The following is a 1,106,232-nucleotide window of genomic DNA, read 5'->3' as shown; positions in this document are numbered from 1 at the left end:
ATCCTTTCTTAACCACTGGTAGGTGGGCAGCCTTCAGAGAAACCTTAATAATATTAGGTGGCACATCTGTTTCTCTCTAATTATACAGAAACATGTTCTGTTTGCATGCTGATGTACTTGGTGTGTATGTTATTTCTAACATAAATAAGATTCATAATGAAGCAAAACATCAACCACTGAGATTATAGCAGCAGCCCGCCCATCCCCAGTTTACACCTGACAGAATGGTTCGGCCTTGTGTCAAACCAATCACCATCCCCTCCCCCAGAGAAAAATAAGAGCATAATGAATTACGTTTGGCTGAAGAAGATAGCAGCATCCTATACAGCTATTGATATGACGCAAGCCAGCCAGAGTTCTCCAAACCAGACAAGAAACTGTTGACAGACAAAGCTTTTGTACCACTGACTGAAATAGAAAGAAAAAAGGTGTTAGAAACTTTCTATGGAGCTGTAGCTCTCTAGGTGGAGAAAAATAAAATCAATTACAGGATAGGCTGATATTCCTCCAGGTTTAAAAATCTATTTGAATTATTCTCCTCTTTTGGCAAAAGTGTCAGATTCCTAATGTTTCAGAAATGCAAACACGAGTAATAAAACCCTTCAGCTAATATAGATCTTGCAGGTATCTGATCACGAGTTACAGAAGTGAAGAGATACAGCAACTCCTCACTTAACGTTGTAGTTATGTTCCTGAAAAATGCGACTAAGTGAAATGATGTTAAGCGAATCCAATTTCCCCATAAGAATGAATGTAAATGGGGGGGTTAGGTTCCTGGGAAAGCTTTTTTTGCCATACAGTATAGTACAGTACTATAGTTGGGAGGTGCCCCAGTCTTACCCCACACAGGCACAGCCCACTGGCACTGGCACTGGAGACAATGAGGCAGACAAGGAGGCTGAAGGTGCTGTAGGCTAGGAAAAGCAGCAGCAGCTTCCCCTACTCTGCAAGCACCAGGGTGGGGGCTCAACCCTCGGCCCACCCATGCCTCCTGTTCCCCCAAACCCCCACCCTTAACCCACCTCTTCTTCCCCCCCTTTACTCCGCACATCACATCCTCGCTCCTCCCCCTCCTTCCCCTGCCTCCTGCCCATGGCAATCAGCTGGCTTGCAGCGTTCAGGAGGGAGTGGGGAGGAGTGAGGACATGGTGTGCAGGCTCCCCCTCCCTCCCCTGCCTCCTGAACACTGCAAGCCAGCTGATAGCTGCAGGCAGGAGGCAGGGGGGAGGAGTGAGGACGTGGTGCACAGTCTCCCCCCTCCCTCCCGCCCATGGCAATCACCTGGTTTGTGGGCGTTTGGGTGGGGGGGGGGGGTAGCGGGAGCCTGCGCACTGAGTCCTCGCTCCTCCCCGCTGAACGCCTCAATCCAGCTGGCTGCTGCGGGCAGGAGGAGGGAAGGGGAAGGCGCGGATCCGCGGGGTCGGCCGGTGGGCGGGAGGGGCGTAGGGGAGCTGATGGGGGGCTGCCAGCTGTGGACAAAGCATTATAGCGAAACACTGCACAACTTTAAACAGAGCATGTTCTGTAATTGAGCAGGGACGTAAGATTGAAACAACGTTAAGTGAGGAGTTACTGTACTAAGTCATCAGTGTGGTCAAAATGTAACGACAACATTCAAGGAAATGGGATTAGTGGTGCCCAGTTGGAAGAGCTACCTAACTTAACAGAAGAAGGATAGCACAAGATAAACATGCCACAATCCCAACAGCCTATCAAAAATATTTACCTGGGGAGTAAATCACATAAGCAGACAATGTTTACAGTTTTGAACAGTTATAAATGATTACTCCAGTAAATCACTTTCTTTAAATAATAAAGTAAATGTAGTGCTTGTATACGCAATGAACTGACAACCCTGGACAGCGAGGCCCTCTGTGTATCTGCAGAACAGATGTGCTGCCGCTACCTTACTGTAAGTTCCTCCATATTGCCTCACTAATGTACCTCAGATGCGATACTGGTGGCAGTGGGGGAGGGAAATTAATAGGAGAGGGTAGTTTCACCCTCAATCATTCTAATTTCTCCCGCCTTCTGAGAGTATCAACATGGATGCTTCATTGCTGTTTGAATATGAAGGGCTATTTATTTTTTGTGATGTGGACAATTGTCAGTCCACAAGAAACAGGACTTAGGACATCAAGTAATCATAAGATAATAGCTTTTTTGCCTGTAATTCACTTTGAATCACACACATTACTCTGACTGCCAAGCAACCAGTCTGGCTTGAACCAGGTCAAGTAAATCAAAATAGTTTTGCACTATTGATCCTAGCTGATTGAGAGGTCTGGGCATCAAAAAAGATCAGGGCTTTGGAGTGGAGCATGGAGCTGGAGCACGGAGCAGCTCCAGACCAGTGGAGCTGCAGGTTTTTGCCTGGAGCTGGAGTGGAGCCGGAGCACAGCTCAAAGCCCTGAAAAAGATGAAACAGCTACCCATTTAGCTGCCACAAGATCACATGACCATGTGAGTTAAGGGAATTTTTAGTAGAGCGAGTGAAGATGTAGTAGTTAGTGCAAAGTCAATCCTTTTAGAACTGGCCTCTGATTTCTGAGAGTGAAAGTAAGTGCAGGTACATTTTATAGCACTCAGATGTCAGAGTATTTTATCTGTGAGTGCAATCAAGCATTTCAACATTTAAGTCCTATTGAAAAAATGAAGGGTAATACACGCATGTTATAAACCCCAATGGTTTTTTCCTGTAAACTATCTGACATGCTAACAGAATTTGCCCACTTCCACCCAAGACACATTACATGTTAAACTATTTTCCTTGAGATAAATGACTGACAATTCATAAGAGCTCATTGCCCAGGAATTGTGATTAACACTAGCACCTGCCCCTCGGAAGTCCGTAACAGACACTAAATTCACTGGTGTCAATAAGAAAGTTTGGAAGTTCCTTGGTGTTTTACATAGACTAACATTAAAAGACCAATGACTTGAGAAGGTCACTTATCTTATTTTTAATCATATTCTGTTACACCAGAGTTAGAACCAAACAAAAAAAACAAAAAAAAAAACACAACCATACCTTCTAAAAGTTTCTGTAGGCTGGATCTCATTACATGAATGTTTTCAATTCCAACAAACTGGAATCTAATGTTAGCATAGTTATCTTCATTTTCATAGCCTTTACCTGCTGCTCTGTTTGCCATTGCATTAAGCTTAGTGAAAGAAAATACAAATATTTAAAATCAAGAGTTAAAAAGTAAATTGTAAAATCAAAATATAGATTAAGTAACCAAACATCTTCAGCAGGACACTCAGTTACAAAACAAAACTAACACACACATACCATAAACATCCTTATGGATATCAGATTTGTGGCAGACTAATCTGAAAGGATTACTCTGACATGAGAACACCACAACATGTGGGGGGGATTTGATACATAGAAGACTATGAAAAGTAAAAACAATCAGATATTGAGAGCTGACAAATCTGAATACTATATCCTAATTCTCCTTTTCCCAAATCATAACTGCTTATTTGAAAGATACCACACAGTAATTAACCTAAAAGAAAAAGTTAGTACTATGAAGTGTTAGGATACCTGAAGAGTGTAATTTGAAGGGAAAAAAAAAGATCAGTGTATCCTAAGTTACATGATATCTACAAAATTATGAGGTACCAAAAACAGATCCAGCTGGGCTGGTTCCATTTCACTCAACAAGCCAGCACTTTTTTTCTGGCGGCTCCCTCTTGTGCTCCAGAATCTAATATTTTACAGTTAAAATTTAATCTTAGATAAAATAAATTTAAAAATAAGAATGAGTGGAATCAACAAATATATCTGCCAAAGTCTGCAACTACGGCTCCAATAAGTATCAGCTGCACCATTCTTCTCAGTGCAGTGCTAATGCTGAACTTTAATAGCTGATCAGATATGAAACAATTTACTATTTTATTGCTGACCAAAACATGTAAAAAAAAAAAAAGAGAGGAGATCTACAGTCTACTTTAAGTGACATCTCATTTTGATATCACATATGGATGGAACTTGGTTATAAGTAGAGTTTAAGAAATAATTCACCATTTGATATGCCCACCCCTCAATCTGATCAGTGACCAAAGTCGTAAAGATGTAGTAATGAAATTGCTTTTTAAAATGGGATATCTAAACAAATTCTAGGGCTTGAACACTGTCCTGCAGATGCTCTCGAGGTTTTACAATTTCTGTTTCCTAATTTCTCCATGCTCCATTAAGGCATGCTCACTATAATTCTACCAGTGTGCGCTTGTTTTGTTTTGTTTTTTTAAAAACAGCCCTCCAGCTCTGCATCCAATGCTATAATAAAGTTCAGATCAATGTAACACATTTAATCCCAGCTAGAGAGTTAAAAAGTTTTAAAACTCAGAGTCTAAAGAAATGGGAGCCCAAATTTGACTGCTAAATCTGTTTATGCACCTAAATAAGTGGCCTAGTTTTTCACAAGCATTGAACACCCAACAGCTTTCATTGACTTCAACGGGAGCTACTGGGTGCTCAGGACCTTTTAAAATAACATTTATTGCTTGAATATGGAGTCTTGCATGTAGGCACCCATTTTTAAAAAACTTCACCCAAGTTCCTAGGTGAAATGTGTGTTTCATTTTGGTTAGCTACCTGAAGAAGAGAAGTTACCAAAACTCATCTCACGTAGAACATGAACATCATATGAAACAGTAATACTTTTGGTCATTGACCTGGGACAATTCTGAATCTAGAGCAGGGGTTCTCAACCTCTCTCTCTTTATGAAGCCCACCCAATAAAAACTCCATGGCCCACCTGTGCCACAACTATTTTTCTGCATATCTAGCAGATTAAAAGCTAGTGTCGGCATTAGGGGGTAGCAAGCAGGGCAATTGCCCGGGCACAATGCCCCACGAAGCTAAGATGCTCAGGCTTTGGCTTCCGCCCCGCATGGCAGGGCTTGGGCTTTCTGCCCTGGAACCCAGCAACTCTAATGCCAGCCCTACTCTCTGGTTTATTTTGCCGGAACCCCTGAAACCTGCTCTCAGATCCTCTAGGGACCTCGGACCCCTGGTTTAGAACCGATGCTGTAGAGATTAAACAGCATGATACAGTACACTCCCAGCACCTGACCCACAGAGTGCCCTCAGTAGCACTTCCGTATGTATAAAGTGATTAAGTAAAGGAATTTAAGCTGAACCCTAAGCTGCAGCCCTGATAAAGGTACATACCTTAGGTCGAGTGTCCATGACATACATATAGTGATGAGCAGGGTTGGCTATACTGATCGCATGCAGCATATTTTCATCCTCCAGACACCTGGCACTGAAACCTGAGAGAGGCTGACTGCATCTGCAAATGGCAGCCTAGTACAGAAAACAAAGAATCAGATAGCAACAGTATATTAAGTAACACCTCTAAAAGAATGCTTCAGACATATGTATTCTATAGAGCTGAAACACAATAAATTATTTTATTCTGCAGACTATGAAGTGAAAGATAAGCTGAAGAACTAAAGCAAAGATGCTCTAACTTTTTAAATCAAAGTACACTTTTATAATAGACCTTACATTTAAGTCCCTGACTGCTGTTCATGGACTTTAAAGATCATGTGGCACTTTGATAGTGTAAAGGTTTACCAAATTTTGGAAATATGCCCAAAGATCTTAGACATCTCAGTTTACTTCCTAAAAAAAATTAAGTTTATAATACACAGCCTTTTTTTTTTTTTTTTTTTTTTTTTTTTTTTACAGTAAATGCCTGTCTCATGTCTCTACACTCTCAGGATGTTTTCTACTGAATCATCATCTCCCTAAATACAAGATGAATCTACATTTATAATGAAGACAGTCATTTTGTGCTCTTCTACACATCCTTTAGACTATGTCTACACTACGAAATTAGGTCGATTTTATAGAAATCAATTTTTAGAAATCGATGTTATACAGTTGATTGCGTATGTCCACACTAAGCGCATTAAGTCGGCAGAGTGCGTCCTCACTACCATTGCTAGTATCGACTTACAGAGTGGTGCACTGTGGGTAGTTATCCCACAGTTCCCGCAGACTCCGACGATCACTGGAATACTGGGTTGACCTCCCAATGCCTGATGGGGCCAAAACATTGTCGCAGGTGGTTTTGGGTACATGTCCCCTCCCTCCGTGAAAGCAACGGCAGACAGTCGTTTCGTGCCAGACACCAGGGCGATTAGAAGAGCACAGCAAAGGGCGCTACACACCAGAGAGGCTTTGAAAACCAGGCTTCGGTGTGACAGTTGTGTCTGTTTCTCCTTGATACAAACCCACCCCCTTTGTTGATTTTAATTCCCTGTAAGCCAGTCACCCTCCCCCCTTCAAAATAAAGTAACTTTTGTTTTGAAATCATGCATTCTTTCTTTATTAATCAAAAAAAAAATAGAGAGAGAGAACAGACTAGGTAGCCCGGGTGGGGTGGGGGAGGAGGGAAGGACAAGGCCACATTGCTTATTGGAGCCACATTAAAAATCACACCGTTTGAATGACAGCCTTCTGTTGCTTGGGTCATCCTCTGGAGTCGAGTGGCTGGGTGCCTGGAGCCTCCCCCACTGCGTTCTTGGGTGTCTGGGTGAGGAGGCTATGGAACATGGGGAGGAGGGTAGGCGGTTATACAGTGGATGCAGCGGGGGTCTGTGCTCTTGTTGGCTTTCCTGCTGCTCCAACAGATGCTTCATCATGTCCGTTTGCTCCCCATTAGCCTCTGCATCACGTCCTGCCTCCGCTCTTCGCGCTCACTTAATTCTTTCCTGGCCTCTGCCACTGAATGCCTCCATGCATTAAGCTGTGTCCTATCAGTGCGGGAGGACTGCATGAGCTTGGAAAACATGTCATCGTGAGTGCGTTTTTTTCCGCCTTCTAATCTGCGATAACCTCAGGGACGGAGATGATAGGGGAAGCGTAGAAACATTCTACGGTCTACAATTCTGGGGGGGACTTCATGGTCACCTGTGCTGCTGAGTTCGCCACTGACCAAACAGGAAATGAAATTCAAAACTTCCTGGGGCTTTTCCCATGTATCTGGCTAGTGCCTCGGAGTTCAAAGTGCTGTCCAGAGCGGTCACAATGGAGCATTCTGGGATAGCTACCAGAGGCCAATACCATCGATTTGCATTCACACTACCCCAAATTCAACCCAGCAAAGTCAATTTTAGCACTACTCCCCTCATCGGGGAGGAGTACAGAAGTTGATTTTAAGAGCCCTTTAGGTTGACGGAACGGGGTTGGTTGTATGGACGCATTCATTTTTAAATCGACCTAACGTGGCTAAATTCGACCTAACCCCGTAATGTAGACCAGGCCTTAATCTCCAGCCTGGCCAATATAAAAACTGTAGTTCTCTCCTTGACAGCAGTGTTCTCTGAGGGGTGTAACGCACAGTCCCTGACAGGTAACACTCACAAATAAATCAACTCCGTGGATACAACTGGCAGTTGCGTATGTGTAGCTTTACAATACTGGCCCTTCAGAAACTGCTGAACTCACAGGAGCAGTTGATATAACTGCTATTCCCTCAGATATATATCAGGATTGAGATGGACTGCTGCTGCTCCATACAAACAACCCTCCTCTATGGAGTCCCACAGGGCTTGATTTTCTCTCTTCCCGCTCTCCTTCTCTCTTTAACAAATTATTTCCACAGTTCATAGCATTTTGGAACAAAAGGATTTTATTCTTGACATTCCAAGAAGTACAAAAACACAGAGGATTTGATCATCAGCTGATCTTAAAGGCACTATTTTTAGAAGTTTTAAGAGATTCAATTGACTAGTGAAGAATTTTACAGTTGGCTAAGCAAGACCTAGGCATCTCATTAGCCATCAGCAGTGTCAGAGATTAAGGAACTAGGATTGATCTATGAACTTAGAGAGGTAAGTATAATAACCTATCTTTCCTGGACCAGTGGCATCTGTTGAGAAATAGTTTTAGCCCACTTGCCCTGAAAGGAAATCAGACTGTACCTCTTTATCTCTGTGATAATACGATAACACTGGGAATCTTCCTTTGCTTCTAAATTTGGAGCTACCAACGATTACGGGCTTGCTTGCAGTTCTAGGAACATAAAGTTCTCTGGGATAGGAGTCACAAATCTGCAGGACAAAATAAATGTACAACCTAAGTGTTTCATTTACAGACTATATCAAATCTGGTGCAAGATTTCTAACAGTGGACTGCTGTCCTTGCATGAATCTGACAGCTTTGTGGATAAGAAGGTGGTTATAGCCGGGCTAGATGACACAGAGGTAAAAACACTTGCACCTGACATACAGAAATATGCTCCCAATCCTTCCTAATGTACACACACCAGAAGTGATACATGGATTAAAGGATATGAAAGAATGATGAAATGAAAATCATACGCTGTGGAAGGGGACTGAGACACCAGTGTACAGTCTATCAAAATGAGACCACAGAGAATAATTCCGCACTAGTAGTACAGGAAGATCACACCCCTTGCACCTATCCCCAACTTCACTAATGCAAGGGTAGGCTTCTCCCTCACTGAAAGAGTTGTTCTGCTGCTCCTTTATAACAGGATTTCCATGGCTTAACCTCAAAATAGGACTGTCATTGAGGGAAAATAAGAAAGAAACCATGCTATCAAAGACTATCCCAACACCAAAAAACCGAATGGGGAGGGAGAGTCTCACAAGTAGGCTCTCCCATCTTCTGCATCCTTTCACTTTAGGCAGCAAACTCATGACTCAAAGGGTATGTGGTTTGCAAGGCATTGCAGATATTGTGTTGGACTGGAATCCGAGGTTCTAAAATCAAACAGGCATAAAAATAAACGTTTCCTCCACTGCAACAGATTCTCTATTATCCTTTACCTCATAATTACGATTAGCATCGGACAACTGCCAGTTAGAGTTTGGCACTCCCATCCGCTTGTATTCTTCTGCGAGGTCAATGAGCTGCCACCCTTGCAGCCGCTTAGACTCATTTTGTTTTGGATTGTAAGAGAAGGCATACAGTTCATCGTAGCTTGCTAAAGGAAAAAAGAAAATAAGGTATTATGCATGGAGTCAGATCCCAGAGTCTTTTTTGTCAGAAAAAGGGCAGGAATAGTTTAATTCATCATCTGATTATCTTTGTAGTTCTGTAACTGGGCAAGATATTTTATAAAATATTCACGGTGGGTAAACTTTTAAAAAATGCCTACGTCACTTAGGCTAAGGGACTTTGGTACTTTTGAAATATTTTACTCAGTATGTAACTTCCGCGCCAAAGAGTTTACAATCTGAAGTCACACAGGTACCATACAGTTAACTGACAAATAAAGATGAATGGCCACCAGCACAGGTAAGTTTGGTGGAATGTAGGTTTCAGTATTTTCTGCAGAATAGGGTGGTTCCTAGCCATACATCAACTGGGACATTTTCAAGGTTTAAGGGGTGAGAAAAGCTGCTGGATTCAAATCTTGCTTAGTCTGTTAAAGTTTAGACTTTAGACTGCAATTTTATTTTTATTTCCTATGTAACCTACTTTGACCTCTATGCCTAGCACTTATAATAACTAAAGAAAGATAGATTTTAAATTAATAAACTTATTTTAATGTTTTATCCTTACCAGTGGGTTTGTCTAAAGTGCTTGGGGAATCTATTCAGATTACAAAGGCTGGTGCAAATCTATTGTCCTTTGACAAAGTGACAAACTAATCAATGAGCTTGCACTGTTCAAGAGAAGGTCTTCAGCAGTGTAAGACAGTACATTTCTAGGGTACAAGGCTTGGGGGCTGGAGGAATTGGTTGGAGTCTCCCACTGTATAATCCATGAATGGCTTAGAGAGCATTCATGCAACTCAGCTGGGCGTGTCTCTCCACTAGTTGATAGCTGAGTGATCACAGCACTTGGAAGGGTTTGCTGCGTGTCAGGGTATGGCTACACTTGCGGTTTGCAGCGCTGGTAGTTTGCAGCGCTGGTCATCCAGCTGTGCAGGGCCAGCGCTGGTGTGTGGCCACACTCACAGCTACCAGCGCTGGTGTGTGGCCACATTTGCAGTATTTGCAGCGCTGTTGGGAGTGATGCATTATGGGCAGCTATCCCAGCATTCAAGTGGCCGCAACGTGCTTTTCAAAAGAGGGGGGTGGAGTGGGGTCTAGTGTGACAGGGAGCGGGGGGAAAGAGAGAGGGGATTTTTGGAGCCAACACTGTGTGTTTAGCTTTCTGCATTGAAAAATCAGAACATGTTTCTGACCACTTAGTCTTAACTCTTAATTGCAAACAGCCTGCAGCCAACACGACTCCCCGCTGTTTCACTCCCTCCCTGCTTGCAATCTCATTTGATTGTTTACAGCCAGGTACAGATGATCACAGCAAACAGGAGCTCTGTTTGTTTTTTAGATAAGCAACGGAGCTCCTATCGGAGCTCGTTCATAACAAAACAAAGAGAGGCTGCATAACAAAACAAAGAGAGTAATTTATAAAAGCATTCTGGGATACATCCTTATACCCTGGAGGCCAATCACAGCGCTGGTGTGTGGCCACACTTGATGACCAGCGCTGCAGCACCAGCGCTGGAATCCTTATTCCCCATGCTGAGTGAGGTGTACGGCCAGCGCTGCAGCCAGGGAGTTGCAGCGCTGGAAGTGCCCTGCAGGTGTGGCCACTTACTAATTGCAGCGCTGGTGGAGGCTTTCCAGCGCTGCAACTCACCAGTGTAGCCATACCCTCACTGGCATAACACTGGGAGAGACAGCCCAAGCTGAAAAGTTGAAGGGGACTCAGTGGTCCCACAGTCTAGGTTGTACCCCAAGGTATGTGACAGCCAGCAATGACTTTTATAAATGCAGTTTCACAATCACTTAAGATCTCACTCTCTCCCATACCCGTACGTCAGCACACTCGAAGCTACACGCAGACTAACAGTTACCAAAACTATGCACAGCAGATCAAATGGCTTTCTGTGTTTATGCTGCTCAATTTCAGAGACTTTACAGAAGACTCACATTTAATAACAGAAACAGCACAAAGCCCAGAGTTGTTTTGCAGAATGGTGGCACAAACATACACTGCAAGGTCTTGTGCACTTGAAAGTCATACCTGGTTTTGACAGTTGCAGCAAAGAGTTGTAAATGTCATGACAATCCCTTTCTCTGGGAACAATAAAGTGAACTACCCTGAAGTTCTTGCACTGGATCACAAGAGGGCAACCTGAAGTAGTCAAGGCAAGTTTCTCCACTGCAGCGATATGATGATGTAGTATCTATGGCACACAAGAATTCATAATTCAAGTCTTACTGTAAGATGTTAATTAATAGCACTTTAAAATATACTTTTGAAAAGAGACACAAAGTATATTGTTAAACATAACTGAACAAGCTAGTCAAAAATCCTTATACAGTAGGTTTAATTTGTTAAAGAAATCTCTGACACTGGCATTTTGGTCAACCTATCCTAACCATTTATTTGAAATTATGCTCCTTCTCTTCTGCTAAACTTCAGAGGATTACCAGTATGTCACAAACTTCACGCGAATATCTTTCTTCACACATAGTGCAAAGGTAAATATTCAAAAAGGCAGGTCAATCACTTTCTATAAAGCTCCATTGCCTGAAAAGCTGCATCCATTTAGGTGTTGGGAAGATATGCGGTTGGTTGCTTTCCATGTCTGGGAGTGCTCTTAAGTGCAAAGCATCAAAAATAGCAACCAAACAAAACAGATAAAAATACAGAAAAGGTTATTTTAGTTAACCTCTTAACTAGACTTAGTTGAACATTTTTCATCAAGATGATTTTCTCGAAAAAAAAGTGTCTTTTTTGCAAAAGTGAAATTAAATTTTGAAAAAAAATAAATCCATTTTCTGTCCTGAAAATCAAAAGAGTTCCTCAGCTCCCTGTCTAGGCGGCTTTTGTCAATTTCGCTTTCCTTCTGTAGGCTGTGAAATTGACACAAAATTTTCCAGGGGGCTGCTCATGTTGAACACCTTAGCTTTCGGCCTCTCCAACACTAGAGCTGATGGTAGCGAGGGAGAGACAGGAAGCTGAGCACCTTGCTCTTTGACAGCAGCCCTGAGAGGCTATTATCAATTTCATTTTCTGCCAGATCCTTCCACGCCAGCAGCTGAGAAGGCTAAAATGTTTTGGTTCTCCAGAAACGGAATTTTTCTTGAAACCCCTTTTTGTGAAAAAAAAAAAAATATATAGCTTTTCGCCCCAGGTCAGAAGGAAAACATGGAATCTTTTGCAGGAAGGGATTTCCATTATCAGCCAGCTTTAATCTTAACACAACTCAGTTTTACTATCCTCAAACTTTAGTTTTAAGCAGCTGAACCACTACTTGACATGCAGAAGATGGACTTTCTAATGAAGAATGTGAAGGTTACCTTACATTTATGCCTATAACTGTAGTTTATGTTAGTGCTCTTTACTTTTGACATCAATTCCTAGAATCAGCCTCTCTGTACCCACACAGGTGTGAGCTAGGAGGCAGCATAATCTGTTCATGGGGAGCAGGATGAAAAGAGAGATGAGGAAGATCTACTATGAATTATTCTACAGCTACTCATCTGTATGGTCTAGATGTTATACTCAGACTCCAAAGTCAGTTCCATACAACTTCTCCCACACCAAACCACCACCTCAACCACAATACATGTCTTTTGAGGGAAGAAAGAATTAACATAGGAATTTTACTAAGTTTTTTACATAGACATGTAAACACAACAGATCAAATATGGAAAAATGCATGTGTGATTTAACAGTTGTTTTCCTATGCAGGAAAGCCACAGATGCAGTCTGCTTCATCTGAGACACTGAAAGGAGCATATTCTTCAGTCCTCTTACTACCAGTTGTTTTCTCCTCTTAAGACTCCAATAAAATATCCTTCCATCTGATAGCACAGAAAGTCAAAGAGGTAGAGATCTAAACAAAGTCACCACATACAAATGAAAAACTAATTGGCATGACCATCTTTGAATAGATAAGAAATAGAAATTAGCTGCATAATGACTTGATTTTCAGCACCCACAGCTCCCACCTTTGAAAATCAGGCAGCTATTTAAGTGCTTAAATAATATGGATTTACTTTAGGCTCCCATGTGTTAAAATATTAGCTATAATGACAAGATGCAGCACTTAAGCCTGGTCACTGGAACAGTAAGAGTATAGATTGTGGATCTATTGCTTATTGTTTGTATTCATCATGAAGCAGGGAAAAATATTTGAGAAACTATATCCAGTTAATTATTTATCTTTAATTAGACATGCACAAGAAGAAGAAAAAAAGGAAAAGAAAACATTTGGAGAAGCTATGCATTTTCAGGCTACAAGGTAATGCATTTCATATCCTTACCCAAGTCTCCTTCTGGCTAGAGTCTATAAATAACAGATGAGTTGCTGTAAGGTACAAAGTTCCCATTAACGATTTGTTGCTGGTGCTGAAACGGTCTATTAATTTCACCTGCTCTACCTGCAGGAAGGAAACAAAAACTAATTTTACAGGAAGTAAAAAATGACTGAACATTGGGGGGGAAAAACCTTCCCTGACAGTGAGATCTATCAGCCTGTGGAATAATCTTGAAAGTGGTGGAAGCTCAAATACGTTGCACATTTAAAACTACACCGGACAAATACTAGGAAGCAAGCAATAGCAAACAAATCTGATTTGCCAGGAAGACTAACTAGATAACCTAGGTAATCCCATTCAAGACAATGCACAATAAATACACAAGGCTAGGATCATAAGTAGATTCAGTTCTTATCTGTAAAAGTTAAAGTTTGTCAAATAAAGAGTCACTTTCTGTTCTGCTATGTATTAGGGATTATTTTCCATTGGTGTTGATCGGTGCATTTAAGAACCATTTTGAAAGCAAGAGGTATAATGTGCTAAAGTAGAAAACATGTAGCATCCAAGTCTATCTGAAGTATAGCAGCAAATCCTCAAACAACAGTAAGCATATTATCCTGTTATGTAGAAGTCTCAAGTATTGAATTAACATCTTTTTTTTTTCTTCCAAGGTTTTCAGTATCCCTGTCAGAGCCCATGGACCAACCTGTCCTGACTTCATTTTCACTCCCACTTTGCACTATTCCCACCCTCCAAAACCTAGGTCACGGTGTGATGACTTGCTCTCTGGTAGTGAACTGGAAACTCCCAGTAAAATGGAAACAAGGGCTACTATCAGCAAAAAGACATTCTCCTAAAATGGCAGAGGAGTTGTTTTTAGAATAGAGAGCCCTTGCAGGGAGAGATCTCTCATGCTGGCACCCAGCCAGGGGTTTTAGATAGCCCACAATTTAGCTGGCGTGAACAAAGCCCTTTAAAAACTCCACACAGTTTGTTTTACAAGAAACAAACGTCACATGATCCTATATGTAAAACACCACAACACAAAAGGACTACAGTAAAAGGCTGGTCTGTGCAGTAGTCATCATTTCTTGGCAGGACTGTCTCATTAGTGCCAAGTTAGAGCTGTGTTACTAGGGGCCCAATGCTGCTCCCATTAAAGTCAGTGGCACAATTCCCAATCACTTCTATGGCAGCAGGATCAGCACCCAGGAGAGGTGGCTGTGACAACATAGATAAAGCCTTGGATCAGCAAAGCAGGCATCTGCATTTCCTAGATATTACCTCGATAATGCAGGCACAGATAACTGTATCTAGATGACCCCAAATGATACAGATTTTATTATTAAGCCACTAAAGCAATTTTTTAAAAAGTCAAGTGCAGTGGGAAGGATAGGTTGTGTGTACACTGTTCTACTGAACCATTAACAGTGTGCCACACCTCAAGGGGAAAAAATAAAACGAGTTATAGTTTTTCTCAGATTTATAAAGAAAGGGATTTTTAAAAAGGATAGAAAATAAAAGATGGCCTGCATTTACAATATAGATAACATAACAAATGTAAGATTATACAGCAAAGAAAATGTCAAAATATTGCTTCCAAACTAATGCCCCCAGACAAAAAATAACATTGTCTCTAAGAATTGTAGAGTGCTTTCAATAGCAAGATGGAAACCAGTCACCCCAACAATATATGAAATCTGTTTACAGTGACCAGAGTCACAGGAGAGGACTGAGTAATTGATTGGGACTGGTAGTGATGATCAAAGACTGCATAACAAAGGACATGTCTGAATGTTCTCTAGTAAGATGGCTAGTATATCACAGAAGAAAAATACAACAATTTTAAGTCTTTCCTTGCAAGTGTTTAAAAAGCGATTAAACTCTGAGTAATAACTAAAAATGGTATTCGGTCATTCCAGGTTTACTGTCTTGCCATGACTCCATATCAAATTTGCTCAGGTTATGAACAGATTTCCTGCCCCCAAAACCCTTAATACCATGCCTGCAAACTCATCCTGAGATCCAATAGCCAAGTTGTACTCCTTCTGAGAAAAGTATTACTAGTAAAAGACCCTACAGTGGAATGGACTCAGAAGTACTGATGATTTTTGAAGCAGAAATTAATCCCATAGCTGTATTGTTCTCCAATAGTAAATAAGATAAAAAGTAATACAATTGAATTCCTTCACTAAAAGAAGATTTGAATTGGAATACACATAAGAAACAGATCTGTGGTGCCATTTTTACACAGTCTCTTTTCTGAGCATAACCATACTATTTCTTTAGTCTAACCAAAAAAAAAAAAAGATTGACAAACTGTCACTCCTGTACAATGTAAGTATCTAAGTACATTACAAAAGCTTGGCCAGACACTTGTAGAGTTCATTTCAGATTTGTTTAAAAAAGTAAAGAGCACCATAACTGGAAAGTCCACCTGAACACAGTTATGTGTGTGGCTTTATAGATTACAGCGTCAATGATAAGAAGACTGGATGCATGTGTCAACAGTTCTCATTGGTAGAATACTGGGCCTAACAGTCACTGCTCTTTAAATACACCTGTGTTATAGCGGGTCGTGTTATATCGAGGTCAAGGTGTATTCTGCGACTGTGTGGTTAGGCTCTAGTGCACCACTGGTAAGGCTCCACTGAGCACTAAGGTGGCACTACCAGGGGAACTGAGGCAGAAGCACAGGGACTGGGCTCTCCTAACCCCACTTCACATAGAATCCATCTCACTCAAACTGCCCTTTATCTTTATTTTGCATGTTTAGTTTGAAGAGGAACAATGGATAAAATTTTGAAATGTAAGTAAGGATTTAGGAGCTTAAATCCCATTTTCAAATGCAATTTAAGCACTTCAAAGCATAAATCTCATTGAAAGAGAATGGGATTTACGTTCCCAAGTCAATTAAGTGCTTTAGAAAATTTTACTCAGTATGTAGTTCCAAAGAGAATTTACAATTACAAACTCAATCCACAATAAAATAGCCTTATTATTGAGACCAGAAAGGAATGGGAAGGAACTTCATGATTACCTCTTCGGATTAATGTTCTCACTGCCAGCCCATTGGTCTAGATCGGTGTGTCATTGCATTGTTGCCACTAGACCCCCCTATATGTTTTGCCTTCAAGCCAGGATTCCATTTGCAGCATTCATAGTTTGTTTAGCCATTTGCTATACCATCCACATGGAAAAACAAAATCTCCAAAGAGCAGTCAGATTAAAAAAGTAAATATGCCTCCCATAACAGTCAGAACAAAGTCCAGCCTGAACTATTATGCAGAAGGGATTTGCAAGATATTTATATTTTAATTGCCCCACTTCCCATGATAGATCTGCTTACATTTATTATCAACTGGTATATGCCTGCCTGCCTTCCTCCACTCCCACGCACACTATATCCTCCAAAGTTTATTTGAAAAAAAATCCAAACAAAGCAAGCACATTAGTGGACATGTTTCATAATTGAACAGAGTCCTTTCATAACCAACCTTGGTCATTCCTGACAATTAAATCCCACATTTTAATGTGAATTGTTTCTAGCAGGAATTATTCAAAAATTATATTAGTCTCTGACAGAGCACCCTCAAAAAATTCAGGACATACCATTTAAATTTCCTTTTTAAAAAAAGTACATTTTTCTCTCTTCATCTGATTATATATACACATAAAGGATTTTTTTTTTTGACAAGAGAGACACTAAGGCCCAATTCCTGCAATGAACTCTGCACAGTCAAATCGTGTGCCCATCCTGAGCCTCATTGATTCCTATGGGATTGGGCCTACACCGAGCTAGGTAGAGGTTTGGTGCCAAAATAACTACTTGGAAATCGGTGAACCTAGCTAACCCAGTTTCCTGTCAAATGTAAAGTTAAAAGTAAAACATATCTATATTCTGGATCGCTACTTTCATTTACAGGAGTTAAAATTTGCTGTAGTAAAAACAAAATTCTCAAACATTACTTAAAACATGATGTTTCTTTCAGTCTATTCACTTGTCTTTAGTATGTTAAGTTTTGTGTAGCATAAGAAGTCTTAATTTATGTAGCTTTGTTGGCAAGCAGCTGACTGATCAAACCCTCCCCAGCATAATGAGTTTTATATTGATGCATAAAGAAAATTAAAAACCGATAATCTGCTCCCTTAATTAAATATTGGCTATAACTACAGTACTTTAAAACTGGAAGGTAACATTATCCCCTTCCTCCATGTCTATAAATCTTTATGGTCAGACTGCCTGATCATTAAATGAATAGCCTGTGAGGTGATGGCTTCTGGGGAACTGCAGATAATGCAGTCTTCAGCAGCCTTTGCAGACAGCAGCCTCCAGCAAGAAGAGAGGGAGTGCTGAACTGCAACTCATTCTGCATATCAAAAAACACCAGACACCACAGAAACACAGACATCAAGTAGTTTCAACTAGGAACATTTTTGCTTCTGCCGTTTGCTTCTTTATAACATATAAACAAAACTTTCAGGCCCTCTTTATATTAAATTCCCCTTACTACTTTTCTTTACCATAAGAAAAATATCAGGAAAGGTCTACTCTGGTCTAAGTGGTTTTTCTGGAGAGGTCTCAGAGAATGCATTCTTTTAGCTCTCACACTAACTGAAGGGGGCAAGGGTGATGAATCTTTAACAAAGGCATTCTTTCTCCAAAGTATGACCTACCTAAGTTAGAAAACAGATGCACACAAGTTTTTAAAAGTTACTAAAAATCCTCTCACTCACCCTTCACTCTCTTGATTCGTGATATCACTAGAGTAGTTTTGCAATCATCATCTACACTAGTGACATTTTCTAAATATTTCCCATCATAACAACAATTAATTTCAATTTGTGCTTACAATGTTAGAAATACTAGAGTAGACTAGCAGTCAGCACTTCACTCTCATTGACTTTGCTCAGAACAGATCTAATTGACATGGTATTAAAGATGCTGGCAATCTGTCTACACTAGAGCCATGACCCAGCATGGGAAGTTCCTTATGCCTGTGCAGGGCTCTACTGAAGTCAACTGGGCTCTGCACTAGCGCATGGATGGCCATGCATGAATCAGCTTGGGCGATGACTGTTTGTGGTTCCCAGTAGAGCTAGAACACAACTGATAGGGCCTGTAAAGAACTAAAAGTTGGTTCAAATCCATTTTTTTCCCCCTTTGCAGGTCATCTATAAAGAGGAACCATCCATTTAAAAATCACATTTGTGTATGAATTTTCCCTACTAGTCATATAAAAATAAATCATAAAACCAGAACAGGGAAGAGAGTTTCCATTTTTCTGCCTGTTTACTTTGTATACAAGATGTTGTCAGATGCACAAGCACTTGCACCATTTCCTGTGCATGACTTTTGTTTGAGTCTTTCACCCAGCAAAAGGAAAACATTAAAAAAAAATTTGATTGTAAAACCACAGGAACTTACAGAGAAACACACTCCAGGGGAACTATTGGCAACTATTTTTAACTCCCTTTGAACATAATTATATTTCCAGCTGACATGTCCCTTTAATGGTGTATGCACTGAATATTTTCCTTTGGTGGGGTTATATCCTGCTCTGGCTGGGGAAGCCAGGAGATGACTTGATCTGGAAAGTCTGCTCCATCCCTACCTTCTGTGATCCGTGAAGCACAGGAGGAAAAATGCATCCTGTGACCGCTCCCATGGCGGAAACCATGTCAGCGCAGAATGGGGAGAACACAGGCCGGAGGGGGAGGTGGCTTTGCAGAGAGGCTTTCACCACTCCCTGATTTGTTTGTATTTCACAAACCTGCTGCACCAAACCGGCCGCAACTCCAAAGAGTGACCGGAGGGGGGGGGGGTACCCCGCAGGGGAGGATCCTGCCAGCAGGGAGCGGCCGCGGCCCCCCCCGTCTGCACCCAAAGTCCCTCACAGCTCTGCCAGAGCAGCGGAGACTCACCCGCCACCCTCCCAGCAGCATCTCCCCAAAGGTCCCCTCCCGTATCGCGCCGCCTCGCCTCCCCCACAATACTACCCCCAACCACCCCCATGGCCCCCCAACGCCATCCCGCACCCAGCTCCCTACTACCTGCAGCCCCCCGCACCCTCCATGCCCGCCGCTTCGCGCAGTGGCCCAACCACCCCTATGGCCCCCCAGCGCCTCCCATAGCCCCCAGCCCCCCACAGTGACCCCCGCACCCTCCATGGCCCAACCACCCCTGTGGCCCCCCAGCGCCTCCCATAGCCCCCCCCAGTGACCCCCGCACCCTCCATGCCCCCCGCTTCCCGCAGCGACCCAGCCACCCCTGTGGCCCCCCAGTGAGCCCCGCAGCGCGGGGAGGGGGGGCGGCGGGTACCTTGGTGGTGCGGATGTGCTCCATGGTAGCTCACAGCCGCCACCGCCCCGCTACGCCCAGCGTCTCCCGGCCAGAGCCGCCGTCACCTGGAGACATTTCCGGTAAAGGGAGGGGGGAGTCGGCCAGGGAGCGGCCCAGAACTGCCTGGGAAGAGCCCGCGCAGCGCCCCCTGCCGGCTGGGGGACTCATCCGGCTCTGACAGGGCCCCCGCTGCTGGCGGGAGGCTGGACGTGACGGGTGCTGAACTCGCCCCTGCGTTAAAGGCCGCAGGCCCGTGAGCCAGCCCCCAGCCCTGCCCAGCAGCATCTCGGTCACCACACAAAACTGCCACCCCGCCTTTGCCCAGCTAACACTAAGGGGGAGATTAGCCCCTGTGCAGGGCAAGGCCTAGCAGGCACCAGTTAACCCCACTTCAGACTGGGGATTCTCCCCCAAACCTCAAATAAACCTGACCCCCCACTCCCCATGTTATCCACCCTAGGTAAAATAACCCAGCCCTCAGGGGCTGACACCTTGGAGGCCTTAGCCACCCCAACCCACCACCTCCTTTAAGAGATGCCCCTCACCCACTTCTCCCTGTTTTGGCGCTTCACATGCCATATCACATAGCAAGTCAATATACAGATCACGTTATTTTATGTTGCTGAACATCACAACATAACTGACTGTTTATTTGTTCATGGGAGGCATCTGGAGTATGAGACACATCTTGAAAATCTAAAGAAAGAATTAAGGCCCCAGTCCTACAACAAGGTCTGTGTGGATACTGGGATCCATCCAGGTGGATCTCAGGGTAGGATCACGGCCCACATTCCCAATCCACCAGCCTACCTCTTCCCAAACAACTGAGGAAAGTGGGGAGCTTTGCAGTGTACAGGTCCAGGCTGTGGTGACTCAGGGAGCAAATTCCAAAGTTGATAATAATGATAATAATCATGCAGATAACGATAGGCTGTAATATATAATTTATATATAATATATCATTTGGACCACAAATAAAGCATGGTGTGGTGCTTCTTAAAAATAAGTTTTGGTTGTCATCTTCTATATACAGTTGTCCTTCACTCCCATGAAACATATGTGACAGCCCTACCTTTAAATCTCCTCTTTGTGTCACACAATTAGTGTTATAGTCACTGATCTATTAAATTCACCCGTTTTAATGTTAAATTTCTCAGTCACAGACCCCAGTGTTGAAGGTCCCCTGGGGCATCCTCTGACCACCTCTTACCAGGAGGCTTCTATGAAATATAAAGCTGTCCTCCTCTGACAGAACCTCCATGAGGAAGTCAACAGGGGAAACACTACCTCTCTCCTCCCCAATGAATCAGCCCATCTGGCACAGCAAGTCAGTACCTTCCTGCTCCCAACAGTGAGTGAATTTGGACCAAAGTTTCTAAAGATTTTTGAGAATGAAAAGTGCAATAAAATTAATTATTATTTTATTAGTTATTTAAACATAGTTATGCACACAGATATGACACAGGATTTCACAGCTGCAGACTGAGGCAAATACTACAGATGGATTTTAAACTAAGATTAGCTCATTTTATGTCCCTCAATAACATTTGAAGCTCAATAAGCCAAGGCATGTAATAAATGTTATCAAAACTCAGACTTCAACGGTGTCTAAGAAAAAGTACTTGAAATTCTAGATGTGGAATATATCACAGCCTGAATCAAACCATCTCAAGACTTGTTAGAAGAAAGATGGGCTCCAGCAAACCAATTGCTCATGACATTTGAAAATATACCTACTGACAATCAATGATCAACAATACATTCAGGCTCCAAGATAATGTTGAAAAACGAGGACTGGTCTCTCCTGACTGTCAAAAGCATGTTCTCACACAGACCACTCCGCCGGGATCTTTGGGTTTCTATGTGTGTATGTGTGTGCTTCTCATGAATCACCAACTTCCTGTAAGTCTCCTTCCTGTGTGATGCCTTTCGACCAAAAGGCCTTATGACTTCATATTTACTTGTAAAAGAAAATTTAAAATAAAAAATTAACTGTTCCAGAACCAAATAATACTCAAAATACCTGTTTGTATACTTCCCAATGGATTTTCAGGGGGCCGCCTGAACCTCAAGACCTAAAATTTTGCCTAGCTGCTAAGATCGAAAAGGGGCAACACTATGTATAGATTTACAAAGTATATACTATACCCACATATATACAAACAATATATAAATATATATCCTCGATGCTCTGGAAGATGTGAGGGAAATAGCTACCAATGGGCTTCCCCAAAGATCCTCTTAAGCTAAAAGAGATGTATGGGCCATCAACAGCCTCCTTCTGAAGATCCCACTATCCCTGAAAAAGGATGTTGAACCTGCCAGTGACATCTCTCTTACAGATATTTTGTGCATAGAAAGGGAAGAGGGACACTGGACAAAAGGGACAGAATCATCTCTGATGATCCCAGTGCTTTGGAGGAAAGGCTGATCCACTGCTCTGCATTCTATAAAGATCCAGGTATCCCGAAGGGGAAGTGAGCTGCCAGAAACCTCCTCCAAAGTTACTGCTTCAGGAGGAGGGATCAGGCCACCAACAGTTGTCCACTGAAGAGCCTGCTGCTCTATTCGGGGGGTCAGAACACCAGGAACTTCGCTAAGATGTACTTGTTTAGGGGTCTTCACCAGTTCACTAGCAGTCATCCAGCTACTGAACACAGCAGCTACCTAAGCTCTTTCCACACTATGGCTGAAACCGTAATATCATCAAAGAACATAGGACACAGGACTGAAAGGGCCTCCTGGGTCGTCAAGTCCAGTCCCCTGCTATTATAGGCAACCTCAACATAATCCCATTCACAAAAATTATCAAGCTACATTTTAAAACTAGTTAGGTTGTTTCCCTCCCTCCCCCATTGGAATGCTATCACAGAACCTCACTCCTCTGATGGTTAGAAACCTTCTAATTTCTGGCCTAAATTTATTCACGGCCAGTTTATATCTATTTGTCCTTGTGTCAACATTGTCCTTTAGGTTAATTAGCTCTTCTCCCACTCCCCCTGTCCCCCTCTTCTCTCCTTTTCCTATTTAGGAACATCTTTTCCTATTTTATACTATAATGACCACCCCAACATGTTATGACTATGTTTGTCTGGTTTTGTACTGTCTGATCTTGCAGCTTTGATGAGTTGTAAAACTGCATAATTGCATAATTATATTGGAGACCTTGTGAAGCGTGCTGTGCTCAGAAACATAAACAAACATACATTCCCACTCAGCCTTCATTTTGCTAGGCTTAACAAACCAAGCTCTTTTAGTTTTCTATCGTTTCTACTAGTTATTCCATTTCCATGATCATCCTACCAGCCCTTCTGTGCAGCTTTCTATATTGAATTCATCTTTATTGAACATGGGTGATCAGAACTGTACACAGTATTCCAGATTAAGTTGTTGGAATTATTAATATTTATGCAGAGTACTACCACAACACTAATTTAACCATAAATTCCTCTATTAAATCTGAAGGCCAAATGGTATTTACACAATTGCTCTGAACAAGCCTAAATAATAAGCAATTTACTATACCCAATGCAGTAACAAAACATTTATAAACAACTGATCAAGAATCAGATACTTACAAATGAGCTAACTCCAGGGGTGTTTAGATCAGGGGTGGGCAAACTTTTTGGCCCAAGGGCCACATTGGGTTTCTGAAATTCTATGGAGGACCAGTGAGGGGAGGCTGTGCCCCCGCCCCCTATCCGACTCTCTCCGCCCCGCTTCTCACCCCTGACAGCCCCCCGGGATTCCTGCCCCATCCAACCCGCCCTGTTGCCTGTACCCTGACAGCCTCCCCGGAACCCCTGCCCCTGCCATGCCCCCACTGCTCCCTGACCGCCCCGGACCCCTGCCCCGACTTCCCCCTGCTGCCCCAACCAACCCCGCCTCCTTCCTGACTGTCCCCCCGCGACCCTGCCCCCATTCAACCCCCGTTCCCCACCCTCTGACCGCCCTGACCCCTATCCACACCCCAAACTCCCCTGCCCTCTATCCAACCCCCCGCCCCCTTACCGCGCTGCCTGGAGCACCGATGGCTGGCGGCGCTACAGCCGCACCACCCAGAGCACCAGGACAGGCAGCTGTGCTGCCTGGCTGGAGCCAGCCACACCACCACGCAGCACAGGGCACGGGGTCAGGCCGCGCATGGCTCTGCAGCTGCACTGCCCTGCAAGAGCTCGCAGCCCCGCCGCCAGGAGCATTGCGCTGGCGGCGCAGTGAGCTGAGGCTGTGGGGGAGGGGGAACAGCAGGGGAGGGGCCGGGGGCTCGCCTCCCGGGCCAGGAGCTCAGGGGCTGCGGCAGGATGGTCCTGTGGGCTGGATGTGGCTCGCGGACGGTCAGGCAGGTATTAGCAATGAACCCTTTCAGAGTTTACTTTTTATACCCTTCAACAAACATTGCCATTGCCAAGTACTGACTTCACCTAAAAACCAATTGGAAACAGATCACCCTTATTTCCAGTTTTAATCCTGATAAGATTTACAACCTCCTTCCTTCCCTAGGCCTTTCCTCCCCACCTTCTTGCTGACCAGCAGTTTTTCCATTGCAGATTGATTCACATAGGTGTTAACACCGGTGTGTGGGTTGGGAAGGGTCATGCTGGCTCATTTTAGGACAGATTCTCTTTATTTAAAACCATCTGCAGTCATCCCTATCAGTCAGAGTCCTTCTTTTTAGAAACTTCCCCTTATCTCATTAGTTATTCTTTGAAACAGACATCCTCCCTACTTCATTCCTTCTGGCCTTATAATTAATTATTTTCAAGGCCTTTCCTTCTAACTGCTAGTCAGAGCCTTTTTTTACAACACATTTATTTCCTTTACCAAACATAAACTAACTCTAATTCTTAATTTTATATTTATCCTAGAGAGGTCTCACCAGTCCCTTGTACAATGGTATTTAATACTTCCCTATTTTTATTGGAAATACCTAGCCTGAATCATCCTAACATCATATTTCTTTTTCACAGCTGCATTACACTGGTGGTTCATAGTCATCCTGTGATCAACTAATACAACTAATACACTGATGAACCCTCAGCACTGATGAACCCAAGAATTTCTTGTTATTAGTAAGTACAATGACCATGCACTTTGTACTATTAAATTTCATCCCATTTCTATTACTACAGTCCTTAAGGTCATCCAATGCTTCCTGTATAATATTCCAATTCTCTGTATTGACAATGACTCCCAAAATTGATCTTTGAGGAAATCCACTAGAACTTTCCCGCACACTTAATAGTTCTCTTTTCTGCACAACCCATTATCATCCACCAAATTAGCCAGTTCCTAACCCATTTTACAATTCTTGTGCTAATCCCCCTTGTAACAAATAATTTTCCATGTGGCACCATGTAGTTGATTAGATCAATTGCATTTTCCATGTCTAAAAAAATCAGTTATCTTATCACAGAAAGATATCAGGTTAGTCCGGCACAATCTACCTTCAGTAAACCCAAGTTTCAATTTATTCCATTTACCTCCATGTTTTTTATTATTCTTTCTTTCAAAATTTGTTCAAATGTCTTGCATTGAGGTCAGACTGATGCATCAGTAGTGGCCTGGATCAATCTTACCCTTTTAAAATATGGGTACAATGTTTGCTATTCTCCAGTCATACAGTACCATCCCTGATTTGACAGATTTATTTAAAATCATTACTACTGGACTTGCAGTTTCATGTGCCAGCTCTTTCCATATTCTGGGATGGAGATTGTCCAGCTCCCCTGACTTGAACACGGTAAGTTTTGCTTCTGTGCAATTTTTCTGATGAGTGTGCACTGGGATTTTCCCTCTGAGGACCATCTTTATAAAATTATACTACAGACTACTTGGGGTGCCTATGTTGGTGGTCTACAGAATACAGTAATTTTATATATATATATATATATATATATATGTCCACACTGGTCATGAAAACTGTTCTAGATTACAGTCATGTCTGTCCAAGTCTGGGAATTGCTAGCACAGAGTCAATCACAGCATAGCTAGAACTTTAACATGAAGCTTCCCTGATGTTTGGGTTTTGTGCTGATATACTGCTTACTGACTGGTAAGTACAAATGCAACATTTGTGACATCATGATTCAGTTGGCAAGTCAAGAAGTGAATTTCAAACAATGGAAATGCTCAGAGGCATCATCATTTCGATGTCATCTAGACCAAACTAGGAAAAAAGGGGTAAAGGTTAAAAAGCTAAAGGGACAACACAGAACCTTTAAAAAACAGTTGGCCTGGTCAAAATCCAGGCAGATAAAAACTGCATCTGCACTACTTATGCAGGAGACTAGGTCACAGTCACTGCCATGTCAAGAAAGAACGATCTCTTTTGTCTGGGGCTATGTTGCAAGGGTGTCCCTCAGACTGATTCCACAAGTAGGTAAGAAACATTACTTCAAACTCCATTGTCATCAAGAACCTAACAGGCAATGGCATTTTGCCTTCTTGTGTCATTGACCAGTCTTGTTCAGGCCTCTTCTGTTAGCTGCCCTAATGGTGGGTCCCTACAGGCCAGGAAGAAAACTCTGTTGAGCTTAGATGTTGGACAGCATCTGTGTAAAAGAGGAGTCTATCTTCCAAAACACAACCATCCAGTGCAACTATCTAGTACGCTCTGCTTTTCAGTAAAGACTATGCAGCAGACAGGGAATCTTCAGTTGCTTGCTTGAGGCATATTTAAGGCCCCTTTCCACAGGTATACAGTAACCTTCTGGCCTCTGCCTTATATGCATATAGAATCTCAGCCCTAACATTGTATTAATATATTTTTTTGCACAGAATGTCCTTTCTTTCTTTTTTTAAAGGGCACATGCTTGTTGATTACACAGTACTTTTTTCAATGTTTAATTGTTGCAATACTTTGTATTATGGACCTATAGCTATACATGATCATAAACTAAGATATGTACATATGTTTATTTGGAACTCCATGTCTGTGTATTATAGAAAAATGGATACCATCATGGAAGTATGCATCTCTGTGTTTACAAGATTGGAGTGATTGTTGAGGCTGCAATCTAATGCAGATTTTCACTCCCATTGTAACTCAAAGTAATAAATAAATAACTTTTTTAACATTTCAAAGTTTGCAGTAAGATTAATTTTCATATGTAGATTTTTTCATGGACTGCAAGATTATGAATAACTTTTTATACTTTCCACCGAGTGGTTTAGGCCAACACCCCAATCCTACAAACACTTATGCATGTGCGTAATTTTAAATTCGGGACTAGTCCAACTGATTTCAATAGAACTACTCACATGCTTAAAATTGAGCTTGTGCGGAGGACAGAGACTTGTCGCCTCAGTATGTGTTAGGGTGACCAGATGTCCCGATTTTATAGGGACAGTCCTGATTTGGGGATCTTTTTCTTATATAGGCTCCTATTCAGGGCCAGCGCAACCCATTAGGAGACCTAGGCGGTTGCCTAGGGCGCTAACATTTGGGAGGCGGCAACCGCCGTGGCCGGATGTTCAGCCGCCGTGGTCATCATCGGTATTTCGGGGGCGGGACCTTCTGTCGCATAGGGTGCCAAAAAGGCTGCCGGCGCTCCTGCTCCTGCTCCTATTACCCCTCATCCCCATCCCCATTTTTCACATTTGCTGTCTGGCCACCCTAGTCTGTGTCGCAGGGCAGGATGGCAACACTGCTGTTATCAGTGGTATAAAGGTGTCAGAAACAGGGGACAGAAGAAACCAAGGTGACAGTTACATGCTGGGTGGGACATTGTCGCAGCAGTGCCCTGATTTTGGCATCGTGCTTGTCAGAACCCCAGGGGCAAATCAGGAGACGGGGGTGACATCACACCGGGATGCTGCAAAATCTACGGCAGGGGGCGCGGCGACCCCCGGCCCGCACTGTTACCTCAGCGCAGGATCCCGCGGGAATTTCACGCCCGGCCACGTGCCGGGGCGGGCGGGGCGCGCTCGGGCCTAGGCGCCCCGCCCGCGCGGTGACCCGGGGAGCAGAGCCCCGGCCGCCCGGAGCGAAGGGCTCAGCTGCCTGCCTCCCGGCGTTACTGTCCCTTTAAGTAAAGTCCGCGCGCAGCCGGCTCCCCCACTATCCCTGGGTGCATTGCGGCGGGGGGAGGGGGCCATTCTCGCCGCGCTGCTGCGTGTGGGGACGGGGAGTCACCCGCCGCGCCTGCTCCCCCGGTTTGAAGTTGGCGCCCGGGAGCGATGCGGCGCTGAGGAGACACAGGCCGCCGCCATGTCTGCGGGATTCTCCTTCGGGGCCGGCACGCTGGGCGCCGCCGCCGCCGCCGCTGCTGGGGCGGGAGGCGGCGGCGGGGGAGGCTTCTCCTTCGGAGCCGTCCAGCCGAGGTAACCGCGGCCCGCCCGCCCGCTCCCTGCTCCGGCCCGGGATGGGTCCGTCCCGCCCCGCGTTGGGGCGGCGAGCGCCCGATCGGGCCCTGCCTGCTGCGGCCCCACGTCTCTGAGCCTGACCCCGCTTCCCCGCAGGCGGAGCCGGGCCCCGGGAGCGCCCGGGCCCGGCCCTTCTCTGCGCTTCACGTGCCTCCTCTCCCGGCCGCCAGCGCCGCGCTGCCCCGGGCGGGGTGTCCCCGTCCCTGGCTGGGAGTCGTGGGGCCGGCGCGTGTGTGTGACTCGGGGGCCTGGCGGGGTTTCTCCGCCCGCTTCTTCTGCAGCGGCGGCAGAGCGCTCCGGAGGGGACAGGCCCGTCGCTCGGGGCTTTGAGGGGCTGGCGAAACGCCCCTTTCTGCCCAGTCGCCGTCAGGCTCCGCTTGCGCAAGAGCGACTAACGGGCTTCATCGAAAGCGGCGTCCGCCAATGCAAGTGTGGTGCCGCATTTGGGGGCGGGGGGCGACGTGCTGTTTTGTGGGGCCATGCCCCGTCCAGCCGTATGCTCCAAAGGGAAAGAGGGAATCAGTATTTGTATTCTGGAAATCCCCTTTCCGCTCTGCTGTGTACCCTGTTACTGCAATTAACAAGTCCCCCCTCTCCCTCCCGTCGTCGTCCCCAGGCTTGGCGTTTAAAATCCAAGATCTGAATTCTGTGTTCATCCAGAGTGAAAATAAAAAATGCACGTTTCTAAGGAGAGTTGAATTATTGTCCCATTGGTCTCCACATGTGCCACATGCAGTAGAAAGGAGGGGCTTAATATGGAAAGGTGTAAACAATTTTGTTTAGGAACTGGTGCAGCTCCAGCCCCTGCAGGTTAGAGAATATTACGGTTTATATTGCTGGGAATGCAGGTGGAGCTGGACTGGTACAGAAATCTGATTACAAACCAATTTAGTGTAGCTAAGGATTCAGTGAGAACATGGCAGTCAAATTTCATTTGACTGTATCTGCACTTGTACACTTTTCCACAGTATGTGACGGCCTTCCCTTTTGCTAAGGATTACTGTGAAAATCCCATTGGAGAACCCAACAGTGCTACTGCCTTACAGTTTCTTTGGTGTCTCACACAATTTAGGCATATTAATGTCCTAACTAGTATGTTGAAGATGTAACACATTATATACCATTAATGATGTACTGCAATACCCTCTGCTTATTGCTGCTTTTTACATCTACTGCAACTTATTGTTTTACATTAAGGATTTTTTGCTCCTCACAATACACTTTCTAAAATGTAAATACCAAAAACCTGTATTATTTTGTCATGCTTATTAGGGCCTGATTTATAAACTGAGCTTTGATGACTCAGTGAATATGCCCACAAGTGGTGATGTGGAGTAAATTGTCAGGAAAAAAACATGAAGGAATTAGGGGCACAATTTGCTTCAGAATTGGACTTGCAAAAATGGAGGCTTAATTTGGAAGTGAGGTTTTTAGAGTTTAAGAATCCATGAGTGATAAACTGAAAGTAAATTCATCTTTGTGATGGTTTGGTTATTGGCAGTAAAGTTTGATAGCTATATCTTGACAAACCAATTACTTTGGAACTTACTTTTAAAGAGAGCTTAGTGTCTTAATGGCTGAGACCTGTTGGCTGTGCTTGGGGAGGAACAGGGATGAAATAATTGCAAATATGGACGTATGAAATGGGTTAGTTTGCAAAATAATTGATGCTAATAGTCAGTTTTGTCTTGTAATAGCTCAACCGGAGGTCTTAATTTTGGAACCTTGGGCTCCTCGACTGCTGCAGCAACTACATCAGCTCCATCAGTGGGTTTTGGAAGTGGACTGTTTGGTTCAAAATCTACCACTGGGCTTGCTCTAGGAGGTACTAATACAGGTAGGAAATGCATGTGCATTTATTCCTTTAATGTAGCAGAAATTTGGGCTTTTGCATAATCTGTGTGTTTCATTAATTAGTAAATGAACAAACACAAAAAGGAAAACTAATGCACCACAAAGTTGTGCTGGAATGTTTTTAACAGATTTGCTAACATTGTATATAGCTGTAGTTATCTTTTTTAAAAATAAGATCTTAATAATGCATTACAGCATTACTATTACAAAAAACCCTGATAACTGAACCTTTAATAGATGAATGTACTTGCTATCTGAAATTTTTATCTGGTCCTGTATATGAATTTTGTATAGGAGTTGGAATTTTATACTATGAAACACTGATTTTTACGGAGGCTTTGGCCATTCCAACAAGACTTCCCTAAAATGTGGATTTGTCTGTATATTTCCTGGAGGGAGAGGCCACCAAAATTTTGTGTGGATTATAGCTTGCAGTTGAATACAATATGGGGGTTCAGTGCAGTGTGGGTTTAAGGTTGTACTGTACTTTGTCTTTAAGGATATTCAGAAAATCATTGCTAAGATGCCATAAACACATTAATTTTCTATTATGTTGTCATTTACAATGCTATAGTTCTTGTAAGAGCTTCATATTAGCAATAATAATTTGGCCAAAACTTCCTTTCTAAGTTTGGGCAGTTGTGTATACTTTCTCAGGCTAACAGAGACCTTTTCTTCAGTCTTGTGCAAACCATTCAGTGGGTTATTTAACAGGAGTACAGAAGAAAACTTGTACCATTTTAAAATCGCACATGCACAATAGCTAATATTAGTTAATTGTGTACTGGCTCTGTTGGTTTTTGAGAATGCTGTCTCTTTCATACACTCTAATGGGATTGTCTAAAGTTACCTTTTACAGGGAATATTTGTTAAATTGTTACATCATTGGATATTATAAATAAATTGCCTGGGGAGATTGTAGAATCTCTGTCATTGGAGATTTTTAAGAGCAGGTTAGACAAACACCTGTCAGGAATGTAGATAATATTTAGTCCTGCCAGGAGTGCAGGGGACTGGACTAGATGACCTCTTGAGGTCCCTTCCAGTTCTTTGATATGAGTTTCATTATCCCCTTAGCTTGCCTCCCTGTTTGAGTGATCCGTTAGAATCATAGACTATCAGGGTTGGAAGGGACCTCAGGAGATCATCTAATCCAACCCCCTGCTCAAAGCAGGGCCTATCCCCAGACAGATTTTTGCCCCAGATCCCTAAATAGCCCCCTCAAGGCTTGAACTCACAACCCTGGATTTAGCAGTCCAATGCTCAGACCACTGAGCTATCCCTCCGCCTTCTCCCCCGTTATTGTCCTCTAATTGAATTAGAAGTAAGTTTCTTAGAGGCTGAAATTGCATAACTCAGTAATGAGTGATCAATTATGATTTTAAATTTCTAAGGGAAGAAACTAATTTGAGACCCAATATTCTGAGTAGACCATGGACTCTGTAATCCTTTCCACTATAATGCAAAACCACACTGTTGTGCATGTTGGCATTCCTGACAGCATGTAAATCTGGAGTTCAACCATTTAAAAACTCTGGTGTTTTTAGTGGCTTTAATTTCATTTAAATTGTAGTGTACTGCTTAACTGGCATTTTAATTGCATAGTCACTATTTACCAATGGCTCTTCAACACAAATGAGTTCTGTACATTGTTGACAAGTTAATTGTGCTTTCCCAGGAGGGTTTGTATTGCTAATACTTACTTGAAACCTATTCATATTTTGTGTTTAAGATTCTAAACTAGAGTAAATCTTTTATGTCCAAAAACACTTTATAAAACTTATTCCAATATACACCTCTACCTCGATATAACGCTGTCCTTGGGAGCCAAAAAATCTTAACGCGCTATAGGTGAAACCGTGTTATATTGAACTTGCTTTGACCCACCAGAGTGCGCAGCCCTCCCCCCCGGACTACTGCTTTACTGCGTTATATCCAAATTTGTGTTATATCGGGTGGCGTTATATCGAGGTAGCAGTGTATCTTGTGTCATTGTGGAGACTGCAACACAATATAATTCAGTATTTTACTGGTACTAACAAACAACTACTAAATTGTGTGTCTGAAGCTTGGTAAAATATGATATAAAGTTGATTATGGATTTTTATTTTGTTTTTCTTGGCAGGAACAGCTACAACTATTGCTACAGGATTAACACTGGGTAAGAGCCACATATTTAGAAGCTATTAGTATTTGGAGACAAACAAATATGCTCTAGGCCAGGGGTTCTCAAACTGGGGATTGGGACCCCTCAGGGAGTCGTGAGTTTATTACAAATGGGGATCACAAGCTGTTAGCCTCCACCCCAAAGTCTGCTTTGCCTCCAGCATTTATACTGGTGTTAAATATATAAAAAAGCATTTTTAGTTTGTAAGGGGTTCGCACTCAGAGGCTTGCTATGTGAAAGAGGTCACCAGTACAAAAGTTTTTGAGAACTACTGCTCTAGACCAATTGTTCTCGTACTGTGAGTTCTTGCCGAGGCAGAGACCTGGTAGCCGCATGGCATGGGTTCTCCTCATATTAAAGCTAAAAGTATATTAATATTTCTCCATGTAAGGAATTATTGTAGTTGCCACGGGTTTAATGCTGCCACTGATGGGAGGTCAGGTACACATGGTTATGAGGAAACTTTTGGCTCTTTTTATGGCAATTTGCTTAAACTGGTTTCAAAGGATTGATATACTGTTGGCTGAGACTAATGAGGCCGTGGGCTATATGTGTTGTTTTGGACCAAAGTGCACTGAACTGAAGAACGTGGGTGCTCTGTCTAGTTGACATTTGCTCACCCTTACATTTCTGGGGCCTGCTGAGCTTTAGGAACCATGTCAGTGCTGTTTGAGACACACACACACACACACGTGTATATGTGTGTGTATATATAGATGTATATTTTTCAAATTGAGGCTCTTCAGGGAAACGTTCATGTTTCTTCACAGATATACTTTTAGTGATGGTTCCTTCCCGCACCAAAGTTTATTGTACATCTATCAACCTTAGATATGGCAATATCCACTCTGGTGTTCTCCATCAGAACTGCTGCCTCTACACAGTTGAGGGAGTACAGAACCCTTTCAAGACCTAAAATTGTTGACTTCCTGCGTGGATAAACCACTTATTGTATAATGTTTATGTGAATGCACATTACCTCTGTGGGTCATGCACAAAGAGAGCACTGTCTCGTTCAGTGTTTCTTCATTCACAGTGTCAAGATCCATTTGGTTGTGGAAAGCTGTCTTTTGGCCTTCCGTTCAGTATGACTGAAGTGTGTTAGCTTGTTCACCTCAAGTGATATTACTGTCTTTGGTGATGAACTTGCATTGGTAAACTGATAACAAATATTATCATTCTGGTTAGGTTGGGGCCCATTGTTCTGGGCACAGTATATTTTCTGCCCCAAAGATCTAACAGTCTAAATAGACAAGTTAGACAAAGGGTGGGAAAGGAAACAGGTGAAATTATGTTGGATTCAAAGTTTGTAGGTTCAGATCCCCATGGAGTCTCCAATAGAAAGACAACTGGATTTGTTGTTAAAAAAGAACTTTGCTGCCTACCCTTCGCTTGAGTGAACCTGGCATGAACAGACTTGTTCTCTAACTCCTTTTGATGGACGGACAAAAAGTGTTGAGCTGGGAAGGAGCCTTCGGAAGATATTTCTACCTTCATTGTTTCTCTGATGCTTCTTTAAATATTTCATATTTCTCAGTCATGGTTATGGCAAGAAATGCAGGTGTCAGTGTACCTGTTCCTGAAAATCAGATAGCAAAGCAAAATAGCTCCTCGCCCAAAGCAGCAGCTGAGTTCTAGGTGAAATTAAAGTAAGCTATACCACCATTCAAAGCAGCATAAAAGGGGATACAGTCATATTATAGCATCAGACTGTTTTTATGCTGTTCTGTGAACAAGTTCAATGAAAGAGGCCTAGTGTAATAGAGGAAGATAGAACAAATCAAGGGAAAATCACCCCCAGAACAGACTGCATGACCCCTAGAATACATGTTTGGAAGTGGTGTCCTCTCCTGTACGGAGAAATAGTCACTCATTTCATTGAGCAAACTGGCAGTTACCTTCCAGTTACCAAGTTTAGCTTTCTTAGTCCTGGCCAAAAGACCTTCTCACCATTACTGTTTCTATCCAAAACAACTCAGAATTAAGGAGAGGGCTGTAATGATTCTGGTGGCATCATACTGGCTGCAGAGAGTATGATTGTCAGACCTAATAACATGACACTAAAACCTGGTATGACAATGAGGTGTACCCACTATAAGAACCTAAACAGAACCACAAATGTTTCTGCCTTTCAGAAAGGACCTATATACATATGGTCCCATCATGTTACCTAATAAAGCTTTCTTCCTAGCATTTGAAAGGAAGCAACTGAAGGAATTATATTTGGGCAGAAAATCTCTATGCTTATAACTTCCAAATAAGTTGACTAACTTAGTGTGCTCCATAATCTGACTAAAACCTAAAAGCTGGTGTTCAGTAAGTAGTTACACCAAGTTTGACAAAAATAGAGAATCTACTAGAGTTCCATCAGGACTGTTTCACTATGAGTTTAAAGGTGCCCAAGTTAAAGCACACATTAAATGTATCCCATGTAGGGGGTGTCCAGTGGGAAGAATCTCTCCATCTATATACTAAAATTTCTTCAATCAGCTTCTCATAAACTTCAACAGAACTCTAACCTGGTGCTGTATGCCCTGCACATGACCACGCTTTGAACACTTGGTGGACCTTCTTACCAAGTCATTCTTGCAGCCAAGCAAATATTGGATTTGGGAGCTCTGTCAATAAAAAAAAACACAGCACCCGTCCTTTATAATTATATATTTTTTTGCATGATCTTGACATTCGTCCTTAAAGTCTGCTCCACATGTTACTCTACTACAATCACACCTACAATCTACATGACTGATGGAAAAGCTATGGTACTCCTTTCCATTCTGTATGGATTTTTACATCCTGATGTCTGTGCAGCAGTAAAAGGTCTAGACAGCACACCCTCACTGTAACAATGCCCTGGGGAGCCAAGCCATTTTTTGGTAAATCCAGTGATTTGTTCTAGTGATGGGAGGGCAGGGGAGAGGAAGAGATTCTCCAGCTGTGGCTGGGGCAGAGGACTCCTTCGGCCCTGGGGCTGCTGCAGGAGCTGACAGTGTTCCTCCAGCAGCTTTGGGGCCAGAGGTGGGATCCAGCAACCACATTCATTATAGCCCAAGTTTCACTATTGCGAAGGGCATTCTAGCAAGGGTCTACTGTATTCTAACTGTAAGGGACAACAAATACAAGTCAAAGAATTTACCTTCTCTATGCTGAGCACACTTGAACAGGTGTAGCAGTTTTTTGTGTGGATTCCTGTCCCTCCCTGTATTCTGTATCAAAATACTTCAAAGCTGATATGCAAGTCTCATTCAGTGCTGTATTTGGGATTATAATGTTGCAGGATATAATAAATCTGTCAGTAAATCAAAACAATCTGGGTGCATATTTGAGTTTGCTTATATGTTAGGTTAATTTCTCTTCATAGCTATATGCTGATGGATTACCATTGTGGGATTCTGAGCGCCTTCCTTTTATGAAGAACAGTAAAACTTCCTTTCTTCAAGTAGTAATGACCACAGATCCAAACGATCCTGATTTAGTAGAAGGATCACTACTCAGAGATAAATTAATAATGTTTAACTCTCAATTTAAATTAGAAGGACACAATTTTCATTATACCTCTGACAGATGTTCAGGTCTCAGTTTTGACTTAACAGATACAAATAAACAAGACCCATTGTAAGATCTGTGGACCTTCCTATTTGAAGAGAGGAAATGCTGTGATAAGCTTTTATACATAATCTTATTGTCTTCCTTGTGTAGAAAGGAACCAAACCAAACCAAAATGTGGGGTTATGTGGGATTCCTTCAAGGTCCTTGTCATGGCATTTACTTGGTAAAATTCATTTTGAAGGTCATAAGTTTACTTTAAAATTTTGGTATTTAGAATGCACGACACCTGGTGACAAAAATGTTAACTTAAACATTTATGCCTCAACAAAATGTCTTAAGAATGATGTTCATTGTTGTAGGAGCTCCTGCCGCTACATCAGCCTCTACCACAGGTTTTAGTTTAGGGTTCAACAAACCTGCAGGATCGGCCACACCATTTGCTTTGCCTATTACATCTACCTCAGCAAGTGGCCTCTCACTTTCTTCTGCTCTTACATCAACTCCTGCAGTAGGTAAGGAAATACTATTTTGCACTCCGTGCTGCATTTTGCATTCAGACATATCAAAGTACTTTACAAGCACTCTGAAATAGATGAGCATCCTTACTATTCATATTGTCATTGCTTGCCTTTTACATGGGACTAATCTGAAACACAGAATTTAAGTGACTGGTTGAGGTTTACTGGTGTTTATATTAGGAATCCTAGCATAGATGGGTCAGCAGGTACTATCGTTGTTTAAATGCTCAGAGTTTCTTTTAAGCACCACATCATCTGGTAGTTATAGGTGATGTCTCATCTACACCAGAGTTTCTAATGTTGCCAATACCAGTGGAGCTCAATTGTGTTGGCAGTGGTGGGAAATCGTTTTTAAAAATGATCTCCCAAGTGTAGAAAGGGCATCATAATCTTGAAAATGGTTAATGTCTACTGTCAATGAGACAAATGGTTTTGGTACTGTTAAACCATGATGGAGAATATGTACCTACGGTAAGATGTCCCATGCTTAACATACTAATATGCAGTTGGCACCTTCTCCATATATGCAGTTTACACAACCATATTTTCCATAATCAAGTGTTCATTGAAAAGCCAGCTACATCAGCTAACCGTATGTGTGTACACCAAAGCTGTTCACCACACTTTCCCACATTCTCGTTTGTCAAGATGCTACAATATTTCACCTCTTATTCTCTGCATGCTCCAAAAACTCAAATCATCCATTCAAGTAGAAGCTTTAAAGTCACAATTAGCCGTTGTTTTTAGCCTCTACTATGTGAGATACTTTGATGTTCAGCTGGATCTAGTCATCTTCACCTACATGCAGAACTAAGAGCAAGATTCCACTTAGTTTGCAGCAACAAGTACCTAAATTGCGTCAGATTCTGCAGCATTCTACTGGAAATTCTTAAAAAATTTTGATAGCTTCAGATAAACTTGAATAAAGATGTTTTGATTGAATTACATTTTAAAATGAATATTACAGTCAGTACAGTTGCCCCCTGTCGGTGATGATTAGGGCCCTACCAAATTCACGGTCCATTTCACGGCCAGCGGGTTTTTTAATTGGTCAGTTTCACAATTTCAGATGTTTACATCTGGAAGTTCACACTGTTGTAATAGTGGGGGTCCCAACCCAAAATGGGATCATGGGAGGGTTTGCAGAGTTGTTTGGAGGGGGTGGGGCTGGCCGTCCCAAGATTGCCACCGTCACTTCTGTGCTGACTAGGCAGCAGCCTCAGAGCTTCCTGCAGTTAGAGGAGGTTCCAGGAGTGGGGGGTGGGTAGGATCTCCCCCATACTGCTAGGAATGCCCCAGCCGGGGGCTCCTAGCTGCTAGTCCAGGACAGATTAAGGCCGGGGTCCCCTGGAAAAATGGGTGCCCAGCCCCAGGGTGGAAGCCTCAAGCACGGGCAGCCTTGAGTCCTGACTGCCCCAAACCATGGCTGGGGGGGCCGAAGCCCTGAGTCTGGGCTGCCCTGAGACTGGGCGGGAGCAGCAGGGGCGCTGCATCTGCTGGGGAGGGTAGAAGCCCCAAGCCCTGGCTGGAGTGGGGTGGGGGCTGCGGAAGCCTTGAGCCCGGGCTGACCTGGCAGGGGGAGGGTGGAAGACCCAAGCATGGGCTGCCTTAGCTGCAGCTGGCAGGCGCGGAAGCCCACAGCCCCGGCCAGAGCTGCTGCAGGAGGAAGCTAGGAGCCGATTGGGAGGAAGGGCAAAATTCCTGATTCCGGGCTGACCTGGCTGGAGCGACAGGGAGCAGAAGCCCAAAGCTTTGGCTGCGGGGCTGCCCCAATCCCTGACTGGACCGGGGGGGTGGGGGTGGGGGGGGGGGGTGACGAGCCCAGTCTACTCCAGCTGCAGCTGCCAGGAGCAGAAGCCCCCAGCATGGCAGGAGATACTGGGGGAGGAAACCAAGAGCTCTGCGCTCAGAGCTGCAGCAGGAGCTGTGAGGGTGGGAGGGGAACAGAAGCCCGAAGCTGCTGCAGCGCAGAAGTGAGGGTGAACCACCCTCATTTCTGTGCTGATTCTGGAGGTAGCTCTGATCTCCCCACCAAGAGCAGCCATGCAGGGGAAGGACAACTCCTGCCCCTCCCCAGCGTGGCTGGACTAGCAGCTAGGAGCTCCAGGCTCTCAGCATCAGGGGAGATCAGATTTCATGGGCTGATTTCACGGTCTGTGACATGTCCATGAAATTGGTAGGGTCCTAGTGATGATATTAAATTTAGTTTATTGCTGCAGATTTCATTCAGTGTTAACTCTCCTTTATGATGAATGAGGCAGTTCACACCTGTGAGTAATTATTTTAGGCTGTCTGCAGACTGTATAGTCTGTGTATTAAGGATGGTTTCATTCTTCCTTTTAATTTCAGGTTCTACTGGCTTTACATTAAATTTGGGTGGGACAGCTGCCCCAACTACAAGTGCATCCACAGGCCTTTCACTGGGAGGAGCCTTAGCTGGTTTGGGAGGTACACTCTTCCAGAATGCAACCACAGCAGCAACAGGTAAAAATAGTTTTATTCTTTTCCCACTTCTATTTCGCAGTGCTGAAACACAAGTAACAGCATGTGGCTACTGTAAAACTTAAATAATTCCCTCTGAAACTTTTGCATTTTCCCTGAATGTTACTGGTTTTAGCAAGTCATAAAATACCAGACAATACAATTACCTTCTAAATATTCTACTTCTTCTGCCTTAAATTAATTTAATTTTGGCAGCTTTCTGCAAGAATGTAAGTATTTTTCCATTACTCCTGGGGGACTTCTGCAACAATGCATGCATGGGGAATTCATGTCCCCCACAGATTTCTTTGCTTCCCCGCAGAGAAATGACTTTCTGCTGGGGAAGCAAAGGGAAGCCACAAGAGCGGTCATGCGCTACTCCCCAGCAGCACAGGTGTATTGTTTTGGATGCCCGGAGCAGCCAGCAGAGAGGTAAATCACTGGAGAGCTGGGGTGCTCCAGCCAGGGGCTCCTACCCTGTGCCAGGCTAAGCTGCTCATCCTGGCTGGGCTGAGGAGGACAGAACTTTCTCTTCCTCTGCAAGGAGCAGCAAGAGCTAGGTCAGACCCACCCGCAGAAAACTCACTGACTGCAGGAAGCTCCACATAATCCCCCCCACTTCCTTCCTCCATCGCTCCTCAGCCATGGGGCAGTGGGAGGGAAACTGCTCCCCCATCTGACCAACCCCTGTGTATCCGGACCCACCTCATACCCAGATCACCCCACCAAGCCTCACCACCTGCACCCAGACCCCCGTGCCACTGATTCCCCCCCCCGAACCAAACCTACACCCTAATGAGCCTTACTCTTTGCATCCAGAGTCCCTTTGCACCCAGACCCCCCTTGCCAAGCCCCATCTCTCTGCATCTGGACTCCACCTCTGCACTGAGACCACTCTCCACACTCTAATCCTCACTCCATCTGCACCTAGGCGACCCTAACTAGCCCCCTGCACTTAGATCCCTGCTCCACTGAATCCCACCAAGCCAGCACCTGGACCCCCCCTGCTGAGGATTTCACACCAAGATACCCCCCCACACACACTCCCCCCAAGCCCCAACCACCTTCACCTGGACTCCCCTGCAGAGTCCCATTGTGTCTGCACCCCAGTTCATCCAGATCCGCACCCAGACCCCCCCATCATGCCACCCACACCCAGATTGCCCCACACAGAACCCTATCATCAAACACCTTGATCTCCTCACACTAAGCCCCTCCATACTTGGATCCTGCTGGGATAAGCTTGCCTGCCTACATCTAGTGTGCTTGGCACAGAGGAGCAGGCCTGGTTCTTGCACTGTGTCAGGGTTGGGTGCAGCTTTACCACAAAGTCCATGTTCCGGGTGGGGGAGGGGGCAGGATTATCTCCCACCTCTGTGCAGTCAGTGTCTTGTGCTCCCTACTGCCATGCTGGAGCCTCCACATTTATTTATTGACAAAATGTGCAGAGTTTTGCAGGGTTTTAAAATATGTGCAGAATTCTTTTGGCGCAGAATTCCCTCAGAAGTATTCCATGAAGTAGTTACCATAGCTGCCATAAGAGTGTTATGTGATCATAAATGGAAGGGGAGGTGTTCTATAAAATAATCTCTTCATTAATATGTGGTTTGCACTATGAAATGCTTTGAGAACTCTTAGTATAAAATAGTCACTGGTTCCTTTGTTTTAGCAGTGATTTTTGTGAGTGAATTTAGAAAACCTTTGAGCTACAGTAGTGGAACTTTAAATCCCCTTTGTTAGATCGGGACCCCCTCCAGCCCCGATGTCCAGGGACAACAGCTTGGAGAAAAACGTAGTATATATCCCTCTATCCTCTGCTGTTAAAAGGGAGGGTGCTGTTCCTGGATCCAATGTGGGGTGGAGTGAGGAGCACTCCAATCTTTCATATTGGCCGTAGTTGTCTAATAAATATGGTATTTTTCCTCTTTTTATTATATTGCAGTAGTGCCCTGTGACTTTAGTCAGGCTTGGGCCTCCAGTGTGCAGGGGTTGTAAAAATACAGGAATTCATTTTCTCTATTCTGAAACACTTAGTGTAGTTGCTGTATGGAATGGAGAGCTTTACTTTCTCCCTTTGGCTGATGTGGGAAGGTGAGATCTCTTCATACCCTTTCCTAGCTACTTGGAGAAATGCCTCAAATCGTTACTTTCCTTAAAAACTTCTAGAAAAGGTGATGAGAGATTCTGTCACCTTCCTGTTCACACTCCCCCAAAATAATAATCCTATTCAGCTGTAGGAAGTGGCTAGTTGCTAAGTGACATTTATAAGAATTTTGTACACTGCTTCTCAGAGTCCTGGAGAAGGCCTCTGTGAAACTAACAAGATCTTTTTGTAAACTCTGGTCAATTGCTGTCTGTTGGCCACTGGCCATACGAAAAACTAATGGCTCAAATTTTCAGTGCTGGCTGCTTGCTATTTTGCATATAAAATGCAATTAAGTGGATATTGCACACTCCTTTCAGTGTGTGGAAGTAATGTTGAAAAATAGTGTATTAATCCTGAGTGAGGCAACATGACACTATGCAGTGATGAGGCAGGTAAAGATGTTAAAATTAGATATTTAGAACATAGAAGAAATTGTTTTTCTTCTCTTTACGTTATTTTCACTGAACTTCCTGACCCAAGTATAGCTAAACAAATCCTGAAAACAAGATGACATACATAAATCTAATCACAATATATTGAAGCTAAAACACTAAATTATGTGTTACTGAAATACTTTTTGGGTTATTTGTAGGACTCGGACAGAATGCTCTGAGTTTGACTCTGGGGACGACTTCTGCTCCTTCAACTACTGTTAATGAAGGTCTTGGTGGCATAGATTTTAGTAGTTCTTCAGATAAAAAGAGTAAGTTGTTGATGCAATATTGTTTTTCTGTAATTTTTATGAAACCTTGGAAAATACCTGCTATAAAAATTCTGTTTGAAAGCACTTAGTTGAAAGATGTAAGTGAGGAGGCATTGATGGCTTGGTTTTTCTAACTCTTAATGGACACTGTAAAAATAAAGTATTTAAAAAATATCTTTATTAATCAAGGGTGGTTTTAAGATTGATAAAGCTAAAAAAGAAATTATGCAGTTTAGTTGTAGCTGTGTTGGTCTCAGGACATTAAAGAGACACGGTGAGTGAGGTAGTATGTTTTATAGGATCATCTTCTATTCGTGAGAGAGACAGAGCTCTTCTTGAGGTCTGGGAAAGGTACTCCCAGCATCACAGCAAACTGCATGGTGGAAGAGATTGTTTAGTATATGTAGTTAGTACATGTTGTAAGGCAGTATTTCTCGAACTTGGGATGCCACTTGTGTAGGGAAAGCCCCTGGCAGGCCGGGCCGGTTTGTTTACCTGCCGCGTCCTCAGGTCCAGCCGATCACGGCTCCCACTGACCGCCATTCACTGCTCCAGGCCAATAGGAGCTGCTGGAAGTGACACAGGCCAAGGGACGTACTGGCCATTGCTTCCAGCAGCCCCCATTGGCATGGAATAGCGAACCACAGCCAGTGGGAGCTGCGATCAGCCGGACCTGCGGGCGCGGCAGGTAAACACACCGGCCTGGCCTGCCAGGGGCTTTCCCTACACAAGCGGTGTCCCAAGTTTGGGAAACACTGTTGCAAGGAACCATTCAAAAGATGAGATGGAGAGCTTAAATTCATTACTCTGCTAGACATAGGCACTGATTCCATGGGTGCTTGGGGCTGGAGAACTCACAGAAGAAAAAAAAATAGTGGGTACTCAGTGCCCACTGTCGGGCCCCGCCAATCAGTTCCTCCCCCCTGTGCCTCCTGTCCACCACAATCAGCTGTTCAGAGGTGTGCAGGAGGCACTGGGGGGAAGGAGTGGAGCAAGGGCAGAGAAGGGAACGAGAAGGGGTGGGGTGGGGCCTTAGGGGAAGGGGTGAAGTGGGGGTTGGGCCTTGGGGTGGAGTGGGGGTCAAGCACCCTCGGGGAAATGAGGAAGCCTGAGGAAGTGCTGCTAGACACTAAAAATCACAGATTGAACAGAAACACTAGATTTATGGTTTATTACTGCAATCTGAACCATCTAACCCCCTCTCTTTATTCTATAACTGCAGAGGTGTTAACAGGCCATGCTACCTTGAATATTCCCTTACAATATGTGCTAACTACTTACGGTAAACAATCTCTTCCACCTTGCATTTTGCGGTGACGCTGGGAGCATAGGCGGCAGGTTTGTATAATTTTTGGTGGGGCCCAAAATGGTGGTGCCCCCCCGCTCCCGCCCTGTAAGCCGATATAAAATGAAGCTACAAAGCGTCAGCGCCACAAGATTACAAGGGTCAATTAAAAGTGGAAAGTCAGAAGCAGCACTTGCCTACTTCAATATACGGTATTATATTTTGTTGCATCTGTTGTGATGAAGTGGGAATGTTCTTAATATTTTCTCTGAATACTGTGTGGGTGCCTCAGTTTCCCCTGCAAGATGCCAACTGAAGGTGTTGGGGACAAAGAGATCAGGTGGCCTCCTTGTCCAGAAGAGACACAGAGGCCAGAGGAGGGAGTGTCAGTTTGGAGCTGGCTGGGGAAATTGGGAGAGACCCAGAACTTGGTTCTGGGCTCCCCACCCCCCAAGATGGACCTGACAGAGGGGTTCTGTTTTCTGTACCAACAAGCTCTGTTTAAACTGTGTTCCCGTCATCTAATAAACCTTCTGTTTTACTGTCTGGCTGAGAGTCACATCTGACTGCAGAGTTGGGGTGCAGCGACCTCTGGTTGCCCCAGGACCAGCCTGGGCAGACTCACTTTGGAAAGTGCATGACGTGGAAGGGCATGCTGAATGCTCCGAGGTCAGACCCAGGAAGGTGTAAGCTTCTTGCCCTGGAGACAGTATGCTCCGAGAGAGGAGGCTCCCCCAGAGTCCTGACTGGCTTTGTATGGAGATGTTCCAAAGCATCACAGCATCCCCTTCCACACCGTGCACTTCCCAGAAGTCCGCACAGGCACTGACACTCCCTCCTCCGGCCTTTGTCTCTTTTCCAGGCATTAGGAGGCCACCTGATCTCTCTGTTCTCCAACACCTTCAGTTGGCACCTTGCAGGGGAAACTGATTTGGGAGAAATGAAGTAAAAGCTGCCCAAACCGAGCTTGAGCACTCCTGAATTTTGAGGTGTTCAAATCTGGAAGGCAGGTGCTGGGGGTGGGAGAGGGCTGTGGGCTCCATGGGGGAGCATGGCAGCAACTGTCTGGAGCTGCATGGAGCCAGATACGCTGGTCTGAGTGGCACAGTAAGCAGTTTGGGGGTTGGAGAAGAGGTAGGGAGTTCCGGGGGGCAGTCAAGGGACAAGGAGCAGGGGGAGTTGGATGGGGCAGAGGTTCGAAGGGGCAGTCAGGGGACAGGCAGCAATTGGATAGGCATGGGAGTCTAAGAGGTTTATCAGGGGACAGGTAGGGGGTGCGGTCCTGGGGGGGGGAAGTTGGGTGGGGTCTCAGGAGGGGGTAATTGGGGAACAAGGACCAGTGGGGCTTAGATAGGGGGTGGAGGTTCTGGGGGGCAGTTGGGGCAGGGGTCTGGGGAGGGGGCAATCAGCGGACAGAGGCTGGGATTCAAAGGGCTCTGGGCTGCTGGCAGCCACGGGGATCCCAGAGCCCTTTGAATCCCAGCCCCGGCTGGGAGTCAGAGGACTCTGGGCTGCCTGCAACCGCAGGGAGCCCAGAGCCTTTTAAATCCCAGCCGGGGCCGGGAATCAGAGGGCTCTGGGCTGCCCGCTGCGGCGGGGAGCCCAGAACCCTTTAAATCTCAGCCGCTGCTGGGATTTAAAGGGCTCTGGGCTGCCTGCAACCGTGGGGAGCCCGCAGCCCTTAAAAACTCAGCCGCGGCAGGGATTTAAAGGGCTCTGGGCTGCCTGCAACCGGGGGGAGCTGAGACCCTTTTAAATCCCAGCCCCAGCCGGGAATCAGAGGGCTCTGCGCTGCCCGCTGCAGCAGGCAGCCCAGAGCCCTCTGATTCCCGGCCGCGGCTGGGATTTAAAAGGCTCGGGGCTGCCGGGCGCGGCGGGGAGCCCAGCGCCCTCTGTTTCCCCCCCGGGGCTCGTTTTTAATAGGCTGTGGGCTCCCCGCGGTTGCTGGCAGCCCAGAGCCCTTTAAATCCCAGCCGCGGCCGGGAATCAGAGGGCTCTGGGCTGCCTGCTGCAGCGGGAAGCCCAGAGCCCTCTGAGTCCCGGCCGCGGCTGGGATTTAACGGGCTCTGGGCTGCCCGCCGCGGCGGGGAGCCCAGAGCCCTCTGATTCCCGGCCGCGGCTCGGATTTAAAAGGCTCTGGGCTCCCCGTGGTTGCAGGCAGCCCAGAGCCCTTTAAATCCCAGCCGCGGCCGGGAATCAGAGGGCTCTGGGCTGCCTGCTGCGGCGGGGAGCCCAGAGCCCTCTGATTCCCAGCCGCGGCTGGGATTTTAAAAGCTCTGTGCTCCCCGCGGTTGCAGGCAGCCCAGAGCCCTCTGGTTCCCGGCCGCGGCTGGGATTTAAAAGGCTCTGGGCTGCCCGCCGCAGCAGACAGCCCAGAGCCCTCTGAGTCCCGGCGGCGGCTGGGATTTAAAAGGCTCTGGGCTCCCCACGGTTGCAGGCAGCCCAGAGCCCTTTAAATCCCAGCAGCGGCTGAGATTTAAAAGGCTCTGGGCTCCCCGCGGTTGCAGACAGCCCAGAGCCTTTTAAATCCCAGCCGCGGCCGGGAATCAGAGGGCTCTGGGCTGTCTGCTGCGGCGGGCAGCCCAGAGCCTTTTAAATCCCAGCCGCGGCCGGGAATCAGAGGGCTCTGGGCTGCCTGCAACCGCGGGGAGCCCAGAGCCTTTTAAATCTCAGCCGCTGCTGGGATTTAAAGGGCTCTGGGCTGCCTGCAACCGCGGGGAGCCCAGAGCCTTTTAAATCCCAGCCGCCGCCGGGAATCAGGGGGCTCTGGGCTTCCCGCTGCAGCAGGCAGCCCAGAGCCCTCTGATTCCCGGCGGCGGCTGGGATTTAAAGGGCTCTGGGCAGCCCTGGCGGCGGCGGCGGGGGGGCGCTCCAAGCAGGGGAGAAAAAACATTGGTGGGGCAGAGCCCCTGCTTGGGATTTATTCATGGGGCTAAAGCCCCAGAGCCCCATATAAGTCGGCGCCTATGGCTGGGAGTACCTTTCCCAGACCTGAAGAAGAGCTCTGTGTGTCTCAAAAGCTTCTCTCTCTCTCACCAACAGAAGTTGGTCCAATAAAATATATTACCTCACCCACCTTGTCTCTCTAAAAGAAAAATAGTAATTTACTCTTTGCACTTCTCTTGCTGTGGAAATTTGACTAAGTTTTCAACTATTTTAACTTGTAGGTTCTTATACATAAATACAGTGCAGCAATATTTTGCTTGCAAACTTGGTGTAATGCAATGCCTCTGAGTGGATTGTTGGCAGCAAGGATCAAACTTGGGATCTCTGAGTCTTAAAGTATGAATCTCTACAGGTCTGTTGCCTCAAAGGCTGTGTCAGACTCGCACATGTCCACATGTACTCTGATCACTTGGGAGTGCGGGGGAAATAGAGCTAGACTATAAGTGTGTGTTACAAATGCAAAGAACCTGTTTGAAAGCAACTTTCTTTCATTGCAATGAATTTTAAGTCATGGAAGCATTTCTAATCATGTGGGGTTTATGTAACTCTCCTACAAAGTTGATTAAAATAGTCTGTAATCTTCTTACTGTCTTTCTAATACCTTACAGTAATATACTTTTAAAATTCCTTAATAAAATATTATATCAAAAGCAGTTTAAAAAAAGTACTTTCGTACTTACAGTACACTTTTTGCCAATTAGTAAGTAATGTTTATGAAGTTGATATGAGCATACATTAAGGGGGTTTGGTCTTCCACTTCCCATGTCAGACACTAGCTAAACTAGTTATTCCCAGAGTTTTAAAGCAAAGATGATGCATTTTCTTCAGTGTTCACATTATAGTTGAGTAATCCCTTGGTTTTTGTGGGGAGAGGGTAGTTAAGAGCAGTTGTTCAGGGTAGCTATTTCAAAGGCTGGAATAGTAGAATAGCAGGTTAGAAACCATATAAAATCGACCCTTGTGAGTCTTACTTGAGCCAGCAGAAGGGTATGTATTGCATGTTTTGTGAAAGAAGACTTTGCTAAAGGAGTGTACTGGTACAGTGGGAAATGTGGAGGAGGCCTATCACTTAAGAGCCGTATAATTACCTATTACCATAATATCTGAGTGCCTCAGAATTATTAATGAGTTTATTCTCTCAGCATCACTGTGCAGTAGGGAAGTATTATCTCCTTTTTACACATGAGGAACTGAGGCACAGAGAGACTACGTGACTCATCTGTGGTCACACAGGAGGTCTCTGGTGAAGCAAAGCATTGGACCATAGTTTCCAGAGTCTCAGGGTAGTGCCCTCTCTGCCGAACCATCATTCCTGTTCAGGAGATCCTTGTCTGTAAAGTGCCATGCACCACAGTGATGCTGTCTAAATAAGAGAGACTGTAAGTGGTAGGGGTGTTGCATCGCACTCGAGCAGGAACAGAGCCCAAGCAGAGAGAGAGAGAGACAGCGTGTGTGTGTATGCATATGCTTCTTTATTCATTTCCCAGCATGCTCTTATATACAAGATGGTGGCTAATTGATTAATCAAATCAACACAGCTGCAGCTGTAACCCATAGGGTAATTATCCTACACACCTGTATCCTATTTACAATTAGCTGGCCAGTGAGAACAAGCCCAAGGCCAGTCCTTCACACACAACTCCCAGCATAATCAGCTCAGTATCTCACATTCTAATCCCACATCTCCCCCCTCTATTCAAAATAAAGAAGAGGGAAAGGAAAAGAGGATAAAAAACATTCACAAAACATTTCCAACTTATAACATAACACCACAATCTATCTTAGTCTTGTCCAAGAAGTTTAAATTATCATAATAAATATTATGGTGAAAAACTAAAGAACAATAATGTTTAAAACAGATAGGTGCAGGTCCTCAGCTGGTGTAAAATAACACCAGCTGAGGATCTGCCTCAGAGCCTTCAAATAAAATCACAATACACGACCACTAAATAATCTGTTCACAAGCCAAAAATTAAAACCTATATAACCATGCAATCATTAACATATAACCGCAAAAACACCAAACAAACAAAGACAAAATACAACAAACAAGTGATGTGAATTTTACAGGATTCCCCCCTCTCTGTTTTACCAAAGCATTCCTCAGATGTCAGGCGATCAAACTGACACTGAGGATGGGGGGGGGTATTCCCCCTTCTCTGTTAAAAACACATCACTTAACAACAACAACAACAATTCTGGCCAGAAGACATCACAAGACAAAACAAAAAACACAAAACATAACTCTTAATAATAATAATTGCATGGTACACTAAACACAAAATTTCTAGAGCAAGTGATAGAATTGTAAAAACTAAAAAGCAGTTATAGCTTTAACTCTCCAATATAGCTTCTCTAACACAATTTTCAACACAACATCTTGAGAAGCACAAATAAAGACAGTAAACAAGTTGGACATTCTGTAGTGAATGTGTCATAAGAATAAAATCTGTGAGGCAATTTCTATAAAAAACATCACATACTGATTTAAAGGCAGCTGCAAAGCAGTCTGAGTTAACTCCCAAGTCTTAAAAATTTAAAAACAAAACAAAAAACCTTTCCATTTAGCAACACTGTTCTCTTATTAAAACTAAGTTCTTATATATTTTAACATGCACTCAATGGCACAGAGATAGTGTTTTCTTTAGAAGGAAAGGCAGCTGTTCATGCTTGAAGAGAACTCCTACTAAAGTTCTGCAGCTGCCTGAGAGACCTTGATCTTCTCCACCCCCACCTCCAGCTTGATTTCAAAGTTCCAAGCTCCTCCTTGTTTCACAGCATGGAGTCTAGAGGACTCTGGTAATTGTAGGGGAAGTAACAATCCCACATGATGATCTCCCGGGCAGTCTTAAGGATCTCAACACTTGCTGTACTCAATGTCCTGGAAATCAACATCATTAACTGGTAAGACCTGGTCTCCCTCCTGCAGCCTGCCCTGCTCCGCGATGCATATCTTCCGCTTCCACAGCGGTTTCCATGGCAACTGCTCTGCCCTTTCTGCGACTTATAGCCGCTCTTCCCTGGGCTCAGCCTCCCTTTTAACTGCTCTGCCCTTCTTTCGCGACTTATAGCCGCCCTTCTTCTCCGCGACTTATAGCCGCCGCTTATCTCTGCGACTTATAGCCGCCCTTCTTCTCTGCGACTTATAGCCGCTCTTCCCTGGGCTCCCTTTTCAGACGCCCTGCAGCTTGCCGCTCACCACTGAGTTCAGGTGCGCCTCCTTTCTTTTTGGGACTTCCTGCGGCTCCTAGCCATGCAACACTGAACTCAGGTGCGCCTCTTTTCGGACGCCCTGCGGCCGCTGCTTCGACTCTGAGCTCAGGTGCGCCTCCTTTCTTATTGGGCTTTCTTGCGGCTCCTAGCCACGCAACACTGAGCTCAGGCACGTCTCCTTTTTCTCAGGCCATCGGCATCAATGCCCGCAGCTTCTCCGCCATTTGTTGCATCGCACTCGAGCAGGAACAGAGCCCAAGCAGAGAGAGAGAGAGACAGCGTGTGTGTGTATGCATATGCTTCTTTATTCATTTCCCAGCATGCTCTTATATACAAGATGGTGGCTAATTGATTAATCAAATCAACACAGCTGCAGCTGTAACCCATAGGGTAATTATCCTACACACCTGTATCCTATTTACAATTAGCTGGCCAGTGAGAACAAGCCCAAGGCCAGTCCTTCACACACAACTCCCAGCATAATCAGCTCAGTATCTCACATTCTAATCCCACATAGGGGGCAGGGAATAGAAACCTGTAATGAAGGAGGAGGGGAAGAGTCAATTAAATTTTCTTCCAACGGGGCTGACCTAATGCCCTAAGCTAACATGCACAGAGGTGAGTGATAGTCATCAGTCCTTCCCCCAAAAATGTCTTAAGGCTTATTTTGCTTGACAGTTGTTCAAGGTATCAATTCTTATATAAAATTATCTGTATCTTCTAGGTGATAAAACAGGAACAAGACCAGAGTAAGTATGTTTAGTATTCCTCTTTACGTTCTACAGTAAAGTTCCAGTTTCTAAGTTTTCACTTAGAAAATAGTGAAGCTTTAAAATGTTTCTCCTATTTTGTTTCTTTGGCCTTTAAAAATGCCTATATACTATGAAGATGCAATTATCACTGTTAAATACGTTATGGGAGTTGACTGTTCTGATTAAATTTTGTAGGACTCAAATAGGTGGAGAGGGGGTCACTGTCCCATAAACCACAAAATACAGATCCAGTGTTTCTGGTTATTAGTAATTAGTTTGTAATAGCACCAAAGGTGTGCTAGATGCTTTCCAAATGCAGAGGGGGCATGGTCCCTGTCTAGAGGCATATGTAACCTTAAATGTGCTTAGTTTAGCTTCATGTAGAAAGTTGTATTTAGTAGCTGGAGTTCAGAACAGAGAGAGAGGACTCCTGTGGTCTCTCTGTTCCTGACTCTCTTGCAGACTCGTTACATGTTTTTTGGAAAATCTCATCATACTCATCTGTAAAACTAAACTCTTGCAAAACACTGAAGAAGTTGGTCCAATCAGATATTACCTCACCCATCGTATCTCAGTGAAGAATTAAGTAAGTTGGTGCAGTTCTTCACAATTGGTTTTATAAAACGAAATTCAAATCATTATTACTTATTATAGTATTCATAAATTTAGATACATACTTGAACAGCAGAATGAATATTTACAGCTCTTTGACTGTTTAGTAGTGGGGTAAAGTTGTTTAAAAGTACTCTGTGTCTGTGTATGCATATGTTATCTTTTGGCAGAGATAGTAAAGCACTGAAGGATGAAAATCTACCTCTACTAATCTGTCAAGATGTAGAAAATCTCCAGTAAGTATTTTCCTTATACTAGTTGGGATAACCAAATAATTATGTTGTCATGCTTTAAAGTAACAAGTGGTTTAATCACACTTTTAAAAATTGTTTTAGATAGTGAGGATACACTGCTTATCTTTTGAAGGTACAAGATATTTAGAGGGTTATCTTTTGTTGAAGTTCCAGTTTTAGAATGTTGGGGGTGATGGTGAAATTATAGGTTTCAGAGTAGCAGCCGTGTTAGTCTGTATCTGCAAAAAGAACAGGAGTACTTGTGGCACCTTAAAGACTAACATTTATTTTAGCATGAGCTTTCATGAGCTGCAGCTCACTTCTTCGATAAATTTGTTAGTCTTTAAGGTGCCACAAGTACTCCTGTTCTTTTTGGTGAAATTATAGAATGTTGCAGTTCTGTAAAAGAGGCAAAAGCCAAAATTATCACTCAGTATTGGTGGTTTGGGATTTCATCAAGATTAATTTTATTTTTATTAAAACAATACTCAAGAGGTAAAACATTTGTGTGCTTTAAATGTAACAAAATAAACTTCTGCTTCCAACTTTTTTCAGGAAATTTGTGAAAGAACAAAAACAAGTGCAGGAAGAAATTAGTAGAATGTCTTCCAAAGCAATGCTTAAAGTACAGGAAGATATTAAAGCTTTGAAACAGCTTTTGTCAGTGGCTGCTAGTGGACTACAGAGAAACACTCTTAATATTGACAAATTGAAAATAGAAACTGCCCAGGTATGTTAACAAACAAGTATCATTTTATTAGCTCAGATCAGTAAGCATATGATTTCACATAAGGTGAGAGGCATTCAGTGTTGTCAATCACTCTAATATTAGAAGCTCAAATTATTTGTATATTGACCAGAAAATAGAATCTTAGACTTTCAGGTGAGAAGGGACCATTATAATCGTCTAGTCTGACCTCCTGCACAAGGCAGGCCACAGAATCTCACCCACCCACTCCTGTATCAAACCCCTAACCTATGTCTGAGCTATTGAAATCTTCAAATTGTGATTTAAAGACTTCAAAGTGCAGAGAATCCACCAACAAGTGACCTGTGCCCCACGCTGCAGAGGAAGGCGAAACCCCCCCAGGGCCTCTGCCAATCTGCCCTGGAGGAAAATTCCTTCCTGACCCCAAATATGGCGATCAGCTAAATCCTGAGCATGTGGGCAAGACTCAGCAGCCAGACACCCAGGAAAGAATTCTCTGTAGTAACTCAGATCCCACCCAAAATAATTTTACAGATGAAAGGTTGGATCACTTCTTGTAAATCTTAAGGATATATCTACCCAGCAAAGAAAAAACAGTGTCTGGCCTGTGCCAGCCGACTCAGGGTGGTGGGGCTTGAACTATAAGGGGCTGTTTCATTGCAGTATACAGTGTTAGGCTCAGGCTGTAGTCAAGGCTCAAGGACCATGCAGGGTGGGAGGGTTCTAGGGTTTGGGCTCCAGCCTTAGCCAGGAAGTCTACATAGCAGTGAAACAGTCCTGCAGCCTGAGACCTGCAAGCCCGAGTCAGCTGGCACAGGCTAGCCATGGATTTTTCTTCACTATGTAGACATATCTCGAGATTCCCAAGAGAAGAATACTGAAAATAGAAATCCTATAATCACTTGTATAGTCAGATGATGGGATATTAATTACGAAGTCAGTAAAGCAGCAGTAAAAATTGAATTTTCTTTATTAAAAGCATGGCACTTAAGTCTGGATCTAGTTTATTTTGTCACCTTCTTATATTGCTCACTTGGGAAATATTTCTGCAGGGCAGTGTCTCTTAGTATAGAAGCGGATTAGAGATCATGCTTTGATTATCCTAAGTGGAAGCAATCAAAATAAATTGAATCTGCATTTTCTTTCATGTTTGACATTTCATAAAATCTAATTATCACTGTAAACATTAGACTTTAATAAATGTGGCATTTTCAAATCAATCTGGAATGAAACAAGAATACCTTATCTTCTGTTTGTTAGCAGTTGTGAGAGCTAGAAATAACTTCCTTGCTGTCAGACTAGTTTGTGGTCTGTTCAATCCCAGCATACTAGTATCTATTCTTTTCAGTCACTGAAGGTTCTAGGTTGTAAGAAAGCAATGAAATAAACACAAATGTTTAGATAGTTTTCACTTTGTCTTGCAATTGTACATTGTTCTATACAACATGCACTTGGTATGTAGCTAACTTTAAGTGGGATGCTTGTCAGTCTAAGTCTTCACTTGGGAGGACTGTGGCAAGGTAAATGCTGCTAGCCTCTAAATCGCTTCCTTAAATTCAGAGGTAAAGGAACTGTAGCACTTTATTTTTCACTACACTCTTCAGGATTTTGCTTGCTTTGCTACTACTAACTATGGTATGTAATCTATCACTTAAATCAGCCTCTGTACCAGATGACTGTAGGATAGCTAATGTAATGCCAATTTAAAAAAGAGGAAATGCTGGCAGTTACTGAAATTAAGCTTATTGGCCTGTATCCGGCAAATTGGTTGAAACTAGAACAGAATTATCAGTTGCATAGATGAACACAGTATGTTGTGAAGGAGTCAGTATGCCTTTTGTAAAGGGAGATGATGCCTGGCCAATCTATTAAAGATTTTTGAGGGTGTCAGCAAATATGTGGACAAGGGTGATGCACTGGATATATTTGCTAGAACTTTCAGGAAGCATTTAACAAGGTCCCTCACAAAATGCTCTTAAGTAAAGTAAGCGGTCATGGGATCAGAGGGAAGATTGTCTCATGGATCACTAAGTGGTTAAAAGGCAGGAAACAAAGGCTAGGAATAAATTATCAATTTTAAATTGGAGAGAGATTAATAGCAGAGTAGTCCCCCCAGGATCTGTACTGAGACAGATGCTGTTCAATATATTCATAAATTATTTGAAAAAAAGAGGTAAACAATGAGGCGGCAAAATTTGCAGATGATACAAAATTACTCAAGATAATTAAGTTCAAAGCAGACTGTGAAGACTTGCAAAGGGATTTCACAAAACTGGGTGATGGAGCAACAAAATGGCAGATGAAATTCAGTGTGGATAAATGCAAAGTAATGTACATTTGTAGGAAAATCGCAACTCCACATACGAAATGATAGGATCTAAATTAGTTATTTCCACTCAAGAAAGATATGTTGGAGTCATGCTGGATAGTTCTCTGAAAACATCTGCTCAATATGCAGCAGCAGTCAAAAAAGCAAACAATGTTAGGAACCATTAGGAAAGGGACAGATAATAAGACAGAAAATATCATAATGCCACTATATAAATCCACGGTACACCCATAGCAGTTCTGGTTGCCTCATCTCAAAAAAGATAGTTTAGAACTGGAAAAAGTACAGAGAGAGGCAACAAAAATTATTAGGGATATGGAACTGCTTCCATATGAGATATTAAAAAGACTGGGACTGTTCATCTTGGAAAAGAGATGATCATGGAGGGGGATATGATAAAGTCTATAAAATTGTGAAAGGTGTGGAGAAAGTGAATAGCGATGTGTTAGTTACCCCTTCACATAACACAAGAATATCCTGGGGTCACCCAATGAAATTAATAGGCGACAGTTTTAAAACAAAAGGAAAATACTTCTTCACACATTGCAGTCAACCTGGGAAACTTGTTGCCATAGGATGTTTAAAGGCCAAAAGTATGACTATGTTCAAAAAAGAATTACCCGTATTTTTCCATGTATAAGACGCCCCCATGTATAAGACGCCCCCCACTTTTCTAACCCAAAATTCAGAAATCAATATTTTAAACATAGAACACATTTTTATTTAGTAATTAGGCAACATTTACATACCAGTACTATGATATTATGCATCACACTTAGCTTTGAGCAAATCACTTTATTCAGCCTCTATTGCATCACTGCTTCTTCTTCATCACTATTAGTTTCGAACATACCAGTTTCTTCAACTTCTATTGCATACTGCTGTCTACTGAGTCACTGTCTATATATATGAGATCATCCTCAGTTCCGTCCATGGCATTGCTGATTCCACATTTCTTGAAGGACTTCACAATCACCTTTTGTTTGACGCCATACCATGAGTTTAGAACCCAATTGCTAACCTCAGTAATGGTTGGTTTTGTCACTCTTCCTGTCGGTGTCAAGTTACCACCTGCTTTTTGAATCCATCTACTCCATTCTTCTCTCATCAGGGCTTTAAATGGCTTGTTGATTGAAACATCTAGTGGCTGTAGCTGACCTGTAAATCCACCAGGAATAACTGCTAGCTGTGTTCGCAAATCCGATGCAACCCTTTTTGTCTTTTCTGTTAAATGTGCTCGGAACTGATCAAAGACAAGTAGAGCTGGCTTCTTTAAGAGCCCTCCAGGTCTTCTGGACCAAACCTTTGCAAACCAAATGGCCATAATGTCTTCATTCATCCATCCCTTCTCATGAACTTGCACAATAATGCCAGGTGGTATGGTCTCTTTAGGATATGTTTTCCTCTTAAAAATAAGCATAGGAGGCAGTTTAGTACCATCTGCACAGCATGAAAGCACAGCAGTATAGTGTGTCTTTTCATGGCCACTTGTTTTGATTGCCACTGTTTTGATTCCTTTCACATCAACAGTTCTGTTGGAAGGCACATCAAAATTGAGAGGCACCTCATCCATGTTTGCAATCTGACTTGGTTCAAAATCATATTTTTTCCGAAGTTGTATGACATAGGAGTGAAACTGTTGGATTTTATCCTCATAAACTGGTGGCATTTTCTGTGCTAACTTTGTTCGTGCTCTCATGGCCAACCCTTCTCTCCTCATGAAATTGAAGCACCATTTTGCCTTTCCTGTAAAATCAACAATCTTCATTTCGCTTGCAAACATTCTTGCCTGATATTGAATAAGCTTGGTTGACACACATAAGCCACTCTGGCACTGCTCCATAATCCAAGTCTTAAGCCTCTGCTCCAAGTTTGGCCATTTTGCTGGTTTTCCTCTTAAGGCCTTCTTCTTTTTTGGCATCTTAAGGAGTTGTTCTTCCTGTTTTCTCCACTGTCTGATCATACACTCAGTGGGAGGAGGTCCAAACTGTGTCTCTGCAGCTCTATTTCCATGCTCTTCTGCATAACTGATTACATTCAGTTTGAATTTTGTAGAGTAAGACATTCGCTTATTTATTTTTTTTATTTTCCGACATCTTTATGGGCTCAGAACGCTCCGACAATACCGGTCCCTGTCGCATCTGCGCACTGCCTACGCGCTCTCCACCTCCAACGGGATGTGTTCCAATTGGTTTGTTCAGCATCAGCTGACATCAGTTACATAAGGCTCCTGATTGGAGGAAGCCTGTTTGCAGAGACAAGCTACCAGTTTCCCTCCTGATTGGAGGTTAGTGATTGGCAGGGCCAGCTCCAGGCATCAGCTGAGCAAGCTGGTGCTTGGGGCGGCATATTCTATGGGGTGGCATTCCACCCAATCCTAGGGCAGCATGGCCATTTTTTTTGTTTTTGGTTTGCTGCTCCGGCTGTGCTGCAGGTGTCCCCCCTGACTTTGCCGCTCAGGCCCAGGAAGAGGACGCCGAGGTAGGGGTAGAGGGAACGAGGAGGGCCCGGCGCCCCGGCTGGTCTCCGGCCCTGGCCCTGCCCGGCTCCTGCCGCGTCCCTCCCCAGCGGCCCGGCCCCGCGTCCCCGGCCGCCCGGCTCCAGCCCCGGCCCCGCGTCCCCGGCCGCCCGGCTCCGGCCCCGCTGCCCCGGCTCCGGCCCCGCCTCCGGTAGTGCGCATCCGGGCACTGCGGCGGCCGCGACCCCACCTACCGGATGCCCGGCTCCGGACACTGCCTGGCCCCATGGCTCCAGCCGCCCGGCTCCTGCTCTTTTGCCACGCGGCCGGGCTCCGGCAGTGCGGGTTCAGGCGCGGCGGCAGCCCCGGCTGCCCGGCTCCAGCTCTGGCTGCGTGGCTCTGGCCACCTGGCTCCCGCCACATCCTCCGGCTGCGCGACTCCTGCCCTGCCCCGCGTCCCGGGCTCCCAGCTCCAGCCGCGGCTAGACTGTAGCGCCGCCAGCCATGTCCAGGAAGCGCGGTAAGGGGGTAGGGAGGGGGTGTTGGAGAGAGGGCAGGGGAGTTTGGGGGTGGGGGGGTGGATAGGGGCTTACTTCCGTGTATAAGACGACCCTCAATTTTTAGTCTAACGATTTTAGGAAAAAGTATAGTCTTATACACGGAAAAATATGGTATATACTTTCCTGTAGGATATGTCCATCATGTAGCCAAGATGGTCAGGGACTCAACCCCATACTCTGGGTGTCCTTAAGCCTCTAAGTGCCAGAAGCGGCGACTTAGAGGATGGCGGGATGGATCACTCAGTAATTGTCCTGGCTTGTTCATTCCCTCTGGAGCATCTGGTATTGGCCACTGTTTGAAGACTGGATATTGCGCTAGATGCACCAGTGGTCTGATGCAGTATGGGTGTTCTTATGAAACCAGTCTACGTGTGATTTGTACTCTAAAATGAAAATGATGCTAGTCCTATGTCTTGTAATAAAGTACTTTCTTCAAATATAAAATAATAGTGGTTTCTAAAAGTTCAGTGGTATGTTCCCATAGAAGAATACAGTGAATACAGTTTTTTTCTTCTGCTTCCACAGGGGATGTGTTTTCAGATTTTGATTAGTCAAAACAGCTAAGAATAATCAAGTCCAGAACTAAATAACGAGAAATTCTTATTACTACAGTTATTAGAAGGTACTACGGTCAAATCACAGAAGTGTGTATCCTGTGATGATGATACTCTGGGAAGTCCGTCAGGAAGGATTTAGTGGAAAAGTTATAAATAAATTGTAAACTATTGGCTGTGCTCTTTTAAAAATAGACAATCGGGTAATCTGTTCTCCTGTTTCTTCTTTTTAGGTGTGCTATTTCCTCCCATTCCCCTAATCTTCTCTATTGAAGTCTAGGAACAAATCTCAAATTATTTTAGATGAAGTGGAAATTAAAGTTTAATTGTGATAGTATAGTACAGCATTTCCTAAACTTTTTTGAAAACTGAATCCCCTTTCAGGAAAGTGAAACCAATTGTTCCCTCTTCAGCATTGCTATGTGTTGTGTTAAAGTCCTGTCCATCTTAATGTGTGTGTCTTTGGCAACCCCAGTCCCTGACATTCCAAGTTTTGAAAATATCTCATTTAGCAGATTTACACATCCGTGCCTGAAGGTTTAACGTTAATTAAACACTGCATGCCAAAAACACATCCAAGGAAAGAGCCCTCTGTGAAGAAGTAGTAGTGTTCGATTTTTTTTTTCCTTCAGAATTCATCTTTCTTATAGAACTATAGCATGTAGTCCTTTGTTTTATTCACTTCATTTGCTTATTTAGGAACTGAAGAATGCAGAAATAGCATTAAGAACACAGAAAACTCCTCCTGGTCTTCAACATGAAAATTCAGCCCCAGCAGAGTAAGTTACTGTATCTTACAGAAACTTGTATTTACCATCAAAAATACCTTACTGTCTGTCTTATAAATAGATTTGTACATTGCAATGTGTAATCTATTACTCCTTTGATAGAGGCATCTGATAATATTTAAGTATACCTATAAAAACATTACACATTAAATAATTAAAACGGGTTGGCAACCTTTCAGAAGTGGTGTGCCAAATCTTCATTTATTCACTGTAATTTAAGTTTTTGCATGCCAGTAATACATTTTAACATTTTTACAAGATCTTTCTTTAAGTCTATAATATATAACTAAAATATTGTTGAATGTAAAGTAAATAAGGTTTTTAAAATGTTTAAGAAACTTCATTTAAAATTAAATTAAAATTCAGAGCTCTCTGGACCAGTGGCCAGGACCCGGGCAGTGTGAGTGCCACTGAAAATCAGCTTGCATGCTGCCTTCGGCACCCATGCCATAGGTTGCCTACCCCTGAATTAAAATCACAAATTGACCCAGCATCAGAGGATTCAAACATGGCATCCTATCCCCTACATTGGCCAGCAGTGGAGAGGAAACCATCTTTATTTAGTACTCTTTGTCTCCCTTTACAATGTGAACTGTATACACTTCTGTTTTATGCTAATATGTGGGGTTTTTTGTGTTTTTGTTTTTTTTGTTTTTTTGTTCTATGCCTTATTGCATGTACTGCATGTTTTACTGAACAAAAGTAACAGTAAAAAATCAATCTTAACAGATTCATACATCACTTTCAGGCAGAGGCAACACACGTTTTCTAGCATTGGAAGAAGAGTAATATAAAATATGCTTACTGGAATACTGACCACTGCTTAAAATTATATTGATAAATCCTGCAGTTGGTGTAGACCTAAATAGTAAAAATGAAGTTGCAAAGGAGGGAAATTCAACCAGTGTGATCTGATTCTTCTATTCTAGCTACTTCAGGATCTTGGTTGAACAGTTTGAAGTACAGCTGCAGCACTACAGACAGCAAATTGAAGAACTGGAAAATCATCTTGCCACTCAAGCAAACAATTCACATATAACTCCACAAGGTAAAAAGTTCAACTTTAATGTTTTTACATAAATTCTTAAATATTGTGTGTGTAGGAAATGCATATTAGTTATTTTACTCTTTAACTATCAGGGTTCTTTAGTTAACTTTCAGAAATTATTGTTCATATGGATGTTGAAGTCACCCAATACAGTAAGTTTTAGGAACTTAAGCACCAGCTCAGACAACTTTGACAGGAAGCCTGGGGCCTGAATTCCTGCTTTAATTCTATCTTGGGACTAGCACCAGGTGGATAAACTGAAAGCATTTCAGTTATGTTTAGGAAGAGACCTGCATCTGAAATATTGTGCAAAAACACAGCTATCCTACTTATTTGACCTTTTTGGCTTACTGTGCCCCTATGGACAGAGCTAGATTAACGTTGGTCCAGTGGTTATATCTAGTCATGTTTTGGAACTACACACAGCATTGAGGGCCTCCTCTGTGGCTACATCATGGATGGTTAACTTTTTAGTGAACTTTGAATATTCAGTGTCATGAAATTTTGGGTTTTAAATAAGCATTCACAAATACAAGAAAATTTGGCTCATTTTGATGCATCTTTTATTAGTATTGACAAGACATACTGGCCCAATAGAGCTAAAATTTGGGCAGGTGGAATTCAAGTAAGAGGACAAATAGGCAAAATTTTGTGAATATCATTCCCAAATATAATTTTGTCCATTGTTCACTTGTTAATAAGTCCAGACTCCTCTTTAAATAGAAAATATTACTTTACTCTCCCACAGCTCCTTTTGTTTGTTTTACAGGAAATATAGTGCTTTTTATTTTTTTCTTCCTAGGTTTGCAGCAAGTTGCATCATAGAGCTGGTTGTTTTACCCTTGTTGCAGTATAAATACTAAATTAATTAATTTGTCTCAATATTGCAGTAAGATTATGAATTTATTTGTTGATGTACATGTTTTACAGATTTGTCTATGGCTATGCAGAAAATTTATCAAACATTTGTAGCTCTAGCTGCACAACTTCAATCAATACATGAAAATGTAAAGGTAGGTTATACTTCAAGAATAATATTTTCATATGTATTTCATAATCAACATTTCTGTAACACTTCTCCTTTCTGTTTTTTAAACAGAGTTGATTTAAAGTATTCATTTAAGCTTTTTTAAAGTGATGCTGCAAATAAAAAGTTCATTCTCTAATGTGAGAGCTGGAACATATCTGGTTCAAGCAGTGAGAGAGGCTGGCTTAAACTATTTGTTATAAAAGTGGCAGGAGCGGTGACTGCTGTATTTAAGGTTACATAATATTTTCCATTTATTCCACTGTCTTTTCAATTGCTCGTAACTTTCTGAAATTTTGGGGGCGGACATTTTCTATACTTGCTGTTTGGCCAATGAGTGTGTGTTTGGTTTTTTTTTTTGACAATTCAAGCACAAATGGGTTAATCATTTGAATATGAGCAGAATCAGGGGAAGATACAGCTTTCCAGTTATAAAGTAATTTTGCAAAATAGCCCTTGAGTGTTGTGTTGAAAACAGCATTCTGGGTTCATTGCTGGTTGAGATTCAGTGGCTTCTTTAGTACAGCCTCTGCACACCAAAAAAATAAAATATGCAATATGGCCTATTCTCATTCATACCCACAAAAAGATTTTTTTAGATCAGTAGAGAAGACTGTAGTAAGACAATTCTCACATTGTGTAAATTCCTCAAATTTCACATATCCTTGTTGCGATTGCGGCTATATCTGTGCAATTTATGAATTCTCTATGAAATTTTGAACTCATGTGCCAGGCTGTAAATTTCATTTTGAGTGTGCAGCCTTTTACCTACTCTGTGATCTGTTTGCCTGCATGTTGGGTTGAGATTCCAGAGGCCGGTGGTAAAAGCATAACAAAATAGTCGTTCTGCTGAAGTGCTCTTCATCAATAGGCTAGCTCCTCATACCCAGGGGAACTCCTGTGTCAAGGGAGATGATGCCATGGCAATGAAATCAGGTGGCAAGGGTTTGTGCTCATGTGGGGAAGCTGGCAGGAATGTCACATGATAAAGGAGGGGCTAAAAGATTTAAAAGGGCAGAAGCTGGTCTGATCAGGAGCCATTTTTCTCTAGTCCATGAGGGAGAGACCAGCAGTTTAATTGCTGATCACTAGAGCCCTGCAAATCTGCGGATATCCGCTTTGTATCCACAGATGCAGATATCTGCAGACCATTTTTTCAGATCACAGCGCGGTTGTGGATGCAAATTTCGTATCCACATAGGGCTCTGCAGCCAGGGCTGCCCGGGGGGGGCAAGTGGGGCAATTTGCTCCGGGCTCCGCAGGGGCCCCCACGAGAACGGCTAAGGCTCCTGCCTCAGCCCGACCCCGCCTGCCGCCCCTCTCCCGGAGCCTCAGCGCATCCAGGAGCGTCACTGAACAGCGCTGCAGCATGGCTTCCGCAGGGCCTGAGCTCCTCTCTGCTCAGAGCCGTGTGGTAAGGGGGTGGGGCTGCAAGCTTTATGCTGAGCGGCTTCTCCCCTTACCACGCAGCTCTGAGCGGGAAGGGGCTCAGGCCCCACCAGAGCCATGCTGTGCTGATGTTCAGGGATGCTCCTGAATGTGATGCGCTGATGTGCTGGGTGTGTGGGAAGCTGGGGGTAAGAGGCTGGGGATGGGGCTGGGGGGTTGGATGAGGGGCAGGGAGTCCCAGGGACAGGGAGGGGGCAGAGGTTGGGGAGGGGCGGACAGGGAACGGGGAGGGGGTTAGATCGTGGGTGTTCCGGGGGTCTGTCAGGACTCAGCCGGGCAGTCAGGGAGCAGGGGTGGGGTCCCGGGGTGGTGGTTGGGGAGGGTCTCTGGGGGAGGTGAGGGGACAAGGAGCAGGATGGGTCCAGGGATTCTTAGGGGGGCGGGCAGTTGGGGGACAGGAATTGGGTGGGGGTTGGATAGGGGGCAGGGAATCCCAGGGACAGTCAGGGCACAGGGAGGGGGCAGAGGTTGGGGGGGCCGGTCAGCGGACGGGGAAGGGGGTGGTTGGATTGTGGGTGTTCCAGGGGTCTGTCAGGACTCAGCAGGGGGGTAGATAGGGGTCGGGGCAGTCAGGGGACAGGGAGCAGGGGTGGGGTCCCGGGGTGGTGGGGGGGGGTGGAGTCTCTGGGGGAGGTGAGGCGACAAGGAGCAGGATGGGTTGGGGATTCTGAGGGGGGGCGGGCAGTTGGGGGACAGGAAGTGGGTGGGGGTCGGATAGGGGGCAGGGCCAGGCTGTTTGGGAGGCACAGCCTTCCCTACCCTAAAGCTCATTCAGCAGTTTGAGGCTTGCAGAAGAGCCAAGCTGTTAGCTTTTCCATTAGGGCTACCATCCCTTTCACTTCTCAAATGCCAAATTATAGTCTACATGTAATTTCAGTGCCATAGGGAGATTCATGTCAGGGGAGGGTAGCTTCATTTAAAATTAGCCACTGGGGGAGGGATCAAATGAGAAGAGCAACATCCGACACCACCTAGCTCCTTCCCAACCCTACCAAGGGAGACCCCCCCATCCCCTGAGGCTTCAGAGGGGTTAATTCAGTGGTTCTCAAACTTTTGTCCTGGTGACCCCTTTCACATAGCAAACCTCTGAGTGCGACCCCCCCCCTTATATAAAAAAGTGTTTTTAATTTATATTTAACACTATTATAAATGCTGGAGGCAAAGCGGGGTTTGAGGTGGAGGCTGACAGCTCGCGACTCCCAGTAATAACCTCGTGACCCCCTGAGGGGTCCCGACCCCCATTTTGAGAACCTCTGGGTTAATTTAATTTTAGCACTCTGTGTCCATTCATATGCATGTGCTATTTTGAGCATTTCCGTTTTCACAACATAGGCTCACCCCAGATTCTGGAACAAGCTCAAATGCTCAGTTCGTGGAGTATGTACATAAGCTATACTAAAGACAAACCCACAGTAACCATCTCCAGTTTGTGAGGGACCCCAGGGAGCCAGTCTCTAGGAAACAGATAAATGCATGGAAGTTAAGTCATTAATGGCTATTAGCCAGGATAGGTAAGGAATGGTGTCCCTAGCCTCTGTTTGTCAGAAGGTGAAGATGGTTGGCAGGAGAGAGATCACTTGATCATTACCTGTTAGGTTCACTCCCCCTGGGGCACTTGGCATTGGCCGTTGTCGTTAGACAGGATGCTGGACTGGATGGACCTCTGGTTTGACCCCGTATGGCTGTTCTGATGTTCTAACCTAAATGAACCCAAAGTTATGGAGACAGATATGAGTCAAGGAAGCCAGCAGAGTATCAGAAACTTGGAAAAATCTCTGACTGGATGGTCTCAGGCGTTTGGTCACAAGCTGAGGTGGTTCAAAAGTTTTGGATTTTTTTTTTAAGCAGAATTTTTTTTATTGTTTCTTTAAACAATCAAACACAGCAAGCAGCAAATATTTGGCCACACACTTCTGAAACCCCAAACCATATTCAGGTTTTGGCAAACTAATTTCAGCTTTTCAATTAAAAAAACCACAACAAATTTTGAAGGAAAGCAGACATTGTCTGTGGTTTTTTTTTTTTCCTGCTTTTTAAAAAACCCTAGTTTTCGATCCAAAAAAAGTTTTGACGGAAAATATTTGTCCAACCCTTTTAATGAGCTTTAGTGCCTTTTGGCACTAGCTGATGCTGAGAGCCAGTGAGACCTTGTAAAAAAGTTTTCTCAAAACTTGGTTTGTGCCAAGATGCGGAAGGTTTATTTTTCCCAGGGCCGCCCGTGGGGGTGGGGCAAGTGGGGCAATTTGCCCCGGGCCCCGCAGGGGCCCCCACGAGAATATAGTATTGCATTTTTTTTTTTTGCTTTGCCCCAGGACTCCTGAATCCTCTGAGCGGCCCTGTCTGCAGCACACGCTCACCCGAACAGAGCTGCTGTCACCCAGCCTGCAGGCTCTAGCTCAGTTCTCTGAATCACGCAACAGTGTGCTAGGCATTCTGGGAGGAGTTGTCCCCAGCTGGCTTGGAAGGAGGTGGTAGACTACAACTCCCTATTGGGAGTGAGCCAAGCACCATTTTGAGGGTGGGGTTGTTCTTTAAACAAGCAGGTGGCAATGGCTGCATGCATTAGAGGGTGCAGCTTAGGGGAGGGCGGCACTGCATAGAAGGACCCAGAATTGTAGCCTTACTGCCCAGAGCGGGGAAGGAGGTACGGCAGGGGCAGAATGGGCGGCAAGGCAGGAGGTCTCTGGGGAGAAGTGGGACTGGGGACGAGGGGCAGTTGCGGGGGCTTGACACCACCCTGCATCACTGCTGCAAAGTGACCTGTGGAGCTATTTAGAGTCCTGCAAATCCGTGGATATCTGATGTGGATACCCGCATACCATTTTTGTGGATCATGGATACACCTTTTTGTATCCATGCAAGGCTTTATTGATTGCTTGAGCAGATGAAATGGGGTAGGGATGGGAGTGAATCCCAAGAGGACTGGGAAATGGGAGATGCTGTATTTCCTTCAGTACAGAAAGAAGGAAAAAATAAGTAAGAAGGGTTAAAAAACAAAGAAAGCAAAGGGCAGCAATAAGGGTTCTGAAGTTCAGCATGTTTTCCCACTCAGTGATACTGAATGCCAAAATAAGATATTAAATAAGTTATGTTACTACATAAAGATTATATTCTACTTGGGACCAAATCCTGCCCTGATGTAAATCAAGTGCAACTATATGGATTTATACCAGTTGAGGATTTGGCCTTGATCTTTGTGGAAAGTCTTTTAGTTGACATCTGTGATTAGCTCCAGATTGGTGGTAACATGTAGTCATAAACAGAAAATTAATTCAATCCTCTCCAAATCATGAGTTTAACACCCCTAAACTAATATGACAAATGTTTCTTTAATTATATTAAAATGTATTTAACTGTTAACTTGCCCCATGACTAAACTATTCAGTTCTTACCTCAGATGTACTGAACTAAAATGACTTCCCTCTCCTTCTCTTTCAGATGCTCAAAGACCAATACCTTGGCTACAGGAAAACCTTTCTGGGAGATGCTATGGATGTGTTTGAGGCAAGACGAGCAGAAGCTAAGAAATGGCAGAGTGCCCCACGTGTTATTACGGGACCAACCCCTTTCAGCAACATACCAAATGCAGCAGCCGTTGCCATGGCTGCCACACTTTCTCAGCAGCAACAGCCTGCTACAGGTCTGAATGCATTCAAGTTATAGATTACTAGTGTTACAACAATAGTCAATTTGTGTAAATTTTTATATAAGGTCTTCCTTTGTGTTAGCTTAAAAATAAAAAAATTGTAAGTTATCAATACATAGCTAATAAAAAATGCAGGGTAGACTTAGCAATAATTATATACCAGATAGATATTTAATCTTGTGAATTTATTTGTATTAGTGATATTTACTGTATTCCTCTAATTACCCCTTGGAATGTGAGTCTTCATTCTTAAATGACATCTCTGAATATGAGTAATATAGCATCTTTCCAAAATTGTATGATTGTATAGTAAACGATTTTCAAATTGGGGGGGAGGGAGGATTGAATCCAAATGCATATTACATTTTTCTTATGTAAAATGAATGATGCATTTTTTTATATAGCACTTTGAAATTGTAAATTGAATCATGCTACAAAACAGAGGATAGTGGAGCTTAAGTATGTAGAGTAGAGGGAAAGAATGCTTGGCCCATTGTTTCTTGTTTTTCTAATTTCTTTGGAAAGATGGTACTGAAACAGTTGCTAACAGGCCATTTGCTGTTGTGACTGAACAAGAATGAAAAAGTGTGTGTGAAACACATCAAGGGTGTGTGTTTTGGCCCAATGTACATGTGAGGTGAGGTGACTGGACAGGAAAGGAAGCCACTTAAGCTGTCTTAGTTGACATTGTCAAAATGCACTCCTAGTCATATTAACCAAAATTTTCAAAGCTGGGTGCCTGAAGATAGGCATCTTGATAGAAGTGGCCTGATTTTTTTTCAAAGGGACTGTGCATCTCACATTGTCACCCTTGGAAAAATCCAACCATGTTAATGGCAGATGCACAGTCCTTTGAAAAAAAACCATGCGCTTCTGTTAAGCAGCCTGAACACAGTTTTAGGAGCTGAACTTCAGACACCCAGTTTGCAAATTTGGGGTATACCTTTTTTATTTTACCATTTGATTTCCTCCTGAAATGTTCTTTATCCTAGATGTGCTAATCACCTCACCATCTTTACCCCTTCTCTGCACTCCACATTTGCTTTCTTTGCCCACAATGCCTTCAGTGCTGGCACCTGGCCAACCAAAGGAATATATGGCTTTGCCAGAGAGTCATTCAAAAATCATCTGTAGGGATTGCTCTCAAGTAATGAGGCACTCCCTCCCTTATCTATGTAGGTAGAAAGCTCTATATACTTCCAGCCCTGGCCCCTATGAAGAGTGAGGAACCAGGTCGAATTACATGCAAACCAGAATACATAGATCACAACAAAAGGGAAATAATGATAAATATACATTATATTTAAATCTCGACTGTAATCCACTAAGAGTGTTTCTACTGGTGGCTATAACTAAAAATTGTGGAATTATTCTCTAGATGCATTGACATATACGGTAAACCTTTTTAAAGCATGTAACAATCTGAAATGACTTCCAGTTCTCTCATGTTTTTTTATATAGAGGGATGTGTGGATTGTGTAGCCCTAATAGCTACCAAAAACTGCACCTCTCCACTCACCTTTTTCTTGTCTTTTAAGATCCTTTCATTAGTCATTATAGGATTGATTGTCACACTACTTAAGATGTCCTAATCATGTGTCCTCATTACCTCTGGTGAGGGGTTTGAAGTTCCTTTCTTGGCTCCAGAGACAAAAGAACTACCAATTGAGCTATCACATCAGTAAAGTAATGTCATTGTTAGAACTTTTTCAGTATGAATGTCCTTTCAGCAGTATGGGTGAGAGAATTGAAAAATTGGGCTATTCCAACCTCCATAGGACAAGGCAGTTTATATCTTGAGGTACCCTCAATAACTTTTTTGCAGTTAGTAATAAAGTCTCAGCTCATATTTTGTTGGGTATCTCAGAAGTGCCAACAAGTATGCCAACTATAGATGTGATCATGGTCTCTGATGCAGATGGACTCAGGCAATCAACCTTTATCATGTATGCCACCAAAAAAGAATAGGTGGCAGTGACATTAGGTTACCACTAATGGAGTCAGACTATTACCAAATGCACTCATTTAGTCTCCCCCTAAAACACACTATAGAGGATTTGGCTGTAAGCAACTGAGGTGAATAGATGTTTGGACCACTGTCTGTTTAGCAGAGGAAAAGATGCCATTTGGCTTTCTACTGCAATAAAGTTCTAATCTTGCAAAGACTTAAAACATTCGCTTAAATATTTGCAAGATCAGGGCCCAAAAGAGCAGGAATCTAAGGGATGAGAGAAGGTCAGGACAAGTGTTTGACTGTATGTGTGTGAGAGAGAGATACCTAATCTACTGTTCTTCCCCACGATCTCTTCACAGACTTTTCTAAAACAAGAAAATTAATCTGGGCTTTTAAAGTTTGGCTAAAAAAAAAAAGTAACACAGTACTCTAAATGTCAAGAGTAAGGACTTTTGTTCTTGTGTCTGAAAATATATTTGATGTTTACATGGTATAAGGCTATTCCTTAAAGTTAATTTAGATTTAGCAAGCTATTCATCTTTCTCTGAAGGAAGGCAGAGACCGTAATTTATTTTTAGTTCACATTTGGAACTCAAGGGTTTAGCGCTAATAAAACTATGCTTTAGCCATGTCTGCACTAAACTTTTCTCTTAATTTCACAGTTACTCTTAGTGCAGCATTACTGTTGGTGGAATGCTGGTTGTGCTAGTTATATCAGCAGCAAGCGCTTTTACTACCCTCTCGTTTAGACCTGCAATGAGCAGTCTTTAACAACATGGTAGTTAAAATGCCAGGGGGCAGTCTACTCTTAGTGCTACTGGTGGCAGTAGAAATTGTGAGAAACACTAAGGGAAAATAAAAAGCCTAGTGTCATTACAGCCTTACATGCAATAGGATGGAACCAATCTGACATTCTGCTGGTAAGGCTAAGTTCGCTTAACCAAAGGAATACTATCCTTCATCCCCCCAAAAACATTTAATTATTCTTGATTTAGCTGGGGGGGGAACTAAAGTCAAAGCATGATTAAGATATTAGCTATGTTTTGACTACTCAACATGAAATTTAAGTGAGAATGGGATACTTTAATAAAATCTTTACAGCACTTAGAACTTTATTGTATAATTTGACCTGGACATAGGTAAAATTTCAGTGTGTTACTCTCAGAATGAAATTTGAATTGTGACACTAAACTTGGTCTTGTGTTTGAACCAATGATGTGATGAACTCTGTAAAATGTCACATAAATTTAAACTATGGTATCACTTTGGTAGGGAATCTTGTTGACCTATTGTCTAACTGGGTTCTTAGTAGTGAGTCTTTATTTATTAAACTAAAAATGCTCTACAGGGCAAAAAAAAAGCAGGTTTTAAAATATTGTTAAAATTATTGTTTTAAGGATTTGTCTCATAACTTATAATAGCCAAAGGTGACAATGTTTGTTGGTACTTTTGGCATGGAGGATCTTTATCACTAGTCTTTTGCTATTGAAAATTATGTATGTTTACCTAAGAGGTTTATAAATTATGACAATGCCTTCAGAATTTTATGGTACAAAATGAACAAATATATCACAGGCCTGTTCAATGAAAAGCTTGTCAGCTTTTGGAATGAAATCCTGTTTTATATAACTTGAATATAGGTGTTTTAAAATAATACTGTTTTACTGATATAAAAAGCATGTTACATTTAAAAAACAAGCATGTCTTGGAGGACTCTGGTGTCTTCATTCTATTCTAAGGTCTTCCACCAACAGTGCCTCCTATTAAGGTAGAAAATTGATGCACTCTCTAAATGAGAAGGAACTGGACACATTTTTCTGTTTGTTTTTTTTAGTTTTAGCGGTCTAACTGACATGGGGTTTTTTTTGTTTGTTTGTTTTTTTAAATTTCCTTTGTACTGACAACATTTCTAAAGGAGCTGCTAGGTAGATATTTCAATATTTAAAATAAACTGGATGAAAACAAATTAGTTTGAGATTAATCCATCACTTTTATTGTAGAAAAATACTTTAAGGGCCTTAGCTGGTATGAAATACAGTGCATACTTCTTACTTGGAACAATGATAGAACTTGACTTCCCAAATAGCTACTTAATCGCAGACTGCAAATTCACAGCTTTAGTTGCCCGTATAAATTTTAGTTTAACACTACTTTGAGTAGGCAGACCTCATTCTGCATTGGATCATTTAAGGGCTTTGTTGTGTTTCTTGCAAAATTGTTACCACTTAATAAATACAGTGCCTTCTACTTAATTCAAACACTAGTTGATTCTCAATTTGACTTTCTCAATCTCAAGAACCAAATAATTTGTATTCAAAATACTACCACTAGCTTTTTTTATTTTAAATCGCTTTAGATGAAAATTGCTGGTTATAGAAACTTTAACAAGTAAGGCAAAAATTCTGAATAAGAACCAAAAGATAACAAAAAAATAAAAGGACTACAAGATCTTACTTGTTCCAACATTGTTGGCAAAAACATTACCATGTACATTGCATTCTGTGCTATGTATGCCTGTGACCATATGGCTTACATTATTGCCTTTTTAAATTATAAGAATGTACTTCACTTGGGTTAAGAGGTAGGCACTGTATTTTATCTTGACAACCCCTTCAACTTTCTAACTAATGCACTGACTGTGTTTGAAAAAGACAGGAATATGAAGATTGTACTGTGAAAACTGTTGAATCATTTTCATAAATTATTTATCAGCGTTAATGACTTTTAGATTTTTGTAATGTGTTAGTAACAGGAGGGGCTAGCAAGGTGATTCTATTCTCCACAAGAAAAACAAACTAAGGCTATAAATTTAAGCTTGGCAGACTGAAAATGGGTTTCTGACAACCCTGCATTTTAGTGTGAACGTGCAGGGTAATTGCTCTCTCTAAAAATTTTTAAATGATGGGACAAACTTCTGAATTTGAAATTTTGAATGTATCTAATTAGTTAAGGTACATAAAATTGTGCCTTTGTAAATGTTTATTTAAACAGGTGGTTGGAATGGTGTAATGTAGCAAAGCTTAACAGAACTCAGTTATTATTTTGTGTGGAAAAAGTTTGAATTGTCATGTTGTGTAATTGACTTGCTTTAAAATGAACAATAAATTTAATAAAATAAAGTCATTGTCTTGTTTTTTATCTACTTAATGTTTGTTTAAATATGGAAAAATACTCATGAGTAGCTTTGAAGGTTTCTAGTTATTAAATATATTGGCTATTGGTAACACGATGGTTTTTAGTCGTGTTAGTGTCAGTTCTCTTCTTTTAATTGGAACTTGATACTAACTATTAAAGTTAGATTTTTAAAAAGATTCTCCTTCTGCTTTCAACAGAATGTGTGTCAAAGTAGTGTCACATTTAAGTGTAGTTCTTAAAAGATTTTAATAAATTATTAAAATAGGTTTATAAGGTTAGACTGAATTTGTAATAAAAATACTTCACTATATATTGTAACTAGCTAGTTTTAAGTAGTTTCACCTTACATTGTGTTCAGTATTTTCTTAGATTTACCAGGTGGACATAGAGGCAGTTTGGGGAAGAATTTTGAAGAGGTAAAGTTTTGGGGATTTTAATGGAATTTGTTAAAAGCAATAATGTTCACTTTTATCAAATAATTACATAAAGGATCTCTTTATCATGAAAGAGTAAGGCAAGTTTGTTTTCATTTTTTTTTTTATACCAGGGCCACAGCCATCTCTGGGAGTTAGTTTTGGAACGCCATTCGGCTCAGGTATTGGCACTGGCTTGCAATCAAGTGGCTTAGGTTCTTCAAACCTTGGAGGTACACTTTAACTTTTCTAATGTTTCATTGAATTATTATACAATACATCTGAATTTATTACAAACTTTAAACTTCACTAAGAGGATGATCTGTTTCAGAAGTAAATCTTCAGTTTGGCAAAAGTAAGGCACTTGGAGGGAAAAAGTCATCTGCATTGTAGAGCAAGAGTAAGATAAACCACAAAGGTTAAATCTAGTGTTGACATTTTTAGTGAACCCAAAGATGCAAGAGAGATGGGCATAAGATAAGCATGTCGGCGTTGCATTTTTGAAACCAGGAAAGTACCAATTACTTTGTAATTAGGACTTGAATTTATTTATAGTTTACTAAAGGCTTTAAAAGTAGGTACCCACAGTCTTAAAGACAATCACATTTTATTTGGATTTGAAACAGCAGCCAGAAGAATTTGTTAACCTAATTAAGAAATTTCTCCTGTGTACAATTGAGTTCTAACTCTTAGAACACATTTCACCTTGTTTATCAGTTCAAGGATTTAATAAGAAACTGTACTGAAAAACTATCTAATTTGCACTTGTTCAGGGAACCTGTTTGTCAAAGCATAATTATGTTCTGCTACATAGCTTTCCAGTACAGAATCCAGTTCTGTAAAATGTTTGCCTTTTAATGCTGAGATCCAAAATCCTTTTTGTCAAGCTATTCAACCTCACAACTTCTGAAAAAGAGGAAAATTCTCTTTTGTTTAAATCAAATATTTTTTGACTGACTGGAGGGAGTAGGTAGGAGAACCTTCAGGAGAGGAGCAGTGCCTTAAAGAGCAGGTAGTGAGGTAAAAAAGATAATTTAAAATTTAATGACTATTGCTTTCTCACTTGAAACATAGGATTATTATTAACAGGTGAACTGAAAAGTGACTATCAACATGTAAACTTCACAGAACTATATAGATATTAAAATTCACTTGCTATTAATGTTGTGTGGTGCAGTGTATTTACAGTAGTTTGAGATCATGTTAAATGACTCATCATTTTAAAGATTAACTACTTTACTTATCTTTTGGAATTAGTTACATTATTTATAAATTCCAGAATGGTCCTCATCAGCCAAATTGTAAATTTGACTATCTATGGAAGTAGATTTTGTGTGTACCGATAACAGGAAAAATTACTAATCTTCCTGGGTGGACTAAAAGAAGTATATACTTGTTTTGAGTAACCCCATAGCATGTTACATGCTGTACAAACACAAAGGGAAGGCCTGGTCCCTCCCTCAAAGACGTAAACTACAGTTTGTTCAGATACTCTTTTAGAAATGTTGCTGATGCAAGTTACACAAACTTGTTCTAGCGAGTAAATAAGAGCTAACTACTGGTTAGATCTTGAAGCCTTAATTTTTAAGCTTTCTTTAGTAGCCCTTTGCTTAAGAAGGCAATTTTTTGATAACTTTTTGCCATAATTGTATATTATCTTGTAAAATCCTTAACTCCTTTTGTTTGAGTTTGTAATTTATTCTGCAACATACGGACTTGACACATGGTGAAGGGTAATTTAACAAAGAGAACTTAGTACAGCAGGGGGGAGAGAGAGAAAAAACATCCAGAAATGGGGCTCCTGGAAACAAATAGATAAAGTGAATACTTCAAGGATTCAGAAAATTAAATACTTAAATCAAGTAGTGTAATCATAATCAGTTATTAGACGCTCATTCTCCAAATTATATTCTTCGCTTGCAAAATTTCTTACTGGTCAGATTCACAAGTTACAGTCTTAACAGTTGCATGTATAGTTAGTATTCTTGGAGTGTAGATGCCTGCTCCTTCATTAATTAAAACAACATTCCTGTACTAATGGTACTAACACCTATCTGATAATCCATTTATAATCGGATTGGGCAAAAAATGGGAAATGTTACTTCACCGAGCAACCTTACACTCATACAATATGTGGCATTTGTTCACCTGTAAAATAGAGAGATTTCTCTGATACAGAGGCAAAGTCCTCTTGTCTACAGAATAAATACTTTGGAACCTTACATGTCCTGAATTACTACAATTATAAACCTAAAAATTCATATTTGTAAATTAAGACTAGTAGATTTTACAGTTCTGCTAAAAATGTGAATATTTTTCATAGCTTTTTAACTAAAGCTTGAAAATAAGGGTATCATTTAACAAGTTTGAACACTGTTCTCTCTTAAAAAGAATCAGTTAAAGCTACTGAATGTATTTTTAATTTTTCCTATCCCATAGCCTCTTCCTCAAACATCAAATGTGTGCTTACTTTTCCTTGTATATGTTAATAGTAAACAGTATTTTAAAAAATCTTACATTCTAAGCAAATTTTGAATGGTCTAGTCTCAAAATATAAACATCTCAGAACTACTAAATCAAATTGTTCCTTGAGATTACAGAACTATAGAGTAAAAGATGACTGCCCTTTTTCTGTGGGGATGTATTTGAGTAGTTCGTATGAAATCCTATTTCATACGAACGTAGTAGTTATAAGGTTATCAGAGCCAGGTGACCAAACTAATTTCATGTATTTGTTTTCCTGTTACAGTGATTTCTACCTCTAAGAGTGCCAGATACTTTATTATCTTAATTATTGGAGATTTTTACCTCATACTTTTCATTTCATCTAAAGTCTTGTCTACACAAGGAAGTTGCAATTAAAGTGTGGCTTATTTTGATTTAGCTTAAACTGATCCCTAATCGATTTAAGCTGAATTGAAAGAAGCAGGGTTTAAACCAAATTAAAGGTGTCCATGCAGCCTTTGGCACCCATTTAAGTAAATTTGGTTTTAAATAACACCTTTAGTTAAAGTGGGGCAATCTTTTTATCATGTAGACAAGTCCTGTGGTTACTGGAGCTAGAATTCCAAGCCTATTCATGTAATTTAAGTCAGAATTTGCTTAGGTTTATAACCTATTGGTGGTGGAGTGACATGATGTCATTGAACTCATCCTCTTTTTGTATTTAATAGAATAATGTGACTATGACTACAGACATTTCCATTTAATTGCAGTAATTGTTTATAGCTCAATGCTTACCATTCAGTATCTGATTTTTAAATAAAACTTCTAATAGTTTTCTATGATTCTCAGACACTTTTCTGTTTGAGGATTGCTTGGGGCAGGGTGGAGGGGTTGTTTTTTGCAGAATTCATTTAGTGCTGCATTTAGAGCAGGACACTTTGAGTAGTGAAACAGATTTACTAAAAATAATTCTTAGGATTAAATATGCTTTTAAATTATTGTCTGAAAACTATACATTTTAAATTGCAGTGTTCTGTGTTACCAGCTTTTTATGTTGTTGCATGTCTTTACTACTCTTCCACTAGGATTTGGAAGTAGCTCTGCTTTTGGAAGCACTGCCACAGGCGCACCATCATTTGGATTTGGAACTACAAATAAACCCTCAGGAAGTCTTAGTGCAGGTTTGCTTTTATCTGAATTCAAATTTGTCTTAAAAGTACAAATGCATAATCCAACTGCCGGTTTCACTTTAAAAAAACTAATTGAAAACAAGATCATGTATATGCTTAAAGTTGCCTTTACAATAAAACTCTTGAAAAATGTTATTTTAACTAAAATATTTGCTTTAAACTAAATTGATTATTTTAGAGGGGGGAAAAATCAACCCCTAAAATACCCCTTTTTGGATGCTATCTTCCCTAAAAGGGAACTACTGATTTCAATAAATGATAGCTCCAGTTTTACTAATAATTTACAGTTAAAAAAAAAATCACATCAGATGTAGTTTGGGGCACAGGAGACACGGCTTGCTATTTGAATACAAGGAAAAGGTAGACTTTTTAAGGTTATTTTAAGTTTTGTTGTTTTTTAAATGTTCTGCTTAATTCACCAATAGTTAGATGCTCTTATTTTTTTTAGTCAGAATTTACCTTACAATAACTAAACGTTAAGAATACCTTTGTAAAACTAAATACCTACATTTTATATGCAGAAAGGATATGCAATTGTCTGTTTGTACGTTCATAATTCCTATATATAAATTAAGGATTTTATTTTGAAAACTTGTCTCATTCTGAGGCCTCTCATATAGTTCAACATTTGAATGCATTTTTTATTTCATACCTCTGTCAGTTTGGCAACTTCCTGCTTATTACTCATTTCATTCTTAATCTTTTATTAGTGATAAAATAGATGTAGAATCTTGGACCCATTACTCCCAAACTTTGGGTATTTGAAATCTGACTTTCATTTGGCACCCATGTCTAATTTTCTAATTAGCTTTAGTTATTAGAACATATGTTTATCATAGCTTGTGCTTTCTAGAAAATTAGAATAGATGTCTACCTTCCAGGATTGGTTTATGATAGTATTTTTATTTGTTTTTACTTTTGTTTTTCTAATTACAACTGTTTCTAAAAAACAAGGGTTTTCAGTAATGCTGAAATAATGTTGCTGATTTTTCCTGTGGACTCTTCTGGCTCATATTAATTTATGTATTACATCAAATAAGGACTGCATTAATTTTGACCTCTAGTGTGTAGAATCCATGCTTTTTCTTAGTTTAGGATGATTCTTTTTTCAAATGAGGCCTAAAGAATGCTTTAGTTTAAAACAGCGCATTACAAAATGGAAATAAATGTTTGCTTGATTTTGGTGGCTAATGCTCATGAATGCATAACATCCTGGTAAAGTGCATGTCGTCTCTGTTAGTAAAATCTGCATATTGCAAAACTGGAATGCTAGCATTCTTCGTGTTTAGTAACAAATGCATATTTTATATAATGTTCAAATTTTTTTACTTTTATAATAATTAAATTTTCTTACAGGTGCCTGCTGCTTAAACTACATTAAGCCAAAAATAAGTTATTTGCCAATTTTTCATATATTAATGATAAAAATGTCAAGTTCTTCTTTGAGTGATTGCACATGTGCGTTCCACCCTAGGAGTGTACGTGCCCCAAGCACAGTTGCTGGAAATGTTTCCCTCAGTGGTACCTGTTGGGGTGGCTCAAGCATCCTCTGGTGCTGCATGCTTATAGTGCTGATATAAAGTGCCCAGCCAGCCCCATGCCCTTTCAGTTCCTTCTTACCACCTGTGATGGTCACTGGAACTGCCATCCTTGCTTTGGCAAGTTCTCTGTGGTCTTCTTTTTCTTATATTTAAATAGATCATAGACTCATAGAATTGTAGGACTAGAAGGGACCTGCAGAAGTCTTCTAGTCCAGTCTCCTGCACTCAAGGCAGGACTAAGTATTATCTAGACCATCCCTGACATCCATTAGCCCCTTCCTAGATCCCAGGGACTGGTATGCTGCCCTCGATTAAAGAGATGCCTTTTTACATATATCAATATACCAATATGTCATTAGGTTCCTCAGATTTGTAATGAACCCTCCCATTCGGCCTATCTGCAGCTACACGGATGTTTACAAAATGTCTGGCAGCAGTGATAGCCTTTCTGAGGAGGTTAGGGGTGCAGGTCTAACCTTATCTAGACCACTGGCTAGTCACCAGACCGCTACCATATGGACTTCGTACTCATAGTACTTCAGTGGGTCCTCATCTCCCTCAATTGGTGGTTGGATCTGTTCACTGTTTGTTTGTACAGGTGTTCCCTTTATACGGCCTTTCATCTCCGGAGGAACTTTCATTCCACATCAGTGCCAGGGAACTCAGAGCAGTTTACCTGACCTGTCAGGCCTTCCTGCCACACGTTATGGGCAGAAATTTGTTTGTTCTTATGGACAGCACTGCAGCCATGTTTTATCTCAACAGACGAGGAGCTTGCTCTTCCCTCCTATGTCAGGAAGCGATTCAGCTATGGGAATTTTGCACAGCCCATCAATCAGTCTTGTGGCCTTGTACCTTCTGGGAACGCAAAAAGACCTGACACATCACCTCAGCAGGACTTTCTCCAGTCACCACGACTGGTCCTTTCACCAAGACGTAGCGAGAGACATTTTCCAGCAGTGGAGGACTCCTCAGATAGATCAGTTTGCAACCTGGTACAACAGAAAGTGTCACCAGTTCTGCTCCCAGTGAGGTCACAGTCCAAATTTTATCATGGACGCCTTTTTGATATCATGGACAGGACGCCTTTATTATGCTTTTCCCTCTATCCCGCTCATGCACAGAGTACTGCTAAAGATGACCCAGGACCAGGTCTGAGTTCTTCTGATAGCCCCAGCATAGCCCCATCAACACTGATTCTCCACTCTGCTAGGCCTCTCAGTGATGACCCCATTCCGCTTCCGTTACACCTGGACCTGATCTCTAAGGACAACAATCGGCTGCTCCATCTGAACCTGAGCTCCTTTCACCTAACAGCCTGAAAGCTCCATGGCTAAATCCCAGAGAGCAGGCTTGCCCACAGCAAGTTCATCAGGTCCTATTAGGTAGTAGAAAGAGCTCCACCAGGGATACTTACTTTTCAAAGTGGAAGCGGTTCTCTGTCTGGGCATCCCAATGCAGGGATTCACCCACACAGTCATCCTTACAAGAAATTCTTGAGTATCTATTATACCTGAAGCAGCAAGGCTTAGCTATTTCCTCTGTCAAGATTCACCTTGCAGCAAAATCGGCTTTCCACTATTGGGTGGATAACCGGTCCATGTTTTCAAATGACATGTCTGGTTGATTCCTCAAGGGCCTACAAAGGTTATACCATCAAGTAAGAGAGCTTGTTCTTCCCTGGGACCTGAACTTGATCTATCAAAGCTTATGGGACCACAGTTTGAATCTTGGGCAACTTGCTGTTTATTATACCTCTCCTGGAAAGTGGTTTTCTTAGTGACCATCACTTCGGCCAGAAAGGTCTCGGATCTCCATGTCCTCACATCAGAACCTCTGTACACAGTCTTCTTTAAAGATAAGGTGCATTTATGTCCTCATCCAGTTTCCTCCCAAAAGTGTTTAGCAATTTCATAGCAATCAGGCAATCTACCTACCTACCTGTCTTCTACCCGAAGCCACATGTAAATAGGGAGGAACCATATCTTCACTCATTGGATGTTAGATGCTCTCTGTCACTTTCTACATAGAAAGGACTAAACTGTTCCAATAATTTACCCAACTGTTTGTAGCTGTATCTAATATGATGAAGAGTCTCCCAGTCTCTTCACAGACAGTTTCATCCTGGATCACTTCATACATTCATAATTGTTATGACCAGGCAGGTGTTCTGCCACTAGCTTACCTGACTGCTCATTCCACACAGTTGCAAGCATCAGCAACAGCATTCCAGTCACAGATCCCTACTCAGGATATTTGCAAAGTAGTGACCTGGTCATCGGTGCACATATTCTCCTCCCATTATACCATCACTCAGGAGTCCAGGGATGATGCCAAATTTGGTCGAGCTGTCCTGCAGTTAGTATGTCCATGAATTCTGATCCCTCCACCTATTCAACTGCTTTGGAGTCACCTAGAGTGGAATGCACATGTGCAATCACTCAAAGAAGAAAAAACAGTTACTAACCTATAACTGTTGCTCTTCAACATACATTGCACATGTCCATTCCATGACCCACCCTCCTGCCCTTCTGCATTGGCATTTTCCAGAAAGAACAAACTGAGAGGGTGCAGAGTTGGCTGGGCACTTTATAATGGTGCTATATGTGCATGGCACCAGAGGGCATTCAAGCTGCCCTGGTGGGTACCACTGAGGGAAAACTTCCAGTGAGTGTGCTCAGGGCGTGCACACACATGGAATGGACATGTGCAATACATCTCACAAAAGCAACAGTTACAGAAGGTTAGTAACCTTTTTTCCCATTGAATTACTGCTAAGTGCAAAACTTGCTTAATCTTCATAAGCAACGTTGTTACTCTACTATTAAACATTTTTAAATGAATGGTATAAAAGGTTTAAGGCATGCGGTACTTTAAAGATTTGTGTTACAAAGCAGAAGTGTTCATTAAAACCCTGATTCGGCAAGGAACTGAAACATATGCCTAACTTTAAGCATGTGTTCAAAAGCGTTTCTGAACTGGGAGATCAATAAGGAAATGTTATGAATCACTTAAACCATATTGCAAATCTAAACAATATCATTTAAATTGAAGAGATTATGGAAATCAAATCTCCAGATAACTTTGATAGTGTATAAATTACATTAATCCTTGCCTGTGTAAAATGGCCTCTGGATTGAATGTGATTTTACAGTATAGATTTATTTTATGGAGTAACTGGGCTTGGATACACTTATTAAAAAAAAAAAATAGAATCTGACATTTGTCAGTCCTCTTCCCCAGGCACTGTTTGCAATACTTCAGCACTGAGACCATTGTTTTATAGAACCTTGCGAATGTCCTAGGTAATGAGAATTGTATTTTGTTTCTGCAGCTTTTTCTTAAATCAGAGTCAGTAGGGTGGTTTGGGTCTAGGGGAGCACGTATGTGCCATTATTGCAGCTCTTGAGTTTAGACCTGACTCCTCTTCCCTAAGATGTTACCATAAATTTCGCTGCAGAGGACTGGGGGTGGTGGGGGAGGGGAGCTTGCGGCCACAACAAATAACACTGCGGGCCGTGTGTTTGAGATCCCGATCTTGGGGTGAATCCTTGTTCCTAAATCCCAGTCATCCAGTGCCCCTGCCAGCCAGCACACAGCACCCCAGGTCAGTACTGGGAAGAAGTCCACAGCACTGTCAGGCAATAATATAGGACCATTGAAGACTACCTCCGTATTGGTTACCACCATGGCACTGAAGACTGGTATTGCCTTCTCTAGGCAATGAATATATCTAAACAGACAAATGAATATTACTCCCAACATCAATCCCCCTCTGTCCAAAGGAGACATTTAGAAACTCATTCTCTTTGCTGGGACTGGAGGACTGCGCCCAAAGACAAATGACACCAACTCAATTTCTGGCTCAGTACTGAAAAGGTACAGGGCACCTTCTGTGCTTACTCGTGACAATGCTGGAAGCTATCAACATTGACACTCCCAATAGAAGCCTTAATTAATGGTTAAAGGTAGAAGCTAAGTCTCTGGCACCACATTCCACATCAATGTCACTATGGTGGGCACTCGTACACACCTCTGGTCTCTTGGTACTGAGTCCTCCTCAAGATCAGTGCCACCTCTTGAGAAAGCTTTCTCTTTTTCTCCTTCACTGGGGAACACCTTCATTCTGCCGTCTAGCAGTTTCAGTCATGGAGACCAGGAGAAGGCCTTGCCCTACAAACCAGGGATGCTCACTTCAGAGCCTTGACTCATCCACCTCAGGCATGGCAATGGTCTGATCAGCATTACCAGAGCCAGGTGGATCCCTTTTGGTCCTATTGGGCATACTGAGGACCTCCATCTAGTATTCAGGAGCTGGTCTCCATCTTACCACTCAATAAAACACAGGCCATGGTCCCTTTCTGTACCACACCCCCATCTGTAGACAGGGAGGAGCAAGACTAGCATTCACAGGAGAAACATTCAGGTCCAGAGCCCTCTGAGCAACACCTTTCATCCTCTGAGACCAGTCATTATCTTCTCCCAGTGAAACACTCTTGTTTCCTGTACCAGTCCCAGGTGATTTTAGAGCCTTCCAGAGGCTGCTTTCTCATACAGCTGAGATCCTCAAAACAGAGACTTTAATAATTGAAGGAGACGCTCCCAAGCTTTCAGATATGCTGCATTCTTCTGCTCCTGCCAGAATAGCACTGTCAATTAATGAGGGCATCTTAGAACCAGCTAAGACTCTATCAGGTGTCAACAACTTTGCTTCAAACTGCTTAAAGAATGGAAAAGGAGTATCAGTTACCCCAAAAGGGACAATTTTATAACCACCCAATTCCAGGTTCATTAATGGTCTCTCTTCTGCCCACAAGAAATCTAAACCCTCCAAAAGATGAAGAACCAAATAAACTAGACCTTTTTGGAAGAAGTTCTGTCTATCCAAATGATCATTACCAGTATCAAAACAAATCCATCAACTGCAATAAGAAACTGCCTCAAACTTATTGGCCACATATCAGTTTGGCATGTATGGGACACCACTAGCCAAACTTTACCTATGCCCATTACAGAGCTGGCTAAAGTCTATCACCCCAGGAGAAATCAAATGGGTATGAAAGTTATGATCCCTGCTCACATTTTATCAGAACTGAATGGAAGGTCAGACCTTAAGAGCATTCCACCCCTCCTCCTACAAAGATACTGATCACAGATGCATCAAGAACAGGTGGGGCACATCTTGGCCAACTCCATGTACAAGGAATTTGGTCCCTAAAAAGTATGACTCCACCCATATACGTTTTAGAATTACGGGCAGTCAGATTAGCGTGCATTGCATTCATACCTATTTTACAGAATTCCACGATTCAGATTCTCAGAGACAGTATCATCAGCAATACATTTATATAAAACAAGCAAAGAGATTCTTGCTTATCACTCCTGTGTCAGGAGGCAATGAAAGTTATGGACGTGGTGCCAACAGAGGATAACCCAAGTAACTCTTCATCTTCTAGGAGTTGGCAATGATTGAGACCTCCTAATCAGCCAATCCATTACCAACCAAAAATGATCTCTGAAGAACTCCATCGTGTCAATATTTCACCAATGGGAATATCCCATTATAGACTTGTGTCATCAAACAGCACAGTGTCCAGCCTTTTGCTGCAAGGGGGACATGAGACACTTTTCGTGTACCATGAGATCAAAGACTCATGTTTTCACCCATTACTTTGAGCATTAAAGTGATGTGCAAAATTCATACAGATCCCGATAGCTCCATATTGGCCGAGACAATTCAGGCTAACAGATCTCCTCAAGACATTTATTCAGCATCCAATACCACTTTCAGACTGTCCAAACATAGTATCAAAGAATCAAGGTCAAATACTAAATCCAGACCTGAAATTGTTACATCTGAGCCTGGATATTGGCGGGTTGAGTGCTATTGATTTACTGTTCTCTACAAGTACAGAAGATCCTACTGCAAAGCAGAAAGCATTCCCCAAGTAAAATGTATTCCTGTAAATGGGAAAGATTTTCAGTTTGGGCAGCCCCACACAACCTTGACCTAATGGAGGCTCCTATACCTAAAGTCCTTGATTTTACTTTGTATTTGAAACACTTTGGACTCTTAATTCAATTATGGTCCACCTTATAGTGAGCTTCGCATGCCATTCTCCAATACAGTCATGTTTATTTTCTCTCCCTTGCCCCCCTTTTTAAAGCGGTTACTATATACTTACCTGTTAGCTGGTATGGTATTTTACTATTGTTCCTACAAACCTAATGGAAATTCTCTCTCTGAATGCAGTCCACACTACCTTGCTGTCAAGATGGCCTGTTTTGGTTGCCATTGCATGAACCAGGAAGATCAGTAAAATAAGACCTTTTCATGGCCAGCTCTCCTTACACAACATTAAACAGAGGTTAGATGGTGTTGAGACTTCCTCCCAAATTTATTCTCAAAGTTGTGTCAGACTTTCATTTGAATCAATATGTTAATCTTTCCATTTTCTTTCCAAAAGCCATAGTCTTGCAGGGGGGTGGGGGGGAGGGTTGAAAAGGAGGAAAGAAAATCAACAACTTGGATGTTTCAAGAGCATTGTTATATTATCTTGATAGGGCAGAGCCCTTTAGGCAGACCTCCCCATAAGTAGCACTTTTAAGGGGCACACCACTTCTTCCAGGAGGATATCTAAATGGATTAACCAGTGTATTTCAGTCTCTCACATGACTGGTACACCTTTTCCTCTAAACATCACAGCTCATTTCACTAGCGCACAAGCTGCCTCTTCTGCATGCTTCAGAAATATCCCTACATCTGTAATCTGCAAGACAGTTATTCGAGTGATCCCTTTCCTTTTGTTACACTATGCCCATGACCTGGCCACAAGATCAGATGACAAATCTGGCAGCAAAGTGTTACAATCACCTTTTAATCAGTGGTAGTCAGAGCTCCTCTATCTCACCTTCCAGATGGGGCACCTAAAGTGAGATCCACACACATACCTGAAGAAAGGCGGGTTACTCAATCTACTGTAACTGGAGTCTTTGTGGTGGTGTCATCCGTGTGCATCCCAGGACCCGCCCTTCATCGCCATTTTTTTTAGAGTCCTCATTACCACGGATTCTGAAGGAACTGAGGGATGATTGTGACTGCTTTGTCCATGATGGTCTTGGATGGGGGCCACGAGGACATTGTACATTGCAGCATGGCTCAACATACATTGCTATTCGGAGATTGCAATATCATGCACAGGAATCATATGGTAGTCCTAGAGTGCCACATGCATATTTCAAAGAACCACGGTTACTGTAAGGTATTCTTTTCTTAAAAGAAAGATCAGTTGTGTGCACAGTGAAGGTTTTTTCACCAAATCTGCAATTATAGCAAAAAGAGAGCTATCTGGTTCATCTGATAGGGTTTTGGGTTTTTTAAATACATTTTGCATATGGCTTAATCCTTTTGGCAGAGTTAAATCAAACAAAAGTTTCACTGAATACATTATTAAAGTCTAATCATATTCATTGCATTTCCTTGATCATATTTCTAATTTGATATGAAAAAGCAGTTGAATTAGGGATTAGTACTTCACTAATTCTTACTGTTCCATATATTCATAATTTTTAAGGCCAGAAGGGTTCATTATGATCACCTAGTCTGACCTCCTGCATAACAATTTCTGCATCAAGAAGCAGGTACATGAAATATTGCAACATATGGAAATCTTCAAAATAAATCATGAGTCAAGAGTGGTATCCCAAGAGCGAGGATCTGCATAGGCAGTAACTGAATTATCATAATGGGTTACAATCAAGGTGTAGGAAATGAGTTTTATTTGTGTAACTCTTGAAGAGGCCAGTATAGCATTTGTACCTATGCATGTTTCTATTTGGCATGAAGCACCCAGGTGATGGACAAAGGTCCAAATTGAAGTGTTTGCACAGTTATTTATGCACAAGTCTTAAAGTGCTGTAGGATTCATTCCTTTAGTGTAAATAACTTGAAACTGAGTTTCATGATTCTTTATTTCTGATGTAAATAATTTTCAATAATAGAAGTGAGAGGACATCAAATTTGTGTAGGACATAGATAACTTTGCGACTCAAATGAGGCATATTTTGGAAGTAAATTAGGATGTTTTTTTCCAAACCTACAGATATTTATAGCATTGTGGCAGTGATACTGAATATGAATATGGAGATGCTTTCATTTTATGACTCTCTTTTATACTTGTAACTAGTACTGGTTAAACTACTTGTTACAAATAATGCTCATTAAGGGTCTAGCTCCTTTTCTGCCTGAGAATAGCTTGTGAACCAATCCTAATTTCTGTTAATGTTTCAATTATTTGTGGTCAGTAAATGATTTTTATCCTTTTCATGATTGTTAAATAGATTAATTCACATATTCGTTAACGTGACCAATCGCACTCAATCATCATCTCCCTGAAAGTTGTTAAACAGGAGAAGGATGAATAATGAACTTCTACTATGAATTGCAGTTACAAATCATGCTAATCTTTCAGAACCTCTTAAGATTCTCTAACACTTTCATAAATATCCAGCTATTGTCCAAATACCTATGCATAACTAATATGACCTCACAAATCTGAGTGAACAGCACTTGGTATTTTTACTTGCTTATTATTGCAAGACGGTATTTGACCAGTTCTATTTTGTAAATTCTTGAACAAAATTCCTCATGTTCACTTTCAGTCTAAAGGAAGATTGATGGATTTCATTTGTTTACTTTAGCAACATCTTCTGAGCTATTCTTTGTTTTTTCCAAAGCTTGCTGTCTTTTGTGCACTAATTCAAAAGGGCTTTTTTAAATAGCTAAAACTTGTCATGGATGTTTAGTGTTTACTTATTTCCCTTTTAGGTTAGGACCTGTGTTGCACATATTAGGAAGACAGTGTGGTCTTGTTAAGAGGGCACAAGACTGTTAGCTCTCTTCCAGATATGCCACTGATCTGCTGAGAGACCACAGGCCAGTCACTTCACCTGGTCTGTGCCTCTACTTCTCCCACCCTTTGTCTGGCTTGTCTAGGTAGATTGTAAACATGCAGAGACAGGGACAGACGTGCACAGTGCCTTGCAGAGTAGGGCCCCAATCTCAGCTGAGAACTCTAGATGCTACTGTAATACAGATAATAACAAAGGAAATAACTATTACCCTATAGGGTATAGTAACTTAGATGTTACAGTGCAAGCACTGTATGCCTCTGACTCAGTGCAGCAAATCTAAAACAATGTATTAGGAATGCGACATAGTATTGTGGGTCCACTTTGATATCTTCAGAGTAGTGTAATTACTAGTAATTCAGTAAGTAACTATCCCTGGTAAATTGGAGTGAGGGCAAATCTGAAGTTATGATTTAACTGACTTCTGGTTTTAAAATATTTTTCCTTCCCATACAAGGCTTTGGCAGCTCAACTACATCTGGGTTTAACTTCAGTAATCCTGGCATCACAGCATCGGCTGGCTTGACATTTGGGGTGTCTAATCCTGCATCTACAGGTTTTGGGACAGGAGGGCAACTTCTTCAGTTGAAGAAACCTCCAGCTGGAAACAAGAGAGGGAAAAGATAGACACACTGTTGGGGAAAGGGGAAGTGAATCAGCTTTGTTCATCCTAAAAGTCTATTTTTCTAAATGGATGCAGTAATTAAATTGCATCCCAGGAGATTTATAAAATTTTGCTACGTTTCACTATTCTGGAATATGAAATGTAATCATATTGAACAACTATTTTCCTGTGAATAGAAACCCATCTATGTATTTTTATTTTGGTTCTAGTTTTAGAAATGTTCTATACTGCATTATTAAAGAATCTTGTAAAACCATCTATTTAACCTAATGGTAGTAGCAGAATATTTTTTGTTAACAAGCTTTATACCTAATGGTAGTAGCAGAATATTTTTTGTTAATAAGCTTTATACCATATGAATATATGCATATTTGGTTTTTTTGTACAGATAAAATATATTCTAGTACAAATACTAGAGTTCATATCTTCTGTTCCTGGATATGGCCTTTAAATCTACTTCAGGGTGTTTCTTTGTGAATATCGATGTAAATATAAATATATATACAGTACAGTGCACACATTTGTGTGCATGTATTTGTATATATAATAAAAACATGTGAACTTTGCCCCATAGACAAAACTCTCCATGTTTCTTTGCTTTGTGTGTTCACTTTTCCATGTTTCAGGCTTCCACATCTTGATGCTCATAGGAATATCAAATAGTAGTCCCAGGCTGTAATATTTTTGCAGCTTGTTTTTTAAAGACGAGCTGAAGTACTGTTCACTATTGTATAATTCTGGCAAATAGTGTTTAATTGCCTGTTTGTCCTCAACATTTTCCTTTCCTCAGCTAGCAATCACTCCAAAGAGGAATCTGGAGAGACTTTCAAACAAAGGTGTTGTCACAGCTGGTGTTGCCAAACAGATCTCTCCTGGGCTGGGCTTCATTTGTGAGGCTGCTAGGCTTCCGGAGATTGCTTGGGGGCAGAGAGTTGTGAAGCCGGTGGTCTCTTCTCTCTGCGGGTGGTGGATGCAGACTGTGCCACTCTAATGAAAATTGTAGCTAACCATTCCAAACAGAGTTGATTCACACAGGGCTACTGGCATTGACTCCAAAAAGAGTTGCTTACCTGCCGTTAACACCCGTCGCTGCCAAGGAATGAAGTAAAACAGTATACTTTGAGGGTAAGCTATTGTAACAGTAGAACTACCAGTCTTACAAGTGCAGCAAACTTCATGTTATGGCATCTTGGCACGTTGGGCTGCATCTCTAGCTCAGACTGCATTAAAACAGAAACAGCAGAAAAATCTCTTACAGAGTGTATATGGAAGTTTGGAGATAAGTGTAGCTTTTAATATAGAGGTTGTTTTGTACATAATGTGCATCCAAGTGAATAGTCACAGTCACTTTCACCAAGGCACCTTTTTTCTAAAACAGGTATTATGCATAATTTTCTAGTATGAAGTCAGTTGCTTTCAATTGTAAAAGTGTTGTCAAGTACTGTTTTGTATGTTCTGGAAGTAATGTCTGCATACAGCAATTACTGGCCTTTGACAAATGGGGTTTTCTGTTTGTGTTCAGAAATAAGCATATTAGTTTTGAACACAGAACTTTTCACTTTTGTACACTTGTATGTTACTGCATCTAAGAGATGAGCATTTTCTTTGGGAGGCAGTTAATAGTGTGTGCGTTTTTGTTTTTTAAGGCAGAATTAAAAGCTTAAAAGTCCATTTCAACTTAAACCTTTTTCAAGGGTTTGCATTGGGCTGTAATCAAAATCCTGATATTTGTATTTCTTTATCGCTTTTTTAAAAAAAAGTTAAATTTAAAATGTTGAACCACTGGACTTTCTTGTATTGTATTAATTTGTGAAACTAATTTTTTTAAACTGTGTGCTGTCTTTGTCCACATGTGCAACCTACCATTGTGCAAAACAATAAAAGAAATGAATGCTGTGATCCTAGTCATAATTATTTGTCTATTTGCAGAATCTGGTCCCGTCACCTTAGTTCTCTTGTATGTCATATTTTAAAAAAAGCTTTAAAATCATGTTGATTGATTTTGGCTAATGTATATTTGCTCTTATTAAAAATTGAGTTTTGATCTCTGAATTAAAATCTTAGGACTTTTGTCCATAATCCTTTATCTTCTCCCACAGCATGTGAACGCAGATGATACTATACTGCAGCACAATGTGTGCTCTTGCCTTCTCATGAATGGGGGTTTTGCACTGTAAATTTAATTTCAAAACAAAGTGTTAATTTGCTTTGTGTACTATAGTCCATTGTCAGCAATAGTTTTGAAAGCTATAGAATTTTGGACTGCGCTAAGCAAATAAGCTGCAGCATTGGCTAATTCGACAGATGCCGCTAAGACATCATGCAATAAGCAGCTGTGCCTAAGTGTCTTTTAAAAATGAAATAGTTTGAACATTTGATCTAATCAATTTTTCTTTTAAAATAAGAAAACTACCAGAGGAAAGGAAAGTATATAACTTTAACAACTGATTGAGCTCTCTATGTATATAGGGCCTGATTTGCATATATGTTAAGGCCCCTTTACACCTATTTACACTACCAGAGACCACCATTTTGTCCATGTAACTCTCACTACAGAAGAGTAATAGAGCCAGAGAGTAATAGAGCTACCACTAGACTGGCCATTTCCTTAGTGTCCTTGCAGTCCTTCCATACTCCTCAGTTTGTCTCTTTCCTGTCCAGCTGGGTTCCTGCACCATGCCTGCCAAACTCCCCTGTTGTTCACTTGTGCTCCTGCCAAGCTGGCTTTTTCAGCCCCACCAGTTCTTGTGCTCCCTTGGAAATTGGGGTAGAGGAGGTGAGAGGGAGGTAGCTCTGCACATCTTCCTTCTCACAGGGTCCTCTAGAACCTAAGGCCAGCCCTTTACATATACATGTAAGTCAAATGTTTGTTAAAATACTAAAGTTGTATTTTGAAACTGAATTATGTCCATATTATGTTTTTAAAATGTGGTTAAGGTTATGATTATTTTAGCTTTGCTTTTTTATGCTTGTCTCATCAGGGACAACTCTTGTACTGTTCATTTATCCCCAACCTTTCGTCATACCATATCAATATAAATAATCTAGCATCAGTAATGCCAGCTCTCCTGTGATTAGTTCTAATATCTCTATATTGAATGGCCAAATAGGAGCGTTGGGAGAAGCAGCTTCTAGGTTTTAACCTAGGAATTAAAGGCATTTACCTCCCCAGTGTATTTGTATTTGTAGAGTGGGAATTAGCGTGACTTAGACCATGCATTGTATGTCGAGCCCCACCATAGCATAAGAGCCAGCCTAGCCTCCCTCTTCCAAAGCTCCACTTCAAATTTAAAAGAACAAAAGATTTCACCGTATGAAACCAGATCATTTGTCCATCCTGTCTAGTTTTTCAAAAATTCAGCTTGGGATCACTAATTATGAGCTTGGGGCTAAATAAATGCTGTTTAGATGTTTAAATTTTCCTTATAGCACACAGGAGGTTCTTTGTCATCCAAAATCAAACTAATATGCAAGGTAAGTTTCAGTACTACATTAAGCACAAAATAAGGAATTTTAGGAATTTTATCTTTAATGTAGGCTACAGAATGTATTTTTTGTTGTTGTTGTGAAACAGGTTAATCACATAGTTGGGGAACACAAAGTGAGTAATAGATATCCTTGTTCTGGGACCATTTTTTCTGTGAAGATCTTTCTTCTTAGCATCTCCCTTCAAGGTTTGCAGCAATTTTGCAATACAATACTTCTTTCGCCAGGTGGCAGGAGACTACTATTTTTCAGTTTGCCAAAGACATCTTATAAAGCCCTGTAAGGCATTATTGCTGTCACATAGTACACTAGCTTTTGTTTCAGATCATTTACACAAATAGTTTCTTTTACACAATGGAATTCTGAAAATTTCTACCAGTCACGGAGGGTTGGATCAAGCTGTCCCATGTGAATCCAGTACTTGGGTGCCTTTTACTGACAGCCCTCCCACCTACCTCTAGGAGTTCAACCCTTTTAGCCAATCACAATTACCATAAAAGGGGGCAAAGAGAGAAACCGTTTGGATGTACAATTTAGATACCTAAGATAATATATCCGAGAGCCTCTAGTGATTAACAAGCACAAATCCCATTCACTTTCAGTTGAATTTATGCCCTATGTCACTTAGAGGCAGAATTTTCCCAAAAAAACACCATCTGCCATTTTGAGGTAGTTTTAATCATTTTCCGAAGATCAAAACAATATGGGTATGTTTTTTCTGGGCTGGCTGTTATGATTTGTAGATTCCTGTTGGGCTCAAAGAATTCAGTATTTATGCATATTTCTAGGAAGGTTTTTGGTTGAGAAACTTACAGGCAAAGCCTTCAGTGTGCTCTGATGTTGCATCTACCTTTAACAGCTGATACTTTGTTCTCTGACCAGCCTCAAGAACTTTTTTCTGCTATGGTACTAAAATCTCACAATCTGAATTGTTTTCCTCTTTTTCTTTTCACCTCAGGCATCCCTGCACAGCATTTACTGGGCCAGCACAAGTACAGTAACATCTTAGAAAGTAGTGAAATTGCATCCAAATTCCGGTTCTGATCAGGGACTAGTCTGTACCTGCTGTTCAAGAAACTCCCTGTTTCTCACATCTGTGTGTTTTTAATATGGCATTGTAATGTGACAGCAAGACCTGCCTCTGAATTGCTTATCTTTTATCATTGTTATGAAAGCAAGCGAGAGTGATTGGATTTTGATAACACACGGTGTTAACCCAGTGTAAGCAGAAAAAGAAACAAGGACTCAGCACTTTTTCAAGAATCAAGTAGCTATTAAATAAAACAATTAACACTCGGAAAAATTACATAGCCTGGAGATTATAAATAATCTGGTAAATTCAAAATATTGTAGAACCACAGTTTGAATAATCCATAGTTGGATAGGACCCTTACAAGAAAAAAGTATTGGCCAAAGGTGACAAACCTGAGTGTCCAAAGCGAACTCCATATTTAGATGCCTAAGTAAAAGCTGCCTGACTTTCAAAGATGCTGAGTGCTTCTAGCTATCTTTGACCTCAGTAGGATTTGTTGCGTGAAAATCTGTCTACCTTTATTTCAGTGCCTAAATATGGATTTAGGAGTCAAATTTAGGCATTCATGTTTGAAAGTTTTGGCTACTACTTTCAACTTCCAAATAAGGATACATTCTCTCTAGGGATCTTTATTAAAGCCAAACTTTTTTATTTTTTTCCAAGCTTTGGTATTTATACTGTCACTGTTACAAATGTGGACCCTGGCCCTGCAGCTGGATCTGTATGGGCAGACCCTGGTGCCGGCATGGAACCTCAGTGAATGAACATCAGTGTGGTTCTGTGAGGGAAGAAGGGTCTGTCCACACTGATCCAATTGCAGGGTCAGGGCCATAGGAGTTTCACTTAATGTTCTGTTTAAGTGATCAAAGTAATCTTCAATAGCTGTGTTTCATTTAGAACCACAAGATTATCAGTTACTCTCATTGGAGGTGAAGCATCATACTGGAAAGCACTTCTGCATAGAAATATAAGCCCCTACTAACTGTATAGGACAACATTTACAAATGAGCACTTAAAGTTAGGCATGTGAGATTTTCAAAAGCGCCTAAGGAGTTTAGGAGCATTTGTCCTATTGATTTTCGGTGGTGCTTATGCTCCTAAATTCCTTGGGTGTTTTTGAAAGTCTCCTAATTCCTTACTAAGTAAGTGGCACTGAACACCTTTGAAAAATTAGGCTACTTACTTAGTGCCTAAATCCATACTGAAAAGATAAGTATTAGCTTAACTTTAGCTCTCCCTCCTCCCCCCACCCTGGTTTTAAAATTCTGGCATGTACATCTGATAGCTTGTATATATTCAAAAGTCATTTTTAAATTATATACACACACCATCCATGGAATATTCTCATTCCTAGTCACACCTTAACGAGAGATAGGTAGACCTTCCCCTGCTTTCAATGTTTTTTGATCAACTACAGTAGAATAAGACAGAGAGAAAGACCAGGAGTGAAAAATCTGCAAGGCGATCACCTTGGAGAAGCAGAATTACAGGTAAATAACTGTCCCTAATGGACACATTTATTCCTCAGTGTGATATTGGCTAATTTAATATTTGTAACTGGCAGGGAGCCTTTAAATTAGTTAAAGGGGAGGTAAATTTATGTGGTGTTAATTGCAAACATTTTAAGGCACAGTTCATATTAATTTTAAATTGCAGACAGTTTTATATTAGTATCTATTCTATGGATAAATAGATTACTTTATTTTCCAGTGCCCTCAATTTGGCAGTTTCCAGAAGTACTATGGTCACTTAAAACAAATCTATTTTTTACTCTCCCTGTCCCCAATCACATCTGCAATCCATGGTATAAAGATTGCCATTAAAAATTAATTAATGCATTAAATGATTAGAATTAAAGCTAACATGCCAGGTATTAACTTACCTGCAATAATAATAATTAAAAAAATAAAATTTTAGTTCCCCAAGAAATGTCTTTCTCCACAAAAATTGTTTTAAATGTATTAATAACTGCACTTTCTCAGTGGGTTTATTTTTAACCAGTTAATATTGCATCTTCATTTCACAGACGGGTCAATTTAGAGAGATTAAGGGCCAAGGGTGTGAGCCCGGCTTATTGAAGTCAGTGGCAAAACTTCCACTGACTTCAATGGGACCAGGATTTTGCCCCAAATTTGCAAAAGGGCCTTTAACTTTGGATACCTCAGTTACTGGTTTTCTGACTTTAGACATCTTGTGCCTGGTTTTCAGAAGTAATGAGCACCTGTTGCTCTCATTAACTTTGCAGTGGAGGGTTCTCAGCACATGTGAAAATCAAACCATAGATGTGTGAAGTTGAGCGCTTCAGAACTGATGCATCCAAAATTAATTGCTGCTTTTTCAAATGTAGGTCTACATGACTTGTTTATAGCAACATAGTAAGTCAGGAATAAAACCCAGGTGTTCTAATACAGAGTCCCCTTTTCTAACCACCGAGATCAGAATCTTCCCAATTTAAATTCAAATTATTCTTAATTTATTCATAACATCAGAGCATGTTAAGTGTATTGGACCAGCTTCTCAGCCACAACTGAAGTGTACACAGTACAGCTCAGGAAAGGGAGTGTACTCCCCTATTCCTGGGCAGGATCTGCTCTTGGCTAGCTCTCCAACATAAATTAGGGCACCCTCAAAGCTGCTCTAAATTTTATGCCAGCTTCCAGTGGCTAAAGGAGCAATATTGTAGCTGAGGTGTTCAGCAAAAGATAGGGAAGCTGTAGCCATGCCTGCCTTTTTCCAGCCATGCCTCCTATGCCAGCAACAGGAAGGTCATAGGGGCTATGTTGATCTTGAGTGCTGCAGGCTTCCCCTTACACTGGGATGATTCTCTGTGGCCTGCTGTGCCAGCTTTTGGGCATCCACCAGCAGTGTGGCGCAAAGCAGCTGCACACCGCATCAGGAGATGGACTGTAGAACGAAAGTCTGTAGTCTAAAAAAGTAACTCCTTTGTTCCTCTCAAAGCTTCTGCTTAGGAAAGCACAATTCCCAGATGCATTGCTCTCTCTTCACAATCAACACCAACACCTGAAGATAGTTCTAAGTTAGCACTCACAGGGAACAGAACAAAATGCAAGGGATAAGAGAGAGCAGAAGAAATGCCCAGTTTTATTGCAATGTAAATGAGTTTTAGCAGTATGTAGTATTCAAATACATTTCAACTAAGAAAAGTCTGACTGACTGATTGCATGTTTACCTTTAGCAGTGGCTTCTGACTGAAACCATGGGCTGTCTGGAAGAAATAATCAAAACATAAATATTTTAGAGAAACACTGACAACTATTATCATTATTTCTGCTGCTGCTAGTTCCTGTTGTGCCCATAGGAGCTGACTTTCCCTTTTTCATGTGGGTACTTGATCCCCCGTGTGCCCCGAGCCCTGCCCTATTCCACCCCTTCAATGAGGCCCCACCCCTGCCCTGCCTTTTCCCACCTTCTCCGCCCCCATTCCAACCCCTTCCACAAAGTCCCCGCTGCAACTCCGCCCCTTCCCAGCCAATATTCCAACTCCTTCCCCAAATCCCTGCCTCTGTTCCCCTATGCGTGCCACGTTCCTGTTCCTCCCCCTCCCTCCCGGAGCATGCTAACGTTGCCAAACAGCTGTTTGGTGGCAGCTGGGCGGGAAATGGGAGGTAGGCGGAGGAGCAGGGATGCAGTGCACTCAGTGGAGGAGGAGGTTGGGGGAGTGAGGGGAGCTTGGCTGCTGGTGGGTGCAGAGCACCCACTAAATTTTTCCCCATGGGTGCTGCAGCCCAGAGCACCCACAGAGTCGGTGCCTATTGTTGTGTCTATTGCTGTGGCAGCCAAAGATTAAACCACCAGGAGAGAATTCAACAAAACAGCCTGTGCTCAGCACCCTTGGCAATCCAGTGAAGAGCAGACCTTGGCTACAATGGGAATGAGCGCGGGTTTCTGCCATCAGCACACAGCCTCCAATGCTAAAATTCCCATTGATTAGAGTGGGGCAGAGTGAACGTGACAGGAGTGCTTTTGAAAATCCTACTCTTAGGGTAGATAGCGAAAGCCACAATTTGCACCAGTACTAGTTAGCCTGGTTTCAAGCAGGGATACTTTCTATCAGTGCAAATCACAGCTTTCCTTAGCTATATGTGTGGTTTGCAACTAGTGGCTAAAATCACAGAGAAGGCCATAGGCTCTGATCATTAGCATCCTGCAGCCATTCTTATTTGCCATAATGGGCTGCAGGATGAGGGCTGGTATTTGAGGGTATATCTACAGCACAAAGGAAGGTCAGGTTGCCGGGCAAGTAGACATACCCCCCCCCCCCAGCTTTAATCTAGCTGCTGCCAGTAGCAATGTGAATGAGGACGTGTTAGAGTGAGCTGGCCACCCCATACAAGTCCACAGGGGAGTCGGGGTATGTTCTTGGGTTGCTATCCTGTGCCAGGGTCTGTGCTACCACATCTTTACTGCTGCTGTTACCTGCCCTCATTCAATTAGATGGGTATGCCTGCCTACCTATGTTGCAATCACACCTTTGACTGCAATATAAATGTATTCTCAGCACGATTGCCTTTTCTTAAAAAACAACTTTGTGTTTTTCTTTATTTGTAATAATGTCTGTTTGGAAGCTTGAAAATGTTTTCCCTACTCATTTTGTCCTTTTCAGTTTAAGAAATATCACTCTCCTCCCCACCCACCTTATTGCTAGTGCAAGAGCAGCCAACATAGTCATAGCTTCTTTCTTTGTGTACCTGCTTTACTCCAGTGTTTGTTAGCTAGATACTGCTTCAGAGCCAACAGGGGGAAAGCAAGAGCAAAAACAGTCTAGATAAATTCAGGGGATCATAGATAGCAATGGAATTCCAGCTCCAATTCAAATAGTGATGTTAAGCTCCATTATGGAATGGTGGATTTCTTCGTTTAAAGTGAACATTGAGAATGCAAGGAATATTCCTTGCCACATTATACCATTTTTAAGGTAAATCAAATTTGGAACTATACTATTGATGTTATGTAAAATAGCAGTGCTGAGAATGCAAGAATTTTTTTGGTCTGTTTTAGCTAGTATTTTCCTCTATGAATGTTAGGTAGATGACCATATGTGTGCTATTTTTGTTTGCTTTCAAATAGGGCTATTGATTTATCACAATTAACTCACGTGATTAACTCAAAAAAATTAATTGATTACAAAAATTAATCGTGATTAATTGCAGTTTTAATTGTACTGTTAAACAATAGGATACCAATTGAAATTTATTAAATATTTTTTGATGTTTTCTACATTTTCAAATATATTGATTTCAATTACAATGCAGAATACAAAGTGTACTTTATATTGTTTTTATTACAAATATTTGCACTGTAAAAATGATAAAAGAAATAGTATAAGAACATAAGAACGGCCATACCGGGTCAGACCAAAGGTCCATCTAGCCCAATATCTGTCTACCAACAGTGGCCAATGCCAGGTGCCCCAGAGGGAGTGAACCTAACAGGCAATGATCAAGTGATCTCTCTCCTGCCATCCATCTCCACCCTCTGACAAACAGAGGCCAGGGACACCATTCCTTACCCATCCTGGCTAATAGCCATTTATGGACCTAACCACCATGAATTTATCCAGTTCTCTTTTAAACGCTGTTATAGTCCTAGCCTTCACAACCTCCTCAGGTAAGGAGTTCCACAAATTGACTGTGCGTTGTGTGAAGAACAACTTCCTTTTATTTGTTTTAAACCTGCTGCCTATTAATTTTATTTGGTGACCCCTAGTTCTTGTATTATGGGAATAAGTAAATAACTTTTCCTTATCCACTTTCTCAACATCACTCATGATTTTATATACCTCTATCATGTCCCCCCTTAGTCTCCTCTTTTCCAAGCTGAAGAGTCCTAGCCTCTTTAATCTTTCCTCATATGGGACCCTCTCCAAACCCCTAATAATTTTAGTTGCCCTTTTCTGAACCTTTTCTAGTGCGAGTATATCTTTTTTGAGGTGAGGAGATGTGGGCATACCATGGATTTTTATAAGGGCAATAAGATATTCTCAGTCTTATTCTCTATCTCCTTTTTAATGATTCCTAACATCCTGTTTGCTTTTTTGACCACCTCTGCACACTGCGTGGACATCTTCAGAGAACTGTCCACGATGACTCCAAGATCTTTTTCCTGACTCGTTGTAGCTAAATTAGCCCCCATCATATTGTATGTATAGTTAGGGTTATTTTTTCCAATGTGCATTACTTTACATTTATCCACATTAAATTTCATTTGCCATTTTGTTGCCCAATCACTTAGTTTTGTGAGATCTTTTTAAAGTTCTTCTCAATCTGCTTTGGTCTTAACTATCTTGAGCAGTTTAGTATCATCTGCAAACTTTGCTACCTCACTGTTTACCCCTTTCTCCAGATCATTTATGAATAAATTGAATAGGATTGGTCCTAAGACTGGCCCTTGGGGAACACCACTAGTTACCCCTCTCCATTCTGAGAATTTACCATTAATTCCTACCCTTTTTTCCCTGTCTTTTAACCAGTTCTCAGTCCATGAAAGGACCTTCCCTTTTATCCCATGACAGTTTAATTTACGTAACAGCCTTTGGTGAGGGACCTTGTCAAGGGCTTTCTGGAAATCTAAGTATACTATGTCCACTGGATCCCCCTTGTCCACGTTTGTTGACCCCTTCAAAGAACTCTAATAGATTAGTAAGACACGATTTCCCTTTACAGAAACCATGTTGACTATTGCTCAACAATTTGTTTTTCTATGTGTCTGACAATTTTATTCTTAAGTATTCTTTTCGACTAATTTGGCCGGTACTGACATTAGACTTACCGGTCTGTAATTGCCGGGATCACCTCTAGAGCCCTTTTTAAATGTTGGCGTTACATTAGCTAACTTCTAGTCATTGGGTACCGAAGCCAATTTAAAGGACAGGTAACAAATCTTAGTTAATAGTTCCGCAACTTCACATTTGAGTTCTTTCAGAACTCTTGGGTGAATGCCATCTGGTCCCGGTGACTTGTTAATGTTGAGTTTATCAATTAATTCCAAAACCTCCTCTAGTGACACTTTAATCTGTGACAGTTCCTCAGATTTGTCACCTACAAAAGCCAGCTCAGGTTTGGGAATCTCCCTAACATCCTCAGCCGTGAAGACTGAAGCAAAGAATCCATTTAGTTTCTCCGCAATGACTTTATCATCTTTAAGCGCTCCTTTTGTATCTCGATCATCAAGGGGCCCCACTGGTTGTTTAGCAGGCTTCCTGCTTCTGATGTACTTAAAAAACATTTTATTACCTTTGGAGTTTTTGGCTAGCCCTTCTTCAAACTCCTCTTTGGCTTTTCTTATTATACTCTTGCACTTAATTTGCAAGTGTTTATGCTCCTTTCTATTTGCCTCACTAGGATTTGCCTTCCACTTTTTAAAGGAAGTCTTTTTATCTCTCACTGCTTCTTTTACATGGTTGTTAAGCCACGGTGGCTCTTTTTTAGTTCTTTTACTGTGTGTCTTAATTTCGGGTATACATTGAAGTTGGGCCTCTATTATGGTGTCTTTAAAAAGCACCCATGCAGCTTGCAGGGATTTCACTTTAGTCACTGTACCTTTTAACTTCTGTTTAACTAACCCCCTCATTTTTGTATAGTTCCCCCTTTTGAAATTAAATGCCACAGTTTGGGCTGTTGAGGTGTTCTTCCCACCACAGGGATGTTGAATGCTATTGTATTATGGTCACTATTTCCAAGCGGTCCTGCTATAGTTACCTCTTGGACCAGCTCCTGCGCTCCACTCAGAATTAAATCTAGAGTTGCCTCTCCCCTTGTGAGTATTTTTCAATTCGCCTCATACAAGTACCGTAATGCAATCTCTTTATCGTGAAAGTGCAACTTACAAATGTAGAATTTTTTTTGTTACGTAACTGTTTTGTTTTTGAGTGCAATGTAAAACTTTAGAGCCTACAAGTCCACTCAGCCCCACTTCTTGTTCAGCCAATCACTAAGACAAACAAGTTTGTTTACATTTATAGGAGATAATGCTGCTGGCTTCTTATTTACAACATCACCTGAAAGAGAGAACAGGCATTCGCATGACACTTTTGTAGCCGGCATTGCAAGGTATTTACGTTCCAGATATGCTAAACATTTGTATGCCCCTTCATGCTTTGGCCACCATTCCAGAGGACATGCTTCCATGCTGATGACACTCATTTAAAAATGTGTTTAATTAAATTTGTGACTGAACTCCTTGAGGGGAGAATTGCATGTCTCCTGCTCTGTTTTACTCGCATTCTGCCATATATTTCATGTTATAGCAGTCTCAGATGATTACCTAGTACGTTTGTTTTAAGAACACTTTTACTGCAGATTTGACAAAACGCAAAGAAGGTACAGTGTGAGATTCCTAAGGATAACTAGAGCACTTGACCCAAGGTTTAAGAATCTGAAGTGCCTTACAAAATCTGAGCGGAACGGGGTGTGGAGCATGCTTTCAGAAGTCTTAAACGATCAACACTCCGATGTGGAAACTACAGAACCCAAACCACCAAAAAAGAAAATCAGCCTTCTGCTGGTGGCATCTGAGTCAGATGATGAAAGTGAACATGTGTCGGTCTGCACTGCTCTGGATTGTTATCGAGCAGAACCCCTCATTAGCATGGACACATGTCCCCTGGAATGGTGGTTGAAGCATGAAGGGACATATGAATCTTTAGCGCATGTGGCACGTAAATATCTTGCGACACTGGGTACAACAGTGCCATGTGAACGCATTCTCACTCTCAGGTGATATTGTAAACAAAAAGCGGGCAGCATTATCTCCTGAAAATGTAAACAAACTTGTTTGTCTGAACGACTGGCTGAACAAGAAATAGGACTGAGTGGACTTGTAGGCTCTAAAGTTTTACATTGTTTTATTTTTGAATGAAGTTATTTTTGTACATAATTCTACATTTGTAAGTTCAACTAACATGATAAAGAGATTGCATTACAGTTCTTGTATGAGGCGAATTGAAAAATACTATTTTTATAGCACAAATATTTGTACTCAAAATAAATATAAAGTGAGCACTGTATACGTTGTGTTCTGTGTTGTAATTGAATCAATATATTTGAAAACGTAGAAAACATCCAAAAATATTTAAATGGTATTCTGTTGCTTAACGGTGCAATTAATCGCACAATTAATTGTGATTAATTTTTTTAATCACTTGAAAGTCCTACTTTCAAAGTAAAATAATAGAAATGATTTATCAGGTAAATAAAAGCTGTGTGAATCAGTGGTACTCGGCCCTACACTGCTGAGGAGCTATTTTGCCTTCCAAGAGAGCTAATTGCAGCTGGAAGTTCTGATGTTGCATAGCGATATTTGTAGAGCCTCAACATCATTGTCTCATGTTGTAATGCTTCGATGTAAGCAAGGGCAAGACACTGGACGGCAATTATTTTTGTGGCCCCCACTCACTACATTTGATACAAAGGTATTGATTGTGATCTCACGTCAGTATAAATTTGAATGAATCTCTCTGCTTGAAACTAGAGAGGAAGGCTTGTCTAGTGGTTAGAGCATTAGCCTAGGCTTTGAGAGACCCAGATTCAGTTTCTTGCTGTGCCACAGACTTGCTCTGTGACTGAGCAAGTCACTTAGTGCTAGATCTACAGAGAGATTTAGGTGCCTAACTGTAGCTTTAGGAGCCTAAGTCCAAAATTTAGATAGTCAAAAACCCCTGCTCACTTGCCATTTAACCCTCTAGGCATCTCAGTTTTGGCCAGTAAAGCCCCTATAGTTTCCACCAGTGCACATAGAACCATAGAAATCTAGTGATAGAAGACACCTGCTGAGATCCGTAAAGGTGAACGAGGGGAGGGTGGTGTCTTGGGAAGAGCAGCATGGGAACAAGGCCTTGGGGGAAGAGGTGGCATTAGGGTGGGGGCTCAGGGAGAAGGGGTGGTGTGAGGGCGGGGCCTTGGGAATGGGAGGTGCAAGGGCAGGTCTCGGGGGGGGGGGAGGGAAGCACAGAGAGGTGGGGCCATGGGTCGGGTGTCTGTGTTCCCCCCTACACTTTTAGGACACTTCCACTGCTCCTGGCTCTAGGCCGCCACCCCTTTCTTCAGCCTTTCCTCCTGGCTAGTTTAGGCAGCTCCTTGCTCAGCATTCTGGCCTCTGTGAATCCTATTCTTAGGCATCTAACTCTCCCCACATGTAGTTTAGGGAGGCTAGGCACCTAACTCACGGCTGAAGATTCCAGTAGGCAGCAGGGCACCTAACTTTAGTGCTGAGCCTAAGTCACCTGTGTAGATCTAGCCTCAGCTCCTCATTTGTAAAGTGGAGATAATTCCCTGCATCACAGGGGTGTTGTGAGGATAAACCCATTAAAGATTTTGAGGTGGTAATGGGGGCCATAGAAATACCTTAGGTAGATAGAAAGTGTAAAAATTAAACTTTGCTTTTGTTAATGTGCTTTCTTTATTGGCTGAGGAACACAGCAACTTAATTATCAAACACAACATCTTTTGTATAATCATAGAATATCAGGGTTGGAAGGGACCTCAGGAGGTCATCTAGTCCAACCCCCTGCTCAAAGCAGGACCAATCCCCAATTAAATCATCCCAGCCAGGGCTTTGTCAAGCCTGACCTTAAAAACCTCTAAGGAAGGAGATTCCACCACCTCCCTAGGTAACCCATTCCAGTGCTTCACCACCCTCCTAGTGAAAAAGTTTTCCCAACATCCAACCTAAACCTCCCCCACTTCAACTCGAAACCATTACTCCTTGTTCTGTCATCAGGTACCACTGAGAACAGTCTAGATCCATCCTCTTTCAAACCCCCTTTCAGGTAGTTGAAAGCAGCTATCAAATCCCCCCTCATTCTTCTCTTCTGCAGACAAAACAATCCCAGTTCTTCTTCGAGTGATTGCTCCTATGCATTCCAGTCAGGTGTGCGCGCTGCGCGTGCACGGCATCTCAGAACTTTTTTACCCTAGCAACTCCGGCGGGCCGGCTGGCGCCCCCTGGAGTGGTGCCGCTATGGCGCCTGTTATATACCCCAGCCGGCCCGTCCGTTCCTCAGTTCCTTCTTACCGCCCGTGATGGCCAGTTGGAACTGTGGAGTGCTCTCTGTCCTCCACAACCCTAGCTCTCGCTACTTTCTCGTGTATATAGTTCGTTTAGTGATTAGTGTAGATAGTTTTTCATAGTTAATTAGTTAGGTTTAGGATAAGGTTAAGGGGGGTATCCCCTCCCTTTCCTCCCCCGGTGCGGGCTCATGCCCAAGGCACCGGGCTTTAAGCCCTGCGCATCGTGCCAGCGGCCTATGCCAGTAGGGGATCCGCATGACGCCTGCCTCCGTTGCCTGGGCGAAGGACATCGAACAGATAAGTGTTCTTTCTGTTCCGCCTTCAAGCCGCGAACTCGCAAGGAGCGGGATATCCGCTTAAAACAACTCCTAATGGAGGCGTCGCTCCAGCCCCTGGCACCGTCCGCGCCGGCACCGCGAACTTCATCGGTGCAGAGCGCACCGGCGGCACCTAGCCGCTCAGGCACCGCGGCACCACAGCCTAAGCCAGCGGCTTCGAAGACCCGGCACCGCTCGCTCTCGCCTTCAAGGAAACACAAGCTGGCGAAGGCACTTGCTAAAGCCCGCGCTGAGGACTCAGTGAAGACAATTGCGCCACCTGCGGCCCCTGCGGTGGCCGTGCACAAGACATGCACCGGGACATTGACTCCGGCGCCGCAAGGCCCGTCGAGTCTGGCATCACCACGCTCCCCGGCACCGACCGTGGTTGAGCCCCGGCTGCCATCAACGCCGGAGACTTTCTCCTCGGCACGCGAGCTAATACAGCTCATAGAGGCACCGAGCCTCCGGCCCCCAGCACCGCCGGTGCGGGCTGTCGTGTCCGCAGGAAAGCCGGCCATGATGCTCCGGCCGCCCTCTCCGGAAAGACGGCACGACCGACGCTCCCGGTCGCGTTCCCGGTCCCGCCGCAGATCACCATCCCGTCGATCGCGATCTCGGCACCGCTCGCCATCGTGGTACCGGTCGCCGTCTCGACGTCGGTCGAAGTCCCGGTACTGTTCGTCATCGCGGTACCGGTCGCACTCCCGGCGTCGCACCAGGTCCCGATCACCGTCGCGTCGGCACCGACAAGGGTCTCCGTCCCGGCACCGTTCCCCGCGCAGCCACTCCCGGCACCGCAGGTCCGGCTCCCGGTCGAGCTCCCGGCACCGGTCGAGCTCCCTGCACCGCGGCTCCCGTTGGTCTCGGTCACCGTCCCAGTACCGTGAAAGCCGGCACCGTCCAGAGCCGGTCTGCCTCGGTCGGTGGCGCACTCCATCAGCGCCTCGGCACCGCCATGGCCATCCCGCTCTGCATCGGTCACCTCCGCAGTGGACGGCACTGCCCACCTTCCGCCTACCCCACAAGGTCACCCTCAGGGGGCACAGCAGTGGGGCTTCTGGGTGCCGTGGGCCCAGTACAAGACTCGGGGTGCCATTGCCCCCAAGAGCCCCTGCTTCCGAGCGCAGGGTACCAGAGGCGACGGTTAGCCGACCGCCCCCTTCTCCTACACGTGAGCCTGACCACGAGGAGACCATGCAGCCCGACCCAGACGGCGAGCAGTCTGCAGGTCCTTCGACAGAGGTCGCTGTCCAGGGCTTGTCTTCGTCGTCCTCACCGGACGAGGCGGTGGCCGGAGCTTCTGCCAAGGAGCCTCCGCCTATAGATCTGAAGGCCCACCAAGACCTTCTTCGCCGCGTGGCGACGGCTATGGCTCTTCCGGTGGCGGAGGTCCAGGAGGACGAGGACCCTATAACTAACGTCGTCGGGTCCGAGGCTCCTGTGCGAGTGGCGTTGCCGTTTGTGCGAACAATTCAGAAAAACGCCACCACACTTTGGCAGACGCCTGCGTCCATCCCTCCTACGGCTCGTGGGGTCGAGCGCAAGTATTCGGTCCCCCCCACGGGCTATGAGTATCTATATACTCACCCAACCCCGGACTCGTTAGTTGTCCAGTCGGTCAACGACCGGGAGAGGCATGGTCAACCTGCCCCTGCGCCGAAGTCGAAAGACGCGCGGCGAATGGACCTGTTAGGCCGCAAGGTCTACTCGGCGGGCGGCCTACAGATGCGCATCGCCAACCAGATGGTCCTCCTCGCCAGGTACGTCTTTGACATCATGACGTCCCTGGCAAAGTTTACGGAGCTCCTGCCGACAGCCTCCCGCCAGGAGTTCTCGGCGATGCTGGACGAGGGCGCCGCGGACTCGGGAGCTCGGACCCTGGCCTCCGGCGTGACGATGCGGCGCATCTCCTGGCTGCAGTCCTCCACCCTGCCGCCAGAGGTGCAATATACATTACAGGACCTGCCCTTTGACACTCAGGGTCTCTTTTCCGAAAAGACTGATTCCCGGATCCAGACCCTGAAGGACGGTCGCGTTGCCATCCGCACCCTAGGGATGCACACGCCGGCTCCACAGCGCAAGTCCTTCCGGCAACAACCCTCCCGGTCTTTCCCTCAACAGCGGTACCGCCCATACAACAGCAGGCGGCCGGGGCAAAATCGCCGTCGTCCATCCGGCAACAGGCGTAACCAGGGCCAGGCCCCTTCCAAGGCCCCGCAAGGCTCCAAGCAGGCCTTTTGATGGGACGCCCGAGGACGGCCCATCACTCTCCCTACCGGATCCTGCTCCTTTATTTTACAACCGCCTTTCCCATTTCTTTTCGGCGTGGTCCCAATTAACAACGGACAACTGGGTGCTTCAAACAGTCCAGTCGGGATACCGCCTTCAATTTGTTTCGCCCCCACCTTCCCACCCACCCTCCCTGTCCCTCTTCAGGGACCCCTCTCACGAGCAAGTCTTCTTACAAGAGGTCCAGATTCTGTTGAGCGTGGGTGCCATAGAGGCAGTGCCTCAAGACAGGCGGGGCAGGGGATTCTATTCCCGTTATTTTCTCATCCCCAAAGCGAAAGGAGGGCTACGTCCTATCTTGGACCTTCGCGAGCTGAACAAATACCTGCTCAAGCCCAAGTTTCGCATGGTCACCCTGGGGACCATCATTCCCTCTCTGGATCCGGGAGACTGGTTTGCCGCCCTCGACATGAAGGACGCCTACTTCCATGTCGCGATCTATCCTCCTCATCGACGTTACCTCCGGTTTGTGGTCAACGACGCCCACTACCAGTTCGCCGTGTTACCGTTCGGGCTCTCCACCGCACCGAGGGTGTTTACCAAATGCATGGCAGTGGTTGCCGCAGCTCTCCGCCGTCGTCGGATACATGTCTACCCGTATCTCGACGACTGGCTGGTTCGCGGACAGTCTCGACAGCTGGTAATGGGCCAGTTGACAGACATACTGTCCCTCTTCCGGCGACTCGGTCTTCTCATCAACACCGAGAAGTCCACCTTGATCCCGTCGCAGCAGGTGGAGTTCATTGGAGCGGTCCTCGACTCCTCGTTGGCCCGGGCCTGCCTGCCGCACTCTCGCCACCAGGCGATGGTCTCCCTCATCCGGGACCTCATCTCTTTCCCAACCACGACGGTGTGCTCCTGCCTCCGCCTCCTGGGCCACATGGCATCATGCACGTACGTCACCGCGTACGCGCGGCTCCACCTCCGCCCTTTCCAGTCTTGGCTTGCGTCGGTGTACCAGCCGCATCGAGATCCCATCGATATGGTGGTCACAGTCTCCAGGCCGACCCTCGAGTCCCCCAACTGGTGGCTGGACCCGGAGGTTGTCTGTGCGGGAGTCCCGTTCCATCCGCCTCGCCCGTCCGCCACTCTGACCACGGATGCCTCAGCGCTCGGTTGGGGAGCTCACCTCGGCGACCTTCACACCCAGGGCCAGTGGTCGCCCCACGAGCTCGCTCTGCACATCAACGTCCGCGAGCTGCAAGCGATCCGTTTGGCCTGTCACACCTTCCGCACCCACCTGCAAGGCCGCTGTGTGACAGTGTTCACGGACAATACATCAGCAATGTTCTACGTGAACAAACAGGGCGGAGCCCGCTCCTCCCTCCTCTGCAAGGAGGCGATGCTCCTGTGGGACTTCTGCGTGACCCACTCGATTCACCTAGAAGCGTCCTTTCTTCCGGGAGTACAGAACACGCTGGCCGACCATCTCAGCAGGTCGTTCTTCTCCCACGAGTGGTCTCTCCGTCCCGACGTCGTGCACACAATCTTCCGCAGGTGGGGGTTTCCCCGGATAGACCTATTCGCCTCCAAGGCGAACAGGAAGTGCCACCTGTTCTGCTCGTTCCGGGGTCACGCGCCGGGCTCCCTGTCGGACGCCTTCCTGTATTCCTGGAGGGATCACCTTCTCTATGCCTTCCCTCCGTTCCCGCTCGTCCACCGAGTGTTGCAGAAGCTTCGGAGGGACAGAGCCACCGTCATTCTCGTAGCTCCGGCCTGGCCGAGGCAACATTGGTACTCCCTGCTGCTCGAGCTCTCCGTTCGGGATCCCATCCCCCTTCCGTTGTGGCCGGACCTCATCACTCAGGACTTCGGCAGACTCCGCCATCCGAGCCTGCAGTCCCTCCATCTTACAGCTTGGTACCTGAGTGGTTGACCCACGCAGAGAGGGACTGTTCGGCGGCAGTACAGCAAGTCCTGCTAGAGAGCAGAAAGCCTTCCACTCGCTCCACCTATCTGGCGATATGGAAGCGGTTCGCGCTCTGGTGTGACCAACGAGGCCTCAATCCCTTCGTAGTCCCTGTCCCTACCATCCTGGACTACCTCTGGTACCTTAAGGAGCAAGGTCTTGCGGTCTCCTCCTTAAGAGTTCACCTGGCAGCAGTGTCCGCCTTTCGTCCATCCGTGGAAGGTCGGTCCATCTTCTCCAACCAGATGGTTTCCCGCTTCCTTAAAGGCCTGGACCGCTTGTACCCACCGGTGCGGCGTCCTGCCCCGAGCTGGGATTTGAACCTCGTGCTGGCCAAGCTGATGGGTCCCCCCTTCGAGCCCTTGGCCATGTGCTCCCTGCTCTACCTCTCCTGGAAGACAGCCTTCCTCGTCACCATTACATCAGCGAGGCGAGTCTCTGAGCTCCGCGCTCTAACGGTGAGTCCGCCATACACCGTCTTCCACGGGGACAAGGTGCAGCTTCGACCACATCCGGCTTTCCTCCCGAAGGTGGTGTCGGCCTTCCACCTCAACCAGGAGATCTTCCTCCCGGTATTCTTCCCGAAGCCGCATGCCTCGCCTCGGGAACAACAGCTACATACCCTCGATGTCCGCAGGGCGCTCGCTTTCTACATCGAGCGGACGAAGCCCTTCCGGAGTTCGCCCCAGCTGTTCGTAGCGGTTGCTGACCGCATGAAAGGCGAGCCGATCTCCTCCCAACGGATTTCCTCCTGGGTCACAGCGTGTATCCGGACCTGCTATGAGCTTGCTCGCATGCCGCCTCACCGCTCACTCCACGAGAGCGCACGCCTCGTCGGCCGCCTTCCTGGCCCATGTCCCCATCCAGGACATCTGTCGAGCGGCCACCTGGTCTTCGGTCCACACCTTCACCTCCCACTACGCGTTGGTGCAGCAGTCTCGAGACGACACAGCCTTCGGCTCCGCGGTATTACACTCCGCCACGTCTCACTCCGACCCCACCGCCTAGGTAAGGCTTGGGAATCACCTGACTGGAATGCATAGGAGCAATCACTCGAAGAAGAAAAGACGGTTACTCACCGTAGTAACTGTTGTTCTTCGAGATGTGTTGCTCCTATCCATTCCAGACCCGCCCTCCTTCCCCACTGTCGGAGTAGCCGGCAAGAAGGAACTGAGGAGCGGACGGGCCAGCTGGGGTATATAACAGGCGCCATAGCGGCGCCACTCTAGGGGGCGCCAGCCGGCCCGCCGGAGTTGCTAGGGTAAAAAAGTTCCGAGATGCCGTGCACGCGCGGCGCGCACACCTGACTGGAATGGATAGGAGCAACACATCTCGAAGAACAACAGTTACTACGGTGAGTAACCGTCTTTTCCCTCAGCCTCTCCTCATAAGTCATGTGCTTCAGCCCCCTAATCATTTTTGTTGCCCTCTGCTGACATCCTTCTTGTAGTGTGGGGCTCAAAACTAGACACAGTACTCCAGATGAGGCCTCACCAATGTCAGATAAAGGGGAATGATCACATAATGGTAGAGAACCTAATTGTGCCATCCCTTTGGTCTGTAGGAATGGGCCTCTACTGAGCAATTCTTCCTCTTCTCCACTGGAGCCTAAAAGATGGTCAGATCTCTCCCTATTTTACTGTTGTTTGGGATCATTTGATATAGCAGAAATAGTCACTGGATTAAGAAGATGCAACTCTCCCACTTTGAAAACAAACATTTTAACTTTGTTTGCCTGCTCTTATGCTGTAGCAGGAGTCTGCTTTGTCCTCAGTTACAAAGAGCACTTTAAATCAATGCATGGAGACTCACTAGCGAAGCCCATAACTATGAGCTTTATTGATTACATCTGCACTGTCTGAGTATTCACATCCCACTAGCAAACTCCCAGAGCCCTGTCTTAGCATGCAGTGGTCTCAGTGTAGAAATTGGAAAGGTGTCTCGGAGGAGGCGGGGGGAGAGTCCTTTCCTTAGTTGTCCCAAAGTCATTTTCCTGAATCTAGAGGCAGATGTCCCCAAGAGTTTAGAGACACCATTATCCTGTCACATTATTTCTTAAGCCCCTTGTTTGACACAATGGTGCATTGCCAGAGCCAAACTTTTGATATTGGAGATGTCTGCATTTACTGTGATAAGCAGGGGGTACTGTACTGACTACTGGGTGTCACTCTTCTACTGCCCAGGTACACACAATGAGCTGTGATATTAGAAGCTGAGCATTAGTATGTTACTCTGGTCTGTGCCATTGTAGCCCCTGAAAACAGGCAAGCACCATTATGCTATCTCGGTGCTCACAATAACTTTGTCTCTCCATATTATTTTACAGCCTGTTGACTTTTTGTGGGATTTGTTTTGGATCATTTAGTTTTAAATCTTTTCCAGCCAATTTGAATCAATCAAAATGCCCCCAATGCAAGAAAACATTCAGTTGTGAAACAAAAAATGTATATATTTAAAATATACCTTAAGCAGAGAGAGATCCCATGCTCTGCTTATGAGAATAATGCTGCTCTAACCCCTGATATGAACCCCCTAACAGCAGTTAGGGCTTATCTACACATGCAAGTTGTCCCACTTTAAATATACTGGTGGAGTTAAAGCAGTACCACCCACTAGTGAGAATGCAGCTATGTCACTATAAAGGTACTTAATATCCATATAGTTAGGAAGGAGAATAAGCTATTCCAGTGTAAAACACCTTCATCCTGGCATAACAGAGTCTCCACAAAGGATTGTACTGGTACAACTATTTAAGTAAAAATGACACCCTTAACTGAAAGAGTTATCCATATGAAAAGTCTATACCAGGCCTTAGTAACCTTACCGTTCCTACAAACTTCACATAGGGGGCAGCAACTCCTTGTGATATCAGTGCTACAGTACCGTCCTATTTTGAAAAGTGACTGCAAAATGAATGTTTGTTGCCTCAGTGATTTTCACATCCAATCCACTAAGTTCTTAAGTAAAAATAAAAATACTTTTCTAACTGACCTCCCCACAAACTCAACCTGCAATCTGAAAGCCAACCTGGGTTCTTTCTGCCTCATGCATCACCAACAAAAACATTCAGCAAGAGGAATCTAGTTAATAATTGTGTTGATAATATCCAAACTGGAATAGAACCTAGCTGTTGTGTTAAACCCTGTCCTGAGTTTGTTTTAAATTGTCCACATAAAAATATGGCAATTAGTAATACCTCTCTCTTGTGCAGCTAGTAGTGAGTGAAAGGTTTTGGGATGGTTGTTTTAACCTATGCACATGTTCTGAAGCCTGATATTGAAAGAAAGCAGAGGGCAGAGAAATATGCTGAGTTTGAACTAAAAGATTTTCAAGGCTTCTGATGAAGTTACAAATTTGCTTTAAGAACAGAATATACTCTGGAGAGGAGAGGAAGAGGCATATATGGACTGTAGGAAATTCATCTTGAATAGGTCAAATTTGATGGGTATGAAGCTGCCACCTATTATGACATTTCTTTTCTATGGAGCACTGGGCAACTTATTGAGACTGAGCTTTAAGTGTGGGAGAGAGAGCAGAGCATCATTAGCAGCAAGATGACATTGATCAGCATTAACCATGTGCTGGGTTGTTGGGCTTTCCTTTTCCTGATCCCAAAAGACATTCTGGCCAAACCAGATGAGAGCGGAGAACCAGATGACACTACCATCTGCATGGCTGTGTCCTGAGCAACTTCGAAGATGTAACCCAAAGGTTTTTGTTGTTCCCTTGTTATCAATTTCCAGCTTCATTTTATTCATCCTATCGTTCTAATTTTTGCTTCCTGTCTAATAAAAGTCTGGCTTACCCCACCAGAAAAATTATATTTTTGTGATACTTCCCTCTCCCCCTTGTCTGTGTATGTATCAAGAGCACAAATACCATGGACTTTTAAAGAGAGTTTGTGCTCCTAAGTCACTTAGATACATTTGAAAATTCCACCTTTAAACAACAGAACCTGATAGGTATCATCTAAAATCAACTCCCTTTTTCTCAAGAAGGACATTTTATACTATTAGAAAGCTACCGAGCTCAGATATTCTTCTTTGAAGGATTCCCATTGACTTCAGTGTGCACTGGATCAGGCCCAAAATGAAGATTTACCTCATCTTGTGTGTCTTTAATGTTTTTACTAGTAGAGTGTGTTTGGTACGCTTCATCTTCAAAATGCTTTTATGGCCATTAACTAGTTTAATCCTCCCCACACTCCTGTCAGGTAAAAGGGTAGCTGGAAGTCTCATTTTTACAGACAGAAGGTAATACAGACTTGGACTTGCAAAGTGGTGAACACCCAATGAAATCAAACTGGAAGTGATTTGCCAAAGGACAGGACCAGTATATCAGCCAAGATTAGAACTCAGAAGCTTCTAGTACTTGGTCATGTGTTTGGGTCACTAGATCGCCGCTACAGATGATTTGAAGCTGGAAGATATTTACTATTTTGATATGACTAAAGGTTTTCACCATGAATGTACAGGGATTTAATTATCTGATAAGTAGAATCTTGTGGAACAAAATTATATTACTGCTATGTAAAGAGATGCACTGTACTATCAACATGACAAACTAGTTGGAAGATGAGCTGGAGAAATATTTTACTGAAAATGTGAGAGTGAAGGCATTGCTATTCTTATTAGGAGACTATAAATTCAAGTGGGATTAAAGACAATGGACATGCAGGGAGAAGTTAAATGAATTCAGGGGCATAACAGATGCTATTTTCTCACTCCCAGCTGTCAGGATGACATTGCCACCAGTTACTGATATGAACCCTCAGGTTTTAAGTCCCTCTCTAGACAGTTCACCTTCCCTTGCTGTGCCTCAAGGCTAGTTATCTTGCATTAGCTCCACTGTAGTTTTTCACACACAGTTGGCTTGGGTAATGCTCACTCTGACTGATGTGGACTGCTTGTACAGAGAAGGAGCAGTGTCTCTCACCAGAGATTGCAAATGCTAAAGAATTTATTAAGAGCTACAGGGATGTGCTGATCAGTCTTTGAGATAGAACTAACAACCCTCATAATTGAAATCCACACAAATTTCTTCTTTTTCAACTGTACAATTTTAATGCAGCTTAGTTACTATGGCTGACCATAGAATCTGTCCTACAGGCACTGCAATTCTAAATAGCAGCCCTTTGCAAATGTTTACTATGATTCATAATACCCTAATGAGGGAGTTTAGGGATCATTTCTTCACCCACCACTGCAGCGTAGCAACTTCTGGAGGGGACCATTGCTATTTTACAGAATACAGCAATACTACTAAACTGTAGGGCAGCAAGTTAGGAAGAACACCATAGACAACTGAATCCTCAGAAGTAATGTGGGTAGATGGGATGTAATTACCTGAGTTGGAATTTGACTAGAACACTAGGCCTAACACCCATCTGGGAGCATGTGTGAGAACTGCTGAAAGTGAGTGGAGAACTGAAGGATCAAGGGGTTGAAAATGGAGTGTATGAAGCTAGTATAGTACTTTCTTGGTAGTTAAAGAAAGATAACTTAGCGTCAAAAGTACTAAGAAAAGCAGAGAGTTGAAAAATCTCAGAGATTTATAGAATTTTGCAATCAACTTTATTGCAGTCAGGTAGAACACTGAAAGAATGGAAATTATCTCAGTTGCTTTCTTTCCTTCTAGTAAAGGACACGTTTTTTACTTTAACACCATCTCATAATCAAAATGCACACTGGCAATATCCATGCCAATTTTCTAAAAAATGAAAGAATTAACTGAATGGAACATTGTTTCCTGATATATTACCCACTATGTGATCCCAGTGGCTGATCTCTTGACTGCGGCTGGCTCTTGTTTAAACCTGTAATGGTTTTGTCAGTCACTCACACAGAGCCACTAGCAACTTTCTTTAATTTCACAGCTGAAAGATAAAATAAATATGTGATTATATTATTTGCATCTATTTCATTTTGTTAAAAATGTTATTTGATCTCTCTCCACTAAAACTCCAGTCCCAGAAGCTGATGTATAGGGATGGACGTTTTACCACATGCTGAGCATCTGGCAGCACTGGAGCCTAACTACAATAGTCTTCATCACAATTCCCTTTTTTCAGGGATTACTTATTACTTTTTGTCATGTATTCATTTAAAAACCAAAAAGACAAATAACATACAGAAAACTTTGATAGGTGTACTTGGGGCGTGGGGGAGGAGGGGGCTGTGGTAATATAAAGAAAAAGGGGGAAAACATAATATAGTCATACCCCAATAAAGATATAAATTCTTTGCCATAAAAATTTCCTTCCACTGGAAACTTGTTTTACAGTCTCACCAGAGGAACAAGTGTCTTTACAACTGAGTGTTAAGTTATGAAGTGTAGAAACCACTGAATATGAGGGAAATTACCAATGTCAGGTGCTGTTTTGTATGATGGAGAAAAATCAGTCTTTTATTAAATTAAATATAGATGTAGTAACTCTTTATGAACTGATAGAGCCTCTCAACTACAAACTACACATGCTTTAAAGCTTGTCTAGGTATATTGCATCTCAAGTTGTCATCTGCTCAGTTTGTGTACAGGATAGGTATTTTGGGATGGAAGACTTGAAGGAAAAAAGACTAAAACAAAAAGATGCTTAGAAAATAGTATAAGTGGCTTGATACATGGCACATCTCCTGAATCAGCACTGGAACAATGTCCCTGCATAGCATGATAGGGTATTGTACTGGTGTGCATCTTTCAAAGAAAACATAAAACTGGCACCCTGACCACTTTTATTCATTAGAAATTCCATGGCACTTTTTGCAAGACTAGGAGTGTCAATCCCGTTTCCTAGCCAAATTCCAATGTAAAGTTCATTCTGCCTATTTAAATTCTACTGCAATTTCAACCTGCTAATGGTTGTATTTTATGCAGTGTTGTATACTTGCCAACAGTTGCCCTGTTGCACTACAGAGGTGGCTTCTTTTAAGAAGTAAAGTTTGCAAAGCATTTTGAAAAGGGATAATTCTCCTCACACACTTAGGCCTGGTCTACACTGGGGCGGGGGAGATCGATCTAAGGGTACGTCCAGACTACCTGCCGTATCGGCGGGTAGCGATTGATTTTTTGGGGATCGATATATCGCGTCTCATCTAGACGCGATATATCGATCCCCGAACACACTCCCGTCGACTCAGGAACTCCACCGGAGCGAGCGGTGGTAGCGGAGTTGACACGGGGAGCCACGGACGTCGATCCCGCGCCATGAGGACCCAAGGTAATCAATCTAAGATACTTCGACTTCAGGTACGCTATTCACGTAGCTGAAGTTGCGTATCTTAGATCGATACCCCCCCCCAGTGTAGACCAGCCCTTAGATATGCAACCTCAGCTATGAGAATAGCGTAGCTGAAGTCGACATATCTTAGATCGAAATAAAATTACTTCCCCGTCATCATCCAGCTGGAGTTCAGCAGTCAACAGGAGAGCGATTGGGGATCGATTTATCCCGTCTACACTACAGGCAGGTTGAAACGTTAGGGTATTAGTGCTCATTCAGATTATACCGAATTTGTAATAAAAATAACAATTAAGGAAATAAAACAAAAAAAGGTTAAAAATACTTAAGTAAACAACAAACGCTGGTTTTCTGTGGCTCCTGCCTAAGGCAGGTACGAGGACAGGGCACTGAGGCACTGAGGATCACTCTGCAGTAGATAAACACAAAGGTTGGGTAAGTAACTGTCACTCTTTGAGTTTCAGACTGTCAGCTTCCCTCTTGTCAGACTTTGAAATTCACTCTAACTTTTTTTGGTGGCTTAACATAAATGCCATTTGCTTTACTAGCAGATTCTCTTTTAACTGAACGAGCTAGTGTCTTCTTAAGCCAGAAGCCGCTAACTTCTTTTCCAGCTAGGTTGGGAAGCAGCTATGTGTCCTCTCATGGATTTTGCTGCCTCATTTTTTAACCTTATATTCGCTCGCTATTGGGTGGCCTGACACTTGAGCTGCTCTTTGATTTAGCAGCCCCTGCCTTGCACGTTCAGCTCGGTTCCCCCAGCCGCTCGCTTTCCCCCGTCAGACTGAGCATGTCTAGTGGAGTTGAACTACGACAATCAAACGCTGCTCCTCCGCCCCGCTGCTGTCCCCCTGCGGGAGACTAAGGCGAGGGGGTGGCTGGGATAAGACGCATGCGCGCCTAGAGGGTGCTGGGTACCTATAATAACACCGAGAAAGCAAGTGCGAGACGCCCGAGCCTCAGTGGCTGCTTGTCTCGCCAGCAGAGAGCGACACAACCCGGGCGCCAGCGGCTGCCGCCGGTGCTTCTGCCGCGCAGCCTGAGGAGCGAGGCCGAGTAGCCAGCGGCACAGCAAGGATCCGGGCGGAGGGCGCCGCGGGAGAGACACGCCGGGAGGCACCTCCGCGTCCCCTACCAGCCCCTCTCCCCCAGCCTGCAGCCAGGAGGGCGCCGCGCTGCCCCGGGGGGTGTCGCCCCGCAGCGGAGGGATGTAACTTGGCGGTGCCAGGCTGGCGGCTCCGGCGGGCGCGCCGAGGTGAAGGAGGAGCCGGGACAGGGGCTTTCCCCGCTGAGCGGCGCAGAGGGACTGAGCCCCGGCACCTCCAGCCCGGCGGTGCCCACTTCGGATGCGGCTTCGAATCATGCAAGGAAAGTTTGAGCGGGATGGCCGGGCCGAGCGAGCGGAGTAACAGCAGCCGCCCGTGCCCAGTGGCTGCCCCTGCGGGGCTCGGCTCGGCTGCCAGGGGAGCCCGGGGCAGCCTCCCGCGCCCCCGCGGGCTCGGCCCTGCGACCCGGACGGGAGGTCGAGCTGTGGCGGCGCCGGGACAGTCCCGCCTCTGATGCTCCTGGAGTTTCCTGCCGCATCGCTGCCCCCGCCGGCGTGTGGATCTGCCGGGCGGGCACGGCGCCCCGGGCTGGGGGGGCTGCCCCTGGCGAGCCGCGGCCAGCTCCCGTTGCTCCCCCGCCGAGCTGGTAGCGATGGGGAGGGAAGCCCTGGCTCTGTGAAGCGCTTCGCCGGACCCGCTGCCCTGGGTGCCTGGAGAGGCGCAGGCGCCAGCCGCGGACACTGCAATCCATCCGCCGCCTCCTAGGGGCGGGCCGGGGCTTTCCTTCGGGCAACCAGCGCCGGAGCACGGAGCGCCGGGCACTTCGGGAAGAGCCTCCGACCCCCCGTTCCTGGCGGGCGGCTGGCAGAAGAGCCCCGTGGGCTCCCCGCTTCTGGGTGTTAGGCTCCCCTGCGAGCAGCTGCTTCACCCCCCTCCACTCAGAGCCGTGTTAGTAGGAGACTCCCGCCACCTCCACAGCGGGGTGCTGTGTCCCTATCCCCCCCCCCGGCCCGGGGCACAGCGGGGTGCTGTGTCCGCAACCCGCGCCCCCCGGGGCATAGCGGGGTGCTGTGTCCCTATCCCCCCCCCCCCGGGGCACAGCGGGGTGCTGTGTCCCTATCCCGCCCCCCCCCCCCGGGGCATAGCGGGGTGCTGTGTCCCTATCCCGCCCCCCCCCCCCGGGGCATAGCGGGGTGCTGTGTCCCTATCCCGCCCCCCCCCCGGGGCATAGCGGGGTGCTGTGTTCTTATCCCCCCCGGGGCATAGCGGGGTGCTGTGTTCCTATCCCGACCTCGCCCCTACACCCGGGACAGCTGGGTGCTTTGCTCCCCCCCCTTGCACAGCTGGGCGCTAGCAGAGGAGCCCTGTGCGTGCTGAGCCCCCGCCGCCCTTTCCTGCCGGGCGCGCTGCTGCCCCGGCCGCCGCCGCTGAGCGGTGCCATGTGGAGCGGGCGCTGCTGGCTGCTGCTGGCGGCGCTGGGCTGGCTGCTGCCGGCGGGGGCCGGGGCCAGCGGCGAGTACTGCCACGGCTGGCTGGACGCGCAGGGCGCCTGGCGGGACGGGTTCCAGTGCCCGGAGCGCTTCGACGGCGGGGACGCCACCATCTGCTGCGGCAGCTGCGCCTTGCGCTACTGCTGCTCCAGCGCCGAGGCCAGGCTGGACCAGGGCGTGTGCGACAACGACCGGCAGCAGGGGGCAGACGAGCAGGGGCGGCCGGACAAAGACGGCCCGGATGGCGCAGCAGGTACGCGGCTTCCCCCCCGCCAGCCCAGCCTGGCCCAGCGCAGCCCCCTCCCGGAGCCCTGGCGGCTCTGCAGCTTGTCCAGCCCGACACGCCGGGGCTGGGCAGATGTGCCCCATGGGCGCGGGGCAGCCAGGCGAGCAGGCAGTTCAGTCTCTCATGGGAGGGTGCTTATGGGACAGCCAGGCTTAGCCACTCCGAGCTCCCGGGCAAAAGGAGGCGCTGGCACTGCCAATCCAGAGTGCCCCCAGCCAGGCTGGCTGCCAGGTGTCCTGGTGAGCCCAGGCTCTACCTTCACAGGTACCTGAACATAGGTCTGAGAGCACCCGGCCCCGCAGGGTTAATGGCATCAGCCTAATGGCTAGTGGCCTGGGAACAAACCCTCAGTGCAGAGACTTCTTGGGAGCAGGGGCTGACTGGTAAATATTCCTACATCTCTGACATCTTTTAATGAGGGGAGCTGCAACCCCTCATTTTCAGCCCTGCCTATGACAGCTGAGCCTTTAACTGCTACCTGGGATGTTGTTAATAGACCTGTAGGGAGTTATTGCTATTGACTTCAGAGGGACCAAGATTTGGCTGGTCATGGTGAATCCACATGTACTTATGGGTAATTCCCCTTAGTTTTAGAGCACACATTTTTTATTACTAATACTTCTGGCAGTAGGATCAGTTGAAAAATGAGACAAAAGAAGAGAATATGTTCCTGCCTTAAATGTAAATCAAACACTTTTTTTTCCCTAACAACAGAAGGACATACGCACAAATATCCTCAGTTTGTTGTCAGGGTCATGATAAAAGTAGGACCGAAATGCAAATGTCAAATCTTTGGACTCCAAATAAGACTTGTCAATTAGTCCATCATTTGCAACTATTAAAATCAGAAACATGGAAAAAGCTAAGTTACTGTCAAGGAGTTTGGATAGTTTACGAATGACAAAACCTTTGATTGTTTTTTAAGTTCTGCATTTATTTAAATGACAACACCACTTGTCTCCAGAATGTCTTGAACAAGTTGTGTCAGACCTATACAGCAGCAGTATACTTAATCATTCCTTCAGCTTTGTTTGCACTTCCAATTAAAAAAGAAAGGGGCTAAAAACCCTGAAAGGGAACAACTGTTTCAGGAAAAATAACTTCTATTACACAGGATTTCAAAATGACTTCTAACCAGTCACCATAGTCTAATTGTATAAATTCTTCAAGCCTAGATACCACCTTTTAAGACAGCATTTATGACTAAATATCAAGGATGAACTAGAGTCTTTTTTTTAGTGCTGTTTGGGAAAAGCCTCAGTGGCTCTCTAGCACATTTGCTGGCCATACACAAATACTGAACACACTAGAACTAGCCTGAAGTGGTGTTATAATTAGGACAGACTTGGAAAACTTGTGTGTTGCAGACTGTAACAAGTGCAGGCACCTGCTAAAGAGCTACAGGATTTGGCCAGTGCAGAAATAAACAATTATACTAGAAACTGTTTGTTAAAAGGTGTTAAAATTACAAAAAATGATAGACTAAACAGCCTTTAGTTTAATAATTATGCGTATGTAAGTGACTCTGTTAGCCATTCCAGTTTCAGCGAAGATGACTCCATTTATATGTTAAAAACAAGTGATTTTTTCTAAAAATCACATATTAGATTTATTTGCTGCTCACCACGATCTGATAGCTGTCACTAGTCTTTGTGAATGTCTTGTGTCCTGCACATCTCATTAGTAATAGTTCCAGCTGATATGGTCAGGTAATGCCATCTCAAGGGTTAGTAATACTTAAGTCTTGGGGCTGACAGTCTTAAACGAAAAGGATGAGTCCCAGCCATGTTGGCTGTAAGAGAGATGTGATCCCCCTTTTTGTAGCATTTTGAGCATCTCATAGTCTTTAAGAGAACCTGTGAGGAAGGGGAGTAGCTAAGTGGGGCACAGAGAGACTGATGAATTTCCTAGTGAATTTCCAAAGATCACACAAGGCGGCAGTGGTAGAACAAGGACTTAAACCAGGTCTTGGAAGTCCCGACCTATCACCCTAACTGCTGGGCCATCCTTTCTCTGTGGGCAGAGCTCCAATTTAAGCTCTTTGAAAATCCCAACCATTAATTTCTGCAGAATCTATATTTTCTTTGGTCCTTTTATTAAAAGTAGCAAATGGAATGTTTAGTTTCCAGAATCATTTCTCCCTGGAGGACTTGAGTATATTAATGCTGTGTGACTGAAAGAAATAAGCAGTGGATTCTCTTGTTCTCTTTGTATAACTTTGTTTTTTAGGTTTGGCCTTTGTAGCAACTCCTAATAACAGTGGTTTTGTTTCTTTTTATAGTGCCCATTTATGTGCCATTCCTTATAGTTGGATCTGTTTTTGTTGCCTTTATCATCTTGGGGTCTCTAGTAGCAGCTTGTTGCTGCAGATGCCTGCGACCCAAGCAAGAGCCGCAGCAGAGCCGAGCACCTGGAGGTAATCGGCTGATGGAGACTATTCCCATGATTCCAAGTGCCAGTACCTCCCGTGGTTCCTCTTCTCGTCAATCAAGTACTGCTGCCAGCTCCAGTTCCAGTGCCAATTCAGGTGCCAGAGCCCCCCCTACTAGGTCACAGACCAACTGCTGTTTGCCAGAAGGGACCATGAATAATGTCTATGTCAACATGCCTACTAATTTCTCAGTACTGAACTGCCAGCAGGCTACCCAGATTGTGCCACACCAAGGGCAGTATCTGCACCCACAGTATGTAGGTTATGCTGTCCAACATGACTCTATGCCTATGACCACGGTGCCACCTTTCCTGGATGGTCTGCAAAGTGGATACAGGCAGATTCAGTCTCCCTATCCCCATGCCAATAGTGAACAGAAGATGTACCCAGCAGTGACTGTGTAATTTAAAAAAAATCACATATTTTAGCACCTAAGCAGAGGAGAAATACTTTTGGAATGAAGCTTGTAGAACCTCATTTGTAAATAATTTTGAAAGACTCATGCATGTCAGACAGTGTTTATAAACCATTTCTTTACATTGGATTCAGTTGCCAAAAACTGTGTAATGATATCTTTGAATTACCATTTCCAGATATGCTTCCATTCCAGTTCATGATTAACAGTGGCAATGGATTATGCTGAAGATGCATATGCATTTCAGATAACTGTGTGTGAGAGATAAATGCCTGAGCTATTAAGTGCCCTTCAGGTATGGCACGGTGAAAGCATTTGGCTACTTCATAAAAAGAGTTTTGTTACACTGTGCAAGATCACAGTATTTAAGAAACCTCTCTTCTCCTCCTCTCTTCCACCAACTTTACAACATTTCATATTGCTTTACAGACAATCACATTGTCAATGGAAGACTAAACCGTGCAATTATTGTAAGTTAGAAACCTGCTACCAAGTCCTATGATTTCTTACCCACCTTAGGTTCAAGGTGGAATGAGGTGTTATTCTTAGTTTTTCACAAGATTATTTTCTTTGTCTCTTATATTTATGTAGGAATTAGAAGTGTGTAAAACATTCAGCTCTAACTTCCAGTGCACTTGGAATCATTCTCGATTTGAGTTTGACTCACGTTCAGGAACCAATAGGGGTTTGCACAGTCTTTGCTTATCTCAGTGAACTTTAATAAAAAACAGATATGAGGTTATTGCTTTCATCAAAATCTTTGATACTGCTGTTGTCCTATGCATTTCAAGTTTGAACTGTGCTTGCAGAGAAAGGTCATTTAGCACACCTCTACCTTGATAGAACGCTGCCCTCGAGAGCCAAAAAATCTTACCGCATTATAGGTGAAACTGCGTTATATCAAACTTGATTTGATCCGCCGGAGTGCGCAGCCCCGCCCTCCCGGAGCGCTGCTTTGCCGCATTATATCTGAATTTGTGTTATATCGGGTGGCGTTATAACGGGGTAGAGGTGTATCTTCAAATATGGCTACTAATCCCACTTCCTGTGAAACATAAACCTGTGTGAATGTGCACAAACATGTCAAACCAAGATCTTTCCCATGGGTTTGTAATGCAGTTCAACCATGGGAAAATGGGATTCATTCTAACCCAAACCTTTCTGAACTCCAGGGCCTGCTGACCTGTTCTGATGCTAAAATATTGCCAATCCAAAGGGAATTTGGAAGGATTTGCACAGCTAGACTAGGAGTCAGTTTCTGGAAATATTATTTTTTGTTATTTGTGTTGAAAATGAACAAAACAACAACCAAAACACTCAAGTCCTAATAGCTTTTCATTTTGTATAATTGCTTTATAAGTAAAATATTTCTGCACAATGTAGAAATCTTTAAGCCTTCAAGCAGATGGCATGTTGCAGAGGGTGACTTTGCACTAAAACCTTTGATTCCATTTGTGATAAAATAGATAATCTCCTGAGTTTAAAGAAGCAACCAATATGCAGTAAAAGCTGTGTTATCCAGCCCTGTACCAACCGGCTAGTTCTATAAACCGGCATTTCTAATCTTCATAGACAGTCTGGTTTATAGTCTGGTTGGCATGGGGCTGGCAGGTTCCCTACCTGGCTACATATGGCTCCCCGGAAACAGTGACCTGTCCCTGCTGCTCTTAGGTGGAGGCATGGCTAGACAACTGTGCGCGCTGCCTCCACCCACAGCCCCTCCCCCCCCAATAGCTCCCATTGGCTGCGGTTCCCGGCCAATGGGAGCTGCAGAGCCAGTGCTTAGGGAAGGGGCAGCGTACAGAGTCACCTAGCTGCGCCTCCACCTAGGAGCAGCAGGGACAGGTTGCTGCTGGCGGGGAGATGCCCGAGGTGAGTGCCGCCTGGATCTGGCACCCTGCACCCTTCTGGGTCCCAACCTTCTGCCCCAAGCCCCTTCCCACACCCAAACTCCCTCCCAGAGCCCACACCCTGTCCCGTGCCCCAAACTCCAGCCCTGCACCCAAACTCTTAGTTAACTGGAACTTTTCACTTACCGGCAAACCCCCCCCCCCCCCCCCCCGCCGCCAAATATGCTAGATGAAAAAGCTTTTACTGTACAAGGAATAATCTGTCTGTGTTAATTGTAACATGCATTTCATACTTCTTTAAAACAAAACCAACAATGTCTTTAAGGCTGCTTTCATCGTTTTAAATTAATCTGCATTTCAATCAATTTGTTCTTTATGTTTGGAATGACAGTATAGTACCGAGGGCATAATGAAAACATTAAATTGCTTTAACCAGCACTGATAAAATGTTTTCTTAGGGCAGGTCTACACTATGGGGGAAAATCGATATAAGATACGCAACTTCAGCTACAGTCGAAGTATCTGATATCGAATTACTTACCGTCCTCACGGCGTGGGATCGACATCCGCGGCTCCCCATGTAGACTCCGCTACCGCCGTTCGCATTGGTGGAGTTACGGAGTCGACATGAGCGCGTTCGGGGATCGATATATCGCATCTAGATGAGACGCGATATATCGATCCCCGAGAAATCGATTGCTACCCGCCGATACGGCGGGTAGTGAAGACGTACCCCTATTGTCTGATACTGATTCCTTATGTTGCAATGAATCTGATACTAACAATTTTGTTACATGGACTGTATGTCAGGTGCAATGGTTTATTTGTAAACATGCAACACAAAAAAGCAAAAGGAAGAGATGTTCTTTACCACTGACATAAGAAAAGGAGTAGGGATTTTACATCAGGTCTGCTACTGTTGGCTGATACCATAACAATAGTATAGCATATATAACTTTTAAGAAAGAGGCATCCTTTGAGCCACTTTATTTCTTTTGACTAGAAAAGACAGGCTGATCTTGAGAAGTGCTGGGTGCCTCCTACAAAGCATTGAAGCCCAAATTTTTAAAGCTATTTAGACATTGCTCTGCTCAGCATTTTAAGTCTTAAGGATATTAGGCACCTAGTGGGATTGTCAAAAGCACCTAAGCACCCAACTCCTATGGGAAGTGGGCATCTAAATAACTTTGAGGAACTAGGCCTTTCAGTGCTGTGCAGAGCAACGTCTAAATACTTTTAGAGCTAGGCCTAAATGCCCTCAACTTTTGTTGGCTTCAAGAGGAATTAAAGGTGCTCAGCATCTCACAGGATCAGGTCCATTGTTTCTTTTCTGGAAGACAGTTTCCCAGAGCCTGATGTTAGCTTTTTCAACTGTGAATAAAGTTAGCGCTCTATTTTTCTCTCTCTCCCAGAATGCACTGCATTCATTGCACATGCCCTGTTAAGGACACCTGCTCTGATTTATGAAATTCAGGTGAATCTCTTTGTACATTGTTTACTTGTTTAAAAAAATTTAAGTTAAATTTAAGTATGTAGAAATTAATTTACAACTGTTGGGAAAAAAACCAAACCCTGAGTTGTAATAAAAGGAAGTTTGTGAGATGTGGTGTTTTATATCTTGTGTATAATAATGTAAAATCAATGTTAACATTTGGTAAAGTTTTTAAATCTCTTACAGGGCACTTGACATAAAGTGTTTCTTACAAGTGAAGAAAAAACCCCTTGTTTAATAAATATTTTATGGTGTGATTTTTTTTATTGCTGTCAAACTACTGTAATAACATATGTTTCAGTTTTTGACTTAGTTTTCTTGACTAAGCACAACTCTCTAGTTCTCTAATGAATAGCCGAATGCTCCATATTTTAGCAAACAATAATGTTTGATCCTTTAAATTTGATTTAAAAGAATAGAAAATATTGGAAAATGCCATTCTTCCTCATGCTCACACCTTTAAGAAACTCAAAGTGTAACTGAATTAGTGTGGCAGAATCTGGTCCATAATACATGGATTCTGTTATAGAGCAGCTTTAAGTCTGAGATAAACACCAACTGCATGTAGTGTGTAGAAACTAAATCAAAGGACAGTTTTTGTGCCTTGAATTAATTTGAAAATAGTGCTCCCTTTCAAGGGTACTGATTCACCCAGGGACTTCATGTGAGTAGTCCCCACTGGTTTCAGTTAGTCTGCTCAAGTACTTAAATTTAAGCACTTGCTTAAGTACCTTGTTGATTAGGATCTGAGCTGTCTCATGGAAGGGTACTGTATTCTCGCTCCCAACTGCATCCAAATAATCTAACATCTTTCATATTATAATCTACATCTGGCAATATCACACACTGGACCAATCCTGCCTCTACTGAATTCACTGGGCACTTTGCCATTAACTACATCTGTAGCAGAAACAGAGTCAGTACTTTCCTCTCTACAGGGGAAAAAAGTGTTCTAAAGTGATATATTCAGTTTACGTTTTGACAGATTCTTAACCTCTAGTTTGCATGCCCAATGAGTGATGAAGAAACAATAGCTGTTGCTGGTGATATTAATCTCTATAATAATGGTAGACAAATGCTTTGAGATTAGTTAAATCTACAGATTTTCATTAAAATGACACTTAAAGTAATCATGTGAAAATGATGCAGATGTGTCCACAATTGCTTTCTGTTCCATAAATAACTTACCAGCTCCTCAGAGTTAAAGGGTGAAATTACAGAGCTCTCTGTTTCTTGATGGTCTAAAAGTTACCAAAAGGTGGGATGAAAAAGCTTTAATTTTGGGTTATTACCATGGAATTTTTTTAAGAGGAAATTTTTTGTTATGATATTTATCAGCTAAGAATTTATTTCTAATATTTCATGGTAAAATGTTTGCCTTCTCCTTTTCCTTCCTAAACTGAGATGAAGCTTTTCACTCAGGTCAGTAATCCTTTGCCAGTTAAAATATTTTTCCTAAATAAAACAAAAATTCCATTGTGGTAAAGTGGCACATTTCAGTACAGTGGCACTCCAATGTCTGAGACTAGAACTAGGATTTTGAATTCTTGGTTCTTGCTACTTCATTCAGTTTCCAAATGTTGGTTAGACTGGCATAGAGATTATTGACATTTGTGATGAGAAGCAGGGCAGATGTTCTGCTGGAAGCAAAGGAGGAAAAAATTGTATTAATAGGAAATTGGACCCTGTCACTTATAAATGCTGTTGACTGAAAAATGGGAAAGAACTGTGGGAAAATTTACACAACCATGGTTGAGCGGGTTTAGTACATACCTGAAATATAAAAGCATTCAGAACTCTTCAGAGATTATAGGCACAGGGTAAAAACATTCTATCAAGGGTGTTACAAAAAGCTAGCAGAGGAGGGAGTGGTTCATGGTTTGTAGAGACCATGTTAGCTTGATGGATGCTCAGAAGTAAGGCTGGCTGAAAATTTTCCATCATGACTTTTTCAATGGAAAATTGAGGTTCTGACTAAACAAAAATGTCACAAAAATATCTGCTTTCTGTGGAAAAATTTAATTCTTCATTAAAAACAAAATATTTCAGTTTTTGGCCCCAAAAAAATTGGTATTCAAATTACAGCTGAAAAAAAATCAAAATGTTTCATGGAAATGTTAGACAAACATATTTTGTTTTGTTTTTATCACCATTTTCTCCAGAAAGAAAAGGCCCTTCTTTTTTACTGACTCTACCCAGAACAACAACAACATACAGACGGATCAATATTTCAGTAATTTTTCTGATGTGTAAATTGGATCTTTTCTTGCAGTTAAGAAGTGAGAGCAGAGCAGATGTAAATTGCTTTCAAAATGAGTGAGAGCACAAATTATTACACTTTTTATTGAAGTTGGAAAGATAAGGGAGGCAACTTCTTTAGTGCTAAGCTGGGTGTGTTTACTTATTTAGAGAGTATAAGCTATTTATGTAGTCAGAATTTGTGGGGTGTTTTTAGTACAGCTCAGAAAGAAGAGCCCTATTTTCAACATTGTAACTTGAAAGAATTTAGAGGATTATAGTAGCTATGTGACAAATGTCCAAGAATTTGTATGTGTGTGTGTATAATTCACAAACACAGTACTGTATTTAGCTAACACCCCTATCCTTAAATATCTAAAAGGGGTAAAATGTCTCAGCTTTGTGTGTGGTTTTAGCCATGTTGCTCCCTTTACAGCTAAAAAGCCAAGCACCCCATACAATATTCACACTGAAGAGTGTGACAAAACCCAACAGGGACTAACCTCCTGTCTTTCCCTCTTGTAGGCCTGTGATGGGGTTGACAGACTCCACACTAAATCACAGCAAGGTATTGAGCAATTCTGGGCTAGCTGAGGCCCTGCATCTCCAACGACTGCAGGATATGCTCCAGCTGGAGGGAAAGTTTAAAAGGGCTCTGGTAGCACAGATGCAGGAGATACAGGCTGCACCAGGAAGTGAGGCTGATGCTTGGAGCATGGGATAGGTGATTACACAACATTACTAAAGCCTTGTCTACACTACAAGACTATTTCGAATCAACTTAGTTCAAATTTGTGGATTCGACCTTATGAAGTTGAATTTGTGTATCCATACTAAATACACTAATTCGAATTTCTGAGTCCACATTCACGGGGCCAGCGTCGACTTTGGAAGCGGTGCACTGTGGGAAGCTATCCCACAGTTCCCGCAGTCCCCGCTGCCCATTGGAATGCTGGGTAGAGCCCCCAATGCCTGCTGGGGGGAGAAATGTGTCCAGGGTGGTTTTGGGTAAGTGTCGTCATTGAACCGTCAATCACAACCTCCCTCCCTCCCTCCTTGAAAGCGCCTGCGGGCAATCTGTTCATGCACTTTTCTGGTCAGTGATAGCGCGGACGCCACAGCACTGCAAGCCTGGAGCCCGCTGCGATCGTCGCCGTTTTCTCCTCCTCGCACTTTATCGTCCACCTCTTCCACAGTCAGCTGATGAGAAATTGGGCTACTTTTCAATGGTGCTGCAAGCACTGGGGGACCATAGGGGACGTTTTACAAACATCAACGTCGGGTGGCCGGGCAAGGTTCATGATGCGTGTGTTTTCAGGAACTGGGCTGCTCAGACGCCTGCAGGAAGGTAGTTTCTTCCCGGACCACGAAATAACTGTTGTGGATGTGCAGATGCCTATAGTCATCCTCGGGGACTCAGCCTGCCCGCTAATGCACTTGCTCATGAAGCCCTATACAGGCGCCTGGGACAGCGACAAGGAACTCTTCAAATACCAGCGAGCAGCGAGCAGCGTGACCTGTGACTGTTCATTTTCTTTACAGAGAAGCTGAACCTGCCCCTGTTTCTTTACCCAGTTACTGTTGACTCTCCTCTTCGGTTACATACCCCGTTCACCCCGTTACCCCCACTTCCAGCACACGTGTAAAAATAAAATACATGTCCCATTATTACTTAACAAAGGTTTCTTTATTCATGACTTTTCGTGAAAGGGTTGAAACTGGGACGCAGACTGTGCTGGGTAGGGTGTGCGGTGATGTAAAGACCGCCTCTAAACTCAAGGAATGACAGGCTCCTGCTCCTAGAGCGGTCCGCAGTGCCGGAATGCTTCTTTCAACGGAGCCTGCCATCCCTCTTTATGGAATTCTGTGTGCGGGCGGATATGTGACCTTGTGGTGGAGGAGGACGGATACAGATTCCTCAGCTGCGTGACTCAGCGGTCCAGGACAAGGACCACTGTATAAGATCTGTAACCGCCCTCCCCCGCTGCAAAGTCACATCTCCCCCGCCCACACAGATCCTGGAAACCACCTCCCATAACGACCAGGGTGCCTACTGACTGCACCGTGTGTGTGACCCGCTGCTGATCCTGCCCCCGTGTCTGTACCCTGGGAAAGGTGACTGTCCTATGCAATTAACCACCCCCTTCCCCACGCCCCCCATTCAAACACAGTCTTCTTTGAAAAAACATAACGGAAACAGTAATTAACAGCAAAGCATTTTTATTAATTAAGTAGACAGTTAGGGGATGGGACTGGGATTGGGACTACTGTGAGTCTGGAAGTGAAGGACTTTGGCAAATGTAGGGTATGAGAGCTTTTGGGTACTTGAGCACTGTGCTGTGGTGCAGTGACAGTATTCACGTCCCCGGCCGCCCCTCCTCCTGATTATTTTCGGTGAGGGGGGTATGGGACTTTGTGGCAGGGGAGTGCGGTTGCAGATACACTGCAGGGTGTCTCTGTCCTCCTGTGGTCCTGCAGAACATCCACAAGGCGCCTGAGCGTGTCCGTTTGCTCCCTCAGTAGTCCAAGCAGCGTTTCAGTCGCCTGCTTGTCTTCCTCACGCCACCTCTCCTCCCGTTCGCTGTGTGAGCGCTGGCACAGAGAGACGGTCTCCCTCCACTGGCTTTGCTGGTCCGCCTCTGCTAGGTAGCAGCCCATACGTTCCTCGAACATCTTGTCCCTTGTCTTTTTCTTTCGCCGCCTAATCTTTGCCAGCCTCTGCGAGGGGGATGCTGTGGCAGGTCTGGAGACAGTGGAAGCTGTGAGATGGGAAACAGGGAGTGAATTCCTTGCAAAGATACATTTTTGCGAACAATTAACTGAGTCTAGGCTGTCTCTGTGAATTCTGGGTTGAGACCCCTGTGCCTGCTGGGGCACAAATCATTTTCGCGGTGGATTCTGGGTAAATGTTGCCAGTCACAGTCACTCCTTCCTCCGGGAAAGCAACGGCAGACAATCATTTCAAGCCCGTTTTCCCAGAATTGCCCTGGCATACGCCATAGCGTGGCAACCATGGACACTGTTTTGCCTTTTGTGTATGTCACCGTATGTGTACTAGATGCCGCTGACAGAGGCGGGCCAGCAGCGCTACACAGCAGCATGCTTTTGCTTTTGCATGACAGCAGAGATGGTTACCAGCCATATTGTACCATCTACCATACCATAAATTGGTAATAAGATGGTAATAAGATGGGCATGGTTACCTGTCCTTTTGCACTGCCCCATTTGGGGCTGTCATAAGTGCCCCTGGCCGAGCAGCCAGGGGCGCAAAAGCAAAAATTGGGAATGACTTCCTGAGTCAATCCCTCCTTTTTGGTATCTAAAAATAGAATCAGTCCTGCCTAGATTATGGGCAAGTGTACTAGAGAACCACTGTATCATAGAACCAGAGAGCACAGCTACTCTGTGTCCGATCCTGCATAAATTATGAGCTGTATGCTATTCACAGGGGGTGCTCCTGCAACAACACCACCTGTTCATTCCATTCTTACCCCAGCCTTCCTGGGCTACCATACCATTGTCCCAACACTTGTGTGATGAAGTAATAAAGAATGCAGGAATAAGACACAGTGACTTGTTTGTGAGAAATGAGTGGAAGGAAGCCTCCAGCTGCAATGATAGTCCAGGCAGGACATTAAGGACTGTGGATGAAGGAGCCCATCATCCCTCTGCTAGTCCAGGGGCAATTTAATCTTTTATTTACAATGAAGGGTGGGGGCTGATGGAGCTCAGCCCCCTGTTGCAATGATGAGGACGGTTACCAGCCATATTGCACCATCTGCCATGAAAAATTAGGGACAGGCGCCCTTGATTGACCTTACTGATGCTAGTCGGCATGGTTACCAGCCCTTTTGCACTGCCCCATGTGCCAATAGGCTGATGATGAGGACGGATACCCATCTTTTTGTACCATCAGCCATCCATAGCGTGGGGGGAGCAAGGATGTTGGTGTTGAGTGCTGCACGTCTATCTGCAGCATTCAGTAAAGATAGGGTGACATGTAAAAGAGTCAACAGAGGATTGTTTTCACTTCTGGTGGTGGGTGGGGTGTGTGCGCAAATTGCCGAACTATGCCCTGACCCACCACAGACACTGTGTTTGACCCTAGAAGCATTTGGAGCTCATCCAAGAATGCAAATGATTTTCGGAGACAGCAGGAACTGTGGGATACCTTGCGTCCTCATTCCCCCCTCCCTCCATGAGCGTCCATTTGATTCTTTGGCTTTCCGTTACGCTCGTCACGCAGCTGCGTGCTGAGTCTGTGCTATGCCGTCTGTCCGTGGATTTATTAAAAATACTTTGGACCAGGCGCACCATAACAGTAATTCCACTACTTAGATGCATGAGTCTCCTAGCGAGATCACCGTGAGGACGGGCACTGAAGGAGATAGAGAGCGCATGCTGTGTGAAATCTATCACGAACCACGGACCTATGCAGCCGTGCTCGGGGAGGCAATGCTCCCTGAATACCGCATGAAAGCCTCGCGCGGAAAAGGGTGCTATCACGGAGCACCCAATAAGGCAGCTCTCCCCAGGAACCTCCTGCTGATGCTTATCGATTAACGGAAGGAGAGCTTCGTGGAGATCTCCCAGGAGGATTTCTGTTCTATCACCATATATAGAGAGACCTCCTCTATACACTTCAGATTCCTGTTATATTAAGAATAAAAGTTAACATGGTTAAAGCACTTAACGACTGCTCCTTCCCCTGATTCAGGATCCGGGTTCATGGCCGGGGAGGGTTGGTAGGGGATCTCCGTGACGGTGATGAATAGATCCTGGCTGTCAGGGAAACCAGCGTTGTAAGCGCTCTCGCCTGCCTCGTCCTCCACAAACACTTCCTCATCTTCCCCGTCCGTGAACATCGTCGAGGAACTGTCCGTCGACACTGTCCCATCATCAGAGTCCACGGTCACTGGTGGGGCAGTGGTGGCAGGCTCCGTAGCGTCCGTTTGCCGCTTTGATTTTTTGGTAGCCTTGTCTGGGGTCCTTGATTTTCATGTGGCGCTGCGTTGCATCCCGCCTGTATCCTCTGTCTCTCATGGCTTTGGAGACCTTCTCGTAGGTCTTCGCATTCCGTGTTTTGGAGCGCAGCTCCGAAAGCACAGACTCCTCGCCCCACACACCGATCAGATTGAAGAGTTCCCAGTCAGTCTGTGCTGGGTCCCTCTTTCTATTCACAGATAACATGAACTCCTCTGCTGGAGAGCTCTGCATCGCTGCCGGTGCTGCTGAGCTCGCCCCGATGTCCACCCAGGACGTCAGATTCAAAGTGCCCAGACAGGAAAATGAATTCAAATTTTCCCAGGTCGTTTCCTGTGTGGCTGCTCAGAGCATCGAAGCTCGGACTGCTGCCCAGAGCGTCAACAGAGTGGTGCACTGTGGGATAGCTCCCGGAGCTACTAAGTTCGATTTGCATCCACACCTAGCCTAATTCGAGCTAGCCATGTCGAATTTAGCGTTACTCCACCTGTCGGGGTGGAGTACCGAATTCGAACTAAAGAGCCCTCTAGTTCGAATTAAATGGCTTCCTGGTGTGGACGGTTGAGCAGTTAGTTCGAATTAACGCTGCTAAATTCGAATTAAAGTCCTAGTGTAGACCAGGCCTAAGGGCCCTCCAGAAGCAGTGATCCATACTCACTCTGGACCTTTTGGAGTTGGGAGCCCTGAGAGGCCCTGGAGAATGGGGCACTGTTTCCCTGGCAGACTAAACTGATCTCTCTAATACTACGACCTTGCCCTAAATGGAGGAGCAGTAGACTGGTAGGAAGTGAACTGTGGGGATGTAAATTGGGATGGACCAACAAGTGGTCTGGACACTGCAACAACCCTTCATGGCCTTGGGTCAGGTCCCAGTACCCTGATCCTCCTCCAGTGGGAGAAGAAGGGACACACAGGAGGAACTGAGGCCTGCCAATGACTCATCAGGGTCATCCCCTCCAGAACAGACTGAAGAGAACTGTGGAGCCATTACCTGACCAGTAGGCCAGCTGGATATCGGATTGACCTGCTACAAAGCCCTGGTCTAATTCCCGCTGAAGTCAATGGAAAGACTTATATTGGGTTGAATTGGGCCCATAGTAAAGATGAAGTGGGCCCAATGACTTGACTTAAGGCTGAAACATCAGTCCTTAACTTCAAATGTTGCAGATTGATGTCAAGTTTTTCTTTTTTGTGTTGAGAAAGGATAAAGTATTAAGTTTTAAATGCAACAGCTATTCTACACCAACTGAATAGCATGTAAATACATAAGCAGCCACACAGACTCATAAAAAAAATATCAAGAGATGGTAAAGACCTTTAGGTCACCTCGTCCCTCCTGCCAGTGCAGGATTGCTCCCTACAGTGTATCCTGAAGCATTTGGTTTGGTCTGGTTTTAAATGAGTCACCATTCAGGAAATGTTCTCTGAAAGGCAGCCTGCATCTTTGTTTGCTCAGTTTGATCTTATTACTCAGTTTCACCTTTTCAGACCGCTCTAAATAATTCCTCTTTCTTTTATATTTACACCCTTTAAATTAATGTCCTCACTTAGGGCAGGTCTACACTAAGGGCGGGGGTCGAACTAGGGTACGCAAGTTCAGCTACGTGAATAGCGTAGCTGAACTCGAAGTACCCTAGTTCAAACTACTTACCCGTCCACACGCCGCGGGATCAAAGTCCGCGGCTCCAAGGTCGACTCCGCCACCGCCTTTTGCAGTGGTGGAGTACCGGAGTCGACCGCGGTGCTTCCGGAGTTCGAACTATCGCGTCTAGATCAGACGCGATAGTTCGAACTCCGAGAAGTCGAACTCACCGCGTCGACCCGGACGGTAAGTGTAGACTAGCCCTTAGTCAGAGTTACCAGAGATACACTGACATCATTTTTTTAATCCTTTCTTTTTAAATAAATTGTTATTTATTTATATTTCTTTTCTATAAAATTATCTGTGACATGGCCTCTTTCTGGGGGTGCAGAGATACCAGGTAGTACAAACCGTATTCCAGATGTGGCCCCACCAGTGATACGCAGGAAGGAACTGTTGCTTGTTCCATGGCATAATGCCTTTTTATATGCAGTCTAGACTAATTCTGGCTGTTTGAACTGCTATATACCATTGCAAATCCATAGAGTAGTACTTTGGCATAGCCTTTTGAAGAATCTTAAAGCATTTTGCAAGCATTAATGAAGTGATCCTATAATACCCAATAGTATAGATAAAAACTATTAATACACACAAAGCTTAATTGTGAAGCAGTTAGGGTTTCTGCACATGCACCTGACACAAAGCCACAAACATAAAGAAATCAAGAGTTAGGCCAACTAACAGAACACATTCTCTTCTCCAACCTTTGACCATATCACAACTACTGTACACCACAGACACACACCACAACCTTAACTCTGTCCCCCTTTTGCCTTTATGCACATATTGCTTCACTAGATTGTTTGCCAACCCTAGCAGTTGTGACTATTTGGTGTAGTGATTGTGCTGAGAGCAGGTCATTTGGTAAAGGGTGTGTGGGTGCCAGGGAGCTGAGTTACAGTTGTGGTGCATGACCTGTGGTGTACAGCAGTTGTGGTATGGTCAGGTGTGGGCCTGTGGTGGAGTGTATGTACTGTTAGGTGACTCAGCTTTTAATTTCTTTGCTTTTGGGACTTGTGTCAGTTATGCATGTGTGCACCAACACTATCTGCTTCACAACAAAGGGTTAGTGTGTATGTGTGTGTTAATTTCCTAAAAGTTTTAAAGGTTTAATTATTGGTGGCATTTTCACTGAGGATGGCATTTTATCCATCAAGAGCTACACATAAAGCCTTCCTTGTTGGAATAAAATCTGACAGAAAAATACAGCTCTTCACACATCAGTTGGGCTGGCATGTGCCCAGTACCTCTGCCACCAGTCAGGCTTGCAAGCAAACAGCCTCAATTAATCAGATGTAGAGCATATAAATTTTCAGTTATAATGTGACTAACAGCTAAAAATTATCCTAAAAGCCAGCATGAAAGAGAATCTCTCCATTGGCCCAAATCTGGTTACCCTTCTATGAAGTTTTGCATAGATATAGAATGCTTTTTAAGAGAGATCAGACAACAGTGAAATGTGGGCCTGCCAAGAACAAATTTCAGCCAGAGCCCAGCGCAGACTAGCTATTAAAAATATATCCTGAGAAATCAAACTAACTACAGAGAAAATGCAAAAGACAAAAACTAAACCTGTGTGAAATTTCACATTGATTAGCCACTTACTTTTGGAGAATAAGAATTTATGTCTCATTTTAAGCCTATATTATATACAGCTATGGCATTTTTATGAGGCATCTCCATGTTCTATGGGAAACTGAGGCTAAAAAGATTAGATTGCTTAAGGTTTCTGCAAGAAGCCTGTTGCAGAGTCAGGAATAAGCCAGATCTCAACCCCCAGCCATGTACTTTAACCATAGCACCACTGTACCTCTCAAAATATCCCATTTGCTGTTCACTCTCAGGCCATGTCTACACTACAGCGACTGTAGCAGCATAGCTGCAGCACTGTAGCTATGCCAGCATAACCCATAGTGTAGACACAGCCTGCACTGATAGAAGGGGGTTTTCTGTCTCTGTAAGACCCTCCCTGAGCGATGGTAGCTATCTTCATGGAAGCATTCTTTGTCAACTGCCAGGAGTTAGGTTGGCATCGTTATGTGGCTCAGGATGTGAATTTTTATGCTGTAGCTATGTTGACCTAAGTTTTAAGTGTAGACAAGTCTTTAGTTCTTTTTCAGAATTCCTTCTTTTCAAGTATCTTCCTCCCACTGAATATTTGTTATTAAATATTACTCCCCATATGTATTCACTTGTATTTTTCCAAGCTGAATCTCATTATTTCTGGCTCAGATTTCTCACTTCTCTGTAGGTCCATTTGTATTATTTCTCTGTCCTCAATGGGAATTGCAACACTCCTCTATTTAGTATCACTTGCCAATTGAATGAATGTGCTGTTTAACCCTTTCTCTAGATCACTACAGTTCCGTGCCTGATAAAACCAGGTCTACCACCTGTCACTGTGCTAACTGTCCACTCTCACACAATTTGGCATGGTGGTGTTGGTCACTGAGTGCTGTTTGCAATTCTTCAGTCTGTTTTCAATCCATGTGACAGAGCTTCTGCCCAAGGCAAATGGAAATAATTGTTCAAATACAATTGTGTGAGGCACTATATCAAATGTATGCCTATACTACAGCAGAGACTCATTAATGCACACTTCCAGGGGAGCCCCATTGCAGGCTAGTAAGGTCTGTGATTTGGCTCAGGGCTAGTGGAGGTAATGCCGTTTGGGAGAATGCCATGTCATCCCTGATCCCAGGAATGGCTGCAGCCCTGACCCAGGCAACTTACTGTGCTCTTTCTTCTCTGGTATTCTGGTGCTGAAGGGGGCGGGAGCTGAGTCTCACTGAAGCTGTTGAGGGACTCAGCAGCCACTGTGAGGCTATCAGGAGTGAGAGAGGCCATTAGAAATGCAGCCTCCATTGGGCCTCCTCCCCTTCAACAGCAGCTCTTAAGGGAGCCACCAACATCTGAGCGCCTCAGGGCATTAAGACCAGCTGTGAGAGTCAAGTAAAACTAGCCACCACTTCCTCCATGCAGAAGGAAAAGGACATCCACAGTCCTGAACCCTCCTACCCTTCATTAAGTGGGGAAGAAGAGGTGGCACAAACGGGTTAAGTTCCTTCCCCTGGGTCAAGAGGTGGCAGCCATCTTTAAAATAGAGTCGTAGAATTTAAGGCCCGAAGGGGCCACCAGATCATCTAGTCTGACCTCCTGTACATCACAGACCACTAGCACCCACACACCAAACCCAGCAACCGAAACTAGACCAAAGTATTACAGCCCCCAGGAACCTAGATTGTTAGGCTGAGAATAGGAGGGACTGAGGGGCACCAGTGCCTGAGGCCCCTGCTATGGCAGAGAAATGATTAAGTGAGAAATACCCAGATAATCCAGCTATGTGACTCGCCCTCACACAGTGCAGAGGACGCCAAACTCCCTCCCACCCACCCACCCCCGCCCAGGTCACTGCCAATCTGGTCCGGGGGTGAGGGAGGAGAATTCCTTTCTGACCCTCACATATGGTGATCAGCTAGACCCTGAGCATGTGAGCAAGAACCAGCCAGCCACCTGAGAGAGTGATTGGTCAGTGTCCCCTTAGACCCCTGTGCAGTGTCCCATCTCCAGCTGTGCGCATCCCTGATACTTCAGATGAAGGAGATGATAATAATAATAATATAATATATACCCTCCATGGCTGGACTGAATGACAGAGAAAGGCAATGCCTGCCTCCAAAGCAGCAGCTCTTAAGAAGACAAGTGAGGCAGCAGAGATGGCCTTTCTGAAGACCTCTCTACCAGCTACTTTTCTATTCCTATAAAAAGCCTGATTCCTCCAGCTCAGCAGCAGTAACATAAGTAATCTCATTTTAGGGCTTTAACCCGTGCCAGGGCAGGGTTGGGGTGACATGTCACTCTTCCATTGGCCTGCAGAGAGCATGGAGGCACGTGAACTGTCCCTGCTCCTAGATAAGCCATAGAACTCTGCTGATCTACTCTATGTTAAAGGAAAGTGCAAACCTGGAAATCTGCTTTCAGTGCAGGTTCACCACAGCATGGATTAGCGAGGTGTTAATGTACAGCCACTGCCTTCCCTGCACCCACAGATCTTGTAATTTGATCACAAAAAAAGCTATCATGTTTGCCTAGCTCAATTTGTTCTTTATATCTGGAAAAATCTCCCACACACTGATCCTGGGCTTTTTTCATGTTGCTTGTTAGTGGTGCTCAAGGGCATGCACCCCTCACATCCCTCTTCTCCGCCTCCACACTGGGCATCATTTATTTCCTTCTATGGCTCTTGTTTTCCTGTGTTACCCAACCATTCGCTCCCACAGGGGCCTTTGGACATTTGTCTGTTCTGCATTACATAAAACTTTCCATATCGCCCTCCTTAGTAAGCAAGGGAGTTAGAGCTGGAAGCATTGCAGCTCAGCTGAGGGGAGCTGCTGACATATGCATCCCCTACATGTAGTTGCTCCTTTAGCTAACCCTAAAATAAACAAATGGGGCAGTTGGTGAGGTTTTATTCAGGTTAATAATATACAGTGAACCCTAAACAGCAATTCAAGTCACTGACAAAAGCTTATAGCTTACTAGAAGTGGCCTTTATATGTGACAGCAGCAATGTGTCCTGGTTTGGGGACCTGAAGAAGCTGCCTAAAAAGGGTGGTGTCCTGTACAGGTTACACTGCATTGTAAAAGTATGTGCAGACATTCACTACATTAACATTAGACTTTCTACTGTCAAGATTTCACTTGCAACAGAAGAAAACTTACTAGGGGTGTCGCAGGCTGTCTCCTGCTACTCCCTTATTTTCATTTACAAAAAAAAAAAATCCTGGCTGTACTAGCACACAGCTGGCAAATAGCCAAGAGACAATGCCTGCAGGATTGCGCTGGACTGGCCAGGGGCATTGGTTAATTTTATTTACTTTTAGTATTTGCCATCTCCCCTGGGACTTCTTGATTATGTTTTCCAGTGTGCAGACAACATTCCTAACAGCAACTTTTAGGATGTTGCCTTCTAAAGTTCGTGATCCAGGGGTTAAAGGTGACCTTCAAAAGGAAAAGGGGTTGTAGTTCCCCCCCCCGCACACACACATCCTTTTTTTGCTTCTTTAGGGTGTGTATTGAAGGAAGGTCTGTAAGGAAAGCTGTTTGTTTAAATAAAAAATCTCATTTTTTTACATAATTTTTTCTACCTCATTTTTCACGCGTGCCTGGAAAACTAGTAGGATTATGACATCAGAAGGCAAAGCAAGTGAAGCTTGGTTAAGTAAAATAGTTGGTTTATTTTATTCAGACTTAAAGCTCTGTTTTTTTTTTATTTTTTAATTCCTATTTAATCCAGATGCCCAGCAAAGAGTGAGAATAAAAAGCCTCACTCCTTAAAACTCAGTCCTTTTCTCTGGGCACCAAGGAAATCTTCAGCAAACCTAAGGAAGTAAAGACGTGATATCTCTAAGGTAAAAATCAAGTAGAAAAATAAAGAAAGAAAAAAAAAAACCCCAACCAACCAACTTTTCAGGCCTTTCGGTATAATTAATGAAGAAACATGAAAGAGCACAACCCCAATTATTTTTCCTTTTTAAAGTCACCTTCAAAACACTGCAATGGGAATAAAGAAATATGTCTTCCATACCTGGCTCTGTGACTTTAGGCAAATCACTTCACCTCCCTGGACCTGTTCTTTCCCATCCATAAAACAGAGATGAAAATGCTTATCAGTCTCCCAAGATGTTAGAAGGTTTAATTCATTAAAGTTTGTCAAGTGCTTTGAGATCTGAGGGAAGGAGCTAGTGAAGTGTTTGAGACTGTTAGACACAGAGCCAAATTCAGCTGGGCAACAAACGCCACAGACATCAATGGAAGTGTGCCCACTTATGCCTGGGTTGGGTCTGGCTGACAATTTACAGGATGTAATTGAGGATGCTGATTTATTTTGAAGTCACTAATAAGATTTATTACCCTAAAGGTAAATATTGTCTTAAGCAGCTGCTAATTCCCTCAATATTTACACTGAGAGAATGACTCCTATTGATTCAAGACACTAGACAGTTTGTGTATTGTTCTGCACATTTGGTTCATCTCTCACTTGCACCAGTGCAGTTCAGAAGCAACTCTGTTGAAGTCAATGGAGTTTTAAAGGTGTAAATGTAGCATAAAGTCAGAATTAGGCTCTACATTTTTAAAGTAAAATAGCTACCTTCACTAGGTATATGTAGTATTTTATATTCATTGTACATGATTTTTTAATGGGACATGTACAAGATATTCAGAGAGATTAGGATTCAGGCATAATAACCTGCAATGATGGTGCAGTTTGGTATCAAGCTGCCCTTCAGCTTAGAATCATAGACTTAAGGTCAGAAGGGACCATTATGATCATCTAGTCTGACCTCCTGCACGATGCAGGCCACAGAATCTCACCCACCCACTCCTGAAACAAACCCCTAACCTATGTCTGAGCTATTGAAGTCCTCAAATCATGGGTTAAAGACCTCAAGACCTATCGGCTGCATTCAGATATTGGTTTTTGCATCTAAATTAATAGAAAAGTAGGCTCATGTTAATTTTTTTCTGTCTAAAATACTAAATTAATTTGCTTGGAGGTAGCTCCCTTTCAAGATTAGCAAGGGCTTTTTTTCAGCCCAATTATAAATCCAAATTTTTTTTTTTAAATTCCTTTTTCTCTAGTCACTTTCCTCCCATAAAAAAATGTGCAGGTGGCTGCTGTTATCCACACTGAGGGCTTGTCTACACTTGAAGTGCTACAGCAGCACAACTGCAGCACTGCCACTGTGCCACCGTAGTACTTCAGCGTAGACCAGGGCCGGCTCCAGGCACCAGCGCAGGAAGCAGGTGCTTGGGGCGGCCAATGGAAAGGGATGGCACGTCCCGGTCTTTGGTGGCAATTCGGCGGCGGGTCCCTCGTTCCCTCTCAGAGGGAAGGACCGGCCGTCGAATTGCCGCCGAAGAATGAAGCGGCGCGGTAGAGCTGCTGCCGAAGTGCCACCAATAGTGGCTTTTTCTTTCTTTTTTTTTTTCTTCGCCGCTGGGTGCGGCAAAAAAGCTGGAGCCAGCCCTGGTGTAGACGCTACCCATGCAGGCGGGAGAGGTTCTCTGCTCAGCATAGTTAATCCATCTCCCAGAAAGGTAGATAGCTAGGTCGCCAGAAGAATTTTTCCATCAAACTAGCACTGTCTACACTGGGGTTTAGGTCAGCTTAACTACATTGCTCGAGGGGTGGATTTTTTTACACCCCTGAGCGAAGTAGCTGGGTTAACCTAACTTTTTAGTGTAAACCAGGCCTGAGTAGCAGGGGGAAGAACAGTTAGCTCAACAGCTTTGTTTGAGTCTAATGAACTGTTCACATTCAACTGACAGTGGGAAGCAACATCCACCATTCAAGATCCATTTGTAGATCAATTTCAGCAGTTCCCCAGGACTGTGGTTTGCCAGTCAGTAGCTCCACAGGCTGTATGTGTTAACTTGTTGCAAAAGAACTTTTAATCAGCTGAATAGCCTATTGTGCATAAATTAACTTTTTTGGAACTTGGAGGAAAAAGCTGGTTGACATCAGGAATAATCTGTCTATATAATAAAATGGAAACATCAATCATTTGGATTGCAACTCAGCAGCACTCAGAAAAACAACCCCAACAGAAACCCACAGAGCAGACAACTTTATTGGGCTGATCTTTCAAATACTACACACCACAGTTCCAAAGGTGCCAAAGTTTTTTTTTTTTTTTTTTTTTTTAGGTTTTATCCCTTTACTTCTATCATCAGAGTTTGCAAGGCCCAGACTCTGTCCCATCGGAGGACACTGAACTCTCGATCAGACGGGACTGAAGACAAAGACAATCAAAGAATCGGCTGAAGACATCGAACCAAGGGACCGAGCAGATCCACTGTGCCCCGGGGCAAGGGGACAGAAGTGGCTGACGCACCAACACCAGCCAATCAGATCTTGCCAGGAAAAGTCCCTTCTGCCCGGCGCTCATCCCAGGCGTTGACCCAAGTTACTAGGAGCTTGTCTTCACATACAGAGGCACAGCTGTATCGCTATAGCCTTTAGTGAAGACAGGAGAGTGTCTCCCATCGATGTAGTTCATCCACCTCCCCAAGAGGCAGTAGCTATGTTGACAGGAGAAGCCCTCAGGGGGGCATAGCACTGTCTACACGGGGTTAGATTAGTATAACTCGCTCAGGGTGGGGATTTTTCACCCCCCTGGAACCCAGCACCTCCTGGAAATCTTGTAGGTTTTCATTCAATACTCCCACCATTTTTTAGTCAAAGAGGAGATAAGGGAGAAGACGGTATCTGGCTAAAAGTCTCTGAGAAGACAAGGTTCTAGGTTGATAAGATACAGTAGAAATGGACAGCAGGGACCGGGATTTTTGTTTCTGAAATCTTCTTAGCAGTCTGAAACTGGACCTTTCTAAGTTATACTGTTTTCATGCTCCTGTCTGAGGTTGAGCATGAAGCTGAGGGTGTAGACTTTGATTCCATATTGGTCTGGTATGAGGCACTGAGAAACACCAGCGACAGCCTTAACAGCTGCTCCAGCAAATGGCTCCAGGATGTGAATATGCAACACCGACAGCCAACAGTGGAGCAGTTTGAGGACTGAAGGACTTGGAAGTGAGCAGAGAGACTTAACTGATAGAGCTGATATTTACATCACTTTTCAACTTTTTTTTTACCATTTCAGCTTAAAATTTTTTTTATTTAGTTTCTTAACAGTAGCACCACTGGACTAATGCCCTGTGTGAGAAATGGCAATGCAAGGATTAGGGTTCACTAAGGAGTGAGCGTTAACAGCAATTGTCTTCAAGTTTTTCTATTAATACTGTTTATTATTAATAATAATTGCGATGGCACCCAAGTGCGTGCCAGGCACTTTACAGACAGTAAGCGAGAGGGTAAGGTTGCTGCTTGGAAGAATTTACAATCTAAGCAGACTACGTGCAGGTGGGGGAGAGAGAGGGCATGTCCTAAAAAGCAGTGTGAATGAATCAGAGAGCTGTGCACATGACTTTAGTGCTGTGACTTCTGTTTAGTGTGTTACCATAGGTTTGCTTGTTCTTTGAGCAGGAAAGCAGGGGTTAGAGTATTTTGCTTCTTGCATAAAAGTATTTTAAAGCGGTTCGCCCCATACGGTCGGTCTTCCCACAACAGGGGAGCTGGGGGCCTGGTGTGGAGGAGACTCCCCTGCTTGCGGGGGTGGTTGGAGAATGAGCCTTCCCTGCACTCACCCCACAGCAGCAGTTCTTGTCCCATTGGGCTGAGCCCAGCTCCCCTCTCCAGGTGTTGCAACCTAGAACATGAGAGCCCAGCACCATTCAGGTTTGGCCTGGCCACCCCTCCACAATGGAGGAGTTGGCAAGCCAAATCTGAGTGGCACTGCAACCGCTGTGCACCAAGTCACAATGCCCAGAGGGGAAGCTGGGTTCCGCCCCACAGGTCAGGAGCTACCACTATTGGGTGATGGCAGGGCAGGCTCGCTTGCCAACTCCCCTCCCCAGGGACCTCCCTTCTGCACCAGGCTGGGGTTAGGGTTGCAAGGGTGGATGGTGCTACTACATGTTGTGGGTGCCCCTTGGTGGGGCGAGGAGGAAGAGGAGCCAGCAGCGGAGGAGAAGGATGCTGATCTATGAGTTTGGTGGGGGGGGCCACCCCTATGAATTTGGATGTGAGATGGGTCACCAAGAAGCCAAAATGAAATTGGTGGGTCACTTTAAAACAGTGGTTCCCAAAGTTTTTACTGAAGTGATTTAAAAGGTGACCTGTTACTACAAAAAAAGGGGGGTGGGATGGGAATTGGGCTTGCATCCTTTTTTGCTTCTTTACAAAGTCCAGAGAGATTGTTTGTAGGAAAGGGGGGTTGGGTTTTTTGTTGATTTTTAAATTAAAAAAATCAGGTTTGCCAACCCTGGGAAAATCTGTAGTGACTAGAGAACTAGTTAAATCATGACATCATATGCGCCTGAACGCTGAGCAACTCAGAGGGGCAGAGATTTTTAGTCACACTCTTTCAAAAATCGTTTGTTTTCATTTTGTTAACACCTATTTTCATTCTGCTGTTAAATTACAGTTGGGAGCCAGGATGGCTTGTTACAAAGCAAACATCAGCACCCTTCAGGGAGGTTGGAGAGCTCACGATATGCACGCCTCGAGCCCTCCACTAAAACTTGAGAGGACTAATCCTGACTGCAAAGTTCACTCATTTATTCTCGCTAATGCAAATTCTGTCCACACACACAGACCCTCAGCTGAAGTGTGGTGGTGCTTTGCACTTAAGCTGGCTGGCCTGCGGTGGGGCAGAGGGGGAGGAGACGTTTACAGACTAAAGCAGAGGTCTCAAACACAAGTTATTTCCTGCAGCCCGCCATAGACGCCGACTCTGCCAGCAGCCAAGCTCCCCTCTCCGCCCTTGCCCCCCACTCTGCCTCTCCCCCTAGCATGCCACGTCCCCGCTCCTCTGCCTACCTCCCAGTGCTTCCCACCGCCAAACAGCTGTTTGGCAGCGCGTAGGACTTTCCAGGAGGGAGGGGGGAGGAGCAGGGACGCGGCAAGCTCAGGGGAAGAGGCGGGGCCGGGGCGGGGATTTGGGGAAGGGGTTGGAATAGGGGCAGGGAGGGGGCGGAGTTGGGGTGGGGACTTTGGGGAAGGGGTTGGAATGGGGGCGGGGAAGGGGTGGGAAGAGGCAGGGGTAGCAGTGGGGCCGCATGTTTGAGACCCCTGTGATAGACTGTTAGTTAGGGGCACCAGGCATCATCCCATCATTCAGGGCTCTCTCTGTTAGGGGTGCTGGGCACCCAGATGTCCTCCTTCCCTGCCCCCATTGCCCACGAGTCTCTTAGTTGGGACACTGGACAGTGTCTGTGACAAAGTGGAAATTTTCTGTAACATTTTTATAATTCCTAGGTGAGCCTCAGTTTCCCTCTCGACTTTGCACTGTAACTGGGGTGGAGTGGGGTGGAAATGGTTATGCAGTGCAGGAGAAAGTCGGCGCCTATGGCAGGCCGCAGGAAATGGCCTGTGGGCTGAGTGTTTGAGACCTCTGGTGAACATCATCATCAGTGTTACTGACCTCATAAGGAATAGTTACAGGTGTTTATATTTTATTAAAACCCCTCTTCGCATTGCAGTTTTTAAAAAGTGAATGCATTGACATTTAATAGCATATTACTCTTCAGTTTTTTTCATTTTTGACTATGCTTTTGTATTGTATGAAAAGGTGTCAGTGATGCGGCCCTCTGGCCAAAGTACTAGTCCTCATGTGGTGATTTGGGTTTGAGATCCCTGAGCTAGGCTAACTGGAGTGGAACCAACTTGAGTTAACGCTTCACTGAAGGCACATCCAGGGAAGAGCAGCCTTAATATTCCTGATCAGAAAAACCCAACAGAGTGTTGTTGGAGAGAGACCCTCTTTGGCCTTCTTTCCACATCATCAAAAACCAAGAAAGGGCATAAGCCCAGTGTTAAAAACTCTTTGCACCTCCACTGTACCCCTCACTGGCATATCTGTCATTCCAGCTTCTCCATGTGGGTTTGAATATGCTGATGGGTCACTAGACTGCCGCCTCCTCACAGACATAGCTGTCCTTTAGTCAAGGAACCCAAAGGTAGTGGGAAGGGAACACATCAGGCCGCCACCTAGTTTTGTAAAAAAGGCAGGTTTGCCCTCTGGCTACAGTCAGAGGCCATTTGAATAGGTGCAAGCTGCAAAGCAAGCCAGTGCCAGTCTTAGGGCAGGTCCATACTCACTGCGCGGGTCGACGCGGTGAGTTCGACTTCACGGAGTTCGAACTATCGCGTCTGATCTAGACGCGATAGTTCGAACTCCAGAAGCGCCGCGGTCGACTCCGGTACTCCACCACTGCAAACGGCGGTGGTGGAGTCGACGGGGGAGCCGCGGAGTTCGACCCCGCTGCGTCTGGACGGGTGAGTAGTTCGAATTAGGGTACTTCGAATTCAGCTACGCTATTCCCGTAGCTGAATTTGCGTACCCTAATTCGAACCCCCTTTTTAGTGTGGACCAGGCCTTAGTTTAATTAGCTAATGCTGACTTTGGGGGGCCTGATCCCCTTCAATCATTGATGGCAATGGGAGCCAGAGCAGCCCTTAAAAATCACCCAGTAAGGTAATGAATGAGAGAGACCACAGCAGATTTGCAGGCTAAAACTTGACTGTATTTAATATTGAACTTCTTTGCTGTAACACTCAGGGTGGTGAGAAAACAAAACATAAAAATCCCCCCATCCAGTAATAAAAGAAATATTAGAAATCTTTGTGGCCATACACCACTCAACAATGTGGTTCAAAACTACACATTTACTAAGTTTGCCAAACCAGCTAACTGTACAAGTAAATGACCTTCATTTGTATTCACTTTGAGAGGGAAACAAACTCTACTGTAATGCACTGCTGCTGTATGGAAACTACCAGAGGACATTAATAGAATGTGAAAATGGTAACACTTCTAGAAGGAAAAAACCCACACACCAGCGCAGCGCTTGTTTCTCTGCTGGGAGCCAATTAACCATTCCCCCACAGCATTGCTCCGCTCTGCATATCCAGATTAAAACCTGCCCATCTGAACCAATAGTTAAGCAATTGGCACACAGATATGACAGCCAAGGGGGCACACGACTTTGCTCACTGATGAAAAAGATGCTGGTAAAGATCCTGTCACTCAAATGGCTCAATATTTGACCTCCAGGAACAATGGGCTACACTGCGGTTGTAGTGCGCCAGGATATGGTTTCAAACAGAATGGAATATCCCCCATTCTTGCATGCTTTCACACACACACACCCCCCTGGCTCATGAGGCCTAACTAATTGTTTTGCTTGCTCGAGTGCCCTGGGTTAAAAGAGATGAGGACAATGCTGAGCAGCTTTTCCAGTCTAATACCCGCTGCTGAGGAAAGCTGTAAGCATTCACACGCATTTCCTGACCAAAGAGCCACACCATGGGGGAAAGCAGAAGTGTACACAACAGCTGTTGAATTCCATTTTCCAAACATCCCTACAGATGTTTTGGAATTGCTTCATTAATGCCAAAATGAGTCTGGAGCAGCTTCTCACTGAAACCACCCAGCAAGGTAATCAGGCTTTAAAACACTCACAACCCAGTGTTTGTGTTGACTTTCCTTCCTTTTGCTTCACCACTTTATAGTTGCAAGTTTGCTGATGTCATCAGCCAAGTAGAGGTGTACTTGCGGCAGTCTCTCAGGCTAGCTTTGATCACTGGGTTTTTCACAGGCGTCTCCATAGTCAGGCCTGGCCATATGGAGGCTGTCGCTTTTCTGCCTTTTAGTTCCAGCTTGTGCCTGTAAAATCCCCTTTCCTGACATTACTGTCTGGCTAGAAAAAAGTGTGGCCCCTGCCACCCAGAAACAGGCCTATCTCCTGCAGTGCCTGCTCAGGTGAGCTGCAAGGGTCTCTCCTCGGCTTGTGGCTTCATTGCAGAGTTAACTTGAGTGCTTGGTATGCCAGTGTGGCTGCTTGACTGAGTTCACACAGGGGCTGCACTGTCTCATATGAGGTGCTAGGACTTCTGGGGGCACATCCCATGGTCCTTAGTGCAGCCATAAACTGAGCTGCTTCATGAACCTTTTCCAGAGAATTGTGAGAGAGCTTCTTGTTCAGCCTTCTAGCTAGACCCATGGGGGAGAGGCATTGGAGGATGTGCTTGGCCTGGTTTAGCCTGCATCCACACTGGCAAGAGGGTAGAGCCCAGCCTGAGTGAAAGCAACACTCAGTCTTTAGCCTATAGCCTCTGGACAGGCCGGCAAGCCGAGGTTAGCAGCACCACCACCCTTGTGAAAGTTTTTGTGTCTGGCTGTATCTGTGTCCAGCTGAGAGCTAGGCTAGAGGTCTGAGTAAGAGGCCAAGTTATTGCTGCAGTGAAGCCCTATCGCTGTTGTTTTCAGTATGACGTAACTCCAGCGTTTTCATTCTTTTTGGGTCCACAATGCAAATACCGTCCAAGAAATTGCTCTGTTGCCTACCCTGTCCCAAAGAATTGTGGGCTTTGGCTCACAGGTAGAAACAAGGGGAAGATGTTGTGTGGGGGGATGACTGGTTGAGGATACTGCTGCAGAGTGTGGGTGCTGGTGGGGCTCTGGCATGGTGCTCCTCTTCCTTTCCCCAGCCCATCTGCACAGTGCTCAGCTCTGGAGCAGCATTTGTTCACAAGGCATTAAAGCCAGTGCCACAGCCTCTGGAAGCAGCACAATACCCGTCCCAGAGCGAGCCCTGTGTGCTTGTGGCAAAGAGCACATGGAGGTGGTGGTGGGGGGGGAGTGTGTGTTATTGTGATTGTTTAGAAGCAGGAGGGAGGGAGTTGCTCCTCCCCTTGTGCCCAGCTGCAATATTCTGCCAATTTTTTTTAACATTCTTGACCAAGTGGGGTGTGACCCACTGGGCCCACCAGGCAGCCATCTTGAGCACGCATGCCATGGGCTGAGAGATGCCGAGGCTGGAACGTGTTAGCTGTGGAAGATGTGACCTCACTTGGGCATCACATGTTGCCTGGCAACGGACTGCGCCATTATGATTTTAATCTGGAAATAACAAGGGTTGGGGGAGCTTCCTTTACCCTACAGCACAGAACTTACTGAACTGGCTAGAGTCTGAGGGTACCGTCGCCCGAACTGGATGGACCAGAACTAGTAATCTGTGTGTCATAGGCCCCCCTCTCTCAGTGAGAATTTCCTCGAGCTCAGATGCTAGACAGACTAGCTTTTCGAATCAGGAGTTTCTGAGTTCTGTTGCTGTTGTTCTGAGTGGCCCTAAGGAGCCGCATTGCTACTAAGTCTATTAAACGGCAGTAGCCGCTGGTGTGAGCAGTGGAGGGGCAGGGTTTGAACTCCTAGAAACCCCCGATGCTCAAGGACAAATTTTGTCTAACTATGGGTGTTTCTGAGCAACTGTGCTGGGCTTGATCTTGCAAGATGCAGAGTCCTCTGGCCCTGAGCCAGTGATGTACTTACGGACGTGCTGTACGTAAATATATTCCCACTGCAGACAATGGAACTGCTCACATGCCTGAAAAGTGCAGTGGCTCTCAAACTTCTGTACTGGTGACCCCTTTCACAAAGCAAGGGGTCACCATTAAATTAAAAACACTTTTTAATATATTTAACACCATTATAAATGCTGGAGGCAATGCGGGGTTTGGGCTGGAGGATGACAGCTCACGACCCCCATCCCATGTAATAACCTCACGACCCCCTGAGGGGTCCCGACCCTCAGTTTGAGAACCCCTGAGCTAGTGCATTGCTGAATCTGAACCAAAACGCTCTCCCTCCATCCCCAGGATTGAGCCCTACATGCACCATGCTCTCCATTCTGGACAGACTCAGATCTGCTTCATTGTATGTCAGGCCCTATTCTGCTAATGGCGATTCTCAAGGAATTAGGCTCTGTGTTCCTGAAGCAGGATGTTCGAGCTCCACTGTTTCTAGGAATGGTCACGTGACCATGGTTTGCAGTATAAATAATAACCATACAGTTTCTATGTGGCCATAGACTTATTAGAACTCAGTATACCAAAGCCCAACTACCTGATGATTCACTGGCCCCACCTGACTCCCAAGAAGCTAAATATGGGGATAGGTCTCCTGTACAAAGGGCATTGAGGGACATGAGGGAGGGAGGGAGGAGCATGCTATTGAACAGGCCTCTGCTCGTCGGTCATTCATTGGGCATGTGCATATGCACTCTTGTATGGTGAGCCTTTCGCTACACAAGGGGGTCCAGACTGGTAGATAGCCTGATAGGATGCTGTTAATAAACTCAGCTGTCATTTTCATAATTATCTGCCAGTCTCGTCCTATCTCCGACTTTGGCTTTGAAAAATGCTGGTGTGCACAGCAGTAGTTGGTAGTTGTACTGGACACCCAATCATCTGGATTTCAATTCACAACCCCTCTTTATTTGCACATCAGTGTGTCAGGTACTGCCCTGGTTACAATGCTCTTTTTCATCACTCTCTCTCTCTATATATATATATTTGGGGTCATCAGCAGATGAAGGCCTCATTACACCAGCTGACTGAGTTTTAAACTACTGTGTCAACTACTTCAGGTCTGCGACCTCGCACAATGCGTCAGAACTAGGCTAAAACATTTTGCCATGTTTCAAAACTAGGCGAGAGCTCATCTCACTCCACAGGGTTTCTTGGGTGTGAGTCCCATTAAAGCAACTGTTTCCAGTTCAAATCCCTGAGTGCTAAGCGTAAAGACAAGAGCACACTCCTCAGAGTAGTTTAAAAATGAAATTTAAAATGACGTCCATGCTAGTTATAAAGCCATGGCTGCTTGCAGAACAGACACCAGAACTTCACTGATTCATGCTGAAGCATGAGAGAACCAGTGCAAATTACTGCATTTTGTGAATTACCGTAAGGGTGAAATTACCCCTTGTGACTAGGGTGACACCAGTCTTATGCCCCACTTAAGTCTTGTGCTGGCCCTCTGTACAGGGCTGAATGTCACCCTAAGTGAACAAGCACAAAGCTGGCATCACAACATGGACTTTTCATGTATTTTGCCACCTTAGTTTAGTTTTCATTATTTATGATAATTGATATTCTCCTAGCAAACACAGTGTAAAAATTATGTAATCTCGGTAATAGGAGACTTCACTGCAGCATCTGCTATTAACTGTTAGCTGAGTGGTGGAGAGAGAATGCACATTTTTGGCAAACATTAAAAAGTGTGTGGTCTAGTGACTTGCAGATTAGTGAGGTTTGACTGTTATCTTAATTTACAGCCCATATAGTTTATGTTAACTCCACATTCATTTTCAAATATATTAGCAACTTAGTTTGACTCAGATACTTTTATTAGTTATTCACTGTTCCTCCTTGACAATTTATTACTGACTTCTCCTGCTTGCTCCCTACAGCAAGACCTGAAGCTCTTTCAAGGAAACGAAAATGTCAACAGACTTCTCAGCAGCGCTCGTCTCAAAGCCTAATTCACCGGTTTTCATTTACTAGGCATTTTGTTAAAGAAACAGTAGTTTCCATGCCCCCCTCCAGCTTGTGCATTGTACTGATCCAAAGGGACAAATAATGTCTGTTTTTCACAAAGGAGCCTAGGCAGAGACACATTAGCTGTTCCCCAGAACTGGCAGATTGGTCAACGCAGAGAGCTGCCAACGAGTCCATTTTCTGGTCAGCACTGAAGTGTTAATACAGACTGTCAAGCCAAAATCTTTAGCTTATTCTGCTCTGCTCCTCTGTCTAGTTGATAACATTTTCACCGCGTTGTTTCAAAGACAGCTCCTGCTGCTATATGCAGCTCTGTGAGTGAACATGGAATTTTGTTGATACAGAGCTGTTGTGCTTCTCTGTTTTGCTAATACATGCTGGAATACACCTAATCACTGTTCACAAAGACAAGGAACTAAAACAGCCAGGATATAGCTTACTACAATAGATCAGTGCTTGTAATGACTCTGAAGGACAAGAAGAATGCCAGGTCTTGACCTGGGTGGGTGCTACAGGATTAACCCAGACCCACAGTAAGGTCCTGCATCAATGATAAAATTTGACCTACCAGTCCCCATGTCACATACTGTATAGCTGTGTGATCAGGCCCATGTGTAGTTTTCATTGAGCTGACATTAACGTATGTATCTCAGTTCAATCCACTAGTCACTCTAGTGAGGGTTTGTGTGTGACACTCTCTGACCTCCATGTAGAGCTAGGTCAAAAAGATACAGCCCATAGTTAGTGCTAGTAAAATAAATCACAGCAGCTGACAGCTGCTCCTCCACAGCATCCCTCATTTTGCTGCACAAAGGTTTGTTGCATTAAAAAAATAACTGAAGCGAGTACAGGGTCTTTCGATGTTCTCCTCAATCTGCAGGCTTAACTTGCATTCTTGTTTGTATGATTTTTATGCACTTTTCCACATACTTTTAAAAAACCCTCTGAAAGTACTTAAATATTAACATTTGCAGTGTAGTTTAGAGTACAAAGGCTTATTTTTGTCTGTGTAGGAAGTTAATTTTATTCTGTGGTGTTGGAAAAGGCAGAAACAGCAGCTTTGTCCAAGTGCAGATTTACCTTGTGTAATTCTTAAGCAGGACTAGTTTCTGAATAAAAAGAAAATGTTTAATATGTTGGACTGGTACAAAAAGGTTCTAATACGCCTGAGATCAGGTTTCGTCTTTTGTTTATTTGCCCTCTGTGTACTCTCTCCTTTATGCCTCATCCATGTCTCTGTCTGTCTGTCTGTCTCTCTCACACACAACCACAGAGAGAGAGAGAGAGATAGCCCCTTGACATTCATGCCTGTGGCAAATTACTTGCAAGTTTCCCTCATTGCATAATTCCCTCATTAGCACTGCAACTAGAAGGTGGTGACTTTTCCCTCCAAATCATCACCCTAATCCAAGCCCAATCCTGCATGGTGCTGTAGGACCAGAAAATTTACTGTTCAGTGTGAGAGAAATCTAGGCCTTAGAGGTGGCACTGGGAATTGAACTGTGGTGTTCAAGTGCTGGAGATCACTCAAGACCCTTAAGTCAGTGAGCCAAGCCAGTGTTTTGCTCTTGCTTGCTGAGCATAAATATTCATATTTGAATTACTTTCAAATAGACTTAAATCAATAAATGTTCTGGATGATGGTCAGTAGGGCAAAAACAGTGTCGGCTTATTAAGTGCACATGTATAGCTTATGCAATAACTGAGAAAGTTGGCTGAACACAAACTGCGCAGCAATATTTACTTTATGCTATTCAAAAACATGGTTTGGTGACTAAAATTAATAGGCCTCGTCTGGAGGACGGTGTTAGCTTTCTAAGGGCTCTATTCAGTTCTTATTTCTGCCCCACTTCTTTCAGATTTTTGCATACTTCCAACACAGGCAATAGCAGGCCTGTCCCATTCAGAAAGTAAGTCAGTACAACCAGCATTCCTTCCAGCTTGCTGGATTGAGAACATATCTCAGGAAATCTGGGGATTTGCTGGATCAGATCTAGGAAGACAACTGACCCAGTTGAACCCACAAACAGCTGGCCTTCTCTTCCCATCATGGTTAGCAATGCTTTTATGTGACAACATGAACTGGTGCAATCATCCCTCACTTACTCTAAAGCAGCTGTGGCAGTGCTCGGGGGTCAGCTTTTCAAAAGGATGAAATGTGCTCAAACAATTTCTCCAAAGCATTGGGCAGAAAAAGGCTTTCCCCCCCCCATTCCAAGGTTGGGTTTTTTTGGGTACGAGTCTCCTCCAGACTCCATGGCCATAGAGGATTTGGTAACGCGCACTGATCTTTTCCACAGCCGTTCCCTTCTTGCGCAGACATTATGCACATCTTGGCATGTGACAGTCCAAGATGTACTCTTGTCCCATGAGTTTACATAGAATCCACCAGCAGAGGATGTAAAGGCACCAGATTTTCAGACATTAGAAAGGAGAATGTGAACCTCAGCATTGGGAGGAAATGTTGAAGCAGTTTCTGTCCCTGCCCACTCCTATGAATCCCAATAATCCTTTGCACTGCCCAGCTTTTTGCTGGATGTTGCTTCCTTGCTGCAGAATAACATGGAAGATGCAATGAGCATTTCAATTCTTGATGTTTTGTTATATAGTTTAAAAAGAGATGTCTCATGCCCAGATTTGAAGTTCTCATCCAAGTACAATGCACAAAACTGTTGGAAAGGGGTTGTATATTTTTGGATGTTCCCTGTGCAGAATGCATGCAATCACTGCACCTGTCCTGCCATGCGACCCGAGGGACCTATAGATACTGTCCATGTGAATACATTTTTTAAAGAATGCTAAGATAAAGAATCCTATAAAAGGTCATGAAATATTTTATAGACTGAATTGTCATACTGTGTTAATTTGTCATGACTAGGTATGCAAAATAAGCACTTAGCTTTTCCAGCCTACCATATACTGTGTTGTTTTGTTCAATCAAACAGTTTATACCTAATTTGTCCATTTCAAAATTCAATCAGCTAAAGTATACATTGAATGTTATAGAATAAGACTTACAAGCAGCTCTGTGTGCTTAATCTGTGAGTAACAAAACAGGAAATGTCAGTACCCCATTCCAATTAAGCAAAGGCCAATTTCTCATGGAACATAAATTCTTTACTTTTCTCCCAGAACAATTTATACTGCTGTTTTAAATAGTGGTAAAACATAATGTTTTTAATTTCACACCTCACATAGCACAGTCAAATGCTTCATAACAACATAAACAAAAGTTAGGCGGAGCACTGCGATTGATTTAAAACAATGATTTCCCCACAATGTGTGCTCAAGGTCTGCAGGGGGAATACATAACAAATGTGTTGGCTAAGGCCACAGAAATGAGCGTTCCGGTGTTTTGGCTGCTGCTGCCAACCTTAGTCAAGGATGTGTTAACAGTGGATGCATTGATCCAAATCTCATTATTCCCACCACCAATCCAGGAAAGAACTGTGTTATTCTACTCCAGCTCTCTGTTTGGTAGTGTCGTAGGATCGAACAACTTGAGACTGAGAAACAACTCCGTGTTCTTCTTGAGAAAATGCATACCCATCTGAAAGAGTGAGAACAAAGGCACAATGGAACCAGTTAGAGATGATAATCACAGTTAGACATTACTATATTACACTACTGGCGCTGTGGGGGAAGAGCACATTTGGTTTTACCAGCAAATTAGATTTCTGTGAAGTGTCTCCCCTCTTCTGGAACATGGGCCGTGTCACCAATGTGATTAGGACAAGCCGCTGCTAAGTTTTTGTCACTCTTCCCTCCTCTCTTGAGCAGCCCACTCTAACCAGGCGATAACTCTCTTTCTATGTATCAGAGGGGTGGCCGTGTTAGTCTGGTTCTGTAGAAGCAGCAAAGAATCCTGTGGCACCTTATAGACTAACAGACGTTTTGCAGCATGAGCTTTCATGGGTGAATACCCACTTCTTCGGATGCAAGTAGTGGAAATTTCTCTTTCTATGACAACCTAACTAATAATCTACATCTGTAAAAGGAGGCAAATGATACTGACCTCTTTTGTCTGAAAAGCATTAGGTCAGAGCTAGACATTAATTACTACTGAGAACAAGCTAATGGGTTGGTTTCTTGGTGGAGAATCTGTAAAGACGTCACAGAAACAGAATTCTCTGGTAAGTACAAATTTGCCTTTCTGCTCAAGTCTGTCATTGTCTGTAATATCATACCTAGCAGAACCTGAGAAACCCAGACTGTGTGAGATGCTAAATCTGAGAGGAGACTATGATTAAGGCTACACAGGGCCGGTGCAAGGATGTTTCGTGCCCTAGGCGAAACTTCCACCTTGCCCCCCCTGGAGGAGGCAGGGCAGGGGTGAGCTGGAGCGGGGAGTTCCCCTGCGTGCTGCCCCCCCTTACTTGCTGCAGGCGGCCCTCCCCGTGCTCCCCTGCCCCAGCTCCCTCCGCCGAAATCCTAAAGATCTGGCCGCCGGGGTTGCTGCCGAAGAAAATGGCACTCCCCAAATCCTAGTGCCCTAATGGTTGCACCGGCCCTGAGGCTACAATGTTTTCAGGACGGTTGTGGAAGTCATAGAATCTGTGACTACCAGCCGGGAGCTGCAGGGTCCCCATGCTGCCCGCAGCGGCCAGGAGGTGTGGGGTACTCCCCCCCTGCCTGGAAGGGCCCACGGAAATCCTCCAGACCTCCCGGCCACCATGGGCAGCAGGAGTACCCCAGAGCTCCAAGCAACTGTGGGCAGTGGGGGCCCCTGGCGCTCCAAGCTCCCACGGGTGGTGGGGTCCCCCAGAGCTTGGAGTGGCCCCTGTAGCGGCTGAGTGGCTGCAGGTGGTGTGGGGACCCCGCAGCTGAGCTCCCCATTTTGTCACAGATATTTTTAGTAAAAGTCACGGACAGGTCATGGGCTTCCATGAATTTTTCTTTATTGCCCGTGACCTGTCCGTGACTTTTACTAAAAATATCTGTGACAAAATCTTAGCCTTAACTCTGATTAGTGTTTCCAGAGGACTGCTCCCACTACATTACAGCCAGCTGCAACATCTACCCTAGAGAAATGGGTGATTGTGTAGAGAAACAGGTGACAGCCTGGCAAATCTTATTGATTTTTCTCAGTCAAGAGGTTAACGTATCCTGAGTGGAGCAAGCTTTAATATTCTGGGGTAAGTCTCCAAGATGCATATCCTTTTGGCTAGCACAAAATGGGAATCCTTCTGAAAAATACATTTTGATTTTTTTTTAAACTCTCAAGTTCTGCTGAGAAAGAACTTCAGGTCTCTGACAACACCCATCGGATGCCAAATTATTGATATAGTAAAAGGGAAGGCTCAAGAACTGACTCCTGTGAAACTTGGAATTATTTTAAAATGAGGCTTGTCCCTGTGGAATATTAGGAATGAGAACCTGCAGCACAGGGCAACAATGTCCTTGACACCTAGTCAGCCCTGGGGCCAGGTGGGGGAGGCTCCAGCTGTGAGCCCCGCCCAGCTGTCAGTGCCCCAGACTCCGGCTGTCAATGCCCCACTTCAGTCAGTGCAAGGGCGACATGCATCACCGGCAGAAGGAGGGTACACTGACAGCTGATGTAATTACCATGGTGGCTGTAGGTCGACCTAACTTAAGTCAACCTTATTTTGTAGTGTTGACAAGCCCTAAGTAATCTTCATTTCTTCTTCGAGTGATGCTCCCCAACTGTATTCCACATGTGGGTGACTGGCAAATGGTGTTCTGACTGGAGGAGGTTGTGAGGAAGCTGGTAGCAGAGATCCTTGTAGTACTGCCATCCTTACAGCTGCAGCTGCAATTGCGGCTTGAGTAAGAGCAAAGTGTGTTGTGAACGTGTGGAAAGAGCTCCAAGTTGCTGCGCTGCCAATGTCCTGCAGCAGAACATCCAATAAGGATGTTGTGGAGGCAGCTTGTGTTCGCATTGAGTGAGCTGTAATACCCCCAGGCTAAGTTCCCTGTAAGCTGCGTGGCCGCACAGCAGCCTATTTAGCCCTGCGCAGGCGCTCAGAGAACCTGCCTGGGGGCCTGCCGGGGCACCCCTCCCCCAGCCCCAACGGGGATGCGGCCTGGACCTACTGCAGCTGGGGCGCTCGGATCTGCCGATGCAGCACGTCCCGGCCCCAAGCGCAGCTGGAGCAGCCTGGACCAGCCCCAGGCGTGAGCCAGGGCGGCCCTCCCCTCTCCCAGACCTGCTGCAGATGGGGGAGAGGCACCTATTCTGCAGCCCCAGTCCCAGAGACACCGCGGCGGCAAGAGGCGCCTCTCCCCCCCCCCGCCAAGTTGCTGCTGTGGGGAGAGAGAGCTGGGGGGAGTCCTCTCTCCCTGCTGTAGCCCCTGAGCCCCTCCTGCACCCCAAACCCCTCATTGACGGCCCCACCCCAGAGCCTGCACCCCCAGCCAGAGCCCTCACATCCTACACCTCAACCCTCTGCCCCAGCCCTGAGCCCCCTAATCCCCAGCTCCATCCCAGAGTCCGCACCCCCAGCTGGAGCCCTCACACTGCTGCACCCCAAACCTCTGCTCCAGCTCTGAGCCTCCTCCCACACTCCGAACCGTTTGGCCCCACCCCCACCACATGAATTTTGTTATGTACATAACAAAATTCATTCCGCACATGGGTTGGAAAAATTAGAGGGAACACTGCCTCCAGGACAGGGAAAGTTTGTTGCCATAGCAGAAAGATCTTGGGGTCAAGCCATATCCTCAGAGAGGATTTCTAAGTGAGTTTCGGGAGGCTTAGAATGCTTCAAAACAGCAAAGAGTCTCAGAGATTGTGTGAGGGGTTTGGTTGTTTGCAGATAGAATGCCAGGGCACACCTGACAATGAGGGAGTAAAGTCTCTTGTCTTCAGCAGAAGCATGGGGTTTTGCGAAAAATACAGGTAAATGTATTGATGGGTTGATGTGAAACTCAGCAGCAATCTTGGGGAGGAATTTGGGGTGTAACCTAAAGGAGACCTTCTCTTTTTGAAATACTTGTATGAGGAGAGTCTGTCATCATAGCTCCTATCTCACTGACCCTTCTGGCCGAAGTGATGGCAACTAAGATCACCACCTTCATGGTCAGGTGGGTCATCATGGCGCATGCTGCTATAAGTTTGAAGGGCAGAGTTGTGAGCATTGGCAGAACAAGGTTAAGGTCCCATTGAGGCATAGGGTTAATGACCGGTGGAAAGGTCCTGCTCAAGCCCTTCATAAATCACACAGTAGCCAGGTGCATAATGACAGATCAACCCTCCATTGGAGAGAGGAAGGAACCAATCGCTGATGGGTGTACCCAGAGCGAACTAAGGGCCAGACCTGAAGGCTTTAAGTAGCAAGCAAATGCTGGTGATGATGTGCCCAGGCCAAAAAGCGCCGCCACTTAGCCAGGTAGCAGGCGCTAGTAGAATCTTTTCTACTTTGGTTAAGGATTTCCTGAACAGGGGCGGAGCCTGAGCATTCTATTTCCGATGTGCATCCAAACACCAGACCAGGAGGTGGAGTGAACCTGGGTTGGGATGCTTGATTTCCCCCCTACCCTGGGTTTGGAGATCCAGATAAGTGGGAGAGCAGCCATCGTTAGGAGTTCTGTGAAACAGAACTGTCTGGTCCAGTAGCATGCTAGGATGATGGTGGCTCTGTTGCAATGGTTCTTCCAAACCACCTGTGGTAGTAGGGAGATGGGAGGAAAGGCGTATCTGAGGTTGTCCATTTAGGAGAGTGTCACCCTGGAAATCGTTGCCTGTGGCTCCCATGGAGCAATACGTAGGAAGTTTCCTGTTCATCTAAGATGCAAAGAGGTCCCATAGTGGAGTGGCCCATTGTGTGAATGTGTTGGTTAGAACTGTGTTGTGAATTTCCCATTCAAGGTCTACAGAGAAGCTGTGGCTTAATTTGTCTGCCAGGGAGTTTTGAACACCTTGGAAATATGCGGCCTGTATTCTAATGTGGTTTCTGATACACCAGTTCCAAAGTCTGACTGCTTCCAGGCAGAGGAGATGAGATCTCACTCCTCCCTGTTTGTTTATACAGACCACTGTGGTGATATTATCTCCACATGGAGCGAGTGTATGAGGAGAAGGAAGATCTTGCACGCAAGCTGGAATGCTCTCAGTTCCAGTAAGTTTATGGGTAGCCTGGCCTCTCTTGGGGTGAGGTATCCCAAACAATGTGGTAGTACAGGTGAGCACTCCCACCCAGTAAGGGAACATCTGTCAAGATGGTGGCCCTTGGTATGGGAGGGCTGAAGGGAGTCCCTGCCATGACTTTGTTTGGGTTGGACCACCAAACAAAGGAGGTGAGACCTCTGGTGGGAACAGTCATGGGGGAGTCAATGCGATCCCTGTTTGGTTGGTAGGTGGAGTGGATCCAAGCTTGGAGGCACCACAAGTGAAGTCTGGCGAACAGCGCACAGGTGCATGCAGCTATGTGGCCTAATAGAGATAGACACCAGTGCACCACAGTTCATTGCCTGCTACACCAGGAACTTTTTTAGTCAGAGCTCTTGGGCCTCTCTAGTTCTGGGAAAGAAGGATCAACAAATACTGCACTTTTCAGAGAGATGTGCCTCACCCAGACAGTACAGGGACCATGGATGCTCATCTCTGATGGAGCAGAAGCAAGGGCAGAAGATGCAATTCTTGAACCCTGGGACTCTGGGCATAGTCCCAGGGCCAGGGAGGATTTCCCTTGACTTTGCGGGGGCGGGGGACACATGACTATTCTATACTAATTATATACCATACTAACTATAACTACTATGCTAAGATATAAAACTATTTACAAAGATTTTACTTTACAGGTTATGCATGCATTGAAGAAGGACATGATTCTGACTCAGGCCATATGGCAGTAAGAAGGAACTGGAAAAGTATCAATCCGCACTGCCTCTTATACCCTTGGTTGGGAGCATGAGGGAGGCTATTGTGCATGTGTGGGTCAACGGACACAGTTCTGAAGAATTTCCAGACCCAGATGCGTGGCATGCATGCACATTCACATGTGGGATACACACAGGGATCATCACTTGAAGAAGAACTTAATAGACATATTCTAAGGAACAATGGGAGAAGGAGTTCCAAGTACTGTAATATTCTGGCTAAGAGAGGTGAAAACATTATCTAGTGAGCTGAAAGTTGATGGACACTTGGACTTGAGGGGGGGTCCCATTTAATTTTCTCAGAGATCCTGAAACCTCTCAGGGAGGCCTGTTCCTAAATCAGGCATTGAAGTGAAACTTGTCCTGGAGAATAGTGTAGAATGGGCCCTGTGATAGATGACCAGGTGCTACTGGCATATCTGTTGAGAAGGAATATAGTCTCATTGTGCTGGGGAGAAAATTATTTCCATTGTGAAGCTCCTTAAGAGCTTGATTCAGTGACTCGCTGGAGAGCTTCTTGCCAATGTGAGAGGCTTGGAAGCAGGAGACAAAAGCTGGGGGGAATAGTGGAGTTTGGAATGTGGGAAGAAAAGCTCATCCCCTGAATTAGCCTTTTTAAGGGCCCATCTCAACAATTAAATGAGTTTAGGGTTGAGACTGGAGGCTCAAGGTTCCTGGCTCTCATAAGAACAGCCATGCTGGGATAGATCAATGGTCCATCTAGCCATGTATCCTCTCTATGACAATGGTCAATGCTAGATGCTTCTGAGGGAATGAACGTTGGGTGACCAGACAGCAAATGTGAAAAATCAGGACAGGGGGTGGGGGGAGCCTATATAAGAAAAAGACCCCAAAATCGGGACTGTCCCTATAAAATCGGGACATTTGATCACCCTAAATGAACAGATCAGGGCAATTCTGAGTGATCCACCCCTGTCATCCAGTCCCAGCTTCTGGCAGCTGGAGTTTATGGATGGCCCGAGCATTCGGGTACATCCCTGACCATTTTGGCTAATACCCATTGATGGACCTATCCTTCCTGACCCTACATAATTCTTTTTTTGAACCCTGTTATATTTTTGGCCTCACAACAAGAAGTTCCACAGGTCTACTGTGCATTGTGTGAAAAAATATTTCCTCTTGTTTGTTTTAATCCTGCTGCCTATTAATTTCATCAGGTGCCCTCTATTTTTCATGTGAAGACGTAAATAACAGTTCCTTATTCATTTTCTCCTCTCCATTCATGATTTTATAGACCCCTGTCCTATCTAACCTTTGTTGTCTCTTTTCTAAGATGAACAATCCCAGTCTTTTTAATCTCTCTTGGCATGGAAGCTCTTCCATATCCTTAATCATTTTTGTTGCCCTTCTTTGAACCTTTTCCAGTTCTACTACATTCTTTTTGAGATGGGGTGACCAGACGGTAGCAGAAATCAGGGCCGGCTCCAGACCCCAGCACGCCAAGCACGCGCTTGGGGTGGCATTTTGCCAGGAGGGCGGCAGGCGGCTCCGGCGGACCTCCCGCAGGCATGACTGCGGAGGGTCCGCTGGTCCCACAGCTCCGGTGGACCTCCCACAGAAATGCCTGCGGAGGGTCCACTGGTCCCGCGGCTCCGGTGGAGCATCCGCAGGGATGCCTGCAGGAGGTCCACCAGAGCCACAGGACCAGCGGACCCTCCGCAGGCACGTCTGCAAGAGGTCCTCCGGAGCCGCGGGACCGGCGACTGCCAGAGCGCCCCGCACGGCGTGCTGCCCTGCTTGGGGCGGCGGAATTCCTAGAAAATATTCCAGATTTTTTTTTTTTAGTTTGCATTACATTTGAGAATAGACCTCTTCCTGTTGGGGCACTTCCAGAATCCTGCACAACTCAGATCCAGTATGATAACATGGCTGACTATGTTTTAACTTAAGCATGGTTACATGCTAATAACATGGTAAACAGAAATACAGGGTGGACTTCCCTGTCTGTAACTGAAGGTGCACAGACTAATTTACAAAGTTTAAGACATCTTTTAGCAAAGAACACATTCATACTGGATGCTAGCAAAGGAAAGAAGATTTACAAAACATTCTTACAAGGGTGGATTCACACTTGCAAACAAATGCTTTGTGTGTGCTTGTTCTATTCTAAGGGCCAGAATCCTGCAATCTTTAGGTAACAATCTCAGTGAAAGTCAGCTTGGATAAAGACTGCAAGATTGGCCTTAAATAACAGAAGGCAGTGGCCCATATCCTGCCCCAAATTAGGGCAGCTTTGCATTGTGCCCTGGAGCTATCTTCATTGACTGCAGGATTACCCCATATAGCAAGATCCTCAGGTGGTATCCAGCTGCCAAGCTCCTTCACACCCCAGGCAATTACCCATAGACAATTATCTGTCATTACCCTGGGACTATTTAAATGACACTGAACAGAGCGTCTAGTTACTTTTCAATACTTAGAAGCAGCAAAGAATCCTGTGGCACCTTATAGACATGAGCTTTCATGGGTGAATACCCACTTCTTCGGATGCAAGCAGTGGAAATGTCCAGGGGCAGGTGTGTATATATGTATTGTATGCTGCAAAACGTCTGTTAGTCTATAAGGTGCCACAGGATTCTTTGCTGCTTCTACAAAACCAGACTAACACGGCTACCCCTCTGATACTTTTCAATACTTGACTTTTTAAGATGCATTTTAATGGCAACAAAGTCCTATCCTGCTGCAAAGTCAGACAAGGTACAACAAAAGAGATGCCTGCTTAAACTGTTTCATGCAAGGTTAATGCCTGTGGGACACACCTTCCCTTGGGAACTCCTTTTATTGTGTTTAAGAGAACCAAGATAGCCATCTAGGGTCCTTGATCCGCATAGGGATCACTCCTTGGCATGTCCTTTCTGTGGGCAGATCATGAGCAGGGCACGTCCCCCAGTGTCACTGACACAAACATATTGGTGACATCTACATTACTTTTGTCTACATTACACTTTTGGTACAAGTAGCTAGACGCCACAATGAGAAGCAGGCTTCATTCACACTGTGGTGTGTAGCTACATGTCAGTGAAAAGCTCTGGCACGGGGAGGCAGAGGGGAAAGGCTGAGCTGGGTCACAGAGCCTGGGCTCCAGCCTGAGCCCAAACGTCTACACTGCAGTTAAATAGCCTGATAGCCTGAGTTCCATGAGCCCGAGTCAGCTGATACGCACCAGCTGCGGGTGTTTAGTTGCAATGCAGATCCTCGATAAACTGTATGTTATTCCCTGATAACCCGAAACTTCTATGCTTAAACGCTGTACCGTTCACTTTTTTTTTAACATCATCTTAATAAAAATTTTAAATATGAACTGGAACCATAAACTCACTGAACGTTAAATCTCACCAAATGAGGGTGAATCCATCCTCATCATCGTATCCAATCATTATACTCTACACTGAACATAGCCATTATATGAATAACGTATCCTCATATCTCAATGTCTGTACTTTGACTCGTCAACCTTTTATCCCCAATTAGGGATATTGCAGATTATGTATTCCTTATGCCAGCCGATCTTAAACTGAACTTTGCACCCCTTGATAATCTGTATGTTATTCCCTGATAACCAGAAACGTCTATGCTTAAACTCTGTACCGTTCACTTTTTTTAAACATCATCTTAATACAATTTTTAAATACACCCTAGGAGGCACGGCTTGGGTGAATGGAGAGCCATGCAGGGTATGTACACACGCACACTCTTCAGGTGTGTCTTTACTCACCTAACCCATGCCGCACCAGCTGAACTGCTATTTATAGCTGTGATGGGCGGTAGTGGGGTGCTACAGGGATATGCACACCTCAAAAACACGTGTGCAGTGAAGACGCACCTATTCTCTCCACTCAGCCTGGGCTCAACATTTGACAGTTTATTTTACTTTTACTGTTGATCTCAATAAGTGATGGTTATTTCACACTATGCAGTTCTTTAATCAACTTAGGCCTGGTCTACACTAAGGGGGGGGGGGTCGAACTAAGGTACGCAAGCTGAACTCGAACTACCTTAGTTCGAAGTACTCACCCGTCCAGACGCCGCGGGATCGAAGTCCGTGGCTCCCCCGTCGACTCCGCCACCGCCGTTCGCGGTGATGGAGTTCCGGAGTCGACGGGAGCGCGTTTGGAGTTCGATATATCGCGCCTAGATTAGACGCGATATAACAAACTCCAAGAAGTCGAACGCTAGCCGCCGACCCGGACGGTAAGTATAGACGTACCCTTATTAAAGCTGTTCAGACAGCTAATTACGCCTCTAGCAGAATCAGAATGTGATTAAATGCTGTTGATTCTCCTAGATCTGGATAACTGGGTCTTTCCGCTATTCCCAGACACCACCCAAAACAATGAAAGTTTCCATGGCCCAGTTACAATGGGACCTTTCGAAAGTCTGAACTTCTCCCAGTTCTGGCTTTTAAAACCACACCTCTCATTCTGCACTGGGAACAAGGCCCCCATTGTTCAGATCTTTTCCAGCAGTCCTAGCAGAGAGAGTGCTTCTTTGGAATTTTCAGCGCAGAATCTAGTCTCTATGGTTTCAGAAGTGAGACCCATCGTACTCCGCATTCTGAGCCTTTCAATTATTTGAGACTTTAAGTCAGGAGGATTTTAAAATATCTGATGGCTTGGCTCATTTGCTAGGAAGAGGGGGTCACATTCTAATCAAATATAAGGTTTCACAGATTCCGGATATTATCAGACTACCAATTGAATTTTAAACGCATCTAGTTTGTTACCTTTCACATTCTGCTGCGAGATCTGAATCTCATCTCCCATTACTAGGTTTCTAGTTGAACAGTACCTTTTTCAGTATACTCAGCTGATTATTTTGTTCTATAAAACGCTGCATAAGAGACATAAAGAACTGTAGTCCACATATAGGCCCCAAACCTGCACACCTGGATGTAGGGGTCCACCCACACACTGCAGCTTGCAGAATCTGAGCCTGAGGATGTCCTGAACAATCTGTTTATTTCAGGAAATCCGCTGTGGAAGTTCATGCATTGTTACATATTTAAGGGATATCTTTAGTGATCATCTCTCCTCACACTCTCTTATTTGACAGTTGAGCTCAGGTCCATTGGGAAAGGACGTTTGTGCTGAGAGTTCATGGATTTGTTTGGCTGATGTCTGGAGGCAGAGCAGCTCTCAGCAGAAACTTATTAACTCTGGAACTTCCTTCCATGCCTTGGTCCGACATACCCCAATATCGCAGACCTTCAGAGAATGTGGCAAAGTCTATCTCCAATTACCATTAAACACCAGTAATGTCTTGTCAATGGACAAACATCACACAACTCTTTGGGTTTGTCTACACTGGGAAAATGAGTAGTGTTATATCATGTTAACTAGTGCATTTTAATTAACACATGCTAAAAGAACACTCATTTGTCCAGTGCTGACAAATAATATTTTTAAAAGGACCCAAGAGGAAAAAATATGATGAATGTTCAGATTTTGTTTGGTTTCTCTAGAAACCAAACTATTCACATTCAGGAAGCATTGGACCGGATCTAACATCATTAAGCCCATCTTCTTCTCGCTATTCCTTTTCTTTTTAAGTAAATGTTAAAAGATCCCAACATCTTCATATTCAACAAATATCAGTACAGCTATATTTGCTGTGTGGAATTTGGCCAGAAAAAATGCTGAAGCCTTGATACCCAAAGAATGAAGGTAATGGATTAATAACAATAAAAAAATCCCACGAAGTAACCTGATAGTTTTGCAGAGCAACATGCACCAAGAGGAAAGTAGCAGGAAGGCAGCCTCTCTTAGGACACAGTAAATGGCAGGATTAGAGCCTTCAGCATGAACACATTATTGTTATTTATTATTCTTCAACCCCCAGGCTGTGAAACCAACTTGAAATGACAGGTGCGGTTTCTCTATTGATTAACAAGGTGTAAAATGTACTCTCTGTGTTAAGACTTACTCAGTGCAGTTACCTTACACTGTCAAAGGAAGGGGTGATTTCCTCCACCAGCATAGGAAATCTGGGCCAAATTCTATAATCCCTAGTCAGGCACAGCTCCTCTGGATTTCAGCGGGGGGGAGGATTAAGGAGCACAGGATTCAGCCCGCTGTTTTTAAGTACGTGCTAGGTCAAATGACAGCCCAATGCTGACAGGAGGCAGACGAGGAGTGTTTTGAATTATGTCAGCCACTATACTTGTGGGATCATATGGAATAATCCAGGTTGCGCCCAGGGGCTGAGGGGACAATTGTTCAGTGGATTCCCGGAGCATGTGGGGAATGCCCTCTTGGTAACACTGTTCTCCTCTTTGTCTCTAGAAACCTTTTTCATGGGGATTCTGAGGGAGTTGGGAATCCAGGCCAGGGAGGGGAGTAGCCTGGAATTGGGGAGGAGGAGAGCTGCTTTTTGCAGATGTCAGGCCTCCATGACTTCTTGGGTAACTGGCCAGGAGAGAAGTCCTGCACGCTGTTGTCAAAGCAACAAGAGAGCTGTGCCATCATGGGGTCAGAAGAGGGCAGAGTAGGCAGGGGCCAGAGTGGGTGGAGGTCCAGGAGCCCCATGGCAAAAGCCCTGTTACCAGCAGATTACCTGGTATCCATGAGTTTTAGGAGCCAAACAACTTCTCCTTCCATGGAAAAGCAAATCCCCCTACACACACTTGAGAGAATGATGATAAGCAACATCTGTGAGAGGAACCTTGCAGGATTTCCTGCTCTCTCTGAGAACTATTCCCACTTGTGGGCCAATCTCCCCTCTTAATTAGGGGGACTTGAGCTTTTCCTATTGCTGGGATTTTAGAAAGCAGATGGGAATGGGAAATCTATCCGCAGACGTTATGCTGAGCTAACCAGCACTGATTTCATACAGGTGTGTCAGACAGGAACTGTACCAGCTCCTAGCTAATGCCGTAATCACTGCACCATCTATTCATTTCCACTAAAACTTTTTGGGCTGCAGAAATGTTCAGCAAGTAAGTTTGACAAAAGGCACAAAACTCTTCTACTGAAAGCCACAGGATAATGAAATCCTAACTAGCATTTGCATCAAAATCTGAAGGTCAGTGGAAAATCTTGGTTCATTTTCATAAGCCTTTCAGAAAGCCACGTCAGTCAGAAAAGAACGATGTGAACCTTGAGAGCACAGTTAAAGGATAGAACATTTCTGGCATTTCATCTGACGCTCTCAATTCATGAACACAAAACTATGGCCATAAACAAATTTAAATGGTTTTAGGGGCTAAACCTTCCAAGCTTCCTCCTCTGATCCCCGAGGCCATTAAAAGTAGCCCCAAATCCATTGTTTTAGTGTGTGTTGTCCTAGAACTAATGTCATTCCCATGTGCTTTGAGATCAAAGGTTTTTAATGCAATTTTATAGCAGCGAATCTTGGAACAGTTTTTGCCCCGCTCTTCCCCCCAAGCTACAATATTGATTCTGGGTTATTTTACAACTTCTGATGGGAAACTGCCCTTATTCTCCCCCTCCCATTAACAGGGCAATGGGTTTGTCTCAGCCTTGTCAACCAGAACAAAATTAATGATCTCTGCTATGTTAAATTCAAGTGTCCTGGCCTGAACTGAAGTCACATGATCAAGTTTTGGGATAGGCTGAACTCTTTGAGTGGGAACTTGGAAGCCCAGTGGAATCACAATGACTCCAGAGAGCCGGTAGGGTGTGATTCAAAATACATATCTACCATGACAAAACTACTGCCTTAGCCGCCAGCTGCTTGGTTTGACAATTTTCACTATTTATACAACATTTGTACAATTTAGGTCTGTGAAACCAGCACATAAGTTCATATGGCCCTGCACATACAGCAGCTGTGCAGTGTTTGAAAACAATGTTTGACAAGGGATGACAGAAGTTTTAGAGAATCATGGATCTGCTATAAAAGCCTCTTTTAGTCTTAACAACTTCACAATGAAAATTTACATTCATGTGAAAAACAGACGTGCGATTGGAACTTGTCCTGACTGGACTGACTCATTTAGCACTTAATCATTTGAATATATGGGGAGCCAGTTAACTGAATCAAAGTTTATTTTGATATCTTATTCTTGTTTCCCAAAGCTTATCAGCCAATTAAAAACACAAAGATGCATTCTGCAAATTGTGAGCATGTGGTTCAGATCTGATGGGTAACACAAGCTTACCGGTTTCAGAGTAGCAGCCGTGTTAGTCTGTATCCGCAAAAAGAACAGCAGTACTTGTGGCACCTTAAAGACTAACAAATTTATTTTAGCATGAGCTTTCATGAGCTGCAGCTCACTTCTTCGGATTTTCTGCACTGTCTGTAGACTGGTTCATAGGTTTCTCTAGGAGGTTTCCCTGATTCTTTTTTACAGGCTTGTTCTGCCACTCATCTCCTATGGAATTGCTTCAAAGTGTCTCCATAGGTGTATGAAAGAGAGATAAAACCAGCACCCTTTACATCCGGACACAAAGGAACAAATCCTGGAAGCAGAGCACAGCCAAGCTGAGCTTCTCTGTGGGGGTGAAGGAGAAAATGAATCCCTTCTTTCCAGAGCTCACAATGGCAGTGGAGCTGGTCTGCAGAAGTTACTGCACCCTCAAGGCTGCTCTAGCCCCTGGAGCCAGTGCACTCTCCCTTGTGTGGAGGAGAATGACTCAGTGGATCCTGCTCTGAATCCCCCCTGAGGATCTGCAGGGGATCTCTGCATCCCATGTATGAGATTCTTAAATCCTACCCTATTTCTGCAGCAGAAAAACCCCAGTTCTTCTGGGTCAGGGCCTTCTGAGTTATGATTCTGCTGAATAAATGGTCACAGAGAAGAGATGAAATTTGGCTGTACCCCACCTGCTGAAATCCTGACAGGATACAGATCTCACCTTCAAAAACTCATGTTAAATGGATGATTTGGAGTCAAATCTGTTTGTCTTGGCGCTATCCTGCAACCAGCACCATTGCTGTTGATGGGGCTATTTCCCTTAGTAAGGTGAGAATGTTATTGGTCAAAAATCTGACTGCAAAAGACAATCCACCCCAGTAGCAAGTCAACATTTTTCTCTTAACTCTTATTGGCTCATGGCTCCCTGGGGGTTCTGGTCTGTGGAGTTCTATTTTAATGCTGGGGAAGCCCTGATGAAAATCCAGATGTAGCGAGTAGAGATGCCAAAGACGCTGGGCCTATCTCAAGGAGCTATGCAGTAGGATAAACCAATGAGCTCAGATGCAGTGTGAGAGATACTGTTCCTTTCCTCTAGCAGCAACAGGCAGGTCTAGGGTTGCCCTTAACTTCCCCAGAAGAGGCCAAGAAGAGGAATACACAAATGGCAGCTACAGGGACCTCCACCTGCTTATTAAAAACATTTAGAACTTTTCTCAAATGGCACCACAGAGCTATTTCTGTATTTTTAAAACCATAGTTAATAGCTATCATTTGAAAACACAGTCACCATTTAAAGCAGAGCTCTATTTCAACTTTTTTTTTTTGGCCTGTCAAATTTTACAAGATCATGAGAATATGAGGATTTTAAAGTTATGGAATTTCTGCACTGGGATTTTGTCATTGGGCCACTTGATTGGGTCCTAGGGAATTATCTACAGGCAAGTTCTACAAGCCTGGGGCCAAATACACTAATTCCCCTTCCAAATTTCTGACTCTTGGTTGGCAGCTCAGCCTCTGTACCAGATTATTTCTACCTACAATTTAATTTTAAAAATAATCATCTTCCCCTTCATTCATCTGGGACTGACTGCTGAGAGACACACATCTGATCAGTTACTTACGTGATACACCTTGCTGGACAGAATGAGCTCGGAAAAGGCTCGGAGGAGTTTTTCTGCCAAGCCTTTTTAACAAATGATCACGTTCGTTCAAGCTGGAAAAAAACCAAATACACACAGTGAGTCCCTAGATAATTCCACTGCATCTCGAGTGTATTTAATAAGTACTTTTGCTTTTTAAATAAATCAGTTACAGTGTGTAAAAAACAATTCTTTTAACTTTCTTTACAATGGACACCACCATCAGGGATCTATGATGACAGGACTCCTTCTTTTTAAGGCATAGTGGTATACGTGTACATCTACGCTGTCTATCTCTGAGATGACCATCATTGTGGCATCTGGGTGCCTGATATCTTGGCCTTGGACATAACTGTACTGAACTTGGCATCCCATCTTAATTGAAGTATATAATAAAAACTTCCTTTGTAGGTCATGCCCGATTCTGGGCTCCCAAAAGCTGCCTTAGAGAGAAGGAGCAATGTGTTTTTACTTAGTGTATGGTAAAGGCTTCTATCACACCTGCAGCATGGCTTGAAACAACCAGAGAAGAAACCCACCATAATTCTGTCATGAAAACAGCTCAGTTTTTTTCCCAGTGGAAAGTACAAATTATCTCAATTTTTTGATAAAAAAGAACAACAACAAAAATCTTCAGTTTCCACGATTTAATTTCTAGTCCTGTGTGGATCTAAAATTAGCTTTTTAGAAGCTATTCAATTTTTACCCCATGCAAATGCAAACTAGAGGAGAAAAACAAACACACTGACCAACCAAAGGAGACAGAGACAAGGGAATAGCTATAATGAATCTCTAGAAAGCTATACACGAGAATCAATAGCTACTATCTACCATGGATATTTGCACAAAACTATTATTTCAGTGTTAGTTTTGTGCACAGAATAAAAGGATAATACTGACCCTGTGGCCCTGATCCAGAAGAGCATGAAAGCATGTGCACGTAAGCATGTCTCATTGACATCAGTGGGATTTCTTATAAATGTAATATTATGAATGTTTATGTGTTTTGCTGGACTGGGGCCTTGATGATAGGCCTACACATCATTACATAGTGTTCTTATGATGAAATTATATATATATATTAGCATAATCTATTTTAGTTCAAAATGATTGGAGCCCTGTGTTTTCTCTCACACTCATATAATTGTCCTGTTTGTAAAGTTATTCCTGATTTACACTAGTGCCAGTGAACAGAGAATCAGACACATTTTTGTTAACAGGACTCCATTGGCATGGTCTCATTCATTCCAGCTTTATGCTGAATTTTCAGAATTCAGGGCCTGATTCTCTTCCCATTCTCTTTTTCTCAACCTTCACTGACTTCGGGGACTGACACTGGTTACACTGAGATGAGAATCAGGCCACATATAACTGTGCAAACATATCTGGAGTGAGGACCTAGATATATTTTCTTGCTGACACTTAGGATTTCACATCCATGAAGTATATGAAATTTGGACTCCAAGGGACACTGCTGCTATTGCCGTTTTAACAGGCCACTCTCTCACTGAAACCGTTAACTGCTTTAAACAAGACGACGCCAGCCAGAATTTCTGAAATGTCCGTAATGTCCAATGCCTCTTTGTGGGCTTTCATGCCACCTAAAATTTCATTAGATTCATCTCAAAGGTCAAATCCTCTCACAGCAGACTGAACAGTGGGGACATCCATGGAGGACAAAGGAAATAATCACCTGAAGTTACTTTGTGGCAACTGTTCCAGTCATGTGAAGTGGGGGTCAAAAAGCCACTGGATCCTTTCCTAAATCCTTACCAGTGCAAAGAGGGCTCAGACCCCACTATGCAGGACCTCAGACTCCTCCTCTTGCACAGTGAAACTACACATGATGCACTACAAGGCAGTCCCCTGAATCCACAAAGGAGGAGGCAAGATTTGTCTCCAAGAACAGAAGTCTGTGCAGCGTTTGACTATTAGTCTTAGCCCTGGTCTACACGGGGGGGGGGGGGGGGAAGGAATCGATCTAAATTATGCAACTTCAGCTACGTGAATAACGTAGTTGAAGTTGAGGTACTTAGACCAACTTACCATGGTGTCTTCACTGCGGTGAGTCAACTGCTGCCGCTCCCCCATCGACTCTGCCTGCGCCTTTCACCGAGCTGGAGTACAGGAGTTGACGGGAGAGCGCTCAGGGGTCAATTTATCTCATCTAGACTAGACACGATAAATTGATCCCCGCTGGATTGATCACTGCCTGCTGATCCAGCTGGTAATGAAGATATACCAGACGTGGGCAAACTATGGCCCACAGGACTATCCTGCCCAGCCCCTGAGCTTCTGGCCAGGGAGCCTAGTCCCCAGCCCCTCCCCTGCAGCCACGCCGCCTTGCAGGCTGCGCTCTGGCCCGCCGCGCCCGCTGGGCAGCGTGGGGAGCACAGCTGGCTCTGGCCGGATGTTGTGGCTGCAAACTCCTGCTGCTGGGGGGGTGGTTGAGTAAGGGAGCGGGGGATTCTGGGGGGCAGTCAGGGAGGAGGGGGCAGTTGGATAGGGTGGAGGATCTGGGGGGGCAGTCAGGGGATGGGGAACAGGGAGGGTTCCTGGGAGTGGGAGTCCCGGGGGGGGCTTCTCAGGGGGCGGGGATTTGGATAGGGGTTGGGAGGGCAGTCAGGGGACAGGGAACAACGGGGGGTGGATAAGGAGGTGGGATCCCAGGGGCAGTTAGGGACAGTGGGTCCCAGGAGGAGGTGGTCAGGGGACAAGTAGCAGAGGGCGGTTGGATAGGGGGTGGGAGTCCCGGGGGGGGCTGTCAAGTGGCGGGAGTGAGGATAGGGGTCAGGGGTCCTGGGAGGGGGCGGTCGGGGACAAGGTGCAGGTGGGGTTGGATGGGTTGGAAGTTCTGAGGGGGGCAGTCGGGGGCAGGAAGTGGGAGGGGGCGGATAGGGGGCAGGCTGTTTGGGGAGGCACAGCCTTCCCTACCCAGCCCTCCATACAGTTGTGCAACCCCAATGTGGCCCTCGGGCCAAAAAGTTTGCCCACCCCTCAGATATACCCTTGATCTCAGTTTCTTTTCCCGAGGAGGAAGGAATGGAGAATGCTAGAGGCAGGATGCTCAGCCTCTGTAGGAAAAGTGAGCCAAGTGGCTCCCTCACTGGTGTCCCCCTCTGGCAGATGAACGGAGCTTTGGCAATGGGCCAAAAAGTCAGGCACCTCCAGCCATTTTCTGTCAGACGGAAAGTTCCAGCATTGTGAGGCTTTGGAGGGAGGAGACAAAGAGGAAAAAGAGGAAATATAGGGGAAATTCTCGGGGCTGTCAGAAACCCTTGACATTACAGTTCCCCTGAGAAGTGTACTGTGTGAAGTACTTCGTCACACAATGCACAGTCAACCCCTGCAACTCATTGCCAGGGGATGTTGTGAAGATCAAAACTATTACTGGGTTCAAAAAAGAATTAGCTAAGTTCATGGAGGACAGCGCCATCAATTAGCCAAGATGGTCAGGGACACAACCCCATACTCTGGGTGTCCCTAGTGTCTGACTGCCAGACGCTGGGACGGGAGTGGACAAGAGAGGATGGATCATTGATGACTGTCTGCTCTGTTCATTGTCTCTGAAGCACCTGGCATTGGCCACTGTCGGAAGACAGGATAGTGGGCTAGCTGATTGGTCTGACCCAGTATGGCTGTTCTGTTCTTATTTAGCTTTTCCTACTGATCACACTTCAGATGTATTTAAACTATGGGTTTTCTAAGTCTCTATCAGAGCCTCACTATTATCAAGTATAGCAACCACTGAGCAAAGCTGGCATGAGGCAAAATACTTTCTGCATTGCCCTTTATTTGAATAAAAATGTTTTTTATATCTTTTTGAAATGGCCAAATTACTTTGTTGTCACTTCTGAAGAATTCCCACTGACCTACAGATAAAGGCAGATGAGTCATATACTTGTATGGAATAAACCTGCCTGTTCCCAAGTGCAGTTATCAAGCCACAGCACCTTCCAGTTTATTATTTTGGTTTCAGAAAGTGGAAACCTTTATAAATTCTCGCTTGTCTCCTGGAAACAAATATAAGGAAAAAAGAAAGAGATAATCCTAACAAAGTATCCCAGGACACCCAGGACAGAGACACAAGACAATATGAACGGTGTTTTCAAACCACGTGGGTCCAGGAATCATTCTGGACTGCCCAACTTAGATCCATAGATTCCCACAAACCTAGGAAACTGGCACTTGTTATCCAAGGGAAGGTGGCTACACCTTGCAGGATCCTGGTCTGTTTCTGTTCAGGTTCCAATGTTGTAGAAAGTCCCATAGTTTGGAAACCCTTTGGCTGCAGAAATATATTTAATTATTTCTGACACAGAATCTTCTCTAAAGCATGCTCAGAGGTTTGTATTGGTTTTTGTAAATGCTACTTGGAAGAACTTTGGTTTGCATCATTTTGGAAAAGCTTCCAAAGCTTGAAAAACAATTCTCAGAGTATTAATTATTATTTATATTAGTGTAACACTCAAGGGCCCCAGGCAGGATCAGGGTCCCATTGTGTTGGGTGCTGTATATAGACATAGGAAGAGCCTACATTTTAAAAGGAGCCTTCATTTAAGGAGCCTACATTTAAAAAAAGACAAGTGACATATGGTGGGTGGGGACCGGAATATAATCAAGCACATGTGTTTATTTAAATACCTGCTGCTTCTCAGCCTCTCCTTTCTTATAGGTGCAGGCACCAGCGTCTAGGTGTGTCAGGAGCAGCAGAATAAAAGCTTTCTTGCACTGCTTCCCATTTCTTCCTGCTGTGGGACTTCAACATACGCTTACTGAAAGCTCACCCCGGGCTTGCGTTGGCTAACTCATTGAGTACATCTTGGTGTTAAAGGGCTAGTGAGGTCCAGGGAACCATCTACTAACTTACATGGGCTTTGGATCAGGCCCAGTCAAGTACTGAATCATGCACTTCTACATTCCGATCTAATTACCAGAAAGCTCTTTTGAGAGGAATGTACTTGGTTATGGTATCTAATCACCAAAACCAAAAACTCATTTAAAACAAGGTAAGGCTGCTTAAGTGTGACATCACCTGACACAAACCCTTACAAGTAAGGAAATGCCAAGTTAAGAGACACCTCTTTATGGTACTCTAGTGCCCACACTGCTATTGAAAGACTCTACACCTCCACAGGAAATTTCTTTCTGTCTCCACAGATAAAGAAAACACACACACCTTATTAATATCCCTCACACCATAGCATAAAACTTTCACCACAGCCTCATGCCTGTCCCAGAGACATGCACTGTGCCACACACTTAACTTGTGCATGCCCGTCACCACTGAACATTTGCTGAGGTTGCTGAGGTCACAACTGCGGGTTTGTGGCTCTAAATACTGCTTCTGCTTTCAATGAGACTCTGTGCAGGTGTGTGAATTGACCCACATGGAACGTATGCAAGACTGGGCTACAGACTGCAACCGAGAGTGCATTGGGGACAGAGAGATGACAGGTCTATAAACGTATCTGGTGAGACCACATCGGAAATACTTTATACAGTTCCGAGCACCTCAATAACAGGACGATGTTACCAAACTGGAGGTAATCGAGAGAATGTTCTTATGCGGGCCAGAAAGGCAGATTTATGAGGAAGAATTAAAAGAATGAAACATAGAATCATAGGGTTAGAAGGGACCAGACGGATCAATGTGTTGATTGTTTAAACAATGACTTTGTGAGAGTTGAGGGGGTAGAGATATAATAATTGTTTACAATTATGTGAAGGGTAAAAGTACAAAAGGTGTAGAGGAACTGCTTAAAGTGCTACAAAGGAGTTATGAAGTAAAACCAAAGCAACGATAATTTAGGATGAATACTAAGGAAAATGCCCTTAGAATGAAGCTGAAGATTGTGGAACAGTCTTACAAGGAAGTGGTACAAAATTAATCATTTGAGTTATTTAAAACAAGACATTTAAAACAAGGGGTCCTTCAGGGATTGGTTCTTGGCCCCAATGTGTATGATTCTTTTTGGACTATATCAATAACATTGCACTTGTTTGTTAAATCTGATAAGGAATTGAAGGGACATCTTAAGGTGATACGTTATCATTTCAAATGACGTTTTCTATCCCATGCACAAAGTCACTCTTGCATCCTGGGTCTTAATTGTTCTAAGGTGTCAGCTAAGATGCTTATTAACTGTGTTAAAAAAAGTGGTTTTTGTCCTTTTTTTCCCTCCAACAAAAGCAAACAGGCCCTAAGTATGGGCAACAAACATCTGGCTTTACACATTCAAATGAGGAGCATCAAAACAAACAGAATAATTCACAGCTGACCACAAGGTCCCGCTGGCTCATTTGTTCGAGTAATTAAAAAAAGATGAGCTTCACCACCAATTAACCTACTGAGCACTAATTAGCGTTAATGAGGATTTGAGGTACTTGGTATAGCTTGACCCAGAAAGTCCTCCAGAGTTCACTAATTGGCTGGTGGCAAAAGCAGGGCTCACAAAGAAGTGAAGGTTAAAGTGGCTGCAGATGTCTCACTTAAAACAGTCTCTCCCTGGGAAATACACACACTGGTTGGGTTAAAATTTTTTTTCAGAATTGCATCAGAATCTCAGTGGTGATTTGCTAGCAGAGCTGCAGAATACAGGCAGGTTATTTATAATGGATAAGATGATTTAGGATTTTTTTCTTAAACTAATGTGTTTGGATTATTTAAAGTGTTTAGTCCAATACAAACACAAATATATGAGATGGTTTGTTTTTTCCTGCCCCTGCAGTATCCTGCAGGAAGAAATGTAATATTTGTAATTAAAGCCTTGACACAGCCATAAAATCTGCAAACAAATTGTAAAAATTAATAAATGTGTGTGTATATTCTGGCTGCTAGCCCTTCTACTCTCTGAATATGTAGTAAATACAAGGCTAACGTATGGCCCACAGTCTCCTAAATGTTATAAAATATAGAGGATTACACACAGAAGTTTGAGCCAACAGGACAGAAAAATGCACAGCTGTTTTTTCTGTGACTTGAATAACTATGAATCCCATTACCCTTCTATCTGCAGGTGCAGCATCACAATTTCTTCTATTCAGTGCAGTAGCAACATTCAAATCATGGGAAAGCTGTGATATAAACCAGAAAAACCTCATAGTTCAAGCTGAAATTCTGCCCCCTTTAAAGGGACTAGTAAGTGGGCCCTGATTTAATATGTTGCTTTCTGCTTGTGACACATCTTGTTACATATCTCCTTGTCTGAGGTCTCTTCCTCGGCTCGCTCAGAAATAACGCCTCTGAAGCCAGTGGTGGTACACCAGTGCAAAGCAGGTGTGAGAGGAGAATCAAATCCCCTTAACTTCAGCTAACTAAAGACTTTGTTGTGAGTCCGATAGTTTCCCTTTGTAGCTTTTCTAAAGTTCAGAAATAATTTAAAAAGTACCTCAACATTTCTGTTGCTAAGCACTTTTGCTGTGGGTTGCATGATTTTTAAACCTAAGAACCCTCCTTTCCATTCCATTCATTCTGAAGCCACCTCATGCCCCTCTTCTTCAGCCTTCTCATGCTATTGCATAGCTCCATCTTAGCTTTTCCCCTTTCGGGAACTCAAATAATACAGTTTTTTTTAAAATCAGCAATTTTAAAAAATCTTTATTAAAAGGAAAGCAAATTAAATTGGCATTTGTGGCCTAGTGATAGTGTAGAGGGAATGCACTCAGACACAGGGCCGGCTCCAGGCACCAGCTTATCAAGCAGGTGCTTGGGGTGGCCACTCCGGAGCTGGGCGGCACTTTCAGGTATTCGGCGGCAATTTGGTGGAGGGTCCCTCACTCCTGCTCGGAGCGAAGGACCTCCTGCTGAATTGCCGCAGATTGTGATCGTGGCTTTTTTTTTTTTTGGCTGCTTGGGGCGGCAAAACCCCTAGAGCCGGCCCTGCTCAGACATCAGGGCTATATGGGGGAGGGGTTCTCCTGTGAATCAGTATCCTATAGCCAGTTAGGAAGCTATATTGATGGGCTCTGAATGGGGGATATGATCCAACAGTGACCAGGACACCATAAGTGCTTAGATACTATGCTGGTGCTGGATGACATAGAAAAATCTTATATAGATCTTAGGGTGGGGGGAAGGGGGAGGATGAGTGTGGTAAAGAAGTGAAAGAATCCTCCAAAATAATTGGTACACTCAAATAGCTGGGTAGGACTCTATTAACCAACCCCATGTGCCATGGTCGTGCTGCTGTAAAATTCACTATGTATAATCCTCTGATTAACCTTTAGTAGAAATTACTGTTAGAAAATGGGCTGATTCAGGGGAGCAAGGGGACCTATGAAAAACAATTATCTACATATAAATGGTGTAGTGACTGTTAGAGATGACCAACGCTGGAAGAAAAACCTGAGCCTCTTCAACACGAGGCTTTGTTCTTTTCTCCTTAACAGTGTATTGAAATGTTATTTTCAGCAACAGAACTGATGTCAACATAGAAACAGCAACATCCAGGCTAAACTATTGGTTGGATCACAGACTGAGAACCTAGTTAGATTAAGCAAATCCTGTGAAATTAGTTTAAGATGACATTTACCCTGGTACTGAGGACTCACCAAGACCCTGTGCATTACTTCAGTCCCACGTAAGCCCACAACACGGATCTTAAGAGGAGCCGTAAACTGTGCCCATTTATGAGAGGCCCTGTACAGGTATGAATTTCACTCTCAGTGAACAGGTGAGTGGGTATTTGAGTACTGATCAGCTGGGTTTTTGGCATGTCAAGAAAAACAATGACCCTTACATGTCATGATGATACACACAAGTAGCCAGCAGCTTGTGTTGGTTTGTCCCTTAGTCGCAGGTCATGAAGGGGAGGTGTTATTTTTGGTTATCTGGCATCAGGTTGATAGAATGTTTTACTCTGTGAGATCAATCCGGGTAGGAGGTCTTTTTAATTTTAAAAGCAAACAGACTTTACTGATAATGAAGCTGCTATGTAATCAGCGGAGATCTCCAGAGAGGTTCTTGAGGAAGTCATTTATGGCAGGGGTGTTTGATACCAATATCTGAAGTGTATAATCGAAATCTTCAGCCTTTTCTTTGCAAAGTCAGCCTCTAGGCACATACATAATCAATATGTCACTCAAGTAGGGAGACTGAAATAAAAACCAGCCAAGTGCTTTCTGTTTCTTCCTGTAAATATGCAACGAACCATCAACAAACACTAAGCACCAGATTATGGCTGGGGCACAAAGCATAATTGGGTAGTGCAGAGAAGTGCATAGCGTTGCCCTAGATCAGTAGGCGAGTGAGCCAGGAGCTGGGCATTTTATTCTTCTTTACAATTCTAGTAGATTTTTCAAAATTCTCTGAGAATAGAATGACTAGTTATTTTAAACACAAAACAAAGACTTATCAGTAGCCGGAGAGTCTGAGTTTAACAATCGATTGTATTGTTGTCCACTCCCTCTTTCTATGTGTCAGTGTAGCAGTTAGGTTTTTAGAGGTTAAACATATGACGCCTGCGTCAGCTCAGCTCCCACATAGCTCTACCATCTGTTTATCCTCATCGGATGTTACGAAGGTTCAGAATATCACACAGCATACATGCAGGTGTGGCAGTAGCTATGCGATTGTTATGAAATAGCTTGGGAGCAGGAGGTCTTTGTTTTACTGTATTTCAAATGCTTGACAGTTCCTTTTACATTGTACATAACAGTTTACACAGAAACTGTATTATATGGATATTTGGGGCCAAATTCTTCTCTTTTTTCTACCCAGACAACCACACTCAGGAAAGTCAGCAAGGCTGCATGGGTAGAAGTGATTTTTAGGGTTGGGGTCCTTTTTTTTTTGTTTGTTTCAAATTATGTCTTGCTGAAGATAATACTTTCCTACTCATGGTCTTGTAAAGACCACTTGGATCATCCTTCGTTTTGCAGGTTGTTATAACTGGAATTGTATTGTAACCTTAATTATAAAGGGTACTACCAAGCGCCTGCTATAATAAATGTAAGCTACCCACCTAGGAAAAAGAAATAGACAGCACAGATACAAACAAAACAATAAGCCTGAGACAGTCATAGCACCTTTCATTTCAAAGTGCTTCAAATATTTTATCTACTCCTACATGTGTGTGTGTAGGTGTGCACGTGTGCATTACTATTAACTGTCCCAAAACATCACCAACACAGAGTTAAGATTGCTCCGTGCTACTTCAGCTAAACTTAAACCTTTGAAAAGCAGGAAATGAAGAGTGATTTATTGCTTTCCAACCATCCTCACTTTAGTATCAGTGCCCCCGTTTACGTCTTCTCCCTAAGTGCATCACTTTGCACTTACCGTGGGTGCTGGTAGTATCCTCTATAGATAAGGTTGCAATACAGTTCCAATTATAACATGCTTTTCCTACACACTCCTACGTTTCGGACACAGTCACCTTTGAGGTTGAAATTTTCCATGCTTGGTCTCTGCCTAAAGGTGATTTGTTATTGGAAAGTATGAACAAGATCCATTCAATCATTTTTAACTTTGGTAAGGGTAGGAAATATACTTTTCCTGTTAACTACTCACTAAGACCAGCTCTACCACTTTTGCCGCCCCAAGCAAAAAAAAAAAAAAAAGACGCTCGGACTACTGCCCGAACTGCTGAAGCAAAAAAAAAAAAGCTGCCCAGACTGTGCCACCCCAAGAATGGATGGAATGCCGTCCCTCAGCATGTGCCGCCCCAGGCATGTGCTTCCTCCGCGGGTGCCTGGAGTCGGCCCTGCTACTCACCCCCACCCCCAAAATCCCTCCAACAACCTCTTTTATCAGATTTTTTTTTGAAGGCCAGCTGTAAAAATGGCTGAATTTTGACAGTGTCTGGGCATAGTTCTCAGTGCAGGCTACGGAATTTGCTTGGTTTGAAAAAAAAATCTGGTTTGATTGAGTATTTGGTGACAGCCTACTGGGTATGTATACAGTGTAGTTGTAGCCATGTGGGGCTCAGGATATGAGAGAGACAAGGTGGGTTGAAAGCTTGTCTTTCTCATCAATAGAAGTTAGTTCACTAAAAGATATTACGTCACTCACCTTGTCTCTCTACTGGGCATGGAGTATTTTCCATGTAGCCTTCCCTTGTTAAATGCAACCCCTAAAATAGCGCTCTTTGGGCTTGTCTACATCACACAGCTTTTAGCGACAAGGCTGTGTTGCTAAAAGTCAGCGTGTGTGAACGCTCTCTATCGGTATTTTGTCTGCACTTTTGCCAACAAAATACTTTCATCCCGTGAGCGGCGTTAGCTTTGTCGGAAGGAGAGCGCTCCTGTCGACAAAGCCACATTCACACTGCCACTTGCATTGGCAAAACTTTTGTCTTTTGCGGGGGCGGGGGCGCTTTTTAAAGTACCCGTGAAAGACAAAAGTTTTGTCGACAACTTCGCAGTGTAGACATACTCTTTGTTACTAATGTATGTCATAATAAAACATACAGGATGCAAATTCTTCTCCCTCTCCCCTGGGAGTGGGCAAAGGAGGAACTCAGGCCAAAGACACTGCTCAAGCCTTTAGACTGGAGCTGTTGTCATGGAGCAGTTCTCCTGCTGTGCAGCCTGGAGGGAGGATTCCTTCCCCTTCCCCCTGTCGATCTCTAGAGCCTAACCCAGTAACTCAGGATTAAGCACTGGGGAGAAGACTAGCCCCTTAATCAGTACTCCTTCTCCTTTTGTTATGTCCCCACTGTTCCCACCTTTCCATTTCAATTTGCAGCTTAATTTTGTCCTGTGTGTTTGTACCTCCTTCAGCTCTAAGGTAGTCAGCAGATTTAATCGCAGCTTTAAGCCTCACTCTGGATCACTGTGGGTTTTTTTTTTGAACTTCATTTGCTATTTTTGAAGGATAATTATTTGATAGGAATTATCAACGTGATGTGATGTAAACCTACTGTACTGTAGAGGGAGCAAGTATAATTCTGTTAGTTTGTTCTATAAGGCTTAAGCTTGATCTAGCAAATTGTCACTTGGAAAAAAAATCAATCACCATGTTTATCTTTGCCAGGGCTATAGCTGATTTGCTGAGATGCTTCCCAACTGAAAGCAGGATCAAGCCCTGTGATTTTAAATGCCTTATGCAGAGGGGTCGAAGCACTGGAAATTAACAATACATATGAAAATGAAGAAAAACCTGTCATTTCTGTTTACCTATCTCCAGATAAAATGGGATAGCATAAAATAAAACAATTAAAAATATATATATATGAGAGAGAGGGGGAGCACTGATATCATTTTATATGCATTTTGATAGTAAAAAGAGTCTAATATCTTTTTAGTAGAAAAACTGAGAGAAAAAAACATAAATGACAGTCACTTTGATGGAGAAATCTTTTCTTTTCTTTCCTGAAATGGTGTGAAGAACATGTGGAAATTTTGCTAAGAAGCCCTAAACCTCAAAAAGAAAATATACCTCTCAATTGCAACCTAATTTTATGCTCAGCTGCACAAGATGGGCCAGATTCCAATCTCAGAGTTGTGTAAATCTTGAGTAAATCCACTGAAGTCAACATGTAAACAAGATCAGAATTTGGCACAGTGTATACAATGCAATTTACCAGCTTACAGCACAGAAGTGTATTTGTGTTTAATAAGATCAAGACCATTCTGTTGTTCCTGTTGATCTGAAGTACTGTATTGAAACCGTCTCCCTCTCTCAATTGTATGCTGATTGAAATGCCTCAATACGAAATGACAAAAGACTAGTATTCGGAAATATAACGAGCCCAAACCTTGATGTTAATGGAAAAATTCCCATTGACTTCAGTGGCAGCAGGCCCTTAATTTTCACAGAGGCTTGTTTTAAAATATGTTTTAGCAATTCTATTTTTGTCTTTGTAAGACAGGAGGGTTTACAGCATTAGGCTACAGGAGACAGTAAGGGGGCTGAGTCAGATTTCCTTAACTCTACTTTTCTTCTCTCAAGGGGTCTATTGAGTGAGCAAGCCTTCATAAGTCCCTGTGTCAGCTGGCTGAGCACTGATGGGGTCCTACAGCTATCGAAATGACTAGATAGGCATCTGCATTCACGGACTAAGTAAAGCAGAAGAGAAGATAAACAAGATAGCTTGCTCTAAAGAGGAAAGGCTAGTCATGCAGCTCCTTTTACCAAAGCAACAGAGTAAGGTAGACTCAGCAAAAAGCACTTAAATGAAAGAGAATCTTTACCACAATGCAGCTGCTTGTTGGGCAGAGACACTACAGAGACTGTGAGGATCTGCTCTTTAAACTGCACTGAAAAACAGTGTTGGTTTCTTACCTGATGATAAAAATAGCTGTCTTTTAATGTGACTTTAAAGAGACTTTAAATCATAAGAGACAAAGAAACAAAGTGTAATGAAAAATCCTGCATAGAAGTACACTCAAAGAACAGGCCTATGCCTGGCTGGCTCAGAAAACTGATTTTGCCCATTCCCGTGTTATTTTACATAGGGCAAGAGGAATGTTGCATCACAGTTCCAAATGATTTAGAAAAGGGAAAGGGAATTCTTTCCCTTTTCTAAATGATATGGACACTTTGCGGTTATAACCCAGACAAGTCCTTCAGCGCCTTGTTAACGGGTGGAGTAAACTATTAAAGCATCAATATTATTCAGTATAAAATAAAAATCTCCTAACCCCCAATAAATAAATCCTGAAGGAAGTTCTCTGTGCAAGTCTGAGACATAGAAACCCTCTTGAATATCAAAATTCACTTTCACAAAGCAAAGTATTGCACTAATTTATTCACTGCCTATTGGTTGGACACAGTGATAATAAATGGACATTGATTAGGGACCAAAATGACTTTTAGCTTGAAAATCTGTCTTTATTCAGACTAAACTCGCACTGATTTCAATGAGAGGTTAGACAGAGAACAAACTAAATATGATCCTCTAGATTTGGCCCTTTATGAGCCATGATTTGAGTATTAAAAAGTTTTAATTAAAAAATTTCTCCCCAGTTATTTCCAGTCACTTATGTATGTGGATCAGTAGAAAATGTGTTTGTTTTCTTCATGTAAATTTCACATAGCTTCTTTGGTCAGGTGTCCATGTTTGCTTTGGCATGTAAATTGCCCCCTCACCTCTCCAAACTCATGTAAATTTAGTGCTAAATCCTGTCTTTTGTTACATGAGTGTGCCAGGGAGACTATTTCCTTCCCGGACCAAGGCTCACCCAAGCTGCAGCTGTACTGGATTCCAGCCCAGCAGTCTCTTGAGTGTCAAATAAGGGAGTGGCTAATGAGCCTGCAGATCCTCCACAGGTAGCTTGCTGAGGTGGGGGCATGGCAAAGCATCCACTCCCACTGCATGCACAGAGGATTGTGAAGGTTTAGGATGCAGAGTGTGTTGTTCTACTTCCCTGCACAGGCAGGATGGCTCACTGAACCGAACATATGGCTGGCTCTGCTGTTTCCTTAACTCGCCTACTGTTCACAACTCTGGTGAGTAAGGGTAGAATTTTGCCCTTAGTATTTAGGTCATTAATAAAAATTATTTAGGTTCTAGAAACTAGTCAGATGAGGTTAAGATTAAGCAGAGTTTAATGTAATCAATGAAGGGGAGCTGTTTAGTTTTCATTCATCTCAAACATTACAATGAAAAGTCTGTTTCATATAGATATTCTGATTTTGGATATGTGAGCAAGGCTCCCACTGATGACACTGAGAACCTACCCAAGGCCAGAGTGTGGTCCATGGGGCCATCTTACCCAGGTTTTAAAAACCAAAACAAGCCAAACTGCAACCCAGAGGATAATTTGTGCCCCACTCCATAATGCCATGTGCATGCATGACTTCAGGCGGTTTTTGAATCACTTGCCCTTAAGCTGAAAAGTTTGTAACATCCAGAATGTGCACCTCATAGTTGCATAAGTGTTCATAAGTCTCTCTCTTATCTTTAATTGGGTGTGAAGTATTTTGTGATACTTTTCTGTGAAAGACACTATACAAAAATAGTGTACACTACATGGGACAGGAAAGCAGATCCTGACGACAGCCAGCTTATCTCCCAGCACTGCCTGAACAAAGCATACATCTAGTGGCTATGTTTTCAGAAATACTTCCGACAAGTGCTAACATTTACTTAGGGAGAACTGGCAGTCCCGCGCAGTTTTAATATAGCCTTACCTACCGCACTAGAAACAAGTGGATTCTAGTTACTCACTTCTCTTCCTAGGTAGTCCCAGGGTAAACAGAAATATCATGCCATCAGTGGGGGCACTCAGCAGGAGCAAGCAAAGGAGCACAAATCACAGAGCTCCTGATTCCCAGCAGCCCTCAGGAAATTTTAAAAAAACCAAAACATATAGCCAAATGAGAGAGACTGCAGCTCAAGGAAATTCCCAGTACGCCACTTTCCCATCTCCCTCCCTTCCCAAAGGAACAGCCCATGATTTCAAGCAGGTGTGAAAGAGCCAGCAGACAAACAAAGGAGATAAAAGACATAATTCCAAGGAGCACTCAGGAGGCCACATCATAAGCATGACACACCAACCTCTAGCAGACTGTGGCACTCCACCATTATCTACTTCACAGATGGACCACCCAGAAAATCTGGGAGCAATTAGGAGGCAGAAAAAAAATGCATGGGGTGGGGGGTTGGGGTTGGGAAGGAGGGCCAGGAGGATTCCTTACATCATCTCCATGCAAGCGTTTCGAGAAGGAAGTGAATCTATATGGAGGAGGAATGCAGATTAAAGTGTTTGCAGTGAGAATGCAATAAAATAAAAGGCTATGAAAACATGTGACATCTGAATGAATTACAACACAGATGTTAAATTTACAAAAAGCCACAACAATGTGTAAACATAAACGGGGAAGCCGATCAAGTTCTAGGAGACACATGTGCACATAAACAGCTTAAACTCCAACTGCTTCTTGATGACTATTAATGGCATTTCCTCCTGGTTTCACAACCCAGAGAGCCATTATGCAACGACAACAGTTTTACTTTCCCCACCTCTAGTGGTGTCAATAGCAGGCAGTTAATATTGTCAGTAAAAAGCAAACCAACATAACACAGAAATACAATTGGGTATTCTGTACAAATACATGAACCCCCTCACAGCAGATTCCCTAACAGTTTCACAGAACTGAATGCCTTGGGGCTGAAGACTGCTTGTTCTCAGAAGAGTCCTTTGGATCCAATTCATTTCCATTGGTCCAACAGGATTTGAGATTGTTGACTATTAGTTCACGGTGCAAAGCATATATCTTTAAACAAGTTTTTGCCTGATTCTCAACAGTGCTGAGCACTTTCAGCTCCCACTGACTCCAAGGTGGTTGCTCAGCACCACTAAAATTTAGGCCATTTTTATTTAAGCATCTAATTTTAGGCCCTCAAGTTTCAAAATTTTAGTCTGAGCCTTTTACTTTTGTTGACTTTGCTCACTAAAGTTGCTTATTCATTTTAAATGATTCTAGGTTCACCCTAGCACCTTTGCATGTGGCTGTAATCTGTAAACAAAACCATACATTTGTAGTACTCAAAAGCAGTAAGACAGAAAGTGACTCACTGTTAATTAAAATGACCCCTACATATTTTGGGTTTTTTTCTTTTTGTTTTGTACTATTTTTCCTTCGATCTTGATCCCTGAGACTGAGATCTGGGCACTAAGGGCATATTATACAAACATATTAAAATTCATAACAGGGAATCTCTAAAGCTTTTCAGTGTATTAGTCATGGTGACAAATTCACTTCTTGGCAACTTGTGACTTGGTAGGCACTATCTGTAGAGAAATTAAGCTGAACCTTTATTATCCAGCTTGCCTCAGCAGCAACTACAATACGGCAATTAGTTTACCTTAGAATAGACATCAAAGACTCAAAGGATGACCTTGCCCTGGAAGAATGAAATCTTTTTAAAAGCCCCATTCCACTCAGTTTGCTAGTTTATAAGGTTTGCTAAAATCCAGTTTAATGATCATGTAGTTTCTTAGCAGGTCATGTGGTGCCATATTGTGTAAGGAACACAAGAATTAGTTATAAACCCTTTTTGAACTCAGAGAGCTTTCCGATTTGCTGAGGCAGAGCCACTTTCTAAAGATGTAAATGAAACTGTCTGAAGGAAAAGCCTCACTATGATTTTCTTTAGCTTCTTTCAAAGCAGACAAAAGTTCCCACACAATATATATGCTCCCTTACAATGAAGCATTTAATAACAGCAATATGTTCTGTCCATATGGCGTGGCTAGAAGAGAGAAGCGCAAGTGACCATGCTGAGAAGTCTGTACTCACAGCCCTGTAAATTACAGATGAAAAGTGAGAGCACAAAAGCTGCGAGGTCAGACAAACTGGGCCAGGTACCAATGCAGACCTTACTTTCTGTTTTCCATTCCTCCTTTTAATGCTGTCCTAAGATTTTTCATGTCCGGAGTCATAGCCAACTTTTTTTCTCATCCGAACATTTGATCAAAACCCCTGGTACCATCCAATATACAACAAACTTAGTTTAATCTGCTCTGGTGACCAAGTGGTAATGGTACATGCCATCATGAAGGAGATTTGAGTTGGAGTCTCAAATTTGGCTTTATGCAGCAATAATACAGGAGAAATGAAGTGGAAAAGATGGATTTAAAAAAAGAAGTGTGGATGAAATTGAGGAGGATACTTAGGACCCCACCTAGAATTAGGTATGAATGAAAAAAGAAACTTGGGGGTGGGGGTGAAGGAGGAAAAATATCTGTTCTTTAAATTAGGATGGAATTGCCCCCACCTCTTTCCATTACTATCACGAAGCATAGCTTTTCCCAGTTCTTTGGATTTAGTTTCCAGCTCCTGAACCTGCTCCAGCAAAGTTTTATGGTAGGTATGCTTGACCCTGTATCACAAGGAAAAGACAAAAAAACAAAAACAAAAAACACATAAATGTTCACATGGCTGTAAAAGACCAAATTTCCGTCTCAGACACAAAAGGCACAGAGCCTTTGATTTGGGAAGATTTGGGAAATAGGGTAATGCAAGACTGTACAAGCATGGCAATTAGTCCAGATTCATAATATCTGGGTAATGTTACATGAAAAGGGCAGAACTGAAAGACTATAAACTCAGTGAAGTTCATCTTCTTTAACAGAACACTCTGTCTGTGTAAAACTGTGCAGAACTGCTGGACTCCGGAGACTTGACACCACTGTCATGGCACTGCTCAAGAACCGGTCATCCAAACAAAAGAGCAGGGTTTCACTGAATATTCATTGAAGTAAACCATGATTCCATTTTGTCCTTTGAGCCACACATTGCAGTGCACTGAAAACCTGATTACAGTCTCAGATAATCATTGCCATTCAAACCTTCTAATTTTCATTTATGAGTACTGTGATACTGCACCCCATATTCTTCATAGTGATATTATTATGATATGATTATAGCGTAATTATGATGTGTTTTATGCAAGATAAGTCGTGTGAGATGTCATTGGAAAAGTTATGATTTGCTGAATATGATTATTCTATTTGTATGCATGTATCATTTTTGCATCTGAATTTATGAATATTGACTATTATCTGTATTTCAAATGTAGTTATACCGGGGTGACACCCACTAGGCAAGATGCTTTCTGTCTAGATTGCTGGTTGGGAAGGGCCTATTCAGGGCAATGAGCCATTAGGGAAAACAATAGACCTTAGGAGAAGTTTATCTCCCACCTGGTGAGCCTTCCTGGAACACTCCAAACAGCTTGTAAGTCATAGCTGCTACGACTCTACAAGGACATGTGACCAGGCCACATGATTCTGGACTCTTTCTTGAGATATCAGTATTTTTCCAAAACCGCACTGGGAACCAAGTTTTGAAACAAAAGGTTCCCGCCATATGCTAAAGCTATATAAGGCAGGGAATGACATCATCTGTGGTGCTTCACTCCCCACACTAGAGGACTCCTGAAACATCTGAGGAATAAAGACTGAACTGGGGGAAGTGCTGGACCCAGGCTAAAGGGATTTCTAGCCTGTGTATGAAGATCTGAGCACCCAAGCTTGTGCAGTGTGTGCCTTAAGAGTCTATAAATCTGCCTGTACCATCAGTTATGCTGAGTTTCTGCTAATTCATATACAATCTATTTAGTATATTAAGCTTAGTTTGCATTTTTTGTTTATTTTCTAGGTAATCTGTTTATTTTATGTTTTAATCCAAACCAGTGAGCTTTGACTGGAGTGCTTGGGGAAAATCTCTGCTTGGTTACCCCAAGTGTGCATTGTCCTCTTCACATTGAGGGAGAGGCGGACCGGGTATTAAACCCATATACTGGCTAGATTTGACCAGGGCAGGATGGTACTGCTCTGGGGTCTAGGCTGGGAAGCTGGTGGTTAGATAGCCTGTGTGTAACTGCAGCTGGGTGTGTCCATACCTGTGTGAATGCTGGTGGAAGTGAGGCTGGAGGGCTTTGCAGCTTATCACAGCAGTACAATGTGAAAGGGTGCCCAGGCTGTGGGGGTCAGAGGGCTCAGAGGTACCTCAGTTCCTGGAGGCACTCCAGGGGGAACCAGTCACAAGTATTTCCAATTTTGTTAGACTTAAAAGATGCTTCCCTCCCCAATCAGCTTCCAAAAATAAAGTAACAGAACTGGCTGTGTCCTATTTCCTTGGGTGTGGCATGTAAAGAACAATTTTTGTACCACAGGCATAACTAAAATTTATACATGCTTGGGTCTCTGGAATAAAGAGACTTGGGCCTTGTTTCAAGACTCACTTACATCATCATTCACTGGCATCACTCCTGAATTATGCTTGTGTAAGTGAGGGGAGATTCTAGCTCTCTATCTCCCTATTCACAAAGTAATTAAAAAAAATTCAGGAATATCTTTCTCCAATGGACAGTTTCAGCCTCCTCTTTTACGTCACTTAATGGAGAAAGAGTATCCCCGGAGATAATATTGATTTATATATGACAGCAAAATACATTTGAAACAAAATGGAGTCAAGTTGCCTGAGACACCAGTATAGACTTGAAAAGATAAAATATTTGGCTCTCAGTATTAAAATGGTATGTTCCAATTCCAGAGATGGCAAATACATCCTAGGCAGACAGAGAGACGTAATTTACACCCAATAATCCAAAACATAGTTTTAATCTGTCTGCATTATGGGGAGGTACTGATTGATGTACACATCATTAAAAGGTAACCAAGATACATTCATATTATTAATTCTGTGATTTTCATTATTCCTCCTGCTAAAAGCACTCACTACTGTGGACAAAAAGTCCATGCTGATACTACAGGTACTGCTATTTATTTATTTATTTACTTATTTTTAAGGACAGCATTTTCAAAATTGACCTCTAATTTTGCATACCCAATTTTAGGCTCCCATGGTTTGACTAAGCAGCCATGGCTCTCAGTAACATAAATGGTGCAGGATCAGGCCCCAAGTCTCAAAAGTGGAGGCACCCATAGTGAATGGCCACTTTTGCAAATGTAGGCCTAAACATGCACCTGAACACAAAAGAAGAGGCAGCTAGAGAACGAAGGGCTAGAGAAGAGGAGTATGAGAGGCTGTAAGGAAAAGGAGACTCACATAGTATTAAAGAATACAGTCCTACTAACATACATTAGCAGTATACTTGAAAATAGAAATAAATACACCCAAATCAAGAGAGGGATAAAGCTTGAATGGTAGCATGGACATATACTGATAGGCAATGAAAATAGAGTAACAGGAACATTTTAAAAGTTGTATAGTTTCAAGAATGTTATATTACTCAGAACTGCACAAAAATTAATTAGATTCAAGTTACTGTGGCTACTTAGACTAATAATTAGACTCATCCTCCTCTTTGAGAACTGAAACTCTGGACAGTTTTTAGGAGATAAAGCCTGCTTTAAGCCTTGGGCTATTAACTCTTATAATCTTTCCAATTGACTTTGCTTTCACATTCCTCTTGATTTGACTAAATATGTTAAAACATTGACCTTGAACTTATCTCCTGCCTTTTAAAGAGACAATATCGAGTACTGTAGACTTGAGGAGTTTTAAAGTCTGTATAAATTTGGAACTTTACAAATCCTCCAGATTTACTTTCATATAGAGAGAAATCTGGAAAAGTACAAACTATCCAATCTCTTCGAAGACTCCATGTTCATCTTTTCAAGTTTCCATTCACCATAAGAGATTAGAGAGATGCTTTTTTTTTCTCTCCCCAGAGTGAATACTGAATCCAGGATGTAAACATAATGGGCCCTTAGCAACAGAGAGTCCAATTAGTGAAGTACAGTAAAAGCAAGCAATGCATTGAGAAATTTCACCATATGGCAAAATATTGTTACCTTAAAGTCTGAGAGCATCGAAGTTATTTTTAAGTAATACAAAATGATGGACTATGTGGGTACTGCATCCTAGCTGGGTATCTAGAAAGTATTGATACGAAGCCATGCCATTGTCATATTATTGGATATTTCCTTGGAGCAAGGACCTCATTAAAACAGACAGTAATGGTGGGAATTTAGTATTTGTAAAAGGCTAATGATAATCCATCCACGTGTTTCTAAAGAATAGGTGCTACAAAATGAAACTCCTATTCTTCAGGGCCTTACCCTGCTCTCATTGAATTCAACGGCAAACTTCCCATGGACTTCAGTGGGAGCAGGGAGAGGCACTTTGCCCAACTGCTTTTTTCAGAATGGCAGAAATGAACCTTTGAAACAGGAAAAGAAAGGGACAGGTCCCAGCTGTGCCTTGTACTTCACAAAATATCCTAGCATTGGGATCATTTCTCATTACTATGAAATCCCCTGTTCCATATTATTACCAGGCAGAAAACCAGGTTTTCTTTAAGAGAGTTAAGAGAGTAGAACAGAAGAGCATTCAGGGCTTAACCGAGCATTTTAGACACACCCCCATGTTCAGAGTGGTGTGGAGCCCCACTACCTTAGGGGAAGAGCTTCTTATTAGAAGAGTTTACTCCTGGGGGAATTCTGCACCACTGTGCATACACAGAGTTAGCTTCCCCTGCAGATTTTGTTTCTCTTCAGAATATAGATTCTGCTGGAGAGATGCTGCAATTACAGATTTTGCCCACCAGGTGCCAGAAGAGAGGGCAGCCAGCCAAAGAAACTGCTCTCACAGCAGGGCCCAGTGAGGAGGCACTGGACGGACAGAATGGGGCACACAGGGCTGCTGGGGAGGTCACAGACTGGGGTTCAGAAGTGCAAGTGGGGGGGGACAGACTGGGGTGCAGGCTCAGGAGCTAGTGGGGTGACAGCATTGAGCCACTGGCTGAATGGAAGGGGGGCTGCAGGGCCACATGGACATGGGCGCCAACTTATATGGGCTCGTGGAGCTAAAGCCCCAGGAATATTCAAAATCAGGGGCTCTGGTCCACCAATATTTGGAGCTAGGTTTCGCCCCTTTAAATCCCAGCCGCAGCCGGGAATCAGAGGGCTCTGGGCTGCCCGCTGCTGCGGGGAACCCAGAGCCCTTTAAATCTCAGCCGCGGCTGGGAATCAGAGGGCTCTGGGCTGCCTGCAACCGTGGGGAGCCCAGAGCCCTTTAAATCCCAGCTGCGGCCGGGAATCAGAGGGCTCTGGGCTGCCGGCAGCAGCGGGGAGCCCAGAGCCTTTTAAATCCCAGCCGCGGCCGGGAATCAGAGGGCTCTGGGCTGCCGGCAGCAGCGGGGAGCCCAGAGCCTTTTAAATCCCAGCTGCAGCCGGGAATCAGAGGGCTCTGGGCTGCCCGCTGCGGCGGGGAGCCAAGAGCCTTTTAAATCCCAGCCGCAGCCGGGAATCAGAGGGCTCTGGGCTGCCTGCAACCGCAGGGAGCCCAGAGCCCTTTAAATCTCAGCCGCGGCTGGGAATCGGAGGGCTCTGGGCTGCCCGCAGGGGCAGAGAGCCCAGATCCCTTTGAATCCCAGCTGCGGCGGCTGGGATTTAAAGGGCTCAGGGCTCCCCGCGGCTGCCAGTAGCTCAGAGCCCTTTGAATCCCAGCCCCTGGCCGCTGATTGCCCCCTCCCCAGACCCCTGCCCCAACTGCCCCCCAGGACCCCCACCCCCTATCTAAGCACCACTGGTCCTTGTCCCCCGTTACCCACTCCCGAGACAACTGCCCCTAACTGCCCCTTGGGACCCCAGCCCCTATCTAAGCCTCCCTTCTCCTTGTTCCCAACTGCCCCCTCCTGAGACCCCACCCAACTACCCCCCAGGACCCCACCCCCTACCTGTCCCCTGATAAACCCCCTGGACTCCCATGCCTATCCAATTGCTGCCTGTCCCCTGACTGCCCCTTCGAACCTCTGCCCCATCCAACCCCCCCTGCTCCTTGTCCCTTGACTGGCCCCTGGAACTCCCTACCCCTTCTCCAACCTTGTAATCTTGTGGCACTGACGCGTTGTAGCTTCATTTTATATCGGCTTACAGGGCGGGAGTCGGGGGGACACCACCATTTTGGGCCCCACCAAAAATTATACAAACCTGCTGCCTATGCACATGGAGACAAGGGATAGGGAGTGCAGGGACACACGGGAACGGGGGCAGATGTGCCTGACTGAATTGGAGAGGCAAGGGGTCAGCCAATGTCTGCATGGGGTAGGCTCCCCAACTCCCTAACAATCCTCCCCCCACCCCCAAACCTCCCTGCTCCATACTTCTCCCACCCTCACGCAACAACCCTCCAGGTTTGCTCCCAGGCTCCTTCCCTCAACTTCTCCGTTACCCTTGACTCCACCAAGCCTTTTTACTGCTTCTGAGGGGTACAGGAAATACGTTTCTGTATTGTAGTTTAAATGAATTACTCAACGTTCTGTATTAATATGCCTAGAAAGGTATCTATATGTAAAAAAAAAAAAAATTCCTGAATTTTTTTTGTCTGCATTGTTACAGACATAGTTGCTGACAGGTATTTTGAAATAAATTACCAAAATAATTGAAACTGACAGGATTATATTGTGTCATTTTGATAATTAAAATATGAAGAATTTTAAAATATTGGATGCAGAGTTTTTAAAGTTTTGGTATAGAATTTTTAATATTTTGATGCAGCAATCCCCCAGCAGTAAGAGTTGCAGAATTTGGACTTTTATAAGAAAGAAACAACCCCTGTATATTTACCAAAGCTGAAATCAGGAAATTGAGTCCAAGTTAACAATGTGATATTACAGCCAAGAACTTAATAGTAAGCTTCCTCCTCTTTCTGAAAAGAAAGGAAAATTTTCCACATTTTCTTGATTCAGTAAAGAGGTTTCAGACACAGAGCTGCAGGGAACATGGGAGATAAGAGGTCTGTTGACAACTGTAGCCTACATAACAAAGGAAATATAAAACTAGCTGAAACTTGCCAACATTACAAATTTCTGGAATGGGATTGTGTCCCGGTTTAGAAATAAAAAGATTTGCATGGGTCTGGAAATATACTTGTTCTTGTCCCTTTCATTATTCTACCAGATGTAAACTGTACTCTGCACTTACTCTGTTCTGGCAGCATTCCGTACTGAAATTTAGCATATGTCTTTTGGGTCACAGGAATGCCCTTTCTGTGGACATATGTTTCATGTCCAAAAGGAACTGAAAGGGGTAAACTCCATGACCAAGAAAAGCCAGAGCTTCTGGAATTTTATGTCTGACAATGGATTCTGCTAAATTATAGACAGCAGCATTTAGTCCCTGCTGCAGAAAAAATCTTACTAGTCCCTCTAATTTTCAGGGGCTTTGGTCATAGCTCAAGTTTTGCATGGCAAGCCTCTTGAAAAGGAAACAGACCTTTACTCCTTACATATGGTAGTGCTGATAGCTGTGTCATTTCATTTATCCTAGTTTAAATGTTAATGGTGTTAATTTTACAGCAACGTCTAAAAAAATCTTGTTTGGGAGAACAGATTCCTTGCTTAACATTGATAGGGGCCTCCTGTTTAAAATCTGTTGGACAATACCCAGTAAATCAATCTATATTTGTCTAATGAGCTTCACAATCTATTTACATTCCTGGTCTGAACTAGTGAAAAGACACTGTTGCTGAAATCTCACTAAAAAATATACAAAGAAGAATTATTCAGGCTAAGTCAGTAATAGACATTTAATGACTAATAGTTTCTGATGACTGGCCCTTTATAAGATTTTACAATGCTTTAGCCTGAGCACTGATAAGAAGAGAGGGCAACTTGAGGACACAAGTTTGACCTGCACTAACTGTCTAGACAAACATTTTCAAAATCAGCTGGCTAATGTTAGACACCTAAATCCATATTTAAGCCCAGCTCCTGCGAACAGTTACGTACATATGTACCTTTAATCATGAGAATAGTCCCAGTGAGTTCCAAGTGGGTAAAATTAAGCAATGCATAACTCTGTGTAGGATTGGGGCCTTCGTCACACTAATTAACTGACCAGATTTTAGAGGTGAAAATCAGGCCACTTACATGCCTTACTTTAGGTATTCAAGTTTGACATTTTGGCCTCAGTAATTGTTGGACTTGTTCTACCATTTTCAACAGAGAAGTCTAATTGAATACAACAAAAACACTGCAGTACAATGCCCATATTAAATTATAACAGGCTCCAATGGAAATGTTATATTACTGACATTAACGCTAGGCATGGTAATGCAGCTCATGAATGTTGATCCAATTAACTTTAATGGAGAGCAAGGAAATATTTTTAAAAAATTGTTATTGATTTTTGGTAGGCAAGTATAACAATTTAATTTTGCATTAGCGTTGAGCCCACAAAAAACACATTTACAGTATCTATACATGTAGCCTGATTTATCCTCTTATATTGACATTTGAGATGTGTGTGAGTGTTGGGGAAGTTGTCTTACTCTCTACTGTATTTTCTCGATTCCTTCTGTACCTTCTACTCTTCCTCCTGAAAAGGAGATTTCCTCAGCTGGTCAGGAGTTTGATGCAGGGTGTACAGATTACAGGTTATGAGGCTTTCACCTTATGGCTTTGTGACAAATCACTTATTAACCTTGCTATCCTCCTATTCCACTCTAGTGAGGATCTGGAATACTAGCCCCAAGCCTGGAAGAACCCTAGGCCCAGGGGCGGCTCCAGGCACCAGCGCAGCAGGTGCATGCCTGGGGCAGCAAGCCGCGGGGAGGCGGCGTGCCGGTCGCCCTGAGGGCGGCAGTCAGGCAGCCTTCGGCAGTGTTTCTGCGGGAGGTTCGCCGGTCCCGCAGCTTCGGTGGCAATTCGGTGGCGGGTAGCCGAAGGCGTGGGACCAGCAGACCACCCGCAGAACCGCCGCTGAATCCGCGTGACTGGCAGACCTCCCACAGAAACACCGCCGAAGGCTGCCTGACATAGAGCCGCCCCTGTATGGGCCTTCTTCTGTAGAACATAATGAAACATGGCAGTACCTTTAATAAGGAACATAATTATAATGCTTTCTTCAGATCATCATTCTTCTTCTTCAAACAGAAAGGCACTGCTAATATAGTGATACAAAACACGACCTATATTCTGAGTCCACGAGAATCACTTAATTTAGGCTGAATATCAAGGAAAAAAAGCCTAACAGATCTTAACGGTCAGGAATATGACATTTTCCAAGGGAAAAAGTGGAAACCTGATAGCTTGAGACATTTAAAACTAGACTAGACAAAAACACCAGTAATTCTACAATAAAGAGCAATCCTGCTTTGCAAGGAGATGGAGTAGATGATGAAATCAGTTTCTTTCATCTCTAAATTCTTTGAGTCTGTTACTTTCCTCAATGCTTCCAACTCAGCTACACTTGATCTTTCTTGTGTGAGGGAAAGAGTCATTAGGGCTTTTCTCCAACAGTCAAGTCCCAGAACTATTGTCCTCTGTCCCAAGTATGTCCAGGAAGCCTCACTGTGGAAGGAGAGGCCTCAGAGTAGCCGACAAGCCAGTGAGTGTTTGCAAGACAAACAGACTTAAAATGAAACGGCCAGACAAAATACAAAATAATTATCTATACAGAGAGCCACTGTTTGTCTGCCTACAAATTAATGTACCGTTACGTTCCATTCTTTGGATAACTAGCCAAAATGAATAAAGTTTTGGCCCCCTTTAATGCAGACAGGACACCTTTGGGGCCTGAAGCAATTGGCCTGTTAGAAGTATACAATGCAAATAATCACAACAAGAAAGAACTTTATTGAGCACAATGTATCCTTGGAAAGTACTTCATGGATATCTTGGCTATTAATCCACTTATTTTGCTTGTGTTATTACAGATGATGAACTCACACAGCTTTTGAGTTAAAGTCTATAAATATTCTTGCATGAACGTCACTATAATTTAGCATTTTGATGAAGTGTTAGTAGTTGTGTGATTGAAATAAATGGAACTGAATAAACAATAGATGAAGAATGATTTCTACAACAAATATAATTACTGTTGTATCCTTTAAACTTACGCTCTCCATGCCACATCTTTAACAAGGCACGCAGTGGGCACCAGAAATAAACCAAGCCAGAAGTATCCACATCTCAGCACCATTCCTGCCTATGAAGAAACAGAAATAATTAAGGGATGGATCAGCTCCATGTCATAGTGAGTAGGTGGTTGTTTGAAAAGAATAAGTAGGTGACAACATTATTAAATAGGCATAAAGGGCCCGATCCAAAGCCTATAGAAGTCAATGAAAATAATCTCATTGGTTTCACTGGGATTTGGATCAGGCCTATAATAAATAAATGGTAACGATACTTTACATTGGTATCATCCCTCTCATTCCAAAGGATGTCAAAATTTTTTAGAAGTACACATGCAAATCAAACCTTATTGCTAAACCCACTATTGATATAAATCTGTGAATCCACCTATCCAAACAGGTATAGATCCACATACGTAGAGCCATGTGATGTAAACAGTTGACCATCTCTCTTGCCTTTTGCCACCTAATCCTTCAGGACTCATTTGAACATTCCAGATCTCTGAGCAGCTTCAAATAGCTGTCATTTAAAAAATTCATCAATTGGCCACAGAAATGTTTCAGCCTTCTCCCACTTAAATATGGAATATCCTCCCAAAATGTCTCCTACCTGAGACCCAGGATGGGCCAGATTCACACCCGTCCCCATGACAAGTTTTTCATACCTTCTAATATCTCACATCCTTGCAGGATTAGCAACAAAAGCATTATAGTTTGGACAGAGTTATTTCCAGAATTCCAATGGGGTCCAGCACTCATGTCTAGCTCTGGAAGGCTCCAAGATAAATTTACTTAAAGTCATGGCAGTGCTATTTATAGACAATTTATTTAAGGTAATATTTAGAGTTTTTTTGTCTCCCTTCTGAACCTTGTACATTTAGGCTAATGGTAACTAGGAGACCTCACTACAGGTTGGAGGGATACAAAAAATAATTGCTATAAAAATATTTAACTAAATGTGTTTTTCTATAAATGTGACATATATAGGATATGTGATGGTGAGGTGTGGTGTAAGGGTTTTATCAGAACTTCTTTGGGAGGAGCTGAAAAACTCATTTGTTCTCGCAGTATTCGTGAATGATGTTCCCATTCCATACTTAATCTTATAAACCTTTTTCCCACATTATCTTGTATTCTATGCAAAATACCCACATACACACATGCGCACGCACGCCCACACACATACATACATACATACACACACACACACTCCTCTTATTTATTTACATCTCTACGGCATCCAATGGTACCTATCAGAGTAGGATCTTGGTGTGCATATACACAGACTCACACAAATGGAAGAGCAGGCCCACCACTGAAATGCAGGCATATTTGATTTAACTATGCAACACCACTGCTCAACAATTTCAGGAAGAAGTGAAGAACATTGTGTGTATCTGAAACATCAGGGGAATTTAGGTAGATGTAGAGAGTGAATTTAGATATGCATGGAGTGTAAAAAGAATATAGACTCTGGAATTTAGGCTTGTGATAAGTACTGTAGGATTTTTAGTTACACTTGGTGGTCAGGACCTTAATTTTACACTTCAGTAGAAAAACAGTCCTCAAACCATGCAGAGGCATTGGATCATGAACAGCCATACTGGATAAGAACAGCCATACTGGATCTATCTATGGACCAATGATCCATTTAGCCCAGTATCAGCTCTTTCAACAGCGGCCAATGCCAGGTGCTTCAGAGGGAATGCACAGAACAGGTAATCATCAAGTGATCCATCCCTGTCACCTGTTTCCAGCTTCTGGCAAAACAGAGGCTAGGGACACCATTTCTGCCCATCCTGACTAATAGCCTCCATAAACTTATCTAGTTCTTTTTTTAATGCAGTATTGATTCTGATTCTGGAGGGAAAACAGCTAGTGGAACTTCCTGTAACACCTGGAGTACTCCTTGGTCTCTCATTATTTGATTTGTTTATAGGTGGCCATATCAACAGTGCAACCATAGTTAGCAACAACTTGTCCCTTATTAGCACTGGTTTTAGGTAGGCATTCCTGAATTCATCCATCAGTTGTTGGATGTTAAATCCTCCACACTATTTCTGGAGTAGGGTGACCAGACGTCCCGATTTTATCGGGACTGTACCAATATTTACTTGTTTGTCCCGCATCCTGGCTGATGTTCAGTCGGGTTGCGAATTGTCCTAATATTTTGCACTCTGGCGCACAGGTGGAGGGGGCTCGTGCCCCCAACTCAGCTCCAGCCCCGCCCTGACTCTGCCCCTCCCTGCCCCATTGGATCCCTCCCCAAATCCTTGCCCTGGCCCCGCCTCTTCCCCAAGCACACCACATTCCTACTCCTCCCCTCTTCCTCCCAGGCTTGCGCGAATCAGCTGTATGATGGGAGGGGGGAGAAGCAGGATGTGGCAGCCCGCTCAGGGGCGGAGGTTAGCTGGTGCGGTGGGGGGCGGGGCGGGAAGCTGCCGGTGGGTGCGCAGCCCCCACCAATTTTTCCAATTTTTCCTATTTTTCCAGCGCCCCCCCATGTCCTGATATTTCATATCTCTCATCTGGTCTCTTATTTCTGGAGAGACAGAACTGCAACAGAGATTAAAATATACTGAGTGCTAAAGCACTTATGGCTTTTATGGATACTTTGCCACCCAATAGAACAGGAAGTAAACAAATTCCAGTCTGAGAATCAGTTCTAGTCTATTTGTGATCTCTCATTCCTGCTTTCAGATTAGAAATGCTTGCACCATATGGCTAGTTTTGATGTGTGATGCTTATCTAAGGAGGGGAAATCTCTATAGCCTATTATAAACCCAAAGGCTGAAATGTAACATAAACAAACAAACAGTACTGGCAAAATACCTTCCTAATTACCTTGTTTCTTTGCCTTGGGTTTGCTCCTTCAGTCCTTGCATGATCCTGCCATCCTTGCACATACTAGTATTCCTTACTTACGTGAATATTCCCAGTGACCTCAGATGGACTACTCATACAAGTAGGACTTAGTGCAAGCATTGCAGGATGAGGACTCATATACATTTCCTAATATTTGTGCTTTTGATATTTTATGCTGTGTTTTTTGCCTTCACTGTTGAATTTTGCCTTGGTGAAGTATTCTTAACATACAGAACAGTCTGAGAACAAATTAAATAGAAATTTAAATATAATTATTTTACAGTCTTGTCAATTTAATTAATGGTTATCATAGCCAGCAGGTATAATAGGCCAGGGAAGGCTTCACAGCCGCTGCCACGGGATGCCAGATTGCGGGTTTTTACTTTTTACTTACTATTATGCGCTATTCAGGTTCTGGGGCAGCTGAGGAGGTGGTATCTGCTATTCAGCTTCCTGGGTTCATCAGTAATCTCCCTGGACTCCAGGGGGATTATTGAAGAACATGGGAAGCTGAGTAACAGATACTGCCTCCTCCACCTCCCTTGAACTTGCATGGTGCATATAGAAAGCTCAGTGTTCTTCCACTGAGAGGCTGGGGGTCAGGGAAGGGAGGCGCGCTGGCACAGCTGGGGGCTCAGGGCAGCCGGCACGGCTTGGGGCGGCCTGGGGCTGGGGCAACTCAGGTCATTGCAGCTGGGGCCAACCTGGAGCTCCTCCAGTAGTGGGGGGGAGGGGCTTGGGCTGACTGGCCGGTGTGGCTGGGGCCGGCCCATGACCCCTCCAGCAGCGGGGGGCTCAGGGTTGCAACCGCCCCAAGGCTTCTCTGGGAGGGGAGGAGGAGGATGATTTAGGGCTCTAGCCGCGGGGGGGGGGGGAGAGCTCCTGCGAAAGGGGCAGGGCTGGGGGGCTAGCCTCTCTGAAGGAAGGGCCCACCTGCTGCCCATGACATTGGTTATGATTAAGTCAACCTTATAATTTAAATTAAGGTGAATTCTCTGTATGTTCCCAAGAATCTCAAACTAAATGCTTTTGCTTGTGATTGTGCTCTTTATTTGTTCATTGTGAATAAATAAAATGTGCAATGACAATTGAATTATTCAATTCCTCTGTCCCCCTCACTTTGACACTGATCCTACCTGTCAGCCTCTCACACAATTGCCTGCAAGCCACACAGTCGCCTCAGTTTGGTACAACCTCTATGAACCTGTAAGACCCCTTCCTTGTCCACATTTGTTCCTCTCGGGTTACATCTACATTGCAATAAGAGACCCAAAGCCCTAGCTGGACCAGGTCAGCTGACTCGGGCTCATGGTTTTTTTTATTGCAGTGTAGACATACCCTTAAATACCCATTTCTGCCATTCTGTTTACAGTGAATCAAGTTGACTTGTATATACACATCACCTATTGTTGTTCCCCTCTATTTGTCCGTCTGTCATTAGGGACAATCATGAATGGAGGGATGGAAAAACAAAATTCTGAGTTCCTGGGAGGAACATAACATTTCTTATCTGCCCTTTTACAAGTTGGCGGTAGGATGGCAGGAGCTTGCCACGCAGTCTTTGCTGGACCCAGTAGCACTTCACTAATGGGTAGTGCAATCTGGGTGGGTGATGATTGCACAGTGTGCAGGAGATTGTGATATGAATTTTAACTTCCTCAAGAGGCAACTGGGTGGAGTCCACCACCCTCTTCACAAGGTCCTGGAACAGATAAAAATCATCAGCCATCGATGGAGGTGGAGGAATGACTACCTCATCCAGAGACGAAGACAAAATAGGGGTTTGAGGGATAGACTCCTTGTCTGCCCTAGCCTCCTGTTCTTCAAAGGCCTCCTTATGTCGGGTGTTTTGTGGTTTCATGGTGCAGTGGAGCTGAAGATCTGGCAAATTGCTGCCAATATGCTGCCCAAGGATCCTAGTATGGCCACTGCGGAGGCAAATCCGGGGAGGAGTGGTACCAGGACTGATTCCATCATCACTGACTTGGGAAAGGGTCTTTGTCCAAGTATGGGTTACTGTAATCATAGAATCATAGATTAGGGTTGAAGAGACCTCAGGAGGTCATCTAGTCCACCCCCTACTCAAAGCAGGACCAACCCCAATTAAATCATCCCAGCCAGGGCTTTGTCAAGCCGGGCCTTAAAATCAAGGGCATGAGAGCACCCACAGGGACACTACTTGAAGAAGAAGTACCTCCTTATGTTTGTTTTAAACCTGCTGCCTACTAATTTCATTAGGTGACCACTGGTTCTTGTGTTATGTGAAGGGGTAAAAAACACTTATTCAATTGCTCCAACCTGTTCAAGATTTTATAGACTTCTATCATATTCACTCTTAGTCATTTTTTTCTAAGATGAACCTCCTCTCATATGGAAGTTGTTCCATACCCCTAATCACTTTTGCTGCCCTTCTCTGTACTTTTTTCAATTCTAATATATCTTTTTTGAGATGGGGCATCCAGAACTGCACACAGAATTCAAGGTGAGGGAGTTCAATGGATGTATATAGTGGCATTATGATATTTTCTGTCTCATTGTTTATCCCATTCCTAATGGTTCCTAACATTCCGTTAGCTTCTTTGACTGCTGCTGCACATTGAGCAGATGTTCTCAGAGAAATCCACGATGACTCTAAAATCTCTTTGTTGAGTGGTAACAGCTAATTTAGATCCCATCATTTTGTATGTATAGTAGGAATTATGTTTTCCAATGGGCATTACTTTGTATTTATCAAACATTGAATTTCATCTGCCATTTTGTTGTCCAGTCACCCAATTTTGTGAGATCCCTTTGTAAGTCTTTGCAGTCAGCTTTGGATTTAACTATTTTGAGTAATTTGTATCATCTGCAAATTTTGCAACCTCACTGTTTACCCCATTTTCCAGATCATTTATGAACATGTTGAACAGCACTGGTCCCAGTACAGATCCTTGGGGGACCCCGTTGTTTATCTCCCTCCACTGTGAAAACTGACCATTTATTCCCACCTCCATTTCCTATTTTTTAACCAGTTACTGATACATGAGGAATCTTTCCTTTTAACCCCTAACTGTTTACTTTGCTTAAGAGCCTTTGATGAGGGACGTTGTCAAAGGCTTTATGAAAGTCCAAGTACACTAGAGCCATTTGTTTGTTGATCTTGTCCACGTTTGTTGAACCCCTCAGAAAATACTAAAAGATTGATGAAGAATGATTTCTCTTTACAAAAGCGTTGTTGATTCTTTCCCAGCAAATTGTGTTCATTTATATGTCTGATAATTCTGTTCTTTAATATAGTTTCAACCAGTTTGCCTGCTACTGACGTTATGCTTTTCGACTTGTAATTGCCAGTGTCATCTTTGGAGCCTTTTTAAAAAATGGGCATTGTATTACTATCCTCCAGTCATCTGGTAAAGAGGCTGATTTAAGTGATAGGTTACATACCACAGTTAGTGGTTCTGCAATTTCATATTTGAGTTCCTTCAGAACTTTGGGGTGAATACCATCTGGTCCTGGTGACATATTACCAATTAATTTATCAACTTGTTCCAAAGCATTTGCTTCAGTGGACCCACTCTCTGTTTACATTGATGTAAGCACAGGAGTCAGACCCATTGTTTCTGCACTCTGAAGAACTTTCCGTCCCAGTGGATGATGTACAAAGGAAGAGCATCGGAGGAAATGAAAAGCCATGTGATTGGGTGGTGAGGTTTAACATGCATCTTCTGAGTCCTTTGATTTTTTATTACCTTTTTCAATTTAATTTGGTGTTTATTATTTTCAGTTGTCTCTTTGTTAACACTTCCATGGGAGGTTGGGAATTAAGAGGGGAGATCTGAGGTTTATAGGCCTTTTGGAAGAGATGAATTTTGTGAAGGGAATTAAAGGAGGAGACAGTGGAGGCCTGGTGGGCTAGGTCAGAGATGGGGTTCTAAGCACATGAGACTGGGAGAAAAGGTACAAAAAGAGGAGTGTGGGCGCAGGACACAAAGGGATCAGAAAATGGGATAACAGTGTGATTTAATTCTCCCATCTCCCTCAAAAAGAATAAAAGGAAACTATCTCTCAGATTTTCAAGAATTCTGAACTCCTGACTGACCAAGAATTCAACATCTGTCCTAAGGGGCAAATCCTGGTCCCACTGGAGACGGTAGAAGTTTTGCCATTGACTTCAATGAGAGGAGTTGTTGGTCTTAAAACTCAAATCCTGCCCAGTCCACCACAGGTGAGAGGAGAGCAAGACTGCTGTGCACAGCAGCTCCTTTGGGTTTCCACTTGTTTTTCCAACTCACCTGGAGTTCCCCAACACCTATCTCAGCTATTCGCGGTGAGTGGTAAAGGTAAGAATTGGGGCTAACACAAATAAGAAAATAATATTACAGTCAGTTTTTGTCTTCAACCACAGCCAACCAATTAATTTTTTGGGAAAAGACATGTTAAACCACCAGAACCATGCTACATTGTCCAATCTTTTCAGTTTGAGGGTCAAACATATTATTTCAAAAAGGGAAAGGAGCCACAGTCAATACTCAGTGACAGATTTTCTGCCCTTTGCTCCACATCCAACCAGTACTGCTTTAACTTGTGCTGGAGCAGAGAATCAGGGAATCATAACTGATAGGGAGTTCTCAGCTTTTCCTCTCATCCAGGCTTCCTACGTCTGTAGGGGAGGAGAGATATTCTTAGCTCATTCCTTCACTAGGCTCAGGCAGAGCCAGATGTATCTTGCTCTCCTTGGGGCTCCCTAGCCTGGAAGGGAAGCAGGAACTGGAGCAGCCAAGGCTATTCTCTCCTCCTTCCTATGTGATTCATCAGGTGGCCACAGAGGTGGATGTGGATAGCAAGGACAGAAGCTGCTAGGTGTGCTCCCAGCTGAAGCTCACTCTAGAGCTACTCCTGGGACTGAGGAGAAGCAGTGCACCATACTTCCCCTTCATAGCAACAGAGTGAGTCAGACACAGATTTACAATCTCAGGGCATGGCTTAGAGAACACAGTCTCAGTTCATAATTAAATACACTTTTTTTTTTCCATTACACAGTTGGTGTCATAGTGATCATTAATATCCTTGTGAAATGTATATAAAGCTACTATGTAAGGAGTTATGTGTGTGTGTGTACATGTAAAATATGTTTTTAAGTCTGTAACAAGATATTAGACACAGCAAAGGTGAAAACCATGTTTTCCTCCTGACAGGAATTATGAAATGTTTATCTGTCAGAATGTAAATCAAGCATTGTAAACTAACACAATGGATGCCCATTTACATATGAAGTCAAATTTTAATGAAGAGATGTGATGTCAACAGGAGAAAAAAAGCCATGGGGTGGTGTTATTTGGTCTATGGTACAGACAATGAACTTTAGGGGTATTTCTAGAAGGCAAAGGAGACACTCCATTATCCTGGACCTAAGAAGTAAACAGACAGATTATTTACATTTATGAAAACAGGATCTCAGGTAACCTTGGTTGAAAACACTGAAGAGGACTTTGGGTAAGAAACTTCTTTAGACAGGAGGGTAAGCTGTTAGTTAAGTTTATTCTCTAGAAAGCATGTTCTGATTTTGTATTACATGTAAACATTTGTTTCCAATGTCTTACTCAATATCTTCTGAATTTCTAGTCTTTGAAAATAAATATTGTTGTTTTCACTATAAATATACCTCAGTGCTGTGGTGCTAAGCAAAGTGCTGCTGGTCCTGAGCTGAATCTTACAAGCTAGTATGTGTACTGTTCTTTGGGGACAGCAGATCTGGCATTTTTGTGAGTGTTCAGTGCACAAAGGAATGCTCGGAGAGGGCTCAGGGGTTGATGTGGGCCTGTCACTAACATGCCCAGAGGGAGCAAAGCCTATGGGGGCCTGGAAGGTAGTGCTTGTGTTGCCAGAGGTTGGTGGATTTAGGGCGCTGATTCACAGCAAGCACAGATAAGGCTGATTTATGTTAAGGGCAGGTGAGGTGCCACACAACCCTGGCTACCCCTGGGGAGCATCATACCAGTGCACGCTGGAATACAAACCGTACTAGCTACAGTCACATTACAAATCAGCTCTCAAACATGACTGTATTTAGGATTTTTTTCTACTGTTACTGTAGTTAGTTCCATGATGGACAGATTTACTAGCTTCAAGGGCTGACAGGTCTGATGGGCAGATTTACTAGCTCCCCTCTCAAACAGATGTGTAACCAGAAAACGTGTCTGTAGCCTCACTGGCTAGGGTTAGTAATGAAGTGATAAACAATTTGAGGCAGAGGACCTGATTATCCTCCTCCTTACATCTATGTAAATTAAAAGTGACTCCAATGAAATCAATGGAGATATGGTGCATCAGCGTATTTCCGAGTCTGAAACAAATAAGTGCAACTTTTTCAGTAGCGTAAGAGTTCCCATTCTAAAATGACTTGGGTTAAGAGAATGACCTCTGGCTGGCTGGTGGCTTTTACACAGCGACACACCAGTCAGTGCTACTTAGGGTATTGTCTACTCTAGGGGTAGGCAACCTATGGCACGCGAGCTGATTTTCAGTGGCACTCACACTGCCCGGGTCCTGGCCACTGGTCCGGAGGGCTCTGCATTTTAATTTAGTTTTAAATGAAGCTTCTTTAACATTTAAAAAACCTTATTTACTTTACATACAACAATAGTTTAGTTATATATTATAGACTTATTGAAAGAGACCCTCTAAAAATGTTTAAATATATTACTGGCACACGAAACCTTAAATTAGAGTGAATAAATGAAGACTCAGCACACCACTTCCGAAAGGTTGCCGACCCCTGGTCTACTCTTTGATCTGGAGGGGTAAATTCCAGCTCAAGGAGACATGCCCACGCTAGTTGTGATTGAGCTAGCACATTAAATATAAATATATAGTGCTGCTGGGGTGGCATGAGGAGTTAGCTGTCCTACCTACATACCTGTCCAAGATGCTAGGCACGTCTTTTGGATGGCTAGCCCCTGTTGCCACTTGCACCGCTGTGGCTATACTCTATTTTTAGCACACTAGTTCAATCAAAGCTAGCACAGGTATGTCTCCTTGAGCTGGAATTTATCCCTCCAGCTCAAAGTGTAGACAATACCCTAAGGAGTACTGACCGGTGTGTCGCTGTGTAGAAGTGCAGACACACCCTAAGCCACATTAACATTCCCTCCCCCCGATGTATCCACACATCCATGAGAGCAGGAGAGCGGTAGGGAAAAGTATCTGTAAGATTTTTCTCTGCTATTTTTTCTTTTAATATTGCCAATTACTACTAAAAAACCTTACAGTAGGCTAAAACCAGTAGGATTTCTCCTCCCCCCCCACCCCCACCACCCCAATCTCTTTTCTTTATCCCCAATGCCTCCTTTCCTCACTGCTGTGGATTTTGTTTTCCATTTATAAAGCTACATAGGAGGCATGGAGCATGCCTCCATCTAGTTCTTGTGATTAAGAAGTAATGTTATAATTGGCCCACCTATAGGTGATTCTCATATGAAAAACTGACAGTCACATCATGGTCACTGCAGGGAGATGAGTTCTGAACAGGAGGAGGAGAAGGCTAGAAAGTAGAACAATAATACTAGTATTATCAAGTCTCGTGATTTTGTCACAAGTCTCATGATATCTGTGGTTTTCATAAAGCCCCAGCTTTAGGTATTTAGGTGAGAATCTCGGCTTTCTTTAAAAAACTAAGTTTCTAGCTCCCATGGCTAGAGAAAAGCTTGAAAACATAACAAGTGCACCCTAGAGGCTCAAAAACCAGAACGCAAACTAAAAATACCCATAATTATTATTTAATACAATTTAATTATCTCATGTCTTTTTGGACCCTCATGATTTTTGAATTTGTGTGGCTGGCAACAGTGTAATACAAAAAACAATTAAGAAATCTCAGATATCTTCAGGAAAAACATACAGACACAGGCCTCATTTACACTAGTGAAACATCAATTAAACATTCACTTCTGATTTACACCAGGGTGACAGCAGAATGAGGCCATTAAATCTTCTTCTCTTTTCTCTTATTCCTTTGTTATGGCATATTTTCCACAGTGCTAGGATATATTTTACTGACATATCTTTTTATTGTATTTTTAGTTGCAATTTAAATATAAAATATTAATTTTAAATTTGCAGTATCTTGGGTATACATTACAGGGTAAATGTATCTCTGTTTTGTGTTAACTAGAGACACACACATGCATCATTACCCAAGAAAATACACATTGCTATGTCTCACCTTTAAATTAATATAAAACACAGAAGCTTCTCTGTGTTACTTTCCTATTACTACTCAAATGGCATAGTATTAAGAATGTTAATCAGATTGTGTTTTAATCTGATTTCCTGGTTCATTGACAGTGTACACTACAATGTCATTTGATGCAGAGAATACAATGTAGAAACAAAACAATTCATTTACAAAGTTATTTAGAGGACACTGCTAGGTTACAATCACTTTCTTCTTTTGCTCTATCTCATTAGCCAGGATCAGCAGTGCAGACCCATACAGCATGCGCGATTGGCACAACTTTCATAAAACAACTGGCCAAGTCTGAGATTCTTGGTTTGAAATCAGAATTTTACTTCCCCTAAGTGGGCTGCCTGCCACAGCTAAAAGCCGCATCTGCCCGACAGAGGCACAGAGAGATCAAGTTACTTGCCGAAGGTCACCCAGGAGGTCAGTGGCAAAGCCAGGACTAAAACCCAGCTCTCCTAAGTTTCTCCCACTCCTGTACCCATTCCACTGCACCACACTGCCTCCCTTAGGAGACACCCACTCCTACAGAACAATCACATTTCATGTAAACTGGCACCAGTGACCTCTTTCAAAGATTTCTTTGCAGCACATTTCTTGTGTATATTACGATATATAATATATTATATTTCTACCCTGGATGAGAATCCACCATGTTCCTAGTAAGTTGGCCCAACCTCACTGTTAAGAATTGGCACCTTATTTCTAGTCCAAATTGTCTAGCTTCAGCTTTCAACAATTGAATCTCATTATGCCTTTTACAGCAAGACTAAACAACCCATCTATTAGAAATTTCTTCCTGATGTAGGTACTTGTAGACCGTGACCAAGTCATCTCTTAACCGTCTCTTGGATAAACTACATAGATTGCGTTTCCAGACCTTCACTTATTCTTGTAGCTCTTTTCTGAAACCTTTCCAATTTTTCAACCCTTTTCAGTTTTTTATCAAAACTAAAATTATAATAATGCAGACACTAATACAAAGGATGTTTTGCAAATCAGAATACAACTGACAATGAGGCAGAGATACTTGTCTTGTTCACATTTTTGTTTGCACACTTAGGTGTGAACTGCTACATTGCATATGATAGTTACACCATATACTGTCAAGTATCAGAGGGGTAGCCGTGTTAGTCTGGATCTGTAAAAGCAGCAAAGAGTCCTGTGGCACCTTATAGACTAACAGATGTATTGGATGCATCCGACGAAGTGCGTATTCACCCACAAAAGCTCATGCTCCAATACCTCTGTTAGTCTATAAGGTGCCACAGGACTCTTTGCTGCTTTTACCATGTACTGTGTATCTTCAGTTAGTAACTGTTCTTGTTTGGTATCCACACCTTTGTCAATGCAGTTTTTAATAGTAGCCACTCTTACATAGTAGCTTCCCTTGTTTAATAGCTGGGTCTTTATCATGTAAGCTGCAGGGGGGAAATTAAATTTTACAGAACCCATCTTTGAATTAAAGGCTCAGAGGGAGTAATTATGTTTAGCAGAACCATTGCTTTTCAATGAAGATATACGCTACAGCAATACAAAACACTACATATGCACAATTGGGCTGACTTATAGTTACAGACATGGGCGGCGAGTTCTATGGGCCCGTGGAGCCCAGGCCCCACCAATAATCCAGAAGGTGGGCCCAGCTCCACCAATGTTTGGGCCCCAGGCCCTGTGCTTTGAGGGGGGGTCCCCGCGTTGCAACGCCGGGCGCTCTCGCGGCAGCGGCAGCTCCCGGGAGAGGCCCCAGCAGCAACTGGGCTCACAGCCCATTGGCCGGGAACCCTAGCCAATGGGAGCTGCCGGGGGCGGTGCCGGAGCTGCCTGGCCACGCCTCCACAGCAGGGAGGGGGAGCGAGCCACCGGCAGCGTCTGAGCCCTGGGTAGAGCAGCAGCAGCGTCTGTCCCTGTCAGACAGACACAGAGACACAGCCGGGGAGGGGTTTTGGTGGGGACAAACAGACACAGCTAGGGGGTTGTGGGACAGACAGACACAGCCGGGGGGTGGTGGGGGCAGCCAGACAGACACAGCCAGGGGGGTTGTGGGACAGACACACACAAGGACACAGCCAGGGGGTTGTGGGACAGACACACACCAGGACACAGCCAGGGGGGTTGTGAGGACAGACAGACGGACACAGCTGGGGTTGTGGGGACAGACAGATGGAGCCGTGGGCGGGGAAAGGAGCAGCAATGGGCACCCCGGGGCTGGTATAAAATACACAGGATGGGGGGAGCTTCCTGAGGGGACTATAGCAACACCCCCCGCAGAGCAGACCCAGGTTGCAGCTGGCTCTGCCCATCACAGCCCCCTGCCCCACAGAGACCCACACAACCCTCTACCCCCTCGAGAGACTCCCAATGACCCCTGTGCCCCTGTCACTCCTCTCCAGAGAGCCCTCCCCTTTGTGCCAGCCCACTCCCCTCCCCCACTGCTTCCCCTCCTCCAAAGCTCCCTACAATCTCCCCCTTTGCCTTCCGCCCCCCAGCCCAGCCCAGCCCATTCCATTGGCTGGGAGGCTCCCAGTCTAGTGGCTATCAGGGCCCATGGGAGCTGCACCTGAGGCAGGGTGCCTGCCTGCAGATGCAGACCTGCCTGGCTGTGCCTCAACAGCACAGGGATGGGGAGCCACAGGTGAGCAAGCCCTGGTCATCATCATCACAGGCCCAGTAATTCTCTGGATATTTAATTTCACTGAGGCAAAATGTGTGCAATTTTATGGATTGAATGACATAATACCCACCTGCCCGCATTGTCCATCACTAAGTCCAGTAATTTTGTCAAGTGTTTGTTGCACAACATGGTGGTGCCTACCCCTACCTTGTGCTTCAGGGGGTGATGGGGTCCAGGGCAGCCTGTTATAGCCTGTTATAGAACTACCTGATTAGTAATTGGATATGTTGGCTGGCATCTTTTTTTTACGTGTTCGCTCCCTCTGATGTTAGAACCTGGCTACACCACTGGGGAGGGGAGCTTCCTAGACCTGTGCAGCTGGGGCTTAGGTGAATTTTGTGATACTGTGCCCCTCCCCAGCTACCACCCTGCAGTCCCCACTCCTGCACCATGCTGGGCAAGGGGCAGCCCCATCCCCAGTGAGGCTATGGTGAGGGGTGGCAGCAGGGGAGGCCACACGTGATGGCAACCTCCCCCCTCGGTACCCACCATAGGGGAGGCGAGTGGGCTTTCTGGACCTGAGAGGGACCTAGGAGCATGTGCAGTGAACTGTGGGGGAGAGGAGGGGTCCCTCCCCTGGAGCTTGCTGCTGCCAGGGAGGGTGGAGGGGAGTCCTCTTTGGCCCTAGCCCTGGGGCAGCCTGTCTGCACCCCAAGTTCCTTATCCCCAGCCCTGCCCCAGAGTCCTCACCTGACGGGAAAAACACGCAACTTAAATTTGGTGGTCAGTTTAGAGTATCATAGAATATCAGGGTTGGAAGGGGCCTCAGGAGGTCATCTAGTCCAACCTCATGCTCAAAGCAGGACCAATTCCCAACTAAATCATCCCAGCCAGGGCTTTGTCAAGCAGGGCCTTAAAAACCTCTAAGGAAGGAGATTCCACCACCTCCCTAGGTAACCCATTCCAGTGTTTCACCACCCTCCTAGTGAAAAAGTTTTTCTTAATATCCAACCTAAACCTCCCCCACTGCAACTTGAGACCATTACTCCTTGTTCTGTCCTCTGCTACCACTGAGAACAGTCTAGATCCATCCTCTTTGTAACCCCCTATCAGGTAGTTGAAAGCAGCTATCAAATCCTCCCTCATTCTTCTCTTCTGCAGATTAAACCATCCCAGTTCCCTCAGCCTCTCCTCAGAAATCATGTGCTCCAGCCTCCTAATCATTTTTGTTGCCCTCCACTGGATTTTCCAATTTTTCCACATCCTTCTTGCAATGTGGGGCCCAAAACTGCACGTAGTACTCTAGATGAGGCCTCACCAATGTTGAATAGAGGAGAATGATCATGTCCCTCGATCTGCTGGCAATGCCCCTACTTATACAGCCCAAAATGCTGTTAGCCTTCTTGACAAAGGCCAGAGGAGGAAGTGTTAGTGCCTTTGCGGACTTCTGGGAAGTGCATGGGGTGGAAGGGGATGCTGGGATGCTCTGGAACCATTCCTTCAAAGCCAGTCAGGACTCTGGGGGAGCCTCCTCTCTGAGCAGACTGTCTCCAGGGCAAGAAGCTTACACCTTCCTGGGTCTGATCTCAGAGCATTCAGCATGCCCTTCCACACCATGCACTTTCCGCAGTGAGTCCGCCCAGGCGGGGTCCTGGGGCAGCCAGAGGTCCCTGCACCCCAACTCCTCAGTCAGATGTGACTCTCAGCCAGACTGTAAAACAGAAGGTTTATTAGATGACGGGAACACAGTTTAAACAGAGCTTGTTGGTACAGAAAACAGAACCCCTCTGTCAGGTCCATCTTGCGGGGTGGGAAGCCCAGAACCAAGTTCTGAGTCTCTCCCCATTTCCCTAGCCAGCTCCAAACTGACACTCCCTCCTCTGGCCTCTGTGTCTCTTCCGGACAAGGAGGCCACCTGATCTCTTTGTCCCCAACACCTTCAGTTGGCATCTTGCAGGGGAAACTGAGGCACCCACACAGTATTCAGAGAAAATATTAAGAACATTCCCACTTCATCACAACAGGTGCAACAAAATATAATACTGTATATTGAAGTAGGCAAGTGCTGCTTCTGACTTTCCACTTTTAATTGACCCTTGTAATCTTGTGGCGCTGACGCATTGTAGCTTCATTTTATATCGGCTTACAGGGTGGGAGCGGGGGGGCACCACCATTTTGGGCCCCACCAAAAATTATACAAACCTGCCGCCTATGGTTACAGAGGGAGCTCATAACCTTCACATTTCCTGATTTTTCTGTATTTAGATTTTTCAACTGTATCGCTGCATTCATATTTTTTTTGTGCAGAGCAAATCTGTGTTTCAGGATGTCGTTCCTCTTCCTCCCCTCCCTCTCCCCCACGCCAGATGAGTTAGGCTGTGTTACTGAGCAGTAATATGATTTATTGGGAAGAGCATAAGGTTTGTAGCCAGGAACTAAGTTACAGTGCCAGCTCTTCCACTGAGTGACTATGTGGCACTCAGCATGCTACCTAACCTCTTTGCCTCTATACTCCTTCGTCTGTGAAATGGAGGAGATAAATACTTATCAGTCTTACACAAAAGTGTTGTGAAGATGAACTTGCTAATATTTGCATAATGCTTTGAAAATTTAACTTGCTATATCAGTACTAAGCAATATCATTTTCCCAGTTTCCTAAAACTAATTTTTTGGTTTTCTACCCATTTCTCTAATATCTTTAAGTCCATTTTTATTTTTCCCCATCCTTCAAAGTTTTTTTCCATTCGCTGCACCATTGTATCATTGCCACATTTAAATGCACAGTGTAACCTCAGAGTTACAAACACCTCGGGAATAGAGGTTGTTCATAAGTCTGAAATATTCATAACTCTGAACAAAACGTTATGGTTGTTCTTTAAAAGTTTACAACTGAACATTGACTTAATACAGCTTTGACCCTTTACTATGCAGAAGAAAAATTCTGCTTTCCCCTTATTTTTTCAGTAATTTACGTTTAACACAGTACTCTATTGTATTTGCTTTTTTTTTTTTTTTGGTCTCTGCTGCTGCCTGATTGTGTACTTCCAGTTCCAAATGAGGTGTGTGGTTGATTAGTCAGTTCGTAACTCTGGTGTTCGTAACTCTGAGGTCTACTGTATGTGCTTTTGTACTGCCTTTTCCAGATCACCGATTAAAGGGTTTTTCACAGATTCACAGATTCCAAGAACAAAAGGGACCATTGTGATAAACTAATCTGATCTCTTGTATAGCACAGGCCATAGTACTTCCCCAAAATAATACCTACAGCAGATCTTTTAGAAAAACATCCAATCTTGATTTTAAAATTGTCTGTGATGGAGAAGCCATCACGGACCTTGATAAGTTCTTCCAATGGTTAATTATTCTCACTGTTAAAATATTATACCTTCATTCCAGTCTGAATTTGTCTAGCTTCAACTTCCAGCCATTGGATCTTGTTATACCTTCCTCTGCTAGATTGACGAGCTTATTATTAAATATTTGTTCCCCATGTAGATACTTTTAGACTGTAATTATGTCACAACTTAACCTTCTCTTTCTTAAGCGAAAATGATTGAGCTCTTTGAGTCTATCACTATAAGGCATGTTTTCTAAACCTTTAATCATTCTCATGGCTCTTCTCTGAACCCTCTCCAATTTATTAACATCCTTCTTGAATTGTGGGCATTAGAACTGGACACAGTATTCCAGCAGGGGTCATATCAGAGCCAAATACAGAGGTAAAATAATCTCTCTACTCATATTTGAGAGTCCCCTATTTATGGATCCCAGGGTTGCATTAGACATTTTGACCACAGCTCACATTGGGAGCTCCCATTCTGCTGATTATCCATCACAACCCGCAAATCTTTTTCAGAGTCACTGCTTCCCAGAATAGAGTCTGTAAGCATGGCCTACATTCTTTGTTTCTAGAAATACACTGACATTTAGATATATTAAAATTAGGGCTGTCAAGCAATTAAAAATTATTCATGATTAATCACGCAATTAAAAAAATTAATCTCGATTAATCGTTCAGTTAATTGCACGGTTAAACAATAATAGAATACCGTTTATTTAAATATTTTTGGATGTTTTCTACATTTTCAAATATATTGATTTCAATTATAACACAGAATACGAAGTCTACAATACTCGCTTTATATTTATTTTTGATTACAAGTATTTGCACTGTAAAAAACCAAAAGAAATAGTATTTTTCAATTCACCTAATACAAGTACTGTAGTGCAATCTCTTTATCATGAGAGTTGAACTTACAAATGTTGAATTATGTACAAAAAACTGCATTCAAAAATAAAACAATGTAAAATTTTAGAGTCTGCAAGTCCAGTCAGTCCTACTTCTTGTTCAGCTACTCGCACAGACAAACAAGTTTGTTTACATATGCAGGAGATAATGCTGCCCACTTCTTGTTTACAATGTCACCTGAAAGTGAGAACAGGCATTCTCATGCCAACATTGCAAGATATTTATGTGCCAGATGTGCTAAAGATTCATATGTCCTCCATGCTTCAACCACCATTCCAGGGGACATGTGTCCATGCTGATGACGGGCTCTGCTTAATAACAATCCACAGCAATGTGGATCGACACAAGTTCATTTTCATTATCTGATTAAGATGCCACCAACTGAAGGTTGATTTTCTTTTTTGGTGGTTCAGGTTCTGTGGTTTCCACATCGGAGTGTTGCTCTTTTAAGACTTCTGAAAGCATGCTCCACGCCTCATCCCTCTCAGATTTTGGAAGGCACTTCAGATTCTTAAACCTTGGGTCCAGTGCTGTAGCTATCTTTAGAAATCTCACATTGGTACTTTGCATTTTGTGAAATCTGCACTGAAAGTGTTCTTAAAATGAACAACATGTGCTGGGTCATCATCTGAGACTGCTATAACAAATATATGGCAGAATGTAGGTAAAATTCTCCCCCAATGAGTTCAGTCACAAATTTAATTAACTTTTTTTTTTAAACGAGCATCATCAGCATGGAAGCATGTCCTCTGGAGTAGCGGCAGAAGCATGAAAGGGCATACAAATGTTTAGCATATCTGGCACGTAAATACCTTACAATGCCAGCTTCAAAAATGCCATGCAAAAATGCCTGTTCTCACTTTCTGGTGACACTGTAAATAAGAAGTGGACAGCATTATCTCCTGTAAATGTAAACAAACTTGTTTATTTTAGCGATTGGCTGAACAAGAAGTAGGACTGGGTGGACTAGTAGCCTCTGAAGTTTTACATTGTTTTGTTTTTGAGTGCAGTAATGTAACAAAGAAAAATTTCTACATTTGTAAGCTTTGTAGTAAGTGCAGGCCCTGATAAAAGGCCCAGTATGAGGCCTGAACTAAAGTAATGGTCAAGACTTTGCTAACATAAAGCAAAGTTAAGCTGTGAGCCAGAGGCAGGCCCTGCTCACAGAAGCTGGCAAGGAAAGGGCTGATGCTGCAAGAAGATCAGTACCTTTTAGGTACAGAACATTCACATACTTGCACATTCCACACAGATAACAAGGAACAGGCTGGCCCATCCCAATGACAGGGGCAAAAGGGTAAAATGATGGATAGAGTTGTTTTGTTCGAACCAACATGTACAAGGTAGAAGGCAGTACCTTAATACGTAGAAAGGTTGTAACCTGCTACGTAGAAAGGTTGCACCTCAATACGTCAGGTGTGATGTGTAACTTGTTTGTATCTGTGTATAAGAATGCAGTCCTGGGGAAGTGCCTTTTGTCCAGCCGAGGGGGCAGTGGAAACTCCCGCCACTGACTGAGCTGGGTCCATTGCCAAGAGGCATTTTCTCGTAGTATGCCCTGAATTAGGCTAAGAAACCTACAGGGAACTGCCATTGTGTCCGAGGTCGCAATAAACCTAGCCAACGTGGCTTTGCATCTTACTGGACTCTGTGGTTATTGGGGGTTCTCGTCGGGTCTGCTGTGTCAGCTATCTGCAGAGCTGGGGCAGCACACAGAGGGAACTCACGCACGCAGCCGAGTGATATCAACAAGGAGAAAGCAGAGCACCACACCGGTACCGCTCTGACAACAAGCTTCACTTTCACGACAAAGAAATTGCACTACAGTATTTGTATGAGGTGAATTGAAAAATACTATTCGTTTTGTTTATCATTTTTACAGTGCAAATATTTGTAATAAAAATAATATACACTGATTTACAACACAGAATACCATATAGCTGAAAATATAGCAAAACATCCAAAATATTTAACACATTTCAATTGGGATTCTATTGTTTAACAGTGTGATTAAAACTGTGATAAATCACAATTAATTTTTTAAATCACTATTAATTTTTTTGAGTTAATCACATGAGTCAACTGCGATTAATTAAAATGCATATTGTTTGCTTGTGCCCAGTTTACCAAGAGATCCAGGTTGCTCTGAACCAGTGACCCGTCCTCTTCATTATTTACCACTCCCTCCACTTTCATTTTGTGTCATCTGCAAAATTCATCAGTGATGATTTATGTTTTCTTCCAGGTCATTGATAAAAATGTTAAAAAGTGAGGGGCCAAGATCCGATCCCAGAGGGACCCCACTGTAAACAAACCCACTTGATGATTCCCTGTTTACGATTACATTTTGAGATGTGTAGTTAGCCAGTTTTTAATCCATTTCCTGTGTGCCATGTCAATTTTATATCGTTCTAGTTTTTTAATCAAAATGTTGTGCAGTACCAGATCAAAAGCCTTACAGAAGTCTAAGTATTTTACGTCAACATTATTACCTGAACCAACCAAACTTGTAATCTCATCATTAAAAGATATCACATTCATTGGACAGGATCTAGTTTCCATAAATCCATGTTGATTTGCACTAATTACGTTACCCTCCTTTAATTCTTTATTAATCAAGCTTTGCAGCCCTGCATGGAATGAGTTGCAGAATCAGGGCCTAAGGCCCAGACCCACAAAGGTACTTAGGTGCCCAAGACCCAGTTTTAGGATCCACAAAATTCCCACCTAACCCCTTAGGTGCCTGAACTCACTTGGCACATAAATTTTCAGTGTAAAAGTTCCCCAAGCGGCTACATTTCAGCCTTGGTCATGCACACTACTGCCTCACTCTAGGTGTCCCACTGCCTATCTCCCACCTAAACCCCAGAGCAATTAATACACTGGAGAAAATAGTTATTTGCCTGTCTCTCTCTCATGCGGGGCCTGATCTGCTAGGCATGCTCAGAAGCTGCCTAACGGATCAGGTCTCATTCAAAATCTGTTAGGAGTGATGCCACCCACCTTATAACTTCTAGTCCAGTGGTGAGAGCACTCATCTGGGATGTGGGAGACTCAGGTTAAATTCCTTTGAGCAGGGGCCTCCCCCACTCTCAGGTAAGTGCTCTAACCACTCAGCTATAGAATAGTCTGATGCAGGGCTCTCTCAATCTCTCCTGTTGAAGCTGTTCCACTTTGTATAAATATTTAAAGCGTCATTGGGCCACAGAAAGAGAGAGAAAGAAAGAACAACTCTATAGCTCAGTGTTTAGGGCACCCCACGTGGGAGACCCCATCCCCTGATCTAATGACTCTTTAATTACTTACACAAAGTGGAACAGCTTCAACAGGAGAGACTGAGGGTACCCCACACCTGAATATCCCATAGCTCAGTTGTCACAGCACTCTCTTGAGAGAGAAGATTTGAGTAGCAGTCTCCCTTCTCTCTTTCATTACTTTCTAACAGTGATTGGCAATGGCATTGCATACATCTCTTCTAATATCCATAAGACCCTGAAATATACGTTATTTTGACCTGCTAATTTGGGCCTCATTGCTGAGCAGCCTCAGCTCTTACTGCAGCCAATGGGAGTTGACACAATTCTGCACGTCAGAGGAGGTGCTTAGCATCTTGCAGGGTTGGGTACTATATACTTAATTTTCTAAGCAGATCTTTACCTGGTATTAATCTCTGTGATCTAAAGCTTCATGACCATAATAGCTATTTCCTTGCACCCTATATTTCTTTGATATAATATAGCTGTTCACTATTTGCCTACCCTTTCCATTTACCAATGGATCTACAATGTCTCTACTATTTTACCTGATCTTTTCCTACTGCTGTTAATCCAGCAAAACCTTCATTTGTTCTGTTGGCTCCCTTCTCTCTCTCCTGAAGGCTTTAATTGATGCATTTTGCCAAATGCATGGCTGGTGTGAGTGCAACTCCACTGAAGTCAATGGAGGGTGTGCCAAAAGTGACTCTTTGCCCTGCATACGGTCTTCCTGCTTGATTCCCTCCCCATAGGTTCATTTCCAGAGTAGTTTATTCTTTGCTTGAGCAGTCCCTGGCAAAGCCATCTTGTCTTTTTGCTTCTTGCATTTTTCATGGAAGACCATTATTTATACAGTAAATACACACAAGACTCCTTTCTTACAAGTTTTGTCACATGCTTTAGTTTTCTTCTAAAATTACAGTCCAATAACTTATGGTTTGCTGTGTGATGTGTAAAAATAACTTATGATAGTCATAGCTGAAGAGGGTCATCCTAAATCAATAAATAGGTAACTTAAAATCAAAACAACCAAAAATTAACTTTCCTCCAAATCCAGCCCCTGGTCAGACCCATCACGCTTTATAGGTTTGCTGTGATACTGTGGCACATGGTGTCTGTAAAGAATACCTGGTCCTGTGGCAAAACCCCTATGTTTCTCATGGGGTCATTGATCTGCTACCATCCCAACAGCTCCATGGTGTGCTGATTTCTGAGCTGCTCTCATTCTTGCTGCATCTGATACCAATAGAGGAGAGCCTGTTGGAGCAGCTGAGCAAAACATAGGTGCCAACTTCCAGTTTTTCCTGGGGTTGCTCCACCCTCGCTCTGCCCCGAGGCCCTGCCCCAATTCTGCCCTTTCCCCCCAGGCCCCACCGTTGCATTGTGTCTTCCTGCTCCCGCTCCGTTCCCTCCCCCAAGGCCCCATCCTTGCTCTGCCTCTTCCCATCCCAGCTCCACCCCCTCCCTGAAGCCCCCGCCTGCCCTCCACTCATTGCTCTCTGCACTCCCCCAAGCCTGCTGAACAGCTGTGGCTGGTGGGTGCTGAGCACCCACTATTTTTGTTTCTGTTGGTGCTCCAGCCCTTCATATACCTATGAAGGTGTAGCTAGATAGAGAGATATATAAAAGACTACTAACCCTACTCAAAGATGAGGAAGGTCTCCTGGGTGTCCAATCCCCACTGCCTGGAAATGTTCTTTGCTCTACCCTTCCTCCTTCCTAAAAAGTCCACCAAGGTGAAGTCAGAAAACCTACGCTTCTGGAAGCTGAAAGTTTTCGTGGCTCTATGTAATGAATATTTTCAGGTCTTAGTTAAAAAGAATGTTGCAGAAGTATGATAAGATTTTGCTGCACTTAGCTTTATTTTACTGTACTGATTTATGTTTTCCATTTAATTAAAGCTATCAGGAAAACATTTCTTTTACTTTCTGATATGCAACTCCACTGAGACCTATTTCACAGAACTCCTCCGTGAAGGTTCAACAGGCCCTGTCAGTGTCTCTACAATGAATTACTTCCGCAAACACACAGGCCTAAAGCCTCTCTCAATCCTTCCCCATAATCCCCAACATCTGTTCTGTCTCCAATCCAGGCCAACTGTGGGAATCTGCAAGTATCTGCTGTCAGCATTAGCACAGATGAGTAAACATACAAGCGCCTGTGTCAGACTGCCATGTGATTTCAGCTGAAAACTCGGGACAAAAAGCAAGTTTCCCATTTAAACCATTCGTAACGTAAAGGAAACACCTGTTAAGAAACTATCCAAAATAAATTTGCCATGAGTCTTAAAAGAAAAAACAAGTGTGATTGACAGCAGCAGTTCAAGATATAACAGTAGAAGTCAAAGCACTGTTATAAACTCTGCTGTAATTAATACAAAGGAAGTTATCTTCTAGCCCAATGATAACAGTTGCTATTTCATTTCTCATCTTTCATTTAAAGGGACACTCACAATGTTGGCAAGCCCAAATTTGACCTAGCATTTCCCCCTCCCCCTTAACGGTATGCAATATACATGTAATGCTCTTTATGCATGTGTAGGTTTTTGACTTCAAAACAAATGCTTCAGTACCATTACTCTTTCAAGTAACTAATGCTGGCAGTCCAGCCTCCGTGAACAATTTTAAAATAATCAGCATTGGCAAAAAAATGCATGATGAAGGAGGTCTGTTTCAAGCTTGCATAGTGTTGGCAGCAGCAAGAGCAAAGAGTATTTTCAGAATTATTTACAAAGATGCCTCATCAGAATTTTTTTGTAAATATACAAAGATTAAAGGGGCAGGACTTTCAAAACCATTTAAATGACCTAGGAGCACAAGTCCCCTTGACTTTCAGTGGGACTTGTTCTCCTAAGTCATTTGGGCCCAGACCTTTAATGGTGTTTAAGTGCCTAACACCTATTGGTTTCAATAGGAGTTGGATGCTTAAATATCTTTGAGGATCCGGGCCTTGGTTCTTTTGAAAATCCCACCCTTAATCTCTGTATATTAATAATATTGTATTTTAAAAATATTATCCCCTTCAAGATTTCTGGAGATCTAAGGGTATGTCTTCACTACTGGTCGGATCAGCGGGCAGCGATCGATCCTGCAGGGATCGATTTATCGCATCTAGACTAGACATGATAAATCGATCCCTGAGCGCTCTCCCGTCGACTCCAGTACTCCAGCTCAGCGACAGGCGCAGGCACAGTTGACGGGGGAGCGGCAGCAGTCGACTCACCATAGTGAAGACACCATGGTAAGTCGATCTAAGTACGTTGAGTTTTGCTACGTTATTCATGTAGCTGAAGTTGCGTAATTTAGATCGATCTCTCCGCTCAGTGTAGACCAGGCCTAAGGTAGGGACTGCATTCTTGCTTTTCTATTCACTTCGCTTCAATGATCAAACTGCAGATGGGTTGCTAATGACACATTACAGTACAGTGAGGGTGGATTTTCAAATGGGCTTATGTGATTTAGGAGCACAAGTCCTACTGATTTTCAATTAGAAAACTGGTAACTAAAATATTAGTAATCATTTGTATTTCTATAGCACTTTCCACCTCAGGATCTCAAAGCACTGTTCCACTATTCATTAACTTGTACATTGCACCAGGCCTGTGAGGTAGGCAAGTATTATTATTCCCATTTTACAGATGGAGAATTTAATGTACAGAGCAGTTAATCAATTTGTCCAGGGTCACACAGTAGTTCTGGAATGAAGACAGGTACAGACGTCAGATACCCAGGCTCTCAATCATCGATCATACCAACAACATCTGTTTCTCAAGACAATTTACAGTAAACTGCATCTAATCTGTGCACTCTTCCAAGGTGCTGTACATACACAAGGTCTTTTGGAATCTTGAGTGACGTTACGACGAACACCCTTCATTAACTAAAAACGGTGACAGCATGTATGATTTACTTGTTTTTCCCTGGCTTCTGCAGACTGGCAGAGACTACAAGGCATGTGCATGTCAGGAATGGGGATTTGACTTTCTTAACTCATTTTCACAAAGGCTAGGCAGCTGCCTGTCTCAATGACACTTAAGTCAGCATGAGGAGCTCTTCAAAGCTTTTAGTTTTGCTTAATAGACAACATAACTAAACAAAATTGATAGCAAGGCAACATCCATTTCGCTCAAGAACTAAAAGGGAGAGCATGTAGATCTCAATTTGGGCACTAACTATACTGCTGTTTAAAGGACGAAAGTAAGTGTCAGAGTGGCAAACTTCAGGGTGAAACTCCCTCAAAATTCACCATCTTTCAGCTCACAGAGTCACATGTTATGGCAATGCTGAACGCTCCCATTAGGAGAAGTGAAGCTTTAAAAGAATCTCTCTCTCTCCCTCTCTCTCTCTCTCAGTGAGCTAATTCCATTTTACACAGCACAGAAGTCAGTGGAGCTGCAGAGCTATACCCTATGGTAATGTTCAAAAGGATATCAATGCATCTCCACTTTCTTGTGAGCATGCTTTTTCATGTTAGGGGCATGTCAGAGGAAGAGCGTGGACTGAGCCCAAGAAACAAAATCTAAAATCCTTTCCTTTCCTTTTTCAGAGCGGAGGGATGGGAGAGAGCTGGTCTGAGCAGAAGACTGCTCACAAAAGAAATCCCACAACCATACATAATTGAATAATCCAGATTTTGACTTATTCAGGTTTTATGCAAACCAAAACAGTATTTTATATGCATATTTTTGCTCTCCTTTAACTTTAATTAGAGTTGCCCCAGGCTCACAAGCCTATCAAATTTGGGAAACTTTTTTTTAAGTACGGTAGCTGCTAGCACTGGTGAGTTTTCCCACCTGGTTTATCCCTAAAGTTTGCCCCAAGCTTTATCATTTTTTTTTTGTTTACCACAAGCTTATAAGCAATATGGAAATAAAGTAAACCAGGGGAAATGATTATTTTTTTACTTGCTGAAAAACTGTAACCACCAAATAAATCAAGTCTCCTTTGTACATTTAAGGGGTTCTCCTAAGATGTTCAAAATTAACTGAGGTAAGACTTGGGTTTTTTTTAGCCATATGTTATGATATCCTGTTTCTTCCTCAGAACCTACACCAGTTTTTCTGGAGGACTTCTGGCTCACACAATAAGCCCATTTGCTACAGGCAGCCAAGGCATTATCAAAGATTTCATTACAGTTGTCAAGTTGGAGCGATTCTACAACTGACAGGAAAAATGTGGGTTTACAATACCAGCAAATGTATCCAATAGCTTCCGCCAATCTTTAGAAAGGCTTGAGCTTCACCTGGAATGTTTATGTAAAAGATATAAAATCGTTAAGTCTTTAGGAAGTTTTGCTGAGGTGAAAAGATTGATAAAAATTGTATAGCAACAAGATAATACCAAATGAAGGGAGTCATTCTGCTATTGCACCAAAAGGAATATACATCAGTGCAAAGCTATTGATGAAGCAGAGAAAAGGCAAATGATATAAATGTGACTCTGAATCAAACCAAACACCTCAAGCAGAGATGATTCCAAACTTTAACTTTTGCTTTCGTTACAAGAAAGAAAGAAAGAAAAATGTATCTGAGGGCACTGCAGTATGGAAGAGAAGGGAATAACTCAAGGAAGATTTTAAGTGCCAATTCCCTATTAAAGGTTCAGATTCATTCAGATTGGATATGATCTAAAGCTCTAGGGATTTACACATCCCTGCCGCAATTCAAGGAACTAATAACCAATCAGTAGTTTAGATAAGACTCTATAAATATTTTAAAATTTTAATCTTTTGAGTGCCAAGAATAACATTTCTCATCTTGTCCTCGCCTTTCCCACAGTGACAATGTGGGATTTCTCATCTGGCATTGCTGGCACCAGAACGCTGTCAGAATGTTTTAATAGTGGCAGTCAGTTAATTTAGAAAGTTATTTCTAACTGATACATTTCCTGCTCAGATTAAAAAACCCTGTAAACAAATGCTTTCCCTAAGAAGAAGGGCTTTGTTAAAAAAAAAATGGAACAAGCAAAGAGACTGTCTGACTAATGCTAGTCATGGCTATGTGAAGGGTTTTATAAATACTGTTTTTAGGGCCTTAAATGGACAATGTGAAATTAATTAATTAAATGGAGCTATATCTATCTCATAGAGCTGGAATGAACCCTGAAAGGTCATTGAGTCCAGCCCTCTGCCTTGACTAGCAGGACCAAGTACTGATTTTTGCCCCAGATTCTTAAGTAGCCCCCTCAAAGATTAAACTCACAACCTTGGGTGTAGCAAGCCAATGCTCAAACTACTGAGCTATCCCTCCCCACAGATATCATGGGTCAAATCCATCACTGGTTTAGAACTTCAGTGGAATGAATTTGATCCATCATATTTTTAAAGAATGAACTTACATAACTAACAGCACCTTACACAGTTCTAGTAAAGCTGAAATAATTTTAAAAATCTAATTCTTTTTACCATCTATTCTGTTTTATTACTTTTTACATTTCACTGAGCCTTGGATCAGGAAGATAGATTAGCCTGTTTCACTTTTATTTCTAGTCAGTTTCAATATCTAGTTCTCATACACTAGCACAAAGCTGTGATGTTTGGGTTACAAACACTGCACAAAAATGAAAAAAAAATCCAAAACATTTTCATTTATTTCTTTTAAATTATGAAAATATTTCTATTAATATTAATCTTTGCAATCCTCAACTTCCTACACTTTAAAACACAAACAACTGCCACATTAAACTCCATGACAAATACTCCTCGCTGGCTGACAGTGGATATAGAGGCATTTACTATCAACCTTTGTTTTAGGTAAGCAACAAAATAACATGGGAGATCTGGGTTCAAATCCCTATTCCAAATCAGGCAGAGCAGGAATTTAAATCACCAGACTATTGGCCATCCCAGGGGCTCTAGTTCTGCATTTTTCATAAAAAAACTCAAAAGCTTTCAGTTTTGTCCTTATGCAGAGCAATTACAAAAATGTTCACAAGATGGGAACACTGTTTCCTGCCCCGCTCTAATATTCACGTAATGCTTCAACAGATAAATCAAGTTATCTAAGAAAAAGACCATTAAGGGTTCTTTCTTACTCTCTGTTGCTATGGTTATTTTGACAGCTCCACATAGCCATTTGCTCTGACAAATAAAGTCATGTATAGTCTATTGCAACAAGTATCATGACAATACAGTTATTGAAAATGAGCCTATACCCATATACAGCTCAATTTTGCCTATTATGTTCTTTGTTCTTCTCCAGTCCAGGATGGGCATCCTAGCCATATTTTATCTGACAATTTTAAATGCATAGTTACTAGTCTGGGTGTGAAAATGCAAATTAAACAAATGATGTAGTGTTAGTATGGGATTGGCTATGCTGTTACACTTCTTGGCATGCTCAGATGAACTAAGCATTTTCTATAAGCCCAAGAAGACTTATGTTTGCAGTTTGCGCTGAGTATCCGAACAGTTAACAAAAAGTGCCGAGCCTTCCCTCCTGACAAAACTGATTTTGAGAGCTTTAGTAAACACTGCAATAAAATACCAAAATATTAATGGCTAAGATTAGCATTATCTGACAAATACAAAACCTTGGAGTGCCAAACAGCAGACTCCAAACATCTTATCCACCGCAAGTATGAACAAGAAATATTATAGCTGTTGATAAAACAAGAGGTTGTCTTAATTTTGCTCTCTGCAAAATGTGGTGTGGCAAGGTAAATGAAGAAGTAAGAAGATAAAAAGACCAAACCAGATCAAATCCACAAATCTAAGCCCTAAATATGACCAGCCACCAGCAGAGAAAGCTTTTAAAGTACAAAAAGGAAAATGAAGCTAGAAGGACAGCTGGCAGATCCTAGGGCCCACAGAGTAGCCTGGGGGTTAGAAAAATTAGCAATAAAATCCAGTGCCACCAGTTTGCAAAACAAACTAAAAGTGGATCTGCAATTGGGGACATGACCCTTGCTGTCATGTAAAAGGACAATGAGTGAGTGGAGTGTGATATAAACTCTGTTTATAATTTATTAACGTGACTGGGGGAAGAAGGGTCATGACAACCATTTTGAGAAGGGACAGACAAGCAGTGAGGGGACTGGCGAGCAAGGAAGAAGTAACCCTAGAGCGCTGAGGGACTAAAAAGTAACAAAATCTAGATGTCTAAAAAAGAAAGAAAACCTTCCCACATAAAGATCTCTTCTCCCCCCAAAGGAAGACATCGCCACAAAAAAAGGATAACACCTCCTCCAGAAAACTATAGACGCAGGAAGAGAGGCACCAGTCACTACGGATAACCTGAAGGATCTCCAAGCAGAAATTAAGAAGATGAATGAAGAGATGATGGAAAAGCACCAGGCAATATTAAAGAAATATCAAAATGAAATTAAGAGATGAATAAGAAAATAACATAGGTGGAAACGGGATTAGATGAGCAATTGAACAATATTATCAATTTTCGAAATATTTACATAATTGAACTGGAGGACATGGAGAACAGGGAATATGGAAATAATATCAAGATTAAAGGTATGCCAGAGGACATTGAAGGAAGAAGTCTTCTGGGAATGATGAATGATGTTTTCTAACTGGGCAGCAAGGCATACATTTGTACTGAAAGACCCATAGATTCTTTTTTCCCCCAGCTCCCAGTAGGCTTCAGAGCAAGAGATGGGATTGTCCATCTCCAGTACTACCAAGACAGGAAAAAACACTGCGTGCAATAAGGGAGAGATCTGAACCCCTAATGATTCTTCAATCAACCCATAAAAATCTTTCCAGATCTGGCAACATCAACCTCTAGAAATCAAAGAATACTGCACCTGGTGACTACAATTCTTAGAAAATACAAATGGTGTTTTCACTTAGACTGTCCCTTAATGGAAATGCAGATATGTGTCTATTTCAGATCCAATGGCAGGGTAACAGATACTTATGGATATGGGACTAGTCAAATCAGCTCAGGAACAATAGACTGAATGGGAACAAAGACATCAGCCCTACCCCTCTCCAACAAACAACTGGGAATCACCGAGACCAAAGAGAAAGAGAACAATCCAAAAAGATGCACCACTAAGACGACAGGACAAACCTGAGAGCAGAAGAAGTAGTCCAGAGACAGAAGAACAAGAGCAGCATATGGCTTAAGACATTATACTAAGTAATAGATATATTTCTGTAGGGTTATAGTGATAAATGAATACAATTTAATGGAAGTTGGACTGTATAGCACCCAGGAAACTTCATATGTTTACAGTATACTTAATGGATATATATAGTTACAGTTAATTTAATTATGTAGTTTATAGGATCCCCACCCCCATCTGCAAATGTACACAGAATTGACTACATCCTGGTCTCATGTTTAGTAGCAGATACTACAGACTGTGATATCATCCCTCAAGTATGGACAGACCGTACAATGGTTGCAACCTGATGTAAAATCAACAATGATGATGATCCTATAGAAAAGACTTGGAGGCTAAATAACTCCCTAATAAAGCATTCAGTTACTCTGGATGCTATCAAAACAGAAACTAAGTTCTATTTTGATACTAATGATAAAGGTCAAACATCTAAAAACATTGTCTGAGAGGCATATAAAATTGTAATAAGAGGGAAATTAATTAGCCTAGCATCCCAGAGGGTAAAACAAAAGGGAAACAGAATAAGCAAAATTAACACAGGAGATTGGAAAACTGCAAGCTTTGCATAAAATAGATGGTCTAGAAGTATATTTAAATGCCTCTGCTTTCTCAGAGAGCAACTAAATACTATACTTACAGAGAAAACTGAAAAAGCTCTCAGCTGGCTGAAACAGCAGTGTTATGGGTGGGGGATAAAGCTAATAAACTCCTTATTTACAGAGAAGGAAAAGATTCAAATACAGGTAATAAAAATTGCAAAAACAGAAGTAAAATTTAAGATTCATAGATTCATAGACAAGATAGAAAAACAGAAGTAAAATTTAAGATTGTTGAAGAGTTCATGAGGTTTTATCCAGAAGTGGATATAGCAGAAAATACCGAGACCACAAAAAGACAAGCTGCTATACAGGATAATTTTGCTTATAATGTAGATATCAAAATATTTTCAGAGACTCTTGCCAGAAGAATAGAAGCAGTCCTTCCTCAGTTAACACACATTGATTAAACAGGTTTCAGGCTTAATACACAACTGACTGACAACATTAGGCGAATCATAGGAGTAATTTATAATATGAATAATAAACAAAAATAAAGATCCTTAGATCTTTAGATGATCTCCAGAGACCTTTGGACGCCAAGAGTGCCTTTGATAAAGTAGCGCGGCCTTTCTTAAAAACACTGCTATTAGAGATGGGGTTTGGAGGTAATATGAACATTTGGAGAAATGTAATTATATGACTGTCCCTCAGCTAGGATAAAGATTAATGGGGTACACTCCAGAGAACTTCAACTACAAAGAGGACTCAGACATGGCTGTCTTCTATCCCCCATCTTCTTCACCCTCTTTACTGAACCCCAGCACAGACACACACACACAAAAAGGTCAGAATAACAGGAGTTACAATTAATAAAATGGAACATAAAATTGTGCTACGTGGAGACAATGTGATACTAACAGTTACCAATCTAGTACAAACTATGACTTACATTCAGAAAGAAATTAATGAGTTCAGTGATATATCAGGCTTAAAGTTAATTACTAAATCTGAAATATTAAATGTAGGGCTGGAGGAATCTTTGATTAACCAGCTTCAAGGTACATTTGAATGTGTGATCTAAACAAATAAAATAGTGAGAGTCCATATTGCTTCCAACTTCAACTGGCTATATGAAATTAATTTTCTGCCTATTATTTCAAAACTGAAAAATGATTTGCTGGATTGGAAAAAGGCTACATTTGTCTTGACTTGGCCGTATAGTAGGGGTTAAAATGAACTTGCTGCCAAAAATTAATTTCCTATTTCAGGACCTATCAATATGGATATAAAAAAGAACTCAAGAAGAAATTGAAACAAGAATTATTACATTTGAATGGAACAATAAGTTCCCAAGAGTAAATAAGAAAACTCTATACAGATCCACTCCGGAAGATGGATTGGCAGCACCAAATGTACTAAATTATTATTGGCCAAGTCAGATACGATCACTATCAACTTGGTAGCACGGTGACCCCAGTAAACACTGGGGGGACTTGAACAACGGGATTTTAAATATAAATTTAATGCATTGATATTTTTACCTAAAAGACTCAGACCAACAAAAAAGGGAAACAACAACGTAGGTTTCAGTATGGCATTTAAAATAGGAAATTTCATGCAGGTAAGAGGTAGCTCCTTTTCATCCCTGCTTACACCCATCAGAGACATTACAGAATTTCAACCAGGGTTATCCAATCCAATATATAATGCACGGGAGAGAAATGGTATACAACCATTGGGCAAATATTATGTAATGATAAAAGTATGAAAACTACCAATATCAAAGAACACATAAGGAATATTAATATACCAGTTTTGGCTTATTTGCAACAAAAGCATTCTATCAAATCCCATGTAGCAAGACCAGACTTCTGGAGACCATCAACGAGGTTAAAAACACTACTTATGGAAAAGACCAAGACATGATTGATCGCCATGTGGTATAATGAATTGTTTCGGACAGATCTAGAAGCTAAGACTATACTTACGGAAAAAATTGGAAAAGAACCTAAAAACAGGTATCACTTTTGACCAATGCAAACATATCTGGAGGAAGCCCAAAACCTCATGCAATTTATTACAAAATACTTTATCCATGGTACTTCACTCCAATTTAAGAAAAATACATAAAAAGGGAGTGTAGTTGTAGCTGTGTTAGTTCCAGGATATTAGAGAGGCCAGATGGGTGAGGTAATGTCTTTTATTGGACCAAATGCTGTTGGTGAGAGAGAAGGCTGAAGGAAAGCTTGTCGCTCTCACCAACAGAAGATGGCTCAATAAAAGACATTACTTCACCCACCTGGTCTCTCTAATATAAAAAAGGAATCATAAATGCTGGAGAGGACATAGAGAAATGGGGAGTCCTTCTGTATATATAATAGTAATGTCCTAAGATAATATTTTGGAGGAAAATAACAAATTGAATTTTAAAGATCACTGAAGTTAGGCTACATTGTCCTACGTTTGTGGCCTGGAGAAATAAGGTATGGGAATTGCTTTCAATGGACAAAATGACAGACCACCTTACATCAGGATCAAATAGATTCTATAATGTACATTTAGGATTTTTGGAATTGGAATAAAATAAACAAACAGATAATGACCAGTGGATGACCAAACACAAATGGGTCTTTAAAGGGAGCAAGTACAGGTTAGCAATTAAATTTGTTAATGTGTGTATGGAAAGTTCATATGTGTTAATAATGACACAATAAAAAGTTTAAATAATAATTATAGCTATTAACATCCTTGCTTAATCCCCAATGAATAGGCTCCATCTTTTAGCTACTGAGACTTAGTGGAGCAGGCAGCTGGTTAACAAGAAAACTAAATGCATTGCTACAGTGAGTAGAAACACATGCCGCTGTCTGACAGCTTTTCAAAGGGCTGTAATCCCATAACAAGATGCTGTTGTCAACTTTGCACTACTTTTGCCTAGACTTTAAATAGGCTGAATTTGTTGGTGTTCCTGGCATGCTGAAGGCCCACCTGTTTCCTTGGGCATTTGGAAAAGACAGGGGTATGAAGAGAGCAGCGTTCTGTGGTGGAGTGCAAGAAATGTTTACTCCATTGCTCTGATTGAATCTTTCGACTTTCTGGAGTGGGCGGATGAGAGTGGCTGCTTACCTGAGACATTTTACTTAATGTAAAGGTGCTTAGTGTTACTGGTTAGGTTATTTTCTGTCATAACTGAAGGAAATAAAATAAATCATTACCCTAAATACTTGCAGTTTACCATACAGTTTGAAAGAATGCCATCAAATTCATTATAGATCATTAGAACATCCACAGGTACATTAGAGAGAATAAGGGTTGTCAAACTTCTTAACAGGGAGGACTGTTTCAGTGGATCAACTGTCTCCTGGATGGTTCCATTTTCGATCCCTTAATAGCCCTGCACAACTATGCAGTTGCTTTCAAGGCAATGTCAATATCAGGAAAGTATTTGATGTATTTTTAGCTGCGTTTATTGCAATTTAGCAGCTGAAAACAAGAAGAGAAGCCAGCACCATGCGACCAGATAGCCCTTTGCAGCTACCAGCAAGTGCTCCAGCAAGCATAGTTTGGGATCTGTAAAATAAGGAGGAGAGGGGATTTTTTTTCCAGAAGGATATAAACTCTCACATTTCAGGGTATAAGCCATCCTCTAACTGACAGCGTTTAGGAAGAATCTTCCCCTATGAGCAAGTTATTCCATAATTGTCTGATACAACTTTTCTTGAATGTTTATCTGACACATCTGGGACTAGCCACTGTCAAAGATGGGAAAGGGATTTAGGGTATGGCTACACTTGCAGCTGTACAGCGCTGGGAGTTAAAGCTGTCTTCGTACAGCTGAATAGGGAAAGCGCTGCAGTCTGGCCACACCGACAGCCACCAGCACACTGTCGTGGCCACATTTGCAGCATCAGCAGTGGCATTGGGAGCGGTGCATTATGGGCAGCTATCCCAGCATTCAAGTGGCTGCAACATGCTTTTCAAAAGGGGGGGGGGAGTGTGACAGGGAGCGTGGGGGAGAGAGAGAGTGGATTTTTGGAGCCGACACTCTGTCAGCAGCTGCAAGTTCCGACCTCCTCTCCCACCCCTCTCTCGCTCACTGAAAGCAAATAGCCTTCTTTGGTTTTTTTCCTCACAGACCAGATAAGCAGCCTCCCCGAAACGGACCCCCCCGCCCTGCACTTCCCCTCTCTTCAAGCAAACACTAGCTGTGGGCGTTCCAAAGGGAGCGCATTCACAGCAAACAGGAGCTGTGTTTGTTGTTTTAGATAAGCAGCTCCAGGAGCCGGAGTTCACAACAAAACAAACAGAGGCATCACAACAAAACAAAGACAGTAATCTTTACTCAAAAGCATTATGGGAAGCTTCCGGAGGTCAGTTACAGCGTAGTAAGATTATTCCCTGTTTACACTGGCACCCCAGCGCTGCAGCACCAGCGCTATTCTCTTTATTCCTCTCGTGGAGGTGGAGTACAACCAGCGCTGTAGCCAGGGAGATACAACCAGCCTGTAGCCAGGCTGTATGTGCATTGCCAGTGTGGACGGGGAGTGAGTTACAGCGCTGTAAAGCCACCACCAGCGCTGCAACTCTCAAGTGTAGCCAAGGGCTTTGGCTACACTTACACTTCAAAGCGCTGCCGCGGCAGCGCTTTGAAGCGCTAAGTGTAGTCAAAGCACCAGTGCTGGGAGAAAGCTCTCCCAGCGCTGTCCGTACTCCACCTCCCTGTGGGGAATAACGGACAGCGCTGGGAGCGCGGCTCCCAGCGCTGGGGCTTTGACTACACTGGCGCTTTGTAGCGCTGCAATTTGCAGCGCTGCAGAGGGTGTGTTTTCACACCCTGCTGCAGCGCTGCAAATTTGTAAGTGTAGCCAAGCCCAAGGCCTTTGATGCACGACTGGTCTGATCTAGTATGGCAATTACTGTGACTTTACCAGTGAGTGACAAAACTACCTGGATAGTGTCCTATCAATAATGAACTATCAGCTGTTTGGACATACAGTAACCATGGATTCTGCTGGCTTGTTGTGGTGACCGGAGAATATCAACTATTCTGGACTATGTCTAACCCTTGCATACTTTAGAGATGTTACTGCAGCTTTGCTTTACAGGGTTGTGAAGGACACAGAAGAAAACAGCACTGTATTGCTTTTGGTGGAAATTTAATCTGTGCTGGTGATGTTACCAAACTGTGGTAATGTTTGATTTAAAGTTATGTGTTTCCATATATTAACATACTTTCTACACTTGCTGACATCTGACCAAATAATCTATGAAATAAATATTTTCCACACTGTAAATATAGTACATATTTCTCATGCTCAGAGATACATCACATAATCAATCAACAGTAGTGTGAGCCAGTTTCTGCGACTAAGCCTTTCATGGTACTGCTTGGCTTGTGGGCAAGTAAGCAAATTAAATAAATTTTGCAGACAGACAGTTTACTTTCCTTTCAGTTTATATTTCTCTTGTACACATAAAATTTGTTTAAACTATTTAAAAAAATAACCAATATCTACAGCATAACAGTAACTAAAATGTCATTCTGCCGCCAAAGGAATGATTGAAACAAGAAAGGCTATTTCCTCCTTTTCATCTGCGTGCACTACTCTGTAAATATTGATAGCCAGTATAGTCCACAGGGCTTGGTGAGCTGGGTTAGTAGTATAAAGGGTGACCTGCAAAATATTTTTTAAAAATTGGTTTATTTCTTTATGTTGTATAAAGAAAGCCTGCATTTAAAAAATATATTTTTTTTTACTTTAGAAATAACAGCAATATCATTGTCTGGTCTTCCCTAGTTTTAGTAGTTACTTGGGTGTCTAAAAGTTTATTCTAGTGTATCTTTAGCAAAGACATCCTTTCTCCAAAGTGTTCATTAGGCAATGGAATTAAATAGGAGTTAACAAAAACAAACAGAAAAAGTTTTAAACTGTCTGATTAAAAATCCCTTCTACTCTTGTTTGCTCAGCTTTCTTTCTCTTGTTTTGCCATCATTTCATTAGTTCTCCAGTCATCACAGAATCTACCAGGGTAGACAAAATGTATAGTTATAATATAAAAACCAACAGAAACCATTTTTAATTAAAAAAAAACCTTTCAGACCTTTTTTTTAAATCACAGAGAACCAAAAAAATGGAATGAGCCAATTTCCTTTTCCTTTGCAGATTATCTTTTAAACATAACAGAAGAAGTAAAGAATGCTAATCAGTTAATAACTACTTTAGGGGGAAAAAAATCAGGTTTGTGTTATAATGGGTGCCCGTAGCAACTATTATAGTTAAGGCTGCAAAATAGTTTCAACTTTATTTCCCTTTCTTATCATACTCATAACTTTACAAAACATTTATTTTAGGTGCTGAAAATTTCTATCTGCCTTAAGGTGAACTACTTTTAGAAAGTTCAAGCAAAATCCCTTCAGACCTTCTTGAGTTATAGAGGAGTGAAAAAATACTCTTTCATTGTAAACTATATATATAAATAAACTTGTAACCACACTATTTTGAAAGAGTTTACTACAAAAGTAGCTGAAGTTTGAAACTTGGCCTGGGCATTGTCCTTAGTGAGAACTAGATTATTTATGTGACTTGGAAAAAAAAGTTGTTGAGTTGATAACTGTTGGAAAATTGGCCAGGAGAGATTGTGTATTGATTGCCAGGGAGTGGAGAATTCCTGTGCCCCAGGTGGTTAAGCATAATCAAAAGACAGCAACACTTGAGGAGTGCTGTAAATCTTAAATGTAAAGCAACTGCAGCATGCAACATTATGAGGTAATATCAGGACAAAAGGGTTATTCCTTTACCTGAGGTTATGAGTTACACTTCTGTTGCCTTTCAGGGCAGTGCAAGTACCCAACCTATCTGGAATTCACATCCTGAGAAGTTGCCTCAGCCAGGGTTAACAAATGCCCCAGTTTTACTGTGATAGTCCCAGTTTTATTAGAAACTGCAAGGCAGCATTATTAAATTCTCATGATCCACTCCCTAAAAAGCAATGAGGGAAATGTTTGCCCAGAGGAGAAATAATCATGATTGTAGAGTTATTGTGCATCATCTGTGCTGAAAAGGAAAATAAAAAAGGCAAAGGATCTGTGATGAAAATTCCTTAATGAAATTACTCTTAACTTTAGGAACTTGATTAGATCTTTGTGCCACGCCTCCTGGTATCTTGCCTCTCACCGTGGTTAATATTAGAGCTAGGTAAATTTTTTCAAATAGTTTATTTGCTGAAAAATGCAGTTTCGGTCTCACCAAATCTATTTGTGAATTTAACATGAATTCACTGAACAGTTTGGGCTAAAATATTTTTCTCAAGATTGATTTCCATGGGGACACACACACCATTCAGGGAGAAAGAGGAGGTGGTGCCCGTTTCCCCGCAAATGGATAACCTTTATACCATTGGCTAGAGCACTCACCTGAGACATTGGAGCCCAGCTTCAAATCCCAGCCCTATTTCAGGGCTTTCGCCCCTTCCAGCTGAGTGTTCTAACCACAAGGCTATTCTGGGGTAGGTATCTGCTGAAACTGTTCCACTGTGTATAAATAATGAAACAATCATTGGAGTAGGGACTTGAACTTCAGTTTCCCCTTATCTCCGATGCATTTCCGTGGCGGTGGCAATTCAGCCACAGCATCTTTCAGCCGGAAGACAGAAGCTGTGCCGCTGTGGACAGCTGAACACGGAAACGCGTGTGCTGCCCTAACGGCACATGGGACTGCCCCTACTGTCCGCGGTGGCACTTCGGCGTGCTGCGTGGGGGCAAAAAATGCCCCTTAAAAATGTCTGGAAACAAAACATTTCTGGCAGAAAGAAATGTTGAGTTAGACCCCAAACAGATGTTCTGTCAACTTTTTTGATTTGATGAAAATTTCAAAAAGGTTCAGATTCAGTTAGACACAAACTAATTTTTTTTTCAATTTTTCAGTAATGCCAATGGACTGAAAAATCAGCTGTTTTCCCAGCTCTAGTCAACAGTGGTCCTGTAGAGGAAGGGAAGCCAACCCACAAACAAACCCTGCAGTAAAGGATGTAATAGCCTTTTATACAAACGAGTGGGAGATGGGGGTGTATGTGAATGTGGCTCCTGAAGGCAATTTATGCCTTAAACCATGATATTTGATTATCCTCATCATCGTTTTAGTTTGCACAACTACAAACATGTTGGGCTTGGCTACACTTACAAATTTGCAGCGCTGCAGCAGGGTATGAAAACACACCCTCTCCAGCGCTGCAAACTGCGGCGCTGCAAAGCGCCAGTGTGGTCAAAGCCCCAGCGCTGTCCGTTATTCCCCACAGGGAGGTGGAGTATGGACAGCGCTGGGAGAGCTCTCTCCCAGCGCTGGCGCTTTGACTACACTTAACGCTTCAAAGCGCTGCCGCGGCAGCGCTACCGCGGCAGCGCTTTGAAGTGCTAAGTGTAGCCACAGCCTTAGTGGTTATACCTTTATCCACTCCATGTTCACACTTAGCACCCGAACAATTTGCCTTGATGGTCTCCTGCTGCAGAGAATCACTCAGGATGATTACACACGCTAAAGAAACAAGATTCTTCTAGTATCAGAGGGGGAGCCGTGTTAGTCTGGATCTGTAAAAGCAGCAAAGAGTCCTGTGGCACCTTATAGACTAACAGACGTATTGAAGCATGAGCTTTCGTGGGTGAATACTTTCTTCTATTAGATCTGTTTTAAAAAGCATAGGGTAGGATTTTCAAAAGTTTCTCAGCATTGGTCTAATTCTGCTCCCATTGAAACCACTGGCAGTTTTACCATTGACTTCACTGGGAGCATAGTTAGGCCACTGTGTAGTGCTTTTAAAAATCAAACTCATATTGTACCACCTTGTCAATATCTCCACTATCTCAATGTCCTGGTGATTTACTAAACTTGAACTTCGTAAGTGTCTCCTGACTCCCTTCTTAGACTTTTCAAGATTTGTTAAGGTCACACCCTAATTTTCATGAAAAATGCCCTGGGGATAATAATTTTCCCATTGTCCTTTATGAAGAAAATAGACGTAAAAAAATTCATAGCGTTTCCATCTCACCATCTTCTTTAACTTTCCTCATCTCCTGCTGCCCTTGGGCCCTCCCTTACAGTCACACATGAAAGAGAGACCACGATCGGCGGATGTCCCTGCCTATAGAGCCCTCAAGAAGAAAGATACACTTCACAATATAGCTCCCCATTACCTAGTGTGAGTGACACCTCATTTGGCATCAGATGGGTGGGGTTTGGTTTATGGGTGAGGCTTGGGTATACCCCCCCCCATCTCCCTCTCCCCGTGGAGAGGGAAAAGGAGTCGGACAGAGCCATGAGGGAGACAGGAATGAATGAGGTGGGTGTAGAAGAACCATGAAAAATGAAGGAACAGGGAGCAAAAGTGAGTGTGATGGAGTCAGGAGGATGCAGATCAGGGAGGCAGGATGACAAGAAGTGGAGTATGGACAATGGGGAAGAGGAGAGAAAGAAGGTGAGAGGGCTGCCATGAAGGGAGAGAGGAGAAATAGAGATGTCATTGTTCATGCAGGCGAAAATACCTAACTGCAAAAATATAAGAAAATTTTCACTTCCTAGTGCCTATTAAGTGCTTAAAATGCAAGCGCTTCTAGGGGTTTTGCCCCCTGACTCCCTCTGGGGTACTTGGCCGTGTCTAGATCCCCAATCATGATGTGTCCCACAAGGTCTCTCTGAAAACTTCTAAGGTACATACAGTATTAGGTCAGAAACTTGGGTCACATCGCACAAATCTGCAGGGCTTCACTGGGGCCTGGTGACATCTTAAAAGCAGGACTGAAACTTGATTAATAGGTAAGAAAATAACCACATGTGATCATGTGACAAAAAGTGCAATCAGCTCCCCAGACCATGTGTGCTGCTGTGGTGAAAGCCTTTCTTCCTATGAATGGCTCCTCAGAGGGAAACAAAGAGAACTTAAAAAGAAAAGGCTTGGGCTAGTTACAGAGAATTCATCCTCAGACATGCTGAGCTCGAGCTCTCTAGAAACCTGACCAAATTCAGAATATTTCTAAGAGTGGCACCCGGGAACAGAGCAAATTTAAACGGAAAGAGTTTAAGATGATTTATGTGAAATTAATCTATAACACTTTCTCTCCATTCATGCCCATCTTATCAGAAAATTACTCAAGAATTTCCCCTGCTATGCTAAATCTCTGTTGGATGGCCACAGTTCTTGTTAAAAACCATGCAAAACAGAAAATATCCACTTAAAATATCTGCCAATGTGCTACTCCCTTAGACAGAACAAGGACAAGTATATTGTACAAAAGGCTGAGCAAAATTAATAACATCAGCATTATTACAGCACACTGATATATGGTATCTTTGCAATTAATGCCCTCATGACAGAGAATAATGGATGGAATGAAATGAAATTCAGTTCAAGGAAATAAATCCTTCAGGTCTTTCTGGTGTCCTTATAAACAAGAGAGAAATTAATGTTATTCTTCTAACCCACATCAAATTTTTTTTTTTTGTTGCAGGCCTGACTTTAGTGACCAAGAAAATGAGGGACTAAAAAGCACTGATTAGATCCAAGAACAGTTTGGCAGGCACTGCACAGGGTTCTCCACATCACTCTGCCAACACACCTCAAGCCAAACCTGCAGGATTCTGACCTTCAGGGATGAGAGCTCTATTATAAATGAAACTGCAAACACATTTCCCCTGGGGATATGCTGTATGCATAGCTTGTTTGCATGATCAGGAGGGGGAGGGGAAGGGATTTTCCGTGTCTATATATGTTTTCCATATATAGCTGCCAATAGTCACTAGACTATTCCCATGGCCTAGCCTGAGTTTTGGTATAACTACTCTGTTGTACACTATATTTTCTTTATAGATATTGAGTAAAATGTGCAGGTTATGGGCCAAAGTCTGGTCTCCAAGAAACTCCACTGACATTAACTGAGTAACTAACACCAGTTGGACAGCAGTGTAACTGAACAGAATTTACCTCTCATGCCCGCAACTTCTCTTGGGAAATATGAGTCAAAAGAAAAAGTAAATATTAGAAGAGTATATAACATAAAATGGTTTGGGATTAGTTTCTTTAAAGTGAGGTTAGTGGAAATTTTATTTATGTTAATGACTCAGTATTCCTAAAATTAATAATTTACAGTAATAAAATGTGAGATATCAGGACGTCGGTGTCGGGAAGAAACAAATGTATATAAAGTGAAGAATGTCACCAGTAACACTCCGCACCCCTACACACACACATTTTCACTTACAGAAATAAAAACTTAAAAAAAAAAAAAAAAGATCTCCAGTACAACTAAACTAACAGCACTGTCTACTATACAAATAACAGAACCTCTATTTGTAAGCTGCCAAGCTACTAACTCAATCCCTTTTATTTCCTGCTTTGTCATTCTGTGGATAATTCTAAAAGCTTTCAGCGCATTTCCTCCCAGTTAAACTCAAATTAGTCCCCTCGACTGGACTCCTGCTGGGATGCCTTGGTACATCACAGAACCCTCACTGAGAAAATCTCTTTTCAGACCAGCAAATCACCTCAGTACCTGCTACTCTGACAAGGCCTGGGCCATTATTTATTACATAATAAGCTTTTGCTGTTGAGGGTCAATTATTCCATTGACTGGGCATTACAATAATTCTTAGTAATTAAAAGAGGTACTTATGTGAATCTGGATGCATATTGAAAGAAACATTAGTCCTTTTGTTATCTTGGCAAGTCCATTGTTCCTAGCCAGGCCCAACCAATTAGCATCTTTTGCCAATCCCTGTCAGCTGGGGTTTGGAAAGAGTGAAAAGAGGGTCACTCAGATGCTAATTTAGATACAATTGTGACAGCACAGTTTAGAGGGAGTTACTCCAAAGGCGCCATCAGGGTTTAATGAAGCAAACAGCTTGGGTCCCAGTGACCCTGCAGGGGTAATTAAAAAAGACTGCTCTGTGTTGCTGTGCCAAATAAGAGAGTGGCATCATGAAGCCCTTCCACAAAAACATTTTTAAAGGACATATAATCATCCATTTAATCTGCTCATTAAACAAGTCTCTCATGCGAACTTAACATGAATTAGCACTTTCTAAACGGCAAAATTTGACATAAAGCAGACGGTTCAAATGATTCTAAAGGTCATGATTCAAATCGGTTTTCCATTATTATTATACGCTCAATTAATGATAATGTATTAATATTTGGGGATATCAACATTTAGGGAAGTCCATCACTTTAATACTGCTTTTATACAAAAATATGAACAGCCAGTTTTCAAAAGCGAAGTGTCTGTGCTATTGTCATCGGCGTCGTTAACACACTGGGGCCCTGATTCTGTAGAGACCCTTACTCATGCACAGTATGCACATCATCCCGTTGATGTCAATGGGCCACATTCTATCTGGTGCCTAGCATCTGCATTTCCCACGAGATTTCTATGGGAACTGTGGGTGCTCAGCACCTTTCAGGATTTGGCCCAACGAGATTACTCTTATGAGCATGTGCAGGATCAGTTTCTAAGGCTATGTCTACACTAGCACTTTTGTCGACAAAACTTTTGTCAGTCAGGGATGTGGAAAAATACCCCCATGACTGACCTAAGTTTCACTGACAGAAGTACTTGTATGGACTGCGCTTTGTTGGTGGGAGACGCTTTCCTGCCGATAAAGCTACCACCACTCATTGCAGGTGGCTTAATTATGCTGATGGAAGAGCTTTCCCCCATCGGCATAGTGCAGCTACATGGAGACCATATAGTGGCGCAGCTGCAGCTGCACACCTGTTCCACTGCAAGGTCTGTAGTGTAGACATAGCCTAAAACTTAAGCAATAATATAATTTTTCACATTATATTCTAGCTATCTATCTATACACAGACCCCCACTCCCTCAGCACCTTCCTTGCTGCTGTCCTGCAGGAGGCCAGGCTTTACGCAGCCGGAACCCCCTCCCTACCACCAAGTCCCCACTCCTGGCACAGGCAGCAGCAAGGCACCTCCCACTGCTTCACAAGGGAGTGACAGAAATAAAAAAGTTCCTCCCCATTCAGGTCTGGGAATGGCCAAGAACAGAGGGAAGTTAAAGAGGTATAGCCTACAGGGCACTGGACAGGGAGTCAGGAGACCAGAGTGCTATTCCTGATTGTGCCACTGCCATACTGTGTCACCTTGGACAAGTCACTTCACCGCTTCAGGCTTCTGTTCCCCTGTCCACAATTTATCTGTCTTGTCTATTTAGACTATAAGGAGGGGCTGTCTCTAACTATGTTTGAACAGTGCCCATCACAACAGGGCCTGATCTCACTTGGGACGTGTAGACACTACTCTAATACAAATAAGCAAGAAGAATTAAAAAGAGGGGCAAGAAAAGGGAGTGAGGAAAGAAGAATGGGGGGTGAGGGAGAGGGAAGCGCCACCTGCTTTCCATCATCGCCTTTCAATACTGAAAAGCTGACCTCCACCAGCTGCATCTTTTCCCAGAACTTTGTAAAAAGAGTCCACAGACAGCAGCAATTATGCTGCTCCCTGGATATTTAGCACCCTGATACATGCCATGTAAAGCAGCCTCCCCCAGCATCAGTCACCCTCAATCCCAGTGCACTAACAAGAAGAATGAAACATCAGAAATGTCATCTTGGACCCAGAAAGAAAATCAGAAGATATCTACATCCACTCAGCATGCTCAGCCTATAACCTTCCTTCACACAGCCCCTAACCTGATCCCAAACACCTGCTGTTCAATACGAGGTCCCTGGTCCACAAGCCATTCATCATCTGCAACCTGATGAGAAACCACAGGCCCATTGTTATCCCCCCTTTTCTTTCTAGGTGTATTACATACACCCCCTACCCTACCCCACCCCACCCCGCAGAATGCACAAAACTGAGGATGGAGTAGCGATCTTACTCCTACCCAGCCAGAGACCAAGAAGAGGTTCCCTTGGAAAAGCAGAATCCTTCAAGTGTATCCATTTTAGCTGCTAATTCCTGCTACTCAGCAGTCCTCCAGACAGCAAATGCTTCCCAGAAGAGCTGATAGACATGCTGACTGACATGGTGGTGGGTTCCTCAAAGCTTGAACTCTGACGAACTTCAACATCTATGCAGATAACACCGCTGACACCGAATCTCCTATCGACCATGGGTCCTGCAAAAGAGATCTGCAGGTCGCCCTCTTAGCTGATTACATCCTGACAGGATCCTGGCACAGAAGTGGATGCTAGTCAGTTTACTACCTCCTGCAAGATGATAGCAGAACCCAACTTCACAAGGACACAGCTGAATTCCAGAGCAATGTAAATCTTAACTAATCCACAGGCCAGAGAGTAGTAGTTGTGGTGAAACGTTACAACCACACATCTGGCCACTACTACTGACACTCTAGGTGCTAAATGTGCTCTTCCCTCTGCTCTCCATACATCAGTCCCCCACTACCGCCCATCAGATGAAGTAGGAAGAAAGGAAACTGGAGTATCATTGGCAGAAAATACAAACAGATGCAGATAAAGATTTCCTTAAATGTTACCCTGCAGCCACATTAGATGTTAAGAGATCCTCATTCTCATTAGCTGTCAGAATAGTTAAATCCCATCCTACATACATTTTCTGGACAATACATTGATTCGTTAACCCAAACTCCTCATCACTCCAGAAACCTGTTCTGCACCACGTTAGGGAATAGGTAACGTATTCCTCAGAGAAGATTATCCACATATGGGAAGTCTCCTCTGGATAGCAGCAGTTTACACTAAGCCCATGAGGCAATATACCTTCCCACCTCACAGATTCGGCATATGTGTGGTACAAGACACTCTGAAAGTTCTGAAAAACGTTCAGGTCACCACCTGTGATTCAAATTCTTGTCCATTATGGCTGAGGAAAGATGCCTCTGAGTAGGGTGACCAGACAGCAAATGTGAAAAATCGGGACGGGGTGGGGGGTAATGGTAGCCTATATAAGAAAAAGACCCCAAAATCGGGACTGTCCCTATAAAATCGGTACATTTGGTCACCCTGCCTCTGAGCAACAAGCACTCCTGCTGACACAGATTGTCAGCCTAACCTTTGTGAAGGGGAACCTGCTGTCTCTCTCTAAAGCACTACATAGTTCCACCAAAAACCCACCTAGGGATCTAGCAGACCTTTCAAACAACTGCCTAGTATCAAACCTTCCTCTTTTGAGCAAGTTCCTTGAGAAGCTAATGAAGAACTGCCCACACCTCACCACTGCCAATATCTGGAATCCCTCCCAGTTGGCTTTCAGGTCAGGTCAAGGAACAGACTCAGCATGGATAGCTTGGATAGATGGCTTTTTCTTGTCCATAAACAGGCAGGACTTCTATATACATCCTCTGGGATCTATCAGGAACATTTGATATGATAACCAGGGCAGGCATACTACTTTCTTGGCTAAATCCCTTCCTCAGGAACAATGAAGCTGTTGACTTCAAGGATGAAATTCTTAATAAGAGACAAGGCTTTCTTGTCCAATGGACCACATTTTTGAAACTCATTGCTGGAGAAAATTAGAATGATCACAAATCTCACATCTTTCAGAGTGAAGTGTAAAATTAACTTCTTCAGATTACAGTTTCCACAGACACAACTAAAGCAGAAGGAAAAAGAAGCACATGCATGGAGAGAGAGAAAGAGAGAGAGAGAGAGAGAGAGAATACAGAAGAAACAGCAGGAGAAGAGAGAGAGAGAAGGAAGTAAATTATCATTCAAAATAATTATATCCCTAAACTGCCTCAGGAGGAAGTAGGAAGGAAAATTAGACAATTAAACCACTGGTCTCCTATGAGTTTGCTTATTATCTCTTGGGAGGTGCTCAGATATTATGGTGCTAGTCACCACTACATGAATGTATATATTCCTGCGTGTATAAATAAAGTTAAAACATATGGTGTGTGTGGGGGTGTGTGTGTGTGTGTATTATACTAATGAACAGTATCCCATGCAACTTGGCAGTAAATGGGGAGTACTTTATAAATAAAATTCTGATTCTGATTGCTCCTATTAAATTGTAGTTTGGTACCACTATTTGGAAATAGCTTTATTTAGCCCTAATTCTTCTAAGTATAGATTCCCATTATGCCCCCACCACCCAGTAAATTTCTTAACACAGTTGGGGCAGTAATTTAATAGCTGGGCTAGTTACAACTAAACCTTTAGCTCTATTTAAAACTGCAAAAACAATGTGTTCTTTCTCTTGGGAGGGCTACACTACCATTTGGTCATACAGCAACACATTTTGGACACACTTCTAAAGTAGCTGCCTGCATCATGAAGATTTATGATTGGAAGGGGGGTGGAGGTACAACTCCCTGAAAAACATGTCCATATGGGAAAAAAATTCGCACGTTAACTTCCTAAACAACTCTATGGTTCAAGCAGAGGGTGAGATTTTGTCATGTTTCTTAGGTTTTTCTCAGTTATAGTTATATGCTGCAAATGGTTCTGTAATTATAGTGTGATATACAATGCTATTAGTAGTGTCTACCTCCACTACTCCACCAGCATACGTGATAGTCATTCCAGACATTCCAACCCTTGCTTTTTGTTTTTTTGGGTAATGTTCAGAAGGCTTTTGTTTTGTCCCTAGAAAACTTTATTTTTAAAAAATCCTCCGGCCTTAGAGGTATCAACCATACAAGAATTTCTATAAACAAAACCAGCTGTATAATAAACACTAAAAGATTACCATGAGAAAATGTTTTACTAGGCGTCATTCTAGTTTCTAACGTCATATTAGCCTAACTCTGAATTTTAACAGAATTTTAGTACAAAATAAAGTGTACTTAATCTCTGTTATACAATGAATAACTTGTAATCAGTGATCCATATTTCATTCAGAAATGAATTGTACTATTAAACATATGAATTACTAAAATGAACACGTTAACTTATTAAAAGTATTCTTTGGGGAACCCCCTCCCCAATAAGTACACTTTATTTTCTTATAATAATTAGAGAGTAGATTCAGGCTCATGTGACTTTAGTAAATATATTTTCAAATGTTTCATTAAGGTGTATATCTTAATATGTTCCTAACAAATAGTGAATATTCATGACATTTCTGTCCAATCAATTAAAGAGTTCTTTTGTTTAGTTGTTAAGGTGGTAAAAGGTCTAAAAAATTATTGGGTTCTTCATGTTTTCAAGCACATGATCTCACTAAAATGGTTAAATGAAATTTAAAAGCAAACGGAACAGGGATAAAACTAGTCTAAAAACTCACTCTCAGAATGTTTATTTCCCTTTAGCTAAACAACAGTGACAACTGGTATTTTAAATGTTTTCTTTATTTGGAGCTTGTAGCCTGAACAATAAGCCATGACAGCTCCAGCTCAGCCCTCTTGAAGCCTGTACCAAGTGAAGCCTAAACTCACCATTCAGCAACTGCATCAGCCATGGGATGTCTGGAATTTGTTGTGTGCACTCATCCTTAAAATGGAACAGCTGCTGTGAAAGGCCGTTACAAGACACCTATAGGGGCATAAGGCTCCAGTGACACCCTTATCTACAACTTGATATGAAGAGCATTTGCTGCAACACTGCTCCCATCCCCAGGTGTAAAGTTACAAGATACACAGTCCCAGAATACTTGGCTTAGTAAAGTGGAAATAAGTAAAGTTTCAGTGTTTCTTTTGGTGCCATGAACTTTGCAAGATTTCTGAATGGATTAAATTGTCTATAACAATTATTTAATGTAACACATCAATACACCCATTTTACAAACACACCTGTTAACAGCCTGCATTGTTCCTACACACCCTTGTAAATGCCACAAAACAGCCATGCGCTTTGGGCCAAGGCCTGCTTGTCTTACTCACCGTTAGTCCTACTGACTACAATGGGACTGCTCCCAGGAGTGAAGCGAGCAGGATTTAGCAGAAAACAATAGCAATATAGTAAATAGCTCATAGAGAAACATAATGTCCGGAAAAATATATTTTTGTAAGAAACATGTTTGTAGAATTCTTATTAGCTAAACAAAAGAGGAGAAATGATCAGCGGTATAAAGACCCAATGGCCTAAGCTTTCTCCCACTGGAGACAATGGCAGATTTCCTACTGATTCTATTGACTGCAGGATCACGATCTAACATCAAAACCAGACAAATTGTCAGAAGAGGAGGATCCTGTTTGCAAGCACACTGTGTATCTGCAAAATTTGCACCTACAATTGAATTGTGGGCATGAATAAGATTACTTATACCTCTAAATACCTGACAATGGGTGCCTAACCTGGATTAAAATTAGAACCCTAAATGGCTGTTTGGCCCAACAAGTCCTCTTTTTACCCTTTCTACAATATAAATTTTAACTAAGTTTGTAACCAGTTAGTGACATGGTTGACTCTCAACGTTTTTTGCATCTCCTCAACACATTATTAATACTCAGTTAATAACCATGGTAGCTAATCACAGTACCACTTTGTCCAAAGACTTGGCCTGGCATCTAGGTGTCTTCTTTTAACCAAGCCATAACACTGCCATTTTGATAAGTGGATGAGACCCCCGATCGTGCCTGGGTACTGGGACGGTTGATTCTCTTTTCTTGGGTACAACATCCCCAGAGTGCACTGTCCCACATGCAGCTCCTATTCCTTGTTGAGGCATTATAGGATAGCTGCCCAAATTTTCCCAGAAGGCACTAATTCACGCACATTCCGGAAGCATGGCAGGTTTGGATGCCACACAAACATAGACAGCACATGCAAAATGCTGTTAAGTGGACATAACTCAACAGCATTTGTTGCAACTGGGCCAGATGAGAGCATCACGACCAGATTGCATAAAAACAACAGTACATACAGCATACATAGGGCCCACCTCTTTGCTTTATTGTTATATAATCTTCAAACTCCTCTGAAGTGCTTTATTGCAGGGAGTAAGTAGGGAAATTCCCATGATAAACTATCTGTTCGTTGTCTCTTGTGGTTTAAAAAAGCCACGGCCACAGTAGTCAGTTGGATGGGGCTCTATACCAGCTGCACCTTCTGGATTCTTTCCAGTTGCTTCAATCCTGAGGGAGGCAGAATGTCTTCAAGAGTGCTGGGGGAGTGCAGAGGAGCAGCGTTTGCACCCTTTGAAAGGGTGCAGCATGTGCGCTCCACTTCAGTCCAGCAGCTGATATAGAAGAGGGACAGTGCCAAGCCTCTACTCCACCCTATCTGGAAAGTCTAGTTATGCTTGTGAAGCTCTTACTTTCCCAGCCTCTTTTTTTGGGCTCTGGGTGGGCATGGATGTAGACTGTGGCTCTTTCTTGCATAGGTATGCAAGACTGTGGAAGGCTACTTGCACTCTCTCTCACCTTGCACGCCCGGGCAAGGCCAGACACAACACAGTCCTTAATAACTTTGTATCTATCCAGGTAGCGAAGTCTCCAAACTATTTACAAAGAGACATAAAAATAACACTCTCTCTAATGCACACTTTCTTCTTTCACAGATGTAGGAAACATAGCTTAGCTGGTTTACATTTATTTAGAGAGAGTGCGTGTGTATATGTGTGCGAGAGAATGTGAGGGTTTGGTGATACTTCCAGCTGGAGGTGTAAATTCTGGGTCAAGGAGACATATGTGCACAAGCCCTAATCAAGCTAGTCTGTGCTAAAAGTAGTGCAGCTCTGGGGGTGTAAGTGGTGGGAGGGGCTAGTCGCCCTGAGTATGTACCTGCCCAAAATGCATTGTCCAGGGAAAGGAATATTTCACGTCTTCCATATCTTGGTTCCTTCAGGATCCATGTAGTAACTCAGTTATATTATTACTTTGAGAAAGTCTCTATCAGTATCCAGGCACTTCAGCCTCTAACTCTCAGAGGTCTCTTGAGGACTTCTCCATTGCTCACAGTTTCCTCAGTCACAAGCCTTTATGACTGCCTCAGCTCCATCCCCTTGTTAACAAAAATGGCTTACAAGTCCCCAGCTTCTCATTCAGCCCCAGCACACTGAAAACGAAGGACTACACATCTCTCGCAACACAGAATCCTAGAGACAGCTCCCATTTTCAGTCACTCACCACTGGCTACCCAGAATTTGTTGTTTCTGTAATCACAGTGGAATGAGTCCCTGGGAACCCCACTGTTATCGTCTTTCATCCAGTTCTACGATCCAGCAATGCATTGTTCAATAATAACATCGCTTCCTTTGATTTGTATTGGATTTTATCCCTCTGTTGAGATTTCCTGGTATTATTTATTTATTTTTAACTGCAGAGCTATACTGGGCTGATGGTTTCAAATGCATAGAGTAACCCGCAATCTAATTCCTGGTCAGAGAACTTCATGACTGCTCCATTTCTGTACTCTCCGTTTTTTCATGGTTGCCACTATGTTATCATTTTACATCTGTTTGCATTAAAGTGCATTTTCGACTTAATAACCCAATCACTTAAAAAACCCCAAATCCCTCTGAATCTGACTGCATAAATTCTGAAGTATTTGCCATTCTGTACCTTCAGCCTTGGTATCATCAGCTAACAACAAATATGATATTACATCTGATATTCTCATCCAAATTATTTATGTATGTATTATTAAAAAGTGTGTTCCCCTAGAGTATACCACTGGCAACCTATTTCCAGCAAAAGAAATGATCATTTGCAGACACTCGCTGCATCCCATTTTGAACTAGTTTTCAAGCCAACCAGTTTTTTTCGCTCATTGTACCATGAGTCTTTTGCTTAACCAGCAAGTTTGGTTATGAAACCTTATCAGCTGTTTAACTCAAAATAAATGCCCGTAATACACCCCCTAAAATTCCCCTGTCATCTGTGGCAGTACAAAGAGTATCTATTTACTCCATAACATAGAAAATAAACACTAGCATAGTGCATCTGGAAATCCCGAATTCCAGTTGCAAAGGCTTAACATGCAAAATATATTTGTTTTCACAAATAGTTCTGATTTTCTATTAAAAAGTCTTTTGTTTTTCTCCTCCTTGACTTAAACAGCAATAAAAAATACTTAAAAACAACTGCCCTTCAAAGCTATTTTAAAAAATGATACAGCCATTTAAATAAGAGCAATCTTTTCCATTTTTGTCTCACTTTTGTCCTGCTTTTTGGTCCTTTGTCACTTTTTTTCTTTAAGAGTCATCTCTGGTTTCTATGTCAGACAGTTGAGAGGTAGAAAGGGAAATGTTTTTAAAGATCAAAATTAAACAAACCTGACTGCACACTTCAAATTTGCCACGGGACTCAATTATTTCTATTAGAAGCCCTTAGTTTTCACAAGTAAGAAGTTATTTTCCTCAGCATCCCAATAATTATTTCTTATAATTTTGAAAATGTTGAGGCAGTTGTTTCCTGAGGGTTTACTAGTTAACGCTTTCACTGTCAGAAACAATGACACGGACACTCCAAGAATAGGATTTCAGGGAAATGGAGACCTGATGCTTTCCATTTTGCTTGGGGACAAGCAGGGCATAAAGGACTTTGAAATTCACAGTTGGAAAGCACTATAGATGTGGAAAGGATTGTTATTGCAATCCATGCGTAATACTTCAGAATAGAATCACTTAAAGTGGACTCAATTCTCCCTCCTAGAATAAGTTCGCTTATGGGTGAAATTCATCCAGTTGCAGAGGGCTCCCACAGAGATGTGCAGTGCCGGTGTGACAGTCGTGCAGGCAGGGTCTCTGCATCCCTATTTACACGTCTCTGCAACAGCCCTACATAGGCCAGTGTGGAGGGTGACAGTGGGGGTAAGCTGCGGTTAAAGCCACAGTATCTCTGCCTAGATAAATCCAGGGCCCTAATACCATGGACCTGATCCAGGAATGTGCTGCATGCTCTGAACTGCCATTGCACCACACAGGAGTTGCTCAGCACCTTTCAGAATTGGGCCAACTCTGCATAAATGGGGCCTGAGTCTTCAAGGTGCTGAGTCTCCTCAACTCCCACTGACTTGCAGGATTGGGTCTATCATGTGTAGGAAGTCTGGCTGCCATTACAGACCAAAGGCTAAAAGCAGTGCCTGGGGAGGGAGGCAGGTGGGGTGGAGTGGAAGGCCATACTGGAGCCCTAGCCACTTCAGACACAAGTCCTGCATCTTGGCAGGCGGTTAGCCTAGATGATCTTTGTGGTCCCTCCTAACCCTATGAATCATAGAAGATTAGGGTTGGGAAGAGACTTCAAGAAGTCATCTAGTCCAACCCCCTGCTCAAAGCAAGACCAACCCCAACTATGGTTCTATGATTCTACTGCAGCAGAGACTTGTAATTAGACAAGTCATGGGTTGAAGGGTAGATTTCATTTTCCCAGTCCACCCTTACCTCACTTAGGTAAAGCCTGATTATTTGGCCTTAATGCATAACAGGAGGTTTGTCATAACCGTTAAGACATTCATAGAATCATAGAAATGTAGGGCTGGAAGGGACCTCAAGAGGTCACCAAGTCCAGCAGTTTCATTGTATCAAAGCTCACTATAAGCTGGTTTCATTTCACTTTTTATTTTCTAGATAAACTTTGTACCCTTTAACTTAAAATTCCCTTATTATGGATGATTCGGTAAAATACCTGTGCAGAAGCTTCCTTGCAATGGTAGAGACTCTCAGCTATTCCCTGACCTTAATGCACTAGATCTTAATTTTTTTTAGTGCGTGGGTTGTTTTGTGCTTTGTTTTGAGTTTTTTTCCATTTTGGAATGAGGTATGTATTAGATAATACAAAAGTTTCTGGAAAGTTACATAGTAGGACATGGTATGGAGCTGAAAGGGTTAGCTGCAAAGCAATCAATAGGCCTGTGTCCTTTTACAATATACCAGTTAAATCCTTTCATTGTCAGTTCTTTGCATTTATACAGAGGATAGTTATAACAAGAGTCTTCAGATGACTTTAATTATATTTTGCCTGCAGTAGCATCAGGCAGAAATAAGGTTCCGGGATAATTTTTTTTAGTAGAAGCATGATCCTTTTCTAAGTACATTTGAAAAGATTCTCAGGTTTTTCAAAGAAAAAATTATAAAACTAAGCAAATGATGTTTTTTCTGAGAAGATTCTTGCGGAAAGAGTAACACAAAATTAATGTAGACTAAGGTGTACTGATTTAAATCAAAGTGATTTAATCATGTTTTGCCTTTGAACTTTTTAGCTATTTTCCTAAAGGAAGGTTGATGCTTATTATGAAAACATTTTGATTTGCAATTAAATATAGCCTTTACACTATTACACTATGTGGTGTTTCTTTATGATAATGAGGAGGCACTATCGACACCCATTTATTTAAACACTTATATAGCTTAACAGATGTTTATTCATAATATTTAGATTTTTATTATGTTTGAAAATGGTGAATGATGCATTTCTTATGTACTAAACGATTTTTTACTAAGCGAGAAAAGGTGGGTAAACTAATATTTTTATTAGACCAACTTTGTTGGAGAGAGAGACAGGGTTTTGAGCTACACAGAGCTCTTCCTCAGGTCTGGGAATGGTACTCAGAGTGTCACAGCTAAATATAAGGTCAAACAGATAGTTCAGCATAAGTTGTTATGACATGTTTTAAGGGACCATACAAGATGAACTGACCCCTGTAGTCATAGGAAAGTGTTGGGCAGGCTTCCTTTGAGCATAAGGACTGATAGGTCAGAAATAGAGTGATCGCTTTGTGAAAAGTGTTCGCTCACAAGTGATATGGTACTTTTATGTTTTATCATTTTCCTGTGTGAGTTCATTTGAGAGTGACTGTCTGGTTTCACCCACATCATTGTTATTGTGGCATTCAGAATATGTTACACAGCAACTAGACATCCGTGTCTGTGCCAGCCAACTCGGGCTCACAGAGCTAGGGCCCTGGGGCTATTTCATTGCTGTGTAGACTTCTGGCTTTGGCTGGAGCCCAGGTGAGGTGAGAGGGTCCCAGAGCTCGGGTTGCAGCCCAAACCTGGAAGTCTACACAGCAATAAAACAGCCCTGGAGCCTGAGCCCTGTGAATCTGAGTCAGCTGACACAAGCCAGCTCTGGGTGTCTATCTGCTGTGTAGACACACTCCTAGTGCACTGGCTGAGGTACACCACATGTTGTGATAGGCGTGTGTAGGATTCATGGATGTCAAAAGATGTGTGGTGGGCGGTACTGATCATTACAGCAGAGGAGATATTTCCGTAGGTTTTGCATCTGTTGTTCTGGCAGAGTCTGATGCCACTTTGAGTTGGTGTGTCCTGGTCTGTGGGGAGCTAGCTTCTAATGATGAGCTTGAGAGGTTGGGGGATAGTTTGAAGGCCAGAAGAGAGGGTTCAGGAAAGATTTCTTTCATGGTGGGGTCCCCATCGAGGATCGGTTGTAGTTGTTTGCGGATACCTCTTATGGGTTCCAGTATGGAGTGTTAGGTGACAAGTGTTAGGTGACAACTAGGGATGTGCAGTGAGAAGGCAGGTTATTTCTGTATTGAAAAGCTGTTCGAGCTGATTGTGATGTCCAGGAAGTTGATGCTAGTGTCAGAGTTTTCCGGAGAGAGTTGAATGGACGGGTGATGGTTGTCCGTCCTGCGCCTGGGCTGGGGAGTTGAATGCTGGGCTCTCGCTCCGGCGGGGGGCAGGCAGGACTGTGAGGCAGAGAGTGCGCGGCTCTCATGCCAAAGCAGGGTCGGGAGGGTAGAAAGCTGCGGCACAGGGAGGTGGGTAGCTACCCCTCCACGCGAGAGAACCCGCAGAGCTGCCAGCCACGGCGTCCCTCCCTTTTCTCCCCAGGGAGCAGAGCCTCTGCCTGGAAATCCTGCAGCCCGCTCTCTGAGCATGCCATATGCAAGATGGCCCCGGCCTGCACTGCACTGACAGCACAGCTCAACCCCAGTGGGGGTCTTACACGTCCCACTGCAAGCTGCTCCACTCTCCTTCTGGCTGCTGTGCAATCTACAAGATAGAGGAGCTATTACTGTAATGTACCTACCAACACAGCAATATCTGTACAATTATTGATTCACAGTCCAAGGACTTTGCTGGCTTTCTAAATAGCAGGAGAGCAATTCATTGGGAGCGTGGATCTTATCATATACGTCCCCCCTACAGTCTGTGATCTGCAGCCAGAGTCTGCACCAGCCCTGTCTGGGGGTGGGGAAAAGAGACAAAGGCTCCTTGCACTCGCTCTCTTTCCTTGTTGATCCACTCAGGACCAGGCATGACAAAATTAAGAAGAGGTTTTAAAACCTGGAATAAAAAGACAAATTCCACAATCTGTTGAGTGTCAGAACACACAGCATGTCATAGAATGCAAGGGCCTTTTCTCATTTCAAACCCCTATATTCTAGAGTTCATACGTCTGCTGTAAAACTTCCCTCCAGCCTGTGACTTGACAAATAAACTTTTAACCTGGGAGCAATTTTTTAAACCAAGTTTCAAGCCATCTGCTGGGTAGGTTTTATGTGACACAGAGTGCTGCATCTTCCATTTCCACAGAACCCAAAAATGTCTCTGTTCTTGAACGTAATCGTATAGGCAATTCGCCAAAAACATGGACTGCACAGTGATAACATTTCAAATAATTAATGGATGCTAGAGCAGTCTCAGTGTGTCACCTAACCTTTCAACTCTTCAGATACAGGGCCTGGCCAAAATGTGCATTATGTCAAACAGGGGGTGCAACAAAGGTTAATGAACATTCTGCTTTGCACTGTTCTGATTCTTGTGCTTTTCCATGCATGGCTGAACACTCCCCCACCCACATGCACGCCCACACCTGATGGCTGCTCCAACTTACTCTTGCCTTTAACAGCGACTGGGGCTGAAAATGCTTTTCAGGGCCAGCATGATGTAGGGGAATCACAATCACACTCCCTTTTCTGCTCCCTCCTTGCCACTACACCAGCAGCAGGGAAGGTGTGTGAAGTAAGAGCCACATGAACTGTGTGTTAATAGGATCACCTTGCTGCTGAGGTGATCCCCCCTGGGTTGGCTAAACTTGGTTTACAGCCAAACTACACCAGTAGCATTTCACTCAGTTACCCCTGTACTGAGCCCAATAATTTCTACACCTCTACCCCGATATAACGCGACCCGATATAACACAAATTTGGCTATAACGTGGTAAAGAAGTGCTCTGGGGGGTGGCGCTGTGTGCTCCTGCGGATCAAAGCAAGTTTGATATAACACGGTTTCACCTATAACGCGGTAAGATTTTTTGGCTCCTGAGGACAGCGTTATATTGGGGTAGAGGTGTATCTGGCTAAAGCACATTTTTCAAACCAGTCTTGATTTGAAGACATCAAGAGAATCCACCACTTCCCCTGATAGTTTGTTAATCACCCTCACTGTTAAAGAGCTGTGTCAAATTTCTAACTGGAATTAGTCTGGCTTTAACTTTCAGCCATTGGTTCTTGTTATGTCTTTCTCTGCTAAAGAGCCCTTTAGTTCCCAGTATCTTCTCCCCTTGAAGGTACTTACTCACTATAATCAAGTCACCCATCAACCTTCTTTCTGAGAAGTTAAACCAATTGGGCTCTTTAGGTCTCTCACTGTAGTGTAAAGCATTTTTTTACAGCCCTCAAATCACTTTTGTGGCTCTTTTCTGCATCCTCTCCAATTTTTCAAATTTTAAAAATGAATACTCCAAAAGTGGATGCGGTATTCCAGTATCAATTTCATTAGTGACATATAATACAGGTAAAATCACCTCTCTACTCCTGCTCACTACTCACATTTATACATCAAAGGATCATATTAGTCCTGTTATTGCCACACCATCACATTGGGCTCTTATGTTCAGTAGTTTACGTCCTAGGATATGGTCCCCCACTCTATTCAAATGGTCTTTTTCCTAAATGTATGACATTGCACTTGTCCGTATTAAAATCCATTTTGTTTGAATAGGGCCTGCATATCAAGTCACCCAGATCATTTTGACTACCCCATCTTCATAATTTCTACCATTCTGCCAATTTTGTTTCATCTGCAAATTTGAGCAATCATGTTGTTTAATACCATATCATTGATGAAAATACTGCATAGCATCGGCCTAGTACTGACCCCTGTGGAGCCCAACCAGAAACACCCTCAGTCAATGATGATTCCACATTGAGAACTATTTTTAAGGTCTCTTAGTCAGTTCTTAATCCATTTAATACATGCTTTATTGATATCGTATAGTTCTTATCGTATTGTTTAATCAGAATGTTCCTCAGTATTGTCAAACACCTTCCTTGTTTCTATTCTTGCATCTGGGAGTAAAGCATAAACTAATGGTTACAATTAGCATAGCCAACTATAAACACAACATGTGTGGATCACTAGTGGGGAGGGAGGGGTGAATCTGGGACCTCTGGAAAAAGATGGAAAAAGCAAACCCTCGATGACTTGAGTTTAAGGTATGTTAGCATGGAAGCAGGAATACAGTCTTAACTCCTAATGTGTTCTAGCCACTAGAAGTTGACACAGATCTATATGTGTTAGTGTGGGTTACACCAGCATCGTAATTTGGCACATTCCTTCTGAAAGGCAGTATGACAAAGAGCTGAAATGTGGGGCTGTTGTATTAGAAACCTGGTTTCTATTTCCGGCTTTGCTCAAAGTTATCTTGTGCAACCTCCCAGTTACCTTATGTGTAAAATGTGTTCCCTCTCCTAAGTAGCAGTGGTTAATAAGAGCTGAGAAGAGCACAGAAATATTATTAGGAGTCAGTGGAACAGATGGGGCTACAACTAACAGTGTTTTGGCTTGCAGCTCAGTATAATTTTGCTTATGCTACAGGGCAATGTGTGGGCTCTCTCTTTTTCCAAATCACGAGAAGGCAGGATTTTATTGCAATTTTGCAAGAGCTTCTGCAACAGAGGCCAAATTCCCATTTCTTTCAGTACATTTGTGAAAGTTGGGAACATGGAACTGGATGCAGTGTGCAAGGAGAAGCTTATGGAGGGATCTGAAAAGAAGTGTTGTCTGATCAATAGGATGGAAAGATCATTTTATCTGCTGCATCTTGGGAAGATTGAAGGAGAATGATTTGAGAATTAGGGATACCAGAGAGGAGGAGGTTGGAGTAAATGAGGGGGAAATGATTAACACAGAATGAGCATATTTTTAAAGCAGCAACTGCTGGGTCATATGAAAAATGTTTTGCCCTGACATAGGACTACAGCCAGATTCCTAAAGGTATTTAGGCCCCTAGTGGGATTTAAAAAAGTACCTAACAAGGTTAGACACTTAACTCCCATTGAAAGTCGCTGTAAATTAGTGTGATGGACCGTACCCCTGTATTCACCCCTTGCACACTATTGTAGCAATCTTTGTTAAAATTATGCCTCGTGAGGTTTCATTTGAAAACTCATAATTTGCGAGTCAGTATTGTCTAGGTAAAATATGTGTGGCAACATTATATGTTAAGTTATAAGATTCCACTGTATGTTATTACTAACACGTGTTCCAAGTCTGAGAAGTGGCCAAACCAGTTCCGCAGAGACAAAGCGCAAGCTGACACCTCAGCCAGGTGTAAACAAGGCCAATGGACCATTACCTGCTAAATGGCCATTCTTTGGCAGGAAAGGGGGCACGGGTGAAAAAAATCTACATTTTAGCACAGAAACAGCATGGAGATCCCATCCGCACAGACTGCCTGTTGCCATGCTCCCAGCTGGAAATGCTTCTCAAACAGAGGCAGCTCCAGACACCAGCACGCCAAGTGCGTGCCTGGGGCGGCAAGCCACGGGGGGCGCTCTGCCGGTTGCCAGGAGGGTGGCAAGCAGGTTGCCTTTGGCGGCATGCCTGCGGAGGGTCCGCTGGTCCCGTGGCTTCAGCGGACCTCCCGCAGGCGTGCTGCCGAATCCGCGGGACTGGGGACCTCCCGCAGGCAAGCCGCCGAAGGCAGCCTGCCTGCCGTGCTTGGGGCGGCAAAATACCTAGAGCCGCCCCTGTTCTCAAAGGGGGGAGAAGACTGTAAAAAGGGAGACACACCAAGAACATCCCTCTCTTTCTCTCTGCCCACCGCATCCATGGCACCTGAAGGACAAAGGACGCAGCGTTGGACTGGGGGAGGGACCAGACCTAAGTGTTCAGCCAGTAATCTGATAAAGCATGTGGTAAGAAAACCTTACTTTGAATTTAACATAGTTTAAATTAGACATGAGTTAAGTTTTATCTTTATTTTACTTGTAACTATTTCTGATTTCCTCATTACTTGTACTCACTTAAAATCTCTCTCTCTCTGTAGTTAATAAACTTGTTTTATTGTTGTATCAAATCCAGTGTGTTTGAACTGAAGTGTCTGGGAAACTCCATTTGGGGTAACAGGACATGTGCATATCATTTCTATTAATTAAATGAGGGGCTTTATAAAAGCTTCAGCTTGTATTGTCCAGGAGAAGGTTGGATAGTACCTTCTCCTGGACAATATGTTTCTGGGGGGAAATCCAGGACTGGGGTGTGTGTTGGGATCACCCTGCAATATAAACAAGGCTGGTAATAGCCAATGTCTGTCTGTCTGCAGTTCACACACAGACATAGCTGGGAGTGACTTATGTGCTGGATGCTGTTTGTGAGCAATCCAGGATTGGAGGCTACAGCAGCAAAGCAGTGTAAAGGGCTCCACAGGTTACAGGGCAAGTGGACACAGCTACTCACTAGTCCGGACTGTACCCTGGCTATGTCACAGAGTTAGGTGCCTAACTCACTTAAGTGCTTTTGCAAATCCAGTAGGGGCCTCTCTGCATCTTTACATGCCTAACTACCTTTGTACATCTAATCCAATGTTACCACAAATCATTGGGCCTACGAGAGCGAGTTAAGGTCAGTCCCTGACCCTGAATCCATTTGCTTTTGTAGGCTTAAATCCTATTACTACCACTAAACACGGACAATATGTTTGGAACTGTGCAAGACACATTGCAGACAGTCCCTGCTCCAAAGAGTAAAAATCCAAACAACTACTATGACTGTAATGTTAGTGATACAAACACATTCTCGACTGCACGCTTGTATGTTAGAAAGGTCCATCAGGTGACAGCTAGCTTGATTTTAAAACTGTCTGGGGAGAAGTGGGGGCTAATGAGGCCAAGCCCCACCCCTAATGTCACAACTGTGGTTTGTGGCTGATGCACTGTAGGGTGCAGTGGCACAATTGCCACGAGGGGGCCTCCTGGTGCGTATTATGAGGCTAAGGTCTGTAAAATCCACTGAGATTCTTAGATAGAGGGGGCTATAGACGTATAAAGTAATATTAATGGGTATCGGCCCATTAATGTATTTCACATAAGCCACTGAACGGCTGCCAGACAGTCGTTGCTGTCCCCTGGATCTGGATTCCAACTTGTTACCCTAAAGCTGAAAGGCATATTGACCAATGCCCCTTATTTTTCTTGCTTTTATTACCCACAGCAGTGTATTCTTCACCTTCCAGCTACAGGCATTCATATGGGTGCGCAAGGGGTACTGTATGCTGCTTCTCCTGCTACAGTGCTGAACTTAACACCCTGTCTATAAAAAGGCATGATCTCAGACATGCAGTGGAGACATTACATGCAAACGGGTAGCCAATGAAATGGTACTAACAGGGATTTAAAATAAAATCCAAAAGAAGTGCTTAATCAAAGAAAAATGCTCTCCTCAAAAGGTATTTACTAGCTTCTGGAGTGAAAGCTGATTCAGTACAAAACCCCACAACAGTATCTTTTCTTTTTGACTTTTTTGCTTGTGTGGTTAATAATCATTTGGAAAACTTTCTGGGCATTCCTGAGTGGTTACAGATGCGTAAGGATGCGCACTGTGGGCTACTTCATCAAGGGGATGACATAATACTGCATGCCAGTTTCAAAAGTAGCTCATTTAATACTGAACTTGCAGAGACGACTGTCTCAGTCCCACTGCGCACTTGTTTAAATTGATGGGATTAGAACAGCAGCTGGCAGCATTCGGTTCCAAGAAATCTCACAGCATTATCCAGTCTTGATTTCCCCCTTCCTCTTTGTAAGCATTTGATCCATAATCTCTTTTATGGATTCTTAACCCTTTTGATGTACTTTCCACTCCACTATATATATATATAAAATGTACTAAATAAATAAATAAATATATAAAAGTTGATAATAAATTATATGGACGAGATTGTTAAAAAGTGAGACACCCGGGGTCATGTGCAGTTGCATGCCTATTTTATATATGTAACTGCAGTCAATGTAGTGTGCAAATCAAATATTTGCACCAAATATCCAACTATGTATCATATGCAAATATGAAAATTGTATTTACATTTACTATTAAAAATACATTAAAAGTTTCACGGTTAAACACTCAAATTCAAGAAATGACAAAGTTAAGGTTATACATCTTATCTTTGGCCCCTTATGGATCTGCATTATTGTTATTATAACTACAGTATTACAATACTGACCGCAATGTGCTTTATGCTTTCCAAACAGAGTAAGAGAGCTCCTACCCCAAACAGCTCATAATCTAAGAAGATAATCAACAGACTGGGAGGCAGTATTGTCTAGTGGACTGGGAATCAGAAGACCTCAGTTCTTTTTTCTGGTCTTCTACTGTCCTGCTATGGGAGCTTGGACAAATCACCTCAATCAGCTGTCACAGTTTTAGGATCACTGTACCTGTATTCTCCTGCTGTGGTCCCTTAAGAGCACCCACTTAAGGTTTTTGGATCCCATGTCTCTCCCGCTCCTGCCTGGGGTTTTAAGTTTGCACAGCTCCCTGCCTTACACTGTGATATCCGCAGCAAGCCAGTCAGTCTAAAGGCCAGTACCTATGCTTTGCTTTCTCTCTGAGTGCTATGGACAGTGTATTACCAGCATCTACAAGTTACCACATAGCTCTTTCAATGCAAGTACATTTATTCTTAAAGCAAAAGCATTTCAGAGAAAACATTTAAAAAAACCCAATAAACAGATTTAAACATACATTAAACATACCAGCAGTCACTCATCAGTCTCATGGGGCACTAGTAAGCCAAAGTCTTTTCAACCCTTCTGCTAGGGTTGGGTCTCCTTGGACAGAAGGTCCTGTCTGTTCTCTGAATCAGAAAAAAAGGCTCGGAAACAGTTTAAATGCACTCTTCTTAAGCCACAAGCCCTTTCTTTGTTTTCCTAGTCTCTGGATATCAAGTTTGAACCAGGATATGTGAGCCTCCCCTGGGGATGGTAACTCTCTGGAGGTGTTTGCAGTCAGTGACTCACCCTGGTCAACCTCCCGCTGTTTTAGTTCCCAAAGGAGGTGTGGTAACTCTCCCCCACGGAGTAGAACACAGTCATACATACAATACCTGGCCCACAGTAATAGATACACTTCATACAGGATGTTCCCCCAAAGATACAGCCTGCAGTTACGAGATCTCTCAAAGTAGTTACTTCAGCATCTCTTTGTTTCTGTCTTGTCTAACCAGAGTGTAAGCTCTTCAAGGCAGGGAGTATGTCTCACTGTGTGTGCTGCCTCAGCTAGTATAATGGGGTCGTGTGCTCAGCTGGGGCCCCCAGGACCTACTATAATATAAATAGTAAAGGTAACAGACTGGCATCCCTTGCAAAGCAGAAGGGGCCTGGTGTGAGACAAGCGAAGATAAGCAGTTTTGTGAAGGGCCTTGAACTTGTGGCAGCTGAAAATTCAAAAGTGGGGGCGGGAGGGACGGTGAACTTAGCCACATTTGTAATGACTGGAAGGGGAGATGTGAGCATCAAGAAGGCCAAGCAGGAGGGTTACCACATTCCAGGTGGGAGATAAAAGGTTGTGGCTGTGTGTGTGGGGAGAGGTCAGATTTTAGAAAAGTTTAGGAGGAAAAAATGGCAAGATTTTGACATAGTCACAACATACAGGGCAAAGGAAAGGAAAGAGTCAATGACAACCTCCTGGTTACAAGCCTGCATGACCAGGATAGTGGTGTTGCCAATAGTGACATATGATAATGGGAGAAGAGACAGCTCAAGAGCAGAGGTTATGAGTTCAGTTTGGGCCATGTCGAGTTCAAGCTGACAGCGATACATTCAGGAGGAAGCCTCAGAGAGACAGGCCAAGAGGTGGGACTCAGGAATGGAGACCAGTCAGGAATAGAGTGGTAGTTTGTGAGTCATTGGCATAAAGATGGCAGTTGAAACCATGTGAGTGGATGAGATCATGCATGGAGACGATGTGAAGAGGAGGAGCCGAATATAGGGGTTTGAGAGCCCCTTATAGAGGAATGGGAGAGGAAGAGGAGTGGGACCCACCAAAAAGACACTGAGGGAATGATCAGAGAGACGATGAGACCAAGAGAGGAAGAAGGAATGAAAGCCAAGGTAAGGCATGATTTCAAGGAGAGTATGATTAACAGTGTTAAAAATGGCACAGAAGTCAAGAAGGATGGAGTGGGGGCACTGAGATTTGGTCAGGAGGAGGTCTTTGGAGAGTAGGGGGAGCAGTGGAGTGGAGAGTGTGGAATTAGATTGAAGTAATCCAGGACGGGGTTGGAAGAGAGCAATTTGTTAAAAAAAAAAAAAGGCTTTAAACATTTCCTAAGGGATGAAGGGAAGAATGGAGATGGGACAGTAGTTTGAGAGGGAGGTAGGGCCACGAATCCATTCCTGAAGATGGGGACACCAAAGCTTGCCTGTATTATGAGAGGAAGGAGTCAGAGGAAAGTGATAGGTTAAGGAGGCGAGCCAGGGAGTGGATGAGAGTGGAGGCAAGGAAGGTGAGGAGACAGTAAAGGCTTCTGGGACAGGTGGAAGGACTAGAGGGGAGTGGGTGAGAAACCTCAGTGTTGCTGACAGGAGAGAAGTAGTAGAAGGTGTTAAGAAGGGATGGAGGAAGCATCAGATCCTGTCACTCTTCTCATGAAAAGTTGGTAAGAACCTGCATTGCACTGTAAGGATGTGGGAGGCAGAGATGACTGAATTTGTGGGTAGGGGAATCAAAGAGGATGGAAAAGTAGTGCTGGTTGTCCAGGAATATGTCAGAACTGGAGAGAGAGAATATGCTAGCTCTGATTTTGCAATGAGGTCCATGGAGTGCAGGATATTTGTGATAGAGGAAGTCTGCTGCCAGTATTTCCATGCCATCTTTTATTATGTGATCATACACCATTTTTCAGATGATACACCACACTATGCAGTTTTCTACGACCTGAGCGTCACGTGTTGCCTCTTGTGACTTTTTTTCATTCTTGTCTATTTACATTATTCTCATTGTCAGAATGGTCCAATATACCTTTATTGAGTTAGACTTCTTATATTAAATATTCTCTTCTCTCTAAGGTATGCATTTTAATAATTTAGGCAGCACATCTGTACTGCATAATTTCTTTACATTCATGGGATTATGCAGTTAACTACAAAGCTAATTCAACTGCAAGTTTACGTGGCCTTAAAATGACAGCAAATTTTCACCATTGTCCTATATTGTAATATTTAATCTGTGCTATGTTGTATATTAATGTTACCATGTATTTTTCATCTACAAGATGTCAAGGGATTCCTTGTCTGGCATATAGTGCAGTAAACAGCACTGTAAGGTAAGGTATTACACTGCATCTAAGGTTGACTGTAGAAGAAATGCTATGACATTACAATTTATTATTTGAGAGGTAGTATGTGATCAAGTTACAGACTATATCATAAGGCATACACATAAAGGCAGAATTAAGGTTGTGCATGCAAATTTATACTGGCCTGAGACCCAAATGGGTAGTATTCAGTCTTGCACCCGGGACAGATTTAATACCTCCCCCTGGTACAGGATTGCATATTACACATTTGTGATCTCATGACCATGCAGAACTAGAAATGGGAGACTTAAACCATTAGAGTGGGGAGAGTCCTATCCTTCCAACAGGACACACAGCTTTGAAAGGTTTCCAGACATTAGACCTTAAACTCAGGCCATTATTATGTGTGGAAAAGCTATTTTTGCTCATTTTTAGAGGTTTGTGAAATATATTAGTCACCTCCATCTCCCTCTGAGCCCTGTGCAGTTGGACTTCTGGTAACAAAGGCATCTGTCTTTACAGGCAGACAGATACAAAACCCATACCTAATAAAAATGTTTCTTTAAAAATTTTCTAAAAACTTCTGCACCATATGTGGCTCATATAGAACATCTGATGATTTGGGCTGGTTACAGATTGTATCCGCATAAGTGTGAGATCAGCTGCTGAATTTGAGAAGTCTTATTGCACTGCTGCTCAGAGGAAGGAACTCTCTCGCCAGTGAAGAACAGAATAAAGAATTATTAAAATTCAAGTTCTCCGAGATTGGTAAAGCCAGCCAGAGGCTACTGACCCAGAGGCAGATATTGAAAGACAGCAGGAGTGCACAGACCTGGCAATTATTCTATTGCTAAATCTCCCATTAGGTGCTGTTAGTAGTGTAGAAGGGAAGCTGGGCTGAAAGGAGAAAATAAACTGGATATAAACAATAGCTTAAAAAGGGAGAGTGAGAAATGAAATATCAGAACTCTAGGCAACTTGCTCTGAGTTTTGACGCATTCAGTCAGATCCCAGGAAAAAAGAAACATATGACAAGTTTGTCACTGAAGTTTCTCAAGGACTAGCAAACTCTCTGTTGCGTACTGTATCAGGGGGTAGCCGTGTTAGTCTGTATCCACAAAAACAACAAGGAGTCCAGCAGCACCTTAAAGACTAACAGATTTATTTGGTCATAAGCTTTCATGAGTAAAAAAACCACTTCTTCAGCTGCCTGGAGTAAAAATTACAGATGCAGGCATTATATAATGACAGATGAAGAGAAGGGAGTTACCTCACAAATGGAGAACCAGTGTTGACAGGGTCAATTCAATCAGGGTGGATGTAGTCCGCTCCTAATAATAGATGAGGAGATGTCAATTCCAGGAGAGGCAAAGCTGCTTTTGTAATGAGCCAGCCACTCCCAGTCCCTATTCAAGCCCAAATTAATGGTGTTACATTTGCAAATGAATTTTAGTTCTGCTGTTTCTCTTTGAAGTCTGTTTCTGAAGGTTTTTCGTTTAAGTATAGCTACTTTAAAATCTGTTACAGAATGTCCAGGAAGACTGAAGTGTTGTCCTACTGGCTTCTGTATGTTACCACTCCTGATGTCCGATTTGTGTCCCTTTATTCTTTTATATAGGGACTGTCTGGTTTGGCCAATGTACATGGCAGAGGGGCATTGCTGGCACATGATGGCACATATAACATTAGTAGACGTGCAGGTGAATGAGCCCTTGATGGTGTGGCTGATGTGGTTGGGTCCTCTGATGGTGTCACTAGGGTAGATATGGGGACAGAGTAGGCAACAAGCTTTGCTACAGGGATTGGTTCCTGGGTTAGTGTTTCTGTGGTGTGGTGTGTAGTTGCTGGTGAGTATTTGCTTCAGGTTAGGGGGCTGTCTGTAACTGAGGACTGGCCTGTCTCCCAAGGTCTGGATGCATGAGGGATTGTTTTCTAGGATAGGTTGTAGATCGCTGATAATGTGCTGGAGAGGTTTTAGCTGGGGGCTGTATGCGACACCATCAGAGGACGTTGTTAAAAGATTACAGTTCGTGTACTATATAGCCATTTGGAACTTGAACTATGCTTGTAATACAGGGGAAATCAGGTAAGCCCAACGTTTTTCAATAATTTAGTTCTAGTCCATACTAATTTTGCCTCCAGTTCTACATGTTTAGCACTCAGCACAGTTTTCAAATCTGCTTAAAATGATTACATCTTTTCAGTCAATATCTCCGTGATTGTTTCTTCTCCTGGCTGCAAAGCCGTCTGCCTACAATTTCTCAGAGACAGCCAGGTTTTCATGTTCATTGGCCCCTGCATTCCTGCCAAAGCCCTGCAGAAATGAGAGCTGCTGCAGCTGCCACGGTTTATTTACACACATTCCTGCCTCAAATTGAATTAATGAGCATAATTTAACTCAGGCAATGTCCTCCCCAGCTCTTGTTTCTCTTTGCCCCATTTGACATTTCTTTCTCTCTCTCAACTGCTCATGTAGTCTTAAGGAGGAGTCTAAAGTGACTCTGGTGTAACACGTAATTACAAATGCACTGCAGAGCCCACCTGAGTCACATAAAGTAAGTTCGCACAGCTCTGCTTAAGGCATGTTTTATGAAACATCTAGGAGCCCCTTAATGAATACCCTGAGGGCTAACTAGAATTTACCTGCTCTATCTGATCAGTGTTTCTTGGTTTAAGGATTAGCTTCCCATCAGGCTAATCAATTAGATATAAAATATCAACTCCTGTCATCTCAGAAGGCATCCTAGTCCAGAACAACACATCTATCAAACATGCTTCTGGTGTGCTTGATAAATCCTCTCCATGTACATCTCTCAGTCCATTTCCAATCGCTAAACAAGCATTAGAAACCCTAGATCCAGGATTCTATGACTCTTAACTTTGCATGAAAAAACCAAGTGGATTCAGCAAGGATTTGGTTCTATGCATGAGGTCTGTTTATTGCACTGAACAGACCAATGAGGAATTTCCTGCATGGTATGTCAAAGGCAAAGTGCATGACCATTCATCCGAATTCTTTACAATAAAATCAACAGATCTCCTGTGTATTATCACATTATATACCAGTTTGCTTGAAACCTTGGAACAAAGTCAGTGTGATTCTACCAAGGGAGGAAGGGGGAGGAAAAAAAGAAAGAAATTGTACTTATAAAAAGTAGTGTACTAGCTGATGTCAACAGTTAACAGACAATACTCATCATGGACGAGAATGCTTCAGTAACACCCTTAAACCTTAGATCCAGAAAGAAAGAGATCACTCAGCACATGGCATCTGAGCCCCCTGAGAAGAAAATTCCAAATGGGTGCAATCATGTTGAATCATGTAGAAGCTTTTCCTTCCCCCAAACCATATTAGCTAAGACCATTAAACATATTTCACAGAGATCTCCATACAATCAAACACTGCATTTAACGCACAAAAAACACTGCGGGGGCCTGAGTCTGCAACCCAAATTCACAACAAATATCACTTACCCACTCAAGGGGTCCCAATAAAGTCAATGGGATTGCTTGCATGAGAAATTGCTGCTCAGCATAACTAGGGGGTTGCAGACTCTGGGCCCCGTGAGCATATCTTTGGGACATTTTTGGAAGACTTTGTTGGAAAACTTGGTTCCAGATGGAAATGAGGAGCAGTATTTAAGATAGAGTACAGTGCACTTTTCCCACTTCAGTGCACACAGTGTATAATAGCGTTACCCCTTTTGAACTGAGTGGTTAGCCAAAATCTGGGGTCTTGCAGGTTGTTTCTGTTAGGAGGAGAAACTGATGAGAGAGTCACATATTTCTTTGATGCAATCCTGTTTATTTACATAAAGTTCTAGTTCTCTCAACACAGTAGGAATAAGCAACAGGAGACAGCGTCTTTATTTGCAGTTCCAAACCTCTTTCTAGGCAGCACTTTACCCAAAAGCTCTGTCTTCTCAGCTTTTTCTCAGGGTCACACTACAAGTCCTTCACTGGCCACCCTTGGCTTTCTGCTGCCTTCTCTGTAACTTTCTGTGGTGTTTCTCTCTCTCTCTCTCTCTCTCTCACACACACACACACATACACACACACTGTCACGGAGTGTGGAGGAGTCAGGCCCCTGCACCCCCCACTTCCTGTGATTCACTGTGACTCTTAGCCAGGCAAAAAAACAGAAGGTTTATTAGATGACAGGAACACAGGCCCAAGCAGGGCTTGTAGGTACAACCAGGACCCCTCAGACAGGTCCCTCTAGGGGGCAAGGATCTTAGACCCCAGACTTGGGATTCCCTGCCTCTTCCCAGCCAGCCCAAAACTGAAACCAAAAACCCCTCCAGCAGGCTCTCTCCCCCTCCTTCTCTCCCTCTCTCCCTTTGTCCAGTTTCCTGGGCAAAGGTGTCAACTCGCCCCACCCCCCTTCTGGGCTCAGGTTACAGGCTCAGGTACCATCCCTCACCTAAAGTCATCCCCTGCTCTCCCGTCCCCTATGCAGACAGTCCCAGTAAAACTAAACGACATTCCCAGGTCAATCCACCCCGCTCCCTACTGCGTCACGGCCACTTATGTTTTATCATCAGACCCTGGGGAATACCTCTCAAACTACATGGCTCAACTCCTACTCCATCCTAGCATGTGGCCTGTGTTTTGGGCAGAGGCCCCTATTGTTTAGCTATCTATTCTAGAAAGCAGCTCAATTGTTTTTCTACATTTATCCAGAATGAAGGGTAGTTGTTCATCCACCAGCTTCAATGAGCTTTCGCCCAACCTCCCTCCCCCTCATCATAACAAGAGCACTTCTCCCAAGTAGAAGAGAAACACAGCATGACAGAGCCATGCTCTAATTTTCTGTTATTCCACCAGATATGACCTCGGTACATTTTTATCTATCTGGAGTTTTACTCAGTCACATTGAAAATCCATAGATATATTTTCAATGTGACTATATATATGATCAAATACAGCTGCCAGTATCTTAAAGAGATTCATTAGTGTTTCATCTAACATTTATATCACTATATTGTTAAAAAACCTGCCTTGAATTTGGACATATATTTACTGAATGCAGCTTCTGTGCAAACAATGTTCAACACGGTTATTCTTCATGTTTCATTGAAATCATGTGTAATACACAAACCGAACAATATTTTTCTTAGTTCATCCCTCCATTACAAAACAATCTCAAACCACCAGAGCAATAATGTTTCCTTCTTGTCACAAAATGACATATGTTGGATACATCAGGCTGTTCCATTTTTATATACATTTCATCATAAAATATAAAACATAACAGCATCAACAAATGAATCAGCCACTAGTGATTATTTGTGCTACACATTTAAGGGATTTTATTGTTTGTTTGTAAAAATGAATGCTCACTCACTCAACTCACTCACTGGTCATGTATATTTTGCCACTACAGCAAAACACATGATGTATTTCTCACGAGAAGTCCCTGCAAAGGTTACACACCTTTTGTACTACTAAGGGCTAGATTGTGGCTTTAAGCTATTGGCCACATTGGCTTCCTCTTTTCCAACCCATCAAACACAACCTTATTGTCCCTCTACACCTTGGCAGGCAAACTGTCAAATACCTATAATACCCGGATTTGGAATGCGGACCTCCCTGAGCCCATCTACTGTACTCCAGCTCCTCTCCCAACATGAGCTTCCCATTCACTCTGCATCCCAGCCACCAGATACAGGCCAGAGAGTCACATGTACCCCAGGAACTATAATAATATATAATACATGGATCTTCTATAGTGCTTTTCATAAGTAGATCTCAAAGCACTTCACAAAGGAGATCAATATAATTATATTACAGATGGGGAAACTGGTAGAGCTGATAGTGCTGCCTATTAAGAGCACCCCAACACTTCCCTTTTTAAAGATCCTATTTTCAGTTGCTGGTAACTTTGCCAAACTTTAAAACGCTGGGCTGAGATTTTTTTCCATGCCAGTGTCTGCCATGGGCTGAATTTTTTTGGAATGTTTCAGCCAGAACAGTGCTATGGTTTCGGAGAGCAATGCTAGGGAAAAATACATTGTTTGACCACATCAAAAAAATGCTTGAGTCCTTTTCTTTGAAAAGGTCTAGTGCCTCCATGCTTTACAGAAGGGTCTTCAAATTTGGCACTGTGCTTTCTGCTGTCCCAATGAAGTTTCACCCAAGTTTGGCCAACTTATAACCCTCTGAAAAATCTCAGTTCACACATGCTCAGCAGAGACTTGGGAGTTTCTCAGCTAAATTCCCCAAAGATTCGATGCTCACTGAGTATGCTCCAGCCCACAGCTGCAGAAGCCAAGCAGGACTTTCCTTTACTTGCATATCCTAACTGCTGCAGGATGGGGTGGGGCCAGGCACTGGAACAGAGAGCAGGGAGACTTTCTCCTGTGTGCTCTCAATGACCCCATTGCTGGAGCCCTGGCAGTGTGCAGAAGGGCCATCTGAATTGAATGTAGAAAGGACAAGTACTGGACAGAGGGAGCCTAGAACTGGAGGCTGATGGGCCGGGGTGAAAGACTGGGAACCTTGGGGAGGGAGAGACTTCAACTGGGCAAGGAGACTAACACTGGGAGCTGTGCAGGGGTGGGGAAACAGGGTTGCCAACTTTGTAATACAGAGGCCCCCCGACTAACGCAATCGTTCCATGTCGGAAAGCCTTGTGGAACTCGAATTTTGCGTAAGTCGGCAACGTATGTTACACAAAAATGTCAGCAACTCGAAAATCCTATTTCTGGCTTATGGAACTTTTTTCGTAAGGCAAATTTGAGTAAGTCGGGTCTTACGTAACCCAGGGAGCATCTGTATTTAAAAACTGGACACTCCAGCAGGAATACTGAAACCTTCCCCAGCCTGCCTCTTGCCCCTGAGGCACCACCCCTATCTAGCCTCTTCCCCCGAAGTCCCTCCCCTTCCCCCAAGGCCCTGCCCTTTGGTTGCTCCTCTTTTCTCCCCCTCCCCCGCCTGGGTTAGGAGGGACTTGCCTGCAGAGCTGGGCCTGGGAGCTGAAGCCACCTGATGCAGGTAGTAGGTCACCCTGGCTGAGTAGGGGCTAACATGGGTGATGACCCAGCACCTCCCCTGCCTGCAGAAACTGGACTTCGGGTGTTCGGCCTGGTCAGTAGATCAGGCACAACATATTCGTAAAAAATGATACAAATATCACCCATGTTCTTCACAATCACATTGTTGTTATGTGTGCACACAACACGGCAAACTGAAGGTTGTTTCAAGTGGTGAATGGTGGGGTGTAGAAATGGAGAGTCAGTGAGGGGAAAGAGGCCAGAGATAAAGTTGTTTTGGGGAACTTAAAGGTGAATTTTCTGACTTTGGAGGGTTCAGTTCGTTTGAAGTGTAACACTCTATGAATGTTACACATTAAAGGTCAATGTGTTCTCAGTCTGAACTCTAGCTAAAGCTTTTGTCTGGGGCCCAATGATGTTTTACCCTTTTGTCTTTCTTGTATAATGGGCAGCTGAGATGGGAGCACCTTATAAAGGTTCTAGATCCGGAAGAAAGCCCCCAAAACTCATGTATCTTATTGAAACTTTATCAGACATCTCTCAAAACTGGTTTTGCCATCCCTCCTTTGCATCTCCTAAGGAGCTCTTTTCCCTCGAGGCTTCTTTAAGCTAAAAATAACGAATAACTTCTTTTAAAGTTTTAGAGATTGTGTCCCTTGGCCCCTCAGTCTGGTCTCTTGTGTTTCAAAAAACAACTCAGACTCCTCTGATCAATAGGTTGAAAGTTATCTGGTATCACTAATGTCTATTTTAGATGTTTGTAGACTTCTATTTTAAAGTTCATTGTTAACATAGTGAATTGGAGGAGGTATTCTACACCTTCCCATAGGAACAGTATGCCCGAGGGACTATCATTCACATCTCTCACCAGTTTTTCAAGAACAGCAGCATCACCAAGCTACTATAAATCACAACTCTAGCCCTCTCTGTATTGACACTGATATGCTCTACAGTGAGAGGCAACTTTCCCCCAGTCATATAACAGGAAAAAGGGACAAAATAGTAACACTTTACAGTTCTCACTGGACATGGGCCCACACCCACCAATTATCCATGGCTCTAGAGGGAAGGAGGCATCGAACAGGAAAGAAAAGGGATGAGAAGCATGCTTAGATCTTGAGCTCATCAGGGCTCCTTTTGTTTGTTTGTACAGTATCTAGCACAATGGTTCCCCATCCTGATAGGGTTTTCTTGGCATTTCTGGAATATAAATATCAAACCCAACAAAAATAGTCACGCAAATCTGGGCATCTTACGCCCACAGGCCAACTACACAAATACTGACTTCACACATGTGTGTAGATATGCTATGAGCTGAGGTTGTTCAGTGCACAGCATATTAAGATTACCTCCATTCCCAGCATGCCCATTCTTATGGGGAAGATGGGAGGCATGAGAGAAGCATCATCACCACAGCCAACTGGGTTAATCAAGAATCAGTGGAGGGACAGATGGGGCTGTCTGACCTACAGCACCATGTGGGATACTCAGGAGGGCTTGCTCTGCTGCCAAGTCCTCTGCTTCTGAAGCCCTTGCACCCATCTTAATGTCAGCCCATTTTTATGGAGATTATTTCCACTCCTTGGGGTTTTGGGGGTCAAATTTTGTCCTTCAAGTGCAGATTTTTAAAAGTAAAAAACCACCATAATAAATACCATAGGGACGTAAAGGAATAAAGGCATGCTTTGAAATTAATTGGAAAAAAAATTTCCATCTAAAAAATGACTGGAGCTGCCTGCTCACAGAGATCCAAAACATAACATCAGGGAAGGAATGATTAAACATGGGGGAAAGACAAGAAATCAGAAAAACAAATTTAATAAATAAATAACCCTTCCCCCAACAAAACCTTAACACCCTGTTTCCTCTCCCTCTCAGCTCTCAAGCAAAGGAATGAATAAGAAATGGCATCTAAACAAAAAAATCAGCAGTATCTCCTAACTATTAGCCAGGATGGGCAGGGATGGAGTCCCTAGCCTCTGTTTGTTAGAAGCTGGGAATGGGCAACATGGGATAGATCACTTGATGATTCCCTGTTCTGTTCATTCCACCTGGGGCACCTGGCATTGGCCACTGTCAGTAGACAGGATACTGGGCTAGATGAATCTTTGGTCTGACCCAGTGTGGCTGCTCTTATGTTCTAATTACCCTCTCCTGTTCAGCCACAATGCTGCACAGCCACATTCATAGGAGGACCTGAGGAGGACTCAAGTGTGACCCAAAAGAACCATTTAAATGCTCATTGCAAAAGTCACAGCTGCCCTATTACGTACTGCCCAGCCTCAGCTGTAAAAGTGTTTCCAATTTCCAGAGTGGCCACAACCTTCCTGCTCTGGACCCCAGATGCACCTTTGAAAGTCTCCCTATACAATGACTTGCCCAACAACACCCCACCCTCAAAAATCATGGAACTATCATGACGTTGGGCCCCATCACACCGATCACTCTGTTATACCCCTTTTCCCTACCCTTTGTCTGGGTACGGATCATCTACTACTCTGTGTTTGTGCAGTGTCTAATGGGGCCCTGTTCTCAGATATTTCCCAAGCGCTATCATAATAAACATAATATTGATAATGACACTCTTATGGCAAATCAGTGGCAGTGCCAGGAACAGAATCTAAACCTTTTCCGGCTGTTGATCCTCTAATGGAATGATTTTCAACCTGTGGTCCATGGACCCCCGTGGGGTGTACAGACTATGTCTAAGGGTTCAGCAAAAGGTTGTCATTACCATAGTGGTTTTCAACCTGTGGCCTGAGGATTTCGAAAGGGTCTGCATCTCCATTCAAAATTTTGTAGGTGTCCACAAATGAAAAAAGGTTGAAAACCACTGCTCTAGTGCAGTCTTCTCATCACTAGCCAACAGCCAACCATATATTTGTTTAGAATCCTCCTTACACGTGGACTGATGAAAATAGATCATAATGACTCCTCAGGAGAAATTCCAAGAAACTGCAGTGGCAAATTCAACACCGATAAAAGAAAATACTTTTTTAAACAACGCACAATTTGAGTTTTGGAAAGGCTGTTTAAGTCCTCATGCTTCCAGGCATAAACCACCCACTAATAATTGGAGGGTTAGGTGGAAATTTCCCTGAGGACAAGTTATTATTGAACTGCCTACTGCAGGGGTATTTGCATCTTCTTCTGAAGCACTTGGATCTGGTCACTCTCTGACACAGGATACTAGATTAGATGGACCACTGCTGGGCAATTCTTGTGTTCCTAGGTTCCATGCATCCGACGAAGTGGGTATTCACCCACGAAAGCTCATGCTCCAAAACTTCTGTTAGTCTATAAGGTGACACAGGACTCTTTGCTGCTTTTAGGTTCTTTTCCTGTCACTGTAGCTCAAAATGCGGACAGTTTTTCATAGAATCGTAGGACTGCAAGGGTCCTTGAGAGGTCATCTAGTCCACTCCCCTGCACTCATGGCAGGACTAAGTATAATCTAGACCATCCCTGACAGGTGTTTTTGTCTAACCTGCTCTTAAAAATCTCCAGTGATGGATATTCCACAACCTCCCTGGCAATTCATTCCAGTGCTTAACCACCTTGATAGTTAGGAAGTTTTTCCTAATGTCCAGCCTAAACCACCCTTGCTGCAATTTAAGCCCACTGCTTCTTGTTCTATCCTTAGAAGTTAAGGAGAACAATTTTTCTCCCCCCTCCTTGTAACAACCTTTCACGTACTTGAAAACTGGAATCATTTCCCCCCTCAGTCTTCTCTTCTACAGACTAAACAAACCCAATTTTTTTCAATCTTTCCTCGTAGGTCATGTTTTCTAGGCCTTTAATCATTTTTGTTGCTGTTCTCCAATTTGTCCACATCTTTCTGAAATGTTGCACGCAGAACTGGACACAATACTCAGTTGAAGCCTAATCAGCATGGAGTAGAGTGGAAGAATTATTTCTCATGTCTTGCTTACAACACTCCTGCTAATACGTCCCAGAATTATGTTTGCTTTTTTTGCAATAGCGTTACACTGTTCACTCATATTTAGCTTGTGATCCACTATGAACCCCAGATCTCTTTCCACAGTACTCCTTCCTAGGTAGTCATTTCTCATTTTGTATGTATGCAACTGATTGTTCCTTCCTAAGTGGAGTACTTTGCATTTGTCCTTATTGAATTTCATCCTATTTACTTCAGACCATTTCTCCAGTCCAGTTTGTCCAGATCATTTTGAATTTTAATCTTATCCTCCAAAGCACTTGCAACCCCTCCTAGCTTAGTATCATCCACAAACTTTGTAAGTGTACTCTCTAGGCCATTATCTAAATTACTGATGAAGATATTGAACAAAACTGGACCCAGAACTGATCCCTGCAGGACCCTACTTGATATGCCCTTCCAGCTTGACTGTGAACCACTGATAACTACTCTCTGAGAACAATTTTCCAACCAGTTATGCACCCATCTTACAACCTAGCTAGATCTACTATATTTCCCAAATTTGCTTATGAGGAGGTCATGCGAGACAGTATCAAAAGTCTTACTAAAGTCAAGATATACCACATCTATTGCTTCCCCCCTATTCACAAGGCTTGTTACCCTGTCAAAGAAAGCTATTAGGTTGGTTTGACTCAGTTTGCTCTTGACAAATCCATGCTGACTGTTACTTATCACCTTATTATCTTCTAGGTCTTTGCAAATTGATTACTTAATTATTTGCTTCATTATCTTTTTGGGTACTGAAGTTAAACTGACTGGTCTGTAATTCCCCGAGTTGTCCTTATTTCTCTTTTTTATAGATTGGCACTATATTTGCCCTCTTCCAGTCCTCTGAAATCTCTCCCATCTTCAATGACTTTTTGAAGATAATCGCTAATGGCTCAGATATCTCCTCAGTCAGCTCCTTGAGTATTCTAGGATGTATTTCTAATGTCAATGCACATTGCCTTCAGTACAGTACAATACAGTAGCTACTTCTCTAAGTTTAAAAAGTCAGCTGGTTTTCATTAAGAAAACACTTACTAGGACACCTTCAAACCAACTCTGCAAGAACATGCAAAAAGCTTTGCTGCCCACAAAGAAACTTCTAAATACAAGAACAAATGATTTGGAGAAATCTATAAAGGACCTTAAGCAAACTCATATTCCAAACTGTGAATAATGATATGATTTTTGAGCATATCCCATTACCATAGGACTATAATTTATTTCTGAGGGAAAAGACTGGTTTCTTTGTTTTCATGAACAAAGCTATATACTATTTCCAAGGCAACAAATCTGGATATTCTGCCAGTTATCTATAGGTGTAAAGGACCTTTACATATGCTGCTTTTCAAATTAAGCTATAGGTATCTGGTTTCTAACCATAGTTTGATGAAACAGTGTGGACAAGGACCAGTCCATATTGGAACAATGTTACAAACCATGGTTAAAGCCCCATGTACATGGCCTGCCAGACTCTGTTAGAAGCTGATTTACCTGCAATCAAGTTACATTTTGTTAATTGCCTTTATGTTTAATATGCTAATCCTGTAAATAGATATGGAAGAAAAGGAGCTTCCTTGATTGAGTATCCTTACTTTGAAACTCGGTATCTCATTTTCATAGCTCCAATTAGCCATTTCCATCAAATATTCTAATGACCTTAAACACATCAAAATAGGAGAAAGACTCTCTATATTCCTTGTATACTAGCAACTTACTGATTTACGTAATTGGTCTGAAATCTTCCCTTCATTATCATTTTCTCAGGTCCCTCTTTGTCATGATACCAACATCTGCAACCTTAGATTTATAAAAAAAAAAATACAATAAAATAAAACACCCAAATACCCCAAAAGCTTCTAACTTGCTGAACTTTTTCAAATTTTATTTTTGAGAAAAGTTGCTCTTAGTTGATCAAGTGAACCACATTTTCAGAAAGTAGCCTTTGATTTTGCATTTGAAAAACCAAGCAAGGAAAATTTGCACAACCAAAATTCAAAGTTAGGTTAAGGCTGGCTTAATATTTGGCTGTATATTGGCTGTATATTTGGCTGTATATGAGTCCAAGGTGATTTTTCATAGGCAAAGTTTAAACCTGTGAAAACGAATTCATATGGGAAAAGCTGACACAACCTTAGGTACAGCTGCATGAATGTAACAGTTTTAAGATCTCCACAAGGATTAAAGTCATATGAGCAGCAAATTTATTATACAACTTTAAGACATGCCCCAGGAGAGATTTGCTGATAAGTTGCCAGTAGGCAGAGAGGTGTTCTTGTTTATAGGAAGCCTCTTCATTGTGTGCATATTTATTCAGATAATTTTACATTCACAATATGCCCTTTAAAAAAGATATTGCTGTCTCATTTTATTCATCTCTATTTTTTTGCTTTTGGCGCATCCTACAGCATGACAACATCAGAGACCTACAATGGCAGATTCGCTTATGAAAGTCATTCATGGATCACAAAAATAACTAAACCATTTCCTAAACAGATGTGTAAAAGAGGTATGCATACTTCATTACCCAACTTTAATGTATCTGCTCAAAGCACAGGCCAAAGCTCCAGAAAAAGAGTAAGTTCCAAAACCACATCAAGTGCAATGGAGACCCTTTCACATAATTATAAAAATAAACAAGATCAGAAGGCATGAGGACTTCAATCTGCAGGCAGAAGTCTGATTTCTGACTAACATTTGAATGAGAAGTTTCCACAGATTGAAACACTGACATCACCGTGTAATGCGCAAGTGATTGTAGACAAACAAACCACAGTCAGAACAGCCAATTCTCTAACCAGCACCAAACTCTGTGGAAATGAAATGCCAAAAGAACAACAGAAACCTCTGGAAAAAAAATTTAAAACTGAGGAGAGGAAAGCAAAAAGACCCACGAAAATAGGAAAATATATACCGAGTTGTAGATGTTGTCAACAGTTGTGTGAAAAATGAAAAAAGTAGTAATGTGAAGCATATTTAACACAACCATGGAAATATTGCAGATTATGCTGCACTGAAATCAGGGCTGCTCTTTTGTGCGGGCTCCTCTTTTCACAATCCGTAACATGAATATAGACTCCCTCAAGTAGCCATGAGGTATCCTTGGACTAGATTTTATCCAGAGGACTGGTCACATGACCAGTTGGTTCTTCTAAAACTTTACAGTCCTGGCCAGCCAAACCATTTTTTTTTCCAGACAAAAGTTAAGAGGACTGATGGAAGAGCTGGGGGTAGGTATGTCATGCTCAGAGAACATAAACAGGAAAGGAAAAGAAGCTGCCTGGGGTCCTGGGCCAGAGCAAGTGGGGGGCCCCTCCCCACTCCTTCTGCTCTGTCCCCCCACCATGGCCCTGGGGCGCAGTGGGGAGTGAGCACTCCTCCAGTTCCAAGGCTGCAGTGGAAGTCCAGGTGCTGGGGCTTCCCTCGACCCACCCGCCCGGTGCTTCTGCTGGAGAATGGGGTCGGGGGCTGCCCCTGCCGCCCTGTGGCTTTTCCTGGGGACAGATTCAGGCGGCACTGGGGGAGGGGAGGGTTTGCCCATTCCATGGCTTCTGCCGGAGTCAGGGGCCACTGTGGGGGTTTCCCCTCATGCCACAGATTCTGCTGGGGATGTGGTTTGGGGCCGCTGGGGCTTCCCCCACCTTTCCCGCCTGGTGCTGCTGCTGGAGAGTGGGGTCGGGGTGTGGGGGCTTCCCCTGCCCCGCCTGCCCAGTGGCTGGGGCTCAGGGCTTCCACTGCCCAACAGCAGATTTTTTCCAGGGCCCCCTGGTTGGCCGGAATCTCTGGGCATGGGCCCCATTGATCCAGTGGCTAATCTGCCACTGCTTAGAAAGCCAGGAAGCTGGCAACAGACAGGGGCTGCTGCTGGAAAAGGGTAGTCAGTCCCTGGGAAGAGGGAGGAGGGTTTGGAGCTGGTACCCCCTCCTCTCGGAAGGTACCAGAAGAGTAGGAAGCAGTCCAGGGAAGGAGCAGTGAGGCTGGAAGAGTAAAGTCCAGAACTGCTGGGTTGAGGTTCTATGGACTGGAACTCAGAGAAGAGGGTGAGCGCGGGTTCTCCTACCAGCCACTGAGGGAATGGCACCTGAGACAGTGAATAGGAAGACTGTCTGGAAAGGGGAAATGCTAAGTGACCTGGCCTTAGAGGAGGCTGTGGTTCCTGGGCTGAGGAGGGGCTACAGACCAGAAAGACAGACCGAGTGATGGCATGCAACTGGGGGAAGGGGTGTTGACCTGATGAGCTAATCCCTGGGCTGGCCAGGAGGAGACGCCAGACCAGCGGTGAATGGAGCACCCCGTGTCAGACACTATCCTTAAACTCTTTCTGAAAACACTACATATGAACCAAGAAGCTATCTGATAGACTGTCCTAGGACCGTACTCAACTCAGCCCAAGAAGTGTCCCACTGAAAGCAAAGTAGACAGCATCAGGAAAGAGAATTAAAGCTTGCTATTGGCTATAAGAGCCAAAAATCATCTCTCAAAATTCACGTAGAAAGTTCACTGGAGTGGCCCTGATCTTTTGCTGTTTCCATTAACCAAATGTAGAGCTGATAGTTAAAAAAAAATATTTTGGTTAAGATATCAGTGAGTCTGATCTTGACAAAAGAAAAGGTAAGAAGAAACTAAGAAGAGGCAAGAGAAGTATAAGAAGCTAGAAGCAGATTTACACACAAAAAAACGTGAAGGTACAGTGCCAACTCTGGCTCTTCCAACCGTTGGGAGGGCAAAAAGCCTCAAATGTGGAAGACATTAGTAATGCTGATCTGTAATCAAAATATTGTGGTCAAAACAATACTTAAATCATAAGTCTGGAACATGACTGCATACAACATGTCACCCAGCAAAAAACCCAAAACAAAACCTCACCACCACTAAATGCCTAACACGTCAGACTAACCACAGCACAGGAATTTTTTCTTTTCTTTTCTTTTTATTTTTTAAAGAAAAAAGAAGATTAAAAATGGACAATGAATCACCTTTGAGTCTTCAGAACAAAATTAATGAAGCAAATTCCAACATAAAATGCTTATACAGAGAGGGGGGAAAACAGGAACTGTCAAATTGGAAGAGATCAGTGGTATCCTGTCTCTACCAATGGCTAATTCCAGATGCTCCATAGAAAAGCATAAACCTCCCATAAAGCATTTAACAATATAATACAACAACATGGGAAGAGAGCCCCGCTGGTATTCAGATTAAGACCTGAGGCTCAATATATTTTTATTCTAGTGAGTGCAACTACATATGTTATTCTAATTTACATGCAGCCAAAGCCTGCCTTGACTTTGTGTCTGGCACTCAATGAGGAGAGGAGGACAAAAACAGTCCCCTGGCCCCAGAAACCCCATTTATGTGGCCCAGGTAAGGGACAGGCAGAATTGTTGCCCATCCCTATTCCTTTTACAGTACCATGCACCCCCAAAGGGGTAGGAAATAGGCAAAGCTATGGCCCTGCACCCTGATGCACTGACCAACAGAGCTGGCTGGCCACACACAAGGTAATTAGCTGCAGCTCAAAAAGGAGTTCAGTAGAAGACAAGCAGCCTCTCCCTGGGGTAGCAGTAACAGACATTTCCTAATGGCACCATCTCGTCCATATTATGTACATTATAATATACATATTTATATATTGATGTACAAAACTACTGGTTTAATAATATCTTGAGGCAATGAGTTCCACATACTAACAGGGAGAAAGGATCAGACTGGTGCCCAATGTGTACAGTATGCTCTGTTTGCAGAAATTTTCATTCAAAAAAGAGCTAGTCCAAACTGGCACATGTGCACAACTCAGACCATGCAGAGGCAAGGATTGTAGATCCCTTTCTTTCCTCAATACTCCTCCTATGCAAAAAACAACCAAACAAAACACCCAAAGAGGCTCAAGAAACCAAGGGGACCAGGCTGAGGACACCCCTGTCATAGATAATTTTAAAGCCTCCTTGAGGTGTAGACTTCAACTCCTACTTCTAGTACTGTTTAGGGAACGAATGCATGGGTTTAAAAAAAGACCATCAAAAAGCTACCAAAGATTTTCTACTTAATTTCCAGTGTGTCAAATCTCTTTTATTATTATAAAATTTCCATTAAGTTACACTAGGATTTTATCACTTTGTCTTATTAGCACTATGTTTAATTTGTTGTATTATGAAATGTATTAAGTGAAACAAAAGAAATATCTTGTCTCTGATAGTAGAGAATAACTCTTTAAGTCAGTAGTTACTTCCCTTTGCCCTGAAGGAAAAACCTGCATTTTTTCCCCATGTAAGAATGCTCTAAACATAATGTACAAGAGAAAGAAATACTCACTCAATAGTTTAATAAACCCCAGCAGAAACAATATATCTTTTCAGACGCCTAAATATCTGAGACTTTCCATGCAGACATTTAGTGAATAGATGGAATAAAATGCTTTACACGTCATATTTTTGACTCATGATGGGATGTGCTGGTTGTTATAGACACTAATTAAGCATTATAGTCATAAGAAACTAAGTTGCTTTTAAGTACTATAGTATTTTGTGTCATAGAAGTGCTTAAAAGATTTTGAAAATTAATTTATTTAAACAACTAGGAACACTCTAATGAAAGAGAGATTTAAAAACAAACTATAAACTCTTCACTGTCCCACTTTGCTTTTAACAAATCTTGATTACTTACAAGTGCAAAAAGGAAAAGAGATGGAATAAAGGAATATTTTAAATAGCCTGGAAGAAGAGAGGCAATTCATTTTACAGACTGTAGCCTAGTATGGTCCCTGCTCATTTGACCATGGTTTGGTATTGTGCGGCAAATTATTTCTCGAGAGCTTCTGTGCAAGTTAATGGAAGTTCTACAGAAGCTTCCTCCATCTTAGGGATCTTCCATCATTGTCAAGAGGTAAAAAACTTCTCTTTTTTCACATCTCCTCCCCTCAAAGCATACAAACTAGGGAGCAAAAATATAACACTACAACACAGTGGTACTGTTTAAACTAATTTTTATGCTGAAACCATATATTATATTACATAAGACTCCCTTTCCCCCAAAGGCTCTTGTACTTTTGCTAAGATGATGAACAACTCCATAATGTCTTCAATAGTGATTACTGATCCAGGAATAGCTATGCAAGTATTGGACTACATTAACGGTCTCACTCAATCACTCAGAACATAAATGTTGTGCTCTCCACAAGAACAAGTATTGTTTTACCCTCAGCAAGATATTAATGTCATATCTCAAGACATCGTTTGTTCTGGAAAACCAAAGAGTATAAAATAACATGGCTTAAGTAGAAAAACATTTTCTAGAAAGTATTTAAGCAAAAATAAAATGCTATTTAACATCAGTTACTTTGCTCTGGGACCTGTGGGTTACATTGTGGTTAACATCCACTCCAGTCATGGTGCTCTTTTTGGGAGGTGGGGGTGGGGAGAAGAGGGGTTATTGAAATTAAAAAAAGTTCTAAAGAACACTGCATTCTGGAACTGAACTTTATAGTCTGAACCTTCTAATATGTGGGACTAGTTTACCTTGACACTTGTGCATTAAAAATGCTGACACATTAATAGCGACATTAAGAGTCTGCTGCTATAGATTGCAAAACCGATTCATGGTTGGGTATGAGACCTAATCAAATTTCAGCCTAATTTATGGAAATGTGAATTAGAGTTGCTGATGCAAATGTGCACTGTGAAACACACTGAGGACACTATGAAATACTATCAAAGGAATTTGGTGTTTGTCTCTGCCAGTCATATGATGGCAGATCCCATCCTGTCAGCTGTCATTCTCTCTCCTTGCTTTAGAAAGCTGTCCATGATAATCTACTTAAATCGCCATTATCCTCTGCTTTGTACCACAATCTAATGAAATATTTATTAGACCAGAACCATGCTGAAGCAGAATGATGCCAGAATTACTACATCATAGGCTGCAATTCCCACTGTCTCTCGCAGACAAAAGGATGCCAACAACTATATGAAATTACATGAAAAGTAACCTTACAAATAATTAATTAAGTTGCCGGATGCTTTGTGTTTCTCATGCGCAAAGATGACATTGTATAAAAATTGATTTGCTTAGATCCACTATTATAACCATTCTCATTTTGCCTTTTTCTCTTCTCTATAAACAAAAGCATCTTTAAAGGTAACTCTAAACTTGCTGTATCTTTTCCAGTAACTTACTGTGACAACATTGGAGTTTGCTTGAAATAGTATTTTATGGTATATTTGCTAGCCCCTCATTTCCAAGGAGTCTCCTATTCTAAATACTCTCATTGAAGGAGTTTGACAGGCTCATTATTCTCTCTGTTCACCATTGGTTGAAATAATGATAGGGTGAATTTCACCACCTGCAACAACTGACAATGAAGGAACAAATCCAGAACTCCATTAACATTGTCAGGGGACCTATAACGTATAAGCTTCCCTTCTATTTCTGACCATTCCATAAGTTGTTTTCAGGTACATTCTCTATTTTCTTTTAACAAGTTAGGAGAAAGGAGTAGTAGAAAACCGAGTATATGAACAGAGGAAATACACAACCCAAAGTTTTAAAAATATCAAATTTTTGTCTGGCATTTTGTCAAACCTTTGTTACCAAGAAAATCTCCCAAAGCCATTATTAATGAAGAGCCTAGGTCCATTTCCACCCAAATCAATGGGAAAACTCCATAGACTATCTACAGCACATACAGTGACTTACACTGTGAACAGCTTTGAGAACCAAGCTAATTGGTTTTAATTAGTGTTGTAAAACTTTAACACTTGCAGGGAGGTTTTAACTAAAGCTTAGGTGCACTCACTAAAGGCATGTCCTTTACAGGCACCATCCTGTTGCTGTATGAGCACGGCAGATAATATTACTTTCCCAAGGCACTGAAGACAAAAGGCTGCAGTCAGAAAGCACACTCACCAATCCTTCCCATATCCAAGCATGAAAACTAACCTGTCCAAGCATGTCTGGTGCAATGGGAATGGTGGGCCAGATGGCAGAGTAGACTCCGAAGAACACCAACCAGAGCAGCATGCTTCCCCAAACGGCCAGGTGGCTAAACTGTAGAGGTGACAAAAGAGAACACAGTACAGCTCTCTTTCCACTTAGTAATGCCCACATTATTATTTTTCTCCTAGGAATCTTTTCCTGTCCAGATCACTGTCAGTCTCAACTCACAGCTGTCTACTATAGTTGGTTTTAGGCCAGTGGCACAGACTGGTTTAAACAGCACAGACGGCTCCCCTCTTTAATCTTTTCTCCATGACACAGACAGCCTTTTCAGCCAGTCTATCTTACTTGTAGCCTCAGAACCTCATCAGATTTTCCTTAGAACTCTGAGGTGCCCTCTGATTCCTGGTTCCAATTTTACTCATACTGGGTTACGTGATGCACCAACGTGGACGTTTTCAAAGGTATGAGTTAGAGATCACACCCACAAAAGTCCTATTACGCCATTGCATGTATGCATATAAGCCACATGCAACACTAACATAGCCATTACTGGAAGAATCAAATACTGTGTTACACACAAGGACTACAAGAATAATCACTATTATGTACTGATTATTTTTTAAATATGTGCTAGGTGATTTATGGATATGCAAGACAATCCATGCCCCAAGGAGTCTACAGTCTAAACAACTAAAAGGAATGGATGAGGGAAAAGGAAGCAACATAATACCAAAGTGATCAAGGAGATGTGCTGCATAAATTGAATACAAACAGTGTGATGTCATAAATGACTGTACATATACACTATTGCCAAAGGAGGGTTTTAGAGACTTAAGATGGAAAGCTGAATTTACCTTTAATACTGAAGAAGTGAATGCCATTTTATTGAGGCTCACACACACTGTCATGCGTTATTGCATTTCAAAAAAAGGAGAGAGTGTTATCTAGCAGATAGAGCAGGGGGACTATAAGCCAGGACTCCAAGATTCTGCTCCTGAAACTGTCACTGATTTTTCTAGGTGGCAAATCACTTCAACTTCCAGTGCTGCAATTTACTCATCTGTCAAACAAGTAAAATAATACCTGTTTTGCATGGGTACTGTAAGGCTTAATTAATGCTAGTAAAGTGCTTTGAGATCCTGGATAAAAAGCATGACAGATGCAGGGTATAGTTCTTAATAATAAATACATATTTTAAATGCTGATCACAGACATATATTGAACTTCCTGATTATGTGTTGAGAGAATCTTACTAATCCACATTCTGAAAGGTGAATGCTGATGACCTTTCTGGAGTAAAATATGATGAACCATCAAGTCATTTAACAAGGTCCTATTGTACCAGTTTGCATTCTCATGCATATGTATTTTGACAGCTTATAGGTGGTTAAAAAAAATAAAAAAACAAGTAAAAATATTTAGAATACATACCGGACCAGAATTTTTAAAGAAATAATTTAAATAGTAATAGTCTTACTACTAACAACACTTAGCATTTAGTTAAGTGTGTTAATATTGCTTTATATAATGAACTTATTAATCCTCAAAACAGCCTGATGGGGTGATCTGGAAATATTAGTGCCTTAATTTTATAGATGGCAAAATATGAGGCAGAAAGCTGGAGTGGTTTATTTGCGTAGACCATAATGCCTCCTGAAGAGGCTGCTTGTAAAAAAAAACTCATTTTATTTACTATTTAAAAAGTGTTTCTTACAGTTTTTAATGTTTATTTTATTTTAAATGAATGTAAATAATACAGGGGCAGCTTGTTTCTGTTGGAACTGTGAGGAACCTGCCAATAGCTCACTATGGGCTCAATCTCACAAGGTGTTAGTGTCATCATCTCCCACTGACTTTATTTCTGATTGAGAAAAGCACTTAAAACACGTGCTTAGGTCCTTTCCTAAATAGGGATGGACTTAAGCACATACTTAAGTGCTCTCCTGAATCAGAGACTTCTGTGGTAGCTGAGGGCACTGAACACCTCCCAGCATTCAGCTCTTGTGGAGCTGTTGCTGGAATTCACATTTAAAGACAAAATACAATTACATGAGAAAACCCCCCTGCAAAAAGTCATATTTTCAGAGCAGATTATTGCTCCCTCTGAGCTGCAGCAATTTCAAGCAATAAGCCAGAAGACCCAGCACTGATCAGGTTGAAGCTTTTGCTAAAAGTTGCTAGAGTCACTAAGATTAAAAGTGACAAAAATAAGCAGAGGAAGATCCATAAGGACTTTTTTTTGCTTTTTAACAGGTGTATTTATGTAGAATGAGGGTGAAAGAGCATCTTCCTCTCCCCTTGCTCCAACCCCATTGCCCCCTCTGCAAACCCTTCACTAGATGTTTTCTGATTCTACAACAGCTTTAAGCTCTTCAGCCTCACTTTCATTATGCTGTGATGCTGCCCCTACTTACATCTCTTCTCTCGTGTCCTCCCCATCTTTCTTCTTATGGTCATGTTAATCGCTTCTCCCAACACCTCATACGTGTCCTTTTCCAGCTTTCAGCCATGTGCCTTCTTTCATGATTCATAGGCTTGGAACAGCCTCCTACTTCCTGTATGCCATGTGCCCTCCCTCTCCTGCTTGAAATCCCTCTTTACACACTTAATTTGGGTTGTCTCACATTGTTGATTTCACACTAAAATGAACTGGCTCATTATTCTGATGTAATAGGTGTAAACCAGAAGTAACCGTTGATGGTGTAAAATCAATGTAAGTCAAAGGAAGATCAGTCTCCAGTTTTCTCTTGCTGGTCTGTGTATCCTAGCTACCTTAATTAATTTGGAAGCTCTTCTGAGGCAGGGAGCTGAGCTACTAGAAGTGTTAGTTGTGAAGAGCCTGTTGCCGTGCTACATATAAACTATGTACAGCAGTAAGTCATTCTGAACTGTGCCACTCTAAAATTTTAGCTGTACATCATGGAACAATCATTGGTCAGACCACTCCCTCCACCCTGCTTACTGGATATGTCAGGATAAGAACTGCTGTGCATCTGTTTAGAGCTTTCAGTCTATCACAGTCTCTCATGTGGCCAAGTGTATCTCTCACTCCTGAGAATAAACCTGCATGTAACCAATCCACTCGATGATGGAGAAGAGGCTCTCAGTCATACATTTAATACTCTTCAAGTATTACGAATGTTCTCCATGCATTGATTCACTCACAGCTGAAACAATAAGTGTTACCAACACTAGGCCCCCAAGGAGAAGCAAATCACCACAGGGCCCAAGTCAGTGAGTGAGGAATTAGGAGGAACTTTTCTTTACATTATTTTTATATCAGAAAAACTCATGCAACTAATATATAAAAGAAAGGAGAAAAAAAACCATGTCCTGCTGACAGGGAAGATTTTTTGCACATGCTGACATTTTATTAATAAAATTCTAGTATCAAAAAACATAGGGATTTATTGACCCAGTATAAGTGCCTTTTTGGCTAAATTCAGAAAGCAGCAGGGTCAGTAATTGGTGTCTTTTCAGTCACGTGGGGATAATTATTCAGGGAAGAGGGATAAGAAACATCAAATTATTCTGAATGTTACAGGATTTGAAGAGGCCCCATATGTCTAGGAAGCAGATTTGGATACCTCCACTTAGAGTGTGGGGGGGTTCATTTGTTTTTGATAAATGTTTTTACATTTTAAAATGGCACTGAACTACACATAAAAAATATCTATGCACAAACAGAAACAAAAATAGCACTTATGTTCTTTTATATATTTTAGATGAGAGAATGAGGCACCACATTCAAAATAATAAAGTCAAATAAAACGATCCACTTTTTCATCTTCAAAATGTTGTACAAACATTAACTAACTAATCCTCACGACTCCTCTGTGAGGCATCTAAGTAAGTATTGTTACATTTTAAAGCTGGAGGAGCGGAGGCAGTGAGATTAAAGGACTTGGCCAAGTCCATTAAGGGAGTCAGTGGGGTCCTGATGGGATATGAATGCAAGATCCCCTGGATCATGCTTGTGCTCAGAACACTAGACCACACCACTCCGTTTATACTAGTAATACCAGTGGGTTCAACCTTTATTGTTACTACGCAAATAAGAATAAATGATTTGTGAGGAACTTTACAGACATAATAGTCCCTGTTCCAAAGAGTTTGGTATAGTTAACAGTTACAAAAAGAAAGTTATTAGCAGCTGAACCATATATAGCTTGCAGAGTATACAATGGCCTACATTTTTAAGTGATTAGTGATTTTGGATGCCTTGATTCTTATATGTCCCACTTAAGACACCTCAAACTCCTATAAGATGTTTCAAATTGGGTGCCTAAAAATTGAAGCACCCAAAATCATTGGTCATTTTGGAAAATTTAGGCATTAATATTTCTGAAAAAATTCTGCTAAGGAGGCATCATGAGAGAAAATCATTGGATTTCTGGGATGCTATTACCCTAGATTCTGCCACCAATGGTATGTCTACCTATTGGACAGAAAGTAATAGCCAATCATTGCTGTGAATGACTCATGAATCTGAGGGTCAGAGAATATGTACGGTTTTCAATTATCCTCACATCTAATCAATTCTGTGGTTCAGAAAATGCAACAATACTTGCAAACACAAAGAGAGCACTAGTACATAAAAAACTCGGTGGACTTGAAAAATAAAGAATTGCCAAAAAAAAAAAAAAGGATCTGGCACAAAGCCAGCTGAAATCAGTGGAGGTCAAGCCCTAATTGCTTATTAGTTGCTGGACACCTTTTGTTTGGTACTGCATGTATTACTTCCAAAGTGGCTATGTAGTGGATCAGGTAATGGAAAAGATGTAGATTTCAGGCCCAATTCACTGACTTTAATGGAGTTACTCCAATGATGGCCATACCCAATACATTAATGTAGACTGTTTACAGGAGCCAGGCTAGTAAAAATGTTTCTCTTTTCCCACTTCAAAGTTTTGATGCCACATCCTTGTCATTATATTATGCATAGGGCCCTATCAAATTCACACTACATTTTGGTCAATTTCATGGCCATAGGATTTTTAAAATACAGCAGACCTTTGCTAGAACACGCATCTTTATAGCGCGAATTCGGTTTTAGGCTACCATGCATGGATCCCAAATTTAATTACTTAATTGGAATCCACAGTAACACGGTCCCCGCTATAATAATGTGGGGCCGCACATGGACCAAAAATCCCGCGTTCTAGCAGGGGTCTGGTGTAGTAAATTTCATGATTTCAGCTATTTAAATCTGAAATTTTAAGGTGTTGTAACTGTAGGGGTTATGGAGGGGTCACAAGGTTATTTTGGGGGGGTGGGGGTTGTCATACTGCTACCCTTACTTTTGCTCTGCTGCTGGCGAAGCGCTGTCTTCATAGCTGGATGCCCAGCCAACAGTCACCGCTCTCCGGCTGCCGAGCTCTGAAGACAGTGCAGACGTAAGGGTGGCAATACCACGACCCACCCCCAAATAACCTTGTGACCCCCCTGCAACTCCCTTTTGGGTGGATCCCCAATTTGAGAAACGCTGATCTCCCCCCATGAAATCTGGTCTTTTATGTGCTGTTACCCTATACTATACAGATTTCATGGGGGGAGACCAAATTTCACGGTCTGTGACACGTTTTTCACAGCCGTGAATTTGGTAGGGCCCTAATTATGCTCTGTCATCTGCAGTTATCACCTAATACAAACATACTCTATGAAGTGAAAAGCAAGGAAAACAGTGATGTAACTCCAGATGAGAGATAATTGTAACCCAGATGAAAATACACCTACACTATTTCTACTTCAAACCTAAATACAAAAAATTTTAAATTTCTATATTAAAATATAAAACATACAATATGAAGATAGATGTGGGCAAGAAAGATACCAAAAAAGATTGAGGACTACTTACTTTAGTCCATGCTGTGGTTTCTAAACCAGCTTTCAAACAAACAGTAACCACAACGTACTGTGGAAAGAAAGAAATGGAGGAAATATATTATATTCAGCATGCATATCCCACACCTAGTTGTTTAACTTTCCCCCTTCTAATTTATATGCTGCCCGTCCCCAAAGGCCTCTGGGCACCTAAGAGAACTAAAAGCATAATTTTTACACAATATTGTTCAGTAAATTTCTGAAGGAGGGAATGAAAAAGAAAAGACAAAACATTTATATATATACACACACATGTTGTAATTCTAATCTCACTCATACATCTACTGATGTATCCCAGTGTCTGATTGGAAGCAACTCTACTATTCAGCAAAAAATTGCTAAGATATAAATGCTGAGAACTTACTGTATAAACGATGTTTCCAACAAATAAATAGTCTGGTCCTTGGCCATTTGTGAACACTGCATCTGAAAGAGAGATAAGAAAGCTTATCATCATATTTGATAATCAGTGTATCAATAAAATGGAATAAAAGGGGAGAATTTCAAAGAAAAGATTTTCAATAACGTGCTTGAAAAAATCTCTTCTGAATTTGTCTTTGTAGAGTGCCTTTCATACCCTATGCGTCTCAAAGCACTTTAAAAAAGCAGTATGTTAGAAATTGGTAATGCAGTGTTGTGTTTACATGCTCAGAAATAGCACAGTAACAACCTTAGTTGTTAAAAACTGTTTTAGTGAGAGAATGAATGTTTGCCAGGCACTAACAAACAAATTGTCTAGAAGAGCTAAGGAATTTTCTGTGTCACTCTGTGCTGCATATTGACACGTCTAATATTTTTAAAAAATTGATATTCCTTCTAAGTAAATAGTTTTTAAACATAGAATGATTTGCAGTGATTTTAGCCAAATGAGGTTGGTAGTGGATACATGTAACGCTAAAACATCTTAATGGGTGTTAATGTATCAACTGACTCGCATTCAGTCTTAGACACCCTTTCTCCTAGCAAAAAGTGTGCAGCAGGGTGTGAGTACAGGTTGATCTATCATCTGAAAGTGCCAAGCTTGGCAATACTTCAAGTGTCCATTTAGTCATTCTTAGCACTTGCCAACTTAAAACAGAGGTCTATGAAAGAACACGACAGCCACATGAATGCCAAATGGACTCATAATTATTGGAACCTTCAAGCATTACCCAAGCATGAGCACCATTTATGTTTTCATAGGTTTCAAGATGTTTGCTTGAGAAGTATACAAGACTGGAGTTGGAACAGACCTATGATAAAACCTTGGGCCTGAGCCTATAAACGCTTATAGTCTTGGCATAGTGCTTATGACCTTGTGTGGTTTCACTTTTTGAATTGATGTGCAGGACTGGACTTCATATTAGCAAACTGGGATCATTTACTGATATGGCTTGTAGTCTTACATTGATCATGGATCTCCATTCAAGCAGAAGCAGCAGCTTTTTTCAGCTTCCCGACAGAGTTCTGCTGATACAGCTCTGTCCTGCTCGTCAATACCCTCAATTTTCAAACCTTCACCCTCTCCTGAGTAGGAGCTGTCAATCATGCCTACTTTAATTATTCCAAATTGTAGTTAGGTGGAGAAAACTTCATTAAAGGCAAAGGCCTGTTTTCACTTGTGAACTAAACAGCATTTGAACTTAGATTTTTGTAGGTAAAAATACATTTGCAATCACCTACTGTCCAACCAGTATAGTTACACCCAGTTTGGATTTGCTGCTCAGTAATTACATGGAAGTGGTACTGGACACTGCTGCAAAATCCTACCTTAATGCCTCAAAGTGGCACAGCAGTGACCCTGGCTTGTCTGACAGAGAGGATAGTGGAGTGTATTCTTCAGTAGGTTCAACCATGCTATTAAGGTGTCAGACTCCCAACCCAGAGAGAGGACAGCTGTCCTCCTTCTTGAGGTTGGGTGCTAGCTAAGTTGAGGAGATAAACACGCCACTGACAGCATAGCCAGTGGGTGGATGAAGAAATGGCTAAAACAACATGAGTAAATGGGTCCCAATTCCCCGTGTGCACCTTGATCCGTTCTATGACAGTAGTCAGGAGTTCAGTCAATGAGAGGCTGTTAAGAATCTCAGGGGCCAGAAAAAGGACTGCCCTTTCCGTGTGCACCTATAACTGCAGGACACTGATGAGAGGCAATTTGATCAATCATCTAATGAAGGAGAAGGCAAGAACAGCCTGCGGAAAATTGGTCTCTGCGAAACGCGATGAAGAAAGGAGATGGAAAAGAGGTGGAGAGAAAAAAGTACCATCATGTTGGGAAAAGGAGAAGGTGCAAGAACCATTGGAGGAATTGGCTTCATCACCAACAAGGAATGGTATTCAAGAATCGTCTCCAGCAAGTTCAAGTCATCATGCATTGGAGTGCCACACCTCCAACTGAACAAGAACAGCACCCTCAAGATTATTCAGAATTATGCTCCCACAAGCACAGGCGAAGATGCCGATGTGGAAGAATTCTACCAGGAGCTCGAGGAAACCCTCACTCAAAAATCCACATATATGATTGTGATGGGAGATTTCAGTGCCCAAGTTGGAAGAGGGAAAGAAGGTGAAAAGTTAATTGGAAGGTATGGCACTGGCGAACAGAATCCATGAGGAGAGTGACTGGCAACTCTGGCGGAGACTAAAGAAATGTGCATTGGTAACACCTGGTTTAAGAAGAAGGTCAAGAGGAGGTGAACATGAATCGTGCCCAATGTGAAGAACAAAAACAAGATTGACTATATTCTGATCAATAAGTGGCGCATTGTACAAGACATCTCAGTAGTGGCATCATTTAACACCGGTAGTGACCATCACTTGCTCAGAGCACGGCTCAACTTCAATGAAAAGGTGGAGGAGAAAGCACTACAGATGGCAAATCAGAGACAGTGACCAAAAATATCTGACAAGGCAATCTTGAAAGTGAACATTTCCAAAGAAGACTGGAGTCTTATAGATAACGGCGATGAGGATTATAAAAACTTCACTGATAAGTTGAGGCAATGCATGAAATTAGCCAAGAAAGACTGAAAAGAGTGAAGGGAAGAATCTCAGAGGAAATGCGGAACTTGCTAGAGAAGCAGAGGAATATGAAGCAAAATGATGGCGACAAACTTGATTACTCCCTCCTCTGCAAGTTCACAAGAAGACGACTAAAGGAGGACTTTGAGAAGTACCAAAATGAAAGACTCTTAAAAATGGCTGAAGATCACAGAAGCCTCAAAAAATGCAGAAGGGAATTGACACTGTACAGGTCAACAGTAATGGTGTTGAAGAACAGGGACAGAAAACCAGTAATTGACACAACAGAGATAGAAGTGGTCTGCGAAGATTTCTACACCGAACTGTTCACGTCTCAGATAAATGTCCCAGTAACCAACACTTCAACAGACCAACGAGCACGTACTCCCAGTCCTTGTCAGAGAAGTTCAACATGCAGGTCACAAAATGAAGGAAGGAAAAGCCCCAGGTAAAGATGGACTGACAATCGAAGTAAGAGCTGGAGGCCAAGACCTCTGGGAAACCCTTGCTCAGAGCTTTAGCTGTTACTTGGAAATGCAGAAGATACTATCTAGCTGGAAGGAGTCCAACACCATTCTGCTGTACAAGAAGGGCAACCGTTGAGATCTAAACAACTATTGTTCAAAATGCCTGCTCTCACATGTCTATAAGCTGCTCACCAACTCTCACAGAGTCTGGACAAGAAGCAGCCGAGAGAGCAGGCAGGCTTTTGAAGACATTTCAGTACAATGGACCATATTTTCACCATAAACCAGCTATTGGAATGCTCAAGGGAACACAAATTCCCTTTATGTATTGCCTTCATCGACTATGAAAAAGCATTTGACAGTATAGAGATCAATGCAATGTTGAAAGCACATCGACACAAACTATATCAAACTATTAAAGGAAGCAAATTCTGACTGCACAACAGATATAACCTTGTTTGATACTCCCCTTCGCATCCCAGTTAAGAAAGGTGTGAAACAAGGAGACAGTTTCACTGAAACTCTTCACAGCCTGCTTCAAAATGGTAATGAGGCAGATAAATTGGAAGGGTGGAATCAAAATCAACGGAAAGCAGTTAAATCATCTCAGATTCACGGATGATATTGTGTTGATCGCCGAAAATACTATCAAACTACAGAAAATGCTGCGAGAACTCAACACAAAAAGCAGCCAAGTCGGACTGAAAATTAACCGCTCCAAAACGAAATGTATGTGGTCTGACACCTTACCAAAAGCTCAAATAACAAGCAAGGTAGAACAAATAGAAGAAGTTGAGCAATAAATCTATTTAGGCCAAGAAATTAACATGTGGCATGATCAGGAAGGTGAACTCTCGCAAAGAAAGAAAGCAGGTTGGTGCGTATTCAATTCTATCAAGGATGTCCTCCAAGGAAAAATCGACAGGGCAACATGTGCCAGCCTCTTCAACTCAACAGTAATGCCAGCAATGTTGTACGGCAGTGAAACACGGACAGTGATGAAGACAGAGGAGCAGCAACTGTCTGTCACGGAGAGGGCAATGGAAAGAAGAATTCTGGGAATTTCAATCTGTGACTGAGTTCCCAGTGAAGTGATCAGACAGCAGTGTGGAGTGCAGGATGTTGTTGAGAGCAAGCATAGTAAAAAGGGATGGGCCGGGCATATCGCGAGGCTCACTGACAATTGATGGACTGCAGCTGTTGCCAGGTGGTACCCACGGGAACTAAAACGACCACTTGACCGATCTTCAAATAGATGGGAAGATTTTATTGTGAAAAGACATGGCTGCACATGGAGAAGGAAGGTCAGGGTACAAGAAGAATGGAAGACGTGTTGTGATCAGCGCAATCTATACGAGGGCTGAAGGACCTATCGATCAAGGTGATCAAGGTGAAGGTACTGGACAAATGATGGGAGTCAGAACTGTAACTTACTTTCCCCCCGTCCTTTAGTCTAGGCCTTGCCAGTTTGGCATCCCTGGCTGCTGAGAGAGATAAAAGGTATTTACTGAAAGTGTGGTGTGATTTAAAACTGCTTCCTAGCCAGTATGGATGGGAGCTTGTTTGGTTTCTTGGCATAGGAATCTGTAATCACCTTATCTCTTCTGTTATCTCCAGTGCATCTTACCGATGCCAAGAGAGGCTTACTTTAGTGTCTGCTGCTTAGGTTTGTAGCAAAATTTGTCTATGTGTGGCCATATTGGTTGTCATGGATCCAATGTAATATGGCCTAGTCACTCTATAAAAATAAAAAATAAATTAACAGAGACACCCTATCTCCTAGAACGGACATTGAGCCCAGCCCCCTGCTTTCACTAGCAGGACCAAGTACTGATTTTGCCCCAGATCCCTAAGTGGCCCCTTCAAGGATTAAACTCACAACCCTAGGTTTAGCAGACCAATGCTCAAACCACTGAGCTATCTCTCCCTCTTGACTCTGACTCTATACTTATAGTACAGTGTCAAGGGAAACACTTAAGTTCAGATATCTAAGTACTTTTCAATGTAATTACTAGATTTTTAAAAAGATTCTAACATTACACTGCATTTCATGACCTCACTCTTTGGGAACTCAGTGGCCCTGCAAAGAAAGACCTTTCTGTTAATAAGAAAGAATCTGAAGATGTGCAGAAAACATCTATCTTTAGGGATATGCATTCACTGAACATATGCAGTCTTTATCCTAAGGAACTCAAGCGTGTAAAGAACATCCCAGTGTGAATGAAACATTTTTGTCTGAAGCTTTAAAAACACTTTTTACTCCAACATAAAGAAAGTTGAAAACTTTATATTCGCCCCTCTTTGGAGAATAAAAGGAACTGTCTATACTCACATTTAGCATAATTTTTCAGAAATTAAATTATGAATATTGGAGAAGAATGAGCATCCTAATCTATTTCATTGGTTGACACCTAAAAGGGCACTTTAAGAGAATATTTATATTTAAGATAATAGTTAGGGACAGATCAAGAAGTTAAGGAAAAAAATATAAACAAACAAAAGTTTCTTAATTGTAACTTCTGGACAGATCAACCTGAAACAGAATTTAGAGATGAGCTGTTTATTTTAACCCAATATTTGAACTCACTGTTTGTTATGTATGATAAGATATGAGTAATCCTATTTCTTGAGTCAGGTGATAAGTAGACTGTAAGAGTTTGTCTTGCGCATGTATACTCCTGAGGGCATTCTGTGCCAAAAAATTAAAAATTCTGTGCACAAATATTGCAAAATTCTGCACAATTTATTTGTCAGATAAATGTGGAGGCTCCAGCATGGCATTGGTGAGCACAGGCCACTGGCTGAATGGAGGTGGGAGATCACTGTGCAGCTCCCCTCCAACCCCCCAGGACATGTAATCAGTGGTAAGGCTGCATCCAACCCTGACACAGCGCAAGCACCAGGCCTGCCCCAGAAACACCACAGGGCCCTGCCCCTCCATGCCAGGTGCACCAGGTGTGGGCAGGCAGGCTCAGCAATGCAAGATCTAAGTGTGGAGGGGCTTAGTGTGGGGAGATCCAGGTGTGAGTTGAGAGGACTCTGTGTAGGGCAATCTGAATGCAGGCGGCTAAGTAGGGGATCTGGGTGCAGGGGGGATCTGGATGCACAGGGCTTGCTGTGGGGTTCTGGGTGCCATGGTAAAGGGACTCACCAGGTGCAGGGGGAGTGGGGCTCATTGTGGAGGGTTCTGGGTGCAGGGGGAGGGGATAAGGCTCGGTGGGAGGGTCTGGGTATGAGGGGCTCTGGATGCATAGAGGTTGGGCGGATGGGGTATCAATTCACTGTACAGTGCAGGGCCGCCCAGAGGATTCAGGGTGCCTGGGGTCTTTGGTGGCAGGGGGCCCCCTCCGCCGAAGACCCGGCACTTCGGCAGTGGATCCCAGGGCGGAAGGACCCCCCACTGTGGGTCTTCGGGGCACTTCGGCGGCGGGTCCTGGAGTGGAAGGACCCCCCCGCCGCCGAATTGCCGCCGAAGACCCGCAGCAGAAGAAGCTCCGGGGGCCCAGGCCCTGCAAGAGTCTTCCGGGATCCCCAGAGCGAGTGAAGGACCCGATATTTGCTTGTGTGTCCCGCGTCCTGACCAATGTTAGGTCGGGACACTGGACAAACAAGCACAGGCTCCGGAGCCCGGAAGGGCTCACGCCCTCCCCCGCCCCGACTCCGCCCCCTCCTTCCCCCATTGGATCCCTCCCCGAATCCCCGCCCCCATCCCTGCCCCCTCACTGCCCCATTGGCTCTCTCCCCGCCTGCCTCTTGCCAAGCACGCAATGCCCAGGAGACACATGGGAGTGCAGGGCGGGGGTGAGTGCGAGTCCGGCCTGGCCCCGAGCAGGCAGGACTCGGGCGCGGTACCTGGAGTGAGAGTAGAGGGGTAGCCCGTGGGGCCAGGCGGCGGCTGGTCTCCCCACCTGGGCAGCGGGACTCAGGAACAGCCGCTGCTGCAGCTCCCACTGCCGCGGGGGGAGGAAGTGGCCAAGCACGTGGCGCTCTGTGGCTTTGGTGCCCGGACCCGAACCCTCCAAGCCCAAGCCTGCTGCGGTGACCCAGCAGCGCGCACGGTTGGTGCAATCCCGCGGCGGAGGCATCGGCAGCCCAGTCCCGTTCGTTCCCCTGCAGGACCCGAGCAGGATGAGGGGGCTGGGGCCTGCTGCCCCCACTCCGGGGCCGCCCGTGGGATTGCACCAGCTGGGCAGCCAGCCCAGATGCGACTGGCCAGGGGCTGGGCGCGCGCAGCGTGTCCGCTGGGTCCCCACAGCAGGCCCGGGCTCGGGGGGTTCGTGGGCGCCAGAGCCGCAGCCGCCGAGCTTGGCCAGCGGCCGCTTCCTCCTCCTGCGGCAGTGGGAGCTGTAGCAGTGACTGCTCCCGAGTCCTGCTGCCCAGGTGTGGAGAACAGCCGCCGCCTGGCCCCACAAGCCACCCCCTACTCTCCCTCCAGGTACCGCGCCCAAGTCCTGCCTGCTCGGGGCCAGGCCGGACTCACACTCACCCCAGCCCCGTGCTCCCCTGAGTCTCCTGGGCCTCCCTCCAGCACTTGCGGAGGGAAGAGGAATCGGGGGTGGGGGATTTTTTTTTTTTTTGCTCTGCCGCCATTTTTTTCCCCTCTGCTCCCGCCCCGACCCCCCATGTCCCGATATTTGACCTGGGTGATCTGGTCACCCTAGGGGGGAGGAGTTTGCAGAGCTTCCTAAAGCCAGGGGAGAAATCTGGGGTTGGGTCTGACATGGCCCCAGATGCTGTGTAGGGGGAGAGGAAGTCCCATCCTCACCAGCCCAGCTAAGACTAGCTGCTGAAACCAGCACAGGGTAGGAGCCACCAGCCAGGTCTTCTCCAGTCCTGCCCCCTGCCCCACAGTGACTTACCCCTCTGCCGGCTGCCCTGGGCACCAGAAACATACTGCAGGGGAGGGTCATCTGACCACTCTTGTGGCTTTCTTTTGCTTCTCAGTCAGAAAGTTATTTTTCTGCGGGGAAGAAAAGAAATCTGTGGGGGACAAAAATTCTGTGCATGTGCAGTGGCGCAGAATTCCCCCAGGAGTAATGCTGTGTACAAACTGTCTGGGTACAGGGTGGGATTTCTTGTCATTCTGTAAAGTACCAAGCAGTTGCCATTGGCAGCTGCAGGATACCAGACTTGAGGATGTCACTGTCTCATTCAATAGGTCAAATTCTGTTTTCCTAATTTTTCTGACTCTGAACCTGATCCAGCTTCCACTTAAGTGAACAGAAGCCCTTCCATTGAATTCAATGGGAGTTGGTTGGGTCACTCTTGGAATTACCCTGCATTTTGTAGGCAATTTGGGAAGAGATTATTGTAGAATTTAAAAGGCCCAACAAATATAAAGCAAAAGGTTTCCCTATTGTAAGGATATAAAACTCACTATATGAACACTGTACAAGTATGTGACATGAGGAATGAAAATATTTGAAAAGGAAAGAAAACTGAAGATTTTTTGTGTGTGTCTGAACCCATGTTTTATTTCAGAACCTTCAGAAGACATAAGTGTGTGACTGAAAGAGGCTTACTAAAAATTAGGTATGGAAGAGTGGCTTCCAAAGGTCAGCGTTGATAAATGGTCAAGGCTAGAAGCTATAACCGGTCCGACTGTCTATCATCATTAGTTTTCTTAGAACCAGTTGTGACCTCCAGCTCTGCAAACACATTGGCACTGAGAAGACTGAATGCTACTTGCTGACATTTGAAATAATGAAGCAGTTACCATGTTCCAGCACTTTCAGTGGAAACCAGAAAAGAATGATGGAGTGGATCAAGGCGTTGATGCAGTGACCCCAGAAAACCTGAGGGAAAACAAACCAAGAAAGTCAGGAGTCCGCCAAAAATCTTGCTCTCTCGTTAACTCCCAACAAATGCTTCATTGTGAAGTTTACTGGCAGAGTGTAATGTTTCTCCTAAGCTGCAATACTTGAACTTTTCTGAAATATATTTCCTCATCCACTTTTTACATAATTTCTGTGCTACCACCAGACAACTCTGCTTCAATTGAAGGATTTTTTAAATACAGTATGTCAGATTATACTAGGGCAAACATACTACCCCCAAAAATCTTCATCAGAATATGAGCAGGTGGATTCACCTTTGCTTAATCGCTCAAATTATCATGATGATAGACAGGACTATTAATACAATGAAACAGTTACTTTATTTTCTTTAATGGAGAAAAGTACTTTTTGTACCCCACAATGTCCCATTTAAAAGTCTTACGTTTCGCATATGTCAGAGGTTTGCATATTCTGCAGTTTTGTTCTTTGAAATCTTAGAATCCCTCTGACAAAACAAACCTAGGACCTTGCTTTGTTTCAAGAGTATATTTAATTACTCATTAACACCCCCCCCGAGAACATCAAATGGTGAAATTTCTTAGCACAAACAGGTCAGTAAATCAATGAAACAGAAAGTGTAGGATATTCTCCAAAATATTAAAAGAAAATACAAGAGTGTAACTTTATCTGCATAATTCGTAAACCTCTGCAATGACAGGAAGAATAAAATCATCCTAACTTAAGAAAAACTTTAAAAAGAGATTTAGCAAGGCTGGTAGGTTGGACTATGGCAGCATTTCAATATGAAACTCAAAAAACAGGCACAGCTCATCCAGCTTCTCTGAAAGATGTAGACAGGCAAAATTCATATTCAGATATCGGCCCTAGTCTGAACTTCCCCAAAATTTTGATGGACTTCAGGACTATTATTCTATTTCAGGCCTCTCTTCTAGTCAGTACTCAAAAACAGCAAATTATTTTCAAAAGAACACAACATTCTAGGAAGCAAGGACAACCCTGATTTCAAGGGAGTTATGCTGGCATAAAACTGAAGTAAAACTGAATGAGGCCTTTAAGACAGGACTTGATAATATAATGCTAGTATTTTTCTGTTAATTTTTTAAAAAATAAAACATTTCCGTTACCCTCGTGTTGAACCCATCCGCATTTTGAGTAATTTTGTAGAGCTGGGGAAATCTAAGCATGCTGTCTTGGGTACATGATCGTTCAAAGATTCCCAGAGTGAAGGGTGGCAATGCTGTGAAAATCTACAAAGAAAACAAACACTAATTTAAAAACATCTATTAACTTTATAAGTAGGTCCACGATAATGTTTGAGATCCAGGGTGAAATCCTGGCGCCACTGAAGTCAATGGCAAAACTCCCATTGAGTTCAGTCGGGACAGAACCTCATCCCCAGAGTGTAATTTGACATAATTTTCAGTCAAACCAAAACCTGAAATGTAGTGATTCATAATTCTTATTATTGATTGTACTTAACCTAAGCACAAAAAGAAGCCAGAAAAGGTAGTTCTTACTCTTGCTGTTAACTAATTAAACAAGAAACAAGCTGAGCATCAGTATTTCATGTCATATTTTATGTCATATTATTAGCCAACTAGTCTAGTTACATTAAAATGTATCTAAAGCCTGAAAAAGAAAGTCTGGCATATACATTATGGAAAAGATTTGAGGTAAGTTGGTTCAAACATAGTTGCAACTGGAGCCATGAAAGTATTTCATTTGTTTTACTAAAGCAAAGATTATAAAGACATTAGTGCAAGTAAATGTGGAAATCAGACAAAAACTTCTAAAAAATAAAGAACATTCTAGATTCTGTTATTTCTGGCCTTCTGCGGTGTCTAAGCGAGGCATGAACCTTGATAGGAGTATGCCAACTCAGACTGAATCCAGACAAAAAAGAAGTGATATTGCTAGGTCAGAGGAACATCAAGAGAAAGACACAGAGACCAGCATTCTGTTTCTATTTCTTTTCTGCTTTTTCACATGAGTTTTTGGAGGAAATATCTGTTTATGAGATATTTGGAGTTCAGAACTTTGTCTAGTAATTACTATTCTGCATGTATATACTTTTTATAGCAGCTACAGAAAATGTTTATACTGAATGAAATAAATACAGACGTATTATTATTTGTATTGCATTAACACCCAAGGGCCCCAGTCAGGATCTGGCTCCTGTTTGTGCTATGAAGGGCATCAATTCATAGGATTCTCATCCACCACAGACATTTCTGTGTAATCTGGGGAAAGCCACTGAGGGTATGTCTACAGTGCATCTGTGGCTGGCCCATGCCAGCTGACTTGGGCTAATGGGGATCAGGCTACGGGGCTGTTCAATTGCAGTGTAGACATTTTGGCTTGGGCTGGAGCCTGGGCTCTGAGACCCCACGAGGTGGGAGGGTTTCAGAGCCCAGGCTCCAGCTCAAACGAGAACATCTACACCACAATTAAAAGGTCCCATAGCCCGAGTCTTGTGAGCTCAAGTCAGTCATGAGTGTTGAACTGCAGTGTAGACATAGGGTCATTTTTTAAAGGTATTTAGGCCAGGGAGGTCAGACTAGATGATCTGGTGGTCCTTCTGGTCTTAAACTCTATGATTCTATGACCTAAAAATGTGGATAGGCACTCGGTGGGGCTTTCAAAAATGCCTAGGTACTTAACTCCTACTGGGAGTTAGGCACCTAGTGGGATTTTTAAAAATACTAAACTCCCGATAACGGGAGTTAGGTACCTAGGAGATTTTGAAAATCCATCACGGCATCTATCTGTATCCTTAGGCTGCTAAATACCTTTCCAAATCTGGCCCTTCATATTTCTGTGCTTCAGTTCTCCAACTCTAAAATGGGACAATAGTATGAGATGATGAGTCATCTCTGAACAAGAGCCTGATTAAGCCACATTAGAATGGCTACATTGGGACAGACCAATGGTCCATCTAGCTTCCAACAATGGCCAGTGCCAAGTGCTTCAGAGGGTGTGAGCAGAACAAGGTAATTTATCATGTGATCCACCCCTTGTTGTCTAGTCCCAGCTTCTGGCTGTCAGAGGTTTGAGTCCCTGACCATCTTGACTAATAGTGACTAATGAACCTATCTTCTATGAACTTATCTAATTCTTTTCTGAATCCAGTTATACTCTTGGCCTTCACAACATCCCCTGGCAACAAGTTCCACCAGCTGACTGTGTGTTGTGTGAAGAAGTGCTTCCTTATGTTTGTTTTAAACCTGCTGCCTGCTAATTTCATTGGGTGACCCCTGGTTCTTGTGTTATGTGAAGGGATAAATAATTACTTATTCACTTTCTCCATACCATTCATGATTTTATAGGCCTCCATCATCTCCCTCATTCCTGTGTTAGGCTTACGCCAATCCACAAGCCAGGAGCTGGTCTGGTGAGTCTCAGGGCAGATATATAAGCCTCATGGGAGAAACAGCGGCTCAGTCTGCCCAACATCACTTCATGGCTTGGTACCCTCCCCTGCCTGAAAGTGGTGACTAACTCCACACGCCTTAGCCTGCTTCAGCCCTGCCCGTGCTCCAGCCTTGCTCCTAGTGCTACTTTTGCTTTGTTCTTAATCCACTCTTGACTCCTGAGTCTGGCTCTGACCTACGGTTCCGGTTCCTGGCCTGGCTGACACTGCACCAACCATTAGGCCAGACTGCCTCTGCTCCAACCAGTAGACCAGACCCTTCACATCTCAGTTTCTGAGTTTGGGCAGATTGTGCTATCAGACCCGATGGCCAAGATGGTTTTTCTATGCCTGTAAGTGCCCCCTTACTGTCAAAATGAAATCTCCAGGCACTTCTGCCACTGAGATGGCAGAGCTAGTTCAAACCACCAGAACCAAGTGGCCCAGCTATAATGGGAAAATATCCTTCCTGCACTCATGTCCCAGCAGTCCTGGGCCCCTCTGCACCATTAGCCATGATAGTCCAAGACCTAGGCCTGAAGATCCAGTAGCAGAGAGATCTGAATTCTGCTGGTACTTTCAGGAGTTTCTCAATCCATGTCACCTATTGTTCCAGTTGCATCCAGTGATGTACCTGAATGACCAAACCGAATGACCAACTGTGCTGTTGAGGAGGATAAAAGTCTCAGGGAAGGAGAACATCAAGCTGGAGTAGAGGAAAGAAATTCCATAGTTGAAACCCTCCTTCCAGATGTACAGTCACGGTATCCTCTCACACTGAGGATACCTCTCTGGGAGAGTAGATCCCTGTTATTAGTAAGAGGCAGGGAATAGTAATGGGAGATTTGATTATTAGACATGTAGATAGTTGGTTTGTTATGACTGGAAGATCTGCATGGTGAATTGCCTGCTGGGTGTGAAGGTTGCAGACATCTCAAGAAACCAAGGTAGACTTATATGCAGTGCTGGGGAGAAGCCATGATCACGGTACATGTAGGTTCCAGTAACATAGGGAAAGGTAGGAGAGAAGTCCTGGAGGTCATATGTAGGCTGCTAGGTAAGAAACTCAAGTCCAGGATGGGCTCCACCTAAACCAAAATGGAATCAGATTGCTGACATGTAAAAATAAAAAAGATCATAGAGGAGTTTTTCAACTAAGGGCTGGGAGAAGGCTGACAGGTGCAAAGAAGCACACAGTTCGAACAGCTACATCCCTTAGGGGAGGATTTAGTAAAGGAGATAGTCTATATCCTGGTAAAGAGGAGATGACAGAGGTTGATAAAGTACAGGTAGGAACTGAAGGGAAACAGTCAAACCAAAAAGAGTCCCATTCAATTACATCATACAAAGGCAGACAACTAAATACTGACAAATTTTATAAGTGCTTGTCTACAAACACAAGAAGTCTAAATAGTAAGATAGGTAAACTTGAGTGCCTGGTATTAAGAGGATAATACCATTTTAGAGGCTCACACTATACATATGCACACACACATATTCGGGCATAAAAAGTAAGAGGACTAAAAAAATGCCACCTTGACTAAGCAGAGTAAAAGAGGTGGTTAGAAACAAAAAGACAACCTTTGAAGTTGAATCCTAGTGAGGAAAATAGAAAGGAACAAACTCTGGCGAGTCGAATATAAAAGTATAATTAGGCAGGCCAAAAAAGAATTTGAAGAGCAACTGGCAAAAGACACTAAAACTAACAGTAACATTTTTTAAAGTACATCAGAAGCAGGAAGCCTGCCAAACATTCAGTGGGGCCATGCGGTGACCGAGGTGCTAAAGGAGCACTCAAGGAAGACAAGGCTGGTACGGAGAGGCTAAATTCATGCTTGGAACTCTCCCCTGTCTGATAGTGATGACAAACTCCATCCACAAGCCTTACCTTGCTCCAGCCCTGCTCTTGCTCCAGCCTAGCTCCCAACCCTACTCTTGGTTTGTTCCAAATCCCCTCCTGAGTCCAGGTCCAACTTTGGACTTTTGATCCTGGCTCAGATGCCACCACACCAAGCACTACACCAGACTGCCACTGCTTCCACCATTAGGTCCGACCCTCCACATCTCGTTTTTGACATAGTACCTCACCAAGGTGTTGTGAGGAAAAATACATTAAAGATTGTGAACTGCTCATACACTATGGTGACAGGGAGCATATAAATAGAAAGATTAGATATGGTGTCTTATGCACCAAAGGGTTTACAATTAAATTAAAGGCAAGGTTCAGTGAGCGAAGGTAGGAATCAGAGAGGGAGCATGAATATAACAATAACATGGTCACATAATTCCCTAGGTTAACAATGTGCATTGACTGATTCTTCTGAGGCATTTCAAGTATTGAGGTTTTTAAATGATCACATCTAAAAATTCCCTATTAAGCCACAGCCCCTTGTGCAGCTCCCTTAATATTTGCTTCCACCACCACTCTGGCTGAAAAAAGTGACCCAGATTTTGCCTACTGTTTGATTTATTTATTTTGAAGGGCTTTATACAGTCTATCCCAACTACTTCTCTATCTAGCATTATTAGTGCCTTTTGCAAACTACAAACTCTCCCCATTTGCCCTAGGACAACAGACCTTCTCTCTTTACATTTTCATTTTTTTATTTCAATTTCAAGAAATCATTAAAAATAACCTCCTATATAAAAGCTGTAGGCATCTTTAACATACCAGAAAAATATCAGATACATTTGACAACACATGGAAGCTCAGAGACCACTAAGACCTCAAGGGTTGTCCCGTTCTCCCTGCTGCATCCAGGGGCAGGGATGGGTCCATGCAGCAGTAAACTACAAAAAGTGAGAAAATCCTATTCCCCTGCTCAATTAATTACCTACCCGCTTACCCACACCTCCTGCACCCAACAGCCAATCTCCCAATGCCACAAAACAGCTCAGAGACCAGAACTGCTGACATTATGGGGTTCCTGATGCTGCTGGGAGGAGGGGATTCTGGGGGCCATGTGCCCCCAAAGTTTTGGCTCTGTGGGGCTGGGAATAAAATGGGCTTAGCTAGCACCCACCCCCCAACACCTTGTGCTACTGACAGTGGCGGCTGCTAGCCTCTCCTTTTTGAAGGATGCTGCGGTCTTCTCAAAGGAACTCAGCTCCAGAACTGCTATGAATGGCTCAACCCCACATTGTGCTCCTGAGAAGGGAGAGGGATTGCTAGGACCATGTACCTTCAGATCCTGGCCCATGTCAGAGGGGAGGAAAGGAAGAGGGAGACTCTGAAGCACCTTGGGCAGGTCACTTTGGGCTTAATTCTGGCAAACCTTACTCACAATGAAACGCACTCAGGTATGTGAATAGTTTCGTTGAAGTCAAAAGGCTTACTCCCATGAGTAACGGCTATTCAATGTGGGTAAGTGTTGCAGAATTGGGCCCTTAATCTCTCTGTGCCTCAACCTCCTCCTCTGTACCATCGTGACAATCACACCTACTTTACACGCGTCCTCGGAGACTTAATTCATTTGCTAAGTGTGTTGAGAGCCTTGGATGGAAGACACTATAAATTCAAAGTTTTATTAGAATGTAGCCTAAAACTATACTCTCCCTCCTTCATCTTCACCCATCTTCTAAACTGACAGTTTCATGCTGGGAAATTAATTTCTAATCCAATTTTCTACAGTTCAGCTAACAATCTCTGATTAGATGCAGTTTTATTTATTATCTTTACAAAATCTTTTGCTTGTATACTGGATTGTGATTCCTGCCAGCAATGCATACTATGTCTGGAGACTGCAGGTGAAGATTCAGTTCCACACAGGGCTGGATATTAGCGGGGATCAGTAATTGCAAGCACATTTTCTACATGAATGATGTAATCTTTTAAATTAGTCATAAAGCAACAGGCCAGATGGCTGCAATGGCAGCACTCTCATATGGGATATGAGAGCCAAAGCTAAGGCCACTAGTCTAATGCGCTCCATGAAGATTCCACGCTATAGGATGGATTTAGGGTGTCTTCAGGGATTTTTGGTATTTCCCAAGTTTTCTGCAGTATTCACGTTTTCACTTTAAAAGAAGATCTTTTAGCCCATCTGGTTATGAAGGTAACCTTTGAAGGCAAGCCTATGCAAGGCCAGAATTCTGGTTCTACCAACCTTACCCACAGTAAGTAACACTGTAACGGGACTACTTACCTAGGGGCTGGAACTAGGGGAGCTGGGGGTGCTGCCGCACCCCGGCTTGAAGTGGTTTCCATTATATCCAGGGTTTACGGTTTGGTTCCGGGGCTCTCAGCACCCCCACTATACAAATTGTTCCAGCAGCACCACTGACTGCTTATGAAGAAGTAAAAGATTATTCAGCACTGGGGAGAGTAGCAGAATAGGGCCACGCAGTGATATCCTAAAGCCTAATCTCTTTGAGTTATTGAGTGCCTCCAGCACTCTGCTGGATGTGGTCTTTAGTGACCCTGGAATATATAGACATAATGAAACAATAGCTTTAGGATAGACTGAACTGCCATTCATCTGAAGACACCTAACCAAAATGTTAATTCTGAGACCTAATACCAGTAATTAAAGGCAACATGGTTCACTACTTCTTCATTGCTTTCAGCTGCAGTAGCCAGTTAAAGTGTTTTAATTCAGGGTAACTAGATTCATTTGAAAAAAAATCATGTTAAAAGATTTATAGATGCAAATATGTGAATTGAAGAGATGGAGTGGGGTGCTTTAGGAAAACTTCGAGATCTCTGAGTGAGGGTGATGCAAAGAACTGAGAGAATGTAAAATCTCTGGCCTAAAATCTCCTCTTATTTGACATTGGGTTGTGTGGGATTATAATTTTTAATTTTTGAAACAAGTCCTGGTAAAATAAAAAGTAAACGTTATATAAAACTATTAATTAATGATATAAACAGTTTATTTGGTGACTTTTGGTGTTTTCACTTATTTGGAGTAAATTTGTTTTAAAAAATCCCAAAGATTTAAAAAAAAACCCTCAACACACAATCAGGAAATTTCACACATGTTAGCAAAAGTTCCTGCAGTTTCCCAGTTGCCTTAGTCAAGGTTTGTGGATCCAGGCACCAGACTAGATGTAACTAATAATGTCACTAGTAGATGTCAGTGAATTGATAGACCAAGTTTCTATAAAACCAGGGAACAGAATAAATTTTTAGTATTGATTGTGGAATATAAATGCCTAAAAATGGCCTCCCATGGATAAAAATGATAAGGGGCTTTAGAAGCTACCATAATACAATAATGAATGAAGGACAAAACGTCCAAAAACATGATACAAGATAAATATATATTTATGTTGACTAGGAAAAAAGAAGAAAAATAAAAATGTTTAAATATAAAAAATAGTCTGAAATACTTTGAACAATTTGAATTGCATAAACATACAGCGATCTAATGAAAGCATATTATTAAGATAAAAGTGCTAATATTTTCAAGGCACTGTTCCAAATACATTTGCTGTGATTAAAAATAAACATCCAGGATCTTTTGCATCTACAGTCTAGAGCAGATGAACAAAGGCCCTAAAAATGTGTTTGTACTTCATGATATGTATGCAGATGGATGGCTGAGATAAACTGCACAGACATAAACAACAATGGAATGTCACTGAGGTTCTGCATACCATCAAGCCGAGACATGGAATACTTACCACATTGTACAGGCCGATACACCATCGCTCAAATAAAATCTGCCCAGAAAATCCATTAACAAATGCAAACCAAAGCTGAAACAGAAGAAAGTTACACAAAACTTTAGATCAATATTGCGCTAAATGTTTCCATATACTGAACAGAGAGAAGGGTGTGGAATGTGGACCACCATCTGAAGACAGCTGCTTACTGTGCTCTAAAAATAATTATCAGCAGTGTCCCACAGTTGTTTCTTTTAAAGTCCTGCATTTTAAATAGTGTTACAGAACTGCTTATTTAAGTTAGATCACTAAGGTGATGGAGCAATTTGTAGTATTTGCACCACTGCACTAAAAAAAAAAATCCCTAAAACTATTTATAGACTACCGACAAATTGTTAACGTATGCAAAGTTAGCAGCTATCCTGGTTTCCATGACAGCTTGGTAAACGTGTTCTGAAGTCTGTAATGCCCCATTTGACACTATCTGGATAAAAACAGCACCACTTTAATTCTAGGAAAGTCTTAGAAACTATTGCAACCAGAATGCTATGTTGCCTTGCAAGTTCTGCTTAAAAATGGTGAGAAGCCAGCTTCCTTGACCTTAAGTCTCACATTGCTCAACCAGCTTCTTGACATGTTTAAGTACATATGCCAGTGCAATTCACAGAGCAGGTGAGAGGGAGAAAAAATAAAGAGAGATGAAGAAGCATTCAAATTCTCTAATTTCCATAAGCAACACCTCCATTCCATCAAGGCTTCCACTAGCCAATACTCTCCTGGCCTCACATTAGGGTGACCAGATATCCCGATTTTATAGGGACAGTCCCGATTTTGGGGTCTTTTTCTTATATAGGCTCCTATTACCCCCCACCCACGTCCTGATTTTTCACATTTGGTGTCTGGTCACCCTACCTCACATTGAGAATCCACCATACACAAAACCAGCAGAAACCTGCTTCTCCAAGAGCATCCCAGCATCAGAACCCAACCACTGCTTTCTTGACTAAAGGACTGTGGGTAGAACTGCAAAAAGATTGAGACTGTATTTCCAACAAGAACTCATAGCTGATTCAGGCGTCTCAGGTGGAGAAAGTCTGAGAACCTCTTCTCTTGAGATGAAACAAATACAGCTAATTTTCTGAAACATATTTCCAGATCTTTGGCAATGGGGATCCAGGTTCCTTTTCTACAGTTCACAGTTCAGAATACAGCAGTTCATCTATCTACTCAGCAACACAAGCATCCCAGTGCTCTGCTCAGTTCTCTGGAACCCCAATTAACAGAGTCAACTTCAAGGCTTTGTTAAGAAGACTGCAAGCTCTCCATGACATTAGCCCAGGCTACTTAAGGAATCATCATTGTCTCTGAGACCATAACCTCCCATAACAGCTACAGACCTTCAGAAAAAATGGAAATGTCAGCCCCTTGTGCAAATGTGCAAATCTCTGCAGCTGGCCCATGACTAAGGCACTCGCTTCTTGCGGGGAAAAAATACATAGCTCATTTGTTTGATTTAGATTTCCCACAATAAAAAAATTCTTACCAACAAGGGGAGGAAGGAAAACATAAAATCCAGTGAAATATTTAACTTGCAAGATACTACGATACCATGAGGACCAATATAGGATAGACAGACAGACAAACAAAAAGTAACAGATTTCCCATTTAGAAGACAAGCACCTGACCTCTATTACTAACTGCTTCTTACCTAACAATACTGCTCCATGCAAGACTTTTTAAAATCTTCACTGGAAGGATTACGTAGTATCACTGATTAGTTTAGACAACTTAGTAGAAAATTGAGGTGAGATGTTTCTGACTCTTTCAAACATCTTCCCCTTGAAAAGTTTGTCTGACTTTGCTATACAAATAACATTTGTAGCATTCTATTAAGGTTCTCGGCCTAAATGTTATCAGTTACAGGCACTAGAAATTTTATAGGAAAAATCAAAATCTTCTGAAACCTCATCCAACCCCCAAAAGTATCTTTTATTGAAATAATCATAAGTTGGATAATCAAATGCACTTGTTTAAAAGGAAATACTATTTAGATGGGCAAGAACGAACAAAAACACAGATTTTAAAAAAAATATTTTGGTACTTTAAAATCCAAACTTGACAGTTTTCCTTTTAGCAGGATCCATACAGGTAAAACTGAAGCAAAATGAGAACATGCTGTATTTTCAATGCTTACACAAGCTTACTTGCATTACACTCTTTCTAAACATGAGATAGAGTTGTATGGCTATGACATACTATAAAATAACGGTTATGCTTGTCTTTTGCCGGGTTTCACAATAGCAAATGCCAATCAACACAACAAAGAATCCATGGTCTATTACCTTAATCTCTTAATGTCAAGGAACACAAATCATGGAGTCTTAGTGTAAAATAATATACAAATATATTTATTATGAAGCTGACATAAGCCATAAATTGTCATGTGTAGTTTGTTAAATACTATTTGTTTTTACAGACTAAAAAAATCCCCTGTCTTAATGTTCTTGTTAACAAGAAATACTAAATACAATTGAAGCTGTGCAAGTCACAACTACCCATGCTTGACTCAGACTTGGTGAGTCGCTCGGAAAACTTGCCAAGTCTGCCTGGCTTGCCAAGCTCCTGGGGTTTGCAGTGCTTGAGTATAGTCTTGCTAGGAGCAAATGGACCGAATGTTATTAAATGGCTTTTCTGGAAAAGAAATGTTCTTTTCAATTTAACTATTGCCTGACTGCCAAAACAGTTGGAACACCTTATTTATAATTTAGCTATAAAAAAAATATATGTCCAGGGAACATATGAAGTCTGATTTTAATGCAAGGAAATTCATGACTGAAAACTAAGACTGAAAATCCAGGTTGACACACTATTATTACCTTACTTTATTATGGTTAATACTGCAGAGATCTAAGATCTCTAGGTAATGTTATGTACTATCTTCCACAGTATCCAAAAATGGAGCACGTTTGGAAAAATGGAGCATGTTAAAGACAGAGAAACAGTCCATAGTTTCGGCCTTAAAGCATGGTTGCATTCTTTATATGTAATGACCCTCATTTTTGAAAAACTCAGTGCCAACTGTATGTGGGCACTTGCATACTACGAAGTCAGACAACCACCTCATTGTAGAGGTCACTGAATAGCTGACTGATTTGAGTTGGATGCAAGCTGGTGATCTAAAGGGGAGAAGCTCAATATTCCATTACCAATATCCTGGGCCACACAGTCTATCCACCTGGCTTTAGAATGTATTTTAAGAAAAGAGCAAGTGACATTTTCAGAAAATGTTCCCACTCCAGTAAGTTTGAAAGCAATTTTAATTGCATTTTATTGCTTTATGCATAATTATTACTTCAACATTAATGCTTGCAACAGTAGGAACTAATTTATTTAAGTGCTCTAAGGCAATGGGATAGCAAATCATCTATTCTAAATGTGTATATTTATGATGTCTTGATAATAGACAACGAGTACTAGAAATGTTTTCCCAGTCCTGCTAAAGGGCATGGAAAGCTAATATAATCAGGGTATCAACAATTGCCACAGGCACCAATTACAGCCAAATGCCTTTACTATATAGAGATGAGTTAAATTCTCAAAATAGCCTCTCTTAACACACACATTTTGCATGCTCTTACCAAATAAGCTCATTTACAGTTTGCCTAATAAAGCAGGTTTATGTATCTTATATGCAATTCATTAATAATGTATCCTGATTAAAATCCTCTTTGTTCCAGATGTATCTCTCAATGCAAGGCTCTAATTCCTGCTCAAGCGCACACAGCCCTAATATAATCCCTTCATTAGAGTATATATGGCACCAATTTTATAATATAGCTAGAAAATCTCTTTAATAAGATTTGACAGATTAGGCCTGGCTTCCTGAAATTCACTTGACTTCCCAAGGAATGTTTTTTTGCTATTTTTCTTTGCTTATAAACTGTTAAAAAGAGAAAGAAATTTGTTTTTCTTTCAGTAGTAGAAAAACAATTTTTTTCTAATCCAACCCACCCTAAGCAGATATCATTTAAAATTAAAGGACTCTCTAACCTTTTCTGCCAATTTCCCAATTATTCCAAGTTTTAACTGATTTTTTTCTTTTAAATTACTAAGAATTATACAGCAAGAGTTGGTCAGATATATAGCTTATAAGGATATAGAAGCAATCTCAATAGTAGATGTTTCCTAAATTTTAACACTAATATATTTAAAAAAAATCCTGAACAGATGTTATTCCTTCTATTGCTGTCTTAATTTGAAGGCTATAGTTGATATTTTAGTATCCTGGAATTACAAAAATGTACCATTTTGGTCTTTCATTCCTCTCTAATTATAGAGAGAGAGACACCCTGAAATTTATTTTTTCCCCTCGAACATATTGCTTCTATGCCTTCTCTTCTAAATATGAGCACTGAACACTGTAAAGATCTGGGGCCCTATCATCATGGAAGACGTGCACTCACCCCCAAAACCTCACAGAAGTTAACGGAGTTATATGCGCACATGCAAGGAGATGATCAAGCCCCTGAAGACTCTGCTACTCACCTATGCTATTACGGCTCATTACACTGGTCTACAATTTTTGAGAAGTTGTCTGTTTCAGAGCTAAAATGTGCTATTTATTATGTACTTTGATGTGCTGAATTCAAATATGACAATTAAAACAACTCATTGGCTACTGTTTCTAAGATATTTAAGTTTTTACATTTTATGTCTATGTATATTGTGTAGATAGTAGAGTTTTAATCATAAATTGTAAACCTAGGTCTTTTCATGTGTTTATGGTTGCTTTACATGATAATATTTCACCTGTCCTGTTTATGTAACACTTTAAAAATCAGCAAAAGAGTTATCTAACTAAAATTTATTATGAAACAAAAGGCAAAAAACTATTATGTACATAGTTTAGTCCTATTCAGTGTCTCCATTGTTGCAATGTCCTGGTGAAATCGCTCGCTGTGCTCGTCGCTCACTGCTCCGCAGTTCAGTGGAAAAAAATCTAGATGAGAGTGCAAAAAATGTATCTTTAGTGACATGTTGCAACCAAGGCTTTTGTATGCCTTGAGGAGGTTTTCCACCAACAACCTGTAGTTGTCTGCCTTGTTGTTTCCGAGAAAATTTATTGCCACTAACTGGAAGGCTTTCCATGCCGTCTTTTCCTTGCCACGCAGTGCATGGTCAAATGCATCATCTCAAAGAAGTTCACGAATCTGAGGACCAACAAAGACACCTTCCTTTATCTTAGCTTCACTTAACCTTGGAAATTTTCCACGGAGGTACTTGAAAGCTGCTTGTGTTTTGTCAATGGCCTTGACAAAGTTCTTCATCAGACCCAGCTTGATGTGTAAGGGTGGTAACAAAATCTTCCTTGATTCAACAAGTGGTGGATGCTGAACACTTTTCCTCCCAGGCTCCAATGACTGTCGGAGTGGCCAGTCTTTCTTGATGTAGTGGGAATCTCTTGCACGACTATCCCATTCGTAGGGAAAACAGCAGTACTTTGCGTATCCAGTCTGCAGACCAAGCAAGAGAGCAACAACCTTCAAATCGCCACAAAGCTGCCACTGATGTTGGTCATAGTTTATGCACCTCAAAGTTGTTTCGTGTTGTCATAGGTTTCCTTCATATGGACTGCATGACCAACTGGAATTGATGGCAAAACATTGCCCATTATGCAGTAAAACAGCTTTAAGACTCGTCTTCGATGAATCAATGAACAGTCTCCACTCATCTGGATCGTGAACGATGTTGAGGGCTGTCATCACACCATCGATGTTGTTGCAGGCTACAAGATCACCTTCCATGAAGAAGAATGGGACAAGATCCTTTTGACGATCACGGAACATGGAAATCCTAACATCACCTGCCAGGAGATTCCACTGCTGTAGTCTGGAGCCCAACAGCTCTGCCTTACTCTTGGGTAGTTCCAAATCCCTGACAAAGTCATTCAGTTCACCTTGTGTTATGAGGTGTGGTTCAGAGGAGGAGGATGGGAGAAAATGTGGGTCCTGTGACATTGATGGTTCAGGACCAGAAGTTTCATCCACTTCCTCTTCCTCGTCTGACTCAAGTGAGAATGATTCTGGTGCATCAGGAACCGGCAGTCCTTCTTCGTGGGGTACTGGGCGTATAGCTGATGGAATGTTTGGATAATGCACAGTCCACTTTTTTTTCTTTGACACACCTTTCCCAACTGGAGGCACCATGCAGAAGTAACAATTGCTGGTATGATCTGTTGGCTCTCTCCAAATCATTGGCACTGCAAAAGGCATAGATTTCCTTTTCCTGTTCAACCACTGGTGAAGATTTGTTGCACAAGTGATGCAGCATATGTGTGGGGCCCACCTCTTGTCCTGATCTCCAATTTTGCAGCCAAAATAAAGGTGATAGGCTTTCTTAACCATAGTGGTTATACTGCACTTTTGTGATGCAAAAGTCACTTCACCACAAACATAGCAGAAGTTATCTTCACTGTTCACACAAGTACGAGGCATCTCTGCTCACTTTGGCTAAACAGAAATGTGTCCCTTTGCAAAATCAAACACTGACAAATAAGAGAGCACGACACTGTGTGATTTCTAGAGCTGATATAGGGCAATCTGTTCAGCAGAGTGATGTAAGCTTCGTTATGATTGCATCATCCATGACTTCTAGGAATAACATGATGCAATTCATATCATGTATGACGCAATACCAGCTTCAGATTGCATCATTCATTGTTTTGCCTAAAAAGCAAGTACTGTCCAAACCCAGTCATAGATTTATTCATAGATCCAGTCAAAGATGTATTTTAGTCATTTCTGGTTTAAATTGAGATCCCTTCCCTTTATAACTCACTTATCCTCCGCTACTCCCAAGTCAAGGATCGTATATACTGACCCAATAGCAAGACTTGAAAACTAGAGCCAATCAACAATTTTAAGCATCATTTTTGTTCTCAGTGACCCAGAATTAGTAAAGTTTGACAACATTTATTTCAGAAGCATTTTGGCTGTAGAGCAGTGTTATTATCAAATTGTGATAGTGCCCAACAACACAGTCAGGATCAGGGCCCCATTGTATGAAACATGACCCCTGCCCAAAAGAGTTCACAATGTAATTCAAGACAAGGTGCAAAAAGTCAGTGTAATAGCAGAAGAGAAGGAGGGAGGATGGACAAGGATAACAGAAATGAGATACCAGTTACATAAATTAGCTATTAGCACAGTCCCCACTGGCTTTCTACCCAGATGTTATCACTAGGTAGCACTCTGGCCTCTTGGTTAAAAGGCATCATGCCAGGATACTGTACCCACTGCTGAGAATATAGTACTCAGGGATGTTATCTTGTTGGAGACTAGCTAAGAGGAAGTATTAAACCAAAGTCCCTTCTGGTCATCTCTGGTAGCACTTTTTCAAAAGCTGGATAACCTTCCAATATCCTAATCAACATTCCTTCTCTTAATAAAAGCAGGTTATAACAAACAAAGGAGTGTTTGAGCTATGCAACTGAGTACCCAATGACTCCATTTGCCTAAACCAAGCCAAATTTTCTAACATGGACATGTAAGCAGGATGTCCATATGATGCATTTAAGTGCTCAAATCAGCATTTAGGTACATAAATTCACACTTTAAACACCTGAGGGCTAAACTGAACGTGGGATCTGGATGTCTAATAAAGTGCGCAACCAGGTTTGCTTCTGCTTTCGTTCTATGGGGAATGATATCTTGAAGAGGTGAGCTTACATCATGAGCTGAAGATGGTAAGGGTGGAAATTTTCTTGATCTTCTTTGGTGCAGATTTCAGAGCCTTTGGTCCTAATGGCAAAGGCCAGCTATGGAGAAGGCTTCTCCTCTGATTCCCTGAAGTCACTGTCACTAGTGAGTCCACCATGTGAAGACTGTAAGTTGCCTGAGCTATCAAAGGTCAGATTTATTCATCTGAAGGCCAGATGGTAGAGCTTGCCAGTTGCCCAAAACATTTCCTTCTTACAATTAGCTTCTGTTCAATCTTTTCTCGATTACTTTCTTCAATCATGCTCAAATTTCCAAAGATACCAGGAAAACTGCACTGTCTGCACTAGATGTGAGCACAGGTGCTGGAACTAGGAGTGCAGCAGGGTTTTCCATCATATGCAAAGTTTACAGTTTGGTTCAATGGCTTTCAGCACCCCCACTATACAAATTATTCCAGCGTCCCTGGATGTGAGAGTTACACAGAGCCATGTATTGTCAGCAAATTACTGGCACTGTATCCTGTGTCATAACATGATGTTCCCTAATGGCTTTACATACATGTTGCACCAGAGTGGCATCATGATTCACCCACTATGACACTTTTTAGATCTGCTGGAAAAGGAATGAGCAAAGACAACTTTCTTTGACTCAGTCAACTCCGGCCAGGACACACAGGGGTTTCAGCAGTATCTGGTCAAAGTTGTCTAAAACTGCTGACAGAGCAAATAGTAGCAGTACTGTTGTTTCACCTCTGTCCATCTCTGTGAGGAACTCATCACAAAGGCCATTTCAGTTTCATTATCTAGCCTGAAACCAGACTGAGATGAGTCTAGGATACCAATTGGGATGAGATGTTGCAGAAACCAGTCAAACACCAATAATTTTGCCCAGGAATGAGAGGCTCAAGTGAATGGTACTTCAAGAGATTGTAAGTGCTATGCATTTTGTTTTTGTTGATTTATGTAGTACATACAGGCTATGTTGTCTGTTAGGACTCTTGTGTGTGATCCTTTGAACAGCGGGATGAAATGGGTGCAGGCATTCCTGACCACCCTTAACTCAAGGAGGTAGATGTGAAGGGATGTCCACCTGCCTCATGTTGTGAGGCCATTTAGATGCGCACTCCACCCTATGAGCTGAACCACATCTGGAGGCATCACATGTGAAGCCTGGCATGAGGTATTACTGCTGTGCCTGCTGCTATATGCCCCAAGAGTTGGAGGCAGTGTCTGGCTGATATCTGTGGCCTGTTTTGAATGGTCTCTATGAGTGTGGCCAAGAAGAGGAATCTGTGTTGAGGTAGGAGAGCTCTGGCTTGTAACAAGTCAAGGTCAGTGCCTATGAATTCCAGGTGTTGCATTGGAAGGAGGGTTGATTTCTGGGCATTGATCTGTAGGCCTAGTTCTGTGAACAATTCTACTGCAGCTTTGGTGACTTGGTGAGCCTCTTGGAGAGACCAGGCTCTGAGGAGGCAATGGTCCAGACAGGGTAAATCATGATCCCTTGGGAGCATAAGTGAGCAGCCACTACTAAGAAAACCTGTACTGGTGGCGGTCTTGTCCAAGGAATCAGAGAAATTGTCTGTGAGTCAGTAGGACTGAGATACGGAAGTAGGCATCCTGAAGGTTGAGGGCCGAAAACCAGTCGCCCTGTTCCAACACTGGAATGATCATTGCTAGAATGACCATCTTGAATTTTTGAGCTCTGACAAACTTGTTGAGAGGTCTGAGGTCTATTATGGGTCTCCATCCTCTTTTCTTCTTGGGCATTAGGAAATAGCAAGAGTAGAACTCTTTGCCTCGTAGATGGTGAGGTACTGGTTCTATGGCTCTTAACTGGAGGAGATGATCTACCTCTTGTCGTAGTAAACTTTTATGAGAAGGGTTCCTGAAGAGGGACGGGGAAGGGTGTTGTGGAGGGGGCAGGGAGGTAAAACTGATAGAGTGAACAATCTCTAAGCACATCAGTCCAATGTTATGCATTCCTGGGTGCTCTGGAACGTTGCCAGATGGTAGCCAAATGGGTGGATAGCTGTGGTCAGTTGTAGCAGTTGAGGAGAGTGGTCTATCGACGTCTCAACCAACACATCAAAATTGGTGCTTGGAAGTGGATGGCTGGGACGTGGAGGATTGTGGGCCAAATGATTTACATCTCGTGAACTTAGTTTTCTTTCTCTGTGGCTTGTAGTAGTGCTGAGTCGGGTATTGGAAAGTGCATGGTTTGTGCTGGGGCTGCGGACTAAATTTCCTCTTTTGTCCTGGCGTGTAGATGCCTAGTGAGTGGAGAGTGACCCTACAATCCTTCACGGTGTGAAGAGAGGCATCCATCTTCTCTGTGAAGAGCTTAGTGCCTTCAAAGGAAAGGTCTTCAACACTCTTTGGAAAAAAGAACGCGGAGTACTTGTGGCACCTTAGAGACTAACAAATTTATTTGGGCATAAGCTTTTGTGGGCTAGAATCCACTTCATTGGATGCATGAAGTGAAAAATACAGGAGCAAGTATAAATACATGAAAGGACGGGGGTTGCTTTACCAAGTGTGAGGTCAGTCTAATGAGATAAATCAATTAACAGCAGGATATCAACGGAGGAAAAATAACTTTTGAAGTGGTAAGAGAGTGGCCCATTACAGACATTACAGACAGTTGACAAGGTGTGACTGACCTCACACTTGGTAAAGCATCTTGTTAGACAAGGATGAATAGAGTATGTCAAGGAGTTTGTGGTGGGTGTCCTTGACTTCCTCTAGAGGTATCTGAGGAGTATCCGCCACTCTCTTCGCTAGGTCTTGGAAGAGAAAGTCATCAGCCAGAGATGGTGGGGGAAGGCATAAAGGCCTCATCTGGGGAGGAGGAGGATATGGTCCCCATGGTCACCTCCCCCCCAACACTGCCCTTCCCACTCCTCCACAATTCTTTGGAGGTTCTGAAACTCTGGACGCTGCAGCCCCAGGGTAATTCTCATTATCCACAGCTTTATTAACATCACAACACTGAAACTCAACAGTCTGGTTCAAAACCACAAGGATACACAATCTGATTTTAAGGATCACTATACAGCAACCATCTTACACCATGAAGCATAGCAGGGCAGCACTTCTATCACCTCCATCTGTACACACTGCTGCCCCAAGTGGTGAGATGGCACCTACTTTAACTTTCTAAATTAGTTTTCTTTTTTCTCTTTCATCACAGTTTGTTGAAAAAAATAGCTACCTGTCCAATATGCTTTTATATTCCACTGCAAGAGCACTGAAGCATATAATAAAAGCTTCTTTGAATCCAGCAATAAGCACCCTTTAGTGAAGCTAGGAGTCAGATCTGGAGGTAATGTGCTGACAATGGCAAAAGGACAGTTTAAAAGGGCAGGTATGTCAGGTAATATCTTTTACTGGACTAACTTCTGCTGGTGAGAGAGACAAGCTTTCAAGCTACACAGAGCTCTTCCTCAGGTTTAGTTTAGACAGCAGTAATTCGAGTTCCACAACTAAGCCCACAAGGATCAAAATATCCCATCTTCCACTATTGTGCACATCCTAATGTCTCAACTTGTGAGGTGCTGAATATCTTCAACTTCCATTCATTTAATGGGAGTTGAGGTTTCTGAGCAATTCGCAGGATCAAGTTCCAAGTGAGCAAGATAAAAGATAGAACAAAACAACAAAAATTGTGCTATGTCCAGATGTCAGACATGTTGTCCAGTAGCTGTAACATTGATAAAGTAACAGTGATATTTGGGATATGTACTGCAGCATCATGAGGAATGCAGTTTTTTAACATAAGAAAGGAAAGGGGCAGGATGCCAGAGGTTCGAATGGAGGTCCCATGAGAGCTGCTGAGACCATGTTAATGTCCCACAAGGGAACTGGTTTCCACCCCAGTGGACGGAGACGAAGGATTCCTTTAAAGAATCTCACCACCATAGCATTGGAAAACACCAGTCTTCCACAAATGGGTGGATGAAAGGCTATGATCGCTGCTAGGTGTGCCCTCAGCAAGCTAAGCATAAGGCCTGACAACAGAAGATGCAGCAAACACTCCAAAATATCTTGGATATTAGCCAGTGTCGGCTGAACTCCGTGGGTCAATAACCACATTGAAGAATACTTCCACTTTGCCGAATAGGCCATGCAGGGAGAAGGTTTTCTGCTACTGAGTCAGACCTGATGAATAGCTACTGAGCATTGCTCCTCCTCCTCATTCAACCATGGAACGGCCATGTCATAAGATGCAGAGAGTTGAGCGCAGGATGCAGAGCGAGACTGTGATTCTGTGTGAGCAGGTAGGGATGGAGAGGAAGGGATATGGGAGGCTGAATCGACAGAGCAAGAAGGTCAGAAAACCAGCACTGCCTCGGCTATGCTGGGGCGATGAGAATGAGCTTGGCCCGATCTGCCCCACATATCAGGGAGGCATAAGCGACGACATCCCTGGTTGGTAAGGGCCAGACAAAGGGAATGCCTTGACATACATTCCCCTGAACAGTGTTCCCTCTAATTTTTCCCCACACATGTGCGGGAGGTGATGTGTAACACATCACCTCCATATGTGTGACCATAACAAAATTCATGTGGTGAGGATGGGGCTGAGGGGTTCAAAGTGCAGGAAGGGGTTCAGGGCTGGGGCAGAGGGTTGAGGTGCAGCGGGTGAGGACCCTGGCTTGGTGTGTGGGCTCTTGGGTGGGGCCAAGGATGAGGGGCTCAGGGCTGTGGCAGGGGGTTGGGGTGAGGGCTCCGGCTGGGGGTGCGGGCTCTGGGGTGGGGCCGGGGATGAAGGGTTTGAGGTGCAGGCTTCCCTGGGGCTACAGCAGGGAGAGAGGACTCCCCCCAGCAACAGCTGGACTGGGGGAGAGAGGCACCTCTTTCCCAGCCACGGCAGGTCTGGGCCGGGACGGGTTGGGTCTGGGGCAGAGATGTGTCTCCCTCAGCAGTGGCAGGTCTGGGCCGGGCTGGGGACGCCTCTCCCCGGCAGCTGCAGGTCCATCTGCAGTCCAGGCTACTGGTGACAGTCCGGCGGCTGCTGGCTGCTGCTGATGGAGGGCGGGGGCAGAGAGAGGAGCCCTCAGCCGGTTGGCTGAGTGGAGCGAGTGGGCAGAGGTGGGGCGGGGGTGACCAGAGAGAAGCCCTGGGCTGGCAGGCCTACAGGAGCACGGGGGAGGAGCTGGAGAGGAGAGGAGCCAGCGCTGCAGCCGCTGGACCACAACGCAAGCGAAGTGGAGTGGTGGGCCAGGCCGGTGGTCCCCCCTGCTGAGCGTGGGCCTGCCGCCATTATAAACCTGGTACTGTCCGGGCCAGGCTGGGCTGGGGCCAGTGGAGGGGCACCTCTCCCTGTCATGGCAAGTTCTTGGGTAGGGGAGAGGCATTTCTCCCCACTGCAGCCCTGAGTGCCGGCACGGTGCTTAATAGGCTGCTGTGCAGCTTAGAGGGAACTTGGGCCCTGAACTATCCACCACTGCAAGGAGTACAGGTTTGAGGGAGGGAGGCAGACCAACCTGTCCAGGAGGTGAAGTGTTGGACAGTAAACAGTCCTGAGTCACATTTGCAGAGGGTGAAGGCACAACTTTGTGAACTGAACCACCTGCATGCATGTGAACATGGGGCCTAAGACACATCCGAACTGTCGGGGAAGGCTGAGACTGCTGACCGAGACAAAGATGGCGAATTGTCTGGAAATGGTTGACCCGCAGGAATGCTCTAAAATTCAGAGCTTATTAGGGCCCCAGTGAACTCTATTTTCTGAGTGGGGACCAGCGTTGACTTTCCTGTGTTTAGAATGAGACCCACAGGGTCCAGTAAGTGCAGTGTAATGTGTATGTGAGAAAGGATGGCTCCTCAGCACGATGGACAATGTTTAACCCCCAGTTAGGGCACCACTGGGGAATACTTAACTAAATACAACTAACACTAATCTAACTAGCACTAAGGGTATTACTAACTATATACATCTAGAAAAAATGCTCCACTAGTGAGAGAATGTGAGGCCAAGACCACACAGAGCTCTGAGTCCAACCACGAGCAGGGAGAAGAAACTGAGGGGGCTCAGGAGGCGCTGCCTAATATAGCCAGGGGAAGGACTGTGGCAGCAAAGCACGAGCACTTCCCCTCGATGGGTACTACTAGGCAAAATTCTCTGGCTCTGGTGTGCTGGGTGCGCACACACACACACGCACACTGAAGTGGAATGCACGGCTGCATCTACTCACAGAAGAGCTATTAGTGATCAGAGGCAGCATTTAGTGGATGAGGAAGACAAAACAAATACAAATATTTAAAAAAGCCACTTTTCTACCAAAACACTCTGCATGTCCATAACTGGAGGAGGGCTGATTCAGGCCTTCATCCTTCTGGACCAGGAAAGCGGAATTCTGTGGAGTTTACTGTATGTGTGGTAACATGTCAGATAAGATATTAAAAACAAGGTCCTTTGTGCTCTGAATGGCTGTTAAAGACCCTAAGACATGTTTTGGATTTCGTCCAGTGTCCTTGGGCAAAATTTTCCCTTTCCTGGACTGTTGGGAAGTGTGCCAGTTGGTGGCTGCCAGCCAGTGTAGATGTAGCTGCAATTAGAGAGGGGCCAATAATTGATTTTTCAGTTTGCTGGCAGTTCTGAAAATAATGTAAAGAAATTGGTTCAAGTGGAACCGAACCCAAAAATCAGTTTCAGGTTGAACAAATCGATCAGAAAACAGGTTTTCTGACAGATTTTTCAGACTCCCTTACAATTTTCAGCCCAGTGCATAGGGCACTCACTTGGAATGCAGGAGAACGGGTTTCAATCCCCCTGCCACCAATGTGGAAAAGGGATTTGAACTTGGGTGTTCTACATAGCAAGACAGCTCCCTAGCCACTGGGCTACAGGCTATTATAATAGAGGCTACTCTCATTTTCCCATGGAAGCTTTATCACCTAAATAAGTAAATAGTCACAGCAGAAACTTGAACGTGGGTCTCCTATAGACAAGGAGGTCTAAGTGGTCCTAGCCATCAAATCATTCAGACATGCTTTCCTTAGCCCCATGACTCTTGATGGGCGTCCATAGTGGCAATATGTAGTCATTCATATTTGTAGTCAAATTCACAAATCATTTCAGGTTGACAAAACTGCATATTTTGGTGAATAAACTATTCAGCTGAAAAATTTCACTCTCTTCTAGCTGCAATTAGGTGGTGAGAGAATTACTTCTCATATGTATGCAACAATATAATTGTATATACCTGTATACATCCTAAAATGCTTTGGGATCTTTTGGGATGAAAAGTGATATATAAATACAAGATGAATATTAAATATAATATGCCTAGACAAAAAAATCAACAAAGATGATAAATGATTGTATTTTTTGCATAACTTTAAACCTGGGCAATACATTATATTAATGGAGACTGATATTTAGTTTTTAACTTTATAAATAGATACAAGTTACTGGCGTTATTTCCCGCAACTCACTGAGGAATCTGATGGCACGTGAGTCCTTGACTGCTGCAATCCAGCCACCCATTTCATCTAAGCAGAACTCTTCAACCATTTCTCCCCACCTTTATTTGCAGAAGCCCCTCATGTTACTATTATAAACCCAAGTTCACAGCATTCACTTTTCTTGTCATCACATAAAGGAATCCTTCAGTAAGGCCACTGAATTAAGACTATAGGAGCAGTTCTGTAGCAAGGTCATTTTAGGTCTGGAACAGCTGTACCCTCAGGATTCCAAAGTGAACTGCCAGTTCCCTCTTGAAAGTCTCAGCTTTTTTTTAAATAAAGTAAAATTCAATTTGTGTAAGACCTTGGATTTAGGAGCTTTTACAGAAAGTTTATATAAAGTTTTTTGACAGCTTGGAACCAGTGAAAATAACAAAATTAGTAAGAGATAAGCCAAACCACTAAAGTGAGTCACAGCTAGGCTCTTCGGTCACACTTGACAATAATAAACCCTTACAGTGGTAGTCTCAAGAACAGCCTATAATTCTCATTACCCACAGCTTTATTAACATCACAACACTGAAACTCAACAGTCTGGTTCAAAACCAGAAGGATACAGAGTCTGATTTAAGGGATCACTAGCAACTCTTATCTATGTACTGTAGTTTTGTTTCTGAATACAGTACAACAATTTTCTTGGTAGCAGGAATGTATAGTATAGGCAAGTCTCTCTTTTGTAACAGTTGTTTAAGAACTGGAAATTTCCTCCCTACCAGCACCAAAGCTCAGTAATAAAATGCTCCTCTCTTCTGCTCTCCCCACCATTCCTCCCCTGAAAAATATTCCAATGCAATGCTGGTAAAATACATTTATGTGTATTTCTATATACACTGGCAAAACCTAAAAGGATAGATCCCAAACAAATCTTTTGCCAAAATACATAGTGCACTGAAAGCCCACATAGTCATTTCACTGGCAAAATATTTATTAATGGACTTTTCACTGTAAAAAATTATCTGTGTGGACTTGTTTGGAAAATGATTAGCTTTCTTTTGCTGCAACATATAAAAGGAAATTCTTAGTGGCCTGAACATTCCTTTTTATGTATGTGGTGTTTTCCAAAGGAATTGAGTTAAAAAAACAACAGAAATAAGACAAAATGCCTCAGACAAACAAAAGAAGAAAGCTAGAAGTTCAGATACTCGATAAACACATTTACACCCTTCCAGAACTCTTGGCACAAATCTGCCAGGTTTTGACATGTGGCTTTTGGAGCAGAATAGTCAGGATAGTGTGCTCTAACCAAAGAAAATAGCACAGGTGCTGTTTGAAACTACAAAAATGAATAAATTCCATCAAAAAGTCCGGGCTAATTATTAACTAATTGCAAAATGACATAACATTAATTTCCTATAGCCAATTGTCTTAGTCTCAGAGCATATTCCAGGTGAGTTTTTACCATATTTAGTTTACATATGCAACAACCTCTGCATATCTGCTGTGTGCAGAATCTGTCAGTCTCTCCAGAGGGAGAAATACCTCACAGTAAATGACCAGCAAATTGCCTTAGATCTTAGGTCAGGAATATGCCCTCTGGTTTCCATAGCTTTTCACCAGGTTCTGTAGGAATACATTAGACTGAGTGATTATTCATAATGAAAATCTTAGATGGCATCTCAGTATATTTACAAGGAATGGGCTATATCAGGGGTTCTCAAACTGGGGGTTGGGACCCCTCAGGGGGTCCCGAAGTTACTACTGGGGGTGGGGCGGTTGCGAGCTGTCAAACCACTTTGCCTCCAGTATTTATAATGGTGCTAAATATATATAAAAATTTTATAAGGGGGGGTCGCACTCAGAGGCTTGCTATGTGAAAGGGGTCACCAGTACAAAAGTTTGAGAACCAAAGATTAGGTATTACCTGATCTCAAGTCTCAGTAATTACTGTAACTGAGAATAAAGATGCATTTAATGTTTTTTTTTTAGGCGATACCACATGATATAAATAAAACTATAAAGCAAAAGTCAGCCAAGAGCTGCGTACTTTTGATTTGCTTTTTAAATTTTGGCACGTGCACCTAGAACTAGATTGATGGGCGTGTAACTATTAAACACCCAGAGCTATATTAAAACAAGTAAACGCATATAAGACTTGTGTGCACTGGTGAATTTATGTACTGGATAGTGTTATACATACAGACTGGAACACGCACAAAGGGCTAGATTCTGGCCACCCTTTACCCAAGTACACAGTGGGGGAAAGGGAATAAGCAGCCTTACACCTACACTCTGCCTTTGTGAGACCTGTATAAATTTCCCAGAATTGCATCCTTGCGGTCGAGGAAGATCAGAGCTGATTCAGAGATGGCCTCCATGGAGAGAACAGTCCTCCCTAAGGATGCAAGGATGGGTAGGTAACTATAGCTCAGTTTTCCCACCTGCTAGCCGGCTGAGCTAAGCTGACAGTGCTGGAGAGCCAGGAGGAGATGGGAAATATGCTATACCTCTTAAAAGGTACTGCAGATTGTATTCACCTTGAACATAGGGCAGCTCTATGAGATACTCTGCTTCTCTGAAGAAGTGCTCTCTATAGTGTAGTGTGCTCCCATGGCACCCCCAATGCAAGGCTGTACGCTAAAAGCATTATCTAGCCCCAAATGTTCCCACAAATTTTAGCCCTTATTGGTGAAAGAAATACCATATCCATTTTTATTTTAGTGTTAGGGAATAGTCAGATATTCATGTTACACATTATCATCATGTTTCCAGCTGGAGACTGCAGGTGAGTTCTGCCACTTAACTATTGTTAGAAATAATCACAATAAATTAGTTTTCATTGACGCTTCAATTCAAATAGAGTGAAATTCAGATTTACACAATGTTTCTACCTCTGAACTATTTTACCAGCACTCTGCAGTTCTGCCTACTTTGGAATCCCATTACAAAACCTTATGTGCTATTGACGACATGTAAGCATATTTTGATCTCTTAGAAAACGTCCAGTCTGAGTAGAAATAATCATAGTATCAACCCCAATAACACTAATTATTAATACGTTTATCCAGAAAAAAAAGAGACTCACATTTCCCTTTAGTGGTGCTACCCACACTGTTATAACTTCTATACGTACTAGGCAATTAATAATGCACTTGTAAGGATTCAATAAGCCTCTCCTGAACTTAAAATCAAAAGCCATTTTAATTTAAAATAAAATAATTACAGCTAAATTACAATTACATACCTTTACAATCAAACTTTACTTCCAGATGAATACTCAAATTAATCATTAATAATGTAAATATAACCATTGTAACATGAATAAATAATGACTGACATTATTTTGAAGTGCAATTTGATATTTTGCTGTAATTGATTGTACTCAGGCTTTCTTAAATTAAAATGTCCAATTTGTTAAGAAAACTGATCTAATTAAAATTGTATGCAATGTAGTTGCAGCCATATCAGTGCCAGGATATTAGCGAGACAAGGTGGGTGAGGTAATATCTTTCATTGAACCAAAATCTGTTGGTGTGACAGAGAGGAGCTTTCGAGCCACACAGAGCTCTTAATGAAGAAGAGCTCTCTGTGGCTTGGTAAGACAGCGACAAGATTTCAACAGAAATTGGTCCAATAAAAAGTATTACCTCACTTACCTTGTCTAATTAAAATTGTGTATTTATACACAATCTGAATGATGTCTACAAACTGACAAACATTGCATTATTGAGGATGAAGATACTCCTTGAAAGCCAGTATTGGCACTCTGGATTTTGGAGGTCAGATCTAAGCCAACCTCAGTCACATCTTTAAACAAAGCAGCAATATAAGACATTTTTTCTTTGTACTATGTTTATGCTTACTAGCAAGATTTATTACATATAGACTGACATCTGAATTTGGCCCTAAATCAGTTCAGTGATATTTTAGTTGATTTAACTTTCACTTTCTTGTAGCTCCCCTCCCTTCAATGAGTATTTCACACCAATTTAGACTCCTTTTGACTTATATACACTTAGGGTACGTCCACACTTATGTACGGATCGGCGGGTAGTGATCGATCTATCGGGGATCGATTTATCGCGTCTCGTCTGGATGAGATAAATCGATCCCCGAATGTGCTCCCATCGACTCCAGAACTCCACCAGGGCAAGAGGCGAAAGCAGAGTCGACGGGGGAGCAGCAGCGGTCGATCCCGCGCCATGAGGATGGGAGGTAAGTCGAAATAAGATACGTCGACTTCAGCTATGCTATTCCCGCAGCTGAAGTTGCGTATCTTACATCGACACCCGCCCCCCAGTGTAGACCAGGCCTTAGGGATTAATTATGCCCTCCGAGATGCACAAACATTGCTCACTAGTTTCAACCAGAGTTATGCAGGTTTATGTGGGAAGAGAGGTTTGCTTTGGGGGAGGAAGAGATTCAGCTCTAAATTCTCAAATCATCATACCAATGTGAAATTTATTATTTAAATATTTATATTACAGAAGCACCTGGAGATCTCAATCAGGTTCAGGATGACAACGCAAACTCTGCACCACAAAATACATAATCTAAGAGTTTACAGCCTAAGTATTTACAGCCTTTACTCATTTGTACATCACTTCTGAACTTGGTTCACCTAGTCTAACTCAGCAGCCAGAAGAAAGGAGTGTACTAAGCAAAAGCAATTCACTGCACCACCTTACACATCACCTTTTAACTTAGCTCATACTCTACAGTTACATCCTTGTGTTGTTCTTATTAAGGCACTGAGAGCTTGTATTTCACACTTATGTTTTGTATATGTTACATAACACAGCAATGTGTGCTTGCTGTAAGGTGCAGCCAGCACTGTCTGCACTCCCACCAGCAGGCCAAAGCCCCACCTTCCAAAATGGCAAATGACTTTTGGTCTCTGCAGGCACCTCCAACATCCTTACATGACACTGACAGCTGCGCCACACAATCATGACACCCCATATATTTATAATGTGGAAATCCAGATGAAATTAGAATTTGCATCAAGAAAATAATGACTATTGAAAAAAACAAACATTTTGAATGGGAAATGGTGGCAACTTCCAAGATAACTGCATTATCCTCATGACTGAAGAGCTGAACAAAACAGAACATGCTTTTAAATGGCATCTTTCGTACTCGAGGTATCACAAAATGTATTGCAACAATCAATAAGAAAACGATAGCAGATGAAAGGCCCTGCCTCTAGTCTGAAAAAACTATGTAAATTATAGGGTTTATAAAAATGGATTCTATCCCTGTACATTATTTGCTAACAGACTGGTGAGGTAACTGACTTTTGGCTACATTCCTCTTTGTGCAGACTGGATGGAGCTGGTTTTTGTTGATCAATGCTAATAAATAATAGTGCTACAAGGCAATCATTTATATAATGTCATAGGCTTGCACAGTGCTTCATACACATAGAGATGTGTTGCCTTGAAATGAAGAAAGTACAGGCTACCAGTCAGAAGCCAAACCATAGATAGCCATTCAGTGCTGAGATTCCTTGAGACCAGCATTGAACAAGACAAAGAAAAGTTCACACAAAGCAAGACACAGAGAAGGCAGAATCCAAAACATGGGTGAACCTCACTCCAGACTATGCTATTCCTGTGATAGAATTAGAAAAGGTGTTGCAGTCCAGGAAATCAATTCACTTACAAATTGCTTGTGAAACCTGTGAATATCCACTCAGAATACCACTTCTCTAGGAGGAAGAGCAACAGTAGTAACTGGGGGGAGGGATAGCTCAGTGGTTTGAGCATTGGCCTGCTAAACCCAGGGATATGAGTTCAATCCTTGAGGGGGCCACTTAGGGATCTGGGGCAAAAATTGGTCCTGCTAGTGAAGGCAGAAGGCTGGACTTGATGACCTTTCAAGGTCCCTTCCAGTTCTAGGAGATTGGTATATCTCCAATTATTACCTTTAACTCAGAGAGACATTGTGGACCCAATTCTGCCTTTCCTGTAGCTGAGCCATGTTTGGGATAGGGAAGGGGTGCACTGCTGGAGAACATGGGCTTGGAGGCATTCTATTGTGAAAGCCTGTTGTGGGTGCCAGGAAGAGGGAAATTATACATGCCTCTTGCTACACTTTTAAAGAGGTGTAGCAAGTACTCCCCACAGCAAACCAGAAGAGTGAGGCCATGGTTCCACCTGAGTCTCATCCAGAAACATTTCCTCTGAGGCTGGTCAGCACCACAGGAAGCACTAGCTGTAGGAACAGCATAGCCCTAACTTTTCTAAAGACTAAAATTCTGTTGACCCAAAACACTTCAGGGAAATAATTTAATGTTAGAGCCAAAAAAACTACAGCAACAAAAACCTAAGGCCTTTACTAACAAATAGAGGGGCAATGTACCATGTAGCAGGAACAGGAGCAACTTAGCCAGACACTTGGGAAAACACAAGGAGGAAAAAGAAAGTTAAGTCTACCAGCTGAATTTGGGTAAGTGAAAAAACAAAAAAACAAGAGAGAAAGGAACTGCACTGGGGGAAGGCATGAGAATACATCAGATGGAACTAAACTACTGTGTGCTATAGCAGTGGTAGTTCAAGAAGCCCAGCAAAATTCTAGTTACATAATCAAGAGAGGAACTTGAAATTCTACTCCTAGTTCAGGTAGGATTGCTCTTACTAAACCAGCCTTTACACAGTGTAGAAAAATACTCTGGTTGTGCACAAACAGCCTTGGACTTTGGAGTTTATTCTGTTCTTGTGGTCAAACCCTCATTCCAGTCTTTCATTACCTGGATTGGCAGAAGTAAGGAAAGCTGTGAACAAACAGAACCTAATGAATCACTAGGGAGAGGCTGAGGGACTACCTTACATCCCCATTGCAATGACCCCTCTTGATGATGAACGAGCAGTGGCATGGGATTGCAAAAGGAGCTCCATTAGCTGCATTTGGATAAGAATGTTGATGGTGCAACAACTGTAAGAGACAGTCAAAGTGGCACTACATATGATAGCCTACAAATATCTGACAGGAACCAACAGCAAGGAGAGAGAAGGATTACATAGCGTGGTACAAAAGATATAACTAGGAGATATTAGATGAAGTTAAAGAAAATTTAGGCTAAACGTCAGGAAAATTTCTCTGACAGGCAGGGCTGGCGCTTCCATTAGGCGACCCTAGGCAGTCACCTAGGGCGCCAGGATTCGGGGGGCAGCATTTTGTGCGCTCCCCACGGGGCGCACGGGAGCTTCCAGTTCTGCTCCCGTCGCGCCGCCGAAGAAGGACCTTCTGCCGACGTGCCGTGGAAAACAGCGACAGGCAATTGAGCAGCTCAATGACTGCCGTTGTCGCCTGTGGCATTTCGGCGGAGGGTCCTTCTTCAGCAGCGCGATGGGAGTGGAACTGGAAGCTCCCGCCTGCCCCTTGGGGAGTGCACAAAATGCCGCCCCCCGAATTCTGCTAGGGCGCCAGAAACTCTGGCGCCGCTCCTGATGACAGGAGCTTTTAGGCTATGAAGTATCTCTCAAGGGAAGCAATGGAAGCCTGGGGACAATTGAAGCTAGGACATAAAACTGCATAGGTAGGGGGATGGATTGAATAAGCTAACTAACAGGTATTCTCTCTCTCTTATATCAGAGGGGTAGCCGTGTTAGTCTGGATCTGTAAAAGCAACAAAGAATCCTGTGGCACCTTATAGACTAACAGACGTTTTGCAGCATGAGCTTTCGTGGGTGAATACCCACTTCTTCGGATGCAAGTCTCTCTCTTATGACATCTATGACTCACTGACCCTTATGGATGGGGATACAAAAAGGACAAAACTGAGGGACTGTAAAAGACTTATAAATGGGATATGGAGGACCAACTGGGACTTGAAAAAGTAAATAAAGGACCTCTTTACTGCAAGATGGACAATTAGCCAACACATAGGAGTTTTTCTGCAATCATTTCAAATAGTGCCAAGGAATCATTAGATTTCCAGACAGAACTGGTTTAATTTTTTATCTGATAAATGATGCCTTTAATACTGTAGCATGAATCCTGGGTTTTAAACTAATTTAGTGAAGCCAGTGGGAAAGGCTGTATGGACTATTATTTCAATATAAAACAGGCTTATTTTCAACCAAAATAAGAGTGTTCACAGAGCCTTTTGAACCAGTTTCACTAAATCGGTTTAAAATTCTACCTTAGATTAAATCACTGCAACTTTCCAATGTAGACAAGCATCCAGTATGGCAGGCAAGTGAACATCCATTCACATTTATTCTGGACCAATACAGAAGGCAAAAAGAGATCAGAAGGTGCCTTTGCTCTGCTGCTTGGGGATTTCAGCCTAGAAATTGAAAAAGTGGGGAAAATACTTTATTATTTTTAATTATATACTCAGTTTAAAATATTAGAAAGGATTTAAATCCTCTTCACCCTAGTCTCTGCTCCAGCCACTCAATACAAACATCAGACAACACTGAACATGGAGGTTCCAATAATACCTTGGGGACAAATACAACTTGGTTTCCATGAAACTGAATCCAGTACTCACATGTGGGTTATTTCACCCTTTGTAACTTCCATCCAAACATTTGTGGAAAATTAAACTATCAAACACAATTAACACTTTTAATCTCTCTCATTTTTTGCTCCAGTCTAGCTAAATTTCTCCTAATCCCTACAGGCACTATCCAATTCACTTTTGCTGTCACTGTACTAACTACTCAGATAATTTAAAAAAGATGTCAAGTGTTTGTTTGCATTAGTCATCTTGTCAGTCAAATGTTTTTCTTTCTGTCACTGATGTAAATAACATGCACAGCATGACCTCTAGCCTTTGAGTTGCCGTATATATGCTATAGCTAATCTCAGGACTTCAGTAGGCTGAAAGTTCACTGCAAGAAACTGACCCTAGAGAGTTGAATCCTTAGATCCTTCAGTTCATTCCCATGGAGCTATTCTCTACCTTATTTGTCTTATTAATGACAGGATCTAAAATTCCACAAGTTCCTTTTGTTTAGATACTACAATGTCCTATTTGAGTATAGAATATTTTTATAGAAGGAAAGAATGATATAGATCACCCCTTTTCTGACAATTTAAGAAATATTTTCTAGAATGAAAGTTATAGTAGCTGTATTGGAATTGTTTCATTGATCATGGTCAGCTCTCCATTGTGGTCAAAATATTTTGCATCTTGTCAGTGCAAACAGCATGCATCTTTTAAAGCTACATTTAAAATACTTCTGTTCATAGGAACTAAAGTACAAACATTTTACATGTTTCCAGACTTGGATAAGATGTAGTCTAATGCTTAAAAAAAATAGGAACTTTATTACATTCTGTAAAAGTTTCAGTCCTTTGTGTTATTAGTAAGTTGCTTTGGATGTTGACACCTAAAGAAACTGAGGTGGTTCCAAAACTACTCTTGGGTGACCTTTTTCATAAAACAGGACACCTCCCTATTTATCTATCTTTTGTTTACCCTATGTTAAGTATCTTTAGAACAGACTAACTGCTTGGCAAATAAAAGACAACTGAATTTCATTCCGGAAGCTCATTGTACAATACATATCTGAACTTTACGAAACCTTATATCAACTAGTGACTATTCTCGTGGGCAAATCTACAGTTTGAGTAGGTCAAATTGAGAACAAACTGTCATGCCAAAAACACTATTTTATGTTTGCCCCCAAAATACTGGAAGAACATGAAAAAAGGAATTTTATTAGTTGTAGTTTTAATCTGCATACTAAAAGAGGAGGTCAGTTGTTCTTTGAACATATAACATGAAGCCTACGAACAAGTTTCCTTTATCTCACTGTGGCCATTCAGACTTTTTAACGCAAAATTTTAAAAAACATATTTAAAGGTAATTTCCACTGTACTATGATGGCTTCTGCACTGAGTGCTAAAAGAAGAGCAGCTAAAATAATTTCACTATTTTACAAAGATTAATTGTATATCTTTGAGCAAAGTTGGACTCTGTAAAATTACCAATATCTTGGGTAGTTTTAAACCAGAAGTATGTCAACCAGAAGAGAGCTTGCTACAAGCTATTACAGTGTGACTGACAATGTTCTTATCATGCCTTCCTGCCAGCGGCCATTAAAGAAATATTCCTTATTTAGATTGCTGTACGCCTTGCAATCAGCTTGTCAGAACCACAAATACTACAGTCAAGCCAGCACATCCCAACATTCCAAGAAGCCACAAAAAACAATTGACAAAATGGAGCAATAAATTCTTTTCATGACCTTTCTTGTATTTTTACAGGAATCCTCCACATACGTGAGCCATTTTATTTTATTTTTTGCAGAAAAACTCAGGTCTCGTGCTCTCTCAAGAGTTGATAAATGATGTATTGGGTGGTAGCAAGTCAGTTTATGCTTTCTTTGGTCCACAGTATGACAGTGATTGTTTTTCTTATATTTCTGGAATTCTTAAAATATACTGTGCCAACTGTTAAGGTAGTCGTAGCTATACGAAGGCAAATTTAACTCACTTGAGAAAGCCCTAATCTAAGGCAGAAATAGTTTACCATTCTTGATAGCCAAAACCGACCATTTTACTTATTTAAAGTTATGACCAACACTGCCTCCATCCAGGTTACTGTAATACAACAGATATCATGACACAATGGAAAGGGTACCAGACGGGGACCTTGTCTTCACTGCTAAAAAAGGCGTATTTTTTACCTCATGGTAACTAACACACCTGGGTTGTCCTAAATAAGAACACAGTGAAGACAAAGCGCTCTAAGTTTTACTGCAAAGTAAAGGTCAATAGTCAGCATCTAGTCTACCTCACAGTGCCTTGTTTTCACTGTGCTTTTTCCTGGGGAATGCTCATGCATGTTAGTTAGGGTGACCAGATGTCCAGTTTTTATAGGGACAGTTCCGTTTTTGGGGACTTTTTCTTATATAGGCGTCTATTACCCCCCATCCCCTGTCCCATTTTTTCACAGTTGCTATCTGGTCACCCTAATGTTAGTCACCCCTATGTTTTAAAAATATATACCTTTGTTAGCAGTGATGACAAGGCCCAGGACTCACTAATGGCTTCTACTGTATTATTATGGGACTTCAGGCAAGTCACCTAACTTCTCTGTTTCCCCGTTTTCCCATATGTAAAATGGGAGATAATCATTTTAAACTCACTGTGATGGGGTGCCTGCCCCACACTGGGCTCTCAGGGGTTAACAGAGCCCTAGGGAGGCTGCATGGGAGGCAGCCAATCACAGAAGGGCTTATAGGAGCAGCCAATCAGGGCCAGGCAGGCCCATATAAGAAGAGCTGCAGTACAAAGCAGCTTCAGGCAGTCCCTGGAGCTTGAGGAGGGAGGAGGACTGGCTGCCTTGCAGACGGAGGGCAGCAAGCACCCTGGACATAGCAGTGTTGCAGGCAGAGACCCAGGGAGCTAAAGGCAGCTCCTGACAGGCTGCATGGAGCTGCAGGTTAAGGCTCTGAGGCAAGGGTAAAGAGGGTGCTGGGGCTGTGGGGAAGTGGCCCAGGGATATCTACAGAGGAGTCAGAGGGGGCGCAGCAAGTGGCGGCCATCTACAATGTCCCTGGGCCGGGACCCAGAGTAGTGGGTGGGCCCGGGTCCTCCCTGCCCCTGCTTGCCACTGAGGAAGTGGCTGGACTGAGGGACTGCGATACTGTCCCCTAGAAGGGGGGGACATGGAGTATGGCATAATTGGAGGGCTGTCATTAAGAGGATGCTGCAGTCCTGGGAATGATGTGGGTCCCTGGAGCAGAAGTGACGGTGGCAAGATATCACCAGAAGAGGGTGCACTGGCATACAAAGCTAATTCCCATCACAGCCAGCAGAAGGCGCCACAGTAGTGAGTTGAACCCAGTCCCACTCACCTTTATAAAGTGCTTTGAGATCTATTGATGAAACTTCTATAAAGTGCTAAGTATTACTATTAACTTTGCAAAGAGGTACAGTTTTCTAATTCAGTTAATTATATTATTGTATTAACTGCATGCATCATAGTTTATCACCGGAAAACTGAACAGAGGACCAGATGTCTGGTTTAATACCATTTCTGTTCCCTGCATTTTCAAAACATTGCATGGGGTTTCAGCTGCATGACTCCAATTGACTTTAATGGGAGTCATGCAGCTATATCTGTGGGTTCCACTTTGAAAATATAGAAGTACTGTATTTGTTTTTGTTTTACTGACGTTCTCCATGGAGTGAGTTAAAGCCACTTTTTCCTCTCAGTCTTTTCTCTAAATAACTATACTTCAAACTATAGCCATGTTTGACATAGAAAAATAGCTGAAAGAACTTCAGTGGTTTTCAGTCCAGTCAGTTATATGTCCAAATGCCCTTGAGCACTCAACAAACTTCTTGTGATGCCATATTTTTTTTTAAATTAGCAGAACTGAAATAAACAAACAGTCATTTACATTTTTAGTAATGGGTGCATATGTGCTTAATTTAACTGTCTGCAGAACAGTTCTAGATGGCTGGAACAGGTTTCTCCAAATCAGATTACTAAACTATTGTGCACGTTTATCTGGATTACAATGCTAAATCAGCGTATCATATTCATTATGACTGATTACCTCTTACTGTAAACCATTTTAATACCCAGATGTGATTACAAGGCGTATATCTGAATCAAAACATCAGTATGTATAGTAAAGTGTACACCACACAGACAAAAGCTGTTTAGGAAAGCAATGTGACAGCTTCTGTAATTTGAGCAGGGGGCACGTAACACACACACACAGAAATACATATACTTCTGCCACATGCAACAGACAATTAGTGTGGACTCTATTTAAAGACCTATTTAGCAGTTTCTGTATTGAAGTAACTATAGAAAAGTTTAAGAATACATTTTTAGCTTTTTCTCATCTTTAAAGGAAGGTGTTAAAAAGGTTTCTTCTCATTCTCTTAAAAAGGGAGGAGTAATCTTTCCCTTTTAAAATGTCTGAATCTCACATGGTCTGAATAGCTCCTATAGTCAGATGGTGATTAGCAACAATACCTTCAACTCCAAGCAGCAGCTCAGAGTTTTGAAGAAAGAGCTTGGACTTGAATTTAGTCCTGGAATACTACAATAATTCTGTGGGGACAGCCAAAGAATCATTATGCTTGAAAAGGAATAAAGGGATAGAAAGTGCTTAGATACTACTACACTTATTTACTCTTAGTGTTTACATACTGTGATAAGTGCTATAGAAAAACCTTAAAATAGATTAGACTGAGAGAGAAAAAAGTGGGTGCTGCACAGATCCAGGAGCCATTCATAGAAGGTAACAGTGAAACACTGAAATGGCAACAAAATTTCCTTCCATGCCAGGTTGCTACGAGTGAGTTCAATAAAATTTTTTAAAAATCCCCATGAAGTGGTCCTTCCTTTAGCAGGACAGCACAAAGACAAGATGGGTAGAGAATTATTTTGAATGGATGTGCATTGCTGCTGCTAACTATACAACTCATAATTATTATACAGTGATAATTAATGGATAATAAGCCACAAGTTCTATTAAAATGCCCTGCTGCAGCTTCTAAAGATTCTCATGATTCTGAGGGTACGTCTACACTACGGGATTATTCCGAATTTACATAAACCGGTTTAACAAAACAGATTGTATAAATCGAGTGTGCGCGGCCACACTAAACACATTAAATCGGTGGTGTGCGTCCACGGTCCGAGGCTAGCGTCGATTTCTGGAGCATTGCACTGTGGGTAGCTATTCCGTAGCTATCCCATAGTTCCCGCAGCCTCCCCCGCCCCAATGAATTTCCGGGTTGAGATCCCAGTGCCTGATGCGGCAAAAATTATTGTCGCGGGTGGTTCTGGGTAAATGTCGTCAGTCACTCCTTCCGCTGGGAAAGCAACGGCAGACAAGCATTTCATGCTTTTTTCCCCTGGATTGCCCTGGAAGATGCCATAGCATGGCAATCATGGAGCCTGTTTCGCCTTTTGTGACTGTCACCGTATGTGTACTAGATGCCGCTCACAGAGGCGATTCAGCAGCGCTACACAGCAGCATGCTTTTGCTTTTGCATGATAGCAGAGATGGTTATCAGCCATATTGTACCATCTACCATACCATAAATTGGTAATAAGATGATCGTGGCTACCAGTCCTTTTGCACTGTGCCATTTGCTGCTGTCATAAGTGCCCCTGGCTGCTCTTAGCCAGGGGCGCAAAAGCCAAAATTGGGAATGACTCCCTGAGTCAATCCCTCCTTTTTGGTATCTAAAAATAGAATCAGTCCTGCCTAGAATATGGGCAAGTGTACTAGAGAACCACTGTACCAGAGAACCAGAGAGCACAGCTGCTCTGTGTCAGATCCTGCAGAAATTATGAGCTGTATTCTATTCACAGGGGGTGCTCCTGCAACAACCCCACCTGTTGATTCCGTTCTTCCCTCAGCCTTCCTGGCCTACCGTAGCATTGTCCCCCCACTTGTGTGATGAAGTAATAAAGAATGCAGGAATAAGACACAGTGACTTGTTAGTGAGATATGAGTGGAAGGCAGCCTCCAGCTGCTATGATAGTCCAGACAGGACAGTAAGGAGTGTGTAGGAGAGGAGCCCAGCATCCCTCTGCTAGTTCAGGGGCAATTGAATCTTTTCTTTACACATGAAGGGTGGGGGCTGATGGAGCTCAGCCCCCTGTTGCTATGATGACGATGGTTATCAGCCATACTGTACCATCTACCAGGAAAAATTAGGGCCAGGCGCCCTTGATCGACCTAACAGATGCTAGTCAGCATGGTTACCAGTCCTTTTGCACTGCCCCATGTGCCAACAGGCTGATGATGAGGACGGATACCAGTCGTATTGCACCATCAGCCATCCATAGCGTGGGGGGAGCAAGGATGTTGGTGTTGAGTGCTGCACCATCGCGTCTATCTGCAGCATTCAGTAAAGATAGGGTGACATGTAAAAGAGTCAACAGAGGATTGTTTTCCCTTTCACTTCTGGGGGTGGGTGGGGGGGTGCGTAAATTGCCTAGCTATGCCCTGACCCACCGCGGACACTGTTTTTGACCCTAGAAGCATTTGGAGCTCAAGAATGCAAATGCTTTTCAGAGACTGCAGGAACTGTGGGATAGCTTGAGTCCTCCAGTCCATGAGCGTCCATTTGATTCTTTGGCTTTCCGTTATGCTTGTCACGCAGCAGTGCGCTGAGTCCCTGCTATGGCATCTGTCTGGAGATATTTAAAAAATGATTTTGAATTTCGTCTTCTGTAACGGAGCGCTGATAGAACAGATTTGCCTGCCCTTACAGCGATCACGTCCGCATCGTCCATGCGGGAGCTCTTTCTTTATTTTGATTTTTAACTGCATCACCACCCGTGCTGATCGGAGCTCCACGCTGGGCAAACAGGAAATATTCAAAAGTTCGCGGGGCTTTTCCTGTCTACCTGGCCACTGCATCCGAGTTCAGATTGCTGTCCAGAGCGGTCAGTGGTGCACTGTGGAATACCGCCCGGAGGCCAATACCGTCGATCTGCGGCCACACTAACCCCAATCCGATATGGTAATACCGATATTAGCGCTACTCCTCTCGTTAGGGAGGAGTACAGAAACCGGTTTAAAGAGCCCTTTATACCGATATAAAGGGCCTCTTAGTGTGGACGGGTGTGGCGTTAAATCGGTTTTACGCTCCTAAAACCGGTTTAAACCCGTAGTGTAGACCAGGCTTGAGAGCAAGAAAAGCAATAAGATTTTCCCACTATCAAGAATGAGATAATATGCTGCATCCCTGTAGGGTTTAGCCATCACGTCAGTTTCATCTCACATTTCCTGCATTTCTTAAGAAGTCTGGGCTCAAAAGGGACTCAATTCTAACTAAAAATACACACATGACATATCCTGTGTCACTCTGCTGACAATCTGTCATCCTGAAGGCACTCCCCAGCTGTCAGTTTTGAATGGTATTGGAAAGGAACTGGCTAAATGCTCTGTGCATGGGCACATGCAGCAGGATAGGATCTTCTCACATGCAAATACATTAGGTTTTGCACTCTTCGTTGTTAAAGAAGTTTCTTTAAAGGCAAATATTTAAAAATGGGGTAGAAACAGAGAAGTGCTCTACATTTTTTTAGAGACTAAGTTTTTTGAGGCATTAACCATCTCTTACAGTGTGTACCTAGCATATTGCAGGTGCTAGTGCAAAACAAAGTAATAAAAACACTGTCTCCCAGCATGAGCTTGCACTGCATTTCAGTAGAGATTGTTCAGGAACATTTCCAGAATTGTTCTGCACCTGTTTGTTATTTTAGGTCTAGAATAGAGATGGGCTTGAAAAAGAACCACATTTCTGAGCACTCTTGAAAGTGGGAATTGCAACATTGGACTTTGTATGATCTTTACAGTGGGACCAAACCAGAAGTAGGGCCAAGATTTTCAAAAGTGACTAGTAATTTTGTATGCTTCAATTTGAGTCACCAACTTAAGACACCTTAAAGGGGCCTGATTTTCAGAGGGAGGATGCGCCGTGTTTTCTGAAAATCAAGTCCCTTGAAGGCTCTCAAGTTGAAAACTCAAAAATGGAGTCACGTGCCAGCTGTCATGAGCAGAATACTGTCAATTTTCAACGTGCTGGAGATTCCTGGGTTGAGTACAAAGTCTAGGTATCCAATGCTTCCAGCAGGAAGTATTAAATAAAGCTGTCAAGGAATCAGCTAGTGGGCATCTCATATTAACAGCTGGACTTCTTCCAGGGTGACAGTAGCATTAGCAGCACTTGCTTATAACTTATGACTCCAAGTTACACAGAGTTACTCCTCTCAGTAATTTTATCTTGGCTGCCAGAGATATGTCAGTGAGTGACACAGTGATGGCACTGGCTATCATTTTCAACATAAACTGATGGATCAGGAACACAGCTCTCACAGACAGGGCCCCCTTAAAGAGGTTGACTTGTTCTTGATCTCCATCACTAGTTGTAAGAATGAAGATGAACACAAACTCCCAGTACATGGGCAAACTAGCATTAGATAGCAAACTAAGAGTTCTGTTAATTGTGGACTCTGGTCTCTTAAGCAACACTTGACTAGATGATGCTCTCCTGGTTCCTATAGCAGCAGGGTATGAAACCCTGTTAATATGCATTGCACTGACTACTGAACAGTTTTCCCAATATCAGCTGCAGGCATTGTTAGGTCATTTAAATTTACCCACAGTATCTCCTGGCACAGCCATTTGCAGATGGTTGGCCGGGGACCATTGCTAAGGTTAATAAGCCACATCATTCTGTAATTCTGTCATTTCAGCTCAAGGAAGACCTCAGGGCATGGAAGTGATTCCTGGATCATAATAATGGGGTCTGATTACAGCATCCTGACTGTGCACAGCCTTTTGATTTGTAACTTTTTTCTGCTAATGTGTGCAGATGATTTTGTTATTTATTTTGAAAAGCTTCTGATATCTAGCCTATCAGTCTGTCAGGGGTACAAATGGGTAGAATTTTGAAAAATGGGTTTTGGTTTTTTTTGTTTTGTTTTTAGAATTTATCACTTCATAGCAATTTTGGTTTGAGGGCATTAGCTAGTAAATAAACAGACTGTTTTACTCAAGCAAACAAACAAACAACTAAGTTCACAGAAAATCTCTAGTTACAAATGGAAGACTGCTGCATGCATACAAGATATACAATGGACACACATATGATGCATACGTGTATTTATTTCAAAAGATCCATATGAGCTACTACAGTTACGTGTGACTACTTCAGAATTTTCTGTTTCAGTATTTAAACAGAGTACATTCCAGGGTCACTCTCTCCTTGTTCAGAAGCTGCTATATGTGTGTGCAAGATTTAGAAAGCCCTAATGGAAGCAATCGCTGAGAGAAAAGAGCTTTTTGTATGTTAAGGCTATAGGCTGGCTGACAGCAAGAATGTCTTTTAAGGCATTTTATTTCGAAGGTTATAATATGTTATTACCTATAAGCCCTGTTACTAAAGTTGAAGCAATAACCTGTTTGTAATAAAACTGGAGTTGCAGTCAATTAACAGGTATCTTAATCTGCCTCATTTTGTCTTATATAAACTAGACAGAAGCCTGATTGGCTACAATCAGTCAATGTGAGTCAGTTAGACATGGTAAAAAGCAGCTTGTTATCTTCAGGAGAAATGGCAGGAACAGAACTCCAACCTGTATATCACTTTCATTGACCTGACAAAAGTATTTGATACAGTCAGTCAGGAGGGCCTTTGGAAGATCATGGCAAAATTTGGTTGCCCGGAGAAAATCATCACAATGGTTTAGGAATTCCATGATATGCTTGCTCAGGTTATGGATGACCGGGAGTCATTTGAACCATTCCTAGTCACCAATGAAGTCAAGCAGTACTCTGTGTTCGCCCAAACTCTTTTCAGTATGATGTTTTCTGCCTTGTTTACAGATGCCTTTAGTGACACCGGGATTGGCATCAGATATTGGACTGATGGCAATCTGAGGAGACTACAGGTAAAGACGAAGGTACAGGAAATGACTGTTTGTTTGCTGATGACTGTTCCCTGAATGCGAAATCTGAGGTCTGACATGCAGCGGAGTATGGACTATTTCTCTTTAGTTTGAGACAATTTTGGCCTCACAATTAACATCAAGAAGACAGAAGTGCTGTACCACCCTGCACCAGGAAAGCCTTATGCAACTCCTACTATCACAGTGAATAGCCAAACCCTCCAGGCAGTGGACAAGTTCACCTACCTGGGCAGTATACTGTCATGCGCAGTTGACATTGATGATTAAGCCAATGCCAGAACTGCCAAAGCAAGTGCAGCCTTTGGCAGACTACGTGCAAATGTGTGGGAACGCAGAGGCATTAGTCAACAAACAAAACTGAAGGTCTACAAAGCCATCCTGTTGCCAACTCTGATGTATGCATGCAAAATCTGGATGGTGTACGACACCATGCTGTGAAGCTGAATCACTTTCACATGGATGGTCTCCCCACTTCAAGGGAGTTACTCCAGAAATAAATGGTGTAATTGCAAGTAGAATTTGGCTCTACAGATGGTTGAGTGAAGAAGAATTTGGAAGGTGACTGGAGGCCACCTAATGTGTCAGCTATGGCTGGTTATTTTATTACAAATGGCAAAGTGCACTGATTCAAAGGACAAGCCGAGGAACCCCGCGACTAGCCAGCTCTAATCTGCCTTTTTAAGGGCTGTTCTGTGAGAAGTTTAAGTGTGGTTACAGTAAGGGCTGGCACTTGGGGCAATTATCTTGTGTACATACAGGTAAGGCCTTGCTCAGTGCCATCCAATACTGTTTTGATGTCATTTTTCATATCTTTCTTTAAGAAAGGAGTATGATGTATCGTTCTTGCTCTTTGTGTTTCATTACAGCTTTAAGTGGTAATGTTATGTACGCAAAGCTACAGACACTTACTAACGCTGTTGTGCCAGAGATTAGGCTTCCCACTCCTCTTATCTTGGAGAAATCTCAACTGTCCCTAGACAATGGACGGTATAGTAAGCTACTGTTATTCAAGAGCTGGTAGGAGATGTTTCCATTACCACTGACAAACACAAAGTCTTCAACACACTGTAACAAGGTAACAACAAAAATCCAGGTTTGGTACAAGAAATAACATTGGCCAATACAAATCTTTGAAAATTAATTTCGAAGTAAAATATTAGTACCATTATGTAGTGGGAAAATGGGTTTGCTGGAGCAAAATAACTTTTGTCATTTCAGAAACAAAGGAAAAACAAAGCAAGATGGTTAATCTTGATTCTTTATTTATATTGTTTGTCATTTATTTTCTTACATGTAGCTGCAAAGTCAGCTGAGCTGTAACCCTATGAACGGATTCTTAGAAATTCCTCTATCACAAAAGTCTAGAATTAGCTGTAAGATTAGATCCTGCCTTTTGTTTATGGGAAATAACAATCACAAACCCAAATACTGAGCATGTTATTAACTGTTTCCCCAGATCATATCCTTTTTAACTTTTTTAATAATGGTAAACTCTCCTAACTTATTTTAAGACGAGAGATACATTACTGTAGCTGGTAAGCCCCAAGTATGTAGCCTCTGCATTGTATACAAAAATACAAATACAATACAAATCTCAAAATGATTTGGGAAATAGGCTTAGCCAAGAGTATCACTGACACCAAAACACTTCCTGTGTGCAGAAATGTATCAAGGATGTATATGGATGAAAGGATATGAATGAATCAGCACGAAATTCTGCACAGGAAATACCTGAGCTCTTAAATGTTTTGGATAAAATTAATTCCCACTGACCATTGCTAGATATGTAATATGAGAATTACTAGCTTAACATAGCTGCCCTAAAGTTGGAACTGTTTGGAATACTGCTGAGAAACCTATACATCTCATTGCATTTTGGTGCTGGTACTATTTTAGTCCAGTCTCACCCCTACAAACCAGACAGAACTTTTTAAGAGAACTGTAACTGGTAAAATGTTTGTTACCACCTACTTGGAAACCAACTTCTATCCTTAGTGTACAGTAGGCAGTTGCGTGAAAATGCTAACAAAATATCTTAAATGAGGCAAATTCCAGCTTATGTACGCAGTGTTATAGCCGTGTCGGTACCAGGATATGAGAGAGACAAGGTGGGTGAAATAATATATGTCACTGGACCAACTTCTGTTGCTGAGAGAGAGAGACAAGCTTTCGAGCTTATGTACAGCTCTTCGGTCTAGGAAACGTACTCACTTTAGCAATGCTCAGATACTAGGCAGACAGACCGATCTTTCAGGGTATGTCTACACAGCAATGTAAACCCAGGCTTGAGCCCGGATTCAGGCCTAACCCCCGCCTGTGTCCACACACCAATTGTATTAACCTAGGGCTTGAACATAAGTCCCAAACTCCTGCAGGGCTGGAGGGTCCAAGCCAATTTAAGCCGGGACCTAGGCGCCGAGCCCTATTGCTCTCCTGTGTGCACGCGGCCCTGGCTTGACTTGGGTCCCAGAAGTTCTCCATATGTATCCCAGAGCTCCTTGGGGCAACTTCCTTAGTCCTTTCTTTGCCAACAGTCTGTGGTGCAGTCTATTGCAAACGGAAGCCACACTTCTCTTGGCAAAGGGCAGCCGCTCGGATCAGTATTAACACCTTGTCTGCTGAACACCGGTCTGCGAGCACACTAGCAGACAGCCTGCAGGGTTTTCCATGCAGACTGATCAGAAGAAGTGTTTTACAAAGACAGCTGCTTCCTGGTCACAAAAGCACAGCCAGATTTTGGTGCACACACTGCCCAGGCACCCCTGCACACGCAGCCCCGGCAGCAAGGGCCTGAGAGCAGAGAGGGTACTAAGCAACTGCCTTGCAGGGAGGAAGAGTGGCAGAGCTCCTTGCTCAGCACAGCCAGTGGAGGATGACCCCCAACACCCTGGCTGCTCACCCTCCCTGTGGGGCAGTTGCTTTGTCCCTGCTCTGCTCTCCAGCCCCTTGCCCCCCCGGAGCTGCGTGTGCAAGGGTGCCTGGGCAGTGTGCACTGTCAGGGCAATGAGAGGCAGCCAGCCCCAAAACCTCCCTGCAGTCTCCGGCTACTCTTTGCTGCCGTGCAGAGCTTGCCCAGAGCAGGGAGCAAAGCTAACAGGCAGGAGGCAGCTCCTGGCTGCAGGATGTTGGGGATCATTCCTCCCCCAGGCATGCTGAGCTGGGAGCTCTGCCACTCCCCCTCCCTACAGGGCAGCCGCTTAGTCTCACTCCGCTCTCAGGCCCTTGCTCCCCCCACCCTCCCCTGGGGCTGTGTGCGCAGAGACACCCAGGCAGCATGCACTGAGAGGGCGGTGAGTGGGAGCCAGCTCCAAAACTTCCCCAAAGCCTCCCAGGGATCCCTTACCTCTGCCTCCCAGAGTGTGGCAGAAATAGGGATAAGGGATCCCTGGGGGGTGCTGGAGCACACTGCACCGCTGTACTTCACTGCTCCACAGCCAGCCAGCCAGCCAGCCAGTGTGTGTGTGTGTGTGTGTGTGTGTGTGTGTGTGTGTGTGTGTGTGCGCGTGTGTGTCTGTCCTCTGAAACCTACATTTTATGTGAAACCTCAAAACACACACAAATAAATAAAAAACAAACCAAACAAAAACAGCTTTAAAAATTAAGAATTGCAAAGTTTCGCTGTAATAGTTAGACAGCCCTGGAGACTGATGTCCTAATTATCCTCAGAGCAGGTGCACATGGGCATTTTCCTCCCAGTGTGACTCAGCCTACAGGCGGAGAACCCAATTTTCAGGTTAGATAGTAGTTCGGTATAAAGCCTTCTCACACTCTCACATTCTGCTGAGACAGCCGCCCAAGGAGCTAACTGTGCAGTTAGGTACTCGTGTGCTCCTTATAAGCAGCCGAGTCCCATCAATTGCACCATCACAATTAGAAAACAGGATGGGCAGTAGAGTCTTCCTGCAGTGCAACATATTCACATGGCTAGACTGTCAACACTGGGGAGTACGAACTAGGCATTCTGGGATAGGGTTACTTTGACTTGGGTCTGTGCACTGCAGTGTGGATGCCAGAACCCTAGGTTTAAGCATGGGTCAGAAAATTCTTAACCTAGGTTTAAAATGTAGTGTAGACACTCAAGCTTAGGGTTTCCTGACATGGGCCTACTGACTTGAGTCTGACTAACCCTACTCTTACATTGCTGTGTAGCTATACCCTTGGGGATCACCCTAGAATAGGGTGTTAGACTAGATAGATAGATTCATTTTTATGGGTACATTTTAGATAAATCTTGATTATTTATTTATTTTTAAAAAAGGACAGATTTGCTTTTATTAAGTAAGATAGGTGGTTGTTCTACCATTTGTCGCAATCCGATACGAAGTTATGGCTTTGAATGGCCAATTGTCGGTCCACGGCCATCTTGTTCTGTTAAAAGGACAAGGCAGCCTCCATCTTGGACCAGGTTCCTGTTGTATAGGAGAGGGCAGAGACTCAATCCTGCCCAGCAACACTGGCTGTGTATGCTCTCCTGTGTTTTTGTTTCTTTCTCTCTCCTGCTGGGCCATCTAAAGGTCAGGCTAGTTCTGTGTGTGAAGGCCTGATTCTGCCCGGCAACCTGTTTTTTTTGGGTCGGTCGTCTGGAGGTCAGGTTAATTCTGCCCAGCGACTCACTTTCCCGCTCTTTTTGGACCCAGTCATCTAAGGGTCAAGTTTGTTTACTTGTCAACTCCAGTGTGCCGTGTGCAAATCCTGCCGACGTGGGGTGGCAACAGCTCGAAGCCTGAAAGGAGGAGGGACCAGGGAGCCAATCAGATACTGACACGAGGGAGTGAGACCTTTCTATAAAACTAGGTTTCCCCCCAAAATTTGTGTGGAGTATCCGCGTGTTAGCTGAAGGACCTGATCAACCTTTCAGCCAGGGTCTCCTCCCGGTAAAGTGCACTCGTGTCATATCGTTTGGATTCGTTGTCGTTTGGACCTGATCCCTGTCAGCTCGTCATGCTTCTGGTGTCTGTTCTGCTGGTCAGCTGCGCCTGGAGTGCGGTATTTGCTTTTTAATATCTGACAGTTAGCTTATCTAGCCTCTTATTTTTTCCCCTCCCTAACTTGGTACCAAATATCTACTCAGGATATCAGGATTGCATTAATGAGCTCAGAATTACACAATTGCTTAGCTAGCTTGTATAATTGTTCTAGTTGTCAGTAAATTGTTAATTGCAAACTGTTTTGTGTGTGTGAATCACTGCTCTGTCTTTGTCCAGAGTGAATGAATCTGGGAGCTGTCTCCACCTGGGGATTAGCTGACCAAGGGGTTCCTGTCCCCGCGGTCTGTATGAGTGGAATCTGCCCAGCTGCAGCCGCACCACACTCTGGGTTACCCTTAGTGTGAAAGCAAGGGTGGCTGAGGCAGTGGCCCGTGGGTCTCTTTCTCTGTGCTGCACCGGGCACCGCCCTGACGAACCCGATTCCCATCTTGTGTGATTGGTGTGTCTGCCTATTTGGTGTGGTGTGGTGAGCAGTATAAGGTGTATTATTACTGTGTTTTGGGGTGTGTTTGTACTTTTGATACCATCCCAGTCAAAGTTGCCTGCTTCCCCGGCCCTAGTTGTAATTATTCCCCAAATAAACGCAGCCACTTGGCTTTTCACTGTTATTCTGGTCCTGCCTGTTTTTCCTCACTCAATACCAAGCTTTAACGAACCGCAATCTATTTTGGACACCATTATATCTGATTAATGTATGTCATTTCAATTTTTGTTTTATTTCTGAAAAACCAGAAATTAAGGTTTACCAAACCCTGTGATCAGATGCATGTGCACAACTCCCAGTGACATCAAGGTGTGACTGTAACTAGGTTTTATATGGGTGCTCATCATAAAATGTCAGGGTTAGAAGGGACCTCAGGAGGTCATCTAGTCCAACCCCCTGCTCAAAGCAGGACCCATCCCTAATAGATTTTTGCCCCAGATCTTTAAATGGCCCCCTCAAGGATTGAACTTACAACCCTGGGTTTAGCAGGCCAATGCTCAAACCACTGAGCTATCCATCCCTCCCCCCTGGCTTAAGGGAAGCTGAGGGTGCCTACAACTAACCTGCACAGGGGCCAGCCACACTGTTGGTCCTTGCACTTAGGGATACTTCAAAAAAATACCTCTGCTGTTGGAGCTAGCCCCTCTAGAAGCAGAGGTGGGAGGCTTTGTCCTTCATTTCTGCACCAGACCCAACTGAGCTAGTGATGTACTGTGAGGAATGGACACTGCACTTCATAAGATCAGATCCCTTGATACTCAATAAAGAAATATACTATTGATTCCTAGCAGTGTTTTTGATTTGTGAATAAAATAGGGACTTTGACATTCTATAGAGAATCATTCTTCATATACTGCTAAATGTAGGTAATCAGCCACTGAAATCCATTTTGGGCTGGGATAAATAACTATATCAGAAATTGCCTGGGAACATCCCAAATGAACTGTGTTCATTTGTGCCAGGCAGGTAAAACTTTACCTTGGTCTGTTCACCAGAATTATTTAATAATTGCTTCTTTTCAACCTGTGACAGTCACAGCATAGGTATATGCTGCTCCGCAGATTCCTGCCTACCACAATGGCTTCTAGCTATTTCTCGGAATGGGGGCATATAGTAACTATTTAAAGTTACAGTGACCTTAATTATTTTAAATGTGACAGCAGTAGGTGGCCAGGAGATGCTGGTTTTGTATTATTAAAGCTACAATGGAACATATTTGCTTGGAAAAGGGAAATGTAATCAAATATCTAATCACAGACTGAAGATTAATTAATGTTATTTACTGTATAACAGTGATATATTATTGATGTGCTGCTATAATAGAAAGCTGCAAATACACTTCTTCATAGAGAAAAAGAGACAGCACTAAACTATGTACCTAATAGACTGTAAATAGTCTAGTTGGAAAAAAAAATCTTTAATCCTTTGCTGGCAGACCAGGTTTTTACTTTGGCTACTCTCAGAAAAAATAAGCACCATCCAAACAACTATAAGGCAACATCACATCATTCTTACTAAGGCTAAACGCCCATTAACTTCAGTGAGAGTTGTGAGTAAGGTTATGATTAGGTCACGGAATCTGTGACTTCCATTAACCTCTAGTCTGTGACATTTTTCCCGCACAGCTCCCAGCCCCCGCCCTGGTGTGGGGGACCCTGCAGCCATCCAGCTGCGGAAGGGGTCTGGCAGACCCCGCAGCCGTCCATCCGGGGAGGGTGGCAGGGGGACCCCCTGCAGCTGTCCAGCCGCAGAGGGCAGCAGGGGGACCCTGCATCTACCAGCTGCAAGGGGACGCACTGCAGCAGTGGGGGACCTGGGAGCCCCAGCAGCAGTGGGTGCTAAACCCACATTCCCCTTTTGCCAGGGATATTTTTAGTGAAAGTCAGGACAGGTCATGTGCTTCTGTGATTTTTTGTTTATTGCCCAAAAAACCAACGAGAACTTAAAGACTAACAGATTTATTTGGGCATAAGCTTTTGTGGGTAAAAAACCCATGATGCATCTGAAGAAGCTTATGCTCAAATAAGTCTGTTAGTCTTTAAAGTGCCACCGGACTCCTCGTTGTTTTTGTGGATACAGACTAACCTGGCTACCCCTCTGATGTTTATTGCCCGTGACCTGTCCATGACTTTTACTAAAAATATCGGTGACAAAAACTTAGCCTTAGTTATGAGTAATGACTACAGTCATTGACCCACATTTATGAAAAACAGTGCTTAGGAGAAAATCACTCCTTGCCCCTAAAACTTGCTTTAGGGAGACAAAAATTGTCATAAAACAAGGAAAATCTTACAGCATTTAGGTCAAAGCAAAATCAAACAGTCAGGACATGAATACCTTCACATTTCTGTGTGGTTTTCTCACTCAGCATGAATGTGCTTCTGTAAGTAAGTGGAAGAAAACTAAATCATGGGACTGAACAACAGTGCCATAAACTAGAGAGAGGTTCCTGGGACCAGAACTTTTTAAGCCAGCTAGAGACTCCAGCTAGTAGAAACAGAAGCAGCCGAAGTGGGAACCTCTGGACATTCAAAGAACTTCCTAGAGTTTTAAGTGGACTTTATTTGTCCTGTGCTGATTAGCTGTTTGCTCCAACAATTTACCCCAGTCTCAGTAACTTCACTCCAGACCTGCCTCTCTTACCCTCTTTTCCCTCTACCCTGTGTCCTCTTCACCCCCCTTCCCTTTTCTTTCCATTTAGCTATACCCTCCAAAACAGAAACTGGAGGGTACACACAACCACCTAGAAATGGAACTAACCTGATGTTTGTTGCCATCACATTGTTTATTCTGTTTGTGTGTTATACCCTCGTGTGTTATATACACATCATGTGTCTGTCTTGTCTATTTAGATTGTAAACTTGTCAGGGTCATCTACGTGCCTAGCATAATGGGGCCCCAATCTTGTTTGGTCCTTGGACACTACCCTAATAAACGTGACTAATGAACTAGAGATGGTTCTGGTCCCAGGAATCTATTTAAGTTTCAGAAACTGGGACTTAAAGTTCCCTTAAGATGAGTATTTGGTCAGTTTCTACATAATACACAGATGGGTAACAGAGACAATAGATTTTACTACAGTTCTGCAACTGAACCCCTATGGCATTACTCAGGCTGTGAAAAAACAAATGCCAGTTCACCCCATTTCTTCTACTTCCAGACTCTTGGCCATTGCTGCAGATATGTGGGCAAAAGCCCACTCTAATAAAACAGCACTTGTCATACTGGACACAGTTTGGGGATTTGCCTTCATTTGGAACAGACCTCACATACAGATTTTACAAAATTCACACATGCACAAAAAAAGCAATTGCTCTCACAACCACAGCTTGGAGCATTCCTCCTAGATAATCTATGTTACTATATAAGCTTCCTGTATTCAAATGTAGCTTAATTATGGTTGCCGTGGGAACCACACCTTTCTGTTTCCTGATTTAGTGGATTTAAATGTTCAGTCATAACACTGCAGCAGAAAGAAAGAAAAAAAACAGAGGAGCTCAAAAGGAAGACATTGGTTAATCAGGTACCTAGTCTATCCAGGGACCCACAGGTACTAACAGGCACACAAAGGTTTCTCAGGTTTCAGAGTAGCAGCCGTGTTAGTCTGTATCCGCAAAAAGAACAGGAGTACTTGTGGCACCTTAAAGACTAACAAATTTATTGTAGCATGAGCTTTGGTGAGCTACAGCTCACTTCTTCGGATGCATAGAATGGAACACACAGACAGGAGATATTTATACATACAGAGAACATGAAAAGGTGGAAGTATGCATAACAACAGGAAAAGTCTAATCAATTGAGATGAGCTCTTATCAGCAGGAGGAAAAAAAACTTTTTGAAGTGATAATTAAGATGGCCAATAGAAGGTGTGAGGAGAACTTAACATATGGAAATAGATTCAATCCTGCTGTTAAGGTGCCAGTGCTTGAGATGATGGGGCATCCTGGACGCCATCTCAAGCATTGGCACCTTAACAGCAGGATTGTCTGGCTATGTGGACTCTCTCCTCAGGCCCTATGCTACCAGCACTCCCAGCTATCTTCGAGACACCACTGACTTCCTGAGGAAACTACAATCCATCGGTGATCTTCCAGAAAACACCATTCTAGCCACTATGGATGTGGAAGCCCTCTACACCAACATTCCACACAAAGATGGACTACAAGCCATCAGGAACAGTATCCCCGATAATATCACGGCTAACCTGGTGGCTGAACTTTGTGACTTTGTCCTCACCCACAACTATTTCACTTTTGGGGACAATATATATCTTCAAGTCAGTGGCACTGCTATGGGTACCTGCATGGCCCCTCAGTATGCCAACATCTTTATGGCTGACTTAGAACAACGCTTCCTTAGCTCTCGTTCCCTAACGCCCCTACTCTACTTGCGCTACATTGATGACATCTTCATCATCTGGACTCATGGAAAAGAAGCCCTCGAGGAATTCCACCGTGATTTTAACAATTTCCATCCCACCATCAACCTCAGCCTAGACCAATCCACACAAGCGGTCCATTTCCTAGACACTACTGTACTAATAAGCGATGGTCACATAAATACTACCCTATACTGGAAACCCACTGACCGCTATACTTACTTACATGCCTCCAGCTTCCATCCCGGACACACCACACGATCCATTGTCTACAGCCAAGCTCTAAGATACAACCGTATTTGCTCCAATCCCTCAGACGGAGATAAACACCTACAAGATCTCTATCAAGCATTCTTAAAACTACAATACCCACCTGCTGAAGTGAAAAAACAGATTGACAGAGCCAGAAGAGTACCCAGAAGTCACCTACTACAGGACAGGCCTAAAAAAGAAAATAACAGAACGCCACTAGCCATCACCTACAGCCCCCAACTAAAACCTTTCCAGCGCATCATCAAAGATCTACAACCTATTCTTAAAGATGATCCCTCACTCTCACAGATCTTGGGAGACAGGCCAGTCCTCGCTTACAGACAGCCTCCCAACCTGAAGCAAATACTCACCAGCAACCACACACCATACAACATAAACACTAACCCAGGAACCTATCCTTGCAACAAAGCCCAATGCCAGCTCTGTCCACATATCCATTCAAGTGACACCATCATAGGACCTAATCACATCAGACACGCCATCAGGGGCTCGTACACCTGCACATCTACCAACGTGATATATGCCATCATGTGCCAGCAATGCCCCTCTGCCATGTACATTGGCCAAACCGGACAGTCTCTACGCAAAAGAATAAATGGACACAAATCTGACATCAGGAATCATAACATTCAAAAACCAGTGGGAGAACACTTCAACCTCTCTAACCACTCAGTGACAGACTTGAAGGTGGCAATTTTGCAACAAAAAAACTTCAAAAACAGACTCCAAAGAGAAACTGCTGAACTCGAATTAATATGCAAATTAGATACAATTAACTCTGGCCTAAACAAAGACTGGGAATGGTTGGGTCATTACACTAATTGAATCTATTTCCCTATGTTAAGTTCTCCTCACACCTTCTATTGGCCATCTTAATTATCACTTCAAAAAGTTTTTTTTCCTCCTGCTGATAAGAGCTCATCTCAATTGATTAGACTTTTCCTGTTGTTATGCATACTTCCACCTTTTCATGTTCTCTGTATGTATAAATATCTCCTGTCTGTGTGTTCCATTCTATGCATCCGAAGAAGTGAGCTGTAGCTCACCAAAGCTCATGCTACAATAAATTTGTTAGTCTTAAAGGTTTCTCAGTGGTGTAAGACCATATGTAGTTTTTGAATTTTTTTTAACTGAATGCCAGCTAAAGTAAAGCAGCGACTGTCCATCATGCTGACTAGTCAGACTAGACACCTGTCATTCTTTGGCAACTAAAAGCTGGTGACGTCATGACACTGTTAGCAAAATCTCTCTCTTTGATTTTACTATCAAGATTGATCCCAAAAGGAACTGTCACCGCCAATAACAAATAACACTCTCAGCATTAATGACTTGTACTTTAACCATTACTACACTGACTGTATGTTCTGGTATTATGACTTGGACTGTACTTGTCTGACTTGTTAACACTGATCCCCTGGCTGAGAAGTAGAGTCTCAGGTTTCTGGATGAGTAGATATATCAGAATAAACAGAACAAACATAAACTAAACTGTTGCAGCTCCCCCAAAAGGCAGGAACCCAATGTCATAACTATGACAGACAAAATTAACACCAATTCATCCCTACTCCTGTTCTTCCAGACTGTTGACAGTTTTTACAGGTATGTGGGAAAAAGTCAATGGGAATATACAGTATCACACTGTTGACTCATATTTAGCTTGTGGTCCACTATAACCCCTAAATCCCTTTCTGACGTACTCCTTCCTAAACAGTCTCTTCCCATTTTGTATGTGTGAAACTGATTTTTCCTTCCTAAGTGGAGCACTTTGCATTTGTCTTCGTTAAACTTCATCCTGTTTACCTCAGACCATTTCTCCAATTTGTCCAGATCATTTTGAATTATGACCCTGTAATCCCTCCCAGTTTGGTATCATCTGCAAACTTAATAAGCATACTTTCTATGCCAATATCTAAGTCATTGATGAAGATATTGAACAGAGCCGGTCCCAAAACAGACCCCTGCGGAACCCCACTTGTTATACCTTTCCAGCAGGATTGGGAACCATTAATAACTACTCTCTGAGTACGGTTATCCAGCCAGTTATGCACCCACCTTATAGTAGCCCCATCTAAATTGTATTTGCCTAGTTTATCAATAAGAATATCATGCGAGACCCTATCAAATGCCTTACTAAAGTCTAGGTATACCACATCCACTGCTTCTCCCTTATCCACAAGACTCGTTATCCTATCAACGAAAGCTATCAGATTGGTTTGACACGATTCATTCTTTACAAATCCATGCTGGCTAATCCCTATCACCTTACCACCTTCCAAGTGCTTGCAGATGATTTCCTTAATTACTTGCGCCATTATCTTCCCTGGCACAGAAGTTAATGTAGTTTCCTGGGTTGTTTTTATTTCCCTTTTTATAGATGGACACTATATTTGCCCTTTTCCAGTCTTCTGGAATCTCTCCCGTCTCCCATGATTTTCCAAAGATAATAGCTAGAGTCTCAGATACCTCCTCTATTAGCTCCTTGAGTATTCCAGGATGCATTTCATCAGGCCCTGGTGACTTGCAGGCATTTAACTTTTCTAAGAGATTTTTAACTTGTTCTTTTATTATTTTATCTTCTAAACCTACCCCTTTCCCATTAGCATTCGCTATGTTAGGCATCTCTTCAGACTTCTCGGTGAAGACCGAAACAAAGAAGTCATTAAGCATCTCTGCCATTTCCAAGTTTCCTGTTACTGGAATTGTCATTGCTCCCTACTCCCCTGCCCAACCTCAGTTCCTTGCATAGGTGTTCCTATGCTCCAGCACTCCCTGGCTGCTGAAGTAGCTGCTTAGGGCAACAGGCTGCCAGCTTAAAGCAGCCCTAAGGCTGCTCTAACTTACACTGGGGATCTGCCTGGTACTCAGTTGGTCCCTATTTCAGAGAGGAGGATTATAAAGGTGGCATAAACCATCCCCCCCAGCCACCACCACCACCCTTGTAAGCTGCGCCAAACACAGCTCAGCCCAAGGAACTAACGTGAAAACAGTACACTGAATCTCAGATCCCAAATTCTGCTCTCTGTACATATATTATGTATTTTGTTCAAAACTCTGTACATGCAAGTAGAAACTGGGTTATAGAGTCCTATTATAAATCCCCATATAAAATAAATCTCTCTGGTGGTTAATTAGTGAGACTGGGTAGAAACGTTTTATTGTTGGTGTTCATTCAAGTGAATTGGAAAAACTATTTTTCAGTGGTACAGAAAAACTATCAGAGCCTGTATTTGCTCAGCAGATTAATTCACTGTCCTACCAACTTTGTGTCAAGATCCTGACAGGTCTCACAAACTAAGCTGGGTCTGCTGAATTCACTACTTGGATGGGAGATATACAAAGAAATCCTAGATGCAGTAAGTCTTGTCGGCAAGTTAAAGAGCTAGGTCTTTTGCCTCTGAGTCCTGATCACATCATTAAAAATCTATTGGCACTTTCTTTCTATTACAGACATTAAAGGTGTGGACGTGCCAGCTACATTCCAACGTTGGCAACTACAATTTGCTTTCCAACGTTCCTCTATGCTTTTTGAGTTGTTATCCATCAGCTTATGTTCCAACATTCTTGAGCCTGGGCCACTATAACTGTCTATAAAACGAGCTTAATACCTATTTATCATACTTTGCAGAGGTGTTGTGAGAATGTCTGTAAAGCCCTGGGAGAACTTTCAATGAAAGGTACAATGCTCTAGGCTAGGAGTTATCAATATTCAAGTAACATCAAAGTGCCCAATCCTGCAATATCTTATTACAGAGCACACAGTTCCAACCAGGAGCAGTCCCGTTGACTTCAATTCAGACACCAATGAAATGCAACCACAGGTGGGCTGAAATACCACACAGCACTACGATATCACACAACCTTTTAGGGAATAAGTTAAGACTATTTTGTCAAAAGAAGCTGCAAAGTGAAGCAGAGTAGAGTTACTTAAGCCTGGTCTACACTAGGCATTTAAATCGGTTTTAGGAGCGTAAAAACGATTTAACGCCACAACCGTCCACACTAGGAGGCACCTTATATCGATTTTAATGGCTCTTTAAATCGGTTTCTGTACTCCTCCCCGACGAGAGGAGTAGCGCTAATATCGGGATTAACATATCGGAATAGGGTTAGTGTGGCCACAAATCGACGGTATTGGCCTCCGGGCGGTATCCCACAGTGCACCACTGACCGCTCTGGACAGCATTCTGAACTCGGATGCACTGGCCAGGTAGACAGGAAAAGCCCCGCGAACTTTTGAAATTCATTTCCTGCTTCCCCAGCGTGGAGAGCTCATCAGCACAGGTGACCACGCAGAGCTCATCAGCACAGGTAACAATGCAGTCTCCTGAGAATCGAAAAAGAGCCCCAGCATGGACTGCACGGGAGGTACTGGATCTGATCGCTATATGGGGAGAGGATTCAGTGCTAACAGAACTGCGTTCCAAAAGACGAAATGAAAAAGTATTTGAACTATTTCTAAGGCTATGACGGATAAAGGCCACAGCAGGGACTCAGTGCAGTGCAGAGTGAAAGTTAAGGAGCTCAGACAAGCCTACCAGAAAACCAAAGAAGCAAACGGAAGGTCTGGGGCAGGTCGAAAAACATGCTGCTTCTATGCTGAGCTGCATGCAATTTTAGGGGGCTGCGCCACAAGTACCCCACCCCTGACCGTGGATTCCGAGGTCGGGGTTGTAATCTCTGCCATGGCTGAGGATTATGCAGACGGGGAAGATGAAGATGAAGAAGAGGAGGAAGACCTAGCAGAGAGCACACAGCACTCCGTGAGCCCCAGCAGCCAGGAGCTTTTTATCACCCTGACGGAATTACCCTCCTCCCAGCCCTCACAAGCAACTATCCCAGACAATGACGCCATGGAAGGGAGCTCTGGTGAGTGTACCTTTGCAAATAGCAAACATTGTTTTTTAAGCAAGCGTTTTTTAATGATTGATTTGCCCTGAGGACTTGGGATGCATTCGCATACAGTATAGTTACTTAGAAAAGTTTGTTAACATGTCCGGGGATTGAGAGGAAATCCTCCTCGATGAAGCGCTCCTGTAGGTACTCCAGAAGCCTTTGCAGAAGGTTTCTGGGCAAGGCAGCCTTGTTCCGCCCACCATGGTAGGACACTTTACCACGCCATGCATGTAGCAAGTAATCAGGTATCATTGCGTGGCAAAGCATAGCAGCGTATGGTCCCGGTGACTGCTGGCATTCAAGAAGCATCCGTTCTTTATCTTGTTGTGTTATCCTCAGCAAAGTGATATCGTTCAGGATAACCTGGTTAAAAATCAGGAATTTAATTAAGGGGGATGGCCATTTTCCTACTGGGTTCGTGGACTGCAGCAGCTTAAAAAAAAATCCTTTCCTCCACGTAGCCAAGCGGGGGGAGGGGAGGAATGAAATGCCGATGATCTTTTTTGTGTTTGGTCAGCGGGGCTTCCCCAAGCTACCAGCCACGCAGTGGGTGGGGGGGTGGGAAGGGTGTTGATTAGCAGGGAGCTAGCGTGGTATTAGCCATGCATTGGGGGGGAGGGGTAAATCACTGCAGAAGCCGAAAGACAGTGGCTTACCATGGCCGCATGCAAGCTGAATTCTGATGCCTGGACCTGTGTCTGTGAGATCTGTAACTCCAGAGCTGCAGGCACTCACTATTAAGATGAAAAATGCGACCTTGTAGGGAAATCACATGTGCTATGTAAGGTGAATAGTGCTGTTCACTGTGAAAGACTATAACCATTGTTCTGTAAAATGTATCTTTCTAAATATTTATCTCCCTCATGCAGCTGCAAATTTTTCAACCATCCCTCCTCCATCCCAAAGGCTAGCACAGATAAGGCGGAGGAAAAAGAAGACGCGAGATGAAATGTTCTCGGATATTATGGAAGTTACACGCAATGAAAGAGCTCATCTGAATGAGTGGAAGGACGTGGTATCAAATTACAGGAAAGAGGCCAGTGAACGTGAGGACAGGAGGGACACCCGAGATGAGAGGTGGTAGCAGGAAGACCGGCAGGAAAATCAGCCGTGGCGGCAGGAAAATCAGCGGTGGCGGGATGCAACTCTGGGGCTGCTGCGTGATCAAACTGACATGCTCCGGCGTCTGGTGGAGCTTCAGGAACGGCAGCAGGATCACAGAGTGCCGCTGCAGCCCCTGTATAACCACCCTCAACCCTCACCATGTTCCATATCCCCCTCACCCAGACGTGTAAGAACGCGTGGGGGGAGACTCCGTGCACCCGCCCACTCCACCCCCGTGGACAGCCCAACCAGAAGGCTGTCGTTAATGTGAAATTTTTTTAATGGCCTTCTCCATCCTTCCTATCCTCCTCCCAAACCACACCCTTACTTCTCTACCTCTTTTTATAATAAATTAATAAAGAATTCATGATTTTTAAACGAGAGTGACTTTATTTGCATAAGTAAGCTGTACTCGAAGGGGGAGGGTGAGTTGCTTACAGGGAATGAGTCAATCAATGGGGGTTGGGTGTTCATCAACAAACACAGCAGTCACACTGTACCCTGGCCATTGATGAAGCTCGTTTTCAAAGCTTCTCTGATGCGCACCGCTTCCTGGTGTGCTCTTCTAATCTCCCTGGTGTCTGGCTGCGAGTAATCAGCGGCCAGGTGATTTGCCTCAGCCTCCCACCCCGCCATAAAGGTCTCCCCCTTACTCTCACAGAGATTGTGGAGAATACAGCAAGCAGCAATAACATAGGGGACATTGGTTTGGCTGAGGTCTGAGCGAGTCAGTAATGTCCGCCAGCGCGCCTTTAAACGGCCAAATGCACATTCCACCACCATTCTGCATTTGCTCAGCCTGTAATTGAACAGATCCTGACTACTGTCCAGGCTGCCTGTGTATGGCTTCATGAGCCATGGCATCAAGGGGTAGGCTGGGTCCCCCAGGATAACGACAGGCATTTCAACATCCCCAACTGTTATTTTCTGGTCTGGGAAGTAATTCCCTTGCTGCAGCCGTTTAAACAGAGTAGTGCTTCTGAATACGCGAGCGTCATGAACCCTCCCTGGCCATCCCACGTGGCCATCCCACGTGTGAAACGTCCCTTGTGATCCACCAGTGCTTGCAGCACCATTGAAAAGTACCCCTTGTGGTTTACGTACTGGGTGCCCTGGCGCTGCGGTGCCAAGATAGGGATATGGGTTCCATCTATCGCCCCCCCCACAGTTAGGGAATCCCAGTGCAGCAAAGCCATCCACTATGGCCTGCACGTTTCCCAGAGTCACAACCTTTCGTAGCAGCAGCTTAGTGATTGCTTTGGCTACTTGCATCACAGCAGCCCCCACAGTAGATTTTCCAACTCCAAATTGATTGAAGCTGTCTGGCGTTGCAAGCTTCCACAGGGCTATCGCCACTCGCTTCTCTACTGTGAGGGCTCCTCTCATCTTGGTATTATGGCGTTTCAGGGCAGGGGCAAGCAAGTCACAAAGTTCCATGAAAGTGCCCTTACGCATGCGAAAGTTTCGCAGCCACTGGGAATCGTCCCACACCTGCAACACAATGCGGTCCCACCAGTCAGTGCTTGTTTCCCGGGCCCAAAATCGGCGTTCAATGGATAGAATCTGCCCCATTACCATCAGGATCTCCAAAGCGCAGGGGCCCGCCGTTTGAGAGAATTCTGTGTCTACGTCCTCATCACTGTCATCGCCGCGCTGCCGTATCCGCCTCCTCCTCGCCTCGGTTTGAAGGTCCTGGTTCAGCATATACTGCACGAGAGTGCGCGAGGTGTTTAAAACATCCATGACTGCGGTATTGAGCTGAGCAGGGTCCATGCTTGCTGTGTTATGGCGTCCGCACAGTTCACCAAGCAAAAAAGGCGCGAAACGCTTGTCTGCTGCTTTCAGGGAGGGAGGGAGGGAGGGGTGAGGCTGTACCCAGAACCACCCGCGACAATGATTTTTGCCCCATCAGGCACTGGGATCTCAACCCGGAAATTCCAAGGGGCGGGGGAGGCTGCGGGAACTATGGGATAGCTACGGGATAGCTACCCACAGTGCAACGCTCCAGAAATCGACGCTAGCCTTGGACCGTGGACGCACACCACCGATTTAATGTGTTTAGTGTGGCCACGCGCAATCGATTTTATACAATCTGTTTTGCTAAACCGGTTTATGTAAAATCGGAATAATCCCGTAGTGTAGACGTACCCTTAGTTTGCTGTATTCACTGGCTTCAATGAGGCCTGTCATAGCAGCAAGCATTAATCCCATGGGGGTATATGTTTCCAGGAGTGGACCCCAAGACACAATTCAGAATATTGATTGGATTAAATCAAATTAAAGAAAAGGTAGGAATACTTCATGAACAGTCACCTGCAACTAGGGACCTATATTGGTTCTGCACCAGCGTAAGCAGCTGACAAGACACAAAAGATGCATTTTAGTCAGGAAGGAAAATTGGGGCAAACCTTATTGACCTGACAACAGCCTATGACACTGTGTGGCATGCCAACCTGCTGCAAGTTATTCCTTGTAGACAGATGATGCAGTCCATCCAAGAAATTATTAGTAACCAGAGCTTCAGCCTGCAAGGCAGGGAGAAAAATGAGTTGCCTTAAACATCTACCCAATGGCTTTCCACTCCCCCTCCACCCTGAGGCGCCCCGCCAGCGACAGCTCCCCCGGGCCTGGGGAGCCGTGCGGCAGCTCCCTGCCCCAGCTCACCTCTGCTCTGTCTCCTCCCCGAGCACGCCTTCGTTGCTCCACTTCACCCGCCTCCCAGGCTTGCGGCGCCAATCAGCTGTTTGGCGCCGCAAGCCTGGGAGGGAGAGAAGCAGAGCAGGGCGGCGTGCTCAGGGGAGGAGGCAGAGCAGAGGTGAGCTGGGGCAGGGAGCGGTTTCCCTGCATGCTGCGCCCCCCCTTACTTGCTGCAGGCAGCCCTCCCCATGCTCCCCTGCCCCAGGTCCCTCCGCCTAAATGCTGACAACGACCGGGGCAGCCAAAGATCCGGCTGCCGCGGTCGCCGCTGAAGGACCCGAAATGCCGCCCCCCAAATGCTAGCGCCCTAGATGACCACCTAGGTTGCCTAATGGGTTGCACCAGCCCTGGATGGGGTATCCACTCCCCACAAGGCCCTAAAGGGTTAAGGTGGCTAGGTGGGCCAATTTACTGCATAATCTGTACCCGGAGGAGGAACCAGGGAGCAATGAGGATTAATTAAAGAAGAAGCTCAGCTGGACAGGAGCAGGAGGGGCATATAAAGCCCAGTAGCTGAGAGCAGAAAGGGGCTGCAGAGAGAAAGAGGAAGGCTGGCTGCAGTCACTGTTAGGCTGAGAGGAGGCCAGGTAGGAAGTAGCCTAGGGATACAGCAGTAAGATTTAGGACCATGCAGGCTTTGACTATTAGTTGTAGGGTCCCTGGGCTGGAACCCAGTGTAGAGGGTGGGCTTGGGCTCTCCTACCAGCCACTGTGGAAGTGGCACAGTGAAAGGGAAGGCTGCCTGGGACAGTAAGTTCCCAGAGATCTGGATACATACCCACCCCCTGGAAAGGAAGAACTATAGTGACCTGGCCAGAGGGCTAAGCCACAAAGTGGGAGCAGGAGAGTCCTGAGAGAGCAAGACTGAGACAGTGATGAAGTGCAACTGCAGGAAGGGGCATCGACCTGGCAGAGCTAATCCCCAGATGTGGCCAGAAGGAGATGTTCCAGAGATGAGTGAAGAGCAGCCTGTGATTCTGGGTCTCTCCCCTCAGATCTTCCCCTATACTCTGTAGCCACCAGGTACTACTCCACCCTCTTAATTGGCAAAATGGGAGCACTTGTTCTGGCACAGGGAAGCTGGACCTATTTCATTTACTGGAGCCAGCCACCCTGTGACAGGGGCTAATTGTAAGAAAGCTATTTTAAAATCCAGCACTGTGTATGGAAAGAGGATATATTTGTAATAGGCTCTTTGGCCCCAAAATTGGTTTCACTTACACCAGGTTTATACTGGTGTAATTCCTATGACTGTAGCAAAGTTATTCCTGATTTATACTGGAGTAACTGAGAGCAGAACCAGGTCCTGTATGGCTCTTGTTCATCGAGGAAGTGTGTTTACATCAGTATTTTTCCTCCTTACCATAGGTTGAAACTATGAGATTGGCATTTGGGGGGGCGGGGCTTTTCACCCTATGATTAGTTAGTTAGAATAGCTATTTTTAAAATGTATTTGTAAAGTAGCTTCCTTCCTTTGGAAAGTTGTAATATAAACCACTGTAAATGAAATTACTGTCTGACAGAGTATTTGGTGATAGACTCCTGCCAAAAGGACTCACTGGCATAGTGGATCCATTAGTGTGTGATTCTACTTAGGTTTAGAAGCTCTTTGTTGAATCCAAGATATTAGAAACTGCCATGCAAGCATATGTGTTTTAAAATTGGAAGATTTTAGCCCTTTAGTGTGAAACAAAGTCTGGCTATTTTCATGCCATTCATTAGCTATTTTCATGCCATGAGTTGCATCAGCTGCCATTTACATGAGTGGGGAAGTTAAACGTACAGGAGCACAGGTAATGTCTAAATACAAAACTAAGGTTAAGCATGAGTTTTGAAGCACTTTTCTATGTTTGACTTTTTAATAAAGTGTTTTTTTTAACAGAATGGTGATAAGATGGTCTCTTATGTGCAGACATCAGAACTCAATGTCCAGGCTCCATAACCTGAGGATGGCCTCTGAGGAGGCTAAGCATTGTAGACAGCCCTCCAGATGCCAGCTTGGGCACTCTTCCACCACATGAATTATTACCTATGATGCTGCCTTGGCTTACCAGGTCTGGGTCTGTCAGGAGAAAAGGAGGCAGCTGGGAGACTGATTGTAGTTCTTGGGAGAAGGCTGAAGACAGAAGCGCAGCAAGAGGGATTTGTTGGCTGGCGTCTCCAAGCCAGAGAGTCACAGCCAGAGGGCTGAAAGCCAAGAAGCAGCGGAGGTAGTTGCCTGCTGGCTCTAAACTGGACAGTTGGAGCCAAGGGATGGAGAGCTGAAGGCGGGGAACAATGGAGGAGCTTGCCAGGGCTGGAGGGCCGAACCCAGATGAATAGTGAAAGGGCTGCTAGGGGGAGTGAGAGCTTATGTCCTGGTGGAGATGATCTCCTAGCAGAGAGGCTATGCGGGTTCCCATTTGAAAGAACAGTGAAGGCCTGGAGTGGCTGTCCTGGCAGAGGGATAGAAGAGGACCAACAAAGAGGCTAGGTGGGGTGGAAGACACCGAGTGTAGTACAGGAGGACTCCCAGCAGAGAGGCTGGTGGGGGTGCCTGCTGGGAAGAGCAAGGTATTAATGACTATATACAGCAGGTGTGGGAAATAGTCTCTAACAAAAGTCACAAATGTAGTCTATTTGAACTATGTTTTGGTAATAAACTCTGTTGATGGGCTAGAGGACAAGCTTACATGCATTGACTGGGGACTCTGAAAAGGGAAACTGAGGCAGGTGTGCCTGTCATGTCACCACCTGCCACAGGAGGGCACTCCAGGCAGGGCCATCTTATGACAGTCCCTTTGGTGCAGTAGGATGTATGCAGCTAAATTCAGCACGAACTGATTGAATACAGGTTATTCCCTGATCAGGCTTATTGACATGTTTTAATGTTGATATGAATTTACAGTTTGTAACTGATTCTCCTCTGAAACCATTATAATTCCACTATAGTCACTGAACTGACACCGGTGCAAGGGAAAGTAGACTCTCCCACCTTCCCCTTTGTTTTTACTGTAACAGGACAAGCAAAAATTACTGAATTGTTTAAAAAGAATTCTAAAGAATAAAAATAGCTTCAAATTAACTAACTTGTAGTGTCAGGAAACAAAACAGGGTTGGAGTTAGTTATAATATGACCTGAAATTTAAAAAAATACTTTTGCTGCACACACAAGGCCTGATTCTGATCTTTTCACACATCAGAACATTGTAATTTCAGATAATTTTTTAACAAAACAAAACCACCATTTCTACAACACTGGACTTCACTTAATCTCTCCAGGATGATTCTTCATGATCAGAGTTTATCTAGCCTCCATAATACTGTATATTCTGCCCTTCCAAGATTAAAATGCATTTCCATTAGTGACAAGGATTAATAAGATACAGGAGATGTGTATTTATTTACTACATAGAATTCCTGCTTTGATAAAGCCACAGTTGAAGAGATTGATTACCAATATATTTCATACACAAGAAAAACACCAATTTAACAGGACAGGATCAACATTTTTCTCTTCTTATTAGCTTTCATGTGGGAATTGGAACATTTCATACAGAACAGAGCAAAAACTTCACACACAGAGACCCACTCCTTGTATTTGTCATATTCACCATGTCCAACTAAGGTATACACATCTAAGGGCTCTTTTAGCTCCAGGCATAATACCTCCCACAAATAAAACAGCAAAAGAGATCCTTTCCCGCACCAGGCTTTTGCAATACGCACTGCTACTTGCAGATGTTGCACTAGGCACTCAGAGATTTTGGGACCTAGCCATGGAGCCTAATTTGTCATTCATAATAATGGTACTTTGACTGTTGAAAAATTAACAGCTCTGCCATCTATAGGATGTATTCCAGAGTATGTTTAGAAGAAACAAACAAGCAAGCAAGCAAGCAAAAAAGGTATGTGTTTGATCATTTGTGGTTGAACATTTGAAAAATGTTAAATCTAGCACTTGAGGCAAAACCTTTTAATAAAGATGGACTCTCCTCTAATGATTCATGTGCAGCATACATTACTGCAAGGAAAGGAAAAATAGTATGGATTTATCTTTCTCACTGACTCCTTCAAAACTCGTGGGATTAACATACTAAATTAGGAATCCAAAAACAAGAAGTCAATCATGGATTAAAGTTGAAGAAGGGACTAACCTAAGAGCAATTCAAACAATTTCTTTACACAACAGGGGGTTGCAACATAGAATAAACTGTCAGCAGCAGTAATGGAGACTAGCATTTGTACACTGGTACAAGAGGAATTTGGATACATTTTCAAAGAAAGAAAAATCAAAGGGTATAGTCAATTCCTAGACATTTTTGGATTAGGGTGATGTGATATGCATAAACCATATCTCATTTTATTTGAAACAACAATTTGGAAGGCCATTTTAAATATCTGCTTTACAGCCTTCATAATAATTAATTATAGTTTTACTGAATTTTTCTGGTTAGTTGTTTGGCTGTATTTTATGCTGACCTAGATCTTTCAGCAAAAGTTGTGTTACTCCTGGGTATGAAGCTGATAAAAAGAGATTCCATACAGAAAAGGACAACTCTGAAATAAGGACTTTTTTTAAAGTATAAAAATACAAACTGCTGAATTTTATCTACTTAGGTTCTTATACTGCATCCATCACCATGGTATCTGAGCTTCTTATGAGGATATGATGCTCTAGTTAAAGTCTGAATCATATTATTTGGATGTTCACTAATACAGCCATACACTGAGTTGTTCAGTACAATTATCTATTGAGAATAACTTCTTTTCTACAGATGGACATTTACCTATATGAAGACATTTAAAGGCCAAATTTTCAAAAGCCTAAAGATGTATGCAAAAATTTATGTATGTGAGATTTATGTCTAATTAGTGGCACACCTGCTGCTACAAGTATACATGTAGATTGGGTATTTGCACATACAAACTTAAGTTTCCTAAGTGGCTATTTGTGTGGGTAAATAACAAATTTGTGTGCCCAATCACGATAAGGAACTCAATTGTCTGCATACCTTTGTGTGTAGCTCTAGGTTTTTAAGTGATTTTGAAAGTTTGGCCCTACAATTGCATAGCCTGAATACATCTGTATTTTGGATATCTGATAAAATGATGTATTATTATTTAGAAAAATTTGTTACAAAATGACTTCTTATAACTTCAATTATGATACCTACCACTTGAAAATGTCAGACCTGGATATTTTGTAGTGTCTTAGGGGATAGGCTGAATCCTCTCTGCCATTTTAGATTCCAAGGATGAAATCCTTATGGCTGCTTCTGATAAAAATTAAGATTTTAAAGTGTTTTTACAACAAAAAACAGCATTTTAAAAACAAAATGCTGCTTTAACTATTTCAAATGTGGTTTCAGGCTAAGTAATCTATTGGACAGGTCCAAAAGGGTGGTCACAAGGAGGACTTCACAGGTTATGCATAACCCAATCTTGTGGGACTCCCAAACAGGGGCGGCTCCAGGCCCCAGCACACCAAGCGCGTGCTTGGGGCGGCATGCCGCGGGGGGCGCTCTGCCGGTTGCCGGGAGGCGGCTCCAGTGGACCTCCAGCAGGCGTGCCTGCGGAGGGTCCGCTGGTCCCGCGGCTTCGGTGGAGCATCCGCAGGCACGCCTGCGGGAGGTCCACCAGAGCCGCAGGACCGGCAACCGGCAGAGCGCCCCCGGCGGCGTGCCGCTGTGCTTGGGGCAGCGAAATGGCTAGAGCCGCCCCTGCTCCCAAATCTGACACATTTTTAAAAGTATGTTTATCTAAGCAGTAATAATTTTACTTAGACTTTTTTTAAGAGCTTAATTGAGTTCCAAATGGGAAAACTATGAGGCTGATGGCTTAGTGCCTTATTCTCCTCTAGCACATTTGTTCGCTTTCTCCCTTGCTGCCTTTACATATAGAAAAAAACCTATTAAAATCTATAAAGCTACCATCATCAGATCTTGCCTTAAGATTTATATCTGTCATGATGACTAGAAAACCTGGCCATCTGACAATGGCTAGGCAGATGGTGAGCTGAGAAAAGTGCTATTTATAACTCATTCCTCTTATTGATACCTCATCCTCCCATCAGTACCCCTTCTCAGTTTCTTCCACCTGTTGAGTCTTGTCACAGTCCTAGACAGTGCTTCAGAGGTCTCACAATCATTTTTATTTGTTGTACAATACCTAGTACAAGGGGGCCTTGATCCTTAATTGGGGCAGGTAGGCTTTACTGTACTAACTTAACTCATTTGTTCCAATGAAGGAACCAGCACTCCTTTCCTGTGTAATTCTCTCTGACCTGGCCACTGCCTTCCATATACTGATCAAGGTACCACTCACGAATGGTTTGAACTTTTCCCTGGCATTTCTGGTATCTTCTTTGATCTTGTCATGTTTCAACTTCTAAGCATGACATGAAAGAGGTTCCGGTGTCCTTTTACATTTGAAATCAGCTATATATCTATCATAGCTCTGATATCATCAGAGAGACTTGATATCATCTGTAGTGAAATATCTGTTTCACATCTGTTGGATAGATCTCTTATTTCACCAGCTGGTATAAAGTCAGGTAAATAAATAACTGAATGGGATGGAGACTTGTAATGAGGCCCAGCTATTTGTCTGTAGAGTCTGTTTGCTGACTTCATGTTTCAGGGGTGACTCTGGGACAGCATAAAAGTGCAGTGTGAAGATTTAAGTAATCTTCTCCTGCAGACAGACAACAGGAATCTAGGAGTGAACCTGGCAAAAAGGCATTTTATTTGGGTTGTGCTCCTCTTACCATCTTGGTCATTTTACAAACAGAATTACCCTCTCAGTTCAGTGCCTGGCAGAACATGGAAACTTCACTGCTGATTTTGCTGAACCTGCTCTATGGATAGAGGGCTTGATTCTCATTTACAGAAAGGTCTCTTTGAACTGCACTGGCTGCATAACTGGGCCTTAAGTGAGTGAAAATTACATTTACATCTTCTTTAAGACACTGCCAGAATGGCACATAGGGGCCTTGGGGCAAAGGAGAATCGAGCCCAAAAGACTTTAATTTCCAGGGCTGTCATTCTTGGACGTTTCATTAGCATTAAAGTTCACTTCATTTAAAAACAAAAAGCACAAACATTAAATGGGCTCCAATCCAAATTTGCAAAGTACAAGGACTTAGTTTTTTCTTGATGTTTTCCTACATTCTCTTTCATCTAAGGGCTCTATTCTGCTCCAACATTTTAGTCCTCTTGTCACAGGAGACAGCTTTAATATGAGTGTACATTCCAGCAGCAATGAATGCAGCTAAACAGCAAGCTCACATATTTAGAGAACTTAATACAACCCCACCCCCATTCACAAAAATACCATCACACCCATTGAACAAAGAAGTGACCAGTGTCAGCTCAGCAGACTCTAGTACAAGTAACACCTACAGCACAAAAAGGGTGAGTGCATTGGATATTTAGACCCAGAATTTTGAATACCTTTCCAAGGAGTTGGAGGAAATTAATCACAAAGCGTGGAAAGTCACGGTGAGTGCGATGATATTGCTAGATTCCTCCTTGTGATCTCACTAGGTACATTTCTGGGACCAATTTTTAAATCTGCTACTGGTTTTGAGCTATATGATGATCCATGCACCCAGAGATGTTGGAGAAAGAGGGCAAAGGACAAGTTCTTCAGACAGTTCTTCATTCTTTGTTTAACCCATATTTGCTCCTCTCCTAACTGAAGCTCTCTGACTTTCATGCCTGTTTGTACTCAGGCTTCCTCATTGAGAACAATCTCTTATTTCTACTCTGTGGCTTGTATGAGAGGAGGCAGGAACAAAAAGAATTATGAGACTCGGTATTGCAGACCTGTGAAGTTCAGTTACATAAAGCTTACCTCAGGTGTTAAACCTCCAGTGAAATAAAACACATAACAGTAGAAAAAGCATAACTAACAGCCCTGTCACTCTGACAGACATGCTCTTCAGTTCAACTCTAAAAATATTTACTCAGAATAGTCCTTTGAAAATGAGCTTGGAATGATGGTTTCACTGTGATGTCGAAGAAAAATCTCTCTGCACATGGCAAGTCAAAACAGACAGTGGGAGGTAAAGCCCGAGCTTGTTCAGAGTGTCAGGGAACAAACAATAATACTGCAGCAGCTACTCAAGGGTGTGCACGACTGTAGACAGAGGGGGGAGTCTCACGAGCTGTGGGTTTTGTGTCATGGTGGAGCTTCTCTTTTCTGTGTTCACCACCCCACAAAAAGAGTGAATGGCACTCAAAGGCCTCATGCTAAAAATGCAAAACGTCATTCTTGTGTAAAGCAAAAAGTTTAATTGTGGTCTGGAAAGTGACTCCGGGGATAGTGGCCTGGGGTTCCATATTTGTTGTATCTCAATTTCGAGGTCAATTTTGCTAAGTTTATAAATATAATTTTTTTCCAAAGTGCCAGTGCTGAAAACTCAACATGGCAGCTGAAAATCAAAAATGAGTGCTCTCAGGGTTGGGTATCATCACTAGTATCAATTCTGTAGGTCAGTTCCTGCCCTCAGTTACACAGGTGCAACCCCATGGGCTTCAAATTCTGCTCCCACCTATACCCCATTGCCAGCAGCAACTTCCTTGTGAGTGAATCTTACATATATGTAATGCAGATGTACAGGTGTAACTGGGGGCATAATATGGCCATGCAACAGAAACTACTGTTATTAACAATTCAGTTATGTAGATGCATTAGTCAGAATGGAATCCATCTCATTCTTAGCTGTACTGGCTCTGCAGTGCCAACAGAATGAAAGGAGTAAAAGTTAATTTGTCAATGAAGCAAGGAGACAGGACTCTGAACATCCAAAGGAGGCAGATGAGGATAGAAAGAAGAGGCCATCTTTACACAGGGTACTTTCAGAGTAGACATGCATTTTAAGCAACATCTCAGGACATCTTATGGTTAAGGCTGCGAGTCTGTCATGGAGTCACAGAAATAATGGATTCTGTGACTTTCTGGGACCTCAGTGAATTCTGTAGCAGCCAGTGCGGCTGACCCCAGGGCTGCCCAAGCAGCCCCAGCCTCCCTGCACCCCGGAGCACCAGCGGCATCCCAAGCTGCCTCCCAACCACTCCCCTCCCCACTCCCCCAAGTACCAGTGGCACCCTGGGCTGCCACCCCCTAGGCACCAGTAGCACCCCGGGCACCTGAGCACCAGCAATGCCTGGAGCTCCCCACAAGCCCAGAACACCAGCAGCACCTCTGAAGTCCTCCAGAGCTCCTAAGATTTAGTCAGGGGTATTTATAGTAGAAGTCATGGACAGGTCAGGGGTCGTGAATTTTTTTTTTACTGCCCTGTGACCTGTCCATGACTTTTACTAAAAATACCTGTGACTAAATCTTAGCCTTACTTATGGTTAGAAAGACCCCTCCCCACAACAAGAAGATTTAGCAGAAACACCTCAGGCTTGAGGTGACAAAGTTCACCTATAAGAAACACAGTATTTTTTTTTTAAAAAGTCTATGAAATGGAAATAGAACTCCTAGAGAAAGAAACGTAATTGTGAAGCTGCTAAGGGTATTCCAAACAAAGAGAGGGAAAAAAATGCCTATTTTAAAAAAAAATTGGCAATGCCCCATTAATTATTCATACTAATTATTCAGCACTAATGAATACAATTATTCTCATCTCCAGCAACAATTAGATCCCCTTATTGAAAATGGCTTTGTAAATATGAGCCAAAAAACTGGCTAGAAAAATATTCAATGAGTAAGATCAGGTCATGCTAGAACCCTCCCATCTCCTAAATGCCTTGTCTGAAAACTTTATGAAAATTTCTACACTATGGTAAGATCATGCCTGTGAAATATCAGGTACATGGATTTAAGTTTTGGCAAAGACAGAGGACAATCAGAATCTCTCTTATAATGAAGGAGAATTTATAACCTTAGCCCAAATAAATTTGTTAGTCTCTAAGGCAGGGGTGAGCAAACTTTTTGAGCCGAGGTCCACATCTGGGTGGGGAAATTGTATGTGGGGCCGGGGCAAGGGGTTGGAGTGCAGGAGGGAGTGCGGGGTGTGTGTGTGTGTGTGGGGTGGTGTGCAGAAAAGGGCTCAGGGCAAAGGGTTGGGGTGCACAGGGGTGCAGGGAGCTCAGGGCAGGAGATTGGGGTGCAGGAGGGGTGCTAGGTGTACGAGGGGGCTCAGGGCAGGGAGTTGGAGTGCAGGAGGAGTGCGAGGTGCAGCCAGGGGGCTTAGGGCAGGGAGTTGGGGGTAGGGTGCTCCACGTGCACTGTCCTTGCCACGCCTCCAGGTATCTCCCCCGAAGCTCCCATTGGCCGTGGTTCCCCATGCCTGGCCAATAGGAGCTGTGGGGGGCAGTGCCTGGAGGTAAGGGCAATGCACACATAAACCTCTGCGCACCCACCCCGGCCGGGGGCTGCTTCTGAGAGCGGTGCCAGGCCCGCAGCGCCACGGGGGGGCAATCCCATGGTCCGGATCCAAAGCCCTGAGGGGCCGAATCTGGCCTGTAGACCGTAGTTTGCCCACCCCTGCTCTAAGGTGCCACAAGGACTCCTCATTGTTTTATGAGAAACTAGTGTCTCTCCATACTATTCTGCAAAACTGAAATTGCTGTATATCATTCTTAGCTATACTACTCTCACACCAAAAGAGAGTACAGTACTATGGTACTGATGGGCTGAATGCACTACTGACATAGAAGCAGTTGGAAATGATACTTTGACTCTTCAATACTATAGCAGCTGACCACATGTAGTAAATAGACTTTGAACTGTATTGGAAATGATAAACTCCAAAAGTAGAGGTCATTCAGATACATAAGAAAAAAATGGAACATGTTTGCTGAGAACTTCTGTTCTCCATGAGAATAATACATGCATAAAGATTATCAGACCCTTAGGGAATCAGATATATACACCGACCATGGTATGATTTATTGAACAGTAAAACATTTCTGACCTACTGTCTCCTGTAACCTATTCTAAGTGGCTGGCTAATTACAAGGTTCTCACTTTGTTGTTTATTATCCCTCTCTTAAAATCTATTTATTGGAAAGAATGAAGAAAAACCTTCAACTATTTTTTTTAAATGATTTTGAGCACTGGTTCAGCAACACGGAATTTGCCATACCAGATCAGATGATTGATCCATCAAATCTGGTGTCCTCCTGATGTACACGGCCAAATGTGCAATAACGTCCATTAGGGAATGATTCTTCCTGACCATTGCTACAATCAGTTTGAAACATGATATTTGATTTCTCCCAAATCTTAACAGGCATAACTACACATAGTATTAAAGGTCATAAATGTATCCAACCTCTTTTAAAATCCAGCTTCGCTATGTGACATATTTTGGCAGCGAACTCCACAAAATGAATACATGTCAGGCAAAGAGAGCATTTCTTTTTGCTTCAAAATTAAATGTTAATAATTTAATTTTAATTTACTAATTGCAATTGTTACTGTTTGCCAAAGTCCATCCTCTTGACTGTTCTTACCTCAATAATATACAAGACCACATTCTTGTAGAAGCAATACAATATGCATTTGGTCACTCGATTGTAACTCCAGGCTCCATGGACTAATAATAGTTTCTCCAAGTAAGAAAACTAGAAAAAGAAAAATGGACATAAGTAAAATAGCCTCACATTTTACAACTCTCTATATAAAGTAAATGAAATTTAGATCAGCTATTAAATCCATTCCAAGAACTTCCTTTCCATGAGAGTAATTTTGACAGATTATTACCCACAAACAAAATGTTAAAAAAAAGTCACAGCAAAACAGTCCTTTTTGAGAATAAATCTTTTAAACACGATTCCATACATTTGGTCTTCATTTGCTTTAAACAGGAAGAAGCCTTCAATTATTATTACTATCCTGATAGAAAAATGAGGCAAGGTTAACATAATAGGGCCTACTGGATTAAATATAAATGTGAACTCTTATTTCATGGCAAGAGAAGATGACTGTGTTTGAGGGTTTAATAATAAGTGTGTGGTACAAGGCTCTTCTCTGTGTTTTAAAAGGAGCAATGTGGTAATTAGAAATATTCTGGGCTAAAATGGAGACTCAGGTAGAGTGCTTAAAAGAAAAAAGAACATTACCAGCTTTTGAAAGAAGATGAGAACAAATACATTTTTATTAACATGTACAGTTCACTCGATAATAATAAATATGGTCACAATACAAGCATCTAAAACAAGTAGTATATTCCTTTTTCCCCCTTAAATAAACCCAATTAATAAATGAATCTAATGTTTATGGAAATTGGTGCCTAATAATAGTGGCTTGAACCACAAAGATGACTCAGTTCTACTCCTATTTAATTCAATGGGATTTCTCACATTGCCTTCAATGAGAGCAAGATCAAGCCCACAGTGTGGGCAGGAAATGTGTCTGTCACACAGGCTCTGTCAAGGAACCCACCTGTGACTTTTAACATTCCTTTCAGTTCAGCCTCAGGCCTCCCATGAGAAGAGAATGAATTTCACCGTTTTGTGTGGTGGTTTTGGGGAACCAAAAGGATGCCAAACTCCTGGTTTCCACTTCTGGGCTAGTGATATGCCACCTCAAAAGGTTTGGAGTTCAAGTTTCAAATTCTAATTCAAATTTATTATTCATCCAAAGCCCATTTGAAACTCTGGGATCTCCAAACATGAGCTAGAAATTTCATGATCTATAGCCTCTCTCTCAAGATCTCCAGGACTTAATGCATTTGCTGCAAATACCACAAGAACAGGCTCTCTGGTGGTATTTCAGCAAAATAATAGAAAACAAAGCAAGCCACATTATAATTCAGTTTGGGTTCAGTCTCTATCCAGCCTGCATCAGGATTGGAAAGTAGATAACCAAAAGTGAATGGCTAATAAATATACTAACCCATTAACTACCTACCAACCTACCCTCTCTCTTCAGTCCTGTCACAACTTCAGTGCTTCCCAAGATTCATCCTTTGACAGTGAGGCATATAGTGTGAATTCCAGCAAGGCTGGCATGTATTTTATTGATATACTGTAGAATGACCCATAGAGGAAAAACTGCACAAATGGTGTAGCCATAACACATACGATTTTAACAATAATTTAGTTACTATCGTGCTACTCACGGGGTTTGTAATTGCTCAAGAAAATGCAAAAGTGCTACCTAAAACAGCTGAGGAAATGATGCCACTCTGAAAGAATAAGGTTCAGATACTTTAAATACATGTGAGTTGTCCCACTGAGCAGTGGCAAAGAATTAAATAAAACAGCCATATTTTATTTTAACAGAGCTCAGTGGAGCTACTGACATGCATTTAGTTACTTACATGAGTAAGTGTTTGCAGGAAGATGGGGGGGTCCTAATAATAAGTGAGATACAGAGCATACGTGGGTGCCAGGAGATTTATAAATTATAAGGCCAAAAGGAACCATTATGATCATCTACTCTGACCTCCTGCATAACACAGGCCATAGAACTTCTTCCAGCAATTTGTGCATCAAACCACAGCTTCTGCTTGAGCTATAACATATCTTCTAGAAAGATATCCAGTCCTGACCTAAAAATGAGAGGTGCACTACCAAATAAAAAGGTGTTTTTAGAGTACCAGTACTCATTATTTAATACAACTGGTGAAATATAGGAAAAAGAAAACATCTAGAATACAACCCAGGCTTTCCTAGGAACAAAACTGAACCACAAACTCAACATTTATTTTAAAGGAAGAATTTCCCTGAGCACTTTTCCCCTTTAAAGGATTCAAAAAAGCAATGGTCCCAAGACACTCCAGATTCCTGCTCTGGATATAAAGTATCTTCTCAATAAAAAGCTTTATTAAATTTTAGAACCATGTAAAGAACCTCAGTATTTTGGTTTAGGAATTCTTTGAAAATGAATCGTGGGGACAATAACATTTAAAAAAAAACATGATTCAAACATCCTCTCTGTATGAATGGAAGTTATTCTTTGGGGCACTGGGTCAGAGGCAAACTTCCTTTTTATTTGTTTAGTTCATTATATGATTCCTCGTGGAATCCTTAGTGAGTCTTTATATAGAGCTTTATTTTTCCACATGTGTCCACTTCTGGAATCACTGGATTGGAAGTATCATTTGGGTATAAGATACTACATTACAGTGGTCTACTTAAATTACTCAGAAGAACGTTCTCCCTTCAAGGCATGCATATAATTTCCACTAAAGTTCTTCCTCAATGCAGAAATATATAGTAACAATATACCATATGAAGCCAAAGTTTTCCTTTTGAAAACTATTTAATGTTATTTTAGTATAGTATTTCTCCTATTGCAAATAACTCTGTCTTATTTTACTAATCAGCACACAACACAGATTTGATTCACGATAACACAGCAATATACTGTAATCTTTCAGGTAATAAAAACACTCTTCTCCCATCTAAAACAAACAGTTCCATGTTATTTTAAATTTTGTTTCCAAAATTAAAACTGCATGTTATTGTTGCCAGCAACTTAAATAAAAGCATTAACTATACCTAGGGTTGTCAATTAATCACAGTTAACTCATGCGATTAACTCAAAAAAATTAATCGCACTTATAACAATAGAATACCAATTGAAATTTATTACCGTATATACTCTATCATAAGCCAGTTCATTTATAAGCTGACCTCCCCCAAGATGGAGAAGTAAAATGGAAAATTTTTATAACCCGTTCATAAGCCAACCCTGTAATTCAGGGGTCAGCAAACTTTGGCTCCTGGGCCATCAGCATAAGCCGCTGGCAGGCAGAGTTGGTTTGTTTACCCGGAGGGTCCACAGGCACGGAGGTAACCCTAAGTAAACAAAGTGTCCCGGCACACCAGCTGCTTACCTGGCAGGCTGGGACAGCAACTGGTGGGGAAATTTTTTTTGGGGGGGAGAAGCTGGGAGTCAGGGGAGTAACCCCTATGACCACCCCCCACATGACCCCATCCCTAGCCCAGGACCCCCACACTCTCCCCATCCCATCCCTTCCCACCTTATCTGGGGAGGGCCAGGGGAGGATGTTTCTGACCTGTCTGGAGGTGCTCCAGCAGGCTGGGCAGCGCGGCCGCACCTTGCTCTTGTGTGCCAGACCGGGCGGTGCGGCCGCAGCATGTTCCAGTGGGCTGGGCCAGGCAGCATGGCAGCAGTATGCTCCGGCAGGCTAGGCGGCACGGCCACAGCCTGCTCTGGGGGGCAGGGCCGAGCGGCACGGCTGCAGCCTGCCAGCCCCAGAGCTGCAGCTGCTTTGGAGGCTGGGGGGAGAGCAGCGTGGCCAGAAGCAGAGAGACTCTGGCCCCACCTCTTCCCTTCTGGCTCTGCTGGATGTGCTGCCTCTCCTTGCTACCTCTGTTGGGGGCTGTGTCCCACCTCTCTCTCTCTACACCCATTCATAAGCTAACCCCCTTCTCTGGTGCTTCCCTTTTTTACTAAAAAAAATTCGGCTTATGAATGAGTATATACAGTAAATATTTTTGGATGCTTTTCTACATTTTCAATATTGATTTCAATTACAACACAGAATGCAAAGTGCACGATGCTCACTTTATATTATTATTTCTGATTACAAATATATGCACTCTAAAAATGATAAACAAAAGAAATAGTATTTTTCAATTCACCTCATACAAGTACTGAAGTGCAATCTCTTTAGCGTAAAAGCATAACTTACAAATGCATATTTTATTATTACATAACTGCATTAAAAAACAAAACAGTGTAAAACTTTAAAGCCTAAAAGTCCACTCAGTCCTATTTCTTATTCTGCCAATTGCTAAGACAAACAAGTTTGTTTACATTGACTGGAGATACTGCTGCCAGCTTCTTATTTACAATGTCACCTGAAAGCGAGAACAGGCATTCACATGGCACTGTTGTAGCTGGCATTGCAAGGTATTTACATGCCAGATATGCTAAACATTTGTATGCCCCTTCATGCTCTGGCCACCATTCCAAAGGACATGCTTCCATGCTGATGATGCACATTAAAAAAAATAATGTGTCAATTAAATTTGTGACTGTACTCCTTGGGAAGAGACTTGTATGTCTCCTGCTCTATTTTACCCACATTCTGCATATATTTCATGTTATACAGTTTTGGATGATGACCCAGCACATGTTTCGTTTTAAGAACACTTTCACAGCAGATTTGACAAAACAGAAAGAAGGTACCACTGTGAGATTCCTAAAAATAGCTACAGCACTCGACCCAAGGTTTAAGAATCTGAAGTTCCTTCCAAAATCTGAGAGGGACGAGGTGTGGAGTATGCTTTTAGAAGTCTTAAAAGAGCAACACTCTGATGCGGAAACTACAGCACCCAAACCACCCAAAAATAAAAATCAACCTTCTGTTGGTGGCATCTGACTCAGAAGATGAAAATTAACATGCGTCAGTCCGCACTGCTTTGGATAGATATTAAGATGAACCCATCATCAGCATAGAAGCATGTCCCCTTGAATAAGTGGTTGAAGCATGAAGGGACATATGAATCTTTAATGCATCTGGCACGTAAGTATCTTGCAACACCAGCTACAACAGTGCCATGCGAATGCCTGTTCTCACTTTCAAGTGACATTGTAAACAAGAAGCAGGCAGTATTATCTCCTTCAAATTGCAACCAATCTTGTTTGTTGGAGTGATTGGCTGACCAAGAAGTAGGACTGAGTGGACATGTAGGCTCTAAAGTTTTACATTGTTTTATGTAGGGGAGGGATAGCTCAGTGGTTTGAACATTGGCCTGGTAAACCCAGGGTTGTGAGCTCAACCCTTGAAGAGGCCATTTGGGGATTTAGTTGGAGATCAGTCCTGCGTTGAGCAGGGGGTTGGTCTAGATGATCTCCTGAGGTCCCTTCTAACCCTGACAGTCTATGATTTTTGAATGCAGGGTTTTTTTGTACGTAATTCTACGTTTGTAAGTTCAACTTTCATGATAGAGAGATTGCACAGTACTTGTATGAGGTGAATTAAAAAAAACTTTTGTTTTTCTACAGTGCAAATATTTGTAATAAAAAATAATATAAAGTGAGCACTGTACACTTTGTATCCTGTGTTGCAATTGAAATTAATATATTTGAAAATGTAGTAAACATCCAAAAATATTTAAAATAAATGGTATTTTATTGTTGTTTAATCACATGATTAATCACAATTAATTTTTTTAATCGCTTGACAGCCCTAACTATAACATTATCTCTATTGCTATGGTCAATAATCCCCAAACCACAGTTAAACTGAGCACAACCCATTTTCACCATTTTTATATTAACCCAAAAGCCACTTGAAAGTGACATATGAATATCAAACAACTTCATCAGGTTTAAAGTTATTAGAATAAATGCCAAAGGCATTAATAAAATGTGATAGGCCATCTATGGACAAAACTCTGATTACCTACTTATTCTTTTACACTGTCATTTTAATAAATAAATTGAATCTTATGAAGTCTCTGTAAATACAGATTTTTTAAATGAATTGTGCCTCAAAAGTAATATATGGTAGAAGGTATGAAGATTAGTAATGTAGAGACCACTACTGGACAGTGTAACCATTGTGATCAAGGAAGCTGAAGGTTGTCCTGGTGTATTACATTTTTGGTGTCATACTGTGTAAGTGTTCTTGCAGTATACTACTGTCTATTACTGAACTAATATTTGATGAGGTTTTTAATCTGAAATTTTAGAAGTGCATTTAGTCCTTGTGAAAATTCTCAGATGACCACCCCTGAATACAGAGGCCCTCTGCCTGACCACAGAACACATACACCATGGTAGCAGTGCAAGTTTCGTTTATTGCTCTGTCAATGGGTCAACCTGTTTGGGAACAACTGCCTCGAGGAGTAAAAGGGGAGGTTGCCTTTCTGCTCTTCCAATCGTTCAGCTCTCTGCTGAAATTTCCAATAAGGGTGCCAATTAGTATTAATCGTAAAGGAAGATTTGATAGTGAGTTCATCTGATGGCTGCCTACATGCTTGTGGCATGAAATCCCAACGCATTTCTCACAGGCTACCAAAGAGCCAGCAGACTAACGACTTTTGGTCATTACCCCGTTCTAGATTTGAATCTAACCTTCTTATACTATTACCAAATATTAAAGATTTAATATTTGATAAGTGAACATATATGATACCTTAACTGTAAATAACATTCACAGTACATGTACATCAGCAAAAGTCTCTTTTCTTTCTTGTGCTGCTTTTAATATGTTTATATTTTGATTTGTTCAATTAAACAAAGAGCTTGCGCAATTTGCATGGCTTCTTCCCACTGCCGCCTACAGATAAAGTAATCAGTGCTGAATTTGATGGGATAAGTTGGGAGCATGCACCCTAGTCACTGTCACTGCCTGAATTATCTCAAAATATTGACCAGCTCTTTAGTATTTGAATAACTGATTCTTTAGTAGTTTAAGAAAAACATGGTAAAGAGACTTCAAAATAAAAATGTCCCATCCTCCTCCTTCTGTTCTGGGCATTAATATAGTTCACCAACAGGTGTCAGTGACAAGAGCACACTGAGGAAGATAAATTATAATTAGAAGGGCATTAAATGTAACTGTCACGAATGGCGCCTCTCCCTGATTACTGAACAGTTTGAATGTTCCACAGCTGGCAAGAAGAAACCTAAGCCTTTAGGAAAGGGTTGATCATTGCCCTAAAGGGTACAACAAGATCAAAACTGAAATGATCCCTAATACACCCAAGGTATCAGTTTTAGATGGCAGTCTCAAAGAGGATATGAACAAAGATTCTCTCGGCTTGAAAGCCAGCAATGAAGCGCTTATGCTGCCATACAGCTGATACCTCTGTCAACAGAACATAGCAGCTGCTTTTTAGTGCCTCTGACCTGTGCTATGGAGTAATCAGAAGAGTTGGTTGCCTGCATGCCCTCGTTCCCACTGATCCCGACTCCCACATGCGCGGTCTGGATCATTCCCACGTCATTGGCACCATCTCCGATGGCTAATGTGATGGCATTTACATGTTTCTTTACCATGTCTACTATTTCAGACTTCTGCAGAGGAGACACTCTGAAAAGGAGAAGAGAAAATGTTAGTCAGTTTCCCACATGCTGAGTTATGTATGCTTTTCCAAAAGGACAGCTGTAATCTCGATTTAGATGTGCTGGAAGGGAGTTTCTGGAAAGTTGCCTAATTCAACACTTACAGTTTAGAACATGTGCCAAATGTTTTCAGACAGAGAAAGAAGTATTTTCCATTTTTATAAGCTAAAATGAATGAATGAATAAATAGAGATCATAAACAAAAACATCAAATTGATTTTTGTGTGTGTGAGAATTTAATGCTCATGAGAGATGCTAGATTTAAAGCCTGGGAGACTGAAATCTTTTCTTTATCTGCTACATCATATGCATCAGCTGTGCAAGCTTCCCCACTGCCCCAACTGGATAGGCCACCATTAGGTTGGGAGGATAAGGCAGTCTCTATGATGCTTTCAATACTCAGCCGCTTTGCTGAGACTTCAACCAAGGGGGTAAACTGGTGCAAACTGTGGTGGCGGTTTTTGAGGTTGAAGGACAGGGTTGTAGTAGGACATGCAACTACTAGGAAGAAATAAGAAGGTATAAGAAAAGCCCCTTCTTCCCACTTACCTTACACCTGCATACTACCTGCTGTGGGTTGCTTTTCCTCTGTTACAACCCCATCTTTTCACCCCTTCAGTCGGTAAGTTACACCACCTTAATGTTATCTTATGCTGGTTATCTGCATGTAATGTACATCCAACATTGAGATCACCTCATAACTTGTCCTAATAGGTTACTCTTGGAACCGGACAACTCATAGTTAACTGCTCTACCAATATGCTGCAAGTGTAGGCCACTAAATCAAATACGAGTCTTCTCTGTGCAGGATGAAGACCCAAAGCTGCAACTGCTCTGCCTGTAAAACAGCCATAGATGCCAATGGCATTTCTGAATATGAGCCAGATCCTTTAGCTCTGGCCATTTCAAAGTGTTGAATAAGGGCTTCACTCTGATATCACCTACTCCACTTTGACATTTGTATAACTTCGTTGACTTCAGTGGAGTTAACGCTGCTTCTACACCAGTATAATTGAGAGCAGAACGTGGGCCTACAGTTCCATAACGTATTTATCCTCAGATACACTCATATCTATCTTGTACGTAGATATTTTGAACCTGATTCTTCTCATTTACATCAGTTTTAACTTGACATGCCTCAACAAAATTCAATGGAGATACTCCTGATTTACATCAGTTTAAGTCAGAGAAAACTCAGAACCTTTATGTATTACATTGAATCATCACACACTTGAACCAATTTTTATTCAGGTACAATACCCAGATTACTGAAGGGTATTATGGCAATACCTACAAACAGCCAGTCTGAGTATTTGTACAGATGGGCCTAGAATTTAAACAACCTTAATTCCTTTCCACATCACTTTTAGTCAAATGAAGTCTCAAAACTACTCTACATACCTTTCCATAAAACTTTAGACAAAGCTGTTTCACAGCTGAAGCAGGCACATGCACTCACAAACAAAATATAATTGATACCCAAAGGCTTTACTATTAACATAAGGATTTTTATACACTATTTTTTCAGACCTCTGCACTCTGTGGGAGTGACTTATATTTATCCCTTTTATACATCTGGCTGGATTATAGCTGATCGGAAAAAGAGCATATGGCTTTTGGTCAGCCTTTCACTTTAAGGGCTTGATCCTGCCTGGTGTTGAGCACCTTTTAGGATCAGGCTTGATGAGTAGTTTGAAAGTTGTCTTTTTTGGGGTTTTTTTTTTAGAAAGTTACTGTGGTTGATCTTCATATGTTAACAAAAACATTTAGAAGAGCTAGCAGCTGTTGAGTTTCAAAAAACTGAAAGCAGAGAAAAGTTGACTGGGCCATAAAAAACACTTAATCCCAATGACTTTCTGCATGAAATTCTCATTGGATAGATTTATTAAACCCTCAGTTGCACAGCAATGTAAAACAGTACTTTAGCACTCATGGGACTCAACTGTACTGGAAACAGAAAATACAGACCATATTACTAATCTATCTTGTAAATGAGATGTTAAAGTATAATTATAAAGGCATCTCTAAACTTAATTTGAGTCAAATTCTCACTTTTATAAATGTTAATGGTGTAAAATACTAATGAGAATATTCTCTATCTTCATCTCTGACAAGTGTGTGTCTGTGTATGCGCAGAACATCATTTACATGCCTCAGATGCATTGGAGGAAAAATGCAAAGCCAAGGACCTTTAGTCACATGAGAGGTGTAATTTCTCCATAACTGCACACCCTGCTGTAGCTCTTTTTGTTTACTTATAAATTGACTTCGGTTTATTTTTTTTTAAACGGATGTTAATTTTTCTACTTACCAATTTATCTGAATTGCCTCAGAGTGTGAAAAATAGCTAAAAAGATGACTCAATTATTAAATATACTGTGTTTAAAAGTACTTATACAAATATGTTTTCACATATGTAGACCCTATTGTGCATTGGAATCTTCTAGAACAGAGCCCTGTGTCCATATAGGTCTTGCTAACATCAGTGGGACTCCAAACAGATGCAGAGATCCATGTTTGAGAATCCCGATAGAAGATCAGGGCTATTAATGCATTCTTCTAAGGAGTCCAGACACTGCAACTCTAACAAAGATTCTCTCAGGGCTTCTCTGGCAACTCCATTTGAGGTGTTTATAACTTGCAAGTGTGTAATTTCATTCGGGGCTCAGAACTGGTATCCAAGTTTTTCTTCCAAAATTTTATCCCAATCACAGTAACAGTTTTTATGTCAGAGCAGGGCAATAAAAGAAGCAAAATCATATGACAACTAATTTGAAAAATATGACGGAGGTTGTATTCTTTGACAAGTAATATACACTTAAATGCAAAATCAATATTAATTCAGGTTTCTCAGTTAACCTCTCAAAAGTCAGGAAAGACCAATTTTTTTTCTAGATTGAACACACAGGCCCAGATTATCTGGTCAAACCAGGCAGTACAGGATAAGGGCTGGGGTTCACTTGATACTAGATAGCTGAGGGTAGGGCCAGCTTCATCATAAATTAGAGCAATCTGGAGGCTGCTATAACTCATACTTGGTCACCCATGGCCTCAAGGTGCTGTTCTCACATTTTCACTGGCCATGCGTTTTATTCCTTCCGCCACATTCCTGGGTTGAGAGGAGGAACAAGTCCCATATTCTTAACTCCTTATAACTATGAAACAGGACTGAGTTTTTAATTGAAGCTAATGGGGCTACTCAGAAAAGTAAAGTTAAGTACATGAATAAATACTCGCAGGATGGGGTTAAGCTTCCAAAAATGTTGATTTTGTATTTAATTATACATTATTTGTCAGTCAATAAAATATATCACAATACAAACTGGATTTTTTATTAAACCCTACATACTGTACATATATTCCATGTACTAATGCTGTACTATTCAGTTAAGGTTGCCAATGAATAACTCATACCCAAAGGTGGAACAATTTTTTATCATCATCATCATCTTATCTACCTCCCAATTCCAGAAAAGTTTTTTAATCACATTCTTAGTAATATATATCTATGGTAGATACAGATAAATTATACTGCACTATAGTTTAATATGTTAGCTGTGGGCATAGTCTAACACCCAAATAAGGCTCTTCATTGTAAGATAGATGTATTCAATTTCAAATTATGCCCAATAATAAATGCATGCTTTTATAACATGCATCTTTCCTGCCCCCCCCTCCCCCATCTTTTTGTGGCTCCAGAGAATATTTCTTGATGCATACAGTATATTAGCTATAGAAGTTACAACTTGAGATGGTCACTGATTTCTTGAGGGATTTTGTATTTTTAAAAAAAAAACTTTTCCTCTCAGCTTCCAAACTGTCTCTCATTCCTTTTAATCTACCTTGCCAGATTGTGCTGTGCTAGATGACATTAATTCCCTTAGATTTAGATGGCATTAATTCCCTTAAATCAGAACTGAGATTCATTCCAGCACTTCTGATAAGCTATCTACATGAATAAGTAGAAGATTACAGCACAGACCACTCAACTAACCTGAAATTCAGGTGGTATCTTGATAGTTTCCCCCCCTTTTCCAGTTCACAAAACTTTCTGGATAAACGAGTAGCTCAAAGTGTACTGGAAAGGAACTGACTGCTTTGGAACAAAATTCTGCAATGACATGTAACAATCCATAACGGCCATCTGGCAAAATGTGTCTACTTTCACTACTTGTCTTACCCTAAAAATAAAACGAGGAAGGAATACATCCATGCACATGGCGATTAAGAGAAGTAGTAGTAAAACAGAATGGCATGTTCATCAAAACCCACCTGCTTCGGTGTTCTGAGACTGGCAAAACTGGAGTGCATCTATAAAGGTTCTCAGCATGCCTGTCTGGAAGAATATTGCCCCAAAATGGGACCGACCAAAAGTGAAATATTTTGCACTGGTTATTTATTAATAATAGGTTCCTACATGACCTCTGAATTTGTTTGGATGTAAGAGAAGGCAGAATTTGGAACAAACTCTTATGTTAAGTATCAGAGGGGTAGCCGTGTTAGTCTGGACCTGTAAAAGCAGCAAAGAGTTCTGTGGCACCTTATAGACTAACAGACGTATTGGAGCATGAGCTTTCGTGGGTGAATACATGCATCCGACAAAGTGGGTATTCACCCACGAAAGCTTATGCTCCAATACGTCTGTTAGTCTATCAGGTGCCACAGGACTCTTTGCTGCTCTTATGTTAAGGTACATATCTGGACAAGTGAAGAAGGGTTATGATTCCATTACACTTATTGGGCCAAATCTTCAAGTGTCTGCTTATGCCCAAATGGTCCTGTCTGCTTCCATAAGTAAACCCAGGCATATGGCTTTAGACTCTGGGGCCAGGACTGGGTCTTTACAAAGCTTCCAGCACACTTTTAGTGCTAATGCAATATACATACTCTAAATAATGACTATCCAAGTGTGTGTGTTTGCGGAAAGGTAAGTGCTAGCTCAGGGAGAAGCTGAAACAGGGTACCTGAGGAAGAAGTGGGACAAGGCCAGAGCTGTTCTGAGTCAGGCATCCTCAATGAAGCCAGGTGGCTGATTATTCAAACCTCACTTAACCCCAATGGGGGACAGGACCCTTTGGCATAGAAGGGATTGGGGATAAGTGAGGTTCAGATGTTTCATTATATGCATATTATCACCATTTTGTGAATTTTCCACTTAGTATGAAAATTATAGGTAAGTTGCACAGGGCACACTTGTTCATACCAAGCACTTTAAAATAGATTTCCATTGACTTCTATTGCTCAGCACCTGCAACTGTCATAAAAGTCAATTGGAACTGTGGGTGATCAGCACCTTTCAGAATCAGGCCCTTAACTGGTAATGAATTTGATAGTCATCTCTCTTGTCTAGAGACATCCTCAATTAAAACTATATTTTGCCTTTCCAGGAAAAAGTTGTAGGATGTATTTTAAAAAAAATCTGAACCTTGGGGTAGTTCTGCTGAGGTTCAGCTAATCTTTCAGCTACAATTAACATTGAGGGCAATAGCAGCTGCTCTTATAAGCACTTCTAACTGTCCTAGAAGTCAGTGGGACTTGTGGATGCTCAGCATTTTCAGGTTCCAGTCCCACTGTGTGACTGTGTGAGGCATTCAATGTCTGAAAGTCAAACATAGAAATGCAATTACATAATGGAAGACTAGGATATAATGTAATATACACGGTAATAGAAACAAAAAAAAATTTAGAGTCCCAACTAAGATGAGGGCCCCATTAGCCGAGGCACTTTAAGCCTGTCCCTGCCTCAAAGAGCTAAATAGACAAGACCAAGAGCAACGTAAATTAAGTATTATTAGACCCATTTTACAGATGGGCCAGCGAAACACAGAGAGATTAAGTGACTTGCCTAAGTTTATACAAGAAGTCTGGGATAGAGTCAAGAATTGAACACAAATCTCCAGAGTTTAAAGCTACTCACTGAACCACAAGGCTATCCTTTCTTACTATATTTCACTGCACAGACCACAGTCACACAAAGCCTTATGCACTTAAGGCTTTGCTGGCTCTGGTTCTAGCCGTGCACTCCTTTCATTTCTTCATAAGTAGTATGTAAGAAAACAATAGAAAGAAATGTGACTCACCCTTTGAGATGCATATCCCTGTGGGTGCTCCACTTCTGGTGCGCATGAGCCTCTCAAGCTTTTAATCAGAGATTTCTAGCAAGCAGTGCCTTTTCAACCAGTGCCCTGTTCAACCAGTGCCATTTGCCCTTGTGGCAGACACCAAGTATATATAGGGATATGCAGGTGAACTGTACTCAGTTCCATCTTTATTCAGTCATTCCCTAGGCAACAACCAAAGCAGAGGGGAAGAAGGGCAGGTAGTGGAGCACCCATAAGGACACACATACCAAAGAAGAACACAGTTACTGCACAGGGTGAGTAACATTTCCTTCTTCTTCAAGGAGTGTCCCTATGGCATCCCTAGAAGGAGGAGGGAGCCTGAGAACAGGAGGACTGAAGACAGTACCAACGGCATGGAGCTGGGCATAATGCTGTGAAAATATATGGATTGAAGACCACATAGTGGCTTTATGTATCTTAAACACTGGAACATTCTTCAAAAATGCAATGCATGTCACTTGCAATCTGGTTGAATGCACTCTTCCCCTGCCCCCCGTTTAGAGATACAACCCAATGTCCATTTCAAAAGTCTGTCAGCAAAACTGGGAGCCCCCTGACATCTATCTGCGAAGCATATATAGGGTCTAGGTGATCTTCTAAAGTGCTTAGTTTTATCCAGGTAGAAGGCTAAGGCCATGCTAATGTCCAAGGTATCAAAATAGGATTCCTGCTGGGAACTGAGTTTCAGAAAAAAAAAGTAGTGGTAGATGGACTCGTTAGTTAACATAAAAATCCAAAGTAATCTTGGGTAGGAACCTTGGATGTGGATGTAAAGAGAACTTACTGCAAAAGAATGTGGGGGGTGCAGGGGGAGAGATTTACCATCAAGGCTCCAATCTCCACAACCTTACAGGTAGACATGATGACAACTAGGAAGGCCATCTTCATAGATAAATGAAGCAGGGAGTAGGTAGCCATTGGTTCAAATGGAGGTCTAGTGAGGTGCTTGAGAACCAGATTGAGGTGCCAGGATGGAGTGGGAGGTCTAATATGGGGGAAAAGTTTACTCAGACTCTTAATAAATCTGGATGATATTGGGGGAGCAAAAATGGAGAATTCCTCAATTGCAGATGAAGCAGACCAATGTGCCTTGACTAAACTGATGGATAACGCAGAAGTCTTTAGATCCAGCAAGTAAGCTAGGATGAGGGAAAGGGGAACAAATTCAGGCCATAGAATATCAAGGTTGGAAGGGACCTCAGGAGCTCATCTAGTCCAACCCGCTGCTCAAAACAGGACCAATCCCCAGATAGATTTTTGCCCCAGATCCCCTAAGTGGCCCCCTCAAGGATTGAATTCATAACCCTGGGTTTTACAAGCCAATGCTCAAACCACTGAGCTATCACTCCCCCAGATCAAGTGCCCAACATGGGGCATGAACCCACAACCCTCAGATTAAGAGTCACACACTCTATCAACTGAGCTAGCCAGCCAGAGGAAGAGATAACCCCACAATGGGCAAATCTCTTCCATTTCTGCAAGTAAGTAATGGGGTTTGATGTTTTAACACCTGTTACACCTCTGGAAAGCAGGAAACTTCTATTCCGGAGAACCAACCAGGAGCCAGACTCTGAGATGTAGAACTGCCAGGTTGGGGTGAAGGACGCCAGCTGCACCCAGAGAGGAGCTTGGTTAGCAGAATGACACAGAACTGAAGCTGGTAAGGGTATCAAGCTTGTCTTGGCCGGGTAGCTAAGAGTCCATGGACTAGAATCTGGGTCTGCAGAGCCTGGGACAGCTGATGTTCCCAGTGCCACCAGGAGGCTATGCACAGTTACAGCCAGGGAGCACTGTGGAGAGTAAGCGCTGCAGGAAGTACCACCCAAGGGAGCAGAGGTGCTGACTTTGAGATTTCCCTGGGAATGCTGGACCCCCACTCTGCCCCAGACCATGCCCCACTCCACCTCTTCCCCCAAATTCCAACCATGCCCCACCTCTTCCCACCCCTCCCCCCACTCCACCTCTGCCCTGCCTCTTCTCGGTCCCTGCTCCACTCTCACCCCATTCTGCCCCTTTCTCACCAATTCCTGCCCCTCCCCCACCTCTTCGTGCCCCCACTCCTTCCCCTCCCCCCAGTGCTCCCTGCACACAGCTGAACAGCTGATTGCAGCGGGTGGGAGGGGCTCAGAGAGAGGGGGAGGAGCAGATCGGCAGGGCTGCCCAAGAGTGCTGAGCATACACTTTTTCTCCCCATAGGAGCACCCACAGAGTTGGTGCCTATGCAAGGGAGACGACGCAAAAATACCCGGTGGCCCTATAAATTGGCCAAGCACCCTATTTAACTCCAGGGGTTGCCCCAGGAAGCTGTCTGGGCAAACACAGAATTCAGCCTACTGTGACTCCAGATTTCACCTTGTCTCCTGATCTCCAGTCTCCAATCTCAGCCTGACTCCTATTTCCTGATTCTAGCCTGGTACTATTTCGGTACAAGCACCTTAGCAAAGCCATGCTTACTCTTCTTGGAGCTCTGGGGCTTCACAAGCCTGCTGGAACTGGAGGAAGAACCCCTGGCCTCAACGGTACCCACTGAGACAGAGGACATTAACACGGACCTGGTCTTTTTTGGATCTGGCTCTTTAGATATAGAGTCCATACTCCTGTTCTTGGCAGTCTTCCCAATGTGCTCCAAAGTCTTCCCTTTCTTAGGAGAAGCTGCTCTGAGGTGACAGGGCACTGATCTGTCCGGGGACAGATGTCTGTGTGGAGGAGGAGAGGGGGTGTCTCCTGACGTGGCTCAGAGGGTAGTTGCAGGGAACGTTCCATTGCCAACAGCCTGAGCTTTATCTCCCTGTTCTTCTCAGCCCTTGACTTAAGGGCTAAACAAAAAGGAGCACTTCTGGGAGATGTGCAACTCCCCCATATAACGGGCACACTTGGAGTGTCCGTTGCTCATTGGTATAGCCTCCCGGCAAGAGAGGCAGCATTTGAAGGCTGGTGAACCAGGCAAACCACATCAGGAGAAGACGAATCTCCTGTCAGTCCCCTCATCTAAAACCAACTATATTAACACTAACAACTTCTCTAAGCTAAGTAACTTTGGGCTGGTCTACACTGGGGGGGTTCCAATGTAAGATACGCAACTTCAGCTACGAGAATAGCATAGCTGAAGTTGATGTATCTTATTTCGACTTACCTCCCGTCCTCACGGCGCGGGATCGACAGCCGCGGCTCCCCCATCAATTCCGCTTCCGCCTCTTACCCTGGTGGAGTTCCGGAGTCGACAGGGAGCGCGGCAGGGATCAATTTATCATGTCTAGACAAGACATGATAAATTGATCCCCAACAGATCGATCGCTACCCGCCAATCCGGCGGGTAGTGTGGATGTACCCTTTGCTAGAAAAAAGGTGATGAGAAAAGGCTAAGTATGCTCTAGGGGGTAGATATGCTAATGTTTCATCTGGGGCCAAGGCAGTAGAGGAGGCACAAGGCACATGCGTGGGCCGAATGGGCAGTACTAGCTAGAAAACTTTGATCAGGGGACTCAAGAGGTGCATGTGCACCTGAAGTGGAGCACCAGAGAAAGACACTGCTCCAAGAAGAAAGAAGCATTCCTGTTATGATTACTGAAATCTACTTATTTTAGTATATTTTCACTCATGCTGTGTAGTCTTTAAAAGTTCTCTGTGAAAGGAAGGAGAAGGCAAGAGCGGAAGCTGTGTTTTAAATAAGTGATATTATATCCTTGTTTCCATGCTTCAACAGGGATTGAAATAACACATTTAAATACCTTAATGTCTTTAACACGAAACACGTTAATTTGATACTCTGCTTCCTTGAAATGCTTTATTAATGCATGCAAACCTCTTAGAAGCCTACCTTTCTTGAAATTAACACAGATTTACCCTGTTCTACCACAAAGTACACTGGTATTTCAAAATGCCATGCCTGACCTCATCTGCAGAGAAGGTAGGATGGGAAACAGCCCAGAAAGAAAGCTGAGACATATTAAGGTTACTGACATTTAAGAGCATGCAATAGCCCCTAGAGAACCATGCAACTAATATATCACTGAAATTAAATGTTCAAAAACTTGTCAAATGGTGCTACCAAAACAACATACTTAACAGCTTTTTAATTTGAGTTAGGCCTCCCTTGATACATGCCCTGGAAATCAAAGCAACTAGCCATCTGACTACCAGTTCCAAATAAGAGCTAGACTGTTAGTACACTCAGGCCTGGTCTACACTAGGACTTTAATTCGAATTTAGCAGCGTTAATTCGAATTAACCATGCACCCGTCCACACCAGGAAGCCATTTAATTCGACATAGAGGGTTCTTTAGTTCGAATTCTGTACTCCTCCCCGACGAGGGGAGTAGCGCTAAATTCGACATTGCTATGTCGAATTAGGCTATGTGTGGATGGAAATCGACCTTAGTAGCTCCGGGAGCTATCCCACAGTGCACCACTCTGTTGACGCTCTGGACAGCAGTCCGAGCTTGGATGCTCTGACCAGCCACACAGGAAATGCCCCGGAAGGGAGAACCTCTCTCAGTACCAGCGCTCACACAGCGAACGGGAGGACAGGTGGCGTCAAAAGGACCAGCAGGCGACTCAAACGCTGCTTGGACTAATGAGGGAGCAAACGGACACGCTCCGGTGCCTTGTGGATGTTCTGCAGGACCGCAGGCAGGAGGACAGAGCCCCCCTGCACTGTATCTGCAACCACCCTCCCCCGCCACAAAGTCCCATCCCCCCCTCACCCAAAATAACAAGGAGGGGCGCCAGGGGCCGTGAAAACTGTCACTGCACCCCTGCAGAGTGCTCAATTACCCGAAAGCTCTCATTCCCTAAATGTTGAGAAGTCCTTCCCTTCCTGGCTCACCCAAGCCCCAATCCCAGTTTCATCCCCTAACTGTGTAGTTGATTATTAAAAAGAGTTTGCTGTTAATTACTGTTTCCGTCATGTTTTTTTAAAGAAGACTTTGTGTGAAGGGGGTTGGTAATTGTATAGGACAGTCACCATTACCAGGGCACAGACACGGGGGCAGGATCAACAGCAGGTCTCACACACAGTGCAGTCAGTTAGGCACCCTTGTCGGTCTGGGAGGTGCTTTTCATGTTCTGTGGAGTGGGGGGGTTACATGACTTTGTGGCGGGGGAGGGCGGTTACAGATCATATGCAGCAGTCCTTGTCCTGGACCACAGAGCCACGCAGCAGGGGAATGTGTAACCGTCCTCCCCTGCCACAAGGTCACATAGCCCCCGCACACAGAGTCCCGAAAAGGAGGGATGGCAGGCTCCATTGAAACAACCAGTCCAGCACTGCAGACCGCTCTAGGAGCAGGAGCCTGTGATTCCTCGAGTGTAGAAGCGGTTTTCCATCACTGCACACCCTACCCAGCACAGTCTGCGTCCCAGTTTCAACCCTTTAACGCAAAGTCATTAATAAGGAAAACGTTGTTCATTAATGTTCCATTTACTTTATTTTTAAATGTGTATTGGAAAGGGGGAAACGTGGTGAACGGGGTATGTAACTGCAGAGGACAGTCAACAGTAACTGAAACAGGGGCAGGTTCAGCTTCTCTGTAAAGAAACTGAACAGTCACAGGTTACCCTGCTCGCTGAGGAACCTAGCTTTCAAAGCCTCCCGGATGCACAGCGCTTCCCGCTGGGCTCTTCTAATCGCACGGGTGTCTGGCTGAGCGTAATCAGCAGCCAGGCGATTTGCCTCAACCTCCCATCCCGCCATAAAGGTCTCCCCCTTGCTCTCACAGAGATTGTGGAGCACACAGCAAGCTGCAATAACAATGGGGATATTGGTTTCGCTGAGATCCGAGCGAGTCAGTAAGCTCCTCCCCTGGAGACGTCCGAAAGCACGTTGAATGATGACAGTTACCCAAGACCACCCTCGACACATTTTTCCCCCCAGCATGCATTGTGGGGAAATCCCAGAATTCAAATGGGCAGCGGGGACTGCGGGAACTGTGGGATAGCTTCCCACAGTGCACTGCTTCCAATGTCGACGCTTGCCCCGTTAGTGTGGACTCACAAAGTCGAATTAGTGTCCTTAGTGTGGACACACAAATTTGACTTTGTAAGGTCGATTTCAAAAATTCGAATTAACTTAAATCGAACTAATCTGGTAATGTAGACACACCCTCAGTAATACAAAGGCTGCTCTAAGAGACATCCCATCACAGATCTACAGCCAAACAAAGGCCTACACAGCAGACTAACTGACATGAGTAATTGGATAAAATATGGACGTGTCTTGTTGAACCAAAGTATGCATTCTGTCCAATGTGTTTTACAGAGTAAATCTCTTAATATTTAATCTTATGACAACAACCACCACCCCCAATAAATATACACTGGGCTCTGATGCACTACTTTAAAAACTTTGCAAACAGCATTGAATTGCCTGTTGATGATCTGTAAATATCTGCAATGGGTGCTGTGTTCTTTTAACAAATAAAGAAACAGCCCCTCGCATTTCCAGAGCAGAAAAAGACAAAGCAGAGAAGAAGAAAACTGTTTCCTTCTTATAAATTTTTGTTTATTAATAATGATTTGCCAAGTTGTGGTGGAATAACTACCTCCTCCTCTCTTCTCTGATGGATGGTGCTGAGTGAACCCTTCTCCAGTCCTGTCCTTCAGGACAATGCTACCAATTATGTCTAGACTACATGTCCAAACCATACACAATTCTTGCTGCATCCTCCTCCATAACATTTTCAAGAGCCAGCCTCTTCTCTACACCCACACAGGGAAAACTCTTCCCCAGGCCTTCACCATCTCCCATCCTGAGTACTGTAACCTCCTCTTCTCTGGCCTCTCCAACACCTACCCCACTCTCTTAACACCCATCTTTGTCCTCATCTTTCTGGCCCATCACTCAGGCCGTATCACTCCTCGACAAGTCCCTCCCACTAGGTCACACCCTTATTCACCACATAAAATACAAGTTTCTAGTCTTCATCTATGGCAGATTTTTTTTTAAAGTAGTTCAGTGTCTCAGCCATTGTAGACTCACCATTAATTTAATCTCTGTCATTTTATTGGTGGCCTCAATTTGCCTCCCTGGCATAAATGTGAAGACCTCTCTTGACCCCTTTAAACTCTGACTAAGCTGGTAACCTGTTCTGCTTTTCCATATGATTTCTCTGCAAGCTTCAGCTCACCAGGTATAGTCTAGTTGGATGCGCCTACACCACTGGCTGGGTTATCTTTATAATGGGAAACAAATAAATACAATAAAGTTGTTAATTACTTCCTGCCTCCTCCATTTCTAGTGCATGACAATACAAGTTTCTACTTCAACATCCCCTAACAAGAACTGCCAATTATGAACCCATACAACAGGACAGTTATCTGTTCCATAACTGGCATTCTTCGAGATGTGTTGCTCAGGTGTATTCCGCAGTAGGTGTGCGTGCTCGCTACGTGCACCGGTGCCGGAAGTTTTTCCCTTAGCAGTACTCGTAGGGGGGAGCACCGCTGCGACCCCGGTAGTGGCGCCTCTATATCACACTATAAGGGGAGCTGTACACTCCCCCACACCCTCGGTTCCTTCTTGCCAGACAACTCCGACAGAGGGGAAGGAGGGCGGGATGTGGAATACACCTGAGCAACACATCTCGAAGAACGCCAGTTACGGAACAGGTAACTGTCCTTTCTTCAAGTGATTGCTCATGTGTATTCTACAGTAGGTGACTCCAAGCTATATCTGATGGAGGTGGGTAGGAGTTAAAGGGTTTCTGGAACGCAGTACCGCCCTACCAAACCCGGTGTCATCCTGTGCTTGGGAGACGATGGAGGACCACGTGGCAGCTCTACATATGTCCTGGATAGGGATGTGAGCTACATAGGCAGTCGACGAGGCCTGAGCTCTCATAGAATACGCCTTAACCATAGGCGGCGGGGGAACCCCTGCCAGGTCATAACACGTGCGCTGGGTGGAAATTGGTTGTCCCCTCATCTGCTCGGCTATCGCAACGAACAGCTGCGACGATTTCCGGAACAGCCTGGTTCGGTCCAGGCCTGGTTTGGTCCAGGTAAAAAGCCAGAGCCCTACACACATCCTCACTGGAGGAATGGGGCTTAGGACAGAGTACTGGTAGGAAAATGTCCTGATCCATATGGAAGGCAGAGTCCACCTTCAGGAGAAGAGCGAGGTGTGGGCGAAGCTGGACCTTATCCTTGTGGAAGACCGTATATGGGGGATCCGAGGTCAAGGCCCTAAGCTCTGACACACATCGGGCTGATGTGATAGCAACAAGGAATGCTACCTTCCATGACAGGTGAGACCAGGAACACGTGGCCAAGGGCTCAAAGGGAGGGCCTGTGCGGCGGGATAACACTAGGTTTAGATCCCATTGTGGCACGGGGGGACTAGCATATGGGAATGAACAATCCAGGCCCTTTAGAAAGCGGGAGGTCATATTGTGGGAAAAGACCGTGTGGCCCTGTACCGGCAGTGGAAGGCTGATACGGCCGCCAAATGCACCCTGACAGAGGCGGGAGCTAGCCCTTGGGTCCTAAGGGACAGAAGGTAATCGAGAATAAGTTGGAGTGATGTGGACGATGGGGAAGTTCCCCACTCCCTCACCCACCTAGAGAACCTGGACCATTTGTGGATGGCTTTCTATTTTCCAACAGAACTCATTTGATGTCCTCCTCATCTAACCACGGAGCAACCACGCTGTCAGGTGAAGCACGGCCAGGTTGGGATGGAGGAGGCATCCCTCTTCCTGGGAGAGGAGATCCGGGCGAAGCGGCAGCCTCCACGGGGGAGCCGCTAGGAGTTGCAGGAGGGTCCCGTGCCAGTGCTGACGGACCCAATCCGGGGCTATGAGGATGACCCGCATGCTATCAGCTTTTACTTTTTGCAGGACCTTGCCTATTAGGGGGAAAGGTGGGAAGGCATAGAAAAGCTGGCCCGACCACTGAAGGAGGAAAGTGTCCGAGATAGCCCCCCTTCCCGCCCCTCCCTTGGAGCAGAACTGGGGACAGCATCGGTTCTGGTCAGTTGCAAAGAAGTCAACCCGGGGAACTCCCCACTCCCGGAACTGCTGTAGGATGACCTCCCAGTGGAGTGACCACTCATACTGATGGGAAAAAGCCCTGCTGAGGTGATTGGCTCGCACACTGCAGATGCTGGGTAGGTGGAAGGCTCGAGGGAGATATTGTGGGCTACACAGAACTCCCACAGGTTCAGGGCTTCCAGGCATAGGGCCAAGGAGCGCGTTCCTCCCTGTCTGTTGAGATAATACATCACAGCCGTATTGTCCATGAAGACAATGACCACCTTCCTGCGAAGGTGCCCGCTGAAAGCTACACAAGTCAACCGTATTGCCCTGAGCTCCCTGACATTTATATGTAGGGATAATTCTGAGACCGACCATCTCCCTTGTGTTTGAATGTTCCCTATATGGACCCCCCAGCCCAGGTCTGAGGCATCCGACACCAGGTCTAGTGAGGGGGAGATTTTTCGGAAGGGGACCCCTTGCAGCATATTGCATGGGAGGGACCACCATTGAAGGGCAGCAACTACCTGTGACGGTATCATGACAACCTTGTCCAGCCCATCCCGGGCCTGAGAATACTAGGAAGCCAGCCAGAGCTGGAGGGGCCTCATTCTGAGCCTGGCGTGGCGAACCATGTATGTGCATGCCACCATGTGCCCAAGAATTTGAAGGCACGCACGCCCTCACCATCGTCACGGGGAAGGCCGTAACCGAGGCAATGAGACCTTTGAGGGTCTTGAACCTGTCTCGGGAAGAGAGGCTGTGGCCTCTAATGAGTCCAGTAGCGCCCCTATGAATTCTATGTGCTGAACGTAGACTTGGTCTCGTTCACCACTAGGCCAAGATCTGCGCATGTGGATGGGAGAAGTCCCATCTGGGCCTGCACGTGGGACCAGGAGGAGCCCTTGAGAAGCCAATTGTCCAGGTATGGGAAGATCTGCACCCCTCTCCTCCAGAGGTATGCTGCTACCACCACCATGCATTTGGTGAAAACCTTGGGGTCTGTGGAAAGGCCAAATGGGAGGACCGTGAACTGGTAATGGTCCCCCCCTACCAGGAATTGGAGGAAGCGCCTGTGTCCCTCGAATATATGGAAATGGAAATACACGTCCTGGAGGTTCAGGGCCACAAACCAATCCCCCGGGTCCAGCGAGGGAACGATAGAGGCCAGGGATACCATCCGGAACCTGTAGCAGACCATAAAACTGTTGAGATCCTGTAGGTCTAGGATGGGTCTGAGCCCCGCTTTCACCTTCAGGATCAGGAAATACCGGGAGTAGAAACCCTTTCCCTGGAATTCTACCAGTACCTTTTCCACTGCCCCCAGGTGGAGGAGGCGTGCCACCTCCTGGTCTAGGAGGCAGGTGTGCTCCAGGTCCCCAAGGCTCATCTGGGGCAGGAGTGTGTATGTGAGGTGAACTGCAACATGTAGCCCTTGGAGATAGTGTTGAGGACCCACTGGTCAGACGTTATACAGGACCACTCCACACAGAAGGCAGATAAACAGTTACAGAACACAAACTTTATTAACTGGGGGGCTTCCCAGGCAACAGGCCCGGTGGACCCCCACAAAGAGTCAAAATCACCTCTTTCCCTGCCTTTTGCCCTTCAAGGGGCCTGGCTGTGGGGCCGAGCGGGACTGACACTGACCTACGCCTCTGTTCCCTTGGTCTCTTGGGCGCGGGCTCGTATCTGCTCCTAGCAGGGGGAGCCGAAGCCTGCAGCCTGGGCTTGTCCTTCGCCGGAGGGCCGTACAGGCCCAAGGTTTGCAGGGTGGTGCGGGAGTCTGTCATCCCATGCAGGCGGACATCAGTTTGGTCCGCGAACAATGCTTTCCCGTCGAAGGGAAGGTCCTGCATCAAGAACTGGGACTCTGCAGACAGTCCGGACAGGAGAAGCCACGATGCCCTGCGCATGGATATGGGAGAGGCCATCGAGTAGGCTGCCATGTCAGCCGCATCCGATGCCGCCTGGAGGGCTGCTTTAGCCGCTGCTGCTCCTTCCTCTACCAGAGCCCTGAACTCCTTTTTGTCCCGCTCCGGGAGGAGAGGTTCAAACTTTGGTAGGGACCCCATAGGTTGAAGTCATACCGGCTCAGTAGGGCTTGATGGTTGGCCACCCTGAGCTGGAAACTCGCCGAGGAATAAACCTTTCTGCCAAACAAATCCAGTTTCCTGGCATCCTTGTCTTTGGGGGTGGGCGCAGGTTGACCGTGACGTTCCCGGTAGTTCACTGATTCCACCACCAAGGAGTTAGGTGCCTGGTGGGAATACAGGTACTCGTGGTCCTTAGCCGGCACGAAGTATTTCCTCTCCGCTTTCTTGGAGCTGGGGGCCAAGGAAGCTGAGGTTTGCCACAGGGTAGTCGAGATATTGGCTACCCCCTGGTGGAGAGCAGGGCCACCCGGCCTGGTGCTGAGGACAAAAGCACATTAAAAAGAGAATCAGACAGCTCCTCCATCTCCTTAGCCAGGAGCTGGAGATTGGACGCCACCTGCTTAAGGAGCTCCTGGTGAGCCCTGAAGTCCTCCTGTGGGACGGGCGGTGGTGCCGTTATGGCCTCCTCTGGTGCCAGTGAGGGGACCGGCACGGTGCCTAGGGCATCGGGGGGTACCAGTGGGTCAATGCCCAGGTCAGAGTCCAGGTGCGGTGCCATCGGCTCAAGACCCATTGACTTTTCCCTCTGCCGAGAAGGGGAGGCCAAAGGAGCCTGGGACGCTCTGGCCACCGAGTGACATCTCGCCTGGGCGGGCATCTGCAGCCACAGTGCCCATTGACACCACTGCCCCTGCCCTGGTGTGCCGTGCCACTGACCGACTTGGGGTCCGGGCAGCACAGTTTGTTCTCGCTGAGCCGCACGACGTGGAGATGGGCGGCTGGGTGCCGATGCTGAGGTCACTGTCGACCGTACGGGTACCGTATGTAGGAGCGGCGAAAACAAAGGTGCCTGTGATGGTACCTTCCGCATGACCAGGACCTCGACGATGAGGATCGGTACCCATCCGAGGCATTTCTCCTGTACTTGCCCCGGTGGCTGGAGCTACGACGCGCCGGAGCCGGTGGACCGTGAGAGGAGTCCTGCGTGCGATGTCTGGTAGAGCGAGAACCCAAGTCAGAGCATCAACGTCGGTGGCGTCAGGATCGGCTACGGTAGCTGCGACGTGAGGAAGAGCGTCGGCAGCGCCTGTCCTGGTTCCTGTGACCCCGGTCGCGAGTGTGGAGGAGCCCCGAGGTTCCTCTGCAGGCAGCGAGCCGGTCAGCCTGGGTGGAGTAGAGGGCTGGAGTGAGCTACGGGAAGACTGCCTTGAGTGAGGCAGCGAGTGGTCCTCGGAGCGGGAACTGTGCCACATCGGGGAGGTTTGTTATGCTCCCAGTGGCAGCTTTCCTCGAGATTGGGGGCCTGTCTCGGGTGGCGCCCTGGGTACTGGGAGGATTAGGATGTCACACACGGCCTGTGCAACCTCCGGTCTCGACGGCATCCTCACCGCAGGGGATGCACGCACGGATGGGACCGGGCTGCTCCACTCAACGCGAGTCGGAGGCCTGGGTCCCGAGGGGGATTGCAGGCTGCCCATCTCAGGTCCGGCCTCACCCCTTTCCTTCTCTTGGTGCCATTGAGTCTTCCCTGGTTTCTTGGACGGGGAGCGGTACCTGCTCGTGGAGGGGACTTTGCACCAAGGATGCAGTGCCGGGTGCTGACTCTGATCGGTGTGCCGGTGCTGGGGCCAGCGCTGATTCCATTAGGAGAGCGCAAAGCCTAATGTCCCTCTCCTTCTTAGTCCGTGGCTTGAATGATCTACAGATTCTGCAGCACTCACTTATGTGAGTTTCACCCAAGCAGCGGAGACACTGAGTATGCGGGTCACTTCTTGGCATAGAACTGTGACAGGAGCCACACGACTTGAAGCCTGGGGCACAGGGCATGCTTGAGGGCATAACTTGAGAAACTATTCAACTATTGGAACAACTGTACTACTAAGGCTAACTAGAGAAGCTGCAGCAAGGCTGGAGCATGAAGTTCTGACTACCTTCACTGGCAACAAGAAGGAACTGAGGGTAGGGCGAGTGCGCAGCTCCCCACTTCAGAGGTCGCAGTGATGCTCTCCCCTTATGGGTACTGCTAAGGGAAAAACTTCTGGCACTGGTGCACATGGCAAGCACGCACATCTACTGTGGAATACCCATGAGCAATCACTCGAAGAAGAATGTACCCATTCTTCTGAACTGGAAACCATATATTGCAATTAGGTTTCAGAGTGGTAGCCATGTTAGTTTGTATCAGCAAAAAGGACGAGGAGTACTTTACACCTTAAAGACTAACAAATTTATTTGGACATAAGCTTTCATGGGCTAAAACCCACTTCATCAGATGCATGGAGTGGAAAATACAATAGGAAGATACCTACATACATACACACACAAAGAGAGACAGAGAGAACATGAAAAGATGGAGGATGCCGTACCAACTCTAACGAGACTAATTAAGGTGGGCTATTATTAGCCGGAGAAAAAAAACTTTTGTAGTGATAATCAGGATGGCACATTTCAAACAGCTGACAAGAAGATGTGAGTAACAGTAGGGGAAAAATTAGCATCCGGAAATAGTTTTGAGTTTGTGTAATGACCCATCCACTCCCAGTCTTTATTCAAGCCTAATTTAATGGTGTCCAGTTTGCAAATTAATTCCAGTTCTGCAGTTTCTCATTGAAGTCTGTTTTTGAAGTTTTTTTTGTTGTTGAAGAATTGTGACTGTATTTTCCACTCCATGCATCTGATGAAGTGAGTTTTAGCCCACAAAAGCTTATGCCCAAATAAATTTGTTAGTCTCTAAGGTGCCACAAGTACTCCTCGTTCATATTGCAATTAGTCATTTTTCATCACACAAATCAATGCAATTCTCTGTGAATTCAACACCTTCTTCTGTACACCACTGGAGCACTCATCCTTTGGCTCTAGTATCAGTCAATCACTTCTCATCACTCTAGTTGGCACAGGAATGATCTTCACAGGGTGTGAACTATGAGGAATCTGTGCACTGGGCTCAGTGCAGTAGGCAGATTGGTCAAGGTGCAGGGGCACAACCCGTTTCTGTGTGAACAAAGGGTTAATTTGAAATCATCTGTCTCTCTCCCCCTCATGCAAAAGGTGAAGAGCTGAGGTGTATTTGCTGAGAATCCCCACCTTCAGCTCCAGCCTCCCCAAAATGCTTTTTGGACAGAGAGCAAGCATTAAAAACTAAATCTGAAAGGTGAATCTTTTGAAAAGCAATGAGCGTGAGTAAATAGGGTGCTATACTGGAGGATTTTTTGCATACTTATTGATAATGATTGCAAGTGGCAACTGCTAGAATACTTTTTAAAAAGTGAAATTAATGTATCAAGTTAATTTTGAGCTTTCCTCAACTCAAGCTGATTAGCATGGAAACAAATGTGCATTAATCAGCCGGAGTGGTTTGCATGCAATACAGATGTCTGTCACTTTCAATGACTGAGCAATGTACAAATTAGTATCTGCACAATGTACAAATTAGTATCTTTATAGTATTAAACACAGTATGGCATATATGTGACTGTTTTATATAGCAAAGTTGCTTATAGAATTTTGAAGAATATGGTAAAATTAAGTGACAACTGAAATTGCGTTCATTAACGAGTATTTTAACCCACTTAGAGTGGTTCTACCCTGGGGTGAAGCTGAAGGCTAAAATAGAATAGCCATGATGAATACCTGCCTCTGGACTCTGAATAACAATACTATCACAGTTTCTATCAACTCATCTGAGTTGTGTTACCACATTGCAAGCATTCTGTTCCTCCACACCAAAACACTGCCCAAAAATACACTATACTGTAACATGTTAAGATTTTGCTGCTATTCCATGGAACATTCCTATTCAAATCACACCACTCAACAATAAAAACAAAACAAAAATAGTGGGGGAGATATGCTTTTGATGTAATTAATAGATTTGAGATTTTATTTGCCCAAAGCAACTATCTTGTCATTACAGCAGTACTGTTATTTCTCTGTTCCATTTGAGCTCTAACAATACATTAACATTTTTCTGTCTTTCTGAAAAAAGGCCTCTTGTAGTTTAAATGAGGAAAACAAATGAATGAGCAAACTTTGATAATATTCTGCTGTTAGAAAATGTAAATATTTGAATATTTGGTGCGACAGTCCATAAAGAGATGTACCTTAGCAGGTAAGTTAAGCATAAACCATAACTGCCATCAGAGGGCTGTACCATCTGCCAACATATCATATTGACTGTTCATGACACAAATTGACAAGAATGCCTGATTTAGAAGAAATGAAATTTTAAAGTTTTGGAATAGATTACACAGTACAGCTTAATATAGGTTGATGTAGCGTCATTGGGATAAAATATTAAAATCTATTGCATTTTAAAGCTGATCTGAGCTAGCAGAACAGTTCTCACAAAAACACAGAAGTCTCCAAAGTCAATTTTTTTTTAAAATGGGTGCCTAAAGTTAGGATCCTAATAGGAAGTGTGGTGAACTTCAAAATGTTAAGCACACAACAGTTTCTGTAAGTCAAGGGGTGCTCCGCACTTTTAAAAATCAGACCACTTATTTAGATGCTTTAATATGGAATTAGGAGTCTGACCTTGGGCAGACATTTAAAAAACTGTTGGCCAAACTGTCTAACTTGTGCCCAACTGATAACTGGCAGATTATTAAATTATATTATTAATACATATTCTATCAGCACCTACAGCATGCTGTGAACTTTACACAACAAATGGTAGAAGAAGAATACCCCTGAAGTGTTTGCACTCTAAAGGTTACATGTGATACAGATAGCAAGGGTAACACACATTAGGGAGGGGATGGAGAGGAAAGGCAGAGGGCCCTAGTAACAATATCACAGTAACTCGGTTTAGGTACATAAATATTTAGAGTCATTAACAAATTGTTTTGGGGTATGTTTTTGTTACATTCAATTATCACTTTTCCTGTGAGTCATATCTGAAGTAATAGATCTCAGACATGATAACTTGTAAGGTACCTTTGTGATTTTAGTGCAACATTAACAGCCCATATGAGAGTATTAAAATTCATTACCTGATAATATGCTTTGAAAAAAACTGGAGGCTGATATGTTTCTAGGCTATGACTATTCAATCTAACTTTAGTTAATTTGAAACTATTTCCCTTACTTAATCTATGGAATGCTATTCCCAATGCTGTTTAGGCTTTGTCTACACACAAAAGTTGTACAGCTTTAACCCCCAACCCCCATTGTGGACAGTTACCTCAGCATAAAAGGACTAAACTAGAGCAGCATAAGCACCGAGTTCATTCCTGAACAGGAAGAGAAATAAGCACTTTAATACCAGTATAATTGCATCCATGCTAGGGGTTGTATCAGTATAACCATGTCGGGGGGGGGGGGAATCACTTTCTTAACTGAAATAATTATACTGGTACAAAATCTGTAAGTATACAAGGCCTAAGTTTGAACAAAAGCAGCTCCTGGAAGAAATGAAACGGTTACTCCCTTTACAAAGGTAGTGATCGCTGAGCTATATTTGATGTGGCAGATACGTTATAGTCAATAATAGTATTTTAATAGTTCAAGAAATATAAATAGCTAACAATTCACACAGATTGAGGGTCCCAGCTGCCATGCAATAATTGTTGCAGAATTGAAGTCCCAGTGACTTGGATTTAGGAATTTGGGGCCAGATTTTTAAAGCTATTTAGATGCCTAAGTGCAGATAAGCACTTAAAAAAATCGTACTAGGTACCTAAGAAGATTAGGCACCTAATTCCTGAACTTCTACTTCACTTAGGTGTTTTTGAAAATTTTACCCATAAATCTAGTTTTCCCTTTCCTATGTTTATCCTTTATCTCAACATCCATCTTCCCTTTGCACAAATACTTCTATCATTTCAAGTTGCTTAGTCACACCCATCTTTGTGTTTGTAGTAGCAGTATTTTACTGACTCTTGATCATGCAAAACTCCCATTAACTTCATGTGGAGCTGGAGGGTGTGCTTGGTATATGAGTAGAATGAAAATTGTAATGCTATGTTTATAAGAAACTCATCAGTGAAAAATATTTTGTCTTAGAAATCCCTATAATGCTCTCAGATTTTTGTAAAATGTTGCAATTTTATGTGATTTCCCAAACCCTATCAACCTGCTAACATTTGATAATTCTAAACAGGGATGTGCCTTTTAACGCCATTGAAATTATTTGAAAGAGAGCTTTTAAGTGGGAGAGTTGAAAAATCAAAATATTTTGCTAAAAAGCCAACCCATCATTATCCTTCCTAAATAGGGATCATTAGGATGTACACATCTAGAAGCTGATTCACTCTCTCACCCTTTGTGTAGTAGTTTACATTTGTACAAAGAGGCTGTAAAATGTTGCAATTCTGATCTGGTAACTTTTTGAACGCACTTTTCACAGATGTAAATAATTGTGCATGGTGCCAAGCAATGAAGAATCAGGCCACACAGTTTTCACCATTATTTAAAGAATGTTTTTTAAAGTGAAGATAAAACAGGATCTTGCAGACTTCTGAGAATTTTGCTGCAGCCCAATTAAGTCATATCAGTACTAATACAGTTATATATTGGGATTTTCAGGAACAAAAGATGGTTGGGTATATTTTTAAAAAGTTAACCTTTTCCTAAAGGCAGACAGAAGGATATTGCCTGAAGGACCCTGTGTCCTGGAGAGAAACTGGCTTTGAAAAGTTTCAGCAGGCAGCATGGTAATGAGCCCATTTCTATTGACTTGTTATCTTCAAAGGTGAACTCTTGGGCAGCAAAGAGGCAGCATTCAGCACCAGGCTGTTACTGTGAAAAAAATCCTCCTTATCCATTTTCATATCAGGCTGATTTATACTATCAGACAGTCAAGCCTATTACTGCCACAGTGATTTAAAACACCAGACAGTACAGACTGCTAGCATCACAGTGATTTAAAATTCCAGATAGTCCAGATTATTAGCACAAACGCTAGCCATCCCACCTTGTTGATACCAAGGTAATTTAAAATACCTATCAGCTTAGGCTACTGGCACAGAGGTGAAAGAGTTAGACTGTATAAAGCAGCTTTTTATAGAAATGGAAACCACGGAAAAATGAAAAAAATATTCATTAATATTCTTCATGACTCGGGCAAGATTATAGGTAGCAACCCTGTGAGGAAAAGGATGACTTGCCCATTTGAAATATTCATTGACTTAGTGGGGATCAAGGTTTGGGCTTTTGGGGTTTTTTAGATAAGGTACCATAGGCATGTGCCAGGGCATGACCAAATAGGTTGTTGTTGGGGTTTTTTGTATCCAGTTATGAAAAAAAAAAGAGTCAGCTTACAGGATTCCATCTATAATATATATATATATATATATATACACACACACACACACACACACACACACACACACTCTTCCCAGGTTATTAAATGGCTATTGCATCAACATGTAAAATTTCTATAAACCAGCATATTAAATGTTACCAAGAACTCAAGTTTGCTTTAAATGTACAGCTGAATTTTGTCAACATGAGATGATAACTAATAGGCCAACATTTACAAAAGAACATGTGCAGAGAAAAAAATAAATCGGTGTGCATTCAGCCCAAGCGATCCCCAAAAGCATGGATCATTACTGAGGTATGAAATATGAGCCCCACATTCAAATGCCACCATCTCTTTGCCTTCCTGGCATGCCACAAACTCCTTGGGATGATGTGTTGCAAAACATGCTCTGGAAAACTCCTTGGAATGATGCGTTTCAATGTTCAAAATGCTAAGTGACATGGACAGTACTTCTCTTGAGGGGCTGTAAAAATTAATTTACAAGGCAAACAAAAGCAGTACCCAGAACAGAGCTCAGCAACAAGGAGGGGCAGCTGTCTCAGACCACAGTTACTAGAATTGTACACCCACAAGCCAGACTGGTTCAGGCCCTGATTAATTCTGTCACATCTGCTGAATATATGGTTTCACAGCGAGGTCCCTAAACTGGCACAGCTCATTCACTGAGGGAGATTCTCTTTCTGCCCAGAGATGTGGGCAGTCTGCAATACTATCACTCTGGCATCTTTAAAGAACACTGAATTCTCTTAAAAATAAGAAATTAAAGTAAATGCCTTACTTTACCTAATCTCATACAGTCTCCTATAATCCGATTGGCCGCATTTTATTACTTCTCCAAACAGGATTAATAAAGAAGTCTCAAAAATGCTGTAAGTTGCACTGGTTATGGAAAGTAATGGGTTTACAACTGCAGAGTGCCACTAGGGTTAGGAACTTTAACAAAAATAAGTATGATTTGTACCCAATCCATAATAATTGTACCCCACTTGGCTAAGTACCCCGCCTGAGAGAAATCTAAGGTAAATGTAGACTCAACAGAAAGAGTGGTCTGATCCTACAGTCCATACACAGGCTAAACTCCTCTTTATAGGCAAAACTATTGCTTAGAGAGGAATAAAAGATTAGTCCTATGTGTATATTTCTAATCTATTTTTTTAAAAAGCACTTTCAACAATTATCACAGAACATTTCAAATCTATCAAAATTGCATATTTTAGCGCTGTCACTAGTGCATAAAGTCTGAACATATTTATACCTGGCCCTGGAAATTTCCACTACATGCATCTGACGAAGTGGGTATTCACCCACGAAAGCTCATGCTCCAATACGTCTGCTAGTCTATAAGGTGCCACAGGACTCTTTGCTGCTTTTACAGATCCAGACTAACACGGCTACCCCTCTGATACTGAACATATCTTATTTCAAGGGGAAATCAAAATTTGTTGAACCTGTTAACACATTTTTAGCTTCCTTCCCTCACTTCTGCGTGAGAACGGGAAATTGCGAGGTAAACCCACTTCTCCTAATTAAGGAAAATCAATCAGGAACAGCAGAAAACAGTTTCAGGAAATTGACCATTAGTCTCATTTCTACATCTCAGCTGCTGAGAGACACACATAAATAGGAAAGTGGAATCTTTTAAAACTTAATTTCACGATCAGACTTTCTTAAAAGGCCCAAAACAAGACAAGATTGGATCAAAATGAGAAGATGAGGCACTAATAATAAATAAAAGTAAACCCAGTTTTAGGCATGTGCGATCATAAATATGATGAATTTCACTGAATTCTATAGCAGGGATTCTCAGAATTCCATAATGTGAACCAGAGCTTGATACACAGATGGCTCCATGAACACCTCATGATCTTACAACATCCCTATGACATCTACAGTGATGGCTTATATGGCAAAGTGATATTAGGAAAGTATTAGACATCTTTAATGCAATTTAGCAGCTGAAAAACAAAAAAGTTACCAGCACATGCCTGACCCAAAGCCCACTGATATCAATGGGAGTACACTAACTTTAATGGGCTTGAATCAGGGCAATGTGACTAGCCAGTACAGACCATAGTTTGAGAACCCCTGTATAGATATATTATGTGTAAGAAACAGTTTCCAAGGCAAGTCATTTCTGAAGGTCATATGAGCACACTTTGCACACTTGCAATTAGCAACATAAAACTTTCTCATTACATTACTATTCCCAGCACACAACGTGGCAGCTGAGAAAGAAATCAACTCAATTATGTGTGTTGGACAATGAATGAAACAAATCTATAGTAGCCTTTTTATAACAAAAAAGCCTGAATAATGAGATACTTGCCTGAACTATCAATGAAAAAGGTAAAAGGGGAAACGATCTTCTGTTTAAGCAACCTTCTAAGTGCTGCTCGCTCAAGAAAAATCTGTAATGAACTCTGTTTATTTTTTTTACTCTTTAGCTTTCAGTAGTACATAAAAGGGGACAGGCACATCACATTTTGCCCAAAATGTAAGCTTTGTAACAAAACAGTTTACCACAGGGTTTCTCAAACAGGGGTCGCCGCTTGTGTAGGGAAAGCCCCTGGCGGCCTGGGCCAGTGTGTTTACCTGCCCTGTCCGCAGGTCCGGCCGATCACAGCTCCCATTGGCCCAGAGCAGCGATCCGCAGCCAGTGGGAGCCGCGATGGGCCGGACCTGCGGACAGGGCAGGTAAACACACTGGCCCGGCCCACCAGGGGCTCTCTCTACACAAGCGGTGAACCCTGTTTGAGAAATCCTGGTTTACCAATATGTTACCAAAGCCTACAATTACAGGAATGTTTCCATCATTTTTCTATTATTTTAGTATCTAATACACTTTCTTTAATCAAACAAACCTGCTTCTGCAGCATTTGCAGCCTAAACTTTGCTCCTTTGTGTTAGAGCATGAGACTCAAAATGAAATTGACTAGAAAAAAATCTAATCTTGACCAATACTGAGAGAAAAGTAAAAAACTAATAGCTCTGGCCCCAGCATACCCACTCAATCCCTGCCTAACTAGAGTACTTGTATCATGCTCTTATTATAGTATCTGGGTGCCTCAAACTTTAATGTATTCATCCTCATAACACCCAAGTAGTATGGAAGTACTGTTTATCCTTATTTTACAGATAGGGAACGGTCTTCCAGAGAGGCTAAAATTGACTCATCCAAGGTCACAGAGGAAGTCTGTGGCAGGCACTTGAACCCAGGTCTTTCAAGCTCTAGGCTAATACCCTAATCACTGGAACATCATCTTCCTTTTTCCCCTAAAGACTTCCTACCAGGGACTCTTCTGGCTACAGCTTGCTCCAAGTGAGGATCTCCATGGATAAAATAATACAGCCCTAGGATGTGTATCACCTCTGTTCTGCCTACTCCTTCCCCTGGTCTGTCCCATCACCAACCCTTAACTTAGAGCAAATTCCAGACACTGAGTGCCTTCTGGAGGGACTGAGACAGAGGGGGACAGTGCCAGAGGAGAAATTTAGCCCAGCCTCTCATAGAAGGGGGAAAGCTGAGCACCATAGATCTTAGGCGGGATGGGGAAGCAACCTCAGTGTGTGGTGTTTAGAGATTGGGAGCTAAAAACCAAAGTAAACTTTGATCATCAATGTGTGTACTTGAGAGAACTTATAATGCAAATGAACTTCATTAATCATGAGCTAACAGTCACGAGTTCCTTGGCAGTCAGTTTTATGACCTTTCCATAAATGTATTTTAATTAGCTTTCTAGATAGAGAGAGCAGTGCACTTTTTTGTTTTTTAATATTGTGGTCTGGCAGAGTCCATTCTCAAACCACACCTTGACCTCCTAGATGGAGCTATAGGTAACTTCCAGTGGCAGGAATGAAACTGGTTAACTCAAGAAGCAATTACATTCTTTGTCGATTGTGGGAGTGGAGGATCCCTAGCTAACTACAGCACTTTTTAAAGCAAAAAGTCAATTTCTATCTTTTAGTTTTACTTGTAATCAGCAATCACCATGAAAGCTACTAAAATAAAAGCTTATGCTCAAATAAATTTGTTAGCCTCTAAGGTGCCACAAGTACTCCTGTTCTTTTTGCGGATACAGACTAACATGGCTGCTACTCTGAAACCTAAAATTTCTCTCTCGCCATCTAAACTGCTCTCTTTGTTGCTGAAGATACTAAAGACACAGGATTAAAATAAAAAGGGGAGAAGAAAAAGACTTTCAGAACCATATAATCTAAATTAGAATAATTGCTAACACAGACAGGCTCATTGCCAAATGTACGTGGGCCAGAAGTAACAGTCCACCTCAAAGCAGCTGCAGCCATTCTACTTACTCTTTTTTTTTGGCTTAATAGCCTTTTCCTCTGAGCAGATTCTGAAGCAGAAACATCTAAATATATGCTAATGCCCAGAAGAGCAATAGCTTCTTTTGATTGATTCAACAGTACTGAAAGATCAAACCACTTATTATACAAACAACCCAAGTCTTCAATATGGTACATGTCTGCATGAAAGCTGGAAGGAAGTGAACAAGCTAGCTACTAATGGCTTACATGGATCTGAAAGTGACAACATTTTTAAATGCTTAGAGATAAAAGTGCATTTTTCTTAAATTGTCACATCAAGCCATAACGTTCTGGAAAACATGTCATTCTACTGTTAAAGGAAAGAACTTGTAAGATTTATGAAGGGAAAGCACTTCTAGGAACTTCAGGAAAACCATGAGAGTTTAAAATAAACACAGGATAATTAGGTAATTTTCCAGTCAGCTACTCCCCTGAAATAGGGTTAAATCCATAATGTAATGTTACATAAATTCATAAGAAGTTAATGAGTGTCTGCTGCTGGAGCTCAGTGACTAACACCCTTAGCTGGTAGTTGTAGCAGAGAAATAAGGCCTTGGCTACACTGGCGCTTTACAGCACTGCAACTTTCTCGCTCAGGGGTGTGAAAAAACACCCCCCTGAGCGCAGCAAGTTACAGCGCCGTAAAGCGCCAGTGTAAACAGTGCCCCAGCGCTGGGAGCATGGCTCCCAGCGCTGTAAGCTAATCCCCTCGGGGAGATGGAGTACCTGCAGCGCTGGGAGAGGTCTCTCCCAGCGCTGGCGCCGCGACCACACTCGCACTTCAAAGCGCTCCCACGGCAGCGCTTTGGAGTTTCGAGTGTAGCCAAGTCCTAAGCCTCTTATATGGACTTGTCACTAGAGATTCACACTGGAGTCATGTGGGCTACATATGGAAACATCCTACTAAAATGACAATACTGAATATCTTAATAAGGAAAGGCTAAAATGTGGTTCATGTATTTGTTCTCTAGAATTCAGTAGACTCTATAGCTGTCTCCACAGTGGCACTGCAGGATCATGGAACATTGTACAGTTCAGTGCTATGTAAGTGTCCTCCTAAATCTTTGCAAATGAATCTAAATCCTGACAGCAGTGTTCTTGCTGTTCTAGACATGGGTCTCTCCTGGGCACAGACTGTCAATTGTCCTGAATTATAACACTTTATGATGTGGATAAAGTCCACCAAAGAATGAATGAAACCAAACACATTTTCATTTATGTTCTAATTATTTGAACCCTGATTTCAGGTGGCAAATAGTGATTGCGTGTTTAATGCAGTCACCCACAGCCAATACTTTTTTTTTTTTTAAATGCATGCTGGAATATTTTATTTTTCATCTAACAATACATGTGTTTGCTTTAAAACTGTGCAAAAAGTGCGAAAAATCATATTGGATTATCTTCATGATTGTACATTCTTAGCTCATAGGTCTCACTAATTCAACTCCCTCCAGAAGGTTCTTTTTTGGGGTTATACCTATGAGGCAGCCCCTCAAAGTAAACTATCATGTGCTTATGGCTACATTCAAAGGCTCACTTCTGTACCTATCCTTCATGATTCAGGGCCGCCCAGAGGATTCAGGGGGCCTGGGGTCTTCGGCGGCGGGCCACTGAAAACCCAGCACTTCGGCGGCGGGTCCCGGGGCGGAAGGACCCCCCACCGCCGAATTGCCGTTGAAGACCCGGAGCGGAAGAAGCTCTGGGGGCCCGGGCCCCGTGAGAGTTTTCCAGGACCCCCGGATTGAGTGAAGGGCCCCGCTTCAGGGGCCCTGAAAAACTCTCATGGGGGCCCCTGCGGGGCTTAGGGCAAATTGCCCTGTTATATCCTTGGGGAGGAGCCGGTGTAGGAAGCAATCACTTGAGGCCAGAGAGCAGACAGCTAACCAAAACCACCATTTTATTTACAGACACAGAGAGCTCACTCAGCCGGTTGAAACCGGCTGAGCTATCCCTTAATAGTCTAACTCAGTTGCCATAGTAACAAAACCCATGACAACCAAATACACAACATGCCCCACTTGCCCCCCACCCCCGGGCAGCCCTGTCTTGATTTATCAGCTGCATATAACAATGCAAATGTAACTCTTCAACTTTGACATATACTGCCATGTTTTTCCATCTCATTTCTTTCAGGATTCTCTTCCTTCCTCTCTGATAGAAATCAGCCCAAGAAAATCACTCTCCCTCTCTCTCATATCCTTCTCTTTCTATTATCTTCAACTCCACCAGAGAGGTCCTTTGGGGCCATCTGCCTGTCCCAAGTCAGGGTAAAGGAGGAGGGTTGGGCGTGGGGCTAGCAACCCCACCCCATAAAAAATCAACTTGCTACAGAAACGCCAACAATAGAGTTAACAGAGACTTTTAGCCTGGAAAAAGAAGGGTCTTCAACTCGAAGACGCATGACGCTGGGTGGTGAAAGCCGCGAGGAAGCCACTAAGCCGATCACCCTTCTTACAACCAGGAGGCTGATAGCAAAAAAATGGGCTATACCTGGAACCAGCTAGAGCGAATGGCCCAGGATAGAGGACTCTGGAGATCTGTTGTTGGCGGCCCATACCCCGATTGGGGTGACGGGCATGAGTGAGTGAGTGAGTGAGTCTATTATCTTCTCCTTTCTACGATCCTCTCCACAGCTGTGTTCTAGATCCCCTATTTCCCCCTCCCCTTTATATTTGCCTTCTTATGATATATTTGATCATAGTTTATAATGCCATATGTACATTAAAGACACCAGATATATTTCTGCTTTTCTGTCATCTCCTTGCACATTCTTGACTCTGTCTTCTTTTATGAGAGCCAGCTATCTTAAATAAAAGATGGCCAAGATAACATTTTTTCTTCTCTCACAATTGAAGATATTTTTATTTTGCCAGTCTCTAATGTTAATATCTTAGGTATTACCTTTGGTCAGAGATTCTTTCTGCCACACACATGTTCCAATGTGCTAAATCCTGGTCATATCACCTCTTGAACATCTTTCCCATCACATTTTATTCTTGATACAGATACTACTAGAAATGTAATCCTATGCTGGCCTTCTTGAATCTATCCTTTGGCATCTCCCATCTGCTAAAAAGCAACGGTATCACTTTTGAGTTTTGCTCTGTAACTCTCACACCTTTCCCTCCCTCAAATGACTTCTTGATTAGCTGCACTGACATTTTAAAACTCTAATCCTTACAATGCTATTGCATTGCACAGGTCCTTCATTCTTCTTCTTTAGCCAATGCTTACTCTATGTACTCTCTCTCCCACAGCTCCAACTCATGAAAACCCCCTCCACACCTTTTCCCCTAAGTGCCAAATCATTAATTGTGAAAAGGATTGTAATATACAAGGGAATGTGTTTGTAAGCAGCATATGTGCAGGGAAGTTGTCTAAAAATGTTTAAGACCAGACAGCCTCGCCTAGATAAAGATGATAAACAGGTCCATCCTAGACAAAGGCATATGGGTTTACGTCAGTGTACAGATTAGCTGTAAACAAAGCTATCAAGCTAACCCGGCAGGGGTTATCCTGAGCCTGAACTCGAGACAAAATTAACATAGCTCCTCCACCTGAGAGAGACACAAGGAGACTGAATCCCCAGGAGGCCTTCCTGACTTGTAAGACAAAGACATCCCATTGGGAACAAAGAATGGAGAGAGAGAGCGAGAGAGACACACACACTCTCTTTATCCTTCATCTTAAGGAGACAAAGAAACCAAGTGATTTGATCTCTGTGATGGGTCCCAGTGAGTAAGAAGCTGGAAAGGAGACAGAGAGAGAGAGAGACCATCTTGAAATGCTAGATTATGTTTTAGACTTTTAGATGTGTGTTTTCACTTTTATTTCCTCGTAACTGTTGTTTACTTCTCTACCAGATACGGACTGGTCACAGCTTGCGTATATACACACCAGATGCGCTCATTGTAAGATCCTTTAATGATCTGCCAGGTATGGCTGAGGTTAGCTCAAATAAAGGTATTTTATACCTAGTGCCACCTAGTGGTTCAGCAGTCTAATACAGTTTAGCATTCCATTACAGTAACCATTTCTATCTCCATCTCTTTTACTTGGTATCACTTAATCCAAGCTCTTTTGTTAATAAAGTTGTACTTTTACTAAAAACCAATTCATTGATGTTTTTGAAGGGATGGATATATTTACCTCAGTTAAATTAAAAAGATGTGATGGACTGACTAATAGAGAAGCACACTTAATACCTTCTGTGAATGCACAGTGGTAGAGGCTGAGCAAGAAACATCTCTGAGGTGCTCAGGAGTTCACTGACTGTTACCTGATAGCTTTGAAGAATATGCAGGTGAGGAAGACAGACTGGAATGGCAGGGAGCTGACTGAGTCTAACTGCCAGCAAAACTCACTGTGACAGAGAGGTACAAGGGCTCAAAGCTCTGGGTAACCCCAGCAGCCTGTTACACTAAGTGCAAGACATGGGAGGCTGTCCGGAAGCAGATCTGACTGCTCCTGAAGTCACAGGAGTCTATATTACTTGAGGTCTAGAACTACATTCACCATACACCTATTTGCTCTCAGAATCCATCGCCTACACCCATGGTTCTCATACTGGGGATCATGACCCCTCGGAGGGGTTGCAAGGTTATTATATGGGGGGGGGGTCCACAATGCCTCCAGCATTTATAATAGCGTTAAATATTTTAAAAATGTGTTTTTAATTTGGTGGGGGTGTCACACTCAGAGGCTTGCTGTGTGAAAGGGGTCACCAATATAAAACTTTCAGAACCAATTTCCTGCACCTGGAATCAGATCTATGGGAATGCTCTGTGCAGTGAATTTGTGATTCTGCTGTTCCTCGCCATGCTTTTACTACGGGGATGATCAGCCAGCCCCCATTTCCTTTGTGCAGGAGGGTAAACCCCATTCTCACAATGGCATGACACCTTGGGATGACCTATGTCTTCAGACTATCTTATTACTGACCACAGATTTTTCATTTGCAGGGAATGAAATGGGGTTTTTATTTATTTTAAATATCAGATCTAATTCTCCCTCTCTTCTTTCCCCAAACTGCTATCCAGTGTAAACCACTCATTCTTATCTCCATTTTGTAATCCAGCATTGCATTTGTAGTGAGGCTACCAGTTGTTAGTCTGGTTCAATTTTTCAGTTTAAAGTACTTGGTACGTTTTCCATGTTTGCTATATTTCCTTTGTCATCACTGCCTAAGCTTTACATTATTAATGGAAAGTGTTTAAGTGTACTTCTCTTGTCACTTAGTGGCCACTGAAATGCCTCCCGTAAGGCATTATGAGCTATATTGTCTTTTGCTGCACAAGTTTTCTAGTGGGGCAGAGAGATTATAGGAAGCCTCTTTCTCTCTCAGTGCAGTGATGTGGAAGCCAGGTGGAATGCTGACCTAGTACTTCCTGATCAACACACCTGCTGATGCTCCATAGCTCCAATGTTCAATGGCACCGTGTGACCAGGCTCCCTCCAGCTCAAGCATACGTGGTGGCACTCCAAGGCAAGCAGTGTGAAAACACAAACTGCTTGTTCCTATGCCTAGGCATTTGGCTGAGTATGCTCCCACCAAGACACAGTACGCCATTCTGCCTCTGTATTCCGTGCTCAGGCAAATGGTTAGGGGTCCACCATAGCTCTGTCCCTGCTCTCTATGCTGAAGGTAACAAGCTCTCTCCATTTTCTCTTGAGTTTAACGTTATATAAGGTACAGATCCCCAGGGATTTAATATTTTCAAAGAAAAACGCACAGTGAAATGCTCTTATGAGGATCAGGTTGTGCAAACCCTCTTTTAAATCATTATTCTTGAGTAATCACTATATAGTTAGCAAGCATCCTAAATCAAACGTGCACAGAAACCAAATCTCCATCTCAGAAGGACTCACCTCCTGCACATTGTAGGGCACAGAACCTCACCCACTCCTATAATAGATCCACAACAATACAAGTTCCACATTACATTTAATGCCAAGGTGAGTCAGTCCAATTACACTTCGCTCTCATCTGGCAAACCACGGGCCAATAAAATGCATTGTCCCTCAATAACTCTCAATCAACTCTAGGTAAAGATCGTTCCTGCCTTTGAAAAAACAAAGAAAATGATAAAAATAAAAGTTTTTCAGAGAAGCACATGTGAGGTGAAACTACACCAGCACACATGGAGATAGACATTTGGAAAGTAAGATTTGATCCATATACATGAAGGATAGCAAACGGCTATCAGCTATCAGCAGAGTTTTTGTGGGAGTTTGGGGGATGGGTTTCTCTCCCTCCCCTCTAGGTACAGGGTCTAGGTAGAGAAGACAATGATGGTACTGAGGCACCACTAGAAGAGACCAGAGGAGGAGAGAAGAGAAGAAAAAGAAGATAGATGCAGAAACCGCAGGATGTACGTTGTCCTTGAGGGGGCATCTGATGGAAGCTACTTACGTATGAAATGTCACCTGGCAGAGAAGATTCAAGGAGTAGAGATGCAGCTGGAGACAATGACAGAATTTAGACAAGGATTTGAAGGTATAATGCAGGAGAGGAGAGGGGAGGTGGTGCAGACAAGCTAAGATTTGAGGACACCTGCTGAACAAAAGGATCTGGAGAGCAGACTACCAGAAGAAGCAGCTGATCCATGGAAGAACATGACCACAAGGACAAGGCAGAGGAAGGGACCAGCTAGTGGTAGTGAAATCAAGTTGAGTAACAGGTTGCTGCACTGGGGAATGAGCAGGAGAAACAGGCAGAAGATGAGATGGGGTGATGAGGTGAAGATGAGGTGAAGAAGAGAAGGGAAGACAGTCCTTGCAGAAAAGAGGAAGAAATGATGTAGATAGCCAGGGACAAGAACCTAAGAAAAATGGGGATGTTGTACAAGAGACTATGAGAGAACATAAAACAGATTAATACTAATGCCACCAGGAAGAGACAGGTTTATGTGATTGGGACTCCATATTCAAAAGACTCTACAGGCTTGTTATCAGACCAGATCCAGAGAACAGAAGAGTGTGCAGTCTGCCAGGAGCAAAGATACAAGATGTGGACTTGAGGCCAAAGAGGATCCTGATGGAAGCAGGGAAAAATTCACTGATTGTGCTGCGTATCTGGACAAAGGACACTGCTAGATTCCCACTAGAATGCATCAAGGACAACTATGCTTGATTAGGTAAGACGCTTAAAGAAGTGGAAGCTTAGGTGATTTTCAGCAGGATACTTGCAGTCCCTGGTGGAAGAGGGTGAAAGCATGCCAAGATAAATGAAGATCAAAATATGACTCAAGGATTGGTATGAGGAAGATTTTGGATGACCAACCATTAGAAGGAATTTATAGAAAGAAGACTTCTCGACTGATCAATTCCACTTGAGTACTTGAGGTATTAAAACTTTTATCAATTGTGTCAAGGTTAAATTAGGAGATGATGGAAGAAACTTCTGAAATCTCCACATCTGGTTTCAATACACAGGAACAGGAAAAAAAATCAGCTAAAAGTGTGATATAGAAAGGGATAACTGAACACCACAAGCTACAAAACTGGGTGAGGTTCAAGGGAAACAACTGAAATGCTTGTACACAATGCAAGGAGTCTGGACAATAAAATAGAGGAACTGGAACTATTGGTGCAGTTATTAGAGGGGTTACTAAGGGATTGTGGAAAAAGCACTCATGACTGGAATACAGGTATTGAAGGGTATGTGCTGTTTAGGAAAGACAGGAATAAATGTAAAAGTCGTGGCATAGTGTTCTTCAACAAAGAAGCAGTAAACTCAATACAAAGTGATAGTCTGGACTACACAGAATCTGTCTGGGTCAAAATCACTTTGGGGAAGGATTGTAGAAGAGGATCTGTTGGGATGGTGTTACAGGTCTGCTATAGATTCCCAGGGTCAGATTCATACCTGGATAGTGATCTCTAGTATTATTAGAGAGAAATACTTTTCGGAATTGTGTCATAATGGGAGACTGACTTCCCAGATATAGATTGGAGAATAAATGCTACTAATACTGGTAGGGCCCAGTTATTCCTGGGTGTGATAGATAAAAGTTTTTTTCATCAAATCATCACTATACCAACAAGAGGTGATACAGTTTTAGACTTGGTTTTAGTAAGTAGGGAGGACATCATGGAAGAGCCAGTCACAGGAAATATTCTTGGATCCCATAGTCACAAATGGACTCAGATTAAATTAAATGGAAGGATAATCAAAACCAGGTAGTCAGTTGTTTTTTTATTTCAAAAGGGCAGACTTTGGGAAATTAAGGGAATTAGTTAAAAAAGTCAGCTGGACGGACGTGCCCAAGCACTTAAATAAAGAGGAGGCCTGGAATTTATTCAGTTCAATTATACAAAAACTATCTAAAATTTGCATCCTAAGTAAGGGGAAGTAAATGGCAGGGAAAAGATCCAGAACCAGCTGGATGAATATCCACCTCAAAAAGGTTGTTAGGGGTATGCAGAGAGACTATAGGGAATGGGAAGAGGGGTTGATCAGCAAAAAAAAAAAAAAGCTACATTGTAGAGGTTAGAAAATGTAGGAATAAAGTTATAATTGCTAAAAGTCAAGCTGAATTAGCTCTTGCCAAGGAAATTTAAAAAATGAGGTTTTTTTAGATATATAAATAAAAAGAGGCTAAAGGTGGAGGAGATTGGGCCACTAAGCAATGTGCATGGGAAGGAGACTAAAGATTATCTAGTATCAGATGGGTAGCCGTGTTAGTCTGGATCTGTAAAAGCAGCAAACAATCCTGTGGCACCTTATAAACTAACAGACATATTGGAGCATGAGCTTTCGTGGGTGAATACCCACTTCATCGGATGCATGTAAAGATTATCCAGATGTTGTCCAAAAACTAAATGAAAATTTTGCCTTGGTTGTTATTTACAATGATAATATGGAACATGTGAATAAAGGGAGTCTGGCTGATGAAAATGAGTGTCTAGAAATGGAAGTTACCAAATCTGAAGAAAAATGTTAAGAGTTTAATATGCTCAAATCAGGGGAACCGGCTAACTTCCACCTCAGATTACTGACAGAACTGGCCTGGAAAATTTGTTTAAAATCTTAGCAATCGGACTACCAATCTAGTCAGAAGTAGTACCATATGATTGGAGAATAGCGAATGTTGTACCTATATTTAAGAGAGGGAATAAAAATGATCTGGGCAATTACAGACCTGCGAATCTTACCTTATTAGTATGTAAAGTTTTAGAACAAGTTGGGAAGGAAAGAATTAAATGCATAGAAGCAAATAGTAAAGGGGATAGAATTCAGCATGGGTCTACCACAAGTATTTCATTTCTTTTTTGAGAAAAGGAATGATTTTTTAGATAAGGAAAGTGCAGTAGATAGTTGGACTTCAGTAAAGCATTTGACACAGCACCACAACATGGGAAATTAGTTAATTTAGGGAATATGGGGGTTAATGCAAGTATTGTACAGTGGATAGGGAATTGGCTACAGTGGAGAAAGCAATGGGTTGTGCAGAAAGCTGAATTATTAGCTAGAGGGAGGCTACTAGTAGAGTTTCTCAAGGATCAAGTCTTGGACTTCACGTCTTGGGAAAAATCATATTCAATATTTTTATTAATGACTTTGGCACAAAAAGTAGATGCACTAATGAAATTTGCTGATGCTACTAAGTTGGGAGGCATAAATACAGAGGAGGATCAGAACATTATACAGGAAGATCTGAATGACCTTGAAGACGGAGTGATGGAAATGGAATGGAATTCAATAGCACGGTCATGCACTGAGCAGCTAATACGAATTTCAGCTGGGGGTTCAACGGTTGGAAGTGACAGGAGAGAGAGACCGGGGTGTGTGGGTTAATCAGAGAATTATTATGAGTCACCATGTGATGTGGCTGTGAAAAAGGCAAACATAATCCTAGAATGTATTAGGCAAGGCATTTCCAGTAGACATAGAGAAGTGTTAATGCCATTGTATAAGGCATCAGTAAGACCTCATCTGGAATACTGTGTACAATTCTGGTCATCCATGTCAAGAAAGATAATTTAAACTGGAACAGGTGCAGAGAAGGCCTACTAGGATAATCAGGGGAACGGGGGGCATATCTTATGAAAGGATACTGGAAGAGCTTGGCCCATTTAGTACAGCAAAAAGGCGGCTGGGGGAGGATATGATTGCACTCTATAAATAGGTTGGGGGGCGGGAGGGTTAAATACCAGGGAGAGTGAAGACCTGTTTAAGCTAAAAGACAACGTTGGCAAAAGAACAAATGGAAATGAAGTGGCCATGAACAAATTCAGGCTGGAAATTAGAAAGTTTCAAACCATCAGAGGGGTGAGGTTCCAGAACAGTCTCCCAAAAGGAGTTATGGGGCACATAACAATCAGTTTTAAGAGACAGCAGGACAACTTTGTAAGTGAAATTGTATGAGAGGGATATTTGTGATGGTAGAGGGTGCCAGAATGTATGTTTAAGCTGGAAGAAGCCTGGTCACGCCATTGACCATGTCTCTTTGGAGCTATGGAACATCAGCAGGTATGCTGATCAGGAAATACTAGGTCAGGGAGGGATTCCCCCCTGCCAATGTATTCTGGGAGGGGTTATTTTTTAATCTCCTTCCTCTGAAGCATCAGAAGATGGCCCCAGCTGGAGATGGGACATTGGGGAGGGGCCACGGTTCTGAGGCGGCACCGAGCAATCTCTCTCTCAGATGCTAGTCTGGCTGGTTCTTGCTCAAGTGCTGAGGGTCTAACTGTCATTCATGGGGCTGGGAAGGAATTTCCCCCAGGCCCGACTGGCAGTAATTTTGAGGGGGTTTTACGTTCCTCTGGAACATGTGGGTGTGGGTCACTTGAAATGATTGAGATATATACAGATAATCCTGGCCCTGCCATTGTGGAGGCCTCAGGCACTGGGGCATCAGTCCCTCCTATTCTCAGCCTGTGGCACATAACAGTCTAGGTTCCTGTGGGCTGTAATACTTTGGTTTCATTTTGGTTGTTGAGTTTAATGTGTGGACGCTGGGTGGTAGAGGTGGCCTGTGATATACAGGAGATCAGACTAGAAGATCTAGTGATCTCTCCTGGCCTTAAACCCTATGACTCTTAGAAGAAGTGATTATTCCACTACATACTATTTAACACCAGATTTCTGTCTAGTTTATGATAGTGTCACTTGAATTCATTAACTATGACTACATCCATAAATAAGTGTTGGAGTTTGGATTGCCTGTAATGGAGACTCGTCAAGAATTAAATAGTGTTTTACAATGGGTCACTGAGAAAGAGTGAGAAGTCTTCTCCACCAAATAGTGAAATCTCACAAAGCTGCAGGGTTCGGTGAGAATGACCTAGACTGCAGGCACGTTAATACACAGTTAACTTCCTTCTCAGCATCCTGTCAAATACCACAAGGGTCTGATCTTATTTCATTTGCATATGCCATAAAAATCTTTCCCAAAGAAGAATATTGCATTACCATATGCAGATTTTCAAACAGGAAACTGAACTCGAGGACAGCACTCAGGAGAATCAGCTCTAAGAAAACAAATCTTGTAGGCAAGAAAAAAGAAACAAGACGCAGTTAAGCTGGCATTAATTCTTCTACAGAATTTTCACTTGTTTGTTCATAAAGAACTATCAAATATCTGCAATGTGGGGGAAAAAAACCACTTAGAAATCTAGGACTGGCTTCTTTTTAGTTTGGTAAATGAATAAGCACAGTTAACACTAAAGTTCTTCACTGAATCATAGTCTTGTCATGCAGATAGCAGCCCTGCTGGTAATCTCAGCTCTGAGTGGATATGAAAGTTAAGACAGATATCCTAGCTACTTCAGTCCTGGGGTCCTGCCGAACAGAGCCTGCCAATTATGCCAAGTTTTGCTAAATTATATGCAGTGCTCCTCTGATGTGTCCCCTCAGCTAAGACTAATAGCTCTCCGATACTTCTTGTTTGTCAGAACGCCAAATGAAACAATTGAAAAACCAAGACAGCAAGTAAGTGTCCCTCTATCCCTTCTGGAATAGATTCAACACTACTGAATAGAATTCCTTAAAGAAGAAATATGTCTTTCCCATTTCCTAATGTGCAATATCTTTGGACACCAAGACTGCATATTTGGACAGCAGGATTAGCCTCCCATACACTGCTGCTGCTCAATTCAGTCTTCTGGAACAGTGACCTATACGGCAAGTGTCAGGAAGTTCATTATCCCAACAGACGGAGCAGAGAGAATTAAGCTTAACAGAGGCCTACCCTCAGGCTTGAGTGGATGCAAGGAAGAAGTTAAACAGAGATGGAAAATAAAACATGGCATGAAAGGGGAAGGGGAGTGAGGGGAAAGGCCAAAGAGATAGAAGCCTGTGCAAATACATACAAAGCAGAAACAGACATCTACAGCTCCAGTATTTCTAAACAACAGGAAAGAGACACTTCGGGGCCTATGCGAAAAGAAAAGTAACAAGATACTAAAAGGTCATGTCATGAGGCACTGCAGTGTTTAAACACAGACCAAAGCTATTTCCCATTTTAAAATGAAGATAAAGTATCAAATAGGAGCAAGACGACTGATTTATGGTAACCTATATAATCAAATTCTGTTTTCATGAGTTGAAATGCTGGGGTTATTCCAGCATTTGTTACACTATTATCCAGGATTTCACTGGTGTTAGTGTTTTAATAGTTTATTTACATATCTAGATTCAGGTGCCAGTCCTGCTCCCCCAAACATAAATGCAAGCTCCAGATTTGCTCTGGTGTAATTGAAATTCTACTTTGCTGTTTTGAGAACTCTTAAACTTGCCGCTCTCCACCAGTTAATTTCCAGAATTTTGATAAGGCCACAAGGGGGTGCTCCATCAGAAAGGAAGGTACGTCTGTGACCACCAGGAGACAGGACCAAGATTAGAAGATTAGAGTTGGAAGAGACCTCAGGAGGTCATCTAGTCCAACCCCTTGCTCAAAGCAGGACCAATCCCAACTAAATCATCCAAATTGATTATATTGGACCACTGCCTAAAATGGCCTGAGGAAATCTATGCACCTTAGTCATTGTGGATGCTTTTCCAAAGAGGTATAAACAATTCCTATAAGGCACAATAAGGCAGCAGCTATGACTTGATCTGCTCAAGCAGAACCTTTTACCAGATGGAGACTTCCACAGGTAACTGATTCAGACCAGAGAATACATTTTACTGGTGACGTAATGTGTAACACCATGATAATGCTGGAAATATAGCAGAAACATATAGCCTATCATCCACAGTCATCAGGACTGGTAGAAAGAAGTAATCAAACCTTAAAGGTGATATCACTAAATACCTTAAAGAAAACAAATGAGACTGGAATATCAAATTCCTCTTAATACAGATGGCACTTCGAGCTACTCAAGCAGAGCAATGATGTAAAATAGTGTTGTGTGAACACCTGGTTGGTGCTGTGCCAGGCTTGGTACAACACACTGCTGTAAATAATCAGTTAAAGGAAGAGTTGAGAGAAGTTAATTGGAAAGCAGCCAAAACTACAAGTATGAGACAAAGACTGCTGATACTTTGATGCCACAACAAAGTTGCAAAAGTGGCAGATAAGAGATGGAGTAATGATAAAAACCTACAGCAAAAAAGGAAACCCTTGACAACCTGGTTGGGATGGGCCATACTGCATCATAGAAAAAGCAAGTCCCAGTGTTTATTTGGTGCAAATTGGTACGGGTTAGCGAAAATGGGACAAATGGTTTCATGTTAATCAGATGAAATATTTTAACGGGGAAACCTGACTGCTTTATTTTGTCTTTATGCAAAATTACTCTACTGTTTGGATATGTGCTGTTTAATGAACTATGGACTTGGACTTATCCTATGTATATGGAAACTGAACCAACTGAAATGCATAACCATGAATGCTCCTGATAAACTGTCTATGTGCCTCGTCTTACCTATGATTGGTCCATAGGACAATGCAGAAGACAACAGGAATTTCAGCATGTGCCATGTATCAACTGGATAATTGGAGATTAGATGTGGTCCAAAGGTTGTGCAGTAGAAATTCAAAATAATTATGCTAGAAATAGTGGAGGATTGGAAGTGAGAGTATTTTCCTCCATATGTGAAAATGGGGTTGTAAAGTGTTATCTGTTAGGTTTGCGCGCGCGTGCACGCACACACACACACACACACACACACACACACACACACACACACACACACACACACACACCCCATTCTCTGAATGCTGTAGAATAAGACTAAAATTTCTTTTTGACCAACTATAAGATCTAATACTAAGCAATTCCACATGCTAGCTGATGAAGAGGATGCAACAGTCAAATGTAGGAGAGTCCTATTTAAATATAACACATGAAGGCAAGCAACTGAATACTGACAACATGTACAAGTGCTAACATACATATGCTAGAAGTCTAAATCCTAACATGCGTGAACTTGAGTGCCTGGCATTAAATGGATGATATTGATACAATAGGCACTGCAGAAACTTGGAGAAAGGATTATGACGATCAGTGGGACATGGTACAGAATATATAAGAATGCACTGGTGGGAGTGGAGCTATGTGAAAGAAAGAAAATCAGTTAAAGTAAAAATCTGAAATGAATCAAGCTGTACCACAGAATCTCTATGGGATAGAAATTCAACAATAAGAATATATAGCAGTAAGAATATACTACCGACCACCTGACCAGGATGGTAACAGTGACTGAAATGCACAATGAATTTAGGGAGGCTACAAAGGTAGAAATGCAATAATAGAGGATTTCAACTATCTCCATATTGACTGGGCATGTGAGGGATGGGATGCAGAGATAAAATTTCTGGACATCATAGATGATTGCTTTTTGAATTAGCTTCTTCTAGAACTCAAAAGGGAGAGGCAATTCTTGATTTAGTCCTAAGTAGAACACAGGATCTAGTCCAAGAGGTGAATACAGTTGAACCACTCAGTAATAGCAACCATAATTTAACATCCTTGTAAGGGAAAAATTGCCAAAGAAACCTACCACAGTAATATTAACCTCAAATGGGGAACCACATAAAAATGAAGCTAGTTAAACAGGAATTAAAAAGGAACAATCACTAGAGTGAAATGCCTACAAACTGCATAGAGTCTAATTGAAAACACCATAATACAGGCTCAAACTAAATGCATACCCCAATATATGGATTGAGGGATGTGATCATCCCCTTCTACTCGACGTTGGTGAGGTCTCATCTGGAGTAGTGTGTCCAGTTTTGGGCCCCACACTACAAGAAGGATGTGGAAAAATTGGAAAGAGTCCAGCGGAGGGTAACAAAAATGATTAGGGGGCTGGAGCACATGACTTATGAGGAGAGGCTGAGGGAACTGGGATTGTTTAGTCTGCAGAAGAGAAGAATGAGGGGGGATTTGATAGCTGCTTTCAACTACCTGAAAGGGGTTTCCAAAGAGGATGCATCTAGACTGTTCTCAGTGGTACCAGATGACAGAACAAGGAGTAATGGTCTCAAGTTGCAGTGGGGGAGGTTTAGGTTGGATATTAGGAAAAACTTTTTCACTCAGAGAGTGGTGAAGCACTGGAATGGGTTACCTATGGAGGTAGTGGAATCTCCATCCTTAGAGGTTTTTAAGGTCAGGCTTGACAAAGCCCTCGCTGGGATGATTTAGTTGGGAATTGGTCCTGCTTTGAGCAGGGGGTTGGACTAGATGACCTCCTGAGGTCCCTTCCAACCCTGATATTCTATGATTCCATGATTCTATATACATATTAAAACATGCACACACACCAAAAGCAGTAAGAGGACCAAAACAAAAAAACGCCACCATGGCTAAACAGTAGAGTGAAAGAGGCAGAAACAAAAAGGCATCCTTTAAAACCTGGAAGTCAAATCCCACTGAGGAAAATAGAAAGGAGCATAAACTCTGGCAAATAACATGTAAAAGTATAATTAGGTAGACCAAAAAAAAATAAATTGGAAGAACAACTGGCAAAAGACACAAAAACTAAGCAATTTTTTTTTAAAAAAGAACATCAGAAGCAGGAAGCACTCAAGACAAGGCCATTGCAGAGAAGCTACATGAATTCTTTATAGAGGTCTACGTTGAGGAGGATATGAGGGAGATTTCCACACCTGAGTTGTTCTTTTTAGGTGACAAATCTGAGTAATTATCCCAGACTGAAGTGTCAAAAGAGGAGGTTCTGGAACAAACTAATAAATTTAACAGTAAGTCACCAGGACCAGATAGTATTCACCCAAGAGTTCTGAAGGAACTCAAATGTGATATCGCAGAACTTCTAATTGAGATACGTAACCAATAGCTTAAAATCAGCCTCTGTACTAGATGACTACAGGACAACTAATGTGACACTAATTTTTAGAAGAGGTTCCACAGGCAATTACTTGCTGGTAAGCCCAACTTCAGTACCAGGCAAACTGGTTGAAACTATAGTAAAGAACAGAATTATCAGACACAGATTAACACAATAGCTAGGGAAGAATCAACAGGGCTTTTATAAAGGGAAATCATGCCTCGCCGATGTATTAGAATTCTTCAAGGGGGTCAACAAACCTGTGGACAAGTGTGACCCAGTAGCTATAGTGTACCTGGACTTTCAGAAAGCCTTTGACAGGTCCCACACCAAAGACTTTTAAGCAAAGTAAAGATTCACGGGATAAGAGGGAAGGTCCTCTCGTGGATCAGTAACAGGTTAAAAGATAGGAAACAAAGGGTAGAAATAAATCAGTTTTTCACAATGGAGAGAGATAAATACCAGGGTTTCCCAAAGGATCTGTACTGGGACCTGTGCTATTCAGCCTATTTACAAATGAACTAGAAAGAGGGCTGAACAGGGAGGTGGCAAAATTTGCAGATGATACAAAATTACTCAAGGTAGTTAAATCCAAAGAGGACTGTGAAGAGTTACAAAGGGATATCACTAAACTGGCTGACTAGGTAACAAGATGGCAGATAAAATTCAAAGTAATGTGTACTGGAAAAAATAATCCCAGCCATACATACAATATGATGGGGTCTAAATTGACTTACCACTCGGGAAAAATCTGGGAGTCATTGTGGATAGTTCTCTGAAAACATCTGCTCAACATGCAGCGGCAGTCAAAAAAGCAAAAAGGATGTTGGAAACCATTAGGAAAGGGATAGACAATAGACTAGAAAATACCATAATGACACTACATAAATCCAAGGAAAACCCATACAAGTTCTGGGTGCCCCACCTCAAAAAAAAAAAGATATTAGAATTGGAAAAGATGCAGAGAAAAGAAACAAAATGATTAAAGGTATGGAACATCTTCCATATGAGGAGAGATTAATAAGACTGGGACTGTTCAGCTTAGAAGAGAGATGGCTAAGGGAGGGGGGACTATGATAGAGGTCTATAAAATCATGAATTGTATAGAGTAAGTGAATAGGGTAGTGTTATTTACTCCTTCACATATCACAAGAACCAGGAGTCACCTGATGAAATTAATAGCCAGCAGGTTTAAAATAAACAAAAGAAAGTACTTCTTCAAAACAGTGTACAGTCAACCTGTGGAACTTGTTGCCATGGGATGGTGTAAAGGCCAAAAGTATAACCAGGTTCAGAGAAGAATAAGATAAGTCCCTGGAAAATAGGTCCATCAATGGCTACTAGCCAAGATGGTCAGGGATGCAAACCCATGCTCCAGCAGTCCCTAACCCTCCAACTGCCAGAAGCTGGGACTGGATGATGGGATGGATCACTTGTAATCGCCTTGTTCTCTTCATTCCCTCTGAAGCATCTGGCACTGGCTACTGTCAGAGACAGCACATTGGACTACAGGGACCATTGGCCTGATGCAGTAGGGTCGATCTCATGTTCTTATTAAGAGGGGACAATACCAATAACACCACAAGCATTAAAAATGAAAAAGGAGAAACTGGGGAACATACATCATGAAGGAATATTAAGAGAAAGTGGAGAAGGGATTAACCAATACTTATGATAGTACCTATGACAGCCTAATCACTCGAACAATATAGTTTTAGAATCTGAAGGGCAAAATATAACTCTGCACTCTATTTTAAAAGGCAAAATCTGAGTTCACTCCTTGTAACATGGAAATTCATTTCAAATAGTGTAAATGTGGAAATGTTAACATTAATGTATTCAGGGGGGGAAAGTATGGGCCATGCGCTAATGAAGAGAGAGAATGTGTTTATGGAAAAGATCATGAGCACAGCAAAGAACAATTCGTAAACAAGGATGTAACAGGGATATGTTTCTATGGTAATTCAAGATGTTCAGATCATTGATACTGGAACATATCGATATACAGTAGGAGAAAACTTCCAGAAATGGGAAGAGTAGAGGTAGAATTATTAGTTACAGACCAACAAACTAAACCAACTATTCCCCACCCCTCCCCATTATCACAAGCACAAAAACAAATCTGAACTCAACCGCTGAAGTTTCCTCCATGTTCAGTAATAACACCAGGACCAGAAAATGAATTAAGACTTTCCCTTATTAGAAGCAAAACCAGTACCTTATATAATAAGGTATGCTGGTTCCTTCAGTTATTCTGAATATCACTCAGTGGGATTTCACCAATAATGAAGTTTGTCAAGGTAGTCAAGTAGGGGGATTATACAGAGAATTTATGAAAATACTTTGGGATAACCTGAGAAGCAAAGGAACAGATATATTCATAAACATTCGAGAAGTTTTGTGTCATTATCAACTAATATTTTCTGGATTGGTACAGGAATGAAACAACTAGTCAGAGGTTGATATCCTCCAGAATCTAGCTGTGGTAAAAACATTACCTCTTGATTACAGTTAATTTATAGAAGACGTGCAAGTCTATTTTTCACTTTCTCCACCAATAATTGAAAAGAAGGATGTTTATGAGACAATAGTACATATAAATTAAGTAGGGGGTCCTTGAAGACTCCATTTTTAAGGAATGTGTCCAGGTCTCTCAGATACTGGTAAGACACTCACATGGATGGTGGCAGGTACCCCTTCTGGGCTGCTGCACAGAGGTGCAAGCCAGATGGATCTGCCAGTGGAAATCCATCAACCTCATGAAGAAACTTGCACAAATACAGACGGATATCATCTTCCTTTCCAAATGTAAACGGATGGACATCATACCTAATGGACTAAAGGTAAAAAATCCACTGCTATCTACATACTACACAGACCACAGTGAGAGATTATGCCGTACTCTATCTAAGAAACTGAGGAACCACCTGATCAGCATCCTATACAGCAAACAGGAAAACATCAAAAAAGAGCTCTCCAACCTAGAGATTCTCATCAATAACCAAACTTCCATACAAACGGACTTCACTAAAATAAGACAGGAGATCTACATTACTCACTTCACCTCTCTAAAAAGGAAAAAGGACTGTAAGCTGTCTAAACTCCTACCTGCCACATGGGGCCACAACCGTGATACCCCTAACCCACCCAGCAATATCGTCAATCTATCCAGCCACACACTCAGCCCAGAAGAACAGTCTGTCCTATCTCGGGGACTCTCTTTCTGCCCTGCCACCCCCACCAACATGATACAGTTCTGCGGCGATCTGGAAGCCTACTTTCGCCATCTCCGACTCAAAGAATACTTCCAGGACAACACTGAATAGTGCACTGATACACAGTTACCCTCCCACCAACAGCACAAGAAGAAGAACTCCACATGGACTCCTCCTGAGGGTCGAAATGACAGTCTGGACCTATACATTGAATGCTTCCGCCGACGTGCACAGGCAGAAATTGTGGAAAAACAACATCGCTTGCCTCACAACCTAAGTCATGCAGAACGCAATGCCATCCACAGCCTCAGAAACCATCCTGACATTATAATCAAAGAGGCTGATAAAGGAGGTGCTGTTGTCATCATGAACAGGTCTGACTACCAAAAGGAGGCCGCCAGACAACTCTCCAATACCAAATTTTACAGGCTACTTCCCTCAGATCCCACTGAGGAATTCACTAAGAAACTGCACCATCTACTCAGGACACTCCCTACACTAACACCGGAACAAATCAACATACCCTTAGAACCCCGACCAGGGTTATTCTATCTACTACCCAAGATCCACAAACCCGGAAATCCTGGACGCCCCATCATCTCTGGCATTGGAACTCTCACTGAAGGACTGTCTGGATATGTGGACTCTCTACTCAGACCCTGTGTTACCAGCACTCCCAGCTATCTCCGTGACACCACTGATTTCCTGAGGAAACTACAATGCATTGGTGACCTTCCAGAAAACACCATCCTAGCCACCATGGATGTAGAGGCTCTCTACACAAACATCCCACACACTGATGGAATACAAGCTGTCAGGAACAGTATCCCTGATGATGCCACAGCACAACTGGTTGCTGAGCTCTGTGCCTTTATCCTCACACACAACTATTTCAAATTTAATGACAATATATATCTCCAGATCAGTGGCACCGCTATGGGCACCCGCATGGCCCCACAATATGCCAATATTTTTATGGCCGACCTGGAACAACGCTTCCTCAGCTCCCATCCACTCACGCCCCTTCTCTACCTACGCTACATTGATGACATCTTCATCATCTGGACCCATGGGAAGGAGACTCTGGAAAAATTCCACCATGATTTCAACAGCTTCCACCCCTCCATCAACCTCAGCCTGGACCTATCTACATGGGAGGTCCACTTCCTAGACACCACGGTGCAAATAAGTGGTGGTCACATTAACATCACCCTATACCGAAAACCTACCGACCGCTATGCCTACCTTCATGCCTCCAGGTTCCATCCCGGGCACACCACAAGATCCATTGTCTACAGCCAAGCACTGAGGTACAACTGTATCTGCTCTAACCCCGCAGACAGAGACCAACACCTAGAAAATCTCCACCAAGCATTCTCAAGACTACAGTACCCACACGAGGAAATAAGGAAACAGATCAACAGAGCCAGATGTGTACCCAGAAGCCTCCTACTGCAAGACAAACCCAAGAAAGAAACCAACAGGACTCCACTGGCCATCACATACAGTCCCCAGCTCAAACCCCTCCAACGCATCATCAGGGATCTACAACCCATCCTGGACAATGATCCCACACTTTCACAGGCCTTGGGTGGCAGGCCAGTCCTCGCCCACAGACAACCTGCCAACCTGAAGCATATTCTCACCAGCAACTGCACACCGCACCATAGTAACTCTAGCTCAGGTACCAACCCATGCAACAAACCTCGATGCCAACTCTGCCCACATATCTACACCAGCGACACCATCACAGGACCTAACCAGATCAGCCACACCATCACCGGTTCATTCACCTGCACGTCCACCAATGTAATATATGCCATCATATGCCAGCAATGCCCCTCTGCTATGTACATCGGCCAAACTGGACAGTCTCTAAGGAAAAGGATAAATGGACACAAATCAGACATTAGGAATGGCAATATACAAAAACCTGTAGGAGAACACTTCAACCTCCCTGGCCACACAATAGCAGATTTTAAGGTGGCCATCCTACAGCAAAAAAACTTTAGGACCAGACTTCAAAGAGAAACTGCTGAGCTCCAGTTCATCTGCAAATTTAACACCATCAGCTCAGGACTAAACAAAGACTGTGAATGGCTTGCCAATTACAGAATCAGTTTCTCCTCCCTTGGTTTTCACACCCCAGCTGCTGGAACAGGGCCTCATCCTCCCTGATTGATCTAACCTCGTTATCTCTAGCTTGCTTCTTGCTTGCTTATACACACCTGCCCCTGAAATTTCCACTGCTTGCATCCGAAGAAGTGGGTATTCACCCACGAAAGTTCATGCTGCAAAACGTCTGTTAGTCTATAAGGTGCCACAGGATTCTTTGCTGCATGGGCTATGTAAACCACCTGTGCCAGATGGGAACCCAAGAAAGGACTGTGACCCTAACAACTCCCCAGTGCCAGATAGCAAAAGGCTCCCTGTTATGTAACCATAAATCCCAGCAGGCCTGGGCAGCTCACTACACCTCACACACTGTTGTCAGGGTATTTATTCAATAGCTGTCTGTAACATATCATTTGGAAACTGGTTAGACATTGGCCATAACACCACTGGATTCCGGTGGTTCTGGCCAACTCAGTGCTACCGAGGGGGTTGGAGATCTTGCTGGCACTCATCACTCCGGTGCTGGATGGGGCATCAATGACAGTGCCAATGGTACAGTGTGTACTGGCAGAGTCTTCTTAGTGGTTTGCTGGCTCCTGTCTTTGTCCTTCGGTACCGCTGACTCTGTGCCTATGCTCATCAGGTCCTTAGGCGCGTCAATGACACTTGCCAATCCAGATTTTCTTGAGCTCTGGGTACTGGGCTGGGACTGTCTCGGTGCCAATAGTACCAAGGATACTGAGCATGCTAGAGATCTTTTGCGGCTGGCTCAGGACTCACCCTGGGGACTTCGCATTCTCTTTTTTTGATGACTTACGAGAGGGGTCTGTGGCTGATTTCTTCGACCCACAGTCCTTGAATGGTGAAGGCTGTGGGGAAGACTCACGTCTGCCAAGAGACTCTCAGTTCAGTTCCGGGGAGGGTCAGAGGGATGCCTCCATGAAGATGATCTTCTGGCTCAACTCCCTATCTTTTCAGGACATGGGTCTAACTTTCTGGCAGAGAACACTTCTGTGGGATGTGGCCTTCCCTGAGAATGTGTATACAGCAAGTGCGCTTGTCTGCCACAGGGATGGCACCTTTGCAAGAGAGGCACTTCTTGAAGCCTGGTGAACCCAGCATATCAAGTTGGGGAAAAAAACAGGTGTGTGTGTGGGCGGGGGGGGGGGGGGAAATAAAGCCTTTGTTTTTGTTCAGGAAGAACATAAAAGAAGAAGAAAACTACAACTAAGGCTGGGGAGACTAACTATAGAAATGTTAATGAAGATAATAGTCGCAAACGGACTGCTAATAGGTTCACCTCTAGACAGGGGTGGTTGAGAAGGGGATTAGCCCATGCCCTGGCTGGCCTTGTGGCAAGGCACTAGGAGAGACAGCGTATGAGTAGGCCTAAAGGACACCGATCAGTGGTGCAGGGACGCAAGCACACCTACAGTAGAGCACCCATAGAGGCACCACTCAAAGAAGAAAATGATGTTATTGCTGACACAAATAAGGTAAACTGTTGTGCTGGAAGATTTTAGATAAAAAGTACACAAACCTGTCATGACAAGCAGCACCTTTACTGGGAAAACCCAGGAGCAAGGTGACACAAACAAAATTAAATGGCAAGAAATATGTAAACTGAAGCTTGTGCATGCACACTGTATGGGTTACCTAAAACAAATGCTTAATGTGCTCAATGCTGATTGGAGAAAGGTTAAAAAATATGTAATAAGGAAATGTATAAAAAAGACCCCTGTGGACAAGGACCAAATTGGAGAAACACCAGACCAAAAACTGAAGGAACAGGACAGAAGGACCAGACGTGGTGAAAACCATCATGAAGTACAGGAGAACTTCCCCGTGTCCCAGAATGAGATAACTTGGGCTCCCTACGTATTCCATCTTATCTGTTAGTGGTCTGTCATAAATAACTGTTCAGACACTTTAAGTGAAAATAATTCTGTCTGAAATTGTATAAAAGGCAAAAATTGATTAAGCCTAAAAATTGTGTAGACTTGTGATTCAGTTTCCTACCGTACACTCACAGCACTACAAGGCAACTATGCTTCCATTTATATTGTCAAAGTTATCTTTGCAAGCAGAATTGGGGGGGGGATCTTTATTTGTTTTTAAATGAAAGCTTAGATTCTGGAGAATACAACAAAATCCATCTGCATGCCCTAACTCTATGAGTCTATCCATGTTTCCATGAACACAGAGAATCTGTGTCCCTGATTATCATGTACATTTTTTATCAGTTTTCTAGGCAAGAATATTAAGTGTCGCTTAAAAAAATATTCTAGACTCTAGTCAATTGAAGATGTTATTCATGCTTAAGGAAGACAACGGTATACAATATTGCATCTCATGTCTGAACAGCACAATAGGTAGATTGGCTTAAAGATCTCAATATAAAGTAAGCGCAAGTTCAAATACTGTATGATAACTAGAATTGCAGAATAGTATTGGATGCCTCCACAACTCAGAAGTGTAACTGGTAATGTCCCTTCCTGATCATAGTTATCTAATTATCGTAGCATAGAGCAAAACACCAAGGGTTTGTTTCTCCTTCTCACCCCCTCACCTCCAACCCAAGAAAAATATGCAAAGTTATTCCAAAGAGGTTGAGCAACTCGAAAGGGGAGAACCCGACTGATTCCTGGGGCACTTCCTGGTACGCGAACATCAAGTGGGGTAAATACTTGTTCCAGTCCTGTGGGTGCTGGTTCATAAAGGTTTTCAGCATCATCTTTAGGGTCTTATCGAACCTCTCCACCAGCCTGTTGGACTGGTCTCAAAGTCACTTTCCCCTTGTTCCGGGCCTTCCCCACCCTCTGGCAGAGGTCGCAGGATCTGCAGTATTGCTGGATGGCAGCAAAGACCGCGAGCCAGTAAAAGTTCTGTAGCGGACTCTGCCTGGTGCACGGGATTCCCCGGTGTCCCGAAAGAGGGACATCATGGGCCAGGTACAGTAGCTTGTGGTGATATTTCTGGGGGACCACCAGCTGTCTCCTGATTCCCTACAGTTCTACTTCCCCTTGGGAAGCCCATTCCCGGTACAGGAATCCCTTCTCCCACAGGAATCTTTCCTGGCAGCCTTCCCCCAGGGGTTTTGCTGCGCCATGGCCAGCAAGTTCCCTCAGCTTCTCTAAGGAGGGGTCCTTCCGCAGCTCGGCCTGGAATTCAGTGGCTGGGGAAGGGATGGGGACCTGCTCCCTCTCAGTGACTGGGTCAGAGGCCGCAGCCCGCCAAGTCCTGTCCCCAGTGGCTCCTTTCCCGTTGGGGTAGGGACCAGCATCCCCAGCAGGGCACCGCTCCCGGTGTCAGGGAAGAGTGCCCTTCCCTGGCTCTGGCTACGGGTGACAACTAGGGCGCTCAGGGGGCTGCCCGGCCAATCCGCCAGGTCACCCCCCATCAGCACCTTGGTCGGCAACTGATGGTGCACCCCCACATCTTTGGGGCCCTCCTTGGCCCCCCATTTCAGATGCACCCTCACCATGGGTACTTTAACTGGGGGCCCGCACATGCCCATCAGGGTCAGGTAGGTGTTGGACACCACCCAATCTGGGGCCACCACCTCAGGCCGAGCCAGCATCACCTCAGCATCCATGTCCCAGTACCCAGTGACCTGCTTCCCATCCACCTCCAGGAGATGGAGGCATTCGCTCCTCAGGGTCACCCCACCCCGACTCTGTAGACTGAGAATTTTGAATCCCGAGCATCAAGCCTCCCCGAGGAGCTGGCCTGAGAGGCTCCTCCCTCTTGGGCCATTGCTAAACTGCCAGCCCCTCCTGCCTGGGGAGCCTGCACCTCCTCTGGCTGGGCTCCCACCCAGTTAACCCTGTGAGGGCTCGGTTTGCTCATCCTGTCCCTGAGCTTTTGGCACCAGGCCCATCTGTGGCCCCTCTGCCCGCAGTAATTACACCTCCGGTCCTGTTGGTCCCTGGGGCTGGTCGGTCAGCTCTGGTATTGGCTGTGCCTCTCGGGAGGGATTTATCCAAGACTCCCTTCAGGGAAGCCCCTGAGTAACCCCCCTTCTGCACCGATGTGGGCCTGTACCTCTGGGACTCCATTCCATATCCTGACCTGCTGTCTACAAACTCGCCAGCCAGCAGCCCTGCACGGCGCAGGTCCTTTGGCCTCTTGTCCACCAGCCACATCCTCAGGTCAGGGGGACAGAGTTCATATAGTCGCTCCAGCCCCACCAGTTCAATCATGTCCTCCTTGGTTTAGGCCCCGGCTCCTATCAGCGTGACCAGGACCAGATAGGTCATCCCCGGGTCTTCTGCATACTCTGGAACCGTTTCCCTGTATGCCTCGGGGGTCAGCTCAAACTTGCACAGCAGGGCTTGTTTGAACAGTTCACAGTCCCCTGCTTCCATCTCCTCCATCTGGCTGAACATCTCAATGGCTTTGTGACCCAATAAGGGAGTGAGATGCTGAAGCCTGTCTGCAGGGTCAACCTGGTGCACATTGCAAGCCTTCGCAAAGGCAGTGAGGAAGGCATCTATATCACCCCCTTCCTTAAACTGAGGCAGCACTTTTATATCAGAGTTCCTTGCAGGCTTAGCCACCCTGGGCCCATCCCCACTCACCACGGTAGGGGTCTCTCTGCTTCTCAGCTCCACTATCACCAATTCATGCTGCCTCTGTCTCTCATGGTCCTCCTGTTCCTTCTCACGGTCCTCCAGCTCTTTCAGTTTCAGTTCCATTTCCAACTCCAACTGTCTCAGCTCCACCAATGGGGAACTCAGTTGGTCAGGTAGGTGGGTCCTGGGACTGCCTGGCTGCTTTCAGCCTCTCTCATGACCTCAGCTGGGACAGGAACTGGCTCCTTAGAGCGATCATTCTCTTCCAACTGGGCAATCAGCTGTGCCTTGGTAAATCTTCCAATGCGAAGCCCTCTCTCTCTGCACAGCTCTACAACATCCTCCTTAAGGAGATGGTTATAGGCCATCTCCACGCTGTTCCCAAATGGTCACAGACTCACAGGCCTGTGCTCTCTCCACTCCGCATGGTCCCTGGGAGGAACCCCTTCAGTACAACAGCCCTTCTCAGGGGTCCACTCTCTCAGGGTTAAGCTGTAGGCTCCTCTGCCTCCTGGAACCCCACCTCTGAGCCTCCAGCACTCCTGTCTCTCTTGCTAATCCCCCTTCATTTTACTGCTCCCCAGTCACTTACAGCAGGATGTGCTGTCCATGGGGTGCAGTAGATCCCAGCGCTACCACCAGTTGTCAGAGCTACCAGGCAATACTCTGGAACTACTCCATATGAAGCCAGTCAGGACTCTGGGGTAGCATGCCTCCTCTCTCTGAGCATACTGTCTCCAGGGCAAGAAGCTTATAAAGACAGGACGCTTATTCGTAGACAGGACCAGAGCTTGTTATTAAAGACATCAGTGACTGTCAGCCAAGTCCATCTTGGGAATCCTGGGCCAGACGCCCTGGATTCCCCCTCTTCCAGTTCCCCCAAGCAGACTGCTAGCTTCCAGCCACCTGACCTCCGACACCCTCTTCATGTCCCTCCTTCTCTTTGTCTCGCTTCCAGGGCCAAAGGTGTCACCTGGTCACACACACCCCCACCCGGGCCTCAGGTTACATAGCTGGACAGTCTCACCTGCCCCGAGGGCCTCAGCAAAAATCACACACCCAACTCCCACCACCCAAGTATTGGTGCAGTACACAGGGAAACTAAGGTACACACAGTATTAGTACAGGTACAGTACTATTAGTATAGTACAGTAAAACTCACATGCAACATAGCAAGATGAATACCGCCCCCCCTTCATCACACAGGTCTACACTACTGCTTAAGTCGATCTAACTTACGTCACTCAGAGGTGTAAAAAGCTCCCACCGAGTGATGTAACTTTCATGCTGTCCACACTGGCACTATGCCGGTGGAAGATGCTATCCTGCCAACATAGCTCCCACTTCTCACAGAGGTGGAGTAATTATGCCAACAGGAGAGCATAGCATAGCTCTCCTGTCGGCATAGTGCATCTTCACCGGAAGCACTACAGCGGCACAGATGCGTCAATACAGCTGTTCCAATATAGCACTGTAGTGTAGACTTGCCCTAAGCTTTTCATAGACTCTATTAGAAATAGGGCAGTAGCTGGCCAAGCAAACAAACATAAATCTGGAAGAGACCATTTTACACCTACTTTCCTTGCATTATGTTGACTTAAATGTGAGGTTTTTTGGTTTTCAACATTGTTATCCACATCCACTAGCCACTATTATGTCATAATATTCCCCTTGCTAAATCCCACAGAACCTTGCTCTGTGTGTCAATGTCTTTGAAGATAATGGTCTTAGACAGATGTCGGTTCTCACATTTCTCAAAATTTGCAGCTGGCACTGAGCACCTCTCCCCCCAATCTCTGCTGTGTTTCTCCAAAACAGTGGCTGACTGAAAAAAAGCCTAGACAGAACCTCCCATGTCTGAGAATGTGAATGTCAGAACCAGGGCAGAAGACAGACTTTAGGTTGCTTTGTGGCAAATTGATCAAATTAGTAAGTACAACATTTCTGCTGGGGATTGTTTCCCTAAAGGTAACAGCACAACTTCCACATTCCAAAAATAGTTTTAATCTCTCTTGACCACATCTAAAATAGACACAGTTCCATTGTTATAAACTCAGACTGGAATGCTTGTTTTCTTGGATTAAAAGAGAAGAATTGTCTAGTATTTCAGATTCTGGTGTACACTCCGAATTGCAACTAAAAAAGAAAAAGTATTTCCTCCCATCGAAGTCACTGCTGCAAGAAAATTCAAGTGAGAGCGCTACATTTCATTAGGGAGTTCAGCATTCAGCTGTCCCTACTGCATATAAATGGAATTCAATGTCTTCTTTCCCACAGAATCCAGACATGTTTTAAGAATGACAGATATTCTCAGTATACAGAGTTGTGGAAGAAGAGCTCTGTATAAGCTCAAAAGCTTGTCTCTCTCACCAACAGAAGTTGGTCCAATAAAAGATATTATCTCACCCACCTTGTTTCTCAGATATGAAATATTACTACAATAGACCTACAATATGTGAATTTACTGAAGAGCCCTGATCTTTTTCTTTATATAGAGAAGATGGCATATGTTTGCTCTGTTCTTAAGAGAGAGGTGGGCTTTCCAGGCAGGATTCATTTACAATATATTATAAAACACTGCAAAAACTTTTGTAATTTGATGCAATACAATTTAGACAATGCCAACAACTATTAAAAATGAAGTATGAATCCCACAATACCACACTCCACCTCATTAGTTAATACAGGTTCTCATAACTAGTTAACATTGTTATTGGTAAAAAAGTCAAGCAACAGGTGAAACTGATCAATCCGTTACTGAAAACTGCAGAGCAAAATCATTCTGAGTGGGCCTGTGATTGTTCTCAAGTCACTTATGCACAACATTTCTCTCATCACCTCAGTCAAGCCAAGCACATTCTGTGCTACAATTTATGAACATTTACGAAAAGTGATGAAAAGCATAAGTATTAGAGGCCATTTACTAAAAAGCCATTAATTAGATTGGTTTGCTTCAATTTGTAGGTATTACTTCAACATTATAATAATAGTAAATCTGGGGAATTAACTGATGCAAATAATCTTTGGACGAACAACAATTGTGGTATATAATGGGGGATACTTCCTATCATGTATGTTTTTACAGCAGTGACCACAATGGAGCTCTAGAGCGCTTGTCTCTAGCTGCTAAGACAATTTAAATGTTAAATAAATAAATAATGAAGCTTTTGGAGTGTGCTGAAAGCAGAGGAAAGTCAGTCCTGCTGTGGCTATAAATTAAACTTTTATATCAAGCTTTATGCAGAAATTTTCTATATCCCAGAGACTGAATCTAACCTATTTTCAATTATACCACACAGAACCTTTTCCCAACCAAGTTAGACTGCTGGATCTCTTTATTTAATAATAAACTGTGTAAGATTGTTTGACTGGGACAATTTCTTTGATGTGACTTTAGAATTGTAACCGTGGACACAACATAGGCTTCCTCATTGTCTGTCAATCCTGTCCTGTTCATTTCCAAAATACACTGGTCTATTTTCATGTATAGATTCCATTTAAAAGCAGTCAGACATTCAAAGCAGCGCCTCTCATGGAGATTACTACACTTGGGTGGTTGCAGTTACTTGGCCTTTGGCCTAGTCTCTTATAATACCACCTGGGGCATGCTATAATTGTGCAGAAATGCTATGCCTATCACACTTGTATACTTACTTACACAGTAAGTAAAAACAACCTGTACTTTTATTGATGGGTTGCTTTCAGTTAGGCTGAAGCACACAAGAAGCCTGTTCTTTAGGCCAATTAAAATGAAGATATTCAATAATGGCGAAGTGAGGAACTATCACTCCATTTTTCAGACAAAATGACTACAGCTGTAGCAACCCTTTGATTGAGAAACAATGGGTCCAATCCTGCAAGGTGCTAAGCAGCCTCACCTCCCACTGAGGTCAGTGGACATTAAGCATGCTCAGTTCTTTCAAAGGGTACTCAGCACCGGACCTGATCAGGCCCAATGTCACTAGACTAGGGTGCCGTCATTCATAGCAGCAATGTATCAGGCATTTTCTAAATACACATCTAGGATTTCTTTCAATATTGTGTTTTTGATACAAACCTTTGCTTTTTTCAGACTTTTCTCGAGAGGACCATTATTCTGAGTCAGTCCATTTGCTCTTATTTTAAATCATACTATAAACCAACTCTTAGCCATCAGATTACTCACTACTATTCTGATAATTTAATTACAGCTCAATGTGTGAACAACATATCATGTGGCTTCATACAATGAAGGCCAGATTCTGATCTCACTTTCATCAACATAACCCCAAAGAAATGACTCCTGAATTACATCAGTATAAGTGGAATCAAATCAAACCCTTATCGGATATCTATATAGTACTTTGAAAAATGTAGAGCACTGTATAGGTGCTAGTTTATTAATTGCTAGTAGTATTAGTGGTGGCATCACAGCAACCTAAGCATTCATGTATATGAATTTCAATTAAGAGCCTAATCTCAGAAGCTGCTAAGCACTTAGCATCTAGTAGCAGCCATGGGCGGCGAGTTCTATGGGCCCGTGGAGCCCAGGCCCCACCAATAATCCAGAAGGTGGGCCCAGCTCCACCAATGTTTGGGCCCCAGGCCCTGTGCTTTGAGGGGGGTCCCCGCGTTGCAACGCCGGGCGCTCTCGCGGCAGCGGCAGCTCCCGGGAGAGGCCCCAGCAGCAACTGGGCTCACAGCCCATTGGCCGGGAACCCTAGCCAATGGGAGCTGCCGGGGGCGGTGCCGGAGCTGCCTGGCCACGCCTCCACAGCAGGGAGGGGGAGCGAGCCACCGGCAGCGTCTGAGCCCTGGGTAGAGCAGCAGCAGCGTCTGTCCCTGTCAGACAGACACAGAGACACAGCCGGGGAGGGGTTTTGGTGGGGACAAACAGACACAGCTAGGGGGTTGTGGGACAGACACACACAGCCGGGGGGTGGTGGGGGCAGCCAGACAGACACAGCCAGGGGGGTTGTGGGACAGACACACACAAGGACACAGCCAGGGGGTTGTGGGACAGACACACACCAGGACACAGCCAGGGGGGTTGTGAGGACAGACAGACGGACACAGCTGGGGTTGTGGGGACAGACAGATGGAGCCGTGGGCGGGGAAAGGAGCAGCAATGGGCACCCCGGGGCTGGTATAAAATACACAGGATGGGGGGAGCTTCCTGAGGGGACTATAGCAACACCCCCCGCAGAGCAGACCCAGGTTGCAGCTGGCTCTGCCCATCACAGCCCCCTGCCCCACAGAGACCCACACAACCCTCTACCCCCTCGAGAGACTCCCAATGACCCCTGTGCCCCTGTCACTCCTCTCCAGAGAGCCCTCCCCTTTGTGCCAGCCCACTCCCCTCCCCCACTGCCTCCCCTCCTCCAAAGCTCCCTACAATCTCCCCCTTTGCCTTCCGCCCCCCAGCCCAGCCCAGCCCATTCCATTGGCTGGGAGGCTCCCAGTCTAGTGGCTATCAGGGCCCATGGGAGCTGCACCTGAGGCAGGGTGCCTGCCTGCAGATGCAGACCTGCCTGGCTGTGCCTCAACAGCACAGGGACGGGGAGCCACAGGTGAGCAAGCCCTGGTCATCATCATCACAGGCCCAGTAATTCTCTGGATATTTAATTTCACTGAGGCAAAATGAGTGCAATTTTATGGATTGAATGACATAATACCCACCTGCCCGCATTGTCCATCACTAAGTCCAGTAATTTTGTCAAGTGTTTGTTGCACAACATGGTGGTGCCTACCCCTACCTTGTGCTTCAGGGGGTGATGGGGTCCAGGGCAGCCTGTTATAGCCTGTTATAGAACTACCTGATTAGTAATTGGATATGTTGGCTGGCATCTTTTTTTTACGTGTTCGCTCCCTCTGATGTTAGAACCTGGCTACACCACTGGGGAGGGGAGCTTCCTAGACCTGTGCAGCTGGGGCTTAGGTGAATTTTGTGATACTGTGCCCCTCCCCAGCTACCACCCTGCAGTCCCCACTCCTGCACCATGCTGGGCAAGGCAGCATCCAGTGAGGCTATGGTGAGGTGGCAGCAGGGGAGGCCACACGTGATGGCAACCTCCCCCCTCGGTACCCACCATAGGGGAGGCGAGTCCTGGCAGCCAGAGGTCCCTGCACCCCAACTCCGCAGTCAGATGTGACTCTCAGCCAGACTGTAAAACAGAAGGTTTATTAGATGACGGGAACACAGTTTAAACAGAGCTTGTTGGTACAGAAAACAGAACCCCTCTGTCAGGTCCATCTTGCGGGGTGGGAAGCCCAGAACCAAGTTCTGAGTCTCTCCCCATTTCCCTAGCCAGCTCCAAACTGACACTCCCTCCTCTGGCCTCTGTGTCTCTTCCGGACAAGGAGGCCACCTGATCTCTTTGTCCCCAACACCTTCAGTTGGCATCTTGCAGGGGAAACTGAGGCACCCACACAGTATTCAGAGAAAATATTAAGAACATTCCCACTTCATCACAACAGGTGCAACAAAATATAATACTGTATATTGAAGTAGGCAAGTGCTGCTTCTGACTTTCCACTTTTAATTGACCCTTGTAATCTTGTGGCGCTGACGCATTGTAGCTTCATTTTATATCGGCTTACAGGGCGGGAGCGGGGGGGCACCACCATTTTGGGTCCCACCAAAAATTATACAAACCTGCCGCCTATGGTAGCAGCCACCCCAGCACCTTGCAGAATCAGGCCATACACTAATTAAACTGCTTAAAAAAAATCTTCCTATTTGTTAAACTACACTTAGAGCCTAACTGTGCTCTCAAGTTGTGTCTGGGTAACTCATATTGACCTCAACAAGAATAGCACCAAAGTGTCCAAAGTCACGACTTGGCTCTTAACATTTGGTTTCTTGTTGTTAATTAACATGGTTAACTCAAACAACTGGAACCTATGGAACAGTGCCAGCCAGCCAAACTTATTATAGGTTTGATGATCTTTTCAGTAATTTACAATAGCTTCCAAATGTCTCCTTTCCCCGGTTTCTAATCACACCTCAAATATAATAGGGGCAGGCAACAGAAAGGATGTGTTCTGTCTCAGCACTAGTCCAGTTCCCTTGCTGGGATTAAGTACTAAGGCTTTGTCCCAACACTTTATCCACTTGGGGACTAGATTATTGCCCCAAATAATCAGACTAATCTAATTACGTAGGCTTAAATCATGCTATTTGCATGAGCCCCAGTGGGAGCACCTGAAAGCCTCAGAGATGTAGCACTTGGAGCAATAAGTAATTTGCAAAACCCCTTATGGGGTACAACATACTTCTTGTCTGTGCAGCCATCCTTCTCTGCTTGCTAGCATGGGGTGGGGAAAAGCTGAAGCAACAGCTCTGCCTACTCTTCATTCTTCCATGCCTTACTGGTCTCAGTGGGGGAGCATCTGGTCCAAGGCCCACATGCTCCCCTGAGCTCCTGGAGTTGTGGTATGAGTAGCCGTCTACGCAGGACATCATCCCTTCTCCCTCCTACATACTTTCAAGGAGGCATAGAAGCTAGGCAAAGTCCAGCCCTTAATCAGAGCTGCAACAACTGCCCACTACCTACGGTAAATATTTAAAAGCATGTATGCATCCAAATAAATAAAATGCTTGCATCTTAACGTAGCAAATAGTTCCCCTGGGGACCTTTCAAATCACTAAACGTAAACTACAGCATTTTGATATGCAACCTCTTGGGAAAGTACTGAAATTTAGTTTGATGAGACTCTACTAAGATAAATCAGAAAATTACATTGGTTCAGGAGCACATCAGCCATTGATCGCATGTCTAGAAAATGGAGTTTAATTGCCATTGTTTGCAGCCATTCCAGTTACACACCAATACTTTTGTTTAAGTGATTGTTCATTAGGGATCACTTCAAAGTAGCCATGTATTAGGATACACTCTTTAGAGGAAACGTACGAATATACTGAAGGATACAGTGCCAACAAATCTGTAGGGTTTTAGTTCATATTGCAGAGACACTGATCATCATGAACATAAGCCACAGTACAGAAAAACTGTTCCTTATTTGTAAATTTCTTTTATGTGAAACTGGATACCTGGCAATTCTGTACAAATTAATAGGTTGCCATCATCAGGGGAATTGGAAACAGTTGCAGCTGACTTCCAGAGAGAGGCACTAGAACTTGACATCCACCCTACAGCTGCTCTGAATGGCTTACACAAAAAGCTATAAAAACATAAGAACTGACTAATAGCTAGGCACTGAGGGTATGTCTGTGATACACTATACTACAAAGTGGCACCCTGCAAACCCCATATTCATCATTCATATATGGTTGTGATATTTCATACAAAGCATGTAAGATATCATAAGAAAGGCGCACTGGGTAATAAACTTACATTGGTCAGGCTTCTGACCAGGGCAAGATGGTACATTCCTGAGGTGCAAGACTGTGGGCTTGGGAGATTTGGTGGTGCCTCTCTGTGTGATTCATGAGTGGCTCAGGGAGCATTCATGCAATCTAGCTGGGTGTGGGGCTCCACATGCTGTTATGCTAAGTAATATCAGCGCCTGGAGGGGCTTGCTGCTTGTCACTAGCAAAGCATTGTGAGAGAACCAAGGCTAGAGAGTTAAGAGGACCCAGTGGTACTCTTGTTCCAGATTGTACCCCAGGGATTCCATCACATTGTCTATAAAGGGATAAAAGCCCCCACCCCAATCTGGCCATGGCTGGCCTGGATCAGCTGACTCAGGTTTGTGGGGCTCAACAATTTCTGTGTTGATATTTGGCCTCAGGCTGGGACCATCCACCCAGAGCTTGGACTCCAGCTTGAGCCCAAATGTCTACACAGCAATTTTTCAGCCCCAGACCCGAAGTCCCATGAGCCTGAGCCAGCTGCCCCAGGCAAGCTGCAGGTTTTTTATCCCCATATAGACATACCCTATAAGCCCTTAAAACGTATTCAAACTTAACCATATCCATTCCCTTTTCAGAGCCATTATTCTAAACCTGAATTCCAGGGTGAGGCAGGACTGCCAAACACACTGCTTCAGAGAAAGAAAGTGTACATATAGAAGTAGTAAGAAACAAAATTTTCTTCCGTCAACTCTATCCATGTGCAACTTAACTATTGGTGAGTTCAGGAAGTAGGGGAGAAATAAAATATTTTTTAATGAAATTTAACTATTACGAACTGTAAAATTCTTCTAATAAAAGTTTTAGCTGTAGAGTTTATGTAGAACTTAATGTCTGGAAAACACTTGGAGGACAAAGTAAATATTGCTTGTGCCTTCTCCACAAGTGCTTCTTCCATATGTGCACATCATCATATATCAAGATTGTAATTTCTTTGGGAGCAGGGCTTGTCTTTTTACAGAAGTATATCATGTCTGTCCCACACCTAACTCAATGTGGCCCTACTCCTTCATCATACTGCAGTGCAAATAAAAATAGATAATCAACAGTATTTCTGCTTTTAGATTATGAGGGTAAACTAGAATGCCTGAGACTCCTATGTCATTTGTTATTTTATACACAACTGACATGTTCTCTACTATTAGTTTTCTTTCTAAATTAAATAGTCCTAACCTAATATTTTTGCTGTATTCTCATATTGAAGATTGTCCTGCCTCTAATAATTTTTGGATGTCCACCTGTGCACTGAAATAGAAAAGATCCTGAGAAGGATATGTCCTAATGCCACCTCAGAAAGTCAACCCTTTCGACCCTGAAAAGGGAGAAGTGCGAGAGACTCCATGGAGTTGTTTATGGACTTTGCTGTTGCTATTTATGTTATGTGGAATACACTCCGATATTATAGAAAAGGATAGCAGTACAAAACCCTAAAATGCACCCATATGTATAGGAATGCCAGACATGTTTTCAAAAGTAATGAGTATTCCAGGTTGTAATACTGTAGACAAAAAAAGTGTTCATTCATTAGAATGTATGTGTGCAGTGTAAATAAAACTTAGGAAAAAAAATTCAGCATTGGCCAGCAACAGAAAACTAACCAAATGCCAAAATGGGTTTATGGTAAATAGGCCTTGTCAAATGAATCTGATATCGTCTTTTTGATGAGATGACAAGTTTGAATAATAAAAGTTAGCATGATGGTAAAACAGATTTCTGTAAAGTGTTTAATTTAGAACCATACCACATTCTGATTAAAAATTGGCACTAGACAAAAATCAATGCATCACATATTAAATTGATTAAAACCCAGCCAGTTGATAGATCTCAAAGTATAATGTTTTTTAAATGAGGAATCATCACTGCATGAGGGTTCTTTAATGGGGTCCTGCAGGAATCTGTTCTTGGGCCAATGTTATCCATTATCTTTATCTATGATACATTTTGAGACAACACATTCAGTGGATTGTGTTTTAACGAAGCTAAATACAAGATCATATGTTTAGAGGGAAAAAGTGAAGCCCTGGCACCACTGGAGTCAATGGCAATTTTTCACTCAAAGAATACAATTCATACTTACAAGGTGGGGGAATATATCCTGGAAAGCAGTGATTCTGAAAAGACTCAGGGGTCATGGTGGATAATTAACTGAACATAAACTCCCAATGCAAGGCTGGGAACAAGAGGGCTAACATGGTGTATAAACAGAGGACTACCCAGTATGAGTAGAGAAATGATATTTGTGATGGGTTGGATCACAGAACTCCCCTTGGGAGCTGCCAATTGATGTGTCAAGACTACTTCTGCCCCTGTTTTCCTGCCCCGTCAGCTTAGGACTTCAGTGCCCTGCCTGGTTTACACCAGACTCGCTGGCCTGCTGCAAACCCGGACCCAGGTCTGAATCACGACCCCTAACAGCTGCAGACTTAACTGAAAGCAGCTAACAGAGGTGTTCTTATCTTTAACACTAAGGCCTGGTCTACACTGCCCCCCCCCCCCCGGGGGGAAATTGATCTAAGATACGCAACTTCAGCTACAAGAATAGCGTAGCTGAAGTCGACGTATCTTAGATCGACTTAGAATCACTTACTTCGCATCCTCGCAGTGCAGGATTGACACCCGACGCTTCCCCATCGACTTTGCTTCCGCCCCTCATCGAGCTGGAGTTCAGCAGTTGATGAGAGAGCAATCGGGGATCGCTTTATCATGTGTAATGTAGATGTGATGATCTATCTATTAGGGATCGATTTGCTACCCGCCGATCCAGCAGGTAGTACAGATGTACCCTCAGATGCTCAACTCTCAATGGGGTCTAAACCCAAATAAATCCATTTTATCCTGTATAAAGTTTATACGTGGTAAACTCATAAATTGTTCGTCCTCTATAAATAACACTGATAGAGATATGCACAGCTGTTTGCCCACCCAGGTATTAACACATACTCTGAGTTAATTAATAAGTAAAAAGTGATTTTATTAAATACAGAAAGTAGGATTTAAATGGTTCCAAGTAGTAACAGACAGAACAAAGTGAATTATCAAGCAAAATAAAACAAAAAAAACACACAAGTCTGAGTCTAATACAGTAATACAACTGAAAATCTCACCCTGAGAGATGTTTCAATAAGTCTCTTTCACAGATTGGATGCCTTCCTAGTCTCGGCACAATCCTTTCCCCTGGTACAGCCCTTGTTCCAGCTCAGGTGGTAGCTAGGGGATTCCTCATGATGGCTGCTTCCCTTTGTTCTGTTCCACCCATTTATATATCTTTTGAATAAGGCGGGAATCCTTTGTCCCTCTCTGGGTTCCCACCTGCTCCTTCTCAATGGAAAGACACTAGGTTAAAGATGGATTCCAGTTCAGGTGACATGATCACATGTCACTGTCCGACTTCATTACCCACTTGCCAGCACACACTTATACAGGAAGACTCAAGTAAAACAGAGCCATCTACAGACAATTGTCCTGGTTAATGGGAGTCATCAAGATTCCAAACCACCATTAATAGCCCACACTTTGCATAATTACAATAGGCCCTCAGAGTTATATTTCATATTTCTAATTTCAGATACAAGAGTGATACAATTATACAAGTAGGATGATCACACTCAGCAGATTATAAGATTTGTAATGATAACTTACAGAGACCTTTTGTATGAAGCATAATCCAGTTAAATTAGCATATTTTTATAAAATCATATAGAGTGCAATATCACAGTATTAGTTCTGCAAACTGCATTGGTGAGACCATTACTGGAATACTGTGCCCAATTTGGTTGTTCATAAATGTAAAAAGGATCTTGAAAAATTGGAGAGGGTTAAGAAAACAGCTATAGGAATAACCTGAGGAAAAACCTGCTTTACAGTCAGAAACTTAACAACCTCAGTCACCTCAGAGAGAAGGTTAGGATATGACTTGATTATATACATCTCAAAACGTATAAAAAATGTAAATTTAAAAAATTTTAAAAATGTAAAGAAAAATCTTAACTTTAAAATGAACAAAAAAAGTACTGTCTAAATAAAAGTACCTACATGAGAAAAAAAACATTTCTAACAGAAAAGAGGGCTTTTTAATCTAGAAAAGGCATAACAAGATCCAATGGCTGGAAGCTGAAGCTAGATACTTTCACACTAGGAATAAGGCACTTTTTTGAAAGAAAAAAAAAAGTGTGATGATAATTAACCAATGAAACAACTTACCAAAGGATAAGGTGGTTTCCCAGTAACTTGGGGTCTTTAAATCAGATTGCGTATCCTTTAAAAGATACACTGCAGCTCAGCCAGAGTTATAAACTTGATGTAGAAATTACTGGATGAAATTCTTCGGCCTGTTATGCAGATCAGACTAGATGATGATAATAGTCCCTTCTGTCCATGAAATCTATGGGTGAAATTCTGGTCCTACTTTTATCAAAGTCAACAAGAGTTTTGCCATTTTTCAGTAGGGCCAACATTTTATCCCGTGACTCAGTGAGCCACACTGATTTTCGTCCTTAGGGTTAGGGACAGAAACTACATCTAATACAAAGTTTATGCCTGTATGCTCTTGCTGTTGGCTCCTGGAATAGCACTCCCTAGGAACAGTGGCATGGTATATTCATCAGAGGTCACTAGCTTGTGGAAACTGCTGCCTCTGATGACTTGCCGGAGCCAGAATCTGCAATTCTTCAGGCAATGGTGGGAAACTCATCTGTTTACTCTGGCTCTAAAAAAAACCCCACTATAACAAGGGATGGGTTACACACAGTATTGTGTAGCCCCATTTGGGAAATTCATATCTATTGATTGTAAATGATTAAAGCACTACTGAGCTTTCTAAAACTGGATGTTGGAAACTAAGTGAACCATGGAAACAAGGAGCAAGTGAAAGAAGATCCTGTCCTGCTACCAATCAGGACCAGAGATAAGAGGGAGCGCCCACTCTGATGTTTGAGGGTATTGTTTCTTCAGATAAAGGAATCAAGCAGAGTTGCTCAGCAATTAATTACGTTTATTCAAAAAGATCCAATTCTCTGTAACTTAAAGCTCTACAATCCTCACAGAATCAAACTTTTCAAGCAAACGCAGACAACAATTAAGAGGACACAGATAAGGACAGGGAGCTGAAGGCTCAGATAGAATTCATCATGAAAAGGCAAGATATTAGAGTCATGACAGTCACAGGTGAGAAGCATACAAAGCCAATTAATTTTTCCTCGTGAGGTAATTGAAGGAGTGTCTTGTCTGGCACCTGTGCAAACTTTGGCCAATTTATAAAAATTGGGGTGACAAAAGATAGACATTTAAATTCATGGCCTCATTTTCAGAAGTGCTGGGAATCCACAACTCCCACCAGGGGGTCAGTAAGCTCTTCAAAGCAGGAACGGGTCCTTTTTTAGGTGTGTTCATTGTGGGTTTGGGCCTCTAGGCAGTACTATAATACAAATAAATAAAACAAATCTGTCTGTTAGCCATCAGCTTAACCAAAACAGACCTCTAAATCTTAAAGATTCTGTCCAGCCCCCAAACACACATGGAAAACACAATTTTGTAGAACAAAGCAGCGTCTTCCAAACCGTGTAACCTCCCTCCCTGGACATGCGAGGTCACACCACATGGAGGATGACATTTTGTGGAACAATCGATAAAAAGGCATGCAAGTCTAGAACTGAATACACAAGGTCTGAATGGGGACTTGCCATTATGGAAGTATAGAAGGGAACATCTCTGCACTACTCAGTGATTCAATAATTGTTAACCAGACATCATGCCTTTGTACATTTCTGGCAGATGATTACATTAAGTGCATTACAGAGTTTAACATCTCTTTGAGGTTTGCATTCAGATACCAAAACTTTAGCAGATAAGGTCAGATTATAGCTATAGGGAAACATGAAGTTCTTGAGGTGAATCTATTCAGCGCATTTCTGCACAGAGGACTAAAAAGGCATGCAAGTGTAGAACTGAATAGTTCATGACAGAGCAGAGCTAGCAGCGCAAACGCTTCATCGGGATGGTAGTTTAGTGCAAAACTGATTCATTAATTCATTCAGTGAAAGAATATATTTGGTGTATTAATTGCTACGTGCATGTTTTTTAAAAAAAAATCTTTTTATCTCTGTCAACTAAAAAGTTGTCATGTGCCTTACGCTCAGGGGTGAAAGTAAGGCAGTATGGGCCAGTACGGTGTACCAGTGGCAGCCTGTACCGGCCCATACCGCGGACTTTAAAGCGCTGTCGCGGCAGCACTTTAAAGGACCCTGCTTAAAGCACTGCTGCAGCAGCGCTTTAATGTTGCTGCCGCTTTTGCACCCCCTATCGGTGGCCCTGCTGGGTCCCTACGCACTAAAGTCCCTGCCTCTTTTGCTCCCCCGGCTGCCAATGGGGAGAGGGGGGCGCAAAAGGGTGCAGCTACCCCAGGGCTGGTGATTTAAAAAGGCCTGGGGCTCTGGCCACTGCTGCTACCGCAGGCCTTTTAAACCCCGGGCAGCGTGGGTGGGCGGGTTGGGGGACGCTGAACTCCCAGCCCCGCCCCTTCTGCCCGAGGCCCCATCCCTTCCAGGGGGGTGGGGTGAGGGCAAAGCTGCCCCCCTCTACTGGTGAAAGAAATTTTACTTTTACCCCTGCTTAGGCTTTGTCTACACTACAGAGTTTTGTTGACAAAAGTCAGCTTTCATCAACAAAACAGTGGAGGTGTACATACTACAATGTGAGTTTTGCTGACAAAATAAAACCACTTTGATGAGAGGTGCAGAGCTTTTTGCAGCGAAGTTAGATCGACAAAGTGTCATCGTAGACACTGCACTGTTTTGTTGCTGTAAATGTCCTCCACGAGGTGTACCACAATGCCCATACTGACTGCTCTGGTCAGCAGTTCAAAATCTGCCCCTCCCCCTTTAAAGACCCAAGAATTTTTGAAATTTTAATTCCACTTCCTGTTTGCTCAGTGTGCAGAGCTCACATTACATCTTCTCTGCTGACTATGCCAGCTTCACTCAGCAAACACTCTCCGGCTTGAAGCACACCTGAGTTGTTGAATCTGCTGAGTATTGGGGAGAGGAAGCTGTCCAGTCCCAGCTGTGGTCCAGTCATAGGAATTTTGATACCTATCACGGTTAATGACAGAGCACCAAGTGTGGATGTGCTCTGCTGACAGAGGGAGCGTAGTGTAAACATGCACTAGCAATGTAATTATATCACTTTTTGATCATCGACATAACTTGTCGACAAAACTCTGTAATGTAGACAAGGCCTTATTAAAGATGTCACTGCATGCCACGGCTCTACCGCCTCCCCCACCCCCCACACTCCACTGCATCAAACACGAACTTCTTCACTTTTAAGGCCCTTCATGGCCTATCCCCATGTTACTTTTCTCACCTGTTTTCAAGACATCAACTTTCACCTGCCAATGATGCCAACTTTTATCTTTCACTTGGCAAATTTTCCAACAGGAAACTTTTGCACTTTCTCCCATATCGCTTTCTACATGTAAGTGGGGTCTGAATGACCCTCCCCCATGAACCGAGAGAAGACTTCAGGAGCAGACTGTATTTACATACACACCTACTGTGCCAAGGTGTTCAGCAGACAGAGCTAGTTTGCCAAAGTGATCAATTTGGGCTGCTTTTTGTATTAAATATGAGTCACACTACTTGCCTCACTTGCTATGCAGGGACTAGGGATGCCAAATCTCACTGAAAGAGAGAAGGGGGGGGCATGGTGTACCTACCTGGAGGTGTAGACTCTGCTTAACAAGAACCCTAGACACCATTTGACCCTCTCCTCTCCAGTATTTAAAGACAGAGTTGATCAGACTTAATGGAGTGTCCTTGTTTCTGTTCAGTGAAAGTTAGAGCTAAAATAACTGATAAGCAGATCTAGGGGTTAAGTCTTAGACATGATATGGGGATACTGTAGCAGTGATAGACAATGCAGAGACTGCACTAGCAGCAAGGTTCCCTACTACCCAGTGAAATCACTAAGAGCTGTGTGAAGTGGCAGAACCTCAGAACACTGCAACGCAGAAGTGGCAGTGAGCAGCAAGCAGCAGAGCTGAGCTGCGGCAGAGGTGGCAGACTGTGGCAGCAGAGTAACAGCCTCAGCAAGTGGCCAGCAGTGGCAGAATAGTATGGCAGAGGCACCAAGAACAGCCAACTGTGAGCAGGATGCAGCAGCGGGACAGGGAGTGGTGTGCTAAAACATTCATTCATTGACTTTTTACACCACAAGGTGGGAAACTGAGGCAAAGGACACTGCCCAGCATGCTGTAGGGTGGGTGTTTGCTTATGGTTACATGCTTTTGAATCCCGGTTGTGGTGTTTTACCAAGTTAATGCTGGGTTCCCTCTCAATGAAAGGGATATTTTGTTATACACACTCAGTGCTTGCGAGTGGGTAAGAACTACCTCTTAGAGGTGCCCAGGGGTGGTATTTTATTTTCCCACATTACCGGCTGGGGGCTCAAGCCAGTTCTGTTTTATATTGAACCCAGATACTGAACGCAGGCCTTGCTGCTGCTGACACCACCTAGCAGAAGGGTTACATATGCATGGAAGGAATTCTCTGTAGACACCGACAAAGGCATTCTGTTGTCTCTTAAAAAACTTAGGTCTGCTATGATACCGACAAAAATCTTGACAATGGTTAAGCTTATAATGATGTTCATAATCATCTCATTGCTACCTTGTGCTTCCCATAGCTATTCATCATATCCAACAGTTTTGGATCTTCTTATAACTAGATAATGAGCTATTTGGATCAGGGACTTCTTTGTTATAAGACTGTACAATGCTTAACACAAGGGGTCCCAATATGGAACCCCTTGGCACTATCCTCAATTCAATTAATAAATATTGGAACAACTCTCACATTTTCTCCATCTGCAAAATTAGAGCAATATTTCCCTTTCTAAAGAGAGTTGTAATGGGGTGCACTCACTTCTCATTGGTGCCCCCTTGGTCAAATGCACACACCTGCATGCTCTCTTTGATTGTTCCTCCTCTGGGATTAGGGTGACCAGATTTTATAGGGACAGTCCCAATATTTGGGGCTTTTTCTTATATAGGCTCCTATTACCCCCCACTCCCTGTCCCAATTTTTCACACTTGCTGTCTGGTCACCCTATCTGGGATAGAGCAGCAATCCAGGGCTCCCTCCCTGGAGACAATGTATTCACCCTCTTGGGACTTCCTGGCTACAGCTCTCCAGCTGGGCCACTATAGTTCTGTTCCCCATCTGGGGTGTCTCAGTGTCCAGGCCACCTCCTCCAGTGGCTAATGATGGGGGGGACCTGAGCCCACTCACTACTCCAGGTCCCAGCCCAGGGGCCCTGCAGCTCACAGCCATCTACTGTGTCCCTTTAACTATGTCACATGGCTTCTCTACTTCCCTGGGCCTCTTCCCTGCAGCCCCATGCCATCTTCACCCTTACCTCAGAGCCTTGTCCTAATGGAGTCTCGGCAACCAGCTCAAGGCTCCTTTTCACTCTCCTGCTGTCCTGTCCTGTAGCTCTATCAGCCATCCACACTCCTACAACTCCTACTTCTGGTCCTGCAGCTCTTCTTATACTAGGCTGCTGGGCCCTGATTGGTTGTGTCCCATACAGCCACTCTAGGCAGCTTGGAGGACCCTCTCCACTTCCCTTTATTTTTGGGTCGGGGTGTGGCAGGACCATGAGGCCTCCAGCAGGGGGCCTCAGAGGGTCTGGTATACCCCATCACAGGAGTGTTGTGAAGATTAGATAGTTTGCAAAGTGTTAATATTTATGTATTATTAATGGATGTTGCATCAGCAACAAAGAGGTTAAGAACTACCTCAAATAAGATTATGTATTTTTAAAAAGTTTGTCAGGAATGCACAGAACGTAAACTCATTAGCTTAGTTACTTGATGTGACAGTTGGAAGGTTTGAAAAATTCCTTGAAAGCCTCTTTCAAGGAAGAAAGAAATGGAAAATTTTGTGCATCTCTGTTACACACTGCATTAAAAAAAAAAGGCAACGTTAAAATTCAAGCCAAAAAACATCAGTGGGGAATTTGGATAAAACTTGGTGTCTGAGATTTTCCATTAGAAAACTTCAGAGTAATCAGTTTTCTTTACAATGCACACAACTGATATTTAACATTTCTTAAAGTAAGATCCCTTCATCGTGACATATGTTATTAATGTAATTTGTAAAACAATATGTTTTCCCCAAATTGTAATAATATCAAGCACTAGTTACAGCAAAATCTAGTAAAACCGTTTTTGGCAGTGCTTTTGAATATAGCACTTTCAGACCCAGAATTGCTCTGCTCCCTGCAAGCTAATGAAGTTTTGAATATAATATATCTATTCAAAGAATATCATAGCAGTGAGCTTTACTCAAAGCAGTGTTATAGCAGAAAGGATGTTGATGTCAGCTACTTCTTGCCTACACAGCTTTAAAAAATGTTTTAATGTAAAAATACACTGGCAGTCATTCACTTGCTTCTCCCCGAAATACGTCATGGGCAGTCGCACGTCTGGGGAGAAGCTGAGAGGATACAGCTGAAGTCTCAATCTCTCCCAGTGAGTGCTCTACATACAGAATTGGAGAAGCTTTTCTCATTGACAGTGTTATTACTGAACATTTTGAGAGACAGTACTTTGTATACAAACCATTTACCAATAGTTTGTGCTATAGTATAGCTCAGGGCATTTAAGCTGTGTGTACGTCTTTACTGTGAGAACTTTTTAAAAACAGTGGGTTTGATCTTCTGAAGTGCTGTGTGCCCTCATTTCTCATATGTCCTGGGAGTTGAGGCCCCTCAGGAGCTAACAGAATCAGACACATTATTTGTGGGGTAGGGGAAAGAAGTCTTCTTATTTGTTTCTGGACTTGCCATGCACTAATTTGAATACTTATCATGGGTCTTTATTAAGAAGAAAAATTCAGCAGTAACTCTGGCTCCAAAAACATGCCCGCTAATATTACACAACAGTACCACACAGGTAATGGAGAGAGTGAAGGGAGCCACCATCCCCATTTCCAGACTATGTCTGGCAGACCCCGTTGCTGGGAAATATTTTCTTATACTTAAATATATTTTTGCTCAGTTTCATCCCATTACTTCTGCTTAAGCCCTTTCTTGGATCACCCTAAACAATTCTTCTCCGTTGAACCTTATTTTGATATTCCCTCCCTATACCTCTAACCTCTTTGAATTATTTCGCTCTTCAGTTGCATTTGCAGCACCTCTCAATTTAGAATTATTTGTAAATTTAATTGATGGCCATTTCCCTCCTCTTTCAGGTAATTTATCATAGAATAGTAGAACTAGAAGGGACATCGAGAGGTCTTCTAGTCCAGTCCCCTGCACTCAAGGGAGGACTAAGCATTATCTAGTGATGACAGGTATAATGAAGACGCGTTAGCTCTGTTTCTATTGCACATAACTATTTCCTCACCATTGCAGTCGCAATTCAAAACAATATTATTTACAATTACTTCAGCACATTTTCATCTTATGTGACATCTAAGCCAATACAAATGGACTTTTCAAGTAAAATTTAATGTGCCACTTTTTTGCATAGCTTTCTAAGGTCTAACTGTAGTGTATTTACAGTATTCCCTTCATCTAACACTCTAAATTGATTACAAAAAAGGAAACAGTTGTTTTCGCTGATTTATTCTTTACAAATCCATGTTTACTACTTATGGTTCCATTATCTTCTAGACCAGTGTTTCCCAAACTTGTTCCGCCGCTTGTGTAGCGAAAGCCCCTGGCGGTCCGGGCCGGTTTGTTTACCTGCCGCGTCCACAGGTCCAGCCGATCGTGGCTCCCACTGGTTGTGGTTCACTGCTCCAGGCCAATGAGAGTTGCTGGAAGCGGCAGCCAGTACGTCCCTCGGCCCATGTCGCTTCCAGCAACTCCCATTGGCCTGGAGCAGTGAACCACGTCCAGTGGGAGCCGTGATCGGCTGGACCTGCGGACACGGCAGATAAACAAACCGGCCCGGCCTGCACAAGCGGCGGAACAAGTTTGGGAAACACCGTTCTAGACAATTACCAATGTTTCTTCTAGTTTTTTGGTTGAAGAATTGCCACTTTGAGGTCTGTTATTGCGTGACCAGAGAGATTGAAAAACTTCAAAAACAGACTCCAACGTGAAGCTGCAGAACTGGAATTAATTTGCAAACTGGATACCATCAAATTAGACCTGAATAAAGACTGGGAGTGTTTGGGTGATTACAAAACCTAAACTTAATTTCCCCAATACTAATTTCTCCCTACTGCTACTCACACCTTCTTGTCAATTGTCTGTAATGGGCCTCTCTCTTACCACTTCAAAAGTTATTTTTCCTCCCTTGGTATCCTGCTGTTAATTGATTTATCTCGTTAGACTGACCTAACACTTGGTAAAGCAACCCCTATCCTTTCATGTATTTATACCTGCTCCTGTATTTTTTAATTCATAAATCTGATGAAGTGGGTTCTAGCCCATGAAAGCTTATGCCCAAATAAATTTGTTAGTCTGTAAGGTGCCACAAGGACTCCTCTTTTTTTTTTTTTTTTGCTGATACAGACTAACACGGCTACCACTGAAACTTGAGGGCAATATGTGCTCCCCATTTGGGTACACCCATTAGCAATCAGAAACACAAATTCCTGTTTTAATTGTCTATATGCAGAGGTAAGTGCCAAAATAAAAGATTTAAAGGCCTAGTTTAAGAAGGCTAGTTTGAAAATGGGAGTCTCCTGATTAAATTCCTGATGGGAACTCATACTGACCACATTTAGAGCAGAGTACTGAGAATCAGTGTTTAACTCACAATACGGAGTCTGCTATAACTACTATCTATTGGAGACACCCCTGAAGCTCAAGTGTTATAGACCCCTACTTAGTAAAGAACATGAATGCCTGAGTCCAGGGCTGTTATAAATGCAGTAAAATATGAGGCCTTTCGTCTAGATTTCTGATCTCAATTAAATCAGCATTGATATAGAGTAACTCCATTTTCTTCCAGGGTATTACACTACATTTATGCCTGTGTAACTGAGATCAGAGTCACATTATTTGTAACCTCCTTTTACTTGAATATTCTTCACCTTTTGATTGGTTTTATGGCTCAGGGGAGAGTATAATTACCCATTAGTAAACAAAGCCTAGATTTTATTCTTGGATTCACACTAGAATATCAAGATGGATCCAGAGGATCTAAATCTTAACTAAGCATGTAGTTAAACAAGACTCAGAGAAATTGATCCTTATGTGATGCTATCTAAGCTGTAATTCAAAGAGAGTGAGAAAGTCAGAAGTCTCATTTATTTTAACCACTAAAATGTACAGTAACCGAAGTCCTCTTTTGTTGTGCAGCTTTCCATCCAATAAGATTCCCCATTTGTCTCCCCTCTCCTCACTCCCACCCTGGACTCCTTTTCCCTTGCTAATCAGTGGAAGCCGCCAATTAGGATTGACAATAGAAGGAAGTCTTATGATCTTCAGTCATCACAATATAAAACAAAGACTACACAGTTCTTTCCAGTCATTATTTTAGCAGCATCTTAAAATATTTTGCTGGTGTTTTCATCTTATTGTTGAGCCCCAAAAAATTCTTTATCATTTCTTCCATTCTCGGCTCAGTCTCTGAACGCTGAGCATGTACATTTGTCTAGCTGGCTGCAGCCTCTGCTAAATTGCTGCTGCCGCTGTTATTCCTATTCTTTACCACCTGGTAAAATATTGATTTCTACAGCACACATTAGAAAAAAAATCAATATTTCCCTAGACACAGCAGATTGGCAATAACATAACAGAGATCAGCCTGGTGTGTAAGACTAGCATCCAAAAATGAAGTGAAGCAGCAAAATGGGGGGGTGGGAGGAGAAAGGGGTGAAAATAGAAAATGCAAGCAATGTGGTAATGTGGGAAGAGAGGCCATGGGGGATGGAGACAAGGAGTAAAATAGGGACTGTGAAAGGGAGCCTAAATGCAGGGTTTGTAGTGCTTTTTAAAATAATTGTTACAGAGCTTCTTACCGCACTTCCATAGTCCATCAGCATTTCCCTACAATACTCAACTGTCAAGTCTATATAATTCAGCCACATAAGCCTGCTGTGAGCACACAAGGCCTCTGCTCTGTGTATTTTTGTTTTTCAAAATGCTGATCTATATGTCTTTCACCTGTATTGGTGAAAAGCAAAAAGAAAGCAAACTTCAGAGGTTTGAATCCGATTTACTCTTAGAAATTTCTTGGATTGAAAAAATGTGGTGTGTGTCAAGAAATGAGTGTGCAATGCGAGTACCTGTATAAAATGGAAGGAGGACTGCAGTATGTGGCAATGTGTATCCGCTACTCAAAGATTCCTACCAGAAATCCATAGATAACTGGCTCTGTGGATATGGGGAAAGCAGTGGACATGATGTATGTACCTTGACTTTAGCAAAGCTTTTGATATGGTCTCCCACAGTATTCTTGCCAGCAAGTTAAAAAATATGGACAGAATGAATGGACTATAAGGTGGATAGAAAGCTGGCTAGATTGTCAGGCTCAATGGGTAGTGATCTATGGCTCGATGTCTAATTGGCAGCCGGTATCAAGTGGAGTGCCCCACGGGTCGATCCTAGGGCTGGTTTTGTTCAACATCTTTATTAATGATCTGGATATGGGATGGATTGCACCCTGAGCAAGTTCACAGATGACACTAATCTGGGGGGAGAGGTAGATATGCTGGAGGGTAGAGATAGGGTCCAGAGTGACCTAGACAAATTGAAGGATTGGGCCAAAAGAAATCTGATGAGGTTCAACAAGGACAAGTGCAGAGTCCTGCACTTAGGATGGAAGAATCCTATGCACCATTACAGGCTGGAGACCGACTGGCTAAGCGGCAGTTCTGCAGAAAAGGACCTGGGGATTACAGTGGATAAGAAGTTGGATATGAGTCAGCAGTGTGCCCTTGTTGCCAAGAAGGCTAACGGCATATTGGGCTGCATTAGTAGGAGCATTGCCAGCAGATCGAGGGAAGGGATTATTCCCCTCTATTCGGCACTGGTGAGGCCACATCTGGAGTACTGCGTCCAGTTTTGGACCCCCACTACAGAAAGGATGTGGATGAAATTGGAGAGAGTCCAGCAGAGGGCAACGGAAATGATCAGGGGGCTGGGGCACATGACTTACAAGGAGAGGCTGAGGGAACTGTGCTTGTTTAGTCTGCAGAAGAGAAGGGGAGGCAGACTTGATAGCAGCCTTCAACTACCTGAAGGGGTGTTCCAAAGAGGATGGAGCTCAGCTGTTCTCAGAGGTGACAGATGACAGAACAAGGAGTAATGGTCTCAAGTTGCAGTGGGGGAGGTCTAGGTTGGATATTAGGAAACACTATTTCACTGGGAGGGTGGTGAAGCACTGGAATGGGTTACCTAGGGAGGTGGTGGAATCTCCATCCGTAGAGGTTTTTAAGGCCCGGCTTGACAAAGCCCTGGCTGAGATGATTTAGTTGGGGATTGGTCCTGCTTTGAGCAGGGGGGTTGGACTAGATGACCTCCTGAGGTCTCTTCCAACCCTAATCTTCTATGATTCTATACCCTTTAAAACAGTGGTCCCTCAAACTGTGGGGCATGCCCTCTAGGGAGGCATGAAGGAACATCCGGGGGGCACGGCAGGGCCTGGGACAACCCACACGGGGAGTGGGGAGGGAGTGCCACCCAGCCCTGCTCTTCCCCCAGCTCTTCTCCGGCCCTGCCCCCCAGCCACAGCCCTGGATCCTAGCCATGGTTCCGCTTCCAACCCCACCCCCAGCTGCAGTACTGGCCTTGGCCCCTGGCTCCCAGCCTAGCCCTGGCTCCGCACTGAGCCGTGGCCCTGGGACTGTGGCTCTGCTCTTGGCCCCAGCCACAGCCACAGCCCCGAACGTGTCCCCAACCCCAACCACGGTCCCATTCCCAGCCTCGAACTGTGACTTGGTGGGGGGGAAGGTAAAATGTTTGGGGACCACTGTTTTAAAAGGTGCTTTGCTTTTTCTAGACTGCCAGCCATTTGAAGAGGAGGCAGGGACCTTGCCCCTGTCCCCAACTGGGACGTTTAGGATTACTAACCCCCTTGAACTGAGTGCAAAAAATTATTATTGATTGCTTCCTACAAAAGAGCATGTGGCAGGAATAGCTTCCTGAATGCTCTTCCTGTTGCACACCCAGGAACCAGCCGCCAGAATCTGACCCTTTGATGATCACACGTCAGCTAGCATGAATGTGTGTTAACAATTTGGTTCCAAACCAGTGGGCCTTTGCACAGATTGTAACTGGCCCCAACTGTATAAAAATATAGCATACTACTGAGCTCCCAGAGCTCAGTAGTACTGAGGATATCCAAAGGATACGGTACTGGGTCCAGAATACATATTTTTAAAAGGCCCCTAAATACACATTCATATAATAAACCACAGATGCTCCAAAAAGCTGTTACCATCTGTTCTGTTGACTTTCAGACACTTCTGTAAGACTCTCCCAATATCCACTTTCTTTTTCCTAAAATACTGTCATACAAGGGAAGGGTAGAGGAAAAGAAAAGGAAATAAAAATGCAAGAGCTGAGTCCTTAAATCACAACACTGTGCCTGGGTATTGTAGGGACTTCTAAAGAGTGAGTAACCTTTTGTGTGGGTTGTGGACAGAATTTCATCCCTAACTCCTTGCTTTTCCCATATAAGTCAGACCCATAACTTTTTTTTGTATGCAGCTATTTTGTGGTTTAATATACATTCATTTATTACTTCTAATTTGAAACAGACTTTATATTCCCTTGTTTTAAAACTAAGGTGTTTTTTAAAAAGTGTGTCTGGCTAAATTTTCCTTTAAACTTTTGCTTCACTCTTCAATTAACAGACACAGCAATGGCGTACAGTAACCCTGCTCACCCCGTGTCCCCCTCCCCTCCCCAGTCCTAAAACATCACAATGTCACATACAGTTCCAAACTCAGCTTTAAATAATTTCTATTCTGTACTAGCAGGAAAAAGTACACACAGTGCAGCTTAATATAATTGACAGTAACTGTGAGAATACATTATTAAAATGAAATAGTTTTCAAGCAGCTTCCCTGAACTCCAGAAAACATTTGGATTCACTCTTTAGTACTAAAATCTGAAAGCAAAGAGTGGGGGTGGATGGGAACAGGTGAGATAGTTTCAACTTTTCACCCTCTCGGAAGAAATTGAGATGTTAAGTGGATGCCTTTACAAGCTCAATTCTGAGGTACTCACTCAATGTTTATTCAGAGCCAGACTGTGGCTGGCCCTTATGTAGCTGCACTGTGTGTGAGGAGGGAGGAAGAAAGGCTTCTTCCTCCCACAGGGCTTGCTTAATGGCCAGCTGAGTTCAAGAAATACAGAGACTACTAGTAAACTGCAATTTTATGCATATCCTCAAAACAACGTGCTCAAAAGGGGGCAGAGAGAGACAGAGCGATGGCTCTTCTATGAACAGAGTGGGCAGTTGGGGGGGGGGGGGGGAGAAGAATGGTACCTCTTGATGTTCCCAGGGTGGAAAAGCTCCACACTGCCTCTAACTATAAGCTGTGGCTAAAAATGCCAAATATAGCCCTCAGTACTTACCTAGGCAAACTCCTGTATAAATTAACTAGAGTTTGTCTGAGTAAGCACTGAGTGATTTAATCCTGTTCTGAAAATCTTAGATTGGCCCTGTCCATGCTGACTGCCCAAACAATGTTTAAATAGAACTTGGAAACTGTTCTAATCTATGTTTTAAATTAGGCCATTAAATCTAGTTCCTGGCCCACTGCAGATGGGATCTAAGTCAATCAAATCAAGTTACACAACCCAACCTATATAACATTTTTTCTTGTCTGTGGCTTTATATTCCAGGAGACAAGTGGCTAAACTGGAATTTTGAGCAAGAAGTCTCTGTTCTGTTCTTTTGACTGGGACAACATATATTTGAAAGTAGGGGACTGGCTGATGGAAACTTGAGGAGCCAGGAGCTGCCTTCTAATGTGCTATGGCCCAATAAAACCACTGTATTTTCTTGGAGTAAGAAATAACGAGACAGACCAACAAACTCTGAATTGTGCTCACCAACTTTGAAAAGAAGGCACAACACAAGATTCCTGAGTGTAATTTTAAACAAACAGAAAGGGTACCAATTTTTAACAGGGGAAATGAAGAATCCCCCATTCAGCATAGGTAGATATTTTGATACTTACATTACATTTAGGGATAGTTTTTGAAAAAGCTAGGTGAGCAAAATGCACAAATAATTATGCATACAGTTAACATAAACATACATACAAATCAGGTAACTATATGCAAATTAATATAATTAGCCCACAGTTTGCAGTCACGCAAAGTAGGCATGTAATTTTGGTGGACAAACATATCCCTATTTTTTTTTAATTTACATTAAATGTAGTAAGCACAAGTATAAAAACATTCACCCTATAATTCATGGGAAGCTCTCAACCCAACTCTACAAATGTGTGTGCAATTACACACCAAACCTTTCTGAAAATCTGACCCTTACTATGCTGCAGTTTCAGCCTTGATAGCAGCTCCTCTGAAAATAAATTTTACAATGTCTGTAGTATACAGTATCTGCAACAATAAGGTGCTGCTCATTATCCTTTTAAGTATTGCACCAGGATCTGCTGGTGGTACTTCTGGAAAAGATATTAGCAAGTTGCCAGGCAAGCAGGTGCTCTTCAGAGGCCTGTGGTTATATGTGTGTATTGACTAATCTAATACCTACTTCTACTGTTTATAAACACAGCTTTTTGACTTCTAGCAAAATAATTAAATAGGATGCTAACTGAACAAGTGTGACAGCCAGGCTTCTAAAGATGTTTTTGCCTTCTTAAACTGATACATCATTAAGTGGGCTAAAGCAGCATCTAATTTTCCTTTTATCATCCCCTTCTAATACGATATCCCTACCCATCTATCTATCCAGAAAGAAACCTGACAGGTTTGGAGGATATGATAAGATCCCCAAAGATAGTGATTGTTGTTAAAATGTTAACTGAATTTTTACACTTAGCCAGGATAAAATTCAGTTCTCCGTCTCCTTTTTAAGGAGAAGGACTCTTCCCTTTCTCCTTCAAACACACAATATTCCAGCCAACACTGAAGAAACTCACCCAGGACATCAGTTCTAGCTAACAGCCAAGTGTCAAATTTCCCATACCTGAACAATCTCACACAGAGAAGCTACAAACTCATCTAATTTAAGCTAATTATTTGAGACCTGGCACAATCTGGATTCAAGCCAGATCATGAAACTGAAACTACTTTTGTGACACTGATAAATGATCTCTTGCTGTCACTGGATAGAGGACAGACATCCATTCTCATTCTCCTGGACCTCTCTGCAGCATTCAACACTATTAACCATGAGGTATTTCTGTCCTGCCTAAGAGTGGTGGCAGGGGTCCCGGGGAATAAGCTAACATGGTTTGAATCTTTCCTAGAGGGACACACTCAATAAGTAGTGATGGGAACTTGACTATTAAACCCCTGACTTGTGGAGTTCCACAAGGATCAGTTCTCTCTCCAGTGCTATTGAACATATACATGCAAGGAACAGGTAAACTGATCAGACACCATGGACTCAAGTGTAAACTACATGCAAACAATGCACAGCTCTGCCTATCCACCAATGTATACGATTGTACCATTACCATCAACAGGGCCCGGTGCTCAGATGAGATCTGCTCATGAATGAACAGCAGGTTGAAGCTGATCCTCAGCAAGATGAAGATAATGCTGGTGGGGAGTGGTGTTGTGGTGGGCATTTTGAAGAGTTTACCATCAAACAAAGAAGACAGCACCGTGACTGCATACGCCCACAACTGGTCAGTTCAGGCCGTAATTTAGGAGTGCTCCTGGAGTCCTTGCTGATGCTAAGCTCTCACATAGCAGCATCCACAAATAATTTCCACTAGACTGGGAGACTCTGTCCCATCCTGGTGAACAATGACCCCAGGCCTCAGTTATTCATTCCTTTGTCACCTTTCAGTTTGGCAACAGCAATGCAATATGCCTGAGCACGAAACCTTCAGCATTTAAGAAATGCCAATGAGTAAAGAACACTGCAGCTTTTCCTTTCAGCAATGCAGACCACCACCAAGACATCATACCTGCTTTCCATTCCTTACACTGGTTTCCCACAGAATACTGAATTAAGTTCAAGGTCTCAGTCCTTATCTTCAGGGTACTCAATGGTCTGGGCTCCCAAGTTGTTTAAAAGACATGAATCCCGGCTTCACTCCTCTGGCACAATGGAACTCTCTACAATAAGGGTAAAGTTCATAGTGCGGGGGAGATAGCTTCCTCAGGGCCAGCCCCAGACCATGGAATGAGCTCCTAAAGGAACTAAGCACCATCACAAGCCTCACCTCTGCTCCAAGTGCTCCTTGCCTCCTTCTCTAACACACAAAACTGCCTATCTTACATAAAACCTACCAAAACAATACACTCCACTGCACATACTTCTCCCCCATAGGGAGAGGATGAGAGAACTAACAACATATCATAGATGTTAATCACATCACTTAGGGCTTGTCTACACTCGCACTTTACAGCATTGCAACTTTCTCACTCAGGAGAGTGAATCCCCCTGAGCACAGCAAGTTTCAGCACTGTAAAGCACCAGTGTAAACAGTGCACCAGCTATGCCTCTCATGGAGATGGGGTTTTTTAAGAGTGCTGGGAGCTGGCTCCCAGCGCTCTGCCGTGACTACACAAGCCATGCTTTAGCGTTGCCATTGTAGACTAGCCCTTAATGAACTACAGGAAGGTGATCATTAGGGTGAGGAGCATGGTATAGGAATCCTACCTAGAACTGAACTGCACTCCTTCCTCAGGACTGAGGCTATAGCTCTCAACCAGTATGCACAGCATTCAGGACAGGTGGTGCCTTACTGCAGGCCAAGCTCAGTTTGCAGCTATCCCTCACAAGTTCATACAGGTAATTAGCTGTCTAAATTCTATTTAGCCCCCTATTTTTTAATTTGCATCCATAGTTGATTGTTCTTGCAAAACTGTATATATAGGTAAATAATTGCTGGTGAAATTTTAATGCTGTTTAAAGGATATTTTTGAAAACTTCCCAGTAGGGACTTTTGTGCTGTACATGTTGTATGTAAATGAATACACAGCACATTATAAATATATGCATGCATACACACACTTACTGTATTTTATAATGTGAGTCACCTCTCAGGAGACCTGTGAGATGGAAGTGCCTGCAATCTTAAATGTTGGATATGGCACAATGAGAGTGAGAAAGAAACACTAGGGAAGGGAAGGAAAGCACAGAAAGACAAGGGGGGAAGCATTACAATCACGTAGCTATTCAGTACAGTCATGTACAAGTTGGTAGAGCATCAGGTCAAGGCCGGGTCCAGGGTTTTTGCCGCCCCAAGCGGTGGGGGGAAAAAAAAGATTAAAAAAAAGTCGCGATCGCGATCGGCGGCAGCTCCACCGCGCCCCTTTCTTCTTTGGCGGCAATTCGGTGGCAGGTCCTTCCCTCCAAGAGGAACTGAGGGACCCACCACTGAATTCCCGCCGAAGAGCCCGACTTGCTGCCTCTTCCCCTTGGCTGCCCCAAGCACCTGCTTGCTGAGCTGGTGCCTGGAGCCGGCCCTGCATCAGGTTTTATCAGAAAAATAAACATTGGAATTAGGGACCTCACTGAATCATTTAATGTAGGCATCACAGGAGAAGTGAGTTTCCAGGAGGGCTTTAAATTAGAGGATAGTGACTTACATGAGGTCTCTTTGCTTAATAGCTTTAAATATTCTATCATGTTCATTATAATTTTTAGCATTCAAGAAAATCTATTATTCTCATAATTAAAAGTAGAAAAAAACCTAAGGCACACAGGCAGTGAAAAGTTACAATATAAGATCAGCTTCTCTGGCCCATGCCATAGCTAGGAGGAGGTGCAAAAATTGAATTTTAAGACAAGGCACCAGAAAGGCCTAAGGCCAACACTGAAACTAACTACCTGCCACCAATTCATAAATTCTGACTGTTTTTACCCTAATGGTTTTTTGACAGATATTTCCTTGGAAAGCTGCCCTGTCTTCAGCTGAATGATAGCTTGATTTAGAATGCACAGTGCACACTGCAACTCTTCTGATATATCCCAGAATGCATCTCTTCAGAAGAGATTTCAAAAAACATTTGTTGCCATAAGTGTCTCCTGGAGAAGGAAGAGTGGTATGTTTTTGTGGGCAGAAGTGCCTCAGTATCACCAGCAAAAGGGTGTTTTTCAGTGGAGGGCTTGAGTGTTACTCTTCAAGAACATGGGAGTAGGCACTGCCTATGGAGTGCCATCAGCTGTTGCCAGACTTTGGAGAGTCCAGAACTCTGCTTGCACATGAAGAATGTCACATTCCCACGCCCTTAGGACAGCCAAGAAAAGGAATAAGCTTTCTAACAAAGTTACCACCAGTGCTGCAAGAAGAATTCATTTCTTACCGGTACGCTGCACCAGCTAAAGGGGGGGGGCGTGACCTCCCACGTGACCCCACCCTGCCCCCAGCCTGGGGTCCCACGCTCTCCCCTACCTCTTCCCATGATCCATCCCACATTACCTGGAGAGGTGGGTCTGTCCTCCTCCCGCTGGGCCAGACATTTCTGAACCACAGGGCTCTTCGGAACCATAGCGGCGAAAAGAGCAGAACGTGGAGCCACCTGAGAGCTCAGATCTCAGTGCTCTCAGTGGATGGATACGGCACAGCTGCTGTGTGGGCTGCTCAGAGAAGGACTGGCTCTCTGGAACAATAGCCAGTTCACTGTCACACCTGCTTTGGGAATTGCCAGCAGAAGAGCTTCCAACCAGCTCCCTCTGACAGCAGAGAATATTTTTTTCAGACACACTGGCAGCTGAGCCCCACGCCGGCAGCTCCTCTGGCATGGCTGTACCACCCCCAATTTCACCCCCAGCCCTTCTACACAGCTCCATCTCCTGAGTCCTGTCCGGTGTCTGTACAGCAGCCCTGCCAGAGGGCAGGGCTGGGGGAGTGAGGCTGGGGGCAATACAGCCATGTCGGAGAAGCTGCTGGTGTGGGGTTCTGCTCCTTTCGCCGCTGCAGTTCCCAGAAGAGCCCTGAACCGCAGCAAGCACAGCAGCGAAAGGAGCAGAACGTGGGACTGCTGGGTGGCCCACCAGCAACTCCTCTGGCATGGCTGTACTGCCCCCAGCTTGTCCTCCGGGGTCTGTACAGCCCCACCGGAGAGCAGACGCAGGCACGCAGCTGCATGGAAGGGCTGGAGGCAGTACAGCCGTGCTGGAGGAGCTGCTGGCGGCCCCACATTCTGCACTTCCTGTGTCTTTCTGGTACGGCTACAAATACCTTACTGGTACGGCTACTGGACCGGACCAGCCTACTTGCACCACTGGATACCACATAGCTGCTGCTGACTTCACACAATCAAATAAGGAATGATAATGGTTTGTGAGTGCACAATAATCCTTAACCAAATTGCCCCTCAGAATTAGTGTGGTGCGGTACAACCGTGTGTCATATATTAGCTGTCAAAAGAGTTACATTTAACAAAAGGAAAGCAAATTACCACATCTCACCACATTCCAGGCATATGGGAAATCTGACAATCACAACACAGCATATCACTGTGGTCAGACCACTGTTGATCATGAGATTCTGCTGTCTCACCTCAGAAGACTGGCAGGGGTCCAGGGGAATGTGCTAAAATGGTTTGAGAGTCTTGCCTTCCAAAAAAGTAGTGATGGGAAACGGTTCCTCCACCTCTAGACCTCTCACTTGTGGAGCTCCAAAAGGATCAATTCTCTTTCTCTTTCCTGTCCTTTTCAACATCTACATGCAGCCTGTAGGTGAACTGGTCAGACAACGTGAACTCAAGTGCCAGCAATAAGCTGATGATACACAGATGTACCTACCCTTTACCACCTATGACCACACCACTCCCACCAAGACAGCCCAGTGCTTGGATGAGATCAGGTCTTGGATGAAGAACAGCTGGCTGAAGCTGAACCCAAGCAAGAAAGAGGAGATGCTGGTTAGCAGAGGAAATTATTTTGAAGAGATTGCAGCCACAGTGCAGTTTCTGTTGGTTGAAGATACACACGCAGAGCTGGTCAGTTCACTCCTTATTCCAGGAATACTCTTGGATTCTTCGATGATGCTGAGCTCCTACAAAGGAGACTCTGTGAGTAATGTTTTCTACCATCTCCACTTGACTAGGAAACTCCATCCCATTCTGGCAGACAAAGACCTGGCCTCAGTTAGACATGTCTTCACCAGATCTCAGCTTGATTACAGCAGTGCAATGAATATGAAGCCTTCAACGCTTCAGAAATTGCAACTATTTCAGAATGCTGTAGCATGCATGTCTCTTAAGCAACGCAGGCTACCACAAACAAATCCAACCTGTCCTCCGCTCTCTATACTGGCTTCCCACAGAATTTCCAATCAAGTTCAAGATTTCTTTCCTCATCTTCAAAGTGCTCCATGGCCCACACCACTTCCCGCAGCCCCCATTAGCCTGGGACAGCGAACTGTGGCCAGTGGGAGCCGCGGTCGGCTGAACCGGCCGACGTGGCAGGTAAACAAACTGGCCCAGCCCGCCAGGGTGCTTACCCTGGTGAGCCGCATGCCAGAGGTTGCCAACTCCTGGCCTAGGCTTAGGGTATCTGAAAGACTGTCTAAAAGTCTGGGACAAAAATGGTGGCTGATGACTATACTCCTCTGGCACAATGGAGCTCACATCAATTTGAGTAAAGTTCATCTATGCAGGAGACAGAACTTTCTCCAGGAGCTGTCTAAGACTGTGCAATGAACTCCCCTAGGAACTAAGGACCATAACAAACCTCATCACTGTCTGCTCCAAGTGCAAGGCACATATCTTTGACCTTGTCGTCTCTAACTTAACCAGATAGCAACAGGTATGGTTATATTTTTTAAAGTAAGACACACACTAGCAAAACAAGACATGGCAAACCCTTCTTTCTTTGGGGACGGGATGAGAAAATACACATGACAGACAGTCACACTGCTTAACACACTACTGGAAGGCACTCAGATACTACATTGGTGAGTGTGGTATGAAAACCTGAATAGAACAGAAGTGTCGTGGGGGCAGTTTATGAAGCCACCTCCATGATCCTGGTTTCTTTCTATCTGAGGAAGTTCCTTTAAAAATCTTAAACCTTGTCCTGCATGCTAAATATTACATGCATTGAGGTGCTTTCCATGGGGACACAAGTCTTCCGGTGCAGTGAAGGAGCTGACCGACCAAAGGTAGGGTTATTGGCACATACATAGGGCCCTTCATTTTCGGTTTTTATTTTAATTGTTCCCAGAAATTTATTGGTTTTTATTACTACAACAACAAAAACAGGTGAAATTCAGTGGAAAAAAATAAGAATTTTTCGGGTAAATATCAGGGTTTATTTTGGTGGACAAAAGGACAAAAGGAAAAAAGTATTGAGTAGATTAATGCTTTGATGAACAGAATTCAATGTGGTTTGCTGCAGAACTAAAACAGAACTCAAAACACAATGCCAGCCCTGTGTTTAAGTAAATAATATATCTCTAATCCCCAAATAAAACTTTTCATTTGAAAAAACAGTTTACTTTTGTAGACTTGGAACTATTCATCTATAAATGTTTACATTTAATAATTGGGCCTCACTATTTGCAGAGCATACACTCAACTTCATCCCTTTTTCTGTTTTGTTTTTTTGTAAACTTTCAAATCCTTCCTTGTGTTCTGAAACATATTCTGATACGGATTTTTGTTTTCTTCCCATTTTAGTGTGTCAAGTCTTTAAACTGTTATCAGCTTGAAATATGTACATGGTGGGTGTGAGATTCATCAGTATGTTCAGATGCACACACAGTGCCTGTTTATTGTGTGTATCTTCTAAACTAATACATAGCCTCCAAGAGGCAGCTTTGCATATATACACAGACTAATATATTATCATAATACATGTATCTTATGCAATGTATTGTATTTTCCTACTTATTTTTTATATATTTGAATGATACAAAAGTAGGGTGAAAATCAGAAAAAAAGATTTTGTAAAACCTGGGAATTTTTTTTGGTAAAAACAGGTTTAAACTAAAAACAAAGGGACTTACACATACAGAATATTTATATCAGACTCACCACACATCTAGGAGAAGCTGATCACTAAAACAGCACAAACTACCTTACACTAATACTTCCACAAATACCCTGGTAACTGTCCACATAATCTCCTTCTCTACACAGGGTCCCTATTCTCACCCTCAGACATTGATTTATGCTGCAAACACATATTAATGAGAAATTCCTCCATCTGTTTTCCCTCCCAGTGGTATATTAGTGACCTAACCTCCTAGAATATTAAGTTATCTAGTCAAGAAGACATTATTAAATACACAGATTTTCAAAATGGATGGGACCATTATAAGCATCCACTTTAACGCAGGCTATAGAATTTCACCCAGTGATGCCTGCAGGTAGCCAAGTGACCTGTGGTTCAACTGCAGAAAATTACTTATAAGTAGGTGTTCTGATTTTTGGTAGTAACTAATAATCACTCCCCATATGGAAGTTATTTATCCAGTAAAAACCAGAAAAACACCAGAATGATTACTTGGATATAAGGGCTTGTTTACAGGGAGCAGTAATGTGGATTACAGGGGGTGTGATTTCTAAAAAAAACATTAAAGTGTAGACTAATTGGTCTGTGTAGACCAGGATGGTGCACACTAGAGATTCCCTAGTGCACTTCAAATAACACTAAGTTAAAACAGAACTACGTGAAAGGGCATTTTGGGAACATTACAAAGAGATTACTCACTATAGTATATACTACTGTAATGATTATATATAACATACATTACACATTACAGTATATACAAACAGAAAGCCCCAGAAAACTTCATTTTGGATATCTACACAAAACTCAAAAATTTGCTAAAAATTAACCCCCCCCCCCAATTAAATTAATACATCCAGAAAACCAGAAACCCTACCTATAGATTGCTTTTGTGTAAACCTAGGAGCTTCCGCTAACATTTTATATATGAGCTTTTCATTTCATCCATCACTTCTGATAAACACACAGTGAGTCTTGTTTTGGTATAGCTCTTAGCACAATGGTGCCTTGAGCCTGGTTTGATTTACTATAATAAAATATTAACACTTCCATAGTATCTTCCATTGGAAGATCTCACAGCACTTTTATAAACACAATGAATTAAGCCTCACAATACCCCTTTCAGGCTCTCTCCTTCTGTAAACAAGAGCAAAGAGAATTTAAGTGTCTTGCCCAAGGTCACATAGCAAGCCTAAACTAGAATCAAGAATAAACCTTGGATGTCTTATTTTCATGCCAGTGACTTAATTGTTAGATATTTTTTATTTCTAGATGTTTTGTAGTTTCCTAGTAAAAAGTAGTAAAATGCTGAAAGGAAATTTGAAAAAAAAAAAGAAGATTTGAACTGAATACATCTAATTATTAGTTAGTCTGCTTTAGCAAATACAAAACGTGCAAAAAAATGAAAAACCAATATATAACCTTTCCATGAGCCATGAGGTTGGATAAGCAGAAAGCAGGCTTTACACAATTATTTGATTTACATTTAGATTGTTTGCATTCAACATCTGCTTGCCTATTTACATCGTAAGTCTTTGAAGCCATTGTCTGGCCAGGTACTTAAAGTATTTGACACACAAACCATATAAAAATGAAGTTATATTCATGTAATTTACAGACCCAAATCAGCATATGAAAAATAAGATTCTCAGCTTCAAGGCACAAAAGCTGAGTATAGCTGAGACAACAAACTGCATCACTGTTCAAGCCTGAATCATGCAAGGAGGATCCCCTACACTGACAACCAAGAAGAGTTCAGTATGATATTTTAACTTGCCCTGAAGTATTACAAACCAGATATAAGTGATTTTGTTTGAGGGACCTCTAGGCAGTAGGGGACGTGGAGAGAACATCAATTGCCACTTCAAAACACCTGAAAAGGGTGGCACCTGATGCATTGTTTTCCTTTGTCCACTTAAAAGTGTGATAGCCAGAAGCAGAACACATTATCTCATATATTACCCTCAAAGCATACAGGACACAGAGACAGAAAAGTAGTAAATTAATAGTGTTTGAGAAGTAACTCTAAATCACAGGAGTTACTTAGGAGCAGGCCAGCTGAAAATAATCTTTTGCCCCTATATAGCACTTTATATTATCAGAGTGCTGCAAACAGTCCAGTTGTAACTGCATGTAAGCATACAAATATCATATAACATACATTCTCAGGCAAAGCTCATAACATCTGCCTACCACATACATAAGTTAAAGAAATAAAAAAGTTAAGAGAAAGCAAAAGACCTTTTTTATTATATTGGGGAAAATGGTTACTCACACTGATGTGTTGTATCAGATGACAATCCACTGGATTTTAAGAAATGTATTTCAGGTTAGAGTAACTTCCTTGTTATCAGGCTTTCTGTCTGTTACACAGCCCGGAAGAGAATAAATAACTCTCAGCTACCAGTGCTTCACCTCCATTTTTCTGCCCTCCTCCCGTCATCCCACACACAAACTCCAAGTCCTATTCAGTATCAGGGCAGAATATTGCTCAGATACGAGTCAAGTGTAGTTCAGGCATTGTATTTTTTTAAATGACCATGATTTGGAAAAGATAAACAGTAGGAAAAACATTTAAATAACCAGCTTCTGAAATATGTAGGGTGGGATTTTTAAAAGCGTTAAGTGCGGGCCTGTGTTTCTACTGAAGTCAAAGGTAGAGCTCCCATTGGCTTCAATCTTAGGGTTACCATACGTGCGGGTTTCCCCAGACACAGCCGCATTTTTGAGACTCTTCTCTGTCTGGAGAGATTTTTGAAATAACAGGAAATGTCTTGGGTTTTTGCAGAACAGACAAGCTGCAGCTCAGAAAGTGCCCTGATTGGTTTGTTTCCCGATTGGACCCTCCCCTGAATCCGCAGCTGATTGGTCCATTCCCCTGCAAGCTACAGCCCCTTTCAGCATTTTATTGCCAAATCCCGCCCACCCAGGCCCCAGCTCCCAGCCCTGAGAAGAGGGTTCTGGAGGAAGATACTGACTGACAGCTGTCACTGCATCCTGGGCAGTGTCCTCTTTTTGGACACCTGAAATATGGTAACCCTATTCAATGTAAGCAGAGTTAGGCCACAGAACCAACTCTTCATTCGAATGCCTTACATACTATTATTATTAAGGTTAAGATTTTGTCATGGTTATTTTTAATAAAATCCATGAACAGGTCACAGGCAATAAACAAAAATTCAAAGAAACCCACAACCTGTCCGTGGGGGGGAACTGACAGCCCAGAGTCCCACCATGCAGCTGAAGCAGAAGAAGTCACAGAGGTCCACTAAAGTCACAGAATCCGTGATGAAATCGTATCCTTAATTATTATTAGTTAGTTGTATTGCACTAGAGCCCAGAGGCCCCACTGGGATCAGGGACTAGGAGTCATGCTAACACATGGGATTACATTGCCCCTGCCCCAAGGAGTTTACTCTCTAGGCTTCTGGATTTAAGTACAGTAGTGAGAAATACAATACTTTAAAGCTGGCAGTGTGAGACAGTGCAGGATTTGCTGGGTCCTGCCAAAGAAATGAAATTTCAGCTGTTTTGAATGTACTGCTTCTGAATGAAACTCAGCAGCTACTGTTAAACCTTTAAAAGCCCCTCTTCTCTACAATGGCATATTTGAAGATAGGTAATTTTAAAATAGATGTTTGAAAGCAAAAACAAATCTTGAAATCTTAAAAGAGAGTTATGGGTGTTATCTTAGTTGGATTCGCACCTCTGAAGGAAAGTTGTAAAAGTCTTCTTAAGAGCTTTCTTGTCAGAAGAGGCAAATTCAAAATAGTACCTGTAAGCTGGGCTGCAAAGATTTTTCTACTTTCTTTACACCACATAACAGTCATTAGAACTCAAAGAAGAGAGAAAGAACATAGGGATGAATATTGGTGAGCAGATGATTAAAATTCTTCTCTGTGTAGCCAGAAGCCCCTATAGCCAGTACCAGTATAGTAGAGAGTAGGAGTCACTCCATACTTGGACTCACTCCAGCATAAGTGAACAACAGGGAGTTCAATGAGGGAAATGCTGAAGAGTCCAGCTGGCAGCCTACACTTGTTCCTAAAGCTTGTGGGGAGTTTGGACGGGATATAAACAAACAGCAGGGAAGAAGCCAAAGGAAGATAGGAATAGCAGGCTGGAGGAAAGCACTTGTGTATTAAGGGTCTGGTTGTACTGTCACTGAAGAGAATGTTAATACTCCCATTAACTTCAACAGTGCAGCATCAGGCCCTAAAAGCTGTTTGGCAGAGAAATGCTTCATCTTTATTTTAACTCTTGGCTGAGACACAGGACAGAGTGTGCTTCTTTAATGCGTAAACTACAGTGAAGATCAGTATATATTATTAGAGCACAACCTTATACCCACCCACACATGGCTGGAGTAGAACTCCCAGCTTACCTGATTTATCTGGCATGTTTGGAAATAGTGTGATCATACCAGAGACTGATATATAGTATGTACATGAGATGATGCTTTAATTTTTTTCCTATCAGTGATTACATCATGTTAAATATATATAGCATAATTCATCTTAAAGGAACTCAAAGCACTTTATTGATATACAAGATACATCATATCACAGTTTAGGGGTAACTGCACCTGTATTTCCCCCTCCCTGGTCACTCACATGCACTCACTTAAAGGCTTCCAGCTCCCAACCATCACCTCTGTTGGGCAGAGACCTGAATCACACTCAGGCCTGCTGAGAGGGGTTTAAGACTGCTCAGCTCCCTGGATTACACTGAGATATCCCCAGCAAGCCAGACTGCCTAAAAAGGCCAGTGAGGGCTATGATTAGCATAATTAGCAGCAGTTACAAGGTATCACATAGCCCTTGTAAGCAAGCATTTATTTTCAGGTCAAAGCATTACAGAGAAAATATAAAAAACATTGTGTTCCTATGCACATGCTAACAGCTTACCAGAGGTCACCCATGAGTCTTATGGGACCATAGTAGGCCAGAGTCTTTCACCCCTTTCACAAGGGGCAGGGTACTCCTTGGACCACAGGTCCTGTCCCTTTGCTGGATCAGACAGAAGACTCTGAGACAGTTTAAACTCAGGCTGTTTATCCAAATGTCCCTTCTTTGTCTGTTGGTCTCTGGAGAATCCAGTTTGACCTAGTATATGTGAGCTTCTCTAGGTGGTGGTACTTCTCTGGAGGTTACAACATGAGTTAACACCCCTTTCACCCCCCTCATTGTTAGTTCCTGGGAGCTATGCTTACCCTCCACCGTGGAATTACATACTGTCCCTACCCCACAATGATACCTAAACCCAATATAGCAAAATCTCCTACAGATATGGCAGGAAATTGCCAGATCAGTCACACACTATTCAGAGAACTTAATTCATTCATCTCATTAATGAGTTGGAGTGGACTCATGTAAACCCTTTGATAACAGATATGACCTTTGGGCATCTGTAGTGGGGTAGTCACCCTGCTCCTGCCCTGAAGGGCTTAAAACAGCCCTGGGAGAGGGCTGGTGATGGGGAAGCTAGGCTGATTGGGGGATAGCAGCCACAGGTGGGGCCACACCCCAGTCAGGCCACGGCTGGCCCTATAAGAGGGCTGAGGGCCAGAAACTGGGAGAGAAAAGGACCTGGCTGCCTGGGAAGCTGAGGAGGGTACCTAGGGTGGAGCAGTATTGGGGAAGGGCAGAGGGAGCTGGGGAGCTCCAGCCTAGCAAAGCCCCAGGCTGCAGGCCAAGCTAAGGGCCCACATAAGGGTACTAGGACTGCAGAGGGGCAGCCCAGATATAGGCAGAGCAGCTGGCTGATGACGAGTGGTTTACAAACTGCTATCTGCCCCAGGGAGCAAGGGCTAGGTGATGACTGGCAGTAGCCACTGAGGCAAGGTGGAGATAGGGGGTTGGGAGGGGAAACCCAGAGCGAGGGAGTACTGTGGTGGGCAGAACCTCTGGGCAAAGGGCACCAGGGTCTGGGAGGGACATGGGGACCAGCGGCAGGTGAGTCATCAGCTGGCAGAGGGCATTCTGGAGCTGGAAAAGAGCTAATTCCCTGAACAACCAGCAGGAGGTGCCATGCCAGTGAGTCTCACCCCACCACAGCACCAGGAAGGAGTAATTTTCATTTAAAATATAAACTGTTTCCACCCTTTTTACTTGCAACGATAACCTTGAAAACTTAAAGCTGAAAGGAACAAGAAGCTGGGTTTCATTTCTGCAGCTGAGGTGTGTATATGTGTGTATGTGTCATACCTAAACACCCACATCCAAACACACTGTTTGGGTAAAAGGAGTCAGTCAAGCTGGTGGTGTCTCAAAGAACCACCTGATAACCCTACCCAAATCCTTAGCCAGGCTTGTTTACTGTGATGCAAGAACAATGAACAATAAATTAATATGTTGTACAGGAAAACCAGCACTGGAGGGGAACGGTTCAGAGATTGTGATAGGCCTACAACGTACCATACCTTTCCACAAACAGACTGCTCTGAGACCTGTTGTTAAGGACCAGGCTGTGGATTGTCTTGCCTAATGGTCAGTGCAGGAGGCTTGCCTAGTGGTTGGAGCAGAGGTGACCGGGCCTAGCAGCTAGAGCCCTAATCAGGAGCTGAGTTACCAAGTCAGCAAGCCAGCACCAGGAATCAGGAGCCAAGGCTCAGAGTCATAGGCAGAAGCTGAATACCAAATCCAAGGATCAATCCACAACCAATGGCCATAAGCCAGAGGTCAGAGCCGGGAACAGGAGTGAGATCAGAAACAGCTATAAGCATGGAATGCTAATGAGGAGCCAGAGATGCAGGCCTGCTGCAGGTTTTCAGAATGTGCCTGTTGGAAGCGTTAGCCATCACGGGGGCCAGGTTCATTAGATGAAACAGGGCTTGTTCCCCTCACCTATCTGGGTTCAGCTATGGTGGGTCCCTGACAGCTTGCTTATAAACAGCAGCATGTACTTTATTTACAAAGTCTTAACCTCTCCACCACTACTTATCAGTGCAGCCACACCTTTGCACTATTTCCCAACTTTCTGGCCCCTTCTCCCAGGGAAGCAGGGGCTGAGGTGTCTAACTAGAGAACTCCTCAGATCAGGTAAACACTCATTCCTGCCTCCCCCATTCACTTCCCTCCTGTGCTCTTTATAAATCACTTTTGCCTGTTAATGGCCTAATTAGCTCATTAATTCCTAGACTCATGGCCAATTAGGCTTTCTCCAGAGGAAGCTAATTAGTGCTAATAGTGACCAGAGTGCTGGCTCAAGATCCATCTCTTAGCACTATCATAGAGGCCTACACCAAAATATTGAGGCTGGCTCAGCTTGTTTACATTTTCAGCCCCACTGCGTCTGGGACTGAGCTGGCTGCAGTTTAAGCCATCACCATGCTGCAGCACCCTCTCCACTCAGGGAGGACCTGCACCCCGTTGTCAGTCTGGGGGATGGGAGCATATTTTAACCAGAAACGTTACCTGTACTGGCAACATAGGTAGAATTTTTTTGAAGGAGTTCATTGTTGAAATATTGGCAGCAAATTACTGAATTACCTGTGGACTGAAACCTGGCAACTGTTGGAGTTCAGACTGATACTACACAACAGTTTCAAGCAGGAAGTGAAGAAGAATACAGGTCCATCGCATCTTAGGTGTATTTAACATGCGCGAATTCAAAAAAAAAAAAAAAAGAGAGAAAAATAAGAATTTAAATACTGTTTCTGTAGTGCGGGCGATTCCACCCGCCATTACATTCAATGTAATTTTGACTATACGTGATTTTCGCTTTACGCGCTGACTGCGGAACGTAACCCCAGCGTAAGATGAGACAGACCTGTACCATATCCAATTGACAAGGAAAAGGGAATTCAGATGGGAAGAATGTAATTCTCCAAACTAGAATTTGGCCAGCACACTGAGAATAACACACTTCTTGTGACACTGCCTCGCTCAGCACCAGGGGGTTTTCAGTCACCAGAGAGGGTTCCAAACCACCATTTTATATCTCTTCTGAAATACAGCACAGGACACCTAACATCATATTTGAGAAGACAATAGTTTTAGTTTAGATACAACATGGGAAATGTAATTCAGTGCAAGGTAAAGCATTGATGCTGAAAAACAGGTAAGGGTGATTGCGGACAACAAATCTGATATGAAATCATGATGCTATGAAATATGAAGAATAAAAACTAAACACTATTTTAAACTTCACATGCAGAGGTAGTGCATAATTGCCAAAGGAGGTGACAGACCCATTATATAAAGCACTAATGTGAACATACCTAAAATATTGCTCATGATTTTGAGCACCTCTGTACCAGAAAGATGACAACAAATTGGAGGGAATTCAAAGGAGAGCAACAAAATAACTAAGTGGCTGAATGAAGTGACATAAAGAAAGCTTTAAAAAAAATAGCATAGCTTGCTTAGATTATACATAAGGGGGAATGTGATAACTATCTACTGAGATTTGAAGCATGTACCGTCAACATTTTTCCTATGAACAGTGCTTCAAATTTAAGAAGATTAATATGCTTTGGCTATGTTGGCACCACTTTTCCAAAAATATTCTAGTTACTGGCAAAAATGTTCACAGAAACATGGAATTTTAAATGAATATTGCAGAATATTTTAGGAAAGTAAGTGTTTAATTCAGAACCACACATATTTGCATGAGAAATCAGGTTCTAAGAGCTAGCTCATCCAGTAAGGAAACAATGCTATGCATTCTGTGTGTCCAATCAAGACTGAACAACACATTGTGAATTTCAAATGTGTGCAATAAACTACCTGTGTCCAAACTACAGATTTATAAATTTATTAAAAAATTATTCATTAAAAAGTACATAGTGAATAATTTCAAAAGCATATAAATTCTGCAAATTGTAACCAGTTTTGTGACCATGAAAAGTGGCTGAATTCACCAATAAAATTGTTATAAATTATTTACTCGGCTTTCAGGTAAACACCAAGCAAGGGGAGGAATTATTAAAAGTATATTTAGGGCTATAATAATGGGATGAAATTAAGCAAAGGAAACATTCAACCAAATATCAGGAAATATTTCCCGTATATGTGGTTTATAAGGCTGTGTCTACACTACCACTTATGCTGGCAAAACTTAGGTCGCTCAGCGGTGTGAATATTCCACCCCTCTGAGAGACATAAGTTATGCCACTCGGGGGGTGGATTAATGATGTCGACAGGAAAGCTCTCCCATCGGCACAGAGCGGCTACACTAGAGATCTTACAGAGGCGCACCTGCGTCGGTACAGCTGCACTGCTGTAAGCTCTCTAGTGTAGACATAGCCTTAGACTGTAGAATAGTTATCCAAGGGAAGTAGTGAAAGCCTCTTCACTTGAGTAATTAAAAAACTAAAATAGACAAATCACTTGAGAATATGCTGTCCTGAACAATTATTTCACAGAGAGATGGACAATATCACCGAATAGGTATTTTTTCTAATGTGACAGGGTCAGGCCAGATGGCTACAAGAGAGTGGTTGAAGGTGGATACATTAGCTCCAGGTTAAGCAAGTCCCTTTTCCCTGGGTAAGATAACAGGGACTATTCGAGAACACTCAGGAACTTTCTAGAACTAATTAAGGCAGGCAGGCTAATTAGGACACCTGTAGCCAATTGGGAGGTTACTAGAATTAATTAAGGCTAATCAGGACACCTGGTATAAAAAGGCTCTCACTCCAGTTAGTGAGGTTTGGATAAGGAGCTGGGAGTGAGAGGATGTACTGCTGGAGGACTGAGGAGAACAAGTGTTAACAGACATCAGGTGGAAGGTCCTGTAGTGATGACAAAGAAGGTGTTTGGAGGAGGCCATGGGGAAGTAGCCCAGGGAATTGTAGCTGTTGTGTAGCTGTTCCAGAAGGCACTCTAGACAGCTGCAGTCCACAGGGCCCTGGGCTGGAAACCAGAGTAGAGGTTGGGCCCAGGTTCCCCCCAAAACCTCCCAACTCCTGATCCAACACAGGAAGATCTCTGAGGCTAGCAAAACCCACCTGTAGTGGGGTGAGCACCCGCTCCAGCCCTGAAGTGGTTGGAAAAGCCCTGCAGAGGGTTGGGGCTGGGGAAGGCAGCAAAACTCTGGCTGATTGGGGGAAGTGGCTGCAGCTGGGGCCACACCCCAAACAGACCAACTGGGCCTTATAAGAAGGCCAGGGCAGCCAGAAGCTCAGGACAGTCTCTCTCTGCCTGTAGAGGGAGAAGGGCCTGGTTGCAGGGAGCTAGAGACAGGGTACCTGAGTGAAGCAGGGCGGGGGAAAGGCAGAGGAGCTGGGGAGCTCCAGCCTGGAAAGCCCTAGGCTGTGGCCTAGCATTGGGCTAATAGGTACTGGGGGTTGCAGAGGGAAGCCCAGGGGTAGGCAAAGGCAGCAGGTCCAAACCCAACTTTGCCAGTGATGAGTAGGCTGATACTGCAGTCTGCCCTAGGGCGTGGAGGCAAGACAATGACTGGCAGTGGCCTTAAACTGAGGTGAGGTGAGGATAGTGGGTGGGGTTCACCTGGGAGGGGGAGACCCAGAACTGTGGGGGTACTGCCAATGGGGCAGCACCCAGTTAAAGGGGCACTGGGGTCTTGGGAGGGACATGGGGGCCAGAGGACAGGCGGATCACCGGCCTGCAGAGGGTGCTCCTGGCTGGAAAAAGCTAATTCCTGAGGACAACCAGCAGGAGGCGCCGCAGGGGTGAGCCTGCATTGCTACACCGCCAATAAGTGCAGGACCCACCAAAGTAGAGGAGGAACTTTATGACACTAAGGCCACGTCTATACTTACCCGCCGGGTCGACACGGCGAGTTCGACTTCTCGGAGTTCGAACTATCGCGTCTGATCTAGACGCGATAGTTCGAACTCCGGAAGCGCCGCGGTCGACTCCGGTACTCCACCGCGGCAGAAGGAGTTGCCGGAGTCGACCTTGGACCGCGGAGTTCGCTTCCGCGGCGTCTGGACGGTAAGTCATTCGAACTAGGGTAGTTCGAATTCAGCTACGTTATTCACGTAGCTGAATTCGCGTACCCTAGTTCGAACCAGGGGCTGTGTGTAGACCAGGGCTAATTTCTTTTAACTCCTAGGAATGTGTGGATCTGGTGTGTGCCATACTGAATATAAAGCCTGATTACTGCTCTATTGTTTTGGTTGCATAGTACCGTTCTCAGGTTAATATTGATAAGACACTCTGAGGTCAGACAAGGACTTTAAGACTATTTACTTCTTGTAATATGTAAGAGATAATGAATTAACACTATTCAACTCTTCTAGATTTTCAAAGATTTTATGGGTCCTAACCTTACTTTTATAGCCATCTCAGATGCTTCCATTTAAGTATAAGAAGTGTTCAATTCCATTCGGTAAGGTAGTCAAGCTGTATGTCCCATTCCCATTAGTTTTAATAAGAGATGCACAAGCACACCCAGAAGTGAGTACTGCTATTATTTGATGGAAAGATAGCAGTTGTAAAGTACATAATTAAAAAATATTGTAGTACTCAACTGTGTAAGAATTGTGTGTAAATGCCCTTTAGTGTCTTTAAACAGGTTTTTTCAGTAAAACTGTAAAAATAAATGCTAGAAAAGTGAACAAATGGTTCACAGATGTTTTTGACTCGATAAGCAGGGATTTCTTTATAAGAGGATTATTCTAAAACTGGGATGTTTACCTTGGCCTTCAGTGGTTAACATATCCAAATGATACAGCAAAATCATTGAGAACCATTAATACCACATACTATGAGAATAAATGTTCACGCACTGGGTTCTCAGATAACTCGGATGGGTGACTGGAATTAATGGTAATTTTTTTTCTTTAAACACTAGCTATTGTGGTAGAATGAGCTAAACCACCTGAGACAGTGAGGCTCTGGAACTCTGTCATAGCTCAGGAAGCTGATTAACAAAAATGAACACAAGCCAGATCATTCAGCAGAAACTCACTCTTTCTGCTGACCCTGCAAAGCTTTGCAGATAAGGATAGTAAAGCTTAGAAATCACCAATCATAAAACTCAAACACAAATTCAGCTTTTTCCTAAAGATTATGTATTTGGGATTCAAACAGAATATTATCTGTTTTGCAACTTTACCTATATCTCTGAAAAGCAATCAATAGAGCTTCTAAAAACTGGACTGTAAAATATAAATTGCTGGAGTGGTTACACACATATACACACACACACTCTCTCTCTCTCATATACACTCATTTTGGACAGATCTGTTTGGATGGCTATTTCCAATGATGTGTGCCCACATTGTATGCATGCACACAAGCATGAGTACATGGATGTGCCAAGTCTGACTGCAACTCCAAACCTTCCTCCCACTTCAATTATCTGCAAACATTAAAGCTGCCAGAATGATTCTTCCCTTATGGTTTTCAAAGTCATGAGATGAGTGCTGAGCTGTCATGAGTTGTCAGAGGTAGAACAAGAGAATATGCATTGATAATTCAGTAGGTGATAGATGAGGGAAAATGTCAGATGTGTATACAGGAAAATGGAGCACATACATAATTTTCTTTGGGACCAATTAATGTTAGAACTGGTTTGCATATTCTTAATAAAAGAAGGGTTGTAATTTTCTTGTCATGGGAATGGGGATCTTTTCTAATGAAAGTCAACAAGACACTTTTTTGTTTTAATAAATAAATACATTCTGAACTACACCACCGTATAATCACTTTGTCAAGTACTAACACCAGCAACAATATGGGACTTAAAGGCATAAATATTTAAGATCTGTTCCAGATGTTCATTTTGTGCGCTATATTATTGATGTTTCTTCTGTGTGGTGACGGAAGACTAGAAGCATCAAACTGTGGTCCAGTACCTTGGCACTCTGGGCTACTTCTCCCCGCGGCCCCACACACATCTACACTTCCATTATTTAGCTGAAAAATCATACTACAGATTAGCCAACAGAAGGCAGGAAGTGGGGGAAGGGCAGAAAAAAAGCAATTTCTGCAGTGATGTTGCTAAAACTCTCCTCTCGACACGGCAACACACCAACCTGAGTACCTGTCTGTATTACAACATTCAATACCTGTTTTCTAGGAATGGTGTCAATACAGTTTAGGCATTTTTATCACCCTACCATGAATACCTCACTTGAAATTGCAACACGGCTTCACTTTCCAATGAAACATTGATAGGGGCACTGGTGATAACAGCTGTTGGCAGCCACCAACTTTCTAATAGCTGTTCTCTCGACCTGTTCTGAACAGGGGATTCAGATGATTCAATGACTGGTCTACATTAGCACTCCCACTGTTGGTACTGCTGGTGGAGCTGCACTGGTAGTAACAACAGTGGCTTGTTTTACATGAAAAAATAGCATCGGTATTCCACTGAGAACAGCAGAATGATTGGGAGTGCCTGGATTTATTCACCTTCTGTTCATGCTGCAATGCCCACATTTTTTACGGGCCTCTGGTGGAAGAAGGAAGTTGATGGGATGGGAATATGGTGGGTATGTTGATGGGTTTACTGTTAATGAGGAGGCAGTTTCATTGTTATTTCTATGACAGTCAATTAACTGTGCTATACAGCAGTGGTTCTCAACCAGGGGTACGTGTACCTCTGGGGGTACACAGAGGTCTTCCAGAGAGTACATCAACTCATCTAGATATTTGCTTAGTTTTACAACAGGCTACATAAAAAGCACTAGCAAATTTCATACAATGACTTGTTTATACTGCTGTCTATACTATACATTGAAATGTAAGTACAATATTTATATTCCAGTCTATTTATTTTATAATTATATGGTAAAAATGAGAAAGTAGGAAATTTTCCAGTAATAGTATGCTGTGATACTTTTGTATTTTTATGTCTGATTTTGTAAGCAAGTAGTTTATAAGTGAGGTGTAAGTTAGGGGTACACAAGACAAATCAGACTCCTGAAAGGGATACAGTAGTCTGGAAAGGTTGAGAGCCACTGCACACAGGTGTTTTTTGTTTTTTTTGTAAACAGCCCAGAAACTAGGATGGCACTAATACAACAAAATAAAAATAAAATAAAGAAATTGGTTGCAAAAGAGATGTTTTATGAATTTAAAAACAAAAAATTATGAGGCAGATCTTCTGCGGGTATAAATCATCTAAAAAAAGATATATTGGAATTGGAAAAGGTACAGAAAAGGGCAACAAAAATTATTAGTGTTCCAATTTTGAAGTTTAAAAGGATTGTGGTTCCACACCCCAAAATATACTGGGCTCCAGTATGTCTTTGCAGAGCCAGAGCCTTCCTGGCTAGAGGAAGGAGGTGTACTGCCCAATGTTCCAAGCCCCGCTGTCTCCTATTATGTTGTAAGAATGCACGGGACAGGGATGCTTTCTACATCTGTACCACAAGCATAGTCAGCGAGCGCTCCACCCAGCACAGCACAGCAGGCATTGATGGGGGGCAGGTGGCTCATGGCCCCCACCCTCAACATGCCAAGACATGCCTCTCCAGAGACATTTGTGCTGCCAGCACCTGTAGCCAAATTACGCATTTAACATGGGAAGGTTCACAGGAAGGGCTCATTGTGTTCTCTAATGCACCCCCTCTACCAAGCACCTATGGTAGAGCACTGTCGGAGAAAAACTCAGTTCTCGCTTTCTGTTTGGGTACAGCAAAATCAAAGACTTTATTCTTTCTCTAGTAATTACAATAGAGGGAGGGAGTGTCCTAGGAAACAGGGTTGCCCCTTGTCCCGGACAGGTCTCTCTCAATTGGTAAACAATTACAACAAGCATTTATACCTTTGTTACAGACAATAGCTAGCAATAATGGAGACAGTAAAAGAGAAACAATTGCATTTGTTTATACATAAGCCTTTCTGCTATCTTATTTGTCTCACTACTAGAAAAAGCAAGCCTGTATATTTGGTTATCATTGCAAGGTCGTAATAACCTTTTACACAGTTCGTTCGTCTGTCTCACATTATCTTACTTCTACAAATCTCACGTCATTAGGGTCACAGCTAGCCTAACTCATGCTAACTAACTGACATGCATTAAGATCCCTTCAAATCCTTGTTAATTATTTCCTTGCTTCCACAGCACCAAGTTACTCAGAAAATGACTTATTTTTTAAAATTCTACAGAAGCTGCTTTCTTTCTATGAGCTTCTCTCTACCCTAAATGCTGCTAGGTTGGCTCCAGCTCAAAGACTAGTGGGCAGGGCCGGGGCAACCATTTAGGTGACCTAGGCGGTTGCCTAGGGTGCTAGGATTTGGGGGGTGCCATTTTCTTCAGCAGCGACTGCGGCGGCCGGATCTTCGGCCACCCCGGTCGCCGCTGGCATTTAGGCAGAGAGAGCTGGGGCAGGGGAGCGCGGGGAGGGCCGCCTGCAGTAAATAAGGGGGTGGGGGTGGCGCGCAGGGGAACTCTCCGCCCTAGCTCACCCCTGCCTGCCTCCTCCCTGAGCACACCGTTGCTGCTTCACTTCTCCCGCCTCCCAGGCTTGTAGCGCCTAAGCTGATTGGCGCCGCAAGCCTGGGAGGCGGGAGAAGTGAAGTGGTGATGACGTGCTTGGGAAGGAGGCAGGGTAGGGGTGAGCTGCTTCACTTCTTCCGCCTCCCAGGCTTGCAGCGCCAATCAGCTTATGCACCGCAAGCCTGGGAGGCAGGAGAAGTGAAGCAGCCACGGCGTGCTCAGGGTGCTCGTGTGCGGAGCAGGGGTAAGCTGGGGCGGAGGGGGTGCCTCAGGGCGGAGGGTGGGGAGCTGCCGCAAGGGGGGCGCCTCAGGGCAGGGGGGGGAGCTGCCGCGGGGGCGCCTCAGGGCGGAGGGGGGAGCTGCCGTGGGGGGGGGGGCGCCTCAGGGCAGGGGCGCGGGGTGGGGGAGGGCACAAGGTGGAAGTCTTGCCTAGGGTGCGAAACATCCTTGCACCAGCCCTGCTAGTGGGAGCAGCTTCAGTGTAAACCTGAATAGAAGTTCTGCTAAACAAACAACAACCAAGAACCTCTCTCACTGCACAGGCCTGATTTCAAACCCATGAACTATACTGATTGTGCATCATGATGTCTTTGTATACAAATATCTTTGTATTTGTTAGCACTGCAGTGTGTTTAATGGCTTTCACCAGGTACTTCACAGCATTCCATTAGCAATTTTCATATTCAAAGCATGCCACGCATTCATCTTTCCTGCAGATTAGTTTGCAATCATAGGTATAGCAGGAGACCAGTGAGCCAAACCTTACAGTACAAACCCTGACAAAAAATGTGTCTGTAGGAGGAACCACTTCTAAAAACTTGCTTCTTCTGCCAAACCCAGAAATGCTAACTCATGATAATAGGCAATATTGTCACTTACTCACCCTCCCACCCCCTAAAAAAAAATAATGTTCTTCTGGCAAAATTTAGCCCATAGTTAAAAATAACCAAGTGAAATAAATATAATAAAGTTCTTGGAAATAAAGTCCACTCAGTGGTGAATTTCTGTTGGCTATCTCTCCAACTCATTTTTGAACAAATCTTACCCCACTGAATAGCACTTTACTCCAGGAGTAACCCCATTTACTTCAATGGACTACTTGTACAGCAACGTGCTATTCAGTGTGAGTAAGGGTATCAGGTTTTGACCTAAGTCTGTGGAATGGTATTTCTTACCAAGCCTATTCTTTAAGCTTAGAGTTGCTAACTCTCTGGTTTTGCAAGTTTACCCAGTCTGGAGGGGTGTATTTTACAGCTAATCCTCTTTTTGGAAACACCAATAGTGCACAATTTAGCTTGTCAGGCGATACCATCTTCCTCTTTCTTACTACAAAATGGGGGTAAATTTACTATAGTTTCATTTTAAAAGATTACTCCTGAGAGCCAAGTTCAACTACAGTTTATGTCTAAAGCCTAGCAAGTGATTATACAGTATATCTTAAATATGTTTTTAAAATGTCATTGAATGGGAAATGCATCTGAAATGCCCCAGGGGGGATGAAAATCTTGTACTGAATTTATGTTATATTAAGTCCCATGAATTTATGCTATGTTAAGTTGAGAACAGCAATGTAGCTCCTTCTAGAGTGTACCATCAAGTTTAAAAAAAAAACACACCCAAAAAACCAGATCCCCTCCCAATTAATGTTTTTGTTTGAAGGCTGTAACTCTATTTAATTTGAAATTTCCTCTTGCTGTGCCAATTACATTTTAAACTTCTTCCTGTGAAGTTTTAAAGTGCACTGTCTTATTTGACACACAGAGTACTATTAAAACGGCCCAGAGCGGGATAAAAATGTTTTTCTTTCTTTAGTATCAAGCACCTGGCAAGTAAATGGAACATTTCTGCAAAGCCTTAAAGGCTATTAAAGGCATTCCTCTTTTTCCCTGGGGATTCAAAACCCACTTATTTTTATTTCCTGTTTTAAACCTATGAAATTACATCACTTTTTTCCTTTGATTTAACATTTTGCAGTATTTTTCCACATTGTTCCTTAGTATTTTAACCCACTAATAATTAAAACTGCTGTTCTGCTAGACCACCAGAGATAGTGGGAGAGGAGATGACTAATATTAAATTAGTCTTGGCAATGGGGGAAGAGCACTGACTATTTACAGTAAGTCATATGACTTAGGGTAATTCAAATTAAGGTTTTGCTGATGTGAATTGCTTTGGCTATACAGGCCTTTGGGCTAGCCCTCTCAAACCCTGGCGGAGGGGACACGGGGGAGTGGAGCAATCAGGGCTGGATTCTGGATTTATAGGATCCATGTATTCAAAATAATGTGGCAAGTATCTAAAACTAATAACTTTATTGAAATAAATTATAATGTGGGAACCCAACAAAGGGGTTAACAGCTACTGCACATATACTTAATTCTGAAGTGAGATGAGTATTTGGGGGGAATAACATGTATCATCAAAATGGATGGATGGGCTATAAACACCCAGTGGACACATGAGACCTTGGGTCAAATTCATCCCTGGTCTAACTCCACTGGCTTCATGATGAATGTGGTCCATTGTGTTTAGGAGGCAGGAGCATTGCATTTGAGTGGTTTTTCTATTGTATTGCAAAACACCTACAAACAAAGAGGACAACCCACTTCCCAGGCTCCCAGAACCATATGGCCAAAGCATGCTCAGCATTTAGAAGAACTAGAGAAAACATCATATGATGCAGGGATGGTTTAAGACTGAAAGCTTCTACAACTGAGAACTATTTGGAATAGCCTTTGGGAGAAGCACAAAGAGAATACTGTCTGGCTGGAAAACTGAGGAAGTTCTGATGTCTGCAGTACTAAGAGTAACTGCACTTGGAATAAGTATCAAATCACAGATGGAAAAGACCTACAAGGGACATCTCGCTCCAATGCAGGACTGCTATTGCTTTTGCCATCTAATACCTCTACTCAGGTGTGCACGTATTGGTCGATAAATTAGACTAAACTATATTATTCTGGTGTATGGGATCATTCATTTCTCTTACCAAGCGAATCTCCTCCTGGAGTCCAGATACATTTTCTTGTCCACTCAGAAATTGTCACAATACCTTTTGCGCCCTCACGTTCCCCCATAGGCCAAACTACGCCAACACAAAAAAAAAATGTGCCCCTGAGGCTATACAATCTTTCTGAAAGCCTAAGAATGATGCAGCCTTACTGCCGTGCAAAGCAAACCCGGATGGTCTTTATATTTTACTTTATTGGGCTCCTATTTCCTTCCTTCCTTCCTGAGAAGTCATGACATGGGGACATGTTTGTAAGGCTAGATACACACATGGACCAAATTCTGATGTGAAGTAATGAGATAAATAGTGGTGTAAGTTATATATCTCATGGGATGGTCATAAAATGGGTACAAGTGATAACGTAGTATGATTTGTGCTGATTTGGTTGTAGAGGTGCAAAAGAGGAGGTTACTGTAACTGGAAGTTCTTCGAGATGTGTGGTCCCTACATGTGTGTGCATGCGCACCATGCACTGGAAAATCTCCGTAGCAGTATCCGTCGTATCGCATGTGCACCACCCATGGCATCATCTTGCAGGTGAGGTTATATGAAACTGTGCAGGATGACGCCCCCTCTTTCATCCTCTTACCACCAAGCAGTGTGGACTACAGGAGAGGAGATGGAGTAGTGGGTGGTGAGGGTATGCACGGAACACCATGTGGCTGCCTGGAAGAGGTCATGCCAGTATATGTCTACAAGGAAGACGGAGATGGCCATCTGCGCCCATGTTGAGTGTGCCATAATCTGGTCAGACGGTGGGATGTTAGCGCGTAGCACACTTGGATGCAGGCAGAGACCCACTTTGAGATACACTGGAAAGAAAGGGCTTGAACCCAGGATCTGTCCACAATGGCCACGAAGTGGCATGGAGAAGCACAAAAGGCATAGGCTCTGTCGAGGTAGAATGCAAATGCAAGGCAGACACCAAGCGAGTGTAGGGTTCTGTCCACAGGAACAGCATGTGGCTTAGGATGGAAGATCAGGAGGTGAATAGACTGGTTGAGGTGTAAGTCTGACACCACCTTTGGGAGAAATTTAGAGCAAAGGAGTAAGGAAACCTTGTCCCTGTGGAAGACCGTATAAGGGGCACTGGCCATCATGGTAGCAAGGTCGCTGACCTGCCGAACAGAAGTGATAGCCACAAAAAAAATGACCTTTATGGAAAGGTGGGAGATGGAGCAGATAGACAAGGCCTCAAAGGGGGGTCTGGTGAGAGCGGAAAGCATTAAGATTGAAGTTCCAGGAGGGGGTGGGTACAAGCATTGGCAGGAAGGTTTTCAGCAGCCCCTTCAGGAAGCAGGTAGTTATGGGATGAGGCAAGTCCTGGTAGTAGTGAAAGGCAATGATGCCAAGCCCAGAAGGTGAAATGTGTCCATTTTGCTCTGTAGCATGCGCTGGTGGAGGTACATCTACTGTATGTAAGGATGAGTCCCACCAGCGTTGAACAGGCATTGTCTACACGCAAGCCCCGTCCAAAAACCAGGTGGTGAGGTGAAGGGGGCTGGGATTAGGGTGGTGGATTTTGCCCCGGTCCTGGGTGAGGAGATCCAGGAGCAAGCGGAGGTGGAGCAGGGGGACAGGTGGAGAGCCAGAGGATGGCCCTTGAGTCCTTCAGGCTGTGAATCCTTGTGCCTGTCTGCACAGAGAACTGTGAGGAGCCTTCAAAAGGGAAATCCTGGATAGATTGCTGGATTCATGATGAAGTCCCAAGAACTGGAGCCAAGAGCAATGCTTCATGCTGATAGCTCAGGCCATTGTCCTGGCTGCCATGTTGGCTGCATCCAGAGCCACCTGGAGATTGGTCCTGGCCACAATCTCACCCTCCTCCAAAAGGGCAGTGAATTCCTGCCTTGAATCTTGAGGGAGAGAGTCTTTAAACTTGGCCAGGGTGTCCCACCGATTGTAATTGTATCTCCCCAGCAAAGCTTGCTGGTTAGAGATACGCAGTTGAAGGCTACCCATTCACTAAACCTTTCTCCCAAACAGGTTCAGTTTTTTTGCGTCTCTTTGTTTAGGGGTAGCATTCATCTGGCCCTGCCTATCCCTCTTGTTGGCTGCTAACGCAACCAGAGAATCCGGGTGTGTGCGCAAGTACAGGTACTCAAACCCGCTTGCTCGCACATAATATTTCTTCTCTGTCCTCTTTGAGGGGAAAGGGTGCAGAGAAGAAGCAGTTTGCCAGAGGACCTCGACCAGACCCATTGCAGACTCGTTAATGGTAAGGCCACTGTGGAGGAAGCTGCCACAGCCGGAATGTCAATAAGGCTGTGGGATATTTCCTTAAGCTCCTCAATCTCCAGCCCCAGGTTAGGTGCTATCCTCTTCAAAAGGTCCTGTTGGGCCCTGAAGTCAACCTATGGAAGCGAGCTACTGGACCCTGAGATAGCCTTGTCTTTTCACACAATGCACAGTCAACCTGTGGAACTCCTTGCCAGAGGATGTTGTGAAGGTCAAGACTATAACAGGGTTCAAAAAAGAACTAGATAAGTTCATGGAGGATAGGTCTATCAATGGCTATTAGCCAGGATGTGCAGAGATGGTGTCCCTAGCCTCTGTTTGCCAGAAGTTAGGAAAGGGCGACAGGGGATGGATCACTTGATGATTCCCTGTTCTGTTCATTCCCTCTGGGGCACCTGGCATTGGCCACTGTCAGAAGACAGGATACTGGGCTAGATGGACCTTTGGTCTGACCCAGTATGGCCATTCTTATGTTCTGAGGAGGAGAAGGAGGCAGCTTGTACCGAAGGAGGGGCTCCTTCCTCTTTCTCAGCCTCAATGATGTCCATGGGCGCCACATCTTGGATGTTGGTACTGGGGTCAGTATCAGAGTCAGGGTCCAGTGCCGAGTAGGAAGGGATGGTAGCCCACCTCTCTGAAACCACTGAGTATGATCGATGGGAGGGAGGACCTGGTACTGGGGGAAACCCCCAAGAGTTCCAGTATGGCCACTGCATAGGCCAGTGAGACATTGGCCAGGTGCCGGCTGAGGTCTCGTGACACATAGGCTGGGTACTAGTAGTGACTTTTAGGCTGCACATAGGTTTCCCCTTCGGACTCTGATGAAGAGTCCTCCCTTGGTGACCACGTTGGAGTGATACCCCACTCTGCCTCCATACAGTGCCGAGGGTCTGGGGACTGGCAGTGGACTGGAGATGGCCGCGATGAGAGGATTGGTCTCAGTTTACCCCAGAGGGTTCCGGGGGTGCCTGGTGCCAGGAAAAAGTTTGATGCTTCCTGATCATTCCTGCTCCCAGTCATCGGAGCCAGCAGCTATCCCATTGGAGTCAGGGAGACCAGGAATGATAGTAAATCCCTGGCCACTGCAAAGGCCTCCAGGGTCAATGGAACAGTCAGACCGCTGGTACTACAGTGGCTTCTGGGTGTTGGCCGAGGGTCCTGCACCAGACTCAACACCCTGGGCAGAGCCGATAGTGCCACCATGGGATCGGGGGTGGAGGCGTGGCCCAGCATAGGTCGCACTGTGCTGCCTTCCCCAGGCTTGTCCTTTTTCTGCACCATCGAGCGCCCTCTATCAGTGCGCTGCTTTTTGTGCTTCTCCTTGACATTGGAGATGGTGAATAGTGCCAGGAAAAGTGTGGTGCCGGAGAAGGGCTTCGTATCAAAGCCAAAGTGCTTGGTGTAGAATTGGAGCGACTTGGCTCTGAGGCTGGTCTGAGAGTGGCTTCTATTAGGATAGCCTTCAGCCTTATTTCTCTGTCCTTTCTGGTGTGGGGTCTAAAGTCCCAACAAATCTGGCACTTGGCCCTCACATGAGTTTCCCCCAAGCACTTCAAGCAGCTGGAGTGCAGGTCACTCATGGGCATACGTTTTCCACAAGAGGCACAAGGTTTGAAGCCAGGGACTGGGGCATGCCTGGCCTCTCGGGCGAAGGGAGTCCCTCAACCATAGGGACTATCTACACTGACTATTTACACTAACACTAATTACAAAATCTATGTACACTAAAAATTATTTATAATGGGAGTAATACTGTGCTACCTCCTAGGATTGTTCTGAAGATAAAATATTACAATGATAAGCAACATAAAATATCCCATGAGGAACCTGATTTTTGTGTTCAGTGCAAAGTTTGGATGGTGTGCAGTAAGTAAGGCTTAAGACTAGAGACTGAATGATGAGCATACAAAGAAATATTGAATAATGACCCTTTCAGTGAGGAACATCCAACCTGTGCACTGAATGAAGGGTTCTGTGATAGCATGTAATCATGTAATTAAAAACTACATCATATAATGCATACACACAAGAGGGGTATGATGGGGTACCCAGGGTGCAACCTGGACTGTGGAACTGCTGAGCCCTCCAAAACCAAACAGCCTGGCTATTCCTCACACTGCAATGCTGATGTCAAGCTACAAACCTCTGATAGGCACTGCACTTACACAGACATCCACAAGCAGGGACACTCCCAACCGTGTTATATGAATGATCTCCCAATTCCCCCCAGCTCCCTCGTCTTGCACCCCAGAACTGAACCATCTTGTTCCAGTCAAAAGCTGGGCCAGTGTCAGTTCATTACCTAGTTCGCAACTCCAACAGAAAGGTAGTGGACGTTCAACAGATCTTGTTAACCTGAGCTGAGATTTCCCAAGCTCTTCAAACAAAACACACTGTTTTAGGTCAAATATAAAACAGATTTATTAACTACAGAAGGACAGATGTTAAGTGATTATAGGTGGTAGGCATAAAGGTCAGAGATAGTTACCTTAAGAAAATAAAAAGTAAAGATGCTTTCTAAATCCTTAGCTTTTAGTCTGAGCAAGAGTTGAATCAAACAGCTTTTCTCACCCTGACAGATGGTAGAAGCAGGTTACAGTTCCTCAATACACAGACTGGACCCTTTTCCAGCCTGGGACCAAACTCCCTCACTTCAAAGTCTTTGTCCTCCAGGTGTTGATCCTTCCTTGGATCTTTCCTTTCCCCACTGCTTCCCCTCTTCCAGAGCCTCTCACTGCTCCATGCGCTGCCCCCGCCCAAAGCAACAGCTCCACAGCTCCCATTGGCTGCAAACAGTGGCCTGCAGGTGAGGGAAGTGTGAGGAGCCCCCTGCCACCCCTGCGCCTAGGGGCCACAGGGATATGCCAGCCACTGCCGGGAGCCGCCTGAGGTAAGCACTACCCGGCTGGAGCCCACACCCCAACCCCCTGCCCCAGGTTGGAACCCCTTCCTGCACCACAACTCCCTCCCAGAGCCCACACCCCGCACTCCAACCCCTGCCCAGCCCTGAGCCCCCTCCTGCACCCCAAACCCATCATCCCCAGCCCCATCACACAGCCTGTACCCCCCAGCCAGAACCCGCACTCCCTCTCACACCCAACCCCCCTGCCTCAGCCCTGAGCTCCCTCCCACACCCAAACTCCCTCCCTGGAGCCTGCACCCCACACCCCCTTCTGCATCCCAACCCCCTGCCCCAGCCCTGATCCCCCTCCCACCCTCTCTGAACCCCTTGGCCCCATGGGAATGAGCCCTCTCATCCCCCCAAACCCTTCATTCCCAGCCCCACCCCAGAGCCCACACCCCCAGCTGGAGTCCTCACCTGCTCTCACACCCCAACCCTCTGCCCCAGCCCAGAGCCCCCTCCTGCACCCTGAACCCCTCATTTCTGGCCCCACCCAGGAGCCAGCACCTCCAGCCAGAGCCTTCACCCCCTCCCACACCCTAACCCCCTTCCCCAGCCCTGTGAAAATGAAGAGCAAGCAACAGAGGGAGGGGGTGGAGCCTCAGAGAAGGGGCAGGGCCTTGGAAAAGGGGCAGAGCAGGGGGAGGGGCAAGGGTGTTCGATTTTGTGCCATTAGAAAGTTGGCAACTCTACCTTGAACCCTGGTCTCTCATGTGAGTGGCCAAACCACTGGGCTATTCTGGAGCAGGTCTCTCTCAATGTCTCTCGTTGAAGCTGTTCCACTTTGTATAAAGACACTTACATAGGCACTGGGCTAGAAATACAATGACTCCTCTATAGTCTAGTGGCTAGCACGCTCTCCTGGGAGACCTAGGTTCCAGTTCCTGCTTCAATTAATATTTAAGTTTTTTAAACAAAGTGGAACAGTTTCAGCAGGAGAGACAGGGCCCCACTTGAGAATATTCATAACCCAGCAGTTAGGGCATCTCACCTGTGAGGTAGGAGACGTGGGTTCAAGTCCCTGCTCAAGTCAGGCAGAGTAGGTATTTGAAAGGACCTTCCACATTGCAGGTGAGTGCTCTAACCTCTGGGCTAGCGATTGGGTAGAAGGGAAGCATAGGCACCTCTCTCCACTCAATGTGTGTAAGGCCTGGTCTGGTAATTACTCTAAGAGGGCCTGTGAAAATGCCATTAGATTGGGCACTACAGGCAAGATAGGTGGGAGAATGCCCAGGTTGAGGATCCAACTGGCTTAGGCATGAGGTAGGTGCTACAAAGCTGAATGGCCTCAGGACTTAGGTGGTGGTATGTATGTGCACCAGCAGAAATTCAGGTGCCTAGGGGACTTTACCAGTGGAAACAGGTGCCTACAGGGTTAGGCAAAAACTAAACAGGGGTTCTGAGGATCTAATTTTGGACTTAGGTCCTTAAATCCCTTTGTGGATCTAGCCTTGTGTGTCTAAGGTTTGCCACTCAAACCAAAGTACCCCAAATTAGAGGCCAATTCTGAAAATACAGGTCTTAATTTTGCTGTTTCTTTCTGTCTCCATCTATAAAATGGGGAAATATTTTCCCAATTACCAACAGTATTGTGGGAATTAATTAGCTAATATTTGTAGGCTGCTTTGAATGGAAATGTGAAAAACTTTGCACAACAACTCTTACCATGCAATCAGACTCTGCCCCCCACTTACAATGAAAATATTATCAAATATTACCATTACTACTTCTACAAGGTATTAATTAAAGTATTCTGTATATTAACCTTCAAAACAATAAGGAGGGAAATTTCTTTCATTACTCAGTCTTCTGAGTTCCCTTTTTCATCCAAAAAAGACCCAATGAAAACAGCCTAGTAGTACAAACACTCATTGCCTCAACTCTTCTGTTTTCATCAAAAGATTTAAACTCAGCAATGTAATTTTCACAGTGTTCTGTGATTACAACATAGAAAAATGCTGAATACTAAACCCTGTTAGAGCTCAAAGCCATCGCAGGAGACTACTCAGCAGCAGAACATCATAGATGGCTACCCTCTAGGGAAGGCCACGCAAATGAATTACAATCTAATAACATATACTATTGGGGTTTCTGTACCTGCTAAGATATTTAATATTGTTTCCTTGCCTCTCTGTGCAGCTCTGCTTAATGAAGAGCTGCCATACCAAGTGGAGGCAACCTCTGGCTATTTAATTCCCACTGCTTAAGCATGATCACAGGTATAACATCACAGCTCCTATTCTTCAGTGTCTCCTATAATCAAGGGGTCAGGGAGGCCTGTTTTCTCATTATCTCCTATCACTTTATAAAAAGCTATCAGGCTCAATTTGAGGGAAAATCTGCATAATTAAAAAGCATTTCTATTTTTAAATAGGGGAGAATCCTGCCTGTTCGTCTGCAGCCATGACATTTTCTATCTATCATTTAAATACCATGCTCATCACTGTAGTACAGTTTTTGAGAACCAAGATAATTCCATTGCTGGGGGGCATTCAAGACACAGAGAGTCCATGAAAAGGGTATGCATCCCTGGGGCACTGAACAGGGGCTCGTTCTGTCTTCTGACTGCAGGGTTTGGGGTTAGCAGAGGGGAGAAGTAAAATCCAAGACTACACTGATCCGCCAGTCACTCACACAGTCCTGCAGAGTGCGGGAGGAGCGGGGCATAGCTATGGTAGCTTCAGCAGCTGCAGCAACCACAGAAAAGCCATTAGAGGGGAAATATTCCTTGCACTCAGCCCTTGTGGGATATTCCCAGTATGCAGCCCTGCTTCCCAATAATTGTTCCATAACAGATAACTCACAACTGTGTTTGAATAAACAAGCGACTTACAGCAGACAGCTCAACTCCTCTTAAATATTAACCTGTAAGTTTCCTTCTTTTACATTTTCTGCATGTGCTGTAAGCCTGAAGGAGATAAATGGCAGGAGAAGATGAAGAGTTACACCAGCTCCACAGCAGCTTCTCACTGGAGAAAATCCTGACATTTCTTACCTGCAACAGATGACTGCCTTACAGGACAGTGCTAGGTCCAGGAAGCACTGCCGGACTTCAAACGAGAGAGCATACTTCAGAGTCTGGCCATCAATAATGAGAGCTATATCATTTTCTTTCCCCAGTGAATCTCCCAGGTTTGTACAGTGATGGGTCAGGGTTGCTCTTGTTGCCTAAAGTACAAACACACAAAAAAAGAAAAAAAATGTTTCTTTCCACTATACTCCAGCCATCTCTCTAAACCAGCATTAGCATCCTTGACACATTCTCAGATTCAAAGGTGGGTTAGAATAAATGATTTGGATGACCTTGTAAACTGGAGTATTAGTAATAGGATGAAATTCAATAGTGAGAAGTGTAAGGTTATGCATTTAGGAATGACTAACAGGAATTTTAGTTATAAGCTGGGGACGCACCAGTTGGAAGTAACGGAAGAGGAGAAGGACCTCGGAGTCCTGGTTGATCGCAGGATGACTATGAGTCGGCAATGTGATGTGGCCGTTAAAAAAAGCTAATGCGGTTTTGGGATGCATTAGGCGAGGTATTTCTAGTAGAGATAAGGAGATGCTAGTCCCGTTATACAAGGCGTTGGTGAGACCTCATTTGGAGTACTGTGTGCAGTTTTGGTCTCCCATGTTTAAGAAGGATGAATTCAAACTGGAACGGGTACAAAGAAGGGCCACTAGAATGATCTGAGGAATGGAAAGCCTGCCGTATGAAAGGAGACTTGAGGAGCTCGGTTTGTTTTCCTTAACCAAAAGAAGGTTGAGGAGGGATATGATTGCTCTCTTTAAATATATCAGAGGGATAAATACCAGGGAGGGAGAAGAATTATTTCAGCTCAGTACTAATGTGGACACGAGAACAAATGGATATAAATTGGCAGTCGGGAAGTTTAGGCTTGAAATTAGACGAAGGTTTCTAACCATCAGGGGAGTGAAATTCTGGAACAGCCTACTGAGGGAAACAGTGGGGGCAAAGGACCTCTCTGGCTTTAAGATTAAGCTTGATAAGTTTATGGAGGGAATGGTTTGATAGGATAACACTATTTAGTCAATAGGTCAATAACGTGCCACCACTGGTAATTAGTACCGAGGGTCAATGTTGGGATATTGAAAGTCTTTTTCCTGAGTGTCTGGCTGGAGAGTCTTGCCCGCATGCTCGGGGTTCAGCTGATCGCCATATTTGGGGTCGGGAAGGAATTTTCCTCCAGGGTAGATTGGCAGTGGCCCTGGAGGTTTTTCGCCTTCCTCCGCAGCATGGGGCAGGGGTCGCTTGCTGGAGGATTATCTGCTTCTTGAAGTCTTTAAATCAGGATTTGGGGACTTCAACAGCTGAGTCAAGGGAGAGAATTATTTCAGGAGTGGGTGGGTCAGCTTTTGTGGCCTGCATCTTGCGGGAGGTCAGACTAGATGATCATAATGGTCCCTTCTGATCTTTAGTTCTATGATTCTGTGATTCTATGAAATGGAGCCTGGTGCTTCCATGGCTTTTGCCACTGCTTCCCCCTCAAAATATTATGGATTTGAACGTCCTTCCCCGTGCCTACTCAAAAAAAACCTACATTTGGAAAATGCTTTGCGATCTACTGTTGAAAAGGGCTGCATATTATTATTGTTTCACCATCTTCCCAAATGACTCAATCGTCAGCTCTCAACCTTTTCCTCAGACTCTTAAGGTAGGAATCGCAAAAGTGCTTACACTGGCCTCTCTTCCCATTCAAGTCAGAGTTTTACCATTGACTTCAATGGAAGCAGAGTTAGGTCAGTACTGAACATTTTTGAAAAATGTTAGTTTCTCAGGACCAAATTTTCAAACATGTGCATGTAAATTGTGTGTATTCTTTTGTGTGTGCAAAAGTGCACACATAGTTTTAAAAATAGCCCTCACTGACTCATTCCTTGTTCACGCTCTCTCATGCCACCAGACTTGGATAACAAAGACTTTAATTAACCCCCACTCAAGCATGGTACTTTGATAAGGAAGATGCTCAGTAACTGACCGCTTATTAATCTACTACCAGATTCACAGTTCTCTTGTTTTTTTTGAAAATCGATGGTTATGAATTGTTTCACCAGATTTACTCTAACAAAACAGCTCTCCAAAAGTGTGTCTACATTATCTACTGGTTTGTTCAAGTTTTTGGAGAGGGGCTTTTCTGACATATTTGTAAAGTAAAGGGACAAAAATTGCCCATGGATCCTGGAAATCTGTCGGGGAAGGACTCTTCAGAGGCTGGGGCAGTCCACTGGTATGGTGTTTGCCTGCATGCTTCTCCACTAGGCTCTCCTTTAGAAGCAAAACTGATTTACCCCCTGCTTCCTGGTAGAATGGCTCAGCATATATTTGGTCTATCCAGGTTCCCAGCTGAGAACACAGATGGCAAAGCTGAGTGCCTGACTATGCAGCATGGACTGCATTGTTATTGCTTTTTTTGAGGATAGGATGGGGCTTCCCTCGCAGCCTGTAGCCTAGAAGGAAGGACTCAGAGTCACCAACTCTCATGATTTTGTCATGAATCTCATGATAATTATTCTTTTCCTTAAAGCCCCAGCTCCTGGAGTCAAGTGAATATGTGATGATTTCAGTCTTCATCGTTCAAGAAAAAGTAAGTTTCTAGCCTTTGTATCTGTGGAGAAAGCTTCCAAATGTGATCCCAGTGCACCCTAAAGACTCAAAAAGCATAAGGCAAATAAAAAGAAAACCAAATCTATTATCTGTACATAATCTCATGATTTTAAAGCCAATCTCATTGTTTTTGGAGAGCCTGACTCATGATTTTTGAACATTTGGGGTTGGAAGTACTGATGGTTTGCTGCCTCCATTGCCTCCAGCGGGCTTTCTAGCATCAACTGCATCTCAGATTTTCTGTATGCAAGGTCCATTCTGGTATGATCTCCAATACACAGCATTGCAAAACAAAGTATCCTTTTTTTGCTCATCCCAGAGCTATGAAAACCTGGTGCCAACTTAACTGTCAAATATGTGTCTCAGTGCTTAGATGTGCTTCCTTCCTTTGTATGCTGGTCTACAGGAAAAGGTACCATTTCTTTCTATCTAATATGAGCAATACTGGAGAAAGATTATATCTGTCAAATGCAAATACTATATTTATGTCTCATTGTAATCCATTCATTGTTTTATGAAGCCACATTTCTCCAGGGAGAGCTACAAATCCACAAGCAGTTGCTGAGTGCTGCATTTTCAATTTGCATCTCTGATTTAACTGACAGATGTAAAAAAATAAATGTAGCCAAACTGCTCCCTACAGACTACACATCTGCTGGTACTGAAGAACACAAATTACTCCAGTTAAGTTCAGCATTACCATACAGTCAGGATTTCCCCTACACATTCACCTTATGGGATAATATGGCTTTGTGGTTGGGGTTAATCAAAACATATGGAGACCAGAACATCCACACTTTTGGAAGATAGAGACGTACCAGCAGACCAGTTTTCTACAATAGGAGGTAAAATCAGTAAGACTCCATCTACGCTACAAATTCAACTGAGGGTATGTCTACACTGCAATCAGATGTGTGACTGTAGCACATGTAGACATATGCAAGCTAGCTTTGGTCTAGCTACCTCAGATAAGAATAGCAGAGAAGCCACAGCAGCACGGGCATCAGCATTGGCTGGACACTTGAGTACATACCCAGGTTCCTGGGCTGGCTTGCATAAGCTGTACTACTGCCTATGCAGTGTGCTGCCACAGTTTCATTGTCACTAGCTAGATCGAAGCAGCTCAGGTATGTCTACATGTGCTAGAATTACACCTCTGATTGTAGTGTGAACATACTCTGAGTTAGGGGCCCTGGTACACCATAGAACACCATTGAAATCAATGACTGCTTAAGTGTAAATGAGGGTAGAATTGTCTTCTATCCCTATTATATATGCTGCAATGTTTTCTCATGCATGTTGCCACCAAATAAATAAAAAAACAATGACAGAAGTATGAGGGGGGGGGGGGGGTTACGTATTACGGATTCTTCACTTCCTGTCCTAAACTGTTGCTAAGCTTCAGTGCACTGTGAAAACAATTGACAAGCTTCGCCCTAGAGGCTGGTGTGTTTTAGAGATGAATTAAGTGATTCATGTGTATAATTTATACATCAGTTTGTTGTAGAATGCTGAGAGATCCTCTTGGATGAAAGATGAAGAATAAATGTAAGACAGTCATCATTATATGCATACAGTATACACATACTGGCAACCACTACGATTTTCTGTGGGATTGCTGAGATTTTCAAGTTCCCAGCTAGACAAATGGATTGCAAATGTAAATTTCTTCAATATTCTGAAATATCATATAAATTATTTTCTATAGGGATTTCACTTTCCAACTGAAAGCCATTCAATATATATGTAAACACATTCATTACCACACAGTTTGCCAGACTGCTAACAATCCTACAGAAAAGGAAAATGCCTGCATTGCACTTTAGAATAGTTTGATGCAAAATGGGGACGTCTTCTATTTCACGGATCTTGCCATAGAATCAAATATGCTTGTAATATAGGGGTTTTTTTTCTTTTGGGGTTAGTGTAAGATTCACATATTTCACTCCTGAGATGCTTCACTGAACAGGACAAAAGTTATTTCCACAGCAATCTAAAACAGAAACAGCCATGCTACCATTAGTAATGAAAATCTATTCTGGGATTTTGTTTTTTAATTTTGTTGCAACAAATATGTTGCAACACTAATTTTCAGGACTTTGGCTTTGGCATAATTTACGGCTAAAGCCTGAACCATTTTTCAAGTATGTCTACATGTGCTAGAATTACATCTCTGATCGTCGGAGCCCTGGGTGCATAGGACCCCAGTAACGAGTGAGTGTTGAGAGAATATGGAATAGGTCAATGCTATGCGCGGCTGATGCGGCAACTCATGGTGTCGGATGCCATCATATGGTCAAGAGACGTATACCTAGAACACATCACCGGACATCGGCAATACCAGGAGAGATGAGCTGGAATGCCTATGAGAAGCACAGTCAGGAAAGTAACTGAAATACTTCCCTGATGGATTGTATTTTCTAATTGGACAACCTACCTGTCATAAACATACAGTTAAGAGTTAATTCCTCTTTTACCTGTAAAGGGTTAAGAAGCTCCCACAATCTAGCTGACACCTGACCAGAAGGACCAATAAGGGGACAAGATACTTTAAAATCTGGAACGGGGGAAAAGGTCTGTTGTCTGTGCTGTGTGTGTGCTTTTGCCGGAAACAGAGAAAGAAGGAGCCAAACCACTCCCATAGGGTAGCGAGTATTTACAGAAGGAATGTATTAGATTACTTAAATGTGTTAGTCTCTAAGGTGCCACAAGTACTCCTGTTCTTTTTGCGGATACAGACTAACACGGCTTCTACTCTGAAACCTTTTATTTTCTTGTTTGTGAGTTCTTTTGCAAATAAGAGGGATGATAAATTTGGGTTCTTTGTGTAATTTTAAAGTTTTGCCCAGAGGGAAACCCTCTGTGTTTTGAATCTGATTGTCTGTGAGATTATCTTTCATTCTAATCTTACAGATGTACTCCTTTCACCTTTTTTCTTTAATTAAAATTCTTTTAAGAACCTGATTAATTCTTCATTGTTTTAAGATCCAAGGGTTTGGATCAGTGTTCACCAGGACTAAGTGGTCAGGGGATATTCTCAAGCCTTCCCAGGGAAAGGGGTGTAGGGGTTTGGGGAGGATTATTCTCAAGCCTGCCCAGAAAAAGGGGGTTAGGGACTTGGGAGATATTTGGGGGAAGGCAGAGTTCCAAGTGGCTCTCCCTAAATATTTGGTTAACGCTTGGTGGTGGCAGCGTACTGTTAACCTAAGCTGGTAAAAATAAGCTTAGGGGGTCTTTCATGCGGGTCCCCACATCTGTACCCTAAAGTTCAGAGTGGGGAGGGAACCTTGACACTACTCTAAATTCTCAATTACCGAGGGACAATCTTCACTCATTGATATATGTGCTTTCCACAACCAACTCTCTGTATAACTCTTCATGAGTGATGTACTCAAATACTTGGATGCTAATAAATAACTGTATTGTTAAATTTATTCATCTAAATTTGGGTTACTGGAGATTATGCATTATATGTATCTTATGACTTTTAAAACAAACCTTGTATTTGTGGATAATCTAAGCACTATACCCAGATGTACAGACACTCTTTTCTTAACCTGTGTATTGTATAATTTAACATTAGCTTTAATAAAATATTTACACTAGAAAGATTAAATGTAATAGCAATGGGGAAAGTGAGCATTTTGTTTATTTACCTGTGGATCTCTTTACTATTTACAATTTGTTATTTTGAATTTAAAATGTTTACAAATTATTAATAGTTTCCATTATAGCACCTTTTGTTCAAAGGTTTCTAAGTACTTTTAAGAATGCATCTGTGACTTCAGAACAGAAAAACTTGCTGTTCATTCTATCTTAAATAAGGTTGGCCTTCTTTAGTCAGAAGAAAATACACCAAGGTTTCAAGTTCTGTACTTTCACCAACTGATTATTTTCATTCACAACACTGAGTGACCTTGATATGACCTTCCATGGAGACAGATAGCAAATACACTATACTTAGTAGCAATTGAGATATGGATGCTACATACTGTTGCTTGCTGGATGAGTGATGAGAATTGCCTGAAAATTAAAGCAGTATTTTGAGTCATCTCAAGTTCATAAAGTGCCTGCTTAGTTAGCGCCTAAATGTCAGTGATTAGGTCAACAATTTATACAAAAATGACTTGAAGCGTAAACATTTCCAGAAGTCTTGCCAAACTGTACCAGCCAATTTGCGGAGGTAATACTATAAAGGGACAGAGACATCTGTCTCAAATGATTTCTGAATCTGAACTTAAAGCAATCTGAACCATAATAAAAATTGCAGAGTAAGTAATTGCAGTATTAGCACATTTATATTTCTTTTTGTGTACACCTTTAATTGAGTCTGAAACGTGATGGAGAACAGCATTTCACAATTCAAGGGCCAAATACATCCCTGCTGTAATACCACTGAAGTCGGTGGAGTTACACTAAGGGTGAATTTGGTCTTATGTCTTGAATGAACTTCTTGGAGGTTGTTAAAACAGACAGGTAAATACAGTCTGTGACTGCATGTAACTTACAGGTAATATTCAGGCATCCTTATTCACACTGAATAGCATCGGACTCTACAAGCACCCCACTGACATAAGTAGCACTAATTGCAAGGTGAAGTACTGCTTAACATGAGTAAGTGTGGTACAATCTGGGCCTAATTCAGCAGTCTTTCTGAAGCTTGGGAAAGTCAGCAGTAGTGAGGAGGGCAGACGGACCTGCTTGGAGGTTGGAAGTAGCAGGGGCTACTCAGTGCCTGTCAGGGTTCCCCCCCACACACTCTGAACTCTGGGGTACAGATGTGGGGACCCGCAGGAAAGATAAGCTTATATTCTACCAGCTTTGGTTAAAACTACCAAAATACAAATTCCTTTCCTTGTCCTTGGCTAGTATTGCTGCCACCACCAAGTGATTTACACAAAAATTCAGGGAAGGGTCACTTGGAATCCCTATCTCCCCAATATATCCCCACCAAGCCCCTTCAACCCCTTTCCTGGGGAGGCTTGAGAACAATATACCAACCAGTTGCTTTAGCAATGTGAGCACAGACCAGACCCTTTGTCTTCAGGACACTGAAATCAATCAGGTTCTTAAAAGAAGAATTTAATGTATAAAGAAAAAATAAAAGAATCACATCTGCAAAATCAGGATGAAAGGTAATTTTACAAGGTAATACAAAGATTTAAAACACAGAGGATTCCCCTCTGGGCTCAGCTTCACAGTTACAAAAGCAGGAATAAAACTGCATAGGAAAATTCACAAGCCATTGTGATAACCTAATGCATTTCCTTGCCCTACTCACAGTTTCTGTGGTTTTAGATGGATTATTCCAGGTATATTTTCAGGAGATGTTGTACCTGCTTGGCTTCTCCCTCTGTCTGGAGAGGGAACAACACACAGAACAAAAAAACAAATCCTTCCTCCCCCAGATTTGAAAGTATCTTCTTTCCTCATTGGTCTTTCTGGTCAGGTGCCAACTAGTTATTTGAACTGCTTAACCCCTTACAGGTAAGGCGATCCAGTACAGCTGCCAAGGAGGGATTTTATGCTACTGCATACATTAAGGTTGCTACCCTTCCCCCTACATTCATGACAGTGCCAATACCTGAAGTCTATAAGACATGCAGGGACAGTCAAGGGGAGTGAATTTATGCTCCTTATTCACTTTTATGCCCCTCCATGGCAGCACAGACTAGGTCACAAACTGGCCTTATAATACCCTAGTGAAGGCCATGATCTGATTTCACAACAGAGGGATATAAAAGAAAGACAATACAGCGAGTAAAACATTTCTCTGGGAGAATTAACTCTCTTGCTCCTAATTTAACAATAGAAATTGGGGAAGGAGGTTGGTCAGAAGGTAAAAGCAGCTGGGATGTGCAAGTTGACAGCAAGGATGGATGTGGTGCTCCTGAGTAGACAGGCTGAAAGTAGAGAAAGAGCGGGGAGAGTAATGGCAGGAGAGATGATCAGGGAGAAGGAAATTGGAGGGCATGGCAGAGCAGAGAAGGAGTAATGACACTGTTGGAAGAAGCAGGAGAAGAAAGGAGGGAGGGTAGGTGGAAGGTGGGTGGGGGGAGTCAGGTGGGCAGAATGCTGTCTGAAAGAGCCTGCAATGCCATGCCAGCCAGCTGGAAGGAGTGAAGAGCTACTTAAAATGTGGCAAGAAGAGAGGAGCTTCTTCCCAACTGGCTTTCTATAATCCAAGGGGTCCAGCACTCCTGGGGAACTAACATGGCAAATCAGAGTTAAGGAGCCAATACCAAACTGGAACCAAAATCACAGGTTATACTGTGTTTAATGTTAATGTGTTGTGCTATTCGTACTCTTTGGAGGGATATGGATTATGGTGTTCTATGCCTTCTTCATTTCTATTACTGAATAAACAACTTTCTCCATCAAACTGTAAGGAATTGGCTTTAAGACCTCATGGTATGATGTGCTTATACTCTACCAGTGTACTCAAACTACAACAAACTCAATCCAGGAAAAATGAGGGGATGTTTTGGGGGAAGAATTAGCAATTTTGTCTACTACAAAAATTGTAGTATGCAATTATAACAATCTACAGTAATTCAGGGCACACAGTATGGGTCTATTTTTGATAACTGCTTCACATCATATATGCAATAGCAAGAACAGGAATTCATGTTAACCCTAAGAACACTTACCATTAGGATTCTAAGGAGTTCAGTAGCAGTTGAGAAAGATCATTCCTAAACATTTGCTTTTTCCAGATGTACACAGAGTCAGAATGAGCTCTACCCTGACATCTGGTGGTGAGCAGTGGAAAAAGACTTCAGGGGCTGATCACATTTGCATGGGCACACCCACTCCGCCTAGCATGATGGGACTGCTTGCCCAAATGGTTACTTTGGCTGCTGTGGGATCCCCAGTCTCTTTGTTATTGGGGCAGGAGTAATAAAGTGTTGTTATCCTGGTTATGTGACTCAAGGACAGTAGAACTGTACTTTTATGACAGAGGGACTTGCCCTCACTTAAGTAGCACTTGCTAGTCAAGGGACATGGGTTCCAAATCCTAGTGAACTGAGAGAGGTGAGGGTCTAGTATGTGTAGCTGGTATTGTGGGTGTTTCTTGAGGCCCCTAAACACCATTTTGTCCCCGCCTCTACTGTGTAATAACAGAGCTAATTTTGATTTCATTAGGAGTCTTGTAATATACTGCAGAGCTGAAATCACTGATATCTAGGTCTCAGCATTAGTACCAGCACTGAGGTCCCCCTACTAACAGCTGAAATTACTAATAGCTGAAATCACTGAGAGCTGTGTTAAGTGGGGAACCCCCTGAAGACATATTGGTGAGTGGCTAGCAGGATGGCTGGTGGAGAGGAGCGGCTAGCAGGGCGGCTGGCAGAGTGGTGCAGCTTGCGGTGAAGATTGCAGCAGAATCCCACGGAGAGGTGTGGCAAGTAGCTGTCAACCCGAGCAGCGGAGCATGTAAGATGCTTCCCCCTGCTTCCAACCAGGCTGGGACGAGAACTCTGCAGACAAACTTCCAAACTCTGGGGGCTGCACTGACCAAGGAAAGAAACTGTGGGTAGGGTGACTTTTGGGTTGCTGGACTTAAGACCCTGAGGGGAAAAGGACACTGCCAAACTTACTTGGGGGTGGGTCTTTTGCTCATAGTTTGTGTTATGAATCCTGTTTGTGGTGTTTCCCCAACATAATGCCATATTGTTTCCTTCCTTTATTAAAAGGCTTCTGCTACACTCAGACTCTGTGCTTGTGAGAGGGGAAGTATTGCCTCTTAGATGTATGTAATTGTCCCAGGTGACAGGGTGAGGGCTCAAGCTGGTTTTACATTGTGTTACTGAAATGGAACCCCTAGATACTGAACCCGGCCCTTGTTGCTGCCAACTCTGATGGGCAGAAGAGTTATACATCAGAACATCCAAATCCTGAGCTTATGAATAGATATTTTAGAAGAGTGAAACTACCTCAGATCTCAGAGGATAATGGGGCAGCTCTTGATAAGTAAATTGCTGTAGAGGTAATTGAAGTTGCAATTAAGTGTTTAAAATCCAGTAAAGCTCCAGGTCCCAATGGGTTTTCTGAGGAGTATTACAGAGCTATACAGCAAATGTTGGTCCCTATTTTAATTTAATTAATGGTATATTGCAGGGGAATGAGATTCCAGATTAATGGAAAGAGGCAAAAATTGTGATCATTCCTGGAGAAGGGAAAGATCTTACCAACTGTGCATCATATAGACCTATTTCTTTAATGTGGATGCTAAAATTTATGCCAAGGTGCTAGCAAACAGACTGTCACCCTTGATCACTCTAACCAACCAGGCTTTGTTGCTGGTAGACATCAATCTAATAATATTGGAAGAACTCTGAATTTAATCTATAATGTTAATTCTAGCAACTGTTGCTGTGCACTGCTTTCTTTGGATGCTTAGAAAGCCTTCGACCGGTTGGCGTGGGAATACCTTAGACAGATTTTGGTGAGGTTTGGTTTGGGTAATCAGTCTTCTATGGGCATATTGATCATGTATACTCATCCTCATGTGCCTGCTTTGGTTGACAGTCATCAATCCCCTCCTTCTAAGTTATCTCAGGGTATGAGACAGGGTTGCCCTTTATGCCTTCTGTTTGCTCTGGCCAGGGGCGGCTCCAGGCATCAGCACGCCAAGCGCGTGCTTGGGGTGGCAAGCCACTGGGGGCGCTCTGCCGGTTGCCACGAGGGCGGCAGGCAGGCTGCCTTTGGCGGCTTGCGTGCGGAGGGTCCGCTGGTCCCGCGGCTTCGGAGGACCTCCCGCAGGCACGCCGAAGCCACGGGATCAGCGGACCCTCCGCAGGCAAGCCGCCAAAGGCAGCCTGCCTGCCGTGCTTGGGGCGGCAAAATTCCTAGAGCCGCCCCTGGCTCTGGCAATGGGGCCATCTGCAATAAATGTGAGAAACAGCCCATTAGAAAAGGGCATCAAAACGTCTTCTGGATTAACTCAAAATAGCTTTGCATGCTGACGACATCCTGTTATATTTGCAGGATCGAGAAGTCCCATTAAAAATGGTAGTACAATTGGCTTTGACGTTTGGGCAGGTATCAGGCTTTGAAATAAATTACAGTGAATCTAACATTGTAGGAATTAATATTCCTGAAAGGGTCAAACCAAACTGCTATCAGCTACATAAGTTTAAATGGATAAAGAAATCTTAAAATATTTAGGAATAAATATTGTGAAGAAACAAATATATTTTAAGGCAAACTGCCCTTCACTGTGGAATAAAATAATAAGACTTGGAGGAATGGAACAAATATGAAATTTCTTGGCTAGATAGGGTAGCACTGGTAATGATGAATGTCTTCCCAAAGTTAATATTTTTGTTTCAGTTCATCCTCGTTGGTATCCCTGACATGACATTAAAAACTTGGCAGGATACACTATTAACATTCATATGGAACAATAAAAGACAAAGGGTGAGTTATAAATTCTGTTTAATCCTACCATGTAGGATAGACTAGCTTCCCCTACTTCGGTTTATTATTATTATTATGCACCACAATCAAAAGATGTGATCAACTGGGTTAACAACAGACCATACACACACTCAGTAAAACTCAAACAGGACTGGAGCCCAAATATAGCTATTTATAGTAATTGTTATATAAAAAGAAATTTAGGTCATCAAAAAATAAATCACCCATTCATCCAGACCACTTTAGCAGTTCTGGACAAATTTTTCAATTTAGCCCTTCTCCCTTGGCCACTGTCTTTAATAATCAGGCATTTATCCCTTCTCCCTTGGCCACTGTCTTTAATAATCAGGCATTTATCTCTACGAAATATCAACATACTTATTCATTGTGAATAAGAGCTGTGACTACTCAGTTTGGACAGCTATTCCTGGGACCTGATTTGAAATCATATCAAGAGATATGTAATAAAGTAAATAATTTAAAGCTCCCATATTTTCAGTATTTACAAGTCAAACATTTTATGGTGAAATTTGGATTGCCTATCTAGACCTTTAGCCACATTTGAGGAGCTGACCCAGGAGCAAGCTGGATCAAAGGGTCTAATTTCTAAAACATATGCAATTTTGACTGAAAAGATGTTGATAAGAAAACTCAGATGAAAAGATGGAAGAGAGATTTGGATAAAGAAACCGATCAGAAACAGTGGGTCTCTATCTGGGAAAGGGGATAAACATCTTTCATTTGTGTCACTCATGAAGAATATTCTTATAAATTACTGTATAGATGGCATAGGATACCAGTAAATAGCCATCATATTTTTGCTACTAGAGAGGTGCTCTGTTGGAGGGTTTGTGGGGGAAAAGGAACATGCTTGCACATGTGGTGGTTGTAACCAGGAATTAGACAGCTTGAGGAAGAAATTATCAAAGCAATTCATCTTATAACAAAATGCTGGCTTCCTAGAGATACGCTGACCTGCTTACTTAATGCTCCAGTAAAGGATCTACATTCTAAATAGAATGGCAAATTAATTTCTTTTTACTGTTAGGAGCAAGATTCTGTATTGCATATAATTGGAAAAATGTGACTCTTCCTCCTTGGAATTGTAGTATAGTAAAATATGGGCTGTCCTTGTAACCGAAAAGCTTTCATACTAAGTATGTACACAACAGAAGAGCCAAAAGGAGAATAAAATTCAGAAATGTGGTCACCCTTTTTAGTGTACTCAGAGGAGGAGGGCTCCCCGGCCAGCAAGCCATTATCTTTAGTCAGATTCTTTGAATATTAAGCAGATCCTGAATAAGTAATAAGAAATGTACGATAAGAACATAACGTAAGAACGTGATGCAGTATGTTACAGTTTTATTGTAACTTAGACTTAACAAAAAGTTTTAAAATAAAATACAAGAAAAGAAAGATAATTCCTCCTCTCTCTCCTCCCATCCCCGCTCCTGCTCCCAAATACAGAATATGACCTCTTCCACCCACTTGACCCACCTGAAGGGTTGAAACTGATTTCTACTCCCCTAAATGGATGGAGACAACCTCCTGTCCCTGCCCATTGCCTAGTTCTCTGCCAAGAAGTCCTCTCTTCCTGCCCTCTGCTGTCTATTGATGCCACCAGTACCATAGGCGCTGACTCCGTGGGTGCTCCAAGGTTGACTGTAGGACAGATGCTGTGACTCCTTCGCTGTCTCCCTTTCCTCTGCTAGCTGGTCACTGCTCCCTCCCATTTGCTCTTTTCTTCCTCTCCCCCCTCAGTATCTCTTGTTAGGAAAGGAGGACCTGAGTACATGGCAGATATTGACTGGCTAGTAAGTGAAGATGAGGAGAGAGACTCAGCCACTAACCTTAGTCAAACATGGAGAAATCAACAGGGAGTCAAATAAGATGCCTGAAAAGTGGAGCCTCATGTCAAAAGCAACAAATCAGCCAGGCCTAGTAACAGGCATTGAGAGACAGCACTAGGAGTCCTACCCAACATTTCAGTCCCTGGCCACAGAGCCTCTTCCCTACCTTTGTGCAGCAACCCCAGGGGCAAATGTTCAATGAGCCAGTGTCCTATATCACAAGAGGCCATAAATCAGAGACATCTTCTCACCTAAAGAATGCCTCAGGAAACATTTTATGTGGCACATTCTCTAACATCTAATGATAATCCTTAACCCAGCAATTTACACAGCAAAGTGGCACTAATTCTCACAGCAGATAAACACACACCCTGGAAAGTAGTATACTCCTTTGTACACAATTTGTCACTGATGTTAAAAAAGTACAGGTGATTCCACTCACATATCCTGTTTTTATTCTACACTCACCAACCGGGGACCACTTCTACTTTTGCTTAATGCTTTAAAAGGGCCAATTTTACAAAGCTGAAAACAATTATGAGTCAAATCAGTTGGGAAGAAGAATTTAAACAGCAAAACACGAATGATAATTGGGAATTGTTTAAGTACATTTTACTAAATGCCCAAAATGCTACAATCCTACAACTGAGAAAGAAGGCTATGCTGTTAAAAAAACAACTTGGCTTAGAGGGGAAGTAAATGCAGGTATGAAAAAAATATAATGAACGGAACAAGGGGGAAGTTCATAGTAAATAATATAAATCAGAAGCTAGGAACTGTAGAAAATCTATAAGGGAAGCTAAAAGATACACAGAAAAATCTATGGCCAGCAAAGTTAAGGGAAGCAAGAAGGAGGATTTTTTTTAAGCATATAAGGAACAAAAAGAAGCTTACCAATGGTATTGGTCCATTACTAAGTGGAAATGGTAGAACTATCAATAATAATGCAGAAAAGGCAGAAGTGTTCAATAAATATTTCTGTTCTGCCTTTGCGGGGGAGGGCAGAGGATGTAATACTATCATATGATAAAACACTTTTCAAGTGATCTTGGTAAATGGGGCACAAGCAAATATGTGTTTTTGCCTGGCTAAATGTAAAGACATACATCTAGGAACAAAAAATATGTGGGCAATACTTACAGGATGGGGACTCTTTCCTGGAAACCAGTGCCTCTGAAAAGGATTTGGGAATCATGAAGGATAATCAGCTGCATATGAGCTCCCAGTGTAATGCTGTGGCCAAAACTGCAAATGTGATCCTTGGATATATAAATGGGAATTCTGAGTAGGAATAAGGAGGTTATATTATCTCTGTATTTGGCACTGGTGCAACCACTGCTGGAATACTGTGTCCTGTTTTGTCCACAATTCAAGAAGGATGTTGATAAATTAGAGTGGGAACAGAGAATTGCCATGAGCATGATTAAAGAATTGGAAAACATGAACTTATAATGATAAGCTAAATAAACTGATCTCTTTGAGTATAACAAAGAGAAGGCTATGGTCAGGGCTGGCTTTAGGGTGATTCCCCCGATTCCTGGGAATTGGGCCACACACCTAAGAGGGCCCCGCAGTGTCCGGAAGAGGGGCCTTGCACCCTCCACCGAAGTGCTGCTGGAAACAGCAGCAACCAATTGAGCTGCCGCCGAATTGCCGCCACTATCTTTGGCAGCAGCTCAATCGCTGCCGCTGCTGTCTTCGGCGACATTTCGGTGGCAGTTCTTTCGAATTGGGCCCCACACATCCTAAAGCTGGCCCTGGCTATGGTGTGACTTGATTACAGTCTATAAGTACCTACCTAGGGAACAAATATTTCACAATGGGTTCTTCAGTCTAACAAACAAAGGTATAACCAGATCCAATGGCTGGAAGTTGAAGCTAGACAAATTCAGACTGGAAATAAGATGCAAATTTTTCATAGTGAGGCTAATTAACCATTGGCACAGTTTAGCAAAGGCTGCGGTTGATTCTCCAACACTGGACATTTTAAAAACAAAATTGGATGTTTTTCTAAAAGGATTCAGGGAAGTCCTGTGGCTTGTATAATACAGGAGCTCTGACTAGATGATCAGATGTTCCCTTCTGGCTTTATAATATATGAATCTCTGATGCGGTTGGAAAGTCACAATCCTTTGCTAGAATTAACTCACTACTGTTAAAGTAAGAGGAATTGCAAGAGGACATTTGACCTGAAAAAATGAACCTGAACATCCTGAAAGATTTCAGTGCTATCTTTACAGTTCATCCACAAATAGGGATTGGGGGTAAGGGTGGATCTGAAGAGGGAATATATTCAGAGCTCTCCAGCTATCAGTCACTAACCTAGTTTTTCTCCTTTATGAAACTGCCTGCACAGATCCCCACTCTTTGAGATTACCCATCAACCTATCCAGGAGGAGAACTGAAGATGGGATGCTATAATAAAATGTCCCTGAAATAGGCACCAAACCTAACATTTAAATTAATACCTTGATCCACAAAAGAATTTGTGCAGTTTCATTCTAAGGGCTGGTCTACACTAATGCTGTAAGTCGACCTAAGTTATGCTACTTCAGTTACATAAGTGATATAACTAAAGTCGATGTAATTTAGGGCAACTTACAGCAGTGTCTACACCATGCTATGTCAACAGGAGACGCTCTCCTGCCGACTTACCTTCTGCCTCTCGGAGAGGTGGAGCACAGATGTTGAGAGAGCGCTCTGCCATCGACGTAGTTTGTCTTCACCAGAGCTGCTAAACCAACACCGCTGCATAGATCGCAGCAGTGCTGATTTAGCCAGAAGTATGGACAAGCCCATAGACTTCTACTGAAGTTGATGGGACAGCACACAAAAGTAAGTGTTCCCTCCCCACACAAAGGAAAGCACTTAAGCCCCTGATTTCAATGGGACATAATGAAATTCTTAAGTGTTTTGTTAAATCAGGGCTAAAGTTTCATTGTTTTAAATGTGAGCATAAGAATCCTTTCATGCAGCTCCCTTTGCAGGATCAGGGCCCGAGAGTGTAAAATTAGTAAAGATGTATCTTAAGCTACAAGGAGTACATCTGCAAGTCTCACACATAGACAAGTTATATATATATGGCTGCAGAAGCTAACTTTGGTGGCATGATCTTCTTTTTCATTATTTACTGTTTATTCTGCTTCTATTGGTGCGATGCACATAGAAAAGCAGCTTTAAAAATCAAAATCAATTGGACAGAAACAATAGGTATGTTTCAGGTTTTAGTTTCACGGCTGGGAGCCTATGTATGTGATTTCAATAATTTCTCCTATGGACTGTTCCCTTCCATAACAAGTCTACCCTGCAGACATCTTTCCACAGTTTTAATTTTCCTACTACTATTCCCCATTTTAACAAGTGACTTGCTCAAACTCTTGGTAGACCATTTAGTTGCAATATTGCTCTTAACATTTTATTTACCAAGAAGAAACTTCCTGAGTTTTGTACACTGTGTAAATGTAGTTTCATTCTGCAGATCGCCATATGTTGAGGAACACTAGGGCACTGTTATAAATCTTAGCAGCAGAGTATAATTTGTTGACAGGCAGAGAATTAGAATATCCTGAAGCAGAGTTCATGTGTGGTCTTCACTCTAGACCACATCCTGCCTTTCTGTATGAAACCTTGTAATGGCTTGTTTGTATTTTGTCACTTTCTAAAGCCTCACAGAAGGACCCTGCCTTACCAGGGTCACTCAGTATCTGAAGGATAAAGCAGACACATTAACAACCCATAGGGTTCTACGCAGATTATTAAAAAGAAAACAGCATTCCATTTTGGAATTTAGCACTGAAAGGAATGCTATATAAAATTTCACACACAACTCCTCCATGGACCAAATTCAGACTTGATGTAAGTGGGTACAACTCCATTAATTTCAATGGAGTTATACATACTTACACCAAATCTGAAGTTGGCTCATTACCTATAATTTTAAAAAGCCAAATAATAAAAAAGTTTGAAAAACTAATACAAGTTTATAAAAGGAAATTATATGGATTTTCTGGCTTGGGAATTTTTAGCAGCAGCATTTTGTGTAGCATGAATGACAGTAGAAAAACCTGGTCCTATCTTCACAGACACTATATTTACATTTCACATGCAGTTTAAGGCTCAGTATTGCCCCAGGTGAAGCAAAAGATCTGGAGAAGAAAACCAGTATTGAAATAGACTGGTTATGCTGGGTATCAGACAACAAATATTCTTTTTCTAGTTAAGATGGACAAAGAAAACACTGACTGTTGGGATCCGTGGCCTACATCAGGCACATTGCTTACTAAAGTTGAGAGCAACTATAGGTTGCATTTTGGCAACTCCTGCTTTAATATTTTGTATACCATTATCACATGTTCCTTTTTTTATCTCAATAGAGTTAATGTAAGAGTGATCTTCCAGGATGAACCTCTATAATAGCTATTAAACTTGAGTTCCTAAAGTAAACTGTTTATATTGGTACCTGTTTACATATCATCTCTATTATAAATCTTGGAAGTGTTGTTCAATTGCTGTAGTAAGAAGATTAAATGGTTTCTAAATTCTAATGAATTTTTCTATCACCAGAACTACTGTCCCAGAACTCCGAGAACTACTGTCATGTTTTGTATGATCGTATAAATCACACAGAATCTGCTAGCTCATTGTTCCAAAAGACACTAAACTGCCAATTGGACATATTTTACCAATATGAGGTATTTATTTTTTACTGCATTTGCTGTTTCCTTCCTACATCTGGATAGTGTGAACAGTTAAATGTGATACAATTGTTTGAATTTATTGGAAAAGTGAAGTTTATTGGGTTTGGTTTTTTAAGTGAAATGAGTCTTCCACAGAGTGCTGTGAAGAACAGAGGACCTAACTGAAGAACCATATTCAGGGAGACACTTTGCGGCCAGGTTTGAAACTCTTTCCACTGTACCGTAACCATGGTTTAAAGGATTCACCATCTGTTTAGTGGAGAGCATTTCACTTGAAGCTGTCTAGTTCCTGAGCCCATGGGACCTGTGGACATCTGGCATAACGTAGTGTACAGTAGAGAAGGGATAATGAAAATAATAAAGGAAAGACTAAATAATGTTTAAACCAAAGCTAGCTGAAACAGAATATAAGTATTAAGGGCAGCACCTGTTGAACTGAGGCTGCAGGGGAAATATTTCTTACAATAAACAGCACATGTTCCAATTTCAGCCCAGAAATAACACTTCCACAAAACTGAAGTACAGTTAACTACAGGCACAAATGACCCTACCTGATTTGCAAGAGTAATCAAACTGTCAGATGTCTAAATTCTATAATTCCTGCCTGGCACCTAGAATTTGTTTGTGAAAGCAAAATTGCAAATTCAAAATTGCAGGCAAATTTCAAAAGTGTACCACCCCCATCTCCCTTTCACCTCGAGGCTCATTTACACACTGTATGTATAAATATCTCCTGTCTGTGTGTTCCATTCTATGCATCCGAAGAAGTGAGCTTTAGCTCACGAAAGCTCATGCTAAAATAAATTTGTTAGTCTTTAAGGTGCCACAAGTACTCCTGTTTTTTTTGCGGATACAGACTAACACGGCTGCTACTCTGAAACACTGTTCACAATCACTCTCTGACATTCCTCTCTCCAATTCCATCCATTCCTTTTCCCCCTGGCTTCCATCCCTTGCACTCCCCTGAAACCACTCTTGCCAAAATCTTTAATGGCCTCTTCCTAGCCAAAGCTCAGAATCAGTGATCCATTCTCATTCTGTCGGCCACCTTCCACACAGTTGGCCATGCTCTTCTTGAAATCTTCTCCTCCCTAGACTCTCACCCCTCCTGGTTCTCCTCCTACCTCTTTAAGTGTTCCATCACTGTATCTTTCGGAGGCTCCTCCTGGTTTCCTTTCTGTGGTGGTCCCTCAGAGCTTTGTCTTCGGTCCCCTTCTCTTCTCCCTCTGCGCCTTGCCTCTGGCTCATCTCATCCACAAACATTAATTCAACAACCATCACTATACAAATGATTCACAGATCTTCTTCTACACTCCAGACCCATCTTCTTCCATCCAACTAGAATCTTGGCCTGTTTCTGACAACTCCTCAGATATCAAACTCAACACGGCTAAATAAAGCTCTCAATCTTCCCCCACAAGACTTCCCCACTACCTCTTTTCTTTATCACAGTGGAACATTCCACCATCTCAGGTCAATATTGAGGTGCCATTTTCATCTCTGACTTCTTTCTAGGTCCTCATATCCAGACTATGTCTAAATCTTGCTGATTCTTTCAGCCTAACATCTCTGAATATTGCCTTTCCCATCTGTCCAAACAGCAAAAACTCTCTTTCAGGCTCTCATCATTGTGCGTCTTGATTACTGCAACATCCTTTTCTCTGGTCTTGCAATCATTTTCATTCAGAATGCTGATATAATGATCATTTTCCTAGTCCATCTCTTTGACTATGTCACGCTTCTTTCCTTCCCTCCACTTCTCTATCACATCAAACATAAGCTACTTGTCTTCACTTTCAAGACTCTTCACAGTCAATCTCTCACTATTAAGATGTCAAACTCTGCCTCCAATCAGTCCATGATGCCAGTCTCCATTGTACATTTGTTAAATTTTCAAAGAAGCATCTTCATGCTTTCTTTCATGCTGCCTCTCATGTTTAGGAAGAGCTCCCCTAATCATCCGCAAAGCTACCCTCATTATCCTCCTTCAAAACCATTCTTAAAATTCTCCTTTTCATTGATGCCTATGAAAAACTTGACAATGGTAAGACTGCAGCTGTGCCGAGACCACTCCCTGTCACGCTGCCCAGTACTCATTGTTTCTTTGTAATCAGTTCTCAGCCCAAATGTATCCATCTGTTCTCTCTCTTTTTTTTATACTTAGATTGTGAGCTCTCTGGGGCAGGAACTGTCTTTTTGTTTTGTGTCTATACAGCACCTAACACACTGGGGTCCTGGTCCATGACAAGGGCTTCTAGGTGCTACAGTAATACAAATAATAACAAATAAAATAAGTATATCTGAATGCCAGTTTATATACAAACAGTACACAAAGGATCTCTATTTCCTTCCCCCTCCATCCTCAAGTTAGCTGGAATTTTCCCAGCCATATAAGATACACACTAATTATCAGTAATAATTTACAGCGATGATTGTATTACACTAGGATCCAGAAGCACCAATCAGGATCAGAGCCTCCATTGTGATGGACTCTCTATGAACATGGAACAAAAGACAGTCTCCATCCAGAACATAGTTTTCTTCATCTACTTGTTGAGCCTTTTGAGATCTAGAAAGGCTCAGATTCCCACTGTACACTTCTGAATGATAAAGAAGATGGAGCAGAACCCTAAGAATCTTTCTTCTGAGGGAATACTCTCTATTAGTCCCATATTCTAGTGCTGAGAAATATTAGACTGTGCCCAGTGAAGTTGTTTGAGATAGGGGACTGGATGAAAAAAAATGGATGGCATGGGGTCCGTAACTCAAAGGAGTATCCCTGGCTCACTATCACCCTAACCCACTAATCTGTGTTCAAAGCAACCCATTCCTCCAGGAAATGGGAAATTCTACCCCTTTATAGCCCTGGGACCTAACAGAGTGAGGGATGAAGACTAGGTGAAGGCTGGGCACAACTCACTGTCCACTGAACCTGGGAGGGCAGTCTCATGGATGGAGCACCTTTTGGATTTCGCTCAGGGGTTTTTAGACTGCTCTGCCATACCTGGAAGATGCAGAGGTGCAAACGGGGAGGCACTGCAGCTGAGGCTCCAGGGATTCCAACAACCAGCTAAAGCTGGCACAGGGAGAGGAGGGGCTGGGAGGGACATGACTGCTTACCACTTGCCCCAAATTTGAACAAAAAACCAACAACCCTTAGGCAGATGAAGGCAGGAGCCTTCAAACTACTGTCCTCATGCTGACATGCAGGCAGACAAAACTGTCTGCAAGCAGGAGCAGAGAGGGTGTGGCCAGAGTGGAGGCCCCAAAACACTGATCTGCCTCAGAGAAGCCACAGATCGAGGAGAGCAGCCCAGACATCAAGAATTGTGGGAGACGCTGGGCTACAGAAAGAAAGAGAAAGCGACTTTAACGTCTTAAAATTAATACTAAATGTGTAAGTTTCATATTCCATATGTGGAACTTAATAGATCTGAAATGGGGATACATTTTTTTTTAAATTCTCCTTTCTAGCTGAAAACATTTTCCAAAATAGTTTAATATTCAATTGCTCTTCTAATGGTTTTATTCATACAACTCTTCCTATTAAACTATCCAAGGTGTCTAACAAAATAGAAGTTATGGTAAATGAATACAAAGGTGCAAGAACAAAACAATTAATCACAGGCCACAAATGATGTTCATAGTGCTGTGTAAAGGCCTTGGGAGATAAAATGGTTTTGAAATCTGATTTAAAAAAAAAAGATTAGTACTGTTGTCATCCTTAAGCAAAATAAATAAATGAAAACAGTACATTCCCCAGCTCCAACACTATAGCAACGGTACAAGGAGCTCTGAAAGCTGCAAACAAACTCTTTGGGCTTGAGAGAACTCCCATAAATGGTACACAGAGAGAAGCTCAGAACGGCTTTCAGAACTCTGTCTCTTAAGGGCGTTATAAGATAAAAATCAATGTTATATTCACTCCATATGCACAAAGGCAGGCAGTGAAGGGAACATAGTAGTAGGAAGGTACTGCCCCTTTGTCCATCCTCAACTGTATTCAAGCTGTGACATTCTGTACTACCTGCAGGTAGTAAATCAGCTTTTTGGGTAGCCTCATGGTAGACAGCATTACAATAGTCAACTTGTGCATCACATCTTGTCAGATGAGCATGTGAGCAATATGAGAGCAGTCTGGAGACATTTTTAAGATGATAAAAATCAGCCCTGACCACTCCTGATATTGGATCATCAGCCCCAATCAAGAGCTACTCCTAAACTCTAGCCTTTTGAAGTGATTCACCATCAAAGATTGGAAGGCCTATCAAAATGTCTCCTTCTCTCTTTAATGCCATCAGCAAGATTTTAGTCTCACTTCAATCTCGTCCAGTTTTCAGCCTTCCAGTCTGATTTCTATGACAGCACTGCCAAGACAATTTCATGTCTTTGGAACATGGTGAGATCATAAATTTGTACATCTGATAGCTGGGGATAACCTAACCCAAATCTTTCACAAAGCTCTCCAACAGGCAGCATGGAAAAATTTTAGAACATCTGAGCCAATACTGGCCAATGCAAAACTTTTCACATAGTCCCATCAAGACCCAATGAGAATTCATCCAGTGACACAAGCTTAATTAATAGATTTTGAGGCCAGAATTATGTTCATCTAGTCTGATCTCCTGCATAATGCACCCCACAGAACCTCGCCCAGTAATGTCTGTATTTGCATCAGGTAAGAAAGACAAATTCAAATATTCCTAGTCTCAATACTGTGTTCATCTGAAACAGACTGAAATGGATAAGCAGTGGTATGTAAGTGTTACCTTAGCTGTATTGCTAGGACCTTCTCCAGAGCTTTAGCTAAAAATGGCAGGCTAGAAATCAGTAGGTAATTCCTAAACACATATGCATTGAGCAAAGAGGACTTTGTGACAGAGGCTTCATTGCCAGCTTTTCAAAACAATATGAATATGTATATCTAATAACATCTCAATTATGCCTGAAAAGACAGACATCCAACTTCCCAGACCTCCAAGATTGACATTATGACATAAGGACCTATGGATATTAGATGAGCCTACTCGCACTATTTTCACAGTTTTGAATCTGAAACTATCCAGAAATTCCTTCCCAGAAAGGCAAGTAATCTGAGACCTCAAGATGTAGCAAAAACTCCTTAACCTGAGACATGCTATGCAGATTTTCACATATGGACTAAATCTTGCTTTCAAAAAAATTAGATAAATAGATCATATTTTTATCCTGTTGTCATCTGCAGTGGCTGCTGAAAGTCCAGATGAATTAGACCATCAAAAAACATAACGAGAGCTGTGGACAATTATTCAAGGATGCTTTATCAGTCCTGAAACATAAGCTCATTATGCAGAGGTCATAATATCCTGCTGATAGGAAAAATATACCCTCAAGGCAACTCAGCCCTATATGCAATGTATTTATCTGCACCTAATCCAGTTCAGGCTAAAATAAACTACAGAAAAATACACGTACAGTAAAATTACCTAAAAACCTATGGAAACATGTATTTTCTTTTATTACAATATTTGAAATACCATCTGAAAAAATACCAGTCAAGATACCCACACTGATCTTTGGCAGGTAGTTTGTAAAGTCATAGAGGTCACTATGAAGAACTGCTTTTGATACCGGAAATTTCAACCAAAAAAGAGAAGGTTACTTACCTGTAAATGGAGGTTCTTTAAGATGGGTGTCCCTATCTTTATTCCACTGTTGATATGCATATGCACCATGCACCTGGAGTCAAAGAATTTGAAAGCAGTGTCTGTTGGTCTGCGCCTCCACGCTGACTCGCCTAGTGTTTCCATCTGAGGCGATAAAAGGTGGGGCAGACTGACCTCGTCTCCAGTTCCTTCTCAAATGTGGATCTGACAGATCCGAAGCAAAGGGGAATGAGGGCAGGTGGTGGAATACACATAGGGACCATACGTCTCAAAGAACCTTCTGTTACAGGTAACTAACCTCCTCTTCTTCTTTGAGTGATGGTCCCTGTTGTATTCCAATGTGGATGATTGACAAGCAGTACCTCAGTAGGAGGAGGTGAGGATGAGGATGGAAGGGTTTTGTGGAGAACCGCTGTACCAAAGGAGGCACCCACCAACGAGTCCTGCACCAGGGCATAGTGGGTTGCAAATGTGTGGACAGAACTCCATACACCTGCTCTACATATGTCTGGAAGACACATGTCTTGAAGATATACTGTGGTCACTGCTTGAACTCTATTGGAGTGATCCTGCATCCCAGTGCCGGGAGGTAGGTTTGACAGCAGGTAGTAGAGTTTAATGCAGCTGGAAATTTATTTGAAATTCTCCAGGTGGAGATTGCATGTCTTCTGATTCTCTCTGCTACCACAATAAACAGTCTGGGGGACTTCCTGATTGTTTTGGGTCTCTGTAGGTAAAAGGCCAAGACTCATTGAATATCAAGGGAATGGAGTCTGTGCTCTTCTGCAGGGGCATGTGGTTTCGGGAAGAAAACAGGTAAGTGAATGGATTGGTTAAGATGAAACTGTGAGATCACCTTGGTAAAAATTTTGGGCATAAAGAAACCTTATCCTTGTGGAATACTATAAACGGTGGATCTGCCATCATAGCACCGAGTTCACCATCCCTTCTTGCTGAAGGGCTGGCTACAAGAAAGGCAACCTTCATGGAGAGAGGAACAGAGAACAGGTCACCAATAGGTTGAAGGGGGGAGGTTGTTAGTACTGAGAGTATCAGATTCAGATCCCACTGGGGCGTGATCTTTTGGAGAGGTGAGAAGATTCTTAGGAGGCCTTTCTAAAATCTAGCAGTTAACGGGTGTGTAAAATGGAGGATAGAACATGCTAATTGCCATGAGGTGGACCCCTAAAGAGCTGAGAGTGAGACCTGATGTCTTCAAAGATAGAATGTAGTCCCTGATGAGAGGAATTTCTGTAGTTTCCGGTATAACACCTTTTTGTTGTGCCCAAGAGGAAAAGCATTTCCACTTAGCCCGGTAACATTACCTAGTGGAGTCTTTCCTGCTGTTAGAGAGAATGTTCTATACAGCTGAGGACTGTGCCCATTGTAAGCTTGATGCACATCCAAATACCACAGTTTGAGGTGGAGCGGTCCTGGATTGGGATGTTTGATTCTGCCATTGAACTGGGTCAGAAGACCGGGGAAGTTCGGGATGGTAAATTGGTGGACGGGATGATGTGCAGTAGGTTGGTGAACCGGAACTGTCTGGGACAGAAGGGGGTGATCAGGATGACCATCACTTTGTTTCATTTGGATCTTGTGTAGCTCTCAAGGTAGGCGCAGTAGTGGGATGCAGGAAGGCACAGTTGAGCTGATCTGACCAGGAGAGAAGAAGACCATCACCCTGAGAGCAGTAACTGAGGGCTCCCCTGGAGCAACATCCATTTGTTGTTGGCCTGAGAAGCGAATGGGTCTCTAGTTGGGGTTCCCCACTGCATGAAGAGGTCCTGTGGTACTCGGTCATGAAGTTCCCACTCGAAGTCGATTGCAAAGTGCCTACTGAGTGAGTCCGCGAGCATAGTCTGAGTCCCGAGAAGGTAGGCGGCAGCTAGCATCTGATTGCCGATGCACAGTTTTAAAGATTGACCACTAATGTGCCTGGGGCAGTGTGTTCGCTCCCCACGTTTCTTGATGTAGAAAACAGTGGTCATGTTGTCTGACATAATCAGGACATGATGGGAGCAAATGAGTGGAAGAAAAAACTCACAGGCCTTCCTTACTGCTTCAAGTTCCAGAATATTGATGTGCATCCTGGATTCTTGAGGTGGCCATGTCCCTTGTGTTGTGCAGTTGTCCATAGTACCTCCACCTGTGGCAAGTTAGAGCACACGTGTGGACCAACAGACGCTATTTTCAAAATGTTCGATTCCACAAGGAGCATGGTGTGCATGTATAACCACAGTGGAAAACAATACAGCCATCACTCATGAAGAATGTACATGTTTAAGGGCATGAGTCATGGTTATTTTGGGGAAATTTAATATGTCTGGCACATAATTGTAAAGGGCCCAATGCTCAGTGGTGAGCTGGAGCTGGTTTCCACCGGTTCACAAGAACCGGTTGTTAAATTTAGAAGCCGGTGTAGAACTGGCTGTTAAATGGGCAAGTGGGTGGGCAAACAACTCCAGTCCGCGGGCCACATCTGGCCCGTGGGACCGTCCTGTCTGGGGCCCGTCTGAGCTCCCAGCTGGGGAGGCTTCCTCCACTTCCCCCCCATCACAGAGCTGCAGTGTGTCGAGCTGCCAGTGCCAGTGCTCTGGGTAGCTCTGCAGCTCCTGCCGCTTTGAACAGCAAGGTAAGGGGGCGGGGGGCCATGAGCTCCAGCAGGCCGCGCGGCATCCTTACACGCTGCCCTGAGCAGCATGGTAAGGGGGGGCGGGACAGGGCTGGGAGGAGGGGTTGGATAAGAGGCAGGGAGTGGTTGGAGGTGGCGGAGGTTCTTGGGGGGCGGTCAGGGGACAGGGAACGGGGGGGTTGGGTAGGCATGGGAGTTCCGGGGGTCTGTTGGGGTGGTGGTGGATGGGGTCGGGGCAGTCAGGGGACAGGGAGCGGGACGAGTTGGGTAGGGGGTGGGATCCTGGAGGCAGTTAGGATAGGGGGTCTCAGGAGGGGGTAGTCAGGGGACAAGGAGCGGGGGGGTTGGTGGGTTGCGGGTTGTGAGGGGAGCAGTCGGGAGCAGGACGTGGGTGGGGGTCGGATGGGGGGAAGGCTGTTTTGGGAGGCACAGCCTTCCCTACCCGGCCCCCGATACAATTTTGCAACCCTGATGTGCAGGGCCAGCTTTAGGAAGTGCGGGGCCCGCTTTCGACAGCACCCCAGCAGGGATTACTATAAATAAATAAATAAATAAATAAATAAAAAACACATTAAAAAACACGTGGGGCTTGTACTCACCAGGTGGCGCTGCAAGTCTTCAGCGGCACTTTGGCAGCAGCACTGAAGGACCCACCGCTGAAGTGCCGCCGAAGACCCGGAGCAAGTGAAGGACCTGCCGCCAAAGTGCCGCTGAAGACCCGGTAGGGAACTGGTTGTTAAGATTTTGGCAGCTCATCACTGCCAATGCTGCACTTCTTTCAAACCCAAAATTCCCACTGAAGTTGTCAGATGGCTTTTTGGGAACATAAAGAATGTAGGATTGCCTCCAAAGCAATGGGTTCTTTTTTCCTCCTTCAATTTTTCTGGAAATGCTAATTTGTCCAATTTTTCATTAACCAATCCTCTTTCCGTTTAGCAACACTGAACCCAGTGGTGATGTAATTGCCAGAAACTGTTCACTCATTATAAAGCTATTTAGGGTACAGTACGTGAAGTATAGATACAAAATTAGTTTGACAGTACCTCTGTTTTACAAGAACTTAAGAAAACATTGTGAAAACTCAACTGTAATTCTTCAGATTGGGGCTAACCTCAGTGCTTACTGCTCCAGACTACCAAACCAAACCTGGCAACTTTGAATGCGCATTAGAAGTTTGCCCACAGAACACTTTATGATGCATACCATGGAATATTTTATAATATATACCAAGGAATGAGCATTAAAAAAACCCTTGTTCTGCAAGCATTAACATGTCTATGTAATTATAGAAAGCAATAGTACTGCAGCCAAGAGGAAATGGTCCACATTAGTTTTGTTAATGAGCTGGAATGCCTCGACATATTTAGATTTGATTATATAAATAAAATGGGGTTTGGTTTGGTTTTTACTTCTCCCTGCTTTTGTCAAAAACAAAAATTCAAAATGCGGTTCACTTCTTTCCAATACTGTAGTTTGACTTCATTCAACACTGTATTATTGACATGGTATACCAGCCTGCCTGCAGTGGAAGCAAATCATTGCTTAGAACTCCATGGTGATTTTACATCTCTGCCAATTAATTTCCCCAACTAAAGATAAAAATAACATTTCAGCCATCTGACTGGAATGTTGGCAGAGTATTCTCTGTGTGAGGCCAGAAATAACATCAGGGCTCCTTACTACTCTAGCTCATGGAGATTTAGGTTCCTGCTCATCAATATTTTATTTACTCATATGTATCTTTCTAGTTAGAAAATTTAGCACATCCAGATGGCCATGTAATCTGGATGATAGGAAAAAAGGAATTCTGCATGTGGTCACCACTGTCTTATTCAGATCCTAAATTCTCTGAAGCAGGAATTATCTCTTATTATGCATTTATATGGTGCTTTTGGGATCCTGATCTTGGTTAGGGCCCCCATAATACAAGTAAATTGCCTAGATTCAGGAAAACACTTAAACACATGCTTTATTTTAAGCATATGCTTAAATCTCATTGACTTTAATTCAAGTTAATCACATGCTTAAGTGATTAACTAGAGAGGGGTACTTTTCTGAATAGGAATCAATAACAAAAACAGCCAATAACAACAACATAGGCAACTGCATATTTGCAGGAGTTCATCAATACTAATAGGTAAACACATTTCCTTGGTTTAATAAAGTAACTGCATAAGAAGTTAACACTAATCACTATGATTAGTGCAAAATAAATTAGTCAGTACAACATTTCTCAGAATAAAAGAACTGCACATGAGAAACATGTATAGGTTAGTTCAATGCCATAGAGCAACAGGACTGCCTCGGCATGGATTCCTCACGCAGCGGTATTCTAATACTACAGTGACGAGCACTTTAGAAATTCAAAACCGAAAATGGTGTTTGAAAAAAGAAGCTAAGGTTGCTAAGAGATAACAGTGTAATCACCTAATTGCACCATTTGTAAAATTTAGGCACTCGAAAGCAAGGAAACGGATAGTTAGGGACACTGTAATGGGATTTATAAACCCCATACTGAGCACAGGCAGAAGAGGGAGGACAGTCTTCCCTGCTTACAGGCAATCAATCTGTCCAGGCCCCAGCATAACCACCAGAACTGCCAATCATGGAGACATACCCACAGCTGAGACCAATAAGGAAAACAAGCCCAACTATAAAGGAAGGAGAACAGTGAGAGAAGGAGGTACAAAGGCTGGGGACAGCAAAGGGGTAAACACCCCTGCACCTGACTGCCTCTAAGACACTGACAGGAAGACAAAGGAAGACTGCAAGCCCTGGAGTTTAAGGGCTGTGTGATGAAGCAGAGCAGCAACCAGCAAACACATCGGGGTTAAAGACAGGCTCTGGGCCCAGGTAGCCCCGCCCTGTTATACCTGCAGCCAATGCCATGCCCTGGAGGGAGGAGAAAAGGAAACAGCCTGGCTCAGTTTGAGGCTGACTGGTGAAGGGGCTGGAGCTAGCTGCCTCTCTAAAAGGGGACGGAACACTAACCTGCCCACCAAGGCAGCCACCTGGGAGTAAGCACTGGCTCCGCAGCCAAGGGGGAGTGTGGGAGGAGACCTAGGAGCCTGCAGCTGCAGAGGCAATGGAGTGGGTGAAGCCCTGGGACATTGTGAGCTCAGCCCCCACAATTTGCAGCTGCCACCTGAAGGAGCCTGGGACCAAGATGAGATACTGCTCAAGACCCATGAGAAGGACCCTATGGGAAGCAGGTTGCCCAACTAAGCAGACTAGAGAGGGGCCATGCCACAAACTGAACCTACTGGTAGGAAGTAGCCCAGGGCACAGAATTTAGCCTGCCGGTAGGGCTTCCCCTGTTCAGGGGTTCACAAACGCAGGGCTCTGCTCTGGGATACAATAAAAAGTGAGGGCCTGGGACCCTCTACCTCCTCCCCAGGCTTAAAGACATAGACCCCACAACCAAGCAGGGGGCTGGGAGTCACACTCTCTAACCACAAGGCTGTCTGGCCCTCTAGGCTGCCCATTACAGGCTGATTGACTCGTTTTAGGTCAAGTAAATGGACTGGGCTAACTGGAAAGGACTAGAGGGAGACCTGTTAGGAGAAAGCTGGGATCTCTAGAGAGACTGCCCCAAGAATAGTTGACAGACACCATAACTCTTAGAGTGCCCATATGATGAATGCATTCATTTTATCTTTATATAGTCTTATAAATATTAAGTGTTCAGGGTTGAATAATAATAATTATATGGAGATATACCTATCTCATAGAATTGGAAGGGACCCTGAAAGATCAGAGTCCAGCCCCGTGCCTTCACTAGCAGGACCAGATCCCTAAGTGGCCCCCTCAAGGATTGAACTCATGACCTTGGGTTTAGCAGGCCAATGCTCAAACCACTGACATAATATACTTAGACTTCTGTAGGGCATTTGACTTTGAACCATATGATATTCTGGTTTAAAAATTAGCACTATGAAAATTAATGTAGATGGATTAAAACTGTCTAATTGATCTAAAAATGCAATTGTTAATGAAAAGTCATTATCAAAAGGTGATGTTTCTAGTGCAATGCCATAGGGATCTGTTCTGGACTCAAAGTTATTCAATAGCTTTACAAATTATCTGGAAGAAAATATAAAATCGTTGTTAGTAGTTTGCAAATGATGCAAAGATTGGTTAATAATGATAAGCACAGGTCAATTATACAGAGTGATCTGGATTGCTGGGTAAACTGGGCTCATTCAAACAATGTGCATTTTAATACAACCAATTGCAAGGTCATTCATCTAGGAGCAAAGAATGTAGGTCACATTTACAGGAAATGGGCCTGTATCCTGAAGAGAAGTGACTCTGAAAAGGACTTAGAGGTCACGGTGGATAACCAACTATAAACAAACTCCTACTGAGATGCTGTGATTAAGAGAGTTAATGCAATCCTGGGCTGTATAAACAGAGGACAATCCAATCCAGTATGTGTCAGGAGGGGGTATTACCTTTGTATTCAGCATTGGTGAGACCATAATTGCAATACTGTATCTGGTGTCCAGGTTTTAAAAAAGATGTTAGAAATTTTAAAGCGGTTTAGAAAAAAAAGAGACAAGAATGACTCAAGGTCTAGAAACTCAATCTATTTAGTTTTTCAAAAAGAAGGTTAAGAGGTGAGTTGATTATAGTCTATTAGTAGCTAGACAATAAGAAGGTTTTTTTGGTAGTAGAGAGCTCTGCAGTCTAGCAGACAAAGGCATAACAAGATCCAATGGCTGGAAGTTGACGTTAGATAAAGTCAAACTGGAAATAAGGCACACATTTTTAACAGTTAATATAACTAACCTTTGGAGCAACTTACCTAGGTATGTTCTGGATTTTCCATCACTTGAACTCTTTAAATGTCCTGCCAAGGAAGGACTAGATATGCTCTAGTTCAACCAGAAGTTATGAGCTAGATCCAGACATTATTGGGTGAAGACCTATGGCCTGTGTTATACAGATAGCCAGACGAGATTATCATAATGGTCCCTTCTAGCCTTAAAGTCTATGGTCTGGGGGAAACCAGATGAAAAACATGGAGATCCACCATCCTCCAGCAGAAAGTGAGAGCACAATGGCCCCTGAATCTGTCTGAGGAGGAAGAGGGTCTACTGTTCTCCCCAGCAGATGTGAAAAGCGGCATTTCAAGTCATTGGGCCTGCTTCCCCCATGAAGGAAATTACATGATCTTGATGAGGGAGAGTTTGGGGACAGGGGATCAAAGAGACCCTATAGGTTCAGATCATTATATACATTTCTGGATGCTGATATGAGTCATTAATAATTATAAGACAGTTGTATTAAAAATCATGTAAATCCCACGACAGCCCTTAACTTTACAGAGAATAGTTCCTGGACAATTTTTTTTTAAATGTTTGCTACTGTGTGCTCAAACTGCTGCTGTTCTCTGCTTTCTAAGACACCATCTTTGCACACGCTTATACCTCCATGTATATAACCAGGCACTAAGGGCTTGTCTACTCATCTGGCTAAATCAGCACTGCTGCGATCGATGCAGAGGTGTCGATTTAGCAGATCTGGTGAAGACAAGCTAAGTCGATGGCAGAGCACTCTCCCGTCAACATCTGTACTCCATGTCCCTGAGAGGCAGAAGGTAAGTCAGCTGGAGAGAATCTCCTGTCAACATAGTGCGGTGTAGACACCACTGTAAGTTGATCTAAGTTACATGGACTTCAGTTATGTAAGGTCAAGCTACAGAGTTAGTGTAGACCAGCCCTGAGACACACAAACTGAACATATACAACAGTTCAGTTTTCTGGTATCTGTTTGGAAACTTCAGTGCTTGCTTCAGAAGATATGCTGGTTAAACATACTGCATAGCCCTCAAGATGTATGTACTGCTCAACCAGGGGACCACATGTCCACAGGTCACAAACAGACCTGTTACCTTTGCTTAAACTGGGTTCTACGCAGCAAACATCAACATTGCTTCTGCTCTGCTTGATGCTATTGGAAAAGATCATTTGCCAGTGTGCACATACAGTTTGAAATTTAAATGTAAAGTTTACCTTCTTCAATTATCAGAACACCCAACAAGTCTTAAGGTTCTCCAAAAACTAAGGCCTGGTCTACACTAAGGGCGGGGGTCGAACTAGGGTACACAAGTTCAGCTACGCGAATAGCGTAGCTGAACTCGAAGTACCCTAGTTCGAACTACTTACCCATCCAGACGCCGCAGGATCAAAGTCCGCAGCTCCAAGGTCGACTCCGCCACCACCGTTTGCAGTGGTGGAGTTCCGGAGTCGACCGGAGCGCGTGGGGAGTTCGAACTATCGCGTCTAGATTAGACGCGATAGTTCGAACTCCGAGAAGTCGAACTCACCGCGTTGACCCGCGCGGCAAGTGTAGCCAAGGCCTAAGTGTGGACTACTGAGGTGACTAGTGTTGTGCCAGTTTGCAAGGGGAACAGAGAGACTGAGCTTCCTGTCCTCTCTCCCTTTTGTACAGGCAATCAAAAGTACAAAGATAGTGCCAATCCAGCATCACCTGCAGCTATGGCCATGCCTCCTTGCCACTGCTCAACAGAGCCAAGTCAGCAGGGGGGTGGGTGGGGTGCTCACTGTATCCTTTCAAAGGGTTTAATCAGGAGCTGAGCTGGCCCATACTCCCAGAGAAGACATGTCAGGCACAATGCCTCTAAGGAGCTCCTGCTAGAGCAATAAACCTCTGCACCTACTCTACCTTTGGGCAGAGGCCAAAGTGCCACAATTTAGCCTTAACTGGCTTAATAATATACAATACGTAAGAGAACGAGGAGGGAGGAAGGAAACAAATTTTTCAGCCTTTGGCTTATGCAGGAGTGGGTACTAAGCTGGGAGCAAAATGAACTGTACCTATCTGTACAATGTACCAGCACCATTCACTGCCCATCTGCCCACACATACACATTCCCCAGCTGGATGCAGAGATGTGAACATGACACAGAAGTCCATTGGTGCCAATGGGCAAAGGGTTCACTACTCTGTGTCAGCAACTCCTGATAGGCCTGACAAACTCACTAAACTCAACACATTGCTTTCATAATATGTATCCAAAGAGGGTCACGCTTATGTCATACTGATTTTCATAACTGTTGTGAGATATATGTACAGCTGATATTTAAGGAGCTGCGTATATGTACTGAAAATACGTTTTTAAAGTCTTCAACAAGGCAGTCTTTCCTGCCAGACCAGAGATGTTTATCCATCTCTGTGTCAAATGTAAATGTAAGCCTGCACAACGGAACCCCCACCTACATAACAACTCAAAGACATGTGAAGTCAACACGAAAGGAACACACAGGAAAAACAAGCAGCAGGGGAGAAGTGTCTTATCTGGGGTGAGGGCACATCAAAGATTTACTGGACTGTAACTGTGGGACAAGTAAAGCACCCCGTTATCCATTAACTGAGGAAACCTCTTGAATAGTAGGGGGTGTTCATGAATGATTACATCCTGTTTGACTGAAAACTAGCTAGCTCTGCAAAAGACTGACTCCTTAGGGGAGGGGAGGGAAATCTACTGTATTAAATAGGAAAGGTAACCATTGAAAAGTGCAGACCCAGGTTTGCGTTTGCATTTTATGTTTGTTTTATATGTAACCATTCTGTTTCCATTATCTTTGTTAACGATCTCTTAAAGATCAGCCTTTGATAATAAACCCATGATTGTTTTCATTATAAATGTATCTTAGTGCTGTGGTGATATATTGGAGCTGAGCCAAAGAAGCACTCTTCCTTTGGGGACAGCTTACCTGGTATTTTCTATGTCCAGTAATTTAGTGCTAGACAATGCAAGGAGTTCTCTGAGGACTCAAATGCTAGTGTATGCCTATCACTAGCCTGTACAGGCAGAGCAAGGCCTGCAGAGACCTGGAAAGCAGAACTTGTTTGGCCAGAGGTCGTTGGTTTCAGGGAGCTGAGCTTCAGAATGCACTGCAAAACTGCTTCATGCTAAGGGCAGGTAGTGGTGAGGTACCTGACCACCTTGCATACCTCTGGGGAATGGCAGAGTGAAAGAAACTAACAGTCCTGAAACACCTTAGTGCTACCATTTCAGAGGTAGTTTAATGACTCCCTTGCTTGCTCTACTCCTCCCCATTCCACAGCTCCCTTCTGCTGCAGGAGAAACAGAGCAGGTGGAGGAAGGGGCAGGGAGCGAAGCACTATTGCTACCATCCCTCGCTGCTGTTGCTTATCTTCATTTAACACACGAGCATTCAAATCACACTAGGTTGTGGAACAATGGGAGCCAAAGAGAGACAGGGGCAGCAGCACGAGCTGACAAGAGAAGGCACAGGAAAGCAATCAGGTGGAAGATGTGGAGCAACAACAAAAGTAGACAAGTGAGAAATACAGAATAAAGACAAAGATAGAAAGAGGGAGGAAAGCTATGATAGAGAAGAAGGACCAAGTGTGCATCACGGGGAGTAGGAGGAAGAGTGGCGTCAGCAAGGGGGTTAAAGTGACAAAAGAAAACTATATTTTTCATATAATAATGATGTTATACATTTTAAATGATCTGACATAGAACCATATTTGTAATAAACATAAATAACCTCAAAAATTCAATGTTTTATAAATGAAAAAATTACAATATGCTCCTGCTGAAGTCAACAACAGCTTTGTCACAGACTTCAATGGTAGTCTTAAATATGAAACAATTATGTTCAAATACTAAATTTGTAATGATGGATTTTGTAGCTGTGTGCGCGGTGCATTGAGAATTTTGTAATTGTGGAGTGCCTGACTGTAATATCACTACTTTCCCTATCCCCAGCTGTACTAAGTATCTCTTATTGTTTAATCATCTGCCCATTCTACTGGAAGATTATCAACTACTTAAAAATCTATAAGAATCCACAGTTTTAAAAAGCAGCACCCTAAAGATTTGCAGAGCTTCTCTCATCATTATTGAGTAATACACAATTAAGGAAAGCCACGCATCACAAGTCCAAGAATAAATTATTCATCGTTAAATCATATAGGCTGCCTGTTCTTACCATGTGAACTGAAATCCCATCAGCTGGGAGTTAGGGATTCAACCATGCACTGAACATGGAAATTAGCTATTGCAGAACATTGACCTTTAGAAGTTCCTGACCTGGCAGGGCTGAGTAGCAGAGCTCCTGGCCTTACATGAAATGTAACAGCCATATAATCAGTGGCTTGGCCAGTGGTCCTCATTTCTGCAGTGACTGCATCTGTACTTTTCTGCCCTGAGCCTCCTTCAGGCCCTAGTTAACCTTTGCTCATAAAGCATCATGTGTTCCAGAACTGTTTAATGGGAAAGAATCTTGTAGCCAGTACTTGGTACATGGGAACCCAAACTGCAGGAGGTTACTGAATTTATTAGACAGTAGGCAGCTTAAAACCACACTGTCAGCTTTTCAGCAACAGTTTTTGTTTCCCCACTTTTAAGACACTTGTAGCTAAACTGATTATTTTAGTCTATTTCCTTTTAACTCTGGCCTTCTGAAATACAAGTTTATGTGTCAAATTTCCCACTAACTTAAATGGCTACAGTAATACAAGTAGGGACATAAATAATAACTTATTACTAATATCAGAGTAGCATTCAGATGCCCAATTAGGATTAGGCCCCTCTGTGCTAGGCACTGTACAAACTCAGAGATAGACAGTCCCTTATAAGTCCATTGGTTAGCTAAAAATCAGGAACTAATCATGTCATTGCATTATTGTTTATACAAATGTTACAGCTAAATATTTATCATCCCTTACACTTCAATATTAAGGTATTTAGAATTCTTCTGAAATCAAATTTCAATTCCAGTTTCAGCTGCATTGTGAAATAACTAGAATGCCTTACAAATGATACCATGAAAATGAACTCTGTCATGATACAGAAAGCTTTAAGGAACCTAATAATAAAGGAACATCTTCTGCATGATGCAGCCTTTGCTCCTGGTGAGCCCATCTCACTATGATGCTGCACAGGTTACGGCAACCGCAATTCTACTTGAATTCCTTGAGCTCAGCTCACAATACAAAATACACAATACAAAATAACTGCTACTGACTTAAAGTCGAATTACTCATATTCTTGGAAAACAAGGGCCCAAATGTTTTCTCCAGAATTGGCCCTCAGTTTTGCAGGCTCATTTGCATTTTCACTATCTCTCTTTTATTATTTTATCCACAGTGGAACAGCTTCAACAGGAGAGTCTGAGATAGCCCCAAATCAGAAGGTGTTATAGTCCAGTGGTTTTGGCACTCACCTCAGAGGTGGTACAGCCCTGTACCAAATTGTTCTCCCCTCAGGCGGCAGGGAGAATTGAACTTGGGAGTGGGGTCTCCTACATCCCAGGTGACTTCACTAACCATTGGGCTAAAATAGATGAGAGAGTGTCTCCTTCATCTTGCTTTCCTCGCCAGCCATTTTGTGTAAACTCATCAATAGAGGCCTGATCTCGTAGGTGAGCTCTGAGTATGGCTACTGGATTAGGCGAGTTATGGAAGGAATTCCTATCCTTCCCTGGTTCATGAATTGCACGGGGCCTTAGGCTTCCAGACACCTGGTATGAAGCAGCAGTGCACATACTCAGAGGCAAAAGCATAGCCATCTAGCAACTTTTACTGCAAAAAGTTATGCGCTGAGTGAGTTTAGGCACCCACAGGGTTGGGTGGCAGCTGAGCAGGGGTTTTGTGAATTCCAGTTGCCTAAAGTGGCAGTTAAGCACCTAAATCCCTTTGTGAATCTAGCCCATTGGCCCTTCCCCTTCTCTGTTCCTCACATGTCCCCCACAAGACTGTCTCCTCCTCCATACATTCTACTCTCCCAAGACTCTAGGTCTTTAACCTTCCATCCCCTCCCCCTGCAACAGATTTCTTCGCCCCATCCTTCCTGGACACAGGCTTAGTACAAACAAAAGTACAAGGCTAAACAAAATATTACAATAAATATACCAATTGTTTAGAGCCACTCATTGATGACCTACCAATAATGGCAAACTAGTTTGTATAATACCAACAATGGTATAATGGAGGAAGTAACTAACAGTTATTGTTCTTTAGTTAGGATTGATTATTTCACATTAAAAGGATTACAAGTGAGTTTACAAAGATGGGGTTGGAATGTTGCAGGAGCTGGGATAAAGCAGCATGGAGCCTCTTCTTTATGCTAAGCCTAACAACTTAGAATGGTTTTCATGTGCCACCAGGTAGCAGATACAAACCGGCATTTAAGCCTAACACCTTTGAGAGACTAGGGAAGCAGTGTTGAACCTTTGGACTGATAGCTCTGTACTGTAGGTTTATTTGTTTGTTGAATGTGTTTGCCTCTGTTAATGTCTTTTTAGTAGAACCCTTCAGACAACTTTAGACAATTATTTAGACAACAAAACTATTTAGACAACTATTCTGGATTTTCAGAGAGAGCTCACTGGGATTTTACAACATTTTCATAGCAGAAACAACTGAGTATCCATGTTAACACGAGGAGATGGACTCACTTGCTCCTCTTCCATCCTTACAATTTCCTGTATTTTCTGGCCAAGAATTATGGAGTATTTATGTTAGTTTTTGAAACAGTATGTCCTGAAAATCTAACTTCCCTTTTCCAGTCAAGTACATGCATTACTTGACAAGGTCCCTAGCTTTTAAAAAGTCTTTTACTGTAGATGAAAACAGAAACATTCAGTTTCATATCAATTTACTTAAATATGCCCATCTTTCTAGAATGCTTTTATTAAAGTTTATCTAATAAATGTGATACCCACATCAATTACTGACAAATAATTTTAATAAGAAAAAACAAAACCATCAAGATCAAATTTAATTTTAAAATTGAACTACTGAAGTCATTTCCCTAAAGTCCACAGCTTTACAATAACTTTCTTTTATTAATATTTACTAAACCTATTAACTCCATCCACTGAATTGTGAAGTACTATAATTTCTCCATCAATAGCATGACCACATAACTCCTAGGAACTTGATAATATTACAGTTTTTGGGTGTAGTAAATCTAATAGACCTGGCAATTAAATTCTAATAACTTTAAAAGCTCAGTGAAAGTTTTCCAAAACCAACTTCTTATACCTTTGACCCAAGTCTCCCTTCCTTATTATATTAATGGATATTTCCCAATTTATCTGTGAAACAATCATTACATCATAGTATTTTTCATTACAGCACAAACCTGATTTACTAAAAAACCCACTCAACCAATTTCTTTTATCCACCCAAGTTGCACTGGAGAGACCTTTGCTCCTACAAAGCTACCAAGCTCCACAGGAGAAATTAAATGCCCTGATGACCCCCGCTTCCACTGAGACAGGTGGATTGTTGAAGTCAAACAGTCTTGGTCATAATTAGCTAGTAATACGAATGGTCCCTTATGTTATTGTGGAATTGGATAGTTTGGGTTTCTACAAAAGGTGAAGTTTTATAACTCCACACTTCAACTATGAGACCCTAATTAATAACAAGGGCTAAATTCTGCCATCCTGAATCCTATAAAATTCCCTGTGACTCAAATGGGAGTTCTGCTTAATTATGGGCCACAGAAATGACCTGTGTATTTACTTCAGTCAGATAAGTACACATCACAACAATAGAAGCCTTCCAGTATTTGCAGGTATTGAAGTTGGTTTTCTAATTATCATCTCATTACCACTTCTTCTGAAATGATGCCAAAGTATTATTTTCTAAGCAAAACATGGATTGTAAATGAAACTTATTGATATAGAATCATGGAAATGAAGTGCTGGAAGGGTTCTTGATAGGTCATCAAGTAAACCTAAACCTTCCCTGACAAATGGTTGTCCAACCTATTCTTAAAAACCTCCAGGGCTGAGGATTACACAATCTCCCTTGGAAGCCTATTCCAGTACTCACCTAGCCTTCTAGTTAGAAAGTTTTTCCTAATATCTAACCTAATTCGTCATTGCTGCAGATTAAACCTATCACTTCTTCTTGTCCTACCTTCAGTGGGCCTGGAGCACAATTGATCACTGTCCTCTTTATAACAACCCTTAACATATTAGAAGACCGTCATCAGGTTTCTCCCCACCCCATCTTCTTTTCTTAACCTAAGCATGTCTAGTTTTTTTTAACCTTTCTTCATAGGTTATGAACCTTTTGAAATTTTACTGCTCTCCTCTGAACTTTCATCAATTTATCTACATTTTCCCCAAAGTATGGAGCCCAGAATTGGCACAGGACTCCAGCTAGGACCTGACCAGTGCCAAGTAGAACAGGACAGCGTCTTACATAAGACACTCCCATTTAATACACCTCAGAATGATATTAGGCTTTTTCCCCAACTGCAGCACATTGTTAACTCATTCAATTTGTGATCCATTACAATGCCCCAAGTCCCTTTCAGCAGTACTATCACCTAAGCCATTTTATAGTTGTGCATTTGATTTTTTCCTTCCTAAGTGAAGTACTTTGGATTTGTCTTTATAAAATTTCATTTTGTAGATTTCAGACCAATTCTCTAATCCTGTCCTCCGAAGTGCTTGCAACCCCTACCAGCTTGGTGTCATCCACAAATTTTATAAGCATACTTTCCGCTCCATTATGCAAGTCATTAATGAAAACATTGACTAGTACCAGATGCAGAGCTGACCCTTATGGGATCCCACTAGATATGCCCTCCTAGTTTGACATTGATAACTACTCCAAATATACTCTTTCAACCAGTTGTGCACCCACCCTATATTAATTTTATCTAGACCACATTTCCCTGGTGGAAATGATTCCATCCTGCCCCTGACAATATCACCAAAATACATTTTATAATTACAGCACATCTTGAAAGTTCTATTAAACTATACATTGTACAACAGTAACACAATGTATCTATCATTTTCTACCTACTTCATGCACTTATGTGGTCTCCATTAACATAGTAACCAAGTACTTCACACTCTAACATATTTACCCTCTCAACACCCCAGTGCAGTAGGGAAGTGCTATCATCCCCCCAATCTTATAGATGGAAACTGTGGCACAGAAAGGTTAAGCAGTGCCCCGGTCACACAGGAAGTTTGTGACAGAGTAGCATGAGCGGCGAGTATCATAAGCAGGTGGAGGCTGCACCTCCCCAAATAGCCTGGCATGGCCTCACCCACGCTCTGCCCCCAGGTCCCCTCCTGCAGTTCCCAGTGCTCTTCCATGGGCCAAGATGGTTGGGCTGGGCAGGCCGGCCACCAGGACTCGGGGAGGCTGATGCCGGGGCCTGGGCCACGCTGCCTGCCTGGTGCTCGGACTGCACCACATGGCCGCCTGGCACTCCAGGGCTAGGGATGCTGGGACCATGCTGCCCAGCCACCCACCACTCTGGGGCTGGGGGTGCTCGGGCAGCCTGGGTCTGGGGCCCATGATGGGGGTGCTCTGGGCTCCTGTAGGGGAGGGGGGCAGAAAGGGAGGTGGAGGGGTGAAGCCTCGGACAGAAGGGGAGGGGCCAGGGATTAGCCTCCCCCAATGGCCGGTTCACTGGCAGCCCATGCAGAATAGGGAATTGATCCCAGGTTTCCTATATCCCCTGGTTCTACTCCATCCCCAGGACCATCTTTCCTCTCTTATTTTACTCCTCTCTCTCTCTTCACCATTGATAAGATCCTGAGCAGAAAACATTGCTAAGCTTGTATATTTGATAAAAAATTGCTTTCTACTGGGAGTCACTTTGGATCACAACTGATTGCAGGCTATACCTTGGAAACCTCAAAGGAAGCTGACACCCTCTACTTCTGTCAGAGTAACAGCTAAGTTAAAAATGTACAGCTTGTTTACATCTGCATGAGCTTAAATTTCTTACCCTACAACTATCGTCGTTTATTAGTATTACAGTGGTAGCTCCAGTCCTGACTGGGGCCTCATTTTTGCTGAGTGTTCTACAAAAACATAGCTCTTGTCTCAAAGAACTTTGTCTAATTTAGGACATCCTCATTTCAGCGTTCGTAGCTCTCTACTCTAAAGCAAAGGGAAGATGAAATAATGCTTTTGTCCTGAACTTTTCTTATTTCACCTCACAGAAAAAAAAAACCCCAAAGCCATGTTCTCTCCAACAATAGGCTGGAAAATTGACATCCTGAACAGTAGTATTTGACACTATATCAGAACTGGGATGGGGAGCTTCATTGAACTGGATCCACTGGACTTTTATATCAAATACTTAAACAGTAAATAAGCATCACCAGCACTCTTCTGAGAGCAGGTTAATTTGGTAATGGCTAGAATCATCCAGCTTTAATTTAAATGCAGTATTTTCATAAACTGCCTAGAAAATGCATAACTGAAAAGAAACCCTTCCTCTCTTTCTCTCACAGACTCTAAGTCTTCAGTTCATTCTGTCCTATTTACACTATTTTTCCAAAGAATAAAATTTGTTGTATATGGTTGCTGTTATGCTAGTTCCGCCCATTTACTGTTCTTCTGCAACATACGCTATTAAAGGAAAGGCACGGGACAATTATGGGGTGGATACATTCTGCTCTCCACCCTAGAAAAAAAATGCCAAATATTCATAACAGACATCATATGTAATGCTGAATCACTTTACTCAACAGAATACACGTATGTCGTACACTAAAATGTATTCTACAACAATACATTTTATTTAACAACAACATGAGTTAAATTTTCACTGACAAAATTGTTTCAATATTTGTTTGATCACACAGGTTTGGAACAACTGCCAGTCTCTGTTCAATATAGCCTAGTATACGAATAACAAAATATATTGGAGATCAGGAATGAGAAATCTAGACAGAAAGTTAGCTTCTATATCTCATGGCCCATTTTAGCTCAGTGGTTCTTTGTGCTACAGTAGCAGGGGCTAATCACAATTTAATGGAAATCATATTTTCAGAGTTAAGTATCCCATGCCTCCCTTTTCTCAAAAGCACAGCAGTTGATTCATATAGGAATGAATTTGGGGGAATCCATTGAGCAAGCCTGGCAGATTAACTAAGATCTGTCTGTCTTCAAGTTTTCTACATCATGCATCACCATGCATGTCAAGGTCCCTCACGGATGTCAAGGAGTTTTCTGTTCTTTGCACCTCCCTGGTTAAAAGATGCTCTGCTTAGGGAATCAAGCTCTTGGTCAATGTCTATAGGCTTTGGAAAAGCTTAACTGAGTCATGACTAGGTGATTGACCTGTAGTATTGTTGGGTAGGTAAAGGCTAATGGTTTTAAAAACAAAAAGCCTTTATTTGGTTGAACTCAGGGGTAGAACTGCTAGTCAGACATGAACAAGAAAAAGGCTATGAACAGTCCAAAGATTTAACCAAAAAGAAAACCGATAGGGGGAGGGGAAGATTCCCCTCCCCAAAACACGTAGGTAATGTTTTTTGGGGGAAAGAGGATTCTTTTTTTCTTATTTATCTTTCCTTACTCCCAGCTAAGCCCTCCCCTCTCCCTCTTGTGCAAGCACATGGGGCTAATCATCATCTAGTCCTGAGGGTGATGGGATAAAATTAAAGATACAATTTAAAAGGAATATGAGAAAAACTTCCTGAGAGTGAGATGTACTTGGCTGTGGAATAGTCCCATCAGAGAAGTGGTGAAAGCTCCACAGTTTGTGATATTTGAAATCAAAGCCCAGAAAAAAATCACTAGAAAATGTATTGTTGGGAACAACCCTGTTTCCCACCTTTAATTTCTGTATTGACATAATAGAGCATTTTAAATGATTTCCTGTAGAACTTTTCGACAAGGAAATATTATGTGAGACACTTTCCCTTAATACCAGATAAGCAGCTAGAGATGCTTTGCAAACTACACTTTTAACACTGAATGTAATCGGCTCTAACTAAGCTAATTTCATCAAGGATGCGAATGCTAAAGCTTGTCAAAGAAACATTAAGATGGGGAGAAACTGGCAAAGAAAACTTGTTACTACTAAGCAATGTGTCACAGGTAAGATGGGTTCCTTGATGACATCTGCAGTTGCATGAGAGAGACTGATTTCCCTCAGTCTTTTCCTTCCTTCAGTCAGATGACTATATACAAGAAACCCAAGGATCACCACACTTACCTCCACAGATCCAGAAACCACCCCAGACACACCAAAAAACCTGTTATTTAGAGCCAGATACTCAGGTACCACAGAATTTGCTCCAAAGAGACAGTCCAGGATACATATCTAAACACACTTAAAACCACCCTCACTAATCCATCACACTCCACCAGAGAAATAGATTGCATCATGGAACGAGCCACTCAAATACCCCGAGAACATACTTCAATATAGAAAAAAACCCAACTGATCGCACATCCCTACCTGCCACCTACCACACCACACTGGATCCCATATGGGATATCAAACAGTTACAACCCACACTTGCTAGGGACCACATCCTGAAAGAAATATTTCCCAAACCCCCTATCTTTTGCCCCCTCAAACAACCCCTCACCCTTTCCAACCTCAACATCAGAAACAAGCTCCCTGCAGACTGAACACACCAACACAAAGCAGCACTAGACCCTGCCAGAACAACAGATGCAAAACCTGCAGACATATCTCCACTGCTCCAATTAACAATACCTATCACAACACAGACCTTAAACCTGGGCTCACAGGAATTATAAGAGTAGCCATTCTTTAACCACAGCAAAGAATCCTGTGGCACCTTATAGACTAACAGACGTTTTGCAGCATGAGCTTTCGTGGGTGAATACCCACTTCGTCGGATGCAAGTAGTGGAAATTTCCAGGGGCAGATATATATATGCAAGCAAGAAGCAAGCTAGAGATAACGAGGTTAGTTCAATCAGGGAGGATGAGTCCCTGTTCTAGCAGTTGAGGTGTGAAAACCAAGGGAGGAGAAACTGGTTCTGTAGTTGGCAAGCCATTCACAGTCTTTGTTTAATCCTGAGCTGATGGTGTCAAATTTGCAGATGAACTGAAGCTCAGCAGTTTCTCTTTGAAGTCTGGTCCTGAAGTTTTTTTGCTGCAGGATGGCCACCTTAGGATCTGCTATTGTGTGGCCAGGGAGGTTGAAGTGTTCTCCTACAGGTTTTTGTATATTGCCATTCCTAATATATAGAGCTTGCATCTGAAGAAGTGGGTATTCACCCACGAAAGCTCATGCTGCAAAACGTCTGTTAGTCTATAAGGTGCCACAGGATTCTTTGCTGCTTTTACAGATCCAGACTAACATGGCTATCCCTCTGATTAATGGAAAGTGGATCTTGGAAGACTCCAATCCACATAAGAAGTCTACTTGAGGATGTTCAAGATAGCATGTGAACCATAGCTGCTACCTGTAAGTTCTAAGTCATGCATGGACATGTGACTTGCCCATGTGACTCCAAAACTCCATCTTGGAGCTGGGATTCTACACAGGGGGAGGGAGGGGTGTCTACCCACAAGAGAAAGTCTGTTTAAACCCCTGGAAGACACCTCCATTTTGTCTTCAGTTGGCTCAAGAGATAGCTTCTCCAACCCAAGGATACCTGAAAGAAACTGGAACAAAGGACAGCAACTACAGTGGATGTGAGTGATTGCTGGACCCAGACTAGAAGGAGACTAGTCTGTAAAAGGAAGCTTACTCGAACACCTCTAAGGGTGAGGTTTTAGCTGTATTCAGTTTTCTTACTGTATTAGGCACAGACTTGCATGTTTTATTTTATTTTGCTTGGTAATTCACTTTGTTCTATCTGTTACTACTTGGAACCACTTAAATCCTACTTTCTGTATTTAATCAAATCGCTTTTTACTTATTATTTAACCCAGAGTATGTATTAATATCGGGGGGGGGGGAGCAAACAGCTGTACATATCTCTCTATCAGTGTTACAGAGGGTGAACAATTTATGAGTTTACCTATATAAGCTTTATACAGGGCAAAACGGATTTATTTGGGGTTTGGACCCCATTGGGAGTTGGGCATCTGAGTGTTAAAGACAGGAACACTTCTTAAGCTGCTTTCTGTTAAGATTGCAGTTTGTGGGACGTGGTTCAGACCTTGGTCTGTGTTTGTAGCCTGCAAGCGTGTCAGGCACAACCCGGCAGGGTTCTGGAGTTCCAAATTGGCAGGGAAAGCAGGGGCAGAAGTAGTCTTGGCACATCAGTTGGCAGCCCCAAGAGGGTTTCTGTGATCCAACCCGTCACATACCCCTTTTATCCTTACCCAGAGACGTTCAACAAGTCTGTCTCCTATTTCCATGTCAACCTCAGTCCAAGTGTATACATTCTGATAAATAAGGCAACACCTCCTTCCTTTTTTCCCTGCTCCATCCTGCTCTGGACTGCAGACCTTGTGGCTCCTGCTCCTCCAGCCTGACTTCCCAGTATCCTGACCTGGCTTGGTTACAGACCTTTGACCTGTGGTTCTTATCTCTGGTTTGTCTCCTGCCTCTGACCTCCTGGCATCCTGATCCAGCATGACTCTGGTTACCAACTTGTGGTTCTGATCTCCAGTTTGTCTCCTGCTTTTGACCTCCCAGTATCTCAACCCAACTGACTCCTGACTGAGGATTCCAGCTCTGACCACTAGGTCTGCCTGCCCCCAACACAGCCCTGACAGCTTGTTCAGATCACAATAACCCTATAAGACTGAGCCCAGTGTGAGAAGGATGGATCGAGCCACACTGCCACCTCCACCGCAAGCATCGGATTCACCTGATTGGGCCCTCTGTCTGCAGGTGGATAATCAAGCTCTGCAGGACCAAATTGTGCAGCTGATTGGGGAAAGCAAGTGAGGCAGCTCATTGCTGAGAATGCCGTACTTGAGCACTGCTTGCAGTGCCTTTCCCCAAACAGGGTCCTGCAATACCCATGCCTGAAAGGTTCAATGGGAACTACCGGTGGTTCTGGGGCTTCATGAACCAATGCAGACTTCTGTTCCTGATGCACCCCCAAAATGTATGCCTCTGATCAGTCCAAGGTGGCTTTGGTAATCAGCCTGCTGACAGGAGATGCATTAGACTGGGTCTCCCCACTGCTGGAAGGCCATAGTCCAGTGCTGTCAAACTGGGAGGCCTTTCTCTGGTCAATATCAACCATTTTCGATGACCCGCACCAAGCTTGAACAGCCAACGCTATCGTGAGGAGACTCGGGCAAGAGTCAGGTACAGTTGCCTCTTATGCAGCTAAGTTCCACTGCTTCATAGCAGATACTGAGTAGAATGAAGCAGCACAACTATACCAGTTCCAGTGGGGCATGCAGGAGGAGATCAAAGATGAACTGGCCCATGTAGAGCTGCCTATGGGCCTAGATGCCCTTGTGGACCTTGCCATCTGCATCAACCATTGGCGACAAGAACAAAGAAAGGAGAATAGAGGTCCCCTGCAGTTCTGCTACCCATGTACTGGAACCTAGCCTCCTGCATCACCCACCAAACCCACACAAGCCAAACTGCCTCATCAGCGGCTCACCCCTGAAGAAAAATAACGGCGCTGTCAGCTCCACCTGTGCTTCTACTGTGGCCAACCTGGCCATGCCATCTCAAACATCAAGGAGCTTGGGGAACCAAGCCAGTTCAAACATGGTGGGGGGAACCAACCTGGTCTTTGAAGAAAATGAGTTTCCTTATACTCCAGTCCTCGCTGAGATACACACAGAGCCCCATCTGGGGGCTTTCCATTTACTGATGCCTGTCCAGCTGCACATCCCAGGGGACCCCCAGTAGATATCCCTCCAACAGGCACTCATAGATTTGGGAACAACGGATAATTTTACGCTATCACTCAGGCCCTACAGATCCCCCTGCAACACAAGGTCACACCGGAAATTATTGAAACTATTGATGGCTCTCCACTATCTTCAAGTGCAGTTGTGAAGAAGACTGTCGCCCTGGAGGTCATTATTCAGAGACACAGAGAGATAATTCGGTTTGGTGTGATCCATTGCTTATATTTTCCCCTGATCCTTGATAACTCCTAATTAGCAACCCCATCATTCAGTGGCGAGAACAGAAGATCACTTTCCCACTGGAATTCTGCCAATGGCATGACCAGGGACCAGTGAAGGTTGCACCAAGGCCCAAGAATGGCCAAGTAGGTCTAATCACCCATATCAAAACCCCTACCACGGGCACTATCAAATTTCCCCCTCCCCCTCACCACAAGTACTGTGACTATGTGGACATCTTAGAAAAGAAGAATGCAGAGAACCTCCCCCCAGATCAGGACTATGACTGCCCCATAAAACTCCAGCCAGAGGTGAAGACACCATTTGGGCAGATCTACGCAATTTCAGAGCTGAACTGGCAGTCGTGCGGGAATAACTTCAGGCGAACCTGGCCCAAAAGTTCATCCCCAGGTTCACCTCACCAGACGGTGCCCCAGCTCTTTTCATAAAAATGAAAACTTTCCATCTCTGCATCAATTACCAAGCCATAAACCAGGTAACAATCTGCAACCGTTGCCCACTATCTCTAATCCTCAAGTTGTTGGATCCACATATTCATTAAACTGGACCTCTGGGGAGCTTACAATCTCATCCGTATCTGAGAGGGGGACAAGGGCAAGGCTGCCTTCCGAACCTGCTATGCCATTTTGAATATTTAGTCATGCCATTTGGATTGACCAATTCCCCAGCAACATTCCAGCACGTTACTAACAACGTGTTACGAGAGCTAATGCAACAGTTTGTAGTGGTATACTTGGATCATATATTGATTTTCTCAGATGACCTGGACCAACACACCATTTATGCCTGCACAGTTCTGGAGAAAATATGGCAACACGGTCTCTATGCTAAACTGGAAAAGTGTGTATTCCATCAGACCTCAACTGAGTTCCTGGGTTTCATCCTGTCCGCGGAAGGAATCAGGATGGACCCGTACAGGGTCCAGGCTGTCCGTGAGTGGCCAACCCTTCACAATGTGTGGAACCTACAAAGTTTTCTAAGCTTTGCAAATTTTTAATTGGAGGTTCATCTCAAATTTTTCAAAACAAACAAACAGAGCCACTCATTGTCCTACTCCAGAAGAATGCCCAATTCCACTGGTCGCCTGAGGCCCAGCACACATTCAAATAGCTAAAACTTGCCTTCACCACTGCTCCGGTATTGGCCCACGTTGGTGGTGGGTATCACAGACCAGAAGACTGAGACTCCCCAAACAGCTCAGCATTTTCTGCCCCCAGGACTCCTCCTACCTGCTTCCAGTTCCCACTCTTCTGCTGGGGCTCAGGCTGGGGTGGGCTGGTCTGCAGCCAGAAGTTGGGGCGGCTGGGGCTGGTGCACATGCCAGTCTGTGGCTGGGACTCAGGGTGGCTGGGGCTGCGTCACCTGCCCGGCACTCCAGGGATGGATGCACTGGGGCCACACCACCCACCCAGTGCTCAGGGGCTGGAGGCAGTCCTCTCCCAGAGTAACAGACCCAAGCAAGTACTGCACCCCATCTTCTACTACTTGAGAAAGCTTACCCCTGCCGATGAAAACTATGAAATCCTGGGCAAAGAGCTCTTAGCAATCAAGATTGTCTTTGAAGAATGGCGACATTACTTGGAAGGGGCCCATCAACCAGTCCACATGTTTACTGATCACAAGAATCTGGAATACCTGTGTCGGGCCAAGGCCCTAAACCAAAGACAGTTTCAGTGGGCCCTGTTCTTCTGGTTTCACTTTACCTTGAACTACCACCCTGGAACTACAAATGGCAAGGCTCTGCCTTGTCCTGAAGGTATAGCACTGATCTACAAGGCCCCAATCCGGAACCAGCCCACATTCCCAAGTCCTGTAACTTTCTCAATGTGACTCACCACCACGACCTGCTCATACTCATCTGCTCTGCCTCTGTCATTCTACCCGACAAGATGGCCATTATCAGCCAAGAAACACATGATACTCGGGAGGGGATCATGTTCATCTATGTTCCCCCCAGATCTGCAAGAGTGGCAGTTCTTCAACTGTGCCACGACTCCATCCTGGTTGGATACTTGGGGCAACATAAAACCTGATGACTAACATTCGTACTTCTGGTGGCCCTGTATGAGCCCCACAATGAAGACCTTTGGTGCTTCCTGCCAGGTGTGTGCTTGCACCAAGATCCCGTGCCAGAAACACTGAGGCCTCCTCCAACCCCTGGACACCCCATCTCGGCCCTGGGAGGCCATTTCCTTGGACTTTGTGATGGAACTACCAGAATCGAGTGACTTCATGACCATCCTGACAGCGGTGTATTGCTTTTCAAAGATGGCCCATTTCATTTCCTACAGGGGTCTACCCTCTGATGGGGAAACTGCCCAGCTCTGGATAAACAATATAGTCCATTTTCATGGCTCCCGGATCACATCACCTCCAAATGGAGGCCCCAGTTCTCTGCCCACTTCTGGCATGGAGTCCTACACTTGTTAGGAATCTCTGTGTACCTGTCCTCTGCCTACCATTCTCAGTCAAATGACCAAATGGAAAGAATCATCCAGATCCTAGAGCAATACGTATGATCCTACACCAACCATCACCAGGACGAATGGTCTGCACTATTACCATGTGTTGAGGTCTCCTATAATAATGCAGACCATGCGTCCAAGTGTCACCGCCCCTTCTTTGTTAACTATGGGTACAACCTGCAATTTCATCCACAATTACCAAAATCCTCCCCAACCCATTGACCTTGGACCTAGAACAGCACATCAATCACACCCAAGAAGTAGTGAAGGAACATCTGGAGATGGCAAGGGAGGATTATAAAAAGCATGCAGATAAACGTAAGCAATGAGGCCCAGCCTACTCTGTGGGACAAAAGGCATGTCTCTCTACAGAATTCCTCCACACAGACAGACCCTCTCAGAAACTATACCACTGGTTCTTTGGCCCATATTGGATTAACAGATCAACCCAGTCACCTTTGAACTCCAGCTCCCTTGATCATTTATAGAGTCCATCCTGTATTCCATGTCTCACTCCTAAAACCCCATACTGAGAACACATTTCCCCATAGAGCCCAATCTTCACGCCCACCAGTGCAAGTACAAGGTCAGGAAGAATACATTGTCCACAAAGTCTTTGATTCCAAGGTCGGGCGAAGTACATTGCGGTACCTCATTAACTGACTGGGAAGGTTATGGCCCAGAGGAACGCATCTGAGAGTCAGCAGAAAAATGTTCAAGCTCCCACTTTGATTTGGGCCTTCCATAGGCACCCTAGGGGAGGGGAGTAGTGTCATGACCACAGGCCTGGAAGCCTTCTGACAACAGCTGACCCAGGATCCATGAAGCCTAGCCCCAGTTTGAGGATCCATCCCCGACATCCCATTGGCAGAGTCCCAGAGCAGCCGATGGGCCTGCTGGCCCTATCTAAACCAAGAAGAGGAACAGGAAGCTGTCCACCCTGCTCTGGACTGTGTACCTGGTGCCTCCCCTCACACTCTCCTGGCCTGACTTCCCGGAAGCCTGACCTGGCTTGGCTCCACACCTCTAACTTGTGGTTCTGATCTCTGGTTTGTCTCCTGCCTCTGACCTCCTGCTATTCTGACACGAGCTGACTCTGGTTACTGACTTGTGGTTCTGATCTCCAGTTTGTCTCTTGCTTTTGACTTCCCAATATCTCAACCCAACTGACTCCTGAGGACTCCAGCTCTGACCACTAGGTCTGGTTGCCCACAATTTGGCCCTGATACACACCTTTCAAGGTCCATGAGTCCTACACAACATGTGGGATACCTCAGCCAGTATTAAATGCCTCAACAAGAACTACTTAGGGGAATCTAATCACTGCACTTTCAAATGAACTCAACACATAAAAATGATAAAAGGCAAAAACACACCATTACCTATGGGTGAATACTTTTCACAAAGCGATCGCTCCATATCTGACTTCTCAGTGCTCATCCTCAAAGGAAACCTCACAACACCTTCAAAAGACAATCCTGGGAACTTCAATTTATAACTCTGCTGGACACTAAAAATCATAGATTTAAACAAGGATACTGATTTTATGGCTTATTACAGCAACTTGTAATACTCCCCACTTCACTTTAAGTGATCTCCTACACCATGGGTGAACCCCTTATGCTTAACAATCTGTCCCACCTTATATTTAGCTTGGACACACTGATTACCTTCCCCAGACCTGAGGAAGAGCTACGTGAAGTTTGAAAGCTCATCCCTTCCACTAACAGAAATTGGCCTAATAAAAGATATTACCTCACCTACCTTGTCTCTCTGTGGACATTCGCAAGGCAGCATTCATTTGTCCTTATGAAGTCACACAGTATGCCCTTGGTGTCTCCTGAATTTAATTTTGACACATTAGAATTGCTTAGCCAAAGGGTGAGAACAACTGCAAAATTCAAGTACTCAAAAGGTTAATTCAGTTAGAATAATTTATTCAAAAAAATCTTAAATCCAAGACTCAAGACCCCAATTCCCAGATTCTGGCTATGTTTGTAAGATCTAAACCTGCGTTGTGTTGAATACCTTCATCTCCCGCTGAAGTCTGTGGACGCTGAAAGTGTTCATCACCTTTGAAAATCAGGACAGTATTGGACAACTGAAGCAAGTTCCTCCACTCAACTTGATGACATTTCTCTGTTTGTCTGTAACACAATAACTTCTTAATCCTTTCCAAAATTTCAAGAATGTTCCAGGCATCAGTGGGCAGACCCCTATTGATTTTGGTGAAATTCAGAAAACTGGAAAGGTGAAATGGAAGACACAGACCCCTTGGCCTGGGCAAGATGGGAAGACCTTGATATGAAGGACACGCAGGGGTGAAAGTAACTTACAAGACTTACCGGTACTGCCGGAGTCCTGAGGGGTGTGTGGCCTCATCTGGAAGAGGCGTGGCCTCTCAAGATTTAAAGGCCTTGGGGAACCAGCTGTGGCTGGGAGACCCAGAGCCTTTAAATCAACCAGGGGCTCCCAGCTGCAGAGGTGGCTCAGAGCACCCCTGGGCTCAGGGGCAAATTAAAAGGCCCGGGGCTCTGGCCGCCAGGGGGAACCCCGAGCTTTGCGGGGCTGGGGCAGGGATTTAAAGGGCCCAGAGCTCCTGCCGCTGAGGGAAGCCCGGAGCCCTTTAAATCCTGGCCCCAGCCCGGCCACCAGAGCCGTGGCTGGGATTCAAAGGGCTCTGGGTTGCCCGCAGCCGCGGGCATCCCAGACCCCTTTCAATCTCCGCCGTGGAAGTTGATGCGGTCCAGCACAGCGTACTGGCTCTTGCCAGTACGCCATGCCAGACCGGACTGGCTTACTTTCACCTCTGACTGTATGTATGTGTATGTGTATGAATGTGTCACAAACAATGCAGCTACAGTCTGCCACCGACTGGCAGCGACCCCAGCAACCGGCCCCTGTGGGCTGCTGCCTGTAGAGAGTCAGCAGGTGCCGCTGGACTGGGTCTGCCAAGGAGTAAGTAACCAAGGCAAAAACCACAGCCAGCCAGCCAGGGAGGGAGCCGGGGGGGTGGGGGGAGGGAATGAGAAGTCAGGGGTGAATGAAGGACAACTGGAATAGCCTTCATGAAATATACAAAATATTTAGAGAAAGTTTTGTCAATTTCAGCCTCTGCACTCTGCAGGCAGGACAAAACAAAAAGAGATCTGAGATTGCACCCGATGTCCTAAGGACATTTCAGGTGTTTAAATCAATATATAAAGAGGGTGGATTGGAATGAAAACTACTATTTCTTTCAAAGGAGGCACAATAATTTCCCTGAATATTCAGTTTTCCCCTCCAATCCCTTTGTGGTTTTGTCTATGGGGGGGTATTTGCTTTCCCTGTGAATCTTTAGTTGCTTTAGCAAAATTGCTTTGCCCAAAATAAATCCTAATCATCATGACACATCTTTCCACCATGTTCTCCGTGTTTTTTGCGTTTTTTTTTAAACAGTATCATTTCAAAGAAGATCTGCAAGCAGTTTGGACATCAAAACCATGATCCTCTGCTGGAGAGGGAATGGGATAGCTTTGACCTTGGAAATGGTTCCTGATTTTGATTGTGTTTAGGAGATCCCCTCATCCTGGGGGTAGAAAAGAACTGCCCCTGCCATGGTCACACACACCCAACAACACTTTAGGACTATAACAATGTTTAAAAGGGAACTGGATAAATTCATGGTGGTTAAGTCCATAAATGGCTATTAGCCAGGATGGGTAAGCATGGTGTCCCTAGCCTCTGTTCGTCAGAGGATGGAGATGGATGGCAGGAGAGAGATCACTTGATCATTGCCTGTTAGGTTCACTCCCTCTGGGACACCTGGCATTGGCCACTGTTGGTAGACAGATACTGGGCTAGATGGACCTTTGGTCTGACCCGGTACAGCCGTTCTTATGTTCTTATGTAACAACTGGGAGTGAAATTAACAAGGATGCCAGAAACGGCTCCTAACTCTGGGCACTGAATTGCACAGGGAACAGCTGAGTTTAAACTGATCTTTTGTAGGCAGCAGCAGCAGCAGGCATCTCAGCCAGTGTCCCTACTGCAAGCTAGAGCCTAGAGGAGAACCCCGTGGGGGAGGAATGCAGAGCCTTGTCTGCAGCCTGGCTGGAGGAGGGGGAGGGAGGAGCCGAGAAACCAATGTGACAGTGAGTTTTCTCCTTCCAACTGCTTTTATTAGCTCTGGATTTAAGCTGTGCAGCCAAATGCTTGTATTTGTTGTGTATATTAGTATTGGAGAGATCCCCTCATCCCGGGGGCAGAAAAGGACTGCCCCTGCCATGGTCAAACACACCCTCCCCTCGACCCCCTCCCCCCAGCTACTGTGAGTGAAATTAACAAGGATGCCAGAAACCTAGCCCTGGGGGCTGAACCATCAGGGAACAGCTGAGTTTAAACTATTCTTATGCAGGGAGCAGGCTTCTCTCTCCCTCCCTCAGTCAGTCTCCTTTTCTTACTGGTCCTCCGTACCGGCCCATACCAGCTTACTTTCACCTCTGAGGACACGGACCTAGTCAAGAGATGGAATTGGGAGGAGGATGTGAAGACGCTACACAGGGAGCTTGTGAGGGGAAATGGAGGACTTCAAGGAGCTCTTGTGTGTGCAGTGAGCTCAGCCTACAGAAGCTATTAAGTGTGCAACCCCCTAATTTAAGTATCTAAACATGGATTTCGGTGCCTCACAAATTACACAAGTTTTGAAATTTTGGCCTAAGTATTTAGGGCTCACAACCTACCATCTTGACCTGCTACATACAAATTCCACTCATTTAGATGATAGTTGTATAAGTCTATCAGGGCAGAATTGGCCCATATTGTTATATATTATAGGCCAAATTCTACTTTACATCTGGTTATATCTGCAAAATTTCCATTCATTCCAGTAGAGTTACTCTGGATTACTGTGAGAAGAATTTGGGTCAGTGTCTTCCACCTATGGTGTGGAGAAATATAATATGACAAATAGTTTTTATTTATAACAAGTAACCCCAAGATAATGCATCACAAGTTGCCAAAATACATTAGCACAGTTCTTCATTTTATTTAACTGTTTCACAACACCATGATTGGAAGAACACAAATAAATGAAAATTAACCATACAAGATGTGGGGTAGAGGCTGACCCATTTGGAACACGGTGCATGTCTCACGGCAAAGTGAAAAGCCTGAAACATGACATGCTGGCTTTGCAACAGTAGTATGCTGCCCAGGCTGTAGTGTGTCAGGTTCAAAAATCCATTTTATAATGTGCCTTTCACTTCACTAGGAAGCATGTCACGAAATGCTGATGCCCTCATAGCAATATATCTGCAGTACACATTAGTGAGATATATAGCATTGCTTGATTATAAGAGTTTACAATATATTCTTTCCTCATGAAAAAACGCAGGAAATGAAAAAGTAGTCAGGAACATTCCAGGGCATTTGAGCCACAGAAAAGCTGGCAGATTCTCTCTTCCAGGAGGAGAGGTTAGCAATGGCACAGTGGGGATAAGGATGTGGTTCTCTAATTTCACATTCTTCTAAACAGATTATACCAGTCCCAAAGGTCTGGTGGGGAAAACTGTCTGTTTTAAGATTACGCAGATGATGCTCCCTCACTACTTCACCAAGGTAGCATGGAGCCCCCAAAAAGGGGAAGGAAGGACAGAGAGTAGGTGGTTTCACACCAAAGAGTTGGCTAGCAAAGCTGGCTGGCTGCACAGAGAAGAGAATTTGACAAGCAGTGCAGCAGCACTTTATTTCCCCTGTACTGTGGGGAAGCTTCGGAAGGCCTTTGGTCTCCCTGATTTCTTTTGTGACGCTCCTGAGGCAAGGTTGTGGTTAAAAAGCACAACTGAGGCCTTATATAGGTCTGCAGAATATGCCCTCTTTTTAGAAGCTGAAGTATTGTTTAATCATATTTTATGACAACATCAACTCCAACAGGCTAAGAAGCCTCTGGAAATCTCCTGGGACACTTTTGTGGTTTCCGAACAGGATTAAAATGCCAGTTTGTTCTTCTACATTTCTGTGTGTGAAGAAAATGAATTCCTTCCCTGGTTAGTGGACAAGGAAGCTTGAAGCTGTAATCAGCTTTTAGCTAAGGCAGAAAGGTGATCCCACTTTAAGATTTGAGAAATTCCTCCTCAAAGAGAAAAATATGGGGCCAATCTGCTAGAAAGAGAGAGCACACTTAGAAATGCAGATCTCTATTTTTGTCTTTCTGAAGGTCCAGTCACACTCAAATCCTTCAAGACTTTGTGGCTCCAAATCACATGCTAAATCCCAAAAGATCTCAAGCCTACCCCCGAAGTACTGTGGGAGTGGGATATCTTGCAGGACCTGGCCCATCCTGTCCTTTTTGCCCTCTCCAATTGTGAGAGCCACCTCAATTCTTACAGAGTTACACTAGTTTTTTGCCCTAGCAGAGCAAATGCATCACAGTAGCTTAGTTTCTGTTTGGCCTGGCTAGGCCTGAAGCTAGGGAACATTGTGAAATTGAAGCCAGAGCCCCCAGCAAAGTTCAATTCTCAAACAAGCTTTTATACAATTTATAGAAAAAACCCTAATGAATGCAAAAGGATCAGGTATCAGAATAAAGCTATCCTGATATAATGAAAAGTCATTAGTCAGTGTGTTTTGTGGTTTATTCCCTTCCCTGTAGAACAAATATTTGAGTTGTTACACATCAGCTGTAAAAACAGTTCAGCTACAACCAAAAGGCACTGTACCCAAAATTCAGTAGGTACTCTGATCGTAGAGGCAAACAGACATTATTTTCCAAAACCAACAACATTTAAGAGCATGCATTTCTGGAGTGCCATTCTTACTGAAGGAGAACCTACTTTAACTTAGTTACATGTCCCAAGTATCTTTTCCATGTGCCTATTGAGATTCTTTGTGACAGTGAAACTAATACATTGCTTGTCACCTAGTAGCAGTGCAAAAAGGCACCTTCTTCTTTGTCCAATTAGAGACCTTTTTATTTTTGTTAGTTATGCAAAGTAAAACAAACCTGTACCAAACCCAAGGTGATCTATTAAAGGTAAGCATTCATGTATGTAAGTGTCTGATACTTCTGAGAAAACAAACAAAAATTGTTTTTTATAAGAAAACAGAACCAATTTTTGTTTGTTTTCTCAGAAGTATCAGTGAATTATTCTACTTTTGCATATCAGATTTCTTACAAAACCATAGTAGATTTCAAATGGAATTTAAACAATGCAAACCATTCATTTATATTTCTTTGATATGATTTAATTCAGTCATACGAATTGGTGAAAGATGAAAATGGGGTTCATCCTGTTGATCTTTTAGTCAAATGAGATAGAAATCTATGGCATAAACCTGAAAAAATCTTTCAGTCAATGGGTGGCCTTTTCCTAAATTTGATCACTAACATTAAAGCTAAAGCAATAAAGGCAACAAAACAACACATAATAATGTCTTTGTATCCATGTATATGCTACTATTTTTATTTTGCTGTATTCTCCTGCGATAGAACTCTAAATTCTTTGCAGAGATAAATTTTGAACGGTTAGAGGTCTTTGCTTTCAGAGGCCCATTGGCCCCCTTTCTCTACCCAAACAAATGTTGAAATCTATATTGCCACCTTGCAATAAAAGTACAGTAGCTACAGAACACTGAGGTATAAAAGTACGAATGAGATCAAAAAGCCCAACCAAAAACCAACCCATCCATAGTTCACAGCTCAAATCTATTAATATTACTTTCTCAAAGAAATGGTAACTTAACTATTCAATTTATCCAATCCAGTGTACATTTAAACCTGGAGGCTCAGTTAGCAGCTGGAATTCAATAACTGTACTCTTGCTCATGTAATTTAGACAATGGTTTCAGACTGAGAAGAAACTTCTTGGGGTAGAGAGCTGTATATTTTATTTCAGATTTGCACTACTACTTTCCTATACACATTATTGAGTAGCTAAATAATGCTTTGAAAGGGTACAGCTGTTCCACAAAAATAGAGTAACAAAAGAAAGGATTTCTCTCTATTTAGCAACACATCTTGCATTTCACCTGATTATTGGACACAGCTCCTTTTGCAGCTACTCATTAGCCTGATGTCTCTGAGTCTCTATATGATTACGAAAACTAAAATCTTACAGCAATAAAAACTGACAGTGAATTTGACCTCAAATGTATTCTCTCTCCCCCAATTTTCCTAATTAGTTTCCTTTGCTAACTCCCACTACTGCGTGCAATAATGGATCTCAATTCCTGGCTAGCTGGTTATTAAGATAACTACTCAGCCACAAGATACTGTCTGGCTGCCTGGCTGCCTCCCTCAAGGAGAGAGTTGAAGCCTTTTAAAAGCTGAGTCTATACCCTACTTTTCTCATGTATTTATATCACCATTTTCCAAATCACTGACTTTGTATGTTAAAATGTTTGTGCAGATTATGGAAGGTGGGGGGAAATCATACAATTTGCCTCCTACATGCAAAGTACTTGATACCAGCACTAACATATTACTTGACACATAACAAGTCACTAAGCCGGTAAGTGGCTAGTTTGCAAGACTGAAAAGCAAAAGAAGACTAGAGGAAAAAAAACAGCAGCACTAGCATAATTGCACAAACCACAGTTCATGAATAAAACAAACTAACACATTTTCTGAAAAGTTGGCTGCATAAGCCAGACTAGCCCCGGGCAAATCTAACTTAAACAACCAGAAATCGCACCGATATACAAACCGCTCACTAATTTTATAAACAGAACTATGCATAGAATTGAATGCACAGACATTTCTATGACAGAGAATACAGCTAAAATAAACACCTTTATTGTGGTCAATGCAAGGAAATATCCTTTCTCCGCTTGTGGTTGAATTTCTCCTGGTCCATTTACTTTATAATATCACAGGGCAGTAAAGTAATACAGGATTCTTTCCTCTCCTGCCAATCCATTGCTGTGCCTTTTCAGGCTGACTTCAAAGCTCAACTGACACCAGCAGTTCATAGTTGTATGCAGTGTTGTAATCCTGTTAGTCCCAGGATATCAGAAAGACAAGGTGGGTGAGGTAATATCTTTTATTGGACCAACTTCTGTTGATGAGAGAGGCAAGCTTTCAAGCTGCGCAGAGCTCTTCTTTAGGTCTGGGAAATGTAGTCGATGTCACAGGGCAAGTTTACACTACAAACTTGTATTGGTATAACTATGTTGCTCAGGGGTATGAAAAATCCACACTCCTGAGCGATGTAGTTATACCAACCTAACCCCCAGTGTAGACAGCACTATGTCAAAGGGAGAGCTTCTGCCGTGAACATAGCTACTGCCTCTTGGGGAGATGGATTAACTATGCCAACTGGAGAAGCTCTCCTGCAGGCGTAGCAGTGTCTTCAGTAACGCGCTGCACCGGTGCAGCTGCGCCGCTGCAGCACTGTACATGAAGATAAGCCCTCAGCTAAAACACAAAGTCAAACAGATCATTGAGCATAAGTAGTTAATTTATTTCAAGGGACCATTTGAAGTGAAGTGGCCCATTAACACCTCTCCAGTCATAGGGAGGAAAGGAAAAAAACAACCACTGCATGACACCCACACATTATCAATTTATCAAGACTACCCCAACCTGGAGCTGAATTATCGGTGCTTTCCAAGGGACTCAACTTCTGCCTCACCATAGCACCTACTACCATACTACCATGGAAAACTAGAAAAATTCTTCTGCTGACTCCACCTCAGAGAATTCTTCCACAATAATGACACCACCACCCACAATTCCCAAGTCCCCACCAATAGTCATAAGAAAAACAAGAATCACAGTGGAGAAACTAAACTCTGGATCATTACATTGATGCTTCAGGACAAAAATTGACTGTGAAATCCTTAGCAAACATCACATCCCCCACAATTTCTCCACCACCAAGAGGATAGCTGTACATTCCCTGAAATCCAACCACCAAAGTGATCAAACCAACAGACAAAGGGGGCACCATCATAGTCCTCAACAGTGATGACTATGTTAACGAGGGCAACTGACAACTCTCCAACAACACCTACTATAAAGAATTCAAAGAAGACCCCACACCACAATTTACTCGGAAATTTAAGGATATCATCAAATCCTTCCACAAACAGCTCCAAGAGAAACTCTACAACCCCATCCCCCACAAAACCAGCCCAGGGACCTTTGATATGCTTCAAGATACATGAACAAGAGAACCCAGACAGACTCATCATGTCAGGCCAAGGCACATTTACTGAAGGAATATCAGGACTCATAGAAACCACCCACAAACCACTCGCCACACAATGGGCCAGCTTCCTCCAGGAAATAACACACTTGCTCCAGAAATTCTGCAACATTAACAACCTCCCTCAGAACACCATCCTTGCTACAATGGATGTCACCTTCCTATACACCAACGTCCCTCACAATGATGGCATAGCTGCCTGTCTCAAATGTTTACAACTTAATGGAAAACCCTCACATATCCACCCCAAACATATAATTTTACATTCAACACTAAATTTTTTTTTCCAAATCACGGGAACACTCATGAGTACTAGAAAGGCTACCCAATATGCTGACCTCTTCATGGGCCACCTTGAAGAAGAATTTCTGAACAAAAATGCACCACAAAACCAATGACATACCTGAGATACATGGATGATATTTTCATCCTCTGGACAGACAATTTAAACTCCCTCATAGATTTCAACCATAACTTCAACAACCACCACCCACCCATTAAACTCTCTCTAGAACACTCCCACACTAACTTTAACTTCCTGGTCACCACAATCAGCTTCAACAACAGAACCCTACAGACAACAATATACAAGAAGTCCATGGATCACAACACCTATCTTCACAGATGCAGTAACTACTCTGAACACACCAAGAAATCTGTTATCTACAGCCAGGCACTCAGATACAACAGAATATGCTCCAAGGAGAAAGTCCAGGATATACACCCTTAGCACACTCAAAACTGCCTTCACCAAACAAGGACACTATACCAGAGAAGCAGATCGCATCATGGAATGGGCTACCCAAATACCCCAATAGAACTTGCTTCAATACAGAAATAAAACCCCCTCTGACTGCACACCTCTAGTTGTCACCTACCACCCCACACTGGAACCCATACAGAGTATCATCAACCAGTTACATCCCGTATACAATGGGGACAACATTGTGAAAGAAATATTTCCCAACCCCCTTCTTCTGGCCTCTCAAGCAACCCCCCAAGCTCATCATCAGAAACAAACTCCCCACAGACCAGGACAAACCAACTCAAAGTGGCATCAGAAATTGCCAGAACAACAGATGCAAAACCTGTAGACATACCTCTACTGGTACACACCTTTCAACATCCATGGGTCCTGCACATGGCTATCACAACATGTAGTGGACCTCAGCCAGCGCACTAAATGCCCCAGTAATAACTATGTGGGTGAAGCCAGACAATCACTGCAGTTTCAAATGAACTCATACAGAAAAAGGATAAGACAAAAATACCCTATCACCTGTGAGTGAACATTTTTCACAAAGTGATCACTCTATATCTGACCTCTCAGTCCTCATCCTTAAAGGAAACCTACACAACACCTTCAAAAGGTGAGCCTGGGAGCTTAAATTCATAACTTTGATACCAAACTAGACTAGATTCATAACTAGATACTAAAAATCATGGACTGAATAGGGGCACTGGATTTATAGCTTATTAAAACAATCTACAACCCAATTAATGCACCCTCAGATTCCCCTCCCTTTCCCCACCATGACTGGAGAAGTGTTAACAGGCCACTTCACTTTGAACAGTCCCTTGAAATATATATTAGCTACTTATGCTAAACAATCTGTTCCACCTTCCATTTAGCTGTGATACTCTGAATATATTTCCCAGACCTGAAGAGTTTTGTGTAAGCGCAAAAGCTTGTCTCTTTCACTGACATAAGTTGGTCCAATAAAAGAGCAGCGGTTCATAATTTATTAACCCATATTGGACAGGGTATTTTTAGCTAATGAAAAACCAGAAGGTGCTTTCCACCTATTTCTCGTGTCTGTGAAGTGATGCCAACAAAAGATGGAAGCCTCATTTTTTTTCCCCAACAGTAGAAGTTGGACAGCAGAAGTATCAGTTTAGTAATGCAACTTACCCAATGTTCCCTCAGGACTTCAATGAGATTATGCACAGCACCTAGTATATTCAGAGTGCAGTACTGTATTTGAAATGCATACGTAAATGAAGACACTTAAATACCATGCTGATGAGTGCCAAAGAAATGACTATAGTAAACCTAATACATACCTTTTGGAAACCTTAAGCAGGAAGTATGTAGCACATAACTCAGATTCTGTGCTATCAGAACAGTATCCTTGGATGGAGGAGCTCTACAGAATTTACTTTCAAACCAACTGAGAAGAAATAACATTTGTTTAGTTTTTAAATTGACTCGTTTTGCAATTTTCCTCCTTTCTGCAACTCCGCGTAGTTTCTCCAGTAGTCATTAGCACAAAACGCTTCAGCCTCCAATCCAGAAAAGCATGTGCTCAGTTTTCAACAGGTAACTTCAGTAAGAATACTGGATTAGAGCCTTTAAACCTATTTTGATTCTTTTAAAAATAGAGGCATGACTACCTGATATGGATCTTCAAATAATTTAATGGTTAAGTAAAACAGTGTTGTTGATGTTAAAATATGGCTTAGTAACACCTATTCTTCTGCTCAAAAGTCTGGGGTCTGCAATCTGAACCAGAGGCATAATCAACATTAGTTATATTTGATAGCAATGTCATTCTGCTTTCAAAGTTCCAGCCATAGGTTAGATGACCTCCCTGATACTACATTACAGAATAAATTAACAAAAACAATAGAGAAGGACAGGCAACAAAGTTTTCCAACTTCTCATTCATTACTGAAATGTGAAAATAAAATAAAAGAATAATCCCTTTTTAATATTTTCCTGCAGAATAATGTGAGCAAGTTTAGGATAGCAACACACTAATTATGAGCTCAGAATGCACCTTTTAAAAACTTGGCTATTTTACAATCTTGGTGCTGCCAATAACCAGCAAAGTGCATTTGAAGGACACATTGGTGATGTAAACAAACAAATAGGTTATCATGACTAGTACTAACACACAGCATGTCCACGCTGCAGCTGAAAAAGACGGTTACTCACCGTAGTAACTGTTGTTCTTCGAGATGTGTTGCTCCTATCCATTCCAGTTAGGTGTGCGCGCCGCGCGTGCACGGCTCTTCGGAACATTTTTACCCTAGCAACTCCGGGGGGCCGGCTGGGTGCCCCCTGAAGTGGCGCCGCTATGGCGCTGGATATATACCCCAGCCGGCCCGTCCGCTCCTCAGTTCCTTCTTGCCGGCTACTCCGACAGTGGGGAAGGAGGGCGGGTCTGGAATGGATAGGAGCAACACATCTCGAAGAACAACAGTTACTACGGTGAGTAACCGTCTTTTCTTCTTCGAGTGATTGCTCCTATGCATTCCAGTTAGGTGATTCCCAAGCCTTACCTAGGTGGTGGGGTCGGAGAGAGACGTAGCAGAGTGTAAGACTGCTGAGCCGAAGGCTGCATCGTCTCTGGATTGCTTCACCAACGCGTAGTGGGAAGCGAAGGTGTGTACAGAAGACCAGGTGGCCGCTCTACAGATGTCCTGGATAGGAACATGGGCCAGGAAGGCGGCAGATGAGGCCTGCGCTCTCATCGAGTGAGCGGTGAGGCGGCATGCAGGCACGCGAGCAAGCTCGTAGCATGTCCGGATACATGCCGTCACCCAGGAGGAAATCCTTTGAGAGGAGACCGGCTCGCCTTTCATGCGGTCGGCAACGGCTACGAACAGCTGGGTCGAACGCCGGAAGGGCTTCGTCCGCTCGATATAAAAAGCGAGAGCCCTGCGGACGTCCAGGGTGTGAAGCTGTTGCTCCCGAGGGGAGGCGTGCAGCTTCGGGAAGAAGACCGGAAGGAAGATCTCCTGGTTGAGGTGGAAGGCCGACACCACCTTAGGGAGGAAGGCCAGGTGTGGTCAAAGCTGCACCTTGTCTCTGTGGAAGACAATATACGGCGGACCAACCGTGAGGGCACGGAGCTCAGACACCCGTCTTGCCGACGTTATAGCGACGAGGAAAGCCGTCTTCCACAAGAGGTAGAGCAGGGAGCACGTGGCCAAGGGCTCAAAGGGGGCTCCCATAAGCTTGGCCAGAACCAGGTTCAAATCCCAGGCTGGGGTAGGACGTCGTATCGGCGGGTACAACCGGTCCAGGCCCTTAAGGAAGCGGGAAACCATCTGGTTCGAGAAGATGGATCGACCTTCTATGGATGGACGAAAGGCGGACACGGCTGCCAGGTGCACCTTCAAGGAGGAGACCGCGAGTCCTTGTTCCTTAAGGTACCAGAGGTAGTCCAGGATTGTAGAGATAAGGACTAGGAAGGGATTAAGGCCACGCTGGTCGCACCAGAGCGCAAAGCGCTTCCATTTCGCGAGATAGGTGGAGCGAGTGGAAGGCTTTCTGCTTTCAAGCAGGACTTGCTGTACTGCCGCTGAACAGTCCCTCTCTGCATGGGTCAGCCACACAGGTACTAAGCTGTAAGATGGAGGGACTGTAGGTCCAGGTGGCGGAGTCTGCCGAAGTCCTGCGTGATGAGGTCCGGCCATAACGGAAGGGGAATGGGATCCCGAACGGAGAGCTCGAGCAGCAGGGTGTACCAATGCTGCCTCGGCCAGGCCGGAGTGACGAGTATTAGGTGGGCCCTGTCCCTCCGAAGCTTGAGTAGCACCCGGTGTATGAGTGGGAACGGAGGGAAGGCGTAGAGGAGGCGATCCGTCCATGAGTAAAGGAATGCGTCCGACAGGGAGCCCGGAGAGCGACCCTAGTAGGAGCAGAATTGGTGGCACTTCCTGTTCCCCTTGGAGGCGAACAGGTCTATCTGGGGAAATCCCCACCTTTGGAAAATCGTGAGTACCACATCTGGACGAAGGGACCACTCGTGGGAGAGGAACGACCTGCTGAGATGGTCGGCCAGCGTGTTCTGCACTCCTGGAAGAAATGACGCTTCCAGGTGAATCGAGTGGGTCACGCAGAAGTCCCACAGGAGCATCGCTTCCGTGCAGAGGAGGGAGGAGCGGGCTCCGCCCTGCTTGTTCACGTAGAACATTGCCGTCGTGTTGTCCGTGAAGACTGCCATGCAGCGGCCTTGCAGATGGGCGCGGAAGGTGTGACACGCCAAACGGATCGCTCGCAGCTCCCGGACGTTGATGTGGAGAGCGAGCTCTTGGGGCGACCAGAGACCCTGGGTGTGAAGGTCGCCCAGGTGAGCCCCCCATCCCAACGCCGAGGCATCCGTGGTCAGGGTGACGGATGGGCGAGGAGGGCGGAACGGGACTTCTGCACACACGACCTCTGGGTTCAGCCACCAGCTGAGCGAAGCGAGTGTCGGTTTTGTGACGGTGGTGGCTGGGCTATTGGTCCCGGAGGGTGCGGCTTCGAGGTCGTCTTCGCCGGCTTACGTTTCCTCGTTGGGGAGAGGGAATGGTGCCGGGTCGCCAGTGCCGGTTGCAGAGGTCGAGGAGCCTCGGTACCGGAGCGGCTCGGGGCCGCCGGTGCGCTGCGCGCCGATGATGACTTCGGTGCCGCCGGGATCGGTGCGCGAGGCTGGAGTGTTGCCTCCATAAGGAGCTGCTTTAAACGACTGTCCCGCTCCTTTCTTGTTCTAGGCTTAAAGGCCGTGCAGATAGGACACTTATCTGGACGGTGGGTCTCCCCGAGGCAGCGCAGGCAGGAGTCGTGCGGGTCCCCGACAGGCATGTGCCGCTGGCAAGTCGCACAGGGCTTAAACCCCGGTGCCTTGGGCATGAGCCCGCACCGGTTGCGGAAGAAGAGGGGTAAACCCCCCTTATTCCCTTATTCTATACTATAGCTAACTAAACTTATTCAACTATACTAACAACTAAGTAAACTAAACAACTATGTACACTCAAGAGTAGAGAAACGCTAGGGCTGTGGAGGAAAGGGAGTACTCCACTGTTCCAACTGGCCGTCACGGGCGGTAAGAAGGAACTGAGGAGCGGACGGGCTGGCTGGGGTATATATCCAGCTCCATAGTGGCGCCACTCCAGGGGGCGCCCAGCCGGCCCGCCGGAGTTGCTAGGGTAAAAATGTTCCGAAGAGCCGTGCACGCGCGGCACGCACACCTAACTAGAATGCATAGGAGCAATCACTCGAAGAAGAACAGAGACATGATACCACAATTCATTCAAACTGCAGAACACAAGCAAAACAGGCCAATAAATGGAGCAAGAACAGTAAAATGAAGCATGTCAATCCCTATTTGCATTCCTTCAAAGACAGACTATAAACAAGGATTGGAGTGGACACTGATGTACTTATTTGTTTAAAAAATGGTTGCCAGTTTGTTGTTTATTCATGCATATATATTGCACATATTAATATATGTACCTACAAACACACATACATATATATGCACTAGCCTGTGGACATGGTACATTACTGGTATCAATGATGTAGGGATGTGTAAAAGAGGGATCCTGGAAACTCAGTTTAGATAACTAGGGGAATAAGACACATAAGTGGGGAAACTGACTGCAACATGCAAGCAAAGTGCTCACTGTGATGACAACTGTTATGAGTTTGATTGTTCTATACACTTTTTAAAAATCCTTAGTGCAAACTGTACCAATTTTGCACAGTAGTTTGGCATAAACAAGCTAAGTGTTTCAGCAGATTTTTATAACAAAAATGCAACTATTAGTGGTGAAGACTGGTGCCCAAAATAACCATAGGGCAGTTTCCTCTACATACATCTCTACTCCTGCAGACAACCACTTAGGATCAAATCCTAACCAACTAGCCTGTGTCTAAAGGTGTTAAACAGAATCTATCCTAGGTCCTAAGTGGTGTTTAAATGGGAGTAGCAGCAACTAACACAATAATTCTGGTGTCACATACTCACTTCCTGCACAACCAACCAGCCATCTCTGCTATGTCTCCACACTCTCTGCACTTCCCTACCAGCTAGGGTGACCAGACAGCAAGTGTGAAAAATCAGGACATGGGGTAGGGGGTAATAGGAGCCTATATATGAAAAAGACCCAAAAATCAGGACTGTCCCTATAAAATCGGGATATCTGGTCACCCTACTACCAGCTGTAGAGCTCAGTTCAGCCCCAGGAAAATATGGAGATAGGAGTCTCTTGCCTCTTCTTTAAACACATACTGCAAGGATTAGGATCAGATTTCCTCACAAAATTTTGAGACTTATGCCAGATTCACAATAAATAAATCAGTAGCAGGACTATCCTCTAAAAATACCTCTTGAAAGGGAAGTGGGAGGTAGACTTGTTTTTCACTGTTTAGCGGCCTGAGAAGCCTCTCTGTACTTTTCATCAGTCTGCCATTCTTAATTACAAAGGAATAAGTTGTGCCAATTAGAAGACCTAAAGGCTTATCCTAAGAAAAATACTGAGAAATTTAAAATCAGTCAAGATGTCAAAATATTCAACTTCTAAAAACAAATCTAATATCCTGTTTCATTCAAAGTAATTTGACTAACAATGAAAACACACAAGAAAAATTAAACAAATGATGATAAAAAAATTGTATACAGCCACTATACAAACAAACTAGTATAAAAATGAATTTCAAGTAAACTCTACTAGCTTTGAGCATTCACCTTGGCATAAAGGAGCTAGTTGCTTTCACAAGAAAACAGCTAACCTTTCTGTCATACAATAATTGAGCCTACCATTTTAGAACTTTATCTTATTGGTTTAACATCATTTGTCTTTTGTTAAAACTACAATTAAAATATTCCATAAACCAGTTTTACATCCACAGTCATTTCTGATTAGGTATCCCCTGCCCTTAGCTTTGTTTTGAAAAATCATGTTCTATTATTTTATTTAAATTTTACATCTTGTTTTGACTTACAAGCATAGGAGCCGACTCCGTGGGTGCTCCAGGAAAAAAAATAGTGGGTGCTCAGCCCCACCGATCAGCTTCTCCCCCTCTCCCTCAGCACCTGCCACCCGCCATGGATCAGCTGTTCAGCAGCGTGCAGGACGTGCTGGGGGAGGGGGTGGAGCGAGGGCGGGGCGTGCTTCGGGAAGGGGGTAGAATGGGACAGGATGAGGCGTGGTGGGGTGGAATGGGGCCAGGAAGAGGTGAGGCAGGAAGAGATGGAGCAGGGGCAGAGCAGGGTAGGAAGAGGGTGGGCCAGGCCTTGGGGGGAAGGGGTGGAGTTGGGGCAGGGCCCAGGACTGAGCAGGGGTCAAGCACCGCCAGGGGAAATTAGAAAGTCGGCGACTGTGCTTACAAGCATAAATCAGGAGTGCTCTGATTCTTCACAGGTGTGCTCAGATGTAGTGGCCTCAGGCAACTGGCTGTGGCTCTGTGATTCTCAGCCCCCTGACCCCACAGAAGTCAGAGCAGGACCCCTGCTCCCGTTACACCGGGGTGGAAGAGCTTCCATCGCCAGCTTTTCTCCAATGGAGAGCTCCCTGAGGCAAGGGGAATTCTCTACTGACTATCTCTGGCTATTATAAGGCTACTTACACAGCACAAAGTAGTATTAGCCGATCACAAAATGTGGTGCTGAGAGCCATACCCCGCCCTTGGAAGAAGGAATACATTTTCCAAGTGCCGAGGCACAGCCTTCCTTTCAGAGAAAGCAATCTGCAGACACAAAATTTGTAAACACATTTTGTAACTGCAAATAAGGAATTACAGGTGCTTATCAGAGTACTTGCACCTGAAGCCAGGTGGTTGAAAGCTAAAGTACTTGGATTTGTACCTACAATTAGTGTGCAGGAGCAAATTTTTAAAATGTGGCCCAAATGTGCACAATCTATTGACATCAATGAGAATTGTAAATGGGTATCACAGACATATCTTGGGATTCATATTATATCCACAAATCCAAAAGGAAAGTAGTAGATATTGAATGACTGGCCAAAAAACTAAAATGCCAGCCCAGATTCTGCCCAAATTTTGAAACAAACATAAACCGAATTATTAGGTTCATAAACTTTTAGTCTAGTCCCCTATTTTTGTTGAAATCCATCTAAGGGTCTCAAATCTGACAAGCTGTTCTCTTCAAATCTAGAGACCTTTAGGGTTAAATGGTATTTAACCCCTCCAAACTGGAATTATATACTGGAAGATGGCATAGAGGGCCTGACATAGCACATGCCAGTCCTTTATGGTGGGTTCGAGGTCCAGCTCTGCCATGTTTCCAGTTTCCATCCAGAACTGAGGGATTCTAAGCCATAATCCTTAGGAACCATGGGAGTTTCATAGAGTTTAAGCCCAGAAGGGGCCCTTAGATCATCTAATCTGTCTTCCTGTAACACAGAGGTCATTAAATTTCATCCAGATACCTCTATATTGAGCCCAATAACTTGTCCTCTGGAAACTAAACTGTTGTGTGCCACAGACAGAGAACTGGAGAAACTGAGGTGCCACCAATGTCTGAGGCCCCTAAAATGAATTAGGTGGGGTTTACTCACATGAGCCTAACAGATTATCCACATACCATGCTGAGAAGGAAGGTGAAAACCCGCAAGGTCCCTGCTAACCTGGTGGAAAAATCCTTCTTAACCCCAAATCTGGTGATCAGGTTGATCCTGAGCATTTAAGCAGCCAAGCTTCTAGGAAAGAGGATTCGCTGTACCACCTCAGAGCACTGGTCCACCCTTTTTGGTGTCTCGTCTCCAGTTATGGTCAATCCCTGACATTTCAGAGGAACATGAAAAACAAAAATACACCTGGGTAATTGAGCATTGGGGAGAAAAAATTGCACCTGGGCTTCTTCAGGTGACCATCTGAAGCATAAGATTTATTTATAGTTATTGTCACAATGAAGAGCTGCAAGTGTTATGAGCATGCCGAGGGCAATAGAGAGCTTCCTGTTCTCCCCATGGCCCATGGAGGAAGAGGAAGAACAAGGAAATTAATAAATTCAGACGTCAAAGCCAGAAGGGACCAGCATGACCATCCAGCCCAACACACACACACCCACAAACAGGCTGCAGATTTTCTCCCAGAAGCTGGATTAAAGCCTATCTTTTGAAAGATATCTAATCTCACTTTAAAGACTTCAAGCAATGGTGAGTTCACCACCTCCCCTGGTCAGCTGCTCCAATGTTTAATTACTTCCCACTGCTAGGAAACTGCATCTTATTTGAAGGTTAAATCTGTCAAACATCCAGCCACTGGATCTTGTTAGGCCTTTGCCAGCAATGTTGAAACCCCCTACCCACTCCCCCAAGAGATATCTTTCCCATGTGTATGTACCTACACATCGTGATTAAGTCAAAAAGAGACTTACATGCTGGCAAGGGATGCTGGGGTGAGGGAGGCTATATGTAAGTAATTCCCACTGCCACAGTAAAGTGAGTTTGGAAGGGAACTGGTTGTGGATCTCTCATGCTCTTCGTTAGAGAGCTGAGTGGCTGTTGAAGACAAGAGCTGGCCAAACGAAGAAGGAAAGCTAAGTTTTGTATCTACATAGGGAATAAGTATTTAATAATGGGCTCTTCAATTTGGCAGAGAAAGGTGTAACGCGATCCAATGGCTGGACGTTGAAGGTAGACAAATTCAGACTGGAAATAAGGTATAAATTTCTAACGATGAGAGTAATTAACCATTGGAACAATTTACCAAGAGTTGTGGTGAATTCTCCATCAAGACTGGATCTTTTTCTAAAATACATTCTCTAAGAATTACTTTGGGCAAGTTCTATGGCCTGTGTTATATAGGAGGTCAGACTGGATGATCACAATGGCCCCTTCTGGCACCAGAAACTATGAATTGCCCCTCAAGGTTTTGCCTTAGTCCTTTTGTCCATAAGTTCCCACTCTTTACAATACTTCTTTCAGGGGTTCACAGTCGAGCTAAGGCTCCTCCCCATCTGGTTCCTGCTCTCTGGAGATGTATCCCTCTCTGGCCTAACAGGTGCAGAGAGCCCCCTCCCAGGTCCTTCCCTGCCTCTGGGTTTCTCTAGGCTCCTTCCCTTGCCTAAGCAGCAGGACGCAATTTCTTATAAAGCACAAGAGTAGGAGCAGTCCTGTGACCTACAACTACAGATCCCAGTTTTAAAAGGCCCCAAAACCATAACAGGTGCAATGGGACACGCATTTGCACCACAAGCCCTAAGGCTTGCAAGACATATTGCCCAGTATGCTACTAATTAATCCCAGATACAGAGCCACAACACTTACTAACCAAAAAATGAACACGGATGAGCATCAATCTGAAAACAAACAAGTTTTAGAAGATTCACTCATCCGTATTAAATTCAGCCACTCCACAAATATATAGCATGTGCCAGTGGTCCCTCATATGTGTGAGAATATCAGCATTTACCGCTGCCCAGGCCAACCTAAAGGGGCTTGAAGTTCTTTACTTGCATGTTGTGGAGATTAATGGAAGAAGGAGGCACACATCAGGCGTGAAGCTCTTTACTCGCATGTAAATATCATCATGAGCCTAGAAAACTTTATAGAATCATAGAATCTCAGGGTTGGAAGGGACCTCAGGAAGTCTTCTAGTCCAACCCCCTGCTCAAAGCAGGACCAAACCCAACTAAATCATCCCAGCCAGGGCTTTGTCAAGCCTGACCTTAAAAACCTCTAAGGAAGGAGATACATGTGATTAATCTTTACTTGCATGAGTAGCCCCACTCAGGATACTGGAACCAATGGCATGAGAAAGGACTACTCATGTGAGTAACGGTTGCAGGAATGGGTTATCCAAGTTTGTTCCTCTAATCATTGTTTCTTCCTTTCTTTAACTCTCAATTTTTTAATATATTACCTTAAATTAATAAAAGCAGCAAAGAGTCTTGTGGCACCTTATAGACTAACAGATGTTTGGGAGCATGAGCTTTCGTGGGTGAATACCCACTTTGTCGGATGCAACCTCCTATCCCCTACTATGTAACCTCCTATCCCCTACTCCTCAAACAGGCAAAGCTATTCAAATCAAGGGGAATTCTGCCTGTATAATGAGTGCAAAACTGGGCCCCAAATACCTTTCTACTGACAAAAGAAAATATTACTTCATTCATACCTAATTATGTTCTCTAACCCAAGAACTGATAAATGTTATTTCCAGCTCTCCCTTCTGCAGCTTTTAAAAGTGGAAAACTACGCTGTATTTCTTACCCATAACCTTATGTGCCCATATCATGGGTTTTTCATGGCCTTTACTTTGGTTATCTGATAGATTTATTTTACCTTTTTCCCTATCTCCCACACAATTCAGGGTCTAAACTGAGACATTGACAAAAGAGATTTTTCCAGTTCAAAAGCAGCAAAATAGGATTATTTTTACAGTGAATTTTCAACCTAGTTAAAAAAAGAAAAATGGAATCTAAGAGAGACTCTAAGTGATTTCAGTGCCTGAAGTATTTCAAGCTGAAAAACTCCATTAGGAAAGTGTGAGCGAAAGTGAGCAAGTCAGTACGAGTACGTATGTGTGTGTGTGTAGTCTTAAATCTATAAGGCATCATAAACATTTGCAGATTAGTATGGTAAATTTCTGGAATTCACTTCAATTAAGTACAGGATTATTCTTTTCAGAGAGCTACTGGGAATGGAAAAGAACAGAAGTGACTGGGAGGGTTTTCCCCCTCAACTGTATGATTTTAAAAAAACGCACTCACTCAACAAGTAAAGACAGTTGTTCAATCAATCTCATCTACTGTCACATGCCAAGGAATAAAACAGAAAGTCACACAAGGGGAAAGTATATCCATTTTTAAAAGCTCTACGCTCAACAAGGGTCTTGTAAGGATTCAGTTTTAGATTAAAAGCAGCAAAGAGTCCTGTGGCACCTTATAGACTAACAGACGGGTTTTAGATTAATGATTTTGAAGGTAGAATACATGAAATGTACTTCCAATTCATAGGATTTCAATTTAAGATAAAATGTATTGATACTAGATTCAAAACGGCTAAACTACAATAGTATCCATATGTTTAAACCATTTCTACTACTGATACAATACACACAAATTAAATAATATTATTTCTGTTAAGAAACCATTAAATTTAAAAGAAAATGAGGGATAAACTGTTCGCCAGACAAGAGGAATAGGACTTATTTTCAAAATAAAGGAAGTGATGATAATCATTATTAGTCAAGTATACATAAAGTTTTTGTACTGGGTGCATTTTAGTAGCCCTGCTCGATTAAAAAGAGAACCAGGTCATTGGAAAAGTTTAATGTGTAATGAACATAACTCACTCAAAGCTGCCCTTGAAAACTTGACCACAGAATAACCCTTATTGATGAAGAAATTCAACTGACTTAAGCCTCTGATGTAATGATAACTTCTTTGATATACTGCTTCAGTAGCTCTGCAACAATAAACTTGCTAGCTTGTTATGGTGGAGAAGCTTGTTATCTGAGCTCAAGCACCACAACCACCAAAGATATTAGATATTTCTCATGGCATACATTCATGACCTACCATGTAATCACCAATTTTCTTCACTTAGGAGGCCAGCAGTTATAAATCAACAAGTTCTTGGGTTGTCTGACAAGCTGTGGATCTTTCTAAGTTTATCTCACAGTATGCCCTTAATGTTTTCAGGGTTTCCATTAGTTCTGGTGTTTATGAAAGACGTCTGATGTTCCTGTATCACTTTTTCCTCTATGTATCACTACATAGATGGATTTAATAACCATCCAAAATCTGCTATACATAAAATCAGGACTGTCAAGTGATTAAAAAAATTAATCAAGATTAATCGCGCTGTTAAACAATAATTGAATACTATTTATATACATATTTTTGGATGTTTTCCATATTTTCAAATATATTGATTTCAATTACAACACAGAATACAAAGTGTACAGTGCTCACTTTATATTTATTTTTATTATAAATATTCGCACTGTAAAAATAAAAAATAGTATTTTTCAATTCACTTAATACAAGTATTGTAGTGCAATCTCTATCATGAAAGTTGAACTTACAAATGTAGAATTATATACAAAAAATTGCTGCATTCAAAAATAAAACAATGTAAAACTTTAGTGCCTACAAGTCCGCTCAGTCCTACTTCTTGTTCAGTCAGACAAACAAGTTTGTTTTTCATTTACAGGAGATAATGCTGCCCACTTCTTAATTACAATGTCACCTGAAAGAGAGAACAGGCGTTTGCATGGCACTGTTGTAGCTGGCATTGCAAGTTATTTACGTGCCCTTCATGCTCCATTCCAGAGGTCATGCATCCATACTGATGATAGGTTCTGCTCGATAACAATCCAAAGCAGAGCAAACCAACGCATGTTCATTTTCATCAGCTGAGTCACATGCCACCAGCAGAAGGTTGATTTTCTTTTTTGGTGGTTCAGGTTCTGTAGTTTCCGCATTGGAGTGTTGCTCTTTTAAGACTTCTGACAGCATGCTTCACAACCCATCCTGATCAAATTTTGGAAGGCACTTCAGATTCTTAGATCTTGGGTCAAGTGCTGTAGCTATCTTTAGAAATCTCACACTGGTACCTTCTTTGTGTTTTGTCAAATCTGCAGTGAAGGCGTTCTTAAAATGAACAACATACAGGGTCATCAGCCGAGACTGCTATAACATGAAATATATGGCAGAATGTGGGTAAAACACAGAGCAGGAGACATACTATTCTCCCTAAAGGAGTTCAGTCACAAATTTAATTAACACTTTTTTTTAATGAGTGTCATCATCATGGAAGCATGTCCTCTGGAATGGTGGCCGAAGCATGAAGGGGCATACGAATGTTTAGCATATCTGGCACATAAATACCTTGCAATGCCAGCTACAAAAGTGCCATGTGAATGCCTGTTCTCACATTCAGGTGACATTGTAAATAAGAAGAGGGCAGCACTATCTCCTTTAAATGTAAACAAACTTGTCTGTCTTAGCGATTGGCTGAACAAGAAGTAGGACTGAGTGGACTTGTAGGCTCTAAAGTTTTACATTGTTTTGTTTTGAGTGAAGTTATGTAACAAAAAAAAATCTACTTTTGTAAGTTGCACTTTCATGATAAAGAGATTGCACTACGATACGTGTATGAGGTGAATTGAAAAATACTATTTCTTTTGCTTATCATTTTTACAGTACAAATATTTGTAATAAAAATAATATAAAGTGAGTACTGTACACTTTGTTTTCTGCATTGTAGTTGAAATCAATATATTTGAAAATGTAGAAAAAAATCCAAAATATTTAATAAATTTCAGTTGGTATTTTATTGTTTAACAGTGCGATTAAAACTGTGATTAATTGCGATTAATTTTTTAAATCGTGATTAATTTTTTTGAGTTAATTGCATGAGTTAATTGCGATTAATTGAGAGCCCTACAAAAAATCCATTGAATATGAAGCAACTGTTTATTATATGTGATATCTGAGGACAACAGTGGAAAACTGAACACTGTATACTGTCTCTTTGCAAAAGCATTTTTGCATTTACAAGAAATTCTAAAGAAAGCAAAATAGGAATAATATAAAATATTAGATTTACATACTGATTTAGCTGAAGATTTCAAGGTTGTTAGTAGAAAATGCCTGCTCTCATTAAGTAGATTCTTACTGAGGAATATTCATTGCTTTAAAAGTGTCAACAGGGGGGTACATTTTGTGGTTTCTTCAAAATATAAAACTAGCACTTAATGCTTAAATACTCTGTGAATACTAATGGGTGGGGTCTCGGAACAAAATTCTTCACTAATCATAGTGAATGTTTGACAGAAGTAACTATCATCCTCCAAACTTTAATCACTTGGAGGGCTATTACAACCCCATTCTTAGGATCTAGACTGAAGACATCTATGGCTGAAGATTTAGTTTGTCATTTCTAAGTCTGATTTATCTAAAGTTACAGGCCAGGAAAAGGTAGAGGTTAATCACATCAGCTAAAATTTGTAATTATAAAGAATTATTTTAAAGCAGCAAGGCTAGGGGAAAGAAAAGCACAAAGGATGAAGGCACTGACCTTTCACACCTTTAAAATTGCAGTAGTCTCTTTGTACGTGTATATTTTTAAGGCTCGTGACAGTGTGCACTGGCATAACTGGCTGAAACCAGCAGAAGATAAGCAGGCTCTCGGAAATCATTCCTCCATTGCTCCACCATGGAAAGGCATAAATGGGCATCTCTTGCTATGAATTTAACCTCTCCAAGTGATTTTTTTTTGGGGGGGACGACACCTAGGTTTAATCACCTAGGACTGGATTCTGCAAAGTGTTTACCTTATGCGAGTCCTCAAATTCAATGGGACCGGAGGTCATTCAGCATTTTGCAAGATCAAGTCCTTAACCAAGATCACAGCCACCAGGGCAATCTACTGTATGTCGAGAGCCAAAAACTCACACCTTCTTTCAGTGGGTTGAAGTCAGACACTGTGGTTTTCCAAACTTCCGCTGAGATAACTGGGTGGGCTACAGGAACATCAGTGCACTGTACAATGGTTTATCTTTTATCTCCTAATATTTTAATTAATCACAAACTAATGACCAAGAGTAATATAAAGAGAGGATTTATGATAGCCAAAAGATAACCATAAATGTCAGTGTTTATGCCATTCTTCTCTAATTTTATTTCCAGATTTATTTCAGTACAATTTACAAAACAACAGTGATCCCCAGACCTTCTCCCCCAAAATACTCAATAACCTTTAAGCAAAACAGCCACAGCAGCTCATCTGTAAGGTCGACAAACTCATGTCATGACTGATCAGTGGAAGGGGGGATGACAGTATGTCTGGCTACTTATACAGTACAATGTTCATCACCAGTATCTTTGCACCCTACAGAATGATATCATTTAAATTGCAATTGCACTAGCTACAGTTTCCAAGTGGTTTTCAGGTATAGAGTGCATTATAGCACTCCAATCTCCAGGTGATAGAGGCAAGAATACCACCGAGGATACCTACAATCAAAAAAAGTTGCCAACTCCTTTCAGGGGTGCTGGAACAATTTGTATAGTGGGGCTGCAGAGCCACTGAACCAAATGGCAAACCCTGTATATAATGGAAACCACTTCAAGCCAGCGGGTGCAGCAGCACCCCCAGGATCCCTAGTTCCAGCACTTATGTCTCCTTCCCAAATGTAGATGGGATAAAAAGCAGCAAAAGATCCAATATGACCTCAAGATTGCCCACATTTTTAATTGATAAATTTATATCTATTGATATTTATAAATGGATAAAATTGGGGGGGAAATTGCTTCTTTTCCCTGGGGCAAAGGAAAACACACCTAGGTAAGACAAACCCCACAAAGGTTCTATTAAATAAAAGTGATAAAATCTATACACAGAAAGACATATGTTGTGCAAATGAAATGCTTTCAATTCTGTATGTAAAACAAGAACACAATCATCAAGTCCCTGGTCTATTAACTAGTTAAGCCTTACAATGCTTGTTTTTGCCCTTAAAAAGCAATACAGATTTACCAATTTAGCTTTTCAGTGCAGACTATTATGAAGTTTTGAACAAACCAATTCACTACAATCAAGTCTTATTGTCAGTGACCTGGCTAGAAAGGAGTGCAGAACTTATAAAACGTGACAAATTCTGAATTAAATTATCTTGCTTTTTGTGATTTTAATGCTAGGATTTACTACTATTTTAAAGCAACAAACTGTGATATAACCTCCTTGGCAAACACAGATTTGGGACAGAGGTCTGTATCTTCAGTTTTATTGAAGGGAGGGGATGGAGGGGAACTCACCACATTTCATCAGCCAGATTTCAGCCTCTTCTTTTCTGCTGTGGGCCAGACTCATGACCTTTATATTTGGCATCAGTCATGTTGGTTAAGTAACAGGAAAGTTCCATAGCTTTTCTGAATACTTTTTTTTTTAATGTTGTCCTTGTGCGGCCTTAGTTCATGTTGTTAATTACATCAAGCCAGCATTCCACAGAGACTGCTGTAGCAGTGGCATCAGCCTGTAATCTGTCAAATTCCTTTGAAATTTCCTTCAACTGCTTTTGTAAATTTTGTGCCTTTCCGAAAGAGCCTCTGTTTGTGTAAAATGTGTGCAATGTTTTGATCGAAATCCTCCTTGTGCATAATGTAAATGTAACATTTTATGGGTAGTGGGATGCAAATGGAGATTCACAATTTTCCTGAGAGTGCCCTTGATTGTTTCGAGAAGATGGGATATCAATCCTTCTTTTTCAGAAATTTCTTTCAGCTTCCAAAATTGGTGTTACAGCTGTTAGTTGATACTCCTTTTTCATGGCTTAAATAAATAGTGCTGAACACCAATATCAGGGGTGCAATCCTGGATCCATTGAAATCCATGGCAGAAGTCCCACTGACTTCAATGGAACCAGGATTTCATCCCAGAAATTTACAAGTATTTGTGCCCAAGAAGTTCCCACCTTTTTTTATTTTATTTTCCATTGTCTAAGCAAATGGGAAAGCCCTCTTTGCCATACCTTTCTCTGCATTCTTGAATCACATTTTCAAGAACTTGGACACAAGAGAGTCTGCATTTTTTCTTTTCAGACACAGAATAAATATCAATAAGAAGGAATGCATCGTTCCCTATATAGATCATTGTAACCATTATTTGGTAACAGTCTCATGCCTGACCAACTATTCTGCATTAATGTTGGTTCTTTTAATTCTTCCTCCTCCCCCAGATTTCTTCACTTGTAGCACTCAGCAGTGGGCCCATAAGTTTAAATCGGTCTATCCTTCCAGGTAGAAGCATTGTAGGGATATTAAAGGTTTATATTAGACATGGTTTATATGAAAAATGACTTATTGGTAATTGATGCCTCATAACTAAAGGTTTATGTTAAAAGTAAATTTGTGATTCTAACCTGCAAGCCACCAGCTGTGTCTGTGTGAAGCCTGCTCAAAGAAATACTTTGTATAAAACTTGTTAAACATTAATTAACTCTAAGTAAGCCAAAACAGTAGCTGTTATAGTGTATAGCTAGAGACCCCCACCCTCTGTAAGTTTTCATCTCACTTTATCTTTGATTGTTAAAAGACAGGGAGTCTCACATAAATTGGTAACACCCCAAAAAGCAAAGAGACAGTAAAATAGATGTGATTAAGATAGAGAATGTATGTGACTGAATGGTTAGGGAGTTACCAGTCTGAAGAATTCAGTGTTGGCTGAAGAAGGTGTCAAGTGGGATCAACCAGATGACCCACCACACCTCAAAGGAAGGAAAAACAAGCATCTGACAGAATGGAGCCAGCCATCTGCTGATTGATTTAGCAACAGCAGAATGAGGCAACTCCTATGAACTAACATAGGGAAAAATCCCTATAAAACTGGACTCTAAAGACTGAGGACTTTGAGTCTATGGTTCTGATACCAACCTCCAGGAGCATCAGATGCATCTGACACAGACTCGGCTCCATCCTCATGACCAAGGTACCTGGCCAGTAACTTGGCATGAGCAACATCTAGGCTGGTAACTATAACATCTATACAGAACCTGAATGAATGATTGTGTGAATGAATATGTGTGTGTGTGTGTGTGTGTGTGTATGTGTCTGTGTCTGTGTCTGTGTGTGTATAAGGAATAAGTAGTAATGGAAACAAGTAGGAAAACATTGTCTTTTGTTTTGTTATGGTATTTACAATAAATGTGGCATCTTTGCCTTATCCCTCTTAATAAGATCCTGCTGGTTTTTATTATATTGGTACAACATTTTGGTGGAGAATAGCGAAAGGGGGATTATGGTATTTTTGCCTCACTTATTGTAAACCAATCTGTGTGCACACAACCGGCTCTACAGAGCATGGTTCTATTCTTGGTTAACCAAAACTGCTGGCCCCCGTGTGGGTAGCAGGAAAATAAAGAGCTCATAAAATTATTGACAAAACCTGCTGGCCCCCGTGTGGGTAGTAGGAAAAGATTGTTAACAAAACCTGCTGGCCCCCGGGTGGGTAGTAGGAAAAGTAAAATTGTTAACAAAACCTGCTGGCCCCCGGGTGGGTAGTAGGAAAAGTAAAATTGTTAACAAAAACTGCTGGCCCCCGGGTGGGTAGTAGGAAAAGTAAAATTGTTAACAAAAACTGCTGGCCCCCGGGTGGGTAGTAGGAAAATTGTTAACTAAATCTGTTGGCCTCCGTGAAGGTAGCAGAAAAAGAAATATACATATATATATATATATATCAGGAGCAACAAGAGGGTCCCAGGGACCAGACAGTGCTGCTCGCTGAACAAAATTTAAAATGTTTAAGAAAAGGCAAGGAAAGACAGTACCAGAGGAAGAAATGAAGTCAAAAGTAGCTTCTACCTCACCTTTTATTAAAGAGATAACGCCTTTTCAGCAAATTCTCCAAAGATATGGGCACAGTCCTTGGACTGAACAAGACCTTGCAGATATCTGCACCATTTTGGACCTAGAGGATAGATTGGCCCAATATATCCTCATATGCAAACCCCCAAATGCAGTAAAAAGAGATGCTGCAGGGATCTGGCTGCTGTGGAAGGCTTGTAATGACAGCTACCTCCACCTAGCAGCCTGTAAAGAGGAGAAAATACCTCTAAAAGAAAAACTATCCCAATTGAAAAAAGGGGTAGAAAATTGAAAAGTAATGGCTCATTGGGAAAAAGAAGCTTGGGACCCCCAAAAAAAACATGGGAAGAAAATATGTGAAACAACCATTGTAAGCTGCTCTTTTAGGAATTAGGGGCTATAATGCTTAATATTTATCAGTTTGGTTTTTTGTTTTTTTTGTTGTGGTTGGTTGTTGTTCACAACTGTTGGGAAAATGTAAAAACAAAAAAAAAACTGCATTAAGATTTACAAGCCTCTGCTGCAAAAGCAGAAAAATAAAAATGTATGTAGTACTCAAACCCAGTTAGATGCCCTTAAGGTTGGGTACAGAGAGTTAAAACAACACTCTCAAATCCTACAACAGCAGTAACATCAGAAGAAAAAACATTTGAGACCCCAGAAGGGTCAGGTTTTTGGGACCTCTCTGGAGAGTGGGAAGGGGGATATTTGGGTAGATTCCTCCTCCCAGGGCCAGAATGCCATGGCAAAGTGGCTGGGAATTCCTGCATCTGCCTCAGACCTCCAGGCCATGGCAAAGTGGCTGGGGATTTTAAAATGAAATTTATTTATTTATTTTTTGCACCACTTAATTAGCATTTGTGCAGCCCCGAGTACCAAACACACTGTGGCAGAGACTAAGCAGGGTCTGCCATGTGGAAGCACTGTGCTAATTTATTTTTAAGCTTTTATCTTTCAGGCTCTAAAACCAAAACATCAGGAGAGCTGGTACCAGCTGAAGAGTTATAAAATACCATGGTTATAGTGTCGTGACAAAGTCTGTGTTCAGTGTTCTGTGTTGCATGTTCTCTGTTGCATGTTCTGTGTCTGTCTCTAGTGGTGTCCTGTGCTAGCATTGGGTCCAAAAAAAAAAAAAATACTACACTAGACAGAGCAAATGTCTTTTCCTCTCTACTTCCCCCATGTCCATCCAACTTATCAGTCACCACTTGTGTCCAAAAGACTTTGGTCCCCAGTGCATCAGGTTTATTTTTTGTTAGGTTTTCCACACTTTTCTCTATACACTCTGGTTCTACTTCCCCAAGTCCTAAAAGGTAGTTCTTGGGTCCCCATAACCTGTAAGACCTTGGCCCATAATTGCAGGGCCCCATCTTTCAGGTCCCCAAAAACCTCTTAAGTACAACTGTTAAAAATAGGGAATTCTGCAACATTTTAGCAAATAAATGTTAGTTTAAGTCCAAATCAGCTTAATCTTGCATGACAACTGTGGTCCTCCTACAAAATCTTATTTCTTGTGTGTGCTTAAGAACCTCAGAAACTTTTATTGTTTGATGGCTATTGCAGCATCAAACTTGGACCTCATCTTATGTGTCAATGTACCCAATTATTGTAATGGTTATGGTTTTATTGTATTCCCAATTATAATAACTATAATTGTTTGGATTTGTGTTTAGGTTATATCTGGTGTTTAGTTATATTCACCTGGTTATAATTGTTTGGTTTGTTTACAACAGATCACCTGTGCCCTACCATGACAACAACGACTGTAATAATCATAGATCAAGGGGCAGAGTGTTAGCAGCCCCCAGTAGATAAATGTAAATGCAATGTCAGTACTGTTTTTACTAAACAAATAACTTATTACTGGTATAATATATTCTTTGGATGGTCCCCAACTACTACTGGCATCCTATCAGTAATGCTACATCCCTTAATAGTTGTCTTAGTATTAAATTGTATTTGTATTATTAAAATGTTTAGCATGTGCTTTTGGATAAAAAGACTGTACACTAGATTAAAATCACAAACCCATGTTGCCTCACAGTACCTTCTTTTAAACAGGTTACATAAAAAGTGACACTAACGAATATATGTATATCGTAGTGTCAAAAGGGGGATTATGTAGGGATATTAAAGGTTTATATTAGACATGGTTTATATGAAAAATGACTTATTGGTAATTGATGCCTCATAACTAAAGGTTTATGTTAAAAGTAAATTTGTGATTCTAACCTGCAAGCCACCAGCTGTGTCTGTGTGAAGCCTGCTCAAAGAAATACTTTGTATAAAACTTGTTAAACATTAATTAACTCTAAGTAAGCCAAAACAGTAGCTGTTATAGTGTATAGCTAGAGACCCCCACCCTCTGTAAGTTTTCATCTCACTTTATCTTTGATTGTTAAAAGACAGGGAGTCTCACATAAATTGGTAACACCCCAAAAAGCAAAGAGACAGTAAAATAGATGTGATTAAGATAGAGAATGTATGTGACTGAATGGTTAGGGAGTTACCAGTCTGAAGAATTCAGTGTTGGCTGAAGAAGGTGTCAAGTGGGATCAACCAGATGACCCACCACACCTCAAAGGAAGGAAAAACAAGCATCTGACAGAATGGAGCCAGCCATCTGCTGATTGATTTAGCAACAGCAGAATGAGGCAACTCCTATGAACTAACATAGGGAAAAATCCCTATAAAACTGGACTCTAAAGACTGAGGACTTTGAGTCTATGGTTCTGATACCAACCTCCAGGAGCATCAGATGCATCTGACACAGACTCGGCTCCATCCTCATGACCAAGGTACCTGGCCAGTAACTTGGCATGAGCAACATCTAGGCTGGTAACTATAACATCTATACAGAACCTGAATGAATGATTGTGTGAATGAATATGTGTGTGTGTGTGTGTGTGTGTGTGTGTGTATGTGTCTGTGTCTGTGTCTGTGTGTGTATAAGGAATAAGTAGTAATGGAAACAAGTAGGAAAACATTGTCTTTTGTTTTGTTATGGTATTTACAATAAATGTGGCATCTTTGCCTTATCCCTCTTAATAAGATCCTGCTGGTTTTTATTATATTGGTACAACAGCATTTCAGCCATTCCTTTAAATTGCTGGTTTTCTGACACACTGATGGTGACGTTAAAAGAAGTCTGAAACTTTCTCAACAAGCTCAAGTCTTTCAAGTTGTTTATAGTATTGCCACAGCCATTTTTAAAAAATGAACAGAGACTGCTCTTCAATAAAGCTGCTAATGAAGAGTTGCTAGAAGGCTTGGGACAGAGGGCTTTAATTATCATTATGTTTTATGTTTCAGTGAGGACAACAGCACTGAAAATGTTTAATTTGCAGGACAAGGTGGGTGAGGTAATATCTTTTACTGGACCAACTTCTGTTGGTGAAAAAGACAAGCTTTTGAGCTTACACAGAGCTCTTCTTCAAGTCTGGGAAAGGTACTCCAAGTGTCACAGCTAAATACAAGGCAAGATAGATAAGGAGTTCACACACAATGCAAGAGACCATTGAAGGTGAAGTGGGCAGTTAAGACCTTGACCGTCATAGGACAAAGTAGGATTAGTGGGTTATAGATTGTTGTACTGAGCCATAAATCCAGTGTATTTATTAAGTCCATGATTTTTGGTGTCTGGCAGAGTTATGAATTTAAGCTCCAGGCTCATCTTTTGGAAGGGTTGTGCAGGTTTCCTTTGAGGACAAGGACAGAAAGGTCAGATAAGGAGTGATCAGTTTGTGAAAACGTTCACCCATCGGTGAGATGGTGTTTTTGTCTGTTATCATTTTTCTGTGTGAGTTCATTCAAGAGCATAGTAATTGTTTGGTTTCACCCACATAGTTATTGAGGCAGTTAGTGCACTGGATGAAGTACACCCCGTGTTGTGATAGGTCTGTGTAGGAGCCATTGATCTTGAAAGCTGTGTTTTGGGGGGTATAGATAATCATAGCAGTGGAGATATGTCTGCAGGTTTCACATCTGTTGTTATGGCAAGGGCTGGTGCTGCTTTGAGTTTTTTACGCCCATGTGCAGAATAAATTTTGTTATTGTGGTGCCGGTGGTGAGGGCTCTGTTTAGGGGTGTAGGCTCTGGGGTGGGGCCATGGATGAGGGGTTTGGGATGCAGGAGGGGGCTTAGGGGTGGGACAGAGGGTTGGGGTGCAGGGGGTGAGGGCTCCAGCTGGGGGTGAAGGCTCTGGGGTGGGGCTGAGGATGAGGGGTTGGGGGTGCAGGCTGCCCGGGAGCTGCAGCAGGGAGAGACAACTCCCGCCAGCCCTCTCTCACCACAGCAGCTTAGGGCTGGGGGAGAGGCGCCTCTCCTCAGCTGCAGCAGCTCCATCGGGGCTGAGCTGGGCTGGGCGTGCCTCTCCCTTGATAGCCTCTCTCTTAATAGCCTGTTGCGCGGCCACGCAGCTTAGAGGGAATTTAGGTGTCCTGGTCTATCATCTGTGCTTCTGATGATGATCTTGGCAAGGTTGGGGGTTGTCTGAAAGCCAGAAGAAGGGATTCAGGAAAGATTTCTTGCGGGATGTTGTCCCCACTGAGTACGGGTTGTAACTGTTTAATGAGACCCTCATGGATCTGGCGTGGGGTTCAAGTGACAACCAGAGGTGTGTGGTCGGAGGGTTTATTTTTCCAGTATTGGAGCAGGATTTCTGGAGATATCTGGATAGCCTGTTACATGATGCAATCCACTTCTCTGGTGGAGTGTCCTTGTTTTATGAAGGTGGTTTTAAATGTGTTACGGTTTGTATCCTGGACTTTCTTTTGGGACCATATTGTGTTGTAATTTGCAGGATCATCCAGCTTATCACGGTTCTGTGCTTCCACTTTAATAAACTGTTTTATTCAATGGTACATTTGATACTGATGAATCCAAAGAGATCTCTTTTCTGCACTTTTTGAGATGAGCACAAATCCTCTCTCTCTCGTGCTACTTACCAACTCTTGATAAAATTTACATTTTACTTCAGAAGAATTATCTACTTTCATTACTTCAGTCTATTCAGTTACTTTTTTCCTACACTTCGTTCAGCTGTAGACAGGCTGAGTCATACTAATGCATACGTTGAACCATACTAGTCACTTCTTGGCATTATTGTTCAGTAGCTTTCACATTTACAACAGTTAGAATGAGAAACAGCCACCTAGTGAATTCAACGCTATGAAAGAGATGTTAGCCAATCTTATCAAGAACCATAGTATCAGATACCCTGTCTACCTTCCAGAAGTCTCTAGGTGCTAGCAAGCCAACTTCCGTGATAGTTAAGAACTGCACTCACTCCCCTCTTCAAATCCAGTGACAGTTCATTCTAAAAATGCATCTCTCTCCAGTCATCAGTGACTCCTCCCATTTCTCCTTCAGGCTTGTAGACAGAGCTATGAACATTCTTACTACTTTCAAAAGACATGACAAAAACTTTAATGGTCTTATCACTTTTCTTTTAGCATACTGAATACTTAAAAAAGTTTCATTCCCATCTTGAAATTAGAGACTCATGTTTTTAAGATAAACAACTTCCAAATTTCTGTATTGTTCATGTAACTACTTCAGAGTAACACAGAAGTTAAAAAAATGAAAAAAGCCAAACCTCTTTTATCTCACCAGGATTGAAGATTTTCTCAGAAACAAAAACTAAAACATTAAAGACTTTCTCACAACCCTGGATTGTACAGTTTACTATCAAATCTGGCTAAACACCCTATATCGAGGAGGCATACAACTGTTATTTCCTCCAGATGTGTACTCCCTCCCTTCTCTGGTTTGAACCCTGGCCATCAATCCCTCTACAGTCATCATTTTCAGTTAGTCAATGGGAAAGCCAAGACAGTGCAGCATTTAGTTCCAATGAAAAAGAAATGGAGTAATCAAAGGGCCTAGGAGTTTTGTCTGTAATTTTGATGGGCTGGGAGTTCTATAAGTTGACACTGTGCTGATTTGAATATTTTTGTCTCTATATAAACAATTAATTGTATATGTACATTGAGTCTAGAATGGGCACATTCTATGGATTTAATAAAGGGCAGGAAGGGCAGCCAGTACATCCCTCGGCCCGTGCAGTTTCCTGCAGCCCCCATTGGCCTGGAGCGGTGAACCGCGGCCAGTGGGAGCCACGATCGGCCAAACCTGTGGATGCGGCAGGTAAACAAACTGGCCCAGCCCACCAGGGGCTTTCCCTGAACAAGCGACGGCCCTAGTTTGAGAACTGGTGCTCTACACATCACCATAAGTGTAGACATAGTCTCTATTAGAGATCTGTACATCTCTCCCAGCTGGCTAATTTTGGAGGTGCTCTCATGAGCGGTGTGGCAATAGCAAGAACCAACGCTGATGTTCAAGCCACACATGAGCTGCTTTTGGAATTGGTGAGAAAGCACAGGCATCATCATTTCATAAGGAGACAAGATCTGTGGATCACCTCAGCACATAACAAATTACTCAGGTACTACTGGAGGAAAATTCCATTCACTACGCATGGGACAAGTACTGAGGACATGAACAACTACAATGCTCTTTTAATGTTGCTTACATCTTAAAATTATATACACCGCACAGTGAATTTAGATATGTGTATTTGCCCAGCCTATTTCCAACCATCTTAGATGTTGCCCAAAACATCTAATGTCAGATACAGCTTTAAGAGAACAAGAAACATTTTGATTAACTTGTTTTCCCTTAGCAGAAAGGCGACTCCTAGTGGAATTGAGGTGGGCACAATAAAGTTATTTAAAGCCCAGCCTTGTTCCTACTGATCTGTTGAATCACAGAATCATAGAAGATTAGGTTGGAAGGGACCTCAGGAGGTCATCTAGTCTAGATAGCTGAAAGTTGCTGATTGGCAGTTTTCTAAAATGAGCTCTGATTTTAAACTATTCCTGAAATAGAATGAGGAAATAAAACAAATGCAACACAAATAAAGGACTGAACCAAGAACTTCCATGGAAAGAATTACTTACATCCAACGAATCTTCATTCACTAGGATGAGAGACATATTCTGAGAAACAAGCCTGCAGGAGTACCCTGTAAAAGATAAAAACAAGGGTTTCCTTGTAAAAATTACAAATATTTTAATTTCACTTTTGATATAGCACCTTTTATTTGAGGATTTCTAAGGGCCAGATTATGAGCTCCATGGTGAACAGTTACTTACAGGAGTAGTCCGTTGTGAGTAACTGATCAGCAATATGAATAATAATGAATGGAGTGGTTTTTTGTTTGTTTTTGTAGGGGTGGCATAGAGAGACACACATTAACAGCAATGTAAGTCATTTAGTCAGACTACAAGATTTTTCATTGCGCTAATATATTTTATAGGAGTTAGAGGACTGACATATGAAAGAATCCATTTAACCAACAACTGAAATGCAGCCTCCTCTTGGGTGGAAAATAGCAGCTGTTTAGCAGCATACAGCTGTAATGCACAACATTTAGGTCAGTAAGTAAAGAAGAATTTTGTGATTATTATTATCAAGGATGTTTCTGCCTTATGCTCTTCATAACTTACCTTAAGTATAATTATGGTCCATAATAATATAGCTTTGCAATAATATTTTGGGCAATATTTTACAATGAATACATTTGTGTTGACTAGATAAGGATTCCTTTCTACAAATAAAAGAGGATTGTGGCCAGCAGTGAGACTGTATGCCTCTGTTGAGAAAATGATGAAGCATAGCTAGTAAAACAGAATTCACAGTAGGAAAGCTGCACAATCCATGACTTTCTGTGCTATTCCACCCAAAGAGACTCACTATCAGAAAGAGTAATTAAACCTTTTAGTGGGTAATGACAAACAAAAAACAGACTTCATAAGAAAAAACACATAATGATTATTTCGGCTCCAGTGTAATTCCAGCCTACTACTCCATTAAGGGGGGAAAAAAGTCCCATATGCTGAATTTAAGGGGGAAAAAAATGGAATTTTTAAATTAGCTCCAGACTGAAGAGCTACATTTTTTATTTTCACTGAAAAAAATGGGATATTACAACTTTAATCATTTCCCTCCATGTCAGACTTATTCTTTCCCCAGGGAACGGCTGCAGCTTTATGCAGTAGACTGTTACAAATTCAGTATAACTAATTCAAAAGGATTTTCTAGTAGTTTTTGATTGGAACAACAGCTGCAACAGTGAGCAGTAATTTTGAAACTGCTGCTCGCTGTTTTATTTTACATCTTTCAAATCAAGCAAGACGCCATTTGACAGCTGGAGCGGGATGAAGAAGTTCTGGCGAAAACGTTAAGCAGTTCTGCTATATGTCTTGGCAATTATAGAGTAAAGAGGGCCCAATCCTGCAACTAGTGAAGTCAATTGAAGTTTCATCGTTGAGTTAAATAGGAATAGGAAAAAAAGCTCAGAAAGAGGGTACAAAACACAAACCAATCACCATTTTATAAGATTCTTATATATTATGCACAATTTCAGACCTCTAACATCTTGAAATATAACATCAGTGTGTTAAAAGTATTGTAATTGGCACTTAAAGTTGCCAAATGACATTTATAAGTATATATTCTATACAAATGGTTAATATAGTTACTTCTGGCAGTGCTAATATGGCAAATTAAAACTAAAAGTTCAGACACTCCAGTTTGGTAAAATGAGATCAACTTCTGGATCAAAGCTAGGTATAAAATGTCAATCCACACTTGTAAATTGGGGTCTAGATCCTTAATCCAAAAAATTAACTAAATCCATAAAGTGGCTGAGACAGGCACCTCCAGGACTTTTATTTACCTGAAATTAACCGTTAAATTAAAGCTAGAAGGGTGCCAGAAGTTATGCACAGTGATTGTAAACCTTTTTACTTACAAGAGAACTTCAAAATGTAATCTAAAACAAGCTTTACAAACATGATTCAAACTGTACACAAAATGTTACTGCTAAACATTAGCCTAACTATAGTGATAATTTAAAGGCACAGTTTTAAAAAGGTATCCCTGCTTTATTTTGAGCATGTGTATACATTTCAAAAAGATATGAATTAGTAAAAAACAATGCCAGATATGATTCAGTCAGTCACAGAACAAGGTTATGTAAATCATATGACTTCACTAATTAACATAGACACTATTCTGAAAGGTCTGTACTGACACCCATTGTTGCATTTTACTAGCTATAGCAAATAAAAAGAAAGTGCTTTTGTGGTTGTCGACTATTGTCCTTTGAGGAGCAAGCTGAGATCAACAAACTGATTTTACATAAGATTCACACCAGATGCAGTAGTAAATGACTCTTAAAAATATTTAGATATTAAGCCACCCACCCTATTTCTACTAGAAATACTACCACTTCAGAAAATTCTGTTTAATCCATTTTAGTGCCTTTGAATTCTACAGGTACACTGAGATCTTAGACAATTCCAGTAAGCAAACAATAACTATATGAGTCATGCAGACTGCATCTGAAATTTCACTTACACTAACTGAAGCCAATTTTAAAGCTAAATAATGAAAATTAACCGAGTGTCTGAAGCTTCGCTAAAGTAATGCAAGTTCAGTCACAGAGTTCCAGAATTTTGGCAAAAGGCCACTCAGAAAATTACTAACAGCCTACCTGCAGTTCTGTGTCCATAATGGCTCATAGGTCACTTATGTTCAAACAGCTAAAGGCCTTAAAGTCAGAGCTAATTTGATGATGCTAAGAAAGTATCTGCTTCAACAAGAAAACAGCACATTACTAAGATAGGTAATTCCTAAAGGAAAAAAAGCTAATGGCTGTTGGTAAAGATTTGTAAACCCACAAAGAAAGAAAGGCAAGTGTGAGTTGTGCTTTATACAGGCTAACTGTAGCTTTCTTTGAGGACTGTAGTGAGTCGGTGTGGCTCCCCTCCTGCCCGGCAGAGGAAGTGCCCTTGCAGGCACCCAAGTGGGCGGAGCCACCACCACCTGTCCCCGCCCCCCGGAAGTCAAGGGGCGGGACAGGAAGTAGAAAAGCCAGCCGCCAGAGCTCAGTCGGAGCTCAGCCACCGCCGGGAGCAGACGTACTGGCGGGAGTTCCTGACTGAGAACCCTCCAGGACCCGAGGCAGATGTCCTGACTGGCCAGAGCTTCCCCGCGCCCACTATGAAGAGGAGCCGCCGGAGCTCCCCCGCCCCTGCTGTTACCCGGAGGAGCCGCCTGAGCGCGCCTGGCCGGACTTCCCCGAGGAGCTGCCAGACCTGCCACCAAGCCCGGGCCTTGAGGAGCCTATGCAGATTGACTGGCCTGGAGCTGGTGCCACGGACGAGGTAGGCCCTGAGGGGGAAAGTGGAAGTAGCCCGGGGGTAGCCGACCCCTGTCAGGCTGCAGACGCAGAGGTCCCGATGTCAGTGTGTTGCGGTCAGGACCCCACTGACCAGCGGCGGTGATAGCTGCTGCTAGGGCCCCGGGCTGGGACACAGTGGAGTGGGTGGGCCTGTGTCCCCACTGCCACCCCACGCACGGGTGGCAGTTTTCCCCCTCACCCAACGCTCAGGTGTAAGGACCTGGGCCTCTTCACCTACTGGTAGTTTTGCTGCTCAGCCCCTGCACCAAAGGGCCTGAGCTCCTTATTGTACTATTTGCTGCTCAGCCCCTGCACCTAAGGGCCTGAGCTTATTGTACCGTTTGCTGCTCAGCCCCTGCTCCAAAGGGCCTGAGCTTATTGTACTGTTTTCTGCTGCACAGCCCACAGTGACAGCGGATGCGTAAGGAGTCGGTGTGGCTCCCCTCCTGCCCCAGGAGGGTCGAGCCCCGGCCCACTCGATTACAAGGACTTTTTGGTAAGGATGATGGTTGCAGACTTTGGCAACAAGGTAACACTGGGACTATGTATGTATATATGTGCATGACAGCCTGTCCATTCACAAGACCAGATTGAGTGAAGCTCTGCCTCTCTTCATCTGATAAGAAGGGCTGAAGGACTTTAGAATTAACTAGATAGGCTCTTAGGTACTTGCTTGTCCTATATAACATGGTGGCACATCCATAAGCATGTGAGACAGTAAACACATGGGCAGAAGTTCCATAAAACAACAGACATTTGCTATGGGATAGAAATCCAAATTAGGAAATTTGATTCCAATTCCGTTCTGTCTTCTAGCGAACTTCCTAAAACTGTTTGGTACTTCAGGATCAGGATTGAGATGCGTGCATTGCTCATCAGCCTTACCAAGAAAATAATTCAAGATCTGAAGAGATGGTGTTCCATTTGTTTCAAACTCATAGGCTGTTTTCAAAGAGGCCTCTAAAAATATACCTAAAATATATATTCTTTAAAAATCTACATTTGCAATGTGTAACGGGTCGACTCACCCCTGCGGCGCCTCCTACTGGTGACTCTGGGAATTAGCTCTGTTCCAGCCCGGAGCGCCCTCTGCAGCCCAGTGATCCACCTGTCCTCTGGCCCGAGTCCCTCCCTGGACCCCGGTGCCCTTGCACATGGGGTGCTGCCCCCAGCAGTAACCCCTTTTCTCTCTGGGTTTCCCCTGCCTCGGGAACCCCCCACCCTACTATCCCCACTTCGCCTCAGTAGTGGCTACTGCCCAGTCTCTATCTAGCCCCTGTTCGCTGGGGCAGACTGCAGTATCCAGTACTCATCATCAGCAAAGGGGGTTTGGACCTGCTGCCTTGGCCTACCCCTAGGTTGCCCCTTGCAACCCCCAGTACCTTTAGCCCTCTGCTAGGCCGCAGCCTGGAGTTTTCTAGGCTGGAGCTTCCCCAGCTCCTCAGCCTTTCCCCAGCCCTGCTTCACCCTAGGTACCTTGTTTAGCTACTAAGCAGCTAGGCCCATCTCTCTCTGAAGGCAGAGAGAGACTGTCTGGCTTCTGGCTTCCCTGCCTTCTTATAAGGCCCTGTTGCACTGTTTGGGGCGTGGCCCCCAGCTGCAGCCACTTCCCCAATCAGCTCAGCCTTGAGAGCCACTGCTCTCAAGCCCTCCCAGGCCACTTTTTAAACCCCTTCACAGCAGGAGCAGGGTCCACCCTGCTACACAATGCAAAACAGACAGACAATCAGAAGGACAGCTGCTCCTTGTATTATATTATTACTATTTACTATTGTATTGTGGTAGCACCTAGGGCTCTACTCTGGACCAGGACTCCACTGGGCTAGGGGCTGTAGAAGCATAATAGGCACGCATGCCTGCTTGCTCAGATAACTGAAAGGTTTTTTATAAGCAAGCTGTTGCACTTGCATACAGGGCAGGCACTTTTTCTATATGGTCATGGAAAAGTTGGCCTCCTCTACCACGGCACTGGGAATGAGATGGGCTTTTTAAATTTCTTACTAATAACCAGTTGTTTATTTTGGCTGTAGACTTTCCCTTCTTGTATCTCATTAGAGGGCAGTGCCACATTAGAATATTCTGTCACAGTATGAAGGGCAGTGAAGTAGATAGAAGCTGGCACCCAGACAGTTCCTGTAACATCCATCGATGGGTCTCAATGGCATGAAGCAAGACCAACTCCTGCTCCCTCTTATGGGCATGAAGCTGTGAAGGGGTCAATCTATCATGATTATTCACCTGTAGGTGAAGACAAGCTTGTCACAGAGCACAAGCTTGTCACATAGATGAAGCTGTAGAGGGCTGAGCTGGATAGGTCCTTCCTGAGGACTGTGTTGGTGCAGTCAGTTTGGCTCTGCTGGCAAGGTGGCAAGGGCTCAGGAAGAAGTGACTCAAGAGATATGGCACTTTCTAGTATATGTGGATGGACAAGGATATCTTGGCCAATTGCCCCTACCTGTTCAAACCAGACATATTCCACTGGCTTAAAATTGGCAGGTGACATTTTCAACATCAATTTCCAGAGTCATCTGAATTCCAGCCAAAAAGGTCATGTGACCATTTATAGACAGATGGAAAACAACATCCATAGCCCATCACCCTACCTATTCTGTATTGTTCTTATGGTGGTTTTTTAGCTGCTCTGAAAGATCTCAAGGAAAGGGCCACCACCACTTCCCTGAGGCTTGGTCTACATTAGGAATTTATGTCGGTATAACTACGTCACTCAGGGCTGTGAAAAATCCACACCCCTGAGTGCTTTAGTTATACCAACCTAACCCCTGGTGTAGACAGTGCTATGTCGATGGGAGGGCTTCTCTCCTTGACATAGCTACCCCTTCTTGGGGAGATGGAGTACCTACGCCACTGGAAGAAGCTCTCCCATTAGCATAGAGAGCACTTCTTCACTAAGTGCTACAGCAGTACAGCCACAATGGCGTAGCTGCGCTGCTGTAAGTGTAGACAAGCCCTTAGAGTATTTATTCCACCATCTAATATGTCTCACTGCAAGACATTTCTCCTGATATTTCTCCTACATTCTTCTTTCTCTAATTTCATACCATTATTTCAAGTAGCTCCCCTTTGTATCATGCTGAAAAATTCCTCTCCCTCCTTAGTGTACATACTCTGGTAGTCATGACTTAGCCAAGATTCAGAGATTTAGGGTGAAATCCTGGCTCCACTGAAGTCAATGGCAAAATTCCCACTGACTTCAATTGGGCCAGGATTTAACTCACAGTTCCTTTAATCTTTCCTCATATGTCAATCCCTCACACAATTAATCTTTTTTTTTTCTCTTCTCTGAACTCTCTCCAGTTTGTCCATATCTTTCTGGAAATAAGATACACAGGACTGAATGATATATTCCACAGAAGTCTTTCCCCTGTAGAAATCAATATGATATTTATATATACACACATACACACACTACACAGGAAAAAGTACAATAAAAGAACATTAAAGGTTGAAAAGCCAAGCATTCAGATGTTAAGAAATGCCAGAATAAAGGTTCCCTGTGCAACTTTATTTCAGCCCCAATTGTTCATATGCATTATCAAACAGTCTTCAATCACATCTCATTTTTTCACAGGACCCCTGCCTCAAGATGGACAGTGCTCACTTAATGAGCAGCTATTTCCCCTCCACATTGTTCAATGTGTGGCCCCATCCCTTAGTTACTGCAAACTATTCAAACCCTGCTCTGAAGACAAATGAATTTCCTCATGGGCTTTTCTATGGTGCTCATCATTATAGTATATGAGTGTTTCACAATTTATTTTCAGAACACCTCTGAGACGAGGAGGTATTTATTTGCTCTGTTTTACAGACGGGGAACTGAGGCAGAGAAAGATTCAGGTCAAAAGTGTTCACTAATTTTGGGTGCGATACCTAGGATCTGATTTTTCAGAGTACTTAGCATCATATAGCACTTTGTATGCACAAGCACAGCTCCCGCTGCCTCCAATTGCAGCTTTGTGTAATCAGCACTTCTACCAATCAGACCCCAGGCTCTCAAGTCAGGCACCTAGAAAATGAGAAACACACAATTAGGGTTTGACTACACCCTCAGCAGTGAGCCTATAAGCCTGGGTCAAAAGACTTCCTAAAAATAGTTACCATGCTACAAATAGCTGTGGAGAAATTGCAACTCAGGCTGGAGCTTGGGCTCTGAAGCCTAGAGCATGAGCCGCAATTTAAAAGCACTGTTTATACAGCTCTTTTTAGCACAGTCGTGTGAACCCCGCAAGCCTGAGTCTGTCAACCCAGATTCGGAGGTTTGCTGCCATGGGCTGCTGCCAGCTGTGCAGGCATACTCTCATTGACTACTCTGAAAAATTTGGTTTAAGTGACTTGATTAGCACCACATAGGAACTAGAATCCAATGTACCAGGGCAGCATCCAACTGCCTTCTCTTTCTGTAATCCCCTGGCTCATTCATTACACATCTCCCAACTGGTGCAAAAAATTAAGCAATGGCCTGACAACAGCCTCCTTCAGAATACAACCCTGATTCATCTTCAGAGCAGGTCTGTCGTATACACTGAATGAGGCAGGTATTCTGTGGAAGAAATTGTATATGATCATGTAATTGAAGACTGTATCATAATGCATACACACCTGGGTCTGAATTAAGGTTTCACAGGCAACCTTAATTGTGGTATTTTCTAAGTTTTAAGTGCTTGACTTTGCAACTTTGATAATGTTCTTTTAATGGATTTGTGTATACTTTTCTATACTGAAAAAAACAAATGTAATCATATGCATCATATTGACACCCACATGGGTCACCAGCAGGGTTGAAACCTTTACATCCATAGCACAGCCCTGTGCCACTTGTTCTAATGGAGTAGGTGACAACAGAAGTTGTCATCCTCTGTGTGGACAAGCACTAACTAGAGGTGATACACACACACACACACACTTTGCCAGAGGGTTTCACAGATATTTGCTGACAGCAGAGGAATAGTGAGACTCAGGAACGTTGGGTTTCCTTCCAGGCTCTGGAGGGGAGTGAGCTCTAGTGGGCACAGGTTCCGCAGCCCTGCTTCACTCCCAGGTACCTTCTAACTCCCCTGCAGCCAGGCCAGTCTCCCTCCACCACTAGAGGAGAGACTCTCCTCAGCTTCTGGCTGCCCTGGCCTTCTTATAAGGTCCAGCTACCCTGATTGGGGTGTGGCCCAGGTGTAGCTCCTTCCCCAATCAGCTTGAGCTTTTTCTCCTAGCCCCTAGCCCTCTCCCAGGGCTGGCTTCCACCCTGTCAGGGCTGGAGCAGGCAACCAGCCCGCTACAGGCTGAATGTTTAGCTATCTTTTATTTTTACCTTATATTGGCCTTTGAGCTAGGGGAGAGAAGCAAATGGTAGGAAGTGACCAAGGGAGGGTAACTCAGGGGGACTCTAGGGTGCCAGACACTATTGACCCCTATTAGGGCCCTGGGTTGGAGCCCGGTGGAGTTGGAGGGCCCAGGCTCCCCTACCAACTGGCCCCAGTGCAGGAGGGGCTTAAGTCTCATGCCCACTTCATTCCTCATCTGGTAAGAAGAGAGACTGGACTGAAAGACTTTCCCACTGGGAGGTGGCACTAGGCCACCTACCCAATGAGGTGTATTACACAATCATTATTGAAGATGGTAAAGAAGAGCTAGTCCTGGATGAGATGGAGGTATTCAGAGGAATACCTGGTTCGGATGACTCAATTCCTTACATGTGCACATGATGACAGCAAAATTCACAGAACTTCTTATTGTCAACAGAAGAGAGGTCTCAATTTTGTACAGCTGTTCCCTAGGAGACTGGGTTCTATGAATCGGTCACCCAAGGAGGCTTATGTATACTAGAAAAATAGGTTAAAGCTGGGGTTAAAAATAGGTTAAAGTACATAACCATGGCCTTTTTCCTACAGTAGATGTCTTTTACTTCGATTAAGCAGGTTATGGCGTACCTACGTTCCCCGTAGTTCCTTTCTATGGTGCTTCTCTCTGTAATTTGTTTTCATATCTATTTCTTCAATATTGAGTAGCACCTGTTGTGGAGCAGATACACCATTATAACCTAAAGGGCCAAATTCTCCTCAAATATGTTCCATGGATAGCAATTCATTTCAGACAATCTGCTTTCCCTCTCCATGTACAGAACTGCATGCAGAACTGAGAGATTTTTGTTATGAGAAATTATAATATAGCCCTAAGCTATTAATGTTAAGAACTTTTTCATAGAAGATGATTTCCCCCTATTGCTGGAATGCTACTTTCACCTTCAAATAGACAAACTAGGCTGCATCTTAAACTCTAATTAACATTTTTCATTCAATGGACGTTACAATGGCTTCTTAATCACTAACACCAGTTACCTTAGCGCACACATTTGCTACATATCTTCACAGTTCTGTATCAGGTGAATTCAAAGCAAAATAAAATATGAAGGTTGCTGTTGCTACCTATGTTGAGTGCTGTTTCCTGTTTGTCCCCTGTCAGGATCCATATCTTGATTTCTGCTTTCATTAGTGTTGCTATAGTTTCTGGAACACCAGCTTGAAGGCGGTCCTCAATGGCTGTAGCTCCAAGAAGCAGTAAATCCTGAAACAAACATAAGAATTTGAGGGGTTGTTTTCTTTAGGCCAATATCAGCTTAGACCACACTCAAAAGGGAATTAATGACTGCATGCTGTACCTCATCACTAATACAGTGTTTTGGCAAGAGCTGAAGAAGTTACTCACCTTGTGCAGAAACAATGGTTCTTCAAGATGTGTGTCCCTATGGGTGCTTCACTGTAAGTGTGCTTGCGTCCTTGCACTGCTGATCAGAGAACTTCAATAGCGGTGTCCAGCAAGCCCACACATGCGCTGTCTCTCCTCGTGCTGTGCCCGAGGCTAGCCAGTGCGTGCAGGCTAGCCCCACTAAGTTCCTTCTCTAGCACAGAGTAATTGACAAGCACTCCGAAGTAGAGGAAAGAGAGTGGGTTGTGGAGGGACACACATCTTGAAGAACCATTGTTACTCCACAAGGTGAGTAACTTCTTCTTCGAGTAGTATCCCTGTGGGTGGTCCACTGTAGATGACTCCCAAGCAGTATCGTTTCTGGAGGGCCAGGACTTCAGAGTCTGGTCCATTACAGATGGCAGTACTGTGGAGCTAGAGATGGCGGCGGAGTCTCTGGTGATCACATAGTGTTCTGTGAAAGTGTGGGCTGACACACATCACCGCTCTACAGATCTCCGAGATAGGAACATTCTTGAAGAAGGCAACGGATGAGGAAATCGACCTTATGGAGTGTGTACAAACAGTCTGGAGAGGTCATACTGCAAACTTGGTAACACTGTCTGATGCAAGTTGAGACCCATTTGGAAAGCCTTTGGGCTGATACTGCTGAGCCCTTGGATCTTTCTGCAACAAAGAGGAAAAGCTCAGGGGACTTCCTGAAGGCCTTAGTCCTGTCCAGGTAGAAGGCTAGGGCTCTCCTGACATCCAGGGTATGCAACATAGCCTCCCTGCTGTCTCGGAGAAGCTTGAGGTAAAACATTGGAAGGTGAATCAATTGATTCATGTGAAACAGGGAGGTAACCTTAGGGATGAATTTTGGATGTGGCCTAAGAGTAACCTTTGTCACTGAAGAATACCATATTCAGTGGATACACCATCAGAGCAGTTCTCTCTCCTATTCTCATGCCCAAAGTAATCACTATCAGAAAGACCATTTTCATGGAAAGGTATGTCAGCAAACAGGTGGTCAGAGGTTCAAAAGGCCTAGTCAAAGCTTTCAGTACCAAGTTTAGGTCCCACGTGGGAGTCAGAAGTCGAGGTTGTGGGAAAAGGTTTACTATTTCCTCGAGGAACCTGGATGTGACAGCACTGAGTACCCCTCAACAGGCTGGTGGAAAATTGTTGTAGCTGCTAAGTGAACCCTGAGACGGCTTAGAGATAGACCCCATTTCATTAGGGTCAATTCATAGTCTAGGTAGGATATGTGGAAGAGTCACAGATGTTGGGGAGATTTGTTAAGAAGAGCACCAAATCATTTTTGCGAGTAAGTATGTCAAGTCAAGGACTTTCTGCTGTGCAACAGAACCTCTTGTACCTCCCTTGAATAGGAGCTTTCTAGATGTTGGACCCAAGCAGAAGCCATGCCTTGAGGTGGAGAATCCCCAAGTCGGGATGTAGGGTATGTCCTCTGTTCTTTGAGAGGAGGTGCAGAATGGCTGGGAGAAGGATTGGTGGGCACGTCGCAAGCTGTGACAGGTAAGGGTACCAGGTCTGCGTCAGCCAAGTAGGAGGAATCAGAATGACATGGGCTCCGTCTTTTTATTTTCTGCGAGACCTTCAATAGTAGGGGAAATGAAGGGAAGGCGTTATTATACTGACAGATGAAGAGAAGGGAGTTACTTTACAAGTGGAGAACCAGTGTTGACAGGGCCAATTCAATCAGGGTGGATGTAGTCCACTCCCAATAATTGATGAGGAGGTGCCAATACCAGGAGAGGCAAAGCTGCTTTTGTAATGAGCCAGCCACTCCCAGTCCCTATTCAAGCCCAAATTAACGGTGTTAAATTTGCAAATGAATTTTAGTTCTGCAGTTTCTTTGAGGTTTTTTTTATTCAAGTATGGCTACTTTTAAATCTGCATCTGTAATTTAAATCTGGCTGCATCTGTAATTTTCACTCTGCATCTGAAGTGGGTTCTTTACCCATGAAAGCTTATGCTCAAATAAATCTGTTAGTCTTTAAGGTGCCACTGGACTCCTCATTGTTTTTATGGATACAGACTAACAAGGCTAGCCCCTGATACATCAGGCCTGAGAGCCACCTTCATGAAGATGATCTTCTGTCAGTGCTTTCTGTGCTTACGAGATCATGGAGGAAGTTGCTGGCAAAGACCACACTTTTGCTGGATGTGGCCTTCCCTGAGGCAGTGAATGCACTGGGAGTGCTTGTCTGTAATCGGGATCACCTCTTTGCAAGCAAGGCACTTCTTGAAGCCTGGAAAACCAAGCATACCCCATTGATGGGGAAGCGTCCCCAGTGGGGGAGAAAAGAAAGGGGGCAAAATAAAGTATTTTTTTATTATTATTTTCAAGGGTAAAATAAGAAAGGAGAAAAAAAACTAGAACTATAACTAGGAGACTAACTAGTTATAGATATATAAAATAAAGCAAAAGTCTTATAATGGCTCCATCTCTAGCCATGGGCAGTTGAGAAGGAACTGAGGAGGGTTCGCCCATGTGCGCAGACTAGCCTCATGGCGCAGTACGAGGAGAGACAGCACATGTGCAGGCCTAGTGGACACTGCTACCAAAGTTCTCCAATCAGCAGTGCAGAGACACGAGCACACCTACAGTGGAGCACCCATAGGGTCACTACTCAAAGGAGAAATACAGTACAGTAATTTTTTTTGTGGTTCTTCTATTTTCTCTGCGTACAATCCATATTTTAGAGATGTATAATGGAGCCAAATGTTTCTAATCAGAAAAATAGCAACATTTCAAAAGCAATTAATTGAAGTTACACAACTTTAACTTTAGCCAGTGGATGAACATACATACTGGTGCATTCACTAATCACCATAGCAATATGCTTGAACGGTCACAATCTGTATTTCTTAAGCTCACAAAACAGAAATCACCTGGCGTCACATCATTTAAACTATTTCCCCTCCAATAAAATGTAAACACAGCCTGCATACAATCACTCAAGGCTAAAATTATTGCAATTATTTACGGACATAATCACATCATATGTAACACAAATGAAATGAATATTGAACAATCCAAGTATCTGTACTGTATATAGGTATACCATATTCCTGGAAAGAAAAAGAATGTCTCGTACAACTAGTTAGTGCTACAGAGCTTTGCATATTTTTCTGAAATTTTAGGGCCATTGCAGGAAAGGATTTGGCCATGTTACAGAAAATATGGCAGACAAAATGCTGCAGAAGTAAAAGCAGCAAACTCTGCCAAATAAAGCCACAGTCCTATCTGCCAGTTTTAACCTTGAAAGCATTTAAGTAATTCATCAGCCAAAGGAGAGGGGATTTTTTAATACATTTTGTAATAATTTAACTTAGTTATTTGTAACTTTACAGATATTGTACAGGAAAAATTTCAGCGGCATAGACTGAAAAAAGTATCTTTTGGACTGAGAATTAGAAAAATAAATATGAAAACTGGAGTGGATACAACAGTAGAAAAGTGAGAAAGAGCGAGAGTGTGCATACGTGTGTGTAATATATACATATATTCCAGCAGCTGTATTTATTAATTCAACATGTGATACATTTAGCAAAATAATCCTGCTTGAAGACTATGGAGCTATTCACATGCATAAGGTAAGCAGGATTTAGCCCTCAGCAGCATAAACGTCTACGGTTGTTACCTTTTCAATGATCTCATAGCACTCCTCCATCTTTTGAGTTCTGTCTTTCAAAATTGTGCTGGCTTCATTATAAACATTTAACCACTCTTGATAAGAATTTTCTGACAGGTCCGCATATGCAATGCACAGAGTCCTCAAACCTACAAAACAGAATATAGATGTTGCACACATTAACCTACTGATGGGGAGGATCACATCATTACAATTCTTCTATTGACTGAACCACCTGATGCTAAACACCTGGCCCCCTCACTGGAGTCAATGATAGTTTCGCACACATAAGTAATGGAACATCGAGCTCTAGAAAGGCAAGACAATCTCCCAGTACAGTTTGAAAACATTTGGGTTTTTCCACCAACTTCACCCAAATGAGGCAGATTATGAATTTACTGACACTGGCGTAAATCTAACCAATTCCACTGACTACGCTGGATTTACACCAGTATAACCAAGATGAGAAGCTGGCCTAACATGCACAAACCTCTCCCCAATTATCAGTAATCTAGTAATACTGGAGCAACAACAGTGAAATCTTTCATCTAATTTTTCATTTGAGGCTGAAAGTGATTTGTTTTAAATGTAATTACTATAAGTTACACAACCCCAATGAGGTTGGTAAGTATTATTATTATTATATTTCAACAGTAGGTATTTCATATATGTAATACTACTCATCCCAAATTATTGCTCATCCCAATACTTCCTTTCAGAGAAGACACTGTACTCTCCCCCTCTGTGCATGCATATTAACTCATAGCTATGTGAATGGGAGTTACACCTACACAATACATAGAGAATAGGCCCCATGGAGTATGAAAAAGATCATTTTATTAGACGGCTGATCAAGTTTAACATATATGAGACCATGTCTACACTACAAAATAAGTGAACCTAATGTACACTGGCATACAGCCACTGCAGTTATTAAATTGCTTGTGTGTGTGTGCACATGTGGCACCTTGTGTCGGCAATGCCCGTTCTTACCAGGAGCACTTGTATCGATTGTACTGTCAGTGTGGGGCATTGTGGTATGGCTCCTGAGAGCCAGCAAAAGTTGATGTAAGCGTCAACCTAATTATAGAAACTGACTCTACGCTGCTCAGGGAGGTGGTGTTACTGAATTGGCATACAGAGGCACTTACGTCAGCGGGAACCAAGTTTAAATGAAGACTCTTCCACAGCTAGGTCAACACAAAGCATCTTACATCAACCTTACTGTGTGGTGTAGACCAGGCCTAAGTAATAATTTTTATTCTGGCATGAGGCAGTCAGCAAAAGGAGGAAGCATGCCATATAAAATAGAAAGGCTTTATTATTTGGGATTAGAGGAGTTCATAGAACAAACTGGAAAAAATAGGACTGAGGAAAAAATACATTTTTACAGTAATAAAGTAAAAGGTATATAAAATGAACAAAGCCTATATCCCTTTTAGCACTTCCTTGTGAATGACTGTGTCATGGATTTGTCACCAGTAAAATAAAAAGTTGGCATGTTTGATTTTAGACTGTAAGCTCCTACGAGCAGTACCAGTGAGCCAGATTCAGACATGAATCTACATGAGTTTAAGTTGCAATGCACATATTTTTCCCAGCTCTTTCAGCTTGTATGTTACACTAGCTTAGACACTTAGGGCCTAATTCTCATCTCTTCTGATCTTACACTGCTGTAATTCCATTGATTTCAGTGTAGTTACTCCTGATTTACATGAATCAAAGTGAGATCAGAATCAAGTCCCTACTCCCCCTTATTCTTATGCAGGACTCAGTACTGCTCCCACTGAAATCACCATGATTTCAACAGAAGCAGGATCAGCTTGTAAAATCCTTTTTTAGACTTACACATGGGTAAGTGAGTTTACCTTACATATACTACATATCACCCTATGAATTTGTCTTTATTTTTGTCTTGTTCAACACTCAACAATTTGTTGACATTTAAAAATTAATACATAAAATACTAATAATAATTCAAAAATTTGATTCATACTTGCATATTGTTTCACTTACCTTCTGTGGCAAAGTATTCAAGATGCAATAGTGTTTGCTCCATATACTGGGAATCTTTTGAAAGTCTCTCAAAAATAACATTATCCTATCAAAACCAAATTAAATATAAAGAGTAAATTCACATGTAAACTCTTCACTCATGTACCTACAATGCACAAGTGTTCAACCCCTCAAGATCTAACTGATGTGAGGTGCCTAAAGTGGACATGATAATATCTGAAAATGAAAATACATACAATAATGAATTTTGGTTTACCTATGAAATGGATCTAGCTTCACTTAGAAAGCCAAAGCTGGAATGTTACAGTTTCTACCACCATATATGAACTCCAAGCAGAAGTGAAAAGGAGTGGGATACTGTAATTGCTTTGCAAATACAAAAACACAAACATTGTTTCTTTAGATTTTTCTTCCCTTACCCCCAAACTTGTTACACTGTTATTTAAATTTAGAATACAGTACTGCAAAGATGGAATGCTCCATTTTGAATTACTGAAGTGAGCCTGGGTTTTCCAAGAGCAGAAGAGTCCTGAACAATAAAAAACAAAGTTCCAACACAGATCCATACTTAAGAGTTTTATCTTGCAATTCTTACTCAGGCAAAACTCCCATTTATGTCAACGACAGTTTTGCCTAATTAAGAAGTCAGAACAATAAGCAACATAGGTTGGATTCCATTGCTGGGAATCGCCTTAGAAGCACCATCCATTACTGCCTGTGGTTATTTCTGGGACTGATAAAGGTCTGGGGTGGAGGGGAAATGATGGGAGAAAAGTTGCCTGAGAAATCAGGAACAGAAAAAAGGTTTTTACACATACAAGAAAAGGAACTTCATTTTTAATATCTAGATGTACTTCAAATACAGTTGTACATAAATAAGTAATTTATAATATCACTTTCATTATTTTATGAGACCAAGACAAGAATATATTCAGAGTTCTGCCCAATAAATGCAAACTCACTTTCAAAAGTTATGGCAACTACTTTTCTTAAAACAAAACAAGTTGATTTTTGGTGTCATTCTTGCCTCCCCTGATCTTGCGATTGTTGCGGCCCCTTTGCTGCTGCTAGAGGGTATTCTCCTGTTCCCACTGAAGTCAAAGGCAAAACTTCCACTAACATCTATGGAGCAACATCAGACCCACAATACCTCTCCTCTTTATTCTTCCCAATGCTAGTTCTGTGATGTGTAACAGCTGTAACATTCAGCAACACAAAACTGACAGCAAGAGGAAGAAAGAGCACAGCAGTGTGAAAACACAGATGTCAGGCATGGTCAGTTCTGTTGGGTCCAGATTTATGTGTGACTTTCAAAAGTTTTAAGCAATGTATAATTACAGTGGCCTTGATTCACCTCTGTTATTCCACTTTCATGTTGGCATAACTCCACTGAAATCAGCGGAGCTACACTGGAGTATAGTAGAGATGCATCCAGCCCTGTATTTCAAATGATTTTTTTAAAGTGTGTTTAAAAAAAAAAACACGCACTATAGTAAATTAGAGCCTTACGGTAAAATGTCACAGAAGTAGCACTGTTAAAATAAACAGAGATTTAATTCCACCTGATAAAACTGAGCCACCCTCCATCACTTCCCACTGAATTTAAAGCCACACCCTGCTGTGTTTGTTGATGCCTCTCATTTTTTACAGTCGTTTCATTTTCATACATTATCCCTCCTGTTGGTGAAAGTAGAAGCATAGCATATTATGAGCAGGGACAACTAGCAGCAGCAGATATAGAGATGGGAGAAAGCAGAAGATCACGAGACAGGCAGGGCTAAATGCTTGAGAACAGACTCCAGTTTTGAAGGTTCAGGCCACAGTGTTTAGATGTCTAACTTCCTGACTGTACCTGCACATCAGGGGAGACATCCTGCCTGCACTGAAGTCAATGGCAAGACTCCCACTGACTTTAACGCAGGCAGGATTTCAGTTCAGGCACTGAGAGTCCTAAATACTATGTGTGCCTGCAAACAAAATCAGAGAACAGGTTAAGGCTCCTTAAACATTCGGCCCCTAATACGTGCAGCTAACAGATATTCATTAAAAGGGACAACATTTCAACATTCTAAAAACAATGTGACTGCTGCAGCAACTCGAAATATTTCCAATATTCTCTGTTAGTAGTAGCGGATTACTTACAGCCCCTTTGCAGTACAGACGTAGTCGCCCCGTTGGAGTTCGAACTATTACAGACATTCTCTTTCTGTTACTATGAGAAAACAAACAGTCATTTTAAATTATTTTCTAATCAGATCTATGGTTCTAGGAGTAAAAGCACAGTCTGATCCACAAGTTTTCTTCCATACACTTGGCACATTTTAAACTAGGTCATACAAAAACACTCGTAAATGTACAATACATAACAATCTTACACATGCCGTTTCTATCTTCCGATCTTATGCTTCTTTAATCAATATGAACATAAATGGCCTGATTTATAGTAGTTTATGGCATACAGATGCACACCCATATTTGCATTCCTAATGTACACGGGAAATTACTGGGACTGCCTAAACTAATCTGGTATTCCTGAAGTTGGTAATCTGCATGCACAGATATTGGCTCATACAATTAATGTAATTACGCACACACAAATTAGGCATGAATTGCAAGTGAGAGTTTCTATGTCTAAAACTTTTTGAAAATCATGCCCCAAATAATTTACCATAACTTTTCAAAAACAAAGATAAACTCACTGAATACTCCAGTTCAAAAATACAATTGATTATCATATAGAAACATGTATTTTGTTGAACCTGTTACCTTGCTCCTAGTGCTGACACACTTCAAGATTGCAGGGGCAGATTGCTCATCCTCTCAGCGAGAGGCAATGCTTTGCATTGCTTAACTACCACTCCTCTGGATCTTTCTTAAGGAATAAAACTAATGGGCTCCCATCAGGGTCCCACCTAATACAGAAGGATGGTGGCTAAGAAGTGTGTCCTGGAAGTTCAGGGAGGGAGAAGATTTTGTGGAGTGTTGTGTCCAGTTCTGAGTTCCACATTTCAGGAAAGATGTGGACAAATTGGAGAGAGTCCAGAGAAGAGCAACAAAAATGATTAAAGGTCTAGATAACATGACCTATGAGAGAAGATTGAAAAATTGGGTTTGTTTACTCTGGAAAAGAGAAGAGTGAGAGGGGCATGATAGCAGTTTTCAAGTACATAAAAGGTTGTTACAAGGAGGAGGGAGAAAAAATGTTTTTCTTAAGTCTGAGGATACATCAAGAAGCAATGGGCTTAAATTGCAGCAAGGGAGGTTTAGGTTGGACATTAGGAAAAACTTCCTAACTGTCAGACTGGTTAAGCTCTGGAATAAATTTCTAAGGAAGTTGTGGAATCTCCATTATTGGAGATTTTTAAGAGCAGGTTAGACAAACCCCTGTCAGGGATGGTCTAGATAATACTTAGTCCTGCCATGAGATCAGGGAACTGGACTAGATGACCTCTCAAGGTCCCTTCCAGTCCTAGGATTCTATGTATCTGTGTCTGTGTAACAAGGCTGGAGGTAATATCACTGTTGTATATGGCAAGGAAACACCTTTAACTCTGGACAGCAAAAGATACTAGAAAAACATCAACAGTTTGGAGGGAATTCAGAGAAGAGCAACAAAAATTATTTTAAAGATTTACTTGCAAGAAAAGAATAAAGGTGTATGAGGAAAGAGTTAAATTACCATGGATATGCTAGCACTCTACCTTATGTATTTTTGACCCCAAAAAGGAATAAGAATTGGTAGAATTGTTTAAGCAGGTATAACTAGGAGTAATGAGATAAAAATGAAAAAAAATTAGGCTGAATGTTAAGAAAACTACGTTTGGGGTATATTAGATGGCAGAACAGTCTCCCATAGGAAGTGGTGGTAATCACTTGAATCATTTCTAACTGGACACTCAAGAATATAATGTACAATCTTGCACTGGCAGGGGTATCAATTAGATGACTTAATGGGTGTTTTTCAGTTCTAAGTTTTATGTATGTTATTAAGGGACCTAGGCACTGTTCCCACAGATGAAGCAAGGGGGCTGATTTCATAAACCCTGGCGAAATGCCAGTAAAAAGAATACTATCAGCACACTGTAAACTATGCAAACAAACCTCCTGCTTTAGGAGAAATTATTCAACAAATGAATGCAGGGTTCTTCAAAACATACAAAGGGGCGAACAATGGGGACTTTCATGTTCCTCTTAAAAACATTAATTTTGCCTTACTAGTAAATTGCGTTTTGTGAGTTTCCCCCCAGTTTCAAAAACATGGATTGGTTCATCTGACACTCTGGGAAGCGAGGCAGTATCTCCCACCTCATACAGTTTTGTGCCTCTTCCCAGTAGCAATCTGTGCACTAAAGATTCAGAAAAAATTTCCTAGCAAATAATTAGCTTTATATTTACATTCAAAACAAAACAAACTACATAAAAAGAATACTAGGATTTCAAAGTAGAGCATACACAAGTCAGGAAATGTCAAAGTTAAGATTGGTCACACAACTTTAACTCTGTCCCTTGTGCACACACATTCAATACCGAGTTTGAGTCTCCACTTCTCTACAAGACTTTTACATCAGTCTAAACCCAATGAAATCAAACAAGTTAGACTGGCATAAAACAAGAGCATAGAATTGAGTCCTGTGAATGAAGCAGGGGTACATAATGAATAGGGCCCTACCAACTTCACAATCCATTTTGGTGAACTTCACAGTTATAGGATTTAAAAAACCATAAATTTCATGATTTCAGCTATTTAAATTTAAAATTTCACAGTATTGTAATTGTAGGGGTCCTGACCCAAAACAAGTTCGGAGGGAGGGTCGTGGTATTGCTGCCTTTACTTCTGCGCTACTGCTGGTGGCGGCGCTGCCTTCAGAGCTGGGCAGCTCGAGAGTGGTGGCTACTGGCCAGGAGCCCAGCTCTGAAGGCACCGTTGCTGCCAGCAGAAGCACAGAAGTAAAGCTGGCATGGTATGGTATTGCCACCCATCCTTCTGCACTGCTGCCTGCAGAGCTGGGCCCTCCGTCAGCAGCTGCCACTGTTTGGCTGCCCAGCTCTGAAGGTAGCAGCGCAGAAGTAAGGGTAGCAATACCGCGACCCCCCTAAAATAATCTTGCAACCCCCCCTGCAACTCCCTTTTGGGTCAGGACCCTCAGTTTGAGAAACGATGGTCTCCCCCGTGAAATCATTATAGTATACAGTAAAAGCACACAAAAGACCAGATTTCTCAGGGGGAGACCAGATTTCGCCATCCATGACATATTTTTCATGACCATGAATTTAGTAGGCCCCCAATAATGAATGAGACATGGCTCTTAGTTCAGAGCCTCAGTTTGGTTGAAATTCTGAGGATATTTTGGAAATAACAGAATGCAATGATGAAATTAAAGTTTATTGTAAATATACAGGCACAAGGGGACAGAGTAAAGAGTTTCTGAGCAATCTTAGCCTTGGCAAGTCCTGCCGTTTTGGTACTTCACTTCACAACCTTTTTAAAACAAAACAAAAAACAGTTTTTTGTAGAACTTTGCTTCCTTTTGTGCATACCTTCAGTCACCATATGGAATGAAGCAGGACTCCTTGTAAGTACATAAGATAAAGTACATGGGAGAGCATTTGTCTTCCTTGTCTCTTGGACTGAACTTTCTCCTGACAGGCTCTGCCCTGTTGAGTCTCCTACTCATAGCAGACATGTAGGACACTCTTTTATCAAAAAGAGTCCAGGAGCTTTGCAGCAAACTAATGGGCCAGGGGAGCTTCCACCTCCTCCTGGGTCCTGGAATTGTGTGAGCAACCTCATCCTCTTTGCTGGAGTAAGATGCTACTATAGATGAGGGAGGGACAGGATAACAACAAGAGAGACTTCTATCTGTGGGCCCGAAGAGAATCCATGAAGGGCCAGAAAAGATCCCTGTAGTCAAAAGATGCAGGGAATTTCTGTGACCAGAAACCCTTCTACTCCCAGTGCTTGGGTTCCTGGATGATGACTCCACTCCCTTTATGGAGGTCACAAAGCAAGTCGAGACATCCACAAGACCCAGTGAGAGCCATGGGGGCACATCTGAGGAACATTCAGAGAAGGCAAGGAAGAGGGAAACACAACCTAGACAAACCTTCCCCCTCACCATCCTCTTCCTCTTCAGCAGGCCAAGTCAGCTTGCCACAGAAATAGGCAACAAAGAAGGCCCAAGCAACAGCTGAGTCAAACCTGGCCTTGGTCCACAGAATTGAGGGGGGCCAGGCATTAGAAGTGGCAGAAAAGCCCTGTCTGACTGGTACAACCCAAACCCAGGTGCAAAGAACGAAACATCTCCATCTTCTCAGCAGAGGGAGAATCTATGGGCCTTACCCTGTTATGCTAAGGTTCTCTTACACAGCCAGAGTGGTGCAAAGGATCCTTAGTATAAATGAGAATTAGGCCTGAAGTCTCTCCTGCTGGGAAGCAGAAGGGATACTGGAATTTGGGTGGTCAGGCTGCTCCCAAAAAGGGGTATGAAATTTCCCTCAAGTGGGAGATTCCCTGTACTTGTGTGGAAATCATTAATTATATTTTGCACTTATACAGTGCTTTTCATCTGACATTCTCAAAGCATTTTATTAAGGCAAGGTGAGAATCATTAGCCCCATTTTACAGGTGAGGAAATCTAGGTGCAGAGAAGTGAAGTGATCTGCCTAAGGTCACATTGAAAGTCTCTGACAGAGCTAGAACTAGAAAAGATGTCTCTTGACCCCCGCTTCCATGTCTGACCACTAGACCTCTAATTCCCATTTGTAAGAAGGAGCAATTTATTCACCCGAGATTGAGGGAAATGGCAAATCTAAAGGAAAATGGATGATTTAACTAGCCAACCAACTATAATTTCTTTAGATTCCAGTGAACCTGATCATTAGTAATGTTACTAGCACATTTTCTCTCTTATTTGCTGCCTTGCATTTATTTAATATCTGCAGAAGTAACTTACCTAGAAAACTCCAGAACATTAAGAATTTCAAAGGCTTCCTCTTTCCCCAGCTGCAGAAAAATACAATGTACAGAAAATTAAGATGATGTGAACGATGCATATATGTATAGAAGCATCATGATTTCAAATGTGATGTGATGATAGCTCCCTCTCCTGGTTAAAGAGGTATACTGTCCTATTTCAGTCTAACTGTGAAGTGGCAAATTCAGCCCTCATTTGCACTTGTACAACTCCAGTGACTTTCAATTTCTCTATTACCTTACGAGCCTGCAGTCACTGATTTTAGTGGGATTGCATCTATATAACAGAGGAAATTCTAGCTCCCAATCTTTGCAAGCACATAAGTATGCTTTAAAAAAAGCCTAAATATTTAAACCTGCTAAGTAAAGGCCACTAACATAAGGAAAGGGTTCAAATATGGTCATAGATATAATAAACAGTGCACCACCTGAATAAAAATTTTCCCATCAGATGCAAAGACACTACTGTGGTAACAAATCTGAACAGGCCTAATAAGCAGGATTCCCCTAAAAGTGTGCACATTTATTTCATGTGTCAGACTGCAATGTACAGGACCAATATGCAAAAGAGACCAAGATTTTCTGTGAAAATTGCCACATTTAGGAGCAAACCCTGGTATTACCAACAACCCTCCCCTGCACAAGCACAACGTTTCACAGATGCAGTAAAATCTGTTTCATTCTACTGCACTGGGAAGCAAGTGCTGAGGGATCCAATGAAGGGAATGGTGGGGTTGAGTGTGGGTGGGCTGAGGGAACAGAAATGAAGGGTTTATGGATCCACAACCAATCCTGTAGCAGAGCAGAAGTCCAGGACCCAACTGTTGCCTCAGAGCAGCACTGGCAGCTGCAGAGCTTGGCCTAGGGAGGGAGGATTCCCTACCCATAGAAGAAGCATCACATAGCCCAGATACAGTACTCAAGCTGTGTGCTGGAGGCAGGATTTGTTTTGTGGTGCTCAAATGGGCTTAGCTATTTTAGAGATAACACCAGGTGCAGAGCAGGTGGGAAGGCTCTGGGCAGTTCCAAACAACACTGCACAGCCAGGACCTACAGCACGCTTTTTAAACCAAGTAACAGTGTTTTGAAGTGTCCTAACAACTTTCATGCCTTCCTCTAAATAACACTGAGAAAAGGTGGCGCTGTTCAGAAAAAATCTATACTAAGGTCTGGCCTGGAAATTACAAGATTGATAGCTGTACCTCCCACTCTCCTACCCTTCTTGAAGGTGTATTCAGCCTTTGTGATACTGTAACTAGCAGGGGTGATTTACAAAACAAACACACATCCAGAACGGCACACAAGAGTGACACATTAAAACAAGCAAAACCCAAAGCCCTGGATGTATCCCATGGACCAAGTTCTTCTCAGGGCTAGTCTACACTTACCTGCCGGGTCGACGCGGTGAGTTCAACTTCTCGGAGTTCGAACTATCGCGTCTAATCTGGACGCGATAGTTCGAACTCCCCGCGCGCTCCGGTCGACTCCGGTACTCCACCACTGCAAACGGCGGTGGCAGAGTTGACCTTGGAGCCGCGGACTTCAATCCTGCGGCATCTGGACGGGTAAGTAGTTCGAACTAGGGTACTTTGAGTTCAGCTACGCTATTCACGTAGCTAAACTTGCATACCCTAGTTCGACCCCCGCCCTTAGTGCAGACCTGCCCTCAGTTGCACTTGTATAAATCCAGAGTTAAAGTACCTCACACAGATGGCTGTCAACTGGATCAGAATGTGATCCCATGTCAATGGAATTGTCCACATTAATTAACCTTAATCTGTTCAATACACCACACACACACACACAAAGCATATCTTCAGGAGGACATACATTCAGTGAGGAATAGAGATTCAGCTCTAGTACATGCCAGGACTTAGAAGTTAAAGGGACAGTTACATATGTAATTACACTAAAGTACATATTCGTTCCAATCTATGTATTTTCTTTTCTCTTTGGGGGAAATCTTCTCCCCAGTGCCCAGCTCAAATTAATGTGCTTCCCAGAGCATCCCATAGGGGCAGCTTCACTTTACTGCCTCGATTAGTATCTGTTGCTCTTTGCCTGTTCCACTGAGGAAGGACCCAGGGATTCACCTCTAGCCATATCCTTGGCTCTGTCCATCCCACTCTGCCAAAACCTGTCTGCATATGGCCTCAGAGTGAGCCCTGCAGAGCTGCCCGTGGACCCATACGAAGGGGATGTATCCCATGCACACAACCTTGAAAGCTACTGTACACCGCACATGCTCTACTTACCGCATCAATGATAACTGAATGTGGAGTTCTTCCTGTGAAGATATAGCCAAGCTTTTTTGCTCCTTTCACTAACGCCCCTTCATCTGTCAATACAAGGAACTTTGCTTTATTGGGGACTAATCAGACATATAATCAGATGACAATGGAAAAAAACGACTCCCATGAGCACTGCATTGGCAGGATACAGGCAACAGGCAGCTACTAAATCAGAGACGTCTAAAATCTGTTACCGAGAGGAGCTACATCAGCAGCAATTAAAAAGTTTCCATCATAACCCTTAGGGTACGTCTACACTTACCTGCCGGTTCGACGCGGAGAGTTCGACTTTTTGGAGTTCGAACTATCGCGTCTGATCTAGACGCGATAGTTCGAACTCCGGAAGCGCCGCGGTCGACTCCGGTACTCCACCTCGGCAGAAGGAGTTGGCGGAGTCGACGGGGGAGCCGCGGAGTTCGACCCCGCCGCGTCTGGACGGGTGAGTTGTTCGAATTAGGGTACTTCGAATTCAGCTACGCTATTCACGTAGCTGAATTTGCGTACCCTAATTCGAACCCCCTTCTTAGTGTAGACCAGGCCTTAGATAAAGCATGCTTGCAGTGGCATTCCTCCTACAAAACTGCATACAGGTTACCAGGACTGCACACATGTGCTTTATACTTGGCATTCTGTATATAACGCATTATATTTGTTGATGCGTTAACCTATCCTAAATGCTCAATTACTGAGGGACAAGCTATACTCATTGCTATATTTGCTTTCCACAACCAACTCTTAGTATAAACTTTCATGAGTGATGTACCTGAATATTTGGATGCTAATATCTAAACTGTATCGTTAAATGTATTAACCTAAATTTGGGTTATTGCAGATTATGTATTATACGAATTTTATGACTTTTAAACCAAACTTTGTACTTTTGGATAATCTAAGCACTATACCCAGTAGGGATGTAAATAGTGGTTAAAAAAAGGAACCGTGTAACTGATTAAAATTTTATCGGTTACATGGTTAAATGTTTTATGCAGTGCTCTGCTGCCAGCCCCTGCACCCGGGGATCCCGGTCCGCCACCTGTGGCTGGGGACTTCGCAGCCAGCTGCCAGCCACTGCACCCGGGATCCCGGCTGCTTGCCCGGGGACTCCGCTGCCACCCCTGCGCCCAGGGTCCCTCCTGGCTGTTGCCCCCAGGAGGCAGTGGAGTCCTGGGATCCGGCCAGCAGTGGAGTTTAATCATTAACTGTTAACTGAAACCGATGAGACTGATGCTTATCGGTTAACCGGTTAAACATTTACATCCCTAACACCCAGATGTACAGACACTCCTTTCTTAACCTGTGTATTATATAATTGTAACATTCACTTTAATACAAAATTTTAAATCTGTTACTATTGAAGAGCCACAGTTTGTCTGTTCATGTTTTGTAAAGTTTTCTTTAAACTTCTCTGGAAAATTAGGAAGATCAAAGCTACGTACGTCAATATTTATACAACATGCATTTAATCCAACTTCTGCTGAAATGACTCAACAAACTTCTTTCCACAAAAAAATTCACCATATTCTATTGAAGACTGGGGAAAGTAATGAAGAGCTCAAATAATTCTGCAAGTTGGAACTCAGAGGCAATGCCTCAGGCAGTGGAATGTACCACATGCTTAGAGAAAGACAAGTGGCAAGGTCTGAATTCCCCTGTATCGGTGGGGTTTGCAATGTCCAATTCCATTGATCCTGGTATATCCATGAGGAAAGCCTTCCCACATCCTGAGAGCAGAGCTCACAGCTGAGCCTTCCTGTTGTTGGCTCATCATCCCACTCCTGTACCCAACCCTCCTTGAAGAGAGGTAAGAGGCACAGAGAGGAATTCATGCTCCTTGGACTGCATTAAGCACTGAACAAATCTTCACATGGTAGGGTAAAAAAAATCAAGTTATATAAAAAAACCCAACAGTCACTGAGGGGAGCTTGCCACAGAGCTACTCCCCCCATCCCAATCTGCGGGGCATGTCTGTTCCGTCTGGTCTCCTTTGTTTCCCTCAATAGCACAGAATGGAGAGGAGCATGGGCCCCAATAAATTCTGGACTCAATTCTTCATTGTCTCATGTCCCGTGTAGTTGTTTACACCTTCATAAAGTGGGTGCAGGATGCTGCTGAAGTAGAACGGTGGCAGTGTTTGCGCTCATTTCGCACAGGCATAAAGGACGGCACAAAGGGCAAAGCAGTGGTAAATCGGGTACTGCTAGCTCATTGACGGGGCTAGCTCGTGATTGGTTGCTGCAAGGATACAAAAAGGGGATGGAGGAGTCAAAAATGGAGTCTCACCTTGCTAGTTGCCACAAAGGGGTGGCAAAAGTCTTGGGTTGTGGGCCCCCCCCCAACCCCTCTACATAAGCCAGCAGAAGCAGCTGGTAACAGCAGGGATCACCTCCGAAGGATGAAGCAGTGGCTGTGCTCAATCTGTACAGTGGTGAGCGCCAGGAGATAGTGTACCCTCTGTGCACGCTGGTGTCTTGAAGGCACCATAAATCACATTATTAGTCATACAGGAAAGGAGATTTTGTTTGCTCTTAAATGTGGTTTTTAATTTAAGAGCATTTTTTTAAAAGCTCTTGGCTTCTCTCTCCCACCCCACAAAAGAAGGAGAAAATGACCAACCTGGTGAGGAGGCCTGGTAGATTATTGTATTTCCATCTCTCTCAGGAACAACAGTGTGACACACGGCCAGCAGAGTGAGGAACTCCTGTATGTGAGCAGCTGTGGGCTACAATGAACATTACCAAGTTAGTCTGTTACTTTCATTACAAGGAGACTCAATGTATAAGACATAGGCAAGTTCTGGATTTTAAAACAGAACTCAGTCTCTTTAGATGTGCAACACTCACCTCTCTAACTCAGGGTATTGCCTCTTTCACCTCTCAGCCATACTAGAATATTGGAGATATCAAGAGCCAATGCTAATGAACTCTCATTCTGTGTGCAGCACTCGATCTACAGATAAATTACTTACACACACACACACAGCTGGAAAGCCAGAACCATTGTCCTTCCATTCAAAAAAACAAAAGGGGCTTGATTTTGTACAGCCGTGCACCTTGTGTAGTCATTTACATCTTTGCAAGGTAAAAGCAACCGAATTAGTGTAAAATGCTACCATTGGTCTAGTGACTGGAAAAATTGAGATTTGGTAGCATTTATACCAGATTTACACAGGTGCAAATGACCACATAAGGAGCAATGTAGTATAGGATTAGGCCCAGATGCTCTGCTAAAAAGACTTGTGGAGACAAACATCTTAATTAGTTCTAAGAGAGCTGTACAAATTTATGAGTGGGATTATATGGCAGGGTTGCTTGTGATGGTTGGGGGCAGGGCTCGGCAGCCATGGGGCTCACTACTGAGGTCCTGCTGAGCATTTTCTCTCTCTCTCTCGTGTTTAGTCTCCTGTGGGCTGTAATACTTTGGTCTAATTTCAGTTGCTGGGATTAGTGTGTGGATGCTGGTGGCCTATGATATACAGGAGGTCAGACTAGATGATCTTGTGGTCCCTTCTGGCCTTAGACCCTATGACTATGACTTGAGCTAAAGGTGAAATCCTGAAGCTGACTGCAGTAGTAAGTTCCTTATCTTCTCTATGGGTTGGCCAATAGAGGACAACACCACTCACCTCATCTTGTAAACCTCAGCCTGAACTTTACACAGCCAAAAATGCACAATCAGCTACTATACTGTCCTGCTAGTGTAACCCACACACCTCCTGGGTATGGTGTTCTGTCATATCTAGTGGCACCGAGACCACTTAGAGAGAGAGATATTAATGAGTTTTCTCTACAGCCTTAGCTAATAGGCAGTTGGCTTTTAGCTCATGCAGTAGAGGTTCATGCACTAAGCTCCAGAGGTCCCCAGTTCAATAGCAACCAGGATCTGTCAGTGTTACAAGTGGGGGCTTGTCCAGGATTTCAACTGGGAACACTCTGAAGCTCAGGACGCGCTTCCTCAGCTAGGAGAAGTAACCCTCACACCTACTGGGTGTGGTGTTCAGTCCCATCTAGTGGCACTGAGACCACTTAGAGAGAGAGATATTAATGAGTTTGCTCTATAGCCGTAGCTAACAGCCAGTTGGCTTTTAGCTCATGCAGTAGAGGCCCATGCACTAAGCTCAAGAGGTCCCCAGTTTGATCCTGCCCACCGACAACCGGGGTCTATCAGTGTTACACTAGCACTGTAGCTGGCCTTGCTGAATACACCCATGAAAGCTCATGCTCCAAAACATCTGTTAGCCTATAAGGTGCCACAGGACTCTTTGCTGCTTTTAAAAATGATCTGAGATTTTATTTAAAAAATTATTCCAAGTTTTCCAGTACTCACTCATAGATTCGAAGTGCAGAAGGGACCATTGTGATCATCTAGCCTGACCTCCTGTATAGCACAGGCCACAGAACTTCCCCAAAATAATTCCTAAAACAGATCTTTAGAAAAACATTCAGTATGGATTTACAAATTGTCAGTAATGGAGAATCCTCCATGACCCATGGTAAATTTTTTCAGTGGTAATTACCCTCACAGTTAAAAATTTACACCTTAGTTCCACTCTAAATTTATCTAGATTCAACTTCCCGCCATAGGATCGGGTGATATCTTTCGCCACCAGACTGAAGAGCCCATTATCAAATATTTGTTCCACAGGTGGGTACTTATAGACGGTAATCAAGTCACCCCTTAACCATCTCTTTGTTAAGCTAAACAGATTGAGCTCCTTGACTCTAATTACTATAAAGCATGTTTTCTAATCTGTAAATCATTCTCGTGGCTCTTCTCTGAACCCTCTCCAATTTATCAACATCCTTCTTGAATTCTGGGCACCAGAACTGGATACAGTATTCCAGTAGCAGTTGCTCCAATGCCAAATACAGAGGTAAAATAATCTCTTTACTCCTACTTGAGATTCCTGCTTATGCATCCAAAGATCACATTAGTTCTTTTGGCCACAATGTCACACTATGAGCTCATGTTCAGCTGATTATGCATCATGACTCCCAAATGTTTTTCAGAGTCACTGCTTCCCAGGATCGAGCCCTCCATCATGTAAGTATGGACAACTTTCTTTGTTGCCAGATGTATATATTTACATTTAGCCATATTAAAATGCATATTATTTGCTTGTGCCCAGTTTACCAAGTGTTCCAGGTTGTTCTGAATCAGTGACTTATCCTGTTCCTTAGTTACCACTCCCCCAATTTTTGTGTCATCTGCAAACTTTATCAGTCATAGTTTTATGTCTTCTGTCAGGTCATTGATAAAAATGTTAAATAGCATAGAGCCAAGAACCGATCCCTGTGGGACCCCCCCGGATGATGATTCCCCATTTACAGTTACATGTTGAGGCCTATCAGTTAGCCAGTTTTTAATCCATTTAAAGTGTGGCATGTTAATTTTATATCATTCTAGTTTTTTAATCAAAATATTGTGAAGTACAAAGTCAAACATATTTCAGAAGTCTCAGTATATTATATCACTACTATTACCTTTATCAACCAAACTTGCAATCTCATCAAAAAAGATTACAAGTTGGTTTGGCAGGATCTATGTTAAATCCATGTTGATTCACATTAATGACGTTACCCTTCTTTAGTTCTTTATTAACAGAGTCTCATATCAGGCACTCCATTATCTTGTTTAGAACTGAGGTCAGGCTGACAGGCCTCTATGTTCTCAGGTCATCCTGTTGACCCTTCAAAAAACCTGGTACAATATTAGCTTTCTTCGAGTCTTCTGGAACTTCTGCAGTGCTCCAAGACTTATTGAAAATTAACACTGACCATCCAGTGAGCTCCTCAACCAGCTCTTTTAAAACTGTTGGACACAAGTTATCTGGGTCTGCTGATTTTAAAATGTCTAACTTTATAACTTCTATTTAACATTGTCCCAAGAACTAGTGGAATGGAAAGAGCATTATCACTCTGCATCATCTGTTTTTCCCCCAAATACAGAACAGAAATATTTATTGAATACTTCTGACTTTTTTGCATTATTATTGATAATTCTACCATTTCCAGATAGTAACAGACCAATACCATTGTTAGCATTCCTTTTGTTCCTAATACATTTTAACAACTCCTTCTTATTGTCCTTAACTCTGCTGGTCATAGAGTTCTACTTGTGTCCCTTGACTTTCCTTATCAATTTTCTACAATTCTTAACTTTTGATTTATAGTCATTACTATCAACTTGCCCTTTCTTCCATTTGTTATATTTTTTCAACTGCCTTTCATTTCCCCTCTAATCTAGGTTGGTTTTTAACCAGCACAGCTTTCTTCCTCAATTGTAGGATTGTGGCTTTTGGGGCATCTAGTAAGGTGTTCTTCAAACAATTCTCAATTATTCACCTTTTTCTCAATTCTTCCTGCCCAGCTGATTTGGCTCATAATTGTTTTCAGCTTTGTGAAATTGGCCCTATTAAGTGTCTCGTGTGTGTATACATATACAGAGAGAGAGAGAGAGAGGGAGATCTGGACTTTATTCTGCTTACACATTATAAATGTGATCAAGTCATGATCACTTGTACCTAAGCTACCATTAACTTTTAGTTCTGTGATCAGTTCCTCTTTATCTGCCAGATTCTGTGAGCAGGTCCTGCCTCATACCAGGCCTCTAATACAAGGGCTTATGTCTCAGGCTCTCTTCCTACTACAAGTGACAGAACCAAAATTAAAACTCTGGAGTTACTGTCTCTGAGTCCTGTAATTCAACTACTATAATTTCACTTCACCTTGCCCATTTTTTACCATTAAAAAAATAAGTTTTGTGCAGCTTCAGAGGTAAGGTTAAAAAGAATTCTGCATCAAACTGCAGTTCTACAGTAAGTACAACCTATGTAAAAAAATTCTAGGACTGACACTCTTTGAAGCCTAGAATGTCTGTTGAGTCAGCGTGAAGCAACAGAAACAGCTACAAACATTGCTGAGGGCTCTTTTTGTTTAGAATATCACCAGGTTGAATAATCCCAGAATTCACTGAGAACAATTTTTAAATTCTCAGCCATTTTGACTTTACAAAGTACAAATCATGCGACAGCAAGACATGTATTTATGCCAAGCCTAGAGTCCTAGACCATTGTGATAGCCTAGATAACTCACTCAATTACCATCTCTATTCTACAGCTAATTTGCATGCAATAATCTCATTGGTTGTATGAGGAAGACTGCAAAGAATCTGAGCAAGTTCAATCCTCCATGGGATTCACATTCTGTTACTGCCCGACTTTTAAGTTCTCAGCCATTTTCAGATTTTATTTTAAAAACCACACATGATTTTACTAATTATACCCATGCAAAAGCAAGGGCTCGCGGCTACTAGTAATGCGTAAAAGCCCACATTACACTTCAACTGTAAAATCCATGGCCATTGGCAAGGTTTCTGATTAATTCTTTTTTCACAATACTAAGGCCACAATATCTTGCAACAGCTACTGCATGACACTTCAATTAAAAACTAAGTAAGCTCAAAAATTGTTGGGAAGCAGATGTCTTAGAAAAAGAGAACAGTACACCTAATCCATATATGGTTAGTTTACTTTGTATATTTGTTTTATACTGTGAATATTTTAATATCCCATGTACAGTTAAGAATGGAATTTGGCTCCCATTGTTAGTCCCCTATGGGATTGCATGGGTATATCTTAAGAGCAGAATTTGGATCCATCCTGAGCAAATACCGGTAATCATCTAATTTATTATTACATCGGAGAGCAGAGACTACATTCAAGGACATGAACAGATGGTGTATCATCAAAAAGAAATGTGAGAAATGGAAATTTTATTGTCCAGGAGGTTATATGCAGTTGCTGTGTTATTTCTAATGAAAGCAGTGAAACTTATACCCCCATCGCCACAAAATACGCAGCCTGCTGGATTCTCATTTCAGCATCTGTTCTGCAACCCTTTGATGTTCACATAACAAATATATTACCTAACCTATTATGCACTTTCACAATTTCTTTCCATCTGAACCTGCCTTCCCCTGCATCATAGGTTTTAAGTGCTACCTCCTCCTCTATTTGGCTTATATGAAGCCAATTTAATTTGTTGCTGTCTTTATGTTTTCACAGTTTACAATGGATTACATGGCAACCTCCCAATTCTATAGCAACAGATCACTAAACAGTGAGGCCTATCGCTTCAGCTCTTTCACACAGCTGCCATTTGTTTTCTTGCTATATTGTTCCAGTACTGACACAATATTTATTGTGTCAATGAAGACTGAAACAGAATGTTCAAAATACTACCTCAGAATTATGTGCAAAGATCCTCATGTTCATTAACAATTTCTGTGGTTATAATTCTGATTCTCCATTTAAAGTGTACCCCCTGCCCACACAGACTATCAGATTCTGCATTATTAGTTATGGTTTTAATTTAATAGAGGAGAACCCAACCATTCTGTCTCTGAAATTCTAACAGCGGAGTATTCCTTGTTTAGCCCCTTGGGCCAGGCCCTGGCACAGATGCCACCACTGCTTTAACTCTTGATTCCCCTCCCGTCCTTCTTTTAGTCCCATTTTTCTTTTTTATCTATCTGGGCATTTTCCTACTTTTTTATTTTGCTCTTTATCTTGTTTTCCTCCACATCTGTCCACTAGTAGTTCCCACTCCTACCAGCCCCATTGTTTCCAATCTTCTGTCTTCCGGGCACCCGTTATTCCCATCCAATCATGTTAACCCTAATTTTAATATTTGTGCTTAGAAGTAGAAATCTATTTCTTTTCAAATTTCACCCTAAAAAGAAAACCCCTATGGTATATGTAATCCTTGCCAAAGCACACGCTGGCCAAGATCCTCAACCCATATACATTGCATCCAATGCACCATGCAAGTGTGGATTTTAAAACAAACATACTCACAAAAATCCAAATTTGCAAGTATGATGATGCCTTCATTGGGTTATGTGAGGGGAACTGAACCCAGGACCACCTGATCTAAAAAGCATGACCCTTTACTGCTTGAGATAAAGGGCAGGGTCTGTTAAATCAGGAGGCAGCAGCAGACTCACAAAACCTCATTATGTTGTCTGGCCACTAGAGGGGGAACAAAGACTCATGCTTTGTGAATACTGGGTCCTCTCTGCCAGCAGAGCGGGTGCATGCACAATCACAAGTACCCAATTTAATTGTCATGGATTTGGAAATCTGCACCTGTGTGCCATAGCAGGTAGAGCACCGTTGTTTCTATCCCCAAGAATCTCCAGGCAGATACAATGAAAAAAAAATATAACAGAAAAAAAGACTTTAAAATGCATCTCTAACTTGGTTGTGACATTTAATGTTAGATCAGCTCCACGGTTCATAACATTTCCAGAAAGGAAGTGGATTGACTTATTTTTCAGTCAGTTTGTTCATAAAGTCTTACAAAACATTTTGCAGGGTCACGTGATGTGTATTTACTACCCACAAGATAACAGGTCTACTACCAGCACAGCTAGCAAAATAATTACCCATTTTAGTCCCAGGTGGGCTTGGGTCTCACCATTACTAAATGCCTTCAAATCAGTGGTTTTCAACCTTTTTTCATTTGCAGACCCCTACAAAATTTCAAATGGAGGTGTGGACCCCTTTGGAAATCTTAAACAGTCTTCAGACCTCCAGGGGTCCATGGACCAGAGACTGAAAACCACTTTTCTAAATGCAATGTGACAAGAACAAGTATCACTTCTCATGTCTACCCCACCTGTTTGAGGCTCAGTCCTGTAAAACGCCGGGCACCCCCTGAAACATGAAGTCACTAGGAGTTGAAGGTATTCAGCACCCTTCAAGCACAGACATAGAAAGAATTCATATCTGACCTCTCTCAACATCCAAACAAAACTCATTTTCCTCTAACTGTCATGGTCTGAAGGTCCCACAAACATGGGAGAAGATAGTTTGTTTGTTTGTTTGTTTAACAAATTGCCAGCCATTACTGAATATCTGGGGGTTTTTTTAACTGCACATATCAATGAGAAGGAAGTGGAGGAGGAGTGTGGACAATCAGCTTTTTTGAAAATTATTTTTTTTCCTCCCAAGCCACGGCAATTTCTTATTGTTTGTGTGCTGATGAGTGGATAAAGTTTGGGCTGAAGCAGTTATTTCCTGAAAAGTGTCACAATCCCCTGAAGCCTCCTACAGACTGTTAAAAACTGCAGTATATCCGCACCTGTGTGTTTTATTGAGATGAAAGTTTAGAAGTGTAGAAAATGATGTAGTATTTTTTTATGCCTGTGATAAAACAGAACAAAGTCAGGGCATGGGGGCTAGTTCTCAGCTCAGCGTTGTGGGTATTTACTGTGCATGTGTAGTGCTGACAGACCCCAGTCGTGGGCGGGTGGGATGGGACCTCTGGAGCTTAGTGCATGAGCCTCTACCAGCTGAGCTAAAAGCCAACTGGCTGTTAGCTAAGGCTGTAGAGCAGACTCATTTTATCTCTCTCTAAGTGGTCTCAGTGCCATTAGGTGAGACAGCACAGCACACCCAGAAGGTTTTTGGGTTACACATACACAACTCTGAAGTTCCATCAATCGATTTTACCCAGTCTATAAACAGTTTAACATACTCAGCAAACATTATTTTAAGTCCTTGAAAAGTCAGCTACTTCCATTCTAATAAGAATTTAGGGCTTTCTTTCTAAGGAAACAGGCTGTATAATCTCCTTGATGCTGCGGCAAAAAACATCCAATGGAAGCAGCTCTGAAAGGCAAATATGGGCATTCTTTCTTCCCCCAAAACCTAATGAAGAGGTCATGCGGATCCCTCCATATATGTTAAGTGACAGTGAATTTTTTCTCCCAGAAAACATTCTACAGAATATCTCCTTGATTGACAGTCAAAATTGGATTTGTCCATCAGTCAATATTTAGAGTTAGCAATGGACCAAAAGAGCTAAGAAGATGCAGGTGGACAAAAATGTCCCCAGAGGATGTAGAACATTCTCCTGGGATATAAGCTAGACTTGCAACCTTGGGCTGGGAAGTCTGTGTGAAATCAAGGGCTATGCTAATGAGTGAGCACATGTGTATATTTAGTGTTTGTGAAAAGCGATCACAGATTGCTGTAGAGACTAAGGTCCACAAGTTATGCACAAAACATATAGAGCACAGGCAGACAATACAAGCTTCCCCAAAATAATCCATCAGTGTTGCTCAATCCTTAGTTTAAGGGACCACTTCTAAGGCTGAGAGAGTAATTCAGTCTCCCCAATCCATTTGAATTGGCCTTTCCTCAGGGACTACTAATGAAGGCACCAATTAGTGTAAATTGTGGCATCCACCAAACAATGCATTTCTCATAGACCATAGAGCTGCCATCAGATGTTAACTTACACTCATTCCAGACAGATGCCATGTCTACACTACAAAATTAAGTTGATCTAACGTATATCAGCGTACAGCTGCCGCAGTAATTACATCACCTGTGCGTGTCTACACATTGCTCCTTGTGTCAGCAGTGTGTGTCCTCACCAGGAGCATTTGTATTGACTGTACTGTCACTGTGAGGCCCTGTGGAACAGCTCCTGAAAGCCAGTAATTTGGAAATTCAACCTGTGGTCAATGGACCCCTACTATAAAAGTCTTAGACTGAAAACAGACTGAACAGAATTCAACTATAAATGTTGCACATGCTCAGCACAGCATTAGATGCAGCCTGAGAAAGGGCACTAAACTGTGGGCTTCTATGGTAACAACACTTCTGGGTTTTGACCTGTAGGTGGGGGTATTCACATACTTTTGCTTGATCAGAAAAACAATGCCTTTTGTGGGATCTGAAACTTAAATGTTTATAGTCATCTTTTGTGGACCCCTTAGACATAGTCTGCAAACCCCTAGGGAACAAGAGACCACAGGTTGAAAACCACTGATCTAATGAATAAAAATCCGAAGAATGTAAAGATACCCAAACTGGACTGTGGTGATGTGCACGGGACAGGAGCTTTTCTTGATGCAGTTTAATGCAATGCAGAGTAAAGTAAAACAATGTAATATATTCTGCTGGCTGGACTACCTCTCTGATGAACAGATGAAAACTGAAATCTACAAACATCTACAGACTCCATGACAGTATATTATGCCATTGATCATTACTAATTCATTAAACCTTCAAGCATTCACATTATGTTGTAATTATAGTTCTGAAGTATTAGAAGGTGTAAACAGAAGAGAGAGTCATGCAGTTGTGCACAATGTCTCCTTAAAGCTTCTTTTAATAAAAAGATTCCTCACCAAATAATACTTTAAATATTGTATAATTACTAATACTAATCTTGGCACCCATTAGTTTACAAACCCAAACTCTGAGTTAGAGTGGTAGCCATCTCTGAGATCCTAAAGAGAAAGGCAAGGGCCAACATTTTAAAAAATGAATTTCGGTAACTCAATGTTTAGATTTCAGAACTGAGTTTCCACCTGAGGAAAAAAGGCCCCTTCAAGACACCTCCAGTTGGGCACCCAAACCTGGGCCACCTAAAATCACTAGTCACTTTTAAAAGAAGTCTTAGCCTAAGTTCATTTTGTTATTAAACTTCCTCTCACGCAGGTCCATATAAGTTAATTTCAGAGTCTGCCTTTGGGATAGTGCAGTATTTAGTGAGACCTGCAGAAAGCACCATGCTGACAGTATCAAGAACCAATATTACAAGGATCAATACTTCTTTCAATGGAAGTAAATTGTTTCTGATAGCACAATATCTCTGAAAAGTCTAGTATTACTGAACCTATAAAATCTCTCTCAGTGGTTAGGATTTTTACCATCCCATGTTATAAAGCTACACCTGTTAACAGAAACGAGCTGGTACCCATATAAAAGTCACTGTTTGGTCAGAGTTCAACATCAGAGGTAGAACTCCTTCCTCTTTTTTACTCTTCCCCTTTAGTTCTCCATTTCTTCTCCCTTCTCATCTCTACTCAACTACTTTTCTCCCCCACTTCCTTTCTTTAATGCATCTATCCTCTGTAGAATGCACCAGTAGTAGGTGACATGATCATACACACTTGAGCAAATCTGCCAGTGACCTTCCATCCCAGGGAGAGCAGACAGAAAGACCCAGCATATTTTTGAGACATAAGTTAAGTAATATTTGAGAACTAGACTTACATGGTCACTTTCAATATTCTGCAACAGCCTTGGGTCATCAAATTCGCATGATTCACTGGTAGAAGGAGGTAATTGGCTGTGGAGCAAGAAAACGGATTATTACATTTAACACTACAATGGCAACATTTTCTTTTCCATGATTAATATAGACCTCATCAGGAAATATTAAAGGGACAGCATCAACTAAAAAAAGAAAATCACATTACTGTCTAAAAACATATTACCTATTAGTATTACAAGAAGCACCTAATATTATTTTACGTGAAAGGGAGAAGCTGGAAGAAATACTTGTCTTTATTTGCAGTTTATTTTGTTCGTTTTACAGCAATTTGCCTATCAGCATTTTCACTCTTTCTCCTGCATAGTCAGTGCCCCCTGTTTGTGGGTCTTTCACTCATCAACAGAAGAAAGAAAAATGTTTCAAAAAACAGAAAAAATGTGGCTGCAAAACCACAGAAATTGGTAGGAGACACAGGGCAGGTGTAGTATCAAATGTTACTTTTAAATATGTTTGAGATTACTAGATTTTGTTCGAAATGGACTAGATTTAAAGTTGACTGTGTTCCTTTGAATTAGGTAGCTCTGTTTAATTAAAAAGTTTTGATTTAACCATCTCAAAATTTATCATTTCTCTCTCTCAATCTCTACTCCTCTCCATCTATCTTTACTAGAAACAGTCTCTTTTGGGATCTTTCATATCAATAAAACCTGCCTGAACTTTTCAAGTTGTCCTGTAGGCTCATGCTTATGCAGTTGAATGATGCTAATATAGTATAGCAGAACTGCCCAGAACACTTTCAGTAAAGAATCCTCCATGGTGCTGTAAAGCAGAGGCTGGGAAGCACGGTGTTGATTCAAGAAGCAGCATTCCCTCCTCTCTCGTAGGTAACACTGTGTCCTGTGTACTACGGTAGCAGCAAGAGAGGGCACATCAGAGAGATGGAAGGGAGCAATTGCAAGGGGGAGTGGAGAAAAGAAGTGCAAAAAGGTGGTGGAGGGGAAAAAACTTGTAGAGAGAGGGGGAAAAAAGAGGAAAAGATGCAAGAGGAAGGTAAGAAGGAAGAGCAGAGGAAAAGGAGACCATGGCGGACGGGGAAAGAAACAACAAGGAAAGAAATAGTATGTGGGCAAGGAAAAGAGAAAGATGGTGAAATAATGATGGCAAAGAAATGAACAGAGGAGGAAATGGAAGAAAAACAGAAGGAGAGGCAGAGACAGAAAATCCACCCCACCAAAAGTAGCACCTCATGTCAGTTAGACAAGAAGAGCTTCTTCCTTCCTTAGAGGCCACTTCAGGACCTGGGAAGAGGCAGGATCAATAGGGAAACCTAACTCACTTGGCCAATGGTAAGAAAACTTAAATCAAAATGAAACAAAAACTTAAAGGAAAGAGGGAAGAGGCTCAACATTTTTTGGCAGAAAGGGAATTGCATCCCGTTTTCAACTGTTTCCTCGGACAGAAACTCCAATGTACACCTTCCTCATCGCTAACCTATATTTGTCATTCACAGCCAGTGCACACCCTTCCTCTGGCATCTCTTCTTTCCTGCCTCATTTCAATCTAAATCAGTTACAGTGGCAGTGACAGTTCTTGCCTAAAGCTCCCTGCCAGGGTTTTGCCATGAGATCACTCTGGAGGCCTACACAGACTCCTGCCTCCTATTTTTTTTTATTTTTCGATTAAAAAAACCTATTTTAAACAAAAGAAGCCCTCATGTCATCTGCATAGATACTTCCATCCAGACAGTTCTTGATCAGATTGCAAGTTAACATAAGAACATAACAACAGCCATATTGGATCAGACCAAAGGCCCATCTAGCCCAGTATCCTGTCTTCCAACAGTGGCCAATGCCAGGTGCCCCAGAAGGGAAGAACAGAACAGGTAATCAACAAGTGATCCATCCCCTATCGCACATTCACCAGCCTCTGGAAAAAGAGGCTAGGGACACTATCCCTGCCCATCCTGGCTAATAGCCATTGGTGGACCTGTCTTCCATGAATTTATCTAGCTTTTTTAACCCTGTTATAGACTTGGCCTTCACAACATCCTCTGACAAAGAGTTCCACAGGTTGACAGTGCGTTGTGTGAAGAAATACTTCCTTTTGTTTGTTTTAAACCTACTGCCTATTAATTTCATTTGGTGACTCCTAATTTTTGTGTTATGAGAAGGAGTAAATAACACTTCCTTATTTACTTTCTTCACACCAGTCATGATTTTATAGACCTCTATCATATCCCCCCTTAGTCATCTCTTTTCCAAGCTGAAAAGTCCCAGTCTTTTTAATCTCTTCTCATATGGCAGCTATTCCATACCCCTAATCATTTTTGTCGTGCCTTTTCTGAACCTTTTCCAATTCCAATATATCTTTTTTGAGATGGGGAAACCACATCCGCACGCAGTATTCAAAATGTGGGCAAACCATGGATTTATATAGAGGCAACATGATATTTTCTGTCTTATTAGCTATCCCTTTCTTAATGATTTCCACCAATCTGTTAGCTTTTTTGACTGCTGCTGCACAATGAGTGGGTGTTTTCAGAGAACTATCTACAGTGACTCCAAGATCTCTCTCTTGAGTGGTAACAGCTAATTTAGACCCCATCAATTTATATGTATAGTTGGGATTATGTTTTCCAGTTTGCATTACTTTGCATTTATCAACATTGAATTTCATCTGCCATTGTCTTGCCCAGTCACCCAGTTTTGTGAGATCCCTTTGTAGCTCTTTGCAGTCTGCTTTGGACTTAGCTAACTTGAGTAGTTTTGTATCATCTGCAAATTTTGCCACCTCATTATTTACCCCTTTTTCCCAGATCATTTATGAATATGTTGAATAGGTCAGGTCAGGTCCCAGTATAGACCCCGGGGGACATCATTATTTACCTCTCTCCATTCTGAAAACTGACCATTTATTCCTACCCTTTGTTTCCTATCTTTTAACCAGTTACCGATCCACAAGAGGACCTTCCCTCTTATCCCATAGCAGCTTACTTTGCTTAGGAGCCTTTGGTGAGGGACCTTCTCAAAGGCTTTTTTAACAGAATTCTAGTAGATTGGAGAAGCAGTATTTCCCTTTACAAAAACCACATTGATTCTTCCCCAACAAATTATGTTCATCTATGTGTCTGACAGTTCTGTTCTTTACTATTCTGTTCTTTACAGAACAAGAAGCAATGGTCTCAAGTTGCAGTGGGGGAGGTCTAGGTCGGATATTAGGAAAAACTATTTCACTAGTAGGGTGGTGAAGCACTGGAATGGGTTACCTAGGGAGGTGGCGGAATCTCCATCCTTAGAGGTTTTTAAGGTCCAGCTTGACAAAACCCTGGCTGGGATGATTTAGCTGGGGTTGGTCCTGCTTTGAGCAGGGGGTTGGAATAGATGACCTCCTGAGGTCTCTTCCAACCCTAATCTTCTATGATTCTATAGTTTCAACCAGTTTGCCTGGAACTGAAGTCAGGCTTACTGGCCTGTAATTGCAGGGATCACCTCTGGAGCCCTTTTTAAAAATTGGCCTCACATTAGTTATCCTCCAGTCATTTGGTACAGAAGCTGATTTAAACGATAAGTTACAAACCACAGTTAGCAATTCTGCAATTTCACATTTGAGTTCCTTCAGAACTCTTGGGCGAATACCATCTGCTCCTGGGGACTTATTACTGTTTAATACAACGGTTCTCAAACTTTAGCAACCCGAGGACCCCCATTTTGCAGGGGTTGTAAATTGTAAAAATTTTTGCAGACCCCCACCCCCAACCCTCCTCTTCCTGCCCCCAGTCCACGCCTACCCCTGCTCTTCCCTGCTGCTTTCTGCCCCCTTACCGGAGCATGCCCTCTCTCCACTCCTCCCCCTCCCTCCCAGTGCCTCCTGCATGCCAGAAAACAGCTGTTCCCCCGCATTCAGGAGGCATTGGGAGGGAGGGGGGAAGAATTCAAGGAGGGAGAGGGAGGAGGATTTGATCAGCGGGGCCCGCGGAACCCCTGGAGTACCCTCGCAGACCCCAGTTTGAGAAACGCTGGTTTAATACATATTTAATACATAGTTACATATTTAGTACCATTTATAATATATGTGTCCATCACAAAGCTTTGGGGGCCATTCAGAAATTTAAAAACACAATTAGTTTGGAAACACATCAGCTACAATGGCCTGAAGTTCAAGCATTCCCCTAAATTAAGCAGCACAAAGGCTAAATCAAGACTCTTCCCTACTCAGGTAGAGACTTGACACAAAATGAGCGTTTTGTACCATGCTCTGAAGGAAAAGCTCTTTCCCCCTAGTTTGTGATCCCTCTTGCCCGTTCTTTAAAACATATTCACATACCACATTTTATAACAGAACCCACCTCTCCCTTATCCCCTCTGCATTCAGTAAATTTAAGCCTCTGGGGAAGATTCACTACTCCTGCACCTATGGAGGGAGCTGTACTATAAGGAAGCTTCACTCCAATTGTGGCTGTGGCTTCACGGGCCACATGGGGAGTAGCACTGAGTTAACATCTCCCACCCAGCTTGATCCACTCACTCCCACGTCAGCTTCTACCCACTTTGGGGGCTCTACCGACTGGCCGCAGGGCCTCAGGCAAAATCTAAGTTCCACCTCTGCACCCTAACTGTAAGTGGACACAGCCATGTGGGGCAGACAACTTAGAAGTGACTATATCCCTTGGGCTTTTCCATTTTGGCTCTAAACTTTGGACAAACAATAATCTTTCATTTATATGTGTTAGATATGTGTTAGCTGTCTTCCTTTGTATAGTCTCAAACTAGTTCCAGTCAATGATTATTACCTAAAGTCTTCTGATGAACGTTCTCTTTCCAACTCTGGAAAGTGACTAAAAGAAGGAAAAAATGCATAGTTATTGGCTAGTTTGATAAAAGAAAGGGAGTACATGACAACATAGAGCTAAGCGGTTAAAAAAAATCAGGTTTGAAACACCAATACCCTGGAAACATGTTCATCAACTTGTAGCAGAGATTTAACCCTCCTCCTTCCAAAGACTTAAATTAAATACCATGCAACGTACCCTGAAAGGCTATTTTGGATGGGACCTTAAATACTGAAGACACTTCCTGCTTTCCATCGACATTAAAGGATAGATTTTTAAGGAATCAGAATGCTAGGGACATGCCCCCAAATACTCTAGTAACGGTAGGTCTAATTTGTACAAGCAGTTACCATGACAACACGTGCAAATGGCCAGATAGAGAATTGATTTCAAATGGGGCAATTCATGTACCTTCACAAGAGCTTTACAAACTGGCAGACCTCGTAAAGTATAACTAATTTTTTAGCAGAGGCAAAACAGAAGAAATTAAAGACATATGTACTTTATGTTATAAAAACGTGGCCACAGAAGGTTCCATACTGGGGATTATGCAGCCCTGCACAGGTTCCCAGGAGCTAGAAACCAAATTGATTCTTTGTATTAAAAATAAACAAACCCAATGGATTTAAAGCAGACAGCATAAAAATGAGAAGTAGTTGCCCTTTCTGGGGGAGTGTTACCAGACAAAAGAATGAAGAATTGGTCACTAAATATGAACTATGGGCTAAATCCTAGTTCAGCTGAAGTCAATGATTTTAGTTGGATAAGGTCTTGACCCAACATTTGGTTCCCCTAAGGAAAACCCTATGATGAAAGGCCTGAAACTCATTTAGCACCACTTGTTTCACTCTATCCAATTAGGTAAGAGGAAGAGGAGAACACCTTATTCAAACAAACCTTTCCACCATCACATTTAAATTATTTCAACCTTTGCATTCCATAATTAATGCTGCAGGAGAAACTAACAATTTATTTTATGGGCACAAAAATGAATTTCTATTAATACAACCGAACAGTTAAATTTAATTTTATTACAGAACAGAATACCAATTTGCAGAATTAATAAAATTAATTATTAAGCTATGGAGTTTATAGAAATAGTACCTACCCGTATGTCACTCCAGCAATACTGCATTTCTTGAAGTTCATAATATTGCATGTTAGAGTGCCTGTTTTATCAGAAAACAGGTATTTTACCTAGAATACAAATGAAACAATTGTAGCAAGTTCACAAGATTAACTTGCATAGAAGCACAGTCCAAACAAAAGGAAAATACACATTAAATCAGAAAAAAAAATCACAAGAAAGTATGCATGTTTAGGAAATACAGCAGTACAGGCCAATGCAAACTTGTTGCAGTTTGTCAGAGATGATTAGTTCTATCTTACAAAGCTACAGGCAAATTCCCAGGAAAAATATTTAAAATAAGAGTTAATATTGGTAATATAGTTCCTCTAAAAACAAGTAAGGACCCAATCCTGAGTGGGTATAAATTGTCAGAACTTCACTATAATCAGTGGAGCTGTGCTGATTTACACTAGCTGAAGATATAGCGCTAGAAGTTTAAATGAACAAAATGCTAAAAAAAAAGTGTCTGTAAATTCTCAGTTAAGGATCCAACACCAATTTTAATTAAAAAAAATTCTGCATGAGGTCCTGTGAACTGCAAATCCATCCATCACTTACAGGCTGGAGACCAGTACCTCCTCACATTCTTGCTTTGAATCAGAGACCAAGAAGTCCCATTGCTCATTTTCCACATATCTGACAGATATTTACCCGAGTCTTGTTTGTTACTTGGCTATGGAAGGCTCACTGACACCCATCCACACCTTCAATACCACCTGGAGATCCCACTGTACTCCACCAGCCCTCCAGATGTGTGTTAACGTCCCTAACTTCCATACACAAGCCAGGCATTCACCTCTACACCTTTACAATAAGGGTATTAATTCCCTTTAAAGATATAACCTGAAAGGGTCATACCTTCATACAACAAAAGTCTTATGCTGTTGTGACTCACATTCAACAAGGCAAACTTAAGTTTCTTTCACAGGAACTTGGCCCTGGATCCTTAACACAATTTCCAGATTTTTGAACACTTCCTTATTTTGTTATTTTAATTTTCCTATGAATCTTGTTTTAAGAAAGATCTATTCTCAGCCTTAACTCTATTTTAGCAATGCTTTTTGTACTAGGATTTCCTTTAGGTTTATTTAAAAGTAATGTACCAATCCTTTTATACTTATCTTCATGAAGCCTCAAAAGGGGCCTCTAGAACAGACCTGGGCTAATAATGAAAATACATTCATTGTATTAATAAAATTTCATATAATTTACATTTCTTGACTCTTCAAGAATTATCATGAAATATATTAAAAATTATTCCACAGATATTACCTGATCAGCCCTAGTTATATGCTCAGCAATTACAACTTGTACCTTACGTAACCCTCTTTGGCTTTGAACAATTTAATTGGTAAAGTAAACATTAGAAAGTAGAGCCAGTCCATTGAACAAATTTTTATGGAATTCTAGTACAGAAGACACATTTGTAGATAAGTCAAACTGTTGATTTAAACAAATTATAAAAATGTTCCTAAGAAGAAAAAAGCATTCATAGAAATGGAGGGCTGGAAGAGACCACAACAAGTCAGCTAGTCCATCCTCCCACACTGAGGCAGGATTAAGTAACCCTAGACTATCTCTGACAGGTGTTTTCTAACCTGTTGTTAAAAATCTCCAGTGACTGCAATTCCACAACCTACCTACATAACCTGGTCATTTTTTGAAGATCCACAACTCAAAATTTACTTGTTCACTCAGCTAAACATGAAGGTCTACATTTTCAAACATGATTAGTGATTTGGGTGTCTCAATTTTTGAGTGCCCAACTTGAGTCAGCTAATGGGGGCTTAAATTTGGAGAATAGACATTCAAAGCCTTCTGTAAACTGGTGTCTCGAATGCATATATCTCAGGGTGGGTAGTCAAAAGCTGAGACACTCAAAGTTTTATGTCGGTGAGGTTGCCTAAAACTCGGCTTCAAATGGAAACTGTCTTCCAACCCAGTAAAAAGCGACAAAGAGTCCTGTGGCACATTATAGACTAGCAGATGTATTGGAGTATAAGCTTTCGTGGGTGACGAAGTGGGTATTCACCCAAGAAAGCTTATGCTCCAATACGTCTGTTAGTCTATAAGGTGCCACAGCGCTCTTTGTCGCTTTTTACAGATCCGGACTAACACAGCTACCCCTCTGATACTTCTAACCCAGTGTAACTCCTAATATATTCAGCACTGATAATCATTTTAGACAGAGGGATATTTATGATCCAGCTATCAAATTGAAAATACAAAAAAAACAAGACAAGTTATCTAGTTACCTCAAGCAAATGATAATAAAATCAATGACTGATGGATACATTAAGATATATGTAAATTAGATTCATGCTAGCCTAATTACACTGTATGTTTCATTAAGAGATATGAAAGCCCTGAGGATCCAAAGGATTCCAGATTAAAATCAGAATTTCCACTATTCTAATTCTTGGCCTGGAGGAAAGACCGGTCTTACTCTAAGAAGGAAAAACAATGTCAACCAATCTGTTAAAAACTGTGCTTTCAGTAAATCTGTTATGCAGAAGCCTAGGACTCTGCTGGGAAAGGGCTTTAGAAAAAAAGGTCCATTATAAATTTTCAATGTACAGATTTGGCATGTTAAAAAGTAGATAATGAATATACATATCTAACAGTGATCATCATTTTTTAATGTTACAATAGAAATTCTGCCTGTAAGGTCTCCACATTTTCTGGAATTTTATTTTGGGAAAGTTGATTGGGAAGTTCCTTAACTCTGAAAAATATTCTATTTGTTACTCGGAATTGTACAGAAAAGTTCTGAGCAACCACACATATTTTAGACTTTAACTAGAACAGGTTGAGATATTGTTAATTATTATTATCACTAATTATTTGTATTATCATTGCACTGAGGAGCTCTAGTCATGGACCAGGACCCCAATGTGCTAGTTCCTGTACAAACACAAGAAAACAGATGGTCCCTGCCCTGAAGGGCTTACAATAAATGCTCCTGTAAGAATGCAAGTGTAATGACTCCACAGGGTTCAAACCTGGACCAGCAAGGTTCATGGAAGCAGCTTCATGCCAGCTCTTCACTTGGCAGTTACTGGCAACAGCTTACCTGAGATCAATGAAGCCCAGCCCCTGTGGGAGGCGCCATCCCTGAGGCCGGATTGGTGGAGTCCTAGAGCTGCTGATTGGCCTACTGACCCTACTTAACCCAACAGCAGGACCAGGAGGCCATCTGAACAAGTGGGCTCTGCCTTGCTTTAGACTATGGCCTTGTGCTTCCTGCTATCAGCTCCTACTACCTGCTTATGCTTCCCTGGCTTGATCTCTTGGCATTCTGACCTGCCTTTACTCGGGGCATCTGACTTGTGGTTTCTGACCTTCAGTTTGTTGCCTACCTCTGACCCACTGGTATCCTGACTTGACCTGTCTCTTGTTCTGATCACCAGTTTGTCTCCTGCTTCTGACCTCCCAGTATTCCAAACCAATTGATTCTTGACTCCTGTCTTGTGACTGTGGACTCTGGCTCCTACTATTAGGTTTGGCTGCCCACGACCCAACCGTGACAGTGACTTGCTCTTCATCCAGTTCAGGAATGACTCAATTGGATGAAGAGAGATTCACTAATGTCTTTCTATTTTCCTTGTTGCAGAATAAAGAGTACAACATTTGCACCTGGTGTTATAGGGAGTTGGAAGGTACAGCTAGGATTTAATGAACAATTTAATCAGAGATCCAGAATTCTGAATTAGAATGAAAGCTTTGGGATAAAATCATGCATCTACTGACCTGAGATAAAAAGTCACCATCTTTCTACAAAGAAATGCTGTTGTTCAACTGCAAGTTATGGTGCTTGATGCAGGAATTACCAGGTGAAATTCTACGGTCTGCGTTACACAGGAGGTGGAACTAAGATGAGCATAATGACTCCTTCTGGCATTAAATCTATGAATCTTTCATCTCTAGCAAATACTCTGCCCAGAGGTCATGTGTTTCATGTGTTTCTCCTAAGTTATATGACAAGTACAATATTCCCAATGAGGATCTCTCACCTGCCCAAGCTCCTCATTAAGGTTTGAAGTTCTGGCCATTGCAGGTGTATCTGTTTCTTGATAATACATATCTATGTCCTGAAAGAAAAATGAAAACAGACCTAAGATATACAGTTTAATCAACAGTTTAAGTCTCTTCAGGCAATATACTGCATTTGCTGCCCACATGACTTACAGCCACGCCAATGGGAGTGCTGCTGTAGAACAAAAGCAGAATATGGTCCCTTGGAGAACAACAGTTTGTCTCTCAAATGTATCTGTGTATTAGACATCTTGAAAATGACACCTATTAAAAAACATTGGCATTTCCTTTGCTGCACGTTCAGCTCAATGCACAAAAAGGGTCAGGAGTCTTAACACAGGGAAAATTCTTTTACGGGATATCAATAATTCTACCCAGAAGACAAATAGTTAAAAGTCACTAAACTACTGTAGTCCAGACCTCACTTCTAAACAGAAAAACTGCTCACCTATACTACAACCAGTTCTGTTTATATCATTGCATTTAATTGGAATACATTGCAAAAATAGCTACTGCATGTGCCAGTAATCCGAGAAGCAATTTTCCAGATGACTCAGCTTGGAAATGATTCAGTTATACTCACATAAAAATCTCATAGGCAAAATAAATGTAACTTCATCTGGGATTATCTTTTTTTAGGGGTCTTCTTCTACAGCCACGTTGAAGCCCTGAGGTTGTACACACGCACACACCCAGGCAGATGCACATGATACATTTCCCCCAACTTTACACCCTCCAGGCACATCACAGCCATCATCTTTATGCCCAAGGGGACTGAACGGGAATCCATATGAAAACTACCACTTCAGTTCCTTACCTGACCAGTGACGTCACTATTTAGTGACATTAGCCACTCCCAACCTGCACTCTGTGGACAAACATTGCAGCTCAAGCACCACCAGAGTGAAAGTGACCTGACCATGTTTTACTTTCACAGTGGCCCCTAGGGTTCTGAATAGGATAACTGAAAAAATGACAAGATACTGGTGCTTTTTCACTCTGCTGAATCTTAGGAAACCTCTGAGTTGCAGAAGAGTCACTACAACTGTTTGCCAAAAGGCTCAGGAAGATGACACTACCTGTTCACACTCATTTCGTGTTCAGAAGGCTTTCCTAGCAACCAAAAGCGCTAAAAGATATTTTTTTCTAATGGAAGCTTAGAAACTGCAGAAGTGGATGGCACTCATGCATGAAACCTTTCTACAGGCAAGTGGTGTTTTCAAGCCCTGGTAGCATGGACCAGTAAACTGGCATTGAACAGATTCACTGAACTATTAACTGGTCTTGCCAAAGGCAGTAACTAAAGAGACACTGACAAAAAGGTGACAAATTTAATTTTAAGGGTTTTACACCAATGTGACATTCAAAACCACAATTTATTAACCAACTTTTTGTTCTTGCTACTTACCCAGTTTATAAAAAGAGCCTGAGTAAACTTGACGACTTCCAGGGTCACCAGAAGACTGATGGGAATGAGGTTGTTGTACAAGATTATGAATGTCAGCAGATTGTATCCAAAATTGACATAGAGCTCTTCTGTGGACCAAAGGTATAGGATAAGGTCACTAACAAGGCACGTGTTTGTATTCAATCATCTATGCATTTTTACAGTGTTAATACTGTGGAGAGTTCCCATTTTAAACCAATGGCATACATAGATGAACATCTGTTTTCTCTCTGCAAAACAGACCTTTTCAGTTTGTTGACTTTATTCAATTTATTGAAAAGGGCTAAATTGTGCCTACTCTCATGTGGGTAGGTGAGGGCTCAAGGCATTTTCCTTCTACCTTGTGCCCGTACACAGGAGCCAAACAAAATCTTGCTTCTTGCTTTCATGGCACACAAGATTCCAGTGCAGAAAGCAATGCTAGCAATGGGTAGGGCAAAACTGAATCCAGGTCATGGCCCTGCCCCACTCCACTCCTGCCAGCATGCTTCATTCTGTTGAAGGTTGTAGACAATGCTGTTTGTGTGCACTCCTGGACACCATGGTCCTTATCCTGATCTCACTTACACCAGTACAAATTCAGGACAAACTCCAGTTAACTTTCTGCAAATCAATGTAAAAAATGGTTCAATGGAGATCAGAATCAAGCCCATTCTGACTGCCTCAGATACAATGCCCCCAGGAGTTGTCACGGTGCACAGAACTTCTTTATCCCAGTTCCCCTGCCATAACAAGTGCTCAGATAGCATGGTGTAAGAACCTGAATAGAATAAAATAGAACTGAAAAGTGAAAATCTCACCCAATGTGTTGTTTTTAAAGATGATAAACAAAAGAAGACTTTTTACCTAAAATGTCTAAATATGGGACAGAAGTTATTTTCTACATCAATAAAAGATCGGAGCTGGTTTGAAATTCTCCCAATTGTGTAACAAAATATTCATATATGACGGGGCTGCTGGCAGGGCATCTGCTGTAAGACCTCCTGAATTTGCTCCCCCCTACTTGATCCAAAATAGCCTGAATCTGGTGACCTTCCAGGCACACTGCAAAACACTTCTGTCTGAGGGCACTTTGGGGAAGGGCTGAGGATAGTCTTCCCAGAGCGACAAAGAGGTGAAGAGGTGGCTGACTGGCAAAGTTCCTTGTTGAATGATTATTCTAATGCTGCTTGGGTTTTACTGTAATATTAATTACACATAGGGTGCCTAGAACTTGCAGAGGTGTTTTTTAAAATTTACATATACATACACATATTTAGGGTCCTACCAAATTCACGGTCATGAAAAACACGTCATAGACCGTGAAATCTGGTGTCCTCGCTGTGAAATTTGATCTTTTGTGTGCTTTTACCCTATACTATACAGACTTCATGGGGGAGACCAGTGTTTCTCAAATTCGGGGTCCTGACCCAACAGGGAGTTGTAGGGGATTATTTTAAGGGGGTCACAATATTGCCACCATTACTTCTGCACTGCCTTCAGAACTGGGTGACTGGAGAGCGACGACTGTTGGCCGGGCATCCAGCTCTCAAGGCAGCGCCCCACCAGCAGCAGCGCAGAACTAAGGGTGGCAACAGCGTATCATGCCACGCTTACTTCTGTGCTGCTGCCTGCAGAGCTGGGTGGCCAAAGAGTGGTGGCTGCTGACTGAGGGCCCAGCTCTGCAGGCAGCAGTGCAGAAGTAAAGGTGGCAATACCAAATCCAGATTCCCAGCTCTGAGGGCAGCGCCGCCACCAGCAACAGTGCAGAAGTAAGGGGAACAGTACCGTGACCCCCCCTACAATAACCTTGTGACCCCCCCACCCACCACAACTCCTTTTTGGGTCAGGACCCCTACAATGACAACACCATGACATTTCAGATTTAAATAGCTGAAATCATGAAATTTACAATTTTAAAAATCCTATGGCCCTGAAATTGACCAAAATGGCCTGTGAATTTGGCAGGGCCCTACACATATTACATCAACTTCATAAAAGGGGAAAGGCTAGCTGTGCTATGTGCACACTGTGTGAAACATGAGATTTAGATTTATAGACTCATAGACTTTAAGATCAGAAGGGACCATTATGATCATCTAGTCTGACCTCCTGCACAATGCAGGCCACAGAATCTCACCCATCCACTTCTATAACAAACCCCTAACCTATGTCTGAGTTACTGAAGTCCTCAAATTGAGGTTTGAAGACCTCAAGCTGCAGATTTCTGAGTAACTGAGTTTATTCTTAGTTCTGTAAGCTGGTTACTAGAAGTGCAATATTCCATATTACAGTCCAAAGGGATCTGGTAATCCTGTATACACGCTATCTGTCCCCACTGAAGAGCTCCAGATATTATTTCTAGCAGCACATTTTCACTCTGCCTCTCCAAAAAGCTGGTTTTGTTCCACATATTTCAATAGAGTTAGAAGATGTGTCCCAAATATTTTCACCAAACATATGTATTTATAGCTTCCAGTGTTGGCAAGTTCAGTGAACTATTCACTCCGGTGAGAACTGAAAAAAGATCACAATCAAGGAGATGTGTAATTAAAACTAAATAAGGTATCCAAATAAAATGGTTTTACCAGCAGTGAATATGCTAGATAAGTTGCCCAAATAAATGCATAGAAGTAACCAGTATAAATGAGCTTAAGAAAAACAGTCATTTAAGAGTCTGGGAACTGAAGAATCCAGGCAAATGAATCTGAGAAAAAAATGAAGAGGCAGAGGTGAGAGCCAGAGATGAACACTCCTGAACTCTCAGAAGCTTTGAAACCTAGTTTAAATCTAATTTTTTAAATGTCTCAATATTTATGCCAGGCTGAATCAAAATCTGGGTCCCAATGCTTCTGAACTTGGGAGTGTTTAAAATCCAGATATGAGAAGAATTTTCTGCAGCTTGGATCAGTCTCTAAGGAAAACCAAGAGGCAAGCTGAGTGGGCAAAGAAGTTTTTTTCTACCCAGACATTTGTGAGAATTAGGCACTCTGGTTAGGCACCCAGGTTTGAAGTTTTGGTTCTGAAAGAATAAAGTATATTCCCCTTTTCTGACAATAAGAAAGAATGACTGGTTCGATGTGTAACTCATGAGACTGCTTTGAAAATGCATCTCCCTAGGTGAGACAATATATTGACTTCAGTTATACCTGTTTTTCAGGAATGATACTACATTCATTTCAGCAAAGTTATTCTCAATTTACACCAGTTTGTGAGATCAGTCCCTATAACTTTTGAGTATTCTCCATTACAAATCATATTTCATTTGTTTCTCTTCATCACTGCTTCTTCCAGTCATTTACATATCTTGTGTTTCATATTTTTCCTGTGTAGAATTTTTATTAAATCTGGCAACACTCTTAAAAAAAAAAAAAACCTCTAGTAGCAGTAACAGTGATTAAAATGGAAAAAACATGATTGCCATAAACTGAAGTCAAAGCTAGTTCAATGAAGAATGGCTCCTGAGATCTATATAGCCTGCTATCAATGCCACTCCACTCCTCCTCAAAGACTGGATCTTTTTCAGTAAAGGTACCATAACTGCAGTTCATCTGAAACAGACGACAGCTCAGCCATTGCCAGCGGTTTTACCACTACCAGTAAAAGATTTACACAATTCCAGTGACATTTATTTATTTAGGTCTGCATCTTAAGATAGTGTCAGTAACACAATAGCCAATGTCTGACACATTTTGTAACTGATTGTAATATAAATTGAAATGCCAAAAATCTCTCTCCTGCAGAATAATTTATATTCTATCTTGAAGTGTTTTCACAATATCCGTATCTTTGTGTTACTATTTAATCTCATAAGTAAATACAGGTAGCAAAATGGAAGTAAAATGGAGTCCTTCAATAAAACACACACACTATACAGGATCAGAGTTTTGCAATTGCAAAATTACCCATCTGTTGTAAGCTAGAACATCCTGGTCCAGCAAATATAAAGACAGCAATAATACTTAATGTGTGAACATTAATCTTCAGGATATCCATATAGGGGAGATCATCAGCTCCAATTAATAGATGGGCTAACTAAAACACAGAGGGACAGATCCTCAGCTGACATAAATCAGCATAAAATTAAAGTCAGTGGAGTTATGACACTTCACACCAGCCTAGGATCTAGTGAAAAGAGGTTGTGGCTGAAGTATGTAGACAAAAGGATTGATCGACAGAAAGGAGGCTGACAATACAAATCCTGTACCCAATTCAGTAAGTTACACTGCCCCAAACAATTTTTCATAACTGAAATAAAGAGCCTTTTGATCATCTTTGAGTGGCATTTTGCACCACTGTATGAGGCACCTGGCATTTGACTCTCCATCAGTGGTTTGAGCATTGGCCTGCTAAACCCAGTGTTGTGAGTTCAGTCCTTGAGGGGGCCATTTAGGGATCTGGGGTAAAAAGGTGTCTGGGGTTTGGTCCTGCTTTGAGCAGGGGGTTGGACTAGATGACCTCCTGAGGTCCTTTCCAACCCTGATAGTCTATGATCCCCCTTTATTTTTGGACAGCTGCCTAGCAGCATTCTCAGACCTTGGGAGGGGGGAACATCTTGCAACCCTCAACAGCACATTCGCAGGCAAGCTGGGCTCCGCAGTTACTGCAGTCTGTTTCTAGAATACATTGTCAAATAAAGTTAGCTGCTGGCTTTGATTTTTATTTATGGGCCTCCTTTCTGCATTTATTTGGCAAAGATAAATGGCCTGGCATGCTCCATAGAATCCTCAAACGTTATGAGCGCTCACTGTTTTAACACATAGACAATGGGCCACCTGCAATCAAACTCTCACCATTTGAGCCAAGGTACCAGATGACTTCGCCGTGTGTTCTGTTCCATAGTAAGGCACCCACAGAACTCACAAGGGCCATGACCAGAAGGATGCAGAATAAAACCAGAATCTGCATGTTGGTCACCTTCTCCACATTTGACCTCTTCAAAGGGGCTTTGGTTGAATTCTGAACAAAAGAAGAAACAGCCTTGAGAATTGGTTTAAGTATGGTAATAACAACAGCAAATGGTGAGAAAAACTGCTAAATAATATTACAATAACTACAAAGATGGAGCAAAGAATCCTGTGGCACCTTATAGACTAACAGACGTTTTGCAGCATGAGCTTTCGTGGGTGAATACCCACTTCTTCGGATGCAAGAAGATCATCCTTGCATCCGAAGAAGTGGGTATTCACCCACGAAAGCTCATGCTGCAAAACGTCTGTTAGTCTATAAGGTGCCACAGGATTCTTTGCTGCTTCTACAGAACCAGACTAACACGGCTACCCCTCTGATACAAAGATGGGACTGTTCTCCTTAGTTCTTCTGTGCACAGTTAATTTTCAGTCTTAAAACTGTGGACTTAGCTACTTTGTTCTCAAACTCCATCCCCAGCCAGTTAAATATTTTATTTATGCGAAGTCTATGACTAGGTGGTATTACACACATACACAGACTACTGTTGTGAGTCAGACACAGGGGACATGTACTATGCTCAGTCTCTTCTGGGGGCTCAGCATACTCCCTCCAGCCTATTCATCCCACTCTGATGGCCAAGGCAGGTAAGAACAAGGCCACATCCCTACCTCTGAGGGTCTAGCTCAGGGGTGGGCAAACTTTATGGCCCGAGGGCCACATCTGGGTATGGAAATTGTATGGCAGGCCATGAATGCTCACTAAATTGGGAGCTGGGGTGCAGGAGCGGGTGAGGGCTCTGGCTGGGGGTGCAGGCTCTGGGGTGGCACCAGGAATGAGGAGTTCAGGGTGCAGGAGGGTGCTCTGGGCTGGGACCAGGATTGGGACAGGGGGTTGGGGCACAGGAGGGGGTCAGAGGTGCAGGCTCTGGGTGGTGCTTACCTCAAGCAGCAGAGGCACAGCCAGGTGGCTCTGCGCGCTGCCCTGTCCGCAGGCACCACCCCTGCAGCTCCTATTGGCTGCGGTTCCCGGCCAATGGGAGCTGTGGGGGCAGCACTTGGGGTGGGAGCAGCGTGCAGAGCCCCCTGGCTGCCCCTATGTGTAGGAGCCAGAGCGGGGATTTGCCGCTGCTTCTGGGAGCTGCGCGGATCAGGACAAGTCCCAGATCCCGCTCCCCAGCGGGGGCTCAAGGACCGGATTAAAACGCCTGGAGGGCCAGATGCAGCCCCCAGGCCAGAGTTTGCCCACCCCTAGTCTAGCTCCCAGGGGAACACTACCAGAGAGCAGCAGTTACTGCCCTCAAAAGAATGCAAGGATTGCAATTTTCTCTAGTTTCTGCACAGGGCTCTAAGGGGGAAAATGCTCCCTAAATCCTCCCCTCCGCTCTTGTGCACTGCAAGTTTTTAGACACAATTCAACAGCAGACAAGTATAGTTCTCTTTTACAGCCTTAAAACGTAAAAGAGCCGAACTAAAGTCTGATGGAACCTGGCTGAACAGAACTACTTGCAGGATCAGGGCACATATTAATGCATGGAAAGATTTTAACTGGATTTATTGTTCTAGAAGTAGATAATTTCTTCCAAGATTACAGCCCACAGAAGATTGCTTGTTCCAGAAAGTGACCAGGGGTGTACTGCGGAGTCACAGATGACATTACTTCTCCTTGTTACTTCTCTGTTCTGCGTGAGAGTCATGGAAAAGCTTGCATTATCATGGTGCTCTGGGAAGGCTGCAATGGCACTTACTTAAATTTAGATTTAAAAGTGTCAGTACTATATAGCATGGATAAGGATACGACTCTGTCACGGAGGTCATAGGTTCCATGAATTTTGGCGATCTCCGCGATTTCAGCCCCAGGCAACGGGACTTCAGCTGTCAGCTCCATGAGGCAGGGCCATCAGCCCTTTGCGGCACGGTGAGTCCTGGGCAGCGGGGCTCAAGCTGTCACTCCCCGCCCCCATTTGGGCAGCAGGGCTCGGGCTTCCATGAATTACTGTGTATTGACTGTGACCTGTCTGCGACTTTTACTAAAAATAATTATGACAAAATCTTAACCTTCATCGTGTAAAAAAATGTATGTTGTAAGCTCCCCCTAGCAGGTACAAAGAGCACATACTGCACCCAGCACTGTGGAGTCCCAATCTCACTCGAGGCTTCTGGATGCTACTGCATTACAAATATAATGACCAACACTTCGTTTTGCATAATCAACTCATAAGGACAGGCAGAATACAGAAACAGAGAATACCGATTTCCATCAAAACACACACGAGATATTATTTCCAATCCATTTTACCTGCATGAGCTTTGTGTCATGTCCTGTGTACACAACAATTCCTAGGACCCATTGGGTGTTTCTAAGCTGTGCACCTCTCAGCAAGATCTGGTCAGGCCCAATGGGAACCGGACTAGAAGCCAAGAACAAATTAAAAATAAGTACAGATATTTGAAATGACTCTGAAGATACTCTAACCATTCAAGAAAGTTATTTTTCATTATATGAACACACACTTCTTTTCTTGGTTACTCCCCTTTCATATCATTTACAAAACCCAGCACTTTGAAGGAAATGAATATTTAGGGACCTCCAGCATAAATCTGCCACTGCTCATAAACAAATACATTGAGTTCACTCCTCGACTGTGTTCCAGTCTCTGCACAGTGCAGCAAGGTGGGGGAGCTGCAAAGGAGCTGGCTACAGTTCACAGTTTGGCATCCAGCATATTATAGAACAGCCTCTAGACTGCCCTAAATAACACCCCAGCTAATGTGATTTCTGTTGAGCAAACACAAGGACATAAACAGCACGAGACAATTGGCAAACTTTTCAAAAATGAGCCACTAAAAAGACTTTTAATCTCAAAAAGTACTTAGTCTCTAAGTAATCAACATTTTCAGACAGCAGCAGGATCCAGTGGACTGTCAGAGGGGAGTCAGGTGCTAGTCTCAACTTTGCCACTAGTCTGCTGTGTTACCTGGGGCAAGGCATTTCATCTCTCTGCGCCTGAGGGCATCTACACTTGAAATGTTACAGCAGCACAGCTGAATCGCTGCGCTTCAATGTAGACACTATCTGTGCTGATGGGAGGGGTTCTCCCATCGCTGTAGGTAATCCGCCTCCCCGACAGGCGGGTAGCTTGGTCAATGGAAGAATTATTCCGTCAACCTAGCACTGTCTGCACTGGGGCTTAGGTCAGCTTAACTACACTGGTCAGAGGTGTGGATTTTTCACACCTCTGAGCAACGTAGTTAAACTGACAATTTTCTAGTGTAGACCAGGCCTTAGTTTCCCCACCTATAAAATGAGCATAATGACACTTCCCCTTCTTTTTAAAGCACTTTAATTTCTATGGATTATAATACTTGAATTTATACAACTTTTAAGAGTTACAAGAGGGAGCTAAATTACCCTTAAAAAGGAACTGTGGTTGCAAGCTCAATTATGAAGGGGCTATCACTTCTCCCATAATAAACAATCATCATTTGCAAAGGCAGGACAGGAATCCTGGCTAAATTCCCTGTAAGCTACACACCTGAGCAGCAGCCTATTTAGTGCGGCACAGGCGCTCAGGGAACCCGCCTTGGGGGAGGGACCTGCTGTGGCTGGGGGCAGGGCTGCCTAGAGGATTCAGGGGGCCTGGGGCAAAGCAATTTCGGGGGCCTCTTCCATAAAAAAAAAGTTGCAATACTACAGAATACTATATGCTTGTGGGGGCCCCTGTGGGGCCCAGGGCCTGGGGCAAATTGCTCCTCTTGCCCCCCCCGGGCGGCCCTGGCCGGGGGAGGGGCACCCCTCCCCCAGCCCCAACCTAGCCCGGACCCCAACCTGCCACAACCAGGACGGCCCCCCCGACCCCAACTATGCCGCAGCCCAGACCTGCTGCGGTTGGGGCACCCTTTCCCTGGGCCAAATCCAGGCAGCCCAGCCCAGCCCTGAACCCGGGCAGCCCTGCCCGAACCCAGCCGCAGCCTGGACCTGTGACGGGGCACCCCTCCCCAAAGCCAGCCCTGGCCCGGACCTGTCGCGGGACACCCCTCCCCGAACCCAGCCCTGGCCCAGACCTGTCGTGGCCGGGGTTCCCCTCCCTGAACCCAGCCCAGACCTGTGGGGGCCGGGGGAGGGTGCCTATCCTGCAGCCCCAGCCCCAGAGCTGCTGCATGAGGGAGAGGCACCTCTCTCCCCCAGCCCAGGTGCTGCTGCGGGGAGAGAGAGCTGGGGGGAGTCCTCTCTCCCCGCCGGAGCCCCTCCTGCACCCCAAACTCCTCACTGACGGCCCCACCCCAGAGCCCACACCCCCAGCCGGAGCCCTCACACTCCTGTGCCCCAACCCTCTGCCCCAGCCCTGAGCCCCCTCTCACACTCCGAACCCCTTGGCCCCACCCCCACCCAAGGCCAGCTTTAAGCCGATTCCCCGGAATGGGGCCCTGCGCCCGCACCTAAGAGGGCCCCACACCTTAGGTGTCTTTTTTGTTTTTTTACTCACCTGGTGGCGGGAGGGGGGGTGTCTTCGGGTCTTCGGCGGCATTTCGGTGGCAGGGGGTCCTTCAGTGCTGCGGAAGACCCGGAGCGGACCCCCCGCCGCTGAAGTGCCGCCAAAGCCCCAGACCGCCGCCGGGTTTTCAAATTGGGCCCTGCTGTTCGTAAAGCCAGCCCTGCCCCCACCACATGAATTTTGTTATGTGCACCGATATGAAGGTGATGTGTCACACATCACCTCCATATTGGTACATATAACAAACTTAATTCCGCACACGGGTGTGAAGAATTAGGGGGAACACTGAACCCAGGTCCTCTAGTTCCAGAACTCACAGGCCTCTACCACTTAAGGTAAAGACTGTCCATTGAAGTCAATAGAGCTACACCATTTTACACTAGCTGATGATCCAGCTCATGCACCAGTTAGCAGTCACCCATAGAAATACCTTTATGTTCTATGTTGCCAAAGAAGCCACGGTGCACACATACACATAAGACATATTTCTTAACAGAAGACAACTGTCATTTTTCAGTGAAGTTGATACCTTTGGCCATCTAAGCGCAAGTTTCCAATGAAGTCATAGAGGTGACGATTGGGTCCTTCACATTCTATCTTCCCAGACACTTTCATCAAGTCTTCTCTCGACTGCAGACTAGCAGTTTGAGTCAACCCCTGCAAGAGACCAAGCCAGAGGAGATGCCTGTCAAATCAACTTTCCTTGTTAGTTTAATTTTCCACATGTTGTTCTATAATGTGTCCCAACAAATGAGAGACAGAGGCATAGCTTAGTACATTGACTTAGTACTCGAGCTGCTTCTGCTGCTTATGGGATTCAGGGGCTCTGTAAGCCCCACAGAAATTGTTTACTTAATAAGGACCAGATTTTGCCCTAGCTTGCATGGTCGCTCAAGGCAGTAAAGTGGCATAAGGCACCTCCTTACTAGCTTGTGCCAGCTGCCTCTACAACCATCCATAGTGCTGGATGGAAAACAGGCTTCACCGAGCTGTTACACTCCCCCACTTGGCACAAGTGGGCAGGAGGGAGCGGGAAGAAACAAGGAATGAGAGCAGCTTTGGTTCTGCCCTCCTCCCACATGGGGCAATGTAGCTTCTTGACACATGTACGCTAAGTCACACACTCCCTCATGGGCTGCTCCTGGAGCAGTACAACCATGCTCTGCCCTTGCTCAGGGGTGATTGCTAACTCACCACAGATTAATAGATTCCAAGGCCAGAAGGGATCATTGTTATCTAGTCTGCCCCCCCTGTATAGCACAAGCTATAGAACTTCCCCAAAATAATTCCTAGAGCATCTCTTTCATGAACACATCCAATTTTGACTTAAATTGCATCCAGCTCCTTTGCAGCTCCCCCATCCTATTGCACTCAGTGCAGACTGCACATGCAGCCAAGAATTTAACCCAATGTAATAGTTTATTGGGAGGGCAGTATAAAATTTATCATATGTATCACCATACTCAAACAGACAATTTTCTGAAATTTAGAAACCACATGCCTGATTCTTCACTGCGTTTTACCTAGTGTCATAAGTTACCCTTGAGTGAAGGGAGTGGAAAGGGAGTGTAAATCACTGCCATAAACCCATTTTCCATCTTGTTTGCTCATGTGAGACTCCACGTTGTAAGGCAGTTGGAGAATCAGGTCCACATTTTTTAAATGCAGTGACCCATATATAAATAAAATCTGCAGAGGATTCCGCTCCAGACTACTGTCCTTGGTATCAGACTGTAGATACAATCACATTTTCTCAAACAAAATTAAAATGGAGGCAAATATAAATGTTTTCAAATATGAATTGTAAGTTACAATGGCATTATTATGATGCATTTTGTACAAGACGGGTCACGTGAGCTGTCATTGGAAAAGTTATGATTTGCTAAATATGATTATCATATTTGTATGCACGTATCATTTTTGTATCAGAAGTTATGAATATTGACTGTGTATCTGTATTTCACATGTAATCACACCTGGGTGACACCCACTAGGCAAAATGCTTCCAGATAGATAGTCGGCTATGAAGGGCCTATTCAAGGTAATGGGCCATTAGGAAAAACAATAGGCTTTAGGAGAAGCTTATGCTCCACCTGGTGAGCCTTCCTGAGAATGCTCCAGACAGCCTGTAAGTAATGGCTGCTATGACTCAGCAAGGTATGCAAGGGCATGTGACCAGGTCACATGACATGGAATTTCATCTTGGATACCAGTGTTTTTCCACAAATTGAGTTTGGGACAAAGGGTTCCTGCCATATGCTAAAGCTATATAAGGCGGGGAGTGACATCATCTGTTGTTCTTCACTCCCCCACAACTGAACACCTAAAAGAAGTTCCTAAGCAAAAGGACTTGGAACTGGGGTGGGGATCCGAAGCAAGTGCAGCTTGTGCCTTGAGAACCTGCAAGCCTGCTTGTACCATCAGTCAGGGTGAGAGATTGTTAATTCATATCCTATCCTTCTAGTACAGGGGTAGGCAACCTATGGCACACGTGCCAAAGGCGGCACGCGAGCTGATTTTCAGTGGCACTCACACTGTCCGGCTCCTGGCCACCGGTCCGGGGGACTCTGCATTTTAATTTAATTTTAAATGAAGCTTTTTATACATTTTAAAAACCTTATTTATTTTAGTTATATATTATAGACTTATAGAAAGAAACCTTCTAAAAACGTTAAAATGCATTACTGGCACACGAAACCTTAAATTAAAGTGAATAAATGAAAACTCGGCACAGCACTTCTGAAAGGTTGCCGACTCCTGTTCTAGTATGTTAAATTTAGTTTGAGGTTTTGTTTATTTACTAGGTAAGCTGCTTTGATCTGTTTGCTATCACTTAAAATCTACCTTTTGTAGTTAATAAACTTGTCTTTCCTTTAAAGTCAGTGACTTTGAATGAAGTGCTTTGAAATCTTAGCTCAAGGGGCAAAGGCTGTTGCATTTCCTCTCCCCAGTGAGGGGGAGCCGAACTGGAAAATCAATTCATACTGGTCAGGGTTTTGACCAGGGCAGGATGGTACAGCCCTGGGGTCCTAGGCTGGGAAGCTGGTGGTTATTTTGGCTGTAGCCTCTCTATCGTTGGTTCATGCAGTGAGTGGTCAGCCTCCATGTAACTGCAGCTGGGTGCATCCCTGCCTGTGTGAATGCTGGTGGAAGTGTAGGACCAGTAGTGGGTCTGCAGCTTGTCACAACAGCACAGGGTGAGAGAGAGCCCAGGTCGGTGAGTCAGAGGGCTCAGTGGTATCTCAGTTCCAGGTGGCACCCCGGGAGGAACACATTACATCCTGCACCTCTTATAAATGAAGAGCAGTGTCAACAAAACTGGGTCTCTACTTTGGGCAGCTAAATTCCAACTCTGAACACAAGCATAGTGTGTAATAATCAAATCGTGGTATTTCAAATACACTTGTCATGGCTTATTGTACTTGAAACCCAGCACTTTCCTACCTTTGATAGTTCCTTTAGTAAACCATAATGGTTTCTTTGATTTGTTAAGCATCTGGCAGTGAAGTACACAGGTTTCCAAGTGCTGCTTTGATACTGTCAGGGGTATGCTGCAATCACATGCAATTGCATCTTAATGTGCTCAATGCCCTGATTCTCCTCGCACACTAGTTTTAGATTTGAGCAGCTGCAGTGACTAAATGGAGTTACTCCCAATTGACACCGGGGTAAGTAAGAGGAGAATCTCTAACTCTCCTTCTCTGATAACTTTACATTTCCCAAACATTTAAAATACAAACTTATTCTCTCACCTCTAAACATTCTCTTATATTTTACAGATATATTTGCATAAAATAAAATGTGTCCTTCTGGGTGAAGTTTATCATGGGCACAAAATGACTGACGCCCCCGGTACAGAACAGCCACTGTATCCATGCTGCACAAGCTATGGAGAGGGCATGTAAAGGGACACCACGCTCCAAGGGTTCTGCATCAGCTCTGATAAACCACTGCAGGGGATGTTGGGGATGGGCAGGAGGATGGTGGGAGCTTGGCCTCTGTCTCTGTGATTACGGGGATCCCCTTAAGTAGGATGTGCATAAGAGTCTCAGTTAATTCTTTTTACTCACGCAAAAGTACCAATCTCAGCTCCATGCTGTTCCCCACCCAAAGACTGAGGTGCTCACACTAAGGAGTCGGACAAAGCATGGGTAAATACACAGGCCCTGATTCACCTTACACCTCTCTGGCAGCGTAAAGGAGCCTTGAAATGGATACATCTAATTCACACTCTTTAACGGTCTATTTACGCTGCCGGGGTGGTATAAGGCAGCCTCAGTGTAAATGAGAATCAGGCCCATACGCTTTGCAACATGACCTGAAGGTCATCCAATGCAGGTCCTGTCAGATCAAGAGAGAGTAAATTCATGTTTAAAGCACTTAAGGAGCATGTAATTACAGCAGCCCTGGGAATAATACTGCTGTTATTAGAGAGGGGGAAAGTGAGGCAGAGAAGTTAAATATTTTTTTGAAGGCCACACTAGACATAAGCTTCATAGCCAGGATCTTCCTGATGTCCATTCCCATGTTTAAATCCATAGGAACACGCCTCTCTTTAATTTAGTCTCTCAACAAATCTGTATAGCAATTATTACCACCTCCATTCAACAGATGCAGAAACTGGCCGCGAGAGCCTAAGTAACTAGTCAAGAGCTATACAGCTGCATTTAGAATCCAGATCTCCTCACACCCAAGTCTCTTTCCTAACTGCTAAACAGGACTTCCTTGTTAACAGTATACACTAACAAAATAAATGTGATTTTACCTGTCGTATTTTAAGATTAGTCTCCCCATCAAGATTAGATGTTTCAATATAGCACATTGCCTGAGGTTCACTGCAGGAAGCACAGTAAAATTTTCATGGTTAAACATTTTATAAAACAATTACATTGAGCCTTACTTGTGCTTTGAAAGTACCCAACTATAACTATTCTCGGTACATTATATGGCAAAAAGTTAAATTCTGAGGGTGAATGACAGAGTGCCATTTTTTAAAAATCCCTTTTAAAATTACTTCACTTAAAAATGACTTAAATGATTTCTTAAAAGAACACTTCTATCTGAATCAGTACAGATGCTATCCAGCAAAAACAAGGAGCTGTAACATAAGTACACATCATTATTAAAGAACAAATATTAAAGAACCTCTGCTTCAATTCTTCACATTATTTAATAACTCAACTGTTTCACTTTTGACAAGTTCTCCTTCTAGAATTTTTCTTCCCCAGATTTGTTGAGCAAGAATGCTAGAAAATCATAGCAACATTAAAACAGGGGAGATTTTCAAAGTACTGAGGGCAGTTAGGCACCAGCTCCCTTCATATTTTTTTTCCCCATAGAGCCAAATCTGGCTATAGGTTGCTCATACAACCCACCAAAAAGCCTTGGCTGTAAGGACAGCAGAAGATGTTAATGTTCCACCTCCCTAATTCTAGTTCCCCCCAAACTTGCAGAGGCTACTCTGCAGGTGTCCTGTGGTTGGAGCCACAAAGAGGTATTCTGGAACCAGGGTTAGACTCAAGGGGTGTGGTCTACTAGAGTGTTTGTGCCCTTACATCCCCACACAACCCTGTCTTACAGAAATTACTCCTCTTTCTGGCTGGAATAGTCTGTCCGAGGAGTATTAGAATCTTGCCCAGAGTTTGTACTCACTTATCATGTACTCACTTATCATGCCCTGTAGTTCATAAATTCATAGATTTCAAGGCCTGAAGGGACCACTATGACCATCTGATCTCCTTTATAGCACAAGCCACAGAACTCCTCCAAAATAATTCCTAGAGTGTATCTTTTAAAAAGACATCCTCACTTATGGCTATGTATCACATTCACTGCCTACTTGGACCCAGATACGCACTTCATCTTCCAGTTTTTGCAGACTACTTTCTATACATTGAGATGCTGTTCTATACCTCCTGAAGCAATCAGATTTAAATTAACCCTTGTATTGCTGCCATTTTCCTGACTGACAGACACCTGAATGCCAGACAGATGCAGGTATGCAGATCTAGCCATATACACAGATATATATGTGGTCTACAGAGAAATACATTTTCTTTTAGAAGTCAGACAGCAATGGGAGCTGGCACACAGGTTCCCAGCTTCTCACATATGGGCAAACTAAGATCAAATCCAATGGACGCTACAGACTCTAATACAGGAACTCCTCACTTAATGTTGTAGTTATGTTTCTGAAAAATGCAACTTTAAGTGAAACGATGTTAAGAGAATCTAATTTCCCCATAAGAATTAATGTAAATGAGGGGGTTAGGTTCCAGGGAAATTTTTTTTCACCAGACAAAACACTATATATGTGTATATATATATATATACACACACACACACACACACAGAGTATGAATTTTAAACAAACAATTTAATACTGGTACACAGTGATGATGATTGTGAAGCTTGGTTGAGGTGGAGGAGTCAGAGGGTGGGATATTTCCCAGGGATTGCCTCACTGCTAAATGAACTAGCAATTGACTGAGCCTTCAAGGGTTAACTCTCAAACTCTAGGAGGCAGCAGGAAAGGAGGGAGGGCAGACAGAAACACACACCCTGTGTGTGAGAGGAAAAAAAATGAGCATTTCCCCTTTAAGTAGCTGACCCCAGGCTTAAGTACACTTCCTTGTTAATTAAATCAGCTTGCTGAGACCTCCTGAGACCGCAGCTACTGCCTAGAAGCTCCCTCTGTTGTGTGTCCCCCCTGCTCTATAGAAGATGGGGTAAGTGGGATGCAGGAGCAGGGGGGAGGGGGAGACACCCTTACATTAGCCCTCCTCTTCCCCACTCGCCCTGTACAGCAAGCAGGAGTCTTTGGGAGCAGCTCTAAGGCAGAGGGCAGGAGCAGCACATGGCAGTGGGGGAAGGGACACAGCTGAACTGCAGGCAGCTGCTACACAGTGAACTTAGGGGAGCTGATAGGGAGGCTGCTGGTCCACCTTGGTTCTAACCACCCACCAGCTAGCTGCAATGGGCTGCTCTTCCTGCAAGCAGTAGACAAAACAGGCAGCTGCCAAAGATGTTAGAAGGGAGCATTTCACAACTTTAAACAAGCATGTTCCCTAATTGATCAGCAACTTAACATCAAAATGACATTAACCAGGATGACTTTAAGTAAGGAGTTACTGTACATAAACCACTATGGTCCATATTTTTGGTTGTATTATAAACAGCAAATTCACTGTAATCTAGATGGTGGATCAGAAGCAACACTTGTATCACAGGCCAAGAAAGTTTTACACACAGTTCTTCACATAGAATATCAGGGTTAGAAGGGACCTCAGGAGATCATCTAGTCCAACCCCCTGCTCAAAGCAGGACCAATCCCCAATTTTTGGCCCAGATCCCTAAATGGCCCCCTTAAGGATTGGTTGGGTGTAGTAGGCCAATGCTCAAACCACTAAGCTATCCCTCCCCCTCCATCTGTAGAGGTAGCTGAAAATGCCTCTTATACCCAGTGCAAATGAGATCCAACTATGATCTTTAATTGCTTTTGGTCTTTTTTTTTCTGCCTTAAGAATTTCTGCTTTCTGTAAGATCCCTTGATGTCATCTTTATGTGAATAATCAAAATAATAGACAATGACTCCTTAATTTATTTTTATCAGTCAAAACAATATACCTGTACACACATGGCACACAATACCTTAATATAGCACATACCATATACAAATCAAACAATCCATCCTTGCAGAGCATGCAAAGCTTTCTGGTGAACTGAGGGCTATTTTATTATTATTATTATTACCATCACAAAGAAGCGTTATGTACATAACAAAGCTACCATGGTAAAAGCAAAACCACAACAGAAATGGCCAGTACTAAAAGCAAAGCATTTTGTAAATTAAACAGCATATGCAGGACTAAATTATGCCCTCAACTATATCAGTGTAACCTCACTGACATCAGTGGCGTTATTGGGGTGGTACTGACAGAATAATTTGGCCCGTGTAGCTTAAGAACTAAACCCCAATGAAGCAGGTAAGTGGGAAAGAAAGTTTAAATATAAAATGTTGGGGGAGAAATCCCAAAATGGAATGAGTATCCCTCAAAACTGGAAATTGCCATTCTGATTAGAATGTGGTTGTATCCCCTACCTGCACTTAAATTTGGGAGTCATCTGGCTAGTAATAAATAATCAATAATAATTTTGGGCTTTTATTTAAATAAATCTTATTTTTAAATTTTGACCTAAATCCTAGAACCAACTAGGTATCTGAGGTACCTCAGATTTTGGGTGCTCAACCTGAGTCATGAGTAAAGGGACAATATTTTTCAGACTTACTGAGCACCCTCAGGACAACTGATGGAATTTCAGTTGGGCACCCTAAAACTGCAGCACCCCAAAACTCTAGTCACTTTTACAATTTCAGATCTTCATTTTTACCTTTTGCTATCTATCTCCACCAGAGACACTGCTTCTCTTGGTGACACAAGAATGAGACAGTAAGTGAGGGCAGGGCAGGAAGTGTAGGCCAATAGCTCAGAAAAGACATTTCTCAGAAGGTTAGTCATCTGTTTCTTTCTCCAGGAGGGAATTTCAGGGCCTGGGGATCAGTTAGAGAAAAGGAGAACACCCACAAGATCCCTGGTTTGATGTTTGGGTGGTGAAGATAAGACCTGCAGTCCTAGGGTTTGTCTTCACTGCAAAGTTAACTCAAATTATAACTCAAATGTTGCTCCTAACTCAAGTGTGGTGGTGCTTTTAAACACAAGTTGGCTGGCCCATCAGGGGGTACAGTCTAAAACTTCAGAGAGCGCAACTCAGCAGATGCTAGCATGACCACTCTAGAGTGTGGCCCAAGCTAGTTCCACTTGAGTGCTGACAGTCCTCCAATGCCTTCTCACAATTCTCTCCCATGCAGGACCGGCTTTAGGCCAATTCACACGATTCCCCGGAATCGGGCCCGGCACCTTTTAAAATTTTACTCACACGGCGGCTCTCCGTGGGGTCTTTGGCGGCATTTCAGCGGCGGGCCCTTCAGTCACTCTGGGTCTTCAGCAGCAGGTCCTTGAGTGCCCCTGAAGACCTGGAGCGCTGCCAGGTGAGTACGAATCGGGCCCCGCACTTGCTAAAGCCGGCCCTGCTCCCATGCACCCAGAGAGGACAGTTAGCTCATCTAACTGCAGTGCAAAGATCCATGAGATATGGCCCCAGAAGTCCCTGGGCTTGTCTACACGTACAGTGCTGCGGCACTTAGTGAAGATGCTACCGGTACCAAAAGAAGAGTTTCTCCCATCAGCGTAGGTGCTCCACCTCTCCGAGAGGTGGTAGCTACGTCAACAAGAGAAGCCCTGGCACTGTCTACACCAGGGGTTAAGTTGGTATAACTAGGTTGCCATGGGGTGTGGATAAGTTTGTAGTGTAGACTAAACTTTAGTGACACACATGAAAAGTGAAGCACCAGAGCAGTGGACATAGTAGCTCAAATGTTATTCTGCAGTGTGACTGCTTTCTCTCAAGCAAGGCTAACTCAAGAGAAGTAACTTGAGCATACATAACTCCAGTTAACTCTGCAGTGGAAGAAGGCAGCACAAGTACTTGGGGGCAGGGCACCAAGTGTAGGGGGAACTTGCTGGAATTTTTTTCAGTTGAATTAATACAAGGAAATAAAACTAAAGACAAGTTCTTTTGACCACCACCAAAAATCACGTAGCTGCAAAATCCTCTGAAGGCTTGTCTTCACTGTTAAAAAGGGTGTATTTTATACCTTGGGGTGAGTAACATACAGGAGCAGTCCTGAGGTAAAAAACACAGTGAGGACAAGTTATATCATGAGCTAAACAGCTCTACACCCCCCTTGTCCTCAGTGAATTTACCTCACGATAAAACTAAAGTGTTGGGTCTTCCCTGTGTTTTTACCTCAGGACAGCTCGTGCTTCCCAGTTGCAATTTTTTTTACCTCAGTGTCCTTTTTTTTTTTGTTTAAAGCAGTGAAAACCGTTTAGAAGTGAGAGGCCTTTCAAAAATCACTGAGCAATTTGACTGCACTCAGCTTTTGTCATACCAAATCCCCTCCCTACAAATCTGACAGAGTCAATTTCCCAAAATGCTAGTTAGCTCAGATTCAAGCACCATCAATTTGAACACCATCTGACCTGGCTGCTCTTGAGAAGTTATTCACAATGCAAATGAAATGAGAGTGTGACTGGATAGGATCATTTCTTTCCCTGATAAGGCAAATGTATCTTTTTGATATAGAAATGTTGTTATCCAGTTCACACTGCGAGGAAGAGAGGGGATTGGCATCTAAGATCTTTAAGTTTACACTTCCTAATGATAAAAATAATTTCTTTAAAACCTCAGTTCAGCAGAAGCATCATGTCACACCCACTCAGTATATCTGACCTGGAAGATACAATGATCATGTCTGCTGGAAGATGCTGCCCATTGGTGACCTTCACAATGTCTCCTACTGCCACCTGTTGATACAGGGGCAGGAGTGCAGCAGCAGGGAAGAAGAGAAAATGAACACAAATTGTTCATCCGGATTATTAATTTGTTAACTAGTCCCTTCACAAAGAGAGGAAGAGTTCTGTATCTTACAAAGAACATCTACAGTGATGCTTTGAATTCAGTCTGGTTATATTCCATTGAGAAGATAGAAGTTCAACGTCAGGGCTCATTTCACACATTTAATGAAGGGAAACAGTGTCCACCACAGACAAAAAATACATAACTTCAGAAGTAAGTTTCAAGTCTCAGTTTTTCCTTACTTTAAATAAGGTAACTAAGCCGCTCCTTATCACTCCTTCCACTGCCTGAACTAGCTTGTCTGTACACAGTGGCTCTTCTTGACAGCTGATAAGAGATACTTTCCCAGGTGACATAAGTTTTCTTATCTTTGCTTTTGTCTCTACCTCATCTGTTTAATGTATTATCTGTTTTACTCTTCCTCTGACTTCTTCTCCTCCCTTTTCTTTCTCGGTTCCATGTTTTCTCACTACTCACCAGCTCGCTAGTCTCCTCTTACTTGAACTCTTCTCACATTAGATGCTTTTCATCTTAAGCACTTGTAGCATTAAACATCAGCAGGTGCTCTAGTATGTAGCAACACAAACTAGGGGTAGATGCTTTGAACGCTATCAGCAACTGTGTTTCACTTCTCACATGTCACCTGATTAGATGCTCCGTGGCCTGTTCCTAGAGATGCTGAGCACCCACAACTCTCATTACCTTTCATGGGAGTTGAAGGTGCTCAACAGCTCTCATGCCTAGACACAATGGAATCATTTAGGGGCCCGCACATCATCTGTCCTTGTTCATACAAATTATGAACTGCTGAATTGAGATTGAACATCAAGACATAATCCTAATGCCGAAATGGACTCTGAAAAGTCAAGCAGTGTCCAAAAGTAGATGGCAAGTTTGTTTGTTATAACAGTAAACTTCATTGGAGAATTCAAGCCTGACCCTGTTCCCACTGAAGTAAAATTCTCAGGGACCTCAATGGTAGCAAGATCAGGTCTAATAACTTCTAATAAACCAGCTCTGATATTTTAAACAGGTGATATGCTAAACACAGCTGAGTAATTATGACAAAATAATGGATAAACTGGAATCCTTGTGACTCAAAATGAAACACATATAGTCAAGAATCTTTGTTTAAATGTGAAGACTGTAACACAATGTGAAAACATTCCATATTCAGCCTTATGTGACATCTCTAATTCACAATCTGGTAGAAAAATTAAGAGATAGTGGCACATCTCAGCATCAGCTTTACATTTCCTGGGATTCATTGGTTTTCATCAGAACCTTACTGTTGTTTAAATATAATTTTATGGGTTTAATTTCCTGATTTGGTTTTCAAAGTCCTTCTCAGAAAGTTACAAGGGATGTACATTATTTATCACTTACCAGAATGAAGCTCAAAAAGCTATTTTGGACTTTCTGGTAAATATAGATTTATAATAAATTCTCTAAGAGCCACAGGCCTGACCTGAAAAATCTGTACTCACATGAGTAACCTCATTAAATACAATCAGAGTATTCACCTGGGGTTAAATTCACAATTGTGCAGAGGGTAAGAACCAGGCTTATGCACCACTGAAGTCCCACTTAAATCCTAAAAAAAATGAGTTTATGTGGGATTTATGTGTCCGTGCATAGGCCTTGTGCTGGCTCTCTCTTCACAGGGGTTTGTTATACCTGTACAGATTATCCTTGTGATTGAGGGTTTGTAGAACCTGGTCTCAAAAAATATTAACTTCTTATAGGGAAAAGTTCTCATTGGTAATTTCTGGGGCCCAATCAAAGTTAAATAAGTCTTTAAATAAGGCCCAGATCCTTGAAGGTATTTAGACTCCTAACTTCCAAAGCCTAAATACCTTTGAAGATCTGGGCCTAAGACTTCAGAGAAAAAAATTCCCATAGATCTGCGGGGAACATATAAAGTTGTTAAAAACAATATTAATAAAGTTGTGCCATTGCAGTCAAACTAATTTAACTTTTATTGGAATAAAAGCAATGTGCTTCAGAGGAGCAAACAGCACAGGGTTCTAGTCTCTATGGTAATAGAATATTTAATTGCTATTATAAAAGTAACAAATGGACAACTGTTATTCAAAAAACAGATGAATGGGACACAATTTTGGGGCCCAGATCTGAGAGCTCTGCATTGCTACCACAGTGCAAAGCAGCCACAAAAAAGCTGCCCTAAACAGGCAGCCAAGGATTCCCCCAACACAGGGGACTCGTTAGGCATTGTAAATCCAGTGTCATTGGCTCTGCCCCATCCTAGAATCATTCCATCAAAAGTAATTCTTTTTCAAAACATTTTAAAAATTGTTTTTTTACCTCTTTCCACATAATGGTCTGCCACATTCCATTTCTTAAAACTGAAATAAAAATCATCAACTTTAATTAATTTTTATTTATTACAATGCATATCAAAGATCAACATGACTTATGCTATCCAAACAACTTAAAGTACAGGAAGTATATATGCCAAATTAACTCGTGTGCAGGGATACAATCCTAAATATTTTTCAGAAGTTGAGATCAAATTTCATCCTCAGATGTGTGCGAGTGCATACATGAATCAGAGTCAGGCACACACGTCCCAGGGCAGAATATGGCCCTCAGTACATTGATACCAGTCAGCTCTGTGTTCTTGGGGAACCAGGGTGCAGTATCCAGTCTGACTCATGAAAGACACACACACACACACACCAGTCTCTGCTTAAACCAAAACCCATCAGAGGAAAAAATTTGCAGAGAGCAGTGAAGGGCATTGGAAGACACACCTAGACCCCTTCTGACAAGGGTGACAAGATTAAGGCATCTCCATTAGCATACAGAATGAAGAACAGAGACAACTCCCCTAGCCTCATCTGCATGAAAGATTGGACAGGGAGACATCTCAATTTGCATACAGAATGGAGAAAGAGAACCGCACTGAACTCTGGGACCTGAAAAAGTAGGGAAGCACTGCATCATGGGAATCTCTGCTCCAGATTCTAATAAACCTACGCCTGCACACACCCAGCTCAGCAGTTATCAGACCAATTCTAGTAATGAATCCTTGATTGATATCCAAAATACGGAAGCAGCCAAGTTGGATTGTGAGCTCCCTGGAAGAAAACACCACCATCCTATTGTCTAGCCCAGGGGTCCCCAACCTTTTCAGGACCAGGGACCGGTCATGCCTGCGGAGGGAGCGCTCGTCCCGCGGCTCGGGTAGACCTCCCGCAGCCGCGCAACCAGCGAACCGTCCGCAGTCATGCCTGCGGCAGCTCAACCGGAGCCCCGGGAGCAGCGGACCTCCCCCGCAGGCATGACTGCGGAGGGAGCACTCGTCCCGCGGCTCGGGTAGACCTCCCGCAGGCACGCCTGCGGGAGGTCCACTGGGTCGGTTCGCGGCCCGGTTTGTAAGAGGCCGCGGACCGGTACCGGGCCGCGGACCGGGGGTTGGGGACCCCTGGTCTAGCCTAAAGAAAACCCTTGAGTCATCAGTTTAACCATAAACAAATCTAGTGTTCTCCCTTGAACCATTGTATTTTCTCTACAAAAATCCCTACTCACCTTCCAGTCAGTGTTCTGATGCTTAGATCCAAACTATGCATCAGTTCCACTGGGACTCCATATTCTCCTGACTGATCGTGCTGGGGACTCTGCCTGTCTTCTACCCTCAAGACCCTGAGCTACCACCATCACCTGGGAACCCCGACCAGTTCAAGCTTCAGGGAGTGGTGAGGTCCCCTTCTCTTTCTCTCTCTCTCTCTCTCTCACTCTTTTCCTTTCTACCTTAGGTATTAACCTTTAATAATGTATGTTATGTTGGTTTAGTCCTCCTTGTGTAGTTATCACTATTATTCAACAAATAACTTTTGGTTAAGTTGGTTGCTTCTCTCTCTCTTGCTGAACTTTTCTCTTTTGTGTTTTTAGCTTCCCCCATTCACTCTACAGCAACGCTTCTTTTACCTAAGCTAAAGATCCCTGCAGCACCCAAAATACTGTGGGGTTTGCTCATCAAGTAGGTTACTGCCAGTACAATTGTGATGTGAGAGTTGGGATAGGGACATGCAGAATCTGGGATGCATAAGGGTAACAGCTTGAAAGTGCTGCTTGACCCAGTCCACAGAGCCCAGGGGCATATAAGGAGAGGCAGCTTGAAAGTGCTGCTTCCTCCAGCCCAGTGAGTCCAAAGACATAGTCAGCTTGACAGTGCTGATTGACCCGGTCTGCTCAGACTTGCTCTGTTAATGGATGTGTGGGTGTTAGTGTGTTCATCTGGTTCTGGGGCTGGAGGAACCCAGCCCTAGGGAACCTAGGTCCTGCAGGATAGCTCCATTGGGAGGGGACTTGCAGAAGGAAGAAGTAGAGCTCCATATAAAAACACAAGTGACACAAGCAGTACATTGACAGAATTACAGAACCCCCCCACAGAAGAGTAACCCGAATAAATGAGCATACCCCAAAGTAACGGGCAAATCTCATAACAAATTGGTGAAGAATGCGGGCAACAAGTGTCCCTAATCACATGGTAATTGTTGAGTAGTTGCTGTGGAGTAGGGAAACTGAGACACAGACCTGAGTAAGCTCTCTTTCTTTTCCTTTTTCAGACCAAGCTTCTTTAGCAAGGTCTCTCTCTCATAGACTATTTGGTAACCTTCTGTTAAGAATTGTACTTAGAATACCTGTAGAACTGTGAAATAAGGAGTTAAGAGTAGTGCCTTCAAAGTAAAGGTTTTAGAAAGAGCTGTTGGTGGGGATCATTAGTGAAATAAGGAAATAGAGATAGCTGAAAAAGACCTTTTTTCTGCTCACTGGAGACAGGAGAAAACCAACAGGTTAGAGAGATGGGTAATGAAAAATGGGAAATGCCCCTGGGAAAGGGGGTATTTTAAGGGTGAGAATCCCCTGACTGAAGCTAGTCTGAGATGTGAACAGTATTGCACAACCTTTAAGCCACGTGGTAGTGCAAAGGATACAGCTGCTGCATGGGCATTATTTTATGCATGTCTGGACATGGTTGAAATGGTAAAGAAAGGGCAGGAACTAGAGCTTGAGAAAAAGCAGTTACAACAGCGTTTGAACAAATGTGAGACAGACGGGTGTAAACTCATAGCAGAAAAGCTGAGAATGGTGACTGTACTTAGGGATATACAAGAGGAGAGAGACAAGGCAAGCAGGAATGCAGAACAGTATAGGAAAGAGTCAACACACACAAAAGTTCTGTTAGAAGAAGCAAGAGCAGCAACTCGCTTCTTGGCAGAAGAGAAGAGGGCAGCAAAGGCAGCAGCAGACCATCAGGAGTGTGAGGCAAAGATTAGTAAATTGCGTGCCCAACTCAGTGCCCATAAGGGGGTAGTAGCAGCTGTAAGGTTGAGAGAGGATTGTGATTTGGAGCCCCCTGGGAAAATAAAGATCCCCCCTGATGCTGTCCCCAAAAACCCATTTAACCCCGATTGGCCACACAGGCATAATGTTGCCCCTGTTTCCACAAAGAAGGTTAAACACATAGTTGCAGGAGCTGATCTTCCCACAACAGAGCTGGTCACGGATGTAGTAAGGTTGTCTCCTAGTCAAGCCAAGGCTATTGCTGAGAGACTGCGGCAACTGAACCGTGACACAGCCGTTGCATGGCTGGCCCGTGTTTGGTAAATGTACCCCTCTGCTGATGGCATGGACTTAACCCAATTGGCTCAGTTATGCACCTCTCCTTGTGATGCAGATGCTATAGGCATAGGCTCTTGGGAGTGGACTGCCACTGGATCCCGGGAATGGATGATAAGTGCTCTTAAAATATTACTGCCTGTGTCTTCCCTTAAGAAACTGTATATAATGGAAGAGCAGAAACCAGGAGAGGCCCCAGAAGCTTACCTAATTTGAAAGAAAATGCTGGCAGCTCTCTCTGATTCCTTACCCCAGACAGAAGAGAATGGGATTATCACTCTCCAGTAACAGGGACATGAATTAGTACAGAGCACTTATGCAGGACTAAATTCTCAGATAAAATCCAGGACTGTGGATTTAGAACACCTAACCTGGAGTGAACTAGTGGCAAAAATCAAACAGGCAGATTTGCTGTGAGAAACTGGTGTCTTGAAAAGACAAGTCAGCAAAAAGACTACCTCAGAGCCTGTGCAGGCTATCACATTTACAAACAATGGTCCTCACTCTGCCAGGCACCCTCTCAATCTTAATTCCCCTCTCTCCCACAACTCTGGGCAACGCCAACCCAAGGAGACCCTTAGGAACATGATTTGGAAGGAGCTGCTGAATTTAGGGGAGGATATGGGAAAATATGATCGCCAGCCCCTCAGCATCCTGATTAATGCTTTGTCTCAGGTCATGCGGAAAACGGAGTTAATGCAGGGACCTCCCCCACAACCCACTGCCCCGATATGGAGTGCATCCCCCACGCCCACTCCCTGTCAAAGCCACTCCCTGCCCCCTCTTCTGAGTGGAGGGTCTGGGAGTCTGACGATCAGTAGGGGTGCCCAGTTCCCCAGGGGCCTCCCCAGCTGATCGCAAGACATCAGTGCAATGTATGGAGGAGACCCACTGTGAGGGCTACAGTGGGGAACCCAGAGATGTTAGCCCAATTGCTAGCGGATAGGATCTCCGAAGGGAGACCCACCACTAAACAGGTTCAGGTCAACAGGTATGAGGGAGAATCTATCTCCCATGGTTTGTCTCTTGGGAGTGGCGATTTGCCTGTTAAGAAAGCCATCCCACTCTCCCAGTGTTTGTCTGTGAAAAGCCATGTGGTCTGTGACAAGGGGGAGGGAAGTTCAAACGGTTTGTCTAGTCAGAAAAGCAGTTTAGCTTCTGGGGGAGAAAATGTTCTGTCTGTTGTCTGTGGAACAGGCAGAAAGTTCCTCTGAGTTTATGATGACTGAGGATTTGTCAGTTATGGCAGATATGGTTCTGGACTCAACTAAAACCCAGGAAGGAAATGTTTCTAAGCCTGTGTCTGTTGCGGGTAATGACTTGCCCATGGAGGGAGCTACTCCAATCTCCAAAAGTTTGTCTGGGAACAAAGGGGAGGAAATTCCAAACCTTGTGAATGTTAAGAATGGCAGTTTATCTGTTGGAGGAGAGTTTGTGTCCAACCTTCTGTCTGAGGAGCAGACAGAATGTGCCTCTCAGTTTATGCTGATTGAGGATATGCCAGTTGTCTCAGAAGTCGTTCTGGACTCAACTGAAACCCAGAAAGATGCTCAGAAAGATGTTTCTGTAGAGCAACCCCTAACTGAAAAGGGAAAAGGACAAAATTTCTGGGGGAAATGAATTGTTGCCTAAAAGTGCTCCTGAAGGAATAAAACCTCATGCTAGCTTTTGCAAGCAGTTTGCTGCAACTGAAGGGTGTGGAAGTGGGTTGACTGAGTTAGCTCAGAATGAACCATTGCCTGTAGCAAGCAACAGTGTAGGTGCTGAGGAATTTGGTTCAATTTCTAGCTGCCAAATTTTCTCAACTGTGTATGAATCCACTGACTTTGTTTTAGAAAGATCCCAGTTGAAAGCCATCCCTACTAAAACCAACACTGCCTCTGTCACTGCTAAGCAGCTCTTTACACACACCTGGGATGGCCGCAGCTCTATTGTGAATCGGGTCAGCCCCAGTGTTTGTCAGATAGAAATCCTGAATGGGAAAAATGGAAAACCCTGGCGGAAATGTTTTCATTCTTCACAGCTCAAAGAATGGAAGGAAAAAGCCCCTGACCCTCAAGACTGTCTTCTCCAGCCTGTCAGTCACCCTTCTTGGCCAGCAAGAAGGAACAGCTTTGAGACGTTGGAAAATACACATCGAGTGGGCTGGTCAGTGCCTACCCCGATGTTGAGACAGGAAAAAGCCAGGAAAGTCCTTGACTTATTATGGCCACCCTCACGTAGGTCACTGCTTCATGGTCACCCTGTAATATTGGTCCCAGTCTCTCCCAGTATATACGGGGGGAGTGTGGGAAGTTTTTCTCTCTTATCTGCCCCCTCACAGGTCTCATACACGAGCCATGACATTGCACTGGTGCACCAGCACCCTGCTGTTCATAAGTGCCTGGAGTCTGATGCTGTCCAGGCTCTATGTTGTACCTGTGATGAACCTCTGGAGGTGCTTGCCAGCTGGAGCCCAGGGAGTAAAATTGCTGTGCCACATGCATGGATTCTATGGGAATGGGAGCAACGCCCTGGCCCGGCAGCATCGCTACTAGTTCTACACTGTTGGCAACTCATCGGGTTGCCCCTGGGAAAGCATTGCCAATTGCATGCAGAGTGTCACTCAAATTTTGTTATGAAACTAAGACCACCCCAGACTCCATCCCATTCTTCCGTAAGCCGTTGTGGTCTCGAACGGGATGCACACCATGAAACACACCTAGTGACAGCCTCCTGGGTACTGGAAGGTGCAGAGTAGCCCTGGTTTCCTCCGCTGTTTGGGGAACAACCATGCCCCTATGTGTCATTATTGTCATTGGAACTTCAGACACCTTCATTACCCGGAGATGAACTGCAGCTGTCTCTGGTCATGCCAGCAAGCAAGAATATCACACGATTCCTTGGGAACTGGGAACCGCTGAACTGGACTTTAGCTGGACATGACTTGATTCAGCAAGGTCCCCCAGACTGGGTAGTTCCATTAAAGGGCACATATTGTAACAAGCTCATGCCAACAATTTGGTTTAAATTCTATGGGCATATTGCCATTTCAGAGGGATTTCATGAGCCTGGTTGGTACAGAGTGGAATTGGGCCAACCAAAAAAATAAATTTTAAATTTCAACCCTCTGATCACAAACCTTGCTCCTCTCCGACATTTAAGACAGGGCCGCCCAGAGGGGGGGGGCAAAGGGGGCAATTTGCCCCGGGCTCCGCAGGGGCCCCCAAGAGAAGAGCGGAGGCATCAAGCGCCGAGTCTCCGGCCGAGCCCCTGAGCCCCGCCCCGATCCGAGCCGCGTGGTGAGGGGGCGGGGCTGGGAGCTCCAACGGGGCCTGAGCCCCGCCCCACTCAGAGCGGCGTGGGGAGGGGGCGGGGCTGCGAGCTCCGGACTGAGCTCCCAGCCCCGCCCCCTCACCACATGGCTCTGAACGGGACGGAGCTTTGGCCCCGCCGGAGACGCACTCGGGTAAGAGGCCGGGGCCGGGGGGAAGCGGGACCCGCCGCCGCCGCCGAAGCGCAGCCCGGTCTTCGGCGGCGGGGGGCCCCTTCTGTTCCGGGACCCGCCGCCGAAGTGCCCCGAAGGCCCGCGGCGGGGACCACCCCCCGCCACCGAATTACCGCCAAAGACCGGGCTGCGCTTCGGCGGCGGGTCCCGCTTCGGCGGTAATTCGGCGGCGGGGGGTCCCGCCGCGGGTCTTCGGGGCACTTTGGCGGCCGGTCCCGGAACGGAAGGGTCCCCCGCCGCCGAAGACCCCGGGCCCCCGGAATCCTCTGGGCGGCCCTGATTTAAGAGCCCCAATTTCAGGACCCCATCTGTTGAAATTGGATCAACAAGAACATTTGGTTCTTCAACCTCAGACTTCTCTGAAGGAGGTTAAAATCCACTTAGAGGGTTAGTATCTCTCACATTGCACCTGCATGTGCTCCCTTGATTGGAACTAGCCATAAGGATTGGGATGAATGGGTAACCTGGGAATAAGTCTCAATGTTCCTTCGATGTTATCCCAGAAGAGGGGTCTGTTATTGTCTATGTTGGTAAAGCATGTGTGTGTGTAAGGACAAGATGTAATATTGTATTAATTAATGGATATGAAAATGATCATTCCTGAAACACATTATGTTGGGGGGGGAGATTTCTTGTACATTACTGGGTAATGGCAAAGAAGTTTACAATGACTTAATCACACCAAATGATTTATCTATCTAGAATGTTTTCATTCTTTTTTTTGCACTTCACTCATCCCAGAAAATGTATCTAGGAACCCAACATAAGAAGCAAGCTATTACCTCCATGGGAGGGGAGGGGAGGAGGAGGTCAGGCCAAAAGGTACACACTGTATTCATAGGTTTAAAAAAAAATTAAAATTCATGTCACTTCTACCTCAAAACCAACCTCAATATAGCGCAACCTGATTTTCCTAAATTCATTTAGCTGAAAATCCCAGTTAACCAAAAGTCACTTCTGTCATCAGAGGTTACACTAGCTAAAGGTCCACTCCTGCAGATCTCTATGGAGGTGGTGATTCAGTTTTACAGAGTTTTATGTTCCACAGGGCTGAAGCTAAACCCTTGTGCAGCTACTAAACCCCACAGGACTAGGTAGCTTAGCTTCAGGCTTCCTTGTCAGGGCATTCCTAAGTTCTCAGTGCTGATGTTAAATTCCTATAGCACTGAAGACCTCTGGGGTAGGCTTGAAGGTACTGATTATCTGAAGCCCCACTTTTATGTAACTTTTTGAGTGTCCTCTATGATCTTTAAAAAAAAAATCAAGGTTCTATTATGTTGAGGAACAGACATCAACAGTGATGCAAACATGGTTATTAATAATTTTATTATAATTGTATATAGGTTTAGGTTATTACATACTTGCCTTCACCTTTAGTAAAGATAAGGAAATATTTCCACTAATTTCATACATGATGAGTGAAGAATGATCATTTGCATACTTATTAAAAATTGATCTGGTTGCTAACTAAAATGTTCGAGCTAATTAAAAAAATTCCTCGGAAAGCAGAGAATCATCACCAAAAGTGTCAAAGAGGGTGACATCTGTTTAGCCATGAAACCCATATCTGTTGCTTCTAAATGTGTTTACACAGATTCTTTATCTCATGAAAACATTCTTAGGATATTTATGTTTTAGAAAGAGACCTGATTATGTAAAAGGACATGAGGATGTTCTTTATATAGGATATAATACCTTTCCAGGCTACTGTACCCTTTTCAGTAGTCTAATTTGTCTTGTGTACCTCTAAGTTTCACCTCACTTAAAAACTATTTCTTTACAAAATCAGACATAAAAATACGAAAGTGTCACAGCACACTATTACTGAAATATTGCTTACTTTCCCATGTTTAAAATAAATCAATTGGAATATAAATATTGTGCTTACATTTCAGCATATAGTATATAGAGCTGTATAAACAGGTCATTGTCTGTATAAAAGTTTAATTTGTACTGACTTCACTATTGCTTTTTATGTAGCCTGTTCTAAAACTAGGCAAATACCTAGATGACTTGATGTATGCCCTGGAAGACCTCTGCGTACCCCCAGAGGTACATGTAGCCCCGGTTGAGAACCACTGTGATACCAAGAATGTGTTATCAGAGCTCTAAACTAAGTCACAGAAGTGGACGTCTTTACTCCTCTTCTTTGCAAAGAGATAAGCCTTAGTTTAAACCCACAAAAAGAATTCTGAACATATTCTTATTGAAAAAACATATTTCTTTTACAGGCACTTTGAAGTTTCATTCTTCAAACTTTAAGGGTGGGAAAATTATGGTTTGGAAATATTTTCCAGATGATATCGATTACTTGTATCTAACTTGGGGTTTGTCTTAAAGGTTCTCCTTCAAATGTTTAAGATGGTATAAGCTTCCTTTGAGATGTTTATTTGCAAATATTTTCTATTGAAATGTAAATACTTCATATAATAACAACAGCCAGATACCATTGTTATGTGAATAGTCAGATGTTGTATATACAAATATAGCAAGGTCTTTTAATGCTATAACTGATGACTAACACAAGAAGCTATTTAAGTATAAAATAGTTATATTAATTGGGGAAATAATTAGTTATCTGATAATGAATCAGCAACTCCTTATTCAGAAATCCCCTCATGGGAATTTGTGCTGACAAAGTTAGCATTAACTTCTGCCAAGTCCCTTTTCCATGATGTTGACCTCCCGTGAAGTTTGGAGAGAGGAGGATGCAGGGACAAGGAAGACACTTTCAGTTTGGCTGCTGCAGGGGGGAAGAGTTGGGAAACAGTAGGGAGAAGCTGTCCAACATATGAATATCCTGAAATCCATTGGATTTCCCTGTAGATCCTGGAACATTCATGCTATTTAAGGAGGAGAACTCCTCCTAACCTGCAGGGCAGCAAACCCATCCTCCCACCCTCTCAAACAGGATTCTTGGATGTCTTTGCAAGTGTCAACTCTTGGAGTTTTCCATGAAACTTTTCTATTATTATTATTTTTATTTTTCCAAAAACCACTAACAATTTATAGTCTACAGAAACAAGAAATGATAGGCCAAATCTTAACTGCCTCTCTTAATGCTAATTCAGGGATGTGATCACCACTATTTTAGCCAGATGGGGTTCTTACTGTGCCTTAGGGGACACCACAAGACAAGCATAATACTTATTTTATTAATTGAATAATTGATATCATTTAATCATTTATCAATTTCATAACTAAAGAAAGGAAAATAAAACAAAAACAGAGCACTAGCTAGTAGTGAAAAATGGTTACTTCGGTTATAATCACTTCTGTGTGTCTTTCTATGGAGAGCTTTCAACAGATTATACCTTAAAGGGGGATCACTCTTCTCTAGGTAAAATAAGACCAAAGTACCATTAATCCCAAAATAAATAGTAAATCCTGCTTCTGTGCATCTGAGGAGAAATCTTCATTGCACAGTTAACTAGAGTGTAGATAACTCAAGTTAACTCCTCTCAAATTAGCCTAGATTGAGTGAGAGTAGTCACACTGCAAAATAACTCTTCAACTACACAATAATTGTATTAGCAACACAGAGTGATTGTGTTTGCAGCTGACAATTTGTGCTCACTCATGTTGTAGCCTATGCCCTTTGACTGGTAAAAACACCACCATTCTCGAGTTAAGGATTTGTGTGTATGGCTGGGACTTGAGTTGGGGCAACACTTGAATTACAACTCAAGTTAACTTTGCAGTGAAGGCAAGCCCTGAGGTGTCTCTTCCCCCGTATTTTCGGGCTCACTACGACAGGATTCTCACTAATCACATCTTTGCTGCCCCACATGGATGAAGGGATGATATTGCCCTATATTTCCAAAGACTACATTAACCAATACATTTTCATGAACTAAATGCACTTGACTTGAGAGCCACACCAAAGTTGCAATGAGTAAAAAGACTGTTCTGTATCTGAAAGCCACAGCAAGGAATGCCCTAAGTCAAAATGTGGATGTAAAGAACCAAAAGTCAACTTCTGCCTTTGGATTCACACAATAAATTCCCCTTGAAATCAGTGGGCTGTACGTGCAAGTACATGAGAGAATATTTTGGTACTACAGAATGTCAGAACTATGGAAAAATAGCAGACCATATCTGGTTTGGTAACACATTGCTTAGAGACCAAAACCCCAGGGTGCAACCAACCAACAGTGCTATACTAAACTGCACTTGGGTCATTCAAACACCTGCAAAGATCACACACGAGTAGATCTTCAAAATTTTAGGAATTTGCTCTCCAAAGTATTTTTCTGGAGGCTAAGCTATTTTTTTTTGAGAGAGAGAGAGAGAGTAATGAAACTATACCTTAAAATACAGTGATTTCACTTAAAGCATTTCTTCCATTTGAAAGATTCTAAGTGCAGCCAACGTACTAATCATATTTTTTCATTTTTAAAATAAGTTATGGATGAACTGATATAGCAACAGTAAGGCTTGCATTAACAAATAGCAATGTCTCCATGCAGTTATTCAGTCAGACTGGTGTCCTAGGGTTCAAGAGAAACAGAGATCTCTATATCCCAGGACATCACACCCCTTATCCCACCAAGGTCTTCATATCATCATTCATAATGAGACAAAACATTTAAGATGACTAATTATCAGCACCTAGCATTCAAACAGTCATGCATGTACATCTTCCTCGAGTTCTTTAGAATTTATAGAATCAGAAGACAATACATGATTAGTTTTAAAATAATGATTCATCTTCATAATACATTTGCATCTGGCCATTCCTACTGCATAATATTTAGTTAAAAAAATGAAACTATATTAGGATCTTACCTACTGTTTTCTTTTTGTTTACTGTACTGTCTGCCTTATGTCGTTTCTGTCATGAAACAAACAAACAAACAAAAAACATTTAATTATACTCAGGAAGATTCCACATTAGTAACCCATGTGCTGAATGAACAAGGCAAAAACTGGAGGAGCAAAGGACAAGGCAGAGATCTCTCTTTTGTCAATTAAATTAGATTGCGTATGCTGTTTTATGCACCTTTTTGCTTAGAATTACAAAAGACCGATATCGACTTTTTGCATCTAAATTAGGAGGTGGTATTCACTAAGCTGAAAATGTACCACTTACACTTTGCTCAGCAACAACAGATAACAAGGCAAGTTAAAAGCTGCCTCCAAAAATGCAATGAGAACAAGTGAAAAATTCTACATGATGGGAGTTAGAGTGTGTTGCCTACACATATTCTATGTGTAATTTGTCCTAGCATTATGTATTCAAAGCTTCTTAATATACAGTAAAAAACTGACATAGTTCAAGAGCTGACAGGAGACAGACCTTTTGACTACAATATCCCTACTTTCCTGGAACCCTGTAATACTTATTTTACAAAACAGACTGCTCACCTCAGCAGGAATTTTTCTTCCCCCTTGTATTTGTTAATATTTCATCTACACTTGCCAAGTGTCAGAATTTGTCTGAAAGGCTTTGTCTTAAGTTACTTTATAATCGTAAGGTGCTGAGTACACTTATACCTAACTAAGAAAGCAAATGAGGGTGCCTTTCTAGGTAGGGAGTGTGGACGAGAATGCTAGGAAATACTATTTTGAGAAAGGATGGGAGAAAATCCTCTTACCTCCATTTTTAGTTTTTTCCACCTCTCTTCCCTATTTACCATATGTCTGGAATGGAAACTTTTTCTAACTTAGCTCACTTAGCCGCAGGACCTCAATTTGAGTCAGCAGCTTTGAATGTCAATTAAAATAGTTGGTATTGTTTTGTCTACGCCTGTCTGATGTAAGAATATACAGCCTGTACAGTGAGAGCACCTATTAAATGACCAGAATGAGATGCACAGCTTTTGTTAGGTCCTCAATTATTTTTACCACCCTGGGTCATTGTCACAAGGTAGCTGGTCCCTGCGGATAGACTGAGCCCAGCTCCCCTTGGACTGGAGCAGATGAGCCCAGTCCAGGTAATTAAAGACGACTTAGGCTACACCTGGGCCTATAAAGGGCTGCTATTAGGCAGCTCAGGGAAGGAAGGACTGAGACAGATGAGCAAAACCATGCTGGAGCAGAGCTAACTCCAGTGGTGAGTCCCTGGAGCAAGGGGGCCAGGGGCTGAAGGAAGCAACCCAGTGGCTGCGGCTTCAACGGGTCCATCTACACAGCAAAGAAAAACCCGCAGCTAACCCATGCTAGCCGACTCGGGCTTGCAGGACTCAGGCTGTGGAGTTGTTTTATTGCTATATAGATGCCCAAGCCTATGCTCTAGGACCCTGTGGGGTGGGAAGGTCCCATTGTTCAGGCTCCTGACAGCCCAGAAGTCAACACAGCAATGAAGCAGCCCTGCAAGCCTGAGTCTGCTGGCACAGGCCAGCCATGGGTTTTTCTTTGCTGTGTAGGCATTCCCAAAAGGGGAGCAGAGCTGTTGAAGGAGGAAACTGCCAGGAACTTGAGTGCCAAAGACCCCTGGGACAGGTGGCTTAGAAGCCAGAGGGCCAGGTATTGATTTAAGATGGTCTTCTGTTTGTTTGGTAACCTTTGTTATAATAGAATTATAAACCTCCTTGACAGAGACTGGGCATGGCAATGCATGCTTGGAGCTGGGGAGCAACAGCGGCCCCCGGTGACAGTCATCCTTTACATTGTCTTCCAATCTGCTTGTCAGGAAAGGTCTCTTGGCTACAGAATTTACTTATTACTAATTTACTTATTTAATTATGCTGGCTTACTACAAAAGAAAGTCAGTTCTGATTAAGGATGTCTTTTTATTTCTCAGATGAAAAGGGGATGTTGCTTTCAGTTTTCCTTTCTTTTTGGAAGAGATTTATTGCTAAGCAAAATGCTGTTTTCCCGAAGTGGAATCTAAATTCCACTGAGGGGCCAGCTTCAAAAGATTCAAAGTTTCTGTTCAGAGAAAAATCCAAAATTTGGATGTGGAACCAAAGTTTATCCAAACACTGGAAGGTTCCCTAGTGATCTATCTCAGTCATGTGCCAACGGCTCTCAATATCTTCCTTCTGATATTCATCCATCAGTGACATTATTGCTAAACAAATTGGGCATTTTAATCTCTTTGATAATAAAATGTACAACTATACTTTCTCTTTTTCTTAAAGAAAGGGCAGAATTAAAGGCTCTGGAGACCAGACCTAAGATACTGTTCAGGATGGCAAAATCACACTTTTGACTACTTAAAGAGAAGAGATACAACTTTAGATAATGTTTTCACCCCTCAGCCATAAGGCCGAGAAGCGGGGTGAAAACATTAGCTAAAGTTGTATCTGTGTACTTGTTTAGAGGAAAAGAAAACAGAGAAACAGCATTGTTGTTTGGTTGGGTTTTTTTGCTACCATATGTAATTAAAGATTCAATTTCTTGGCCACAAATAAGCGACTTTGTTTCTACTCAGAGAAGCCTTTGGGCCAAATTTTACAAAGCAGCACCTAAATTAGCACAAACAGAACTGCACTTAGTTCTTTTTACACATGTCATTTTAAGCAAAGATTTTTTGCACCCTGATCCTGCTGGATACAAATGTGCAAACTGGGATACTAAATAGTTAATTGCTCTACTTGTGCAAGAAATATGGAGCTTTGGAGTGTACAAAACAAAACACTGCAAGCTAAAATTTGGGTATGCAAATTCACATTGTCTGTGGAAGTCAATTTGAAAGTTTGCCCCTTTATGTACAATTATTGTGCTACACGTATTAGAAGGTGAAAAGAGATGAGATTTAGTGAGTGTGATTATTCTTGCAAGCACTGAAAGATATTTATATTTCTCACGCTTCCAATGAAAATATATAGATATAGCCTCTTCAAAATTTGCTTTTCTCAATATGTTTTAAACTTTGGAATTCTCTTGATAAAATAAATTCAAATATTTTGATTATGGCAGATTCTCCACTGATATAAATAGATGAAGCTCCATTTGTTTTAATATTGTGTTTTCGTAACCCAGTTCAAAGTTCATCTGCATTTCCTATTGTACATACGCTTTCACATCAACACACCAGCCCAGATCCATTCAATTATTCAAAACAGACAGCACACCTAGTGAGACATGTTTAATAAAGTACTATTAAATAATGATAATGAGCCGACTCCTGAGGTTCTGTTTCAGGCAAACTCCTCTTAAAGTCAATGGACTACCTGACTAAGGGCTGAGTAACAACTAAGCAAAGATCTCGGGATTTGATCCAACAACGGTTACTGTGTCACTCTTAAAGATGCATTTACTAAAGCTGTATGTATTTCATTGGTAGGAAGCCTAGCCGTTTCCCAAATTAAATAAATTATACTCACATAGTCTTCTATAATTTCTTTGATGCCAGCAACGGTTAGAATAAATAGCAATGGCACCAAGGTGGTATATCTTCCTGTTGGAGAGACATCTGGAATTTGCTGTAAAGGACAAAATAAAACTGTTTTATGCAGCAAATCTATGATTTATATAAGGTAAAGTTTAGAATTTTATGAATATATCAAGTGAGAAGTGGAACTAGAGCAGCAGCCATAAGGGGTGGAAGCTTAATCATCTCAGCTGCACTCTGCCCACTACCCCACGTATACTGGGGCTTATTCTGACATCATAGAGTCATAGAATCATAGAATGTCAGGGTTGGAAGGGACCTCAGGAGGTCATCTAGTCCAACCCCCTGCTCAAAGCAGGACCAACCCCAGCTAAATCATCCCAGGCAGGGCTTTGTCAAGCTGGGCCTTAAAAACCTCAAAAACATCATAAACTTTGAGATGATTCAAACCGATCCATTTTCAAACCAATTAAAAACAACATGTCAGAGAAATGTTTCCTTCTTCCCCTCCCACCCAAGTGTACAAGTTTCCCCTAAAAATGTATTGGTCAGAGGTGCAGGATGGATCATAGTAAGTCCTGTATCACTGAGATATTTAAGATTCAGGACCAGAAAGGGAAGCTTTATAAACAGTAGAAAGCGGAGATTCCCAGTGGTTTATACAGCACTTGCTTAGAGCTCTGAAAGGCCCTGAGATACCAGACCTTTAAATCATACCATTATTTCACAAAGGAAAGCTATCATAGGCCATTTTAGAATTTCTACAATTCTTTTACTTATACATTTCTCTCTCCCTTCCAGGCCTAGACAGGTGAACTCATTCAGGTGGTGTAAATCAGCATACCTCCATTTTCTTTATTTACACCAGATGAGTATCTGGCCCATAGTAACTAAAACAACCTGGCTTTACAAGTGCTTGTATGCAAAAAAGGAAGCTTTTTTAGTCTCTCTGGTTAGTTTAAAAGTAATTTACGGTGAAATTAGCAACAAGACTTCTTATTAAATTGGAATTTACTTTGCAAACAGCTTTCAAAATCTCCAACTACCCTTTAATTTCCTGTTTAAAGTTATGTACTTCACATTGTGATAATGGTGACTACTTTATCAATTATTCTATTGAGACACCCTTGATTTGTTTTTCTTTTAGTTATTTTGGAATTACATTTGAATTTCTTTTGAATCAAAGATAAAACGATAAAACCATACCTGCAGTAAGGCAATGAAGAGAAAGAAAGCATTAGCAGCTTTTCTAATCTGCTCATAGAGGAATCGAGGTAGAAATGTCACCACACTGTACTTGGCTGTACTGTAGGTTCAAAAAAAACAACAACAAAAAAACACTTGGTTAGTACAGTACTGTAACAAAAAAAACACCTGCAGAAAAATGATGGTGCCTCAAGAGCTAACAATGACTTCATTGTTCAAAGTTAATATAGGAAGTGGTGGGTAAACATTAGGAGATGTATAATGTATAGAAATACAGTGAAACCCCGCTATAACGCAATGTTTGGGGTCCAAAAAATTCCATCGTGCTAAATGCGGGGTCGCAGTATAGCGGGGTTTCAAGCTGATCAGTTTAAGTCAGTGGTCCCCAACACGGTGCATTGATGTGCTCCGCCTAGTGCCCCTAGTGCCTAGTGCCCAGCAGGGGAGAGAAGCCGCGGCCGCGCGCCTGCCGGGGACAGTGAGCACTGGCGCCCGCAGCCTCGGAGTTCTCTGTCCCCGGCAGGCGCGGGGCCACGGCTTCTCTCCTCTGCTGGGCACTAGGCGGGGGCACATCAATGTCCCAGCAGGCGCCCTGGCGTTGGGGACCACTGGTATTAGGCCTTAAAAGGGAGCCAACTTATGATCGTGTTATGTGCGATTTCGCGTTATGGCAGGGCGCGTTATTGCAAGGTTTGACTGTATATTGTACTTCTCCCTTTTGAAGGAGCGCATACTGGACCCTGAAGGCTCGCAGAAAGGCAGGAACTGTGATCATTACAACAAATATCACCTGACGATACAGTCAGAAGACAAAAATTATCTATTTAAAATATCTGTCCAAACTCCAGTACTATGGGCAGTTCTCTCTAACACTTACATTTCATTAGGAAACCAGTTCAGAAAACCACTTAAGCATGTGCTTATCTTCAAGCATGTGGTTAAGTCCAATTAATACTACATTTGTTATTGTTATAACCTAGAACTGTTATAACTAGGCTATAGGCTGGAAACGCACAATGCCATTTTTTACAGCGTGATTTTTCAAAGTACAGCCACACTTTAAAGAATTAACAGCTATTGTCATTATGGAAATCTGCCTTTTATTTCATACTCTGAGTCACTTCTTGGCTCAGAACTGACCTAGTATGCTGAACTCAAAGCCCTAGTTGTGAGCACTAAGCTACCAAAAAAAAAAAAAAAATTCAGAATTAGCCTTGCTGATCATTTTGTGTAGTGATATCTTGAAGTAATTACACCACAGGAAGAGTAATGCAAAAGGTGATATACATCTAGCCATACGGACAGATTAGGAAGAAAACTCATTTCTCAGATAAATTGTGTTGTTTTCTCTGCTAGCTGTATAATGGACAGCACAAGTAACAATAGATGTTGTGATACAAATGAAAACACAGTCAGATAAGAAAAACAGAGACGCCTCAAAAGGAAAGCAACCCAAGGAAAGCCTCCCCAGGACTTCAACGTGGATTGGCGAGAGGAAGTTAACTAAGATACTGCCAACATATTAAATTTAAACTCTTCTGAATATTTATTGGGATAAGGAAATGCTTTTGTAACTTAAAAATATTAACAGTTTCTCCTGTTAATCACCAAATGGTTAGACCAAATATTCTTGAAGAGGTAACAGGGGTTAAACATTGGTAAACAAAAAAAAATAGTGTGATTTAATTGTATGTAAGTTTCATAATATTCATAATTGTCCCATCTCAAGACTGTTCCTTAAATGGCTCCTTTTAAGTAACTGGTTTAAATATTTTCTTTGATTTCACAGGACTTAGTTAATATTACTTACCGTACTTTGCCCAATAATCAACTGTTTAGGTTATCAATGATATACCAGACAGGCCCCACCTGTTCTTAAATTCTTTTGTCCAATTATAAACAGTTTAAATATCTATGAGATACTAAGGCCCCGTCTACACTATGACTTTAGGTCGAATTTAGCAGCGTTACCTCGATTTAAGCCTGGACCCATCCACACAACGAAACCCTTTTTTCCGACTTAAACGGCTCTTTAAATCGATTTCTTTACTCCACATCCGACGAGGGGATTAGCGCTGAAATCGGCCTTGCCGGGTCGAATTTGGGATAGTGTGGACGCAATTCAATGGTATTGGCCTCCGGGAGCTATCCCAGAGTGGTCCATTGTGACCGCTCTGGACAGCGCTCTCAACTCAGATGCACTGGCCAGGTAGATAGGAAAAGGCCCACGATCTTTTGAATTTAATTTCCTGTTTGGCCAGCTTGTTTGCAGAGCTTATGCAGAGCTCATCAGCATGATGTGCACATTGCCGGGGCACATTGCCCGGCCCATACTTTGTGAGAAGTCTATGACCATGTCCTTCTCGTCACCGCACTACCGGCGCCTCCTCGCCTGGTTTTGCACGAAACAATTGTCTGCCGTTGCTCTGACGGAAGGAGGGGTGACTGACGACATGGCTTACAGAGAATTAAAATCAACAAAAGGGGTGGCTTTGCATCACAGAGAAATACAAACAACTGTCACACAGAATGGCCCCCTCGAGGATTGAACTCAAAACCCTGGGTTTAGCAGGCCATTGATTTCACAAAACAAATCGGGTCAATTTCTTGTTTTGATCCATCTATCTTTTACATCTTAGGCTGGCAGCAGACAGTGCAGTACGACTGCAAGCCATCGTCATCTCCTGGGTGCTCGGCAGAAGATGGGAATTACCTGGCTGAGTCACTACCATGTCTGCCCAGGCGCCCCTGACCGATCTCACCGAGGTCGGCTAAAAGAGCACCCAGGAATATGACGACGATGGCTACCAATCGTAATGCACCGTCTGCTGCCAAAAGGCAATGAGCTGCTGCTGTGTAGCAATACAGTCCCACGTCTGCCAGCACCCAGGAGACGTACAGTGACGGAGAGCTGAGCGGGCTCCATGCTTGCTGTGGTATGGCGTCTGCTCAGGTAACCCAGGAAAAAAAGGCACGAAACAATTGTCTGCTGTTGCTTTCACGGAGGGAGGGAGGGAAGGAGGGAGGGAGGGAGAGGAGGGCCTGACAACATGTACCCAGAAGCACTCGCGACACTGTTTTTGCCCCATCAGGCATTGGGATCTCAACCCAGAATCCCAATGGGCAGCAGAGACTGTGGGAACTGTGGGATAGCTACCCACAGTGCAACACTCCGGAAGTCGACGCTAGTATTGGTATTGTGGACACAGTCCGCCGACTTAATGCACTTAGAGCATTTTGTGTGGGGACACACACAATCGACTGTATAAAAACGATTTCTAAAAAAACTACTTCTATAAATTCGATCTAATTCCATAGTGTAGGCATACCCTAAGATGGGCTCACAATAATTTTGGAAAACAGTGAACTTTGGTCTTAACTTACCAAATGAAGAACACCTCCAGACGCAGTTCACTGTCAAACACTTAATCTCTCCTAAAAGCTCTCCACAGGGAAGCATACAGAAGAGACTGTAACTAAAGTAACCAGTTAATCACTTGTATTGTGTCATTTGTGGTCTTTTGTTTAACGTTTTCTTTTCCTTTCTTTAATAATAAAATAGCCCTGGTTAATAACTATGATTACTTTGCTTGGTTTTAATCCTGGAGTCCCTGAAGGTACGTAAAAGAACCCCTGTTACTAACATAGTGGGAGTCACATCACCTGAAATAGTCTAATGAATAGCCTGTATCAATAATTCCATCTTTTTACTTTGGTTTTCCCTGATTTGGCAGTACGAGAAACAAGTAGTAAGAGCTGGCCAGCCATTTCTTGTTTCTCTAGACTAAATATTTCTCGTAATCTTTAACTAGAATTACTTGTCATCCAACAATTTAAAATTACTCCCTTCTGCCCCACAAAATGTGTGTGTGTGTGTGTGTGTGTTCTTTTCCATACCAGCAGCTTTCATCATGACACAATTTCAACTATTTCCAGAGACGCTAGTATCATTCTTTGGGACAGCCTACCCACAGCTGTACTAGTAATGCAGTATTCATAATGCAGCTGCCATCCCCTGGCCCCCTGAAGACTGAGACTATAATCTCTACAAGAGCCAACAGAGTATCTGGGAGAATTGGATTATTTTTAACTAGCTGTTTTCCAAGGGAACCAGCCTATATCGCACTCTTAATCTAGAGGGGTTAGATTGTTTTCTCCAATCTCCTGCTTTAGGATCCACACCACAGGACCCAAGACACCACCACACTCGAGCTCCCGCACACATAAGGAAGGTGCAGACTGTACCATGACAGTAAGCCCAGCCTTCTCTGTGGGATGCACCAAGTGAGCATTTCCAGTCCTCCCCAAGGAAGTCTTTTGACCAATTTAACTGCACGACAGCACTGATATCCAAACTAACAACAAGGTTCAGCGTAAGACTGAAACATACGTAATCAAATGTTCTTTTAAAATCCAAACACATTACACCTACCATGTGCCTTTGAGTCACTAGTCTATGTTGCCATATTAAAACAGGCATTCACAAAAAAAGTCTGCTTTTTCCATTTAATTAATTGCCATGCATAATGATTAACTAATAAAATATGTCTCATTACATACCCGATTCTGTAAACACTTATGAACATGTCAACTTGACTTACAGAGTAAATGGGACTTCACATGTGAGACAACTTAAGCATGATTAGCAATCTGTTATCCTTCTACTTTAACCGTCTTTTTCCCAACTGTTAATGGGATTTTGCTGTATCTAAGTATGAATAACAAAATTATGAGAGGTACCAGCATATTTTGGTGTTTGGAGCTGATTCTGTCCCACTGATGAAGATCTGCCATTCACTGCAATGGCGGCAGGATCAGATCTTTAGTGAGGCACATAAAATTAGAACAAAGTTAAATAAAAAGTTAATTTTAAAATTGTGGCCTGTATACAATTGTTAAAACTGATATGATGTAATTAATTTGTCATTTCATTTTTACAGCTCCATTTAATTTAGTTTGTTTGTTTACTTTGTGTAACCAGAGCCTCTTGGTGTCAGGGTTTGTATCCTAGCTCAGTTACCAGTGTAGCACCCTCTCTCTAGAGAAGATAACATTCTTTACAGTCATGCCCAGCATAGATGTTATACTGCATAAGAGCCAGGGGGAGACCATATATTATGTACTAAATGTGACAGTTCAACACAATCACAAACGGTCACAAAATGTCATTGTATTTAATGAATCATGACAATTAACAATATTTAGATTTATTATTTTCATATATTCATGCTTTCAATATAATGAAGACATCCCTGACAATGCGGAATTTTCAATAAATTATTTCCCCCCTAAGCTAATGTTATTTTAGTTGCCATCAACTGTGATTACTTGAAAGGATTCTTATCTAGTTTTCATTCACATTTCTATAGTCCCAAGTGTAGCACTATACTCTTGTAATGCAGACTGTAATTAAATGCACAGATCTCTCTATGGTTTTCACATACTTTAAAACAGTGGGGAAAAATTAATGGTTTAACCAAGTTAACATTTTAGACCATTGCAGTCACTTCTGTAACAAAGAGATTCCCCAACCCCAAGTACTATTTTATTTATAAGTACAGTAGAACCTCAGAGTTACAGACACCACGGGAATGGAGGTTGTCCATAATTCTGAAATGTTCGTAACTCTGAATAAAGCACAGTTCATGCTCCAGATCCAGCAACTGATACTCCATGCCAGGTTTCAACAGCAGCTGAGCTCTTTACTCAGTGCCCCACATGAGTTTGCAAGCTAATCCTCCTCCCAGCAGAGAGGGAGGGAGGGGTGTGTGGGTGTGTGGGTGTGTGTGTGTGTGAGAGAGAGAGAGAGAACGAACAGCTCTTCGCCAGGGAGGGGGGGGGAAGCTGACAGCCCCAGCGTCTTGTTGTAAGTGGCTGCCCAATGGGTGATGGTGGAGGTGTGGGGACAGGCAGCCCAGATGTCCCGACCTTTAAGATTCAATACAGGCACAAGTATCTGGGGGTAGCCGTGTTAGTCTGTATTCACAAAAACAACAAGGAGTCCAGTGGCACCTTAAAGACTAACAGATTTATCTGGGCATAAGCTTTCATGGGTAAAGTGAGGTTTTTTACCCACGAATAAAGGCACAGTACATTATTTGTTTGTTTGTTTATCTCTGCTGCTGTCTGATTGGTTACTTCCGGTTGACCCGTCAGTCCGTAATTCTGGTGTCCGTATCTTTGATGTTCTATTGTATATTGTGGTAAGCCCAGGACTAACAGCTACAAAGGGGGGGGGGGGTAGGGAGGTAGTAATTAGTCCCAGGGGCTTAAAAGGCCTCTTCCTATCCACTGAGGAGAGATAACCACGGGGAAATAAGGTTCAGATGGAAAAGGGGTTACCAGGGAACGAATTAAGTTCAGCTGGCTCCAACTGCTTGAGACCTTTTTAAACCCTCCCCTGTGTGGAAGGAGAGTGTGTGAGAGAAGCAGGGAAGCTGCCAGTAGACTAGGTGCAGCAAGACACCGAACCCTTCCAGGAATGGTTTGTATTAATCATAGCATCTAGGGGCCCATTGTGCTAGGTATTGTACAAACACAAAACCAAAAGACAATCCCCGACCCCACAGACTCACAATCTAAGCATAAGACACGAGACCACAGATGGATACAGACAAGCTGAAGGGGGAGTGCAAGGAAGCAATGGGACAATACTGGTTAGCATGATAGGCAGTAGTGTCACACACCAGCAGACTAGCCTACCTAGTCAATTCAATAGGATTAAATCATCGAACAACAATATCACCACATAAAAAACTGCATTAAAACTCTGAAATATGCACAAGGTAACCTCCACCACAACCCAGAAATATATTCCGCTGCCCCACTGTTTCTGAGCTCCAGCAGGCTTGAAATACAGTAGTCTTGTTCCAATTATTGTACAGTACTATGCCTCGTACAGAGATCATGCCAGAAAGCTTCTCATGAACGAACTTTCCACATTCCAAATCCCACTGGTTAAGCATCTCATTTCCCCCAGTATCATATGATGTGTATCTAAGCTGACAGCAGAATGGAGGTTTCTCTGGAAGAGGGAACCATGGGGTTATGAGGAATAAGAAAGTATGTTGGATTTCAGAGGGGAGGGTTCTCATTTAAGGGGTTGCATACTGCCTGCACAGAGTGGGACCCAGCTCTGTGGTAACTCCCTGAACGGCAACCCTGAGGACAGGAGCTGTAATATAGGCAGGTCTCCCCAAAACAGAGGAGGGAAGATTCTTCCTCTTTCCCCTGTGAAGCTATTTGGGCTTAGCATTAAGGATTTAATGTCTTTAAATCCAAGTTTATGGCATTTAGGACTCAGTTCTGCCACTCTTACCCATGCTATATAGGATTTTCTCACCCAATACTATTAATTTTTGGTATCGGGGAAAAGTTTAGGAAAAAAAAATCAGTGCAGAGTTATGTCTTCCCTTTGTAAGTGGCAAATCCTTGACTTCAATGGGACTACTTGGGTGAGTAAGTCTGGCAGAATCCCAATGTCACCAATTCGGTGCCACTAAGGGGCAACCACTATGTAATTTAATACTACTTTTTGACCAGTAAACCCTCATACAGTGAAAATGAGGAATGCTGAGTATCCACATGACCCATTTCCCTAGATACTGCTCTGTCAGGGCCAGAGAGCCATATTCTGGGGTAATTTCATCAATGGCATTAGTTCAGATTTACCATGGGCCCATGATGTTTTGAGAGAACACAAAAATTCCCTTTTTTTTCCCCACCCATCACATTTTCTGAATCTCAAGCTTTTTAAGTAGCTGCTGGGAAAACCTGTTGAAATTATGTCAATAAAGCACAAGAAAGTAGACAGGAATTTTGTGGTTGTGGTTTTGCCATAAACAAGCTGTTTAAATAATACAGAGTCACATTTGCAAGGGCTAAGTTCTGCCCTGACTTCAACCTGTGCAATTCCATTATCTTCAATGAAGTGCCCTGACATGTAAGTCAGAGTGGAATTTAAGAGTTGCAGTTCAACAGGCAAAAATCAAAGATCATTTAAAAAAAATACTAGCACTAAGTCAGTGCCTGTTACAAGATAAATTACTGTGCGGATCAGTGGTCAAGAGCATTTAAACAGGTAGGTGTTCAAATATTCCACTGGAAGAGATCTGCCTCCTTAACATCTGCTACATAATTTAGGACCAATTATGCTCTGAGCTATTCCACTGGAATTACTTTGGATATACTTCAGTGCAGCTGAAAACAGAGTATGGCCCATTGTCTCCACAACAATGTACTAAGATTTTCTAAAAGCAACTCCTATATAATTTCAACAAATTACTTTCATTCATTTAGTTCCACTCATTACCATGCTACTCCTAAGCACTAATGATGAGTCATCATTTTGATAATATTCATATAGATACTAGCAAACATTGTAACCTGTTTTTTTCCATGCAAGAATGATTCTTCATTTTCCAACCTCAGTATCTTTTTGTATAATTAAACAAATTTCTATTCCTGTATTTCCCACTACCTCTTCCCTCCCCACAAAATAAACATCCTGTGCTACGGTATTGCAAAACATGGCTGCATTGAATTATCCTGCAAATGGCCAGGAAAGGTCCCAACAACAAAGCAAGTGCATGGAGATTGCTCCTCACATTTCAGGCAGGCAGGTCTGGAGGTGAAGGGGGTTTGTTTTTTAAAAACTAAACAATCATATTTACAATGGCAGGGACATCTGGGATCCATCTTTCTTCCTCACTGGTTGGAAGATTTTTATTTAAAATATGGGCTATTTGGAAACTCTGGACCTGAATGTTCTTTAAATTTGTTTCCTACAGGCTTCAGTGAGAGAAAATTAAATAAGAGCTATACTGGGACACTTGTGTTCATACCTACCCAGTGCTGATTAGCAATGACATATCGACTTCTTGTCACATTCACCCCACTGCTGTCTATTCGATATTTCAGGATCCATTCTTGTATCTGAACATACTATTTGTATATTTTAAATATAATACTTTGTGCCCGTAAGTTAAATCAGTACTATGCTGCAGCAGTGGCAGTGCTCAGCACTGTCATTCAAAAGATCCGGATTTGATTTATGTTGGCTTCCCTCCAGTGTAAAATTAGAAGATCCAGTTTGTAGCCTCCAGGCCTCCAGGCTCAGTCCCCTTTGTTTCTAAAGTCCAGTGTCAGAATAGCAGCTCCTGCACCATGGTACACAACCAAAAGCACTGGCAACATGCTTAATACTTGGCTTCCTCTCTCGTTAGGGGTTCTATTCTGAAAGGAGAACTTGGTACAAGTTCTTTATTCACCGAAGACTTTGTAGAACAGACTTCCCCACTCTGCTCAACCAATACGCCTTGGTAGAACTGGAGAGACAGCTTCTAAGGATGAGAGCATAATTCTGTCTCCATGCTCATTTAATCATTAGCCTCTTTGCTGAAACTTGGAATTGGACTGGGCTTGTCAACACATTCACACAGACCTACAGCTAGTCATGAGATAACGATATTAAGTAGCTACTAATTAGGGCTGGGTGTAAACAAGTGACCCAGAGATGGGAAGCTTTGTATTCCATTAGCAGGCCTAAGGCACAGTCTTGGCAGGCACAAAATCTATGACTGTTTTGTTTTTTCAAACTGGGTCACAGATGGCTACCTCTGCTCCGTGCTATTCCCCTAATGCCCTGTCTGACAATATGGTTATCATCTGAATTATGGTAGTAGCTTCTATAGGCCAGCAGATCAGGTCCTGGCTGAGCTAGATGCTGTACAAACACACAGTAAGAAAGAGCTCCTCCGCCAAAGAGCTTACAGTCTAAACAGGCAATATAGGCATAGGATGGGAGGGGAAGGAGGCACAGAGTGGTGAAGTGACTTGCCCAACATAATACAACAGTTCCATGGCAGAGTTGGGAATAGAATGCAGGTCTGCTGAGTCCCCATCAAGTACTCTATCGACTGACCTGCACTGCCTCCCTGATTTGCAAACAAGGCAAGTCACATCAGGCTCTCATATATCCCTGTGTCAAAGAGAACAATGAGGCCATGGCAGAAACAGCAGCCCCTCGTCCCTTCCCATTTCACCCCTTGTAACAACGGAGGAAAACTCCATGGCAAAGCCTCAGCCTTGCCTATTACTAATCCCTTGAGCTCACTGCTCCTATTCGCTGCTTTAGAATTCAAACTATTTTTTAAGAGAGGAGAAAAGCAGAGGTTGCAGAATCATTAGAAAAACAAGTTCGTATTTTACTGATGGTAGCAAGGAATGATAAAGTAGCAAAAGTAATGAATCTAAAATGCTGGCTCCATATTCGAAATGTACTTTACTAAATGATGCCTCCACTGTATATACAGTAAGAGCTTTAAGAGCATACAAAGCAACTTGGGTGGGGGGGGGGAAATCAATCAAATAGAATTTATATTTAGGAGAGTACTAAGTATTACTGTTTTATCCTTAAATGGAACACAAACCTAAGCATGAAAGGTTTCATTTTAAGACCAGCTACGTGCATTGCCCAAATCATTATTTGGGGCAATGCTTATTTTGCATTTTCTTTATACCTGTCATGTTATTTTGCATTTGATATAGAGATTGGCCAAGGTAGCAATGAAGAAGGCATTGAAGTAAGAAGCACTCAAGAAACCAATCTTTGTTTGAAATGTCTGCACTCACATCAAGTCAGTCAGTTGCTAGTTGGTATTTTGGGGATGAGGACAAATTTGGGGGCCACAATTTGGAGAGACTAGTGGTTGGGAAAGGAGAGGAATGTGGACTGGATTAGGAGGCTACAGTAACCAAGATGAGCGATGAGGGCTTTTTTTTTTGTGCATGCCAGACAAGCTTTTTTACAGACAGCAACAGTCAGATTTTCAAAATGTTGTGGAGAAAGTATCAGCAAGATTCAGGGAACCTTCCTCTTCCTAGAAATATTGAGAAAATTGTGGCTTGGCAGCTCTGGCATTATCTGGGGTCCTGGGATGTTTTTGTAACCCACACACCTCCTGGGTGTGGTGTTCTATCCAAACTAGTGGCACTGAGACCACTTAGAAAGAGATTTATGAGTTTGCTCTACAGCCTTAGCTAAATGCATGAGCCTCTATTGCATGAGCTAAAAACCACATGGCCATTAGTCGCTCTCTCCCTAAGTGGTCTCAGTGTCACTAGATGGGACAGAGCACCACACCCAGGAGGTGTGTGGGTTACACTTTATTTCAGCTTCCCCATTTATATCAGCTGCTCAGAACCAGCACATTCTTCACAATCATTTCCCCTAAGCAGCACTACCTCTGAACAAGAACCTCTACCACCCCCTTTCCTTCCACCGGTTGACCCCTCATTTGGGAACCTCTATCTTTGCTCTGGACACCGCTCCTGCATTTCTCTTTGTGGCCCAACCATCCCAAGTTTCATTCCCAGTGTTAACCTACTGAACTCAGTGGAGTTATTTATATCAGGGAATGAACTTATAACTGACAAGGTGTTAGAAGAAGAGACAGTGGAGAGCCCGGTAGGAATGATTTGATCATAGGGAGAATTGTCTTTTGCAATATCTTGTACTATGATGACTCTGTGTTGTGATTTTCAGGGCTTGGCCCTATAAGCCTAAGCCAGGGGTGGGCAAACTATGGCCTGGGGGCCGCATCTGGCCCTTCAGACATTTTAATCCAGCCCTTGAGATCCCACCGGGGGAGCAGGGTGTTCTGGGGCTTGCCCCTCTCTGGCACTCCAACCGGGGGAGGGAGTGGGGTCAGGGTCTTGCCCTTGTCCGTGCGTGCTGTGGCTCTGCACAGCTCCTGGAAGTAGCAGCATGTCCTCCCTCTGACTCCTACGTGTAGGGGAAGCCAGGGGGCTCCGCTCCATAGGCTGCCACTGCCCCAAGCACCACCCCTGCAGCTCCCATTGGCTGGGAGCCACAGCCAATGGGAGCTGCAGGGGTGGTGCCTGTGGATGGGGCAGTGTGCAGAGCTGCCTGGCTGCACCTCCACCTAGAAGCCGGAGAGGGGATATGCACTGCTTCCGGGAGCTGCTTGAAGTAAGCGCCACCCAGAGCCTGCACCCCTGACCGCCTCCTGTGCTCTAAACCCCTGCCCCAGCCCTGATCCCCCTCCTGCCCTCCGAACCTCTTGGTCCCAGCCCGGAGCATCCTCCTGCACCCCCAGCCCCTCATCCCCAGCCCCACCTCAGAGCCCGCACCCCCAGCCAGTGCTGTCCTGCACCGCAGCCCCCAATTTTGTGAGCATTCATGACCTGCCATACAATTTCCATATCCAGATTTGGGCCTTGGGTCAAAAAGTTTGCCCACCCCTAGCCTAATCCCATACTCCTCATGCAAGAAATGTTCCCACTGAAATCAATAGGGGTTTTCTTCTGTAGGGAGTATGTAGTTAGGCTCCTTGTCCTAAGGATGCACAAGAACAAAGATACCTCAATTGTACAATGAGCTAAACACACAATTTTTAAAGTAACTCAGTGATAGGACAAGATCATTTTACAGAGTGCCCTCCCAAATATTCGTAAGAAACAGTCCAGAAAAGCCCAGAGCATGGTGCTGTCCATTTTAATGGAATTATAACTAAATATAATTAATTACCAACAAAAAAATTATAGAGAGCTAAGGTTAAAGGTATGTTTCAATGGAATCCATCTGAAAACAACACTACACTTCAACAAAAATGTTACACCTTTAAAAAACAAAACAAACATAAGCAAGTCTTGAAGTGAACAGATAAAGGATCCAGCTAGTTCCCTGCTACAATATGCTAATTTTCATCACTTACTACTACCCCACCCAACTTCTGATTTTATACATAGCTTATAATATATTGTTTATTATCTGTGTAGTAAAGATTTCAAAAATAATATAGTCCCAGAGCACACTAAGTTATGTCAGTTTTCCCTACATTCTCATAGCATGATACAGATCATGAAGTGTGTTGACTATTCTGTCATAATCAAGTGTCAGCATACACAAACCTCACAGGTTTAGGTATTTAACTCTGAATGTTATTTAGCAATCAGTATTTTGGTTGTTATATTGTGTAGATGATAGTATTATGGTATTTGGGAACTAGAACCTTGAATAAGAAATGGGATTTTATAAATCAGTAATTTATTGTGTGTTCATTTTTCAGATTTCAATGGGAAATTTAAGGGTAGGTGAGTAGCATAAATCAGGTGGAGTGAAAGAAGGATGAAGGACTAAGGCCTTGTCTACACTACAAGACTATTTCGAATCAACTTAGTTCGAATTTGTGGATTCGACCTTATGAAGTCGAATTTGTGTATCCATACTAAATACACTAATTCGAATTTCTGAGTCCACATTCACGGGGCCAGCGTCGACTTTGGAAGCGGTGCACTGTGGGAAGCTATCCCACAGTTCCCGCACTCCCCGCTGCCCATTGGAATGCTGGGTAGAGCCCCCAATGCCTGCTGGGGGGAGAAATGTGTTGAGGGTGGTTTTGGGTAAGTGTCGTCATTGAACCGTCAATCACAACCTCCCTCCCTCCCTCCGTGAAAGCGCCTGCGGGCAATCTGTTCGTGCACTTTTCTGGTCAGTGACAGCGCGGACGCCACAGCACTGCAAGCACGGAGCCCGCTGCGATCATCGCCGTTTTCTCCTCCTCGCACTTTATCGTCCACGTCTTCCACAGTCAGCTGCTGAGAAATTGGGCTACTTTTCAATGGTGCTGCAAGCACTGGGGGACCATAGGGGACGTTTTACAAACATCAACGTCGGGTGGCCGGGCAAGGTTCCTGATGCGTGTGTTTTCAGGAACTGTGGGCTGCTCAGACGCCTGCAGGAAGGTAGTTTCTTCCCGGACCACGAAATAACTGTTGTGGATGTGCAGATGCCTATAGTCATCCTCGGGGACCCAGCCTGCCCGCTAATGCACTTGCTCATGAAGCCCTATACAGGCGCCTGGGACAGCGACAAGGAACTCTTCAAATACCAGCGAGCAGCGAGCAGCGTGACCTGTGACTGTTCACTTTCTTTACAGAGAAGCTGAACCTGCCCCTGTTTCTTTACCCAGTTACTGTTGACTCTCCTCTTCGGTTACATACCCTGTTCACCCCGTTACCCCCACTTCCAGCACACGTGTAAAAATAAAATACATGTCCCATTATTACTTAACAAAGGTTTCTTTATTCATGACTTTTCGTGAAAGGGTTGAAACTGGGACGCAGGCTGTGCTGGGTAGGGTGTGCGGTGATGTAAAGACCACCTTTAAACTCAAGGAATGACAGGCTCCTGCTCCTAGAGCGGTCCGCAGTGCCGGAAGGCTTCTTTCAACGGAGCCTGCCATCCCTCTTTATGGAATTCTGTGTGCGGGCGGATATGTGACCTTGTGGTGGAGGAGGACGGATACAGATTCCTCAGCTGCGTGACTCAGCGGTCCAGGACAAGGACCGCTGTATAAGATCTGTAACCGCCCTCCCCCGCTGCAAAGTCACATCTCCCCCGCCCACACAGATCCTGGAAACCACCTCCAAAAACCGACCAGGGTGCCTACTGACTGCACCGTGTGTGTGACCCGCTGCTGATCCTGCCCCCGTGTCTGTACCCTGGGAAAGGTGACTGTCCTATGCAATTAACCACCCCCTTCCCCACGCCCCCCATTCAAACACAGTCTTCTTTGAAAAAACATAACGGAAACAGTAATTAACAGCAAAGCATGTTTATTAATTAAGTAGACAGTTAGGGGATGGGACTGGGATTGGGACTACTGTGAGTCTGGAAGTGAAGGACTTCGGCAAAAGTAGGGTCTGAGAGCTTTTGGGTACTTGAGCACTGTGCTGTGGTGCAGTGACAGTATTCACGTCCCCGGCCGCCCCTCCTCCTGATTATTTTCGGTGAGGGGGGTATGGGACTTTGTGGCAGGGGAGGGCGGTTGCAGATACACTTCAGGGGGGCTCTGTCCTCCTGCGGTCCTGCAGAACATCCACAAGGCGCCTGAGCGTGTCCGTTTGCTCCCTCACTAGTCCAAGCATTGTTTCAGTCACCTGCTTGTCTTCCTCACGCCACCTCTCCTCCCGTTCGCTGTGTGAGCGCTGGCACAGAGAGACGGTCTCCCTCCACTGGCTCTGCTGGTCCGCCTCTGCTAGGTAGCAGCCCATACGTTCCTCGAACATCTTGTCCCTTGTCTTTTTCTTTCGCCGCCTAATCTTCGCCAGCCTCTGCGAGGGGGATGCTGTGGCAGGTCTGGAGACAGTGGAAGCTGTGAGATGGGAAACAGGGAGTGAATTCCTTGCAAAGATACATTTTTGCGAACAATTAACTGAGTCTAGGCTGTCTCTGTGAATTCTGGGTTGAGACCCCTGTGCCTGCTGGGGCAGAAATCATTTTCGCGGTGGATTCTGGGTAAATGTCGCCAGTCATTCCTTCCTCCGGGAAAGCAACGGCAGACAATCATTTCAAGCCCGTTTTCCCAGAATTGCCCTGGCATACGCCATAGCGTGGCAACCATGGACACTGTTTTGCCTTTTGTGTATGTCACCGTATGTGTACTAGATGCCGCTGACAGAGGCGGGCCAGCAGCGCTACACAGCAGCATGCTTTTGCTTTTGCATGACAGCAGAGATGGTTACCAGCCATATTGTACCATCTACCATACCATAAATTGGTAATAATTTATTACCAGGCATGGTTACCTGTCCTTTTGCACTGCCCCATTTGGGGCTGTCATAAGTGCCCCTGGCCGAGCAGCCAGGGGCGCAAAAGCAAAAATTGGGAATGACTCCCTGAGTCAATCCCTCCTTTTTGGTATCTAAAAATAGAATCAGTCCTGCCTAGATTATGGGCAAGTGTACTAGAGAACCACTGTATCATAGAACCAGAGAGCACAGCTGCTCTGTGTCTGATCCTGCATAAATTATGAGCTGTATGCTATTCACAGGGGGTGCTCCTGCAACAACACCACCTGTTCATTCCATTCTTACCCCAGCCTTCCTGGGCTACCATACCATTGTCCCCCCACTTGTGTGATGAAGTAATAAAGAATGCAGGAATAAAACACAGTGACTTGTTTGTGAGAAATGACTGGAAGGAAGCCTCCAGCTGCAATGATAGTCCAGGCAGGACATTAAGGAGTGTGGATGAAGGAGCCCAGCATCCCTCTGCTAGTCCAGGGGCAATTGAATCTTTTATTTACAATGAAGGGTGGGGGCTGATGGAGCTCAGCCCCCTGTTGCAATGATGAGGACGGTTACCAGCCATATTGTACCATCAGCCATCAAAAATTAGGGACAGGCGCCCTTGATTGACCTTACTGATACTAGTGGGCATGGTTACCAGCCCTTTTGCACTGCCCCATGTGCCAATAGGCTGATGATGAGGATGGATTTCCATCTTATTGTACCATCAGCCATCCATAGCGTGGGGGGAGCAAGGATGTTGGTGTTGAGTGCTGCACCATCGCGTCTATCTGCAGCATTCAGTAAAGATAGGGTGACATGTAAAAGAGTCAACAGAGGATTGTTTTCACTTCTGGTGGTGGGTGGGGTGTGTGCGCAAATTGCCGAACTATGCCCTGACCCACCGCAGACACTGTGTTTGGCCCTAGAAGCATTTGGAGCTCATCCAAGAATGCAAATACTTTTCGGAGACAGCAGGAACTGTGGGATACCTTGCGTCCTCATTCCCCCCCCCCTCCATTATATTCTTTGGCTTTCCGTTACGCTCGTCACGCAGCTGCGTGCTGAGTCTGTGCTATGCCGTCTGTCCGTAGATTTCTTAAAAATACTTTGGACCAGGCGTAAAATTACAGTAATTACCCTAATTAGATGCAGGAGTCTCCGAGCGAGATCACCCTGAGGAGGGTCACTGAAGGAGATAGAGAGCGCATGCTGCGTGAAAGCTAGCACGAACCAGGGCCCGATGCAGCCGTGCTCGGGGAGGCAGTGCTCCCTGAGTTCCTCATGAAAGCCTCGCGTGGAAAACTGTGCTACCACGGAGCACCCAATAAGGCAGCTCTCCCCAGGAACCTCCTGCTGATGCTTTTCGATTAACGCAAGGAGAGCTTCGTGGAGATCTCCAAGGATGATTTCTGTTCTATCCCCATATCTAGAGAGCCCTCCTTTTCACAGAGTTAAGATTCCTGTTATATTAAGAATAAAAGTTAACATGGTTACAGCACTTACCGACTGCTCCTTCCCCTGATTCAGGGTCCGGGTTAATGGCCGGGGAGGGTTGTTGGGGGATCTCCGTGACGGTGATTAATAGATCCTGGCTGTCGGGGAAACCAGCGTTGTAAGCGCTCTCGCCTGCCTCGTCCTCCACAAACCCTTCCTCATCTTCCCCGTCCGCGAACATCACCGAGGAACTGGCCGTCGACACTGTCCCATCGTCAGAGTCCACGGTCACTGGTGGGGCAGTGGTGGCAGGCTCCGTAGCGTCCGTTTGCCGCTTTGATTTTTTGGTAGCCTTGTCTGGGGTCCTTGATTTTCACGCGGCGCTGCGTTGCATCCCGCCTGTATCCTCTGTCTCTCATGGCTTTGGAGACCTTCTCGTAGGTCTTTGCATTCCGTGTTTTGGAGCGCAGCTCCGACAGCACAGACTCCTCGCCCCTCACTCCGATCAGATCCAAGAGTTCCCGGTCAGTCTATGCTGGGTCCCTCTTTCTATTCACAGATAACATGAACTCCTCTGCTGGAGAGCTCTGCATCATTGCAGGTGCTGCGGAGCTCGCCCCAATGTCCAGCCAGGACGTCAGATTCAAAGTGCCCAGACAGGAAAATGAATTCAAATTTTCCCGGGTCATTTCCTGTGTGGCTGGTCAGAGAATCCAAGCTCGGACTGCTGTCCAGAGCGTCAACAGAGTGGTGCACTGTGGGATAGCTCCCGGAGCTACTAAGTTCGATTAGCATCCACACCTAGCCTAATTCGAGCTAGCCATGTAGAATTTAGCGCTACTCCACCTGTCGAGGTGGAGTACCAAATTCGAACTAAAGAGCCCTCTAGTTCGAATTAAATGGCTTCCTGGTGTGGACGGTTGAGCGGTTAGTTCGAATTAACGCTGCTAAATTCGAATTAAAGTCCTAGTGTAGACCAGGCCTAAAAGGCAGTGGGAAAAGTCTGGAACTCTTAACTGTTCCCTTCATAACATTTGGGTTTTACAAAAAGTGTAGAATAATTTTAAATAGGGTTGGTATTTAAAGTTTCCTACGAGGGGAGCTCCGCTCTGACAATTCTTATGAGGCTCATCAAAGCAGGCTTCTCCGCCTCCAGACTTCAGCAAGTCCACACAAGGTGTGTGTGGTGGAGGGGAGTTATGCCCAGGTGGGATATTGGGGTAGTGGAGAAGAATGGAAAGGAAGCTTTTATCCATATTGAAAACTAATTGATTTAATTAAGTTTAACATAGATAAAAGCCTCTGCTTTTCCATGCCTCACTCTGTTCTCCTGTCCCCCGGCCCAGGATGTACACACTCATCCTCCAGACCTTCCCCAGTTTCATGCATTTCCCTACTACATCCCCTTCCTATTCTGCCACTCTCCCACTTCCTGTACCTGTTACTCCCCAGATTCCTGCATTCCCAGGCTCCAAGCTACCAAGTTTCCTAGTCCCAGTCCTCCTTGCCCCTCATGTCCACCTGGACGTCCCCTTCACATTTCTCACCCCACTCCCCAGTTCTTGCTTGGATTCAATTAGCAGGTCAATTTTAAACATTTCTCTGTATACAACCAAAAACACTCTTGTGCAAGGGTGGCCCAGGTCATTGTCACAGGCAACAAAGGCAGAAGAGAGTCCAATGGGGGAGTAAAGAAGCATAATACTGGATCCTGCCACTTGATGGGACATCGAACTCTGTGCAATTTCAAAGATTGGCTTCTTTTCAGGGTAGTTGTGGGTGAAATTGGGACTTGAAAAAAAAAATCAGGCTTATCAGGGACATTAGCCTTTGTTCCATAATGCAATCCTGGCCAGATCCTAATTATCTAGGCCTGATCTTGCAACACCTATACATTTATTTAATGTTATTGACTGCAGTGAGACTACTCACATTTAAAATGTCTGTAGAATCGGGGCCGCAGCACACAAACCTATGCCATTTATTTCAAAACCAAAACTCCCATTTGACTTCAATGGCTAAAGATTAGGTTCTCAGAGAGCAGAGCCAACACCAACTTATGCTACTGTCAGATAAATACTGTTACAGTGGGGAGACACAGCAGGCGTCTCTCAAATGACATTTAACTACATCTTACAAGCGTAAGGCAGCAAGAGACATTAAAGCACTCGGAGAAGGATCTGAAGGTGCCCCCTTTATGACAATGCCTCACTAATGAATACCAGGAATGCTCCACATCCCAGGATTACATATCTTCAGATCTACACATTATTTTGTACAGAACAAACTTTTTGGCAGTCGGTGTTTCATATTTATTCACATGTAAACAGCATTTGTCGTTAGCTCATGTAACTCTTTTTGCATAAATGGCAAAGATGACATTTTGGGCTTTTTTTCTTGACACTTCTTTTTGTCTCACATAGAGATTGGTTACATAAACAAATTCAAATCATCCAGGGCAATAAACATTCTGGAAACTTACAACAAAGAGAAGGCTCTGCTTGTATCACATAGCATAGTATTTTCATATCAATCATTAAGGTATTATACTTCAATGTTACATAATTATGGTAGATGTAAGTAGCACTTAATGTCATTAATGTTGAACCCCATTTTTCAGCTGATTCTAACTTTCTCAGATAAATCCCTTTGGAGTGAACTATTCCATGCATTCCCAATGGTTATTTTTAAAAGGCGAAAATGAGTAAAATCAGTTCTGCTACTTCTGAATTATTCAAATATGCAAAAAAATACACTTTTCCATATGCTTTGAAAATAATTTAATGCTGTAACAACTCAAAATGGCTATAGGTACGAACTTCAAACTTGTCATTTTGTAGATCTAAGAGATAAAGAGAAAAATAGGCTAGGCCAGAAGAAAATCAGTTATGTATTTTTATGGTTTTAAGTGTTTTTAAATTGTGAATTCAAATATGACCATTAAAACAAGGTTTCTTACTGAACTTTTTAACTAGAGCAGTTTCTAATGCTGTATGCATACACAAGTTAAGGATACCACAGTTAAGAATGTAGTTTTTAAACTCTGTTCCTGCAGAGCTTCTAAACTGTGCAAGTCTGCAGTTCTGGTCCAGACCAAGGCAATGCAGGAAGAGTTTGAAAATTTCCAAAGCTGAAAAGCTCCAGATTTATTTTTTCATTTTTCTTAACACCCTCTTATCCCACAGCTCTTCCTTCTCCATAGTCCCCCCAGGAAATTAAATGCAAAGAGGAAAATACAAAGTTATATGAATGCAACAATAAGGACTGAAAAAAATCTCACACTCAAAACTCCAAAAGCTGACATTGCTCCTGAAACTCTAATTTAACCACGTTGCATCTATTTGTATTTTCTATTCTTCCTTCCCATGTTCAATTTAACATTTAATGTATTATAAATTTGCATGCCATAAGAAATATAGGAAATATAATGTGGCAATGTTAACTTTGGTAGACCTAGCATTAACTTGTGGGTATTTCTGACATATCAGTTTTTCATTTCCCATCCTTAATGATGCATAAACCTTAGTTATTTGTGAATACAGTAACTATCTTTTGCTTTCCTAAACCATCTTTTTATCTAAGGATCTCAAAGTACTTTAAAAAACTGAACTTCATTTACACCATCAGCATGGTGCTGTGGGGGCCACCGTGCCTTGGAGCAATTCATGTACAAAAGTTTAAAACTGACTTGGTGGTTCAAAGGGAAAGAACATAAACTCCTCCTAAGTTCAAAGCTCCTCCATAGAGCACCACTTGCCACATCTCTCCCCTGAGTAGTGCCCCTCTTTTGAAGCCACACTGGCCAGCTCCATGCTCCCCAGCAGAGCAAGTGTTTTAGGTGCCATGCCCCACTGCAATTCCCTTCAAGATGGGCTTACCACCAAGGGGGCCTGCCATCCTGAACAGAAACAGTCACAGCCCAGAGCTGAATTTAGTCCATTAATAAATTAAGCCCCACCAGGCCGCTGTGATACCCATTTCCTATGAGTTAAGATGAGGCACAGAAGTTACAGTCAGACAGGTCATTAGGAATGGAATTGGGAATAGAATCCAGGAGTCCAGACTCTTACTGTAAATCACCAACGTCAGTAAGGTTGATTCTCTTTTCCAGCTGCAGGAATAGGGGGGCCCCTATCCTCATGTTATCCAGACCCCAGTTCTGTCTGCTTAAGCTGTCTTTTTGCTTCCCCTATCCTCGTGTTAGCTGGACCCCATTTCAGTCTGCTCTAACTTATGTCTGGCTGCTCATAGCCCTCTGGCTCTAAATAGCAGAGTGCGGCAGCACTCCATGATGGGGTGGCAGGCCCAGGACTTCCTGATGCTTCCACTGAGAAGATTCAGCCCCATACCTCGCTCAGTGCAGGGATGTGCTTTTACAGGTGTGTTCATACCCTAAATCAGGGGTTCTCAGACTTTTGTACTGGTGACCTCTTTCACACAGCAAGCCTCTGAGTGCGACCCACCTTATATATTAAAAACACTTTTTAATATCTTTAACACCATTATAAATGCTGGAGGCAAAGCAGGGTTTGGGTGGAGGCTGACAGTTCACGACCCCCCATGTAATAACCTCACGACCCCCAGAGGGGTCCCAACCCCCAGTTTGAGAACCCCTGCCCTAAATAAAGGCAGAATCCAACTCAAAGCTGAAAATATGATTCTACCAAAGATGCTTCAAGATGAAAATAAAAACCAAGGTGAAAGAAGATCAAAAATCCTATACAAACATATCAACCAATTCTCAGATCAAACATATTGGCCAAATTCCACTCTCATACAGTGGCGTTGGAACAATTTTTTATAGTGGAAGTGCTGAAAGCCTTGAACAAAACTATAAACCCTGTATATGATGTAAAGCACTTCCAGCCACAGGGTGCTGCTGCACCCCCAGCATCCCTAATTCCAGCACCCCTGCTCTCAGATAGCCTGGAATAAGTCTAGGGTACTGAAAACTCCACTGATTTCATTATTGAACTGTAACATATTTCCCTTCCCACTCCACGTGCTTTGCTTTTAACAATAGTTCTCATGCTTACAGGGATGAATTGAGCTTCCTGGGAAGTCCACCTAATGCTAATAAATTAGCAGGCATCACTGTAGAATATCCCAAGGCTAATTCCTCTAGTACCCCATAAGTGGAGCACGCCATTTTCACAGCACTGAAAGCTCCCTTTCTATGTCAGTTTAAGAACAGAAAAAATGGAATGCATAATTCTTACATCATGACACAAGAGTTAATGTTTATCCCACTTAAGCATAGCATTTCATACAGAGCAATTTAATGTAGAGTGTGATAAATTAATACTAGTAAGATCAAATGAACTATTTCCTTTATATTACAAAGGTAATGCACCTATTAAATATTAACAGAAGCTTCATGAAATCCCGTTAGACTGTGAAAATTAAGAGGCAATTACTACCTCATTTACTGATTACCTTTTAATTTGTATTGAAGTATATTATTTGTCAAATAAATAGATAACAAACTTAATTTCACAAATAGGACACAATAAAGTTTATAAGATGATTACCTTTTAATTTGTATTGAAGTATATTATTTGTCAAATAAATAGATAACAAACTTAATTTCACAAATAGGACACAATAAAGTTTATAAGATGAATTCATGCCTGGTCTATGTCCATATCTCAGTGGAGTTACGCCAGGAATTAATTCAGTGTTCTTGCATCTTTTTATTGTTACAGCTTAATAAATTTTTCTTACTATTAAATGTTATCTGCCAATTGCTAAGATAATGGTATGAAAGTGTCACATGCAAAAATGTGCTTATATGGGCTATCATCCACTGAAAACTTCAAAAAAAACTTCAAAAACAGACTCCAACAAGAAATTGCAGAATTGGAATTAATTTGCCAACCGGACATCATTAAATTAGGCTTGAATAAAGACTGGCTTGGTGTAGGCTTGAATAAAGTAAAAACTATTTCCCCATGCTAATTTTCCCCCTACTGTTACTCACACCTTCTTGTCAACTGTTGGAAATGGGCCATTCTGATCATCACTACAAAAGGTTTTTTTCTCCTGCTGATAATAGCCCACCTTAATTGATTAGTCTCATTATAGTTGGTATGGAAACACCTATGTTCTCTGTGTATATATATCTTCCTACTGTATTTTCCACAGCATGCATCCAATGAAGTGGGTTTTAGCCCATGAAAGCTTAGGCCCAAATAAATTTGTTAGTCTCTAAGGACTCCTGTTTCTTTTTGCTGATACAGACTAACACGGCTACCACTCTGAAACCTGAAAACACATGCTAATCCTATAAATAATCCACACATTAACAGGAAAATTAATCCCTTTAACAAAGAATGGCTCCCTCTACAGGGCTTAATCCTGCAGCCTTTACTTCAGGCAAAACTCCTATTGACTTCAATGGGAGTTTTACCTAAATGTGGATTGCAGGGTTTTGCCCATATTTAGGAATAAATTATAGAATTAAGAGACTGTAACATTACTACAGAAATAAAAAGTCTAGCTCATGAAAATAATTTCAAAGCTTCCTCTGGTAGTGTCCAAGAAGAGAGTTACAAAATAAAAAGGGTTGTGCTGAATATATACTCAAAACTAGTGTATAGCTAGGCATCATGGGTATCAGGTTTTTGAGAAAGAAATGACAGTATTTTTTACTCCTAACTTGGCTCATTTTGGATATTTGGTTAAACATCCTGCCATCCAAACAACAGGAGAGTCCTTGCTGTTTGTTCTCTTTATTTACACAAACCCTCTACAAAAAACAGATGTGTAGTTGATTAGTATTTTCAATTATGAATTTCTTGACAGCTAAGATGGTTTATGAACCAGAACGACCAGAAAAAGCTGCACAAACTGCACAGAAACATGGTATTGTAACAGCCCCATGTTAGCAATGTTTCACTGAAAAAGTCATTGCCACAGTAACCCAGACATCTTTTCACTTCCAACTGTCAGCTGGAAACTTTTAATAAGAAAATCAAATATAATAATTGGTTGTGGTCGTTAACTGGAAAACACTAACTGTCCAACAAAGGAAGGGTAGCGGTAACTGAAGTCAATGGATATACCCCGCTCACCTACCTGTATTCCAGAAGTAAACTGTCAGTTTCTTGCCAACACTCTTGTGTGTCAGACCCTTATTACCATAAAGGTAAAGGAGCCACATTAGGACTAATTAACGCAAGATAGAGAACTACATACAGTATTGTAGACTTATAGAAAGAGACCTTCTAAAAACATTAAAATGTATCACCGGCATGCAAAATCTTAAATTAGAGTGAATAAATGAAGACTCGGCACACCACTCCTGAAAGGTTGCCAACCCCTGAGCTAGAGTGATGTCGTATAGCTTTCTGCAGGCTCTCTTTCATCATGGATGAAATTCACCCATAATAAGAGTGATCATTTCACCCACCACTGAAATGCTTCCACCTCTAAAGTGAAACATAGCAAGTGTTTAACAATAATAATACATAAGGAAAAATATTTCTTCTCTGAGGAATGTCAATATCTGCAAACCACTCTGAAATAGACTAAAGACCTCTGCATAGTTTTTTGTAGTGTATTAATTTTTTATCACAAGTGCCTTTCAGAACCTGTGATAAAAAAAGCAACACTGTAATATTTCAAAATGTAATGTTGTTCTGAACCCCAAGAAGTGCTCTGTTCTCATATGCTTGCTTGGCTTTATTCTGTTCTCAGCAGTACAAAACTAATACAACTAGCTATTGTTTCTAACAGTAACTAAGAATACTATTCATTTATTGGAAGCTTAATAACAAAGTCAAACATACAAGCACAGAGCTGTTTATTGATGCAGCATTTCACTTTAAGAGGTGTGTTGATCAACAGTACATGGAGTACTGCACATATTGACTTTTTAATCACATTTTCAACCACAAATCCAGAGCTCTCTGCTAGATCAGCATTGGTACAAGTAACATAAAGCTACGGACTCAAGATTTTCAAACATTCTGAGAGTATGGACCATATTTTAATACACAGATTGTCCTCATGACCATCTTCTCCCCCTATTCACAATCACATAGACCACCTCCTCCCACCTGCAAGTGCATAACATACCTGTGACAATTACAGCTCTTGTTTATATGGGAAAAATATACTATAAGTATTTAATATATGTTTTATTTCTTTTACTGGAAATAAGGAGTTAGCACCGTGAGATCAACCTGCTCTCTGTCCATCACCAGCAAGTGCTCTGTACACCACAGCTTGAGAACCTCTCTAAGACACCGTTTTTCAAAGTTTGGGTCATGACCCAGTACTGGGTTGTGGCATGTCAGGCACTGGGTCGCTCTGGTCAGCACTGCCGACCAGGACGTTAAAAGTCCCATTGGCGGTGCTGCCCGGCTAAGGCAGGCTAGTGCCTACCTACTCCGACACCGTGCTGTGCCCCGGAAGCGGCCAGCAGTGGGTCGGGCTTCTAGGCAGGGGAGCCACAGGGCTCTGCGCACTGCCCCGGCCCCAAACACCGGCCTCCTGGCCAATGGGAGCTGGGAGGGGCGGTCCCTGCAGGCGAGAGCCAGACCTGCTGCTGGCTGCTTCAGGTGCAGAGCGGTCCACGGTGCCAGGATAGGCAGGAAGCCTGCCTTAGCACCCCCGCTGCACCGCTGACCGGGAGTCGCCTGAGGTAATCCACACCCCAACCCCATGCCCCAGCCCTGCCCCCCCCAAAACCTTCCTGCACCCCAAACACCTCATCGCCAGTCCCACCCCAGGGCCTGCACCCCCATCCCAGAGCCCTGACTCCCTCCTGCACCCCAACCCTCTGCCCCACTCCAGAGCTCATTCCCAGCCCCACCCCGTAGCCCTCACCCACACACCCCAACCCTCTGCCCCAGGCCTGAGCCCCTCCCACACCCCAAACCCCTCATCCCCAGCTCCGCTGGGTCATGGGCATCAACAATTTTTTTGAACTAGGTCCCCAGAAAAAAAGTTTGAAAAACCACTGTTCTAAGACATATGGATGGCCTTCTGGCTGAGGCACAGAACTTGTAATAACAAGATCTCTAGCTCTGTCTGTGTGAAAGTTACTTCACCTCTCTGGATGCTAGTGTGCACACCTGCAAAATGCGAATAATACTTCCTTGTCTCACAGGGCCCCTTGAGGCTTAAGCCATTGTTTGTAAAGCACATTTTTAAGGTAAAACTGAAGGCTCCTGGTCTATTATCTTCTTTCCTGGGATGATTTACCTTCTGTCTGTTCAGAAGATGACCGTTAATCTCAGTACATAAGAAAAATCTCATCTGCAGGATACCAAAGAACTCCCACAAGATTCATGTTCCAAGACTGTAAGCCCAAAATTCTGCTCTCAGGGTTGTTGATGAGCAAAATACTGGAATCAAGATCCACCATATGTAGAGTGCAGAATTCTGCCCTTACTGATTATGCCTTTTTTATACACCTACTTGCAAAGGTTGAACATGACACAGGCAAAATCATGGGACTGTGTCCAGGCTGCAGGATCAGGCCTACAGTTTGTAAGTATCAATTTAAACAAAGACCGCACCAGTTACAATAGCTGTTGTAATCAGAATTTAGTACTAAAACTTGCAATCAGATACAAAAATATGGCTTTGATCATCTGTTATTTAGTTATCTGGCTGCATCATGGCATTGTTACCTAATCTCTGCAAGAAGTACTAATTACAAACCATTAAAAATTGCATTATCTAAAGAACTGGGAACTCAGCATAACTGATTATTATATTTATTTGTTCTCACTTCAGAGACAGTGGATTTATGGCACTGCTTCTTCCTTTTGCTGCTCCCAGGACACACTTGGAAATAAGATGTTTCATCTCTAGGGGTTTGTCCTGGTAAAATACTCATATAAATCATTAAAACAGTCAAAGTGGTTTTGATTTTATTTTTGTAGGAACAAAAGAGCATGCCCTTCCTGAGATTTCATTCCGTCCTTACTCAAACTCTCACTGAGGTAAGCCCATAGACTGGCCATCATCTAGGACAGTAATTCTCAACCAGGGATCTTGGGGCCATGTGGGAGGCCGCGCGCAGGTTTCAGGAGGTCCGCCAAGCCTGGCCGGTGTTCGACTCACTAGGGCCCACGGCAGAAAGCCGAAGCCCTGTCGCAAGGAACTGCAGCCCGGGGCTGACGCCGAAGCCTTGGCAACTTAGCTTTGCGGTGCCCCCCTGTGGCGTGGGGCCCTGGGCAACTGCCCTGCTTGCTCCTCCCTAGCGCTGGCCTTGGCTTTTATATGCAGAATAACAGTTGTGGCACAAGTGGGCCATGGAGTTTTTATAGCATGCTGGGGAGGCCTCCGAAAGAAAAAGGTTGAGAACCCCTGCTCTAAAACAGTGGGTTTCAACCTTTTTTCATTTGCAGACCCCTACAAAATTTCAAATGGAGGTGCGGACTTCTTTGGAAATCTAAGACATGGTCTGCAGACCCCTGCCTGGGGTGCACAGATCACAGGTTGAAAACCACTGCTCTACACAGCCCAACTGGGCTGTGGTGTGATACAGAGTGACACTTCCGCAAAGGGAGCTCTTAGGTGACCAAGTGAAATGGGACTGTGCACCACCCCTTAGGATGCAGCAGCGGGCTCTTCTGCCTGTGTATTTTGCCAGCTCTGCCCTTGTGCTTCTGTGAAAGGGACAGCCACAATCTGAGGCACAATTTCTCCTCACGCTTCCCCCAAAGTCCTTTTTCAACTGGAGGAGGAGGCATCAAACCCAGAAGGCAACAAGGAATGTGACTGCACTTGGTGTGTTTGTAGAGGAGGTAATGAACAGTGGCTGTAGGCATCCTCCTAAATAGGGGAAAGAACCTATAACATGCCTCAGCCAGGTCTGTAATAAAGAGGGGTATAACCTGAATCCCAGGTGGCTCAAGTTATCACAGCAGAATTCCAGTCAGTCAATGAGTGGCAGATACCTCATGGAAAGGGAGCATGAGCTGTGAACACCAAGCTAGCATTTTGACTTATTCCTGGTGGGGTAGTGCCCCGATAGCAGTGGTTTTCAAACTGTCAGTCGCAATCCCGTACTGGGTCGTGGAATGTAAGGCAGTAGGTCGCAGCGGCTCTGGTCAGCACTGGTGACTGGGCCTTCAAAAGTCCCATTGGTGATGCTGTCCGGCTAAGGCAGATTAGTCCCTACCTGTTCTGACACCGCGCTGCACCCCAGAAGCAGCCAGCAGCAGGTCCGGCTCCTAGGCGGGGGGCCACAGGGCTCCGCGCACTGCCCCCACCCTGAGCACCAGCTCCGCACTCTGCAGAACTGGGGGGAGAGGCAGTGCCTCCTGGCGAGAGCCACATGGAGCCGCTTGTGCGCCTCCACCTAGGAGCGACACCTGCAACTGGCTGCTTCTGGGGCGCAGCGCAGTCCGCAGTGCCAGGACAGGAAGGAAGTCTGCCTTAGCAGCCCCGCTGACCGGGAGCCACCCGAGTTAAGCCCGTGCCCCAATCCCCTGCCCCAGCTCTGAGCCCCCCCCAAACCCAGAGCCCCTTCCTGCACCCCAAACCCCTCATTCCCAGCCCCACCCTGCAGCCCTCACCCCCTCACCCCAACCCTCTGCCCCAGCCCTGAGCCCCTCCCACACCCCAAACCCCTCATCCCCAGCTCCGCTGGAGCCACGAGCATCAACAATTTTCTTCAACTGGGTTGCCAGAAAAAAAGTTTGAAAGTTTGAAAACCACTGCCATATAGCCCAGGAATTCCCTGTGTCTGAAGCAAATGAAGAAAGAGACTGGAGAACTGCTAAATAAAAATCTCCCTGGGTAGTATTGTGCCTAAACAACCTTTTCAACATGTACTGGATGGCTCTCAAAAAGCAACTATGGGTGTTCGACTGCAACAGTTCCCCAACTACCAGTAGCACAGTAACAGGAACTGATCTCTCATTGTTTATTTTAACCAACCCTCTCCCCTGTCTTCCCCACCACACAGTATTTCCTTTTTGCATGCAATTTAAGACAGCCTAGGACAACAGAATCTGCCTCTCAAAAACCTGCACATTTTGGTCAATGTTCACTTTCTGCCCTTCACCCTGCAATGGTCTAAGGGAGACAGAAAGGAGCACAAGTGCTCTCGATAACTAAAAACAAAATTCTCCCTGCCCACAAACAGGCAGTTAGCAAGAAGGAAACAGTGAAGTGGAGAAAGTTACAGAAAAGCTAAAGATCTGCAACATTCTACACAAGTTCATCAGAGAGCTTATAGGAAAAAATATCCATTGGAAATATTCCAAAAGGAGGGATTTCAAGCAAGGGAAAATTGTAACCAAGCTGTTCAACCCATATAAGATTATTTCAGGATACAATGTACAATATCCAAACTGTGGATAAGTCCAATATAAGCACAGTGCTGCCCTGTTCAGAACAGCAACATTCTCAAAACAATTACCATTGGTGACAGACATACGAGAACAGCAAATAGAAAGTGCCATTCTAGGTCTGCTTTGAAAATTCTTTTTCTTCACAAAGGCATTAATAAATTATTGTATAACAAACTAATCTCTGACCAATGAACCAAACGTCAAGATTAAAACAGCAGAAAACCCGCTAGACAAGAAGCTTCCTTAAATTATTGAGCATCAGTCTCTGATATTCAGCACCATTTCTACTATCCACCCAAGTAACCACTCTGAAACTAGCCCATGTCTCATAACTCCCACATGCACTATTTCACACATAGTATTTAGGTTGCCAAACTCCATAGCCTGGTAGGTATTAATCTTTTCCACAGAAGATTTTTAAAATACAGAAAGCATTTTAAGCAATTACTGTAACAAATTCCTACTGATCTCCTTCAAAAATGCACAATAACTCATTGGCCATGATCTTTTAATTATTTGGGCTTATGTCCCACACAAACATGTATATAACTGGCTAGCCCGGTTAAACTTGTATTACTTCCTATTACTATTATGTCATATTTGTTTTTAAAAAGCTAGTATATCTTTGAAAACAGTAACAAAATGCAAAGATATAGACTCTGCAAGGCCTCTTCCAAACAGTGGGCCTAATTCTGACCTCTCTTGCACCAGTTTTGCCCGAGTAACTCCACCAGAGTTACTTCTATTTTACACCAGTAGAAGTGAGATGTGATTTAGACCTACTATCTCTACATCTCACCGCCTATTGCCTTTCATCATTGGAGCTGCGAACAAGAACCTTGGGTATAAATATCACCTGCGATTAGCTCTCACAATCCTGCTCCAAAGAGTCTTGTAATTATCTCTCACTACTGTGGGACTAAGAGTTTATCACCTGTAACTGACTCTCATTTTCGTGCCACAAAAGTGATTCCATTGTACATGACCTGCGAGTGACCTGCCTTTCACTCCTCTCTCCCTCTGCTTGCAGCTGCCACCCCGAGCCCGCACTACGACTCAGGGGTGTCAGAGAGCCGGCTGAGCCATTGCATCGGCCGGGCCCCAGGCTGCAAGACAAACACTCCCCCCAGAGGCGCCGGCGGCGGCAGCAGCCATCCAGCGACTCGCAGCGAGCAGGGTTTTCGCGGGCTCCACTCGCCTGGGGAGCAGCGCGGGCGGAGCAGCAGGTGCCAGGGCTGGGGAGGAGGCACCGGCAGGCGGCACCTGCCCTCGGCGGCCGCGCGCTCTTACCTGACCCGGTTGTCGCGGAACTTGCTCTGCTGGGGCTGGTTCAGGTAAATGGTGCGGGCTGCTGCCTCCGCCTGATCCGCTGAGGACGTGGCTCCGGACATCTCATCATCCGCCTTCCTATAGCCCGAGGGGGAACAAACGGGCCCTGCGGGGAACACCAGCAGAGAGAGCCCGAGTCAGCGAGCAGCGCGGGAGAGACTCCGAGCAGCGGCCGGGAGATGCTGCGCTGTGCACGGATCCCGCCCCCCAATGCAGCTCTCTGCCCCTGCTGGGCTGCAGCCGCTGCCCCTGGCGGCCGCCAGCCCCTGGCCCCGGAGCTGCAGCAGCGCGGGCGTTGCACTCCCTGTGCCCCAGCCCCGTGTGTGCAGAGCCGCAGCACAGCGAGGGAGGCACAGACCCTGCCCTGCTCTCGCCGAGGCCGCTAATCATAAACAAAGTAACAGCGACAAAAGGAGACACCCCTCCCTGCCCATCACAGCCGGTTAAACCCACCCACCTGTCCGCAGCAGCCTTTGCCAGTCCCCAGAGCCGCGGCACATGATGCTGCCTTATGGGGTGGGGTATTTGGGGGGCGGGGCGGGTTTTTTTTAATGGGTACGTGGATAGATGTGAGTGAGAGTACCTGAGCTGGGCTTGGCCCTGGCAACGGGAACCTCCGTAAAACAAAGCACCCTGGGGATATGCTAGAGTGAAGCGATCTTGCCTTTAGGGGTTTCCTCCCTGGTGTTTAGCCAAAGCAATGGCTGATGATGAATAATGCAAGCGCCCGTGGAAAAAGCGCTCACAAGCACCAGTGTAAAGGAGGAGACCCTAAGGCGATGTACTGGGAAGAGGCTGTAGCAGCGTGTTTCTTGTCAGAGAGGCTTCCCTTCAGATAGGGCGACCATCCCTCCCGTTCTGGCCAGGCCGTCCCTTTTTTAAGCCCTGTCCGCCGTCCTGACTTTTTATTGTCAAAAGTGAGCATTTGTCTGGTTTGTCTTGCAGAGTTGATCAGTTTTGTCAAAAAAAATGTGGGGTGCGGTGCAGAGGAAGGTGCGTGGGGACGAGCGGCGATACCAGCCCCGCACGGGCTGGGGAGAGCTCGGTCCAGCCCCACAGGGTGTCTCGTTTTCCCTTTGGGAAATATGGTCATCCTAGTTTTAGGCAGAACACAAATATGAGGGGAAGGAGGGGCCTGGTGCTGGATCAAAGGAGTGAGTGTCAGACCACCTGGGTTCTGTGCTTGTCTCTTTCTACCGATTTCCTCTGATGTGAGAAAGTAACTGACCCTCAGGGTGCCTCAGTTCCCCCCTTTCTTACAAAAAAAATAAGATGTGGCCACACCCATCTCTGTGGCAGGAAGGTTGTGAGGTTTAATGTTTGCAATGTGCTTTGGGATCCTTAGGTGGAAAGTGATACAAGTGTACAAAGTATTTTATATTACATATTACCATCCAAATAACTTTTCACCTATATAGTGCCTGAAGCACCAGAATCTGAAAGCATTTTCACAAAGGTGGGGTTTACTACCCCCATTTTACAAATTTCATTCAGTTTGCACTGGGCTGTTTTTTCTGCCCCCATTTCTCTGATTACAACTGTGTCAGTTCAACCCGGTTCGCCAAAAGGTCCCATAGCCTTGTATAGACTAGCACTCAGGCAGCTAAACTGTTGGTAGCTTAAATTCACTAAGATGGGCAAGGTCACTTACTTCAATAAGAGCAAGGTCAGCGCTCGTAAAAGAGAAAGGTTTCCAAGCACACAACGATAGAAAAATTACCAGTAAGGTACAAACAGTCACAATGTCAGATGCACTATGTAGCTCTGTCAGTCAAACCAGCCATTCTAGATAAAAGATTCTTTGCCAGACAGTGAGAATTTATTTCGTGAGACACCTTGGCTTCCTGGTGAAGAGTCTGCACTATTCAACATATGCCAGCTTGAGCACTGTGAGCCTGACCAATGCCCACTTACGTCAATGGAAAGATTCTCACTGACTTCAATGAATTTTGGTAAGGCCCCATTTATGCCTTGATCCTGCAAAAACTTCCCCACAATTTGCTTTAGATATGTGAGTAGTCCATCCAGTGATATGTTGTTCTGTCAACGGGACTATTCATGAGGCATGAAAGTAAGCATGCTCATAAGTTTTCAGAGGATCATGGCTGAATTGTAAAGATGAGGATTCTGTAAACTGGGCTGATGAATATGAATAAGGTTAAGATTCAAACTCAAATCAGATTCAAAACAAAAATGAACCACCACCCACTTTATGCTCTGAGCTTCATAATCAACATCCGTAACCCTTAGCTTAATTTTACTCTTTTGAAACTTGAAAAAGGTTTTACCATCTTGACCTGTAATTACAGAAACAATTCACACGATAGCTGTATTTCCGAAAGAATTCTTGTGAATCTCTGTGTATTAACTTAACTACAGATAAGACAAAAAACTATATGTATGGCAAAAATTCATTCATTTGTTCTGTCGCACCTCAAACCTGATTTATAGCAAAACTACAGGATGTATAGATGTCTGTGTGTCTTAAGTTGTTACGCACACTCATAGCTAACAGCCCTCCATCCCACCCCTCCAGCCACACGCAATTATTTAGGGATGTAGTAGACCCAGATTCAAATTCCTGCTCTGCCTGATTTATAGAAGGGACTTGAATCCAGGTCTCTCACTAGTCAGAAGAATGCCTAACATGTGTCTGATAATTCTGTTCTTTACTATAGTTTCAACTAATTTGCCTGGTACTGAAGTTAGGCTTACTGGCCTGTAATTGCCAGGATCGCCTCTGGAGCAATTTTTAAAAACCATTGTTGCATTAGCTATCCACCAGTCATCCGGTACAGAGGCTGATTTAAGCAGTAGGTTACATAGCACAGCTAGTAGGTCTGCAATTTAATAATTGAGTTCTTTCAGAACTCTTGGGTGAATATCATTTGGTCCTGGTGACTTATTACTCTTTAGTTTATCGATTTGTTCCAAAACCTCCTCTATTGATACCTCAGTCTGGGACAATTGCCCAGCTTTGTCATCTAAAAGAACTGCTCAGGATTGGGAATCTCCCTCACATCCTCTGCAGTGAAAACCAATGCAAAGAATTCACTTTGCTTCTCAGCAACAGCCTTGACTTCCTTGAGTGCTCCTTTAGCACCTTGATCATCCAGTAGTCCCACTAAAACAGCAAGGAGTCCAGTGGCACCTTAAAGACTAACAGATTTTATAAGCTTTCGTGGGTAAAAAAAAAAGCTTATGCCCAAATAAATCTGTTAGTCTTTAAGGTGCCACCGGACTCCTTGTTGTTTTTGTGGATACAGACTAACACGGCTACCCCCTGATACTTGACAGAGTGGTCCCACTGATTCTTTGGCAGGCTTCCTACTTCTGATGTACTTACAGCAAAAAAAAAATAAAAATAAAAAAAGTTAGTTTTTGTGTCCTTAGCTAGTTGTTTTTCAAATTCTTTCTTGGCCTACCTTATACTTTTACACTTAACCTGCCAGAGTTCATGCTCCTTTTACTTTCCTCACTAGGATTTAACTTACAATGTTGAAAGGATGTCTTTTTGTCTCTAACAGCCTCTTTTATTCCGCTGTGTACCCATGGTGGCATTTTTTGGTCCTCTTTGTGTGTTTTTTTATTTTGGGTATACATTTAACTTGAGCCTCTATTGTGGTGTTTTTAAATAGTCTCCGTGCAGTTTGTAGGCATTTCACCCTTATGGCTGTTCTATTTAATTTCTGTTTAACTAGCTTCCTCATTTTTGTGTAGCTCCCCCTTTTGAAGTTAAATGCTGCTATGGTGGATTTTTTTGGCATGCCCCCACCCCAAGGATGTTATATTTAATTATATTATGGTTGCTATTACCAACTAGTTCAGTTATAGGCACCTCTTGGACCAGATCCTGTGCACCACTTAGAACTAAATCAAGAATTGCCTCTTCCCTTGTGGGTTCCAGGACTAACTACTCCAAGAAGCAGACATTGATGGAGAAGTGGTCTAAGAATTTTATCTCTGCATCCTGTCCTAGCATGTGCTAGCACTACCCATACAGATGCTACAGAACACTGGGAATACATCATATGAGCGGTGTAGGAAAAAGGCTAATAACCTCTCTTTGCCTATGGCAAAACTCAGGTTTAAGTCAGGCATAGCAAAAAGGAGCTAACTACACTGGCCTACATTGAACTGTGGAGCCTATCCCCACAAATCACCCGACCTGCTCAAAATCACCTCCCCTTCACCCTGGCCTAGAAGACGCCTTCTGAGACATTGCTTTCACTTACTCCTCACTAAACTGCAAGACCGCAGTCATGTACGCCAGTAAACTGACAATCTCCGCGGCAAGAGGATGCCCTCCTACACCTCCATGGACACAACTGACAAAATTCTGTGCTGAAATGAGGCACACATGCACCTTTCAACACACCACAGTAACAGATCTGCCAAATATCAGAGGGGTAGCCGTGTTAGTCTGGATCTGTAAAAGCAGCAAAGAGTCTTGTGGCACCTTATAGACTAACAGATGTTTTGGAGCATGAGCTTTCGTGGGTGAATACCCACTTCATCGGATGCAAGTGGGTATTCACCCACGAAAGCTCATGCTCCAAAACGTCTGTTAGTCTATAAGGTGCCACAGGACTCTTTGCTGCTTTTACAGATCTGCCAAACTACTCCAACAAATCCTTTCTGTATTCCATACAGTGAAGGCAGTAGGAGTGCATGCAGATAACTGCTGGAATTAAAATCTGCGGTGCACAACACATACAATGGCATCTTTAAAACTTTCTCATGTCTACCTATTATACCACTCGTACCAAACCATTTCCAGCGATTACTGCCAGCTCTAAGGAGCAGAGTCCAGGTGCAGGGGTGGCGTGTACCTTAACATTGTATTTCTTAGTTTTCAGAGATTTAAGCTTAGCCATTCTCGACATTCGGGAATGCCACTGGACACCCCTGGGCAACAGTAACTCTGTGTTAATCAAATTTTGGGGCATTATAAGCTCTTTGTGGGTAGGGACTGTCTTTTTGTTCTTTGTACAGCCCTAGTAAAACGGAGTCCTGCTCCATGACTGAGGTGCCTAGACACTATGATAATATAAATAAATAACAATAAATTAGACTAAAAGTTCAGCATGTTTTTTCACTTGCAGATTCTGGGCCATTTTTGGACAGAAAAGAAGCTGTACATATCTGACGTGTGGAGAAAAAGTCTTCTGAAAATTCTGATGATTGGGATCCTGTATTTTCAGGCTGTCACACTTGAAATAATTCGTTTAATTTCAAACAGTATCATTTTACTCCCTTTTTCTTTATAAATATCAGTGCCATAAAGCAGCTGTGTATGAATAATATAGTTAATTAAGTAGATTATTTCCAGGATAGTCACATTTTACAAATACTACAAACTGCTGCAATGAGCCGTAAAGCCAGTGTCTCTTAGACCATGGTTTTTAGTATCTAGCAGAAGTATGAATTTAACTTCCCAAGCTCATCTTATGAAGGTGTTATGAAGGTTTCCTTTGAGGACAAGGACTGATAGGTCAGATGCAGAGTAACTGCTTTGTGAAAAGTGTTCGCCCATGGCTCATAGGGTGTTGTTGTCTTATCATTTTCTCAACAGAGACACTATTTTTTTGCCTCATTATGAATTATAACCTTCTAACCCTCCTTTCATCCTATCACTGCAGAGGTGTTAATTTCTCCCTTCATTTTAAGTGGTTTCTTGCAACATGTGTGAACCTTTTATGCTTAACAATCTCTCCCGCCTTGTATTACCTGTGATACTCTGGTTACCCTTTCCAGACCTGATGAAGAGCTCTGTGAAGTTTTAAAATTTGTCTCTTTCAACCAACAGAAGTTGGCCCATCTCACTCACCTTGTCTCTCTCATATCCTGGAACCAGCATGGCTACAACAACACTGCAAATTACAAATGGAACTGGACATCCAGTACTGTCTCCAATGATGTGCTAGAGGAGGCTCCTAGTAATCTGCTTTGTTCTGTTACCCCTTTTACCACTTAAAATCTGCCTTTTAAAGGTAATAAAATTTGTTTTGTTTATTAAACCCAGTTTCTGTAATTTCTAACTGGGGAGGGGAAGGGGAAGGGGAAGAGCTTCTTGTTAACTTTTCCACAGCAAATTCAAAGAAAGGTTGGGCTGATTTCCTTGCCTGTGATGGAATTTACCCTTGGCTCAAAGGTGCCCTTGAGGAATATTTCTAGGTTTTTGGAATGGAGCAAACTGCATCCAATGGCAGTTAGTTTCAGCAAAGTGCCTAGGGAAGTACACTCCACTGGTCCCCTCTAGTTTCTGGGTTTTTTTTAAAAATACCTCAAACTCATTTCAAATTAAACATGTATAGATTTTTCTAATTTGGTTTCAGGGCAATTAAAACTCCTTAAAGAGAAAAAAGTGAGAATATTAAGGGCTAGTTGATCCACTCAGGAGGCCAAATGGAAGTAGCTGAAGCCTATCTCTGGAAGACTGGAATGCTAACAACCTAATACATCTCAGTAGAAGCTAATATTGAGGTCCTGGTGAAAGACCCCAACACTAGTATTTATTAACTTGAATAGCTGAGATAATCAATACTCAAACAAAATTCGTAGTAATGAAATTGCACTCATTAAGCACATGTATGCATCTGATGCTGCTTACAACACACACTAATAAATAATCAGAAAAGAGCTGAGAAGCATTTATGGTAAAAACACAGCTCAGTATATGTCAGTGATTAAATATTCAGTCTTTCTTGAAGTCATCTTCATTCCCATTCAGAGTACACTCCTCGAACTATAAAAGAAAGAAGTAGGGCTGTCACGCGATTAAAAAAATTAATCGCGATTGTCACAGGTTGGACCCTTTGGGATGTCACTTGGTGTGCTGGGACACCACTGAGTTAGCCCATTCTGCCAGCCTGGGCCCCCTTTTACCTGGCCTTGCTGGGCTGGGCTCCCAAGCCTTTTCCAGCCAAGCACACAGGCGAGGCCACACCCAACTGCACAGAGAGAGACAGAGATCTGCTCTGGGAAGGCTCAGCTTAAGGGGCCTGCCACAGCACCCAGATATCCACCTCCCTTTGGGGAACAAACCCAAAATTATACGAAATTTGCCCCCTCCCTCAATGTGGAGAGACATATGCACACTTCTTCCCCTCCCCCCCAGTTAGAGATTACAGAAACTGGGTTTAATAAACAAAACAAATTTTATTACCTATAAAAGGCAGATTTTAAGAGGTAACAAACAGAACAAAGCAGATTACTAATCAAATGAAATCAAACAAACTAACTAAGATTAATATACTAAAGAAACTGGTTATATGTAAGTTCTCACTCTAAATGTGGTTCTAATAATCATCTTCTTCACAGGCCAGACACCCTTCCAGCCTGTGTCAAGTTCTTTCTCCCAGTTCAGTCTTAGTTGTTTCCAGCAGTCATCTTGGGTGGGGTAGCAGGACAGAACTCATGACCAGGATTACCTCACTCCCCACCCTTAAATAGGATTGCATAAAACAGGAGTCCTTTGTTTCCTTGTTTGACACACATACACCCCAGCTTCTCATAGAAAAGGACAGAATTTAAGATGGGTTCCAGTATCAGGTGACATGGTCACATGCCTCTGTAGGGCCCCTAAAGCCATTCTTCACAGGCTGACCCACACGTTCACAGGAAGACTAAGCTCTTTTGCAGTCCATTGTCTCTTGCTGATGGGCCGTCAGCACTGTCTGGCTTTTTCATTGTTGTACCCGAAGTGTTAGCAGGAGGCATCACTCAAAGTAACATAGTTGAAACATAGATACATAGTCAATACTCCTAATTTCCAATACACAAATGATACATGCATACAAATAGGATAATCATATTCAGTAAATTATAACCTTTCCAATGACACCTTACAAGAGTTATCTTGCATAAAACATATCTTAGTTATGTCATATTCCTACCACAAGCATATTTTCATTAAAAATATGGAGTATAAAGTCAAAGCAATTAATCACACTGTTCAACAATAATAGAATACCATTTATTTAAATATTTTGGATGTTTTCTACATTTTCAAAAATGTTGATTTCAATTACAACACAGAATACAAAGTGTACAGTGTTCACTTTATATTTATTTTTTATTACAAGTACTTGCACTGTAAAAAAAACAAAAGAAATAGGATTTTTTCAATTAATCTAATACAAGTATTGTAGTTCAATCTCTTTATCATGAAAGTAGAACTTAAAAATGTAGAATTATGTAAAAAATGCATTAAAAAATCAAACCATGTAAAATTGTAGCGCATGCAAGTCCACTCAGCCCTACTTCTTGTTCAGCCAATCGCTCAAACAAACAAGTTTGTTTACATTTACAGGAGATACTGCTGCCCACTTCTTAATTACAATGTCATCTGAAAGTGAGAACAGGTGTTCTCATGGCACTGTTGTAGCCGGTGTCACAAGATATTTACATGCCAGATGCACTAAAGATTCATATATCCCTTCATGCTTCAACCACCATTCCAGGGAACATGTGTCCATGCTGGTGACGGGTTCTGCTCGATAACAATCCAAAACAGTGCAGACTGACGCATGCTCATTTTCATCATTTGAGTTGGATGCCACCAGCAGAAGGTTGATTTTCTTTTTTGGTCGTTCAAGTTCTGTAGTTTCTGCAACTGGGTGTTGCTCTTTTAAGACTTCTGAAAGCATGCGCCACACCTCATCCCTCTCAGATTTTGGAAGGCACTTCAGATTCTTAAACCTTGGGTCGAGTGCTGTAGCTATGTTTAGAAATCTCACATTGGTACCTTCTTTGCGTTTTGTCAAATCTGCAATGAAAGTGTTCTTAAAATGGAAAACATGCTAGGTCATCATTTGAGACTGCTGTAACATGAAATATATGTCAAAATGCAGGCAAAACAGAGTGGGGGACATATGATTCTCCCCCAAGGAGTTCAGTCACAAATTTAATTAACACATTTTTTTTAATGAGCGTCATCAGCATGGAAGCATGTCCTCTGGAACGGTGGCCAAAGCATGAAGGGGCATATATATGTTTAGCATATCTGGCACATAAATACCTTGCAATGCCTGCTACAAAAGTGCCATGCAAATGCCTGTTCTCACTTTCTGGTGACATTGTAAACAAGAAGCAGGCAGCATTATCTCCTGTAAATGTAAACAGACTTGTTTGTCTTAGCGACTGGTTGAACAAGAAGTGGATTTGTTGCAGGCACTGAAGTTTTAGACTGGTTTTGTTTTTGAGTGCAGTTATATAACAAAAAAAAAATCTACATTTGTAAATTGTACTTTCACAACAAAAAGATTTCACTACAGTACTTGTATGAGGTAATTTGAAAAATACTATTTATTTTATCATTTTTACGGTGCAAATATTTGTAAATAAAAATAATATACACTTTGGTTTTAATTACACCACAGAATAAGTTATATATGAAAATGTAGAAAAACATCATAGAATCATAGAAGATTAGGGTTGGGAAAGACCTCAGGAGATCAGCTAGTCCAACCCCCTGCTCAAAGCAGGACCAATCCTGCTAAATCATCCCAGTCAGGGCTTTGTCAAGCCAGGCCCTAAAAACCTCTCTAAGGATGGGGATTCCACCACCTCCCTAGGTAACCCATTCCAGTGCTTCACCACCCTCCTAGTGAAATAGTTTTTCCTAATATCCAATCTAGACCTCCCGCACTGCAACTTGAAACCATTGCTCCTTGCTCTGTCATCTGCCACCACTGAGAACAGCCTAGCTCCATCCTCTTTGGAACCTCCTTTCAGGAAGTTGAAGGCTGCTATCAAATCCCCCTGTAACCGGGTCGGACTTACCCCCGCGGCGCCTCCTACTGGTTGCTCTGGGAAATTAGCTCTATTCCAGCCCAGAGCACCCTCTGCAGGCCGGTGATCCACCTGTTTTCTGGCCCGAGTCCCTCCCTGGACCCCGGTGCCCTTTCACATGGGGTGCTGCCCCCAGCAGTAGCCCCTTTTCTCTCTGGGTTTCCCCTGCCTCGGGAACCCCCCACCCTACTATCCCCACTTCGCCTCAGTAGTGGCTACTGCCCAGTCTCTATCTAGCCCCCGTTCGCTGGGGCAGACTGCAGTATCCAGTACTCATCATCGGCAAAGGGGGTTTGGACCTGCTGCCTTTGCTTACCCTTAGGTTGCCCCTTGCAACCCCCAGTACCTTTAGCCCTTTGCTAGGCCGCAGCCTGGGGTTTTCTAGGATGGAGCTTCCCCAGCTCCTCAGCCTTTCCCCAGCCCTGCTTCACCCTAGGTACCTTATCTCAGCTCCTAAGCAGCCAGGCCCATCTCTCTCTATAGCCAGAGAGAGACTGTGTGGCTTCTGGCTTCCCTGCCTTCTTATAAGGCCTTGTTACTCTGTTTGGGGCGTGGCCCCCAGCTGCAACCACTTCCCCAATCAACTCAGCCTTGAGAGCCACTGCTCTCAAGCCCGGCCAGGCCACTTTTTAAACCTCTTCACAGCAGGAGCAGGGTCCACCCTGCTACACCCCCCCTTACCATTCTCTTCTGCAGACTAAACAAGCCCAGTTCCCTCTACCTCTCCTCATAAGTCATGTGCCCCAGCCCCCTGATCATTTTTCGTTGTTCTCCGCAGGACTTTTTCCAATTTCATCCACATCCTTTCTGTAGTGGGGGGCCCAAAACTGGACACAATACTCCAGATGTGGCCTCACCAGTGCCAAATAGAGGGGAATAATCACTTTCCTCAATCTGCTGGCAATGATCCTACTAATACAGCCCAATATGCCGTTAGCCTTCTTGGCAACAAGGGCACACTGTTGACTCATATCCAACTTCTTATCCACTGTAATCCCCAGGTCCTTTTCTGCAGAACTGCCGCTTAGCCAGTTGGTCCCCAGCCTGTAGCATGCATGGGATTCTTCCATCCTAATTGAAGGACTCTGCACTTGTCCTTGTTGAACTTCATCAGATTTCTTTTGGCCCAATCCTCCAATTTGTCTAGGTCACTCTGGACCCTATCCCTACCCTCCAGCATATCTACCTCTCCCCCCAGCTTAGTGTCATCTGCAAACTTGCTGAGGGTACAATTAATCCCATCATCCAGATCATTAATAAAGATGTTGAACAAAACCGACCCCAGGACTGATCCCTGGGGCACTCTGTTTGATACTGGCTGCCAACTAGACATCGAGCCGTTGATCACTATCCGTTGAGCCCGACGATCTACCAGCTTTCTATCCACCTTATATTTAATCCAAAATATTTAATAAATTTTAATTGGTATTCTATTGTTTAACAGTGTGATTAAAACTGCGATTAATCGTTGTGGCAGGGTAGGGGTAAGACCCCCTTTAAAGCCCTGCTCTCTGGCCAGGAGGCCAGGTGTAGAGAGGCAGGTACTCAGCAGGGAGCCCAGCTGCAAGCCCTAAACGAGGGCTGGCTCAGAGGAACATACTGAGCTAAGTAGTGACAGCTGGGCTGGAGCAGGAGAGGGCTATAAAAGCCCTGGGCAAACCTGAGTGAGGGAGCTAGCCTGGGAGGAGACAGGAGGGCAGCATCTCTGTCTCCTTGCCAACAAGGAAGCCTCAAGGGCCAGGAGATCCTGGGGAGGGTCTATGGGGCACTAGCTGTTGGGGGATCTGGGAACTGCACAAGCACTGTAAATAAAGACCCTGGGGTGATCCAACAAAAAGAGGCATGGAAGACACTTTATAATACCAGCCTAAACACAGGGTGCAGGCCCAAAAGTGGAAGAGCCTGCACGGGACCCTGAGACACTCGTGATTAATTTTTTTAAATTGTGATTAATTTTTTTTAGTTAATTGTGTGAGTTAACTGCAATTAATTGACAGCCCTAGAAAAAGGTAAGTGTCCCCAAATCCAGTAACACTAGGTTGCAGCATATACAACGCTTCTTGTCCTCTATTGCACAGGCTGTTAATGTCCAATTTTTAGTTTTATAACTTTATAAATCCAACACATACCAAAAATAGAGCTTACATATTTTGTTTTAATATTTCACTCATTTAACTCCCTCACCTATTTTGCATGAGTCTTCACTGTGAGCGGAGGTACTCCATAATTTAAGTAAAAAAAATTTGATAGAGAGAAGAGCAACTACTGTCTGGTTTACAGCTCGGGCTGAACCAGAGTACTATTATCACTGTTTTTAAAAAGTCCAAAGCGACAAACCATACCAACCAAATTAGCACCATGTCCACCAGAGAACTCACACAAGTGCCTCTGTAGGATGCCCCAATTGTTGTTACTAATTTTATTTCAGTAAAATTCAAAATTCATTTTTTCTGCCAGCAGAAAACTGACATAACAGAGGACAATCTAAAATCTTCTTTATATAAACAGAAAACACAGAAGTTCAAGTCCCACTTCCCCATAAACTGATTTAAAATAACATTGTGCTATTGCAACTGTGAAGATACCAAAACAGCAGTTATAAACGCAAGCTCAAAGCTGCCATTTCTATTGTCAGCCATGCACTCTCAGACTCCTGTAAAATAAGCTAATTTAAGAAAAGTTAAATTATTCATATAAATGTGCTCACTTCTTTGGACAGAATTACAATATTACTGGATGAAGGAAACATAATGTAGTTGGGGGGAAATTAGATGAAGATTTTCATGAAATCTTTGTTTACAAATTAATCCAAATTGGTTTGGCTATGATCCATATTACATGGGATGGAAAATGCCTGAAAGGCAACACAGACAACAATAATAAGGGTCAATATTTCAAATTATGGCAAGGTGTCCATTAGGCTGCCACCTGGATATGTGATCAGCCTAAAATTATTAACCATTTCATTACTGATCTAGAAGAGATCAGCAGGGGGGCCACCCACATTGAGTCAGTTGCTGGAGCAAGGCCTAAAATAGATGTCATTTTCAACACAAGGTAAGACCAGAGAAACATTATAGATGGACTTAAAATGGAAAGTTGCCATATAAGATTTAACCTAGATGGTAACGTCTGAGGAAAAATAAGCAAAACCACAGATTTAATGAGGGAAAGTAAAGCTAACAGGTGTACTGGTGGTAGTATAAGAGATACCAATGCAATTTTGGGCTGTATACACCATGTTATGCCTTCATGTAACAGCGAAGTTTTAGCTTTTCTCTACATGGCTCCAATGATACAATTAGAATAGTCTTTAACTCTGAACAACTCCCCACAAAAAAGATATAGACAAATTACTGAGAATTCAAAGAGCAACCAAAATTATTAAGCAGTTTCAGGGATTCATTAGAATAACTAAAGAAATAGCTTAATCAAAAATATTATTCATGTGAAAGGTGCCTATGACAACTGTCAACAAGTATTTAAGTCTGAAAGATTGCAAATTTTCTGAGGCAGGGGTTTATCTACCTAGGGCTAATGGGGAAATCAATCAGAAAAATTAGGCTAAATATTAGGAAAAATGTGCAAATGATGAAATCGAATAGGTTTGGAACAGTCTCCTAAAGGAGGGGGCAGAAGTTCTATCAGTTGAGGCATTTAAAACTAGACTGGAGAAAAGAGTATAGACTATGCTGCAGCAAGTAGTCCTGCACTGGTTTGTGAGCTAAGACTGCTATTTTCCATCCCAGGCAAATTCTCCCCATCTAGTGTCCCATCACTGGCCATTGGGGATATTTGCTGCTAGCAACTGCAGATTGGCTACATGCAGTCATAGGCAGTCCCATCATATCACCCCCTCCATAAACTTATCAAGCTCAGACCTGAGGTCAGTTACGTTTTTTCCCCCCACTGCTCTCTTGGAAGGCTGTTCCAGAACTTCACTCCTCTGATGGTTAGAAACCTACTTTCAAGCCTAAACTTGGTGATGGCCAGTTTATAGCATTGGCACTTAACTTAAATAACTCCTCCACCTCCCTAGTATTTATCCCTTTGATGTATTTATAGAGAGCAATCATGTCTCCCCTCAGCTTTCTTTTGGTTAGGCTAAACAAGCCAGGCTCTTTGAGTCTCCTCTCATAAGGTAGGTTTTCCATTCCTCTGATCATCCCAGTAGCCCTTCTCTGCCCCTGTTCCAGCTTGAATTAATCCTTCTTAAACATGAGAGACCAGAACTGCACATAGTATTTCAGATGAGATCTCATCAGTGTCTTGTATAATGGTACTAACACTTCCCTATCTCTACTGGAAATACCTCATCTGATATATCCTAGGACTGCATTTGCCTTTTTCACAGTCACATCACACTGGCAGCTCATAGTCATCCTGTGATCAACCGATACACCCAGGTCTTTCTTGTCCTCTGTCACTTCCAACTGATAAGTCCTCTGCTTATAGCAAAAATTGTTGTTAGACCTACCCTCCCACCTCACAGGGTCCTAGGGCCCGGGCTCCAGCCTGAGCCCATACGGCTACACCTCAATTAAACAGCCCCTTAGCCATGTGAGCCCAAGTCAGCTGGCATGGCATGTAACAGAAGTTACAATAAGAAAATACCCAAATTTGGCATCACTGATTTCTTCTCCAACATGAAACCAACCTGCAAGGCCCTGAAATCTACTGCCACTTAGCAGAGGGGTGACAGAATTTAGAATCTAGCTACTTTACCAGAATATATCAGAAAAAGAAGAGATTCACAAAATGTAAACAAAAGCATTTTTGTCACAGAATGTATTCAGAGTTGATCTAAACGTCAGCTGACTAACAGCCAGAATCTTCCCCTTTATGTTCCATCCCCAGTGTTTTGAAACACCATCTGTGTTTCAGCAATGTTTAGGAACTGCACTAATCAACTAAAAAGAATCAATTCAGCGATGATCAACATAGATTACAGTCACAGGTGCCATATAAAAACCTAGGTAGCTAGAGTGGCTGGATTTATAGTGCAGTTATATTCTGAACAGTAACATTTTGGGGGTCCATGTTTAATCTTCCTTATGGATTGTTACAACCTGGCCCAATCCCTCTCTAGAGGGTCACCAGTCTGTTGTAAATAGATTCAAACACTGGGTCATACCTGCTTTCAAATCATCTGGATTGGTGTTAATCACTGCTTCTAACTTTGGGTTTCTAGGGCACACCCCCAAATTCAGACTTCTTGTCTGAGCCCTTCCTTGGGTCTTGGGACTCTGCAGTTCAGCTGCCCTAGTCCCCAAAACCAGCACCTCAGACCTCCCAAGCCCCCTATTTGCTACCAATGGTCCCTCAGAGTTTCACCTAGCTGTGGACACACTCGCTTCTAGCTTAACCTCTTCGGAGGCAACATGGTGGAACACAAGTTTAGTATGGAATTTCTTAACTACAGTCACTTCACTCTTAAAAAGCAACAGAATTGTACAAATCTTTGCAAAATAAAAGCCTTGGGACGTACCCTTCCCTAGTCTGATCTCACCCCTTCTAAGAGTCTGAGGTTTGTCAGCATTACAGGCTAGGAAGAGTCTCTCCTCCAGGCTCTCTCTCAAGCCTGTCCTTCTTACATGAGGCCATGTGCAGTCGCCCCTGCTCAGAAAAGCACCCTCTTAAATACAGCAAAGAATCCTGTGGCACCTTATAGACTAACAGACGTTTTGCAGCATGAGCTTTCGTGGGTGAATACCCACTTCTTCTTGCATCCGAAGAAGTGGGTATTCACCCACGAAAGCTCATGCTGCAAAACGTCTGTTAGTCTATAAGGTGCCACAGGATTCTTTGCTGCTTTTACAGAACCAGACTAACACGGCTACCCCTCTGATACTCTTAAATACAGTTTGTCTCTTTTTGCCACATGGCTTGGCTGAAAAGCTGCAGATCCACCAGACACCCTGAGGCCTCTGTGTAGAAAAAACATTGTTCCATGGGGTTGGGCCAGCAGTTGAGAAAAGCAAAGGTGATGGCTCCAGATTGTTCTGTGATGGTCAGTGTTAGTCCTTCAAGGAGTCTTTCCTAGGCAGGGAAGCTGGCTGGACTACATCACAATAGGAAAACAACAAGGAATCCGGTGGCACCTTAAAGACTAACACATTTATTTGGGCATAAGCTTTCGTGAGTAAAAAAACCTCACTTCTTCAGATGCATGGAGTGAAAATTACAGATGAAGACATTATATAATGATTTATAATTATATATAGGTTGTGTCATTATATAATGCCTGCATCTGTAATTTTCACTCCATGCAGCTGAAGAAGTGGTTTTGTACCCACGAAAGCTTATGCCCAAAAAAATCTGTTAGTCTTTAAAGTGCCACCGGACTCCTTGTTGGTCTCTCAGAGAATTAGCTCGATTCCTAGCCCGGAGCACCCTCTGCAGGCTGGTGATCCACTACTGAGAGACCAGCAGGAGGCACCACAGGGGTGAATCTGCAAGTCTACATAGCCCAAGTGTTTATAGGTATTTGAGTTCAACAGACCTTGACAAAAAAAAATCACACAAAAACAAGTTTTAAATAATCTTGAGTAACAAATACTTATTGTAGCAGAGAATCTGATCCATACAGCCTAACTGTGCAAATTGCGTAGCACCTTCTGGGAGTTTTGTGTGCCCTCAGTTCCCACTGACTTAGTAAATGCTTTAATGGCCCATGACTGTAGGGTGTCCTATAAGGCTCAAGATTGTAGGAGGTCCTATGAGGCCCAATCAAAAACTTTGCCTTGAGATATTTTCTTTGAATACCACACAAACAAATAAAAGGCACATTGGAAAGAGAAGAGGTAGAGACCATAAAAGTGCACTGGGCTACAACACTGATTTATATTTCTCTCCATAGTATAGCTCAACTGCATCTTGCAGAACTGCTGTTATTGTATGTCCCCACCTAACCTCAAACTGCTTGAAGTTCCCACAGTATTTATAATTCTTTGGAGTGAGTGTTTTTCTTGACTTTGCTTCTCATCTAACTCATTCCTAGTTTTCATCTTTCCTCGTTTTCATATTTTAAAATATCTTAAGTTATCTTTGCTTGTTACTCAGTTCATGTATTTTTAATTACTTTGGCTTGCCAATTTTAGGTTTGAGACATAAGTCATGTTGCGTAAAGATTAGAATAAAGTTGCATACAGAAAATGTTCAATATTTCTCTGAAATTCAAATTTAACAAAAGATATACTCTGATCCTTCATATCTTCATACACACACATAGAGCACCTATCTGACAACTAAACACATGACAGACGAAGACTGCATTGCTAAAGCAAAATAAAAAGCAAGCTGTGTTCCCCTCACACTCACCTGAGCCTTATCCTAGATGGTAGTGGCTTTTGTCCATAGGAGATCATTCTGCTCTAAATTTTACGCTCTAGGCATCATCCCATTCACAGTATACTCACTAATTTATAACAGCAACTGTATACTTTTCAAACTCCATGCTTTAAAGCCTTTCTTCCTTCCCTTTTACTAGTTGTAGTTTCAGAGTTTTATTAGATTGATCAAAAACATGTAAATAAATTAGGGCTGCCAAACTATTAAAAAAAAATCTCAATTAATTGCGAGATTAAAAAAATAGTCATGATTAATCGCAGTTTTAATTGCACTGTTAACCAATAATATAATACCAATTTAAATGTATTGTAAATATTTTTGGATGTTTTTCTACATTTTCAAATATGTTGATTTCAATTACAACACAGAATACAAAGTATACAGTGCTCATTTTATATTTTTATTAAAATATTTGCACTGTAAAAAAGAAAAAATAAGTATTTTTCAATTCACCTCAGACAAGCAAGTATTGTAGTGTAATCTCTTTAGCATAAAAGTGCAACTTACAAATGTAGAATTTTTTTTCACATAACCACTCAAAAAAAATGTAAAAATTGAGCCTGCAAGTCCACTCACTATTTCTTGTTCAACCAATCACGAAGACAAATTAGTTTGTTTACATTTACGGGAGATGCTGCTGCCCACTTCTTATTTACAATGTCACCTGAAAATGAGAACAAGCGTTCAGATGGCACTGTTGTAGCCAGCGTTTCAAGGTATTTACATGCCAGATATGCTAAATATTATTATGCCCCTTCATGCTTTGACTTGTAGATTGCACTGTCACAAAAATAATAATATAAAGTGAGCCCTGTACACTTTGTATTCTGTGTTGTAACTGAAATCAATATATTAAAATGTAAAAAAACATTCAAAATATTTATAATAAATTTAAAAGTGGTATTCTATTATTGTTTAACAGTGGATTAAAACTGTGATTAATCTTGAGTTAACTGCAATTAATTGACAGCCCTAAAATACATCTATACCTCTTATGTCATCACATTTCCATACTTCAAATCACTAAGAGCCAGGATTCTGAAGCCCTTATTCATAAAGGGTATTTCCTTACTCTTTTAGTAGTTCCACTGATTTCAAATAAGATACTGTTCCAGGTGAGTGAGGGTATCAGAATCTGGCTCTAAATAATAACACAGATCAATAATGCCTATTACAGTTAGCTAGTTAGTTATTCCTGTCATTTATGAGCAATGGAGGTAAAATTAATAAATAACATGCATAGAATAGATCTAAGAGGCTGAATAAAGAGAAATATTTGAAAACATACTTATCAGACATTTCCCCAAAACAACTGCCAGAAAGAACTAATCTTTAAAAGAGATGAGCAATAATGTTTCTTTCTGTGCCTTGTTTCACTTTATTAATATTGGCTGAGGCTAAAAATATCCTTGGCTCATACTATCTGTCTATTAATATTCCAGCACACAACTGCTATTTTTTCTTACTGCAATATATCCATTCCTGTGGAATTCATTAACTGCTCTCATATTTGTCAGACTAAGGTACAAGAAGCTATGATCTTGCTTTCTAAAAAGCTAACACTTCAAACAAAATGAAAAACAAAAACAAAAACCAACACTATCATTTTGTATATTGAAAATTTAAAACTATCTGTATTCTGGTGCCTAGTAAAAGATGAGGCCTACAGCTTATAGCTAGTAGCGGATTAAAGATTTACTGAATACCAACTGACTTTCTGCTCAAAAACATTGATCTTATTTCTGTGTTCACCCACACTTACATTACATACACAACAAAAGCAGCTGACAACTGTACAATTACCTACAGAGACGAATCTCTTCCAGCGATGGACTATCAGAGGCATGGTATTCAGTCTGGCTTTTGCACTGGCTGCGTGAAGATGAAAACAGCAGCAGTGCTTGAAAGGTTTCTACAGCATTAGTGGGCTCAAAGCTGATTAAAATGATCCCTCTGGTAAATCTGTGAAATATATGATTTGCACTTTCAAACTGCTCTGTGTTTGATTTACAGAAGGAAGGTATAGAGTATGTGTGCACATAAAGAGAGGGCTGTAGCTCTGACTGGAACATTCTGATAGATTTCAGCTTTAAAAAACGTTACAGGCACAGTTCTGCACTTCAATTTTTAAAATAACAATCTGAACCATTTACTCCCTCTCCCCCCACCCTCTCCGTTGAGTTTTAAAGCAGCATAATTCTTAAACAAAAGGAAATCCAAACAGAATTTAAGCCCAGACCTTTTAAGAGTTCTGACATTCATTTGCCTGGGGGTGGGGTAGGGTTACCACGTGGCTGGTATTTTATCAGCTTGGATGGTTTTTTAATGGATTTTTAATGAATTTGCCAGTTGTCAGAAAAATAATTTAATCTGCCATTTTTTTCTTGGGTCCAAAGATTTGCACTATTATCACAATACACTAGGCCAGGGGTTCCCAAACTTGGTTCGCAGCTTGTTCAGGGTAAGCACCGGGAGGGCCGCGAGACACTTTGTTTACCTGAGCGTCCACAGGTACGGCTGCTTGCAGCTCCCAGTGGCTGCGGTTCGCCGTTCCCGGCCACCGCTCCCATTGCAGTTCCCATTGGCCAGGAACAGGAAACCATGGCCACTGGGAGCTGCAAGCGGCCGTACCTGTGGATGCTCTGGTAAACAAAGCGTCTCGTGGCCCTCCCGGTGCTTACCCTGAACAAGACGCGAACCAAGTTTGGGAACCCCTGCACTAGGATATCTAAAAGTTTGTGTCCCACTAAAGATGCTGCAGTGTTTCTATTTACAGAGTTAAAATAAAAACAAGTTATCAATCTTATCTATATGTGTTATCTCTCTAGATACTATAAGTAGCTGTTGAAGGGGAAAGGGGTTGCGGAGTTGCCTTGTGGTTGGGATTGCTGAGAGCTTGCCTTGTGGGAGGGCGTAGCGGGGTGGGAGAGGGCTGGGGCTGTGAGTTAAAGGCCTTGCTGATTGGGGAAGCAACTGCAGCTGGGTCACGCCCCAATCAGGTCACAGCTGGCCCTATAAAAGGCCAGTGAGCCAGGAACTGGCAGAGTCTCTCTCTAGATGTTGAGAGGGATGGGCCTGGCTGCCGGGAGCTGAGCAGGGTACCTAAAGTGCAGCGGCGCTCCGGCCTGGAAAACCCCCTGGCTGCAAGCCTTGCGAAAGGCCAGAGAAGGTACTGGGGTTGCAGAGGGGTGGCCCAAGGGTAGGCAGAGGCAGCAGGTCCAAACCCTCCTTGCTGATGATGAGTGGCAATTATACTGCAGTCCGCCCCAGTGAGTGGGGGCTAGATGGTGACTGGCAGTAGCCAAAGACTGAGGTGAGGTGGGGGTTGGGGGTTGGGGGTTCCCTGGGGAGAGGAGACCCAGTGAAACTGTGGGGCACTGCAGGGGGCAGAACCTCAAGAGAAGGGGTCTGGGAGGGACACGGGGGCCAGCGGCAAGGTGAGACACTGGCCTGCAGTGAGAAGAGAAACAGAAGTTGGTCCAATAAAAGATATTACCTCACCCACTTTGTCTCTCTCATATCCTAGGACCAACACGGCTACAACAACACTGCAGGAAACATTCAGCAATCATTTGGACTGAACCAAATCTTTTCTTCAGAGTTCAGAATGGATGGGAGAAGGTCCTGCCCTCATTCCTTGCTTCCACTGCTTCCTTCCTCCCCAAGACCTGTGATAGCTGCCTACTCCATTGTGGGCCCCATTACTATCATAGCTGAACACCTCACAATTTTTTCAATGTATTTATTCCCCCAACACCATCATAAGGGTGTATTGTCCCCATTTTATAGACCAGGAACTGAGGTAAAGAACAGTTAAGTAACTTGCCCAAGATCATATAGGAAGTCTCTAGAAGATTAGTGATTCAAACTCAGATCTTCTGTCTCCGAGGCTACCACTCTAACCACTGGACCATCCTTTCTCTCAGTACATACTCTCCAAAGGATTCCCTTTGGAATCTGCAGTAGCCAGGCCCGACATAGTGGCTGCAATACAGCTAGGCCTCAGTGGCATATTTGGGGTTGGAAGAGGTTGATTGCAGGACTGTTGTGCAGGAAGCAGTGCTTAATTTGTGCTGAGCCCCGGCACCTCTAGGCTTGGCAGTTCATAGCTCCAGCACCTTTGGGCTTGCAGCATCAGTTATGAACCTTAAAAAATTGTTTGAGCCCCAGCACCTCTTTCATTACCAATTGAGCACTGGCAGGAAGGTAAGGCTGTGGAATCTATAAATCAGGTGTGGGTACCAAGAAAGACAACTGGAGATTGTGAACTACTTGAACTTGCACCAACTTCCTTAGTGGCTTTTCCTGAGATAACTGCCCTCCCCTTCTGCACCCTGAGGTTATAGACTGAAGGAGGTGGAAAGAGCTCCCAAAAGTTTCAACACACATCTGAACTTTCAGATGCTTATCCAAAGCATATCTATAGATCTTTTCAGATTTTCCCTTTAGTGGGATGGATTAAAGCAGGATCTGTAGGATCCATTCCCCATGGTCAGAGGACGACTGGATGGAACAGTGAGTCAAAGGTAAAGTAGTAGGTATAGCAGACTGGCTGATTGCTAAGGTGGAGCGAGTAGGGTTGTCTCATGTGAGAGTAAGATCAAAGATCCAGGTGTGAGAAGATGGGGGGGGGCGTGTTGAGGAAGAACCTGCTGGGGGTGAGCAACAAAAGGTGTCCCTTGGACTAGGGAAGTAGCCTGAGATTTTAAATGCACTAGCTCCCATTTAGCCTTAATTCACCTCTGCCCATCACTAAGAAACATTACTATTGCATAATGCATGAGGGAGATCCTAGTGCAAATATGAGGACTCCTCAAATTCTCAGGAGCATTATCCATCCTCTACAGATTACATTATCCATAAGCACAATAAAATATAGCCATTTGTGTGTGTGCTTCCAGTAATGCTTCTGTCAACTAGCATCACATTAAAGCTAGCAAGAGCTAGCCTGCCCAGTGGCCTAGTTGTAGTTCCCTGCTGTATGTCACGTGGGAGACCTGGTTTGATTCATAGATTACAATCCCAGAGGGGATTATTATGACCACGCAGTCTATGGCCTGTGCAATACAGGAGCTCAGACTTACCCAAGATAATCCCTAGAGCAGATCTTTTAGAAAAACATCCCATCTTGCAGTGGCATTGGAACAATTTTTATAGTACGGGGTGCTGAATGCCACTGAACAAAACTGAAAGCCCAATATATGATGGAAACCACTTTAAGGCAGGGAGTGATCCTGCAACCCCAGCACCCTTACTTCCAACACCCCTGCAATCTTGATTTAAAAATTCTCAGCGATTGAGAATTCATCACCACCCTGAATAAATTGCTCCAACGGTTAATTACTCTCACCACTAAAAAAGTTATGCCTTATTTCCCATCTGAATTTGTCTAGCTCCAGCTTCCAGCCATTGGATCACATTGGCTTTCTCTCCTAGATTGAAGAATCCATTATTAAATGTTTGTTACCCACACAGATCCCTGTAGACTGTAATCAAGTCACACCTTAACCTCTCCCTGTCTCTCACTTGCCATGCCAGCAGCACTTGAGATGATTGTTTGTGGAGGCAGCATCTGTCACTCCTGGAGAGGTGTAAGCCAGTGAGTTAACTCGCCAGCCTCTGCACCAAAGAACACACTGCACCCACCTCATTTCAGTCCTTTTCTCTTAAGGCCTGCAGCTTTATTTCTTCAAAATAACACACATTCATCATATCAATCATGTACCTTCCCCAAAACAGAGGCCCCGACAGTGGCCTATCTACGCCCCACAGGATTACGCTCTGCAGATCATCTTCCTAGAAGCCAGGTTAATCTCTCTGCTCCCATCTACTTCATAACATGCTCCCTGCATGATCATGCTCAATATGCCATCTGCTTGAGAATCACATATAAACTGGAACCCAGATCCACAAAGGGACACCACCGCAATCCACAAAACCCTTGCCTGGCTGCTGCCTAACCCTGTAGGAACACAAGGTCCTGCCTCTGGACATGTGCACTGCAGCCTCATTTTCAGCTCCTGGACACCTAAGCCCCAGCATGATCCTCAAACCAAGGGAAGACTGGCACATACCTCCCAACAGTCCTGGCTTTTGTGCAACTGTCCTGCTTTGACCCCATAAACCCTGTGTCCCAGCTGAAGCAGCTTCTGTCCCACGGGGTGGGCAGGCTGGCTGGCCTCGGCTCCCTGCATTACAACCTAGTCCCTGACACAGGAGGTTGCAGAGCCACTCACTCAAATTTGGCTCAGCTACCTCCCTCACTCTGCAAATCTAGGGAACCAGGCTAAACCTGAGTCTTTTAAAAGGGAAGAGGCCAGCGCACCTGTGATTCATCAGTTCACTTCAACTGGGCTGACAAGGGAGCAGGGGAGAGCTGCCTGAGAGGTTACTGGAGGAAGACAGGAAGGGGCAGGTGAGAGCTGTTTGAGCACATGAAATAGTCAGTTAGGAAAGGGGCAGAGAGAGCAGACATGGCACTGTCACTGCCTGAGAGAGGACTCTAGAGCAAGAGGAAGGCCCAGGGGAGTGTTCTGTGGCCACTGTCTGTACAAGGGCCTGGGAGCTGGGAAAAGCCCAGGATGATGGGTGGACATTGTATTATTGTTTCATTTGAGCTTTTGACTCCAGTAGGGAGCTCTGGGGGTAAGCCCAAGAGCCCTCCAGTCTCAACGATAATTGAGACTGATGAAGAGCCTGGTGTCATAGAAGGTGGCAGAGCCAGAACCCTTTGAGTTCTGGTATTGAACTTTATTTTGTGATTTGAGGTGTCCATATTAATAAATTAACCTGTTGCACAATGCAGTCTGTGCTGGAGAAGTATTCTTGAGATGGGAAGCAGGGTAGGGCACCTGCGAGGCCACCCCTTATGAGGCCACCCCATGCCAGAAGAGGACACTCCCAAGATGGTGACTCTTTACAATGGAGTAGAGACTGAATGACAGCTTTTATGATTAGTAGGTTTTGTTGGCATATTGTCAGAATCTTTTTATTGAATGTATCTGTTATGAAGTTCTGGAAGTTGTGTGTATTTTTCTTACATCTTTCCTGCTGTAATGGGGACATGTTCTTCCATGTCATTGGCTCTCTGACAGCCCATAATCCAGATTAATTTCTGGGTGCTTACGATCAGGGTGCCTTTCCCAAACTACTCTAAAATAAAATCCACACTTAGTCAATTCTCACAGCTCCCCCCTCCCATCCCGGGGTGTGGTTTTCTTACGAAACTAGCTGTAAGGCCCAGATCCACAAAGGACCTTAGGCATTGTGACAGGGAGCACTACAATGCCTATCTTTTAGGTCCCTAGAAAATCACAGGAACGACACTGTGATCCACAAAGCCTGGGCTAGGCACCGAGGTTCCCTGTGCAATGCACGGGGAGAGGCGCCTAAGAATGCAATCCACAAAACCAGCATGGTAGGCAGGGAGCTGCCTAAACTAGCCAAATCCAGGCTGCAGGGAGCTGCCTAGCTCGGTTTACAATCCACAAACCAGGGGAAGATGGTGTGGAAGAGGAAGATGAGGAGCTCCCTTATAACCTTTATCCCAGTGGTTAGGGTTCCCACCTGGGATGTGGGAGACTCCAGTTCAAGTTCCTTCTCTGAGTGATGAGAAGGGAGTTGAACAGGAATCTGCCACTTCCCAGCTGAGTGATCTAACCACTAGGCTTTAAAGGTATTCTCACTCTCTCTGGCCTAAGTAATATGTAATTCAAGTGAAACAACTTATTTGGATAGACTGGGGAACCCCACATCAGGATATCCTATAGTTCAGAGCACTCATGTGAGTGGTGGCAGATCAGATCCCTGTTCAAATCCATTCTCCTCATCCACATCCCAGCTGAGTACCTTAACCACTGGGCTAAAGAGAGGGCCTTTCTCCTCCCCATACCCCAGCTGTTCTGTGTGGAACTAGGGGGTGTCTAAGTATGCCTACTGGATCGGGCCCCACACACAAGTTAGGCAGATGAATGTCTGTCTTCCCTATTTTGTCGACCGCTCTAGGGCTTACGTGGGAGATAGGGGCCCCAGTGCCTAGACTGTGGCAGGAGTGCACATGCTCTGAGGCAGGAGCATAGACACTGTGATGGGACAGCTGCCCCTCACTACAGAAAAAGGGTTAAAAGCAGCCCTAGGGGTGCTGCGCCAGAGGCAGCCAATCAGAGAAGGGCTGAAAGGAGCAGCCAATCAGGGCCAAGCAGGCCCATATGAAAAGGGCGCTGCAGGGCAGAGGAAGGCAGTCCTCTGCTGGGGGCCCAGGGAGGAAGGAAAGACTGTGGTTCTGGAGGGCTGCAAGAACTGCCAGCACCCTGGACAGAGCAGTGCTGCTAGAGAGGACTGGAGAGCAAGAGACGGCTGCTGCAGTTTGCAGGCTGAGGCGCTGAGGCAAGGGCAAAAAGGATGCTGGGGCTATGAGGAAGTGGCTAGACAATTCTCAGCAGTAGCCACTAAGGGAAGTGGCTGAACAGTAGACTGCAGGTCCCCAGGAAGGGGCAAGCACAGTGTGTGGCATAGCTGGAGGGCTGTTGCTGAAGAGGATGCTGTGGTCCTTGGAGAGACGTGGGTCCTAGAGCAGGAGTGACAGTGGCGAGGCACCACCCAAAGAGGGTTCACTAATATACAGAGCTAATTCCCAAGACAGCAAGCAGGAGATGCCAGACTTGTGTGTGAACCCCATTACAGGCACCTAGAGAACTTCTGCTACCAACACTTGCTCACTGAGTGAGTTTAGGCACCTACTGAGTTGGGCAGCAGCCGAGTGGAACTTTTGTGGATCGCAGTGGTGCCTAAAAACAGGACTTTGGCATCTAAATCTGGGGGTTAGGCACCGAAGTACTCTTGTGGATCCAGGCCTCAGATAACAAAATTCAGCTCAAGCCTTTGCAGGGTTTCTCTCTCCAGCCTGCTACACTTTTGTGGATCTGGACTAGAGCCCACAAAGTATTTAGGCTCTTAACTACCATTGATTTCTGTGGACGTTAGGAGCCTAAAGACCTCTCCAAATCTAGGCCTCGCTCCATACAAAACTACTCCAACCTCACTTATTTCCAGGTCGGGTAATGAGCCATCTGTCTCAGAATCAGCAGAACCCATATAAGCCATTCCCACAAGGATGAACACCTGTTCACAGAAGGGGGTGTTTCAGACAAACACTTGCCAGCCTGTTACAGTGGCATTGTTTATGTTCTTTGTTATTAATATAGTTTTGATGATTGCAGACAGAATGTTTTTCAGTGCTGGTTATTAGGAATTCACTATTGCCAGCTTCAAGTATTCAAAAATCATGAATCTGGTCTCAAAATTAAGTAACTATCTTAAAAATAATGAGATTATTTTTTTTTAAATAACTAAACTCTGGGTTCTTTTTATTTGCCTTGTGGTTTCTGAGCCTTTAAGGTACACTCAAGGCCATGTTTTCAGGCTTTTCTCCATAACCATGAGGGCTAGAAAAAAATTGTAATGCAAGCTGAACATCTCATGTAATAAAGCTCCAGCTCCTGGAATCAAGTTAAGTAAAACAACAACATCGCAAGGCTCAAATTAAAACCATGAGATTTGGCTATTTGTTTTGACACCCTGAATCTAATCAAATATAATAGTGATAGCAATATCTGAGTCAAATTCAGTGATGACATAAGCATAGTGAAAGTCAGGCCAAATAGTTACTCTGGATTTACACCACTGTAAATTAGAGCAGAATTTGGTTGGATGCAAATCAATCAAAAATAGGGGTAAGGGAACAAGAATTGCAACTTGTACTTATTTGGGATTCAATGAGTGTGCAAAATGAGTAATTTACACAAGGGGAATGGAAAGAGTCAGATAGTTTACGTCCTCCTGCGGTTGGCTGGGCTTTTGTTTTGTTTTGGGGTTTTGTTTGTTTGTTTCTAGCTATTTTAAATTTACTCCACACCCTGCCCTGCCCCTCTTATTTAGTAGCTTTTCCTGAGAATTGCTTATCCCTTCTGTACCCTCAGGTTTTCCTGGTGTAAATCTGAAGTAGCCCCAGTAACTTTAACAGAATTTCTCCAGATTTACACCAGGATAACTCAGATCAGAATCTGATTTGGTATTTATTAAACTGAACAAAGTAGGTTAAATAAGTACATGTATATGTCAGAGCAAGTAGTAGGGATGCCAGGTGTCCGTTTTTTGACCGGAACACACAGTCGAAAAGGGACCCTGGCAGCTCCAGTCAGCACTGATGACCCGGCTGTTAAAAGTCCAGCTCTGCGCGGCTCCCGGAAGCAGCAACATGTCCCTCCAGCTCCTAGGTGCAGGAGCGACCAGGTGGCTCAGTGCACTGCCCTCCACCTCACAGCTCAGGGGCAGCACGCAGAGTTCCCTGGCACCCCCACATCCACTTAAGAGCCGGAAGAACATGTCACCAGTCTGGGAGCCATGTGGAGCCAGGCAGAGAGCCTGCGAGCCCTACTGCACCACAACCGGACTTTTAACAGCCCGGTCAGCGGTGCTGACTGTAGTTGCAAGGGTCCCTTTTTGACCAGGAACCTGGCAACCCTAGCCCTAGCCCTAGCCCGGACCCCCGTCCGGCACTCCAAACTCCTCAACCCTGGCTCCACCCCAGAGCCGTACCCCCAGCGAGAGCAAGTACTGGAAGGAGGGGGGATAAAGTGAGCAGGGGGTGGGGCCTCAGAAAGGGTGGGGCAGGGGCGGGGCCTTGGGGAAGGGGCAGGGAAGGACAAGGGTGTTCAGTTTTCTGCAAATAGTAAGTTGGCAACCCTAGCAAATAGGAAGAGGGCAATTTTTTTTCTGCAGATCCAAAAGAATGAAGGGTTCTCTCATCCAATTTCTAATTTCTGTAACTGGTCAGTTATGCCACACAGTCTATGGAATGGCTTACTGGTATGTCTACCTCTCTACTTTCATGTCTGATCTATATAATGTAAATTAGCTGTGGTGTGCCCTGACTGCAATTAGCACTGATTGACACCATTACAATGGCCAACTGATCTGGGCCAAAGTCCTGAAAAAAGCTGATATTTACTCTTTCTTCTCTTTTTATGTCTCTCACCCGTTATGATTTATTAAGATCTAACTGTGCCAGAAGTCTCGCTGCAAGCTTAGACATGCAAAACATTAAGTTGCAGCTCTCAAGCAGTTTTTTTTTTTATATACTGGATATTAAACACAAAAAACTGTGTTTGCAAATTTGGCACCTTGCACAAATGGCAGACGGGATTTTGTTTCTTACATCTATGCAATCACAAAGCGTTGTGTGTTGGGACAAACTGAAAACCAAGGATGCATAGTGAACCAACACTTGCTTAGTGGATCTCTTGTTTCGCGAATATGACTAATAAATGCATATGTATTCTTATGCTGCACTTTTTATCTGAGAATCTTACACCACTGGGTTTACAAATATTAATGAATTAAGCCTACAAAACCCCTATCAGACAGGTATTGTTACCTCATTTTGCAGATGCGGATCAAAGGCACAGATAGGGTTAAGTGATTTGTCCAAAGTTATAGCAGTTCAGTGGCATAGGTTGGAATAGGCCTTGTGTCCTCCAGATTTCCAGACCCCTTCTTCTACTCTCTAGACTCCACTCCCTCTCTTTCATATCGGAAAGCCTAATAGAAAGAGGCGGGTATCACGATATTCCAACTTGACAGAATTATCTTGACAGAGAGATAATTTTAAAATGCTCTGTATACAGCTTAGTGGGGAATCACTAAACACATCAGAATTTGGCCAACTGTGACCAATGCAGCATTGCGGTGCATTTCTACTGTTCCTTTCCCAGAGTACAGGAGTTCTGGGAAAGCGTCCAAGAATTTATTAGAGAAATCATTGGCCTTTCCCTGGCCTTAATTCCTTTTGGTAGCTATCCATATGCCATATTCCCCTGAGGAATAATTACTGTGAGCTGTGTTCCCTTTTGTTAAAAGATGCCAAGAAGCTAATTGCCTGAAAGAGGAAACTTCAAGAGGATATAAATATGCAGATTACGTAGATCCTGTTTCACATGTAAGACAGCAAGGTCTAGAATGGAAAAGCAAAGTATCTTTCTCCAAAGTATATGCAATATGTTCTTTTGGTCCATTGTTTCCTATCCTTTAGCCATATCTAACAACTAATGCACACTTGCAAAAATAGAGTAACATTTATGAGCCCATGCACAAATTGTAAAGAATGGGCTAGTACAATTATGATGATAATAATGAAAAAACAAATGATTTACTCATCCTCCCCCAAGCCCCCCCCCAAAAAAAAACAAAAAAAAGTTGTCCCAGGACAAATGGTGAGAAGAATTTTGTAAGGCTGCATTAATGATAAGTGTTGGTGAAACCAAAGGTCATACGGAGCCCCAAAGTTCCACCAGGCAGGTTATCTGAGCTCAGTCTTATGTTGTGATTATTTTCTCTTCTCTACTGACTCCATATACCACACAGAAAGTGCAATTGACACATTATAAAAGAAAATCTCCATGTATTGCACTGTAAACACAGTTGTCATATTCAAGACACTTAGGCCTTCAGTTAGACTTGCTCCTCTATGCCACTGTGCTCCTGAGGAATGTAGTTTACTCTCTTAGGTGCCCGACATTTGAACCCATACAATGAATACAAAGGTACAGCATATACTATGTTCAATACTATGTTCAATATGCCAACAAAATAAAGAGAAAAATATAACTATTACCAGATCAGTATAAACCCTGGATAGGTTAACTTGGCCTCACTTCCCCAAAATCCCCTAGGGGAGGGTCAAACCTACATATCACTGAGTAACAGATGTTTTTGTATGTGCTGTAGATCCCTGAAATCGATGAAAGGTGTCTAAACACCCACATAATAGACAGTTTATTGTTTCCTGAAGATTGTAAGGTGAGCATGAGTGGGTTGAAAACTGATTAAGAAATAGAGAAGCACAGGAAGAACTTACGTTCTTTGCTAAATCTGCTGATTTTGGGAGAGACTCACCAAATGCAGAAGGACTGTGGCTCTGGAGAGTTACGAATTTCAGAGAAGATAGATTTCAGAGTAGCAGCCGTGTTAGTCTGTATCCGCAAAAAAACAGGAGTACTTGTGGCACCTTAAAGACTAACAAATTTATTTTAGCATGAGCTTTCGTGAGCTCCGAAGAAGCATCCGAAGAAGTGAGCTTTAGCTCACGAAAGCTCATGCTAAAATAAATTTGTTAATCTTTAAGGTGCCACAAGTACTCCTGTTTGTTTTAGAGAAGATAGACTATCAGTGAATGTTATTTTAAGATGCTAATCCAAAGCCAACCAAAGTCAGTCTTCAAATGGGCTTTGGATCAGGCCCTAAGGGTACATCTACACTACAAGACTATTTCGATTCATCTTAATTCGAATTTCTGGAATCGACCTAATGAAGTCGAAGTTGTGTATCCACAATAAATACACTAATTCAACTGTGTGAGTCCACAGTAACGGGCGAAGCGTCGACTTTGGAAGCGGTGCAGTGTGGGAAGCTATCCCACAGTTCCTGCACTCCCCGCCGCCCATTGGAATGCTGGGATTTCCCTCCAATGCATGCTGGGGGGGGGAAATTGTGTGGAGGGTGGTTTTGGGTAACTGTCATCATTGAACCGTCAATCACGCCCAGCATCCCTCCCTGAAAGCGCCAGCTGGCAATCTGTTCGTGCACTTTTCTTCTCAGTGACAGCACGGGCGCCACAGCACTGTGAGCACGGATCCCGCTGCAGTTGTGGCCGCTGTCAGCTCCTCGCAACTTATCGTCCACCTCTTCCGCAGTCAGCTGCTGAGAAATTTGGCTAATTTTCAATGGTGCTGCGAGCAGTGGTGGACCATGGGGGACGTTTTACCAACATCAACGTCGGGTGGCCAGGCAAAGTTCATGACGCGCGTGTTTTCAGGAACTCTGGTCTGCTTAGACACCTGCAGGAAGGTAGTTTCTTCCCGGACCACAAAATAACGCTTGGGATGTGCAGATGCCCATACTGATCTTAGGGGACCCAGCCTACCCGCTAATGCCCTGGCTCGTCACGCCCTATGCAAGCACCTTGCACAGCGACAAGGAACTCTTCAAGTACCAGCGAGCAGCGAGCAGCGTGAACTGTGACTGTTCAGTTTCTTCACAGAGAAGCTGAACCTGCCCCTGTTTCTTTACCAAGTTACTGTTGACTAGCCTCTGCAGTTACATACCCCGTCCACCCCGCTTCCCCAACTTCTAACACACATTTAAAAATTAAAGTACGTGCTCCACTGTAGCTTTACAACGGTGTCTTTATTGATGACTTTGCGTTAAAGGGTTGAAACTGGGACGCACACTGTGCTGGGTAGGGTGTGTGGTCATGTAAAGACCGCCTCTAAAGTCGAGGTTTGACATGCTCCCAGACCGGTCAGCAGTGCCGGACTGGTTGTTTCAACGGATCCTGCCATCCCTCCTTTTTTGGACTCTGTGTGCGGGGGCTATGTGGCCTTGTTGCGGGGGAGGACGGATACAGATTCCTCTGCTGCGTGGCTCTGCGGTCCATTACAGGGACCGTTGCATGACATCTGTAACCCCCCTCCCCCGTTACAAATGCACGTACCACCCCCAACGACAGAAAACCTGCAAACCACCTCCCATACCAGCTAACCGCCTACTGACTGCACTGTGTGTGTGACATGCTGCTGATCCAGCCCCCGTCTCTGTACCCTGCTAAAGGTGACTGTCCTATGCATTACACTACCCCCTCAACCACCCAACGACCCACCCAAGACATCTAACACAGCGTTGTGTAAAAAACCATGACTGAAAAAGTAAGTAACAGAAAACTACTTTTAATAATCAAGAACACAGTAAGGGAAGGACTTTTCAAAATGTAGTAACTGATAGCTTTTGGGTAATTTAACACTGTCCTGTGGTGCAGTGACAGTTTTCACGGCCCCTGGTGACCCTCCTTCTTGTTATTTTTGATGAGGGGGGGATTGGAGTTTGAGGCGGGGGTGGGCGGTTGCAGATACAGTGCAGGGGGGCTCTGTCTTCCTGCCTGCGGTCCTGCAGAACATCGACAAGGCGCCTGAGTGTGTCCGTTTGCTCCCTCATTAGTCCAAGCAGCGTTTGAGTCTCCTGCTGGTCCTCGTGACGCCACCTGTCCTCCCGTTCGCAGAGTGAGCGGTGCTGCTGACTGAGGTTCTCCCTCCACTGGCTCTGCTGGTCCGCCTCGGCTCTGGAGCAGCCCATAAGTTCAGCAAACATCTCGTCCCTTGTCTTTTTCTCACGCCTTCTAGTTTGCGCCATCATCTGTGAGGGGCATGGTGCATCAGGTCGTGATACAGTTGCACCTGTGTGATGTCAAAAAGGTAGTGAATTTCTTACAATGATACATTTTTTAAACAAAGAAACATAGTCTACTCGGTGTCTGTGAACAAGAGTATGCACAGCACCTGTCTCATGCGCACTCGCTAATGGAAAGTTCGATTTCTCTGAATGCGCTTTCATTGCCTGGGGTATTGGGCTGCAGATCAGAGAACCTTTGCAGGAAAGAAGAATTCGTGTAGCAGCAAGGCATGGTAAGCCAAACACTTTTGGATTCATAGAAGTGAATGTACAGCTCTGTCCTCTTGATGCAGGCAATCCTGAAAGCATAAACTCGGCCCCTGTTGCACCCCCTCGCGGCTGTTCACTGGGAAAGATCCCTGTATGCTGCCACTTTGTAGACTGCAGCAAGTGGCTGTTAAGTGAGGCTTCTTGTTATGCAAAGGAACAGTTAAGCGCTCCCATTACTAATAGTACCCCAATTACTCTAATTTCATGCAGGAGTGTGCGAGAGAGATCACCCTGAGGAGAGTCTCACGGGCAGAGAGAGCGCGCATGCTGGAAGAAAGCCACCACCACCCAGGGGCCTACTCTGCCATGCTCGTGAGGGCAATGGTCCCGGAGTTCCAGCTTGTAGCATGGAAAGGCAAAGTGTGCTACCTCGGGGCACACGATAAGCTAGCTCTGCCAAGGAACCTCCTGCATAGACTTTCAGATTACCTCCAGGAGAGTTTCCTGGAGATATCTTATGAAGATAAAAGTTCCATCCCCCTGTATGTAGACCTTCTGTTCTCCTAATGTCTCTCCCTGTTTAATTACTTAAAAAATGTTAACTCGTTGGTCTTAGCTGCTTTTAATAAATAAATGTTAACTTGTTTAAAGCACTTACGGACTGATCCTTCTCCCGATTCAGGGTCCGTGGTAACGGCTGGGGAGGGTTGGTAGGGGATCTCAGTAAGGGTGAGGAACAGATCCTGGCTGTCGGGGAAAGCGCCGTCGACTGCCTCGTCCTCCTCATCTTCCCCGTCCGCGAACATCTCCGAGGAACAGTCCGTCAACACTATCCCATCCTCAGAGTCCACGCACACTGGTGGGGCAGTGGTGGCAGACCCACCGAGAATGGCATGCAGTGCCTCGTAGAAGCGGCATGTCTGGGGCTGGGCTCCGGAGCGTCCGTTTGCCGCTCTGAGTTTCTGGTAGCCTTGTCTCAGCTCCTTGACTTTCACGCGGCACTGCATTGCATCCCGGCTGTATCGTCTGTCTCTCATGGCTTTGGAGACCTTCTCGAAGGTCTTTGCATTCCGTTTGCTGGAGCGCAGCTCCGAAAGCACAGACACATCGCCCCACACAGCAATCAGATCTGAGACTTCCCGGTCAGTCCATGCTGGGGACCTCTTTCTAGTCTGAGATTGCCTGGACTCCTCTGCTGGAGAGCTCTGCATCGTTGCCGGTGCTGCTGAGCTCGCCCCGATGAGCAACCAGGACATGGGATTCAAACTGTCCAGACAGGAAAAGGAATTAAAATTTTCCCAGGGCATTTCCTGTGTGGCTGGTCAGAGCATCCAAGCTCCGACTGGCGTCCAGAGCGTCAACAGAGTGTTGCACTGTGGGATAGCTCCCGGAGCTACTAAGATCGATTAGCATCCACACCTAGCCTAATTCGACATAGCCATGTCGAATTTAGCGCTACTCCCCTTGTCGAGGTGGAGTACCGAAGTCGAACTAAGGAGCCCTCTATGTCGAATTAAATGGCTTCTTGGTGTGGACGGGTGCACGCTTAATTCGATTTAACGCTGCTAAATTCGATTTAAAGAGCTAGTGTGGACCAGCCCTGAGTGAAGAGGCTGCTGTCAATACCTTAGTCAATTAACTTAACAGGTTTTAGATATGGAATGTAGATCTGAAGCCAGAATTTAGCTTCAGTACAGTAACTCCTCACTTAAAGTCATCCTGGTTAATGCTACATTGCTGATCAATTAGGGAACATGCTTGTTTAAAGTTGCACAATGCTCCCTTCTAACGTCGTTTGGCAGCCGCCTGCTTTGTCCACTGTTTGCAGGAAGAGCAGCCCGTTGCTGCTAGCTGGTGGGGGCTTGTAACCAGGGTGGACCAGCAGCCCCCCATCAGCTCCCCACTCCCCTAAGTTCCCTGTGCTGCAGCCGTCCAGCAGCCTAACAGTTGCCGGCAGTTTAGCTGTCCCTCCCACCACTGCCATGTGCTGCTCCTGCCCTCTGCCTTGGAGCTGCTCCCAGAGACTCCTGCTTGCTGTGCAGGGGGGAAAGGGGGGGCTAATGTCAGGGTGCCCCCCTCCTCCCTGCTCCTGCACCCCGCTTACCCCTTCTCCATGTAGAGCAGGGAGGTGACACGGATGGAGAGAGACAGAGCAAGCTTGGGGCAGCAGCTGCTATCTCAACTTCCTGATCCACTTAAAAAGACAATGCACTTAAGAGTGGGTCAGCTTACTTAAAAGGGCAGTGTGCATCTCTCTCTCCCACGCACAAGGGGTGTGTCTGTCTCTGTCTGCTATGCTGTCTCCCCTCCCTCCTGTTTGTGCTGCCTTGATGAGAGGCTACATTAATAACAATGTGTTAACCCTTGAGGGCTCAGCCGAGTGCTAGTTCATCATTTAGCAGCAAGGCCTTCCCTGGTAAATATCCCTCCCTCTTCCACCCTCTCACTTCACCACCTCAACCAAGCTTCACAATCATCATAGCTGTGAACAGTATTAAATTGTTTGTTTAAAACATATACTGTGTGTATAATATATAGTTTTTTGTCTGGTCAAAAAAAAATTCCCTGGAACCTAACCCCCAACCCCATTTACATTAATTCTTATGGGGAAATTGGATTCACTTAACATCATTTTGCTTAAAGTCGCATTATTCAGGAACATAACTACAACATTAAGCAAGGAGTAACTGTATGTTTAGTTCAATGTAATAAAAACACTTCTCTAAACTCGAGCCACTGTACAGAATTCTAACTATACAGAAAATTTAGCTGGAACAAATATCCACAAAAAGTCTCCCCATCTACCAGATTCTCCTCCCTCTCCAGCTCCTATAAAGCCCACCTCCTTAAGGAAAACTGGAGAAAATATACACATCTTGCAGCATTCCCTGAAAGTTAACAAAGCCAAGGCAGTTTGTATGTTCCAGAGTTAAGTATGTTCTCTTAAATAAAACTACAGAACCATTACCCCCTTATGTTTAAACTGGAGAGGCTCAGGAGACTACTAGCTTGAGCCCCTTCCCTTGGTGGATCTCATACCATTTAGCCTTAGGCCCCACTGTTGTCAAAGCTAAATAAGCCCAGACCCCACCGTTACAAGGGCTAATGATTTTCTGATCAACTCTAATATATCATCGAGCCATCAACCCCCACTTCTTTTCTGGCCATGATACCAGCTTTCATCGCCCAGTAGTCCAATTTTCTCTCTAGGACCTCCCCTGGCAGCCTCCAAATCTGCGCAGAGCTCACTGAAAAAATCTGCAAGGCTACTGTATTGTCCTCTTTCAAATCTCTGTTTCAAACTCACCTCTGCACTGATGCCAGCAAGGCTCTGGACACAGGATAGGCAGGTGGTGCAGTGATTATTATGCCAAAATCAGTTCGCTGACACCTTGTCCTCCTCTCTTCACCACCTCGGCTGTTTGTTTTTCTCTGCCTGTTGTCTCTACTCAGATACAGAGAGAAACTCTTTTGGGGCAGAAACTGTCTTTTATACTAAACCAGTGTTCTGAGTGTAATGCACAAACCTTGATCCCTGTGACGATTCTTCCTGTATATAAGGGGCTGCTGTGTCGCCACCTTTGTGTTCAGGTGGACCCTCATCTTTCTTTTCCAATTGGTGCTCTTCTGGTGGTGCCAAGCCAGTGTGGAGCTGCTAAGGAGGAGAAACAGTGGAAGGAGGAAGGGGAGGGAGATGAGGGGAACAGGCTGGGTAGACAGAAATGGGGTAATAGGAGCTTCAGGGGAGGCAGGCCAGGGCAGTAGGGGGCCCTGTGAGCCCCTGTTCTAGCCTTTTGTCCCCCAGGTGCACTCCTCCTTGAGCTCTTGTTCCCCTGGGGACATTCTCCAGTGTCAGTTTGGCATGAGCTTTCCATGCAGTGAGATGAGCTCTGTGCATGGAAACCAGCTCTTGCATCCCATTGAAACATGCCACGGCCAAGCTATTAGAATTGCATACATGTTTGTATTCTAGGATTGCATTAACAGGTTATAGCATTATTTATTTCTTTATTTGTATTGTGGTAATGCCTATAGGTGTGTATTAAGATGTTGTTGTATCAGGGTATAACAGGATTATACTGGTAAAACTGTTTTGTAACTGCAAATTAGTACAAATTAAGATTTCTGGGATGATCTCCGAGGTTTCTCATTTTAGACCCAAATTTACCTCCATCTCTTCCTTTTCATATTCATACACTCAGACCATTCCCCCACTTTATATTATTTACATTAGAAATGCCTCAAAATGAGGTTAGAAAAACTGTGTTTATGTTAGAGAGAAGAATCCCAAATCATATTAAGACTTTTTAATCTAATCTGACTCTGTTGCATTACGGCAGAGTCTAGGTGCCATATACAAAACAAAGATTTGCATTGCATTTATCTATTATGGATCAAGTATGTTTCATGTGTCTCTCCTTTTGGATCCTTGTTCCACCCAAATTACTTTCCACATTTAAGCAGGTTGAATGTTCTGTTTCTAGCAAGGAGTGATGTCAATTCATTAATTTTTGGAGACTTCAACCAGCAAAGAAGTGTTTCCTAGACATAGGTCCAGATCTTGCACCACTGAAGTCAATTGGAGTTTGGTCATGCTTTTCATTTATTCTCTGGTAATACACAGTTGGAATCGTGACCATGTTAACATTTACAGAGGATTCTAAAAATTATTTGGTAAAACTCCATTCTGTGAACAATGTTACAAGCAAATAGCACTGTGAGACCAATGTGTGATGTTACATTATATATAGGCTTGGAAGGATTCAATTTTTATTGGTAAATGTCAGTAAATATCAATTTCACCATAAGCACAAACTGTTGAAAAAATATCTCCACCAAAAATTACTGAAATTTACAGACAGGTAAAGTAAGGGAAAGGCTGCTTGAATACTATTAGGATTTGATTTAAGGATATTAACTTGTATATTTTAATGTGATGTTGACAATTTGTGTTTAGCCAGTATAAAGCTTTAAAGTTTTGAATCACGTCTGCTGTCATTATATAATTTTCTGACCCCCTCCTTAATTTCCAACTGTGAAAATTAAAATAGATAAAATTAAAAAATGCTTTAAAATAAACATCAATATTATCCAATCATGATAAAAATAAAAATCAAATTCTGCCACACCTAATTATATATAAGCTAGAAATTCTAAGCACAATGGAGCAAATTAAATATGGAATATAATTTAAGGGACAAATTCTGCCCTCGTTTACACTGGTGTAACACTGTCAAAGACCATGAGGCAGAGACTGCAAATATGATTGCAGAGTAAAGAATTAATTCCACTGCCCAGACACTTAGCATTTTAGAAGAGCTCACTGAAACTATATCTAGTAAAGTCAACATTCTGTCAGCATGCATTCTTCCACCTCGCTAATCATTAGCTCCTTCCATCCAGTCATGCTGTGAACTCAATTTGCAGTATATGTCTGGAAAGGGCCGGGAACAATATTCAGACGAACATGTGGTAATTCCATCTATCGCAGACAAAGAGGGTATCCTATATTCTTGATTTCATGTAATTTTTCAGAACACAGGTGTGACAGATCACACATCAGAATGGAAATTGCTTATACAAAATCCTACAGTACAGTGAATAAGATTAGGTATATCATACTGGGATATGTATTCTGGGACTGTAAGTCACAGAGCTGGATCATGACCTAGACTGTTCCCCACAACAGGAAATAAGAGGAAACAAAATCCCCCTTACTCCCCTACCTAGGTTACATGAACCTTTTGTCTAAGCTTGCATGGGTAGGTGGATATAGTACACACTAATCCCCTCTAATTGAAGGCAGGTGGAACCTTTGTTTTACTTCCAATGTACAACCAGCACAGTTTGGCATACAAAAGGGGTAGGAACTTGCTGCTGGTATAAGTTAATAGGGAATTACCACCACCCTGGAGCCAGGTGGGAGCAGGGAGGAAATTGTGGTATGCTGTCACTTTCCTTCCCTGGAATGCTCCTGGTTGACATGGCAATGTGGCACCTCTTATTGTGTTCTTGCGGCAAAATCTACACCTTAATTAGGCTAGAGAGGTAACAGATAGAAAGCTCCAACTCCCTCCTTTTGTCACTTCCCCTTCCACCTTCAATGTTTTTACACTATCTACATTTTAGTCTCTTGCAAGGAGGGAACCAGTCTCCATTGCCATCTGCAAAGCATCTAGCAACTTACTAATTAATTGTAACAAATATCACAGGGTCAGATTCTGCCAACCATACTCATGTGAAGAAGTAGCTTATTACTTGAGTAGTTCTGTAGGCTCTACATGAAGACTTGTACATGAGTAAAGTATCTGGCCCATAAAACTGTGGTTTGTTTTACGTCTGAATCCCCTCTGGTTCAAAATGGATTTACTTACGGAATTTTTTTTCTCTTAGTTTTCTTCCTTTCTTTTAGAATGATCTTTTATCTGTTTCACAGTCTGGATAGCTTTCTATCTTTCCTCAGCCTTGTCAGCACACCAGTATCCCTCCTACTCAGCCCTGCCTCTCCCATTGCAGTTTATTACATCAGTTCCAAAACATTCCACAATGCTCTATAAACATGTTCTGAACTGCAAAAACTTTCCAGACTTATTTTCAGGGTTCCAATCTGCCTCAGTTTACCAGCCTCTACAGTGTGTCTCTTGAGCCTAATTTCCTCCCAAATTACTAAAGAGCCTGCCCATAGGCTTATTTCGTAATTGTTTATGTGCATGATCCTGTTCCCACTGAAGTCAACAAAGCCCTAAATCTGGTTTGCAAGACCTCCAGTCTAACTCTGCTCTCCAGTTCTCCAATTTGCACACAAGAAGTCAGTCAATAATAATTACTATTACAAATAACCAAACATCTCCTTTTTACCTTTGCTGTACAAAATCCCCCAAATTCTACAATATATAGACAAATGGACTAAGGACACAAAAATTATTAAGAGGCAAAATGACTTTGAAAAGATTAGAAGGGGAGAAGAACAGCCATGCATTCAGGAAGGTTTTTAAGTAACTGAAATAGAAGAGCTTGCAGACACTAAGGGTGAGGTAGAACCATCCTGGTTCAAAATTAGAAGCAATACATAAGCAAATTGGTGCTAAAAAAAAGTCTGTTGACCACTTATCAGAAGGAACATGTTGAAAAATCATTAAATGTTGTTTGAAAACAAATCAGCTCTCAGGAAATCAAAATCGGCCTGTCACTTACACAACAGTCCCTTCAAAATCATTCCTAACCGCAGTAAGTGCAAGTTCTTTGTGGGATTATCTATCCTTGGTTTGGCTTCCATTTATAAAAAGCAAGTAATTTACTGTGCATCAAGAACACTTTTTCTTGTCTCCTCTTTAGCAAATTACAGTGTAAGAATCACACATCTTTGTAGTGCAGCCCCTTTTGAGGTAGCAAGTGGTAATTGTTTAGCAGCACACACACAACACTGCTTGATAGTTTAGGTCAGGAAGTGATGAAGAATAGTAAATCCAAATTAAACCGTAAATGGATCTTAGGCAGACAGAACATAATGACACAAACTGGATCTGGCCAATATCACTGCAGTTAGCACCCCTTTTCTTGCAAAAATGCACTGGGATCTCTGACAATTACAGGTAGTCAGGACCTTGGTTTAACTCTCATCAAGTGACTGCACGCACCTTCAACAATATAGTGCCTCCATCACCAGACTGGGACAATGTGCCTGCACTGACTCAAAGGGAATTGTAACCTACTGAATCACCAGTAACACTACATAGGCTTTTCTCGGAGATCTTCCATCAATTACCAGCAAGACTTGACCCTGCTTAGTAAGGATGTTCTGAGCACCCCACATAGGGGTATGGCTGCAGACACAGACATGTTCAATGCACTTGCACAGGTCTTTGGATATTTTTTAATTACTTTCATATTTTCTAATTGCTGTATCTGGATGATATGTTGATTTATGCTTCAGTGCAGCTGGATTTTACTGATGACCAAAACAATTTTCTTACTGAATATTTATTTTGCATCACATTCATGCTTAGAACAGCAGCTTGGCCTATTATCAGGTTTTCTATTTGTAAGAAAGTCACTAAAAATGTTAGCAGAGATCTCTCCAGTAAATGCTCTATTACGAATGTATCCTTTTTTGCAAATCGTTTTCCCTTTTTTTTATGCTGTATAGGACCAGATTTGCAGAAGTGCTCAGCATTCATAATCATTTGCAGATTTTCAAAAGAGCTCAACACACCGGGTGCTGAGAATTTCTGAAAACCAATAGCGTGTACTGAGCATTTGAAAATCTGACCCTGTACTCCTGATCATCAGCTTAATGTAATCGACAAGAAGAAATACAGAGTATTGTTGCATAGCAGCATAAAGCTTATGGAGTACAGAGCTTTGTTTGAACTGTATGAAATTTTCAAAATATCAGCTAGTCAAAATATTACCTCAATTTCAGAAAGGCTTTATTAAACTAATAGCAGGCATTTTTAACACTTTACACTTAGCTCAAAATATTCTGAAGCTAGGAGTCAATCTAGTGATATAAAGCAAAAATTAATGAAGAACTGCCCCTAAGAAAAAGAAAAGCAATTGCACATAGTGTGGCATTTACTTCTTCTCTGGGTCTTGATTTAATATGAAGAGACCACAAACCTTATCCTGTATTTTTAGCAGGATTACTCCAAGGGACTATGTGGTTTGGAATACAGTTAATTGTTCTGCATAATGTAACAATGGAGACTTTTACAATAATAAATTAATTCATAAAAAAGACAAATGATTTAGCAGTTATTTTATAGGAAGATAATGTGCATTTACATCCTAACTTAGGGCTGGATCCTGCACCAGTGAAGTCAATGGGAGTTTTACCACTTATTTCAATGGAAGCAGAATCATCCCTCAGATAAATTCTATTTAGCTGTTTATAAAACATCTAATTGCAGTGGCACGAAGAAACAAATACAAATATACAGTTTCAATAAAGGAGTCTGCTTTCTAATGCTTGCTTTATCTGCATATATTTAGAGTTCTGGGTTGGCTTGGGGTTTTTTTTCCCTTCCCTATTTTCACCTCCATTATCAATATTTTTTCCTTTTTTCTTGTCTTCTTTCTATCAACAAAGTATCTGCCTAGCCTGAAACTTTATTACACAAAAGTCAAATCAATTATTACAGCCTAGTGTATTGAAGGGACAATTGCATAGTAAGAACAAGGCCCCATATAGTGCACGGCAAGCTGGGCCCATATTCTGGAGCACAGTCCCTGGGTTCTGCAGGCTCTGGTAGAAATTCTGGAGATTGTGTGGCAGTTTCAGATAAATGTAAACAATTGAGACTTTTTAATTAATTAAAAACAAATAATAGGAACATGGGAATTGCCAGAGTGGATTAGCCTCAAGATCTATCTAGTCTATGCTAATTTCTTGAATTATGCAGCTGTTAGCCCTTCTGTTACTTATTTTGATTCAACTTATTTTATGCTGTCCTCACAGTTTATGTGTTCAATATGCCACAGATTTTTGCATTGACAATGCCTAAGTGCACCATAGAAGTTTTCAGGAGGAAGTGGGAGACTTCTGACACTTGGGAAGCATGGTGGACAGTTTGAGATTATGAGATAAACAGACTGGCAGGATATGTCTGCTAAAAGGATGAGCCATGAAATCATGAACAGTTGGGATTCAGCATGCCAGCTTTAGGTTTCAGAGTGAACAACTTGTTTCAGTGAATGGGGCCACTCACATCTCTAAGAGCCATTGTTTCACACTGTTTGAAGATTACGTTTTCAGGATTATCTTCACAATCATGAGGGCTATGAAATAAATTCATAATCTGAAGCACAAAACTGCACCCAGGGTTAAATCTATAGCAAATTCTGCAGTCATGGAATCCACAGGGGCCCTGGTTAAGAGCCCTGGCAATCTTGGTTGCATCCTGCTCAAAAAACTTTTAAATAAAAGTTTATTGATGTTAATAACTTAATTCCAACTAGAAGCCATCAATGACCACTAAAACTGATTCTCTGAATCTACTTGATGATGTGTTTTAAATAGGAAAAGTAGGTAAAGGCTGTAATTAAAAACAGTCAAAGATTCTCTGTTTATGGAAAGATTATGTATAATTAACAACAACTGTGCACCAAAGTCATATTGCCACAACATCGAAACAGAGGACTTAGCAGCTGCTGAACATATAATCCTGTTATTATATGTTTCTAAGATCAACAGAACATGATGAATCTTTTATAAGGGAGGCCTTACCTTCACTCACACTTTCATCCTTCATATGACCCTTCATAGGTCATTTTCCTTCAGCATTACTGGTTTTCTTCTCTACAGAAGACTAGTTACAGTAACTCCTTTAAGATCTTGCAAGTTAAGCAGTGTCAGTGCTAGCATGGGAGACGGCCCAAGAACACCTAGATGCTGCTCAAAGGGATGTTGGTGATTCAGTTGGTAGCACTCCTCGCAAACTTTCCTTCTGTGTCAGTATTGAGCCATCTAGCCCTGCACATTGTTAGCAGGCCCTGTGCTTTTGGAGCGTTATTGAAAAGGAAGCAATGCATAATTTAAAAACATTTCTCCCTATCTTAGAGGATTGATTTCCTCCACAATCAGGACCGTAATTTCACTCTAGAAAATGACACTCAAAAATAAAACCTGGGATCTTAGAACTGAGCTAGTCAAATAGTGATGTAATCTTGAATGTAAAATAAATTTGCTGCAGGTACTTTTCTCCAGTCTTTATTTTAATTTTACTTTCACTAAGATTAGCTATTTGGAAACAAGCCATGTGACTGTAGAAATGTCTTCTCTTTTTCGGTGCTACCCTGTAGTGCCACAAGACCTTTCTACACAAAAAACTCCTTTGATTACTAGCATTTAAAAGGCTAGATAAATGAAGACTAAGAAAGGAGTTGTGTTCTCCCAAACCCAACCTTGCCAAGTTTCAGCTCCAAGGGGATTTGCATGTTGCTGAGGGAGCCTGGGAGTTTGTCTCACCCTTCACGTCTCCCCTCTTGGTATCTCCTGCTTTGTTCTCCCCCTTGTTTTTGTCTCTTACCATTTAATCTCCCTCCCTCCTGCCCTACATCTTCCCCTTCTTCAGGCTATAAGTTGATTTCTCCTTCAGCCATTGATCATCAGCTCTCCCCGACTGCCTCAATGAGGTGGGCAGACCAGGGATCTGAGTGCTGATCAGAGGAGCCGTAGACATGTTAAGCTGAGTGAGGTGTTTTCCTCAGGTATATAAGAGCTAAGTGTTGTTATGTCTCAGAATAATATATTGCACACAGTATTATACATGCCTATTCACACTCCATCACAAACCTGACTTCCTGGCAGGAGTACAACCTATCTGCAAAACTATAAACCTCAAACTAGGCACATGAAACGTGCAAAGATTGGGAAGGTCTGTTAACCCATATTTGGTGGCTTGATTGAGGTCACGGCCACCTGTTATAAGGTCAACACCCCACTTCTTATTCGGATTTAACAGGTAATTGGTTTCAAATGTACCAAATTAATCATAATGGTTGCAGACAATAGGGCACAATCTATCAATCCTGCAACCCTGACTCACATGAGCAGCCCCTTTGACTTCTATGGATTGCAGGACCTGGACTGGTGGGATTAGCAATACCCATCCCAAAACACCCCACTCATGGGATAAATGATAATGTTTTGAATATTTCAAGGCATAATCATTCAATCCTGGGATATCTTTGTATTCACACTCACACATCTTGATAAAATACTGGCTGCTTTTAAAAGCTTTTTAAATAACAACCTGTCTTTGACACAAACCAATAAGAGCAAAGGAATTCAGAGTTGGCAGAAATGACATCTTTTACCTGTCCCGTTGTGCCTAGGAGATCCAGCAAATATGATCTGTGAGGTCAGTTGATGCTTGGAGGTGCCTGCAATACCTTGGCAAAACAGACTGGATTAAGGAGGGCTTTCAGCCCAAACTCTGAATTTCCTCGCTTTCCTCAGTATATTTTCCCCAACAAATGTTTCCTCTCTTGACTAATTTTATCATGTATTTATTCATCACAAGATAAAATAACTGAGAAGATATCCTTGTAAAAACACTGGGGAAATTAAATTGGCACTGTATCATGCACAATGGTTTGCATCACTCATGAAGCTTCTGTGTGTGGATTTAGTACTTGTGAAAGCTGCCCAAGAGGGGAGGGAAGCACTTTGTATATAAAAACAAGTATAATCGGGATAGCAATAGTGCAAGCTTTTCTCACTGACATGCCAACATGGCTCAAACCTTAATAATGGTAGGAAACCTGACCTGGTAGGAAAACTTCTAGATGTGTTCAGTCTAGAGTTGCCAACTTTCTAATCGGACACCCTTGTCCCGCTCCTTCCCTGAGGCCCTGCCCCTTCTCTGAGGCTCACTCCATCCCCTCCTCCCTCCATTGCTCAGTCTCCCCCATCCTCACTCACTTTCCCCGGGCTGGGGCAGGGGGTTGGGGTGTGGGAGGGGGTGTGGGCTTTGGGAGGGAGTTTGGGTGCGGGAGGAGGCTCAGGGCTGGAGCAGAGGGTTGGGGCATTGGGTGCGGGCTCCAAGAGGGAGTTAGGGTGCAGGAAGGGGTTCCGACCTTGGGAAAGAGGTTGGGGTCAGGGATGGGGGTGCAGGCTCCGGCCAGGCAGCACTTACCTCAGGTGGCTCCTGGAAGCAATTGGCATGTCCAGCTCCTAGGCAGAGGGGGCAGGGGGCTCTGCGGGCTGCCTGCGCCCACAGGCACACCCCCACAGCTCTCATTGGCCACAGTTCCTGGCCAATGGGAGCTGTGGAGCCAGCATTCAGGGCAGGTGCAGCATGCGGAGTCCCCTGGCCCCTGCACCTAGGGGCCGCAGGGAGATACTGGCTGCTTCTGGGACTTCCAGCAGCCTGGTCAGCAGTGCTGACTGTTGCCGCCAGGGTCCCTTTTCAACTGGGCATTCAAGTCGAAAACTGAACACCTGGCAACCCTAGTTCAGTCTCCAGGTCCTTTAGTTCTTGCCCTCTGTGCTGAACTGCTAAGTATGCAGACAGTGCCAATTGGGGTGGGCTTTGTGATGTGGCTGCCTCTTCAATGAGGACTAGACTGCACCATCCATTGTTGTATGCAGTGTTGCTGTGGCCATGTTGGTCCCAGGATGTTAGAGAGACAAGGTGGGTGAAGTAATACCTTTTATTGGACCAACCTCTGTTTGTGAGAGAGACAAGCTTTCAAGCTTACACACAGCTCTTCTTCAGGTCTGGGAAAACTACCATCTCATTCATGAGACTCATAACTTTACTTCTCATGAGTTATCTGGGAAGGAATTTCCCCCCGGGTCAGATTGGCAGGGACAGTGCAGTTTTTCACCTTCCTCTGTGGCATGGGGTACAGGTCACTTGCTTGGATTATCTGAGTATATCTCACTAAAACAATTCCCTGCCATTGGAGGGGCCTCAGGCACTGATGTAACTTAAACCCTCTTGTTCTCTGCCTGTGGCACAAAATAGTCTCCTGAGGGCTGTAATATTTTGATCTAATTCTGAATGCTGGGCTTGGTGTGGGGGTGGCTGGGTGATGTTTAGTGCCTGTGATATAAAGGATGTCCAACTTGATGATTTGGTGGTCCCTTTCGACCTTGAATTCTGACTCTATGGCCTACCTGTGATGATAAAAGTCAGAAATACGCTGCTGCTTATTGTGTGTTTGGAATTCAGAGGTCCTGCAAAGGATGCAGTGGAACTGCCAGTGTCATACTTCTGCATCATGTAGGAGGGCTCCACATCAGCCTCACATAAGCTGGCATGGAAGGTAATGTTTGGGGGTAGGTCAAAAGATTGCTCATGGGATCCATGATTATGCAAACCTGGTGGTCCCAGAATCCTGGCCAAGCAGCACAAGCCTGGGAGGTCTCTGGTACTGCTCCCACAGGCTTGAGTAGTGGGTGTAAGCGGTCTGAAGGCAATCCTGTGATTTGGCCCTATGTAGGAGATCCACACACATGTGCACACACACTTCATCCAGCTAAAGTTCAGTCATTCCGCCTAAAAGAAAGTAAAATGAACTTCACTTTAAACAACTTTCCATATTTTTAAGAGCTTGATGAAGCCTCTGGCCCCAATCCAGCAAGGCACTTAAGAAGGCGATTAGCTTCAAGCAGGTGAGTAGTCTCACTGTCATCCAGGCTTGATGCCAATCTGAAGCTTATGTGAATGTATCCTGTCTTTATATTCTGGAAATCTTGTGAGAACAGACTTTGCAATGACATTGTCAGTACATCTTGGTTTAAGTTAGGCAGAGTATATCTAAAGAATAGCGTTTTTTATGGTATTATAGTTCTGCTTCTGGTCTCTGGTCTCGCTGCGTCAAGATGGGGGCGGGGGAATCAAAGCAATAAAGTAAATACTTAAAATTCAAAGACTTGTGGCCACAGGTAATGAGAAAAAAAATACATGTAAAACACAATAAAAAAGGTGTGTCATGGTATGAAAAGCTTTCCCCATAGAGCACACTATTCATGTTAAAGCAATTTGGTGTTATTACCCCAGTCATAGATAAAGAATTCATCCTGTTGTCTCTTGTCTTATACTTGGTTGTAAGCTCTTTGGGCAGGGACCATCCTTTTGCTATGTGTTTGTACAGCACCTTGCACGCTGGAGTGCTGGTCGGTGACTGGGAGCTACAGTATTACAATATAATACAAAAATAATAAAAACAATTAATAATTAAGAAATTTGAAGCAAAAAAATCACAAATATCAATTTGATGTTAAAAACACCTGTCTGGGGTTTTGACCTGTGATTTTTTTTACAGAAGAGAAAAACCATGTCCACAATCCTTGGTGACAAGACCAAACTTGTCAACAAGTCAATCATATCATGGAGCCCAATCCTGCATTCTTCACATACCCAGAACAGCCTTCAACGGGAATTCTGTCTGTCAAAGAAATGTAGAATCAGCCCATTGTTAGTATTTTTAACAGTGAGATTCAGGACAGGTCTACACTACTGGGTTAAGTCTGTAGGGATATTAAAGAAGGTTTATATTAGACATGGTTTATATGAAAAATGACTTATTGTTAATTGATGCCTCATAACTAAAGGTTTATGTTAAAAGTAAATTTGTGATTCTAACCTGCAAGCCACCAGCTGTGTCTGTGTGAAGCCTGCTCAAAGAAATACTTTGTATAAAACTTGTTAAACATTAATTAACTCTAAGGGCAGGTCTACACTAAGAATGGGGGTCGAACTAGGGTACGCAAATTCAGCTACGTGAATAGCGTAGCTGAATTCGAACTACCCTAGTTCGAACTACGTACCCGTCCAGACGCCGCGGAACCGAACTCCGCGGCTCCAAGGTCGACTCTGCTAACTCCAGCTGCCGAGGTGGAGTACCAGAGTTCGAACTAGCGCTTCCGGAGTTCGAACTATCGCGTCTAGATCAGACGCGATAGTTCGAACTCCGGAAAGTCGAACTCACCGCGTCGACCCGCGCGGTAAGTGTAGACTAGCCCTAAGTAAGCCAAAACAGTAGCTGTTATAGTGTATAGATAGAGACCCCCACCCTCTGTAAGTTTTCATCTCACTTTATCTTTGCTTGTTAAAAGACAGGGAGTCTCACATAAATTGGTAACACCCCAAAAAGTAAAGAGACAGTGAAATAGATGTGATTAAGATAAAGAATGTATGTGAATGAATGGTTAGGAAGTCACCAGCCTGAAGAATTCAGTGTCGGCTGAAGAAGGTGTCAAGTGGGATCAACCAGATGACCCCCCGGAGGGCAAACTGGAATCCACCCACCACACCTCAAAGGAAGGAAAAACAAAGCATCTGACAACATGGAGCCAGCCACCTGCTGATTGATTTAGCAACAGCAAAATGAAGCAACTCTCATGAACTGACATAGGAATAAATTCCTATAAAACTGGACTCAAAAGACTGAGGACTTTGAGTCTATGGTTCTGCTGCCAGCCTCCAGGAGCATCAGATGCATCTGACACAGACTCGGCTCCATCCTCCTGACCAAGATACCTGGCCAGTAACTTGGCATGAGCAACATCTAGGCTGGTAACTATAACATCTATACAGAACCTGAATGAATGATTGTGTGGATGAATATGTGTGTGTGTGTATAAGGAATAAGTAGTAATAGAAATAAGTAGGAAAACATTGTCTTTTGTTTTGTTATGGTATTTACAATAAATGTGGCATCTTTGCCTTATCCCTCTTAATAAGATCCTGCTGGTTTTTATTATATTGGTATAACAAGTCGACCTAAGTTACGCAACTCCAGCTACATGAATAATGTAGCGGGAGTCGACGTAGCTTAGGTCAACTTACTGCGGTGTCTACACCGCGCTGGGTCAAAAGGAGAAACTCTCCCATCGACTTACCTTATGATTCTTGTTCCGGAGGAGTACAGGAGTTGACGGGAGAGTGATCGGCAGTCGCAAGACACGCTAAATCAACCCCCGATGGTTCAATTGCCATGCGTCGATTCCCCGGTAAGTGGAGACAAGCCCTCAGATGTTTGTAGGACTTGACTGACATGACAAAAGGTATCTGAATACCTTGTCCTCATCCCCCAACTAACCTGGCCCCCATCTGCACAATTTAGAATACATGGGGCAATTCTGGCCTCACTTATGTCCAAGGGACTCTATTGATTTTTAGCCCTGTATTTTCGTTGTCTGGGGGTTGCACAGGTAGAAGGGAGAGTGGAATTTGGCCCCAAGCATAGCACTACATTGCCAACTCTCATAACTTTATCATGAATCTCAAGATATTTGGTGTTTTATTTAAAACCCCAGCTGCAGAGCCCTCACTGAGAAGAAGAAAAGCTTAAAAATGTGAACTCTAAATGCTTCAAAACCTGGAAGCAAACAAAACCCAAAACTTTTAATCTCATGATTTTTAAGCCAATCTTATTTTTGGGACTTGACTCATGATTTTTGAGTGCTTAGGGATGGCAGTATTGGGTACATTTGTGCTCCAGTTTTCTGCACCACCCTTATGGGCCAAAGTCTATCTTCAGCTGCATCACTGCAACTCCAGTGAGTTCACAGGAGTTGCAGGGCTAAATGAGAGAGGAGAATTGGACCCTTAAATAGGAATTCTGGGTGCAGTCCACTTATATATGCTTTCATCTCCTAAAATGAGGTAATTGATTATTTTAATGTGGAAAAGCCTTTTCATTTTCATCTACATCAATATATTAGTCTTTTAAAAGGAGGAAGTCTCCACAAAAGATGAAAAATTACCAATAAATAAATTCTCTTTACTCCCTGAGACATTAAAAGGGAAGGGAAGGAGACACAATGTAGACAACTCATAAATAATAATGTTAAAATCCCTCTGGTTGGGTTATTTTAAGTGGTCTGTGGCCATTACAGCATTTTGTTTTTACTGATGTATTGTGTTAGCCTAATAGTGACAGTACTAGTACAAAGCTAATGTTTCCAAGAGGATTTCATTGATTATTTCATTTTAAAGACAAAGATCTTAAGGTTTCTGTAAAGAAAATGAACATTTAACATAGCAAAATCTATGCAAGATCAATGACATGCCATGTAAGTTTGCTATCTAATGGACAATACAGAACAACGGACCCCATGCTCTGTGGTACCAGCACTCAACTGGTCTCCAAGGACCAACAGGAGGAAGTCATTAGCTAGCCAATACAGGACTTTTATCCAGCAAGTGAGAAATACATTTCAGCGTAGGCTGTCTACTAATGCTGGACAACCCCCTAAAAAGAATTAGTATTGTACAACTTAGCGACAGTTCTCCTGCCTAACAATGCTATGTAGCAATGTTTCTATTCTTTATTATAAAGCCTATGTACTAGACTAAGGTTCACAAATACTGTAATTCCTGAAGAATATACATACACACACACACACAAGGCCTGATTCTGTATTCTTCATGAGTTCCCAAACTGTGGAGATTCGGTGTATACACACACACACCTAACTTCAAATGGAGTTTTGTGTATTCAAGAAATACAGTATCAGGCCCCACTCAAAAACATGACAGATACACAGAGAAAGGAATGAACTGGGCAAAAATCATAGACACTATTGAATCTGTCACAGCTACATTGGGGTGATTGTGAATTATCAGTTTCCCACAGACTAAGGGCCAGACCCTAACCTCAGTTACAGCAGTGTAAATCTGGAGTAATTTGATTGAAGTCCAGATTCTCATCTGAGTGAGATAACAACGTGGCTTTATGCAACCTTCAACATTTCAGTAAAGCTGCAGAAGGAATCTTCTCATCTGCCACTGGTTAGGCATATGAGAAACACACGTGCCCTGCTGGTTAATTATTTACAGAGCACACCTGCTCTACATGACCTTACTCTGTCAGGACCTGACATTATCAGCCATATTCACAACGTAATGAACATATGAACTGACAAAAGAAGGAAATGGAGAAAGATCAAATGCAGCAAGAAAAACAAATGTAATACTGACATTATGCTGTTAACTAACCAAATTGGGCCGCCTTGTTATTTATCTATTTCATTGGGTTTGTTACAAAGTCAGATTAAACCAGCCATTTGTTCAGTAGGTAATCTTGGAGGAAAAACCATGATTTTACTGATGAAACTCCTAGATAGAACTGCTTCTGCCTTTGAGGCACTGCATCACAGGATACATATGATGAACATGATCTATAAAAAGTCACTACTTCCCCACCAGCCAATGAGAATCTAGGATTCTGCAAATCAGAGCATCATTCCAAGAAGCTTTCAGAAAGCTGGGGAATCCTGACTGGTTGGCAAGGTCAGTTTTCCTCATGAAGGAACAGCCCATTATTAGAGGAGTGTTTTCTCCTCGACAAAATGTCTTATTCATGATATGGATACCAGGACCTCGCATCTTTACTTTCATACACACTGCTCAGGAGAGGTCACTCCTATATCATAAGAGGCATTAACTTCAGGTTGCAGGTATGCTCATCGTAGTCCAAAATAATACACACAACAGAAGGCATTGGTTCATAATAACTGCATTTTAGCAAGCAACACTGCTGCTTTCCAGGGCCCTGTCCCACGGGGAGCAGAGCTGCACTCACAGTTCAATTAAGTCAATTTGGGGCCCTAAGCACACCTAACATGGTACCCACATAGGCTCCCCCACAAGCCATGACCTCATCCCTCCTTGAAGTGACAGCAAATTTCAGAGTTAAGATAGGTGGGTCAGTTCAGTCCTCTTGAAGCTATTGTTTCAGGCTGCTGCCAGACTCAAAGAGGCATCACTTATGCCTGGGTCTTGTTTTCAAGTTTTTCTTTGCATCCATGAAGGACAGAAATGTATTGAGAGTAGGGCTGTTGATTAATCGCAGTTAACTCATGCAATTAACTCAAAAAAATTAATCGCGATTTAAAAAATTAATCACAATTAATCGCAGTTTTAATTGTGCTGTTATATAATAGAAATACCAATTGAAATTTATTACATATTTTGGATGTTTGTCTACATTTTCATATATATTGTATTCTATGTTGTAATTGAAATCAAACTGTATATTTTTTCTTACAAATATTTGCACTGTAAAAATAATTAAAAGAAATAATATTTTTCAATTCACCTCATACAAGTACTGTAGGGCAATCTCTTTGTCATGAAAGTGCAACTTACAAATATAGATTTTTTTTTTGTTACATGACTGCACTCAAAAACAAAACTATGTAAAACTTCAGAACCTACAAGTCCACTCAATCCTACTGCTTGTTCAGCCAATCGCTAAGACAAACAAGTTTGTTTAAATTTAAGGGAGATAATGCTACCTGCTTCTTATTTACAATGTCACCAGAAAGTGAGAACAGGCATTTGCATGGCACTTTTGTAGCTGGCATTGCAAGGTATTTACGTGCCAGATATGCCAAACATTCGTATGCCCCTTCATGCTTCGGCCACCATTCCAGAGGATATGCTTCCATGCTGACGACGCTCATTAAAAAAATAAGTGTTAATTAAATTTCTGACTGAACTCTTTGGGGCAGAATTGCATGTCCCCTGCTCTGTTTTACCCGCATTCTGCCATATATTTCCTGTTATAGCAGTCTCGGATGATGACCCAGCACATATTGTTCATTTTAAGAACACTTTCACTGCAGATTTGACAAAATGCAAAGAAGGTACCAATGTGAGATTTCTAAACATAGCTACAGCACTTGACTCAAGGTTTAAAAACCTGAAGTGCCTTCCAAAATCTGAGAGGGACAAGTTGTGGAGTTTGCTTTCAGAAGTCTTAAAAGAGCAACACTCCGATGCGGAAACTACAGAACTTGAACGACCAAAAAAGAAAATCAACCTTCTGCTGGTGGCATCTGACTCAGATAATGAAAATGAACATGCGTTGGTCCACATTGCTTTGGATTGTTATCGAGCAGAACCCGTCATCAGCATGGACGCGTCTTCTGGAATGGTGGTTGAAGCATGAAGGGACATATGAATCTTTAGCGCATCTGGCATGTAAATATCTTGTGACACCAGCTACAACAGTGCCATGCAAAATGCCTGTTCTCACTTTCTGGTGACATTGTAAACAAAAAGCAGGCAGTATTATCTCCTGAAAATGTAAACAAACTTGTTTGTCTGAGCAATTGACTGAACAAGAAGTAGGACTGAGTGGACTTGCAGGCTCTAAAATTTTACATTGTTTTATTTTTGAATGCAGGTTTTTTGTACATAATTCTACATTTGTAAGTTCAATATTTATGATAAAGAGATTGCATTACAGTACTTGTATTAGGTGAATTGAAAAAATACTATTTCTCTTGTTTTTTTACAGTGCAAATACTTGTAATCAAAAATAAATATAAAGTGAGCACTGTACACTTTGTATTTTGTGTTGTAATTGAAATCAATATATTTGAAAATGTAGAAAACAGCCAAAAATATTTAAACAAATGGTATTCTATTATTGTTTAACAGTGCGATTAATCACGTGGTTAATCGCAATTAATTTTTTAATCATGTAATTAATCATGATTAATTTTTTTAATCGCTTGTCTGCCCTAATTGAAAGGATTATTTTAATGAAAACTGAGATTCTGATGTTACATGACTCCAGAAGCAGGAACCAGGAGCTACAATTTTTTAGGATGCAGATTGACCCTGAAAAGATCTGTCAGGTGGCAGTCCAACTTCATTGTCACCATCTGATACTTCTCCTAGCAATCTGCTACAAAGTAAAAGTAGTATTTTTTAGCCAAACCAATTGGGAAGAATGGAAGTGTCTCAGGCAAGTCTCTCTAGAGTGGCCAAGAAAAGAAAACATGTTAAAAAATTCCCTAATCCTGTCAGCCTGGCTCTTCCTCACCCCACAAACTGCCCCCTCTTTGTCATCCTCTCAAAGGTCCACAGATTTAATGACACCTTCCCCATCTTTGTTACAGTTTCTGTATGCCCATCCTCATACCAGAGAAAACACTAGATGACTCTTGCAGTGTTAAAGTGTTTTTAATTTATAAGGGGGGGTCGCACTCAGAGACTTGCTATGTGAAAGGGGTCACCAGTACAAAAGTTTGAGAACCACTGATCTAGACCATTCCTGGCAGGTGTTTGTCTAACCTGCTCTTAAAAATCTCGAATGATGGAGATTCTACAACCTCCCTAGGCAATTTATTCCAATGCTTAACCACCCTGACAGTTAGGAAGTTTTTCCTAATGTCCAACCTAAACCTCTCTTGCTGCAATTTAATCCCATTGCTTCTTGTCCTATCTTCCTTGTAACAACCTTTTATGTACTTGTTATCATGTCCCCTCTCGGTCTTCTCTTTTCCAAACTAAACAAACCCAGTTTTTTCAATCTGCCCTCATGGGTTATGTTTTCTAGACCTTTAATCATTTTTGTTGCTCTTCTCTGGATTTTCTCCATTTTGTCCACATCTTTCCTGAAATGCAGCGCCCAGAACTGGACACAATATTCCAATTGAGGCCTAATCAGCATGGAGTAGAGCGGAAGAATTACTTCTCGTGTCTTGCTTACAACACTCTTGTCATAAATAAACAGATCAGGGTTAAGGTCTCTTTTACCTGGAAAGGGTTAACAAGCTCAGTAACCTGAGAAACACCTGACCAGAGGACCAATCAAGGGACAGGATAATTTCAAATCTCTGTGGAGGGAAGCCTTTGTCTGTGTTCCTTGTTTGCTCTGTGTTCTCTCTTTGGATCTAAGAGAGGCCAGACATGTCTCCAAGTTCTCCTGGAGTAGTTCCTACTATCCAATAGTGAGTATTAATTAGAAAGGCGGATTAGTCTTATAATTTGATTTCTACATTTGCAATTGTGTGTTTTGCTATAGAATTTCTTTAATTCTGTACTGTTATTACTTTTACTGAGAAAGAAAGGAGGGGGGATTCTCTCCAGAGATTGATAAGTTTAGACCCTGTGTATTGTTCCATCTTGGTATTATAGAGACAGTTTACTTTCTTTTTATTCTTTAATAAATCTTTTCTGTTAAGGACTTGGTTGATCTTTCCTTGGGTGAATTCTCAGGGAAAGGGGAGGGGGGAGGAGGAAGGCATCCCTCTGTAGTTGAATCCCAGTATCTCTCCTAGAAGAAAGGAGGGGGGAGGAAGCAGGGGAGAATGGTTTACTTCTCCTAGGTGTAAGAACTCCATGGATTTGGGGCTCTTGGGATCCCCAAGGATTTTGGGGAAGGACTGTGTCCCAATACACGTACATTATTGGGTGGTGGCAGCTTTTACCAGATCTAAACTAGGATTTTAGTTTAGAGGAGTCCATGCAGGTCCCCATTTTGGAACCCAACAGCTCTAAGTGGGGGTGAGACCTATGACAACTCTGCTAATACAGCCCAGAATTATGTCTGCTTTTTTTTGCAACAGTGTTACACTGTTGACTCATATTTAGCTTGTGGTCCACTAAGACCCCCAGATCCCTTTCCTCAGTACTCCTTCCCAAGCAGTCATTTCCCATTTTGTATGTGTACAATTGATTGTTCCTTCCTAAATGGAGTATGGAGTACTTTGCACTTGTCATTACTGAATTTCATCCTATTTACTTTAGACCATTTCTCCAGTTTGTCCAGATCATTTCGAATTTTAATTCTATCCTCCAAAGCACTTGCAACCCCTCCCAGCTTGGTATCGTCCACCAATTTTATAAGTGTACTCTCGATGCCATTATCTAAATAATTGATGAAGATACTGAACAGAACCGGACCGCCTTGTGGGACCCCACTTGTTATGCCCTTCTAGCATGACTGTGAACCACTGATAACTACTCTCTGGGAACGGTTTTGCAGCCAGTTTTGCACCCATCTTATAGTAGCTCCAGCTAGGTTGCATTTCCCTAGTTTGTTTATGAGAAGGTCATGCGAGACAGTATCAAAAGCTGAAGATATACCACATCTACCGCTTCCCCCCATCCACAAAACTTACCCTGTTTTACCCTGTCAAAGAAAGCTACCGGGTTGGTTTGACACGATTTGTTCTTGACAAATCCATGCTGACTGTTACTTATCACCTTATTTTCTTCTAGACGTTTGCAAATTTGCTTGCTTAATTATTTGCTCCATTATCTTTCCAGGTACAGAAGTTAAGCTGACTGGTCTGAAATTCCCCAGGTTGTCCTTATTTCCCATTTTTACAGATGGGCACTATATTTGCCCTTTTCCAGTCTTCTGGAATCTCTCCTGTCTTCCATGACTTTTCAAAGAGAATTGCTAATGGCTCAGATATCTCCTCAGTCAGCTCCTTGATTATTCCATGATGCATTTCATCAGGCCCTGGTAACTTGAAGACATCTAATTTGTCTAAGTAATTTTTAATTTGTTCTTTTCCTATTTTAGCCTCTGATCCTATCTCATTTTCACTGGCATTCACTATATTAGACATCCAATTGCCACCAACCTTCTTTCCTACACAGTTTGCTCTTGTGCCCTTAATAATATCTTTGAAAAACTGTGAACTGTCTTCAGTTGTTTTTCCCCTTAGACTTGCTTCCCATAGGATCTTACCTACCAACTCCAGAAGTTTGCTAAAGTCTGCCTTCTTGAAATCTGTTGTCTTTATTTTGCTGTTCTCCCTCCTATCAGGTTTGCAGATGACACAGAACTACGGGAGTGATAAATAATGAAGAGGACAGGTCACTGAGACAGAGTGGTCTGGATCGCTTGGTAAACTGAGTGCAGGCAAAAATATTCATTTTAGTACAGCTAAATGTAAATGTATACATCTAGGAACAAAGAATATAGGCCACAATTACAGGATGGGGACTCTCTCCTATGAAGCAGTGACTCTGAAAAAGATTTGGAGGTCATGGTAGATGAGCTCCCATGAGCTCCCAGTGCAACACTGTGGCCAAAAGGGCAAATGCGATCCTTGGATGTATAAACTGGAATATTTAGTAGGAGTAAAGAAGTTATTTTACCTCTGTACTTGGCACTGGTGGAATCACTTCTGGAATACTGTGCTCAGTTCTGGTGTCAACAATTCAAGAAGGATGTTGAAAAATTAGAGAAGGTTCAGACAAGAGCCATGAGAACGATTAAAGGATTAGAAAACAGTGATAGCCTCAAGGAGTTCAATCTATTTAGTTTAAGAAAGAGAAGGTTAAGGGGTGACACAAATATTTGATAATGAGCTCTTTAACCCAGCAGAGCATAACTCGATCCAATGGCTGAAAATTGAAGATAGACAAATTCCGATTGTATATAAGGCATACATTTTTAAGAGTAAGTGTAATCAACCCCTGGAACAGTTTGACAAGGGTTGTGGTGGATTCTCCATCACTGCCAACTTTTAAATCAAAACTGGATATTTATCTAAAAGATCTGCTCTCGGAATTATTTTGGAGAAGTTCTATGATCTCTGTTCTACGGGAGATCAGACTAGATGATCACAGTGGTCCCTTCTGGCCTTAGAATCTATGAATCGTACAGTGATCATAATGAAAGGCAAAGTTTGCAAACAACCCATACCATTAATTTGTTTATATAGTTTGTTTGTCAAACAAGAACTAATATTTAACAGCTGGCAGATTGTGACGCTAATGCCAGTGTAACTGGTCACTGGAGGATCTCCTCCGTATAGGGGGATCAACTGATGGCATAGACTCAGCATAGTGTTGCCCATCTCACCAGCTCTACCTGCTCTCTGCAGAAAGGGCATGGCCAGCATGAAGAAAGTATGGCTGGGGCTTCTCTGCATCCCACTGATCCCCTGCTGCCATATCAGCTCGTTGGGGCCACTGGTAGGGAAGATAGTCTAGGTCAGCTTTCAGGATGCTGTTTTATGTCATACCGATGGACTGGTCCCGCACAGAGTGGGCTCATGATTGAGCTGTGCTGTGCACTCATTGGCCCTAGCTGAGGATCTAGGTCCAGAAGGGACTAATACAATAGACAGAACAGAACAGATATGGCAGCAGAGTATTTTGCTAGTCTGCACCTAGACTTGTTAATTTCCAAAAATTAGTATGTGAGGGAAAAGAGGGCTTGAGAGTAAAGATGTAAACAAAGTGTAAAAACAATAACCGTGTAACTGATTAAAATTGTATCGGTTACATGGTTAAACGTTTAACCAGGGAACTAGGAGTGCGGGGGGTGCTGCAGAACCCCCATGTTTTAGGTGGGGCTCCCCTCTACCGGACCCATGCCTGGGGCTGCCTGCTGCTGGCCCCGCACCCACCATCCCAGCGCGCCCAGCATTCCAGCTGCCAGCCCCAAGGCCAGGGTCCCAGCTGCTAGCCCTGCGCCACAGGTCCCGGCTGCCAGCCCGCCCCCAGGGCTCTGAGCGGGGCAGCAGCAGAGCCCTGGGCACACAGTGGCCGCCAGGACCCTGGGTGTACTGGAATGCCGGGCGCGGGCAGCAGCAGAGCTTTGAAGACACCAAAGTTACGGATTATGCAATTAAAAAAAACAGACCACAAAAACGCATGTCTAGTTTTCTAAAGATGGCACCAAAAAGAAATCAAAACCAAATGGGCTCCAATACCTTTGTCCCCTGATTCTTAGCTGTGGCTGGGCTGAGCTGAGCTTAAAGATGAGATCAACTAAGTGTGATTAATTTAAGCAAGAGTATTGTCAAGCTTAAGATGAACAACAGTATTGCCAGTGTTAGACCTAAAACTTCCAGAAGCTTTATAAAATGAGCTTCGCAAAATTATCTTTAAAAAAGCAAGCTTTGCAAAATTAAGCTGCAACTTGTGGTCAAAAGATGCCTACGACCAGACAACATTTTATGTTGACTCCTATATGGTCATGCCCCCGGTTACGGCTTATTGAAACCACCTTTGGAACTTGTAGTTAAAAGATGCTACAGCCAAAAAACAAATTCCTATGTGGGTTTGATGAGCTAGGCCTTTAGGCATAGGTCATCAAGATAACCTCACCCACAATCAAGGCAATAGCCAATTTAGAGGTAAGTTGCCTAGAAAATTAAGGAAAACCACAGTCGAGACAGTGGGCTATATAGAAGTAAGCTATTTCCTTGAGCATAACTTATAAACTAAAACAATAATTGGCTACAAGAAAATAAGTAAGCATGAATTATACAGCCAAAGCGACAACACTAAATTTGGCCTAACCTGATTGGTTGACCTGCTTCAAAACACGGCGGGCAGATGAAATTAAATGTATAGAACCTCAGGTGTGTGTGTGTCTTGGTCTAAGAAGTTATTCTCTTTGATTGGTTTGACCGCACCTCCTGAACCGAGGAAACCTGAACTGTCCCGACTATCTGCACCTGGCCAATGCAAAGAGCGGTCAACTAGAAGGTAATATATTCTCGGTAGGGTAAGGTTTTAAAGTAAAAAAGTCTGGCTGCATGCAAAATAAGGTAACGGAGTAAAGAAGTCTGGGTTGCTCAAGCTGTTTTGATCTCAAGTTGTACTGACACTATAGTATTAAAAAATGGTAGTGTCGGGATAATTTGATCTCAGATTATATTAATGCTGCAGTATTAAAAATAGTAGTAAAAGGTTATTTATACTTGTGCTTGTCTTATGTGTTGCATTTATAGCCGTAAGTCATTAAAAGCCTTTCTTGAGGAATAATCAGTAGTTTTCATTTCTTTATACGGACACCACTTAGCTTCATTACATCTGTGTTGGGTGGTGGGAAGTAGTGATCACCCAGAGCCCTATTTGGGCCCTGATGTGTGTCTCCTTCTTCCTGTATCTCCACACTAACATCTAGTGAAATGGAGGTGTGCACCATTCTTGGAGGCTCCGCTCCCATTTGGAGCGAGCCAGAAATCTTAGGGGTGCTCTAATTTATGCTCCGGGGCAAGAAGTTGCTTTGGTGGCTGAGAATAGCTGAAGCACAGAGGCATTCCATCCATACTCCTACACTAGTGTTCAGCCAGATCTATACTACTCTTGGCGGTACAATCCCTTTATGCCAATGAGCCGTCGTAAAGAGGCCATAGCAGAGGCCGGAACTGAGGCTCTTGTCTCCTCCCCTTCCCTCTACATAATGGCAGCCTTAAATGTATGCAGTTGCTTAGGGCCCTGGTCTGCTGCTGAAGACAGCTAACAGGAGGCTCTAGAAACAAGCCACAGAGAGACTGTCTGCTTTCTGAGTGCCCAGGCACTTCTCCTTGCTGTCCAGATTCTCTGTTTCCTTCTCAATCACCTTCAATCCAGTGCAATAGACTAGCACAGGTCTTCCCTACAAATGTCCCTCCCCAGTTCTCCTGTGCTCCTGATTAGCCTTTATATGCCCCAGCAGCCTTTGTGATGCTTATCAACCATGGCATGCATATTACTACTCCTGGGGGGATTCTGCACCACTGTGCAATGCAGAATTTTGCAGAAATTAACCCTGTGCACACCGAATTTCCTTTCCCCCACATAAATGGGCTGCAGTGCTGCTAGACGCCACTAGGGGCTGCTGGACCCGACAGAGCCCAGCTTGCACATAGAAGACACTGCTGGGGGAAGGAGGAGGGAGAAAGAGGGTTCCTGGCAGCTGCAGTTCCCAGCATGCCCTGAGGGAAGGAGAAGGCGGCGTGCAGGAAACTGTGCAAGCCTGGGGCCGAGCATCAGGATGTTTCTCCCTCTGGATCCCTGGGCTTGGGGGGGAGGGCGGGTGTCTGGGCTGGGGGCAGGGCCGGCTCCAGACCCCAGCACGGCAAGCATGCGCGTGGGGCGGCCCTTTCCCGGGGGGGCGGCAGGCTGGGCCGGCGGACCTGCCGCAGTCATGCCTGCGGGAGGTCCACCGGAGCCCCAGGAGGACCAGACCTGCCGCAGGCATGACTGCGGAGGGGGCGCTCGTCCCGCGGCTCCAGTGGACCTCCCGCAGGCATGACTGCGGCAGCTCAAGCGGAGCCGCCGGACCTGCGAACCGTCCGCAGCTGCGGGAGGTCCAGCCGAGCCGCGCGACCAGCGGAGCCTCCGCAGTCATGCCCGCAGGAGGTCCGCTGCTCCCGCGGCTCCGGGGCGCCTCCCGCGCATGACTGCTTGGGGCAGCCAAAAAGGTAGAGCCGCCCCTGGCTGGGAGGCCCCGTGACTGGGCTCTGGTGGGGGAGGGCAGGCCGGTGTCTGGGCAAGAGGGGCCCTGTGGTTGGGTTCTGGAGGGGGGGAAGGCGGTTTGAGTGTATTGGCTGGGGGAAGGGGGCAGAGAAGCAGGAACTGGGTTGTCATAGGGGTTTCTTTAACTCTCTACTCCTGGGGGGGGCGGTTGTGTGTGTTCATATTGTTATGGACATACTTGCTGACAGGTATTTTGAAATAAATTACCAAAATACCGTATTGTCCCGAGTATAGGCCGCACTTTTCCCCCCTAATTTAAGTCTTTAAACTAGGGGTGCGGCCTATAAGCGGGATCTTGTCAAAAAAAACCCAATAAAAATACTTTAAATCCCAGCCACGGCGGGGAATCAGAGCGCTCTGGGCTGCCCGCCGCGGCGGGAAGCCCAGAGCCCTCTGATTCCCCGCCGCGGCTGGGATTTAAAGAGCTCTGGGCTCCCCGCCGCAGCGGGCAGCCTAGAGCCCTCTGAGTCCCGGCCGCGGCTGGGATTTAAAGGGCTCTGGGCTCCCCGCCGCGGCGGGCAGCCCGGAGCCCTCTGACTCCCCGCCGCGGCTGGGTTATAACGAGCTCTGGGCGCCCCGCCGCGGCGGGCAGCCCCGAGCGCTCTGATTCCCCGCCGCGGCTGGGATTTAAAGAGCTCTGGGCTCCCCGCCGCAGCGGGCAGCCTAGAGCCCTCTGAGTCCCGGCCGCGGCTGGGATTGAAAGGGCTCTGGGCTCCCCGCCGCGGCGGGCAGCCCAGAGCGCTCTGATTCCCCACCGTGGCTGGGATTGAAAGCGCTCTGATTCCCCGCCGCGGCTGGGATTTAAAGGGCTCTGGGCTCCCCGCCCCGGCGGGGAGCCCGGAGCCCTCTGATTCCCCGCCGCGGCTGGGATTTAAAGAGCTCTGGGCTCCCCGCCGCAGCGGGCAGCCTAGAGCCCTCTGAGTCCCGGCCGCGGCTGGGATTTAAAGGGCTCTGGGCTCCCCGCCGCGGCGGGCAGCCCAGAGCGCTCTGATTCCCCGCCGCGGCTGGGATTTAAAGGGCTCTGGGCTCCCCGCCGCGGCGGGCAGCCCAGAGCGCTCTGATTCCCCGCCGCGGCTGGGATTGAAAGGGCTCTGGGCTCCCCGCCGCGGCAGACAGCCCAGAACCCTCTGAGTCCCGGCCGCGGCTGAGATTTTCTTTAAGTTAAAAAAAGTTAAAAATTTAATTTTTTTAAAATAGCACCAAACTTTAAGGGTGCGGCTTATAATCAGGAGCGGCCTATACTCGGAACAATACGGTACACCTCTACCTCGATATAACGCTGTCCTTGGGAGCCAAAAAATCTTACCGCATTATAGGTGAAACCGTGTTATATTGAACTTGCTTTGATCCACCAGAGTGCGCAGCCCCGCCCCCCACCCCGGAGCACTGCTTTACCGCATTATATCCAAATCTGTGTTATATCGGGTGGTGTTATATCGAGGTAGTAGTGTAATTGAAACTGGCGTAATTATGTAGTGTTATTTTGACAAATAAATTTTGCATACTTTTAAAATATTGTGCACAGAATTTTTAATTTTTGGCACAGAATGCCCACAGGAGTAAACAGGGCCGGCTTTAGGGCGATTCCCCTGATTCCCAGGAATCGGGCCCCGCGCCTAAGAGGGCCCCGCAGCATCCAGAGGAGGGGCCCCGCACCCTCCGCCAAAGTGCCGCCAGAAACAGCGGCAACCAATTGATCTGCTGCCAAATTGCCGCCCCTATCTTTGGCGGCAGCTCAATTGCTGCCGTTTGTCTTTGGCGGCATTTCGGTTGCAGCTCTTTCTCAAACTTTTGTACTGATGACCCCATGAAGCTTCCAGGCTGTGAGATGGAGAGACTGGAGGTCAGGGTGATGAAGATGATGGTGGTCCTGAATAATCAGGTCAGGGAGGAGTGGCAATATGATCGGGACGTCCACTGACAGCTCCAGGAGCGTGGTGTATCAATGTTGGCAAGACCACGCTGATGCCACCAGAATTAACTCCGCCTTGTCTCTGCAGACCTTGAGTAGGACCTTGTGCATGAGAGGGATTGGGGGAAAGGCATACAACAGGTGTCCTCAGGATAGCAGGAATGTGTCTGTGATCTCACCTGGGCTGTGTTTCTAGAAGGAGCAAAACATTGGGCACTTTCTTTTGCTCAAGGTGGCGAATAGGTCAACCTGGGGATACCCCCACTTTTGGATGATGGAGTGTACGATATATGGGTGGATGGACCCCACTTGTGATTGCAGAAGGATCTGCTGAGGTGGTCCAACAGTTTGTTCTGAACTCCTAGGAGATAGGATGCCTCCAGGTGAAAGGAGTGGGCTATGCAGAACTCCCACAGTCAGAGGGCTTCCCGGCATAGGGGAGAGGAATGGGCTGCACCCTGCTTGCTGATGTAAAACATGGGAGTGGTGTTGTCCATCATAACTGCCACGCACTGTCCTTGTAGTCGGGCCTGAAAGGTTTGACATGCTAGCTGCACCGCCCTCAGCTCAAAGAATTGTTTTGGTCTGAAAGCAATTTTTATTCCATTAATTGAAAGCAAACAGGCAATTTTCTTACACCTTCATAGTGCATCGTCTGCACCAATCACAGTCACCTCCTAGCATTACAAACACTGCACTCCTGAGCATAGCAACAAATATTAGTGGTGTTTAGCTTCAAATTCCTGCCTCAAGGCATCCCTGATCCTTACAGCCCTGTGCTACGCCCTTCTAATAGCTCTAATAAATTTAAATTCAGCCTCCAGGCACTGAGCCTCAGCAGTCCAGTCCTGAGTGATGCTTTCATCCTTCCCTTCACAAATATTATGGACTGTACAGCACGCAGCTATAAGCATAGGAATATTGTCATCGACCCCCAGGTCCAGCCTCACGTACAGGCATAGCCAGCGGGCCTTTAAATGGCCAAAAGCACACTCAGTCATTCTGCACTTACTCAGCCTGTTGTTGAACCGCTCCTTGCTGCTGTCAAGGTGCCCCGTGTACGGCTTCATAAACCATGGTATTAAGGGGCAGGTGGGGTCTCCCAGGATCACAATGGGCGTTTCGACTTCCCCTATGGTGATCTTATGTCCGGAAAGAAAGTCCCTGCTTGCAGCTTCCTGAACAGGCCAGTGTTCCAAAAGATATGTGCATCATGCACCTTTCCAGACCAGCCCAAATTAACGTCCGTGAAAAAATGTTGTGATTCACAAGCGCTTGGAGAACCATAAAGAAATACTCCTTGCAATTAATGTACTCAGTGGCTAGGTGGTCTGGTGCCAGAATTGGAATATGCATTCCATCTATCACCCCTTCGCAGTTAGGGAAGGCCATTTGTGCAAAGCCATCCACAATTGTCATGCACTTTGCCCAGAGTTACAGTCTTTTGGAGCAGGATGTGACTAATGGCCTTATACACTTTCGTCAACACAAGTCCAACAGTCGTATTTCCCACTACGAACTGGTTAGCGACCGATCGGTAGCAGTCTGGAGTAGCCAGCTTCCACAGTGCAATCACTACGCTCTTCTCCAATGACAGGGCAGCACTCATTCTCGTGTCCTTGCACCGCAGGGCTGGGGCAAGCTCATCACACAGTCCCATGAACGTGGCTTTCCTCATCCGAAAGTTCTGAAGCCACTGCTCGTCATCCCAGACATGCATGATGATGTGATCTCACCATTCAGTGCTTGTTTCCCAAGCCCTAAAACAGCATTCCACTGTCGTCAGCACCACCGCAAATGCCACAAGCAATCTCTTGTTGTAGCTACTAAACATGGCAAGATCAATGACGCATTCCTCTTGACTTTGTAGTTTAAGGAATAACTCCACTGCCACTAGTGACGTGTTAGTCAGAGCGAGCAGCATATTGGTCAACAGTGCAGGATCCATTCCTGCAGACCGAAGAGGCAGAGCGCACAGTACACAAACTGTTGAAGGATGGCACCAAATGAGGACAGAAGCACAGGGATTGCTGGGATGCAAAACAATGCATCACGGGACATTGGGACAGGACCCCAGATACCCCGCGACCCCTCAACTTTCCCACAACTCTTAGTGGCAGAAGAGGAAGAGATGATCTGTGGGATAGCTGCCCAGAGTGCACCACTCCAAATACCACTGCAAGTGCTGCTGGCAGCTGACAGTGTGAACACAAAACTGCGGTTTCCCTTCAGCGCTCTCTGAGCGGTGCTGTAACTGCCGGTGCTGTAACCCTACCAATGTAGACATACCCTTGGTAACCAAAATGGTACTACAGAAGCTCTTTTGTTACTGGCTTGGTGAACCTAATTATAGACTAAACCACCAGTTTGGGAGATTGCCTGGCCTATTTCTGGTAGTCTGCCCTGAGTGTGGCATTCTCAGTGTGGCCCAGCCAGGCATCTGGTCATACAGGGGTTTTTATTCCCTTCCCCACTTTTGGCTTCAAGTTACAAACTCAGCTGATGGGAGGAATTCATTTAAACAATGAAGTGTTTTGTCCCTTTTAATGTTTCACTCTAGTAAACAACAAAGTCTTCACTTGAAGAGGGGAAGAGTGAACAACAAAGTCTTTGGTCCCTTTTAATGTTCCATTTTAGTCCATCTGGCATTGATGGGCCTTCCTTGTCAGGCAGAACACAGTACCTTCTGTTGGGGGCACTTCACACTAGTTAATGTTTCTCTCCTGTTCGGTGATTTACACAGGTACAAAGGCTTACAGTGCAAATGCTCAAATATTACCTTAAAATGTGGGATACAGATGTTATAAGTGAGATTAGTGCATGCAGCAACTCACAATGTAAACACTAAACACATTCTTATAATTTTAATACCCATTTTAACAATACTAACACAAAGGTGAGCCAGACTGGTTCCAGTAATATATTTTTCAGTGTGCAGTGGAGACATGGAGATTCTGGCATGAGCTAGCTCCTGGTCTGCCAGCATCACAGCGGGGCATGATAGTTCTTGCCTTTCTTATGTCTGCCTCCAGAGAGAGGATCCTGTGCAAGACATGGCTGGTGCTGTGAATGGATCGGCAAATTACCTGTGAGCAACCTAAGGTGGAGAGTTCTGATAGCCCCAAACCTCCTATCTTACTGGAGGCACATTTCTGCATGGTTGAAATTTCCCAAGGAGTTGATTCTTGTGAACTTCAGCACCATGTCAGAAAATGTCTCCATCCACTCCTATCAGAAGACTTTGGTGTCTGGGAGCTTGGCTATAGCTTAGCAACATGCCCAGGTTACTCTTGTCTCTGCACTCAAAGATTAATAAGAACACTCTCCAAGGATTTTAACTCAGTGGTACTTTTCCTGAATTTGAGCCTGAATTTACTACCCTACTTCCAGGTCAGATCTCACTGAGTCTGCGATGAATACAGTACCTTGGTCAGACAAGATGACCAAGGTACTGGTCGTAACACCAGTGATAACACCAGTAGGCCTAGTGTTATGCGTCAGCCTAGTATATTCAATTCAGACCAGGTGAGGAGACTTATCAGAGATGGATTGTGGACCATGGAGGGTTTATTGACCCAAGATCTCAAAGAGACTCCTCCCTCCTTATGCCACATAGGTGGTTGTCTTAGTTATTTTTAAAACACACTCCTGGGGTGATAGCCCTTCATCTGGCAACCTCATCTGTTGCAATCACATGCTGTAAGTGTGTAGAAACAGTGCAACATCTCCTTTACCAAAGCAGTGGTTTAATTAGCGGGGCCAAGCCACACAATTCAGATCTGTGTCTCAACTTCCTCAAAGTTCATAGGTTTTTAGATCCAGGGATTTGCTTTGATTCAGTATAGAGATGGGGTCAAGTATTCATGTGGGGGGATGTATTTAATTCAGTGACAGTGTATTTAATTCTCAGTGATTAAGATCCAGATTTTCCCAAAGTTTGGGTGATGCAGAACTACCTATATTTCTAGTACATGTGATTGGGTTTCCTCTCAAACCTGACTCCATGGAGTAATCCCTACTGCAAATAAATACACCTCAGTGGGTATCGTTCACACACTGATATCCCTCAGGGTGTAATTTTGGTAATAGCATTAAGTGGAATGATGAAACGCTGACTATTATTCACTAACTCAGAGATGACACTTATTTTGGCTTCAGTGTTTTGTGAGGCCATCAATAGGTTGAGGAGAGACTTTCATTCAAAGCTTCTGTATTCAAATGCATGTAACTTTGTGGGTGCAACGTTTTAGGCTGACATATTTCATGATGATTCTCTATAGAAAGGTGAAATTTTCCTGTTTTATCTTTTCCTCATCTTGGAGCTGCTGTCTAACTACCAAATTACTCACTGGCATTTGAATACTCTTTTCTTTAAAACAACTATTTACCCCCTCCCCCCATGAAATTATCATAGCAGAGAACAAAACTGTAGATATCAACATTTTGAGACTATGACCTAAAACATCCCTTAATTTGTTATTTCAATGCTCTTTCTGGTCTTGAAAGCTTGTGGGCCAGATCCTCAGCAAGTGTAAATTGGCAAAGCTCCACTAAGTAAATGGAGCTACGCTGATTTAAACCAGCTAGGGATTTGGTCCTGTAGGTCTAGTGTGAGCATTAATGTAATGTTTATCTTCTTTGTAAGAGTGTTGTGTGCCTGCTGTTTTGTTTTAAAATTCTATCATCTTAAATATCAAGCAAATGACTTCATCCACCATCACTGAAAATTAAATACATCCCCCCCACTGTCTCAGTCTGAGTTTAATCATATTATCACTCCCCCTCCATAATAGCAACATTGGTCTAGTGGACCTTCTCCCAGTCTTAGCTTGTTCTGGTACAACAAGGGCTCTTTAATACAGTGTTATCTGCCACTGCACAGGCTACAGAGGATTAGATGAAAGGCCATTTTTCTACTTCAGTACTGCCCTAGGAGTCGGTCCATCAATGCAAGCAAGCACAGAACAATGGGAAATTATTTCTTGAAATTACAGTGTCCCTCACCTATCTACCCCATCTGCTCTGGCCACATTATATCGTATGTGCTCATTCAATTGTGGGGTCTACTGCTGTTACATTTCATAGAAATAACTGTCTGATTCTGTTTTCAATCTTCTTTTCTTGAATACCAGAGACAGGTCTGGACTGCAAAGTTTAACTTTCCCAATTTTGATGGATGGTCAGGCGGCGGGGGGGGGGGGGGGTGTTGGGCTAATCTCCACTGGATACAGCCACACTCCCACACAAAATGTGTATTGCTCCACTCTAAAGGACAGCAATATGCAGCCCTTTGTAAAAGGAATAATTTGAGGAGTGCACCTGTGCCAAATGAGATCCTTTCATTCAAAGCAAACAGGAATATTGTCATTGGTACCTTTGTTTGCAGGTTTTATTTCTGTCTCGATGGCTACAGACATGTCTATTTTCTTTATTTATAAGCACACCTAGATGAATCAACCAACATTTAAAACCTCTATTAAGGATATTACCCGGCAGTCATTTTAAGCAACCATTTTAAAGATTTTAGTACAACTCTATTCAATCTTTAAATAAAAGCTAGGTATTAGGCAACCAGTTCTTCATGGTCTCTTGGGTAATTGTTTATGACAGGTTTCCCCCTAGTAATGATTCTACACCCTTGAAAGCCCAGCTAGTTGTCTTTATTATTATTATTATTCTCAGTCCACTATGATAGTTTCCTACTGTCACAGTCGCTGGGTGGGCTGCCCCACTGAGACCCTTTTCCAGTCCCCCCAAATGCACACACTTCAAGTGACTGGCCTGTGTCTCCACTTCCCTTTGGGGTGGAATCAAGCAATCCAACCACTCCCCTTAGCAAGGTTTGGCACCTGCAAGAGTTTCCCTCCAGGAGCCAGTGGACAGTAACAATTTCCAGTGATACAGAAGCAGCTTCTCCAAAACAAAGTAGGATTTATTTTGCCAAAAGGTGCACAACTCTATGAAAAATTGATTAAAAGAGCAAAGAGTTCTAAACACATTCTGTTGTACCCACACTTGAGCCCCAGGGGGTACATCTACACACTGCAAAAAACCCAAAACCAAATCTGCGGCAGAGCCCAGATCAGCTGACTCAGACTCATCGGGCTCAGGCTACAGAGCTAAAAAAAGCAGTGTAGATGTTTCTGCTAGGGCTCTGATACCCAGCAATGGGGAAGGGTCTCAAAGGCAGAGCTCCAGCCCTTGCGGAAACAGTTACACTGCTATTTGTAGCCCAGTAGCGCGAGCCCCACAAGTCTGAGCAGTTGATCTGGGCCCTAAAATAAAAAAAATAAATAAATAATTGGAGATATACCAATCTCCTAGAGCTGGAAGGGACCTTGAAAGGTCATTGAGTCCAGCCCCCTACCTTCACTAGCAGGACCAATTTTTGCCCCAGATCCCTAAGTGGCCCCCTTAAGGATTGAACTCATAACCTTGGCTTTAGCAGGCCAATGCTCAAACCACTGAGCTATCCCTTCCCCCAAGGCCCTGAGACTTACTGCTGCATGGTTTGTTTGTTTTTGCAGTGTAGACATACCACAGATGACATGATTCAGCCTTGGAGCCTCTCCATTCTCTCTGAGCACCAAGCTACAGCTTGCTTGCTGCAGACCCTCAGACTGCCTGTATGTCAGGTCCACAGCATGCTGACCACTTCCCCCCACCCTCTCTGTTTGATCTTGCAGTTCTCATCCTAGGCAACAGTCATCCTCCAGAATGGGGCTGAATAGTCTCTCTTCATAGCTATATATCTATCATGCCTGAGGGAATGCTCCTTACCTAGGCCATTGTTTTACCTTTCCTGCCTGATTTATTTTGATAACCCCGTTTGATCCAATGATGCATTCAGGCAGGGTAGTATCACAGAGATATGCTATGGGGTACCTGATATTAATAAAAAAACAAAACAAATATTTCCCAGTTCTCTCACCTTATCTCCTCACATACACACAAGTCTCCATATATAATTCTTAACTTCAATTTTCCATCTACTACAATCCCAGAGAATTTCAGTTACTCCTTTCCGCCCCTTTCCCATATAAGTCTTCCACTCCCTTCTCACAAAGACTGTGCGATAAAGATATTAATTCCAAATATCACTCCAGTTGTGCACAGTTTCTAGATATTTCTTTATAAAACAGGAAGTTAAAACCCCTAGCCCCCGGTCCAAGTACCACCTTTCCCAACCATCCCTTAGCAACTCTACTGCTAACTTGGAAAGAAAAGCACAGGAGTTACCATGTACCTCATAGTTTTTTCCCTTACACTTAACTTGTTGCTTCCACCCTATAAATATGTAACTGCCTTTCTTCTCTGCCAAAATGCTTGTATACACTCCTTGATGTGCTACACAATGAAGGGATGCACACACTCATAAGATGGGATCTGTCACTTTTATAGCATCCTCCTTTTAATAAGAAATAGAATTATACAACCTCATGTACGTGTTTCCCATAGCCCCAAACCATTCCCCTTTGCTCCATATTGACAGAATATTTTCCTGGACCTTATTGTGCTCTTTCTAGGAAGTGTCCAGTCATAGGTAAATGGATGCTCTTTTGGTTAAGGTACTGCACAGGTAGTCAGGATGCCTGGCATTTATTCCTGACTCTGCCACCAACTCCCTGGGTGACCTTCAACAAGTCACTTCACTTTTTTCTGCCTCACTTTCTCCCTTTCTAAAATGGGCTAATGATGGATGCCTGATGGGTTGTTGTGAGCTATGACAACTTACATCAGCAGAGGATTTGCCCCCATTTTTCTAGACACATCTTCTGCCAAACAGTTGAAACATGACATGTTCAGCTCCACGGATACCTGTGTTCTCTGGGCTGTTCTCTTAAACAGGTCACTCATCTTTTATTTATTTTCTTTTTACTCTCATTGTTCCTAATGTTGTTGTATTTTGCTCTCATACTTCCCCGCCCCCAACGCCACTCCAATAATTTCTTTGTATCTCTCTCTAATCCTTCCGAGATGCCTATAATTATCTCTCATATTTCAGAGCTTGGTCCTTGATCCCTTAATTGGCTTTTTACTCTTTGATCCCTTTGTAGCTTCCTCTGTGTCAATCCATTTTCCATTTCACAAGTAGACAATAAACAAACTCTTTCAATCTACAGCTTCACCTATTTTATTCCTTTTTTACTTTTTGCCCATTAGACCTTTCCAGATTGTCTACCCCAGCCCCTGCCTCTCCTTTGACTTTATTCCTGATTATGTACTTCCCATGTTCTGTTCTCTCCTGCTAATCCAATTCTATTTTTGGCTCATGGCTGAAGCATCACCAAGCTTCTTAATGCAGTCTCCTCGGAGTTAATTTATTAACAAATACAAGGATGAAAAGAAAGGTCACTTCTGCTCACCTCACCACTCCAGAATATCCACAATGGGCCTGAGTCACCTCTCACTTAACACTGATACAAATAGGGTGTAGCAACACAGAAGTCAATGGAGTTACAGTAGTGTCATAGAGAGAAAAATTAGGCTTAAGAGCTTTCCATAGCCACAGCACTGAACAGGCAATAACTAACTAATCCTCACAGCACCCTTGTGAAGCCTGTAACTATGTATTATTATTCCCATATTACAGAGGGGAAACTGAGGCAGAGAAGTGCAGTGACCTGCCTAGAGCCAAACTGCAAACCAGTACCAAAGCCGTGATAACAATTAAACAGCTCATTTTTTGCAGCCCATACTGCCTATAAAAAAAGGTCATAGAAATTAGCCTGTCGCCATCTTCTTTGCTTTCTGTGATTCAATAGTTATTGCGACCTGTGGCTGAGAGCATTAACCTTTTATCACTGTGAGCCCTGGTACATGCACCAATTCTGGTCACAATTGAAACTAAATTAACTGCTCTCATTCTGGTCTCCATTTGGCACAGGCCCTGGCAGAAATTGCATCAAGGAAGGTTGTGATGGTTCAAAATGAAAGCAACACCCTTTCTACTGGGCACCACAGAGGCCAGCGTTGTCCCAAAGGTTGGCAATACTGGCTGGGTATGGGTGAAGTTGGGGCAGCTTGGAGGTTTGTTAATTTAGGGCATCCCCTGAGCAGCCTCCACCAAGAAGGTTCCTCCTATCACAACTTAAAGCTGCTCCTCCTCAAGGAAATCAATGGGAGCGTGGGCTCCAGAACACCCCCTCCCCCGGGTTGAATTTGCCCCGGAGATGTAACTTGCACCTCTTGGTGCCATGTAGGGCAAAATTGCACCCGTGAGCTACACAGCACAAGAGTGTAAGTATGTGAAAGTTCTTCTGGACCTTTCAGAAGAGTGAAGTAGAGATCTGGCAAAGTGCTGAAGGGAATGGGAGTGGGGGGTATTCGGCACCTCTCAAGAGAGGCTCAGAGGAGCAGGCCATGTATGTCTCCAGGTTCAACAGTAGAGTAGCCATTCATTGGGTATATACTGTATCCAAGAGGATAATTAATGTACTTCTGTGTGAGATGTGAGAATATTAAATGGGTTGTAGGAATTTAAAGACACTGGACCACATTCTATTCTCAAAACCAGTGGTGTAAATCAAAGTAAACCCACTGGCGTCAGTGGAGAAACTCAGGATTTACACCAGTGAAAGTGGGATTGCAATCTGGCCCACATTCTTCAGTTAGAACAATCAGTCAGAAATCAGCCATAATGCATAAGGTGTGACAGAAGAATTTATCCCATCCACATGTCTGAGAAAATCTGGAAGGGGACAACATGAGATTATAGTGCAGTGCTGCTTTCTGACCTCAGAGCTGCTCTAACCCACGTTGGTGTGGACAGCCCCTAGGAGCTGTTCTGTGGGCCAGGGATTACCAGAGCAAAGTACACTCTGGCCACACTCCCTCCAACCCCTGGCATGCCCCCTCCTGGCCCCCCCGGCCCCCTACACCAGTGCCATGTAAGAAGGAAGTATAGAGCTGGTTATTCCAACTCTTCACCTATCAGGGTTCCCCTACAAGAGGAAATCCACTGCTTTCTGTCCCCTTTGCACTACAGAAATCAGGGCACTAAGAGGCCAGAGAGGGAGGGAGTGACTAACTGCTAGGGCAGCAGTACAAGGAGTGTGCAGTTGTTTCTTGGGGACAAGTTAACCCATGTGCTGTCTTCTAAAGTTGCATTGTATTTGCCAAATCTTCCTCATGTAAGATTTATCGTTGCTGCTGTTGTAATTCTATTCCATTTTTATTGTAATTATTTTTGCTATCCTTTCAGAAAACACTTTAAGTAAACAGCCAGGCCAAATGTCACATAAACCCTGCCCAGTGCTCAAGACAGCAGAATCGTATTCTCCTAGGAGCTTACACTTGTTCTTTTTTTGATAGTGGAAGTTGTTTAGCACTGTTGAGATCATGATCTAAAACAGTGGTCCCCAACCTTTTTGTGGCCAGTAGCACATTCATGTTTTCAGAAGAGTGTGGCGGGCGCCAACAATTTTTCAAGGCTTATTTTGTATTTGTACATTAAATAATACAAAAAACATCATATTTAATATTCTTCCCACTCTGGGTTGAAATAATACGTGCGTTGTCTCTTATTTGAACCACTCATTTTGGAGCAAAATGTTAAAAAAATAAATAAATTGCAAAGCACAAGAAAACAGCAGTATCAGTACAGGAAGAATACTCACATACAGGGCTGGCTCCAGGCACCAGTGGAGCAAACAGGTGCCTGTGTCAGCACATGCTACGGGGCAGCATTCGGTCCATTCTGCAGAGGCGGAGCATGTTTTTTTTGGGGGGTGGGGGAGTTGGCGGCAGTTCTGGGCAGTGCAGGGAGAAGCCTAAGAGAAGCTGCACAGCCTGCAACCCCGGAGTACTCTGTCCCCAGCAGGCAGGGGGCCCTGGCATCTCTCCCCTGCTGGGCACTAGGCGGGCCCCGCGCCTGCTGGGGACAGAGAACACCGGCGCCTGCAGCCCTGGAGTTCTCTGTGCCCGGCAGGCGCGGGGCCGCGGCTTCTCTTCTTGAAGCCGGAGAGAAGCTGCAGCCCCGCACCTGCCGGGGACAGAGAGCACCGGCGCCCGCAGCCCTGGAGTTCTCTGTCCTTGGCAGGCAGGGAGCCGCGGCTTCTCTCTGGCTAAGCCGCGGCCCCACGCCTGCCGGAGACAGAGAGCACTGCCGCCTGCAACCCTAGAGTTCTCTATCTCCGGCAACCGCAGGGCCGTGGCTTCTTTCCCCTGCTGAGCACTAGGTGGGTGCACATAAATGCCCCAGCGGGTGCCACATTGGGGACCACTGATCTAAAATATAAGTCTAAGGGTACGTTTACACTTACCGGGACGGTCGACGCGGCGAGTTCGACTGCTCGGAGTTCGAACTATCGCGTCTGATCTAGACACGATAGTTCAAACCCCGGAAGCGCTAGTTCGAACTCCGGTACTCCACCGCGGCAGGAGGAGTTGCCGGAGTCGACCCTGGAGCCGCGGAGTTCGCTTCCGCGGCGTCTGGACGGTAAGTAAGTCGAACTAGGGTAGTTCGAATTCAGCTACGTTATTCACGTAGCTGAATTCGCGTACCCTAGTTCGACCCCCGAGCTTAGTGTAGACCAGGGCTAAAATGTTCATTGCTTTATCCTGCAATGGGCCCAAATCCTGGGTCCCTACTCAAACTCCCACCAAAGCCAGTTTTACCTGAGTAAATTTGATTAAGATCCCATGCTGAGTGACCATTGTGGAGGCTGAGAAAATGGACACGTTAATATTTTTGGAATATAAGATGTTTTAGCTTTTCCATTTCCCCCTTTCTTTATAAAACTGACTGGCACTAAACTGAATGGACTTCATGAGATATACATGTAACCTTTGGAGAGACTTTGGACTTCATGAGATATACATGTAACCTTTGGAGAGACTTTGGACTTCATGAGATATACATGTAACCTCTAAATTCTTTGGAATTTAGAGAGCATGGCCCCTTTAAATCTTTTTCCTAAGGTGGGAGGGGGAGCAGTGAGAGAACGGAGGGAAACTCCAGGGTGTGGCTCTGGAGCTCCAGAGAGAGAAGGGCGGCAGCCCGCAGGCCCTTGCAAAGAAAGCAGCAGAGAACCTGCCTGAAGCCTGGGAAGGACAGGGCGGCCGATCGGGGACACCTCAGTACAGGAGCCAGGAGGAGCCCTGTGCCAGGGAGGAATCGCCCGAGAAGGAGAGGCCGGAGCTGGACCCAGGATCACGGCTGCCCAGAGCTGCATGGGGCTGTGAGTACTGGGGCTTGTGACTCTGAACTGGGAATAGGGAGGGAGGCTGCTAGCTAGTTAAGTGGGGAGGTAGTTGTGGCAGTGCACCCCATAAGGCTTCATGGAAACATGCTTATGAATGTATATATATGACATAACTGGAATATGTTTTATGCTACATATGCCATGTAACATCACTCTGTAAAGGTTATGATCTACTGAATCCATTCCTCCTATTTGTACACATGTATCATTTTTGTACTTGAAGTTAGGAATATTGGCTGTATACTTGCTTGATTTCCAAATCACCTTAGTAAAGCATTTGGTCAGCTTCTTGAGAAAGAAATGTGCAAATTAAGCGTCCAATCAAGAACCACTTAAGCCAACAATGAACTCGAAGACACCAATCCACATTTGAGCTTTCCCAGGAATGTGGCTTGGCTGGTAAGAAACTCAGTCATCCATGGACATGTTACTTTCCCATGTGACTCCAAAACTCCATCTTGGAGCTGGACTTTGCATAGGAGAGAGGAGGGGGTCTCCACCCACAAAACAGAATCTATTTAAGCCTATGGGAGACCGCTCCATTTTGTTTTCAGCTGGCTCAAGAAATAGCCTCTCCACCCCCAAAGATACCTGAAAGAAACTGGAACAAAGGACAGTAACTACTGGAGTGTGAGTGATTGCTGGACCCAGACTAAAAGGAACTAGTCTGTAAAAGGAAGCTTACTGGAATTCCTCTGAGGGTGAGATTTTATCCGTATTCAGTTTTATTATTGTACTAGGCTTACACTGTCTGTTACTACTTGGAACCACATAAATCCTACTTTCTGTATTTAATAAAATCACTTATTAATTAATCCAGAGTATGTATTAATACCGGGGGGGGGCAGCTGTGCCCTCTCTCTATCAGTGTTATAGAGGGCGAACAATTTATGAGTTTACCCTGTATAAGCTTTATACAGAGTAAAACGGATTTATTTGGGGTTTGGACCCCATTGGGAGTTGGGCATCTGAGTGTTAAAGACAGGAACACTTCTGTAAGTTGCTTTCAGTTAAGTCTGCAGCTTTGGGGCACATGGTTCAGATCCTGGGTCTGTGTTGGAGCAGACTGGCGTGTCTGGCTCAGCAAGACAGGGTGCTGGAGTCCCAAGCTGGCAGGGAAAACGGGCAGAAGTAGACTTGGCACATGAGTTGGCAGACCCAGGAGGTTTCTGTGATCCAACCCATCACAGTAGTCGCTCTGTGTGGCTTCGCAAAGAGCGTCAGAAGAGGGCACCAGAGGGGTTTGGTTGGGAAAGTTTACTGGCACCGAAGATGACCAGGAGCACCCAAGACTCACCACTGGACTGGAACTTTGCTCAGGACTTCTGAACTTTGTGTGCAGACACATTGCTCAGTGTCTGCCCTGTCAGACTGTGCTACCACTGGGCCTGTGGGGCTTTGGTTTGAATGCAACCCTGTTTTACTGCTCCCCTTATATTTCCCCTTGTTTTTCTCCTCTCATCCCTCTGTACATAAATATTTCCCTTTCTTATATCCATTGTACTTTTCCTGTGGGTGTGCGTATTCACTCTGGGGGGGGTTGGAACAGGTGCCCCTGGGGTGGAAGGGATTTTTCCTGCTGCATTCCTGCACACGCTTTCTCTTAGCCAGAGCGGTCTGCAGAGCAGACTCCATCTTGACTACAAGAGCGCTAAAGTTACATACAAAATACTGGTCCAGTGCACCTCCTCCCAGAGAAGCATGAGGGAAGAAGAATCCTCCATAGGGATCTCGATATGGGCTTCAGGACCTCCAGTAAGTCCCCTCAGCTTCCTAATAGCTCTGCTCTAAGGAATCAGCGTTACATGGGTCTCCCCTGGCAGGATCCCCCCACTTACGAGATGTAGGCAGTTCACAGCACTGAAATGTCTATGAGGAAAATAATCCAGCCTGAACAGTACCTTTTCCTCTGTAGAGCAAGTGGGAGGGACAATACAGGGTGACCCCAGAGACTCCCACACTCCCTGTGGAGATCTTGAAACTGAAAAGCCCTCCTGTTCTTCTGTAGGGTGTCAGGAAGGAGATATGGTGCCAGAGAGGCAACTGGCACCACTTCCATACAGGGCAGGGGAGATCTATGTACTGAGAACCTCCTCTGCACACAGCTGTTGAATGCATTAGCTAGAGAATTAGGTGGGCAATGTGTACTAAGAATTATGGCAAAGGAGCTCTCAATAATAATCAGATAGACGTTAGCAGGATTTCAGGGCTTGAGGAAGCATAAGAAACTCTCCCATTTCTGGTCATTGATCATCAGCTTTATCATAAAATTTAGAAACGTGCCTACACCCCAAACACCAGTGAATAGCCTGCTTGTGTTTCAGAGTGTCAGCTGGAGCATTCTAGACAGCAGCACATTATGCTTCCTTCTGCGCACACTGTCATTATCAAAAACAGAAAAGACGTGGACTCCCCGTTTGCTCTTGGACTGAGTGAAGTACACCCGGCAGGGATGTACAAATGTTCTTTTGTCAGCCTGGACCAGTTCTTCAGATACACTAAATTATAGCTGCCTTCCATAGTCTTCAAGAAGAAAATGTGTTGCTCTTTTCTAGGACATATGGCAGCCAGAGGCTGTGATTATACAACACAACAATCTTCACCTTCTTACAACTTTTGGAATAAGACCTGATTTACACCTATGTAATCATGCATAAGGCACCACATCTGCACTTCAGAACTATGATGGTTACTGTATTTCGTATTCTGTCTCTCCTTTGTTACGCCTCCTAAATAATACTAAACTGCTTGTATTTGACAGTTATCACAAGGTGGCACTGATTCTGGGTGGAATCTTTGAACACAAACACAATACCACTATAGTTTTTGTTTCAAATGCTCTTTGTAAATAAGATCCAGGCCTGAACCATTAGCGGGGTCAGTTGCACACTATATAAGATTTATGTGCCTCCAGAGGGTTTGAGGTGAATGAGTAGATGAACACTGGGTTAGCAGGAGATAAAACCTGAACACTCCTACCATTTGAGGCAAAGTGAATGTGTAAGGTCATTATTCTCTAACAAGCTGCACTCGATAGATTAGGAATTTAAAAGCAGAGTTGCACAGGCAGGGCCGCCCAGAGGATTCAGGGGGCCTGGGGTCCTCGGCGGCGGGGGGCCCCCGCTTCGGCGGTAATTTGGCGGCGGGGGGGGTCCTTCCGCCCCTGGACCCACCGCCAAAGTGCCCCGAAGACCCACAGTGGGGGGCCCCCGCTGCCGAATTACCGCCGAAGACCTGGAGCAGAAGCAGCTCTGGGGGCTCCGGGCCCCGCAAGAGTTTTCTGGGGTCCCCAGAGTGAGTGAAGGACCCCACTCCAGGGCCCCCGAAAAACTCTCGTGGGGCCCTGGGGCAAATTGCCCCACTTGCTCCCCCCTCTGGGCAGCCCTGTGCACAGGTCAATTTTCTCTAAAGAGTTACAGGGCCTTATTCTCCTCTCCCTTACACCAGTTTTACACTGACTTCAGTGGAGTTAATCCTGATTTACACAAATGTAAATGAGAGCCTGATCCACTGGGACAGATCCTCAGCTAGTGTAAATCAGCATAGGATCACTGAGGTCAATGGAGCTATGCTCAATTCTGACCTGGTATCTTGAACATCATGGATAAATCCCCCCTCTGCTTTGGGAGGTAAAGTCCCATTCACCTCTACTTTGCAGTGATATCCTGATCCAATGGTTTCCATGCTCTTACAACTGGACTTTAAAAAAAACAACCCAACTTTTGAAAACATAGTACATGAAGGGAGGTGGTAGGGGGTGGGAGGAATGGAAATATAAAAATAATCCACAAGCCTTTTTGCTGTTGAACCAATCGTGATTTGATGGTGTTCAGACTGTTCTCAGTAGCAATCCAAGCAATCCGCCATAGGATATATGGAAACCGATTTTTACCTCTACTTTCTTTTCCTCATTTCTTCTGGCTGTAGCTGTTATTATTGCTGAAGGCAGGAGCTACTACACTTCAACACCAAGGGCCATCTAGAAAACTTCCTAGGTGCCAGAGGCCTCATCTAAGTAGCATACATATGTACACTGAATTTTAAATAGATACACCCAGTTGTATGATTGTTTCCTTCTTCCCTGAGAAATTAACAGTAATATATTGTTGTTTGAGTTCCTCAACAATAAAAGCTGTATTCAATCAGCTTTGTCTTCAACTTGGAGTTGCAACCCCAAGCCACGTTTTAGGACAGGGTGGGCTGCATGTGGCAGTTCTGCTACTGACTTCAATAGAACATTTGCTTCCTGTCATCTACTTCCCTGAACTAGACACTAGATCTCATTATTAAAAAAAAAAAAAAAATCTTGCTGGGCAACATTTACTGATTCAAATAAAGCCTGGGTTCTCAACCTGGGGGGGGTCACAATGCCCTGGGTTTTTCACAGAAGTCCAGGGGATGGGGATGACCCTCCCTTTGTTGATGGCTGAGTAAGAGGGGTTGTCCTGAAATATTTTTCTGTAGTGACATGGGGGGCACAGTATGGAGAAGGCTGAGAACAGGACTGGCTGAAAACTCCAAAAATAGTTTTACCAAAAAAAGTGGAAATGTTTAACTTGTTTTTACGTTGAAGTGTTCAACACTGAAACATTATATTTTTTCTGTTGGTTTTTTTTTTTTTGCAATTTCTAACAAAACCTTATCAAAATCATTAGACAATAAATCAAAATCACTAGACAATCACCAGAAAGGCAAAAAAAGTTGATAACCATTTTGATATTTTCAACGATTTTTGTTAAACTATTGAAAAAAGGCACAACAGTTAAAATCAGTAATTTTTCACAGAAAATTATCTTGGAAAAAAGGCCATTTTTCAATAAAACAAACCAAAAAGTTTCAACCAGCTCTAGCTGAGAACCGCTCATCTAAAGCTTTCAGCGGTCTCATGCTCTCACATAAATTATCATCTGCAATCCCTCCAAAAAGGCTCAGCCAGGTAAGAAATAGATTATGCAGTAATTGTAAACTGAAAGGAAAACACTTTATATATGTTGATCAAAAGGACAGGTCAGATCTAATTAATGACTGACCCTGGAGAAGAAAGATATTGCTGCTGCAGAGATGCCCAACTGACTTTTTAATGCCTTTTTTAGATCAATCACTCAACTTTATCAGCAACATTTATAGTGCTGCTGAGAAGGGCAGTGATTACCCATTCATTCACAGAGGTCAGGCACTACAGCAGCTGTTCAAGTTCTGCAGATAATTGTCAGTAATTGGTATTCTAACATTTGCATTACCACATATTAGTGAAAATTAATTCAAATATGCCACAATGCAACATGATACAGGAAAAAACGAAACATCAAATACAAATTTCTATGACAATGTAGCTGTTCTAAGAGCTTAAGACAGTACTGTAAATTAGTAGGTTGGCAGCAATAAAAATTCTCTGGAGAGAGCCATTTGGAATGGTAGTTCACAGGAGAAAGGTCAAAGGGAAAACAGGCCCGGCTAAGAGTGCCAACTTGCATGGGATGCACAGAGTGCAGTTTTAGCTAAACTCTTCAACTTATCAGATGCACAGGAGGATTCTCATCTTCAATGGACTGAAAATGGCTGCTATGCTAGTGCAGTGGACCATAGTGTCTCAGCAAATTTTCACTACAGTGCAAAGATCTTGTGTAAAAGCTGAAATTTCAGACATGGTTACTAATTCTGAGTGCTGCAGTTTCTGGGTGCTCAACTTGAGACACCTGGGGGACAATTTTCAGAAGTACTGAGTACCCAAAACTGCAACTGAAGCCAGTGGAAGTTGCAGGAGCTCAACAAACCCAAAATGTCTCAGGTTGGACATCCAAAAAAAATTAGGCACACTGGCTTTTTTGAAACTTTGGGCCTTTACATATAAAATCCTCACTCTATTGACAGCCCGGGTGAATACAACTTCTTTTAAACCTGCTTACAACAAAAAAGCTTACAACAGTTCTACAATGGAAACTTCCTTAATACAGTTTCCTGATCTCCTAAGATCTTTCTGTAGGAAAGAATGTTTTTCCGTTACAGAAAATGAATTATTTGGCAGTTTTAAATGGCTGACATTCTAGGTATTTATACAGAGATGCAGGGCTCCTTGGAACCATCCTACTGTTAGGTGCTTGAGCCCTTCATGAAGATAAACTCCTAAGTCCTACTAGCAGGTGGGCCTTGCTAGCTCTAACCAAAATATAAAGGCATTGAATTATCAAGCTTGACATAAGAAACTAGGGCCTGGGACAGAGAGGTCCTGCAGGAAAAACAATTCCTAGGAACAGCCAGTCTTAAGGGGAAAAGCTTAGGCTGTGGTACATCTGGCTGTTTATATCTGAGTTACTAATAAAGCCAAAGCAGAGGAAGGACTATATAAGGTGTCTGAATATTCTATTCAGAGTTGTGTGGAAATTATACGTACTTATCTATCTATGGTACTTATATAGCCCCCATCACCATAGTATCTGAGGACCTCATAGTCTTGAATGTACTACACACAACACCCCTGTGAGGTAGGGAAGTACTACCATCTCAATTTTATAGGTGAGGAACTGAAGCACAGAAAAACTAACCCACGGTCATGCAAGAAGACTGTGGTGGAACTATGAATTGAATCCAACTCTCCTAAGTTTTAGGCTGGTGCCTTAATCACTAGACCAACTTTTCTCTCCTTATAGTTACAATTGTGTAAACTCACATGTTGCATGAGAATGGACTTCATTGTGTTACCCTTTGTGATATTATAAAACAAGACACTAGTGTGCACCATTACAACACGCTAAGCAACATATCATATGTTAATTTACCATCAGTTATTACTAAAAGCAGGCAAGACTCTCATTGATCTTAATGGAATAGGGGTCAGGCCTTTGATGTAGATTGAATAAGCTGCTCATCATATTAAATAATGTGCCAGTTAAACATGGATAAAAAGAAGAAGCAGAGTTCAACCACACTTATATAATTGCCACCAGACAGCTCAAGCATATGTGTGTTCACGTGTACTTCCACTGGGGGTGTTATTTGTCTTGAATTTCCTTGCCAAATTATGTGTCATCCCTAATTATTTCTACTCAACCTATCAGTGTGATAGGTAAGCAACGTGCATACAACAAATTCTTCTCTGGAGGTGCACCTATATCTCTTATCAATGCTAAGGAAAACCCACATCTCTAAATTTGGACCCAGCAGTCACAAAAACTGACCGTTAACGTTCAGTCACAAACTAAAGCAGAGCCTTTGGTTAGGAGTTCAAAATGCTAACCATTTTAGGAGCCTGTTCCTGCAGTCAGTCCACACGTGAAATCCCCATTGAGCTATTCACTTTAATAGCAGTGAAGTTCACACTCCCACTGGTACTCGTGCAGACCCACTTTATAAGGATTTGTCTATGCTGCAGCTAACTTAAGTTATAACCTGAGTCCCATCCACACACAAAAATCCTTACTTCAAGTATGCTGGTGCCTTTCACTCGAGCTGGCTAGCCCCACCAGGGGATACAGGCTACAGCTCAAGAGAGCACAACCTATCAACTGCTAACACAATCATTCCTGGCTGCTACAGCAGTGGCTCTCAACCTTTCCAAATTACTGTATCCCTTTCAGGAGTCTGATTTGTCTGCATACCCCCAAGTTTCACTTCACTTAAAAACTACTTGCTTACAAAATCAGACATAAAAATACAAGTGTCTCAGCACACTATCACTGAAAAATTGCTTACTTCCTCATTTTACCATATAATTATAAAAGTAATCAATTGGAATATAAATATTGTAGTTACATTTCAGTGTGTGGTATATAGAGGAGTATAAAAAAGTCATTGTCTGTATGAAATTTTAGTTTTTACCCACTTGGCTAGTGCTTTTTATGTAGCCTGTTCTAAAATTAGGCAAATAGCTAGATGAGTTGATGTATCCCCTGGAAGACCTCTGCGTACCCCCAACAGTACACATACCCCTGGTTGAGAACCACTGTGCTAGAGTGTTATTTCACACTGGATATGTCTACACTGCATAGTTAACTTGAGTGATTGGCACCAGGGTTAGTCTAGCCTAGGTGTGAGTGTTCCCACAGCAAAGCCCTACCCACATTACTGTGTCCTCACCATTTCTGCACTTGCCTGTGTGCATCTGGGGTGGGGAGAGGCATACCCCATGGTTCTTTCTGCCAAATTCCTCCAGGAATCTTGTATCAATTGCAAGAGAACTTGTCTTCCTTAACGGGGAATTTTGGGAAGGACATTAGAGGACTATCAGCACCCAAGTAATTTCATCTGTGTCCTCACTGCAAAGTGGATGGTTTCCAGTTCACATTAAAGTGGAGTCTGGGGTCTACCCACACCTCCAGTTGGATAAACTAGCCCAGGCTTAAAGCACCTTCAAGCCCAGGGTTAACTGAGTAGTATAGACATACCGAATGTGGCTGCTTTCACTCAAGCTATGTGGACTCAAGAAGAGTCAAGTTGAGAGTAGATAACTTGTTACCTCTGCAGTAAGACCTAGCCTCAGACTTCAGCGTGCTTATCTCTGAAGCTTATTTCTTCACAATAAAAAGAGCTAGTGAGGTCATTTCCTAAAAGGGACAACGTCAACCTAAATATCACACTCCTATTTGAAAATATTTTACCTACTAGAATTACAAGTAATCTGTAAGATGACTATAAATGAAAGCAATTAGAGGAACAAAGTTTCTCTATTTCAGCCTTTTACTATATGCATTTAGCAGAACTTTGTGCATAATTAGAATTAATTATTTGTATTATGGCAGTGCCAGGACCCCACTGTGCTAGGTGCTGTACAAACACAGAATAAAAAGATAGTCGCCAGCCCAAAAGAGATTACAATCTAAGTATAATCAGTCTCAGCATTTCTCTTGTGAAGTAAAGAGCAGCAACCTTTACCAACCAGAATGTAGTAGGTTTCTAGGCCACTGTATTAAGAAAGACCAAATTCTTCACATGAACAAATGAAATAAATATTTAGAAAAGAAATCTAGGAGGTGGGGAGTATTTTCAGTAAGTATGATGGTTTTGTGCTACAGATCCAAGATTTATAGATCAGTTCTCAAAGTCTTAAGAAGAGATACTGTAATCACCTCTCTATCAGAGTTTATTCCAACTTTGGTCATACCCACTGAAGATTGTGGGGACAGACCACAGAGGATGATAACAGGATATATATTTTTAATCCTTTTTATCGCTACATTTTACTGACCTAAAAATAAAAATCCAAACCCCTGTTTTGCAACCACCTAGTGCATTATTGACAATGGCTTATTTTTAGTGAACTTAAGGAGCCAGGAAGGAAAGGAAGAGGTACATCTTTTGATGTCTGTGGCTCCAAAAGCAAAGAGTTGGCGGCTTCTTAGAGAATAATTTAAATCTAATCAATCTGATCTAACTGGTACAGCATCATTGCAATTAGGGTTTAGATATGCAAAGTAAAAAAAATAAAAAATCAATAAAGAAATGCATATAACTGGCCAACAGGACTAATTGCTTGAGTGGCAGGAGGGGCTATGCACTCATGGGGCCTGATCCTCCACTGCCTGGCACTCTGTAGTTATTTGCATCTGTGCTACTCATGCTACCAAATAGATTGGTTGTGCTTTACACCCACTTAGCACAGGTGCAAATGACTATACCCATTACAAGGCAGTAGAGAACAAGATCAAGTTGTTTCAATTTAGAGTATAGGTATCTTCTATTGATTCAAAGTGCATGTACTTGATTCACACTGTCCACTTATAAGTCACTGAAACACTCAAAAAAAGGGAGAATACTTTACGGTCTGTAAGAATCAAAATAAGAGTATTCTAGACTAAAAGTTAACTCCTTAAAATAGGTAAAGTTCCCTTAAAACTAAATGAGGCTAGATTTTTACCAACAGGCAAATAAAAATCAGTGCTTTTTAGGTTGGAAATGGTCTGTTATCAAAGCTGAACTGTGAGAGGGAAAAGGTCTGAAATGTGATAACTAAGGAAAGTGTGAATAGCAATGGATCAAGACAGGGTTACCAGATCCAGACCATATATTAAAAAAGATACACCCACACACACATCCCATCGCTTCTGAAAGGGTCCCTGCATTTTGCAATGCCATCACACAAACAAATTTGAAATTCAGTTAATCCTGACTGTTGTTAACTGAAATTCAGTTAATCCTCAGATAGTTCCTGACTGTGAAAACGCATAGCCGGTTCCATTCAGCAGAGTTAACTTTTCCTGGGCAAATTGTGTAGTCCATTTAGTGAAAAAGAGGTGCATGTGGCTACTCAAAGTTTTCTGTCATCCTCCAGATAAATACTCATAATAAAAAGTCATTGACCCATTCACCAAGCAATTATGATAGTAATGCTTTGTAGCTCTTCAGCAAGCAACCTTTGTGTCACTTTTCTAAATAGCATCTAAGGCCTTGTCTACACTACAGAGTTACACCAACAATCAAAAACTGGCATAATTACATCACTTATGCATGTTCACAGAACGCTGCTTCTGTCAGTGGAGCGCATCCACAGTTGGTGCTCTAGCATCGACAGAGAGAGTAGTGCATTGTTAGTAGCTATCCTACTGTGCAACTTGCTACCTTCTGCAGCTAGGAGTTGTGGGAAGGCAGAGTGGATCACAGTGCATAATGGGTGTGGGCTCAATGTCCCATGATGCAGTCTTTTCTGTCCCATCATTCCATGGGCTTCGGACTACGTTTCATGTCACTTTTCAGCAACCCGTTCACTGTGCGCCCACCATCTCTGCCTGAAAGGATGGATCCTGCACTGCTCTCTACTGTTGTGGTCACTGTTATGAACACAAAGCAGCTAATCATGCAGTATGATGAGCAGGTAGGGTAGGGATAGGGTCCAGCATGACCTAGACAAATTGGAGGATTGCCCAAAAGAAATCTGATGAGGTTCAACAAGAACAAGTGCAGAGTCCTGCACTTACGACGGAAGAATCGCATGCACTGCTACAGACTGGGGACTGACTAGCTAAGCTGCAGTTCTGCAGAAAAGGACCTGGGGATTACTGTGGATGAGAAGCTGGATATGAGTCAAGTGTGCCCTTGTTACCAACAAGGCTAACGGCATATTGGGCTGCATTAGTAGGATCGTTGCCAGCAGATCAAGGGAAGTGTTGATTCCCCTCTATTCGGCACTGGTGAGGCCACATCTGGAGTATTGCATCCAGTTTTGGGCTTCCCACTACAGAAAGGATGTTGACAAATTGGGGAGAGTACAGCAGAGGGCAACGAAAATGATTAGGGGGCTGGGGCACATGACTTATGAGGAGAGGCTGAGGGAACTGGGCTTATTTAGTCTGCAGAAAAGAAGAGTGATGGGGGATTTGATAGCAGCCTTCAACTACCTGAAGGGGGGTGGTCTCAGTGGTGGCACATGACAGAACAAGGGGCAGTACTCTCAAGTTGCAGTGGCGGAGGTCTAAGTTGGACATTAGGAAAAACTATTTCACTAGGAGGGTGGTGAAACATTGGAATGGGTTACCTCAGAAGATGGTGGAATCTCCATCCTTAGAGGCTTTTAAGGCTCGGCTTGACAAATCCCTGGCTGGGATGATTTAGTTGGTGTTTGTCCTGCTTTGAGCAGGGGGTTGGACTAGATGACCTCCTGAGGTCTCTTCCAACCCTAATCTTCTATGATTCTATGATATCATGGGCTCCCAATCTGAACCGGAATCCAAGGTGCTTGACCTACCGTGTGCCATGGAAAGAAACAAAACCAGATTACTTTTGGCATTCATGGAGCAGCTGCACGCAATGGACTGTCGCTTTTGGGGCTGGGAAACAAGCACTGAGTGGTGGAATCGGATTGTTATACAGGTCTGGGATGACAAGAAGTAGCTGCAGAACTTTCAGATGCAGAAAGGCACCTTCCTGGAACTGTGTGTGGAGCTCCGCCAGCACTGCGGCACAAGGACACCAAAATCAGAGCTGCCCTCTCAGTGGAGAAGTACGTGGCAATCACTGTGTGGAAGCTGGTGACTCCAGACTGCTACTCATCAGTCACAAATCAGTTTGGAGTTGGGAAGCTGACTGCTGGGATTGTGTTAATGTAAGTATGTGGGCCATTAATTGCATCTACTACAAAGAACTCTTGGAAATGTGCATGAAATAGTGGATGGCTTTGCAGCAATGGGATTCCCTAAATGCGGTGGAGTGATAGATGGCACACATATCCCAATTTTGGCCCCAGACCATCTTGCGATAGAATACATCAATAGAAAGGAGTACTTCTCTATGGTATTGCATGCACTTGCGGATCACCGTGGTGGTTTCACTGATATCAACGTGGCGTGGTCAGGGAAGGTGCAAGACGCAGGCATCTTCAGGACCACTGACCTGTACAGAAAGCTGCAAGCAGGGAATTTCTTTTCAGAACAGAAGATTCCAGTGGGGGATGTTGAAATGCCCATAGTGATCCTGGGAGACCCAGCGTACCCCTTATTCCCATGGCTTATGAAACCTTACATGGGAAACCTGGACAGCAGCAAGGAGCGCTTCGACAATAGGCTGAGCAGGTGCAGCATGACCGTTGAACGAGTATTTGACAGTTTAAAGGCATACTGGCACTCCCTTTATAGCAGGTTAGACCTAAGTGAGGAAAATATTTCTATGATCATAGCAGCCTGCTGTGTGCTACATAATATTTGTGAGGCTAATGGTGAAAAGAATAGGAGTACTTGTGGAACCTTAGAGACTAACAAATGTATTGTAGCATAAGCTTTTGTGGGCCATGAAAGCTTATGCTACAATACATTTGTTAGTCTAAGGTGCCACAAGTACTCCTATTCTTTTTGCGGATACAGACTAACATGGCTACTACTCTGTAACGGTGAAAAGTTTCCCCCGGAGTGGAGCGTGGAGGCAGATCACTGGCAGCTGATTTTGAGCAGCCAGACACCAAGGCTATTAGAGGGGCACAACAGGGGGCTATTTGAATCAGGGAGACTTTGAGGCACCATTTTGACAATGAGCTCCAGTAATGTGTCCTTCTATAAAGCCTTCTGCTATGCTTTGTTAACTTGCTGCCTTGCATGAAAATTTTGATGATTGCTTCCTGCGATTTGTAGTCTGCAAATGTACCAATTGCCACTGTGTATTAATTCCAGTAGCAACCACCATGTGTAGGAGACAAATAAAGATTGATTATCTTTCAGAGAGTATTTTTTTATTAAATACCAATTAACAACACACAGAAAATCCTTGCTGGAAAAGGAGATAACAGTGAAGGACACTCTCCTGATGGAGTCTCTCATAGCTGTGTGTAACTCCAGGTAGCATTTTGGAAGCTATCCGAAGGGGTGGAGTGAACAGGGTACTGGGACAGGATGAAAAGCTGCAAGGAATGTGTGGGAGGAGTTTGGGGAGGGCAAGCCAAGCAGTTCTGGATGGGCTATAGGGGTGAGAACTCACATATTCTGCCTGCAGCGCAATTAGGGACTTCAACATCTCTGTTTCCTCCTCCATCACTTTTATCATCTACTCCTAGCCCACTAAAATTTGCTTCTGGCTCTCCTTCCTCTCCTGCCTATCTATTTTCAAATTCTCATTAACTGTCTCTCTCACATCCTGTGTTCTTGTTTTGCGTCATCAGAGGATTGGTGCATCTCCTGAAACATGTCCTTGTTCACCTCGGTCACTTCCTTATGTGGCAGAAGAGCTCCACCGGTGTGTAGGGGGTTTCCCTGAAGGCGACATCTGCAGAAGCACAAGAAACAATAAATAGAAGCATGACTGTTACTGCACTCACAGCATCGAATCATAATAATAAAATACACCTCTTTCTCACTGTCCCTTGGCAAGCACACAGCTCAGCAAATGCCCTACATATGGTGAGTTCGGCCGGGGGTTGGGGAGGGCCTCAAGATGGGGAAAAGGGTCTTGGTGTTTTTTTAACAGGATCACTGCAAGCGACTAGGGACAGTTATCAAAACTTCAGTGTGTCGTCACCCCCTTCTGACAACAAAAATTACTACATGACCCCAGGAGAGGGGGACCGAAGACCGAGCCTGCCTGAGCTCCGCCACCCCTGGTTGGGGGGCACAAAGCTGAAGCCCAATGACTTCTGCCCTGGGCAGGGGGCGTGTAACCTTAGCTCTAGGCAGTGGAGCCTGGACTTCAGCCCAGGGCGGTGGGGTTGGGCTTCAGACTTGCTGGGGCCCAGGGCCAACACCAGCCTTGGCGACCCCATTAAAATGGGGTCATGACCCACTTGGGGTCCCAACCCACAGTTTGAGATCCACTGTCCTGGAGGATTCCCGTTAAATTTTGTTGTGCATTAACACATCGTTCTGCCCCACTGCGTAGTTGCACAGGGGAATGTGAAGCACAGGGAAACACAGCTAGTCTTGTACATTTCTATCCCTTAACCCACTTCTAGCATAAAACAAAGCAAAGGACAGCTCTACCTCATATAACCAAGCAGCATCAACTCAAAAAGATCACTTACCAGAGCCCCCCGCTCCTGCATCATGCACGCCAGAAACAGACTGTTGGGACTGGCTCAAACCCTCCAGGGTCAAGAAGATGTCCTGGCTCGCCTCAGTACTGGACGTCACCTGTCCCATCCTGTCCTCCAGCTCCACTTCCTCGTCCACCACTTTGTCCTTGGGGTTGAGACTGCTGTCCGCTGTCTCCAGCCTTCCTGAAGTATCCCTGGGGCTCTTGGTAGTAGAGGTGGAGTTGCCCCCAAGGATGGCACCCAGCTCCTTATAGAAGCGTCAGATCTTTGATGCAGCATCAGAGCTACGGTTTGACTCCCTTGCGTTCTGGTACACCTGCCTCAGCTCCTTTATCTTTGCACGGCACTGATGTGTGTCCCATTTGTAGCCCTTATCCAACATGCCACGAGAAATCTGACCATAGATATTGAAGTTCCTACAGCTGGAGTGGAGCTGGGACTGCACAGCCTCCTCTCCCCACAGCGCCCGCAGATCCAACAACTCAGGTGAGCTCCAAGCAGGAGAGTGTTGGCTGTGTGGACCCACCATGGTCAGCTGAGAAGATGTGATATGAGTTCTCCACGCCAATCAAACAGAAAGTGGAATTTCAAAAAATTCTTGTCTTTTAAAAGGGAGGGGGCGGATGCTTGTGACCTGGCTGCAGTGCAGCGGAGTTCGAACTGCTGACCAGAGTGGTCAGGACAGGCAGTGTGGGACACCTCCTGGACGTCATTTACAGCAACATAATCAAGCGCAGTGTCTACATTGACACTTTGTCTATCTAACTTTGCCGCAAAAAGCTCTACATCTCTCATCATGGTGGTTTTATTTTATCCGCAAAGGAAGAGACTTTTGTCAACAGAGAAAGCATTGTAGTGTGTACTCCTCCACTGTTCTGTCAAAAGCAGCAAAGAGTCTTGTGGCACCTTATAGACTAACAGACGTTTGGGAGCATGAGCTTTCATGGGTGAATACCCACTTCATCGGATGACTTTTGTGAACAAAACTCTGTAGTGCAGACAAGGCCTAATTTTGCTCTCACACCAGTGTAAAGCCTTGTCCTGACATAAAAGTTCCACCAGTTTAAACCTGGGTGTAGATAAAGATTAAATCAGAAGTACCTCCACTGAGGCTATTGAAGTTATATGATACAGTAAGACTGGCATAAGTGAGGTCAGAATGGGAATCTTTTCATTGGATTCCGTTGAGCTAGGATTTCACCCCAAATTATTCAAGTGTCCTCTACTTTCTTATGAAGCAGACTGAAGGAATTCACCTACATGGACATTTTAGAAAACTTTATAATCCACTGCTAGGCAATCCTACAGTCATATACAATGGCATATTGCAATAAAGTTGACTTCCATCATATGCAAGTGAATTGCTAGACCAGGGGTGGCCAACCTGTGGCTCTTGAGTCACATGCAACTCTTCAGAGGTTAATATGCGGCTCCTTGTATAGGCACCGACTCCGGGGATGGAGCTACAGGCGCCAACTTTCCAATGTACCAGGGGTGCTCACTGCTCAACCCTGGCTCTGCCACAGGCCGTGCCCCCACTCCACGCTTCCCGCCCCCTCCCCTGAGCCTGCTGTGCCCTCGCTCCTCCTCCCTCCCAAGCCTCCTGCACGCCACGAAATAGCTGATCGGGAAGTGCAGGGAGGGAGGGACGGGGAGGCGCTGATCAGCGGAACTGCCCGTGGGTGGGAGGCGCTGGGAGCTGGGGGGGGAGGAGGAGAGATGCAGGCTACTGACTTATTACTGTGGCTCTTTGGCAATGTACACTGGTAAATTCTGGTTCCTTGTGAGGCTCAGGTTGGCCACCCCTGTGCTAGACTAAGGCACAAGTGAAGTTCCCATAACTGCTGTCCCTTCCCTTTATTGACCAATGCCTGCATTAAGATTTCTCCAATCATGATCAGAGTTTTAATGCAACCACATTCACCCCCGCTCCAGACTCCAGGAAATAAAACAATTTTATAGGTGCATAAGGAATTCCTCTGCCTACAACCATCAAAAACAGAGAGGGGGGCACTGATTACACAGCTTCTGAACCTAGAGAACATGTCCTTAGCTGTGCTATGCCTAGAGGGCAGCACCCTTTCTATGAGCCCCAGATTCTCTACACTCACTGCTTAACTCAGGCTTCATAGTGTACACGGGGAGGGATCATCGTTATGAAAGACAAGTCAGGTTACTAAAGCTCATATGCATCATGTGTATGTTTGCGCAGACTTTGTGTTGGTGCAGATGTGTTGTTTGTGTGATTTTGTGTTCGTATGTACGATTTACGTGTTCTCGGTATGCGAGCGCCAGTGTATTGTTTTGTGTTGCATGTGTATTTGTGTGTTGTGCAGACCTGTCGGAGTGTGTGTGTGTGACGCGTGTGTGTTCATACTGTGTGCAGCGAGGAGGCTATTACACACCCACCCGACCCTGCAGCGCGGTGACCTGCTCGTAGCTCTGCAGACTGCAGCAAGCCCTTGCACAAGTCCCATATGCAACAACACGGCATCGGACCAAACAAAAGCACCCAGCCGGCAGACGGCAGTAAAAGCAAACCACGAAACCTCTGCTCCGGGGAGAACTGTGGCTTCTCCCATCCTTTCCCCCACCAAAAGGGGAGGTGATTGTACCCCGAATCAATGCCCACATTGGCTGCCGGGAGGTGTAGAAGGGGGTTGTCTAAGCCTGAACAGGATTCCCGCAGCTGCTGCGTGTCATTCAATTTGCAACCGCTATAAATTAGCTTGACAGCTAACGTCAAGCAGCAGAATATTAAAAACAAACCAACCCCCCCATCGGCCAAGAGGAGGCGGACAAGGCAGCTGCGGCGCGACGGGCGGGGCCGGGGTTAGGTAACATGGGGAGGTTCCCCCTCATCCGCCAGACCCGGCGCCCCAGGCTGCTGGGCATCCTCCCTTACCAGCCGCGGAATGGATCCTGGACTTCCTCTGCAGAGCCATCCTCAGCGCCGTGCCCAGGCCCGCCCTGCTCGGCATGCTGCCGCCGGGCGCGCACAGCGGCGCGGGGCCGAACCCCGCAGGCCCCGGCGAGGCAGCGGCCGGGACAACACGCGCGCCGCGCTGCTGCTGCTGCTCCCGCCACCTCTGGCCTCGCTGCACGGGCGGGGAGCGGAGCCGGAGACGCGAGCCCGCAGCAGGGCGCAGGGCAAGAGATGCTTTTGCGGGGGGAGGGGAGGCGGTTACTGCCTAGTGGCAGCGGGTGGCAGGGGCTGGCCGTGCCCTGGTCAGGGCTGGAGCCCCCATGACAGCCATTTGGCAACGTGGGCCCCATCCTGCCCCCATGCACTTCAGTGGGGGCAAGACCAGGCCGGCAACATGGGTGCAAGGCTCTTGTCCACACATAGTGTGGCTGGGCACGGTGCGGGAGGCAATCACAAAGTGAAAGCGGCCCCTTGGGGATGCCGGCCTGGAGAGAGGCCTGCTGCTGGCAGTGAGATAAAACTAGCAAGTGCCTGGGTGAAGCTCCCCCCCTGGGCTGGGCATGACTCACTCTGCTAATGCAAGAAAACCATTTGCTCTTTGTTTTTTTAAGAGTTATTTTTCGAAATATAAGCGCTGCATTATCACAAGCAACATCACACTGTTCACCAAGGTCAGGCGCCCAAGGCAACAGGAGCTTTGTGGAAAAATCAAAGGCAGGATATGGAGCCAATTCTTTACAACCCACGCTATTGCTATTAATAAAAAATAATGTATAGCACCTGTCACAAGAAGCTCAGGATGCTTTGTAAAAATACCCAGTCACTGCACTCGTCACTATGGTAGAAGAATCTAATGCTTCACAGCAATACAGGGAGGTATGTATACATTATTGGCCCATTTCAAAGATAGTACACAGGAATCTGACTCAGATTCTCTACTGCCTTGCACCTCAAGTAGCCATTTGTGCTTGAGCAAAGTACTACTGTTGTGATCTCATATCAACTTAATTTGCACAAGGTTCAATTCAGTGGAGAATTATCCCCACACAGAAGTAAGTGATTGGCCCTAGATTATACAGGAAAGTCTATAGCAAAGTCAGGCCTAGGACCCAGATCTCCTGACTCCTAAGAATGTACCTTCAGTCATTAGACCATCCTTCTCCTGTGCAGCAAATTGCACACCTCCTTCCAGTTTATAAACAGAATTTATCCAAAATATGTAGTACTAACATAGATTTAACCACCAAATAAATCAAGGATAAATAAGAAATTAAGAAAAATATTAATCCTAATATTGCTTACTTTTTACAGTACATAACATTTTATTTCTTCAGTATGCTGTTCAAATGTTTACAGCACAGAGGTACCAAAGATAGCCAAGGCTAGAAGGAAAATAAAAAACAATGATAAATCAGAAAGAAGCACAGAAATCTTTACACATGCTACCCTTGATCAGCATAAACCAGGAATGGTTGTTACCCATAGGTGCTGGAACTAGGGGTCTGAGGGGTGCTGACATGGCCTCCCTTATATATAGGGTTTACAGTTTGGTTCAATGTCTCTCAGCACCCTTGTTGTTACCTCTCACAGAACCTGTCTTGCCTAGTAGGTGAGCTTTTACAGGGGTCATATATACTTCCAGTTCTGGTAACCCAGCTTTAAAAGAAAGGAAAACATATTTTAGGTAAGACGAGATTGTGTTTGAGGGGGACTTCCTGCATAAGTATTAGGATTCATTTGAATACCTGAGCATCCCTGAGAATCAAATGCGATCTTGTCCTTTAAGCAGCTGATTGGTCACAATGGAGATGGTGTTACTCTGTGATTAAATAGAGGACTGGGAGTCAGGAGTGTTGGGTTCTTTTTGGATCTGTTATGAGATTAAATCAGTAAATCTCTCTGTTCCTCAGTTTCCTCTTCTGTACTATGGAGATGATAGGTTCACAACAGGCTATAACTAATGAGTAAGTTCATTAATGTTTGTAAATCACTCTGAGCTCCTCAAATGCAAGGTGCTATAGAAGTGAAATGTGTTCTATTGGCGTCACAGGTTTAATCCATCTGGAAAAACTAACTCTTAGTCCAATACTTCTGATATAAATTCTTAGCCTGTAAGAAGCAGCATTTTCTTTTACTGAATTTAACACTCCTGACAATTAACTCTGAGAGTTCAACCAGCCTGAGCTCTCAGGAGAATGAAATCATGTGATTATCCCCAGAAGAGGTACAGAACAAACAGCGGCAGTGCAAGCTTCCCCACATGACCCCCACCAGTGTCCTCAGCCCTGACCTGAGGAACTGCTTTAAAGGGGTAAGAGGGCAGTTTACTCTCATTGCCTTCTCTTTTTGGCTTTCTGCAGATAGTGTCAGTTATTTTCCTTTGAGACAGGCTTTTCTTTATCCACTAGAAACTATATTGAGGACACAAAACCATTTCACACAGGTCACCCAACAGCTAGAAAATGGATTTAAAATTGGGTCATTTAGGATTTGAGCTGGAAACATAGAGGTATGAAAAGTTTAGTCTCCCATTCCCAGTCCCTAAATTGTAATCTTTCCACTGCAGTTGTACTCTGAAAAGCAACAACATAAAAATGGCACCAATAGGTTCCGTGTTTATTTTGTTTCAATTAAATGTTCTGCATTTACAAGTAAAAGCATGGCCTTTCAAACCACTAGCCTTGCAAGCTGATCCCAGAATCAGAGAGTTAAGGTGGATTCTTTCCTTCTACTGTACCATCATCAGTAGAAAAGGCTCTGCAAACCAAATTGTACCCTCAGTGACCCATGTAGAACTCCATTGTCTTCAAATTATGCCCTCAATAACATCTGTGCAACCCCAGGGCCTTCAGCTAATTTGAACAGGTGTGTAACTACTCTGACCATAGTGAGCAATTCTTTTGCTGGTGCCCAAAGAGGAATATACAGTAAAATCTCAGAGTTACAAACACCAGAGTTACGAACTGATTAGTCAAACACACACTTCATTTAGAACCGGAAGTACGCAATCAAGCAGCAGGGGAAGAAAAAAAAAAGCAAATGCAGTACAATACCGTGTTAAACATAAACTACTAAAAATAAAGGGAAAGCAGCATTTTGTTTCATCATAGTACAATGTTCAGATGTAAACTTTTAAAAGAACCACCATAACGTTTTGTTCAGAGTTATGAACATTTCAGAGTTACAAACAACCTCCATTCCTGAGGTGTTCATAATTCAGAAGTTCTAGTGTAAAACAGCTCCTTCATCTTGTCTCTGCAGCACTAACCAGAATAAGAAGTTATTTAATAACTGTTTTCTGCTTCATTAACTACTAACTTTATTAGAAAATATGATCCCCTTTTTAGTCTTCTTGTGTATGACTCCAGTGCTGTAAATTTCTGAGGACTAATTCTAAAGTGAGTGTTTAATTAATACAAAAACAAACACACTGTAGTGTCAGAAGGTGCAAGAATATGGCATAATAAAAACAATAGTTTCTGCATTGCAATTGTTTTTTTAAAAGGGTAGACTTTCAGCAAGACTTTTTGATCTCTGCATGTTTCCATTCACTGCTGTGCTCCCCTCTGAAAGAGACTAGAAGTCTGAAGCGGAGGACAATCTCTCTTTGAGGTAATTGCAAATTAATATCTGTGCAGCATGGCTTACTTTGTGGAAACATTAAGGAAATACTTATATATAAACAGTAGGGCTGTCGATTAATCACAGTTAGCTCACGCAATTAACTAAAAAAAATGCTATTTAAAAATTAATTGCAGTTTAATCGCACTGTTAAACAATAGAATACCAATTAAAATTTATAAAATATTGTGTATGTTTTTCTACATTTTCATATATATTGTATTCTGTGTTGTAACTGAAATCAAAGTGTATATTTTTATTATAAATATTTGCACAGTAAAAATGATAAACAAAAGAAATAATAATTTTCAATTCACCTCATACAAATACTGTAGTGCAATCTCTGTCATGAAAATGGAACTTATAAATGTAGATTTTTTTGTTACATAACTGTACTCAAAAACAAAACAATGTAAAAGTTCAGAGCCTACAAGTCCAATCAGTCCTACTTCTTTTTCAGCCAATCGCTAAGAGACAAACAAGTTTGTTTACATTTACAGGAGATAATGCTGCCCTCTTCTTATTTACAATGTCACCAGAAAGTGAGAACAGGCATTTGCTTGGCACTTTTGTAGCCGGCATTGCAAGGTATTTATGTGCCAATTATGCTAAACAGAAGTCTTAAAAGTGCAACACTCTGATTCGGAAACTACAGTACCCAAACCACCAAAAAAGAAAAACAACCTTCTGCTGGTGTCATCTGACTCAGATAATAAAAATGAACATGCATCGGACCGTAATGCTTTGGATTGTTATTAAGCAGAACCCATCATCAGCATGGATCCATGTCCCCTGGAATGGTGGTTGAAACATGAAGGGACATATGAATCTTTAGTGCATCTGGCACGTAAATACCTTGTGATGCCAAGCGAATTCCTGTTCTCACTTTCAGGTGACATTGTAAACAAGAAGCGGGCAGCATTATCTCCTGCAAATGTAAACAAACTTGTTTGTCTGAATGATTAGCTGAACAAGAAATAGGATTGAGTGGACTTGCAGCCTCTAAAATTGTACATTGTTTTATTTTTGTATATAATTCTACATTTGTAAGTTAAACTTTCATGATAAAGCAATTGCACTACAGTACTTGTATTAGGTGAATTGAAAATACTTTTCCTTTTTTTTTTTACACTGCAAATACTTGTAATAAAAAATAAATATAAAGTGAGCAGTGTACACTTTGTATTCTGTGTTGTAATTTAAATCAATATATTTGAAAATGTAGAAAACATCCAAAAATATTTAAACAAATGGTATTATATTATTAACAGTGCAATTAATCGTGATTAATTTTTGTAATTGCTTGATTAATTACAATTAATTTTTAATAGCTTGACAGCCCTAATAAACAGTAATAAAATCAATGGATTTTGTTCCCCTAAAAAGAAAGGAACAGTTTTCGTTATCACTGGGAACAAGCTTCAAAAATTAGATTATATTTCAAACATTCCCAAACTTGAGAAAGGGGAATTTAAATCTGAAGTTTTGTTTTAATTAATAAAGATAAGAGCCAATCATAAAATAGAGATCCAGGTTTAGATTTCAAATACCCAGAAATTCAGGCAGCGTTTAGATTAGGAGTTTTGGTTTAGGCCTATCAGTGGTCAAAAAGCACAAGCGCTCCTCCCTTCAAGTGGCATATTTAACAACTGCATCTAAAGTAGGACCCTAGGGATTCTATTGCATAATGATGTCATTTACCGCATTCTATGCTCTCAACATTCAGCACCTCAATTCACTTTCATAATACGGACTTGTACAACAAGATCACTATGGCAGCATTAGTGAAATGTTTCCAAAACTCTGACCTCCATATAGGACTATTCACTTCAATGAGGAGTCATGGTCAGAAAGGAAGAGCAGTGTTCATGTCCATTCTAAGAGAGCAAAACTATTTTTTTCCTTACATGACAACATTTAATGAATACATAACAGTGGTGAATTGATCCAAATATCAGTACTGCAACTATTTATTTACATTGGTTGAAATTCAGCCCCATACAAAGGGCCCCAGCTAAGGATTGGATGGGAAGTTAAGTGTACAGGCCTCTGCTTGAGGTGAATTTCAGATGAGTTACAGAATGTTGTGATTCTGAAGACTCACTCCCATGTTCATTAGTTAGGAACTACATTGGAAGGGAAGGGGAGCTCTAACATGTTACTTGCTTTTTATCATGATAAAATAGGTAGCAGGTTATCTGAAAATAAAAGCAATGTATCATTCTCTTAAACGGTGTCATGTCTATGTCATTCTGCTCACGTATGCTAAACTGTATTGCTTATTATGGAACCATGAGTCATGACAATATTAATCTCTGAGGCCTGTCATAATGGCTCCATGGTATTAATTATGTATTACAAAAAAAACCATTAAGAAAATAAAAAGCAACAGAGAGTCCTGTGGCACCTTTAAGACTAACAGATGTATTGGAGCATAAGCTTTCGTGGGTGAATACCCACTTCGTCAGACGCACAAAGTGGGTATTCACTTCTGACACTTCTGAATGGCTCACTAGGCTTTCCTTTTTATTGATGTCAGCAGTAACAAAGAAATGCTTTGCAAAAATCACTTTTAATGGATAGATTATAAGATGCATTTTTCACGGCAGAGCAACAAATAACATTCATAGCCATATATAGTTAGGCTTTGAAGGGTTAGATTATTGTCAGTAAATGTTGATTTCACCATACACACACAAATTGATGAAAAAAATATTTCCACTGATAACAGTTGGAATTTAAAGATAGAAAGAGAATGAAAAATGCTGCTTGAAAACTTAGTTTGATTTAAGGATATGTACCGTGTACATTTTGATGTGTGATGTTGACAATTTGTGTTGTACCAATTATAAAATTCAATTTTTTGAATCTCAACATCTGTCATTAAATATTTGTCTAGTATCAGGGGGTAGCCGTGTTAGTCTTTATCCACAAAAACAACGAGGAGTCCAGTGGCACCTTAAAGACTAACAGATTTATTTGGGCATAAGCTTTTGTCGGTAAAAAACCCACTTCTTTAGATGCATGGACAAATATTTGTTTGACACCCCATAATATCCTGCAAATATGAACATTTAAATTGATAAAAAATTGGGAAAATGCTTAAAACCTATAATTTTGCGTGTGAGAAAAATTAAATAAAAAGCAGGGGGAAATGCTTAAGAATACATTATTGAAAAACAGTTGAACTGCAAGTTTTCATGACATGATGAAAAAAAACCACCAAAACTCTGACCTCTTTCTACTTAAGCACTTGAACAGTGCAACCACACCACTGTTGAATAACAGGTACTATTTTTTCTAGTGTAGTCAGGGCCTTAGATACTGTGGTGGTGACTCTATCAGGGATTGCGTACACAAGAAGGTTAATTTGGATTAAGATGGGAGATGAATTTAAAGCACACTAGTTACTCTTAAATGACTCCATGTGTAGACAAGCCCTCAGAAATGGTTTAGGCATAGAGCTATATATAATACTGAATAAGAACTGCAGGAGATGCCTTCTAGGCCACAGGATTCTGAATTGTGCATATAATTTTATTTTTAAAATGTTTATGTTCTCAAGGGTGTTAATGGCTTGTTTTAAAATCTCTTTTATAAGTAATATGACATATAAACTTGGAATGTTGAAAAGCATAAGGACTGAGTAGTACTGAAGAAAAAAAATTAATTACTTGGAAAAAAAAGAAAAGGGCTAAATAATTGAAGAATTTAAATAAAATCACAAGTTTCAAAGTAGATTTGGATTTTGTTAGATAATTATGGTGTATAGATGTGTTTTCACCATTTCCAGTCATTTTCTTAGACCTCTATTAAAATGCAAGAAATACAAATGTGAGACGGCCTTGTATGTTGTCATTGACACCAATGCAAAGGGAGTGCAAAGCAGATGTAAAATGCAACCATTCTAATTGGTTAGATATTGTTGTAGAGGACTATACAAAAAACAGGGCAGAGGAAAAGTTAGGCCCTTCATATATTACATGCTTAAGAGTGACTATAAAGCAAGTAGTACTAGAAATGCAAGTGTCACTGTATTAGATTTTTATATAATCAGACATTCGAAACATGTTTTAGTGAGTGACTAATTCTGAAATACAGACATATTCAGGGAAAACTACATACTGCAATAAAAGTAATTGCTCTTCTCTAACTGTATGTTCAGAATTGTTCAGAGCTGTCAGGTTGTTGGCACTAGAGGTCAGTGTAAGTTAAGAGTAAAATAATTAGTTACCATTATTTTTAAAATGTATGCACATAGGAAAATTAAAAATGTAGTGTTTCACATAAGCTAGTTCATTGAAAAGCATTTTATAAATCACTAGCCTAATACATGGTTTTAATACAACTGAGAGGCTTTCCCCCCCCCATATTCTACCAAGCCCAGTTTATTGAATTGCCTTCTTTCAGTGTGTTGGATTACTTGGGAACATTGTATAGTGATCCCCCTCATCACTGCTATGTTACAAGGTAACTCTAGTTAGTATATGACAGTGAAATTATTTTCATGTCTGAGAATACTACTGCACGACAGAAGTGTGTTTGTTAGACATAGCAAGGCTGCTGCTCTCAGAAAGGGCTTTGCATTCATAGACTCAAAGTGTTTACAAAGGAGGTAGGTATCATTGCTTCCCTTTTTGCAGTTGGAGTGGGGAAGCACTCAGAGAGAAAGTGGCTTCCCCTTGGTTGCCCAGAGGGCCAGTGACAGAGCTGAAAATAGAACCCAGATGTCCTGAATCCCAGTCCAGTGCTTTATCTCCTGAGCTACCTGCCTCCCATATAGTAAACATTATTGCTTTTATGAGTGTATTATGCCCATACAGTCCACAGGTACGAAGGCCTGGTCTACACTTCAAATTCAGGTCAACATAGCTGTGATGCTCAGGGGTGTGAAGAATCCACAATCCTGCATGACATAGCTATGCCAGCCTACCCCCTATATAGACACTGATAGGTTGATTGAAGAGTGCTTCTATCGACTTAGCTACTGTCACTCAGGGAGGTGGTGTTCTTACACCAACAGAAAAACCACTGCATCTGTGCTACAGGCCTATGCTGCTATAGTCCCCATAGTGTAGACATGGAAGAAAACATGAATTTATATGGAATCTACATGTCTTCTGTATAAAAAACAAGAGAAACTGCAGCACCATGGATAGTTCCACAGTGTATGTACCCACATACTTCCTCCCTCTGCATCCCCCACTACCAGCTGCTGGCCTGATTATGCAGCCATAGCACTTCAGTGCTTCCTAAGTAAAGTACAAGTGAATCTGAATCAGGATTTTGAGATTTGGTCCAATCTGTTGTCTAGCACAAAGAGTACAAAGCTTTTGGAACAAATCAGTATATTGTGCATATCTGAACATTTCACAATTCTGATAATGGGAAGGATAAGGGAGTGAAAAAGAAAGATATGGCTAGTTTTATTTGCACTTACTATCTTTATATAGCTTACAGCAGCAGTTCTCAAACTGTGGGTTGGGACCCCAAAGTGGGTCATAGACCCCATTTTAATGGGGTCGCAAGGACAGTCTTAGACTTGCTACAGTTGCTGGGGCTTGGGGCTGAAGCCTGAGCCCCACCGCCTGGGGCTGAAGCTAAAGCCTGAGGGTTTCAGTCCTGGCTGGCAGGGCTCAAGTTACAGGCCCCTTGCCAGGGCTGAAGCCCTTGGGCTTTGACTTTGACCTCTTCCCCGCCCAGGGCAGTGGGGCTTGGATTTTGACTTTGGCTCCCCCACCCCCACAGGGCAGTGGGAATCAGGCGGACTCAGGCTTCAGTCCCCCCTCCTGGGGTCATGTAGTAATTTTTGTTGTCAGAAGGGGGTCGTGGTGCAATGAAGTTTGAGAACCACTGGCTTAGAGAATCATTTAATTTTCCATCTGATTGATTTTAATGTTCACTTCTATAAAGAAATGGAGAGGGGAGGAGAATCCCATAGGCTAAATCCTGAAATTCTTATTCCATCTTCACTCAGGAAATCCCTCATAAGCTTCAATAGAAGCATTTGCTTGAGGATGGTATGATGTTGCACGCCATCTTCTTTACGAAAACATGCTCATGATATGAATATGATATAACTGAGATGCTAGATGGGTCTTGTAAGATATCATTGGAAAGGTTATAATTTACTGAATGTGATTATCCAATCTGTATGCCTGTATCATTTCAGTATCTGAAGATAGGAATATTGACTATGTATCTGTATATCAACTATGCTACTTTGGGTGACACTCACTGCTAACACTTCAAGTACAATTGTAAAGCCAGACAGGGCTGATGGCCCATTAGCGAGGACAATGGACTGTGAAAAGGTTTGGCCTTCTTGTGGACTCTCCATACTGCCACTGACTCATGGCCGCTGTGATACTACAGCGTCAGGTGACCTGGTCATCTGATACTGAACTCCATCTTAGACTGCTGAACTTTTCCACTGGGAGATGGAGAAATCCTATATAAGGCGGGGGAGGAAAACAAAGTCTTCAGTTCATTATTCCTCTGCCTCCCCACCCCAAGAGATACTTAAAAACACCTGGAAACAAAAGGACTGGAACTGAGGGGAAGGGGAAGAACTGCTTGTTGACCCAGGCTGGAAAGATACCTGGCCTGTGAAGGAATCTACCTAAGACAATATCTAGGGTGAAGAATTACTATTTGTAACCAATTTCTGTAGTGAATCAAGCTTACTTTCTGTGCTTTGTTTTATTTGCTTGGTAATCTGCTTTGTTCTGTTTGCTACTTCTTTACTACTTAAAATTCACCTTTTGTAGTTAATAAACTTATTTCTTGTTTATAATATAATCCAGTTTATTTAATTTCTAATGGGAGGAGGGGGGAAGTTGTGCATATCTCCCTCCACATTGAGGGAGGGGACGAATTTCACAAAACCTTTGGGTTTGTACCCCTTAAATGGAGTGGGCACCAAAGTGCTGGGGCAAGCCCCTAAGGCTGAATCTTTCCAGAGCAGATCTCTGTCTCTCTGTGCAGCTGGGCGTGCCCCTGCCTGTGTGCTTGGCTGGAAAAGGCTTGGGAGCCCAGCCCAGCAAGGCCAGGAAAAGGGGACCCAGGCTGACAGAATAGGCTGACTCAGTGGCATCCCAGCATTCGGGAGGAGGGGGGGGGAACTGTCACAGATGGGGTAAGAAAAATATTATTAAAGGCTTCAGCTTTGGCCCACTGACTTAACTGGAGAGGCAAGTGCTTAGCATTCAGTAGGATTTAGCCCATTTAGTTCATGTGAGAGTTTTGCCTAAGTAAGGAAATCAGGATTTAGCCCCAAGTTAGTACAATAAAAAAAGCACTGCAGTGAGGGACATAAATCCGGATATACAAAAGTTACTGAACAAGCACCATTAATCCTTACCCTGATACTATTCTTGTAATCACATACCTTTCCCTACATAATTCAATGCAATAAAATGTTATTTTTCAACAATATTACTCAGTTCATACAATGAAATCCTGTAATTAAAGACTGTACCATAGTACATACACCCAAGTTAAAGTTGTTTGCTCAAATGCAATGTTTTCTGTCCCTTGAGTGCTTCTATCTGCAGCCTTAGTGTTGCCCTAATACAGGAACTTGCAAGCAAAATTGGTTTTGTGGGGGTTTTTTGTTTGTTTTCTTTCTTTTTTTTTTTGTTTTTGTTTTTTTTGTTAAGGCAACCAAGCTATCCTGTCTGTGGATCAATTGTCAGGGTAACGGCAGGATTCCCACACTGAAATAGCAGCACAGGACACTTTCCTGAGCATCCATGCCTAAGGTTAAAGGGATGAGCCACCATTAATCTAGCTCAGAGCTGGATTAAATTCAGAAATATCTCATATGGCTGCATACAATGTGTTTTGGGGGTGTTTCACAACATAGAACTAATGTTGCATAGGGAGAGAGAGATTATATTGAGGATTGTGATGGACAAAGGCTTAATAGAGATGGGGAGCAAGCTAGAGCTGGGAATGGAGGATCTTATGATAAAAATTAATGGGCTTTTTGCAAAGCCTTTAGTAGTAACAAATGTACCATTCCTATCTCAATCCAACGAGAACACGCACCGGCTGTTTGTTGTAAAAATAATAGGCCAGATTAATCCCATTCATCCTATTGTTGTTAAAGATGTAGAAGAAAATTGATTTGGTTTTTTTTTTAATGATACACATGCTTCGTATTTGCCTTTCAACCCCTTGACATTCCACATTCAGTGGAAAAGCAAGTGGTGGTGTAAACGACTCAGAGAATGGGTGTAAAAGGCACAACAGTGTTACTTACACAGATTTGGAACACAGTGAGTCTCATTCTGGTCTCATTCAGACTCGTATAAATCAGGAATAAGTCCAGTGAAGTCAATGGAATTATACTTGTAAAACCAGTTCAACTGAGATTTGAATCGGACCTGAGCTATTCTGGGCATAAGACCTGAGAGGCTGGTGGAAAAGTGGCTTTAAGCCAAATTTGTGTTCCCCTGATCCTGGGGTCAGCACCAATCCTTTTAAAATTAGACCAGCCTGAAGGAGCTTCAGTAGTTGCAAGGGGAGATCACAGCAATATAGCCATCATGTAATGCATTTCCCTTCGTGTCAGTTCCCTTATACTAGTTGGGAATTGTTATGTCCTAGGGGCAGCCGGTGTAGGAAGCAATCACTTGAGGCCAGAGAGCAGACAGCTAACCAAAACCTCCATTTTATTTACAGAAACAGAGAGCTCACTCAGCCGGTTGAAACCGGCTGAGCTATCCCTTAATAGTCTAACTCAGTTGCCATAGTAACAAAACCCATGACAACCAAATACACAACATATTCCTCCCCCGCTAATAAGAACATCCCCTAAATAAAACACACACTAAACTAGAGAAGGAGGGTAGACTGCCTCCATTCCCGGCTAAACCCTGGGGATTATTTTGCCCCATAACCGTGGGTTCGCCCTAACTAAAGATCCAGCCGATGAGGAGGCCTTCTGTCTCTAGGTGGATTACGGCGAACTTCTGGTGTTGTTGCACCCGAAAGTACTAGGGGCTCAGGGTCCGCAGCACGAATAGGTGAGGAGGTGGTATCAGCTCGTGCTGGGCAAAGGGGTATCTCAGCTGCCGGCAGTAATGGAGGAGAACAGTCAGGAACAGGTGACTCATGATTCGGTGTCTCACCAGGAGGGGTGAAGTCAGACCCCTCAACTGCAGATGGGTCCTGAAGACTGGCATGACCTGGCAACAGCTGATCTACATGTCGCCGCCAGGTAAGATTCTCTGCAGTCCGGACTGTATAGGAAACAGGTCCTGTTTGAGTGATGACTGTGGCCGGGACCCATTTAGCTCTGGAAGTATAATTCCGAGCCAAAACTGGCTGCCCTGGGCTAAAGGTTCGGTCTTTTGCTCTGGGTGCCCGTCTGATTACTTGATATTGCTGCTGATGTTGCACAGTTTGTCTGGGTTCAGAAGGTTTCAGCAGATCAAAGCAAGTGCGCAGCTGTCGTCCCATCATTAGAAAGGCTGGGGAAGCCTGGGTCGTAGCATGAGGTGTGTTTCTATAGGAAAGTAAGAAGGTATCCAGACGCTTTTGAATGGAGTGTTGTCCCTTTGCTGATTTCAAAGCGTTTTTCATTGTCTGCACAAATCTTTCAGCTAATCCGTTGGTGGACGGATGATATGGTGCTGACGTGATGTGGTGTATCCCATTTGCCTTCATAAAATTTTGAAACTCCTGAGAGACGAACTGCGGTCCGTTGTCGCTCACAAGTTGTTCTGGCAGACCAAAACGACTAAAGAGTCCTCGTAGTTTTTGGATAGTACTCTCTGCAGTAGTGGACTGCATTATAGAGACTTCTGGCCATTTAGAATGGGCATCTACTGCCACCAAGAACATGCTTCCTTCAAGGGGGCCAGCAAAGTCAACGTGAATACGTTGCCACGGGTTTTCAGGCCAGTCCCATGGGTGTAGGGGTGCCCACTGGGGTGCATTTCTTACACTCTGACATGACATACAAGCTTTTGCCTTCTCTTCAATAGCACTGCCCAATCTAGGCCACCAAAAATAGCTTCGTGCAATTTCCTTCATGCGCACTATTCCACAGTGACCGGAATGTAGCTGTTCTAACATCTGTGATCTCAGGGGTGGTGGAATAATGACACGCCTCCCCCACAACAAACAACCAGATTGGACCGATAACTCCGTCTGCCTGGACATGTAGGGAACAAGGTCGGGTGAGACCGGAGAGGTTTGTCGAGATTTTCCATGCATCACCAGGTCCATAACTTGGGATAATACTGGGTCAACGCGGGTTGCCTTCTTTATCTGAGTAGCAGTGATGGGTGTATTCTCTACCTGTTCAAAGTAGAAGATTTCCTTTTGGGCACTATCTTGATGTTTGACCGGTAAAGGCAACCTTGAGAGGCCATCTGCATTGCCGTGCAGAGTGGATTTCCGATATTTGATTTCATATGTGTGTGCAGAAAGTATCAATGCCCAACGTTGCATACGACTAGCAGCTAATGGGGGAATGCCTGTGTAGGGTCCAAAAATTGATGTCAGAGGTCGATGGTCTGTAAGAAGAGTAAACTTTCGCCCAAACAGGTACTGATGAAACTTCCTAATTCCAAAAACAATTCCTAATGCCTCACGTTCGATTTGGGCGTAGTTAGTTTCTGCTTTGCTTAGAGTGCGTGAAGCAAAAGCAATAGGTCTTTCTTCTCCCGAAGACATAATGTGTGACACGACCGCTCCCACTCCATAAGGGGAAGCATCGCAGGCCAATTGCAGGGGTAAGGATGGATCAAAGTGCGTTAGAACTTCAGAATTTAACAATGCATCCTTAGCTTTGTTAAATGCAACATCACAGGCTTCAGTCCACTTCCAGGCCTTGTTCTGGCCAAGGAGCTCATGAAGTGGTTTTAGCAGTGTGGCTAACTGTGAGATGAACTTTCCATAATAGTTCAGTAGTCCTAGAAATGAGCATAGCTGGCTTACATTTCGAGGTGGGGGATCCTCCACAATAGCTTTAACTTTTGCAGGGGCCTTATGAAGACCTGCAGAATCGATGATGTGTCCCAAATATTCAACAGAGGGCTTGAAGAATTCACACTTGTCTTTGCGAACTCGTAGGCCATACTCTTCCAGTCTTTGTAGGGTAGCCTCTAAATTCTTTAAGTGATCCTCTTCATTTCTTCCAGTGACCAGGATATCATCCAGATAGCACTGAACTCCTGACAAGCCACACAAGATCTGGTCCATAGCCCTCTGGAACAGGGCGGGAGCCGATGTGATTCCGAAGGGTAGGCGACAGTATCGATAAAGCCCCTTATGAGTCACAATAGTCAACAGCTCTTGGGACTTTTCATCGACGTGCATCTGTAAATATGCTTGACTCAGATCAATCTTACTGAACTTTTGTCCCCCAGCCAGGCCTGCGAAGAGGTCATCGATGCGGGGAAGCGGGTATTGCTCTGCACACAACACTGGGTTGACAGTGACTTTAAAATCACCGCAAATCCGGAGAGAGCCATCTTTCTTCACTTTTGGAACGATAGGAGTGGCCCATGAGCTATGGGTAACTGGTATTAGGACTCCATTGGTGACCAGGCGCTCCAGGTCTGCTTCAACTTTTGGCCTGATGGCATATGGCACAGTTCGGGCTTTCAGATATTTTGGTGGACTGCCAGGTTTAATGTTCAATGTCACAGTGATTCCCTTCATACTTCCCAAATCATCTCCAAAAACAGCAGCATGTTTCCTTAGTATAGGAGTTAGACTGGTTTCTTCTTTAGTCATCCGGTGCACTTCTGCCCAGTTCAGCTGAATCTTCCCAAGCCAAGACCTACCCATTAAGGCTGGGTAGTCACCTCTCACCACAAACAGTGGCAATTTAGCTGCCTGTCCATTGAGCTCCACCTTAACATCAATAGTGCCCAACATGGGCACAGCTTCACCTGTATACGTCTTCAGAACAGTTTTTGTTGCCTTAAGCGGAAGATGCTGTAGCTTTTCCTTATACACAGTCTCAGGAACCAGCGAGACAGCTGCACCGGTGTCTAGTTCCATGCGTATAGGTTTGCCCTCCAATAAGGGGGTTACCCAGTATTCATGTGAGCCCGCTGCCAAAGACAAAACATGCAGTGGCACTTCCTCTTGTGAGGAGGTGTCACCTTGATCATCCTGGGTCTGCTCTAGGGTATGCAAGGTTCCTCTTTTTGTCGGCCAGACCACAGGCCTCTTTTTCTTTTGTTTACAGGCATACTCAATGTGTCCCTTTTTGCCACAGTGTCGACACACCAGGTCCTTACACCAGCATTCTGATGCCTGGTGACCCAGCTTACCACAGCGGTAACATTCTTGACTCTGCACCGTTTTGTGGGTCAGTTCTTGTGACACTTTTTGCACCCTAGGGGATGCACCGATGTATTGTGCCTCCCTTGTAGCCAGTTCCATGGAGACAGCAATATCAACAGCCTTCTGTAATGTAAGCTGAGCCTCTGTCAGTAGGCGCTTCCGTATAGCTTCACTGCAGAGGCCACACACTAACCTGTCACGCAGGGCATCATTTAACATCTCTTTAAATTCACAGTGTTCTGCTAGCTTTTTTAAAATGGCTACAAATTGTACAACTGTTTCATCTTCCTTTTGGTCTCTTTTGTGGAACCTATATCTTTCAACAATTACCAGTGGTTTTGGGGAGAAATGAGACCCCAGGATTTCCACAATGTCACTGTAAGATTTAGTCTCAGACTTAACAGGGTGTAGTAAGCTGCGTAGCAGAGAGTAGGTTTTAGCCCCTACAACAGTTAAGAATATTGGCACCTTCTTCGCTTCTGTAATGTCATTTGCAATACCAAAAAGCTCAAAACGCTCAGTATACACATGCCACTGCTCTGTATTCTCATCAAAAGGCTCCAGGGGCCTGGTCAGAGTAGCCATGATTTTTAGTTTCACTTTCACAGTCAGTGCAAACAAGCAGCTTTTTTTTCTTTGTTTGGTCTTTACCTTGACTTCTACTTCCTTCTGTTACTGAAGCAGCACCGGAATCCCATCCTCGTCGCCAGTGTTATGTCCTAGGGGCAGCCGGTGTAGGAAGCAATCACTTGAGGCCAGAGAGCAGACAGCTAACCAAAACCTCCATTTTATTTACAGAAACAGAGAGCTCACTCAGCCGGTTGAAACCGGCTGAGCTATCCCTTAATAGTCTAACTCAGTTGCCATAGTAACAAAACCCATGACAACCAAATACACAACAGGAATGCAATCTGAAGCCTGAGCAGCAGAATGGTGTATGGGGAAGAGCTTTGCTAAGGAAATGAAGTGAAGTGTTATGTATTAAATGTAATGGACGCAAATGAGTCTTATTTCACTCACACTGATGTGAATCCTCTGAAGCCAATGGAGCAGCTCTGGTCTTATGGTGTACTCAAGAGGGGAATCAGACACAATGTCCTCATCCTACAAACCCTGTGGGCAGAACCTAATCTCATTAATGTCAGTGACTTTCACCCCCCCAAATGGCAGATGTCTGAAAGAAATAATATCTTTGAGTCTTGGCTTGCTGCTACTCCCAGAGATTTCTGAGACCTCTCTGGATCAATAGTTCATTTCCAAGGACACTGTGCTTGAAGAATAGTTCTTATAATAGAAAGGAAGTAGGAGGTTATGACCTACAGCAGAAATAAGGTAGATAATGCTGCCAAGTCACTCTGAGGGTATGTCTACACTACAAGAGTAGTTCGATTTAACTTAGGTCGAATTTGTGGATTCGACCTTATGAATTCGAATTTGTGTATCCACACTAAGGACACTAATTCGACTTTGTGAGTCCACACTAACGGGGCAAGCGTCAACATTGGAAGCGGTGCATTCTGGGCAGCTATCCCACAGTTCCCGCAGTCCCCGCTTCCCATTGGAATGCTGGGTAGAGCCCCCAATGCCTGCTGGGGGAAAAATGTGTCGAGGGTGGTTTTGGGTAACTGTCGTCATTCAACCGTCACTCCCGCCCTCTCTCCCTGAAAGCGCCGGCGGGAAATCTGTTACCGCACTTTTCTGGTCAGAGACAGCGCGGACGCCACAGCACTGCGAGCATGGAGCCCGCTGCGATCATCGCTGCACTTATGGCCGTTGTCAACTCCTCGCACCTTATCGTCCACCTCTTCCACAGTCAGCTGCTGAGAAATCGGGCGAGGAGGCTCCGGCAGCGCGGTGAGGACATGAAGTGTCAGAGTGGCACAGACCTCTCACAAAGCACGGGATCCCGTGCTGCGGAGATCATGGTGGCAATGGGTCACGTTCATGCTATGGGACGGTGATTCTGGGCCCGGGAAACAAGCACGGACTGGTGGGACCGCATAGTGCTGCAGGTCTGGGATGAATCACAGTGGCTGCGAAACTTCAGGATGCGTAAGGGCACTTTCCTTGAACTGTGTGACTTGCTGGCCCCTGCCCTGAAGCGCCAGGACACCCGGATGCGAGCAGCCCTGACTGTGCAGAAGCGAGTGGCCATAGCCCTCTGGAAACTTGCCACGCCAGACAGCTACCGGTCAGTAGCGAACCACTTTGGCATGGGAAAATCTACCGTGGAGGTTGCTGTGATGCAAGTAGCCCACGCAATCGTTGACCTACTGCTCTCAAAGGTAGTGACCCTGGGAAACGTCCAGGTCGTCATAGATGGCTTCGCCGTGATGGGATTCCCAAACTGCGGTGGGGCTATAGATGGCACTCACATCCCTATCCTGGGACCGGCCCACCAGGCCAGCCAGTATATTAACCGAAAGGGCTATTTTTCAATGGTGCTGCAAGCACTGGTGGACCATAGGGGACGTTTTACCAACATCTACGTCGGGTGGCCAGGCAAGGTTCATGACGCGCGTGTTTTCAGGAACTCTGGTCTGTTTAGACGCCTGCAGGAAGGTAGTTTCTTCCCGGAACACAAAGTAAGTGTTGGGGATGTGGAGATGCCTACAGTGATCCTCGGGGACCCAGCCTACCCGCTAATGCCCTGGCTCATGAAGCCCTATACAGGCGCCCTGGACAGTGACAAGGAGCTCTTCAACTACCGGCTCAGCAAGTGCAGAATGGTGGCGGAGTGTGCTTTCGGACGTCTCAAGGGGAGATGGAGGAGCTTACTGACTCGCTCGGATCTCAGCGAAACCAATATCCCCATTGTTATTGCAGCTTGCTGTGTGCTCCACAATCTCTGTGAGAGCAAGGGGGAGACCTTTATGGCGGGATGGGAGGTTGAGGCAAATCGCCTGGCTGCTGATTACGCTCAGCCAGACACCCGTGCGATTAGAAGAGCCCAGCGGGAAGCGCTGTGCATCCGGGAGGCTTTGAAAGCTAGGTTCCTCAGAGAGCAGGGTAACCTATGACTGTCCAGTCTCTTTACAGAGAAGCTGAAACTGCCCCTGTTTCAGTTACTATTCACTTTTTTCAGCGGTTACATACCCCGTTCACCAGGTTTCCCCCCTTCCAACAGACGTTTAAAAATAAAGTTATTGGAACATTTTTAATTAACAAAGTTTTCTTTACTAACGAATTCGCGTTCAAGGGTTCAAACAGGGACGCAGACTGTGGTGGGTACGGTGTGCAGTGATGTACAGACCGCTTCTACACTCGAGGACTGACAGGCTCCAGCTCCTACAGCGGTCTCTGGGGGGAGGACGGTTACAGGAGGGTGTGCAGGAAGGGGTGGGTTTGCAGGAAGGGGTGAGGGGTGTGTGGGAAGGGTGAGTAGGTGTAGGGGGATGATGGCTCTGGCTGGGGCTCAGGGCATCGGAGAGGTTCATGGCTAGGGTGGAAGGGCATGGTAAGGGCAGCCTGCCTTGCCATTTGTGGATGCCAGGCACTCGGACCCTGGGGCAACATACACCTCCCAGACTGACCTGGGGCAGCAGACACCTCGCAGAGTGACCCGGGTGCCTAGTGACTGCACTCTGTGTGTGACCTGCTGTTGATCCTGCCCCCATGTCTGTACCCTGTTAATGGTGGCTGTCCTATGAAATTAACAACCCCCCCCCCTTCACACAAAGTCTTCTGCAAAGAAACATGACGGAAACAGTAATGAACAGCAAACTATTTTTAATACTCAACTACACAGTTGGGGGATGAAACTGGGATTTGGGATCGGGTGAGCCAGGAAGGGAAGCAATTCTCATACTTTAGGGAATGAGAGCTGTTTGGTACATGAGCGCTCTGCTGGGGTGGAGTGACAGTTTTCACGGCCCCTAGCGCCCCTCCTTCTTGTGATTTTGGGTGAGGGGGGACAGGACTTTGTGGCGGGGGAGGGCGGTTGCAGATACAGTTCAGGGGGGCTCTCTGCTCCTGCCTGCGGTCCTGCAGAACATCCACAAGGCGCCGGAGCGTGTCCGTTTGCTCCCTCATTAGTCCAAGCAGCGTTTGAGTCGCCTGCTGGTCTTCCTGCCGCCACCTGTCCTCCCGTTCGCTGTGTGAGCGCTGCTGCTGAGAGAGGGTCTCCCTCCACTGGCTCTGCTGGGCCGCCTCGGCTCTGGAGCAGGCCATCAGTTCAGCGAACATCTCGTCCCGAGTCTTTTTCTTTCGCCGCCTAATCTGCGCCAGCCTCTGTGAGGGGGATGCCGGGGCAGTTCGGGAAAGAGCCGCAGCTGTGTGATGGGAAAAAGGAAGTGATTTCCTTCCAAAGATACATGTTTGCGAACACTGAACACAGTCTACTCAGTTTCTGTGAACAAGACCATATAGGGCACCTAATCTCATGTGCTCTCAGGACAAGTTCGAATTTTCGGCATTCGCTTTCATTGCCTGGGGTCTTGCACTGGAGATCGGACAAGTGGGGCAGGACAGCAGAATCCGTGTAGCAGCCAGGCCTGGTAAGCCGTAAACTTTAGGCTGCTTAACAGTTAATGGATAGCAGTGCCCTCCTGCTGCAGGCAATCTGGAAAGCATAAAGTCTGACCCTGTTCCAGCCCCTCGCGGCTGCCCCCGGGAAAGATCCCTGTATGCTTTTCCTCTGCAGCCTCCAACACGTGGCTGTTAAACGACGGTCATTGTTATGCAAAGGAAAAGTCAAGCATTCACAATAGTAACATTAAAGTAATTCCCCTAATTAGATGCAGCAGTCGCCGAGCGAGATCACCCTGAGGCGGGTCACCAGGAGAAACAGAGACCGCATGCTGCGTGAATCCCTGCACAGACCAGGGCCCTATGCTGCCATGCTGGTCGAGGCAATGCTCCCACTATACCTCAGGATGGCCTGGTGCGGAAGAGTGTGCTTCCACGGAGCACCCAATAAGGCACCTCTCCCCAGGAACCTCCTGAGGAGGCTTTTCGATTACCTCTCCGAGAGCTTCGTGGAACTGTCCCAAGAGGATTTCTGTTCGATCCCTATATGCATTGACCTTCTTTTCATATAGTTTTTATTCCTGTTTTTTAAAAAATAAATGTTTACATGTTTATAGCACTTACCGACTGATCCTTCCCCTGATTCAGAGTCCGGGTTAACGGCCGGGGAGGGTTGGTAGGGGATCTCTGTGAGGGTGATGAAGAGATCCTGGCTGTCGGGGAAAGCAGTATTGTAAGCGCTGTCGCCTGCCTCTTCCTCCACAAACCCTTCCTCATCTTCCCCATTGGCGAACATCGCCGAGAAACTGCCCGTCGACACTATCCCATCCTCAGAGTCCACGGTCACTGGTGGGGCAGTGGTGGCAGACCCACCGAGAATGGCATGCAGTGCCTCGTAGAAGCGGCATGTCTGGGGCTGGGCTCCGGAGCGTCCGTTTGCCGCTTTGATTTTTTGGTAGCCTTGTCTCAGGTCCTTGATTTTCACGCGGCACTGCGTTGCATCCCGGCTGTATCCTCTGAGTGCCATGGCTTTGGAGACCTTCTCGTAGGTCTTTGCATTCCATTTTTTGGAGCGCAGCTCCGAAAGCACAGACTCATCGCCCCACACAGCGATCAGATCCAAGACTTCCCGGTCAGTCCATGCTGGGGCCCTCTTTCTACTCTGAGATTGCATGGACTCCTCTGCTGGAGAGCTCTGCATCGCTGCCAGTGCTGCTGAGCTCGCCCCGATGTCCAACCAGGAATTGAGATTCAAACTGGCCAGACAGGAAAAGGAATTCAAATTTTCCCTGGGCTTTTCCTGTATGGCTGATCAGAACATCTGAGCTCGGACTGCTGTCCAGAGCGTCAACACAGTGGTGCACTGTGGGATAGCTTCCGGAGCTACTAAGTTCGATTTGCATCCACACCTAGCCTAATTCGACATAGCCATGTTGAATTTAGCGCTACTCCCCTCGTCGGGGTGGAGTACCGAATTCGAACTAAAGAGCCCTCTAGGTCGAATTAAATGGCTTCCTGGTGTGGACGGGTGTGCAGTTAATTCGAATTAACGCTGCTAAATTCGAATTAAAGTCCTAGTGTAGACCAGGCCTGAGGCACTGAGTGTCCTGTGTTCCCACTAAGTCTCTTTGCATTTGAGGGTGCTCAGCAGCTTGCCGGATCAAGTCCGTGATTTGTAATCTCTCACTCCTGCCCCCCCACTCCCACCCCCCGGTTATGCATATATGTGAAGTCAAAGCAGAAAGCACAATGCAAACACTGTTATGTTACAATACAATATCATTATGGTGTGACACAACATAGCCTTGTCACAACATAAAACATTCAATGTCATTATATTGGTCCAAAAAATATGTTGGGACACTTTCAGTGTTTAACAACCCTTGAGACTAGGACTGAGCTCTGAAGATGGGGATATGTGGCTATCATAGTTCCTGAGGTACCTGCACCTTTGATTCCTTTATGACCTCTTTAAGAGCACCCCCACCTAGGTTTCAGGCCTCCAGCAGTCACCTTTCTTGGGATGGGATCCCATGATCCACTCCCTCCAGACCAGGGATTTAGGCAGCAGACTCCTGCAATTCATTGTGATCACTTCACCTAGTCTGACTTTAATTCAGCACCCGCAGTCCTGTTCTCTCAGGGGCAATGACAAGGTTAACCAGTCACCATCTGGCCTTCATAAAGCACACTATTTCTTACCTGGAACAAAAGCATGCCAGAGAAAACATATTTTGAAACAATAAACAGTCTATATTCATTCCTAGCTTGCCAGGCATCACCCATCTTCCACCTGGAGACCCTCAAAGGTTTCAAAGTACTTCAGATCCTCTCACGGGGCCTCTCCCTCTTGGTCACAGTGGCAACCTTACTTCCCTCAAACCTCTTCTTCCCTTCATATACTCAACTGATGCCAGTTCACTTGGAGTTCTTTGGCAGTGCCAGAAAACACAGTGTGCTTCTAGGATGAAGGAGTGAATGCTGCTGTTAGAAGTATGACAAGGCTTAGAACAATAGTAGGGATGGAAACTTGGTGGCTTAGAAACAGGAGGAGCAAAGCGGCCATGGAGCAGAAAGAAGCTGTCCAAGATTTCTGTCCAAGTTGTGGTTATGTGACTTTACATCAGACAGCAGGAATCTATTTCTGGGTACATGAGACATCGAGAAACCATCAGAGAGAAATATAGGACAAGTAAACCACTTAGAAAGTCAGTCATAGACATTAGAGATGGAAAGGGCCTACTAGATCATCTAGTCCATCTCACTGAGATTGTTCTATATGTTTCCTGGAGCTCTGAAAATCTAGTTTTCTAGGTCTGTTTCAGCATTACAGCTTCCCAAGTCTGTCCCTTTCTTTGCATACGTTAGTTTTCACCAGATGACTTAGCTTGCACTTTCCAACTGGAATCTCATTTTATTATTTTCTGCCTCTAGGCTCTTTTATGTTATATGTTTGTTCTAACCTCTAGGCTCTTTTATGTTATATGTTTGTTTTGAATAGTGCTCACAGCTCCTTAATGTAACATTTCTGCAAATTTAATGAACATGCTATTTACTCCTTCTTCCAGATCACTAATTAAGATGTTAAGGCTGATAGCAACACTAATCCCTGAATCACCCTATTAGACGCTATCTCCAACTTGATGATATATTGCAATTTATCATTAACATTTATTATATAGCAGAGCTTACATTTTTATAGAGTATTTCCTGGAGTTCTGGGGCTTCTGCCCTGCGGGGCATGGCGAGGCTCAGGACTTCTGCCCTGCAGGTTTGAAAATATTTACCAGAGCTCTTCTCTGGACAGCTCTGGCTGAATTTAAGACCTGTTATTTAGCCAATTTTCAATCCACACAGTTGTTAACTCGTTAACTCTAGCCTGCTTCTTGCTTGCATACGTATACCTGCCTCTGGAAATTTCCACTACATGCATCCGACGAAAAGGGTATTCACCCACGAAAGCTCATGCTCCAATACGTCTGTTAGTCTATAAGGTGCCACAGGACTCTTTGCTGCTTTTACAGATCCAGACTAACACGGCTACCCCTCTGGTACTTGACAGTTGTGCTTATGGTTTACACTTATGTAAGCCAATTTGAATTAGTTGTTTAAGCAGAAGGCATCATATCACAATGCTACTACATAAATCCATGGTATGCCCACATCTGGAATATTGCATGCAGTTCTGGTCACTCCATCTAAAAAAAACCCTTAGAATTGGAAAAAGTACAGAGAAAGGCAATAAAAATGATTAGGGGTATGGAACAGCTTCCATGTAAGGAGAGATTAAAAAGACTGGAACTGTTCATCTTAGAAAAGAGATGACTAAGGGAGGGTGTGGTGAGCCTGGCACCACAGCTCCCCTTTGTGGCAGGGGTAGGATGGGGTGTTGGTGCCCTGCCACGCTCAAGTTCCTGCGCCCACCTCTCTGTGGGCGGCCAGTTGCGACCTACTGGCCTCCTTCCACACAATCACCCCTGTCTGGCAGGATAGTGCAGCCTAGCGGTCGGAGTCCATACAACTTACTCCCCCACGTGGGAGCAGTGCTGTCTAATGACCGGAGTCCATGCAACCTCCCCTCGCAAGCGGGGTAGTGCAGCCTAGCGGCCGGAGTCCATACAATCCCCCTCACAAGAGGGGTAGCGCAGCCTAGGAGCCAGAGCCCCTAGGATTCCTCACGGTTTGGGGGTGAGGTGGTAGAGGGACCCAGGCCCGCTCTCTCCACTGGGTCCCGACCCAAGGCCCTTGTAGTGGCAAGCTCCCCTTGCCACCCGCTCGGCGGGGATCCGCCCACAACACGCCGAGCACCTATGTGGCTCTCACGCCGTTTGCCTCTAAAGTTCCCCTGGGTCACTTCCTACCATAAATGCCAGGTTCTCCGTTACGGGGTCTGTTCTCCTCCTGTGACGTCGTCCGCTGGGGTATCAGGAAGTGTCCCAGCTTGGCTGGCCTCCGGATCCTGGTGCGCAGACTCTCTCTCCTCAGGAGCTAGTAGCGTACCTCCTTCTCTTTCAGTGGTCAGCCCAGACTGAGCTGCTCTGCAGGCTTTTATACCTGTTCTCCAGTTGGAGCATGCCCAGCACGGTTTCCGGGGCGTGGCTTCCTCTGCTAGGAAAGAAGGGTTAACCCCTGCGGTACCAGTGCGGCCACTCTGCCCTGTCACAAGGGGGTATGACAGAAGTCTATAAAATCATGAATGGTGTGGAGAAAGTGAATAGGGAAGTGTTATTTACTCCTTCACATACCACAAGAACCATGAGTCACCCAATGAAATTCATAAAGTACTTCTTCATTCAACACACAGTTAACCCATGGAACTCATTGCCAGAGGATATTGTGAAGGCAAAAAAAAACTAGGTTCAAAAAATAATTAGATAAGTTCATAGAGAAGTATCAGAGGGGTAGCCGTGTTAGTCTGGTTCTGTAGAAGCAGCAAAGAATCCTGTGGCACCTTATAGACTAACAGAAGTTTTGCAGCATGAGCTTTCGTGGGTGAATACCCACTTCTTCGGATGCAAGCAGTGGAAATTTCCAGGGACAGGTGTGTATATATAAGCAAGCAAGAAGCAAGCTAGAGATAACGAGGTTAGATCAATCAGGGAGGATGGGGCCCTGTTCCAGCAGCTGAGGTGTGAAAACCAAGGGAGGAGAAACTGGTTCTGTAATTGGCAAGCCATTCACAGTCTTTGTTTAGTCCTAAGCTGATGGTGTTAAATTTGCAGATGAACTGGAGCTCAGCAGTTTCTCTTTGAAGTCTGGTCCTAAAGTTTTTTTGTTGTAGGATGGCCACCTTAAAATCTGCTATTGTGTGGCCAGGGAGGTTGAAGTGTTCTCCTACAGGTTTTTGTATATTGCCATTCCTAATGGAGTGGAAATCCATCAACCTCATGAAGAAACTTGCACAAATACAGACGGATATCATCTTCCTTTCCAAATGTAAACGGATGGACATCATACCTAATGGACTAAAGGTAAAAAATCCACTGCTATCTACATACTACACAGACCACAGTGAGAGTTTATGCCGTACTCTATCTAAGAAACTGAGGAACCACCTGATCAGCATCCTATACAGCAAACAGGAAAACATCAAAAAAGAGCTCTCCAACCTAGAGACTCTCATCAATAACCAAACTTCCATACAAACGGACTTTACTAAAATAAGACAGGAGATCTACATTACCCACTTCACCTCTCTAAAAAGGAAAAAGGACTGTAAGCTGTCTAAACTCCTACCTGCCACATGGGGCCACAACCGTGATACCCCTAACCCACCCAGCAATATCGTCAATCTATCCAGCCACACACTCAGCCCAGAAGAACAGTCTGTCCTATCTCGGGGACTCTCTTTCTGCCCTGCCACCCCCACCAACATGATACAGTTCTGCGGCGATCTGGAAGCCTACTTTCGCCGTCTCCGACTCAAAGAATACTTCCAGGACAACACTGAACAGCGCACTGATACACAGTTACCCTCCCACCAACAGCACAAGAAGAAGAACTCCACATGGACTCCTCCCGAGGGTCGAAATGACAGTCTGGACCTATACATTGAATGCTTCCGCCGACGTGCACAGGCAGAAATTGTGGAAAAACAACATCGCTTGCCTCACAACCTAAGTCGTGCAGAACGCAATGCCATCCACAGCCTCAGAAACCATCCTGACATTATAATCAAAGAGGCTGATAAAGGAGGTGCTGTTGTCATCATGAACAGGTCTGACTACCAAAAGGAGGCCGCCAGACAACTCTCCAATACCAAATTTTACAGGCTACTTCCCTCAGATCCCACTGAGGAATACACTAAGAAACTGCACCATCTACTCAGGACACTCCCTACACTAGCACCGGAACAAATCAACGTACCCTTAGAACCCCGACCAGGGTTATTCTATCTACTACCCAAGATCCACAAACCCGGAAATCCTGGACGCCCCATCATCTCTGGCATTGGAACTCTCACTGAAGGACTGTCTGGATATGTGGACTCTCTACTCAGACCCTATGTTACCAGCACTCCCAGCTATCTCCGTGACACCACTGATTTCCTGAGGAAACTACAATGCATTGGTGACCTTCCAGAAAACACCATCCTAGCCACCATGGATGTAGAGGCTCTCTACACAAACATCCCACACACTGATGGAATACAAGCTATCAGGAACAGTATCCCTGATGATGCCACAGCACAACTGGTTGCTGAGCTCTGTGCCTTTATCCTCACACACAACTATTTCAAATTTAATGACAATATATATCTCCAGATCAGTGGCACCGCTATGGGCACCCGCATGGCCCCACAATATGCCAATATTTTTATGGCCGACCTGGAACAACGCTTCCTCAGCTCCCGTCCACTCACGCCCCTTCTCTACCTACGCTACATTGATGACATCTTCATCATCTGGACCCATGGGAAGGAGACTCTGGAAAAATTCCACCATGATTTCAACAGCTTCCACCCCTCCATCAACCTCAGCCTGGACCTATCTACACGGGAGGTCCACTTCCTAGACACCACGGTGCAAATAAGTGGTGGTCACATTAACACCACCCTATACCGAAAACCTACCGACCGCTATGCCTACCTTCATGCCTCCAGCTTCCATCCCGGGCACACCACAAGATCCATTGTCTACAGCCAAGCACTGAGGTACAACCGTATCTGCTCTAACCCCGCAGACAGAGACCAACACCTAGAAAATCTCCACCAAGCATTCTCAAGACTACAGTACCCACACGAGGAAATAAGGAAACAGATCAACAGAGCCAGATGTGTACCCAGAAACCTCCTTCTGCAAGACAAACCCAAGAAAGAAACCAACAGGACTCCACTGGCCATCACATACAGTCCCCAGCTCAAACCCCTCCAACGGATCATCAGGGATCTACAACCCATCCTGGACAATGATCCCACACTTTCACAGGCCTTGGGTGGCAGGCCAGTCCTCGCTCACAGACAACCTGCCAACCTGAAGCATATTCTCACCAACAACTGCACACCGCACCATAGTAACTCTAGCTCAGGAACCAACCCATGCAACAAACCTCGATGCCAACTCTGCCCACATATCTACACCAGCAACACCATCACAGGACCTAACCAGATCAGCCACACCATCACCGGTTCATTCACCTGCATGTCCACCAATGTAATATATGCCATCATATGCCAGCAATGCCCCTCTGCTATGTATATCGGCCAAACTGGACAGTCTCTAAGGAAAAGGATAAATGGACACAAATCAGACATTAGGAATGGCAATATACAAAAACCTGTAGGAGAACACTTCAACCTCCCTGGCCACACAATAGCAGATTTTAAGGTGGCCATCCTACAACAAAAAAACTTTAGGACCAGACTTCAAAGAGAAACTGCTGAGCTCCAGTTCATCTGCAAATTTAACACCATCAGCTTAGGACTAAACAAAGACTGTGAATGGCTTGCCAATTACAGAACCAGTTTCTCCTCCCTTGGTTTTCACACCTCAGCTGCTGGAACAGGGCCCCATCCTCCCTGATTGATCTAACCTCGTTATCTCTAGCTTGCTTCTTGCTTGCTTATATATACACACCTGTCCCTGGAAATTTCCACTGCTTGCATCCGAAGAAGTGGGTATTCACCCACGAAAGCTCATGCTGCAAAACTTCTGTTAGTCTATAAGGTGCCACAGGATTCTTTGCTGCTTCATAGAGAATACATCTATCAACAGCTATTAGCCAAGATGGTCAGGCATGCACCCCATGTTCTGGAGGTCCCCAAACCTCTTACTGCCAGAAGATGAGATTGGACAATGGGATGGATCATTCAATAATTGCCCTGTTCTGTTCATTTCCTCTGAAACCTCTTGCACCGACCACTAGCAGAAGACAGAATACTGGGCTAGATGGACTATTGGTTGGACCCAATGTGGCCATTCTTATGTTCTTAAGGTGCTCAGATACTATGAGGATAGACACTGGTACAAACTCCCCAAGATCGATAGATAAATAATATTTCTAAACCTTCATTACATTTCAAAAATATGAAAGCAACTGCCTTTTAGTTTAATATCAGATATTTAATTTCTCTCTCAGCATTTGTTCTTTCATCATATTAGCAAAATAAGTTAGATTTATTATATAATTGCCAGAATTGCTTTGCTTTCTCTGTTAGAAAATTGGGACAATATTTGCTTTCTCCAGATTTTCAATACCTTGCTCCCTTAGCCATGAGCTTTAAAAATAATTGTCAGTAATAACCCTAAGGCCTTGTCTACACTGGCAGCTTTAGGGAAATCTCACACTAATGCAATGCACCAAGGCAACTCCATCAGTGGGCTACTGTAAGTCTGCCACTAATGTTTTCACCACTGCTCTGTATAGACTGGCTCAGAGCCTGTCAGTATTGTGTCGGTTTTTATGGCTTCTTCCTTTGCTCTATTGGATCCTCCCAAGGATTTACTGCTGTTCAAGCCTCCTGTATCTTTTCATCCTGAAAGGAAACCATATATAGTTCATTCAAATGTACCCCATCAATTGAGGAAAATTAACTTTAGACAACTTCAGCACCCAAAGGGTCCTGTCAGGATCGGGGTCTAGCCATGCTAAGTGCGACACAAACATACAGAAATACATGGACCTGCCCTGAAATACTTCCAACCTAAGGGTCAACTCTCACGAAGAGAGGAATGCAGGGGGGAACCTGTATAGAGATGCAGGGCTAGATCCACAAAGGGGACTTAAGCTCAACATTGCAATGGCTTAATTTAGGCATTGTGACACTTAATGGCATCTTCAACCATGGGCGGTGGATATAATAGGCATGGGGAGGCTATGCCTTCTCTGGTGCTGCCTGCTGCAGCCGCCAGACCCCCAGTTGCAGGGTTTGGCAGAGAAGTTTTTGTTTTATTGTGCCCCATGCAGGTTCTGGGGCAGCTGAGGAAGCACATACCACTTCCTCAGCTGCCCCAGAACACAACCTGCACGGGGCATATAAAAAGTGTCTTCTAACAGATGCTTTTCCCCTGGGTGGGTTGGCTCCAGGGAGAGGAGGCATGGCACGGCTGCGATCAGCCCAAGGCTCCTCTAGGGGGTGGTCATGAGGGGGCCGGGGCTTCAGCAAGTCCAAGGCTCCTCTGGGCACTGCAGCGGGAGGGAAGCTTGGTGCTTTGGCCAGCCCAGGGCTCCTCTGGCCAAGGGGGGGGGCGCTCAGGGCTTTGGCCATCTGGGGCTCCTGCAACTAGGGGATGGGGGCACTCAGGGCTTCAGCCTGCCCGGGGCTCCTGCAGCCAAGGAGGGGCGTTCTGAGCGGGAGGGCGGTGGAGGGACAGCAGAGGGTCTCAGGCTCTGGCCATGGGGAGGGCGTGGACAGAAGGGGCGGAGTAGGGGCTAGCCTCCCCAAAGGGGGGCTCCACCCGCCGCCCATGTCGTCAACTCCATGTTAGGTACCCAGGCTCCCTATACAAGGCATGGGGAGAGTTAGGCCCTTAAGAATGGGATCTACAAAAGACAGCATGCTGAGCAGGGAGCTACATAAGATCACCAATAGGCCACATCTCTGTCCTTAGCATTTCCTAAGCAACTCTTCTCCAGGGGACCTCAGTGCTTAAATCCAGGTCAGAGGAGATGGTGCCATCTCCCCTTAGAGTACTCACTCAGCATGTGGAGACCCCGCCCCTGCCTGATGTAGAGCAGGGATTTAAACCTATGTCTCCCACCCCTCAGGAGAGTGCTCTAAGCTATGGGGTATTCTGGAGGGGGTCTCACTCTCTCCTGTTGAAGCCTTCCACTTTATATAAAAAGACATTGGAATAAGGATTTGAATGTGTGTCTCCTCCCACATCCTGCTGAATGGCCTAACCACCAGTTTATACAGTCAATATCGCTCTGCCTGGCCCATTCACTAAGTACTTAATACAAAGTGGAATGGCTTCAAAAGGAGAGCTTGAGACCCCCACACCATAACAGCCCGCAGGTTAAGGCAGTCTCTGGAAAAGTGAGAGATGTGGGTCTAAATCCCTGCTCCACATCAGGCAGAGAGGGGAATTGAATCTGGGTCTCCAATACCCTGTGTGAATGCTGTAACCACTGAGCCAGAGATTACAAGAAAGGGCCAGGGGTGTACCAACACCAGTGTTTGGGGTGGGGTTACGGTCCTCTAAGGCCACCTGGATCCTTCAGCTGCAGATGGGTTTGGGTTCTGAAACATGAAGTTTTCCCCTAGGTCCCTATCCCTGCCCTTGGCTAATCCATGCCCTTCCTTCCTAAACTTCCTGAGAGTCCATCTCTCTCTTCTACCCTGTGAATCTTTATTGAAGCCACTAATTGGACTCACCTGGCTTCTTTTGTTCTGCTCCTGGTAAATTCCTCTCTCTACTTCCTGCCTCCCCTCAGAGAGAGGGTAACTGGTTTTTCCTAGGCCTAAAGTCACCCATTGTTCCAAGATGTTATCACCTGAATAGGGTCAGTGAGTTCTAATGATCCTCCATTGTATGTGGTCTAGTGACACAGCCCTGCTAGCCCAGAGCTGGAGGAGCATTCATGCTACAGCAATTTTCATAGTAACTTCATTATCATCACCCAGAACTCATAACTTGTACAGGCAGAACCCCCAAGTCAGCCCAGAATATACTTTATAATTTCCCATACACCAGACCCAAGAAGTTCCTTGGTTTTTCTCTCCCACCCTTTTTCATTGATCCACTTTCCTGCAGCGACAATTCAGTTCCTTTGCCCATATTTGTGCAACAGTCTCTAGAGATGCAACCAAAACTGTTTAAAAAATGCCTGAGCATTTTAATGGCGCTAATAACTAAATCCGTTGGGAAACCCTAGATTAATTTATGTTCATCCTTTCTGTACAGTAACTAAATGTTAAAGGTCTGTTAATTACTGGTTGACAATTTAAATTCAGCAATGCAGCATGCTGTGTTACTGATGTGATAAAATTTAGGAGCAGCTACAGCCTGAACTAATTTATGAGGCTACTTTCTAGGTATACTTGGTCTGGCCTCAGCAGAGGGGATGGACTTGATGAGCTCTCACAGCCCTTTCCAGCCCTACATTTCTAGGATTCTGGGTTGATGATGGAACTGCCTAGACTCCTAGAATTAATGTTAGTACAATACGGAAGTGTAGCAATAAGTCTTCAGGGAAGGGTGGTTATATTTAGCTGTCCATTTACTTATTTTATGCATTGCAGGCACTTTTGGCACCAGTGGAATTCTGTTTGGCAGTCATATTTGATACCAGCCTAACAACAGAGGCATATTTAACTGCCTGTAACTGATATGCAGCTATTGTATTTGATTTCCTGCCTTACTGTGTCCCCAACATGTGTCAAGGGTTAAGCCTTACTCATTACATTCCTGTGTAAGACCCTCCCCTATGCTTTAACCCAGGGGTCAGCAACCTTTCAGGAGTGGTGTGCCGAGTCTTCACTTATTCACTTTAAGTTTCGTGTGCCGGTAATACATTTTAACGTTTTTTTAGAAGGACTTGCTCTATAAGTCTATATTATATAACTAAACTATTGTATGTAAAGTAAACAAGGTTTTCAAAATGTTTAAGAAGCTTAATTTAAAATTAAATTAAAATGCTGATCTTACACTGCCGGCCCACTCAGCCTGCTGCCGGCCTGGTAGGCTTTGCCAGGTCAGATCTCCTCTCCAAATTTTCCACGTGGCTCATTAGTGAGGCTGCTTTCAATTTTAAACTCTTAAACTAAAATTCTTATTGCACAGGGGACTTATGAGTAGACTGGGGAGAGGTATTAGGCACACATATGTAGCTGCTGAAGTTGATAGCATTTAACAGAAATAAGGGAAGGGAAATATAATCTAGTGCTGGCAGTTATGTTTAAATCCCACACATTTTAGTAGGACTAGGATGGCATCAAGGGAAAAGAGGAAGTACTCCTTTCAGTAATTAGTGTCCAAAACCATGTTATGGCAAATTATATCAAATTCTTATACGGATAAAACACCTCTGTATTTCATCAGGATTCTATAAAAGAACTATTTATGGGAATAAAATAGAATAGCTTAAGTTTAATTTGTGAAAGCCAACTCTCCAGCTCTTAGGAATTATTAGAAATTTCATCTCTTGCAAAATTATAGCAGTTATATTACAGCTCTTAACACACAGTATGCAATGGTAACTATCTCGAAAGACGATGGTGTAAGCATGAAAGCAGTTCAGTTACTGTGTCTTGGACAGCAGCACTGTGAGTGGCTAAAAGGTCTAATTCTTGAGACAGAGTTCTGGGCACAAACAATGCAGGCATAAAGCGCAGAGTCAGAAGATGGAGCCAGTGCACTATTAGTGGTTTAGGCCTGCTGTGCTTCCCTCTTCACTTTTCTGTCAACTACTTCTCATCAGCCTCCGGCTCCTTGGTGCAGCACAGCCCTCCAGTCTAACGTGTTGCTAACTACGTCTTCCCAGCTTGTGGTGTCAATGTTTAAAGTTTTCAAGTCCCTTTTGCAATCTAGACAAGTGCCATAATTAGACCGATGGTTACTCCAAATTCATCACATTCTAGCACAAAGCTATAGCCAAGCTGATGCTCCTCTTCACTGTGTGCAACAAGCACTTTGTCATCAGTGAAAAGAAATTCTGTTATCAGCAGGTGATTGACTTTGCTTTTTGCTTGTAGATGTGTAATGTTGAATAGTTTTTCATCTGATCTTGTATGGAGATGTACACCCTTGGTGCTCGATGAGAAAACATGAGAAAGCCTCAAAGAGAATATACTGAAAAGTGCCAAAACCACATCCATTTGACACCAGAGGTTTAGAAAGCTGTCCGACTGAGCATCATTATACTGGACAGTAGCCTTCATTCAATCCTTCAGTGAAGATGACTTCAGATTGAGGACTGGGGAGCAAGCTCTTTGCTCTAGCAAATGGAAAAGGCCCTTTCCACTGACCAGGTCAAACACCTTTTAAAGATCTATGAAGGTCATGTAGAGATGTTTTCCTTGTTCTTGACACTCTTCATGCGGTTGCATTAGTGAGAAGACCATGTCGATAACTGATCTACCCTCATGAAAGCCATACCGTCTGTCTGGATATACATCTTCTGCAAGAACTTGCAGTCTTTTGAGAATGACCCGTGCAAATGCCTTGCTGGCGAAGCTAAGGAGAGAGTCCTCTGCAGTGGTTGCAATCATTCCTATCTCCTTTGTTTTTGTATAACCTTATGAAGTTGGCATCTTTCACATCTTGTGGTACCCTTTTTTTCCTCCAGCAGGTAAGCAGACATTGTGCTGATGGTTAAGCATAACCTGTCCTCAGGGCTGTCCCTAGCTATTCTGGGGCCATACGCAGCCCTCTCGCAGGGGGGCTGTGTGGGGCCCCCAGGCCTCCGTGTGGGGGGTGAGGAGGCTGGCCCCAGGCCTCCACGGGGTGGGTGGCAGGGCTGGCTTGGGAGCCAGCTGGGCCTGATTGGGGCATGGCCCCAGCTGAGCCTACTTTCCCCCAATCAGCCCAGGCTTCTTGCCACAGCCACAGCCCTCTCCTGGACTGTTTTAAGACCCGAAGGGCAGGAGTGGGTAACCACCCCACTACAATGTCTCAGGAGTGCCCAGAACCCAATAGGTACAATGTCTCAGGAGTGAAGTTCATGTTATGGCAGAGACATGCTATGCATTTTTAGAATTAGAAGCATTTATTCAGTGTATGCTGCAAACCCCTCTTTATCTTGTACAATCTTTTGGTAAAAAGCTACGGTTTCAGCTACATGCATCAACATTCAAGGAACCCTTATTTTGAAACATAGAAGTGCATGGTCTGTGCCACCATCTGCACTGTGAAAATGCCAAGTATGGAGAACATCTTGTAGGTGTTTTTTATGGAGGACAGTTAAATCCAGTTGGTGCCAGTGTCCAGATCTGGGGTGTCTCCAGGAGACCTTTCGGCAGTGATCACCCTGGAAGTAGGTGTTGCTAATGCACACTCCTCAGTGGGTGCAGAGCTCCAATATCTTTGCCCATTGTCAGTCACTGGCCACCATGAAGTGGGAAAAATGCATAGTGGCCACATCTCATGATCTGAGCCAACTCTACAGTAGACAGAGTATCCCAATAAATAGAGTCACTTAGCTGGTAGTAGCTTACTGATGACACTGTTGAGTTGCTGATGGAACAAGTCCTTCTCTCAGAGATGGAGGGAAGTGTTGGGACACATGTACCGAGGATGTTAACAAAGCCACCTGTTGTTAATATTTTTAGTGATATATGTTCTAATGTTGCAACGAGACATTTGACTATGGGTGCTAATGAGTTTTTGACAGGAAAACCCATCCTGTGTTTATGGTGGTGGTTTGTTTTTTTCTATGCCAGAAAGAGGCATAATGCATCTTGGGTAGAGAGCTTGTACACATAGTATATAGTTTAATTTACAAGATTTCTTTGAGAGTTGTGCTAAGGTAAAGTGCATGAGATTTTAAAGACTTTCTGGAAGCAGAGAAGAGATTAGTGTAACTGTCCTCACTTTAAATATGGCTAAAACTATATATAAATGTTGTGTTATACCACCTTCCCCTAAATTATCTCCTTGTTCAGACTAAGGAATGGATTTAGGCCATGTCTACACCTAAAACTTAGGTCGACCTAAGTCGATTAAGGGTATGAATAATTCACACCTCAGAGACGTAGTTAAGCCAACCTAAGCCCCAGCATGCACAGTGCTAGGTCGATGGAATAATTCTTCCATCAATCTAGCTACGGCCTCTCAGAGATGGATCTACTACAGGAATGGAAGAACCCCATCTGTCACTGATGACCTATCAGCAAAGACAATGGACCTCAGAAGAACTTAACCCTCTTGTGAACATTCTAGACAGCCTGTAAGTAACGGCTGCTATAACTCAGCAAGGTATGCAAGGTCATGTGACCAGACCACGTCTCTGGACTCCACCTTGTGGTGTCAGTATTTTTCCACAAACCAAGTTTTGAAACAAAGGGTTCCCGCCATATGCTAAAGCTATATAAGGCAGGGAGTGACATTGTCTGGTGTTCTTCACTCCTCACACAAGAAGACTCCTGGAAACAAACATCTGAGGAACAAAGACTGAACTGGGTGAAATGCTGGACCCAGGCTAAAGGGATTTCTAGCCTGTGTATGAAGACCTGAGAAACCCAAGTTGTAAAGCTAATGCAGCTTGTGCCTTAAGAATCTACAAGTCTGCCTGTACCATCAGTTAGGGTGAGAATCTGCTATTCATATCCAATATATCTAGTATTAAGCTTAAGTTGCGTTTTTGTTTATTTGCTAAGTAATCTGCTTTGATCTGTTTGCTATCACTCATAATCACTTAAAAGCTATCTTTTGTAATTAATGAAGTTTATGTTTTAATCTGAATCAGAGATTTTGGAGTAAGGTGCCTGCGAATCTTGGCTCAGAGAGGCTGTTGCATATTTCTCTTCATATTGAGGGGGGAGGGGTAAATTCTATGAGCTTACGCTGTACAGTTCCCTGTGCAGCACAAGACAGTATAATGTTGGGTTTATGCTCCAAAGGGAGTGCGTGCCTGGAGAGCTGAGAGTTACCTTGGCCTTAGCCTTTCTACTGTTGATTTGTGCAATGGCTAGTCGGAGACCCTGCATGTAACTGGAGTTGGGTGTGTCCCTACATGTGTGTATGCTGGTGGAAGTGTAAGACCAGGAGCGTGTTTGCAGCTTATCACAGCAGCACAGTGTGAGAGGGAGCCCAGGCTGGTGGGTCAGAGGGCTCAGTGATACCTCACTTCCAGGTGGCACCCCCTGGGAAACCCGTCACACTAGGATTAAATAATTTTGAGTTGCATAAAGCCTCTTAAAACGTTTATTTTTTTCAACAAGTGTTTATATTCAAATGAGGCAGGCATTCTTAGAATTGTCATTTTGACTGATCTGATTGCTGTCTATTGAAAGACAGCGACTGCCAGAGACACTGCATAGAATTATGTACATTTCAAAATGTTACTAATCCAATCCACTTTCAAATAAGAACTTGTCAACATTAAGCATTGTGTAAAACCACATGCAAAAATTGCTATAAAGAAGCTTAAATAGAACCAAACTTGCAGGTTTTCAGAAAGGATATTTCAATATTAAAAAAATATACTGTGTATTAAATTGAGCCTTTCAAGTAACTTAAATATCTTTAGCAAACATGTCCAGCAAGATATCCTTCTGTAAAAGAAATTGTTCTTAGAACAAAAAGCTAATGAATGGTTATTTAGACACCAATTTCTCAACACAGTAGTCAGCCTGTGTGAAACCATGTGTAATCTAAATAAAGTGAGTACACCATTAAAAACAAACATACATTTAGCAGGACTGATTAACTATTACATTTCTATATTTACAAAAGTGCTTAGCATAAAAATATTACCTAAAAAAATATAAATTTTATTAATATCATTTGGCTCTACACATACTACTAGATCTGCTTTGGAAGGAGAAACATAGTATTTACACTAAGTTTAGGCAACTTTCCTATATCTTTAAACAAGTCTAACAAAAATCTCCACGCAAATGTACCCTTATCCAAATGATAATTCATCCTATTTGGCTCACCATAAATATAGCAATTAACGGAATACTAAACAATATAAATAACTTTATCCATTTTCTGCTGCGTTAGTCCCTAATACAGGCTGCCGACAAATGGGGCAAGTAGAATTTTCAGAAAGCCAGCGATCAATACAATGAATATGAAACTCATGCATGCATGGTAACTGCCTTAGCTTGTTCCCTGTTACATATTCATTGATACAAACACTACATGTTTTACTTATTTCACTCTCTGTATGGCTGTCCCCATAGTTCCGGGTAGACAGATTGTCAATCTGCTCTTTGGTTAAACCTCTCAAGTGCTCGTCATCATCATCTTCATTTAACAAGAAGAAATGTGCAAGACGAAGAATAGGCAGTGTTCCATTTTCAACCAAGTTGTTTGCTTCTTGAGACTGTCTGCTCTCCCGATTTTCATTATTGAGACTATAATGTTGAGTCCCATCATTCTCTCCATTTGTTTCACTACTGCCTTCTTCAACATATCTATGCCTAACTGAAGTCTCACTTAATTCACTATTATCATTTACTGTGTGTGAGTTATTCAGCTCTGATTGTATACCTGATAAGTGCTGGCTGCCCCTTTGAATTTCTGAATTCGATTCAGTCTCCATTAAGGAGCTTAGTTCTCCAAAACCAGTCATAATTTGCCTTAGAATTGACCGAAGAGCTACTGATGAAGGTTCACCAACCCCCGTTTCTGAAATCCTACGAAGAGGTATCCGTATAGTGCTAACGTAGGTTCGTATACCTGCACGTTCTGATCGGGAAATTGTACGGCGAAATCCACCACTATCACTTTCGAAAGTAACTGTGTTTTCTGCCATTCCCACTCTAGAGCGCGTTCTACTAGCAATACTATCCCGATCTCTATTTTCCCCAGGGCGAATTCTTCTCACCTGAAGATCTAGTGTAATAGTTGGATGTCTCCTAACTGCAGCTGTTGATCTACTAGATTCATCCTCTTCCAATGTTATGCCCAATGTTGGGGCTGAATTAAAAAATCGTGGTGTCTGTGTGCTACCTACTGTTTGTTCATCTGGCTCAGAGGGCAGCTGAGCTGTATATCTCCTAGTAGACCTTCTAGAGATTTGCTGTAAATTCCTACTTTGCCTCAGACCATGCTCCTCAGAATTAGTAGAGCCATCTTGTCTTTGCAATGGAGAACGGCTTCGACTACTCAAAGTAGATCTTAACCTTAGAATTCCTAGTCTTTGTCTTGTATTCATCTGAACATTAGCTCTAGCTCTACCTCTCTGAAGACCAGTGGATGTAACTGTTTCTTGCATTTCCCTTCGCCTAACAACATTGTGTTCACCAGTGTCTGAAGAAATATTACGTGCAGTGCTTCTTGTTCTGTAAAGGCCTGTTGACTCCCTAGTTCTGCTTCTGAGCCTTCCCAAGACAGGAGAAGAGGTTTCTTCAGTGCTTTGTACCAGAGAATTTCTCACAGTTCTGGTCCTTGCAGTGTTAGAAGTTTCACCATTAGAATCTCTTGAGGTCCTGCTCCTAGTTCGTGTAGCTACTGGACTGACCGCTCTTTGATGTCGATTGTCCATATGCATTGTGCTAGTATCCAAGTGTGAAATGTCCATATATTCATCACCAGAAGCTTCAAAACTATTATGTTCATGATTTATGTTGATTTCAAGACTAAACCGGAATTCCCCACTATTTGGATTTGTCCGACTCACAGCTCTCCAAGTTTGGTTCCCACTCTGTCCACTGCGAGTAGCATTTCCTGTGCGACGAAAGGTGTTCAGCCACTCTAGCAGAGAGTCACCATTTGAATTTTCCCCAAGAACCTCTGAATCTGTAAGCAGATAAAGAACTCTTATTTTTCTAATGTTTAAAAGCTTACACATTTTGCATACCATGATGCACTCTAAATCATGTATTACCTATAAGCCTTTTTTAAAGCTCTCTTCCTGATTTACACTGTTTCAGTAGTATGTGACATATATGGCTATATTGATGCTGTTTTGCTGAAGATAAACCTTTGCCTGTAGTATGCAGTGTTATAGATTCCAAATGGAGGAAGGGACCATTATGATCATCTAGTGTGACCACCTGTTTAACACAAGCCATAGAATTCCCCCAAAATAATTTTTAGAGCATATATTTTAGAAAAAAATCCAATCTTGATTTTAAAATTGCCAGTGATTGAGAATCCACCACAATCCTTTGTAAATTGCACCAATGACTAACTACCCTCATTGTTAAAAAATTATGCCTTATTTCCCGTCTGAATTTATCCAGCTTCAACTTCCAGCCACTGGGTCACCTTATATCTTTCTCTACTAGACTGAAAAGCCCATTATCAAATATTTGTTCCCTGTGTAGGTACTTATAGACTGTAATCAAGTCATCCTTTAGCTTTCTCACTGGTAAGCTAAATAGACTGAACAATTTGAAGGGCATGTTTTCTAATCCTTTAATCATTCTCAATGACTCTTATCTGAACCCTCCCCAACTGATCAGTTTCCAAGCTGAAAAAAAGTAATTAAAGGAGATTAGGATTTTAGTGATTTACAGAAGGTGTAGTCATTATTAGATGTTAAAAAATGGATTCTAATTCCATTCATATGATGCTGAAAATGCAACGTAATCATGGTTTTCAACAGCCTCTGAAGATTTAAATGAGATCCATATAGATGCTCCACATTGGATTTATTTGTAGCATTTTTAAGTCCAAGTTGTAATTATGGGTAAGGAGAAAAAGGCAGTATGTTTTCTACTTTACAGGTGTTTCCATTTGCTAGATTTTAGTATATGTGCAGTACTATAAAGAAAAGTTCCCGACGCAACCATACCCACTGATTAAACAAGTGGTCCCCAAACTGTGGGGCACGTCCTCCTAGGGGGCATGGAGGAATGTCTGGGGCGCACGGCGGGGCCCGGGCCTGTCCCCATGGGGAAGGGACCACCACCCAGCCCCACTCTGCCCCCAGCTCCGCCCTGGCCCTGCCCCTGCCCCCACTCCTGGCTGCAGCCCCTGGTCCAGCTGTGACTCCACACATGGCACGAGGGGCACAGGCACGTTCCATTACTTCTGGTGGGTGGGTTGGTGGACGCAAGAGGAAAAGTTTCCTCTGGTACCACTGGATTAAATTGTTTAAAAAAGTGGGGGAAGAAGTCATATGGAATCATCAAGCCCACACAAGTGCACTGGGGATTATATACAGATAGTCAAATGTGATTAACTGATTTTTATTTTTATAAGATCAAGGCTATAAACAAAACAATTCATTGCAAATAGTTTAATTAGATTATAGGATATCACTTAGTTGTTGATTAACTGATCACATCCAGTCATAACACAGGATGGAAATTTATGGAGTATAAATCCTCATGCATCAAGCCACAGGCCAGCCACTAATTGCCTGGGGTTAGGGAAAAAAGTTTCCACTTGGATAGGTTACTTAATAACTGGGTATTATGAATTTTCTTGCACCTTTCTCTGAAGTATTGAATATTGGCCACTGTCAGAAACAAAAACTCTGGATTACAAGGACTAGTGGTCTGATTTAGTATGGCTCTCAAGTATATGAAAAGCATATATGAAAGATATATGCACCACAACATCTATGACTTTGCTTTCCCAATCAGTTACACACACTGACTTAATCAAGGTATTTCTCCTACAAGCTGAGATGGAATAAAGACACTTATTTTTAGTTTAATTTGGAAAACATTCATACGCTATAGGGATGGAGTCAATACAAGCATTTGTTTTCTGATTATGTGAATTTATTCTACTTGATAGCTGCTAGGTAGCAGGTATGCTGAGATGACTGCCTATTATGTATTATATACTATTCTTTCTTTATGCTTCCTCCCTTGTCTGTATCTACTTGTTGTCTTGTCTTACCTTTAGATTGTCTATTGTCTTATTGTGCATTTGTACAGTGCCTAGCACAATAGGATTCTAAGTCCATGAGTGGGGCTCCTGGCTGCTACAACACTAGAAATACTACTACAACTGAAGCCACTACATTATAGTCTTCATCAAAAAAACCTGGCTAATCATTCAGCATTCTCTCAATGGTTAATGAGGACACAGACAAGATATTTCAATTTTAAAGTGCCACATTTTTACTGACTACTTAGAATTATCCCTTGGACTCTGGAAAATTAAGTCTGTTTCCCTGCCCAACTCTTTTCTTCCACCCATTTATATGTACAGGTTTCCTTCCTGCCCACAGAGAAGGATGTTAAGTTTTGGCAGGATTTTGTTTACAGAAAAAAAGACGACTCCCACTCCAAAAAATAAAAAACCCTCGTCCCTATCACATAGAGCAAGATTTTGGCTTGAAGGGAAGAAGTTAATCAAATTTTGGGCCATTAATTTGGGAATATCCACTTAACTACTGATAGTCTTTTTTAACCTAAACATCTATCTAGGGAGATTAAATTAATATTAACATAGAATTTACCTTGTTTTAAACAAGGGAAAGTTTGTTAGTTTTTTTTTTAAAGATTAATTTTAGTTTTTCAGATGGATATCACTTCTCTCCTTATGTTAGCTGTTTTGCCAACTTCTATAATAAATTTTAAAAAAGCTTAATCTATCCAGAAACAAATAAGTAAATTATTTACATGCAAATATTGCTTTTTGGAGGGGAAGGGTCAGGGTAAGTAATTTGTTGCAAATCTAAATCAGTTATTGTGAAGTACTATAAGTTAATTTACTTTCACATCATTAGGATATGCATTTTATTCTTTTTGGTACTTGGGAGAAAAAGAGCTACATAGAACAAAGAAGAAATAGACTTAGCATGGATGTCACTTGAACAGGCCAGTATTTTAATATACAAAAACATTCAATGCTTTATGTATAGAAGTAAATGAAGAAAGCTTACCTCCAGCAGTTTCTCCTTCACCTTCTCTATTTTCTACATCAGTTTGGGATGCTAGATGCTCCTTTGCCCCCTCTAAACGTTGCTGTAGCTCTTCTGCTGTTATTTCTCCTGAAATAGTTCACATATTTAGGTAATATATGGCCTCGGCCTTTCAGTAAGATATTTTGATTGTCTCAAAAATGTTTGCATATTACTTGTTTATACAAGCATAACAATGAAACTGTTTCCTATATTTTTTTTGTTACTGACAATTTTCAGAAATAAAGTAAAAACAGTAAGACATAGGAGAGACACCAGCATGATTATAAAATTACAATCAATACAAATATAGACAATAGAATAAAAAAGTAGGCACCAGAAACAAAGCGGCTACATGTTTCTAAGCAGAAGACTGCATGTTATTATAACCCGCCAACCTATTAGCATCAGTATGTTCTAAGAATTCAGATGCTGAAGAAATTCTCTTCTATACAAGGTGTACTTTAAGTATGATATTTGTAAATGAGTATTTTAATTATGGTATGTGTTCCCAGAGGTTATAACTTGGATGCACATTATAAATCTAAACATTATGCTGTGAGGATGAATTTTTGTTTCACGAGCTTTAATACTCATTTAAAATTGTTCATTTTTTGAGAGATGCCATCAACTTTAAAAAAAAAACCAAAACCCTCACTTTTCAGTTATTCCCCAGACACACAGACCAAATTGTATTTTCAGGTATGCTGGCATAACACCATTCCAGATTTATACCAGTGTACTGTCTCGTTTGCTGTAACCATCCATATCTTACCAGGAGTGCCAAGAAGATTGTGGTCTCTCATTAACCTGTAGTCTTCATCACTGAGTTCATTAATGAATTGGTAATAGGCCTCCTCTCTGCTAAGGCGCTCCTGCTGCCACTGTCTCTCATCTTCACCATGACTGCGTTCTAGGGGAGAGGCTTGTTCATCACCTCCCCCCAAACGAGACCTAGATCGATCCATGCTGAGATAAACAGGCTGTTCTGAACAAAACCAAAGATCAGTACAGTGAAGTATAACTCTAGGTTATCAGTTGCTCAGTTTCTCATTTAAACTAGTTTACCTATTAATATGAACTTGACATGAACTATGTTGTATGTCCCTATTTGTCAGGTCAATTCACCAACAAAGAGTTTACTGGGCAAATATCTTGCTTCTTGGCTGTTTAAAACAATAATGAAAGTCACCCTCTCAGTGAAAAGACAAATAAGTTGACATACCAACTTCTTAAAGATAAATCAAACAATTACTGTTTTATTCTTAGCCTTATAAGAATACCTTAAAAATATAAAGAAATAAACACAAAAGTTTGTTTCCTTCCTCTCACTGCAATAGAGCCACTCTGAGGTGAATCACAGCAGCGGTTTAGGAATAAGGTGAAATAGCATGGGAAATTTTGGTAAATCAAATGTAAATTACCCAGTATAGAATTCTGATGAGATAGAGTTATTACTATAAAGAAGAATACTAGCCATTGGATCTTTAATGACAAATAGTTAGGACAGCAGTTTTACCTCACATGTAAGGGATACAATATAAGCAATATAAGCCCTATAGCACCATGCTGGGGAATTGCTTCACTTCTGATAGTGTTTTTAGGTTTTTCTTCCAAGTCTCTCATCCAAACTGCAGACTGACAAAGGGATGCATAACTATGTCAAGCTCAGCATCACAGAGGAAAGACTAGACTCTCACACACACTCTTTGTTCCTTCTGCTGCCAGGAAAGACAGGAAAACAAGGATACATTGATTGCAAACCTTATTAACAGAACATGAGTAAGCCCCCTTGTACTGACAGATCAGCATTTTAATAGTCTGTTTTTACTGGTTACAGGTTAATTAATATCCCCTTCTCACACTCTCTGGTGGAGGGTCCCTTATTGTACCATCCTTGGTCTCCTCACTTTACACTCTGTTCTTGGGTAATTTTATTTGCCCCCAGGGCTTCAGCTAACTATCTTTCCAATCACTTCCAAATCTACCTTCCCACTGACTTGTCGCTCTTTATTCAATCCTGCATCTCAACTTGTCTCTCTAACATCCCCTCCTGGATGTCTCATCAACTTAAACTGAAAATGGTCAAAATGGAATTTCTTTCTCCCCCCATCAAACACTGCCCATTAAGCCCCTATTAGCTGTCTCTTTTGACTGAAATACCATCCCTTCTATCACTCACGCCCATAAGCTTGGAGTCATCGCTGACTTCTCTTTCCTTCATCCAGGCTGTGGCCAAATTTTGTTGCTTCTTTCTCCACAATATTTTTATGATTAAAGACCTTATTTATATCCACAACCAAAATTTTAGTCCAGGCCCTCATCTTCCCCACCTTGCTTATTGCATTCTCTTAAACCAGGGGTCGGCAACCTTTCAGAAGTGGTGGGCCGAGTCTTCATTTATTCACTCTTATTTAAGGTTTTGCGTGCCAGTAATACATTTTAACATTTTTAGAAGGTCTCTTTCTATAAGTCTATAATATATAACTAAACCATTGTTGTATGTAAAGTAAATAAGGTTTTTAAAATGTTTAAAAAGCTTCATTTAAAATTAAATTAAAATGCAGAGCCCCCAGACCGGTGGCCAGGACCAAGGCAGTGTGAGTGCCACTGAAAATCAGTTCGCGTGCCACCTTTGGCATGTGTGCCATAGGTTGCCTACCCCTGTCTTAAACAATACACATTGCCCCTTTCAATCCATTCAAAACATAGCTGCTAAGTCAATCTTCCTGACAATATCACCACTTCTAAGAGCCTGATCCAACTTCCTCTAAGAAAGGTCTCCCCCACTGACTTTAACAGGAGTTGGATTGGGCTGTAAATTCCTCCACTGGCTCCCTTTTGTCCACATTAAGTTCAAACTTCTTGTTATCAAGGTCCTTCAGAGCTCTGTCTCCCTCTCTACTTATTTCTTTTCACATTCACCCAAGTTTCCACACTTGCACTGATGCTAGCTTTCACTAGCCCATCATGTCTGCTTCTCCCACAACTGTCTTTGCACATTCTTCCATGCTAATTATTGTCTGGCAAGCAGACCCAAAAGGTTTGTAATCCAAAACAAAAAACAAACAACATACATAGCAGAGTCACTGAGTCCAGTTCCCTGCTATCACAGGCAATCCAGTCAGACAATTCCATACTTTAAATGTATCAAGCTCCACCTTAAAACTAGGTAGCTTGTTTTCCCCCACAACACCTATGGAAATCTGTTCCAGAACCTCACTCTTCTGATGGTTAGACACCTCCAATATCCAGCTTAAATTTATTCATGGCTAGTTTATACCCTTCTGGTTTTGTGCCTACATTGTCCTTTGCCTTAAATAGCTCTTCTCCCTCAATGGTGATTGCCACCTTGATATATTTACAGTTAATTATCATATTCCCTCTCAGTCTAAATTTTGCTAAGCTAAACAACCCAAGCTCTTTTGGTCTCCTCCAGTAAAATAGGCTCTTCATTTCCCTGATCATTTTAGTAGTCTTCCTCTGCACCTTTTCCAGTTTGAAATCATTTTTCTTGAACATGGGTGACTAGAATTGTACACAGTATTCCAGCTGAGATCTTACCAATGCCTTGCACAATAGCATTAGTACTTTACCTATCTCTATTGGAAATAGCTCACGTAATTGTAGGATCATATTTTACTTTTTCACAGCCACATTATACTGGTAGTTCATACTCAGCTTGTGATCAACTAATGCACATGGGTCTTTCTCCTCTGTTGTTTCCAACTGCTGAGCCCCAAGTTTAAAGCAGAAATTCTTGTTATTCCCTAAGTACATGAGCTTGCACTTAGAAATTGGATGAAATTTAATAATACAATTAGTCCAATTCTCTATATCACCCAATTCCTCATATATAATAGTCCAGTCCTCCTCTGAACAGATGATGCCTCCCAACTTTTTGTCATCAGCAAATTTTATTAGCATACTTCTACTTTTTGTGCCACGGTCACTAATGATTAAAGATTGGTCCCCAAATAGATCCTCAAGGAACTTCACTAGTAATCTCCCTCCAGATGGATAGCTCTCCTTTCAGCATAACCCTGTCTCCCTGTGATGGGGTGTATCAGGACCTTTGAGGCCCCCTGCTGGAGGCCTGGTGGTCCTACCACACTCCACCCCAGAAAAGGAGCAGTGAAGGTGGGTCCTCCATGCCTGCCTAGAGAGGCTGTGGTAAAGTGGCCAATCAGCATACAGCAGGCCCAGTTAAAAGGAGCTGCAGGGCCTGAAAGTTGCTTGCTGGGGATCAGTGAAGTGAGGGAGGTGCTCTTTGCTGGCTGTGGGAGCTCATGTGAGATCTTCAGCCCTGAGTTCAGGGTGAAGTGGAGTGTGTAGGAAGTGTCCCAGGGAATAGCAGCAGCAGCATCTACTACAGAAAGCAGTAAGTGGTTACTTTTTATAGGCTCCTTGGGTCTGGATCTGGAGTAGTGGGTAGGCCACTGGCAGAGCGGCCAAAGCTTTGAGAAGGGGGACAAGTGTTGCTTAGAGGTTCCAGTGAAGGCCAGGACTCCAACTCCAGGGAGAAGGCCATGAGAGCACTACTCTGTAACAGGGCAGGGATAGATTTTTAGGCTAGCCCAGAGGGGGCTGAAAAACTGAGCTCTGAGACAAGGCTCAATACATTCCAAAGGCACTGTGACTGGCCCTGTTGGCTCTTTTTGTTTGTGTGTTCAGAAATAAGCCTTGTAGTTACAATCTGGTTTTGACTATTCTCCCATTTAATTTACACAGTCAACTAGGAGTCACCTGATCCAAGGTTATTTTTTTATGACCAGCTCTTCTATAATGTCTTCTCTACTCACTAAATCAAGTCCAAAACAGCATCATCTCTTGTTGTTTAAGTGACTATTTGCTGAAGAAATCTGGTCTGTTATACCCACAAATAACTAGGCCTGACAATTAACAACAGCATTTGTTCTCCAATCTATTAACTGGGAAATTAAAATCTCTCTGACAATTTCTGGTAGTATTTCTCTCTCTAATATAGAGATCTCTATGCACCTACCAATCTGATCCTGCCTACAGCAAAAGGGGAGATAAAAACAAATTGTGAATTTATATGAAAACTAGATATCTAAAATGAGAAAATAAATATTCCTGCCTCCCCCTCATGTTTGTCAGCTAATTGATTTCTTTAATGTATTCTCATAATGCCCAGGAAGATGCTTGTTTTCATCTTAATGAATAAAGATGTATATAGTCATGTCAACTGATCTATCTTCATTCAATTTAAGCTCTCAAAGAGAACTCTTCTTTTTCCTGCTCCCTTTCTCATGCACAACAACATATTCACCCTTTTTCTTCTTTAAAGCATGTATGTGGTAGAAGAAAACAGTTAAATGGCCATTTTGAGTCTTCTGGTAGGATGGTTTAAAAAACAGGTTAAGAGCATGCAATGTTGTGTTGATCCCAGAGTATTAGAGACAAGGTGGGTGAGGTAATATCTTTTATCGAACCAACTTCTATTTGTCAGAGGAGCTTACAAAGACCTGAAGACGAACTGTGTAAACACAAAAGCTTGTCTCTCTCATGAATAGAAGTTGGTTCAATAACATTCTCACCCACTTGTCTCTCACTTGGGAACAGTAAGAAGTGTCTATATATATATATTTAGTGACCCAGTCTGCATGAATGCCATTTACTGTTAGTTTAACCAATCTCATATTTAACATTGACCACTGTCAAAACAAGATACTTTTGTATTTGAAAGCATCACACTCTAAGGGCTGGTCCTCTAGAAAATCAGATGAATCCAGCTATGTTGCACGCAGGGTGTGAATTCGCACCCTTGAGTGTTGTAGTTAAACTCCTCCAACCTAAGCACTTGTGTGGACAGCCCTAGGTTGACAGAAGAATTCTTCTGTTGGCCTACCTACAGCCTCTCAGAAGTGAATTACCAATGCTGATGGGCGAACTCTTCCCGTTGATGGATTGTAGACAGTCTCTATACTGAAGTGCTACAGTTGTACAGCATCAGCCCTAAATGTAGACAAGCCTTAAATTAAGGAGGTTTATTAACTATTAAATAGAACAATGGCAAGAATAATACAGGCATAACTCAGAATTCCTCTTCATTTGCAATTTCCCCCCACAGTTTGAGAGAAATTACAGATACCAAAGATTTTATTCTATACATTTCTAAATTCAGAACCAATACAATAACCCTTTCCCATATCAAAGAATGTGCACTCACTTTAATCAAAGCACTATATAGATTATTTCTCCTCTTGGCCTCTTTCCATTAATTTGTATCCAGGATTCAAATAAGTAATCATTTTCTGAAAGGCCCTCCTGTGGCTGCCAGGAGGGTGAGGGTTGAGTTTAGATGAGGAGGCCTCCCTGGCAGACAGGCACATACGACATTGCTGTCAAATCTGACCCTCCAGGCGCGACGAGGTCCCCGGGCTTTGAAGAAAACCTGAAACCAACGGAAGTATCCCCAAGTAACTAAAGCCGCAGTGCCAAGGTCTGACGCAGCGCCAAGAGCTAGGCCCGCTGGCCTGGCCGCGCACCAGCCCCGGCGAAGCCCACGCAGACACTACGGCCAGGGACCCTTCCCGCCCCCCTCAGGGCCCCACCAGGCGGGGAGGCGCAAGGCTGCTGGCCCTTCCCCCGCACTCACGGGTGGGCGGGGATCGCTCCCCTCTGCCCGGGCTGCGGCTCTGCCGCCCGTGGGGCGGGCTCCCCGCGGCCCCCTGGCCGGCGCAGCCATTGCCTAGGGCCGGCGCCTGTCAGCGGACCCAGCGCGGCGGGTGATTGACGCTGCTCCTCTCCAATCACCTGTCACGGCCGCGGCCAGAGACCAATTGCGGCAGGGCGAGGTGGGCCCTGTCTCCACTCCCCAGCCCCACTTGGGACCCTGCTCACCACGGGCGCTGCAGAGGGGGCCCGGCCGGGGCGACACCCCCTCCCCGCTGCGCGGAGCCGCCCTCTGAGCCGAGGGCAAGGGGAAGAGCCCGGCGGGAGGGCCGGGGGCCCAGCGTGGGGGTGGCGGCACGCACCGGCCCTGCTCGCCGCCGCCGCCAGCGCCGGAAAGAAGCCGATTCCCCTGCCCCGCGCGCTGGAGGCGGAGCGATGATTCCCGTCCGGGTGGCCGCACTGAGCAGCGAACAAACGTTCCGCGCTCGGACTGGGCCGCCCTGGGCATGCGCACAGGTGGATCTCTTCTCCCGCGGCCCATAGCCTCTGGCAGGCCCCGGGCGGCCCGCGCGCTGGCCCTTCTAGCACGTGAGGGGATGTCTGAGGGGCCGGGGCTGCAGCCGGGAGGCGGGGGTAGCATGGGAGCAGGGCGGAGGGGCGCGCCTGAGCGCTAGTCGTTCCCTTCCTCTGGTCATTGCGCTATGAGCAATGGTAGAGTTGCCCACTGTCTAAGCACACAAATCCAAACACCCTTGCCCCGCAACCTGCCCCTTTCCTGAGTCCCTGCCCCTTCTCCGACGCCTCGCCCTGCTCATGCCAGGCCCCCTCCCTCCGTCGCTCACTCACTCTCACCGGGCTGGGGTGGGAGGGGTTGGAGCGTGGGAGAGGGCGTCAGCTGGGCATGGGGTGTGGGCTCTGGGAGGGAGTTTGGGTGTGGGAGTGGGCTCAGGACTGGGGAAGGGGGTTGGGCTGCAGGAGGGTGTACAGGGTGCTGGCTCTGGGAGGGGGCTCAGGGCTGGGGCAGATGGTTGGGGAGGGGTGTGGGCTCTGGCTGGGTGGTGCTTACCTCAGGCAGCTTCTGGGCAGTAGCGAAGCAGGGCTAAGGCAGGCTCCCTGGCTACCCTGGCACCATGCTGCTCCTGGAGGAAGCCAGCAGATCCCTGGGCGGGGCAGAGGGCTCTGCGTGCTGCCCTGCCTGCAGGCACTGCCCCTGCAGCTCCCGTTGGCCGCGGTTCCTGGCCAATGGGAGCTGCAGAATTGGCGCTCGGGGCAGGGGCAGCGCACAAAGACCCCTTGCTCCTCACTCAGGGGCTGCAGGGACATGCTGGCCCCAGCTACTTCTGGGAGTGGCATGGGGCCAGAGTAGGCAGGAAGCCTGCCTTAGCCCCCATTGTGCCGCTGGACTTTCAGCGACCTAAAATCTCCCAGTTTGGCTTCAATGGCCTCCGGGAGAGAGAGCCTGCTTCTGGGAGACTCCTGGCAAAACTGGGAGGGTTGGCAATCCTATCAGTAGGTGAAAGGTGGTGAGCCCCACCCCTGGCATGGTGGATTGGCTCCAGAGGACCCCCCCCCCTAGATTTTAAAGATCTCATCAGCCCATGACTTTTCCTTAGGCTTTGGGCTCCTGACTCCCCACAACTCCTGGTGATGTATGTTTGATGTTTCAAACTGATATTAATCAAAGTTTGATGCACTCTATACATGCCTCTCCCTGGCTGCTCATGGGGAGATGCCACTTACCCCCTCCTCACCTCAAGATAAGGGAACGGCCATCCATTGCCTATATGCAGTGTTCTTGTAGCCCTGTCAGTCCCAGAATATTTGAGAGACAAGGTGGGTGAGGTAAGATATTATTCTAGTCTGAAGGCAAGGCTCAGTAGCAGAGCAGGTCTCTCAAACATAGCTCTATCCAGCTCTGAAAATTGGAGGACCTTCTAGCACTGTGCAACAGATCCTCTGGCAGAGGCCAAAATCCTGTAACTCACAATCAATTTGTGAGAGACTGTAGCACTGCATTCCCTTGGCTATTCAGAAGGCACTCCCCTGACCCACTATGTCCCTAGGCTAGGGGAGCTGATATCCAATCCCTTCCTTTCCCATGACTGTCTTCTGTACCCCACTCAGCCTCCCCATAAATCTGCTTCCTGTTCCCACTCATTCTTCCCATCCACCTTCACAGAGTGACTCTGTTCCTCACAGTGCCTGTCTCCTGTCTAGACACTCTGACTATAGAGTGGTGACAGGCATTTTGCCTATGGACATGGCTTCACTCCCACTGAAAACAATAGGAGGTGGCAGGCAACTTTATTAAGGCCAGCCTTGCTTCCACATGAAGATAGACTGGGAAATAGTGGCCATCTTGCTGGCTTCAACCCCATGAGCAGTAAAAGGAGATGGTGCCCGGGCAGGTCTTCACTGCCCGCTGGCGGGTAGTGATTAATCTATTGGGGGTCGATTTTATTGTGTCTAGTGTAGACGCAATAAAATCGATCCCCCATCGCGCTCTCCAACGACTCCTGAACTCCAGCTTGCGAGAGGCAGAAGCGGAATCGACGGGGGAGTGGCAGCGGTCAACTCGCCGCCGTCCTCGTGGCCAGGTAAGTCGACCTAAGATACGCAACTTTGGCGTATCTTAGGTCAACCCCCCTGCTAGAGTAGTCCTGGGCTTAGAGGAAATTTGTGAGTTGACAGCCTTTCACCATGTTTTCATGAGACAGGTGAAAAATGCCCCAAAAGTCACTGGAGTTGCAATAAAAACTGAGTTGGTACTACTGCATTGTCCAGAGCTGCTACAGCTCTGACGCACCAGCCAGCTGGTGCAGGCAGACCTCTGCGTTATTCCCACTGGTGCTGGGGATATGGTGGGAAATCAATGTCATTGTACAATTAGGTTCTATGCTGTTAGGCTACAGTCTTGGAAGGTGAATTATTTTTGCCCATGTGATGCCACAATGAAGTTAGTGGGGTGTGCCAAGGCACAGGAGTTTGAGCATGTGGAATTGATTGAAGGTTGGGATTTTAGCATTTTGGACCATACAGTCTGATTCTGTCTCTTCACCTTTTGGACTTCTGACTTTTCTGCCTTTTGTTTCTCTTCCTTCCCCACAATCTGTCTTCTATTTCAGGGGTTCTCAACCTTTTTTCTTTCTGAGTCCCCCCCGCCCCCAACATGCTACAAAAACTCCAGGGCCCTGGGGAGGGTGGGGGCCTCAGGCATAGGTGTAGGTGACTTCTATTTTGGGTGGGCAGGGGCCAGCAGGGGTTGAGCCAGCTCTGCACGGCAGGTCCGGGGCTGGAGGTCACCTCCCCACCTACTCACCTCAGCAGGCCACCTGCCTGTCTGGGTTGGAGGGGTGTGTGTGTGCAACCAAAATTATAAATCAAAGGTGGGGGGGGGGGCTCAGGATGCAGAGAGGGAGTAACTAGGGGCTGTGTGAGGGCAAAGGGGTAGCTCAGGGTGCAGGGAGGGCGTAGCAAGGTACTGTATGCAGGGGAGTAGCTCAGGGTGCAGGCAGGGGCAGCTCTGTTTTTTGCCACCCCATGCACAGCAGTCAGGCAGCCTTTGGCGGTGTTTCTGTTGGAAGTCTGCCCCGGTCACGTGGATTCTGTGGGAGGTCCGCCGGTCTCACACCTTCAGCATACCCGCCTCCGAATTACCACCGAAACCACAGGACTGGCGAACCTCCAGCAGAAACGCAACCCTCACAGTGACTGGCGGGCCGCCCCCCACGGCTTGCTGCCCCAAGCACGTGCGTGCTGTGCTGGTGCCTGGAGCCGCCCCTGGGTGCAAGGATGGGAATAGCTAGGGGCTGTGTGCCGGGAGGGCTCCCCCTGAAGCAGCTGCTCTGAAGGGCTCTGCCAGCCACAGAGCTGGGTCCCCCACCCAGACAGCTTTTACCGGCTGTGGGAGCAAAGGGGGCTGGGAGCTGAGGATGCTGCGTGATGGCCAATTAATAGGGAAATAGGGCTCCCTGTTAGAAGACAGACTCTGGGATTAGTTTATTCTCTTGTGGGATAACTACTGAGTTACAAAAATAGAGGAAATGGTATCCCTTATGAAACTTGTCAATTCCTAGTTAGTTTCGCTTTTTGCTTCCTATGCACAGGCACAGAGCTACCTAAACTTTTTCATAGTGGGGACTATTCTTTGCATTGAGGCCATCTCATAGATCACTTCTCCTCCCACCAAGGGAATCTGTCAGCAAATTGGTTGTGGAACCTTCATAGTTGATTGCGATGCTGGCAGATCAGGTGCCAGCTCTTGCCAAAGCTGTAGGAGTCAGCTGAGCACTGACAAATTCATAGCTGAATACCAGCCCAGCCCACCTGCATGTAAGTATTGTTCAAGATAGGTATTGTACTTATAAGAGTGTATTGAGCATTTAGACTCTATGGAATGCTTGTAAGTTGCTGCATGCATTAATTTCACTTGTAATCTCTATCATATGCTATAAGGTGATATGTAAGTTTTGCTTTATATCTATAAAAATGCTTGCCCTGTGAATCCAGTCAGGAGGAATGGTCCTCTGCCCATCAAGGAGGACTCTCAAAATTAAATGGGCCATTGTGGAACATCACTAAACAAAGACTTGGTTAACGGCCCTCTCACACCCATGAAGGTTCTACTTGCAAGAAAGCTCATCTCATCAGCTTGAATGCTGGGAAAAGGGGATAAATCAGGGACAAAAGAGAATTTTTTCTTTGCTGTTTGGACTCTCATGGGGCTGGGACTGTGGAATAGAAGCAGAGATCCCTAGGATCAACCTGGGGTTAGTCCTATAGATATTCAGTGCTAACAGATTACTACAATTCTGTCACCTTTCTAAACCATAGACTGTAACTAATTTGTGTATACACATTGCCTGTTAACCTGTAAATAACACTAAGTTCTTCTTTCTAGTTTACTAAACTAACTAAGGATTTATTATAGGATTGGCTACAAATGATGTCTTTGGTGTGAGTTCTGTGGTACAAATTGAGCTGGTCTCTTGGGACTGGAAGAAACCTGAATCTTTGATGTCTAGCATCAACTATCACTAGGTCCAGCTTGCCTGGGTGGAAAAATAGACTGGAATGCCCAAGGGGACTATCTGTGACTCCATGGTAAGACTAGTACAGTGCTTCAGGAATTCACATTTGTTACTGGGTTAGTGAAATCTAGTTATAGAACATACCATGTGTTTGGGGTATGTGCCCTGCTATTTAACAGTCTGCCCTGAGGTAGGCACTCACAATCCCTAACCAGTCCAGACAGCACGACACATTTCCCCTCTCACCAAGGGAATCTACTGGGCAGCAGATGGGATGTGGCACTTCATAGATCATATTTATTTTCTTCACCACATTCAATAGCAATTTGCCACCCTCTCACAATTTCCTGCACCTGTAGACAAACCAAAATGTATCATTCATGAGAATCAATTTTCCATCCAGAATAAAAATCAATGTACCTGCCTCAACATACATAATCAGTCCATTTTCTCCCAGTGTGACTCAATTCTACTTGAAATTCATTACCATCATCAGTTTTTCCACACATCAATTTCCCTTAGTCAAATCAAAATGTCTCCTTCCCTCAAACCCCCTCCTGGCAGTTGCTCCTCCAGAAGATGGGAAAGGTATGTTAGAAGGGTACAGTGAAGAAGTGTGAAGTGTTCCTGGATCTGTCCTGCTTCCTCTCCTTACACAAAACTCACATTGAAAAGAAAGCTACTAAGAAAATTTGTTTGGTTATCATAGTTCTATCCCCAAATTTACTGCACAATTTTAAATTAATTTCTTAATCAGACTGATCTCTCCAACAATACAGGAAAATTATTTACAGTATTATCTTCCAATACGCATATGTTGTTTTAGTTATTAACAGAATTGTAGCTGTGCTGGTCCCAGAGTATTAGAGACAAAGTGGGTGAGGTAGTGCCTCTATTGGGCCAGTTTCTGTTGGTGAGAGAAACAAGCTTTTGGGCTTACTCAAAACTCTTCAGGTCACTGAAGAACTTTCAGGCTCTGAAGAGCTCTGTGTAAGCACAAAAGCTTGTCTCTCTCCCCAACATAAACTGAGCCAATAAGACACTGTCACCCACTTTCCCTCTCTAATACAGCCATACTCATATTTACTGTAATGATATTTTCCACAATATAGTACTTTACAGTAGAGCCTTGATTTTTAATTATTATGAACAACCAGTTACACTAACCATTTTTCCTGATTTGGAAAAAAGTCACCTAATGAAAGTTGATGAAAAACAGACATCCACTTCCCATTGCAATGCCTTCAGTGCATTGAAGATCACTGAAGTTCCAGAAAGTGATAGAGAGCAGCATACTGCAATGTATATGCCATGCCCGTTGTAATTTTGAGATGTTCAATTTTATGAACTTCTCAATCCCCAATTAGTTTGTAAAATAGGGGTTCTACGGCACTTGGAAAAATAAGTAGTCTATAGAGGGCAGCAAAACTCAGATAATTATGGAGTTGTTCTAGTAACTGTAGATAGATGCTGTAACTGCAAGCCAGTTGATTTCACCCATGCCTCAGAAGGGCAGGGCATGGGCAGGGCAAGGATGCTTGGTTTTCTGGGAGTAGAAAGTTAACCCTACACTTAATGTGAAGCAGCTGATGAAGACAAGAATCAAAAACATCAATCTGATATGAAGTGCAATATCTTCCATATACCACCAAATAAGTAGAGTGAATTGATCTACTGAGGGCCCTCAGCTTCCACTGATGTCAGTAGGAGTGGAGCATGTGCAGCACCTTGTAGGATTGGTGCTTAATCACTTAAGGCGAGATTGTGTATTTACTCACATGAGTAGTCCCACTAACTTCAATAGGACTACTTTTATGAGTAGCTGCTTATCAATGTAAGCAGCACACAATTTAGTCCAGGGATAGTCACAGGTGAATCATGGGCTAAATCCAGACTGCCAGCGGCTTTCAAACAGACCCTGAAATCTTTTTTATTACCTTTTTTTTTTAATTTTCCCTGGAGTCTGGACCTTGACAAAAACTAATTGACTACCCATGATCTAGTCCTTATGTATTTATCACTACAAAGTCAGCAGAACACTCTAGTAAAGAGAGTAGAGAGCATGGGAAGAGACACTGGATACGGTATAGGGTTCACTGTGCTGTTAAACTTATTAAATAATTAAACTTAAAAATGCTTAATTTAATGTGAGAGGAAGGAGATGTGGATTATATTCCCAGTCCTGCCACTGGCTTGCCATTTGACTTGATTTACTTTGCACCCAGATAATTAGCATGGTAAATATTTGAAAGCCAGAGAGATGGGCAAATCTTTACAGCCACCTCTGGTACACGCAGGGGTGGGCAAACCTTTTGGCCCAAGGGCCACATCTAGGAATAGAAATTGTATGGCAAGCCATAAATGCTCACAAAATTGGGGTTGGAGTGTGGGAGGGGGTCAGGCTCTGAGTTGAGGCCAGATATGAGGAGCTCAGGGTGTGGGAGGGAGCTCCAGGCTGGGGCAGGAGGAGTAGGTGCAGGCTCTGGCTGGGGATGCAGGCTCTGGGGTGGGGCTGGGGATGAGGAGTTTGGAGTGTAGGAAGGTGCTCTGGGCTGGGACCAAGGGTTTGGAGGGTGGGAGGGGGATCAGGGCAGGGGGTGGGGTGCAGGGAGAGGCTCAGGGGTGCAGGCTCCGGGCAGCGCTTACCTCAAGCTGCTCCCAGAAGCAGCAGCCATGTCCCCACTCTGGCTCCTACGTGGAGCTACGGCCAGGCAGCTCTGTGAGCTGCCCCATCTGCAGGCACTGTCCCTGCAGCTCCCATTGGCTGCAGTTCCTAGCCAGTGGGAGCTCCGGGGATGGTGCTTGGGGCAGGTACAGCATGCAGAGCAGAGCCCCTGACTGTCCCTACACATAGGAGCCACAGCAGGGCCATGCTGCTGCTTCCAGAAGTGGCGTGGAGCGGCCCCCGACCCTGCTCCCCTGCTGGAGTGGGGCAAGTCCCAGACCCTGCTCCCTAGCGGGAGCTCAAGGGCCAGCTTAAAACAGCTGGCGGGCTGGATCAGGCCATCATTTGCCCACCCCTGCCTTAAAGTCTATGAGAAGCAGTGCTTTTTTTTTATGCAATGTCACAGGGTGTACCTGTCTTATCACACCTCTTCTTGCCAAGTGTGGCACTGCAGTTGCTTCTTGTTTCAGTACTTCTGACTGACTTCAGTAGTGTAGACATAGCTGGAGTTGCATAGCATAAGTTGACTTATGCTATGTGAATACCTTAGGTCAAGTTACCACAGGGTCTCGACTGTGGGGGGTCGACAGGAGAAACTCTCCTGTCAACTTACCTTACTCTTCTCATTGGGGTAGAGTACAGGGATTGACTGGACAGCGATCTGCTGTCAATTTGGCAGGTCTTCACCAGACCCACTAAATCGACCTCCGGATCAACTGTGCTGATGTGAGCTCTCAATGTAGTAACATCTTCAGTAAAGTGCTACACTGGTGCAGCTGTGCTGCTGCAGCTTTTTAAGTGTAGAGCTGCCCTAACTCTTGTCTCCTTTCACAGCTCCTTAGTTTTCAGAAACCCATCTTTGTGTGGATAACTTAAAAATCAAGGATTTCAAAAGGTTCCAGAAAATCTAGTGATTTTTTTTTAAGAAGGATGGACTCCAGTAGTGTCTAATTGATTTTTGTTTTTAACTCTTGAGTTACATACTTCAAAATGCATTATAACCCACACAGTACACTAAACATGAAATGTGGGGGAACAGTATTATATGCATGACCAGTAGAAATGCCAGAAGAGTGGCTAGTCTAGTTCTAGTACCTATTTGCCACATTCTGATATCATTACTGAATTTACATAGCATCTCATTCTACTGGCTTTGACGGGATTATTTGTGAAGTAAATTTCTATTCAGCATGAGTAAAGGAATTGGGAAATGGCCCTTCATTGGCCGAAAAGGCACAGATTTACCATTAAGCATACTCAGGGCTGTCCTTACCCATACGCAAAGTACGCAGTTGCGTAGGGCACCAAATTTCCTGGTGCTCTGCACAGCTGTGTGCTGCTCCAGCCCCTGCTCCGCCTCTTCCCTCTGGCCTCTGCCACTCCATCCCTTCCCCAAAGCCCACACCCTGCTCCATCTCTTCCCATCCCGAGGACTGCAGCAGGGCTGAGCCTGCACTTACCAGTGGCGGGAAGTGCAGCAGCCCGGCCCCAGCTGTGCGGCCGGTGAGTGCTGGGAGGTGGTTCCCCCCTGCAGAATAGCTGGGGACGGCCCTGAGCATACTGCTGCATTTTTTGGTTGAAACCATAGAGACTGTGGTCCAAATTTACCTATGCATTTACATATAGGGGTTGTCTTCACTAAAAAACTTAGGTTGTGTTAGAATACAACCTTGAGGAATTGTATGAATGAAAATGTTAAATGTGACTTCATGGTTAATATAGACAGTAACTGTCTTGTTTGACATCTTCCCAGCTGGTCCAGGGTAGATAACCATAACTAAGCTGACAATGTTAAATATGATATCATGCTAGTTAAGATGACTCCTCAAAGTTGTGCTCTAACACAATCTAATTTTGCAGTGAAGACAAGTCCTTAGAGCCCAATCCTGCACATAACATAATTCATGGGCAGTCCTATTGTCCCTAGCCTGCAGTGCTCCTCCAATTCCTTACAGACCCTGCCCCAAACCTTAAAGGGAGGCAAACTAGGAAAGGCCCCACCCACCAAATCCCACAGTATCCACAAACCTGAATCTGCAGACCACCTTCCCCATATCTAAGGCCCCATAGACGCTGCCTTGCAGATCACAGCTCCCAATAAAAATGGGGTGTGCATGTGGGCATTACTGTCCAGCCCACTCTCCATTGGCCTGGGTTCTGCCAGAGGAGTGCTGTGCCCCACATGTCATGGCCCAGTGAGTCACAACAGGCTGCCAGGCCAGCAAGGACCTGCTGACTATGACTCCTACACTCCAATGCTTGATTACACTCTCAAGACTTCAGCGCACTACCTACATGTCTGAGACACTTTGAGCTTGGCTCTTAGTCTACAGCCTTAAGCGTGCAGCACCTCACTGTGACCCACCTTCCAAACTACAGCCTCTGGCATGCACACCTGACCATGAACCCTTCCCCCTGTAAGCTACAGTCCTCATCTCCCAGCGTGCAGGGCCCCACCCTCCAAAATACAGTCACCAGTGTACAGCACCTCACTACAACCCCCCTTTAGAATCATAGACAATTAGGGTTGGATGAAACCTCAGAAGGTCATCTAGTCCAATCCCCCATCTCAAAACAGGCCCAACGCCAACTAAATCATCCCAGCCAGGGCTTTGTCAAGACGAGCCTTAAAAACCTCTAAGGATGGAGATTCCACCACCTCCCTAGGTAACCCATTCCAGTACTCCACCACCCTCCTAGTGAAATAATGTTTCCTAATATCCAACCTAGACCTCCCCCACTGCAACTTGAGACCATTGCTCCTTGTTCTGTCATCTGCCCCCACTGAGAACAGCTGAGCTCCATCCTCTTTGGAACCCCCCCTCAGGTAATTGAAGGCTGCTATCAAATCCACCCTTACTCTTCTCTAGACTGAAAAATCCCAGTTCCCTCAGCCTCTCTTCATAAATCAAGTGCCCCAGCCCCCGAATCATTTTTGTTGCCCTTTGCTGGACTCTCCAATTTGTCCACATCCTTTCTGCGGTGGGGGCAAAACTGGACACAATACTCCAGCTGTGACCTCACCCCTGCCATTCCAAACTACAGCCCCACCATGCAGTGCTCCACTGCCACTGCTCTCCAAAATAAGGCCCCAGCACTACACATTGATCTGCCCTGGCTCCTCCCCACTCCAATTACGTCTCCTGGTATAACCCCACCCCCTACAACTCCCAGCATGTGAAGCGAGGCATTTAACAAATTCTGTACTACAACTCCCAGCATGCAAACCCCCTCCTCCACCCGCCCCCCCCGGCGCAATGCATGCCGGGCCCGGAGCTGGACTGGGCGCTCTCAGCCGGCTAGATTCCACGTGGTGCGTTAGTCGCTGCTGCTGGGGAGGTGTCGCTGTCGCTGTGAGAGCGGCTTGCGACGCTTTTTCAACAGTGCGGTGAAGCCGGGCTGCCGTATTCCGGGTGAAATACCGGCTGTTGTGCCGTTGCCTGGCTGAGGCGGGGAGGGAGCGGCAGGAGACGGGGCCAGAGAGGGGAAGGAGCAGCCCTCACGCCCGCCGGCTTCCCCCTGGATGGTCCGTATCGCTGGTGCGGGGCCTCCTCCTCCCTGGTCCCGGCGGCGCGGCGGGCTGTGAGGCGGCCGGTCCCGGCGGCGGGCGCTGAAGATGGACTATGACTTCAAGGTGAAGCTGACCGGGGAGCGGGAGCGGGTGGAGGACCTGTTCGAGTACGAGGGCTGCAAGGTGGGGAGAGGCACCTACGGGCACGTCTACAAAGCCAAGCGGAAAGACGGGTGAGTGAGGAGGGGGCTCCCCGTGGGTCAGCCCCGGCCCCCTGGTTCGTGTCATTCCCCCGGGCCGTGCCTGCCGCCCCCAGCCCGCCTCCCTGCCCCGGCCCTGATGCCTTATTAACTCCCGGCCTTTTGCCCTGTGTCTGCGTCCTGCCCCGTCCTTTCTGTCGGATTACCCCCCTCCCCGCCACATCGTCTGCGTCTGCCCCGCTCCTGCTGCCGTGTTACCTCCCCCCCTCCCCCCTGTGTCTGCGCCCTGCCCCGGCCCTGCTGCCTCATTGATCCCCTCCCCGCCACATCGTCTGCGTCCTGCCCCGCTCCTGCTGCCGTGTTACCTTCCCCCCTCCCCCCTGTGTCTGCGCCCTGCCCCGTCCTTTCTGTCGGATTACCCCCCTCCCCGCCACATCGTCTGCGTCCTGCCCCGCTCCTGCTGCCGTGTTACCTCCCCCCTCCCCCCTGTGTCTGCGCCCTGCCCCGTCCTTTCTGCCGGATTACCCCCCTCCCCGCCACATCGTCTGCGTCCTGCCCCGCTCCTGCTGCCGTGTTACCTCCCCCCCCCTGTGTCTGCGCCCTGCCCCGGCCCTGCTGCCTCATTGACCCCCGCCACATCGTCTGCGTCCTGCCCCGCTCCTGCTGCCGTGTTACCTCCCGCCCTGTTTCTGCGCACTGCCCTGGCCTTGCTGTCGTATTACCCCTCCGCGTCTCCGGCCTGCCGCCTCATTGACCCCCCGCCACATTCTTGTGCCTTGTCTCGTCCCTGCTGCCATATTATCCCCCCGCTGCCATCTCCCCAGTGTCTGTGCCCTGCCTCGTTCCTGTTGCCTCATTGACCCCTGCCACCTCTCCTGTGTCTGTGCCTTTCCCCATCTCTGCTGCTGTATTATTCCCCGCCACCTCTTGTGTGTCTGGAGCCTACCCCCGTCCTTCCTGCCTCATTGCCCCCCTTGTCATCCCATGTGTCTGCACCCTGCCTCTGTCACTCCTGCCTCATTGTCTCCTGTCACCTCCCCGTCCCTGTACTGGCTACCTCACCCCCACCCCCATCACCTTCCCCTGGCTATGTCAGTGCCCTGCTTCATTGCCCCCCCTTCCATCTGTGTCCTGTCCGAGTCCCATGTTGCCTTTCTGCCCCCAGTTCATTGGACTCCAGTCCAGCTCCCTGAGCTGTGCCCTTCCATACACTGTCCTATCACATTTTGCTCCTCTATACCCTTTCCTCCACTGCCTCCAGCCCATGCTGCCTCACTGTCCCCGTCATATTGTCCCTCACACCGATATTCCCCCATGACTTCCATATCCAGTAGCCCTCTGTTTGTGTGCCCTATCCCCTCTTCTCTGCCTTGCACCCTTAATATTGTTTCCCCTTGCTCTGTCCCTCTGTGGCTGTATCTCTTTCCTTTAGCCTTAACCATCTCCTTGTTCCTTACTCTGTTTGTCTCGATCTGTCATTGTTAGGAACAGTCACAGATGAAAATAGACTTTCTCCTAACCTTAATGCAGGTGTCTCATGTTAGTACTAGCAGCTTTTGAGTGGAAAATCTTCTTTGGGTGAAAAAAAATCCATATAAACTTTAAGGTCTTTACTTCCGGGTAAATGGCTGTATATTAGAAAAGCCTTAGTCTGCCACCATCTTTTTTGCGGGATTGGATTTAATTTTCATGGTGGGATTGTGTCTGATTTATTATTGCTAGTCACCATTTTGAGTGTTTTTGCTGGTTGCTCCTATGATTGAAATCTTAGTCTTTGAAGGGTTTTAAAACATTTTTGAAGATCTATTTTTATGGCCAATTCATAGTACAGTTTTTGGGAGATGGAGGTACAGGAAAATGGAGTGATCTGTAAAAAAAAAATTGTTGAAAGAATACATATGGCAAACTATCATTTAGATTTATTAATCCATAGCAAAACAACACTTTTCAATAGCACAGCAGTAGGAAGTGGGGAGCAGGAGATATGGGAACTGCAGAGCTCAGTATTCTCACTGTTCCCCTAAATTTTAGCAATGTTTGGGTTGTTCCCTTTATCTTAATTCTCATCTCTGATTTTCTCTTTCCCTTCCTCCACCACCTTGGGATAACTTTATTAGTCTGTCACTGGTAATTTTCCCATGAATATTATGATGGTGCATTTTAACCATTTAAAGTGGCAATGTTTTTATATTCAATAAACTAATTGATAAAAAACTTGCTTGCCAGTTATGGGTGAAAATTTATTAGGCTTGGTTTTATGTACTTGTATCCTCATCTGAATGCTAATGTCATTTAGGGTGACCAGAGAGCAAGTGTGAAAAATCGGGACGAGGGTGAGGGGTAATTGGCACCTATATAAGAAAAAGCCCCAAATATCAGGACTGTCCCTATAAAATTGGGACATCTGGTCACCCTAATATCATTATTACATAGAGAACTTTATGTAAAGGGAAACTGCTTACTCTCTTTAATATTTAATTTTAAAGAGAATTTTAAGCATGCTTAAAACGACCTTGGCATAATCATTACAGTATCTGTTTTGTTTTCTGGTGTGGACCACCTAATACGTTGGTTATTTATTTATTTTTTAGATTAAAAGTCTGATCCTGCAACTCCATATTACTCGCAAAAACAATCCTTTCTTGTGGCATTTGTCTTACTGGACTTTGGAAATAGAGTCTGATCCTCCTGACCCTTATGTCCCTAATCCTCTAAATGTGCACTTGCTTAATGTTACTAAGATGAGTAACTATTGACTTCAGTAAAATTAAGCATTAGAGCCTAGGAATACGTGGTGAAAATTTTACTAGACGATGATTTGGAAACATTCAAATCCAGAAACAATGTAAAATCTTGACAGCTGTAGTGGAAATATAGGTGAAAATTATTTAACAAAGTTTTAATGAAGTGCTGTTCCACTGTGGATGAGAGGAAAGCAGTGGATGTGCTATTTCTGGACTTTAGCAAAGCTTTTGATACAGTCTCCCACAGTATTCTTGCCAGCAAGTTAAAGAAGTATGGGCTGGATGAATGGACGGTAAGGTGGATAGAAAACTGGCTAGATGGTCGGGCTCAACGGGTAGTGATCAATGGTTCCATGTCTAGTTGGCAGCCGGTATCAAGTGGAGTGCCCCAAGGATTGGTGCTGGAGCCGGTTTTGTTCAATATCTTCTTTAACGATCTGGAGGATGGTGTGGACTGCACCCTTAGCAAGTTTGCAGATGACACTAAACTGGGAGGAGTGGTTGATACGCTGGAGGGTAGGGATAGGATACAGAGGGACCTAGACAAATTAGAGGATTGGGCCAAAAGAAATATGATGAGGTTCAACAAGGACAAGTGCAGAGTCCTGCACTTAGGAGGGAAGAATCCCATGCACTGCTACAGACTAGGGACCGAATGGCTGGGCAGCAGTTCTGCAGAAAAGGACCTAGGGGTTACGGTGGACGAAAAGCTGAATATGAGTCAACAGTGTGCTCTTGTTGCCAAGAAGGCTAATGGCATTTTGGGTTGTATAAGTAGGGGCATTTCCAGCAGATCGAGGGATGTGATCATTCCCCTCTATTCAGCACTGGTGAGGCCTCATTTGGAGTACTGTGTCCAGTTTTGGGCCCCACACTACAAGAAGGATGTGGATAAATTGGAGAGAGTCCAGCGGAGGGCAACAAAAATGATTAGGGGGCTGGAGCACATGACTTATGAGGAGAGGCTGAGGGAACTGGGATTGTTTAGTCTGCAGAAGAGAAGAATGAGGGGGTGATTTGATAGCTGCTTTCAACTACCTGAAAGGGGGTTCCAAAGAGGATGGATCTAGACTGTTCTCAGTGGTAGAAGATGACAGAACAAGGAGTAATGGTCTCAAGTTGCAGAGGGGGAGGTTTAGGTTGGACATTAGGAAAAACTTTTTCACTAGTAGGGTGGTGAAGCACTGGAATGGGTTACCTAGGGAGGTGGTGGAATCTCCTTCCTTAGAGGTTTTTAAGGTCAGGCTTGACAAAGCCCTGGCTGGGATGATTTAGTTGGGTTTGGCCCTGCTTTGAGCAGGGGGTTGGACTAGATGACCTCCTGAGGTCCCTTCCAACCCTGAGATTCTATGTTTTGGGTATGTATTGTTTAGCAAACATTTCTCACGTTGGTGGTGTGTGTTCTTTTCATTGATATTTTCAAAAGGAATGCCAGTCTGTAGCCTCAAGAACAGAGCCTCTGGTGTTGAAGGGTAATTGTAACTAGCTTCTATGTTTACTTTGGAATTTTTTTTGTAGTCTTTAAGGATATTGGACCTCTGCAGTGATAGGAAATTTAAAATTTGATACTATTTGTGATACATGTTTTAAAAGTAGTATTTTCAGCAGAATCATCAGTCTGTGTGATGACATTTAAGAGATTACTGTCTGGAGTTACTGCTGGCTGTAATATCGTTTGTCTAATTACATTTGTCCTGAAATATGACTCAGAATAAATGTGCATTTAAAAAAAAAAGTCTAGCTAATTTTATTCAAACATGATCTTTAAAAGAGGATTTTCTTCGTGACTGTTTATACTTTGAAATTCTCAGTCCTCAGAAGAAAAATATAAAGGTATTTGACGTATTGCTTTATACATTTTTCTACCTTGTTCTATTGCTGCCTTTTTTCTTTTCTTTCCTCCCTTCTCCCTCTCAAAAAAAAAAAAAAAAAAAAAAGCACCTTTGAAGTGGCTCATTGATTTGGTTTAGTTGCCTATCACATGGTACAATTATAAATATTCAAACCAATGTGTAATCGGTGTTCTTCTTTGCTGGGATTCGGGAGAGGCAGGGATTAATTTAAATATGAAATATGACTTTTGTTGTATTAACTTAATAAAAGGAACATTGTTTTACTGGCATAAATGTGCAATTGTAAGAATCTCAGTATTTTTAACTCTGGGCATTTTCTGAAACTAAGAAAACTAAATATTTGGGAACAGATTTTTTTTTAGATGTCTTAAGTTCTCTGCATATGGATGCCCAGTATTTTCACGAGTAAGTACTTTATAAAAACAGCATGAACACATTAAACAGAACTAATTTTAATAAGCCAACATATGATACTATACATTTGAAGGCTCTGGCTGGATTTTTTTACATCAGTCTGGTAGTAGCAATAATGATCTGTTATATTTAGGGCACCTTTCTTCTAAAATGCTATGACAGTTGCTTCACCAATCATTCTCACTGACCGCTTTCACAGTCACCTCTGAGGTGAAATATAACGGTTTAAACAGGAATATATCTCAACCATAGGAAAGGAATTATAAAATAAAAATCTAGTTGGATCTAGGATCTGGGTCAAGGGAATATTTTTTTTGGTAGGCAGAATGTAATAACCTTGGTGTCCTAACGAAATGCTGAACTTTTCTACTCTCTGAAAAGTGTCATGGGCTCTCTAGTGACTTGATAAGGTCATGTTAGGTTTTATGCCACATCCCAGAGACAGCTACTCTAGCTGTGCTTTGCCCTCTGGTATAATGTATGAGGGCTTTTGTTCAGGACTGAGTCAGTCAAGAGATTATCATTTACCGAATCACCAGCATCTAATTCCATGGAGGTTTGTTACATAAGTACTGACACAACCTGAACCTGCTTAGTTTGAGATCATCTGAATAACAGTCTATGGTGGTACAGCCAGAATTCCAAATATGACATGGAATCCATTGTCTGCTGCAAAATTGTATTCAGAATTTAAATGTTTCATATTAAAAAATAAGTTTGCAGCCTTCATGGCTGCAAGGAATCTTCTGAATATAAACCAAAACAGGGTTGTCTTCCTGAATTTTTGAAGCTACAAACAGTTGCAAGGCAAGTGTGAACTGTCCCAATTATGTTTTTGTTAACTCTGAAATCCAGTGATAACAATTCAAATGTAAATATTAATTGTTTCTCTAAGACATTAGCAGAAATATCAAAATAACATGTTATTTGTAACTGTTTAAATTACAAATATTGGGATGGGAGGCATGGGGGCATTTGATTGCTAAATTGGGGATCAAACTTCAAGACACCAAAATTTTAAACTTCATAAATTAGGTATAATCTGGTACGAAGTACATAGGGTCCTCCTTTTCCAAAAGTGTTCCTAGTTCCTAATAAACCTAAATCCCTCCTCCAAACACCATCATCTCATCCACACATTGAGAGAGGCAGAACTGCAGGGTATGTGGCCCGGTGCGTGTAACTGGAAGTATTTGAGAGAATGCTTCCATGGGGGTCCTGGACTTTAAGCCCTTTCCTAACTGCCTGAATTTGGTGTCTGGGACCTCTCTTCTGCCTTTCCCCATGTCACTGTTACCTATGTTTACCATGACCACCAATCCTCCCCAGCGTTGCATATCTGTCTAGATGTTTCAAGAGGTCCACAATCTTTGCACCTGGTAGGCAATTCACCATGCAGTTCTCCTGGTTATCACAAACCCAACTATCTATATTTCTAATAATCAAATCCCCCGTTATTACTGCCTGTCTTTTCCTAATAACTGGAGTTTCCTCCCTCGAAGAGGTATTTTCAGTGTGAGAGGTTACCGTGACATCATCTGGAAGGAGGGTTCCAACTACGGAATTGCTTTCCTCTGCGCCAGCTTGATGTTCTCTTTCCTTAAGGCTTTCATCCTCCTGGACTCCTGCAATTCAGCCACTCTGGTCTCAAGAGCCCGTACTCAGACTCTGAGGGTCATGAGCTACTTGCCCCAAATGAACTCATGTCCACAAGGCAGAAAATCATACATTCTGCATTTAGAGCAATAAACTGGTTAGCTCTCATTCTGCTGCTGGAATTCTGCCTGCTTGAATTAAACTCTGTTTTCCCCCTCCTTTTCCTCAATTTTTTAAGGCGCTTATAGTATATGTATGTCTCTCTCAGGACCCTGAAAATTTCTGAAAGCCTATTCTGTGTGGCAAGGCACAATTATGTTTATGTAGCACTTAGTGAAAATGTTTCTAAATAATCAATTTACAAAGAGAAAATTTGTTTATGATTAGAGTAAGAATAGAAAACTATGAAGTATAGCCATTAGGCTACATATAGTAATTACCTATTTAAGTGTAACAGCAATGAAATCCATCGAAGGCAGTCTTGAAATAAAGCAAAAACTGCTTTCTTTATTCCTCTCTTTTTGGGGAAGAGAGCTATATGTGGTGAGTGGAGTTAAGCAACCTAATATTTTCTTAATCATTGTTCTAAGTTAGGACTTGCCATGCTACTCTCTCCCTCCCCCTCCCCAAACAAAGATTGTTGTTTTGTAATAAAGTTTCAGCAGCTATAACTTCCAGCATGATTTAGGTGTCGTTTATCTTAGGGGTGTTAACTAAAGTTGAAAAGAGAGTATCTCATCTGGGTACATCAGACTTTGAAAATATTACCAATTGTTTCCTGTCACCCAATCAAATCCAAAATAAAACTTCTTCATGGAGGTCTGTAGGAATTGCATAAGGAATGAGATGGTGAATAATATGAAGTATTTCTTATTCTTTGTATAAACCAATGGTTTGGCCTCATTTGTAATACTGTGTGCAGTAGTAGCCATCCCATCTCAAAAAGGATATTGGGGAACTAGAGGGAGTGCAGAGAAGAGCAGGAATGTTGGAAGGCATGGGGAAAAAAAAACTCTTGTATAAAAGAGTGAAAAGATTGAGATTGTTTACCTTAGAAAAGTGATGAATGAGGGGACATAATAAAAATGAATGAATGGTGTAGAGAAGGTTACTTGCCCTCACTGACATAAATTTGCTCCTTATTTCCAGTCTGAATTTGTTTAGCTTCATCTTCCAGCTGTACCAGGAAGGTGAAGATTTATTTTGAAGTATAATTGTTAATGACAATGAACAAGTATTTTTACACAAACTGCTAGAAAAGAGGTTGAATTTTCAGTTAGATGCTTCACACACAGCATCTGTAATTGCTGAACTGGAGCAGTTGAGGCTCTGCAAATTACAAATTGCAAGCAATGCATGGAAGTTACAAAGTCAGCAGGCAAACCTGCAGCATTTATAACTCCTGTGAACCAGAGAATAGAATTTACAAATTCCACTTGCTTTGCCTGCTGTATATGTAAAATGTACATGGCTTCTAATTAAAATTAGAATATTTGTCATGGGTTTTTCTGTAATTTCTGTTACCTTAATAGCTAAACACCAGTTAAACTAGCTTTGCATAATGAGGATCCTAGTATACTTCATGGAGCCCTCTGCTCTCCGGTAAGAGGCTGTGCTCATGATATACTTCTTCCTCACATCCTCTCACCCCATTTATTCTGTTTACAGAGTGTTTTTTTTTTTCTTCAAGGAGGGTCCAAAGGCACTCACTCTGGATTAGTCTGATCCTCTCTAGAAACTTGCTTACAGCCTAGCTTCCTTACCAAGAATTTGTATCTTTGTCCCTCATGTGGTTCATTTTGGCCTTTTTGGTTTGTTGTCCCAGAGGAGTACAGCAGTACATTTGAATATTACTTCTGCACTAGGGAGTTTTTTTTAAAACTAGAGTTTAATAAAACTGGGTATCCAAGAAACATGGCTTTTTCAGTCCCTGTTGCTGTTGAGTCCTTTTGGAACACCCCAAACTCTGCTGCTGCAGTCACACCCCATTCTCTGGGGCTGTTTCCTTTGACCTCCCCAGATGACCTTCAGCCCTTGAGACAGAGGGACACACACATAGTCCTGTCATTCCACTATGAATGCCTCATGTATAGGTGAAGAGACTGTTGATGCAGCTTGTTCCTGGTTTGAAGTTCATGATCAAGGCCTTCATCTGGTAATGGAAGCCAGCATAGAGAGAGGAGTACGGGGATGATGTGTTCAACAAGAGCCTCAAGTACCCATTTTTACTTTATGTTCCAGATGCATTAAGTTGAGTAATCCAGTCTGGAAGTGACAGATGCATTGACCACAGTGACCAGATTCTTCTGTGGGAAATAATGGACAAAGTTTGCTAGGAAGACATCAACAATCCCCTTGTTGCTGCCTGGTATTCTAGGTCAAGTGATAGATGAGCATTCTATTTCATTAACAGGGGTTTGGTGTATTCTTGTTCTTTATACTTCAAAATCTACTAAAGGTTGCTCTCTAAACTTTTATTTAATAATTTAGAGTTTTGTTGATCTGATGGTGAGAATATTGTAACAGATGCAGTTCTTGAACATTGGCTTTTGTTTCATATGATTTTTTTTTTTAATCACCATCCTGATTGTGTATAAAACAACTTTTTGGGGCACTGTGATGTGGAGATGTATTTGTCAAGGTCAAAGTACACAACTGTAACCGTGGTTAAGCAGTTTAGTGCTTCTACAGCTTAGTAGCAGAGAAGGTAGCGACCATCAAACTCCAGCATGTGTTGTGACATCAGCTGACATCCTGGATGCCTCACATATGGGGCAGGGCACAGCACAGAGACCGCTCTATTGGCAAGAAAAATCTCTCTTTATGACCACGGACACTTTCAGGATCTCCACTCTTGTACTGCTTAAACTTCTCCGCAGCTTTTGGCACAGTAGACCACAAGATGCTGCTAACCCACCTATATGATTTAGCAGGAGTAGATGGCCCAGTCCTACAGTGGATCCAATTGGCTCTTTCCAGAAGAACTCAAAGTAGTGATGGGTAGTAGCTCCTCTCTGAAGGCTCTCATCTGTGGGATCCTGTAGGGATCCATACTATCCCTATTTCTCTTCAATAGCTATATAAGACGACTGTGAAAGTGAGACTCCATAAGCTCTGCTGCCAACAGTATGCTGGTGATTCTCGACTGATGCAACCACAGCCACTATTAAAATGTCAGAATGCTTATAAGAAATCAAGATGAATTTGGGCAAGACTGAAGTGATGCTGATTGGAAAGAGGAAATGCTTTGACGAACTAGCTGAGATGTCTCCAACTTCCACTGAAGGCATACAACTCCCAATTGTCAAAGTGGTGTGAAGCCTCGAGGTCCTGTTTGACACTCCTCACTAAGTGTAAGTGACCAGGTAGCATCAATATTTATTAAAAATGCCTTTTTTCCATCACCAGGTTGCTAGGAAACCTTGCTCCTTCCTCTCATTGAGGAGCGAGCCTCAGTGATCCATGTGTTCATCATCTATGGAAATTAGCTGTATCTGAAGCTGAATGTAAGGACGAAGCACAGGCTTCAGCTGATACAGGATGCAAATGCCCACCTTTTCCATGGTTTATGCTGCTGAGAGCATATGAGGCCTATGCTCAAGTTCCTCCACTGGCTCCCAGTCAGCTTTTGTTACTAGTTTAAGGCTTTGGTTCTAGTTGTCAGAGCAATTAATGGATCAATCCCCAGCTACATCAAAGATAGAATTTTGATTTATGAACCTCTGCAACAGCTGTTCTCCTCTAGGATGATGCAGTTTTTAAAGCCCAGGACAAAACTCCCGAGAGCTGGGGATAAAACTTTCTCAGGTGAGGGAACTGTGGCTTTGGAAGAAACTTCCAGAGGAGTTCAGGTGAATCCAGTGTCTGACAATCTTCAGGAAATGCTGCAAAATCTCTTTGAAAAAGCCTTTCTACAATAAGAATGTGACACTCCCTTCTACCCAATAAATCCCTACCAACCTTCACACACACAACCCCCAGCTACAAAATTAAAAATAAGCCCTACCCCAAACAGATACTTTTCCTTTGTAAGGGTAAAGTGACAGAGATTCCAGGAAATCTACTGGGAACTTGACTGTTGCTATTGATTTTATGTGGAAGTTGCTCAGCCACTGCAATGAATGGCAGTATAAAATGCAAAGATAGATCATTGTAGAGGTAGAGAAGATCTTCTGGAAAGACCAGATGTATCAAAAAATGAGGTAGAAGAATAGCTATAACTCTAGCAGGCTCAGGGCTTGCCATCCCTAATCCTTCTATTTGGTATAATCAAAAGTGCAGTACGTATTTATGGTATTTTGGAAAACAAAGTTAGCTTCCAAATTCTTGGCTCCAGAATCAGAGCACTAAATTAGACTGTGATGAGCACTGGAAAGCAGGATCATGAGTATCAAGTATCTTGTCTACTGCAAATATTGGAGAGTTAATAACTCGTTTGAAAACCATCTAAGCTAAATATGAATTAGGCTAATGTGCCAGCACTCGGGTGACATTACATTAGCAATACAAAGTGTAACTTTTAAGTTCTGTGCATACAAGATGATGGGACCTCACTTGTACAAACCCCAGGCAAAGAAACTTCCAGACCACATTAATTCATATAATCTTGCACTCTAGCAATGTCTGACTAGCACCAGTTTTTTGCACTTTTCTTTAAGTGTTGTATGTGAGCCACATGCACAGTAGGAAAACGAACCAGTGCTGGCAATATTTTTTTTTTTAGCAGTAGTTTCCTCCTTTTGAAAAACAAACAAGTAAATGCTAATGTTAGTTGGACAAAATGGTCTTAAATAGGTAAAAATTTACTTTGATATTCTCAATAGCTGTCAGATACTTTATAAGGCTTCTGCTGCTAGTTTAATCTGCTGATTTTTGTTATAAAGGTCAGATTAATGCTCATGCTCATGCTCAGCCTTTAAAGGTTCAACACCGTGTCAGAGTGGATAGTGACATGCAGGTCAGGTTGGCAACTCACAAGTGGTGGGCCACCTGGATACATTTCTATTTTCAGCAAAGGTTGACTCAAAAGATATAGGTGTATTAGATGGTAGGTTAGGAGTGCTAGCAAAAGAAAATGGAAAAGTGGAGCTCATGCCTTACTATGCTGTCTTATCTGGAAGACTGATACAGAGATACAGAGATGGGTGTATCTACTCTCCGCTAATATACTGACAGGATTGTGGCAGTTGGCTAGGACGGTTGGGGTATCTGAAAAGGTTACTTTGCATGAAATGCAAACTTGGCCATCTTCAATTTGACTTACCTCATGGTGTCCTTGGGATGGGTGTTTTGCACTTTTGCTGTCAGCTGCTTCCTTGGGCATGGCTAGATCAAAATTATTATTATTATTATTTTTTTAAGCACTCAGTATAAGGTGGGCAGAATTTGAGACTTGGTGTTGGGAGCTAGCAAGGAGCCCATTCAGACACAGCTAGGCTTCTGGAACCTTGGTTCTTGCCTGTTTAATTTTTTTTCTCTTACTTCTGGAGGCATTCTGTACCAAAAAATTAAATTCTGCTAGTTTTATTTGTCAAAATAACACTACATAAATCACGCCAGTTTAAATTTATTTTGGTAATTTATTTCAAAATACTTGTCAGCAAGTATGTCTGTAACAATACGGACACACACGCAAATTTCCCCAGGAGTAGAGAGTTAAAGAAACCCCTATGACAACCCAGTTCCTGTTTCTCTGTCCCCTTTGGGTATATTGGTTTGGAGGGGCAGACACCCACAGCCCCCTCCCCCCCCACAGTGCACCTGCAGCGCCCCCCCCCCCGAGCCAATAGACCTGAACCACCACTCTTCTCAGAGCCCAGCTGCAAAGCCCCCCACTTGCCCAGTCACCTGCCCTCTCCACCACCCAGGGATCCAGAGGGAGAAAGAGCCTGATGTTTGGTCCCAGATTTGCACAGAGTTTCTTGCGGGTGCTACCCTCTCCTTCCCTCAGGGCATGCTGGGAACTGCAGCTGCCAGGAACCCTCTAGCTCCTTCTCCCTCCCCCCAGCAGTGTCTTCTGTGTGCCAGCTGGGGTCTGCTGAGTCCAGTGGCCCCTAGTGGTTGCTAGCAGCACTGCAGCCCATTTCTGTGAGAGAAAGGAAATTCTGCGTGGACAACATTCATTTCAGCAAAAATTTTTATTGCACAGAATTCCCCCAAGAGTATTCTTTCTACTTTGTGCAAAGCAGTTACCCTGGATGTTTATGGTGCTATGTAGTGTGGCGTTGAGGAATTTACTCTCCTCCAACTGGAGGGCAGGTGTGAATTCTCTCAGAATTTGACCTAGTTCTATATTGGAGACCACAATCTATGGTGTCATGGGTATGCTGTGGGCAGGTATTATATGCTATTTTGGGTCTTTTATTGAGCAGTATGCTTTGCAGGAGGTTATACTGGGCTACCGGAATCCTAATAGCAGGTTTTAGTTAAGCTCTGGGAAGTGTGGTCTCAGTCAGGGCTGTTTAAGAGGTTAGCAAAGTAGGCTTTAGATAGGGATTTTGAAGTTAGGGATCTGCTGTGGAGGGGTGGGAGATGGGTAGAGGATGGAGATTTGTCACTGAGTCTGAGTGTCAAAAACAAAAATCACAATTAAGGTATGGCAAAGTGAGTCCTAGTATTACAAGAGTGTGGGGAGGGTGGGATTTGCCCAGTCAACTTATCTATTTGCTTAGGGATTGTAAATAGATTGTGGGGGGGAGGGATAGCTCAGTGGTTTGAGCATTGGCCTGCTAAACCCAGGGTTGTGACTTCAATCCTTGAGGGGGCCACTTAGGGATCTGGGGCAAAAATTGGTCCTGCTAGTGAAGGCAGGGGGCTGGACTCAATGACCTTTCAAGGTCCCTTCCAGTTCTAGGAGATTGGTATATCTCCAATTATTACCTATTATTACCTAGCGCAGAGGTCTGCTGATGTGAGGCCACTCTTTCTTCATGGGGAAGAGTTACTTCTGAAAAAGAAACTTCAATTCATGGTGGTGATGAAGAGGATGTATTGATGTTCCTATAGTGAATTGGGATCTCATTTATTCAGGACTGGAATGGCTACATCCACAGCAGAACTTGGAAAAGGAGCTGTGATAAATGAAGGGAGGGAAGGTAGCTCCTTTTCATGGATGCCCAGCCAGCCAGTAGCTATAAAATCCTTCTTAGTAGCTGTTCCCTAATTGCTCTATCTGTAAAGGGTTAAAAAGTCTCACTGCGATGCATAGGTAAAAGGAAGTGAGTGGGCACCTGGCCAAAAGAGCCAATGGGAAGGCTAGAACTTTTAAAAATTGAAAAAAGACTCCCCTTTTATCTGCCTGTGGGGGTCTACCAGAGAGAGGGGATAGGGCAGAGTTATGCTGTGAGAAGCTTGGGTCCAAGTATGAAAAATCCTCAGTATCATACCTGGAAACTACTCATTTAAATCCCATTTATGTAAGTAGATCAGGAAATGTCTAGGAAGATGCGATTAGGTTTATCTCTTTTAATTTCTTTATGGCTTGTGGACTCCTCTGTGCTAACCTCAAGTGCTTTTGTTTTGCTTGTAACCTTTAAGCTGGACTTCAAGAAATCTATTCTTGATGCTTAATCCTTGTAGTTACGTTTTTTTTCCCCCTTAATCTAGCAAAAGCTTAAGTTCCCGGGTGTATTTTTTTTTATTAATAAAATTTACCCTTTTTAAGAACAGAATTGTTTTTTGTCTTAAGAGGTTTGTGCACATGGTATTTAATTAGCTGGTGGCAACAGCTGATTTTTTTTTTTTTTCTTTTCCTCTCAGCTCTTCCCTGGAAGAAGGGTGAAAGGGCTTGAGGGTACCCCACAGGAAGGAATTCCAAAGTGCGCCTTCCTGGGCTCTCAAAGGAGTTCTGCATTTGGGTAGTGCAGCATCTACCAATCCAAGGTCAGAAAGAAGCTGTAACCTTGGGAGTTTAATACAAGCCTGGAGTGGCTGGTATTAATTTTTAGAGTCCTTGTGGGCCCCCTTCGGCACTCGAAGTGCCAGAGTGGGGAATCAGCCTTGACAGGAGCTAATTGGATTCTATCAGTCGTGGCATCTGAATGCATACAAGAGTATGGAGACCACTGTTTGGGATGATTCAGTGGTATAAATGTGCTAAACTTTTCCTGTTTGTGCCTCCATTGAGGTTCAAGAGGATGGGATACAGGCATTGGCATCTGGATGTACGGGCATAGTATTGTGAATTTGGCTCAGTCAGTTAGCCACTTACCCTAGGATGTTCACAGCTAGGCCTTAGTGGTGAGGCAGCTCTAAATTGGCATGGATGGAGGGACACGCTTGGGGGCGGGATTAGTGGATACCCTTTCATGTTTGGCCAGGGAGGGCTCACATGAATGGATCATTGTATCCATGGGGGCAAACTATTTGCAGATTTAGTAAAAGGGTGGAGTAAAGGAGTAGGTCAAAGATTAGAGGTAGAACCAGGTCCTTCTTTGCAGGAGTAACTGTAACTTGGTTTTTGGTTTGGCAGGGAAGCTGCCTGATCTTTGTGCATGGACAAGGCCAAGAGAGAGGTAAAGCAGCTGGTGGCTAAAATATGTGAGCAGGAAACGTTGCTTGTTGATCATGAAATTGCATACTCCGTACCTGAGTAATTCAGGGAAGAGGTGGTACACTTCTCTGACAGGGGAGTGGATATGACTTCTAACCATTGTTAAGGAAGGAAGAATTAAACTGGGAATCTGGCAGGGTGAGGAGAAGCAGCCAAGCAAATTGTTGGTGTCGCCTGATGGCAGGTGCCCAGTTCAGGTAATTGTTCAATAGGGGGTTCAGTTCCCAAATAAATTGGAAGTGGAGAAAGCATTGGGAAAAAGGTATGTTCTGAAGAAGGTGGAGAGTGGCATTGGAATGCCTAATGTCTGGTACAGTGAGGAGACAACTCCCTCTTCCCTACCACCTTTACCTAATGAGAGGGGAGGGTGGTGGGGTCCCAGCAATAGTGCTAGTACCAGGTGGAATGGATTATAAAGGAAAGGCCACCTGCAATGCACAAGTTATTGCTGGTTATTTCCCATGTGTTAGAGTTGTGGCCTAGTTAAAACACATTCCTGGCATTTTGTCTGTCTTCCTGCAGTGCAATAACTGTTCTGTGAAATTGGTATTTAGTGATATTCCTACAAAAAAAACCCTGATCTTTAGGTAAAAGGTATCCACTCTAGCATAGGTAAAGAGAACAGATGAGTTCTAAATCTCAGCATAAAAGTGAAAATGTTATTTTTAACAATTTATGGAAAACATAATTTGCTGCTGTTGTATAGAGTGTTCAAGCTGAGAGATTCGCAGAGTAAAATTATTCTAGAGGCTTGAAATTGCAGCTCTGTGATCAGTTGTTGTTGCTCAGAAGAACTATTAGGCTGAAGGCTTCTACCCACACGTCTTCTGAACAATCTCATAAATTGGTGGCCATCTGCCGAAATTAATTGACAGGTAGAAATAAATCTTGTCATTTTAGAGCACATTAGTTAGAACTTGGAATACAGTGGCTAAGGGAGGAAGTTACTTTTCAGCAGAGTTTACATGTTGCAAATATAATGTGTTATATTGCACTACACTGCCAATCTAACTCAGTTTTAAAAGTGAACTTCTTATGGTAGTTTTAGCAGACTTATTTGGAAACTAATAAAATTAAAGCCACAATTAGTCCTGTTTTGTTCTTGTATTTTATAGATATCTAATTTTGCATGCACTGACTTGTCTTTATATACATAGACACTAATAAAATGACCAAATGCTACCCTCTTTGCCAATTTAATTTGCAGTTTTATAATGGCTCTGGATAAAACACTCCAGCTATGAATTTGTTCCCCTTGAGAAATGTTGAAGAGTTTGAATGGTGAGGCCATTATGGGACAGTCATTAAATATAAACTACAGGAAGAAATACAGTAACATCTATTTATGCAAATATATTCAATGTTGTGGATCAATGGACTATTTAATATTCTTGACTATGTTCTGTCCATTTAGTTTGTGTTTTGGTGAAGGCATTTAGTCTTCTGTTTTATCCAAATTTTCCCTCCATGTCTTTTAAGATGTTGAAACCTGAACTTTGCCATATTGCTGTCTTAAAGTTAAGTACTTTGCACTTCCAAGCAAGTGACTAATTGTTAGGTTTCCAGACTTAGGGTATGTCCACATACGGGTAAAAGAGCTGTGGTGGCCTGGGTCAGCTGACCCAGGCTTGCATGGTTAAAAATTGCTGTGAGGATCTTTCCAGCCTGAGCTCTGGCAGCCTCCACCCTCGCAGGGTCCCAGCTGAACACATGCACAACATTTTTTGAGCTCTGTAGCCCAAACCCCACAAGTCTGGTCAGCTGACCTTGGCCAGACGTGTGTGTGTGTGTGTGTGTGTGTGTTTTTGTTTTGTTTTGTTTTTGTTTTTTTTATCCTTATGTAGATATAGTGTGTGTGTGTCTCTCTCTCTCTCTCTCTCAGCTAGCAGGCTGTCATGGGGTGCTCCGCTCACTTATAGTTTGGCATTTCCTCTTGTCTGGTCTGGGGATTAGCTCATCAGGTCGAGGTCCCTTCCTGCTTTTGCATGCCACCACTCTGTCTGTCTGCGTCTCTCTCTTTGATGTGCAGCCCTCCCGCCCCCCATTCCAAGAACTGGAGTGTGCTCTTCATGACTCAGCCCAGGTCACTCAGCGTGTCTTTCTCCCCTCCCCCCATCCCCCTGGGGGATTTATCAAAATCTTTCCTTCTGCCATCCCATTCACTGCCTCAGGTGCCACTCCTTCAATGGCTGGTCGGGGAATGCAGGCTCACCCTCTACTCTGGGTTCCAGTCCATGGACCCTCAGCCCAGCAATTCTGGGCTTTGCTCTTCCAGCCCTCACTGCTCCTTCCCTGGACTGCTTCTTACTCTTCTGGTACCCCTCCTGCTCTGGAGTGCCACCTCCAACCCTCTTCCCAGGGAGTGACTGCTGCCCCAGTCTGTTGCCAGCTTTGTGGCTTTATAGGCCCCGCCTCTTCCTTCCTAACTGAGCCTGCTTGCAATCAATCCTTGCTCCCTGATGCTTCCTCCAATTGCAATCTGTAGAGTTAACAGGTCTACCTGGCCACCTTAACCCCTTCCAGCCCTGTGTGGGATAGACACCTCATCACACAGGCGTACTAGGAATCTTCAGAGGTGATATGTAATATTTAGCTCACAGGCTTATTCTGAGTCCACAATCTCCATCAAATTGTGTCTTAAGCAGCCTGGTCACCAAGTGGTATTATAGCAAAACTACATAGCTTCTCAACTGTGGTACCCAAGCAAAAAATGTTAAGCCAGAGTTAAGGCTGCTAATATTAGTTATTGAAGGGTAAAATCCTTAAGACAACATAGTAACTCTATCAAACAACAAATGATAGACTAAGTATTCAAAGCTAAGGTTTGAAAACACCACATGTACCCATTGAAGAATGTGGAAATGCATAGTTAAGGTCACCCAAACAAATGTAATCTCTCTTCCAGAAACATTCCACCCTGTCTACCCTTCACACCTCATGTGCAAAACAGTGATATTAGAATAAAGTAGTGATAAGAATGAGTTAACTTAGGGCTTGTCTACACTAGCAATTTACAGCACTGCAACTTCCTTGCTCAGGGATGTGAAAAAACACCCCCCTGAGCGCAGCAAGTTTCAGCGCTGTAAAGCGCCAGTGTAGACAGTGCACCAGCGCTGTTAGCTACGCCCCTCGGGGAGGTAGTTTTTTTTTAGAGTGCTGGGAGAGTGCCGCGACCACACAAGCCATGTTAAAGTGCTGCCACGGCAGCCTTTTATGTTGCCAGTGTAGAGTAGCCCCTTAGTTAAATTGGTTTGTATAACTTATAGTATTAAGGAAGTCCAGAGTACCACTTCGGTACAGCTCTGACAACAGTTGGGAGCACAGTTTTGGCAGGGTTTTTAAAAATCGTCATTAGAGTGAGGCTGAGTTGGGTGCAATGGGAGGGCAGTTGGGGGTAAATCAGGGTTATGAAGTAGATTGACAGAAGGGCAGAGGAGAATGGAGGAGGGGGTAGTTATGAGGGTTGTAAGTATGGAGAAATTGTACAGTAACTGACTGCTTATGTTCGTCTCTTTAATTTGCAAGCCCTTTAGGACAGGGATGCCTAATGCTTTGTTAGTACACCTCTACCTCGATATAACGCTGTCCTTGGGAGCCAAAAAATGTTACCGTGTTATAGGTGAAACCATGTTATATTGAACTTGCTTTGATCCACTGGAGTGCACAGTGCCCCCCCCTCCCCCCCGCACTGATTTACCGCATTATATCCAAATTCGTGTTATTGGGTGGCGTATATCAAGGTAGCGGTGTATAGTGTCTGGCACAACGGGAGTCCATTCTTGATTGAGCATTGTTGTAATAAACATTACTAAAAGTGAACCAAACTTAAAATTATGCAGTATTAGCTTTCTGAGTCTGCATAAAACTAGAAGCAATAACTTTGAGGATATTGTCCCAGTCTTTTTTTTAATTTCCAATAGTTAATTCTGAAGCCTAATTATATTTGAAATGTCATATTGACTACTTCAAGTCTAATCATGTTAGCACAACCATCCAGCAAATGTGCTTATCCCATAACTCCAAACCGTCTTCCACACCTTCCTGGGTCCTAAAAATTCAAACTGTCCCATACTTGGCTGGTAAGACCTCCAGCTTACCCCTTCCCTACATTCTCCGGTGAATGTTAGGCACTGTCCAAATAAATAATCTGGGACACCATTCTGCATGTTTAGGGGCAGAGTAAAATATATGGTTTTAATACTGAAATAAATGCACAAGTGATCTTCACAGATTGTATTCTTCACTCTTATGTTAACTTTGGTTTAAAAAGTTTACCTGAATCTGCTTCAGTAAAGTATCTCAAAAACCAGCAGGGTCAAGCATAGCAATCCATCATTACAATACTACATGTTCCTGTGGGTTATATAAAGTAAGGAGGAGAGGAAAATTACTCTGTACATTCAGTTCCCATTGGTATCAAGTGTAAATTCCTTTGTATATCAAGTGTATGTGGAATTAAGACTGCAGCTACACTTGCAAGTCTCATGATTGAAAAAAAAAAAAAGGAAAAAGGGACAACACTTTGTCAAATAACTGAGGCAAACTTCTCCTTTAGAAGAGCACTAAACTGAACAGTAGCATGTTTGGGTAGCATGTTGGCAGAGTAGCATTTTATAAGTTCTGATTTTTAAATTTACTAATGAGAACCCTTTTTTTAAAGCAGCATAAACTTGCAGTTTTCTCCAATATGAGTAAAACACAGGATAAATAAAATGGGTTTGGAAACTACTAGTGAGGAGTGCGTTTAAATACAAATAACCCAATAAATGTTTCTAAATCTTTTTACTAGCTTGACTTTCAGAGTTTTTGAGCTTCGTGCAATCCTTGTACAACTTTATTTATATTCTCGAAGTTTCTGGAGTGACTGCTATAAACATGTAACGTTTTTGCAATTTATAAGCTCCTTGAGGAAGGAAAACTGAAACCACTAATTAAATGCAGCAATATTTTCTCCTTATGAAAGACACATTGTTATGTAAGATAGTTATGTATTACTTTTGAATGAAAATAGTGCTAAAACTGTTGTGTGATTTAATAAAGCAGCCTGGAGCTTCTTATCTAGTAATCTGCGAAGTACTCAAATTACGCTCAAATAACTTAATACCTTATTGGGAAAATATTTTCAATGGTTGCTACGCTTCTAGTGAAAACAACTCTAAGTTGGTTGTTTCAAAAATCAGAGTATTTCTGCAGCGTTTCTTTATGCTCTATTTTTAAAAGTAAAAAGAGTAAAAAAATAGTAACTAAGAGTGCAGGTGAAATATCAAAATGCTTTGATAAGAAGTGTTGTCGTAACCATGGTCCCAGGATGTTAGAGACACAAGGTTGGTGAGGTAATGTCTTTTACTGGACCAACTTCTGCTGGTGAGAGAGAGAAACTTTCGAGCTTACAGACTTGAAGAGCTCCATGTAAGCTCAAAAGCTTCCCTCACCAACAGAAGTTGGTCCAGTAAAAGGTGGTATTTCACCCACCTGTCTCTTGATAAGAAGCTTAATTCAGCTACAAGGAGATGTGGAATGTTTTGGCCTATTCCAGAACTTCAGCTCAATACTCCTATCATCATGAGTGATAACCTATGCAACCAATTATGGAGAATTTTATTTTTTTTATTTTTTTTTTAACCTCTGGGACTCATGGCTGATCAGTGATCCTAATGACAGGATACTATTACTTGTCAACTTAAGAATTGGCTTACTCTCTTTTGAGTACTTGTGGCACCTTAGAGACTAGCCAATTTATTTCAGCATAAGCTTTCGTGAGCTACAGCTCACTTCTTCGGATGCATAGAATGGAACACAGACAGGAGATATTTATACATACTTCCACCTTTTCATGTTCTCTGTATGCATACCAACAGGGGGAGTCTAATCAACTGAGAGAGCTCAGTTGATTAGACTCTCCCTGTTGGTATGTATACTTCCACATTTTCATGTTCTCTGTATGTATAAATATCTCCTGTCTGTGTGTTCCATTCTGTGCATCCAAAGAAGTGAGCTGTAGCTCACGAAAGCTTATGCTGAAATAAATTTGTTAGTCTCTAAGGTGCCACAAGTACTCCTGTTCTTTTTGCAGATACAGTCTAACACGGCTGCTACTCTGAAACCTCTTTTGAGTGTTTCACCACACATCTAGAAATTAATTTTTAAAATACTCTTTTATGATAGCAAGCTTTCCTTACATCTCATGTGTTGCATGTGCTCCCATGCTATTGCTTCAGAGGAACTTAAGCATGTGCATAAATGCTTGAGTGGATGGGGCCAGAATGTCCAGCATCTGGTATGATTGTCCTGAGAGAGTAGAAGAAAACAGTTTGTCTCTGTTAGGTGTCTTATTTGTATGTACTATGTTGGTACTGCATGGCAAAGTGACTCACCATCTGGTGTGCTGCCTTGAAGGCTACAGCAGCATTTCATTCTTTGTAGTCCTGCTGCCCAGGCCTGCTAGTGGTCCCCTTTTTGCTATGTGACTTGGCCCTCTGGCCAGGTCATCTTTGGTCTCAGATCCCTTTTGTGGCAAATCATTGTTTTCACAAGTAGTCTCAGGCCCTTATATCAGGTTGATGGTCCTGGTCCAGGCCCAATAATCCTGCTAACCCTTGGGTTTGGGGTCTTCTGGCTAGTCCTCCTGGTGAGGCTGAAGGGGAGTCCCTCCCTCTGCCCTGGATTCTAGCCCAGGGATCTTTGTGGCAAGTTAAGGTCTGTCTGGTCAGACCTCACTTGCTTCCTAAAATGCAACCACCTTTCCCCCCAAGGAACTCATATTCTCAGTTGGGTGTGGGGTGGGGAGTCCTGCACCAGGGCCTAGCTAGCTTGGTTCTCTAACATATCAAAAAGTTAAAGTTCTGTATGGTTTTCCTTGCTTCTATTATCCCTTTTCTAGATCTGGGAGACTGGTTTGCTGCCCTCAGTTTACAGGAAGCTTGCTTCCATGTGGCAGTTCTGGCCACAGCAATTTCCTAAGAAGGAAGTCACTACCAGTTTACCCTTCACCTCTTTGGACTATCATTGACACCAAGAGTGTTTACCAAGTGCTTGGTGGTTGTGGCAGTCTCTCACTGACCTGTGGACATCCCCCTGCAACTCTACCTTGATGATTGGTTGGTATGGGCTGATTTCCAGTTACCTATCAGGTGGAGACCAGTATCCATTGGCACCTCTGTCTGCTCCACCTAAAGCATCAGTATCTGCCTCTCATATCTATTAAGGTTCACTTGGCAGCCATTTCAGCTCTCCACCTTCTAGTGCATGGCAGATCAGTGTTCTCCCAGGAGATGATGGTCAGGTTTCTCAAGGGGCTGGGAAGACTGTACTCTCAGGTTTAAACCTAGTCCTGTTGAGGCTCACAGAGTGTCCCTTCAAGCTGTTAGCATCGTGCTCCCTATTTCTTCTCTCTTGGAAGATCGCCATCCTGGTTGTGATCACCTCGGCCAGAAGGGTCTCGGAGATCAAAGCCCTGATATCAGGACTCTCTTCTATGGTGTTCTTCAAGAACAAGGTCCAGCTGTGGTGTTGCAATTCCACAACAATCAGGACATTATTCTGCCTGTGTTCTTTCCAAATCCTCACAAGACCAGCAAGGAAAATTGGCTTCATATGTTGGATGTTAGGCGGGCTCTCGCCTTCCATATTGAGAGAACAGTCCTTCCGCAAGTCCACACAACTCTTTATAGCAGTAGCAGAGAGGATGAGAGGGCTACTTGTATCATCCCAAAGAATTTCGTCCTGCATAACTGTCTGTATCTGAGCTTTCTACAAGCAGGCAAAGGTTCCACCTCCGGCCATCGTGACCTCTCATTCCACAGGAGCCTAAGCTTTGTCGGCAGCATTCTTCACACAGGTACCACTCCAGGACATCTGCAGAGCCACAACCTGGCCATTGGCGTAGTGGGACACGAAAGTATGAACCATCACCCAACAGGCCTGTGACGATGCCAGTTTTGGGAAAGCAGTGTTGCAGTCGGCACGTCTATGAACTCCGAGCCCACCTCTGGGGGTACTGCTTGTGAGTCACCTAGCATGGAATGGACATGAGCAAGCACTTGAAGGAAAAAAAAAAAAGTTACTAACCTTTTGTAACTGTTCTTCGAGATGTGTTGCTCATGTCCATTCCATGACCCACTCTCTTTACCCCTCTGTCAGAGTTGCTGACAAGAAGGAACTGAAAGGGCTGGGGGGGCCGGTGGTGTCCTTTGTACCGGCACGTATGCGCACGACTCCAAAGGGTGCTAGAGCCGGCCTAACGGATACCACTGAGGGGACAAATCTCCAGCAATTTGTGCATGCGGCACTCTCGCTCCTAGCATGGAATGGACATGAGCAACACATCTTGACAAACAATAGTTATGAAAAGTGGTTACCCTTTTTTAACATAACATAAGAACATAAGAAAGGCCGTACTGGGTCAGACCAAAGGTCCATCTAGCCCAGTATCTGTCTACCGACAGTGGCCAATGCCAGGTGCCCCAGAGGGAGTGAACCTAACAGGCAATGATCAAGTGATCTCTCTCCTGCCATCCATCTCCATCCTCTGACGAACAGAGGCTAGGGACACCATTCTTACCCATCCTGGCTAATAGCCATTTATGGACTTAGCCACCATGAATTTATCCAGTCCCCTTTTAAACATTGTTATAGTCCTAGCCTTCACAACCTCCTCAGGTAAGGAGTTCCACAAGTTGACTGTGCGCTGCGTGAAGAAGAACTTCCTTTTATTTGTTTTAAACCTGCTGCCTATTAATTTCATTTGGTGACCCCTAGTTCTTGTATTATGGGAATAAGTAAATAACTTTTCCTTATCCACTTTCTCAACATCACTTATGATTTTATATACCTCTATCATGTCCCCCCTTAGTCTTCTCTTTTCCAAGCTGAAGAGTCCTAGCCTCTCTGATCTTTCCTCATGGGACCCTCTCTAAACCCCTAATCATTTTAGTTGCCCTTTTCTGAACCTTTTCTAGTGCTAGAATATCTTTTTTGAGGTGAGGAGACCACATCTGTACACAGTATTCGAGATGTGGGCGTACCATGGATTTATATAAGGGCAATAATACATTCTCAGTCTTATTCTCTATCCCCTTTTTAATGATTCCTAACATCCTGTTTGCTTTTTTGACCGCCTCTGCACACTGCGTGGACATCTTCAGAGAACTATCCACGATGACGCCAAGATCTTTTTCCTGACTCGTTGTAGCTAAGTTAGCCCCCATCATGTTGTATGTATAGTTGGGGTTATTTTTTCCAATGTGCATTACTTTACATTTATCCACATTAAATTTCATTTGCCATTTTGTTGCCCAATCACTTAGTTTTGTGAGATCTTTTTGAAGTTCTTCACAATCTGCTTTGGTCTTAACTATCTTGAGCAGTTTAGTATCATCTGCAAACTTTGCCACCTCACTGTTTACCCCTTTCTCCAGATCATTTATGAATAAATTGAATAGGATTGGTCCGAGAACTGACCCTTGGGGAACACCACTAGTTACCCCTCTCCATTCTGAGAATTTACCATTAATTCCTACCCTTTGTTCCCTGTCCTTTAACCAGTTCTCAATCCATGAAAGGACCTTCCCTTTTATCCCATGACAGCTTAATTTACGTAAGAGCCTTTGGTGAGGGATCTTGTCAAAGGCTTTCTGGAAATCTAAGTACACTATGTCCACCGGATCCCCTTTGTCCACATGTTTGTTGACCCCTTCAAAGAACTCTAATAGATTAGTAAGACACGATTTCCCTTTACAGAAACCATGTTGACTATTGCTCAAGAGTTTGTTTTTCTATGTGTCTGACAATTTTATTCTTTACTATTGTTTCAACTAATTTGCCCGGTACCGACGTTAGACTTACCGGTCTGTAATTGCCGGGATCACCCCTAGAGCCTTTTTTAAATATTGGCGTTACATTAGCTAACTTCCAGTCATTGGGTACCGAAGCCGATTTAAAGGACAGGTTACAAACCTTAGTTAAAATTTCTGCAACTTCAAATTTGAGTTCTTTCAGAACTCTTGGGTGAATGCTATCTGATCCCGGTGACTTGTTAATGTGGAGTTTATCAATTAATTCCAAAACCTCCTCTAGTGACACTTCAATCTGTGACAGTTCCTCAGATTTGTCACCTACAAAAGCCAGCTCAGATTTGGGAATCTCCCTAACATCCTCAGCCGAGAAGACTGAAGCAAAGAATCCATTTAGTTTCTCCGCAATGACTTTATCGTCTTTAAGCGCTCCTTTTGTATTTTAATCATCAAGGGGCCCCACTGGTTGTTTAGCAGGCTGCCTGCTTCTGATGTACTTAAAAAACATTTTGTTATTAACTTTGGAGTTTTTGGCTAGCCGTTCTTCAAACTCCTCTTTGGCTTTTCTTATTACACTCTTGCACTTAAGTTGGCAGTGTTTGTGCTCCTTTCTATTTGCCTCACTAGGATTTGACTTCCACTTTTTAAAGGAAGTCTTTTTATCTCTCACTGCTTCTTTTACATGGTTGTTAAGCCACGGTGGCTCTTTTTTAGTTCTTTTACTGTTTTTCTTAATTTGGGGTATACATTGAAGTTGGGCCTCTATTATGGTGTCTTTAAAAAGGGCCCATGCAACTTGCAGGGATTTCACTTTAGTCACTGTACCTTTTAACTTTTGTCTAACTAACCCCCTCATTTTTGTATAGTTCCCCCTTTTGAAATTAAATGCCACAGTGTTGGGCAGTTGAGGTGTTCTTCCCACCACAGGGATGTTGAATGCTATTGTATTATGGTCACTATTTCCAAGCGGTCCCGCTGTAGTTACCTCTTGGACCAGCTCCTGCGCTCCACTCAGGATTAAATCTAGAGTTGCCTCTCCCCTTGTGGGTTCCCGTACCAGCTGCTCCATGAAGCAGTCATTTAAAGTATCGAGAAATTTTATCTCTGCATTTCGTCCTGAAGTGAAATGTTCCCAGTCAATATGGGGATAATTGAAATCCCCCACTATTATTGGGTTCTTAATTTTGATAGCCTCTCTAATTTCCCTTAGCATTTCATCATCACTATTACTGTCCTGGTCAGGTGGTCGATAATAGATCCCTAATGTTATATTTTTACTAGAGCATGAAATTTCTATCCATAGAGACTCTATGGAACCTGTGGATTTGCTTAAGATTTTTACTTCATTTGAATCTACACTTTTTCACATATAGTGCCACTCCTCCCCCTGCACGACCTGTTCTGTCCTTCCGATATATTTTGTACCCCGGAATGATTGTGTCCCATTGGTTGCTCTCAGTCCACCAGGTTTCTGTGATGCCTATTATATCTATATCCTCCTTTATCACAAGGCACTCTAGTTCACCCATCTTATTATTTAGACTTCTGGCATTTGTGTACAAGCAGTTTAAAAACTTGTCCCTGTTTATTAGCCTGCCTTTTTCTGATGTGCCAGATTCTTTTTTATGTGACTGTTTATCATCTGATCCGGCCCTTAAATTATACTTTTCAGTCCTCTGCTCCTGACTATAACCTGGAGATTCTCTATCATCAGACTCTCTCCTAAGAGAAGTCTGTGTCCGATCCACACGCTTCTCTGCAGCAGTCGGCTTTCCCCCATCTCCTAGTTTAAAAACTGCTCTACAACCTTTTTAATGTTTAGTGCCAGCAGTCTGGTTCCACTTTGGTTTAGGTGGAGCCCATCTCTCCTGTATAGGCTCCTCCCATCCCAGAAGTTTCCCCAGTTCCTAATGAACGTGAACCCCTCCTCTCTACACCATCGTCTCATCCATGCATTGAGACTCTGAAGCTCTGCCTGCCTACCTGGCCCTGCGCGTGGAACTGGGAGAATTTCAGAAAATGCCACCATAGAAGTCCTGTATTTCAGTCTCTTCCCTAGCAGCCTAAATTTGGCTTCCAGATTTTCTGCATATAAATTTCCTACGTCTGTAGAGTGACCTCCACAGTAGATTGAAAAACTGAAATTGTGATGAATTTTATTATCCCTTTGGAAAAAATGGAAAAAATCTCAGCATATTGTGTAAAGCAGGGGTCAGCAACCTGCAGCATGAGTGCCAAAGGTGGCATGCGGGCTGATTTTTAGTGGCATGCTGCTGCCAGCCGGGGTCCTGGCCACTGGCCCCGCTAAGCCCTCTGCTGGCCTGGATGGATGGAACCTCGCTGGCAGCGGGCTGAGCAGGACCGGTGGCTGGGACCCTGGCTGAGTGGGGCCAGTGGATGGACCCCAGACCGGCAGGAGGATGAGCCGCTCTGGGGTTCCGTCTGCCACCTGCGCTGCAGATCTGACACGCGAAACCTTTTACTGGCACACGAAACCTTAAGTTAATGAAGTCTTGCCACACCACTTCTCAAAGGTTGCCGACCCCTGGTGTAAAGCATATAAGTAATTTACCATGAGTGAAGAACCAATTGCTGAGTTTTCATTTGTAAAATAGGGGTAATACCTTCTTACCTCCAGTGCTGTGAAGTTAAAACTCATTTAAGGCTTGTGAAGCCCTCTGATACTCATGAGATTGGCTTTTTTTTTTTTTTAAATAGCAGAGGAGATTAATGCTACATTCAGTGTAGGGCTTGGATAGTGTGAAGTGAACAAGGCCTGTGTCCACATATTGAGTGACACACGCACAAAATATTTTTCACAAAATGGGTAGCTATCTTGTGCACTGAATGAGGCAGGGATCCTGAGGAAAAAATAGTAAGTGATTGTATAATTAACAGCTGTAATGCACACACACAAAAGGGCTGAATTAGGGTTGCACAGGTAACCTTTCCTGGCATACCCTGCCTTTTATGTGCTTTGACTCTGCAACCTTTAGCAATCTTTTAATGTAGGTTTTTGTGTGTAATTAATATATTAACACCAGTCCTAGTACAGAACCTTTTAATAATTTTTGCTTTGCCAAAAATTGCCCATTTGGTCCTATTCCCTGTTTTTGTTTTAAGCTACTGTAGTGATGTGACAGCTTTTAAAATGTCATTTAAAAAAAAAGTTGTATTTGAGCTACGGTGATATGAAGTGCAGCCCAACCACAAACTTGCTTTCTTTGTGCAACTATGATTTAACATTTTATACGTTTAAAAAGCCAGAACCAAACTCTGGATCCAGAACTTGTATGCTGAATTTTAGTCTGTTGCTGTGTTTGTTCAGGGAGAAAATGAAATGCAAGTAGCATTGTTGCGACAGGTGGATTACTTTTGTTCTGGGGAATGTTTTCTTTTGGAAGGGGGAAGTATAAACTGAATTGTATCTTTGTTTTTTTCCTGGGAAATGTTTATAAGCTTTCTTGATGTAACTGTTTTAGTTTCCTCTAACTATAATTTGCAGATATTTTAAAAATAAATTAGGCTACTTTTTGTAGTTTTGTTAAGCTCCTGAATTTTTCTTTAGCCAAAAAATTACCAGAATCTTAACAAGCTCAGAATGAATGGGCTTTGGTTGATCAATGAAGAGTTAAATGCCAACTGTACATCTGGCTGAGTTTCATTTTTGCCTTTCTCATATCGAGATTCCGTTTTTACACAGCAGAGATGTGACTAAATTCATAGAATCGTAGGACTGGAAGGGACATCAAGAGGTCATCTGCTCCAGTCCTCTGCACTTAAGCCATGACTAAGTATTATCATTCTAGACCATCCCTGACAGGTGTTTTGTCTAATCTGCTCTTAAAAATCTCCAGTGGTAGAGACTCCACAGCCTCCCTAAGCAATTTATTGCAGTGCTTAACTACCCTGATAGTTAGGAAGTTTTTTTCCTAATGTCCAACCTAAAGCATCCTTGCTGCAATTTAAGCCCATTGCTTAGTGTCCTATCCTCAGAGGTTAAGGAGAATAATATTTATCCCTCCTCCTTGTAACAACCTTTTACATACTTGAAAACTGTTATGTCCCCCATCAGTCTTCTCTTCTGCAGACTAAACAAACCCAATTTTTTCAATCTTCTCTCATAAGTTCTAGACCTTTAATAATTTTTGTTGCTCTTCTGGGGACTTTCTCCAATTTGTCCACATCTTTCCTGAAATGTGGCTCCCAGAACTGCACACAGTACTGCAGTGTGGAGTAGAGTGGAAGAATTACTTCTTGTGTCTTGCTTACAACACTACTTCTAATACATCCCAGTGTGATATTTGCTTTTTATGCAAGTGTTACACTGACTCATATTTAGTGATCCACCATGACTCCCCGATCCCTTTCCCTTCCTAGACAGTTATTTCCCATTTTGTATGTGTGTAATATGTATTGATATCTTAATGTTGTGCATTGACTTTTAAAAATTGGCTATATTGATAATTCTCATCAACCAGCTTTTAAAAAGAGGCACCAGAGGTGATCCCAGCAATTTCAGGCCAGTAAGCCTGAGTTGCGTATCAGGCAAATCGGTTGAAACTATAGTAAAGAACAGAATTACCAGATACATAGATGAACATGATATCTTTGGGGAAGAGTCAACATGGTTTTTATAAATGGAAATCATGCCTCACCAATCTAGTAGAATTCTTTGAGGGGGTGAACAAGTGTGTGAACAAGGAGGACTCAGTGGACATGGTATACTTAAATTTTTAGAAAGCCTTTGGTAGAGTCCCTCGTCAAAGGCTCTTATGCAAAGTAAGCTGTCATGGGCTAAGAGGGAAGGCCCTTTCATGGGTCAGTAACTGGTTATGAGATAGGAAACAAAGGGTAGGTATAAGTGGTCAGTTTTCAGAATGGAAAGAGGTAAATAGTGGTGTCCCCCAGGAGTCTGTACTGGGGCCAGTTCTGTTCAACATTTCCATAAATGATATGGAAAAAGGGGCAAACAGAGAGGTGGCAAAATTTGAAGATGATAGAAAAATACTCAAGATAGTTAAGTCCGAGGCAGACAGCAAAGGGTTAAAGGACTCTCACAAAACTGAGTGACTGGGCATCAAAATGGCAGATGAAATTCAATGTTGATAAATGCAAAGTAATGCACATTGGAAAACATAATCCCAACTGTACATATTATAAAATAGGGTCTAAATTAGCTGATACCACTCAAGAAAGAGATCTTAGAGTCATTGTGGATAGTTCTCTGTAAACATCCACTCAATGTGCAGCGGCAATCAAAAAAGCGAACAGAATGTTGGGAATCATTAAGAAAGGGATAAATAAGACAGAAAATATTATTGCCTCCTATATAAATCCATAGTATGCCCACATCTTGAATACTGCGTGCAGATGTTGTCACCCCATCTCAAGAAAGATAAATTGGAAAAGGTACAGAAAAAGGCAACAAAAATTATTAGGGTTATAGAACAGCTTCCATCTGAGGAGAGATTAAAAAGACTGTGTCTTTTCAGCTTGGTCAAACTCAATATGGTCATTCTTAAGTTTTTACGTTTTAACTCAACTTTTTGTCATCTTCAAACACTGGAGTATATTTAAATTTCATGGCATGACTGTGGTGAGCTTTCTAAATCTTATAAAAAATCATCACTGTGGTTACACTACATGTGTTAACTGAAAATATTTTAAACTTCATGGGTAGATGAAACTTAGATTTCAGGCACACTTCTAATAATGCTGTAAATTTAAAGGATACATTGTGTCAACTTGATCAGGTCTTCAAAATGATTGCTCTTTTCCCCTCTCCAATTGAAAGTTAGAACTTAATCTCTGTCTGGATTTCCACTAAGGGCTTGTCTACACTGGCACTTTACAGAGCTGCAACTTTCTTGCTCAGGGGTGTGAAAAAACAGCGTTGGTAGCTATTCCACTCGCGGAGGTGAGTAGTGAGGGGGTCCCCCCCCAGCACTGGGGTTATGACTACACAAAACACATTAAAGCGCTTTAACATTGCCAGTGAAGATGTGCCCTTAGTCATTTCTTTTAAAGATGTTCTGGGAATATTCAGAAGTAGGGGCAGGAGGTGTAAGAATAACACCTGCTTCCTCTTCCTGTTTTGTACTGTAATATTATATAGGTTTACAAACCAGTTATCTCAACTGATCCTGGGCTCCATGCTTTGATACATTTTTCAATACACTTTAATGCTCCTTTGATTGTGGTTTGTTTTCTAAAGTTCTTTAAATCCAGGTGGACAAAGTCTGTGTGAGAAGTAATTTGAGGGGAGAAAGCAGGCAGTATTCATTTTCTGTACTTTAAAACTGAAGAACTATTGAGAGAGCCAGTCCCATGAAATTTTCCCTGGGGAGTGAGCAGAGCTTTATAGCTTCAGGAGCTCCACTAGCCTTGTCTGCTCTATTTAAAAACTACCCAGTGCTGCACCTGAATGGGTGCCAAATGCCATTTAATGGCGACTGTAGGCAAGTTTAACTGTGTTCACCACCATTTCAGAAAGTGAGTTTATTTTTGTCTACATATGCTGTTAAATGTTTGGCACTGGTTCATCTTCACTTGTTGCTGACAGGCTTTCAGCAAGAAATGACTTTTATAGAATAGACATAGCTTACAATTAGAGCTGAGCGAATAATTTACTTTTTGATCTGGAGGCCAAACAGGAAAAAATATTTGTTCAGTTTTGAACCAAAACTGATTTTGTTATTGATTTTCACAACAAAGCACAAAAAAATGAATAAATGTTGTATCAAAACAAAATATTTTCAATGCCCAATTGAATCAACATTTCAAACTTTTTTTTGTCTTCAAGTTTGTTGACCAAAATTATGGATCCATTTGTCCCGAATTTGTGAATAGTTTTGTGCCCTGAAAAGTGCATTTTCCAGCAAAGTTACGGTGTATTGAAAATTTTTAAATCTACTTTACATATGATGCTAGCACTCCCAGATTAAGCTTTTTTGGTGAGGCTATGAGGTTAAGTAGGGAAACAAGCGGTTTTCCTTAGAGATGGAAACTTTTGCTATTTTTTTTTCTGTTAATTTGTATTATCTGACTTGATTGTCACTATTCGTTGTTATAAATAATTTCTTTTATTAGCACATCAGTTTTGAGAGCAGGTTTCCTTGTGAATGACCCTTGTTTTCATGGGTGTTTTGTTTGAAGAGAGCAAACAACAATCTTATGACATCGATCTAACTTGATTTTTAATACAGCCAAGTACTATGGCCACGTATAATATGAAATTTGAATTAGTTACCCTTTTAGCAACTTGGGTGACACAGTTACGAAAAATCTTCCTTTAAAATAGAACCCATATATATATATATTTTTGATAATACATAAACAAAATATGCAGAAGTTAATCAGTTTCTTCAACACATTTTGTGGAAAGACTTGAATAAAAACTGATAATCTTAAAATGGCATAGTCCAATTATCAGTTAAACCGACAGGAATCGGGAGCTATTATGATTTGTTAAGGTAAATAGGAATATAATATAAAAGGAACTCCAAAGAGGAAATGAATTTTATACTCATTCAAATGGGATAAATGTGTTAATGTATATATGACACCTAAATACTAAAACAATGGACATTAAAAATGTTCAAGAGGTAGAAGGGGCAGTTCCAGGGTTAGCTGTTTTCATGCATATTTTAAAAATAAAACTGCCTGTTTCTTTTGCAGTATTTAGTGTTCTGCCAAAATGGAAATTATATCCCATAACTAATACAACACACATTGTGGGTTTCCCCACAAGTGTAAATGCAGTGTCTCAGCCAACTTGACATGGAGGAGAGCATCTCTAGCAATGAGAATAGCAGTCCTTTTTTCACTTTAATTTTATGATAAATATTTGATACTCTACTATATTATTAGCAAAGAATCCTGTGGCACCTTATAGACTAACAGACGTTTTGCAGCATGAGCTTTCGTGGGTGAATGCCCACTTCATCGGATGCAAGAGTGATACTATATTATTGTAGCCTAGCCTGCAAATAATTAATTGTAGTAATCTGGGATGTCACTGTAGCATTTGTACCAATTCTTTGTTTGATTATAAAGTGAATGGTTTAGCAAAATTTTACTCTAACTTACACCACGGTAGAAAGTTTGATCTATTTCAAATCTTCCTGAAGCTACAGGTTCAAAACTAGTTAGGATTGGCTCAGCTATTATCATCAAGATAGATAGGAGGAGTTCCATGCAGCTGGCTTCATTCATTTTGTGGTATTAAAATTTCCTCTCCCTACTCATGGACAGCATTTATGGCTGTTACACTCTACCCCAGGGGTCGGCAACCTTTCAGAAGTGGTGTGCCGAATCTTCATTTATTCACTCTAATTTAAGGTGTTGCGTGCCAGTAATACATTTTAACGTTTTTAGAAGGTCTCTTTTTCTATGTCTATAATATATAACTAAACTATTGTTGTATGTAAAGTAAATGTTTTTTAAAACGTTTAAGAAGCTTCATTTAAAATTAAATTAAAATGCAGAGCTCCCCAGACTGGTGACCAGGACCCTGGCAGTGTGAGTACCACTGAAATTCAGCTCGCATGCCGCTTTCGGCATGCATGCCATAGGTTGCCTACTCCTGCTTTATCCTGTAGACCTGTTACAGCTACCTGTATTCCAAGGAGATGCTTGTTTTTTAGGTACCTGCTGCATAGCTATCAAGATTTGTACAACTCCATGTGCCACCTTTTGCAAGTGATTTAATGAACATATTTGCAGGTTCAGCTAACTTGTATCTAACCATAAACTCCACTTGTCTGTCTGTCTGTCTTTAGTGCATGTGCATCCCTATTGATCTACAGGGCAGCAAAGGAGCAAGCTTCCCATACACTGCAGTGCCAGCAGGCAGCAATTTTGATCTGGGGGTAACTTCTTTTAGGGGTAACAAGGGGTCAAAGCTGAATCCCCACTCTGTCACTCCAAGTGCAGAAAGTGGGGGCCCTCAAGGATTCTAAAAATCAGTGCTTGCCACTCCAGGCTTGTATTAAACTCCTAAGGTTACAGCTTTTCTCTCACCATGGCTTGGTAAAAACTGCCACCACCCAAATGGAAAAAAAAAAGTTAACCCAGGAAGGAGCACTTGAATTCCTCCCTGTGGGGTACCCTCAAGCCCTTTCAAACCCTGCCCCAGGGGAAGAGCTGAGAAAGAAACAAAGGAAATTAGCTTTGGCTACCAGCTAATCAAACAACATGCACAAACCTCTTAGGACACCAATAATCCAATCCTTGTTCTTTAAAAAGGTAAATTTGATTAAAAACAAAAAGGAAAAAATACGTTTTGAACTTATGCTTTTGCTAGATTTTAAAAGAGCAATTTCAAAAATTAAGCACCCAAAATAGCTTTCTTTGGGGTTCAGCTTAAAGGTTACAAGCAAACAAAAGCATCTGGGGTTAGCACAGAGGAGATCCACAAGCATTAAAAAATAAACAGAAATAAACCTGATTGCGTCTAGCTAAACATTCTGATCTACTTACACCTTTGGGTTGTTAAAACTAGTTCTAGATATCATCTGATGATTTTCATACCTGTTTCAAATTTTATACAGCATTCCTGCTGCCCTGTCTCTTCAGCCCAGAGAGTAACAGACAAAGGGAAAGTTTCTTTCCCATTTAAAAAGTTGTGGCCTTCCTATTGGCTCTTTTGGTCAGGTGCCCACTCTTAAACTTGTGGGTTTGTTAACCCTTTACAGGTAAAGGAAGCAGAGAACAGCTGTAGCTGGGTGTCCATCAAAGGGAGCTACTCCCCCCCTTCATTTATCACACAAGGGTTGTTTATTCTCCATGGCCTATGAAGCTCTTGGCCTCTCTTTTGAGTCTGCCAATTAAGACAAAGCCTGGTGATGGATTTGTGATATGGGAGCTGGACCTGACATCCACCAAACTCATTTCCTATAGGGACAATCAAATATCCATTAGATGAGAACAGCTTTTAATCCCTTTTGAGTTGGGCTAGATCCATACAGGCGACCTACAGGCAAAAGGCTCTGAAGCTTATCAGTAATGCCCTGAGATATTCAGTTTTCTAAAATGCTAATGTTACGAGTGAAGCTTATTTTCTGGAAAAATAAACTTCTTTATATCAAGTTCTGTCCTTTTGGGAGTTTACATAGGCAAGGTCTTTTTTTTGTATTTACAAGCAATATCTCCTGCATATTGCTGTGTCTCTTACAAACGAAATGTATAATGTGCTTTGCTTTGTTCTTAAAGGGACAGCTCCCATTAACCAAATAACAATAAAAGTACAATATATTACCATAACATCCAAATTTACCTCTAAACATCATAGTTTAAGACATAAAATGGTTTCAGTGTTTCAACAGTTATTCTAGGGTTCTCACACTAACTTGCATATATCTTTATCCCGCCCATGGGTCACCTGTCAGATTTGAACTCACACCTTTTAGCTGGCGTCAAGTATCAGAGGGGTAGCCGTGTTAGTCTGGTTCTGTAAAAGCAGCAAAGAATCCTGTGGCACCTTATAGACTAACAGACGTTTTGCAGCATGAGCTTTCGTGGGTGAATACCCACTTCTTCGGATGCAAGACTTAGTCTGTTAGTCTATAAGGTGCCACAGGATTCTTTGCTACCTTTTAGCTGCACAGCACAGACTTCTGCCACTTCAGCAGGTAAAGTAATTGGTTGGCGAGGTATGCTGTTATCTCCTATAAGGAACAGATCATAAAGGGGGAGACACTATCATTGGGTTATTCAACTCTTTGTGAAATAGCTTTAGAGAATATTGGGGTTCTTGAATTCTATTTCTCATTCTGGGAAGAGTATGGTACAGGATGTAGGGGATGTTTCTGTTGTCTGCAGGCGCTGAACCTGGGATCTCTGGATGCAAAAGCACAAGCTTCTACCACTTCAGCTAAAGGATAATGCATATTAGTATAACAGACTAAAATACCTCCACAGTCTAGTAGCTAGAGAGGGACAAAGATCCACATTGTTATGAGCTAGACCAGTGTTTCTCAAACTGGGGTCACCGCTTGCGTAGGCAAGCCCCTAGTGGGCCGGGTCGGTTTGTTTACGTGCCCCGTTTGCAGGTCCGGCTGATCATGGCTCCCACTGGCCGCCATTCACTGCTTCAGGCCAATGGGAGCTGCTGGAAGTGGCGCGGGCCAAGGGACTTACTGGCTGTCACTTCCAGGAGCCCCCATTAGCCTGCAGCGGTGAACCATGGCCAGTGGGAGCTGCGATCGGCCGGACCCGTGGATGGGGCAGGTAAACAAATGGGCCTGGCCCTCCAGGGGCTTTCCCTACACAAGCGGCGACCTCAGTTTGAGAAACGCTGAGCTAGACAAGAGCATAATTCGGCCCACTTCTTTTAAAGGCAAAGTGTGTGCAGCTTGCATCTAACATATTATCGACCTGGGTTCTAATCCCAGCTCTGTCTGCAAAGATCTTGTGCATCTATTACCTTATCTGTAAAGTAGCTGAATGATAGTTGCCTCCCCTGTGGTAGGGGCATTAGATCTTCTATACCCTTCAAAACCCTTATTAAGTCAGAGTTGAGGTTAGAATTCATGGGCTTTTGACTTGAAGTTCAGTGTGCCTTCTCCCCGGCTACAGGGCATTGTGTGTGGAGCACATGATCATGCTTCTAGCTCCTCAGTAGGAGACATCTTAAAAGGGTCTGATTTTTTTTTTTTTTCAGAATTTGGGTACTTGGCACTCTTTTTCGAAAATTGGGCCCCTTTAAGATATCTCAAATTGGAAGACCAAAAACTGAGACACTCAAAATTGCTAATCGCTTCTGAAAAGTTTAATCTTTAGTTTCACATTCGGATACTATTTTTCTGCACGACTTCTGTCTCCGTCTCTGCCTCCAACAATCAAGGATTTTGTGAGTGCCTTTCACTCCCTACTCCCTGCCATGTTCTCCCTGTCCCACAGCTCCAGCAGCTGATTTGCCTTATGCTGTGAGTTCTCAACCTGGGGTTTGTGACCCACATGGGTGTGGCAAATTGGTGTTGAGGGTCAGGACTATCTTGTCTTTCCCATAGTGTAAAATGGGTGGAAGGGTCCTAGTGTGGGGAAACTCTGAGAACCTTATACAGCCCAGCCCTGCTGTTCCCTCCTCTTAAAATTCTGCATTTCCATGCTTTCTGATTTTGGGTCTCAATTTGGCTTAATTTACTGATACTTGTCTACCTACTGGCCTTGTCTAACTCACAAGTAGTATCCTGTTCATTCCATCACAATAGAGGCAGTTTAGGCTACCTCACTTCTCCATTTGAAATCAGACTTGGTTTTTCTGCAGCACCATATTGTGACCGCAGTCTGCTCTGCCTCTATCTAAAAGAGCATGTTTTGGTGAGAATATAAGCCTTGACAGTTTTAAGAGTGTGAAAGTTTCCTCCCATGTGCTTCTGGGACCTTTAAATTAATTTGATTTTTAGAAACTAGAACCTATTGGACTTTGCTTTTTCAGTAACCCACAGATAGTTTTTGCTGAATCTGCCTTCCTACTGGCGTGAGGGAGACCCCGGCGCACGTTTACTTAGAGTGCTCCAGGTTGCAGCACCTATACCGGCTCCTCACCAATATCCTGTTATGTTTCTGGCTGCACTTTTCCCCTCACCTCCTTCTCCATGCACTCCCTATCCGTGGCCCCACAAAGTCGCGGGACCTCTTGGTCAACCTCCTCCTCTCCCTGGCTAAAATAGCCATCTACGCGACCAGGGAGACGCGGTTGGCCAACGGAGACTTCTGCGACTGTGGGGGTTGTTTCCGGTCCTTAGTCCATTCACGTATCCGGGCGGAGTTCCTCTGGGCGGCGTCCACTGGCTCCCTTGACGCCTTCGAGGAGCAGTGGGCGCTGTCCGGGGTTCTCTGCTCGGTGTCCCCGTCAGGCTCCCTTCTTATGACCCTTTGACCGCACTCCTGTCCCTGTTCTTTTATTAGTTGTCCCCTGAAATTAGTGGGTTTCTGAGGTCCTGTAGATCCTCCCCTTAGGCTGGGGGGGGATCCTTTAGCATTGGGCGGGCTTCCGCCCACCCAGTTTCCCGGAAACCCAGTAGGTACTGGCTTCTTCAGTGTGGCTTAGTCCAACCTGTCACTTTACCATTCCTTTACTAGCTTCTGTGTTATGTAACCAAGTGGTCTAGCTTTCGGTGTCTGTCAGTGGATATCTGTATTCTTGAAAGCTCTCAAAATGTGTCATGGTGGCCAACCTGGCTATTTCTCCATACCTCAAAGGAGAGAAGGTCCAAAAAAGCTGTTTTGTTTTGGAATGAGTACATCTAATCTAGTGGGTGCTCTCCATTTGTGTCTCTGTGTAAATATAATTACGGCTAAAGAAACTAACTTACTCTAATTCACTTCAAACATCAGTATTAAAATACAACAGTGCTGGTTTTTATAGCAGTGCTTAGGGGATCCCAGCAGATTTGGGGGCACCATTATGGTAGGTGATGTACAGACATACTGTCCTAGCCCCACAGAGCTTATAATTTTAATTTAACTAGATGTACCAGATGGGGTAATAGTAATACATGCATGTTTTAACATAAGGACTGCCATACTGGGTAAGACTAGTGGTCCATCTAGCCCAGTATCTTGTCTTCTGATAATAGTTGGTGCCAGATGCTTCAGATGGAATGAACAGGACAGGGCAGTTTATCAAGTAATCTGTATGCCATCCAGTCTTTACTTCTGGCAGTCAGAGGTTTTGGGATGCCCAGAGCATGAGGTTGTATCCCTGACCATCTTTGCTAATAACCATTGATGGACCTGTCCTCCATGAACTTACCTAATTATTTTTTGAACTCAGTTATGTTTTTGGCCTTTACAGCACCCGTTGGCAACATGTTCCACAGATTGACTGTGCATTGTGTGAAGAAGTACTTTCTTATATTACAGTAGAACCTCAGAGTTACAAACACTAGAGTTACAAACTGACCGGTGAAACACACACACCTTGTTTGGAACTGGAAATATTCAATCAGGCAGCAGAGACAAAAACAAATACTGTACAATTTAGTCAGGGTGGATGTTGTTCACTCCCAATAATTGATGAGGAGTACACTCCTTCAGCATTGGTTCTCCACTTCTCTTCATGTGCCAATATATATTTATGACAGTATCCGTAATTTTCACTCCATGCATCTGAAAAAGTGAGGGTTTTGCCCATGAAAGCTTATGTTAGTCTTTAAGGTGCCATCGGAAGCCTCGTTATTTTTGTAAAAGATTTGGTTGCTTATGAGTAAGCATGCTGTTCTGATCCAGGTGTTTTGTTTTCCTGAATGGGGTTTGAATGTTTTAGCTGTCTCTTCACAGACTTTCTACTTCTGCATTCCATGTTTCCATTTGTTACGGGATTTGAGGTTTGCAAACTGTTTTCAAAAGAGGTTTGGTATGTGCCTACTCTGCTTTGGGATAAGTGTGATTGTAACATTGAGTAACCTTTTTTTTTCCCCCTGCAGCGTAGACTGTTCTGTATTTCTTTACGGGAATATGCCATTTTGTAGCAGTTACCAATTGGTATAGTAAAGTGGGGTGAGGGTTGTTTTTTGTTTTTGTTTTTTTTTTGTTTGGTTTTTTTTTGGGTCACTAATGTTTTAAGCTTCTTTGATTTCTTGTTCAGACTTTTAGGTTGGTACCCGCATGATCAGTTCAAGAAATTCATGACCTGCAACTGGAATGAACTGTTCTCTTCTGCGAGTACTGTATTCTATGACATTTATTACTGAAAATGGATTCTCAAAACAGTCTTAACAAATTATATTTAATATAAAAATGATAAAGTAATGTAAAAGGCCTAACCTCAACTCACAAAAAGCAGGGTAACTCAGCATTAAATATATCACCATGTCCTTAATTCACCCTGTTGCTTATAGGCATTGCAGCGCACTTAAACAACTTAGATAATCCTACATATTTAAAGGATGCAGTGACAGACTCAAGTCTGAATGCCTTTACTCATATAGTTATTAGCTCACTCACTTTAAGAACCAAAATGTCTGTCAGGCAAATATGATCTATACAAATGCACTAAGGGAAAATAAGACCACAGCCCCCACATACGTGAAATAAAACTAGATAAGTAAAAGAGCACACTTAGAAATATGAATGAAAATAATCAGCTTTCATCACTCTCCCCCTCCCCCCTTCTCTTTCCACTCTTAAAGCATTGTGGATTGGGATGGGCTTGTTTTCTGTAACTTCTTATTCTGGGCTGCCAGTCTTCCCATTGCCCAATCTTATTTTATCCATTCTTCATATCAGCAGGCATAATTCTTGCATTTACTATGGGGAGAAAAAATATGGGACAGGCAACTGTACTCATAGTACACCACTAGTTCCCAGGATGTGCAGCAATGCATAATCACAATATCCCATCTCTTTCCTGCCAAATTCAAGAAATGTGGCTGAGACTTCCAAAGTAGTATAATGTGGCTCAGTTCTCCTACTCTGCTTTGAAAATCTCAGGCCAACCCTGTAACACATTCCAATACCAGATCAACCACCAGTCATACATTATGGTTATTCTTTGGGTTAACATTTCATAAAATTAAACAAAGTTTTATTTTGTAATTAAACAGAACCTCAAATACATTTTTTATCTCGTTTCTGAGTTTTCCTTCTGAGTTTACATCAAGCCATGTAGTGCAACACATTTACTAGAAAGAAGAAATTCCATTGTGCTTTCTGCTGAATGGCATTCAAGTGATGAACAAACTTGGATACTGAATTGCAATAGCGTTTCCGTGTTCTCTAAGGAGGCTGCTATGTCTAAGTCTGATATTTATCATCTTACTAGGTTTTTCAAATGTGCAGTATACCATGTAATATTTTTGTTTATATCAGTATGAAGTGTTACTTTAGCACTACAGGAGTTAAGAATCTGCTATCTATAGTTGAATCTCTTTACACACGTTTGAAATGTGTAATTGCTGCACCTGGCCTCTGGAACATACCGGTTCAGACTGATGTCTTTCTAGTCCAGTATCTTTGTCTCTGACAATGGCTGGCAACAGATTGCTTCAGAGGAAGGTATAAGAATCCCACAACAGGTAGATGTGGGATAATGTGTCCTGCACATTAGGTCTCATCCTGCTCTCTGTTGTTCAGATATTGGCTTAAGCCCTGAAGCATGAGGTTTAATCTTTTTCAAAATTTGTTACCATTAATATATTTGGATATTATTGTATCCATATGTTTCCAATGCCTTTTTGAATCTTGTTAAGTTCTTGGCCTCAATAACTTTGTGACAGTGAGGTCCAGAGTTTAGTTCTATACTGTGTGGAAAAAATACTTCCTTCTATCAGTTTTGACTTTGTCACCTTTTAAATTTCACTGACTGTCGTCGTCTTGTATTATGAGATGGGGGAAGAGAAGCTTCCAATTGATCTTTCCTACCATTGTTTATTTTACAAACTTTTATAGTGTGCTCTCTTATTTGTCTGTTTTCTAAGGTGAACAGTTCCAGTCTTTTCAATCTCTCTTCATATGAGTTTTTTTCCCCCATGTCCTTGTTTCATTTTTGTTTCTAACCCCCCTTCTAATTCTGTAACTTCCTTTGAGTGTGGGATGAGGAGGCAACACTATTCAGTATATTTCAGATGAGGCCACACCATTTAAGTACTGAATGGCATATTTTCTATATTATCCATCCCATTCCTTATGCATCCTAACATCGTGCTGGCCTCTTTTGGACCACTACTTGCGCCATGAGCAGAGGTCTTTATTGAGCTGTCCACACTGATGCTCAAGTCCCTTTCTTGAGTTGATACATTTCATTTAGATCCTTGTGAGTTGTATGAGTAGCTGAAATTTTTCACAATGTGCACTACTTTGGATTTATTAACATTGAATTAAATTTGCTATTGTTACCCATATATCTAGTTTGTTTTGGTATCTCTGGAATTCCTCACAGTCCTCCTTGGTCTTGACTAACCTAAATTACATGGTAATCTGCCAGTTTTGCTACCTCATTACTTTGCAATCCACTTTCCAGAACACATGTGGTTTATCAAGCTACCTCTCTTTCCCTGCTGTGTCTGTCTTTTAGGCTTTGATCTTGAAAACTGATTCGTATGAGCAGATCTCTGCATTCAGTGACACTCTGCAGGTATACATTTCTGCTTGTACAGATCAGATTTCAGGATTTGGGGCCTTGGATTATGAAATGTTACTTTTTGTTTTGTACAGTGCTGAGTACAAGAGTTTGTGGTATCCTTGGTTGTTTTGGTTTTTTTTTTTTTTCAGTTTAGAACTTTTAAAATTACTAAAGCAGTTCATTGCAATTTTTGGGGGCTTAATTTGTCCCATTTTTTTTTCTTTCAAGGGTTTAATTACTTCTTTAGGGCTGCTTCGCCCCCTTTGCAATTGTATCCAAAGAGTTTAGTAAAAGATGTCATGTTGCCATCATAACCGTGGACACTTCAAGTGTTGGATTTAGCTTTAAAAATACAGTAAGTATAATGCAATTTAGTTGTAGAGCTGTTTGTATACACATGTACAAGTTTTTAGGTTTAAAGTAAACAGTGTGGTACTAAAATTAATTCCATTTATACATAACTCAGTATAACAAATTAAAGCTAAAAGTTATTCAGAACATATTGCATCAGTATTTTTCTTGTTTTTTTTTCTCTCACTAGTTAGCCAATTCAGTAAGCTCTATTCTATTGTGGAGTGTTGCTGGTTTGATCACATATCTCTCCCACTCACTTCTGCCCTCAATCTTGTATTAACTGACTCTCCGTCACACACCGCATCATGTTTAAATGTCTTGTCCCTTGAGGCCACACAGAGCTCTGCTGCACCCTGTATCTGGACTGTGTCAAATCATTCTGTGTTTTTCTGAGCTACACCCCATTTGATCCTTCCATTCCAGTCTTCGTGCCTTCTTCCATGCTGCCCCCTGTGGATGATACAACTTTTCATCCCAATTCACCACACTGTCGCTTTCTTCTTATAGTTTGTTTAAAAACTTTCTGTTTCTGCAATGCTCACAAGAAATGAGTTTGAGTTAATAAAAAAAAAGTTTGTTTTATATTCTTTCCATTCTAGAGTTCCCACTGAATCCTATCTTCAGTATGTCCCTCTTAAACTGAAAGCCCTAAGGTTTGTGTTCTGTGTGCTGTATAATACTAAAGACTGTCAGTGATTAACAAGGGACTATTGTGGTTCTGCCACTTTGTACGTATAAGAGTGAACAGTGGCATTCCGTACATAATAGAATCTAGAGAGTTGGAATTTGGAAGTTATGAAAGAGGAAGTTGCAATGGTTAGGACTACAGAAGATGAAGGTATGAATTAAGACTTCAGCAGTAGACAACATTGGCATATACAGGAAATTCTGCAAAGTAGGTTTGTAGCAAAATATATAGAATGAAGAGGCAAGAATGAGTTCATGGTTCTGTACTGTGAAGGCACACAGAAGGTCTGAATCAATGGAGTTGGAGGGTATGGATATGTGTCTGAGTGAAGAATGTGGCAAGAGAAGAAATTCTCAGACATAGCTAAAGGAAACCACAAGTTACTTGATTACTGAAGATGATTGTGTTAGATTTCCTCTTTATAGCCATTTTCATTGATATAGTTTTGATGTATTTACATAATGGGTGACAATAAGATATTAATTTTGTATCTGCCAGTGCATCAATGAGCATCGTAGATTTATGTTTTCATGAACTAGGTCTTCCCTTCAATAGTGAACTAGAGAAGCTAAATTTTTCTCCTGTTACATGTTAAGTGATAGAATAAAATTACACCACTACCAAAATAAAAACAACTTGTCAAGTAATAAAATACTAAGTGTTATTAGCTCAAAAATGCTTTCATTTTTGCCTTTTTTTTTTCTCTTCTGCTTCCTCTTGGTTTAAATGTCATAGTTACTCTGGAAACAAATATAGGTGTGATTGGATTAAACACTGGGTTGTGAGCATGGTTTCAGCTGTGTGTATTGAGAGGTGTAGTAAAGGTCAAATTTATTTCCTTCTTACAAATAAAAATACCTCAATGTTGAGTCCATGGCAGATTGTTTAAGAATGACTGTTAAGGAAGTAAAAAGAACAGCTCTGTTCAGCCAGTGGTCTTAAATTCATACTGCTGTTTGTAAATGAAATACCTCTTTAGAAAGCGAAGAGAACACTGTTTATCTAATGGTGTATTTTGCAGTGATGAAAAAATATGTATATCAACAAGCACTGTTGGATATAAGTGATTATGCGATGTTTAAACTCCTTGAGAGGTACAGCCCAAGATAAGTGCATTGCATGCACACACAGATCAGGCTGAATTGCTAACCATTTCTACTCCATTTTCTTTGGGGTATATTTAACACACATACTGAAAATAACTACTAGAACATAAGAATGGCCATATTGGGTCAGACCAAAGGTCCATCCAGCCCAGTATTCCGTCTACCAACAGTGGCCAATGCCAGGTGCCCCAGAGGGAGTGGACCTAACAGGCAATGATCAAGTGATCTCTCTCCTGCCATCAATCTCCACCCTCTGACAAACAGAGGCTAAGGACACCATTCCTTACCCATCTTGGCTAATAGTCATTAATGGACTTAACCTCCATGAATTTATGTAGTTCTCTTTTAAACCCTGTTATAGTCCTAACCTTCACAACCTCCTCAGGCAAGGAGTTCCACAGGTTGATTGTGCGCTGTGTGAAGAAGAACTTCCTTTTATTTGTTTTAAACCTGCTGTCCATTAATTTCATTTGGTGACCCCTAGTTCTTATATTATGGGAACAAGTAAATAACTTTTCCTTATCCACTTTCTCCACATCACTCATGATTTTATATACCTCTATCATGTCCCCCCTTAGTCTCCTCTTTTCCAAGCTGAAAAGTCCTAGCCTCTTTAATCTTTCCTCATATAGGATCCATTCCAAACCCCTAATCATTTTAGTTGCCCTTCTCTGAACCTTTTCTAATGCCAGTATATCTTTTTTTGAGATGAGGAGACCACATCTGTATGAAGTATTCAAGATGTGGGCGTACAATGGATTTATATAAGGGCAATAAGATATTCTCCATCTTATTCTCTATTCCTTTTTTAATGATTCCTAACATCCTATTTGCTGTTTTTGATTGCTGCCGCACACTGCGCGGACGTCTTCAGAGAACTATCCACGTTAACTCCTAGATCTTTCCTGATTAGTTGTAGCTAAATTAGCCCCCATCATATTGTATGTATAGTTGGGGTTATTTTTTCCAATGTGCATTACTTCACATTTATCCACATAAAATTTCATTCGCCATTTTGTTGCCCAGTCACTTAGTTTTGTGAGATCTTGAAGTTCTTCACAGTCTGCTTTGGTCTTAACTATCTTGAGCAGTTTAGTATCATCTGCAAACTTTGCCACCTCACTGTTTACCCCTTTCTCCAGATCATTTATGAATAAGTTGAATAGGAGTTATACTTGTTCAGTGAGGAAAGACTATACCTAGTTCCTAACTTGGTTCCTAGTTTCTACTTATTCATGATAACTAAATTAAGATTTTCATAATTATAACCATTCCATGTGATACTGCCATAGCTGCTGTCAATGGAGACTCAAAAGAAAGCCCCCTTTCTCTTTTTTTAGAGGGGCTATTGACAGAGCATCCTATGCAAGGGGAGCCAGTTTTTGGAATTCACCCGCCTTTCTCCCAGGTCCAGAATAGTCCAACTCTCTTAACCTTCAGTATAAACTGCTAGGTAGGGGGATGATGAACTGTGGTCTGAGCTGTATGTATTGGGGCAGGGATTTGTGGCTGGAATAAAAATTTTTTTCTAGGCTTCGTGGATACAGCTACATTTATTTTTGTGTGTTTTTTTTTAATATGTGGTGAAGATGCTTTGGGTAAGTGTCTTCATTTTTTTTTTAATATAGTGGGATCCTGTTTTCAGTTGCTTATAACTTTTCCAAATTTAATCATTTGGGCGGCATGCTGGATGTTGGTCTCAGGCTGAAACTTTTGGTTTATGCAGCCTTTGAAAAAGAGGTTAGGTAAAAATACTTTGCAATGTTAAAATAATTCTGGTTACTTTTTTTTTTTTTTTTTTTTTTTAGATCTCTATAGTGCTCCCATACTTTGGAGCAGGGACTTGAAATTTGACAGAAGTAGCAGTACAGTGCCAAGGATGTACTTTTTGCTGTTCCTGTGAAAATCTGCCCAAATTTTGCCTAGTTGTAAGCCTTTGAAAAAAATCTGTTTCCACATGCTCAGAGATCTGAGAGTTTTGCAGCTAAAATCTCTAGATTCCGTTCTTGCTGAGCCAGCTCCCATTGCTGACCAGACTCTGTACTATCTCCACAGAGTGACTGAATATGCTCCAGCCTGGGGCTGTGGGGCCAAAGCTGAACTCTTACTGTAAATTGCTTTCTTGGCCCACTCAATGCACATGGTGCTTATGTAGGGCAGGTGGGGGGGGGTGAGGGGGAGGGAGAATCAGGATTGTGTAGTAAAGGACACTGTAGGACCTCTGCTTCATTTGTTGCTGAAGTTGGAAGGTGTATAATGAATGAATAGGGGAAAAAATGCATGGGCTCTCAGTTAAACACCATCCTGGAGAATTGGATTCTGTCCCTGCCTCTGCCACAGTGTTCCCAGATGATGCTGGAGATGTCACGTAAATTAAACATATTCTCCATGCCTGACTTGAGACCCTGAAGTGCTGAGCACTCATATCTGCAACTGAAGTCAGTGGGTATAGTGCTTTGGGCATATAAAATGCTATATGATGCTAAGATCTTTGAAAAATCAGATCCTAGTTGTCTAACCCAAATTAGGCACTCAAAATTAGTGATTTTTTTTTTTACTTTAATCTCTGTTTTAGCTTCCCCATTTGTAAAATCAGGATAATACTACCCCCTCACCTCGTAGGGGTGTTGCAAAGGTAAATTAATATTTCTGAAGCACTTTCAGGCACTATAGTGATGAGCATAATAAAAATTAAATAATACTGTCTTCAGAGCAGGATTTGAATAGTATACAGTGATTGAGGCTTGAGGTTCACTCTTTGAATATTGGGCTAAAACAAAATATTGAATAACTGCTTATTCAGTGTACACCATCTACCCTTTGTAGGGGGGTGTTTCACATGGAAAAAATGTGATCATATAATTAAAGACTGAATCATAATGCAGGTGTACAAGGGGGCTGAATTAAATTTTGGCATTCCTAACTTGAGTGCTTGACTTTTCAACCTTATAGTTTTTTAATACAGCTTTTTTTTATGTAATAGAAAATCTAAAATACTACTACTGTACCTTGCTGTTAAGGAAGAAGTGAATTAATTAAAATATCGATTATTTAAAGGACAGCTGTTGTAAAGATTGTAGTTAAGTAAAGAATATCTCGTTTAGAACATAAGCAATTAAAATGATGCGTCTTCTTCCCCTCATCTTTATGTAAGCCCAATTCATATTTTAAAAGTTGTATTTTGTTACAATATATATGATATCTCAGTTCTTTTACTCCCTGCATCAGGAAAATAATAATATTCATATGCATCATGCTTTTCGGGAGTGTGGAGACACAGAAAACAAATCACAAAGCAAGGAAAGATGCTTAACAGCTGTTAAAACATGCAGGCAACAAGCAATCAGTTTTCTAAATAAAACATGTTCATAATCATAATGTACTGAAAGAAGAGGAGATGGGTGGAAGAGCAGTTATTTTATTTAAATATGCATTTTTTACTTGCATAAAGAAAATTCTATCCAAGGCACTAGGCATCTTTTTGATATATTAAAATTGCAGCCGTATAAACAGAAGTAAACCTTGCAACCTCTGTAAAACTAGGAGGGAAAACTAAAACTGCCCCAAAACCAAATACCATGACTTGGTACACAAATTCCAGCCCTCAGAGCAAGCCTTTTTCTCCAAAAGTCTAGGAAAGAGAGTGGCTTTGCAGCATGCTCTGAATCTTAATTCAATATTGGCTGCTTTTGGACTGGGTAGGATTCCAAAGTTAAGGGAGAATGCCCTGTCACTACCTCAGAGCCTTTTAAACAAAAGGGACTATGGCAGTGGTCCCCAACTTTTTTGTGGCCAGTAGCACATTCATGTTTTCAGAAGAGTGTGGTGGGCGCCAACAATTTTTCAAGGCTTATTTTGTATTTGTACATTAAATAATATGAAAAATCATATTTAATATTACATAATATATGAATACATAAGATAAAAAGGTAATTGTACGTGTAAAAGGTATTAATTAAATTATTCGTCAATTACTCTTTCATCTCACCATGTGAATTTGCTCTTTTCTATCTACCTGTAAGAAAAATTAGAGTTTTTACAAAATAAATATCATAAACAGTTTTCATCTTATTTATTTTTAAAAAGTAAAACATTGTTGAACTGCTGGTCCAAATATATTTATTATTCTTACTTTAACATAGATAGCCAGTTATGGTTAATTAAAATATTCTTTCTATTGTTACTTGTATCTGTGTTTCAATAAAACAAACAAGTATGAAAAAAAGTTAAACACAAGTTAATCATACGTGCTCATCAGCACTTAATGGAAAATAGGTATCATTAATTCACGTGTTTTTTCTAATAAAGTCAGTGTGATTTTTGGCATTTCTTCAGCCAATTTTTCGTAGTTGGGAGAGTAGGATGATATTCCCATTCGTAAGCAATCAAGATGGGCATCTGTAAGCCGAGATCTGTATTTTGATTTTATGATGTTCATTGTTGAAAACAGAACTTCGCACAGATAAGTGGAACCGAAATAAGATTTTATTTTGTATGCTACATTTTTTAAGATAGGAAACTTTTTTTGGTCAACCAGATTCCAAAAGTTTTCATCTGTTGTGCAGGATTTTAGAACAATATCATTTTGAAGGTCTAAAATCTCCAGTTCCACGTCTTCTGTTCTTACTTGAATGAGACTTGCAATTGATGTAGCCATTTCTGTTACCTCTATTTGGCAAGTACAAGGATTCACAAGAAAGGCAACTACAGGCTCAATAATGGTGAGCTGTTGAAATCTCTTTTCAAATTGTTCCAGAAGTGTTTGAATGTGGATAACAAATGGTGATGGGTTAAAATCACTGTCACATACCATTTTCTTCATACTTGGGAAATATTCAAGAGACTTCATCTTCATATGTGACATCCACAAGATCAGTTTTGCTTTGAATGATTTTACAGAACCTATCATTTGAGCCACATGTTTGTCTTTTCCCTGGAGCTCAAGATTTAAAATGTTCAATTTGTCAGTGATATCACCAAGAAAAGCTAAGTCCATTAACCAGCTGGAGTCTTCTAGTTGCTCAAAGTTCTGATTTGTGGACTTCAGAAATTCTTTGATCTCTTCTATTAGGCTTAAAAAATGTGCAAGAATTTACCTTTGCTCAGCCATGGTACTTGTGTGTGCAAGATAAGATCAGATTGTTTATCATCAACATCTTCCAACAGGGCCTTAAAAAGTCGGTGTTGCAAAGGTTTCGCTTGGATAGAGTTAATTATTTTAACATTCACGACGCATTGAAAAGAGAGAACTTTGAGGCACAAAGCTTCTTGGTGGATAATGAAATAAGACAAAGTTCGGAAAGGATTCATTATTCTTACAGAGTGCAATGAATCCATTGGCGCTGCCCATCATTGCTGGTTGCCCCATCAGTGGTGATCGCAGACAGCTTGTGTAGTGGCATACTAATTGATGTTGCGTATGATTTGAATAAATTATAGATGTCCTCAGCCTTTGTTCGCCCTTTCATAGGCAATACTTTTAGTAACTCTTCTTTTACGGTGAAGTCACTAAATACCATCCTCACCATAACTGCCAACTGCACTGTAACCGATATATCTGTCTACTCATTGAATTGCAGTGAAAACCAGTCACATATTTCCAAGTCATCCTTTAGCTGAGTTTGCATATCGCTTGCAATTGCATGTATCCTCCTCGTAACTATGTTGTCTGATAATGGCAAGTCTTGTATTGCTGACAAAATCTCACCCTTGTTAGGAAATCCTTGAAACAGGCATTCAACAGTTCATCTTGAAAGGGTTTTTTCTTCTTTGCGAGCAGATGAGCAATTTTAAAGGAAGCAATAGTAGCACTTTTAGACTTTACCACTTGTCTAGTGAAAACAGACTGCTGGGCAGATAGAAGAAAATCAATCAACTCAAATCAAACTTTTTTTCAACTCAGATTTAAGTGGATGGCTAATGTCAAAAGAGCTGTGATTAGTTTGAAAATGGCGTTCGATGTTGTTTTTTCGGCACTGCAACAGCACCCCCGCACAATAAGCAAACACATTTCCCTTTATTCTCAATAAAACAATAGGATTCTTCCTACTCTGTGTTGAAATAATACGTACGTTGTCTCTTATTTGAACCAGTCATTTTGGAGCAAAATGTTAAATAATAAATCGCAAAGCACAAGAAAACAGCAGTGTCAGTGCAGGAAGAATACTCACATACAGGGCCGGCTCCAGGCACCAGTGGAGCAAGCAGGTGCCTGTGTCAGGACATGTTACGGGGCAGCATTCGGTCCATTGTGCAGAGGCAGAAGATTTGGGTTTTTTTGGCGGCAGTTCTGAGCAATGCAGCAAGAAGCCTGAAAGAAGCTGTGAGGACACACAACACCGGCGCCCGCAGCCTGCAACCCCGAAGTACTCTGTCCCCAGCAGGCAGGGGCCCTGGCTTCTCTCCCCTGCTGGGCACTAGGCAGGCCCCACGCCTGCCAGGGATAGAGAACACCAGCGCCTGCGGCCCCTGAGTTCTCTGTGCCCGGCAGGTGCGGGGCCGGAGAGAAGCTGCAGCCCCGCACCTGCCGGGGACAGAGAGCACCGGCGCCTGCAGCCCCCGAGTTCTCTGTGCCTGGCAGGCGCAGGGCCGGAGAGAAGCTGCAGCCCCGCACCTGCCGGGGACCGAGAGCACCGGCGCCTGCAGCCCCTGAGTTCTCTGTGCCTGGCAGGCGCGGGGCCGGAGAGAAGCTGCAGCCCCGCACCTGCCGGGGACAGAGAGCACCGGCGTCTGCAGCCCCGGAGTTCTCTGTCCCCGGCAACCACAGGCCCGCTGCTTCTTTCCCCTGCTGAGCACTAGGCAGGCGCACATAAACGCCCCCGCGGGCATCACGTTGGGGACCACTGGACTATGGTGTGAGCTCCTCTGTGGACTGCAATTTTGGCAGTATTACTAAGGGAGAAAGGCGTCCCTCAAATAGGCAGGTCTCTTTAAAATAATTAGCTCAATAGTTGTCTGGACCACTGATAATGAAAACTGGAGAAGTTCCAGAGGATGGGAAGAAAAGCTGGTATTTGGTCAATGGAGATTTGGAGAATCTGTACAACTTAAGAATTCTGTTTGATATTGAAGACTCTGTGTATGTGTATGTAGCTATATGCAGTGTTGTAGCCATGTTGGTCCCCGGATAATAGAGAGAAGGTGGATGAAGTAAAATCTTTTATTGGACCAACTTATGTTGGTGACCAGAGACAAGCTGTGGCACTTACAGAACTCCTCAGGTCTTGGAAACTTCCTGTCACTTCTTAATACAACGTGGAACAGATTGTTTAGCATAAGTAGTTAACACACATTTCAAGAGAGCATTCAAGGTGAGGTGGCCCGTTACCACCCCACAGCTGGAGGGGGTTGTAAATGGGTTATAGATTGTAATTGGCCATAAATGTAGTGCCCTTATTCAGTCCGTGATTTTAGTGTCTAACAAAGTTATGAATTTAGACTCCCAGGCTCATGTTTTGAAGATGTTGTGCAGGTTTCCTTTGAGGATGATGACTGATTGGGTCAGTTAGAGTGATCGAAACCCACCTTCACCAAACAAGGACGCTCCACCAGAGAAGTAGATTGCATCATGGAACAGGCCACCCAAACATCATGAGGGAACCTGCTTCAACACCGAAATAAAACCCTATGCACATCCTCAGTGGGGGTGGTAGATGACAACGTTGGAACCCATATGGGATAGCATCAAACAATTACAACCCATATTCAATGGGGACCACATCCTGAAAAATCTTTCCTGAACCCCCTCTTCTAGCCTTCAAACAACCCCTCCCCTCTCTAAGCTCATCATCAGAAGCGAGCTCCCCACAGATGATGACACCAGCTCAAAGCAGCAGCAGATTCTGACAGAACAACAGAAGCAAAATCTGCAGACATCTTTCCACTGCTACAGTGATCAAGACACCCCCCTCCTCTCCCACTGATAGCACACCTTTCAAGATCCCTGGGTCCTACACATGCCTACCACAACTTGTAGTGCACTGAATGAGGTGTATCACATGCCCCAATAGCAACTACATGGGCGAAACCAGTCAGTCACTACACTCTTGAATGAACTCGCACAGGAAAATGATAAACAAACACCACATCACTTGTGGGTGAACACCTTTTCACAAAGTGATCATACTCACGTATTAGACCTCACCCTCAAAGGAAAACTGCCCAACACTTTCAAAAGATGAGCCTAGGAGCATAAATTAATAACTTTGCTAGACACTAAAAACCATAGACTGAATAGCGACACTGGATTTATGGATTATTACAACAATCTATAACCCATTTACAACTCCACTCCCTCTCCCCCCCCCGCCTATGACTGGAGGGGTGTTAACAGGCCACTTCACCTTGAATTGTCCCTTGAAATACATGTTAACCACTTACGCTAAACAATCTCTTTCACCATGCATTTAACTGTGACACACACAGGACATGTCTACGCTTACCGGGGATTGATGCTGCAGCGATTGATGCACTGGGGATCGATTTAGCGGGTCTCTCGTTGACTCCGGTACTCCACTGGCATGAGAAGCATAAGGTAAATTGATGGGAGATTGTCTCCTGTTGACCCAGTGCGGCGTAAGCTAAATCGACTCCAGCTATATTATTCATGTAACTGGAGTTGCCTAACTTAGGTTGACTTACCCTGTAGTGTAGAAAAGGCCTCTGAGTTAGGCTATGTCTACAGCAAAACTTATGTCGCTCAGGGCTGTGAAACATCCTCCTAAGCGACATAAGTTACACTGACAAGCACTGGTGTGGACAGCGCTATTTTGGCCAGAGAACTTCTCCTCTTGCTGCCCATTGGAGGTGGTTTAATTATGTCAACAGGAGAGCTCTCTCTCGTTGGCATAGAGTGGCTACACAGGATCTTACAGTGGTGCAGCTGCATCAGTACAGCCATGCTGCTGTAAGCTCTCTAGTGTAGACATACCCTTAGTTTCCCAGACCTAAAGAAGAGCTCTGTGGAACCTTGACAGCTTGTCTCTCTCACCAACAGAAGTTGGTTCAATAAAAGATAGATACCTGACCTGTCTCTGTCTGTCTGTAATATCTGAGTCAGACTCCATTTTGGATGTGGGGTTCTTTACCTTGTCTGTTGCATCTTACCTCCATGTTGGACTGGTATTCCAACATAAGGTGACAGAAGAGGGTTGTGAAATTTGGATGGTCTACCATTTCAAATACAAATGGCATGGTCAGTAGACTGGAATACTGCTTTGAAAAGCTGGTTTGTCAGGGGAAAGGTTGCCTGACAGTAGTGTCATCTGGTAGGCCTCTGGTCACCACAGAGTGACCTAATAAAGAAGACTGGTAGGTTATAAAGGACAGGATCAGCTTTACTTGTGCAATCTTCAACCATTTTTCATGCAGGAGCTCGATGCAGTGGGGAGAGAGGGGAGGGGCAAAACCCTGCCTGCCTGCCTCAACACAAGACTCCTGAAGTAAGGGTGGTGAACTAGCATGAGGGGGATTGTGTTCATGATGTATGTTTTTCTATATGATTTGTACTTCCTGTATTTAAGTAAAGAACAGTCGTGTGTTAGACTTGCATGTAACAGATATTTTACAGTGATCACTTACCACTTGTAGAGGTAAACCAGAAGGCTGGTGCTATGATGGAATTCTTGGATGTGTGGTGTTGAAGCTCAGAGGGAGTCTGAAAGGTCAACACTAATAAAGCACTGTCTATACTGGCACTTTTCAGCGCTAAAACATTTGTCGTTCAGGGATGTTTTTTTTTCAAACCCCTGAACAATTAAAGTTCTAGTGCTGAAAGTGGCAGTGTAGACACAGTCTAATTCCAGGGACTGGGCATATAGCCATGTGGTCTAAACTCTCTCAGGATCTGCACCCTGAGTGTGCCTAGGGATTCCAAGACAAGAACAGAGACTACACTCTTTTCAGACTCCACGGGACTTAAAACACTGAGGGATAGGATTACCATACATCTGGGTTTTCCCAGACAGAGAATCAAAAAATAGGCAATGTCCGGGGGTTTTGCTGAGCAGGGGTTGCAGCTCAGAAAGTCTTATTTGTTCCTCTTCCCAATTGGTGCCTTCCCTGTATCTGCATCTGATTGGTCCCTCACAGTTGCTGGATCCTGCACCCCCAGCTCCAAGGAGGGAAAAGCCCCACAAAAAGGTGCTGATGGATGTCTGTCTCTGCCTCCCTAATCTGCGCCAGCTGCCCTGCCACCATGACAGGGAGCAACACTGGCCACCCACCTCAAGAGTGAGTCCCCAGGTACCTCTTCCAGTACACACACAATCCCTCCAAATACCCTTGCTGCCCCTCCAGCAGTTGTCCTCTGTTTGGGAACCTAAAAACTGGTAACCCTACCCTGGGATCCAGTGGCTAAGCAATGTGGTGGGCCTTCAGAAAGGGGTACTCTGTGCCAAAAAATTAAAAATTCTGCACACGCTATTTTAAAATGCTGCAAATCTTATTTAACACTATGTAATCACGCCAGTTTCAATTATTTTGGTAATTTATTTCAAAATACCTGTCAGCAAGTATGTCTCTAACAATATGGACACCCACATAAATCCTCCCCAGGAGTAGAGTTAAAGAAACCCCTATGACAACCCAGTTCCTGTTTCTCTGAGTCCTCCCTCCCCTCCCCAGCCAATAAACCCGAACCCGCTCCCCTCCAAAGCCCAGCCGCGGTGCCCCCCTTGCCCAGATACCCGTACCTCCTTTCCCCCTGAGCCTAGCTGTGCCCACGGTCATGAAATAGGGATGCTTCTAGGGGGTCCTGCAGGGATCTGTTGTTTGCTTAATGTTAATGGATTTTAAGGTTAAAAATGGAATGTGTATCTTTATTCAGGCTGACTTGCTGTTTATTCCTCTCCTCCTTCTGCTGTAAATGCAAGGCATGTTTCTTTGACCGTGCCTTCTTTAATATAAACATACATCAGTAAAACATTCTATGTCCACTGCATGCATTTCTCCTCCTGGGGAGAGGATGAGAGAACAAACACTTGACATTATTACCCTAGTCATATTGCTTAATGCGCTACTGGAATGTGCTCAGATACCAGAGTGATGAGCATGACAGAAGAAACTATAGAGATTAGAATAGAATGTATAGGATCAGAGTTCCACTCCAGGGAAGTCTTATAGGGTGGTTGTTCATGCCAGGAAGGGTTTCTCTGAGCATGACTCCTCAGGCTCTTCAGGGAGTGCTGGTGTCCGCTTTAGGTGCCTGGTCTACACATATGGTGAGCTAGGCTAAGACTTTGAAAAGCCTAACTAACCTGTTTTGGTTACTTTTAAGCATAATGAAGATATTGGCCCTGGCCTGTGATTAGTACAAAATAGAAGTGCCAAAAATTGACTGTAAGTGTTCCTGTTTATGATTTACAGAAATCTTTTCTTTTCAAATCTGCAGCCACTTTCTCTGACACCTCCCCCTCCCCCACCACCTGTACTTTGTATGTGCTTTATTTCAATACATTACTCTGGGAGTACCAGTAGGAATGCTGTAGTTTAATTCTGTATTAATTTCTCCATCATTGTATTGAAGATTTGATCTTTAGAACTTGGATGTATTGTGATGATGCCTGTAAATAAAATATAATAAAAATAAACAAAATATTTGTTTCCAGTTTCATTATTCAAAGTTTTGTGCTTTTCAGTGTTGAGGGGAATCCATGGCTATTAATTGTTTTTCCCTTATCTGGTTTCCCAGTGTATCTGAAAATTGAAATACCTCATAATTACTAATTTACCCCTAGTACTTGGTGTTTTAATATTTCATTGTTAATAATTGAACTGCTATTGATTATACAGTTTTTGGGGCGGTTGGTGTACTGCACTAGTCTGAGTTAATCATGCAAGGATAAAATAGCTTATAGCAGAGATTCATTTCTAATTGGATGAGTAAAATCCAAGTTTTACAGTAGCTTAGAAGGAAGCTAGATAAGGAGAATTTTAAATTAGTACTGCTGAGACTAAATTACTTTGTCATTAATAATTGTATCTGTTCTTTAGGATGTTTTCATTCTAATACTGTTGATGTTAATGGTGTACTTGAGTAGAACTTAACTCTCACTCTCTCTCTAGTTATATAGTTGTGTGTATATATTATTAGTTACTATAGTTATTAGAAAGAGAGCGAGTGTATTGGAATATTTATCTTTTAATTATCAAGATTTCTCTGTTCTTTAGGGGGAGTGAGCACATTAGATAATTAAACACTTCATTAGAGTTGCTATAGTGCAGACACTTCAGAGGGAAATGAGAATGAAGTCCCTTTGATGGGTTTAAGACAGAAGAGTATTCTTCTATCAATATGTAGTTGAAAACATGGCTCTGTTTTAAGAAGCTGTCCTTAAAACATGACAAATTTAATTTAAATTCTAAGAGAACTTTTTACTGTAACTTAATATATGTTTTAGTTGGAATAACCACACATGACATTGATGCTTTTAAAGCTTCAGCACAATATTTTGTCTCTTGCTATTTTTTTACTTTACTTAATTTGACATTGATAATCAAATAATTTAAATAAAGGCCACATAGTAATATAGTGTCCCGGGTCCCAATCAGGATTGGGGCCTCATGTGCTGGGCATTGTACATACATACAGAAGACCAGTCCATTCACAAGGAACCTAATGTACAAAAGGTGAGATCCTACAAAGTTCTGAGCAATTCCTAGAGGTGCTTAGTACTCGATTCCTATTGACTACAATAGAAGTTGGGGGGTGCTCAGCACCACGTGACAAGGCAGAATCATCCCTACAAGATGAACATATGGGTGTAGGAAAACACCTTGGGGACTGGTAAGAATCAGAGTTTTGTAGATTACCTACATGTACAACTTTCAGCTCTGTATGCTTTTAAGTAAGTGAATAGTAACTTTAATGGATCTCTTAACCTACGTAACAGTTAGCAATATATATGTTTTTGGAACATTTGAAATCACTTTTTTTCTTTTTTCTTTTCCAGTGTTTGGCAACTATTTTGGTTACGTAACATTCTTTAGAAATATGGCTCGTGCTCTTGGTAAAATATTGGTAAAATATTTACACAATAATATAATACACAATACAAAATTACATTAAAATAGAGAAAAATGGATGTTCTGTCAATACTGGAGGATATTTCTTTAACTAGTTCACCAGTCACTAAATTTTTTGTTTCATCTACAATCTCTACTAGCACTGTCATTACTTAGGTCTTTATATGGGTGGACATGGTAGCACTGCCTGTACTTAAGTTTGCCTGGCATTTTTGATTTCAAGACCCTATTTGGTTTCTTACGTGCTGTGTGAAGTTATTTTTCAGCAATTTTGAATTTGTCACATTTTAATTTTATTGAATGTTTCTTTTTTGTGTTGAGATAGGAATAATGGAAGCTGTTGATCTACCTGCTCTAAACCAGTCATTATTTTACATACTTGTATCCTATCCCCTCTGTATTCACCATCTTCCTAAGGTAAACAATCCCAATCTTTTCTCTCTTCATATGAGTGCTTCCATTATAATTTTTGTTGCCATTCTCTGAACCCCTGCAAATCCTAAAATCTGTTTTTAGACAGATAATCAGTAATACACACACAGTATTCCAGATGAGACCTTTGGGTGTGTAGTTGGACCAGTGTTAACTAACATTGAGATCTTGATGATAGAGTTGTTTATATTAAGTATCAAAGATATGAAACGGGGAAGGTCTGCGCAAAAAAAAAAAAAAAAGTATGGTTGATACCAAATGATGGTTATTAAATTGTTAACCTTACAGTTTTAGAGAAGGAAAGCTTATTACTACTACTTTACAAACATTTCTAGGTTTCAAGTATGCCTTTAAATTACCAGGCTTTTAACTTTTTTATTCAGGGATCTATTCCAGCTCCTTTTTTAACTTCTGTGGATAGACTGAATAATCTGTTCCATTTAATGCTGTGCTAAAGTTCTCATTAATTTTGGTTTTCAAAACAGTTAATATTTGTGCAGCATTGTCCATCTAAAATCTGTCACTGTTGCTTAATGGTTTTTTTTACTTACTGAATCAAGATGTAAAGACAATAAAATTAGAGTTTAATATTCAGTTAAAGTGGTTTTGCAAGTAGACTTACTTGCTCTATATGGTAATATGCGTTAGTAGTAGTTTCATAGCAAGTGAAAATGAATATTTTTTAAAAAATGTTTTTGCCCCAAATGTGCTAGCTTATTTACTTCATACCATTATAACTGTAGTAATAGTCCCAAGACCAACATGGTAAGTGAACTTCAGTTATTCCTATCAGAGTCTATCAACTGCCCATCACCAGCGAGGACATTTCTTACAGTTGTGTTGAAAATGCAAATCTATGAAATATTAAAGTCATGGTTAGTTTTGTGATTTGTGGATTACAAAGCTATTGATGAGAGTAAAAGAAAATTAGGTCACAAATTACCTTCTTTGATAGTCCTGCTACTGGATGGAGGATTGGTGTGGCAAAGAGTTGCCTTCTCTTTCTTGCCTGGGTGTTAGAGAGAGAGAGAGACTGTGCAGAGTTGACCTACCTCAGAGCCCCACTGCTACAAGGGGGAAATGTAGTTGACAACATTTGAGCCTGCCAAGATCCCAGGGTTTGGGTTGACAAGCAATCGCTTGTACTGCTTCTGCTTATACTTGGCTGTAAAAAGTGAGTTATAAACTGATTTCAGATGACTTTGACTGTTAATCCTTTATGTAGCTCAATTTCTAAAAATCCTGTTTTTTCCTGCCCATTAAAGGGTGGCCACCTTTCCTCTTATTTTAAAGGTTGTGTCTTACTTTTGTGTCAGATAGCCCAGGCCCTGAGCAAGCCAATATATAAGGTACTTTGGCCCATATTTCCACAAGGTTTCACACATTGTGATAAAAACTTACCCTGAATAAAACATTGTTGGGTGCTTTTCTTTAACCTAAGATTGGTAATTTTTCATCATTGTCCCTAATTTCCTTCTCTAGGGACCTGCATTTGAAATTTACAATCTAAATTAGACTTTGCACAGCAAGGAAGGCAGTCCAAAAAAAAAAAAAAAAGGAGGGGAGGAGGAGGGGTTATAGAACAAGTGTTATCACACTGGAAGATTGAGGTAAACTCCTTTTTATGAATCTCTCTTGATACAGGTACTTAAAGTATCAAAATTTGAGGAAATGTATTGTAATACATGGTGACAGTCAGAGATGACCATTATGATTTGTTCTTGTATTTAGACACACATAAAAAGCTACATTACAAGAAAATTACATTTGCAAAGTTAGGCTCTCAAATTGTGTAATATGTGAATTAAGATTGCTCATGTAATCGTAAGACCCCTTGTGCATATGCATTATGATAGTCTTTAATTACATGATCATATACTATTTTAGAACTCTTGTCTCATTCAGTGAATGGGATGCACAGTGCTCAGAGTGGGTAGCTATTCAGTATTGCTTTTTCTTGATTGAATGTGTGGCCCCAGGACATGTTTATTGCACATCAGTCAAATCCTGCACTCAATACAGTATTTTCTTATGATCTTTTCCGTGGCAGTATTACAGTCACTGGGCTAACTGTGCCTCTAACTCCTCATCCAGTCTTTGAGTGCACTGACTCTGATGCCTCAAGCTGTCCCCTCTGAGTGGAATCAGGGGAATCTCCCACTCACAGGGCCGGCGGGGCAGGGAGGGGCAAGGGCCATTTGCCACGGGCCCCGCAGGGGCCACCATGAGAATATAGTATTTTATAGTATTGCAACTTTGTTTTTATGGAAGGGGCCCCGAATTTGCTTTGCTCCAGGCCCCCTGAATCCTCTGGGCAGCCCTGCCCACTCAGACTGGGCTTTGGGATGCAGTCCCTAGGTACTAACCAAGATTACCTCATCAGGCCTGACTTACATTTAATACCTGCAGTTCTGCTCCCTTGCAACTATGCACAGTGGCATCCAATGATCAGACATCCTTTGAAAGCAAAATATTGTTTAGAACCAAAGCATTTCAGAACTAAAATAAAAATAATAAACAGTCTGTACACATGCTTGCCTTCCCTAAGGCTTAACACCCTCTGCAAGCTTGGGAATTCCCCAACTGTTCAGACTCTTGCACAGAACCTGTCTCTGTCCATGTCAGTCTGTTTCCCCGGACAACAGTTCACTGACAGTTCTCCCTTCCCCCTTTCAGAAAGTCTGTTTAACCATTTAGTGTTCCTTTGACCTCTTAAAAGCAGCAAAGAGTCCTGTGGCACCTTATAGACTGACAGACGTTTTGGAGCATGAGCTTTCGTTCATGCTCCAAAATGTCCGAAGAAGTGGGTATTCACCCACGAAAGCTCATGCTCCAAAACGTCTGTTAGACTATAAGGTGCCACAGGACTCTTTGCTGCTTTTACAGGTCCAGACTACCCCTCTGATCTTTGACCTTTTGGCTCCCAGCCTTGGCAAAACAGCTATAAAACTTTGAATGGAGTGTGGAAGTAGCGTTTTCATTAACAGCCTGGCAGTTGTCTTGTAATAACTCGCTCGTTTATTGGGAGGCTGCTTTTCTAGAGCTATGGTGTTGTCTTCCTGCTTGTTTTCCCATTAGTTCCCATTAAAGTAAACCAATACTACTTTGGGTAATGGTCCCTATTGTAGTCCACTGAGGCTTACGTATGTATCTGGAGTTGAAGAATTTGAAAGTAGTGTCCATTGCTTTGCTCAGGTGCCCTGGCTCGCCTCGTGCGTCTGTCTGAGGTGATAAAAGGCAGGGCAGACTGACCACATCTCCAGTTCCTTCTCATTGCTGCACGGTCCAGATTGGAACTCTGTCATTGTTTCTGATGCACTTCTTCTAAAAACGGTAGTTGTACAGAGTTTTATAGTAGTTTTATCAGTTTTATTTTTCTTAGTTTTAATAGTTTCATAAAATCATTATATAGCAACAACATGTCTGCCACAGTCACTACACTAAGGTATCTGAGTGTTTCACAAACAACTTTTTTTTCTTTACAGCATCTCTGTGAAATAAGATGACAGCATTTCCCCCCATTTTACAGGGAACTGAAGCACAGGAATATTAAAGACCAAAATTGTCCACTAATTTTAAGAGTCCAACTTGAGATGCCTTGGGCTTTATTTTTATTTCGGAATATTTAGCATTTGTGTAGCACTTTATATGTTCAGAACATAGCTCTAGTGACTTTATTTGCAATTGTGAGTGCTCAGTACTTCTGCAGATCACGCCCCATGTGTCTCAGGGTATGCAGAAAATGAACATACTGTGACCACCTATGAAAAGTTTGGAGTCGGTGACTTGCCCACGACCACCAATAGATTCTGTTGAAGAGGCAGGGATAGAATCTGGTTGTCCGGGGTGGATTTGACTGTCATAACCACCAGACCATCCTTTTTCTTCCTGCAGTTCTTTGCCTTATTCATTACATATTTTCCAACTTTTGTAATACAGTAGGACCTCAGAGTTACAAACACCAGAGTTATGACAAGCTGACCACAGTCCTCATTTGGAACCGGAAGTATGTAATCAGACAGCAGCAGAGACCAAAAAAAAAAAGCTAATGCAGTACAGTACTGTGATAAATGGAAACTACTAAAAAAATAAGGGGAAAGCAGTTTTTTTCTTCTGCATAGTAAAGTTTCAAACCTGTATTAAGTCAATATTTAGCTCTAAACTTTGAAAGAACAATCATAATGTTTTATTCAGTGTTACGAACAACCTCCTTTCCTGGGGTGTTTGTAATTCTGAGGTTCTGTTGTACAGAAGTAACTGTATCACTCACTCTGCAGTCTTGACTAATTGCTTGAGTATTGTCCCTCCTATGTACTGAATGAGGTTACGAGTTGTATAAGCTAGTTTAATTAAAGACTATCATAATGTTTATGAACAAGGGGGCAAATTAAGGCTTCACAACTGCTGCAAATAACTGAGGGATGTTGAGAGTCAGAGAGTTCTGTAGTGGTGTTTTCCTTCCTTCAGCATGTCCTACTTTTGCCTTTATCCCCTAGCTGTCCCTCTTTAGCCTGTTCTCTGCTGCTTTCCTCCTCCCCTGTCCTGCCTTAGCTTGCTGCTATCTACCCCAGCCCGCCTTTGTCATTGTCTTTTTTGAACAAGTCAGGTTACTCTCACCTTCTCTGTATTACTTGAGAGCATTGATAGCGCAGGAGAGACAGTCTGTTTGTTGTCAGTTCCAGTTCCTAGGGCCATAGTGGCCCTGGCTGTTGGAAGGAGTGGTTGAACAAAAAGTCCAACTCAGCTCTGGATTGGAACATGCTTACTAGCTGGGTGCAGGTGGAGCATACTTCGGGTAGACAGAATCTTCAGAGAATAATTCTCTAGCCTGTTACAAACCCTTATGAAGCATGTGCAAACAGATTGGAAACATGGTTTTACTTAGTGTCCTGGGTTCCACCTCATAGTGCTCTTGGGACAGGAAAGACCCTGGTGGTGTGTGTGCGGCTTAAAGACCTGGCTTCCCAGAGGTCCAGGACAGGTAGCCCTTTTCCCCCATTGCTTCTTGTAGCTGCAGCTGCTAACAGGCTTCAACACCAAATGTAAAAATAAAATAAATAGCCTGCCCGCCCCCCTTCTCCGGTATTTCACATTTATTAATGGTGAACTAGAAGAATCTTCAGTTTGCAGGCCTGAACAAAATGCTGAAGTTACCGCTGGGTTTTAAACTGCTTCAAGGATTTGATTGTTAGGAACAGGTTTTTAGTATGAAATTTTAGTTTTTGAGGTTTGGAGGAAAGGGAAGATAAGTTTCCTTACATGCAAGTTTTAATGAATTTAATATACCTCTTGGGATATACAAGTATGCATGATTGTTCAAAATCTGTACTTTGAGTGTTCCAGAGTAATACATTTTATTTCTATGTAAGCTGTACTTGTAATTTTATCATCTAACAAATTGTTGATACCGCAGATTTCTTCACTGAAAGACTGACTTCTCATATGTGATAAATGTAAAATTATGTATTCTTGAAGTCATTGCATTGAATAGGACCGAAAAATGTTTTCTAATATACTGACTACTTGTATTTGAGGTTATCAATCCAGGTGCTGGTAGTTAATATAGCTTAGTTCTTATTTCTAAGGTAGCAAGCAGGGCATTAAAAACTACGAAAGGATCAAAAGAACATGATTTACAGAACTTGTATTGATTGGAAGCTGTTATCTGAGTAGTGCATAAGTTTGCTGTGAATGCACATAGCAGTGTTTTAAAAACTTCTTTTCTTCTTTCACAGGAAAGATGATAAAGATTATGCTTTAAAACAAATAGAAGGTACTGGAATTTCTATGTCTGCATGCAGAGAAATAGCAGTAAGTAACAGTCTCTTTTTTATTATCAGTAAGATTTTAATAAAGTGTTTTTAAGTGAATGCATCTTAATTTAATGTTTTAGTTTCAAAATGAATCACCTACCTTTCTAAATACAGAAGAAAATCTTAAATTTGAGGTTTAAAGTAAACCCAATTCCCGTATATGAGTTTGTAAATTTTTTGCTGAAGAATGGTGCAATTCCTAAATTAAATTTTATTATTGCATATTTAAGCATAAATCATAATTATTTGTACCTCTGAATGCATATTGATTAGTACTGGAAATAAATGTATGATTTTCTCTTTATTAAAATAGTGACTGTCTAAACTCTGTTATATTTGTCATTACTGTTCATTACAGTAAGTGTGGGTATAATGGTTTAATTTTAGTTCACAATTAATTTCCTTTCCCATTCAAAGACTTGTACCCTTAAAAGTAATATAGCCATATCTGATTGCAAGGGGAGAGCTCAAAACAAATTTCCAATATCTTCAGTTAGCAGATATCAAATGCAATATTGTGTTTGGATATTATGTCTATGTGATTTTTTTTTTCTGGTCTAATATTTAAAGAGGAAAATCATAGAAATACATTTAAATGCAAATAGTTAATACACTGAAGTTTTATAAGACAGAATGTGTGCATTATTCTATTATTCATATAGAACATTGATTATTATTTTTTTAGATTTGCCAGTGCACCAGATCCACTTGGTGATATTAAGACCCTTAATTATTTAAATGTCAAGAATTTGGTGATTCACTAATCTTAAATAAACATGGTTTTTCTTTGGTTAAATGAGTTGTCACTTCATAAAATACAAACTCATGAATCTTTAAATATATGTTTGTTCAGGATCATATTTGTGTGGATCCTTTGAATTCTTATTTTGTTCCCAAATGATTTCTTAATGGTGCAGAATCATTCTGTTTGTGGATGCAGATAATTGATAGTTCTGATAGAAACATCTTCCTGAAATTAATGCTTAGATTTTTTTTAATGAAAAGTTGATATGAGAGAGGTGAGGTGTGATGCTTTAGATTTCGATAATTTTATTACTTTAAAATACAATTCTAACCTTATATTATCAATTTCATTGGTAATAAAGACCTAAACCAAGACTTTGAGACATGACTAGTGATTTTTGGATGCCTAGCCTAAGACATCTTAAAGGGTACAGACTTTAGAGAATAAGTGCTCAATAGCACTTCCCAAAAGTCAGTCCACTCTACTGCACCTCAAGTTAGGCACTCAAACACTGAAGGTCTCCCTCCTTCCTCCCAAAGAAATCTCCAGTCACTTTTGGAAAACTTGATCTTTTCTTAAAAGTGGAAAATCCTAGGTGTATTTTTATTTGTTTTGTTTCATTAACTTGTTGCGGATATGACAGTGTGACATAGAACTGTATAAGACTGTGAAGGCTCATTAAAGAGTTTTGGTGAGAGACTCAACATTTTATGAAATAACATTCTGTACATACTTAGAATGCTTCTATTGTTTAAGGTTTCTTGATACTTCCCGTTTATAAGACCCCATCCTCAGTTGCTTATAACTTTGCCAAACTCTAGCCATTTGGGATGAAGTTTCCCATACTTGGTATCTGCTTCAGGCTGAAGTTGTTTTGGAAAGTTTCAGCTAAAACAGTTCAGGATTTTTTAAAGAAAGTTTAGGCAAAGATAACTCTTTTTTGCCCATGTTAAACAATGCTCATAATAGTTGCACCAAGAAGCTATAGTGCCTCCCTGATTTGGAGCAGGGTCTTCACATTTGGTAGAGGGAGTCACCCTTGCTGTGCCCATGAAAAGTCATCTAAATTTGGCCAAGTTTTGAGCCTCTGAAAATGTCAGTTTGCACAATAGAGACTTGTTTGGCTACCAAATTCTCCAAAGATTCTAGTTTTGAACATGCTCCATCCCAGGGCTGCAGGGACTGAACAGGACTTTTCCTGGAATTGCTCTTAGACACCAGGGGCCACTGTAGTGCCAGCTGTTTGGAACTGAGAGTGGGGAGATGCTCACAGTGCTCTTTCTGACTGGATCCAGGAACTAAGGAGAAAGCACAGTAGTGGGATGCAGCGGGATCAGGGAAAGGGGTGGGAGGGTGAATGGATTGTAGGAGCCAAAGGGTCAGGAGGAGCAGAATGGGTAGATAACAGGAGCTAGGTGGGTAGGGCTGAGGGAGACAGGCAGTGAGTAGAAGGGAAGAAAGGTCTATGCCCCTTCCTTACAGAACTTGGAATTGAACCTCAAAGTCATCAGTTGCTGTATTCCTTTGATGTCAGCAAATAGCTGTGAAACCTACGGGCAAAGTGTCTCATCCTTCTTCCAGGGATTGGGTCACACAGAGAATAACAGCCAGCTGGGGCTTCCAGTAACTCCGTTTAAATCAAGTGAATTGGAAGATTACTGTTAGCAGTGCCTACCATATGCTAGGCATTGTCTTAACACACAGGAAGAACAGTCCCTGCTGCTTTCTCAGCCCCTCCGCCCCATCCCTCCGCCCTCCCAAATGCTATATTGGGGCATCCTGTTTGGTTTCGTGCACTGATGTTTGTTTAATTATCCAGCTGTGGATCTAAAGCTGGTTAATTCTAACTCTTCTTATGATCCAAGCTGAGGAGGTATGGTTCCACAGTATGGAACTTCTGTTTTTCAATTTAAAAAAAAAAAGAAATTTCCTTAAAATTACCTTTTAAAAAAATGTCCAGAGAATCCAATTCTCCAGGGTAGCAATCAGCTGCCTTAAGTGTGAGACCGTTCCTTCCTGCAATCCACTGCCTCATTCACTACATTCCATCCAGCATTTGCAGCAAGTGAGAAGGGTCCTGTAGACAAGTCTCCTTCAATACACAGCCCTTATTTATCCCCAGAACGTCAGCCATTGTGTGCATTGATTGGGTCTGGGTTCCTGAGAGGGGAAAAATAGTATGTGACCATATAATTAAAGACTGTGCTGATACATGCGCACAAGGCCACTGAATTCGGGCCTTAATTCTGGCATTTCTTAACTTTTGAGTTCTTGACCTTGCAACTGAATGCTCTTTTATTATAGTATTTTTTGAAATAATGTTATAGATTGTCCTGAAAACTGCATTATTTTTATTGTTTTAAAAGTAATAGTAATAAAAAAGCCTGATATTTCACATTGGAGTGGAGAGACGGAATGAAAGAAGGCCTGTAAGATGGACTGGGCCATGGTGGGATCTATGGCTCCTCTCCATCTTATCTTGTGTGTGTGTGTGTGTGTGTGTGTACAAAGAAAAAAGATGCCAGCAGCTTTATAATTAACAGCAATGTTATATTGTAAATAAACTTCCATCTGTACATCTAATTAATACAACTGTTTGATATAATCATGTAATGAATTTTCAAGGCCAAATTAATAAATTCCAGTCTTTTTAATTTAAAAAGAGATCTTCTAGAGTATGTTTCATTATATGCATTTGAGTGCTGGAGTTGTCAGAGGAAGTAGGAAGGCTTGACTTGCATGTGTAATGAATTTCCATTTCAAAACATAGTTTCCTCAGCAATTGAAACTCCTGTATTTCATCCATCTGGGTAGCTCTTCACTTGGAAAGAATAATTTTGAAGTAAATCTTCATTATTTGTGAGCCAAGCATCTCTGTTTTGACAACTCTGCAATAACACCTCTGTGTGTGTGTGTGTGTGTGTATGACAGATTAAATTCCAGTTTCAAGCTTCCAAAGAGATGTATCTCAATAACTTATTTTCAGTACTCTTAGGACTCCCTTTATCTAGCACCTATTGTATCCAGATATCTGAGCTAAAGACAGGATTGATAGAGACTGCCTGAAGAAAAAAATTGCTATTGTGCCCTGGATACAGGAAAGAGCTAAGAAGTGAGGTGGGGTCTGGAGCTGTAGGCTGTCACTTGCTGTGTGCGCACTCAAGTCATTTGTGTTTCAGGCTTGCATATGAGCATTCTTATATTTTATTATATTTCTTCTTCAACTTGAGTACCTTGACTGAACAAGTCTATATTTTGATCAAACCAACTTCCCCATTTATTTTGGTATAATAGTTTCAGTACTTATAACAGAATTCAATTTTACATATCATGTTAATTGAAACACTTACCCTAGTAAGAGATACTATTGAAACATTCTCCTCTTTGCCTTTCACTATCTCTTTCACTCCTCCCCCTGACCCCCCCGACTTCTCTAACATGATAAATGTTTGTGAAGCCTACCTCTTACATAATTTTGGCTGAATGTTGTACTGAATTGATCCTTTAGTTGAACATTGTTCTGTATAATTATCCAGTGATGTACACTGCCTTGCTCTCATTTTTTTCCTGTTGAATTTACTTAATGATAGAGCTAGAGAAGAAGCATGAAGAAACCGTGGTTCGCTTACAGTAAGATTTAATGCACTGAAATATCAGTTTCTAATATTTTTGCATCTATATAGAACTTTACTTCTGAGGCTTCAAAGTATGTAACAGACATGAAAAAACGGGGGGGAGGGATAGCTCAGTGGTTTGAGCATTGGCCTGCTAAACCCAAGGTTGTGAGTTCAATCCTTGAGGAGGCCGCTTAGGGATCTGGGGCAAAAATTGGTCCTGCTAGTGAAGGCAGGGGGCTGGACTCAATGACCTTTCAAGGTCCCTTCCAGTTCTAGGAGATTGGTATATCTCCAATTATTATTATTTATTATTTAACTGAGCCTTTCCTCAGCCCTATGAGACAGGTAAATTTCAGATGGGAAAACTGAGGTACAGAGAAGTGAAGTGTCTTGTCTAAGTTACACAGGAAATCAACCCAAAACTCCTGACCCTCAGTCCTGTAAATTAAATACAAGAAAATCCTTCCTTCCTTTTTAGATGGGGTACTGCGGGAAACTATATCAGATGACACTTCTGAGTACTTGAGGAATAAAGGAACTTTAGGGAGGAAATAGGGGGCTAGTACCTGCCCTTCAGTTAATCCCTCTTTAAAAGTGTATTGGATTGAGTGTGTTTAAGTTTAGGGAAGGTTTTGTGTATGATCAGGGGTGGCTCCAGGCCCCAGCACGCCAAGCGCGTGCTTGCGGCGGCAAGCCGCGGGGGGTGCTCTGCCGGTGCCGTGAGGGCAGCAGGCAGGCTGCCTTCCGCGGCTTGCCTGCGGAGGGTCCGCTGGTCCCGTGGCTTCAGCGGACCCTCCGCAGGCAAGCCGCGGAAGGCAGCCTGCCTGCCATGCTTGGGGCGGCAAAATTCCTAGAGCTGCCCCTGTGTGAGAGTCCTATCAACGGGTTAAAAAAAACCTAAACAAACCTATATTACATTGACTTTATTAGCTTGGAGCCAGCTGGTGCAATGAGTTAAAGGATCATTGCACCACTATGCTAAACACTGTCCAAAAAACACAGGAAGACAGTTCCTCCCTCCACCCTCGCAGTCTGTTTTAGTGCATTGTCATTCTATTTATTCATTTTGTTGCCTAACATTTTTTCTTTTTTACTTTATCAATTAGCTTTGTCATTAGATCGTCTCTTGACCTTGTATCTACTTTGTAATATTTGTCCAGCACTTCAGTAGTAAATGGTGCTTTATTAATGTAACATAGCCTAATTCCTTTTGGAATTTTATATGCACTATAAACACCACAGTTTGCTGTGGGTGGGTATTAGGCTGTGGAAAATCCTTGTTGTCTAAATATGCACAGTCTATCCACGTTTTAGCATGAGATCAGATTAGGAATGCTCCATAGATGAAATTCAGAGTCATTAAAGTACCACCTTGCTACAAGAGACACAAACCTACCCATTGACGTACAATGGTCAGTAAGTGTTTCAACTGTCAACACTTTTGCTTTGGCTGCTGAGGAATATTTTGCTATCAGGAAAGTTTCTTTGCAGTTTAGCTTTGTAGTGAAAGGGGGTCTTCTGTGAATTGGCATGGTTGTTTTGTGTCTGCTCAGGACTAAGGTGGATGGGCGAAAATGTGTGGGGAAAGCTTGTTTTGAATCTGGGTGCTCTATTTGTATGTTCCAACTAGTGTTTGGGGGGTGGTTGTTTTTTTTGGTGCAGTTCCTTTTCTTTTGGGGTTTGGCTCTTGGATAGGATAAAATCATTTAAACCAGTGATTTAATCATTGTTTTAATTCATTATTTAAATCAGTAAGCAGGAAACCTTGATTTAAGTCATCTATGTTAATTGTTTTGCATTTATACTTATTTTCCTAAAGAGAGGTTCATTCCCATTGTTTGGTGTAACCATTAAAAAAGGTTGCTTAGCAACTAAATATAGCCTCTACTCTAAATTTGGTATTTCTTTTTGCTAACCAGGAGGATACACTATATATATACGCACATATTTAAGCAGTTTTATAATTGAACATACCTTTTATTCAGATTTTTAATTTTTACTTTTTCATGTTAGACAATGATGACTGACACATTTCTTGGTTTTTTTGTTTGTTTTTTTTTAACTTGTGATTTGGATGGAAATTGGAATTCAATTAAATGTGCAACAGCATTTTAAAAAATTGTATTCGTTAAATAAAACTAAGTTGAATGTGCTAGATGCATAAAGAAAAAAGTTGATCAAAAGAGATTTTGAATTTAAAACTGACATTAAACAAAGTAAGTATTATCTGTAGTTTGAATTTTAACTGATACTTTCTGGTCACAAAATCCTTCAGGTTTTGAGGTCTCATCCTCTCCCACGTTGTTTTTATTCATAGATTGGAAGAGGAAAATAAGCTTTACTTTTTCAACTCCCATTTGGCGTCTTTAATTTGGAATGAACTAATCCAAATTAAGAATATATTTTCTTGGAACCTGCAGAAAAGGCTACTGCTGCCAAAAGCTATTTAGCGCGTCTTCATCAAATGCTGGCTGTAGGGGCTTAGCCCGTGATTTCCACTAATTCAGTAGTTAGCCTTTCTTAAAAACTTTGGCAGCAAATTTATACTGCTTGCATGGTTCACCTCCAGCCTTGAAATTCATTGTAGTTGGCATGATTATTAGATGCCAATGCTATAGCAGCATAAATTTTTTTTCAACTGTTAAACATCTACCCTGGTACATTGTTGAGAATATTGTCATGAAAATGAGGCAGAGTAATTGCTTCTTCATTGCCTATAATTTAGCTTTGTTGGGTTTTTTTCGACACTGTTTCTTGAAGTTCTTTCAGATTTCAACAATATATCAGCAATAGAGCAGCTATCCTTTTGTAATTTATCCAGTGCTATCAGTATGTTCAGCATATTTTCTGCATAAACATAATCATCATAATTTTGGGAAGCGGTTCTCAAAGGATGGGGCATGCCTCCCAAGGGAGGTGCAGGAATTTGTAAAGGGAGGCTGTGGCACTCTGTGTCTGGAAGCAGCACCCTAGAACCCTCATATTCACCACTGTCATAATTATATTTGTACAAAGTATGCCTTCTGAGGTATAATTTTAAGTCTTGATCTGTTGAACATTAATATCCTGTTGGATTGTATGTGCTATCATTTTGTTTGAAGTTATGAAGTTTTGCTATATATGTGTTACTGAACTATGTTGGAAGCTGGAAACACCCACAACCACCCTTTCAGGTACATGAGGGCCGGGGGCTGGACTCGATGACCTCTCGAGGTCCCTTCCAGTCCTAGAGTCTATGAATCTATGAACAGTGGAGGAGCCAGATGTGCTAATGGTCCGTTAAAGGGAATACACACTCACAAGGACTGTCCCAGGAACTGTATGCAATGGAGACTTCTCTGAAAGAAGCCATAAAAGGGGGAAGTGACACCATCATCTGGCCTCACTCCTCTTCTTCTCCCCCCACAACTCAACACCTGGATGCACATCTGGAGGACAAAGATTTTGAACAGGGGAGGTGGTCCGAGGCTGGAAAGAAGAGTCCCAGCTTGTGTATTAAGGAACTATACCATCAGGGTGAGAAACTGCTTGATTTAAATTCAGTCTAGTTTATAGAACTAAGGCCTGGTCTACACTAAGGGGGGGGGGTCGAACTAGGGTACGCAAGTTCAGCTACGCGAATAGCGTAGCTGAACTCGAAGTACCCTAGTTCGACTGACTTACCCGTCCAGACGCGGCGGGGTCGAACTCCGCGGCTCCAAGGTCGACTCCACCACCGCGAACGGCAGTGGCGGAGTTCCGGAGTGCACGGGGAGTTCGAACTATCTTGTCTTGATTAGACGCGATAGTTCGAACTCCAAGAAGTCGAACTCACCGCGTCGACCCGGATGGTGAGTATAGACCTACCCTAAGACTGCAGATTTTATTTTATTTCTAAAGCAAACAACTTTGATCTGTACACTTATTACTTATAATCACTTAAAATCTATCTTTCTGTAGTCAATAAATCTGTTTTATATTTTACCTTAAACAGGGTGTTTTGGTTGAAGTGCTTGGGAAATCTACTCAGTATACAAAAGTTGATGCATGTGCTCTCCACGTTGAGGGAGGGGCAGACTGGATAATAAACTTACACTGATCAGACTTCTGACCAGGGCAGGACAGTACAGTCCTGGGGTCCTAGGCTGGAGAATTGGGGGAATTGGTTGGAACCTCTCTATTGTTAGTTCATAAGTGACTAGGAGAAGCATTCATGTAACTCAGCTGGGTGTGTCCCTGCCTGTGGGTGGCTGTGTAAGTGCAGTACCTGGAGAGGCTTGCAGCTTGTCACAGCATCACTTTGTGAGAGGAACCCAGGTTGGTATGCCAGAGGGTTCAGCAGTACCCCAGTTCCAGGTTGCAACCCAGGGAACCTGTCACAGAGGCGTGAGGTGTGTGTGTGTTTTAATAGCTTTGGCTGTCAGCCCTGAGCAGCTGCGGCTCATGGAGAAAGGTCATGCAAACCCAGGGTTAGTGGACAAAGGGGACAGCTGGAGCCCAAGCTGTCCTGGGCTGAGAACCAGAGCCTGCCCTGCTCTGACAGTGAGAGCCCAGGCAGCCACAGTCTGTCCTGCTCTACAGCAGGAGCCGCAGCCACACCAGGTGCTGCAAAGCTCTTCACTAGCAACTGTGACAGGTCAGCCCTCATTGCATGGTTCCCCGCCCAAGAAAATTAAAATGTTAACAGCAGCGCGCAACAAGTGACAAACCATTGATATGAGAAATGGATTGTTTTTGTGACAAACGGAGAAAAGCAAATAACACAAGCTGAAGCCGAAAATATGATGCTGATTTCAAACTGTGCTTTACATGGAGCGGGTCAAGCGATGCACCAAGGTCTCAATGTGTTGGGTGTGGCAAAATACTGACAAACGACAGTACGAGGCTCTGCAGGCTACACTGGAATCTCGAAATAACTACTTGAGTATCTAAGTTTTTTTCAGAGCTTTTTTCAGAGAAAGGTCAATGAGTTAACAGGACAAAAGAAAGTTGTTGAAGTATACAGCACTTTTAACATGAAGGCTACTGAGGCGTCTTGCCATGTGGCTTTGCGCATTGCCAAAGCTGGTAAACTGCACAGCATATGTGAGAAACTACTACTTCCAGCCGCAAAGGATATGTGTGCGGTGATGAGTGGAGAGAAATCAGCATCACAGCTAGACGGGATCCCACTTTCTAATGAGACAGTTCCACGCCAAATTGCAGAGATGGTCACTGATATAAAAGAGCAGCTCCTAGAAAGTCCCAGAGCCCATATTAAATTCAGATAGATGAGTCTACCGATATATCAAATGCTGCACAGCTACTGGTATATATTCATTTTGCTAAGCAACAGTATTAAGAGGAATTTCTGTTTTGCCATCGAATTCCAACAGGAGGGACTGGTGAAGAGCTTTTTAAACTATTAAATAATTTTGTCTAAGACCCAGACCTTGATTGGGGACATTGTTTTGGAATTTACAGCTATGGAGCACAGTCTATGACAGAACAGGGTTGTGAGAAGGGTGCAAAAAGTGGCCTCTACAGCAACCTAGAATCATTGTATTATCCACAGACAGGCAATGGCTGCTAAAAAGATGCCAGAGGAACTCAGCAATGTTCTTTCAGATGCAGTAAAAATTATAAACTTTATAAAGTTGCACCCAGTTAATTCAAGGGTTTTTGCCATTTTCTGCAAAGTGTTGGGGGGCATACTTCACACAGTTGTTACATGCAGACGTTTATTGGCTGTCCTGGGTCATGGTGCTGACAAGATTATGTGAACTGCGTGAGGAAGTCCGTATTTTTCTTGCTGATAATAACTCATACAGCATTTCAGTGACACTCAGATATCCTTGTCATATCTGGCAGACCTATTTGAGCGAATGAATTCCTTGAATGTGTCACTGCAAATGTTTTCGTTGATAGTGAATGCAGCTATCCAATCATTAACAAACTTGAATTGTTGTCTTCATATGTGCAGCAGGGATCTATTTCCATATTTTCAACAGTGGAGAGTGTTATGCAACAGTGCGGTGATCTGTCATTTGACATTATCCAGGATGTAATTGTTGAGCACTTAGGCAGGCTGTTTTGTGAATACTTTCCTGAAGTGGGCAAAGACAAATGTAATCAATGGGATCAGGAACCCATTCAGCTTTAAGTCGAACCCAACAAATATGCTGTCTTCAAAAGAACAGGAAAGCCTTATGGACCTGTCAAGCGACAAGGAACTGCAGCACAAATTTGTACAAATGCCAGTTGCAGATTTTCGGTTATCAGTGGGATCTGAGTTTCATGTGTTAACACACCAGGCTCTTACAGCCCCCATTCCTTTTTCATCCACTTACCTGTGAGAATGAGCCTTCTCAGGATGAACCACAATCAAAACAAAGTATCGCTCCCAGCTTGCTGTTGAAGATGACTTACATCTCTTCCTTTCCACACTGCAATTCTGAATTCCGCTACTTTGGACAGTGAGGAAATAAACACACCCCTCTCACTGATAAGATAGGACAGATGGCTATTGTACTGAATTAATATATCATTGTTTAGTGTCATGTTTTCTAAAATGTTTGTGGGGTTTTATTTTAGCTGCTTCCATTTGTACATTTATTTTTTGCAACGTATAGGATTTTGTTTGTTATATTGTGTTAGTAAACTATGGGGAGGTGCAGTGATTTTTTTTCATAGCTCAGGGAGGCTCACTATGACAAAGTTTGAGAACTCCTGCTTTGAGGCATATTCCCTGTACTGTTGCACTCAGTAGCGTAGCTGTCGGGGAGTGGGGCAGCGGCTGCTCCCCCACTGAGCATCTTGGTGCCTTTTTAATTATTACTCACCTGGTGGTGCTCCAGGTCTTTGGCACTTCGGCAGCGGGCCCTCACTAGCTCTGGGTGTCTTCGGTGGCACTGAAGGAAATGCTGCCAAAAACCCGTGGAGCGAGTAAAGGTCCTGCTGCCGAGGTGCCGCCAAAGACCCGGAGCACCGCCAGGTGAGTAAAAGCACCACCCCATCAGTAAAAGCGCTGCAGCAAGTGGCGCCTTTTTTTTTTTTTTTAATGCTCCCTCTGTTCCCTCCACCTGGCTATGCCACTGCTTGCACTCCCTTTGTTTCACTTGAGCAGCACATGAGGAGCAGAAACCACATACCCAGAGCAAGAGATGATGTATCTGGCTCCTATGCATCCCTCTCCATAGCTTCACATGGGGTGAGGAGGGAAGTGGCTGGGAGCATGCTGAATGCTGGTTGTCTTCATTGGTGTATGGTTCCTTGAGGGCCATAGCCAGCTCCTGTGAGCAAGACTGCTCTGACTGTGTAGGGACTGGAACAAGAAATCAGGGAGCCATAACTGGTTGACTTCTCATTTTCCACTCTGTTGGGCTGCCCTAGCTGGAGGGGAGATGTCCTTTGCTAGGCACTCCCCTAGGCTGAGGCAGAGCCAACTGAGATCCTATCCTGCTCTTCTTAGGGCTTCCACAGCCTGCCAGAGAGAATAAGCAATGGAGTTACTACTTTGCTTCCTTCCATGTGGTGTAGCAGGTAGCAGTAGGGGAGCTGCTGCAGTGCTGTTCAGAGCCCTCCAGTCCATGTACTGCAAAAGATAGTGAGAAGCAGCTGGGATGGAGATGCCTCCTACCTTCATAACTATGGGCTGATTCAAACACTTCTGTTTAAAAATTGCAGCGATGACTGGTTTTCATTTTGTGACCAAGTATACATTTTCTTAGCAGTCATGCCTAAGGACCACAAAACATAGGCATGGGCATAGACAACTTTTTTTTATTTGGTGGGGACAAGAGTTGGAGGAAAAAAGAAGGCATCTAAAGCCAGGCATGCTATCTTTTTTTGTTGTCTTTCCTAGTCAGAGTTTCTGGATGAAATAGGAACCCAAGGTGGATACATAAGGAAATTATAAAAGCAATTGTTTTCTAGCGTAATCAACAAATCAGGTGTTATCTGTCTTCATCTTGCCACAATAGAGTGTTCTACAAAGAACTCAGTGACTTTAAGCCATTACCTGCAACAGGAATTAAATGTCAGTTGCCTGATACCGTTAACATTTCTGTGACACCTGATCAACTATTACTTAAGTCTTTTCCTGTGTGTAACTTTGTGGAATAAGGCAGTTTTTTCTGCTTGTCCAGTTTTGATGATTTTCAGTGGCCGAAAGCTAGTGAAGCTAGTGACAGCATACTTGTTTCTACCATTGTACAGCTTTTAGGCACAAACTACTTTTGACTAAGTACACAGATGAAACTTTCAGACCATCTGGATTTTCTTACACGAGAAAAATTTAAGAGGCAACAAGCTTCTTCATGTCACCACAAAGCAATTGTTTTTTTCAAAAGACCACAAAGAACTTAGCATGTCACCAACATTTTCAGTACTCTTGGAAGAAAAAAGAAAATAAGTAGATCGTAATGAATTATCTTGCCAGACAAAGACTTGTATTTGTGAGGCAGTTATACTGAACAAGCTGAAAATATGCCCTTATGTGGCGAGGTTGACTGCAACTTTATTTAGCTGCTTTGTTTGCAGGCAGAATATGATCTTCATATTTCAGGGTATCTGAAAGAGTCAAAACAAATTAACAGGTCCAATTATTCAGAAGGAGGTAATTGAAATCATGGCTCTTAAAATCACGAGTGATATTTCTGAGAAAATTTCTGGAGAGTGAATTATGCTTGAGGAAACAGACTTCTCCAACAAAGAGCAAGTCTTGTTTTGCCTGCAATATGTGGATGATAACATGAAAGTTCATGAAGAGTTCATTGAATTGCACAGTATTGCCGGTACATCAGTGGAGGAAATCGTATAAGTAATTAAGATATATTATTGCATATAAATCTGAGAATCAACAATTGCAGACAACGCTATGATGGTGCTGCTGATATGGCAACCTTAGTATCAAATGTAGCAGTGTTTCTCAACCTTTTTGTGCTGGTGACTTCCTTTGGACTTATGACCCCCCCTCCATGTGCGTGCACACTAAGACTGGAAAAAATTGTGACTTCCTACCTTAAATATCATTAAGCAAATTATGAATAATACTGGCCCACCAGTGTTGTTAAGCTAATGTTTCAAATCTACACAAATATATTGAGTAATTTCAGTTCCTATATTCTTTTTATTTTAGCAAAGAGATTTCTTACCCCCAAAAATATGCTGTCATTAATAGTAACCGGCTTCACACAAGCACGTGATTTCACTGCTGCTTCCTGTCTAGACAGTGGTGGTGGTCTTCCCGGCTAACAAATAGTGTATGCACACGTTTCAGCTAGGTCATCTTGTGCAGTGGATAAATTTTTAACAAGAGCTCAACCAAGTACTTCACAGAATGAATGCGTGAAGAAGGTGAAGTGCAGAAAATACGATTGCAACTGTTTAATGTATGGTTTTACAGCGATCGAAAATAAAGCTCATTGTGGTGGGTGGGTGTGGTCAAGTGCAGAGTGCTGATAGCATGAAATCTTCAAAATTAATTCAGCGTTTGGAAAGTAAATATTCACAGTTAAAGAACTCAAGAGGCTTGTTCTTTTAGGGAAAATTGAACAGTTTGAATAGCCAGCAAATGCTGATGTTGAATATAAGTAATGTCAGTAAGAATGCTCTTGAAGCTTCATATCTTGTGTCACTTCATATTGCCCAAAGATGTAAGGTACATATAATTGAGAATCTCATAATTCCTGTGGCATTAGATATGGTTACAAGTGTGCTTGGCCATGAAGAGGCAAATAAGCTTAAAGCTATTCCCTTATCAAATGATAGAGTTTTGAGGTGTATTAATGAAATGGTTGATGACATTTGTGAGCAGTTGGGAAATTTTGTTTTTAAATGGTGTGAATTTTCTGGCTGTTTAGTTTGATGAATCAACAGATATTTCAGGCTCAGCGCAGTTCTTAGCTTTTGTTCAATGTAGTTCATATACTACTGCTGAGGAAAATATGCTCTTCTGTAAAGTGCTGCGTAGCCACACAACCGGTAAAAGTCTATTTAACATGTTTGAAGCTACTGAATATTTTGAAATTGATTGGGGACAAATCTGTTGCTATATGCAGTGACAGTGCCAATGCAATGGACTGGCAAGAACAATGGGCTTGTTGGAAGATTAAAAACAATTATGCCGCATGCAGTTTGGACCCATTGCTTCTTACATCGGCAAGCATTTGTTGCAAAAGGAGAAATGGCTTCTGAGTTGCATCAGGTGTGAGGAGTCTGTAAAAGTTGTGAATTTCATAAAAAGTCAGCCTCTATCAGCTCACCTGTTTGCAGCTTTATGTGATTAAATGGGCACACGTCATAAAAGTCTTCCCTTGTATGTTGAAGTGAGGTGGCTCTCACAAGGAAAAGTGTTAGGCAACCTTTTGAATTGCAAACTGAAGTACTTGAGTTTCTACAGGATCAGGGTTCTTCTTTTGCTAAATTGTTCAGCGACCCATCATGACTTCTTCAGTTTGAAGACATCTGGCTAAGTAATCCGTCATCTGAATGAGCTGAATATGAGTTTAAGGATGACACAAAAACATAATTGTGTTGGGAGACAAAGTGAGAGCCTTTGGAAAGAAGCTTGGAGCCTGGTCTGCTCAGCTTCAGAGTGGAAACTTTGAGTCATTTCCTCTGAGTTGCGAGTTTATGAAATTGATTGCCGATGCTGAGTGTGAAACAATTAAACATTATGATTGAACATATTCTTGAACTTAAAAAGCAGCTGCAGGATTACTTCCCACCTGATGACGAATTTGGCAGGAGGTGGATAATTAATCTGCTCAACAAAAGAGTAGTTGAGTTTGCTGAATTTACAGGAAAACTACAAGATAAACTGATTGAGCTTTTATCTGAAAACACTTCGGTGTTCATTTTCTTCAGAAGACGTGCACATTTTGGATGGTGCTGAAGCATGAGTATCCTGAACTTGTAACTGAAGCTTTGAAAGTTTTTAATCCCATTCATAACGTCCTGTTTATCTGAATTGGGATTCGCATTGATGGTTGCGATAAAAACAAAGCAATGAAATAATTTATCTGTGGAGAAACACCTGCTGCTGAGTGTTTATTCAGTTCAACCCAAAGTTTAAAAAAAAAAAATTAGTTGGTACAAAATGAGCACAAGTCCCTGATTGAAGGACTCTGTAAAACTTGCAATTTGTAAAAAAAAATGAATTTACAGGTTTTTTTCTGTGTAAAAATGAACTTTGATCTGGGATTATGACCCCCAGGTTAAGAAACACTGAAATGTAGCAACAGATTTCAGCAGGAGGAGCCATGAGCTATATTTACTTACTTCTATAGGCATGCCTTGAAGTTGGTATGCCCAGGATGCTGTTAAAAATAATACTAACCTAAGAGATACTGGTGCAACTATTTATAAAATCACTGAATTAATTAAAACCTCACCCAGATGAGATGCTGTGTTTCAGGACATTAAACATGAAGTGTTAATTACATTAACAGGCACCCGTGTCCTCTGTCCAACAAGATGGACTCTGTGCGGTAGCATTGGATTTAATTTCTGAGAACTACCTTGCACTGTTTGCAGCTTGGGAGGTTACAAAGGATGCAATGAATCCTTAAAGGGAAGCACAAATTGGTGGCATTGCACCTAAAATGGAAAAGTTTTTAATCTCCTCGTTATTGTGCTAAGATAAAAAATCCTAAATATGATAGACAATCTGTCCAGCCTCTGCAGGGTCAGACATTTCAGCAACAGAAGGTGAATTTCTTATGAAAATTATGTTCACTTCAGTTCATCCGATCAGATGAAAGCCACCACTTACTCTGGGAGAAGAGTTTAAAGATAGTTGACATGCCTGAGCTTCAAAGGAAGAGAAGTTCTCAAGGAAATATAAATAAGGACAGGTGACCTCAGCTGTCCAAATACAGCAAATGTATTTTTTAGAAGACATCTGCTTTACAGTAATTGACTTTACAGTGTCCAGCATTCAGTCAAGATTTGAACAGAGACTACAAAATTCTTCAGCTTTGAAACTCCCTGCTTGAAACATGAAAAACACAGGTGCAAGGTGTGGTTGTTTAGTTCTGATTTCAAGTAGGATCAGCTGATTACTCAGATTTATCTATTGCAAACCAACTGTCAGCTTACAGAAAGATAGTTTGAAGTCGGTTCAAAAATATGTTTGCTCAGCCAGACTGAATGTCAGTTGTTTTCCAAAGTGATGAAGTTGATAACAATATTTTGATGGTATTGGCAGCCAATGCTGTATGTGAGTGTAGTTTCAGCGCTCATCATTTTAAAACATTGTCCCATTATGGATCGAAACCATCACGTCTCAGCAGGCATATGATTTTATATGTACACAAGAACATAACTCACTCACAGCTTACAGTTGTTGCCAAAGAGGTAATTTAATGAAAACTAGGGTGAAGGTTGGTGTCTGAAACTGTCAACTTTGTAAATAATTTTTTTAAATTGTGTTTTAAAAATAAGGCTTTGAATGAGTAGTTTTGTGCCCTAACTGAATTTGTCTACCTTTTAATAAAGATAAATTAACTTTTTGTTTCAAACTCAGTTTCTTTTATTTATTAATGCAAACTCTACATATTTTGGGGAGTCGGGAGGAAGCTATAGCTCCCCTCCTGCCACCGTCATTATCTATTCCTGTGGTTGGTCTAGAGTAAGTCTATGGGTAGGTAGGATAGTAGTATGTTTGTTTTTGTCAAAGTAAGCAGAGTTTCTAACTTCAAGTGGGATTTTTTTAAAGAGACTTAAAAATCATGAGGCTTTAAAAGACACAGAATGTTTGGGAAGGGTTTGGTCTTTTGGTTCGAGTGTTTAGTTTTCATGTTTTTTAACTCTTTCTTCCCCCTCCTCCAATCATTAGGGCTAGAAATTTCCTCTTCTAAAAAATGAAAGCTGAGATTCTCATAATTACCCAACTCCAGGAACTGGGGAATATACCAAATACTATAAGGCTTGCAATAAAATCATTAGAGTTGGCAATATTGAATAATCTTTCTTTATATATTGGCTTTTCTGTTGCAAGCTTCCTTGTAGAACACTTTCAAATAATAAAGCAGTGCTTTGTTTTCATCATATCTTTGCATTTTGGTCTCCACTTTTAGTGTTGTGGAGCTGAATATTTGGTTCATAAGAATACACAATTCTATTAAAGTATATTTACATAAAACCAAGCTTGGAATGGAAAATCTGATATGAAACTCAGAAAATTTGTGGATTGAGAACCTGTGTATTAAAATGCTTCTGTTTTTGTCATATTTGCACTATGTTCTTAAAATCAACTTTTAGTTTAAAAAAAAAAGTCATACCAGTTTTTTTGGATTGAGCAATAAGTGATAATTTGCAAAGTGGTTTGAAAATTTCCTTTGCTTTATGAAGCATCTGTTATCAGACCAGCTGTGTAGGATTTTTTTTTTTAAGATAGTACACAAATGTATTCAAATATCCATTCTTCTATCACCATTTCAGTCAGAGCTAGAATTGTCATTATACTTGACTAATAAAGGACTGATAAAGTGGAATGGAGCTGGCTGGCCTAAGCTATAATTTTCCCTTGTTAATTCAGCAGTATATTTCCAGTTACATCAGAATCTTTCCTTTGAACTCCCACTTTCAGGGAAAACAGTTTATTAGAAGCAGGTTTGATTTTAGAAATAGAAAATGTTAATCTGTTTATTTCTTCAACATTTTATATTCAAATACTATTTTCATTAACTGTGCTTATGTTTGTTAAACTAGCCAGATGCTGTGTTGTTTTTTTTAACTTTTTTTTTTTATTTTTAAAGTGTAATGTTCTCTGGCAGACTTAATGTATTACCTTGTAATGAGACCTCTTAAATACACATTGAAAATGAAATCTAAAGTTAGCCATGGCTTGTCTTAATAAATGTTCCATTTGCAGCCCACAAGTTGGCAAAATATCCATCTGTTCTACTTTCTTAATAAGAAGGGATGCAATTTGGTCACGGATTCCGTGACTTTGCTGGACCTCTGTGCCTTCAGCTTCACTGTCAGCAGCGGGGGCAGAGCCAGGGCTGTGTCTTCTTCCCCCCACCCCCTCCCCGGTAGTTGCAGCCAGAGCCAGGGCTGTGTGCCCATTGCTTTGGCCGGAATTGGGGCTGCGACGGGCAGAAGCCAGTGCTGTGACCCCCTCCATGGTGGTGGCCTGTCCATGACTTTTACTAAAAATAACCATGACAAAATCTTAACCTTTAATAATAAGCAACCCTTCTTAAAGAAACATTGGAGCAAAATATTTTAAAGTAACATCTTTACAAACCATATGATTTTTGAATGTGCCTTAATTGCACAGCTGTTAATGTGAACAATAGAACCCCAACAGGCTTGTTCTGCCTACTCTCCTGGTCCTGTAGACGTAGGTCTCATACTTATTTCACCTAAACTCATCAGGTAGTTACTTACTCCTTCCAGTTGTATGTTATGGACAACCTCTAAAGGAGTCCCATCCTTAAATAACTGTAAGGCTTTGTCTACACTGGAAACTGAATGACAAAACTTTTGTTGTTCAGGGGTGTGAAAAAAACACACACACCACGAACGACAAAAGTGTTGTCAATGAAAAGCGCCGATGTGAACAGCACTTTGTCTGCAGAAGCGCTATCCTCCGCTTGTTGGGGGTGGAATTTTTTTGTTGGCGGGAGAGCTCTCTCCTGCCGACAAACAGCAGCTACACTGTGTACCTTTTAGGGGCACAGCTGTAGCGGCACAGCCGTGTTGCTAAAAGGTACGTAGTGTAGACAAAGCCTTAGAGTAGTGATCAGGATGTAGGGCTTTGAGGTGGTTATGAGCTGGTGAGGAAGGAATTGGGGAATCACAAAGGATTTTATCAAGTACAGGAACCGATGAGGAGGGAAAATTTGATTTGAAAACTCACAGTTCACATATATTTGTAGAGAACTGTGCTGATCCTGTGAAAAAAAGTTATAAAATTTTAATTAAGTAACTTCACTGTTTAATTGCGGTAATTGCTCAAAAAATTATACTTAGGATATAGATGGCCCTATTTTAAGGGAGATGTGTGACCCAGTTTAAATCTAATTTCAAGTTCACAACTAATTCCTTCAGTAGAAAAAACAAATAAAATGAAACATATGCTGTTTTTCTGTGGATTAAAGGCCTCAAAGATTAATTAAAAAAATAGACTTCTTTACAAGGTCTTAAATTACAAACATATTATTTGGCCAATTCCTATGCCACCCTATTGCAGTCTCTGGTGGCATAAATATTTCTGTAATGGATTTTCTTTGTTTTGCAGCTGCTGCGAGAGCTCAAGCATCCAAACGTCATTTCTTTGCAAAAGGTGTTTCTGTCTCATGCTGACAGGAAAGTGTGGCTTCTCTTTGACTATGCTGAACATGACCTCTGGGTAAGATGAATTGATTGTAGATAATGGGATTTGGGTTTCAGTCAGGAACAGATAAACTGATAAATAACATGTGTACCCCAACTGACAAACAATTTTTGTGTGCGGGGAAAGATGTCTCTTACTTTATATAGTGTTTGCTACATTGTTAATTTTTATTTTCAGAAATAGTATTTAGACCTGCATTCTGTAGTGATATTTACAAAATTAATTACTGTAACATTTGTTCAGTTATATTGTGTACCTTTCTAATCATGATTTTATTAATAAGAGCTTTCGTATTTTAGTTGGATTGCTGTAATTTTTGTCAGAAAATACCATTTGACATCATTTGGAATTTAAGGAAAGACTCCAGGACACGCAGCGTTTATCACAAACTGAGATCAGTGGTGAAGGGCACTGGAACATGCCTCATGCTAACTTACACTATATCTGACCTCTGAATAAACCAAATAAGCTCAATCAAAATGTACAGACATAACAAGTTCATTGACTTTTTTTCAGAGTTGGAGTCTTCCTGCTGATCTCATGTTCTCCCTCTACGGCTTCATCTTTTGTAAAATAACTAGCCTTTTTAGTTGTGAATTAGGTTTTTTAAAAAATATTAATAAATGTACTGCATCCAGAGAAAATAAAATAGTAATGCCAACAGAAATGCCAGGCTCACCTGTTATTTTCATGTCATTAACTGGAAAATTGAGCTCTAATGTTGGTAAACAAGTACCCAAAACACCATAATTCAGTTTGATTTCACTGAAGTTTAATTTAAAGGGACACAATCTACTTTGTTTTGGATTCTGAGCATAGCTGTCAAATCCTTTGACCTACTGTGACAACAATAATAATAATAATAAAAAAAAGTGTTACGGGGTTTCAGAAAGAGGGACACAATGAAACTATCAAAGTTTGATGTGAGATGGGATTTACTTATGTACATATATAAAGATTTCCATAACCCCTTTCCTGATTTAGCATTTCTGCTCTGTGTAACTTATAATAATGGACAGTGAGAAGAACAGGTATATCTTGGATGGAAATAAATTTGAATCTAAAATGTGTGATGTGCCTTATAATTAGGTATAATTTAGTAGGATATGACTAAGGACTAGTGCAAAAGAGAAACCATCCTCAACTATTACTTGACATAGGTGTTCTTTTCCAGTTTAGTATTTGTTATATTACTGGTACTAAAATTTAAAACTTTTAGGCTTACCTTTTACATTGGTATAGAAGTGGCTGTAATCATGATATTTATCTTACAGACTGCTAAGTTCTGGAATGTAGAGAGCATAAGGCTAATGTGTCCCCTTTTTCATGTTTTGCCCATGTTTGTGAAATGATAAAATACAGATGTTTAGGAACACTTGAGTAACATTTTATTATTATTTTGAAGGATAGAAAAGGTGGGCATTTAAAAAAAAACCCATCAAGTTCTGAATTAGCTCAGAGCATTGTGGTGGACAGTTATACCTAGGAGACAGTGACCCAAATATCAGCAGCACATGAGCAACACCCAGCTTGAGGTCTCTTGGATTTTATGTAAACACCTGAATTACATAACTGTTTTTGTCTTCTGAATGATGACAGTACCTGCATGAAAACAGTCTGGCTGTGTTATGATAGTTCCTAGAGGAGACTCCGACGTGGATCAGGCTCTACCATGCTAGGCACTATGCAAACACATAACAGAGATAATCCCTGCCCCCAAGGAACTTGTAGAAAGGAGGAAATACTTGAAGTGGAAGCTAACACCATGACACAGCCTCTTCTGTTGAAGGTGGTAGCATCGGAACTTTAAGCATCACAGTTTACAGTCTAGAAGTCCTCTTGGACTTCACTGGTTCTGGGTATGCAAATAATCACAGCCATAATAAACACTTTCTACCTATGACTTACCAGATGATGATTAACTTTGGGTGGATGGATTGTGAACCTGACAATGTTTATGGTTTCTTCCAACAATTACTTATTAATTTTAGGATTTGCTTTTTCAGAAGAGTGGAAGCAAACAGCTGCACACACATGCATGTGCATTTCCTGGTCGAACTACTATAAAAGAGAGTTTTTAAAATTCCAAAGGAAAAAGTTTGATGCAAATATTCCCTTGCAGTGATTGCAACCCAAATATTGCATTGTGCTAGTGCAAGAGAACCTGAAAGTGATATGGACTATAAACTGACTGATTTATTATTATTGTGCTGAGATGCAAAAAATAAACAGCATGTCTAATGAGAATAGATTAGAGTTGTATTATTTTCATTTTAATAAGATACCATGTTAATGAGGGATTGAGGAAATTGTTTTGAAAACTCACTTTTAAACTGGTAATAACTTTTTTAAAAATTTTTTTTGATTGTGGTAATTTATATAAAAAACTTCCTTGGGATGATGTCTTTCATTTTAATTTCCTTATTAGTTTTTACCGGGTAAATGAGTGTTTTGTATCATAATACTTTAGATGCTATTATTCTTGTAATAACTTTTAAATTACACGGTTTTAAAAATGTATAGCAATAAAAAAAGATTTAAAAAAACAACTGGCAAGCCTACATAAGGAATCACTGGAGGTTTCTCTTTTTTGTAAAACATTAGGTTTTATAGATCAAAACATTACATTTTTTCTTGTTAGTATTGATATTTTTCTCTTCCAGCACATAATCAAGTTTCACAGAGCTTCTAAAGCAAACAAGAAACCAGTTCAGTTACCTCGGGGAATGGTGAAGTCACTTTTATATCAGATCCTAGATGGTATTCACTACCTGCATGCTAACTGGGTGTTACACAGGGATTTGGTAAGTCGACCTGCAGTGGGGATTAACACGGGGTAGAAGATTTGAGAGCAAAGATTATTGTCTTTACCAGTAGTCATTATCAAATAGATCTTTATGTGCTAAGAATGTAAACAAGTAACTATATGTGTATATATACTGCCCACTAAACCTTAATGAATAGACTTATACTATGTGTGTAAAGCCTGCTATTATTTGACATGCATTCAATGATTCTGTTCTTATCAAAATGACGCATGTCTGGTTTTTATTTTCTTAAATCATTAAGAGTTGCATGTGTACATGATTGGGGGTGGATATTTGGCTGTCAGCAACTTTTAAAGTAAAACGGCATGCACACTTTTTTTTTAATTATCTGTTAAAAATGTCAGAGGAGATACTAATATATATACTTTAATACGCTTGAATATGAAACATGAGATGTTATTCAAAAGCTACCAACGTTATTGCTCTGTAGATTTATTTGAAGGCCTTTTGCGAATAGCCCTTGTTTATTATAAATACATTACAAGTAAAACTGCCTGAGCAAGTGTTTATTAAAAATCCAAGTAAATTGCAGTTAACATGTAAACTTGATGAACACTTTTTCCAATTTACTATATATTTAGTTGCCTCTGGAACATATGCTCATGACTTTTTTTGCATAGAATAATAATAGATGGTGTGTCTGACTGTTCCATCTTCAGAGTTAAATCCTAAATTGCCCTTTCTTACTGCACAATTATCTGTAGCTTTTCTTCTTTTCTTCTAAAAGCCAGTAAATATAATGAGGTTTTTAATAGTACATTCTTTTCAGACTATCTCTGAACATAATGCTGTAAATGATAATTTAGCTCCTAATCACTGAAATTTCAGTAATGCATAGAAGTAGTGTATATAGCTTCTGATGTAGAGCTAGTTTGACCCTTCATATGCGCATGCCTTCAGTGCTAGTGTTGATTTATACTTAATGCATTAAAGCCCATATTAGCTTCTGCAGTATCAGTTTTTAGGCCTTTCATCTAGCTTTAATGATCCTCCTTGAAATGTAGTTAATGATGGTTATTTTATCTTTCGTGTTCATGCCTAGCAAATGTTTAAAATAGTGCCAATGGTACTGTGTAAATGGATGAAACAGTTTTATCCTCTCTGTAAAATTGAATTTTCAGAGAACTGAAAATGTAAGGAAACTTTGTTCATGAAAGTAAATAATTGTACTGCATGGATATTACTTATAATTCTCTGACAGTGTTATAAACTTGAAAAAGAAGCCTTAACCACTCAAAGGAAAAGATTTCTTTGTAAAATTTGTGGTTAATATTTTTTCATGACTTTTTTATGAGCTAGAAGAGTTAACTTCAAAAGTATGTAGAAATACATAGGACATACGTTCTTGTAATTGTTTAGAAACATCTTGTTTCAAACCAAAATACGCTGTTTGGGTTTTTTTTGTTTTTTTTGTTTTTTTTTGCAACTTCATGCCTGCTCCTTTATCTTTCAGTGTATTTGTTAGAGTGGTAAAGAAAGCAAGAGAACTGTCCCCAAGAAGCTAAATGTTGCTACTGTTTGACTTCCTACAGTTTCAGAAAATTTATGAACACCTTTTAAAAAAAAAAAACAAACTTGATCTAATCAGAGTGCAAAAATTAATCGTACATTGTGAACTGGATGGCTCGGGAGATGGGTAATTTATGACAGAGCCTTTCACATCTAGCTCTGTGGTTTGAATATGATCTAAGTTGGTAGTTGCCAAAAGTTATTGCCAAAATCATGGCTACTTGGTGACCTACGTGAAATGAGTTGGTGGGTCTCAGTCCAGCATGCAGGTTTGCCCAGTGCAAAAACCACCATTGCAACTGGCAGCCGCCTTTTAGTAGTTTGAGCAAAGAGCCAAGAATCGGCATGGAGACTGAGCTGCCTTTTCATCCCAAGAAGCTGTCCCTGCAGAACACTGCTGAGGTTCGTTGGCCAGAAAGTTATTATTTAATATGTTTATTACAGTGGTACCTAAGGACCTAATGAGTCTTGGGTGATATTGTGCTAGGCACTACACAGATAAAGAATAGTAGATGGTCCCTGCTGAACTGAGCTGAGAAGCTTACAATCTAAACAGACAATACAGAGACCAGGTGAGGGAAGGGATATAGCACACAAGCAGAGTGAACAATGTGGTGGCAGCAAATGTCATATTAGGGGCCACAATTTTTGTATGTGTGGATTTAGTTCAGAGGGTATAAGTTAAATGAAAAGAAAAAGGGAGGGGAATGGGATTGAGGGGGACAATACAGGGAGAAGAGCGTAAGAGGAGAGGGTGTGGAATGAAGCTGAGGTGAAGAGACTGTGAGGGAATGGGAGCAGCAGCGGGATAGTTGGAGCAAACAGCTGATCAGCACAGGGCACAGAATACCAGTTAAAATTGTAGAAAGTTGTTCACGTGCCTGAAGGACCAAAGGACCCTGCTTTGACTGCATCTGTCCGTGCTGGCTGGAGTGTCTGCCTGGCTCGTCTCTGCAGTTTTCTCCCAAGCTCACTTGATGGGGGAAGGGGAAGCATCACCTGGGTGCAAGTGCTCCCAGAGTTCAAGGGTCTCCTCTGCTCAGTTTTTGGACCAAAAGGGTGCTGGGGGGAAGAAGTAGCTGTGGGTGGACCCCATTTTACATTCTCCCCTCCAATACAGAAGCTTGTTCTGTGGCTGTCCGTGCTATATATGTTCACACACAACTTCTGTTTCTGGGCTGTCAATCAGAAACATTCACCAGCAGAGAAAATCACTCAATTTAAAATGTACTTAAGTTACACTTTAGGGGATAATAATGTATATATTAGAGGTGTTTTCTTTAGTTATTCCAGGGCCATTGGAAAATTGTTTATCTTCTGTGAAGATTGCCTGTAAAATACTTGCTTGGTTCCTTTTTTGAATCAGTATTTCTAGCATTTAATGAGGCAGTACCATACTAGATCAAAATGAGTTTGCAAAACAGAACCTGGGTGGGTCTGCGTCTCTAGCTATAAAAGGGACGGTAGCAGAAGTTCATGCTTAATTTGGGAGTAGAAAATTGAATACAAATGTAAAAAAAAAAAAAGTCTTTTGTCAGGATATCTGAGTGTGCAGGGCTAAAATACCAGCCTTTTAACTCCCCAGCAATCCATTAACTGAGTAAAATGTTGCTACTCTGTTCCCTTAAAAACACTCCTTGTCACTGTAAGTCAAAATGCATTCTCTCTTTATCACAATTGTAGGTATGTGTAATGTGTACAGTAATGTGCAACAATAGCTTAATATGTTTATCATTTTAAAACTATGTAGGAGAGGTGGGAGAAATTACAGAAGAGAATTCCAAGGATAGAATGATAGGACTGGAAGGGACATCTAGAGGTCACCTAGTTAGTCCCTTTCACTCATGGCAGGACTAAATATTATCTAGACCATCCCTGACAGGTGTTTGTCTAACTTGGTCTTAAAAATCTCCAATGGTGGAGATTCCACAACCTCCCTAGGCAATTTATTCCAGTGCTTAACTACCTTGACAGGAAGTTTCTCCTAGTGTCCAACCTAAACGTCCCTTGCTGCAGTTTAAGCCCATTGCTTCATGTCCTATCCTCAGAGGTTAAGGAGCATAATTTTTCTCCCTCCTCCTTGTAACAGTCTTTTATGTACTTGGAAAACTGTTATGTCCCCCCTCAGTCTTCTCTTCTCCAAACTAAACAAACCCAGTTTTTTCAATCTTCCCTCATAGATCATGTTTTCTAGACCTTTAATCATTTTTGTTGCTCTTCTCTGGACTTTTTCCAATTTGTCCACATCTTTTCTGAAATGTGGCACCCAGAACTGGACACAATACTCCAGTTGAGGCCTAATCAGTGTGGAGTAGAGTGGAAAAATTACTTCACGTGTCTTGTTTACAAGACTCCTACTAATACATTCCAGAATGTTTGCACTCTTTGTGTGTGCAAGCTCAACGGTGTTACACTGTTGACTCTTATTTAGCTTGTGATCCAGTATGACTCCCAGATCCCTTTCAGCAGTACTCCTCCTTAGGCAGACATTTCCCATTTTGTGTGTGTGCAACTGATTGTTCCTTCCTAAGTGGAGTATTTTGCATTTGTCCTTATTTAATTTTATATTGTTTATTTCAGGCCATTTCTCCAGTTTGTCCAGATCATTTTGAATTTTAATCCTATCCTCCAAAGCACTTGCAACCCCTTGCAGTTTGTTATTGTCCACAAACTTTATAAGTGTACTCTCTCTGCCATTATCTAAATCATTGATGAAGAAAGCGAGCAGAACCCGACCCAGAACTGATTTCTGTGGGACCCTGTTATGCCCTTCCAGCATGACTGCGAACCACTGATAACTACTCTTTGGGAACAGTTTTCTAACCAGTTGTGCATCCACATTATAGTAGCTCCATCTAGGTTGTATATCCCTAGTTTTGTTTATGAGGAGGTAATGCGAGACAGTATCAAAAGCCTTACTAAAGTCAAGATATACCACATCTAACTTGTTACCCTGTCAAAGAAAGCTACCAGGTTGGTTTGACACGGTTTGTTCTTGACAAATCCATGCTGACTGTTACTTATCACCTTATCTTCTAGTTGTTTACAATGGATAGCTTAATAGCTTAACTTCAGTACCTGGAAAGATAATGGAGCAAATTGACTGGTCTGTAATTCCCCAGGTTGTCCTTATTTCCGTTTTTATAGATGGGCACTATATTTGCCCTCTTCCAGTCCTCTGGAATCTCCCCCATCTTCCATGACTTTTCAAAGATAATCACTAATGGCTGAAACTAAAAGGTCATTTAGTGCTTCTGCCATTTCCACATTTTCTTTTATTATTTCCCCCCCCACACTCATTGAGTCATGGGCCTACCCTGTCCTCACTCAGTCTTCCTCTTGCTTCTAATGTATTTGTAGAATGCTTTCTTGTTACTCTTTATCTCTAGCTAGTTTAATCTTGTTTTGTGCCTTAGCCTTTCTGATTTTGTCCCTATATACTTCTGTTTATATTCATCCTTTGCAATTTGACCTAGTTTCTACTTTTTATAGGACTCTCTTTTGGGTTTCAGATCATTGAAGATTTCTTGGTTAAGCTTGGGTGGTCTCTTGCCATACTTCCTATCTTTCCTACGCAGTGGGAGAGTTTGTTCTTGTGCCCTTAATGTCTCTCTAAAAAACTGCCAAATCTGTTGAACTGTTTTTTCCCCTTAGGTCAGATCCCATGGGATGCAAGTCTAACTCCCTGAGTTTGCTAAAGGGCATTCTTGAAATCCATTATCTTTATTGTGCTGTTTTCCCTCCCACCATTCCTTACAATCATGAACTCTATCATTTCATGACCACTTTCACCTAAGCTGCCTTCCACCTTTCAAATTCTCAACCAGTTCTTCCCTATTTGTCAAAATCAAATCTAGACCAACCTCTCCCCTAGTAGCTTTCTGTATCCTCTGAACTAAATTGTTTCCAGTATATTCCAAAAACTTGTTGGATAATCTGTGCCCTGCTGTGTTATTTTTCCAATAGATGTCTAGGGAGTTGAAAGTCCTTTGCTTTACATGATTTTGTTAGTTGTTTAAAAAAAGCCTCATCCCCCTCTTCTTCCTGGTTAGGTGGTCTGTAGTAGACCCCTACCATGACATCACCCTTGTTTTTCCCTCTTTATCCTTATCCAGAGTATTTCAACAAGTCTGTCTATTTCCATCTCAACCTCAGTCCAGGTGTATACATTTTTAATATATAGGGCAATATCGCCTCCCTTTTTACCCTGTGTGATCTTCCTGAGCAAGCTGTACCCTTCTATACAAATATTCCTGTCGTGTATTATCCCACCAAGTCCCTGTGATGCCAACTTTGTCATAGTTATTTATTAACTAGCATTTCAAGTTCTTCCTGCTTATTCCCCATATTTCTCGCATTAGTATACAGACATCTAAGATACTAATGTGATTCCTCCCGCATGGCCCCCCCGCCATGTTTTCTCTTCTCTCTCCCTTGTCCCTGCTACAACAGCTCATGCTTTCCCCAGATTCTAACCCTTCTCTCAGGTTTCCATGTTTTTGACATACCTGTGGGCTTTTGTCACCTGCCCCATTGAACCTAGTTTAAAGCCCTCTTCCCTAGGTTAGCCAATCTGTATCCAAGTATACTCTTTTCCTTCCTCAATAGGTGGACCCCATCTCTGCTTAGCAATCCTTCTTCTTGGAACAGCATCCTGTGGTCAAGGAAGCTGAAGCGCTCCTGGCGATGACATCCTTGGAGCCAGGCATTCATTTCCAGGATGCATCTGTCTCTGCCTGGGCCCCTACCCTGGACTAGAAGGATCAAAGAGAACACCACCTGCCCCCCCAGCTCCTTCACCCTTACTCCTTATTAGTCACTTCTGATCTGCTCATGGTCAGACCTCACAGTATCATTACCTGCCCTCATTGAACCTAGTTTAAAGCCCTCCTCAATAGGTCAGCCAACCTGTTCCTAGACAAAGAATCTTGTTTGTTTGTTTTTGTTTTTGTTTTGTTTTGTTTTTTAAGCCTACAGTAGAGTGGCAGGTAAATTCTTCTTTGAAGAAGAAGAAAGAACTCCAGGTCTCTGAAAAGTATTTTGTCTCCATCTGAGTTTTTCTCATAGTTAGTACACCTCTACCTCGATAGAACGCTGTCCTTGGGAGCCAAAAAATCTTACCGTGTTATAGGTGAAACCGCGTTGTATCAAACTTGATTTGATCCACCGGAGTGCACAGTCCCACCCCCCTGGAGCACTGCTTTACCGTATTATATCTGAATTTGTGTTATATCAGGTGGCGTTATAACGGGGTAGACATGTATTTAAATGGTCCTAGTTAGGCATTGAAGTTGAAGCTGGTGTTTTGCTGGAGAGTTAGCAGTCAACAGTACATCAGTTTATATTGTGAAAGCTGTCTTCATAATGAAAGAAGCTAAAACCTAGCTTTTAGAAGTAGGTGTGTATGGTGATGGAAGGATAGTCTGTATGAAACAGTAAAAACTGCAGAAACACTATAATTGCTGAATCTGTAGTTTTCTTGCACCCTCAGTTTTCACAAGTCCTGAATCTTTCTTTAGAAGGATAACACCTAGGGTTTGGGCAATAACCTAACTTCTGTTTATGCAGTAATGTGCTGAGAAAATTACCTTTTATTTTTGCTTATTGTGTGGGAGCCAAATTAGCCAATCCACAAAAATCACTGGGGGTCCAAAAATGGCTATTTCCCCCAGAAATCATGCAAGAATGTGAATTTGCATTTAGAATATAATCAAAACTGTATGTGTATACACCCACACATAAACATGAGTATTTTATTGTAATATGTTTCCCAAATCTGTGAAATTATAAAAGGCTTTTTTGTTCCTTTTCTTTCCTTCGCTTCTATTGTATAGCTTCTTAAGATTTTATCTTAATCTTTCAGTGTCTGCTTTATGTAATTCTTTTCTTTGAATACTACTAGTTTTGTTTTTGACTCTCCTTTTATAGCTCATCTCAAACACTTCTCTGATTTTTCCCTTGTTCTTAATTTTCCTTCTGCTGTCCTTCCCAGGTTACTACTTTCTCTTCATTCCATTCCCCCTCTCCCCTTATTTTCTTCACTTTTGTCTTCACTTCTTTCTCAGCATTCTTTTCAGCTGCCCTCCTCCCTTTCCCATTGTTACTGTAACCTCATTGGCTCTTCTTTCCCCTTCTTCCACAGTACAATGGAGGGGGGATGTGGAAAAAATACAGGAACAGCAGGTTTTTCTTTCTTCTCATGGGTGTGGATGAGAAGCAGGCAAAGCAAATAGTGGATCAAAGGATGCCAAATCTTCACACTATCGGTATGAGTCAACTGTCCCTTCTGTGTACTGAGAACCTGAGCACTGACCCCAGCAGCATAGTAAAGAGACCAACAATGAGCTGCTCCTGTACTGTGTTTTGGCTGGGCTACTAAATCCTGAATGAGTTCACGAGTACATAACATCCTTGGAGCTCACGGTTCCCTATCTTCTCTGTTCAGGGGCACTCCAGAATTTTGATACTTTATCCTGTTACAAGGATGCATCACTAATGTTCTCCTCAGATTAAAATGAAAAATTTCTTTTCATAGAACTCTACTGAAGAGGAGAAATTAGTGATCTATCTCTGATTTGTAAACAGATGCTTAGATACACATTAGTAAAAGAAAACTACATTTTCTTCAAACCCATATACTTGTGCATGATGGTTCCTGTATAAAATACAATGTATAAAAATATTTTGATTCTTCAGTAGTCTTAAAAAAAACATTTGTTCAAACTTAAAAGAGTGGGATCAACTTTTAGTAATCGGCACACTGAAAATACAGTACACTCACTTAGGCCTTGTCTACACTAAAAGGAAAAGTCAATCTAAGCTAAGCAATTTGAGTTGTGAATAGCATAACTCAAATTGACATAGCTTAGATCTACTTATCGTGAAGTCCACGCTACGCGATATCAATGGGAGACGCTCTCCCATCAACTCCCCTTACTCTTCTCGATCAGGTAGAGTACAGGAGTCAACGGGAGAGCGATCGGCTGTCGTTTTAGCTGGTCTTCACTAGACCAGTTAAATGGACTGCTGATGCATCAATTGCTGCAGCGTCAATCCTCTGGTAAGTGTTGACAAGCCCTTACAATTGGCTATGGATTAAAATTGGAGTAAAACATTTCAGTGAATCTAAGCAATGCCTAGGGTGTTTAAATGGCATGCTTGGTGTTGCCTGCAACCTATTCATAATAGACCTCAGGTAGTTTAGAAAAGTAAAACTTAGTAGCATTAAACTTAAGTACAATTAGGTATGTAAGCAAACCAGAATAAGGAGAGTGGACTTTAACAAACTTGTAAGGTCCAGTGAAAAGAGAATCTAAGGGACGAGGGAGCTCAGTGAGCTTGTATTAGTGTTGTAGCCATGGTGGTCCCAGAATATTAGATGGGGTCTGACCTGAAGAAGAGCTCTGTGTAAGCTCAATAGCTTCTCTTTCATCAACAGAATTTGGTCCAATAGAAGATAGTACCTTACCCTCCTTGTCTCTCAGGAGAACTGGAAGTTTCACAGACACAATATTGAAGGCACAGTAGCAAACTATTCTGATATGAAGGCAAGATAGAAAGACTAGTAAGAGGCCAATATGGCTCCATGAGGAACTCTTTAATGACCTGAAAGTCAGAAAGGAATCCCACAAAAAGTGCGAACATGAACAAATTGCTAATGATAAGTGCAAGAGAACAGCACAAGCATGTAGGGACAAATCAGAAAGGCTAAGGCACAAAATGAGTTACATCTAGCAAGGGACATAAAACCTCTTCCTGTTGCCTTTTATAAATATATTAGGAGCAAGAGAAAGACAAAGAAAAAGGTAGGGACACTGCTTAGTGGGGGAGGAGAGTTAATGATGGATGACATCAAGAAGGCTGATGTTTGTCTGTTTTTGCCTCTGTTTTCACTAAAAAGGTTTATTGTGACCAGATGATTAACACAGTTAATATTAGCAAGCAGAAGGGAACACAAGCCAGAATAGGGAAAAAACAGGTTAAAGAATATTTAGATAAGATAGGTGTATTCAAGTCAGTACTCAGAGGTGCTTAAAGAACTAGCTGAAGCAGTTTCAGAACCATTAGCAATTTATCTTCAAGAACTCCGGAGGGTGGGTGAGATCCCAGAAGACTGGAGAAGGGCAAACACAATGTGTACCTTTTAAAAAGGGAAGCAAAGAGGACCCATGAAATTATAGATCAGTCAGCCTATCTTTGATACCTGGAAAGAAACTGGAACAAATTATTAAACAATCAATTTGTAAGCACCTAGAGGATAATAGGAGAAGTAATAGCCAACGTGGATTTGTCAAGAACAAATCATGCCAAACTAACCTAATTAAGTTTTTTAACATGATTATTGGCCTACTGAGTAGCGTGGAAGCAGTAGATGTGATATATCATAGAGGGGTAAGACTGAAAGTGACCTTGAGAAGTCATCTAGTCCAGTCCCCTGCACTCAAAGCAGCACTAAGTAATAACTAGACTATTCCCGACAGGTGTTTGTCCATATATCTTTTAGTAAGGCTTAAGTAACCTGTGACGTTCTCCTAAGCAAACCAGGGAAATATGGTATAGTTGAAATTACTAAGGTGGTGAACAATTGATTGAAAAATTGTACCTAGGCTAACTCTATACCATGAGCTACAGTTGTGATTCTCCTGCTTGTGTACACATCTAGTGGAGTCCCACAAGGGTCAGTTCTGAGTTTGGTATTTAGTCAACATTTTCATTAATGACTGGGATAATAGAGTGGAGAATATAACATTTGGGGATGAAGACAAGCTAGGAAGGGTTGCTAACACTTTGGAGGACAGGATTAGATTTCAAAACAACCTTGATAAATTAGAGAGTTGGTCTGAAATAAATATAAAGTTCAGAAAAGACAAGTGCCAGGTACCATTGTTAGGAAGGATAGTCAATACTACTACAGTAAAGAATCTGTGGGTTATAATGGTTCACAAATTGAATATGAGCCAACAGTGTGGTGCAGTTGTGAAAAAAGCTAATATTCTGAGGTGTATTAACAGGAGTATTATATGCAAGACACAGGAGAATATTGGCCTATTCTACTTGGCACTGGTGAGGCCTTTGCTGGAGTATTGTGTCCAGTTTTGAGTGCCACACTTTAAGAAAGATATGGAAAAATTGGAGAGGGTCCAGAAGAGAACAAAAATGATGATAGCTTTGGAAATCATGACCTATGAGGAAAGGTTGAAAAACTTGGCATGTTTGTTCTTGAGAAAAGACGACTGGGGAACGGGGATCTGATAACAGTTTACAAATATGTTAAGGGCTATTACAGAGACAACTGTAGCTGATTTTTCTCCATGTCCACTGAAATTGAGACAAGCAGGAATGGGCTTAGTCTGCAGCAAGAGATATTTAGGTTAGATATGGGGGGAAAAACTTCCTAACTATAAGGGTAATTAAGTTCTGGAATTGGCTACCAAAGTATGTCGTGGAATCCCTGTTATTGGAGGTTGTTAAGAACAGGTTAGACAGATAACTGTCAAGGATGGTCTAGGTATACTGGGTACTGCCCACTCGAGGTCCCTTCCAACTCTACATTTCTGTTTTTCTCTGTGCAAGTATATTATAAATGATGTAGTGTTGGGTTCTTTTCTAGGACACTAGTGACAAATTCAAAAAGTCAAAGCATATTTTGATAGTCTTATTCTTTAATTCTCCCTGTAGTATGAAATCCATGGAAGGGGTAATTGGAAGAAGCACGCTAATGTGAGGGAAATGCCTACTACCGAAAAAACAAATGTAGTTTCACCTTTTTGTAAACTTTTATTATGCGTACCTCTAAATTACTTAAGCAAATAAATGCCAAAGTTCACTTAGATGTCAAATCAATATATAAACAGTTTACACTCTGGTTTTGATGTGATGACTGACAGCAATTCAAAGGAATTTGGTTTACTATTGCTGTCTATAATTCTCAGTGAGCTTGCCTTGAAGTACCTCTTATCATTTTAATACCCTATTGCATTTAAATTTGATGATTAAGAGCACATTTATTATAACAATGCAATTGGGTGGCATAAAAGGTCTAACATATTTATAGGTGCCAGTCCTATATTAAAGAGCTAATCTCACATTTTAAAGTCACAAAGTAAGAAAAGGGCTGACCATAGATATACCCTAGAACCTCAGTTACGAACCCCTCGGGAATGGTGGTTGTTTGTAACTCTGAAATGTTCATAACTCTCAACAAAACGTTATGGCTGTTCTTTCAAAAGTTTACGACTGAACATTGGTTTACTAGAGCTTTGAAACTTTACTGCAGAAGAAAAATACTGCTTTTAATCATTTTAATTCAAATTAAACAAGCACGGAAACAGTTTCTTTACCTTGTAAAGTCTTTTTTATTAAACTTTCCCTTAATTTTTTTAGTAGTTTAACACACTAATATACTGTACATCTGTTTTTTTTGCCTCTGCTGCCTGATTGTTTACTTCTGGTTCCAAATGAGGTGTGTGGTTGACTTGTCAGTTTGTAACTCTGGTGTTCTACTGTACCTATTCCAGCCTATACTCTCCTTAACAGTCTTAGAGAAGAGAGACAAAAAATGGCCTTTGCAGCATGCCTGGAAGACTAATGTTCTGGACTGTGGTAGACCACAAGAGGTGGAAGGTGGAAGTGACTTCCAAAACAGGAGACCTGCCACCCTCCACACAGAGAATGCTCTGCCAGCATCTCTCTCTCACTCTATTAAGGGAGCTTGAGCTCAAGTGCCCTCTGCTGATCTCAACTGTAACTAATATATTATGGAAAGAGAAGAATTCTCAAGTAACCAGGTGTCAAACAATGTAGGCCTTTATGGTTTAAAAGCAGCACCTTGGCTTCCACCCAGGAACTTATTGGAAATCTGGGTAGGTCACAGTGCATTGGTCTGATGTGCATCTCAGATTAAACAGGCTGTAACATCCTGCACTGTATTCAGTTTCTGAATGATCACAAGATGTATCTAGAATGCATCACAGCAATCTAATCTCAAGGTGACAAAGGTATGGCGATTTGTAAAAAGGTGTCATTGCAAGGCACAGATGAAGAAAAACACTCTTGGCCCTGGTCTACACACAGCCCCGGGGTCGAACTAGGGTACGCGAATTCAGCTACGTGAATAACGTAACCGAACTCCGCGGCTCCAAGGTCGACTCCGCCAACTCCTCCTGCCGCGGTGGAGTACCGGAGTCGACCGCGGCGCTTCCGGAGTTCGAACTATCGCGTCTAGATCAGACGCGATAGTTCGAACTCCGAGAAGTCGAACTCGCCGCGTCGACCCGCGCGGTAAGTATAAACGTACCCTTGGACACAGCTACTACTTGGGCATCGAGGAGCAGCCCCAGATCAAACGCCAAGTATGCTCTTCTCTTACCAAACAGTAGCCATACTTACTCAATAAGGGCTCCTGACATAACTCTTCTAGCTGCTTCCCCAAGGCCGTCAACATTATCCATATTGAGTCACAGCCAGCTAGTGATAGTCTAGACACTGGGTAATTTGTTACTACTACAGCTCAGTCAGAGGTGACAGAGATGTAGAACTGTGTGTTAGCAACACACTAAATGCATTGCAGCCCTTATCTTCTCACTGGTTCGCTGAGGCCTCATGTACACATTGAACAAGAGCAATGACAACATAGACCATTGTGATGTCTGACCAGAGAGAACCCTCGAGCAAGGGAAGCAATTCCCCACACCTACTGTTAGGTTTATCTCAGAATGACAGGAGCAGAGCCACTCAGCAGCTCCATCCATTTCTGTTAGTGTCCACTAACTAGACAACATTTTTTTCATTGTCAGTGAAGGTTTCAAACAGATCTAAATGAATCTACAGAGAGACTTTATTTTTGCTCATTTCAAGGAAGATATCAACATACACAAACCATTTAGTTTCTGTCCCATATTAAAACCTATAACCAGATTGATAGAGTTCGAAGAAATCTGAGGAAGCAAGAAACTGCCCAAGTTGGCCTGCCATAACCTACAAGTGCACAGTTCGTAAAGAAAGCTGGAGGAAGCACGTGTATTTTTAGTTTGTTGTGAAACTGCAAATATAGAGAAGTGTTACCTTGGAATCTAGTACAGTACTTGACAATTAAAGCTATTTGAATGATTGATATAAACAGTTACCTTCCTATCTGCGTTCTTGTAGGAGTTCATGAATGTGTTTAGTAAAGTGTTGTTTTCTTGTTTAGTCTGTAGAACCTTTTGTTTCTCTTTGTGTTAGAATTAATTCTAATTTTTAAACGCTATTGTCAAAATAATATCTAGTGAATGGCTTTTAAAATGTTGTCTTCAGGGAGCAGAGCCTTGTTTGCTGCCTGTCTTGCCATTCTGGATGCTTTCTCACTTTTTCTTTTTGGAATGAATTTAATGCTCATAAGATCAGTGTTAGTCTACACTGAAAAATAACTGTAAAAATGACTTGATAGGGTTACATGTTTATATCAGTTATTCTTAATAAGAAATATTGCTTTTGCAAGTCAACGCTTCCCTCTTCCCCAACTACCTGCCATACAGCTTAATCAAAGATTTAAGTCAAACTATTTCCTTTCTTCTTGCACATCCCCAGTAATGGTTCTGTAGGCCAAACCCTGTTCTCAATAATAGCCATGGAACCCTGTTTGAACTAGAGCTGATTAGAATCTAACACATTCTGTTGATGAACAGGAAAAAATAATATCTAGCTCAGTGATCTCTGTAATGTGAATAGGAGCAAAGGTCTGGGGGGGGGGGGGAGGAGGAGTTTGCATGTATACAAATTCTCCTGAAGTAATAAATATACTACAGTAGAACCCTTACTTTATGAACTAATGTGGGATTCAGTTAATAAAATTTGTAGTGTGGTGCACTACGTCACTTGTCCTTCAAACCACTACAAAGCAATTTCCAACACATTGAATGCATCAGAATGTTAGGGGATGTTGACTTGTTCTTCACAGACATCACTTTATGTAATTTTTATGTTTTTCCCTCATCAGGAAAAATTGTTTGTATAACTGATTGGTGTGTGTAAAATCAAGGTTCTACTGTATTGCAATACTACCAGCCTTCAGATAAGCAATGCTTAAAAATATCAGAGGTAATCATTATAATTTTTATATATAAGGGGTGATTTCAACTAGATGCTTGAAAACCGGTTAAGTGCCTGAGAAAGTTAATTGACAATTTAATCTCTGTTCCAAGAAGCAAATCATTTTAACAGACTCAGAGGGGACTTTCAGAAATTGGAAATCCAGCCTAAGATAAGCTGATAGACAAACAACTTCTTTGCTTCTGTCTTCTCCACAGGACCATTCTTTCTAAGTGATAAAGGCAGGCCTCTCTAAGAGGCTGTTAAGGAAGCTAAGTGGTCATGGGGTGAGGTAAATTACTCTTTTGGATTATGAAGTAGGGTTAGTACTTTCTGAGAATGAAAGAGTTCCTCTACTGAATCAGTTCTACTTCCTGCAGTGTCTAGGGGTTCCTTTAAGGTCTTCTATTTAAACTTTGACTCAGCCTGGCTTTACTTAACTGCAGATGGTGGCTCACAGCACAGAGTTGAAATGCTGGAGTCCAGAGCTCTGATTAACAGCATGTAGAAACAATCTATCTGTCATCTCCTTTAGGACACCAAGTGCATTGAGTACAGGCGTCAGAATAGTTTAATTCTCAATGTTTTTGATTAACTCTCAATGCAGAAACATTACATCTTTTTGTAGCTACTTATCTCTGTATTTTTTCTCACCTTTGGAGATGGGGCACTTCCATAACCACAGTACATCTGAAAGGAGGTGTATTTGAGCTTGCAGTATTGAAAATGGGCTAATCATGTATTGCCCGAAATGTTCTCTCTCATGTACCCCCATTGGATTAGGACTGTTCAGCACCACGATCAATTGATTTCATTAGCTAAAATACTGGGAAGTGATATTTTCCAGTTGTGATTTCACTGTAGACCGACTTTAGCTCTCTGAAAATATAAATTAAAAACTATTAATCTGATATACTTTTCCAGACATAATTTAGCTTTACAGTATTTTATTTCATAGCCGCCTGATGACTTGCATGTTAACTTAATCTTTAAAAAAAAAAAAAAAAAAGTATGCTAGGTGTCTTTAAACCTGCAACTGCCGGAAGCTGGGACTTCCCTGTTCTGTTCATTCCCTCTGAAGCATCTGGCACTGGCCACTGTGAAGATAGGATACTGGGCTAGATGGACCACTGGTCTGACCCAGTATGGCCGTTCTTACATTCTTATTTAGCTGACAAGAGAAACGCTAATATCTGAAAAGCTTATTTTAAGTCTTCACTGGCCATAGTTACAAATCTTTAATAATTTTTCCATTTTATCACCTTAACTCTGGATTTCCTTTACCCAAATGAAAAGTCAGTGCATGTGTAGTGGGGAGTGGGAAGCACAGGTTTTATGAGTAAATAGGTGACTACAGGCAATGGCAGAAAAAAAATTCTCATATAGACAATATTACATTGAACAAATGAGGCAAGCAGGCCTACGAGGGAGTCTTGTTTGACCACAAGCAATGAATAGAGAGGACTTTGCAACCACAGGAAGTAAATCCAAGAAGCTCAATAAATGCAATATTTTTTACGATATAATGCTGTTTAATAATTGATTGACCTTCGTGAGTAGGTAATGTTAGGAAAAGGAACTTGAGCCAATTCAGGAGTAATCTCTATTGATTGAATCTTTCCTGAATGAGTAAAGTTTAAGCAGTACTGCAGAGGAAAATAAATAAATTGAATCTTTTTAAGAATAATCTCCATACTGGTGTCTCAGTGGTATGGACTCTTTTGTTCCAGCTCACACTTTTAAGGTCCCAGCCTTATGCAGGTGCCTCAGGGGAGGACAAATCAGGCTACTTATCCTCATATCAGCATTTAAAGAAATTCCTAAAAGCAACAGAACTGATCAGTCTTTCTCCAATGTATTGACTTCTAATTTGGAACCTAAGTTCGTCAGTAGCTTGCCTCTTAATTGCTCAGACAATATCACTATTTCCTTTCCATAAACGTGGGTAGTCTCAAAACAGTTACATCCTTGAAGTATTTCTGAACTAGGAACAATGTCTGTCAAGCCCTAATACTGTGTTTTACAATGACAAGTTGGTGCTGAGAACATATTTTCCTTCATTCACAAAGATGTCTTTTTGACAGATTGCAAGACATAGCTTTACTGTTTCTGCCTGAAGCCTGAAAGAGCGAGAGCAGCACAATCAGATGACAAAACATTACAAATGTACTTAGCAAGAATGTAACTAGTCAGAAAATCAAGCTTCCTGTTCATTCATTTCTGTTTAACAGCACAAGAAGAGAGAAGGCTTCTAAACTTGGTGCAACCAAGTAAATTAAATTTTCCAGAGACATATAGAGTGAAAGGCAAGAGTCTTTGAAAAATGTTAGAGGTCACTTTGCTAAATGGTAGAAAAATTTATTCTGAGGGGAAGCTGAAGTGAAGTAGCTAGTTCATCCATTTTCAAACTGCTGCAAGTGAGGCTTGCAAATCTCATTTGGTGTACTCTGAGTGAAGAATGGTGTGTGTACTGCCTTGATTATTATTAAATATCTTCCCAAAGTGAGACCTGCGACCTGCACTTCTGTATGTACTTACTGTAGTAATGGCAGAAGTAAGAACTAGAGAAGAAATGATCCAGTCAACAATATTTTCTTCTGACAATTTGTGCATCCATATAATCCTTTTATATGGTTAAGAAACACACTGCTGCAAAGGAACAGTTTTGCCTTTTCACTTTCTTGTATCAGCAGATGACTTAAATATTATAGTGTGTGTCTCAGAAATGACCTTGGTAGAGACTTGTGGCCTCTGTCATCTTGTAGTGAGGCACTCAAAGTATGCTTCTGTGGTGTTTTTCTTTAAGAATAAAGTAACTTGTCTGGATTAGCTTTAAAGCATTTTAGCTTTTACCACTATACAGTGAAACCTGCCTGAAGTAACTGTGCAAGGGATAACTGAACATTTGATTTCTATTAATGGCTGATCTTTAAAAGGACAACAAAATTGTACAGAAATTTTGGTTATTACATCAGTGCTATCTTAGAAGGTGACCTGCTGATGGATTGCTTCACCAAGTAGTTGAAGAACCAACAAGAGGGGATGCCATTTTAGATTTGGTTTTGGTGAGTAGTGAGGACCTCATAGAAGAAATGGTTGTAGGAGACAACCTTGGTTCGAGTGATCATGAGCTAGTTCAGTTCAAACTAGATGGAAGGATAAACAAAAATAGATCTGTGACTAGGGTTTTTTATTTCAAAAGGGCTAACTTTTAAGAATTAAGGAAATTAGTTAGGGTAGTGGATTGGACTGAAGAACTTGTGGATCTAAAGGCGGAGGAGGCTTGGAATTACTTCAAGTCAAAGTTGCAGAAACTATCAGAAGCCTGCATCCCAAGAAAGGGGAAAAAAATCATAGGCAGGAGTTGTAGACCAAGCTGGATGAGCAAGCATCTTAGAGAGGTGATTAAGAAAAAGCAGAAAGCCTACAAGGAGTGGAAGATGGGAGGGATTAGCAAGGAAAGCTACCTTATTGAGGTCAGAACATGTAGGGATAAAGTGAGAAAGGCCAAAAGCCATGTAGAGTTGGACCTTGCAAAGGGAATTAAAACCAATAGTAAAAGGTTCTATAGCCGTATAAATAAGAAGGAAACAAAGAAAGAAGTGGGACTGCTAAACACGGAGGATGGAGTGGAGGTTAAGGATAATCTAGGCATAGCCCAATATCTAAATAAATACTTTGCCTCAGTCTTTAATGAGGCTAATGAGGAGCTTTGGGATAATAGTAGGATGATAAATGGGAATGAGGATATGGAGGTTATTACCACATCCGAGGTAGAAATCAAACTTGAACAGCTTAATGGGACGAAATTGGAGGGCCCAGATAATCTCACCCAAGAACATTAAAGGAACTGGCACATGAAATTGCATGCCCATTAGTAAGAATTTTTAATGAATCCGTAAACTCAGGGGTTGTACCCTACAACTGGAGAATTGCTAACATAGTTCCTGTTTTTAAGAAAGGAAAAAAATGTGATCCGAGTAACTATAGGCCTGTTAGTTTGACATCTGTAGTATGTAAGGTCTTGGAAAAAATGTTGAAGGAGAAAGTAGTTAAGGACAGTGGTAATTGGGACAAAATACAACATGGTTTTACAAAAGGTAGATCATGCCAAACCAACCTGATCTCAGAGTAGCAGCCGTGTTAGTCTGTATCAACAAAAAGAACATCAGCCACGCCATCAGGAGCTCGTTCACCTGCACATCTACCAATGTGATATATACCATCATGTGCCAGCAGTGCCCCTCTGCCATGTACATTGGCCAAACCGGACAGTCTCTACGCAAAAGAATAAACGGACACATCTGACATCAGGAATCATAACATTAAAAAACCAGTAGGAGAACACTTAACCCTCTCGAATCACTCAGTGACAGATGTTAAGGTGGCAATTTTGCAACAGAAAAGCTTCAAAAACAGACTCCAACGAGAATCTGCTGAACCTGAATTAATATGCAAACTAGATACCATTAACTTAGGTTTGAACAGAGACTGAGAATGGCTTGGTCATTACAGTAGTTGAATCTATTTCCCCGTGTTAAAGTATCCTCACACCTTGGTATCAACTGTCCGAAATGGGCCATCTTGATTATCACTTCAAAAGTTTTTCTCCCCTCCTGATGATAGCTTCTCTTAATTAATTAGCCTCTTACAGTTGGTATGGGTACTTCCACCTTTTCATGTTCTCTGTACGTATAAATATCTTCTTACTGCGTGTTCCATACTATGCATCCGATGAAGTGGGCTGTAGCCCATGAAAGCTTATGCTCAAATAAATTTGTTAGTCTCTAAGGTGCCACAAGTACTCCTGTTCTTCAACCTGATCTCCTTCTTTGAGAAGGTAACAGATTTTTTAGACAAAGGAAATGCAGTGGATTTAATTTACCTCGATTTCAGTAAGGCATTTGATACGGGGGTTCCACATGGGGAATTATTTTGTTAAATTGGAAAAGATGGGGATCAATATGAAAATTGAAAGGTGGATAAGGAACTGGTTAAAGGGGAGACTACAACGGGTCATACTGAAAGGTGAACTGTCAGGCTGGAAGGAGGTTACTAATGGAGTTCCTCAGGGATCGGTTTTGGGACCAATCTTATTTAACTTTTTTATTACTGACCTGGGCACAAAAAGTGGGAATGTGCTAATAAAGTTTGGTGATGACACAAAGCTGGGAGGTATTGCTAATACAGAGAAGGACCAGGATATCATACAGGAAGATCTGGATGACCTTGTAAACTGGAGTAATAGTAATAGGATGAAATTTAATAGTGAAAAGTGCAAGGTCATTCATTTAGGGATTAACAACAAGAATTTTGGTTATAAATTGGAGACACATCAGTTGGAAGTAACAGAGGAGGATGTTGGTTGATCACAGGATGACTATGAGCCGCCAATGTGATGTGGCCGCTAAAAAAGCTAATGCAGTCTTGGGATGCATCAGGCGAGGTATTTCCAGTAAAGATAAGGAGGTGGATAAAGAGAAATTAATGAGGGTAAGCAGAGCAGAAAAAACAATCTTTCATCCTTCTCACCCCTGATAATGTTGGTAGGATACATATCGTTTTGAGTAATACAATTACCAACTGGCAAATCATAGTGCTGGAACAAAGTGATACAGTAAAGCAAGAAATCTTCAACAAAGCTGAAGAAATAAGAATGAAGTGGCTAAGAGGCAGGTCATTAAAATAATCTTCTATACTAGAAAACTAGACGTTAGTACATATACACTTAAAGAGCTAATGGGTTGATCCTGGATATTAAACTAACATGCTTCAGTTCAGTGCCAGGTAAACTGATTGAAATAATTATTTATGAAATGCCTAAATGAGCATGGGGTGAGGACAAATAAGCAAGGCTTCCATAAAGGAAACTTTAGAGATAGTTTCAGTTCCACATTTTCACTTCTGGCCTCTGAACAAAGTAAGAGACCACCAGAACTGGAGCTGCATCAGTTAGAACAGTTGATGTCTGGAAAATTCCTAAGCCTCGAAGCTATCTGTGGTGGAGCATGGTCAGTAAAACTTAGCCCTAGAGAATGCCTTCAGATTCCTCTGCGCTTAAAAATCTTAAGCGTTAGCATAGTTTCATACAGAACTGTCATTAGAGTTATGAGATCCAGGAGTGAGGATCCTACATGAAGATAATGAGTGTGCTCAATTTTGCTTGGAATCTTTTAGAACTGTTTCAACAAAATAATTGACTTGGTAGATGATAAAAAAAAATACTTTTTGAATTACAAGGAGGCCTTTGGCAAGGCTTTTAAGAAAGCTAAAAAGTCACTGAGTAAGAAGTAAAGTATTATCATGGAGCAGAAATCAGGAAACAGTTGGAGTAAATGGTCAATTTTCATCATTTGAAAGGATGAACGGAGGGGTGCCCAAGAGATTTGTATCAGAGCTGCTGTTCATGATCTGGAGAAGGGCGTGAAGAATGGGGTAGCAAATGTGCAGATGACATAATTTAGGGTTTTTGGGTCTGTGGTTACTTTATCTTACAGTATTGCAGTTTGATCCCTCACACCATCACAGGTGGTGTAAAGCCACCTTTGTGCCACTTCTTCTCTTGCCCCTCCAGCTGACTTTTAGGATGAACAGCTTAGAACCTAGCCTCTGCAGAATCATTGTGAACAGTTTGTGTCCTCTGCTCAGTGCATAGTAGTGGTCCAAAAAGCAAACAAAAGTTAAGACATATAAAGAACAATGTAGAAACTACTGAAACTATTAGAGAGGCATTATAAAATTGGATGAAATACTCTCACCATGAACATTATTCAGTTCTAGTCACCCAATCTGGGGAAAAGATTAGTATGTCTCACAAGTTTAAATGACCCAAGATGAGCAGTGAAGATGACAAGTGGAGGCATAGAACGATGTCCATATGATAGACGAAGGAAAAAGACATGAGCAGTATATAAAATGAATGGTAAATTGGGTACTCCTATTTTCCCTTGTTTGTAATACAAGAGTAGTTGATGAAACTGAATGGTAACAATTTTAAAGTTGGTAAAAGAAAATGTTAGTATACAGACTCTTGTGTGGAAATCATTGTCACAAAAACCAGTAAGTCCAGAAATCTGGCATTCAAAGCTAATAGTTATTTTAATGGATAATAAATAGCCACAGTTTCATTAAGTAAAATGATAAATATAGAAGGGATAATAAGCCCTTCTGCTTCAGGGCATAAACCAAGTCAACCACCAACTGCCCAGAATTAGGAAGAAACTTCCTTTTTAGGCAGGCTATTCCAGTTGAGTTTCTTGCACCTGCATCTGAAGCCTCTGGTACTGGCCACTGGCAGAGTCCAAGTACTAAATTATATGGACAGTTGGTTTGATTCAATATGGCAATTACTGTATTTTTATATGATTTATAGACTTTAAAGAGGGTAGTTCTGTTGTGTGCAGTCTGCATCAAGGCAGATGTTCTTGAGTCCTATTGGCAGAAAAGGGTACAATGATTGGGTTTTGGACCTTGGAATCATTGACCTTGAAATCTTCCCAAAAGGTCTATAAATAATCTACAAACAGTGTCTAGGCTACCTGGACTACCTTATTTTCTGTATAGAGTTATAGTTTAATCATGGAGTGTCTACTAAAACTACAGCCTGCTCTTTTCCTCTTTAACATGCTGTTCACATTCTAGCATGTCCACAGTAGTAAGGATTAGCTTCCTCTGAACTGCGGTCTAGAAAAATCGGGAAGGTCACCTATAGCAAAATGCACAGAAAATATTTTTGAGCAAGACTAAAGCCCAAATTGTTGCATTTAAAAAGCTTGTATCTTTTTAGATACTGTATTTGTCTAGCTATATAGTCACTACAGTGAAAAACTCCAAGCTGTTGTATGTTTCAAGATTCACTCCTAAATGTTTATCAACTATTGAATTTAACAATCACTTTTCAGATGTAATAAATTTAATTTTAATCATATTTTTAGAACTTCTGAAGATCTTCTATTCCCATACTTTTAAATTTGAAATGTATTAACTAGATCTAGAACTTTTGCCCCTGTTCATTTCATACTGCTCCAACTTTTTTGTTTAAATGTAAATTAACCATATAATTTTTGATACGATTGTGTGGGATCAAAGGGGGTAATTTTTAAATTGTTGGATGCCAGGTCATTTTATTTTAAAAAAATACCCCTCAAAATATTTAGAACTGGTAGGCCAGTTCTTGTTAATTGTTTCTCTTACTGCCAACTCAGGAGTGTGGCTCCCACTGTTTAATCACAGGGGCAAAATAATTTTGGGGCAAGTGAAGCCTGTCTAGTTATTAATCACTTAAACAGTTTATAATTAGGCAAAGTAAGCAATCTTATCTAAATCCTATGAAATCAAGGAAAATATTTAAACTAGTTAATTAGAAGAAGCCATTTCAGGAGCTATCTTAAATTTGAACATTAAGAATCTTAAATCCAGTTAAGTTCCAAATAAGTGACTCTATTTGCCAGTGGTTAGCCCATCTCCTCTCCAGGAATATATGGTTTAACCATCCGGTGATTAACTGGAAAAAGGGTTAGTAATTTGTGTTACAACAGCATTTTCATATCCCAATAAAATCATTACAAGAGTTTACTATCTTGGCATATCTTAGTTAATGTACTCTTGCCAATCTATGTTTAACTTTTTGGGGTGGCTTTTCTTGACTCAAGAAAAATAGAGAAGAGTTCATTTCTTCCTATCTATGACAGCTTTCCTGTAAAGATGGAGAGGATGAGTTGTGGAGTGATTGCTGTCTAAACAGAGTAAGGGGGTGGAAAGGGTATCAGTCTCTTTAATATCTTCTTCCTATTTTCATGAAATTCTAGGGGAAAAAACAGCTCTTTTGGACTTGTTTAGATTCAAGTGAGTTGCTCTTTCATGGCTCCATAGCTTCGTAGTTAGTCCTTAGGAGCCTCTCCATCTTATGAATATGTAGTTTATTAATTAATATGCAACACTTATTTAATTGCCTTTGCTCTTGTGGCAGGAAAGCAAGAGAGTTAAACTCGTTTTTATTCAGTACATTCTCTGAGACATTCATTCCATCTTATTACAGTTTGACGGGAAATGAAATTGTTTACAAAAAGTCCAAACACTCCTGTTCTTTTATATTAAAACTTTCAAAACACTCTTTTAAAATTAAATAACTTTTAGGAAGTCTTTAGCTTAAGTTTCATTGGTTACCCAATGAAATTAATAGGCACCAGGTTTATAAGTAAGACAAAGTACTTCACATAACACGCAGTCAACTTATGGAACTCATTGCCAGGGGATGCTGTAAAGGCCAAAAGTAAAACTGGGTTCAAAAAAGAATTAGGTGAATTCCTGGAGGACAGGTTCATCAATAGCTATTAGCTGAGATGACCAGGGATGCAACCCCATGCGCTCGGTGTCCCTAAACCTCTGACTGCTATAAACTAGGACTGGATGACATGGGATGGAGCACTTGAAAAATTGCCCTATTCTGCCCTGTGAGGTGGGAGGGTCCCAAACTTTGGGCTGCAGCTAGAGCTTGAATGTCTACATTGCAGTTAAACAGCCCCTTAGCCTGAGCCCAGGCACGGGCCAGACGCGGGTGTCTAATTGAAGTATAGACATACCCTCTGAAGCATCTGGTGCTGCCCACTATCAAAAGACAAGATACTGAGCTAAATGGACCACTGGTCTGTCCCAGTGTGGGCGTTCTTATGTAAGTTGTTGATTCTTCATGGCAATTTTTGGAAATATGATTTTTCTTGTCTTCCTGACATGAGTGAGGGTTTGCCAATAATTAATTAATTCCCTATTAATATAAATGTTTCCATATTTAAATGGCTTCTTATGATAGTTTAGCAAAGTTGTTACATTCCACATAGGTACAATAAACCATTTGACCACTTATATAGAAATATTAGGAGCTATATTAGGAGCTTTGCATTTAGCTAACATATTTGCAAGTCTCCAGTTCACAAATTTTTTTGCCACTTCAGCATTTAAGTAATAAACATTTCCAAGTATACATTTTCCTCTAAAGTTTTTAAGAATGAAAGCAGGTTTTCTTGCAAGAGGGTGGGAATTGGTAGAGCCCTTTCCTTAGATTTAGTGCTCTCATAACACTCCCTACATTCCTTTCACAGACAGACCTTTTCCTAAAACATTAATGTTTTACATGGTTTGTCATCTTGATGTTTGCTTTCCTTGGGAGATGGAAGCAGAAACCTGGAATTTCTTTGATTAGCTTTAACATTGTGTAACATACCTAGTTAGACATATGTATTATTTCCAAACATACTGGCTATAACATACTTGTAGCTGCAGCAAAGAATCCTGTGGCACCTTATAGACTAACAGACGTTTTGCAGCATGAGCTTTCGTGGGTGAATACCCACTTCTTCGGATGCAAGAAGAAGTGGGTATTCACCCACGAAAGCTCATGCTGCAAAATGTCTGTTAGTCTATAAGGTGCCACAGGATTCTTTGCTGCTTTTACAGAACCAGACTAACACGGCTACCCCTCTGATACTTGATACTTGTAGCTACATCTTAACGTTCAGCAAAGGTGAAAAACAAGTTTGGAACAACCTAATAAGTTACAATAATTGCATTAATCATTTTTGCATAAATATGGAGGTCTCCCCTACAATTACATGAAGGTAGTCTTTTCCTTGAAACTGATTAATATAAAGATGTATTTATGCTTAGTGAAATCAATTCCTTGCCTCCTTACATATATTTAATGTAGAAAAGCAATTTTTTTATCTTAGGTCTTGATTTCATTTTTTTTTGAGGCCTGAAATGTTTAATTACCTAGTGTATTCATGTTTTGACCTATTTCCTTTCAATTGTAATCCAGCTCAGATGAAAGTGACAGGAAGCCCTAGTTTTAATACTTTATATTGCCCCAAGTTGTCACTAGTTGAGTCACAGTAGTGCAAAGAAGCTATAGGATTGTGTTCAGAGCATAAAAATGTAAGAATGAAGCCAAAAGCTTCCATCTGGCTGAAGCAAAAATGCAATAGGCTGATGTTAACTAGCAGAAAGCTGTCCTGAATGGCAGAGATGTGACATTTTTGTGCCTCCTTTCTTTCCTGAAATCAAAATACTTTGAAAACATTAACAGACTTAGCTTGTTATATACTTGGATAACGACTTAGTATTTTTGTTTTTGATAGACTTTAAAGATTGTTTAACAATCCTTGTTTTAAATGGGACCCCCACAGTGCCAGAGCCACCAGCTTCCATGGGCAGCAGGAGCTGGAGCATTCTCCTCTCCCTCCCCCCCCCCCCCCAACAGGGCTCGAGCTCTCATCCCCCCTGTGGGGCTCAGGCTTCAGTTGCCCTCCTTTCCCCTATCATTTTTAGTAAAAGTCACAGACAGGTTACCATCTTTCATGAATTTTTGCTTATTGCCCACTACCATCCATGACTTTTACTAAAAATAATTATGACAAAATGTTAACATTACTCATCAGGAAAATCTTCCCAGTAATCAGTAGTGAGTAAATTTTTCAAATCATGGTATAAGGAGTAAAAGCTTTCTTTATAACTAATCTTTTAACCATAACCATGATGTCTAAAAATATGATTTGATTTAATTTATAAATAACTTCATACACAAGCAGGTAAACATTTTTTTAAATAATCTCTGAATTTAGCACCATCTCCCTATTAAAATTACATTTCTCAGTTTAAAACATTTCCTATCAGAGAAAACAAATTCTTTAGCTCCCCCCCTTTGTCATCAGATAAATGTAATATTTAACATTGCCCGTATACTTTGGACCTCTTATACTTTAATATTAGCGAGACAAGGTGTTTGAGGTAATATCTTTTATCGGACCACTTCCATTGGCAAGAGAGACACAACTTATATCACTCAGGGTGGTGTTTTTTTTCACACGGCTGAGTGACAAAAAAAATTGCCCACATAGGCTATATCTACACTAGCACTTAACTCAAAATGTCACTACTAACTACAAGATTTGAACAGATTATTTAGCATAAGTAATTAACACAAATTTCAATGGACCATTTCAAGGTAAAGTGGCCCATTAACACCCGTCCAGTAATAGGGAGGAAAGGAAAGGGGTTGGTTGTAAAGGGTTACAGATTGGATTTATGGCTTATTACAACAGTGTGTCTATTCAGTCCATGATATTTAGTATCTAGCAAAATTCTGAATTTAAACTCCCAGGCTTGTTTTTTTGAAAGTGTTGTCCAGGTTTCTTTTGAGGATGAGGACTGATAGGTCAGATATGGAGTGATAGCTTTGTGAAACGTGTTCACCCACAGATGATATAGTGTTTATCATGGCTTCAACAACACTGCATACAATATTTTAATATTGTCTCTTTAAGAACATTCTTTCAGACCTGCAGGTAATCCATGGTGATGAGCATGGTATAAATACCTAGATAAAGCATGGAGAACTGCACCAAAGAGGAAGCAGATATTTTTCCATAGAAGATCAAGCACCCATTGCCTCATTGATACACACATTCTGTTGTCTCCATTAATAGTTTAGAATTCTTGTTTACCTCCAAAGTGCAATATTTATTATTTTTGCATTTTAACACGATTGCACTTCCATAGCCCCTTCCTCTGTGGTTTTCAAAACACTATCAACATTGATAAATTTTGCATCACAGAATACTCTTTTGTGAGGAAACTATTATCCCTGTTTTATGGGGATGCACCTAGTTATGTGACTGGATCAAAGGTTAGTCAAGAAGTCTGAGAAGGAATAAGCAGATATGATTTAATCATGTGCCTTATAGATAAAACCATCATTCCATTGGAATGAATTAATCCTGTAGGACTGAGTTTTGTTTAATTTTTTTAAATATCTTCTTTTTCTGTGCATCTGTTGGTTGTTAATGTTTATTGCTTTTAAGTCTTTGAAGTACTTAGTTGTGCATTATTCTACCAAATTAGAACAAGTAGAACTGTACATGTAAATCTTAACAGCTTTGCACAGTTGCATTTAAGTAAATCAGGCTTAAGCAAATTGTTCCCTTCTTCAGGGGATAAGTGAAGCACATTTTTACTGGAAATAATAAAAAGTATATATCTGCTGCCTAGTGATTTTTTTTTTAATGTGGCAGTTTAGTAGGGTTTTTTAGCACACAGAGTACGCAATACTAATGAAACACCGTTTTGCTTCATTCAATACTCAGGGGCGGCTCTTGGCACCAGTTAAACAAGCAGGAGCTTGGGGCGGCAAAATATATGGGGCGGCATAATGCTGTGTCCCCAGCTCAAACCTGAGGCAGTGTCCTGGGCTGGATCCTGACCGCCCCGGGGGGAGGTAAACAGCTTGTTGTTCTGCTGCCAGGGTGCAGCGGGGCAGGGAGCCGGCTAAGTGGGGAGCATGTTCCTGCCGCTCTCCCGCGGTCAGCGGCCACCCCCGCCCCCAGGTGGGAGCCGGTAGCGCAGCCCTGCCCTGGCTGCAAAGGAAGGGCAAAACATGGTGCCTGAGTGGGCGGCTGCTTCTCGGCTTGTCCCTGCCTCTGCCACCTCCTCCTCCTCCTGCCCTCTGCGCCGCCTCCTGCCAGGGGAGGGGAGCGGAGCGGTAGCCCAGGCTGAGCCAAACTCATGCCAGGGCCAAGGCGAAGACCAAGGATGAGTGAGGCTGGGATCCAGCAGCAGCCGCAACCCCCGGCCGCAGGAGTGGTGGCAGCGGCGATGAATCCACCTCGGGCCAAATCCACAGTAAGGTAAGAATTGGTCCGGCCGGCCTAGGACCCCTGGGGAGCTTCTGCCTGCTGGAGCCCCAGAGGCTGCTGCCTCCCTCCCCAGCCCTGCACAGCGCGCCAGTGCCTGGAGTCTCCTTCTGCCTCCTCCCCCTGCAGGCGGCGAGCGACCTGGCAGAGAGGGGCAGCATCTGTGCAGCAAGCCCAGCACCTCTTCCTTGGCTCCTCCAGCCCCAGAGCTCTCTCCATTGCATGCCCCTTGGGGTACCAGCTGGGCGACCTCCGTGCTGGGGAAACGCCAGCAGGGCTGGGTCCAGTGTGTATCCGAGCTCGCGGGGAGCTCTCTCGCCCCAATGACTAGTGACTTACCTACGGCAAGTACAGTAGTGCAGTAGGAGCATGACATGAAAAATGTGTCACGTGACACGGTCACTCAAATCACGATTATGTGTGTGTACTGTGCTGCTCTATTGGCGCCATTCACCCTAATTTCCGTTTCGCGTTGGTGCCAGTGGTTATAGGGCTAAAATGCCGGGACAAAAACGAAAATGACTTTCTGGTGCTACCTACTGGCAAGAAAGAGAGAAATGGCAAAAAGAATTAGAAAAACTGTCGTACATCAAAAAAATATTTTAAAAAAGTCGACAATCAAGGAGAAAGCTCTAAGCAATGCATTGATGGTGATTATTCGTCAACTGATGAAGACCAATCAAACCAAAGATTACCATTATCAACTGATAAAGATGAACAACAAGCTGACCAAAGATTATCTTCGCTAACTGATAAAGATGAACAATCACAATCCATCCAAAGATTTACTACTTCAGCTGAAGAGTCCAGAAACAAAGAATTGTTATCCAAATCTAAAACCGAAGAACAATTATTGGAAGGTGGAGAGACTGACATAGGATCGGATCCAAATACATGGCCAACAATAATTACTGATGCAATGTGAATGATTATTGTGAAAAGAGATCCTTCAAAACTAGATTCTATGTTTGAATATCCAGTTAATGAGTCGAATTGACGATTTATGCCATCCAGTAAGAAGAAAAAAATGAAAAATGGGGAACAAATTAATAGATCGTGGTTAGTGTATTCATGGACCAAAGATGTAGTTTTTTGTTTTTGCTGCAAACTGTTCTGTAACTCGGACATTCTTCTGGCAACTGCAGGTTTTAATGACTGGCGAAATTTGCACCAGCATTTTAAAGAACATGAAACATCAAAAAATCATTTACGCTCATTGACAAATTGGATTGAGCTGTCAAAAGATTACGTTCCGGTACAACAATCGATGCAGTACAGCAACGTCAACTAAATTCAGAAATTCTATGTTGGCAATCGGTGTTGGAACGTTTACTGGCAATCATTAATTTCCTAGCTGAACAGTGCCTCGGATATTTTATATGAAAATAACGATGGACATTTCTTAAAATTGGTTGTTGGCAAAATTTGATAATGTTATGGCTGAGCATGTGCGAAGAGTGAAAGATGGAAAGATTCACACCCATTATTTGGGTAAAAATACAAAAAATGTGATAGAATTAATTTCTAATGGAGTGCGTAATGAAATTTTATCGAATTTGAAACATGCCAAATATAACTCAATTATAGTTGATTGTACTCAAGATCCGAGCAAAACTGAGCAAATGTCAATAGTTTTACGATTTCTGAAAATTGATGAAAATGCAGAAGTGAAAATTTGTGAACACTTTCTAGAATTTATACCAGTGAACAAAACTACTGGGAAAGCCCTCATAAATGTAATTCTACAGAGATTGGAACACCGTGGAATACCTTTAGAAAATGTGTGGCCAAGGGGACGATAACGGCTCAAACGTGCGAGGACGACATACAGGTGTACAGCAAAGAATACTGAATTTAAGCAATCAAGCTTTTTTCATTCCTTGCCATGCACATTTGCTCAATCTGGTTGTCAGTGATGCCGCCAAATCATCTAAAGATACCATTTCATATTTTACCACAGTGCAAGCAATTTACAACTTTTTTTAGTGCTTCCACACACTGTTGGGCAGTCTTGAAGAAGCATCTCGAACAAAAACTCACACTTAAGCCTCTAAGTCAAACTAGCTGGGAAAGCAGGATAGACACTATTAGACCATTCCGATATTCATCAGGAGAGATTTACGATGCACTATTTGAAATAAACCAGGACTTGTAGTATGATCCTTCATTTTGACATGAAGCTGAAACATTGGCTCAGGAAATGATGCAGTTTCAATTTTCATGTTGCATGGTTATTTGGCATAATATTCTAAATCAAATTAATTTGACCAGAAAAGTTATGCAGAACATAACCATAGACAGATGCGAGGCAAAGACGATTTTGAATAAAACACTGGAATATTTTAAAAAAATACCATTCAGATGAAGGATTTTGAAGAAATTGTCGAAGAAGCAACAGCAATAGCAGAGGATCTTGATTTTGAACTGACGTTTGCACCTCAACAATTCATGTGTCCTTGGGGAAAAAACAAGACAGTTTTTTGTTATGAGGCTCAGGATGATCCTATTCTCGATCCAAACGGAAGGTTTAAAGTTGAATGTTTCTATTGTATTTTGGATGTAGCTATAACTTCCATTGAAGAAAGATTTTGTCGGTTGCATGGTCATTGTGAAACTTTTGAATTTTTATACGATATTGGAAATATTAAAAATCAGTTTTCCAAAGAAGACCTCATGAAGCACTGCCAAGACCTACATTTAGCGCTCAGTACTGATAACACTACGCAAGTATAAAAACCAGAAAAATTCAGTTCATATAAATTCTTTTAATTTATGAGAAACTGGAGACACTAACGTTTTTCATTATAGTGTATAGTTGAACTCAAATCGTTTGTAATTGTTTTTGTTAAAATTAAATGTTAAAACAATTTCCTACTAGTGTAATTTTATTTCACTAACTACAAATTCTCTGTTTTCATTTTTTTAAATTTTAAACAGTCAGAACAAAACTGGAAAGTGCAAACGTGTAAAAGCCAAAAAAAAAAAAAAAGTATGGAGGGTAGGGGGAAAGCCAAAAATATTTTGGCTTGGGGCAGCAAAAAACCTAGAGCCGGCCCTGTCTGTACTCTAGTATATGCAGTTGAGTTAATACCATCTAGTATGTGCAGTTGAGTTAATACTTTCAATACCATTAAATGAAGACAGAGGTTTAAGGAACATAATCATAGAATCATAGAATCTCAGGGTTGGAAGGGACCTCAGGAGGTCATCTAGTCCAATCCCCTGCTCAAGCAGGACCAAACCCAACTAAATCATCCCAGCCAGGGCTTTGTCAAGCCTGACCTTAAAAACCTCTAAGGAAGGAGATTCCACTTAAGCTTGAGATCTGTCTGGATCTCTCCAGTAGGTGTCCATTGTTTTTTGTTGTTGTTTGTATTTCTTTACAAAAAAAACATTCATTTAAAAAAGACTTGCAATTGCTCAGATAAACAAATATGAAAGACTTCTCTCCAGTAGGCAGATTTAGTTGATTCAAAAAACCATATAAACAATTTCCTCGTTATTGTTTGTAATTGCTGGACTTCGCCGAGTCAACTGATTCAAATGTTTTTTCTGGACATGTTTAGTAAAAACAGTAATACCTCTCTTGAATACATCTTTTTATTGACATACGCTCTCCCACAAGAGTTAAATATTGATGTGTAATCCCTTTTGGGAAATTCTTTGAAACCAACTAAAGATTACCAGGCTACACATCCGTGATTTATAAATGGGAAGTTTCAGAGTGAACATTCTTATTCTTTAATATACTTTAAACTATGATACCTTTTAAGAGTGTTGGGACAGCTATGCATGTAGACACTACAGCCTATAGTTGGAGTCCAGCTGGCTTAAAATATAAATATATAAAAAAATATGTATGCTCAGTGAAGGGCCTTTGGATCTAAAAAAGCATGTGTGTGTATTATGGGCCACATCAGCCTCTCTGTATGTTATGGTCTTCTCCTACCGTGACTTACCGAATCCTGTATCTTGTGAGGCTGGGATACTAAATCTTTTGTATTTGACTTTAAACCTTTCTGTATGCTAACCCTTCTGCCAGGTGGAGTAAGCAGCAACAAGGGCTGGGTTTGGTATCTAGAGGTTCCTCTTAACAATACAAAACAGAACCAGCTCAAGCCCCCGCCCAGTAATCTGGGAAAATTAACCACCATCACTAGGCTCTCCTAAGAGTCAATATTTCAGCTCTTGCAATCATTGAGTCTGTGTATAACAAAAGAGAACTTTTACTAAAAGGGAAAAGGAGCCAAGAATTAGTTTGAGAAAACACAACCACATTCATAAGCAAAATGTGACCCCGCAGTGTATTGGGCAGTGTCCTTTGCCTCAGTTTCCCACTTGTGGTGGGAAAGTCCAATGAGTGAATGTCCATTTAACACATCACTCCCTTTTCCCCTATTCACTTCACCCACTCAGTTGGCTCTCCTTGATTAGCGAAGACCTAGAGTTCAGAGGTGTATTCACAGGGGTTCATCTCCCACCTCAGAAAGGTGGGGAACATGTTGAGAATGACACTGGGGTTGCTGTGCAACTCTGCAGCTGGCTGTTTGGTGCTGCCTCCGCTGCTTTTCTCTATTGCTGCTGGTTGTGTGCTGCCATTGCTTTACTCTGCTGCTGTTGGAGCTCACGGCTGCTTCTGCACTGGCACGTTCTGAGGTTCCACTGCTTAACCCAGGTCTTTAGTGATTTCACTGGGTAGCAGGGAACCTCACTGCCAGTATAGCCTCTGCATTGTCTTTCCTTTCACCACTGTCCCTACACCAGGTCTAAGGTGTAGCCCTTAGGCCTGCTTACAAGTGATTCAGGCCTGGTAATCACCTGGACAGAAACAGTGACTCTCAATTGAGTTTAATTAGCTTGGTGTTTAAACACTGGAGAGAGAAAGATCAAATGGTGTCTGCCTCTTCTTAGGCAGAGTCCACACCAGCAAGTAGAAACACCTGTCCACGCTCCCTCTCTTTCACTGGGATTTGGTATCCCTCCCTGCTTAGTAAGGTTCAGTTTAGGGTGATTCCCTCAATCAAGGCAGGGTAAGTGCAGTTCTGCTGCCCTTTACTTATACAATAAGGATAATATTTCATTATCTTTGCATTCAATATTTAAAGTGATTTGTAACCCAACACCAGCCAAACGAGAGCATTTTGGCAAAGTAGCTCCATCCTGTTGCGTGTCTAGGCAGAGTAGGTACGTCTAGGCAAACACGGTCTGTCCCTGAAGTCTTTTCCCCTAGCTCATCACCAGATGTCAGAGGAGAGCTCATTCAGACCCTGCTTACATGTGTATATACTCAGACAAAAAGGCTGAAAGTATAGAACACTAATTGAGAGCAAAAACATCCCAGGGATGTTGTAACTATCCCAAAAACAAGCATTATAAACCCAGGAAAATTCCAAGTTATTGTTAAATCCAAACACATTAACATATAGAAATCAGAATAGGTAAAATATTTGTACATAAAATAAAGTGGATTGTTTTTAAATTAAATACAATTTTCTTTTTCAAAATCTGTTTAAAATTATGACAACCATTGTTAAGGCCTAAACTTACTATAGTCTATTAATCATTTAAATTAAATTAAAAAAATCAAGCAATACTTGTTTATTTCTAGACTTTTAAAGATGGCCAAACCGCTGTAGTAGTGGATGTCACTGGTTAAGTTCCTGGAATTGGAGTTTGTTGAATTGCTTAACCAGCTTTTGACAGCAGTAGCCTCTTCTGCAGGGGCAAAGAGTATTTTCTTCATTTCAGTTTAATTAGTTCAGCTCAATGACTAGTTCATTCAGAGTTGAAAAATTGACTGGGAGTCGAAAAAGCAGGAAAGCTTGTTTTTCCTTTTACCAGATTCTGAATAAAAATGAGGTCCAAGAAAATGAGATAATCAGCTTTAAAATCTTGAAGGACACTGTGACCATAAACAATTCACTAATCACTAATTCACTAATTACAGATAATACTTTTGTTTGTTTAATTAGTTTAGCTTTAAATGCAAATCATATTTTGAAAAGAAAATTTTATGTATCCAGTACATTTAATTAATAAATCATTTAGAAAAGTTTTTGTGCATTTTAATTGAATTCCAATTTCCATCCAAATGCAGTTCGACAAAAATTGCTAGTAAAAAATAATCATAATCTAGTAAATAAGAGATGTCATTAACTATCTTCTAACATAAAGTAAAAATTAGGAATCTGAATAGAAGTATGTTAAGCCACATAATTGCTTAGTAAATGTATATAGATATAACATATCCTCCTTCTGAGAAAAAAACCCCACAGTTGATTTAAATCAATCTACCCTCATGGAAATCCTCAGTTCAGGCTCCCAAACAACCTTATATCAGCTATGTAGAGATGTCATGCAATAACGATACAGTTGTGATAGCGTATTAATGCTGGTGGGCCCAGATCAAGTTAAACTGATTTTTAAAGACATTAGATTCTTTTGGGTGTTTTAATTGTGCATTTCCATACCTAATACATTTGGATATCTTTTTAAGTGTAACCATAGTTCTGAATTTTCCTGAATATTTAATGTTTGTTTGTGGAATAATTAAAACATTCATATTTTCCCTTGTGTCCGCTAACTTTTCCATCCTCTACATCCCATTGCATATGTGCAATCGAACACCAGTTCATCTCTCCAGTCCTTCACACTCCCATGTTCCTGCATTTACAAACCGGTTCTCTTCCCCTTGCCCTCTCTGTTTAGTAGATCAGGTGCAATGGGGAGTTTATGAAAATAAATATTTAGGATTAATGGTGTTTTTCCATTCTTCATGACTGAAAGTTTCTCTGTCAGCAGAGGCTAGCACATAAAATCTTCTCCTTCAAAGAAATCCACAAAGAATTGCCCTTTTTGAGTGTCCATCTGCCATTGTTTTCAATGGGACTGAAGCGGCAGGCTGAAAGATGGCAACTACTTCACATTGTTCCCAATCAGGGGGAAACAAAACTGTCATTGGAGAAGATGCCCCTTGTGTACCAGGTGGCAGACATGAGCATTATGAGCAGTTACTGAATGGAGGCAGTGGACATCTTTACTTAAAGGCAGTTCGTGGTCTGAGTTCCATTGAGAACAATGGAAGATGGTAGTCATTTTGAAAGAAGGTAATTCCTTGTGAGTATCTTTACCTTTTGCTGAAGGAGAAACTTACACTTGTGAAGAACTATGGAAAAATTGATCATTAAATTGAAAAATTGACTATAATCTTAAAATTATATTAAAAACTGCCCATTGTACCAAATTTACTGAAGTTTCACCTCTTTGCCAGTTTTTGTGCAAATAACTATACTTTACTGGGGCAAATAACTATACTATACATTATTTGTGGGTGGATGGGGGAAGGGGAAAATGGTCTGACATGTGGTGTTCAATTTCTTAAGTGATCCATTCTAAATTCATTCACTCAGACTTATTAATGTACTCGTAAATTCTGAAAAAAAAATCATATTATACTCACTAAGTGTTAAAACTTTGGGAAGGATAGATGCTGTATTCTTTATAAATAACCAAGTGGCTAAATCCTAGCTTTAATGCAAAACTGAACTCAGCATTAACTATTCAACTGTGATTGGATGCTCCTTAATATTCTGGAGATATGGTCAAATTTAGATGTGGAAGATGAAGACCAGAGGTCTACCGGTACCCATTCCCTGCAATCCTTGGTACTCAGTCCTTACACACCTGGATGATGGAGGGCCCCTACCATAAACTTTCCAATACCAAACAGATTATCAATTGGTGGGCAATCTGGGATTGCAAGTTTACAGGTGGTGATTGACACCCATTTCTCCACTGTAAAAGCAGCTTTCATCTTGGTGTCTGTGCACTGCATGGCTGGGGTGAATTTGGCACACCAACTCCAGAAAAGTACCCATCTGCATCCTAAAGTTCTAAAGCCACTACTGATGTTCCCAAATTTGCATTGTGATGTAATCTCACAACTTGGTTTTTGCTGTACAGACCCAAAACTGCTGCTCCACCATGTATGGTTTCTCCGTGATTTCCTGCAGCAGTTGGTCAGCTTCATTTGTTGTCCATCATCCACTCATCCTCAGTATATCCCTGTTATATGTCTGGCTGTTACGATTTTGCAAAAGAATGATTTGTCCTGCCCTTTAAATGGACAAGAGAGCTGCAGTAATCTGTGCATTCATGTGATGAGATGGAAAATGGCATGAAAGAGTAGTTTATGGGATGGAACCAAGAGATTTATGGGAATTTGATCCCAAACTTCTACAGTTCCCTGATAGGAGTGATGGTATCGCACAATACACTACAAACATTTCTTACAAGGTAATGTGCCAGATCGTGGCATAGAGGACATCAGGATGCCTACCTACAGTGTTGCATATATTCTGCTGATACAACCTGATGCTGTAAGGACATTCTACATGGCAAAGGCAACCAAATATAAATGCACTCCACTCAAATAGCTATGGCGATAGCAGTGTGCAGACAGAACTTTTGACAGTAAAACTTTCAGGTGCAGACATGGCTTTACACTTACCCAGTCTTAACACAAGAGCTCTGATCAGTGATCCACAGAAATGCATGATGGGATGCTTTTAAAGTTCCAGGACTATAGTTTGAAAAAAAAAAATTCAGCCGTGTTTAATGCTCCTTTTTGAGGTACTTACACATTGTAGTAATGTAACCCACATACCTTCTCCTTATGCAAGTTTTTCTGCATATTATTATACTAGTACAGCACTAGGTGATTTATAGTGTAAAAGTTTACCTTTCTAACAGCAAGACAATGGAACATACCTCACCTCATTGAAAATTTACAGCTTTATTACACTCCTCAAATAACCTCTTCTTTTTTAACTTGTCCACAGAAAAAAAGATGTAATCACTCATTCCTGCAGTCTGTTGATACCTTGCATGCATGATTACTATGCAGTTAGACTAATAAAGCCTTGTTGGAGCCTTTTATAGGAAATAATTATTAATCCTGCAAATAAATTGTCTTGAGGTACTTGTTTTTAATGTGCCTTATTTTATATTATCCTAATATTTTGAGATGCTGCTAAAAATTCATTTAAAAAAATCATAAATATGTTTTTACACAAGTGTGATGATGGCTCCAATATTCTCAATAATGAAAATTTTAAAACTTGCCTAAAAGCATGTTTATGTGATAAACTGTAGTCCCCTCTTCAGAGCTATTGGGAACAACCATATTAATTCTTATACAGCTGAGATTTCCTTGTTGGGGGGAGGGGGGAAGTAGCAAATTGTCCTCTTTGCAGTGGCTTAAACCAGGAAATTCAAAGCGAGAGTTCTGACTGTTAAATTACCTGTTACCACCTTCTGGCTAGGTATTGCAGTATAAGTGCTTATATAAAATCACCCACTATTAAGGGACCTCATTAAGTCTTTACATTTTCTGGATTTTTCTCAAATCATGTAACATGTTTTTTATTTTAATGCAGCTTTGATTCACCCACAAAAAACGTTAGCATTTGAGGAATCTGTGCCCATCTGATTGCAAGGCAGACACTAGTGTATAAAACACATTGTTCGTATGAAGACCTGAGAAAATGGTGGCAGAGACAGGGGAAAAACTACCAAGATTAAGAATTGAAGGGTCATAATGATAAGCAGCCCAATTCTGTGACTACATCTAGTACTCCTGGGGGAATTAATTGACAGCTCTAGTAATAATTCATTTAAACTACAATATGGAAACTTATTTCCCCGCATCCTTTCAGGAGCACTGCAAGACTTGGGGGAGTCAGGGGTAATGGAGGAGCTCAGAGTGAGGGAAGCAATTATTGGGAAGGAGCCTGCAAGGGAACCTGGAGGGTTGTTGGTTGTGGGTGGGAGAAGAATGGAATAGGTTTTTTGGGGGTGGAGGAATTGTTAGAGAGTTTGGGAGCCTCCCCTATGCAGACTGTGGCAGACTCCTAGCCTTTCCCATTCAGTCAGACACATCTGCCCCTGTCCCAGTGAGTCCTTGCAGGGCCATATGGGGATGGGGGAGGAGGGGCTGCAGCACCCCCCGCCCCCCGTTCAGCACCTGAGCCTGCACCCCAGTCTGTTCCCCCCCAGATCTTCTGAACCCCGGTCTGTGACCCCCAGTAGCCCGGTGTGTCCCTCTCTGTCTGTCCCATGCTGCCTCCATCTGGCTCTTCTGTGAGGGATGCATCCTCTCTGTGGGCTGGCTGCTCTCTTTTCTGCTGTCACAGCAGCCCCTGGTGGGCAAAAAATGTAACCGCAGTTCCAGCTCTGTGGGAAAAAAAATCTATGGGGGACATGAATTCTGCGCATGTGCAGTGGTGCAGAATTCCCCTTGGAGTAATTTAACTTCACAGCTAATCTGGGAGTAATCTAGCTTCACGGTGGCAGCATATAGGGTATGTGAATAGTAGGCTGCCTCTACAATGTGGTGTGTAGCTACACACATCAGTGAAAGGGACCTGGCTGTGTGGAGCTGCTGGAGTCTTTTCCTGTTAAAAATAGCAGTCTAGATGGGATAGCACTGCTTGAGCATGTACGGTTCATACCCACTTTGTTCAGGTGTATCTTTACTCACCTAAGCAGTGCCTCACCACCTACACTGCTGCTTATATCCATACAAGAGCTGTGTGCAGGGTATGCACTCTACATGCCACCAGAAGGAGAGTGGAGTGTAAATGTCCCTATAGGTCTGTTATCAGTGGTGTGTGTAAAAAAAAAAAAAAAAAAAAAAAAGAGTAAACTAACCTAAACTTAACTCTTTATTTCCCAAATTAGAAGCGGGTAAATTCAGTGTACCTGAGTTTATGCTCGACTATGCTACTTTTGTAGTATAATGTTTTAATTCATTTCCTTAGTATAGAGAAAAGGAAGAGTCGAGTCCTACTTCTTATTATTTGGTGGCCATTATAGCAGTGGTAGAAGCATTTAGACAATAGTTTTAAGGATATTCTTTTATGTTAAGTCTTAAAGCTGGCTGAATTAGTGTACTATATCAATCTGGGATAGTAAATTTAGATGGGTTATGTAGATTTTCTGTGGAATATATATTTATATAGTGACTGATATTCAACCTGTATCTTGAGATTTTTCTTGTTAATGTAAAATGTATGCCTGAAGATGTGCCTAATGACCCTTGGCCAAACATGTGTTGCAGAGATGACATCTTACACCCAGATTCTTTGTTGTTGTTTTTCAAGTGGGATGGGGAAAAGGCAGTGAAGCACCAGATGTGCACCCTGGTGAGCTGACCAGTTCATAGAGTGATGTTGCTGGAAATCTTGAAGGCTCATGCTTGCTTGCTTGCTTGCTATTGCGGGTGGAAGAAAGACACCACAAAGGCAGTTAGTCTGGGGAACATAATTTAAAAAGCCCTGGAAAAAAAAAGATTGTGAGGGAAAACCTGAGAGGCAGAGGTAGCAAAGGAAAGCCTGTGTTTTGGATACTTCCACAGCTTTATCACAAAGTAAACATCTATGACTTTATCATGCTGCATTGGTTTAAAACTGGTGAAACAAAGCTAATGTATTGTTTCAGAGACAAATGTTATTTAGGTTTATCTTGGTATATGTATTGTATATTTATTTTTTTTCCACAGAAACCTGCTAATATTTTAGTTATGGGTGAAGGTCCTGAGCGAGGAAGAGTAAAAATTGGTATGTTATATCTTTGATAAGTCCCAGTGTAGCATTTAAGTTAGAATGTTCTGAAGGTGCAGTTGCATCACTTAAGATAGTTACTTAAAATTATATTAGTATGTGTCTGGAAACTTTATCAAAAGCTATTTTGAGTGACTGGCTTTTTGGTATCACACCTGTGCACCAATTCCCAGTGGTGCACAGCTACAGCCTCATCAATGAAAAGGGGGAAAAAATCCCTATGCCATTATATTATATGGGTGCGTACTGGGAAGGGAATTAATATGGGACAAAGATAATGGTAGCTTGGAAGAATGAAGGAAAATAAGTGAGATTTTAAATGACCTCCTTTTACCACCAAAGTGCCAAGACACTAACTTGCTCTGTATTGTAAAATCTAAATAGGGAACTGTCCACTATTCCGAATATTAAATTTTAAAATAACAGTGAGAGTGACTGTTGATTTATGAACTGCCCTTGAAAGGGTGGCCAGATTTCTGGGAGACACAGGAAGCAACAGGAGTCTTAAAAAGTGCAGAAAATGTTGATTGAGAGAGAGACATTTGATAAGAACTAACTCTAAATATATTCAAAATGGTGAGAGGGAAGTAGGGTGGTGGGAAGAAACTGAAACTTTCCCACTATTTTATCTTCCGGTGTGAACCACTTTTCTCAGTGAAAGGATAATTTGCAGAATCTCCAAATTGTTCTATAAAGTCTATTTTAAAAAGTAACTAAAAATAATCTAACCATAGTCTAACAGTAATGAGCCATACTGTGGCATGCACTAGTTCATCATTGATGCACCAATAGCCTTCTAATGCACACCCTGTATTGTTATACTAATATTATAGTCAGGCAGTCCAGTTTGGCAGAATTTTTTTTTTAAACAGATTGTTTTTAACTTCCCTCTGACTTTTTCTTTTATGAGATGATTCTTCCACAGTGTCACTCTGTATTCTTTGGTGGTTTTGTTTATCTGAAACACCAACTGTTAATCACTAATTTGCTAATCAAGGGTGGAATTTTCCTGAGGTGTTCAGCACTGGCCTAACTCTGCTCCCATTGAGGTCAATGGGAATTGACTTCAGTAGGAGTAGAATTAGCTCAATGTTGAGCACGTCAGAAAATCCCACCCCTTAAAATTTTAGCACCCTTTAGAGGTGTGAGATTGATGATAGAGACCAAGGTCTTCTATCTGCAAAACAGCATGGACAGCTGTTTGTGAACATTTCTTCCCATTACCTTAATCTTCATGGAGCATGCACTTCCAAGACTGAGCGTGTAGGTCAGTCTCCAGGCACATTCAGTGTCAATTGTGTTGGTGATTTTTGTGATGTAGACAATTATCCATTAGTATTTGCTCACAGACCACCAACTTATTTAGCAAGTGGTAGTTACGTGCGAAGTCATTTGGTAATAACTTTAGATTTCTACTAAATTTGGTCAGACGTTGCTGATGGACAGGTGAAAGATTCTGCATCCGCTCACCAGTCCCCTGAGCCATCCAGTCCCAACAGTAGAAAAGCCTTTATTTCTAGGTGTGTTATCAGTTTGAAAAAATTTGCAATTTTTAAACATGTTTTTGCAACAGTAGGAAAAGAATGCATACGTATCCCCATATCAAGGGCTTCCACTCTTCTAGTATTAATACTTTTTTAAAAAATACATAACTGGTATACTTAACATAAAATAAGCTTTATAGGCTTTTTATGCTATTTCGACTCCACTTTTTACTGGATTTTTTCCACGTTTTTCATAGATATCTATGAATTCATATCATGGGTTATCTTGATTTTTAATATAGAAAATTATAAAATGTCTCATTTTAATTGCAATAAAATAATTTAAAGTAGGGAGGCACATAGAGGCAAATAGTTACCTTAGATTGTGGAGCAAAATTAGATATGAGTATTTACTCTGCAAGTTTTCCTCAGTAGCTGAGTTATTACATGTGGCATGGGTTTAACCCCTTCTCTCTCAAAACTGCTATAGGCCTCACACTTCTCCCCAGTCCTACTCAGTATATATAGGCTCCCACTCCACCATGCCAAATTCTTCGGTGTTTGGAACTTCGAAAACCTGATTTAGTGGGAATACTCATTTCTCTATCCTCTGTCCATCTTGTCCTGTACCATCTAAATTCTGGTCACTTCAGATAGTTCTGTGTAGATTACAAATCCCAACAAGCAGTTTAGACAGAATATTTTTCTTAAGGTTTTATTAGTAAAGGGAAATTTTCCCAAAATGGAAGACATTTTAAAAGCATAGCTTAAATGGTTTCATCTTGGTACTGGTGATACTTTGTGACCAATTTAAATTGAGAGGAGGCTTTCAGGGAAGAAGATACCCTCATGATTGGAATCACCTCTTGTTTGGGGCATGAAGGAAACCCTGCTTCAATTGCAACCAGCTTTTCATAGGTAGTTCTTGTGTCATATATGTATGTATTATAAATCATTCTAACCTTTACAGAATTACTATTTCACCCATTTCCCCCGCTTTAATGTTTCCTGAACAAACAGCCCTGTGATAATAGAATATTCCACCAGGCAGAAAACTGACCCCCTGGCTAGCCAATAAGGACTTACCCAATGTTCTGAGAGCTACAAGAGTTGGCATACTTTTTTCAGAACAGTGGTAAATTCTTTGATTCTAAATGCCTTGCTTTAGTAATGATTTATAATGATATACTTCATAGGTGATGATGCTGAATAATTGCAACATAAACTATAAGGAAATGGCAAAGTTAGACTATCAGGATTCATATTTACTACAGTGTGTTTGCTTTTTAGCAAAATGTTGGTTCTTCTAACAAATGAGCTCAATCATTTCATTTGATCAATGTGAAGTTTTCTTAACTTTTTAAAGCATTTTTTTTTAAATTTTGCAGCTGATATGGGCTTTGCCAGATTATTTAATTCACCTCTGAAGCCTTTAGCAGACTTGGATCCAGTAGTTGTAACATTCTGGTATCGAGCTCCAGAATTACTTCTTGGAGCAAGGCATTATACCAAAGCTATTGGTAAGTAAAATTAAGTACCAGTTTATTAACGTGTTACGTAGGCAAAATATACCTGAATTACTCAAACATTGGCATGTGAATGCAAGTATGGGAGAAAACACAGGTGGAAAAGTACACCATTGAATTACATGAGGAAACATTAATCACTGACATTTTATTTAGTTTAAATACTATTCTTAAAACTCTTTCCTGACTAGTAAACATCATAAACTCAGATGCCCTTGATGTATAATTTTATATAGTTTCTTATCACTAGAAATTTCAAAAAGCATATTACTACTTGCAATAGAATGAAATATTGACACACACCTTAAAATTGTCAAAATCCAGAAAATGACAGCAGGGAACAGAGTACTTTAGTTTTATTACTTTGGGTTTTTACTGTTTAGAGCAGTGGTCCCCAACCTTTTTGTGGCTAGTAGCACATTCATGTTTTCAGAAAAGTCTGGCGGGCGCCAACAATTTTTCAAGGCTTATTTTGTATTTGTACATTAAATAATACAAAAACATCATATTTAATATTACATAATATAGGAATCCATAAGGTAAAAAGGGTAATTTTACATGTAAAAGATATTAATTAAATTATTCGGCAATTACTCTTTCACCTACCATGTGAATTTGCTCTTTTTTATCTACCTGTAAGAAAAATTAAGGAGCTTTTACAAAATAAATATCATAAACAGTTTTCATCTTTTATTTATTTTAAAAAAGTAAAACATTGTTGAACTGCTGGTCCAAATATATTTATTATTCTTACTTTAACATAGAATGAAGCCTGCAGCCCCGATGTTCTCTGTCACCGGCAGGTGTGGGGCTGCGGTTTCTCTCTGACTTAAGCTGTGGCCCCGCGCCTGCCGGGGATCGAAAACACCGGCACCCGCAGCCTGCAGCCCTGGAGAAGCCGGAGAGAAGCCGCAGCCCGGTGCCTGCCAGGGACAGAGAACACCAGCGCCTGCAGCTCCGGAGTACTCTGTCCCCAGCAGGCGCAGGGCCCTGGCTTCTCTCCCCTGCTGGGCACTAGGCAGGCACTGCGCCTGCTGGGGACAGAGAACACCAGTGCCCGCAGCCTGCAGCCCCGGAGTTCTCTGTCCCCGGCAGGTGCAGGGGCGTGGCTTCTCTCCCCTGCTGGGCACTAGGTGGGCCCTGCATCTGCCGGGGACTGAGAACACCGGCGTCTGCAGCCTGCAGCCCCGGAGAAGCCAGAGAGAAGCCGCAGCCCTGTGCCTGCCAGGGACAGAGAACACTGGCACGGGGCCGTGGCTTCTCTCCTCTGCTGGGCACTAGGCGAGCTCACATAAATGCCCAGGCGGGCGCCATGGTGCCTGCGGGCACCACGTTGGGGACCACTGACTTGGAGTATAACTAATACATAAAGCAATATTTCAATTTATGAAATGTATAGACTGGAGACAGTACTAGCTGCACTGAAACTATTCAGCTGACAAGATTGATGTGGCTGTGACACACCTTTCATTTACTATTTTTTGTTTTCTTTTTCCCCGAAGAAACCTTTGCATTTTCTTGTGAAAAATGAGACTTGTTTAAACCTGCTATTCAATAGGAGGGTTGCCACCCAGAAGTTTTAACTCAGTGCAGTTAAAGATAAGTTATTAGCAATAGAAAGATAGGTTCTTCCTCCATTCAAGTCTATCTAGAAGAAGCACCAAAGTTGGGAGAAGTCACTTTCCTCCTAGTATTGCCCCTGCTGGTATTGATCTGCTTTGAACAGCTCCAGCATGGCACTGCTGAATCTACTCTGCCACAGTCAGCACTTGCTGTCAGTCTGTGAAAAATGCCAAACATAAGAGAGAGGAGACTGTGTGGCAGTGGTACAAACTATCACAGAGCAGGCTTGACAGCAGTATGAAGTTCTCTTTAGGGCTTTTAATAGCTTTTAAAAAGAATGATAGAGGCACAGAAGGAAAAAAAAGGTGGGTGGGACTGGAATTCTCCAGTCTATGCTGTCTTTGACTACTTGGCTTGCTAGAGGGAGTTACCAAAGGTTGCAACCCTCTTAAGAAAGACTTCTTCAAGTAGTGTCCCGAGAGGTGTTCAACTCTAGGTGCGTTTGTGCCCCACATGTCTCAGATTGGAGATTTTAGGTAGCAATGTCCATTTGGCTCTTGTATGCGACCCCTGCAGCCTCATGCCCTGTACTGAGGCTATATAGAGCTGCGTGGGCAAACCGCTCTCAAGTCTTTCTCAGCTGCCTCGACCTGAGGTGGCGTCTCAGCAGTATCTGAGTTGAGCTTACCTCAACTGTATTTTTCTCTTGTTCTTACTAGTTAGAGTTAGTTCTTAGTTTCCTTTGTGTTAGTAGCCGTAGTTGTTTTTTAATCTATAAAATTAACTATCTTTTTAAAAAAAAAATATTACTTATCCTGTTAGGATAAGGACTATTATCCCCTCCCCCTCAGGGGAACTTAAAGCCTAGGAGGGTGTGCCCGGTTCTCCTGGGCCCAGGGTTAAACTTTGCCTTTCATGTTGAAAGTCTATCCCGGTCAGTGTCCGGGGCACTTCCAGTGTGTTCAGTGCCTGGGGCTGTCACACGTTCTGCAAAAGTGTAATTTCTGTCTACAGTTACAATCAAGGGCCAGAAAGAACCAGGAACTTAAACTACATCTCCTTATGGTAGAGAGTTCGCTCTAACCAGCTTCTGACCCGAGCCAGGGGATTCTCCCATACAGTGGTCTCCAAACAGGTCAACTACTTCTCTTCCTCATCCCCGGATGAAGCTGTCATGCCTCCTATACTGTCCTTGGCCAACGATTTTAAATGGTTCCAGGATCTCATTAAAAGGATAGCGTCTCCTTGCAAATTCCCCTGGAGGAATTGCAGCACACTTGACATTCTGCACACTTCATCGTCTGTCTGCATCATTAATGAGGCCTACACCCTGCAAAAATAATTTGGCATACCCCTAGCCACAATACCACCTACCTGTAAGAGGGCAGACAACAAATACTATGTTTCCTCTAAGGACTCTGAATTATTTTCAAATCCAACTCCTGTGTAGTCTATGCTGTGAATGAACGTGGCAGACGGCACCATGCTAAATCTACTCGATACAATAGAGACCTATAGCGTCTTGATTTATTTGTCCATAAATCATATTCATTGGCTATCTTAAAATTTAGGATCACCAATTATCAAGCCATTATGGTGAAATACAGCCATGCTAAGTATTCAAAATTGAATGCTTTTATTGAGCATCTTTCAGCAGACCAGTGGGAGCAATTCCAGGCGATCATTGCAGAGGGCCAACTGTTTGCAAGAACATCTCTGCAGGCCTCTCTGGACGCCGCTGATACAGCTGCTTATTCAATCTCCAGGGTGTTAGACATGAGGCGGTCCTCTTGGGTTCAGCTCTTGGGACTTCCCTCAGAAAACCTAAATTTGTTTGAGGATCTTCATTTTGATGGATCATAGTTGTTTGCAAAAAAAAAAAAAAGTGATCAAATCTCTGCATGTCTTAAGACTCAACAGCCACCTTGCACTCTCTGGGAATTTACACCTCTGCATAAAAAAGAAAGTTCAGTAAGGCCCAGATGGCACAGGAAATCTCGTCCCACCCAGCTTCCTGCTTCCCAGAAACATTACGTACCCCAGCATAAGCGAGAGCAGTTCCAGGAGAGGAGACCAGCTACTTCTCAAACATCAACCTCACAACCCACAACTTCAAAACACCAATTTTGAAGGGCTGGTGAGGTGCTGAGTTACTACCCCCCGCTCTTATCTGCTGCAACAGTCTTGATGTCTCTTGTGCTTTGGTGACCGCCTTTTTCATTTCCATCAGAATTGGGAACATATCACTGTGACATCCCCCCGGGTACAGTCTGAACTGTTGAACAGCTGTGTCCCCTCAGTGCTCCAGCCTGGGGTGCCTCTTACACTGCTTTGCTGTAAGAACATCCACTCCTGGCCTGTTCATACATAGCCTCTACAATGTAAAACCACTCCTAGCTATACAGTATCGAGTACTGTTAACTAGCCACTCATGAATTAAACTGCAATCTCTCTAGTCCCAGACTTCCCCCCCCCAGAAATGTCCAGTACGCTACTGAACAATGCAAGCTCTTAGAAAGTCCATCATTTCATCAAAGGAGAATGATATGTTCCAATCTTGTTATCCTATATGGAGTTTCCCACATATTTTAATCCAAACACACTGGGTTATGCTAAAACAATAAGATATGTTTATTAACTACAGAAAGATAGATTTTAAGTGATTACAAGTAATGATGCATAAAAGGATCAGTTACAAAAAGAAATAAAAGCTAAAACACAACGTAATGGCTAATTTAACAAATTCAAAGCAAAGGTTTTCTTCACCATACATTATGGTAAATTGTATAGGCTGGGCCTCCTTTCAGCCTGACACTCCTCCCCCTTAGTTCAGTGTCCTTCATGAATTCATTGATGTCATGAGCAGAGACATGGGAGGAGGAGGAGTGAAGTCAAATGTTTTCCTTCCCTCTTTATAATTCAATTTTTTGTGCTAGAAACATCCTTGCTGAGTCATGGTGACACTCAGTCTGTTGTGGACATGAGGTTTGAACCATCCTTGTGATGGAATGTAAATTTCTTGTTTACACCTTCCCCGTTACTGGAGAATGACTACTTAAGCAGGTGATAGCCCTTTAACATCTCTGGGTGTTAGTCTGTCCTTTGTTCTTGAGAAACTGGTTTGGACTTGCTTTTCTGAAACTTGGAGAATGTGACAGCAATGATACATAGTAGAATCTTATAGCTTCACATACAATGTTGATACATTTATTTTACCAGGACAATAATGTTTAGCAGATTATGACATTTCAAATGATACTTCACAAGGCATACTTTTTATAAAATTTATCATAGTCTCATAAAAATGGTGACTATAGTTGTATATACCATCATAATCAGTATGGGCAAGCGAGTGTTAGAGGTCATTTCAACAGGATGCTCCATCCACTTTACCTCCCTCCCTGAATACGACCCTTTTCCCCAGGCCTCTTCAGGGACCCCTCTCACAAGCACTTTTTGCAACATGAAATTGACACTTTCCTAAATCTGAGTGCTATAGAACCAGTTTCCATGTAACACAGAGGGAACGGATTTTATTCCAGGTACTTCCTGGCTCCAAAAAAGAGAGGTGGTTGAGACCTATTCTAGATCTAAGATTACTCAACAGAAGATTCAGAGGTTCAAAATGGTAACTCTTGCAGCAATAATTCCATCATTGAACCAAGGGGATTGGTTCTTGGTTTTCGACCTTGCACTCCTACTGGGATGGGGAGCTCACCTAGATGCTCACACTATTCAAGGCAGGTGGTCTCCTCTCGAGTCCACACTTCACATCAACTTGCTGGAACTCAAAGCCATCAGAAATGCCTGTATCCATTTCCTACCACTGACCAGGGCAAATGCCTAAAGATCATGATGGACAATATGTCATGCATGTTTTACATAAACTGTCAAGGGGGAGCAAGATTGTCTTCCTTTTGCACCGAATTGGTGCATATGAAACTAAATCAACATTTCAGCAACTTATCTTCTGGGCATACAAAACAATGCAGTGGATGCTCTCAGCAGACACTTCTCGTAAGATCATGAATGGGAGACAGATACCACTATACTCCACTACATATTTTAGTGTTGGGGCGTGATAGATCTGTTCTCCCCAGCCAAGGGCAAGAAGCTCTTGAGGAAGTCTGGATCACCGCTCCCTGGGAGATGCCTTTCTCCTTCGTTAGAGTCCTAGCCTTCTGTATGCATTTTCCCGGACTTCCTTCATATCCAAGGTGCAGTTCAAGATAAGGAAAGCTAAAGCCAAAGTTATTCTCTTTGTTCAGACATGGTCAAGACAAACATGGTTTCTTTACCTGTATCAGCTCACTGCTTGTCAATTGATCACTCTCCAGACTGTCCTCCATCTTCTCTCTCAGGATGCTGGTCAAATCCATCATCCCAACCTTGGGGTTCTTTTGCTCAAGGCATGACTGCTAGATCAGGGGAGGGCAAACTACGGGATTGCCAGCCCTATGGTGCAGCAAGGCTAAGGCAGGATCCCTGCCTGCCCTGGCCCCGCGCCACTCCTGGAAGCATCCGGCACCAATGGGAGCTTCGGGGGTGGTATCCATAGGCAAGAGCAGTGCACAATGGAGCCACCTGCCCCACCCCACCCACAGGAGCCACTGCCGGACATGTTGTCCGCTTCTGGGAGCAGCGTGGGGCCAAGCAGGCAGGGAGCCTGCCTTAGCCCCGCTGCATGACGCCGCCACCCTGGAGCCACTCCAGGTAAGCAGTGCCAGGTTGGAGCCCACACCCCGAGCTCCTCCTGCACCCTGCATCCCAACTGCCTGCCCTGAGCCCCCTAACCCCCTGCTGTACACCTCCTGCATCCCAACCCCCTTCCCTAAGCTCCCTCCCGCACTCTGCACCCCAACCCCCTGTCCTGACCCCCTCCTGCACCCCTCACCTCTCCTGCACCCCAACCCCTTCCCTGAGCCCCTTCCTGCACTCTGCATCCCCTCCTGCACCCCAACGTCCTGCCCTGACCCTCTCCTGCACCCCAACCCCCTGCCCTAAGCCCCCTAACCCCCACCCTGAGCCCCTTGCCACACCCCTCCAGCACCCCAACCCCCTGCCCTGAGCCCCTTCCCGCACCCAACCCCTTCCCTGAACCCCCTAACTCCTCCCTTGAGCCCCTTGCTGCACCTGTCCTGCACCAACGCCCTGCCCTGAGCCCCCACCGCACCCCACACCCTTCCTGCACCCCAACCCCCTGCCCTGAACCTCCTAACCTCCTCCCTTGACTCCTTGCTGCACCACAACCTCCTGCCCTGAGCCCCCTCCTACACTCCAACCCTCTGCCCCAGCCCTACATTCATGGCCCTGCAAACAATTTCCCCACCCAGATATGGCCCTTGGGCCAAAAAGTTTGCCCACCCCTGTGCTAGATGGTTTGCAGGGTTAGAAACAGCCCGTTTTGAGAATGTAAAGAGAGTGCTGTTACATAGCAGGAAACGATCTACTTGTGACGCATATACTCAAAAGTGGATGAGATTCAAACACTGGTGTGACATAAAAACATCTTTCACCTCCATCCTCTCTCTTATCATTTGTACTAGATTACATTTTAGAGCTAAAAATGACAGGATTATCTTTAAACTCCATAAACACGCATTTGGCAGCTATTATGGCCTTCCATCATATGGTAGAAGGTTTTTCCATCTTTGTTCATTCTACAATGAGGAAGTTTCTCAAGGGATTGGACATCATCTTCCCACTAATCAGATGCCTTCCACTGGCATGGTACCTCAACTTGATACTCGAATGTCTTACAAGGTCTTCCTTTGAACCTATGGCCATGTGTTCCCTGCTACCCTGTCTGTGAAAACTGCCTTTAGCAGCCATTACTTCTGCTCAAAGAAGAGTGGGTAAAATGGGGGCTAAAATGACATACCCCACCCCCACAACCTTCTTAAAGAATATCACACAATATCATAAGAGTATCCCAAATTCCTGACAAAGGTATGTTTGGACTTCCTCATAAATCAGTCTATCCACCTTCCAGTTTTCTTCCCTAAGCCACATTGGGATAAACGAGATGCAACATTACATACACTCGATGTCAGGAGGGCATTAGCCTTTTACTTAGACAAGATTAAGCCCTTTAGGAAATCTCCCAGATTATTTCTCTGCATTGCAGACAGAATGAAAGAATCTCCGATTTCCAAGCAAAGATTCTCTAGATGGGTATCTGGCTGCATTACCTACTGCTATCAGTCTCATGATCTTCAACCTACCTCTGAAGTATTAAGTCACTCCATGACATCCCTCTCTACAGACTTTCTTAAGAACGTTCCCAGTCACAGAAATATGTAGAGCTGCGACTTGAACATTCATTCATTCATTTGCTGAACCCTGTGTAGTCACATATGCCTCAGTTTCTCATGCCATATTTGGTTCTACTGTTCTACCTTCAATCTTTGACTTGACTCCGAAGCCCCACCCTTCCGTAGACGGTACTGCTCAATAGTCACCTAGAGTGGAGCTCACAAAGGGACACTACTCAAAGAAGAAGAGAAGGAGACTCACCCTGTGCAATAACTGTGGTTCTTCGAGATGTGTCCCCCTACGGGTGCTCCATTACCTGCCCTCCTCCTCTCTGCTTCAGAGTTCAACAGGCTTTGCAGGAGAGAAGGCAATGAGGGAGGTTTGCCTATGCAAGTCTACATAGACTCGTGCAGGGCACAAGACTGCAGGAGGTGCGTGCATGGGCTGAACAGACACTGCTACCTAAAATCTCCAGTCTGAGGCACATGGGGCGAAAGCGCACCTAGAATGGGGCACCCATAGGGGGACAAATTTCAAAGAACTATAGTTACTGCACATGGTGAGTGACCTTCTCTTCTTTCACTAGTGCATTTTAATAATTCTGTGAACCACATGGATATTGTTCTATACTGCAGTAAAACACCCATTGCTGGCCCAGCCGCTGGCCCAACCTCTGGCCCTCCCCACTTGCGGGGTCCAGTCTAAGCCCAAACATCTACACTGCAATTTTATAGCACTGCAGCCCATGCCCCGTGAGCCAGGCCAGTCACAGATGTTTTATTGCATTGTAGACATACTTTAAGACACTTGTGCATAAATTATTGCTCCTGTAAAGCATTCTCTTATACATCACCCTTGAGTAATTCCAATGGAAAATGTTAATTATTTTACAGCCTTTTTAGATTGAACACCTAAAAAAAATTCCACCAACTATTACTGCCTGCTTTTTTACCAAGAATATTCTCACCATTAAATACATTTTTTAACCTATTGACCTCTTATTTTTCTCTAAACCTTTGCTTGTCATCCTATTGTTTCCTCCTTCTACAGCAATGTATCAGCTATCTATTTTCTGCTCGCAGCACATGGAGCTGCAGAAAAACAGCTTTAGCTCATTAATTTTTTTTTTAAATATAGATTAAAAACTCACTTCATGTGAAAATTGAATGGTGGAATTACACTGTGTATATCATTTGGTTCCGTCCTTGTTCATGACCTTTTATTACTCATTCAAGGCACTGCTCGGCACAACGGTACATTAGTTAGATATCTTATAAATGCACACTATAGCAAGTGTGATCTAGAAAATGCAACGTCTACTGAGTTTACAAACTAAGGCACAACAGGAAGATTAAAAGTTTTTCCTAAACATGTCTTGATTTTGGAAAGTATCTTAAATATGTATATAAGCAGTACATACACCTCTACCTCAATATAACGCTGTCCTTGGGAGCCAAAAAATCTTACCTCATTATAGGTGAAACCGCGTTATATAGAACTTGATTTGATCCACTGGAGTGCGCAGCAGCTGCCACCCCCCCGAGTGCTGCTTTACCACGTTATATCTGAATTCGTGTTATATCGGGGTAGAGGTGTATATGTATATACTCTTAATTTTAATGCTCTTGAAAGGGGCAATGTGACATGACATTCTAATAGTAGATAAAAAGGGGGATTGATCCTTATTTCTGTCATGTTTTTCAGTTTGGGAGATGAAGTTTTGAAAGTGAGTTATCTCTGAGCTTTTGTAGAGAAAAGTCAACATTTTTTCCTTATGAAAAATTCTTTTGAACACATACCTTTTTAGGAATTTATTAGTATATAGGAGCACCTATGGGCCTCTGAAGTTTTGAAATGTAAATAAGGCAAAGGGCAGGGGAAAGGATACAACATAAAAGTGAAATGGCGAAGGTGTAAAGTGATAAAATCAAGATTCGCTTTGTTTATTTAGTTAAGATTTATAGACAGTTCCCCAGTTGGCTCCCAACTTAGTTATTAGTCAACTAACTTCTAGTCCCAGTGACTGGTAATTGCAAACTTTTAAGCTATTGCATGCTTTCTCAGCTCTCATCATATAAAATTACTGTGCATTCTGCAAAATGAATTACTTACTGTGCTGTACACAAATGATTGCAGCCTAAAGGTAAAATTTGAAGTGTTGCAATCTTGTAATAGAAATCTCTAGTTTCACTTGAATACTTGACATCCAGGAGCCTTATTTCTTAGAATTTATAAGATATTTAAGAATTATACTTGGACCTGACAAAGATTTGTGTTTTCTTTTGGAAAAATCCATTTGATTTTATTTCTTTTCTCCTTTTTTAAAAAGATATTTGGGCGATAGGGTGTATATTTGCAGAGCTGCTAACATCAGAGCCAATATTCCACTGTCGACAAGAGGACATCAAAACTAGTAATCCTTATCACCATGACCAGCTGGACAGAATATTCAATGTAATGGGATTTCCTGCAGGTACATATTGTGGGTTACTGCTGTTCAAACCAAGATACGTGTATTTGAAATTATTGCCGTCTTTGCATAGGAAGGTTGCAGCTGATCAAAGCAATAAAGCTGTTCAAATATAATCTTTGTTTCATGAATTGCAAAATCAAGAGTAAGTCTAAACATAATGCTGCTACCAAGTGGAATTTTATATTACTACTTCTAGTAATAGGATTGACTTTGTAACATCTGTATGTATATTCAATATTTTCCCATATTTAAAAGGATTGAATTTTCTTACAGGGAAATAAAAACATTAGCAGTATTTCTGGGTATCTCCACGGTGTTGTTTCTTTTATACTTTAAACTTTACAGAGGATGGACAGATGTAGGCAATAATTGCACCCACTGGTGAATCTTTTGCAAATGTTTGTTTATTGCAAAAATAAATGATTTTGAATTTTCATTTTCAGATTTCTGTTGTGACAAAATATACTAGTGTGTCTTGATTTGGAAAAACTGCTTTTGTCTAACCAGAAAACTGAGGGTCAGGCCTAAGCCCAGACCCAAAGCAAATTCCAAACAGCGAGCCTCTTGCTACGCCTTCCCCTCAAACCTTGGTAGTACCTTGTTTAGATACCCTTGAACATATGTTGGGTTAGTGGGATGTCTTCTGGTGTTTATGTGGCTACTGGTGTGTTGTCAAAATGATAGAGGCCTTATTTTAATATTTGATCCCTCTCTCCTCATTGTGTTTATTCCCTCCATCATGCAGAGTCCATTCAACAGGCTTCTACAAATAGTCTTGTTCTTCCACCACTTTGTTAGAATCTCATTGGTTTCCTGCCTCTTATCACAAGAAGTTCAAACTCTTTTCCCCATCTTCATATTCACCCCCTAGTCATGCTTCTTGTTTTTCTGATCACTTAATTTCCATTTCCTACTTTTGGCTTCATGCCTTCTATCATGCTACTCCCAACTTGTGGAACAATCTTCCTTTCCCCATCTATCTAGTGCCTTCTCTTTCCTCCTTCAAAAAATCTCCTTAAAGCTGATTTCTTTAAGCAATCCATTCTTCTCTCACTGCTAAACTTTTTTTTGTCTTTAGAATCTAAAGCAAGATAAACTCTTTTGTGGCAGAGATTCTTTGTAAAGTTCTATGTAAATATATAGTACTGTATTAATGTTTTGTAATAAGTTTGGATTGTATTGTGTGAACAGTTGATCTTGGTGTGAAGGTCCCCACTTCTTACCCAAGAATATAATTGTTTACCGTTTTATTACTTTAAGACCTTTTCTTGTATCATTTGCCATTATAAAACCATTAATCTGGTGCAAAAACAGACAAATATGAGAGGGAGGAAAAGGGAATAAAGATAACATGCAAAGCAGGAAACAATTAGATAAATTCTCGCCGTAGTTGGTTCTAGATTTTTGACCTCATCTTCTGTCTAGATGGTCCAGCAAAGTCCTCAGTTTTTCAGGTTGATGTCCATTCTCTGTCATTAATGCCATGCAATTATAAACCGTTGTAAAGTTCCAGGAATACAAACCTAAATTATACAGATGGCTAGATTTTTCAAATCCACAGCTACAGGAGAATGTCATATAGTCTCTACACCAGAAACATGGTTCTTTGTCTGCAGGAAAATGGTAAATGCCATCCCAGAGAATAGGAAAAGAATTTAGAAGAAAAAGAAGCTACCAACTTGGAGCTTTGGGATTGACTATATGCTTAAAAATTACTTACAAAGTGAAAGATGCATCAAACTTCAGGGTCACATTAAAATAGTTTTAATAGTTTGATTTTTTTTTTGCCTTATATATTAATAAATTGAGAAATAGGTTCCTTATCCATAGTCTGTACTTGCTATACCTTAATCATTGCTGACATATATCCTTCAATTGCAGTATGTGTCTGGGATAGAATTGACTAAAACTTTTATATTTGTTGAGGGTGGATGCAGCTACAGTGGCTGCTGCAAATTATGGGTAATGCCATCCCAAGCACCCTAATGGCAAAACAGATAACGCAGAACCACTCCACTAAGCCATTAGGAACTTGGGGCAGTTAGAACAGGAAAGGCTGAGAGAAGGAAATGATACCGCTACTGATTTCCTTTTGGGTTCTCTGATATGGTGGTTGTGGTTGATCTTGGTGGGTTTTACTTGGTGTGAATCACTTGCCCAAGGCAACTTTTTAGGAGGAGTGGAGTATGCTGCATCTTTGGGCCTCATTATACATCTTAGTGAGCAATGAAGGTAGTTCCTGTGGGTTGGGACTGACTCAAGCTGGCTTGTCAGTGTGTGTTTGTGATTTCGTGTTAGATCAAATTGTCACCCTGATACAAACGCCTTAAAAAATAAAAGAAACTTAATCAAAATCTTGTATTGCTACTTTCTGAACTACCTTAACGTCAGTATCGTCTTTAAATAAATGAATGAAACCTAATCTGGAAGGATGCTAATTGGAACATGATCAATTCCTGCTGGGATGTTAGTGTCATGTAAAATCTTGTACATAGATTAGCAACTATTATTGCAGTTGTGGGTGATATTTAAGGTTCTTAAATTAAGGAGTTAATTGGCACATTGTCAGAACCTGTTCCATTATTGTGCACGGTGAAGAGATATTGAGGGCATTCAAAGAATGTAGAGGCTAGGACAAAGCCGGGTCAGGTATGTGGGAAGAGAAAACTAAGATTAGAAGGAGATTTTGAATGATGTCTTTTCCTCCATATACAAAAGAAGGCATATGAGAAAGTACTAATGCATGTTGATCTTGCAGATAAAGATTGGGAGGACATAAAAAAGATGCCTGAACATTCAACGTTAATGAAAGATTTCAGAAGAAACACGTAAGTTAAAGTTTTGCTGAGCTTTTTTGAGAGATTAGTTGTCTATTTTATCTTAATTATAATTACCTTATTTAAAAATATTTTACTATAGTAGGCACCATCTTATAGTCATATGATAAAGGATTAATATGCAATTATTATGGCTTAGATGATGGAGGAAATAAGGATACCGGAATGCTTAAAACTCAGTGTACTGGTGCTGTTCAAGTGTAGAAAATGTTAGACGCCAGATACTGGTTATCCAGAAAGCTCTGTATAGTGAAATGAGAAGTAAAGTGGCAGATGTGAAATTGATGATGTACGTGAATGGAACTGGATGACTCTTGAGGTTGCTAATTGCAGCCTTTCATAGATGTTACAACTTCAGATTTGTGCCAAGTCTACAGTGATGGAAAATTGTTCCTTTGTGATAAATATGTGAAAAGAGTTGGTGGCCTGACTCTACTTCCACACAAACTGTCAGCACAATTGGCAGTCTCAGGCTTGGTCTACACTAATGAGGTAAGTTGATCTAAGTTACACTTGTTAAGTTGCATAGATGATGTAACTGAAGTCAAAGTAGCTTAGATGGACTTACAGCAGTATCTGCACCACACATGCTCTCCCTTCAACATAGCTTCCACCTCTAGGAGAGGTGGAGTAGGGAAGTTGACGGGAGAGTACTCTGCCATCAACTTATCACGTCTTCACTAGACTCACTAACTCGATGCCCGCTGGATCGATCGCAGCAGTGCCGATTTACCAGTTGTGGAGACAAACCCTCAGTACTTGGGGCAAAGCTAAATGTGGGTGTGTGTGAAGGCAATGGGGTCTCTTTAGAAGTGGGTTTAGTCACCTTGACAGAGTAGTTTGCCTTTGTCTGCAGTAGAGAACTGAACTGTTCCTACTTGAACCTGTTGAATAGAAACAATTTAATACAAATGGCTTAATGTGTCCACACTCACCTGGCAGATTCATGTTCTGACCTATTGCAGTTTAGCCTTGCGACTAAACTACCATGTTTTAAACAATAGCAGTTGCATTGCCTCTGGGCACCTATCCCAAAGGCAGTGAATTTTGGGAGATTCTGAAAGGCAAGCAGTGTATTATTAGGACAGTGTTGAAAGGGCTGACTAAATATTTAAGCTCCATGCACGCTGGCATTACAACAGTACAGTGTGATAAAATTATATTTAAACTTGCTGAAAAGGAAATCTAATCCAAATGGTACTTGAGACGCATGTAAATCATTAAGAGAACTTTTGTATGTGGTCTTTTTGTATGTTTTACAAGCATGCTAGGAGAACAAAAGTGTTATTTCTCTAATGTCAACAAGGAAGCATCTGGTGCTGGTGCCTGTGCCTTAGCTGTTCAACGGACAAAAATGCAGCTTTAGTCTCCAGAGCTGTCAGCCAGTATCTTTCAGAAGCACTAGGTTAACTTTCTCTAAAAATGCCCAGTACTGATACTGATGTATACAATACTTTTTTTTCTTCCCCCCAGGTATACCAACTGCAGCCTTATCAAATATATGGAAAAACATAAAGTTAAACCAGATAGTAAGGCATTCCACTTGGTAAGCTTCTGGTAGTCATATCAATTGGAAAAAACCACATATATGTTAGCAATGGTCAAATTTGGGTCTGGGCTGGTGCCAAGTGCTTTTTCACTGAATTTATTTGCAGTGCTCCAAACTATTAACCTACAGTTTCCGAACTGGAAACACTGCAGAATACTTCTCATTTATTGCTCCTGACTAATAGAATGGTTACATGAAGAATTTAACTGGATTGGCATTTGAATACAGTACATCACAGGTTTTCTATTTTTAATAATCATGGTAAATTTGTGGTTTTATTTTTGTTACTGTAGCTCTGTTTTTAATGCACTTTACTGCTTTTACATTTGTGTGTATTTTAAAAAATCAAATTAAAATCTATTTTGATAAATACAAAAAATCATTAATTCTAGAGGATGCATATTGATTTGAACATTTCCCTTATTTAACATATCAAATATGTACTCTGGGAAATATTGTATTGAACTTTGAAAGTTTAGTTTATAAAATCTAAAGAGCCTTCTTCCTAGATGCACAACTCTTTTTAATGGCTTATTTATAGATACTTCCTAATAAAAGGTTCTTCTCATAAATTGTGATAGCTGCATACCAAAATGGTTCCTCACTAAACTCTGATTCTGCAATGTACTTACGCTTTTATATAACTATAAGGACATAAGTAGTCATATTGCTTAAATTTCTTGCTGAATTAGGAACTGATTTTTGTGTGTTATGTTTGCAAATTGATATATTGTAGAACTGTTGATACATGGCTTATTTTTAAAGAGCATTTAGGCAAACTAAAAAACCTAGATATAAAGTACTGCTTACCTCTGTCAGCAGGTTTAAAGAGAGAAACAAGTCTATCAATTTAACTTGGAGAATTCCAGCATCTTCTTTCCAATGTAAAGATATATTGGAACAAGAGGTTTCATGACCTTGGAGGGAAGAGGAGAAGTTGAGATGGATGAGAGAGGAAGGAAATGAGTCAAGGGGGCCTGAGTGTCTCGTAGGTTGCTTGAAACGCCCATTGAAGTTGCGCTTACTAATGGGATAATCAAGCCCAAGCATTTTTACTCTTTTTGTTTTAAACCAACACACTTTTGGCAATTTCACAGCCCCGCTTTCTTTGCTCTTTGGTTTTTGTTTTTTTTTACTTTCATGAAAACTTTGGAATTTATTTGCTTCAGCCAAAAGTTGAGTGAATCCAGGCACCATTTTAGTTGTTGATAAACAGCATAAAATTGTGAGAACAGGCGTTAATTGCAGCAGATGGATTACAGTAGCCAATCTGAGTAGAGATGTTCATAAGCACAGTACAGTTAGTTTTTTTAATACAGTGACTATGCAAATCAAACATGTAGTTCTTTGCACTTTAATTAGATAACTGAGACCTCTGTCATTATGCATTATTAACTGTGAAGTATTCCTACATTCTGGAGGAGAGTATCATTTTGATATAATAACTGATAACTGTTCACTGTCAGGTTTCTTATCCTCTTTGAATTGGAAATCCACTTTTGAAGAAATGAGTCACACACCTCTAGGTGCCTTGTATAGTGCAGACATTTGTACCCAATACATACATAATCTGTAGTGTTATGCAAAACACTAGGGAATCTTTGTACATAAGCAAAGCAGCCAGTGCCATTTCCCACTTGGCTCATAATAAAATTAATCCAATTTTTACCATATCAGGAATGAGAACAGAGCATCATAAAATGTGGTTCTTGTATTAATAGTTTACATAGTGTTTTATTGCAAAAGTATACATTATCTAAATTAAATACATATTTGGCATTGCATGTAAATATTGTATATTTTTTGATAAAAAAATCAGTAATTTTTGTGAGTGATACCAGTAAGTGATTCTATAAGTAAGGCTACGTTTTAGTCGCAGATATTTTTAGTAAAAGCCACGGACAGGTCACGGGCAGTAAACAAAAATTCACAGCCCATGACCTTTCCATTACTTTTACTAAAAATACCAGTGAATAAAACTTGGGGGAGGGCAGCCTGGGGGAGAGGGAGAGGGCAGTGGCTTGTGGCATGATACCCCTGCTGGTGGTGGGAGTGGGGGGATTGGCAGGGCTGGCATGCTCTGTACCTGGTTCCGTGCTTCTCCCCCCCCCCTCCCCCCAAAAAAATTAGCAGCAGAGTTTGGGTGCAGGAGGGGGCAGGGGGTTGGAGCACGCAACAGGGTGAGTTGGGCTCTGGGCGGCACTTACCTGCGGGGCTCCCCAGAAGTGGCAACATTCCCCTCGCTCAGCTGGTAGGCGGAGGTGTGGCCAGGCAGCTCTGTATGCTGCCTCCGCCTGCAGGCACCACCCCTGCAGCTCCCATTGGCTGTGGTTCCGGGGAGCCCTTCAGGTGAGTGCCGCCCAGAGCCTGCCACACCCCGTCACGTGGCCTAGCCCCCTGCCCGCTTCCACACCCAAACTCTGCTGCTGCTGGTGGGGGCAGGCATGGAGCCAGGTAGGGAGCCTCGCGACCTCACCAATCTCCCCCCACCCCACCCCCAGCGCCAGCTGTCTGGCCACACCTCCACCTAGGAGCTGAGGGACGGGGGTGTTGCCACTTCCGTAGAGTCCCCCAGGTAAGTGCCGCCCAGAACCTGTCTCACCCCATCCAGTGCCCCTGCCACCTCCCGCACCCAAACTCTGCTGCGGGGGGGGGGCAGCCACAGGAACCTGAGACTGTCCCAGCAGCGGCCAGTGTGCCTGGCACAGGGGCTGCCTGAGCTGCCCCAAGCCAGGCGCACTGGCCGCTATGGAGGTCACGGAAAGTCATAGAATCTGTGACTAGCTTGCAGTCTTATCTATAAGAGAACAATACACCTTTGACAAGTGCTGTTGAACATGAAGTTTTAAATGGTGATACAGACAATACAACATCACTTTTGTGCTTGTCTCTCATTATTGCGATTTGAAATGGGGTAAATTGTAGTTTATAGAATTTGGAGGCCTAAGATACTTCCTATAATTCCAAATGCCTTTTTCTTCCTTTAGAACAGTGGTTCTCAAACTTTTGTATTGGTGACCCCTTTCACATAGCAAGTCTCTGAGTGCGACCTCTCCTTATACATTAAAAACACTCTTTTATATATTTAATACCATTATAAATAATGGAGGCAAAGCGGGGCTTGGAGTGGAGGCTGACAGCTTGTGACCCTCCAGGTAAATACCTCGCGACCTCCTGAGGGGTCCCAACCCCCAGTTTGAGAACCCCTGCTTTAGAACAGATTTGCTGCCTTTTGCCTGCAAGTTTAACTACATTTGACACTATTGTAGTCCAAAGATTTCACTGCTAGCTCCACATGGTAATACAAAATCTTACAGTAGCGCACAATTGCTAGTTAAGAGTTACTGAAAAATTTCTCCTCCCCTCCCCCCCACACCAATTTATCCTAATTCTACAGGATGTAAAAGAGGTCACTTTATCAAGTTTTTGGATCTCAATTGGGCAATCTAATTTTAGTGTCAATCCTGGTAACTGATTCATTACTGATCACTTCAGCATTTGGTAATATGCTTATCATATAAACCCAAACTGCTTTTCATTCCTTGCCAGGAGCCAAAAATCCCTACTTTTCCCTACCTATCTGCCAAAATCTCTAGTTTCCTCCTGACAGCTTCTATAGTACAGTTAGGCATTTCCAATACAAAATTCTAGAGCACTTTGAAAATTAAGATTAAAAATGTATGGGCAGCATAACATAAATTTAATATCAAATTAAATATCACTGGGAATACTGTAGTGATTCTATTATTCATTTTCATATTTAATTCAGTAACCTCAGTTTTTTAATTTATCTGAAGCTGCCGCATTTCCAGTCTGCTGCAGGGGTCTTGCTACAAAATGTAGGTCAAGCTTGCCATGTAGTATAGGTCTTGATAATAAACACTTTTAGCATCCCACACAATAAGACAATGGATCACTTTGGTTCAGAGCAAATTAGCTTAATTGAAGAGGGGTGAATGGTCTGGCCAATAGGATGTGCTAACAAAATATTTTATATTTGTCCTCTCTCTCCTCCTCCCACGGTATCACTACAAGGCAGCAGTTGTTTGGATACCTTAACTGTATTTCTTACCTCTAATGTTTTTGGATTTCCACACCCAAAAGAAGGGGTCAAATCAGGGTACAAGATCAGGGATATCCATATTAATTCCACCAGAGCTTTTGGGACAAGCCCCAGGGGGAAGATTGACTTCACACACCAGAGTATCCATATCCTTTATAGCAGCCATGCTCCCCCTTCCCCATGGTTCTCTGTAAACCCTTACAGAAGTTCTGGACTTGATTGTTGTCTTTGGAAGAGCTGCATGTCTAGTCCCATCTGTAGAAGAGTCACTGGAATACAGACATCTACAAGATACTATTAGAGCAAATAAAGAAGAGGGGGGCTCTCCTGGAGATGTCCCAATGCCTAGTCAAAACAAAGGAGCTCTGGCAAAAGTACCTAAGCACAAGGGACCTCTGGAAACGCTCCCATTAGCTGTCCATATTCTGAGGATCTTGGCTGTGTTTTGCAAGGAATGCCACCACCAAACCTGAGAATTATGTGGTGGATAGTTATCCACAAAAGACCCCAGACAAAACAGCAAGCATCCAAGACAACATGGCAAGCACTCCAAATCCCGCCAAAAGCCTGGACCCCATGTTTGCCATGGGCTTCAACCAGAAGATGATTTATCAGGGCAGCCAAGAACTATGAAACAGCAGATTTGGATATTACATGAGAACCTCATGTGGACACACTGATGTGGAAAAAATCTCTACCAGCAGCCAGACTGAAATTTCTGCAAAGGGGAACTCTACCAGTAAATATTGTGTTCTGTCTTATAACATAACTGCATTGGGTGATTTAAATTACTTTTTCTTTCCTGACACCATACTTGACAGAGCAAGGAATCTTCTTCCACCTACTTGGCATTTAACATCCCCCTCCCCAGCATGCTCAAAATGGTATCTAAACTGGAGAAGTATAGCTGTTAAGTTTTATTTCTCTACAGAATGATATCCTGCAACCACTAGCCACGTTTACCACCTCCATACCACCCTTCTCAAGCTGCTTCCCATTCCCTCTCCCTTCCTCCCATTCACTCCTAGGTCAAAAAGTCAGCACCAGAGGAGCTAAAATATATATCAAACACATTGGAAGGCAAGCATGTTTATTTTAGAGGCAGATCCAGAAAGAGGAAAAAATAATAGAAAAGGTACATTGGCTCATTTTCATCATTGCATTGCATTCAGTTTTAGTAAAGTTGAGATTTCTTGAGGTATTTGACCCAAAATAGGTGATAGAGACATTTCAGAAGGGATAAGACATTAAAAGGCATTTGGCTTTTAGAACAGCTAGTCCAGAACTCTTTTACCTTTGAAGTGTACTTTATGTAGGTGTTATAAAAGAGAACTTAAGGCAAAGATATGTGGTATGTCTTGTCATGCACCACACTGGAAGGCACAGAAGCTCTCTCAGGCTTGCCCATATATCTAATGTATCTGTTCCACTCCTGCCCCAGCTGCAAGGTAAATAGGAGTGTTGTGTATCTTCCTGGTTTGCCCATTGCTTCAGGATTTGCCTCAGGGTTATATCTTCTAACATGAGGATAAGCCTGCAAGGTTGCACATGGAATAACTAGCTGGCTGACTACCTGAAACCAGCACAGGCAACCAACTATTCTCACACCTACTCAAACTAGCACAGTTACTCAGCCTTTGTTGTAGAGGGCCTATAGTAGAGGGAAGTAATTTGACAAAACAATTTACCATTTCAAAGGGAATCTCTGCATGGGAGGAGAAGATGGGAATGACATTCCAAAATTGTGGAAAAGAAACATTTTATCATTGTTGGCCTGGAGACTAGGATTGGCGCAATAAGTACTTGTGCTTTTTCTGAGTTTCCTTAGCACCTGTAATGCCATGGTGCTCACAAAGAGGGGAGATACCATCCACAGAGAAGGTGACATATCTTTGAATGGGGGGTAGGGAGAAGAAGCAAGAGAGGATCTATTCCAGGAACTATTAAGTTCATCCCAAAAGAGGACCATGAAGGCAAAGTTGTGAGGGATGGTTTTCTTGGCGCATTCTCTAAGGATTGAAAGAGATCACGTGGCCCTGGAAAGGGACGTGATGCAGACCATGTATAGGCAAACACCTGCATTGGAGCACCTTTTGTTACAAAGGTCAAGAATTGCATCCTAACCGTCCAAAATCCTCTAAAATGAGTTAAGTCAACCTAATTATAGGCCCTTCCCACAACAATCAACCCCAGGAGATGGAGGAAGAGAACCCTTTTGAGATCATCACCTACAGCACTCCTTGGTCTTAAGTTTGCAGCACATTCTTGTTTAATTGTTTTTGTTTTTATTCAAGATGCAGTTTACCTGTGTTTTTTGTTAACCCAGTGAATTCATTTTGGCTGAAAAATTTCATGAAGGTACATATCTATCCATAAATGGCATAGTATCCCCCATACTGTCAATTCATAATAAAAACAAACACACATTTCCTTGGTTCCAGTACATTCATTACCATCAATTATCATCACATTGATTTTATATCATGATTTAAATCACTAGTCAGGAAGACTCAATTTAATCCTGGATTTCTACATAAAAGTGCATTCTTGTTTGTTATAACCTTAATACATGTTCTTCACAACTCAGAGATAGTTGTAGGTTTCATTTTTAGAAGGTACACACTATACATTTTTAAGTGATTTATTTTAAAAACTTTTCAGATTAGTTTTACAGCTATATCAGAAAATGAATAATTGTTTGGTTATTTCATTTACAAAAGGTAATTGAAGCAGATATTTATAAAGTCATTGGGAGGCAAACTATCTCCAATTAAACAGGTTAATCATTAATATTTGGAGGATTTTGCTGTATTACGAGAAGAACATCACCAGACAGACATTTAAATTGTTTTATTTAACTAAAACAAGAACGTTATGTAGTCTGGATTTTTTTCTTCAACAGCAACCATAAAATATTTTAACAAAACAAGCATATGAATTTTTTAATTTAGTTAAATATTCAAGTTTTTTAAAATCAGGTTTGTGTTTGTTAAAATTGTTTTTAACTAAAACAGTTAATTGAAATATTTTAAAAAACAAAAATTGACTGTCAGCCAGGTCAACATGAGAAACTTAAAATATTGGCTTCTGCAACTAACTCAGTAGTCTTCACCTTCATTTCCTGTTTGTTCATAATCTGGAAAAGAAAAACAAGCTTTCCTGCTTTTTCAGGTCCCAAACGATTTCTCGAATTTGGAATGAATTAGTCCAAAGAAAGAAAATATTCTTTTTACACTGGCAGAATAAGCTATTGCTGTTAAATGTGAAATTATCAGTTCAGCAGTCTCTGCATCCGGTTCACTGGTGTGACTTTCTTTAAAACATCAGCAAACATATATTTCTTGAATGGTTCACCCTTAACTCTGAAGTTTATTATAGTTGGCATTATGGAGGGATGTTTGCTGGATGTCCATAGCCAACTCCTCTTCTTCAGCCATTAAGGTTTGACCTGGGTACCAAGTATTGAGAATATTTGCAAGAAAATAAGCTGGAGATAGTGCTTGTCCCATTCATTTTTTTTAATGCTTGTAATTTAACTCTGTCATTGCATATTTCTCTTTTTAAGATCTCACTCAGTTCCTTTCAAATTTCAACAGCGTCAGCAATAAAACAGCTATTTCCCTGCATTTTGTTCAAGGCTACAGAAATAGTCTTCAGGGTACTCAGCATGTGTTCAACATTTCTCTTAAGACCAATGTTGAGAACTTTGGCTGTGACAGTGCCATCTATTTTTTCACGATTTTGTTCACAAACTGTCATCAGATTAGGCCAGTCCTTGATATAGTGCTCAAAACAGTCCACTACTGAGTTCCATCGCATGTCTTGTGGGAGAGTTAGCTTGGTTCCTCCCACTTCTTTTTTTTTTTTTTTTTTTTCAGAGCAGATGCTGCAAAGTGGTTGTTACGGAAGTATTTTGCAATTTTAACAACATTAGCCTTTCTTTCTGGAACAGTGAAGTCTTTGGCTAGGAAGTGCATCAAATGAGCCCTGCAAGCGTATGTTATTAGCTTGAGACTCTCTCTTCTAAATAATTTCTTCTCATCTTGGATACATTTGCAGCATTGCCTGTGACCAACTGCCTACTAGATATTTGGGTTTTTTTTCACAGTTTGTTATAGCTTTTACTGCTACTTCTTGTAAGTATTCTGCTGTGTGCGCATTTCCTGATGTATCAACTTTCTGTAAGGAAGACATTCACTTCTTCTGTTGTCACACAAGCACATACAACAGGATCATTGTGGACATTGCTCCACCCATCAAGACTCAGGTTAACAATTTTACCCTCTAGACCTTGTGCACACTGCTCAATTTCTCTTTCATACACTTTATCCAGCAATTTGCCTGTGACATCTGCTCTGTTGGGTGAACTGTATCCTGGTCTTAATGACTGAACCATGTTAATGAAGTGTGGGTTCTCAGTCATACGGAAAGGAGAGTATGTTGCATGAACAAACCGGGCAATTTTTTCATCAAGTACCTCTTTTTGTAATCTGCTGGTTCTTATCACAAACTTATCTATAGCTGTTTCTGGATGATGGAGATTTTTTTTTTTTTTTTTGCTACAGGTGATATACTGTGGCTATGTGACATACATGATGTGACTGAAACACTATCATTGGCAGATAACTATGAAATTATAGAATATGATGGTGATCTTGAAGGTGGATAGTCTTCACAATCCTGTATGTTGAGGATACATTCTCCTAAACAAAATAAGTCAATGCAGTTTAATTATGATTAGCATACTGCTCATTTAGTATTACTCATTGCATTCACTGACACTCAGTACTACTTTAAAGGTGAAATTGTAAAAGGAAGATCTGCCTATTTCAGCTATTTATTTTTTATCACAACTGCATCTAAAATGATAGCATGATAGAGTAACTATATTTTTTGCTCAAACATGAGAATTCAAGAATAGTACAGAAGGAAGACAGGCAGTCCTTAAGAAAGAAGTATGAAATAAAAAAGTTTACCAACCTGAAGATCCTACATGTTCAGACATGTTCCTTTCATCATCTTCAACGCAGCTTCCTCCTGAGTAGGAACACTTTTTTCATGATGTTGTTTCATTCGGGAAACCAGGCCTTGCATTTTTTTGTTTCACTGTTTGCATTTTGCACGCATGCCTGTCTTATCCAGAGGTAGAGGAACTTCATTAAAATATTCCCAAACTGGGTTTCTTTTACGGCCTGCTGCCATTAGAGGTTTTCCCTTCTAGTGAGAGAATGGTATGGTAGATCTCAAAACAATAAAGGCTACACTCAGAAAGACCTCAAGACTTCTGGAATATGCTGCTCAAACAGTTTCACTTTTGTTTTTACTGCCTGTCCCTCCCTTCTCACATTTATCTCCAGAGTTCTTCTCCTTATCCAGATCTATGCTGCCCCCAACAATCTCTTCTATCCATTGAACTTTTTGAAACTTTGCACTTTTAGAGAGAGGTAAGGGATTGACTCTATGTACACAAATTTGCAGAGGGACAACAGGGTTGAGGTCTGTTATTTCTAACCTCTATACAGTAACTCCTCACATAGCATTGTAGTTATGTTCCTGAAAAATGCAACTTTAAGTGAAATGATGTTAAACAAATCCAATTTTCCCGTAAGATTTAATGTAAATGCGGGGGGTTAGGTTCCAAGGAAATTTTTTGGGGGCAGACAAAAGGCATTATATACTGTACTGTGGTGGGGAGGTGCCCCTGGCTTACCCCTGGGGCTTAGGGCTGGGGGTGCAGGGTCTAGGAGGGAGTTAGGGTGTGGGGGGGTGGTCAGGGTGTGGGTGCAGAAGAAGGAGGCTCAGGGCTGGGCAGGCAGGAGGTGCAGAGCACTTACCTGGGGCAGCTCCTGTTTGTTGCAGGGGGTGTGCAGGTGGCTCTGTGCAGCGCAGCACCACCCCCATGGCCGTGATTCTGGGAGGCAGGCAGGGCCACCCGGAACGCAGGGGGTTTAGGGGCTGCAGGGCCCTGGGCTAAGGGGGCCCCGGGCTGCAGCTCTAAAGCCCTTTTCGGAATGCGGCCCTGCAAGCACGGGCCAGAGGAGCAGGGGCAGCCGCACAGCCAGCAGCTGGAGAGAAGTAGCACTTTCCCCTTCAAAGCACTGCTTCTCTCCGGCCAGCTTTGAAGGGGAAAGCACCGCTTCTTTCTGGCTGCTGGCTGCCCCTTCTCCTCCACGGGCTGGAGGACTCAGGAGGAGCAGGGGCAGCCAGCGGCTGGAGAGAAGCAGCGCTTTCCTTTCAAAATGCTGCTTCTCTCCGTCCGGCTTTGAAAGGGAAAGTGCTGCTTCTCTCCAGCCGCTGACTGCGCGGCTTTCCCTGCTCCTCCTGAGTCCTCCGGCCCGTGCTTGCAGGGCTACATTCCAAAAGGGGCTTTAGAGCTGCAGACCAGGGCCCTGCAGCCCCTAAAGCCCCTGTGCTCCGGGTGGTTCCTGCCTGGGGCGGGGGGGGGAGGACAGCTTCCCCACTTGCTTGCTTGCTCCATCCCTCCCTCCCAGAAAGTCCTAAGCGCTGTCAAACAGTGCTGGGAGGGAGAGAGAAAGGGAGGCGGAGAAGAGGAACTTGTGCAATGCTCCCGTGTAAAGTCAGCCGAACGATGTTATAAGGGAGCATTTCACAACTTTAAACGAATATGTTCCCTAATGGAGCAGCGATGTAACTTTGAAACAACGTTAAGCGGAAGAATGTTAAGTGAGGTGTTACTGTATATTATTTATTTAAAACATTTTTGCTGTTAACAAGCATGTTATCTCTAGAGACACAAACCCACAGTTTGAGAACTGCAAAACTAAGCATCTCTGGTGGTATCTTCTAGACTGAGCACTGAGTCCCATTGTGTAGATAGAAAGATTAACCTAAATAATCTATACAGAAGCCCCTGGAACCCCATAAGATTGGGCCCCTAATCCATGAACTATTGGAACTAATTTACAAAACTTTTCTTAAACATTGCATGAATATATTGTCTCATACTATAGAATTTGAATTTATAATCCCTATTCCATGATGGTATATCTTTGAGCTTTAATGTATCTTAATTAAAACTATCTTTAGATAGGTTTTTCCTCAAACATTTTATCAAAAAAATCTGATTTTTTTATTTAAATCTGATATTTTTTTTTAAAAATCATGAATTTTTATTCACCCTGATCAGCAGTGTGTCCTCCATGCTGCCTGACAGCAATTCGAAAATGGCACTGACAAAATTAATAGATGCCAGCAGAGAAATATGGGGAGTTTGTTAATTTGACCCACCCCCACATCCCCCAAATTTTCTGCATTTTCCAGTAGGCATCCACCTACTGAAAAATCATCCTGCTGAAGAGGCATCCACAAGAAGAAAAATCACAAAGCATGGATCTTTCTGGTGGAATAGTGCACCATGGGATATCTACCCAGAATACTGAGCAAATAGTGCAGAGCTGTGCGGATATAATGAGTAACAGATAGAGGCATCTTTGTCATGCCAGCCTAAGTGGTGTGGATGCACTTCAATTTGATGTAGTTAAATTGTTGCACTCACAGCGAACAAACTAATGCGATGTAACATCCCTGTGTGAACAGGGCCCTAATGTGTTCACTTCCAAAGTTGTAATGTGCTAAGGATGCCATAGTGATGAATGCAGTATTAATTCCCAGACAGCTTCTGCAACATTATTGTGTTCCTCTCATAAAATCATGCTGATTGAGTTTGAGCAGTACCACACTTGGATATTTTAAGGATTAGAGCAATTATTCCAACCTAGACTGAATTTATACTTAGTTTCTGTATCTCTTCCTATACATTTGAGATTATGCAAGAGTCATCTTTAAGACCAGTTTCTGCCTGCTGGCTAATCATTCCCTCAGAGCACATAATTTTATTTCACTGTGATTAGGACAGTCTTGTTTTTCCCCTCCCCTCAATATATACTGTTTAGGATTTTGTACTGCTACCCATTATGTAAGTATCTGAATGCCTTCTACATAAAATAGATTGACAATAGCAAAATCTGTAGAGGACTTCTTGGAGACACTTGCTGTACTATATTTTCTGGTTATAGAAAGGTCTGCTTGCGTTAGTGCTGTTTTGATTGGGGGGAAAGGGAAAGAGAAGGGGGTTAGTTTTTAAAGTTATTCTGATTATGGTGGAAAAACTATGTAAAAGGGGAAGGTTTTGTAGTATTTCCTGAAAGTAGTCAGGTTAAATTTCTCTGATTTCCTCTGGAAATATTCTTATACTTGGCTTTGTCCTTGGTGCTCTCATGCTTTGTGATCTGTCTTGTCCCAGAGGAGCATCACTTTCTTGGCAGCATTGGATGAAATATGAAATATGGTCTGTAATGCAGCTGATACCTGATCTGTTAGTTAGTATGAAGATTAAGACAATGACCTTCAACTGGCTATGGAAATGGACTCACATTCAGCGGAGGGACTAGAGCACAGGCATCATGTGCTCATGGAGGAGGCAGACAGCTGCATTTTGTACCTGCTGGAGCCTTTCCATTGATTTTACTTATGGTTTGAGATCGATAATGGAGGGAGGGAGGGATAGCTCAGTGGTTTGAGCATTGGCCTGCTAAACCCAGGGTTGTGAGTTCAATCCTTGAGGAGGCCACTTAGGGACCTGGGGCAAAAAAAAAAAAAATTGGTCCTGCTAGTGAAGGCAGGGGGCTGGACTCGATGACCTTTCAAGGTCCCTTCCAGTTCTAGGAGATTGGTATATCTCCAATTATTACTTTTTATTACCTTAATAAATAAAGTAAGATCTAAGATTTTGCTCATCTCCCTCCTCTGAATGCCAGTCAGACATTTAAAATACAGTGAGCCTACTATCCTCATAATTAGTACATCCACATTGGATCCCACTATTTGTGAGTTACTTGGGCAGGTGGAGTTTTCTATCCCATCTAGACATGCATTACATTATGATTGCCGCTTTCTGTGGTGAGTATTCAGTGTAAATGGTGCTATATAAATAGTACTGATAATAGGGCTGTAGTAAATGTGGGGTCTTGGTCAGAATATTGGTTGTCTATAAATCAAATGAAAATTCCTCAAAGATAATTTATTCCAAGTAAATGTGCATGTCAGTGTGACATAAAAACTCAGTTAATGTGTGTGAATTCATTTTAAAATAAAGCTTCTTCACAAAGAAAGGACAGACCAGCAAAACTACAGTATATTGATTTATTGGGGCAGGGGGGAGTTTTGAGGATTTTGTTGGTAGAGCACTTATGGCAAAGCTAATTATTTGAGTGAGTTTTAAGTTTTATAGGTAGAAACAAGTGGTTATTCAATAACAAATTCAATTAATATTTAAAACATGAGGGGAAAATATGGTTCATATTTGCCATTAGTAATTGGGGTCTAGAAATTACATCATATGGGTGGCAGTTTCTCATTTCAGAAGACAGTGGGACAAAGGCTTTCATTAATAGTGTTCATAATTCTGAACTTTTTTTTTAAACTCTGCTTAGCTTCAGAAATTGCTTACTATGGACCCAATAAAGAGAATTACCTCAGAACAGGCTATGCAGGATCCTTATTTCTTAGAAGATCCACTTCCCACATCTGAGTAAGTGGTCAGTTTATTAATCCATTAGCATATTCAGATATTTTTAATGTATGCTCTTTGTTTACTGCTTACTATAAATACATACCTGTGTGTGTGAATAATGAATTAAATAACTTACTGACAAGCAAAGAAAAAGCTATACTAACTAAAATGCCATTTGAGGTTTTTAAAATTAAGTAGCATTCCTATTAATCTCTTGCTTTATGAAACTTTGATCCTGTTAGTCACAGCACTAATCCTGTTATTCACTGACAGGTTGATTATGCGTGCTACAGATCTTTGTGGACAACTGCTAAGTGCCTGCAGGTCCAGTTCTCTGTTCTAGAATGCCGATGACATTTACTAATTAGTTTATATTTTTCCATCTTATCTTTCAGTAGATGGGGATGGGGGGAATGGGGGAGGGAAATAGTATAGTCTCTCTGTACTTTGATACTTCACAGCCTAAATCCATTTTCCATAGACACACTTTCTTTTCAACTGCACAGGGAGATTCTAAACATAAGAAAGCTTACAGACTAAAAGTGTGAACAGTCTATGATAAAGCATCCTAAGATGGCCAGCCAGTGCTTGAGTGGCCTTGTTTTAGAAAGGCTAGTAGCACATACTGCATATCATTCCTTTTTTCATTATTAAGGGAAGAATTTATAAAATGTGTTATGTATATTTATAACAGTTAATGAAAATGAAATTAATTCAGCTCAGCTTAGTGAAATATTGGCTCCTGACCTGTCTTTATATTCTAGTGCTGTCATGCAAATGGTTTGGTTTTGCGGAAACTGCTCTTAGGTCAATATTCTTTTCCCTCAACCTTACATTGGTAGCATTTTAATATAAAATTAATAGCATGTTCGCATGCTAAATAAAGATATATCCATATGATTACGAGTGGAGAAATCTTAGCTTGGGTTAGCAGTAACAAATTCATTCATGTATGTCCATGAGTCTAAGGTGAGAGACCACATACCTCCAAAAGCTTCCAGGTCTTCTCACGGTTAAAACATTAAGTAAATGATGTTATTAAGAAGGGGTAAACAACTTGACAGATATATTAGGCTGTGGCTCAGGAAATTTGAAACTAGACTGGACAAAATACTAGATCTTCATCTACGACTAACCTCTCTGATTCTAGGCAGATATACCAAGACTGCTAATTTGTTTTTGCAGTGTTTTCGCAGGTTGTCAGATCCCCTACCCAAAACGAGAATTTTTAACAGAAGAAGAACCTGATGATAAAGGAGACAAAGTAAGTATTAAAATACAGTGTTGTCTTATCTCATTGAGCTTTACCTCAGTATTTCACATTTGCTGCTCTTGTACTGCTTCTGAGTTGAAATTTTTCTTTGTGTTTAACCAATTGAGAAGAACCAGCAGCAGCAGCAGGGCAATAACCATACTAACGGAACTGGTCATCCAGGGAACCAAGACAACAGTCATACACAGGGACCCCCATTGAAAAAAGTGAGAGTTGTTCCTCCTACCACTACCTCAGGTGGACTTATTATGACCTCAGACTATCAGGTATCTCAACTTCAGTTTTCCATATATTATATATTTGGCTCTTGTGTATTGTAACTTAGAAGAAACTACTTACAGTGCAACTCTACTCTAAAAATGATTTTGTATAACTGGTTCTTGGGATCATTGACTAGATGCATTCAGGCAGCCCAGTGGTATGGCTCTGATTCTCATAAAGCCTACAGTTTTTCCCCTGGCTCTCCACACATAAAGGTATAAGAACCTAAAAACATAAAGGCAGGTCATTTTGCAGGAGCTGAATGCCATGAGCTCCATAGCCAAATGAGCCCAAATTTTCTTTACTAACTCTATACCAGGACTTCAGCTAGTGTATCAATTTTCAGGTCCATTTCACTATGCATGTGGGTTTTAGAGCACTTCGAATAATCAGTTCTAAACAGAAAGCTCTGTTCAACCTTAACCACTGTGCGGCAAGGGCTGCCTTAGAATGTAACTATAATAGTCTCTCCCTCAGTGGAGTGTGCATTCACAAAATATTTTCCAACACGAGGGTTGATCCCTCTTAAACCTGCAGGCGGCTAAGTCAGTTGCTGTCCAGAGATTGTTTTGGCATCATTTCTGCTGACTCCTTTCTGCATGAGTCTCTGAAGAAGGCAGATGCAGCAGAACCTCTTGTCTCTCTTCCATGCTGACTGACATAGCTAAGGAAAAGAGGGGTGTAGGGCTTGTGTGTTGAGGCAGGGGATCTCCACTTGCTTGCACTATTCACATGTTATTCACCCCACTTCACAGTGGCAGCTGACCTGAGAGCATGGGAATCAGAGCAAACCCAAGCTACCTCTCCTGTGAGCATGGATTGAAGTCTACAAGCTGGGAACTCAGGCGGCTCTGAATCACCCTCCGTGTACGCAGGGATTGCTTAGGGAGTCCACCTGTCACCCTCATCTAGGTTGAGGAAAGCTGTGATCCTTCCTCAGCTTTCTCACTCCACTGACATCCCTTCCAGACTTTTATGCCTGAGGGGGCAGTGTTTTTCAGCAAGGGCCATATAGGGGGATTTTTGCATGAAGGAGTGGTAACTGCCCCTTCACTGTCTCAGCAGCTCTTGCAAGTGCTTTGGCTCCTCCTGACTGCTCACCTTTATGTCATGCCTTTGAAAGGCATAGTGTTTGACTTTGAGAAATTCAGTCTGTTTTCCCCAGACTTTTAAGAAGGCAAGGATGATATTGCACTCGTGAGTTTACATATAGTAAGTAAGGCAGATGGAAGGAACCCACATGAGCTTGACAGCACTGAGGCCAAAGCAATTAAATGCCACCTACTGATGGACACACATCTCTCTGAATCTCCCCCTAAGATTCTTCAACCCAAGGAGGAAGGAGAAAATTTTAAAATACACCATTGTTTTGACCAAACACCTGTCCCTTGGTACTCTCATACTGTTACATCTGAGCCCTCTGAGGGAAATAACCATCCCTTGAGGAGGTTTACTAAGACATCCCCTCAGCAGCTAAATCCTTTGTTTAATCTCCCTGAAGCAAACTGGCCTATAAATTCTCCCCCATGCAACCTTTTCTGTCGTACATAAAAGCAATTAGGTAAGGATTTTTACAGGTATATAGACTTCCATGTCCCTTGGTTTCAGATGTGCCAACTTGCACATTTAATGTGACGACACTGAAATGAATTGGAGCAGTCCTGTCCCTGGAGGATGTAACAAGCTTTTGTCTTATGAGGAGAGGGTTAGTGGTGTTTGGAGGTAGAGCGGGCTGGGTTGTTTTGGGATTTTAACTTTTGTTTTTAAAAGTCACTTGTTGCTCTACATGATGTGAATGCACTGAGTCATCTTGTAATTGGCCACATAAAATAAATAAGACCCCATTTTTTCAGTAGTCAGGTTGTGGAAGCCTGTCTATTAACTATATTACTAATAAAGCATTAATGGCTAATTTTAAACTTCAAAGTTTTTTTCAATTTCCTGCATACTTGAGGTACATTTTGCCAAAAAGTACACCCAGAGATTTTTGCACTATTAAACATAACCTTTGTTTATTATACAGATCTGGATCATATGATGGCTGTTCTGTTATTCTGACACTTCTCATTAAGTGAGTAGTGTGTCTCTCAAGAGTGAAGATAAATGTCATAACAGCTCAGCCATCATGTGAGCTATGATGTACAGCAATGCTAATTTATTCCTGCTGGCTGGAAGTACTGTTCTAACTATTTCTTTTCCCCTCCACACCACACACCTAGAGAGTGATTCAGTCCCTTAAATGCATGTGTGGAGAGTATCCACCTACCTTGCTTTATAAAGGGCATCCCTTTATCTTTATTTTCCCAGTATGTAGCCATCTCAACACATTTATTGAATTTAACTTAACTTCTGATCCAAATGAAGACTCATGAAAAGGAAGAGTTTAAGCGTTTAAAGAAATAAATCCCACATCAATTACAGCTTTTTAAACTGTAACAATTAAACAAATACATCTTTTTTTTGTGATATCCCACATTTGATCCTAGGCAGGTTATACGGGTACAAGATTTTGGTTTCTTGGTGAGTTGTTTGGGGCAGGGACTATCTCTTCTTGACTGTCTAGAAAACACCTACCTTATAGCGAATGCTCCCGTAGGCCAAAATTAATCTCGTATGCAAGGGTCTCCCAGAGAAACTTCCTTGCATTATCATTGATATTTAAATACACAACAAACCTCCCAAACATGCTCTTGGAGGGGGAAGAAAACCGTAATGGAGAGCACCTAGGATATTTTTGTCTGGAAGGGTTTTTTTTATTATTTATTTTTTTAAACACACTGATGTACCACAGTGGTGAACATAAGAAGTCTGGATAGTTGAAGCGGCACTGGTGACATGAAAGATAAGAATTCAGAAGGAACAGTTCAGAATGGGTAACAAACAGCATTACTTGTTACTAGCTCTCAATCAAATATTCCTGGTGCTCATATCCTTAGTTACTGTTATCAAAATAAGTAGAAAGCTGTAAATACAAGTGATTGATATACTGTGCTGTAGTCCTGTTAATTATTGCCCCACACAGCACAGACCTCAAAAAATTATTGGGTATTATATTTGTATTATAAATGCATCCACTATAGGGATCAATTCTCTTCTCCTTCATGGTTTCCAGCGTTCCAATCCCCATGCTGCCTATCCCAACCCTGGACCAAGCACATCGCAGCCACAGAGCAGCATGGGATATTCAACTACCTCCCAGCAGCCTCCACAGTACTCACATCAGACACACCGGTACTGAGCTGCACCTGAATAATGTCAATGCACTGTTGCTAATGCTGTAGGACTGGTCATGCAGCTGTCTGCCTGGAACCTGGCTTGGGCCACAAGAATGTACTGTACAACCACACCTTCAAAATGTCTGATAGCCAAGTTCCACCACTTTTCACAGAATGGAGTAGTGGCTCCCAAATTGTACCTGTTTTTGGGTTAGACTTGAAAAGAAAGTGCTAGCACAGTTTGTGTTGTGGATATGCTACTTCCATAGTTTACTTGACATGGTTCAGACTGACCAATGCATTTTTTTCAGTGACAGTCTGTAGCAGTTGAAGCTGTGAAATGTGCTAGGGGCAAGCATTTTTTTTATTGTATGTGGTGAATTCTCTTGATGTAACAACATTATCTGACCAATAGTACACAAAATCCTTTAACTGGTACTTGAAGCATACAGTATATGTTAACATGGCAAAAAAGCAAAATAACCATGACTCTAATTGAGATAATTTTGATATACATTTATTTTTAGTGACTTTTGTGCGTTGGTTCATTTTCCACATTGATCAATGTTTTATGACCAACAAAATTGCTACAATAAGATTTTTTAAGAAAATGAAAACATTTGCATTTTTCCAGCAGATTACAAGCCTCCCAAAGATTAATTTCCAACATATAGATTTGTTTTTGTTTTTAAATCTATGACTTGACTGGTATTAAAGCTGCTATTCGATAGTAAAATAAGTATGTTGTCATTGATATAAACATGTTTGGTTCAGCAAACAAACTGAAATGATTGTCATAGACAGTGTTTTATTTTTCCTATTAGTGTTGCTGATTTGTGAGCATGCTTTGGGATTAAAAAAGCATGAATGATATTTCCTAAAAAGGTGCGGCATCCATTCAGATATTTCGTTATGATTTTTGAGAGATGGATTGGTGTAGTGGATTTTAAATTTTGTTCAGTTAATTATTTTTAAAATATTTTCGCACGTTATTATAGGGATGCCCTTATTACAGCAAAGGATGAGGTGTTAGGAGAGCCTTAGAATTTGAGGAAAAACTATAACATACAATGTACTGTATCAAACTATTTTACATGAATGACGCAAGTATTCTGAATAAAAAACTGAACATTGTTAAAAACAAGGTGTTATGTAATAAATTTATTTTTCATAAATCTGCATATGAACTTTGCTTGTATTCCTTTTTATCAACAGACATGAAATACTTTAATGCACTAACATCCATGTAGGCACTGTCTGAATAATCAATTTAGTTTCTTAATTCAACAGTAATTTCTGTTGCAAGTAGTGAGGTTTCTCTTAACTGCTGCATGTCGTCTATTTAAGTATTACAAGAACGACTATAACCCTCTTACTGATTACCCTTTTATTACAGTGTGCAGATAATCAGCTATGCTGTACTGAGTTACAAAATATTAATTACATTTTATAGGTGATGCAACTGGTCCTACACAGAATCTAGAGATACTACTATCTATAAAACCACATTTAAGGTTTTCCTTAATCATTTGTCATGTTGGTATCTAATCCCACAATGCTATTTCATGGGGCCAGCATCACCCCTCTGCATACACCACTTTTTTATATGGGTTAAAGCATTCAGTATTATTACAATGTGTTGATGCCATTATATTACATGAAGGCTTATTCATTGAGATACCTATGGTAGGGTAGCGGGAAGTTTAAACCACAGGTAAGGTGAGGAATGGACCAAGTATCAAATTGGAATAAAGGCTATGAGTAAACAAGAGAAAATGGATGTTTTCAAAATATATGTGTTTAGATGTTAATGTTGATTTTTCAGTAAGTCTTGGTGTTCTGGGGAAGTTCCAAAAGACTGGAAGAAAGCTAATGTTGTGCCAATATTTAGAAATGGTAAACAGAATGACCCAGGTAATTATAGGTCTTACAGGCTGACTTTGATCCTGAACAAGGTAATGGAGTGGTTGATATGTGACTTGATTAATTAAAAAAATTAAAGGAAGGTAATGTAATTTATGCCAGTCAACATGAATTTAGGGAAATAGATCCTGTCAAACTAACATCTTTTTTTTTTATGAGATTACAAGTTTGGTTGATGAAGGTAATAGCGTTGATATAATATACTTAGTCTTCTGTAAGGTGTTTGACTTCGTACCTTGTGACATTTTGGTTAAAAAATTAAAATGATAGACAATCAACATGGTACATATCAAGTGGATTAAAAGCTGTCTAACTGATAGATCTCAAAATGTAGCTGTAAATGGGGAATCATCAAAAGGGTGTGGTTTCTAGTGGGGTCCTGCAGGGATCTGTTCTTGGCCTTACACTATTCAACATTTTGTCAATGACCCGAAAGAAAACATTTTCAGATGACACAAAAATTGGGTGAATGGTTTAAAAAAAAAAAAAAAGAAAGAAAAAAATCTGGATCACTTAAGCTGGGTGCAAGCAAACAATGTGTTTTAATATGTCTAAGTTTAAATGTACACAGCTGGAATAAAGAAAGTAGGCCATACTTAGAGGATGGGGTACTCTATCTTGAAAAGCAGTGACTCTGAAAAAGATTTGGGGGTCATGATGGCTAATCAGCTGAATGTGAGGTCTCAGTGCCAAGCTGTCACCAAAAGGGCTAATACAATCCTTGGATGCATAAACAGGTGGTTATAAAATAGGATTAGAAAGGTTATTTTTACACTGTTTTACACAGTCTTGCATCTGAAGAAGTGGGTATTCACCCACGAAAGCTCATGCTGCAAAACGTCTGTTAGTCTATAAGGTGCCACAGGATTCTTTGTTGCTTTTACAGATCCAGACTAACACGGTTACCCCTCTGATACTTTACACTGTTGCGACTGCTGCTGGAATACTGTGTCTAGTTCTGGTGTCCACCATTTAAGAAGCATGTTGATAAATCAGAGAAGGTTCAGAGAAGAGCTACAACAATGATTAAAGAATTAGAAACCATATTTTCTTCTTCAGGTGCTTGCTCATGTCCGTTCCATATTATGTGTGTGTGCTCACCACATGCACCAGTGGTGGAAGTATTTCCCTTAGCAGTATTCATGGGGGACCAGCTCAGATCAGCTCATGGCATGGTATAAGAGGTGCTGCCAGTTCCCCCCACCCTCAGTTCCTTCTTTCCGCCACTGATGGTCCTGGAACTTCTGCTGCTTCAGCTAGTTTTCGCTTAATTCAGTGTGTCTCTCAAATGTTTCTTTGTAAAATAGTTGTATCTAGTTTAGTATTTACCCTTAGTATTAGTTCTAGTTAGTTGGTCCCCGATGGGACTCAGCCTAGGGACGGGGCATGCCCCAATCCCCAGGCTTTAAACCATGTGATCATTGTAAGCGGCCCATGCCCATCAGCGACCCACACGTTAGCTGCTTAAGGTATCTAGGAGAAGGACAAATAAGCGATAAGTGTCCCATCTGTAAGTTCAAACCCAGAATGAAAAAGGAGAGACACATCCATCTCAGGGCACCCCGATGGAGTTGGCACTGACCCTGGCACCAGAGCAGAGGTCCAACTCACCCCGAGCACAGCAGTGTTGGTACGGAGCGCCCCGCTGGTACCGTCTACAAGCTGGCACTGATCCCCAGCCAAGAAGCCCAAGAGGTCCACAAGGGGAAGATCTCTCACTTCCCGTAGGGAAAGGAAGGGGCCAGAGGAGAGCCAAGACCTGTGCTGGGCAGCGTGACACCTCTGTCAGGGAGTGGGGCTCCAGCTCATGTCGAGCAGTCGAGCCCCTCCTGTACTATGCCTGCCACACCGGACAGTGACGTGGGCCTCTGTCAGTTCGAAGTCCCGTCGATGCCCAAGGCCCTGCAGGCAGTGCAGGAGATCCTGATGCTACTGGTGCCGCCCACACTGGCTCCGGTGGTACCCAAGCCCAGAGGTTAACCCACCTTGGGACCATTCCAAGTGTCCCCACCTCAGCACTGCCTTTCCCCAGCGTGGGGGACATCCTGCCAGCGCTCGGCCGCATGGAGCTGTCATGCCTCGGACTTTGGGAGGCAAGCTCAGAGAAACCCTCATTGGTCTCTGAACCCTGGGCACTGACAGTGGGATTTGAGGCGTAGGTCGCCGGTAACCTGGTGCAGGCCTGCAGAGGCATGCGCCCCCCAGCATGAGCATCGAGGCTGACCCATTGGGTCTCCCAACATCTCAGCACAGGTCCTGTGACCGATCGGCGGAACGTAGTCACCAGTCACATGCCTGATGGCACCTGTCACCAAGATGCGAATCCCTTCGATTGGGGCGATTCTATCGACGACTGGCCCGCTCCAACTCCCAGTCCCGCTCTAGATCCCGGTACAGCTCAAGCAGTCTGAGGCATAGATCTCCAGTCTACCAACGCAGATCCACCAAATGCCAAAGATCCCCGGGGTCCCGCAAGAGGAACATATCCCAAACGGACAGGTCGGTGTCGAGGCACAGCGGCCAGCACCTCTGTGAGGAGGGCTGCTGGGCCAGCCGGTCATGGTCACTCCACAGCATCCATTCCGCTTATGACTCCGGTGCTGATCAGGAGTCCCTGATAGCACGACAGGCCCCGGCACCAGTGGTACCCATTGACCTCATCAGCACCGCAACCGACCCCGTGGCTGCCGGGCCAATGGCTGGCAGCTTGGTACCCCTGGAATCCATGGGGGTTCACCCAGCCTTCCCAGGCCGCCCGATTGGTGGCAGGGGCCTCAGGCCATCAGCCACAGCATCCCGCCCTCCTCCAGAGGTGGAGGCCACACAGGAGAAGATCCCCCAGGCCCATGAGGAGCTAGAAGAGCAGCCAGTTGGCCACCAGGGGATGACTTCCTCGGCTCTGCCTTCCTCCTCATCATCTCTGGACAAAGCGATTACAACTCCCCCTCACCCAGTTCTGCAAGATGACACCAAGGCTCATCAGGAGCTTTTGAAGAGGGTCGCCTCTTACCTGGGGCTCCAGGCAGAGGAACTCGAGGAGCTGTTGGACTCACTGTTTGAGTTCTTTGATCCACGGTACCTGCTAGAGTGTCTTTACCCCTACACAGTGGGATAGCTAAAATAATTAATGCCCTGTGGGAAACCCCCTTCTCCCTGCCACCCATCTCAAAAAGGGCTGATTACAAATATTTTATGCCAGCTAAAGGCCATGAGTATCTCTATACTCACCCAGCCCCAAACTCCCTCATAGTTGAGGCCATTAACCAGAGGGAGAGGCAGGGTCAACCCGGGGCTATGCCCAAGAATAAAGACGCGAAGAGACTGGATCTGTTTGGGCAAAAAATGTATTTGTCTTCCAGCCTTCAGTTGAGGGTAACCAACCCCCAAGCCCTTTGGCCGCTATGACTACAATACATGGCAGTCTATGGCCAAATTCGAGGTCTTGCTGCCCAAAGGGTCCAGGAAGGAATTCTGGGTGATCCTCGAAGAGGGCTCAGCTGAAGCGAGAGTGGCCCTCCAGGCCGCCTCAGATGCAGCAGACTGCAGCTCACACCATGGCCTCGGCCATCTCCATGCGAAGGGTGGCCTGGCTGTTCCTCTTAGGTCTGTCAACAGAAGCTCAGCAATCGATGCAGGACCTCCCCTTCGACGGCCAGGCCCTGTTTGCAGAGCAGATGGACAGTAAACTGCCTGGCCTAAAGGACTCCCACACTACCCTGAAAACTCAGGACTGTACATTACCAGTCCAGCCCGTAAGCAGTTCAAACCGCAGCAGTCTCAGGGCCAAGAGAATCAAACCCTCCAGGAGCCCCCCCATAAGAAGAGTGGGGGCTACAAGTGCTGTCCGAGCCTCCTCCCTCTGCCCAGTTGGGCTTGACCTGCAATAAGCAGGGGGGCAAGCGAGCAATTTGAGGGTGTGCTCAAGGGCTTTACCCTGGATCCATCTGTCCTGCTGTTCTTCAACCACCTTTCTTTTTTCCCTCTCCGCATGGACAGCTATAATTTCAGACTGCTGGGTCCTCAATACTGTGGCAGAGGGTTATACCCTACAGTTTACCCCCCCTCCCCCCCCGGGACCCTTCACATGAGAGTCTCCTCATGCAGGATCATAGAACTATAGACTGTCAGGGTTGGAAGGGATCTCAGGAGGTCATCTAGTCCAACCCCCTGCTCAAAGCAGGACCAATCTCCAGACAGATTTTTGCCCCAGATACCTAAATGGCCCCCTCAAGGATTGAACTCACAACTCTGGGTTTAGCAGGCCAATGCTCAAACCACTGAGCTATCCCTCCCCCTACCCTGGAGGTAGAGGGGTTGCTACAGTTGGGTGCGGTGGAAGAAGTTCCTCTCGAGTACAGAAACAAGGGGTTCTATTCCTGGTACTTCTTAATCCCAAAGGCCAAGGGCAGTCTGTGGCCCATCCTGGACCTGAGGGACCTCAACAAGTATCTAAAGAAGCTAAAGTTCCTCATGGTCTCCTTGGCTTCTATCATCCCCTCCCTGGATCCGGGAGACTGGTATGCCACCCTTGACTTCAAGGATGCATACTTCCACATAGTGATTCTTCAAGGTCATAGTCACTTCCTCCGGTTTACGGTGGGGCCCCACCACTACCAGTTTGTGGTCCTCCCGTTCGGCCTGGTGACAGCACCCAGAGTGTTTACCAAGTGCATGTCAGTGGTGGCTGCTTACCTCGGGTGCCAGAGTATCCAGATCTACCCGTACCTCAATGACTGGCTAATCAAAGGCAACTCCAGGTCTCGGGTCCAAGAGGATGTCGCGGTGCTGCAAGCCACGTGCCACTCCTGGGGCCTACTGGTGAATGACAAAGTCTACATTAGTTCCAGTGCAAAGGATAGAGTTCATTGGAGCGGTGCTCGACTCGATCTGCACCTGAGCATTCCTGCCATTGAAAAGGTTCCAGATGTTGACGGACCTCATCGCGGAAGTCTCCGCGTTCCCACTGACTATGGCTAGCGTTTTTCTGCACCTGCTGGGTAACATGGCAGTGTGCACATACGTTGTTTGCCATGCCAGGCTCTGGATGCGGCCCCTGCAGCATTGGCTGGCGACATTCTATTCCCAATCCAGAGATCATCTGGACAAGGTAGTTACCATTCCCCCGATTGGTATTCGCCTCACTGTGATGGTGGACCAATCGTATGACGGTCCTAGAGGGCGTTCCGTTTGACACCGCTCATCACTCCATCAAGTTGGTATCAGATTTTGACTGTGGCGTGCACCTTGGCAACCTCCAGACCCAGGGTATGTGGTCCCCGGAGGAGATGACATTACACATAAATGTCAGAGAACTCGGGGCGGTCCACTTGGCATGCGGAGTCTTCCTACCTCACCTGTTGAGCAAAGTGGTGAGAGTCCTGATGGACAACACAGTCTCAATGTTCTATATCAACAGGCAAGGGGGAGCACGTTCATCAGCGCTCTATCAAGAGGCACTCTGTCTCTGGGACTTCTGCATCAGCCACGAAATCTATCTGGAAGCTTGTCACCTCCCTGGCATCAAGAACATGCTAGCGGATCACCTCAGCAGAGACTTCTTTCACCATGAGTGGCTCCACCCAGAGGTAGCCTGCATGATCTTCCAGAGGCGGGGAACTTCCCAAGTGGACCTGTTCGCCACCAGGCTAAATAGGAAATGCCACCGGGTTTGTTCATGGCAAGGTCTGGGCAAGGACTCCCTCTCCAGTGCCTTCCTGCTGTCATGGTCAGGGATTCTGATGTACACGTTTTCTCTGATTCCTCTCATCAGCAGAGTCCTAGCAAAGATCAAGAAAGACAAGGAGCAGGTTATCATGATTGCCCTGGCGTGGCCTTGCCAGCACTGGTTCAGAACACTCCTGAACCTGGCAGCAGGCCCCTCCCTGGCCCCTGCCCAACCGACTGGACTTGCTGTCACAGGACCGTGGTCGGCTCCTGCACCCCAACCTCATGTCTCTCCACCTCTCTGCATGGATGCTGCATGTCTGAACCTGGAGGAGCGGACCTGCTCAGATGAGGTCTAACAGGTCCTCCTGGGAAGCAGGAAGCCCTCAACCAGACTGACTGACTTGCTTTGCCAAGTGGACAAGATTTTCCTGCTGGGCGTCTGAGCGTGGCATCTCTCCCTCATGCTCTTCTGTACAGTCTATCTTAGACTACCTGCTTCATCTGAGGAACCAGGGCCTGGCACACTCTTCCATTAGAATGCACCTCACAGACATCTCTGCTTTTCACCCACCGATCCAGGGCCAGGCGGTGTTTTCTCCTAACATGCTGGTCAGATTCTTGAGAGGCCTTGACAGACTGTTCCCACAGGTATGGATTCGTGTCCCACAGTGGAATCTTAAATTGGTCCTCTCCAGGCTCCCTGGCCCACCCTTTGAGTCTCTGGATTCCTGCTCCCTTTCCCACCTGTCATGAAAGGTCGTGTTCCTGGTGGCAGTGACATCAGCAAGACAGGTCTCTGAAATTTAAAGCCTTGACCTCAGAACCGCCGTACACAGTCTTCTACAAAGATAAGGTTCAGTTGCGCCCCCACCCTGCTTTCCTGCCAAAGGTGGTCTCCACCTTCCATATGAACCAGGCCTTTCCGAAAATGGACTCAACTCTTCATCACTACAGTGGAGAGGATGAAGGGTCACCTGGTGTCCTCAGAGGATTTCTAATTGGATCACCTTGTGCATAAGGACCTGTTATGACCTGGTGGGGGTCCCGCCACCACCGATTGTCAGAGCCCACTCGACGAGAGCGCAGGTGTCTTCGGCGGCCTTCCTGGTGCACATCCCTATTCAGGACATCTGTAGAGCCACAATGTGGTCCTCTGTCCACACATTCACCGCTCATTATGCCATCACTCAGCAGGCCAGGGATGACTCTGGGTTTGGCAGAGCTGTGTTGCAATCCACACGTGCATGAACTCCTACCCACCTCCATGGGTACTGTTTTGGAATCACCTAATATGCAATGGACACGAGCAAGCAATCAAAGAAGAAAAGACAGTTACCTTTTCCATAACTGGTGTTCTTCAAGATGTGTTGCTCATGTTCATTCCACGACCCACTGTTGGCATTTCCATTAAGAAGGAACTGAGGATGGGACAAGCCAGCGGCATCCCTTATACAGTGCCATGCGGGTGCCACTACAGAAGGTGCCAGAGCCAGTCCCCTCTGGATACTGCTAAGGGAAAAACTTCCGGCATTGGTGCATGTGGCGAGCACACACCCCTAATACAGGAATGGACATGAGCAACACATCTCGAAGAACACTAGTTACAGAAAAGGTAATTCTCTCTTATAGTGAGCTCAATCTATTTAGCTTAGAAGAGAAATGGTTAAGGGGAGACTTGCTTCAGTCTACAAGTACCTATGTGGGGAACAAATCTTTAATCATGGTATAACAGGATTGAATGGCTGGAAGTTGAAGCTAGACAAATTCCTACTGGAAATAAGGCACAAACTTTAACAATGAGGATAATTAACCATTGAAACAATATGCTAAGAGCCAAAATGGATTCTCTGACACTGGCAATTTTTAAATCAAGATTGGATGTTTTTCTGAAAGATATGCTATGTGGGTATTATTTTGGTGAAGTTCTCTGGCCTGTGTTATACAGGAGGTCAGACTAGATGGTCACAGTGGTCCATTCTGGTCTTGGAATCTGAGACTCTAGAATTTGTTTAAATATAGTTTCTTTACGTTGAATTTAGATCTAATGCCCAGTCCTCTTCTTTGTAGAGGAGTTTAGATAAGTAGAGTAAGTATATTTCCCTGATATTTGGAATAAAAGCAAATATAGTTTACAGAACACCCTGCACATAGCTAATTTTTTTCTTTTCATTCATATATGAATGAGAGCAGCTTTGAGGCGATTACACTTTTTTCATGTCTCTAGACCTCTAGCCTGGATTGAAACGGCAAATAAGATGATTAATTTCAACAGAAGTTTTATATTACCCAGAATATTGCTTACGTAGGTTTTTAGTTTATTTAGCAGTTTTTTAAACACTAATGCAGGTTATATTTGATGTCAATATATTGTGGAAGTTTCCCAAACTTCAAATGTTTAAAGTAGTGGATTCGACTAAAAGAAATAGGTTCTCTAAAGAGAAATACTTTTTTTTCCCAACTAACAAAAAAAATTGCACTTGAATTTAATTTTCTTATTAGAAACATGTCTGAGATGAAGAATTTCAGCTGATAACATCATTTAGCTTTATATTATAAGTAGGGCTGTCAAGCAATTAAAAAATTAATTGTGATTAATTGCACTGTTAATAATAGAATACTATTTAAATATTTTTGGATGTTTTCTACATTTTAAATATATTGATTTCAATTAGAACATAGAATAAAAAGTGTACAATGCTCATTTTATATTTATTTTTTATTATAACCTAATACAAGTACTGTAGTGCAATCTCTTTATAATGAAAGTTGAACTTACAAATGGAAAATTATGTACAAAAAATAACTGCATTCAAAAATAAAACAATGTAAAACTTTAGAACCTACAAGTCTCCTCAGTCCTACTTCAGCCAATCACTCAGACAAACAAGTTTGGTTATAATTTGCAGGAGATAATGCTGCTCACATCTTGCTTACAATGTCACCTGAAAGTCAGAATAGGCTTTTGCATGGCACTGTTGTAGCCTGGCATGTAAATATCTTGCAATGCAGATGTGCTAAAGATTCACATGTCCCTTCATGCTTCAGCCACCGTTCCAGAAGACGTGTCCATGCTGATGACTGGTTCTGCTCGATAACGATCCAGAGCAGACCAACGCATGGTCATTTTCATCAGCTGAGTCAGATGCCTCCAGCACAAGGTTGACTTTCTTTTTTGGTGGTTCGGGTTCTGTAGTTTATGCATCAGAGTGTTGCTCTTTTAAGACATCTGAAAGCATTCTCCACACCTCATTCCTCTCAGATTTTGGAAGGCACTTCAGATTCTTAAACTTTGGGTCGAGTGTTATATCTGTCCTTTGAAATTTCACATTGGTACCTTCTTTGCATTTTGTCAATCTGCTGTGAAAGTGTTCTTAAAACTAACATGTACTGGGTCATCATCTGAGACTGCCATAACATGAAATACATGGCAGAATGTGAGTAAAACAGAACAGGAGACATACAATTCTCCTCCAAGGAGTTCAGTCACAAATTTAATTAACGCATTTTTTTTTTTTTAATGAGCATCATCAGCATGGAAGCATGTCCTCTGGAATGGTGGCCGAAGTTTGAAGGGGCATATGACTATTTAGCATATCTGGCACATCAATAATTGCAACGCCGGCTACAAAACTGCCATGGAAACGCCTGTTTTCACTTTCAGGTGACATTGTAAATAAGAAGCAGTCAGCAATATCTCCCGTAAAAGTAAACAAACTTGTTTGTCTTAGCAATTGGCTGAATAAGAAGTAGGACTGAGTGGACTTGTAGGCTCTAAAGTTTTACATTGTTTTGTTTTTGAGTGTAGTTATGTAACAAAAAAGATCTACATTTTTAAATTGCACTTTTACGATAAAGAGATTCCACTACAGTACTTGTATGAGGTGAATTGAAAAATAGGATTTCTTTTGTTTATCATTTTTACAGTGCAAATATTTGTAATAAAAATAATATAAAGTGAGCACTGTACACTTTGTATTCTGTGTTGTTATATAAATCAGTATATTTGAAAATGTAGAAAAACATCCAAAAATACTTTATAAATTTCACTTGGTATTTAACTTCATAGTGGTTTCATTATTGCCCTCTACTTTTAGTAGATATATTGCAATTTACATCAAGAAAGCAGGATCCTACAGGGAAATATCTTAATAGCTTAACTTGTCTTGACATTTTATTCAGTTAATTTTTTGGGGGTGAGGGTTTGCACTAGATCTTTGCTTGCAATTTGAGGAAAACAAGAATGTTTTCAAGTTCTTTATGTAACCTCTGATATCCAGTAATATTGAATTTGGTCAAACTAATTTTAGTCTTATCCCTAACAGTCATAAATAATATACAAATATGAGGATGTTATTTTCACTTTTAAAATATTGAGGCTTTAAAGTATTGATTCCAAATTATAAAATTGTTCACTGCTTTTGTCAGACCTTGAAATATAGAAAAATCTTTCTGTTTAGACAAATTTTTGGTTGGGGAAAAAAAAATTTTAGTCAAAATACTCTGCTATATAATGACCAATTTTTCTAGAAATGATGACCCAAATTCACCATGTCGTAACACTCCAGAAGTCAGTGGAGTAGTGCATGCTCCCTGGGACCAGGATTTTACCATATCAGTTGTTTTGGCACGTTTCTATCCCTAATGAACATTTCTGTTTGTTTTCTGTTTTTGTTTATTTTCCAGCTGTCCAATACACACACCTCAGGCAGATAATCTGATAAATAGCCATGAATTGATCAATCTTGTTTCCTTATTTTTCAGCCAGGTTTGTGTTATATATTTAAAAAAAAAGCTTTGAGCATGCTGGCTAGAACACTTAAGAAATATTATTAATATATTTTTGAGAGAAATTGTGTTGATTTGGAAGATACACATAACAAATTGCACCCCCACAAAGTATCTTTCCTTGTAATTTAGAGCTTTGGCATGAGAGATGGACATTTCAAAGCTGTTCACTTTTTAACAGCTAATCTGGGCCAGTTTGAGCTTATTCCTAAAAGCAACTTCATGGAGGATTTGTTTAGTTTAGTCTTATTATTCTAGAAATTATTCTTGCTTGAATGTCATGCTGAAAATGGACTATAAACTTATAGCACTGATCACCAGTTTAAATAAACTATTTGCACTTTAACCTTGATGCGGGTATACTCTATGGCAAGGTGACAACATTTTCATAGCAAAGACAGTGCTATGTCTAAATGTACTAGACATGGCAAGGAGCAACTAGTAAGCCACTTTTTAAAGAAACTGTCAGCATGAAGAACATGGAGGGACCAATCTGTTGTAAGAAGGAAGATTGGACTCCAGTATTCTGCCCTGTATTGGTTTCATTTTTGCTCGGTGTGTGATGTAATTATAGATACACACTCTCATCATTTGGGAAATGGAAAATCAAATTAACTTTGAGCATTGGCCTGCTAAACCCAGAGTTGTGAGTTCAATCCTTGAGGGGGGCATTTAGGGATCTGGGGCAAAAATCTGTCTGGGGATTGGTCCTGCTTTGAGCAGGGAGTTGGACTAGATGACCTCCTGAGGTCCCTTCCAACCCTGATATTCTGTGATTCTACTCTAGTGCCAAAGCAATGGCCTATCATGCAGGAGATCAGAGTTCAGGTCATGGTCATTCTCTCTCTTCCTGGATGGGTCTGAGCCACTTATAGGGGCAACCCATTTAGTTCACAGGGTTGTCATTTTCTCATCCCTCTGGCTTACTCATAAATAGTGTTGACAGGCTCCATGGGCATCTACATTCAGCTCTACTCAGCAGGAGGAATAGTCGATCAAATGGGGTTTTTGAGGGGTACAGTGAAAAAGTGAAGCAAAATTGTGGGAATATTGAGTCACAAGTACAGGTGCTACTTAAGTGCCTTCTATCCTTCATATACAAATGAAGTAACTTGTGTTTTTCTATGATATTTGAACCTTTTGGAAATACAACCATACCTTCCCTTTCCTGAGAAGATGCTTAATGGCAAATGTGTATTTGATGTCAGCTTTATCTATTAAAATCATGTGGAAGAGCACTATCCCCACTCACTTGTTTCAGGTCCCTTAGCAACACGTAAATATGGGTCCCCTGCATCTCACCAGAACTCTCTTTGACTGCATTGCATAAGCAGTCAATAATTTTCCTGTTCCCTGCAACAGTTCATACAGAACAGGATTCCCTCTGCCAAGGAGTTAGAAATAGTAGCACTCTGTTTGTGAGCCTGCTTTGCTCACTGTTTCTATTTGTATTGTATAGAAGAATAAGTATAAAGACTAATAGCTAAATTGTGCTCTTCTTACTGGAGAGAGAAGTCCCGTGAAAACTGCTCTTGTGAAAAGGCATGAAGATTTGGCCCTGTATTGTTTCACAAAAAGCCGGTTAAACAGAGCACTGTTATAGCTATGGTATCTAAGTGCTAAGTGTGATATAAAAATCTTAGATAACCAGCACTATAAAGTCAAGTTCCCTCTCACTTTCACTCCATCTGTGCCTCTTACCTATTCAACTCCCTCCGGGTCCAAGCACAAATTGCAGATATCGGTGAGAATAAAGACTCTGTCAGAAACTATTCTGAGTGTGGTTCTACTTGGAAAAATTATGCTGGTAAAAATGTCTCAGTGGAGTTCCATGGGCTTATGTTACTGATTCTTATCAGATCTGCCTAGCTAACCAAAAAAAGATGTTCTCTTTCTCTCCACCCTGGCTTCTCTGAACATTGAGCTATGGTTTTTCCTTCTCATGCATGACCATATAGTTCCATACCATTCAATAGGGTAATTGAGGGCAGGGGACCTGCAGGATCCTTATTTATTATTTCTGATCAATACCAAATTCACAGCCATGAAAAACATGTCACGTATGGTGAAATCTGGTCTCTCCCGTGAAATCTGGTCTTTTGTGTGCTTTTACCATATACTATACAGATTTCACGGGGGAGACCAGCATTTCTCAAATTGGGGGACCTGACTCAAAAGGGAGTTGCAAAGCGGTCACAAGGTTATTTTAGGGGGTGTCACGATATTGCCACCCTTAGTTCTGCGCTGCCTTTTGTTGCCTGATTTGGGGAGGGTTAGTAGGGACAGTGGAATTTATCCACTTAATTTGGTTGTATGTAATAATTAATTTTATAATTAATTAAGAGTGTTAGTAATAATTAATAGATATTAATAATATGGGTATGGCTCGCCAATATGTGTGATCAGAAGATAAAAGTTCGTCTTGAATCAGGCTTCACAGAATTTAATACAAGGAGATTGGGTTATGTGACAGAAAAACTATACTGAGACAGAATTAGTCAAACAAGACCTTTTATTTAAAACCAATAAAACAAGAAGTAAATGTAAAATGTTAAAAGCAGTTTGATTACAAAGTTACAAAATATCACAGTTCTTTGAGATATGATATGATATGATATGATATCTAATGCACTTTGCAGCAAATAGTACTAGAGTGAATTTCACACCTCTGCTAGAGGAAGTATAGTTATAAAGAAACTGGTTATGAATTAAACCCTTCTTAGCATAGATGCTTTAGAGGTGAAGTAGAAATTAAGAATTATTTCATACTTACAGCTGTGAAAGGACAGAACACTACGACTTATCATTAGTTGACAGCTTTCGTAGGTGTAGGCAGGGTGAGGCGATGAGAATAGAAGGATGGGTGTATCGCCTGCTCTAATGGTGGATTATCACACCTTTTATAGGGAGAAATCCTTCCTTTTATGCCCAAATTTGTCTTTCCCCATGGAAAGTGAGGGTACCTGTTTTCATAGGCTGACCTTTGTATACGTATTAATGACAACTATCTACGTATCTTGTGGTAGACTTGTTGTATTTTGTGGGCAGAAATACCCTACTTTTGCACCTAACTAGGTGAAAGGTTAGCAGATATTCAGAAAGTCCCTAGACAATTTGCGTAGGTTTGTTTCCTATTATCACTTTTCTGAGTAAGGGTCTTAAAGGTTGCTTTTAGCATCACAGAGGAAATAGGCCAGGATGTCTGGTCTAGAAGTTTCTAGGTATCTTGCGTTTACAGCTATTGCAAATTCTATTAATCTATGCAGCCTACACACTTTTATCACAAAGACATTTTATACAGACCAACAGATTAATCCTCAGGGCTACACGCCCCCCTTTGACGGGGTGGTTTACATAAAGAAACCCCGTCACCTAGGACTTAACATCTGTGGGGCCCTTTTTAGTTTCATACCTGGGCAAATTTTGGTAGGTATCAGGAATGGGCACCATGTATATATATTCATCTTTATCCCCAGATGGTGCTCGTCTGTGCATTTGTTTAGGTGATTGTCTGGGTGTCTGTCTAGGTCTCTGCCTAGTTTTTGGCTTGGGTTTGTTGCGTTTATACAGCATATAACCTAACATAAGGAAATTAATCACAATCCCAATTCCTTGGATAATTATCCATACTTCTAATCCGAATTTTTCTTTAGAAGTTGTTGCAGGCTCATTCCCTTCATTCATTAATTGGGTAATAACTTGTTGGGCTTCATCCATATTGTTAGTAATTTGAATGAGGTGAGTCTCTTTACGAGTCATTAAGGATTTCAGTTGCAACCCTAATGGTGGAATATAAGCCAGAAAAGTAGGTGTGCTTTGAATAGTTAAATTCCGGTAATCAGGGTTAGACTGAATAATGGTAATGTTCTCAAAAATAGGAATAGGGGAAATAACTTGATTTCCTATTACCGTGGGTTGCTTTGGGGTAAAACAGAAATTTGGCTCTGTGACAGGACACTCCAAGGGACCATACTGGTACCTCTTTTGGTTGGTAACCACGCAAAATTGGTTCCTTCCAGCATAGGTCACCCTCTCCATCGGAGTCTTCCATGTGGTCAGCCTCACCAGGCATGACGATGATGAATTCTGTGCTTTCTCTCCCTGTAGTCCACACAAAACAGTGTCTGTTTCAAACACATTACACCTACAGATATACTGGGGTCCCTTTTCAGAACAACAGGCCATCTGTGGTACCTTCCAAGTCTGAGTCGGAGTGTGATAGACTACCAGGGGAGGTGCATTAACGCGTTCCCTGTAGATGTCATCTTCGAGGTGACCTATAGAATGGATAGCAGCCAATTGCCTGTACACATCTCTGTCTGGGTCAAACACTGGTAACGAGACCGTGAATGAAACATACAAAGATCGTGCCATTATACACTCTTTTGTAAGAGAACAACTGTCTCGGTTGGGGTGAGGTGTCACAGATCCTATCTCTCTCATAGCACCCACTGACAAATGCTGGCATGCATCCAAACAAGTGGATCTTTCCTTTTCCAGCTTCTGAAAACATTTAGGACAATACCAACTCATTAGTTGTTCATCCTTAATTAAGTCAGGGACTTCTCCTAATTTTAAGGATCGCAATGCATCAGTAATTGTGCTTACAACATATTCCCCATATGCAGAACATATAATTTCTTTCCCCAAATGCTGATCTCTTTTCTGATCATTGTTTAAAGAAATTAACTGGTTAATTTTCTGTTGAGTTTCATTAAACAATTGGGTTATATCATGCATATTATAAACAGTAAATCGTTCTTCCTGTGCCAATCCCTTTATTCCCTGTAACATTGGATTGACTACTCGGTTAGCTTCCTCCTTTAACACATAATCTATATGCTTGCGGATTTTTCCAATATCCGCTTGGTTCCAAATTGACATTCCTGCACCAAATAGTCCAGTTAGGGATCCTAAACCTCCAAGGAGATTTAGGCTACGTTTTCTCCTAAGAGTTGGTGACTTAGGGACTTTATCATCCTTCAACAGAACAATATCCCGTACTCGTTGCTGATAGGCTACAATCCTATCCACAAGTCGTACTGAGAAGAAAGAAGCTACTTTGGTATGCTGACAATAGCTAAAGTCTCCCAAGTACCAATTAGACAAATTTAGCACTACAGGAATATGCATAAATTGAACTCGATTAATTATTTTCCCCATCATGGGTGTTGTGGTAAGACCACTAACAGGTCCTGGGCTTAACACTGGACAATTTACATCATTTATTCTTGACTGATCAACATCATAGTCAATAACTGGGTCCTGAACTCTAAGTTCAAATGTCATATTCTGGACATATTTTTTGTTTCCTGTTTTGGTTTGAAAGGTAGCTATAATGAGCACCTCATATCGCCCTTGGTCCTCATATTCAAGCTTATACAAGGTTAAACTTCCCCCTGTTATCAAATTATTACAGCTAGCCTTATTTTTCCAAGTTCCATAAGCTATACCATGTTTTAGGGAAGTTGAATTTATAAACGTCTTGCAACCACCACCCTTTGAATCCTCATCCAAGGGCCACATCTTTTTCCAACCACTAGAGGGTAGTGTAGTTACTTCTACCAATTGATATTCAAAAGTAACATCTTCCCCCCGAATTCCCTTAACCTGTTGAATCGGGTTGTTGACCAGTTCTGGATTAAGGATAATAGTCCGTTCCTTCTTTGTTGGTATGTTCTGTTGCTTGGGCTCAGATAACTGAGTACGATCCGGTCGTCTGGTTTCCTGGGGTTGCAATATTTCGGTTTCAGACTTAAGATTTTGGCATAGTCCTACCCTTAGAGCAACAATAAGGGTGTAATAAGTCAAAAATGTCAATGTCAATTTCATGGTTGCAAACTGCTGGGCTCCAATTGTTGCGATTTCGTCTGATCACTTAAGTCCTGAGGAAGAAGTTGCTCCTGCAACCTGGACGATCGATACAGCTTTAACTGGTTAGCATGATAAATCTTGTCTCTATTATGCTTTCCTCCTGTTACTCTGATCTTATATACTGCTGAACTGAGTTTATCAATGATTTGGAAAGGTCCAATCCATCGATTACACAACCCATGTTCTGGTGACTTATATGACAATAACATTACTTGGTCTCCTACCTCCCAAGTATTCTCTCTCTGGTTTTTGTCAAAGTAAGCCTTTGCCTTACGTCTGGATTTTCCCAATTTAGCAGCTACCTGCAAGTGAATGTGATTTAAATGTTTTTGCAGATTTTGCAGGTAGGTATCCATTTTTATTCCCTCTAATTGAGTGCCACTAGCTTGCCAAATTAAATGTTCTGGTAATCTCATTGTTCGGCCTGTCATCACTTCAAAAGGTGTTTTATCAGTAGATGCAGCCGGTGTCGCCCTTAATGCCATTAAAATTAAAGGCATGAGGGTGTCCCAGTTACGTCCATTGGCATCAACCAGTTTCCTCAACATCACTTTTATAGTCCGATTGGTTCGTTCCACCATCCCAGATGACTGTGGTCTATATGGGATGTGTAGTCTCTGCGGGACTCCCATCAATTTAAGACAATCCCTAAAGAACTGTCCTGTAAAATGTGATCCCTGGTCTGATTCTACCTTTGCAGGGATCCCCCAGCGAGAGAAGACTTGTTCTACCAAAACCTTGGCAGTGGCTTTTGCAGTATTGGCCTTAAGAGAAAATGCCTCTATCCACTTTGAGAAAGGATCGATAATCACCAATAAATATTGGTTACCTCTTTGGGTCCTTGGCAAAGGACCTACAAAGTCAATCTGCAAAGCCATCCACGGACCTTCATACACCTGGGATCTTAGTGGCGCATTTCTTTTGGATGGAGTAGGATTAGCTTGGGCACATGCCAGACAATTTTCACAATATTGTTGCACATCCATCCTAAGAAGTGGCCACCACCCTACAGATGCAAGACACTGGACAGTTTTGTCCACTCCCTGATGTCCTCCTGTAGGAGTGTCATGGACCATGTACATCATTTCCCTCCGTAGGTGAGCTGGAACTACCCACACAGGGAAAGGACCTCCTGTATACATGAGAACTCCATCTACGACTTGTAACTGCTGTTCATGTCGTAGATACAAAGGGTCTATTGTTAGTGATCCCTCTTTGTCTATTTTGGAAAGCTCTAAAATTACTTTTATTATGTCCTTATCCAATTTTTGCATGTCTTTTAGATCTGGTATATTGGGTTGTACCAATTTAGTTGGTGTGACCTGGTTTAGGCGTCTGTAATCTATTGTGAGACGCCACGAACCATTCGGTTTCTTAACAGGCCAAATAGGTGAATTTGCAGTGGAAGTACATTTTCGTAGTACTCCCTGTGTCAACAAAGACTTAATAGTCTTTTCTATGTATGGATTTGCTTGTTCTGGGTAAGGATACTGTTTTTGGGCTGAAATTTCTCCTCCTTCCAGAACAATAGTGACGGCCATGCATCCACAGTCATGTTTGTGTTTAGCAAAGGCATCTGCATGTTTGTACAGTAATGCCTGTAACTCAGGTTGGTCTGCATGTTTAGCCACTATTTTGTCTAAATCATACCCTTCAGGTTCAAAGCCCTCCACTGGAGATACCATGCCACACTCAGGTATGACTACTGGAGAGTCATCCTTTTCCTGTTCTACTGAAAGACACAATAATTGGTTACACAAATCAAGAACACATCCCTGTTTGTATAAGAAATCAGTTCCCAATAAGGAATTCTTTGGGTCTGCTAACTTCATTAATGCAAAAGTATGATTCTTTCTTAGGTGACCTATTTGTACTTCAAGGGGTGTAGAAAGTGTGGTAGTAACCTGATTACTTGCAAAGGTTGCAAGTGTCTTGGTACATCCTGATGATAGAGGAGAGGATCTAGGATCCTCGACATGGAGAATACTGATTGCTGCTCCAGTATCTATAATGAGATTCCTGTCTAGTCCCTCTATCACTGCAGATATTGTGGGTCTTCCACTTGTATCTCTGCCTAAAGGGGTTATGACTACACTTGGGGTTGTTTGTAGTCATGCAGCATATGCTGTCAGATAATCAAGGGATTCCTCCTCTATCTCCTCAGAGGCAGCCAATTCTGGAGGAGTGGCTGTCCACTGGGGAAAAGGGGATGGATCGACGGAGGCCACTGGACGGTTCAAGGTTGCTGAGCCTTGGCCTTCCATCATCATCAGCTCATTCACACGGGCATGAAGTTCTCGGATAGCCCGTCGTTGAGCCTCAAGCGTCTGTTGCACTGTTTTAAACATTTTCACAACTGAGTCCTCAGTTTTGTGCAAAGGCGGTGATTTGGGTCTCTGCAGACGTGAACTGTTCTGTGCAGCATCTGAAAAGAAAGGAACACGATCCCGGGCTCCTGCATAGGATCCAAACGCATAACCCTGTCGAGGGGCCTGGCCACTCGAAGGTCCAGGGTTATTACGTGGGTTAGGGTCATTTTGCCAACGTTGATACTTAGGGAATTTAGGAACTCCTCGTCCTAATCCTGGCTGAGGTTGAGGTCCCTCAATCCTCACCGTAGGATTAGTTTGTGGTTCCTGAAGTACTGCAACCGGGGCTCCACGCCGACCTAATTTAGAGCCTCCCTGTGCATGTGCTTTAGCCAGTAAGGCTAATGTTCTTTTTAAAGAAATATCATCAGTGATATGCATATTAACCATTTCTCTTAACTGAGGAAGGGAATTATTAACAAGCAGACTGATATATGGCAGTTCATCTGTTTCTTCTTTGATATGACTCCGCCAAGCTGCACTTAACCGCAAATGAAACTGATGTGGAGTTTCATTAGGTTTCTGCTTTAAGTTAGACAGAATTGCTACTCCAGCTTGCCCTGGGTGCTGGTTATGTTCCAATAGGGCTACTGTCTCTTGAAAAGTTTTCTCTCCTACTCTATACTTAAGTGGCAAAGTACTCCACAATGCTCGATTCACTGTGAGTTGTAAGATTTTAACCCAATCCTCCCTTGGTAAGCCAAACACTTTTGCTGTCTCCTGCACACGTTGTGCATGCATAGCAACTGAAGAATCCTCCATCATTCCTACTTGCTTTGCTACCAGGTCTAAGGTTTTAATATCTGTAACAACTGCTACAGGACAATCAGAATTGGAACCTGCAGTTCCTTCTTCTGGATCTGAATCTGAGCTTTCATCTGAGCTTTCATCTGAGCTTAAATCTACAATTTCTATTCCTTGCCTCCTTCTACCTGGATTCACATTTTCCTCATCTGAACCATCAAAACTTTCCACTGGAGATAATCCTGGATATCTAGGATAATTTTCCATGAAATGTCTATGGCTTACATTCAAAGTGTCTCCACACTGACGCAGGACATCCCTTAGTCCACTAAAGTCTGGTGTGGTAGGGCGTTCTATCGATACACTAGGTGATACCAGCATATACCACGGGGGTGTAGAGGACCCACGAAATTCCTGGAGTCTAGGCAATGTTGATTGCCCGAATGCCAATAAATGTCCACCCAAAGGGACTGGATTTTCTACTCTATATGGTGCTAATGTAACATTGGGTGGAGGAGCAGGAATTCTATTCCCTGCTTGTTGTTGTAGCTCTCTTTGTAACCTAGAGATCACTACATCACATGCATTAGCTACCTGTGTTACCTGTGATACAGCCTCTTCTAACCCTTGAACAATGACCGATTCTAAAGGTACACTCACAGAAGCTGTCTCTACAGAAGTAGAGATCTTTTCCTCTTTCTCTGCTTCTCTGTTTGTGTCACTAACTACTTCACTGACTGTGACACTTGTCTCCGCCTCCTGAACTGTCACTTCAGAACTTCCGTCCTCTACCAGCAGACTGTCAGTGACTGCTGCACTGCCAATTTCCTCTGACTCCACAGATTCAACTTGCAAATTCGCTTCTGAAGGTACTGTGTCTGCTTGAGCTAATTCTCTTGTTTTACTTCTAGTCACTGGTCCAATAGGATTTTCTACCTCTCTCGGATCTACCATACCAATAGGGATGGGAATCAATTCTTCAACCTCCTCTGCTATATTTTCTCCCTTTTCTAGTTCTTTAATCTTTTCCAACAGCCGACCGGTCTACTCTATAGGCTACTAGCATCTGCTGAACTTCCCTGAGTAACTCCATCTTTTTATCCAATTTCTTTCCCAATGAACTACAAGCTACAAGCAAGCATTCAACAGCTATTCCCTTCACCACCTTAGCTCTCTTCTTTTTCTGCTGTGTTTCATCCTCAAATACATTACTCACAAAACCCCACGGGTTTCTCTGCTCAGAAATCATTCCACTATTTCTCAGCTGCTCCAAACCTCCACCATGTTCCTGAATATATTTCCTAGCAAAGTTTTCCAAAGCTAAACTGCTAGAAATTCCAACACACTCCACTCCAGTTCTATCTTCACTTTTAACACTCTTACTACGAAATAGAGAATTCATCTCTTTCTTTTCCTAGTATATTCACTAGAATCTAGTATAGTCTAGTATATTCACTAGAATCTATCCTCTGTTGATTTACTTCTGATACACAAAAAGGCGTCCCTTTTACAGAAACAACAGGATAATACCCCTTAACACCGGTTTAAGCACTGTATCATAAAAGTCCCAAGTAAATAGAGGGAGTGGGGATACTCTCTTCTCTCTTCTCTCGATGGCTTATAGCAGATCGAGAGGTCTTTCCCCTCTGTCGGGACCTGCCAAATATCGGGGAATACTGAGGCAGACGGATCAGAGGTGCAGTCCGGAAGAGTTAATGGGACTAAGATAAGGTATCTTTGAACTATTCAAGTTCTGACTGATTGCGGCCTTTCTGGCGGCTATGAATACCTTGCTTTATTAACTCCCCGCCACCACTAGTGTGGGTCACCGGATCCTGTGCTACTGCAAATATTTTATTCGGTACCATTCATTAACTTCTTCAACATATAAAAACCCCTTTCTGTGCACATATATCACTTTTAAAACAATATTACTTCAATATTCAGTTAGCTAATACAGTTAAAATCCTTTAGGCAAAAGTGAAAGTAAAAACCTTTCGGATGTATAACCACAATACAAAACGGAAATACTGGGCGTACTGCCAGCAACAATAATCACAGGAAGGTGTCTCTGGTTTAAGAGTTCCAGAGTGTACTGAAGTTAACTATTTACTTACGTTTCAACGAAAAAGTCTCCAAAGGGTCCAGAAATATCTCTGGATTCCTGTCACACTCCTCAAATCTCCTCCTGGCGGCTCGCCAGTCTGTTGCCTGATTTGGGGAGGGTTAGTAGGGACAGTGGAATTTATCCACTTAATTTGGTTGTATGTAATAATTAATTTTATAATTAATTAAGAGTGTTAGTAATAATTAATAGATATTAATAATATGGGTATGGCTCGCCAATATGTGTGATCAGAAGATAAAAGTTCGTCTTGAATCAGGCTTCACAGAATTTAATACAAGGAGATTGGGTTATGTGACAGAAAAACTATACTGAGACAGAATTAGTCAAACAAGACCTTTTATTTAAAACCAATAAAACAAGAAGTAAATGTAAAATGTTAAAAGCAGTTTGATTACAAAGTTACAAAATATCACAGTTCTTTGAGATATGATATGATATGATATGATATCTAATGCACTTTGCAGCAAATAGTACTAGAGTGAATTTCACACCTCTGCTAGAGGAAGTATAGTTATAAAGAAACTGGTTATGAATTAAACCCTTCTTAGCATAGATGCTTTAGAGGTGAAGTAGAAATTAAGAATTATTTCATACTTACAGCTGTGAAAGGACAGAACACTACGACTTATCATTAGTTGACAGCTTTCGTAGGTGTAGGCAGGGTGAGGCGATGAGAATAGAAGGATGGGTGTATCGCCTGCTCTAATGGTGGATTATCACACCTTTTATAGGGAGAAATCCTTCCAGATATTCAGAAAGTCCCTAGACAATTTGCGTAGGTTTGTTTCCTATTATCACTTTTCTGAGTAAGGCCAGGATGTCTGGTCTAGAAGTTTCTAGGTATCTTGCGTTTACAGCTATTGCAAATTCTATTAATCTATGCAGCCTACACACTTTTATCACAAAGACATTTTATACAGACCAACAGATTAATCCTCAGGGCTACACTTTAGAACTGGGTGGCCAGAGAGTAGTGGCTGTTGGCCAGGTGCTCAGCTCTGAAGGCAGCACCCCACGTGCAGCAGCACAGAAGTAAGGGTGGCAATACCATACCAGAACACCTTTACTTCTGTGTTGCTGCCTTCAGAGCTAGACAGCCAGAGAGTGGTGGCTGCTGACTGAGGACCCAGCTCTTTAGTCAGCAGCGAGGAAGTAAGGGTGGCAATACCATATCATGCCATCCTTCTGTGCTGCTGCTGGCGGCAGCTCTGCCTTCAGAGCTGGGCTCCCCGCCAGCAGCTGCTGTTCTCCAGCTGCCCAGCCCTGAAGGCATCATCGCCGCCAGCAGCAGTGCAGAAGTAAGATAGTATCACAACACCCCTACAATAACCTTGCAACCCCCCTACAACTCCTTTTTGGGACAGGACCCCTACAATTACAACACTGAAATTTCAGATTTAAATAGCTGAAATCATGGAATTTATGATTTTTAAAATCCTCTGACTGGGAAATTGACCAAAATGACTGTGAATTTGGTAGGGCCCTAATCATGTGTGGGAAGGGAAGAACCCAGGTTGATTCTCAGAGCCTCAGGTAAGTTTGAAGGGTTGCCAGTTTTGTTTTTTTAAATTGACAATATAAACAGAGCAAATTTTACATAGGATCAAGCAGCCACATGGGAATCACATGATGCAATTTGAGTCAGTTTTTAGGGGGGGAAACAGGCTTTTTTTCAGTTAAGTGGTAGAACCATCTCGAGGCTAGTTTAGAAATGAATGAAATAGATTAAGTGATTTAGTATCAAGCCAAGTAATATTGAAGGATAGCTTGATTCAGCAAAATTTGCCTCACATACCAGCCCCCGATGGACAAATACACTGCAAGGTAGGGTGGTGAAAGGCTGAATAACGGGAAGGAACACACTGTAGACATGTAATATGATATACAAAGGGTTATTCTTGTACACACAACATAAATTGATTAAACAAAACAGAACAAGCAAAAGATCCAAAGACCAAAGCAACTCTCTACTATCAGGATTTCAGTGGTAAGCTCCTCTTTGCACCATTTTTCATTCCAGCCTTCTCACAAACCTTTACTTTGCCAAGTGGTTTATTTAGAGAGCAGCGCTATCTCCAGCAGGGATCCCATGAAGCTGCCTTTGGTTAAAATCATTTCATTTTAATGGTGAGACCTTGGCTGTAGCATACTATTAGCGAAGTCCTAGAAGAACCAGGAGGAATTCCCCATTGACCATAAAGAGGTGGCTGGTCAATGAAAAGATAGGAAAGAGGAGGTTTGATACCAACCCCGTTCCTTTTAGGTAGCACCAATGAAGCACATGAAGGTGGAGGAACGCCAATGTACCTTACTCCAAAAACTCCCCTTTCAGGGGCCTTTTAAAAGGAACTAGTGTGACCACTTCTTGCCACAAGTGGAGTATGGTTCTCACAGCAAGAGTGCATATCAGTCCCTTAAAGGCTACTCTTTATACTTACTTAATTAGGTCTGGAGCATGTGCCCCCTCACAGGCTGGGAAGATGGGAGAAGTAGAACGGAAAGAGCTGGTCCTTGAGCATAGTGTGTGGTCATTGCAGTGCTGCCCTGGAGACAAAGTTGCTTTGGATTATCCTGTTGCGTAAAACTGAAGAAAAAAAATAGAACAAAGATGCGGTGTGCAGAATAAGTTTTAAAAAGGTAGTAGTGGAGAGAGACTGCTTGGGTGGTGGAAACCCCAAGCAGGATCCAGAAACTAATGTAAATAGGCTTGAGTGATTTGTTCAAGGACACGCAGAGCCCGCCTCAGAACTGGCATTATGCCATATGTACTTGTTGAAGAGCTGAAGGAAAGTTGTGTGTTTATATTGAGAGTAGACTTAGGTCTTGTCTATACCACTCAGCTTTTAGCAACAAGGCTGTGTCGACATAACCTTGTCGCTAAATGTTGGTGTGTGTGTAAATGCACTTCGTTGGCACTTTTGCCAACAAAATACTTCCAGCCCCACAAGTGGCCTTCGCTTTTTCAGCAGGAGAGCGCTCCTGTTGACAAAGCCGCATTCACACTGCCACTTGCTGTGGCAAAACTTTTGTCTTTTTTGGGGGGAGGGGCTTTTTTAAGTACCTGTGAAAGACAAAAGTTTTGTTGACAACTTGGCAGTGTAGACAAGCCCAAAGTCCAAGCTACTCAGCTCAGGGGTCCATTCTTTCTTGGGACTTACTGTGCCAATAATTGACTTTTCCCTTTCAATATGAACAAGCTGGTCACCCTGAGTAGCTAGCAGCTGGAGTCTTCTCAAGAGATGCTTGGAACCTGTGGGTGGAATGAATTTTGTTTTCTGACTTCTGTTTCCTGAAGCTCTTCTAGTATGTATCAGGAGTTCTTGAATTTACACATAGGGGTCTTTAAGCATGTGTCCTCACCTCAACACCCTCTTGCACCTGGATTTCAGTATTGCAGGTGTAACGCCAACAGGGCCGGTGCAAGGATGTTTCGCACCCTAGGCAAAACTTCCACCTTGCACCCTCCCCCGTCCCTGAGCCCCCACCCTGAGGCACCCCACAGCAGCGCCCCCCCTCCACCCTGAGGTGCCCCCCTTGTGGCAGCTTTCCGCCCTGAGGCACCCCCCTCACCCCTGCCCTGCCTCCTCCCCGAGCACGCCATCGCTGCTTCACGTCTCCCACCTCCCAGGCTTGCGGCGCCAATCAGCTTAGGCACCGCAAGCCTGGGAGGTGGGAGACGTGAAGCAGCCACGGTGTGCTCGGGGAGGAGGTGGGGCAGGGGTGAGCTGGGGCAGGGAGTTCCCCTGGGTGCTGCCCCCCCTCTTACTTGCTGCCGGCGGCCCTCCCCTGCCCCAGGTCCCTCTGCTAAATGCTGGCAGCAACCGGGGTGGCTGAAGATCCGGCCGCCGCAGTCACTGCCGAAGAAATTGCCGCCCCCCACAAATCCTAGTGCCCTAGGCGACCGCCTAGGTCCCCTAAATGGTTGCACTGGCCCTGAACGCCGACAGACCCCGGTTGTCAGCGGGTGGGATCGAACTTTTGGAGCTTAGTGCATGAGCCTCTATCACATGAGCTAAAAGCCAGCTGGCTGTTAGCTAAGGCTGTACTCCAGACTCATGTTTACCTCTCTCTCTCTCTAAGTGGTCTTGGTGCCACTAGATGGGACAGAGCACCACACCCAGGAGGTGTGTGGGTTACACAGGGACTTCATCTCTTCTCCCCCTTCCCAGCCTGCAATGGCCTTTCTCAGTCTGCATCGTCTCCTGTTTCCCCCTCTGGGTGCTTCATGGCTGGCCCTCCGCTCAGGTCAGATAAAAGTCTAAACCCCTTCCAGGATACACAAACAAGTCCAAATACAGCCCGGCCATCCCTCCCAGGCTTCACTGTAGTTCCCTTATTGTATCCTGCCTGTTAAGCCCTAGTCCAGGGCTTCTCTCTGTCGGAAAGACCTGTCTCTCTCTTCAGCTGAGCATCCTTATCTACTTACTCGACTTAGCTCTGCCTCCTCCCGTTAGTCCCCCCCGATTCAGAGCATGACTAATTGGGTCCGTCTCCTTGCCTCGCAGGTGATGGAGGTTAAGCCCCATGTATACACTTCTTGCTGCAAACTCCAGGTAGCATTGACAGGACTTCCATGTACATGCTGAGGAAAAGTTATACTCATTGCCCATAGCATTTAAACCTTGTAATGACCATGTGACACCTAGTGACCTAGTGGGAATCATGTGACTAAGGCTAGGTCTACACTGGGGGGTGGGGGCGGTCAACCTAAGATACGCAACTTCAGCAACTTGAATAGCATAGCTGAAGTCAGCATATCTTAGGTCGATTTACCTGGCCGTGAGGACGGCGGTGAGTCGACCACTGCTGCTCCCCCGTCGACTCCGCTTCCACCTCTCGCCGCAGTGGAGTTCCGGAGTCAATGGCAGAGCGATCAGGGATCGATTTTATTGCGTCTACACTAGATGTGATACATCAATCCCCAATAGATTTATCACTACCTGCCGGAGCAGCGGGTAGTGTAGGCGTACCCTAAGACTTCTTGTGAGCTTTTGAGACTATAGGTCACTAGGGCTAAATTCTGCATTTGGATGCCCAAGCAAGGCTGCTATTGTTGCAGTGGGAGGGGTGTGCATCTAAGGGTGAAGTTCATCTCAGTGCAGAGAGCTAGCATGAGATCTGTCCATCAGAGCTGCCCAGATGTGGGGGCAAATGGGGCAATTTGCCCCAGGCCCCGGGCCCTGCAGGGGCCCCCACGAGTATATAATATTCAATAGTTTTGCAACTTTTTTTTTATAGAAGGGCCCCCCGAAATTGCTTTGCCCCAGGCCCCCTGAATCCTCTGGGCGGCCCTGCTGTCCATTACTTACATCCTACTGAAAATGAAACTTAATGTGTGCCCAGACCTTGTTCTGGCCCTCGGCATAGGGGTTAATGTCTTGGCACAAGAACAAAAAAATGTAACCAGAATGTAACACTGCAGCGTAGAACCTAAAAATGTTTTCACCTTTTATATTGCACCAGCATCTTTTCCTTCTTATATATTTTTTAAAAACATAACTTTACAAAATAGCAATTTTAAAGTGTGTGTGTGTAATATACATAATGTGTTTTAAAACCTCCTCGGGTGTGCTGTGGACTGAAGATCAGAATTTCCTTTCTTGAAGAGCAGCATGTGTCTCGGAATAATAGGTGAACAGAAGCCATCCTACATTCAGAGCCTGATGGCTGATTAGCAGCTACTTTTCTTTGTCAGATCTCAACAAGCCTCTGCTACATCAATAATTCTGCTTGAGCAATGATGCTGTCATTTACAATCATGTGCTTTTCCTGTTCACAAATTGTTGATCCGCTCAGATGACAGGAAGAGAAAAACCACCTAAAATGAAGAGATGCTAATCAACCGCCCAGGTGAGTCTGCATACCAGCCTCATTGCTGCTACTGCAATGGTGGCCATGAAGAAAATTGTTTTTAACACTTCATGAGTCAGGTGTCATACAAACCTATTTGCAAAGGAACCTGTTCCATCCTGCTTTGAAACACTGGATAGTCAGATGATAAGATTCAGACCACTTGTGAGGGTGGACACCTGGCAACGGATCTAATTGCCTAAGCTGAGATGAGAGAGGGAATTGAACGTTGATAAATGCAAAGTAATGCACATTGGAAAAAATAATCCGAAGTATTCATACAAAACACAGGGGCCAAGCAAGCCAGAGCCCCTCTTCCCCCTGCCATGCTTCCGGCTCACTCACCCAGTGTCCCTGGCAGCTGGGGCCTGGCGGGAAGCAGAAAGGACGGAGCGGGCCACTGCCCCAGCCAGGCTCCCTCAGGCAAATGCTACATTGCACAGAGCAGCGACCTGGAGCAGCCAGTGTGAGAAGTTGTTAAGGGTAATTAGCATGAGCGACTCCATTTTGTAAGTTCCCCTATTTTGTATCCATTAACTAAAAGCGAGCACATCACATACAAGGCTCCCAAGGGCAGCATTAAAGAAAGATAAAGCCAGAAACAGGAAAGAGGACAGGAAAACAGCTGCAACAGCATAATTAAGGAAAAATTCTAGTATGCAAGGTAACAGCTGGACTGTGCACTAGCCAGCATGAGGACAATGATTAGCTGTAATAGGCTAAAGATAAGAAAATGGCTTGTTTATTGGCTAAGGCTTCCGCTCCACGAGGGTAGCATGCACTCCTAGAAGGTATATAACTTCTATGTAATCTGCAGTCTGGGTCTCTCCCTGACTAGCAGGGGGACACCACGTTCGAACGTTGTTTGAACCTTGCGCAATAAAACTTTGTTGTTTGGGGACACTGTAAATCTTTGGTTTTTGTGCCTCAGCCTAGAAACGAATGGTGCGTGGCCTACAGGTATAATTCGCAACAGAAGTGGCTGGTCCCACCCCTTCCACTCCCAACCCGGGCTTGGCTGCCAGGGACAGGGGCTGAGTGGGCCAAGAAGCAGTGGGAGAAGGAAGCCCCTCTCTCTCCCAGCCTGGCAAGCCAGGCATTTTAGCCCACATGCCCCCCCTATACATCACCTATGGGACATGCTTGACCTGGTGGACTCCTACAAACCCCACATGCTTAGTGTAATATCCTGGGGAGTTCCCTGCTGATTTTTAAGCAAGACTTTGGGGCGGCCATAGAAGAGACTGCCCCACTGAGCCCAGTGTGTGCCGGGACAGGACTCAGGGGAGTGCGAGCGGCCTGCATGTGCTGTGCAGATACAATCAATAACGCTCATTCTTATGCACCTCACTACTGGGGCTCAGTTTTGATTTAAGACGGTCACCAGTAAGCTGGGACAAACATGCAGGTTCCCTTGTTCCCGAGCCACCACTGCTCCAAACGGTCCATGCAAAGGGAAATGAAGCTGTAGCATTCAGGAATGTGAATTTTCCTGTAAAATATGGAAACAACTAAAACATCAGCTCACTTTCCCCTCTCAGTTACCTTCGTTCTCCACCAGTAAACACAGAAAGCATATTTTGCATGAGAGAAGGACCCCTAGTGCCATGATACATTTTAGCTCTGTTCAAAGTACAAGTTGGCCATGTAATATTGCGCTGCATGAAAAAGAATCTGCTATGCAAAAATGTATCTGAAAACCTGTCTTGGGCTTTTAACTTTGAAAACTCACATAGAGAAGCTCATGACTAATAAATCTTTTAGACAATTGCACTCCAGAGATGGTTGCTGTACTGCTGTGCAGTGTCTTCTAGCTGTAAGAAAGCAGCTTGGCTATCCAAACACTTGATATATAGTATCTGTCACAAGGAAAAATGCCTCAGGATGAAATGTCTTTAACAGAGGGAGGTTAATGTGTTAGTGATTTATCTCATTTTGGTAAGATGATGCTTGTAACTCAGTAATCCCAGGAGCTGCATTTAACATTATTCAGTGAAGATGAGCTAAAGGAGTCTTTCGTGCTGGCGAAAGAATCAAAACTGGAGGAGAGAATCTATAAATGAGGTAACGTTGAGTAAACAGGGACCTCAGAGAGAACCCATTCCTGCAGAGGGTGATAAACACATTGAATCTGTTACTCGAGCAGTCATTAAAGTAGAATATTATCTAGCTTTGTGAGATGCCCAGATTTATTTCTAGGAAAGGAAGGGATTGTGAGATTTTTTTATTAAAAAAAACCCCTACATTATGTTACAGTAATAACCTGCAGCAATACTGTTGAAAGCTTCACCTCTGGGACCATTCCTGGGGAACAGTATAGTGTAATAATAAAATAAGAATATTTTATAAAGGGAAAGAGGAAGGTTAGTTTGAGAGCAGCTAGAATGCCTAGGCATGATAGGCCCAATGGCTTTTCCCTCTGTCTGATTTGGAAATACTTTAGGCATGCACTTACACTTACAAAATGCCTGTCTGATTTGCACAAGCAACTGCACATGCAAATTGTATAATTACAGCTAAGTTGAACATTGAACTGGTCAGTTGCACCTGCAATTACCTGATCTGTAATTACTGACCCGTAATTGCAGTGACAAATTAGGCATACAACTGCAGGCTTTAAAGTGTTCCAAAATTGGGCCCCAACTGACTTTATGTCCTAAGAAGTTCTTTCCTCTATTTAAAAACCAGACCAAACCCTTCCATTGTTGACAACAGTTGTCCAAAACGTAGCAGCTTACCATAGTGTGGCTACAGTGCTCTTGCCCACATGCTCAGGGTTTAGCTGATCGCCATATTTGGGGTTGGGAAGGAATTTTCCTCCAGGGCAGATTGACAGAGGCCCTGGGGGTTTTCTGCCTTCCTCTGCAGCGTGGAGAGGGTTTGACATAGGTCAGCGGTTTGATACAGGAGTGGGTGGGTGAGATTCTGTGGCCTGCGTTGTGCAGAAGGTCAGACTAGACAATCATAATGGTCCCTTCTGGTCTTTAAGTCTATGATTCTATGCTTGCAGAGTTCTGTCTTACTTCCTTTTTTAAAATAAGGGTTTATATGCAGGGGAAAGGCATTGGACTCAGATCCTCAGCCAGTGTAAACTGGAGTATTACTTGGTGTTTGTATTGTGGTAGTGCCCAGAGACCCTAACCGAGATCAGGGTCCTTTACAATCCTGTGCTAGGTCCTGTACAAACATGTAGTAAATGACAGGGCCTGGCCTGTAGGTCCATTGAGCTCAATGGAACTGCACCAATTTAAACCCATCATGTCTTATCATCGTGTCATTGTTTTCATACGACTAGACAAATGAGCAGTTCTCAGCGGGGATGAGAGTTAAGAATGTATTTCAAAGTCCATGGAGAAGCCTGTTCATTAGAAGTTAAAGGACTAAGTTGCAGCAGTCGGGCCTGTGGAGATGAGACTGTAGAAACACTTCCTGAAAGTGGAACGCAAACGCTGGTGCACTTCTGGGCCACCTCCAGCAGATTTACAGGGAGTGGAGACATTTAAGATCCCTCATGAGTGAGCCTTGGATTACTCTCCAGGTAGATCAGCTCCATGCCAGGTGAGCACAGCCAGCCAATGCTTTCCAGATTGCAGAAGGCACAGTTCCTAAATAAATGGTACTGATCTGTGTGCTAGTGGCATGATCCAAAGCATATAGAAATCATTTCAAAGCTTCCCTTTGGCTACAGTGGGCTTTGGAGCAGGGCTTCCTCCAGGATTTAATCAGGAAATAGGAGGTTTTTATTGAATTTGTTTGGGTCAGCTTCATGCAGAACACCTGATGACCCGTAATCACTTGGAGTTCCCAAGGGTGCCCATTCCTTCAAAAGAGGGGCACTTGGGGGTGTCCGTCTAACCCTTCATTCTTGGGTCACCTTCATCCCTCTTCTCCCATAAATAACCCTGCTGTTTCCCTTGCAGAAGGCCTGATCTGACTCCCACCAAAGTCTTTACACTGACTATCAGAGGAGTTGAATAAGCCCAAAGGCAGTTGTGATCACTGCATTCGCCCAGGGGCTTTGAAAACATGCACTCTAGTCTAAGGCAGCAGAATTGCTCTGTAATCAAGCTACTCATAGGTGCTAGAGCTTGAGATATGATCCACCTTCCCACAGAGGAGCAGAGAATTGCTTTAGGATGTGCCCAGCTCAGTAAATGAACTGGCTGGTGTCCCCTGCCCAGTATTTAATTTGTGAGTTTGTTTAAGGTGCCTCTTTAGTCATTAAAGTGTCCATCACTGTAGTACTTGGGCACATTTTACATGAGCAAACATTTCCCCCAAAACAAGGAGTCTGGCGCTTTACACAGCACAGTATACTCAATATGGAGTCATCATTCTGCTTAAGACAGGGTGTGGGCATTGAAGTCTTGACCAATGCTAACATCCACTGCTCCTGAAGTATCCTCTGAGGAAGTAAAGCTGAACGTGAGGCAATATGAATGACATGAGGAAAATGGCAAGTCTCTCTCCAGCTTGGAGAAAACCAGCCCTTATAAATATGCAGGGTAATAAAACGCTTAATGCGGCATGATTAAATAGTAATGGTTCCCCCAGCAACCAGAACGCTGCATTTCACATGTGTAAGATGGGCTATTACTGAATATGCTGTTCAGTTTATGCCCTCGTATGTAGCGGTACAATGTGGCTGAGTGAGGGTTGCCATGGGAATCAGAGGTCAGATTTTGCTCTGTTACACTGGTGTGAATGTGGCATAACTCCACTGACTTCCCTCGGCACCATAATTTAGCATGTTAGTGCTGTCAGTCTCCATTGCCTTGGCTGCTATTAACTTCCTCTGTTCCAGCCTCCCTATTCTCCCTTTGCCCCTCTGTTCAAAATGCTGCAGCTAAATTAAACAACCCTCCCTTTGCTCCAGTTGTGGCTCTCCTCCCCTCCCCAGAGCCCTGGCTTCCCTTCACCTTCCACATCAGTTTCAAGTTTCTGATCTTCAGCTTTAAGAGTGAAATTTTAGCCCCATCCATGTCAATGGCACAACACCCATTGACTTCAGTGCCACCAGGATTTCACCCTTTAGTCTTTACATAGCGTGACCTTCCCATGTCTCAGTCCTCATTTCCTGGGTTGCTCCTCTCACAGCCTGTGCTTTGTTCAATCCTGTCCTTAAAGTACCCTTGTCCCTTCCCCTCTCTCTGCTTTGTGCCTTCTTTTACTCTGCTTCCTTCACACGATCCAGCACCCTTCATCTGGGAGTTAAGCATCCTCTCTCTCTCTCCTTTATATTAGAGCTGAGCTAATAATTGGCAACAAAATTATTTATACAATATATTTCATCATTATTTCTCTTGGTGAATTCTGCTCCCACAGATAGGAATATTTTCCTATTTATTATTCAGAATTATTTGTGAGTATCTTCCGCAAATAATTTTTGTTGTGCTCTAGCTGCAAGTTACTGGATTTGATGCTGGAATTACTGGGTGAAATAGTATGGCTTGTGTTATGCAAGAGATCAGGCTAGATCTGTGGTTCCCAGCCGGGGATATGTGTACCCTGGGGGGACACAGAGGTCTTGTAGGTGATACATCAGCTCAGCTTGATATTTGCTTAGTTTTACAGCAGGCTACATAACAAGCCCTAGTGAAGTCAATGCAAACTAAAATTTCATACAGACCGTGATTTGTTTATACTGCTCTATATACTATACACAAAACTGTAAGTACAATATTTATATTCCAATTGATTTATTTCATAATTATACAGTAAAAAGGAGAAAGTAAGCAAATTTTCAATAATATTGTGCTGTGACACTTTTGTATTTTTATGTCTGATGTGGTAAGCAAATAGTTTTTAAGTGAAGTGAAACTTGGGGTACGCAAAACAAATCAGACTCCTGAAAGGGGTACAATAGTCTGGAAAGGTTGAGAGCCACTGGACTAGATGATCATAATAATCCTCGTTGGCCTTAAAATCTATTAATTTAAAACTGTACATTCAATTGTAATTTTGCAATTTGTTCTGTGTTGGTAAATTACATATGTCATCCAATCTGTGATCAGATATGATGCCATGTGATTTATATAACTAATCAACAAAACAGGACTTTTAAACTTTGAATTTTGCCATCAAATATATAACCCATCATTTTCTTTAAGCACCGCAGAGACTCATAGACTTTAAGGCCAGAAGGGACCATTGTGATCATCTAGTCTGACTTCCTGCACATTGGAAGCCACAGAAGCTTACCCACCCACTCCTAGACCCACAACCTCTGTCTGAGTTACTAAAGTCCTCAAATCATGATTTAATGATTTCAAGTTACAGAGAATCCACCCTTTACTCCAGTTTAAACCTGCAAGTGACCCATGTTCCATGCTGCAGAAGAAGGCGAAAAGCCCCAAGGGTCTCTGCCAATCTGACCTGGGGGAAAATACCTTTCTGACCTCAGATATGGTGATCAGTTGGACCCTGAGTATGTTGGCAAGACCCACCAGCCGGACACCTGGGAAAGAATTTACTGTAGTAACTCAGAGCCCTCCCCTTCTAGTGTCCCATCACTGGCTGTTGGAGATACTTGCTGTCATAGGTCTCACCCCCACTTAGAGCTGTTGGGTTCCAATGTGGGGACCTGCACTGGTTTCCCTCTAAACTAAAATCCTAGTTTAGATCTAGTAAAAGCTGCCACCACTCAATCAGGTATGTGGATTGAGACACAGTCCTTCCCCAAAATCCTAGGGGATTCCAAGAGCCCCAAATCCATGGAGTTCTTACACCCAGGAGAAATAAACCATTCCCCCCTGCTTCCTCCCCCCTCCCTTTTCCTAGGAGAGACACCAGGATTTAACTCCAGAGGGATACCTCCCCCTCCCCTTTCCCTGAGAATCCACCCAAAGAAAGATCAACCAAGTCCTTAATAGAAAAGAATTTATTAAAGAATAAAAAAAGAAAAGTCACTGTCTCTGTAACCAAGATGGAACAATACAGGGTCTAAACTTATTAATCTCTGGAGAGAATTCCCCCTCCCCCTTTCTCAGTAAAAGCAATATCAGCAAACAGGAATAAAGAATTTCCTTTAGCAAACACACAATTGCAAATATAGAAAGCAACTCAAAAGACTAATCCGCCTTTCTAATTAATACTCACTATTAAATAGTAGAAACTACTCCAGGAGAACTTGGAGACATGACTGACCTCTCTTAGATCCAAAGAGAGCTCTGAGCAAACAAGGAACACAGACAAAGGCTTCCCTCCACAGAGATTTGAAATTATCCTGTTCCTTGATTGGTCCTCTGGTCAGGTGTTTCTCAGGTTACTGAGCTTGTTAACCCTTTCCAGGGAAAAGAGACCTTAACCCTGATCTGTTTATTTATGACACTTGCTAATAGCAGTCACAGATCGGCTATGTGCCATTGTACCATCCCCTCCATAAATTTATCAAGCTCAGTCCTGAAGCCAGTTAGGTTTTTGGCCCCCACTGCTCCCCTCAGAAGGATGTCCCAGAACTTCACTCCTCTGATGGTTTGAAAACTTCGTCTAGTTACTGTTTCATCATTACATTTAAAAATCCACATTTAATGATTAATTCACACAAGCAAATCTTGAAGGTTCCAGTGGTCTTTGACAAGGAACACACAATGGTCTCTGCCACAGTTAACCTGAAATTCACTTTCAAATTTGAATGAATATCTGTGGACATTTTTTCCCCTTAGCTCTCCTTAAAAAACACCTTGTCATGTCCCTTTCCATTGCTGATCTCTTTTGGCTTCGTCCATCTGTGATGCCTCTCTCTCTCTCATTTTGTTTTGTATCTTTCCAAATGAGATTATAAACTCTGTAAAGCATGGACTATAGACAATTCCATTTGCAAAGTGCAACCTATGATGCAATAAGAGCAATTATTAATACAGTTACAATAACAAATGTGTTGCATAAAAACACTTGCAAGAACATTAGGAACTACAGAAGCAAAACCCAGCATTCAAACAACCCCCAACTTTGGGAGAGTTTGGATCAGAATTTTGCAACACGGGCTGATTACAAGAAAGTTTTCAACAGGCCCTCTTGCCCATTTAAATGCTCAGATTCTGAACCAACCAATATCTCTTTGGCAAAATACCTTATTCTTTAAATCTTTAATTATCTAGATAACAATTTGCCAGGAAGTCTTACTTCACTCTGGCCTGGTCTACACTGGTGGGGGGGTCAATGTAAGATATGCAACTTCAGCTACGGGAATACTGTAGCTGAAGTCCACGTATCTTATTTCGACTTACCTCCCATCCTCACGGCGCGGGATTGACAGCCGCAGCTCCCCTGTCGACTCCGCTACCGCCGCTCACTCTGGTGGAGTTCCGGAGTCGACGGGAGCATGTTCGGGGATCGATATATCACATCTAGACGAGACACAATATATCGATCCCGATAAATCGATCGCTACCCGCCGATATGGCAGGTAGTCTGGACATACCCTCAGTTTTTGCTCACCAAATTCCTTCCAGTGTTACTCTTAGAGTTACTCTCTTTTTGTCCTGTATCTTGAATGTGACCTGAGATATATTGGTGTTTTATGATAGCAGAAAATAAATTAACTGGGTCTGTTTAAATTTAATCAAAAAGGCTGAGGAAAACATGCTGCTATGAATGGTGAAATTCTATTGATCTGAATATGAAGTCTTGAGATTTCTTTACAGATGAGGAACTCAGGGTTTGACAAATAAAAAGAGAAATAAGGACAACCTAGGAAATTACAGACCAGTCAGCTTAACTTCTGTACCCGGAAAGATAATGGAGCAAAAATTAAGCAATCAATCTGCAAACAACTAGAAGATAATACGGTGATAAATAACAGTCAGCACGGATTTGTCAAGAAGAAATCATGTCAAACCAACCTGATAGCTTTCTTTGACAGGGTAACAAGCCTGGTGGATGCGGGGGAGCAGTAGATGTGGTATATCTTGAGTAAGGCTTTTGTACCGTCTTGCATGACCTTCTCATAAACAAACTAGGGAAATGCAACCTAGATGGAGCTACTATAAGGTGGGTGCATAACTGGTTGGAAAATTGTTCCCAGAGAGTAGTTATCAGTGGTTCACAGTCATGCTGGAAGGGCATAACGAGTAGGGTCCCACAGAGATTGGTTCTGAGTCTGGTTCTGTTCAATATCTTCATCAGTGATTTAGATAATGGCATAGAGAGTACACTTATAAAGTTTGTGGACGATACCAAGCTGGGAGGGGTTGCAAGTGCTTTGGAGGGTAGAATTAAAATTCAAAATGATCCGGACAAACTGGAGAAATGGACTGAAGTAAACAGGATGAAATTCAATAAGGACAAATGCAAAGTACTCCACTTAGGAAGGAACAATCAGTTGCACACATACAAAATGGGAAATGACTGCCTAGGAAGGAGTACTATGGAAAGAGATCTGGGGTCATAGTGGATCACAAGCTAAATTTGAGTCAACAGTGTAACGCTGTTGAAAAAAACCCCAAACATTCTGGGATGTATTAGCAGGAGTATTGTAAGCAAGACATGAGAAATAATTCTTCCGCTCTACTCCGCACTGATGAGGCCTCAACTGGAGTATTGTGTCCAGTTCTAGGCACCACATTTCAGGAAAGATGTGGACAAATTGGAGAAAGTCCAGAGAAGAGCAACAAAAATGATTAAAGGTCTAGAAAACATGACCAGGAGGGAAGATTGAAAAAATTGGGTTTGTTTAGTCTGGAGAAGAGAAGACTCAGAGGGGACATGATAACAGTTTTAAAGTACATAAAAGGTTGTTACAAGGAGGAGAGAGAAAAAATGTTGTTCTTAACCTCTGAGGACAGGACAAGAAGCAATGGGCTTAAACTGCAGCAAGGATTGGCTATTAGGAAAAACTTCTTAACTGTCAGGGTGGTTAACTACTGAAATAAATTGCCTAGGGAAGTTGTGAAATCTCCATCACTGGGGATTTTTAAGAGCAGGTTGGACAAACACCTGTCAGGGATGGTCTAGATAATATAATCCTGCCTCTCAAGGTCCTTTCCATTTCTATGAGTCTATGATTTTTCTACCTTGTTTTTCTAGTGGAAAATGTGCCTGTGTGATCAGATATTTCACATACCAGGTAAGAAGGATGCTGCCATCCTGTTAACTTTTTTACAAGCACAAATCCAGCAAGTCATCTGCAATTTCTTCTGAAACCACTAGAGGGCGAATGGTAGGACAATTTTTAAAATGAGTCTGTCAACATCTTTATCTTTTTTTAATGGAAGTTTTAGGAAGTTAACTCCTGACTTTAATACAGAAGAGTAGATAGTTGAGACGCATTAATATTTATGGAAGCTCACTATTTTTGAGGTGGCATTTCACTGTGGAAGCGAAGTGGTTGCAGTTGCTCCTTTGTGAACTCTGAACAGAATTGACTTCAGTGTCAGTAAAATGCATAATGGTTTACATTAGTTATTTATTACTTGTGTTGCAGTGGCACCTACAGACCCCATCTCTGTAGAGAATGCAGATATATGCATCAACTGATAAATTCCATTCAGATTGTCTAAAGTTTCTGTTTCCTAGGATCTCACTTAAAAATCAGATGACAATGAAGAATTTTAGGTACAGGGCATCTGAACTACATACAGCATATCTGACTTTGCTCATTCAACATATATAAACATGTTGATATAGAGCTGTTATTAGCTACATATTAAAAATAGTTACACGGTAACCAAACCAAGTCAGCTATCCCCAAAAACGTTATGAATTTAACATAGTGCATCTGAGGAAAAGTGGAGCAGTTCAAATGTGAGTTATGATTTCACCACATAGGCTTATTTTGTTGGTACACGTGATGAGTCACAAAAAACAAATCCTCTATTCAGCTCTAGATTTGATCCACTTAACCATGACTGCTTCCTACAGTCCAGCACCCAGCATCAGCACTGATAAGCTGCAGCATGAATTAGAAGTGACATCCTACTTCTGGTCAGTTAAGGGAAAACTTATGGCAATTAAAGGAATTGATAGCACAGTGTTCAGTGAATATGAGTAACCAATGAATCTACATATACTAATGGAATTTGTAAAACAAAGACTCCTATTGTGTCAAAGTGCTGAACCACTAGCAACACTATCCTCAGGACTATAGTGGAAATTCATTTGAGTCTTCTCTATATTGTATTTGCCTGTATGCTCAAGGGAAGGAAGCTTACTACTATTCCAGCTCTTGAGCCTATATAACCTTCAAAGGGGGTGGGTCTGTCAGAGGATGTTGTGGATGCTACAGACTTCCATTTTGCCAACTCATGTGATTTTTATCACAAGTCTTGGGATACTTTGTTCTTTGAGTACTTGCTCATGTCGATTCCATGGTAGGTGTGCATGCACCCAAGTGTGCTGCTGTTGGAGACTTTTGCCTTAGCGGTACCCGTAGGGCTGGCTGTGGCACCCCCTGGAGCGCCACGCTTATGGCGCGGTATATCAGGCGCCACCAGTCCTGAGCCCTCTCAGTTCCTTCTTGCCACCTATGGTGGTCAGTCTGAGCACCTCTGTCCCTTGCTTCGCAAGTGGTCAGCATCTTCCTCGGCTGTTTAGCCTTGTGCTTCTCTGTAAATAGTTTGTGGTGTTAGTTAGTAGTAAGTACCCTTTAAGTGTTAGTTATATAGTGTCCCAGTGGGGACTTCGCCCTGGGGGCCATGCCTTATCTCCAGGTTTCATGCCCTGCTTGTTATGTAACAGGCCTATGCCTGTTAGTGACCTGCACAAGAGCTGTTTACAGTGCCGCGGGGAAACCCATATAAAGGAGCGCTGCCGTATTTGTCAGAGCTTTCATCCTTGGACTCAGAAGGAGTGCGACATCCGCCTCAGGGCCCTCCTGATGCAGGCGTCCCAGCGTCCAGCTTTGGAGCCAGTGCAGCCCAAACTGGCACCCAGCATTTTATCCTTGGTGCGTAGTGAGCCTCTGGTGCCAGGGTCCTCCCAATACTGATCCCTGTCACCGGTGCCAAAAAAGAAGCCTAAGAAGATGGCAGCGGCCAAGCCTGACCAAGGGGCTCTGGGCAAGGGACCCTGTTCGGGCCTTATGCCCACTGCGGACCCATCAAAGGGCTTGGCCACTGAGGGTTCCTCCACCAGAAAGGACCCGCCACCGACTCCAGAGAGCAGTAGAGGGCCTAAACAAATGGTGCAACAGGTACCCTTTGAGGGCCCGGCACCAGGAGAGTCCACAGTGCCTCCACTGCGTGCAGCAAGGGACCTGGCTACGGCTTCCTGCAAGGGCAAGCTCGCCGGAAAGGCCTCGCACAAATCAGGTGAGAGCCGCCAGTCCCCAGAGCCAAGACAGAGCCAAGGGTCACCATGTTCTTGGTCTCCGCATTGGCCCAGGTCTCCAGCTTGTTGCCGCAAGTCACTCTCCAGCTTGTTGCCGCAAGTCACTGGCACCGCATTCTCGATACCCGTCATCATGCAGAAGTATATCCAGGCGGCATTGCTGACTCCAGTACTGGTCCTCGTCCCGCTGTTGATCACCATCGCCGAGACCTTTGTCCTGGTACCGTTCTCCGGCGGTGACTCTGAGCCACCAGAGTCAGGCCTCCACAGCCCTGTGCTGGTCGCCAGAGGGAGATGACTTCTCAGGCTTGGAGGCACAATTCAGTCCCTCGCACAGACAGTGTGAGTGGGCTCATGAGGGGGCATTGGTGCTGACCTGGCACCAGACTCAGTGACCGACCCAATGGCCTTACTGGAACACTTGGGGTGTCCCAGTCATGCTGGTACCCCACTCACACCAGACAGACCACAGGCTGTGGCCCCAGCACCTGCAGCGCCGGGTGTGGTGCAGGACGCCCCGGTGACTGCTTCAGGTGAAGAGTGGGTACCCACCCCTAGGCTGCCCTCCCTGGTGGGTGGGGACATTACAGAGGCCCACCAGGCCCCCCAGTCATCCTCCTCCTCACCAGATGAGGCGGTAGCAGAACCATCTGGAGCTAGCCCAGCAGACAATTTCCACAAGCATCAGGCTCTCCTCTGTATGGTGGCAGATAATGTGGGCCTCAAAGTAGAGGAGATGGAGGAGCAGATGGACATGCTTTTTAATGTGCTGTTTGTGTCTGGCCTGGCCAGGGTTGCACTCCTGGGGTCCAGAATATCACCAAGGCTATCCGGTAGACCCCATCCTCCATCCCGGCCACCTCAAAAAGGGCGGAAAAGAAGTACTTTGTCCCCACAAAGGGGTTCGAGTACCTATATACTCATCTGCGACCAGGTTCATTGGCTGTGTCAGCAACCAACGAATGGGACAAACAGGGGCCCACCAGTTCCACCCCTAAGAATAAAGGGGTGAAAAGACTCAATCTATTTGGTCGAAAGATTTATTCTATGGCTAGCCTGCTACAATTTCAGCTTATGGGACTTTCTCTTCAAGTTCAAGGGCTCTATGCCCTAGGAAGTGGCCCAAGAGTTTACCACCCTAGTGGAGGAAGGGACCACAGCTGCCCGGTTCTCTCTTCAGATCCAGATTCAGGTACCCGAGTGGTTGCCTCGGCATGGTCATGCAGCGCAGCTCCTGGCTCCAGACTGCCAGCCTGTCCCAGGAGATGCAGGCCTCGATCCAGGACCTTCCATTTGATGGTGTTGGCCTGATTTCCGATCAGACGGATGTGTCTGCATGGCCTGAAGGACACAAAGGAGACCCTCTGCTCCCTGGGGATGCCCCGGCCTCAGTTGTTGAGGCAGCCTTTCTGGCCTCCCCAACCTCCTGGGCAGTTGCAACCTCAGCAGGGGCCTGTGAGGAGAAGGGACACAGAGTTTAGCCGTCACCACCCTTTGTCGTCAAGGTCTCTGGTGCAGCCTGGCCCGGCGAAACACCAAGGGGGCCAGAAGTCCTCATGTTGAGGGTGTGCTTGGGAGCAATGCACCAGCCAATTACCCGGATCCTGCCCGCCAGTTCCTCAACTGCCTTTTCCCTTTCCGTTTGGCCTGGTCATAGGTCACCTCAGACTGTTGGATCCTGGACATAGTGGCTCAGGTTATACCCTTCAATTTTTGGCCGCCCTTCCTTCCTGCCCCCACTCCCTTCCCAGTCCCTCTTCAGAGACCCATCTCATGAGCAACTCCTTGTTCAGGAGGTAGAAAACCTCCTTTTCATGGAGGCTGTGGAGGAGGTCTCTCAAGATGTAGTCAAGGAAAAGGGTTCTACTCCTGCTACTTCCTAATCCCAAAGGCAAAAGCGGGGCTCAGGCCTATCCTAGACCTGTGGGGCTTCAACAAATCTCTCAAGAAGTTGAAATTCCACATGGTTTCCCTGGCTTCCATCATCCCCTCCCTGGATCCGGGGGACAGGTACGCCATTCTCGACTTGAAGGACATTTACTTCCATTTGTCCATATTCCCGGGGCACAGGCATTTCCTGCAGTTTTTGGTGTCGGAGAGCCATTTCCAGTTTACAGCGCTGCCTTTCGGCTTGTCTTCAGCCCCCAGGGTGTTCACAAAGTGCGTAGCTCCAGTGGAAGCTTACCTGAGGTGCTGAAGGGTCCAGATCTTCCCGTATCTTGACAATTGGCTCATCAAGGGCCCTCCACCTGTTGAGACCTTGGCCTCCCAGTAAACATAGAAAAATCCATGTTAGCACCGGTTCAATGCATAGAGTTCATCGGCTCGGTTCTCAACTTTAGGTGGGCCAGGACATTTTCAAGCCACGTCGCACCTGATTACCCATATACAGAGCTAACTGCTCTCCACGGCCCACACGCATGTGCAACTGATGGGCCACATGGCAGCATGCACCTACGTGGTAAGCCACATGCGGCTTCATCTGAGGCCCCTACAAATGTGGCTGGTCTTGGTCTACATTCCCAGCAGGCAACTCCTGGACTAAGTAGTCACGGTGCTGAGCCACATCATCTCATTGCTCGACTGGTGGCGCGATCCCAGGATGGCGCTGCAGGATCACCCTCACTCACCCTGGTGTCGGACACGTCGGACCTGGGCTGGGGGGCCCATCTGGGCGACCTCAGCACCCAGGGCCATTGGTTGCTGTACGACGTGGCCCTTCACATCAATGTCAGGGAACTCAGAGCCAGGCTTCCCCGCCCCACCTGGAAGGCAAGGTGGTGCAGTTTGTATTCTCAGTACGGGTGTTTCTGGAGCTGGAGAAGTGTTACTGGTGACATTATAAGTTTAATATGCTTTATAAGAAATTTTAGAATAAAGAAAATAAAGATTACATGGTAGGTGGAGTACCGAATTGCATCGTTAGCTGTTCTATTGTGGCTTCTCTGACATGGTTGCAGCTCTAGTCTGGCCAGTGGGTGTCAATGATAAGAAGGTAGAAATCTTTATGCATGTATTGTAAAGTCTGAGGCTTTTTTCTGCAGTAAGGAGCAGCAGCCACAGCAGGACAGGAGCAGCCATGAGCTAAGAAGCAGAGAGCCACATCCTCACATTCCAAATAAATTGCATCAAAACAATGTAATATCAGGCTATTAAGAAGGCGCTTCTGTCCTAATGGTAGCCAACATCACCAGATAAAGATACAGATCTTAAGATGTTTAAAGAAAACTTTGTCTGATAGCATTCTGTTTGGCAAGGAATCACTTATCAGTTGTGATTGTGAAATCTATACTTCTCTATTGTTTTGCCTTTATGGTCCCTACTTTTCTATTGTTTATCTGTATGGTCTCTGATTCTTTGTTTCCATTCGTTGCATAACTAATTTTGCAAGATTTAAATCAACTAAGGTGGATATGATTGGTTAAGGGATTGTTTTGTAATGGGCTAGTATTGGTGAACAATACTGTTTTGTAGTACTTTAGTTTTACAATGGGTTAAGGTAGAGTGAGGAAGGATCCGAGTTTAAACTGTATAAACTGGAGTCCAAAAGGAAGTTCTTTGGGATACAGCCCAAGATCAAAGCTGCCAGACCTCAACATTCGGCCAGTCATACTGTGCAGAAGCTGGAGCCCCGGCCAATCTAATCTTGACTGGCCACCAAGAAATGTTTATCTGACTTATTGGTAGTGGTGAGCATTGTATGCTTAGTACGTACATTCTGTTTTGAAACTGTTAATAAATAGAGGTTACGGATATTACTGTGTAAGGCTCATTCACTGGTAAAAGGTCCTGCAAACCCGCAGAAGATTATGCCCTCAGCTCTAGGAACTGGGTATGGGTAGGTGCCTTTTGCCTCAAGCCCTAGGAATTGGGTAAGGGTGGGGTGCCCTGGCATGTGCGGGTAACAGTTTCAACAGAGAACCTTAAAGGCCCAGGGAGCAGACCTAGCAGTATGGGAGCATGTCCTAGATGACCCTCAGGATAACAGGGTCCCTCCATTCGGAAAAACTTTCACTATGTGAAAAGACGGATGTGTTTCATAAGATGCCATCAATTTCATTTTTTATATCTGTAACAATTGTAGATGGGCAGGTCCACTTTCACATCAGTTCTCACAAGTCCCTACTTTTCATATTATGTTGAAGGGATTCGGAGTGAGCTGGGGTTCCTAAAGAGCTGTGGGAAATCAGTGGCCACGAAAGGCACATGAAGGTGCAGCCAGTAGCCCCTTTGAGAAGTATAGGGGTGGGGATAGGAAGCCACAAACTACTGTATAAAGACAAGGGATTGTATCCTGTTTAATTCCTCCTGTATTACAGTCCAGTTCAGTTCGGCAAGGAACTGTTTTTGTGCCTAGATGTTCCTTTCCCTCCCTCTGTTTAAGAATGCTACAAAGACACAGACTGACTGAATGTGAGAACTGTAAAAGGAATTCTGAAGAGAACTGGGAGCTGAGGAGACTGCTAAAAAGCTGGGAATTGGAACAAGAGGGACCTGATTTGGCTTCAGGGAATTAAGAGCTTATCCTTTCCTGAATCTCAGAGGCCGGAGCTGGAGCTGCATGTGTGTCAGGAGAAAGGTGAAGATATTTATCATGTATCATCCCAGGAAAGCTGTTATACCTGAAAAAAGACTTTGTGTGCCCTAAGGGAAAGGGACTCCAAATCATTCAGAGCCAAATCCCCTTCATCTAGAACAGTGCAAAGTTCTTCCTTTCAGCTGTTAAAAATTCCGTTTTAAAACAATACCTTCCTTGTCCTATCCTTTGCTTTTAAATAACAATAAATAGACCTGTGCTAGCAGAAGATACAGCAGAACCTGACAGAAATAGATAACAATACAAATAAGAATGAATTGTGTAGTACTGAACCCTGCTGGGTGACTCCGCCCTGTTTTATTCTTCCTTCCATGTGTTTCTAGTATGCTGGATTCTAGTCACTGTTCCACTGTGACCTCCCCCATGCACAGACCTGCTGAAGTGGCGTGAAGTGCTTTGTGTCAGCCCTCCACACCACCATGAATTTCCTCCAGAAACATAGTAGAAATGTACACCGTTCCGGTGCCAGGAAATTTTAAACCTTGAGGCCAAATTTTTAAAACATAGGAGCCTAAAGTTAGGAAGCCTGGGCTCCATTCACCATTTGCCTGCACCTTGTAGGGTCATTCACCCCATAGCCCAGTGGGTGTGAAAAGGCACGCTTCTGATTCAGTAGTGTGAGACGCCTTCTTTGCACTGGTAAACGACTACCTGAAGTGCAGGGCCATGATGACTTTGGCCCCCCTAAGACCTTATTTAGGTAAAGGCTGCAACTACTTATTTAAAGTGTAGAAACAACAACAAATTGAAATGAGCTCTTAAGTTATCCCACTCTCTCTGGGCTCCATGAAGTAACAACATTGTCATCAATAAGACTGTATAGATTTACTGTGAGGGCTCTGGAAACTGTCTGCTAAACAAGCAACTCTTGGTATCACAAAGTGTCTTGCAAAGCAGGACAGTTGTGCTTTGGTTTAAAGAAGCTCTTATCTTTGGTAACTGTTTAAGGTATTTCTGTGTGTTAATAGAAGTCCTTCTTGGACTAGTTGCAGACATATATTCCCATCTGGCTTTGGTGCTCTGGGCACATTAGAGCCAGAGAAAATTGCTTAGCAGTTCTTGTTAAGGCAGTACTTGCACCCTCTGGCCCTCATATTTAGGGGCAGCACTGCCTCACCCGTTCTCATTTCCTTCTGTCACCGCCCACAGCCTGAGTCAGACCTTCCTGTGTGGGTTTTACCGCACGGCTGAGCTTTTGTAAATAGTTCATTTAGTTAGTAGTACCCTTGTAATTATGTAGTTAGTTAATTTAGTAGGTAGTTACTATTTTTTAGTACTTACTTGGTGTTATGCCGGCACCATTTTAAACACTGTCCTTCATGTGGAGTAGCTATTCTGAATAATGACCTCCACACTTGGTGGGTAAAAGAGGGGCATATTAAAGATGTGCTCCATTTGCCACTCCTTTAAGAAGATGACACAGCTTCAGCTGGGGAAATTTTTGCTTATTTATTATTCCCCATGGAGGTTACAGGGCGGCTGAGGAGGTGGTATCTGCCACTCAGCTTCCTGGATTCATCAGTAATATCTCTGGAGTCCAGGGAGATTACTGATGAACCCAGGAAGCTGAATAGCAGATACCACCTCCTCAGCCACCTGGGAACCTGCATGGTGCATATTAAAGCTCAGTGGCAGCGTTCTCTGTCCCGTCCACTACTGCCTGGCAAACTGCAGGATCAAATGGCAGGGCCTCAATAGATCCAGTCTTTTAAAGCCAGAGTGGCCCTAAGTCCATATCCAAATTTTTTGTTTAAAGTGGTTTCACAGTTTCACCTTAACCAAACAACATACTTACCTATATTTTTCCCCTTCTCCCCTGCCCCCACAACTCAAATGCAGATGAACAGTGCCTTCATACATTGCGTGCGAGACAACGTTTGGCATTGTGTCTGGAAAGGACTAAATCATTTTGTTCATCGCCTCAACTTTTTGTTTCCTACACAGATTGGATGAAGGGTCAGGGTTGTTTCCACACAGACAACTTCCAGATGGATCGCATCTTGCATTATGGTGGTGTACAGGATAGCTCAGATTGCACCTCCCCAGAGATGGGTAGCTCATTCGACAATGGCCCAGAAGTTTCTGTTGTGTTTCTCAGTGATGTTTCTACACTGGATATTTGCAGGGCCGTTACCTGGTCTACTGAGCATATGTTTACCAGACACGATGCTATTATGACTTCATCGAGGTCAGATGCAGACTTTGGAAAGGCAATTCTGCAGCCCTGTTTAAATAGACTCTGAGCCTCACCTTGTACAAGTATTGCTTGCGAGTCACCTGAGTAGAATTCATGTCTGCCACCACTCAAAGAATTAAAACCAGTTACTTACCTGTACTAAAACTGTTGTGGTTCGAGATGTGGGTGCAGATGTGTATTTCATGACCCACTCTCTGTCTCCTCTGCTTTGGAGTCTCCAGTTTTGACTTCTGGTGTGAAGGAACTGAGCGTGATTGGGGCAGCACAGCCCTTAAAACGTCAGGGGAGGGGCTATGAGGACTGGAGGGCGTGAACCTCGCCCCCACAGATACTGCTAAGCAAAGTTCTCTGGCTATGGTGCGCTGTGTGCACATGCACCTGAGTGGAATACACATCTGCATCCACATCTCGAAGAACAACAGTTACAGTGCAGGTAAGTTAACTGGTTTTTGTGTTCACAGACAGTGCTGTGGGTTTTAGTTCTTCGTTCCCTGGTATGTCTGAAAGTTTGTGTGACTGAAGTCTAAGGGAATTAGAGGCTTTCCAGTGCAATATGAAGGTGTAAGAAGGGCAGAAGTATCTTAGCAAGAGGACTGGTGAGAGAACTTGAAGGAACTGAACAGGTGCCAGTCAGAATCAGCAGCCGAACATCCTTTCATGTCCATGTTTCTAGAATTGCAGGAGTTGCACTAGAGTGAGACTGATGTAGTGAGAAATCTGAGGACATAAAAGGAAACACATAGGAAGCTAGGAAATGAAACTACAGGCATGGCATTGTGTACTGCTGAGGTGTTAGAGAATTAAGAGCTGATCTCTTTCCTAACACTCAGAGATTGGAGTTTTTTGAACTGTACTGTACTTGAATTAACCAGGGGAATTTACACTCATTTGTACTGTGTGTGTGTTGGCCAGGGAATTTATTATACCTGAACAAAAATGGGTTTATTCCAAGATAAAAAGATTAAACACAGTGTATTCTAGATTTCTGTAAGTGCCACTGATTAATGTTCATACTTCTTTTGCAGTCATTCAAGTTCATTTTCAGGTGGTTCATTCCTTGTCTGGACATTTGCATTTAATTAACAAAGAACAGATGGGTGCTACAAGCTGCTAAATTTCAAACAGAGCAGAAACTGGTTACAAATTGGTTGCAGCTAATAAGGTCTGTTGCAGGAGCTTTTTTTTTTTTTTTAAAGAAGCAAATGATGGCAAATAATAATAATACAGCTCATCCTGTATGGAAGTAAGTTTTCGGTACCTGTTCCAAATATGATCACTCTGACCACAATTAGTTCTCTGAAATGTTTAAGTTCTGTGAATGGTTTTGAGGATTAGGGCAGATCTACACTACAAATTTACATCAGTGCAGCTGCAGCGCTTCTGGTGAAGACGCGCTATGCCCTCCTGTTGGCTTAATAACTCCACCTCCATGAGAGGCGGTAGCTATGTCAAGGGAAGAAGCCCTCCCACCGACATAGTGCTGTCTATGCGATGGGTTAGGGTCGGTATAACGACGTCACTCGGGGCTTGGCTACACTTACAAGTTGCAGCGCTGGTGGAGGCTTTCCAGCGCTGCAACAACACCCCGTCCACACTTGCAGGGCACAACCAGCGCTGCAACTCCCTGGTTGCAGCGCTGGCTGAAAACCCATCCCGGCAGAGGTATAAGGAGTGCAGCGCTGGTGATCCAGCGCTGCCCAGCAGGTGTGGACACTCACCAGCGCTTTACCTGTCCTCCAGGGAATAAGGAGGTATCCCAGAATTCCTGTTCAGCCACTCTGCACATCAGTTTGCACTCTACTGCTCTTGGCTCAGGTGACCCGCCCTGTAAATGCCCCGGGAAATTTAAAAATCTCCTTCCTGTTTGCTGCAGCCAGGTGTGGAGTGCAATCAGTTTTAATCAGTTACAGGTGACCATGCCTCCACGCGGCAAACGAGCCCCAGCATGGAGCACTGGTGAATTGCAGGACCTCATCAGTGTTTGGGGTGAGGCATCTGTTCAGGCACAGCTGCGCTCCGGCCGTAGGAATTACGATATCTTTGAGCAGATATCAAGGGCCATGCTGGATCGGGGCCATGATCGGGACGCAGTACAATGCAGGGTGAAAATTAAAGAGCTGCGGAGTGCCTATTACAAAGCCCGAGAGGGGAATCGACGATCCGGAGCTGCTCCCACGACCTGCCGTTTTTACAGGGAGATGGATGAGATACTTGGGGGTGACCCCACTGCCAATCCCAGGATAACGATGGACACTTCTGAGCAGGCTGGGGGACAGGAGGAGGAGGCGGAGGAGGCGGCGGAGGCGGAGGCGTGGGGGGGGGAGGAAACCGCGAGTGAAGCTCCTGGCATGGGGGAAGAAACCGCAGATTCCCTGGAGGCATGCAGCCAGGAGCTCTTCTCAAGCCAGGAGGAAAGCACCCAATCGCAGCAGCCAGCAGTTGCAGAAGGACAAGCAGAGGAGCGTGTTACCGGTAAGCGGCTTTTATTTTCTGGGTGAAATGTTTCTGGAGAGGAGGGGGGGTTATGGATGCATGCATGCCAGCCTCTAGATGTGGAATAGCCCGTTGATGTGGTCTATCACGTCGCGGTAATCTGCCTCAGTTATCTCAGCAAAAGCTTCATCCAGAGCGTGGGCAATATGCCTGCGCAGGTTTATAGGCAGAGCCACTGTGTCCCTTGTCCCAGTGACGGTGACGCGTCCGCGCCACTCTTCTGCCAGTGGTGGGGGGACCATTTCTGAACACAGGCAAGCCGCATAGGGTCCCGGGCGGAATCCACATTGCTCTAAAAGAGCCCCCCGCTGTTCCCTAGTGACTCGCAGTAGGGAAACATCTTCCAGGATTAAGTCCTGTGAAAAATGTTGGGAGACTCTTTAGTGAAGAGATAGGGAGATAAGATCACCCCTGCATCTGCATTTCACTCAACCCCTCTAGCACTCCAGATTACCCGAAGCAACCAGCTCCCCTCTTACACCCAAGCCCCACTTCTCCCCATATAAGCACTGCTCACTCACCATGTCGTGGCTTCTGTAGTGTTATGCGTGTGGGTAAAAGAATGCTTAAATAAGAACTCACTCCCTCAGTGTAACAATTCATGTCTGGAGATAGTGGATACAATGCTGCCCGTGTTAAATGTTGTCATTTCTGTTTCTACAGTGACCTTGACTACTGGACTGCCCAGATGTTCAACATCACAGAGGCTTCAAAATTTGAGAAAAAATCCCCGAAAGAGCAAAGAAGACATGCTGAAAACTGTTCTTAATCAGTCTGCTCGAGAGAGTAAGGACTTGAAGGATTGGCGAGAGAAAGAAAGCAGGACACGCAAGAGAAATGCAGTGGCCAAGAGGAAAACCACGGAGCGGCTGCTAAGCATCCTGGAGCGCCAAGCGGAGTCTATAGAGTCACTCGTTGCCATGCAAGCAGAGCACTACCGTGCTACTCCCCCACCCGCCCCGTCCTTTGTGCCTTGTGCCCCAATGTCAGCTCAAACCACCTTTCCCCAGCATCCAGGTTCTTACCACCACCAGCTGCCTCCAACACCTGTATGTTCCCCAACCAGCCCTGATACCTACCACCACCCTTACCCTCTGCATTCAACCCCCATCACCATGCAGTATATGAACCCTGAAGTGCAGGATTCATTAAACAGCAATCCAGACAGGGCATATGCAAACTTGTGACTGTACAGTTCACCAACCCACACCCCTGCCCTCTTGTGTTCATGAAATGTTGTGTGTCTGTCTGTCTGTCAAGGAAGTTTTTTTCTTTTCAATAAAACAATTCTTGGCTTTGAAAACAGTCTTTATTATAGCAGATAGTGAAAGATACCTTAGCCCAGTAAAGAAAGAGGCACTACAAATCATATTATTATTATGGATAATAGAATAACAGTGTAAGCAGTGCAATTCCCTCCCATGCAAGGCAGCAAACATTATTGTTGGCTTTCAGCCTCAAATTCTTCCCTCAAGGCATCCCTAATCCTTGTAGCCCTGTGCTGGGCCTCTCTATTAGCCCTGCTCTCTGGCTGTGCATATTCAGCCTCCAGGACTTGAACCTCGGTGGTCCATGCCTCACTGAATGTTTCACCCTTCCCTTCACAAATATTATGGAGGGTACAGCAAGCGCATATAACCGCGGGGATGCTGCTTTCCCCCAAGTCTAGCTTCCCATACAAGCAACGCCAGCGGGCTTTTAAACGCCCAAAAGCACACTCCACAGTCATTCTGCACCGGCTCAGCCTGTAGTTGAACCGGTCCTTGCTCCTGTCAAGCTTCCCTGTATAGGGTTTCATGAGCCAAGGCAGTAACGGGTACGCGGGGTCTCCAAGGATCACAGTGGGCATTTCGACATCCCCTACTGTGATCTTCCTGTCTGGGAAAAAAGTCCCTGCCTGCATCTTCCTGAACAGGCCACTGTTCCGAAAGATGCGTGCATCATGCACCTTTCCAGGCCAGCCTGTGTAAATGTCAATGAAACGCCCGCGGTGATCCACAAGCGCCTGGAGAACCATAGAGAAATACCCCTTCCGATTAACGTACTCTGATGCCAGGTGGGGGGGGGGCAGAATAGGAATATGCGTCCCATCTATCGCCCCTCCACAGTTAGGGAAACCCATGTGTGCAAAGCCATCCACAATGTCCTGCACGCTCCCCAGAGTCACGGTCTTTCTTAGCAGGATGCGATTAATTGCCTTGCAAACTTGCATCAAAACGATTCCCACGGTCGACTTTCCCACACCAAACTGGTTCCCGACCGACCGGTAGCTGTCTGGAGTTGCCAGCTTCCAGATTGCAATAGCCACTCGCTTTTCCACCGTCAGGGCAGCTCTCAATCTTGTGTCCTTGCGCCGCAGAGTGGGGGCGAGCTCAGCACACAGTCCCATGAAAGTGGCTTTTCTCATACGAAAGTTCTGCAGCCACTGCTCGTCATCCCAGACTTCCATGACGATGTGATCCCACCACTCAGTGCTTGTTTCCCGAGCCCAAAAGCGGCGTTCAACGGTGCTGAGCATTTCCGTAAATGCCGCAAGCACTTTAGTGTCACACGCGGCAGGCAAATCCATATTGATATCATCGTCGGAATCCTCACTGTCACTTTGGAGCTGAAGGAATAGCTGGACTGCCAAACGTGTTGTGCTGGTGACACTCATCAGCAGAGTCCTCAGCAGATCGGGCTCCATTTGCCACAGAAATCGCGATTCACACAGAGAGTAACAGAAAGACACTCACAATGGCGCCAAACGCTGCTGGAAAGAGTGAATGCTGGGATGTGAAGCGATGCACCACGGGGCGCTGGCAAACAGGAAGCGGAATGACCCGCACACTTCCTTCCCCTTCCCACAATACTCAGCGCCAAAACGGCGCCAAAACGGGACGAGGTGCTCTGTGGGATAGCTGCCCACAATGCACCTCTCAATACAGCGCTGGAAAGTGCTGCAAGTGTGGCCACACTGCAGCGCTGGTAGCTGTCAGTGTGGCCACACTCCAGCGCTGGCCCTTCCACAGCTGCATGACCAGCGCTGTAACTCCCAGCGCTGCAACTTGTAAGTGTAGCCAAGCCCTCAGGGTCACACCTCTGAGCGACATAGTTATTCCATGGTAAGTATTTAGTGTAGACCTGGGCTCGGTGTCCTAAATTTTAGGATTTTCTGGATTTCTGAGAGTGCCAGTCCACAAACCCACTGGATATGTCTCACAATAACTATATAATAACTCACAAATGACCACTGTCCAAAAGTGAGAAAGATCAGGCAGAAAAAATTCTTATCCAATTAAGTTTACTTCCTAATAAATATCACAATATAACAAATGCAACGACATCTTTCCTTGAGGCATAAACCTTTAGAGAAAATACTATGACTGTAGCGGGCCGGTGTGGCTCCCCTCCTCCCCGGAGAGGGTTGAGCCCCGGACACAGGAAGAGGCGGGGCTACAGAGTGGTGAGCCCACCCCTCAGAGGGTCAGGCGGCGACCCGGAAGGATAAAAGCCAGCCCCTCCAGCTCAGTCAGTCTCCAGCCACTGCGGGGAGCAGACCTGCCTGAGGGAGCTCCTGACGGGGAAGCCGCTGGAGCCCAGAGCCCTTGCCCGGACTGGCCGGAGATACCCCTGACCCGCTACTGGGAAGACCTGCCAGAGCTTCCCCGCACCACCTATGAAGAGGAGCCGCTAGGAACCTCCCCACCACCGTGCTGTTATCCTAAAGTGACCATACGTACTGGTTTTACCAGTACAGTACTGGTTTTTTGGACATTGGTCTGGTTAGTCATGAGATGTAACCAGTACAGTTTAGGACTACAAAATAAAAAATTATTAATTTATCAAAAGATTGAGTACATCAAATCAATCCTTGATAAACCAGCCTAAATCAATTTTATTAATTTATCCTAGTTTTAGTTTTATTTTACACGACAGTTCTCGTCATTGGATCTCGGCAATACTCGGCATTCAGCACACGCACTCTCACTATATTGTGGCCGCGGCGACTCTTCGATAATACTCCCGCGCATTACATACAGCCCGACCGTGGGAACTCGATGACGACGTCATCACACAGAGCCCGCCAAAATCGACCAATTCGGTGTTAGCTTTGGACTATAAAAGGCCCTCCGCAGCACAGGACAGGCACCAGTGATCTGGCATCTTCGGACCATGACACTGGCCCTCAGAACTCCGCGCTCTCTTGGTTACTCGAGCTTTTCGCTCCGCCGTTTTCACGGCGCACCTTGCTGCTTCGCCAGGACCCGATGACTTCGCCCCCTTGGACCAGGATCGACACCTTCGCCCCTTTGGACCAGGACCGGCGTCTTCGCCCCCCTCGATCCTGGACCGGTGACTTCGCCCCCTCGGACCAAGACCGACATCTGACGAAGTTTGTAATAATTGTTTATTTTTGGACACCCATGGCGCCAAAACGATGAAAGTGCATCTTCAATGACGAGTTAAAATCGAAATATACATTCATCAAAGCAAGTACTAATAATGACAATAGTGAGGTGGAATGTGTAAAATGCAGAAGTATATTTTCTATTGCAAACAGTGGAAAAACCGACATTGAAAACCACATACAAACAGTCAAACATAAACGGGCCGTGTCTGCAGCAATTGCAAGTACGAGTGTGACATCATATTTTAAGAAAAAATAATTTGAAGATGCTGAAAGAAAACTAGCTGCAGCTGAAGGTTTATGGACGTACCACACAGTAATCCATAATCACTCATTCTGATCAATGCATTGTACCTGCAAACTGATTAAAACATGTTTTGATGCCAGGTTTACATGTTCTAGAACAAAATGCGAGGCAATAGTTACCGATGTGCTGGTGCCTTATGCGAAACAGTTATTGGAAGAGGATTTAGATGCTGCAAATTTTATTTCTATTTATTTGGATGCATCAAACCACAAGGAAGTAAAGTTGATTCCCATAATAATAAGATATTTTTCATACCAGTCTGGAATACACGTCAAAATTTTGGAAGTAAGAGATTTGCCAGGCGAAACATCTGACATAGTTACTGATTATATTTTGGAAGTGTTAAAAAAGTATCATTTAGATACCAAGGTACTTGGATTTTGTGCTGACAACACCAATACTAACTTTGGAGGAATGCGAAGAAGTGGGAAAAATAACATTTTTACCAAGCTGAAATCAAATTTGGGTGGAAGAGAGCTTGTGGGAATTGGTTGTGCCACTCATATTTTGAACAATGCTATACAAACTGCAGCCGACTGTGTACCAATTGATGTGCAAACTTTCATCACCAAGATTTATTCATACTTTTATATATATACAGTGCGTGTTAATGAATTGAAAGAATTTTGTGAATTCGTGGACATCGAATATAAGAAAGTCTTGGGATACAGTGCCACACGATGGTTGGCGTTACGACCCGCGATTGAGCGCGTCCTACAAATATATCCTGCCTTAAAATCATATTTTGCCTCAAACGAGAAGAGCCCCACAATTATCACAAATTATTTTGATAATTCAGAGACAGAGTCCTGGCTTTACTTTTTGCATAACGTGTCATCAATGTTCCACAATGCTATTTTGAAAATAGGAGGACAGGAGATTTCTATTATAGAAACTAGCAATATTTACAGTGACTTAAAAACAAAATTAGCAGACAGAAAAGCAAACGTTTTCTTGCCGTTACAGGTGCGGCAAAATTTGAAGCAGCTTGAGGAAGAAGGCATATTAAAACCTGCTATTTTCAAAGAAAAAGTGGTAGAATTTTATGACACATGTATTCAATATCTAGAGGAACGGGGAGGACCTATTAAGCATACCGAAAAATTCAATTGGGTTTTGTTAAACACTAAACTCACCCATGACAACATTCAAGTTTGCAGTGATTACATTCTTCAGTATTTTTCTGAAATCAATTTAGTAGAAGATGAACTGTTTGATGAAACCTGCTTTTTCCTGCGCTACATTACAGATGAAAAAATTACTCACTGGAGACAAAATTCTGTACCAGTATCGAACAGATGGATTGAAATATTCAAAGCCTTCAGTGAAAATGATGTTTCCTACAAAAATATTGGCAAATTGGTAGAATATTGTCTCTGTTTACCAGGAACCAATGCACGTCTTTTTTCTTTGATGAACAATATCTGGTTCAGTGATAAAACTCAATTACATGTTGAAACTTTGAAATGTTTGCTAATTACTAAATATAATTTTAACCAAACTTGCATGGGATTTTCTAAAAACATCCAGGAAAATGAATTATTATTAAAATCAATCCACTCTTCACAAAAATATAAGAAGCAAAATTAGGAATGCAGATTAAGTACTTTTGTACCATTTTTTATTAAAACCATTTTGTTTTACTGCTACACTTTTTTCTTTATTACTTGGATTCCAAAATCCTAACTATACAATTATGTACTAATCTACCCATATCAAATATTTGGGTTTTTTTTGCAAAATTACTTTCATAATATATAATATAAATAAAAGAAGTACATTTTATTGTATTCTTTCACTTAAAGAAAAAAAAGATAAGCATACTCAGCAATATTTTTTCAACTTATATTCTACGACAGCGACTATTACTCATGCTGGCTGAGCTATTTTAAATGTCCTGGTTTTAAATTTGAAAAAAATGGTCACCTTATGTTATCCTGAGGAACCCCCGGAGCAGAATTGGCCAGACTTCCCCGAGGACCTACCAGATCTACCCCCCAGCCCGGGGGGTGAGGAACCCATGCAGTGGGACTTCCCGGGACTGGACGCCGTGGACCAGGTAGGACCCGAGGGGGATATTGGAAGTGGCCCAGGGGCAGCCGACCTCAGCCAGGCTGCTGACCAGACAATACCCATGTCAGTGTGTTGCGGTCAGGATCCCCACTGACCGTCAGCGGTAGCAACCGCTGCTTAGGGCCCCGGGCCGGGACACAGTGGAGTGGGTGGGCCTGTGTCCCCCCTGCCACCCCACTCACGGGTGGCAGTTATCCCCCTCACGTTCAGTGCTCAGCCCTGCTACAAGAGGCCTGAGCCTTCCTTGAACTGTTTATTGCTCAGCCCTGCTACAAGAGGCCTGAGCCTTCCTTGTACTGTTCACTGCTCAGCCCTGCTGCAAGAGGCCTGAGCTCCCTTGTACTGTTTAGTGCTCAGCCCTGCTGCAAGAGGCCTGAGCCTTCCTTGTACTGTTTAGTGCTCAGCCCTGCTACAAGAGGCCTGAGCCTTCCTTGTACTGTTCACTGCTCAGCCCTGCTGCAAGAGGCCTGAGCCTGCCTTGAACTGTTTATTGCTCAGCCCTGCTGCAAGAGGCCTGAGCTTCCCCCTGTACTGTTTATTGCTCAGCACGGCTACAAGAAGCCTGAGCCTTTCTTATACTGTTTATTGCTCAGCCCTGCCACCAGGGGCTTGAGCCCTCCTTCTACGGTTTACGGCCCCGCCTTGTAGCCCAAGGCCGGAGCCCCGGAGACTCTGACTCTGTTGCCTAGCCTTAAAGGGACCGGACAGAGCCCCCGTGAGACCAGCGGGCCGGTGTGGCTCCCCTCCTCTCCTCAGAGGGTTGAGCCCCGGACCCACCTGTTACAATGACCCTAAAATATTGAAAAACTTCATAGGAAAATCAAATTTTTTAATAGTAAGTATTTTGAATTATCATATACTTGAAACAAGAGGCATCTATGTGTAGAGAAAAACAGACTATGTGTGTGTGTATGTGCATTGCTTTCTCAGATTAACTGGGCTGACACAACCTTATTACTGCACTGTACAGTGCCAGACTGTTTGTGCTTAATAAGAACCTGAACCAACTCTAAATTATAGTCAATAGAAATACTCTCATCGACTTCAGTAGTTCTTGGATCAAGTCCCTAAATAAACACTAATAATAAATTGACATCAAGTAGCTAGCTTTTGTGTCAAGAGGCCACCTCCCATCTCATCTCTCCATGGCTTTCCTCTGGCTAGTCTGGCATTCAGCTAGTGTAGAAGACTGCACATCCAATCTCTTGCTTTCCAGTCTGGATTTCATAATCCACTGTTCAATCTATGAACCTTGTGGCTCATATCCTGTTCCAGACCTGTTTCCAGGTCCAGCTGATTTTATGATGTTTCATGAACAGATGGATGAAGTGGTATTTGAGAGTCATGGTCATATAAGGCCATGTCGTGATCTTATTCTGCCCATACATCTTCCATTGAAATCAACAGCAGTTGCATGTGTGGCTCATGTGCATGATATGGACCTATATTTTTTCAGTTTACCCAGGAACCTGGCATGCACCACTTCATTCTGTTTGTGGTCATTGTGTTCACAAAAACCCTGAAAGGAATGAACATGCTGCCATAGATTTGTCTAACCAAGATTGCACCTGAAAGCTGGGTTGGCATCAAAGGCAGCAGTATTGGCAATCACCACTAGAATATTCTGCTGCACAGGTAAGGCCCTGTGTATTACGTGGCAGGCTGAACTATATTCCTCAGCACAGTCCCCTGGTTTCTATAGCACCTAGGTGCTGACTTCTGCAGAAAACCGGGAACTATTCTAAAGGAGCCAGATATTACAGTGATGGGGACCACATACACACCTAGCGAGATAAACAGAAATTCAGTGGTAGATTCATATAAAACCCAAATGGAGATTTTTATTGAGTGAAATGTTAAAAGGCATGATACAATAGTACAGTATTCCTTGTATGCCAATTTTGCTATTCACTATATTTAATATCAGAGGGGTAGCTGTGTTAGTTTGGATCTGTAAAAAGCAACAGAGAGTCCTGTGGCACCTTTAAGACTAACAGATGTTTTGGAACCCACAAAAGCTTATGCTCCAATACATCTGTTAGTCTTAAAGGTGCCACAGGACTCTCTGTTGCTTTTTACTATATTTAATTCAGCTCACAAATTTTCAATGTGCCAATAGCTTTTTGTGATGACACTGTGTATCTGCATTGTGAAAGCTGTCAGCAGGGGAGAGGGAGGTTTTGGCAAAGTGGAGAGTTGGAATATTTGGCTTTAGGAAGATGTGCAAGGAGGTTTGGGGGTTTGGCATTCGGAAGTCAGTGTACACTGTCACATAACACACCTGGGCTTAGGCGAGGGACACCTGATTGCATTTAAAATTCTCTTTAAGACTTTCTTACACTTAAAAACATATCCAAGATTTTGTACTGAATCAATTATGAGATGGGGCCAGGAGATCACAGACTATAAAGAAATCTAAAATGTGTTCCACCAGAAACTGTATGTTAGCTAGTTCCTAAATTGCTTCCCAAAGTATTGCACAACCATTTGCTAAAATTGGATTTTATGAATCATTAAGATATTCCTATCAGACTACTGGGAAGAAGCAGTAATGATGCACTTTATGGAAGTTCATTCTTTTAGCTATAAGGAAGATGCATGGATGGCACCTTTGGAGAATGACAAGATGTATCTTATAAGTGCCCTTAACATATTTGAAGACTATTATCAGGTTTCCCCCTCCAACTTTTCTCAAGACTAAACAGGTCCAGTTTTTTTAACCTTTCCTCATAAATCAGATTTTCAAAACCTATTATCATTTATGTTGTGCTCCCCTGGACTCTCTCCAATTTGTCCACATCTTTGCTCAAGTGTGGCACACAGAATTGGACACAATATGTTAGCTGAGGCCTTGCCAGTACTGAGTAGAACGGGACAGTCACCTACCATCTCTTACATTCAAAACTCCTTTCAATACACCCCAGAATGACATTAGCCTTTTTGTGCAACTGCATTACATTCATGACTCGTATTTCAATTTGTGATCCATTATAATCCTCAGATTCTTTTCAGCAGTACTACTGCCAAGACCAGGGATCGGCAATCTTTGGCACGTGGCCCGTCAGAGAAAGCCTCTGGTGGGCCGGGCCAGTTTGTTTACCTGCAGCAACTGCAGGTTCAGCTGATTGCAGCTCCCACTGGCTGTGGTTCGCCGTTCCAGGTCAATGGGAGCTGCGGGAAGTGGTGCGGGCCGGGGGATGTGTTGGCTGCTGTTTCCCGCAGCTCCCAAATACGCCCCTTAAGTTTTGTAAGCTACATTCTGGAATGCCACGTTAGCAGGGACACATACAAAAGCAATACTCTTTGTTTCCCTGTAATATATAACATTAATTTCTCTAACATTGTTTAGGTTATGTAATTGGACTAACACACTTGATTACACAGTTTTCCAGCAGAGGCACAGCATACTGTCAGACCCAGTGAGAGAGGTAACATTGCAATGGCTGCTACAGAGCTTATGCAACTGCACATAACTCCCACACCTGCCCTGAGAATCAGAGGAAATGCCGCATATACCTGGAAAGGTTCAAACAGCAATTTCAACTGTATATATAAAAGCCACAGGAGCAAATAAACTGGAGGATGAATGAAAGATAACTCTGTTTTTAGCAGAGGCAGGTACAGAAGCCCTTAAGGTACACAGTGTGTTCCATATAGATGGGGAGCGAGGGAGGGAAGAGAGGAAGGCTTTGCAGAAAAAATTAAAGTGGTTAAGGATCATTGTGTTCTTAGGAAAATTTTTTTACTTATGGAAGTGATATGTTCAGGATGAGAACACAGAACAAAGGGGAGACAATAGAAATGTTTTTCACAGACTTAAAACTACAAAATGAGTTCTGTGAATATGGAATATTAAAAGACTCATTAAAAGTCCAGATTATTTGAAGGTGTTCCAATAAAAAAAGTCCAAGAATGATTACTGGCAGAGATGGATGTAGAAAAAGCAAGTGTGTATATGCTAAGCAGCAAAACAAAAAGAAACATATAAAAAGACTAGAGAAAGGCACAGAGCACGTGAAATTATGAGTTCCATAGCTAAATCTGCAAGGGAAAAGCTCTCAAAAATTAAATTGGCCAAGGACAGAAACTTGGAAAGAAGGAAACAATGCCATTGATACAACAACCAGCATGAGCATAGGAAATCCCCAGCATTCAGGCAAATATGTAGAAACTGAAGTAAACCCAAGCATGATGCTAAAATGTGCAAAGGAAGCAGGAAAATGCATGTATTAAATGCAGAAAAGGATTCTTCAAGTGAGGAGAAGAACAGTTCTTAAGCACAATAATGGAGGAGGCTGAAAACTCAAACGATTGGCTAATTAAAATGTGTACAAATGGCAAGTCAATGTAACAACAGAAACTGAAATAGAGAAATGTAAGGAGCATATAAAAATGGAAGAAGCAAAAGTACTTGTGAAAGACAATAATGGAGGAACAATTCCAGTGTTTGGAGAGTGCACATTGATACTGATACAAAGGGAAAATGATAAAACAAGAGTTTGTGGTAGTACACAAAGGCAAGCAACCGGTCTTGGGCCTACACATGTGTTAGGTGCTTGCTGTCATGAAGTAGGGTGTCCATATTTCTCTATGCTGAATACAGAACACCTGGTAAAATTACTCGTATTCAAGCGAGGTCAATAACAATCAATCAGAACTATGCAGTACAAACGTTCAAATTAACGTCAAGTTGACTGAGCCCCTGTTAAAAAGAAATACTGCATAGTTGGATTCTTTTTATTTACCTTCTTATCCTTAAGGCTTTAGGGTTCACATGGGGAGAGGTAACACACACACCCTTACCCCCACACAGACAGGGAGAGGTTACACACACACACACACTCTCATACACCTCTCTCACATAGCGGGGATGGGGGGGAGACTGACCCTCCCTGCCTGATGCTCTCTGCTCTCCATGCCTGGCTGGGCCCCTGGGACAGACCCACCTCTCCTGGTACCTGGCACCATGCCTTCCCAAGGCTTCCCTCTTCTCCAGATTTCTGTCACACCAGAATGTGGACAGCAGCAGCCTGTGCAGGAGGGAAGGGACAGGAGCTGCTTCCAGCTGCGGGAGGCGGGGGAGAGGGATGACCTAGCCCGTGTCTTTGCAGAGCTCATCTCTTCCCCTCTTTCCCACCGTGGCTGGAAGCAGCTTGTCCCTTCCTACCCGCACAGTGTGGAAAGGCAGCTAACACCTCCAGGTTGCTGCTGGCCACTGACATAACCCAGCTGTCTCTGGCTACAGCGCGGGCAGGAAGGGGTTAAGCCCTAAGGATGCACTGTGCAGCAGAGCTCAGGGAACCTGACTCCGGGGCTTCAGCCAACCTGGCCAGAGAGGTGGCTCAGCAGGGGACGGAGCAGCGCCATGCTGGGGTGTGTGTGAAGAGGGTACTAAGCCCCTGCCTGGGGGGCTGCTGTGGAGGTGCAGGGTTGGGGCGCAAACAGGTTGGAAATCACTTCCCCCGACCCTGCCCCTCCAGAGCTTCGCTGAGGCACGGAGAGGCTGCCCTGTGCCAGCGCTGTGCAGACACAGGGCTCAGCTACTCCTGGCCAGTGCCCCAGGCTGGAGGGTCTTGGGCTTTCCCGGGGCACCGGCCCAGCCAGAGGCAGTGGGGAAGGAAGACGCCTGCTGGCCAGGCTGCTGGTGAGCTGAGTGCTCCGCCCAGGGGCTGATTCTCTGCACCGCGCTGCTGGGTGTGTGTGTGAAGGGGCAAAGCAGGGAGAGGACAGTGAGATGGGGAGCATGTAAAGGGCCGATGGGTGGGCAGCAGAAGCTCACATAACCGGCTGGCACCTGCCCACACTCATCAGCCACTGCAGCTCACAATGTGCAGTCAGTGCTGTCCGGAAATGGGATGGGGCCTGGTTGGGGCAGCGGGGGCTGCACTGACAGACCAACAAGGGGAGCGGCCAGCCCCACACGCTGTAACTTCACCCTGCCACCAGCCTGGCACAGCCACCCCCATTGTTGGCCACTGGACCGTCCACTCACCACTGTTGAGAGGGCAGCTGGTGAGAAGAGATCCAGTCAGCAGCAGAACCTGCCAGTATTGATGTGGGGGGAGACAAAATGTGGGACAATTTGCCTGTTTTTAAGAAAAAGTCAGGACACCTGCAGGAGGGCTTAAATACGGGACTGTCCCTTTACAAATGGGACATCTGGTCACCCTTCATTAAGAGAACAGAGAGACAGAAAGACAACATAGACCAAGAAATAAAAATATTAATAGTATCATAGGAAGATGTATTCACAGGAAATGGGTGCCTCCTAGTAACATACAAGATACGGTAAAGAGAAGATGTAGAACCTGTGGTACATGCAACATGGAAAGTTCCACAAGTTTTAAGAAAAAAGCTAGAAGAAGAACTGCAGAACATGACAGCAAGTGGTGTCATTCAGAGCGCAGCAGAACCAACAGATTGGGTTCACTCCACAGTAATTGTAGAGAGAAAAGGAGGGGGACGACGGCTGTGCAAGGACCTTCAGGAGTTGCACAAAAACATAAAAAGAGAAGATTTCCACTTGTCCACAAGAAGTGAACTATTGTCTGAGATGGCAGGAGCCACGTTTTTCAGCAAATTAGATGCATCAGCAGGATTTTGGCAGGTCCCTGTGGACACTGAGAGCTCCAAGATCTGCACAACAGTTGCTAAAATCCAGATGTGTTATGTCCACCGCACTCCCCCATCCACCAAACCAGTTAGCATGTCAAGTAGTAATTCAACCTGGCTTAGCATGATTTGTTCTTAGTAAATTCATGCTGGCTGCTAGTGATCACCCCTTCATCCACCAGGCATTTGCAAATTGAATATGTTATTGCTGTAGTAGCTTCCCAGGTATCAAGGTTGGGCTGACTGGTCTAATTCGTGGACAAAATAATGAGGGAGATGAACTGTGACAGCCACTTTTTCTCTTTTTGGATTCCTTAAAAAGCGACTTTGAAAAAAGACATGAGTTCAGTTCAGGTCTCCCTCTCATCTCCTGTCCCACCTTGCATCCCTTGGACTGCCAGCACTGCAACTCGTTTCAGCTCATCCCAACTCATCTAAAGGACTTATTTCCCTAGAGGAAGCCTCGCAGGCCTTAATGTTATGGAAGGAAATTTGTTTTCACCTGTTGTCATAAACAGTTAGTTAAGGGTTAAGGTTTTTTTTTACCTGTAAAGGGTTAACAAGCAGTACCTGTGGACACCTGACCAGAGGACCAATGAGGGACAAGATATGTTCAAATCCCTGTGGAGGGAAGTTTTTTTTCTCCTGTTCTTTGTTTTCTTAAGGAGTCTTTCTTGGGAGTTGAGGGAGTCCAGACATCTTAATCAAGTCCTCCCAGGTTTCTGCAATAAATTCTTCTATTCAAGCTAGTGAGTATTAGCAAGGAACTAGTATTCTTATACTTTTATTTCTGTATTTGCAATTCTGTGTTTTGCTATAGAATTTCTTTAATTCTGTACTGTTATTGCTTTTACTGAGAAAGAAAGGAGGGGGAATTCTCTCCAGAGATTGATAAGTTTAGACCCTGTGTATTGTTCCATCTTGGTTACAGAGACAATTACTTTCTTTTTAGTCTTTAATAAATCTTTTCTGTAAAGGACTTGGTTGATCTTTCCTTGGGTGGATTCTCAGGGAAAGGGGAGGAGGGAAGCATCCCTCTGTAGTGGATCCCGGTATCTCTCCTAGGAAAAGGGAGGGGGGAGGAAGCAGGGGGGAATGGTTTATTTCTCCTGGGTGTAAGAACTCCATGGATTTGGGGCTCTTGGGATCCCCAAGGATTTTGGGGAAGGACTGTGTCCCAATACACGTACCTTATTGGGTGGTGGCAGCTTTTACCAGATCTAAACTAGGATGTTAGTTTAGAGAAGTCCAAGCAGGTCCCCATATTGGAACCCAACAGCTCCAAGTGGGGGTGAGACCTATGACACCTGTGAATGCTGAAAGTCATCATATTATGATAACATCCAATCCTCAGCCCATTAGTGTGGGTATCTAATTGCCAGTACAGAGGCATGTAAGGATCCTACATTGTTTTCTCTTCCCTTGTTGTGTTATTTTCTGTCCCTCTTTCTTTCCTTCTATCCTATCTCTCAGTCTCTTGGATTTTCATCAAATTCTGAAGTCAACTGCTGCATTTATCCAAATCTTCTTTGTCTATAAAGAAAAGATCCAATCAGATGATGTCCCTGACCAGATTGTTAACCAGGATCCAACCTATCGAAATCGTGGGAGCCTGCATAAAGGGAGAAGCCACTAAAAACAGGGTTCAAGTAAAAGTGGGGGACAACAAGTGATTAAATGGGAATAGGAGTGAGACTCACAGGGTCAAAAGCAAGGAGCCAGAGGGGGACACTGAGCAGAGAACCTCAGACAGCGCCCACTGCTCCTCAAAGGTGTCCAGAGAGCCAGGGGAAACGGCTCAGAGGAACTCTGCCTGGATACATAAGCGAAGGGAGGAGCAGAAATAGGCCCCACAGTTGCAGAGCACCTCCCTGTCCAGCATCCTCCTCCTGGTATGATGGATGATCACCTTGGCCAGTGCCAGGAGGAAGTTGACGAGGGGGTCTTGGGACTTTGTGAGGGCATTGATGGGGCATGCAAATATTAGGAGGTGTGGGGAAAAGTGCCACCAGAACCTGAGGAGAAGGTTCTGGAGGAGCTGTAAAAGGGGCTGCAGCCTGGCACGCTCACGATTGATGTGCACCAGGGTCTCCCTCATACCACAGAAGGGGCAAGTGTCGGGAAGGGGGGTGAATTGTGCCAAGTACATGCCCAGGCTCACAGATCTGTGAAGGAGCCACCAACTAATATCCCCAGTGGGCCACTGGACCAAGGTGGAGTACAGACTGGCCCATGAGGGCGCCTCACCATCCACAGATGGTAGGAGGACCCACCACTTGGTGTCAGCTCAGAACCATGAGGGTGAGGAAATGAAAAGTATGGCGCACATGCATGTACGGCTGTGTCCTACAGTTCGGACTAACCAGGATCCAAGCAGCAGGTGTGGTGGTTGACTTGCCAGCCAAAAGCAGCCACTTATAACTAATCAGTGGTGTAGTATTCCAGAAACATCAACAAAAGCTGCATTACACCCATCTTTTCTACCCTGCCCCTCAAAATTAACCCTTTCCTCTTCATCAAAGAAAGGTTGTTCTGTAAATAAGAGACTAATATTTTGATTACAAATGGAGAAAGGCTTTTGACTAAGTTTGTTTTTCATGATCTCTCAGGAACAGTTTCAGTATAAAATGCCTGTTTTAATTTCTTGTTTTTTCTTGTGATTAATCAATAAACTTTTAATTTGAATGAATGCTTTTGGGTGTTTGCCAAGTAACTGAGTAAAACCAAGGCCTCTGTTTAAAATAACCCAGAACCTACCTACCACTGTTTAATGTTGGAGAGTAAAAGAGTTTATAAACACTGTTAGCTCTTTGGGCCTTTGCAATCAATAGCTAATAACAGCGCTGTTATTGACCATGAAACTGAACAGTCTGTTACAGACAAAGACTTGCCTAAAGAGGGTTTGCAATAGGTTAGATTGATAAGATTGCCTTGAGAGACTGATCAAGACATGCTAGGGTTGTGTTTAAGCAACATGAAGGGTTTTTAATAGGGCTGTCAATTAATCAGAGTTAACTCATGCGAGTAACTCAAAAAAATTAAATGAGATTAATCACACTATTACTAGAATACCAGTTTAAATTGTATTAAATAATTTTGGATTTTTTTTTACATTTTCAAATATATCGATTTCAATTACAACACAGAATACAAAGTGTACAGTGCTCACTTTATATTATTTTTTATTACAAATATTTGCACTGTAAAAATGACAAAAGAAATAGTATTTTTCAATTCACCTCATACAAGTACTGTAGTGCAATCTTTATTATGAAAGTGCAACTTACAAATGTAGTTTTTTTGTTACATAACTGCACTGCAAAACAAAACAATGTAAAACTTTAGAGCCTACAAGTCCATTCAGCCCTACTTCTTGTTCAGCCAATCGCTAAGAGAAACAAGTTTGTTTACATTTGTGGGAGATAATGATTCCCACTTTTTAATTACAATGTCACCTGAAAGTGAGAACAGGCGTTCACATGGCACTGCTGTAGCTGGTATTGCAAGATATTTACATGCCAGATGCACTAAAGATTCATATGTCCCTTCATGCTTCAGCCATCGTTCCAGAGGACGTGCTTCCATGCTGATGACACTCATTTAAAAAAATAATGCATTAATTAAATTTGTGACTGAACTCCTTGGGAGTGAATTGTGTGTCTCCTGTTCTGTTTACTTGCATTCTGCCACATATTTCATGTGATAGTAGTCTCGGCTGATGACCAGCACATGTTCATTTTAAGAACACTTTCACTGCCAATTTGACAAAATGCAACGAAGATACCAATGTGAAAGTTTTAAAGATAGCTACAGCACTTGACCTGAGGTTTAAGAATCTGAAGTACCATTCAAAATCTGAGAGGGATGAGGTGTGGCACATGCTTTCAGAAGTCTTAAAAGAGCAACACTTTAATGCAGAAACTACAGAACCCGAACCACCAAAAAAGAAAATCAACCTTGTGCTGGTGGCATCTGACTCAGCTGATGAAAATGAACATGCGTTGGTCTGCTGTGCTTTGGATTGTTATTGAACAAAACCCATCATCAGCATGGATGCATGTCCTCTGGAATGGTGGTTGAAGCATCCAGGGACATATGAATCTGGCATGTAAATATTTTTCAACACTAGCTGCAACAGTACCATGCAAACCCCTATTCTCATGTTAAGGTGGAAGTAATTGAATTGGATCATTAGCACTGACCTCCCCACTTGGTAAGCCAACTCCCATCTTTTCATATGTTGTGTATTTATACCTCCATACTGTATGTTCCACTCCATGTATCTGATGAAGTGGGTTTTAGCCCATGAAAGCTTAAGCCCAAATAAATTGTTAGTCTCTGAGGTGCCACAAGGACTCCTCGTTGTTTTTGTTTGTCTGAGCGATTGGCTGAACAAGAAGTAGGACTGACTGGACTTGTAGAAGTTTTACATTGGTTGTTTTTGAATGCAGGGTTTTTTTTACATAATTCTAAATTTGTAAATTCAACTTTCATGATAGATTGCACTACAGTACTTGTATTAGGTAAATTGAAAAACACAATTTCTTTTGTTTTTTACAGTGCAAATATTTGTGATAAAAATAAATATAAAGTGAGCCCTGTACACTTTGTATTCTGTGTTGTAACTGAAATCAACATATTTGAAAATGTAGAAAACATCCAAAAATATTTAAATAAATGGTATTCTATTATTGTTTAATAGCGCAATTAATCACAATTAATTTTTTAATTGCTTGACAGCCCTAGTTATTAAGTCAGTTATTTTATTTCTAATTGTTTGTTAGTTTAATGTAATAGTAATTTAGTTCAGTCAGGACATTTAGAAAGGGATCTAAAAAAGGGAAGATGTGCTATAGAGTAAATCCTGCAGGAAGGGTAGAGCTGCCACACTTCCTCTACTGTGCAGATGAAATCTTTGGTCTCCTGTGGCACACTTCCTGCTGGGGGCAGGAAAAAAGAAGCCCAGGCCAGTTTCAGGCTGCAGCTACACAGAATAGTAGGATGTTTTGTTACTTCATTGCTGTGCATAGTTCCTGTTCATAATTAAAGTGTTTATCTTGACACCAGTCTGCTCATCAGGAAACACTACATCTGTGACCCATTCACCTCATTTCTATTCATCATCTACCAATCTGATAGGGAATCCAGGAGTCCCCCCTGTAAATATAAACCCATGGGAGCTCATGGGGAACACTCGCCTTGGTACGCACCCCTATGGCCCTTTACCTATTACCCAGGGCTGGCTCCAGACCCCAGTGCGCCAAGCGTGTGCTTGGGGCGGCATGCCGCGGGGGGCACTCTGCCTGTCGCCGGGAGGGTGGCAGGCGGCTCCAGTGGACCTCCCGCAGGCGTGCCTGCAGAAGGTCTGCTGGTCCCGGGGCTCCAGTGGAGCATCCGCAGGCATGTCTGCGGGAGGTCCACCGGAGCCACGGGACCAGCGGACCCTCCGCAGGCACGTCTGCAGGAGGTCCACCGGAGCTGCAGGACCGGCGACCGCCAGAGCACCCCCCGCAGCGTGCCGCTGTGCTTGGGGTGGCGAAATTCCTAGAGCCGCCCCTGCTATTACCCCTATGCAGTCTTAGCCTTACTGGGCTATTTGGTGTATGCAACTGGCCAGGAAGCCTGCCTCTACTGCATTGCCCCCCTAGCTAATTTCCCTCCCCTTCAAACATTGTAGAACTGCTCAAGAGGGGCAGCTTGTACAGTCCCACAGACTGTGCCCGTAGGAACAGGAGAGGGTGGCTGAACACCTGCAGGAAATGGAAGAGCATTGGATCCCAGCAGACGAGAGAGTGGTGTGCTCCACTTCTAGTCAGCTAGATTATTTACAAATGTTTCAATAACTTTTGTGTCCCATGGCACACACCTTAGCAATCCCTGTGGAGGGAGTGCAAGAAAAATCCCACAAATTCCTGGACATTCTGTGCTCCTCCATGCCTGGAAGACTTGCCATGCCCATTACTGCTGCTGGAACCAGTAAAAAATTTGTGACAGCCCCAGCATTTGTAGCACCCATGTCTAAACAACTAATTTTGTTTGGCAGAGAGATTTATTCACCATCATGTCAACAGATTCATGTATCAAATTACTGGGTGTTTCTGTCAGAATATGATTCCCTCCATGGGAGAAGATGTCACAATTTATAGAGAATCTCCCTTCAATACAGAGAGGTATGCAGTTTTCACAGGTGAAAATGCTGACATGAGGTACAAGGCAGCTGGGAATAGTGTTTACAAACCCTAAGGCCTGGCTCTGGAAAATGTTAGGGTATTTCCATGGCACAATAAAGAGTTTCTGAAGGGTCTATAAATTATTTCTAAAAGAGTAAAGCAGGGGCAAGGAAGAAATGAACTGGAGTGGAAGCAGCGCAAGGGAGGAGGAATAGGAATAGGGTCTTAATCCATTTATGTAACACTCTAGACCATGTGCTATGTTCTGGTTGGTTCAATCCTGAAATGCCAGGAACAATCAAGGAGTCAAGTAGAATATCACAGACCCTGAGCAATTGTCTGGTATCTTTGTATTTCATAGCTCTGTACTGTAGCTGCACGCTCCTTCTTTCCCAAGGGGCTCTTGACAATTCAAAATGATGCTTGTAACAGGATTCACTGTTGGCAAACTCAGCAGGATCCTTTCCACAAGCCACAATCCAAAGGAGCCTTGGATCTAGCAATTCCAAATCCTCCCTTGATTTGTCCAGTTTTGTAATTAAACAGGTGCACCCCTCAGCCTCTAGCCCTATGTAAACAGCAAATCACTCTGCTTTAAACTCTATTCCACTTGAGCCGTGTAGAGCAATTCCCTTTAGCCACCCCCCTCTGCTCCTGGGGATAAGCAAAGGTAAATTTCTTGACAGAGCAGGAAAGAGTGAATTCTTTAGCTGAAACTGAGCTAATGCCTATCTCAAACTTGCATCCGACGAAGTGGGTATTCACCCACGAAAACTCATGCTCCAAAACTTCTGTTAGTCTATAAGATGCCACAGGACTCTTTGCTGCTATCTCAAATTTGTTCACATGTGATCAATGCCTGGTCTTGTGAGAGACTACATTCTCCAGGTTCATTCAGTGGTGGCATGGATTATACCCTGGTATTTGAGGTGTAAACTGTGTTGTGCCAAGACCACCCATTTAATCCAAATTATCTTCAGATGGTTTTATTTGCACAATGCCGTGAAACCTGGAAAGGAAAGGTGCATTCTGAGATAGTGAATTGCTGGTCTCTCCTATGGTCTAAACAGTCCCCCCAAAACCATTCCCCATGGTTATTTGAAAGATGGCACACAGCAAATATCAATCACGGCTAGTCAACGGAACTAGAAAATGACTAAACTAAGGGACTATCTGTGTGATGTTTATTATTAATAGTTTGCATTAGAAGCCATGTACTCCTTACCCCGATAGAACACTGTCCTTGGGAGCCAAAAAAATCTTACCACGTTATAGGTGAAACTGCGTTATATCGAACTTGCTTTAATACACCAGAGTGTGCAGCCCCGCCCCCCGGAGCACTGCTTTACCACGTTCTATCCGAATTCGTGTTATATCGGGTCGCGTTATATCGGGGTAGAGGTGTATTTTATTTTTAGCCTCATATAGGTGAAGATGATCTTTTTTAGCATTACCCACTTATACCTTGAATTCACTGCAGCTGGGGACTTAAAAATAGCTACAGTAATATTCTCATTGTAATCTCTTGCTTGAGGGGCTAATGCTGCTAAACATGGAAAGCTTTGTAGAGCATTGTGTTTAATGAAGGATGATGTACAAGAAAAGAATAAGAGTAACAATACCATTATCACAAATTACAAACCGCTTCAGAATCATGTTTGACAGTAAATTATAGACTGCAACTTCCTTACTGCAGCTGTGAGTTGTTTGCTGTTTGAATGTGCAACCCTAAATTACTGGGCAGTGAGAAAGATGGGAAATGCGAGTTGAATGCACGCCCTATATCTGGGGGTTTATCTTGCTTGCCAATTGACCATCCTCTCCTCGTTCAAATTCCTCTTTAATTGACGTCTTCAACATAGGCTTTCATTGCTGATCTAGCATGGAAAGATATTTTATTATAAAATTAAAAGGTTTCAATAGTAAAATGAAATCTATGGAGCAAACAGCTTTTACATTCTGTTCTCCATGGGAACCTGCATCCCCAAAGGGAATTATCCCCTCATTTCATATATCATTAGCCTCCCCACTCATGTTATCTTTTCATGGCTTGATTTGCAGAGGTACTCAGCTACCACAGCTCCCATTGAGCCAATGAAAAGAAGAGGCAGCTGCAGGAATTACCTCTAGAAATCCAGCCACTTACTCAAGTAGCTAGAGAGGTGGATGCCAACTTTTGGCACCCAAGTTTGCAAATTTCAGCCAAGGATTTTACATTTCTGCAGGGCAGATTTTGGAAGCACTAAGGGAGTGCCTGAACAATGAGGGGTAGGGAATAGGCAACAAAGTGGAATTATAAATTGTGCAAGGAACAATGGCCAGAATTTTTCAAAGAATGTAGGGGTGAAATCTTCATACTATTGAAATTAATAGAAAAAACTCCCATTAACTTCAATAAGGCCAGGATTTCATCTTAGATGCCCAAATCCCGTTGAACTCCAGTGGATGTTTGGCACCTAACTCCATTTGAAAATCCCAGCCACTGGCCTCAGGCCTTGACTGTGCTGTATCTGTTTCAAATCGCTTTGCTAGTGCAAAGCAACCCTAAAACTGGCACTGTCAGCCACAGGGCAATAATTGCCATGGAAGGGGATCCACCATTTCATAGACTTGGTGTAATGGCTCCTACGCATCCAAGTGTGGCTGGGACTTCTTTGCATTCCACGAGTCTTGGCCGAAGATTTCTTTAACTTACCCTGGGGATGAACCTGTATGCATCTGGCCCAGGATCTGGGGAGTGCAAAGGTGGGGCTTACAGCTACTTGACTTCTGCCCTCCTAAGTTGTGCTCTGCACTCCTGGGCAACAGCTAAAGCTCAGGGCCACAGAGCACACCCCTGGCTGTTTGTCACATTGAACTTACTATAGCGGCATAATAACAACGAAGATAATAAGGAAGGATACAGCAAAGAACTAATGAAGAACCACTACTAATACAAGGAAGAAGGAGGGAAACACTTCTGAAATGAAGCAGTGAGTTAAAATTTTATAAGAAAAACTGAGAAAGAAATGCGAAATTATTCAGTTCTTCAAGCACTGAAGGAGTCATACAGACAGAAGGAGTAGGGTAAAGGGCAGATTTAATGACAGGCCAGACAGGAAAGGCACACAATGGTGTTGGGTTGTTTTTTTTGTTTGGCCTATGGATTACCATTTCTAAAGCACACGGTACCATAATATCTGGGTGCTCCGATTTTAGAAGTGAGGATGGCAGATGTACCACAGACAAGTTGATGATTTCTAGGAAGGGAAACAGACGTGCTCAAGGGACTCAGAATCACAACAGAATAGTTGATGAAATAAGGGTTCCTATGAAATCCTCAGAGAACCCAGGTCAGACCAGTTCTTCTGCTGAGTGCTGAAAATGGTTGCAAAGGAGGAGAGGAAATTCTGATTGAAGTACAGCATCTAACAACTTATTCAGCCTCAGCATGGGAAGGCAGTGAATGTTACATTCAGATTTAAGAAAGGATTTATGGAAAATCTAGGATCTAGTGTGACATTTTGGGGGGAAATTGCTTGCTGTCTCATTTATTAAAATGTACTGATTTATAACCTACCATTGCTTGTGCCTCAGGTGTCTTGCCTGGTCCCTCTTTGTCTCATTGGCAGTTAAACTGGTCATATCTAGTGTCTCAGCTAACAGAACATGATAAATTTCATTAAAATGCAGAAGGTAATGCTGGCATTAAAATCTGGTGGGGTTAGTGCACGGCTCAGCCCTTAGCATTCAGCACTGCCACACATGAGAGCTGGACTTGGTCTCTAACTCCTCGGACTGGGGATGCTGGCAGCATTGTTAGTCTTGGTTGGGTCAGAGCACCTTGTGTCACTCTGCAGTGATCTCTGTGACTGATGTCGGAGCAGTAGTGATGGGACTGATGGGGGGAGTCCCATCCAGTCCTTGATCAAGGGTTATGAAATTAACAGAGGGCCTTGAGGGAGGGAGGAGTTCTCTGTTGAGGACAAAAATAGGTAACGAAGGGGAAAGGTAATTAGGCAGCTAAGCTGGCAGGAATAAATTGGGTCTGTGTCGAGCTTTCTTGGAAAACTTTCAAAGGCTTTTAAAGCAATTACTATGAACCATCCTGCTGGCTGTGAGAATCCCCTTTGGAACTCATCTCCCACTTGTGCTTTTATAAATATAATTTACCTTTCTAATGTGAGTTTTGAAATCATGAAAGGTGTTGGCTTGACAGCTCTGGAGAATGAGGTTTTCTTTTTGGAACAGATGCACCCCAGGCAACAGCAGTACTGGTGTCCCCTCACTGACCTGCCTGTTTACTCACCCCTGTCTTGAAGAGACCACAGCTAGGGGTGAAAGGGCAGTTCCTCTCCAGGGCTTGCCTAGCCCTTGGTCTCTCTGCTTAGAATCATAGACTTTAAGGTCAGAAGGGACCATTACGATCATCTAGTCTGACCTCCTGCACAACGCAGGCCACAGAATCTTACCCACCCACTCCTGTATCAAACCCCTAACCTATGTCTGAGCCGTTGAAGTCCTCAAATCATGGTTTAAAGACTTCAAGGTGCAGAGAATCCTCCAGCAAGTGACCCATGCCCCACGCTGCAGAGGAAGGCGAAACCCCCCCAGAACCTCTGCCAACCTGCCCTGGAGGAAAATTCCTTCCCGACCCCAAATATGGTGATCAGCTAAACCCTGAGCATGTGGACAAGACTCACCAGCCAGACACCCAGGAAAGAATTCTCTGTAGTAACTCAGATCCCACCCCATCTAACATCCCATCACAGGCCATTGGGCATATTTACCGCTAATAGTCAAAGATCTATTAACTGCTGATACCATTAACAAGGTTTAAATAGTGTCAGTTGTCATGGTGTTTTCTGACACTGATACCTGTCCACAAGGAACCACATTGAGACATAAGGTTAAGTTTTCAGAAACAGCAAGGAAAGATAAGTGGGAACAGGAACGGTTATACATATAAAACAAAACATAAAACACAATCCTAGTTCTACACTTATTAATGGTTACCTTTCCTATTTAGTAAAGTAGATTTTCTCCCAGGGAATCAGTTTTTGACAGAGCTGCTGGTTTTCAGTCCAAACCAGGATCCAAGTTTTCATAAATACCCCACGCCCATCAAGGGGTTTCCTCAGTCAATGGCTACCAAAATGGCATTCTTTTGCTTCTCCTTATAGTTCCCCAAAATTGTTATGCCCCCAAAGTCAGGATAACCCCTCCCCCCTTGGTTCCCTTCATGGTGTGGTAGCTTCAAATTGACTTCACAGCCTCACGTTGATTTGGACTATAAATGTAGTCTGTGTTTGGTTTACAATGCTTGTTTTACTTTGGAGCCAGTGATAGATGAGCAGACATGCTTTGTTTAGCAGAAAAAGCTGTTTGTCAATACTGGCTTGTTACATTGTTTAAAACAACTTTTTAGCGATACCCACATTTCTTTAAATATCATTGGTGCATACATTTCACAATTATATCAGTGGCCAGCATGATACCAGCTTTCATTCGATATCTTACAAGGCAATATTTATGGATAAATACCATGAATGCAGTGTGTTAGCAGAGTTTGTCAGGCCTGTTAAGAGTTGCTGACACAGAGTAGTGAACCCTTTGCCATCTGGCAGTAGTGGACCCTGGGGCATAACCAGCAATTCAAGAAGCACCCCTGTTTAGGATAGCATTTACATATGTGCTTAACTGTAACTCCAGGCAGTGCTGTGTGAGACGGAGGAGGCAATCTCTTGAGCTCCAGAGCCATCTACTAATATCCATTTCCATCAGGAGTCCAGGGCCCCTGACCAGACCCTTCCAGTAAAGGAAGAGGTACCCCAAACCTCTGAAATGTCAGCAGGCAAAGATTTGTCAACTAGGAGCTTTACTCCCAAAGTAGCTGAAAACACAGGAAAATGGAGGCACCCCAACCTCTGAACAAGATGGCTGCTGCAGAGAGCACTGTGTCTATGATGGCCCTGCTGGAGAAAACTGCTGTGGATATAGTAGATATCCAGGCCACAGTACAAGTGACTTTTAACTCCTCTTGGCAAGCACTTACATATTCTCTGCAGAAGGGAGAATATCATCAGTGAAATATCAGGTACAAGGGCTCTTTGCCCAGGTGCAGAGAAGCCGCATAGACGTATCTTCTCTTAAATCTAAAGTGGCAGACCTTGAGGGAAGGTCTTGCTAAAATTTGAGAATTATGCGAGTACCTGAAGGAGCAGAAAAAGGCGATCCCCAGCTCCTTTCAGAATTGCTCAGCCTGATAGATGATTTGAAATTTGAGTTAGAGAGAGCTCATTTGTCCCTGGCTCCTAAGTTGGTCTCTAATGCCAAACCGTGTGCTTTGGTTGTCAAATTGCTCAGATTTACTGTAAAAGAAAAAAAATGCAGCTAGCTTGTAGGGAAAAAAGAATTATTCTGGGGGATGCCATAAAATAAAATAATGATTTTTCAAAATTTTGCAAAAGATGAGGTTGAATGGTGATCAGCCTTTAGAAGAGCAAGGGAACTTACTATGCAGGGATGATGGAACAATTTGTATAGTGGGGATATTGAGAGCCATTGAACCAAACTCTAAACCCTCTATATGATGGAAACCAGAGGGTGTGGCAGCATCCCCAGCAACCCTAGTTCCAGCACCTATGTTACCAAGGGCTCAACTATTTTTTATAAAATTTCCAACTCAGTTTCATGTCAAGGTTGTTGAAGAAGAACAGCTGTAGCAAAAGCCACAAGAAGCAGAATGTTTTTTAAATAGCCTCTAGCAGTGGTTCTCACGCTGCCCAGGGCCGGCTCCAGGCACCAGCTTATCAAGCAGGTGCTTGGGGCGGCCACTCCAGAGTGGGGCGGCACTTTCAAATATTCGGCGGCAATTCGGTGGAGGGTCCCTCGCTCCTGCTCAGAGCGAAGGACCTCCTGCTGAATTGCCGCAGATCGCGATCACGGCTTTTTTTTTTTTGGCTGCTTGGGGCAGCAAAACCCCTGGAGCCAGCCCTGAAGCCGCCCAAGGGAGGCGTGGGAATGTATCAAGGGAGGCGTGAGCGTTTGCTTTTTTTAATTAAGAGTTCTGGATCTCAGCCCTGGGTGGCTGGGGCTCATGCAGAAAGGCTGTGCACACCCAGGAGGTGGGGATAAAGGGATCAGCCAGAGCCCTGCCTCCCTGAGGCTGACAGCTGGGGCACCACTGCCCAGGCTCGGGCTTTCTTTCTGCCCCCCAATCCCTTACCGGGGTGGAAGGCTCCCAGCGTCATCCCCAGGGTGGCAGAGCTCAGAAGTAAGGGTGGCAATGGAGCACGAGGTCTGCTGTGAACAGTGATATTGACAAGTATCACTTTTCACATTGCCGCTTACTTCGGTGCTGCTGATGGTGTGATGCTGCCTTCAGAGCTGGGCGCCTGGCCAGCAGCCGCTGCTCTCCGCTCTACCTTCAAAGCCGGGTAGCAGCATATGTACTTGGGGTGTGGGTGTAGACTACTACAGACACGAAAAATGGGGGCTCAGTGAAATAAGTTTCAGAACCACTGGCCTACCGTGAATTGAGTAGCTGCTCTGTCTTATATCAAGCTTACTTCACAGTTGATATGTCTCTCCTACTGGCACTTATGAACTTATCATACGCTGTGTTTAAACTCTACAAGAAAGAATTTTGTTCTTGAGGGCTGCAATGATTACTAAGCGCATGATTTTATGAAAATGGAGGAGTAGGCTTATACCAGGCTAGCGCAATGACATCCACACCTGTCTGAGTTAGCAGTGAAACCTATTGTATTACCTATTGAGATAGAGAGCAATTATGTGTTTTCAGAGAACTTTGGACCCAGTGTCTTTTTTTTATGTGTCCATAAAGAAAGCTGAGATAATGAAATAATGAACTAATGCCAGACTTCCATTCCATCGGACCTCTCTGCTTTTTCCCTCCCTCTTCCCCACCCACCCCTGAGTCCCTCCTGCTCCTTCCCTGGTTTGCCTATTTGTGTATAGTTTGTTTTTGTTACTCCACCTTAACAAGTAATGGCTGTATAATATTGTCTGATTTTGTATTGTCTGTCTTGCAGCTTTGAGAAGTTGTGAAGTTGCGTAACTGCGTAATTATTGGCTATCCTGTGAAATGTGTCATATTTGATAATGTATGCAAGCTGTAAGTCATTTACCTTTTTGTGTTTGTGTCTTTATCAAAATTAATAAAAAAAGTAATCACAAAAAAGTATGTGCTTAACTTTAAGCACATGGTTACATCCCATTGAAGCAAATGGGACTTAAGCCTATGTTTAGGCTATCCTGAATAAGGATGGATTTAAATGGGTACTTAAGTGTTTTCCTGGATCGGAATCCTAGACATGAAAGTTTCTAAGCAGGATCCTTCTGCTTAAAAAGGAAAACATCTGGAAAGCTGGCTTAACCAACCATATGAAGAGTGCTCTCCCTAAAGCCTAGGCCCTATGAAGCAAGTCTTACACAAATGTTCTGCAGGCACCCTGGCACAGACAGTGTCACCAGGGTGTATCTAAACCTAGCAATCTATTGTGCCAGATTAATATCTTGGGCCATCGGCAACTGAGTATAAATTAGAGCAGTCCTGAGGCTGCTCTGACATGCTGAGGGCTGAGCTGGTCCCAGGATAAGTGGAAAAATATATGTGCCTTAAAGCAATCTATGTGTCCACCTCTGATCTTGTATAAACACAGCTTGGCTGGATCCGAGAATCTGAGCTTTTATATCCCATTATCAGTCCTTTGAGCTCTTCAGTCCTCTCTTTCTTTCTCATGTATAATTTGATGCTTTTTTTGAAGGGGTGGAGAATCAGTTCAAATGGCAAGTAAATATATAATAGTTTAGCATATCATTATTCATTGTTGTGATGCCATTAAGCATTTATATCCACACCTCGGAGGCACCCCCCCAAACATTATATATGTACAGTATAATTTAATTTGAGAAGCAGAATTTGCACCTGAATTCCATAAATGCTGTTAAAGTTTAGGGCTGCTTTAGTCTAATATGATTTTGCATTCCCAAGCTGCTTGTTTCCAAGCAACGCTACAGATTCTAGTATGTGTTTACTTATCTCTAGTTAGCTGCTATACCACAAGAGCTTTCAAAAATAGCCATGCAACTGATAATATCAGGCCTCACACACAAATCAAAATTATGACTTTGATTTAAAAGATGTAATATTTGTCCCCTTTCTGGATTCTGTTTAAAGCAATGGTGCCCAAACTTTTCCTCTCATGTCCCCCCCTTACCAGTAATGGAATGTGTCCTCCTCTTCCCCCCATGCTGGGAGTGGAGTCGCATCTGGGCCAGGGGCCAAGGTCTGGGCCCAGGGGCCATGGCTGGGGGCCAAGCCAGGGCTGGGGGCTACGGGGCAGGGGCTGCGCCACAGCTGGGAGCAGAGCCATGGCCGGGGGCCAGAGGTACAGCTGAGGGTCGAGCTGAGGCCAGCAGTGGGGACCAAGCTGCGGCTGGGAGTGGGGTCCAGGAGCTGTGGCTGGGGGCTAGGAGTGGAGTCGGGGTTGCAGCTGGGGCTGTGGGCGTGGCCAGAGTGGATGTGGGAGCAGAATGGGGCTGGGTAGCACTCCCTCCCAACCCCCCGTGAGGGCTAGCCCAGACCCCACTGCAACCCCAGATGTTTTTCTGCACCCCTCTAGGGGGAGCACCCCAGAGTTTGGGGATCACTGGTTTAAAGAGTGGTTTGGTGGATGTGCATGGTTACTGAGGGGTGATTTAAGAAGTGGCCTATGTTGCAAGTCAGTAACAACATGCAATGCTTCAATATGCCCTTTTAATTGAACATGGAGCTTTGAAAGCTTTAATGTAAAATGCTGGCACTCTACTAAAGAATGGCTATACAAAGGGCCAAATGCCGCTTATGTTACTAATGTAAAACTCCCTTAGTGTGTTGTGATGGAATGCGAGATTATATAACCATGTATATCATCTAACTTTCTGTAAACACATTAGTATTTTTTTTATAAAACTCTCAAAGGTCTTACAGTTAAGTACACTAAAGAAAACATAGATGACATCTACTTGCTATTCTGCTTATATGCAAAACTACCCAGATACGGAGGAGCTGATGAAACTTCTACTAAGAACAGAACATTATGGAGCAGGTGGTTGGCAGGATATATGCAGTGTTTTTAACCCTCTTTACACTTGGTTGGTCCCTTTGATAACATAATAGTAGAAATACAATTTAGAATCCAATGCTTACCCATTTTGTGTTTCAGGGTATGGCTACACTGCAACATAAGCCCACGCTTGAACCTGGGCTCAAACCTAACCCTCCTTGCATCTATACTGCAATTGTGCCAACCCAGGGCTCGGATCCAGGGTCCCAGGACCCTGGAGGGTATGAGTTGGAGTCAAGCCAGGACCCAGGGCCTGATACCTATTGCTTTGCAGTAGACACAGCCCCACTTGACTCGGGTCCTAGGTGTCATCCAGAAATATCCCACAATTCCATGGGACACCTTCTTTAGTCCTCTTTAGTCCGACAATCTGCAATTCACTCTATTGAAAACGGAAGCCACTGCCTGCACTCCTTGGTGAATGGCAGCAGCTCAGGTCAGTGTTAACCCATTCTCTTCTGATCACTTGTCTGCAAGCACACTATCAGTAAGCCTCCTGGGTTGCAATGGAAAGCAAACCGAGCAAGCCTTTTGCAAACCGAGCTGCTTCCTGGTCATGGGAGCATAGCCAGATTTTGGTGAATCTCTGGTGCAAGGCCAGCAAAACTGGACTTCAGCAAAAGCAGCAGGAATGACCACACATACCAGCAGATAGCTAGAAAGCTAGCAGCTCTGCAGATTTTCCAGACAGGTGATCAGTGCAGGGAGTGTATTAAGAGGCTGAAGAGTGAGTGTCAGAAGACCAGGGACAAGAACTGCACATCAGGCAACTCACTAATGACATGTCCATTTTATGATGACTTTGACTGGGTCCTGGGCACTGTGCCCAGCTCTGAGCCAATCATGCTTCATGATGACCTGGTCAGCTGGGATGGTACCCTGTTGGCCCCTAAATCCAGCCTGGGGACTGATGGGAGCCAGCAGCAGGCTGCCAGTGAGGAGCATGAAGTGACTCTTTTAATGAAACCAGTCCTAGAGCAGGCAGTGGATCAGAATCAACAGCGTATTTTTGGTCCCTACTCAGAAGATCTGTTTGATCCCCTGCCCTGCTGAGGAACAGTCCACTGCAAAATCTGCAGAGAACCCAGTGGAGACAGAAGCTGCCCCAGAGCCTGGTAAGTGTATGACTCAAATTAAAACTTCAGAATTACAGTAATGGGAGGATAACCTTTTGTGGGTGCCACAAGTACTCCTGTTCTTTTTGCGGATACAGATTAACACGGCTGCTACTCTGAAACCTGTCAGTAATGGGAGGGACTTCTGGTGTAAGAAACAATGCAAAAATGATAAGCCTCAGCTACCAGCATTTGGGCACTAATTGTGGATTATATCACAGCGCCTAGGTGTCCATCCTTTCCCCGCACCCTCGCCCTTGTACTTTGTGGAGTGCAACATAACGACTTGGGATTTCAAACATTCATAAACAGCTGCAAAGGTTATTTTAACTGTTAAGTCACAGAGGTTTGCTAGGGTCATTCATGTTTTAAATTTGCCACTCTGTAAATCACTCCTCCTGGGTCTATGGTGCCATCTGTAAACAGTGAACTGAGTGTGTGTGTGTCCATTTCAGCTAGGGTGAGTCACCAAATCATTTCTCTTAAGTACAAGGGCGGTGTCAATTATTTCCCAGAACCGTGCTGGGTGCAGGGTGGAGTGAAACTTCAGATTTCAGCATGTTTGCATGCAGCAGCAACAGGATAAGCCATGTGTGAGCTAACCCAGCATCGTGCTAATTCTCTCATGGATTCCAACCCAGTCCTGGCTGCTGATAGCTGCAAGCTGTTCCTGAAGCAGGAACCCCAGATAATCAGCCACATTATGGAGACAGGTCTGTTTTCTGGGCCCCTCTGTATAGCTGGCCAGTCACTCCACTCACTAATGTGCTGTTCAGTCACTATACTTCAGCTGCATATACTACAGGTTTCCCTCCAACAGCTTGGAGTAACATCCCCTCTGCCAATAGGCCACCACAAGAACAATTATGTCTTCCAAAAAAATGAAAGGCCAGAAATGAAAGAAAAAGCCTGTTACAGTGAGGGCACCATACACACTCCCCCATCCACATGGTAATTAGTTATGAAATTTTAATGAAACAGAATAAAGGTTATAATTTTAAATTTACCATCATCTCTGCATGTCTGTAACTGACTACCAAGGCTGTGTTGAGAGACAGTCTGAGGACTGAAGCATCCCCTTCACAATATGTGTAGGTTCACTTTAGAATTGTTATAATTTATGCCTTTGATGTTCCACAGTTATTAATTCTGTGCTCCTCCATAGAACTACTTTAAACAATAACCCTCTGTTTCTTGTCCTATTTCAGGACCCTCATCCTATACTACCTGCTGTTCTTCAGGAACTCCATCCCTGGCTCAGCATACCCTCAGGACCATTACAAAAGGATGTGTTTCCGTGAAGAACTCATGGTCAATGTTCTTGAGAGGGCAGAGCAGCAGTTCCAGTACCAGAAGAAGAGGGATGAAAGACTGGAACAATGGCAGGCTGACAGGCAGGAGGCAAGGTTGAGGCTCACTGCCCAGGTGGAGGCGAGTGTTTCAGCAAGGGAGCAGGCACATGCACAGCAGTTCCTGGAACAGAAACGGTGGTTGCTCTTTCAACTTCCTGACAGAGTGAAAGTGCAAGCAAGAGAAGTTTGTCAAAAGGTCCCTCTTCCACATTGCTGGCTCTGGTAGCTGGGCGTGCACCGACCAAAATGACTGCTCAGCATGGGCGGTGGGTATTGCAGGCTGGGGGAGCTAAGCCTCCCCTAACAGGCCTGTGTTGTCCCACTCACTCTCTGTCCTGAGGTCCTCTCCTGCTTGTTACTTCCCTCGTGGCCCCAGCCCAGGCAGACTGCTCCTCTTCCCGGAAGCGTGCTGGGGCTGAGGCTAGGTCACCTGCCACCAGGACTTGGAGTGGCTGGGGGGCCCCTGGGATGCGCCGCCTGGTGCTCTGGGGCTGGGGGCACTAGGACCGCGGTGCTCAGCACTCCGGGGCTGGGACCACAGTGCCCAGCACTCTGGGGCTGGAGCAGCAGAGCTGGCGACTGTGGGGGGAGGGAGGGGCTCAGGCTTTGGCCTGCCTTTGCCCCTCCCCACCCCGCCTGGGACAGCATGGCAGACAGGCTCAGGCTTCAGTCCCTCGTCCTGGGATCATGTAGTAATTTTTGTTGTCGGAAGGGGGTCGCGGTGCAATGAAGTTAGAGAAGCCATGCTCTAGGGCTGGAGCGGCCACATTTTGAGAGGCACTAGGGACTCTGGGATATGATTATTTTGACTTAGGTCTGTGCACTGCAGTGCCCTAGGTTTGAGCATGGGTTAGAAAAGTCTTAACATAGGGTTTAAATACCATGTAGATGCTCAGCCTAGGATTCCCTAACATGGCTCAGCTATCTCAAGTCCCACTAACCCAGGGGTACGTTACAGTGTAGATATTGAGATGTTCTGGGTCTTGCACTCAGACTTGGGCATCCCCACACAGCTGCCATATCCTGGCCTCCACCCAGTGGTTCCTAAAACCTGGTGGGCTGAGAAGCTCCTAGGGCTCTAGACCCAGCCAAGACACCACTCATGGAAGCTCTGATTGGAGGATCGCCTGGCTTCACTGATTAGTCCAACTATGCTATTTAAGACGGGAGGAGGAACAGGAAGTTTGTCTGAGCAACAAGGTAATTTCTGTGGTGGTTGTATTGGACCCTGCCTGTGCCTGCATCCAACCTGGTTCCTGCCTTACCCCCATCTTTCCTCCTGCTCTATGCTTGATCTTTGCATTTCCTCCTGCCGTTACACCTCACCAGTGACCAGTCCTGGCTCTGACCTCCAACTTCTGACCCAGACTCTGGCTTGACCCTTGACTCTGACCCTCAGTTCCTGATTCTGTGCACTAGACCTGACTACTAGGCCAGACCACCTACATTTCAATCCCTAACAGCCATGCCCCTCAGAGGGGCTGCCAGAAGAACGCAGTTGTTAAATGTCATTAATGCATTTTCTTTAGAGTAAGAAGAGTCTTGCATTTATATGTAGCACTTTTCATAGAATGGATCCAAAAGTGCTTTACAAACTTTACTGACTATTGTAGGCTTAGCTGAACATGAATAATTAAACTTGGGGAGGCCTCATTTCTTGGAAGACAAGATTAGGGAGGTAAATAGATCAGCTGGCTGAAAATAGGATGTTTGTGCTAAGTAAGGTTAGGTAAATAGGTCATTAAGCTAAACGACAGCTAGCTAAGAACCAGCTAAGATAAGGGGAGGAACACCCAGGAAACTATTTACAAAAACAAGGTAACAATGGACAAGATAAGTCAGGAATGTAAAGATGAAGTAAAGAGTAGGTCAAACATGGATAGTGCATGGAGAAAGCATTCTGTGCAGGGCTTGAATCCTACAAAGTAACCAAGCCAATCCCAAAATGTGTAATGCAATGTATAGTAAATGCAATATGATGTGTAACTATGGATCTGTGATGTACCCTGCATCCATGGTCTACATTTGATTCTGATTACCTCAGCAGAGCATTGCTGTATGCCAAATAAAGATACTTGAGTGACTAAGTCTGGAGTCACACTGAGTTCTTGGGAAGTGTGGTGGGGCAGCTGCCCCACCCCCATGAGAGAGGGGGCTAGAGTAGGCCAGAGTGGCTGTGCAGGCAGCCAATTAGGGAAGGGCCTACTGAGAGCCAATCAGAGCAGAGATTAGAGCCAGCCAATCAGAGCTAGGCTAGGCCCTATATAAAGGCAGCCCAGGAAGGGAGCGGGGAACGTCTGTCTCCAGAGCAGGAGACCAGCACCTCGGACAGAGCAGTGCTGGGCAGGCTCAGGGGGAACATACTAGGGCTTGGGCCCAATACTTGCCAGACCGCGGGCCCTGATAGAAAGGCCCTAGGGGGTGTGAGGGGCCAGATGGGAAGTGGCCCAGGGACGGTTGGACAAGGGGAGAGAAGGAGGGCAGGGAGGCTGTCACTAGAGGGTCCCTGGGTTGGGACACAGAGTAGTGGGTGGGCCTGGGTCTCCCCCTTGTACCAGACCTGGTGGTGGAGAAGTGGACAGAGCAGACTGCAACAAGCCCTTGAGCCAGGGGCTAGACTGTGAGGTTGCAGGTGGCCACTGCTGTTACCTCCCCCTCCCCCCCCGGAAGGGGGTGAGGGTGGACTAAGGGGCACCACCGGAGGGCAGTGTCCTGAAGAGGATGCTGCCGAGTGGGGAGCAATGCAGGTCCGGATGCCAATGGAGGACAAGAGATGGATGGGACACCGCCAGCAGAGGGCGTGCCAGGATTATTAAGAGCTAATTCCTGGACTGAACAGAAGGGGGCGCTGCGGTGGTGCTGCTGGGATCTAAGATGCCAAAACAGAACTCATGGTCCTCTGTGTTCCTAAATTATGTAATGTCACTTTACGTACATAAGTGAAAGTCACCTCTGGAAAAAAAATCAGTTGTTTAACCGAGCATAGGAAAGTTGCACAAAGTTTAGGACTGGAAGTGAAAAATGCTACAGCTCATTGAAATATCAGGAGGCATTTATGATGGCAGAATGTAATTACTCAAATGGTTAGGATGTTGTGATTTTTATACCTCTACTAATGAGAAAAGGGCCAAAGGAATATTTATTACCAGTTCCATGTCTTACCCACATGACAGCACTTCTAGAAGTGCACAACAGCAGTGTAATGGTCTGTCCCTGTCAAGTCACCTTATTACAGCAATGCGAGAACACCCACATAGAAGTTAGTCTAGTGTTGGAGTTAGCAGGGTATGGAGCAGACTGATGCAGCTCCATTATTATTTATACTGTAGTATTGCCTAGAGGCTTCAGTCTGGAATCAGGGCCCCATTGTGCTAGACACTGTCCATCCATGTAATGAAAAGATAGCCCCTGTTCAAAGAGTTTATAATCAAAGTATACGATGGAAGACAATAGATGGATATAATGGAGTGGCAGAAGTACAGTGTAACAGTGAGATGATGATTCATATAGTAAGTACTATATCACAATCCATCTACCTAGATCTTTAATAAAGATCACAGCTTCATTTAAAAATGGAGGAATTAAGAATACTATTTATAACATCTTGGGGCCAAGTGAGATTGTACTGTACAAATAGAGCAGTAGACAGTCTCTGTTCCAAAGACCTTACAATCTGAGTAGACAAGAGACACAAAGGGTCACAGAAAGGACTATACCATACAAGTACTGTGAACAATGTGATAGTTTTCAGATGTCTTGTTAGTTTACTTCCCTGGGTATTTATGGGGTGTGGGAGGAAATTATGAGCTTAATTTTTTTAGATTCCTTGGATGGGGTTTAATTAGGAGGGGACTAGCTGAATGGAAAGACAAAGGAAGAGAAAGAGGACATAGAAGGGAGGAGAGCAAGGGGGAGATGGCAGAAGGGAGCATGCTGGGCAGGTGGAATGAGCCTGAAATGAAGAGACTGAGTGAGGAGGTTGGAGGGAGCTACAGGGCAGTCATGGTCAGAGTGAAAGCTGTAGCAAGAAGTCTAATGACATCTTCAGTGTCTGGTGGTCTCTGGAAGCTGTCTCTTGTGTTTTTCTGGCCCCTGAAGCTGGCTCCTTCCAATCTAAGTAATGGGATGTCACAACCATATGCCAAATTATCTTTTAACATGAATCAATATTTTCTTATTGATTTTCACCATTTTAAAGAGACTAATTTAATGTACAGAAATATCAGCGTGGATTACCTGTGATGCAACTGTTTTTATCTTAAAAGGTAAATGACAGAACAGTAAAATCACCAGCCCATAATCTGCTCTCAGTTGCACTAATGTAAATCTAGAGTAGCTCCATTGACGTTAATAGAATTACTCTGGATTTACATCAGTGTAATTTAGAACAGAATTTGGCTCTTAGGGTTTCTGGCAATATGAATATGAGATGTACCTCTCAGTACAGTGATAATGCGGTTTTGATTAGCTGAGTGGTAGGAGTAGAGGAGTCTGTATGACTAGACCCCCTGAATCAGCCTTAATTTGTGCATCACATTGATTGGTCTGTGTTTTCTTTTCAGAGGACTTGGCTAAATGTGCATTATTTGGTTTCCTTTTGGTGCCTTCCTCATATCCTCCTTAAAATTGCCAACCTCCAAAATATCCAGCTTATAAAAACATTTCACAGTGCCCTTTTCAAAGGGCATGATAGCTGCAGCAAATATAATGGAGCCTTGGCTGTAAATCTTATGCAGTAAACAAAGATACAAGTCATAAAGTCTGCTGACCTTCATGGCATACTGCAAGACCTATCTGTTTCCCCAGGCTCATGAGAAGGTAGGATTAGGAAAGTGCTTATGGGCTTAAGGGGGATGGTTATGCATAGTATTGATGGGTCAATTGGATGAGGAAGTTTTCCTTTTTCACTGGTTTATTTGACAAGATTAGTAAAAAGCAACAAAGAGTTCTGTGGCACCTTATAGACTAACTGTTGGTCTATAAGGTGCCACAGGACTCTGTCGCTTTTTACAGATCCAGACTAACTGCTACCGCTCTGATACTTCACAAGATTAGTAATTGCTTTCCCTGTACATGTCCCTAGTGCAAATAGATGAGCCCTAAATGAATACATAAAAATAAAGTGTTGAAACAGGGCTTGTGGTGAAGCATTCATATAACAGAACATTAATAATCTAACAGCAGAACTCCTAGGGAGTCACTACTGCCAGTCAGGTCAAGAGTCCACTGTAGACGTTTAGTATTGATTTGCATACATGTTAATGAGGGATTATGATTTCTTTTTGTTTAGATGCTATGGGGATGGGGGGGGGAACCAAAGGAAAGGAACAAGATTCCCTGCATTTAAAATTGGCAATGATGCAAACTAACACCAAGGAAACCGTGACAGCAATATAATAACTTCACTCTGCCCACTGCAGTCTGAAAGCATCCCCATGGTGCCATCAGATATCTCTGTCCTTGGCCAAATGTAAGCAGCCAGGGTCAGAGACACCCTGTGCATGTAGTTTCCAAGCCTATGTTCCTGTGGGAGCAGATGTGTTATAAGGTGATTCACCCATAAGGTAGGACTATGACCCTGTCACCAAGCACGGCTTCACAGGAACTCCACAGTAAGGCTGTCTGTGGGTGGTGTTGAATCAGGGCTTCTCAGCCAAGGTGGCACCACCTTCCACCAGGTTCACCCTACTCATTAGTGGGGTAGCTTTGCCTGGCCCTGGGACTCCCAGTGCAGCACCGCTCTGCCCCCACTCCTGGAAGATTTACCCCAGTTGGAGGACTGCAGCATGTCTTGCGCCAGCTTCTGCCAGTGCAACCTGGGGAGTGAACTGAGCCTACAAGCTATTTGTTTTGTTTAAATCTCCTTTAACTGATGTCACTAGTTACAAAAGAGTCTCAGATCAGTGTGTAATATGAGAAACAATATTTGCTTTCATATCACCAGCCATAGTGCTAAGTGGTATTATGATAGCGAGGTGAGTAAACAATAGTACAGCAGCATTATCTTTAAACTTATCTGGGTTCCTGTCATAACAATATCATGATGTACATACCATCTGCTAATGTATGTGAGTGTGCTTTGTAAACATTAAAAAAAATCAAAGCTGTTTTCTAATGCCAATCTATCTCAGTTTGTACTGCAGTATATAGCTGAGGGAGGCGTGAACTGTCCAGGGTGCTGAGTAGAGGTTAACAAAGAAATGAATAATCAGCTGTTTAAGGATTAAAGAGCACTATAATCAAGAATCAGCTATAAAAGGTCCTGGAGCTATTCTCTGCATCCTTTAAGTAACTGACCTTAGTGCTGTGTCTTTAATCCTTTACAGATCACTATGTTCCAATTGGTGATTGCACAACCTTTCTCTTGTTTTGGTCATGGAGAGAGTACTTCTTAATTCCCTTAAAGGAGCTGGATTAATATTCTGCCTCATTTTATAGCCTTTTACCTTGAATTACTATTCTAACAACTGTGCAACAGATGTTTTTCAATCTGGATTTTTCTGTCTTAGTCCTGCTAAGAATCAAATGAGATTAATTAAATCAGTGTCTCATCAGTGAACGACTCTACATGTTTACAGTGCCTATTTCACTTTTTCTGTCTTGTCCTATCTCTCTACCTATCTAATATTCTGTTTCCAACATAGCTGACAAACACTACTTCCCTTTAGTTTTTTGATTAAATTTTTAAATCCTCAAGGTAACTGCAGAAATAATGATAATCAGCAGGGAGCATGAGACTGATTGAGAGAGGATCATGTTGTACATTTAGCTTGTGGTGACCTTTGTGAGAGACATGAATTTTATTTTTACTGATGTTTTAAAGGCACAGGCAAAGTCTTGACCTTTCTGATCCACAGTGACCATTATGAGATCCTACTGTGAATTAATTAGAGAGTCTGGAGCTCCTCCAAGATGCATTTATTGGACTACCAGAAAAATGATAAAAGCACTCAGTATGCCCACTAGAAGGATGCTATTATAGAAACATTCCTTGGTGGCTGATGTGATGTCTCAGGAAGTCGAGACTTGTTTGTTTTTAACTTTGCCTATTCATTAATGAAATGTTAGTGCAATAATTGATAGAAAATGTTGATAGTAGTGTTATGTTTTCCATACAAACAGCAGTGTCTTTCAATCAAAATTACTTATGTTTTAGAAGAGCAGACAAGAACAAAACTAGAAAGAACAAAAGTAAAGTCTCCATTAGAAAAAGCAGTGTGTGTCTCTTCTGTGATAGGTTGTTCCTGCTCTTTCATGCAGTCTCCTAGAAATTTAGCGGTCCAGTACACAGAAAACAAAATAAGAACAGTTACTTAACTCCAGACCAGGGGCGGCTCTAGCCATTTCGCCGCCCCCAAGCACGGTGGCACGCAGCGGGGGGCGCTCTGCCGGAAGCAGGTCCCACGGCTCCGGTGGACCTCCTGCAGCACCCGGGTGCTGGATGCAATTCAGACACATAGGAAGACAAGCCCCTACCCCAAAGAAGAATTGATGGGCAATGAGAAGTAAACAAGGAAATTAGGCGAAACTCTTTTATACAATGACTTTATGGAATAAAATACCAAGAGGGGGGCAATTGAAAGAGAAGGTATGAATAAAATAAAACAAACTTAGATTTGGCTTTAGAGAAGGATTTAATTGAGAATTGTAATAAAAACAGACATTTGGATTACTCTAAACAGAAAAGAGTAGACAAGTTACAGAAGATTACCTTTTTATTCTGTTCTTAAAATGCCTTTAAATAAATGTAATGTAATGACAGTTGTTTCTAAACAGGATGTTTTTTGTAATATTTCCCAGGAGGTATCAGTTGAAAGGAAAAACAAAAAAGACACATAAAAGCAGACAGTCTGTATTGAACTGTCTTGTTTCTTGAATCCCAGAAATCAGTTTGATGTATGGCAGAAAAACCATCTAGCTCAGATTCCAATTAAAACTAAACAAGCAAATTAGTTTTTATTTCCCCCTTTAGTGCTTCTCTGTCTCTCTCAGAAATTTCCAATCTCCCTTTCTGAAGGTCCTCTAATATTTGTTTCTTTTTCTTGTTATGGGTTTTTGCTCTGCCTTGGTACACATCAACTCATTCACTTCTTTACCAACTCTTGTGATGATTTTATTAGCTAAATGACAGATCTTCCTACAGCTGAAAATCTGCGCCTACCTAGGACTTGTTTAAATCTTTCCTTTATACAGTTTGTACATTTTTTTTCCATAACACAAATGGAGAGAGGAGAAACAGAAATTTCTATACAATGTAGGCTCAAATTTTCAGCAAGTTTTAATTGTATTTGCAAGTTCGGCATTTGTGTTTGTTATATACACAATTCCTGGATATCTGAGCACAAAACTTCTTACACAGTCCATTTTGCATGCACATATGTAAGATTTGCTTGTGCAACTAGGAATTTGAAAATGAGGAATATGTACTTAGACATCTTGCACATATAATTACCTTAAATCAATGGTCCCCAACCTTTCTCTCTCATACCCCACCTTACCCATAGTGGAATCTGTCTGCACACTCACTCCCCAGGAGCTGTGGTCAGGAGCTGGGGCCGGGAGTGGAACCACAGCCGGCCTGAAGCTGAGAGCAAAGTTGTAGCTGAGACTGGGAGTGGGACCATGGTCAGAGCTGGGAACCAGGGGCCAAGGCTGGGGACAGAGTGGAGCTGGGGGCAGAGTGAGGCTGGCCCGTGCTCCCTCCCCACCCCCAGTGGGGGCTGGCCTGGGCTCCACTGTGCCCTCCCTGAATGTTCCTCTGTGGGACACACCCCACAGTTTGGGGACCACTGCCTTAAATTCAGGGCTCAGTCCTGCAAGGTGCCAAGCACTCTGATTCAACCTAGCAAAGCACATTCTTAACTTTAAGCATTCTAATATCCATGCTGAAATCAATAGGATTACTCTGGTGCTTGAAGTTTAGAAAGTGCTTAAATGCGTTTGTATAAAACAATTAAAGCAGGGATTCTCATTGTACTGTGCACTGTGACCCCCTTCTGACAACACATTACTACACAACCCCAAGAGGGGGGACTGAAGCCTGAGCCCACCTGAGCCCTGTGGCCCAGGATGGGGGGGCCAAAGCCTGAGCCCCATCACTCCATGTGTGTGTGTGTGTGGGGGGGGACCTGATGCCCAAGGGCTTCAGCCCCAGGCAGGGGGCCCCCAGGCTTCAGCCCAGGTAGTTGGGCTCGGGCTTCAGCTTCGACCCTGGGCTCTAGCAAGTCCAAGCCAGCTCTGGCAACCTTACTAAAACAAGGTTGCGACCCACAGTTTGAGAACCACTGAATTAAAGAATATGTTTAAAACCAAAAATCCATGCAATGTGATATTCTCAAACTGTTACGAAAAGGGATTCTGGTTTTTAAGCTTAAATGTATGTGTATATTTATTGGTGAAAAATCCCATTTCCATTCCCCATGTATTCTTAATCTATGAATTGTGAACTTCATCTCACTCTTAGCTAATGTCACAGTGAGAAGTAATGCAAGAGTACTGGTGAGGAATATCTTATTGGAAGAAGCAATAATAAGTTGCTAACATATGTTTTGATAGTTAAGCTTTGCTTTATGTTTATTTGCTGAAAATTGCCCCCAGTTAGCTTTGTCATATTAATTATACATTACCGGTAAGTTTTGCATTATCAAATATGTACTTGTTTTTCAAACAAGCTTACCTTCTTATTATTCTCAATAAGATGTTTCTCCCAGTTCAGGACTATTTAAAATATTTTTATGATATTATGAAGATGTGTATTTTCTGCTTATTTTTAAAAATTAAAATCTGGTGTTTGTGGTCAAAATGATCACTGGTGTTTCTAAAATATGAACCTTCACTATTAATTATGGCCTATACTCAATTCTGGGTTACTCAGCGAGTTTAGCCCTGTGGGCAGAGCCTGCTCAGGTGGGGACTGCAGCAGGCTATTTAGGTATCTGAAGCCTATTTTGAAATTACAAAATATCAACTTTAACTATTTCACTGCTGATATCTTAACAGAAATTGCCAGTGAACCTAGCCATGCGTTACTGGTGGATACTGGGTGAGGGTCTGGCAAATAGCAGTGCTGGGGTGTGACACTAGGGGTTCCAGTCTCCCTAGTAACCTTTAGCCCTATTCACATGATGGAGGGAAAGAGTAATTGTACCCCCGACTCAATGCCCAAAACCTCAATGCCTCCCTAGTACCAAAATCCCATCTTTGCCTTCTCCTTGTCAAACACTCCAACACCCCTTTGACAATGCTTCCATGTAGTTTTATGTTGCCAGTATAAATTGATGTGGCCTGGTTTATGTTTGGGGGCAGCATAAAGTTAAACAAATTTAATATAAAAATAAATACAAGGGTAGTGTACTGATCATACAAATAATTTCCATCTTTAGTTTAATAGAAACCTCTCCTCACCTAGGATTTATGTTATTATTAGTTTATATGGTGATAGCACCCAAGGGCCCCAATCAGGATCAGACCCTGTTGTGCTAGGTCCTGTTCAAACACCAGGGCCGGCTCCAGGCACCAGCGAAGGAAGCAGGTGCTTGGGGCAGCCAATGGAAAGGGGCGGCACGTCTGGGTCTTCGGCGGCAATTCGGCAGTGGGTCCCTCAGTCTTCCTCTTTCATCTGAAGAGGAAGAGAGGGAGCGCAGGCTATATCTTTTTGTTCACCACTTGGGGCGGCATAAAAGCTGGAGCCGGCCCTGTCAAACACATAGATCTGATGCAAATTCTGAAAAGGTTACAATCTAATAGCATACTCCTGAGAATGCTTAGTCATAGCAGCAACAAACTAGGACAATGTGGTCCAGATTAAATCACTATAAGGTGGGTGCTCAATGGGTTGAAAGACAGTGCTCAAAGAGTAGTTACCAATGCTTCGCTGTCAGACTGGGAGAGCCTATCTAGTGGAGACCCTTAGGGGTCTGTCCTGGGTCTGGTACTATTCAATATTTTCATTAATGATTTGGATAATGGAGTGGAAAGTATGCTTATAAAATTTGTGGATGGCATGAAACTGGGAGGGGTCGCATGCACTTTAAAGGACAGGATTAGGATTCAAAATTACCTTGAAAAATTGGGGTATTGGTCTGAAATTCAGTAAAGACAAGTGCAAAGTACTCAGCTCTAGGAAGGAAAAAATCAAATGCACAACTACAAAATGGGGAATTACTGGCTAGGCAGTAGTACTATTGAAAAGCATCTGGGAGTTATAGTGGATCACAAATTGAACATAATCCAGCAATGAGATGCAATTGCAAACAAGGCTAATATTATTCCGGGATGAATTAACAAGAGCGTTGTATGTCAGACACAAGAGGTAATTGGCCTGCTCTACTTAGTACTGGTGAGGCCTCTGCTTGAGTATTGTATGCAGTTTTGGGTATCACACTTTAAGAAATATGTGGACAAATTGTAGATACTCCAGAGGAGAGCAATAAAAATGATAAAATGTTTAGAAAACCAGACCTAGGAGGAAAGGGAAAAAACTGGGTATGTATAGTCTTGAGAAAAGAAGACTGGGGAGAGACCAGATAACACATCTGTTGTATGGGGATAGTATTCAAGTGTCTCCATGCACACAGAAGATAGGACAAGAAGTAATGGGCTTACTTTGCAGCAAGGAATATTTAGGTTAGATATTAGGAAAAACAAGATTAAACAAAATAAGGCTCTTATCTTGAAACTTTCTAACTAGAAGGAGAGTTAAGTGCTGGAATAGGAGTAGTATATGGCTTGATAGCATTCATCACCATGTATTTTGACAGGTTTCCACTTGCCCTCCATCCTCATTTCCGTTGACGCTGACGTTTGGCGCTGTCAGCCATTTTGGAAAAAAAAAAGTTTGAATAGGGGGAGTGTTGAGTGCTTGTGCTTTGATACATTTAGAGAAAAAGGTTGAAAGAATAGAGTGAGAGAGTTTAAAGATAAAAAAGAAAGTTTGGGTAAGGTTTAGAGGAAAAAAGGAAAGAGAGGTTATTTGGGGAGGTTGAGTAGGGAGAGATGCTTTTAAAGGCCTGGTTTTCTATGTTATTAAAGAATAGAAAGTGAACTTAAAGAAAAAGGAGATTTTTGTTTTTAAAGTGCTAGTTTGAAAGGAGAGAGGTAAGTTATTAAAGAAAAGAGAGATTTTTGGTGAGGTTGAGTAAGGAGAGATGCTTTTAAAGGCCTAGTCTGGCATGTTATTAAAGAATAGAAAATTTTGAGATAAATGTAAAAGGTGTATTAAATAGAAGGGAGGTTAAGAAAAAAGCATTTAAAAAGAGAAACATATAAAGAGAGGTTAAAAGAGAGAACAGGGCAAGAAAAGGGAAAAGAAAGCCCTTTTGCAAAGGGCAAAGATAGACAGCCTGCGGTTGAATCAGAGAGAGAGAGAGAGAGAGAGAGATCGTACCATTCCAAGTTTTTTTGCAGAATGAACCAACTTCCCAGGTTTACTCCCCCTCAGACTTGTTATCACTGTCTTTGGATAGGACCAATCAGATGTTGTTCTACAGCAGCAGCATAGAATTTTTTTTCCTGAACCAATCCTAGAGTCCCAAGTTTTTAAACAAGAGTCAACCTCTTCTCTCCCCTCCCCTCCTCCCCCCTTAACTGCCTTATTCTTATCTAAAAAAAACAGACCCCAAGCATTTTTCCCACCATGTGGGGTTTTAATAAAAGTTAAAACCATAAGCTTTTAGTAACAAGCAATTTTAAAAGTTTTTCTCTGTGTTTTAGACCAGAGGTCGGCAACCTACGGCATGCATGCCAAAGGTGGCATGTGAGCCAGTTTTGCCTGGCACTTTGTC

The 1,106,232-nt window shown here is 43.1% G+C and overlaps 6 protein-coding genes across 16 annotated transcripts in view; 3 read left to right on the top strand and 3 right to left on the bottom strand.

Moving 5' to 3' along the window:
* The window catches only part of MTMR6 (myotubularin related protein 6), a 26,567-nt gene extending 6,842 nt beyond the window's left edge, over window positions 1-19,725 (bottom strand). Inside the window, exons 1-8 of the mRNA XM_045001855.1 lie at window positions 19,598-19,725; window positions 13,282-13,398; window positions 11,030-11,192; window positions 8,818-8,975; window positions 7,948-8,076; window positions 5,186-5,320; window positions 3,032-3,164; window positions 342-408 (exon numbers count right to left, since the gene is read on the bottom strand). Of these exons, the coding sequence (XP_044857790.1) occupies window positions 342-408; window positions 3,032-3,164; window positions 5,186-5,320; window positions 7,948-8,076; window positions 8,818-8,975; window positions 11,030-11,192; window positions 13,282-13,398; window positions 19,598-19,621 (926 nt within the window). The 5' untranslated portion in view covers window positions 19,622-19,725. The remainder of the gene's footprint in view (window positions 1-341; window positions 409-3,031; window positions 3,165-5,185; window positions 5,321-7,947; window positions 8,077-8,817; window positions 8,976-11,029; window positions 11,193-13,281; window positions 13,399-19,597) is intronic.
* A 6,110-nt stretch (window positions 19,726-25,835) lies between these two features.
* NUP58 (nucleoporin 58) lies at window positions 25,836-87,121 on the top strand. 2 transcript variants are annotated; one of them, XM_045017349.1, is made up of 16 exons: window positions 25,836-25,997; window positions 29,680-29,819; window positions 31,962-31,997; window positions 35,912-36,064; window positions 38,420-38,554; window positions 41,290-41,400; window positions 49,569-49,593; window positions 50,379-50,444; window positions 50,997-51,171; window positions 57,751-57,830; window positions 58,769-58,887; window positions 59,818-59,900; window positions 64,802-65,003; window positions 70,646-70,744; window positions 74,042-74,137; window positions 85,055-87,121. In XM_045017349.1, the coding sequence occupies exons 1-16, from the start codon at window positions 25,924-25,926 to the stop codon at window positions 85,222-85,224; spliced, it is 1,764 nt and encodes a 587-aa protein (XP_044873284.1). In that variant the 5' UTR covers window positions 25,836-25,923; the 3' UTR covers window positions 85,225-87,121. The 2 variants fall into 2 exon arrangements, with proteins under 2 accessions (XP_044873284.1, XP_044873277.1); XM_045017342.1 differs by lacking the exon at window positions 25,836-25,997 and adding an exon at window positions 27,601-27,940.
* Window positions 87,122-114,791: 27,670 nt separating this feature from the next.
* SHISA2 (shisa family member 2) lies at window positions 114,792-120,610 on the top strand. The gene is made up of 2 exons (XM_045017322.1): window positions 114,792-115,312; window positions 117,627-120,610. Exons 1-2 carry the CDS (start codon window positions 115,009-115,011, stop codon window positions 118,178-118,180), a joined length of 858 nt encoding a protein of 285 aa, XP_044873257.1. The 5' UTR covers window positions 114,792-115,008; the 3' UTR covers window positions 118,181-120,610.
* Window positions 120,611-150,505: 29,895 nt separating this feature from the next.
* On the bottom strand, window positions 150,506-788,288 carry ATP8A2 (ATPase phospholipid transporting 8A2). Of its 2 annotated transcripts, XM_045017301.1 has the most exons (37): window positions 788,198-788,288; window positions 695,590-695,734; window positions 664,952-665,051; window positions 663,738-663,836; window positions 660,253-660,298; window positions 648,657-648,697; window positions 646,206-646,279; window positions 640,618-640,687; window positions 636,382-636,509; window positions 633,656-633,767; window positions 631,243-631,408; window positions 626,432-626,559; window positions 625,002-625,079; window positions 620,968-621,056; window positions 619,821-619,865; window positions 615,031-615,106; window positions 604,572-604,677; window positions 601,923-602,005; window positions 599,648-599,697; window positions 594,837-594,906; window positions 592,695-592,779; window positions 590,688-590,827; window positions 586,758-586,896; window positions 577,034-577,098; window positions 489,657-489,829; window positions 373,582-373,765; window positions 366,258-366,368; window positions 302,464-302,538; window positions 294,554-294,676; window positions 293,348-293,426; window positions 284,529-284,590; window positions 284,139-284,195; window positions 278,282-278,389; window positions 193,216-193,304; window positions 183,620-183,724; window positions 165,933-166,024; window positions 150,506-150,906 (listed from the first exon to the last, which is right to left on the bottom strand). In XM_045017301.1, exons 1-37 carry the CDS (start codon window positions 788,271-788,273, stop codon window positions 150,809-150,811), a joined length of 3,567 nt encoding a protein of 1,188 aa, XP_044873236.1. In that variant the 5' UTR covers window positions 788,274-788,288; the 3' UTR covers window positions 150,506-150,808. The 2 variants fall into 2 exon arrangements, with proteins under 2 accessions (XP_044873236.1, XP_044873246.1); XM_045017311.1 differs by lacking the exons at window positions 646,206-646,279; window positions 664,952-665,051; window positions 695,590-695,734; window positions 788,198-788,288 and having other exon boundaries at window positions 663,738-663,969.
* Window positions 788,289-824,914: 36,626 nt separating this feature from the next.
* RNF6 (ring finger protein 6) lies at window positions 824,915-838,341 on the bottom strand. Of its 7 annotated transcripts, none has more exons than XM_045017227.1 (6): window positions 838,242-838,341; window positions 836,730-836,954; window positions 836,409-836,515; window positions 831,312-831,524; window positions 830,519-830,626; window positions 824,915-827,469 (listed from the first exon to the last, which is right to left on the bottom strand). In XM_045017227.1, the coding sequence occupies exons 4-6, from the start codon at window positions 831,502-831,504 to the stop codon at window positions 825,704-825,706; spliced, it is 2,067 nt and encodes a 688-aa protein (XP_044873162.1). In that variant the 5' UTR covers window positions 831,505-831,524; window positions 836,409-836,515; window positions 836,730-836,954; window positions 838,242-838,341; the 3' UTR covers window positions 824,915-825,703. The 7 variants fall into 7 exon arrangements, with proteins under 7 accessions (XP_044873162.1, XP_044873159.1, XP_044873164.1 ...); XM_045017224.1 differs by lacking the exon at window positions 838,242-838,341 and adding an exon at window positions 837,404-837,584; XM_045017229.1 differs by lacking the exon at window positions 838,242-838,341 and adding an exon at window positions 837,404-837,584 and having other exon boundaries at window positions 836,413-836,515.
* A 9,794-nt stretch (window positions 838,342-848,135) lies between these two features.
* CDK8 (cyclin dependent kinase 8) lies at window positions 848,136-1,011,600 on the top strand. Of its 3 annotated transcripts, none has more exons than XM_045017240.1 (13): window positions 848,136-848,614; window positions 911,940-912,015; window positions 931,591-931,701; window positions 934,350-934,490; window positions 974,334-974,391; window positions 977,267-977,398; window positions 987,552-987,695; window positions 990,454-990,523; window positions 992,006-992,078; window positions 1,005,597-1,005,694; window positions 1,006,862-1,006,940; window positions 1,007,060-1,007,215; window positions 1,010,323-1,011,600. In XM_045017240.1, exons 1-13 carry the CDS (start codon window positions 848,487-848,489, stop codon window positions 1,010,446-1,010,448), a joined length of 1,392 nt encoding a protein of 463 aa, XP_044873175.1. In that variant the 5' UTR covers window positions 848,136-848,486; the 3' UTR covers window positions 1,010,449-1,011,600. The 3 variants fall into 3 exon arrangements, with proteins under 3 accessions (XP_044873175.1, XP_044873172.1, XP_044873186.1); XM_045017237.1 differs by having other exon boundaries at window positions 848,138-848,614; window positions 1,007,057-1,007,215; window positions 1,010,323-1,011,599; XM_045017251.1 differs by lacking the exon at window positions 848,136-848,614 and adding an exon at window positions 903,950-903,968 and having other exon boundaries at window positions 1,007,057-1,007,215; window positions 1,010,323-1,011,596.
* Window positions 1,011,601-1,106,232: the final 94,632 nt, after the last annotated feature.

The sequence above is a fragment of the Mauremys mutica genome, chromosome 1, assembly GCF_020497125.1.
Source record: "Mauremys mutica isolate MM-2020 ecotype Southern chromosome 1, ASM2049712v1, whole genome shotgun sequence".
Taxonomy (NCBI): Eukaryota; Metazoa; Chordata; order Testudines; family Geoemydidae; genus Mauremys; species Mauremys mutica.
This window is presented reverse-complemented; position numbering and strand designations above follow the sequence as displayed.

What these genes read in the sequence shown, in the direction of transcription:
- CDK8 (XM_045017237.1), top strand. Translation starts at nt 848,487, where the DNA reads ATGGACTATGACTTCAAGGTGAAGCTGACCGGGGAGCGGGAGCGGGTG. An exon ending in AAAGCCAAGCGGAAAGACGG is followed by an intron (nt 848,615 to 911,939) that starts GTGAGTGAGGAG and finishes CTTCTTTCACAG; the next exon opens with GAAAGATGATAAAGATTATG. An exon ending in GGGTGTTACACAGGGATTTG is followed by an intron (nt 934,491 to 974,333) that starts GTAAGTCGACCT and finishes TTTTTTCCACAG; the next exon opens with AAACCTGCTAATATTTTAGT.
- SHISA2 (XM_045017322.1), top strand. Translation starts at nt 115,009, where the DNA reads ATGTGGAGCGGGCGCTGCTGGCTGCTGCTGGCGGCGCTGGGCTGGCTG. An exon ending in CGGCCCGGATGGCGCAGCAG is followed by an intron (nt 115,313 to 117,626) that starts GTACGCGGCTTC and finishes TTCTTTTTATAG; the next exon opens with TGCCCATTTATGTGCCATTC.
- RNF6 (XM_045017227.1), bottom strand. Translation starts at nt 831,504, where the DNA reads ATGGATCGATCTAGGTCTCGTTTGGGGGGAGGTGATGAACAAGCCTCT. An exon ending in CAATCTTCTTGGCACTCCTG is followed by an intron (nt 830,627 to 831,311) that starts GTAAGATATGGA and finishes GAACTATTTCAG; the next exon opens with GAGAAATAACAGCAGAAGAG. An exon ending in TGAAGGAGAAACTGCTGGAG is followed by an intron (nt 827,470 to 830,518) that starts GTAAGCTTTCTT and finishes ATCTGCTTACAG; the next exon opens with ATTCAGAGGTTCTTGGGGAA.
- NUP58 (XM_045017342.1), top strand. Translation starts at nt 27,828, where the DNA reads ATGTCTGCGGGATTCTCCTTCGGGGCCGGCACGCTGGGCGCCGCCGCC. An exon ending in TACATCAACTCCTGCAGTAG is followed by an intron (nt 36,065 to 38,419) that starts GTAAGGAAATAC and finishes TTTTAATTTCAG; the next exon opens with GTTCTACTGGCTTTACATTA. An exon ending in CAAGATGTAGAAAATCTCCA is followed by an intron (nt 50,445 to 50,996) that starts GTAAGTATTTTC and finishes AACTTTTTTCAG; the next exon opens with GAAATTTGTGAAAGAACAAA.
- ATP8A2 (XM_045017301.1), bottom strand. Translation starts at nt 788,273, where the DNA reads ATGCCGAGCAGGGCGGGCCTGGGCACGGCGCTGAGGATGGCTCTGCAG. An exon ending in CTACCAGGCCTCCTCACCAG is followed by an intron (nt 602,006 to 604,571) that starts GTTGGTCATTTT and finishes TTGTATTGACAG; the next exon opens with ATGAAGGGGCGTTAGTGAAA. An exon ending in GTCTGTACTGCAAAGGGGCT is followed by an intron (nt 592,780 to 594,836) that starts GTAAGTAATCCG and finishes TGGTTTTGATAG; the next exon opens with GATAATGTTATTTTTGAGAG.